The sequence below is a fragment of the Globicephala melas genome, chromosome 2, assembly GCF_963455315.2.
Source record: "Globicephala melas chromosome 2, mGloMel1.2, whole genome shotgun sequence".
NCBI classification, from domain to species: domain Eukaryota; kingdom Metazoa; phylum Chordata; class Mammalia; order Artiodactyla; family Delphinidae; genus Globicephala; species Globicephala melas.
Window position 1 is genome coordinate 3,392,872 of NC_083315.2, and position 1,057,420 is coordinate 4,450,291.

The window sequence follows — 1,057,420 nt, forward strand, 5'->3', positions numbered from 1 at the left end:
AATTATTCCATCTGTACTTTTCACATAAGAAAAACAAAAATCTATACATTTGCCTCTATCTAAAAGGTAACATCGTCTTCCAAGAAATATTTCATAATTTTTCTAGAGTAAAAGGTAAAATTTCTTACTGCTGTAACATTTAAATAAGTATTTTACTTCTATTGGATTGTAACAACATACTTGAATATACTTTTTCCTTTCAATTTCCAACTACTTTTTTTAATGACATTCTGAAGGAACGCCTATTAGTAAATGAAATTCCACTGACAATTTATTTCAGCCTTTAATATATTTTCTACTAAAAATCAAGCTGTCAAGACAGAAAAATATTACTGGTTTTGTTATGACAAGAAAACAAGTGAGAATTTTTAATTCACAAAGGATGAAAACACAAGACATTGATCTCATTATACATACAATATTACAATAAGCTGATTAGCTGTGGACTATTAAAACATTCAAGACTTCACATACACACAGGTGTACTTGGAAACAAGAAACACAGGACAATTTTAATCTTTGATATGTCATAACTACCAAGAGAAAGAACATCACTGATTTGAGTCTAATTGTTTTCCTGGCATTACAATCACTATATAGGCCAGGCCTAAAGCATACTGTATATTGTTAAGGACATCTTTAGGCAAATACAAACATTCTCATTTGGGAGCTTTTTCTCCCTACCCAAAAAACAATACTTTCCCATTGCTGTCAAGTAGCTTGGTTTGTTATCAATTTAACAAGATCACAACAACAAACAACATTTTCACCACAAAACTCAGGTGAGAGGTTTTTACGCAGGTCATACAAAAAATATTTGTCCCCAAGAAAAGTAATCTGTAAATTATAGATGCAACCCTAAGAAAAAGAATCTTGGTTACAAATCATTCACTTTCAAATATTGATGAAAAAATAAAGAGTGGAGGGATGGGAGGGGGTGGGAGGGGATGGAAGGGGTGGGAGGAGGTGGGAGGGGATGGAAGGGGTGGGAGCGGGTGGGAGGGGGTGGGAGGGGGTGGGAGGGGGTGGGAGGGGTGGGTGGCAGAGGCACTGGCATGGCAGGGAACACAAAAGGTGTGAAACGAGGAAAACATTTGCCACAGGAAGTACTGGATTCAGTTGATTTTTTAAAAATGAGGTATTATAAGAGTGTGCCAGTAAATGCAAAAACAAAACAAAATTATAAACCAAAATACACATTTCCAATGGAAAAATCTCTAAACCTCTTATAGTTTTCTTTATTCGGATTAGACATTTCATATACAGCAGTTAATCTAGAAAAATACATTTTAAAAAATCTTCAGCAGACCATGCTCTCTGTAACAAAACCTTCCAAACCCTGTTTTATTATACAAACCAATCTACAATAGTAATGCAAAAAGAAATTCTCAAATTTAGCCATGTCATTTTCGATCTGACTTCCCTCTAATTTACATATGGGTTTCCACTATTCGTACTGCAGTTAGAATTCTGTAATAAATTTTTTCTAATGTATTCTGTACATATTAAATAATCTAAAAGGTTCCTCTTGTAGTGCATTTACCATTTAGCAAGTCTATTCAGCATTGTTCCAGTACCATTTGCATTACAGTGATTTGCCTGTAAATGTAATTAAAATCTAAAAGTGCACACAGTTAACTTTCTCAAATAACGGCCTATTTCTGGAGGAACCCTAATATTCACGGAGAATTACCAATATCGTGATTAGAAATGAGAGGTTAGAATGTACTCTGAGACTATATAACACAATTATATACATAAGCTAAAGGACAGTGAGTCTTTAGCCTGTATTTACATCAAACAACATTGGTTTCCACAGGATCATACCAAGAACTCAGTATGGCACTAGGTAGATTAGGACTGTTAGCTACAAGTCAGTGTAGCACAGACAGCCCCAAAATACCCTGAACCGGCTTATGCTAAATTAAACTCCAGTATATCACAGTGTTTTAAGTGCTGTTAGTATGCTGCTGTGCTACTCCGTGAAGACAGCAAGCCTTCATCGAGGGATCGCATCTGGGTTATAATGGGTCCTAGCAATCAGACTGCCACTGCATGCAGAAACCCCGAAAAAAAACAACACAGGTTTCAAAACAGATATACTTCATTTTGTTTAAAATGCCCAGGAGCGTTTTCAAAATAGGTGATAGTAAGTATTGTTCTATCGAGTGATCAACCTATTGAATCATGAGAAGAAATTCTACGTCATCCAGTTTGAGGAGAAAAAATGTAGTATTCTTACCGAATTATCCAGTGTATATGACTGGTTAGAATCGCAAGTTTTGATTTTTACTGGAATTCAGAGTATGAAATGCAAACATTCAGGATAAAATTAATTCAAACGTACACACAGTTCTATCAACTTGCAACAGAGCAGCAAATATGAGGGCCTATCACACATCTGGACTCTCCCATTCCCTTCCGGTCCCTCAGAAAAGTGCAAAATCAAAGAGTCACTGCTTGGTCCAAACATAAAATACATCAGGTGTAAGGACTTGGAATCTGATGAAATCCGGCTTCTATTCCACAGGTTCTCTTCAGTAAGAGTCAACGTCCGAAGATGGAATTTACCTCGAGAAGAATTAACTCTACAATCTGATTCTGGTAGACGGTATGAACTGCTATGTTGCCAGTCTCCTTCTCTGGCTTTAACAGAGTAGGACCGAACACAATTGCTATACTCTGATACGTCATTCTGTTTTTCTCTCCGTTTTCTATCACTCTAAGAGGAAGAACAAAAATTTTAGTTAAAAGAGAAAATTTTTAAATAGGGGAAATTCTTCAAAAAATATTATAAACAGCTTGCATTTAGAAAAGAGAAATAATGCTCATTTTCCTAAGGTACATATAAACCATTTAACCAAATAGAATTCAGTCTGAATAGCACGTAAAGCTTTCTTTTGCATAAACACAGCTGAAAGGTATACATATTCTCACAAACTTTAAATGTGTGATATTTCAGCTTAGTTTTAAAAATAAGACATAGACTTGAATACCTATTACAATTCAGGTAACAATGATTCCTCCGCTAGGGTGACGGGGAAAATATCATTAGGGCACAGAGATTAAACTTTGAATTTTACTCATTTTATGCTATTTTTTAAAAAAATCTCTCATACTGTGATCACTTATTTTAGTAATCTCGTGTTCTTTGTATCAGAAGTTTCAGAGTGACTATGTAGTAACTTAGACCTAATTACCTTGACTTCAAGGTAACTGAATATTCCTCACTTAACCAATCTCATCTTCATCATAATTAACTTTTAGCAACAATTTCTGAACACTTACTACGTGCTAGGCATTATATAAATGCTTCACATATGAAATCTACTTCAGTGTGTTCTTTATACCGAACCGTTTTACCTACGAGGAACTGGGGCTCAGAGAAGTCATCTTTCTCATGTTACAAACAGGCGAGCAGCACAGCGGGGCTCTGAACCTAGGTCTGCGTGGCCCTGGCCCCGGGGGTCCTACACCACATCTCATACCTGTGCACTTCTCCGACCTTCTTTTTCCCCCTAATTATTCCTTCTCTTTTGTGGTGAGACTCTTACCTTTTGAGATGTCTAAACAGAGTCTGCATTGTGTCCTGATTAGGCTTTGGCAACTGTTTGATTAGATCCTTCACAGCGGAGACACGCTGTCTTGGTTCTTGTTCTGAAAAAAGACAATGACTGGAGATTTTGCATGAAACTGAAAGCAGTGACATTATTTTGGAACCTGGTATTTGGTAATACACAGTGACACCTGGTGGTTACATTTAAAATTTCTGGAGTAAAACAATCCTTTGAAAAAACTTGTTTAAAATATCAAGCAGTGTTGTAGCAGCTACAGAGGGTTTTCAACATCTAGGGAAAAAACCGAGTGGAGTTAATTACATACTTACTAATTGCATTAACAAAATCATTAAAATGATTAAATGTAAAGAGAGGTTCTGGTAATTCTCGAAAAAACATTTTCAGTGCTCCAGTGATGACATGAATATCTTCCCATTTACTATCCTTCAAGTCCAATTTCTCATCTGGAAAACAGTAGGAACGGGAAAGTTTCTGAAATTATTTTAAACCAATTCTAACAGTCGTGAGTTATTTATTGTGTATATAACAATACATGATCTTACCATGATTGACTGTAAACCTCAGCTTCTGGATCACTGCAAGGTTGCCACTAACTCTATAAATCCCATCAACATCCAACCCTAAGAGACAAATAACAATAATTTTATGTTTAAAGTTCTTGTTGGCGTCTTCTAAAGATGCTTTCATGTTTTAGAATTCTTATTTATTAACATTAGCCTAAAATAAAATTACTCTTTTCCTCTAAATGGCTTTTTATAGATGCTTGGCAGTGAGAGGGGGGTGGGGATTCGCTCTGCATCGTCTGGTAAACAGCAACAAGTCTACTTTATCATGCAGACCGTGGATCACCATCTCAAGGAAATCATCTCAAACTTGAAATATTAGCAATTTAAGATAAACTTCGGCAAACACCTGAAGATAATTCAAAGAGTAAAGGAAGCCAGTAGATAAAATCAGCCCACCCGTTTCTCGGCACGTCACTTGAGAGTGTAAATGTACATATTAAGGTGCTCTCTGAATCAAAGTGCTTGTCATATTAAGTGCTTGTAATAAATAAACTTAATACAAGCCAGCAGCTAAAATAATGGTTCTATAACAACAGATAATTTGATAGTTATTCATTTCTTTTACATACGAAACAGAATCATTTGAAATTCACGCAATGAAGCCCAAAAATTCATATATTCATTAAATGATGATGATGCACACACTTAACACTATCTAACGTGCTACTCATTTAAGTTCCAGTAAAGCCAAGGAGCATGGCGTCTCTATTGTCAGGCTGAGAGTCAGAGACCTGTGACTAGCAGAAATTACATTTTATGCAAATATTTTAATTACACAAGATATTTTTGATGATATACTGATATAAGTTAATGGGACTGCAGTCAAGATACTGTTATTTTAAAAGCTAGTATAAATATTATAAACATGTTAAAATTAACCAAAACAGAAATTAGTTTAAGTCTTCAGAAGTACAGGAAATGACATAAAGAGGATTTGTCTATTTGCACACTTTAGAGTTGATTTAGCAGTTTGGGAATGTCATCTCATTTTTATTATAAACAGAAGAAACTTCCCCTTAGTAAGTAAACACTATCTCCTCCTGTCTCTTACACTGCTGGATCATTTCTTAATAAACACAGTTTCACAATCACCACGTCCATTTTAAGCAAATGCCAACAACTCCCAATGGCTTCAAGGAATACCATACGCTGAATCAACCCTAAGTACTGAACATGCAATAGATGACTGCAAAGGCCTTAATTTGAAACAATGCAAAAAAAATGGTTTTTTGCAAAAAAGATGCTTTTCTTGACAACTTATGACTATAAAGAACTTTTGGTTGCAACACTCAAAATCATAAAAATCCTAGAGATTTTGATGGCAAAACAATGGGTGGTGTGCTTAACTTTAAAAAAAATTCATTTTCTTACCATATTGCTCAACATGTTCAATGCACAATTTCACAAATTTTGGCACGGTGCCATTCTCTCTCTGACACAGATTAGCAAGATTGGCTCCAAATACCTGATCTGAAAGAGATGTCAAGAAATGAGTCACCTTGCTAAACTTTAGTTCACAAAATGGCTAAATGATTCACAGTGCAACAGAAGATACCCCTGCATGCAGACACTTTCACCACAACGCACGCCTGTCTGATCTGCACTCGCCTACCTCTTCCGACTCCAAGCTCCAAGAACACCCTCCTTCATTCCTGCCTGGCTCCCTTCTTACCTTCCCCTCCTGTGCGGAGATCAACCTTCCCCCAAAGGGAGCTCCTTCTCACCACTCCTGGTCTCAGCTAAAATGCCACCTCCTTTTAAGAACCCTCTGACCATCCTAAGGCAGCCCAATTCCAGTCACTCTCTGTTTTATCACTATGTCAGATTCTTCAGGTAAGTCACCATTATTCTAAATTACCTTGTCTGTCTCTCATCTTTATAGAAGTTTCATGCGGGCAGGGACCCTCTCATTCTTGAATGCCAATAGTTATTCCCAGCACTGAGGCTCAAGTCCAGCACTTAGCAAATACTCAAATATTTTTTAAACTATTAAAACGTGCCCATCTGGGCTTCCCTGGTGGCGCAGTGGTTGGGAGTCCGCCTGCCGATGCAGGGGACACGGGTTCGTGCCCCAGTCCGAGAGGATCCCACATGCCGCGGAGCGGCTGGGCCCATGAGCCATGGCCGCTGAGCCTGCGCGTCCGGAGCCTGTGCTCCGCAACGTGAGAGGCCACAGCAGTGACAGGCCCGCGTACCGCAAAAAAAAAAAAAAAAACACATGCCCATCAGATTGGGATTGACATATATACACTAATATGTATAAAATGGATAACTAATAAAAACCTGCTGTATAAAAAAATAAAATTCAAAAAAACAAAAAAAAACACATGCCCTTCGTGTGCCAACATCTGATTTCACAAAATATATCAAAGTCCGTTCTAGTAATCTTTCAACCCAACAGTTTTGAAATTCCACATTAGTGCTAAATATTCAGGAAAACAAATAAAATACAGTATTTGAAGTGGATGAACAACACCAGAAAGTGGCAAGTTTGTATTTCTCATTGAAAAGGTCTGACGAAGAATGAGCAGCAGTTTCTATCCATTTATTTGTGAGGCTTTTTTGAAGGTTCTAAGCTCAACATGCTAAATTCACGTGCATTATCTGGGGGTGCCTGCTTACCCTTAACTCTTTAAGGCTGCTAATCTGAATCACTTAATTAGCTGAACTCTTCCTAGAAGTTTTAAATAGCTTTTTAATGAAACTCATTTGTGTATTTTAATCTAGATGCTTTGCATAACAGATGTTTCTGCAATGGTCTTTGTTAGAAACTTCATAATCAAAGACAGCTCTAATATATATGGTATAAATTATGTTACCTTTTCCTATAGTTTTATTATGAACAAATGTCTCTGTTTTGAGTCATGTGTTAGAAAATTTTATCTTTGGAATTAAACATGCTTGTAAAAACTAAAGGTATATATATACAAGTATATGTGATTTTAAAGAATACTTTCCTATTAAGAAAATATTCTGTTAGTACATTATGGTTCTTATACATGAAAATAAAATGTAAAAATTAGTTAGAAAAAAACACTTTATCCTAATTTTAAAATTACCTTAAATGAGAACTGAAGGCAAACCATCAAGAATAAAATTGTACATTATCTTTTCTTTCTACAGCTAGTGATTACCTGAAATTTCTTCTGATCTGTGCATCTCAAAACTAAAAGTCTGTCATTCTGAAAATCTCCCACGCCACCCCATCACATCCATGTAGCTCCTCTGGTACAGGGTTTCTAAAAAGCTGATTTGGTATTTATGTCTGTTTGATGCTTTAGTTAAAATAAACTCTTCATGTGCATTAAAAAATCAATTTTAATTACTCAAATGTATTTTAATCACTGAACCTGATAACTTTATGAATAAAGAATGAGACATTTTTACTGTTTGGAAAATTTTCAGCTTTTAATGTAAAATGTCTTATTTCCGATTTAGGCCAAAGTTCATTATTATAAACATCATTTCTACCTACCTTTAATATAACCTTTTTCACGAACAGCTTGCAAAGTGGGGCGTCGTGTAAGAAATTTCTTTAAGTTTTTCTTGGTTTTTTTCTGTTCTGAAGAATCTATGCTAGATACCTTCGTGGCTTAAGACAGATAGATATTAAGCATTTTATAAAATAAAGGCTTTTTTGATGAAAATTTTTCCACCTAGTACTCAAAACATATTAATCTCATATATAAAAAAATCACAGTATATAAATTCAGTTTTTCTAACTTTAATACGGTTTAAGAGTAACACATGAAGAATCAAACACTAACACAATTTCAAAGTGACAAACCAAATGAAACATTTCATTTTTATCACTAAACACTGACCGCAAACTGTGCCTTCTTTAGTATATGTGCCAAGACATTTGTAAGTCATTCTAATTTATATTCATTATTTCACAAATGATACAGTCTTGGACTCTCCATCAGGTTTAGACGGTAAAATGACCAGCAAAAAATAAAGTAACCAACCCATAAAACATAAACAAAATCCCTACCCTTCCCCATACTCACTGAACTAGGAGTCAGGGGATATATATGTATAAATATCCATCACAACTATTTGTACTTCAAGCTAAGACTCATCATAACTATCTCTACTCCGAGCTAAGGATGGGACCACCTGGATTTCCACATGGCCTGCAGACCTGATTTATCTTTGGGTTACAATAATAAAAATTCAGGAAGTAAATTTCTTGAAAATAACCATATTTGAAGAAAGTTGAGAGCACAAACAATATATTAGCAAAGAATTAAAACAATAAAAGTTTCGTGGTTTACACTATCATACAGTGACAGTGTCAGTAACAGGCCTAAACTTCATAAGAATGTGGGAGAAAAAAAGGAGAACTGATTTTCTAACCATTCAGTTAATGTGAAGACCAAAAATTTCTCAGTTAAATGTGGATTTGTTAAAATAGATTTAAGCAGGCTCAAGTCACGGGTAATGGCCTATTTAAAGCACATAATTCACAAGAGGCCTGTGTTAGAAAATGCAATCCTTGGGACTTCCCTGGCGGTCCCGTGGTTAGGACTCCCGTGCTTCCACTGCAGGGGGCACGGGTTCCATCTAAGATGCCTCATGCGGCATGGAGTGGCCAAAAAAAAGGAAAGAAAAGAAAATGCAATCCTTACAACCGCTGGCGTTTCTCTGGTCCTGTAACATAATATGTGGTCTGGAGACTAAATGCACAGACATAGCCCAGTCTAGAGGCGGCTGCCTGGCATCCAACAGGGAACTATGGTACATACCCCGTGACTTCTGACTTCTTAATGTCTAAGGGTCTATCTAGAATCTTAAACAGTAATTATATATTTTCCAATCAATGAAGTTCAGCTTCCTAGAGGCCTCAACACAAGCGCATTCTGTTGTGCGCATTTTTTTCTCTTGGAAGGGTATCATAACATCTTAAAATTAATGTGATTCCATCGGGGTGCATACGATTAGGCTGAAAAGTGATGATGAGTTGGGCTTCCCTGGTGGCGCAGCGGTTGGGAGTCCGCCTGCCGATGCAGGGGACGCGGGTTCGTGCCCCGGTCCGGGAAGATCCCACATGCCACGGAGCGGCTGGGCCCGTGAGCCATGGCCACTGAGCCTGCACATCCGGAGCCTGTGCTCCGCAACAGGAGAGGCCACAACAGTGAGAGGCCCGAGTACCGCAAAAAAAAAAAAAAAAAAGATTATGAGTTAACGAGGAGAGAGAACACTGAACCACTGAGACCGCAACTCCTGAATCTTAGAAGTCTTGCAACACTGGAGAGTCCACTCAGCTTTCATATATTTACTCTAAACCTTTGCTAAGAGAATAAGCTCACTCAAACCACTAGCAACACCGGGAAAGAAAACTTACAACGCGATTTCTTCAGATCCTTATGGTCCTTTTCTTTATCGTGCTTTTCTATTCCTGGTGAATCTGGTACGTCCTCCTCAATCGCTTCATCGGGTTCTACTGTCTGTTGGTTAGAGATTTTCCAAACACATATTACTTTTGCTATTACTTTAGATGTAATTCTCAGAATGATCAGTAGTCAACTCTTCCAAATGATTTTAGGGAACCAATTAGTATATACGATATATGATTTAGCTATTTGATAAATCTTTAAAAATACTCTTCCCCCTACCCCCAATGATGGCATTAACTGAATTTCGATAAAGAAAAAATTATTGATAATTCACAAGGATAATGCGCTTGTACTGATGGTGATGCTATCTTGCCACATTTTGATCAAGCGACAAGTAATAACAGTTAAAAGGTTGGGCTATATAATCTGTGGTGATAGAACAGGATGATGGTACATTGTTGATGATAGGACAGATAAAGCTAACTAGCAATGGTACCTTAACTGCTTCACACCAACAATCTTTTAAAATTGCACTTTGTGTCAACAGTTAATTGACATCACTCATTACTCACAGACCTACGGATATCAGGAATTGAAAGAAATCCTAGAACTCATTTACAGCCTAACTACGGTCACTTTTACAAGTTAAAAAGCAGACTGAATTCTCAAAGCTAAAAACACTGCTCTGCCTTTTACTCTGAGGTCCTCTCTCCACCCAGAGTTTATTTTTGTGCACAGTGTAAGGAAAGGCTCCATCTTCTCAGACATCCAGCTGACCCAGCACGTGCTCTACCTGGCACAGAGTGTCCAAAGGTACGTGGGTCTGTCTCCAGGCTCCTTATTCTGTTCCACAGGTCTGTATATCTATCCCATTATGGATACACAGCTTTATAAGGTCCTGCCTGACATATGCTACAGCAAGTCTTCTTCAAAGGTGTCTTGCATATTCTTAGCCCTTTGCATTTCTATATGAATTTTAGAATAAGTTTGTCAAGTTCCCCCAGAAAACCTACTGGGATTTTGAATGAGATTCAAAAATCTCAAACCTACAAATTTATAAGCCATTTGGAAGAATATTATATCTTTACATAATTGAATTTTTTAATCCATGGACATACTTCTCATTTAAGTTTCTGTCAATGTCTCTTGATAAAGTTTTGTAATCTTGCCCATCTCTTTGCCCTCAGTATCTTTTGCCACTTTGTAAACAGTACACATTTAAAATTTTTAGAGTCAATTATATGTTCCTCTCTTTTCAGTTGGCTTATTCCCTGAACCCTTAGGCCTTAATTTAAAAAGCCACTTTCTCTGCAAGGCCTCCCTTGATCCCTACACTAGATTAGCCCCTACTTAATCAGGGTTTTTATAGTTCATTATATGAACTGTTCAGTTGTCTGTCCTCAGTAACCTTCTGTCTTTGACTGTAAGCTCCACGCATTAGGTGAGCATCCGGTTGCACGCTGCTATACCCCAGTGCGTAAGGCACTCACATGTGTGTGAGATGGACGCGGCCACCCTTGCTTTCAAGGGGTAGCGAGCACATTACAGTGACTAGACCTGCAAGTCCGTACTGGGTAGAGGAGAAGGTACATTTGAAAAGACTGGGCTCAGGTTGCTGAATTCTAATAGGAGTCACGTAAGGTTTCTGTGCAGGGGAGGATTATAAAAGTGACATCAGGAAGTTTCATACAGTAGTGGCATTAACAATGCATTGGTGGGGGATGAGATGAAATAAGGAAAACTGTTTAGGAGGTTACTCTTAATATCAACATTTAAAGGCCTGCCCATGGTTTCAGGAATAAATGGAAAGAAAGGGACAAGGTTCAGAAACATCACACAGTATTACAAACTGCAAAGGAAGAATTCACATCTAGATTGGTAAATAATTTGCTAGAAGAGGTAAAAGTTGGAGGCGGAAGAGTTAAAGAATACTCAGATTCCAAATCTGGGTGATTTGAACTGGGTGAATCATAAAATTTTGGAGCTTAAAAGGATACTTGGAGACAATCCAGTGCAATCTCTCTGTTTTTTTTGAGTAGAAAAACTGAGACTCACAGAAGGAGAACACCTTGATACAATCACAAACCTTATTAATAATGAAGCGTCACCTATAAAGTCTCTGAAAGACATCTCCATCTCCACTAAAGCCAGTGATTCCCAAACTTTTTTTGTCTCCATTTAGTTTAAAACCTGTATTACATACTCCCGTAAGTATTCACTTTCATTTCACTTCTGTCACTGATACATGATCCTTAATCAGGAACCATGTCCCCATATGGTGAGGGGGTAAGAGTACAGCCTAAGAAAGTACAGCTTCTAGTTGGTTATCACTGCTCTTACAAACACAGCTTCAGAATATAAATGCGAGGTTCTTTTTGGTTGTAATACACATGAGAAGAAATTTTCCAGGAACATGAGGGTACTCTGAGTAGAAAGGTCACTAGGAAAGAAAAAGTACAAATGACAAGACGACAGCTTCATGCATCTCACCATTTTGCTCAGGATCTGTTTCCACCAAATAGGATGATTTCCAAAGCATTCACTCCATGAATAAATACTACATACTAGGCACAGTTAGACCGTCCCTACCTCCTGAGCTATTTTCTTTTTGAACCAATGCCTCATGTGAAAGTTATGTGAAATCTACTGGTGGCAAAATCCTATAAATGCCAATGTTAAATCACTCATCAGCCCCTGGGAATTGCTAAACTAATCACTGTCTTTCCTACCTCTTTCAAAATATGTATTTTTTAAAAGTATTTTTTAATATAAATTGGAAACTAGATATATAATAACCAGTTAGAAAGCCAAAAAACAAAACAAGAGAAGCAGCTCTAAAGTTAAAAAAACATTTACCTGAGTCAAACACATACCTGATTACTGATAGTGCTACTAAGAACTTTAAACCACTCATTGATAGCAGCATCATTATCAGACTGAATCAGCAGTTCGGTCCCTTGACGGGTTTTCAGCTTTAGAGATAAGAAGGAAAAAAAAAAAAAGCATGGTTAGTGCTTTCAATGAAGTAAATAAATACATTTAATTCAAAGTCTACAAAACCACCAGAAGATTGGATGCCATATATCATACTAATGGTGGAAAGGTTACAGTACTCCACAGTGATGGAATTATCTTTTATTTTAGTATAAAAGAATACCAGCTGGATAATTTTATAAAACATGACGTTTTTCTCACAGTAAATTCTCAATGAAAATCTAATAATTTAGGATCCCAAACTCCGTCACACAAACAACATAAAACTTGCTGGAATCTAGAATACTTTATCATTAAAAAATAACTTCAAGTACCTACGCTGTGCATTTTAAATGAGAATTGAAACATAATTTGTTAAGAAATAAAATCTATAATATTTTAACATAAGTTTGAGAATTTCTCTCTCTGGTTAAAAAAATATATAGAGAAAGAGAATATACAAGAGTTAGACTTTCGATATTGACTATTTAATAGGAAATTATACATCACAAGCCTTCTGGACAGAAACATCACTAAATTGTAAAATCATGAACTAACTAAAGTAAGGACACGATATATGATTCTACATGAACGCAATAACCCATTTATGTATGATCTCCTGGGTTCAAAGTTTCTCACACCTGACTGAGGAAGAATTTTGAGGTATTTATAGAAATCATTCCTTCTATTTTCTGTTTGGTAAGTGTCTGATTTTCTTTTTTCCTAGAGGAACATATGGCAATGTTTCCCAAACAACATTCTGAGATATATTCCTCAAACAGCTCCTGAAGTAATGTTTTAAAAGGCATTCCTCAAAAAAATAAAGAACTCATTATGTGATGTTAATTTGGGAAGTGCTAGATTGAAAAGAGCTAAACAAGACTCTATCCTTCAAGACTTCTCAGAGTTTTGCTATTCCAGGGTGCACCGTGACTTCCTAACAGAGGAATAAAATATATACTTTCTCCCAAATTTATTTGACCATGGGACCTTCTTCATTCTGGAATGAAACAAGGCTACCTCAGGTAACAGTGACTTCCTTTCCTGCATTTCTTCTAGAAAGTGGGCCAAGATACTCTGTTAGAGGGTCTCACTTTGTAAAAGTAAGGAAAAGCATGCAGTCTCTTTGCTTGCAAAGAAAATTTTTTTAATAATCTAGCGGGGGAATAATTTACAGATGAGGAAAGCCCCAGGTGCATGAGAACAAGCGCTACATTAAAAGCACAGAGCAGCAGCATCTGTGCTATGGTAATGTTTCTTGTGGGTCTTGGAAGAGAGGGAACATTTGACAAGGAGAGACTAGCAACCGTTGGTATTAAAGGCAGATCCATCAGGAGCGAAAACCATCAAGACAGGAAAACCCGGGTTCCACTTGGGAAATATCAACTGTTCTGATCTGCCTAGACGACAAGCAGGAAAGCCCTGAGACAGGAGAGATTCTTTGCAAAGACAGTCCGAGCGCCCCCTGCCCTCTGCGTATGCAGCCCTGGGCAGTGTTGCTGCCCCCCCACCAGCGGGGGGCCGTGCTTTAAGCCACAGAACACACTGCTGTTTGGCTCTTACATCTGGTCCCCAAGAAGGCTTGCGGCTCCCGCTCTGGCCCCCCCGGAACCCTGACATGTGAAGAAGCCTGGGGTCACCTCCTTGAGGAGGAGAGATGGTGACCGGGAGCCCAGCCAACAGCTGGCACCAACCCGGAGGGGGGAACTAGACCGTCCAGCCCCAGTCAGGCCACTGGATGACTGAAGCCGGGTGACTGGACCCAGGTGCGACCAGAAGAACCATTCAGCTCTGCACAGGCCAAACCAAACAAGCAAAACGGTTCTTTCCTCAGGCTACTGAGTTTGGGGATGGTCTGTTAGGCAGCAATAAGAAACTGATACAGGATCGCGCGTCACTGCGGAGGGCTTTTAAGGCAAATAGGAAAGTTTTAATTTGTTTTTTAATGTTAGATTTGGTAGGCAAAGGGAACCACACCCTTTTATTGTTGCTGGGGAAAGGCACGACTTGTGGAACAAAGGCTTGTAATACATCTTCGGAGATCCAGTGACTTCTGCAAATGAAGCCAGATCTTTACACCAGCTTCTTTCCTTAAATTATGAATCAAAGTAACTTAATGACTAACTTTGCCTCAACTAGTCACACTGAAAGACCATTTCCCGAAATAACTCAAAACAGAACATGAAGCTACTATGGTTAAGAATGTGGATTATACTTAGAGAATAATTTATTACCTCAAATACATTCTTTTTGCTGGATTTATCCTTTGAAGCCATCTCAATTGTTGCCCCCTTAAGGTCCACCGTGAACTCTGGTTTGGACTGATTACTCCCAAACTTCGTTTTAGAAAAAAGGAAAAACCTTTATGTTATATTCATGTACATGTGTGTATCCAAAAAGAATACGGCCAATTTTATATTGTTAACAATAAATCAAAAAGGTGGTCACCTCAAATTCCTCTTCTCTTTTCGTATTATAAAATAACAATTCCTACTTTAAATTGAAATTGAAAAATGTAAGACATGATTATATATAGTTCATAGAAAAGGAAACAAAATGGCTCAACCTCCATCATTATAAGAAAAATACAAAATAAAGCCATAGTAAAATCTTTTTTCACCCATTAGTGCAAAAACAACAAAAAAAGTTCGATGAAAAACTGCATTGGTGAGGCTACAGAGTAACAGGCCCTCATTTGCAAGTAGGATATGGATCAGAACTCCTAGAGAAGAAAAGCTGCTCATACGGTATTTACAAATTTATAAAGACATGTATCCTTTGGCTCAACAATTCTATATTTTGGAATTTATTCTAAATATCTATGACTAGGTGAAATGATGTGTTCAAAAGGCGATATTCTTACATACGTATAAATAATATCTGGCAGAAAAACAAGTTCTTTTCCACCTAATAAATATTCTCTAAACCTGATTTCGTGCTTTCAAGGGTTATTTTCTTATCAACTATTTACGTTGTCAACAACTAACAATAACTTGTAAAAACAACATCCTAAGCCCCATGTTCTTCTATTCAGCCTTTGTTAGAAATAAAAGCTAGAGCCAGGTGCTCTAAAGCCTCAGCAATTTAATGAGGAACCATGAACAGAAGAGGAAAACAGTTGACATAGGTGGTTTGAGAAGAAGCAGCACTTAACTATTATATTTTGTTAACCAGACAAGGAAAAGATTAGAAAATATCAGAAAATTTATGTTAAATATAGACCTATTCTGTATCTTGCCATCATAACTTAAATTTCTGTTTAGTCTGTTAACTGAGAATAGAAAATAGAATTCCTATGTTAGTGTAGGGTTTGGGGGTTTTAAAATCTTTAAGGGCTAATGAATTGTAATCTTTAAGGTCATAAAGATTTGTTACAGGAAATTTCATTTGCTAAAATATTTTCAAATTATGTTTGTCATTGGAAATGGATCTTACCCCCCAATCCTGTGATAACTTACCGCTATTCATAACATTAATGACTACTTCGTAGTTTCACATTTAAAAAACGGTTTGACTTCATCTGTTCCCGTTTACTTCATCTTTTCAGTGTGGACTTAAATAATATACTTGTTATAACTAAACAAAACTTAGGATGTTATATTGAATTTATTAGTGGAATCAAAACAAAATTTAGGGTATTTCATGGAATTTTATTAGTGGCATCATAATAAAATTCACAACAAAAATTTCAACAATTCTACAAAGCCTTTGCCTTCCTTAGTACCTTTTGTCATTCAAAAGACATGTAATTAATCATAAAGCTATGATGGGCACAGATAACTTTCTGAGCAAATTTGATATATCTCAAAAGTCACAAAACTTAAATGGACACATTTAACAAAATGATAGAAATCAACTTAATTTAACTTGTCATCATGACATGTTCTGTAGATAGTTAACTACAAGGTAAGATATAAGTAGCCAACCAAATAAGTTATAGCAACCAAATACAAATGTCAATACAATCACGTAACATGGAATGCTACAGAAATGCTCCAGTGTGGCTGGCGAAATTTTGGGTTTGTTCCCCAGTATTTCTCAAAATCTAGTCCTGCTTTTCTCTACTGTAATCATCGCTCCAATACATTCATGGCAAAGAAAACAGAACGACCGTGGCAAAGGACATGCAACAAGAAAACATACAGTGACAGCGGACACGGGAGCAGATTTTACACATGCGACAGCAGGCCGGCGGCTGACAGAGTTTGTCCAAGAAGAAAGCAGCGAGAGCAGGAGCTCAGAGACTGAGCCCTGCCGGCAGAATGACTTGATGGGAAAAGGGAAGAAAATGACGATGTCATTACAGTGCACAATGGCAAAATGACGTACAAGAGAAAACCATAACGGAACCAGAGAGGACAAAAACAGGACTCCGTAAGCAGGTAACACAGGCCAAGCTGCATCTCCAAAATATTTTTCAAAGGCCCTAGAATTTATCTCAGAGTATTTTCTGACTTCTGAATTTATTCTATAAATTCATGTTTTATTTTTAAGATGAATGCTTTATACAACTTACTTTAAGCTAACTTGTTCTCCCGTATACTCACAATGGAAGCCTTGGGGGAATGGAGAGGAGTCCCTGAGCCCCTCCTATGGCCTGCGGGCCTTGTCCTCTGGTCCCTGTCCGCGTCCTCTCTCGGGAGAGGCCCTGCCACCCAGCTTGCCCTCCCCGTCCTCTAGGACAGTGGAGCTCAACCAGAGGCGATTCTGCCACTTGGGAACATCTGGCAATGTCTGGAGACGCTTTCAGTTGGAGGTGGGGTGCTGCTGTTACCTGCTGAACCCCCCAATGCATAAGACAGTCCCCACAACAAAGTATTATCTGGTCCAAAGAAGCCACTGTTTTTAGAAATTTGAAAGCATCGTATAAATGAATTTGAACAACTACCAATATCTGTGGGGTGACTTTTGAAATACTCAAGGAATATGAGTATTTAAATCTGCAGTGAACACAGTGTATGTCGTGTCGTCTTGTGACTGTGCACGGGCTGGTCCCCCTGTTACAGTGTAAGCTCTGAAGACAGGGGTCACGTTACTCACTTCTGAACCCCCAAGCCTAACACCAGGCCCAGAACAGAGCAGGCTTTTATGTCTGCTGAACAAATGAGGTGAAGGAAGTAAGAAAAGAGAAAGTATAATTTAAGTTACTGATACAACAACCCGGGAGATAACTAATATTTTCCGGAAAACAAGTGACGTCTACCTATCCCGAGGAGAAGGAAAGGCTCGGTGGCTTCTGGATGATACAGCACTGGTGTAAAATCATCTTACAGCGGAGCTGCGTGTGGCATATGCGCATTTCATTTACTCAGTTTTTACTACGCATGAAACCAAAAATAAACACGAAGCATGAATGGTTTTCTAAAAACAGAGCTTCCAATAGTATGGCTGGTTTTACTCAGCATCCCGTCGATGAGTACATGCTGGAGTAAACTGGAAGATCTGAACTGGCTGTTTCTTCCAGGGGATCTCGGTATAGGTTTTTGCACCAAGTGTGACACTAATCTGTAAAGAACCATACTTCTCCAGCATGGCCCCGGAACAAACCATCTGAACCCAACTGAAGGAAAAGCAATCTCTTCTAACATCAAAGGAAAAAACTGGCTCTGCGAGAGACTGACTTCTCACAGCATCTTCCCGAGAGACACTCAAGGGAAATTTTCACTACAGGTGATTTTTGTCCTTTGGGCTTATGTGTTAGCCTCAGGTTAGGTGTGATTTCACTGTATAAACAGGGTAACATTTTACCTACGGAAGATCTAGCTGGTGACCGAGCAGGGAAATAAAGCTAGGATTCTTTCAAACCCTTTTTGAACAATCCTAATTACTGGGTTAATTAAGAAGCATCTTGCATATTTCATCAGTTTTAAATATTCATGAGTGTTGTATATGCCAAAATATATTACACACACTTACATGCTTTTTATTTGAATAATCTTACTAGCTTTTACTTAGGCCACTTAAATTAGTTTTCGTTCCCTTAATATGTGTTACATATGGGAAGAAAAAGCAAGGCAGTCTGAGATTTTTTAATTAGCCATAAAATAAAAATTAAGAATTGACTGTACAGCCAAGCATTTTATCATATCTGTTTAGTTTTTAAGACTATAAAACACCGTGTGACTATGTTTTATTTAATTATACCAACCTGAAATGATTACCATAATGTACTGTATTATTAACAACATATTAATAAAATTTCATTTAAAGGCAAAAATTCAAAGAGTGAATCTCTAAAGTTAAAACTCCATTAAGAATTCTTCAATTTCAAAATTGGCTAGCTCAGTGAATTTTAAGCTACGCTTCTGCTATTACCACATGGTAATGCTATAACACAACTTCAGCTGATAAACAGAAATACCCCACACCCTCTGTCGGCGTTAGTTTTAATCATGAGTTCTGAATTATGTAAGGTCCCCAAGAGACCTTCATAAAATGCAACCAGACTGTACTAATGGTTCTGTGCCAGGGTATTCACTTAACATCTTCAATTTTTTTTTTAATTTCATTTTCTTTAAATCACATGCATATCTGCCTACCTCAACGATGCCTCACTTACCACAATGATCTATGTACTTGCTTTATCTGTATATACCACAACCTTCAATCTTTAGGGGTCAGTAATTATCAAATAAATGACCATTATCCAGCTTTCTTCAGGAACTTTTTTGTTATTTTAATCTCTAATTGCTTCTCCATTCCTTTTCTTTCATTCACTTCACTCAGTGTCAAATAAAAGTTGAGCCACAAGTAGGAAGAAGAAATAACTGTATCTTCTTCTAGAAATGCATTAATATGAACAAAAAAGTATCATATGCTTCACCTCAGGGGAAAAAGGAGAAATAATTATCAATTTACTTTAAGACAAGTCAAATAAAAATTTCAGTCTTTTAATCTGGAAAGCATATCACAGGTCAGTTCCACTGCACTGGCTGACCAGAGAGCAAATCAAAGCATCAGTGAAGCAAAAGAGAAGAAACATTCCAGAAAGTTCACATTCATGCTCAATCCAGCAGATCTGGGGGGTTGCCATAGCAGAGTATTTGAGGACTAATACGCTCTGTGGCACTCCTGGCTCAGAACAATGTTACATGGCTGCACTGTAAACGCAGAGGACTAAAATTTGCTTGAATTTTACACATGGATTTCTCTTTTATCAAACGTAAAGTCCATAGGTCCTGTTAATTTTAAATCAACTCCGTAAGTGTAAGAAACACTGGTTAAGGCAGGATATAAAGCAGACTAAAAACATTAGATTAATTTCATTTTAAAACCTTTTTGGAAATACCCAGAGCATGGACTCTGGAGCCAAAATGGTACCCAGATTTGTCACTTAGTAGCTGTAAGACCTTGAGCGAGGCACTGAACTGTTTTATACTTCATTTTCTCATCTCCAACAGGGGGAGAGGGAATGATAAACAGTACTCTCCCAGAGTTAAGAGGATAATATATATACCATCCTCTACACTTAGAACAGTACCTAATATATTTTCAGCATTCAAAAAATGTTAGCTATTATGATAGGTCACAAATTATAATTTTTGGTATTTGTGTTACAAATAACCAAGGAGTAGCGATAGTAAACACTCAAATATACAAAAAGCTTCAAAGTCCCACAGGTAATGGTGACATTTCTTTTTCTTCTCAAAGCTGGCTGATGTCATATATAGACACGGAAACCTGACTAGTATCCAAGGGTCAGATCACAATTCAAGGTGGGGCTTGTCACATGACTGCTTATTTTCTGACTAAATATCTGAAAGAGCCAAGTCACAGACACAGGAAAGCTTTGGCATCCTGAAAACAGACCAAGAAATATATGTTCTCTAATGCCCAAGTAGTAAGGTCACCTTTCAGTTCAATGCATAAAATATAATTGGTTGGTTTTAACCATATGAGTCAGACTTTTCTAAGTAGCCCTTTTCTTTCTCTTGTGAGTCAAAATGCATCTTTAACTAAGAAAACCTCATTTACTGTTATTTGCAAGCTAGCGGTAGCTGGGAGGACTCTGGAATACTTTGTGAAGTTCAGGTGCAACACCTTCCACGTAATTTAAATGTAGAAAGCCTCCAAAGAAAAGAAATACTTGCCCAACTTGTGCTACTTCCTTGAGTTTTGGTAAACAGTAAAGATGAACCCTGCAACACGGCCCAAGAAGACAACCAGTTCTTTCTGTAATGATAAAGACGGCCAATTAAAGCTCCGTATCCAGTTTTCCCCCCCAAATTTAAAAACTTAAAACCTACTTAGCTGTTATCAATGTTGTCCACAATGTACAGTCATACTGACATTCCAACTGTTTTTACTGGGGATATAATTCTAATGGAAATTACAATCATTTTATGGTCCCAAACTAATGAGGTCAACGAGAGATGTAAGTTATCAAAATAACCACACACCTAACTATGTGCACATGGGGGTAATCCAGCACATCTGTGATCAAGGACACTAATTTAGAGTCACATGAACTGCACACTGCATTTGGCAAGAATTCTTATTCACAATTAAAAATTCGACAAACATGCTCATCTTACGTAATTCTCTGTAGATACAGATTGTTTTATATCTCTTAGTTATCTTCCTTCCCTTAATAAGGCTATACCAGGTAAGCGGTAGATCGTATAAATTACATGCTGGTTGATAACTAAGGTTACTACTACTAAAATGAGGCTTTCAAAAAATCTTTCCTAAATTACAGAATCAACACACAAACTATATCAAAACTCTGAACGTAGAAATGTATACAGAAAAAGGCCCCCTTTCTTCTCCTTCAACCGCCTCTCCAGAGGTAACCAGTGTTTACGTTATAAGGCAATTTAATTGCTGGCAGGCTAAAACGAACGTCAAATGTATCTTCCACAGGAATTTATTAAGGCTCGCCTTACAGCCAAACATATGGCCAGTTTCGTGAAAACTTTATAGGCACTCAAAAGAAGGTTTATTCTCCATATTCAGAATGTAGAATTTAATATCTACCAATTTGACCTACTTGATTATTTTACGACTTTTTATGTCCACTTGAACTTGAAAAGTGAAATAAAGTTTACTCCTACTGAATCTCTATTTTTCCTTTTATTTCCTGTTGTTTTGCTTATGGTCATTAACATCACTTACTCAGTGAATGGCTATTTCTAATGATGAGATCTTCACTGTGGATTGATCCACAGTGCTTTATCATTTTAAAGATGCTTAGTGCCTTCCCTCTGAGTTGAACCTGTCTGCTATTAAGATCCCTATTCCTGCTTTACTTTTTTATGCCTTTGATATGTGTTATTTGTTTTAACTTTTCTGAATCGTTTTTCAGATGTCTCTTTTGTATGTAATATTGAACTGGGTTTTGCTTTGTGTTCCAGTCTGAGCACCTTTTTCTTTCAACGGATGAATATAGTGCATTTACATTTATTTATACTGATACGACACATATGTTTGGTACCTGTTCTGTCATCATTTTATTATATTTTCATTTTATTTTATTATTTTGTTTTGTGTGGACCTCAAGATATTTTGGAAGGATTTATTTTCATTGGTAAATTTATTTTATATTCCATCTTATATTTCTTTAGATAATATCTAACTTCTCTATGCTGAAAAATGCTAAACTATATTCCCACTTTAAAATATATATATATGTATTTCCACTTTAAATAAACTTTTTGAGTTTAATTTTCAAAATAAAAAAAAATGTAGAATGTGTATCTCAGAACAAATATTGAATATCTGGATACTGAATGAATGACAGTATCCAAATATTGAGTTGCAGGTAGAATTAGTCACACCTTTTTCATGGAACCAATTTTTTCCTGAACAAACAACTGACGGATACACTGATTATTTAGACTTGACTACTTGGCAGGTAGACATTATCTCAAAAATAAATGAAGTGAGCCTTTCATTTCAAGGAAAATAAATGATAGTATATGTTCACAATAACAAAGCTTTCAAACAGAAAGCAGAATTCTGGAAAACTTGGCACATCTGCCACTGTGAGGCTGACAATATTCTAAAACTTAGTGACTTTGATGATGATATTAATGATTTATGATTCTTTGATATTGTAAAATAAAATGTGCCAACATTTGAAAAATCGGCAAACTTAGTAAACCAGTATTTTCCAAATTACCTACAAGATGCTACAAAATTATGCATAGGTAAAGATTGATTCACAATGCAACACAGGCCCATGGATTTTAATGTAATTGTACTAAAAGTTCAAGGAGAGTTTTTCAGAATCTTCATTGCAACTAACATTTGGCGTTTTGGTGTAGCAGAAAAATACGCACAATTATCTGAGAAGGCTATTAAAATATTCCTCCCTTTTCCAACTTTATCTATGTAAAGGAGCATTTTCTTTATATACTTCAACCAAAATAATATGTTGCAACAGACCGACTGCAAGCAGAGATGAGAATCCAGGTGTCTTCCATTAAGCCAAATAGTAAAGATTTCTGAAAACATAAAACAATGCCACGCTTCTCATGGAAGTTTCCGGCATGAGAAAATACAGGGGGTTTTCTTCATAAAAGATGTTATTCATGTTAACATGTAACAGGTTATTAGTTTTAAAAGAGTTAATAGAGATTCTTAAAATTTCTCAGTTTTAATTTTTTACAGTAAATAATTCTAGATAAACTATATAGACAAAAGTTCTTTGCACTAACCAATAATTTTTAAGAGTTTAAAGAGGTCCTCAGAACAAAATGTTTGATAAACACTAAAATACAGGAAATTAAAATACCACTGTGCTCAGCTCTATATAAATAAATTTGAATATAATGAAATGGATGATATTCTTAGGAGAAGTATTCCAAAAAGCATTCCAAAGTAAGTAGAAAATCTAAAAAACTAATTATCACAGGAAAAATGACAGCAATGAAAACAGGGAAAGACCTACCTGCACTACATATGCCCAAAAGGGAGAAAAGAAAAAAAGATCCAATTCACATGACTTCTACCAAGGAACAGCTTCAGGAACAGGTAATTGCAGTATTTGTAAAGCTATTTCAAAGCACTTAAAAGAAAAACTTCCAAGTACCAAAATCTGACAAAGTTCAATTAAAGCAAATCTAAAAAACTCAACTACATGTAAATTTTAAACTCTTTCTTAAACAACAGACTGATCTCACTTTGGCTATAAAACCCTAGCATTTCAGCGGTTTTTTAAAACTGGGGAAAATGGAACTTACCTTACAAAGAGTTAATTTCCTTAATTTATTAACCAAAAAAAACCAACAACCCAACAGAAAAAGAGACAAAGGGTATAAACTGATAATTCGAGGACAACAACAAAAAAGAAATAAAAATGGCTTGTGGTACTCTACCCCACTAAAAAGGAACGCAAGTAAAAACACCATTTTCTCTCGAATCTCTATTAGCAAAGATCAAAGAGTTTGACAACGTACTGAATGGACAAAGGCATGGAGAAATCCAAGGCTCCTGAGGTTGGAACTGACTGAGGGCCTTAGGGCACAATTTGGAATTGTATGAAAATGTCCAACTGCATATGGCCTAGCAATTCCACTTTCATAAAATATGTTCTACAGGCATATCTACATACTTGCAAAATGAACCGTGCAAGACACTGAGGGTAATACTGTTTGTAATAGCAAAAAATGGAAACATCCTAAATGTCTACCAATAGACACACTTGCAAATAAATAACAGTTAAATAAACTATGATGCAGCCATACAACATACAACTATGCAGCAGTTAAAAACTATGTGTCAGCTGTACATGCAATGAAATGCACCATCTCCAAGATAAACTGTTAAAAGACTGTGTTAAAAAAATTAATCTATGCACATGTAAATGTATCTATTTTCTATCTCTGGAGGAAGACAGTACACCTCACTAGACATAACTGGTTACCTCTGGGGAGGGAAACTGATGGCTGGTCACTGACTTCTGACCACATGTTTTGTGTATGTTTGTATTTTGCCATGTGCATTTATTACTTATTGAAAAAAATTTTAATAAAGCTAATGCCTGCTCAGAATCCTCCGCCTTATCACCTCTGAATTTAATCTTACCTTTAGAAATAGGTCAAGACAAAGAAAAATTTTCCTCTACTTCCTGACAATCTTATATCCATCATATTAGAAAACACATTTGAAATTCTTTGAACCTGTTAATCACTTCTCCTAGAATATAATTATATTCAGTTTTTATTTATATCAATCAGATGAAATGTGAGAACATTAATGATCTGTGTACTTACCGAACCTTTTTCCCATTTTCAGTAATTTTTGTTACATTTAATAATCCATATTTCTCTTGACCCTATGATATGGAACAGAGGTATTACTGTTTATAGATCATTCATACAGACAGTGAAGTCCAAATTCTTACATAGGACTGAATCAAAATGATCTGGTACTCTAAATATTAGCTTAAAAGAAAAGATCAGTCAGTGTGTAATACGGTTAGTTCTGGACTACCTTAAGAATATAATTTCCTAATACTTCTGTAAAGTTTTTTTCAGTTATTTTTGTAATTAAACACTTGGTCTGGGCTTCCCTGGTGGCACAGTGGTTGGGAGTCCGCCTGCCGATGCAGGGGACACGGGTTCATGCCCCGGTCTGGGAAGATCCCACATGCCACGGAGTGGCTGGGCCCGTGAGCCATGGCCGCTGAGCCTGTGCGTCCAGAGCCTGTGCTCTGCAACGGGAGAGGCCGCAACAGTGAGAGGCCCGCGTACCGCAAAAAACAAAAACAAAAAAACACTTGGTCTTCTCAAGGAATAGCAGCCATAAGGTAAAATCAAATTAAATTTCCACATGAACGCTACAAATCAGCACTGGAAAAATGATTTATGACTTCCTGTTCAAACCAAGTGATACGATGCTATAAATACCACAAAAAAGGAACTGTTTACTTTGCTGTCATTTTAGAACAGCGTAGTCTGAAAATTATTTAAGATACTAACCTACTTTGTCAGAATGTGAAAATAAGTAGGTAGAACAAATGCAGTGACTGTATTTAATAAATTACTTAAAAGTAAGTGGCACTATGCATAGAACTGGCCTTAATGTGGCATAAAGAATTCAATATGTTGCTTCATTAAACATATTATCAGATGGCAAATTGAGCTCTGGACAAACTAGATCTATTAGTCAGCTGACGTAAAAAACAGCGACACAGCTTTATCATCAAACCCTAGGAAGGCAAAAGTCACTGTGCTCGAGTTAAATGTTATCTTAAAATTCTTCCAGGTGGAACTGAAGAAGCACTTTCTCATTGCTCTAGCCTTCTATAGTCAAATGAATTTAATCAAAATGCGTTTGTGCCCACAGCAATCATCCATTAGTGAGCACTGTCTGAAAATGACCAAGCAGTCAATTTTCCTTCAGTTAAAACACACACACACAATACACACACACAGAGGAAAAAATAGTCTCAATGCAGAATTTATTTCTAACTATTTACCTCAGCTATTTTCTCAATGTACTTTAATTAGAAAAAAAACTTTCTTGTATGAGAGATAAACATAGCATTATTTTCTCACTAATGTCTAAAAGATAATGTCTGAAAGTTTTGCCTGGTCTGATAATAACTCACATCTATAGACAAAGCTGACAAACTATTATGTTATTCACTTTTGTTATACTGGGAACTTGGGAAATATCCATATTACTATAATTTTTTCACAAAGCATAGGTTGGATCTCCTAGATATGCAAGTCTGATACATTTCATAAGAGCTCTCTGTTGCCTCTCAATAAAAATATCAATTACACAGTGATAAGTATGCACAGGATGTTAAGTAAGAACTTTCCCAATTTACCATCAGAAGCAGGGAGGGAAAGAAAAACTTTCAATGATCCAGGAACTAAGTAACATTAATCTGAGAGGATGGGCGCTGGTGATGTGAGCACAGGAACTCGAAGGGCGGAGGTGGGAATAGCCTATTAAAAAACACCAAAGCTGGAACTATGCAGGGTGAAAAAGCAGACACAGGAAGGAAATGCCAGCATCAAAACAGGAAGAAAAATGGAAGGGACAGCCCCAGTGACAGACGGCCAAAGCCTACGGGGGAAAGAGACGCTCTGGATCAGGGATTCTTACCTGAGTCATGGCTGGACCAACACCGCACATAATCGTGCGTGTACATGCACCACTCAAGGGAAAGGCCCAGAGCTCCCATGAAATTCTCACAGGGACCAAGGCCCAAGCACTAATGCTCTAAGCAGTAAGCACTCTAACGTGAACATAAAATAAGAACAAAATGTGCCACGTCCCAAACGTACCAACACAATGACCATTACCACGCGGTGTGCAAAGTCAGAGTGCTCTGAGGAAGGCATACCTAACTCCACCTGAGAGGGGAGCAGGGAGGAAGAGAAGCTTCCCGGAGACCCTGACCCAGGAGCGAGCAACAGGAGTCGGCCACACAGAAGCGACGGACAGGCGAAGGCACAGAAGCTGGAAGCGCATCATCTCTACGCGGCTTAGGTTCCCTCAGCGTACGGGGTGCAGCAGAGCAGCAGCAAGGGGGGGGGGGCAGCGGAACGAGCAAGGCGGGAGCAGGTGACGCAGCGCCACCGGAACGGTGTTCTGATAACTCCTATCAATGCAAGAGGTGCTGACGGCCTGGCCCACGGAGAGGCCTGAGAGGGTGAAGAGGGGCCACACGTGAGAGCGACTCGGAAGGCAGGACTGACAGGGACAGGCCGGGAGGTAAGAGGCAAGATCGGGGAGACTCCCAAGCTTGAGCAGCTGGGGGCCCTCAGCTGCAACGACAAGCTTTAGAGGAGCCGTCCCTGACCCCTGCGGTAGGAGCTCCTCTGCCCTCCAATGACTGACGACAGCCCCCAGGTTGTTTCCTTCGTCGCACATAATGCAAAGCACAATTACGTATTATTTATTCGCCACCTACTGTCAGGCTGTCCGTCGGGACCACATCTGCTGTGCTCACCATGTATGACAGCGCCCAGCACAGCGGCTAGCATGGTGCCGGGGCTCAACACATGTGTGTTGAAGTAATTAACCAACAAAGCAGCCGTGCTATCACACTACCAAGAAATGTAAGAGAAGGTCAGTGATGGAGAAAATAAAACTTTTAAGCACTGAAGTTCTGAATTTGACATCAAAGTGACAAGCAGGCAGATACAGGTTTGGCTACACAGGTGTAGATTTCAGGGGGGAATTTAGGCAGATTACCATTTCATACTGTTTGGTGTACTCTTCTCTACTTAATATGATTCAAAGTCAACCAATGTTTTTGTGTAGCTTACTAAAATAACTTCATAAAAATACCTTGTTAAGTCCTTTAAAAACTGCCCATACTCACACATGATATTTCTTAGTCCAAATATGTCGATACTCTAAGGGAAACTTCGTGTTGAAAATAAGCAGGAATGTTTTAATATGAACTGGCAAAATATGGTTAAATTTTAACCAAAAATATTGTAGTAAGATTGTCCTATCCTAATTAAGGCAAGAAAACAATAAAATGTCAGTCCTACTGAGTAATCTGGGAAAACTTCCACAGGTTCATAATCACTTTGCAGGCTCCAGAATTTCTAATCGATTTTATTCATTTAGTAAGATAAGCATTTCCCAATTTTGGCTAATAATTATTATATATCAAAATCAATACCTCCCATTAAAATCTTTATCTTCAATCATGTTATAATCATGTAATAAAAAGATTCTTTCTCTGCAGAGTAAGTAACCTTGCCCTGTGATACGCTGAAAAAGAACCAGTGTGACAGAACTTCCAGAGCAGGCAAATCCATGCAGACCTTCAAACTAGAGGCTGCCATGCAGAGGGGAGGAGAGGTGGGGAAAGGGGCAGTGACCGCTTAACGGTAGGGGGCTCCCTCTGAGGGGATGAAAGTGTCCTGAAACTGGGCAGGAGTGACAGCTACACACATTTTATACACTAAAGCCACTGAACTATATACTTTAAAGTGGTTAATGGCTAATTTTATGTTATGTGGATTTCACCTCGATTAAAAAAAATGTTTAAAGAACCAGTGTTATAAAAAATTGTTAAAATCATGTTTTTAAAAAAGGTTTTAGAATAGTAATATTCAATGAAAAAAAATTAGCCGATTTGTCCACTAAACCCTTTTGGTAACGAACGTGTTGAAATGCCCTTTTCTCCAAAGTGGGTAAAGCATTTTAATACCATAATTGGAAACACAAGGTCAAAAGTTCAAGTTTCCAAATTATATACTTAAAATTGTATTCAGTATTCAGTAAATGAGAACTTTAAAATGCATATCCTCATAGGCACACTGGGACAAACAGAGACGAGGTTCTTAGATCAGCCTACAAACTCCTGTTTAATCCACGTGTGGCAGTCGTATTTTAGAGAAATACCAATTTTAAAAAAACGTATACACTACCTATTTCAAAAAAGGACTTGAGGGCCTCCCCGGTGGAACAGTGGTTGAGAGTCCGCCTGCCGATGCAGGGGACATGGGTTCGTGCCCCGGTCCGGGAAGATCCCACATGCCGCGGAGCGGCTGGGCCCGTGAGCCATGGCCACTGCGCCTGCGCGTCTGGAGCCTGTGCTCCGCAACGGTAGAGGCCACGACAGTGAGAGGCCCGCGTACCGCAAAAAAAAAAAAAAAAAAAAAACAGGACTTGAAGTGACTATGAAAAATAACAATGCATTTGAAAACTGGAAATAAGACAAGAAAAAATGAACATGTTTAAAATTTAGATTAAGGGATGAAATTTTAATCTGGTTTGATTGGAGGAGACTGAATGAAAGCATCATATGCTACGTGAACAAAGCCTGTCCAACAAGACCATGTGTTCTACGACTCCACGCATGTGCAGTGTCCAGAAGAGGCAGACCTAGTGAGATAGAAAGCACATTGCTGGCTGCTTAGGGCTTGATGGGATGTGGAAGCAGAGGGGTGACAGCAACGAGTACTGCTTTTTGAAGTGATGAATGTTCTAAAATGACTGTCCTGATGGCTGCACTTATCTGAACATACTAGAAACCAATGAACTGTACACTTTAAACGGGTGAACGGTGTAGTATGTTAGTCATATTTCAATACGGTTTTAACAAAAAAAAAATTAAAAAAGAGAGATTCAATAGGCAATCTGCAGAGATTTAAAGATGCCATGAGGTAACTAACACTGATTACGATGTCAGTTTCTTTTTCTTACCACTAAGGCTTTACACCAACCAGATTTTAACTCACAAAGAACCAAAAAAAAGAAATCTGCTTGTATTAACTGGGTAAGAGTGGGAAAGACAGGCAAAAGACTCCATTCAAACAGGGCAAGAAGAGAAGAGGGAGCAGAGGCTGCAGGAGGAAAGAAGAGACTCTGGGGAGCAGAAGCCCGGGGGGGCCAGACTGGGGCTTGGGGGGAAGGACGCTGCACACTTACAGGGAAACAGAACAGCCTCAGCAGAATTAACAGAGCCGTTCCTGTTTTCCACCCAAAGGTAAATGAAGAACGAAACAGAACCCTGCTGAGGCACTTCCTTGCCGTGGCCACCAGAGGGGACCCTGAGTCTGGGGCAGTCAGGTGACTGGCAAACTCTTGTGAAAGGGGTAACTGCCTGGGGGAATAATTTGCAAACTGTCCTTTTAACTCCCATGCGAACACTTATAAACTCATGTTTCCAGGATTACCAAGAAATTCCCTTTTACCAAAATGTAAATAATTTATAAAAGGTCTTCTCAGAAGTTACATATTACCCATATTTAAAATAAGTTAAAAAGCGTTTCTGCCTCTTTTCTAGATGGATGGATAGATTAAGAATACTGCAGTAATAGCACCTTACATTCATACAGGAAATCCTGACAATACCACTAAAATCATGTTCACTTTGATCTTTATTTAATGTTCATGCACCCAGGACTGTGTTAAATAATGCAAAAGATAAAAAGTATTAGAAAGCAGCCCCTCTCTATCTCTCTGAGTCCCTTCAAAGTTTAAACCCTTAGCAGAGAGCTGAGGGGCACATGAGGTAACTTTCACACCATTAACACCATCAGTGACTTGAGAGCTCAAAGAAAAAGAAGAGATGCTATTATGCTGAGGTTAGTGTGGGCAGGCCCTAAGGGGTCATCCCACTGGTCAGCACGAGATTAACTGTAGGTGCAGAGAGGCTGAGGACCACGGTAGGCAGGGAAACCACCTGTGCAATATCAGCAGGACGGGTGGACAACACGTGATAGGAACCAAAAGACCTGATTGCTCAGGGGATGGAGAAAAGAGCCAGACAAGGAAAACAGCATCTGTGAGAAACCCGTGCCTCTAGAAAACCAGAAGTACCCTAATGAACAAGAGTCTGTTATAGTTTCTTAAAATTAAGGCAGTAACAATAAAAGTTTGTCTTCCGGAAAGCTTTAAAAGTTTCATTTCTTCCTTTTAGCAAAACCCCACAGAACAGCGGCTCTATGGCGCTGGGGTTACGCTGGCCCTGCTCTAAGGAGTCTTTTCCTTGTCTAGTGGGGAAGACATTAACTGAGGGTTGGAAGTTCCTATAAGAAATAGGAAATGAGAAGAGTTACTCGATTTTATGGAATCAAATAACATATAATTAAATGTTATTAAGAGTATCACAGGGAAACCTGACCAAATCTAGAGGATCTGAAGAAAATTCCGAGCCTGAACCAAGCTCTAAGGAATGACCAGAAGTTGACCAGGCAAAGACGTCGGGGAAGATGGGTTTCAGTGAGTGAAGGGGCTGGAGCTGAAGAGCAGGCTCCTTTGCAGAGAGGAGAGTAGCAGGGCTGCAGGAAAACACACAAGTGGGGGCAAGGAGGGGGTATGAGGACCCGGGACAGGCGCAGTGTTGCAGAGCTCGTCACGAAGTTGCATCCTCCTTCTAAAATGAAAGAAGAGCCGCTGGAGGGGAAGAGCAGGAGGGGCAAATCACAGGCTAGACTTGGGGACGGGGGTGCTGCAAACACCAAGATCAAGTAGGATTCCTCCAAAGTTACGACTGAAGAGAAGGGCTTCCCTGGTGGCACAGTGGCTAAGAATCCACCTGCCAATGCAGGGGACACGGGTTCGAGCCCTGGTCCGGGAAGATCCCACATGCCGCAGAGCAACTAAGCCCGTGAGCCACAACTACTGAGCCCACGTGCCACGACTACTGAAGCCCACGCACCTAGAGCCCGTGCTCCACAACAAGAGAAGCCACTGCAGTGAGAAGCCCGCGCACCGCAACCAAGAGTAGCCCCCGCTCACCACAACTAGAGAAAGCCCGCACGCAGCAACGAAGACCCAAGGCAGCAAATAAATGAATGAATGAATAACTGAAGAGAAGTCACTGTATCGCCAATATTACCTGGCCTAGGCTGGGCAATGCATTTGACAGCTTAGCGGGGGGGCGGGGGGTGGGGTGGGGGGGAAGGCATCTAAGGCTCGTTAAGGACGGAAATGATTCTTACCTTTGGACTGCTGGCCTGAGGAAGGAAGGGTGAAGTGTAATTTGACAGTATTCTCCAGGGATTTTTATATTTATGTTTAACAGCCAAACATAAATTCACTGCTTACAAATATGGTATATAAGTTGATCACGAAGATACCATATTTTACATAAAAGGGGGAATTTTTAAATCAATAAAATCTGATTTTTAATTTAAACCTATTATCTGATTATTTTTGAAAGACCAATGAACTTTAATAGAAGCCCAAGAGGTATTTTTAAACATTACACTTAGAGAAAATTAATTTACTGAAATTGATTGAAGTAATTGGACTATATTATCTATAAGCTGCTATCATACTAACTGTATCTTGGTTCTTTGGTGAAGAGGGAGAAGACTCATTTTCAGGATAGCAGGGTTTTGAGGCAGTTGGAGATTCCTACAAGAAATAAGTAATGAAAAATGTTACTCTATTTCATATAATTATATTTCTCCCTCTACTGACAGTGGGAAAGCTTAATAAGGGACGCTAAGAAAAATTTTTTCCTAGTTATTTCCCTTCTATATTCAGCTACGGAACTAATATGGTACAGATGTGAAAACTACAGATATCATAAACTTTATGAAATACGGCATATTTTATACCAATTACAGTAAATTTAAATACCGCATACGGAATTACTCAAAAGAAATGATGCATGTTGCCTTAAAATCATGATGTTGCATCAGCTTAAATTAACCATATTTAAAATAAGTAAAATCCAAACACTTACGGATAAAAATGTAACAGTCCCCATACTAACTTGCTCTTGGTATGAATCCTGGTTTAGGATTTAGGATTAGGCAAGGAATAGTCACAGGAACTACTTGGCAACTGCCAGAATGAGAACTTGTATTAAGAAATTAAATTGCTATTAATATTTAATATAATTTATAGCTAACTTTCCAATTATTAGAAATAAGCAAGATTGTTTAAAATGCAAAGAAGAAACCTCAGATTTACAGATTAATAACTCACCAGGAAAAAAAAATATTTTAATGTCTAAGCCTACAAGAATATATAATAGGAGCAAACCAATAATGTGCATTTTTAAAGCAATTCTGCTTTGTTAATATTAAAACATGGTATGTGATTTCTACCTCAGATATCTGTAAAACTATTCATGGAGGATAAGACTGAAAAAACATTTTTTGGTACCAAGAGCCACTGGTACCCAATGGTACCAATGGTATCTACCAAGCTCCATTTTTCTCTGTTCTCCTAGAAGCTCTGAATAATTTCAGGAAACGAGAATTAGGAAAATCATATGCCAATGTCTATTATTATTTTTCCTATAAAACCAAATAATTTACTTGACATTCATCTTCGCATCTGTATCATCTACTTTACTATACTTATGAAACCGGATAACGTACTGTTGATAAGCCTGGGAATTTGTATTAAATCACAATACAAAACACCATTAATAAAATCCATTCACTTAGAAAAAAGTCTTCAGGTTTATATCCTGTACAATTTGTAAATACAGAAACCAGGTAGCAGTGAAACTGTACAGGGAAAATCCTTGAAGGTAACGACCTTAAAATCCAAGACCTACACTATAAATGGAGAAAACATTAAAATCATTATCAAATATATCTTTATAAAAATTAATTACATGTAATGTCCAAATATCAGTTTAGCTTCATTTAAGTATATTTTCTAACAGCTTCAGATGTTTTACTTTTCAATTTCTTGACTTCTGAAAGCGTCTAATATTAAAACACTCTGAGAAAAAGAGGAAAGATTTGATGACCCATAAACTGTAAAATAAGTAATTGAATAAAATGAATGGTAATTACAACTTATTTTTCATGGCATTATCAGTCCTACAGAAATGAAAACCATAGCAAATGTAGTAATAATGTAAACACAACAATTATAATTATTATAATCAATTTTACATTTACCCATTTGTTTATGTATACTTATAAATGTATATGCACATATAAATACATCTTAATGTCTACAAGCAGCAGGTTTTGGTAAAAATCATACACAGGCAGAGACAAACAGATGTATCCATACACACACACACACACGCACACACCCCTAGCTCCACCAAGGTTGTCTGGCAACCGAATTAGGACCCATATCATCATAACAACATTCACTACATAGCATTAGGTTTCTCTGATTACCTTTCAAGTTATATGCATTTCACCCCTTATCATATATCAGTCAGCTAGTTTGTTCTGGTATAGTCCCTCTTTTATAATCTCAAATCTTAAAATCGTGTATACTGTGTAATGATAAATAGAAGAGTTTACTTGGTGAAGTAGCTATCTATGACTCCATTTATAAAGGTGCGGGGGGGGGACATGTCTACCAAAAATAAGTAGAGCTCTGGTCTCAAGAAAATCACGTTATCACATGCTGAAACAATTAGATGAAAAAGGATACATAATAAGAACTTCATGCAGGTTATTCTAATAATAGACTGAAAATGAATCTCAAGAAAGATTATAAGGGAGTAACAAATTTTAAGTCTACCTCACTAAAATAACCATCCCTTTTGTTCTAGTACGAAGAGGCAGTAGAGTTGGCTCAACAATGGCTTTCGCACTAGAGCTTTCATTACATACAGTAGGAGCTTTCTGTATACACTGAACTGTAATCTGGTTCTTGGAGTTAAATGAATTTTTCTATTAAAATCTCTAGGACTCTTACCTACACAGGTTAACCTCAATGCTAGTATACTGGGTTGGCCAAAAACTTCGTTCCGGTTTTCCCACAAGTGCTTATGAAAAACCCAAAGGAATTTTTTGGCCAACCCAATATTTTCAAGCATTCCTCAATAGACAGACTCCAAAATTTCATTCCTTTAATATGCCCCCTACATTCAACCACATCACATCCTTACAAACAGAAATCAGAAGTACTTGTCTGACTGACTGACTGACTGAGATAATTTAGAAAGGAATTTAGGACTGAAAGCATACAAACACAGAGAAATACGCCTCAGGAGAGTTCATCCTGTTTTCACTAACTACCTAAAAATGCAGGAAACATTAATTATGTCAAAGGAGCAGCCTGGTGGTAAAATAACAGAGTCCCCAGCGACCAATATTTTAGCTTTAGGGTGTTTCCACCACCCTCAGATTTTAACATTAGTATGTCTGCTGTTCTACAAATTCGTACTAATTTCCTATTCTATCCCCAAAATGAAGTCACAATGTAAAGATGTAACTCACAAGGAAATTCAAAACTTCATGGCTTTTCCAATCTCATGTTTGCATCAAAATCCATTCCCTGGGGCTTCCCTGGTGGCGCAGTGGTTGAGAGTCTGCCTGCCGATGCAGGGGATGCGGGTTCGTGCCCCGGTCCGGGAAGATCCCACATGCCGCGGAGCGGCTGGGCCCGTGAGCCATGGCCGCTGAGTCTGCGCGTCCGGAGCCTGTGCTCCGCAACGGGAGAGGCCACAGCAGTGAGAGGCCCGCGTACCGCAAAAAAAAAAAAAAAAAAAAAAAAAATCCATTCCCTATTTGAAACAGAGAACATGACTTCTCAGAAGCACTTGTGCAAATAGCACTTAGGGAAACAGGAGGAGCAGGGTTCCAATCTTCCCTGGGATGGGAAAGTTAGTTAAACGTCTTTACCGTTAAACCTCCTAGAGACCGAAGACAAACAATAACGGATATGTGACTTTAAAAAGAGATTATGAAAAAAAACCTGTCACCTACTAGGCCCAAATGTATCATGGAACACATCGTTATGCCACATGTAAGTCAGTCCGTTGTGCAAAACTCAAAAAACTTCAATACCAAACCCCACTCCAGGACAAACTGATATGACATACGATAAACCAGTCATCACCAAGGTATGAGGTTCAGCTGAGGAGAAAGTACAGCAGAAAGAACTTGGCAGAGTCCGCAGCAGATGTTCTCAGAAGGTCCTACCTTGTCATTGGCGTCCAGCACAATGGTGCTATGTCTCCACTTTGTCAGCACTATTGGTTCTTGCAGCCGCCTGTCCAGACTCCTACTTTTAATAATTTCTCTTTGCTGCTGAGATGAGGCATTATACTAAAGAAAACAAATTATACCTCATAAATAATAGAAACAAAAGTGGAATCTAAACATGCTGGCTCCGAGTGACACATGGTGTTAGGCAAAATCCACCACGTGACACTAACCTGAGTTTTCTCATCTTTGACCAGCACTGTGACACAATCAAGAAGATCACAGACTTGGGTACTGGAGAGACCAAGTTAATGTTATCTTTGGCAAAACACTTAATCTCCACAAGGCTAAGTTTCATCAACTATAAAACAGATATAATGGAAATAGGGTTCTAAGGATTAAGCAGTATAAAAAGTGCCAGATGTAGCCCTGATAGGTTCTCAATAAATATTAGTAGTTGTAATTTATAAAATGAGGTCACTGGACAAATTAATTTTTTAAGGTTCCTTCTACTTCGAAAATCCACATGAATTCAATTTGTGGTTTAGGTTTTTTTAAAGATGCTTTCATATACAACAGTATTCTCACATTTAAAGGAGTTTTTGTTTTTACTTTTACTTTCCACATATAGGCCAAACACACTATTATTTGTTTCTCTGAAGTGGTGAAACATAACCGAGTCAAAAGGCAGAGACGGTACTCCTTCCAAACACCAATCCTGAACATACCAGTTGTGTACAAAGGATAAGTAATAACTACCAACTGAAAATGAAATATAAAATTAAGAACACATTATCAATAAGGTATTAGGTCTTGTGACTATCTGAAATGTCAAGCAGACCACCAGGCATAAACATCTGAGAAATGCGAGGTTTAAGAGTTATGCTGTTTTATACAGGCAGTTTTAATAAATTATAAATAATAAATTATAATAAAGTGACAAAAGAAAATTCATCTACTTTTTAAGGGATACATCCTTCTCCTGAAACCAAAGGATACCTAATATCTACTTCTCTAAAAAGCCCAGTAAATCTTAAATTTTAATGACTCGTAATTTCAGTGAAATGTCTTATTATATGTTACACTACTAAATCTCAGTAATATATTATTTATATTGTTTTTAAAATTTAAAAACCTTCCAACATCTTTCTCCATAATATGCCATTTCTTCACTTTCCAAAATGAGTCCAGACAGGTCCCCCAAACTGTTTCCAAAGCCGTTACTTCGTTTTTTACATTAAAAACTTGCCAAAGCCGAGCAAGCACATGTGTGTATGTTTTTCATTCACTGCTGCTTAACAAACTGCCATCGTAAAATCTGTCACAGAAGTTAACACAGGGATCACTTCTAGAATGAACAAAGATGAAGCTTAAAGGCTTCCCCCCCAAAAATTCTGCGCCGTAAATCACTAAGTGAAGAGAGACCGAGTTATTAAGCAGAGCTCCTTCCAGACAATCATCATTAGCAATAATTAAAATGTGTAGATGCGTGGAAGCTTGTGTATGAACTTTAATGGATACCTACCCTAGCTGTTGAGCTTTATAACTACAGTTGTTTAGAAATCCTTTCCAAGGGGCAAGAAAAATAATGTAAAATTTAACTGGGTAATATTCACAATTTAAAAGGTGCTGGTAATTTTATTAGGCAACAGTATGTTGATAAAAGCAAATAAAGCACCAATAAAATGTCATATAAAATCTAGTGTAGACAGAAGACAAAAATAAAGTGTCACATAATCAGAGAAAAGAAAAATAAGATGACACCACAGCTAAAATACACACACACACACGTATAGTTAAACAAGATGGCTAAAACAACATTTTAGAAATCTTTTTAGAACACCTTTTTTCTTTTAAGAATTTTAATTGCAATTTTATTTGAATTATTTCAAACATACAAAAGAACAGCGACTATAATAAAAAACCCACCACAAGTTTCAGCATATCTAACATAAAACAGGTACCTTTTTTTTTTAAAGAAAAAAAAATACTAGAGTCCTCTGAAGACATCTTCCAGATTCCATTCCTCTCCCTCCCTCCCTGACAGTACCATATAGTTCAGTGCTCACCATTCTCACGCACTTTACACTTTAGTACATATGTGTGTATCTGTAAATACACAGTACCTGTAAGCTTTTAGATTTTATAAAAGTGGAATATCACATGCATCAATCTTCAACTTGCTTTTTCACTCAACATGTTTTTATTAAAACAAAAAAGCCTGCATCCATATCGGTGAGTATGCAGCTCGAACTCATTTGTGTTTCACTTCTGTGTAACACTACATTATATGCAGACACCACGATTTAACCATTCTGTTGTAAATGGACATGTCCGAGGTGGTAGTACTAATTACACTTCTACCGGCAGAACATAATACTTTGGACTGCCCTACTTGGTACTGTTGAACTTATATGCATTTGTGTATAAAAAATAAATGTATGCACACGTGCACAAATTTTTAAAATTCTATTAGAAGAGTGAAATGTTATCTTTTGCATTCTCTGATTACTTATAAATTTGAACATCTTTTCATATACTTATTTCATGAATCTCCTCTTCTCTGTATTGCTTAGTCATATACTTTGCCTGTTTTTGACTGGGTTCTCTCTCTCACTAGTGTGTACAGAAAGAACCAAGAGGCTCTTTATATATTTAGGCTTCTAAGGCTTCGTAAGCTATGTGAGTTGAATGTAGCTTTTCCGAATCTGAAGCTCATCTCTTGCCTTTTGTGTATGGTATCTTTTGTATCAAAAGGTGTTCTGTTGAATTTTATGTAGTTGTATCTGTCCATCTTTCCCTTTATAATTTTTCCTTATATAGTCTTGTTTAAGAAATCCTTCCCATTCTTAAGTCAAAGATATTCTTTGACATATTCTTTAGCTATTAAAGTTTTGCTTATTACGTTGACAACTGTCATCTACCTGGAATTAATTACTAGGTGTGAAGTCAAGATCTATGTTTATTTCATTTCTTCATGTGAATAACCAATAATCTTCCCAACATTTATTGCACAGCCCACGCTTTATCTGTTAATTTGTGATGCCACATCTGAGATTCCTATTCTGTTCTGCTGGTCTATTTCTCTACACATGTGCCCACAACTTAATCACTACAGCAGGAACCCCATCCCTACCCCCAGATTCTCCCTACTTAGGAACATTTGGGTTCTTCATAGACCTTTGTTTGCAAATAAAATTTACCATCAGTTCAAGACAAAGAAAAGGTAGGGACGGCAACAGGAAATGGAAATACAGTGAACTTACTGATCAATGGGGACATTTATAAAATTAAGCGTCCCAACCCAAGGTCATAATGGTGTATTGCACCATTTCAGGTCAACTTTTATGTCCCTCAATTCTGCTCTGAAATTTTCTTCATTAAGATCTTACAAACCAAACCTCCTGCAGGCGTATTCTTAGTTATGACTCTTCTTAGTGTTGCTGCTGCTTCTAATGTAAAAAAGATCTTTATTCCTATCACATTTTCAAATTGACTTTTTATTAGAGACATGGGTGCTTTTTAGGTTGATTTTAATATCATCACTCTTCAGTTTGCCGAATCTCCTGATTTTCTAATAATCAAAAGAACTGAATCTTTCAATTCATTTTTTTTTTCTTATTTTATTGTTGAATAGAAACACTGATGGGAAAGTTACAGTCTAGGTCCTAACTCTATTGGCAAAGCTTCTGTAATCGCACCATGAAGTATGAGATTTACTGTTGATTATATGATAAATAACCTTTAGCATGATGTAATATATCATTACATGTGAAGTGATCTTTTTGTAGAAACATATAGTTGGGTCATGGTTTTTTGTCATTTCTGAGAATCTTTTAACAGCTGTGTTTAAACCATTTACACTTAATGTAATTATTTATATGTTAGGATTTAAGTGTATTTTATTTGTTTTCTGTTCTGTTTATCATTCCCGTTTCTCCTTTCTGGCCTTCCTGTGGACTACCCTGAGGAGTTTTTACTATTATAGTTTAATTTACCTGTAGTTTCTTGAGTCTATCTCTTGTTACAGTTTTTTAGTGCTTGCTCTAGGGATTACAATGTACATACTTAATTTCTCTCAGTCTACCAACATCAGCATTTTACTATTTCAAGTGAAATGTGGAAACCTTACCAACAATTACATCATAGTACTCTCCCCTCTCTATGATATAGTTGTTTTAAATATCATCTCCGCCTACAATGAGTACTTCTTCAGAAATGTTATAATTTTTGCTTTAAAGGTCAAACATAATTTTTAAAACTCTCCTCAGATATTCATGCTTCCCATTGTACTTTCTTCATTCATAATGTTCCAAGTTATCTTCATTTATCATTTCTCTTCTGTTTTAAGGACTTCCTATAGCAATTCTTTGAGAACAAGACTGCTAGTAATATATCTCTTAGTTTACTTTCATCTGAAAATGTCTTCATTTCACCTTCATTCCTGAAGGATATTTTTGCTGGATGTACAATTATGGGTCGACAGGTTTTTTTTTCAGCATTTGTAAAATGTTACACCACTTCCTTCTGGCTTCACGGTTTCTGATAAGACATCCATGCCATTCAAATCATTATTACCCTACAGGTACTATGTTGTTTCACTGAGCTGCTTTCAAGATTTTTTTTGGAGGAGGAAAAAGGGAATTCATTAATTTTCAGAAATTTGATTACAATGCATCTGGATGTGGATTTCTTTGAGTTTATCCTGTTTAGTACTTATTCAGCTTCTTGAACCTGTTGATTTGTCTTCTGCACATTTGGGTGTTTTCAAACATTGTTTCTGCATATATTTTTCAGCCTCACACTCTTTCTCCACTTCTTCTGGAATTCTGATGAAATGAATGTTACATCTTCTGTATTTTCCCACAGATCTTTGAGGCTCTGTTCATTTTCCTAAAATGTATTTACTCCTTCTGGGTCCAGGAGGCTAGCCTGGTGCATGCCTCTCATGGCAGTGGCAGAAGTGGAAGAGCAAGCCCTGGCACACAAGCCCATTTCAATACCATGTTTGTGACACATTTGCTCATGTCCCACCAATGGAAGCAAGTCACATGACTAGACTGGATTCAGTCATGATGGTAACAGCAGGACAATACGCCCCATCACAGCGGGAGGCCACTACAAAGGTACACAGCAGACAGCACTGATACAGGAGTGGGTAAGGAATGGTCCAATGCTGCAGTCTGACACCACAGGTAATCTGGTTGTCTACCCTGTGATGGCTTTTAAGATTGTCTCCTCTGCTGAGCTTCCATAGATCCAGTAAAATCTGTCAACACGTGTATTTCTTTTTCTCTCTCCTGGTCTGTACTGAGGGCATATTTTCCAGTTAAAAATGCATGCCTGGGGCTTCCCTGGTGGCACAGTGGTTGAGAGTCCGCCTGCCAATGCAGGGGGCACAGGTTTGTGCCCCAGTCTGGGAGGATCCCACATGCCGCAGAGCGGCTGGGCCTGTGAGCCATGGCCGCTGGGTCTGCGCGTCCGGAGCCTGTGCTCCGCAACGAGAGAGGCCACAACGGTGAGAGGCCCACGTACCACAAAAAAAAAAAATGATAGAAAATAAAAAGTGCATGCCTTCCTTTAGTTTTAGAAAATTCCCAGAAATTATATTTTCCAATACTATTTCTCTACCATTTCCTCCATCTTCTTCTTCTAGAATTCCTGATATATGAATGTAGGAAACTTCCCACCCATCTTCCATTTCTCCTAACTATACTTTAATATTCGTTACCTTCCTGGCCCTCTGTCTATAGTTTACACTATCCACTGCACTTTATATTTCAATGATTTTTTTTCTATATCCATGTATCTTTATACTAATAATATTTTTCTTTAAACTGACTTACTCCGGGACAAAGAAAACTAAAGTCTATCTGGTAATTGACACTACAGATATGTCTGCTACTTACACTTGCCTTCTAAAACATTAAAATAATGTACCAATTAAAGTTTAAATGTTTGCTCAGATTTCACTTAAAATTATCTGAATACTAGTAGTGATAAGTATATGACCACTATGAAACCTACTGCTTTAGATAAACTCAGCCCTGGTGCACTTATCTAAAGAGAGAGAGCCAATGAGACCCTAGATCTCATTGCCACAAGCTGCTAATGACTGACTCAATTACAACACACATCTACATACAAGAATAAACTTGAATACTGAGTTGCTTTTCTTTCTTTAAAAAAAAATATAAGACCAACTTCATGTAGAAGACGCAATATATTCAAGGAAACTACTGGCATTATTGGCACTGAAGGGGACACTGTATCCAGGAACAATGAAAAACTGATTTCAAGTTAAACCAAAAGAATTTTTAAATAGGGATTATCAGTATTATATAGCTATAAGATAATGCACATCTTAGAAAAATTTAGCCAAAGGATTCTCGATGAATTCTGAAAAAACTAGTCTTGCTGCTTTTTAGAAGTTGAATAAAAATTTAAAAGTGAATCTGCTGTAACCATTTTCAGATATTATTTTATCTACTATTTCTAAACAGAAATCCAGTGTTAATGTTTATTACCTTTGGCAACTCCCATTCTGACCGAGATCCATCTGCACTGTAGTAATATTGTCTACCTTGATCGTCAACATGCTTGAGCCACTATAAAGACAAAACAGGTGTTATATTTTAAATGTACATAAAATTGAGTTTAAGTCTATACAACCAGAGATATTAGATGACATTCTCATGAATTTTATTCTACTTGCTCAAGACCATTGCAAAAGAAATATAACAAAACCTATACTAACAGACTTGCATTTTAAGTTTGGTAAAAATAAGTAAACTAGGGACTTCACTGGTGGTGCAGTGGTTAGGAGTCCGCCTGCCGATGCAGGGGACACAGGTTCAAGCCCTGGTCCAGGAAGATCCCACATGCTGTGGAGCAACTAAGCCTGCACACCACAACTTACTGAGTCTGGGCTCTAGAGCCCACGTGCCACAACTACTGAGCCCATGTGTCACAACTACTGAAGCCCGCACGCCTAGAGCCCAGGCTCCGCAACGAGAGAAGCCACCGCAATGAGAAGCCTGCGCACCGCAACACGGAGTAGTCCCCGCTCGCCACTACTAGAGAAAGCCCGCACACAGCAACGAAGACCCAATGTAGCCAAAATTAATTAATTAATTAATTGATTTTTTTTTTAAAAGCATACCTCCATTTATTCCCAAGGGTCTTATTCTTTAAACTAGCACAACAACCCATTACCTTCTCTGATGATAAACACATAAAATTTCAAAATGCATTCTCAAACTGGTTGATGAATCATAAAATACTAGATTCATGGTTTTTGTTTTATGTAACTTGGTTATAAAAGAAAAAGGAGTGTAGGAAGTAAGGTGGTATGTCATAACAGCATGTTGAAAAAACTATTCCCAAAAAACTATTCCCCAAGAAAAACACAAAGAAATATGTTTACTGAAGAAGTGTAAGCAGATTGACACTCAAAGGGTCTTCTCTTCAAAGGGTCTGTCTTAAACAGGTTGACACCACAAACATGACTGTAACTGGAAGCAGTTTAAAACCATGAATAAGTAGTTACACTGAGTTTTCATATTGTCAGTTGACATGATTACAGAACTACAAGAAAATATTTTCATGAGTTTTAAAAATACTAAAAAAGCTTCAGTACATAATGATTTTATGAGAGGAATCTGCCAAGAAAACTAGATGAGAGAAAAAGAAAGTACCTTTTCATTGGTACAGTCACTGGTATACAAGGTATGCCCATGTTCATCCAGCTCTTCTGACCAACCCCTTGGAGGAGAACCACACTGACTATCTGACTGGCTGTAACAAACGCTGTGGTAGTTTTCTTCTGATGAAAGAAGCTATAAATAGTCAGAAACATAAGGATTTTTCTTCTTTGAACATATGTGTGTGTGTGTGTGTGTGTGTGTGTGTGTGTGCGCGCAGCAGTTGAAAATCTAAGCAATTGACTTTATTTGGCTACACATACTAATATATCTTGAATATATTTAAATATTTAGTTTTCCAAACAAATTGTTTAGTCTTTTTAATGGTATACTGTAAGTGGTAAGGTGAAATTAGTAAGTTATTTTATCGCATTAATGCAAGCCTAGAAAAATTTACTATAATGAAATTGAGAACAATGTTTTCAGACTGAGAGATCAAATGCTACCTTCTATTTAATGCTGCTTTTGAACTGAAATAAGGTTAAGAAATGACAGGGGTGCGTGTGTGTGTGTGCACACATCCATGTGTGAGCAAAGCAGGAAGTGAGGGCACTTCTGTAGACTGAGATTCTTGAAACTTCTCACCGATTTATTGCAAGTTCCTAGCCAAATGCCCCGCAAAAAGTGCTCAATATATGTTCAACCATTTTCTTAAAGCGTGTGGGATGGAGATGGAGGGAGAAAAGACACTAGCTTTGTAACACTATGTTTTATGTTCTAATTTATTGTCAAGTTTTCCTAACTCACTCAACCAAATGCTTCTTAAAACTATTCAAAACTACACTTTGAAAGAAGAAAAAATAATATTGAGAAAATACAAACACAATACAGAAAGATTAAGAAATTCAGTATGTAATATTTACTAGGCTAACTCTAATGTGCAAATGACCCTTCCAGGGTCACGTTCAGGTAAAATATCTTCTACAATTAAATCTACTCAATCAGACTGGATTTTCTACCATAATTTGGTCTGAAACACTAAGATGTAGATTCTCAGTGCTGTAGAAGTAACATACGTAAACATCCTAATGTTAGCAACATGTTCACAAAAACTGACATAGACAACAGAAGTCTTACGTAGAGTGAGCTATACATGTTTTGTAACAGTAACGTTTTTAAAAAATGAAAAACCTAACTCAAAAATCAGGATTTATTTTAATTTAATTGAGACCACTTAAAATGTAAGCTCATATAGGAGAGGTACAGTAAAATCTTTTAGAAACAGAGTAAAAGAAGGCAATCTGTACAGGAAAATATTATTCAACCATCAAAAAAAAAAAAAAGAAGGAGGGCTTCCCTGGTGGCGCAGTGGTTAAGAATCCGCCTGCCAATGCTGGGGACACGGGTTCGATCCCTGGTCCAGGAAGATCCCACATGCCACGGAACAACTGAGCCCATGTGCCACAACTACTGAGCCTGCGCTCTAGAGCCCGCGAGCCACAACTACTGAAGCCCGCGTGCCTAGAACCCATGCTCCGCAACAAGAGAAGCCACCGCAGTGAGAAGCCCGTGCACCACAACAAAGAGTAACCCCCGCTCGCAACTAAAGAAAAGCCTGCGTGCAGCAACGAAGACCCAACGTAGCCAAATAAATGAATATATAAATTTATTTATTTTAAAAAAAGAAGAAGAAGAAGAATCCAGAAAGGTAAGTACAATAAAAAGGCAGCTTTCTCCTTGATGGCATTTGCCAAATCCTGAACTGGAACATTAGCTTTCAAGGCCATGCAGAAGTGCTGGGGAACAGGACTCGGAACAACCTAAAGCAGTGAGTCCCACAAGAAAGAAAGGGGACCCCAAAGAATTATACCTGCAGTTTACGGGGTGAATCAGAAACAAATCTTGGCCCTTTATTCCATGCTAGGAAAATCACAGGACTAATCAGGGGAAACTGGGGGAGAACGCAACAAGCCACTCTTCGTGCAATCCAAAATTACTACTACCTAGGTGGCCTGTGAAAACGCAAACTGAAAATTTAGTTTCAAATGTTCACAGCATACTAGTTTCCCCAGGCACCTGGCAGAAACAAAAGCAAATCCTCTCTGAAGGAACCAACTTTCAACCCTAGCATTAAACTTGCTATATATGAATTTCCAACAACTATAATCTCACATTAAAACACACACACAGGGCTTCCCTGGTGGCGCAGTGGTTGAGAGTCCACCTGCCGAAGCAGGGGACACGGGTTCGTGCCCCGGTCCGGCAAGATCCCACATGCCGTGGAGCGGCTGGGCCCGTGAGCCATGGCCGCTGAGCCTGCGTGTCTGGAGCCTGTGCTCCGCAACGGGAGAGGTCACAACAGTGAGGGGCCCACATACCACAAAAAAACCCCAAAAACACACACACACACACACACACACACACACACACGATGTAAAACAAACACCATGAGTGAGAGTCAGCAGAAGAACAGCATATTCAGACTCTTAAAGACTATATACTGAAATTAGCAAAAATAAAGTAGAAAATAAGACTTAAGAAAGATATGACAAATAAATGCAATATATGATCCTTCACTGGATCCTTCACTGCAGGAAAAAAACTATAAAGGATATGAGTTGACAAGTGAGAAACACGAACATTACCTTTGTATTAAATAATATACTGATATTAAATTTCTTGGGTATGATAAAGTATTTTTCACACACACAAAAAAAGATTTTGCTGGAAACAGTCCTTATACTTAGAGAATAAAACATTATGTTGTCTGGTCCAAATGATTCAGAGAAAAAAATTACTGCAGAGTTAGAAGGGTAAAAGGAGGCAGAAAGTAACAAGGCAAATGTGGTAAAGTGTTAACAACTTGTAAATCCAGATGAAGGGTACCTGGCAGCTCACTATACTATTCTTTCTACTTTTTTTGTATGTTTCAAACTTCTCAAAGTAATTAAGATAGGGAAGCTCCCCAAACAAATTTAAAATAACACATTTTTTAAATTCAAGGGTTGGTTTAATATCAAACAAACATACATGATGAAGAGAAAAAGAGCAAACAGTAGCTTGGCTTGGAAATGACTGGGAACAAGCAGAGAGAGACACAGCAATAAAATGTTAAAGTATAAGGGAAATCAAGAGACATGATAAACGGAGCGGGCAGATTAACTGTTCATCTAATCAAAGTCCCAAAACAAGAGGAAAGAGAAAATGGGACAGGAGCTGTATAAAGACAATGCCTACGAGTTTTTCCAGAACTAATCAAAGATGGAACGCCTCAAATTTGGGATTCCCAACAAAGCCCCGGAAGGAAATAAAAAAGATAACTTCACCGAATCACATCATAGTGAAACTACAGACACGAGATCCTCAAAGCCACCCACAGGAAGGGATCTACAAGTTGAATCTTCCACATCAACAATGGAAGCCAGAAAACATGAGAATAAAGTCTTCAACAAACAAGGGAAAAATAAAAAGCCATCAGCTTAGAACTGTGCACCAGGTAAAGATACTCTTCAAAAGTAAGGATGAAAAACAAATTTCCAGGCAAATGAGAACTAAGATTCTATCACTAACAGAGGCTCACTAAGGAAATTTTAAAGTAGGTACTTAGGACAGTATAAAGTTATCCAAGGTAATCTAATTTGCCTAAGAAATGTGAAAAAAGAAAGTGGTACGTATGAGGATAAATTTTGAGCCACCATGTAGAACAAGTAGTAAGGGAGCTAAAAAATAGAAATAAAATAAACAACAATAGCACCGCTGCACGTATAGTTCCTGTATGGTTTCAAAAGGAGCAAGAAGAGCTGATTAACCGCAGACTTTGATAAGTGCGTCAGTTACAACTCCTGAGGAGGCGTTTCTCATCAGCAGCACGGTGGACAGTTAGGGCCAGGTTGTTCCTCGCGGTGGGAGCTGTCTTGTGAACCACAGGATGCTCAACAGCTTCTCCGGCCTCTACCCACGAGGAGCCAGTAGCCCTCGCTGAGTTGTGACAACCCAAAATATCCCCAGACATTGCCTAGGTCCCCCTGGAGACAACACTGCCCCACGTGAGGACCACTGTGCTAGGGCAACCACTGAAATAACAAACTTCTGGGTTAGGATGAGAGGGCGAGCATCTGCTCCCTCTCTAACCCTACTGAAATAAAAGTATCGAAACAAGCCTAAAAAGACCTGAACCGCCGAGAACAGGGAGAACACAAGGAGACACAACAGCCACAAAACTCTGGAGGCTGAGAAGCAGATGAACAAACCCCTAAATTATCCGCAAAGAAAGCAGAATCTAAACTGGTGGGGGGGATGGGTGCCGGGGAGGGAAGATGAAATGCAACAGGTCTGCAGCGCGAAATCTTCAAACGGCCCAGGAAGTGACAGTATTAGGTCCTCCTGGAACCGAGGGTACTGAACTGAGGACTGAAATCACCAGACTCCCCTTCCTCATGCCTGGCCACTAGGTGTGCACCCCTCCCTTATTCCAGCCCAAGTGTTGGTTTTTACTCCCTATCAAGAGGGATTCTGAGTTGGAAGACAACAGGCACGACTGGGACGCAGGTACCAAACAGAAAGAGGGGAGACTAAGGAACTATGTGCAAACTAAACGCCGGGTACCAAGACCCAGGCGGCCCTTACTGCCCAGGCGTTAAGACTTCTGCAGAGACGGGTCAGTCTGAAAGGGAAGACCGAATGGTTCCAACACTGGAGACATCCCACACGCAGCTGACCGAGAATGACGTAAAGTCAAGTTCAAAATGCCTTGCAACTGTGAGAAGAAATGATTTCCAACCTAGAATTCTTCACTCAGGCCAACTATCGATTAAATAGGAGGGCAGAATACAGACCTTTTCACACACAAAGTCTCAATGTTACCTCCCATGCACAACCTTTCTCAAGAAGTTACTGGAAGATATGCTCCAGCCACTCTGGAAATACCTACTTTACACAATACCTGCAGAGAGTGAGTGGTGTGAGTGCAGATTCTGAAACACTAATCACTCTCATCTAGTCACTGAAATAGAAAGCTAAGAAGGGCTGTTAAAGTTCCCATGTATACTTCAAATTTCTTTAAATTATTCTACAATTTAGCCCTTACCCCAATTCTTCCAAATTATATGATTTTACTTTATTATTGATACACAGGACAACTTATTTTCAAATCTTTCTGGACACACAAATTCAAATCACTTTTCTAACATTTTCCTATTATAGTAACACATGAACAATTTCTCACTATCCTCCCACCTCATTCCTGAATACTAAAAGTACAAGTTACCACCAAAGCAAAGTTATAAATAACCAAATGAAAAACAGGATAAGACGAGGGGTCGTTAACTATAAAAAGCTTCCAGATTCTGCTAGATACAGGATGTGTTACCTGATTTCTCCAGCTCCTACCTATAACTGGAGTTCTGTTCTTACTGTACAAGCCAGCTGCTCTCTCTAAGAGCAGGTGTCCTGTGCAGGTGCGGGGACCGCCGTCTACCAAACAGCAGGATTTAACTCCATTCTATCCACGCTACCCAAGCTTCTCCTGCACACTTGAACAGTCCCAAGGACTCTCTCCAGGCCTCAGAGATAAGTGTTTCTCAAAACGCTGCTGGCCAATTCACCTCACCACCCTTTGAGAGGTGGGAGGGAAGTGAAACCAAGGCAGGTGGGGAGACAGTATGGACACATGTTAGAGAAAATAACGATATAGAGTGAATTGTCAGACTTAGAGGGTGGTCCTTTGTTCGCAGCAAAGGAATTATACTTATTTCCCCTACATAGAAACAAAAAGTGATCTTGTATCTCTAACAAAAACTGACAAGTATCTTGCTAGCCCCACCAAACCATAAAGAAAAGTGTCAATTAAATAACTTTGTTTTTATTTGTTTGGCTAAATCATATCACATATTTTCTCTCCTTTTTCTAAAAGATGTCACTCCTTGGGCAACAACAATGATTGAATTAGTATCTTCTAGCGCATGAGGGAAACTACTGCCACTAGGCAACATTAACCCAGTTAATTCTGGAACTAGTAAGCATGCTACAAGGCTAGACACTGTCCACTAGTTAGAGATTAGTAAGCGACAAGCAGTAATATAATAAAACGTGGAAAAAAGATTTAGTATCTTAGAGATGTCAAGGGTTAGAAGCAAACCTATTCACTTCTTTGAGGAACAAAAAGAGAAAAAGCTCGGTAACTCACTGGTTGACCCCCTAACTCCTCATACCTCTTGATCTCCTGGACTCTGGGAATCTCCTTTGCTTATGTTTGTATCTCGAGTCCAACGAGGGGGTTTCCAAGTTCTTTCCTGTGTTCCTCTGTTATAGTAATAACAACGCCCTGAACTATCTTTATGAGTTTCCCATTCTCCATTAATCTGAATTGCTGGGCTTCCAGGGATCGGGGGGAGAGCCGACTGGGATATTTTCAGTTCTTGCAGGTTAGCGTAGACAGGAGAATCTGGCCGCCCTTGATTTGGAGGTGTTGTCGCCTGTGAAAAATGTGAAATATCCATGTTTAAACTGGCATAACGCTTATAAATTAAACATGAGATTTATAAACATAAATACTAATTCATTTTAAAACATATATACAGGTGTATATATTCTTTATAAGGAAATAAGAATTTAACAGTTTTAATATTCATAGTTTGAAAAACAAACATAAGCTTTAAAGAGAATCCAAAGTGTGCCTGGGCTTCCCTGGTGGGGCAGTGGTTGAGAATCTGCCTGTCAATGCAGGGGACACGGGTTCAAGCCCTAGTCCAGGAAGAGCTCACATGCCGCAGAGCAAATAAGCCCGTGCGCCACAACTACTAAGCCTGTGCCCTAGAGCCTGCGAGCCACAACTACTGAGCCTGCGAGCCACAGCTACTGAACCCGCAAGCCACAACTATTGAGCCCGTGAGCCACAACTACTGAGCCTGCACTCTAGAGCCCACGAGACACAACTACTGAGCCTGAATGCCACAACTACTGAAGACCGTGCACCTAGAGCCTGTACTCTGCAACAAGAGAAGCTACCGCAATGAGAAGCCCGTGCACCGCAACGAAGAGTAGCCCCCGCTCGCCGCAACTAGAGAAAGCCTGTGCGCAGCAACGAAGACCCAACTCAGCCAAAAATAAATAAATAAATTTTTTTTTAAAGCGTGCTTAATTACTTCCCCTCACCCTGAAAGACTACTCGACTAGAAGTCAGGAGCTATGGGTTCCAGTTCAAGATCTGGCCTAACAAGTTGTAAGACAACAAAAAAGATCATTTCATATCTCTGAAACTGAACTTTTTAATCTCTGTAAGTGAAGAAACTGGATTAAACCACCTAGTCCCCATTGGCTCTAAAATTCTATGATTTTAGGCAATTTTCAAAATATAAAAAGTCTTACATATAGGTAACTCAGCATTTATTCAGAAAACTACCAAAAGAAAGATTTCATATCCTAAGCTCTAATATTAAATCAAGAATATAAGTAAAAGACAAAGGAGATACAATACTTCAGGTAAGAATTTACCACATACTACTTCTCAGCTGTAATTTCTCAGTAGCCATAAACAAATCTTTCCTCTCTTCCTAGTCTACTTATTTGTGAATTTCCTAAGCCTGGAAAAACAATTAGTAGTAACTCTGTTTTACATGCTTATTCAGTCTCAACCTTCAGTTTTACTTTTTATTTTTAAATGTCTCACTAGATGTCAGTCAAGAGCAGAATACTCTTCATACACTTTGCATAAGGACGTTGTAAACTGTATTAAGTTAGAATTATAATTGCTGAAAGAAAAAGTGCACATCTGAGAACGCCTTTTTAATACTGTGTGTTTGTATTTGTGTATACATCTTTCCTTTTACAAGAGGGTTTCTCAACCTCAGCACCACTAACATTTGGGAAGAGATCATTCTTTTTGTGGGAGGCTATCCTGGGCATTGTAGGATGTTCACTAGCATCTCCAGCTGCCACCCACCAGATGACAGTGGCTTCCCCTCACTGTGACAATTAGAGTCTCCAGACACTGCCAAATGTCTCATGGGGACAAACTGCCCCTGGTTGAGAACCTTTGCCATATTAGTCCTAGAATGACTCAGATGTTCAATTACTTCTATAATATACCCATAGTTTTATGAACACTTGAAAACACTGAATTAAAAAAGGGAAATGTGGGCCATCATCAAAAAATCTACAATAAGTGCTGGAGAGGCTGTGGAGAAAAGGGAACCTCCTGCACTGCTGGTGGGAATGTGAACTGATACAGCCACTGTGGAGAACAGTATGGAGGTTCCTTAGAAAACTACAAATAGAGCTACCATATGATCCAGCAATCCCACTCCTGGGCATATACCCAGACAAAACTCTAATTCAAAAAGATACACGCACCTCTATGTTCATAGCAGCACTATTCACAATAGCCAGGACATGGAAACAACCTAAATTCAGCAGAGGAATGGATAAAGAAGATGTGGTACATATACAAAATGGAATATCACTCTGCCATGAAAAAGAATGAAGTAATGCCACCTGCAGTGACATGGATGGACCTAGAGATTGCCATACTGAGTGAAGTAAGTCAGAGAAAGACAAATATCATATGATATTGCTTATAGGTGGAATCTAAAAATATGGTACAAATAAACTTATTTACAAAACAGAAATGGAGTCAAAGATGCAGAAAGCAAACTTTTGGTTACCAAGGGGGAAGAGGGAGGGAGGGATAAATTGAGAGACTGGGATTGACATATACACACTACTAGATATAAAATAGATAACTAATAAGAACCTACTGCATAGCATAGGGAACTCTACTTAATACTCTGTAATGACCTATATGGGAAAAGAATCTAAAATTAAAGAGTGGATATATGTATACGTATAACTGATTCACTTTGCTGTATAGCAGACACTAACACAACACTGTAAATCAACTATATGCTAATAAAAATTTTATAAAAGGGAAATGTGGATGGATACACTGAATCAGTTTTATTGAAATTAAAGTACTTTAACTGCTAAAATATTATTTGCCTATAAATTAATTATAATGAATCTAAATTACAGAATAAGCTTTACAAAAGAAAACAGTAGGGACTTCCCTGGTGGCGCAGTGGTTAAGAATCTGCCTGCCAATGCAGGGGACACAGGTTCGGGTCCTGGTCCAGGAAGATCCCACATGCTGCGGAGCAACTAAGCCCGTGCACCACAACTACTGAGCCTGCGCTCTAGAGCCTGCGAGCCACAACTACTGAGCCCACGAGCCACAACTACTGAAGCCCGCAGGCCTAAAGCCCGTGCTCCGCAACAAGAGAAGCCACCACAATGAGAAGCCCGTGCACCGCAAAGAAGAGTAGCCCCCGCTCGCCGCAACTAGAGAAAGCCTGCGTGCAGCAACGAAGACCCAACACAGCCAAAAATAGAAAAATAAAAATGAAAGAAAATAGTAAAACTAACCCGAGACCTGAATACATTTATAAAATGGTTACCTTTGGTCTTTTTAAACATGGTAATTATGTAAATATTGTACTCAGTGATACAAATTAGACCGTTTTCCTATAAATGTTAGCTTTGAATTTAGACTATCACCAAACAGCATTTTTCTATGAAGAAAATCTATCCATGAAGACAGATTTCCATGTGTTTCTCTTCCAGACTAATTCCATATCCTGATGACTTAGCTAGATAACAGTGCTTCTCTGACTAAAACCAACCCTGTTAGTATAACAAGTAATTCTATATAGTAAATCATTTCCCAGGACCTTATCTAGAAAATTCAACAAGTGTTAAAGTTCTTTGCTCCTGATACTTCACTAGACTTGGGGAAATAAAGACACCAAGAAACAGCAACTTTCTAAACAATGTTAGAGACACACTGTACTACGGCTTTAAGAAATAACTAATTCCTGTTGTTTAAACAATTCAAATTTAAACAGTTTTCCCAATTAAAAAAAACTGAAATGCCTTAACAAAGTTTATAAGGCTAGCATAATTCTGAAACAAAAGCAGAGAATTAAATGAAAGAAAAGTACAAACCAATGTCACTTATAAATATAAATGAAAATATACTAAATAAAACATTAGCACTCAAATCTAGCAATGCATTAAATAAATCAGGAAAAAGTGGAAATATTAAGGGAGTCTGTCTTCTGGAAATCTCTTACTGTAATTCTTTACATTAACAGATTAACTTGATCATCTCCACAGACACCAACAAAGCTACTGATAAAATTCAACATGGATTCAGGATAAATCTCTTAGCAAGTGAGCAACAGGTGATGCCTCCTTAATTTGATTTTTTAAATTATTATTCAAAATAAACATCATACTCAGCAAGACACTGATAGAAGCATTTTCATTAAAGTCAAGAATAATTCCAGGGGGAGTTCCCTGGCAGTCCAGTGGTTAGGACCTGGCGCTTTCACTGCCAGGGCCTGGGTTCAATCCCTGGTCAGGGAAGTAAGATCCCGCAAGCCACACAGCCCAGCCGAAAAAAGAAAAATCCCAGCATGCCAAGTATCACGGCTTTTATTCAACAAATGTGCAATACTAAGATACGAAATGTACTGAGACACGAAAAATGAGTTAACGCATAAATACCCAGTAGGAAAACAACCCTGATATTTGTCACTGACATAATGAATATTTGAAAATCTAAGTCCATGAAAACTACTTAGAAGTTTAATAAGTTGGCCAGATAAAAAGATCATTTAATCAGTTTCTGATACATGAGCAATGACAAGTTAGAAACTGTAACAGAATTTTTAAAATCTCATTCATACTAAGAACTGTTAAAACACAGTTAATAAATTTAACAAAAAGCTTTAAAAAAATAAGCTTAAAAAAAATGAGGAATACTTCTAGATAAACTGTTGTTGTTCCTTAATTTTGTAACTGTGTTCCTTCTCATAAAATTAATCTATACATTCTACAAATTCAATGCAATGTTTGGCACACAGTATAGTTAGTCCACAGCCTTGCATACAGTAGCACTGAAGGAAATTTGTTGAATGAACAAACAAGTGAACAAAAGAATGCAAACATATATACCCAAGTAAAAGCAAAACTGAAGGACCTGGAAACGGTTACATGTGATAAAGAGAGGAAACTAGGAAATCATTCACATTTCTAGTTTGGGAACAAGGATGGACAACTGTGTCACCATTTAAGACAGGACTAAAAGTGGACTAAGCATCAAACCCTCAGCAGTGCTAAGGTTACGAATATGATTAAAAAATGAGTCTTCGTCTTCTAGGACCTCATAATGTAGTAAAAGAACGTGAAACAAAGGTCATTTAAATGCATAACAGACCTCATGCTAGAGCTACACATGGGACAGTGTAGGAGCAAAATCGAAGAGACTTGGAACCACAGGAATAAGCCTCAGAAATGAATACATCAGAATTAGCCAGGTCAAAGCAGGGGACACAGGAGGCAGAAGAACAAACGTCTGAAAAGCACAGTGCATTCAGGGAAGGATGCCGACTCAGAGGGCAGGTGAGAGGAGAGGCACGAGAAAGACGTAAAGAGAAGCAAATGCCAGAACAAGGAGAGTTTGTGTGTCATGTTCAAAAGCAGACGTTACCCAGCAGCATTTAGGGAATAACTGGAGAAGTTAAGCCAGGAAGTATATTCTGAGTCAAAATTTTGAAATACTGCAGATTTTAGATGAACACAATTAGAGGCAGCGATCAGTTAGGAGGTCGGTACAGACAGAAGATGAGAGAGGCAACAGGCCAAGAAGAGTAGGAATAGAGAAGCAGGGCCAGATGCAGGAAACAATTAGAAGTTACATTAACATGCAGATTGTATGTCTGTTTATGTGAAGCATGTTTTTTGGTGTGTGTGTCTTTAACCATGGGTTAAATAATGTCAAGATGAAGAACAGGATAAAGAGAGGAACACAGAGAAGTTCCATTTAGATTGTAGGAGGTTGGAACTCCTTTTCAAGTCCAGGTGGAAATGCTCAGACTGTCAGGTACCCAGATTGGGAGCTCAGTACAGAATCAGTGCTAAAAACATAAAAGTCATCAGCATACTGGTGGGGCCAGACCTTAAGGGAGCACACAGAGGGCGGGGGTGGGGGAGGACAGGCCCCTGGGGAGCACCACGCAGCTGCGTTACAAGGTAAAGTGAGGAAACAGGCATGAAGTTAGCCTGAGGTCTGGCACGATGACCTCTGGTGGTGTTATTACAACTACTGATGCAATTAATATAATTAAGGTACTAAGCAAAGTAAGGGGATCCAGTAAAGGAAACAGAAAGTCAGAAGTAAACAGCCTGACAGGAAAAGATGGTATTTAAAAGTCAAGGATGGGCTTTCCTGGTGGCGCAGTGGTTGAGAGTCCGCCTGCTGATGCCGGGGACACGGGTTCGAGCCCTGGTCCGGGAAGATCCCACATGCTGCGGAGCGGCTGGGCCCGTGAGCCATGGCCACTGAGCCTGCGCTCCGCAATGGGAGAGGCCACAGCAGTGAGAGGCCCACGTACCGCCAAAAAAAAAAAAATTATGAGGTTAATGAGAAAAGCAAAATATAAAAGTGCATCTAACTTCCAACTTAAAATTTTAAAGTATGAAGAAGAACAAGCTAAAACATTATGAGTACCTGGCAAGGTTTTCACTCAGATCTAATGGAGAGATCAAAAGTTTCATAGACAAGCAAAAGCTAAGAGTTCAGCACCACCAAACCAGCTTTACAAGAAATGTTAAAGGGACTTCTCTAAGCGAAAATGGCCACAACTAGAAACACGAAGATTATGAAAGGTAAAGGCAAATACACAGTAAAGGTAGTAAATCAACCATATATAAAGCTAGTAGGAAAGTTAAAAGACAAAAGTAGTAAAATCATCTTATCCACAGTAAGTGAGTGACACAAAAAACGAAAAGGTGTAAAATACGACGTCAAAAACAGTAAACCTGGGAGGGAGGGGAGTAAAAATGCAGCGTTGTTAAAATGCATTGGAACTTAAGAGATCAGCAACTTAAAATAATCATAGATAGATAGATATAAACCCTGTGGTAACCACAAACCGAAAATCTATAATAGATACACACAAAAAAGAGAAAGAAATCCAAACACAGCAATAAAGATAGTCATGAAGTCACACAAGGGAAGAAAAGATAGAAATATTGAGTCACTATGTTGTGTAACAGGACCTATTATTGTGTTGTAGGTCAATTATACTTCAAAAACAAACAAATAAACAAACTCATTGAAAAAGAGATCAGATTTGTGGTTGCCATGGGGGAAACTGGATGAAGGTGATCAAAAGGTATATAAGATAAAGAAGTACTAGGAGTGCCATGTACAGCATGTTAAATATAATTAACGCTGCTGTCTGTTACCTATGAAAGTTGTTAAGAAAGTCAATCCTAAGAGTTCTCATCCCAAAAAGAACTTTTTCTCTATTTTTAAATTTTGTATCTATATGAGAAGATGGGTGCTCACTAAACTTACTGAGATAATCACCTCATGACGTATGTAAACCAAATCATCATAATGTCCCCCTTAAACTTACACAGTGCTGTATGGCAATTATATCTCATTAAAACTGGAAGAAAAAATTTTAAATTAAAATTTAAAAATTTTTAAATCAGTTTTGTCGAGAATTCCCTGGTGGTCCAGGGGTTAGGACTTGGCGTTTTCACTACTGAGAGCTCAGATTCAATCCCTGGTCGGGGAAATAAGATCCCCAAAGCCACTAGGCATGGCCAAAAAATCAGTTTTCTCTGCATAATGTAATTATATTTTTTTCTATGTGCTTTATTACCTAATTTCATCACAATGAGAATTACTACCCATAGAGTTTGATTAGGACAAGAATCTGGGGCATCTGTCTAGTCTACCGGACTCATAAAGTGACAGCAATGGTATTAACACTATACAAACTAGTTTCTTAAGGGATGGTCAATGGATCATCTATAACAGACTCATCTAGGGGTGCTGATTAAAAGTCTTGTTACTGGGGGTGGAGAGTAATAGGGGTGGGGGTCAAGAATCTGTATTTCTAAGTACCCTATGTGATTTTCATGTATACTATTATTCAGAAGATACTCAATCTTTCTGAATGAACTTAGGGCAAACCGGGCCCCTGGTCCAATACACTTGTATTACAAAAAACATAAAAAACTTAAAGACAATTCTTAAGTCCATACCACCAGCTTCTTACTCTGCAGATAATTCAAAGGAAGAAGTCTTAAAAGAATAAGCAACAAGAAGTACTTCCAATATATGAATCAAATAAAAATTAGTTCTCAGTTATAAGACTTAAGTATTACACACTTAAACTGAACAAACAGCCTTGTTCGTGAACTGTCACGAACAAAAATGAGTGGATTTTTCATACCAAAAAAAAAAAAACCTTTAAAAGGAGAACACAGAAACAAAGTTAATTTTATGGGTCATATCTGTCATTAATTAACAACTGAACTGGGACCAGTACCTCTGCACATGACCCAATTTAATATTTAAAAAAAGACCTGGCCTGTTCCACTTCTATCTATATGCAGACGAAAATAGTCTTCCCACTGTCCACAGAAAGGAAAAACTGGGGAGCCATATATAAAGAAGGTAACTTTAAACTTCGATTGTACCTGAATTCTTACTTTCATACCAAAAATACTGAGATTTGGCCCTCTTTACTTTTGACATTCAGTCACTGTTTCTAAAATAAACTTCAGAGAACAGGAGAATACATATTAGCTACACTTCTTGTTTCTTAATTAGCATATGCTAATCTGTACTAATACTTAAGTATTTTATCTACCTTACCATAAATGACAAATTATATCTATATTACTGAATAATCAGTAATTTATATTACGGAATAATCAGTCCCCGCAGCCTATAATCATACCGTTAGATTTAGATTTATGGGGAAAAAAACATATACCAAAGTATCAAACTCCAAAACGGAATTCTAATTACTTTTTAAACTCTATTTTAATTCATGTGGAAAAATGACATTTATGTGCCTTTGGTAATTTACCTGCTTAAACTCTGCTTTACCATAATTGCTAATTATAATAACATCGGGTTAGTTAACAGAAGGAGGACAAAAAGAAAAAATATGGTCAAAAAGCCAATATTTAGTTAAAATAGGACTGAAATTTGTTTCAGTTTCACAACTGAAAATTGCACACCAACTTTATTTATTTATTAAATTTATTTATTTTAGGCTGCATTGGGTCTTCGTTGCTGCATGCAGGCTTCCCTCTAGTTGTGGCGAGTGGGGGCTACTCTTCATTGTGGTGCGTGGGCTTCTCACTGCGGTGGCTTCTCTTGTTGCAGAGCACGGGCTCTAGGCACGCGGGGCTCAGTAGTTGTGGCACACAGACTCAGTACTTGTGGCTCGCGGGCTTTAGAGCGCAGGCTCAGTAGTTGTGGCGCACGGGCTTAGTTGCTCCGCGGCATGTGGGATCTTCCCGGGCCAGGGCTCAAACCCGTGTCCCCTGCATTGGCAGGCGGATTCTTAACCACTGCGCCACCAGGGAAGCCCTGGACATCAACTTTAAACTGGAAAATGCAACTTTCCAAAAGACAATATTCTCACTTAAAGTCAAATTTTAGGGGGAGGAGGGAAATATATTACCCTCTGTTTAATAATTTTTAAATACAAACACTTGCAAGTTGAAGTGTTCATATCTTAAAGCATGGCTGCACTGAGATTTCAAGCTCTGTACAGTACTCTTGATATTTTCTGCAACTCACTTATTTAACTATCGTTTAAGAACTAATTATGAGCCAGGTGGGAGATGAACATAAGACAGTCCCTGTCCTTCAGGGCCAGCAGCCTAGAAAAGAGGAAGAGACAGGCAGAACACGACTCCAGGGACAGGAGCTGAGAGTTATACAGAGAAGCAGCAATAAACAGAGAGAAGAGGGTGAGATGGGGTGCTCGGGAAAAGGCTCCCGGCAGGTTTAACTGCATCTTTAAGGAAAGCAGGAGGAAGCCAGGGACGCCAGGAAGCGGTGAGGACCCTCCAAGAACACTCACGGTCTTAGTGTTTAAGCTGACATAACACAAGGAAATGAAGCAGAGTCTTTCAATAATGAAACATAACTGGTAGCTAAGTGAATCCAGTGCTGTGAAAAGCTTTCACAGATATTATTTTCATGGTAAATAAATTCTTTTTCTTACTGGTTTTCTAGTTATTGCAACCCAAGGCTGCCCAACTCCTCCGGGGCTTGCTGTCTCACATTCAGCTACTAAAGGTTCCCATTCCACCTGGCTTCTGTCCTCCCCCTGCTCCGCGGACCGTGGCCAACGACCTGAAGGAGCCCTTCACGTCATCACAGGTCCATCACTTACGCCTCCTCCCCAACAGACATAAACAAGGCAGGTCCCAGGCGGGAAGGCGCGGAGACCTGACGGATGCTCGTTTCTGGGAACCACACAAACACACTGGAGTCATTCCTGTGCCACCAAACCTGCCGTAACCGCTGCCAACAGAGTAACCGGGCCACGCCATCAACAGAAATCGCTGTGGTTCAGGACTCTGGACCTCCACGGTGGGTAGATAGCAGCTGACAGACACCAAGTGAAGAGCCCAGGGGCCTGGAGCCCAACACATACATAGTCGTGAGGGGGTGTGTGTACAGTTGGGAGGTTTATCATAAGTAAAAGATCTGCCAAAAAGGGACAAGTGACAAACTTCCCCTTGGAGATCAAGCCCACAGCTCTCCAGTGTCAGCTTCTGTTGTCCTCACGTGGGTCCTTCCTGGGCCCAACTACCCTGTAGCTTGTCGTGGACCTTACGACACCGCAGTGTCATCCCACATGGGCTGCCGGCCTTTCCCTCTGGAGCCTGATCGCCTTTCACGCAGAAATGTCTGCCTGGTTTCTCGCTTCGTCTTTGGCGCCAAGCACAGCACTCGCGCACGGTAAACACTCAGGATGTTCTTAAAGGAAAATTACCTTTATAGAACTAAAGAAGCTATCAGGAAATCCATGCACTAAAGTTAATTTCCTACTCCTGTGTTTACAGTCTCCCTGGGAAATCTTAACTGACTCCACTGCTTCAAAAACATCAAACTCTCTCTCAAACACCCACCTCCCTCCCCTGCACAGCAGATGTGTTGTGAAAGACCTCCTGGCATGGACCCTCCAGATGCTCAGACTCATCACCTCCTCGGCCTCAACCTCTGTCCGTAACACACTATCCTAGTATCCTCACCAGTTCAAACAACGGCATCACGAGCTCCTCAGGGGGAGATCTCAAAGTCACCCTGTGTCTCTTCTCTTCACCCCAATGAGCTTCTACTAACTCTTCCCCCTACTCTGTCTTGAATTCCTTCCTCTCCTATCCCAAGACAACCACCTTAATCGAGGTGGTGAATAAGTGAGGACAAGTCCCACTTCTTCACCTTGTCGAACTGACCCTCCAGTCCCAAGAGTTATTCTCCAAAAACAAATCTGATCTCGTTACTCACCCACTTCAAAAACATCAATGAATATTTCACTGACTGTAGAAGTTCAAATATCACAGCAGAGAATTGAAGGCTCCTAAAAACTTCAGTCCCAAACAATCTTTTCTGCCTTTTATTGCGACTGTTTTTACATTCTTTGTCCAAAACCCCCATGTTACTCACAATTCTATTAATGTCATGCTATTTTCCCTTTTTACACATTCAAATCATTATCCCTCTATCTACAACATACTGTTCCCAACCACCAACCCGTGAACCACATATAAACCATAACGAGTTGGTTCAAAGATCACTTTCTCTTTGAGGTGCCCCTCTATTCTTCAAGGGCAGAATTCGTAGATTTCCTGTGCCTCTAGAGCAGCGCTAACACGAATATCACACGAGCCAGGTGATTTAAAATTTGCCAGTGACCACATTAAAAAGGTAAAAATAAAGAGGTGAAATGAATTCTAATAGTATATTCATTCATTCAACCTAATATTCAAAATATTAGCATTTAACTGTATAATGAATATCAAAATTATTGAGATATTTTATTTTTTCTGGACTAAGTCCTCAAAATCCAGCATGTATTTCATAGCATACCTCAATTCAGATCCTAAACTTTCATCAAAAATACTTGATCTGTATACGGATTTCATAAAATTTACAGTTGAAAAATAGATTCACAGACTCAAATGATTCCAAACAGTCTTAAAAGTTTTCCCATAAATGAATCAAGTAGGAGTTTTAAAATTTTAACTTCGAGTAACTGAAATAAAATAAAATAAAATAAATTCACTTCCTCGGCCTCACTAGCCACATTCGAAGTGTGCGATTACCACACTTGGCCAGCGGCCGCTAGACCAAATAGGGCCAGCTGGCAGCACCTCATATTCCCCTGTACTAACTGTCCCCAGCACACCCCACAGTAATTAATTGCTGTTCTTCTGCCTCCCAGTAAACTGTAGGCCCCTGAAGAGTTCAGAGCAAGACCACGTCTTAATCATCATATGCTTTCAAAGTCTAGAACTGAAGATCCCTTCTCAAGCCCTGACTCAGACTCTAATGATTTCTGTTTTCCCAGTAACTGCTTTCCCAGTCCATAGTATGTTTTAAGTAGAAAGGTAATGGGGATAGCTGCTAGATACTAATATTTATTGATGAAACCTCATTATTAATCTGTGTTAAAAGTATTCAACAAGAGATGCTCATCGTTGGTCAGTTAAGCAAACAAAATTCCTCAGCACGACATAATGCTGAGATAACAGGACTTAGTTACTATTTTATGCTGATGAAGCAACAGTGCAATGGCCTGGTGCACTGCCATTCATTATTACAAATCTCCCTCCCTGGGAACTTGAATGGTAACTCTAGGATCAGCATCCAGGGGATGACTAAAGAATACTCTGTTGCTGAAATTTCTAGAAGGTAAAAGTTTATGGTACAATTACAAAGGAAAAACAAATGCATCTGTGTTTAATTACTGAAAGCATGTACTACATGTACAAATCTAAGCTTAGAAGCTGAGGTATCTGGCAACAACAAAAAATATAATAATTTCAAAAAGATACAAAATTAATCCATAGTAATATGGGATACATTTAAAGGGCTGACATACTATCTTTCCTCTAATTTTCTGACAAATAACTATTCCTTTTTGCTTTTCAAAACTAAGATTCTGGAAATAAAATATTTTGAAAAACTTTCATTATCTAAGTAAAATAATTTATAAATTGTTATTTCGAAAAAATACAACTAAATGAATGGGTTTCTAACCTACCACATGTCCTAATTCATTAACAAGTCTGCATGAGAACACTGTAATACAACTCCTTGGATAATCTATTGTTATATTAATTACAAACTGAGTGTTAGTTATAAGTTTTAAAGCATTACTTCCTTAAAGCTATATTGAAAGAAGGTCTAAGTATACAAAGTGAATAAAAAGTTGATGATTTACCATCATTTTGATTGCCCAGCAAAAAATACTTAAGCCCTGAATTCCTTAAAAAATATTCAAAATAGGTATTAAAATACATATAGTATGAATCTATACATATAAAAATATGTGTATACTTTCACACACATACATACATGCATGAAAGAAGATCAAAACACTACGTAAGGGGCTTCCCTGGTGGCACAATGGTTAAGAATCCACCTGCCAATGCAGGGGACACGGGTTCGAGCCCTGGTCCGGGAAGATCCCACATGCCGTGGAGCAACTAAGCCCGTGCACCACAACTACTGAGCCCGTGCTCTAGAGCCCATGAGCCACAACTACTGAGCCCACGTGCCTAGAGCCTGTGCTCTGCAACAAGAGAAGCCACTGCAATGAGAAGCCCATGCACCACAAAGAAGAGTAGCCCCCGCTCACCACAACTAAAAGAAAGCCACGCAGCAACGAGGACCCGACACAGCCAAAAATACAATAAATAAATAAATTTATTTTTTAAAAAAAACAGGGGCTTCCCTGGTGGCACAGTGGTTGAGAGTCTGCCTGCCAATGCAGGGGACACGGGTTCATGCCCTGGTCCGGACAGATCCCACATGCCGCGGAGTGGCTGGGCCCGTGAGTCATGGCCGCTGAGCCTGTGTGTCCAGAGCCTGTGCTCCGCAACGGGAGGGGCCACAACAGTGAGAGGCCTGCGTACCGCAAAATTAAAAAAAAAAAAAAAAAAAACACCACACACACACACACTACATAAGATTTTGCAATTTATTTCATGGAATTATGGCTGGTTTTGGTTTTGTTTATCTGTATTTTCTTTCTTTTTTAAATTTATTTATTTATTTATTTTTGGCTGCATTGGGTCTCCGTTGCTGCACGCGGGCTTTCTCTAGTTGCTGCGAGTGGGGGCTACTCTTCATTGCGGTACGCGGACTTCTCATTGCGGTGGCTACTCTTGTTGCGGAGCACGGGCTCTAGGCACGTGGGCTCAGTAGTTGTAGCTCGTGGGCTCAGTAGTTGTAGCTTGCGGGCTCCAAAGCGCAAGCTCACTAGTTGTGGTGCGTGGGCTTAGTTGCTCCATGGATGTGGGATCTTCCCAGACCCAAGCTCGAACCCGTGTCCCCTGCATTGGCAGGCGGATTCTTAACCACTGCGCCACCAGGGAAGTCCTGTATTTTCTAATTTATTCTTCAAGGAGCACATTTATTTTGAAGATTAAAAATTTGTGGGAAAAAAAGCCCATTAGTTTTAAACCCACGAAACAATTCTGGAATGATCTTTAGGGAGTTCTATAGCCTAATCTACAAAGGCAAGAACATTTATGATATCTATGGAGGTCAATACTCAAAACTTCAAGTTTACCCAGCAAGTCTAGAGCAGGCAAGGAGGAAGGGCTTGTTCACGGTCATAGATATTTTGAGTTCATTCTAAGCCAAAAATGTAGCCACTGAACTTAGAATTATGATCCTCATGATAAGCCACAATGAGAATAGAGTTCCCTTTAGCAAGTTCTCCAAGCAGCTAACAGATAAAGCAGGGTAGGCAGAATGGGATTGTTCTATAATGACAGTGATCAAAAGTCTAGCGCCTCTTTGAGCCGTTCATCTTAAAGTTTCACAAGCTGAGACCTGTCTAGACATTGGGTAATCGTTCCCAGCCCTTCTTTCTTTAGAACCATCAACACCATCCATCTCCAGAACTTTTTTCATCTTGCAAAACTGAAACTCTGTACCCATTACACAATACTCTCCATCCCCCTCTACCCCAGCCAGTGGCAACCAACATTCCACTTTCTGTTTCTATGAATCTGACTACTCCAGGTGCCTCATATAAGTGGAATCACACAACACTTGTCCTTTTGTAACTGGCTTATTTCAGTTACCATAACATCCTCAAGATTCACCCATGCTGTAGCATATGTCAGAATTTACTTCTTTTTAAGCCTGAAAAACATCTTATTGTATGTATGCACACCCAAAATTTTTTCTATGCATCTGCTGATGGAACTTGGGCTGCTTCCACCTCTTGGCTATCATGAATAATGCTATGAATATGGACATACAAATATCTGTTGTAGTCCCTGCTTTCAATTCCTTTGGGTATTGTGGTGATTGACTGGATGTGTCAATTTGACTGGGCTAAGGGGATGCCCAGATAGACAGTAAAGCATTACTTCTGGATGTGTCTGTAAGGGTGTCTCCAGAAGAGATTAGCATTTGCATCAGCAGACTGCGTCAAGGAGACTGTCCTCGGGCTTCCCTGGTGGCGCAGTGGTTGAGAGTCCGCCTGCCGATGCAGGGGACACGGGTTCGTGCCCCGGTCCGGGAAGATCCCACATGCCGCGGAGCAGCTGGGCCCATGAGCCATGGCCACTGAGCCTGCGCGTCCGGAGCCTGTGCTCCGCAACGGGAGAGGCCACAGCAGTGAGAGGCCCACGTACTGCAAAACAAAAAAAGAAGACTGTCCTCACCAGTGGCGGCGGGCATCATCCAGTAGTTCAGGGCCTCAACGAAACAGAGGAAGTGCAAATTCACTCTCAACTTGAGATGAGACATCCACGGCTCCTGTCCTAGGACGATGGCTCTCCAGGTTCTTGGGCCTTGGACCACGGGACGTACCCCTCCCCCCACCCCCGCCCCAGGTCTCAGGGTGTCTGACTTGGACTGAATTCCGCTACTGGCTCTCCTGTTCCCCAGCCTGCACACGGCGCACTGTGGGCTTTCTCAGCCTCCAGAACAGCATGGGCTGATTCCTGTAACAACTATGCTCTGATATGTATCTGCATACACCCTGTGGGTTCTGTTTCTCTGGAGAACCCTGACCGATAGATTTATACCCAGAGCCCTTTTCTTTTGAAACTGCTTAAGGAAGGCTTACCATTACCTTTAGACGTCATTATCTAAAAATAGCACTGATGCTTTACACGTTTTCTGCTTCCCAACATCTTATGCACACTGAAGACCATTAATCCAAAAGAGAGGGGAAAATCAATCCACAGCTAAGTTTAAAAGCAATTTGTTTTTGCTCCTCTTGACCTCCTCATATAGCCCCATTCCCACGGAGAAAAATATAAAACATTCTGCTTATATTTCAACGTGCAGGAAACAAAATCCACCTCACAAATGTACTCCAGGTCAACGGAGAGTTAAGCTAGTCAAAGCTGCAGTTTGTTTTCCAAGATCCTTGGTCTCCTTTTAGAGCCCCTTCCAACCTCTCTTCTTCATTACAGCTAGCTCTCAGTTCAGAATTTTCAGAAAAGATTCCTAAATACAAAAGACATGTTTCCCATAAGTCAAATTAACCCCAATCCTCATCTAAAGACTCACAATTACTCCACCCCGTTCCAAGGCTCACTTGAGACATGGTGGCTCCCTCTGTTCCCAAGCAGCTTTTTTTTTAAGACTTTTTTGATGTGGACCATTTTTAAAGTCTTCATTGAATTTGTTACAATATTGCTTCTGTTTTATGCTTTGGTTTTTTGGGCATAAGGCATGGGGGATCTTAGTTCCCCGACCAGGGATCAAACCTGTGCTGCCCCTGCAGCAGAAGCGCAGAGTCTTACCCACTGGGCCACCAGGGAAGTCCCCCAAATCAGTTATTTATATGTTTGTTCCTTTTTATCAGGTATCTGAACATTCACAGGAGAAATAAAAAGGTTTTCATTCAGGGTTCCGAAGTCTCTAGAGAACATCTGCGGCAGAGACCTAAATTCTGTATTAGCTTCTTGCCCAATTTGCCCTTTTGGGATACTGCTGCTCTTCAGAATGAGACATACTGAAAGTGGCATAAAGATGCCTGGTTCCTTTTAAGAGAAGAAAAGGCTGGCCACAGGAAGGAACAAGTCTGGTTATCACAGTTTTCAGGCTCCACGTTCTATTTCGGTGAACGCACTAACATAAAATCTATGATACGTATGTGTCAGAGCAAGTAACTGTTTTAAGAGTATCCATACCATTTTTCTAATTACAGCATATTTAGCTTTTATAGGAACACTGAGATTTATTCATTCCTATTTAAATCTTTAGAGCTGCAGCTAAGGAGATAAAAAGGTCACATTCCTCCCCACTTGATTACGTCACCCGTTCTTTAACAGCTGGCGATTAAGTTATCGTAACTGAAGAATAAACTGATTGTTTTTCTCCATAAACTCATTTAAATTACAGTAACAAAACTGTCCATGAGAAAAATTACTTTAACTAAAACATAAAATAGATGGTTTTTCTATAAAAACAAAAGGTTTTCATCTCTATGTATATGTCACATTACTTGAATATTTAGCAGTAACATCCACATGACATGGGTCTTTCTCAATGCTTTTCTACAGTAAGCACAATAAATCAAGTAAAGGAAAACCTGACATACTCAAGGGAGATATTTTGCAGATAACTGATAAAACTTTGAAACCACACTTTGCTGGCTAGAAAAGTGATGTATTAATAACCTGCACAAAATCTATCTTCCTTTTATTAAAAAACGGAAAATAGAGACTAGAATTAAAAAGGAAAAAAAAAAAAAAAACCTCCAGAAAACTACTCAAGCATAACCTATTGATGTCTCCGATGAAGCTGTAATCATAATAGGTGCAGGCTGTGACCTTTTGCTTAGAATTTTTAACTTTTAAACATCTTGCACTTCCATAGTTTCAAAATCAAACTCCTAAGCTTCCTTTCATACATAAAATTTGAACTGTCTTATACCAGCTGCTGAACTTTCTGAGCAAATAATGGCAACAATTCTGTTTCAGAAGCCTTAGATTTCTCTGTATAGCAATGCTTCTGCAGTCTTGTATTTGAGTATTTTATTGAATCTTACACTTTTTAAAATAAGGTAAAACTATGAAAATGGAAAAAAAAATACTGCAGCATCTCCCTATTTATAGTAAAGGGACAGGCAAGATATGGTCCAAATGCAGCCTGTTGCCTGTTTGTGTAAATGAAGTTTGACTGAAGCACAGCCATGCGCCCTTGTTCCCACTGTCTCTGGCTGCTTAATGCCAAATGGCAGAACTGAATACTTGTGACTGAGACCATATAGCTCACAAAACCTAAAATATTTGCTCTCTGGTTCTTTAAAGAGAAAGTTTGCCAACTCCTGTGAAAATGCCCTCCTTGGGCTTCCCTGGTGGCGCAGTGGTTGAGAGTCCACCTGCCGATGCAGGGGACACGGGTTTGTGCCCTGGTCCGGGAAGATCCCACATGCCGCGGAGCGGCTGGGCCCGTGGGCCATGGCCGCTGGGCCTGTGCGTCCGGAGCCTATGCTCCTCAACGGGAGAGGCCGCAACAGTGAGAGGCCTGCGTACCGCAAAAAAAAAAAGAAAAAAGAAAATGCCCTCTTCAAGTTAAGCTAGATTTTATTAAAACCAAGCACACAAAAATTAGATAGATATGCACTGTGCTGCATTCTTCCAAAGCAATTACTTCAAATAATTACAAACTTTAGATTCCTTCAACCTTGACATTCTCCTTCTCTAGAAACCTCAAAAAGGATGGACAGAAAGTGCAATCTTCAGCTACGTACAAGTGTCACTTCCATGTTAACAGTGAGTTTCAACTGATTTTCTTAATTCACATGTTAGTTTTAATACCTATTTCAAAGATAAGAAATTTTCTCTTCCTTAACTATGGAAATAAACACCTACCACAGAGAACTTCAGTGGTTTCCTTTAAAAAAGGAAAATTTTATTTAAAAAATATAACTTTATTAGAACCTAGCCTAAGTCAAATAGTCACAAAAAGTAAGTGCAGAATCTCTAGCTTTCTTGTTTATTGTTTAACTTATCCTTCCCCGTGAATCTTTCCTCTGACCTCTGACCTTGTATTACCTAGTTCATTGCCTTATCCTACTAATTACCTGCAACCCCACAAAGCACCTAACACGCTCACGTTTGGCTCCACTTTTTTTTTTTTTTTGCGGTACGCGGGCCTCTCACTGTTGGGGCCTCTCCCGTTGCGGAGCACAGGCTCCGGACACGCAGACCCAGCGGCCATGGCTCACGGGCCCAGCCGCTCCACGGCATGTGGGATCCTCCTGGACCGGGGCACGAACCCGTGTCCCCTGCATCGGCAGGCGGACTCCCAACCACTGCGCCACCAGGGAAGCCCTGGCTCCAGTTCTAAAAGCAGCCAATATAGACTAAGAGACTGACACTAGGCTGGCAGTTTTTATATCAAATAAATTCCTTAACTAAAATCGCCACCACCTACACTATCAGAGCCGTATTAGAATCTCCTACACAGCTCCTCCACGGTTACAGTAACGGCACCTACACACTTCTACAAGGTTGCCGGCAATTCTCTGCAGGTACTTTTAACAACCCCCGGAGGTCAGGGAATGTCCAATTAAAATTTTCTTATGGGAGATAATAGGGAAGCAACAGAAATGAGCCACTGTTCTACATAGGTATCCTGTGTGCATTCATCAAGTAGGGCTCTATTAAAAGATATGCTCCGCGCTGGCCATCAAAGCCCCAGAGCCTTGCACGGTACAAGGTACACAGCTGGTGCTCAACAAATATTTACTGAATGCATGAATTATTTAATTATTCCATTAAATCTACAGTTACGGTTTTTGTTTTGTTTTATTCTTTTCCATCAGTGTTTTCCTTTCTAAATAAAAAATGATTAAAATATTTAACAAATATGTATGAAAAAAATCTAACAGTTCTATTAAAGCCAATAGCTCACAGTGGGTATTAAAAAACTATTGTTTAGTGGTGATTATTTTTTTTAATTAATTTATTTATTTTTTGGCTGCGTTGGGTCTTTGTTGCTGCATGCAGGCTTTCTCTAGTTGCAGCGAGCGGGCTTCTCACTGCGGTGGCTTCTCTTGCTGCAGAGCACGGGCTTCAGTAGTTGTGTCACATGGGCTCAGTAGTTGTAACTCACAGGATCTAGAGCGCAGGCTCAGTAGTTGTGGCTCTCGGGCTCTAGAACGCAGGCTCAGTAGTTGTGGCGCACGGGCTTAGCTGCTCCGCAGCATGTGGGATCTTCCTGGACCAGGGCTCGAACCCGTGTCCCCTGCATTGGCAGGCAGGTTCTTAACCACCGCGCCAGCAGGGAAGCCCCTAGTGGTGACCATTTTGTAATGTATAGAAATATCAAGTCGCTATGTTGTGCACCAGGAACTAACATAGTGCTGTAGGTCAATTATACTCCAAAAAACAAACTCATAGAAAAAGAGATCAGATTTGTGGTCACCAGAGGCGGGAAGAGGGTGCTGTGAGGGGAAGGCGAACCGGATGGAGGGGGTCAAAAGGCACAAACTTCCAGCTATAAGATAAACAAGTAGTAGGGATGCAATGAACAGCACGGTTAATATAATTAATGCTGCTGTATGTTACCTATGAAAGTTAAGAGAGTAAGTCCTAAGTGTTCTCATCAAACTCTTTTTTTTTTCTTTTTTTTAATTTTGTATCTACACGAGGTGATGGATGTTCACTAAACTTACTGTGGTCATTTCATTATGTATGTAAGTCAAATCATTATGCTATACAGAAACGTACACAGTGCTGTATGTCAATTGCATCTCGATACAACTGGAAGAGAAGAAAAAAACTACTGTTTAATTTGACGTGTCCAAACCTCTCTGAAATACAGGGAAGACACTGCAGATTCTATCTTCAAATATCCTGACTTATGGTCTCAGAAAAATGCTTATCCAGAAAACATAGCCTTACATCACTTCATGGAAAAGAACCAAATGTAGATACACATGTAAGTATCTACATCGAATAACCACAGTAATTAAGTTCTACCTTTAATACTTTGATCAACAGATAATTATATTCCTATGACTTATACATTCAGCCATTCACTTACTAAGTAAACTTTATTTCCTACATAATTAAAATAGGCTTTTGCTATTTTTCTTCTATTTTTAATTAAAATGTCAAAAATATATAGCTCTATGGGTATGTTTGAGATCAAAGTAATAAGAGTACACCTACACATAAACATAGAAAACACTTAGCAGTATATTTGTGGACCAGACACTATTCTAAGAACTTATATAAATCCAACTAATCTTCATAAAAACCTATGACATAGGTACTACTATTATTCCCATTTTACAGATGGGGAAATAGTTCCAGAAAAGTTTGGGTACTTGACCAGGTGTGGACAACTAGAAAGTGATCGATCTGAACTTTGAACCCAGGCAACCTGGCTCTTTGCCTCTCTTATACTATGCTGCCTCTATACTTGATTAATGGGAAAAACTTTTATGAAAGTTATAATATTGAATTCTTAGAAAGAGTTATTAGTTATGAACTATAAAAAGTAAACCACACAAAAATTCATGTCTTCTTTGGAAGTACATTATTGACCAAATTGGAAAAACATGAAAAGGGCTTGTGCCAGTGAATAAGATTTCTGTTTGACAACACAACGTTAATTAAGAAACAGAACTGAGAAGTCACGCTCGTTAATGTCTTTTGATTTAACTAGAGCCTTTTATGCTCTCCTTCATTCACTTACTCATTCAAGAAATGTTCAATACATCCTGATTGACAGGATAGAAAAAAGTAACAGACAAATCCCTGTCCTTGAGAGGCTCTGCAACTCAGGAATGGGAAGCAAGGCTCAAAGCAGTGAAGTGTATTTCCCAGACTTTACATCATAGGCTCTCCCCGCAAAACTATATCACGTCAGCTTTCCATAAGAACATTAAAACTGACAGAGGATTATCAAATATAATATATAAATGTAGTGACTAATGTCATGTTAAAAAAAAAACCTGTCTAAGAGAACAACATTATCCCTATAGGCTGAGAAACGGGAATAAATGCCCTGGGCCCACAGATGCGTTACAAGAGGCCCAATATAGTATACAAAATACATAAAACACACCCAAATAAACTGATTCTAACCCAATGTGCCAACTATGCATTTCTTAAATTTTTGTTTGCGTCCTTAGAAGTTAGAAAATCTCTTTTGAACGGTCTCAAATAGAAACCCACAGAGTTTAGAACTGTCTTTTCTTAAATAAAATTTTACTTTAGCAATAAAAAAATACTACATAGCAATGACTATTTACTAAGCATATACTCTGTTTGAGGCACTTGACTCTCTCATGTCATTAGTGTCCTCAGCACCCAGGAGCTTCATGATTCCTCCCTCCTCACAAGGGAGTTGCGGAACCAAGATTTAAAACTAGGTCTGTTTGATTTCAAAGTCCAGGCTATTACTCACTACCTACACTGTCCCTACCAAGTACAAGTAACAGTAATCATCTTACAGCTGTGTTTAATAAATACTCTTATTACCACAGTGTAAAATATTTTCAAATTTAAGAACTGGCACATTCTCTCTCCCTAAAGTTACAAACAGAAAAACACTAACAAGAAATATTAAGTGCTATGTTATTCCACTTTAATTTCATTTTGCCTATCTTCCAGTGAAAGATTTGAGAATACTGTTCTGTAATTTCTAAATCATGCCTGTCACAACAAAAGTAAGCAAGAAATACTTACCTAAATAAATAATGCTCTCCTCTCCATGAGCACGGCAACCGTTTGACGCAGTTCAGATTTCAAATATTACCTCCCACGCGTTCCCAGAAGTACATTCTCACTTACACTCATCAGAACAAATGTTGTGACTTTTGGTTCGGTAAGTACGGCTGCCTCACCGTGACACTACCAAAATTCCAAGCTCAAAATGCTGCCAGCTCTCCAGCTAAGTTTGCAATGCAAAATAAAACAGGATGATTAACAGTGGGCAAGTGTGTTCGACTAGGAAACAGATTCCTTGATTCAATACCCCAAGTCACCGAGCACCTGTAAATATGGGACACTAGGTAATTTTAAGTGAAAAAAGAATCCTCAAGGTTCATTTCATGGTTCTTCAGTATGCTCAAGTAACAAAAAAAATCACAATCACTTGGGAACTATAAAATGACTGCCAAGACACACCCACCATTTTTTCTTTTAAATGACCTTCACAAACATTTCTGCCTACAAGTGCCACACCTGTCTGCTCTCCCAGAGCCAGGGATGGGACACCCGCCCCAGCTCAACTGGTTTCCCAAAGAGACAGGGAGGCTGAACTCCCCCCACTGACAACCTTGCACTAGATTACATGCTTGGGTACTTATGAGATTCTCACTAACACAACTCTGGGCTTCATCTGTGGAGAAGCATTAGACAAAAAGATAAAAAAGGCCACAGGACTTCCCTGGTGGCACAGTGGTTAAGAATCCGCCTGTCAATACAGGGGACACGGGTTCGAGCTCTGGTCCAGGAAGATTCCCACATGCTGCGGAGCAACTAAGCCCGTGCACCACTGAGCCTGCACTCTAGAGCCCATGAGCCACAACTACTGAGCCTGCGCTCTAGAGCCTGTGAGCCACAACTACTGAAGCCCGCGTGTCTAGAGCCCGTTCTCTGCAACAAGAGAAGCCACCGCAATGAGAAGCCCGCACACCGCAACGAAGAGTAGCCCCTGCTCGCTGCAACTAGAGAAGCCCGCGTGCAGCAACAAAGACACAACGCAGCCAAAAACATAAATAAATTTATATATATATAAAAAAAAGGAGATAAAGAAGGACAGACATATGCTCTGGGCTCTCATTAAGAGGCCAAGAATGATAAGTAAAATTCAGAGGGTAGAGTCACCAAAATAAGTCCACATCCACAGGATTTTAAGTGAACGTCAGAATAATGCACACAGAGATAAAGAGATCACAGAGTAGGAGAAACAAGTGTTTTGGTTTACATGTATTTTTTTTAATCAGACAAAAAGAAAAGTAAACATATACATTTAAAAAAAATTACAGTAATTAGAGCCTATCTAACCAAAACTGTTACCTGGAATTTTTCAACATTTTCACTTTAGCAGAATTAGACAAATGACACCTGACAGTACAATTATTTTTTTTCCTCCAAAAGTAACACTGAGTATGTCCTGGAGACACTATGAACTAACAAATATACTATGTACTATACAGACAACTAATAGTAATAATAATGATGGCTACAAACGTCTGATTCTTTGAAGGAAGGTTCAATAATCTTTCATATGCTAGCTTTACTATTGCTGGAGAGCAGAGTGAAATACACTAAACTATGAGCTCCTTAAAGGCAGAAACCAGACTAGATGTGGCATCTCTTCTAGCACATAGAAAACCTTTAATAGGTGGTGAATGAAACATAGCTACTGGATATTCAATTAGGCAAAAATTTCCATCCCCCAGAAAAACTGGTTGAGGTGTCAGTGCATTAAAAAGTACATATTTATTTACTCCCTAAGGCTCACATTAACTATCTCCTTGCCTGAACTTGCTTCAAATTTTAGTTCAACAAGCTAAACAGATAAAAGAAGAGAAATGGTGTTAATTCATCTTATATGAAAGTACTGAAAAACAGTCCCGGCACTGATTGAGGCGTCCCTCACTCTGCCTAAGGAAGAACAGATTCAGAAGGCAGACTTCCCCCCGCCCCAGCCCCTTTGATAAGCTTTCCATTTTCTAACTTCAGCACAAAAAAATATTTAAAACAGTCTGGCTACGGGAAATCTTCCTCTTTTCCATCCTTACTAGAGACACACGTCTTTCACTGCTTGTCATGTCTGTTTTTGCATAGTCAAGGTTTTCAGATCTTGAAACTGAGTGTGTTCATGTTGTGCCCTTCTTATGGGGATGGGACTTTATGTATACTATATATAATATTTTATATTAAGTATGAAGAATTTCTAATGCAAGAAATTTCCAACATTTTAATATTACTATAGTTCATAACACTGCCTATATGCTTAAAACAAAAAAAATAAATTTAATTCGATGTACTGTTAAAACACCACTGACTATATGCCTACCAAATTAACTGATAATAGATTTTAACAAAGAATTCATCTCTCTAACTGAAATAGAGTTTAGCCAAAATGTCTCTGGCCAAATTTTATAACATTTTACCAAAAAAATGTTATCATCATCAAACACTAACATACACCCTGAACCTATAAATAAAGACATTAGATTCTAAGGAGAAGAACCTTGTGAGGCCTCAGTCAGACACTACTTTCCCTTAGCTAAATGCAGACCCTTTCACCAAAACAGCATTCTCAAACTTTTTGATCCCAGAGCCCCTCTACCCTCTTAAAAATTACCTGGGATACAAAAGAGCTCTTGTTCCTGTTCAATATCATATCTATTGATATTTAGTATTAGAAGTTAAAACTAGGAAATTTTTATATTATTTTTTAAATTTATTTAAAAATAATTGTTGCATGTTAATATGAATATGTATTTAGAAAAATGATGACAGCCTCCCCCAAAAACAACAGTGAGGAAAACAGCACTGTCTCGCAGTTTCAAATCTCCTCATCTGGATTCTCATACCTGCTTCCACATTAAACCTCTTGCAATATGTTGTTCTGGCTGAAGCACATATAGAATAAATGGTCTTATACAGACAGGCAGACAATAAAAGGAGAATTATTTTAATAAGCTTTTCAGATAATTGTGGACATTCTTTAACATTCCTCCAAAACTCAATGAGTAGCGGTTTCTTAAAGATTAGTTGCAATGTGGAATCTAAAATCACAATTAACGAGTTGTACTTTGTCACATTAAAATCCACTGGTCTATCTTGCCTCTGAATGACTCTTGTATCCATCATGCATTGGTCACTTGAAAAATAATAATTCACTGAGTTAGGCTTATCTTATTTTCCAAATGTTGGAACATTTCACTACACAGTATCAAAAACAAAAAACAAATACAAAATCTTTAACATCACCACTGCTTTTATCAGGAAAGTCTTGAGATTGAAAAACTATAAGCTCACAGCAGCAGATACAAGTTTTCAAGATTCTAATTTTCATCTGAAAGCTTGATTTTTATCACTTGCAACAAAAATCAATTTTTTTTAAAGCAATGGCCTTACTTTGTTCATTTTTGAGAAAATGTCCAACAAATGCCCTGCTGTGAATAAGCAGTCTGTCAGTCATTCTTTCAAGTAAAATTGGTGTTCCATTAAAAAAGTAACTGGCTAAACTCACAGCTCAATCAAACAAGGTTAGGGGACTTCCCTGGTGGTCCAGTGGTTAAGACTCCACACTCCCAATGCAGGGGGCCTGGGTTCAAACCCTGGTTGGGGAACTAGATCCCACATGCCACAACTAAGGAGCCTGTGAGCTGCAACTAAGGAGCCCACGTACGGCAACTAAGAAGTCCATGCCTGCCGCAACTAAGACTCAGCACAACCAAATAAATAAATATTTTTTAAAAATCAAACAAGGTCAGAATTTTGATCTAATTATTTTTAAGTGGTTTTTTTTTTTTTTTTTTTTTTTTGCGGTAGGCGGGCCTCTCACTGTTGTGGCCTCTCCCGTTGCGGAGCACAGGCTCCAGACTCGCAGGCTCAGCGGCCATGGCTCACAGGCCTAGCCACTCCGTGGCATGTGGGATCTTCCCGGACCGGGGCACAAATCTGTGTCCCCTGCATCGGCAGGTGGACTCTCAACCACTGCGCCACCAGGGAAGCCCTTAAGTATTTTTAAAGGTATAAATACTCCCTTGACTTCATAAACTGAGAATATGCAATTGTTTCTTCAATGTAAAAAGAAAGTTATCCCTACCTGCCTTACAAAGCAGCTGTGAAGCAACCACATATGGAAGCATCTATTCTAGTGCCTGACACAGCAAAGACGCTCGACTAACCATGGTTAGTTCCTTCCATCATCCTGTCTCTCACTATATTATTAATACTAATGAATCCCCTCTAGTTCTTCATTTTTCTATTTCTCCTCTATAACCAAGTTGTCACTCACCTACCTTCCAACCACTTTTAAGTTACTGAATTCCTCTCTATGAGACAGAAAAACAGACAGGTAGTATTCAACCATAGGTTACGGAAAGAGGGCTTCAGAAGTCAAGCATCTTGTAGAAGGGCTCCGAGACACAAATTTCTCTGGTTTAGAAGCCTAGTCCTTTCCCTCTCCCTTTAATGTACCAAGTTACATTCATGATTCTCCAGAAATGTGAGCTCAAATGTTGTTATAACACGTTTCAAAATAATTGTTGTGATAAAATTGTTCAAGGAGTCATCCTGAGTTTAAACCATCTGTCTGGCATTTACTGAAGCAATTGCTAAAGATATTCTATGCATACAGATGAGATTTTTCTCAACAAAAATGCAAAAATGTTTTCACATCTGTTGTTTTTGTTGATATGTCACCTAGATTAGCAAATTCTTTCCTACGAAGGAAACAGGGTGAAAACACAGAACATTTTTAATGAACACATTTTTAAATGAGTCTTAAAATTATGTCATCTTTCCAACCATCTTTTTCTACTGCTACTCTATGACAATCATACTAAAATTATGTATGTGTGTATACATACATACACACGCATGCACACACATGCATACACACATGCACACATACATGTACGTACGCATGCATATGTACACTCGTCTGTGCAGATGCATACACTCATACTTACGCACATACATACATATATGAATACATACATCTAAAGAGACAGAGAAATTTCCAGTATCTCAAGTCAACTGACACTGTGACTTTAATCTTTAAACATGTCTAAGACTTCAAATCACAAACTGGAAAATTCACGCATTAAAGTCCATCAGAACTGGTCTACAGAAGTGAAGAAATTTATATGCAATTGATGTTACACAGTGTCCAAGAATTCTAAAACATAAAGAATACACTCATTCCATATTCCAAAAGATAGATATATTCCAATGTGTAGCAAATAATTGTACCATATGAACATGTATTGTTTTGACTGCCCAGCAGGCCCTCGTTTCAGGTGCGAGCACCACCGCGGCCCTTTCTTTGGTTATCTGCCCTCCCCCGAAAGCTGGGACTCTGGTGGTACTGCCAATCATACTACCCTGCACACCTCATGCCTTCTTTGTGATGGGCTGGCAATAAATACAGTGCTGACGCATGAGAGTGCTCAACCTACCTACCAGAGGAATTGGTCCAGAGACAAGCACAAGACTTAATTAAGCTAAGGTGAGCCGTCCCTGCAAAGGATTTCACATACAAACTTCAGGTCTTTCTTCTGGATCTAACTGTGATGATAGAAGCGTGGAGCAGTCAGCAGCTGTAACCTGTACATTACGGTTCTCCAGAGAAACAGATACAAGAAGAGGTGTATAGACAGGCAGACAGACAGAGAGATAGATAGATAGACAGATATAGAAAAAGATTTATTTTAAGGAATTGGCTCATGCAATGGTGAAGGCTTGGCAAGTCCAAAGTCTACAGAGCAGCCTGGCAGGCTGGAGACCAAGGGAAACGTAGCAGTTCAAGTTCAAGAGCGGTCTGGTGGCAGCACTCCTTCTTACCAAGGGGAGGTTCTAGTCTCTGTTCTGTTAAGGCCTCCAACCGATTGGATGAGGCCCACCCACATAATGGAGGACAACGTGCTTTACTCAAGGTTCGCCAATTTACATGTTAATCTCATCCAAAAAACACCTTCACAGAAACATCCAGAATAATGTTTGACCAAGTACCTGGACGCCATGGTCCAGCCAAGCTGACACCTAAAATTAACCATCACAAGTTCACCTCTTATCAACTGCAGACGTATCACGTTAAGCATATTAAGTTGCTTTTTTTTTCATCAGTATTGCCTTCACTGTACAGATTCTTTATTATTTGTTGTCAGAAGTTTGCTGGCAGAAATGGGTAGGATACAATCTTTGGCTTTAAAGACTACAGTCTGAAGAGAGTAGGACGTGCACAAAGGGAATATTACTTTGCTCTTCCTACGCTGGACTGGAATCAGCCTGATAACTCTCTCCTGGCCAGCTCTTCCCCTGGCCTTCGTGGCACTTGATAACTGGCCTGGCACAGAATGGGTGTGAAGTGGGAAGACCTCAGAAGAAGAAGATAGGGTCGACAACTATTATCTGCCTGCCTGGCTCCTCTCCCTTATTCTGGGAACAGCATGTCTGCTCCTTCCGTGGGGGAACTGCTTCTACTCAAATTCCAGCTACGCAGTCTGGGTACGATCCACCCGTGCCCCTGGTCATAGCATAAGCATAATCCAAGCCAAGCCAATTCTCTCTCCAAGGTTTTCTGAATTATAACTAAGGGAGGAAAAACAGATGCTCTAATAGACGCTCTAATAGGAAAACTAAGGATGTGACCCTAGCACTTGCCAGCAACTTGTCTACAGCCACGTGGAAGAAGTCTGTGTGGAAGAACGACAGAGTCATGGAAGGGGAATGAGAGATGAGAGAGAAAGGATAAAAGGAATCCTGACAGTGAGAAGGCCTTAGTTCCAATCACCCCTAACGCCTACATGAATAAACCCTTCCTCTAGTTTGGTTACATGAGCCAGTAAATTCCCTTTTGCCTAAACTAGGCACAGTTGGGTTTCTACCACTAAGTCCTGACTAACAGACAGGAATTAAAGCAGAAAAGGGTAAAATAAAGCCAAGTGCATCTAGGATCATGAGGCAGAAGGACAGGTCAAGTTTATAAGAAAGGTAAAGAAGAGACCAACGTGTCTTAGAAAAGGAAAAGGTGAGAAAAGGGCAGGAAAAAGGTGAGAGAGGTGGATGTAAAGAGATTTATGTGGATTGTGAGCCCAGCGGCACCATATGCATGAACACACGTGCAGGCATTTTCTTGAAAAGATGGTCTACGGCTGTCACTAGATCCTCGGAAAGGAGCCTGGTAAACAGATCGATGCTAAATTAAAGCAGGCTCTTGATTCCAGGAGGAAGTTAATGATAGATGATAAAGCATTTACTTTCTAATATCAAGAGTTTCTGAGAAAAGACCCGCAGCAGTTAGAACAAGGTGCTCTTCTCACGGAGAAGAGAAGGCATGCCAAAGAAAGTAAGAACAGTCATCCTAAGAGATCTCGATTCATTCTGCCTTCAGGTTTGATCCAAATGTAATTTCAAGCAGATCTAGCTCCTCTCCCAAATTTCCATCTAATTAGACATTTATGCCTAAATTTCCTTAAAGATTTATCAATTTTCACTCCATAATTACCTTGCCCAGAACTTTCACTTTAAGAATCTGGGTTTCTGGATACCCTGAAATTAAAGCAAAATTTGATGTAAATGTGCATTTCTTAAGAGAGGAGTTTGCATTTTTCACCAAATTCTGATTGCATTTTTCATCAAATTGCATTTTTCATATAAATCCTGTGACTTTATAAATATGTACGTAGTCAATTAAATAAAATCAAAACAACTTTATTCTTTCCCGTTTTGATTTAGTAGAAAGATTTGACAAGAAGATGATCCTAGAAAGCAGAAACAGAAGATAGTTTCCCAAATGCTATTCAGAGGAGGAAAATACAAAGAAAGGAAGGCTAAAGGACAAACTAACAAAACCACCCAGAAGAGCACTGCTGATCTCATCACTCCCAGGGATGCCACGAATTAAAATATTACTGAAAGAAGATTCAAGCTTAATACAAACAACTCTCCGTATGTGGCGATGATGACCATTTCTGCAGACCATCAGAACCCTTTTCTTTACTTCCCACCACCCCTTTAGTACTTTATATGCTCAAGCAAAGGACAGTCCAAGAACTGGAATGGAACTGAAATGCTGATCAATTACTACTTGCTAAAGTAAGTTTAAAGAATAAAAAAAGATTAACGAGGGGAGAGAGAAAAACTACTGATTATGCCACCTACAGAGTTCACATTAATACATTTCCTGTTCAACACAGGCAGAGACTGTTAAGGGCTTACTACAAATACGTCCAGCTTCGTGTGCATCTGCTCGTATATTTAAATGAAACGTCAGCTCCGGTTTACCAGCTTTTTCGCTTTTATCTTCTAACGATTAAGCCACCAGATACACCTATCTTGGTTGTCTCAAAACAGTCAACTGTTTTAACTAATTTTTCAAGAGTCAAGTACTGTTAATACTAGATTATGCATTCTGGGCAGGGGGATATAGAAAATCCAGAATCTGACGGTAATTTGGCTGGCCAGCCTTCGAAAGCAAAGCCACTAAATATACCGGCCAGTTGATTTGATTAAGTAGATCTGCCACCCATGAGATCGTCTTTCTGAAATTTGGTAGAGATATTAATCACTCCAGTTTCTGTGCCAAAAAATATACCACCAATTCTACTAATAATTATTATCAAAAGGAATACAAAGTTCACACTCAAATAAGTAAAGGTACAGCTTTCTACTTTATAAAAACATTTAAAAATAATTTTGAAAATTGTTTAAAAATCCAGGAACCACTTAAAATGTTCATCTCCTATGATTCAAGGTCTAAGAAAGATTTTAGTGATTTTTAATATATATATAAACTTAAAACATCAGGTTTTAGAAAACTAAGGGTTCTGAAAGAGCAGTGAAACCCTTAAACATACTGTGCCTGGGCATTCTAATCTCTAAGACTGCCAGCAACTACAAGACTTGGAGAGAATAGAACTAGTATCGTGCTTGGGGCTTCCCTTGTGCCAGATACACAAGGAGTTCCACACACAGTATTTCATTAAATATAACAACAATTCTCAGTTCATTTTTAGAGGTAAGAAAACTGAGGCTCAGCGATTAGGGGACTTGTCCATGGACATACAGCTACACAGCAGCAGATCCCAAATCTTAAAAGCCACATCTGTCCTAACTCAAGTTCAGACACTACATTGCCCTAAATTTAAAAAGTAAAATAGGGCTTCCCTGGTGGCACAGTGGTTAAGAATCTGCCTGCTAATGCAGGGGACACGGGTTTGAGCCCTGGTCCGGGAAGATTCCACATGCCGCCGAGCAACTAAGTCTGTGTGCCACAACTACTGAGCCCTGTGCTATAACTACTGAAGCCCGTGCACCTAGAGCCCGTGTTCTGCAACAAGAGAAGCCACCGCAGTGAGAAGCCTGCGCACCGCAAGGAAGAGTAACCCCCGCTCGACGCAACTAAAGAAAGCCCGGGCACAGCAACGAAGACCCAACACAGCCAAAAATAAATATAAACAAATAAATAAATTTATTTTTAAAAAGAGAGAGAGAGACATAATTTGAGAGCAAATCACAAAAGACAACAACAAAAAAGTAAAATAAACAATACCAGCACTCAAGAGACAATTCCAGCTGCTCTGAAATAAGACACTGAACTTCATCCATACTTTACCAAAGAAAATCATGATATAAATGCTGAAGATTAGGTTTTCAGACAAATTCACTAAAACTTATTCAAGCCATTATATAGCATAAGCCATCAGCACCCAAATCTCCTAAAATTCCTAATTTGGGAGCTGCTCTAAGCAATAAAGAAATTAAACAGGAAGTTGTGGTGAGTCTGAGCAGGTGGCAAAGCAGCATTTCAGAGAATTTTAAGGAAGCTAAGTAATGACTCCACGCGTTCCAGCAGCAGGGCAGGGGAGGACTTCACAAAAGGGCCTACCAACAGCGAGCGAGGATCTGGACGAAAGGGGACATTATTAGCTGCCGCTACACAAAGCTAATTTATGTCTGTTTTTAGATTCAGCACCATCTTTGTGGAAACAGATTTAGGAAAATCTCTAACAAACACTGAAACCTTTTATACCTAATCCTGAATTAACCAGAAAATCTAATTAGCCTGAAAAATTACACCTCTCAGCATTCTTCTTTGTTTAGTAAATATTCTGTTTGCATAACAGATATTTTGAAAATACTCCGTATGGTGAAACTGCACATACAGTATGATTCTTTCTTTGTAAATACACAGATATATTTATGACTGTATAATTAAAATCTGTATTTTTAAATACAATAAACATCTGTATTAACAGTCCACATAATATGGGAATAAAGACTAAAAAGAAATATTTAAATATTCTTCAATTAGAAACAAAGCTTCAATCTATAAAAAATTACACAATTGATTTTGTGAACCTAGTGTACTATGATAACACCTAGAAATGTTGACGAATTGTTCCATATATAAAATTTTCCAGATGAATTTAATATTAGATTTCAAATACCAGAAATACGTTAGTTTAGCAATGTCAATGAAGAAACTTTCTATAAATATATCTGCCAATATAAAAAAGCTAGTATAGAACATAAACATTTCTAGATTCATAGTCATCATAAACATTCATATTGTATTTTTAAAATAACATGATTCTCAGCTTTACAGTATTTTGGCCTTCTTCCTAAAGTCATCACTTCTTCTGGCATCCTGTCAGCCTCACAGATGAAGGTCTACCATCTCGACTTTCCAGCTTTAGACCTCACTTTCTAACTACAGGGAACCGGGAAACTTGATACTCAAGGCTGGTAAGACACACATATTAAAGGAATATTAATGAGATCATGAGAGAAAAATAGGGCATCAGGAGCAAAGTGTATAATTTTTAAGGCTGTTCTAAGGTTTGGAGCTCGGAACACTGATTTTTCAGTTTCATCTTCATATCAACCATTAGTATAAACTTTGAAATGACCTAAAAACTTGATCTGATGAAGACCCTGCATATGATGTACCCAATTTAAGGGGGGGGTGGTGGAGACTGAATATTACGATTTTTTTGTTGTTGTTGCGGAGCACAGGCTCCGGACGCGCAGGCTCAGTGGCCATGGCTCACGGGACCAACCGCTCCACAGCACGTGGGCTCTTCCCGGACCGGGGCACGAACCCGCGTCCCCTGCGTCGGCAGGCGGACTCTCAACCACTGCGCCACCAGGGAAGCCCTATGATTTTATTTTTACTCAAATTTTGGAATCTCTCTATTGCATTACAGTTTTCTACCCCCAACTTCACCTCTCTAATACCATTCTTCATAGAGCCTATGCTGTGTCAAAGGTCACAGCACTGCTGGATGGCTGATTTTCAAGCAGAAACATGCATCTTTGATGGGACATTAATCTAGGTCTCCCCTTCCATGTATTTGTGGCTAAACACTGGTCATTATTACAGAAGCATTTAGCACATCTACTATGTACCAGGGTACTATGCTAGGCACCGGACAGACAGAGAGATCAAGACATGGTAGATAGCTTGGCCTCGGAGACCACAGACTGACTAGTGAGAAGAAAGAAAACAATCATAAGTGTGATGAGTACAGCAAAGGGAAAAGACAGGGCATGATGGAAGCTTGTGGTGAGAGGATCCCCCAGAGAACTTTCACCACTGCCAAGTGGCAAAGAGGCCATCCTCTAACCAAGACTGTTAAGAGGTCAAGACAATGAGTACTTAAAAACTACCATTAAAAACTTACCAATCACTTCCAGTTCTGGGAAAAAGGAGGAAATGTACTTTATCCTATTCTTCACACTAGGTATAAATAAAAACATAATATATAAAACAAACAGAAGACAACTCTGAAAGGCAGAGAGAAGGTAAACCAACTGTGACCTTAGGACCCAATGAACAACAAACCGGTGAGTTCCCTGGGTTTAGTTGTGGCTTCATACACCACAGGTTTGAAGAGGGAAGTCAGGGACTTCCCCGGTGGTCCAGTGGGTAAGACTGCACTCCCAATGCAGGAGGCCCAAGTTCGATCCCTGGTCGGGGAACTAGATCCCACGTGCATGCTGCAACTAAGAGTCCACATGCCACAACTAAGAGTCCGCATGCCGCAACTAAGAAGTCCGCATGCCACAACTAAGAAGTCCGCACACTGCAACTAAAAACAGGTGCACCCAAAATATAATAAATATTAAAAAAAAAAAAGAGGGAAGTCAGCAACCCAGAAACACCAACAGGCACAGACCAAAAAAGCCCCAACAAATCCCTGCTCTACATCTAGCAGAAGATCCAGAAAAGGGGAAGACCAGCAAGGCTGAAAGGTTTTGGATATTACCGCACTAGTCCAGCCAAATGGCACAGAACAAACCACCGATTCCACCCACAGACCACCAGCGGCGGCAAGCAGGGCTATAACAGGCACCCTACAACCCCCGCCAGGGTGCTGTCAGAGAAGGCAGAGGCGGCAACCAGGGAGGTCACTGCCAGACAGTCACAAGACCCCCCAACCTATGTACATACACACAGAGGGCGCTTACTGGAGACTCAGAACCTGCACCACCGCCGAGCAGCAAGGAGGCCATCCTCTGACCAGCACATCGGTGGAGGGCATGTGGGCCAAGGAATGAAGCACTGCCGCCACCCCCCGCCCCGGTCAGGAAGGCAGCAGGGAGATGTACTGGGGAGCCAGGCACTAATGAGGAACTCTCAGAGAAGGCCAAAAACATGGGTACTTGAAGAAGTTAAAGCCTCTGTCTGGTACCTACAACTACATCAAACCTTAAACACAGTCCAATTTCTAGCCTGTTGAACATAACACTGCACGCTAGAGGCCTATTTACTTCCATTCCTATTACCCAATAAAACATGTCTGGCTCTCAACAAAAACTACGAAGCATGGCAAAAGGCAAGAAAAAAATCATCTAAAGAGATAAAGGTAGCATCAAACTCAGATACGGCACAGATGTTGGAATTATCAGGCGGAATTTAAAATAACTACTATTAATATTTTAAGGGCTGTAAAGGAAAAAGTAGGCAACATACAAGAACAAATGAGTAATGCAAGCAGAGGGATGGAAAATCTAAGACAGAATCAAAAAGAAATGCCACAAATTAAAACACTGTAACAGAAAAGAGAAAATGCCTTTGATGTGATGATCAGTAGACTGGACACGGCTGGGAAAAGAATCAATGAGCTTGAAGATACGTCAACAGAAATTTCCCAAACTGAAAGCAGGATAAATACCAAAAACTTACACAAATACCAAAGTACAAAAAAACGCACACAAACTGCAGAAAACCAAAGATGAAGAGAAAATCTTGAAAGAAGCCAGAAGCAAAAACACTGAACTAGTGAAGAACAAGAATAGGAGTTACAGCATACTCCTCTCTGGAGACCATGCAAACAAAAAAAGAGTGGGAAAAATATTTCAAGTGTTGAAAGAAAAAAATCACCAACAAGAACTCTGTATCTAAAGAAATCATGCGTCAAAGTGAAGCACTTTCCTGAACAAACAAAACTGAGAGAATTCAGCACTAGCAGACCTGCCTGCAAGAAATGTTAATACTGTTAAGATGGCATTACTCCCCAAATCAACCTACAGATGATCCCTATTAGAATCCCAGCTGGCATCTTCAAACCTGCCTCTGCTCCATCTTCACACCTTCCCTCTGTGTGGTGCCCCTCTGCCTCTCTATGGACATCTGTGGTTGCATGTAGGGTCCAGGATAATGTCCTCATCTCTAAATCCTTACCTTAATCATATCTGCAAAGGCCTTCTTCCCCTCTTCAGCCTACAATAGCAAAAATATCTTGGAAAAAGAAGAAAGTAAGAGGAATCAGTTTACTCAATTTCAAGGCTATTATATAGCTAGAGTAATGAAGCCTGTGTGGTATTAGAGGAGGGACATAATGTCTCTGAGTGAAACAGAAGAGATGGCCCAGAAACAGACCCATACAAGTGTGGCCAGCTGATTTTTGACAGAAGTGTAAAAGCAATTTATTGGAGGAAAGATAGCTTTTCAACGAACAGTACTGTAGTAATCAGATACCCATAGGCCAAAAAAAATGAACCCTGATTTAACCTCATACAAAAATTAAACTCAAAATGGATCACAGGGACTTCCCTGGTGGAGCAGTGGTTAAAAATCCGCCTGCCAATGCAGGGGACACGGGTTCATGCCCTGGTACGAGAAGATCCCACATGCCGCGGAGCAACTAAGCCCGTGCACCACAACTACTGAGCCCACGTGCCACAACTACTGAAGCCTGTGCACCACAACTACCGAAGCCCGCGTGCCTAGAGCCCATGCGCCACAACAAGAGAAGCCATCACTACGAGAAGCCTGTGTACCGCAGCAAAGAGTAGCCCCCACTCACCTCAACTAGAGAAAGCCCGTGCACAAAACCAAAGACCCAACACAGCTAAAAATAAATAAATAAATAAATTGATTTTTTTTAAAAATGGATCACAGATTCAAATGTAAAACTATAAACTTTTAGGGGAAAAAAAATACTTGAGGCAAATATTTAGAATCTAAACCTACTGTGATGGTTAATTTTGTGTGTCAGCTCAGCTGGGCCACATATTTGGTGAAGCATTATTCTAGATGTTTCTGTGAGGGTGTTTTGGATGCAATTAACATTTAAATTGGTGGACTCTGAATAAATCAGCTTGCCCCCTGCCCCCAATAGAGTGGGTGGCCTCATCCAGTCAGTTGAAGGCCCTCAGACAACGGAAGACTGACCTCCCGTGCAAGAATAAGTTCTGCCAGCAGACAAACTTCGGATCTGAACTTCAACACTGGCTCTCCCCTGGGTCTCCGGCCTACCATCCCATCCTGCAGGTGTTGGACTTGCCAACTTGTATAATCACATAAGCCAATTCCTTAAAATAAATCTCTCTCCATACACACACACACACACACACACACACACACACACACACACACGCCTTATTGCTTGTTTCCCTGGAGAACCCTGACTAATAGAGCTATATAGCGAGTTCTTAAGATTTGACACAAAAGCCTGATCCATAAAAGGGAAAATTAATAAATTGGACTTTATCAAAATTAAAAACCTTTGCTCTGCAAAAGACACTGTTAAGAGTACAAAAAGACATTGGGAGAAAATATTTGCAAATTATATATCTGACAAATGACTAGTATCTAGACTATACTAAAAAGAGACTCTCTAATCAGCTTGATGCTTTGTGATGACCTAGAGGGGTGGGATAGGGAGGGTGGGAGGGAGGCTCAAGAGGGAGGGGGTATGGGGATATATGTATACATAGAGCTGATTCGCTTTGTTGTACAGCAGAAACTAACACACCATTGTAAATTGCAATTACACTCCAATAAAGATTAAAAAAATAAAAAGTAAAAAAATAAAATAAAAAAATTTTAAAACTCAACAGTACAAAAGTCTAATTAAAAATAGGCAAAAGCCTTGAAGAGACATTTCAATGAGAAGGATCTATTGATGGCAAATAAGCACATAAAAGGTGTTCAACATCATTAGCCATTCGGGAAATGGAAATTAAAATCAGGAGCAATCACTACACACCTATCAGAATGGCTAAAATAAAAAAGAGACAACACCAAATGCGGGTGCGCATGCAGAGGACCTGGACCACAAGCACTGCTGACATAAGTGTAAAACGTGCAGCCGCTCTAGGAAACAGCTTGGCAGCTTCTTGAAAAATTAAACGTGCAACTGCCATGTAACTGCTGCTTAATTTTCTTGAAAAGTTAAACAGCAATTATACACACGGGCATTTATGCCAAAGAAATAAAGAAGGTACGTTCACACAAAAACCTGTGCACAAACGTTTATACGTAGCAGCTTTGTTTGCAAAAGCCAAAAACTGGAAACGCAGACATTCTTCAACGGGTGAATTATTTTTAAGTACGGTACATCCATACCATAGAATACTAGTTAACAACAAAAAGAACAAACCCTGATACACACAACAACCTGGATCAATCTCCAGAGAATCGTGTGGAATGATAAAAGCCAATCCCAGGGACTTCCCTAGTGGTCCAGTGGTTAAGAATCCACCTTCCAACGCAGGGAACGCAGGTTCAATCCCTGGCTGGGGAACTAAGATCCCACATGCTGCAGGGCGACTAAGCCCACATGCCACAACTAATAAGCCCACGCGCCACACCTAGAGAGCCCACGCATCTCAACTACTGAGCTTGTGAGCCACAACTAGAGAGAAGCCCACGTGCCGCAAAGAAGAGCCTGCACACTGCAACAAAGACCCCGCGTGCCGTAACTAAGACCTGAAACAGCCAAATAAATAAATAAATATTTTTTAAAAAGCCAATCCCAGAAAGCTACATAGGCTGTGAGTCCATTTATATAACATTCCTGAAATGACAATATTATAAAAATGGAGAACAGATTAGTGGTGGTGAGCGGTTAAGCAGCGTTGGGGGTGGGAGGGGAGCGGGTGTGGCCATTAAGAGGGCAACATAAGGGTTCGTTGTGTTGATGGAAACGCCCAGCATCTCACCTGTACCAACATCAACACCCTGACTGTGATACTACAGTCCAGTCTGGCAAGACGTTACAACGGAGGTAAATGGACAGAGGGCACAGGGGACCCCTCACTATGGTTTCCTACCACTGCTTATGGAGCTACAATCATCTCAAAATGGAAGTTTAGTTAAAGAAGACTGATCAGTACTACCATGTCAGAAGAATGAAAATCTCCTAGCAGAGACACGGCGGGGAGGGCGTAGATACTGACTGGGAAGGGGCTCATGGCTTTACACAAGCACAAATCTATCAAGCCATACATTTAAGATTAGTACAATTTACACACATGATTATATGCTATGCCTCAGTGAAAAATTATTTTAAGTTGCCTTTTGGTTATTAACCTTGTTCACTGTAACCATGATATGATTATATATATAATTTTTTTTAACTGTCTGTACATTTATCAACAATGAAACCGTGGGCAGCTTTTAGCAGAAGCTGTTTAGGTGGGGTGGTGAAGCCATAGGAGACCAGGTTAAGGAATGAGCAGGAAATGAGCGAACACAAAGAAGCAAATACGTGCAACTCTTTCCAGAAGTTGCCAGTAAAGAGTGATAAGGTGATACTCGGAAGGGAAGGTATTGCTGAAGAGCTTTACTAAAACAGGAAAACATGAGCAAATGTACATCCTGAGGGAAAAAACTTGGTAAATAATGAGTCTAAAGCCATACGAGCACAACGCTACACAATGTTTAGCAAAAGGTTTGTGAAAAAGAGGGAAAAGCAAACATGAAGAGACCACTCATTGATAGAAGATGCCACGCCTGCACTGCCTGTACTGGGGGGAGATCACTGATGACACTGGTGCACCTGTAGGTTTCATGGTGGGAATAACTGTAACAGAAACGACGACGACAACCGTAATGACAGCTCTGTGGTTCCGAACGCGTACTGCGATAGCCAGCCCCGAGGTGACCCTTAATGTCCCGTAGCCTGACATTCACACTCTGTGCTGTAACCTCCACACAGAGCAGGGCTGAGCTGTGTGATTGCTAAGACATGACAGGGCGCAACTTCCAACATCGGGGCATAAAAGACAACGCAGCTTCCACCCTCTTCCCTCTTGGATGGCTCTGTCTAGGGGAAAGCTAGTCACAACATTCAAGCATCTGCAAAGAGGCCCAAACAGGACCACGGGAGTGACCATCCTAGAGGCAGCTGCTCCGGCCCGGCCAAGACTTCGTAAGACGCCAACCCCGTGAGAGACCCTAAGCCTTTAAAACCACCAACTAAGCTGCTTCTGAATGACTGAGCCACAGAAACTGTGACATAATAAATGTTTACTGTTTTAAGCCAGGAGATCTGGGGGTAATTTATTAAGCAGCAGTAGATACCTACTCTACTTGCTTGAGTGCCAGGCACGCTAGGTATACAGGAACCCACTCGTGATCCCCATGTCAAGAGGAGGAAACTGAGACACACAGAAGTTAAGTAACTGGCCCCAATTATCACTCAGCCGGCAAGAGATATGGACCCGGATTCAAATCTAAGGACAGCTCGATTAACTGCTGTGCATACGTCCTCCCCAAGCAGAAGCAGTTCCCACCCCACAGTTTTCACTTCTGCCATGAAACAAGACTATCTGCTAAGACAGCAGGGAAAAGCAGGTGAATCAGAGAACTGAATAAAACGGAAAAGGGCTGAAACAGCTGCCACAAAGAGCTAGGACGAGGTCTGGCTAGAGAAATCGAACAGGATTTCCAAATAGTCCAGGAGAGGTTAGGAGCCATGACCTTCCACGTAGTGAATTTAAGATGAGCACGATGAAGAGAACACAGGGCTGCTAGTGGACCTACACATAAAGCGTAATTTCAGGTGTGAAACAGTGGTGATGGCCAGATGGAAGAGAAAACACATGTCTTTCCCAAGTCCAACTAATACATAAGGAGCCACATGCAGAAAAATTCCAGGACACACGAAAGAAATATTCTACATCAAAGTATCACGTAAGGACTGAAGAAAAGACTAAGACGAATGATGATAAACTGACAGCAACTGCCTTGATCTCAAGCATCAGAAGTTTTTCTAGAGAACCTTCCCTTTTTCCTGTCTCCACTCAAAATGTCACAAGAAAAATTAAAACCTATAAAAGAAAAAGAACATACTAGTTCCATTACAATCGGACACACCTTAAGAGCAGCCTCACTGACTGAATTTGATGAATAAAACTTACAACAGAGCTTTAGGCCCAAAATTTATCAAATTCACTAATAATTAAACTTTTCTAAACATATTTCAGTTTCACGCATGTGCTTTTAAAATTACTTCACTTTACTTGACAAATTGACACAAAGGGGCTTCCCTGGTGGCGCAGTGGTTCAGAGTCCACCTGCCGATGCAGGGGACACGGGTTCGTGCCCTGGTCCGGGAAGATCCCACATGCCACAACGGGAGAGGACACAACAGTGAGAGGCCCGTGTACCGCAAAAAAAAAAAAAAATTTTAAATAGTAACACCTATAATTAAACGGTTATGAAGGTGGCACAAGTGTTCCATCGTCCACTTTCAGTCTTACCCTTATCTGCTCAGTGGAGCTGCTGCTAAGCTCATCACCAGACTCTGAATCGTGATGTATCCGTTCCGAGCCTTCTCCTGCTGAATCACAAGACTGTTCCTGGGAGAAGCCAGCTTTCTCTACGTCCAAGAACTCCGGACCAGGAAAGTGACCAAATAACCGTGTCCTATTCTGGCCAGAAACTTTGGGAGAATGTGAGTCACTGTTGAACTTTCCATTATTATGGGTCAGGTCCAGGCTGAGGTTGACAGTCTGACCTGGAATATAACTGGGTCCAAAATTCTGATTGGCATCACGAGTAAGACCTGTTCCTTGCACAGACGGCGACGGCTTTCCAAAACTTGAAAGCTCGGGCAATTTGCTCACATTTTCTGTGGACCTCTGCAGGTGGAGACTCTGCATCGTTTTCACAGAATGATTCGGCAGCCCCGCTGCCTGTTTCACAGGTGGCATCAGGGCTCTGCGGCCGACCTCCCTCACATACTGGGCAGGCACGTAAAACGCTTTGGAGTTCTCATCCAGCTTCACCTGCCACCAGTCATCGTTGGTCTTCTTCACCAGGATATATCGCTCCCCTTGTTTGATCACGACCTTTCTGTCCTTCGCTTCGTATTCGTAATCATATTCCACTTCAATATACACCTGCCCTGGAACAATCTTCCCACCTCTGTCAGCCATTTTCATTCCGTAATATTCACCTCTCAAAAAGGATGCTTTGCCACATTATGGCTCTGTGGCTTGTTGGATCGATACGGCTATTTTTATTTAAATGAAGGAAGAGAATGAAGAAAAAAGTTAACATAGTCTGGATTTTTAATATTCATTCACAAGCATCATAGAATAAAGAACATTACCTTCAAATCTCAAACCCAGAAATTAAACATGTGTCTAATATTGTATGTATGGTCCTGCATTACAAACACTCTCATTCTAACTGTAATCTACATTTTTCAGTCATTTATGACCAAAACTGAACCAATGACTGGAATGGTAAATACACTAACCAACCAGACGTACGACTATCAAAAATAAGAGGTGAGAAGAACTTTCCTTCCTTTCATGACTACCTCAAACCTCCTTCACTTTCTTAGAAAGGCTCACTAACAATCACTAATACATGTTAGGCACTTACCAAGGCCAGGCGTTGCTCTAGGTTCACTGTATGCCTTATCAAAAACCCTCTTGGAAGCTGAGGCTGAATTTCAATGACCCTGAATTTCATTCACTGACCCTGTATTCTTTATTTTCTAAAATGATCAAGTGCATTAGTGAGCTGAAAAAAGTTATCCAAATATATGTTTCATTTTCTAATATAAACTGATTAAAAAGCAGCATTGTTATTTTTAGGCAAAATACACACAAACAGAGAAAAGAATCTGCTAGTTTACTTTTGTTTCCTCTTACATCCACCCCAGGACGACGACATCCTCCTTAGCTGAATCCCACAAATCCCAGCAAATAACCAGTCTTTTTATTTGTAAATTTTACACACACACACACACACACACACACACACACACACACACACACCATGCAAAGTCTACTAGAAATATCCCTAAAATGGCTTGAGAAACCTAGGATTCACTGTTACAATTCCAAATATTTTAGTACCTCATAAAACACAGCATTCAAGCTTCAGAATGATCACAGCATCTCGATTTTGCTACAATTCAAGTCGAGCCCCAACTACTGTGGGATGAATTGTGTTCCCCAAAAAGGTATGTCTAAGTCCTAACACAGGACCTGTGAACGTGACCGTACTCGGAACTAGGGTCTTGGCAGATGTGATCAATTTGAGATGAGTTCACATTGATTAGGGTGGGCCCCAAATCCTTGGAGACAAGGAGAGGAGACGCGGAGGGAATAAGACCACGTGCAGACAGAGGCAGAAATGGGGAGTGAAGCAGCTACAAGTCAAGGAATGCCAGCAACCGCCAGAAACTGGAATGGGCGAGGAAGGATTCTCCCCGAGAGCCTTCAGAGGGAGCACAGAGGACCTCTGGCTCCAGAACAGTGAGAGAGTAAGTTTCTGTAGTTTTTAGGTCACCCAGCTGGTAGCACTTTGTTACAGCAGCCCTAGGAAAACACACTCAACCCAGCACTCCAGGATCCTCAGGCAAACCAGAGTAACTCTGACTAGTGAGATGTACCGGAAATGTTCCTACAAGGTCGCGTAGCCTCCCAATTTTCCTCAGCACCTAAGTACCGGCGCGGAACTATTTACACTATATGTGCAGTAACCACCACGCCCCTGCGGAAAACATCCTCTGAAACAGACAAAGCCCAGGTGATAACTAGTTAGGCATACAATTTCAGCAACTAAAATTTACTTTCTAGACAAACTACTTGAATAATAAATTTAATGTAGTAATGTTGTTTCAAAAAAAATAATAAAAATAAAAAACTTACCTTAGAAGGAGAACTAAACAGCCAGTCTTACATTTAAACCTATAGAAAAAAAAATAATAAAGTTCATTAACTTTAACCGAGATTGCTTAAAGAAGGCTAAGAATGCAATGCTGCTCGCGGTTTTAGAAGCATAACTTTTTTACAACAACTATAAGGCACACAGTACAATTTTACATATCACGACTGCATCCAGCACCGCCCTCCAAACAAAGCACACTTTACCACTGCCCCTTCTACTTCATTTCCACTTCGTTTCAACTTCATTTTCGCCCTTAGTTTTTATCCTGACAGAAATATCTTTTCAAACTTCTAATAACATGAGTAACAACTTTTGTAAAATCGTTAGTAAAAAACAAACCCAGAATGTGAGACATTCCATGAGAAACACACCTGAACTCTTCAAAAACTCAATTTCATGAAAAATGAAAGAGAGAGAGAGATTCTTCTAGATTAAAGGCGACTACTGACACACAACAACTGAATCCACTCAGTGTCCTAACAGGTACCTAAAACTTAACCATACCCAAAATCTACCCCCCCCACCCCGACCCCGCCCAATCTGCCTGGTCTTTCCCCACACAGTAAATAGAAATTCTAAGCTTCAAAGCAATCAGCCTTTATTTTCACGCATTACCAGGGCATTAGTCACTATGAACCTTAATCCTTTTACCTACATAAAAGGTTTTCACTACAACTTTTCAAAACTCCACATTGAAATACTTATCCTCAGGGGATGTTTTTTTTCTTTTACTTTCCAGGAAGTAATGAAATAACTTACGAAACATCTCTGAAGATACTGAAACAAGTCAGGGAATACACATAAGGCTACAGGAGCTCAGGTGTACCAGAACTGCTCAGACACTGATCCGCGGGCATGGAGCAAAGGAAAGTATGAAGAGTAAGGAGTAAACTGCATGGTTTCCTGGTAGCACGGGAGGGGCCGTGGGGTGGAGTGCAGCACAGGTTAGCGGCGTCCACGCCCGGGCCTCTCACTGCCAGGCTTTACGACCACACCTTCCCCACCGACCGCAGAGGTATGGAGGAAGAGGAACCAGGGAAAACGGGAAGTCAGTTTCACCACGCTCAACATGGGACACCCAAACTAAAGTTCTCAGTACTGTAAAGCAAATAAGAAGTGGGAGGACAAGAAAGAGGAGAAGCAGTCAAAAGACATCCAGATAGAACAGGTAGTTGATACAAGGCAGATGACATGAGCAAGAGTGAGCACAGGGGTAACAGGACCTGAGAACAGGTTTCTAGTTAATACGGGGATGGGGGTGGGAAACGAACTGGGAAGCCCGAGACAACTGAAATAATAAACTTCTAGAAAGTCACGTAGCAGGAATTATGTATCACAATCCAAGGTCTAGGAAAAGTTAGATAAAATAAATATGAAGAGAAAAGCCCTATTATAAACTACAGATTCAAATAAAATTAAAATAATTGTGGGGTAGCTCTAAAAACTTGGATCTAAGGGAAATTTATCTGCATATATGTGAATAACATCTGCTGCCTATTTTTATTTAAAAACATAAGCTGCATTAAAACAAATGTTTGTGGTTTTAATTTTGGTTTGCTTCTTCGTCTATTCCCCAAACTGTGGATTTTTTTTTAAGTTTTTTATTGAAGTATACTTGTTTTACAATATCATGTAAGTTTCAGGTATACAGCACAGCACTTCAGTTATATATACATTCTTTTTCAGATTCTTTTCCCTTATAGGTTATTACATAATATTGAGTATAGTTCCCTGTACTATACAATAGATCCTTCTTGATTATCTTTTTTTTAATTAAGAGTGATCATCTCTTTTATTTTTAATTTTTATTTTATTTTGTTTATTTATTTTTTGGCTGTGTTGGGTCTTCCATTGCTGTGCACGGGCTTTCTCTAGTTGCGGTGAGTGGGTGCTACTCTTTGTTGCAGTGTGCAGGCTTCTCACTGTGGTGGCTTCTCTTGCTGCGGAGCACGGGCTCTAGGCCCACGGGCTCAGTAGTTGTGGCACGCGGGCTCAGCAATTGTGGCTCGCGGGCTCAGTAGTTGTGGCACACAAGCTTAGTTGCTCCACGGCATGTGGGATCTTTCCAGACCAGGGCTTGAACCCGTGTCCCCTGCATTGGCAGGCGGATTCCTAACCAGTGCGCCACCAAAGAAGTCCCTTGATTTTCTATTTTATACAGACTAGCCTGCGTATGTTAATCCCAAACTTCTAATTTATCCCTCCCCACACTGTGTATTCTTCTCTTTAGATTAGGTTGAGCACTGTTTATCCTGCTATCTTAACCTCTCAAGTATTTCGATTAGAATCTTGTTCAACTACGACGCCCTCTGAGCACAACACTCCTCCAACTGAAACATATTCTACACTTATCACCACACTCCTCCACCCTTTTTCATCACACACACACCTACTAAGCACCCAACCACGAGGATAGAGTTTTTGCACATCTACTATTCGGTAACAACCACTGCTTTTCTTTGAGGCGTGAAAAGCCTCTTACCAGTGGTCCTCTTCCTCAAGCTTCAACAAGAACAGACACACCCAGAGACACAGAACGTTTTACAACTTTTATTTCTTCCCCACCCCCACCAAAGTCAGATTCATTTCTACCAGGCTATTTTAAAATCTAATGGACTCCTCCTTTCTGTCTACCAATTTTTCTCATTTTCTTTCCTAGCACAAATTACACAGCCAGCAAATGTTATCTTCCCCCCCCCAAGACATCTGCTTTAATCAACTACATCTCACAGCGTGAGATCCTTACCAGGTACATCAAAAAGTAAACAAGTAAACAAAGTCTTAAGAGGACTGGGATAATTGTATCCATAATTAATGACCTTACAATTTAAGTCTGATACATACATGTACAACATACTTAGCAATTCTAACACCATGAACAACAAAATGCTAATATAGCCTCACACACATATTAACCCACTTAAAAATACCACAATTTAAGCACCGATTCTTGACACTAAGTCCTCCAGTAGCTTTAAAAGTACTTGTTTAAAATTAACACTCCCTAAACAGCCCTCTACTAAAGAAATCAATTAAACTTAATGAGCACAACAAAAAAGTTAAAAACAACTCCAGCATAAGTTCCACAATAAGAAATTATTCCACCAAATAATTTTGTAGATTGTACACTTAACAAGAAATCACAGGCCATGATAGGGCACCTAAGGTTTTTTTCTTAATGCATGATCCCTGTTTTCTAAGAATAAAAACATATAGAATATAAGATATATATTTAGGCCTAAAGAACAGAAGCAAAATATACTCATTGCTACTATAAACTATTCTGGTCATAAAGAAATAGCAAAAATAGGAACACCAGAAAGGAGACAGGAAATAATCAGGTAACTGGAAAGCAGTAGAAAACTCAGCCAAGCACAAACTGGTAAAGGAAATTCACACCCAGATTGAAATATGAAACAAAAATGAGGAAACAACAAAAGAAGTACTTGGGAGAGCAAGCAGATTTTAATAAAAATGATATTTGCGGGCTTCCCTGGTGGCGCAGTGGTTAAGAATCTGCCTGCTAATGCAGGGGACACAGGTTTGATCCCTGGTCCAGGAAGATGCCACATGCCACAGAGCAACTAAGCCCGTGAGCCACGACTACTGAGCCTGTGCTCTAGAGTCCGTGAGCCACAACTACTGAGCCCACGTGCCACAACTACTGAACCCACGTGCCACAACTACTGACCTGCGCTCTAGAGCCCATGCTTTGCAACAAGAGAAGCCACTGCAATGAGAAGCCCGCGCACCGCAACAAAGACTAGCCCCCGCTCGCCCCAACTAGAGAAAGCCCACGTGTGGCAACGAAGACCCAACATAGCCAAAAATTAATTAATTAATTAATTATTTTTTTTAAAAAAGAAAGAAATGAGGTGGACGTAAGAAATTTTTCTTGGATTGTTACAAGAGTGAAGAAAATATTCCAATTTAAAAAGGAAGAAATATAACCTTGGGTTTGACAATTAGTCTTTAGATATACCACTAAATGCATAATCCATGAAAGAAAAAATTAAATAGGACTTTATTAAAATTAAAAACTTCTGCTCTGTGAAAGATAATGCTGGGAGAATGAAAACACAAACCACAGACAAGAAGAAAATATTTGTAAAATACATATCTGATGAAAGACTTTTATCCAAAATATACAAAGAACTCTTAAAACGCAAAAGAACCAAATTCTTTTTTTTTTTTTTTTTTTTGGTTTTTTGCGGTACGCGGGCCTCTCACTGTTGTGGCCTCTCCCACTCCGCCTGTGGCGGAGTACAGGCTCCGGACGCGCAGGCTCAGCGGCCATGGCTCACGGGCCCAGCCGCCCCGCGGCATGTGGGATCTTCCCGGACCGGGGCACGAACCCGTGTCCCCTGCATCGGCAGGCGGACTCTCAACCACTGCGCCACCAGGGAAGCCCCAGAACCAAATTCTTTAATCGAAAATGATCTGAAAAGAGACATCATGAAAGAATATATGCAGGTGACAAATGAGCACATGAAAAAATGCTCAACATTGTCATTAGGGAATTGCAAATTAAAACGAGATACCACTGTACAACTATTAGAACGTCTAAAATCCAAAAAAACTGACACCACCAAATGCTGATGAGAGTATACAGCAACAGGAACTTTCATTCACTGCTGATGGGGATGCAAAATGGTTCAGCCACTTTGGAAGACAGTTTAACAGTTTCTATTGATACAAAGCTAAATGTTGTCTTAACCATACAATCTAGCAATCACATCCCTAGGTATTTACCCAAATGAGTTGAAATCTTATTTCCACAAAAAGTCCTGCATGAAAATGTTCAGAGAAGCTTTATAACTGCACAAAACTGGAAGCAACCAAGATGTCCTTCAGTAGGAGAAAGGATAAACTGCGAGACAGCCAGACTTACAATACTATTCAGTGATAAAAAGAAAAGAGCTATCGAGCTACGAAAAGACAGAAATGAATCTTAGATATATTTTGCTAAGTGAAAGAAAAAAACATAGCCTGAAAAAGCCACATACGGAATGATTATATTATATGACATTCTGGCAAAGTCACAACCATAGAGACAGTGATTGCTGGTGTTAGGACGAAGGGAGGGGGGGATTCCATAGATGAAGCACAGGGGATTCTTTTAGGTCAATGAACTATTCTGTATGATACTGTAATGGTGGACACATGACATTATGCCCTTGTCAAAACCCATTAATCTTTACAACACAAGCATGAAGTTCAATGTTTGCAAATTCTAAACAATCATTTAGGAGGTCGGGGGAATCCCAGGATGGAAAGCAGATGTGACAAGATAGTCTAACGGTATTACACATACATGGAACAACCTCACTGAATGGAGAGGGGATGGAGGGAGAGGTTAACCTCACTCATTCTGGAAATAAGTGAGGTTTATAAGAACACAGATAAAGGAACTGCACATAAGCACCGTGTTCTAACACATAAAAAACATTCCCCATGGGGTATGAATTAAAAATTCTGATACTGCTATACATGTACACACACTGGACTTGAATAATTAAGTACACAGAATGCAGATGTGGGCACCAAGTTTCCCAATGTTGGAATACGAATTTATAGACATGCAAGGGAGAAGGCTAGAATGGTCCTGGGGTAACACATTAGACTTGGAGACAGAAATATGAACTCACTTTGAGCTTACCACAGACAGATGATTACATAAAGAAGTATTACAGGTGTATGTCTATACACTGCTTAGTACACCATACACAGATCCTTGCTGTCAGTAAAAATGACACCTTGGCAGCAACAAGCACACCTAGCACCCAGAGTTGGTTTCTAATACCATTCTCCAAATAAAGGAACCGAGGCTCTTTGGAGAAATGACTGATTCAAGGGCTGGGGCAGGAAATATACAAGGTGAGCCTGGAGCCTGTAGTGACACATTCTCCCCACCTGGTTTTTACGTACTTGATTTAAATGCTTCCTATCATTAGACACTGTCTTCTTAAACAGTAACTCAAATTAAAAGTGGTATCATGCATATTTGATATTCCTATTAACATATCTTACATTATGCTGTCCCACCTTTAAATAAGTTAAACAAAATTACATTTCTTTTGTTCTTTACTTTTACACACTGCTTTTCTCATCAAAATACAAATTACAAGTATTTAAGAGGTATTAGGAGTTCTCCATTATCACTGGTTGTTACAGCTTCAAAATCATTCTAAAATGATCTCTTCTTATACATGGAAATCTAACTACTGACCCAACTGATATAGGGTAGAAAGTGAGGAGAGTACTGTATCCAAAAAATTTCACAAATTCAGTACTTTAGGAAAACAGCCCTGATCAAGCCCTTCAGACCAAAAACTATTAAACTGGCTTTTAAACCCCTCGGATTCACTTGCACACACTAAGACTTTTTTTTTTTACATCTTTATTGGAGTATAATTGCTTTACAATGGTGTGTTAGTTTCTGCTTCATAACAAAGTGAATTAGTTATACATATACATATGTTCCCATATCTCTTCCCTCTTGCGGTCTCCCTCCCTCCCACCCTCCCTATCCCACCCCTCCAGGCGGTCATAAAGCACCGAGCTGATCTCCCTGTGCTATGTGATGATGCAGGATACCAAGAAGATAGCCTAAAGGTAAAAAACACATAATCAGTAAAAAGTCTAAGGAACAAAAAGAACTTTTTCTTGAACCAAAGGTTAAACCTCCCTTTCCTTCATATGCTGTGTCATCAAAAGCCACCTATACCAACAATAGCTCCACATCAACCTCTAAAACCAGCCTTCTACGATCTTCACTTAGCCTCTACATTCTTCAGCTCTTTACTTCCTGCTACATGCACTCTAGTCAATGGATTCTTCCTCCTATATCCTCATCACCTGAGTCCCATATTTTAATTTCTCACTAAGAACTTCCTAAAATAATCAGCTAAGGGAGTTCCCTGGTGATCTAGTGGTTAGGATTGCCAGCTTTCACTGCCGTGGCCCGGGTTCAGTCCCTGGTCAGGGAACTGAGATCCCGCAAGCCGTGTGGCCTGGCCAAAAAAATAAATAACTAAAATAAAATAATCAGTTAAAAAAAAAAACCCAGAAGAAAGAAATTAAGATTTTTACAGTTCACACAATTTTCCTCTTGCCTCTGTGGCATCTCGCCCACCCTACCTGTTGTAACAACCCCATGCCCAGGGTCTCAGTCCACATCATTATACAAGTTGTTATGTATTAAGGAGAAAATCATAATCTTGGTCTTTAAGCAGTTTAATAGGATTTCCAATCCTCTAACAATTCACTTTAGAAGAAAAACTCCATTCACTTCACAACTCCACTGGCTACCCAAGCATTAACCACCAGCCCAACCCATTCAGATATTCCTCTGAAACTATACATGCTACCGTCTTAATCTCGGAGATGACTATTTACATTCAACCACTTTCAAATGTTTACCTAATCCCATGCTTTAAAAAAAGATACAGTCCACAAAACAAACACAAATACAGCTACAAGTCCAGTGATCATTACGGTCTGGTCACTGCAAAGTTCTAGTCAGACATCAGCAACTTACTTAAAAAAAGAAATAAGTACTCATTATAATGCTTAAATTATGCCAATCTACTTCAAATTAAATTGTGATAAGGACAGTCAGGTAGGCAAAGGACTTGAATAGACGTTTTTCCAAGGAAGATACACAAATGGCCAATAAGCAAATCAAATGCAAATCAAAACCACAATGATAGGGCCTTCCTTGGTGGCGCAATGGTTAAGAATCCGCCTGCCAGGGACTTCACTGGTGGCCCAGGGGTTAAGAATCCACCTGCCAATGCAGGGGACACGGGTTCGAGCCCTAGTCCGGGGAAGATCCCACATGCTGCGGAGCAACTAAGCCCGTGTGCCACAACCACTGAGCCTGTGCTCTAGAGCCCACGAGCCACAACTACTGAGCCCGCGTGCCACGACTACTGAGCCCGCGCGCCTAGAGCCTGTGCTCCACAACAAGAGAAGCCACTGCAATGAGAAGCCCATGCACCACAAAGAAGACCCAACACAGCCATAAATAAATAAATAAAGTATCCGCCTGCCAATGCAGGGGACACAGGCTCCAGCCCTGGTCCAGGAAGATCCCACATGCCTTGGAGCAACTAAGTCCATGCACCACAACTACTGAGCCTGTGCTCTAGAGCCCGCGAGCCACAACTACTGAGCCCACGTGCCACTACTGAAGCCTGCACACCTAGAGCCCGTGCTCCACAACAAGAGAAGCCACTGCAATGAGAAGCCCACGCACCGCAACGAAGAGTAGCCCCCGCTCGCCGCAACTAGAGAAAGCCCACACACAGCAACGAAGACCCAAAGCAGCCAAAAATAAAATAAATGTATAAAAACAAAACAAAAAAACACAGTGATACACCACTCCATACCCATTAGGGTGGCTACTGTAAAAATAACAACAGAAATAACAAGTGTTGGTGAGAATGTGGAGAAACTGGAATTCTTATGCATTGCTGGTAGAAATGTAAAATGGAGAATGCAGTTTAAATCACCTTATACCTGTCTATTCCAAAACCATAAAAATCACTAAAATCCTCACATAGCTTTTACAGATTCTCTTTCAAAGTAAATACTATAAGGCAAATAAACATTCAACCTTTTAGAAAACTGAAAAGTAGCACTTCTGTAGCACACAGACAATGATGAACTACTACTGCTACCAATCCCCTAGAGGTTTCTGTCCTCTACTGGGGAAAAAAAAAACCCACAAAATTCCATGATTATTCATCTTTATTCCATTTAAATTATTTTACAAACCATTAAATATCCTATAATGCAAACTAAAACCAAAACAAGATATCACTATCCACCAACTATAATAAAGTTATTTTTAAAAAACAAAGACAATGTCAAGTGCTGACCAGGATACCAACAACTGGACACACATTCAGTGCTAGTGGGAACGCTAAATGGTATAGGCAGGCAGTTCAGTTTCTTATAAACATACATTTTCTTTCTCTCTCTTTTTTTTTTTCTTTATTTTTGGCCACGCTGTGTGGCATGTGGGATCTTCAATTCCCGGACCAGGGATCGAACCCGTGCCCCCTGCATTGGGAGCATGGAGTCTTAACCACTGGACCACCAGGGAAGTCCCTAAGCATACATTTTTTGTTGATTATATTCTGGACCATGAAACAAATCTCAATAAATCTAAAAAGACTGAAATAATATGAAGAATGTTCTCTGACAATTGAATTACATTATAAATTAATAAAAAGATATATTAAAACCCACAAATTTGCTGTTAGAATTTAAACAACATACTTCTAAATACCTCAGAGGTCAAAGAAGAAATCAAACAGGAAATTTGAACCGGATGAAAACGAAAAGGTGACAGCTCAAAATTTGTGGGATGCAGCTATAGTAGTGCTTAGAGAAAATTTATATACTAAATGCCCATAACTAGAAAAGAAAAAGGTCTCAAATCAGTGATGTAAACTTGCACTCTAAGAAACTAGATAAAGAGCAAATTAAACCCAAAGCAAGCAGAAGAAAGGACATGATAAAGGTCAGAGCAGAAAGCTGTAAAAGATAGAAAAATGTTAGAGGGAATCAATGAAACCAGAAGGTAGTTCTTCAAGAGGATCAGTAACACTGACAATCCTCTCGCCAAACTGATCAGGAACTGAAGAGAAGACACACAAATTACCAGTATCGGGAATGAGACAGGAGATATAACCACATATCCTAAAGACACTGAAAGGAAGATAAGAGAATATTATGAACAGCTTTATGCTGATAACTTCAACAACTCAGTGAACCAGATAAACTCCTTTGGCAAATTACCAAAGCTTAAGAAGAAACAGATAACCTAAATAGTCCTATATTTATTAAATAAATTGAATCCGTCTTTAAAAATCTTCCCACAAAGAAAACTCCTGGCCAAGATGGCTCCACTGGTGAATTTTACAAAATGTAAGGAAGGTAATACCAATTCTACACAAACCTCTTAAAGAAAATCGAAACAGAGGAAAAACATCCCAACTCATTCTATGAAGTCAGCATTCTCCTCATACCAAAACCAGACAAAGACGTTATAAAAAAGAAAAACTACAGACCAATATCCCTCATGAAAATAGACACAAATGTCTCAGACACAAACTTATCTCCAACAAAGAACTCATATCTAGAATATATAATAACTGTACAAGCCATTAAGAAGAAATATGACCCAATTAAAAAAGGGCAAAAGATAGGAACAGACAAGCGTTCATATCCAAGGAAGATCTATAGATGGTAAATAAGCCCATGAAAAGATGCTCAACATCTTTAGTCGTTAGGGAAATGCAAATTAAAAACACAAAGAAATAACATCACACGTCTACTAGAATGACTAAAATTAAAAGACTGACGATACCAGTATTTCTGAGAATGTGGAGCAACCAGAACTCTCAAATACTGCTGGTGGGGATGTAAAATGGTACAACCACTTTGGGAAAAGTTGGAGAGAGTCTTAAAAGCTTGAAATATACATCTACCATATGACCCAGGGATTCTACTCCTAGGTAGTCACCAAAGAAAATGAAGACACATGCCCACACAAAGACCTGTATGTGAATGTTCACAGTGGCTTTATCTGTAATAGTCCCTAACTGGAAACAACCCAATGTCCACCAACAGGCGACCGGATAAACTAATTGTGTAATATCCACACAATAGAATACCACTCAGCAATAAAAGGAACAAACTACTGATACACACAACAAACTGGATGAATCTCAAAATAATTTTGCTGAGTGGAAGTAAGTCAGAAAGAGAAAAACAAATACCGTATGCTAACACATCTATATGGAATTTAAAAAAAAATGGTTATGAAGAACCTAGGGGCAGGACAGGAATAGAGACGCAGATGTAGAAGATGGACTTGACATGGGGAGGGGGAAGGGTGAGCTGGGACGAAGTGAGAGAGTGGCATGGACATATATACACTACCAAATGTAAAACAGATAGCTAGTGGGAGGCAGCCGCATAGCACAGGGAGATCAGCTCAGTGCTCTGTGACCACCTAGAGGGGTGCGATAGGCAGGGTGGAAGGGAGACGCAAGAGGGAGGAGATATGGGGATATATGTATAGCTGATTCACTTTGTTATAAGCTAACACACCATTGTAAAGCAATTATACTCCAATAAGGATGTTAAAAAAAAAAAATTTGCTGAGTGAAAAAAATCCAGACAAGAAAGAGTGCATACTGTACGATTCCATCTACATAAAATCCTAGAAAATGCAAAGTAATACATAGTGCCAGAAAGCAGATCAATAGTTACCAGGGAACAAGGGCAACAAATTACCTTTGGGCTCAAGGAAATGGGGAGGTGGGTGAAGGATATGCTTGCTATCCTGATAACGGTGATGATTCATATGTCCAAACTCATCAAACTACACACTTAAAATATGTCCAGTTTATTTTACAGCAATTATACCTCAATAAAGCTGTTAAGACAAAACCCTTATAATGCAATGGCTTTATGCAGGGGACACGAGTTCGAGCCCTGGTCGGGGAAGATCCCACATGCCCCAGAGCAACTTTATATATATTTAGAATGGCTTTACATACATATAAAGGATATTTTGTAGGGTAAGGATACCAGCAACAGGAATTCTCATTCACTGCTGGTGGTAATGCACAGTGGTACAGCTACTCTGGAAAGCACTGGGGCAGTTTCTTATAAAGTTGAACATACGATCTCGCAATTCCTCTTCTAGGTATTTACCCAAGAAAAATGAAACCATAAATCCCTGAAAAGGCCTTACATGAACATCCATAACAGCTTTATTCATAACAGCCAGAAACTGGAAATGACCCAGAGGCCTATCAACTGGTGAATGCCTAAACTAACTGTGATACACTCGTCTGTAAAACAGGAAACAATACAAACTTCAGAAGATCCCTGTGAAAATGGGTAGAGAAAACATGAAAAAGTACTTAGTAAATTATAAAGCGTGATAAAAAGCTTCACATTAATCACAGTTTACTCAAGGAAGCCAAATGGAGATAAAAGCATATATACATGTAGTATGTAGCCTTTCATGTCTGGCTTGTTTCACCTAGAACAATGCTTCTGAGATTCATTCATGTCTTTGTATGTATCTGCAGTTCACCCCATTTTATCGTTGAGTGTTTTATTTTATTGTATGTATATTTTAACTCAAAACTGATTTTTTTTAAAACAAACCAGTAATATACAGCAAAATACAGGTAATTTTCAACTAACTTTAAAGATATCACTCTAACTGGTAAATGTATTCTGAATTCTCCTGTGGTAAAGGAACAGAGAACTCAGGGTGGGAGGACTGAAATTTAAATCAGGATTTGCCATGTATTAGCTCTCAGGCCCTCAGCACCTCAACTATCTGTAATACAAAAGAAACACCACAAACCTCAAAAGATCCTTGTGAAAATGGAAAGACAAAAAAGTACTTTGTAAACTACGAGGCATGATACAGAACACGCACATCAATCAGTGCTTATTCAAAGCAGCAAAACTTGTAGAGAAGGAAAACACTCACAAATGAACTGATTGCTCTTAAATTAGTCCCTCCTCAAACGTCCCTGTTTCTGCCTCTTGCTACCTAAGACAAGTCACCTAACCTCTCTGAGCCTCAGTATTTTTTCCATTTGTGAAAAGGAGCTAACTAATGGTACATATCACATATTGGGAGAGTTAAATGAGTAAATATGTGTAAAGGACTTGGCATAATCCCTAGCTAAGTGTTTTATAAGTTTTAGCTCTTATTACAAAAATACTATTATTGGGAATTCCCTGGAGGTCCGGTGGTTAGGACTCTGAGCTTCCACTGCAGGGGGCCTAGGTTCGATCCCTGATCAGGGAACTAGGATCCCCGAAGCCATGAGGCGTGCCCCCCCCCAAAAAAAAATACCATTATTACCCTATGAGACCTAACAGTAGCCTCCATCCTGCCCACCCAAGCTGCTACAGTGCAGGTCACATTAGCGATCTAGATCACTGCTTCTCACTTTTAGTGAAAGACGGCATCACCTGGAGAGCTTCTTTTAAAAAAAAAGCAAAAAAACATTCTTTTAGATGAGCTTTAGATTTACAGAATTACTGCAAAGATAGCAGAGTTCCCATACACACTGTCCACAGTTTCCCCTACTACAAACATCTTACCTTAGTATGGTACATTCGTCATATTCAGTGAACAAATACTGATACCTAATAATGTCCATATTCCTTAGTCTTTCCCCAATGAACTTCTTCTGTTCTGGGATCCCATCCAAAACATCACATATACATTTCGTAGTCATATGCTGCAAGTTACTGAGACTCCAGATATTCTAAGGAGAGTAGGTTTGTGGGGGCCCTAAAATGTCCATTTCTAACACGTTCCCAAGGGCTGCTGATAGGGCCAATGTGAACACACACTGAGAACAGTACTGATCTGGATTCTAGACTCCAGAACCATGCTGCTCAACACAGCAGGCAAACGTGGTTCCTGAGCATGTGAAGTACGGCTAATCTAAACTGAGACGTGTGGAAGTGTCAAATACATATGGGGTTTTGAAGATGCCATGTAGACAAAAATGATGATAAAATTTATTTCATGGTTTCTTTTTAACTTTACCTATCATGTGAGTACTAAAAACCTGAGAATTACACAGGTGACTGGCATTACATTTCTATTGGACAGGAGCAGTCTGAAGTCCCGGCAGCATCGGTATCATCGGGGGCTTGTTAGAAGTTCAGGTGATTCCCATGCACAAAGAAATCTGAGAAGGAACAGATTATCAACAGGGGAAGGGTGCTCACAGACATCAGTGTCTGGCAGTTCAGTTCAAATGAAAAGCTGCTCAACTGCAAAATGAAACTGCAAAATACTAAGTCAATATAATAAGAAAATGGCTGAATCACTGCAAAGCCATCCACAGATGAGGGTGTGGCACGATTAGAACAGTTAACAACTGAAGGAAAGAAAACACGAAGACAGTGGCCCAGTGGGTTCCTCAAAAGAGAATGATTTGAAAAGCATGATTTGAAGCACAATGATGCTATGTGGTACCATCCTGCCTTTTCACATCTGATTCATTCTACAAAGCAGTGCGTATTTGCAATTAGGACTAAAATTGTTAAATATAAGATAAGATAAACGTTTAATTTCACTTTTTTTTTTTTAATTTCACTTTTCTCTCCCACTATTATAAAACTGTTCTGCCCATTTTAGGCAGGTTTACCTTTAGCTGCTTTTTCCTAGTACCAATTTTCTCAGATAAGCAAAAACCAGTACTACCACTTAGTAATTTTACACATCACCACATTCACTGTTTGAATTAATTTAAACTGTTTATTACCCTTTTGTGCTCAGAAATGTCAACTGCATTACTTAAAGAATTTACATTCGTAAAACCCATTTTCTGTCAACTTATTAAAAAAACCACTCAGCAGATACTTTCTAATTAATGAAAGAAAAGCCAAATGACTGACTACAAATAACACGCTGTTTTTCTGCAGTATTTACATATTTTCACTTGTGCCTCACAACTAGTGCAGTAATTTGAAAAATCTAAAGGTATGTAAAATATTGACTATATATGGACAACTATTCTACAGAGGGCATCATATTAAGAATCAATGAAGGACTTCCCTGGTGGTGCAGGGGTTAAGAATACGCTTGCCAATGCAGGGGACACGGGTTCGAGCCCTGGTCCGGGAAGATCCCACATGCCGCAGAGCAACTAAGCCCGTGCGCCACAACTACTGAGCCTGCACTCCAGAGCCCGCGAGCCACAACTACTGAGCCCGCGTGCTGCAACTACTGAAACCCGCGCGCCTAGAACCCGTGCTCCGCAACAAGAGAAGCCACTGTAACGAGAAGCCCACGCACCGCAACGAAGAGTAGCCCCCGCTCGCCGCAACTAGAGAAAGCCCGCGCGCAGCAATGAAGACCCAACGCAGCCAAAAATAAATTAATTTTTTAAAAAGAATCAATGAGTTAGCAATCTTCTCCAACGTCTGTCGTTCATCAAGTATAAATAGAAACCTATCAGCCAGTACTGCGGCATGCGCACGTAATCTGGTATATTAGTCTGTATTTAACTCATTTTTCCCAGAGAGCCCCCCCAGAGCAGCAGAGCTACTACCTGCAACCACGGGTCACACCTACATGCCCAGCTTCTCTGGCTCTTCGGGGTGCCCCACTCAGGGTCAAGTCTTCAGAGCCCGGCTCACTACTCTGGGCTCCCAAATCCCTGCTGTGAAACATTTGCAAGGCATTTTTAAAACAGATAAAGAGAAAATACTGGAGCCAGCAGCCAGACTGTCTACTGGGACCAAAAGACAGACAAAGATGCCCCATCCTGTAACGCACCCTCCTGCGGATCAGGAAAGAACACTGGATATGGACCAACATACACCTCCAGGCCTCCGTTTCCCAGCGTTTAAGTGGGAAAGAGGCGGGGCTAGGAACTGGACACTTGTTTTAACCACCTTTCACTGTAACATTCAAGAGTCTTTGAAGGTCTCGCCTTCAGACGCGGGGGGCGGAATCTGAACCCGAGCGACTCCTCATTCAAAGCTCGTTCCTCTCTACGTCACCTCCTCTTAGGAGCATGTGCGTAACTGCTCAATAAAGTCTACCTCATCGCGTCATGATTAACCATAAGGCAGCACGAGTGTTAACTGGCTCTACCCACCACACACACTCTACTTGGAAAGACATCAGAACTTTCATAAAGCCACGCTCTGAACATTTTTGTTTTCGCCTTCGCAAGTGCATTGAAAACTGCGGCTGCAGTCAGAAAGAAAACACCACACGCCTCGAGAACGCCAGGAGGCCGTGCCCTTCTCAGGGCTGATGACCCTGTGGCCTTTTCGTCTCAAAGGGTCTTCGGTACCTTCAGCCGCAACACGTCAAAGACAGTCATGCTTATAAGACAACCCACCACCCCCGAGGACAGTGCACAGCATTCTTTAAACTCAAGGACCCGGAGGAGATTCCTCGCAGAAGGGCTGGAAAGGAGCAAGAGCCCATCGAGCAGGGGCGGGGCACCTCTGAGGGCTGCAAGGCCTCGCGTGCCCAGTGCTGAGGTCAACAGCCCTCGAGGGGAGGCCCTGGGGGAGGGAGGTTGCAGCCCCGGCAGCGCTGATGAAGCGGGCACGGCGGCGGCGGGAGGCCAGGAAGGAGGGCGGCACCGCCGGCCTTTTACACACGCACAAGCACACACACACACACACACACACACACACACAACCCAACACCCTCTTTCCTGGGGGCGGGGCGGCGGGCACTGCCCTCTCACAGGAAGTCAGGACACCCGGGGGGCAGAGGAGCCGCAACTTCCAGCCATTTAAACCCCGTCGCCCCAGTCGGCCGACCGACCGGCAGCGGCCCCCGGCCCCGCGCCGGCCCCGCGCCCCGACTCCGCCGGCCGCGCCCACGACCGCACCTCTCGCACCCCAGCGCCGCCGCGCGCCCGCACACGCCTCCCCCAGCCCCGCAGCCCCGGCCCCGGGCGCCTTTGTGCAGCGCCGCCCCGACCTGCCCGCCCGCGGCCCGCCCTCCCCTCACCGAGGGCCCGGCGGCCCCGCGGGGGGCGGCTCCCTCCTGGCCCAGCTCGGCGGCGGCGGCGGCGACGGCGGCGGCGGCGGCGGGGCGCCCAGGCGAGCCCGAAGGGCGCTCACTCGGCGGCGGCCGCGGCCGGCGCGTCCCCGCAGGCTGCCCTCCCGGTGAGACAGAGTTCCAGGGCACGTCGGAGCGCGCCGGCGCGGGGGCGGGGCGGGGCGTGGCCACGTGACGGGGGCGGGGCGCGGCCACGTGACGGCCCGGCGGGCGCGGGGGGAACCGGCGGCACGGAGCCGGGAGGGGGAGGGGAGGCCAAGGGAGGGGCGCGGCCGGCGCGCGGAGCTGCCGGCGGAGGGGGGCGGTGGCGCCTTGTACATGCGTAGTGGGAGACGCTGAGGAAGCGCTCGTGGGGAAAACGTGGGACGGGCCCACGGGAGACGGCCCGAGCGCTGCGTGGCGGAAGTGGGACCCAGGGAAGGAGGGCCTGCCCCGTTCCTCGGCACGCTGGGAGCGCTCCCGGCGTCGGTCAGCCGTTCCCGCGCCCGGAAATCCCGCGGGGAGGTTCGGGAAGAGTCCTCGCGCGACCTCAGCGGGACGGAACGCAACTCTGGAGGCCCTGATCCCTGACCCGGTCCTTGCGAAGCTGTCCTTCGCCGGGACCACCCGGGCAGAGTGCGGGGCCAGCGCGCATACTCCGCGGGCGGGCGGCCGGCGCCAGGGCGGCCTGACCGCTCACCCCGCGCCCCGCCGTCCACTGGCCTGCAGTGTGCAGGCCCCGGGGGGCCACGGTGTCATTGCCCGAAGTCACCCCAGCTTGCAGCGCTTGCAGGATGGCAGCACAGACTCCGGAAGTCAGAGGCGTGAAAAGGTTTCCCGTGGGGATCCGGGGGCGGGAGTTGTGCTGGCCTGAGAATCGAGAGAGACCTGGCTTCTGCCATTGTCACTTCACCCGTCTCGCTTCAGCTGTCAGAGGAGCATGTTGACAAGTCCGAAGGCTCCTTCTAAACTCTAAGATTCACCGACTGAGAAAACTAACTGATGTGTATTAGGACTGCAGAAACCATTCATTAGTAACCAGTTGTTGATCGTATCTATTATGGCCGGGATGAAATTTTAATAATACAAGGAAAAAGGCCAGGCTGTGATTCAAGAGACACTCTCTGGAACTGGTTCCTTTCTATTCTTCACCTCACGCTTGAAGATGCCGTTGGATCTGGATCTAATGGGGGTCTAAAGTTGAACGATATTCTCCTTTTAGAAAGAAAAGATACATAAGCCTGAAACCATACTATCTCTGCCAATACACTCGATACCCCCTTTCCTTGGCATCAACGGTCTTTTCAGTCTCCCTCAGTTTCTAACAAGTCATCTTTTCCATGCCCTTGTTCAGCAGACACAGTATTGCTGCTGTATGATTCTGACACTGTTTTCCATAAAATCCCTTGTGATCTCTTTGTAGAACCAAAACAGGAACAGACAGCAATAAGGAAACTGTGCCCTGATGGGAATGTGCTGATAACCCTATCTTCCCTACGCCCCAAGCCTGAGTTGGGCACCCTTGGTTCCAGCTAGAGATAGAACTAAACAGTTTGCTCATCCTTGCTGATCTGCCTGTAACCCCGCTTCCTATTTCACAACCTAATCTCAGATGCTACCACAATGCCCACAGCATGCTGATCACTACCGACAGCAGATGGAGTCAGATAAAAAGAGCTCTCGCCCAAGTGTGTTGTTTAAAAGGACCTGATGGAAAGCTATGAAATCATATGCAGCATTGCCTCTAGTTAGTTTTTAAATCACACTGGTAGCGTATGTCTGGCGCCAGGGCTCAGGATCGCAACGGATCATTTTCAGGATATTGACATTTAACTCGCTTCTTAAGAAGTAGCCTAGAGTTCCAAGATGTAAGCTCCACAAAGGCAGAGATTTGAGTTTGATTTGTTTAGATACGTGTGTCCAAAAGCCTAAAAGCACTTGGCATGCGGTAGATGCACAATAAATTTCTGTTGAATGTATTTTTGAGTGAAAATATACTCTGTAAATTGCCAAATAAACTTGCCTTGCTTTCTTCCTTATTCTTTAATAGGTGACCCACTTTTCACTGTGCATTTCTGAATGAAATGAAAAAAAGCATAAAATTATAGCTGGCATCACTGCTTTGGCTAAAATATAGAGAAACAGGAATTTGGCAGCATCTATCAAAATTACAAATGCACGCCTACTCTGAACCTCCAGCTTCACTTCTAGGGATCTAGCCCACAGATGTAGTTACACACATGAGAAATGATAAGGTATTTCTTATCTTTCCCTGAGAGTAGCAAATGATAAATATATCCATCAACAAGACACTAGTTGAATTATGATATATCCATCCATTTGAACACTATGTAGCTGTTAACATGTTTTAATATTAAGCTCTCCAAGATTTTTTTGTTCAATGAAAAAAGCAGAAAAATGGAACAGAATAATGTATTGGCTTGTATATGCATTAAACTGAGACAAAGTAACGAGGTATGAGAAATCTGTGGATGGAAGGCATAGGTAGGACTTTTCACTGTGTTCATATTTAAACTTTTTGATAATCAAACTGTGAGAAGGATTTACCTATTCAAACAAATTAAAATGTTTAATTTAAAAATTTTCCGGTATCTTTGTTATTAAAACATTCAGGCTTCATCTATTTTATCAAAGTTTACCTGGTGAGAATAAGAATATCAGGTAAATTATTACACATACCAGGTAAACTTTTTTAAAAATTGAGTTATTTTCGTTAAGTTCAAATATCTGTTCTTTACTCTAATAATTTAAGATCCAGTCACTACATTCAGTTTGAGGCTTAGTATACATCGTATCAAATATAGGTACATTTTCAAGAGTGCTTTATTTTTCTTAAAGTGGGGCCTTAAGTTTTAACGACTTGGACCCTCTGTCTTAAACAATAAAATTAGAATTGTATGGACCATTTGTTCATCTCCTAATTAAGGTTGAGAAAAAACACCGAAGGCACGTTTTTCTGTGTGTATCTGTTCACTCACCTACTTTGTAATGTCACCTGCCTCCTGTTCCCACAGGTCACAGAGATGAAAAAAGAAAGTTAGAAAAAGGAAGTTTAACTCCATGGAAACTTAAAAAAAAATTCATTATTTAAACCACTTTAAATGCATGAACAACCTTTAATATTTGCCACAGCTAGACAGTAGTGCAATGTTTCAATGTGAAACATAGCTAAGGTAGAAATAATTTTTTTTTTTTTTTGGCTGCAACGGGTCTTCGCTGCTGTGCACGGGCTTTCTCTAGTTGCGGCGAGCGGGGGCTGCTTTTCGTTGTGGTGCACAGGCTTCTCATTGCAGTGGCTTCTCTTGTTGCGGAGCACGGGCTCTAGGCGCGCGGGATTCAGTAATTGTGGCACGCAGGCTCAGTAGTTGTGGCTCGTGGGCTTCAGTAGTTGTGGCGCACGGGCTCAGTAGTTGTGGCGCACGGGCTCAGTAGTTGTGGCGCACGGGCTCTAGAACGCAGGCTCAGTAGTTGTGGCACACGGGCTTAGTTGCTCCGCGGCATGTGGGATCTTCCCGGACCAGGGCTCGAACCCGTGTCCCCTGAATTGGCAGGCGGATTCTTAACCACTGCGCCACCAGGGAAATCCCAATATTTCTTGATTTAAAAATAAAACTACATCCCTAACTTTGGGAACGAGGGAAGGATATCTGCTTTCACCACTTCCAGTCAACATTGTACTGGTGGTTCTAGCAAGTAACTGGTGATAAGTAAATTTGCAGATAATACTTTATGTAAATTTATGTAATTTGGTACAGTAGATAAAACATGCAAACAAATCACTTTACTAAAATCCTCCCAGGGCAGCTGGGAGGATTGAATGAGGTAAAACACCTAGCCCTTTTGGTGCCATCTGACATTTGGTAGGTGGTCAGCAAAGGATAAAACAAGTTCTGTAGAGTTTTTTCAATTCTTAGTAAAAGAGTAATTTGTTATAAAGTCGTGAAAGACACACCTTGACAGATTTACACAGGAGATGAAAGTATACCTCTTTCTTAATTTGAGTTCCTCCAGAAGCTGACCTTGAGGCAGAGATTAAAGTGCAAGATTATTTGGGAGGTGATGGAAGCACCAGTATTGGGAGTGAGGAAGTGAGATAGGGAAGAAGGCAATTAATCCAGGGTGCTGAATCCAGCCTGCAGGCAGTTGGAGGTAATCCCACTAGGGAAATTCTGGGAGCTGGAAAGAATAACCTCTCTTTCATTTTCAAATAAAACTGAGCAGCCCTAAGCTCAAATACATACTTGATTTTGTGGGATTTTCAAAACATATGTGCACATGGAGCTGGCCATCATAATCGTATTTTCCTGAAGATCCAGGATGTGCCCTCCAGCCCCACAATAGCAGGCGCCTTGGCCACTTTTAGTTGAGCCTGTGACATTTACATTGCTTGCAACCTTTGTACTTCCAATTCACCCTTATAATCTTGTATGATACTTGTTTCAGGACCTACTGTATAGCACAGGGAACTCTGCTCAATACTCTGGAATAACCTATATGGGAAAAGAATCTGAAAAAGAATCGATATAGGTATATGTATAACTGAATCACTTTGCTGTACACTTGAAACTAACACAACATTCTTTTTTTTTTTAATTTATTTTTGGCTGTGTTGGGTCTTCGTTGCTGCGAGCGGGCTTTCTCTAGTTGCGGCGAGCGGGGGGCTACTCTTCGTTGTGGTGTGCGGGCTTCTCATTGCGGCGGCTTCTGTTGTTGCAGAGCACGGGCTCTAGGCACGCGGGTTTCAGTAGTTGCAGCACGCGGGCTCAGTAGTTGTGGCACACGGGCTTAGTTGCTCCGCGGCATGTGGGATCTTCCCGGACCAGGGCTCGAACCCGTGTCCCCTGCATTGGCAGGCGGATTCTTAACCACTGCGCCACCAGGGAAGCCCTAACACAACATTCTAAATCAACCTACTCCAATAAAAAATAAAAATTTTAATAAAAGAAAATGTTTTTGTGCTGTCAGAATTATATTAAAAATATTAGAATATTAAAATGCACATTGTCATCTTTATTGCTACATAAAGTATAACCGTTTTGTTTCCCAGCATCAATCCAAATGTGATGATATGACTACAAAACTGTAAGTCAGATCAACTACAAATCAGATATCTTGGCAATATAGACTACCCAAATAGCTGAGAACCAAAAAATAAGAAAAAAAAAAATGGTGAGTTGGCGCTGAGGTGGAACAGAGTTCATGCACAAAACTTTTACTTGATCCAAAATTCTGAGTTCAACAGGCTGGTTATTCTCCATCCCAACCACCATTCCCAGATGCATTCTCCACCCTTCTCTGTCCTGCTTTATGTCCTGGAGGCTAATTCCTTGGAATTGCATCACAACCAGGCTCCCTTGCCCCCCCGTGGCTCTCGGCTGGAAGGCACTGACACAGGATAGAGGGTGGAAAGAGAGAAAGGTCAGGGTATTCATTCCTCTCTACTCCCTGCCTCGAAGGTTCTGGTGGAAAGGTAGCTGCTCACCTCCACAAATGCAGTTCCCTTAGGAAGCCTTTCTGTCACGGTTCCTGCTCTCTCCAGGCTCTGGAACACTGGTCTTTCCTCCTCCACCGAGCGACCCAGGCCCAGGAAGGGCTCCTGGCTGTACTGATGTCTGCAGGCCTCACCACCCGCTTATCAGTTCCCTTATCCCTGCCCCCATCTCTGGGAATAGTTCCATCGTTGAATCTGCTTCCATTAAATTCATTTAGCTGGACCTTTTCCTGAGACTCTGGCTGATACATTTGGTTGTTTTCCTCACCAGCAACAGTTTAGAAATATAACAGGCCTGGGAGTTCCCTGGTGGCCTAGTGGTTAGGATTCTGGGCTTTCACTCCCGGGTTCGGTTCCTGGTCGGGTAACTGGGATCCCTCAAGCCATGTGGGACAGCCAAAAAAAAAGAAGACAAAAACAAATATAACAGGCCTTTGGTAATACGTTGTGCCATTGAAATTAGGATTCCAAGGAATACTTAAGCGAAAATAATAATAACCAACATCCTGAGGACGAGTGAAATGAAAGGAGAAAACACTATATAAAAAGCAGGGGAATAAAAAAAACAACTAGTGCTCAAGCTGTTTGGAAAACATTTAGTAAAGGCTTTTCGAGAACGCTCGAGGTCACTGATGTTTTATGATGTTTATTTGGAGGACTCTAAGTGCTCCTGAGTAGTTGAAGCTTGACAGCAATCCTCCTAAAAGATATTGTAAACCTCCCCAAAGGGAGGTTTTTTTAATAAAAATACAGGTTCGCTAGGAAGCTCTACAGCTGCTTCTCTGCTCTCAGGAATGGCTCTAATTATCGGAATGGAGGAAGGAGATGGACAGAACTTCTTCCTACAGAAAACACAGTCTCAGGACTTCCCTGGTGGTCCGGTGGTTAAGAATCTGCCTTCCAATGCAGTGGACACGGGTTCGAGCCCTGGTCGGGGAACTAAGATCCCACATGCTGCGGAGCAACTAAGCCTGCGCACCACAACTAGAGAGAAGCCCACAGCCGCAACAAACACCCGATGCAGCCAAATAAATAAATAAATGTTAGAAACACAAGACAAAAAAAACCCCCAAAAGCACATCTCCACCATCAGGTCCTTACATGTAACAATTTACATCATCAGCTCTGGCACAGGTAAAACCCATTCCCACAAGATGCTCGCTAATGCTCTAGGTATTCAGATTTGTTCTCTCAAATTTCAGTTTCTATAACTTTAAGAAAATTGATTACACTTTTCATTTTTATTTCTACTCCGATACTACTCATTTTCATTTCCAAAAATACATGAAGCACCATCATATGTCAATCACCATTCGCTAGAAGGAACACATTTTAAGTAAAGAGATGAGTTGTATCCGAATACAGCTAGTTAAGAAAAAAGTCACTTCCAATTCTTTAGATCAACTCGGCCTAGTTATTGAAGCACTTGCAATGATTGAATTATTGAGGTTTTGAAAGGGGAAAAAAATTCAACTTCCAGGGAACACTGCACTACATCTGTTGATATTATCATGACAGCATTTAGGTAGCTGTCATGGTAACCGGAATTTAATCTTCCATTAGTGTCTCGGAACACCCAGGCGCCCCAGGGAGCAAGGAGGATGATCAGCGGGTGGCACACTCCTGTCCTTGTGAGTCAGGAAAATACCAAAGCCCTCACTCAGCGTTGTACAGGCACCCTTATATGACACATAAAATGCAGCCACTGTGTTATCTGTGACACTTTACACAAGAGCAGGGTGTTGGCTTCATTACATATTCCTGTAAAGTGGATTTTCATTGATTCTGAAGCAAATTCTCACATTGTGCCAACGGGCAGATTTTACTTTTCTTTTTGTCTTTTAGGCAAACATATATATTTTTTTAATGACATGCTGCAGTTGTGTTTTCTGTAGTTGTTTGTTTGTTTTTGGCTGTGCCTCCTATCTTGCAGGATCTTAGTTCCCCGACCAGGGATTGAACCCGGGCCTCAGCAGTGAAAGCGCCGAGTCCTAACTGCTGGACCTCCAGGGAATTCCTTTTTTTCTTTTTCTTTTTTTTTTTTTTTAACATATTTACAACATATTCTTCATTTTCATCTTTTGGGTGCAAGGTCAATAAGAGAGTAAAACAGCTCTTTTTGCTGCCTTACCAGTTTTGTTTGAAAGCAAGAGACAAGATTGAAACTAATGGCTAAAATGAGGTATTTTTTGTCTTCATTTCCTGGTATAACGTCACAGAATCTAAAATGGTCAGGACTACCAAATTCAAATCCAGAGTCGTGGTAAAGTCGCCATGCTTTGCATAGTATTCTGCAAAGTCTGTGAGATCAGAGTGAACCATCTAGTGGATCCATGTTGTGCAAAATTCAAAAGACTTATTTTAACAAAAGCAATAGAAATAGGCAAATAATATGGTCACTTTGAAAAATCACCAGAAAAGTTCTTGCCACGTAGGACTTTCTCACCATTTTTTTCAGTTTGATTGACACATTCATACTATTGCACGAGTGTGTATGCCTGCACAGACCAAGAGAGGAGAGAATTTTGTATATCTAAATATATATTGGACTTCCCCGGTGGTCCAGTGGTTAAGAATCCACCTTCCAATGCAGGGGATGCGGGTTCGAGCCCTGGTCGGGGAACTAACGTCCCACATGCCACGGGGTGACTAAGCCCACACACCACAACTACTGAACCCATGTGCCACAACTAGAGAGAAGCCCGCGCGCCACAATGAAGAGCCTGTGCAGACAAATATATATATATATAAAATCTTACTTAGGATGGAGAAAACATATATGATAGAAAGCACAAGTTACTTAATAGTTGAATGGACCTAGAGATTATCATAGTAAGTGAAGTTAAGTGAGAAAGAGAAAGACAAATACCATATGACATCACTTATATGTGGAATCTAAAATACGGCACAAAAGAACCTATCTACAAAACAGAAACAGACTCATAGACATAGAGAACAGACTTGTGGTTGCCAAGGGGGAGGGGGGAAGGAGAGGGATGGACTGGGAGTTTGGGGTTAGTTGGTGCAAACTATTACATTTAGAATGCATAAACAACAAGGTCCTACTGTAGAGCACAGGGAACTATATCCAATCTTCTGGGATAAACCATAATGGAAAAGAATATATATATATATATATATATATATATATATATATATATATAAAAAACTGAATCACTTGGCTGTACGGCAGAAATTAACACAACACTGTAAACCAACTACACGTCAATAAAAATTTTTTAAAGACCATAATGGATAAGAATATTAAAAAGAATGTATATACATGTATAAATGAATCACTTTGCTGTACAGCAGAAATTAACCCAACATTGTAAATCACCTGTACGTCAATTTAAAAAAATAATAAAATAAAATTTTAAAGTTCTTTAATAGTTAAAGAAATTGGGAGAGAAAAAGAAAAAAACTTGATTTGACAGATGGTCTCGGCTCCCCATCTGAGCACGTGGCTCCATTGGCACCACGTGTCTGAACTCTTGACCATCTGAGTGGATCTGCTAATACAATGTCCCATAGCGTCACACAAATAAACCGGCTTGCTGCCTGTTCACCCAGTCTTTGATGAAGAAGATTCTCTGATGTACTGACACTCAGTTTCCTTATGGCAATCCGCATCATTCCTGTAGAGTCCACACACTTCTCCTTAAACAATGAGCTGAAAAGAAGGAGGTATTTTCTTAAATCACAAAGATCCCAGAGCCCTCTTCCGGAGGAGCTAACAAATTTATTTCTCCTTGTCCTAGTCAACCTGGTGGCATGAGATTGCCTTACCCTCTGCCAAACTGGTTCCACTTCATTTCAGTGACCTTCGTTCTCCTGGGTGTTTGCAGTCCCGCACAGGCTGATAGGGAAGGCTAGTGCCTTGCCAGTGGGAGTCTCAAAAGAAGCTTCAGTTTGATTAAACTCTGCTCTTTGATGCTTGTTTCTTAAAGTTAGACATATAATGTTTTACATTTACATAAATTCACATTCTGTTATCAGAAATCTTTATATCCATAGTTTAGCCTGTGTGAAGTAATTATTTTTACTATGAACAAAAATTTAGCTCTGGTAGAAATAAAAAGGGAGCTGGAAACAGCGTCTATCAAAGATGATAAGGAAATCAAATTGAATTCTTTACTTGACGCTTAGTAACTTTCTACACACTGGGGGAGGGGAAGACAGTAGAAAGATTTCTTGAGGGAATTTAGGACTCCTAGATTAACATTCCAGCTCTGTTATTAATTAGCAGTGTCGTTTTATACAAGTGTCATCTTGGGTAATTCCTCTCACAGCCTCAGTTTCTTCCTCAGTCAACTGAGAGAGTTGGCTGGGATGATTCTAAGATCCGATTCATCCCCAATATTCCTTGATTCTCTTTATGACCTCAAGGTATTTGACAAAGAAAATCATTTTGGGGTCTTGACCTAAGTTTTAAAATAACATTACAATATAATAACATTTATTCTTCCTTTCAACCTCAAAATATTTTTCTTGTATAATGTAATCGTTAAAATACCCCTTGGATAAGAAGAGGAACTATTATTATCCCCATTTCCCAGATGGGGAAATTTGGGGAGTTCAGAGTCATTATCAACACTTGAGTCCCTTTTACTGGTCTTAAAGCGCTGTCATTGCCGATCGGAGGCTTTTCTTCTTTTTTTTTTTAATAAATTTATTTATTTATTTGTGGCTGCTTTGGGTCTTCGTTGCTGCACGCGGGCTTTCTCTAGCTGCGGCGAGCGGGGGCTACTCTTCATTGCGGTACGCGGACTTACTGCGGTGGCTTCTCTTGTTGTGGAGCACGGGCTCTAGGCGCACGGGCTTCAGTAGTTGTGGCATGTGGGCTCAGTAGTTGTGGCTCACAGGCTCTAGAGCGCAGGCTCAGTAGTTGTGGCACACAGGCTTAGTTGCTCCGTGGCATGTGGGATCTTCCCGGACCAGGACTCAAACCCATGTCCCCTGCATTGGCAGGCGGATTCTTAACCACTGAGCCATCAGGGAAGCCCAGAGGCATATTTTTTGAGCCTGGCTCTCAGTAGTCACCAGGTCAAGGTGAGAATAAATAGTTCAGCTCCTGGCCCATCACTGCAAAGCCAAGGAGTCTGTATTTAAATCCCTGTCTTGTACTTGCTCTAGTTGCATCCAGGGAAGAAAAATACAAGGAAATGCCAGGCTTTCAGGAAGTGGTTACAAAATAAAGGATGCTACTCCAAGTTAAATTAAATTAAATAACATCTAAGGCATTTAAAGATCTACTTGGAATGGTGACACTGTGGCACCACCATGGCTTCACAGTGACTCACGCTGAGACATGTTCCTGGTGTTATTATAATATATATACCGTGATATTTGAACATGTGTAGAATGCAGTATTAAAATGAGAACTGGGTTTAGTGAAGGAAAAGAGCCTTTGTATCACGGTAACACGAACTTTCATTTCCCTGGTGTAGCAAAGAAAATGTATCATTTATCTTTCCTACTCTTCCCAGTTTCCCCTTCACTCACTGTTCAGATGCTGAGTCTGAAATGACTTTGAAGGGGAGGAATTCACAGTGTTGCAGACAGAAGGCCTTTCTCTGGGCAGTGCTTGTAAGTCTTCTTTGTAAGTAGGGATAACAAAGACCTCCAAGATATGAACAGACAAAGGACATAAGTAAACGGTTCACAAAAGAGGAAATTCAGCTGTTTGACAAACAGTGGGAAAAGATTCCATCTCACTAGCAATCAAAGATATGCAAATTAAAACACTAATGAGAGAGCATTTAGCGAAGCATTTGGTTGTTTGTTGTTTATGATAATACTCACACTGGAATCAGTGTGAAAGATGCTTTCTGGCCCATGGCTAGGAGCAGTGGAAACAGATTTAACTCTGTTAAAAAGAAAATTGGCAGTGATGCAAATCAAAATTAAAGCATTAAAATATTTTATGATTTTTGAACTAGTAACTTCACTCTTGGGAATCCATTCTAAGAAAGTCCAAATATGGAAACCATTTTGTCTATAGCAATGCGTTCATCATAGGGCTGTTTGCTAAACCAAGAAGGAGATACTAAATAAATGTCCAATGATAGGTTAATTAGGTATGACTTGTCCTGACCAAAATATTGTGAAGCAATTAAAATTGTTTCTAACCACATAGGAAAATACATATGTTATCATGTAATGTGAGAAATTAGGTCATAAAAACCATGAAAACAAATAGCTTTTTCTTAAAGATGAAAAAAAATTATTTCTAGAAAACAATAAAAGAAATCACTAATGTTAATAGGAGTTGTCTTCAGATTAGTAACTCTTCTTCTTACTTTTCTGTATTTTCAATCATTTCATATGGATCACTTAGGACTTTTTATAATGATAAAAGCATTTTTTAAAAAAGATAGAAGCTTGGGACTTCCCTGGCAGTCCAGTGGTTAAGACTCCGGGCTTCCAATGCAGTGGGCGTGGGTTTGATCCCTGGCTGGGGAACTAAGATCCCACACGCTGTGTGGCACGGCCAAAAAAGAAAAAAAAAAAAAGATAAAAGCTTAACATTTTTCATCATATAGTCCCCTTTAAAATATATTGTCTGAAAGAAAAACTGAATTCCCTGGGTCGCATCTCTCATAACTATTACTTCTTTCTTTTTGATTTCTATACTATCCTAACCTATATTAAATAGATAGATAATTGATCTATTAACCAAAACAAAATGTCCCTAACAGTTTCCTTAGAAGTTTTGTATGAATGTGCCCTAAAACACAGCTTTGTTTTAATTCTTTCCAGTTTACTTTGAACTCTAAAATTCTCATCTCCCTCAAAGCTAGAACTTCTTTTTAAATTTTAATTGTGACCATATTGTTATTTTTCAAAAAGAAAAAAAGGAAAATGGTAAAAACAATGATAAAAGATGGTACTATTTAGTCTTCAAAAAAGAACAGCATGGCCTTTATCAGAGGCCTATCCAGTACTTAGAAACAAAGAACCCGGAGGAGGAGAAAATGACAGATATTCAGTGGGAGGGGGAAAGTCCCTCCACATAAGGCCTGTCAAGGAATAGAATTGTACCATGATTTTTTTTTTTTAACATCTTTTTTGGAGTATAATTGCTTTGCAATGTTGTGTTAGTTTCTGCTGTATGACAAAGTGAATCAGCTATACTTATACATATAGCCCCGTATCCCCTCCTTCTTGTGTCTCCCTCCCATCTTCCCTATCCCACCGTGTACCATGATTTTGGATGATAGCACATCACGGATATATTTGCGTGAGACTGTGTAGTGTTGGCTTGGATTTTTGTGATGCCACCTAAAATCGAAACCAAGTAGATATACTAGCTGCACAGATTTTGAAAGACCAACAAAGGCGTATCAGCCAGGCAGAGAACTGGCTCACAGGTTGCATCAGCCGTTCCTGCAAGTTCCTTTCCTCCTCCTTTTTTTTTTTTTTTTCTTCCTCCTTTTTCTTAAAGCACCCTTTCTGAATTTGTAACTTCTGTTAGGGAAAATGCAACATCTTTTGGGCCCTGAATGTGATTAATTCTACATAAATATCAACAACCTCTCCACTCTGTCAGCTTTCCTTTACTATGTGATTCTGGAAACAAAAAAAAAGAAATGGTGCAGATTGTTTCCTTCTATAATTTGACACTAATAAGTTAAAGATGAATGACGGGATCCCTTTTACGATGGTTGTGTGAGCCCCCAGTGGGCCAGACGTCGCAACCCGTCATTTATCCTCTTCTCCTGGGGCTTATCATTTTTCTTACGTTACACGTTGAGAGCTCACAGCCCTTTTAATGCTCACGCCCTTGTGTACATTCCATTCATCGTGCTCAGCCATTATGGATTATTGCCATCTGGTGGAAAAACAGGGTTGGCTACCAGATGGTAGTTTTGAAATTTCCGGAAGTAAAGTCAAGTAGTTTTCATCGGGAGAAAAATGCATTCATTTCTCTCCTGCATACCCTGGGGTTCTAAAACAACAAGCGACTGACATGTATACACTGCTATATTTATTTACTTATTCATTTAAGAGATTTTTTGATGTGGACCATTTTTGAAGTCTTTATTGAATTTGTTACAATACCGCTTCTGTTCCGTTTTGGTTTTTTGGCCCCGAGGCATGTGGGATCCCACCTCCCCGACCAAGTATCACACCCACACCCCCTGCACTGGAAGGCAAAGTCTTAACCACTGGACCAAATGGATAACTAATAGGGACCTGCTGTATAGCACAGAAAACTCTGCGCAATATTATGTAGCAACATAAATGGGAAAAGAATTTGAAAAAGAATAGATACATGTATAGGTATAACTGAATCCCTTTGCCATACAACTGAAACTAACACAATATTGGTAATCAACTCTACTCCAATATAAGGTAAAAAGTTAAAAAAAATAATAAAATGACAAGCACTTTTCTATTCCATTTCACTTGGTGGGGGGTGGTGGAGCAAGCAACAAGTTCAGCTACTCAAGAGATGAAAGTGTTGATTTTCCATGATGATCACAAGAACAGTGCTTGTGAAAAAGTTGCACCACATTTTTAAGTAATCTTGTGACTGTAAGACAGAAAAATGACAAAACAAAACAGCTAAAATGTCTCAATTGCCTTTCCCTTCACCAGGGAGAAATACAGTATGAGATAGCTTCCACTTCTAAGTCTGTAATAGCACACTTGAGTCACTGAGCAATTTTCAGATACATTAGTTCTTAACGTGAGATTTATTCACAGGCAACATTCAACATAGTCTTCAAAGTGACAGGATGAATATCATTCCAAAATAATGAGGCGTTTCTTTTTCCCAAGTTGTCATAAAATTTACTAACACAATTATAATTTCTAAAAATCTAAATTCAACAAGATGTCAGGCCTGAGCACCTCAAAACCGTCAACAGTATAAAAGACAAAAATGGCAGGGGGATTGTTTCCGAGAAAAAGAGCTTAATGAGACATAATCGCCAAAGGCAGTGAGTGATTCTTGACTGGACTGTGATTCTGGAAAAAGGAAGCGTAATTAGAGAAATTTGAATACGAACTATATCGGAGCCGATATTATTGTATCAGTGTTAAATTTCTTAGGGAGGATAACGCTACTGTTGTGTAAGAGAATGTCTTTTTCTTGAATCATGCAGGATAAATATTTAGGTGTAACACTTACTTTTAATTGGTTGAAAAATAGAGAGACATGAAGTATACGCAGCAAAATATTAATCATTTGTGACCCTAGATGAAGGGCTATGGACTCCACTGTTCAAGGTTTTCAAATTTTCCTTAGGTTCACATCTTTAAAAATAAAAAGTTGGCGCCAAAAAAACTGAAGAGACTAGTCTTTACAAAAACTTTACAGGGAGCTTCTTTGTCAGCCCATGAAACAGAATGTCCCTGATACACAGTAGATAATTGACTGAGTGTATCAGTCGAATTATAGGCCTGTTTTTCTTGTTCTTTGGGTTTTGTTTTGTTTTTTTCTTTTTCTTTTTTATGTGGCTATGCCGTGTAGGATCTTAGTTCCCCAACCAGGGATCAAACCCGGGCCCTTAGCAGTGAAAGCACCGAGTCCTAGAGTCCTAACCACTGGACCACCAGGGAATTCCCTGGGCCTGTTTGTCTTGTTACTAGATATCACACCATGAGTAAGGTCACTTAGTGGGATCAAAAAGCATCAAGTGGTTTATGCTTCCAGCCGTGATGGAATAGGAATTGGATTTACCCTCTTACCTTAACTAAGAAACTGGACAAAATAGATGAAACACTGGTTCACAGATATTGGCCCACAAGAATCTTAAGACAATGTTCCTGGGACTTCTCTGGCAGTCCCGTGGTTAGGATTTCACTGCCGGGGCCCGGGGTTCCATCCCTGGTCTGGGAACTAAGATCCTGCAAGCCAGGCAGTGTGGCCAAAAAAAAAAAAAGACAGTGTTTCCTCAGAGAAGGAAACACGTGAGGGGAGCTCTACCATCGTCCCAGCTCACTGTCTGCACTTTCCAGGCTGTAGCTCAAGGAGGAGAAACACAAATGACGCCCAAGGGCTTCTTTGAGTCCAGGAAACAGAGTTGAAAAGGATAGAATTGAGATGAAAGCGGTTAGAATTTGCAGGGAGGAGTACTGGAGAGCAAAGAAGACAACAAAAGAGAGCTTTTGGGAATTGCGGAGGGTTCCCCTCAGGTCTTCATGTGTGTGATCAGCACATGAGGAAACGGCCTGAGGCTAGAGAAAGTTGAGAACACTCAAAGGTGCGAACGTGCGTTCCATCAATGTCTGGCCTGAGTGAAACGGCAGCTTGCCCTCGTCTCCTGTTGCTGAGGACCCTTCACCTCTACCATCGCCCACCTCTTCTCCCTCCTCCAGTCAGTAACTCTTCTTGCCTGTTCACTCGATGCCAGCCCCTGGACGCCAGCGGTTGTAATGGACTACCGTGCTTTTCAAGGTACTGTACTGTAAGATTAAAAATGTTTTCTTTATTTTTGTGTTTGTTTGTTTTTTATGTTCAATTTGTGTGAAAATTATTCTAAACCTATTACAGTACAGTGCTACAGAGCTGATTGTGTTAGTTGGGTACCGAGGCTAACTTTGCTGGACTTAAACGAACACGCTCTCGGATCAGAACTCGTTCAAATGTAAAGGACTTACTGTAGAGTTCCCTGTGCTATACAGTGGGTCCTAGTTGATTATCCATTTTATATATAGTAGTGTGTACGTGTTAATCCCAAACTCCTAATTTATCCCTGCCCCCCTTCCCCTTTGGTAACTAAGCATAAGTTTGTTTCTATAGTTTGTGAGACTATTTCTCTGTTGTAAATAAGTTCATTTGTATCCTTTTTTTAGATTCCACATATAAGTGATATCATATGATATTTGTCCTTGTCTGACTTACTTCACTTAATATGATAATCTCTAGGTCCATCCATGTTGCTGCAAATGAAGAGTTTTTAATTAAAATGCAGATACTCCAGAGAGAAAGAGAGAGGGTGCATAACAAAAAGTAATGTTTGTAGAAGACTTTGTTTTAAATTTTACTGCTTTGGAGAATTAGAAAAGATATTAGTTGACTTGGAAAGATACAGGGTGGGAGGAGATTACAATTTACAAAATAGCAGGTTCGATGTAAGATACATATTATAGGGCTTCCCCGGTGGCGCAGTGGTTGAGAATCCGCCTGCCAATGCGGGGGACATGGGTTCGAGCCCTGGCCCGGGAAGATCCCACATGCCGCGGAGCAACTAAGCTCGTGTGCCACAACTACTGAGCCTGCGCTCTAGAGCCCGAGAGCCACAACTACTGAGCCCGCGTGCTGCAACTACTGAAGCCCATGTGCCTAGAGCCTGTGCTCCACAATGAGGGAAGCCAGTGCAATGAGAAGCCCGTACACCGCAACAAAGAGTAGCCCCCGCTCGCCGCAACTAGAGAAAGCACGTGTGCAGCAATGAAGACGCAACACAGCCAAAAATAAATAAATAAATAAAATTAAAAAAAACACATATTATACACTTTGTGATATATAATATGTGATATATAATACACTCTGAGTGGTGTGATGACAGGTGATTATTATTTACTTGCTCATACACATATTTTGTTTCTTTTACAGTTAACATGTCCTATTTATGTCAGTTATTTTTCAGGTAAATTTTGTTTTGTTTTGTTTTGTGGCCACGCTGTGCAGCATGTGGGATCTTAGTTCCCCCACCAGGGATTGAACCCTCGCCCCCTGCAGTGGAAGCATGAGGCCTTTACCACTGGACCGCCAGAGAAGTCCCAGTAATTTTTTTTTTTAATTTATTTTTGGCTGTGTTGGGTCTTTCTTGCTGCGCACAGGCTTTCTCTAGTTGCGGCGAGCGGGGGCTACTCTTTGTTGAAGTGCGCAGGGTTCTCATTACGGTGGCTTTTCTTGTTGTGGAGCACGGGCTGTAGGCGCACGGGCTTCAGTAGTTGTGGCACGTGGGCTCAGTAGTTGTGGCCCACAGGCTTAGTTGCTCCGTGGCATGTGGGATCTTCCCGGACCAGGGCTCGAACCTGTGTCCCCCTGCATTGGCAGGCGGATTCTTAACCACTGCGCCACCAGGGAAGTTCCCCCGGTAAATTTTTTATTTAGGTTAAAAAAGAAAGCACTGAGGCCTCAAGTAGGTTTAAGCTCAAACTACACAGTGTGCTAGAGGTCTGGGAAGGGAGATGTGGGGGGGATTTTACCATACAAGAACATGTGTAGTCCAGGAAGGACACATGATGGGATCTCAGAGGTCTAACTCCCAACAAATCTAATGTCAAACTTTAGCATCTATTTCCACTGAGTGTCCACTGCACCTCCATAGGCTCTAAAGCCCTGCTAGAGATGGTGGTGTGACTTTGACTTGAGTCAAGGAAGTGTTTCACCACATGAAGAAGCAAATGATGAGGTTGTTCGCTTGGAGTTTGCGGTTGCAGTCTGCTCAGCGTGGGCTGTAAATACACAAGCCGTTTTTCAAAATCTGTGACACACTGAAAATATCTCATGTTCAACAAAAGTAACAAACCAAATGCACAGACATATGCCAGCCGTCTGCCACCCTCCTCAGTAGGAGGGCTTGAGAGATACGCTTCTAAGTAAACTACTCTGTTGGAGAATCGCCTCAGTCTGATGGCTGAGAATTTTGCTAATGACACACTTGACTCAAAGACATGTAATATCAGAACTTCAGAATAGAGGAATGTTTAAGTGATAGCCCATTTTTGCAGGTAACAGCTTATAAAATACTGTGAAATAAACAGCGAAGATTGTTCTCTGTTTGGGTGTAATTATATACAGTTTTCAATTCCTTTCACCAAGCATATGTTGAGCACCTGTTGTGTTAAATTCCAAGCTACAAAGATGAATTAGCTCTGATCTGTGCACACAGGGCTTGGAGTTCATTGAGGGGACCAGCCTGCATGGTGTGCGAATGATGTCGTGGAGCACAGAGGAAGGATGCTCGTGCAGGCGTCAGGGCACTCGGAAGGTTTGGGAGGAGCTAATGCCAGAACTGAGTCTTGCCAGGCAGACAGGGTGGAAAGGAAGGACACTTCAAGCGGACATAAAAGTGCACAGACATTCAAGAGCCCAGAGTTTTATCTTTTATTTTTTTACTTGTTTGGGCTGCGCTGCACAGCATGTGGGATCTCAGTTCCCCGACCAGGGATTGAACCTGTGCCACCTGAAGTGGAAGTGTGGAGTCTTAACCACTGGACCACCAGGGAAGCCCCAAGAGCCCAGAGTTTTTAGAAGCTGCAAATAGTTCCAAAAGGTTCAACTGGATTTCTACTTCTGGCCAAGATGGAGTGACAGCGACTGGCTTTACCCTCCTCCCTCTGAAACAATTTCCAAAGGAGGAAAAATGCAGAAAACAAGTGTTTTCAGACACTGCATACCAGGCAGCAGAGGACAATGGTCCCTGAGAGGGGGCAGACAAATGAGATGAGCGCCGTGATTGTCTCAGCTTCCTGCCCGGAGCGTCTCCAGGGGGCACTTTAGAGAACGGGAGCCAGTGTGGAGCCTGGGTGTCTGGGGAGGTCCTGGCATGGAGATCTCAGGCAGCATCACAGGGCGGGGAGCACGGCCCAGGGACAGAGCCCCAGAGACCTGCACAGGGTCCCCGAAAGTCTTCAGGTGAGTACTGATCTGCACCTGAGTGTGGGGAAGCTACTCAAGGGTAGGGTCAGAGGGAATAATCTTGGAAGGAAGAACCTTGTAATTCACAGGGCATCAGGTAGAGTATGCGTAAGAGCATTGCCTCAGTGGAATGGCAGAATGAGCTCCAGAATAAAGGCTGTTCTCATCCTGCCTGACAAAGTTTAAGAGGAGCGTTGAAACGATTGAACTGTTTCCAAGTCATTTAACTGCTTCCCAGAATAAAGCTCAAGAAGACATTTATGGGAATAGAAAGATACCCAGCACCTAAGACGGTAAAATTCACAACACCTGGCCTCCAGTGGCAAATGACCAGGCATGGAAACAAGCGGGAAGGTACACTGAATAATGAGGAGAAAAAGCGAAATCCATAGAAGCAGACCCAGGGATGACAGAGACATCAAATTAGACAAAGATGGAATCAGTGGACAAAGACGTTAAAACAGCTGTTATATTAATAATTATATATGGTTATATATTCCATACGCTTACGGATCCAAACAAAAGATTAAGCTCATTAAGTAGAGAAATGGAATAAAGTAAAAAACCAAGCAACTTCTAGACACAAAAAATATTATCTCTCCAGTGAAAAATATGCTGGATGGGATTCGTAGCAGATTAAGACACAAGTGAAGAAAAGAGTAGAAATGCATAGTAATAGAAACTTTCCAGAATGAAACACAGGGAAAAAAGGTTGAATGCAAAATGAGCAGAGCATCAGTGAACTACAGCACAGCTTCAAATTATGTACATTGTAACCCTGTATGTGAGGCCAAAGTTGATTGATTGATGGGCGGATACCTTGGCCCTGGCCAGGTCAATGACTTTCTTCTTTGGGATTTTGAACTGAAGACCCAGAAAGAATCAGGTCAGTCTTGCTCTGTATGACTGAAGCAGGCAAAATGGAAATCTTCTCTGTTTCCCACCAGGTAGATAGAGAAGCAGAAGAATTTAGTCTGCATTAAGGGGAGCTATGAAACAGATACATGGGGGAATGTAGAGGTATAATTTGGAGAGAGAAATCATCAGGATTTTAGGTCCTGGTTCCAGGTCTTTCTGATCCTAGCTGTACTGCTATCCTGTTCAGATTCTCCTTAGACTCCATGAAATATGGTGGGTTTCTTTTTGTTGTTGTTTGTTTGTTTGTTTTTGGTCATCTATAGTGAAAAAGTCCTCAGGAATTCCCTGGTGGTCCAGTGGTTAGGACTCCACACTTCCACTGCAGGGGCATGGGTTCAATCCTCAGTCAGGGAACTAAGATCCCACAAGCCGTGCAGTGTGGTCAAGGGGAAAAAAAAAAAGGCCTTAAATTATATAGAGATAATGCATTTGATTTTGGACATGTTAAGATGTTCTTTGGTTTTTGACACAGGTTTGGAGCATCTATGGGCTATCGACATGGAAATGTCCACTAGGCAGGTGAATAGACTTACCTGAAGCTCAGAGAAGAAGTGCGTGCCTGAAATTTACACATCTATGTATCGTTGTTATGACTTACATTTCTATCAGTCTATAGAATAAATAGACAACCTTACTCCAAGGGAGGACATGACATTGACAATGGAGAACATTAGAGGGAGGTACAATAAAACCAAGGACAGAACCTGGAGAAAAACCACATTAAAGAGACAAAAAGAGCCTCCAGGGAATGACTGAGAAGGAACATTTTCCAAGGCAGGATGGAAGCATGAAGAAAGGGGAAACCAACGACACTATCAAATTCCTAAAGGACCTGAGACATTCCTGACCCTCTACTGGCAACCACCAACTTCCTATATTTCTAAACTAACTTCCTTTTTTCTGCCCATATTGACCACACCTGAGTCCCTATAGCCCTGTTTCTGACCTCAACATGCTAACGTAACCATAGTTATTCATCCCTTTTTAGGAGAGTTTGATTTTGACATTCTCCACCTTATATGATTCTACAATACCTGACAAGGATCAAAGACCCGTCAAAGCAGACCCACAGAGAAGATCTGAGCCCTTCTCCCCCAAAGACAATTGTACACCAATTCACCTGGGGGAGGCAAGGAAGGAGCTGGAGGGAACGTATGGTTTTCCAAGAGGAAATCAGGCCTCATCGATCTAATAAGCTCTTGTAGGAGGTGCATATGTGTATGGACAAAAGCTCATGAATGGCATCTATTAAGATTTTCAAAAAGCCTTTCACAAAGTTCCACACAAAAGGCTATTTTAAAAATTGAGTCCTCGTGGTACAATGGAGACTGGGGTGACGTAGAGGGAAGTTGCCCAGGGATGAGAACAATGGTTTAGGATTTAGGACATTTCCTGGGGGAAGACGTGTAAACACTGGCATTCTCCTATGATTAGTCTTGCTTAATGCTTTCGTGAATTATTTGGAGCAGTGATTATGAAAAGCCTAAGTATATAGGAATAACCTGAAGTTAACGTGAAAATGTTGAACGGGTCTTCATATGGGCAAAAGTTACGTCTTGAACTTAGGGAACAGTAACCTCAAGGATGCTTAAAAGATTCGTTTACTCATTCGTTCATTGAACACTTACTGAGGATCTGCTATGTGGCCTGCTATTGCGCTACAAGTTGGACAGGAAATAATAATTAAGAAGGCATTTCTCCCTGCTCTTAGGGAACTTAAATGGAACAAGAAGACATCTCCTGAATCCTGAGAAAAGTAAATTTAAGGTGAATAAAGGAAACGGTTCACACAATAGGAAAAACATGGAGCTTGACTTTCCAAGCATTATGCTGATAAGGTTGAAAATTTTAAATATACTATAAGTAGTTAGATAATTCCACAAAAGGTACTGCTATGATGGTTTTATTAAGGGGAGATAGAGTATTTGGGACCCCCTCCATGTTACTGATGGGGTCCCAAATGGTTCTAACATATGTTAGAACCATTTTTCTATTGCTGTTGTAAGTGATGAAAACCCAATTCAAAACTAACTTCAAAAAGAAAAGTTAAGCCTGACTTCAGGCAAAGCTGGGCACGGAGGGGCGGAGATGTTACGAGGATTTGGTGTGCTTCACTCACCCTGCTCCTCTCAGCTCTGTTTTACTAAGAATTTTTTCACATGGAGCAAAGGAATCCTATATATAGACATAGAAGCCAGAAGAATTCCAGTTTTCCATGTTTTACAGCACCTGTGATCTTAGGAGACCCTGTTTCTCCCGGCACCCCTGTCAGTTCCTGAAAAAGGCTCTGAAAGGCTCATCCTTGAATCACTCCCTCCGGCCACAAAGTTGCCCACCCCCCAAAGAGCCAGGGTGAGGGGAGCTTTCGGTCTCCAGAGCCACACAGACTGAGGAAGAGGAAGAGGTCTTTTCCCAAATAGACAGTAAGCAGACAAAAATAACAGCGCAACTCGCTACTTCCTCTCCACAAGGTCATCATAGGCTGATTCTGGTCGCGGCAGGAGCCTCTGAAATCATCCCCCTCTGATCCCCGCCTCCCTTGCACGTGGGCTAGACTTAGTGACTCACTTCTAGAGAAGACAGCGTGGCAGAGGCGATGGCCTCGATGCAGAGATTAGGTGACAAAGGACTGCAGGTTCCATCTTGGACGCTCTCTTTCCAGCTCTCTCTTGCCTGGTTCACTTGGGGAAGCCGGCGACCATGTTGTGAGTCAGCCCCATGGAGAGGCCCAGGTGAGAGAGCTTGGAAGCCGATTTCCTGAGACTGATAATAGCCAGGTGTGTGAGCTTGGAAGTGGCTCCTCCCCCCACCCCCCACCCCGCCCAGGTCCAGTCTTTAGATGAGATCCCAGACCTGGCCGTCAGCTCGCCTGCAACTTCATGCAACTCAGCTCAGCTGTGCCCAGATTCCTGCCCCACAAAAACGGAAAGATCGACATTTTAATCTATAAGCCACTGAATCTGGGGGCAATTTGTTAAACAGCAACAGATAACTAATACACTGGGGTTGGTGCAATAAGATAATATTTATGTTCTTATGACCAAAAGTAGGTAAATACACAAAGGATCAGGCAAAAGCATCTGTTAAGAGGTCATATGTGATTTCTGCCATATGTGAAGAAGAATGGATATATGTACATGTATAACTGAATCACTATGCTGTACACCTGAAACAAACACAACATTGTAAATAAAATATACTCCAATATAGAATAAAAATTAAATTAAAAATAAAACATTTTAGCTAACCGAAGGGGAAAAGAAAGCTCTCTGGGGTTCTTATTAATTCTTAAGAGCCTAAATGGGTCCCAAGATAGAGTAATGCCATTCCCTTTGGCCTGGGAATGTTCATGTAGCCCAGGTCTGTCCAGTGGATGGAAGAGAAAGTCTGCTGGGAAGCTTCTGGGAAAAGTTTTTCCACTCTTAAAAGAGAGTCACAGGAAGACACTGTCTTCTTCCTCTGGATATTACTGTGTCTGAATATGATGCTGAGATCTTCCTATCAGTCTGTCGAGCAGAAGAAACACACCACTGAAGATGGGGTGTTGTTTCCAAATTTCATCACTGCAGTGATTCAGTGAACATCTTTCTACACAATGTATCTTTGCACATTGGTGTATTTTGGTAGAATAAATTCTTAGAACTGGAAGTTCTGGAGGCTAGGACATAGACATATAAATTTTTAATAGATGTTGATTTTTGATAAGTTGCCTTGAAAAAGTTTGTATCAATAAAAACTTCCAGCAATATTTATTTAACATTTATATAAAGCTTGCTATATGTTTACTAGGCAAGTGGCCTAAGGTTTTCCCAAATATCAACTCACTAATATATGTGAGTGCCTATTTCTCTATACTTTTGCTAACTTATTTTTCATCCATGCTCATCTGATAAGCAGAAAACATCTTCCTATTGCAAAAAGCTGCATTTCTTTGCAACTTGCAATTAGTATGGTTGAACATTTAAAAATGTTATCTTTGAATGGTCTATTCATGTCCTCGGTCCATTTTCTTTTCTTTTTTTTTTAAATATTTAATTATCTATTTACTTTGGTTGCGCCGGGTCTTAGTTATGGCGTGTTAACTCATTTTTTAAAATTATTTATTTATTTTATTTATTTATTTTTGGGCTGCATTGGGTCTTCGTTGTGGCATGAGGGCTTTCTCTAGTTGCGGCGAGCAGGGGCTACTCTTCGTTGCAGTGTGCAGGATTCTCATTGTGGTGGCTTCTCTTGTTGCAGAGCACGGGCTCTAGGTGCGTGGGCTCAGTAGTTGTGGCTCGTGGGCTCTAGAGCACAGGCTCAGTAGTTGTGGTGCACGGGCTTAGTTGCTCTGCAGCATGTGGGATCTTCCTGGACCAGGGCTCGAACCCATGTCCCCTGCATTGGCAGGTGGATTCTTAACCACTGTGCCACCAGGGAAGTCTGTGGCATGTGAACTCTTAGTTGCAGCATGCATGTAGGATCTACTTCCCTGACCAGGGATCGAACCAGGGCCCCCTGCATTGGGAGTGCAGTCTTAACCACTGCACCACCAGGGAAGTCCCCTCCTTGGTCCATTTTCTTCCTGGGTTTTCATCTTTCTTTTTCTTGTTAATTTCTAAGAGCTCTGTGTATATTAGGGATATTAGCCCTTTAATGTCATATGTGACAAAGTTCAATAATCACTTATTCACAACTCCAATAGCTAAGAGGCTCTGAAAATTAAGTTTTTTGTGAGTTTGGTGCAACTCTTTTGATAATAAAACATGACTTCAACTGACATGACACTTTTCAGCCTTTGCATATTCCGCTAATGTGAATAGTGGTACATTTTGCTGAAGAGAAAAATCATGTTTGATTCCATGGTACTGGCCTAGACCTCACTGGTGCTGTTATATATATACTATGTATTATCTTTTCTAAATTCTGAAGAACTTAAAATTCCATAAAACATTTGTCCCCAAGGATTTCAAGTAAGCAATTGTGGACTTTACGCACATGATGCCAGGGGTTTTTTCAGTTCACTTTGGACGTGTTGAAGTGCACGTGCCTGTGGGGTCTTTAAGTGCAAATGGCCTGTAAGCATTTGGATACATGAGTTAGGAATTTATGGGAGCAATCAGGCTTGGAAAAGCAGATTTTGGATTTATCAGCATATAGATAATATTTAAAGTCATGAGGGTACACGTCAGAAGGCATGTTCTGCCAGAAGAGTGATGGGAACATCTAAATCCGAGGAATGGATGGGGTTCTTGGGGGAAAGGGACAGAGGGAAGAGTGGCAAAGAAAGCGTGAATTGGACAGGGCAGAGGTGCCCTCGTTCTGGGCTGGGCCCAAGGCTGCAGCCGTGAAGACATGGCAGTGGAGCTGCCAGCCGCAGAGTTCTCAATGGAGCGATTGTTAGACAGCAGAGTGAAAACAGACCCTGGAGTGTGTGTGGCGGGCAGAGTAGCAAGGCTCTCTGATGGTTGCCTCTGTGTCCAGGCTCAGGAACCAGGACCTCAACATTCCTGAATAACCAAGCATCCTTTCATCAGGCTCCGAAGCAGGGGTCTCCAGCCCTCCTTCCTCTCCTGTGAAAGTCCTCTTAAAGGGTCTGAAGCAGAAACGCGGATGGACCTAGAGATGATCATACTGAGTGAAGTAAGTCAGACAGAGACAAACGTCATATGATATCACCTATATGTGGAATCTAAAATATGACACAAATGAACCTATCTATGAAATGGAAACAGACTCACAGACATAGAGCACAGCCTGGTGGTGGCCAAGGGGGAGGGGGGTGGGGGAGGGATGGAGTGGGAGTTTGGGATGAGCAGATGCAAACTATTATAGAGAGAGAATGGATAAACAACAAGGTCCTACTGTAGAGCACAGGGAACTATATTCAATACCCTGTGATAAACCATAATGGAAAAGAATATGAAAAAGAATATATATATGTATAATGGGGTCACTTTGCTGTACAGCAGAAATTAACACAACACTGTAAATCAGCTATACTTCAATTACATAAATTAAAAAAAGAAGGGGTCTGCAGCAGTGTCCCAGCCCCGTCAGACCTCTGTGGGCCCCGCTGTCCAGCAGGCGGCTTGGACCTTGGGGTGAGCAGGTAGTTCCAGCGGTGGGTGCGGGGAGGAGCTGGCCCTCATCACCCCCCCACGGGGCGGGGGGATTAGAGAGAGGGCCCCGCCTCTTCCTGTTTATTCCTGCAGAGGGGCCACCTCGGGACCCCCGACGGGGCATTTAGAAAGTCGTTGCCAGTGGGCAGCCGCCTTGCAAAGAGCGGACTGCTGAGAGGCCTCAGGTCTGCCCCCAACCGGCCTGCTGCAAAATTTTTCCAGCTGGTTTTCTATCAGAAGAAAAATCCGTTTTTCATTTTCAGTTGAATGTTCTCAGCCTTAAAATGTGTGCCTTTTGTTCATTCTAATTCGCCTGCATTTGCATAAAACAAAAGTTCATTTTCAGAACGGTATGCAGGGCGGCTGTGCACAATTCCACTTATTGTATAGAAAAGCTGTGTGCCTAACTTTTTATTCGGCAAGAAAAGAATATATCTGAGATGGTAACGTGGGTGTTTCCTGGAGCTCATACTAGTGATGTCTGTCTCTCAAGAAACAACGGGCACTTATTTGGGATTTCTCAGATTTACTTACAGTATTCTGATTTTTCATTTCCATTGGCTCTTGACTGTTAAGTGGGTGAAAAAATGGTTAATTTCTTGAATATTTTAAATAGTTGTCCTCAGTTCTGAGTTTACCTACAGTGGAAACATCTGAAAGTTTATAATGTTAATAACATCATTCCATCAAGCTAATATGAACTGAAGAACATTAAATAAATATTTTGGTGTAGATCATGACACAAATACTTCCAGTCCTGAGCTAATTTCTGTGTACACACACACACACAAACCCCCAAAGCAAACACTTTTCTTCCAACACACTTAAAAAAGCTTAAGATGGTAAATTTTATTTTATGTGCATTTTAGCACAATTTAAAAAAATCCACTTCTCTTCTAAATCTTCAAAATTTGGAAGCATTCATTTAATGAAGAAAGAAGTACTTTCTGGGAATTCCCTGGCGGTCCAGTGGTTAGGACTCAGTGCTTTCACTGCTGAGGCCCGGGTTCAATCCCTGGTCGGGGAACTGAGATCCCGCAAGCAGCACTGTGCGGCCAAAAAAAAAAAAAAAGAAAAGTACTTTCGAGAACTGCTTACTTCAGCTTGAGAGACCTGTGGATTTGTTTCCACATAAAGTCAGTGATTATGAAGGCTTAATTTCTTTCTTTCTTTTGCAGCATGCAAACTCTTAGTTGCGGCATGCATGTGAGATCTAGTTCCCCAACCAGGGACCAAACCTGGGCCCCCTGCCTTGGGGGCGCAGAGTCTTAACCACTGCACTACCACGGAAGTCCCTGAAGACTTAATTTAAAATAAACAAACCTTTCAGATGTGATCTACATATATATATATTTTTGAACGCAGAGGACATTTAATTAAAAGTAGGCAACAGCTCCACGAATTTGTGTGTTATCCTTGTGCAGGGGCAATGTTACTTAATCTTTGTTGTTTTGTTCTAATTTTTAGCATGTGGACTGCTGAAGCGAGCACCAGATGTTATAACTCTAGACCAGATTACTTGGCATCTCAGAATTACAGAACAAAAGGCCTAAGGGTCACCTCGAGGTTTTCAAGTGTTTTTCTGCAAATGGGCAAGTTGAATTCTAGGTTGGGTCAAGAACCGGGGACATGCTTCTGAAGCCATCCTCGGAGAGCCACCCTACAACAGGATACAAACTGAGCCCTGAAAAGTCAAACACGCTCTAGAAAACTTGTTTCAAAAACAGTGGTTCCTTCTACCCCAAACAAAACAGCGGTCCCCTGCCCCACTTCACCTCTTTCCCACTCTCCAGAAGCAGCCACTGTCATTTTGTTTCATCTCCAAATCTCTGCTACTTATTGATTAGTCATGGTTAAGTGGAGCCAGTTGTCTTATTCTGTGGAAGATGAGGATTGAACCCTCTTTCACCACCATCAACACATAGACACAACCCCTCTTCCTCTCAATAAGGTCATGTTGTAAGTTTAGTTACCAATCCATGTTTCCATTACTACGATGAAATGTGCCAATCACAGCTGAGTCATGTAATATACTATGGTGACTTTTCCTCTCTTGCTTATCTTAGGATTCTTTTTTTTGGCACTTATTTTAAAAAATTTTAATACAATTTTTAAATGTTACTTCTCATTTACAGTTATTACAAAATATTGGCTATATTCCCCATGTTGTACAACACATCCGTGAATCTATCTCATACCCAATGGTTTGTGCCTCCCACCCCCACAATGGTAACCACTAGTTTGTTCTCTATATCTGTGAGTCTACTTTTTTGGGTTATATTTAGGAGTCTTTTTTTTTCTGCTTTATCATTTAAATTTTATTTAGTTTTTTATAGAACAGGTTCTTACTAGTTATCTGTTTTATACATATTAGTGTATATATGTCAATCCCAATCTCCCAATTCATCACAGCACCACCACCCCCGGATTCTTTTTTGAATAAGTAATTCTTTTTTTTAAAAAACAAATCAATTTATTTATTTATTTATTTATGGCTGCGTTGGGTCTTCGTTGCTACGCACAGGCTTTCTCTAGTTGCAGCGAGTGGAGACTGCTCTTCGTTGCGGTGTGCGGGCTTCTCATGGCAGTGGCTTCTCTTGTTGCAGAGCACAGGCTCTAGGCGCATGGGCTTCAGTAGTTGTGGCACGCGGGCTCAGTAGTTGTGGCGCACGGGCTTAGTTGCTCCGCGGCATGTGGGATCTTCCCGGACCGGGGCTCGAACCCGTGTCCCCTGCACTGGCAGGCGGATTCTTAACCACTGCACCACCAGGGAAGTCCCTCAGTAATTCTTTTTTCCCTTAGTGTTTTATGTACCATTTAGTCAACCCTAAACTCATCTTCAGTTATATAAATTTTTTTCTCAAAATCTTCACACATCAATCACTCTGATTTGTCTTGGAAACGTATCTCTGGCAGTCTTCTGACTGATGGACTCCCATCTGGACAGGTTGCTTTTGACGCCGTCACCTTGGTGCTTCCCTTCGTTTGTTGGTCTCTTCTTTTGTATGTCCCACATCTTCCTCTTTCTTAGTTTAATTTCTCACTTGGTTGAGCAATAGCTTCCCAATAAATGATACATAAGAAGTACATTTTTTGAGAACTTGTGTGTTTGAAAACCTTATTTTACCTACCTTTATACCAACTGAGGTTTGAGATCACTTTCCCTCAGAATTTTGAGGGTACTGATCCATTTTCTTCTAATTTCCAGTGTTGTTTGATACATTCAGATTCTCAGACCTTTGTACGAAATGTTTTTTTTTTTGTTTTTTTTTTTTATGGTTTTCTTTGTACTGTGCCTTAGTGTGGTTCTATTTTTATCCACTGTTCTGGGCATTGGCAACAGATGGCCTTCAGTTACATTTTCTTATTTAACTTATTCAGACCTGAAGCCTTGTGTTGTGGTCTTCTAATTTCTTTCCTATTTTCCAACTTTTTTAAAAAAATGACCATTTATTTTATTGTTTTTTAAATTAATTATTTTTGGCTGCATTTGGTCTTTCTCTAGTTGTGACGAGTGGGGGCTACTCTTCGTTGTGGTGCGTGGGCTTCTCATTGCAGTGGCTTCTCTTGTTGCGGAGCATGGGCTCTCGGTGCACGGGCTTCAGTAGTTGTGGCTCGCGGGCTCAGTAGTTCTGGCTCATGGGCTCTAGAGTGCAGGCTCAGTAGTTGTGGCTTGTGGGCTCTAGAGCACAGGCTCAGTAGTTGTGGTGCATGGGCTTAGCTGCTGCGCAGCATGTTGGATCTTCCTGGACCAGGGCTCAAACCCGTATCCCCTGCATTGGCAGGCGGATTCTTAACCACTGCACCACCAGGGAAGCCCTCTGACTTTTTTGTGTGTATGACTTTGTCGGCAACTTTCTCAACTTCATCTTCTAACCTTCCTATTGTTTCTATTTTCAAGACTTTTTTGTTTTCTCAGTATTTCTTTCTTATGACCCCTTGGTTTTTTGTTTTGTTTAGTGGAGACAAACTCTTTTTTCACTATGTCAAAATCTTGAGGCTCTTACTATTAGGTTTTTTTTTTTCCCCAAGTTCTAGAATTTATATACCAGTGCTATTCTCAATAGACACAAACTGAAAATCACTCATATTGTAATACACATTGGGATAAATTGTTAAATGTTTACACTATGGAATCCTATGCAACAGTGGCAATGCATGATCACAACAGGCAAGCATATAGGTATATTCACAGACAACATAAGGAATAAAAAAGCCCAATCCAAAAGTGGTTATACTGTGTCATAACATTTATATAAAATACAGGTAAAGTGATCTTTTTGTTAGATACCAGAACAATATTAAACCTTAAGGGGAGTCACTAGAATGGGCCCAGGGGGCCTCTGAGTATCTGGTAATTTTGTGTCTTTATCTAGAAGCTATGTATAGAGTGTATTCAGATTCTGAATTTTCTGAAATTTGTCATTTCCTCACAAACCGTGCATGTTTTTAGTTGTTTTTTATACATAAGAAAAAGTAAAAAAGATATACTAGGGAAGGTAATTATATTAGCACTTTAATACCCATGCTCTTCAAGGTGGAAGTGAAAGGTATTAAATTTAGTATGTTTTTTTTGCGGTAAGCGGGCCTCTCACTCCTGTGGCCTCTCCCGCTGCGGAGCACAGGCTCTGGACGCGCAGGCCCAGCGGCCACGGCTCACGGGCCCAGCCGCTCCGCGGCATGTGGGATCCTCCCAGACCGGGGCATGAACCCGCGTCCCCTGCATCGGCAGGCGGACTCCCAACCACTGCGCCACCAGAGAAGCCCCAAATTTAGTATGTTTTTAAAAATGTTTTCTTCCCCTTTCATAGTTCCACTTTCCTCCATATTATTATTAATTATTTTCTGTTTTGATCCTGTCATCGTAAAGGCTTTCTTCACATGCTTCGTGATCCTTGGCTGTCTGCACCTATGTAAGGTGGGGACACGATGAAGCTGACTGGAAGCAATTGGTTCACAGGAGTAGGACTGTTGACTGTGGCATTTCTGAAACTGTGCTTCTTGGGGTACTCCTTGTATCAGTTGTCAAACTTTTCACCGAAGTCCTCTCATCTCCTGGCTGGAAAGCATAAGCCTGGTTGCCAGCATTCAGGTGACCAAGCAATGGAAGAAGGTTGGGCTTCTAAGTATTCTGATTGCAAACGTTCATATTACCCTCTGTATCAGGCCAGGTCCGAGGGGATGAACTAGAAATGGGTACAGAGAACTTTCAAGAATAGTCTAGGGCTAAGGGAGAGTACCCAGGGAAGGAACAGACTTGGAAGGGGCTCCTGCCCCATGTCTGGGGTTCGGATCTCATTGCAAAGGCATGGCTGCCGCCCAATGGATGATGAAGCTTGCTAGGTTTCCCAGGCTAGAGCTGGTCCAATCACTAGGTGAGCGGGAAGCATCCCTCTGGGGTGCGGGCAGCCCAGGTCGAGACCCTGGCTGGGACTGGTGGTGGGGAGGAAACACCTCACTGGATCCTAGTGGGCCAAGGCTGCCCTTCCCCCGCCCACCACCATAGATCAGGTGGGCAGGAAGCTCCTCTCTGAGGCTGAAGGGCAGGCTCCCAGAGGGAGGCCACCTGCTGCTGGAGAGGTGGCCATGTGGCCCGGGCTCTTTGCTCACTAAGGGACCGTGTACGCCTGGTGCCCCTCACCGGCCCCCTTCACACCACTGACAACTGGATGGTATTAACAAGACGCAAACCGAAGGAAAGAAAGGAGGAATGCTTAGAGGGCCCAGCTCGCTGCCAGTGTCGGCAATCACACTGGTCTGCTCGGGCTGATGAACGCAAGCACCACAGACTAGGCGAGGCAGTAGAAATGGATGGTCTCACAGTTCTGGAGGCTACAAGCCCCAAAACAGGGTGTTGGCAGGGTTGGCTCCGTCAGAGGGCTATGAAGGGAGGACTGTTCGTCTCTCCATGGCTCGTAGATGGCCATCTTCTCCCTGTGTCTCCCTCCATGCACCTGTCAAATTTCTCTTTTATGTCACAAGTCACATTGGCAAGAGCCACCCTGAGGACCTTTAACTTGATTACGCCCGAAAAGGCCCTACCTCCAAGGAAGGTCACATTCTTGAGGACTGAGACTTTAACACAGGAAGTTTGAGGGTACACAATTCAACCCCTAGCAGCGCCAAAGGGGAGCTGTGGCAATGAGGGGAGACACTGCTAACGGGCGCACGCCTCGTTTCCAGCACGTCACCCCACCCTCAGCTGCCACCAGCACTCGCATCTGGAGACCCTCTGCTTTACCCTTCCGAGAGAATACACAGGCTCACCCTGGGATGTGAGAGGGGCAGCTGGCAAGCTGTGCAGCGTTGAAGAAGGGATCTGCGGGTCAAACGGAAAGGTCTAGATAGACTTTCGACTAGTCCTATTTCAGCCTCCTTCCACTCCGACTTCCAGAGGTACGAAGGTCACATTCATGACCATTTAGGGGTGCTCTGGGGGGGATACCGAGCTGCTCCCTGGCGTTCCCCACTGCTGGTTGAGTCAGGTGTCTGCTGAGTTTTGCTTTCCTGCTTGTGGTCTCCTCTGTTGTTCTTTGTGGCTTGCTGCCTTATAAATTAGTAAATAAACCTTTTATTTCAGAATGATTTTAACTTACAGAAAAGTAGCAAAGGTAATACAGGGAGTCACCCTCATACTCTCCCTCCTAATGTACCATCTCACATCACCACTGCACCTTTGTCAGAACTAGGAAATTAACCGGCACACTACTGCTAACAGATTTCACCAGTTTTCCCCGATGTCCTTCTACTGTTCCAGGGTCCAACCCAGGACACCGCCCTGCGTCACTGCGTCGGGCTGCCAAGTCTCCTCAGACTTGTCTTCCTGGTTTTTCACGACCTTTACACTTCGGAAGAGTACTGGTCAGGCATTTGGTAGAATGTCCCTCCATTTGGTTAGTTTGATGTTTTTCTCACGATCAGACTGGGGTTAATAGTTTTGGGGGAAGAATAACACGGTGAAGTGTCCTCATCACGTATCAGGCTACACTGATGTAAAATAACATAAGGGAGGCTGATGGTTCATCTCTAGCTCTTAATTCTTCAGCCTACATATTTAATACTTGATGTCCAAAGCGTATGCAATACATTAGGAGACAAAGTACACATGAATATAATGACATATTAGTCACTGTTCTGTCAAGAAAGAAGGCCACTTGGTCATGTAAAATCAACCTAATACGTCACTGAATTGAGTTTAAGAAAGTCATGACATTCCAAAAAATGTTTTCCTCTTTATTTGAACACAGAAGACATTTACAGCATGCAGGTTAGCTATAATTACACGGCGCCTTCCCAAACCAATTATCTTTGAATGTATCGTCAAGCACTGAAAAGAAACCAACACATTCCACAGGTGGACTCAGACTCTTTTCTATCACCTCCTGTCAAATTGAGAGTTATGCACAGTAGTTTTCTTAAATTAGGCAAATAATTTAATTGATCACCATGAATAAATATTTTTATTTCACTGAGTTTCTCTTCTGAACCATTTATCAATACCACTCAGAAGAACATTAATATAGTCAGTCAAAAATAAAAGACACTGCAAATTGAAATAAGTGTCAATGTTCCAAATGATCAGAAATTTTCATTTGTAAGAGTAAATGCTGTGTTTAATGACCTACCATAGCAAAAGCAGTTCAGTGAAAACAAATTTAGGAAATTCTCTGTACATTTTGTGAAAGTTTGAAATTATAAATAGAAAAGAACCATTAAGATATTTTAAAAACCCTAGCACTGTATACTCTGAACCACATGCTAGTTACAATTCATCGTTTGTTACATAGTACCAATACCATGATGTATCTTATAAGAATGGAACTACCATATTCAGACAAAAGAGAGAAAAAAAATTCTGCTTCATCTCAGAATATTGCCCAAAAAGCAAGCTTTCGTTTGAAAACAAAATACAAATGTCTATGTGAATGCAGCCAAACATCTCTCCATTTAGAAAACTATCATCACAAATAGGAGGCAGCACTTCTCTCAGTGAACTGCCCTGCTTCGATCTTGCTGCTCTACAAGGTTTCATCTCAATTTCTGGAGTGTTTCTTTTGATCATTCCTAAAAACAATACAATCATTTGTAAGGTTGCAGATCGTAACAGCAAGGATTTTTGACTGTTAAAAAAATAAATTTATCTTTTAAATCAAAACTATTATAAAAGTGGAAATTGCAACAGTTAAGGAAATAGAAAAATACGCCAATTATGATCTGAGTCTTCTGACTACGGCTCCAAATTTAATACAAATATCTGTATATAAAACTTTTTCGAAAAGTTAATTCTGCCACCCAGATCCTAACAGAACTTTCCAACTTTCTCTTCTGAGTAACCTTAAATCCCCATTCTCTGCAAATTTCTGCTAACACAGTTGCAGTTACCCACCCCCAACTGATGAAGCAAATCTCCTCCCCTGTTAACTTTTATAGCTTCTAAAACAAACTGCTGACTTAGTTTAATCATCTGAGGAAGAAGAACAGGTACACTTAACAACAAAATTACCAGCTACTGCCAACAAAATAATTTATTTGAGGATTGTTAGTGACTTGCAAATAATTTACTACTTCTAGACTAAACAAGAAATAAATTATAGTGTTATGACTTAGTGTACCAGGTAAAAAAACCTCAGGGATTTCAGACCAAAATTTAACCTATATATTTATAAATTTACCATATATTTGTCTTGTCCTTCCACATTTTTTCTCAATTTCCATAGGCTATAAATTTAGATCAAACAATACGGTACTAACAATATAAAATTATGTTTAATCCTATAATATCTTAGTTCACTTCACTATAGTAAGATGACAAATCATTATCCATCCAATTCTTCTATTAATTAGTGGGCTCACCAAAACAAAGCAGGGTGTTTCCATTCCATCAATCTATGTGGATTAAAGCACTGGGAAGAACAGAAATAAATTCCTTTTCCAAACTCTCCTTCTTAAACAAAAGCAGAAGATTTGCTTCTGATATTGTAAAGTATTTCTATTCAGGATAATTCAAGAACAGTCGTTTCATGAGATAAGTAAGTAGCCTTGCTCAGTCTCAAATGTCTAGTTGGGCAGTTTTAAAGGTTTCAGTGCTCAAAGAGTAGTTTTCAGAAGCAAACTTCAGAGATGATACAGATAATTTTTAACTCCGAAGTCATTTCAAGGGATTTTAAGGTACAGTACTGACCTGATATAATTTGTGGGCATGTAGTGTTATAAGTGGTAAAATTTAAGACATTTAATCTAAAGGTTCCATTTCCCCTAAAATATTGTTTTAATAAGAAAAGAAAAACAACAAGCAGTAGCAGCTAGGTAACTTAAACTGAGATTAAAAAATAAACACAAAAAAACAAGTACAAAAAGCACAGTCCTGTATGACACAGTTAGGTTGGCACAGTGAAGACTAAATTTAAGACATGAAAGACAAACTGTGTAATAAATAGGGCCACAGTTGTAAACTGTCGTTTTTCCCTTCTAAGACACCAAAATTGCACTCTAGTTGTGTTGGGAAGCAGCAGAGTTTACGAGAAGAGAGGGCAGGAAACAGCTGTACAGGCCAGGTACAATTTATACACTAAAAAAAGGTTATAATTCTAAAGTTCCCAAGGGATACAGGCTATAGTCATTGATATAATGTCCTCTTCATACTTCAATTACTTTTAACACCTGAAGATGGAAGAAAGCACAGAGAAAAATATTTTTATTTATACAAAACTTGTGTTTGAGATAATCATGAAAAGAATTAAATAAAATATACTAATGAGTTTAAAAACATTTAGCCAACAGCTTTGACCATTTTCCCCAAAACTGAAAAGATGGCAACATTAAATGACTGAATTTTTCCTTTTATATGCCTCCTAAGCAGAGCCATTTAGGGACAGTACAATATTGAAAGGAGGTCACCCTGCATGTTTTTACTCCCCGCAAGAGCTATGAGTGAGCGGATGTGTAAGTTAGATTTTTTTAAAAAAGAAAAAGATGATTAATAAAATGGCAGCCAGTAGGCAGTGGCAGTGACACGAAGCCAAGGACCACTAACTAACTAGCAATGTTACACACATGGTAGCTGTAAGAAACAAAACGGGGTCGGGTAGGGATAAGCAAGAGGTCCATGTGGTGGGGAAAGTGACAGTGAAATAAACAATCCCAGGGACTTCCCTGGCGGTCCAGTGGTTAGGACTTGGTGCTTTCACTGCTGTGCCCCGGGTTCAATCCCTGGTCTGGGAACTAAGCAGCTGCAAGCCGAGCGGGTGTGGCCAATAAAATAAAATAAACAACCCCAGCAGCAGGTGTCACCTAGAGGCATCCCGTGTTCAGCTGCCTATTTGCCTCCGTGTTTATTAGAAAACCTCCACCTGTCCAAAGCATTACACAGTTAGAAGAACCAGCCATGTAAAACTGGGTACTGCAAGTATCAGTATCATTCATACATTGCCATCTTTTCCCAAAATAAACCCAGTGTTTTGAAATGTTTTTCTTAATAATTAAAAAATAATTTAAAAATCTCTACAAAGTATCTAATTTTTTCAACAATTTATCACTTATGTAGATCATATACTCCTCAATCATGGGTTAAGAATGATCGATGCGAGACTTTAAAAAATAATAACCATTATCCTTTGGACCAGCAATGAAACAAACCTGTAAGTGGTTATACTTTTATAGTTACTTCAAGTCTTGAAAACCTGGGTTAGCCAGGTTAGCCATCTCCCTCATGTGCTTAAGTGCTGTCGTGACACTGCGATCAGCATTCTACTTTCAAGCTAAAACCTAGCTATATTTAACAAAGGCCATGGACTATCCTCTCTGCAAATGAGATAGGAGTTCCAAGTTCACATGTGAATTTTAATGTGAGGACAATATCCAAAACGGATAAACTTTTACCTGTATTTATAATTATCTTTTGAAAACTGCCCAGCTCCACTTCCAGAAAAGGCAGCTCACATCTACTCAGCACCCGTGCTGTACTAGGTAATGACATCTTAACTTGCGTAATTCTCAAGAATGACTTTCATTTTATTAGTAAAGGGGCTCAACAAGTTATTAATCCAAAGGGGGAAAAACAGAGGCCATCTCTTAATTGGCAGGAAAACTCCTGTAATGTCTGCTGATGTGACACAATATTAAACACGTATCACCCACGGTGTAGTCTGTAAACATGTTTGAAAGAATCCAATAAATGCTTCTAATAAACAGGGAATAGAGGAACAAGGCAACTACACACAGAAACAACCGAACACATCCGAGGAGGCATATGCTCAAGGACACTGGCCTAGTCTATTCAGTTAAGTCAGTGTCATTAGAAAAGGGGGGGTGTTACTCTAGATTACAAGAGACTTAAGGGGAATAACCGCATGTAAACATCAGTCCTGGGTTACTCCCTGGTGTAGACAAACCAGCTGTAGAAGACTTAACCACAAATAAATAATTAGAAAAATCTGAATATGGATTGGTATAATACTAGAAATGTTTTGTCAAGTGTGATAATGTTATTGTGGTATGTAGAAAAATGTTTTATTTCAGAGATACATTAAATAGGTCATAAATCCTTAATTTACTTTTACACTTAAGAATTTTTAAAGAATTTTAAAAGGAGTCAAAACGAGACAAATTAACTGTTAAAAAGTAACTTGCTCAAGCTCATAAAAGTAGAAAAATCAGGATGCAAACTTAGATGGGACTCCAATATCTGTACTCTTTTCACTGTATCAATCCTCTACCGTGTGGACAAAAAACTATATTAAATTTATGGAAATATGATTCCTCCAGAATATTGCATAATTTTCCACTCAAACTGAGAGCCAATGTTATGCAAAAGTGACAAAGTAAAAAGCAGGATTAAAATAAACTGACTTTAGTACTGTTAGAAACAAAGCCAGTCCCTATCTCAGAGTTATCTACTGCTTTTAGTTTCCAAACCACCTACACACTTGGGATTTGCTGAAGAATTTAATCTGAGTTCCTGTCATATGATAAAATATTAGGCAGCTATAATCAGTCATGCTGTATAAGAATATGTTCAGAATATACTGCCAAGTTAAAAAAAGCTGGCTACAAAGTAACATATATAGAATAGCGTAGTATGTTGGTACTATGTTATATTAGAATGTTTACTAGACACTTCAAACTTTCTAATTTAAAAGTTATAATATGTAAAGAAAGCTCCAGAAGGATATATACAATATATTGGGTGGTGTCTCTGGATGACATTTATCTTCTTGATAATTATCTTTGTGAAAATTCCTCATCCCCCTACAGGGAACAGATATTACTTGTATTTAGAAAGAAACAAACAAGAACTCATAAATCAGTTAGAAAAACCACTCACAACAGGTAAATGGGAAAGGACACAGAAATAATTCATAAAAAACATACGTATATAAGTGGGCCAATAAATATACGAAAAAATCCAAATTCATTAATAAATCAATGAGACGCTTATTTTAGCCTATTAAATTAGAAACTTAAAAACTATTAATACTCAATACTGGCAAAGATGCAACAAAATGCAGTGTCCTTGGCTAAATACAATTTGGTGCAGTCTTTCTGAAGAGCAGTGTGTTAGTATGTGTCAAGAGTCTTAAAAATGTTCATTTTCTCATAATTCCACTTATGGGAATCTTCTGGAAATAATCTGAAAGTGCGGAGGTATAAAAAGATGTTTCATACTTCAGATTTCATACATGGAAATTTCAATTTTGGAAAATTTCAAGTATGGAAAAACTGACATAATTAAATGTCCAGTAAAAGTTATAAACCATGGTATATTCATCAGACAATAGCCAGAGCTTTGAAAAATGACCCAATATTACGTTAAAAACAGTAAGAGCACAAATTTGAATATACATATAGTATGATCTGAACTATGAAAAAACTAGACGAAATCATGCTAAGTTACTTTTATAATCCCATACATTATGAAGAAATCATAACACTACTGTGAGAATCCAAAACACTGCTTAGCCACCAACGGCTGAACATCCCCACGGACAGCTGCGACTCGGAAGCCAGCCAGAGAGCACAGACCCGAGGGCGCCGCGTGAGGCCACGCCTGCTCACCTCCTCCGCCTCGCACGGCCGCCGGCGGGCCGTTCTGCACAGGTGCGCCTCCCCCACGAACTGCACTGGGATGAGCCGGAGAAGCTGCCGGATGTTGCCCAGGACGAATAGGTTTAGCTGGGATGAAAAACAAACACTGACTTCAGAACAAATAATACACAACCCCAATGACTCGTTAAGTGTCTTTTCTTATTTACAACAAATTCCCAAATGTCTTGTTTTTCTTTGCCTTCTTGTTTCTCAGTGAATCCCTCTATCTCTCTTTTTCTTTTTCAGTTACATCCTTTTCTCCAGGACCTATACAATCCTTAGCCTCTTAAAAACCTTATTCCTGCATCAATGCCTAGCAATTAAAGCATGAAATACCGTGCAGGACATTTTCTTGCAAGTCTCTTCTTGCTTTCATAACATCGCTCTACACAGCTGCTCCTACACCTGACCAGTCTTGCTTGTCTAGTTCTGATTTATCTCCTTGTCCTGTTAATTAAGGTGGCTATTCCTCAATGCTCTGCATTCTCAACAATGCCACTCTGGTAAATTAGAAAATACAGACAAAAACCACTGTGACATCACATAACAAATCAATCAGATTACATTCTCAAGTAAATAAAAATATTCAAACCAAAGCAAGGTTTAAAGGTTTTTTTTTTTTTTTTTGGTTTAAAGGTTTTATTGTGTCCTACTAACCAATTTGTGCAGAATGCCCTCTTCTGGCCATATTCTTTGACCTGACTGCTTCCTTTATACGATCTACTTCCTGCTGATAGCGTTTGCGATCGCGAGATGCATTTTCTTTGGCCTCTTTCAGTGCCGACTCCAAAGCTTTCACTCTCTCAGCTGTAGCTCTGAGTCGCTTTTCCAGCTTAGGAAGCTCACAGCGAAGATCTGCGTTATCACGTACCAGCTACAGGTATATAGGAAAAATAAGGATTCTGACTTTAACAATGATTTGAAAAAACAGAAACATTTCATAATTTCTCTTGAAAGAAAAACTACATTTTATACTAAGGTTTTTCTCACTTAGCTAATTTAAATAATTTAGACAGCAACAAAGAATACATATACCCATAAATATCATCCTCACATATGTTTCTCCCCAAAATATAACTTCATTCAATACTGGGGGATTGGGGAGACTGTTCTTTTTCCCTATGACAATATGCTACAACACTGTGTTAGGTCTCTTCATTAAGATACTAATCTGGTGGAAACAAATACCTTTTTAGATACAGCAAGATCCACAATTACACATAAACTTGGCAAGTCCCTTAATAAGCACTGCAAGCAAGAAAGGCTAAAATTCCCTTAACCTCACTCTACTGCAAACATCAGGTTTCTAGTAACAAAGACATACAATAAAGTATGCCAAGAAACTTAAGAAGTAAGTAACTGAATCACATATCAAGCCTTAATAAAAAATAAGCAAAAAACCCCACAGTAAGCATTACTTAAAAAAAAAATATGAACTCCCTCATTATTGTAGTATGTCAGACTCTGGGGCATTAAATGTATAAAGATCAAAAAAAAAGGGGGGGGGTATTTTAACTCAAAGACTTGTCTTCCAGAGATTTAAAAATGACCATGAATAAATTAAGAAAACTAACAGACCTGAAACCCTACAAAGAAAACAACACGTTTTCATTGACCTCTTGCTAAAGGCTGTTAGGAATATTAACTCCCATAAAAACTGCTAGTTGTTTGTTTCTACATTTGCGTGATAAAATAATGGAATGGCTCAGGGTATGAAAATCCTTAGGACTCTGAAGACTCAGATACATGCCACTCCTCAGATTTTATTGCAGCGAACACAAAACATTCTCCTTGTTACCTGTTTGTGGACTTTGGTGAGTTGTTCAAGATTATTCTCGAGAAAGGAGATTTTTTGCTTCTGAGCAGCACTGCCTCCGGTGTCGTCCGAATCAACCTCGGCGCTCTAGAGAAGACGGGCAAGTGCTATGAGACCAAGTAAGGGCAACGCTTACCTCCCCACTCTTATGACAGTGTGAGGCTACTCCACTCAGAATGCAATTAGACACAGTAAACACAGTAACACCGACCCAGTATTATTTTATTACCTTTTTAACCCTGGTGGCCAGGTCCTGAACAAAGAGCTTCCGCAGGTTGTGTAAAGTCTGAAGTTCCTTCGCCTTGAATTAAGAAAGCAGTATTTTTAGAAGTAGGTCTTCAAACTGAGTAACTAGGGGAAGAACCCATTAAATATTCCCCAATCCTATTTATATCCAAGTTTTACTTACCACCGTCTCCTCCAAACCCTTCAGGTCTTGTCTCGCTTGTTCTCGTCTATCTTGCATAACCCTAAACAGTGGAAGAATATACAAATACATTTTCAACTTTGAGTCCGTAAATTCTATATTTAGCAGAAATATTGAATCAAATGTTTTTATCTGACAGGATCAATGCTTACAAATAAGTAAAAGATTATCATAGAAAAAAAAAAAGATCATCATAGTTTTAAAAAACAGCTTACCAATGTTGTGTCTTTCAAAGAAATTTCTATATGCCTTGTCATTTTCTAAATCTATGATTTATTAGAAAAAAACTGTCCTAATATAGCAATGGAAGCGATGAAAGAAAACATGGCAGAATTCAAGTAATAAGGAGAGGTTCTTTTTATATTTTAAGAATATGCATTATCATATAGCATACTGATCTTTATCCAAAATAATTCTGATTAACTGAAAATTACGGAGATTATAAATTATTGCAGACTAAAACATTTTATGCATTTTAAGTTAACGTTACTCTAAACAAAATTATGGCTGAGATTCAGCAGAATTGTTAAAAAATCAACTCTGAGGGGCTTCCCTGGTGGCGCAGTGGTTGAGAGTCCACCTGCCGATGCAGGGGACGCGGGTTCGTGCCCCAGTCCGGGAAGATCCCACATGCCGTGGAGCGGCTGGGCCCGTGAGCCATGGCCGCTGGGCCTGCGCGTCCGGAGCCTGTGCTCCGCAATGGGAGAGGCCACGGCAGTGAGAGGCCCGCGTACCGCAAAAAAAAAAAAAAAAAAATCAACTCTGAGCTGGTCCTGTGGGTGTGCCCATCCTAACCAACTGTTCCTTTATAAATTGTCTCTGATAAATTCAAGGTATGTGAAAGTTATAATCGTGAGTTTTCTACCTGCTCAGATCATAGAAAACTGTGTGTTGACTATACTTTTAGTCAGTAAATAAAAAAAATAATAAATGGCAAAAACCTCTGTTCAAAAGGCAAGGCTAAAACAATAATGGTCTTTTATTTATGCAAGATCAAATCTGACAAAAATTCCGTTTTTGTGGCAGATCCTGAAATCTTCTAAATTACCAAATGTCACGTTTTAGGTGATTGCCAGTGAAATATTAAGACCTGGCTTTCACTAAAGTACAAGAAAGTATTGCAAGTTTTTAGATATAAATCAAACCAACTCAGAGGGTTTAAGGAAAACACCCTTTAGCCTACACGAAGTGAAAACTTTATCCACTGGATATTTCTGAGAGTACTGCCAGTAACTCTCGCATCTAGCTTTCACTTTTATACTTGAACCAAGGCTCTACTCACGTAAGTTCACGTAGCTTTCTGCTTTTGTCCTGCTCCGTAGCTTTCAGCTTCTCGTGCTCCGCTCTCAGGCGCCCTTGCTCTAATGCCATCTTCTGGTTCTGGCTGACAAAGTAAAAACCTCGCAGCATCAACATCCCCATCTTCTAGATGTTCCCATTAAAGCTTTCCAACTCTCCAATTCCACAGTCTCACCATTCAAACATGGCAGGCCTCCTCTGTTAGGATGTGACCCCCAGCAGCAAAGAGGACTGGGCTACGTTCAGCCCACAGTACTTTTTATACTTTGGTTTGAAACCATAACTTGATTTTGTATCTTTCATCTCCCTGAATTCTTATCCCTAAATCCATTAACAATAAGCCCCATGTCCCAAACTTTGCCATCGTTTTTTGTTACTCTCCTCTGGTTCCTACTCAAATCATGATTTGGTCACAGATCTCAAATTTCTATAAATTCTGTGCTATACGCATATGGTTCTGGAAGTAGGAAAATGTGTCCCAGAAAAATGGAGACGATAACTCCTATTAAAACACACACTTCTAAAATCCACAATTTCCAATAAAGTTTTTCTCAGTTAAGAATATTTTTTAAAAGTTAAGGAAATGATTCGGAGGAGACAGTAGTATCTATTTGTAATAATGGCTGAAGTTGGGAATTCTTTACTTTTTACTGAATATTTCATCAAAAGACCTAAGACATTTTTCCAAAATTTCCTATGGAACTTAGAAGTTCCACTCATAAATGAAAAGATTCTTCATTTTCAAGTCAAAAATTGTTTCAAAGAAAAATGCAGGTTTCTAATAAGGATATACTGTCCACCAGTAGTTTCTGCCATCTCAGAGGAAAGCATACTTACTCTTGAAGATCAGTGATAAGTTTTTCTTTTGCCTCGACTTCATCTCTCAAACTACTGATCTGTTTTTGATGTGTTTCTCTGTGGCTTTGGATCTGCTGTTCAACGGCTTGCTAAAATCATTGGGGGAAAGATATTACGTCAGATTACTCAAGATTAACAAGGATGAATGAAAACTGTGAGGATCCAATGCTACGTCGAACTTGCCTTGACTTCATTTGCAGTCTGAACTTTATTCAAATGCTCCTTTTCCATTTCATGCACCTTCTCTGTTTGGGTGGGGAGAGAAAACAGAAGAGAGGAAATGGGCCTTAGAGTTCTTGATATAAACCAAGGGGCAAATGGGTTTTATGAGGCTATGTTCCTTAACAGTACTCGACTTTAAATTATCCAAATGCCAAACGGTAAATCTTGCTCTCTATGCTCAAGACATACTGACTTGTAACTTTATATTCTTTGTGTTTCCTTTTACTTTCTTTGCCTGACACACACACACACACACACACACACACACACACACCCACTTTATAACTTTGTGGGAAATTCCTAGACTGGCCACTTGAATATTCAAACACGATTTCAAAAATATGTTTCAAAGCCACATTAAAATGTGTTATTTGTTTACTATTCCAAGTTACCTGTATTCCTACTAATCTCTATCAGTGTGAATGTTGACTACAATTATACTAAAGTAGGTAATAACTTACAACAGAGATATGACTCATAAATAACCGGAAGTGAGTACCTTGTGCTCGAAGCTGGACTAGTTCTTCACTGAGGGAATCCACAGACTCCTCCAGCTGCCTTTTCTTTTGCTCCACATTTTGAAGGTATTCAGTCAATGATCTGATTTTGGCTTCATGCTTTTGGGAAAAATATACTGCTATGAGGTGGAATAAAATCTCTGACACATACTTTGTTGTCCAGAATATTTGAAAGTAAGCAAGTTTTATCAACATTGTCTAAACATATAATACATTTACAGAATAAGATATTTAAACCTAAAATGTTCAGGGGCAAGATTTACAATGATAAAGAATTTAATCAATGAAATGGTCATGTGTACAAGTTTTTAACACTTATAAAATAAGGCACTAAAGGCTGACATATGAGATAATATTCTTACTGTTACCTCCAACTAACATTATTACCCTCATCCCTCCTGCTACAATTCCTACCTTGGTGAATGGTCTCACCCATTTAGTTGCCAAAGCCACAAAATCAGCCCCGCATTTTTATTCACCCTAGAATCCTTCTAGATTCTTCAATAGTCACATCAGTCACAGCTCTCTAGTAAATTCCCATACGTAACATACACGTTACCAAATATGACCCACTTAAATCATGCATGTTATTTTACTGCAGCTAGAGTAAGAAAAACTAATTGAATTAACCTCTTAATGTTGTTACTCAAAATAACCTACGGAAGGTCATTTTTAGTAACATGTTTACAATAGATAAACTTTACACGCGGCTGTTCAGGAATGAGGACCCTGCTCTGCGGCGCGTACCTGGGAGATGCGAAGCTGGCACGCCGCCAACTCCTTCTCATTTTCTTCCACTTTTCTGCTGCTCTCAGTCTGTGTGCTTTCTAGCTGTCTGCAGCGCTTCACCATGGTTTTCACTTCTGACTTCATTTTGCTAATGTAGAGCCTTGCGACAGTGAACTCTTCATCTATCATGCCAGTTCCCTCAGGCTGCTGTGAGAAAAAGGGAAACAGAAATGAAAGACAGAAATGTCTAGTTAGTGTTTACCCAATTAGACTCTAAAATCTTAAAACAAAATTAAATATTTTAATACTACTCAACATTTGTAGGAAGTCTGGAATTTTTTATTAAATATTGTTTTTAATAAAGGGTGAGTAAAGCAGAGCTTGATTTTTGCCTTCCTTACTTTCTAAAACTTAAAGTTAATACATGCCTACAAGGAAGATGGATGTAAGCGTAAAAACAAACAAACAACACTAATGAACCCTGCCTCTTTCAATTTTTGGATTTCCTCCTCAAAGGCCCGCTACAGTAAATTCACTGTTAATCATGTATATGTCCAGTTCAAAACTTAACAAATAATGATGTTTAGGTGGCAGGGAAATGATGACTTTTAAGTTCTCCAAGGAGGAACTGTGGTCAGTGTACATTCCTTAGTAACTTTCATTACAAAATTCCAGTATAATACTCAGTGTCAAAAATAAGGAGCTCAGGGGAATTCCCTGGTGGTCCAGTGGTTAAGACTCAGCACTTTCACTGCTGAGGCATGGGTTCAAGCCCTGTTCAGGGAACTAAGGTCCTGCAAGCTGCACAGCACGGCAAAAAAATAAGAGCTTTTTGACCTTCCTGCTAAAATCTGGAGCAAGACAAGACACTCTCACCAATTCTATTCAACACAGTATTGGAAGTTCTAGCCAGAGCAATCAGACAAGAAAAAGAAGTAAAAGGTATCCAGACTGGAAGGGAAGAGGTAAAACTGTCATTATATGTAGACGACATGATATACACTATATACAGAAAACCCTCAAGACTCCACACAAAAACTACTAGAATTGATAAATGGAATTCAGCAAGGTAGTTGGATACAAGATAAACATATAGAAATTGGTTGCATTTCTTTAGACTAACAATAAAACACCAGAAAGGGAATGTAAAAAAACCAGTATCTTTTAAAATTGCACCAAAAAATTAAAATACTTAGGAATAAACCTGACCAAGCAGGTAAAAGACTTAACTGCCAAAGCAATCCTGAGGAAAAAGAAAAAGGCAGGAGGCATAACCTTCCCAGACTTCAGACAATACAAAGTACAGTAATCAAAACAGCATGATACTGGCACAGAAACAGACATATGGAGCAATGGAAAAGAACAGAGAGCCCAGAAATAAACCCACACAACTATGGTCAATCACACAGCTTTGACACATGAGGCAAGAATATACAATGGGAAAAAGACAGTCTCTTCAGCAAGTGGTGCTGGGAAAGTTAGACAGCCACATGTAAATCAATGAAGTTAGAATACTCCCTCACATCATACACAAAAATAAACTCAAAGTGGCTTAAAGACTTAAACATAAGACATGACACTATAAACCTCCTAGAAGAGAACATAGGCAAAACATTCTCTGACATAAATCGTACCAATGTTTTCTTAGGTCAATCTCCCAAGGCAATAGAAATAAAAGCAAAAATAAACAAATGAGACCTAATCAAACTTAAAAGCTTTTGCACAGCAAAGGAAACCATAAACAAAATGAAAAGACAACCTACGGACTGGGAGAAAATATTTCCAAGTGATGTGACTGACAAGGGCTTAATTTCCCAGATATACAAAACAGCTCACACAACTCAATATCAAAAAAACAAACAACCCAATCAAAAAATGGGCAGAAGACCTAAACAGACATTTCTCCAAAGAAGACATACAGATGGCCAAAAAACACATGAAAAGATGCTCAACATCATGAATTATCAGAGAAATGCAAATCCAAACTACAATGAGGTACCACCTCGCACCGGTCAGAATGGCCATCATTAAAGTCTACAAATAACAGATGCTGGAGAGGGTGTGGAGAAAAGGAACCCTCCTCCACTGCTGGTGGGAATGGAAATGGCTGCAGCCACTATGGAAAACAGTATGGCAGTTTCTCAAAAAATTAAAAACAGAGTTGCCATATGATCCAGCAATCCCACTCTTAGGCATCCCCTTGTGGTTGCCAAGGCGCAGGAGGGGAGAGGAGTGGGAGTTTGGGATTAGCAGATGCAAACCATTATATGTAGAACGGAAAAACAAGATCCTACTGTAGCACAGGGATGTATATTCAATATCCTGTCATAAACCATAATGGAAAAGAATATGAAAAAGAATGTGTGTGTGTGTGTGTATATAAGTGAATCACTTTGGTGTACAGCAGAAATTAACACAGCATTGTAAATCAACTATACTTCAATTAAAAAAAAGAGAGGAAAAAAATAAGGAGCTTGAGAAGGAAGAAATAAACCTGTCTTTGTCTGCAGATGACACGGTTGTTTAAATGTAACATAGTATGTGTAAGATCCAGATGACAAAAGAAATCAAAGAAGGACTACATAAATGGGAGACGGTCCATATTCATGGATAGAAGACTCAATAATGAGATGTCAGTCTTTCCCAACTTGACCTATAGATATAATATAATCTTAATCAAAGCCCCTCCAAGTTATTTTGTAGATATTGACAAAGTGATTCTAAAGTTTAAATGGTAAGACCCTGAATAGCCAACATAATATTAAAGAACAACAGAGCTGGAGGACTGATGCCACCCAACTTCAAGACTTACTATAAAGCTAGTAATCAAGATGATGTGGTATTGAAAAAAGAACAGAAAAATAGGTCATTAGAAATGAATGGAAAGCCTAGGAATAGACATACACAAATACAGTCAATTAATCTCTGACAAAGGGAATTCAATTCAATAAACTGTGCTGGAAAAACTAGTCATCCACATGTAAATACAGAAAAATTTAATTTCAGAAAAATTAACTCCAAATGGATCATAAACCTAAATGTAAATACAAAACTAAAAAACTTCTGGAAGATAACACAGGAGAAAATCTAGGTGACCATGGGCTTGGAGATGAGTTTTTAGACATAACACCAAAACCACAATCCACGAAAGAAAAAAATTGGTAAGTTGGACTTTGTTAAAATTAAAAACTTCTGCTCTACAAAAGACACTTAAAAAAATGAAAAGATAAGCCAGACTGGAAGAAATATTTGCAAAACACATACCTGATGAAGGACTATTATCCAAAACATACAAGGAGAACTCTTAAAACTGAAGGTAAGAAAACCAACAACCAAATGCAAATTAAAACAACAATGAGGACTTCCCTGGTGGTGCAGTGGTTAAGAATCCGCCTGCCAGTGCAGGGGACACAGGTTCGAGCCCTGGTCGGGGAAGATCCCACATGCCGTGGAAGAACTAAGCCCATGCACCACAACTACTGAGCCTACACTCTAGAGCCTGCGAGCCACAACTACTGAGCCTGAGTGCCACAACTACTGAAGCCCACGCGCCTAGAGCCCGTGCTCTGCAGCAAGAGAAGCCACCCAATGAGAAGCCCGGGAACCGCAACCAAGAGTAGCCCCCGCTCGCCGCAACTAGTGAAAAGCCCACGTGCAGCAACAAAGACACAAGGCAGCCAAAAATAAAAAATAAATTAAAACAAAAAACCCGCACAACGAGATAATATCACATATCTGTTCGAATGGCTCAAACTAAAAAAACTGATGACCTCAAATACTGGTAAGGATGTGAATTAACAGAACTTTTATTCACTGCTGGATGGAACAAAAAATGCTATATAAGCCAGTTTGGAAGAGAGTTTGGGAGTTTCTTACAAAGCTAACATAGTCTTAACATATGATCTAGTGAACCATAATGTAAAAAACACAAAACAAGTAGAGCTCAAGCAGCACTTACTGATGTTTATTAACAGGACAAGAACTACATGCAAAACACAAAAATATCGAGGATCCTGGTTTTTGTTTTTTTTTTTAAAGAACCTATTTGCAAGGCTGACTTGTTTTCAAAATACTGTAATGGTTTAGTGAAAGAAGCAGTTTAGGTGTCAGGGTATCTGTACTATTATCACTCTGCCACTAGACATAAGCCAGTCTTACTCTTTATTTTCTCTATCTTTACCACTTTTTCACTTAAATTAAGATTATTTGAACATGAAATGGAAGGATTTTTCTAAAAACAAGTCACAAATCTACAAAGCAAATTTTGAACAACACCTTTCTAGTGTTCAGTAATATGAAGGAAATCTACTTTTTCATCCCAGAAGATTCCCACAGAGCTCGATCAATCTCACATTGCTTCACCATAAACAGGACAGGACAGGATGTTCAGACTGATGGGGAAGAAAGAGCAAGCCACGTCATCCAGCATTTAATAACAACACTTTGCTCTGTTTCGATGAGGTGAGCCAGCATTAAAAAAATGACATGATGACGAGAACGAAGGCCTGCCTCCATCAACAAACAGTAGCTCTGAATAACATCTAACAGAAGGAACGTGTGCTCCACAGCGAAAACTTTTATTTCATTTCCAACTCTTGTTAAACGGCTGCTTAGTTGGTTCTCACTATAAACCCAAGTTTAAGTTTGGGTTTGTTACTATAACTAGACTTTACTTTGTTACTATAACTAGACTTTAATCAAAAAAGGAAGTCTAAACAAATACCTACTACAACATACAAATCTTTCACGTTATGTGTATGTTTTTGCAGTTAAGAGTCTTTGGTTTTTTGGTCTAAGTTTTAAAATCTACCAGGTCACAAATTTTTTTTTTTACCACAAGCTAGTGCTAATATAACCAGTATTAGCACCCTGAAAAAGATTATTAGAAAAGAAAAAATAAGTGTGGCAAAATTTTGATTACTGATTAACTCTAAGGTTCATATTATTCTCTTTACTGTTATATGTTTGAAATTTTTCAAAATAAAGAGAGCGAGCATTAATTAGCAGTGCTCACCTTTCATCTTTTTAAATATTTAAAGCAATCAAATTAATTCACAGTTTACTCCTTGAGCTAATTTTCACTGTTGTTTCAATTACATACCTCCTGTGTGGTAATCTATTAACATAACTTCTAAGCACAAAACCTTTACAAAGAGGAAAAAAACAAACATGGGGTCCAAATAAATGCTACTTACCGAGCATGTCTCCCCAAGCACCCCTTATTCTCCCCCTTGTTCCTCGGCTATTTAAAATTAAGTTAATACCATCTACTACAAATGGCTGTTGTGAGGAGGAGATAATGGGTATGAAAAGAACTCTGTGAAAAATGAAAGTATGAATTGTGTAAAGATTATCATGCTTAATATTTGGTAATTACAGTTACCTTTACGTCGTTGTTTCCTACAGCAATCCCTATTTCTGCCAGGTCTTTCAGTAAAGATGCCATCATCTCCGCTGCTCGCTTTTTCTGGTGGTTGGTCATTTCCTTAAGTTTCTGAAGCTCAGCATCTATACTTGCTAAACTTGCCTAACAGAACCAAAACAAAAGGTACTGTTAAATCTATTAAATGAAAGATCAATTTAAATATTGACAGGTATTTCAAGTTTTCACCTAGTACTCACAAAACCATTATTTTCTGCTTTCATTTTCTTGAATTCTCTACTGAGTTCTGCGAAAGCTCCCAGCTCAAACTTAAAAAATATTTTAGGCCTAAGAGACCATGTAAAGTAGCTATATTGTAATTGCATTAAGGGCAAACAGTTTGTATTATTTCACTCATTTTTGAGATTGGGTAATGTTTTCTACTTAGAAATGGAAAACTTCCAAATTAACTATATTTGCTTTTCATTTATGACCATAGTATGGTATGTTTGTGGAAACTGAGTCTGAGAAAATAAGTGTTAGAATGCAACTCACAGCCTTCTAGATGGCTGGTATGTTTTCTTCATCTGCTTTTTATATACTACTTAGCTTCTGAAAAGAATCCACCTGATAATTACTACTACTATGTACTATGATACAAGCAATTATCCAGGAGAGAGTGATAAAGCAGCATTACTACCTGAGTTAAATTACTATAACTATAAATTTAAAACACTACCTGGCTTACAAGCAACAAAGTCACCACAGTTTTGAAAACCCAACCGAATCTGGTTGCTGTAAAACTATTCATTATATCACAGATCAGATACTGCATTTTAAATGTAGGTTATTGACTTTTAGTCAATATCTTTTAGTATCATTTCAGCTGCTCATTTCCTTAAGTATCTGAATAGCGGTATATTGTGTGTTCACTCAGTTTGACCTACAGTGTAATACCAGGTCTAAATTACCAGACATTTTCTCTGGCAGCTGAACAGCAATATTGTAAGCATATAAAAAGAAGCAGAACACTCTAGGGGTTTCTAACTCCTTACCAATACAGTGCTGATATATAAACTGGGACACAGAACTGTCTTAAAGACTGAAATCAGTGACCAAGGACCCACTCACAGTTTACAGAGTTGTAAGAGACTCCTACTGTTCTTCCAAACAGAAGTTAGGTTTGCTAATAATGCAACTCAGTTAAGAGTTATAAAGGTGTCTTGATCTCCATGGTATTAAACTGTAACTACAAGCTAACTGTAAGCTGGGAGGTTAAAAAGGGAAAAGGAACTTCTCCAGGGGCAGGAAGCCTTTTAAAAATGCCATTTCATAGTGTTGACTGATTTCCTTTAGACACTTGACACGGATAGGGAGATAAATAGTGAGCAGTGATCCTGGGTCCAACTCTAAATGTGATTCCTAAACAAGAAGTTAGCATTAACAACAAGAAAACTTTTAAGAAAAAGAGCTCATCCATGGTGATACTCAAAATACTGCAGCAGCAATCACAGCTATATACTATTTCTGGCATCACTGTTGGGGGGCAGCAATTCCCACCTTACAGCTATGAAAACAAAACCCTCATCCCCTGGGGAATCACAAGGAAGATCCAACTACACTGTCCTAGGAAGGCACTGGTCCGAGTGCTGGAAACGTAACAGTGAACAAAACATAAGTTACATGAAGTTACATATCCTGCTATTTTATTTTTACGTGCACATTTTAAATTCTAGTTTGAACAATTAGCTAATAACTTTACTGAGCAACTAGAAGCCAACTTTTACTTTTTTAACAGTAGAATAATATTTGGAATAGTCAATATGTTTTAAAATAGCATTTAATTACGTATTAATAGATGTTTAGAAACTAAAAAGATAACCCTCCTCCCTCCACCTTTAAGGCTTCATTATGGGAGGAAATAAAGTTGACACTTGAGTTCCTTAAGAACTGACGTTATCAATCTTGAGCTTATATAGAAATAAGTTACTTAGGTAATTTTTCAATTAAGAATACTTGTTGTATAGTATTAGGAAAGAAAACTATAGCCTACCGATTTCTGATTCAGCTCATCACTAAGTAATTCATATTCCTTAGTTTTGTCTTCAACTTCCTGAGACTTCTGATCATAGTTGACAGCAAGTTCCTCTAAGGCTTGTAAAACTTCCTTTACTTCTTCTTTAGAGGCATCATTTTCTGCCTGAAGGCGATTCAGCTCAGCCTGCATATTATCTTGATCCCTTCTGGTAGATGCCAGAAGCTACACAAAGGAATAAAAATAACTGTTTTACCCAGGTTTTTAAATGTACACAGGTTTTTAAAATGTATACAAACCAAAAATAACCTATTTCCGTTATCATTTGCAAATCACAACGGGAATGAAATGTGGATGTTATTATGCACGGTAACATTTATTCATTCAACCGATTTCCTGAATGCCTACTATGTGCAGGCTCTGTGCTAGACACTGTGGGAGATGGAAAGGAAATCAAAGATTCCTTTGAGGAATCTAGTAGAAGAAAGACAGGTACACAAATAAATGCAATACAAAATGAAATGTAAGAGCCATAAAGGAGGTAGGACATGACAAACTGCTTGGTAGTATAGGAAACGGGGGAGGGGGATATTTCTGGACAGGTATTCATGGAGAAGGTGGCTATGACAGGAAGATTTCTGTCATGTACAAACTAACATAACAGAAAGAAAAAGGAATACAAGGCTCACAATAGTGGGCACAGAAAAAGAAAGAAATCAGTAATGTTTTAAAAGTTTAGATTTTCTTTGGGCAGAGGGTGGCACCTGAGCCATGCCTCAGGAAACATGTTATCAGTAAATAAAATTTGAACTGGAAGAAGCCAAGAGACTAGTTAGGAGAATACTGTAGTCACCCAGGGTCGGTGGCTTTTAAGTAGGGGCATCTGGAAATGTACAGGAGTATTTCTAATGGGGCAGAATGCCAAAGGCACTTCGAAGTGGAAGCCAGGGATGCCCACTGTCCTACTATAATGTACAGGACAGAACCATATAAATGGAGAATTATGCAATGTTACTAGTGCTCCTTTGAGAAACAATGCGAGAGGTCAAACAAGAATAAAGATGATCTGACCAGGATTAATTTCACTGATGCTGGGTATCTCTCACTGAAGCTGTATAGTCTTTGCTCCCATCCCCAGAACAAACCTTAAACAAAGGACCATTTTTCAATTATCCCCCCATTCTGCCAAGTGAGATGAAATGAGGGTCCAAAGTGAAAAACTAGAGAGAAGGAACTTGAAAGAAATAAGATGAAAGTGAAGATGACAGAAATGAACAACAAGTTAGATGAGGGTAGAAATGGTGAAGGGGTAAAAAATGATCTTATTCACTGACATTCTCATTTCCTCGATAAAAGTCATACCCTGAACTACAAATTACTAAAATCAAAGCCAATACAATTCAGAAATCAGTATTTTCTTTAATAATCCCTTTAGACATATATCTGTGTTTAACTGTTTTTTATACTCCTTCCCTCATCATTTCCATGACGAAATATGCTTCATAAAGGGAGGGGGAATCTAAGGTTACTCCAGCTCAGTGTAGTAAGTCTTTCCCAAGGATCAGTAAGAAATGATTTGGGGGGCTTCTCTGGTGGCACAGTGGTTTAGAATCCGCCTGCCAATGCAGGGGACACGGGTTCGAGCCCTGGTCCAGGAAGATCCCACATGGTGCGGAGCAACTAAGCCCGTGTGCCACAACTACTGAGCCTGCGCTCTAGAGCCTGCGAGCCACAACTACTGAGCCTGTGTGCTGCAACTGCTGAAGCCTGTGTGCCTAGAGCCCATGCTCCGCAACAAGAAGCCCAAGCACCACAACGAAGACCCAACGCAGCCAAAAATAAATAAATTAAATAAATAAATTTTTTAAAAAAGAAAGAAATGTTTTGGGGAAAATAAGACAAAACAGCACTGTATAAGGAAAGAAGACAGAGTTAAAAAGAAAAAAGTCATCCTCCCCCCGCCAGTCAGAACTCAAACTGAAAAAAAAACAAAAAACCCAAGTCCCAAAAACCTTAAGAGGAAGTCAATCTTTGCTTCAGTCTGTATGATGTACTGGTCTCATAGGATACCCACAGTGAAGCACGAACATATTCAAAACTGTTTTAAATGTACTCGAGTATATTCCGAGCTGTGTAGGTGCCTCCATCTTTTATATTTAAGTGACAAAGACAGACTATAAAGCTTTTCTGGAAGCAATGTGACAGGTATTCAGTTTACCTCTTCCTGATCCAACATCTGGGTCTTCAGTTTCTCTACCAATTGGCTCTGTTGATTAATTTCTTCATCCTAGAATTTTTAGTAACAGGTTAACAAAGTAGCTCACAACCTGGTTCTAACTGATTCCTAACACAAATTCTGATTACTTCCCACCCCCCAATATTTCGAAGTCATTTTCTCCAAATTCAACATAGCTTATTCCAATCTCTTATCTTAGGACGGCGTTGAAACAGATGGAATTTCAATTATCAATCATAGTAACATACTTATCACACAATAAGAAAAAAAGGCTTATGTTTATGAAAGCGATTCATTAAATACTTTAAATGCTAAAAAGTAATAAACATGTTGAAAGCTTTGTATTGAAAATAAAGCCATGTAGCCACTTCAAACCTACCTACCATCTCTGTTTAAAATACAATAAAAACATCACCTAACAACAAAAACCAAAAACAAAGCCAGAAAAGTTTTCTTCTGGTCTCTTTACTGTTGTTCTTCCCACCCTCTCTACTTGGTTCAAAATTGTGCTATTTTTCACACTACTGATATAATCAAAGCATAAGATATTATTTCCACTCAATTCTGTTCCCTCTGTCTAATCTCTTGCACCACTTTTATTATTAGAGCCCTCAGATCCCTGATTCTACGAACATTTCATTAAGGCTCTCCGAGGACCCATGCCAAATTTCCTTTTGAAAGTTCTTTTAGCTTAAAGAAAAGGGAAAAAAAGATACGCCTCATATACAGTTTCTACATACAAACAGAGACTGTGATTTTATATTTTTTGTTAATACAATGATCTTGAAAAAGTTAACAGAAATCTAGGAAGATGTATATAGGTCACAAGGACCCATAATATTGAAATTAGAACATAAAAATTAGAACATAAAAAAAAAATCAAAAATGTTCTAAAACAGAATTGAACATGAACAATACCTACCTTGTCATCAAGTTGTTTGTACAACTTAGCAATTTCTTCTTCACACTTCCTTCTTTCAGAATCAGTAAAGTTCCCAGTAACTCCAATTGTGGCTGCTGGTTTATCATTGGTAATAGTAATATCCTTATCCACTGCAAAAGCTTCCAAGTTGGCTTTCTCTTTGTCAAACTGTTCATCAATAGGCACTGTCTCTCCTAAAATAAGACAACAGAATGGTTAATAAAACCCACCTGTCTAAAACTAATTTCAATTTTACTCAATTTCAGCAGCTCTTACCAACTTTATCTGCTCAGTCCCCGAGATATGAAAAGTTGGAATTACCTTTTTTTTTTTTTTTTTGCAGTACGCGGGCCTCTCACTGTTGTGGCCTCTCCCGCTGCGGAGCACAGGCTCCGGACATGCAGGCTCAGCGGCCATGGCTCACGGGCGCAGCCGCTCCGCGGCATGTGGGATCTTCCCAGACCGGGGTACCAACCCGTGTCCCCTGCATCAGCAGGCGGACCCTCAACCACTGCACCACCAGGGAAGCCCTGGAATTACCTTTGACTCTCCCCCATCTTCGAAAGCCAGTCACCAAATCATATCATTTTAATTGATTTCACCCTAAGCTAAGCATCTTGCCATCTTGAGACTTCTTTAGCTAGCTAGTTGGCCTTTATGCCTCTATTTATTATTTCAGGTAAAATCAGAATTTAAGGTAAAAGATTTTATTCATTTTTATCTGATGATCCCTAATGCCTTTTAAATTTGTAAAACAGGTCTAAATCTGGATTCAGCAAACTCAAAACAACAAATTCGTAAGTTATTACCATTACGCCATCGGTTGAGTTCATTTTCAAGCCACTGAATGGTGTTCCGCAGGGTCTTATTTTTTTCTTTTTCTCTTTCATACTTCTTTTTCCACTGTTCTGCAGTTAACTCTACATTGACACAAACTGTGTTCTTAATTGTTTTGGCCCTAAGAGAATTAGTTGGGGAAAGGGGAGGGGGGAAGAATGTGACAATTACTTTCAATTGGTATCTACATTTCTGTCATATATGCATGTGTGGCTGGTAATTTAACTTAACTATTCTTGTCCAGTTATCTTTGACTAAATCCTAAGAGCTATAATTAGTATGGTGCTTATTTACAATCCATTAAATTTGGGTCAGTCCCAACATCTGTAAATAGATTAAAAAACAACAACAACAAAACCTGATGAGTATAAAAAAACACGAGCCCATCATTTCTCCAATTCATTTATAAGGCTGAATTAAGAAAAGCAATTATCAATGATGGTCAGAGACAGAGTCATCATTATTGACTTTCCCAGGCTAGCCATCTCATATATGGTTATCTCACTACGTGAACAGGTCACATATGTCAACAGGCTTAACATAGGAGATTATGTGTCAGGTTTTGCTTTATTACCTGATTCAAATGTTTGTTTTCTTTAATGCTGAATTGAAGCTTCTCACATAAATTTGACTCAAGTTAACATTTGACTGTAATGTACTAAAACTTAAGTAGTAAAATTAGTACTTAATAGTACTAACTTTAGTACTAAAATTTAAGTACTAAAACTTAATTCAAACCCAAGCAGCCTACAAGATGGACCTTGGTTATACTATCTGCCTCTCAATTAAAAAACTGTGTCTAGCACACTAACAATACACACTGATTTGAATATCTACCTGAAACTTTCCTAGATTTAATAAACTAAAGGCCTATCTACATTTAGACTGCATTTTCTTTTCTTTTCTTGATATCCCATTCAATTTTATTTAATTCAACAAGCATTTTCTACAGAGGGTATGTAAATGTAATACTTGGTTTTCAGGTGATTCTAGTCCAGAAGAGGAGACAAAAATATAAACCAGTGAGTTAAAATATGGGTGATAGTATCAATCACATAAAGACTTCTGTTGCACTTACAACAAGATAAGAAGCAATTGGGATTAACATATAGACACTATACATAAAATAAAAAACCAACAAGGACCTACTTTACAGCACAGGGAACTATACTCAATATTATGTAATAACCTATAAGGGAAAAGAACCTGAAAAAGAATATATATATAAAACTGAATCACTATGCTGTATGCCTGCTGTATACCTTACATGATATTATGAATCAACTATACTTCAATAAACACATTTTTTAAAAAAGATAAGCAGCAATCGCAGCAGAGAAGGAGGCGGTATAGACCGCATTTTCTTAACAACAAACCTCTGACCAAACAGGAGTGTAGATTTTGTTTCAGATTCATTGTATGATGATGGAGAGCAGCAAATTACAATAGTGGTTCTACAGTTCCCACCTAATGAATCTTGAAGGATTCTTGTCATTTTACTATCTCGATATGGAACATATGTCTATGTACAAAAACAAACAAACAAGAAAAAAAAACAGAGGACCAATGGATTTCTATGTAATAAAATTTGTTGTAGAAATATATTTTTACAATAAACTACAAAATGATTTCAGTTGTTTTAAATGCTAGTTATTAAGATGGAAACTAGGATATACATACTAATACTATAAAATAAATCCCTAAAAGACAACTTATTCATACATACTGATTCAGTGAATCCCTCTCTCACTCACACATCCATGCACATGTAGGTATCTATCTGTAATTCTCCACTAACTAACGACAGGGAAATAGAAGACAAGTATACTCACACTACCCTCAGCCAAAGCAGAAATGACATTTCCAAGAGCAGAAAGGGACTTGTTGATGTTCTTAGCTTCATCCAGCACAGCACCTTCAGCTCCAGTTTTACTAACCTATACATAAGATTTAAAAAAACGAAACAAAATTACGAGTTTAGGTGATTTTCTTTGATTTTCTAAAAAGCTCAGAGGTCATCAGTAACTAGTAAAAAAGAAAAGGGAAAGTTTCATGATTTTATTTGCCAAGCATTTACTGTAAGTTATCATTATTTATTGAGTATGACTCTTCTGAGACCTTGGTCAAGTAACTAGCTGCATGACAAAAATGGGATTAAGAAGATACCAAATTTTATTTTTAGGTGTGCTCCTGAAATTAACCAATTTACACGTACATTTGTAGTTTACTAATTTGTTACCCCCCCCTTTTCTTGGCTGCATTGGATGCTCGCTGCTGCGCATGGGCTTTCTCTAGTTGCGGCGAGCGGGGGCTACTCTTGGTTGCGGTGCGCGGGCTTCTCATTGCGGTGGCTTCTCTTGTTGTGGAGCACGGGCTCTAGGCGCGCGGGCTTCAGTAGTTGTGGCTCATGGGCTCAGCAGTTGTGGCTCACGGGCTATAGAGCGCAGGCTCAGTAGTTGTACCTCACAGGCTCTAGAGAGCAGGCTCAGTAGTTGTGGCGCACGGGCTTAGCTGCTCCACAGCCTGTGGGATCTTCCCAGACCAGGGCTCGAACCCGTGTTCCCTGCATTGGCAGGCGGATTCTTAACCACTGTGCCACCAGGGAGGCCTGTTAACCCCCTTTAAAGAGAAACTTTAAAAAATTTACTGAAGCATAATGTTGATGTTGTAACTGTTAAAGAGAGAGACCAAATTTATATTATATAAGCAAATCTGCTTCTATTAGAAAAATATAAAATATATATTAAAGATAATAGAATAATATGTTAGCAATGATGGCTGAAAAAACAGCCTCTCAGTATTCACAAAATTAGAGACGGGCTTTGAAGTATGTGTATAAGACTTTGCGTAGAAGGGAACAGGTATGTCATTCTAATCAGAAGAAACAACAGATTAGCAGAACAGCAAAAAAGTTTCACATGTAGGTCAATATTAAAACATTTGAACTTATTTTGATTTTGACATAAACTAGAATCAGACTATATACGACTGGAATAGTTAAATAATCGTCGGAAAGAAAGAAGTACAACAAAATCCGAAAGGACTAATGGATAGTTACCAGTTTTCAGAGAGAGCTCACTGCCAATATGAATAAAATAGATACTAAAAATTAGGAAAAGGATACCTAGTAAAATTCTTAATGACATACACTCAACACATTCTCAATAAAAGTACACATCTTAAGTCAAGGATAACACTTATTGGTTGAACTGGACTGTGGCTCAAATGACAGTAAATTTGTAATGACAAAGCATTGGCATAAATGCTTGTAACTCTCAAAAATGCTACCAAATTCAATTTTGATATACATTTTCAATATATAACAATAAATAATGCAAAAGCCCAAATCTGAGTTAAAGTTCGTAAAAATGCTTAGATATCTATCAGAATATAAAGATTTTACCTTTTCACTACCAGCTAAATCAACCAGATAAAGTTTTCCACTCAGCTTTTGTTCCGTTTGCGTGTTCTCTTGTTTTACATTAATAAGAAATATACTGTGACTCCTAGAGCTATGTTCATTCATATCTGCAAAGAAATCACACAAACAACTATCAACAAACACGGCTCTCCCTTACTAATAATTTCTACAGCATTATTTCACCTAAGAAAAATCTTACAATTAATCAACTTGATAGATATTTTAAGGCAGTTTGTACGTTAACTAGTGTTCATACATAGGCTACTTACTTGTAACCGCTACGTGTCTGTTGGATTTTCCTTCATCTATGGTGTCCATAACTTCATCTGGACTACATACGAAACGCTCTGTACACCCCTGTAAAACAAATGTTTAAAGTATGTCACTATCCTAAAAAAATGTTATTGTAGGGCTTTTCTAAATATTCTGTATTATACATACCTTTACATAGGGAACTCGGTTTTTATCTTCATGAACTGAAAGATTGGTCTTTGAAACTGAAAAAGAAAAATAAATAACATTAACAACATTTCCCTAAACTCTAACACTGGCTGTGAAATAGTCAATCAACTGTTTCTCTCCCCAAGCAGCCTAATAATAATACATAAACTTCAAAAATATGTAGATATCACTACAAAAGCAAAAGCCTATAGAAACAGTAGGAGATTTATATAGAAACCAATGCAGTAATATAGAATTTTAGGTCCAGGCCAACGTCTGCCACCCATATTTTGGAGTGGTTCAATGGTTTGCCAAGGACAGTGTCTCTGACTGACAGCTGACAGATGATGAGCACTCAAGACTCAGGCTCCCGGACTCTAGTCCAATGTGCTAATTACTACTTACAAAGCGCCCACAATATATGCTTTCAATAAGTCCAAAGGCATTCAATTAAAACTTTTTCCTATAATTTAAGTCAATTTCATATAGGCTACTCAGAAATGGTCTCACATTTACTACTAAAAAAAAGCAGTATGTGGTATATTGAAAAACGATCGAAGAGCAAGAATTTAACTTACCATCTAACAGGTCCCTTATCTTATCCAAATAAATTTCAAAATATGAAACCTAAAGGGCAGAGGGAATAAAGGAAAAGAAAAATCAACCATTTAAAATTACAAAGTAATTTATTCACCTATTCATTAAATATTTACTGGGGTCTGAGTTCCAGGTACCATCTAGACTACAGGGACAACTCAGCCACAGCTCTTATTCTAATGAGAAGCCCTAAATCCACCAAACCCCTTATGTAACTAAAGTACATTTTCCACTCTGTATCTTCTCCTAAAATTAGACAATTAGGTGTAATTAGTCACAACTTTTGAGCTTTGTAGCCAAACTCCCTTATCTTACAGAGAAGGCAGCTAAGGCAAGAGAGGCTCAGCTTACTTGTTTACCATGGCAGATGAGGGATCTGAGTTTACTAATTCTAATAATCTTTCAGCTACACCTGCCTGTAAGATAATTTTTAAAATATTTAAGAATACTTTTTTAAAAGAAAAAGTACTGAACAGAATTATTCTAGGAATAAAATAAAATACAACCTTTCCCCAATGATTTTACCTTAATATGAAATTCCAAATTTTCATCCATGGAGTAAATATAATTAAAAATATCTTGCACTATTCTTGGAATAATTCCCATGCCTTCTGGATCATGAAGTTTACCCTAAACAGAAAACAAAACCAGTTCTTAAACAAACTGTAACATACAAATTAAAAATCAAAACTTTTAATCTATAATTTACAGTCAACAGAGGATAGGAATTCTAATTGTTGCAATTTTTTGTGAAACAAAATGTGGCTGTACAAAATACCTAAAAAAACCTAATTTAACTGTTACATATTTTCGTAAGTTACACATAAATAATATATGCCAACCATGTGGGTTACCAACTGATCTTAGCCTTTTATTTAATTGTTAGATCAGATTATGCACATTTGTAAATGAACACATTCTAGGAAAATGTCTGTTAGTTGCTCGGCATATAAATCTGCATTGTTGCATCTACTTCAAGTCAAATTCATCCAAATGCTAGGAATGTGCTTGTTCTCTGACGTTATGGAAATGAGTAACATGAGTGACACTAAAATAAGCCAGTCATTTACTTTATATGGAATGCTCAGATAAATGATAAAAGCAGATACTCTGTAGCAGTGGCAGAAAATTACAGGCTGTGTTCTAGAAGCAAAGCTTGAGCAGGTTCACATTTATTATTAACAGCAGCTCTGATAATTTTGGAGACCTTCTTATGAGAGAAGAGGGGCAAGTATTTGGCTGGGGGTGGGGAAACAGGACGGACACATGGACACGACCAAGGAGAGGAGGAAAAAATTAAGTGCTCTGAATAGAACTGAAAGTACACAAACATTAAAAATTTCCCATTATAAGGTGACAGAGAATTCTTACTTAATTCTAAAACATTCATAATTTTGTGGTTATGTGGATAAAACAAAGCTAGATATAATTTCAAATATACGGTTTCACCATTCAAACTCAGGAACTGATTAGACTGCAACAACGATGTTACTCATGTATAACGTGTATGAGACAAAGCAACAGAGTAAATAAAGCTGTTTAAGCATATGGTAAAACGATGTCACAAATAACGAATGAGTGCCCTGTGCACAGCAAACTACATCTAAGTACAGACTGTGAGATGTTACCTCCATTGTGTGTGTCTTCCCGGAGGAGGTTTGTCCATATGCAAATATGGTTCCATTGTACCCCTCAAGCACATCTATGAAAAAATCAGAGATTTTATACATTAGGGATTTTTTTCCCCTTAAGCAAGGCATTAAAGGAAACAAGAATATATTAATAGTAATCCTCTTAGTGATGATTCACCTAAGGAATTCCTTTCTCTCCAGCCCAGATCACTTTCTGTTGTCAGGAAGAAGGAAATTTTAAATTCCACTGGTTATAATCATCTCTCCTGTCAATGTACATCTCAGACGTCATTACACCTGTATTCCAAAGCTTTATGTGACCGAAAAGAAAAACAGTGCTCTGGCAGCTTGCATACAGATATGAAATAGCTTTTAGAAGTAGGACTGATTGGTGGTTAACTGGTGGTTAAGCCTCACAAACCCACACAACATACCTCCTTATACCAAGTGTAACAAGCCCAGTCCTACTTCAAAACCGATTATCAGGGAGGTCCCGTGGAATTTAAAAAAAAAACAGCGAAAAACTTTTCTAGACCTTTGTGTATCCTAAGGCCTACCATTAACATTTAAGCATCTTCCTTTACTAGGCTAAAGGGGGGGTTGGGAGGGATGTGAGTGAACAAGGTGACCTTTTAATTTCCAGTTTTCAGGGATTCAGTATGTTTTGTTTGGTTTGGTTTGGTTTTTGTTTTTGTTTGTTTTGGTAAGAAGAAAGGTACTATAAAATTACATTCTAGGACTTCCCTGGTGGCGCAGTGGTTAAGAACCCCCCTGCCAATGCAGGGGACATGGGTTCCAGCCCTGGTCCAGGAAGATCCCACATGCCATGGAGCAACTAAGCCCGTGCACCACAACTACCGAGCCTACACTCTAGAGCCTGCGAGCCACAACTACTGAAGCCTGCACACCTAGAGCCCGTGCTCCACAACAAGAGAAGCCACCACAATGAGAAGCCCGCGCACCACAATGAAGAGTAGCCCCCACTCGCCACAACTAGAGAAAGCCTGTGCGCAGCAACGAAGATCCAACGCAGCCAAAAATAAATAAATAAATTTATATATATATATATTTACATTCTATTTTAGAGGAAGCCAAAGTAAAAAGAGAAACGTCAGTTGGAAATAGCAGATGTTAACAGTGGAAAGTAAACCTGCAGTAAGCAAGTCAATTCTTGTCTTTTTTTTTTAATTGATTATTTTAAAAAGGAAGAAGAAAAAAGAAAAGAAAAGAAATTTTTAAAGGTCCCAACGTTGGGCACAGCTAACTAGATAACAGATTTGCTACAGAAATATTTAATAAGGAAAAGAAGGTATTAGTACTTCTTACTTCCCTGGGAAGATTTTAGGAGATTTCAAACATTTGAAACTTCCATTCAAAATCTTTTCAGTTTTATGAAGGGAAGCAAAATAACTTCAAGAATCACATTTAAAACAGATAAGACTGGACTTCCCTGGTGGCACAGTGGTTAAGAATCCACCTGCCAATGCAGGGGACACAGGTTCGAGCCCTAGTCTGGGAAGATCCCACATGCCGTTGAGGAGCTAAGCCCGCAAGCCACAACTGCTGAGCCTGCGCTCTAGAGCCCATACTCCACAACAAGAGAAGCCACCGCAATGAGAAGCCCGCACACCACAACGAACAGTAGTCCCCGCAAGCCACAACTAGAGAAAGTCTGCACGCAACAATGAAGACCCAACGCAGCCAAAAATAAATAAAAATATGGTACATTTGTTACAATTACCAAAGCAATATAAAAAAATTTAAAAAAGAATAAAATAGATAAGATTACAATATTTCTGTAATTCTGAAGCAATCACCTGGGGAAAAAAAAAGCACCAGACCCTTTCCAATCCACTTCCTTTACATATAATTGTTCTCAGCCTGTTGGTATCATACCCTCTGCTTAAGATCTTTTAATCAATCACATAAAACCTAATTTTGTTAGATCTATACATGAAAGGTTCATTCATGATATGATCCAATTACCTAGCAACTACCACAATAAGTACTTAATAAATACTGGTAGGTGAATGAGTAAGTGACCTTCCCAAGATCATGTTAGTAGCATATGTCTATAGGATATTACGGTAATTTTGTGTTAGGTGAAATACATCATATGAGGGCTCATAGGATAATCAATGTATGCCACATGTCTGTATTTGGGACTTCAAGCAAAACTTAAAAATTTTATATGATTACAGAGATTACGGAATAGTCAATGTTCAAGTATTTGCTCAGCACTACGACCTAGGCTCTCTGTTCTGGGAGCAGGGATGTAACAGTGACTAGGTGGTTTCTAGAGGCACCAGGCTATAATTAAAGTAATAACTGTTATTAATTAGGAAAATAATAATCCCTTCTTGCCTACCTTCAAATCCATTCCTGACCTTTGCTTTCTATAGTGATTTAACTGCCAACACTTTATTATGAAAAAGTCTAAACATACAGAAAAACGGAATGAATTTTACAGTGAACACCCCTATAACCACTACCAAGATTCTATCATTAACTTATCATTTTACTGTTTGCCTTAATCATCTTAATCTGTCTTATTTATTTAATGCATTTCAAAGTGAACTGCAGACTTCATTTCCACCTAAATACTCCAGCATGCATACACCATTGGCTAGAATTCAGTGTTCTGCAGTTTTATTCTTCAGAGATAAAATTTACATACAATGAAATGCACATATCTTAAAATTACAGTTCTTTTAAACACACACACACACACAAATATAATACTCATCTCTTTGAAAATCCCAGAAAGCACACACCTGTAATCAGATAAAATTAGGCACCTTTGGAACTGGCTCTTTTTTGCCTATTCAGCTCCATCTCCCATCATCCTTCCCCTCACACTGCTGTTTTTGTTGGTAAAAATGGTTGACTCTGACAATTTAATACGGTTCAACGTCACAGTCATATCATAATGTATGTTCTTCCCTACAGAGGTGATACTTTTCTCATGTGGGCTGCCTCAGTTAGCCCACATGCATCTCTCTGTCTGGAGTAAATCCCTCACTCTCCCTCCCACTCTTGTGCATCCTTAAGACTAGCTTAGGCTTTACTTCTCTCCAATCCAATTCCACCCCCAAACGAATCTGGGAAAGAGTCCCAAGGTGTTCTTGTAGCATCTGCATTTAATCATAATACTGATCACTGTGTATTGCAACCATCAGTTTACTTGTCTGCCTTCCTCACTAGCCTGTAAAATCCTTGAGGCCAGGGCTGTGTTTAACCCCTAGCACAGTGCCTGGCACTTAGTAGGAACTCAAATGCTTGCTGAATGATTACTACTATTACTCATACAGCATCTTTCTAAAGCGTCCCTCCCCTTCTATAATATACTTTTGCCTTTCTTGTGAGAAACAGACAGAGGTGGAACTATGGACAAATATTACTTTCATACTTTGTAAACAAGAAAAACGTATTTAGCAAGTGAAGGAACAGCTTATCACCTTCTAAAAGTCACTTAATCTCTCTGAACTTCAGCTTCCTTATCGGCAGAATGTCTGCTTAGGGGAAGGCTGTGAGAATTAGAAGTCATCATATAAAATTATTACTGCTGGGCTTCCCTGGTGGCGGTAAATGCCGCAGAGCAACTGAGCCCACGTGCCACAACTACGGAGCCTGCGCTCTAGAGCCTGTGAGCCACAACTACTGAAGCCTGCGTGCCTAGAGCCCGCGCTCCGCAACAAGAGAAGCCACCACAGCGAGAAGCCCGTGCACTGCAATGAAGAGTAGCCCCTGCTCGCCACAACTAGAGAAAGCCCGCGCACAGCAAAGAAGACCCAACACAGCCAAAAATAAATAAATTAAATAAATAAATTTTTAAAATATATACATTACTGCTAACATTTGAAAGCATTATGTGCCAGGCTCTGATAATCTTTCATATATGAATGTACTTAATCCTCACAAAACCCTATGGAAGGTACTATTTTTAGTCCCATTTTATAGATGAGGAAACTGAGAAACTGTGGCCTACAGTTCCACAGCCAGTAAGATAGAGCTGGGATGCAAACCCAGACAGTCTTGGTTCCAAAGACAAGCTCTTAACTACTACATTATATTCTCAAGGAACAGAGGAACCAAAATAAATACATGGCAGGCTACACCTGGAAAAATTAAGGTGGATACAGTGGCACACAGTCCAGGTCAGGAAGCTATGGTGGGAAACTGGGGACTCCCTGGAGGCCTGGTAAGATGCCTGGCATATAGCAAATATTGAATAAATGACAATTACTTTATACCAGGGAAACCAACTTGTAGACATCACTCGGGTTCAGAGTTCAAGAGAATACAAGTGGATAAAGCATGCTCAAAAGAAAACAAAAAAAATCTATCTGACGAATCTACAAAAAGGAAAAGGTAACAGCCCTATACGTAAGTTATATACTTGTACAGATATTTATGAAACAATGCAACCTCGGTGGGCTGTCAGGAGCCCAGAGCACACAAGCTGCTCTCACCTCAGTCCCGGCAGCTTGCTCATCGAATCCACGTCTCACAAGAAATACCAGCCCACCCATCGTTTTGCCAGTTCTTGCCTACCAGTTTCTTACCATGGCCGTCCACTTGACCTGTGTGCCAGTGAATAGCCCAAGTCCAGCGTGCCACGTACTTAACTGCTTTCCTGCCCTGACACCTCACCTAGCCCCCACCCCCATCACTCTCCTTAAAGCTACGTGTTTACTGGCAACTCCGCCACGTTTGTGTCTTATCCAGGGCAAGTCAGTACTTTTTCATGAATCATCTTTTAAAATCCTCACAGTACCCTTATTTTGCAGCAGAGGAAATGGAGACTTAGAAAGGCTGGGGAACTTGCTACAAGTCACAAGCTAGAAAGTGGCAGAGTCTAGACTTCAACCTAGGTTTGTCTGATTCCAAAGTCTATGCTCTTAACCATACTGCAAAGAAGGGAACTGCTATCCAGAACTCAGTTCCCAACAGTAAAGCAGGAATCTGCTGGTAAAAGGTAAAAAGTATCAAAATGTTGAGAAAAGGAGAGAGATTTCAAAAAAAGAATGATGTCATCTCAGAGTTGTAAATAGTAATGAAACAGTATAAAAGGTAGTAGAAACAAGTACACTAGATGTCAGGACCACAGACTGCAGAGTTCTGAGAAAGGTAGGTATGAGCCTATTGTTAAGAGGCTTCATAACCGAAGATGTACAAGAGATAAAAATCACTAGAACAGTATGAGAAAGGTAAAAGCCCAGGATAAGTGAGTCTTATAAAAACAAAACAAAATTAAAAAAAGGCCCTAAAGAGAGCTTTTAAAATATTCAGAAGTGAGTAGACCTGCACTGCCTAGAAAAGGTGACTATGTCAACAAACGATGTATTACCGTCTTCTGCAACACCATCTGCAAAATGAACAATAGAAAAAACACTGCTGAGAGCGGCTTCGGGTCTGAGGTGGGTAGGATGGCCAAAGAATGGCTTTAAATGAGCCCAAGTTTCTAGTTGTAAGAGGATTACATCCCATGGATAAAAATTTCACAAAAGCCACAGGGAATGGAGGTAAAAGACGACTAACTTGTAAATGCTACACTCGTTTTCTAAAAGCAAAAAGTCAATCGATTCTGGGAACCTCAGACAAATGTACCAAAATTTCACTGAGGAAAAGCTATGGCTGAACTAATCTCATTTCCTGTTTGGGTCACTCAACTAGTACTTTGGGGGAACACCAGAGTCATGCACCATGATTTCACAGAAGGATGCAAGCTTTTCATCATATTCTTATGGATACGTTGGTAAGCTAAGAACTAGACAACTGTACAGGTAAGAGAATCTGAAGTTGGTTAAATACCAAGTATGATTTAATAACTGCCAACAAACTTGTTCCATTTTTAGAAGATTAGGCTAAGAACCATGGCCCATTAAGTGCTTTATAAATGATTCATAGTAATACTTTCCAAACTCCACTGTGCGTAAATAAAGATCTTAAAAAAAAGCCTTCAATATCCTTGTCACCATAACAGACATTAAAACATGCTGATAGCCAACTCAGATCCCTTGTAAGACAACTGTAAAAACAAAACTCAAAATAGGATTATGAGCTAAAATGAACAAAATGGAATCTGCACTTTAAAGGCCTGTGCAGATGCCAGATGAAACAATACGCAATGCTGGTCCTATGCCTGATGGAAAAACGCCAATATTTAAGTGTGGACTGGGGTCTACCGTTGGCTGCAGCAGATGTGAAAAAGATTCATACATTTAAACTGCCCATGAATTCATGAATCAACAACTTCATGTTATTAAAAAAGCAATCTTTTGCTATACTGACGACAAAAGTAAGTCAAAATCAAAGAATGCAGTATAATTGCGTTCCATGACAGATCCATCTGGAAAACTATTTGATGCTTACAACAAAAGATGACACTGCCTGTTCCTCTTTCTTGCAGTCGTTTACAGAATCACCCATTAATTCTCCCTCCAGTCCACTGTCTCTCACCAATTCCATACCTGTTGTAATTCTTGGTGGTTTCATGTCCACGTAGTGGGTGATCCCACAACTAGACGTCCATGTACTAGATGATACTCTGGACTCTAGGTCCTTGAACCTTATTTTCTCCATGATCTTATCCTTTTCTCCTTCCAATGCCAAGTCCATGGTCACACTCTAGACCTTTCATTACTAACTGCACTGCCTTCCTAACACCAAGTATCCACTTCCTTTTACTCCTTCTATTACCCTGATTCCAAAAAACCTTTGACTCCACTGAGACTATAACACACTAACCTTACCACCTTTTTTCACTGTCCCTTAAATCCTGCCTCCCCCACCCAGGCAGCTTAGATTCCAGGGTTCACCATTAGCAGCACTCTCGACTACATCGCTTGCCCTTCCCTCCCTCTTTTGTACTTGCCTGGCAAAATACAACTGGGTAAATTCAGCTCTCTGGCAGCTAACCACAAGTGGGCTCTTAACGTTGCCTGGCAATGCTGCCACACCTCCCTAATCCATTCACTTCCACACTGCTAGAAGACTCTGTACCTTTTCCTAGAACCTCCTCTCCCATCCTCACTCTCTGTGATGACTTCGCTCCCTACATCAGAGACACACTGGAATTAATATGAAAAGAACATGTACATTTTCCCGCCATCACACGAATGGACCTACTTCTATCCATAAACTCTACAGTTTCCTCCTGTCACTAGATGAAATGTCTGTGCTCCTACTTAATCCTAACCTTCCACTTGATACTGAATCCCAACCCCTCTACGCTGGTGAACACTATAGGAAGACAGATGTTGCCTCAATCTCGTAAGTACTCTTTAACAATTAGACCTGTCAAAAAGTGCTATAAAGCATTTCACGAAGTAATGGCTATTTAATCATAAGATCCCTTTGATGTAAGATATTTCTGCAGTAACTGGAAGTAAGTCCAGATAATCACTTAACACCCTCTCAGCTCTAAGGTTCTATGGTTTTAGAAAACATAAACCTGAAAAATACCTTAGTATAGGTTAATAGTATTAACTGGAATGTACACACACTATAATTCTCATAACACCTTTTAAAAGGTACTGTATATAAATTAGTTCATGGAATATGAGCAATAGATTTACTAACTATATTTGACCTTTTCATTATTTAAACAACCGCTGCAATTAACTAAAGGGAAAGGGAAGGTAAAATGAAAAAGAGAACGTTGGGTAAACAGGAGAGATCACAAACAAAATTTGACTTATTGCTGGAACAACTCAGCAGGTTAAATATATTTACCTTTAACAATCTTCTTTGCACAGTCATTATACACTTGCTCTTGAGATGTGTTTGACTGGAACACCCGGTCAAATGCATAAGGCTTGGACTGAAAAACAGAAACAAGGGTTTCAACTACACAGATTAAAGGAGAACAGACATTTCTAAGCTCCTTTAAAGATGTCATCATATATTTAACCTTCAAAATAGGATACCTACTATGCCTCACTTCATGTCACAGAATCTTTGCAGAAAGGACCTTAGGGCCCAAGAACAAATCCACTAGAATAAACTCCACAAAAACAAGCATGTCTGTTTTAGTCTTTGTTGTATTTCCAGAACCTAGCACAGAAATTAGCACTACTGTGGTGGGCAATCATATTGCTGAGTGAATTTTTATTTAATGCATATCTTTTCTGGCAGATATTGAGACCCTATTTTCAATACTAACATCATCTTGCAGATAAGGAATTAGAATCGTGAAAGGTCCAAAAGTTGTAAATGACAAAATTAAAATTCAAACCCAAATCTCCTGTCTTTCAGTTCAGGGCTCCTTCCACTATTCCATTCAGCTTTCAGTTTACTGCAACAGCATTTCAACCATTCATCCACTTAATAAGTATTTATGGAGTGCCGATTATGCCGGACACCATGCTAGAATGATGACCAAGACAGATTCATTCTCTGCTTTAGTGGAACCTAAGTAACAGTGGGGCAGACATCAGACAAATGGTCAAGTGACTAGAATTCCGACGGGCACAACGGAGTGCTAATGAAAGTGCTATGAGAGCACTTAGAGGAGAACCTGAGACTGGGGAAGGCAGAAGAATGCCAGAGACACACTCTGGAGAAGGGATGTTAAAGAACTCAAGAGTAAGTAGCACCCAGCTCACCGTCATTCTCTTCAATGTTACTCATGAGGGAGGGTGAGCATGGGGAAGTACTCCAGGCATTGGGAACAGGAGAGGCTGAAGGGAACTTGTAGCATTCAAGAAACCAAAGGATGTTGTAAGTTTGAAGTGCAAGGATACAAAAATCAAATGCAAATGTCAACACGGTGAAAAAGGCAAGTAACATCTTAGTGTTATTTTAAAAAGTTTTGATTTTGTGGGCCCCTTAAAGGATCTTGGGGACACATTTAGAGAACTGCTGATGTAGCCTGAGAAGGAGCCAGAGACATGAAATGAATAAAATCAAGAGTATGATGTCCATGCAAGTCAAGGAAGAATTTTCAAGGAGGAAGTGATTGTGTCAAATTCAGCTGCGAGGACAAAGCAAAACTGAAAAGTATCCAACCACCGCAAAGATCAGATTGGAAAAGGTTGAAAAAAGAATAGGAGGTAACTGAATAGAAATCTGGCTGTGACTCAAAGAAAGCTGTCTTTTAAGATAGACAAGACGTGAGCAAGTTTAAATGCTGGCAGGAACAATCTAGTACTCTAAGAGAGAAAGTGAGCATCTAAAGATGAGAGAGAGAGCAAGGGGATTCTGGTATTGAAAGTAAGTGTATGACGGCTCTCTAGTCTCTTCTAAAGTAAAGGAAGGGAGCTGGGCCCCAAAATAAACAATCACGACCCCAGAAATAATCCTTAACATTATCGAATACTTCCTAGGTCTCAGCTGAAAAAGACCATACTTTTTAGAAACTCTACCCCACAATTCCCCTCCCTAAAGCTTGGAACAGCAATAAAGATGACGCAAACAGCCCCTAAAGACCTGTCCAAAGCCATTCCCAATTCCCTGTCCCCTTCTGGCCTCCCACCAGACAAGCTGGAAGCTAACCACCTGCTAGCGGAGTCTCCTTGCAAGTAGTGCCACATGACCCAGCTCTAGATACCATGAAGTGATGGTCTGCTGGGAGGTTTCAGAGAAGGGTTTTGTTTTCCTGATAAAAAGGACCGCCTCAGCTGAAGCTACCCTTTCTCCTTTCTGGAATGAAGGTCTGGAACTGGAACATCCATCTTGCAAACATGACAAATACGACAAGGGAAAGTCAATAACTTAGGATGACAGAGGGTAACAGAGTCAGCAAGTAGAACTAAAGGCCCATCTCCAGACTTCCTATGTGAGAAAAATAACCTCTTATTTATTTAAACCACTATTAGTTTGTTTTCCCTCTGCAGCTGAAAGCATTCCTGAAGGATATACTCAGATGACCTCACTTTGGCATCAATTAAATGTAGGCATCTCAATGGCTGATTATTCTTTGGCTACGACATACATAAAAGTGTCCTTTTGCTAAGATTCTGAGACATTAACTAATCTACAGGTGTGGCTAATAAAAGATAATCTATTGTTTCACTGATTGTACAAGATGTATTCAAGATAAACAATTGTGAAAACAAACACAAGTACAGTCAAAATAACAGAAATAAACCATACTAATATTTTTTCTATCAAAAAGAAAGTAATTTTCCCTATTCATTTATCCAGCAAACATTTATTTAGCACCTTATAAGGTATCAGATATTGTAAATGAATAACAATTTTAGAAATGATACTAATTAGTACAGAGTAGGGTTCAAAGAATAATAGAGGATAAGGCTGGATAGATTCTTGAATACTAAGTTAAACAGCTATATACTAGGATCGAATATAAGTGATCAAGTAATGTTAACTAAATCGAAATGGAGACCGCTTCTAGGGTTAAAGAACTCATGATTATTATTATTATTATTTTTTTTTTTTTTGCGGTACGCGGGCCTCTCACTGTTGTGGCCTCTCCCGCTGCGGAGCACAGGCTCCGGACACGCAGGCTCAGCGGCCATGGCTCACGGGCCCAGCCGCTCCGCAGCATGTGGGATCTTCCCGGACTGGGGCACGAACCCATGTCCCCTGCATTGGCAGGCGGACTCCCAACCACTGCGCCACCAGGGAAGCACTCATGATTAATTTTACTTGCAAGAAACAAGTTAACAAAAAACAGGTAATAGTGTGACAAATGCAGCTCTCCAAAATAAGGCAAATAATACTTTTTGGGGGGGGGGAGATTTTGTTTGTTTAATTTTTGGCTGTGTTGGGTCTTCGTTGCTGCGCGTGGACTTTCTCTAGTTGTGGCGAGCGGGGGCTACTCTTTGTTGCGGTGCGCGGGCTTCTCATTGTGTGGCTTCTCTTGTTGCGGAGCATGGGCTCTAGGCGCACCGGCTTCAATAGCTGTGGCACGTGGGCTCTAGAGTGCAGGCTCAGTAGTTGTAGTTGATGCACATGCTTATTAGCTGCTCCGCGGCATGTGGGTTTTTCCTGGACTAGGGCTCGAACCCGTGTCCCCTGCATTGGCAGGCGGATTCTTAACCACTGTGCCACTAGGGAAGCCCTTACCTTAGATTTCTTAACTGAAGTGGTTCCTATTTGAATCTGCACGGACCAGGCTGAACACCAAATTTGGTTACAAAGGACACCCTCTGGCAGGAATATGTCTTTCTCTGGAATTCTGAATAGTGATTTTCAGATAACATGGGATTACATCATATTAGATTTTCCTTAGTTAGATTCCTTAGATAGATTATGGGTGAACATTCCACAATTGTAAAGGTATATTATGATGGCTTCTTCTCTTTTAATTTTCGTATTTAAGGTAATCAGGATCAAACACCAAATCATCATACATTTGAAAGGGGAAATCGTGTTGTGCTAGAGGTAAGGAACTGGGTCTAACTTCAATGAACTACAACAGCCTGTTTTGGGTTCTGTCCTCTACAGTATACCACATAAGGAACGATGATTAGTAAAGATGCTTAACGATGCAAATATACACGTTCCACTTTCACGATGCATAAATAAATGTGCGAATAACTTTTTCTATTGATTTTTTTATTTGGTGTTTTCAGCAGGCTCCTTTGAACTATACAACCAGGTGTTGCCCTGGTCCCCCAGTTTTTGTGGATAACAAGTTTGCATATCTAAAGCAAATAGTTCTATCTGTATCATTCAAAGTTGTTCAAAAAAATAATGCATTTATTTCATTCAATATGTGATATTTATAGCACTTCACTGAGCACGTAATTACAAAAAAAAATCTGTACAAAGGCTGTAAAGCACAGAGAAACACTACAAGATTACATTGCCATGAGGTCACATTACATTAAAATCACTGATTATATGAGTAACAGGGAAAAAGTTTGGACAAAATATTGGAAACTGAATTTATAGGAAAATCAGAATCCTAAAAAATTATCTTCTACGTGAGCACTGATTACATGTACAATTCAGTTAACACTGTAAACTAAAATACTTATTTTTTTAATTTTGATTTAACCAGAAAGCTGTGTACAAAATGTTGTAAAATTGTTTAAGATAATTTAATTTTAAATGCTGCACTGCAGCAATTCCTTCTTAAACTATTTACTTTGAATCAGGATCAGGATCCAGTAAAATGAACAAAACCAACCATGGGATGACTTTTACCTGGAGATTTTCTAATTCCACCCCTCCTAGCTGCCCTTATAAATTCCCAGACAACTTTTTAAAAAGATAAAATAAAGCACTTTAAAAAATTGGGGGGGGGGAAGACCTCAGAGTAATTAATGAGTTACTATATGCAAAACACTGGTTTCAGAAAATAATGAATTAAACATGTTGCCTTACACTTTTTAAAGCTGTATCACACTCAGTTTAATGTATTTTTGCTTATACTTAAACAAAAACAAACGACTAAAATGCTTACCAGTTTATCTAAAGGCCAACTCTACATTACTGATTCACAACTCAAATCACTCACCCATGATTTCTAATATTATCACTTAAATTTATTTAAATGCTAAGGAAACCTAAGTAAAGAAATTCAAAGGAAACAACCTAAAATAAACGTTATGCTTCCTGTGGTAATTGTTTATATTCTTTTAACTCTTTCCTCGTATCTTATGTTACATTTGGCCTGCGTTAGAAGGTTGCCTTCTAACCTAATCATAAAACATTTTGTGAATCCTAAATTCTATCATTCCAAAACATAAATCTTGATAATACTTATAGATTTGTGTAAATACGCATACAAAAAAATATCTGAAGTAATAAGACATTCTTACTACAAATCTGAAAGGAAGACAGCTTTGATGTTCAACCACTGTTGAGAGGCTGAATAACCATAAAAACTCTGAGAAACTAGCAGCCTACTAGTGTTTGCCAACTAACAACCCAGGCCTTGCAAGCCTCCTCTGATTCCACGCACGCACAATGTATCACCCTAAACGAAAAGGATGACTACTTTCGTGCTTAACTTCTTGGCCTCACCACGATGTCATTTATAGCCTGAGTTTTTCTGTGCACTTGTTAACAAAGAACCAGCCTGACAGTCCTCACACAGTAGTAGCTGGCACTTGTTAGGAACCTAACGACTTGTTTGCCAAAGCCCTCCTGAGCTACGTGGAGCTATGACATCCATATTCTAGAGCTGAACTTTGGAAACGTTCACATAAAAACTCTAAAGAACTTGAGTTCTGTCTTACATGTCAATGCTTTTCATCTTCAACGTTCCATCTCCCGTGATCCCTTTGTCTGGTTTCCAAATTAACTATCCAAACATATGCCAAATGTGGAATACCACTAGAGAAAAAGTCAACGTTAACACTGGGTAGCATGACAGCCATGTAGAAGCAAGTTCTGTCAAACGGCATCACCAAGAAAGATGACTTTCATTTCCAGTCACAGTTCACCGTTCTGTGGGCAGTATCTTGCCACCCATTTTAATCTCCTTGAGCTGGGGATGTTATTTTCAGAGACCTTTCAATACCAGAGATCAGACCTCAAAAAAAAACAAAAACGAAAAAAGACAGACACCAACCCCACCTTACTTTCTGGTTCTCAGAAGTTGACAATGATCCGCCAAGCCTAGTCATGTCATGGTTTATACTACGAAGGACAGTATCTCACCATCCTCGGCATATTATCAAGTTCTTCAAGGTAGCTCCTCACCGTAGACGTAGGAAGCTGACACTAACAAGAAACCTAGTTTACTCGTCCAATTTTACCTTTTTCTCCAATTTTACCTTTTTCTCAAAAAAACCTAGTTTACTGGCCCAATTTTACCTTTTTCTCAAAAAACTGGTCCAATTTTACCTTTTTCTCTTTTCCCTTTTTCTGTTATAATACTTTGATATACACACGAAAGAGTTCACACTCTTTCCCATACCGTTACCCCGTAAAACCCAATGAGAGTGAGACTCATTTATAACCCAGAGCGAATCGGCCAGATCCGATGCAAGACGAAACGAAGTCGATTGCTCCGAGTTCAAAAGACACCTACTTCTTTTCGCAGCCCTCCCCGTTCGCCGTGTGTAACTGTAAACCCGAAGGCGGGCTGGGCGACCACCGAGGGCACCGGTCCAACTGCGCTAGGTGCAGTTTCCCTTTCCCCGTAGGGGAGACGATGCAGTCTAACGCATACGGCTTTCCCCGAGACCACGCATCGTGACTATTTAAGGTACGGAGGGCAGGTCTCAGAGCTCAACGCGCCCGAATAGGAAGTCGTGGGGAGGCGGCGGCGCGACCCCCCGACAGCACCTGCACCAGGACCCGCAAGCGCACGCAACCCGCGCCCGCCCCGCCCCGCCCCTCCCGCGCGCGCCCCAGGTGCGGGAGGGCCGCGGACCCAGGGCGGGTGCTTCCCGTCGCCGGCGCCGCAGACCAGGGCGGGGCGACCCAGGAGCACCCGAGGAGGCGCCGCGCCCCTCCCCGGGCCATCGGGGCCCCCAAAGCTCGCTCCCCGCTTCCCTGAACTCCAGGAGCGGCCGGGCCCGAAAGAGGGGGCTGGGGGCACTCACCGCGATCATGATCGTGTCTTCTCCCTGAAACTTGGCGATGTACTTATCGCCGCGGTTCACCTCAGACTCGTTCAGCGGTCTGAAGCGACACATCACTTTGATGTTGCACTCGGCCGGGTCCGCCATCTTCCTGGCTGCCGGGGCCGGAGGCCGGGAGCCACTCCCCACCGCTCAGTCTTGGAGGAAACGGGCCGAGCCGAGGGGCTGGAGTCGCGAAGGCCGAGGGCCCGCGGTCCGCGGCGTCGCGCTTCCCCGGCGGAGCGGCCGGGACCGGGGCTGCAGCGCCCGCGCCGGCACCGTCGCCCGCAGGCTCACTTCCGACCCATCATGGCAGCCATGGCGGCGGCGCCGGGCGGCGGCGGCTCCGGGCGGCGGCGGCTCCTCAGCTTCTCCTTCGCCGGCGGGGCAGGGTGCGGGGCTGGGGGATCCCGGAGACCGGGAACACGACCTCCTCTTTCTTCCTCGGAGAGAGCAGGCCGCGCTCAGCGTCGGCCCACCCTGATCTCCTCTCGCCGGTTCGCCCGCTACCGCCTACTCATTCCAGACTCCGCGGACGGGCGACGGGCGGTGGGAGGGGCGGCGCGGGGCGGGAGGAGCATTGCGCACGCGCGGCGGGCCCGGCGCCCCGGCGACCAATCCGCGCCCGCGCCGCCGCTCCGCGCCGGGGTCGCAGGGCCAAGTTTCCCGACGAGCACGCGCAGAGGGACCTGTGGATCCCGCCGGAGGATTCGCCGGAGTTGGCTGAAGCGCTAGCTTTATTTCCTTTAGAGTACAAGGGACTCGTTAAGACTGCTTGATGTTGTGGTTTAAGTAAAACACTATATTCCTCTTGGGAAGTGTTTGCTTTCTATTTGGTCTGGAGATACATTGATTCCTAGCCCACCTTTTTAGAGCGCTTTGCCAGAAAAAGGAAAATTTGAATGAAGGGCGGTACCTGGCTTCTGATTCAAGCGGTCGCTCATTCCCGAGAAGTGGGTTGGGAAGACAGGACTTAGCAAGAAAAAGGAGATTTCGTCTGAGTAATACAAGGTGCTGAAGAAATGTGGAACAGAAGGCCCTCGGGGAACTGGGGGTCCCAGTGACCCCGTAATAATCGTTATGGAACTCGTCAGTCTCGGTACCTGGAGTGTAAAGACGGAAGAACTGCAAAGACAACTAGAAACCCTTCTCCTGGTCCCCAGGATTTGTCTGTGAAGTGGAGGAGTGTACTGTGAAAGCCTCCGATGCTCTCTGTCCTCGCCCGATCGTCCCAATACCCCCAGAAATGAGTCTAGAGTCCACAGAGACAGGTTTATTGATCCACGGTAATGGGGGAGAGTTCGCATCTTAGGAGCCCTGGGGCATCTCACCAAACACAGAAAAAGATGGAGTTGTTACAGGACTTTCGGGGAAGTGCGGAGTTTAGGTAAAATTTAAATGAGTTGTGTTTTGATCGGTCCCAACAACGCAGAGCTGTGAGTGGCATCATGTCTGGACTACAAGTGGACCCAAAGTCTCGTTTCCTTGGAACTGCAAGGTTAAGATAGATGTGGAACGTTGTCTCCAGAAACCCCTTACCCACAGCTCTGCACCTGGCTTAGAAATCATTCAGGGCTGCCTCTCTGTGCCTGAGACTCTGCGGCAAGAGTGGGATGTTTTCTTCTTACTGATGTACTTTCAATGGGCAATTTCTGATAGTCTGTGATTTTAGAGAACAATGTTTTCAGTAAGAAAGCAACAGTCACTCAAGGAGGTTGACGTGGCAGGTGGGTCACCAGTTTTCATCCTTCGTAGCAGGGCCTCATAAAGCTTCTGTTCTCAGCCCTCTGCTCTGTTCTCTCCGAACTCCCTTCTTCAACAGTTGTTGGAATCTCTTATCTACAGCCCTGACCTTTTCACCTGTGTGACATTCCCATCTCACCAGCTGCTTCTAGGCCACCTTTTTAGAATGCTGTACCTTAACCTCCAATTTAGCATTCCAGAGATGAAATTAATTATCCTCTGCTCCCTGGAAATACTGAGTGCAACTACTCAGCTCTCCATTTTTGATGACCAGCATCAGCGTTCTTCCATACTCCCAGGCTTAAAAAGTCCCAAGCACCTGTCATTCCAATGTTTCCTTCATCCCCTATACATGCAGAAGAGAAACATGGGAATCTGTGTATCTGAAGTTCCTCAACTTCCATTCCACCAGTCCCGACTGTTCCCCAACTCAGAAGAGCTGAGGAATAATTGTTCTAGAGCAGTGATTTTCAGATTCTGCTCCATGGAGTAGAGGATCCAAAGAAGTGACTCAGGAGGTTTCACGGGTCTGGTGAGGGAATGGAGGTGGATGGAAAGGCTAAGCCGTGAAGCTCTGGGAACCTCTGCTGTTCAAGGTCCTTTTGTTGCCTTTTGACTCTCACCTTTCCCCTCTTCCTGCACGACAGATTCTGGAAGCTCAGGCTTTATGAAAACAAAATCCAGAAAGGGAAGTGTCTGCAAGAGTCTTCTGCTTTCGTGTCTGACATACACACTTCTGTGCGAGGGAGCACAGAGTGCCTGACTGCAGAGAACCAGGAAGGAGAAGAAGGCTATGTGAGAAACAAAATCTTTCTTTTTCTTTTTTCTTTCTTTCTTTTTTTTTTTTTGGCTGCACCGCGTGGCTTGCGGGAACTTAGTTCCCTGACCAGGGATTGAACCCAGGCCCTGGCAGTGAAAGCGCCGAATCCTAATCACTGGACCACCAGGGAATTCCCAAAACCAAAGTATTTCTAAAAATTGCCCTATCACACGAGTGAGGACTATCAGGCAAAAGGGTTTAAGAAATATTTTCATAAGGAAATAAAAGAATGATTTTTTTAAAATGGTTCATCTCAGTTTTTCTTCCAAATATAGAAAAGACCACCATTATTCAACATTAGCAGTGAAACAGTAGGTTTCCTTGAGGGTATAGTTTGAGAGTCATCAACGTAACCTTTTTCTTATGAAAATGTGAGTGGTACTTTCACCTATACAGATTTTTTTTTAATTAACTAATTAATTTTTATCTGCGTTGGGTCGTTGTTGCTGTGCATGGGCTTTCTCTAATTGCAGTGAGCGGGGCAAGCAGGGGCTACTCTTCGTTGCGGTGCACAGGCTCTAGGCCCGCAGGCTTCAGTAGTTGTGGTGCATGGGCTTCAGTAGTTGTGACTCATGGGCTCAGTAGTTGTGGCTCACGGGCTCTAGAGCGCAGGCTCAGTAGTTGTGGCCCACGGGCTTAGTTGCTCTGCGGCATGTGGGATCTTCCCGGACCAGGGCTCGAACCCGTGTTCCCTGCATTGGCAGTTGGATTCTTAACCACTCCGCCACCAGGGAAGCCCCACCTATACAGTTTTAGAACATTAAGTCTCCACTGTTCAAGTTAACCTCCAAAGCATGTCCTCCAGTAAACCATGCCTACTGGGATCACACTGTTGTGTAGCCTCTCTCCTTGACTCTTGGCTGGCCCTTTTATTCAGTTGTAAGCAGTACAAGGTGGCAGAAGTGTGATCCTGTGGGCTATCTGAAACTGGGTGAGAAGAAGCCTGTAGCTTCCACTTAGTTCTCTTGGAACACTCCTTCAGGGGCATCTGAAATGCCACATGAGAAGACCAATTACCCTGAGAACACCATGCTGGAGTCAATAGGACCCAGCTGATCCCAGCCTTCCAGCCATCCCCACCCAAGCACCAGACTTGTGAAGGAAACCACCTTGTACAGTCCAGACCAGCACACCCACTGCTTTAGTACCAGTGAGTAATCCCAGTTGGTACCCTTGGAGCAAAAGAATCACCCAGCTGAGGCCTGCCCAAATTCCTGACCCATGGAATCATGAGCTGTAATAAAATGGTTATTGTTTTAAGGCACTCAATTTTGAACATTTGTTACATAGCAATAGATAACTGGAATAATCACCTACAACTTGGAACTTAACATTTATCTCCTGGAAATAATCCTATAAAATGTTACTTATGTATAATAGGTGTATTTAGGTTGGACTGTATTTTAGAGTAATTATAAATAGTTGGAGGGGGTCTGAGAACATAACCACTGTTTGTAACATTACTATAAGAAAATTTGTTTCATATTTAATGTGAAGTGACTTTTTAAAAAATGGGCATTTTGAATAGGAAATTAGAGTATTTCTCTTTTTCAAATGTGTTCAGGAAATACCTGTTCCTTTCCATTGCCACTACTCATTCCTGGTCCATGGCCCTACTACTTCATGCTGATATTCCTCCAACACCTCCCAGCCTCTTTCACATTTGATCATTCAGGAAATACAGGTTGAGCTCCTATGAGCACCCAATAGGTGCTGGGGATGTAATGATGACTGAACAATTGCCTCCCATATCCACTAGTTGCATACAATTTTCAGATTAAATTTCCTAAAATACTGCTTTTATTACATAATTTCATTTCTCAAGAATCTACAAGTCCCTTTTTTCTCAAACAAGTTCAAGTTCCTCTACTTAAATCCCAAGTCCTTCCATCTGACTTCCCCTTATGTAAGCAGGATTTTCCCACTGTTCCACAACTTACTTTCTTGACTCCTGGCAACTGGCCATTTCACTGACTGCCCCCCCCACCCCCGCCCTTATAATGTGCTAATTTCAAGGTCATGTTGATCCCACCCTGAATGTCTCTCCCTTGTGTCATCCAAATCCTACCCATCTTTGGTCAAGTCTCCCCATCTGCAAATGGTTTTTCAGCACAGAATTATTTTACAGATCAGACAGAAAACCCCTGTACTGTATTTACTATCATAGTTTAATTCTTTAGGACATTTAAAAAATTTTTTAATTAATTAATTTATTTATTTTTGGCTACGTTGGGTCTTCGTTGCTGCACACGGGCTTCCTCTAGTTGCAGAGAGCGGGGGCTACTCTTTGTTGCGGTGCATGGGCTTCTCATTGCGGTGGCTTCTCTTGTTGCGGAGCACGGGCTCTAGGTGCACGGGCTTCAGTAGTTGTGGCAATGTGGGCTTCAGTAGTTGTGGCTCGCAGGCTTAGTTACTCCACAGCAAGTAGGATCTTCCCAGACCAGGCCTCGAACCCGTGTCCCCTGCACTGGCAGGAGGATTCTTAACCACTGTGCTACCAGGGAAGTCCCTAAAATATTTTAATAAAAATAACACATGTGGGCTTCCCTGGTGGCGCAGTGGTTGAGAGTCCGCCTGCTGATGCAGGGGACGCGGGTTCGTGCCCCGGTCCGGGAAGATCCCACATGCCGCGGAGTGGCTAGGCCCGTGAGCCATGGCTGCTGGGCCTGCACGTCTGGAGCCTGTGCTCCATAACGGGAGAGGCCACAACAGTGAGAGGCCCGTGTACCGCAAAACAAACAAACAAACAACATGTTCTAGTTTAAAAGTAAAATTACAACAGTGAAAAACAGAAGTTCTTCCTCCACCCAGTCCAATCCCCATTTCTATTTTTTAAAGCAATCACTTTAACTCTGAGCAATCTCTTCTGGTATTTCCCTTCATATTTGTTTTCTTTTCTTTCTTTCTCTTTTTTTTTTTTATTTTAGATTTTGCCAAATGCTTTCATTTATTTTTTTTTCTTTATTGAAGTATAGTTGATTTACAATATCATGTTAGTTTTGGGTTACAGCACAGTGACTCGGCTATATATGTGTGTGTGTGTGTGTGTGTGTGTGTGTGTGTGTGTGTGTGTGTGTGTGTGTATACTTTTTCAGATTCTTTTCCCTTATAGGTTATTACTAAATATTGAGTATTTTTGTACTCAATAATACCTTGTGCTATACAGTAAATCCTTGTTGGTTATTGGTTATCTATTTTATTTATTTATTTTTAAATTTTTTATTTATTTATTTTTGGCTGCGTTGGGCCTTCACTGCTGCATGCAGGCTTTCTCCAGTTGTGGTGAGCGGGGGCTACTCTTCGTTGCGGTGCACGGGCGTCTCATTGCGGTGGCTTCTCTTGTTGCGGAGCATGGGCCCTAGGCACATGGGCTTCAGTAGTTGTGGCACGCAGGCTCAGTAGTTGTGGCTCACGGGCTCTATAGCGCAGGCTCAGCAGTTGTGGTGCACAGGATCAGCTGCTCTGCAGCACGTGGGATCTTCCCGGACCAGGGATCGAACCCATGTTCCCTGCATTGGCAGGCGGATTCTTAACCACTGCGCCACCAGAGCAGTCCCTTCCCAATGTATTTCTATCACCATTTTAAAATTAGTGTACAGTGTTTACATTCTAAATAATCGTTATTCACAGCTTAGCCATGTAATGTACTATGATTACATTTTCTATCTTGTACAATTTTTTGTTTTTCCTGGAGTTAATAATTGCCTCACTTTCCCCCAGTTGTTTGCTGCTGACACATTCCAAATCTTCATTAGAAGAATAAAGCTACTCTTGATAGTCTGAAGGCATTTGTCCACTGTCTTCTAGCTCCTACTGCAGTGGTGGAGAAGTCTGATTTCCCCTGAGTCCTGATCATTTGTGCGTGATCTGCATTTTTCTTCCAGGCAGCTTTTAGTATCATTTTATCTATACTTCTCTTTTCTTTCCTATTTTCCATTTCCTTGGTTTTTGTTCTCCTTTTTGAGAGATTCTCTCAACTTTACTTTCAACTCTTCTGTTGTGTGTGTGTGTGTGTGTATATATATATATATATTTATATAGATATAACTTTCTGAATTTTTATTCTCTGAATGGAGTTTTTAGTGAAATTGGTTCTTGCTTCATAGAACAATATCTTCTCTTATTCTGAGGCTCTATTTTGTTTTTTAATTTTCTGAATTTTTTCTGTGGTTTGTTTTGGTTTCTGTCACTCACGTTAGAGGATTTTCTCAAACGTGTGGTGGCCCTTGGTGTCCTAATACGCTGAGTGAGAAACTTAAACACTTAGAAGCTCTGTACATGTGAGTAGGGTTTGGAGAGTGATGTTCTTCACCATTGTGTGATTGGGCAGGACCTAGCAATTTCATCAGGGAAACTCTAAGCTGTCATTTTACGTAGACATTTCTTTTGGACTGGTTAGTTTCCTGAGAGAGGAATTCTCCAGTTTCTTGGGAGGTGAACATGAGTCTCGTGGCCAGTTTTCTCTGAGGTGAGTAGGTTTGGGTGATGTCGACATTCAGTTTGTATACTTTTATTGTGTCTCCCTATTTTCAGTCAGGCAACTCACCCCTCTCTTCAGCAGAGTCTGGTGTCCCAGACTCCACAGGTTTTCTGGTTCGACTTCTCCACAGTGAGCTTCCTTCCCCGTGTTGTGCTGGGGAAGCTGCAATCTTCTGGCGCTTTGGTCGGGGGAATTGCATTTTAACAGCTCCCTATATAAACTTCCAACTAACTCTTCCTATTCTCAGCTCTACCCTGCACGCCCGCCTCCTGATGTCTGCAAGCTTTCTGGGTTTCTGTGTGGAGAATTGACTGACTTCTGGCTTTCCGCCCTGCAAGCTTAGGTTTTAGCAACCTCGGGGCTTTTTAGGCAGTTACACACTTCCAACGTTTTGCTGAAATCCTGTTTGCTGATGATCTTTTCTCAAGTTTTCTCTACACTTATGGCTTTAGGAGTTTTGTAATTCTGTACTGTTACTTTAGTGGAGCATCAGGGGAAATCAAAGATAAATGTGAATATTTAGGTTATCATATGTAATTGGCCACCCTTAAATGGTCTCTAGCTGTTTAAGTGGGTTATAACCCCAGGAATATAACATGTTCCTGGAGGGTAGTAACTGTGACTCATTTTCTCAAACAATGTTTAGCTTGGTGCCCAAGATCTCATAAGTGCTAATAAATCCTCTACTGATTGAAACTGGAATTCAGTAAGGGCCTATTAATTACTACGCTCAAGAGGTAGAGGGATACAGATGTGCATAATTTCCACTGAGGAAGGCCTAGTCTAGTGGGGGAATTAGAATAAGTGTACATCACAGGGATAGGTTCTGTAAAAGCAGTGCCACAACAGCACAAAGAATGGGTATTTGGGGTAAACTTCCTGACTTTTTTTTTTTTTGCTGTACGCGGGCCTCTCACTGTTGTGGCCTCTCCCATTGCGGAGCAACAGGCTCCGTACGCGCAGGCTCAGCAGCCATGGCTCACGGGCACAGCTGCTCTGCGGCATGTGGGATCTTCCCGGACCGGGGCACGAACCCGTGTCCCCTGCATCGGCAGGCGGACTCTCAACCACTGCGCCACCAGGGAAGCCCCTTCCTGACATTTTGAAGTTGATATCAGGGATGACTGTCAAGATCTTTCACAAAATCTGCCAGAACATTGGACTGGATGTACCATGATTTGACCAGGTACATCTTGGTCATGTCTTCAATGCCCAAGGTCTCATTCTTTTTCAGAGAGTCACTCCATATTAACAATTAATTGTATTATAAGGAAAATACACATAATTGAGAAAGTAGAAACTAAAGTGTCTCCTATTCATTCATATATTTACTGTGATTTGACAAGCTTGTTAATTCTATTTTCTAAAAACCAGACTTGTATATATTCTACAATTTTTTATTTTTGCAGACTCCTTTTCAAATGAACATATATACAACCAAGTCTGTACCCCTAGGAGTAGGCAGAACAAATCCACAGGAGAGCCATCAGGAATTTAACTGCAGCCAGTCCATTCAGCTTAATTGAGTAATAATCTGCAATGACATAAAAATGGTTATCTCTAATCCTACCAAAGAATTTTGCCTTATGTCTTAGCTGGGTTTGATGGGGGAAAGTCTCTGAGGCAGAAATTTATTCACAGGAGGTAAATTGGGCAGTGCTCTCGACAGCACTGCCTGCAAGGGAGTGGGGGAAGCAGGTTTAAAGGGGAGTTGGCCTGGGGTGCTGTTGCAGCACAGGCCTCAGTTGATTTTATGGCAAAGCTTTGGAGCAGGGAGTTATTCTAATCGAGACAAAGGGCTGATCATTGGATGTTGGCTGCCCCTGGGGAGGGGGCCTAATCTTAGGTGAGGCAGCTGCCTCTGTGGAGGGCAGTTCCCACAGATGTGCTGAGCCACCGTCACCCTCAGGCAAGAATGGGAAATTCGGGAGTTTGGATGGTACATCACAGCATCCACTACACCAATGTCTCGGGTCACTTAGGAAGTCTCTATGTTGTCCGTTTCTGTTAAAGACTTGATTTTTAACATAGTAAGGACAGTCAGTCTGTGCCCTTCCATCAACTGCTCTTTTCTTTATCAAAAACACAACAAAAACAAATGTCTGAATAAGCTGAATTACAAGGCAGACAACTCGAAATCCATTCTCAGTGAATACCTTCGTGGAGTTCAGATACTTCCAGGTTTTCTAACTGGTCAGCAGAATCAACTCCTTCCAAGTATGTTTCTTAATGTTGAAGAACCTTTGGAACCTTGAACCTTGATGTGTCACCACTGCCCACCTGCCTTTCGATTCTGTTCATGACTGTCACTCCACAAGACTAGAAGTCAGGACAAAGCCTATTTGGACAGGTAATGAAAACTTCTCTCTAATTTTGGAGGCCCTGAAGTATGATAATGATCAAGAATAGAGTCTGATATTTTATCGTAGGCATCTTAGTTACAGACAGGACTAAACGAGGAGAATCTTTAAGTCAAGAAGATGACGTATCTCTTACCCTAATCCTGATCGTGCTGTAGCATGTCTATTCCGGTTAAACCTTTTGCAGGAGTGTCCTACCTTTGGGTTTCACCTGTACAAATACGCAAAGTAATCAAGCTAAAGTACAAAGCTGTATAAATACAATCTTTATAAGGGTTATGGTCTTTTTCAAGATCCGGGATGGTAAATATATCCTGTACGGGTGGTAATTAAATCAAGTCGCAGTAAAATAGTATTAGAATAGCTTGTTGGCTGGAGGAACCTCTCAGGTTTCAAACCTTTTATTCAACAACATTTAAATGGACGTGATTGTTTGAAGTTTCTAAAGGTGATTTGTACTCAGCCCATTTGCAGTTGGTAGTTCTCATGCTCATGAGGATAAAGAGCTACTCTACTACAGATGAATGAGGAAACCACTAGAAGGAAAATGTGTCATTTCATTCAAATCAACAGTAAAAACAAAGATTTTAGGTAGGAGGAATCTCTGGCATTAAGCTTTTTTTTTTTTACTGGCAACTCTTCATCTTCTTTGATTTATTCTAAAGGTTATATAGATTTATGTATTAAAATAAAGGGAAGAGTTATTTTTTTAATAAATTTATTTATTTTTGGCTGCATTGGGTCTTCGTTGCTGCGCGCGGGCTTTCTCTATTACACACGTATCTGTGATGCATACTTTATGTGCATATAATCTGTAATTTGGGGTCCATCATTTATTTCTACATTTTTATTTCCTCCTTGACCCCCTCAAATCCTACTTCCCTGTCCCACTTGTAATAACCTTAGGAAGAACAAACAGCCACAAATTCTGTTCCTGCAAATCTTCAAGGGAGCTCTGTCAGCCACTGAATGAAGTCAGGATAATCTCGCATCACTCATCACTCATCATTGAGTTTGTTTCTTTGCCGTCAGAAGTCAGTGTGACGGTTGCATTAGCTCAGCTGATGAGGAACAGAAAAGAGGGTGGACTCGGGACTCAGCTCCCTGGCTCCAAACCTCGGCAACAGCACGGATCATGGAAATCCTCCGATCCACAGCGTATCTCCCAGGACTGAGGTCTTCATTCAACAAATATTTACTCACCACCTAGTAGACACCAGGCCCTGGAGTTACCACAGAGAAAAAAAAATAGGCCTGGAGCAGTTCAGTGCAAAAGACTAGACCATGGGGATAATTGAGGTGGGGATCCATTTTTTTATGGACAACTGCTTTTCACAGCACCATTGATTAAATAGTTAATCATTCCCCACTACTTTATATTGCTAGTCATACGCTGAGTTCCCATATACTCCTGGGTACGTTTCTGGGCTCTCTATGATTAAGGATTCTATTGATCTATTTGTGTATTCCTTTGCCTTTAATTTTTAAATTTACAGCAAGTTTTTTTTATATAAATTTATTTATTTTATTTTATTATTTATTTTGGGCCGCCTTGGGTATTCGTTTCTGTGCGCAAGCTTTCTCTAGTTGCGGCGAGCGGGGGCTACTCTTCGTTGCGGTGCACAAGCTTCTCATTTTGGTGGCTTATCTTGTTGTGGATCCCAGGCTCTAGGTGCACAGGCTTCAGTAGTTGTGGCACATGGGCTCAGTAGTTGTGGCTTGCGGGCTCTAGAGCGCAGGCTCAGTAGTTGTGGCGCACGGGCTTAGTTGCTCCGTGGCATGTGGGATCTTCCTGGTCCAGGGCTCAACCCCATGTCCCCTGCATTGGCAGGCAGATTCTTAACCACTGCACCACCAGAGAAGCCCTACAGCAAGTTTTAAAATATAAAAATAAAAATTTAAACTTACAGCAAAGTCAACAGAATTGTATAGTGAACACCTGCATAGCTACGATCAAGATGCTACATTTACAAACACTTTGCTGTACTTTATTATGTACCCGTCCAGCTGTCCATTACTCCATCCATCCATCCATTGATCCTTCTTCTTGTTGGTGTACTTCCAAATAAATTGCAGATATCAGTACACTTTTCCCTAAATACAATACCACACTTTAAAAATTATAATTTTATAGTAAGGTTATAGTTTCACTGCTACCACAACTGAAATTTTCAATTACGTCTCAGAATTTTTGATATTTAAAGTAATTTCCTGTTAAGACTATGAAAAATGAAATAGTTGGGACCTTGACGACTTGCTGGGTCAGGGTAAATGGAGCTTATGCTCCAAGCTCTCTTGATTCTAGACCAACTGGAAGGAGGTGAGCTCAGATAACTTTACCCTGATTATCTGGGTCCCTGGGATCTTTAAAACTGCGAGATACTTGTAATTTCAAAGATTCAGTTTCACATCGCCAGAGGAGGAGGCTTGAACTTAACTCTGAGGGCAGACTGTTCCCTTGTTCCCCTGTTCTTGGACAAACATGTTAATGGACTTTTTGGTAAAGAAAGATCCTATTTTGTAATAAAAAGATCCAAGAAAATGAGGAGCTGTACTGTTCTGAGTAATATTGATATTTCCAACATTTGTCTTCAATGTGGGCATTACATCCCTGCAAATCTGAGTCCTTCCATTCTTTTCTATAAAGAAATATGATTTCTTTAGAATAATATTTATTTATTTATTTATTTATTTATTTTTGGCTGCGTTGGGTCTTTGTTGCTGTGCGTGGGCTTTCTCTAGTTGCAGCGAGCAGGGGCTACTCTTCCTTGCAGTGTGCGGGCTTCTCATTGCGGTGGCTTCTCTTGTATTGGAGCACGGGCGCTAGGCGTGTGGGCTCAGTAGTTGCGGCACATGGGCTTAGTTGCTCCGCGGCATGTGAGATCTTCCCAGACCAGGGCTCGAACCCGTGTCCCCTGCATTGGCAGGTGGATTCTTAACCACTGTGCCAACAGGGAAGTCCCTCTTTAGGATAATTTAATGTTGACCAAAAGAACCATGCTGGTAAAATAACCACCAAAATGAGTTTACTCAGGAATAGCAGAGAATTGTAATTTGGGATAAGAAAAGTAATGGCAAACCATAGACACGGCGGGAGAACACAGGAGAGGGGCTTGGTCATATAGGCAGAAGTGGAAATTGGGGAGGCCTGGGGTGGTTTTTCATTTGCTGCACGTGGTGGGCAGCTGCACTGAAGGTGGGGTCCATAAGCTGCGATGAGTGAGTGCGCCCCCTTCAGGGCTTTCCCGGCCGCATTTAAAAGGAGGTCGCCTTTATCCATTTTCAGTTTCTTTCTTAAATGTGCTTTTGCTCTTTTCTGTCCTTGACAATTACTGAGTATTCATGCAGATGTATATGTGTGTCTGTGTGTCCTTGTTTAAACTAAGATCAAAGTACCCGGCACATAATAAGTCCTCAATAAAAGTTAATTATTATTAATAATAAGAATCCTGGACTTTCACTGATGATACAGGATGGAAGCTCAGACTATTCCCATTTCAGCATAAAGGAAGTGAACTCTTACCAGGTTGAGGCATTGGGCATATCTGAGGCACAGACTATTACAGAATATTATTGCCTTATTGTCTAGTTATCATGGTTAATTTTTCAGAGAAATGAATGCTACCTATTGGGAAACTATTGGCTAGGGATTTGTGCTTGAGAGTTAGGCAGATAAACAAAGCAGAGCTTTCAGACATGGAGGGAGACAGAAAAAATTATGGGAAAAGTATGGAAGGACACAGATTTCCCAAGCTCCCACCCTCTCCTCTCCTTCCCCTTCAAAACCTCTCCTCAGTAGAGGGTTTTATTTATTTATTTATTTAACATATATATATATATATATATATGTTATAATATATATATGTTATGTTATTTTATATATATATATATATATATATATATATATATATATATATATTTGGCTGCACTGGGTCTTAGTTGCAGCATGCGGGATCTAGTTCCCCAACCAGGGATCGAACCTGGGCCCCCTGCATTGGGAGCACGGATTCTTAACCACTGGACCACCAGGGAAGTCCCCAGTAGAGAATTTTAAGCTTAGTCACAATAAGGTACAAACTAATAACAGTTTGAAGTATTAGCCTCCCCAAGGGGTGTTTTCACTTTAACTGGGATTCAGTTTTAATTCAGACTCTACGGGGCTGCCTGTAACATGTAAAACAAGTGAGCAAAACAGCCTAGTCCAAGACCACAGGGTCTGGTGGAAGCTGTGTAAAAATTCAAGCTCAAGTTTTTAAAAATCACCATGCTAAACAAGACTTGTTGCTGGACCAGATTCGGTTTGTCGCCTACTGGTTTATAACTCGTGGGTTAAAGAAAATCTAAATGTGGAGTAGGGGAGAGATAAATTGGGACACTGGGACTGACATATATACACTACTCTAAATAAAATAGGCAACTAATAAGAACCGAGCACAGGGAACCCTACTCAATGCTCTGTAATGACCTGTATGGGAAAAGAATCTAAAAAGAAGTAGATACATGTATATCTATACCTGATTCACTTTGCTGTACAGCAGAAACTAACACAACATTGTAAATCAATTATACTCCCATAAAAATTAATTTAAAAAACAACAACAAAGAAAATCTAAACGTGAAATTACAATTATCATCCAGTGGGTGGTTGAAAACAGTATGTATGTGGGTCTTTTTTTAGGCGGGGTAGAGAGGGAAGGGTAGGAAGAATAGAGGGTTTAGTAGTGTCTCCAGGCCCTTATGTGGTTCCTGGGAGGTTCCCTGCTCTTAATCAATGGAGAGAGTTCAGGCTTACAGGGCTGTGTAGCCCTGGTTTCAAACTCCTATTGGATGAAGCTAATTACTTGCTGCAGGACCTTAAATAAGTCACTGCAACCCTCTAGTTTACTCCTCTGTCTAATGAGAATGATTCATACCCTTTGGGCTATTGAGAGGGTTCAATGAAATCACACACAAAATGCCGACCTCATTATGTAGCACCAAGCACACTCTGTCAACCGCTGGTTATTGATTTCTAAACGTGCCAGGAACCACGTTAAATAAGAGACACTCTCCCCTCTAGTGAGCAGGGCAGGCTTTAAAACAAACACTTGCACAAATAGGCATCTAGTAAACGTTGGAGCCATTCCACATTCATATAAGAAGCCATCCCCTCCATCATGTGTGTGCAGATACATGTGAACGGGAATGAGTCCCATTTCCCATGAGATGTTTCATTCTTACAGAGGCATCTATAAAAATATAACTTCTGTGGTGACTGTAAGTCTGCTCCAATTTGAGAAATGCCTTCATGGTTTTCCAACTCAAACAAATACTCTAGTCAAGTTCAACCAACCAAGAAATAATTGTACTTCAGGTAAGAATAATGCCCAGGGCTGGACACCATGGGAGATAGAGGAAAGCATGAAATCCATGGCTTTCAGGTATCAGGCGCTTTTAAAAATAAGCCATTATGAATGTCTGACTGGGGCATGTTCTGGGTTTCTTTTCCCTTCCTGTGGATGTGAGGTGTATAGTCTAGGTCAGGAGATTGATGAACAATTTGCTATTCATCTCTGAGACTTATGGTCTGTAAACTTTAACATGGAAGACTGCCTGATAGCTAATCCTGTCATATTTTATGTAACTAACTCGTTCTATAATATAAACAAGCATTATGACCAAGAAAGATCCTAATACCTGAAAATCAGTGGAATGAATTCTAACAGGAAAAGAAGGGTCCTGATATCTGACAGCAGTCCCGTCTGGGACATCTCTCCAGGCTCCTAGGACTTTCCTAACTTCTCAGAGTCAATTCTTCTCTGTGAAGCAGGGATAATATCCTCTTCTTCTCAGGGGCTGAGTGGGGGTTAAAAGAGACAATGGGTGTTCACACTGAGTGAATGAGAGCTATTTCAATCACCATCCCCCTTCTCTGGTGCAGTTTGAAGTCACCCATTTCAACCCCCAGCTCTTTGTTCCGATTCTGGCCTGTGCTTGCCTGGGTTCCTGTGATAGCCTCCTTGCTGATCTCACACCAAGCCATTCCCCATCCTGCTGCTGAAATAATGTTCCACAGACTCTTACACAGCAACTTAAGAGACTTTCAACATCTTCTTTTATGAAAGTATTACTTACATGCGGTCAAATTCATGTATTTTAAGGTATTTGACGAATTTTGGTAATTGTGTAACCACCATCACAATAGTCCCCCAAAACGCACCAACTGCCCCTCTGTAGTTGGGTGCCTCTCCCTACCTGCTCCTCTAGGCAAACATTGGTGGACTTTCTGTCACTATAGTTTCTTAGAATTTTATATAAATGCTTCCCATTACCTTTAATTTTATTTATTTATTTATTTTTGGCTGCGTCGGGTCTTTGTTGCTGTGTGCGGGCTTTCTCTAGTTGTGGTGAGCGGGGGCTACTCTTCGTTGCTGTTTGCGGGCCCCTCACTGCAGTGGCTTTTCTTGTTGTGGAGCACGGGCTCCAGGCACATGGCCTCCAGTAGTTGCAGCACACAGGCTCAGTAGTTGCAGCACGCAGGCTCAGTAGTTGCAGCACGCAGGACCTAGAGCACGCGGGCTTCAGTAGTTGTGGCTTGGGGGCTCAGTAGTTGTGGCTCATGGGCTCTAGAGCACAGGCTCAGTAGTTGTGGCACACGGGCTCAGATGCTCCGCGGCATGTGGGATCTTCCTGGACCAGGGATTGAACCCGCGTTGGCAGGCGGATTCTCAAGCACTGTGCCACCAGGGAAGCCCCAGCTTCCCATTACCTTTAAAAAATAAACTTTAAAATTTTAGATTTGCAAAAGAATTGCAAAGCTAGTACAAAGAGTTTTCATACACCCCAGACCCATTTTCCCCATCACTAACAACTTACATTAATTTGGCATATCTGTTATAATTAACAAACCAATATCAATACATTATTATTAACTAAAATTCATGCTTTGTTCAGGTTTCCTTAGTTTTTACCTAATACCCTTTTATTGTTCCAGGATCCCATTCAGAACACCACATGACAGTTGTTCGTCATATTTCCTTGGGCTCCTATTGACTGTGACGAGTTCTTAGACTTTCCTTGTTTTTGGTGATCGTGACACTTCTCCTCATTCCTTTTTAATTTTAGATACATATTCTTTTTTTTTTTTTTTTTTTTTCGGTACTTGGGCCTCTCACTGTTGTGGCCTCTCCCATTGTGGAGCACGGGCTCCGGACGTGCAGGCTCAGCGGCCATGGTTCACGGGCCTAGCTGCTCCACGGCATGTGGGATCTTCCCGGACCGGGGCACGAACCTGTGTCCCCTGCATCGGCAGGCGGACTCTCAACCACTGCGCCACCAGGGAAGCCCTACATATTCATTTTTAATTGTGGTCTTGGAGGCCCTCTGATAGCCTATCCTACCTGTATTAGATTACTAGGGCTGCTATAACAAGGTATCACAGGCTGGGTGACTTGGACATTTATTTCTCACAGTTCTGGAGGCCCAAAGTCCAAGATCAAAGTGTCAGCAGGTTGGTTTCTTTTGGGGCCCCTCTCCTTGGCTTGCAGACAGCCACCTTCTCAACGTGTCTTCACAAGGCTTTTCCTCTGTGCCTGGGGTCCCTCTGTGTGTCCAAATTTCCTCTTCTTATAAGGACACCAGTCAGATTGGATTTGAGCCCACTTTTCTGGCCTCATTTCAACTGAATAACTTCTTTAAAGACCCCATCTCCAAATACAGTCACACTGTGAGGTCCTGGGGGTTAGGGCTTCACCTGTGGATTTGAGAGGGACACAACTCTGCCTGCAACATTACCTGGTGGTCTGACCTTTCACTCTCCTCTAGCCCCAGCCCCACATTCCTCGTTCCTTTCTCCAGCATCCATCTCCAAGCTGCCCCAAGTTTAGCAGCGTTTCCACCAGTAAAGCTGACCTAGAGGAGAAACAGGTCACTTCTGCCCTGCGGCCACCACCAGTCAGGGTGCAGTGTCCCTTAGAACTGCCTAAGAAATGGCTTTATTTATCTGGCGGAAGGAGGTACTTCTGAATACAGAATCGCCATTCTTCTTGTTTGCCAAGCCATAAAATGCAACTACCTAGTCCTTGGAAAGTGTACTACAATTACCTTTTGTATAATTTATGTTGCTGTTTCTTTGCGAGTATCCTGAACTCGTGGTCTTTCCTGGAATCAACTTGGCCTAACTACATTAAGGATAAAGTGTATTGTTCCAGAGACTCTTTTCACAGTGGGAGACTCTTTAAAGCAAATTGCTTTGCCCTTGAGCTCTGTTTCTGGCCTCCTTAAGGGCATCCTTGTTTTTTGGCAAAACATGATGTTCCAAAACCGTCCTGATTTCTCTTGTCCCAACACACAGAATCTGGTACCCTCCAGGATTCCTTTCTCCTATTAGTAGAGAGTAATATTAGGACCCAACAGTTGTGATTAAGTAAATAAATAAGCTGCCATTGCTGTGGGACCAGATTTAATTGTGACAGAGCTAGAAAATATATGTCTTTTTTAAACCAGAGTCCATGATGATTTTTCCATCTTTACATCTGTTACTATACTTTCCTTTTCTTCTCAGAAGGGAGTTTCATCTTTGTATAGTGAAGAAAAGCCATTCCTTAGCGACAAGAAGGAAAATCTCATTCTAACTGCTGAAAATTCAATTTGCCAAAACCACTCCTGGGGAACGTTAGCTCCTCCCAAATCATCCATTTTGACTTCTTACCCTATTTAATTAAACCAGTGCCATAACTCGAGCATGCTGAACTCTCTGGGGCCGAAGATCATCTCCAAAATCAGCCCATGGGCGCTGTCAGTGTCACCATAACCAAGCTTAAATGATTTTCCCTCTGTTTTCTAGGGACCTTGGGGGCACAAGCAATGAAAATTTTAGCTTTGTGCAAATGTTTTGCAGACGGTTCTCAATTCTCATTTAAGGGCTTTGTGTCATCTTAATTTGGGGTTTCTTAGTTATCCAAAGGCTGAACGCTCTGAATCAGTCACATGTCTCTTTCATTACATTAAAAATTGAACACTTTCATTTTTAGAGCAGGAAATTTACTTCCATTGGCATTTCTTGGGAAGTCTCCCAGCCTTCAGGACAAGTGACTTACTTCAGCTCTGTTTCTGGCCTCCTTACAGGTATTCTTGTTTTTTGGCAAAACATGATGTCCCCAAACCATCCTGATTTTTCTTGCCCCAAGACGTGGAATCAGGTACTAACTGAGATCACAGCCACATTCTCAACTGTGAGCTTCCATTGCTGTGGGTTGCCTAGCCTAGACAGGGGGAACTCTTCAGCCTGTCAATACACACTTATTGAGCCTTTAGGACACTCCTGGCCCAAACATATTTAGGAAATAGAGGTTGGGAGATGAAAACCATTTTTTTCTTTCCTCTAAGACACCTCCAAAAGCTAGCCTAGTCTTTCAGGCCAAGGACGCAGTACAATACTTCTAAGAGGACCAGTTCAACTGTTCAGTGTTCCGTGGGAACGGGGTCAGTCCTCATGATGACTCATGGTTTGAATCTGACCTTGGATATATCAGCAGTGGCCCTGATTGTGTGTTTGTTATACAGTGGGAGGAAAAAGAAAGGGGAGATGCGGCATAAGGAGGGAAATCAGGAAGTGAAAGGACCACAGACATCCAGACAGGCCCTTCCTGGAGGGATTTGAACGCCAGATCTGGTCCCTGGAGGACCCCTTCGACCACACTGAAACAGACTCAGAACCCCAAGGCTGGAGCTCTTTTCCCATCCAGGGAAAGCTGATCGGAGGCTCATCTCATTCCATTCTATCTCACATGAGTCCAGGCAGCTGCTCACACTGGCACCGCCTCTTTCCTGGGATCAATACTGCACCTGCCGAGAGTGTGTTTCCTTGCACTCGGAGTGTTTAGGGAGCTAGCAGGAGAACTAGTATTTCAGACGTCAAAGAAATAGTGTTTGTTTCAGAAACAAGTTTCAGCATTTAATCCTTTGGTATCTCCAGATGATGATATTCTCTTCCTTGCATTTATTCCTTCACTAATTCATTGACTTAGCAAATATTTATCAAGATCTTTATGTGCACAGAGCAGTAATTAAGAAGCTACAGGTTTAACAAGAGCAAAATGTATTCTGTACATAGGTAACAGCAGGAATTATAGAGTGTGACAAACCCACAATTTAGGGACAAGTTTTGACAGTGACATTCTCTGAATTTGAAGTGAATTCGAACAAAACGTAAAGTGCATAAGATTAGCCATCAATAGAAGTTACTCCACCTGCATGATACGGATGTATCAGTCTCTCCTGAAATAAAGTCACTTTATTTGTGACTTGGGGAACGAGAACACGAGGCTGTGTTGTAATGCCGTAATGACAGAAGCATTATTGTCTGGGGAAAAAAGTTGGAAAAGAAAAGTATTTACCTGCCTGACTCCAGTGCTGTCCAGGGAAGAGGAAATCATACATGAATATTCGTTATCTATATAGAGATACCTCCAGAGACAAGGCTAATAACGCTTGCAGAGTGCTTTAGTCTACGAAGTGGCTTCCCGTACATTATCTCTTTCAACATTCACAACTGCCCCATAAACTCAGTGCCATTATCAGGTCTGTTTTATTGAGGTGGAAATGGAGGCTGGGAGGCTACGTGACTTTCCAAGGTCACACTGCTTGGGGGGAGCAAACTACGAGTGATCTGACTTCACAACAACACTCCTCTCCACCACCCCCTAGCTGTCTAGCATACGCCAGAAAATCCCACCACCCTAAGTTAGTGGGACACGCACAGCTTCTCGGCTACACCCAACTTCCTATCTGACTCTAGGCTCACCAAGTCACCTTTTGATCAGTAACGTGGTCTCTTGGGAGAGGCCAACCTCCAGAACATTATCGTTGCACTCAGGACATGCTTCATGGGTATATAACCAGTATAGTTCCCCAGGGCTCTGTGCTTGGAAAGGCCTCTTGGTCTAATGCTTTGCTGTCACTGTCTTGAAATTTTTAAGGACTTTTGAACAAGGGGCCAAGTATTTCCATGTTTTCAGCAGATCCCACCGATTAGGTTGCTGGACCTGAGTGCACAAATGATGGCTTCCATCTGGGCACGGGTCCCTGGGTCATCAACCAATGCCTTGGGAATTTAAGGGGATGTGGGACTTAGGAATGAGGACAGGAGAGGAAGCAGAGGACAGTCTTGCCGGGGGAGAAACTTTGGGAAGGCCGAGTGATAGAGCTGACAAGCCATGTTCTCAGCAGTAATACCATGTTGCGGGCTTGCTCCCTTTGGTTCATTCCAAAATATCACTGACAGAAGAGTCCTCACAGCAGGTCTGTATGCTTACTCCTTACATGTCTCCAAAGGAACCATGATTGACCTTTGACCAACACCTAGGAATGCGACCCCTGGAATCTTCTTTATGTTAGCCATTGATAATGTTCTTATATATGCTTAGAGATAATGGATCATGCTATACTGGCTGGTCAGGTTGCTTTGCACAGATCTCAAGAGTGATGATGTGCACCTGTGTTGATGAGTCTTGATTTTGGTTGTCACGGCTGGTTGTGTAGCAGAATATACTTATGTGACCTGCCCCCTATAAAGGGACAGGGACATTCCACATAATCCCAAACAGCTCTGCCAGAGAGAAAGTGGTCCTGTGTGATCTTCAGGGAGAGACATCAGAAGCCTGTATTGAACCTCTCTGGACACACGGATGCACATCTGTTCCCTGCTGCTTTTGCTGTAATACATTTTAGCCATGAGTGTAACCTGCCACTGAGTCTTAAGAATTCTTCTGGTGAGTCACCAAACAAAACAGTCTTCTACTAACTTCAAAAACAGTTTGTGCACCATGAAAAAATGCTTGACATCACTAATTATTAGAGACATGCAAATCAAAACCACAGTGAAGTACCACCTCATGCCAGTCAGAATAGCCATCATTAAAAAGTCTACAAATAATAAATGCTGGAGAGGGTGTGGAGAAAAAGGAAACCCTCCTACACTGTTGGTGGGAATGTAAATTGGTGCAGCCATGGAAAACAGTATGGAGGTTCCTCAAAAAAATAAAAATAGAGTTGCCATAAGATCCAGCAATCCCACTCCTGGGCATATATCCAGACAACACTATAATTTGAAAAGATACATGTGCCCCTATGTTCATAGCAGCACTATTTACAATAGCAAAGACATGGAAACAACCTAAATGTCCATGGACAGATGAATGAATAAAGAAGATGTGGTATGTATATTTAATGGAATATTACTCAGCCATTAAAAAGAATGAAATAATGCCATTTTCAGCAACATGGATGCAACTAGAGATTATCACACTAAGTGAAGTAAGTCAGAAAGAGAAAGACAAATGCCATATGATATCACTTATATGTGGAATCTAAAATACGACACAAATGAACATATCTACGAAACAAAAAGAGGCACTGACATAGAGAACAGACTTGTAGCTGCCAACGGGGAGGGAGGGTGGGGGAGAGGGGTGGGAGTTTGGGATTAGCAGATGCAAACTATTATATATAGGATGGATAAACAACAAGGTCCTACTGTCTAGCACAGAGAACTATATTCAATACCCTGTGATAAACCATGATGGAAAAGAATATGAAAAATAATATATATATATGTATAACTGAGTCACTTTGCTGTACAGCAGAAATTAAATACAACATTGTAAATCAACTATACGTCACTGAAGTTTTAGGAAACAGTTTGTGGTCTGTTTTCTGCTTTTTTAGTGATCAGAGACATGTGTTTTTATGGAATATAGTGACTTAATCATACTAAAAACAGATAATGGCAATATTTATAAATTATAAACTGTAATCCCAATATATCTTTTCCCTTAAACCCCTTTCTAAAATTTGAAAATTGTTTGTTTTACTGAAGATTTTTAGAGTCTGGTTAGATTTGAAATGATTTTAAAAGACTTAAAAAAACAAACCTATATGATTCAGATGCCATTTGACCACTTGGAGAGTATCTTTCATTTTGCAGACATGTGCACTTGCTAAAATAGACTTGGAACAGCTCACAGAGCACATACCTTTGTGTCCTCTTGGGTTGATTACTGCCATTCTTTCTTCTCCAACATTCCAGAGGTACTGACTCATAGATTACAAGTGTTTCAAAATTGTATCACATGCATCCCTGCCAACCATAGCTTAATTTGTCTATCTTTGCAAAAACTTGGCCTCTAATGAGGTCTTAGGTTTATTTTATAATCCCTTTAGTTAAAAATAATGAGTTAAATTTCCTTTATACAATATTTGTCTCTATACTTAGCTCTTATATCAATAGTATCAGTTAAGCCTACAATTAAAAAACCTAAAGGTATATTTAGAAAAAGTCTAATGTCTAAGTCTTCAAAGTTAATTTCTTTCACTCAATCTCTCCTGGCCATCAGGGATGCTCTTATTGATATTATGTATATGGCTATTTTACAATTTTAACACCTTTAATTAAAACTTCTTACCGAGGGACTTCCCTGGTGGCGCAGTGGATTAGAATCCGCCTGCCAATGCAGGGGACACGGGTTCAATCACTGGTCTGGGAAGATCCCACATGCCACGGAGCAACAAAGCCCGTGCGCCACAACTACTGAAGCCTGCCCGTGCTCCACAACAAGAGAAGCCACCACAATGAGAAGCCCACGTACCACGACGAAGAGTAGCCCCTGCTCACCGCAACTAGAGAAAACCCGCACACAGCAACAAAGACCCAACGCAGCCTAAACAAATAAATAAAATAAATAAATTTATTTAAAAAACCAAACTTCTTACTGAGTGTTGAAATAGAGCTTTATATATATATCCCTTGCTTTGCAGAATATGTGTATTGTAATCAGTTGACGATTAAAGGCAAGTTTCTGTAAACTAAATAGAATCTTTATACTTTCATCATCACAGCTGAGGTCTGTGTAGAATGCTCACTATTTTACTTGATCTCTCAACTATCCTAGGAGTCAGGCATTATGTGAAGTGAAGGAAATTGCCACTGTCCAGTGGTCATTCACTGGAGAAGCTGAAGTTCATTTTGCTATCTCGTAATTCAGAAATCTTCAAAGGCTCTCCATTTCCAAGCAAGTCAAGTTGGAACTCCTCTGCTATGATTTTTTTTAATAAATGTATTTATGTGTTTATTTTTGGCTGCGCTGGGTCTTTGTTGCCGCGCATGGGCTCTATCTAGTTGTGGTGAGCAGGGGCTACTCTTTGTTGCGGTGCGTGGGCTTCTCTTGTTGCGGAACATGGGCTCTAGGCACGCGGGCTTCAGTAGTTGTGGCATGCGGGCTCAGTAGTTGTGGCGCACAGGCTTAGTTGCTCCGTGGCATGTGGGATCTTCCCCGAGCAGGGCTCGAACCCGTGTCCCCTGCATTGGCAGGCAGATTCTTAACCACTGCTATGACTTTTAATATCTTCTGTAATCTGGCCCCATCCAACCTCCTTGACCTCATTGCTAACCATTTCCCGACATGGGCATTTAGCTCCTCGCTGTGCTTAGAATAATGCCAAGTACATAGTAAGTGTTCAGTAAATGCACACTTCTTGATGGATTTTTAAAGGTAAAAACAAGATATTCCCATAGGCTATCAATGAGATACAACTTTGAGGCTATTTTAAAATATATTTCTAAGACAATTGGGACAAGTTGAACTTTGACTAAATGTTTGATATTAAGAGATTACTGTTACTATTTTTTCTTTCTTTTTTAAAAAAATTGAGGTATAGTTGATGTACAGTATTATATAACTTTTTCAGGTGTACACCATAGTGATTCACAATATTTAAAGGTTATATTCCATTTATAGTTATTATAAGATATTGGCTATATTTCCGTGTAGCTTATTTATTTTCTACATAGTAGTTGGTACCTCTATTGTTACTATTTTTAGGTGTGATAATGGTATTATGTTTATATTTAAAAAATCGTTGTATTTTGGACTGAACTGTGTTCCCCCCAAATCCTGTCTTGAAGCCTTAACTTCCATGAGAAGATAGGGCATTTAAGGAGGTAATTACGATCAAATGAAGTCATAAGGATGGGGTCCTAGTTCAGTAGGACTGGTGTCCTTATAAGAAGAGGAAGAGACACCAGAAATGCACAGAGGAAAGGCCATGTGAAGACACAGTGAGAAGGAGGTCGTCTGCCAGCCAGGGAGAGCGGTCCCACCAGAAACCAACCTGTCGGCATCTTGATCTTAGACTTCCAGCCTCCAGGACGGTAAGAAAATGAGTTTCTGTTTAAGCCACCCAGTCTGTGATATTCTGTTGCGGCAGCCTGAGCAGACTAATATACCTGTTTTTAAGATATCTACCTATTTATCTATCTACCTATCTATCTATCTACGTACCTACCTACCTATCATCTGTCTAAATGATGTGATGTCTGGAATTTGCTTTAAAATGCTTGTTGGAGTAGATGGTGATAGATGAGACATCATTTATAACTCTTAAATCTGAGGGATGGATATTTGGGAGTTAATTATACTGTTCTTTCTACTTCTGTTTATCTTTAGAGATTTTATTTTAAAAGTTTTTAAGTTTTGGCAAAAATGAAAAGCTAGGGCTTCCCTGGTGGCACAGTGGTTGAGCGTCCACCTGCCGATGCAGGGGACACAGGTTCGTGCCCCGGTCCGGGAAGATCCCACATGCTGCGGAGCAGCTGGGCCTGTGAGCCATGGCCGCTGAGCCTGCACGTCCAGAGCCTGGGCTCCGCAGCGGGAGAGGCCACAGCAGTGAGAGGCCCGCATACCGCAAAAAAAAACAAACTAAAAATAGAACTACCATATGATCCAGCAATCCCACTCCTGGGCGTATACCCAGACAAAACTATAATTTGAAACGATACATGCACCCCTATGTTCATAGCAGCACTATTCACAATAGCCAAGACATGGAAACAACTTAAATGTCCATCAGTAGATGACAGATAAAGAAGATGTGGTACATATATACAATGGAATACTACTCAGCCATAAAAAAGAATGAAATAATGCCATTTGCAGCAACATGGATACAACTAGAGATTATCATACTAACTGAAGTAAATCAGAAAGAGAAAGACAAATACCATATGATACCACTTATATGTGGAACCTAAAATACGACACAAATGAATATATCTGTGAAACAGAAACAGACTCAGAGACACAGAGAACAGACTGTGGCTGCCAAGGGGGAAGGAGGGTGGGGGAGGGATGGATTGGGAGTTTGGGATGAGCAGATGCAAACTATTATATATAGAGAATGGATAAACAACAAGGTCCTACTGTATAGCACAGGGAACTATATTCAATATCCTGTGATAAACCATAATGGAAAAGAATATATTAAAAAAGACTGTATGTATATGTATAACTGAATCACTTTGCTGTACAGCAGAAGTTAACATGACATTGTAAAGCAATTATACTTCAATAAAATTTTTTTAAATGAGAACAAACAAATAACACTTACTCTGTTTATAAATATGAAGGATATACCTACCACATCCTCCTACCTAAAGAGTGGGTTTACAGGTGATTTTGATTTTTCTTGCCTGTACTTTCTGATTTTTTTCTTTGATGAACATGTATTTCTCATGAAATAAACAGTCAGTATAAAAGAAATTTGAAGTAAGCAGGCCTTAAAAGGAAGACAAGAGGATTCCAGATAACCAACGAGGTCCTACTGTAGCACAGGGAAATCTACTCAGTCTTCTGTAATGACAGACATGAAAAGAATTCGAAAAAGAATAGATACATTAAAAAAAAAAAAAAAAGAATAGATACATGTCTAAGTATAATTGAATCACTTCGGTGTACAACTGAAACTAACACAACATTGTCAATTAACTATACTCCAACCGAAAATAAACATTAAAGGGACTTCCCTGGTTGTCCAGTGGTTAGGACTCCGCGCTCTCACTGCCAGGTGCCCAGGTTCAATTCCTGGGATCCCAGGGAACTATGATCCCGCAAGCTGCGTGGTGGGACCATAGGTAGATAGATAATAAAAATTTTTTGAAAAGAGGATTCCAGAAACACAGTGTGAGTACTCTTGAGCTCTGCTTGGTAAGCAAAGGTCTCTACAAAACATGTTCCCTACACAAATAAGCTATAACCATCCAGAAAACAAGACTGCTTGTTGGTGGAGAAAGAGAATGCAGAGTCCAGCTATTAATGGTATCAAAATTCGTATTCTGAAGAGAATTCTGGACTGCTTCTTGCCCAAAACAAAACTAAAATGAAGAATAAAAATTCAATAAACTTTCCCTAGACAACTTTACACATGGAATCTCTTTCAAGTCCCATTTCAGCTTTCATTTTTAAAAATAGAAACTTGCTTTGCCTTTTTTCAACGCATTCTTTTCTACTCAAACCTAGTGTTTTGGCTCTAAAACTCAATCCCATGGACAATGGAAGAGAGCCCAGGCCCAGAGGTTTTTATCAGTTGGATCAGGAAACTGCTCCGTTTTGTTCTTTTCTAAATACTGGAGGACTATGGTTAAACCAAAGTAACAAAACCAAAACCAAAACCCAAAAAAACCCACTCCACCAAATGAAAACATAAATGTCCCTTTGCTGCAGTTTTGTTTATATTGGGCTTACTTACTATCTGCCATGATATTGAAAGTGTTGTCTCAGGGATAAAACGCAATTTAACTCGAGTTGTTAGACACCGAGACAAACCAGGATGCTCTGGGCGTCGGGCGTCAGGAGCCAAGTGGTGGATTTGCTTCCCACCAGAGAGGCACCGCCTCCCTAGGCGAAGCATTCGGTGCCAGGGAGCCCTGAGAACTGACAGACCCAGGCCCTGGTGCGCACCCAGATGGGAAAGCGAGTCCTTTTGCTCCATGGCTTTTGGTAGGGGAACCATGGCTGAACAATGGCGATCGTAGCTAAAGTGGATGGTAACACGACCCTGGGGAGTCCTTGCCAGGGAAAGTGCCCCCCAACCCGACAAGGGGAGAGAGTACACGGCTATCTTTTTTCATGAATCTTTTAAGCTTACGGGGCACTGGCTGACCTGCTGGAGGCTGGTGTCTGGGTGGGAGTGTATGGGAAGTGGGCCAGAAGAAAGAGGACAGACACAGCACTAGCTGTTCGGATAAGCACAGATGATGAGAGGGGATTCTTTCTTTTTTTTTTTTAAATTTATTTATTTTTGGCTGCGTTGGGTCTTTGTTGCTGCATGTGGACTTTCTCTAGTTGTGGGGAGCGGAGGCCACCCCTCGTTGCGGTGCACGGGCCTCTCATAGCGGTGGCTTCTCTTGTTGCGGAGCATGGGCTCTAGGTGTGCGGGCTTCAGTTGTTGTGGCTCGCGGGCTCAGAAGTTGTGGTACGTGGGCTCAGTAGTTATGGCACACGGGCTTAGCTGCTCTGCGGCATGTGGGATCCTCCCGGACCATGGCTCGAATCCGTGTCCCCCGCATTGGCAGGCAGACTCCCAACCACTGCGCCACCAGGGAAGTCCCAAGAGAGGGGATTCTGAAGGCAAAGACTGGAGCTGATTGTCTCTTTGTTTTTACTTACAAAAATACAGCACAACACAAGGAATACATGTGAACCTGTACTGTTACTTAATGGGGGTTAAGCTTTCGATTCTGTGATTGTCTTATTTGACTTACTGTTTCTTACTAGAAACCCTCAAGTGTCACAGGAAAACAAATTTCAAAGGAAGAAATTTTGGAAAAAAAAAAAAGATGCTTTTTCCTACATCCTACTTACTCTTTGAAGTTGGACAAAGAGGGAGGTGGCTCTTGATCAAGTTGGGATCAAACGGCACCTTAAAGTCACTAAGCTGGATATTGTGAACAGTGCTGCTATGAACATAGGGGTGAAAACTTTATCTATAGGATGGATAAACAACAAGGTCCTACTGTATAGCATGGGGAACTATATTCAATATCCTGTGATAAACCATCGTGGATAAGAACATTTTAAAAAGTCAAAAACTGAGTCACTTCGCTGTACAGTAGTAATTCACACAACATTGTAAATCAACTAGACTTCAATAAAAAAAAGTCACCAAGCTGGGAGCCAGTACAGCATTTCAAGGACAAAACTTGGTGCTTAGATATTTAACACAGGGACAGTGGGAACGTTGAAAAGAAGACGTAACACGACTTTGTCTTTTCAGTGTTCCTCTGAGTCATTACTTTACGTCTTTTTCTACCTACAAAGATGGAGTCTCATGTGTCAAAGCTATCTCCTTGTTTGACTTGGGCACAAGCTCTTTGTGGCGACCCCCAGACCTGTCAGTGTCATGATGATTCATGTGAGGTGTCCAGGAGGGCTGGCGGTCCACCTTGGGAAGAACGGACCTGCCGGATCAGATGTGTTGGTTTGGTTCAACGTGGTACATACTTATTAAGCCACTACTAGGGGCCAAGGCTGACCGTGGAGAGAAATTTAAAAGATTAGTAACATACTTCTCAGTGTAGACAAAGGAAGGAAAGGCTAGTTTGGGGTAGAACAGTTGGGCAAGATTTTACAGATTTCAGCTGGTCCCTGAAGGGTGACTAGGGTCCCAGCTGGCAGAGGAAGCAAATGCCCTGAGATGCCTTTGGGGTGTGGTCAGAAGCCTTGCAGGTTCCTGGGATTCCTGGTGAGAGGTAAGGCAGCAGAGATTAGGATGTAGTACACTTTATGTATCTCAAGTCTTTGGGGCAAGGTACAGAGTAGGCTCACCTCCGCAGGGGACCTCTGTGCTCCTGAGGTCGTGATTAGGGTAGGATCCAGGACCTGGCTGGCTGAGTTAAGGAAGGAAGGGGTAGATGTTCACCAAGCAGGAGCAGGATGCTGCCAGGACCTGAGAGCCTGGATCCCTTCCTCCCTGAGACCCAGCATCGTTTCTTTCCTCGGGCTCTATGAGACACTTGTACCCTGGAACAACTTTCTCTTAGCTTTAGCTAGTTTGAGTTGGGGATAATATACTCCTGATCAGTCTAGTATCATTGTTTTCTCTCATTAATCAACAATTAAATCCAAGTGCTGATACCTTTTCAGTTCTTTTTTTTTCTGTTTAATCACATTTCAAATATATTCACCCGGCTAGAGAATCACGTTGACCACTCATGGCCTTGGGCCATGGGAATGCAGAGTAACAAACAGCCCCAATATGGGAAGGGTGGACAGTCCATAGAGAGCTCTCAGCTGTGGGGGTCACACAGAGCCAGGGATCCTTTCTGAAAAGTGTGCTTGGGTAGGGCTCCATAATGTGGGACATATCCTGGGACTCTAACAAAAAGTACTGTCTTCTAACATACACACACTACTGTATATAAAACAGATAACCAACAAGGACCTACTGTAGTACAGGGAACTCTACTCGATACCCTGTCATAACCTATATGGGAAAAGAATCTGAAAAAGAACAGATACATGTATATGTATAATTGAATCACTTTGCTGTACACCTGAAATTAACACAACATTGTAAATCAACTATACTCCAATGTAAAAATTTTAAAAAAATTTTAATGGGAATTCCCTGATGGTGCACTGGTTAAGAATCCGTCTGCCAATGCAGGGGACACAGGTTCAAGCCCTGGTCCGGGAAGATCCCACGGAACAACTAAGCCTACGCACCACAACTACTGAGCCTGCACTCTAGAGCCCGCGAGCCACAACTACTGAGCCCGCATGCCTTAACTACTGAAGCCCGCATGCCTAGAGCCCATGCTCCACAGCAAGAGAAGCCACCGCAATGAAGAGTAGCCCCAACTAGAGAAAGCCCGCACGCAGCAATGAAGACCCAACACGGCCAAAAATAAAAAGAAATAATAAATAAATTAAAAAAGAAATTTTAATGAAAAAAATAAAGTCAACTGATTAGAAACCTTAAAAAAATAACATTAAAAAAATACAGGGCTGCCCTGGTGGTGCAGTGGTTGACAGTCCACCTGCCGATGCAGGGGACACAGGTTCGTGCCCCGGTCTGAGAAGATCCCACATGCCGCGGAGCGGCTGGGCCCGTGAGCCATGGCCGCTGAGCCTGCGCGTCTGGAGACTGTGCTCCGCAAGGGGAGAGGCCACAACAGTGAGAGGCCCGCGTACCGCAAAAATAAAAAAATAAAAATCTGTTCCATAAAAAAGAAAGGATTGTCTTCTAAACTGCCCCGACTTGTTCCTCCCCATTCCCCAGGGATTCTCAACAAAGGCTGAGTCTCAAGGACCCTTGAGACAAAGGCCTATTCACCAATGCAGTGGGAAAGGCAGCAATCTAGGCATCTGCATGAGTGAAGAAAATAATTGTTTGTGTGAATTTTTAACCTTTCAAATCTGTGTTGCCATGCAGACACAATGTCACTGGTGCCCCTTACTTCTCAGACTTGAAGATGTTTTTGTATCTTCTTATCTCTGCTATTGTAGATTTCAACATGGGTCATTTTCGATTTGATCTCATTAACTTATAGCCGTGAATTTTTTAAAAAAATTCTTAAGTGATCATAGCATTCAATATTTTTCTCTCGTTTATTCTCTACGGTTTCATTATTTGTCAAGACCAAACTCTTGTTTCTTATTCGTCAGTTCCTGTAGCATTTCCTAAGACCTTGACTGTTCATGGGCTTTTATTTTCTGTCTTCTTCTCTTACCCTCAGCAACATGCTTTTGAGAACACACTTTATCGAGAATGCACCTCACAATGCCAAGATACAACTCCAAAAGTACTATGTAAAGATCACCATAGGTTTAGTCCAACCTTTTCCCCAAGGCTGATGGTCAAAGAAGTATCCTTACTTAGACCCGGCCAAACATTACCCAGCACTTTCCCTGAAAGGCAATTAATGAAACAAAAGGAACTTGCATCTTCAAATGACACAGAAGAGCTTGGATGAGATCCTGATGACCCAGCTCTGCCTGATTCTGGTCCAGGCACCAGATCCCAGGTCCCTGCATTACTCCAGAGTTTGTGATCCCTATAAGTACTTCTCTAATTCTTCTAAGCAGTTGTCCAGGTTGTCATTCGTAGGTCCAGGTATCACTGAAGAGCGAGAACTAGCCTGTCCATACCCGACAGTGTACAATACAAGCTTTGTCAAGGGCTTTTTTTCAGGAGCGCTCACATTTGTGGCCTTGTGCCCAGACTGCTTCTGCCTAAATGAGCTATTATTGCCAAATAAACTTTTAGTCTTAGAGGCTTAGCCTCTCCCAGACGCTCAGTATATTGGCCTTGTTTCCTGCAGTTACTTCCCAGCCCTTAGCCTTACATCACGAATCCTCACGGAGATTTTTTTCCCTTCTCCTTTTTGTGGTCAAACAATCCAGCTTTTCTATGTGAGTGGTTTTCAATCACATATTTACTTCTGCTCATCGCTTCGTACATGCAGCGTTGTCTCCCCAGATACAGTCTAAATTGCCTGTGGGAAGGGATCCTGGGTGTGTTGTTTATAGCTCTCTGTCACATCTTGCATGGGTACATCTGACGGCCAGTTAAGGGGAGACATCTTTCCAGTGGAAGAAAATATTGGATAGACAAAGAAATAAAGAAAACCTTTCTAACAGCTGAAGAACAGAGATAGCTAGAAAGGGAAATTAAGGACAGGGGAGGCAATAAAAAGAGAAAAGAAAAGAGAAAAATGCACCTTTATTCCTTGGACCACTAGAATTCTTCCTCATCTGAGAGTTCATCTAGTAGGTGTTCTGTCATAATAAACAAAATGTTCAAGCTTCCTATATTTTATAGTCCATTTCTAAGGCATTTTAATGTTTAATCCCACTGTAATTTCTATGTGATGTTGATTGTAAAGGTCCCCATTTCACTATTCACTACAGCAGGAAACTCAGTTTTGTTCTTGAATAAGAATCAAATCGGGGCTTCCCTGGTGGTGCACTGGTTAAGAATCTGCCTGCCAATGCAGGGGACATGGGTTCAATCCCTGGTCCGGGAAGATCCCACACGCCATGGAGGAACTAAACCCATGCACCACAACTACTGAGCCTGCCTTCCAGAACCCACATGCCACAACTACTGAAGCCCAGGTGCCTATACCCCATGCTCTGCAACAAGAGAAGCCACCGCAATGAGAAGCCCACGGACCGCAGTGAAGACCCAACACAGCCAAAAATAAATAAATAAAATAAATTTATTAAAAAAAAAGAATCATTCTTATTCAACACACATATCTTGGTAGCATAGTATGAGGGCATATACTGGATAGTCTCTCAATATATCTCATTCCTATAACATGTTTAATAAAAGCAATGCAGGTATAGAAAGTACTTTCTAGTATCATAAAATAAAAGATGATAAACCATAATGGAAAATAATACAAAAAAGAATGTCTACATGTGTCTAACTGAGTCACTTTGCTATACAGCAGAAATTAACACAATATTGTAAATCAACTATACTTCAGTAAAAAAAAATTTTAAAGGTAAGCATTAAAGGCCTAGTTGTTATTAAATTCAATTTTGTATTCTTTTTTGCGGTAGGGATTTCTCATAATTGTGGTTATAGATAACATATAACTATAGTTAATACAATAGCTCTTTACTTTGACGTATGTATAAAGTGTTGCCTATAGTTCCAAATATTCACATGCTAAAAATGCAAAGTGTCCAAAAAATGCCATGTCATTTCTAAAATCAGTACTGTGACTCGGAGACAATTGAAATTGATCTCTTCCATGTCACATCCCAGGCAGGTAAGAGCATGGGCACATTTCTCATAAAGACGCATTGAAACACAGAGCTGCCTTTCCTATCATATCCATTTCAAAGTATCTATTCAGAATCCAGCTCCGTGCTCCGGATCAGAGTCAGTTTTTGTCACCGATATGGGTGAAAGTCTCATCACTATTTATCCAGGATGTTTGACCAGTGAACCACATCCAAGAGAGTGCTGGCAGAAATCAAAGGTTATTTGGAACACCCTGGAAGAAAGCTGAAGACTTGGATGTAATTTTTAACCAGAAGAAAATTCCTCTTCACTAAACATTCCAAGTTCTTACCTTATTATTTATCAATATAGTCAGAGAAAGATCTTTTCACCTATTTAATTTCATTCAACTTTCCATTTTTTAAGTTCAGAGAATGTCTATTTCTATTATGTGTGTGGATATCAAGGGCACCCACTGAAGACATGCGGGAAAAACAACTAAGGATTTAAAATGACGGAGCTGAGGTTATCGCTGATTCAATGTTAATTAAGTACCTTCTTTTTATTTTTTCTTTACCAACACAAAGATGATAAACAGTGGTTCTAGCCCCAGGTCCAGAGGTGAAGGAAGGGAGTTGATCAGACAACTCTGCTAGGAAGTTTGTCTTCAAATAGGAAGGTTATTTTTACCAACAATTACAGACGCCAGAGCATATATTTTGACTGTATTTTCTGGGTGTGTAGGTTTGAAATCGAGGAGGACACTGTGGGGGCCCTCCCGGGTACAAAAGCCCCTCTGTGTCCCCCATTTCTTGTTTGTAGAAAAAGGCTTTAGTCTCCTAGGCCTTCCCTGAGTTCCAAAGAACAGACTCAAGCAGTTACTAATTAGGGAAGTGAGGGATTGCAGAAACAAAGGAAAAGCAGGTGAGCAAAAAAAGTAATGATACCTAAAACAGAGTTCCTCCTCAAGAGATATATGTATCAGTCTTATGCATCTCTTTGAGTTGTTCTTCAGAAACTAAGACTCCCACCCATGTGGAGGATGCTGACTACATGCTGACAACAAGCACACAGACCCCAGACTGGTTGGAACCAGAATGTTGATGGTTAAGATTCCTGAAACATTGCCCTGTTGCCTCACCACCAGCCAATCAGAAGAAAGTCAACAAGCTGCAACCCTCACCCCAAATGCTGCCTTTAAAAACCCTTCCCCAGGGACTTCACTGGTGGCGCAATGGTTAAGAATCCATCTGCCAATGCAGGGTACATGGGTTCAATCCCTGGTCTGGGAAAACCCCCATGCTGCAGAGCAACTAAGCCCGTGCGCCACAACTACTGAGCCTGTGCTCTAGAGCCTGCGAGCCACAACTACTGAGCCCACAAGCCACAACTACTGAAGCCTGCGTGCCTAGAGCCCATGCTCCCCAACAAGAGAAACCACCGCAATGAGAAGCCCACCCACCACAACAAAGAGTAGCCCCTGCTTGCTGCAACTAGAGAAAGCCTGTGCACAGCAACAAAGACCCAACGCAACCAAAAAAAACCAAAAACCAAAAAACCCTTCCCTGAAAGCCATTGGGGATTTTGGGTCTTTTAAGCATTAGCTGCCCATTCTCCTTGCCTGGCGCCCTGCAATAAACGCTGCACTTTCCTTCACCACGACCCAGTGTCAGTAGATTGGCTTTGCCAGGCAGCAGGTGAGTGGACCCCAGTTTGGTTCAGTAACAGGCAGTCTGGGTAGAGCTATTTTCCTCTTTTGCTCAGTTCCCACTGTCATCCAATACGTAATATGTGGTCCTGAACACAGCCTTGTCTGGGACTCTAACAAGGATCCAACTCATGACCTTGACCTCCTGGACACAAGGGTCTAGAGCTGTGCTGATCCCTACTGCAGTCACTCACCACTTGTGGTTATTTACACTTCAGTTAAATTTCAACCTTCAGTTTCCAGTATCACATTTCAAGTGCCCCACAGAAAAATATGATTATGGCTCACGGCTACCGTATTGAACAGTGCAGATACAGAAGATTTCCACCATCACAGGAAGTTCTGTTGGACTGTGCTAGCTAGATCCTGGGGACTCAAAGTCTGTGAAGCAGCAGCAGTGGCATCACCCAGGGGCTTGTTAGAAATGCAGAGTCTCAGTTACCCCCAAATCTACTGAGTCATAATCTGCAGTTTACAAAGACTGCCAGGTGATTTATGCACCATTCCATTTTGAGATGCATTGCTCTAGACAATGAAGGAAGTACAGCCTCGGGTTTAGAACAAGGAGAGAACTGTATCCAGGTTGGGTTTACCAGGTGCAGGGTCACTTCCTACAGCAAGATGTGTTACTGTGGCTTATTAACACCAGGAAGAACGTAAGGTTACTTCCAGCCATAATTTAACAATCAACGTCCCTACCAATTGCCGGTGTTGACCCATGCCTTCCTTCCTCTTGATCCCCTCAAAAGAGACAAACATTGATTAATCCCTTACTCTGAGCTGTACCTTGTTCTAGGTGTCTCATACGTTTTATTCATTAACCCTCACACACAACCCAATAGGTGGCTGATGTTATGAACCTCATTATACAAATGAGGATTTTCGAGATGCAGAGAATGGAAGTAAGCTGAGGTCACCATGGCCAAGCCAAGGTTCCATGGAACTCACACAAGAGGGTCTCTCCAGGCTGCTGGCAGTTCCTGGAAAACCACAACTTTGGGGGTTCTTACCAGGTGCTCTGAGCTCCAAAGCCAAAGGGGTGGAAAGGGTTACTTGTCTGTCCTGTGCTTCTCTTGGTTCCACTCATCTCCCTGAGAGGCTCCGCAGTTCAGATTTGCTGTCACCTACTCTAAGGTGATGGCTGGCAAACCCCCACATTTCCTTCCTGTTTGTCTAGCTTAGCACATCCTAACGCTCAACTCTCTTTCCCCAAATTCCCAGGAAGAACCCGGGAAAGATGGAGAGCTGCAGTTAAACTCCTGCCAAGATCCTAATGCAACCTGTCCACCGGGGGACGCAGGCCCCGCCTAGAATCAGCTGTTTCCTGCCCTGCCTAATGGCTCGGGGTGAGTCATCGCTCTCCCCAGCCCCACTAGGGCGCGGCTCCTCTGATCCCTCGCGAGTAAGGGGTCAGTAAGGCCGCCCAGTGAGGCTGGGGGCCCAGCTCTTTCTCCTTGGCCTCTCATGACTTTCAAATGACTGCACTTGAAGCCCCAGAGTGCCCACAGCCCTGCAATAACTCTGTCGGCCTTTGGCAGACACCAAACGACCTGCATGCATTAAAGCCCAATGAGGGGTGGCTCGGGGCTTGCCAGGGCCTTGCCTCTCACATGGCTAAAGAGGGACCTGCCTCAGCAACAGCCTTGTGTGGTTATTCACAGTGTCAAGTTTTGTGGAACCAATAGGACACACCACCCAGGACCTTAGTTTCCTCCCCTCCTGTACTCTGCCTGGCTTGCCTTCAGTAGGAAATGGTATGTTCTGGAAGGACAGAGATTGTGTCTCTGTACCCCGTGGGTATCCAGCAGAGGGACCTGCATGCAGTGGGCGCTCAATAGATGTTTATTAAGAGAAGGAATGCAAATGAATGGGGATTCCAATGATTGCTGTTACTACTCTATAGCCAATAAGAGCAGCACGACAGCCTGTAGCCCTCCAGGAGCCTTCTGCAATAAACAAAGTACTCTATAAAATTTCAGGCGATAAATGCACATACTAGTCTTATCTGATAACCGGGAAGGCTGGGTTAAGTGAGGTTATGATGTGGCTACCATCGAACCTGGCAGAATAAAATTCAGTCTTTTTTGTTTGTACCTTGAACCTCGGAACTGAGATCTAAGAGGAAAAAGGGTCACGGTCACTGCGGCCAAGTGATTTACGTCCATCTGAGGGTGACCTGAGACAAGACCACTGGATTTGCTAATAAAAAGGGTACAAATGAACTTATCTACAAAACAGAAATAGAGTCACAGATGTAGAAAACAATCTTATGGTTACCAGGGGATAAGGGCGGGGGGATAAATTGGGAGATTGGATTGACATATACACACTACTATATATAAAATAGATAACTAATAAGGACCTACTGTATAGTGCGGGGACCTCTACTCAATATTCTTTGATGACCTATATGGGAAAAGTATCTGAAAAAGAGTGGATATATGCATATGTATAACTGATTCGCTTCGCTGTACACCTGAAACTAACAACACTGTAAATCAACTATACTCCAATAAAAAAAAAAGAACATTGGATTTGCTCTGTGGCTGCAGTATGTTTCAGGGGCAGAAACAAAGCCAAGGGGCAAGGCCTCCAGAGTTGGTGTGAACGGCTGCATTTTTCAGCCTGGAAGGGAAGAAGGGTGAGAGGTCGGGGTGGAGTAAACCAGTGAGATTCCGACGCCACCTTTGGAGGGCACAGGCCAGGGCTGGGCCCCGTGGCATCCGTCTCTGCCCCAACACGCTCTAGAGCACCAGTGAATGGACCCTGACGATAGCACTTATCTGAAATATTTGCCAACAACTTCACCCTCATTGGAAACTGAGAGGCGATGCTCTAGGGAGGAGGCGATTACCTCATGCTGGCTTCTGCCCTCCTCCTGGCTCTGAGGGCTCCGCCCTGTATTGTCACCCTGCGTTCTGCCAACGCCCATGTTTTGCTTTTCCCTTCAAGCTGGTGAGATGGGTTAAATGGATTCTTTTATGTCCAGAGAGGAGTCTGATCCTTAAAGGACCTCACTAAAGAGAAAGCGTGTTTTGAGAGTCATTGAGTTTAATGGGTCTTTATGTAAAGACGGACTTTCCAAAATCCCTCCTGAAGAAGGCCATTTGCACCACTGTCTTGAATATTTGTGTCCTCAGTACAGCCTCTGAGCAACTGACTGTGGATGAGGTCAGTGGGTGACAGAGACCGCAGGGGACTTTCCACTGTAGGGAGGACGCAGGTCTTTGCATGATGGCTTACAGATGACTTGGACCTTTTATTTTATCTTACTTATTAAAAGTACTAAAAGTAACGTGGTTAATCATTAGAGAAATGTAAATCAAAACTACAATGAGGTATCACCTCACACCGGTCAGAATGGCCATCATCAAAAAATCTACAAACAATAAATGCTGGAGAAGGTGTGGAGAAAAAGGAACCCTCTTGCACTCTTGGTGGGAATGTAAATTGGTACAACCACTATGGAGAACAGTATGGAGGGCCCTTAAGAAAACTAAAAATAGAGCTACCATGTGATCAAGCAATCCCACTCCTGGGCATATATCCTGAAAAGACAAAAACTCTAATATGAATATTATATCACTTATATGTGGAATCTAAAAAAAATCATACAAATAACTTATTAAAAATAGAAATAGACTCACAGACATAGAAAACAAACTTATGGTTGGTTACCAAAGGGGAAAGGGGAGGGGAAGGATAAATTAGGAGTTTGGGATTAACAGACACACACTACCATATATAAAATAGATAAACAACAAGGACCTACTGTATAGCACAGGGAACTATACTCAATATCTTGTAATAACCTATAATGGAAAAGAATCTGAAAAAGAATATATATATATATATATATATAAAAAACTGAATCACTGTTCTGTATACCTGAAACTAACACAACATTGTAAATCAACTATACTTTTAAAAAAGAAGTACTAAGAGTGTAAATTGTGATGATGATGTAGCAGTAACCATCACACACAGCACTTTATCTTTTCAAAGTCCTGAGGTATTATAGCATTCCTCTCCTTCTTTAACCCCAAGAAGAATCAGCTCCGTCGTATGTGTCCTAAGAGGACATATCTCTAGCTGGGATGAAGGAGCGAGGGCACTGAAGTTAAATGAGGTCCTGAGTTTGCATCCTGACTGTCACTGAGCAGTTGTGGGGCCCTGAGCAAAATATTTCATCCTCTGAGCCTTGGTTTAATTATTCATAAAGATAATCATAAAATTTATCTGAAAGAGTCATCCTGAGGACTATATGAGATCTCAAGTGAGAAGTTAAGCTTTCAGCAAATACTTGATGGGAGAATTAACTACACTGTCATAATTCATGGGCCACATGCCTCAACAGCAGTGTAACCTTCCTGTCAGTGATGGAACAGATCTCACTCATCTGTGTACACCCGGCACCCAGCCAGAGCCCCACCCATTACAGTGCTGAATAAATGTTACTGAATAAATGAATGAATGAGTCGTGTAGCTCATGTTGCTTCTAGGACCACTGGGCTGACCGGTGTTGTCAAGAGCTCTGCTGGGCTGGAGGGGCTCTTCCCTGGCGGTCCAGTGGTTAGGATTCCAGGCCCCCACTGCAGCGAGCTCGGGGTCCATCCCTGGTCGGGGAGCTAAGGTCCCGCATGAGAGAGCTCTGCTGAGCTGGAGAGAGCTGGACCGCCAGGTGTCTTTTGGAGTAACCGATTAGGACTGAAAGTAACAGTGAAAGTCAGAGTCAAGGCTTTGATTAATCACTGCCATAGTAGAAGCAGGAGGCTGGGTTGGAGAGTGACTGGGGCCGCCTGTTCCATCTCCCCCTGAACAGCACCAAGCGAGGGTCAAGAGTAGCAGCACAGGACTTCCCTGGTGGCGCAGTGGTTGAGAGTCCGCCTGCCGATGCAGGGGACGTGGGTTCGTGCCCCGGGCCGGGAAGATCCCACATGCCGTGGAGCAGCTGGGCCCGTGAGCCATGGCCGCTGAGCCTGCGCGTCCGGAGCCTGTGCTGCGCAACGGGAGAGGCCACAACAGTGAGAGGCCCGCGTACCGCAAAAATAAATAAATAAATAAAAATAAAAAAGCGCAGAGTGTGAGGACCCATCCTGCCCCTCCTCCTCATGCCCGCACTACCACCTGGTAACCACTCCCTTGGTCAGTAGGTCTGGGGACCCTGGGGACAGGCTGTTGCCAAGCCCAGTGTACACGTTCATGAGTGTAGCTCAAAGTTCATTTTAAGCTTGTGGGTTAGGAAGGCACTGGGACTCTTTCTCTGATGTCAGGACGCTTTGTGATGGTATCTTTATCCCTTCTGTCTGTGTGATCTCAGTGGAAAGCTTTCAGGTCCAAGAACTAGGGTTGCCAGGTAAAATACAGGCTACCCTGTTAAACTGCAATTTCAGATTAAAGAACAAGTAATTTTTTAGTATGCCCCAAATACTGCATGGGACATACTTATACTAAAAACTAATAGATATTTTAAAGTCTGCCAACCCCATAAGTGGCAGACATTAAAAATTAGAGATTTCCAGAGCAAGCAGCACTGACCAGGGAAGTATGAAGTGGTGAGGTAGATTTGATCTGGCCTCCCTTTTCTGGGACCAGTGCCCTTTTGATACCAAATCTGGTATCAGGAAAGGACCTCATATCAGGTATTCACACTTCAGTGGGAACTGTCAGCAGGCGTGTCTGCCTCTTCAATGTTCTAATGTGGAGCGAAGGACACCGCCTCCTGTTAAAAGTGAAGTGGGGCATCACTGAGCAGGGGGTGATAGATCTTCGGTCTGAGTTCCTTCCCAAGGCAGGAGGTGGGGGAAGACGTGGACTTTCAGAGTCAGATGGTCTTCAGATCCTGGCCTGTTGCTTCCTGCTTTACGATTTGCAGTCAGTGACTTCTCAGTGCATTTATTCTCACCTATAGTACATTTACCTTCAGAGTTGTCGTGAGGATTGATTGAGTCTATACATGTGAAGTATCTGGCACATAGTAGATGCTCAGTAAATATTATTTATCTTTTTTTTCCCCTGAACTCTGACCTTGTAGCCATGTGCTTATTCTATGTACTGGCAAAGATGACCATGTCTATCTGAGGCCATCTGTAGGTACCTATCTAAAATGCTAACCTGGAATGTTACTCAGCCATAAAAAAGAACAAAATAATGCCATTGACAGCAATCTGGAAGGACCTAGAGATTGTCATACTGAGTGAAGTAAGTCAGACAGAGAAAGACAAATATCATATGATACCATTTATATGTGGAATCTAAAAAAATGGTACAAATGAACTTATTTACAAGACAGAAATAGAATCACAGATGTAGAAAACAAACTTATGGTTACCGAGGGGATGGGGGGGAGGGATAAATTGGGAGATTGGGATTGACATATACACACTACTCTATATAAAATACATAACTAATAAGGATCTACTGTATAGCACAGGGAACTCTTACTCAATACTCTGCAATGCCGTATATGGGAAAAGAATCTAAAAAAGAGTGGATATATGTATATGTATACCAGATCCACTTTGTTGTACAGCAGAAATTAACACAACATTGTAAATCAACTATACTCCAATAAAAATTTAAAAAATAATAAAAAGCTAACGTGGGGGGCTTCCCTGGTGGCGCAGTGGTTGAGAGTCTGCCTGCTGATGCAGGGGACACGGGTTCGTGCCCCGGTCCGGGAAGATCCCGCATGCCGCGGAGCAACTAAGCCCACGTGCCACAACTACTGAAGCTGGTGCACCTAGAGCCCGTGCTCCGCAACAAAAGAAGCCACCGCAATGAGAAGCCCACGCACCGCAACAAAGAGTAGCCCCCGCTCGCCGCAACGAAAGCCCGCGCGTAGCAATGAAGACCCAACGCAGCCATAAATAAATAAATAAATAAAGTAAATACGTAAGTAAATAAATAAATTTTTAAAAAAGAAAAGAAATATTATCTTTTTCAAAAATCAATGCTAACTTGTAGGGTTAAAGACCACGTATAGAATTACATAAAAGGGACCACTCTTCCCCAAATAATACATTTCTACAAACCATCTATTGGACACTTCCTATGAGAACGGTAGAAAACACTTATAAAGGACATATTATGTGCTTAGGATGGTTCTAGATGCTTCACACATATTAACTCATTGGATACCCAAAACAGCTCTATGAGGAGATGCTACTGTTATCATTTCCACCCCATTTTGGATGAGGAAACTGAAAGGTCGAGTCACTAACTCTACTCACCTGCCTAGTAAATGGTAGAAACAGATTTTTGATGCAGATAATTGGAACGAGCATTCCCACCATGAGCTACCTCCTTCTACTGCTTTCTGTGGGCCAGATCTCTGATCCACGTCCCTTCTCTCATTTAAAACCCATGAAGCAGAGGTTCCTAAAATCTTTCCCAATTTATAGTTTGACCAGCTGCTGGTTAGTGGCAGAGCCCATCTCTGAGAACAATCAAGAAGGTGGTATGTATGTATTCAGAACACTTTGAATCTGAATATTGTTGTATCTGATACTGTTGAATTGTGGATGTTTCATCCTAGAGATGGTGAACCTCCCAGAACTGACACAGTTAGGTGCTCTCATGTGTCAGGACATCGTCTGTTCAAGAACGTTCCCCTGGGGCCTCAGAAAACCTCCATCCAACCCCTGGGAAACGCTGCCTTTCTGGGCTTTTCTCTGACGCCTTCTTCTCAGCACACAGGGTGATCAGCTGTGTGCCCAGAAATAGGATCCCAGGACAGAGGTTTTGTCCAAATCCTCTGATGCAGCACTCTGGTTTTTTTTTTTTTGGTGACAAGTGAATCAGGTTTCCATTAAAAACACTGATGCCGAGAGAGAGAAAAAAAAAAACCTCCGACATCATTTTGGAGGGTGATTCTTTGTCTGAATTCTGGAACCCGGAATGGAAAATTGGCAGCTCGGCCTGAAAGATGAGAGTGTGTCAGGCAGCTGCAAGGCTAGGAGATAAAAACCACAAAACGGGGAGCAACTCGCTTAATCTGAACTTGGATGGGTGGGTGGAGGAGGGGTGGCAAGAAGTAAGCGCCACGTTAGAATCCAGGTCTCAGCCTCCCAGGGTGGTAATCGTGTTGCCTAATCATGACATCACTCAAGTCATTCTCACGCCTTTGGCCCACTTTGGAAATTACTTAGCAATGGGCGCTGAAGCCAAGTTGGAAAGAAATTACCGTATGACTCAGACAGTTCATCTCTGTTTTGATAACAACAGCAAATCATTCTATTTGGTATGAAAATATCCTAATGCATCTCAAAGTGTTCCTGAATTGACCCCCTGCCTCTAGAAAGTGCCAGTTGTGTACAGGTGAAAAAGCAGGCTCACGTGCATTGGGGGAAAATAGCGAGGATTCCGCTTCAGCAGAAAGCCTTGGGGAGGAAGCTGAGAAGGCAGCCTCTGGCATCAGATCCGCATTTGAATACGGGCTCTCCACCCCAGTGCCCTCCTCTGCAGGTGGCAATAATCATATGACCCACTTCGAAGGGCTGCTGGAGTGATCCAACGAGATGAAAATTTCTGGCACGGTAGGCATAGAGAAAAGGCCGGCGATTGTTATTTATACTTCTGTTTGCAAACACATAGTTCAGAGCCAAAAAAAAAAAAACCCCAAAAAAACAAAAAAGAAGAGGAAGTCGTTGATCCTGCCGGTTATAATTTCATGCGGGTGGGGGGTTTTATAGCCACCTCTTCACAATGAAGCCCTGAACACCTGGGAGTTCCTGGAAAGCGTGTCGAACCCTCCAGCCAAGTCATTTAATAGGAGTATTGTATACCCGGCCTCCCCTTAGAGGCTGTGGGATCTACGGTCCAGGGGCATCTTCTTTCTCTGATACAAGTAACTGTGAGATGCAAGAATTAAACTCACATCAGGTGGCCGTCACGATGTTTCCTCCAGTGACACAGGCTCACATCACTCCACCCTCTCCCCTCTGCTCTCTTCCTTTTATTGTTGTTATTTCTCTGCCTGTTTATCCATCTGACTTGGCTCTCAGCTTTGTGTTATCTGAAGACTGGTCCATGAAGCAAAAAGTTTCCTATGGTTTTTACCTTGACTTTCCTCTAACCAGAAATTAAATCATTCACATTTATTGTCTGCCTACAACTTGCTTGGGTTTCTGAATTCCAAAAGAGAATTCACAAAAATTCTTCAAAGTTCCAAGGAACTCTTTTGACTCTTATCTCAAATACCTCCCTGAAAGCTGGATGGGTTCCCGTCCTGGGCCTGAAGGACCTTTGACCTGGAGCCATTTGCCAGCCCTGCTGCTTCCTTTCCCATTTCTGATATTTACCCTCCTACCTCTTTTGTGCCCTGTTTTATGTCTTTTGTGGTCTTTCTCTCTGCGATACTATGATTTATAAAAAAATATATATTTGGTCATTCAGAGGACAAAAATATGTTTTTCATCTATGTTTGGTCTTCGGCCACAGTTCCTAGTTTACAGCTCCTCAAACCCTTGGAATTTCCTGTGTTGAGAGTGATAAACGTGTCATGTGAATGAGGTGATGTTTAGAAGCATCTAAGTGGGGACTTGTTGCCAGGAGAACCAACCCTGTGATTAGACGGTTGGAACTTTCCCTGATTTCCAGGGAGGGGAGAGGGGCTGGAGGTTGAATCAATCACCAGTGGCCAATGATTTAGTCAATTATGACTAATGTAATGATGCCTCCATTAAAAAAAAAAACCACAACAAAACCCAAAGACAGTTTTCTGGCTCTTTTTTTTTGGAGAGCTTCCACATGGGGAAATCAGAGCACCTCCACGTGCCACCGTGCTGGCCTCACACTCCACCAGGACAGGAGCTCTTTTGTTCAGGACCTCACCCTATGGATCTCTTCATCTGGCTGTTGACTAGTATCCTTCAACATCCTTTTATAATAAATCAGTAATCTAGGCAGTAAATGGGCTTTCCTGAGTTCCATGAGCCATTCTAGCAAATTAATTGAACCCAAAGAGGGGGTCGGGGGAACCTCTGATTTATAACCAGTGGGTTAGAAGTACAGGTAACAACCCAAGCTTGCAACAGCATCTGTAATAGAGGGTGGTCCTGTGGGACTGAGCCCCTTACCTGTGAAATCCGATTTTATCCCAGGGTAGATGGTGTCAGAATTGTTGCATTCTCAGACAAGCTGCTGGCATCCACGAATTGCTTGCTGGTGTGGGTAAGCCTCCAGACACACGGAATTAGGTCCAGGAACCCTATTTACTCTCCTTTCAAAACCTTACCATCCCCTCACTTCTATAATCCCTGTAAGACAACTGGATACTCTGTAGTGGACATCTAATATATTTGCCACCCAGAATTTCTCCCTTCTGCTAACAGCATTTCCCTCCCATTTGGTGGGTGGGGAAGGGGAGGGGCAGGCTGTCAGTCACAATAGCCCTCCTCCTGACCACAGTAATGGGCCCAGGATGGGCATGTGACAGGACAGGTCAGTCAGGGTCCTTTCCTGGGGTGTTGCATTTATGTAGATAAATAGATAGGTAGGTAGATGGGTAGGTAGATAGACAGGTAGGTTGGTAGATAGATCGATTAGATAGATTAGATAGATAGATAGATAGAGATGGCTAGCTAGATAGGTAGATAGAGATAGATAGAGACAGATGATAGATAGGTATAGATAGGTAGATAGAGATAGATTATAGATATAGATAGGTAGATAGATAGGTATAGATGGCTAGCTAGATAGGTAGATATATAGATAGATATAGATGGCTAGCTAGATAGAGATAGAGATAGATGATAGACAGAGATAGATGATAGATAGAGATAGATGATAGATAGACAGATATAGATAGGTAGATAGATAGATAGATAGAGATGATAGATAGAGATAAATGATAGATAGAGATAGATGATAGATATACAGATAGAGATAGGTAGATAGATAGGTAAAGATAATAGATAGAGAGAGAGAGAGAGAGATAGAGAGAGAGAGAGAGACAGACAGACAGACAGAGCCCCTTGTCTCTTGGATCTACAGCTCTAAGATGGTTACTCTTTAGTCATGTCGCTTGAAGGAAGGCTGGCTACTACAGGATAAAATGAGACCACTTCACAGAGAGAAGAAAAACTAAGAGATGAAGTTATGTGAGCTAATAAATTTCTGGTTTGCTTAAACTGGCTGGATTCAGATTTCTGTCACTTACAGCCCCAAAAGTCCTGATTAAGATATAACCTTCTCACGAATTTGAGCTATTTGTAGTGAGGTGGATGGACCTAGAGTCTGTCATACAGAGTGAAGTAAGTCAGAAAGAGAAAAACAAATACCGTATGCTAACACATATATATGGAATCTAAAGAAAAAAAAAAGGTTCTGATGAACCTAGGGGCAGGACAGAAATAAAGATGCAGACATAGAGAATGGACTTGAGGACACGGGGAGGGAGAAGGGTAAGCTGAGATGAAATGAGAGAGTAGCATTGACATATATACACTACCAAATGTAAAATAGATAGCTAGTGGGAAGAAGCTGCATAGCACACTGAGATCAGTTCGGTGCTTTGTGACCACCTAGAGGGGTGGGATAGGGAGGGTGGGAGGGAGACACAAGAGGGAGGGGATATGGGGATATATGTATACATATAGCTGATTCACTTTGTTATACAGCAGAAACTAACACAACATTGTAAAGCAATTATACTCCAATAAAGATGTTAAAAAAAGATATAACCTTCTCATTTTTAAGAATGTCTACTGCTTTCCATTCATATGTTATCATGATGTCCTATATTCACTTCATAAAAAAACTTTTAATTTTGAAATACAGTCTGTCCTTGAACAACATGGGTTTGAACTGCACAGGTCCAATGATATGCAGTTTTTTTCAATAGTAAGTACAGTACTACCCTTTCCACAGTTAGTTGAATCTGAGGATGTGGAACCCCAAATATTGAGGGCCAATGACTGGATTTGATTATCCATGGATTTTGGTGTCTGCAGCAGGTACTGGAACCAATCTCCCATAGATACCGAAGGGCAACTATAATTATACATTCACAGGAAGTTGTAAAGATAGTACAAGGAAGTCTGTGTACCCTTCACCCAGTTTTCCTCAATGCTTACATATTCTGTAGCTATAGTGCAATACAATACAATATCAAACCCAGAATATTTACGTTATTGTAATGTGCATGTGTGTGGTCCTATGTCATTTTACCACATGTGTAGACTCATATCATCACTGCAATCAAGATATAGAAGTATTTAATCACTACAAAATCTCTCTTGTGCTACTCCTTTATATGCATAACTTATCACAGTCTACTGATATCAAGATTTAACCAGTTTGAGTGAAGTGTACAAACTTCACCTCCCTTTACTTCCCTTTACTCTTCCCCATTATAGAATTGTCTTGAATATTTCCACTACATACAATGAGAACCATATCAGACAGTGTTATATTTCTTGCTTCAATTGTCAAACAAAATTTAGAAAATTCCAGAGGAGAAGGAAAGTCTATGATATGTACCTATATTTTTACTCTTTCTGTTCTCTTTTCTTTCCTGATGTTCCAATATTCTATCACTTCCTGTTTAGAGAACTTTCTTTCGCCCTGCTTTTGGAGCAGTTCTGCTAGTTTAAAATTTTCTTAGTTTTCTTTCACTTGAGAATGTCTTGATTTCCCTTTCATTCCTGAAGGGACTTTTCACTGGATATAGAATTCTGGGTTGACGGTTCTTTTCTGTCAGCACCTGAAAAGTGTGGTACCACTTTCGTCTAGCTTCCATGGTTTCTGGTGAGAAATCTGCTGTTACTCCATTTGTTTCTCTCTTATAGGTAAGGTGTTTCTCTCTCTCCTTGCTCTCACATTTTCCCCCTTGTCTTTAGTTTTCGGAAGTTTGACTGTAATGTGTCTTGGTGTGGATTTCTTTGAGTTTTTCCTGTTTGGGATCTCTCAGATTCTTGAATCTGTCAGTTTATGTCTTTTGCCAAATTTGAGGATATTTCAGCCATTATTTCTATAAATATTTTTCTAGTCTCATCCTTTTCCTCCTCTCCTGGGACTTGCTTGACATAAATCTTTTGGTGTTTTCCCACAGGTCCTTGAGGCTCTGTTCATTTTTTCTCTCTCTGGTGTTCAGATTGGGTAATTTCCATTGTTTTACCTTCTGGTTCACTGATTCTTACCTCTGTCCCTGAATTCTTCTGTTGAGCCCATTCAATGAGGTTTTCATTTTGGTAATTGTGGCTTTGGTTCTAAAATTTCCAGTTTGTTCTTCATTATAGCTTCTATTTCTTTACTCAGACTATTTTTCATTTATTTGGGGCATGTTTGTAATTGCCCTTTGAAGCATATTTATGATGGCTGTTTTAAAATCTTTGTCAGATAATTCTAACGTCTGTGTAAAGCTGGTATTGGCCTGTTGATTGTCTTTTCTCATCCAAGTCGAGATATTCCTGGTTCTTGGTATGAAGAGTGATTCTCCACTGAAGCCTGGACATTTTAGGTATTATGATGGGAAACTCTGGATCTTATTTTTGTGTGTGTGTGTGTATATATATTTTTTTCTAAGATTCCACACATAAGTGATATCATATGATATTTGTCTTTCTCTTTCTGACTTACTTCACTTAGTATGACAATCTCTAGGTCCATCCATGTTGCTGCACATGGCATTATTTCATTCTTTTCTTTTTTTATGGCTGAGTAATATTGGATCTTATTTAAATCTTCTGTTTTAGCAGGCCCCTCTGACACTGCTCTGGAGTTGAAGTTCAGGTTTTCCACTGTTTCTCCCCTGATACCTAGGGGAGAGGGGATCCCTGTTACTGTAGAGCAGGAGTGGGAGTTTAGGCCCCCGCTAGTCCTCCCTGATACCACCCTGGGTGGGAGGCACAGGGATGCCTTGTTACTCTCCCTGTGTGTCCCCTAATGAGACCAGGATGGGTGACCTCATTACCTCTGGGCAGGGGTGAAAGTTTTGACTCTCTGATGGGCTTCCTCTGACACCACCCCAGAAGGTGTCTGATTACCCCAAACCCGGGAGGGGTAGTAGTCTAGGCTCCCCACTCAGCCTTTGCTGGTGGGAGTGAAGGTGAAACCACAGTTTCCTCTGTGGTGTTTGGCTGGAACTGAGTGGTCACGTTCTGCAAGCTTTCTGTCTTGCCAGGCTGCCCCCTCTTCTGTTTCACTTCTACTGATTGATCTGTTCAAGTTACCTATTTCTTCTTGATTTTGTTTTGGTGGGCTCTATGTTTCTAGAAAGTTGTCCATTTCTCTAGGTTGTCGAATTTGTTAGCTCTAGCCTCCTCTTTTCATTCATGACTCCTCCGTGAGCAGGGACTATCTCCCCCAGGCTCCTTTTTCAGGACCTTTCCCCCATCAGCTTCCCATGAGCCATTGCAGCAGATGGTCAAGGCCCCAAGCTCTACCTTTTCAAAGGCCCCTAGAGTTTTCCACATCTTAATGTGTAGTCATTCTGGGGACACTTGGAGAGACGGCAGGTCAGCTGACCGAGTGATGAGGGTCATGCAGGCAGCCAGCTACCTTATTGGCCACAAGACTGAGCCCAGATGTGACCTTCATTCTCTGATTTTGTGGCTAGTTCTTTTAATTGGTAGCTAAATGTAAGCAGTGCCTTTTTTTTTTTCTGATTTGGATAGCACAGAAAGCATTTGGGATAAACAACAAGGTCCTACTGTAGAGCACAGGGAACTATATTCAATATCCTATGATAAACCATAATGAAAAGAATATGAAAAAGAATGTATATATGTGTATAACCAAGTCACTTTGCTGTACAGCAGTAATTAACACAACACTGTAATTCAACTATACTTCAATAAAACAAATTTTCAACAAAAGGCATTTGAAGGGCTGTAAGCTGTTATACGGTCTGTAATTTACTTTTAAGTACTTCAGCAAAGGTGGTGTGTGTGTGTGTGTGTGTGTGTGTGTGTGTGTGTGTGTGTGAATTTTGATCTTCACCATTCTTTTTTTTTTCTTAAAGATTTTTTTTTTTGCGGTATGCGGGCCTCTCACTGTTGTGGCCTCTCCCGTTGCAGAGCACAGGCTCTGGACGTGCAGGCCCAGCGGCCCTGGCTCACGGGCCCAGCCGCTTCGCGGCATGTGGGATCTTCCCGGACTGGGGCACGAACCCGCGTCCCCTGCATCGGCAGGCGGACTCTCAACCACTGCACCACCAGGAAAGCCCTCTTAAAGATTTTTTTGATGTGGACTATTTTTAAAGTCTTTATTGCATCTATTACAATATTGCTTCTGTTTTGTTTGTTTTTTTTATGTTTTGTTTTTTTGGCCACGAGGCATGTGGGATCTTAGCTCCCCAACCAGGGATCAAACCCACACCCCCTGCATTGGAAGGCAAAGTCCTAACCACTGGACCACCAGGGAAGTCCCTGATCTTCACCATTCTTAACTGGGGTTTCAATTGAGGGGTGTTTATTTAGCTTGAAAGACTAATCAGAAGCCCATATTCCAGAGAGGAAATCTCTAGGCCTTTCAGTTAGCTTTCTCTCTGATCACCGTGGGGCTTTGATAATTAGCATAATGGGTTTTATAACTGACTTGAATTTGGTGAAATGACTGGGGTGAAGCCACGTGGAACGGCTTCCAACATCGTGGCCTTGCTGGGACCCTCCTGCCCCTGCAAGCCTGTTGCTGCGTACTTTGGAACAGAGCCCCAGGTTCCAGACGCAGTCCTGTGTCCAGGCTTCCAGACACCCGGTCCTGACCACGCCTGCCGAATCCTCCTGCTAGGATATCATGGAGCCCACCTTAGGCAAACTTCTCATGCAAGGTCCTGGATGGAATGTCTCAGAAAACAGAGCTGCCATTTCATGGAACTGACAGAACAGGCTCCACGACCAGGATTTGCCAGCTCGCTAGTAAATATTTGTAGGTGTGACAGTTCTCTGAGACTTGCCTTTGTTGTAACCACCTGCTTGATAGATAATGGTGTTATGGAACAAACTCACCTACCTCTGTCTTTGTGTGATGACCCACAACCATGAATCCTTACAAGGGCCTGATGGTTATGAATGGCCAATTTGTCTCAGGTAGGTCACAACATAAACAATCTCAAAAATGTTTCTTCTTTTTCTTTTTTTTTTTGGCCACACACGCAGCTGGTAGGATCTTAGTTCCCCGACCAGGGATTGAACCCGGGCCCTCAGCAGTGAAAGTGCAGAGTCCTAAGCACAGGATGACCAGGGAATTCCTAAAAATGTTTCTTCTAGACTCGCCCACCCTCCAACAGAGCTGGATCAGCCCTGAGGGAACCTCCTGGAAAAGAGGAGATGCTACAGCCAGCATCAGCTCCCCAGAGGTGCCCAACCCCACCTTACCCCAGAGAACCTAAACCTGTAACTGCAACACTGGCCCGTGGGCTTCCTGGGAAAGAACACAAGGCCACCTGTGTGTGGTCATCTATCCCGATGACCAGAAAAAGCAGAAACTGGAACAAAATTTCAAAAGAGTTCTGCACCACACTTTTGGGAACATACAGGACGTCAAGGACCTTAACTGGGTTCAAAACCAATTCCCAGGAGTTTGGGGTTGGTAGACGCAAACTATTAAATTTAGAATGGATAAACAACAAGGTCCTACTGTAGAACACAGGGAACTATACCCCATCTCCTGGGATAAACTATAATGGAAAAGAATATTAAAAAAAGAATGCCTAGGGCTTCCCTGGTGGCACAGCGGTTGAGAGTCCGCCTGCCGATGCAGGGGACGTGGGTTCATGCCCCGGTCTGGGAAGATCCCGCATGCCGCGGAGCGGCTGGGACTGTGAGCCATGGCCGCTGAGCCTCCGCATCCGGAGCCTGTTGCTCCGCAACGGGAGAGGCCACAACAGTGAGAGGCCCGCATACCACACACACACAAAAAAAGAATGTCTATATATGTACAACTGAGTCACTTTGCTGTACAGCAGAAAATGCCACAACATTGTAAATCAACTACACTTCAATTCAAGAAAAAACAAACAACAATTCCTGGGTTTGCTCGGTGGGGCCCGGGCTTGGGTAGGTGGAGGGATGGTAGAATGAATATGGTTTAATGAAATTTGAAGAAAAATGTGGGTTAATCTACTTCTCTAAATAATATAATAAGGAAGATACTTTGTGTGCTTCTCATGTGCCAGGAATTGTGCCGAGCTCCGAAATGGATTATTTAATTCAATCCTCCCAACAAACGAAGGAGGTGTGTGCCATTTTCTTCTCTCTTGATAGAGGATAAAATTGAGTGGGTTTGGGCTTCCCTGGTGGCGCAGTGGTTGAGAGTCCGCCTGCCGATGCAGGGGACACGGGTTCGTGCCCCAGTCCGGGAAGATCCCACATGCCGCGGAGCGGCTGGGCCCGTGAACCATGGCCGCTGAGCCTGCGCTCTGCAACGGGAGAGGCCACAACGGTGAGAGGCCCGCGTACCACAAAAAAAAAAAAAAACAACTGAGTGGGTTCGTCCGTTGCCTAGTCACAGAGACGGCAAGTGCGGGAATCAGGACTCAGACTCAGGAGCGTCTGATCCCGGAGTCCAGGCTCCCAGTTCCGGCTTCTGAAAGAATTGAAGCCACGGGTATTCAGAGGGCGGAGTAAGCTGAGTCCTTGGAGACTTTCACAAGCAAAACCACACAGAATCTTGTCTAAAACCTGCGACTGCGCTGTCCCATCAAGTATCTGAGTCGCAGGGAATGAGGGTGTGGTGAGGGTCGCGGCTGTTGGTGAATCGACGGCATCTGCGTGGCCTCTTCTCTTCCCGCTGTGTGTTTTAGGGGTGGGCTGGGGCAGGGTGTGGAGCCTCTTGAAAACTGGGCGGCTGGGGATGGCGGTGCTCCAGGAGGTTTGCTCACCCTTCTCAGGTGAGAGCAGGAGCAATGTCCAGCCCGAAGCCAATTCCCAAGAGAGAAGCAGAGAATGAGGAAGATCAGAGAGACAGACCCTGAGCGGCGGGGACAGCCATGAATGGAAGGGTGTTAAGGAAGGACAGCTTTGCCCGCAAGGTGAAGCTTGAATGGTCTTGCTTTAACGGTCAGGAGTTAACACCTGGCCGTATTTTGGTCCTCCCCAAGCTGGTCTCTGAAGCACTTTGACCACTTCTCCTTCAGTTACACCCTTGCTTAGCCCGGCCATGAAACATGACATATGTTGCTCTCGACAAGGTCAGCAAAGACTGGATTGGGTACCCCAGACTCTTTGCCCATCTCTTGCCTGCACTCAGTAGTTAGCACTATAGTGTTAGTTTAAACTTGTGGCTTGATATGGTCCAGCAATCCCATTCCTGGGCATATACCTGGAGAAAACTCTAATTTGAAAAGATAATGTCCCCCAATGTTCAAAGCAGCACTATTTACAGTAGCCAAGACATGGAAGCAACTTAAGTGTCCATCAACAGATGAATGGATAAAGAAGATGTGGTACATGTATACAATGGAATATTACTCAGCCATAAAAAAAGAGTGAAATAATGCCATTTGCAGCAACATGGAAGGACCTAGAGATGATCATACTAAGTGAAGTGAGTCAGACAAATACCAAATGATATCACTGATATGTGGAATCTAAAATATGATACAAATGACCTTATTTACAAAACAGAAATAGACTCACGGACATAGAAAACAAACTTACAGTTACCAAAGGGGAAAGCGGGGGAGGGATAAATTAGGAGTTTGGGATTAGCAGATACAAACTGCTATATATAAAATAGATAAATAGCAAGGTCATACCACAGGGGAACTATAGTATGTACAGGGAACTATATTCAATATCCTGTAATAAACCATAATGGAAAAGAACATGAAAAGAATCACTTTGCTGTATACCAGAAACTAACACAACATTGTAAATCAACTGTACTTCAATTAGAAAAACCCATGTGGCTTGGATGGCTTTGCTGGTATTTGCAATGTCATCTCCAATTATGGAATGAAATACTTTCAGTTTTTATTGTCAGTGGAGTGGATGGAAGAGCAACACATGGGGAGAGGAGACGGGGATTCCTTCCCAGGTTAGAGACAGTCTAGGTCATGAAGCAGGGGGCAGCCCATTGGTCGAGGCAGGGGTGTTTCAGCAGGCATACACTGTAGGCACAAGAACCACAGGGAACGCTGCAGGCAAACACAGGGATGAAGAACGTCTCCTTGGAGGCCACATCTTGTCTCTGAGCATCAACACAGCCCCAAGCCCCAGAGCCTCTCCCGTGATGTGCGCACACTGAACAGTCTCCTGGCCACAGCTTGTGAGCACCTCCTGCCCCAGGGGAGCGGGAGGGGCCAGAGACTGATGCGGAAAAAGAATGTGATCTGTACTTAACTACAGAGCTGCTGACTGACAGTCCTCATAGAAACCAACCAGAGCCACCCAACGATAGGGAGGCTTAACACGTCAATGTTATTATAAGCCGCTGATCACAGCAGAGAAGAGACAAAAAGAAAACCCGAGACATAGTCACACTGACAAGTGTTAGTCTCTGGGCTTTGGTGTTGGTGATAGATCTTCTTAGAGTAGATCTATCTCTGGGCAATTGGGCGTTTTGTTCCAGGGAAATTTACTGAGTTTCTTGTTTGCATTAAGTTAGTACGTGGGATGCAAAGTTACCAACAAAGTCTTTGACCCCAAGGAACATACTGTCTAGTCGGGGAGACAAAACACATGCCTACTGTGTAAGGTAGAATTTAAGACTTGGGGCATTTAAGGATTAAGAAGAGAAAAGAATGTAGTCAGGAAAGGCTTCAGGGAAGAGGTGAGGTTTCCACTGAGCCTTGAAGATGAACACGCTTTTAACAGAAAGAGGTGGGCGAAGCCAAAGGAGTAGGCTGAGAAGATATGTGGAAGAAGGTAAAGTGAGCGGTTTAGTCTGATTCACAGAAAGAAGGAGAAACCCCGAAAAGGCAGTTGGGGGGCAGGTCACAAAGAGGCTGAAAGCCAAGCAGTGGAATCGGTGCTTTTTTCTGCAGGCTTTCTCAGGGACCCCACAGTCGACCCTCAGTGGGGAGATCGAAGAGGAAGAGAGAAGCAGGGGTTGGGCGGCCCAGTAGGGAAGCCATGGTCAAAGTCTACCTGTGGACCCTGCACTCACCTGGCTCTACTGAGAGGAAGTGATGGATGTGAGGGAACCGTCGCAGAGCCAGTAGGTCTTGCCAACTGACTGGATACGGGCAGCAAGGAGTGAGCCCCAAATCATTCAAATTTGAGAGCTTTTGCAACTGCTGTTGGAATTGACGCCTGGGCAAAAGCATACGTGTGGCAGAAGGCGCTCTCGTGTGGGGGTATTGAGAAGAAGAGAAGAGTTCGGATGGGCTGTAAACCCAGGGGCTGTTTAGGCATCTAATGACAGCCCTCCAAGGCTGGTTCTGGGGAGCAACTCAGAGGTGACCCTGGGGATGGAAGTCCCACCCACACTCCACCACTGTCCCCAGAGAGGAAGCCCCCCAGGTCAGGCCCCTGGACCCCCCCAACTGAAGGGGGGAAGCCAAGACCAGGCTTGTGTAATCACAGCCCCTCAGTGGAGACCCCCGCCTACCTGTCCAGCGTGGGGAGCCCGAGGGCAGTTGGACCACCGTCCCAGCTCCGCCCGATGACCTTGCCTGCTGCCCCCAAAGCACTGGGGACGGGGTCCCACAGAGCACAGGGTCGCATGCTCCCTGCAGGGAGATGCAGACAGAGGGATGAGTTCCAGAGAGATCCCGGCACCAGACAAGCCTCACCGAACTGGGCGTCGCCCCTTGAAAGATGACAGTTGAAGGAAGAGAACACAGCGGGGAACGTCCACAGGAAATGAGGAAGGAGGGTTAGGGACAGGCCTGGGGGACACAGCTGGAGAGAAACAGAAGGAAGAACTCGAGGATGCAGGAAAGGAGAGGGGGATGGAGAGAGAGCAGAGCGGGGACAGCCGGCCGAGAAAGGAGAGCCTGTAAGAAAAGTGGGAGCATCAGCTCTTTTTTAAAAAAAATGTTTAAGATTTTTTTTTGATGTGAACCACTTTTTTTTTTTTTAGTCTTTTATTGAATTTGTTACAATATTGCTTCTGTTTTGTGTTTTGGTTTTTTGGTCACGAGGCATGTGGGATCTTAGCTCCCCAACCAGGGATCCAACCTGCATCCCCTGCACTGGAAGGCGAAGGCTTCACCACTGGACCGCCAGGGACATCCCGGGAGCGTCGACTTTTGAAAGAATGTGGAGAAATCAAGGGGAAATATGACCCAGAGGGAGGATTTGGGTGACCCCAAGGTCTCCTGCAAGGGAACAGCTTCCAGGAAGCGGGAAGGGAGATGGGCTTTAGATTTGGGAAGCGAGCCGGTGAGGAGGCAGTACGTGCAGTAAGTCCGGGTGGAGCCGGCACACCAAGTGGTTGCAGCTGACAGACTGACAGCACCCGTGTGGAGACGGTCTTGCGGGCCTGTTAGCCGGGTGCTGAGGGACAGGAGCCCCTCGGAGGAGACCTGAGGGTTCAGGATGGAGGGGACACTCCCGCCGGGTCCCGAGAGGGGACAGCACGTGACCGTGGCCAGATTCTGCCTCATGCGAGGCGCAGGCGGGAGGGATGGGACTGGGCGGTGTCTGGGGAGGAGGGGGGAGGCCCACTGTGGTTTGAGTTTCCCCCCAAACAGGCCCTGAGACGAGGATCCGGGTGCAGTGACCGGCCGGAGGGCCGCTGTGGGCAACGTGGTCGCCCTACTGCTGGGGACGCTGCAGAGGCTGTGGACCACGCCTGAGAACTGACCTCCCGCCCCCAGGGCTGGGGGAGGTGGTGTGTTTATTCGCCATCCCCCCTCCCCCCGCCCCGCCATGCGCTGAGGGTCGCTGCTGGGCTTAACTCTGAGGCAAGGCTCGCAGGGAAGCCCTGTCTAGGGAACTTGTGTGTAAGGGACCCCTGGGGTTTGCGGATTGTGTGCGCGCGTGTGTGCGCGTGTGTGCGCGTGAGTGTGAGATGGGGAGGTCCCGCCAGGGTCGGGAAAGGGAATCTGAGAGCCTGGTGTTGGGCACACCCGTGGGCCGGAGGGAAGCACAGAGCTCGGCACAGATGCGGCCCTGGGGGAACCTGCCGGGCTGGTCTGCGGGGATGGTCCCCACGTGCCCAGGGAACCAGCCTGAAAATGTACCGGGTGGTGAGAAGGGAGCGAGGGACGCGGGAAACAGGCAGATTATCCATCACGATCAGATTTCATTTCCGGCTTCCTGGAAGGCACCTGATTTGGGGGGAAATTGGGATCGAGGAAGGTTCTGTTTTATTTATTTTATTATTATTTTTTTGGGGGGGTTACTTTTTTTTGAAGAGTAGTGTCACGTTCACAGCCAAACGGAGAGGAAGGTGCAGAGATTTCCCACGTGCCACCTGCGCCACAATCAACGTCACTCACCAGCAGGCACATTTTTTTTTTTTTACTAAGGATGAACCTACACTGAACATCACCGTCACCCAAAGTCCATAGTTTCCATTAGGGTTCACGCTTAGTGTTGTACACTCTGTGGGTTTGGACAAATGTATAATGACACGTACCCACCATTATAGCATCACATAGAGCATTTTCACTGCCCTCAAAGTCCCCTGTGCTGCACCGATTCATCCCTGCCCCACCAAACCCTGGCAACCACTGGACTTTCTACTGTTTCCATAGTTTCTTCTCTCCCAGGAACATCATATAGTTGGAATCATATAGGATAGAGCCTTTTCCGACTGGCTTCTTTCACTTAATGATATGAATTTAAGGTTCCTGAGGGGAGATCTTTTTCGCTTTGAAATATCAAAAAGGGGAACCTGTGGGAATTTCCTGGCCATCCAGTGATTAGGACTCTACCCTCTCATGGCCAAGGGCCTGGGTTCCATCCCTGGTCGGGGAACTAAAATCCCACAAGACGTGTGCGCGGCCAAAAAACAGAGGAACCTAAGAAAAGCTAGGAACCGCAGTCATATTGCTTCTGGTAAATGAAAACCTCAGAGTGTATCATTGAGTATTTACCTGTGAGACTTGGGAAGCAGACGACCAAACATCATGATATAAAGAGCCTGCCTGGCTCAGCATCACACGTGGTTTACCTTTAAGGGTTCCAGCGGCATTCCCTGCATCAAGACTACCTTCCCGGGCTTCCCTGGTGGCACAGTGATTGAGAATCCTCCTGCCAATGCAGGGGACATGGGTTCGAGCCCTGCTCGGAAAAGATCCCACATGCCACGGAGCAACTAAGCCCGCACACCACAACTACTGAGCCTGCACTCTAGAGCCCGCGAGCCACAACTACTGAGCCCATGCACCACAACTACTGAAGCCCATGAGCCTAGAGCCCGTGCTCTGCAACAAGAGAAGCCACCGCAATGAGAAGCCCACGCACCGCAACAAAGACTAGCCCCCGCTCGTCGCAACTAGATAAAGCCCACGCACAACAACGAAAACCCAACGCAGCCAAAAATTAATTAATTAATTAATTAAGAAAAAAAAAGTACCTTCCCAACGTGGGGTGACCCACACCAGCCCGTCAGGGAACTGCAGGACGAGGAACCCAAATGGTTGCTAGGAGAGAAGCCCTTGGTAGGTAGAAAGATGCCAGCTGGAAACTTCACATCCACAGACTCAGCTACTGCTCAGGCAGCCCCTGCAGGGCTGGGGGCAGGGGCACAAGAGGAGTTAGTTCTCCCACTGTGGCCACAAGGCCACAGAAATGGTGTTCCGGGGCCCAGCCCAGGACAGGCCGGCCTCCTCACTGCCAATCACTTACTAACCTAACCCTGGGGGGTGGGGGCAGCCACCTGGTTGTACTTGAAGGATTATCTGATTACAAGCAATTCCTATCTAGGTCTGAGTTGAGGCACCTGCTGAAATCCACATGCCATGAGATGAGAATCGCCTACATTTCTCTGAAATCCACCACGTACAGGAGTGCAGTATCTAACATGCTGTTCTACGCTGCTCTATGCGGTACTTTGTAATCCTATCAAAGAAATCTGGTTAATTTAACACGATGTATCGTCTAATTGGGAAAATGCTGTCTCCTTCATTTCATGTGGTTCTTGTCAAGGTGATTCCAGAATCAATATCTTATTTCCCCAGCTCCTGAGGTTAAACTAATTGACTTTATTTTCCTGGATTTTTTTGCTCCTTCTTTCCTTTAATTTACCCTTTTCAAACACCTTTTTTAAAAATCTATGCTCCAAAAAAACATAGTCAAAGGGATTTAGGATCCTGGCTTCCAGGATGGACGTTTGCCAGGTCCATTACAGTTTTACCCCTAAAGATTCCAAATCCATCAATAAATAATCAAGATGCAGCAGAACCCTCTTACTGTACCAGGGAGAGAGGCCCGGGATAGCAGTTCCATCCCAGCTCTTACCATCCCAGGGGAGGCTGTGTGGATTACAGGGCAGGACATGAAGCTGGAGGCCCAGAGGCAGGAACCACTGATAAGTTGTGGTACCTTGGAGTTAAGTTAACCTCAGGGTTTCATTCTCTACCTGTAAAATGAGAAAACTAGATTAAATCATCTCAAATATCTATGTCTAAAGTAGCTAAATATACAACAGGGAGGTAGGCTGTGATGTAATTTCTGGTTTTGATTTGGAAGGAGAAGGCTACAGTAATAGTGACTTTAGGAAGAAAATTCCCCAGAAATCTGTCCTGAAGAATAAGCACTGTTCCCTCTGATGAAAGCCTCGTCATTTGAGCATCTGCTGGAAATGTGAGTAGGTCAGGGAAGAAATGACTTTCAGCTAAAGGTTTATCAAGAGGAAAACCCACACCTGTCTTGCTTAGGCTCAAGGGAGGAGAGTAAAGGATGCAATCATATATGATGTGGTCTCTACCTCAAGAAGCTTATTTTAGGGGCTTCCCTGGTGGCACAGTGGTTGAGAATCTGCTTGCCGATGCAGGGGACACGGGTTTGAGCCCTGCTCGGGGAAGATCCCACATGCTGCGGAGCAACTAAACCCATGCACCACAACTACTGAAGCCTGCACGCCTAGAGCCCACTTGCCGCAACTACTGAGCCCGCGTGCTGCAACTACTGAAGCCCGTGTGCTTAGAGCCCGTGATCCGCAACAGGAGAAGCCACCGCAATGAGAAGCCCGCGCACCACAACAAAGAGTAGCCCGCGCTCGTCAGAACTAGAGAAAGCCCGCCCGCAGCAATGACACCCAACGCAGCCAAAAATAAATAAATAAATTTGTATTAAAAAAGAAGCTTATTATAGAACCATCATTCATCATCATCACCAACATCATCAACATCATAGCTACCCTTTGGGAAGTTCTTATGTTCCAGACAATGTTTATATCTGTTAATTCATTTAATTTACATGGTCATGGAAAAAGGTTCTCACATCTGCGAGTCTTTGAACTCCCTAATTCTGTATCCCTCTCTTGCTTTTTCTCTCTTCTACTTACATATAAATTTACAAGAAGTTCCTCTTTTGCTTTTCATCCTCTGCTCGTGAAGACAAGTTACAGCAGTGACATAGTCATAACAAAGAAGACTGGGGGAGACTGGAAGATGTAAAGAAATGAACTGCTTATCGCAATGCTTGGCAAAACCTAGGCCCTTAAAATGTTTTAGTTCCCTTTCTTTTTCTTACAACTGGTTTGGCTGTGTCTGCACTAATCATTCATGCCACTAGATGGCAGACTTTTGGCCTAAAACCTACTCGGACGAATTCATACCTTAAAAGATTTCTTGGGTTCTCCCCACCTGTAATACATGGTGGCTTTTAATGTGCTGAAGTAAATATAAATCTATTTGTTTGTGTCCCAAATCATGGCAAACGCAAATATGTGGGCAGCAAAGAGCTTTTAGGTGGGAAAACTGTCTAAAGCTATGCCCCAGCCAGTACCAGGCATATAACTCTGCACGGGAGGAGTGATCACTGTTTACTGAATGTTAAATGTCTGTTTATCTCACAATGTCTTCAGCATTAACTGGTGACAATGCTTATTTCAGGTTTAAGAGCTAACCGTATTTGCAGGAATATATATATATATATATATATTTTTTTTTTTTTTTAGGAAAATATTCTTTGAAGTAATTATGCTGGGGAGACTGCTGACCTCAGATCACTCAGTTACCCTTCTCCTGATGCAAGAAGGGCCATCAGTAGTTCTTGGAGTCACACTGTGCTTTGGTTAAGGGTAACCTGAAACAGTTACATTTGTAAGCTGAAGCTAAGATGCCTTTGGTGCCCTTAGAACCATGATGGATGCCCTCAAATCATGGGGATTTTCCCAGCCTTCTTTGTGGCAGCCCAGTAGTCCCACCTTGTGGGCTATGGAGGGAGAGGCAAGAGGCAGGTTATTTATTTATTTTTTTTGCGGTACGCGGGCCTCTCACTGCTGTGGCCTCTCCCGTTGCAGAGCACAGGCTCCGGACGCGCAGGCTCAGCGGCCGTGGCTCACGGGCCCAGCCGCTCCGTGGCATGTGGGATCTTCCCGGCCCGGGGCACGAACCCGTGTCCCCCGCATCGGCAGGCGGACTCTCAACCACTGCGCCACCAGGGAAGCCCCAGAGGCAGGTTCTTTAGCAGGAGGCCTGTTTGCCTGGAAAAAGCCCAATATTCAGAGAGTAACCCTGCCCTTGGTGGGCTTGGGCTAAATCCGGTCATGGTGGATCTGTACTTAGTTCTATAGACAGTTTTAGTGGTGATCTTTTTTTTATTATTAATTTTTATTGGAGTATGGCTGCTTTACACTGTTGTGTTGGCCTCCACTGCACAACAGAATGAATCAGCCAGACACATACCGATATCCCCTCCCGTTTGGACTTCCCTCCCATGTAGGTCACCACAGTGCATTAGGTAGCGTTCCCTGTGCTCTACAGTATGTTCCCATCAGTTGTGTACTTGATACACAGTATCAATAGTGTATAGGTGTCAATCCCAGTCTCCCAATTCCTCCCTCCCACCCCCCTTCCCCCTTGGTCTCCATACGTTTGTTCTCTGCGTCTGTGTCTCTATTTCTTATAGAGAGTTTTAAATGGGCTTCTCAGTGGGGACCAAAAGCCAGAATTGCTGGCTCGTGTCTACCCGCGTCCCCCAGGCCTGACCCAACAATCTTCAGCTCTCTGCAGGAGCATACAGTAGTGCATTGGGATGCTTTAGAGCATCTCGGGGACTCCCCTGGCGGTCTGGTGGTTAAGACTCCACGCTTTCACTGCCGGGGGCCCGGGTGGGATCCCTGGTCAGGAAACTAAGATCCCACAAACCAAGAGATGGGTCCAAGAAAAAAAAAAAAGATTCTTTAGGTGTTCAACGTGTGATCGCCAGTCTGGAAACGTGGTGGAAATGCACCAGGTCCCACTGAATCAGATACTTTGCAGGTAGGGTACAGCAACCCGTGTTTTTACAAGTCCTCTAGGGAATTCTGATGCCCTGGAAAGTTTGAGAACTGCTGTGTTCCATTTTGAGAATGGAGTTGAACTGTAGCGGAGGGAACAGGCCAAGGCTCTAGCTGCTGCCCTGGGAGCGTGCTGTTTCCACCCCTCGCTGCAAGGCCACGTCCCTGCGTTGAGGGCAAGGCTGCCTCTTTGAGAGCTAAGATGCGGGGAAACACGGATGTGGGCTGGCAGGATTCCACTAGCATAAGAGGCGGACATGGAGCCAAGAGTTACCTTATTGCCCTAAACCTGGCAGCTTCTGGTGGAGAGGAACGAGGGCAGAGACACCTCGAGCCAGTCCCACGTGAGGCTCCCGTGCACGGAGACCCAGTCGCGACCCATCCAGAGATAGACCCCTTCCTGCCCTGCCCTTAGAGTGGGGGGTTGGCTGATGATGCTGTTTGGTTTTCCGGATTTCAAGAGCTAAATCTGACTTTAAAATGTGACCTCCGTGGTAAACACGCTTTAAAAGGCAGCTGTTGTCTATTTCTGTTTTGGTAAATCAAAAACAGAATTGATCTTCTTATCCCGCAGAAATGCAAGAGGGTGGAAACAGCTGTTCTGTGTTGGCCTTAAAAAAGCGCTGGTCCTCGTAAAGGGCTGCACAGCTGTGGGGTTTGCTGGCTCAGCTCTTAAACCTGCTCCTGTCCTGCTTTTCCGTGGACATATGCCACCGTTTGTGGGATAAAAGTGAACGTGGACGAAGGCCACAGGAAAGCGTGGAGGCACAGGGCAGGGATGAGAAAGATAAAGCAAACGAGTGACTGAGGCTGGCACACCATTAACAAAAAGGTGGGAGAGACCTGTGTGCCCCGGGCGGGGCTTCTCGTGCTCTGACGTGCACCCCAGCCACCGGGGAGCCTGTCAAAGTACAGATTCTGATTCTGTGGGTCTCGGGGGAGCCCCAGAGCCTGCACTTCTAATAAGCACCTTGATGGGGTTAATGCTGCTGGTCCGAGGGCTGCACTAGACCAGGCATGCTCTAAAGATGTCAAGTGCATGTGATGAGGTTGCCCTCTAGCGATAATCCCGTGCAAGGCCACTTGAACAGAGAACCAGGTCAACCCAGGTGTTGCTTTTTTTTAAATTAAGATTGTTAAAACAACAAGGTCCTACTGTATAGCACAGAGAACTATATTCAATATCCTATGATAAACCATAATGGAAGAGAGTATAAAAAGGGGGGACTTCCCTGGTAGTCCAGTGGTTAAGACTCTGCACTCCTAATGCAGGGGGCCCGGGAACTAGATCCCGTATGCATGCTGCAACTAAAGATCCCATGTGCCACAACTAAGACCCGGCGCAGCCAAATAAATAAATAAATTTATTTTTTAAACAAAGAATGTGTCTATCTATCTATCTAATCTATCTATCAATATATATAACTGAATCACTTTGCTGGACAGCAGTAATTAACACAACACTGTAAATCAACTATACTTCAATAAATATATATATATAAAAGATTAATTAGAAATTTACTCAACTTTACAGAAAAAGAATCAACGTCAATCTTGTTGCTATTTACATTACTTTAAACTCCCCTTTACTGTATAAATGGAGAATCATTCACTCTCAATCTTCTGCCACTTTTCAAGACTGGGAATGCTGGAGCCAACTCTATCCCACATTCACCACGACTTCCAGTAATACTGTTGCCATCAAACTGTTTCTTGAAAAACATTCTGCAGCTCTCCTTAGACACAGCGTGAAGTTCAAACGCCACAGTCTGGTATCAGCCTTGACAACACAGCTCTAATCCTCTCCAGCCTCGTTGGAGTTGGATTGTTACACACACATCATAATTTTACAATGCTCTCCTTAGTGTGTATATCCCGTACAAATTTATTCTATTATCACGGAGCACCATGCCTGCCAGGTGCCAGGGGCTGTAGGGCTGGGGCCACAGGATCTTGCCATCAAGTAATTTATTTTATTTATTTATTTATTTTTTTGGTCACGCCCTGCGGCATATGGGATCTCAGTTCCCCGGACCAGCGATAGAACCTGCGTCCCCTGTAGTGGAGGCGCAGAGTCTTAACCACTGGACCACCAGGGAAGCCCCTGCATTTTTTTTTATTCTACTCTTTTTCATGTACTATTGGTTTATAGAAACACTCCTAGGCATTGACACAGTCCATTGTGTAACTACATATAGTGTTTGGAATGTTTTGATGTTATTAATGTGCTGTTATGTACACATATCTTTTCTTTTAGTTTTTTAAATTGAAGTATAGTTAATTTACAATGTTGTGTTTGTTTCAAGTGTACAGCAAAGTTCAGTTATACATATGTATTTATATTCTTTTTCAGATGCTTTTCCATTATAGGTTATTACAAGATACTGAATATAGTCCCCTGTGCTATACAGTAGGTCCTTGTTGTTTGTCTATTTTATATATAGTAGTGTGTATATGTTAATCCCAAACTGCTAATTTATATCTCTCCTCTTCCCATTATCCCCTTTGATAACCATAAGTTTGTTTTCTATGTCTGTGAGTCTATTTCTGTTTTGTGAATAAGTTCATTTGTATCTTTTTTTTTTTTTTTTTTTTTTTGTGGTACATGGGCCTCTCACTGTTGTGGCCTCTCCTGTTGCAGAGCACAGGCTCCGGACGCGCAGGCTCAGCGGCCATGGCTCACGGGCCCAGCCACTCCGCGGCATGTGGGATCTTCCCGGACCGGGGCACGAACCCGTGTCCCCTGCATTGGCAGGCAGCAGACTCTCAACCACTGCGCCACCAGGGAAGCCCTGTATCATTTTTTTAAGATTCCACATGTAAGTGATATCACACGATATTTGTCTTTGTCTGATTTACTTCACTTAATATGATAATCTCTAGGTCTATCCATGTTGCTGCAAATGGCATTATTTCATTCTTTTTTTTAATGGCTGAGTAGTATTCCATTGTATATATGTACCACATCTTCTTTATCCATTTGTCTGTTGATGGACATTTAGGTTGCTTCCATGTCTTGGCTCTTGTGAATAGTGCTGCTGTGAACATAGGGGTGCATGTATCTTTTTGAAGTATAGTTTTGTCCAGATATATGCCCAGGGGTGGGATTGCTGGATCATATGGTAATTCTATTTTTAGTTTTTTAAGGAACCTCCATACTGTTCTCCATAGTGGCTGCACCAATTTACATTCCCACCAACAGTGCAGGAGGGTTCCCTTTTCTCCACACCCTCTCCAGCATTTATTATTTGTAGACTTTTTAATGATGGCCATTCTGACCCGTGTGAGGTGGTACCTCATTGTTACACATATCTATTTGAGGAGGAGAAGGGTAGGGGAGAATCCATCCTTTTAATCTATATACCCTAAAATAGAATCATTGAGTTAAGTTATAGTGAGTTTCATAGCTTATTACATATTGACCGATTTCCTTTCAGAGAATGAAAATATTTCCAGGTTACCCGCAAATTATTTATACTAGTTTTCATGCAGTACCTACTTCACTGGGTTTTAAAATATTTTTGTTACCCTGATAGATACATTTAGGGCTACCACTGGCCTATCGGTGCCTTTGTGCAAATTAGGAGAAAACAGCCTTATAGGCATATCTTTTCTTAAAAAAATTGAAGTATGGTTAATTTACAGTTTATTTGTTAGTTTCAGATGTACAGCAAAGTGATTCAGCTTTATATATATGTATGTATATATATATTCAATTATATATGTATTCTTTTTCAGATTCTTTTCCATTATAGGTTACTATAAGGTATTGAATATAATTCCCTGTGCTGTACAGTAGGTCCTTGCTGTTTATCTATGTTATATATAGTAGTGTGTATATGTTCATCCCCAGAGGCACACCTTTGTGTAAGAAAAAGATGCGTTTCCTGTGGATGGATGCAGCCCCATGACAGGGAACAGGATTAGTGGTGGGAGCCTGGGCTAGACTTCAGCTCGTTTCTCCCATCTTCAAAGTGCACAGCTTGACTCTTCATCTGTGGGGCTGTGCGTTTATTTAACAAACATTTTGAATCTCTGCTAAAATAGGTAAAATCATGACCTTAATGCAAATATATAAAAACACATTTCAAAGATTTTTTCCAATTCATTAATTAATGAAGAATCCGGGAAGATGTTAATAATGGCTCCAGGAGCATTTGCAGAGTGGGGCACTTACAGGCAATTTAATAAAGGATTTTTAGGATGAAATTGCTGGGTTAGATTAAAAACTGTTTAATATGCTACAGGGCAATAGACGGGGAACCCGTGATTATCTCTTCCACCAGATTATTTGCATCACTACCAGACCTCTTTAGGTTAACCTTTAAAGAGTTGCAAAACAACCCAATCAATAGAAAGAAAATCAAAGGGCAAACCTAGCACTGCACTGAAAGAACACCCAGAAATCTCTTATGTCTGTTTCCAAGTTTTGCATAAATATTCTGACAGTTTCCCTCACTTGCAATCAGAAATAATTGCCAAAGATTGTTTTCCATCCGAGAAAGCTGGTCTCATTAGATTTGCTTGGCTTAATTATTTACGTGCGTGTAGCGAGAACATTAATTACCTGTCAGGCCAACTTGAGTTTACTCTGCAACCCAGAACCATACACTACTGGGCAACTACCACTCCTAAGACACTCTACATACCAGATTTCACCAGCAACACCTATTTAGACCTGACTGAATCAGAATCGTTCTCAAATAGAGCACTCTGGATAAGATCCTGATCGCACAAGTGAGCTTTCCATTATTTTCTGCTAAAAAGGAGGACAAATTATTATTAAACCTATACAAATAATGATAGTGTAAAAAGAGGTGATTCAGTAAAAGTGTTTTCTGAATTCTGAGCGGTGAGTGAGAATCAGATACCATTAAAAATGTACAAAAGTTTGTACATTAAAAATGTACAAATGGGGCTTCCCTGGTGGCGCAGTGGCTGAGAATCTGCCTGCCAATGCAGGGGACACGGGTTCGAGCCTTGGTCTGGGAAGATCCCACATGCCACGGAGCAACTAGGCCCGTGAGCCACAATTACTGAGCCTGCGCGTCTGGAGCTTGTGCTCTGCAACAAGAGAGGCCGCGACAGTGAGAGTCCCGCGCACCGCGATGAGGAGTGGCCCCCGCTCACCGCAACTAGAGAAAGCCCACACACATCGAGACGAAGACCGAACACGGCCAAAAATAACTAAATAAAATAAATAAATAAATTAATCAATTTAAAAAAATCTCCCTGGATCTATGAAAATATATTTAAAAAAATAAAATAAAATAAAATAAAAATGTACAAATGTTTCAGTTTACCAAAGCATGGGATACTAACTTGAGAGCTATAACTTAAAAAGACAGAGACAGGACTTCCTAGTCTTTGCATGGAAATTGAGTATTAAAACTAATACCAGCAATATTCTAAACAAAACACCAGAGTGAGATTTCCCTCAGTTCAGTCCTATGGAATTGATTCTTACGTGGCTGGGTCTTGGGTCAGCAATCTGCTTTCATAGGTACGTCTGCATGGATTAAAAAGAGTCCTGGAGGGACTTCCCTGGTGGCGCAGTGGTTAAGAATCCACCTGCCAATGCAGGGGGACACAGGTTCGATCCCTGGTCCGGGAAGATCCCACATGCCGCAGAGCAACTAAGCCCGTGCACCACAACTACTGAGCCTGCGAGCCACAACTACTGAAGCCTGCGTGCCACAACTACTGAAGCCTGCACGCCTAGAGCCCGTGCTCCACAACAAGAGAAGCCACCGCAGTGAGAAGCACGCACACCGCAATGAAGAGTAGCCCCCGCTCACCAGAGAAAGCCCTCATGCAGCAACAAAGACCCAACGCAGCCAAAAATTAATAAATAAAATAAAACTAAAAAAACCTAAATCTTATGAAAAAGTAAAATGTATGCTTATAGTTTACTTAGTACTGATTTTATCTTTCTGTTTCCCTCCCTGTACACTTTTTTTTTTAAATTTTTATTGGAGTATAGTTGATTTACCTCCTTGTACACTCTGAATTCATCTACTTTGAATCACTCCTGGAATGAAATATGGACATTTAATAAATACTTTTGTTTCTGTTATTTGCATGTACTTAACAGACACTTATGTCATTTGTATTCTCACATATGTAATTTCTTGACTGTTGTTTTCCTTTTGACATGTACAAAATATGTTCCGTTATGCGATTATAAATTTTTAAAATATCCAAACATCTTAGAACTGATGATGACTTTGACTTATTCATTCATAAGTTTATTTATCTTTTCCAGCTGGTTGTGCTAGTGCTTTATAGATTTTATATTTTTAAATTTTTTTTAAATCCACTTGTAATAGTTTGCAGTTTGGGGACTCAGATTTGTCCATCTGCTACCCAGCTGTAGACTTGTTCCAACAGTATTTATTAGTTTCCTTTTCCCCTCTGCTGTGGTACTCCTGGGTTTATAATTCCCTACATCCAAGTAATGGTTGAAGTTAATTTCTGGAGAGCCTTGTTTAGTTTTAATTGTGATTTTAAAGTACAGTCAGCCCTTCGTATCTTCAGGTTCCACATCCACAGAGTCAACCAACTGTGGACTGAAAGTATTCGGAAAAAAAATCCAGAAAATGCCAAAAATCAGTACTTGAATTTTCTGCGCACTGACAACTATTTACATAGCATTGACATTGTATAAGCTATTACAAGGAATCTAGAGGCGACGTAAAGTATCAGGGAGCATGTATGTAGATTGTATGCAAACATACACCATTTTATATCAGGGACTTGATCATCCATGGATTTTGGTATCTCCGAGGGGTCCTGGAACCAATCCCTCCAGATACCGAGAGAAGACGTGATTTTCCTCTTTGTAGTATTCATTTTAATTAAAATTCTCAAAGAATGTTTTCTAGAACTTTATAAATTTGTGATGAGGTTTATCCAGCAAAAAACAAGAAAGAATATTAAATATTTTTAAATACTCTAATGAGGATGGACTCAGGTTAAGAAGTCTCCACTTTGATTTTGCAGTTTTCATTGATTAGCTCTCTTGGTTCCTAAGTTACATGAATGCCCAAGTATTTTCAGTCTTATTTTGGTGGCAGTAAGGTCATCACTGCGAATGAAATCTTACCTTACAATTATGTCTTTTAGCTGTATTTCATTGACACGAAGACTGTGTGATAGGTTTTCTAGTTTCACAGGCAGGAGACTCTGCTTAAGGTATAAACCCAAGATATGACACCAAGCTCTCCTCTCAGTTAGAGGCAGTGCAGAAGGCAGTCAGGAGTCCCCAGGTCTGAGTCCTGACTCTGCCCTGTCTGACTTTCAGCAAATCAGTAAATTAGTAAACTTCTCCGTGCCTTGGTGTCCTCAGCTAAAAAGTATGAATAATAATGGTACTTGCCTCATACGATTGTCTAGAGGATTGAGATAATATATGCATAGCTCTGAGGCCATATCTGGCTCATAGCACACACTCAGTAAATATGTTACTACTACTATTATTATTATTAAGGTTTACCTGACCCTTAGGTGAGGGCAAAGAAACAGAGAAGCACTGCAGCTGATGGGAGAGTTGTATGTCTTTGGTGATTGGACCCTAAACAGCCAGATTTGCCTTGAGTATTTAACGTGCAAGAGCTGCACCAGGTTGTCACAAACATCTTCCAGAAACCAGAGAAAATCTTGAATAGAATCCTTTTTGTGATCCTATTGCTGTTTCCATAACCAGTGAATTTTTACCTTACAATGCAATTTAGTAAACATTCCTTATTTTGCTTTGTGCATTTTACTTAATAAAAAACAAAAGGGCTTCCCTGGTGACGCAGAGGTTGAGAGTCCGCCTGCCGATGCAGGGGACACGGGTTCGTGCCTGGGTCCGGGAAGATCCCACATGCCGCGGAGCGGCTGGGCCCGTGAGCCATGGCCGCTGAGCCTGCGCGTCCGGAGCCTGTGCTCCGCAACGGGAGAGGCCACAGCAGTGAGAGGCCCGCGTACGGCAAAAAAAAAAAAAAAAGAATTGGCCACGTGTTCCAAGAAGAAAACTTGATTTTATTCTCCATATGCAAGCTGCTGTCACAGTCACTGGTTTTGCCAGTGTTTATTATGCGTTCTGTTTTGCTTCGATTGGCATAATTTCATGCTACATTAGCCCTATGAGGAAGATTCATGGCGAATGATATCCAGCAGTTTCAATTAGCAAAGATGCCAGGTGTGTGGTGTTGGAAAATTGTAATGGGAAGATTCTAACCTTGTTCACAGAGCACCCTCATTGCCCAAAACATTATTTTAACATCTGTTCAAGTCACATTCATTAGCAGGCATTTGCAGTATTGTGAATGGAATACTGATTTCCAAAGACAAGGCAATCAACAGTTGCCTGATTTGGAAACCAAACAGTTCCTGTTATTTTGCATGACAGTGCCATCCTGTAGCTGCGAAGAATGCTGTTCTGCTTTGACTAAGAGAAAGCGGCACTGACTGCAGGAGTCTCTAGAAATCTGGTAGGTTTGTGGGAAGCGCTGAAGAGGGCCTTCCCTTGCCCTGCATCTCCCAGGCGCCACGGAGCCAGCTTTTCCATTGGCCCAGCGCGCCATCTGCCCACCCTCTCCTCGTTCTGCCCTGGTGTGGCCGCATCAGTTCCCACGTGGGCTGTTACACAGCTGCCTGCCACTCCTGCTTCTAGCCTCGTTCCCTCCAGTGGTTTCTCCACATGGCTCCTGCCTGAGTGAGCTTTCTAACAGGCAGATTGTTTTACCTCCCAGAACAAAATCATTCAGCGGCTCTCCGCTAGCCACAATGAGGCAACCGAAAATGTGGTGCTTGGCACGCTAGGTCCTCAGGGTTCCTTCCTGCGAAGCCTCTATCCCCTCTGTCCCCGTCCAGAAACTTCATTGCTTCTAGTCACCTTTCTGCTCAATTGCTTTCCTCCTGAGAGAGTTCCAGACCCCCCGGCAGACCCACTTCCCCTGTGCTCCTATAGCCCTTTGTAATGTCAACCAAAAAAATAACGCGGGAGGCTGCAAATCAGAAGAGTTTCCTGGGGATCTTAAGAACTGCAATTCGGAAGACAGATCCGGGTAACCCCAAGAGTGTTCTGGGGAAGCGAAAGAGTCAGGAGCTTATAAAGGCAAAAAGCCGCAAAGTTGTTAAAAGTTGCCTGACAATAATTGTGATGGACTGTGACGTAAGTCAAAAAATACATTATCCTTAAGGAATCACAAGTTGTTTTAGGGTAGGTGTCTGATAAATAGGAAGACTGTCATGAGTTATTATTTTAGGGTAAGTGTCTGATAAGTTGATAGGTTGTCGGGTTTCTGGCAGAGGTTCTGGATGACCTCACCAGGTCAAAAGGTCAGATTCCATCCATCCCTCCTGAGACACGCATAGGTCACGTTTTCTCGATGGCCTCCTGGGTCCGCCTTAGAGAGCTCTCTTGCCAATACTCACTCCATTTGTACTTTCCTTTCAGAGTACATAGTCCATAATAAGAAATAAAGCATTGTGACGTCACTAGTTGTTTAGTATCTCTCTCTCCACTAAAACGAAAGCCTCTTGAAAGCAGGGGTTATCTCCTTCATTTTCATCTTTGAATTCCCATGGCCTGGCACGCTACGGGCAGGCAATATCTATTTGTTGGGTCAACTTTAAATTGTAAATAAATAGTATAAATGTATAAGTTCACCATAATTTAACTAAAAACATAAGGTAAAATGTTTAAAAAATAGTAGCTACCTTTCATTGTGTGTTTACTATTTGCAGGCACTTGGGTAAATACTTTTTATTTGTTTATTTATTTTTTCATATTAAAAAATATTTATTATTATTTTTGGCTGCATTGGTTCTTCATTGCTGCACGCGGGCTTTCTCTAGTTGCGGCGAGCGGGGGCTACTCTTTGTTGCGGTGTGCGGGCTTCTCATTGCGGCGGCTTCTCTTGTTGCGGAGCACGGGCTCTAGGCGCACAGGCTTCAGTAGCTGTGGCACGTAGGCTCAGTACCTGTGGCTCACGGGCCTTAGAGCGCAGGCTCAGTAGTTGTGGCGCACGGGCTTCGTTGCTCCAAGGCACGTGGGATCTTCCTGGACCAGGGCTCAAACCCGTGTCCCCTGCATTGGCAGGTGGATTCTTCACCACTGCACCACCAGGGGAGTCCCAATACTTTTTATTTTGTTTTGTCAGTGTTTCCCAAATTTCAATGTATACATTTTTTTAATTTGACTCATGTTTACTAATATAAATGTATTTTAAAAGAAAAATGTGTATGACTACCACATGTGAAAAAATAGCATCACTTGCCATAAACAAACAAAGAAATAAGCCACGTAATATAAGCAGACGTGTATTTAATCAATTTGTCAAAATGTTCTCCAATGAGAAGAAGAAAAGTGTTTAAGATCAGTCAGGAAATAAATATTCAGCTCAGTTTCTCATAGCTTAAGAAAAAAGTATAAGGATCTACAGCAATGTTTCAGTTTTGAGGTAAACTTGCACCAAGAATTCTCATTCACGTGCATTCATAGTTTGAGAGGTGATCACATATAATTACTCTTTTGACAGTTCCTAACAAAAGTGATGAAAGCGATTTTTGTTCAACAAATTTTAGTTAAAAGAAGCCACATGAAGAGATTGCCAAAATTTGTACTTGTGTAGAGTTATTTGGTCATGACGCCCAAAGTGATGGAAAACACATTCCTTATTCACCTGAGGCTGCCAAGGGGACTGGAAAAACACTTGTGAGAATCTCTTTTTATTAAGTTGTTAGAGTCTCTTTTTAGTTCAAAATTTTCTCAGCAAGATCTGAGATTTGAACTTGGGCTGAGTTCAAAACCAATGTGGTCAACTAACAAGAGGAATCAAGCACACCGTAGTCAGAGTGCCCCTCCCTGGGTCCAGTTTTCGGGCCGTTGTGTACACCTTGCCTCACCTGTGGACCACTGCTTCGTAGGAATCAATTCAAGTTGTTCAGATGAGCAGATGTATCTGCAGGTTATGGTGATCTGCAAAGTCATCCAATCATGCATATTAACTCAGAGGAAAAAAAGCTATCTTTCAGAATGACTTTCTCTTTTTGATTTGGATGGACACTGGGAAAAACCAAAAGCTTCAATGTGAACCAGTACCTGTTTGGAGTCACTGCCCATCTCTACACAAAGCTAAAAATAAAAGTTGACAATTCAGTTAAAATGGACAAATTTAACCATTTAAACATCTTGATTGAATATCTAAGTACTTCTCTTTACCACCAGACATTTGAGGGCTTCTCTGTGTTTCTCTTAGTGCATAGATTTTAGATTGTAATTCTGGAATGATAGCTTGAATAGATGAAACAAGTCCTCTTGGCTTTAGCTCTATCTGGGTTTAACATGTGGTCACTGACATAACAGTTCTCCTAGTGAACTGGACCCACTGTGGTACACTCTCACACTTGTAAAGAATTATGGCAAAAAAAGACAGTTATTGAACATTTGAAATATATTCTGTGTGACAGACAGAATCATGACCCTCCAAAGATGTCCTAATGCTAATCTCCAGAACCTGTGAATATGTTACCTTATATGGATAAAGGGATTTTGCAGATGTGATTAAGGTTAAAGACCTTAAAATGGGAGATTAAACTGGATTATCTGAATGAATGTAATCTAATTCCATGAGCTCTTAAAAGTTGAGACCCTGGGGAGACCTTCAAGATGGCACAGGAGTGAGACGTAGAGATCACCTTCCTCCCCACAAATACACCGGAAATACATCTACACGTGGAACAACTCCTACAGAACACCTACTGAACGCTGGTAGAAGACCTCAGACCTCCCAAAAGGCAAGAAACTCCCCACGTACCTGGGTAAGGCAAAACAAAAAAGAAAACACAGAGAAAAAAGAATAGGGATGGAACCTGCACCAGTGGGAGGGAGCTGTGAAGGAGGAAAGGTTTCCACACAGTAGGAAGCCCCTTCGCGGGCGGGGACTGCGGGTGGCGGAGGGGGGAAGCTTCGCAGCCGCGGAGGAAAGCACAGCCACAGGGGTGTGGAGGGCAAAGCGGGGAGATTCCCACACAGAGGATCGGTGCCGACCGGCACTCACCAGCCCGAGAGGCTTGTCTGCTCCCTCGCCGGGGCAGGCGGGGCTGGGAGCTGAGGCTCAGTTGGAGCGCAGGGAGAGGACTGGCTGCATGAACAGAGCCTGAAGGGGCTAGTGCGCCACTGTGAGCCAGGAGGGAGTCCGGCAACAAGCAAAAGGAGAGATCACTAACAAAGTATAAAAAATAAAATAAAGTTAGAAAAATAAAGATTTATTAGGAAAAATAAAAATATAAAAGAATCAACAACAATGAATCAACAAGGTAAAATAGAACCCCAATCTAAAAGAGGAAAAAAGAAAGGGAAAAAAAAAAGCCCTGGCTATGGGGGCGGAGCTTAGGCAGGGGTGGAACTTAGGCAGGGGTGGGGTTTAAGGTAGGGCAGGACCTAGGCTGGTGGGGGGGTGACGTTTGAGCGTGGGGTGGGGCCTCTGCTTAGGACCTGCGTGGAAGGGGAGCGGCAGTGTAAGTTGAATACAGGGAGGGGGATTATAGTGGTCATGTGGAAACAATCTACCATAAGACACATCTTTTTCCTTTGTACTAATACATAATGTGGGGGATGAGTCTTTGAAGCCACGTGAATCCTGTTTCTCAACTTTTTACTTGATGGTTTTAGCATCCACTGATATCACACTGGGAGTTACAAAGTGGTGATTTTCTATTTTATCCTTTCTTCTACCTTTATTAGCTGGATGTCAGTAAAGAAAAAAGAAAAATTCTTCCTTTCCTTCTCTTTTCTGTATCTCTTTTGTGACGATCACGATGGACTCCTGGACCTTTAAAGTTCAATAGATTATAATCCATAACTTTAACTTTTTTTTCTTTTTTCTTTCTTTCTTTATCTTTTCTTTTTCTCAGATTGTCTCAGATTTGGTTTGCGGGATCTCCTTCAAACTGACTTCTATGTCCCTTTGACATTATCTCATTTGATGTTTTATGTTACCTTGTTTATGTTACCTTGGACTTTCCCTGACTTGGGTTTTGGAATCAGCTGGAGAATTCCAAAGATCCTGAATTATTTCCAATGGGCAATGGTATAGAAACCAAGAGCTAGACATTAGATATGTTCAATGTTCTGAAATTTTGTTGTTTTTAGACCCTTTCTGTGGACAGAGCTGGGAAATAACACACACACACACACACACACACATCATGAATTTATACTGATATACCATTCAAACCTGACAGACAGGGTTCTTCTCCTTCACTTTTGTCATTTCATATCCAGGTACATGAGGGAGTTTAGTCTGTGACAAAGATAGCACCTCAATCAGTGAGGAAAATATGGTTCATTCCATACATTGTTTGGGGGACATTTGGGTATCAATTTGAAAACAAACAAATCCCTACGTAAAGCAAGCTCCAGAAGAGTTGGTAAAATGAGTATAAAAATATTAGAAAAATTGTTGGAGAAAAAATGTAGAATCTTGGGGACGGAAAGCACTTTTCCAGAAAGATGAAACCCATAAGACAAAAAGGAAAGGCTGACAGGCCTGAGGGTGAAACGTCCTGCACAATATTCCTGTCAGTGAAAGAAATGGCATCACTGGGTTGCACTCCTCCTGAGTTTCCAGCTTTGAGAGACGTTGTCACGTTGTCTTCTAAATAAGAAGTGCGTGTTTCCATTTTAAAATGAACAAAGGGACTTCCCTGATGGTCCAGTGGTTATGACTCTGCCTTCCAATGCAGGAGGTGCAGGTTTGATCCCTGGTCGGGGCACTAAGATCCCACATGGCTCATGGCCAAAAAACCAAGACATAAAACAGAAGCAATATTGTAAGAAATTCAATAAAGACTTAAAAAAAATGAACAACAATAACAAGTAACTAGCTGCCTTCTTGAGTGCCTTGAAGGAAGGTCGGGGACCAGAGGTTAGACCCCAAACAACTACGAAGCACTAGAGATGCTGAACACATTTCAGAGAGAGAAGGATAAAATTCTCCCATTATGATTCTGCCAGGGTCAGCCCTGGGTTGAGGTGATATGATGGGGCCTTGGAACCACAAGTCAACATGTGCCCATCCTCAGGAGTCTAAGGACATATGGCAGTTTCTCAGTAGAATAACCGCAGAATTACCATTTGATCCAGCAGTTCCACTTCTGGGTATACACAGAAAAAACTGAAAGCAGAGACTCAAACAGATTCCTGTACAGAGTGTTCATTATTCACAATAGCCGAAAGATGGGAAAAACCCAAATGTCCCTCAACAGATGAATAAATAGGACTTCCCTGGTGGCACAGTGGTTAAGAATCCACCTGCCAATGCAGGGGACACAGGTTCAAGCCCTGGTCCGGGAAGATCCGCATGCTGTGGAGCAGCTAAGCCTGTGTGCCACAACTACTGAGCCCACATGCCACAACTACAGAAGCCTGTGTGCCACAACTATTGAAGCCCATGCACCTAGAGCCCGTGCTCCTCAACAAGAGAAGCCACCGCAATGAGAAGCCCACGCACTGCAACAAAGAGTAGCCCCTGCTCGCCGCAACTAGAGAAAGCCCGTGCACAGCAACAAAAACCCAATGCGGCCAAAGATAAATAAATATTTTTAAAAAGATGAATAAATAAACTAAATGTGGTATATACATACAATGGAATGTTATTTGAGCTTAAAAAGGTATGAAGTTTTGATACATGCTATAACACGGGTGAACCTTGAGGACATTATACTAAGCAAAATAAACTAGACACAAAAGGACAATACTGTCTGATTCCTCTTTCATGATGTTATGGACTGAACTGAGTCCTCCCACGGTTCTCGTGTTGAAGCTCCAACCCCCAATCTGACTGTATTTGGAGATGAGGCCTTGATGAAGGTAATTAAGGTTAAATGAGGGGGAAAATAAGAAAAAACGGGACTTCCTTTTGGTTCAGTGGTTAAGACTCCACGCTCCCAATGCAGAGGGCATGGGTTAAATACCTGGTCAGGGAACTAAGATCCCGCATGCTGCATGGCGTGGCCTTAAAAAAAAAAAAGTTAAATGAGGTAATAAGGGTGGGGCCCTAATCCAATAAGATTAGTGTTCTTATAAGACACCAGATAGTTCTCTCTCTCTCTCCTTCTCTCTCTCCTTCCCTCTCTCACTCCTTACCAGATGTGGACATAGTGAGAAGGTGGCCATCTGCACGTCAGGAAGAGAGCCCTCACTAGAACCATCCTGGCACCCTGATCTCAGACTTCCAGCCTCCAGAGCCATGAGAAAATCAATGTCTGTTGTATAAGCCATCCAGTCTGTGGTCATTTGTTATGGTGGCCTGAGCTGACAAAGACATATGGGGTATCTAGGTAGTCAAATTCATAGAGATAGAGAGTAGAACAGTGGTTACCAGGGGCTGGGGGGAGGGGAAGTGGGAGTTCTCATTTGATTGGTACAGAGTTTCAGTTTAGGAAGATGAAGAAGTTCTGGAGCTGTGTAGTGGTGATGGTTGCATAACAATGTGAATGTACTTCATGCCACTGAACTATATGCTTAAAAAAATTATTAAAATGGTAAATTTTATTATGGATATTTTGCGACAATTAAAAATGTAAAAATTTTTTAAAATAAGAGGAAAATCTCCAACAACCTTAACAACTAAAGAAGCTCAGGGGCCTCTTGCGGCCTTTCTGAAACCCTGATTCTGTGTGATCATCCAAGGCCAAGGTGCCATCTCTCCCACGGCCATGGACACAGCGAAGGTGCCCCCCTACTAGGGCCTTTGGAAGGCACACAGTTCAGCAGATAGCAAACTAGAGAACCGTTTAAGTTCTTTCTGAATGTGCTCTGGAGCTCCGCTGTCACTGAACTGAAAAGCCTTTTTCCCAAGAGGGAAAGAAAAATTAAGAAGAAAACTATGTTTGCAGCTGGAGCCTGAATTAGCAGTTTTGTCTCCAAAGACCGGAAGGCACCTGGTCCCAGCAGACTTTCTATTGAATTTTATATGGCTTTCAAAAATAGGCTCATTCTGAGCTGACTGGCAAGATCTCATTCTGTTTGGTCGTCTAACGCAATTTTATCTAAGTTCAAGCCACCGCACAACACTTTATTTTTTAGCGGGGAGAAGGCTACACAAAATTACTGTCATAGCTTTCCTAGATTGAGTTGTAGTTTTGAGAACTCAGGAAGCTTAGAACAGAGCAAAGCCCATGGTATCAGGGTATCAGAGAACACAGCAGTCAGGGGTACAACAGACCAACACTGAAAACCAGGGAAACCTGCTTCTCTGAGCAGGTTCTGTGTCAGGCAATATCTGCATGTTCTCAGAGCTTGTTGGAAATGCAGGACCTTCCACCCAGACCCACTGAATCAGAATGTGCATTTTAACAATTCCCTAGGAGTGCATGTTGAAGTTTGAGAAGCACTGCTCCTAGAGGGTGCTCTTCAGACGCCCCTCAGCCAACCTGCCTGGGAATATTTATTAAAAATGCATCTTCCATATACCTGGACAAAACTCTAATTCGAAAAGATCCATGCACCCCAATGTTCACAGCAGCACTGTTCACAATAGCCAAGACATGGAAGCAAACTAAATGTCCACTGACAGAGGAATGGATAAAGAAGATGTGGCGCATATATACAATGGAATACAACTCAGCCATAAAAAAGAATGAAATAATGCCATCTGCAGCCACATGGATGGACCTAGAGATGATCACACTAAGCGAAGTAAGTCAGACAAAGACATATATCATGTGATATCACTTATATGTGGAGTCTAAAATACAACACAAATGAACATATCTACAAAACAGAAACAGACTCATAGACATAGAGAATTTCCCAAGGGCGAGTGGGGTGGGGGAGGGATGGACTGGGAGTTTGGGATGAGCAGATGCAAACTAGTATATACAGGATGGATAAACAACAGGTCCTACTGTATAGCAAGGGGAACTATATTCAGTATCCTGTGATAAACCATAATGGAAAAGAATATGAAAAAGAGTGTGTATATATAAGTATAACCAAGTCACTTTGCTGTACAGCAGAAATTAACACAACATTGTAAATCAACTAGACTCTAATAAAAAAAAAATTTTTTTTTAAATGCTCCTTTTTGGATCCTGCCCAAGAACTAGGAGGATTACCTCTTATGATTCTTAGGCAAAGCAGTGTGAGAACTGTTGCTGTAGTTCTGCCCCAAAAGCAGCCCAGCCCTCCCCTTTGGGAACGGGGTTCTAGAATGTGAGGTCTCCTGATGGGGGCAGGGGGGAGGGAGAAGTGAAACTGTGCAGGCGGGATTCTAGGTGGCGCTGACTCTACTCACCCGGTTTGGATGTTTTTTGTTTGTTTGTTTGTTTTTTGCGGTACGCCGGCCTCTCACCGCTGCGGCCTCTCCCGTTGCGGAGCACAGGCTCCGGACGCGCAGGCTCAGCGGCCATGGCTCACGGGCCCAGCCGCTCCGCGGCATGTGGGATCTTCCCGGACCGGGGCACGAACCCGCATCCCCTGCATCGGCAGGCAGACTCTCAACCACTGCGCCACCAGGGAAGCCCCAGACATTTTTCAAATGTCATCAGTTGCCTCACGAATACCCTTTTCCTGGACCAGGATCCATCCAGGAGCACATATCATACTTAATTGTCCTGCCCCTTCAGTTTCCTTTGATCAGGGACAGAGTCAATGAGAGCCCTTCAGTGACAGGTGGCTATGACAACATTAACAACCCGCTTGAATTTCTTGCTCATCTTTGAATTCACGTGGTTCTCAAACATCAGTGTTCATAAGAAACACCTGGGGAGCTGGTTTAGCACGTTCACTCCAAGAGAAACTGAATCTGTAGGGCTTGGGTGACGTTTGGGAATGTGCATTTTTTAAAAAATATTTATTTATTTATTTAGGCTGTGTGGGGTCTTTAGTTGCAGCATGCATGTGGGATCTAGTTCCCTGACCAGAGATTGAACCCGGACCCCTGCATGGGGAGCGAGAATCTTACCCACTGGACCGCCAGGGAAGTCCCGGGAATGTGATTTTTTATCAGCGTACTGGGAACTATGATGCAGGCAGTCGGATGGAGGACCAGACTCTGAGAAACATGCCCAGGTGAGGCTGGTACAGCTTCAGTTAACACTTGCAGTGCAATCCTCCTTCTACAAGGACAAGCTGCCTCTATTTCTTAAAAACATTTTCTGAAGCGTTACATTGCCTCAGCACATTCCTAGAGACAGTGTAGACCTGCGTCCCACCACTGCCCCCATTCATAACACAAGTGCCAGAGCAGCAGGTCGCCCTGTTCTGCGCTTGGTGTTGTCACCTTTCCTTTTCCGCGTCTTCTGGGCAGTTGGGGGTTTGCTCTTTTGCAAAGTTTGCCACAAGGGGGCACCAGTGACTTCCTCCTAGTGCTAATATAATAATAGTGCTCGTCAAAGTTGCCAAATTAGCAAACAAGTAGCAAGTCTTTGAAGAAAGAGGCATAGGACACCTTATCAGCCGGACTTTACCACCTATGTCCTCAACGATCTGGATCTTTTTGCCTTTGGTGGCATTAGGGTGAATCCAGAACCACTTGCTTTGGGCTGTCTCTCTGCTGACAATAGAGAGATCTATTTGCATAGAGTTGGGTGTGCAGGCTTGGTCCCGTTTGCAGGGGTTTGATCTGGGCTGTCCTGCGCAGCAAGGCCACTGTGAGCAATGCAGCAGTTGTGTAGAGGCTGAGACACAGAACTGCAGGCTCGACACACTCTCCCCATCAGGTCCTTGTGATCTTTTTCTTTTTACATCCCTTTCCCCTGGGGCCAGTGGCAGAAGCAAAGCTCTTCACATGTCTCGACACTCACCCTCATTATCCCGAGAACTGTGCCAGTGGTGAGTTTATCGTTCAGTGGCAGACAGGACTGAGACCAACATCTATGCTGAGCCTAGTGGTGGCTGGTACATGTTCAGCAACCAGCACTCCAAACAAACAAACAAACAATTTTTAGTGTTTCCCAGTTTCTGCGGGGGTAAATTCTCCCATCATGGCCGATTCCAAGCTATCAATGAGATATCATTGAACGTCGAGTTGGGAAGTGATGTGCAGAGGCCCAGCTGTACATAGTATGTCTACCTCATAAACACAGCAGAAGTAAGCTCAAGAGTGTAAACTGGATAGAGCAAAGTAACTAGGAAATGATGAGGTCTGTTTATTATCTTTGATTTTAAAAAATTTTTGTGATAAAACACGATATAAAATTTACCATCTTAACCATTTATTTCAGTAGCGTTAAGTATATTTACATTGCTGTGCAAGCCCCAGAACTGTTCTCATCTTGTAAAACCCAGTCTCTGTACCCATTGAAGAATATCTCCCCATGTCTCCCTTCCCCCAGCCCCTGACAACCACCATTCTACTTTGTTTCTATGAGTTTGACTACTTCGGATACTTTATGTAAGTGGAATCATACCGTATTTGTCTTTCTGTGGCGGGTTTATTTCACTTAGCATGTCCTCAAGATTCATCCATGTTGTAGCATATGACATGATTTCCTACTTTCTAAAGGCTGAATGGTATTTCACTGTATGTCTATAGTATGTCTTCTTTATCCATTCTTCTGTTGATGAACACGGGGTAGTTTCCACCTCTTGGTTATTGTGAATAATGCTGCTGTAAATGTGGGTGTACAAAGAGCTCTTCTAGACTCTGCTTTCAATTTCTTATACATATGTGCCCAGAAGTAGAATTGCTGGGTCATGTGGTAGTTCTGTGTTTAGTCTTTGGAGGGACTATCACACTGTTCTTTAGCATTTGAACCACTTTACATCCCCACCGACAGTACACAAGGGTTCAAATTCCTCTGTGTCCTCACCAACACTTGTTATTTTCTGTTTTTTTCTTTCTTTTTGTTTTGAGTCATTATCCTAATGGGTATGAGATGGTAGCATCTCATTCTGGTTTCGGTTTGCGTTTCTCTAATGGTTATAGGCATGTTGAGCACCTTTTCATACGCTTGGGGTTATTTGTAATCTTCTTTGGAGAAATGTCTATTCAAATCATTTACCCATTTTTTATTGGATTATTTTGTTGTTAAGTTATAGGAGTTCTCTATATATTCTTTTATTTAAAAAATACTTTTTAATTGAAGTATAGTTGATTTACAATGTTGTGTTAGTTTCAGGTGTACAGCAAGGTGATTCAGTTATACATATATCCATTCTTTTTCAGATTCTTTTCCCATATAGGTTATTACAAAATATTGAGTAGAGTTCCCTGTGCTACACAGTAGGTCCTTGTTGTTTATGTATTTTATATATAGTAGTGTGTATATGTTACTTCCAAATTCCTAACTTATCCCTCCCCCCCACACCTTTTCTCTTTGGTAACCACAAGTTTGTTTCCTATGTCTGTGAGTCTGTTTGTTTTGTAAATAAGTTTGTTTGTATCAGTTTTTTAGATTCCGCATATAACTGATCTCGTATGATATTTGTCTTTCTCTGGCTTATTTCACTTAGTATGATAATCTCCAGGTCCACCTATGTTGCTGCAAATGGCATTATTTCTTCTTTTTTATGGCAGAGTAGTATTCCATTGTATATATACCACATCTTCTTTATTCATTCATCTGTTGATGGACATATAGGTTGTTTCCATGTCTTGGCTATTGTAAATAGTGTTGCAATGGACATTGGGGTGCATGTATCTTTTTGAATTATGGTTTTCTCCAGATATATGCCCAGGAGTGGGATTGCTGGATCACAGAGCTTTGTGGTAAGTTTTAAAATCAGGAAATGTGAGACCTATAACTTTGTTCAAGATAGTTTTGGCTCTTCAGGGTTCCTTGAGATTCTGTATGAATTTTAGGATGGATTTTTTCTATTTCTGCAAAAACTGCCATTGGGATTTTGATAGGGATTGCTTTGAATCTGTAGGTTGTTTGGGGTTGAACTGACATCTTAACAATATTAAGTCTTGCAATCCATGAACACAGCCTCTCTTTCCATTTATTGATGTCTTTATTTCAGCAACGTTTTGTAGTTTTCAGTGTACGTCTTTCATTTCCTTGTTTATGTTTATTCCTAAGTATTGTATTCTTTTTGATGCTATTGTAAATGGAATTTTTTTTCAATTTCCTTTTCAGATTGTTCATTGTCGGTGTATAAAAACACTATTTATTTTTGTGTTTTGATCTTGTATCATGCAACTTTGCTACTTTTGTGTATTAGTTCCAACAGGTGTTTTTGAGAAATCTTTAGGGGTTTCTCTATATAAGGTCATGTCATCTGTTACAGAGATAGTTTTACTATTTCTTTTCCAATTTGCATGCCTTTTATTTCTTTTTCTTGCTTAATTGCTCTGGCCAGGACTTCCAGTACTATGTTGAATAGGAGTGGTGAAAGCAGGCATCCTTGTTTTGTTTCTGATCTTAGAGGAAAAGCTTTCAGTCTTTCACCACTGAGTACGATGTTTGCTCTGAGGTTGTCCTATAGGCCTTTATCATGTTGAGATAGTTTTCTTCTATTCGTAGTTTGTTGAGTGTTTGTATCATGAAAAAGTGTCACATTTTGTCAAATGCTTTTTCTGCATCAGTTGAGATGATCATGTGTTTCTTCCATCATTCTGTTAACGTGGTGCATTATATTGATTGACTTTTGTATGTTAAACCCTCATTGCATTTCAGGTCACTTGGTCATAGTGTATAATTCTTTTAATGTGCTATTGAATTCTGTTTGCTCATCTTTTGTTGAAGATTTTGCATTAATATTCATCAGGGATATTGTTCTGTAGTTTTCCTTTTTTGTATCATTATCTTTGTATAATTTATTTACTTGTAAGTTTATGTAATTTACTTTCTAATAATGGCTGTTTAACAACCAGTTCATAAAATTCCCGAAAATTTAACAGTTGATTCTCATGAGTCAATGTGAGCTGGCTCCAGCGTATTACTGTCCCGACTTTTCATGGGTCTTTTCCTTTTGCAATTTAGGCCACAGTAAATTGAGAGACTTACTTAATTTCTCATAATAATAGGAAGGGCAAGAAACGAAGGGTACCTCTGCGTGTCAACTTATTTCGTAAAAAATAAAAACAAAAAACAAAACCCCAGAACAAGTATTAAGCTGTGAGTTATTTTCCCAGTTCCCACCTGACTGCATCATCTTGACAAAATGAAATTTAATTCTTTTTAGGGACAGGGACTACATTCTTTTTTTTTTTTTTTTTTTTTAAACATTGGCCTGAGTGAGTACTGTACTTGCATGGTCTCATTTAAATCTCCCAACAATGTAGGTGCTATTATTTTCCTCGTTTTAGAGATTAAGACACTGGGAGAGGTTAAGTAACTTACACAACGTCACACAGTTAGGCGTACAACCAGAATTTGAACTAGAGCTGCCTGGGCTTCATTTGTCATCTGAACACACATTGGCACATGCTAGGATATGTGGTGCCCCATCTGATCCTTGGCTGCTGATACAGAACTGTGTCCCTTGTCCTCCGCTGCTGACTCTCTACAGCTCTGGCTCCGTCTAAGTAAGCTCTATCCACACCTCCTTAGAAGCATGGGGTAAATTTCAGCTGCTTTACAATGCCACTCCTGGACCATGAGAAACTATGTAGTTATCTCAGGCATTAGTCACCTAGATATGCCACACAGTCATTTTTGATTCTTACTGGTCATAATGTCGTATCATTTGTATATATTGTGGCAACTGACTTGCTAAAAAATGTTAAGCATTTTTTGTGTCAATGTTCACGAGGCACAGTAACCTGTAGTTTTCTTTTGTTGTAGTTTTTTTTGTTTTTAAGTCTTTCTTCTGGAGAGAGCTTTGGTAATTTGTGTCCTTTAAGGGATTTTTCCATTTCACCTAAGTTGTCAAATTTATTGGCATATAGTTTTTAATATTTCCTTGTATTTGAATTTCAGTAGAATCTGTAGTAATGTTTCCTCTTATACTCCTGATACTGGTAAATTGTATCTTCTTTTTATTCTAATTTGTCTGGCTAGAGGTTTATCAATCTTATTGATCTACTCGGAGAACCAGCTTTTGGTTTCATTGGTTTTCTCTGTTTCACTTTTTAAATTTTCCTTCCATTCTGATGTTCATCATTTCCTTTCTTCGGCTGTAGGTTTAATTTGCACTTCTTATTCTAGTTTTGTAAGGAGGTAGAAGTTTAGGTTATTGATTTATGTCTTAATTTTTGGTATAAATTTCCTTCAAGTGCCGATTTAGCTACATCTCACAACTGCTGATATGTATACTTCCATTTTCCATAGTTTTCAGTGTCCATAGTTCAAAATATGGTCTAATGCCCCTTTTGATTTCTGCTTTGACCCATATGATATTTAGAAGTTTGTTATTAGGTTCCAAATATTTAAGGGCTTTCTAGATCTTTCTGTTAATACTACTAACTTAATCCTATTCTAGTCAGAGCAAACACACTGTATGATTTAAATCCTTTTAAATTTATTGAGGTTTGCTTTATGGCTCACAGTATGGTGTACCTTGCTAAGCATTTCATGTGCATTTGAAGCAAATGTGTATTCTGCATTTGTTGGATAGAATGTTCTAAAAATGTCAATTAGGGCAACTTAGTTGATAACGTGGTTCAAGCCCTCACTGATTTTCTGTCTACTTGTTCTATCAAGTATTGGAAAGGGGATACTGAAACCTCTAATTTTAATTGCATATTTGCCTATTTCTCCTTTTAATTCCATCACTTTTGTTTTACGTATATTTGAATTTCTGTAATTAGATGAATGTTTAAGAATGTTATGTCTTCTTGATAAAGTGATCCTTCTATCATTATGAAATGACCTTTTAAAATTCCTGGTAATATTCTTTGCTCCGAAATGTACTGTCTGATATTAATATAGCCACTCTAGATTCTGATGAGTGTTAATATGGTATATCCTTCTCCATCCTTTTACTTTTGTCCTATTTGTGTCTTTAGATTTGCAGTGGGTTTCTTGAGGGCCGTATATAGATGGGTTTTTCTTTTTTTATACCATCTGACAATCTTTGCCTTTCACTTGGGTTGTTTAGACCATTAGCATTTAATATTACTATTGATGTGGCTGGGTTTAAATCTACCACGTTCATGTTTGTTTTCTATTAACTGTCCATTTCCTTTTTCTTCTTTTTCTGTTTTCTTTTGGGTCAATAGAATATTTTTTACGATTTTACTTTATTTTCTTTCCTGCTTATTAGCCACACCTCTTTTTTGTGATTTTAGTGGTTGCTTTAGGACTTAAGTATACATCCTTAACTTAGCACAGTCTACCTTCAAGGGATATTATACCATTCTGAGTGTAGGATCAGGCCCCTAGGCCCTTTTCCTTCCCTGACTTTTGTGCTACTGTTCTCATATATGTTCCTTCTCCTTGTGTTATAATGCCATAATACACTTTTATTATTTTTGCTTCAAAAAGCTGATTATCTTTTAAAGACTTAAAAGATCACGAAAAGAGTTTTAATGCGTACACATATATTTACCATTTCTGATGGTCTTTGTGTGCACCCAGATCTCTGATACCATGTTCATCTGCTTCAAGGACATCCTTTAACATTTCTGGTATCGGACGTCTGCTTGTGATGAATTGTCAGATTTTGTATGTATGAAGAAATATTTCACCTTCATTTTTGAAAAACAATGTTGCTAGGTTTAGAATTCTAGGTTGAGAGTTTTTTTGTTCAGTAAGGATATTGCTCCACTGCCTTTCAGCTTGCATGTCTTCCAGTGAACATCTGCCGTCACTCTTAGTTTTCTCTGTAATACGTCTTTTTAAAAATTAGTTATTTTAAAGATTTTTCTCTTTATCATTGACATTTAGCAATTTGATTATATGCTTTAACCGATTTTCTTCGTGTGTGTGCTTGTGGTTCGTTGATTTCCTGAGGTCTGTGGATTGTCTTCATCACATTTGGAGAAACTTTGGTCCTTTACTGTATTCTGAACACCTAAGCCAGAGTGAGCCTGTTCTGACCACATCACTCCTCTGCTCCAAAATCCTAAGTCCTTAAAGTCACCTATCAGGCCCGCCACGAGCAGCCTCCCCGATGCCCTCTGACCTACCTTACCTACTCCTCTCCTCTTTGCCTGTGCACCAGAGCCACACTGCTGTTCCTTCAGCAAACCAGGCACACCCCGACCCTTGTATGTATCCTCTCCACCCCCCCTTCCCCATCATCTCTGTGGGAGCTTCTCTGCCCACCCTACCCCTACCGGAAACGGCAACCTCCACCCCATCCTGGCACGGCTTCTCCCCTCTCCTTGCTTTACTTTCCCCCCAAATACTTACCTTAATACAATTTAAATTTTACATCTTCATCTTGTTTTTATCACTCAATGAAATTATAAATTCCATGAAGGCAGGAAATTTTTTCACTGTAGTAGGACCTAAAACAGTCCCAAGCATACTGGGTAATCATTCAATAAATAATTGTTGGAAAAAATGAATTGGAAAGTAATTGCTCACGTTCCCATGACCGGCCCTGCCCCCGCCTTTACTGAATGATTTTAGTTAAAGTCACACAAAAGTTCTTGGGTTGAAAAGAAAAGCAAACGACCACTACACATTAGTTTGTCAACATGTAATGCCCTGGGTTTATTTTGTGAGAATTCTATCACAATTTTTCCAGGTGGGATTAAAAACCTTAAGGATAATGTATGCCATTGGACTGGGCATTCAGACTTCGGTACTGACAAAGCACTAGTAGTAGTCTGTTAAGTACCATTCTCTTCACAGAAGAGAGGTCAAATATTTCCAAAGGAAGGCACCCGATATTTGTGGTTCTGGCCTCGCAGCCTTCTGGAGAATCTTAGAAGGAAAAAAGCTGGCTGGCTGTTTTTAGAAACTGGAATGATGATACACGTACAGCAATTACTGCATTCTTCTCCCTTATATCCTTTTTGTAAGAACAAGTAAAGAATGAAGTCTTTGAAACAATTCGACAATAAAAAAGTACATTTTTTTTCTTGTGCTAAAAAAAGGGCAAGACAACATAAACTCCAGTTGTAAGGACTCCATTTGCATACTTGATTTAACACTTTCTGGTGTGGAAGGAAATGGGACTACTGGGCTGTTTGCAGAGCAGCAACATAACATTAGTGCTTTAAGTACCAGAAACTGCCCACAGCTCTGTGGGCAGGTGGGGATGGGAAGATTCAAGAGACTTCATTTTTAGCTCGTTACTTGTCCTAATGATAGTAGACCAGGAAGATCCCCATTTAACAGTACATTCCCCATTTTTTAAAAACTGATGCCTTTTTTTTTTTTGTAAAATTCTGTATGTATGTCACCATTTTTTTTCACATGATACACAGAAAACTCAGGGACCCAGAGGGGAACCAAGTTATGTTATACCATTTACAAAATACCAAGGAGTCCACAGCTACCTAACACATTTACTACAGCACAGGAACCAATGAAGGTACAGTGTACAAAACTGTAAACACGGCACAATAAATAGATAAAACAGCAGGTTCTGCACCATGCACATGATGTGATGACACCCCATCTCCACACACTCTCACATCTCACACTCTTTGTTGCAATTTATTTCCCTCCCCCCCACCCCCAAGTGCAAAGCATCACAAATGGACATCTCTGTATTCAAGTAACATATATACAGGGTATTACAAATATGCAGTACTGTACAGATAACTGCTGTATTCTTAATTTACAGATGCTGATTTTTTTCCCTATTAACAGTAAGAAAAGAAAAATTGAAGCATGAGAGATGAGCATTGCTGTCAAGTCCCCACAGCTGCCACAGAAACGCATGTGCTGCATTCCATCATCCCTTGCATTCAAAATGCTACTGATGCATAGCACCTAATCAAGTCCCCAGGCTGCGGCTCCATCCCGAGGAAGCTACGTCACCTCCATCGCTACTGTATTGTCTGCTATGTTGTTTAGTGCTGGCTTTTCTGATTCGTGATTTTCCCTGTTGAAAAAAGTTCCATAAATTACTTATCTGCAATCAATCTAACAAATCAAGAGGATCTTCCTAATAAAAAGTTTACATGTTTTTAATAATAGAAAGAGATCTGACTCTTTTGGGACAGGATAGCAAGTAGAGGAATTGAACTTTTACGGTTTATTATTAGGAACACACAACCGGAAGTCAGGCTTGGGTCCGCTGCACACTCCATGGTCAGCTACATTACCAACAAACCTGTAGTAGCACCCAAGCAAGCTAGATGTTCCAACACATAAAGAATAACCAAGCTTCAGTTTATAGTTTCAATCTCTTCCTCTATTAAACCTTTCCTAAGAGTTTTAAAAAGGAACAATGTGAGTGAAGGTCATTTATGTCAGGACTTTTAAGTCCGAGTTTTTTCTCTACGTGGAGCTGAGCAATCAGAAGACCAGGGTCCCCGCTGCCCCTGCCCCTCGACTGCTGACGTGCTCTGGGAGCTCAGTTCCTCCTCTGGGTCTCAGTTCTTACTTACTTACTTACTTTATTTACTTACTTACTTATTTACTTTTTTTTACAGCAGGTTCTTATTAGTCATCCATTTTATACACATCAGTGTATACATGTCAGTCCCAATCGCCCAATTCATCACACCACCATCCCCACCCCACCACGGCTTTCCCCCCTTGGTGTCCATACGTTTGTTCTCTACATGTGTCTCAACTTCTGCCCTGCAAACTCAGTTCCCTCATCTTTAAACAGAGGGGCTAAAGTAAGTGATGCGAACGTTTCCCTTACACTTCGAGTCTCCCGTGGTTATATAATTCTGTCGTGATGAAAACCACGTATTATATATTTAAGTAAGAGCTATAGTTGTTTGGCTAGCTATGACTAGACCCAGAATATTAAGAATGGATAAGCACTGAGCAGATGTGACTACCACATAAGTTCAGAAGCAGAAGGGATGCACGGGTCCAGAAACCAATAGCTGCAGTCTGTTGCTACGAAGCCTGCTCCTGCCCTGGGCCACTGCCAGCTGAGGAAGTCTACGCGTCAGAGCGGCAGCCAAGACGCCTCACAGTCCGGCCGCCAACCACTCCAACCTCTACCACTAATCTTCCCAAATCTCTAGACAAACTAGGTTACTTGGTAACCTCTGAAACACATACGTATTTCCCCAACTCTTTTCTTCCTCCCTTCTGCCCAGCCAAGATGAAATCTGATTTTTTTTTTTTTGGTAGAACATTCCCAGAATATCCCTGGTGTAAAAAATATCTCTTATATGGAAATTACAGCCACACTCTACACGTGCTAATTTGACAAGCATATTATATTTTGTGATACCTCTAGAACAATTTTTACCTATTACTTACAATTAATATTATTTAACTTTTCACACTTTTATGCTCATCTTCTAACTCAACTGAAAACTCCTGTCTTTCTCTTTTTGTTTCCCCTCAAGTAGACAGCAAGATTTTAATTCCCGTTAATATTTAAAACAGAATAGAGCCTGAGCAAACATTCTAAACTGTCTACTGAAACCTAAGAAAACAAGTTAGCATAGAAAATAACGGTCTGATTAAAAGTTGACCCGGCATGAATACTGTAACCCTTCACATTATTTACACTATTAAGAGAGGCTTAATTAGTGTACTAGCCATGGCGGGTTTTATCACTTCTATGTGAGAAGCTGTGGAAGAAATCATAAGCAAGAGAAACATTCTAAAGAGAACTCCTTCGATCCAAAGGTGAAATAAAGAGTGAGACTATTATAAGCTCTTATTATACTAAGTCATGTCCCAATCATACATGCAATATTCACTATACTCCCTTGAAAGTTCAAATTCTCAGCAATATTGAATTACAACATTTATCTGTTTAGTTCTTACATAAATAAGGAATTCTCATCTATACATTTTTAATGTATATAAGGAAAAGAGCAAAAAACACAAAGAAATAAGTAGAGAGCAATGCCACAGAATTTAAGTCAGATTTCATATTTTTCAAACACTTTGGGTTTAAATAACTACTCACCGTGGAACTGCATCTACGGCGGATGAAGACGGGACCTTGGAAACTTGACAGTTTGCTGCGGCAGCCAGCTTTAAGGCAGACGATGGGACAGCACTTAAAGTCCTAGGTATGTGTCGTGCGTTTATGGGGGCAAGAGAGTTTACAGTGGCGACTGATGAAGGTACAGTTAATCGGATGTTGTTCCCAATCAGAACCTGAGTTGTTGCAGAACTGGCAGCAGTCACTGGGTGACTCGGTGCACTGTGGGAACCCGCCGTCTGCGTCGCGTTCGCAGGCTGTAGCAAAGCTGGCCCTGCTGTCGACGGACTCGTGTGGACAAGTGCCGGGGGTGCAGTACTACTGAGGTGTAAGCCCTTGTATACTCCTAGGGAAAAGGAAAGCAGCAGCTGAACAACCGCAACTCTGCTCCTTGTTTACTACAGACATACGTTACAAACACTATCAAAACACCTCAAACGTCTTTATCCTTTTACCTGAGGCTGGAAGGACGCCATTCACCCCGATTCCAAGCACCACATCCTCCTTCATCTTGAATCCCATCAGTTGTTCTGATGTCACCAAAGCAGAAGCAGCAAATTGAGCACTGGCAGAATCCAAAGTCTTGGAAACAAAACCCTAAAAAGAAAATACAACACAAATCTAATCAGCATCACTTAGTCTCAAATTATTACTAAAGCTACACAGGTTACCAAAATCAGTCTGAATATAAATGAAAGTTGCAAACCGCTGAAATATCTTCATCTCTCTGACAGGCATAAATTGGATTAATGTTCAAATCATCTTATAACTCAAGGATTATGAATTTTGATCTTCTTATGTGACAATATATAATATGGAATTACCAAAATAAACCTTTTATAAGGTGGAAACAGTAAACCTCCAACACAAAGTGTTGGACACGAAATATGCTAGTAAAACATTTCAGTGATTTGCAATGAATGAGTCAATGAATGAATCAATTCATATAATCTGAATAAGTATGTAAAACTTCCTTCATCTAACTTACACATACATATACACACGTGACCAAAGGCACCTTTGGGACAGTAAGATAACTATCCCTTTGGAACAGAAGGAACAAAACATCACATTCTAACTCAGCCTAGAAATTAAGAAGCGTCTTGAATTTTTTTTAATGAATTTTTCCTCTAAGATGCTTAGAGACACGAATCTCAGCCTTTAGTTAAGCCTTAAATATGTTTAAGTGGCAAACATTTATCATGCTTTAAGTTCAAAAGTGATTTAATAGTAAAAGAGGTTATTTTAGCATAAATTTTAATAATAATTAAAACTCTCCACATAGAGAGCTGGGTGGGGTTGTATATTAAAGAGGTACATTCACAGACTACAGGTCAGACTTGAAGACAGGGTCTTCATCTCATCTGACTATGCTTTTTAGTTTTACTTTTTAAAATAGGTAGCAGAGGGCAACAGCTTCTATACTCACCTGGAACATTCTTTCTAAACCCTGTACAGAATGGCTATGATGTAGATTCAGGTGAAAGCCACTTTCCTGCTGGTTAGATGCAAGGCTCTATGACAACAGTTGGTAATTAGAGATGAACTCTGGTGGGAAACCATGAGGGATAATCATAAGACAGACAAATCCCTCACCTGTGACGTGGTGGTGGAGGAATTACTACTTGCTTGCTGTTGCTGAATTTGTGCAAGCTGCTGTTTCTGCATGAGTGCCAGCTGCTGCTGATGTTGCTGGTATTGTTCGGCTGTAAATGCTGAACATAAAATGAGAAAACACTTTACAAAAAGGCACAGCTATCGCACGCATCATACAGTACACGAAAACAAATTTTAGCATTTAAGAAAAAATTTGCGCAGAATTAAAGCATTTTAGCATCCTGTTAAAGATCACTTCCGAATGAAAATTTCAGCATTTTTATAACCACACTTAACGAGAGTGGCTTGAGTTTAAAGAAAAACAAAATGAAACTTTCCGAGCTGCACATAGGAAAGAGAAGTGCTCACTTCCCAAGTTTCAAAACCATTACTTTTTGTAAGCTGTGACACTTGTGCTAGACAGTGTAAAAGGTAATACCAGCTTTTTTCATCCGCATTATTTGAAATTCAACTTTGCACTGAGCTTGAGAAGAAATCTGATAATCACCATTTAGTTTCTAGTTTATTCATACTACTGTCCCAATGCATTCAGATGATCCCTAGCAGTTCTGTGTAGAAATACTAATTGTTCTACATATTTTCTAATTTTAGTCATTACAAAAATTTCCTTCATATGAAATATAAGGTTGTTGGTTTATTACTTTTTTTTTTTTTAAAGAACCCATCCTTTAAGTTTAACAGGAAGAAAAGAGGCTCCAAAGGTTAATTAATTTTCCCCACCCAATTAACCCACCTGGAAAAAATCCAGTCAATAAGAACGGAGATGTTTATGTTGGTTTACTGTACAGAATGATGTCTGAGGAAAGACACTGTGTTATGCTACTTATGTTTGTCTATGGAGAGCTCAGTTCTAAAAAAAACAAACAAAAAAATGTTCATTTATTACTCCCCCAAAAAGTGTGTGCAGTTTTTAAAAAGGAAACCTTTTTCTTTTTCCTTTTTTTTTTGCCAATTTAAAAAAAAGAAAAAAAAAAAGCACATACAATCACAACATCTGACTTTAAGGCTTCTTTTAAGAAGCCTGTGATGGTTGCGTAAGAACTATTTAAAACAGAAAAAAAAGGGTTATCATGCATCCCTGGGTACTAGGGAATCTATAAATCATGCATATTTCCTCAATCTAAAGTTTAATGTTTTCAAAATACTGTCAGCTAATTTGTTGTCTTTAGTTAAAGACATTTTGAAAATTTCTTTAGAGTATTACTTCATCAAGTTTTGCAATTTTCACTTATAACTCATAAGAATCTTTATCCCCCAGGATACAGCTTCTGCCTAGGACACCTACAAAATGCTTAGATAGATGTTAAGTAGAAATTCTACCACGTTTTGAACGCATCAGAAAACTGTGAAATAATGTTTAAGAAAACCTCAGAAGTTATTAGTATTTACACAGGCTTTTATACTTGCGCTGAACTAATTTCTTGGGTTACAAAGGCAAAAAATAATTTCTTGTTGGAAAAATTCTACTTTTCATTTTCTTATTTTGGGTGTTACAAATCTGTTTAGTTGATATATGTCCTTTGATGAGTTTCTCTTCCTACTATGTTTGTAATTCTCAGATCTGAATTCTACCGGAAAAAGCTTTTATTGATAATAGGATAATCCCTAAATACTGACATAAACTTTCTGTCAACGTGACCATTTCCATATAACAGAAACGTGTTAAACCAGAACTTGAAAAAAAAAAAAAAAGCTGCCCTGAAAGAGTGATTATAATTAAAATAATATCTCTATGTTGGAAAAAAATCCATAAAAGCAACTGTTTAAAACTAAAGATCCTTAATTTATTAGACAGGTTCGCTAATATGTTTCTGTGATTTCTACTTTAATTTCCTAAGCTTAAGTGTGTTGCCTAAACCTTGAATTTCCTGGTAGGAGATAATTAATAAACTTAAAAAAGAAGAAGAAGAAAAAAAAGGACCATTTCTGGAAGGTCACGTCATTACACATCTAGAAAACAATAATTTAGCATTCACTGTAAAGATCTATATACAAAACTCCATTTATATGAATGAAAATATTCTTTTGCAGAATTCTGCTGGTATTTGTTTTAATTTAAACATTGGCAATATTAAATTGGAAATCGATTTGAATAAAGGTTCCAAATATTTTTTCCCTATTTATATCAACATTTCAGTCCTCAGTCTCTGAGGGTTTTGTGAATTTCACTTTTTTTTTAACAACTGTTAACTTCCTCCAAATACAGATTTAGAAATAAAAATGCAACTGACATTTTAGATCACTAACGCTCATTGAGATCCCTACGTTAGCCTATTTCTTACATATCTCTATACTCCAGAGTCTAGTTATAAAAATTTCCCCTGGACATTTCTGATAGATGTTCTAGAAGAAACGCACAGAGTAACATAAGCTAGAAGGATGGTAATAAAAACCATGGGTCTAGGGGCCAAGAGGTCTCGATTTTTCTTTCATTCTCAGCTCTGTCATAACTGGCTGAGTTCACCTGAGCAAGTTATTTAATCATTTGGGGCTCAGTATGTTCATCTGAAATACACGAGATTAAATTAGGTCATCATTAAGGTCCTTTTCAAGCCATGAGATGCTAAGATTTTATACTTCTTCTGAGAAATAAAATTCCAATCCAAAAGGCTGTATGAATGAGTAGGAAAGCTTGGACAAAGGTAAGGCAGTAAATTTGGGCAAATAAAATCTGAGCTGGGTTTTGCACTATTACTTACCCAGGAAACTGAGCAAAGTCTAACCAAATGCTAAGTGGAAATAAACAAAAATGAGCATATTTCCCTGTATCTCTATCAAGGTAAAGTTTTTAGGTTGTATGTCTACCTCCAGATATTGTGTGGTAGTCAAGTTTGCAATTCACATAAAGATGGACAAGGTGGTTTTGTGGACAGATCACCAGACCTAGAATCAGAATCATTTCAAAGGACCAAAAAATTTTAGATCAGGAGGGATTCTTGGTGATTTCCTTCTATAATCTCACACTAGAGATGAAGAAACTTTCATCCGAGGTCACAAAGATATTTAGTAGTGGAAGGGGAAATAAAACTACCCCCAAACCAATGAGATTTTAAATATAAAAAGAAATAGACAAAAGTTTGTTTCAGATTTAATATGATTTACAAAAAATAATCAAACTTTTTAGGTACCAACAGTGTGCATCATGCTTTAAAAGAAATCTCATCTATAGAGCATCTGACAGACGGGGGTCTAGGGAGCGGAGCAGAGTCACGGGAGGGACAAGATTAAAAGCTGAGAACAGGGAAGGAGCACGACAGGACTTCAAATATCTGGAGGACACTATGATGTGGGAGAGCAAGAAAACGCACTCAGTGTGCTTCCAAGGGCAAACAGGACCTGCGGATTTAAATTTAAGGAGGCAGCTTTTGCTCGATATATGGACAAACTTTCTAAACAAGACTCCCAACTGCAGAATAACCTGATCTAGAAAGTTGCTGAATTTTAATCTGTCCCTAGAGGTACCGAGGCAGAGGCCAGAAACCACCGCTCTGTGGGTAGCCTCTAACAATCCTCTGGGGTAGGAATTTAGATGAAATAATCTAAAACTTTACAAGTCCACGTCCTATGCAAGGACCTATCATGCAGTAGGTACACCAGCGCCAGGAATGGCCTAGTGCTCAGCCTGCTGGCCTTTAAGTCACATTCCTGTAGCTGGAGCAGATCAATGGAATGACCGGGGGCGGCAGGGCTGTGGGGGGAGGAAGGTGACAGGTACTTAGGAAAAAGTAAACAATTTGAAAATTCAGTTTGAGAAGATGGATTCTAGATTACCAAAATGTATATTTTGTTAAAAAAAAAAAACCAACAAACCCAAACACCTGCTTTAAAAGATACTCCTCAATTAGAAATTTCTCTGAGCAGTACACAGGTAGAAAATTATTTTAATACAGGAGAGAAGGGTAACTATAAAGAAATAAACAGAAGCTGAAATGACTCCAGACAGTACTACAGTACGACCGCCTCATCAGTAAGCCTGAACTGACAGACTGGAGGTTCGTGAGCACGTATCAGTTACCTAAAACATCCAATCTGAAAACAAAAGTTTGTTGTAATTCATATGACGGCAAAACACGACCAAACCTGAATTCATTTGGCTGCAAACATCTTGAACGTGAGGTTATTTGTGGTCAAACTTTCCACTGAGTGTGACTATTCTCGCACTTCAGTACACGACTGTAGAACTATTAATGTATTTCACTATGGGTGTTACTCCAGAATCTGCTGAGGAAGTAATTCTGAGTTTTGAAACACATCCAGGTAAGGATAAGGTCCCACAAATCTACAAAATCTAACAATGAAAATCTTCAGTGTTCAAATCTAGAGTTCCTTTTTTACCGTAATATTAAAATTTTATGCTAACTAATAAGGACCTGCTGTAGAGCACAGGGAACTCTTCTCAATACTCTGTAATGACCTATATGGGAAAAGCATCTAAAAAAGAATAGATAGGGGCTTCCCTGGTGGCGCAGTGGTTTAGAGTCTGCCTGCTGATGCAGGGGACACGGGTTCGTGCCCCGGTCCGGGAAGATCCCACATGCCGCGGAGCGGCTGGGCCCGTGAGCCATGGCCGCTGAGCCTGCGTGTCCGGAGCCTGTGCTCCGCAACGGGAGAGGCCACAACCGTGAGAGGCCCGCGGACAGCAAAAAAAAAAAAAAAAAAAAAAAAAAAAGAGTAGATATATGTATATGTATAACTGAGTCACTTTGCTGTACAGCAGAAACTAACACAACATTGTTAATCAACTATACACTCCAATAAAAATGTTTTAAAAATTTATGCTACAAATAGAAGTAAACCGCACTGCTGAGTAAGCTACAGATGTTGAGACTTATTAGAACCTATCATTCTTGCTACAATTTCTTATTGACTTATGAAAATAATCCAAATCTATACTGTAGATATGGGAGTTTGGAAAAATGACTTAAAATGCTGATGAAATTTCACTGGGAACTAGGAATTCAAATCCTGAACATATAATGGTTTTAAAATCACTTTTCTGGAAAAAAAAAAAATCACTTTTCTGTTTTCAGTCTTTCTGAATTACAGAGTCCTTCCTAATTGTGAAAAAAGATATTAATTCTGAATCTGATATCCCCTCAAACACATGCAAATGAATAGTCACTGAACAAACACTAAGCTTTCAAAGATTTTTTTAATAAAGTTTTTTTTTTTCTTTTCTCTTTTGGCTGCACTGCCCAGCTTGTGGGATTTAACTTCCCCGAGCAGGGATTGAACCCGGGTCCTCGGCAGGGAGAGAGTGCAAAGTCCTAACTACTGAACTGCCTGGGAATTCCCCAAAGATATTTTTGTAGATAAAAAAAAAATAGAAAAATGTATTTGGAAACTGTCCAAATCACATATTAACTAAAGATTATTTAAAATACACAATTTATTCTTACGTACTAAAATCCAGTCCTAAAAATTCTAACACTGTGACATTCTGCTGTACAGTACCCAGAGGCCCAAGCACTCTAGCACTGACTAACCAGGCTACTGGTCTGACTGCACAACTCTGCAAAATGGTCAAGACAGGGAAGCAAGCAAAAAAGACTCCAAGCAGCAGCTGACACAGAGGCTACGAAAGCTGGCGTGTTAGAACTCAGGCCTTTACCAAAAACATGGCTCCTGACGGCCTCATTCGAATTTCCTATTTCAAAGTGAGAACAGGCCCTTAGAGAGGCTTATTTAGAAAAGGGACAATCAGTCCAGAGGGCATCACTATGTCACAGCATACACATAAATATTAATGTTTAAAACAATGATAGAATAATCAAAAATGGCTAAATCAAAACCCACATATTTGGCTTAGGCGGCAGGCAAGTGTATCAGCTGACTCGTAGGTCATATAATGACTGGTTAAGTTCTAAAGTCAGTGTGGTAAAAATTAAGCCTTAAAAATTCCTTTAGCGTGTACCACGACGGGTCCATCTCCTCCTTTCAACAAGTCCGACACAGCCGCGTTTCCTTTGGCATCACGCTAGATCAGAGTTTCTGTGGCTGAATGCCAGACGGAGCAGTTTGGTTTGTATCTGGGGGCTACACCAAATGAAAAAAAAAATCTTTAAAACTACAATTACATCGACAAGATGAGATGCTTAACAGAGCGAGGCAGCAATGCAGGCACTGACGCTGCAAGAGGAACAGTAATAGACTCACTTCTCCCGCTCCCAGCGTGGCTCACTCTTTTAGTTCAACTCTATTTAGAATCCTGTATAATATCTGAACTGCTAAAATTTTAATTTTTTCCCCAGGGGCCTATAGCTGAATTCCCTTAAGTTAAAGCTACACATGATATGAGTCCACTGTTACATACTTTATAGAGCACAAAGAGAAAAGCTTTAGGTTTCTGGAATATCCACAAACATGAAAGAATGAAGCACTGCCCTAAAGCAACCTGCAGGTATCTATTCTCTAACTATACAGGAAGATCCGGTAAAATTTAAGGGAAAATTGAAAACAATCAGATGCAACAGGAAAAAACTGATAAACCCATTTAATTTTATCACATATACAGGGGAAGGAAATGATTAAAAAGAAAATTATACGGTTATTAAAGATTTTTTCCAGCTATACTTTTGGTAATACTACTGTTCCATGCTCACCTTTTAATATGCTTCGGCGAACACAAATCAAGTAAGTTTTACAGTATCAACGCTTACTTAGGTAGTATGGCAAACAATTTACATTAAAAAAAAATCACTGTAAGAGCCTTAGGATAGTTATATGACTTTATTTTAAGAGGTGGAGAAGACGAGGAATTGACAGAACAAGCCAATTTTCTACGTCTAGTCTCAAAAGAATTTTAAACAACTGAAAAATCTTTATCAGGGAAACATATTACAAGTTTATACTATTAAAATCTCTACACTCACACCAATATATGTCCTCCTTCATACTGAAAAATTCTTCATTTTGATTTTTAAGACTATAAAAGCAGAGAGAAACTGACTCTTCATGATATAGACTCTGAAATTAATGGGATTATAAATAATCTGTTAGGTAGGCCTCAGACTAAGTTAGATTATCTTCTACTTGATTTCTGAAATGTTATTATTTTTCTTATGAGTTGAACGACTTCCGCTCCGCAGAAGTACTTTATTTCTAAACACAAAGTAAATTAGTTTATGGAACCTTTTCTGAAGGTCTTCAAGAATAAGAAGCACATTTTCATATTTATTAGGTTTAACTGTAGCCTTACCAGATAATTAGGGGGACAGAATAAACATCTTTATAAAAATCTGTATGACAATTTTAACAGTGAATTTCTATAATCTACAAGCCTCAAACAACAGATATTTGCTTTAAAACAGAAAACTAAACTTTGAAGAATATTTTAAGTAGATGGCATTTATTTTAGACACATTTCACAATGTAGGCCTAATGCTAAAGTAGGTATTACCTGAAAATGTTTCCAAAATTATTAAAATAATCCTTACACAAACGTTGTTCTTTGAAAAATTAGCTTCCCTCTTACAAGTTATTCTGAATGAATGTGTAAGCACAGAAAGCTTGTATATCTATCGACTTGCTGGCTTACTTTAAAGCAGTCTAAGTAAAAGACCAGAAAAGTGTCCAAATATAAAACACTATCAACTTATGGTCCATTTTCTTTTTTTATTATTTGAAACATAATAGTTGGGTCTTGGTTGGCAGTTCACAAAGTATATCCAGGAAACAAATATTATATGTTAAATAGCAGTAAACATCTTACGTATGTGGAAATGTTTAAATGAAGACACACGTACAATCAGGACTCAAATAAATACTTAAACCTTGATTTTTAACAAGTTCTATTTTAAGAGAAAAGGACTTTTAGCTGTAAGTATAATAGACCACATATTCCAAAAACTGATGAACCCGGTGCTTCTACAGAAACGCACGTCGTAACGAATGAACATACCAAAGTGCGCTGAGCCACTGCCGCTTTTACTCTGCGCAGAGGCGCTGCATGTCTGGGTCCCGGGCTGTGCTGCTGCTGTTCGACTTACACTCCGATACCATTTTCTACAGGAGACTCCATCACTGTCACTGTCACGTAGGGATGGTGTCCGAGGCCTAAAATGCCGCCATCTACATGATTTGATATTGACTAGTATCTGACTGAGGTCTTTAGAGAAAGATTTGTCCGAGGTATTTGTTTCTGAGGTATTGGCAATCTGATTGACTGGAGAATGTTGTGGTGAGGAAAGCATTTCCAAATCCAGATGGCGAAACATGCTGTCATAGTCCGAGTGAGCTCTGTCCAGTAAGACCCTGTTAAAAATAAAGGCACAAACAGACATGTAAAACAGCTACTCCCCCAAGTCCCCCAAAGCCACCTCATACTGAACATTTAAGAGCCATAAATTTGATTACTTCGTTATTTGGCTCTATGGGCTAAAATCTCAATTTCTGTTAAGGTTCTTTCACTTTATAATGATTCGATTAAAGAAGAAAGTAATCCGCCTTAGAGAATAAGGTATACGACCCATCTTACACAGCTGGAGTCTTCTAACAGTTCTACATTTGGCTTTACTGCATACAAGCGAATTTGACTTTTCACTTCCATTATAAAGCACCAAAACATTCATGAAATATTGCTAACATATCTGTTCTTTATTTAAGCAAAAACTTCATTTTTTTTTTTCGAGGGGGTGGGTAGGAGAAAAGCAGTAAAAGGTATGTGATCTTTGGATATTTTACACTATTAAAATTTTTTATAGACAAAATATTTGAAGCTACCACTCGAGAGGATATATTTTCATTTTATTTATATAAACCTTATAAATGATTCCATCTTAGGATGTTAAAACTGACTCATGCTAGTATCAAATAAAATATAGCCAATGTAGAGAATTTTCACTACTATGATGTAAACATAATGATGGGGTTGAAAAAGCACTTAATAAAATGTATTTTAGTGACTGGATAATTCTAAACTAACGGTGAAGTGATAATAACTGCAATCAAGATTCAAAAATGAGAGCTTCCCTGGTGGCGCAGTGGTTGAGTCCGCCTGCCAATGTAGGGGATGCGGGTTTGTGTCCCAGTCCGGGAAGATCCCACATGCCGCGGAGCAGCTGGGCCCATGAGCCGTGGCCGCTGAGCCTGTGTGTCTGGAGCCTGTGCTCCGCAACGGGAGAGGCCACAACCGTGAGAGGCCCGCGTACCGCAAAAAAAAAAAACCAAAAAACAAAAAAAAAGATTCAAAAATGAAAGAAATGTGTATAAGTCATTAACTGACTGTAAATTATACCCTTAGCTTTCTTCCTCAAAGCACCTTGATGATTTACCTGTTTTGCCTTTTAATTTTTTTTCACTAATATTATACGAGTGCCTTTCTTTTCCTTCCCTTTCATGTGTTCTGCAACTCCTCCCCCCTCCCACACACAACTTCACACATAAAGGCACCCAGAGTATGAAGGGCTCTATCAGGTCTAAACAAAGATCAGGTCCTGCATGGGCCCTGGAGCCTTTCCACTGGCGAGTTAACTCAGTGTACCAGTTATATGACACTTCTGAGCTTATTTAATCCTTTTTCTCAATATCTCTCAGAACTCCTAAAACGATTTTTTGTAATCCTGATTTACACTTGCCTTCATCTATCTCGGAGGCTTTCGATCTTGGGAAGAAAAGCAGATCCGTTAGGGAACCATTAGTTATGCATTAAAAGCTACGGTTGTATAAGAAACAGGTAACAAAGTGGTGAAGTATCTCAGTCAAAAAAATCAGTTAAGAATAGCAGACAGGAACAAAACGAGCTCTTTAGAAGGACCACCTCACTTTAAGCTTTAGATCCCATTGCCCACCATCTAAAACATCCCTCTGCTAGGAACACAGAAGTGCCTTACCTTCCACCGCGCCCAACCCGTCTTCGTGCAAATCCGATACACCTCTGGGGCACGGTCAGGGTGGTCAAGCAGTAGCGGTATCGCACATCCCCTAATCCTCCGTCGCTAGGACTAGTCCAAGGCCAGTTGCCAGTTTGGTCTAAGTGAGGCTTAAAAAGAAAAATCTGGATTATTTTTTTTGTCGCCTCCAGGTGAACAGTCTGTTACTTAAAAAGAGAACCCGAAACTTACAGCATAGTACTGACAGCCTGCCTTCCTACGGAAAGCAAAAGGACCATCGGGGTCATTCTCTTCCTCAGCTTCCGAAGAGCCAGACAGAACCTTTAAATAAAAGGAAGTGCGTCAGAACATGTGCCTTCCCACATTCCTCGTGTGTGTTCATGAGAAATCAGAAATGCTTACACTGACCTGGGAGAGAGGCTCTTCGTCCGAGCTGGGAAAGTCATACTGGTTCAGGTCTTTAGCGCTGAAGCCAGGCAGCGCGGCGGGGCCGGCCTGCTGAGGAGTGGCGGCAGCAGACGAAGGTAAGACTTTGGGCTTCTTTTCATATTTACGCTTAGGTCGGATAAGCTCGGCCTTGTCTTGCTGCAATACAGTCATGAATTACACACTAGAAACCATGTTCAACAAACTGAAAGTTTGGGGGGAGTTTTAAAAATAAGTTTACTGCTAAAATGAAGGCATTCCCACTCATAAGAGATACAAGACCCTTAACATTCTGTCATCTTCTATTGTAAAGTCTTAGAGGTTGGTCTCTGTGAAAACAGGAATATGTTTCTACAACCTAAACATAATCATAATCAAGTAAAAGAAGAGAACAGAAGTTCTCCAGCTGCTGAAATCCTTGAACAACAATTAGTATTTACTGCTGGCTCCTGTATCTGTTTCTTAGTTTTCTATGAAAATTCTAGGGGAGCATTTTTAAAAAGGGATGTCTAGTCTTTATTCTAAAGAATTAACAAATCAATATTGGCAAAGTAATAATGAAACATATACACAAAGCAAACTTCAGATAACTGTTAACATAGTGAAAAATAAATCCATAATGCTGAGATATTAAAAAAATAAAGAGTAGTAAGGACTTGCTAGCTAAACAATGAGAGAGAATTGCGAGCAGTTTTAGAGGATAAAGATATGAAATCATTATATAGGGAAACAACACGGGAATAAAACACAGAGGCAAGAGTGACAGAGCAATGAACACAGTGCATGTTAGAAATGTGTGTGGCAGGTGAGGGCAGAGGCTAGGAGAGGTATGAATTTGAGGTACAGGCAACAGGCAAGAAAGATCAGAGGCAGAAATGATATTTGTTAGGAAGAAAAAGATTATGGCAGGTATCACGGCTGACATAAATATTTACACCAAGATTTATGCAGTTTATGGCATTACGGTTTTTAAAGAAAAGTTAATTATTCAACTATAAGGTATCTCTCTTTACAAGTTCTACTGCTCTATCTAAAGGCCAGTCTTAAACCAAAAGCTGGCTTTCACGGTAGAGTTTATATACATATTTTTTCTTTTTCACTCTGAATCTAGTGATAAAATACCACTCAACATTATCAGCTACTACCGCCCACAGAAATTTTTATCACCTTATTAGCTTTAAACTCCTTCACGTCCATGGCTTCCTGGTGTTTGAACTGGCCGCTGTTGGTGAGGGGGACAACGGGGATGGAGTAAGCAGGTTTCATGGGCTGTCTCTGCGCCATGACCTCAGACACGATCTCGCCACTGTAGTCACCCAGACTATATCTGAAATGGCAAAGAAAGGAAGTTGAAAACGTTAGTTCAGGAAGTACTCATCCTCGTGATGACTAATAACTAACTGAGCTATAACTATAAATCCTGATTAGACCTAAGGTAACATTACAGGTAAACTATTTGCTGAATGCTTATTAAAACTAAAGATTACATAATTCCTATTCTTTCTTTTGCTTTTTGGCTTATAGCTTTATCTTGGCACCATTAATAGGTAACTGTGGGAAAGAAAACAAAGGTTTAAATTTTAACATAGCAATTTTGGCGAAAGATTCGGTGGAGATGTTGAAATTCATGCCTAAAATGGTACGGAGGAACTTTCTGCTAATTTGAGTTGCCTGTGCTATAAAACTAACTTTTCTGAAATGAATCACAATAAACTGATTAGTGGTTTTCTTTGGGAGTAGGGACTACGAAATAGGGGAGTGAGGCTTGAAGTTTTCACTGTGCTCCCTGCTAAAGGATTACCTGAGTGTTAAGATTATGGGCCTTGCCCTCTCCCCTTTTTATACTTTCCTGTTAAAAAGCTCAGTTAAGTGTTAAGAAAAAATTCAGTACCATCTAGTAAATAAAATAAAAGCTTTAGAAGTGACAAATGTTCTCTCCCTCACAGCCCTGCACACAACTCAAGTAAGGGCAAAAGAATATGACTCCAAAACGTAACTACCTGGCATGACTTAATACCTTAACTTTACTGAACCCAGTCACTTAGAAGTGAAGATCAGGAGAGGGACGTATGTAAAAATATGCTAAGCATACCACAGCACACATTTCAGTAGTCTCTATTATTAAAAGAATATATTTCTGGAGTTACAGATAATTGCTTAGGACATAAATTAACTCTACACAAAATTCTAATGGTACCACGCTGCTAATGCTATTAAAATATACTTTACCTCTTTTCCATAATTTCCAGTGTTAAGTGCAATAGCTCCCTTTTACTCTTTTCTCTTCTTTTTATCATCTCTAGAATAGTAACAGCCCGACTCAGATCTCGACGTAGCTTAAGCATTTTTTCATAAGAGGCTTCATCATTTTTACGATTCTGTAAATGTGAATTTGCTTTGTTTAATGTCAATAAGCATTTCTGACTACTGGCATTCTGAGTATAGCTAGTGATATATAAGAATATATATATTTGAAGGGTGAGATTAGAATTTAAAGACACTGAAATGGAACACGGTTTACCAGGAAATCAATTTTGAATATGGTTTTTAATGGATTAACATTAAAATATATCATTAATAACTCTAATGAATTTTAAGGCTGACATTTTAAATTAATATTTTTCATTACAATATATAGAAAGTCTGTCTAAACACAAATTAAAACACAGCCTTCAGATACTGAGATACTGATAATTATAAATAAATTTTCTTACATCAAAAACATTACTACAGAATTTCCCCAGGTTCTCTTACTTTTCGAGTCTGCATTTTTTCGGTACGTCTTCTAAAGGCCACGTAAGGGTCATTTGTGCTGGAGCCATCCCGCTTCTCTTGTTTCACTGCTGGGATGAGGGCCGGCCCTCGGCAGTCTCTTCTCCGTCTGACCCAGTGCTCGTGAACGTCCCTAATTAACTCATCGTCTTCTTTCAGCAGTAGTTTGGCTTCCTGCAGGCTGACTGGCTAAATGTAAAATCATTACGTCATTTTCACATAATACAAATAAAAGGCTCAAAAGTACCTGCAAATTTAAATGACAATAATCAAAACAACAGCAGTAACAACAGACATGCTGAGCACCTTGTACATGTCAGACCATGAGCTAGATGCTGTATATAAATTATTTAATTTTTGCAACAATCCTGCAATGTTTATCCATCTATTTTACAGATGGGGAAAGAGAGGCACAGAGAAATTTAAACATGCTGAATATTACACAGGCCAGTAACGGGCAGAGGTAAGACATGAACTCATGCTTGTCCGGAGCCTGCTTGCTTACCCTCTCCCCAGCATTACACTGTTTCCATATGGAAGAGAGATTTATATAGACATATACACACACTTAATATATATACAATGAAGCTGTACCTGCTGACCACTGCCTTTTTCTAGACGGTCAATCATCTCCTCAAACTGCAGTGGGCAGATGTCCATTTTCTTCTTCAGTTTATTCACAAAGACTTCATCTTCCGAATCCAAATCGTAATCGGGCTGCTCAGCATCCAAACTAAAAGCTGACAGAAAAAACCACAAGCAACCGTTTACTGTGTGAACACACGGGCAAAGCCTCTCGCGGGTGTCTGGACAATCTCTAAAGAAACAGGAAAGAGTTTTGAAAGACTGTGTTTTCAGACTCACAAACAATCTAAGCTTCCCACACTTAAAGTTTAAGAAAGAAGGGACTTCGCTCGTGGCGCAGCGGTTAAGAATCCGCCTGCCAATGCAGGGGACACGGGTTCAAGCCCTGGTCCCGGAAGATCCCACGTGCCGCAGAGCAGCTAAGCCTGTGCACCACAACTACTGAGCCCACATGCCACAACTACTGAAGCCCAGGCGCCTGGAGCCCGTGCTCTGCAGCAAGAGAAGCCACCGCAATGAGAAGCCCGTGCACCACAACAGAGAGTAGCCCCGCTCGCCACAACTAGAGAAAGCCCGCGCACAGCAACAAAGACCCAACACAGCCAAATTTAAATAAATAAACAAATAATTAAAAAAAAAAAAGCCTGTTCTAGATCACTCCCCTTTTTACTTTACAATCTTATTTGTTAAGCACTCGAATGTGCTTGATCTCCCAGAGAGGAAGCACTGTGTCTTATCCATCTCTGTACGTCAGTGCAGAGGCAGTAAACATGTTCATCTTGTACACCAACTCTGCACGCAGTACTCTACTGAAAAGCATTTGGATATTGACTCTATTCAAGTGGGAAAAAACCCTGAAAACATCTGCAGTCAGCGTGGTGACATCTGTGACAGGAACAAGGGGGGGGGACCCTGCCTGCCCCACATGTGCCATCCCTGCTTCAAGACTGACACAGTATCTGGCCCATAGGAACCCAACGAATTATTTGTGCAACTATAACGTTATGCTTCATTTTCATTTTGACCTGTATCACACTTCTGTAACATTCCTAATTAAAATAAATGAACATTCAGATCCTTCATAAAAATATCTATAAGTTACCCTCTCTGCACCCATGTTTCCTGCACCATCAGCCCTTCAATGATTTTCCACCATCTAATTCTGTTTGCTGTTGCAATGTAAACAGAGATTTTGGAGATTCCCAAGTGGTTTAAAACTGTTGGATTAATGGGCTTCCCTAGTGGCGCAGTGGTTGAGAGTCCGCCTGCCGATGCAGGGGACACGGGTTCGTGCCCCGGTCCGGGAAGATCCCACATGCCGCGGGGCGGCTGGGCCCGTGAGCCATGGCTGCTGAGCCTGCGCATCCGGAGCCTGTGCTCCGCAAAGGGAGAGGCCACAACAGTGAGAGGCCCGCGTGCCGCAAAAAAAAAAAAAACCAAAAAAAACCCAACTGTTGGATTAAACACACTTGTTGTTTTGTCCCTAACCAAAAAAATCCACATCTGTGGAGTAACCACTAGCCACGTATGACCAATTAGATTTAAATTAACTTAATGCAAAATTCAGTAGCCACATTTCAAGTGCTAAGTATTACATGTGGCTAGTGGTTACTGCTGTTACCAGACGCTACAGATTATAAAAACATTTCCATCATCACTGGAAGTTCTATTAAAGAGGGTGATCCAGATAATCCAGAAAGCCAAACTGATAGGGCCCAACTATCAGTGTTCTGCCTACTTAAGGGTGTACTTTATACGTGTGTAGGGTCTCATTCATACATTGCTTTGGCACCCTCCACTATAAAATTTATTTTTCTTTTAGAGCAAATCACATTTACAAAGCTTAATTATTCATAAAAACTAAACAAGCCTACCTAGTATCACCTTACTTATGCATTATCAAGATACACTTGACATACTCCTGGCATACCTTATATCATCAATGACAAGTCACATCCAACAAATTAAGGCGATGGGAAAGGAAGATTCCCGCCCTAGGGAGCTCTATGTCTTCGCCACTGAAGTGACCAAGTGCCTGAGAGGCTGCTCTTGCCTGTGCCAGAAGCTTTTCTTTAGTTAATGCAAACACATCTAAGACCTTCAAATATGAGGAGAACCAAATCTTGTTCAGATATAAAATATTAAAACCCTAGAGAAAAGCTAACATGTAAAATCTCACTTTAGGATTTCATTTGACCAAAAAACCACAGCCAATGATTGAAGTGTAATTTGGCTTCAGCCAAATGTCCAACTGACAGCTCAGCTGCAGCTGATAAAGATGTAACATATGGGGCATCCCTGGTGGCGCAGTGGTTGAGAGTCCGCCTGCCGATGCAGGGGACATGGGTTCGTGCCCCGGTCCGGGAAGATCCCACATGCCGCGGAGCGGCTGGGCCCGTGAGCCATGGCCGCGGAGCCTGCGCGTCCGTAGCCTGTGCTCCGCAATGGGAGAGGCCACAACAGTGAGAGGCCCGCGTACCGCAAAAAAAAAAAAAAAATGTAACATATATGCATCATGGTTCTAGAAACAGGAATATCTTCAAATTTCCTGGGCCATGTTACTGAGTGCAAAAAACAAGGTCTAAAGAGAAACAGGCAAATGAGTTGCCTCTTCTAATTGAGTTCTACCAATTACAGTAAGCCCTAGTTAGCCAATAATTGTTAACTATGGGAGACATACAGTAGAAGCTGACTCTGTTTAAAACATTCTGCTAGAGATAAACCCAGATATGTACACAGGTAAACAAAATACAGTATTCTATAGAGATGGAGGAGAAAATTCTATAGAAAATAAACCTAATAAAAAGAACACAACAGTACACGTAAATTGATTAGATTATTTTAAAGGAGATACAAAGTGGTACAAACCACTGTGCTTAGAGTCCAGTAGTAAAGGTGAAATGCATACAAAAGTCTATGTAACAAATGCCATATTACAGCTCATACTAAGTGTGCACAGGTAGGTATGTCCATAACTCCAAGCAGCATTTTTAAATTACAGGAAGCAAATAGTGAAAGGGTATTTGGGTCCCCAAAATGGCACAAAACGTAGACTGGGAACAGAATAGAACTCCTGATGGAAAAGAAGGCACAGTATTCGAGGCTGAGGAGAAACCTCCCACAGCAGGGAGGGCACACAGGTTTCCGCTCAAGCACTAGCTCCCCGTGACTGGTAACAGCTACTTGCAAAGACCCTGGAATAAATTCTGGGCAGCAGAAAAGACCATCGTAATAGTGGTATTTACTGTGCGGTGGTAGGTATTTGACATCCTTGCTTGGACCTAAGAAGACAAAAGCGATCACTGGCTAGCTAGATCATGAAATTCTTCAACTTCTTTATATTTATAAACTACTGAGTCACTTCTAGAATGTACCTGGGGACAGTAAACAGAGAATCCCAGATCTGAAAGATTTGAAATCCTACATATGAAGTCCTTTGTAGTTAAAGTTCTGCTATATCTGCACGGTTGGTTGATGCTATAGATTTTATCTGTGAGAAAGTAAAACCAGAAGAATAATGGGGAAAGGGAAGGAGAAAATGTAATCTTTCAGATTCAGGGCATAAAGAAAGGACACACCTGTTCTGAGAGGTAATAAACAAAAGGAGGCTCTATAAAGATCTGTTTTTTAAAAATCTTTTCATTTATAAATAAATTCAAACTTATAAAAGCCTCCAAATAAAAACAGCACAAGGGACACCTGCATATCCTTTACCCAGATTCACCTGCTGTTAAAATTGTACTCCATTTGCTTTGTCACTTGCATGTGTGTGTCCTCTCCCCCTCCATGTGTATACACACACACACACCGCACACACACACTATTTTGAGCCACCAGAGGGTAAATTACCTTCATAATGGCTCTTTCCTGCTAAATACTTCAGAGTGTGTTTCCACATAATCACAGTACAGTCATCAACTTTATATTCCACTTTTGCCAGCTGATCCAATAATTCATAACATTTCCCACTACAGTACACGACCACTCTGGGATCAGGTATTATTTTTCCTGACGTCTCTTTAGCCTCCTTTACTTTGGAACATTTCCACAGCCTTTCGCTGTCTTTTAGGACACTGATGATGTCTGTTTCAGGAGTATTACCATTCCCACTACTAGCAGGTTGCTCACTCTGTGTCTATGGGATTTTCCCCACTGTGATTAGGTTATACTCTCTTAGCTGCCACACCACTCGACTTTATTCTTAGTCCTTCCCAGGGTCTCACACCTAGAGGCACATGATGTTCATCTGTTTCTCATAAGTGGTGGTAACTGTGACCACCAGTCAAGATATTGCCCCATTACCCCACCGTATAACTGCCGCCCCCACCTGCCGCCGTAACTAATGAGCAGTTTGTGGGGAGAGTTTAAGGCCATGGAAATGTCCTGACCCTCATGAGACTTTCCCCTTACAGAGAGCACACACTGGCGATTCTCGTGTGGCTCAATCTCGGTCGCACTTAGTGCGAAGATGATTCTCCAGCAGTCTCTTCGCACAGCACCGTTCAGCTCTTGACATTCTGTACTGTAAAACCACGAGACTACACTTCTGGTCATAGTAATAAGCCCCCATTTAGCACGGCTTATTACCAGTGTGGTGATAATGAATTCCTACTTTTTCCATGTTTGTAAGTCGTTCACTGTACCCAACTATTTCACTGCTTAAAATGTCCCTAAATTAGCCAGTGGAATATGCCTCTGCCATTTTTGTGAGTTCTTAATTTCTGGCATAACAAGATGTTCCAGGGTTATCTTGTACTCACCCTGCCCCAGCCCTGGGATCAGCCATTTCTCTGCATATTCTTGGCCCTATTTAGCAGGGAACAGATCAGGGAATAGGTGCTAGGTGTGCTTATTGCTACTGAGTATTTTTTGCTTCTTGGCTCTACCAGTGGACAGAACCGGAAATGCACAGATCTGTATCTACACACACATGTATACGTATTCAAATACACACCAAGACTGCCTGATAAAAAAGGTTTCCTTTGAGGATTAACAGGAGAGAACCTTGAGACCCGAGTGCAAAGGGGAAGGGGGAGAGAGAATTGTTCCTGCCTATCCTGGTCAGAACTGTTTTTGTCCTTTCTGCCAGTATGAATAGGAAAGGAGAAGTCCTAGCTGTACAATCTAGAAGGCTTCCAGATCACCAATCAAAAGACAAACAGCATTAAGACCCTGTGGAGCAGGAGATGCTGAATAGCACTCTGAAATAGTTTAGAAAAGTAACCACAGTTTGGAACTATAAGAAGGGGATGATGGTTTTAATACAGGTTTCTTCCTTTACAGCTCTGATAGGAGAAAATTATGCTCTCTTTCCTAAGCCTGTTAAAAGACAAGGAAAACGTTGAGATTTTCCAAATAAATGTTCAATGAAATGTTAACAGATAACATGTAATGAATATATTTTGAAAATGCTGGGTTAAAAGAAACTTTCTTTTTTAACTGTGAGATTCCCAGAGCCTATAAGTAATATGCATTGTAACTCTGGGGGTGGAAGGAGAATATAACAGGCAATAATTCTCAAACGTGTTTATCATTACTTTTTTAGGCAATACTAATTATCATCTTTAAAACTCCAAGGAGCAGTTTGTGTAAATTAGTTTAAGAGTTTTACAAAATAGAAATTATGAGAATTGAAATGAACCGGTCTACATACATAATTCAAGGCAATGTACCCTTCATAAGCAACTTCTTAGACCACCTGGCATTCAAGATTCAATTTTAACTTTGCAGAAATTTACAGTATAACTAGCCTTTTCTTGTGTATTGTAGTATACTAAAAGCCAATACCAATTTTTAAAGAATTAACATCAATTTTACACAATTTCTTCCAGAAAATAAGAGGAAACACTTCCCAACTTGTTTTATGAGGCCAGTATTACCCTGATACCAAAACCTGACAAGGCAGAGCACACACAAACAAACACAAAAGACTACCGGCCAATATCTTTCATGAATTTAGATGCAAAACTCCTCAATAAAATCGCACCTAACAATGTATGAAAAAAATAATACACCACAGCCAAGTGGGATTTATTCCAGGTATGCAAGGCTGGTTCAATATTTGAAAACCAACCAATACAACCTATCATATCAAAGGCTAAAGAAGGAAAAAAAAAAAATCACATGGCCTTATCAATGTCAACGTCAATGCAGAAAAAGCATTTGCATTGTCATTCTGCAATGTCATTGCAGAAAAAGCATTTGACAAATTCAACAGTCATGATACAAACTCCCAGTACCCTAGGAATACAGGGGAACTTCCTCAATCTCATAGAAGCAACTACAAAAAGAAACCACCCTACAGGTGACATAATACTTAATGGTGAAAGACTAAATTCCTTCCCTCTAAGATCAGGAACAAGGCAAGGATGTCTGCTCTCACCATTCTTATTTTAAAATCATATTCAAGTTCTAACCACTATACTAAGGCAAGAAAGCAATTAAAGACATACAGGTTGGAAAGGAAAAACAAAACCATTTCTATTTGCAGACTACGACATGATTTTCCATTCAGAAAATCCCAAAGAATCTGCAAACATCTCCAAGAACTAATATGTAATTTCAGTTAAGGCCACAGGACATAAGCTCAACATACAATTAAGCTGCATTTCTGTATACAATGAAAAAGTGGAAACCAAAATCAAAAGTGCAATACCATTTTCAAATGTTCCAAAGAAAACAGGTATAAATCTAAAAAAGTACTAAAAAACCATGGCTCTCTATGATGAAAATTAAAAAGTCTCAACTTTATAAAAGAAATCAAAGAAGACCTAAATACTTGGAGGGTCACACAGTGGTCGTGGGCTGGAAGACTCAACACAGGAAAGATGTCAGCTCTCCCTACAATGATCTATAGGGTTAAGTGCAATTTCTATCAAAACCTCAGCAGGTTTCTTTGCAGATACAAACTTATTGTAATATTTACAGGGAAAAGCCCTAGAATACCCAAAACAATCTTGAAGGAGAAAAATAAAGGAGGAAGTACTCTCCCTGATGTTAAGGATTATCATAGAGCTGTAGTAATCAGGACAGTGGTACTGTCTCGGGATAAACACAGAAATCAGTGGAATAGTGGATGAACAGAAGCCAGAAATAGAGACTCATCAACATGCATAATTAATTTCTTGCCAAGAAGCAAAAGCAATCAATGGAGGAGGGATCACTTTTTCAATAAATGGTGCTGGAACAATTAGATACCCAGAATGGAGGCAGGGGGAACACCATGACCTAAACCTCACACTCAAAATTGATCACATACTTAAACGTAAAAGGAAGGGACTTCCCTGGTGGCGCAGTGGTTAAGAATCCGCCTGCCAATGCAGGGGACACGGGTTCGAGCCCTGGTCCGGGAAGATCCCACATGCCGAGGAGCAACTAAGCCCGTGAGCCACAACTACTGAGCCTGTGCTCTAGAGCCCACGAGCCACAACTACTGAGCCCACGTGCCGCAACTACTGAAGCTCGCGCACCTAGAGCCCATGCTCCGCAACAAGAGAAGCCACCGCAGTGAGAAGCCTGCGCACAGCAACGAAGAGTAGCCCCCGCTCGCTGCAACTAGACAAAGAGTAGCCCCCACTCGCTGCAACTAAACGAAGACCCAACGCAGCCAAAAACAAATAAATTTATTAAATAAAAAAAAAATGTAAAATGTAAAACTGTGAAACTTCCAGAACAGGTCATACGACAAAATCTTTGGACCCCAGGCAAAACAAAGAGTATTCTTAGAGTTGATACCAAAATCATGAACTGTAAGAGGAAAATTGGTAAATGGATCTCATCAAAATTAAAAACTTCTGCTCTGTGAAAATCTGTTAAGAGAATGAAAAGACAAATTATATACTGGGAGAAAATATTTCCAGATCACATATGACAAAGGCGTGTGTCTAGAATATATAAACAAAACAAAATCCTCAAAACTCAACATTAAAATAAACAATCTAATTAGAAAATGGGCAAAAGACCTGTGCGATGATTTCACCAAATAAGATATATAGATGGCAAACACATGAGAAGACGTTTAACATGTTAGCCATTTAGAGAAACACAAATTTAAAGTACAATGAGAGGGCTTCCCTGGTGGCGCAGTGGTTGAGAGTTCGCCTGCCGATGCAGGGGACATGGGTTCGTGCCCTGGTCCGGGAAGATCCCACATGCCGCGGAGCGGCTGGGCCCATGAGCCATGGCCGCTGAGCCTGCGCGTCCGGAGCCTGTGCTCCACAACGGGAGAGGCCACAACAGTGAGAGGCCCGCGTACCGCAAAAAAAAAAAAAAAAAAAAAAAGTACAATGAGATATCACTGCACACCTATTAGAATGGCTAAAATTAAAAAATGATAACCTCAAATGCTGGCAAGGATACAGGAGAAACTGGATCACACATACACTGCTGATGATAATGTAAAACAGTACCTCCACTCTGGGATACAGTGTAGACGTTCTTGTCAAACTAAAAATGTATGACCCAGCAACTACTCTTAAGGTAATTAAGCCAGAGAAATAAAAATTTATGTTCACTCAAAAATCTGTACATGAACACTCATAGCAGCTTTATTTGAAATATCAATAGTTAAAATCTGGAAACTACCCAAATGTCTTTCAGTGGGTGAGCAGTGAAACATGCAGTGCACATGGATCACGGAAGACTGCTCAGCAAGAGGAAAGAAGGACTACTGATACATGCAACAGCTTGGATGAACGTCAAGGAGGCTATGCTAAGAGGAAAAAGTCAGTCTCAAAAGGATATATACTGCATGATTTCATCTATGTTACCTTCATCAACAAACATAATTACAGAGATGGAGAACAGACTAGTGGTTGCCGGGGCTAGGGGTGCATTTAAAGGATCAACAAGATGGAGTCTTGGGTGATGGTACAATTATCTTAATTGTGGTGGTGATTATACAAGGCTTCACATGTTCTGTGAATCTATAATCATCCAAGACAAAATGTTAAAAGAAATCCAAAGGCAGCTAACACTAATTTAGCTGTCTTTATTAACATTCCAATGTAATACATCTTTCCAAATTTGTACTGATGCAAAAAAATTTTTCCCAAAATAATTCACAATTCTGCTCCCATTTTATTACTATTATTTGATTACAATGTCAACAAAGTCAATTCCTTTTTAAATACAGTCCCTTTTGACTCTTCTGACCACAATTTAATCCATGAGCTACAAATAAAATGTGGTTTGTGAATTTTGGTCATCAATAAGCAACTATTTGTAAAACATGCATTCAAATTTTTTTTTCTGATAGTAATGATAATGTAAATTGATTAATGTAATTTTATCTTGCTCAGTGCTGCTTCAACCTAAAAGCCTGTATTCGTGAGATAATACAGCCTGTGGCTATGGAATGCAGTGTGGCTCTAGTTCACGTGTAGAGGAAGGATCAGTTCTGGTACTTTCACACTGACATGATTTTCCAGAGAACTAATTTTTAGGTCCTAATATTGGTCAAAATTGTTTAGAATGTGTGTCTGACATGTTATTAAACATGTGAGTGGGCAAGAAAACACATGCTGCTTGTTTGGTTCACTTCAAAGTAGCCTTTAATAAATTGGAAAAATTTCTTTTTTTTCTAAAGGAAGTCAGGAAGATTAGGTACAAGTCAGAGGTAAAGATGAAAAAACATTACAAGTTAAAACTATCAAACGCCAATACAGAACTGATAAGAGTCAATACAGGCATTATGTCTACTTTTAGTTTTCATATTCAAGAAATAGTTAAAAAAAAAAATGCTTAGAATCCAGGACAGGAACTAGATCATCTGGAGAGAGGTTAAATGAGTCAGAAAAGTAGTTAATAAGCTGGAAACTGGTTAAAGCTAGTTTCTCTATGTCCGTAGAAAGAACAATAAGAACAAAACAGATTTATATTGTCCTGAGAAAAAGTTGAAACAGGCCCCTGGAAAAACCTCTTGATCATAAAGGTCAGCAAGACCACAATGAAAGCTGTAGCAATTTTACCTTAGTAACCTTTCAATTATCTGTTTAAGTTGTCCACTATGTGGGGACTGAGTGAATGAAATATATTTGCCTAAGTCTACAAGCTCTCAGCTGTTCATCATCAAATGTGATTAGCTATCAAAGGATCATTTCCAATGAAGAGCCTATCAGTACCAAGTGAGACAAGTTACCAATTAAAAATGCTATATTTATAAAAATTAGGGGAATTCTCTGGCAGTCAGGTGGTAAGGACTCAGCACTTTCACTGCCAAGGGTCTGGGTTCGATCCCTGGTTAGGGAACTAAGATCCCACAAGCCGCGCAGCTCGGCCAAAAAAGAAAAAACGAAAAATATTAGTAGAAACACAGACGGGGTTGGCAGACTACAGCCCGTAGGCCAATACTGGGTTGCCATCTGTTTTAGTCAATACAGTTTTATTGGAACACAGAGTAAAATAGCTGTGACAGAGACTGAATGACCCGCAAAGCCTGAAATACTTACAGAAAAGGTTTGCTGACCTCTGACTTCTATTAAGAAATTCTTTAAGGCAATTAACATTACTATTTCTGAAGAGTAAGAAAATGATCTCTACATCTAAGGTATATTCTTTATCCTACTCATCTACAGTAGCATAAGGTCCCATATTGAGATGAAGCCAAAAATCTGGGATGAAAATGCTATCTTTTCTGTCAGGCAGAGAGCTCAAGCACAATTATAAAAGGTGAAAATGGGCTCTAATAACTCTCAAGCTGATTCTGGTCAGTGAAGTGGGTACTGAAAATGGCCCCGAACTGATAAAAACCTGCCGAGAGTTACAGAAGAAGAGAATGCACAGTACAGTTACCAGAAGAGGAATTACTTACGCTGTATGTGAATGAGCTGCTTTGGCATCCTGAACTCCCCGGGGTAAATGGACTCATAGTAAGCGATGTTGCTTTCTGCCTCCGGGACTGGAATGACCATGTTGTCCCTCTTCTCGCCATACACCTGCTGTGCCGAGATAGCCCGCTGAAGATGGTGTTCCTAAAAAGAGGGAAAAAGAGGTAAGTTACGTATTAAAAAACTAGCAAACAGAACATGTAGCCTCATGAAGAGGTTTTCATTTGTTTTTAAAATAGAGGAATTTTAGTAGCCTTGCAAGGATGCTAACAATACAGTTGTGGTAAAAACATTTTGAATAGAAACAAGATTTTGTCAGATACACTGTATATTTCCTCAATTTTTTTTTTTTTTTTTTTTGTGGTACGCGGGCCTCTCACTGTTGCGGCCTCTCCCGTTGCGGAGCACAGGCTCCGGACGCACAGGCTCAGCGGCCATGGGTCACGGGCCCAGCCGCTCCGCGGCATGTGGGATCTTCCCGGACCGGGGCCCTATTTCCTCAATTTAAGAAAAGGTACTACACCAAAATTGAGAGTTAAATTATACAAAAGATTCCAAAAACTGACTAAAACTGTTATTAAAGTTTGCATTTTATAGGGACTTCCCTGGTGGTGCAGTGGTTAAGAATCCGCCCGCCAATGCAGGGGACACGGGTTCGAGCCCTGGTCCGGGAAGATCCCACATGCCTCGGACCAACTAAGCCCGTGCAGCACGACTACTGAGCCTGCGCTCTAGAACGCGCGAGCCACAACTACTGAGCCCACGTGCCACAACTACCGAAGCCCGCGTGCCTAGAGCCCACGCTCCGCAACAAGAGAAGCCACCGCAGTGAGAAGCCTGCGCACCGCAACCAAGAGTAGCTCCCGCTCGCTGCAACTAGAGAAAGCCCGTGCACAGCAACGAAGACTCACCGCAGCCAAAAATAATACATAAATTTATTTTTAAAAAAGAAGTTTGCATTCTACAGATGAGACTGTTTTAAAAAGAGGGTTAAAACATTCGAACGTACTGTATGACGAAAGCAGGCTTTGTATAAAAAATATTTTATCGATTCTAATTGCTTATTCATACAGTGTTTCATAAATGTCATACAAATCAACTAATATGATCATTCCAAAGAAGGGTACAGATTATTGTCTCCATTTTTCATTCACGAAGCTGACACAGATTCAAACCTGGTCTGTGTTTCGAGTAATAACCTTTCTTCTGAATTTCTGGAGCCCTTTTTGAACGGTAGTAAAGTATAGGGATTGAAGGCAAAGGCTCCAGAGGTTGTGACTCCTGGCAAGACACTTCATTCTTCTAAATCTGTTTCCTCCAGGAAAAGAAAAATAGAATCTTCCACGGATGGTTGGAGATTTAAGTAAGCTAAATGCGCATTAAATGTTTAGTACAATGCTTGGCAGTTACAGGTGCTCAAAATAAGCTTTGGTTGAGGTGCCACACAGAAAGATTTTCACCAGCTGCCACAGAAATATCTGTTCTCACCCACCCCATCATCATTGAATTTTGATAAACATTTCATTAAATTTAAGCTAGTTTTTAAAATACTGTATATAAAATACAAGTTGAAGGATGAAAAACATTCCAACAGTATGAAAACAAAAAATTCCAGTCTTCATACGTAGCCTCTGTTAATGTTACATATACGTATATATCAATTCACACCTAGGATTCTGCTGCGCAACATACAGAGCTTTATCCCTAGGGCTTTGGTCCCTTGACATACCTCGGAGATTTTTCCATACTGATACTTTCACTACCATTTTTGCAACAGCTGCATTGTATTCCACTATGTGGATGTACCGTAACTTATTTAACCAGACACGAACTGATAGGGAAAAAACCCTGGAAGCAACTTAAATGCCTATCCTTCTCCCTGAGCGCTGCAAACACCAATCCTGTACTACTATATGTATGAGACACCTTTGTGAGCCCGTGAAAGCATCTGTAGGACAAGAGACGGAAGCGCTCAAAGGGTATATGAAGTTACAGCACACATTCCTACCACTCCTTGCAGTAACTCCTTAACATCTCTTTTCAATTTTAAAATGACCCATTTTATTTTAGGTTAATTTCTTTACAATGAGTTTTTCTTCCCTTACGTGTTGCTGTTTGTTCATTTTCAAAAGTGCTGCTTTTCTTTTTCTCATTGATGTTTAAATATGTGGATTATTTTCCTTTTCAATATTAAGGAAATTAGCCCCCATGTAATAAAACTGACAACTGTTTTCCTGAAGTTTGACTTCTGATTTTGTTTAGAGGATTTTTTCCACGCAGGAAAGTTCTATTAGTCAAATTTATTAACCTTTTCCTTTATGATTCTGTCATCCTTAGTAACAGGTATAAATCGTATAGTCACAAACTAGGGTGTGTAAACAAAACCTTTCATTTTTATAACTCAACTTATCTTTGATTCAGGCTGCCTTGTGGCTCCTGGGAGCTGGTAGAAACTAAGTGTGAGGGGGGGAGGGGTGACTCCGAACAGCCTATGGGCGTGTGTACTGGCCCTTGTGCCCTCTGACACAGGGTGCTTCTGAGCCCCAGGGGGGAAATCAATCACAGGTGTACTCTTCTCCTCTCAGATACCCTCAAAGAGCAAGAGAAATTTTCTGTGACCTATGCCCCCTACTTACATCAAACTCAAGGAGGGAGCGGGGGAGCGAGGCACACTATTCTTCATTTGCATTTTGTCCTTAATCCATTATCATTTCTCTGTGTAGGTGAACATGTGAGAGACGGTTTATTTTTTTGTATACGGAGAGACAGCAAGCCATCTCGAAGGGTATAGGAACGTCATGCATAAAATCACCTATTCCCGGGCTTCCCTGGTGGCGCAGTGGTTGAGAGTCCGCCTGCCGATGCAGGGGACGCGGGTTCGTGCCCCGGTCCGGGAAGATCCCACATGCCGCGGAGCGGCTGGGCCCGTGAGCCATGCCCGCTGGGCCTGTGTGTCCGGAGCCTGTGCTCCGCAACGGGAGAGACCACAACAGTGAGAGGCCCGCGTAGCGCAAAAAAACAACAACAACAAAAAAATCACCTATTCCCTATTTTAATGACTAAAAATGTGCCTTTCTCAGAATTCCACTTGCACTTGGGAGTATTTCCAAGTTCTTTTGCCCTCCTCTACTCAACTGCCTCCTCTGCTAGTATTTAACGTGTTTTTCAAAGTGCAGCCGCAGACTACATTTTATTATCTAGTGCTGACTAGTTTACTAAATCCACTCCTCATGATTCTTTTTCAGAAATTTCCTGGCTATTTCATTCACTTCTCTAGATGGACCACAATGAAAATGACTTTCTAGGTGTGAAATGGGACCCCTAAGGGCTTTAGATTTTTTACAGGCACTGCAGTGTGGTGCTTAAGAACATGATTTGTAATCGGGAGCGCTCTGGATTGGAAGGTTGGCTCCACGGTTTACTAGCTCCATGACTTTGGGACTCGGGACAAGATATTCATACCAGCAAGTTTTATTACCTATAAATGTATACTGTGTACCTACCATATGGGATTGTGGTTAAGATAAAATGGCTGAGACACACTACCTACCTAAAACATGGTAGCAAATGTGTACCTTTCATTACTAGAGAAGCTGAAGATTTACCATATGCTTGTTACCATTCCTATTCTTCCTAGTGTTAACAGCATTCTGTAGAAAGACTTCCTTATCTTTATATCCATTTTCCTAGAATCATGAAATCAAACTTTTTATCAATATTATAGTAAATACTGCTTTAAAAAAATCTTCCATGTGTTTTCTTGTTTTATAAAATATTCGACAAAATTTCCTCATAAGGAACGTAAGGAGCCAAGATATGTACAATATACAACAAATATGTTCTTCTAAGCCTTAAAAATCACTCCTCAACAACTGGTGTGTAACTATAGCCTTACACCTTCCTATTCACTGTAGCCCTGTGTGTGTACAAAGACTCGAGGATGGGAAGGAGACCACACACAGGTGCCGGTGTGGCTGCAGCACAGGGGGGTGAGAGTGCAAAGGGGGTCAGGGTCAAATCATGCAGGGACATGGGGCATGTTACGGACTTGTCCTTGTACTAAGAGCAACAGTGGCTGAAGGATTTTAAAGATCAGCCTGGCTGCTGTCTAGAAAACGGACCATATTCTAGAAAATGGAACATGCATAGCCTTTAAATGGTTCAGAATAATATTTAATGAAATGGAAAAACCCATCAATTTATTAAGTAAAAAGACAGATCTGAAAATTGTATGTTCAGGATATTTGTATTTAATCTTTTTTAAAAGCAAAAGACATAATTGAACACACACAAATGTAGGAAAAAGTCTAAAAGCAGCTGAACACGTAACAATCCTTCTCTCTATGCTCCTTTATTCTTCTCACTGCTATATTTTTCCAAAGCTCTTACAGTCCTCTGACATGTCATATCCTTGGTTTGTTTACTGTTGTCACCCCTTCCTCCCCCCCGCAATCTAAGCATCGTGAGGGCAGGGATTTTTGTCTATTTTGTTCACTGCTAAATAACCACCCGAAAACAGTGCCGAGTACAAAGCATGGTGCTTAAATATCTGTTGAATGAATATGTATGTAGGTATCTGTGTATGTACACACACACACACATACCACACAGATGCAAGCAGGCACACATATGTGTCAAGTTTCAAAGTATGTACACCAGTTAACAGATCACCTCCTGGTGATATAATTTTGAAATACTCTTCTATAATTTTATTTCCCTTATTTTCTAAAATTCTTTGTAATTCTTTTTGACAAAAAATATTTGAGTACATCTCACTACATGATTTTCTAAAACAAAGGTAATTTCTGAAAGACACAATTTATTTAGTTCAGTAAAACCCTTCCCATTTAAGTCAGGTTTAGTTCCAGAGTAAAACATTACACTTGCAGCTTTCCAGGTAAAGAACGTATTTTTAAAACCCCAAACTATATACATCTACTTCCAAGAAAAAAACATTAAATTATATTAAAGTAACATTAAATTATAAGTGAAAATGAAATTTTTGCTTTGAGTAGGAAGCTGTGAAATGGTGAAGCCAAGTAATACATGAAATAAATTAGAATAAGATGAGCTATGAATTCAATTCAATAATTACTTATTGAATGCCTTGACTAAATAACTAAGATGATCCGATCCTAAATTACAATTATATAAAATGCCAGATGTTCCTGGAAGATAATATCTGTCAATGAAACTTCTAAATACATCTACTTGCAGCACTGAATAAGCCAGCGTTCCCAAACTGTGTTCACTGGAATACTTAATTTCAAATTATCAATAGGTAGTCCAATAATGAGTTTGACAGTTAAAAAAAAAATAACGTTGAATTTTTAAACTTTTGGAATGAAAGCTTTTAACACGGCAATGTAAACTGTGGTTGCTCATGACAGAGGGTTCAGTCATTCCAAATCTATGACCACAGAATCATTTTTTCAGAAAGTATCCATTAATAGCTCATGGAGAACTTTTGTAATGCAGTTTGGGAAATGCTGGTATAGGACAACAACTGGAGATACAGGGCAGAACAGCTGGGCTTAAGCTTCTCATTAATTAACTTAGTCCATATTTACTGACTGCCCACTATGTGCCTCTCCTGGGAACACAATGGTAAATAAAATAGCACGGTTCCTGACACTGTAGTAGGGAGGACAGACACTAATAAAACAGCCCTAAAAATAAACTGTAAAGTGTGATAAGTGCTGTGAAGGAAAAGAACAATGTGTTAATGGGAAATATAAATAGGAAAGGGATTTCAAGGACAGTATCACTTTCACTAGTGCCAAGTGACATTTAAGCTAGAACAGGAGTTAAAAGATTATTTTAAGAAAAGGAAGTAGCTGTGTGTGAAGACCACTTACTAGCTTGACACCCTGGGAGGGTAAAGTTTCTTTATATCATAGAATATTTATAATAACTAGGCTCAGGTGCAATTTAAGAGTTAATCATCAAAACACCAGGATCAATTCCCATTTTTCATAAAATAACAAAGGTATACCCTCTCAAATCTGATCTTACAGGGAACAAAGTAAATACTATTAAATAATCTAAAGAATTTTAAGATAGCCAACCTTACATAAAATGGAATCAGATGAATCGTAACTTACGATTAGGCAATTTACTTTAAAAGCCTCTTGCGCTGCAAGTAATGATAATGTTTTCTATACATAGCAACGTGAACAATAAAGAAGAGGATCAGAAAAGACTGAACGATGATCTTCGGAAAGTTCAGAGGCGCACTTTCGTGTCCCCATGAACCCTGCAATCGCAGGCTCCAAATATTCACTTTTGTTACTTCAGCCCACCGGGCGCACTGGAAGAGCGTGGGCTTTAGAGACAGAGACCCAGGCAGGAATCTTAGCTTCCTCCTCAGACCCTAAGTCCAGCAAGTCACTCTGCTACTTATTTTTATTATTTGTTTTATATACATATCTCTTTTTTTTCTTACCCGTCTTTCCCTCTTTTCTTTCCAGCACTTAATGTTTTTTCTTTTACTTTCCCCTTTGTTATTTTTGCTTACCCCTAGAAAATTTCTGCCTTTTCAGGTGGTAATGGTCTCTTTGATAAAAACATTGGTAATTAATGCAAAATGGTTAACTGGTTATAAACAGGGCATATCACAAATTTGAGAAGTCAGAAAATATCATTTTTATTGATTAAGAGTGACATTAGGTATCGGTAGATAAGACCCATCTGAAGGGACAGTACTGTGTCTTAAACATCTGTTGTGTGCCTTTGCTCACACAGATGGACCATACGCCAGCCCCACTCCCAAGGAAATTCCCACTTGTTCTTCAAAGTCTGGTTTAAAATGATCTTTCTTTTTGTCTTCTTTATAGTTTCCTTTGCTGTGTAAAAGCTTTTAAGTTTCATTAGGTCCCATTTGTTTATTTTTGTTTTTATTCCCATTTCTCTAGGAGGTGGGTCAAAAAAGATCTTGCTGTGGTTTATGTCAAAAAGTGTTTGTCCTATGTTTTCCTCTAAGAGTTTGATAGTGTCTGGCCTTACATTTAGGTCTTTACTCCATTTGGAGTTTATTTTTGTGTCTGGTGTTAGGGAGTGCTCTAGTTTCATTCTTTTATAGGCAGCTGTCCAGCTTCCCAGCCCCACTTATGGAAGAGGCTGTCTTTTCTCCCGTGTATGCTCTTGCCTCCTCTGCCATCACCATCATTAATCGTTAGAGGAATGCACATCAAAACCACAATAAGGCCATTATCAGAAAATCTACAAACAATAAATGCTGGAGAGGGTGTGGAGAAGAGGGAATGTAATTGCAGTGCAATTCCCACTTGCACTGCTGGTGGGAATGTAAACCGATACAGCCACTATGGAGAACAGTATGGAGGTTCCTTAAAAAACTAAAAATAGAACTACCGGACGACCCAGCAATCCCACTACTGAGCATATACCCTGAGGAAACCATAATTCAAAAAGACACATGCACACGCCACAACTACTGAAGCCCGCGTGCCTAGAGCCCGTGCTCCACAAGAGAAGCCACCACAATGAGAAGCCCGCGAACCACAACGAAGAGTAGCCCCTGCTCACCGCTACTAGAGAAAGCCCGTGAGCAGCAATGAAGACCCAATGCAGCCAAAAATAAATAAATTAATTTAAAAAAAAAAAGAAATGCTAAAGGAAGTTCTTCAGATGGAAGGGAAACAATAGCAGATGGAAACAGATTTATCAGGAGAGAACAAAGAACCAAATTATGGGTAAATATAAAAGATTGTTTCCCTTTTCTTAAAATGCATGTGACTGTTTAAAGCAACAATATAACAATAAATTGTGGGTTTGTAAAAAAAAAAAAAAAGACACATGCACCCCAATGTTCACTGCAGCTCTCTTTACAATAGCCAGGACATGGAAGCAACCTAAGTGTCCATCGACAGATGAATGAATAAAGAGGATGTGGCACATATATACAAAGGAATATTACTCAGCCATAAAAAGAAATGAAATTGAGTTATTTGTAGTGAGGTGGATGGACCCAGAGACTGTCATACAGAGTGAAGTAAGTCAGAAAGAGAAAAACAAATACACTATGCTAACACGTATATATGGAATCTAAAAAAAAAAGGTTCTGAAGAACCTAGGGGCACGACAGGAATAAAGAGACAGACACAGAAAATGGACTTGAGGACATGGGGTTGGAGGGCGAAGCTGGGGCGAAGTGAGAGTGGCATGTACCTATATACACTACTGAACGTAAAATAGTCGGCTGGTGGGAAGCAGCTGCATAGCACAGGGAGATCAGCTTGGTGCTCTGTGTCGACCTAGAGGGGTGGCATAGGGAGGGTGGGAGGGAGGGGATACGGGGATATATGTATGCATATGGCTAATTCGTTTTGCCATAGAAACTTTGCCAACAGAAACTAACTTTGCCAACAGAAACTAACATAGCATTGTGAAGTAATTATACTCCAATAAAGATCTATTAAAAAAAATAAAATAAAACGATCTTCCCTCTGCTTCCCCTATCTGTGCTTTTACAGCACTACATCCTCTACGTAAGAAATCGTGCTGTAATCATTTATTTGTCTACATACTGATCTCCAAAATGTTAAGCTCCTTAAGATTAGATCCTATGTCTAACTAACCTTTATATCTTTTCCTTTAAAAGATGTATTCTCTTGTAGTATGGGGGACTCTCAATTCTTTTAAGGATGAGGGATAAACAAGATTATCTTTGTAATCTACTTAGCAGCTAGAACTATGTTTTCCTTTATTGCAGGTACCCAGTATTCTAAAAAATATCATTATAGAAAAATAAGGATAAGACTAAATTGAATGAAAAAAATGAAAAAGGTATTTCTACCTGCTCTATAGTAAGTTCTAATAAATATTACCAAACCAGAAAGAGTTATTCAAGGTTATACTGGGCAAATTCCTAAACAAAGATTAAATTATATCAACTTATTCATTAAGTATATTTATTTAAGAAAATAATGGCCTTAACGGTCAGCCATAGCAACAATTAAGACCACATTTAGACCTTTTGGGTTACTGAATTAAAAACAGGTTATTGAAAGCAACAATATTGTATAAGATTTCTTATGGGTAAATAAGTGAGGACTAATTTGTAAAAAGCCACCTAAGAAGTTACTGAACCCCTGCTCATTTATGCAGGGAGGGCTAGACTCCACTGCCACCACAACAGAAGGGCTGAGCCGAATCACTTTCTCGGCTGCTTCCTGACGACTTTCCTGAGAACCAGACAGCCATGCCTATTCAGGAACAGTGCTCCAGCAAGGGCTCCCAGGTTCTGCATCCGAACACCCAGCTCTTGCCTGGCTCATTACGACAGCCTTCTGACTGGTTTCCCTGCTTCCATTTCTGTCTGTCTTCATGCAATAATCAGAGTAATCTGTTAATATACAAGTCAGACCATGCCATTCTTCCGTTAGGACATTCCAATTATTTCCCATCTCACTCAGAATAAAAGCCAAAGTTCTTAAAACTGCTTACAAGGTCCAACAGGATGTGCACATTCCCCTTCCTTGCTGTGCCCAGGCAACCCTTACTTCCATTCTGCTCTTGTCATACTAGATTCCTTGCTCTCCGTCAAACTCAGAATGGCTTGCGCTTCCTCACTTTCTTCAAATCTTGGTTCAAAAGTCCCCTTTGCAGACAGAGCATTCTTCACCAGCTCTTCCACTCTACGGTCCCCAGAATGGCTACAACTGAGAAGGCTGACCACACCGAACAACTCTGAGGATGAGGAACAACTCCAACTCTCAGACACGGTTAGTGAGAAAAAGGGGCGGCGGATCTCATGAAACCAGACATACACGCTGCACAGGGCCCAGCAATCCCACCCCTAGGTATTTACCGAGGAGAAATGAGGATGCAAGCCCACAAAAGGACCTGAATGAGAATGTTCATACGGTTTTATTATTGGTAATAGCCCCAAAGTGGAAACAGCCCGAACGTCCATCATCAGGACTGGTGCACAAACTGCGGTTCGGTGACACAACGGAGGACCACCCAGCAACACAGCGGAACAAATCACCTACGCATGGCATGACCCGGGCAAGTCCCCAAAACACTGGGGTGAGGGAAAATAGCTCTGCACAAGACAGTCCACACTCTGAGTCCATTTATGTGACGTTTCAAAACAAGCAACATTAATCTACGGTAAAAAAAAAAAAAAGAAAGAAAAAAGAAAAACAGTAGCTGCTTCTGAGGCCTGGGGGCAAGGATTGACTGGAATGGGAATGAAAGAATTTTCTGGGATGATGGTAAAGTTCCATATCTTGTTGGGGGATGGGTTAGACAAGTAGGCGAATTTGTCAAAATCCAGCTAATATACACCAAGTATTTGTGAATTTCTTTGCATGTAAATTTTACCTCAGAAGAAAAAAAACAGTAAATAAATGCTGAACTCTAATTAATGATATGTATGCTGAAGTATTTAGGGAAACATGCACTGATGTCTGTAATTTACTTAGAAATGCATCAAAACAAGAAGGATTGACGGATGCAGAGATGAACAGATGTGTGATAAAGCAAAGTAGAGTGAAATGTTAATGGTGGAGTCTAGCCACGGGGTACATGGGTGGTCACTATAAAATGCTTGCAACCTCACAGTACGTTTGAAATTTTTCATAGTAAAATGTTGCAAAAAATACGGAATCTCTCCCCCTCAACCCTGTTCTATCCCACTACCCTGCTTTATTTTGCTGGGTAGCACTTACCTCCTCACAGACTACTGAATTTACTTATTGTTTTGTTCATCGTCTGTCTCTTCTCCCCAAAATGTAAGATGCACGAAGGATAGGAATTCTTTTTTGCTTTGTCTACCCCAGATCCAGTATTGTGCCTAACACATACAAGTATACAATAAATGTTTGTTGAACAAATGTGCCAGTGAAACTACAACAATTTTTTTTTTTTTTTTTTTTTGCGGTACGCGGGCCTCTCACTGCTGTGGCCTCTCCCGCTGCACAGCACAGGCTCCGGACTCGCAGGCTCAGCGGCCATGGCTCACGGGCCCAGCCTCTCCGCGGCATGTGGGATCTTCCCGGACCGGGGCACGAACCCGTGTCCCCTGCCTCGGCAGGCGGACTCTCAGCCACTGAGCCACCAGGGAAGCCCTACAACAGTTATTTAAGGTCCACAAACTGTTCTGGTTTGGAATGGACTTCCTTAAAAGAAAATACGATTAAATTTCATAAAAGCAAAAAATAAAAAAAGACAAACGCATTTTGCTTTTGTGCTTAAAATACTCGGGGTAAACACTTAAAATAGCTGAAGACAGATTAGACTACTTGGCAAGAAAAAGAGCAGTTCGATACTTATATTTTCTACAAGAAATAAATGGTAAAAGATTCTATTACTCTCTACTCCTCTCACTTAAAGCTCAGTACTCTGAAATTATTTTACTTCTAGACTATAAAACAGTAAAGGAAGACCTTTGCTAAGGTATGGGTAAAACTGTCCAGTCTTCTTGTTTCTCGTCAGTGTGAAGTATTTGTCAATTTGGTACTTATAACATATTCAGGACTTAAAGTTGCTAAGAAGCACAGGAAAGGCAGCCCTAGGCAAAATTCAGTTTACTTTTTTACTTTTTTTTTTTTTGGCGGTATGCGGGCCTCTCACTGCTGTGGCCTCTCCCGTTGCGGAGCACAGGCTCCGGACGCGCAGGCTCAGCAGCCATGGCTCATGGGCCCAGCCGCTCCGCGGCATGTGGGATCTTCGCGGGCCGGGGCACGAACCCGTGTCCCCTACATCGGCAGGCGGACTCTCAACCACTGCGCCACCAGGGAAGCCCTTCAGTTTAATTTTGATCCTCACCTTCTCATGTCCCTTATTTGTACCCCTGACATCCCTTTGGACGTGGGCTGTTAGTGCTGTGCTTATTAAGAGTCTGCCTGCCCAGTGTGATGTTTGGCAATGTGAAAGGGAAGGGACTGAAATTAGTTTCTTTCTACTCTCATAAAATTACAATCTAATCAGAATGTTTCCCTAAAAATTAAAGTTAAAACAGCTCAAAAAGCTCTTGTTTCTGTTTATAATCTTTATGCTGAGGATTTCTGCACCTCCAACGTACCCCAGAGAGCTAGTCATCTGCCGTTATTTAATACCTTTTAACCCATGCAGTCAAATAAAATACAAACATGTTTCTCATTTTGGGGGGTTAGACCCTAAAGCAACAGCACTGAATAAACTGAACATCTAATTTAAACTTATCGAAAACTAAACATGTTTCTATAGGCTAATACAAACAAATGCTATACCAAGTCTTAGTCCTTAGCCCTGCACATACTCACTCTTGCAATTTCATCCACTATCATGGCTTTAACTACCATTTGCACGCTGATGACACAATTCAAAATCTTACTCTCTAGCACAGATTTCTGTTGAACGTTAGGCACATGTAGAAAGACCTCTTACTCTATATTCCACTGACATATCTCGTGTTAACATCAACGTCCCCATCTGCCGACTCTCCAAACCTGTTCCTCCTTGTGTCTTATCAATTTCAGTGAATCGCACCATCGTACATCCAGTCACCCAGGCAGAAGCCTTGATTTTTCCAGCTCCCTTTTGCTTCCTACGTCCCCATTTCCAAATCAGGCACCAGATCTTATAAACTTCTCCTTCATGTCTAGAAATTATTCAGTGCTTTCTCATCCCACTGTCACATCCAGGCTGCAGCTAGCCTTCTCACCTCTAGCATCACACTATTCTCCACTTCCCTTCTGTAGCTACCGTCAGTGGTCTTCCTCAAAAAGTATGGGGAATTCCCTGGCGGTCCAGCGGTTAAGACTCTGAGACTCCACTGCAGGGGGCACACGTTTGATCCCTGGTCAGGGAACTAAGATCCTGCAAGCCACATGGTATGGCCAAAAAAAAAAGTCTGATCACGATACTCTCACACTTAATCCTTGGCTCTCTATTGCCTTTACGATCCTGGCGTGGCAAAATGGGGTCCCTGATGGTCGAGCTCTAGCTAATTCTGCCAGTCCACCACCATACCACTTTCTACCCTGAACTTCACACGCCAGCCACAGGGAGCACCTAGTGGCACCTTCTAATAATATCTACATGTGAGGCTGCTCCCTGTGTTTTAAGTCCATCTAAACCTCTCTCATTTCTTTCTAATTCTACTAGCATGTCTACCCCTCTTTTAGAAAGTCTTTGACGACAGTTACAGGAGACTATCACAGTGGTAGTAACACAGAAAACAGGTACAGCTGATTTTTAAATTGTCTGTTCAATTAAGATCTTTATGAAACTGGAAACCAAACAACTCTGAATCCAGAAAGAATATTTCCTGACAGTGGTTTCACCCCTTAACTACCTGTCTCACACATACCAGAAGGGACAGGGTACAGCAGGTAGGAAAGAACACCAAGACAAAGAACAAACTCAGTAAGAAGATACTTTAAAAACACATTCATCTTGGATAAAATGTTAATCTTCGTGGAAGAAATGACTTCGGGAAGTCTTTTTTAGCTTTGGGTTATAAAGCCTTAGGCTTTACTACTATGCCTACTAATTCGTATTTCCAGAACTAAAATAATAGCTGACATTTGCGAAGCATTTATTACATGCCAGGCCTGAGCTTCACATTCTTATTTCATTTTTTCATTTAAAGCTCATAAATAGACAGACAAAGAGATGGCAACTACCTCCCCTATTTCACAGATCATAAACTTGCCTGTGTTCATAGAGTTAGCTGGACTCGAACCCAGCTGTGACTTGAGTATAAGCTCTTATCAACTTTACTACATCGACTCTCAAAAGGATGTAGATTCCCACAGATTACTTACGAATTCAAGGGAAAACTAGCAAGATACAGTGGAGACACTGGGCCACACCTTGACTGGGTGATCAAAATGAACATTACCGGGGCTTCCCTGGTGGCGCAGTGGTTGAGAGTCCGCCTGCCGATGCAGGGGACGCAGGTTCGTGCCCCGGTCCGGGAAGATCCCACATGCCGCGGAGCGGCTGGGCCCGTGAGCCATGGCCGCTGAGCCTGCGCGTCCGCAGCCTGTGCTCCGCAACAGGAGAGGCCACAACAGTGAGAGGCCCACGTACCACAAAAAAAAAAAAAAAAAAAAAAGGACATTACCAATGAGGGGCAGAGAGATATATGTGCCTCTGAATGTGATGCCATGAGAATATAACATCATTTATATAATGTGCTAGCTGGTAATGCAACACCTGAATGTAACCGAGAAAACATGAGACAAACCCAAAATGGGATCACCCTATTCAAAAAAAACCAAAGGGACTCTAATCTTTAAAAATGTCCACATCATAAAAGATGAAACACTTGCTGAAATATTTAGGGGTAAAGGGCCATGATATAGGCAACTAATCTCAAATGGTTTGGGAAAAAAAATACATGCGTGTGCATGTGTATGTATGACAGAATGGGTGTATGGAAAAACATAAACAAAGCAAATGGGACACGATGGTAACAATCAGTATATATGGGTGTACTCCTCTTTTTCTTGCAACTTTTCTGTAAGTTTGAAATTATTTCCAAATACAGCTGACTACCCTTGAACAACTCGGGGGCTAGGAGCATAGACCCTGCCCCCCCGTCAGTCGAATATCTGAGTATAACTTTACAGTGGGCTCCCTGCATCTGCGGTTCTGCATCCATGGATCCAACCAACCACGGATCTGTAGTGGTGTAGTCTTTTTTTGGCCACTCGGCACGGCATGTGGGATCATAGTTCTCTGACCAGGGATCGAACCCGTGCCCCCTGCAATGGGAGCGCAGAGTCGTAACAACTGGACCGCCAGGGAAGGCCTGTAGTGGTGTAGTTTTTATAGAAAAAAATCCATGTATAAGTGGATCTGCACAGTGCAAACCTATGTTGTTCAAGGGTCAACTGTAATAGTTGTTTTCTTTAAGCTAAGAGCAGAACGAAATGGTGAGGGGGGAAATAGTAGACTGTATACTCAAGAGCAAGAGATGTAAATTCTGCTTCCAGAATTGCTAAGTAACTGCATGATCTCCTAAGTCAGTGAGACCAGAGAGCCTCAGAATACCGTCTTCTGAATATAGTTCTAGGGACATAATTAGCTGTTCTATGAGTTCTGTGATTAAATAATTTTGGAAAACGCACAGACAGTAACAGACAACGTTGAACAGTTTCTTTACAGAAGCATCCTCAGTGGTTTTGCATTTGCTGAAATGCACCATGATTTTCCAAATGAGTAATATAGAAGTCAACATTTCCTAATTATGTACTGACCACTGTTAGTGTGATTTATATAAATGTTTGGTGGGACCAAGCCTTTAATTTTCAGTATTAAAAAGTAAGGTTGAGGGGTGGTGGTGGGATGAACTGGGAGATTGGGATTGACATGTATACACTAATATGTATAAAACAGCTAACTAATAAGAACCTGCTATAGAAAAATAAATAAAATAAAATTCAAAAAACAGAAAGAGTAAGGCAAACATTAAAATAAAGTTGCAGTTAAACAGTGGTACAGGAAACACTCTCTTCTACAATAACAGACTTTATCCGTTTGGAGAAATATAACCTCCTGACTCCACTGTTCAACTCACAGTGAGGTAAGTTTACTAAATTTATTTTTAAAAAGGAGGGCTGTATTACGATGTAAGACTATGAAATCTCTGGCAATAGGTCTCCCTTGTACGGACAATAATACAGACTAGGGTTTGGCAAGCTGTCGCCGGCGAGGCAAATCTGGCCCACCACCTGTTTCTGTAAATACTTTATTAGAACACAGCCGCACGTGCTCATTTACATATTGCCCGCGGCTGCTTTGCTCCGTAACAGCAGAAGAGCTGTGACAGAGACTGTAAGGCCTGCAAAGCCTAAAATATTTACTATCTGACTGTCCACAGAAAGTCTGCAGACTCTTCATGCAGATACAGTTATTTACGCTGTTTAATGCTTGAGATTCAGCAGTCTGGCGGATCACTGGCACACACAGAGCACGCTCTGCTATTTACACGATGAACATGACAAAAGAGGGAAGCTCATTAAGTAAAAAAAATCACTATATTAGACCCTACATTAGACACTTAATCTTCATTCTGAAGGTGTATTATTATAATACCTATTTTGCAGGGAAAGTGAAGCTCAGTAAGGTAAGTCACTTGTCCGAGTGGTGAAAGTAGGATTTGGCTTGAGGTCTGACTCCAGAACCCCACGGTCTTTCTACTGTAGTTTAATTCCTCCTTCTTGCCTTCTTTTGCCTTTCCCATGAATGGCTGAGCTCTGGTTGGTACTCAGGGGAGGACTCAGAATACTAAGAGAGACGCAGAAAGGACTTTAAACAGCTGAAGAAATGACTGACAGCATCGTGGGTACAAGGAGCGTGGGGAAGCTACAACCAGGTAAGTTAGGGAAGTAAGGGCAGATTTCCTCACTTCTCTTGCAGGATTCTCTTCTGAGTACTTTACTAGATGACAGCTCATAAAGCTTAACTGCTGACAACACCCAGGCACCTGGATATGCAGGATGGAGCGGAGGAAGATTACGTCACAGGAGAGCCTAGGCCAGGTACATATGCTCCCCTGTGTAACTAACTACTCTTAATCGCCCACAAAGACGGAGGTTCATAGTAAAGGGTAAAGTATAGTCTTCTCTAGTAAGTATTGTTTTATCTTGCTGTATGGGCAATAGAAAAAGCATTAAAATTTGTTATTTCTTCCCCTGGACTTCCAACACTTTTGCTTACTGTATCTTCGACACCACATACACCAATTGCGGAGCCAAAATAATCTTCTTTTTATAGAAATAATTAGTAATATGAGTTTCCCTCAAAGAAGGGAATCAGCTTTTAGTTAAAAGGAAATTATGAAGGACTCACTTGGCTTTAGAAGTACTTTATTTAGGTACTATTATATAATCTACTATAAAAATAGTCAGAGGATACCAAATGATTTACCACTCCAGAGAGCGAAGGACTCTGTGATGAACTAAGAAGGCTGAAATAAAGTCAAGTTTAGACTACACTGCACCATCCCCTGTTATTCTATCAAAAACAACAGATTTACCTATTGTAGTTTCCTACCAGTCAATGTAGCAATCAAGACTCGGCTGTTGATACACTTTTATTAATACTCTGTTTTACCCATCAAAAATGTAAAACTTTAAATAGACTCACAGACATAGAAAACAAACTTATGGTTACCAAAGGGGATAGCGGAGAGGGGAGAGAGATAAATTAGGAGTTTGGGATTAACATATACACACTACTATACATAAACAACAAGGTCCTACTGTATAGCACAGGAAATTATATTTAGTATCTTGTAATAACCTGTAATAAAAATGAATCTGAAAAAGTATATGCATTATATATATATATACACACAAAACGGAATCACTTTACTGTATACCTGAAACTAAATTAACTATACTTCAACTTAAAAAATGGTTTAAAAAAACATATGTAAAACTACTTTAGGGCTTGTAGGAATGCTAAGATTTGTCCAAGTTTAAGGTAATTGTGGAAAATACTATAACATGGTTAGTACGGGAAGAGGTGATAGTTCATATGTTGTACTTATTATTCACTTAGGACCAAAGCTAAAAATAATCTTACAAAATTTCCTTCCTTTTCTTAACTGAAATCAAGTCCCCTGGTTTTACCAAAACCATAAAACTCCTGTGTAATTTCTGAAGTTGTGTCTTCTAGAGTGGCTAAAAAATAGAAGGGGCTCTGATAATCTCAAAACTTTTTTGTTTAATAATGTTTGTTTCCCTCACTTAAACTCACTCCTCCTTTATTTAAAGGAACAAACACATTGATAGACGAAAATAAATATTTCATAATTTCAAGTGATTTTGATTAATTTAATGTTATTTGGTACCATAAATTATTTTCTTATATAAAACATACTGTACAGAAAAAAAAATTGACTTTATTAGAATACGCTCTCGGGATTCCCTGGCGGTCCAGTGGTTCGGACTCAGTGCTTTCACTGCTGGAGGGGGCCCTGGTTCAGTCCCTGGTCAGGGAACCGGGATCCTGCAAGGCACACGGCACAGCCCAAAAAAGAAAAAAAAAAGGAAAGAATACTCTATCAAAAAAAAAAAAGACATATAAGAAGTCATACTATTTAAGAGCACACATTTTTCTATGTCAGAAACCTGGATTAGAATCCCAATCCTGCCCTTTACTAATTGTGACTTAACATCTCTAAATTCTAATTTCCTTATTAGTGAAATGAGGTAACTGCCATTATAAGGATAAAATGAGATAAGACATGGAGAGAAACCTCTTAACACAGAACCCAGCACCCACTTATTAGCTCTTTGTACTATAAATAATGAAACCAATTTAACCTTTTTTCCTACTAGTAAAGGGCAGAAAAAGCTACCTACCTGATCAGGTTGCACTGAGGATTAAATGAAGTTATATCCATAAAGCCCTGGGGTATTATTATTGTTAACAGGCAAATTATAATAACAACTTAAATTATTAATAGAAATTATTTTACTGTAGCTATATACATGAATCAATTAATAAGACGAATTCCAAATTTACCGTGTGTGTGTGTGTGTGTGTGTTTGTTTTAAACCCTATAAAGGCAAATTAACTGCTGAAGTTACACCTCTGTCTTCACAAATGTCTTCTAAACATGAGAAGCCAGCACACCGACAAAAATGCAGGGAGTTATAGGATGTAATTTACAATAAATACCCTCTTTTCTTCATCTTCAAAGGTGAACACTGAACGTGTAATAGACAGCCTTTAGTTTTGGTCCCCAAATCGTTTCTGGCCTCCTGTAGGTGCTGGGGCTAGGTGACTAATGCTGGCCATTGAGCTATGAGTCAAAGCGACTCACGTTACTTCTGGACCAGAGTATTTAACTGCCGGTGGAAGATGCAACGTTTTCAAAGCGCTCCTCCCACCTGTCACCATGTTTGAGACCTCTGCTGCATTAGTTTGGTTGCCCAGCTGATCCATGATAAACAAACAAGACACAAACAAGAACTAAACTTTTGAGACTGTCTGTAATCACTCATCATAACCTGGCTATCCTGACTGACATAAACTGGTCCCAGAAGTGGGGTACTATTATAACACAAAGACTAAAATACATGTCATTAGCTTGGGGGTCAGGCAGCAAGGAAACTATCTCAAGAGGCTGAAAGGGTGGCATTCCATAGTAGGTAGTACAAAATATTTGGTAAAAGTCAGTTACCATGATCTTGGAAAGATCATGTAATTAATAAACTTGTAGCTCTAGAAGAGGTTAAAAAACCTGGATATTAAAATGGTGTGTTGGTTGCTTTGTTTGATATTACAAGAAAGAAACAAATTTTAAAAACTGACTAGTTTGTAAGGAGGAATAAAAGAGAAGAGGCCAAATATTTGAGGATTTGCAGTGCTTGAAAAGTGCTTCTCAACTCAACCCGTAAATTAACAAATCAAGAAGGCCTTTGACTAACAAAGCCCTTCACAGCCTGCTCCCTTCCTGTAGAAGCTAGGAGACCTGAGGGTACTTTTAAATCATCTGGGCTGTTGATTTTTGCTTGTTTGTTGGCAGCACAACATTGTAGGCTTGTAACGTGGTTCCGTTTAGCTCAGTGTGCAAGATGGCCTGTCCTCTCAAACCAAGGTATGGCCCGGATACCCACGGTTAAAACACACGAATGGATTAGAGTCTCAGAGCAGAGACCCAGATAAAACTGGACACACAGTTAAGTGCTTTCAGTTGAACAAAATGCTCAGAGAAAAAAGAGAGACAGAGACAGACACTAAGGATGCAGCTCTTCCAGCAAAAGCTAACAGGCTTCTGGGATTAGCATTTAGGAGACAGACAGACAGCTGTAAAGAACTGAGAGGACAGGCCATCTTGCACACTGAGCTAAACGGAACCACGTTACAAGCCTACAATGTTGTGCTGCCAACAAACAAGCAAAAATCAACAGCCCAGATTGATTTAAAAGCACCCTCAGGTCTCCTAGCTTCTAGAGGAAGGCAGCAGGCTGTGAAGGGCTTTGGCCCCCAATACCTACTTCAGATGAGGCTAAGAAGATGATGGAAAGAAAGGAAGCATCTCCTGGGTATCAATGCCAAGAGCCACACAAACCAGTGGACTGGGAGCCCCTCCAAGGAGCCTGCACTTGGTACCTACGTAAGAATATTCCTCACATCCAGGGATAGGAGACCCTTATAAAGCCAGCCTGGTGGGAGTCTTGAGTTGCTATGCATCAGGAACTGCTGTTTCCATTGTCCAAAGGGGAGCATTACTGCGTTGATCAGGCCTCTGTTTTTCCAAAGTAAACTGCATGGGGGGCGGGGGGGCAGATAATATTTTCACTCACAGATCTCCAGGTCAAAGGGAAGCACATCCAAACCTGATCTAGGGAAATATGTGTATCACCTGGAAATCCTAATATTCCAAGCTTGATGCTGTCTAGCTGGTCTCTTTCAGGCTGGGTTCACTGCGGGGGAGATGAGTACACTTTGTCTGTGGGAACGACAGTGATGCAAATCTCTGGTTGACCAGAAGGGCAGGTCTGTCATTAACTGCTGTTTGCCAAATGTTTTTGTTCTTTGCCATCTGGTCATTATGGCAGAATTGTATCTCCTGGTCAAAGATACGGTTAGGTGGAGCCATGTAACTTGCTCTGGCCAATGAGTTGTGAGCTGAGGTGATGAAACCCTCGTGTCTGGCTTCTGGCCAGAGCATGTGAGTAACTGATACAAGACAGGAGACCTCCAAGAGCTCTTCCCTCTAGTATAGTGCCCAGCAAGGTTCAGAATGGAGGCTGTCCTGTCAGCTGGGTCCTGGAATGGGGGCACATAAAACAGAACCCCCAAATCAACCCAGGCGACAGTGCAGTTAGAAGCCAATCTTTGTTATGATGCCACTAAGGTTTCACGGCTGTGTGTTCACAGTACAACCCTGCCTACCCTGTCTGATAAATGGAGGGAAACCCTTAACGCCACTGAACACGTGAGTCAGAGGCAAACTTACAGATCAACTATGTCAGGTTCCTTCTACAACTGATAAACATGAGGTCTACCGTTAAGTGACTTGTCTGATCACAGAGTGATCACACGGTACAAGAATTTGATGGAACCATCATTATCCTCATGGAATTCTAAATTACAGAGTGAGTTATGTTCTAATCTCTAAACACAGTTCTGGGATAGACTGAACTAGAAACATATGAATAAATTAGCAATAGGCCAATCCAGTCATTCACTCAACAAGTAATGGTGGCATTAAGCTCCAATGCTGAAAGGTACTGGGAGCTCCGAGTCATGCGGTAAAGACTAATCAAACATCTCCATAAATGGACCGGAAGCTCACAAAAGTAAATTGCTAAGAATGATACTATGGGAGCATGTAACCGACCTATCTTAATGGGTAGATATCTCAGCAAGTGACCCTGAGAGGAGATGTGAGGGATCACTGGGAGAGCACTAAGCCAACCCGCAGGGGAGTAACGTTTTGGTACATGGGATAAATGAGGAATGATCCTGTTGCTGGAGGGAACCTGAAGGCTTTGGAGGAACAAAATGGAGGCAGGGGCCAGATTATGTAAGGCCTCACAGATAAGCCACTTGAAGAGCAGTGGAAACCCTTTACAGGTCTTTCGTAGGAAGTGACACAATGAGATTTCAGGTTTCAAAGGACCCCTGGTTGTGCTAAGAATGTCAGGGAAGCAGCAACTGTACTCTTGGGAAGACCTGTTAGGAAGGTACTGAAACCTAGGCAAGAGATGTTAGTACCCTGAATTAGGGAAGTGCCACTGAAGATGATAACGTGTGAACTCTTTAGGGAATTAAATACCACTACACTGGAATTTTTATTCAAGATATTTTAAACTCTTGCTAGCCTCTCTGAACTTTTATCGTAGTTCTCTAATTTCTCCACTCTGATTCACAGTAAACCCAAATACATTAAACTGAGTGAAAGGACAGCATGACACCAACATGATATGGCTGGCATAACACATTTATATCACAAGATACCTCTCCAACAGACCCCAGGAACACTTTAAAAAGATACACATAGTATATTCCATTGCTTCCCACATGGTAAGGCAGGCTACTTACTGAAAACTTTCTAGACCAGAATCTTAGAAATCACAGATTTTAAAAGTTCAAATGTAAGATTTATTCCAGGAAGGACTTAAAATGGCTGGGCCCAGAAATTAAGGGACATTATAGTTTTAAAATTGGCCTCTGGCTAGTGATACAATGTATAAGGCACCCCTGAGAAACAGTTTTAGATATGAATAAGAGTTAAGGTTCAACTGAGAAATTTTATATGGAAATAAATTAGCCCTAAAAATAGAAACATGAGGGAAAAAAAAAAGTTAATCCTGCCACAAGCATTTCTTTCTTCTGTCCATCTTCAAAAAAACAGAACAAAAATGTTTCATCACTACAAAAAGATAGGAAGAATTTCTGAGGTATATTCCACAAAATCACAGCATAAAAGTTCAGACGATACATAAAGTAGAACTCAACAGATGTTCTAAAGTGGTGCATAGAAAATCTCAAGACAAAGGAATCAAGGAACATATTTTTATGGAATTGATTCTGATATTTCCTGGTAGACAGAAAAAAAAAGATGGCTTTTATTTCATTGGAATTGCATTACAAAGGAAAAATTCACTAAGGCAAAAAAAGTTCATACAGAATTTTCACAAATAGTGTCAAGATACCACTATGACAGATGAAAAGGAAAATTCAAAGACAGTGATAAAAACATAACTGCAACCAAAATTTTGGTTTTCAAGCCACTTTCAGATCAGAAAGAATTTTAATGTAAAAACTTACTTTTAATGTAAAAATCTTTAATGTAAAAATGTTAATGTAAAAACTTTCAGTAAAATAATTGATTTTGATTTTTGCATGATTCTACCTATATTTACTTCAAATGGGGGGGGCGAGAAAAGAGATGACTTTTCAGGAACTCAACGTTAGAAGTTGGCTTACACAGTTTTGTTAGACTCTGAGTGATAACGTACAAATTTACCCAAAGTAAAAATAGACATTTCTGATCTTTACAACCAGGACTTAAAACGACTGCCTCAGATTATGGTTTATTTACCATATGAAGTCTAAGCTCCTTAAAGGAAAAGACATGTCTGTGGACCCTACAATACTTAGCATTATACTTTGTAAGTGTAAGTTTACAAATATTTGATACATTAACACCATATAAAATAAGTGCTTTTAGCAGAGCATTTCACAAAACTTACCACTGGAAAGGCCAAGACATTTTCTCTGGCTTAAAATTTTGGATTATTAGAATGTCTCATGTCCCTCGCGATCGCAGAGAAAAACATGCAAAGCCATAGCTTAAATCCTACTTTTACCAGCCTGCTCCAAAAGCTCAAAGGCAGGTAAAGCAGGTAACTGACCACCATTTTAGAGTGCAGATAATCATAAAGTACCTAGATTTTTCCAGAACTATATAAACACTGATTAAAGAAACATCTGTGCCAGAACAGTGTTAAGTTTCTGAGATACAACACTGCTTCTGCTTTCAGAGGGCTTCAAGCGCAGTGAAAGCAACAATCATATAACTGAATTTATTCTCCAAAACTCCCGGTGATGTCACTCGGGGAGGCTAACTCAAGAAGGGCTTCAGAAAAGCTGACTAAACATGGCGCCTGGAAAGGCACGTGGGGTCAGGGGGGTGGAGCGAGCACGCGCGGGCAGAGGAGCTACGAGAGCTGAGAGGGCGTGGAGCCCGCCTTACCGAGCAGCGGGCTCGCGGCGGGCGGCCAGGCTCCAAGCGATGCAGGCACCTTCCCCTGGTGCTCACAGCCTGGGGCGGCCCTCCCGCACGTACCAGGGCTGGCCTGTGTGACCCAGGGCTGTGGCACAGGTGATGGCGGCCACGCCCAGAGCACTCCCGTGTCGGGCGGGCGCGCACCTGCTCCTGGCTGGCCTGCTGGGGGGGGCGGGGTGCAGGTGTCAGGCTGTGTGGACACACGGGAGGGAGTCACAGAGAGGCCCGGTGATGGCTGCAACGCCAACAGCTTCTGCCGACAAGAGCCACCCGGTAAAGTCGCTCCCAGATTCCGGATCCTCAGAAGCCGGGATCAGTGTTTGCGGTCGTGAGCGGCGCAACTCTGGATAAGCTGTCATGCAGCAACGGACAACGCGCACATACGTGAGTACGGAGAGTCCTCACTGAATAACACAACCCTAAGCTGTTGGAATGGTCTGGCACTGGGCCCCGGTCTCTGAGGACACTGTCAGCGAAGAAGCTGTTAGTAAAAGCCCTGCGGTGTTTCACAAGGTGAGGCGAACGTTACTGGAAACCAGAGGAAGGGGTATCCCCGTCAGGAAGGAGCAGACGGTTTACTGACACCGACCCCGTCAGGTGTGTGAAAAGTGGGCAATCTGCCTAATGAACTGGGTGACTTAGCTAAGGAGGCTTTCCACCAGAGAGCTGCAAGTGCTGCCCTGTTCTTCTGCCATATATGGTAAAAAATGAGAAGATGAAATGAAGAACCGTTATAGAGGAGCCAGGACGCGAAGGTTTGGACGATTTGCAGTCTCACCAGACTGAAGACGGTGCTCAAATTCAGGAATGGATTCTGACCCAAGATCAAATCCAGGGCTCTGACAGACAAACACGGCCTAAAAACTACGCTGAGGGAGTGACTAGGAAGTCCTCTGTAAGACCTCAGAAAGATCCAAGATGGTGTCTCAGAGTACTCTTCCGTCAGACCAAAGGCTGCTACACAGAACTGTGTGCTTCAAAGATTCTCTCACTCAAACAATAAGGCTGTGAGGAAGCTTAAGGGCGTTGTCTCAGCAGGAGCTCGAGGTAGTAAAAGGCTTACCTCAAAGAGGTTCATGGGCGTGGCTTTTGGCTAATGGAATAAAATTAAATAGAAGACCAATACAACGCATGGAAGACCCACAAAGATTTTAAAAGAATTATATAGACAGAAACATTACCAGCTTGAACTAATGGAGATGAGAGACAATACAAAATGAGAAGAGGCCTTCAAAGTCCTAAAAACAAGTTAAGGGCTTTGCTGGCAGGAAGCAAGTTAAGAAAACCCAGTAGCAAACAGGTTAGGCTCTACCTTTGTGAAAAAGGAAGGGTGAACCGAATGCCCAAAGGGCAAAACTGACAGCTTGCGTGAATTATACCCAGGAGTTGACACTCAGCCAAGGAATTACCATCATTTGCCTGGCGGGATTTCAGAAATGCTATGGACCAAGAACTCCCCTTGAATAGGAACGTTTTATAGCAGTTATCCCAAGCCTGACCCAATACTGTATACTGGTGGTGGCAGAGGGTGGGAGCAGATGTCTCTTTAGCTTCACAGGTTGAGAGGAATTTGTACCTGAGAAGCTATACGCAATGAACTACATTTGAGACGCCTCAGCTGTACCTGAAACCAATCTGGATGAGATCCTTACGCTGTAAGGGGACGAGACTTTTGGGGGCTTTGGGAGGGAGGGAGAGTATTCTGCATGTGGTCAACTGTGGTAGCCAGCCTCCAATGATCCCTGTCTCCTGGCATGCACAGCCGTGTGAGGCGTCCCCTACACTTACCAGGGTTGGTTTGTGTGACCAACAGCAAGAGACAGAAGTGACGACGTGTAACTTCCAAAACTAGGTCACAGAAGACTGTGTGTTCTCTCTCTCTTTTGGACCCATTCCTCTGGGGGAAGCCTGCTGCAGCCCTACTGGGCTGCTGTCCCAACAACTTTACTGGGACTCTGTGAAAGATCCGGGGCCAGTATCACCCACATAAGCTGCTCCTAAGGTTCCTAGCCCTCAGAAACCGTGTGAGAAAGTTAAGTGTTCGTTGTTTCAAGCTACTAAGTTTGGGAGTAATCTGTTATGCAGCAACATACAACGAATACAGGGCTGAAGGAGGGGAAAGGGGAAAAACTGGGGATGGAGGCAGCGGTCAGATCCTGCAGGGCCCAGGGAACCCCACTGAAAGGTTTTTGCATTTTATTCTATCAGAAAAAGGAGCAATTTAAGAATTTTAGATAGCAAAATAACAACCAGACTCAAAAATATCATCCTGACAACTTTGAGGGGGGCGTAAAATTGAAAACTAGAGTACAGAGACCGGTTAAAAAGCAATTATAAACCTTTCAGAATTAGAGCACATCCTAATCTTTTAACAGAAATTCTTAGACCCAAACGCACGGATGTACGTGAAAGAGCAGCCTCCAGAACTAAAAATCTGTACAGCACAGAGAACTATATGCAATATCCTATGATAAACCATAATGGGAAAGAATATATTTTAAAAAATAATGTGTGTGTGTACGTGTGTGTATATATATATTTATGTATATACACATACGCACACACACATATATATAACTGAATTGCTTTGCTGTACAGCAGAAATTAACACAACGTTGTAAATCGACTATACTTCAATAAAAAAATTGATTAAAAACGTTTAAACATCTTTTAAAAACAGAACCAAAAATCACTAAAATGTACAGAACCTGTTAAAAAGTACAGAAAACATTTTTTTCCAGCAAATTCTTTGAAACACATTTCATACATTTGAGGCTGGGAAACCAAGCATGTATTTAAGTTGAGAAAATAATCCATTTGAGTTGACTTCCTTGACACGACTTAAGACCTTGTTTTTTGATACCTTGCTTATTATCTCACATTCTGACATAAATACAACTAGATACGTATAAAAAACATACCCACTCTCTATCAAAACACTCCATATCAAAAATCATTTGCTATGATGGAAATCTGTTGAAATTTTAAAATCCTACCTAAAAAACACATTTCCATCCTTCAAGGACAAAAATTAAACTAAAATAATAAGTAAAAAAGATCCGGGCTTCCCTGGTGGCGCAGTGATTGAGAGTCCGCCTGCCGATGCAGGGGACACGGGTTCGTGCCCCGGTCCGGGAGGATCCCACGTGCTGCGGAGCGGCTGGGCCCGTGAGCCATGGCCGCTGAGCCTGCGCGTCCGGAGCCTGTGCTCCGCAATGGGAGGCCGCGGCAGTGAGAGGCCCGCGTACCGCAAAAAAAAAAAAAAAAAAAAAAGATCCAAGCACTTACTGTAAGTAAAGCACCACGCTATACACTTTACACAGGCTCATTTCATTCTCATACCACACTTAGAGAGACCTGGGGCAAATGTAAGTAACACAGACCACAACTTAGCTCGTGTTTTGAACCCAGCAGAACAGCTGTTTTCAACCCTGTCAGACCCAATGCTCCCTTTTTTCAAATTACTCCACTCTTCTATTTATGCACGTTTTAATATAATCAATCCAAAGATCTAACTGCAAAACCAAGTGGAAATTAAAGGAAAGTAAGTTATAATAAAATACTATGTGTTTCAACATGTAAATAATTGGGATATGTACCCAGGAAGACAAAAGGAAGTAACTACAGAAGCTGAGATGTCTACAGAGAGCTAAAAAACCAGACTTTTTGCAGGCCTGTACTACTGTTGACTCAAATACCACTAACAGTGTTGATAAAGTTATTACTATTTCCAAAACGGTAACAGTGACTGCAAAAGTTCTCTACAACATAAAGTACAACATTCCCTTACTTTATATACAGTTGCAGCCCTGGAAATTTTAGCGTATACCAAAACTACACAAAAAACACTTTACAAGTAAAATGGAATTAGGTTCTTGACTCAGATAATCTGTAAATGGAAATCTCACCAACTGGGATGTTCTGCGGGACAGTCAAAAAGTCAAACAGGCAATTCTTTGTTTTGCCGGGCTGTGCTCTGCGTGGTGGCACTTGCATTGTTTCTGTCCCCCAAAGCACCTCCCCCAAACCTGTGACAATCAAACCCCCCCATTTTCCAGAATGTTCTGAGGGTGAGCGACTGGTGCAGTGTTGAGAAGCACTGCAGAGGAGGGAGAGTTCTCAGGCGCTCAGTAACAACCGTAAAGGCCCATTTCCTGGGTCCTGAAACAGGTGCGCTGTACAAAAGCTCTTCTCTGTACAGATTATTACACACCTGAGCGGCAGGAGTGACAGGCCTCGGAGGTCATCGGGCCAGTGTCTGTCTGGTGGGCCCGCCCCTCCTTTGGGCTCTCCGCCCCCCCCGTCCCCAGCGGCAGGAAGGGATTCTGAACCATCTGTGCATCTGAGGTTGGCCGGATAAATCCCATTGTTCTTCACACCCATTACCAGAGTTCACGACTTGACAGCATCACTCTAGCTCTTACTACCACTCTGACCCAACGTCCCCTAATCTGACCCAATCTTCTGGTCTTCCCCCCTCCCCCACACTTCCACTCTGTTCTCTAGAATAAGACGTATCAGTAAACTCCTCTCCACAGTCTCAGCCTCTTTCAACGTTCCCTCATCCCCTTGCTCTATTTTAAGCCTGGCAGTGTCTTCCAGAAGCAGCACTCCCGGAGCCCTTCCAAGGAGAAGCTGTGTATCTTCCCACATCCCACACACTTACAGATGGGCTAAGTGTCCTCCTTGCCCGCCACTGCCAGGCCACACCATTCCTCTCCACTGTCCTTTCAGAAACCCTAACCCCTCAGCTATTCACACCCTCACTCCCTCTCCCCGGAGCTGCCGTATCCACTCTGTTGCTCAGGCAGAGCTCACGGTCGTCTTCTCAACTATTCCCACACCTTCGGCATCACCCTGAGTAACGACGTCTACGTGGACGATACACCACTGAAATCGAAACTCAAGCATCTCACTCTTTAACTGGCACCCTCCTGGCTCAGGCTCCCCTGTTCCAGCACGGCACCCCTCCCCCGCAGAGCCATCCCGGTGTGTCCGACCACTTCCCCGGTCCACACCAGCTCCCTGAGGCCTTCCTTTCCCTGCTTAACCAGTTTGGATCCAGGTCTATCATGATCATCTACCTCACACATACTTTTAATGCCCTCATCCCTCTTTCCCCCCTTTGTACTTGCTGGGCAAACCTCAACCCTAGAAAGACCTTATTATATACCTGTTTTATTCTTGAACTCAAGTTGAATGCTTGCATTCAACTGCCCAAGTGAGCAGACTGGTCTCACTTCAAATGATCACAAACCCTGAGCCCCCAGCTAGCCCATCAGTCCTGTTACACTTCTCTAGTAGGTGAGCTTCCCACACATACCTTCGTCTCAAGGCCCCCCCTTGCTCTCAGGTGATGACATCACCTCATACTGCATACAGGCAATAGAATCATAGAATAAATACCCCACCCTCCCACTGCCAACTCTACCACTGGTCATATCATATCCTTCCTTACTTCTAAAAAGGAAAAAGTACTTCTGCTTAAATCAGTGACCAAGCCCTCCATGAAAGCAATCCAGGAAAAAATAGGAAACAGTTTTTAGGAACAAAGTCCTCGAGTAGGAGAGGAAATAGGATTATTTCATCCTTTTTAATGACATCATTCCAACGATTACACTAGTTCTAGTAACTTGTTTATTTGTAATAGCCATTTTAACATTTTCGTCTACTAACTCTATTACCTGGGTTATTTCTACATCTCTCTCTGTTGATTAACTTTTCCCTTAGTTATTGGTTAGATTTTCCAGCATCTTTGCATACCTGGTGATTCTTTTTTAACTGGATGCCGAGCACTAAGTTTTATGTCGTAGGATCTTTTAGTATTCCTCTAAACGCTGTGGGGCTTTACTCTGGGACACAGTTATCCGAAATTAGTTGGCTCCTTTTGAGGCCAGTGTTTAGTCTTTATTAGGGTAAGTCCAGAACAGTTTAGTCTAGAGCTAATTTGGCCCTACCACTAAGGAAATGACCCTCTGAGAACTCTTATCTGATGCCCTCTGCATTAGGAGGTCTTTCCACTCTGGTCACTGAGGACATAACATATTCCCAGCCCTGTGTGAGCTCCCAGAAATGTCCCTCCTACTTCTTTCCAGGTGCTTCCCACCCCCACCCCCAGACAGGCTCAGACCAGTTTTTGGCTAGAGACTCCAGGGGACCTCTCTGCAGACCTCGGTGCATCTCTGGTACCTAGCCCTGAAGCCACTGTAGCCTCCCCAAACTGAATTCTCTGCCTCTTCAACTCCAGGAGGCTGGCAGGCTCTATCTGGGGCCTCCCCTACCTGTGCCTGTAGCCTGGAAACTCTCTAGGTAGCGGCCTGGGCAATGGAGGACTCAGCTTTGCTTCCCTACTTTGCGTCTGCCTAAACTTTGTAACTAATTTTTAAAAGAAATGATTTGTTGATGCCCCCAATCCCCCCCAGCTATTTTTTCAGTGCCTCTTCCCAGCACAACTATTCCAAGGAGTCGTCTATACTTGCTCTGACCCTTTTATTTATCTTTCAGCATTTCTGCTATTCCACTCAGGCTTTCCTTCCCACCACGCTGTCAAAATAGGCCGATGGCACATATCTTATCTAATCAAATGAAACGGTCCCTCTCCCCTCACTCATCTTCTCCGTGGACGGACTTAACCAATGTCCTTCCTTCTTGAGACACCTTTACCCTCACTTTCTTCCTAATTTTCTAACAGCTCCTCCTCTTCTTGAGCCTCAATGAACAGCTTTAGAAACACCTGTAACCCAAAGACCTTCAAATTTATCGTAGAGCCCATGACTTCTGAATTGTGCACCTCTAGTGCAGATTGCTCTAATGCTTACATTCTTGCGTACCCAGCTAGACACAAATGAGTAAGAGGCACTTCAAACTGAGTAATAAATCCATCCTTTATAAACCCTCCCTCCCCCAAATTTCCCTACATCAGGAAGCAGGGGCCTAATCACCCATCCACCCAGCTGCTCAAGGTAAAGATCAGGGATTAATCCTTGATTCTTTCTCTCCGTCTAGTACATTCTAATCTGTCAGCCAAGTTCTGTTGGTCCTACCCTCAAACCATACCTCCAGTTTATCCATTTCTCTTCTTCCCTACCACCACCCTAGTTACAGCCACTCTTGCCCGGTACGACTCATTCTGCACATGGTAGAGAGAATAACCTTGAAAAGACATAAATCGGATCATGTCACTGCCTTGCCTGAAACTCTCTAAAGGCTTGTTACTTCACCTCAAAACTACCCCAGCTCCGTGCAGAGGCCTGCAATACCTCACCAGATACAGGCCCCTGACTGGGTCCTCTGGGTCCTCGTACTGCTCAACCCTCTTCGCTGCCCTCCGGCCACACTGGCCTCTGTCCCTCACCTGGGCTCCCTGCATCTGCAGTCTCTCTGCCTGGCACATTCTCCATGCAAGCCTTCGCAGGGCTGGCTCCTCCCACTTCAAGTTTCAGAGCCAGCGTTCCTTGACCCTCTGCACAAAGAAATCTCTATCCTCCTCCTGCCACCTGAAATTCTATACTGTCTTGATCCACCGCCACTTTCATTCATTCGCTTTTTGTCTCTGTTTTCCCATTAGAATCCAGTCATTCAACTAAACAAACACTGAACACTTACTATGTGCCAGGCACTATTTCAGGTGCTGAAAAAACACCAGTGAACAAAGCAAACAAAAAGTCCTGCCCTCATAGAGCCTAGGTGCTAGAATGTGAGCTCCATGAAAAAGGGAGCTGTTTGCTGGGATCCACAGAGCCCACAGGAGGTCTTAGTTCACTGTAAGTGCACAATAAATATTTGCTACAAAAGTGAATGAAATTGGATTTATCTATATTTTCTTAGTCTTTGTACAATATACCTCAAAAATCTTCACTTAGCCATTAGAACAATGATCAAATTCTTGCTTTAGACTTCAAAACAGCCATATTTATATTTTGTTTCCCCTTCAGACTCTTATTATCTTATAGGTAAAGCACAAATTTGCCACCTTCAATACAATATTCTGATTCTAATTTCAAACTCTCATAACAGTAAAAGCATTCTGTGACTACTGCAGCACTTATTCTTTAAGTGCTTTAAAAAACACAAGTCTTCTAGACTAAACTGGAACCAATTATCCACGCACCCAGGTTACCTTTACCTCTGTGTAAACTGTGTTTATGTAGAGTGCAAATGAAGCCATCAACTAATTAAAGATGTAATGATTACTCTAAAAACACATAAAATACATGAGTTAACAGACCTAAATGCACTGGTAACATAATATGCTCACTACTACAGGAAACTATCACGGCCCTACTTCATCTTGCAGTTAAGAAAATCCGGGTGTGTGAGAGCACGCAAGCATGCGTGTGCACGCACACACACGCGTGCACACACAGTCAGAAGCTGGTTGAGGTCTCAGGTCTAGTAACTCCCAACTTGATGCTCTTCCCAATTAATAATTACCTAAATTTAAAGACACAACGTTTCACAACTACATCATACAATCCTCTGAGGATAGACAACACATCTAACAAATTTATACCAGACAATCCTAAATACAAGGGATTGTACAAATGTAAGTAGTTTTGAACAGCAACAAAAAGCAAGGCCATCGTGAACATTCACTTAGTATTTGGTAATAATGAAATGCATGTGTACAGCATTTTCACGGATACTGTCTGATTCACTCCCTAGAGCTATACCTCCCTCATAAGGTAGGTCAGGAGAGCGTTGGCACAGGAAGAAACTAAAGTTCATCCAGTAAGCTTAACTGACTTGTCAAAGGCCACAAATGCCAAAGTACATTCTTCTCAGAGGATATACAACTGGTACTTGTGATTCTAAGATAATCAAAATAATTCATCCCAATATAGAAAGAAGATTTGAACCTTTAGTAAATCACCCACAGGATATTTCAAACCTCAGTTTACCTTTGCCCCTGGCTTTACCCTAAGGCTGCGTCATACTTCTTCAGCCAGCACTTGCTATACGGAAGGAAATTCAACCAAAATGATTTGCTTTAATAATGTGTTGCAAAACTCAGCAAACTGTCACCAGGCGTATCTGAAGCTGAACCAACTTCTTAAGGATAACCTCCATGACAACAAATAATCGAAGAAGGGCTTTATCTTTTAAAGAACTGATTATATCCCTACTCATCAAAGAGACAACTAAGATCATGGGTCACAGTAGATTTATGAACAGCACGTTTGTTTTTGATTTTCATCTACCTACAGTGGGGCTGGTGGATGAAATTCAATCCATATATTTAAAGGTGAAAAGTTAAGTATCCACTCTGTTTAAAATACCGAAATTGCTCAAAATCATTAACTATTATCAGAGGCTTTAGTAAACCTGACCAAGATAATGGGCAGAAGTCAACAGTTAAGCTTCAAGTAATTCACTGAAAGTAGTTCTAGCAAGTTGTTTAAAACATCTGAATCACTTCTTTTCTCGGTGATTTCCCTGTAAATTGATTTATTCTTACAGAGGAGTTATTGTAACATATTAATATAAGTCACACTTCAAGGGTTCAAAAGCTTACTTTAAAAGAAAAGACACTATCTAGTTCTGCCTATGTATTTATTTCATACTTTCATACTACTTTTGCACTTGGAGACTCAGAAGTCATTTTACTCCCAAATTACAATATAAAATTCTCATTTCCTTGTGGGTTGTCTTCTTCTAAGAAATAGAATCACAAACCATACCATCATTCCATTATATAAAATGCTACCCTCTACTTTAAAATTACGTTTTAACCAATTGCTGATAACAACTACCCTTAACTTTTCAGAAAAATGGAATCACATAGTCAGAATCCACACCTTCATCTCTTGCCATTATGTATGTACATAGATACACATACATCTTCCATCTGTTTCTCTCCCATTACTACTACTACAGACCACAATATGGTCGAATGCAATATATAGACTAAACTAAAACCTACACCTCCAGTTTATCCAAACCTAGTCGTAGATTCTATTAGGAATGGCTAGTTTAATATTTAATCCTATCCACAAATTCATGAACCTGTAAGCACAGGTTATTATTCTTTATTTACAAGATTTAAGCTCTCCTGTATTTAGATGGCACTTTTAATTAAGTCCTGTTGATTAACAGAAAGAAAAGGTAGTTCTGCATAAATTCCATTACAGATCACAAGCACCCACAAAACACCATTAGACACATAAGCCCATTAGTTTTCATTATTGTTTTATAAGAAAATGAAGTCTAAGTACAAATGGTACTAATCCAAAATCTTAAATATCAAACAGCACACCGAAACAAGAGCTAATATTAACACTTTAGGCACCAGGCCCTACAGTTTTCAAGAGGCTCCTTTTGTAGGTAAGAGCCCTCAGTCTTCCCGAGTTGCCGATTAATTTTTGCCTTTAATTTTTCTTCTCTGATTAAGTCTATGTAATAACTTCCATACTGATGAAACCAAAATGACTGCTGAAATTTCTAGAACAGCAAATCTTAACCTTGGGTTTTCTGCCTTTATCGATACCTTGAGAAACTCATGACAAACATGAATTTTCTCCCGAGAAAAATATACTGTCACAAAACTGTATATGCGTATCATGGGAATTCACTACTTCTAGCATCATTTCCACATAACCCTCAGAACCCAGCTGATACACTCAAAAATATCTTGGGCAGGACAGAAAGTTGGAACTAGACTTCATTATTGCTTCTCAATTATCTTTGACTTAAATTATTTGCTACTTAATGGAAAACCCCAAATATCCTCAATTCCTTTCTAATTCAAACTAGCTGTAAAAATTAAGCTTTGCTTCTAGTACAGGTGCGACTTCACATATTTCTTTTCACTTCCAATGCGGTGGACAGAATGGAGGAATCTAGATTAAGGACTAAGAAATCTTGGTTTACAAAATTTTAAAGGAAAGAAAGGATTCTTAGTTTCTGTCAGAAAAATCGGACTTTTAAACGTATCACTTAAAGTGATTTAAGCTTCTTTTTATAAAACAAACTAGATTTTTATCGTTTTGAAAATGTAGTGCTTAACTACTTTTCCTCTTAACAGAGATATGTACATATTTCCACTTTAACCCCTAATTAAAAACAAAAAACACCTACCTGTCTACTTTATAAACTTGGTTTTCATAACGTTGTATACTGGCCACTAATGAAGGATACAGTTTGAACAGAGGAAAGACAGGGGTCTGGGACTATACGTCTGATTAGAACCCTATTAAAACCAGGTGTTGGACTGCGACGGCTGGGCCCTACACCCAACAGTCCCAAAGGTGGCTGCGTAGGGCAGTAACAAGGCGGTATCATCATTAAAGGCGGTATCATCATTAACGTTTTAATTACCGTCACACTTCCTTCTCTTCTCCTCGGCTGGAGAAGAGGTTAAGCCTCCACCCCTTACAGTATATGGAGTCACACACTCTGGCATCCCAATGAAAAAGGTTAAACTACTAGAGGAACCAAGCAGCTCCACTTTGTTGAGTATCACTTTAAAACCAACTTTTTCAGAATGTCTTTGCTGAAGTGAGAAGTAACCATAAAGGAAAACGTAAAGCTCCAATTGTAACGAAAACATTCAATTGTACTGATATCTTGGAAAAACTACCCTTTCATTTAAAGGTGAAGCCATGGCACTAAGTAGTATATTTCAACATTTCTAACCTTAAAGTTAAGATTATAATCTTAAAATTAAAATGGTAAAAAATTAAAATGGTGCAACCTCTGCACCCCCATGTGTTTAAATTAAGGGACTTATTTCATATTTAGAGCTGACATCCTATTGATTTCCCATGATCTGAAAATTACTTGTTATTCATTAAATCAAAGCCTTTATCAACTGTTACTTTTTGATACAGCAAGTTACAATGTATCACATTATACCGATTGAGACACTGAATCTCTAACATCTATTTGGCAGTCAAATCCTTCAGTTTATTACAATCTGGAGTTATTTCTCAATCCTCATCAAAAAAGGACTAACAACTAAGTTCTAAAGTTGAGTATAATTCATGTTTGGAGGGGAGGAGGGGACTTCTACTGAAAGTTGTTTCTTAAAAATTAAGAGGCATGCCTAATTAAGGCAGTGCGTTCAGCTTAAATTAAATTTAAATGGGAATACTTTAATAAGTGTTATTTTCCCTATGTTTAGACCTAGCATTTCTGCCACGTTTACCACAGAAACAAAATATGGTAACAGCAGGTACAGTTCACATGACAATTTTCCAGATATATTTGATCATAAAATGCCTTCTTAGTGAGGTGACATACATACAATACTGTCCTCATCTAATTCTGCCCTATCTTTCATGATCAACATAGGATTACACATTTTCTAAATCAGACACTCAATTCAGGTTTCTAGATCGCTCCTGACCCTGACATGTCAATCGGAGGCATGAGTTCGCCTTTATAAGAAGCACATCATTCTTCAGCAAATTATCAAAAAGTTTCTTCTCCTCAGGCTAACCCGGAATTCAATTACCTTTAATTGTGCTTGGCATACATTTCAGCGCTAACATGCTACTTTCAATCCTATGATCTACAGAGCCTCCTCCCACCCCCACCCCCGGCCAGCACGAGCCGCAGGACTGGACAGCAGCTGTTTGCCTGGGACTGTTTACATTCTTCTGTTCAGTTCAGTGTCTATTCCTGAAGTCTATGTTTCACTGGTCATAGTTTTGGTTGGATGTGAAGTGAAACAAATTCTACACGGACAATGGGAAAAGTCAGTCTGAAGGGGGAAAAAAAAACAATCCCTCAAAAATAGGGACTCAACATGTTAGAAAACAATGAACTACAAAATGTCAAAATCATTTCAGTGAACAGAAATGATCCGTAAAAACCTAATAAGCCTTGATACTTCAGTTGAGCTCAGCTCTGATTTCAGGTTGGGGCCCTTGGGACAGTCCAATGTGCTCCGAGGAGCAAGACTTCACTGAATTTCAAAGTGTACTGCAGGGTTATCTGTTCTTATCAAAGCTCTCCCCTTCCTCGGCTGCAAAACAGGAACTACCAATTAATTTCCAGGGCAGTGGTAACGACGACACCCCCACTTGAAAGTATTACCTGCAAAACTTGGAAACAAAAATAAAACCAAAAGACAAGATTCTGCAGTCACAAGTACTTTAATTTTTAAAAACAAATCACTTATTTAAAAATAAACAAGCGGCACCATTCTACTCTGCCGCTGATACAAGTAAAACGTTGAGAGGTGGTGTCTCACAGGCAACGTGCTAAAGGTCAGGACCGCGCTGGACAATCTCAACTACTCCACACGCTAAGACGCTACTCTCGGAAGGAGCACGCGACGGTCACCACTATTTGACTTTGAAAGGTCAAACAACCCAAAGAGTTTAAACAGCTTTATTTTTCGAAATCGACATTACAGAGCAGGATTTCTGCATTTAGAAAATTCTTACAGCACCAAACAGAGGTATGACAGAACGATTTTCCACCACAAAACTGTAGCACCAATCCAGCGACTCCTCGACTTCCTGGAACTGTCAACACACTGCCCCCTGTTTAAGTGGCTGTACCTGAAAACCAAGGTATGCAATTCCTTAGGGTGAGAAGCCATCAAGTGACCCTGCCGAGGACCTGGGGGAACGAGGGGAAGAGCCTATTATCCGTGGGTCTGAGCCCAACTTCCACGACCAGGGAGAGCTGCCGCTGCGGTACGGCGTCCGGGAGCCGTTGACACTTACATGCCGAAGCCCACCCAACCGAAACACCTCCAGGTTAAGATTTCTAGGAAGGGGTTCACTTAACCTGAGTTCGGTGGCGGGTAAGAAAGAAAGCCCTTTTCCAACAGGTAGATCTGTTAACACCTGCTTACATGGGGTCCTTTCTCCCCTAGCTCGAGAAACCCAGCCATCGGGCGGACTCAGGTTTTATTAGGGAAGCAACTAATAACGTTACAGGCTCCAGAAGAGCCACATAGTACCCTCCCCAAAACCCGCAACATATTCTCAAGGATCAAAGGAAAAGTCAGGAGGAGGAGTCCGACCAGGTAGGACTGGGAAGGGATGGAGGTACAAGTCCCACAAAGAGGACGCACCACCTAAGTCGGATCCGGGCGGCTCGGGAGCCGCGACCTTCCGCGGCAGGGCTCCCGCCGCCCCCGCCCGGCCCCTTGGCGGCTCCACGTGGGCCGCGCCGGCCCCGCCAGCCTCCCCGGCCGCCGGGAGAGCACGGCCCCCAAGCGCCCGGAACCTGCGCTGCCGGCGCCGGCGGAGCGCGAAGGCCGAGCCGGCCCCAGAGCGCCACCCAGCGGCCCGCGGAGAGGCCTGCAGGCGGGGCCTCCGCGGCCCGGCCGCCGCACCCCCCGCCGCCCGCCCGCCCGCTCGCTCCCTCTCCGGATGCACAAGGCCCAGCCCAAGCGCTCCGACCACAAAATGGCTGCCGGCAGCCTCGTCACGTGACCCCTTTGTGCCTTGCGGGCGCCTGAACTCCGCGGGGCCCGGGTCCGAGGGGCCGGGGTCAGCGGGTGGCCCAACAGGAGGCCCCGCCGGGCCGCCGCGGCCGGGGGGAGAGGCCGGGGGCGGCGAGGTAAAGGCCCCGCCGGCGACGGGAGTCGGCGGCGGAGAGAAGATGGCGGCCATTTTGTGTGGGTCTGCGCTCCGCCGCCGCCGCCGCAGGCAGCGGAGGGAGCGGGGCCCGGCGGTGGGTCGGACAGGGGAGTTAACACGTACCGACTCCTCTTCCTTCTCCATTCCGGTGGGCATCTGCGGCACGGCCCGGTTTATCGAGGCGTATTCGTGCAGGTCGGGCAGATCCTCACAGCGGAAAACCGGCAGCGGCTTCGAGGCGTCTAGCGCCCGCGCCCGAAACGACAGTTTACTCATCTCAGGCGCAGCAGATACCTCTCCGCTCTGGGGAAACGGCCCCGGCCAGCGGGATCATGGAGAACCGGGGGTTCGGTCCCCACTCGCCCGCCGCTGCCGGGGACTGGAGGGGCGGAGCGCGGAGCCCGCCGTCCGGGCACTCAGAGCCGCCGGGAGGTGGGAGGCCGAACCGCTCCGCTCCTCTCTCGCTCGCTCTCCTCAATACGCCATGGCCAACATGGCGGACATTAAAACTCCACTGTGCGCTCTTCAGCCAACCCCAGCCATTCCCCACACTGCATCGCGCAGCGGCGCGGGCACGCGGGGGGGGGGCGCGGGCTCGAGGCCGGGCGCCGGCACGGAGCGCGCGTCCCGCCAACCCCCGGCGCCCGGCCCCGCTCCCCGCGCCGGGCCGCCCGGCCCCCGCCCCCACGGCCGCCAACAGGCCGGGCCGGGACGCGCGGGGCCCTCGGACGCCGGGGGCCACGGCCGACCTCCCCGCCCTGCGCGCCCGCTACCCGCCGCCCGCGCTCGCTCCCGCCCGGCGCCGTTGGCTGACAGGCGAGGGTGCAGGGAAGCGACCGCCCCTCGCGCGCCGGCTTTCGGCGCGGCGCGGCGGCGGCGGCGGCGGCGGCGGCGGCCCGGGCACCTGTCACTGCCCGGCGGCCCGGCCCGGCAGTGGGAGAGCGGGCGCCCCCAGCCCGGGCCGGCGCGGCGCTTCAGGTCTTATGACGAAAATGCAGACGGCATTCGCGGCAGGATGCTACTTTGCCGGAACTTTTACCAGCCATTATCTTTACGTCTAACGAAACTCTGGATTGTATTTGATGGGCTCCGCGTGGATCCTGTGTCAGTTCCCATCATTGCGCTCCGTGTAAACAGGAGGCGTCCTACGTTGCTCCAAAGTAGGGCTTTGGTGGGGTTTTTTTTTTCATTCTGCATTTTATCGACCCGCACTCTTTTATTGTCATCGAAGCAAAGAGAATAATTATTATTGGACACCGTAACCTTCAGGGAAAATTTTTTTAAAGCAAGACACTTCAAAATTTGAGAGCCGGATGGTTTTTCTACACTGGAAGAAAATGCTGCTTCAACATAGCCATGGGTTGACACTTATCATTTGTCCTCTGAAAAACTTTATACAATTGAATTATATGAAGAACTATAATGCTCCTGTCAAACCAAAAAAAGAAGACTTAAAAAAAGAGGAAAAGATGTATTGTTAGAAGAGATTTAGGTAGATGTGATGGCTACCATGTGGCTTATATTACACACGAAAATGAGTATCTAGAGAGCTCTTTGCAGTAGAATATTTTAAAAATCCGGAAGACTGTTGCGGTGGTTTTAATAGGTTTGACAGCAAATTTTCAAATACTTGCCAAGATACAAAAATGTCCTGTATCTCCACTTTTCTCCCCGGGGGATACCTAGTAAAAATGATCACTATTCTTAAATACTGAATTGGATGGGAACTGTTATTGGCTTAAGGCACAGAAACAAAGTGCTATCTTTCAGGCTGGCTTCGCTACCACCCTCTGGGGTGGGGAGAAAACGGATTGCAGGTCGCCAAAATTATCCTCAAACTCTAATACTGACAGCTCACCTCCCATGCAGCAGATGGACATTCATCTACATGTCCTATACTAAGACGATGCATTTATTCATTCAGTGAGCAAATATTTTTTGAGACTTCACGGCCCTCTAAGTATGCTGCTAATTACTCAGCACCCACAGGACTCCCGGAGGAGATTACATGGTGGGAGCAGGACCGACGGATGGCAACTGCCACACCTGGGGTAAGTGTGAGGGCGAGAGCTCAGGCTATTTGGAACCAGGCAGAAGTGGCACCCAATCCGTGGGGAGTGAGTGGCTCTAATGAAAGCATTCAGGAAAGGCTTTTTGGAGGAGATGATATCGGGGTGTAGGGTAAGTATGGGCCAAGGTTGCAAAAATGAAGAGGAGAAGGGTATCTTGGGCCAGGGGAGCAGCACGTGGGAAAACCCAGAGCCCTGAGTGGGCGTGTCACATTCTGGGATCCTCACCGCACCGTGGACCATGACTCTTAATTAGCCAGGTTGAACAGTTCCGAAAGTACTGGCTGGATATTAGTACAGTAGTCCTCGCCAGCCTACTATATTAGACTTCTGAAAATCCTAGTGGTAGAATTCGGTTGATTGAGGAACCTAAGAACTAAAATAGAGTCTTAAGTCATGAGTGAACCACCAAGAAAGTGAATATATATATATATATAACTTGCATTAAAATAAGAGCCTATTGATAACATTCTCCATATCCTACACAAGTAATAATGGGCACTATACGACTAATTTCCTGTTCTCTAGAAATTCTAGGCTCACCCTCCATGGCAGGTTCAGAGACATGCTTTCCAATTCAGCTTGCCTTTTGCAGGTGATCTGCCTGCCGAGAGACATTTTCTTTCTGCCACCGGTCCCCATCCAGCTCAATGCCCTGGATTTTTGACTTGTAGGTCTTGCTTCCCAAAGACCCACAGGCTGGAGTCCCAAGCCTCTTACATTCAGTTCACTTCCCTCCCTCCTATGGGGCAGGAGTGCAGCAATAAAGGCTCTGGTTTAATTTTCCTCAGCATCCTTTATCCAACCCAAAGGTCCCTTGCAAAAATGGCTAATCTTGCACTGCCTTTCACTTTTTCTATTCCCAACTCAAACTTCCCTTTTTTTCTAAGTACCCACAACAAGAATGAGATGACATTCGCCATGTCGCAAAAGATACATACTAATGTAAAGCTGTATGTACTAGCCTTTCCCCAAAGGGAAGCTTTGGGTTGGGAAGGGACTTGCAGTATTTAAAACAGTTTTGATTCACGCCACAAATCTTTATTGAATAAGTAGGCAACACACAGTACCATCATGGCGGGGATACAAATAAGATCCTGCTAAGGGGTCACCCCGTTAACAAAATGACCATGACCAGGCAGGATGGTGGCCTGCAGTGCTCTGGGAGTTCAGAAAGAAGGCAGTCAGTTCCAGGTGGGTTGATCAGACATTATGGGGAAGATAGCGTGTGATTCGGTTCTGAAGGATGGCTAATATTCCAACTGGTAACGGGAGTGAAATGGTAGAGGAAAAGGTCTTCATGGGAGAGGGCAACTCTATGGACAGACAGCGGGGCGGAGGCTACTGCCAGGTGTGTGTGGAGATGAGAAGGTGGACTTGGCCAGGGTTCAGTAGGAGATGATAACAACACAGGTATAAGATAAAACTGGCAAGAACCTGGGTGGAGGGAGAAGGAGTAGAAAGGAAAGAGACATACGTTTTAACGGTAATAATAATCGCTCATAAGATCATCACCTTGCAACGTGATTCATTGCGATTGATCTCACATACAAAACGTCTGCTTAAACAACAACGAGAATATGTCAAATGCTAGAGCGCTGACGCTGCACTTTGCTATAGATGATAAACCTGAAATGCAGCTCTAGATATTAGTTTATGCCCAGTATGTGCCCAAGTCCCATTAAATGCTCTTTGAAATTGTTTCTAGGATTTGCCTCCTTATTTCCTTTCCCACTGTCTTCACCATCACCTCAGCTTTCATCACGTCCCACCTAGAAACAACCTCCAAGTCCAAGTCTCCTTGATTTCGCTCCTTCCTTCAATAAGCCTCGATGAAACTCCTACTTTATAGGCAACGGGGCTAATGCTCTCCTAACGGTGGCTGCTGGGAACCAACGGTGGCTTGTTGAGGCTGTGGATTCCTGGGGATATGACGATACAGAACAGACTGCCCTTCAGGCATTCATGGTGCAGTGCAGGCCCCCAAATCAGTGAACCTGAAGCCCCACTTCCATCTGTATCCTCCCTTCCCCAGCTCACTGATTCATCTTGCTCATTAGATAGAGCCAGTTTTGTGGGTGTTTTTTTTGGCATGGTTGTCGAGGCCTTATAATTTTCCCTCACTCTCTCCAACATCATTTCTCCTTACTGCGTAAGACAAAAAAGCTCTTCACTCTGGATTTTACATCTCATCACCAGCTTTAGAAATCGGCCAAGTCTTTCCTGTCTCCAGGTTTTTTCTTTATTCCTTTCTGTCTGTTCTCCCTGTCCAGCTTCAGACCATCTACTTCTAGCTACTGAAATGCTACTTCACAGGCATGTTTTGAAGATCAAGTGAAACAATCCATATCAAGCATTCATACGGTCTCCGGTCCACAGTAAACATTCAATGGATGTAAGCTACTGCTGTTATCCTTCAAAATGCAACTCAGTGATCTTCCTTCATGAAATTTTGACGGCGTCACTTCTCTGGGTTCTAATTTCCTAATCTGAAGAATGAGTAAGTAGTTAGGTGAATTCAAACTAATTTTTAAGCCTTCGTCAATCTTTCTTATCTCTGAACTCCTATTAGAGTGTTCAATCAGCAAGAACGGTAACTACCACTTATCGAACATTTACTATGTGCCAGGCAGCGCAGAAGTACTTTTTTTTTTTTTTTTTTTTTGTGGTTCGCGGGCCTCCCACTGCTGTGGCCTTTCCCGTTGCGGAGCACAGGCTCCAGACGCGCAGGCTCAGCGTCCATGGCTCACGGGCCCAGCCGCTCCGCGGCACGTGGGATCTTCCCGGACCGGGGCACGAACCCGTGTCCCCTGCACCGACAGGCGGACTCTCAACCACTGCGCCACCAGGGTAGCCCTGAAGTACATTTTAAATGCATCATCTCACTTAATTTTCAATATCTATGAGGTGCCTCCTGTTAAGAGAGGTTGCAAGTTCTGCCTCTCAAAGCTGGTGAGAGGCAACGCTGAGACCAGAATCCCTGGGATCTGACTCGAGAGTGGAGCCCCAGAAACCAGATAATAAAGTGAAGTGAGGCATGAACTGGGAGTGAGCCGAGAGAGAGGGGCTTGGCAATCGGGGCAGGAGGCAGAGAGAGGAAAGCGGGACGTGTCGGGCCACCGATTGCGTTGTTTCTGAGGGTGGGAGAGACGTGGGCATATTTGTTTGCTGACAGCAAAGAATCATGTAAATGGATTAACTTTAGGACCGACTTCCTCTGAGGTTAAACTCTCAGAGAAGAATTCCAAAGAAGATAAACTCTCACTGATGGGCCAAAAGATTAAAAATAATAATAATAATAAATCCTGATACCAGTTTGGGTAGCAGGAGTCCAGATTCTTCCCTCCTTCAAGCATTCAACAAATATTTCCTGGGTGGTTACAGACAGCTAGGCAAAGCCGTTTGTGCAGAAGAACAATAATAAACAAGACATGATCCCTGTAGCCTCACAGAGCTAAGAATAAAGTAAGATACCGCGCTTGTATTTACTTGGGAAATGTGCAGTTAATCTCTTCAAGACGTGTGATGCACAATGATCTCAACATTAAAAAAAATGATACAGTGCTCTAATTGAGAGCATTGTGCAAAAGTACGAAATATATCTTCGCCTGCAGTAATCATATTCCTTCACTTTCTTTTTATTTTCATAATAAGCTATAAAGAAATGGCATCAAATAATTCTTCCAAAATAACATTTAGGAAAATAAAAACTGGGAGCCCTTTATGATGTGTTGTATGTTAGAAAGTAAATGTTGAAATTGCGTTGCAGCATTTTTTTTTTTTTTTTTTTTGCGGTACGCGGGCGTCTCACTGTTGTGGCCTCTCCCGTTGCGGAGCACAGGCTCCGGACGCGCAGGCTCAGCGGCCATGGCTCACGGGCTCTAGAGCGCAGGCTCAGTAGTTGTGGTGCACGGGCTTAGTTGCTCCACGGCATGTGGGATCTTCCGGGACCAGGGCTCGAACCCGTGTTCCCTGCATTGGCAGGCGGATTCTTAACCACTGCGCCACCAGGGAAGCCCTCGCCTTTTATTCTTTTAAGGTAGAGGCAGACTGTTTCTGGATATATTCTGAACTGTTTTTATTTTATACAAAACATAGTTCTTAAATAGTATGTACAGAATTCCATGCATAAATCAACTCTGTAGAGAAATCAGCAGTTCAGATATTGCTTCTGTGACACCCATTAAATATGCTGCAACGGGGACTTCCCTGGTGGCGCAGGGGTTGAGACTCCACCTGCCGATGCAGGGGACACGGGTTCGTGACCCAGTCCGGGAAGATCCCGCATGCCGTGGAGCGGCTGGGCCCGTGGGCCATGGCCGCTGAGCCTGCGCGTCCGGAGGCTCATAATAAATATATATATGTATTTATATAAATAAATATAAAAAATAAATATGTATTTGGTAGTATTTAAACTGGATTTCGTTAAATTAGTGTTTTTTTAATATACTTATTTATTTATTTTTGGCTGTGTTGGGTCTTTGTTGCTGCGTGCGGGCTTTCTCTAGTTGCAGCGAGCGGGGGCTACTCTTTGTTGCCGTGCGTGGGCTTCTCATTGCGGTGGCTTCTCGTCACTGAGCACTGGCTCTAGGTGCACGGGCTTCAGTAGTTGTGGTTCATGGGCTCAATAGTTGTGGCTTGGGGGCTCTAGAGCACAGGCTCAGTAGTTGTGGCGCACGGGCTTAGTCGCTCCGCGGCATGTGGGATCCTCCCGGACCAGGGCTCGAACCCGTGTCCCCTGCATTGGCAGGCAGATTCTTAACCACTGCGCCGCCAGGGAAGCCCCTTAAATTACTGTTGCCTTATTTAATCCAGTGACTGGCACTTACTGATAGACACTGTCTGTAGCCTACGTGTGGGTCCAATGTAAGGCGCAGAAGGACATAAACGAGAGGGAGGAGAGAGGGAAATGCAGGAACCTTTAGGCGCCCTACAGTCTTGAGCATATGAAACATACTACTTGAGTGTTACACAGATCAGTATGGTATAAATGGTACGTGAGGGGTGAAGGGATGGAACTTAGAGGAACAAGAAAAAAAACTGTTTAATGAAGTCGAAATTCATGTTGAAAGGTTGAAGTCAAAGTTACCAGTGGGTGATGGACAAAGAAACGTTGACAGGGAGGAAGGCATTCAAGAGAGAGATTGCGTGAACTGCCTTTGCTCCTATGACCCAAGGAAGGAACTTACTGCTATACTCATCTGAAACGTAATATTAGCGAAATAAAACTTTTACTTTCACTACATGTATTCTTCTTTATGACAGTTTGAGTAACGTTGTGCCGAATGCCGAGATAAGCACTCCGGGTCCGGTTCCTCCTCTCTTCCAGAGATGCGAAGGGCAGGTGAATGGTTTCAAACCTGAGGAGTGTGGTTTTGGGTGTGAAGAATGATTCATGGAGTGAGGAGAAGGGGCTGGGGATGGAACCGTGGGGAACACCAACATCTAGAAGACAGCAGAGGCAGGGCCAGGAGAAGAGCAGAGGAGGCTGGGAGAAGCCAGATGACTATTCAAGGCGGCGATCGATGAGGAGGTCCCTGGAGACGCAGCAATCCCGATTGCCACAGGACAACGTGGGCGGAAAACTGAAGGAATCACGGGCTGAGTGGTGCCTGAAACGTGCTCATCAGTCATTTCCCAGGCAAGTCAAGCGAGGTCAAGTGCCTCATAAGTGCCTCCTTACGAGACTTTTCTAGGTACTCGCTCACAGGAGTGAGAGCACCCTGAAGGCAAGGAAATCAGCTTAGCCTCAGGACACAGCTAGGGACACATCAGCAGCACCGCGCCACCACGTGACCCATTAGAAGAGAATATATTGCGTTATTTCTCGAGTCCTCACAAAATCCTGGTGACAGGAGGAAGTGAACCACATCTTCCATCTTTAAAGTTGCAGAAATAGTAAACCAACGACCAACCTGACTTGTTGAAGTGAGTTACTGACAAGAGCATACGCCACACCCAGATCTTAAAATTTCTTCTGAATTAGGTTTCCCAAACACTAGGCTCATTAGCTACAAGCAGCACAAGGACACTGTGGTAACACATATATTTGGATATATATTTTGGTGTTAATAGATTTATTCATTAGCCAGTTAACTTTTTGATGTTTTTTTTCCCTCCAGTCTTTCTGGCTTTGTTTCTGTTTTTCACTTTCTTATTTTATAACATTGGAATAATACTGTCTATTATTTTGTGGTCCTCACTTCTCAGTGTAATTTGAGATAGTACCACCTCATTAAATATTCTTTCCAAATGTTAGCTTAGTGTTTTTTTCAGAAATATGTTTCATAAAACACTAATCCCAGAAGTTATGTTCTAAGATGAGAGTTCCATAAAGAGTTCCATATAAAACCAATAAGTGAGGGAAATACTGCCTATTATATCTTTCTCTTTAAAATACATACAGGCTCACAATGTATAGGCTCAAAGAAGTCCTGCAGAAATTTATTTACTTAGAACAGTATTTTCCAAAGTTATCTCACCTTGCAACCCCTTACCACACATATACTATCAATTATTACCTTTAGTTTTATAAAAGCACACCTTGGGAAATTCTAACCTAGGCAATTCAAGGAAATAGAAGTTTTATCTGATCAAGTTATCTAATTACTTAAGAAGTCTCACATGTGAACTTTGAAAAAACATAAAGTTCTTATAAATGTAAAAATGTATCTTTATTAACACTTCTTAAGATTTTTATCCTGGTAAAAACAGTGCAAATAAGACAGGCACTAGAACTGAGCAGGCTGCTATACTTTGGCAATATATTTGGTGTTTAATACTAAATTAACTAAAATGTCTAGCTACATTTCCTTCCAAAAGTGTCTCCACTAAAAAGGGCATGTTGAACTTTGATTCAGAGAGGTTTTTAAATTTAATTTAATTTAATTTTTTACTCTTACTTATGCTCTTGGAGCTGCAGTTTCTCCGTCCATAAGATAGGAATCATGATACAATCTATCACCTATGTTGTTACATTGATTCAATGAAATCATTAATGCAAAGAGTTTAGCAGGGACCTGACACAAAAGTCACGATCAACCCCCACGAGCTATGTTTTTTTGGCGGTACTTGGGCCTCTCACTGTTGTGGGCTCACCTGTTGCAGAGAACAGGCTCCGGACGCGCAGGCTCAGCGGCCATAGCTCACGCGCCCAGCCGCTCCGCGGCATGTGGGATCTTCCCGGACCGGGGCACGAACCCGTGTCCCCTGCATCGGCAGGCAGACTCTCAACCACTGCGCCACCAGGGAAGCCCGAGCTATTTTTTTAAGGATATTTTTTATTCTATTCCTTTGAATAGGTCATTCTACTTTTCTGAGCTTTATTTTTGTACATATAGTCTAAAACATAACATTCATTGTAAAGGCTTCAAAACTCTTAGCTAAGGAAACAAAACTAAGAAATCCTCAAATGAAACCAGAGACCGAGATACATATATAAACTAATCTATGTAAACTCTTACACTCATCTTTTCGTTTCGTTTCCATTTCGGAGTTTTGTTTCCTATGTTGAAATCTACAAGGACCTCTGCTGTACCCCCTCCCCCCATTGCCAATTGATTCACCAGGCGGTTGCCCAGTGACTGCTTAATCTCCAAATCTGGTCAAGCCACCTCCCCAGGGGGTCAGGGCCTCTCTGCACAGGTTGCTACAGTTTCTCTCAGGGTGAGCGCTGTGTGAAAAAAGAGTCCAATGCTATGTAACATTTTGCATTCAAAGTAGCAACATAGTGTAGTGAGACACAGCATTAATGTACTGGAAGGAACGCTGGCTTCCATGTTGGAAGATCCAGATGCTCATGTAAGGCCTACCATTTACCAGCAGCATGAGCCTATAGAAATGATTTCGTTACTGGTCCTTGAGCTTCTTGTATGCCTGATCTAAGAGAACACTTTTTCTCCTCCCTCTTAGACCATTATGAAGAACAAATGAGATAGTATTGTGTGTTCATTGCAGCTCTATTTACAATAGCCAGGACATGGAAGCAACCTAAGTGTCCATCATCGGATGAATGGATAAAGAACATGTGGCACATATATACAATGGAATATTACTCAGCCATAAAAAGAAACGAAATTGAGTTATTTGTAGTGAGGTGGATGGACCTAGAGTCTGTCATACAGAGTGAAGCAAGTCAGAAAGAGTAAGACAAATACCGTATGCTAACACATATAAATGGAATCTAAGAAAAAAAAAAAAGGTCATGAAGAACCTAGGGGCAAGACGGGAATAAAGACACAGACCTACTAGAGAATGGACTTGAGGACATGGGAAGGGGGAAGGGTAAGCTGTGACAAAGTGAGAGAGTGGCATGGACATATATACACTACCAAATGTAAAACCGATAGCTAGTGGGAAGCAGCTGCATAGCACAGGGAGATCAGCTCCATGCTTTGTGACCGCCTGGAGGGGTGGGATAGGGAGGGTGGGAGGGAGGGAGACGCAAGAGGGAAGAGATATGGGGATATATGTATATGTATAGCTGATTCACTTTGTTATAAAGCAGAAACTAACACACCATTGTAAAGCAATTATACTCCAATAAAGATGTTAAAAAAAGAGAGATAGTATTGTGAAAAATCTTTGACAATTGCAAAATGCCATATAATAAGGAAGAATATGTTATTTAATTTCCACTTCATCATAGTTGGTTAGGAAGGGCATAGGTATATTTGCCCCCAAATAACACAATGAAACAGAACATCTGTCAGCTGTTCAAATCGTGCAGTTGATCACAGAAGATTTTATCGCTAGTCTAGGGCCCTTTAGACATTTTCTTAAATAGGAAATCTTCAAGACAACACCAAAATTCACCCACTTTATTTATTTTTCAATAGTCTTTCTTTCACCACTTTTAATTTATCTTGCCATATTTTTTCAGTTATTCTAGAGAGAGTGTCTAGCGCAAGATAAAAATTTAGGAAATCTATGATAAGTTTGAATTATTTTGAGATAAAAAATGTACCTGTATTATATTTTTTATGGTTATAAATTTTTATAGTTTTCTCAATTTTTCCTTATCTAAACCCACATTTAGAACAGAAAATAAAAATGTTTTCTTGACTTTCTTCACTAATTTACCTTTAAAGCAGCATTCAAGGTTTCTGGCAGATGACGATACGGAGGAGATTTAAGAACAATTGTTAAAAGAGTGTAATATAGTGGTTAAAAGTGCTGGCTCCAGAGTCAGACACGATTTGGGTGTGAATCTCAACTCTGCTCTTTTCTAGCTCTGTGAACCTGTATAAAATTCTTAACTTCTACACTACACTGAGGTAGTGCATACTTCCAAGTATTGTTTGGAATAGACAAATAAGCCACATAAACAAAGTTACTGAGTTCTTACTTTGGCCCGTGTGCTTCGTTTGCACGATCTCATTTAATCCCTACAAAATCTTACAATGGCTTCAGTTCCTGTCATGATAGTAAGATTTCAATAAGTGTTGGATATTATTTCACAAAAAACCTGAGTGTTTTTCTTATAGACCAAGAAGTAGTTTCCAGTGGAGGGTGGAAAATTGGTTGCTCAGGTAGGGTGACCCAGGTCCAAATTACTTTCATTTCAACATAAACGCTACACTGGGTTTACACTAGCTGTTTAGTCCTCCTTTCTCTTGAACAAAAACATTCAAAACCCAAACCTTAAAAAAAAGAAATGCTATCTAAATAAAAAAGTGTTCCCTCTTGAATAATTTTCCAAACCCCATCCTTTCTCATTCCCTTCACAAAAATACCAGTGCCTGTGTGCGCGTGCATGCACACACACACTTTTTCACATCAGGCTTGTAGGGGACACTATTGCGTGTTTCTCCAGCATCTCGTTACCCTCCTTCCATGTTCTTTTTTTTTTTTTTTTTTTTTGCGGTACGCGGGCCTCTCACTGTTGTGGCCTCTCCTGTTGCGGAGCACAGGCTCCGGACGCGCAGGCTCAGCGGCCATGGCTCACAGGCCCAGCCGCTCCGCGGCATGTGGGATCTCCCCCGACCGGGGCACGAACCCGCGTCCCCTGCATTGGCAGGCGGACTCTCAACCACTGCGCCACCAGGGAAGCCCCTATCCTCCTTCCACCTTAAGAGAATTCTCTTTGCCTTTATTTTCTTGGGTTGTTCCATAACCTGTGCCTTTTTTGAATAAACTTTCATGCTCTCCTTGAGAAACAATGATTCTTCAGCATTAATTTTTAACAAATTCTATATAATGGTCTTTCTTAATTCCCCATGGGAATAAAAAAAAACAATTTTAAGTATACAGGAAATAGTCTAATTTTATAATAATATTGTCTCCATTACGTGAGTTTTTAGGACTAGTTTTTAAAAGCAAAGAGCTTTTTAAGCCATGTTACATTTTTATAATTGAGTCATCAATGAATTAAAAAATAATTCACACTAGGCTATCTCATCTGTATTAAATATTTATTAGCATTTTACTTTAAAAGATGTAGGTTCCAGGGGCTTCCCTGGTGGCGCAGTGGTTGAGAGTCCGCCTGCCGATGCAGAGGACATGGGTTCGTGGCCCGGTCCGGGAAGATCCCACGTGCTGCGGAGCGGCTGGGCCCGTGAGCCATGACCGCTGAGCCTGTGCCTCCGGAGCCTGTGCTCCGCAACGGGAGAGGCCACAACAGTGAGAGGCCCGCGAACCGCAAAAAAAAAAAAAAGTAAAAGATGTAGGTTCCAATCCTGGCTTTGCCACCAACTAGCTGTGTGATCTTGATCTTAATTTCCCTGGACCTCAGTATCTTCGACTTTGAAAAAAAGGCCTAAGACTTACTGATCCCTTCCGATGCTTCCAACTCAAATTTTATGATTATCTCCCCATTGCTGTAGTTGGTCGAAAAAAATGGGGATACATGAAATTTTCTAAATGTAAAACGCTAGGAAAAGAAAATTAAATTTGAGATATGTGATTTCCATGGAAACTATGCCTTCAGCATTTCCTGACTCTATGTTTACATAGTATAGAAGGCCCTTATGAAGGTTATGAGAGCTAATAAAGTCCTAGAAGATATGCCTTAGGGAGAGTAATTTCAATGAGTGAGTCAAGATGTTATACTGTGTTAGTTGGTAATTAGTAACACTTGATGATTAAACAAAAAGTTCTCAAAGAATGCTTAGTAGAAGTAGTCTTGCCATAAGTGTGGTCAAATGTGGTCTGAGAAATCCATGTAGCTTACAAATATATCATTAAAACTGGAAAATAAATATTCAGAATTAATATGGAAAGAAAGATACAAACTTCGAAACAAAAGCTGAAGCAGAAATGGTCAAAATAATTAAGTCTGGTAATAAAACGTCTGCAGTTAGTCTGATATTACCACTGGAAAAGTGCAGGGAATTTCTATGTAATAAAGAAAGTAACTAACACAATATTATTGTTCAAGCACTGAGAAAAAAATACCAAACAGCAACAATAACAACAATAATAGTAACAATGTAACCAATAACAATTTGAAAAGTATGGTGAAAGTATGAAGAGTACGTTTAAATCTTACATCAAAAAACTAGGTTACGTTTTATATACTTTAATAAGTTTTCCTAACATTGTTTCATTTACGGGGCTCCATCTCTGTGCAAGCATTGTATTACGAACCATGGGAGATACAAAGGAAAAGATGGCATTGTCCTTAATGAACTTAATTTGTGTAAAAACAAACAGGGTATGTCCTGTGTGAATATTCTGGAATACCCTGGTTTGAAAGGAACATTTAAAATAATTTTATATCTTTATATTTTCAGATTTACAAATGATTGAAATAAAATATACTGGAAATGTTTCATAAATTTACTTTACAAAGTGGTTTATTTTCATCTCTTTTCATGATATTTAAGAACTAATTTTTCAGGTTAACTATCTTAAACCGAAAGTTTATTCATCATTTCAGATTTTCCATAATGAAGTTGGAAATCAATATTCAACCATCATGGAATAGTCAACCATCAATTTATGTGACTATTCATCATGAAAAACTCTACAAATAACAAATGCTGGAGAGGGTGTGGAGAAAAGGGAACCCTCTTATGCTGTTGGTGGGAATGTAAATTGATACAGCCACTATGGAGAACAGTATGAAGGTTCCTTGAAAAACTAAAAATAGAACTACCATGCGACCCAGCAATCCCACTCCTGGGCATATACCCAGACAAAACTCTAATTCAAAAAGATACATGCACCCCTATGTTCATAGCAGCATTATTTACAATAGCCAAGACATGGAAACAACCTAAATGTCCATGGACAGATGAATGGATAAAGAAGATATGGTACATATATACAGTGGAATACTACTATCCATAAAAAAGAACAAAATCATGCCATTTGCAGCAACATGGATGCAACTAGAGATTATCATACTAAGTGAAGTAAATCAGAAAGAGAAGACAAATACCATATGATATCACTTATATGTGGAATCTGAAATATGACACCAATGAACCTATCTTCGAAACAAACAGACTCACAGACATAGAGAACAGACTTGTGATTGCCAAAGGAGAGGGGGTCGGGAGAGGGATGGAGTGAGGTTGGGGTGAGCAGATGTAAGCTATTATATACAGAATGGATAAACAACAACACATACTATATAGCACAGAGAACTATACCCAATATCCTATGATAAACCATAATGGAAAGAATATTTTTAAAAGAATTTATATATATATATATACATATATATATATCTGAATCACTGCTGTACAGCAGAAATTAACACAACCTTGTAAAGTAATTTATGTATCTATTAAAGTGACAATGGTGTTATGGCAGTACGTGGAAAGAAGCACCTACAGCAAAGGTGAAACGAGGGAGCAAAGAGCAGTACATGAGGAACCCACACAGGGATCACGACCTCCTAAACATCTATGATAGACAATGAGAGAATCACGAAGGAACAGAGAGAAGAAAGTTCCTTCCCACGTGTGTGAAGCAGCGTGATACCACCTTCCTCACACACTTGAGAGAGAGAGAGAGAGTTTCTCTGTTGGGTGTAATGTAGCATTTGCAATGGTAAATTCCAGAGCTAAAAAGAAACTACCTGGAAATTTCCAATATTCCACTCTTAACATCACTAACCATCCAAACTTTTAAAAAGTTTAGTAAGAGGTGAATTACGCCAGAAAAATCTTATGAAATTTAGTGTAGCTAATCTTGAATTTTAGATCTAAAGAATAAACAGTTTTAAAATAAAATTTCATAATCATAAAAAAACAAAATTTGAAATTCCATATATTTGGTATGTCAAATAGAATGTGTACTTAAAATTTCTATTCATTGTTTAACTCAAATTTTATTTTCAAGATTTCCCCCCCAGTTTCACTAGTTCCTTTAACATAGTGTGGCTGAACAAGTGTGCTTCCAAAACAGCACAAAATCTTAAAGAGTCAAATAAAGATGTGTTTCCAATTGAAATGTATACTTTTAAATTTTATACGAAATTTGAGTTCCCATACATTTGAAAGGAAATAATACATAGACAACCGTCTATTTTTATGGTCTCAAATGAAGAGTAATGTCATTCTGCCATCAGCTAGCCTGTTATTTTTCTTCTTTTCTCTTTACATTTTTATTCATTTAGGGAAAAAGAATACTCAGTTATTATCAATACAAGTAGCCTTATAGATACAAACTCATAATTGCCAAGAAATAGTAAACAAAAGCAAATAAATCCCTTATGCATTCTTTCAATTCTTCAGTGCTGCCCCCTGCTGCCCCCTGCTGCCCAGTGTTCACACTTAACTGAAAATTGTCCCAAACTTTCAACCTATTTTACTTCTTTACTTTTCCCACCAAAACTTATCTGGCCGGAGATCCAGACCACTGGAGTTTTCCTCTACCAGCCTAATGCGTAAACAGGTTTATATATCAAAGAAGTAGTTCCTCCCTATTTAACCCATCACCATTTTCTGGCCAGTTACAAGCACTTGAACTGATGTTTGATGGGCAATGACCAACATCCAGGTTCCCAAGTCCTCCCTGTGCTGTTTCCCAGCTACCATCATGGGTCTATCTCCCCCCAGTCTCTAGCCCCCAAGCATTACAGCTTACTGTCTACCTACACTGGACTTCTAGCTGGTATTCCCAAGTGCCACAGAGTTTTCTCTCCTCCTTGCCTATGCTCACACTGCTTTCTTTACCCGCATGTCTTCTCTCAATTTCTACATGTTGAAAGCCTACCCACCTTCCAAGGTTCTGGTCAAAAGTACCTGGTCCACGAGGTTTACCCCAATTCCCAGATCTTTCTCTTCTGTTCTCCCTTTAATCCTTTAAGGCCCTGCACAATATAGTTGTTGCTTTAATGTAGTAGAAGCTCAATAAGGATTTATTTAATGAGTGAAGAGCAGTTAGCAAAGGAATCTTAATTCTTGGAGAGGATAGCTGATTCACTGACTTTTTGTAGAGGACCTGGGGGAGGACAAAGGGAGCCTCTCTAATATTGCAACAACCTTATACCTGAATAGAGTGGTCTTTTTAATTCCCATCACACCAAGTAAGACTGATTTTGATCCCTAAAATCAGGAGTGACTGTGAAAAAATGAACTTAAAGTGCACACTGAGTGCTTATGTCATGTCAGGCACCATTCTAGGTGCTTTACATGCATGAACCCCACTGTAATCTCACAGCAGCCAGGTGAGTAAGTAATATCCCTTCGATTCATAGAAGAGAAAACTGGGGTTCTGCACAGTTGAGTAACTGGCCAAAGGTTACACACGTCGTAAAGGGCAGACCGAGGAACTCAGATTGGTCAAAGCTGTGTATTTAAAGTGTTCTCATAATGTCTTCAACAGAAATGTGTATGGAGAGACTTCCAGTCAGCTATCTGGAAGTTAAAAAAAACCTTGTCAATAGAATCGCCTTGGAAACTGTGACCACATAGTCAGATCAAAGCCATGAGAGAGACTCAGTGTCAGTTAAATCTGTTAATATCTGCAAGAGTTGATTGCCCTACAAGACAGAACGTGAAAGAATGTAGGAGCCTGCAAGAATTATTGATTCCTTGAATGTTCTATATTTGTTTAGACTAAAGTGAGCCTAATGATGCTATATGTACATTTTTATTTATTTTGTTTCTTGGTATTTTTATTATATGACTTGCTCTGAGCTGTATGCTATGGCATTTTGTTTTCTTGATTAAGAAAAGTAACATCAAGGGGGCTTCCCTGGTGGCGCAGTGGTTGAGAATCCGCCTGCCGATGCAGGGGACACGGGTTCGTGCCCCAGTCCGGGAAGATCCCACATGCCGCGGAGCGGCTGGGCCCGTGAGCCATGGCCGCTGAGCCTGCGCGTCCGGAGCCTGTGCTCCGCAACGGGAGAGACCACAACAGTGAGAGGTCCGCGTACCGCAAAAAAAAAAAAGAAAAGTAACATCAACTAGTATAGGGTTTTTTGGGTTTTTGTGTTTTCCCCCCATAACAGGATAACCGGAGGTTTTTTTGGCCTTTTTCATTTACATCTTCCACTTTTTCATACTGCTTTATGAAGATAACCTGGGACGGGAGGGACTTCTATTTGAGTTCTTTGAGTGCTTGTAGCTTGTAGCAGTGATTAAGAGCAGGGATTCCAAGGCAGACTGCCTGCCTTGCAACCTTGGCTCCGCTGTTCCCTAATTCTGTGGCTCTTGAGACAGTACTTCTCTAAGCCTCCATTTTCTTCTTCTCTGGAAATTGGGGGGACGGTAGTATTCACAGGGCTTTGAGGGTTACACAGCATAATTCACTTTAAGCCCTTAGCACAGTGCCTGAAACACAGTAAAACTCAATAAATGGTAGCTATTATTTCTATTATTGTGATGATTGTTATTTTTCACAGGAATGGGTATAAGTAGCCAGCTCTTAAGTTTTCTCATAATTGTAATTGAATAGTTATAAGTAACGTCTGCCTTTTCTACTGAGCTACGTCTATTATCAAATTCCATTTTTGGCAGATGGGAAGTAAAACAAGATTGTCCCCATGGGGAGTGTTCTTATGTGGCGGGGGAAACTGAAATCCTTAAATCTGAAACATGTTTATTTGTATCTACAGAAGATAAAATTATTAAGAGAACTAAAAAAAAAAAACAAAAAAACCCACAAAGAATGTAGAAGCCTGCCAAGTTCAAAGGTCTCTAAGGGACAGTTATATATTCTAAAAGATTAAGAAATGCGAAATCCAAATATTTGTCAGTTGATGTAGCCACTTGTACGGGAACCAACGATTCTGACATGATTTGAAAAAAAAAGGTAAAGATATGACTCAATATCTCAGGGAAGTAGACTTTGAGAATAGTTTTTTGTTTTTTTTGATACAGTGAACATAAATAAGGCTCATTGTGTCACATCAGTGCCTCAGACAAGGATCTAATTGTGTTCTAATCAAAATCTCTGCTCATCAAGAAACTTCAATTAGCTGAGAAGGCAGACAAAAAATAAACTTGAGAAGGCAACACCACAAATTGTTTGGTAGGATAACTCTTTTCTTAGTAGGTAAGAATCTTTTAACTTCAGAAAGATTTAGGATAAGTACAGAAATGTTTTCTTAGTCTATGTAATTTTTCTGTTTCAAAACATTTGACCTAATGGAGTAAGAGGTTAGCTTATTACACATTTAAGTAGAACTCCTACTAAGTTATATGAAGTATAAACATTAAAGAGAACTTAAGAAGCAACATATTTAGAAGTTCAATTTATGAGACAGGTAAGACTTTCTTAACTTAAAAATGTCTGCTAAAGTACCAAAGTAGGCAATCAGATGTAGTAAATGTATAAATGTATATAAAAAGTTGGGAGGTGTTTATATAAGTGAGACCAAAAGTCCTTCAATATACAAGACTATCTATAGTCTTTCGATATACAAGACTCACTCTTGAGAGCATCAAGTAACTTGTAACTGAAGACTAGCAGTTGATCCATTTTTCTTCCAACTAAAGTTGTTCATTAGGCAATCAGAATATGTTGACAGAACTGGTTGGACTGTCCAATTATTCTTTCAGTTTGAACCTTCCTCACTTCCTAGAAGATGGATTGTAGCTTTTGAAAGATTGAGATGAGAAGTAGCAACACTATCTACTGACCACCCCAATTTTTGGTTTAGTGTCTCTCTTCCGTAGTGTCGCTCAGCAATTCTCAACCCTGGCTATGTAATATCGATAGAATCACGTGGACAGCTTTTGCAAAATACTTACGCCCAGATTCCACCCAGATCAGCTAGAACCTCTGAGGATGGGGTGCAGGCATTTTATTTTTGAGTTTCTGGTTGATTCTAAGTGCAGACAGAGTTGAGAACCACTGGTCTACATTGTGAGCCTACCGTGGTCTGAAGTTCCAAGAGAACTTTCCACAACTATGGACATTGCTGCAGACTGAACGTTTATGTCCTCCCCCACCCTCCAATTCATATATTGAAATCCTAGCCCCCGATGTGATGGCATTTGGAGGTGGGGCCTTTGGGAGGTGATTAGGTCACGAGGGTGGAGCCTTCATGAATGGGATCGGTGCCCTTGTAAAAGAGACCCCAGAGAGCTCCTTCTCCCCTTCTGCCGTGCGAGGACACATCTATGAACCAGGAAGTGGACCCTCACCAGACACAGAATCTGCTGGCACCTTGATCTTGGACTTCCTAGCTTCCAGAACTGTGAGAAATAAATTTCGGTCATTTATAAGCTACCCAGTTTATGATATTCTGTGACGGCAACTTGAACGATTAAGACAGAAACATTCCACAAACCTGTTGTCCAATAACCACCAGCCAGGTGTAGCTACTGAATGTTTAATTTTAATTACTTCAAATTTAAATTTACATACAGCCACGTGTGGCTAGTGGCCACTATCCTGGACAGCACAGTTCTGGCAGTCCTGGCCATTTTAAATGATGTGCGTCTGTTATTACACAGGTGCTAAGTGACGCTTTTTGATACTGGACAAAACCAGTACAAAGCTGCCTCCTTGGGGTACTTCATCCCAGCTTCTTGCCAAGGCCTCCAGTGGATACAAGGATAACTCAACACTTACACAGGCTACTGGAAATGTTAAGGACATTGAATTGGCTGACTGTTTTTTACTCATTTATGTGGGAGGTTTGTTTCTTGGACTTTAATGAAAAATGAGCAAAAGCCTTCAGAACTAAATTATTTCTTTTTTTTTAAATTTATTTATTTACTTATTTATTTTTGGCTGTGTTGTGGTGCGCGGGCTTCTCATTGCGGTGGCTTCTCTCCTTGCGGAGCACGGGTTCTAGGCGTGTGGGCTTCAGTAGTTAGAGCACGCAGGCTCAGTAGTTGTGGCGCACGGGCTTAGTTGCTCCGCAGCATGTGGGATCTTCCTGGACCAGGGATCGAACCCATGTCCCCTGCATTAGCAGGTGGATTCTTAAACACTGGGCCACCAGGGAAGTCCCTAACTTGTTTCTTATGTCTCAAAGCAGTGAAGCAATTACACTCTTGGAAAGGCCCTCTTGGCTCCTTGGCACGTGAGAGTGTTTTTCAGCTGGAGGTTGTGACCTCTGTCTTGGGAGGATGGAGGGTTTCCAGTGCATTGGGGCAGCGGCCTGAGTTTCAGAGCTAAATATAGGTCATTGGCATGACGGCCTCTCTTTCTCAGTCTCATCAAAACTGTGTCCTTTTAATGAAAGTGGGGCTTTAGTGGCTGGTGGGATAAAATCTTGAGAAAAACCATCAAAATGCCACAGATACACAAGTCTTTTTCAGATGTAACTTGCTACCGAGTACAACTAAGTTCTATTTTTACTTGGTTTTAAAAATAATTGGTAAATTTTGGACTAATTTTTTTTGAAGTTAAAAACACACACATATATGAATTGATGGAAAAATAAGTCTCAAATGTGTTGTTCATGCTGAGGATAAGAGGAATCCTCCTTCAAGTCATCGCTCAGCTCTCAAGCAGGATATCCTGACCACCTATTCATCCTGCATATGTATTTATTCATATATTCGCCATTTATGAAATGACATCCTTTACAGTTTGGCATATTTCAAGCCAGAATATTTACCATGGCAGGTACCATCTGATCCTCTAGAGCAGCGTCTCAAAGGGTGGTCTCTGGACTGAAAGCATCGGCAGCACCTGGGGGCTGGCAGCTTCTCAGGCCCCGCCCCAGACCCACTGATCCAGGAACCCCAGGTGTGGGCCCAGACACCTGTGTTTTAGGTGATTCCGGTGCACACTCAAGTTTGAGGTACACTGAATCCCCCAAGGGGAAAACTTCCATACATCCCAAAGATGGAAACATTTTGTACATAAAATTGACCTTGTAAGTTGTGAAATAGGAGCCAGTATTCTCTTTCAACCTAGTGCTATGAATCATGAATTTACCCACTTCAACAAAGCCTCACTGACTCTCTACTCTCTGATCTTTTTTTCCCTATAGAAATGCAACTTCTAAAAGAATTTCAGAGATGTTCCTGAAGAGATGAGATGCAGTACATGTGCCTTCTGCAAATTCAATACAAAAATTCAGATATGTACAACTGATAAATTAGGTAAGCACTACTCATCTTAAGAAAAGATTATTAGATTTATAAAATTAGTCACTAGAGGATTCATTTAAACAGGAGTATCATACAGTGCATTTAAAATATGCCAATTTACAGAACATAAATTCACAAATATCCAGTGTGACAGTATAGAAGAATAGGTAGTTATACAGGCTATGATTTCAGGCTTTCCAGGTTCAAACTCCACCTTTTTCACTTACTGTGTAACCTGGGCCAAACCTCTCTAAGCCTCCGTTTCCTCATTTGTGAAATGGGTATAATAATTATCCTATCCCCAAAGTTTGTGTGAGGATTTAAGGAGATATTTAATAAAGGTAGCATTTAACCTAGAGGCTGGGACATAGTAAGCTCTAATTAAATGTTTATTTTTTTCTAAATTAGCTGCATCCATGAGCAGTCTGCTCTCTATGAAAACAGATATTCATGTTTTATCGTTGAAGAATGTTTTTACAAAGCCATTAAAGTTTATACAAAGCAAATGGGAGCTAGCCACATTGAGCACTGGCTACTCAGCAGGTGTTCACCTTTCCAAAAGATCCTCCCTAGCTAAACTGATTAAGGTAACTTCAATCTCCTGGTCAGTGAAGGGTTTAGGTATGAGCATTTCCTACAAACCTGGCCAAAGAACTGTAAGAAGCAGTGTGCTGTGGGCCTCTGGGAAAGAATTTCTTCCCTTCTAAAAAGATACATAAGAGAAACTCTCCTCCCTCTGGAAATTGTAATATCAGGATATGATGCTTGGAGCTGCAGCAGCCATCTTGTGACTATGAGGAAAGACACTGCTGACATTACGGCAATGTAAAAGAATAGAACCTACCAAGGAACTTGATAACATTGTTGAGCTATTGAACCCAACCTAGAACTGGCTTGCCTCCTGATTATTAATTTAGTTGAAATAATAAATCTCCTCATTTTTTCACACCATTATCAGTAGGATCCTACGTTAGTACAAAAGCAAACTATATGATATAATACATTTAGTATCTTAATTGGCTGTGTGACAAACTAATTTGGTGACTTTATTCTGGAGGTGATCTTAAACCACACGTAGAGATTTAATGAAGAGTTCCTTCTCTTCCAATTCATCTATATATAACAGCAGTCTTACTTTCCTGCTCCATATCTGATGTACTTAACTAATTACCGATTAGCTAAATGTCTAATTATATTACCTTCATAAATTAAAATACAAAAGGTTATTATAAAAATTCCTGTTACATAAATATCATTAAAATTTTCAGGTTTCAAAATAAAAATAAATATCTTAATTCTGATGTAATCCTTCAACACTATAATTGTATTTCCCTGCTTCATCTCACCATTTTTATTGACATTGACATTTATTTCATGACAAGGAGAGCAAAATGTACAAAATGAGGCTTCACCACGTTAAAAAAAAAAGTTTTCATTAAATGGACCTCACAAGGACACATCCAAAATTCCTACAACCAGAGTGATCCCCGTCTCCTTTCTTCTCAAGCGAATAAGTTAATATTTTATTTCTCACTTTGCAACAGGAATTTGCATTAGCTAACCAGCTATTTATATAGCATCTGTTTGGGCTATATCTAAAATCTGAGGGCTATCTTCCCCTCACTGTGTCCCAAATAATGGTCCTTTAGTAGAAGGACAGAAGGACACTTGTTAAATCCTATATAAATAGATTAAAAAAATTTTTTTTAAGTTTTTACCCCAGAAATCTTACTTTGCCTTTATTCTCAGATGGGAACCTCCCACATCCAAGATCTTAGATTTAAGTATCTTTAAAATGTTGAACCACATTGGACTGTAAACTCCCTGAGAGCAGGGATCCTTGCCTCTTTGTCTTAATATTGTATCTCAGCCCTTTAGCATCATAGCACATAATAGGAAGAAAAACTAGAACAAACATACCCCCAAAAGAAAAAAATGCTGAATAAATCAAGTATAAAGGATACTCCTTTCATCTTTTTCTTCAAGAAATCATTATCTTTGCTTTACTTTCCCTTCAGAGTCTCCATTTGAGAATCTTTTGGGAAAGATAAAAAACAAAGTCATAACACAAACACCCATTTGGTCTCTTATTTTCTTTCCCCGTCTCTTCCTTTGCAAAACATGTAATGATATGTCCAAGAAATAGCACAGGTAAGTACGCACAAAAAGAGGGTGGAATTAGAAATATATACAGTTTCAGGTCTCTATTGAACTTGGTTTTCAGAGGGCAAAATTTTTAGCTATCTTTCCTTCTTTTAAAAAAGTTTATTCCAAGGTGTATTAGATTGGTTCTGGCTAATTGATATTTTCAGCATTTTATGATGTCATCTTGATATCACTGCAAATGTTTCTTCCCTTTGTTACTTCATCTTTCCTAATAGGTTTGCTAACCTGAAAATTTCCCCAATCTTTAGCAATACTAATGCATACAAATTAATAAATTAGGAAATTATGTTGGTTCACTAAATGAAGTCTTAATAAAATTTTCAGTTTATTTCCATTATTGACCAAGCTCATAATTTCAAGTTCGTATTTCTGAGGTTTATTGTTTGGAATTTGATTTACAGATTTTCCGTGTCTTTGGCATTATTTATTTCTTCTTTCTGCAAACTGTTTTTTGGCCATTTCACTACTCATTGACCCCTCCCCCTCCCTCAGAGGGATGGGCAGGGTGAAAAAAATGATAACGATATTTTAACATAGTCAATTTTGCTACTTGCTACTATCTCTGATAAAAAGGTGTGCAAGAAAAAATAAGTGTGTAACTGTTGACTGAAATGACATTTCAAGATTAAAAAAATAATTCTTTATTGTTCCTGATCTAGCAACTGTTACTATGAAAAACTGAGTTAGTTCCCTGTACACCAAATTTAATAAATAAAGATTTTTTTCTGATAAAACATAGTTTATTATAATCATTCTAATCATAATCTCACCAAACTCAAACTAAATGCCTACAAAACGTTGTCAATTAAAAAAAAAAAAAAAAAATTAACGTCCAAAGAATGAAGAGCTAAAATGAAGCCCAAGGTGGATTTAAAAATGGAGAATAATATAAAACAATGAGTTGTTTTTGCCTCATAGATTTAAACCTCCTTATTTAGTGATGTAAGAGTCACAGATAGAAGAATATCTTTAACATAAATATCTATGGGTGATTTTAAAAAGTGAAGATGTAACTATAATGGTTACTCATAATCAATGATGTAATAGTCAATGATATAGGAGAACAAAGAACATTGCATAGCTACATATGGACTTCACAGCATCAGTCTGTTTTTAAAAGAGGGGCTACATTATATAAACATTTTTAGTTTTCACAAATTAAAATGAAAAACGTCACCAGCTGAATAACAGAATATTTTAGCAATAAACATATTGGGCAGTATATTTTATTCAGTAGATTAACTTTGGGGAACTAAGCTCCAGCACAGTCAGGGGGTTAGATAATATATTTACACCTGCAGTATTCCATTCTATAAATAATCTATAACGTCAAAACCAGTCTTGATGGCGGCATTTAAATTTTATGAAGAGATAAAATGTTACAGTGAACATTTTCAAATTTTTATAGCAGAGTATAAACAAAATATAGGCATAATATATAAATAGTTTTGAAGTTCAAGGAAAGGGTCCTACACAGATAAATAAATTATAGGGACACAGAAATTGGAAATACTATTCCTAGTCATTTTCACACATTCTTTTACTTCAAAATTTTAATGATTAGTGAAATGAGCATTTACATATTTCAAAGTGAATAACAACACTTAATAATAACTCCAGAAATTTTTACTCAAGAAATCATCTCTACAATCATATGAAAAGGTGGTTTAGGATACTATTTCAGTTTTTTTGTTTGTTTTATTTGGCAAAATGATGTGTTTTTAGGTACAATGACTGATTTCTCCCACTTTCTTTTTCAATTAAGGACATACTTACTATCTTCATAAACAACTAAAATGTTCACAGGGACCAGTAAAAACTATGTCATATCATAATATACATTTTTGTTCTTGGGAGGCTTTGGGCCTAAATCCCATATTCTCTAATCAGATAACTCCCAATAAGAACAAAGATGGAAAAGATTTACCCTGCATTTAGATATACAAATACCAATATTTTTAAAGTTAAAAGCAGTTGTATCCATATTCTTAAAAAAATTATCCTATTCCAAAATATTTGCTCTTTTTAAAGCAAGGATGTACATAAATCCAACTGAAGTATCACTTCAAAATAAAACAAACAACAACGTCGGCATTCTTATATGTCAAACTCCTAGAAAATTCCCAGGAGAAACTTAGAATAGTTATTTAAGAAATTCCTAGGTTCAAAATGAAATTCAACTTTTACAACGTTCAGTGAGCTAAAACGCAAAACGTTTTGTTCAATTGAAGACATTAGCAATGGATGATATTGTAATAGAAGGAAAATGCAAAATGTTACTGAGGAAAGAGAGGGTAAGCTGACAGCTTACTATCGAAAATTTTCTGATCTAGAGATAATCAGATCAGAAAAAACACAACTGCAAACTGCATGCTCGGCCCTGCTGCTCCCCGGACGGGCTGTGACGACGTGTCTGTTCTCACCCTTCACAGTTCACAGAAAACATTAAACTAATACAACTGAATAATTTCCTCCGACCAAATTGAACTTTCTTTTAGGAAATAAAGGGAGAGGATAATAGATCAAATCTTGCCCCACCTCTTTTTTTTTTCCTCCTTTTTTCTTTTAGTGAAACTGACGTAAATTGTTGAGAGCTATACAGCGCCACCAGCACAGATCCATGCAAAACAAAAAAGATCGCCCACCGTGTGCAAAAAGAGAAAAAAAAAATTAGAAAAATGCCCCAAATTACAAAATGTCTCCCAAATATACATTTTTGGAGAAAAAACAAGATAGATCTGCAAAGATTATCTAATGAGGAGCCTCAGAGAATTACTATCATGGAACACAAGTTTAGATCTGATCAGCAAATAAAAGATCCACTATTTAGTAACAGCCATAACTTAATATAAACCCGGTTATGTCAATCTCCACCTTCATTATACCAAGGGCAGCTTTTCTGTAGTTTGTATCCAAGTAATCCATCAGGAAAACCACAATAGGCCTGTTTCAAACCAAACTACATCCATAGTTCGCCTGCTAATCATTTAGTCCTGGACAAATTAGGTAATACATCATTTTTATAAGGAGGATATGCACATACTTGGCGTTACCAACATGCTGGCACAAAACAAGTCCATCTTGAAATAGCTGAGTTTCCCTTAGCTCACAGTAATTAAAGTATAATTTATATCATAAATATTTAGCTTTAGTCATGGGGTTAAAAAAAAAAAAAACACTAATTTTTTTTTTCTTCTGGTAAAAATTAGCCAGACAAGATTAGCTGGAAATGTGCAGAGATCAAAGCTAAAGAAAAATACAAAGATTGGTTTTGTTAGAAGAAACACAATGAAAATCCTTCTTAGCTGGCGGCTCGTTCAAAGATGTAATGACATAAATGTTTAAAATTACAAACTTACCATCAGCGGAGGCGAAGAAGAAGCCAGTTCTGGAAAAAGAATTGTAACAATATAGGCTGGACACTTGTGTCCCTAGAAACAACAGCCTCCAGGCGGCACACGGATCTTCCAACATCTTCACAATATTGGGTAAATAAAAAGTCATACTTTCTTCCCTGATCGGTGGCTGCTCGCGGTGGCTTCTCAAGGATCTGTGGGCGTTTGGGAGAAATCGGAGAAATATCCGCGGAAGATTAAAAGCAGAGGAGGCCGAGGCAGCCTTAGAAGACTCTGGGGTTAACAACTTTGCGATGGCAAGCAGGCAGGCCCTGATTGGCTGGGAGGCCAGTGTCCCCCTCTCCTCCCGCCTCCTGCAGCTCGGAAAAAAATGCAGTGTGAGTGCCATTTTACACTGGGCTTTTAAACACACAGCCCCCCAAATGACAAAGTCTGAGCTCGCTACGAAGTGACACTGCAAAACAATAGCGCCCACGACCGCCCGTGAGCTCAGGAAAATGTCCCTTTGACGACCGGCAACGCTCTTATTTCTTGCATGTGGGTTTTTAGGGAATAGCATGCTTTTCTTAAGCAGATGGTCATTCACCGACGTCGATGTCTAATTTGGATACCAATGTGGCCAGTGAAAAATGATTCCCATCAAACAATTTTTTTTTTCCCCATTGGACGTCCTGAAGGTACCCAAAGAAGCCTTGCACAAAATTCATGTCGTCTGCAGCTTTAACTCCTTGGGAAAAAAAAAAAAAATAGAATTGCTTAGCCACAACAACTTGCATTTGTAAAGAAAATAAAAATAAAATAATACTTTTTAGCGGCTACATTACAAACAATAGGCATACTTTTTTTTTTTTTCCTTCTTAAAAATTGTTTCAGAAACGTCTGCCGGCTGATAGAATTCTACCAGTCTGCCTTACAAACAAAATGGCTGTGGTACTGAGTTTTTTTGGATCCTCCCACTGTGGCTCCTCCAGGCCTCCAGGAAGTGGTAAAAATCCAAAATAAATACAGTACTAAAAGTACATTGTCCAGGCTGAACTCCGGTGAAGCCTTGGGGGTCTGGGGCGGGGGTGGGGTGGGGGGTGTCTTAGAAATGTGCTGCTTTTCATTAGTTCTTTTAAAAAACTGTTTTGAAAAGAACATCAATCACCAGAGATTTACTTGACTGTAATTTGAACTTCCTGTTTTACATATTTATAAGGCCTTTCACCTATCTTGGCAGGCTTTCAAATTAAGTGGGCTGGGAAATTTGACGCTCTGTGTCTAGCAGCGAGCTGAGTCAGGTATTTGGTGGTTGCAACAGGGCTTTTAAATAAAAACGAAGTTGAAAACTTTAAAAAAGGATTAACGTTAAATGAACGTTAGGCTATGATTGATTGCAAATGTAAAGCCACAAAAGTCAGCAAATGTGGAAATATGTCAAATACTGCATACATGTGTTAATTGAACACATTCGGTATAAAATTCTTTGCCAGCTAAATTTCTAGTGAGCCAAGGGTAGAACCGGGTTTAAAGAAATTGGCTGAAGAAAGGAGTGGGCAACTGCCTGCATTCTACATATCCCTCCCCCGACCCCCCCCACACACACACACACGCATGCACGCTCGGTCTGGTATCCCTATTCTCACCTGGCATTTAATAGGTAACATTCTTCTATTTGTAGTTTTTTAAGGAACGTCCATCCTGTTCTCCATAGTGGCTGTATCAGTTTACATTCCCACCAACAGTGCAAGAGGGTTCCCTTTTCTCCACACCCTCTCCAGCATTTGTTGCTTGTAGATTTTCTGATGATGCCCATTCTGACTGGTGTGACATGATATCTCACTGTAGTTTTGATTTGCGTTTCTCTAATGATTAATGATGTTGAGCATTCTTTCATGTGTTTGTTGGCAATCTGTATATCTTCTTTGGAGAAATGTCTGTTTACGTCTTCTGCCCATTTTTGGATTGGGTTTTTTGTTTTTCTGTTATTGAGCAGCATGAGCGGCTTGTAAATTTTGGAGATTAATGCTTTGTCAGTTGCTTCATTTGCAAATATTTTCTCCCATTCTGAGGGTTGTCTTTTGGTCTTGTTTATGGTTTCCTTTGCTGTGCAAAAGCTTTGAACTTTCATTAGGTCCCATTTGTTTATTTTTGTTTTTATTTCCATTTCTCTAGGAGGTGGGTCAAAAAGGATCTTGCTGTGATTTATGTCATAGAGTGTTCTGCCTATGTTTTCCTCTAAGAGTTTGATAGTTTCTGGCCTTACATTTAGGTCTTTAATCCATTTTGAGTTTATTTTTGTGTATGGTGTTAGGGAGTGTTCTAATTTCATACTTTTACATGTACCTGTCCAGTTTTCCCAGCACCACTTATTGAAGAGGCTGTCTTTTCTCCACTGTATATTCTTGCCTCCTTTAACAAAGATAAGGTGACCATATGTGTGTGGGCTTATCTCTGGGCTTTCTATCCTGTTTTATTGAGCTATATTTCTGCTTTTGTGCCAGTACCATACTGTCTTAATTACTGTAGCTTTGTAGTATAGTCTGAAGTCAGGGAGACTGATTCCTCCAGCTCCATTTTTCTACCATACGACCCAGCAATCCCACTACTGGGCATATACCCTGAGAAAACCATAATTCAAAAAGAGTCATGCACCAAAATGTTCATTGCAGCTCTATTTACAATAGCCAGGACATGGAAGCAACCTAAGTGTCCATCAACAGATGAATGGATAAAGAAGATGTGGCACATATATACAATGGAATATTACTCAGCCATAAAAAGAAACGAAATTGAGTTATTTGTAGTGAGGTGGATGGACCTAGAGTCTGTCATACAGAGTGAAGTAAGTCAGAAAGAGAAAAACAAATACTGTATGCTAACACATATATATGGAATCTAAGGGGAAAAAAAAATTCATGAAGCACCTAGGGGCAAGATGGGAATAAAGACACAGACCTACTAGAGCATGGACTTGAGGATATGGGGAGGGGGAAGGGTAAGCTGTGACAAAGTGAGAGAGTGGCATGGACATATATACACTACCAAACGGAAAATAGATAGCTAGTGGGAAGCAGCCGCATAGCACAGGGAGAGCAGCTCGGTGCTTTGGGACCACCTAGAGGGGTGGGATAGGGAGGGTGGGAGGGAGGGAGACGCAAGAGGGAAGAGATATGGGAACATATGTATATGTATAACTGATTCACTTTGTTATAAAGCAGAAACTAACACACCATTGTAAAGCAATTATACTCCAATAAAGATGTTAAAAAAAAACAGGTAACATTCTTAGAGAGCAATAGCTAGGGTGACTATACAATTTATTGTCTAAACCAGGATATTTTTCGAACGTTTTATTCTGTAATCTCATCAGTAGTTACCTGATGAGAGTCGATTTCAACGACATTTATGTGATCAGTCAGGAAAACATCCTTAAGAAGTCATCTAGTGAAGAGAGTAGATTACAATTCTTGAGAAATTTCTACACGGTTGTCCTTCCAACAGAAAAAAAAATTGCTAGGGGCCATTTTCACTATATACTATTTTGTCTATCCACCTCCCCAGCCCTGTCCTTTTCTCTCCCATCCCTTCCCCCACCCTTACATATGCATGAGATTCATATATGTATATATACATACAGTTATACATGTAAATGTAAGTATGTATGTACATCTCTATATAAGTATATGGATGTGCATGTCCATATATACTTTTATTACCTGTAGATTAGAATATTCTATGCATTTTCCACAATACACATATTTCAAGTTATGCACTTCCCAAAGGCCGAATTTTCTTCAGAGTTTTTGAGACAATATTCATTATACACGTGATCTGAGCATCTTTTGTTTTGGTAAAAGTCAAATGTAGAGTGAGATGTTTTGGAAAAATTATCACTGAAAGACATAGGATGAATAATTCTCATGTTGTTTATTCAAATAGTTCTTGAGAGCTTAGGGTGTGCCAGGCGTGATGCTTGGTGCTACATACACATTAATGGACAAGCAGGAAGTTCCTCTCCTTCATGAAGCTCACAGTCTCGTGGGAACACAAAGAAACAAGCAAGTAAACAAATACATAATTGCAAATTATAATTGCTACTAAGAAATAAACAGAGTGCAGTCTTCCAGAATAACAGGGAGGCAAAGACATGGATAAGAGGATAAGGAAAGTTATTTCTAAGAACATGGCATTGATGATAGACTTGAAGGAAGAGAAGGAGCCAAAGGGTGAGAAGAAAAATGCATGAGAAATAGCAGACCCGGAAGTGGTTACAGCATGTGCAAAGGCTCTGAGACAGAGTGGAGCTTGGAGTATTCCAGGAAGTAAAATGAGCTCAATGGCCCTGCAGCATGTTGAGAGAAAGGGAAAATGACATCGGAGGAGGTCAGAAATGGAGTGACATCCTGCCGAAGTTTTTAAGTTACAGAGAGGAGTTCCACATTGAAGAAAGTGAATCTTATTTAGAGACTAAAATGTTGGAATTTGAGAGTTTGAAGGCTTCAGTGTGGGTAAGATCCAGCGAAGCTGTGGTGAAGTGACAAAAAAACCTCCACGCTAATTTTGAATTTACATAGCTGTATCGCGGTGTTTTGGTATTATATTTTTAAAAATCCACACTTCATTTGCATTGTTATAGACATTGATTGTGACTATGTTCATAAAGAAATATGAGCAAGAAACAAATCTCTAAGACCATACACATTACTAGTAAAACCAAAAGGAAGAAATAAGGCAACGGTGTGCCTCAGTTTTGTGCTTCTCTTTAATAGTGTCAATTCTGGTATTTTTTATTCAAAAAACCTCACATTTCATATCAGTTGAACAAAGCTCAATTAACACTTCTTTTTAAACAAATGAGGCAAAGCATTATTAAAGCCAGAATTTAACTCATATAGTTGGAATAAAAACAGTTATTGTTTTTGAATTTACTAACTGGTTGTTAGCAAGCAAAATCCTATGCACACATAGGCAGAAACAATGTGTTCAATTTCTCAGATTCCAAGACTTAGAACAGCAGGTTCTTAGACTTTAAAAGTAGGTCAAATCAATGGTATGTAATCCCTTGAATGAGCTTTGATAGTAATAGGAATCTCTAAACAAATCAAATTGTGAAGCAATTAGGTAATGCAGTTTTTAAGATCTCTACCTCTCAGAACTGTGTGGGGAAGCAAGATTTGTTTTGGAACTCAGATTTTTTAAATAATTAAAAAATAGTAATAGATGCATTATCATAATCACCCCATAATCAAGTAAAATAATATATTGTAATGAAATATGTGATCAGTCACACTAAATGAGGTAAAGGCAGACCGTAAGAAGCCCTACATTAGATCAGGTCAGCTTCTGTCACCAAACAGATACTACAACTTTCGAGGAAGCTTTCAGTTTTCAAAGATTTGGAGAATCCTTGACTGTGGATAAGGGATTGTGCAACCGTGGACTTTAATCCCATTCCAGTTGTTTCTTAAAAAAATATTCTTATGACCCTTTAAAATTTTTGTCAAGGGTTTCCATATTTTAAGAATCAAATTGTATATTTCCTACCTGAGTCTGGCCTAGAACAGTGAATATTTTCATGTGTGGTAGATATTTATAGGTGGAATATTAAATTTTATTATTTTCAGGAGGGTTGAGCCAAACCAAAAGTTGGCTCTCTCAGTAAGAGCTTTGAAAAAAATTATGTTAAAAGAAAAAGAGTTCAGGGCCTCCCCGGTGGCGCAGTGGTTGAGAGTCCGCCTGCCGATGCAGGGGACGCGGGTTCGTGCCCCGGTCCGGGAAGATCCCACATGCCGCGGAGCGGCTGTGCCCGTGAGCCATGGCCGCTGAGCCTGCGCGTCCGGAGCCTGTGCTCCGCAACGGGAGAGGCCACAACAGTGAGAGGTCCGCGTACCGCAAAAAAAAAAAAAAAAAAAAAGAGTTCAAAAGTAATTCTGTCTGTCTGAAATAAAGGACTATGATTTCAGAGAAGGGAAAATATATCTGGAAGTGGAAGTATGAGAATACTACCTGCCAGATTGCTTAATACAGACCCATGTGGCAGGCAAATTAAGAGAGTAAATCCTGAGTTCTCATCACAAGGGAAAAAAAAATTTCTATTCTTTATTTTGTATTTATAGAAGATGGATGTTCGTTCACTAAAATTACTGTGTAATCATTTCATGATGTATGTAAGTCAAGTCATTATGCTATACACCTTAAACTTATACAGTGCTGTGTGTCAATTATATCTCAATAAAACTGGAAGAAAAAATATAAATAAATAGAATGACAAAAAAAGATATTCTTAGCTTAAATCAAAGCTCATAATCCTAATGATTATAAACAGAGTTACAAAACAACAAGGTCGTGCTGTATAGCACAGGGAAACATATCCAATAAAAAGAAATAAACAAAATTACAGTTTGGAAATGGTCAGATTTCCATTCGTGGGCCCTAATAAATGAATGTACTCTGTACTAACAAATTACTTCAGTTATTTGTTCGGTCTTGGACAAATCCTCTAAAGTTTACCCCTTATGATTTTCCCCATATTTTCCTTAAGAATAGTGAGATTCACTTTGCTGTACAGAAGAAGCTAACGCAACATTGTAAATCAACTATACTTCAATTTAGGAAAAAAAAAAGGAATAGTGAAAGTTATGCCTTTTTGGCAAAGTATTTTAAAGCAGCACCTCACCAGACCTTTTCTTTCCCAAATGTTTGAATGTGTCTCTGGCAGAGAGGCTAAGAGTGTTTACTTTAAATCTCTTTGCGCATTGTGGGATGACTTTAGATCGCATTCATCCACTGCAAGCCAAGTGGCATTTTCTAGAAGGGTCATTCCCGGGAGCAGTTTGTAGACCATCAGTGTGGCCGAGACTGCTCACTGACTAACCAATATCCATCCTCCCTTTCTTTCTTCCTAATAAAATTGGATTTTTTTTTTTTTTTTTTTTTTTTTGCGGTACGCAGGCCTCTCACTGCTAGTGGCCTCTCCCATTGCAGAGCACAGGCTCCGGACGCGCAGGCTCAGCGGCCATGGCTCACGGGCCCAGCCGCTCCGCGGCATGTGGGATCCTCCCGGACCGAGGCACGAACCCGTGTCCCCTGCATCGGCAGGTGGACTCTCAACCACTGCGCCACCAGGGAAGCCCCTAAAATTGGATTTTATATTGGATTTGCCACCCAGACCTGTGTTTCCCACACAGGTTTAAACAGTGAGGTTTAATCAGAGGTCCATTGGTTGAGCTTCTGAGAAAGCCTGTGAAGGGGGCTGACTCAGCGTGAGGTGCCTTTTGCTCATCACCTTCGCCCTCTTCCCGCTGGGAGTGTGGTCACCACACCTGGGTGAAGTCAGGAGCTCTAATTTGACAACCGGGAGGAGAGCTCAAGGCCAAGGGTAGCTGAACAGAAAGAAGGAAGCTAGGCTCTCTGGAGCCTTCCTACCATCTGCATCTTTTTTTACATGAGAGAAAAAAAAAAAAAGAAAACCACCAATTTGTTTAAAGCACTGCTTTGTGGGGTATCTTCCTCATAACTAAATGCAATTCCTAGTACAATTAGTGTGAGTAATCTTCAAAGTATCTTCTCTGTTAAATTCATCTACTTTTTTTTTTTTTCCATTTTTTGGCTGTGCCACACAGCATGTGGGATCTTAGTTCCCCAACCAGGGATTGAACCCACACCCTCTGCAGTGGAAGTGTGGAGCCTTAACCACTGGACCACCAGGCAAGTCCCTATATTCATCTACTTTTTAAATGCTTTGTAGTACCAGGCTGAGAAGGAGAATGAGGGGACTTTAGGGAATGCAAGAAATCTGTCTTAATCTGGGTTGTGATTACATAGTTATGAGATATGAATTTATCTATGTCCATGTGTGTGTCATATATGTACACGTATATCATATATGTAAAAATGATTGAGCTGTACGTTGATGCATGCACTGAATGTGTTTTATTGTATGTTATCCCTTAATTAAAGAAAGCTATTTTAATGTGTAACAGAGTGAAGGTGAAACTGAAACCGAACGCCTCAGATGGGATTTGAAACCAGCCAAAACTCAGTTTCGGACTTGAACCCATGGGCTGGGACTCGAACCCACCCACCGTCTTTTAATTAAAATCACTCGCCTGGTGTCAGGACTTAACTGAAGCTCAGGTCCTTTATGTCTTGGCGAAGAAGGAATTCAGCAAGAGGCAACGTGATTGATAGGTAAGAAGTGGATTTATTAGTATCAATTGCAAAGAGTTTGCAGGATAACGGGGCACGAGAGGATGGTCCTGTCCCAGGTCTCACGTGAGCCCCTGGGGTGGGCCGCCAAGTGAGGGCCCTTCGCTTCGTGCAGGAAAGAGTTCAAGGGCGAGAGCCATAGCAAAGTGAAAGCAGGTTTACTGAGAGAGAAACACACTCCATAGACAGAGTGCAGCCTGTCTCAGAAGGTGAGACCGGCACTGAAATATGGGATGGGTAGTTTTTATGCGCTTTGTAATTCCACAGGCTAATGCGTGGGAGGAGTATTCCAACTATTCTGGAGAAGGGGCGGGGATTTCCAGGAATTGGGCCACTGCCCACTTTTTGGCCTTTTATCATCAGCCTTGGAACCATCATGGTGCCTGTGGTGTGTCATTTAGGTGCTGATGTGTTGCAATGAGCGTATAATGAGGCTTAAGTTCCTCTGGAAGTCGAAACTTCCGCCATCTTGGGCCTAATTTGTTCAGACCATTTTTTGTTGTATCCAATTTTTCTCAATGGCTGTGTCATTCTTTAAGGGTTGTGCCCTACCCCCTTCCCTCCTGTCTCAGTGGGATCTGATAATTTGAATATAGACACTGTAAAAGAGCTGGACAGATACAATTCTTTTAAAAAATATTCAATAATCTCTTTGATCCAAGTGCCTAAGACAAGTACCCATTTCTCTCATTTAAAGATGGTTCTCAAAAAAAAAAAAAAAGATGGTCCTCTTGGGATTTCCCTGGTGGTCCAGTGGTTAAGAATCCGCCTTCCATTACAGGGGATGCGAGTTCGATCCCTGGTTAGGGAAGTAAGATCCCACATGCTTTGTGTAAACTAAGCCCACATGCCACGACTGCTGAGCCCATGCACCTCAACTAGAGAGCCTGCGTGCCACAAACTACAACGCCCATGCGCTCTGGATCCCATGTGCCACAACTAGAGAGAAGCCCCCGCACCACAACAAAAAGATCCCACATGCTGCAACGAAGATCCCACGTGCCACAACTAAGACCCCGATGCAGGCAAAAAAAAATGAATGAATTAATTAATTTAAAAAAATGGTTAGCTTACATTTCTACTTGTTTCCCTGTAACCACGTTGCTGACACAGTGTCCTAGAGCCACATATTCCATCACTACTCCCTCTCTGAATATTCTTTTTCTTATATTCTTCTTTGAGAGCAACGCACATGTCTCCATCAGCAGCAGTCATCTTCATTTTATGAACCCTAAGTCTTGGGCCACTCAGATTTCTTATTCCTGTATGGCTTATCAGAATTCTAGGCTCTGTGGTAACTGACCTATTGTGGACCTAGTGAAGTGGTTAAACAGCAAAACCCCAGGTTGGAGTTTTTTTGTAGTATATGGTATTGGAAGTATCACAGTAAAAACACAGCAAAGGAATTTTTCATCTAGTATTCAATATGAAAGTTGTTCCTTTTGCTGTTAAAAAACTGGACTGTCTAGAACTCCCTCCCTGTCTGCCCCACCCCACCCTGGACTGCAGGTTACTGATGAAAAAAAAAAATCATACATTGACAGAGACCATACTGCTTAAAACTTCAGCATTGCTTATCATCAGAGAAATGCAAATCAAAACCACAGTGAGATATCACCTCACACACGTCAGAATGGTTATCATCAAAAAGTCTACAAATAACAAATGTTGGCCAGGGTGTGGAGAAAAGGGAACCTTAGTGCACTGTTGGTGGGAATGTAAATTGGTGCAGCCACTATGGAGAACAGTATGGAGGTTTTTCAAAAATTAAAAGATAGAACTACCATATGATCCAGCAATTCCACTCCTGGGTATATAGCCAAAGAAAATTAAAACACTATTTTGAAAAGACCCATGCACCCCAATGTTCATGGCAGCACTATTTACAATAGCCAACATATGGAAGCAACCTAAGTGTCCAAAAATAGATGAACGGATAAAGAAGATGCGATATACACACAATGGAATATTATTCAGCCATAAAAAAAGAAATCTGTCATTTGCAGCACGGTGGATGGACCTAGAGGGTATTATGCTTAATGAAATAAATCAGAGTAAGACAAATACTGTATGATATCACTCATATGTGGAATCTAAAAAATTTTCTTTAATGAATGAATATAACAAAACAGAAACGTACTCACAGATATAGAGAACAAACTAGTGGTTACCGTGGAGAGAGGGAAGGGGGGAGTGGCAAGATAAAGGTAAGGGATTAAGAGACACAAACTACTGTGTATAAAATAAATAAGCAACAAGGGTATATTGTACAGCACAGGGAAATATAGCCATTATTTTGTAATAACTTTAAATTGAGTACAATCTATAAAAATGTCAAATCACTATGTTGTACACCTGAAACGAATATAATATTGTAAATCAACTACTCTTCAAAAAAATGTCGTACTTACTAAAAATATTTCAGCATTGCATAGATTTATGAGGTCAAAAAGGGACTGGAATAGCTGTAGCAATAGAAACACAGTTGGTAAAGCCTCTGGATTAAAGTATGAACCTGGACAATCATAGAGAGAGAGACGAGAATTTTCTGTAAGAGATCACTACAGCTTCCATACAAGAAAGACCATTCACTGTCATGGAACATGAATCATTATTGGAATAAAAAAAGCGTCAGCAAATAATTCAGGCCTAGGATGACAAAGGAAGAGCAATTTAATAGGATCAAATTGTAAATTATTTCCCTAGCTCTATCTAGCTAAGAATTCTTATGAGTCCTTCATGTGGAGGGAGTAGGGTGGACGTTAACGACAGAATCTACACAGGGGGTTTATTGTATCTTAATATTTGGTCAGTTATTCTTAATGGATCCTACTGTCTATATTGTATAGCATTAAAAGAACACGATAGGCACCGTCATAAGTTAGATTTGGGAACTGAAGAACCCTCAACTGACAACTGCAATCAAAATTCTGGTGCTCAGAGTAGGTGGTGAAGAGACCAGCACCTCTTACAGAAAATGTGCTTTTACAAAGCTTATTCCTGTCTGGCTGGGTTAACACCTTACGGGGCCTTACAGTGGAAAGCAGGGGCCTTGATTTTGCTAATTAAGTGTAACTAGTAAAAGAGAAATAGTTTTTGCAAACCTGGATTGCTAGTCTGATAATTCATTTCAATCTTTTGACCATTGAAAGAATCATTATTTGACACATATGTGAGATAAATAAGTAAATAAATAAATATAAATATATATTTATATTCAACAGACTATTATCCAGTCTCAAATCTAGCTTTCAGATTTTCTTATTGATAAAAATAAGCAATAGTCTAAGTGACCTTTACTCTTTCTTGCATATTATTCTCTTCCATTGTATTTATTTTCTTTCCCAGATGGTGAAAGTAATATAAGCTCATTACCAGCCATTTGGAAAAGGTAGAAATGTGTAATGAAGACCATACTAACCACCTGCAGTCCTGCTTCTTTGGGTCTCTTTCCAGTGTCTTTCCTTGTACTTCTTTTTGTGTTGGCAAACTTTCAGAATAAAGGGTGCCAAATCAGAGATCCCTATTATATAATTGAACAAGTATATATAACAGCAGTCACAAAAATAACTCAGACAGAAATGATTACATAATTAACACAGTTGCACCCTGCCTTGATAAAGGGCAGAGATTTTGCAAGAACTGTCCCTTCTATAGTTCTAAATCATTTGTAAAATCACAAGTATAAACTACTTTTTTTTTTTAATGTTTATTTATTTGTCCATTTTGGCTGCTCTGGGTCTTAGTTGCGGCATGTAGGATCTATAGTTGCAGCATGCGGACTCTTAGTTGCGGCATACATGTGAGATCTAATTCCCCACCAGGGATGGAACCCAGGCCCCCTGCATTGGGAGCATGGAGTCTCACCCACTGGACCACCAGTGAAGTCCCAGTACAAACTACTTTAAAAGAAATAATCAGATTGCTCTTTTGCTTCCTAATCATTTACCAAGATCATCTGAGCTGAATGAATGGGGTTACATGGGAGTGAATGTTGAAGACAGGGCTAACTTTGGGGCAATGAACACTTGGCAAACAGGGAAAGATAGCCAATGGACAAAAAGAAGATAGGGGATTCCTTGGGGATGAGGGAGAAGACGTGTCCGGAGAGGGAGCTGGGGCATAAAATAATATGGGACAGTGCCAGAAAGGGTGACCAGATAGAGTAAAACCCAGAACATTTTCAAGAGTGAGAACGGGGGCTTCCCTGGTGGCGCAGTGGTTGAGGGTCCGCCTGCCGATGCAGGGGACACGGGTTCGTGCCCCGGTCCGGGAGGATCCCACGTGCCGCGGAGCGGCTGGGCCTGTGGGCCATGGACGCTGGCCCTGCGCGTCCGGAGCCTGTGCTCCGCAACGGGAGAGGCCACAACAGTGAGAGGCCCGCGTACCGCAAAAAAAAAAAAAAAAAAAAAGTGTGAAAACGGCACCATCGGGCTTCCCTGGTGGCGCAGTGGTTGAGAATCTGCCTGCCAATGCAGGGTACACGGGTTCGAGCCCTGGCCTGGGAGGATCCCACATGCCGCGGAGCAACTAGGCCCGTGAGCCACAACTACTGAGCCTGCGCGTCTGGAGCCTGTGCTCCGCAACAAGAGAGGCCGCGACAGTGAGAGGCCCGCGCACCGCGATGAAGAGTGGGCCCCGCTCGCCGCAACTAGAGAAAGCCCTCGCACAGAAACGAAGACGCAACACAGCAAAAATAAATAAATTAATTAATAAACTCCTACCCCCAACATCTTCTTTAAAAAAAAACAAAAAAGAAAACAGTAAAATTAAAAAAAAAAATGGCACCGTCAATAATTGCACTGGGACAACAGGCTGGATTATACAGGGTAAATCAGGAAATGTGGTCATTTTATGTAAACTTTAAAAAAACAAACCTACAGCTCTGGTGGCAGTCAACCGTTGGCTGTTCTTACCATATATAGGACAAATTTGATATTACCATCCTTAATTTTTAAAATAAATTTATTTATTTATTTATTTATTTATTTATTTTTGTCTGTGTTAGGTCTTCGTTGCTGTGCTTTCTCTACTTGTGGCAAGCGGGGGCTACTCTTCGTTGCGGTGCACGGGCTTCTCATTGCGGTGGTTTCTCTCCTTGCGGAGCACGGGCTTAGGTGCGTGGGCTTCAGTAGTTGTGGCGTGTGGGCTCAGTAGTTGTGGCACACGGGCTTAGTTGCTCCGCAGCATGTGGGATCTTCCCGGACCAGGGCTCAAATCCGTGTCTCCCGCATTGGCAGGCGGATTCTTAACCACTGCGCCACCAGGGAAGTCCCACCATCCTTAATATTTGACCCCCCATCATTCACCTCTTATCTATTTTCACAAACAGAAGGAAATGCCAGGTGGGTTCTATAGATCCTCACTGAGGGTTCTTTAAAGAGATTGTTTTTCTAGGAGTTATTGTAAAAGGTTGACGAGGCCAAGATCAGGTTTCGGTCGTCAGGAGAGTGGGTTGAGTCCCTCTATTTTAGGGTCCAGACTTCACTCTCAGAACTGCTGGTAAAGATCTGTGCTATTAGCTCTTTATTTATGGTAATTTTAAGCCGGAAGCTGGCATGATGGACTCTGTCTTGGCCTCTCTGTAGTGACTGTTGCAATATATTCAGTGTCATCATACAAGTCTTAAAATGTAATGTCCACTAACAGATATCTTAAGCTGTTTGTATTTTCAAACCAGTTTGCTGAGTCCATTGTGCATGTTTGGAAACCAGTACATCAAACCTGAGTTTGCAAACCATAATTTGAGGGATACATGCAATTGGAAACAAGGCTAAATTCTTTTCTGCTTTGAACCAATCCTGAAGCAGTGCTTCTGGACCAGTTGAAGCATAGGGGCCGAACTAACAGGGATAGGGTTGCAATAAGTACAGAGAGGTCCTCAGGTCACCTGCTTTTTTAGGAATACCCTGGGGTGGGATTTCTCATTGAGAGCTGCAACCCGTTAGGATTGGGACTCTGAGTAGACTAGGATGCTGGGAATTTGCTGTTGCCAAAAGAACCCCAAAGAGCCTTCGGGAACCCCAAGCCCCTTGGGCCAGCATGTGGCTACTGGTACCATCAGAAGAGATGTATTGTACACGTATCCCTTCCTGCTGTTCCTCTCTTTCCCCGGTGGTCTGTATCAAACTAGCACTCACTCTAGCTGGATTCCCCACCTCCAGGTGCCCCAGAGAGCCAAGGGTACACGAGAGAAAGGGCTGGAACCTTGAAGGAGTGTGGGTGGTACTTGGGAGACTTTCCACTCCTACTAGCTGGAGATGCTCCAGGGCTTCCTGTCAGGCAACAGACTGGGATAGGATTGAACATCAGATTATTTAGAAGTCATCTGCTCACCTGCTTTTTAAAGAATATTCTGTAGTGGGATTTCTCAAACTAGAGATTCTGGTGTCTGTGAGCTCACCGTGAAAATTTTTAAATTTTTCATTTTCATTTAAATAATAACTTAAAAGATAATATGAGCAGGTTCTGGATCATCTAAATGATTTCCCTATAACCAAGCGCTACCCTGCAAGTTTAGTCTTGGGTTTGTGTTTGTAATTCAGTTAGCACTGAGCAGTTCTATTTTAATCAGGGAGCTAATGAGAAAGAACCAAAGCAGATTTAACATGCAAATGATGCGTTTATGCCAAGCGAAGGGCACATAATATCACAACAGGCTGCAGGAATAAATGGTTTACAGTGATTTGAATGAAAAAAAAGTGATAGAGAATTGTCATCTCACAGTACCTGGTCGTCACCTGGTGACGAGGAAATTCATGCTACAACTGGTGATGAGGAAAACAATATCATCTGTCACGTTAAATTAAACTTTTAAAACTTTCTGGTTTTATTGCTTGGTGTATATTCACTTTATAGCCTGATATTTTTTTTTGCGGTTCGCGGGCCTCTCACTGTTGTGGCCTCTCCCGTTGCGGAGCACAGGCTCCGGACGCGCAGGCTCAGCGGCCATGGCTCACGGGCACAGCCGCTCCGCGGCATGTGGGATCCTCCCGGACCAGGGCACGAACCCGTGTCCCCTGCATCGGCAGGCGGATCCTCAACCACTGCGCCACCAGGGAAGCCCTAGACTGGTATTTTTTATAGTCACATAAGCTCTATAAGTAGGAGTTTACATCTAGTTGCATGTGAGGACTGGGATGGTTAAAGAGAATGAACTCGGGGCCAAATTTCTGGATATCAGTCTTAGCTCTGAGTAACCTTGGGAACGCTCGACCTCTTTGTGCTCCAATTTCTTCATCTGAATAGGGATAATGATGGTACCTACTATTATTCCGAGGAGGAGTAATTGAATGCATGTAAATTATTAGTATAGTGCCTGGACCTGCTAGGTATTCCTATGGTAAAAATAATTTAGCTCATTAGCATGCTAAGTGAAGTAAGTCAGAAAGAGGAAGACAAATACCAGATGATATCACTTATATGTGGAATGTAAAGTATCTCACAAATCAACATGCCTATGAGACAGAAACAGACTCACAGACACAGAGAACAGACTTGTGGCTGCCAAGGGGGAGGGGAGGTGGGGGAGGAGGGATGGAGTGGGAGTTTGGGATGAGCAGATGTAAACGATTATATATAGAGAGAGAATGGATAAACAACAAAGTCTTACAGTATAGCACAGGGAACTGAGGTCAATATCCTGTGATGAACCGTAATGAATATGAAAAAGAGTGTATATATACGTATAACTGAGTCACTTTGTTGTACCGCAGAAATTAAGACAACATTGTATATCCACCATACTTCAATAAAATAAATTTAAAAAAAACTTAGCTCAGGGCTTCCCTGGTGACGCAGTGGTTGAGAGTCCGCCTGCCGGTGCAGGGGACACGGGTTCGTGCCCCGGGCCGGGAAGATCCCACATGCCGCGGAGCGGCTGGGCCCGTGAGCCATGGCCGCTGAGCCTGCGCGTCCGGAGCCTGTGCTCCGCAACGGGAGAGGCCACAACAGTGAGAGGCCCGCGTACCGCAAAAAAAAAAAAAAAAATTTAGCTCAGAAATAAGTGAAGATCCAACAGTGTGAGAAGCCTTCTTTATTAGATAAATTAAGGTATATAAAATAGTAAGTAACACTTACAAATCACATTTATAAGAAAACTTTTCCAAATATATTATTCTACTTAGCCTTCAACGTCTACCCCGGAAGCTAGATGATATTTTTGTTGTTGTTATCAAGATGAGGAGACTAAAGCTTGGACAGTTGAAGTGATACGCCCTGAAAAACGTGTTTGCCATGAGCATTTGATATTTTTTTCCCTCATGGAGAATGAAGGAATATTTTGTAACTGAACATTTTCCCCATTTTCTTTTGGGTTGCTAGGAGGCCCAGAGCTAATTTCGTAGTTGGTCCACATTAGTACTTGTAGAGTACTTATTGCTGTGGACAGCTATGTTAGATTTTCTCTCCTGGTCTTGATTTTCTATTCTAATTTATATCTTCTCTGATTCTGAAAATGTATGCATTGTTTTATTATTTGGAATTCTTATAATCTGCCTCATGTCCATATTGGAAAACTTTGAGCATAAACCAATAAACTGACCCACGGTTACATAACTAGTAAGATTCAGATCTTGACCTGAGCTCTTTCGGCTTCGTGGAGAAGTCACATTTATTTAGCATCTAGTATGTCCTGGTGCTTTATATGCACAGTCTTATGCAATCCACACATTAGCTGGTGTGAGGTCGCTCAGTCACTGCTGTCTTTATTTTCAGATGAAGATACTGAAGCTTATAAAAGTTTGAAGACGTTCCCAAGGTTAATAAATGTTGTTCTAACTTCCGGTTCTGTAAATTGTTAACAATTTAAACGAAAACACACATTTCCTCTTCTACAGCCAGATCTTTATATCCATCTCCCCCACCTCTGTGCCCCCCGCGCCCCTCCCCTGCCCCTGCCCCTCCACCGCACGGCTTTTCCTCTTATGGCTTTGCCAAGAACAAAATTACCATTCCAACTATCTGCCGCTTAAATAAGCTATTTATCATTTTTTAGTTAGATTAATACTTGCTATGACAGCAGTAACACAAATATCCAGCAAAGATGGTCCCCAGCTTACAGTAGCCTTAGTGGACTTTCAGGGTTTCCCAGAGCACTGCTCTTTTTGTCACGGTTGTACACTTGCCCAGGACACCTTCTAGAAAGAGCCGGAAAAGAGGGAAACTCAGAGACTGGGGTTCCAAGGGTGAGGTGGCATGTGAATCTATACTCCCTGATCCTGGCCAACTTGCCTGTTTCTTTATTAGGGTTAATTTTCTGGCCTTTACAGGGCTTGAAGTCTGTCACCCAGTTCGGCCCCTGTCAATGTATTCCCTGGCCGTTGCAAACCTGTGATAGGATTTCTTCTCTAATCGCCAGCCAGCGACAGAGGGTGGTGAAGTCAGCCCTTGGCTGGATTAAGGCAGAACAGAAAGTGTAGGATTGGCTCTTGCCATTGTGACCTAGATCTAAATCCCAAGGAGGCACAGGAAGTACCATTAGAGAACAGAGTAAATGCCAGTGGAATCTCAATAGCACAGCCATAATTATACACCAGTCTCTATAGCGTTTCCCAGAGAGTGAGGTTTCACAGACTTCAGTCATTTGATTGTCAGTTTTTTGCCATATCCTCATATCATCTTTACTATCATATATTTCAATGTTCTTAAACGATAGTTTTACTTAAATATGTTATTTTAAAGGGAGACTTTATGTTGCCACCATTCATGAGAGAACAGTTTCACTTATTACGATGATAGAAGATTATCTTAAAACTAAATATAATGACAATAAAACAATACTATTAAATTCTTTGCAGACACAGGGATTAGGAATTAGGAGGCCTGTTGTTTATTTCTAACTGTCACATAAACTACTACGTAAACTATTGAACAGTACGCAAGCACTGTAACTTTCTGTGCTATCGCTTTCCCCATTTGAAAAAGCTTCAAAACCACTTGCCTTTTTCATCACAGGCCATTATCTGTGAGGAAAAGCAGAAAGAGTTCCCTTTGCCAGTTGCAAGAAGTAACTGGAGACTGTAGGGCATGAGGCTATGGAGGGAAGGGGCCAGTAGAGGTTTGAAACCACAAGGGTGCCTCAGCAGCTGACACAGAGCTGAGTCCAGAGGATACCATGTTTGGGGAACCCAACTTGCAGATTCTGAGTAGTAAGACCAGTAGAGAAATGCAAAAACAGTGTCAGTTTAGAACAAAGGGCTTAGAAGCTGTTCAGATGAGGAGAGGAATCACAGCAGTGGAGAAATTAAAAGTGGAAGAAAGAAGGATAATACATGTTCTTGGTGGAAAAATGACAAGTCCTGATTCCTAAGCAAAATTCTGCTTCATTTCACATTCATCTATTGATTTTGGAAATATACACACATCCTGAAGGGTTTCTTTCTTTCTTTTTTTTTTTTCTAGCCTCATCATGCAGCATGCTGGATCTTATTTCCCCCACCAGGGATCGAACCCGTGCCCCCTGCAGTGGAAGTGTGGAGCCCTAACCACTGGACCGCCAGGGAAGTCCCTCTTTACTTTTTTTTTTATAGGCTTATAAAATACTACCTGGGTTGCTTAGGTGGTAGCTACACTTGTGCATATTATTGATCACTGGATGAGCAAAGAGAGGCCAAGAAGTCGCTTAGGAAATGTACGCAGATCATAGTACCATTCGAAATATAATTTTTTATTCAAGGAAGTTCAAATAAATCATCTATTGCCCAAATATAGGGATTGTTTTATGAGAGCCCTGATTAAAATGCAATTGGGAATGAGTTTCAGACATATTCATTCAAGGGTTGCGCTGCCAAAAATGAAGGAATATAACTTGGTTAAACCTTGGATAACTTGCCATGGAAGAGGCAACTTGTGATTTATTTTGGAAGAAATAAATGGAGAACAAATGAAAATTGCTAGTTAGATATTATAGCAATTCTATGAATTGGGCTGAGAATAAGGCATGTTTACATATAATTATGAACGGAAAAAGAGCTGCAAAGATGACAGAGTAGCAATGAAAAAACGTTAGTAAGTCTCTTTAAATCAGTTGAGCAAGATCTGGGTGTGGGGACTTCCCTGGCGGTCCAGTGGTTAAGATTCCGTGCTTCCACTGCAGGGGCCACGGGTTCGATCCCTGGTCAGGGAACGAAGATCCTGCGTGCCGCCCACCCAAAAAAAAAAAAAAAAAAATCTGGGTGTAAATAAATGTGACGATAATAATGATAAGAATAAGTCATCAACCTTGAGCACTTTATTACAGAGCAGTGCTGCTGTGAATATATCAGCAGCCACATAACTCCATTAAGTGTGGATCTAGGGAACAGTTATGTACATGTTACCTTAAGATTAAATTGCTTCCTAGAAAGCTAAGTGAGAGTTCAAAAACTTTTCTGTGATTCACATTTTTTGCATCCTGTGGCAAAGGACGAGATAAAGAAAGAAATCTCATTTTTCTTTTTCCCCTTCTCCAAAGTGACAAAAATCCAAATGTCCCCCACCAGTTTAGGTCCCATAGCTATAAGTGTGGTTGCAGGCTCACATCATTTTGAAGGGGCAAAGAATCTCTTGGGGAATGGGAGGCTTTCAAAAATATCTGCTACGTAAGACTAAAAGATGGGATACGAGCTCAGGATCTCAGTACGATTGAATTTAATCTAAGGTTCAACATTTTAAAGAAGACAGTTGACTTTTCCTGCCTTCTGGCGGTGGACGCCTGTCATCATTGGGTGTCACCACCTCCTTGGGGTGAGCAGGGGGCTTTTAATCACATATCAGCAAATTTGACTTGGGTCAGTTTTCTCAAAAATATGGGTATAAGCATGGAGGCCCCTCACCTCCAAAAGTGCTCTAGCCACAGAATGGTAGCCACTTGGTATCAGAGGTATCTGATTCAAATATATAAAGCTAAGGCTTTCTGGAGTAAGCTGACATTGGGACAGATGAAAAGACCACCACCATAGCCGGGGACATAAAGAATTCTGACTTTTCCTGGATATGTTAGCAAGTGACCTATGAATGGTCTTTTGTCCCTCAAAACTTGTGGATACCCTTAAGGGTCGATGGTGTTTCACTCAAGGAGTCTTTTGAGTCATACTTACTTCACTGAATTTAACATACCTACATATATATATATACGTATATATATATATAAATTTAAGAGTATATCTTGATGAAATTTTTAAAAATGAACAAGACACAGATGAAGAAATAAGATATTATTAGAATTCTGGAAATCCTCATTACAACCTCTTTCAGTTACTCCTCGACAAGTAACTACTATCCTTACTTCTAACACCAAAGACTGGTTTTGTCTATGTTTGAACTTTATGGAAACCGAATCATACAACGTATACTTTCATATTTGGTTATGTTTGTGAGATTCATTTGTGTTGTTGCATTATTCATTGCTGAATAATATTCCACTCTGGAATCGATCACAATTTATTTATCAATTCTGCTGTTGGTGGACAGATGGGCACCATTTTGATCACTTACTAGATAGACTTGGCCCAGAAATTTGACTTCGGGACTTTAAAGAAACACTTCTAAAAGTTGGCTTAGATAAGGTATTGTTTGAGGAAGGCTTAGATGAAAGATTAGCTGTGAGCCAAGGAGGGATCCAGATTACCATCAGGATTTGCTAAGTCCTCTCTGTCTAAGAGGAAGTAAAGAATATTATTCATATATTGGAATTCTGCTGAGGTCTTCCAAGCATAATCAAATATTCATACTCCACACATGTCTCTAAGGTAATTTCCTACCTTTCCTCAAAAGCAGTTATGCGACCTTTAGAATTTTGTAAATTGCAGAGCCTGTTATACATCATCACTACCCTGAAAAAGTCAGAAACTATCACTATTTATGTCTAAAAAGAATACCAAGACCTTTCCTAGGGAGGATGAGGGCCTGATAACCCTTTTTAAAGGTATTCTTGTCTTTATATTTGGTCCCCAAGAGCCTGAGCTTTCGTTAGAAAAGCTTCAGTGGGGAGGCATTGTTCTTGGCCTCTTGTGTAGGCTTCTTTGAACACAGCTACGGTGGCAGGGTGGTTGATCACGGACGAGCACGTGAGTATGAATTAGGAGATAAGTAACTGTGGAGCCCAAATGGGGACACTGCGGTGGCAGCGGCCACAGCATCCTCAACCATAATCTCATTGTCTGTGGAAGAGCCTCCATAGTTCTCCTTGAGACTGTAGTGAACAGAGGCTTTGCGTCGCTGCAAGAAGCACAGACAGTTGACTCTCCATTTCTCTTCCTATTTGGCGTTGGGAAACAGTATTGAACCCTTCCCTTTGAGTAAGCCTTGGTTTTTTTTGAACGATCTGTAGGTGAGAAGCCTTTAGATGGAATTAGTGCCTTTCTCCCTCCCTCTCTCCCTCCCTTCCTTCCTTCCCTCCTTCTTTTGTTTGTTCATTCGTTCTTTCATTCGTCCATTCCTTCCTTCCTTCCAATTCTGTCACTCTTTCTACCCATTCTCCTCCCTCATGGAATCCCTGAGGCTGAGGGGGCAGCTGGCATGGTAGACAGATCAATTACACACAGGGACATTGAGCAAATAAATACACACCGTTTCTGACTGTTGGAGAAGGGACTGACAACTATGGAAGGAGAGGGGCTTCGCTGGTGGCGCAGTGATTAAGAATCCACCCGCCAATGCAGGGGACACGGGTTCGGGCCCTGGTCCGGGAAGAGCCCACATGCTGCGGAGCGACTAAGCCCGTGAGCCACAGCTACTGAGCCTGAGCTCTAGAGCCCGTGAGCCACAACTACTGAAGCCCACATGCCTAGAGCCTGTGCTCCACAATGGGAGAGGCCACTGCAGTGAGAGGCCCGCGCACCGCAACAAAGAGTGGCCCCCACTCACTGCAACTAGAGAAAGCCCGCACACAGCAACGAAGACCCAATGCAACCGATAAATAAATAAATTAATTTAAAAAAAATATGGAAGGAGAGAGGCTGAAGAGAACCCTGAGGTGCTGGATTGGAACTGAAAGCACTGGTGTGTAAACTAATGAGTTTAAAAAATAGACACACTGAGAGGTAGGGAAACATAGCTGTCTGTGGAGTCTGTGTGTTTGTGGGTCCGTGTGCACACATGCAGATATTTCCTAGCTCGAGTCTCTGAGAGGTTTACAAACGACAGCCCAGTAGAAATAAACGTTCTGAGTGCCCAGACCTTGGTTTCCAAATATCAACATCCACTAAAAGGAACCAGGACTTGTTGGAAATGGTTGGCCTCAGGGTTGAAGCAGAGGAAGTACAAGATGATTGTGGCTCTCAAGAAAGTAAGGAAGGGCTCAAAGAATCATGGACACTTGTCAAAGAACAGAAGCCAGCTTGAAGGGATCCCCACTGGCCAAATCTGGATCATTTTAAGCATCAAAGTTAAGTAGTGGTAGTAACAGATGACAACACATTAAATAAAATGGGAATCCACATATCCACACAGAGGTCAACACATACATATGTAGGGAGAAGGAAAGCTTTTCCTTACAGTAGAATGTCAAATTTTCTATAAATCTGAAATTATTTCAAAAAAGGTAATCTATGCACTGTAAGCAAATATTCTTTCTAACGCAAATAGAGTTCCAAAATTGTACAGTCTTAAAAAGACAACAAAGTGAATCTTGGCAGGATTACAAGAAACACAGTCACAGAAAAACAACTCTTAGATGAGATAAAGGGGCGTATTTTACTTTTTCAGGAGGAACGGGGGGTCTCTCTTCCTTTCGCACTGAGAGGTCCCAGCAGAGATTCCTTCCATGCAGCCCCCCACTAACACTAGTACCCGGCTTTCAGCAAACATCACTCATGGTGAGAAAAATGAAGGGCTATATTATCATTTCCTTTAGACACATGAGGGAGAAGGCAAGTAAACATTGAGCTATTTACTTACTTTAAAAAAAGGAGAAGTTGCCGGACTTTGAGCTAAACTAGCAGGAGAGAGAGAAAATGAGAGCAAGAGAGACAGAGCGAGGAGAGGGAAGCTTATTTCTTCATTTGTGCCCTGAGGTGCAAATATACAGGCCGTGCTAGTTACAAGTCCTGATGTGGGTGTGGACCACTGGGGTTCAGGCGGTAGCTGGAAGAAGCCTGCTCTCTCCCCACCGGCGGAGGTTCTGTTTGGTGCTACGAGTCGGTGGAAAGGGGGAGAGAAGCACGAGCTTCCAGCGGGTAGTGCCCCAGCGCCAGGAGGCTGCATGTCGTCAGGCAGAGGTCCACCGCCTCGTGTGCAAAAGTGTGCAAGCTCTCGTCCCTGGGTTGCCAGGACTTCCAGAAGAAAGAGTCCCCGCATGCCTCGGTGTATTTTTGAGTAATGCTTGCTGTCTTCCTTACTGCTGAGGGCCACCACCCGTCTCGACAGCCTATGCTGAGTTCACCTGGGTTCTGCTGACTGTGACCACGAGCTCCCGTGGAACCCTGCACCTCTTAGGGCACTTCCCAGGCCTTCGATTACTTAATATCGGTCTTTGCCTTAAGCTCTGGGAAAGCGATGACTGCCTTGTTTCCTACTCTGGTTTTAGGCTTAGCACAATACCTGTGCTACGGTATTATGACAGATATTCAATGTGGACCGAATTTTCTAGTACCTGAGGAGGGATGTGTTCTTCCACTGTCTGTCCCACATCATTGATGGTTGGGCTCCAGATGCCAACCTTCTCCAGTCTGTTGTGCTACCTGGAGAAACTGACTTACCTGTCTGTGTTCTGTAGTCGGAAAGCTACAAAGACGGCATCCGAGATCAGATTCTGATTACCTGAACCACTACTGTAGTTTCAAAACAACAGACTTCTGGAAAGTAACCCTGTGATTCTTTTTTAAATTTATTGATTGATTTTTTGGCTGCGTTGGGTCTATATTTGTGGTGTGCGGGCTTCTCATTGCGGTGGCTTCTCTTGTTGAGAAGCACGGGTTCTAGGTGTGTGGGTTCAGTAGTCGTGGTGCGTGGGCTCTGTAGTTGTGGCTCGTGGGCTTAGTTGCTCCATGGCATGTGGGATCTTCCCAGACCAGGGATCGATCCCGTGTCCCCTGCATTGGCAGGCGGATTCTTAACCACTGCGCCACCAGGGAAGTTCCTACCCTGTGATTTTTATTAAGGCTGAAAAGGATGTTTGCCAAGAGATTCAATCTGATCAAGAGGATGTTAAACTGAATATTAAGGGAGAGAGAGAGAAAAGAATTACTTATTAAAATAGTTAACTAATATTAATAGCTACTATTATCCAGCGCTAGGTTCTGTCCGAACTGATTTACATGCATTAACTGTTTAAACCTTGCAGTAACCACATGAGTTGGGGATTCTTATTATGCCCATTTTAAAGATGGAGAAAACCAAGCCATTTGAGTAACTTGTCCAAGGTCAAGTCAGATGCTAGTTGGGATTCAAATTGGGGCAGTCTAGGGTCTGTGCTTGTAACCTCTGTACTAGTCTGCCTTTCAAAACTGCAAAGCTTAATGCTCTGAAAAAAACGTATGAGAGAGACAAAAAAATTAATATTTCTTAGAGAGAGATAAATACTGTATGATTTCACTTATATGTGTAACCTTAAAAAAAAAAAACAAAAAAAACTTGTAGTAGCAAAGAGTAGAATGGTGGTCACCAGGGGTTGGGGGATGGGGGAAATGAGTAGATGTTGGGCAAAGCGTACGAAGTGGCAGTTGAAAGTTCTGGGGATCTAATGCACAGTACTGTGTTCATAGCTAATAAGACTGTATTATATACTTGAAGGCTTCTAAGAGAGTAATCTTAAACATTTTCACTACAGAAAGGAAATGGTAATCATGTGACATGATGAAGGTGTTAGCTGAGGCTGTGGTGGTAATTATAGTGAGGTGTGTAAGTGTATCAATTCAATAGATTGTGCACCTTAAAGTTACACAATGTTATATGTCAATTAGCTCAGTAAAGCTTGGGAAAAACATTGTAACTATAGTTGTGCAGCAAGGAAACATTGATCATGAAAAATCTTTCAAAATCATCATTAATATGTTTTAAAAATTGATCTATTCAGCTGATGATTTAGAAAAGGCTATGCGATAGCTTTGAAATAGTAAGTTACTAGGCTATGACGTATGAACTTTCATTGCTTTCATCTTTTCTAGATGCTTTAGGCAGAGGCCTATACCTATACAAGAAGGGACATACAATATGCTTTCAGGCTGGTATTTCTGTTAATAGTGTTTACAGTCACTTTTTAGTAATGTAGAAGGCAAATGTGATCGACAGGGAAAGTACAAACAGTACCAGAGGATACTTTAAATAAGAAAAAAAGTATATACCTAGAAACAGTTAATGGAGTAAAATCGATTTGCAGTCATAATGCCTGGATGCTTCCATGTAAAGCGTATTTTCAGGGGCAGTTTTACCAAGTATAATATATTAATTATTATTCAGAAAATATTCACTCTACCCATCTCCACTCTCCGTCCATTGACTTTCTCACTCCATTGACATCGGACTTGGTCAAAAGTCTTCCCCTGGTTGATTCAATAGGGCGAAAGTGATAGCCCCCCAGTTCCAAGTACAAGTTAAGAGATGTTATGCTTACCGTTTTTCCCCTTGGGCTCCTACCACCTGCCGCGCTCTAGGTAATCACCGATCATTTAACCTGAGCTCTGGGATGAGAAGATACGGGAGGCACGCTTGATCCCAACCTTCAGCCTGGAGCCACGTCCAGATAAGTTAGCCAAGTGTATCTGAACTAGAACTGACCTGTGGACCTGAGAGTGAGAAATGAGTGTTCGTTATTGTAAGCCACTGCAACCTGGGGGTTGTTTGTGACGCAGCATCATCACAGCAAAACCTGATGAATGCATTTCCCCAAATTTAGTAGTATCTTTTCTATTTTTATTAAAAGAAAAAAACAAACAGAAAAACAGAGGACTGTGGGAAACGGTCAGCCTTGAGAGCAAGCTGCAGACATGCCAGGCACGCCGCCGCCGCTCGAAGGGACTGTGCCTACTTGTTCCCCTCCTTGTTCCATTCCACGGGAGATAAACCACCAGGGCCCAGAGATCAGAAAGAATGTAAACTGAGACAAGCAAAGCTGTCTCTCCCCGGCACGTGCAGGTTATTTTTGATGATTCTGGGCTTATGGGTTTTCTCCCAGGGAAGTTAACCTTGAGCCGGGACAGTCTGTACATAATGTAAACCACCATCTGGCAACCAACCTCCCTTTTTCTAGTCTAGATAATCTGCAACTGTAGCGCAATAAAATCTGCCTTGCAGCCGTCTGTTGTCTTGGCCCTTCTGACCCCACCCGTAGGTGCTACTTCAGTTCCTTACTCCTTCCCTCCTGACCCTGGGCGGTGAGATCCTCTTTCTCTGGCTGGTCCGCGGCAGAGGACTTGTTCCAGTTGCTAGTTCTTCCTTAAACTTATTTTCACACATGACCTATAAAATATTAGTCAGTCTTCTCCATGCTGGATACCATCCGTTTGCCCCTCCGAATGCACTCTCCATTCTCTCCCACCAGGCTCTGCGCTTTAAGGGGCTTAACGTCATGTTTGGCCAATGCGGAGCGTTGACAGAAGAGCAGAAGGAGAAACAGAGTGTGGGAGTGGGAATATTTAATTCCCGAAACTTCTCCCTGCTGGGTCGCTGCAAACTGGCTGCTTCCAGTGGTCAAAGAACATAGCCTCAGCCAGGCAGCCCTCTCTCTGCATTTCAGTCACAGCTCACTCCCTTTGTCTCCTCGGGGGCCTTGGGGTGGGTGGTTAAATCCTGGTCACTAGCCCCAAGGTACTGCACTGTCCCTCGTGGTTTCCTCATGCCCTGCCCTCACCTCCACGAAGAACCCCTTCTTAAACTTCCTTCAAAGTGCTCAGTTTGAACGTGACATCTGTTTCCTGCTGTGATCTTGACAATACAACTTCCTTGGTTAAATTTTATAAAAAGGATTGAAGTGGCGGAAGTTCAATTTAATCTGGTGTTCTGACTGACACACTTTATATCAAAAAGAAAACTGAAGCCCACCTATGTGGAGAATGTGCACGGCTCCCAGCCTTATTTTATTTTCCCCTGGAGACTCATTTTGCACCTGGTCAGGTGCATGAGACCTTTTTCAGGGCCCCCTTTTCTGTCAGGCACCTTGATATTACTTCCAGCTCCAAAAGTTTATGCTAATTCACTCAAGAAACTCTCATAGCTTTTCCCTGTAATTTCCTCCATAATTGCTAGACTAACTTAGCTTTCAAATTTCTTCCCAGGATTCATAAATGAGAAAGACAAGTGAAACCAGAGTGGGGGAGGTAGAAGAATAGTTCTTCTCTTAATTCTCTAAACTTTCGTTGTCATGACCCTCTTTTTTTTTTTTTTTTTTTTCCAGTAATAGGCAATTCTATTTGCCTAGGCTGCTGAGCAGCTGTGAGACCTTAGGCAACATATTTGTCCTTTCTATACCCCAGTTTCCTCAGGACTAACATGTCAAAATCCGTACTAGAATAGCTACTTTCAGGTTTATTGTGAGAATTTAATACAACATATGTAGAAGTGATGAACCTGTATGGGGACCCAACAAATGCCCATTTATTCTTTCTTCCAACTGCATACTTTAAAATAATGCATTTCATGTACTTTTAAAGTTCATTCAGTCCTTCTGCAACTGCTTTTCAGAAAGTCTGGGTACTTGGAGGACTTCCTTTCCCCCCCCCCTTACTTAATATATATTTTTTAATTGTGGAAAAATATACATAACATAAAATTTACCCTCATAAACATTTTAAAGTATATGGGTTCAGTATTGTGAAGTATATTCACATTGTTGTGCAACCAAATCTCCAGAACCTTTCCATCTTGCAGTTTTGAAACTCTATACCAATTAAAGAACAATTGCCCATATCCCTCTTCCCCAGCTCCTGGCAACCATGACTCCACTTTTTTTTCCTCCCCCAAACTAGAGTCTTTTTTTAAAAATACTGAATGGTAGTTGATTTACAATGCGGTGTTAGTACAGCGCAGTGTTTCAGTTATACATATATATAACTGAATATACGTATACACACACACACACACACACACACTTTTTCAGATTCTTTTCCCTTACAGGTTATAACAAAATATTGAGTATAGTCCCCTTTCTATACAGTAGGTCTTTGCTGGTTATCTATTTTATATATATATCTATTTATATCTATTTTATATATAGTCTGTTAATCTCAAACTCCTAATTTATCCCTACCCCCTCCTTTACCCTTCGGTAACTATAAGTTTGTTTTCTATGTCTGTGGGTCTACTTCTCTTTTGTAAATAAGTTCATTTGTATCTTTTTGTTTTTAGAATACACATAGGAGTGATATCATATAACATTTGCATTCTACTTTCTGTTTCTATAAATTTGACTATTCTAGATGCCTCAGGTAAGTGAAATCACAGAGTGTTAGTCTTTTTGTGACCAGCGTATTTCACTTATCATAATGTCCTCAAGGTTCATCCATGTTGTAGCATATGTCAGAATTTCCTTTGGTGGACTTCTTTTTTTTTTTTTAATTTTTTGGCCGCATTGCACGGCATGTGGGATTTTAGTTCCCCCACCAGGGATTGAACCCGCGCCCCCTGCATTGGAAGCGCTGACTCTTAGCCACTTGACTGCCAGAGATTGGTGGGCTTCCTTTTAAAAATGAATTTTCTAAGATATACTTACCAAAGTTCCTATGTATCATTTAATATTACGTTTCTCCATGTGTTCAAAGTGCCCCCAATGCTGCATTATGGTGAAACTGCAGAAAGTGTAATATGTCCTTAGAAAGCATCCTTTAGTTACTAATATACTCCTTATGAATATGGTAAGTGTCCACATGGGGATATGTATTATCCTGAATCAGCCAGCATTCACTTCCACAGCCTCTTCTTTGTCAGCACTCTTGCTTAGAATTGTTTTAAGAAGTTTAACGAACAGAAAGGATTGCTGTAAAAAAGCATATTTCAAACATTAACTATATAGACCCTCCATTGATTCTGGAATTCCTGAGCAATTTTAATTTAAAATGCTCATTTTCCGCACTCATGCCTCCAGTGACTAGATTCCTTTCCAGGCTCCACTTCATCCTGGATTACTGTGTTCTTTCTCCCTGTTTGGAAAGTTCAGCTTCCCAGAGTTCCTGGATCTCTTCCGAATGTAAAGATTTGGGTCTCTTCCAAGACCTTCGCTGAATGCAGATGCGTCGCTAACTTCTCCAGAGCCCGCCCCTGGGAAACAGGCACAAGGCAGTCTTGGTGGTGAGTAGAAAATACTCGCTCGGAGTCAACCTAGAGCAACTGTTATTCACTCTTTGTAGCTGTGGGAACAATTTCTGTTCTCTCTCTGCCTCATGAGGAAGTGGAGGTGCAGTGTGCAGAAGGAGGGTGATCCAGCTGTGGAGAATGCCCCCAATAGGGTCAACGTTGCCCCTTCCCCAGTTTTATTGAGATATAGTTGACATATATCATTGTATTACCTTAGGGTTTGAACACGATGATTTGAAATATCTGTATATTGTGAAATGATTACCACAGTCAATTCAGCTAACGTCCATCGCCTCACATAGTCACAACTTCTTTCCCTTGGGATGAGAACCTTTAAGATTCATTTCCTTAGCAACTTGCAAATATACAAGAGTATTGTTAACTACAGTCACCATGCTGTACACCACATCCCCAGAACTTATTTTTCTTCTAACTGGAACTTTGTACCTTTTGACCCCCTCCACGCCCACCTCACGCCTCTAAGCACCAATCTGTCATCTGTTTCCACGAGTTGGATTTTTTAAGATTCTCCATATCAGTGAGATTGTACAGTATTTGCCTTTCTCTGTCTGACTGATTTCCCTTAGCCGAATGCCCTTAAGGTTCACTCATGTTGTCACAAATGGCAGGATTTCCTTCTTTTTTTATGGCAGAGAAAAAAATCGATATCATATATATACATACATATATACATATCATATATACACACACACACACAGAATCTCACATTTTGTTTATTCTTTCATATGTTGACGGACACTTAGTTGTTTCCATGTCTTGGCTATTGTGAGTTATGCTGCAGTGAACCTGGGGTGCTTGTATCTCTTGGAGATAGTGATTTTGTTTCCTTTAGACATACACCCAGAAGGGGGATTGCTGGGTCATATGGCAGTTCTATTTTTAACTTGTTCAGAAACCTACATGCTGTTTTTCATAGTGGCTGCACCAATTTCTATTCCCACCCGCAGTGCACAAGCTCCCTTTTTCTCCACACCCGCACCAACACTTGGTATCTCTTATCTTTTTGATGTCAGCCGTTCTAACAGCTGTGAGGCCATATCTCATTATGGTTTTTTATATATTTTTTTTTTCTGTTACGCGGGCCTCTCACTGCCGTGGCCTCTTCCGTTGCGGAGCACAGGCTCCTGATGCGCAGAGTCAGCGGCCATGGCTCACGGGCCCAGCCGCTCCGCGGCATGTGGGATCCTCCCAGACCGGGGCATGAACCCGTGTCCCCTGCATCAGCAGGCGGACTCTCAACCACTGCGCCACCAGGGAAGCCCTCATTATGGTTTTGATTTTTGTTTTCCTGATTACTAGTGATGTTCAGCATTTTCTCATGTACCTGTTGGCCATTTGTATATCTTCATTGGAAAAAAGTCTATCCAGTTTTTAATCAGATTGTTGTTTTTGTGTGTTATGGAGTTTTATGAGTTCCTTATATATATATACTTGGATATTAACCCCTTATTAGAGATAAGATTTGCAAATATTTTCTCCCTTTTCATTTTGTTGATGGTTCCCTTTGCCGTGCAGAAGGTTTTTCGTTTGGTGTGGTCCCACTTCTTTTTTGTTTTTGTTGCCTTTGCTTTTGGTGTCATATCCAAAAATCACCACCAAAACACATGTCAGGAAGTTTACTCCCATGTTTTCTTCTAGGAGTTTGTGGTTTCAGGTCTTACATTGAAGTCTTTAATCCATTTTGAATTTGGGGTGGAAGGATGATCTAGCTGTGGAGAATTTTCCAAGTGGGACCAACATTATGTCTCTTATACTTTATGTCTCTTAAACTTTCCTAAGTTTCCCAGTTTTAAAAGTTAATTTATTTTTAAAAACTTTTTTTAAATGAATGACCTTCATCCCTGGCCCTCTACCATAGCCCCACTGTTCGTTTTCTTTTAGACTTGCCACAAAAGGTATTTTCCTCATCCAGAATAATTTACCCAAGTCCCTCTCTACCATTCCATAGGTTTCCTGTCCTTTAAATTCATCTAAAACTCACCTACTTCAGGGATCTTTCCCTGATTAAAAGGCACTGCTCTCTGTAGAAATCTGTTTACAAGGAAGTGCATTGTAATTTATATAAGAGAACGATTCCTGAAATGCTTGCAAATTACTTTCTTTATAGATGCAGTATTTTAATGCACAGTCAAGCTCTGTGCTTAAAAGAGCTCTATAATGGGATTAATCACCCTTTTAATTTCTCTTTTGTGTTGTAGGAATGTATACATATGTATATATAACTTAAATATAGATGTTTCTACGTATATATCTTAAAGTGAATTATAATGAAAATTAATTAGTAGTACTTGTGTTTAATACTCTTGAGATAAACTGCCTTGCAAATATTTTGGTTGTGATATGTGATTAAGTGCAAGGACTCTGCTACAATTTTGTGTTCCTCAAAAGCAACAGGCACACAGCTCAGGCTATGGTGGACGCCTAATCCCATAAATTTTGTGTTAACAATTGCTTTATTTTAACCAAGTTTTTTAAAAGTTTATTTATTTATTATTTATTTATTTTTGGCTGCACTGGGTCTTTGTTGCTGCTCACGGGCTTTCTCTAGCTGAGGCGAGTGGGGGCTACTCTTCGTTGTGGTGCGCGTACTTCTCATTGCGGTGGCTTCTCTTGTTATGGAGCACGGGCTCTATGCGCACGAGCTTCAGTAGTTGTGGCACATGGGCTCAGTAGTTGTGGCTTGCGGGCTCTAGAGCGCAGGCTCAGTAGTTGTGGCCCAAGAGCTTAGTTGCTCCGCGGCACGTGGGATCTTCCCGGACCAGAGATTGAACCCATGTCCCCTGCATTGGCAGGCGGATTCTTAACCACAGCACCACCAGGGAAGTCCCTAGATTATAACAAGTTGAAGGTAAATTACAGGTAAGGAACTCAAGATGGTAAGTGTAGATTATTCTTTGGATTATAAAATGAAAAAGGCATATAAAGTATTAACTAGAGGAAAACTGAAGTTGGAAAGGAAGCGGTGTGTTAAGGTAGGAAAATTCCTGAAGAGAAAGAATAATTGAATGAGTAAATGATCAATGTTTAGACTCTCCAGTCATGAATAATTAGGTTGAAATAGTCCTCTGCCACTTACTGCTTATATAATGTTAGGCAAGTTATAAAACCTCACGATAGCACAGTTTTCTTATTTGTAATATGGGGATAAGAATAATAATATTTACCTCATAGGCAGGCATAGATCCCGGTTTTGTGGGACCTTGAAATTCATACAATTTGGGGGGTCTTTTAAAGAAAAGGAAAAAAAGATAAAAAATTAAAAATTAGACCATGCTTTGGATGACTTGTACAATCGAATGCTTTGAAGTTTAAGTTTCATTAGTCTGACAGTAAATCTGCCACTGCTCATAAAGTCTAATCTCAGAGGATTAAATGCTGTAATGAGGCAGACCACAGCCTAATGCCTGGCACCTAGAAAAGGCTCCATAAATGTTGCTGTGACTATCATTTGAACCTGTTTATAGAGTGGTGGGTAGAACCTCTTTAAAGGGAGAGCGTGAAGATACAAGTGTGAGAGAGACAGAGACAGAGACAGAGAGAGTGAGTGAGTGACTGAGAGAGAGAGAGAGAGAGAGACAGAGAGAGAGAGAATTACCAAGGGAGGAAGACACAGGTGGAAATGAGATGTTAGAAAATAGAGGCAGGTGAAGAGAATAAGTTTTCAGAGAGCAGAAGTTCTTAGTTTGCTGAAAAGGAGGTTACATGTATGCACAAACAAAGTTTTTAGGTGTATAGGAGCTCTTGATTCAAGAAACTCACGATTAATTGCCTCTGTCTTATCTGTAGGTTAGAGGCAAAATCACCTGTTGTGCGTAGAAGAACCCAGGTTGATGATACATTGCTTTAAAGAGCACCTGCATTAGTTCCTTATTGCTGCCATAAGGAACTACCACAAATGTAGTGGCTTAAGGCAACACAGATTTAATAGTTTGTAATCTGCAGGTCAGAAGTCTGAAATGCATCGGCAGGGCTGTGTTCCCTCTGGGGGCTCAGGGGAGCATCTGTTCATTGCCTTTTCCAGCTTCTAGAGGCTGCCTGCATCCCTTAGCTCGTGACCACATCACTCTGACCTTGGCTTCCATCATCACATCACCTTTTCTGATTCTGACCCTCCAGCCTCCCTATTATAAGGACCCTTATGATTACACTGGGGCTTCCTGGTTAATCCAGGATGTTCTCCCCATTTCAAGGGTCCTTAACTTAATCTCACCTGCAAAATCCCTTTGCCATTCACAGGTTCCAGAGATTAGGATATGGACATCTTTGTGAGGGAGAGAGGGGGCTCTTATTCAACCTACCACATCATCTAGCTGAAACAATAATCAATATTGATTGACTACTGACCCACTAAAAACGTAACCCAACAAAACGGCTTGTTTGTAAATTTTCCATTGGTGTCCTATTTGTCCTTTTTTAAAATTGCCCTCCAACTGTAAATAAACCTATTTGAGAACAGTTCTGCTCTAGCTCATTCTTTGTTGCAATTTACAAAAACTTTCATATGTAGTACATAATCTTATTTAATTCCTAGGATAGAACTCCATTGTCAGAAGAAACACACACCACAAGTATAAAATTCTGGAAGATAACGAGTAATGCATAAGGCTCCCCAAAGACAGAAGTATTCCAGACAACTCTAGAAAAGAGTTGAATTAAAATGATTACAATAACAAATCATCTCCATAATTTATGTAAGTTGATAGGTAGGAAGGCAGAAATATGGGTGCAAATGCTGGTGGGTCCATAGAAAGTTGGAACTTCTTGGTTCTTTCTTCCCCTGTCCTCATGCATCCACCTAAGTCACTAGGTCCCACCGAATTCCATGTGTTAAATGTCTTTCACATCTACCCACCTCCCTCCGACCCCACTGCCTGGATTACTGGAACTGCATTCTGATAGGTTTTTCTGCCTCTGTTCTTGCATCAGTTGGAGACCTTTTCCCACAATCATCTGGCATGATCTTTTAAAAATGTTACATGAATCTGAGCCTGTTACTCTTCTGCTTTGAAACTGTTTAATGACTTGCCATTGGCCTGAGGATGAAGTTCTTCCTTGCTTACCAGGGCTAACAGGAAACTTCAAAAATAGGGCTGGGGCTCTCTCTCTCTCTCCATGCTATACTCTTGGCACTCAACCCCTCCCCTACTATGTACCAGCTTTGTACATGACAATTCCTTCTGCCTGGAATATTCTCATTTTGGTCTTTTCCTCTTCTTCCCCAGTGTCCCTCACCCCTCCTGCCTGGTTAACTCCAAGTCAGCTTTCTGGTTTTAATGTAACCATCTCTTCTGGGAGGCCACGTCTCCTTTCTGAGAGGTTTTTGTGCTCTTTGATTCAGTTTTAGATGAGATTAAATTAGATTTTCTTGCCATTTCCTCTGCCTTGCATCCCATATTTCCCTAGTTTTAACATTCATCATATTTTTCACTGCTTAACAATTTTCTCTACTTCCAAAATAGACTGTGAGCTCTATGACGACAGTTGACTGTCTTCTCTGGCCCCTATGCCTGAGTACCCGATGCAATGCTTGTTGCTTACTGACCCTAAATAAATACTTGCTGGATATGAAGGATAAACTATTCTTATAGGTTCAGTTATTCACCTATCAATATATACCGAGTGCCTAATATGTGCTAGGTACTGCCCTAAGGCTGGGTCTACAAAGGTAAGTAAGACTGACGTGGAACTTAATGTTAGTTTTCATCGTAGCCTAACCTGTATTTTGGGTAATTATTTAAGCGACTCCATCTCTGCCACTGCGACTACTCTTTCATGTGCCCATAGTGCCAGGCATGGGGTGGCTGAAGACAAAGGTGGGCTAATATCAATGGGCTGAATCATTCTGTCCACTAAGTTGTTCAGTGCTTCCTCCGTGGTGGATGCCTTCTAGTAGGCAATTACATGTGATGTGAAAATTTTCATATGTCCATCCACATGCCTCTGCCTAAGATCTTGTCTCTGACCTTTCAGTCTATTTTCTTCCATGCCCTTGATGAGCAGGCCAAGCAATTTGCTGCCGCCCAGGAGTCAATATATATTCTCATCCTGAGCCACTTCCTCCATGCAAAGTGGGTAGCAAATACACTGCTCACAGATTCTCTCATCAGGAAAAATTTCCCTTGACACTGTCATTCAAGGTCACCCCTAACTATGACTGTAGTCCCACCACTATCTAGTTTTGTCTTCTACCCACATACCTAGACAACTGAACTGAAAACCAACCTCTAAATTTTTTTTTCTCATTCAGCTGGTAGTAGAAAACCCCCATAGAGCCAGAGATGTGAGCTGAGGCAGAAGCAACTGTGGTGGGTGCAACTGTGGTGGGTGACATGGGGGTACAGGTTACTTCCTTATGTAGATTACTCTTGTTCATGCTTAATCCCAGATGTACCTTTTCCATCTCATGATGGGTTGCTGCTGGGTTCACGTCTATTTATGACTTGGTGGATCTAACAGAACCCAGCTTGTGATGGGCAATTTTTTTTTTTAATTTGCTAAAGGAAGGTTTATTGACTACCAAGAATTGACAACATTTTCTGTAGGGTAATCAGATGGGTCATCATATTGTATGTGACATTCTTCCAGATGAATGGGAAGCTACCATCGATAATGCTATTGATTGCCCAGATAGAGATTATATTTCGGTAACAGCAAGACAAGAGGACAGACCTTTTTCTTACACTTGCTCACTTTTCCAGACAGATATTTAACGCCTTCTCTTCTCAGAGAGTATTTGGCACACGCTCTGTCTTGTGTATCACATTAATTGCTTTGAGATCTCTCTGCCACGGAGTGCAGCCTGGTGTAAGTATTTTGCTGCATTGGTCTAACCTCCTCAGGACCTCTCTTAACCACTAATTTGGTTTCCCACATTTCCAGGTCCATAGTCTTTCGATTTGTAACCTCCAGACTTGCAAGCTCCATCATCTCCATCGATGAGGAGAAAGTAGGTCCCAGCTTCCTTTTCCAGGTGGACCTTGATGTTGAGGGGCTGCTCATACTGCAGTTTCTGGCCCTCGGTCTCAGTCCTGACCTGGTACAGCTGCTCCTCCAGGGCCCCGATCTGAGGCTGGATCCGGGCGAGCTGAGCACAGTAGTTGCCCTTGGTGTAACAGGTGTTTTCTGACACTTACTGTGCTGGGGTGGGGTGGGTGGGGAGATAAGCTCTTCGAGACTCTGGGACCCACCACTTCAGTAAATACTTTAGAGGTCAGGGGCATGTTGGAACATCCTTTTCAAGGGATGTCATTTTTTGTTCCGTCTTCCCTTACAATACATTGATTTTCAAGCTTGTTGTCATTAATGCCCTGCTAAGGAAACTTTTAAGGTATTTTTTTTGTCTAACAACTTCCCCATAATGGAATATTAACAGTACAGGTATACTGTATATTTGTTGAGGTTACTGTGGCCTTTGGAGGACCACAAACCATTGTATTGTATACATTTTTTGCCCCCTTAGAACCACTTTTGCCCCCATTACGATGACATCACCGCCAGTAATAATGCACACCCTACTACAAAGAAGGAAGTACAGTATCTGGCTGGTCTCTTTGGCTTCTGGTGACGATACATCCCGCAACTCCGAGTACTGACCCAGCACGTCAAGCATGGGATGTGGAAGACGGCCACATTTGAGTTGGGCCTTTGGCAGAAAAGGGGTTTGCATCGCAGGTCCAGCCTGTGATGTAAGCTGTATTGCTGCTTGGGCAATACAATCTGTCTTTCTTTATGGATTTGGAGCTGTCAGTGATGGCAAAAGATGCAGTGTGGAGATGATGGCGAGCCCAAGGGAGACAGTCACAAATTTGAGGGGGTGCTCTCAGGGCTCACACGTGAGAGCGAGGCCCTCCTTAACGGTGCACACTAGGGGCCTCTCTTGCCTCATCATAATCCTGTCCCGGGGGTCAAGTTCTCTTGACTGCTCCTCTGACCTTGTTGGCTGTAGGGTAACTCTGGTTACTCCTATGTTTTATTCTAGAAGCGTTATAGATTTTACATGTAGGGACGTCTAGGATCCATTCTGAGTTAATATGTACTTATGGAGGTTAGTCTCCAGATGAATTGAGATTGATAGATTTCCAGCCTTTCCTAGACTTTTTTTCCCAAATCCTCTCATGCCTTCTTCATGAAATTAAATATTGAGAAATAGGGTTTTTATGTTTTTTTTGGGGGGGGGATAAAAGGAAAGTTTTGGAGCATCACAAATTGAGATTAAGATTATATGATTATATCTAAGATTTTGTTTTGCTCTCCCCACATTGGGGGCCATATCACCCCATCGAGAATACAAAACCCCAATGACCCTTATATGGGTGTATTCTTATAGGGGTCTTCCTCGTTTTTTTAAAGCTTACATTTTCTTTTTATTTATTTATTTAGGCCATACTGCACGGCATGCGGGATCTTAGTCCCCCCCACCAGGGATTGAACCCAGGCCCCCAGCAGTGGAAGTGTGGAGTTATAGGTGTCTTCGTTTGCTTAGACAATATGTATTTAGTATGCCAACTTCAGATCTGTAATATGGACCAACTTTAGAACACCAAGAGACCTCATCATCAACATAACCGTCACTTCAGTGATGTCTAGCCAAAGATTGTCTAAATGTCCTCAGCACTGTTCACAAGTGCTGAACTAGTGAACTAATGTCCAGCAAATATCAATATATGCTTTATCAGCACTTCCTTTCTCTGGTTTACAGAGCTGTCCATCCACTTATTCATCTACTCCTTCAATATTTGAGTGCTTCTTACGTGGTAGGCACTGGGTCTGCAGCAGTGAGGTAAAGTCTCTACCTTCTCAGAGTTTACAATCTAGTTCACCTTGTTCCTTCCTCTCCCTTTTCTCCTTGATATCGATTCCAAACATTATCGGTGCTGTGGTCACAATCTTGAGGTTGCAAAAATTCCTTTGGAAATGGCTGGACTAGACATTTTCCTGATCACTTTCAGATGATTTAGCCACAGAAGAATTCCATAAATTTACCAAAGAAATATGCCGTGGTGGAAAAAGTAGGTATTGGTTTTAGAAGCCAGGTGGCTACGGTCTTTATCCTGACGTTCTCACTCATTGTGAGAGAGTGTATCGTACTTCTAAAAACACCTCCGTGTGAGATTTAAACAGAAAAAGACTTAAGAAAAAACTTCCTACAGTTCTGTATTAATGACAACGGTGTGTTTCAAAAAACACTGTCTCGGAGACAGAAGAATTATTTCTAGTTTCCTATTTTAATCACAGGAAACTAAGCGACTTTCATTAGGTCCCTTCTCCCTTTGAATCTTTCCTCACCTGAAACACACAGATTACGCCAAAGGTCTCCCGAGCTTTAAAGTAGAAATCAGCTCCCATACAGGGAACCTGTTAGTCTTATTCAACTAATTGTAAAAACTACCTGTGCGTTTTAAGGTTTTACCTGAGCATGTATGGATATTACAAGACCATTAACCCAGCTTTTAAAAATGTGAATAATGTTTTTTCACAACTGAAGTCAGACCAGCAAGCCTAAGAGAGGGAAGGTAATTTCAGAAAATCAAAGGGTGGATGATAGGCCCAAATAAATTCTGGTTTCATTCTTGCTTTGGAGATCACCCAGCAGGTAACTAATTGACTTCTCACCTGATTCAGGTTAGCACGACCCAACCCTCCCCAATTAGCACCCAGCTCTGCCCGCCCAGCTCCGCCCAACAGCTGGATCTGTTTGCAGGTCCCGGAGGCAGCTCCGCCTCCATCCCCTTAAAGCACCCGCCCAGGCCCGCTGCACGTGGATGCGCCGCGGGCGGAGCTGGGAAACGCCGGAGACGTGACGTAGCGGCAATCTGCGGCTGCGGATTGGAGGGCAGGGGAAGGAAGGGTGGGCCGCATTGCCGGAAGTGACGCATGCCGGAAGCGGCTTTCTGCCGAGAAACTGGGGCCGAGGGACTGGAGGTTAGGCCGTGGTGATCCCAGCCTGGTTTCCACATCTCCGCCCAGTTCACGGCGGTTTCACTCCTCACGGTTTTTTGTTTTGTTTTGTTTTTTTTTCTCTGCAACGTGAGTGGCGTTGCCTCGCAGTGATTTCCGTGGGCGTCGCTAAAGAAGGACCTGGGAGGAGAGGAAGCCGCTGCAAACTGGCCAAGCTCCAGAAGGCGTGGAAGTACCTCCGCGTTTCCCATTTTAACTCGGCGTGAGCAGCGCGCTCTTCCCGGGCATCGGTGGTCCCGGCACGTTGTGGGTGGTATTCATTGCCCAGACGCTCCGTGTAATTAGGAGAGAGAAAAACCACCGTTTTCCAGCATTTCTCGTGGAGGAGGAGAACTAAGCGATAGGAAAATGTCTATTTTCCCTAAAATATCTTTGAGACTTGAGGTTGAAAGCTATCTGAAAGCGGGCTTTATGAATGAGGAGGTAGGTCAGATAAACACGTTAGATGCTATTTGCAAAAATTCAAATATTTACACGCTCTAGAGAAATAGAAAAATAATCTAAAAGGCAATCAAATGTGTACAGCCGTTGTTTCTTAGTATTCGTCTTTCCGAATGTAAAATATGCTAATATCTTTCTGCAGGTATTTATTGTATGCTTTCCGAGCTAAGAGGTGTATGGGGTGTATGTTTTAACATTTAGGAATGGGAAAGGAGGGAAGGGTAAAAAGCGGTTGTGTGTCTGGCGGCAAGAATGCACTGAAGGGATTACAAGGGGCAAGACAAGATCCCCGTCTCCGAGAATTTAAGTCCCGAAAAGAAGAAACGCCTGTACTCTTAGAGCGCCTGCCTTGGCGCTCAGGTGAAAGGTTTACTATCGTTCCGTGAGTGCTGCTTAAATGCCACCAGTTGTGCTAGACGAACCGCAGACCTTTACATCTTAATCTGCGCAGTCTTTTTTTGGTAGAGATTTCCTCCCCAATTTTTATAGATGAGAGAACTGAGGGTCCAAAGAGCGACGTTAAGTGAATCAAATTGACACCGCTGTCATGTAACAGTGTTGAAATGTGAAGGTAAAGAGCTCAGGTCCAATGGGAAAAGGAATGGATTTGGGACCCCAAGCCCCTGGTTTGCATCCCAGTGCTTTGAGTGAGTTACTTCACATCCCTTAACCTTTCTTTCCTTTTCTGTGAAATTTGAGGACGGTTAACAGTACTAAAATTTCAAGGTGGTTGTTTTAACGTATTAATCGTAAGTGCAAGCACCTGGCATCGTTTTGGCGCCTAATGGGTCCTCCACAAATGTTCCTTCTGTGCGCTGCTGGCAGTGCCGAGCCCAGAAGTCCTCAGTGAATATTGATCGTCTTTGATTGCCAAGCCTGTGCTCTCTCCACCTTACCATCCCGCCTCCAGGCAATTTTGTATTTTCCAACTCTTTGATTTTCTATTCGAAATGAAGCCGCATAAATGTTACTCGTTTTCAAAGATTTTTGGTGAAGCCATGACTTCTAGGTTTGATTTCTACATTTTATTTCCAGAGGTTATGTTAAGGGGCAAGACAGTACGGAAAGAGAAAATACCTTCTTGATTTCAAAGAACTTATAGTATAAGGGGCGTATTAAGAGAAATAGAGGCAGTCAGCAGTTTTTTTTCACAGCAGTTTTTAAAATGGTTAACACTGTTTTATAAAAAAAGATTCAAATGTCTGTCTGACACCACTTCTGCCGCAAACCCACTAACTATACGATTTTACAAAAAGAAAACCCATCCCTTTGTAAAAAGTATCAAAGGTAATGGAATATTCAGTTAAAAAAAACAAACCTTGAGAGAGTACGAATATTTTTAGGCTAGTGGATTATTAGGCTGGCAAGTGGTTTATGAAGATTCTGTGAGGCTGGGTATAGTCAAAGATGACAAAAAAAAGGAAATACTTGTCTCAAAAGCTTTAGTTAATTACAAGGAAACTCGGTTGTTTGAGTCTTTATAACTTTATTTCTGACAGGTATCTTGCTACCTGTCTTTTTTTGGACAATATCTTTTACATTTAATAATACTATATTAAGAAGCTGATGTTATGGGGGCTCTTTGGGTGACGGTATCAGTGTTACTTACTCTTCAAGTATTGGTGTTTTAAAACGTTACTAACCAATTTGCTCTAGGATACGGGGTTAGCAAGGAACTAATTCTACAGAAGTGATGTAACAGTTAATGTTTTTAGAAATAAGTAGAATGAAATCCTGAATTTATATGAATAAATGTAGCAGATATGTTAATAATGCTTTTTGGCTGTGTTGGGTCTTTGTTCCTGCGTGCAGGCTTTCTCTAGTTGCCGCGAGCAGGGGCTGCTCTTCGCCGCGGTGCGCGGGCTTCTCATTCCGGTGGCTTCTCTTGTTGCGGAGCACGGGCTCTAGGCGCGTGGGCTTCAGTAGTTGTGGCTCGCGGGCACTAGAGCGCAGGCTCAGTAGTTATGGCGCACGGGCCTAGTTGCTCCGTGGCACGTGGGATCTTTCCGGACCAGGACTCGAACCCGGGCTCGAACCCGTGTCCCCTGCATTGGCAGGCAGATTCTTAGCCACTGCACCACCAGGGAAGCACGAGGCAGCGTTTTCTAAGCCCTTTTTGTCTGGTGTTTCACTATGTGTTTATTAGCATAACCCTGTGAAATAGCGCGATTCCCGTAGTGTTATTAACACATAAACAATGCAGAAAAGTGAAATGGAACCGAATAATTGCCGAATGATGTTTCATTAGTTGGAACAAATGTATAGACATATATCTTAATATTTTTAGTTTGTATAATGAAACTGAAACATTGTTCTTTTCTTTTCAGGTTGTATCTGTTTTAGGTAAAGAAGCAGCAGAAAGGAAGTTTGAAACTCTGTTACATAAGTTGTCCCACCCTCCATCATTCACTACTGTCAGAGTAAATACGCATCTAGCCTCAGTACAACATGTGAAAAGTCTGTTATTTGATGAGCTTCAGAAGGTTCGTGCACATTTTTGTCATTATGTACAGAATTAGATTTCTACAATCTGTGTCATGTCACTCCTCACTAATATCATGTGAGCGATATACTATTACAAGTTTACAAATAAAGAAATTGAGGATCATGAATGTTGTTCAAGGTTATGTAGTGAGTGCTCGTGCTAGAGCTTGAACCTAGTACTTCTGATTCTGAATTAGTTTAGTGACTGGATAGGTCACTCGACCCCTCTGGGCCTCCGTTGCTTCGTCATTAAAATACATAAGCGGTCCATTCTAACCCTAAAAGTCTGTGATATTGTAATAAGCAGCATATAACGACCATGAGGGCAGGTCACGTAGCCAAGGTGAACCCAGAGGTAAGGAGGTGCCTACTGATTACCTGTAGGATTATATTTTTTATTTTAATATAATAATTTAATTAAATATAATAAAAGGAGGAAAATAATGTAAAGATATGTTTTAAAGATAAAACAACACAAATTTTTTTTTGTTCAACCAATAAAATAGTTTTGGCATAATACTAATTTTCTGTAAGTGAAAACAGTATTATAAAATGGCATTTTTAAAGTTCCATGCAGAAAAATAATATTGGAATTTTCTTGTTTATATTGTCTTATTTGCTTTCAAAAGCTGTACTTTTTTTTTTTTTTTTTTTTTTTTGCGGTACACGTCGCCTCTCACTGTTGTGGCCTCTCCCGTTGCGGGGCACAGACTCCGGACGCGCAGGCTCAGCGGCCATGGCTCACGGGCCTAGCCGCTCCACGGCATGTGGGATCTTCCCGGACCAGGGCACGAACCCGCGTCCCCTGCATCGGCAGGCGGACTCTCAACCACTGCGCCACCAGGGAAACCCCAAAAGCTGTACATTTTATAAGTGAAATAAGTCAGATAGTGAAAGACAAATACTGCATGATATCACTTATATGTGGAATCTAAAAAATACAACTAACTAGTGAATATAACAAAAAAGAAGCAGACTCACAGATACAGAGAACAAACAAGTGGTTACCAGTGGGGAGGGAGGGGGAGGGGCAGTATAGGGGTGGGAGTGGGAGGGACAAACTATTGGGTGTAGGACAGGCTTAAGGATGTGTTGTACAACATGGGAAATACAGCCAATATTTTGTAGTAACTGTAAATGAAAGGTAACCTTTGAAAATTGTATTAAAAATTTTTTTAAACCAGAAAGAAAACCCCAAAGCTGTGCATTTTGTGTTTCATACACTGTGTACTGACACTTGCCTCCAAAGAAATGTAAGATAGAGGAAAACAGATGCTTGGAGGGGGTACGTCAAGTTGTATTTTGTAGTTATTAAATCTCTTCTAACAAATAACCATGATGGGTGTCAGCAGACCTATTTCTACGTAATTGCCTAAATGAAAAGGAAGAGGTAAGCATGCTTAAAAGACTTGGATTTGTATATCACAGGCTGTGTTATCAGTTTACTCTGGATATAACTTAGAGAAATTTTCAGAGAATTTTCACTGGTATTGATTCTTTTTTTAAAATTTTATTGATGTATTGTTGATTTACAGGGTTGTGTTAATTTCTGCTGTACAGCAAAGTGACTCAGTTATGCATATAAATATTCTTTTTTTTTTTTTTGGTACGGGGGCCTCTCACTGTTGTGGCCTCTGCCATTGCGGAGCACAGGCTCCGGACGTGCAGGCTCAGCGGCCATGGCTCACGGGCCCGGCCGCTGCGCAGCATGTGGGATCTTCCCGGCCCGGGGCACGAACCCGTGTCCCCTGCATTGGCAGGCGGACTCTCAACCACTGCGCCACCAGGGAAGCCCTAAATATTCTTTTTCATATTCTTTTCCATTATGGTTTATTACAGGATATTGAATATAGTTCCCTGTGCTGTACAAATAGGACCTTGTTGTTTGATTCATTTATTTTTTGTCTTTAATCTCATTACATTTATGGAATGTTTATTGTACTCTCTTTAAGAACAATTCTATGAACTTCCAGTTGTGAGGAGATGACCAGGTTATAAGAACCAGCTACGATTTCTGGCTGTATGAGAACAAAACTTAGTATAATAATTTTAAATAAGACTTGGAGAAAGGTTAATCTGATTTTTAATAAGAGCAGTAATTTTATTGAGAGTAATGGCATTAGGCATAAAATATAAGCAGTTCCTCTAAGCAACTAAGATTATTGCTTTTATGTAGTCATGCATGTAGGTTTTCAGTATGAAGGAAACTGTTCTGAGGCCCGTAAGGTGTCCATAAGTCAGGCAGGTCCAGATTGTTTTCTTTTCTAGAAATTATTCCTAGAGCTTAGATAATCTAGGATCCCACTGTGATGGGAATAGAAGATCTCAGGAGTTGTATCTAAGAGCAGGCAGACGAAGTCACTCTGGGCTTTTGAGTCCCTTTCCTTGAAGGTTAAGATAAGACTGAGGAGGTTGGGTCGTGGGCACTAGGTAAGTATCTGGTGGTTTGAGCAGTGCCTGTTTGCAGCAGGAAAGGAGATTCGCAGGAGGTTTTAGATTGTACATCTCCTTTCTTTTGCCATGTCCCAAGCTTGTGTGTGTCCTAAAGACATATCCTGAACGGTAATGGGTGCTTTGTCTCCAAATATCTCTGTGTCCCATATTGAAATTTAATCATTTAAAATTTCATTTGACTGGTGAGGGATGTGGAGAAACGGACCTTTATACGTTGCAGGTGGGAAAGTCAAGTGGTTTGGCTTCTTTGGAAGACAGTTTGGTGATCTCTTAAAAAGTTAAACATAAATTTACTGTACAACCCAGCAGTTCCACTCCTAGGTGTCTACCCAAGAGACATGAAAACATACGTCCATGCAAAGGCTTGGGCATGAACATTAATAGCAGCATTGTTCATAATAACCAAAAGGGAGAAGCTGTGCAAATGTCCATCGACTGGTGAATAGAAAAACAAAACGTGGTATGTTCACACAGGGGAACAGTACAGCAATGAGAGTGGTGAACTGATACATGCTACCACTTGGGTGAACCTCAGAAACACTATAGTGAGTGAAAGAAGCCACACACAAGACAGTCTGCATTGTATGATCCTGTTTATATGAGATGTCTCGAAAAGGCAGATTTCTAGAGAAAGAAAGTAGGTTAGTGGTTGCCTGGGGTTGGAGCTGGGAACAGGCATTGGCTGCAGATGGACATGAGGAATCATAGTGTGTTGATGGACAGGATCTGAAATTGGATTTTAGTGGTGGTCACACAATTCTGTAAATTTACTAAAAATCATTGAATTGTGCATTTAAAAATGGGTAAATTTTATGGTATGTAAATTAACCTCACTAAGGCTGTTTTAAAAAGGGCACGGGGTAGAAACAAACAGAAAGACAAGCAGGTGATATGCTTGGTTTAAAAAAAAGTTTGTGGTGTTTTATGGAAGTTACAGACGTGTGGTTTTATAAAAGTTTTATTTCTGTATCATTTTAATATCTGATAAAAAGGGAGAGAAGGGAAACCTTGGCCTGAGGAGGATTGAGCTCTCTGTAGACTATTTCTATAGTATAAAGAAATAGTACTTCCAAAGCAAAACAAAAACAAATGGCAAAATTCATTCTCTTCTCCTTGGAAGGATCCATATTCTGGATGCTGTAAGGTATCAAACTGAGAGCACATGAGGGAGAGAGGGAAAAAAAAAGGGAGAGAGGTTTGTCTGAATGAGTTTGCCCTTAAGGTTTCTTACTATTCTGTTGGATGTGGTTAGTTCACAGTATCCTTTGCCTGGAGGAAGCAGAAGGCAGAAGAGCTGTTGACTTGGTAGAAATATAGTCAGATTTCTAAAATCTGAAGAATTTTTTTTTCTCTTTCCATCAACTTAGAAATAGGTTGATTTTGGAAGTTTTCTGTAGGTAGTGTATGGATACTACAAGGCAATGCAAATATCTGTTATGGTCACTGCTCTTTGGTGTATTATGTGAAAATGAATGCGTTGATAATCCCTAGCTTACATGGCACAGACTTGTTCTCCAGTATTTGCGTGTTGCCCTCCAATAGGGTACACAGCCCTTGCTGTCCAGTCCACTGTTCTGTGTGGAGTGCCCGGTTGTCTTCCGCCTGCAACGGTGGTGTGCTGGTACATACTGCACAACCCACTTTCTGGGAAAAATAATGCTGGTTGTGGTGTTTGCTGAGTTTTGTGGTGTAAACGCTCCCACTCTGGTCGATTTCAAGCTACCAGCATGACCATGGAGTTGGGAAGAGCTGCACAGAGTTGGCTCCCATGAGACTGGGAGTTGGCCCCAACACCTATGCCACTGGCCCTGCACTTATTTCCAGTCTGAAGGCCAAGTACGGTAGAGGATACTGAAAATCCTGAGCCTTTGCCAGGAAGCATCATCCAACTGACATGGCATCCAGTGTTGGTAATATATAATAAATAGCGTTTAGTAATCTCAATCTTTAATGTCCTATTCATGCAATCCTATATTGGATACGTGTTTTCAGAGTAAGTCACGTAAGGTCAACAATGGTTCGTGTTTCCAAAGTCAAAAACAGTAAGCAAAATTGAGCCTTTTACTTGTAAAGAAGTTAAGATACTTAAGAATCAAATTACAGAGAAAACATTGTTGTTTTGAAGTCTTTGATTTTTTATAGTATCCCGTGGAATAAAGTGAAAATACCCTAAGTCAAGCTCGTTACCGTGCTCTGCTAGGTAATGACACTGAAAAGCTCTGTAACTTGAAATTTAACCAATATACTGATTGCTTTGTAATCCTGTGTGTTTATTTTTAACAGCAGTTTAATGGATTAAGTTTTCCTATTCTTCAGCATCCAGACCTTCAGGATGTCTTACTTATTCCTGTTATTGGACCTAGGTTTGTAACTATTTCATTTTCAAATTGTATTCTTCTAAATAAAAATGTCACAGGTTCTTTTTTACTGTTTAGTGACAGTACTAAGTTTCTCCATTATTAAGATAGGAATTCACAAACTTGGTAAATGCTGACTCTATAGTCTTTCATGGAAAATATTACAAAAGAACACTAGGAATGGGCCCAGATACCTTGAGAGTAATGCATTGTACTTGCGTTTAGTGCAGTGATTGATTTTTTTTTCTGTGTTATATCATGTTTTCTTTTCTTTTTAAACATCTTTATTGGAGTATAATTGCTTTACAATGTTGTGTTAGTTTCTGCTGTGCAGTGATTGATTTTTTTCCATTCTGTAAGAAAATTACTTTTACATTTGTTTACTTGATTCCACTGCTCAATTAAAACTTTATTGAGCTACAACAAAAATACAAAGCAACGTTTCCTACTTTAATAATTGATATGTTTGTAAAATTTTATTAATTCACAGTTATGTTAAATTACTGTGTTTGTTCTCTGAGTAGAACAGACACTATGTGTTTGGTGGGATGTGTTTAAAATTTGAAAAAATCGGCTTTCATATTATAATGGGTGTTGTATTGAAAATCCCTAATTGTGATAAAATTTTTTTAATACCCCTAAGACTTATAATAAACATAAAAATGCTCATTTTGTTAAAGCTTTAAAGTAATTTAGTGGTCAACAGTAGAGCAGTGGTTTTTGGTTTATCCACGCAGTGGATTATTATATGGCCTTTATTATTATTATTTTTATATGGCCTTTAATGTGGGAGAGTTATATGTACAAAGAAAAGGTGATGTTCTCGATAAATTAAATACCAAAAGCATGTTGCTCTGTGTAGGAATGTAGGAAATCACATTTCTTTTGCGACTAAAAAACACACACAACTACAGATTTATATATATATTTGTTTATATACGGAAAAAAGTCTGGAGGGTATAACATACCCAACTGTTGACAGGGATTAACTCTGAGGAAGTTGGATTGGGAGAAACTGAGTAAGAGGAGCTTTTCACTTGTAATATTTCTGTCTTTTTTTTTTTTTTTTTTTTTTTTAACCATAAGCACGTATTACTTCCGCAATTAAAAAAGTTGATTTTGTAAACTCCCCCCTTTTTTTTTTTGGCTGTGTCGGGTCTTAGTTGCGGCACGCGGGATCTTCATTGAGGCTCACGGGATCTTTCGTTGCAGCATGGGGGCTTCTCTGTAGTTGTGGTGCGTGGGCTCTGTAGTTTGCAGCACGCGGGCTCTCGTTGAGGTGTGCGAGCTCCGTAGTTGTGGCGTGTGGGCTTAGTTGCCCTGCGGCATGTGGGATCTTAGTTCCCCAACCAGGGATTGAAACCGCATCCCCTGCATTGGAAGGCAGATTCTTTACCACTGGACCACCAGGCAAGTCCCGATTTTGTAAACTCCTTCTTCTAGCTCTTTGTTAAGGGGGAATTTGCAGTAGTGAAATGCAGAGATCCTAATTAAGTGTACTATTTGCTGAGTTTTGGTAAATTCATACAACTGTGTAGTCAAGACTCACCCCCATCAAGATATACACCATTTCCATCACCCAGAAAATTCTCTGCATTCTGCCCCTCTACCAGGAAACCAGTGTTCTGATTTCTTTCATCTCCTAGTTTTAAACCAGTTAGTTACTACAGTTGATCACAGTCACAGGTCTTTTGAGACCTGTGATTCATTTCAGAATGTACTGTGGCCTCCGTAGTTTTCCATGATCCTATATAACACTATTTCATTCTTCTTACTGGCTATGTAATAATTCTTTCATCTGTTCTTTGTAGTGAGCTAAATTACTCATTAAAACATTAGTGGGGACTTCCCTGGTGGTGCAGTGGTTAAGAATCCGCCTGCCAATGCAGGGGACATGGGTTTGAGACCTGGTCTGGGAAGATCCCACATGCCGCAGAGCAGCTAAGCCGTGTGCCACAGCTACTGAAGCCCATGCCCCTATATCCCGTGCACCACAACAAGAGAAGCCCGAGCACTGCAACAAACAGTAGCTCCCGTTCACTCCAAGTAAAGAAAGCCCGTGCACAGCAACGAAGACCAAAAACGCAGCCGAAAGTGAATAAAAAGTTAAAAAAAGTTAAAGCATTAGTGAACTATAAAACACAAACGGTGAGTTACTACAGGAAAGCACTAAGAAATCTTTTAGGATTGTGGATTCATATACCTACCTTTTGTTTCTAAAAGGAGCAGTTCGGCTCTTTTTTGTCTTTTAAACTCATCATCACTTTTATTAGGTATCTTTTGACTTTCCACTATGAAAATTGAAGAAATTCTTATGCTTAAATTTGCCCTAAAACCTCCACCAACCAATTTTTATTTACTGTTAGTTTTTTAACAATGTAAAGCTTTGTAACATTTTTATTCTACAAGCATAATTCAAATGAATGCAGTGCTTGCTTGTAGCCCTATTGGTAGTTTACTTCTGAGTTCTTTATCTTAATTGATCTCTTGGTTGATCGAATAGCGTCATGTAGCAGGTCTCCAGCACCTGCTTCCCTTCCCCCAAGTATGTCTCTTGTATGCTCTGTTTCCTTTCTCGCTTGAGAATTGCTTGTTGCCTTTATATTTAAACAACAACTTATAGGCTGATTATAGTCATTTCAAGTCACATGTTATTTCCCTCAGCCCTTTGTAGACACTGCTTCTACAATCTTAGGGCCCCACGTGTTGCTATGAAGAAATCTGAGGCCAAAAAATATTTTCCCCCCTTACAACAGAATCTTGATTTTTCACTTGGAGATCTATGGGATTCTTAGGCACTGGACTTTAGAAACTTCACTGGGGTATACTTTATAATAATAATAATAATTGTTATTAATATTTATAATAATAATTATTATTCTCCTTCGTTTTCATTGAAATGCAATGTAATTTTTAAATTACAAGTCTTCTCGTAGTTCTTTGAATATCTTTGTTACATATTCCTGCCCGATCTGTTAGGAGGACACTGGTGGTCCATGTGTTGGTTTTCCAGGACAGATGCTCCCTGTGTTGGGACACCCCCAGACAGCCCAGGGTCTTGTGACGGGCTGGAGGGACTCACAGGACTCAGCATCTAGTCAGGCTCATGGCGGGGATTTATTACGCGAAAGGGGTACAAAAGCAGAAACAGCAGAGGGAAAAGGCATGCGGGGTAAAGTCTGGAAGAAACCAGGCGCAAGCTTCTGGGCGTCTCTCCCCATGGAGCTACCAGGACAGGCTTCATCCTTCCAGCAGTCAGTTGTGACACGTATAGAATCATTGTCTATGAGAGGAGCCCATTAGAGACCCAGCACCCAAGGTTTTAGTTGGGTGCTGGTCATCTGGGCGCCCTCTGCCTGGCATGTAATGGAATTCCAGGCTCCCAAAAGGAAAGCAGGTGTTCAGCATAACCACACAGCTTGGACGAACAGTTTAGGAACAGTAATTCACTCTTAAGAGGTGGTTTTATGTCAGTGCTGGGAACCGTTGGCCAGTCAAGGTTCCAGATGCTGCCGAGGGCCAGCCTTCCCAGCAGGCCTTTCTAAGAATAGCTGTCGCAGGCCTGTTACATTAACTCTTGAATTTCACAGGGTTTACTATCCTTTACTTGCTGAGCTGGGCTAGTTCACTTTTGTTCTGTATTTTTTAATCTTGTTGTTGTTATTATATCCCTTTTCTAAGGTTCTTTTTAGTTTCTTTGAAACTATGCAGAGGTTATTTGAAATTCTGCCCTTTTTTGGTCTGTACATTTTGTACTGCCTTTTGTTTATTACAGCTTTGTTCACTACTGCGGATGTCCCTTGGTATCCATGGGAGACTGGTTCCAGGATACCCCGCTCCCCCCAACATACCAATAATCACAGAGGCTCAGGTCTCATATGAAATGATGTAGTGTTTGCATATAACTCATGCACATCCTTCAGTGTGCTTTAAAGCATTTCTAGATTACTTACAATACTTAATACTATGTAAGTAGTTGCCAGTGCACAGCAAATTCAAGTTTGTTTTTAGGAATTTTCTGGAATTAAAAAAAAATGTTTTTTCATCTGCGGTTGGTTGAATCCATGGAGGCAGAACCTGAGGGTAGACAGGGCCATGTGTATCTACACATAGTTCCCAGTTTGAGTGAATCCTTCAATGAAAACTTTCACAGATTCACCTAGTTTGCACTTCGGGTCAAGTGTATACCTGGACAACTCACCAGATGTGTCTTTCAAGATACTTTCACCAGGTCTTTCCTAGTGGCACAACTCTAGTCCTGCTGAGCTGAGCTGAAGAAGACTAAGGCTCTGTGAGGGGATCCGGCTCATAGCTTCTTTGTTGGGGGCTTTAATTTTTGTTAACGCTTAGTGAACTCAGGGGAGGAGTGACAGAGTTGCTTGCGCTTTCCCTTCTCTTCCCTTAGCTACTTCTAGGCAGTTTGTCCAGTTTTGTTACAGAAAACAGAGATTGTCTGCTTGTGCCAATTTTGCCAGTCCAGTCCTCTTTCATCTTTATCTGCAGGGCACAGGACACTGACAAGATGCTCCCAGATTCTCCTTTTTTCTGTCTGACCCTCTGGTCCTGGATCTAAGCAGTAAATATTTGTTTAGGCACCCAGAAGCCTTTCCTTTTCAGAAGCATTCATACCCTGTTGAGGAACTAGGTTTAATCCAAATTTTACTGTGTTAGCTAATTATTCTTAATCATTTGGGTAATAGCTGTTTCTTAGTTTTCTTGCAAATGGAATTTTCTTTTAGGTTTTTCATTCCCCATTTCTGTGGGCTTTAGAAAAAGGAATATATTTATACTTTTATTCTTTGACTAATCTTTTACTAGAAGCTCAACATCATCCAGTTATTTAAGATATCAAAACATAGGTTAAACTATTTATAGGCAGTAAACAATTTAAAAAGTAATTTCTCACCATAAAATTCAGGTTCCCTCATTTTATTTAACATGCTGTTTAATTTACTGATCAAATATATTTTAATGTTAGGAAGGTTTTATCACTGGTAATTAGATTGAACATAAGGTTGTAATGCTGATTTTGATGGTATCAGTGTCAACTTTATTGAAAAACTTAGAGAAAATTAAATGCCAGACTTTTCTTCATACAAGAGTATTTTTTTTTATCAAATTATAGTTGATTTACAGTGTGTGGTTAGTTTCAGGTGTACAGCAAAGTGACTCAGTTAAATATTCCTTTTCAGATTCTTTTCCCTTATAAGCTGTTACAAAATATTGAGTAGAGTTCCCTGTGCTATACAGTAGGCCCTTGTTGGTTGTCTGTTTTATATATAGTAGTGTGTATATGTTAATCCCAAACTCCTAATTCATTCCCCCCCACTCCCAACACAAGAGTATTTTTTTTTAATTGAAGTATAGTTGATTTACAATGTTGTGTTAATTTCTGCTGTACAGCAAAGTGAATCAGGTATACATCTACATATATCCACTCTTTTTTAGATTCTTTTCCCATATAGGTCATTACAGAGTATTGAGTAGAGTTCCCTGTGTATACAGTAGGTCCTTATTAGTTATCTATTTTATATATAGTAGTGTGTGTATGTCAATCCCAATCTCCCAATTTATCGTTCTTCTCCCCCCATGACCATAAGTTTGTTTTCTACATTGATACGAGTATTTTTTTTTAATGTTTATTTTACTATTTATTTTTATTTTTGGCTGTGTGCAATTAAGTACCTTCTTACTATTTTTCCTCCAATCTTTATTACTGTTCAATTGGAAAATCATCTTTCTTTAATGTTGCTTCACTCCTTTATTTAGAAACAGTTCAATAAAAATCAAGCTTTTAGTATTTTTTATGGCCCTATGTCAACTTTTACATTTCCTTGCTGAAATTTCCGTGAAGCGGACATACACCTTGACACTTGCATATGCTATCTTACATTTTTATACGATTACTTCTTGTGTTGAGGGATCCCCAAGACCGCTCCCTGGCTCTGTGATTCCCTAGGAGGGCTCAGAGGACTCAGCATATAATCATATGCGTGCCTATGATTTAATCAGTGTAAAGATCTGAAGGAAAATCAGCAAAATAAAAGGTGCATGGGATGAGGTCTAGGGAAAACCATTTGCAAGCTGTAGGGTCTTTTTCCAGCGGAGTCATACACGGTGCACTTAACTCCATCAGTAAACGAGTTTGACAACATATATGTGAGATGTCACCAGCCAGGGAAGCTCTAATGAGACACGGCATCCAGGATTTTCATTCAGGGCAGGTTGTGTGGGTACCTCCTGCCTGGTATTTACCCAGATTCCAGCCTCCCAGAAGGAAACTCAGTGTCCACCGTAGACCATATTATTTGTTTACAAATACATTGTTACAAACAGTGTAGGCACAGTGAGCTACCCTTATCAGTTCATAGTGGGAACTCCCCTGATTCTAAGTTCCAAAACACTAGCTGAGGACCAGCCTTGTCACCAGGCCTTCCAAAGAAAGGATAGCAGTTCTGGCCCCCTGTGTTAAGACTCATCTTTGTGGTCTCCCATTCTCTTCTCGCCATGAAATGGTTATTCTCATAAAAACTTTCTGATTAACACTACAGGCTTCCATTTCACAAGATATGTTTTGAATTGGTGCTATGTGTGAGACCCAAAGATGTTATAAAGATGGATGAAACATAGTTTCTAAAAGCAGGGAATATTGGTACAAGTCAAAATGCAATAGATGCCGTGGTAGGGGTATGAATTAAATACCATTAGAGCATAGAAGAAGGGCTGAGTGCAAAGAAGTGGGTAAAGATTTTCTCCAAATAGATGTAACTTCAGTTGAGCCTTGAAGGTGAGTAAGAATTAGGTGGATGAGGAGATAAAGTAGGTAAGGGTATGTGAGATAGAGAACATATGCAAAAAGTACAGAGGTGTGAAAATAGATGGTGGTTCCTGACAAAAGTGATCACTTTGGCTAATCAGTTCTCAGATTGGTGAAAGAAGATGCTGAAGTAGTTAGGAGAGGTAGATGTGAAATGTAAAGGGTTTTTGCTTTTAAACTAAGGAGTGTTTTTTGCATAGAATATAGGAGCCAAATAATTTTTATTACAGTCATGATTTTAGAAATACAATACTGGTAGTAGCATAAAGGTATGTTTTCCAAACTGCATGTAGATCATGACCCATTAGTAGGTTGTGAAATGAATGTAATTGGTTTTTTATGGGCTTTTTTTTTTTTTTTTGGCGGTACGCGGACCTCTCACTGTTGTGGCCTCTTCCGTTGTGGAGGCTCCGGACGCGCAGGCTCAGCGGCCATGGCTCATGGGCCCAGCCGCTGCGCGGCATGTGGGATCTTCCCGGACCGCGGCATGAACCCGTGTCCCCTGCATGGGCAGGCAGACTCTACCACTGTGCCACCAGGGAAGCCCTATGGGCTTTTTTTAAAAAAAGAAATGGGGTATTTTATAATATATTGGATTGTACATAATAAGGTATTTTGTGAAATGTTTGCTATAAATGTATGTGTGTGTATACACATGTGTACTGGGATGTGATTTAAGTGCATTTCTTACCCTGGGTTACAGCCAAAAAAGCTTAAACACTTTTTTCAAAAGAAGATGAATTGCAAAACTGGAGCCAAGTTAGGGAACAATTCAGTCTTTTATTCCCAGCAATACAGTGAACTAGATAACTTGAGGATGTTTCTGCTACATAGGACTAGGAATACTGACTAAAAGGTCATAAAATGCACAGTGGAGTGATTAAGAACGTAAGTGAAATATTCAGTGGTTAGAATGAAGAGTAACTGAAAACAGAGCAGTAAGTGTGTGAGCTAAGATTAAGGGTTGGGGGATTTGAGGGAGAAAATGCTTGGTCCCCTGAATTTAGGGGCTTTGGCTTTTTAAAAAAATTTAATTTTTGGCTGCATTGGGTCTTCTTTTGCTGCACATGGGCTTTCTCTAGTTGTGGTGAGAGGGGGCTGCTCTTCGTTGCGGTGCACGGGCTTCTCATTGCAGTGGCTTCTCCTGTTGTGGAGCATGGGCTCTAGGCACACGGGCTCGGTAGTTGTGGCTCGCAGGCTCTAGAGCACAGACTGAGTAGTTGTGGCGCACGGGCTTAGTTGCTCTGCAGCACGTGGGATCTTCCCGGATCAGGGCTTGAACCCAATGCAGTCCTCTGCATTGGCAGGTGGATTCTTAACTACTGTGCAACCAGGGAAGTCCCTTGGGGGGTGTTTGGTTTTAACAAGAGGATTCTGGTGCTAGGAGGTGAGAAACATCCAGCAGTCAGTACAAGGCAGTAATTAGGATTTGGATCGCTCTTGCCTTGGAGTTTTTAGTTGGAGGAAAAAAAAATCTCTGAGATGCAGAACTCAGGGGTTTCATACCTATAAGGGCTTGGAATTCAAATTCATACCACCCAAGTGGTCTGGAAACCTGCAGTTTGGGAAATTAACATAAAAATTGGATCCTAAGCTAGTTCCTGGGATGCTTGAAACCACTCTGGAGTGACACCCGTCAGCCCAGGCCATGCACCTTTGAGGACCAGTGTATACGACAAACTGAAGGGATTAGATTCCCCCAGAACTGTAGCAAATAGAACTAACTGGTAGAGACTGTAAAGTCAGTCTCCTTGAAATGATAAAAAACAAAGGAAGAATCTAAAACATAAAAGACCCTAAGAGGGAAAAAAAGCATTGAAAAAGAATTTCTAGAAATAAAAATATCATTAAAATTAAAAACTCATTCAATGAGCCAAACTGAAGATTAGACCCAACAGATGAGAGAATTAATGAACTAGAAGATGACTCATAGGAAATTACCCAGAATGCAGCAGGTAAAGAAGGTAAAGCAGTTGAAAGTATGAAACTGAGTCATGGAAAAAAGAATGAAAAGGCACTACACGTTTCTAGTGAATCCCAGATGTATAGATTAGAAATAATGGGGAAAGACAATATTCAAAAATATAATGACAAAGAATTTTCCAGAATTGATGAAAGTCAGATTTAAGGAATACAGTGTCTGAAGCCAAAAGTAAAGATAAATCCATATCTAGGTACTTCAGAATGGAACTTAAGAACACCAGAGACATCAGGAGCATCTGAAAGCAACCAAAGATAAAACGTGGAAGCTATCTCAGTGATCAGGTTAAGAGGTGATGCACGTCTGATGTCAGGGGATGGGCCCGGAAGACCTGTCAGAGAATTAGAGGTGGCATCACTTGGTAACTCAGTGAATGTTAGAAGTTTTAGGAAGAAGAGATTTAAGATGATGCCAGGCTTTCCAGTCTGGCTATTCAGATAGATAATGGCACTTTGGTCAAGACTGGAAACATAGGAGGATGAGAAGCATTGGGGTGTTAGCAAAGATTTGAGGAGTGGGTCAGAGAATCATAACGTTGTTCAGGACTTGTTGAGTTTGAAATAACTGTGGGACATGTATATATAGCTACCTGCAGGTAATCAGTCTGGAAAGGCTAATCATTAGAATATGTGGGTTAATAACAAGGTCCTGAAAACATAGGAAGAACACTCTTTGACATAAATCACAGCAAGATCTTTTTGGATCCACCTCCTAGAGTAATGGAAATAAAAACAAAAATAAACAAATGGGACCTAATGAAACTTCAAAGCTTTTGCACAGCAAAGGAAACCATAAACAAGACAAAAAGACAACCCTCAGAATGGGAGAAAATATTTGCAAACGAATCAATGGACAGAGGATCAATCTCCAAAATATATAAACAGCACATGCAGCTCAATATTAAAAAAACAAACAACCCAATCCAAAAATGGGAGAAGACCTAAATAGACATTTCTCCAAAGAAGACATACAGATGGCCAAGAGGCACATGAAAAGCTGCTCAACATCACTAATTATTAGAGAAATGCAAATCAAAACTACAATGAGGTATCACCTCACACCAGTTAGAATGGGCATCATCGAAAAATCTACAAACAGCAAATGCTGGAGAGGGTGTGGAGAAAAGGGAACCCTCTTGCACTGTTGGTGGGAAAGTAAATTGATACAGCCACTATGGAGAACTGTATGGAGGTTCCTTAAAAAACAAAGTAGTGCTACCATATGACCCAGGAATCCCACTACTGGGCATATACCCAGAGAAAACCGTAATTCAAAAAGACACATGCACCCCAATGTTCACTGCAGCACTAGTTACAATAGCCAGGTCATGGAAGCAGCCTAAATGCCCATTGACAGACGAATGGATAAAGAAGATGTGGTACATATATACAATGGAATATTACTCAGCCATAAAAAGAAATGAAATTGAGTTATTTGTAGTGAGGTGGACAGACCTAGAGTCTGTGCTACAGAGTGAAGTAAGTCAGAAAGAAAAACAAATATAGTATATTAACGCATGTATGTGGAACCTAGAAAAATGGTACAGATGAACCGGTTTGCAGGGCAGAAATTGAGACACAGATGTCGAGAACAAACGTATGGACACCAAGGGGAGACAGCGGCGGGGGTGGTGGTGGTGGTGTGATGAATTGGGCGATTGGGGTTGACGTGTATACAGTGATGTGTATAAAATGGATGACTAACAAGAACCTGCTGTATAGAAAAAAAATGTGCTGTGTTGATAAAGTGTTTAAAGAAAAATAACAGGGTCCTACTGTATAGCACAGTGAGTTATATTCAGTATCCTCTGATAAACCATAATGGAGAAGAATATGAAAAAGAATATGTATGTGTATAACTGAATCACTTTGCTATACAGCAGAAATTAGCACAACATTGTAAATCAAATATACTTCAATAAAATTAAAAAAAATATGTGGGTAATTTTTGTGATTATTGAGATCATGAGATTGCCAAGGTTTAGGATTCAGAGTGAGATGAGCTGCTTGGCATGCTTTAGAACCTGGGGGAATGAACCTCTTCTAGAGATAGCTAGAGAATGGGCAGTGAGTGTGGGACCAGGAAGGAGGATAAAGCTGAGAAGTTTACTGAGGTTTGATCATTTGGAGATCATGGGAAGAAAATGCACTTAATTCCCCCAGCAAGGAGTTATGACAGCACATGTGAAATGTTGCCAACCAGGGAAGCCCATCAGACATGCAGTGCTCAAGATGTTTGTTTGGGGTAATCACATAGGCACTCCTGACTTTTGAAAAAGGCCGCTCTGAGTGTTGGAAGTGAGACCCAGGCTTCAGTGATTTGAGGAATGGATGGGAGGTGAGAATTTGGAGAGCACTCAAAAAAGCTGGATAGTAAAGGGAGAAAAGAAGACTTACCTTTGTCTAGTTTAAAGTATTAATAACTTACTGTGCACCAATCTACCACTTTAGAAATACTTTTGAATGCCTTGTATGTTGTTTGTTTTAGTCTTTGAAGGCAGGGACTTTATTTCTCTTCTCTCCTAATGCTGTTATGAAACAGTAATGCTTGTTAAATGATGAAGCAGTTTTTTTTTTTTCCTTTGGGGGTTGTGATTTTAATCCACATAAAGCTTCATTGGGTGATTAGAATAGAAACACTTGATCATGTCCATTCTAACATGAAACGCATCAGAGCTGGGCCCCAAGGGGTCCCTTTTCCTGTTCTAGCCTGTGTGTCATTTCCTGTGACCTCAATCCTGCCTAATTATTTTTAAATTGAGGTATAGCTGATGTACAATATAAGTTACAGGTGTACAGTATAGTGATTCACAATTTTTAAGGGTTATGCTCCATTTATAGCTATAAAATATTGGCTATACCATTGGCTATTTTGCTGAAATAATGCCATTTGCAGCAACATGGATGGACCTAGAGATTATCATACTAAGTGAAGTGAGAAAGAGAAAGACAGATACCGTATGATATCACTTACATGTGGAATCTAAAAAAAATGATACAAATGAATTTATTTATAAAATGGAAATAGACTTAGAGACATAGAAAACAAATTTATGGTTACCAAAGGGGAAAGGGGGTGGGCGGGATAAATCAGGAGTTTGGGATGAACAGATACACACTACTGCATATAAAATAGGTAACAACAAGGTCCTACTGTATAGCATAGTGAACTATATTCAATATCTTGTAATAACCTATATAGGAAAAGAATCTGAAAAAGAAATATCTATATCTGTATATCTATCTATATAAAACTGAATCACTTTGCTGTATACCTGAAACTAACTCAACATTGTAAATCAACTATACTTCAATAAAGAAAAAAATACTGGCTATATTCCCTGTATCATATAATAGATCCTTGTAGCTTATTTTATACCTAATAGTTTGTACCTATTAATCCCCTACTCCTTTCTTGCCCTTCCCCACTTCCCTCTCCCCACTGGTAGCCACTACTTTGGTCTCTATATCTGTGGGTCTGCTTCTTTTTTGTTATATTCACTAGTTGTATTTGATGAAGCAGTTTTTGGTGCCACTTACTATCTTGCAATAGGATCCTCTTTCTGTTTTCTTTTTCTCAAGTGTCCATCTTCTTTGTAATTTTTTTAAAAAACTATTTCTTCCGTATTTATCTTTTTTCAGCTTTTTCTCATTTATTCATTAGTGGCATGCCTATGGGACGGTGAAGACCAAAGAGGTTATTTACTTAGGGTTCAGATTGAAACTGAAAAGGTTGATAGGCGTTGGAGGTGTATCACTGTTCACTTTCTCTCATCTTGCATCCCTAGGAATAATATAAAACAACAGCCCTGTGAAGTTATTGTTGGAGCCCAGTGTGGCAATGCAGTCTTACGAGGAGCCCACGTCTATGTTCCAGGAATTGTGTCAGCCTCAAAATGTGAGTATAACGTTTAGGTTTCTCTGTAGAACAGCCACTAAAATTTATGTGTATCATCAAATGGAAAATTTATTAAATCATCACTCAGATACATTTCAGATTTACTTTAATAAAGATATTTTCCAAGTTTTGCATTTAGTATAGCCGGTTGAGAGAGATATCTGATAAGGACTAACAAGTTAGGCATCCGTATATGGGTTTTGTGCCCATTTCTTTTATTCCCTTTGAGGGACGTGTGTGATGATGTTTACAGGATCAGGACTGATGAATAGAGCGTAAGATGTCAGTGAAATTTTGTTTTGTATTCTTTACTCTGTTGCCCTAAAACCTCAGGCTGCTGTCCTGTCATTTGTGAGGGGAACATTCGGAGCCTAGAATCTTAAATATTGGGATGAATCTTAGCATTCTTAATTTACCCTCTTAGGGAATGTTAGGTTTGGGAAAAATAATTTAAATAGAAGATATCCTTCCTTTTCTGCTCAGCTAAAGACTTCCAGCTGAGGTCAGATGTTTTGAAGACTGTTCTGTATCTTTCTTTTCCTAGGGAAAAAAAAGCATCAGTTCGATTTATTGTTGGCAAACGTTTGAAAGTAAAAAGTTACATTTTCTATTAGGGGTTACAGTGAGATGGGTCAGTCTGCTTCATGCCCACTACTGATGCCCCTAGGCGTCCCCAGTCTTAAAGCTTGAAGACTTAAAGCTTAAAGAATTTTCACTATTCTGCTACAGTACAGATAGATCAGTGTGATATGATTTTCTTCTTTCTCTAGTTATGAAAGGTGGAGATGTTGTTTCCGTGTACTCTGATATTAAAGGCAAATGTAAGAAAGGAGCCAAAGAATTTGATGGAACAAAAATATTTCTTGGAAATGGGATTTCTGAACTAAGCCGCAAAGAGATCTTCAGCAGGCTCCCTGAACTGAAGTATGTCAGCAAATGCCATTTGGGGGAAATAAGCACCTGTGGTTCAAAGAAAATGAAAAACAACGTAAAAAATATATCTAGAAAACTTGAATGAGCAAGGGGGTTTTTAGTCCAGATATAGACGTGACTGCCTTAACTCTGTTTTCTGTTAATGGAAATATACTTCACTGACCTTAAGAAAATTTATCTATCTGTCTATCTATCTAGTTGCATTATATGAATGATTTTTTTTTTTTTAGTATAAATTCAGCTGGAAAATACTTTAACCCATATTGCCATTTTTGAGGGGGAGATATCCTTTTAGGTAAAAGAGTAAATGCTCAGGTTAAGGAGCCTATTGTATATTAAGTTGAAAAGTTTTGTATCTTTGGAAAACATTGCTTATCTTGATAAAGGATGAATTAGACCACCTCTCCAGATCTTTTTTTAACAGTCTGTGGGCAAAGAAAAGCTTATGGCTTTAATATTAAAAAGAGAAAAAATATTTAACTGAAAAATTTACCAGGAAGCCAGTACTCACATGAATACTTGTGGTCCAAAATTAATGTTCGGACTTACACCGAATTAAAATCCAAGTTATGTTAAAATCATCTCCAGTTGCTACAGGTGCTGAATAAATTAAATTGGTGGACAGTCCAGTTTCTTATAATTTTTAAAAATTGAAGTATAGTTGATTTATAGTGTGTTAATTTCTGCTCTACAGCAAAGTGACTCAGTTATACATTCTTTTTTATATTCTTTTCCATTATGGTTCATCACAGGATGTTGAATATGGTTCCCTGTGCTGTACAGTAGGACCTTGTTGTTTATCCATTCTGTATGTAATAGCTTACATCTGCTAACCCCAACCTCCCAGTCCACCCCCTCCCCAAACCCCGCCCCCTTGGCAACCACAAGTCTGTTCTCCATGTTTATGAGTCTGTTTCTATTTTGTAGGTAGGTTCATTTGTGTCTTATTTCGCTTCGTGTTTTCAGGCTGTTTTAGGAATCCTGTGGACAGCTCTGTTACTCCACAGTTGACAGCTGATGGAAACATGCTGAAAGCTGTGAATTTATCCTGCTCGGACAGAGCCACATCCCTGATTCCTGGGACAGTTTTTTATATTAAAGCAATTTGGATTTCTAGTTTATAGTTGAAAGCTGTGAATTTATCCTGCTCGGACAGAGCCACATCCCTGATTCCTGGGGCAGTTTTTTATATTAAAACCGTTTGGATTTATAGTTGAAATTAATTCTTCTAAGGAAATAGGCTATTCTCTCCACCTAGAGATAGCGGTACTTTCCAAATGGCCAAGAACAAATACTGTCTTCTCCTTGGAGCGCCTTCTGAAGATTATGCATACATCTGCTGTGTTAACCTTTGGGTCTGTAATGGGGAGTTGACAGCTTGACTGCTTCCTTCAGCTTGTTATTAGTGGTACTTGCTTTATCCTCTTATTTGACGTGGTGGTTCCAGTAACTGGGTCCACAGATTTCTGAGTACTGTTTTCTTTGTTGGTGGGAGTGGGAGGCAGCCATCTTTTAAGAAACTGTTGAGTTTAAAAAAAATTTTACTTTTTATTGGAGTACAGTTGATTTACAATGTTGAGGTAGTTTCAGGTGACAGCAGAGTGATTCAGTTATACGTATACACATATCTATTCTTTTCCAGACTTTCTTCCCGTGTAGGTTATTACAGAGTATTGAGTGGAGTCCCCTGTGCTATGCATGCAGTAGGTCCTTGTTGGTTATCCATTTTAGACATAGTGATGGGTACATGGTAATCCCGACCTTCCAATCTTTCCCTCCCCCCACACCTTTCCCCTCTGGTAACCATAGGGCATTCTCTAAGTCTGTGAGTCTGTTTCTGTTTTGTAAATACGTTCATTTGTATAATTTTTTTAGATTCCACATATAAGTGATATATGAAATTTGTCTTTCTCTGTCTGACATACTTCACTTAGTATGATAATTTCTAGGTCCATCAATGTTGCGGTAAATGTCATTATTTCATTTTTTTTAATGGCTGAGTAATATTCCATTGTATATATGTGCCACATCTTCTTTATCCATTCATCTGTCAGTGGACACTTAGGTTGCTTCCATGCCTTGGCTATTGTAAATAGTGCTGCAATGAATATTGGGCTGTGTGTACCTTTTTGAAGAATGAGTTCCTCCAGATACATGCCCAGGAGTGGGATTGCTGGATCATATGGTGGCTCTGTTTTTAGTTTTTTAAGGAACCTCCATACTGTTCTCCATAGTGGTTGCACCAATTTACATTCCCACCAGCAGTGCAAGAGGGTTCCCTTTTCACCACACCCTCTCCAGCAGTTATTGTTTGTAGACTTTTTGATGATGGCCATTCTGACTGGTGTGAGGTGATACCTCATTGTAGTTTTGATTTCTCTAATAATTAATGATGGTGAGCATCTTTTCGTAGCCATTGGTATGTCGTCTTTGGAGAAATGTCTGTTTAGATCTTCCCATTTTTTGAATGGGTTGTTTGTTTTTTTGAAATAGAGCTGCATGAGCTGTTTGTATATTTTGGAGATTAATCCCTTGTCGCATCATTTGCAAGTATTTTCTCCCATTTTGTGGGTTGTCTTTTCATTTTGTTTATGGTTTCCTTTGCTGTACAAAAGCTTTGAAGTTTCATTAGGTCCCATTTGTTTATTTTTGTTTTTATTTTCATTACTCTAGGAGGTGGATCCACAAAGATATTTCTGTGATTTATGTCAAAGAGTATTCTTCCTATGTTTTCCTCTAAGAGCTTTATAGTATCAGGTCTTACATTTAGGTCTTTAATCCATTTTGAGTTTATTTTAGTATATGATGTTAAAAAATGTTCTAATTTCATTCTTTTACATGTAGCTGTCCAGTATTCCCAGCACCACTTATTGAAGAGACTATATTTTCTCAATTGTATTGTCTTGCCTCCTTTGTCATAGAATAATTGACCATAAGTGCTTGGGTTTATTTCTGAGCTTTCTATCCTGTTCCTTTGATCTACAAGTCTGTCTTTGTGCCAGTATCGTATAGCTTTGATGACTGTAGCTTTGTAGTATAGTCTGAAGTCGGTGTGTCTGATTCTTCCAGATCCGTTTTCCTTTTTCAGGATTGCTTTGGCTATTTGGGGTCTTTTGTGTTTCCATATAAATTTTAAAATTTATTGTTCTGGTTCTGTGAAAAATGCCATTGGTAATTTGATAGGGATTGCATTGAATCCATAGATTGCCTTGGGTAGTATAGTCATTTTGACATTATTGATTATTCCAACCCAAGAGCATGGTATATCTTTCTATCTGTTTGTGTCATCTTCAGTTTCTTTCCTCAGTGTCTTATAGTTTTCAGAGTACAAGTCTTTTGCCTCCTTAGGTAGGTTTATCCCTAGATATTTTATTCGTTTTGTTGCAAGGGTAAATGGGATTGTTTTGTTAATTTCTCTTTCTGATCTTTTGTTGTTAGTGTATAGGAATGCAAGAGATTTTTGCATATGAATTTTGTATCCTGCAACTTCGAATTCCTTGATGAGCTCTGGTATTTTTCTGGTGGCATCTTTAGGATTTTCTATGTGTAGTGTCATGTCATCTGCAAACAGTGACAGTTTTACTACTTCTTTTCCAATTTGGATTCCATTTATTTATTTGTTTATTTTGGATTCCATTTATTTATTTATTTATTTATTCATTCATTCATTCTTCTCTGATTGCTGTGGCCAGGACCTCCAAAACTATGTTGAATAAAAGTGGTGAGAGTGGACATCCTTGTCTTATTCCTGATCTTAGAGGAAATGCTTTCAGCTATTCACCATTGAGAATGTGTTAGCTGTGGGTTTGTCATATGTGGCCTTTATTATGCTGAGGTAGGTTCCCTCTATGCCCACTTTCTGGAGAGTTTTTATCATAAATGGGTTATCATAAATTTTGTCAAAAGCTTTTTCTGCATCTATTGAGATGATCATATGGTTTTTGTTCTTCAATTTGTTAATGTGGTGTGTCACACTAATTGATTTGCAGATGTTGAAGAATCCTTGCATCCCTGGGATAAATCCCACTTGATCATGGTGTATGATCCTTTTAACGTATTGTTGGATTTGGTTTGCTAGTATTTTGTTCAGGATTTCTTGCATGTATGTTCATTAGTGATAATTGGCCTGTAATTTTCTTTTTTTTGTGGTATCTTTGTCTGGTTTTAGTATCACGGTGACGGTGGCCTTGTAGAATGAACTTGGGAGCGTTCCTTCCTCTGCAATTTTTTGGAAGAGTTTCAGAAGGATAAGTGTTAACTCTTATGGAAATGTTTGATAGAATTTGCCTGTGAAGCCATCTGGTCCTGGCCTTTTGTTTGTTGGAAGTTTTTTAATCACAGTTTCAATTTCAGTACTTGTGATTGGTCTGTTCATATTTTCTATTTCTTCCTGGTTCAGTCCTGGGAGATTGTACCTTTATAGAAATTTGCCCATTTCTTCTAGGTTGTCTGTTTTATTGGCATATAGTTGCTTGTAGTAGTCTCTTATGATCTTTTGTATTTCTGTAGTGTCCATTGTAACTTCTCCTTTGTCATTTCTAATTTTATTGATTTGAGCCCTCTCCATCTTTTTCTTGATGAGTCTGGCCTAAGGTTTATCAGTTTTGTTTACCTTTTCAAAGAACCAGCTTTCAGTTTCATTGATCTTTCCTTTTGTTTTCTTCGTCTCTATTTCATTTATTTCTGCTCTGATCTTTATGGTTTCTTTCCTTCTGTTAACTTTGGGTTTTCTTCTTCTTTCTCTAGTTGCTTTAGGTGTATGGTTGGGTTGTTTATTTGAGATTTTTCTTGTTTCCTGAGGTAAGATTGTCCCTCTTAGAACTGCTTTTGATGCGTCCCATAGGTGTTGGATTGTTGTGCTTTTCTTTTCATTTGTCTCTAGGTAGTTTTTGATTTTCTCTCTGATTTCTTCAGTGATCCATTAGGTTGTTTAGTAACATATTGTTTAGCCTCCATGTGTTTGTGTTTTCACAGTTTTTTTTCTTGTAATTTATTTCTAATCTCATAGTGTTGTGGTCAGAAAAGATGCTTGATATGATTTCAATTTTCTTAAATTTACTGAGGCTTGATTTATGGCCCAGCATGTGGTTAATCCTGGCGATTGTTCCATGTGTCCATGAAAAGAACGTGTGTTCTGCTGCTTTCGGATGGAATGCTCTGTACATGATCAATCAGGTCCACCTGGTCTAATGTGTTATTTAAGGCCTGTGTTTATTGATTTTCTGTCTGGATGATCTGTCTGTTTGTGAAAGTGGGGTGTTAAAGTCCCCCTACTATTACTGTGTTATTGTTGAGTTCTCCTTTTATGGCTGTTAGCATTTGCCTTATATATTGTGGCGCTCCGGTGTTGCGTGAATATATATTTACAGTTGTTAAGTCTTCTTCTTGGATTGATCCCTTGATCATTATGTAGTGTCCTTTTTTGTCTCTTGTAACAGTCCTTATTTTAAAGTCTATTTTGTTTGATATGAGTATCACTACTCCAGCTTTCTTATGATTTCCATTTGCATGGAATATCTTTTTCCATCCCCGCATATTCAGTCTGTATGTATCCCTAGATCTGAAGTGGGTCTGTTGTAGACAGCATATATATGGGTCTTGTTTTTATATTCATTCAGCCAGTCTGTGTCTTTTGGTTGGAGTTTTTATCTACTTACATTTAAGGTAATTATCGATATGTATGTTCTTATTGCCATTTTGTTAATTGTTTTGTTTTTGTAGGTCTTTTTTCTTACCTTCTTTTGTTCTTTTCTCTTGTGATTTGATGACCATCTTTAATGTTGCGTTTGGATTGCTTTTTGTGTGTGTGTGTGTGTATCGTAGATTTTTGGTTTGCGGTTCCCATGACTTTTATATATATATATACAAGATTGTTCTAAGTTGCTGGTCTCTTAATTTCCAGTGCATTTCTGGTATCCGGCATTTGTACTCTCCTCACGATTGCTGCTTTTGATATCATATTTATGTGTGGATGATTTCCTACCTTTATGTTTGCTTTTACTGGTGAGCTTTTCGATTAGTAATTCTCTTGTTTCTAGTTGTGGCTTTTTCTGTTCCGTCTAGAGAAGTTCCTTTAGCATTTGTTGTAAAGCTGGTTTGATGGTGCTGAATTCTTGTAGCCAAATCTGAATGAGAGCCTTGCTGAGTAGAGTAATCTTGGTTGCAGGTTTTTCCCTTTCATCACTTTAAATATATTGTGCCACTCCCTTCTGGCCTGCAGAGTTTCTCCTGAAAAATCAGTTGATAACCTTATGGGGATTCCCCTGTATTTTATTTGTTGCTTTTCCCTTTTTACTTTTAATATTTTCTCTGCCTTTAATTTTTGGCAGTTTGATTAATATGTGTCTCGGCGTGTTCCTCCTTGGGTTTATCCTGTATGCGACTCTGTGCTTCCTGGACTTGGGTGGCTGTTTTCTTTCCCATGTTAGGGAAAGTTTCAGGTATTATCTCTTCAAATATTTTCTCAGGTCCTTTCTTTCTCTCTTCTCCTTCTGTGGCCCCTATAATGTGAATGTTGGTGTTTTTAATGTTGTCCCAGAGCTCTCTGAAACATTCTTTTTTCTGTTCCATGGCAGTGCTTTACCCCATTCTGTCTTCCAGCTCACTTATCCATTCTTCTTCCTCGTTGTTCAACTCCGTTGTTTAAATCTCTTGGCTCTTTCTTAAACATTTCTTGTATCTTCTTGGTCTGTGTCACCATTCTTTTTCCGAGATCTTGTATCATCTTTACTGTCACTACTATGAATTCTTTTCCTGTCTCCACTTCACTTAGTTGTTCTTCTGGTGTTTTATCTCGTTCCTTTGTCTGGAACATATTCGTGTGCTGTCTCATTTTGTGTAACCCTGTGTTTGCAGTCCCACAGGTTGCAGGATTGTAGTTCCTCTTGGTGTGTGCCACCTTGTGGGTGCAGCCCGTCTAAGAGGCTTGTGCAGGCTTCCTGGTGGGAGGGACTGGTGGCTGCCCACTGGTGGGTGGAGCTGGGTTGTGGTGGGTAGGGCATGTCAAGTGTTGTGTTTAGAGGTGGCTGTGGATTCAGGAAGACTTTAAACAGTCTGTCTGCAGATAGGTGGGGCTGTATTCCCACCCTGTTTGTTTTTTGGCCTGAGGAATCCCAGTACTATATCCTAAGGGCTGTTGGGTGGGGTCAGATCTTGGCTTCAAAATGGTGGCCTCCAGGACAGCTCATGCCATTGAGTGCTCCCCAGTACCTCTGCCACCAGTGTCCTGGTCCCCACAGTGAGCCACAGTTGCCCCCTCCCTCCCCAGGAGACCCTCCAAGACCAGCAGGTAGGTCTGGCCCAGGCTCCTATGAAGTCACCTCTTTTTCCCTTGGGTCCTGGTGTGCATGAGACCTTGTGTGCGACCTCCAAGAGTGGCGTTCCTGTTTCCCTCAGTCCTGTGGAGTTCCTGTGATCAAGCCCCACCGGCCTTCAAAGCCAAATACTCTGGCTTCTCCTCCTCTTGATGCCAGACCCCCAGACTGGGGAGCCTGACATGGGGTTCAGAACTCTCACTCCTGTGGGAGAACCTCTGTGATATAATTATTTTCCATTTTCTGTGTCACCCACCCAGCGGGTACGGGATTTGATTGTATCATGAACGTGCCCCTCCTGCTGTCGCGCTGTGGCTTCTTCTTTGTCTTTGGAAGTGGTATATCTTTACTGGTAGGTTCTGGCCCTTTTTTGTTGATGGTTGTTCAGCAGTTAGTTGTGATTTTGATGTTTTCATGAGAGAAGGTGAGCCCTGGTCCTACTGCTTCTCCATCTTGTTAGGAAACCAAGAAACTGTTGATTGTTAAACTCAGCATTCAGGTAGGCCATTATGATTTTTTTCTCTGCCTATGTGAGAAAAGGTGTGCTTCCACAGCAAAGAAATGTGGCATTTAGACACTGTTTATTATTTATATTCTTTTAAAACTTAGGACCAACTCTTTTAACAGTACATTTGTACAGTCAGTGAATTTGTGCCCTTTGGTTTCTTGAATGCCAGCTGAGTTGAATCATTAGTAGACTCAGAGATAGATTAGTTTACTAACAGATTGTTCATCCTATGGGGTGTTATATTTCACATTATTATGTGGAGATACATGGTACAGAAATAGTTTCAAAGGAAACATGTCAGCCCATACCTGAACAATAACTGGCTTAAATTATTTTGTCACGTTACTTTAAATTAAATACTGTACAGATGGATACTCTTGTGCTGGTAGACGTGGCCAGAGGGAGATAGTGCAAGGGGAGCCAGAGCTTGAAGCACTGGTGGGAACTGGGTTAGGAAGGCAGGTGTATAAGTGTTCGTTTCAGTATTTTGCAGAGGACTGGAGCCCTGCAGGATAGAGTCACTTGAGCGATGATTCAAGGCATTCAGTAGTGGGTCTAGATGCTTGCACTGGGGGCAAGGTGTTGATCAAGGTAAGTGTCCCAGTTGTCTCAACAAAGGACTGACTTTTGAACGTGAGGCAGTGATTTTCGTAAGTTTCTTTTGTGTATTTTCTACTCAGGGGCAAGAACTATTTAAGAAGTGGTTTGATTTGACCCTGACTGGAGCAAGGACGAGGCTTAACTCTGATGAAAGGTGCAGATTTGGAGACACCCGGTGTTGCACAGATGAGTGAGGGTAAAAGGCATGGGAAGAAGAAGGAGGAGTTAACATTGGTAGTCAGACCCACTGCAGTGACAGTCCACAAATGCCTGCAGAAATTATTTCACTCTTAAGGGTCAGCATAAACTTACTCTGCTGTGGCATAATAAGAAATACAGAAATAATTGGATCTAGGTCCCGGGTTGCTGGCATACAGCTCCCAAAGCCCTTGGGATCTCAGGAGCGGTAAGAGTGCCTCTGTACCCCCGCCCGGCAGCTTCAGGACGGGGCTGTTGGCCGGAGCAGCCAAGCACGTGATCAGAGGGTGGCACGTGTGCCTCATCCCAGGCCTCCGGGAAAGAGAGAGGGCATGGAGACTGAGCTAGCCACCAGTGCCCGTGATGTAATCAGTCATGCCCATGTGATGAAACCTCCCTAAAAGCCACTGAACGAGGGGCTTGGACAGCTTCCAGGTTGGTGAACACATCTAGGTTCTGGGAGGGTGGTGTATCCATGCCCCCTCTCACGCCTTGCCCGACGCATCCCTTCTGTTTGGCTGTCTCCTCAGTTGTATCCTTCATAGTAAACTGGTGACCGCAAGTGAAGTCATCAGTTTTTGTTTCTGTTTTTGTTTTTTTACAGAAAAGAAAGTCAAACTTATTTAATGAAAAACTAGAATTAATAAAAATTAGCAAATACACACACACAAAATATACACACGCAGCAGCACTGTGTATTGACTCACATAGGGGAAAAGCAGTGAGCCAAGACCTCTCAACATGGCTTGTCAGTTAAAGAAAAAAATACCCAAACACACACACACGCATGCGCACACAAAAAAACAGAACAGAAAACAAGAACCCAATATTTTTCAGCAGTACACTCAATCTACAACCAACACAAATTCAGAATTATTTTACAATGCTTCCTTTCTTAATACAAAAGACGCCCATCTTGGGTGTGTGTATATATATATATTTTTTTTTTTCAGTGGTTTACTGTTGACTTATTTTTAAATATATTAGTGTTACTACATGTGACTGTTTCCCGTATTTAATAGCCTTTCCTTTTATTTACCTTCATGTGCCCCAAGCTTCCGGTTGGTAGGCAGACAGGTAAATTGTTTTCCTGAGTTCTGTGAGTTATCCTGGTGAATTGTCGAAGCTGAGGAGGGAGTCTAGGAGCCTCCAAATTCATAGGCAGTCAGTCACAAGGCCAGGTCGCAGCCTGGGAGGTGCAGCTGGCACCTGGAGCGGGGCCAGTCTTGTTGAACCTGTGGATTCTGATGATGACCCCAGGCAGTCTGTCAGAAGTTAAGTGAATTGTGGGACACCCACTTGGTGTCCAGAGAGGTGGAGAGTTGGTGGGTGAGAGAGAAGCCCACACGTGTGGTGTCAGAAGTGTTGTGAGTACGTCACGTAGGGTACACACGTCTGTGTAGGTGCTTCTTTGCCACGGTCAGTTCATAAACTCCGAACTTACCTACGTGCTGTGTCTGCGGGCCCCGTTCTCCTTTCCGTGCCCCTGTAATCCCTGAACAGCACGTTGACTTTCCCGTCTTCTCGCTCGCTCTCGTGGCCTGTGCAGCTGGCCACGCTTGGCTTTTCTCTAACAGTGTGCTTGTGTACCTCCTGTCCCCTTGGACAGCCTCTCTGACTGCGAGGTTTGTCTCAGTGGATCCCCGTCCACCAGGCCATCCTGGGCCCTGGCCCTTCCTGCTCCGATCAGGTCCACTGCCACTCACAGTTGGGGACAGAGGTGGCAGAGGTCATCCTGTGGATGGTGTCAGTACTGGGCAGTTACTCCCTAACGAGATGAGAGGGAAGCAGTGTGGCACGTTTGTCATGGCTTATCACCAGCATGATTCTTAACATATGTTTTTATTTTTCATACAAGTACTGAGCATAGTGCCTGGCAAACTGAAGGGATCACAAAATGTTTGTTGAATTGAAAGGCTCATCACAGTTACCAGAAAGATGAGAATGCATCAGTGAATAAAGGCTCAGATGGTCTTCACTTTTTAGTCCGTGCAGATCTCTAAAGGAATGCAGTGGTGCTCAAATGAAAATTTATGTGACTTTATCCTTTTTAGTGCTTCCAGTGGCCTACTCTACTGTGGGTAAAAATCCAGAAACACTTCGCGGGAATACTTTAAAGTATTTTGGTGTTGAGTAAAAAAGGTTTTAAAAAGGCATAACATCTTATATTTGACTTGTTACTTGCGTATATTCTTAGAAATGGAGATTGTGTAGATCGTCTAATTTATACTGAGTAATGTTAGATTTCCTGTTTTTCAGAGGCATTGGCGTAAGAATGACAGACCCAGTGTATCTGAGCCCCTCATTTGACAACGTACTGCCTAGCTACTTATTTTTACAAGTAAGTATTTGTAAAAGCAAAATACTTAGTGACACTGAAATATACTTCAGCGAATTATTTGAAATCTAAGGGTTTGTTTTTTCGCTTCTATTAACTTTTTTTTTTTGCAGTGTATTTCTGTTTTCTGATCTACCTTTGGTTAAGTAGTAAGGAAAAGCTTAGTAAGCACTTTCTCTTTTTCTCAAGTGATGAACTACCTTTTCTCCCTTCATTTGCCCAGCGGTGCTTATCGTAGGATAATAAGCACAGTACGTAGGGTGAGAAGGCGTGCGCAGGGTGCTGCCGCGACTCCGGCTCACCCTTAGGAAAGGAAAGGCTCCACCGTGTGAGACGGCGGGGTCTGTGTCATTTCTTTCGGGCACCAGTTCTGAGCTGTAGTTTGAGAGCTTCTTCCTGAATGTGCTTTCCTTCCTCTTTCCTACCCTCAAGTTTAATAAATATGGTTGTACTTTTCTTATTATAAAATGTCTAACTGCTGTAAAAAAAAAAAAAAACAACCTACTTAGTGTAGCTTATTGTAATGATTGCTTTCCATTTCCACTATTAACCCCTAAATAAAGCATGCATTTGCTATACATGTAAGTGTTCCATGTGTAAGTCTGAGTGAGATTCACACGGTTTACTACTAGCAGATTTTGGTCAGATGGTTATCGATTGCTGTGATATAACAAGTAATTTATTTTCCCTTGTCCAGTTTATGATGTACTTTCATGTACATTAGCTCATATGATTTGTTACAGTCTGCTTGTTAGGTGGCATTTTTATTATTTTATTATTATTACCAATGTAACATGAAGATACTGAAGGCCGGATCTGGTCAGGTTCTTGAATAAGGTCGCACAATGGGTAGGTAGTAGCATCTGTACCCTAACTTAAGCGTAGATGACATTTGCTTTCTACTCTGATTAGTATGTAACCAAAAGTCATTTTATAAATCCAGAGGTTAATTCTGGGGTGAACAAATAGAAAAACAGATTTACATTTGTCCTCTGATTCTGCATTAGTGATGATGTAAGCCGTTAGGATGCATAACCTAATATAAAGTCATACACGGTTACGTAGAATCTTCAGTAGTCTCTGCCAGCCTTTTTTATTACTTTCTATCTTTTATTTAATTTTTATTTTTAAATTTTTTTTAGAGAAACAGTTCCCAAGAGTGCTTTTCTTCTTTTTTTTTAATTAATTTATTTTATTTATTATTTATCTTTGGCTGTGTCGGGTCTTTCTTGCTGCACACGGGCTTTCTCTAGTTGCGGTGAGCAGGGGGGCTACTGTTCGTTGCGGTGCCCGGGCTTCTCACTGCGGTGGCTTCTCCTGTTGAGGAGCTCGGGCTCTAGAGCACAGGCTCCGTAGTTGTGGTGCACAGGCTTAGCTGCTCCGTGGCATGTGGGATTTTCCCAGACCAGGGCTCGAACCTGTGTCCCCTACATTGACAGGCGGATTCTTAACCACTGCGCCACTAGGGCAGTCCTGCCAGCCTTTTAAAAAGTGTGGTGTTGTGCTGGGCTCTTTGAATATATTATCACAAGCCTGCACTGGCTGTAACTGAAGAACACTGATACCAGTTCTTGACTTGTGAAGATGAGGTAGTTCATAGGGTGATTGGCTGAATACCTTGTAAGCCCCAGAGTTAGGCAACTAATACTTTGTCCATTCTGTGCGATTATTGAAGGTACTTTACAGAGAGGTAGAGTTATATACTTGGGGAAATCCCTGGTGAAATTTGTGGGTTTTTTTTTTTTTTTGATGCCTCTTGCCTTGGCCTTTCTCTGGAAACCATTATCCCCAGATCTGTACTGTTACTTGTTTGCAACAGCTAACGTGGAAGCTTCACATTGTGGGTTCCTTGTTGAGGAGAGGAGGTTGTAAAGGGCTGGTGATAATTGATTATTTCTCATGTAGCAGTTGAAGTTACACAAGGATGTACTTTATAAAGTTAATTGGAGTGTCGCACACAATCATTAAAATTACGAATGTGCAGTATTATTTGGTTTTTCAAAACCACAAAGGAAACTTCTGATTTGTCTGACCACAATCCACAGAACTGTAGAAACGCCTTTGATGTCTTTCACGATTGAAATGATTGACAGTGAAAGGTTTAATACTTAAATATTTACAACAGCTGTTTTCAGTTATATTCTAGTTGCATTCTAGGTTATCTGGAATCAAAAGTGGTGCTCCAAAGTTGATCTTTTCATTGCCTGGTTTCTTGGAAATAATTGATTTAAAAGCCAGATGAGGTTGGATAATCTGAGAGCTTTAAATACATGCTGCTGCCTGGACTCTACCACGTGAATGGGCTTTAGTTGGTCTGGCTGGGGTGGGGCCTGGGTCAGGATGCTGAAAAGCTCTCCCAGGTGGTTCTAGTTTGCAGCTAAGGTTGAGAATGGCTGTAGCAGTAGCAAGGTTGCACAGCTAGCTGCATGTTAGAAGCACCTGGGGAGATCTTAAAAACACTGATGTCTGGCCCTATTGCCAGAAATTCTGATTTAACTATTCTAGATGACTGCGCATTAAAAACAACAAAAGACAGAACTCACCAGGTGATTCTGTCGTGCAGCCAGGATTGAGAAATACTGTAGAGAAAGGTAGTAGATGAAATTGTTTTAGGGAAACTTTGTCATCATTTAAATATTTAATGAAGCCTCTTCACTGGGACTATTTCATGCTTTCAACTGATTGCATACCAGAAGGTTCTTAACGTATTACGTTGGATTGGAAATTGCTGTCGTCTTTGGCCATTACATTAACGTTATCTTTGTTAGGAGTGAAGCATCACTATCATCTCTAGATGGAGAACCACTGAATCTTCAGTGGCCACATATGTGTTTTAGTGTCTTTATTTATCTTATTTTTTTTTTTGCGGCACGCGGGCCTCTCACTGTTGTGGCCCCTCCCGCTGCGGAGCACAGGCTCCGGACGCGCAGGCTCAGCGGCCATGGCTCACGGGCCCAGCCGCTCCGCGGCATGTGGGATCTTCCCAGACCGGGGCACGAACCCGTGTCCCCTGCATCGGCAGGTGGACTCTCAACCACTGCGCCACCGGGAAAGCCCTTTTAGTGTCTTTATATTAGAGTTCAGTTTTTAATGTGTCGTGTCTTTTCGTCCTCTGATTCTGAAACTTAAAATGATCTTGAGTCACTGATAACAAATTAGTTTTTTTTTCCTTATAGAATTTGCCGTCTGCTGTAGTAAGTCATGTTCTGGATCCTCAGCCTGGAGAGAAGATTCTAGATTTGTGTGCGGCCCCCGGAGGCAAAACAACACACATTGCAGCGCTGATGCATGATCAGGTGAGGCCGTCTTCGTGCAGAGCTGCTCTTGATACACTGCGTGTCTCAGTGATGGAGGTGGAAGTATGTGTGACTTACGGAACATTGTACAGACATTCATAATCTGGTCGATTTCGATTCAACCAAAGAGAAGGCCGCTCAGTGATGTCATTCATCACATATTAAGTTCAGTAGACCATTGTCATTTGTGAAGACTATCTCAAGACCTTCTTGAATCCCAGATTTGCCTAATACATTTATGGAATAGAATTTTTCCCTCAAATGATTAAGTCTAAATGAAACATTTAAGAGATCTTTTCATGTTCTTAATTACAGGACTTGACACTTTTTAAACTATTCAAATAAATTCTACCACTGAAAGTTAACTTGGCAGCCCATTATTAAAGTGTCCAAATATATATTGTTGATATATATGCAAATATAAAGATGATAATAAACATATTGGGTTGGCCAAAATGTTTGTTCGGGTTTCTCCGTAAGATGTTTTTGGCCAACAGAATACATGCACACGTACTGAACGTCTACATGTGTCTGTGTTCTTCTTGCCTTGGGGTTCATAAAAAGCATGATTTGGCTTAATTAGTAAAGCCTGCTTCATTGTCACAAAAGAGAAGTCTGTCCTTGGATAACTTTAGCTCAAATGTTACTGCTTTTCCTATGTATGCATATTTGCCGATGTGTTTTCTTGCATCGCGCGCTAGTTTTATCTGTGTTCAAAGCTGTGTGGCCTTGTAACCACTCTGTGCTTCAAATGAGATTCTTCAGCTTGAGAAGGATATGGCCAGTTGATGCTATCTTTCCCGTTTGTTTCAAATTCTGTAAAACCAAATGGTTCCTAAAATGTTTGCACATGCTAGTAGCTTCACCTACAGTATATTTCTTGATCTGGAGTCAGATTTTAATTGATGGACTGATTAAAAAAATATTGATTTATTCTTACTGTGTGCCAAGTACTGGCGTACAGCAATAAACCATAGTGACCACAGTTTCCTTCTTCATGGAGCTTACGTTGCAGTAAAAGGACACAGATGAGAAACAAATGAGTGAGTAAAAGATAAGGCATATATAACTGTGGGAGGGGTATGGGATTGGGAACACTGGGGAAGGGAGAGTGAGTTTGCAGTGGGTGGCAAGGGAGAAGCCCACTGGGAAGGTGGCATTTAGGGAAGACTTACAGGTGGGAAGAATGTACCAGCGAGAGGAGACGTAAGTGCAAACGCTCAGGCTGGACGTTGCCCGACTTGCTGGGGAAACCAGGGTCGGGGGAGGGACCGTGGTAGTTTTGCGGCATAGAATAAGTGAGGAGCAGGGTGGGGGTGGGGGCCGGGGCATGGGCGGAGCAGCTTAGCAGGCTCTTCCGGGACTTCACGTCCGCTCCAGCTATGGGACGTCCTTGGAGGTTTGGGGCAGAAGAGCGACATAAGCTTGCGTGCTCCTTATCTTGGCCGCGGCGTTGCAGACAGGCTGCAAGAGGGCAGCGGCGGAAGCAGAGAGACCGCTTAGGAGACAGCAGTTCAGGGGCGTCATGGAGGTGGTAAGAAGTTGGTCGGATTCTGGGTGTGTTTCGAAGCTGGGGCTGTTAACAAAGAGTTGTTGGTGGATTGGACGTGGGTTGTGAAAATGAGAGCCCAGCGCAGCGTGACTCCTTGGGTGTTTGGCCAGAGGACCTGGAAGGATGGAGCAGCCGGGTCGGGAGGGGCACGTTTTGCAGGGAGAGATCAGCCGTTTAGTTTGGGTTATACTGCAGTGCGGTCCCATTAGACAGCCAGGAGGTGGCGTGGAGCAGGCAGTGGGGTAGTTGAGTCCAGGGTGCAGGAGAGAGGTCGGGACTGGAAATGGAGGTCTGGAAGTCATCAACACGTGGATAAAACATGCGAGGCCGTGAGGCTGATGCGGGCGGGAGAAGTAGGGGAGGCCGGAAGGCGAGCCTTGGGGCTGCGGTGCGCCGACGCTCGGGGCTTGGGGAACCAGGAGGAACGGCCACCGATGCGGCAGGCCCACAGAGGCCCGTGATGCCCTGGGCGCCGCGCCAGGAAGGGGTCGAAAGGGGACGGAGCAAGCAGCTGGGTGAAACGTCCCGGCGGGGCCAGTGAGGGGAGGCCCGAGAACCCCCTCCCCGTGGACTCATCACCTCGTGGGTGATGGCGGTGAGTGGAAACGCCTGCTTGGATGGAAAATGAGAGGAAGCGAAGAAAGTGAATCAGGACAACTCCTTTGCGGGGGCAGGGCACGTTTTTACCGGAGGGCAGAGAAATGGGGCAGCGCTTGGAGGGTGGACTCAGGGAGCCCTTCTTTAAAGATGAGGGAAATAGCAGTGCATGCTGATGGAGAAGAGCGATTAGAAGGGGAAATTGGTTACCCCCGAGGGAACGGGAAAATGGCTGGAACAGGATCTTGGGGTAGGTGAAATGGGACAGGATTTGATGCACAGTGGCTTTAGATGGTGGCATGAGACGGTTTATCCGTGGAAGTAGGAGGTAGGGCCGAGGCTATGGGCAGAGGTGTTGGTGGACTGGTACACGTGGTGGGAGACTGGGAGTTGGCTTCTGGTGGTTCCAGTTTTCTCTGAAAAGGAAGCAGGGTCTTCAGAGGGGAATGGGGATGGGGAAGGGGAAGGGCAAGGCAGGGGGTTAGGGATTTGAGAAGACAGGAAGTGTCGATCTAGGATAAGGAGTGAGAATGGCCTACGGATGCGTCATGAGAATTCAGTTGTGCGCCAGGGCCCCATGAGTACAGCAGTCATGGATTTAGAGTGAGATGAGTTGGGCTAGTGATGTGCTCTTTGGCTGCGTCGGGGGGATAGACAGGAGGTTGGTGAAGGCCTGGGTTTAATCACAGCTGAGCTTTTGTCCCTTGGATGTGCGAGAAACAGACGCACGTGAGTTGAGGATGTATATAAGGGAGTGTGTGTAACGTGCCGTAGAATCTCAGCTGGGGAAGAGCAGAGCAAGGACACAAGAACAGTGAGGGCCGTGTGTCCGTTGTCACTTTTCTAATTTAGCTCAGATTTATACAGCAGTAAAAATGCTTATGTGCCTAGGAAACTCAGCGGTTTTCTTCCTAGTACTAATTTATAGATAAGAAACAATTACCTACTGAGGTAAGACTTTCTGGCATGGAAACCTCCATGAGGCTGATTTAGCAAAAGCCTTTCTGCTCCAGCTAATTTGCCTGATAAAAGATACAGTATTTCCCACTCTCGCAAGTGCCAGATGTTGGACTTTTATCAGGTGATACGTTTTTGATCTATATTTGATGACGCTTAGGACTGTCAAGGGATTTACAAGCAATCTTGCACAGAAAATAGTTGGAAATTGTACTGTGTCAAGGATGAAATTATAACTTTTCCCTTTCATTAGTGTAGATAACTTTAATTGTCCGAAGACTTCTGATGAAAGTTGTCATTTCTTACACATTCATATTTGACACTATTAGAATTTCTGAAACATTCACAATGTCACAAACGGGGATAAAAATATATAAATATAAAATTTTATATTTTCAGTAAATACGCTGAAGGCCTAAACCTGTCATCTCTGCACTATAAATGTGCGTGTGTAAAATCCATACACTGTATGCTCTTCGCATATACATAGACACTTGCAGTAGCACTAATATAACCTCAATGAGCAGCCTTCAATCTAAGAAAGATCTCCAATAGAAAAAGGTATTTGTCGTTTAAATATCGTGGAATTGATATCCGTGGTTCATTAGAGGAGATACACTTGCCTATTGACTTACACTACTCTTTGTCAAAAAAGAATTTAAGGTGGTAACAGTGAAAAAAAAAAAAAAAAAAACTCTTTAGGGAAGAAAATGCATTAAATACCACCAGTGTGTAAAATGAACACGGAACAGAAGGTTTCATTTTATGGAATTGTGGTATTTAATGCAAATCATTTTTCAGTTTTCCTGAAAGCTCAAATGTAAGGATTATATGCTCTGAGGAAGTGATAATTATCCCCCTCACTTACGGTATGATATTTATTGTGTTTGCTTAAAAGTATATTCACTCAGAGGTATTTTCTGCTCTCCAGTAAGAAGTCTTTCCAAAGAGAGGCTGGGTATTAGAGGTGTGTGCATTCTCTGCTGGTTTTATAACGCGGTGTGAAAACAACCACACAGCCTCGGTGGCACTGCATCCCCTCCGGAGTCTGGGATTCAGTCGATGGCCGCCAGCCTGACTGTGGCACCTGGTCCCTGTGGGTTGGCCGGAGTTTCTCATGGCCTTGGCTGGGCTCACTCACTTGGGTTAGGCTGAGGTCGGCTCAGCTGAGGCCACTGGAATGTCTTGCCTCTGGTCCCTGCATCTCTTGCCCTCCTGTGGGACTAGGGCACTAGCACAGCAGAGCACAGTAGCTGAGGGTCAGCAGTGGCAGAGGACAAAGCAGAGCAAGGCCAGCGTTCCGCATCTCTCCTTGCATCACTCCTACTGTCATCCCATCAGCCAGTGCAAACCAGGTGGCCGAGTCCGACTCGGACCAGCCGGGTGTTGCAAGGTCAACGGCAGAGGGTGGGGATACATGGAGACTTGAAGAGTTGGGGCCATTTAGGCAATCTCGCAGCGGGCCAGCACCCAGGAACCTGAACAGAAATATTTGAGCCAGAATTAAATCCCAGATTTTGTTAATACTTTCATTTTGTCATTGTTGATTTTTTTTGTTTGTAGTTAAGCAGAATTTTGTATAAGTGAGGCTTCCAGTCTTGTACTTTTGTAAGAGCAACCTTCGGCCAGTGCAGTTTCTCCTTCACTGTAGTTGCAGTGGAACCTTATTCTGGTGGGTTTTGCCTACTTTTCCAGTTCAGCTCACTCGAAATGGTTTCCCCGTCCGTCGAGGTATTAACTGGAACTATGCCGGCCGCTAAACTTAGCGTCACATTCAAGAACACAATCAGCAAGTCTTCAGTATTGTAGTCTATGCAGTCAATGCGTATGTCACAACAAGGAGGAACAAAAGCAAAAAAAAAATACACTGAAACGTTTACATCACCATCTCTGCAGAACATTTCATAGTATGTTTTAAAATACCATGTGACTATCACAACTCATTCACAAAACTGTAGCCTCTTGTCTTTATTGACTTTGACTTAATCGAAGTGTTCCCATGTAAAATTATTTTTGAACTACTACCACTGCAGAACATTTGCTGTGATATACAGGCTTCTATTTTTCTGTCTTTAGTTGTCAGAATTCACGTGAATTTTGTTACATGTATGTATCTCAGAAAGTATTGGGATGAGGATTGATTTTTTACAAGTAACATTCATCTGTATCTCAGAGGACCAGAAGGCAGATGTCTCAGAACGTTAGTTGATGCTCTTCCAGAGGTGAGCAAGGCACATCAAATTGGCGATTTTTTAATATTTATCTCAAATGGGTATTCTAAAGTTTCTTTAGAAGATTGCAAACGCTGCTTTTGCTTTTGAGTTTTGCGGATTAAAAGTAGATGGGTATTATAAGAAAATTATCTGGCAAGATTGGGTTCTTTAAAAGGTAAGACTTAAGTATTGGATGTAAATTTGATATTCATTTGGATGATGGCTTCAGCTTTAAAACTAGGGATAGGAGGAAAGTGGGGAAGACTGTAATTGTCCGTTTTTCTCATTATTAATAACTTTCATGACTACTTTGGATTTTCACTTTTTTATGTGTTTGTTTTGTTTTTTTAGGGAGAAGTGATAGCACTGGATAAAATATCCAACAAAGTAGAAAAAATAAAGCAGAATGCGTTATTGTTAGGGCTAAATTCCATCAGGGCATTTTGCTTCGATGGAACAAAGGCCCTTAAACTTGATATGGTTAAGGACACAGATGGTGAGTTAAATTTTATCTTTTCAAGGCTTTTATAATTGGCTTTACAAACAGATTGTCAGATTTTGCTACCTATGTTCTAGCCCCTAAATATCCATAGGGCCTTGGCATGGATCTAAGGTATTTTGCTGTAATAGATGTCTTCTTGCTTTTCATCTCATCTTTGAATATCAAGTTTTTAATACAGAATCAAACCTCCAAGACTTGGTCAAACTCTTTGTTCTTAACCTATTTATTTTTTTATTGAAGTATAGTTGATTTACAGTGTTCTGTTAATTTCTGCTGTACAACAAAGTGATTCAATTATACATGTATATACATTTTTTTAAAATATTCTTTTCCATTATGGTTTACCACAGGATACTGAATACAGTTCTTTGTGCTATACAGTAGGATCTTGTTGTTTATCCATTCTATATATAAAAGCTTACATCTACTAACCCCAATCTCCCACTCCATCCCTCCCCCTGCCCCTCCCCTTTGGCAACCACAAGTCTGTTCTCCATGTCCGTGAGTCTGTTTTGTAGATAGGTTCATTTGTGTCATATTTTAGATTCCACATTTAAGTGATATTATATGGTATTTGCTTTCTGACTTATTTCACTTAGTATGATAATCTCTAGTTGCATCCATGGTGCTGCAAATGGCATTGTTTCATTCTTTTTCTATGGCTGAATAGTATTCCATTGTATATATGTACCACATCTTCTTTATCCATTCCTCTGTCAGTGGACATTTAGGTTGTTTCCATGTGTTGGCTATTGTGAATAGTGCTGCTAGGAACATAGGGGTGCGTGTATCTCTTTGGATTAGAGTTTCCTCTGGATATATGCCCAGGGGTGGGATTGCTGGATCATATGGTGGCTCTATGTTTAGGTTTCTGAGGGATCTCCATACTGTTCTCCACAGTGGCTGTACCAATTTACGTTTCCGCCAACTGTGTAGGAGGGTTCTCTTTTCTCCATATCCTCTCCAGCATTTGTTATTTGTAGAGGTTTTAATGATGGCCATTCTGACCGGTGTGAGGTGGTACCTCATTGTAGTTTTGATTTGCATTTCTCTAATAGTTTAGCAATGTTGAACATCTTTTCATATGCCTACTGTCCATTTGTATTTCCTCTTTGGAGAAATGTCTATTTAGGTCTTCTGCCCATTTTTCGATTGGGTTGTTTGTTTTCTTTTTGTTGTTGAGTTGTTTGAGCTGTTTGTATAATTTGGAAATTAAACCCTTGGTTGGTTGCATCATTTGCAAATATTTTCGCCCATTCTGTAGGTTGTCTTTTCGTTTTGTTGATTGATTGTTTCCTTTGCTGTGCAAAGGCTTGTAAGTTTGATTAAGTCCCATTTGTTTATTTTTGTTTTTATTTCTGTCACCTTGGGAGACTGACCAAAGAAAACATTGGTATGACTTATGTCAGAGAATGTTTTGCCTATGATCTTTTCTAGGAGTTTTATGGTGTCATGTCTTATGTTTAAGTCTTCAAGCCATTTTGAGTTTATTTTTTGAGTATGATGTGAGGGAGTGTTCTAACTTCACTGATTTACATGTGGCTGTCTAACTTTCCCAGCACCACTTGCTGAAGAGACTGTCTTTTTCCCATTGTATATTCTTGCCTCATGTGTCAAAGCTGTGTGATTGACCGTAGTTGTGTGGGTTTATTTCTGGGCTCTCTGTTCTGTTTCATTGATCCATATGTCTGTTTTTTGTGCCAATACCATGCTGTTTTGATTACTGTAGCTTTGTAGTATTGTCTGAAGTCTGGGAGGGTTATGCCTTCTGCTTTGTTCTTTTTCTTCAGGATTGCTTTGGCAATTCTGGGTCTTTGATGGTTCCATATGAATTTTAGGATTATGTGTTCTAGTTCTGTGAAAAATGTCATGAGTGATTTGATAGGGATTGCATTAAATCTGTAGATTGCTTTGGGTAGTATGGCCTTTTTTTTTTTTTTTTTTGCGGTACACGGGCCTCTCACTGTTGTGGCCTCTCCCGTTGCGGAGCACAGGCTCTGGACGCGCAGGCTCAGTGGCCATGGCTCACGGGCCCAGCCGCTCCACAGCATGTGGGATCTTCCTGGACCGGGGCACGAACCCGTGTCCCCTGCATTGGCAGGCGGACTCTCAACCACTGCACCACCAGGGAAGCCCAGTATGGCCATTTTAACAATATTAAATCTCATCCAAGAGCATGGGATATCTTTCCATTTCTTTGAATCATCTTCAGTTTCCTTTTTTAATGTTTTATAGTTCTCAGTGTATAAGTCTTTCACCTCCTTGGTCAGGTTTATTTAGTATTTTATTTTTGGGGGTGTGATTTTGAAAGGTATTGGTTTTTTGTTTGTTTGTTTGTTTTTACATTCCCTTTCTGCTATTTCATTGTTAGTGTAAAGAAATACAGCTGATTTCTGTATGTTAATCTTTTATCCTGCTAACTTCTTGAATTTGTTTATCAGTTCTAGTAGTTTTTGTGTGGAGTTTTTAGGGTTTTCTGTATGTAGAATCATGTCATTTGCATATAATGACAGTTTTATCTCTTCCGTCCTAATTTGGATACCTTTTATTTCTTTTTCTTGTCTGATTGCTGTGGCTAAGACTTCCAATACTATGTTGAACAGAAGTGGTGAGAGTGGGCATCCTTGTCCTGTTCCAGATTTTAGTGGGAAGGCTGTCAGCTTTTCACTGTTGAGTATTATATTAGCTGTGGGTTTGTCATAAATAGCTTTTATTATGTTGAGATATGTTCCCTCTGTACCCACTTTGGTAAGAGTTTTTATCATGAATGCATGTTGAATTTTGTTAGATGCTTTTTCTGCATGTATTGAAATGATCATGTGGTTTTTGTTTTTTCTGTTGTTGATGTGGTGTATCACATTGATTTGCATATGTTGGACCATCCTTGTGAACTTGGGATGAATCCCATTTGGTCGTGGTGTTTGATCTTTTTTATGTGTTGTTGGATTCAGTTTGGTAATATTTTGTTGAGAATTTTTGCATCTATATTCATCAAAGATATTGGCCTGTAATTTTCTTTTTTAGTGGTTTTCATATCAGGGTGATGGTGGCTTCATAGAATGTCTTTGGGAGTGTTCCCTCTTCTGCAGTTTTTTTGAAGAGTTGGAGAAGGATCGGTAAGAGTTGTTCTTTGTATGTTTGGTAGAATTCACCTATGAAGCCATCTGGTCCTGGACTTTTCTTTGTAGGCAGTTTTAAAATTACAGATTCTATTGATATTTCACTTCTAGTGATCAGTCTGTTCAAATTATCTATTTTCTTGATTCAGTTTTGGTGGACTGAATGTTTCTAGAAAGTTGTCCATTTCTTCTAGGTTGTTGAATTTGTTGGCATATAATTGTTCATAGTATTCCCTTTTTTTTTTTGTATTTCTATAGTGTTGGTTGTTATGTCCCTTTTTCATTTCTTGTTTAGATTATTTGGGTTCTCTCTCTTTCCTTCTTGGTGAGCCTGGCCAGAGGTTTGTCAATCTTGTTTATTACCCTTTCAAAGAACCAGCTCTTGGTTTTATTGATTTTTTTTCTATTGTTTTAAATCTCTGTTTATTTCCCCTCTAATCTTTATTATTTCCTTCCTAATGCTGACTTTAGGTTTTGTTTGTTCTTTTTCCAATTCTTTTAAGTGTTAACCTATTTGTTTTAGTTTCATATTACAGCTCAGAAAGCTGAGATTTGAGACAAACCTTTCAGTTTTATGATTCTTCATTTTTCTTTAGGAATTGGGGATATAGAGCCGGCAGGGAAAAACTGCCACATATCTTGTTTTGGAATAAAATAATACAGTAGTTAAATTGCTCTATTTCTCTCTCTTTGTCTCTATTTTGATTTGGTTTCATAAAGTATTCGATAAACTTGCATATTTTAATGAAGTAGTTGGCATTAGTTTCTCTAGAATGTTCACTGATTAAAGATGCTATTTGATTCATGATGACTTTTTAAAAAATTAACTTATTTTTTTATTTTCTTTTATATTGGAGTATATTTGTGTTTTTTTTTTTTTTTTTTTTTTTTTTTTTGCGGTACGCAGGCCTCTCACTGTTGTGGCCTCTCCCATTGCGGAGCACAGGCTTCAGATGCGCAGGCTCAGAGGCCATGGCTCACAGGCCCAGCCGCTCCATGGCACGTGGGATCTTCCCGGACCGGGGCACGAACCTGTGTCCCCTGCATCGGCAGGCGGACTCTCAACCACTGCGCCACCAGGGAAGCCCCTATATTGGAGTATATTTGATTTACAATGTTGTGTTAGTTTCAGGTGTACAGCAAAGTGATTTAGTTATACATACACATGTATTTATTCTTTTCCAGGATTCATGATGACTTTTAAAATGCCTGCTACATCAGTAGTAATGTGAAAATCCACATACCTTTAAGAAATTATTTTGTAACTTCTGCCTAATATGTAGTAAGTCACACGTGATTAAGAAGCCAAAACAAATGAAGCACATGGAATACTTGCCAGAAAAACAGGGACTATCCTGAAGAAGAGTGGGAGCAGGTCGGGTTGAATTGCCTGATTACATGACAACAGTGTGTCATGGTCAGTGGCTTGTCAGCCCTGAAGTGTTAGCCAGGGGTTTGCAGTTTATATCAGTGTGTAGGCTAGGGGGCTGTACCAGAGAGACCCAAAATACAGTGACTTAGAAAAGATAGAAGCGTTTTTTGGTTTTCTTGTTTATTTTTGTCTCACTGAAAAGTTAAAGAGGTGGACATCCAATGCTGGGAACTTCATCTCTGGGTCCAAGACAGCTGTTCCAGTTTTTGTCCCAGGGGGTAGGAAGGGACTGGGAGATGCACAAGACCTGGAAGTGGGGTGCATATCCCGCTGGCCACAACTTAGTAGTTTGATCAACTTAGCTACAAGGGGGGCTGGAAAACGTAGTCTTCAGCTGTGTTGCCATGTGCCCAGTTCACACCATTTCTATAGAAGAAGAGGATAATTGTTATTGAAGAACAAATAGCAGTCTGCCAAAAGCTTTGTACTATTAAAAGTGGAGATGGGGCTTCCCTGGTGGCGCGGTGGCTGAGAGTACGCCTGACGATGCAGGGGACGTGGGTTCGTGCCCCGGTCTGGGAGGATCCCACATGCTGCGGAGCAGCTGGGCCCGTGAGCCATGGCCACTGAGCCTGTGCGTCCAGAGCCTGTGCTCCACAACAGGAGAGGCCACAACAGTGAGAGGCCCGCGTACCGCAAAAACAAAAACAAAAAAAGAAAACAAAACAACAAAAAAAAGTGGAGATAGTGACTGTTTCCATTTTTTTCTTTTATTCATCGGTAAAATTTTTCTTCCCCCTTTAAAGTAAGTAAAAGAGCTTGAAAGCCTCTGAGTGGGTAAGTGAGATGCATAGTATAAGGTGCAAGGAGTGACCCAGTAACTATGCTAGCATCATGCTATGTGGTAGTTTTCCTACACAATTTGTTCTGGTTATGTTCTGTTGTTATCCACATCGTGCCACCACTTAGTGATGAAAACAACAGTAATCATTTCATTATTATTCTTCACAATTCTGGGGGCTGACCAGACCCTCAGATACATGGTTCTTACTTGCAGTATCTCGTGCAGTTGTGGTCATGTGGTAGTGGAGGGAGATGTCATCTTGAAGGTGCTCTCTTTCACATACACATCAGGAGAATGATGGTGGCTCTCAGGTGAGACCCCTCCACGTGTCCTGGATACTCTCAGCGTGTTGGTTGGGTGGGTTTCGAGGGCGAATGTTGGAATAGCCCCAGGCAGCAGCCATGTCCCCATTTATGACCTATTCCAGAAGTCACTTAGCATCGATTCTGCTGTTGCCCAGAATAAATGAGAAGGAATATTACATCCCACCTCTTGTGTCACTGTGGTGAGTGTCAGTGTCAGATTGTAAGAATGTGTGGAATGGACAGTCTTGTGGCAGCCATCTTTGGGAAGTATAATTGCTTTCACAGCCGTAAAGTATTTTTATTAAAAAAGAAATTATTTATTTGGCTGTGCCGGGTCTTTAGTTTCGGTGCACCGGGTCTTTAGTTGTGGTACACAGGATCTTTAGTTGCGGTGTGTGGGATCTTTGGTTGTGGCACGTGGGATCTTAGTTGCGACATGCGGGATCTGACCAGGGTTCAAACTCAGGCCCCCTGCCTTGGAAGCATGGAGTCTTAACTGCTGGACCACTGGGGAAGCCCCAGATTATTTTTATTTTTAGTCGTACATTTTTATATGCATAATGGATTGTTAGCTGAACACAGGACTACTGTAATGTGTAAAGTATTACACTTGTTTATCCTTTGTGACCACCTTTACACACTTTGCTTCATAAAGAAGAGGCCCGTGGAAGCACAGCACTCTCTCACCCTCCTGGAATTGAGGCTTCGGGTCCTGCTTCAGTGCCATTTATAAGTGATCGCTGCTGCCTCCTTCTCCTGCCATCCCCGACTGCTGCCCCTACTCTCGACCCCGCCCAACTCTGTGTCAGACTTGCCGTCAGGCACTGCCAACTCTACATCCTGGGCCCTGCCACATCTTGTTTATCCATTCTTCTGTCGATGAACATTTAGGTTGCTTCCATGTCTTGGCGATTGTAAGCAGTGCTGCAGTGAACACTGGGGTGCGTGTATCCTTTTGAACCATGGTTTTGTCTGGATATATGCCCAGTAGTGGGATTGCTGGATCATATGGTAGTTCTCTTTTTAGTTTTTTAAGAAACCTCCATACTGTTCTCCATAGTGGTTGTACCAATTTACTTCCCACCAACAGTGTTGGAGGGTTCCCTTTGCTTCACACCCTCTCCGACATTTGTTTGTAGACTTTAAAAAAATTTATTTATTTGGTTGTGCCGGGTCTTAGTTGTGGCAGGTGGGCTCCTTAGTTGTGGCATGCGAACTCTTAGTTGCGTCATGCATATGGGATCTAGTTCCCTGACCTGGGATCCAACCTGGGGCCCCTGCATTGGGAGCATGGAGTCTTAACCACTGGGCCACCAGGGTAGTCCCTGTTTGTAGACTTTGATCATGGCCATTCTGACTGGTGTGAGGTGATAACTCGTTGTAGTTTTGATTTGCATTTCTCTGATAATTACTGATGTTGAGCATCTTTTCATGTGCTTTTTGGCCATCTGTATGTTTTTGGAGAAATGTCTATTTAGATCTTGTGCCCATTTTTTGATTGGGTTGTTTGTTTTTTTGCCATAGAGCTGCATGAGCTGTTTCTATATTTTGGAGATAATCCCTGTCGGTCACATCATTTACGAATATTTTCTCCCATTCTGTGGGTTATCTTTTCATTTTGTTGATGGTTTCCTTTGCTGTGCAGAAGCTTTTGAATTTAATTAGGTCACATCTGTTTGTTTTTGTTTTTATTTCTATTACTCTAGGAGATGGATCAAAAAAGATACTGCTTGAATTTATGTCAAAGAGTATTCTTACTATGTTTGCCTCCAAGAGTTTTATAGTATCCAGTCTTACATTTAGGTCTTTAACTCATTTTGAGTTTATTTTTGTGCATGGTGTTAGAAAATGTTCTAATTTCATTTTTTACATGTAGCTGTCCAGTTTTCCCAGCACCATTTATTGAAGACACTGTCTTTTCTCCATTGTATAGTCTTGCCTCCTTTGTTGTAGATTAATTGATCATAGGTGCGTGGGTTTATTTCTGGACTTTCTGTCTTGTTCCGTTGATCTGTATTTCTGTTTTTGTGCCAGTTCCATACTGTTTTGATTACTGTAGCTTTGTAGTATAGTGTGAAGTCAGGGAATCTTATTCTTCCAGCTTTGTTTTTCTTTCTCAAGATTGTTTTGGCTATTCAGATATTTTTGTGTCTCCATAGAAATTTAAAATCTTTTTGTTTTTAGTTTTGTGAAAAATGCCATTGGTAATTGGATAGGGATTGCACTGCATCTGTAGATTGCCTTGGGTTGTATAGTCATTCTGACAATATTGATTCTTCCAACCCAGGAATATGGTATATCTTTCCTCTGTTTGTGTCATCTTCGATTTCTTTCATCGGTTTTTCGTAGTTTTCAGAGTACAGGTCTTTGTCTCCTTAGGTGGGTTTATCCGTAGGTATTTTATTCTTTTTGATGCGATGGTAAATGGGATTGTTTCTTTAATTTCTGTTTTTGGACTTTCATTGTTAGTGTATAGAAATGCAGCAGATTCTATGTTTTAATTTTGTATTCTGCAGCTTTACCGAATTCATTAATGAGCTCTAGTAGTTTTCTGGTAGTATCTTTAGGATTTTCTGTGTATAGTATCATGTCATCTGCGAACAGTGACAGTTTTACTTCTTCTTTTCCAATTTGGATGTCTTCTATATCGTTTTCTTCTCTGATTGCTGTGGCTAGGACTTCCAAAACTATGTTCAATAAAAGTGGTGAGAGTGGACATCCTTGTCTTGTTCCTGATCTTACAGGAAGTGCTTTCAGCTTTCCATCATTGAGAATGATGTTTGCTGTGGATTTGTCATATACGGCCTTTATTATGTTGAAGTGAGTTCCCTCTATGCCCACTTTCTGGAGAGTTTTCATCATAAATGGGTGTTGAATTTTGTCAAAAGCTTTTTCTGCATCTATTGAGATGATCATATGGTTTTTATTTTTCACTTTGTTAATGTGGTGTATCACACTGATTGATTTACAGATGTTGAAGAATTCTTGCATCCCAGGGATAAATCCCGTTTGGTCATGGTGTGTGATCCTTTTAATGTATTGTTGGATTTGGTTTGCTAGTATATTTGTTGAGGATTTTTGCATCTATGTTCATCAGTGATATTGGTCTGTAATTTTTTTTTTTTTTTTTTTTTTTGGTGGTATTTTTGTCTGCTTTTAGTATCAGGGTGATGGTGGCCTCATAGAATGAGCTTGGGAGTGTTCCTTCCTCTGCAGTTTTTGCAATAGTTCCAGAAGGATAGGTGTTAACTCTTCTGTAAATGTTAGATAGAATTTGCCTGTGAATCCATCTGGTCCTCTACTTTTCTCTTTTTTTAAAATAAATAAATAGATTTATTTATTTATTTATCTTTATTTTTGGCTGCATTGGGTCTGCGTTGCTGTGCGTGGGCTTTCTCTAGTTGCGGTGAGCGGGCTTCAGTAGTTGCAGCACGTGGGCTCAGTAGTTGTGGCTCGCAGGCTCTAGAGCGCGGGCTTAGTAGTTGTGGTGCATGGGCTTAGTTGCTTAGTTGCTCCGCGGCATGTGGGATCTTCCTGCACCAGGGCTCGAACACACGACCCCTGCATTGGCAGGCTGATTGTCAACCATTGCGCCACCAGGGAAGCCCCTCGACTTTTGTTTGTTGGGAGGTTTCAATCACAGTTTCAATTTCAGTACTTGTGATTGGTCTGTTCATATTTTCTATTTCTTCCTGGTTCAGTCTTGGGAGATTGTGTTTTTCTAAGAGTTTGTCCATTTCTTCTAGTTGGTCCATTTTATTGGCATATAGTTGATTGTAGTAGTCTCTTATGATCCTTTATATTTCTGTGATGTCCATTTCAACTTCTCCTTTTTCATTTCTAAGTTTATTCATCTGAGCCCTCTCCCTTTTTTCTTGACAAGTCTGGCTAAAGATCTATTCTGCCATCTTGTCTCAACACCCCTCAAAAGTTGAAAAAAGTGCTTGTTACTGGTTCTTGTTTCCTCGTCTCTCAAGCTGAGAACCAGTTTCCAGTAGGGCCTTGAGCCCACTGGTCAGGGCTACATGGTTTCCCTAGCTGAGCTTTGAGGTGAGAGGGAAAATGCACCCTTCTTCACTCCTCTGTTCTCTTCCCCACAACGATTGTGGTGTGGGGTGGTTGGCACTGGGGTTGGAGACACACCTCTGGAGCCCCTTTTACCCCTAAGAGCCACAGGCCAAACTGAAGTGACTGAGGCCCTGGCGTCGGGGGAGCCTCTCTGCTCTAATTTTTATTATTTTCTTCCTCTGCTTCATTTTTAGTTTGCTCCTCTTTTTTCAGTGTCTTAAGAATGGAAGCCTAGGTTATTACTTTGAGACTTTTCTTTTTTCTTTCTTCTTTTATTTTAATAAATTTATCTTTTTATTTTTGGCTGTGTTGGGTCTTCATCGCTGTGCAGACTTTCTCTAGTTGCGGCGAGCGGGGGCTACTCTCCATTGCGGTGTGCAGGCTTCTCATTGCGGTGGCTTCTCTTGTTGCAGAGCATGGGCTCTAGGCGGGTGGGCTTCAGTAGTTGTGGCACACGGGCTCAGTAGTTGCAGTACGCGGGCTCTAGAGTGCAGGCTCAGTAGTTGTGGCGCACGGGCTTAGTTGCTCCATGGCATGTGGGATCTTCCCGGACCAGGACTCGAACCCATGTCCCCTGCATTGGCAGGTGGATTCTCAACCACTGCACCACCAGGGAAGTCCTGAGACTTTTCTTTTTAATGTAGGTATTTACAGCTGTAAATGTCCCTCTAAGCACTATTTCACTACTTCCCATAAGATTTGGTACATTGTGTTTTGTTTTCGTTCACGTCACAGCATTTTAGGATTTACCTGTGATTTCTTTGCCCCACGGTTATTTAGGAGCATGTTTTTAAATTTCCACATACTTGGAATTTTCCAGATTTCTTTCTGTTACTAACTTCTGTTTTCATTCCATTTTGGTGGGAGAAGAAACGTGTGAGTTTAAGCTTGTTCAGATTTACTCAGCTTTGTCTTACGGCCTTGCATATGGTTTGTCTCCACGTGCACTGCAGAGGAATACGCGTTCTGCTGTTACATAGTGTTTTCTATTAGGTCTAGTTGGTTTATAATGTTGAAGTGTTCTGTTTCCTGTTGGTCTTCTGCCTCTTTGTTCTTTTCATTAGTAGTAGTTCTGTTTTTAATTTTATGAGGAACTTCCATACTGTTTTCCATAGTGGTTGCACCAGTTTACATTCCCACTGGCAATGCATGAGGGTTCCCTTTTCTCCACACCCTCTTCAACGCCTGTCTTTTTGATGACCTGTGGGTTTTTTTTTTATTTTTTTTTACTTTTTTATTTTATTTTTATTTTTATTTTTGGCTGCGTTCGGTCTTCGTTCGGCTCTTCTCTAGTTGCGGTGAGCGGGAGCTACTCTACGTTGTGGTGCTCGGGCTTCTCATTGCGGTGGCTTCTCTTCACAGAGCACGGGCCCTAGAGAGCACAGGCTTCAGTAGTGGTGGTGCACGGGCTTAACTGCTCCGCGGCATGTGGGATCTTCCAGGAGGAGGGCTTGAACCTATGTCCCCTGCATTGACAAGCGGCCTCCCAACCACTGCGCCACCAGGGAAGTCCCTGACCTGTGGTTTTGATGTGCATTTCCCTGATGATTAGTGCCGTTGGGTGTCTTGTCATGTGCCTGTTGGCCATCTGTCTGTCTCTTTTGGAAAAATGCCTGTTCAGGTTCTCTGCCCGTTTTTTAATCAGGTGGTTTTGTTTTTTTGATATTGAGTTTTGTGAGTTCATTATATACTTTGGGTATGGTATTAACCCTTATCAGGCAGATCATTTGCTACCGTTCTATAGATTGTCTTTTGGTTTTGTTGGTGGTTTCTTTCACTGCAAAAGCTTTTAGGTTTGATTAGGTGCCAGTTGTGTATTTTTGCTTTTGTTTTCCTTGCCTGAGGTGAAACAGAATTGCTAAGACTTCTGCAAAGGAGTGTGCTGCCTGTGTTTTCTTCTAGTTGGTGTATGGTTTCTGGTCTTACATTTAGGACTTTTGTTCATTTTCATTTTGTTTTTATATATGGTGTGAGAAAATGTTCTGACTTCATTCTTTTGCATATAGTCGTCCAGTTTTCCCCAAATCTCTTATTGAAGACTGTCTTTTCCCCCATTGTGTACTTTTGCTTCCCTTGTCATAGATTAATTGACTGTAAGTGTGCGGATTTATTTCTGGGCTCTCCAGAAGTTCAGGGGCGAGGCTCCCTGGAGCTGGGATTCAGAACTCTAAGGAGGGGGTTTTACCTAGCTGCTGTGCTGCGCAGGGTCCAGCTTGAGAGAGGGGGCTCTGTCCACTTCATACGGATACTTAAGGGAAAAAGCTGGAAACTGTACCTGTCAAGGCGAAGGGCTGTTACTGGGCTTGTTTGTTTGGTTTTTTTTTGTGGTACGCGGGCCTCTCACTGTTGTGGCCTCTCCCGTTGCGGAGCACAGGCTCCGGACGCACAGGCTCAGCGGCCATGGCTCACGGGCCCAGCCGCTCTGCGGCATGTGGGATCTTCCTGGACCAGGGCACGAACACGTGTCCCCTGCATCGGCAGGCGGACTCGCATCCACTGCGTCTCCAGGGAAGCCCTACTGGGCTTGTTTTGACAGAAACAGCAAGCCATCAGGAAGGATCAAGTCCTGTCCTCTACCCCTTTTATCTTTCATTCTCTTCCCACCCCCATCGCTTCTCTGCCTCCTGTTGGTGAATCTTGAAGCCAACAGGCAAAGGAGAATTGTAGTTCACAGAGTTCCCCCCTCAGCATCACACAGCAGAGTAGAGGTGGGTAAACTTGGAGCTCAGAAGAATATAGCTTAATAACTAGCATATTTGGAGCAGAACAGATAGTCCTTGAAATAGGTTCAAATGTATACTAAAATTTCGTATATGATAAAATTAGCATTGCAAACCTAGAGGGAAAAGTAAATTAATAAATGGCTCTAAGATGATTTTTTTGTTTGGAGGGCTGGGGGAAAGGTTTATACACAAAAGTAACTTTAGGATGGATTAAAGTTTACTGTCAAGAATTAAATGGAAAGTAACTAGAAGCAGGTATAGATGAACATTTATTTGACTTCATAATGGGGAAGATTTTAAAGCATGAAAGCAAAGCTAGAACTCAAGAAAAAAGATAAATTTAATACTCAACATTTATGTATGTAAAAAAAAACATGGCAGATGGCAAATAGTGGGAAATATTTGTAAAATAGTTAAGATGAGATGACTATTTTTGATGTACAAAGAGCTCTTCTAATCAATACAAAAAAGACAAGTCTCAGTAGAAAACCAGCAAAGACAATGTGACCATCTAAACAAAAAAATACAAATGGTCAATAACATAATTATCAACTTTGATGAGGATTTTGGGGAAAGTACACTCATGACACTGGAAGTGTAAATTGCATATACTCTTTCTACAGGATTTTATCAGTATGTATTAAAACCCTTAAAAATAATTGCTTACTTTGGAAAGATATTTCTTTGGAGGCAGTCGATAAGAAAGCAAGGATGGTTGTAGATGGAGATGAGTTAAATTGATAAGAGCTTGTGTCTCACAGTTTTGCAGTCAGAAAAGCAGGTTATCTTGGGGTGAGACCCAGAACGCTGCTGTGGGCACCGTAGGAAATCAGCTAGCTTTGCATGAAAGCAGTCTGCAGTAATATCTTGCCTACAGTTAGATACCATAAATATATGAGCAGACCCGCTTGGTTTCATGATTTTCTCCAGTAACCCTAAGTAGATGAGAAGCTGGAGTGGAGAAAGTTATGTAAGCAAATGCAGAGGGAAACCTGTGGAAGATTGGATTCGGGGCCATGTAGACTCATTCTAGAGCATAGCCTTGCTGATGGCCACAGAAGCAAGGAAGCCGAGGAACCATAGAACCAGGGTGTTTGCCTAGAAACTAAAAGGTAGTCTCTTTTTCTGGGGCTGTCTGCAGTAAGATTTACTAAGAAAAATACCAGCTCTTAGAATGACTACAGTTAATTTCATGTCCCAGCTCTGATGAAGTGTGGCTTCTGACATTGGGGGTACCGGTCTTGTTTGATTAGGCCTTGGCTTGCGCTGTATCAGTTAATCCTATAATAATCACATCTTTAACCTCTTTTACCTGTAAGTCAGTTAACTTAGCCAGCTACCTGATGGAATTGTTATGCATTACTTTCTGTTCTAGATGATGATGTTAAATTCCGATAATTGCATCTGTTTCAGGAGTTTTCTGTCCTAATAGGGCAGAGAGCAAATAATGTTTATAATTCTCTTTATAGGAGAACCTCCATTCTTACCGGAATCTTTTGACCGAATTCTTCTGGATGCTCCCTGCAGTGGACTGGGACAGAGACCAAACATGGCTTGTACTTGGACTTTGAAGGAAGTGACATCATATCAGCCATTACAGCGAAAACTCTTCACTGTGGTATGTGATAATTTTTTGCTGTGGAAGAAAGGTGACCTTTACTAGTTTGATCTTTTAAAGACTGAGAGCAGTATTCATAGCAGCATTATTCACAGTAACCAAAATGTGGAAAAAACCCAGGTATCCATCAACAGATGAAGGGATAAGTAAAATGTGGCATGTACATACAATGGAATATTACCCAGCCTTAAAAAGGAATGAAATTCTCATACACGCTACAACATGGATGAATTTTGAACACATTATGCTAAGTTATATAAGCCAGACACAAAAGGACCCAATGGTGTGTGATTCTGTTTACATGAGTATCAAGAATAGGCAAACTCATGGAGACGGAAAGTAGAAAAGAGGTTGCCAGAGGCTGGAGGGACAGGACAGCGAATGGGGAGTTCCTGTTTCATGGGATGATGAAGAAGTTCGGGAGATGGGATAATGGTGATGGTTGTAAACAGTGTGAGTGTACTTAATGCCATTGAATTGTACACTTAAAAATGGTTAAAATGGTAAATTTTATATACACTGTACCACACACACAGAACACCTGGTTTTCCTTTATGTTGACTCACTCTTTCATCTCAGGCAATAATAGAATTTCTTCTCTGAGGCATTTAAGGAATTTCAAACATTCTGCTCTGTCTTAAAAATAGAGCATTGTTGGGACTTCCCTGGCAGTCCAGTGGTTAGGACTCTGCGCTTCCACTGCAGGGGACCCGGGTTCGATCCCTGGTCGGGGAGCTAAGATCCTGCACGCTGCACGGCGTGGCCAAAAATAAAGGGGGGGTTGTTAACATAGTTGCTAATTGATGTAAAACATTTGGGTATAAAATAAATTACCTTTTTATAGGGTTCTTGGATCATCTTAGTGAATTAAAAGTGGGAACTCCAATAGAGGCAAACACATTCATAAGATTGGGAAGTGACAGCATCCAGTGTCAGATATAGAAGGACAGTAAAAATGTAGCGAATCTAACTGGTCTACAGTATGTTTCAGAAGAAGCCCAGATAGAACATGTGAGAATTTCTGTCAGTCTTGCCAACATGATTCCATAGGATGTAGACAGCATTTTATCAGAGATGATCCCACCATTTCCTCTCAGTTCTCTAATTATAAATACACAAGCTACAGCAACAGTGGGTATGCTCTGATGATTCCATCTCTGAAGCTATTTTTCAGGACATTTCTTTTCAGCACTGCTGGTGTCTCCTTTCCTACACAAAAGTGGCACTAAGAGTGGATTGTTTAAACTTTTATTGTATATGGTCTTCAGAGAACACATCCTGGAAGTTAAAACAGCAAGCAGCAAAAAAAAAGCAGCTTTGCTTCTAGCTGCAGCCCAGTTTGATGTGAGGGTAAAATTAGGACCTGTTTTAAGAGACATGGCTTTTTGTTCTTTTTAGCTCATAGCGAAAAGACATTTTAAGAGGCTACTTGGGAGGAGATGTGTTGGTCTCAGTGACAAGGAGCATCTGACCGTGTGCAAGAGAGAGTGTAGGATCCAGTGGGTGTGCCACTGGGTGAGGGTAGGGGTTGGGACTGTGGACCCAGTGCCTCCACATACGTTACTCTAGGTACCTGGGTTTCCATATGGGAGAAGTGGGTAGGGTAACTCCCCCTGATGGGGTACCGTTCTCATGGCGGTTATAAGATTTGTTTAGAAAAGCTGTGTAATGTGCTTAGAACAGCAGCTGGCACCCAGTGGCAAAGTTTAAATTTTGATCCGTGTACTAGCATTAAGAAAGCATAGTATATGCTTTTTTTTTTTAAGATTTTTATTAACTTTTTTTTAAAATTTGGGGATTTGAAAAGAGAAACTTTTGTTATTTGGGACAAGTTCATTTTCATATTACACCTTATTTCCTGGACAGATACTCATTGGGCACCTCCTATATGTAATACACAATTCTAGGTGCTGATGACATGCTAGTCAACCCCTGACCTTTTACATGGGGTTTCTGTTCTAACTGGGGAGGAAAATAAACAGCTAGTTGAGTTAGAGATTTCTTGTATTCCAAGGCAGTGCCCAATGAAGCAAACTTTAGGGAGGAAGGGGGATGGGAGCGCCTGATTGGAACAGTTGAAAATTGTACAGGGGCTGGGCAGGGAGGGCGCTGCTGAGACGCTGATATAGAAACAAAGATAAGAGGATGGTGAGGAGGGAGCGAGCACTGCAGGGAAGGAGCAGAGCTTTCCGGGCTGGTGCAGAGGTCCTGAGGTAGGTGTGTGCCATGCACCTTCCAGAGCAGCAGGGGCAGGTGGCGCTCAAGCAGGGCAAGCCAGGCACATGAGAAGGGAAGGCTGCGAGGGGCCTGCTGTACGCAGGGCCTCGAAGGCCACTCGAGGACGTGGGCTTTGACTCCAAGGGATGACGGGAACATTGGAAGGGCTTTTTTGTTCTGTTTTGTTTTTTGGCTGTGCCGTGCGGGTTGTGGGATCTCAGTTCCCCGGCCAGGGATTGAACCTGGGCCGCGGCAGGGAAAGCCTGGGATCCTAACCACTAGGCCACCAGGGAACTCACCATGGGAGGGTTTTGAGCTGAGAAGAGACAGTTCTAAAAGCACCGATCTGGCTGCTGTGTTGAGAATAGATGGTAGGAGGGCAGGGAATGAAGCAGGTAGGAAACTGAATAATCCAGGCGAAAAATCATGAAACTTGGAGCAGAATGATAGCAGCGGAAGTTGGTGAGAAGTAGCCAATCTCTGGATATATTTTGAAGGTAGAGCCGATGGCATTTGCTTGATGACTGGGGAATGTGAGAACAAGAGGCATAAAGGATAATCTGAGGTTGGGGCCTGCGCCCCGGGGAGGACGGGAATCCGGCTCCAGGAGGGTTCAGAGGAAGAAGGTAGGAGTTTAGTTTGGGACGTGTCACGTCTGAGGGTAAAAATATTGAGAATGCAGTTGAACATATGGGTACAGAATTCAGAAAGGAGTCTCACCTAAAAATGTAAATTGGTGAGTTTTCAGTATAAAAATGGTATCTAAAGCCGTGAAACTGAATGAGCACATTTGGGAAAGTCTTGGTCCAGATGGACTAAAACAGCTACAAGATAATGAAATGCATCTGGCCTGGAACACTCTAACTAAAGAGAGAGTCCTGGTCATACAGACCATCACTTATTTATCCCAGACACTTGAAAAAGGTATCATATATGTATATTTTTTTTCTTTATACACCTTTATTTTGTACACATTTATAAATGTTGTGTGTTACAACAAGCCTGACTTACTCTTCCCATTTAAAAAATAAACCATAAATAATATAAAGGAATCATGGTCTTTTTCTCCTTTATAAATCCTACCCATGAGTCTTTTTGTTTTTAATAAATTGTTTTGGAGTATAGTTGATTTACAATGTTGTGTTAGTTTCAGGTATACAGCAAAGTGATTCAGTTATACATATATCCATTCTTTTTCAGACTTTTTTCTTATATAGGTTATAACAATACTGAATAGAGTTCCCTGTGCTATACAGTAGGTCCTCGTTGGTTATCTATTTTATACATAGTAGTGTATGTGTGTTAATCCCAAACTCCTAGTTTATCTGTCCCCCATACTGTTACCCCTTTGATAATCATAACTTTGTTTTCTATGTCTGTGCGTCTATTTCCATTTTGTAAATAAGTTCATTTGTATCATTGTTTTTAGCTTCCACATATAAGTGATACTATGTGCTATTTGTCTTTCTCTATCTGACTTGACTTCACTGAGTATGACAGTCTCTAGGTCCATCCATGTTGCTGCAAATGGCATTATTTAATTCTTTTTTTATGGCCAAGTAATATTCCATTGTACATATATACCACATCTTCTTTATGCATTCCTCTGTTGATGGACATTTAGGTGGCTTCCATGTCTTGGCTATTATAAATGGTGCTGCTGTGAACACTGGAGTGCGTGTATTTTTTTTTGTTTTTAAATTTTTATTTTATATTGGAGTATAGTTGATTTACAATGTTGTGTTGGTTGCAAGTGTGCAGCAAAGTGATTCATTTATACATATACATGTATCCATTCTTCTTCAGATTCTTTTCCCATGTATAGGTTATTACAGAATATTGAGTAGAGTTCCCTGTGCTGTACAGTAGGTCCTTGTTGATTATCTATTTATATATATGGTAGTGTATATATGTTAATTCCAAACTCCTAATTTATCCCTCCCTGCCACCTTTCCCCTTTGGTAACCATAAGTTTGTTTTCTATGTCTGTGAGTCTGTTTCTGTTTTGTAAATAAGTTCATTTGTATCATTTTTTTAGATTCCACATATAAGTGGTATCATATGATTTTCGTCTTTGGCTTATTTCACTTAGTATGATAATCTCTGGGTCCATCCATGTTGCTGCAAATGGCATTATTTCATTCTTTTTTATGGCTGAGTAATATTCCATTGTATATATGCACCACATCTTCTTTATCCATTCATCTGTTGATAGACATTTAGGTTTTTTTCATGTCCTGGCTATTGTAAATAGTGCTGCAGTGAACATTGGGGTGCATCTGTCTTTTCTAATTACAGTTTTCTCCAGATATATGCCCAGGAGTTGGATTGCTGGATCATATGGCAACTCTATTTTTAGATTTTTAAGGAACCTCCATACTGTTCTCCATAGTAGCTGTATCAATTTACATTCCCACCAACAGTGCAAGAGGGTTCCCTCTTCTCCACACTCTCTCCAGCATTTATTGTTTGTAGGCTTTTTGATGATGGCCATTCTGCCTGGTGTAAGGTGGTACCTCACTGTAGTTTTGATTTACATTTCTCTGATAATTAGTGAAGTTGAGCATCTTTTCACGTGCTTTTTGGCCATCTGTATGTCTTCTTTGGAGAAGTGTCTGTTTAGATCTTCTGCCCATTTTTTGATTGAGTTGTTTGTGTTTTTGACAGAGCTGCATGAGCTGTTTGTATATTTTGGAGATTAATCCCCTGTCAGTCGCTCTGTTTGCAAATATTTTCTCCCATTTTGTGGGTCATCTTTTCGATTTGTTGATGGTTTCCTTTGCTGTGCAAAAGCTTTGAAGTTTAATTAGGTCCCATTTGTTTATTTTTATTTTCATTACTGTAGGAGGTGGGTTCACAGATATTGCTGTGATTTATAGCAAACAGTGTTCTGCCTTTGTTTTCCTCTAGGAGTTTTATAGTGTCTGGCCTTACATTTAGGTCTTTGATCCATTTTGAGTTTATTTTTGTGTATGGTGTTAGAGAATGTTCTAATTCCATTCTTTTACATGTAGCTGTCCAGTTTTCCCAGCACCACTATTGAAGAGACTGTGTTTTCTCCATAGTATATTCTTGCCTCCTTTGTCATAGATTAATTTTCCATAGGTGTGGGGTTTATTTCTGGGCTTTCTATCCTCTTCCATTGATCTATGAGTCTGTTTTTGTGCCAGTACCATACTGTTTTGATGACTGTAGCTTTGTATCATGTTCTGAAGTCTGGGTGTCTGATTGATTCCTCCAGCTCCATTTTTCTTTCTCAAGATTTCTTCTGCTATTCGGGGTCATTTGTGTCTCCATACAAATTTTGGTGTCAGGGTGATGGTGGCCTCATAGAATGAATTTGGGAGTGTTTCTTCCTCTGCAGTTTTTTGGAAGAGTTTCAGAAGGGTAGGTGTTAACTCTCCTGTAAACGTTTGATAAGGTTCACCAGTGAAGCCATCTGATCCTGGACTTTTGTTTGTTGGAAGATTTTTAATCACAGTTTTAATTTCAGTACTTGTGATTGGTCTGTTCATATTTTCTATTTCTTCCTGGTTCAGTCTTGGGAAATTGTACCTTTCTAAGAATTTGTCCATTTCTTCTAGGTTGTCCATTTCATTGGCATATATGTGTTCATAGTAGTCTCTTACGACTCTTTGTATTTCTGTGGTGTCCATTGTAACTTTTCCTTTTTCATTTTTCATTTTATTAACTTGAGCCCTCTCCCTCTTTTTCTTTTTTTTTTTCGGTATGCGGGCCTCTCACTGCTCTGGCCTCTCCCGTTGCAGAGCACAGCCTCCGGACGCGCAGGCTCAGCGGCCATGGCTCACGGGCCCAGCCGCTCCGCGGCATGTGGGATCTTCCCAGACCGGGGCACGAACCCATGTCCCCTGCATCAGCAGGTGGACTCTCAACCGCTGCGCCACCAGGGAAGCCCCTCCCTCTTTTTCTTGATGAGTCTGGCTAAAGGGTTATCAATTTTATCTTTTCCAAGAACCAGCTTTTAGTTTCATTGATCTTTTCTATTGTTTTCTTCATCTCTGTTTCATTTATTTCTGCTCTGATCTTTATGGTTTCTTTCCTTCTGTTAATTTTGGGTTTTGTTTGTTCTTTCTCCAGTTGCTCTAGGTGTAAAGTTAGTGGTTAATTTGAGATGTTTCTTGTTTCCTGAGGTAAGATTGTATTGCTGTAAACTTCCCTCTTAAAACTGCTTTTGCTGCATCCCGTAGGTTATGGATCGTTGTGTTTTCATTGTCATTTGTCTCCAGATAGCTTTTGATTTCCTCTTTGATTTCTTCTGTGACCCATTGATGTTTTAGTAACATATTGTTTAGCTTCCCTGTGTTTGTGTTTCTTACAGTTTTTTTCCCAGTAATTGATTTCTAATCTCATAGCGTTGTTGTCGGAAAACATGCTTGATATGATTTCAACTTTCTTAAATTTACTGAGGCTTGATTTGTGGCCCAAGATATGATCTATCCTGGAGAATGTTCCATGTGCACTTGAGAAGAATGTGTATTCTGCTGCTTTTGGATAGAATGTTCTATGTATATGTGAATTAAGTTCATCTGGTCTGATGTGTCATTTAAGGCCTGTGTTTATTGATTTTCTTTCTGGATGATCTGTCTGTTGATGAATGTGGGGTGTTAAAGTCCCCCACTATTATTGTGTTATTGTCAATTTCTCCTTTTATGGCTGTTAGTATTTGCCTTATATATTGAGTTGCTCCTATGTTGGATGCATGTATATTTACAGTTGTTATATCTTCTTCTTGGACTGATCCTTTGATCATTATGTAGCGTCCTTCTTTGTCTCTTGTAACAGTCCTTATTTTAAAGTCTATTTTGTCTGTTATGACAAAAGTAGCAAAAAGTATTGCTACTCCAGCTTTCTTTTGATTTCCATTTACATGGAATACCTTTTTTCCATCCTCTCACTTTCAGTCTGTATATGTCCTTAGATCTGAGGTGGTTCTCTTGTAGACAGCATATATATCAGTTTTGTTTTTGTATCCATTCAGCCAGTCTGTGTCTTTTGGTTGGAGTATTTAATCCATTTACATTTAAGGTAATTATCGATAATGTGTTCTTATTGCCATTTTTGTTAATTGTTTTGGATTTGTTTTTGTAGGTCTTTTTTCTTCCCTTCCTCTTTTGTTCTCTTGTGATTTGATGGCTATCTTTCGTGTTGTGTTTGGATTGGTTTTTCTTTTTTGGTTTGTCTATTGTAGATTTTTGGTTTGTGGTTCCTGTGAGGTTCTGATACAGCAGTTTATATATATACAAGGTTGTTTTAAGTTGCTGGTCTCTTAATTTCCAGTACATTTCCAATGTCCTGCATTTCTACTCTCCTCTCCTCATATCATATTTGTGTGTGGATGATTTCCTACCGTTACTTTAAGTTTGCCTATGCCCGTGAGATTTTCCATTTGTAATTTTCTTATTTCTACTTGTAGCCTTTTCTTTTCTGTCTAGAGAATTTCCTTTAGCATTTGTTGTAAAGCTGGTCTGGTGGTGCTGAATTCTCTTAGCCTTTGCTTGTCTCTGAAGCTTTTGATTTCTCCGTCAAATCTGAATGTTGTATCTGAATGAGGGCATTGCTGGGTAAAGTATTCTTGTAGTAGGTTTTTCCCTTTCATCACTTTAAATATATTGTGCCTCTCCCTTCTGACTTGCAGAGTTTCTGCTGAAAAATCTGCTGATAACCTTATGGGGATTCCTTTTTATGTTATTTGTTCCTTTTAATATTTTTACTTTGTCTTTAATTTTTGTCAGTTTGATTAATGTGTGTCTTGGCATGTTCCTCCTTGGGTTAATCTTGTATGGGACTCTCAGCGCTTCCTGGACTCGAGTGAGTGTTTCCTTTCTCACGTCAGGGAATTTTTGGCTATAATCTCTTCAAATATTTTCTCAGGCCCTTTCCCTCTCTCTTCTCCTTCTCAGACCCCTATAATGTGAACGTTGGTTCATTTAATGTTGTCCCAGAGGTCTCTGAAATTGTCCTAATTTCCTTTCATTCTTTTTTCTTTATTCTGTTCTGTGGCAGTGATTTCTACCACTGTCTTCCAGCTCACTTACTTGTTCTTCTGCCTCATTTTTTCTGTTATTGATTCCTTCTAGTGTAGTTTTCATTGCAGTTATTGTATTGTTCATCTCTGTTTGTCCTTTAAATCTTCTAGCTCTTTGTTAAACATTTCTTCTGGTCTTCTTGGTCTGTGCCTCCGTTCTTTTTCTGAGATCTTGGATCATCTCTACTATTGTTACTGTAAATTCTTTCTCAGGTAGATTGCCTGTCTCCACTTCACTTAGTTTTTCTTTTTGGTTCTTATCTTGTTCCTTCTTCTGGAACATATTTCTCTGCTGTCTCATTTTGTCTGACTGTATGTGTTTGTGTCTCTGTTTCTCAGGCTGCAGGACTGTGGCTCCTCTCGCTCCTGGTGTCTGCCCCCTGGTGGATGAGGTTGGTCCTGGGGCTTGTGCAGGCTTCCTGGGGGGAGGTGCCTGCCCACTGGTGGGTGCAGCTGGGTCTCGTCCCTCTGGTGGGCAGGTTCATGTCAAGTGGTGTGTTTAGATGTGGCTGTGAGCTCAGTATGGCTTTAGGCAGCCTGTTTGCTGATGGTTGGGGCTGTGTTCCTGTCCCACTGGTTGTATGGTCTGAGGTGTTCTAGCACTGGAGCCTATAGGTTGTTGGGTAGGCCTCGGTCTTGGTGCCAAAACGGCGACCTCCTGGAGAACTCAGGCCAATCAGTATTCCCTGGGACCTCTGCCACCAGTGACCTTGCTCCCATAGTGAGCCACAGTTAACCCATGCCTCCCCAGGAGACCCTCCAAAACCCACAGGTAGGTCTAGCCCAGGTGTCTACGGAGTCACTGCTTTGCGCTGGGTCCCAGTGCATGTGAAATCTTGTGTGCACCTTCCAAGACTGGAGTCTTTGTTTCCCCTCGTCCTATGGAGGTCCTGCACTTAAGCCCTGCTGGTCTTCAAAGCCAAATGCTCTGGAGGTTCCTCCTCTTGTGCCAGACCCTCAGGCTGGGGAGCCTGACCAGGGGCCCAGAACTTTAACTCTTGTGGGAGAACCTTGCGCTGTAATTACTTTCCATTTTGTGGGTTGCCCACCCGGCGGATATGGGATTTGCTTATATTGTGAAAGTGTCCCTCCTACTGTCTTGTTGTGGCTTCTTCTTCGTCTGTGGATATATTGTAGCAAACTGTCTTTTTTGGTAGGCTCTGATCTGTTTTTGTTGGTGGTGGTTCAGCATTTCGGTGTGATGTTGGTGTTTCTGTGAGAGGAGGTGAGGTCAGGTCCCTCTACTCCGCCATCTCGTCCGGAATCGAGGGCTGCTTTTAGTCTGGATGCTTGCTGCCTCGCTCCTCAGTGTGTGCTGGCCGTTATCCACTTGATACGGGCTGTGCAGGTGCGGTGGCCTGTGCGTGCTCCCGGTACGGCTGGGGCAGCCGTTGGCACCCTCTCCCGTGTCTCCCAGTGGTGGCAGCGGCCCGCGTGCTCCCGGGGATAGCGGGGGTGGCGACGGGAGCCTGCTCGTGGGTCTCTTAGTGGTGGTAGTGGCCTGTGCCTGCCTCTGGAGCCCGTGATGGTGGTGTCGGCTCGTGCCCGCCCCCAGTGCTTGTGTAGGCTGTGTCCTGCTGCCTTGGAGCGCGTGTAGGGAAAGACGCCCCTGTGGTTTTCCCACCCCTCCCCCCAACAGTGGTGCCTTGCCGTCTCTCATGGGCCCAGGCTTCTTCTGAGTGCAGCCTCAGCTGCCATTCTCCAGCCTCTTCAAGGTGTCTTCACACAGCCAACCCTGGTCCTTTCCCGGGACTGTCTCTGAAGCCCAAGCTTCAGCACCCAGCGCCCCACCTCCCCATACTGGCAGTTGCAGGAAACTTACCTTCTGCACAGCTCCCTCTCAGGGCCGCAGGTCCAGTCCTGATTCCTTTCTCTCTCTCTTTTTCTTTTTTCTTTTGTCCTGGCTGGTTATGTGGAGGTTTTCTGGCCCTTCTAGAAATCTGAGGTCTTCTGCATTTTCATGCAGTAGATGTTCTGTGAGAATCGTTTCACTTATAGATGTATTTCATGTATATATTTGTTTATATACATTATATTTAAAATGTTCACTTGCTCTTGCGATACTCATCATCGATCACACCTGTCTTTAGGCAGTGGAGCTGCTGAAGCCGGGGGGCGTGCTGGTGTATAGCACGTGCACTGTCACCCTAGCAGAGAATGAAGAACAGGTCGCCTGGGCCCTCAAGACATTTCCTCACCTTCAGCTTCAGCGCCAGGTGAGGGCCATTGCCGTTGTCTCTGGGTGATCCGGTAAGTCGTGGAAACTTAAGCATGTTGATAAACACAGAGAGTGATGTGAAGAGACGCGGTGCACGAGGTTTCTCTAATGAGAGCTGTTCCAGACCGCCCTTAGAGGAATTTCACATCCTGACCCAGTGTTTCCAGGCCGTCACTGTCTGCGGTTGTGTTAAGATGCCACAGAGCTCAGGGGTTTTCTGTCACATGTTTACTTGACTTGTGGCTCTTGTTCGTGTTACTCAGAATTTTGTTTCTAAAACCCTTCCTCCACCCCTCGGTCCTATAACTTTTCTGATAGGGCAAATGTTGAGCAGTTTTCTAATATCACACCAAAGCCCAAAGAGGCTTTAATAACTGGGATGTCAGAAGACTAGCCAAGGGGGGAAGTGGCTCAGGGTTATTGCTTCCTTCTGGATCCTTATATGAGATGGGGGACATTTCAAAAGGTGGCTTGTACTTTATTTTACCTAGCACTGTCTTTCCGTTCTGGTTTTTATTAAAACTATATTTATGACTAGATTTTTTAGCCCATGATGTTTGAGATTAGGTTTAAATCTGTGGTAATGCTCACATTCATTCAGATAAACTGAACATCTAATGTCAGTTGTTCCAGTACAGAATTCTAGTAAGTAATTGGAATACACAGACAGAAGGCAATCTAGAGATGGTTTCTAGACTCAGAAATTAAGATAAGCGCATTGTAGATGAAAAGGAGACTTGAGAATTCACTTGAATTTGATGTGTGTGTATATACATATACACTCAGTATCTACCTAAAAGAGATGGAACTCCCCCCCACACACATGGGTTAATAAACAACAGGTTTTCAGATATAAACCTAAGAACATATATCTTCAGTAACACAAGCATTTGTGAAATGGTGACTTAAGTTAGGCTTATGCATCTTTTGTAGTAGTGGTTTGCACAGATCACTCAGTTCCTTATGATTCTGTATTCCTCTAAACTAATCGAGGCAGCCTTAGTTTTCTCGTCTCTTTTAATATTCTAGTACATTTAAAAACAACAACAAAAAAAGAGAACTTTTATCATCCAATAGGTGTGGGCCAGAGAGAGGCATCTTCAGATGCCCAAGAAACTCCTGTCAGTTTTGGGGAGTCTGACAAATAAAGCTGGGTTTTCATCTCCTGCTGTAACTGATAATAACGTTCCACTTGCTAAGTGCCCACTCTGTGCCAGGCCCGATACCACCCTACTTATTTAAGCCTCAGATCAGAGTATTTCACCTGTTTCGTAGATGAGGAAGCAGGTAAGGTAAGTTACTTTCCTAAAGTCGCACAGCTAAGCTGTGGCAGAGCTGTGATGTGAATCCACGTGCTTCTGAGTGTGGAGCCCAGGTCTCCTGCATGTCGTGGGCCTTGATAAGCATAAGGGCCATCCTAGGGACTCAGTCGTCAAGTGGCTGCATGGTACCACCCTCCCACTTTACTACCCGGAAAAGCAGCATGTCCATTTCACAAAAATAAAAGGTATTTACTCATTTTTCTGTTTCTGGAATTGGTGGTAGTTACAGCTCAGTTTGTCCTTTTACGTAAATGGTACACAGGCAGACTTCCCAACGCGAGGATGTTTGTGTTTATTTGTCTCCCCGAGCAGGACCCACAGGTTGGAGGAGAAGGGATGCTGGGGGCTGGCCTGTCATCTGAGCAACTGAAACGGCTGCAGCGATTCGATCCCTGTGTGGTGCCGTCACAGGACAGTGACACTGGTTCTCTCAGAGACGCCAGGATAGAAGACACGAGTTGGCTCGCAAATAAGGATTGTATAGGCTTTTTCATTGCAAAATTTGTAAAATGCAGAAGCACGTAGGAGAAGGATCCTTAGAAATGAAAGTTCCAAACATTTTCCGTTTTTTTTAAACCAAAAACTGTTGTCAGGCCACGTGATTGATGCCGTGGTTGCTGAGGAAACAGAAAAGGCTGCCGGCTGTTCCACCAGGAATCAAGAGACTGTACTTCACAGAGGAAGTAGCCGGGGGGGGCGTGGAGGGGGGGCACTTGTGTGTCTAAAATACTTTTCCTTTATGGATTTAGCAGAGTATAAAGAAAAGGAGATGCCTGAAGATGTCTGGAACATTTCATTTGGGGTCTTTGTTTTAATTTGTAAAGAATGCAAGTCATTTTTAATGTTAAAATAAGTGGATTTAACAAAAGGAATAAAATTAGTGGTATTTAATTTGGTTATAAAACACGTTTTCCGTTATTGAGTTCCTTCAGAATTCAGGGTGTGGGAACTATAACTTATTTATCAAGTGCCAGGAACGTAGCTGGGGATTTCACCTGACTTTTTCTGTTTACTATTTGGTAAGTCAACCCTCTTTCAAATGAATTCTGGACTACTCCCAGTAACAGTCTCCCTTCACTATGTTGACGTTTTTTCTTCTGTCATATTTTAAACTAAAAACTAAAATGAATTTTTTTAAACTCTGTAGATTAAAAATGAGACTATTGCACAATTCGGGTACCTTTTAGCATCTAATGGAATACATACAAGTTCCTAGAGACGTGATTGGTGAGAAAACCATCTTGTGAGAGCTGGGAAGTGGCCAGGCGCTCACAGCTAAGCCTTGGTGTTCTCCCTCTGAACAGAAGCAGCTCCACAGAACACCTTCCCCAGACCAAGCAACTGTGACTAGGTCAAGACGAAACAAGACCACTTCACCATCAGACCTGAAATCCCCCAAACTGCAGAAGTGACCAAACATCACCCATGGCGGCCAGTATAAGAGGGCGGCCTTTTTAAGATGAACTGTGTAACTGTAGGCTTGCTTTTCATCCTACCTGCTTTTTAGATAAAATATATTAAAATACCCAGCCATAGTTTAAAAGCTATCTCATGTTGTGTTAAATACATCTATTTTGTTAATTCAAATCACCTCAAAATGCCTGAGCCTCGGACAACTGCCTAATATATTTTTTTCCCTTCATAGGTCTCCATTAGGAACTTCTTGAAACTTCCTTGTTTCCCTGAAGAATGCTCATCGCATCTCAGATCAGGTGAGATCCTCAGAGGCCTCTGCTCTGAGGAAGCCTTTCTTGCACACCCTTCTCGGGCGTGTCTCCCCCTACACCCCTCGTGCCTCTGTCTCCTCCTGTCACGGCACTTGACACATCACTCTAGTGTACGAGGCATGCCCTGGACCGCTGCCCCCAGGCTTGGGAACATTCTGGAGGCAGGACTGTGCTTTCTGTACAGCTTCAGAGCAGATCATTGTTACACGCTTATTGAACGAGGGAAAAACCCCATCAGGCTCCCTAAGATTCAGACATGTGACTGACTTCTTTCCGTCCCTCATTCTGCCTGATAGCCAGTAGATGTCATCTGCCTAAAGAGAAACGCTGTTGACCTGTGGTACTTCTGCTTCTAGGGCTCGGCATACTTCCTTGAACTTTCAATATGTTTTTGAAAAATACACAAAATCCATCCCTTCTCATGCTCTCTGCAGAGCCTTAGGTGCTAGGCTGGGATGGAAATGGTAGGGAAGGAGCCTAGTAGCAAATGTGTAAAGTTTTGATTAATACCAATAAATATCAAAGTACAAGCAATGCAGGCAAAACAAAAGAAAAATATTTGCATATTGAAAACAGTAAGGACAAATAGAAAATATTGTTAAAATTTGTTTCTTTAACATAGACATTTTTCAGTGGGTTTTTTTCTTTCAAAAAATAAAACAAATTGGAAAATAAAACATTCAATCTTAAGGAACACAGACATATAAGAAAAAATATGATAAAAGGACAAAAATCAGGGAAATGTGGAAGAGAATGAATATATTCTCTTTTAACATATTTAATGTTACCATAGTTGTATCTGTGAAACAGAAGCATTTTAATTCAACAGTGAGTACATTTTACTTCAAAACCGTGTATCACATTTTAAACAGTAAAGTACAAATAGTTAAAAATATAACACGATTCAACAACTGACCCAGAGCCCTCTGATTGCCGGTTTTCTCCAACAGCATGACTCTTGACGTGTTAGTAAGATTATCCAGGAGTAGCAGCATTGTGTCACTGAGCAAAGGGCGAGGAACTGAAGATCCATTCTGATGACAAGTTTATTTTAGAAAGGAAAAGTACAGTTCAAAATCGGAGGCAAGAATTGCAGACCATATAGGATGAAGGTGGGAGAAAGTTGGCTTTGCCGTGCTCAGGCCTTCAGAGGCCTTTGACCTGCCGGAAGCTGTCACTTTTCAGGTGTCGTGGGGAGATGACCACAGCCCATCAGTGACGGGCAGCACCCCCCAGGATGATGTGCCCCACACGCGAAGTGCAGGTGAGTATTTAACATACTTTGAGCTGTAAGAATCACTCCTAAAATGGCACTTAATACGACTAATAGTAGACAGTGCAGAAGCCAGCTCTTTATTTGTTTGCTATGAATGAATGACTTTAAACCAGGCTTGTTGAACAGTTCAGTGTAGCTGACAGTTGAAGGTTTAACATGAATGCAGAGCAGACCATGTTAAAATGTGGCATTGTCCCAAAGTACAGAATAACTAAGACATCCTACGTTTAGCAGCACCTTTTTGTAACAGTAACTTAAGTGAGCAGTAGAGAAAGAGCAGAGGAAAGGCTGAAATGGGTGTGACGAGAAAGACACAGAACTATTCAGAACTTTTCCAGCATTTTCTAGGTTAACTACAACAATCATGATTCTACAACTGAGTCTGTTAAGATTAAACCTTTGCTGTGTGAAAAGACTAGAATTTTACATTCCACAAGTCAGTGAATATCCCATGGTCCTTGGGATTATTTCTTCAGTTACATATTTAGTCCACACCGTTTACACATATGCCCACTCTACAGTTTTCACATAAGCGTGCTCTTTTGTCAAATCCTGCAACAGAGATTTTGCGGAATACTCTGATTTGGACTAGTGTGTTTCACAGTAAAGTGAGAAACGAAGAGTCCAGGTCAGAATTTAAAAAATGGAATCCGTTAGCGTGATTCTTTGAAAGGGATTAATGGTAGCAGCAAAGAAGATACATACCAGTTAGACTTCAAGAATCTACACATTCCAAAGCCATGAACTGGGATGAAACTTCGTATAGGAAGGGTCGGGGCTGGCGATCATTGATGTGGTACCGTGATGGACAGCTGACTGGAAGTATTTTATAAAAGTAACTTTAGCTGGAATACGGTTTCCCAATGATGTGAATATTTTACATCAAAAATTTATATATTATGCCTACTGTTCTTATATTCAATAAATAAAGGTATGTCAACAGCACAGAGCTAATTAACAAAGAGATTGAGGGAAATGGTTCCTATATTAGCTGATAAAACACTGTATATGTTAACTCATTTTTACAACTCTGAGTTTTCTTTGGGGGAGAGGAATAAGGAGTTAGATGTGAAACAGTTGTACTTATAAAGGTCCAAGATATATTTGGCAAGAACCTGGAATAATCAAAGAAGCGAAACAAAAAATAGCTTAACTTATTTAACAAAATAATAATTTTTAATGTCCAGGTCTGAAGGTAGGCAGTCAAGACAGGCGTTTTCCAGGGACAGACTTCAAGTGCCAGGTACTTGCACGCCTAATACTGTCTGTCTTACCTGTCCAGTCTTAACTGGACAGACGGACACTTAGGAGAGACAGGGAAGGTTTCAGGCTCAGCGTGACCACCACCTCGTGGGCCGCGTTGGGCGGTGTCCCTGACGCAGGGCCACAGCATCTTCTGGCTTCCCCTCAGAGCAGGTGTCCGACGCAGGAAAACCTCAACGTCTCGTTCACTTCAAGTCACCTCCTTTTGCCCTGATTTCTTGCGAAGAGCAGAAGCTTTGGTTATAAGAAGCACTTCGAGGTTGTGACGGACAGTGAAAGTGTCGGAGCGGGGGGAACACAACGGGCACGGCGGGCGAGGCGAGGTGAGGAGATGGGGGGAGTCGGGAGCATCTGTGTAAACGCTTCTCTCTCAGACGAGAGGTCGTCGGACATTTCCAGTGAAACACTCATCACAGTGGCCCGTGTGGCCCCTCTCCAGGAGCCAGCGGGGGGCAGCTCTCCGGGGCGTCCCCTCTGGCGGCGCGTGCCCTCCTGGCCCCTGACGGCTCGGCGGGCCACAGCGGCGCAGCGAGCCGCGGAGCCAGGCAGGTGGACGCCTCGGCCCTGGGCTGGCCGCCGCTGTTGTCAGCATGCACGCCCGTCACTGGCTCGTGTGCACGCGGCTCCCAGACTCCAGGGCCGTGACCTGAGACACTGGCTACGCAGGACGTGGCCGTCACAATCAGTGTGAACGGCACGGAGCGGAGCAACCCTTGGAGTTTGGTTATATTTCCCAGAATTTATGGTCACAATGATTAACGTACAGGGATGGAGGAACATTCAGAAATCAAACCTTTTCAAGTCAGGCAGTCACACGTATTTACAGTATGTACAGACTCTCTACTAGAACGGGAATAGGTGTCTAGACGACGTTATTACAAATTTCCTGAAGGTGGGCATTTCTAGTCCCTGTAATTCAGAAAGCAGATCTGCTGGCTTGGCATTAAGACTCTGAAATAGTGCGATCAAACTGATACATATATATATATATATATATATATATGTGTGTGTATATATATATATATATATAAAAAATAATTATATAATTATCATAAGAAGGTGTTTGCAGAAATAACATTTACAAACTGTCTATACAGTACACAATGCTAGTACATAGAAAATAGATTCTGACTTTGATCCCCTTGGTGTAAGGCAAGACAGTCTGTCCCCAAGTTTAGTCAGTCAGCCAGAGGTACAAGCGAGAAACAGTGGTCCACGGATGACTATGCAAATCGGGCGCCTACATATTAAAGGTCGGGAGAACCAAGAAGTTCCACTTTTTACGTGGGCCGCTTGATTCTGGCCCGCTGGATACATCAACCACATTTTTGAAAACATCAGCTATGCTTCTTAAAATCCTGATGCCACCTGGATGGCAACAGATGATATTGTTCAAGTGGCAGCGATCCTAGACCGTTTTCAAAGTGCAGTAGACAACCAGAGGACTGCAGCCTTTCCAGGCGAATTTATATAGCACTTACTTACAAAAGGAAAATAAAAAGTATATTAATACTCTATTTCATGCTGTTGCTATCCAAGCAACAGCAGTACAAAATATACAAGACAGATCACATATGATTGCAACGTAGACCCCCCAAGATTGAGTTGGAGGGTGGTGGTATACAAGACTTACTTAAAAATAAGAAAACCAACGACACAAAAGGGCAAAAGTCACTGGCGGATGTAAACCTCCCTGTTCCAGTCCCCAGCCTCATGCCGTCTCCTGGACACCCCTTCCCCCTCCCTGTCACAGCAGCGATCCTTGGATTTGTGGCGGCTCCACTGTTTGTCGCCCTCGTTGTGGTCCTGCTCTCGATCCGGGTCCCGGGAGCGGTGCCGAGACTCCCTGTGTCTGCGTTCCCCACCCCCGTGGGGTTCCTCTCTGTGGCTGTGATCTCGGTGCGGGGCGCAGTGGTCTGCATGTTCGTGGGCATAATCTTCCTTGGGCTCCGCGTATGCGGAGTCGCGACTCTCCTGCGTTTCTGAATCCAAGGTCTCCTGCCTGGAGAGGCCGCGGCTGGCCCCGCTGCGATGGCTGTGGTGCTGGGGTTTCTTGACTGGGTCTGGGCAGGGTTCTTCTTCAGCTTGGGAAGCAGAATGGGTGGCAGCCGCGCGATCGGTCCTCGGATCCCCTTGAGAAGCCTGGAGGTGAAGGAGCAAACACAGGCCTCAGCCAAGGTCGGGGTCTGGGGAACTGTCGCAAAGGCAAGTGTCTAGTCCCTTTTCACAGTCTCTAAAGTGCTGAAATGAAATCTGACCTCGCTCGGGTGCTTAATGTATTCAGTAACATCCAGTAGCATTTATATTGTATTGGACTTTCTGTTAATTTGTAAGCGCCTAGAACAGCACAGAGTAACTTTACAAATTTTTAAAAAATGAAGGAAGGAGGGAGGGCATTCTTTTATATGTTCTCTTGTGGTTCAAATATAGATATAGGTCCCTGAGATCTGTCTACACATGGGTGGACACTTAACCACCTCTGCTCGGATACAGGTGGGAAGATTAAAAATTCTTAGGATGTTGGCTTTAAGGGAAAAAATGATAAAATGTCAAATGCTTAAGTGGCACTTACTGTGAGACCAGCAGTGTTATGAGACTGTCACGTATACTGACTGATTAAATACAACAACCCTGTAAGCCAATCTCATGAGAAAAGTCCCATGACAGCCCCACAAGGTAGGGTCGTTAGTATTCCTGAGGCAAAGGGCAGGTAAGGATTTTATCCAAGATTAAACCCCTGGGAAGGGGTGGAGAGGAGAGGGAATTGAACCCAGGTAGTCTGAGTCCACAGTCTGCGCTGCCGGCCACATAGAAAGTTCCTCTATCCTGGCCCGAACAGAATATGGGGAGAGTGGATTTTACGGTTTATAATACAGTAAGTCCCCTACATACGGACCTTCAGGTTGTGAACTTCCAAAAGATGCAAACATAGCTTCGCATGTCAAATCACTAAGTTAGATCATTTGTCTGGCGTACGTTGTCGTGCGTGCATCCTCTACCCTTTACCGTATAGGGTACGGTGGTACCGTATCTTTATTTCAAGCTCAGGATGGTCAGAAGCGAGCGTAAAAGCAGTGGTGACCTAGCGGGTACGACTGTCCTTTTTCAAGGGATTGTACTGTAAGGTTAAAAATGTTTTATCTTTTGTTTGTTTCTTCTGTATTATTTGTGTGCAAAGTATAATAAACCTGTCACGGTACAGTACTATATAGCCGATTGTGTTAGTGGGCAGCCTAGGCTAACTGTGCTGGACTTACGAATGCCTTCTCGGAACAGAACTCGTTCGTATATGGGGGACTTACGGTACTTCATAGGATGCTGTTTACACTCCTCTTACAGGCGCACAGCTCACGCTGGAGACACTTAAGGTACTCGGTGTTCTGTCTCATTCTGGACAGGGCTGCCCGACTGGAACGAGCACCGCCCCGGAGCCCTGGACCCCAGTGGCGCGAGCGAAGGAGGGAGCGCTGCTCACCTGTGAGCTGGGGGCCAGAGCAGGGCTGATGGGCAGGGTCGAGGTGGCCAAGGTCCGGCTGAGGAGAGGGTCGGGGCCACTGCTGCAGGGCGGGTGGGCGGCCTTCCAGTAGGCCTCCAGGTAGTCGGCGAGGTGCTCGCAGGCGTCCTCCAGCTGGTTCTCGTCCAGAATCACGTCGAACAGCTCCTGCAGGGGCAGACAGTGCAGACGGCGTGCTTACGGCGCCTTGCCCGTGCTGCCCCCGGGCCTCCCGCACGCCAGGAGCACGAAGGGTGCCCGAGGGCTGCGTGCTGCATCCCTGCCGTGGTGCCGGACTCCTCTCTTCGCAGGGGCTGACCGCCTGCTATGGCCTCACCGCTTCGCTGTGTGAGTGACCAGGAGTGAACAGGTGTGATAACAGTTGCTAGGGGCACCAGAGAAAAGTTGCCCGTAGTGAAAAAAAAGGAATTGATCCTATGTTAGGGGCGAGATGTACAAAAGAAAATGAGAATATAAGCCAGAGACTATGAAAAGCTGAACCTTGGAAACGACTGAGGCAAGGTGAGGATGTGAGGAAGCCGAAGCCACTGACTGGATGTGGCCCAGACTTCATAGTAGTTCAGAGTTCTTACAAGTGTAATGTGCTCCCGGCAATTAGAAGTGGGTCTGAGCCCAGTTCTTAAGGCTTCTGATACACCTTCATTAAAAACAACAAAGCCAGAACAAAAGCCGGAAGCATACAGGCCGAAAGCGTGGTATGCAAAGCAGGGGATTCGCGGTAGGGATGTGTTCAGGTGTCAGAATCTGGTTACTGAGTGCTTTAGAAATGGTCTTAGATCAATTTCTTAGACGGTAATGAAGAGCCAGCAACTCGCTCCCTGAGTAGAAGTGAATAATAAACCAACCCCAAACAGCCATCTTTTCAACCAAAGTTTTGAAACAATGATTGTGTTTCACTGAAGATGACTACTGAGGTGTTAGATTAACAAAGCGAGGTCACCACGGAACACACCGTAGCTGTTCGTAAGCGACGACCATGACCTAGACAAGTGCTCGTGGTAAGAGGTAGACTCTACCGTTCCCGTCTTTGGGAGGAAACCCACCGTTAATGGGCAGGGTTCTCCCTGGACAGGCGTTTACCTGTCCGTCTGGTTTTTGTTAACAGAATGTGGGTGTGAAGCCTTCAAGTGGATTATACTGCATAGAGAGACTTACCGGAGGGCACTGAGCCAGCTTATCTGCTGCTACCATCTGAACATTGAGGTGTTTAGCTTGAGATTTCCCTCGAGATTTTATTAACCTTTGTAAAACCTGTAAAAGACGAGATTCTTCAACTGGGGTATCTGCACTCAGGTGAACAACAAGGTTCGTTATTCGTTCCTTTCTCCGGTGTCCTCTGCATGCAGCACTGATGGTTTACAAATAGATTACGCTAGAAAACAATCTTCAAGATGGTCAGCAAAATTAACACGTTGACATAAATCTCAGTCGCAAGTTTCGTAAGTCACCAGCGTGGAGATGTTTCTGAGTCTTGTCTTTTTTCAAGGCTAGCAGTTCTCAAACTCTGTCTCATGATTTATGTTTTTAAACACTGTGGAGAACTCCCAAGAGCTTTTTATGTGAACTGTAATAGTTATATATTAGAAACTAAAACTGAAAAATTCATTTAAGAATGACCAGTAACCTCTTATATGTTAACATGTCATGCATTCTGATAAAACAGCTAAGTTATTTGCAGGTTTCTCTACCGCCTGGCTCCACAGAAGACAGCTGCTGTGCCCTGCTTCTACAGTGAATCTGCTGCGGTGTATTGTTTGAAACAGGCAAAGAAAATCCAGTCCCCTACAGGTACGTAATTAGTAGCCTTTTCAGATAATTGTGGGTATCTTTCTTTGATACTACAGTAGACAGGTGGTAGCTTTTTAAAGACTAGCTCTCACGTGATATCTAAATCCCTATCAATGAACTTTCCTTACTCTGTCACGTTAAATTCCACTGATCTGTCCTGAAATTTGAAGGACATGTCAGTTGTTCTTTCCAATAAAAATGGTGTTCCAGGACGAAAGTGGCTACTTTGGTTTATGACTTGAAGAACACACTGGTACCTGCCCTCAAGAAAACGGACTTCGAGTACATAGCTAAAGAACTTGAAGTGTACTTCCCATTTCGTTACATAGAATATTAAAAAGGTTTGTACTGGAGTCAAAATTTAAGCATTTTTACTACATCAGGACATTCTTAAGTGAAACTGGGTTGTGTGGCTTTTTTTTTAACCTGGGAGTGCATGGGGAGGGAGAATGCCACAGCTGCTACTGCTACTGTGGTCTTGATTCCTGCTTAGACATCACCCAGTGCTGCTTCTGCACCGCTGGTGCAAAGGTCAAACCAGTGAAAAAGGGGGAGGATGTCTGAGTATTAGATAATGCTTAGATAATAATCATGGAAATGGTTCTGACCTCATGGACCCTCTAAAAAGTGTTTCAGAACCTCCCCCACCAGGAATCCATGGACCACTTTGGGAATCACTCACGCTCCTAAGCCATGAAACTTATCATCACGCTTGCTTATGTGAATCTTAACAATTCTCGGCTACCACGTCTCTCTTCAGACCCTTTGTGATGGATAAAGACACAGCCCGTTTCTAATTGGAAAGCAGACTAGTTCCATTACAGAGCAAACAGTAACCACCCTACTTACCTTAGGAGAAGAAATCTTGACATACACTATAATAGGGGCCAGAGAGGTTTTACTAAGCTGGGCTGGATGATTAATAGTATCTGCATCAAGGACCACCAGTTGCAATGTTCTTGCAAGTTCAAAAATCCTTTCAATTTCACTCTGAACTTCGGCTGTAAAAGGTTAAGCAGAGTTTGATTACTTTACAGCATTTTTAAACCAGATTGAGACAAAGTAAAACGGTACTCAGGTAGGTGAGGTTGCTGTCTACAGGTAAGAGAGCTGGTAACAGGTGTCCTTTGGAGAGAGCCGTTCCTTCATAATACCTCTAGCATTTAGGGAATTCCTCTCTCAACCAGACATCTAACACAATGTCTGTGAGAGTCAACGTTTCTGGCTCTCTGTGCTGACGCGTTTTTGGTGCTATAAAACTTCACTCTATGAAGTCATTTCATTAAAATGTTGTGAAATAGAAACTTGAAGAGAGGTCTTCCCTGTGTGTGTTTCTGACCACGCTAGCCTAGCACCCATCACCAGCCTTCCTGTCACTGCACGGGCTCCTCTGTGTTTATATGCCACCTATTGGTATGCCTTCTGGAGATGATTGAGAGTCTAGAGATGCTTATTACCAAGCTGAACTACAACAGAAAACAGGAGAGATTTTAAGAGTGTTACAACAAACTTCTCCAAAAACACACTTCTCATATTTTCCACCAACAAAAGAACAGCCCTGCAACATTCATGCTTTAAAAGGGCGGTTATATATTAGAGGCAGCATTACAGGAATACAAACTATATAAACATCCAAAAATCTACTTGAATGCCAAAGAAATTTCATGCATTTCATCTGCTTCTCCATTTCTGTACCACTGCTGTCCAGTACGGTAGCCACAACCCCCATATGCCTGTGGAGCTCCTGAAGTGTAGCACATGTGAATGAATGAATAAATTTTTGAAATTTAATTTAAATAAGAGTTAAATAGCCAGAAAGTACTTTACTAGACATCATAGGTCTATAAAGCATAATATGTATTTTACAGTGCCCACCACAGTCATGAAGGGCCAATTCCATGAGATTCCTAGACCTACAGAATACCATTTAATTCCTCTTATGCATTTGCATCCATGCAGAAGATTCCTGGAGATAATTTTAACTAGTACATTATTCCAGAAAAGGCAAGTCACTATTGTCTGCCTCACAATATGTTATGACTAGAGGCCTTTCATTTAACCTGGGTGTCTTTAAAATCAGGGCCCAAACCACTTGAGATGCTGGCTTTAAAATAATATTTGGTCACATTACCACCCATGACATAGTTTTGCTAAAAGAAAAAAACAAACCCGTTAAGCTTCTGGATCTATCAGTTTATAAGAAATACAGGGAACAGACATATATAAACTACGCCCGTGTAATGCAGTTAGCAAAATTCACTCTCTGAAAACCCTGCAGAATAAGTGACCCAGTTTCTTCAAAAAACAAGGAAATAAAAAAGATCTATGGAAAACAAGATTAAGAGATTTAAGAACCTAGGAAACATTCGCAATGTATGGACTTTATGTGGATTCTGATTCAAACAAATAGTAATTGATACATTTATAATGCATAAAGTAAGTGGATAAAATGTTTATATATAAATGCTTATATATATAAGATGTATGTGTGTATATGTATAATACATGACAGCTGGGAAATGATACATGGCTGAGTGGCAACCTGATATTTGGGATGTACTGTTAAGGTCTGGCGATAATGGTGATATGGTTTAAATAAAAAGAGTCTTCAATGTTTAGAAATACATACTGAAACATTTACAGATAACATATGATGTCTGGGATTAGCTTCAAAATAATTCAGAGACAGGAGAGGAAGGCAGGGGGAAGACTGGAAATGAAACAAGATTGGCCATGAATAGATGATAGTTGAAACTAGGTGATGAGTACCTGAGGTTTCCTATAACATTCTTTACTTCATATATATATTGGAATTTCCTTAAACAACAGTTTTAGAAATCATTCATAATAGTGTTCTAAAACATTACTGACACTCTTATTTGCTCTCTTTTCTCATGCTCCTTAAAATTTTTTTCCAATATAACCTTGCTTCTCTGTGCCCTATAAATGTTTTCACAGCCACTGATCCCCAACAGTCAAGTTCCGATCTAAGTTAATATTTACTGTAAGCATTAAGAAATTTGATTAGTCTACGGCCAGCACCACACTCCATGGAAATGCTGAAAGCTTTTCCTCTAAGATCAGGAACGACACAGGGAAGCCCACTCTCACCACTTCTTTCAACATAGTATTGAAAGTCCTAGCCAGAGCAATTTGGCAAGAAACAAAAGGCATATCAATTGGAAAGGAAGTAAAACTCTCACTGTTTGTAGATGACATGATAGTATGTACAGAAAACTCTTAAAGACTCCACCAAAAGACCGTTAGAACTAATAAATTCAGTAAAGTTGCAGGATACAAAATTAGCTTACAAAAATCTGTTGCGTTCCTATACACTAATAATGAACTACCAGAAAGAGGAAGGAAGAAAACTATTATTTACAAATTGCATCAAAAAGAATACCTAGGAATAAATAAAACCAAGGAGGTGAAAGACCTGTACTCTGAAAACTGTAGGACACCGATGAAAGAAACTGAAGACACAAATAAAACAGGTATTCCACGCTCATGGATTGGAAGAATTAATATTGTCAAAATGTCCATACGCAAGTGATCTACAGATTTATTGCAATTACTATCAAAAATCTAATGGCATTTTTCACAGATACAGAACCATCCTAAACTTTGTATGGAATCTCAAAAGACCCCAAACAGCCAAAGCAATCTTGAGAAAGAAGAACAAAGCTGGAGGAATCATGCTTCCTGACTTCAAACTATATCACAAAACTATAATAAAACAGTATGGTACTGGCGTAAAAACAGATCCATAGATCGGTGGAACAGACTAGAAGAGCCCAGAAGTAAACCCGTGCATATATGGCCAATTAATTTATGACAAAGGAGCCAAGAATATACAGTGGGGAAAGGGACAGTCTCTTCAATGAACTGTGCTGGGTGAAAACGACAGCCATGTGCAAAAGAGTGAAACTGGACCACTGTCTTACACCATACACGAAAATCAGCTCACAAAATGGATTAAAGGCTTAAATGTATATCCCAAAACCATAAAACTCCTAGAAAAAAACAAAGGTGGTAAGCTCTTTGACATTCGTCTTGGCAATGCATTTTTGGATTTGACACCAAAAGCAAACACAGGAAAACCCAGAGTAAACAAGTGAGACTATATCAAACTAAAAAGCTTCTGCACAGCAAAGGAAACCATCAACAAAATGAAAAGGCAACCTGCCAAATGGGAGAAAATATTTGCAAGTCATATACAGGCGTACGTCAGAGATACTGCAGGTTTGTTTTCGGACTACCACAATAAAGCAAGTCACGTGAACTTTTTGGTTTCCCAGTGCATATAAAAGCTGTGTTTACACTAAACTGTAGTCTATTAAGTGTGCAAAAGCATTGTCTTATAAAATCAGTGTACACACCTTAATTAACAAAAACTTGATTGCTGAAAAATGCTAACAACCATCATCTGACCCTTCAGAGAGTCACAGTAGTAACGAAGATCACTGATCCCAGATCACCGTAGCAAATGTAATGAAAAAGTTTGAAATATTGCAAGAATAAGCAGAATGTAACACAAAGACATGAAGCGAGCAATGTTAGAAAAATGGTGCCAATAGACCTGCTCAAGGCGGGGCTGCCACAAACCTTCAATTTGTGAAAAACAACATCTGCAAAGTGCAATCAAATGAAAAGCACAATAAAATGAGATATGCTTGTACAGGATGAGTTAATTTCCAAAATATATAAAGAACTCTTACAGCTTAATAGCAAAAAACCAAACAGTCCAATGAACAAATGGGAAGAAGACCTGAATAGACATTTTTCCAAAGACGACATACAGATGGCCGACAGGTATATGAAAAGGTGCTCAACATCGCTAACCATCAGGGAAATGCAAATCAAAACCCCAATGAGATATCACCTCACACCTGTTAGGATAGCTATCATCAAAAAGATAATATAACAAGTACGGTGGTGATAATGTGGAGAAAAGGGAGCCCTCCTGCACTGTTGGTGGGAATGTGATCTGGTGCTGTCACTATGGAAAATGATGTGGAGGTTCCTCCAAAAATTAAAAATAGAACCACCACGTGATCCAGTGATAGAATCTTGACGGAAATGTGGAATCGGAAAAGAAAAAAAAGCATAGGTAAAAGAACAGGTTGGGGGTAGCCAGAGGTGGGAAGTGGGGGGTGGGTGAGGGTGGTCAAAAGCACAAATAAGTCCCACGGATGTGACGCACAGCATGGTGACTATAGTTACTAATATTGTATATTTGGAAGTTGCTAAGAGAGTGGATCTTAGGAGTTCTTCTCACAAGAAAAAAACTTGTAACTGTACGTAAACTTGTAACTAGACTTCCTGTGATCATAACACAATATATACATGGGTCAAGTCATGTTGTATACCTGAAACTAATCTAATGGTATGTCAGGTATGTCTCAAAAAAAAAGAAATTTGATCACAAAGATTTTCATCCATGTACTCAGTTAATAATAACGGTTAATCACACAGAGTCCCACACCTTAAAAAAACTTCCTTTTTCTTAGCAGTTTGAGTACTATGAAAAAAAAGATTATAAATGTAATATTTGTTCATTGCATAAAATCTGAGTAACAGATAAACAGAAAATAATCCATTATCTTATTATGTATACAAAGTTACTTTATCAACAAATGTCAAGTGCTTAATATATGTATCATGTATATATGTGTATATATATGCAAATATTTATATCTTCTAGTATTCTTACGTACACAAATATCTTAACACTTTTTAAATTAAGGGGGGAAATGAGATATTTAAAAATTTAAAGGAGATTTTTTTCAGAATCCCAGTGCAACATATTAGTAAGTAAACCTTAAAAAAAGATGACCAATAAATTCTGAAGAAAATACTTTTAACTTCCAAGTAAAAATGATGCTTCAAAAAGAAATGTATCTGTACTAGTGGTTTTTCTTTGACAGAGTACATCCTGCTTAGAACTTATTTCAAAAAAGAAATGTCAAAGACAGCTGATGTTCATTTCTGAAACCGAAAAGCCTTATTGACCTGTCCAAATCCCAATCACTTAACAGCCATTGAATTAAAACTGGTGCTGATACTATGGAACACAGTATGGAGGTTCCTCAAAAAGCTAAAAATAGAGTTGCCATATGATCCTGCAATCCCACTCCTGGGCATAAACACAGACAAGACTATAATTCAAAAAGAGACATGCACCTCTATGTACATAGCAGCACTACTCAACAATAGCCAAGACATGGAAACAACCTAAATGCCCATCAACAGATGAATGGCTAAAGATGTGGTACATATACACAATGGAATACTACTCAGCCATAAAAAAGAATGAAATCATGCCATTTGCAGCAACATGGATGGACCTAGAGATGATCATACTAAGTGAAGTCAGAAAGATAAAGACAAATACATATGATATCACTTACATGTGGAATCTAAAATATGACACAAATGAACTTTTCTAGGAAACGGACTCACAGAACAGACTTTCAGTTGCCAAGGGGGAGGGGGGGTGGGGGAGGGATGGACTGGGAGTTTGGGATTAGCAGAGGCAAACTAGTGTATATAGGATCGATCAACAACAAGGTCCTCCCGTTATAGCACAGGGAACCGTATTCAATATCCTGTGATAAACCGTAATGGAAAAGAATATAAAAAATGTACATATATGTATAACTCAGTCACTTTGCTGTACAGCAGAAATTAACACAACATTGTTAAATCAACTGTACTTCAATTAAAAAAAAACTCAGAGCTCAGAAACAATCATGTTTTCTGGAAGATGAGAAAGAAGGGAAGTGCGTTCGTTTGGAAAGACATTTCTATAATTGAACAATACTGTAAAAACAGAGGCGGTTGTTACACTTCGTAGCTAGCGTTGGACGACATCCAAGCGGTCAGTCGAGAATTAATAAGACTTGCGATGGCTCTGGTATCAGTGATGTAATGGTAATTCCAACGCCATTTCATAATCACTAAGCACAGAATTCTAGTTTTGACAAGTTCCTTACTTATCCGAAAAAAAGAAATCTGTAAAGCCCTCTCTAAGCCTCTTTTCCTTTCCGCAGGCCCAGGGAGGTCTGCCTCTGGGCACCCGGTCCCAGGCACCAAAGTGGCTTCCTCACTTCATAGAGTGTGTGATCCTTGGGTAACAGGCTTCATTTCTTGGAGCTCCCTAAGTGTTCTTTTTTGGAAAATGGAAATGAGGGACTAAGTGAATCAACATGCAAAGTATTTATTGTGGTGCCTGGCCCACAGTAAATACTTAACAAATGTCAAGTATTGCTTTGTGCCTACCTCTGTTAACATTTATTGCATTGTATTTTGATGATATGATTGAAAACTTTTCCGACAGGCAGTGAACTGACAGAAAACTGGCAACAGTACATAATTACTTCCATTCCTTCTGTCAGTACAGTACTTGGTACACGCTTGGCACTCAAAAACTGTGTTGAAAGAATGAATTAAAAAGGCAAAGAAAAAATATAATCATTTAATATATATATAATGTAACTTTTTTTTTGCCTTTTTAATTGACTATATATGTATTAGGTAGAAGCTGTTGTAGAAAAAAATTCATTAAATAAATCTTCAAAAACATGAATAATGAATTTGACTGCCAAAATATATTTAGATGAAGAACTCCCTTTGGGTAGAAATATTGCTATAGCTGGGCCATTGGAGCAATCTTGTGGAATAAAAAGTGCTAATTTATTAAGACAGACATAGCTACGCTGGTAATGGATAGGTCATGAGGAGGGAAGAAATGAGATTCAAAAGATCAACAGTCCCGTAAATTCCACATCGCATCGATTTGCAAGGCTAGTTTTAGAGTCTATCATCCGCCCTTCATTCTCCATAAACTATTTTTTTCTCTTCCTCAGAGAAAGCAGAGGTGTAATTAGCATCACGACACTGCTCAATGGACAAAATCCTGGACTGGTAGTCGGGACACCCAGGGTCTAGCCTTAGCTTTATTCGTTAATAGGTGCCTCACCCACACCACACAGGTCCCTTCACTTCCTATGGCTCTCAGATCCTTCACTGAACAGTGATGGGCTTGAACAAGATCGGTAGTTCTCAGACTCTGGCATATGGTAGAATCACCAGGCAGCCTTGTTAAACCAGAGATTGTAGGGTCCCACCTCCAGAGTTCCTGATTTTATACGTTTGGATGGGGCCTGAGAATGTTCAGTCTTCACTAATGCCCCCATGATAATGATGCTGTTGATTTGGAGACCACACCTGAGGACCAAATAAGGGGTGCTCTCTCTGGTGTGTCATCCCCGTACCACAGTCCCTGGTGCTACCAACATAAGTGATGAACTTTCCTTTAATCGATGCTTCTGTTGAGATAACTGTAGGTTCGCAAGCAGTTGTAAGAAATAACAGAGAACACTGTGCCCTTTACCCAGTTATCCTCAATGGGAACATCTTGCAAAACTGTAGTGCGATATCACAACCAGGACATTAATATTAATACAATCCACCCATCTTACTCAGATTTCCCCAGTTTTATGTACTCATCTGTGTGTGTGTGTCTGTGTGTGTGTGTGTGTGTGTGTGTACACTGAGCTCTACGCAGTTTTATCATGTGTAGGTTCCTATATCCATCACCACAGTTTAGAGACAGAACAGTTCCATCAGGACAAGGTGAAAGAGACAGACTTTTAACAAATTATCTCTGCTGACTCCTCAATTGCACTGAAAACATTTACCAAGCTGTAAACATTATCATCTTACCACCTAGTTGCTAATATACAAAGTAAATGCCTTCCCCTGCTCCCTGTGTGTTATCTGTCAGTTACAGCTGTTGCCGCGTGCACGGCTAACTCTAGCTTCACTTCCTTTACTGTCAGTTACAGCTGTTGCCGCGTGCACGGCTAAATCTAGCTTCACTTCCTTTACTCTCATTTGCTGATATTTTCCCACTTTCGGAACATAGTTTTTGCTATCGTGTGACGCAAGTAGATCCCACAACTGCACAGTTGTGTACAAACGGGTGCAAAGATGTAGCATAGTTTCCTAAACTGATTTGTCCCTGGAAAATTGCTTGGGGTAAAACCAAGCCACAGTTCGCAGACAGTATAAAGTTGGGCAGATTAAAGAAACTCTGAGGTGAATTATTTCATAAAGCAGTAAGTATCTGAGTTTATTAGTTTTAAAAGTTTGGATTTGGAATTGGCAAATAACTGTATTACCAGGCCCTTTACTATTTTAATTTAAATAATATTTTTGCTTCTAAGACTATAATGTAATTTATGTGCATAGCTAATGTAGATATTTTAAATTATGATGCTTGACCAATATTGCAACTGAGAAAAAAGGTGAGAAGTTTTATGAGCCCATATAAAGACATCCATACAGGCAAGGAAGTCCTGTACCACTCCCAAAACCTGAGTATGTACTTAAAGCTACAAAATTTTCAGGTTTTTTTTCTTCATGTCACACAGTGGTACATTAGCATAATCAACTCCAAATGCAACATACTATACTTCTGTTTATGCAATGAAAGTTTTCTAAAATCTCATGTATAAAGCAAATTTTTACCTATCAAATGATATCTTCAATATACAGGATCTTTCATCCTTTCATAAAAGAAATAATTGCTATAATTGATCTTGTCTATTAAATTTGAGGTCAATTTTCTCAAATTTAATTTTTTACTAAATGTATACAAGAAAACAATGCTTTTGAAGTAAGCTCCCTGGGACTTCCCTGGTGGTCCAGTAAGACTCTGTGCTCCCAATGCAGGGGGCCTGGGTTCCATCCTTGGTCGGGGAACTAGATCCCACGTGCCGCAACTCAGAGGTCACGTGCCACAACTCAGAGCTCGCATGCTGCTACTAAGAAGTGCACATGCTGCAACTAAGACCCTGCGTGCTGCAACTAAGACCTGGGGCAGCCAAAACAAGTAAATATTAAAACAAAAAATAAAGTCCCCCAGTTTGCCCCTACCTGCCCTTGGGTTGAAAGAACTTCCAGGATAATAAGTAATGCTTGAAAGAATAAGTTCTTAGCAGTGGTTTCTGCCCCCAAACTCAGTGTCTGGTTTACCTTTCCTCCAGCATACACCTTCCAGCAGTTCACAAACACTGGAAAATAATTTGACTTAGATCTTTGAAATGCTAATACTCTTTAAAAATAAAGCAACATTGCAGAGAACTTATCGTGCAGACTGAGGAAAACATGCTACATAGAAACTGGTTTAAAGGGTAAGAAAAACTGACTTCAATAAAAGCAAAGATTGGAGTGTTGATACTTTAATACAGACAGTTTATCCTCTTATGGGGCAATATAGCAGCAATAATTCTCTCCCCCCCCCAACTTTAATATATCCTTAATGTCAGCACAACTACAGCTTAAAAGAATACCACGATAACTTGTTTTCCCTGGAGAAAATACAGATTTGTGATGTACAACAAACACTGAATGCAAAGCCATTTTCCAAGTCTGCATAAACACAGAGGACAGAAAATCAAGGTGTGGCGCGTCTGGGGAGAGGTTCAGTGTCAAGGTGTGACTACCCACTTAGCCCATATATTCTTACTAAGCACCTACTTCGCGCCAGTCAGTGTGGGGTGTACCGGGGAAGCAGTAATGAGCCAAAAGAGACCCAATCTCTGAGCTCACAGGGCTTATCTTCGAGTGGGGGAGACAGGCATCAGTGATGCACTCACGCAGTGAGGGTAACATGGCGGCCCTTCCCGTGATTCAAAGGGGGAGTCAGGTGAGGAGGGAACGGCAGGTGCAAAGGCTCCGCGGCAGACAAAGGACTGAGTGAAAGGCAATGTTATGGATTGAATTGTGTGTCTCCCCTCCCACCAAATTTCCTGTGTTGAAGTCCCAACCCCCAGTACCTCAGAATGGAACCCTATTTGGTGATAGAGCCTTTCAAGAGGTAAAGTTAAATGTGGTCCTACAGGTGGGCTCGTATCCATGTGACTGTATTTGGCCACAGGGCCTTCAAAGAAAATGAGGCCAGTAGGATAGGGCAGGCTACATCAGTATGACTGGTGTCCTCATAAGACGAGAGAGAGAGAGAGAGAGAGAGAGAGAGAGAAACACCAGGGAGGTGCAGACAGGAGAGGTCACGTGAGGACACAGCGAGAGGGTGGCCGTCGGCAAGCCAAGGAGAGAGGCCTCAGGAGAAACAGACCTGCTGACCCCTTGATCTTGAACTTCCAGCCTCTAGAAATGTGAGAAATAAGTTTGTTTCCGCCTCCTGGTCTGTATGATTTTGTTACTGCAGCCGTGGAAGGCGAGTGCAGACGGCATGCGTGAAGTGGAAGGAGTGAGGCAGAGCAGTGTGAGGTGAGGCTAAGAGCTGTGGACACCCGGGGTCCAGGTCCAGATCGAGGAGTTCTGCTGTCGTCCAAGAACAATGCAGAGACATTTACAGTTTGAAGCAGGGATGTGTCCGGAACAGATCTGCTCTTTGAAAAGATTTCTTTGGCTGTGGCATGAAGAACTAAGGGATCCGGGTCAAAATAGGTGTGAAGTACTCACGGTGCCTCGGGGCCCTTGGAATGGAGCAGTGGTGTAAACACTGCATGTGATGAGACAGATGGGACAGAAATTCATGAGGTGAAACTGACAAGACCTGGAGATGTGCTGGGGAAGGAAGTGCGGGTGCTCACGTATCAAGAGGGCCACAGAGTCTCCTGGTTCTCCAAACGGAGATGAGTATCCTGACTGTTAGGACTCAGATAAGAAACCCTGGGAAATTATCAGAATACAGGAAAGCTGATAAATTCTCTTTAGCATGTGCTAAGTTTGAGGAATACACAAGGCAACCCCGTCAAGTAGGATGTGTAACTCTGGAGTGGAAAGGCACTGTCCAGCTTGGGGTACAAACTGTGAGCTCTCTGCATATAGGAAGTAACTGGAGCGATCGGTATGAATAGTTTTGCTGAGAGAGAGGGACCAGAGAGAGGACCCGAGAGGGACAGTTAAGAACCCCTCACAGTCTAAAGAAGATGTGGTCTGTATGTATATATACATATGACTCAGCCATTAAAAAGAATGCAATAACGCCATCTGCAGCAACATGGATGGACCTAGGCATTATCACAGTGAGTGAAGTCAGTCCAAAAGAGAAAGACAGAGACCATACGATATCACTTCTATGGGAATCTAACGTACGACGCAAATGAACTTATCTACGAAACAGAAACAGACTCACAGCCATAGAGAACAGACTGTGGTTACTGAGGGGGAGGGGGGTGGGGGAGGGAAGGAACGGGAGTGTGGGATGAGCAGCTGCAAACTAACTGGTATATATGGGATGGATAAACAACAAGGTCCTACTGTGTAGCACAGGGAACTATATTCAATATCCTGTGAAAAAATATAATGGAAATATGAAAAAAAGTATATATGTATAACTGAGTCACTTTCTGAACAGCAAAATTAACACTGTAAATCAACTCCACGTCAATAAAATTAAAAAAAAAAAAAAGAACTCACATTCAAAAGCCACAGAGCATAAGCCTGCAAAAAAAGGAAAGGCAGGAGGGCCAGAATCGGTGCTGTTGAGGAATCCAAGGGGAGGGATGCTTCAAGGAGAGGGGGACAGATGTCCTCCAAATGTCACTGCAACGTCACGTAAAACAGACTGCAGTATGTCCACTGGACTAGTGACAGGGAGGTTACTGGTAACTTCTTTATAAACAAATTTGGAGCCAGCTGGAGAGTGAATAATAGTGACTGAAATGGGGACACTAAGTTTGGAAAACTTAGATTTTGGGGGGCTGTGTTCAGCCGGGTGGTGGGGACAGAGAGAGAGGTCGAGGCCACTGAAGGGACTCTGTGGGTCAGGGCAGGGTATTTTATGGCATTTAAATTTTTAAATGGAATTAAATTAATTATGGAAAAGAAATCCATAATTTAGGAAAAACCCCAGATGATAGCACCAAAACACTGAGAAGCTGGCAGGGGATAGGGAAAAGTGAATCTTCTTCTCCAACTGCTTTTCTTACAATGCTCATTTCTCACAATTCTATAGAAGCAGCTTTAAGTATGTTTTGATGTTAATTTTAAAATTAATGTGTAGTGGGGAACTCTCTGGCGGTCCAGTGGTTAGGTGCCTGCGTTCTCACTGCCAAGGGCCCGGGTTCAGTCCCTGGTGGGGGAACTAAGATCCCACAAGCCGCACGGCATGACCCAAAAAAAAAAAAAAAATGTGCAGTGAAATTGACTTTTTGAGGGGTATCCAGCTATATGGATTTTCGCACGAGTAAACATTTGTGTAACCTCCAATTCCATCGCTCCCCAAACTGCTATTCCTTTGTGCTCACACCCTCCCCCCCCAGGTAACCACAGCTGTTTGTCACTAGAGTTTTGGCTTTTCTAGGACATCATATACATGGAACCATACCGTATTTGACCTTTCCAGACTGGCATCCCACCTCGGGGCCTTGGCACCTATCGCGCCCTCTGCCCAGAAGTTCTCTCTTTTCTCAGGCAGCTGCAAGGGTAAAGAATTCACAACACAGAAGATTCTGCTAAAATGGTACCTTCTCAGGGAGGCCTCGCCTGACTCCCCATATAAGGTCCCACTCTCCTCCTCAGCTGACTCTCTACCTGCTGCTTCTACCAGGACTCACCAACCACTGACTGACTAGCTCTAACTGTTATCTGTCTACAGCTACTTCTATTAGCTTCTGTCCACACCTCCGCTGTGGAACGAGAGCTGTATGAGCGTGAGGATGTGCTGTCCTTCACGTCTGTGTCCCCGGCCCTTACACTGATGCCCAGCACATGGGTGGTTCTCAAGTGTTCATCAGTGGATGAATACATGCCTAAAATCTAGTCATGGTTCCGTCGAGCCTTAAGGATGAGCCCCAAATTCCTTAATATCCGCCCCCGTCTCCGCCCTTTATCTCTCTGGTGTCATCTCCCACCTCTCTCTTTTTTAAACCATACACTCCATCAAAGTAAAGCACGTATGTTTTCTAGAAGCCTCTGTGGCTCTTGAAATCCCTATCATACCCTTCACTCTTTCGCCCTTTTTCCTTGGCTAAACCCTATCCCGTTTTAGGTCTCAACTCGGGCTTCGCTCCTTGGAGAAGCTGTTCTTGGTGGATACGCCTCCCTGCAGCCTTAGGTCTTCACCAAGCAGTGCAGTGCACGAACAGCTTTCTCAGTCACCCTCCATTTCAATGAGCTGACAACTTATTGGCCTCATTGCTACAAGCTCCTTCATCTTTTTTGTTCCCTGACTTTGACAGTCACTGTCCAGTGTATGCTCACTCTATGGAGTGCAAGAGTCTTGAACAGTAATATATAGTTGGTAGTTTCACAAAAGCCTTGGCAACCGACACAAAACTGTGACGCCATTGATTCAAACGATGAGTCTACACAAATTACCTGACTTCGTTCATCAGTTGAAACAATGGAACGAGCATTTTGTAACGATTACTGTGAGCATCAAAAATGTATACAAAGAGTTTTAAGGGTCACAGACGATAAGGACAGGAGATCACTCTAAACAAAATGTAGGATTCCATCCCCCAAATATGCTTCTAAAGCTTGATGACTGAAGCTGAGTTAATGAGGGACTGCTGGGGGAACAAAACTGGGTTCTATAAGGTATTATACTCATCACAGATAAGGGTTATTGTTTTCAACAGTTTTTTTTTTTTTATACAATATACTTCAGAGTTAACTAAAAAGTTTGACGTTAAAAGCCAGTCTCTCAAAGATCAAAGATCTCACACAACCATGAAAAAATTTATAAGAATAGAAACCTAATGCCCAGTAAGTTACATGTGTAACAGCGATTAACCTAAAACTTCAAGCAGGTGCCAAACGGATGAAATAGTTGCCAAAGCTCTTTCACTTGATCAAATCAGAGCGCGATAACGCACAGCGTTCAAACGCAACCCTGTAGACACGTTAACTGAAATCTCCAAATTGTTTTTACAAATGAAACAAAAATATGGCTATCAATATTATACAATTATAATTCTTGATATAATTCAAGTATTAAGGGATTTGGGATCATAGTCATTATTTATGGAAGTCACACTATGTTTAATCCTTCTAATAATCCTACAGTTAGTTACTACTCTCTCTCTCTTGCTGTTTAGATGAAGAAATGACACCGTATACAAGCCCCATGTACCTGTCCTTTGAAGTCAAAGGCTTTTGCTTCAGTCTCCAGGCCTCCCTTGAGTCTCTAAAGGCTGGCTCAAGAGTTAATCATTAGGAATGTCAAGATGTGAAAACAAAGGACAGCTGTTAGGCTGGAAAACTGGTAACAATTTAGACTATAAATCCACCACAGAGTCATCAAACTCCCAGTTCCCTCAAAAATAGAGATAAAGGCCTGACACACATCCCTTAGTTGTTTTTAAGGAAGCAGACCCCCTCCGGATGAAAACTGCTGACAGCAAGAATGAGAAGGCTGAAACCAGAAGGTTGATGGTGCTTGAAGCTTGATGCCAACCAATCCAAGAATTGTGCATGAGCCGATCACACACCCTAGGGCCCCCTCCCTCACACTGCCTTTAAAGCCCCCTCCCTGGAAGCCATTGGGGAGCTCGGATCTTTTGAGCATGAGCTGCCCGTTCTCCTTGTTTGGCATCCTGCAATAAATGCGGTACTTTCCTTCACCTCAACCTGGCGTCAGTAGACTGGCTTCACTGCATGCAGGCGAGGGGACCCAAGTTTGGTTCGGTACCAGAAACTGGGCCTTAAAGAGGCTGATGACATTGCTTGTGGTAACAATGATGCAAAGCCAGGAGTTTTTAGAGTCTGCAGACACCAGGGCTCATGTTCGTGAAAACACAGCCAAAACACTCATGCTGACAGCCTGTGGAATTTTTAACTCAAAACTTTCAAAACAAATCCTTCCATACCATGAAATCACTAAGACGGCAGCAGTGGCTACTGGTGACACGTGTCTGTAGTGTCTCTGCGCTATGACACATGGAATTATTATCTAGTTAGACCTGCTCACCAGCAGCCTCAGGAGAGAAGGGTTTAAATGGCTTCAGCTCACTGGCGAAGCACACACTTACCTAAACTTGACCTTGTGTTGGATCTCTCTATTATGGCATGTTTACTGGGATTGTTCAAGACAGAGCGTTTGGCCAGCGAGATGTCAGCGGTGACCCTTGTGATGGAAATCCTGTTGGGGAAAAAGCAACAGAGGACTCTGAGGTTATTCATTGAATAAAGGGGGACAGAAGTGCATGCCCCAAACTCATCCAAGTATTTTATACACACACACACACACACACACACACACACACACACACACATACACACACACATACATACATACACAGTGACCATATTTTCAACCCAAAAAATGTTGGGGCACTTAATCATTCATTTTTTGAAAATCCTGCACCTACCTGACTTAGCATCTGCTGGTTGCTTATGAAGTGCCAGGCACGCACCCTGCATTACCTCATTACCCAGACCACCTCATTAAATCGCTCCAAAACTTTATCTATTTAACTTTGTTAAAAAATTATTTATTTGTTTTTATTTTCGGCTGCCTTGGGTCTTCGTTGCAGTGCGCGGGCTTTCTCTAGTTGCAGCGAGCGGGGGCTACTCTTCGTTGCGCTGCGCGGGCTTCTCATTGTCGTGGCTTCTCTTGTTGCGGAGCATGGGTTCTAGGCACGTGGGCTTCAGGAGTTGTGGCATGCGGGCTCTAGAGCGCAGGCTCAGTAGTTGTGGTGCACGGGCTTAGTTGCTCCGCGGCATGTGGGATCTTCCTGGGGCAGGGATTGAACCCATGTCTCCTACATTGGCAGGTGGATTCTTAACCACTGCACCACCAGAAGAGCCCTATCATTCCAAAAACTTCAGCAGAGAGGATATCCTCCCACGTTTGCTGATGAAAAAAAAGTGACCCATAGGTAGATTGTTTCTCCGTGGCTATATATTTATGAAAAGTGGTGAAGCTGGGATTTGAACCCAGAACTACTGAGAGCCTATATTCTTAGGCCCTGTGCTATAATCCCTCCCACAGTATGGTGCTGTGATAGCCATGAGGAATAAATAAGAACAAGACAAACAAGGTCTTCCTCAGTGCTGAGAGTCTAGTAGCAGATATGGGTCATAAATAAGAAAAGAAATTAATAAAATGATTACAGGTTAAGATGGCTGTTCTGAAGAGGACACAGGGGGTGCTGTGACAGACAGTCATGAATTGTGGGGGTCATTTTAGACAGGCTCAAAATGAGAGCAACAAAATCTGGGAGCTGGAAAGAGTAGATGACTTAGACTGGAGACTTAGCCGAATAAACAAGCCAGCAGTAGGGAAAGTGCGGAGCAAAAGAGAGGACTCACAAAACCTCTGAAGAAGAAGGTGAAGGGGGGACTAAAAACAAGAGATTTGGTTAGAAGTCTGTTTCACAGTTAGATCCCTCCACCTCCCCTCCACTACATCAAGCCACAAGGTGGCCATCCTTTTCCCGTGTGGTGTGAGACCATAAGTTTAGTCTCTCTAGGCAACAAAACAGAGGGCATCTGACCAGGGGATGCCACACAGAGCAGGGACAGAGAGAAGAAAGGATGCTAAATGTTGAGCCCCTAGCCCTCTTCCTCATCCTAGAATTTTGGTAGCCAAGTTTATATCCTCCAGGTGTCAAGAATGGAAGATTCTTCTCTGGGGAATCTGACCACCAAACAGAAAAGACCCAAAGATCAGGACTTTGGTGGTTTCCTATGAAGATCGTCCAGTGAGGTTGTCCTACAGGGAGACCCAAAGGGGACAAGCTGTACCTATCAGCACAGAATTTCCTTTGATGCCCTGTTCTTAAATTTGAGCACAGCAGTGTTCCTTGGGCATCTTAGGGAAACTTCTAACATGAAAGACCAAAACAAACAGAAAAAAATCAACTATGACTAACACCTAAAGTTGAAAGCTATGAGATGATTATATCTACAAAACCAGAACAAACTTCTATATAAAGACTCAGACTAAGAAAGAGTTTTTGGAAACTAAAAATATAACAGTAGAAATGAAAATTCAAAAGAGGGGCTTAGAAGACAAAGTTAAGGAAATCTGCTAAAGAGTAAAACAGAAAAGACAAACTGATGGAAAATCAGAGAAGAAAGGCATAAAAACTAGAGAATTACCCAGGAGGTTTAACTTCCAAATAACAAGAGTTACTGAAAAGAGACAATAAAGAAAACGCAAGAGAAGTAAAAAAAAATAAAATAAAATAAAAAATCTAGAATTAAGAGTTTGATTTTCCAAATGGAAAGGGGGAGTCCAGCACAAAGGATGAAACTTCCGCATCCAGACATATTCTTATAAATTTCATGACGCTGGGGACAAAGAAAAACCTAAAAGCTTCCAGAGGAAAAGGCAGGTCCCATACAAAGGTTCAGGAATGGAAATGCTTGTGCTTCTCAACAGCAAGAATAATTAACACAACACTGTAAATCAACTGCAATAAAAAAATATTAAACCTGAAAACAAAACAAAACAAAAAACACAGCAACAATGGAAGACAGAAAGCAATGGAGCAAGAATCCTTGAAAATTCTGGGGGAAAATTTTCTAATCAGAATTCCATAACTATTTTAACTATCAATTAAATGGGAAGGTTGATCAAAGGCACTTTAAGACATTCAGGGTCTCAAAAAGTTTTAATGTCCTCTTTCTAAGGAAACTGTTGGAGGATGTTTTTGACAGAAACGATGGGTGTAAGCCTTGAAAGAGATCAAGTGATCTAGGAAAAACGGGTTCACACCCCAAAAGAAGGTGAAAGGCATCCCAAGGAGAATGAGATGTCTCCGAATGACAAATGTGCACTCAGCACAGAGACACACCATCCAGACCCAAGCAGGGCAGAACGTTCCTGGAGAGAAGGTTCAAAAAGGCACAGCTGAGGGACTATCGGATGTGTATGAATATATCGCGAGGAACTTGAGACAACCAGGGGAGAATGTGGGGCTTGACTGGTGCCCACTATATAGAAAATTAAGCACGTGTAAAAAGCAAAATTATTAATCGCACAGAAACCACAAAGAAAACACACAAGAAAAAAGTAATGTGAGTATACAACATGGCTCACTGAAATTGTATTTACATGGTCATCATGCATCCAGTATACGGGACCAGCCAAAATTATGCTTTAACTGTTGGGAGACTGGAGGATGAGACGGATGCAGGTGCGTGTATGTGAGAGCGAAAGGAGGAATATGCACGAGAGCGCTAAACAGTCTTCACGGCAGGAAGCCCAGAGATAATGCCTAGCAGTGAAAACTCAAGCAGCAAATGAAGCACACGATTTAGAGGCAAGGAATAAATACCAAGAGATCCAGTTAAAAGAGTTAAAACTAGTTGCCCTCTGAGAGCAGGACATTCAGTAAAGTGTGGAAAGGAATCACTGGCTTTTGCAAAAAAAAAGAAAAAAAAAGGAAACGATCTCTTGATCTATATACTGTAAAATCCATCCTTTACTGTGTACACATCCCTGAATTTGGGCCAATTCATAAAGTCCTGTATCCACCATCACATTCATGACGCAGGACAGTTCCATCGCCTGCCCCACCCCACCCCTGTCAACCACGGAGCTGTTTTCCATCCCTGTGGTTTTGCCTTTTCCAGAGCATCACCGTAGCCTTTTGAGCTGAGCCTCTTGCACTTTGCATAATGGATCTGAGATTTGTCCACGATGTTGTGTGTATCGATAGTTCATTCCTTTTTATCACGGAGCGGGACTCCTATTTACAAAAAGTAAGTCTACTTGATTAAGCGTTTTGTACTTTGATGACAGGATTACTGAACGTGGAAAAAACGATAACCAGAAAAGAGATACTAAACACATCAACTTACACATATTTAGTTTCATTATGACTTCCCAAGGCATTCCCAAGTGAAACCAGACTGCTTACGTGGTTCGCTCTGTAGGCTGTGGAAGACAGCCACGGTTCTATTGCAACTCCTTAAGTCATTACTAGAGGTTCCGCCAAAAAAAACAGACCTTGAGAGTCCTAAGGGCCAAATTCTGGGGACAATTCAGTGTAGAGGAGCAGTCCTCAACCCTCACGGTGTATCGAAGTCGCCAGGAAAGATTTTACAGTTACACGAAGTCCCATCCTAGACACTGGGTTTCGCTTAGTCACAGGTGGGATGTAAGTCTGTGGTGGGTTTTTTGTTTGTTTTTGTTTTTAAACCTCTGCAGATGATTCTAATATGCAGCCAGGGTAGATAACCACCGGTTTAGAAGAAGCTGTCTCACGTCTAAGTACATTTCCCACCTGACAAAGTGATGTAATATTTTCCAGGATGACTGATTTCCAGGAAGATTCCTTCACACAAGGTCATGGACCCATCCCTACAGAATTCAGTATGCATTCTGAACGCTTCTGTGTCGAGAGCTGACATGTTCAGAATCACTGGAGAGGACAACCGAATTCATCACTGATGGTGGCTTTCCTTCTCGCCCCCGACTTTCTTGTTAATTTACCTGTCGTGCTACTAGGTGAACAGGAAGATTGCTTTGTTCACGGGATGACACAGTTGTTTAGGGTGGATCCGACTGTAAATGGGCTCCTCTACTGCACATAACAGAAAGGATAACGGTTCATCATCTCTTCTTCGACCTGACACACTTAGTGCTATTTTAACAACCAGGACCATGACCCTGACAACTCTCCAGGGCTTCCACAAACGAACCTAACCGGGTTTCAGACGGAAAAGAATTCCTGTCAAGAATCTTTTCATCCTCAGCCCTTCCTTTCCTATTTTCTCCCTCTTGGGCTTTACATTTTTTAAAAAAAAATAAATGTTGTTTATTTAATAGATAATTCAGGAGTCATTCACTTTTCCCTTCTAGAATTACAGGTCTATTTGGAATTAGACACACCTGATACCTGGGATGAATTTCCACCCTCTGCTGCTGTCTGGTGACCAAAAGCAGACACCGAATGATTCAGTAACTCTGCGTGTCTTGCCTTGAGTAAAGGAGTTAAAGTTTTGCACGGCTTTTTGAAATTCTCCCTTATGGGCCCTGTTGCTTCCTTTGAGGATGTTTATTTGGTGATCACAGGTCTAGAGTGTTGAACCCCAGTTTTATGAGTTCAGATGAGCCAGGGCAGATCCACCCATAAAGCCATATGGAACTTACTTCTGGCCAGAAACAGAAGACGGATACAACATTGAGATATTGCCTTTGTTTGTTTCTTAAATGAACTCAATCTGGATGGCTGATACTTTAGAACATGGGTCCAAGATACACCCTATGGCTGGAATCTATCTTCCAAGTTCAAAACTTAGGTTGAAATAGAAGTGGTAAGTCAGGACACCCCACCTCACTTCCCCATCTTTGGCATTTAGAAAAGGGCAGTGGGCTAACTCAGGCACAGAAAGCAAGTGCCTATTCGAGCAGAATTTTCTGGGTCAGCACGCTCGTGTAGACAATTCCAAATGGTGATAGATGACAAAGTCAAGAATAAAGAGGCGAAGGCTCTACATGGGCCCGATTAGAGGTATGCCTTTTATACGTGGCCAGAGCCTGATGGCCTTGGATCAAGCCAAGGACCAAGCTGTGTTTCCTGGCCTGAAATAAATTATAGTTCATAAAGTTATGAAAAACCAAAGTATCCAATTAGGAGCATCTGGGTAGGCAGACTTTGATTCTAAAGTCTTTTATTGAAACATAGATTCTATTTTTTTCTTGAAACATAGATTCTACTTTTTGTTTTCTATCTCTGTCAGTCCTTTGCTTGATGACTAACAATACTTATCCTGCTATAAAAGTTGCCCTCTTTGCCCGCCTCCCCTCCTGACTCCCACTGTGGAACAGCTGGAAGAAGGACTTTGGTCCTTGTCTTCTCTGAAGGAAGAATTCAGCAAAGAGACAGTGTTTATTAGAAGCAAAGTACGTGTGGAAGAGCACACGGGCAAACTGGCCGTGAGCTGTGTGCAACTGGGGTGGCTGAGGTCGCTTATATGGGGGCAGTTTTCTGGGTTGTCTCTGGCCAGTCATCTTGCTTGTGCCCCTCTTTGGTCTGTCAAAGGGCAGCGGGCGACCAATTGCAGCTGCTCAGCCTGGGGCCTGTCTATCTCCTACCTCATGACCAGAAGTCAATATAAATCAGAAACACGTGTAGGAGCCTGTGTGGTCAAGGAAGGGAGTATTCAACTGAGAAATCTAAAAGAACAGTGCAACCTACAGATTCCATCTACTGTCCTTGTAACTGTCAGGTTGGAGAAGAAAGGGAATGCGGAGAAGAGAGGCACCCAACTTGTCTCATTAAAAATACAGAAGTATACCCTCGCTCCCTGTGCTCCCAGGTCCCTGCTAAGCTATTCTTAGTTTAAATTTGGAAGTTTCCATGTTAGACTCCAGTCCTATCTTTGGTGCTTCAGAAGTTGGCTTAACCTTTACTATGGTGCCCACTGGTTATTCGATTCAAGGCTTCCTTTCAATAGACCCTAAGTAAACTCCACGAAGCCAAGGCTGTCGTCTGATTTTGCGTCTCACGATGCTTGGCTCATAGAATATGCTCAAGAAGTATCTGCTGAAGGGATGGAGAGGCAAAGGGCTGGATTAAGTCCAAGCTGATTAACACGACACACTAAAGATGGGCCCGGCTTTGTTACCGGTCACCCCCTACCCTAGGGACTTCACCTGAAGACCTCTAGGTGGTGTCCAGGATGCACCTTCATGCCTGCACACACTTTAGACCCTCTACTGGACATGCCCTTCTCCTCCTAACTCACTGGTAAAATCTTAGGTACCATTTAAAAACCCTTCCTGGATGCTGACATCCCTAAGTCAGTGTCTTTTCATTCACTTGATATTTTACTGCTCAAGGTCTCAGTGTATGGTTCACACATGAGCTCCTCACAGGCAGACACGGTGAATGGCTTCCACATCTCTGCATCCCTCCAGCAGACGTGTTTTCGACACCCATCCATTCATTGTTCACGCTGAGGACTGTTCTAGGCCTTGAGAACTGACCACCGTTCACAAAACAGACTAAAACCCTTGCCCTCGTGGAGCTTATATTCTAATTGTGGGAGAATGACAACAAAGGAAATGAATAAATAAAACTCATGAAACAGTTACGGGGAAAAAGTCAGGGAAGGAAGAGAGAACGTGTGCTTGTGTGTGTGTGCGCGCGCACATATACCAAGGAGAACATCTGAGGGAAAGTTCCTAGCACAGGGGCTGCAAGTGCGAAGGCCCCGAGGCGGGCATGCATCTACTGTCTGGAACACTCACAGGACAGCAGGGAAGTGAGAGGCAGGAAGAGCATGAGCAAAGGGAAGTGGAGTACGAGATGCAGTCAAAGAGAGGGAGCGGGTGGGGATGTGGATGGTCAGACCACACAGGGCCGTGCAGGCCACCGGAAGGACTTTGATTTTCACTGAGGGGAAGAGAAGCCACCTGACGGATCCGAACAAGGGAGTGATGAGATCCAGCTCACAGTGTGACAGGGTCGTGAATTGAGAGCAGACTTGAAGGAAGCAAAGCTCGAAGCAAGGATACAAGTTAGGAAGCTATTTACTGCACTAATCTCGGGAGGAGACGATGGTGTCTCAGACCAAATGGATAGCAGAGGATGCGTGAGAAGTGGGGAGATTCTTGACATATTTTGAAGAGACAGACAACAGCATTTGCATGTGGAACGTAAGGGGAAAAGAACAGTCAAGGACGAGTCCATGTTCCAGGGCGGAAGGTCTTGGACTGAGAGACGAAGAGGTATGGATGGAAAGGTGGAAGACGGAAAGGGGCAGGTCAGGGATGGGGGGAGTTGGAAGGTCAAACTTGAGAAGTCCATGAGACACCTCAGTGTCAGACACCTCAGTGATGATGTTGCACAGACAGTAGGACGTATGGGTCTGGGATTCAGAGGAGAGACCAGCAAAGAAATGCTGTTTAAAAGTCCGACATCGAATGGAATCACCAAAGGAGGGAGTGTGGATAGAGGAGAGAAGACAGAGGACAGCCCTGGGCTCTCCAAGATGTCAAGCTGATGAGGAAGAGCCAGCCAAGGAGACAACGGAGCTGCTAGTCAGATAGAAGAAACCCAGAAAAGCGTGGCTCTAGAAACCAAGCAGATGAAGTATTTAAAAGAGGATGGAGTAGTCCGCCATGTTGATTAGGAGGAGGGCTGAGGATCCCCTCCTGGATTTATCAACGTGAAGGTCACTGGTGATCTGACGTGACTAGTTTGGGGTAAGTGATGGGGAGGTAACTGGAGTAGGTTCAAGAGACTCAGGAGAGAGCAAGTACACACAACTTGTTCAAGGAGAGTTGCTATAAAGAAAAGAAGGAAAACGGGACAGCTAGAGGGGCATATGAGGTCAAATTTTGCCAAAGGGGTAACAACTCCATTTTTATGTGCTGATGGTGTTTCCATTAGAAGGAGAAATACTGCCGAGGAGAGAGGGAAGGGCTGTGATAGCTGTGTTGGTGTGGGGATGGGGAACTGGGACCTAGCACCCAGGTAGGGGTCATTGCTCACAGTAACAGGAGAAAAGGCGGAGCATTCAGGCAAATACACAAGGGGGGATAGGTGTGTGGTGGGATCGCTTGGACCGTCTCCTCTGTTCGCCTCTGTTTTCTCAATGAAATAGGAAGCAAATTCCCGGGAGAGCTCGAGAGGAGAAGGGTTTGATGACAGAGGAAGTGGTGTGAAAGCCTTTTAGAAGAGTAGAGAAGTGCATGGAAGAGGCATACAGGGTATGATTTCTGGGCAGCGTTGAGGGCCAGCTGATCATGAATTTAGGGTGAGATTCGTCAGCAGGGGTTTGGCCAAGTTCAGCTTACGGATGCAGGTGTAAGAACAGAGAGCTGAGGAGGTGCCAAGCAAATAGGACAAATACTGACTGAAGCCGATCGAACTGCACGGAACTTGCTTCCTGTCACCACGGAGACTTCAGAAGTGAGTTTCCTCTTGGGATCACATGCCTGTCCCACCCAGGTTTCATCATCTTCACAACAAAAATCCACAAAACCCAGAATTCTGAAATACTCACCGCCCTTCGAATCTGTGTTTTAAAAAATCGAACAATGCCTTTTGCATCATATCTGTGACCTGCAATTGAGTAAGCAATAAGAGAATAAAATATTACTAATTATGATAAAACAATTTTACTACCCTTAAGAATGTCTGAAAACCTGGGCTTTCCATTGGGAAAAAGTAGCATGTGAGGTCGCCCCTGTTTTCCATCGCTGAGCTCTGATACAGTAACAATCAAAAAGACAAAGTTGCCCAGACTAACTCTGGGAGTGACAATTAATGACGTCGCGAGGGGTTTCAGTCACTCTCCAGTTGATACTCTCTCTCCAGACTGAGTCAACTGTAGCTCACAAGGCGACAGCCAAGAAAACAAAATAGAACAGGACAGGTAGCAATGTACACTATGGCTTGAAAACAACATGCTTTACTGCCGCAGCTCTTTTCTAAGTTCAAGAGTCAGGAGAGGGAGGTGGGGTTGCAAAGCAGTTCGGCATGCAAGGTCCAGGGTACTCCCGAGGGCAGCTACCTACCTCGTACCCCTTCAGAGAGGGGCCCACCAGGACCACAGGTCGCATAGAAGGGACCACGTCATAAGGAGGGGTGTGCTCTGTCTGCAGAGAGAGAGGAGATGCCTTCAGACGGTTAAAAGGCAGAAGGAACTCAAATCTTTTATGTATAAACTGTTCTGTCTCAACTCTGCTATACGAGGCACTACCTTTCCAGACACTTCCTTTTTTTTTTTTTTTTCCACTTGCCTCTTTTTCTAAATAAACCCAGTCCAAGACCGGGTGGGTTTATTTCCTTCACGTTTCGAAGTGACTGAGCTCTCTACAGTTTTCTGGCTCTCCTTAAAAAATGCTCCTCACGTTCCTAAAGCAGGAGGGGCCGCTTTTGAACAGAAGCTAGTTGGTAGGACAGAAACATGCCTCATGCAGGAGAGGTGCTCTTAGGCTTGACTAGAGGTTAATATTGCTTTTCAGGTGGCATTTGAGTTTTCTCAAGAGTCGCGTGATCAGACCTCACGTGGTTAATTACAAGGACAAGAATTTGGGTCTTAGATGTTGGTCTTACCTGGATAAAACCTCATTTCAAAACATTACCAAATCCTTGACAGTTTCTGTTTTGCTGTGAGAGTTTAGATGAGCCTGCATGCTTGTTCCAGTAGAGGGAATCACGATCACTCTTCACAGCTGAGGGACTCACATTTTTAGATTTTTGGTTTCTATCCCTTGGAACTTAAACACTCGAAATGTAAGGTTTACGTGCCTTGGAGGGAAGGTGGTTTCTGTGTGTGTGATAATATATCCAAGCAGGCCTCCGTGGCCTCAAAAGGTTCATTGTCATCTTGCACATCTCATATGCTTCTTAAGAACTGTTTAGGAGGTGTTTCTGTTACATAACTAATTCATGCCCTCCCACAATAATTTATTTCTTTTTTAGAAGAGCAGGGGGAGGACCTAATTTTGTAGCAATTTCTAAAACTTGCAACAATTTTCAGCTCTCCTGCTTCCAATAAAATAACGAAAATAAAGCTTTTTCCAAAAATTAGATAACTCATTTGTTTGATAATCTTAAAATTCCCTATTTTAATAGCAGAAAATGTTAAAGTGACCCCAAAAATGACTTTTTTTCTTTTTTTTAATGTAGAAGAAAGAGCTATGGCCTGAGACACTGGGATAAACAAATCATGGTGACAGGAATCTTCCTGCATTGAGGAGTGTCTGAAAAAATATATATTTTAAGAATCACACAGACCCAAAGAAAAATCTTCTCCAAACTATTTGGAGAATTTGATACAAATCGCAAATGTGAACGTCATTAGTGTACCAGGCTGTCGCATGACAGAACATGTCACTGTTGCTTAAAATGGCCCTTCACGAACTTTCTGACTTTGATCGAATTTAACTCACTGGGGGGAAGGGGGAGGGGATGAAAAAGCATTTCAAATTCAAAAGGTTCCATCTGAGCTTTTGCCAAGAGTCACAGACAATCTAATCCAAGGCGAGAAAATATTACTGTGACTGGGCTGTCAGATTTTACTGCTGAAAACTTCAGTGTTCAAAGTGAATTTTTTTTTTCTTTTTTTTTCAAAGTGAATTTTAATAGACACAATCAAGGTGGAAGACATTTTTAAACAGAAGAAAAAAAAAAAACCAAGACAAACATAATACAGTGACAGCACAAATGCCACGCAAGCACCACTCTACAAGCAACTTAAAACGTGGCAAATAATCTCATCATTGCATCTCAGGTTGTTTCTTTTGGTTTCTGAACTCTACATTGAAGCTGACCACGTCATCAGTAACATAAGAAGAATGAATACCGGTGCCGAAGGCATCATAAGCATATTCGTGAAATGATTACATTAAATTCATTCATCAAATTCATTCATGAAATTATTGCATTTATACCACCTGAGATCATGTTGAAAGTGTTTAGAAACCAAGTCCTTATAACTATGCAGTCTAAGAATACCTTTTCCACTGTTAGAAGTTGCACGCACTTTAGGAACAGCTCCCAAGAAATTTTATTTCAGGTCTTTAAATATGCAGTGGCCCAGTATTGGACGGGTCTTGGGTTCCTTTGATTTGTGACTGCCAACTAGCAAAGTGTTGCCCGTGCTGGTAAGTCAGCCTTTTTATCAGTAGGGTAGCAGAAATGACCTTATTTGATGGAATATTGGTACTCTGTGCTCTACGGATCATGACACCATCCTTTTCGTCTATCCTTTCCTGCTAAGTGTAATGTGTTCCAATTATTTAGTGGAAGAACTACGATAAACATTTTTCAAGTTCTGGAATTTAAGAGTCAGCAAACTTCAAAAACCTATCAGCAAACGTGGTTTTCGTTCCTGTCGCTGTTCTGTAAAGCCCAGAGCAGCTGAGCAAGGCTGCGTTTCTAGGTTTCTGCTGCTCTGAACACTGAGTCACCTGGCTGCACGTTTTAGCCGTGACAAGAAGACAGGACCAGAGACATGGACCCACTGTCGTGGATGGACATCCAGCTGGGGCTTTCGGTGTTCACACAAAAATCCAGGTGTTTTAGTCTGTGCTGGAGTGGCTAGGTCTTCCATGATGAAAGCAACCATAATTTACTTAAAAAATAAAACGAAACACAGTTCAGCATCGGACACCTCACTGATGACTCAGAGTTCCTCCACAGGGCAGAATCCTCGTGCGCAGAGAAGAGCTCAGGGCGTGGACAGTCGAAGGGGGAGTAGATTCTACTCCACCCCTGAGTGTCATGAGAGGTTATGCCGGACTTTGCTGACGTCACAAAGAATAACTCTAAAAGACAGCACAGCACAGCAGGCGGTGGGCAGTGGTGTGTAAAAGAAGGGAAGGAAAGAAGGGGATTGTAGGGGAGGTATCCTTAGAAAATAACGCTTTGGAGCTACAAAATGTGCTGGAGGAAACAGACTTTGGAATCAGTGGAGCGCAGAAATAGCCTAGTTTCCAGTCAGGGGACGAAAAACATCACTGGGTAGCATCTTGGTCGGCCAGCGGCACAGGCTCTACGCACGCACAGCCACCGTGCCGCCATCCGACGGGGGGATGCTGAGGTCTGAGTAACACTGGGAGAGGGTTTACATATGACAACAGGAGAAACTCAGAGTAAACCGCCAAAACAAGCCTGCAGTTTCCCACCGGTCTTGTTCATCGGCAGATTTTGCTCCTAGTGGATCAGAAGTTTAAATGCTGACTAAATTAAAAATTGAAGAATTGAAAAAAATGTTTTAGTACAAGCTATGTATCTGGATATCCTAAATCAGAATATAATGATGGTTTTAATAGGCTTGATTATCAGTTAAATTTCTGCAGCAGAGAGAGAAAGAGACAGAAGCATGCACAGGAGAGGTGCATTCCATGGAGTTGTCAGCGTTTGACGTTCCTTGAATGTTGGAACGAATGCCCTTGGGGGGGTAGATATTATTCCATCAAAAAGGCTAAGTACTGCAATGGTGATTTCACAGGTCACTCACCGAATTTAGCTGGTTGGAAATGCATGGACTCAGTTAGCGGCTTGATAGGTTCTTTTCATAGGACAGAACTGATCGTATCGAATAAAACGGTGGGATTGAATGCTAATGATGCCAGGGGCAGGATAAACACAGCTTATGTCAATGTGAACTTACCGATTTCTGCTTCTGCTTAGCTACAGCAGCATGGAAAAGAAACAAAGAATAACAAAGCATGCATGTTATTGGCTTTATCAAGGACGCAGACAGTCCACAGGACTAGAAGTGTGACGTAGTGCAGTTGGGCACGTGGACAGACGCAAGCTTGGAAGTTCATGTTACCTTCTTAAAGAAGGGCATTCTTTTCTCTTTGGAGTGGGGTGACGTTACACTGTTTGCACTGGGTTTAGGGGAGCGGTGGTTTGCTGGAATATCATTGTCTTCTGCATCTAAGCCAGTAGCATCTATGTCTATAGCTATATACAGACAAACAATTCAAAAATCATCAGGTAGACAGGAGAGGAAAAATCGGTTATCAAAAAAATAAAACGAAAAGCAAACAAAACTAACCACAGTCAAAGATCTATCATGAGTGCTCAGCACAGTAAACAAAGTACAATTTCAAGGTAAAGCACATGAAGAATGTAATCAAATCAAACAGAAAGATGCTCTCATAATATCTGTGTGCTTGGACACATCAGTTTCACGCTACATCTCTCGAGTAAGATTTTTCAGAGAAACAAGTTTTTAATTTGTAGTTTTGTTTCAAATATACTATGATATTTTCCAAATCAACTGTCTATGAGTAACAGGACAGAACACCTTCACTTCTTCCCAGAGCTTAAAGCAGCTTTCAGATAACCAGCAACTACATGGGAAACCTTTATCACATTGTGCCTCTGATATCTTATTGCGCTTGGTTTTGTGTGAAAATAAGGGCAGTGTGAAAAGGTTCACCGAAATCACAACAGGCACTTGAGGGAAAGAGAGAATAGAAAATCCTAAACCCAGCAACACAAAGAAGTTATACACAAGGCAAATGATTCTGGAGGGACCAGGATGGACCAGATTAAAATGATTTCACGATGATGTGAGCACCCCCGAGGCAGGCCTGATTGAAGACTAATTGGAAACCACTGGATCCAATGATGTCCAAATGAAATGAATCTCATACAATGATCTAAGGCGCCTCCCGATGATTTGATATAAACTCACTGGATTTACATGAGAGGCAGTTGCAGAAGGGCAGGCAGACCCGAGAGAATATGCCACCGACCTCCTCATCTGGAGAATGAGGGGTTTCGATCTGTGGTTCCACATGTTTTCAACTTTATAACTCTCGGGTCCTGAAAACAGAGCCCTGGAGAATTAAGTCTCCAGTGAAAAAAGATCCAGCATCTCACTGTGACGTTTATACTGTGCATCCACGCGCGATCACGCGCGAATTCGATCCTCGGTGGAATCAGAGCTGGAAGGCATTTGAGAAAATCAACTGCAACTCTCTTGCTTTCCAAGATCGAAAAGAAATTCTCAGAGTTGAAGGGACTTGTTTTTGGTGAAAACTTGGAATCTAGCTCTTCTGCCTCTGTGATGCTGTACGACTCTCCGGCCGAGGTCCCGCCACAATCCCGGTACGCTCATCCAATTGCCTAAGCTTCCCAGGTGGGCTCGTGTCCTCAGCGTCAGGATTCAGGAAGATATTACAGAGCTGAGCTCACTAGGAAGTTATTGTGTCCTTTAGGTGAGGTCACGTAGAAGAAGAGAGGAAGAAATCGACTCGCCCCGGGACAGCATCATATCACACATGTAGCTCTCTTAACAAAAACCACAGTACATTCAGACGTAAGGACCAAAATTACTATTGCGAAAGGACGGACGGCTCAGTGTTGCAAAACCTTAGCTTCCATTCCCTGTGAAACATAAGCTGCCCTGGTGCTCCTGACAGCCGCCTGGAACCTTTCCAAATGACTGGAGATCATCTGACAGGCATCACGTTATTTTTCAGTGTTGAAGTTATTACAGATATTAGATGATTCACTCAGCCTTTCGAAAACTAGGCTCTCCTGTTGAATTGTTCCTCTGCATTTGATTAGGTCGAATCTCTAGGATGGAGCGAACACCTGACATCGTTAGCACAGTGTTGCAAATGTCAGCTCTTGCTTGCATGAAGATGAGGTAAGAATGCTCTTTCTCCAGTGACAGTCATAACACAATGAGTTAATTTCAGGTATATAGTCAGGCATACCTAGTAGGTATGCCTTTCTCTTTGCCCCATCTATGCCTTTGCATAAGCTAAGAGGTTCCGCACGTGTTGTAGAATGGAAACGTTATGAAATGTGCCTAGTGGTTTGAACTGATGCTGACTTGCATACCACCCGATGATGCTTTTCCCTGCATCTCAATTTAGGGAGCATGTTATTCACGTCTTCCTGGGTGAGACGGAGAGGATCTGGCTCAGTTTTTCATTATCCCTATAGTATGCCTTAAGTCAAACCAAATAAGCTTCCCTTCTGGTGCTCAATTCCCATATGCTCCTACCTTTCTAGTCTTTTACGGGGCTGATAAAGGCCACATTCAAGGGACAGTCCCCTTGAGAGCCTCTCTGAAACTGAGGATACCTAATGGCCTGTCACTGTTGACAGGACCCTGGGATGATGGCAAAGTTCGTGAACTGAATTTTATGATCTGTCCATTGGGTTTTTGATTTAAAGGAAGAGTGGAAACGTGTAAAAAGGTGAGCTGTACCATTGCCCAGATATTCGGCTGCCCCCTCACATAGCCTGAGTCAGGTTTGAAATTTACCTGTATTTGGACACAAGGGCTCAAAATCCTACATTGAGGACTTTGCCGTCTACTAGTCCTGATTTTGGTTAACTGAAATCTAAAAGCATCTGGGTTTGTCCTGAGACGCAGAATCCTAAAACACTTGGCTACCTTCAGGACACGTTAAAGAAATGTACTGTGCGTTAAGGGGCGCCTTCAACTCTTTTCATAGTTCTGTATATACTTTATTAGGTTCAGATGGTTCTCCTCGTGCTGAGAGAGGTGAGATGTTCCCCTTTCTCATTTCATACTTGCATTGGCATACCTTGGCAAACCTTAGTATTTACTTGGGAAAAACCGCTTCCTTTAAAAAATAGCTTCTTTTCTTCACTAGCACGCTTTAGTTTAAAAATTATTTATTTATTTGGGCAGAGACCCTTGGGAACATTTCTTGAACTCTAAATTTAGATGTAATCTTAGACAGTTGGGTCGAGTTGAGTGGCATGCTGGGGCAGAGGGTGCGGACACACACGTGTAGGTATGCGGTACACGCTGTGCAACCAACTGCTACCTCATTCCCCGGGGTGAGGTGGAAATTTTTCCTTTTCCACCTCCTGGAGAACCTCCAGTGATATTTCCTCTGGGCAAAGGCTTCTGTTCTTTAGTCTCGCAATGAGTGAGGTGAATTGTAGGTAGGGCCTCGGGAAACAAAGATGACGATGATGATAGGGGACCTATCCACGTTTGATAGATTAGGCAGGGTTCCCTGCAGGCGGGGTGGAAGACTCTCTCTGTAGAATTTTCTGATGTCTTCAGTTCAGTAAGTTGTAGGATTGCTACGAAAGTTACAGCAGGAGCCTGAGGGGCCCATTATACATTTTGCAGTTGGTTAAAATTTCCTGTTCACTTAGTCACAGTGTTTTCTACTCTTGGGATTCAGAAAAGTGATTCCAAAGTCCTGTCTCTGTATAAAACTCAGGGAGTGAAGTTTACAATCTCTTTTTTATCTTTACACTGTGGTTTTAATTTTTTTTACCATGTCAACACTTCCACATTGTAAGGCCAAGATGATGGAGAGATTGTTTTCCGAAAACAAAAATTATCCGTGTTTTAAAGAACATACTTCGTAGTTAACTTGTCTTTTTTTAAACTGAAGTATAGTTGGCTTACTATGTTGCGTTAATTTCTGCTGTACAGCAAAGTGATTCCATTATACATATATATATATTATATATATATATATATAAAACATATATATATATTCTCTTTTATATTCTTTTCCACTATGGTTGATCTCAGGACATTGAATAAAAAAATCATCTGTATTATATGAAACTCTTAATTGAACTTGATGCTTAGGAATGCCTAACATCTGGCTACAAAAATGAAATGTTATTTTCCAGACACACTGACTTATTCTTCAGGAAGCACGTGCCAGGTCTCGTGATGTGGCCGAAACGGTGAGAAGGCTACATTTCGGTTACAGGGAATGGAAAACCCCTCCCGTTTGACGGAAGTGGGGTTGACAGTCTGGGGCCAGAGCTGCCACTTTATCACAATGTGAACTGGCGTTTTCCCATTTCTGGAGCCTCGTGACCGTCCTCAGGACTCTCCGGGACAGTTTTGAAGACACAGAGGAAGAGTATAAGGTTTGTATCATAATCCCTGCAACTCCACCCATTGGAGAAAGGGCACAGATAAGCCCCCTTTCGCCTGGGCACTCAGGGAACATCTACTCAGCCACCATCAAGAGAAGACACCAACCTCACACCGTACCTAAAGGATTTCGATGCTTCCTTTCAAACATATCATTTGACTTAGTTTGGGGCAACTTAGAATTATTGCTCGTTGTCAGTACCTGGTTTTGGAAATCAGTACACCTTCTAAAATTATTTCTGACTGTGCTCAGATTTTGCTCGCTCAACAAGTCCTCTAGTTTTTCCTAAGAAGCCCGGCATCGTCTCTGAAAGCTGCCAGCATCCAGGAACAAGGCATGATCGTCAGCAACGAGGGGGGTCCTGCTCTTGAGGCAGTCAGAGTGCAACTACGTTGTTCCTAGACTTCTCCACGGATGCGTGCTTCTCTGTCTTTGACCTCGTCCCACTTCCAGCTTCCTAGAAATCCACAAAAGCTCCACTGGCCACCCCTTATCACGTTACTCTGGCTCTCAATTGCACCTCTTAGCGAACGAAGACTCTGATCATGGGTTTTCATCCAATTTGACCAATTCGTCTCCTGTGTACATAGAACTCCAAGTTCAACACGGAATGGCAGAGTTGCCAGATTGAGCAAATACAAATTCAGTTAATGAATTTCAGCTAGACGATGAAAAATTTTTCAAGTATGTCTGGTACAATATTGACTTCTACTAAAAGTATGATTCATTGTTTATCTGAAATTCACATGTATGTTGGTGTCCTTCTTCAGCACTTTGGAAAGAAAACAGTACTCACTCTTCCTACCAGCGTGGCTGTAGTGGACTTTCATCCATTTACTGCCCATGACACTGCCGGGGACCATGGTGGTGGTCAGGGCTAGTCAAATCCGCTCACCACTTTGATCATCTAAGCAGTGAACACACTGACACCGTTTCTTTTCTTTCAAAGCCAGAAAGAAAGTTGCCCCAATGGTCCCTAACTCCAGGTGGCCACACTCATTTCTGATCCCTCTGAACACCTCAAGGGTTAACCTAGTGATTCAGTCTATGGAAACTCACACAACTAGGTAAAGACGGAGGAAAGCATGAAATGCAGTATGTACCGTTCAGCACTTACTACCTACTTACCAGATGACGGAGGTGTAGATTTTCTGGAACTAGGTACTATGTCACCCAAACTGGATGATGAATTTCCTCCTGATTTACTGGAGTAAAGCAAAAATTTATATTACAACTGACACTTATTTCGGAGATTAAAACATCTGTAATGCTCAATAAACATGATTTACTCATTATGTTTTTATTGAACTTTAAATCTGTCTTGCCTCCAAGGAGGCAAAGAGTAATTTCCCAGTGGAGACTCCTAGAGTGCTCGACATAGCCGTGTCAAGGTCTCTGTTGCAAATTCAGGGATTAATTTGAAAAGGCCCTGAGAGAATGGAAGAAAACTTGGGTATTTGCTGCAGTCCTCAAATTCTCTGCCAGGATCCCAGACAGGTAAGAGCAAAGATTTCCTCTGCTTCTTATTTTCAAGACTCAGAAGCAGTGTGCAAACCTGCAGGCTAACAGCCAAACGTCTTGTTTAATTCTTGTTGGGTTTCTGCTCCTTTGTCTTAGCTGGCTTCTTTTTTAGTGTACCAAGATGGAACGTATTCAAGTTTTTACAAGCAACCTATTAAAAAAATCCCCAACAACACACCTATGCTAAAATCTGCCAACCTTTAAGACACACGGGGGAACACGAGAAAGTGTTCTATGATTTAACCCTCAGAGTGTATCTGGAACATTCCTCAAGCATGGCTAAACGTGGAGGATTCAGCTTGGTTCATTTAGGAACCATCTGAACAGTGTATACTTCAGAACTACCAAATTCTATCATGAATCCAAGACACGCCTTAGTGTCTTAGAAACTTTGGGGTTAATATTAGAACGGTGGCATTTATGTTTTTACCAGTGGCCAGCATGCTAAATAATACACCACACGGCCCCTTCACAGAGGTGGATAGAAAGGAACATTTTAAAAGAGTGACATGGAATTTCAGCAAGACAGTCTCATGGCCAAATATTTATTGTCATAGCCAAGCCAGGGTCTAGTGGAAAGAATCCGCTACAGTGTCTATGCATCCAAGGGTGATAATTAATATTCTGTAAATATTTACATGGATTTACTATTTCATGAATATTAGTATGAAAATATAAGTTCCACTAAAATACCAGTGACAGGCTGAATTTTATTGCTACCATTCTGGCATTTTAATGTGTAAAAAAGACAAACATCAAAAGCTTTAAGCAAGACCAGGAGGCCTCTGTATCTTTTTCAGGTTCTTAAAAGATATCCCAGCACGTTTAATAAGGATACCAGATGATATGTAAAAGTAATAAAATGTGGTATTTAGAGAAGCCATTTCTGGCAGTTATACAAGAATGCCCATTACCAAGCCCAACGCGTTTTCTTCCACAAGTTTTTTTTTTTCTTTTTTTAAACTGCTAAGTCTAATTCCAGTTCAAACTTGGGTTTGTTTTACATTCGCTTCAAATTTCCGTAACAGTCAAAGTATTATTTGAATTGTGTAAAATTGTGACAAACACTGCAAAGAGTTAAAATGTTCTGAATGCAAATTTGCCCTTCATGTTTAATTCTATAAAAATGCTACGTTCTTGAGCTGTTCTCCAATTCTACTGCCTTTGATTTCTGCTGGTTTTTTTTATAATTTACACATCTGAGTTTTATAATACTGCTGAATTCTGAGTTTTATAATACTGCCTGAAAGTTATGCCCTCAAAACATAAGTGTATTTAAAATGTTTGGAGACAGATGTAAGAACCTCTGAAAACAAGAAGAAGTATTTTCACCTACTTGGGCAAAAGCTTAGGTAAAGAGACAGGACAAAATAAAATCCAGAAAAATCAAAGGAAAATGAATATGGTTACAGGAAACGTAAACGAGTTCCTTAGAACAGGTATGAGGTGTTACACTACTCAAATACAGATAATTTATAGTTCTTTAAGGAAAAAATGCAATAGCAAAATAACACAGCTAATACAGTAGATAAGAACAGACGGCAATAATAATAACGATTCGTTCTGTGCTTGCCTGGACAGGCCCTGGTTGCACGATTTCACAGCACATAGGCCTCTGAAGTCAAGCTACAGACAGATGGATTTTGGTTACATCCTGATTCTACCTTACTTGCTGTGCAACCTTGGTCAAGTTCCCTAAATTCTCTCAGCCTGTTTCCTCATCTGCGAAGACGAGGCCCAAATACCTACCATTCCTGTAGGTTCTTATAAAGCTGAGCTGATCGCTAATGGCTAGACCAGGGATCCCCAGCTGGGAGGCAAAGGAAACCCTACCTTCTTAACAATTTGGCAAAATGTCTCCCATCCTACTCCTTGAGAAGTAGTTTTCCTTTCTCAGTTTGTGTATGAAGAAGCAGAGAAAGATTTTATTAACTAGCATTAAGAAACCATTCTCAATACAGAGAATAGAAAAAGATACAATAAAGCCAATATAAGACTAGAAATCAAAAAAATGGCATCAGATCTTCAACGTCCTACAAGAAAGATGCCCAGGCTTTGTATGTCTACACGCATCTACTTTTATATGACCAAATGCATTCACAGTCTGAGGGTCCCCAGTAACCCAGGGATTAATAAAAGTCAAATATGGGCTAGCGGTCTTGCAAAAGGGAAGAATCCATCTGAACTAAAAGAGCCTGAGAGTTATAAAATACTAGTGAATGAAGATGGATGTTCCAAACCACAAAGCATCTTCTTCGTTTTTTTTTTATTTGCGGTACGCGGGCCTCTCACTGCTGTGGCCCCTCCCGTTGTGGAGCACAGGCTCCGGACACGCAGGCTCAGCGGCCATGGCTCACGGGCCCCGCCGCTCCGCGGCATATGGGATCTTCCCGGACCAGGGCACGAACCCATGTCCCCTGCATCGGCAGGCGGACTCTCAACCACTGCGCCACCAGGGAAGCCCGCATCTTCTATTTGACTTGTTTGTGGGCACTTGGAAAAATTCTTGCTAACACTGATATATGGTCACTGACAAAGGATTTTGCATCACTATGGAAAAAAATAAGATGTAAGCTTCAGAAAACAGAAGCCTAGCTATTCACATTAAAGAAAAGACTTGCCAGTAACACACCCTTTCACAGGGAAAAGCAAACCATGTTCTTGGACTTGTCTGCGGGGGGCTCAATTTAATATTCACTCCATATGTGAGGAGCCCTTCTAATGATTCTAGCGAGGGGCAAACAATCTCAAGAATTCTAGGGAAACAATCAATTGGCCCCAGCCTATTACATAACTCATCTAATTGCTACCTCCAGTGACAATTTACTGAGTTTCCCTTTAAGTGCTGAGCAGTGGGGCAGAACTGAAAATTGAGTTTCTTAAGTGAAAATGAAATTAAAAGACCACGAGAGCTGCTCTTTGCTGACATCTGAGACGGTCATTTCTGAAACGTCTTCCGGCCATGCCAGGCGGCTGTGGACACCGGGATTAGTCACCGGGATTGCTCGATGCCAGGGTATGTTCAGCAAAAGATTAAACTTCAGAATTTCCTCTGCACTGAAGCCTGAATTTAATACTCTACGACCTTAGCTCTTTTCATTCACGGTCATACTTAATTTGACTCTCTCCAGAAGGGGATGAAAATGAGAGGCTGGATGAAGTGTTTTAAATGCAGGATTTGTGATGCTCTCACCAGTCTGCTTTTTAACGCATAACAAAGACTGTAGAATCCGGCAACTGACAGTACACGCATGACAGTACTGTCTGGACCCTGACGCGAGCACTCGGTGCTTTGCTCCTACCTGGAGTAGAACCTCCCTTGCTTGGCTCTCTGTTCGTGCTGCAGCCTCGTATTCTCGAGCTTGACTGGGCTTGGAATGAATCCGATTTCACAGCCTTCTTTAACCAATCGCCCTATCCACCAGTCATTGTTAAATTTCTAAACGGAAAATCAGAATTGTCAAAATCAGTGTGCAGAAGTTAAACAAATCTTCACATCCTTTTTCTTCCCCATTGACCATTTTCACTGGAGATAAGTATGGTGGCAGTGACAGCGAACTCAAATATCGCAAGTCAGGAAACCCTGTTCCCGTGTTGAGTGTGTGCTACGAGCAAAGTATTTTCCGGGAGCTCAACAATCCCTCTCCCGCCTGACTCTGCCTTCACTCTCCTGGCCTTGAGACCTTCCTGAATTCCACTGCAGCTGCTGGCACCATGAGTAGGATAAACTCTTCTTGTTCAAAGATGAACGGGTCTTCCTGACAAGAGACTAGCAGGAACTAGGGAGTGTTACAGAGGTCCTCCTCTTATATAATCAGATTAATTAGAAGTATTAAGAGTGAGTGAGAAATATTGACATCGACATGAGATATCTGATGTCAGAGCAAAATTTACCTTTGTGCAAACAGGTGTGTAATGACCACAGTCTGGCGTTCACAAATGACTTCTCCACTTACGTGGGTGTTGGCGGTTTCTCTCTTGTGCCTGGACTATCTGTCCTAAATCTTTAGGATACGGTTTGATGTGTCCCTCGGCTGAAAAGTAGTTTTCAAGCCTGTTCTCGAACATTTCAAAGAAGGGTATCCACTCTGTTTTTCTTTTCCTTCTTCTCTAAGCATCAGCCCTTGGGGATGAGAGCCTAGATTCATCTAACTTCCTGCTGTAAAGTGAGATTCTAGGCATGCCATACTTCAGAAATTATTTTCTGTCTTCCCTTCCTGGCCAAACAGAAATAACAGCTCTTTTGAAAAGTTAAAGAAATGGCAGGCTCTACATTCTCTCGTCTCTTTTCATTGGCAGTTATCAGCGCTTGCTCACAGCCTTTAGTGCCTGAGCAGTTAAACCGGCATAAGCTCCATCATATATATGATAGTTTGCCTCTGCTAATCCCAAACTCCCATTCCTTCCCTCCCCTACTCCCTCTCCAAGAATATTACAAAGAATATATATATGTGTATAACGGAATCACTTTGCTGTATGGAAGAAATTAACACAACATTGCAAATCAACTATACCTCAATAAGATTAAAAAAAAATCCTTAGAACCGTAAAAAATTTTTTTACAAATGCTCCCTAGGAGAGGCCGTCCCCCAGCTGGAAGTGCTCCAATTGTAAATTCCTGCAGGCTTAAGAAAACCTCACACACCTAGAACACGTAAGGGGAATTTCTGGCCATTTCATACAGTGTTCTGCAAAACAGGCATTTGATAAATGTTGACTCAAAATAAACCTTAATTAAGAGTGAATTTTTCCAATTTACAGATTGAGTCACTGTTAACAAAAAGTGGAGGCTTTTGGTATGGTGGAAAAGGGATGTTCCCGATATCTGGTTCTTGCCTTGTTGGCTGTGACTGCATCCATTCCCCCTTCCCCTGCAGAAATTTACCACCAAAGAAAGAGAATGGGCGAAAGTGGCCTGAGTTTAGACCCTGCTAGCAGACAGGAGAGATCATGAATTCTAGATACTATTATTAAACCCTCCCCAGATGGTTAAACTTGGGACACGAGGGGAAAATGACACACGGTCAAGGTTAAACCTTAACACAAAAAGTACAGGTTAAGTATAAAAAAAGGATCATCTGCCCCAGTGGTTCTCAATTTCTGGGTCACAGAGCCCAGGGGAGCCTTGAGGTTATTCCAAGAGGCCTGTGACTTTTTTCTTCTTTAAAAAGGTTATATTTATATTAGAAAAGCTTGAGAGGCACTGATTTCACGTGTATGTTATCCAACCGCAGCTACACGCCATGCTATTTCACAGCAATGAGAAGTAAGAAATGATGTTTCAAGGTAAAAAAATCATGTGGATAGAAATTCCAATTATTCTCCTTACTTCCTTAACATGCAGAAAATCTTTTGCTTCGAATGAGATGGCCATGCCTGGCACTGGGACGTCGTCTTCATGGGCTGCGCTATAGCTGACATTTGTCCGGACTGCAAATGCAACGGGCTTTGTCTAAAATGGGAAAAGGAAGGGAGAAAAAGATTGAAAAAAAAGAAAAAACAGCGTTCCCTCTCTTTCCCCCTCAAAGTACAAACACACACTGAATAACTGTTGTCACTGTTGTTGCTTTTCCCAACTTTGGTTCTTTATCACAAAACAGCTTATCAGTATTTACAAACCTTCGAGCGCTCAGCTATACTACCCGTTTCCGAACTAGAAAAAGGCCACTGTGCTCTTTGAAAGCATAACAAGTAATGAAGGTGAAGAGGAACTACTGAAATAGGAGTTTACAACATAACAGCTTGTAGCAAATGGAACTCAAGAAAAATACACAGGATTGAAATGCCCAGTTCTTGTCATTCAGTGAAAAAGACTTAGCCACTGCCATCTCCACCCCAAACACGTACTTTAATTAATAATAAATGGCATAATTCCAAAAGGTACAATGTTTTGGATGAAGAAAGAACCACGGAATGTATCTTATGACTACAAACACTGTATTCGTGGCGGCCAAGCATCACGAAAGCAATGACCTTTTATTCTATTACTTTTCCTCCTTGAGTTCACTGAGCCACTAAAGATGATAACGTTCATTAAGCTATCCTTCATTATTTGATGCTTTGCAAATATACAGATACATATTTGTCCTCTATCTAGGCAACACCTGTTTAATCACAAGGTGGAAAAACAGGCAAACTCAGAAACGGTGAAAAGAGGAATTGCTCTAACTGGCATTGTGTTTCTTTTGCATTGTGGGCATGTGGATTTCTTCTGAGCAGGTTCTTCCTATTCAAAGAGCTCTTCATCGGGACTGCTCATGAAGGACAAGAGGGAACTAGAACAGAAAGAACCCATCTTCACTTCCGAATCTTCAGAGTTAATGCATTCTAGCTGACTACTGTCTGGGTTGAGGACTGAGCTCATAAGAGCCACGGAGTTACTCAGATCCATCCACAACATGTAGAGTGGGAAAGGAGGACCAGGTTCTGGACATGGGCGCAGTAGACAGGAAGTGGACTGAAGACACGAAATGCATTTCCTGGCATCCCTTACGATTTTTTATTAAAAATGTAAGAGGGGCTGCTCCTCATACGGAAATACAAAACTTAAAAAAATAGAAATAAAAGTTGCCTACAGTTCTACCACTGAAACACAATTCTCGATTGTGTGATAGTATTTCCATTTTTTCCTGAAATTAAAAAAATTTTTGATTCCCATAGCTATAATCATAATATTTTACCCAATTCGTACCCAATTTTTACCCAATTCTTAACACAGTTTTTCAGGTGGTACACTTTTAAAATTTTTATTTATTTTTTTTAGGGCATCATTCTCTATTTTTAACAAAAATAACTGAGGGCATATTTTGAAGACAGGGCAGAGCCACTTATCATGCATCTGGTTTTAACAGATGATAGACTTTTAAAAATCTACCATTTAGAAAATGACCTCAACCATTCAACACTTTCTGGTGACGTCTAGGTTTAAAATTTTTTTCACTATGATAAATATTCTGCTTTGAAAAATCTCTGTATGAAAAGCCTCTATTTAGAATTCTTTCCTGGAGACACATTCCCAGAGGTAGCATGAGCAAGCCATGGGTTATCAAGACCTTTTAAACTTCTGTTCCAAACTACTGCCCAGATGAGCTGTACTGTTTTAAACTGCAAGCAGCAGTATAGGTTGGTGCCTTTTTCCATAAGATGCAGTCTTAATCAGACTCAGTTTTACTACTAGAAATAGCATTTTCTTGAGTATATTGATCCATTATTCAAGAGAGTTTCTGACCCCAACAGTATAAATCCAAGATTTTTTTTCTATGACATGATCTCTCGTCTCTCTCAGGGACCTTTTAAAAAATTTTAAAAAGATAACAGAGTTTAAGTGTAGCCTATATATATAGCACATATATATTTTAAAACCACTGGAAGACATAAATTTTAAATGTACAACTCTAAAGAGTATCCCATGAAAATCTCTTGTCTTTTATCCAAAGACCAACTTTTCAGACACTAGAGTAGGAAGAGGGAACAGTGAGAAAAAAAAAATAAAGGGGTGGTAAAGTTAGCCTATAATAAGCGGGGCCACAGGTAATGATTTTATGCTCTTAGATTAAGACTTCAGTTCAGAATGTGGAATTCCCTTCTGGGCTCACCTCCTATAATCGACCATGCTCCCCTTAGACAAGGAGCTTCATATAGGAACCGGCTTTACAGAGCATACGGGTAGGACAGAAGCAAGCAGAAGCCCGTCCCTCAGTGTCTTTACTTCAGGAACTATATTTCTAACTTACAATGTAGAACAGACAGGGTGGAGGGAAGATAAGAAGGCTTATCAGCTGGAGAGAAAGAGGCAGGATGCTGACCAGGGGGGATCAATGGACGACGTCATTTTTGAGTCACCGAACTCACTTCGGCTCCATCTAGCTTAAGCAGCACATCTATGATATGGAAGATATTATCTACATCAATTCCACTCACGTGGGTTCAAGAACAGAGGGTTTTAGATGAACCTGGATTTGAATGTTGATTTATTTACAGGGAGCGTAGTCTGAACAAATTCCTTTAATCTCATGGAGTGTGTTTCCAAGGCTAGGCTACTGTTTGGTACACAGAGTGAGCTCAGTACATGAGCATTTTCTCTAGACTAAAAGAACGACCGTACATACATGAATGTTTCCCAATAGTCACTCATCTATGAACGCTCAGCACCAGTGGTTTCCTTGGTGCTCTGCACTGTAACCCACCTCACACCAGACTAGTTAACACAGGTTAATGCCTGCCATGAGATGCATGCTAAACCACGCTTACATTCGAGATACAGCCACGAGTTCTCTCCAGCATGGACTCTCTCACGTTCTCTCAGGTATGAGAAATGGTAAGGTTTCCCATGTTCATTTTGCTTATAGGATCCTCTCTACTTGCTGTGTCCGATCTGTCTAGTTCTGATTTTCTTTGTTAGTCCTCAGACACAGAGGCTTCTTTTTCTTTGAAACCAACCTTAGGTCCCAAGGGAACATCCCTCATAGACTCTTTGAATTTTTAATCCCATGAAACTATTTTTTATCACACGTATCCTGATTTAAGTTGACATCTGCGTTTTGGGCCGACTCTACGCTCAAGTCTTCATAGGACTCTTTCCTGCCGTCATTCAGGGCTCTCCCCCGTGGCTGCCCCTCCCTGGCTCACGTTCGGTCCGGAAGCCTGCCGTACTGTTTTGGTTTTCCAGTGTCACTTCTCTAATCAGGGCCCTGGGACCACTTCCCTCTCATGTCGTCCGTCATAACAATTTGTGACTCTCACGGACGCTCGGGGCATTTATTTTTTGAGGCCAGTGGCCATTTACTCTCTTTTTTTTGCTCCCTGATTAAGATAAAGCAAAGTCCTGAGAAGCAAGAACAAATTAAGAGCTCAGAAACCTTGGGTCCTTACAGAGGCCTCACGGGAACACCAGGTCAGAGTGGACCGTGGTGACTGACCAGAGCTCTAACACGTGCCGGGACACAGAAGGTGTTCTGGGCACTGAGGGAAGCGAAGTTGGTCCAGACCCCAGGACTGAAAGTAACCTCGAGCTCCAAGCAGTGGGTTCTGCCCCAGGTCATAGGTCCCCCCCTTCAAGAGGTCCTTTGTTCTCCCTCTAAAACTCCAGGGCTTCCCAGGTTTGTCTGAAAGGCCTGATCATGGCTGGAGGGGAAGAAAGGCAGAAAACATCAATATAAAGATGGCTCGCAGCCCTAGGCAGGGTCCCATCAGGACTGACTATTGTGAATGGTACTTAAATCCAAATTCAGATTCAGATCTAGATTCATCTGACTCCACAGAATCATTAGGGTCCCGAGGAGACAATATGACCGCCTTAATTCCACTGTCTTTCTTTTCAGTCGACTCCCTTCATATCCTGGGAACCTTATTCTCAGGCCAGTGCTCTAGCCGGAGTCTATTTTGCTCTCTCCTTCTACATGGGTTCCTGGCTAACTTGTCTTGTAGCCGTGGAGGACCGGATACGTGATGGAGAGGCACACGATTCTATCAGCCTTCGCTTCTCCCTCTCCTGTGCCAACGAAAAGGGGAACAGATTGGTTCTCTGCCTTTTCTGGTACCTCCCATCCAGTATACGCTACGTAGCCTCAGGGTGGTTGGTAAACCACCTACCTGTACTTGGTAGTCTACCTTTTGACACAGAATTAAACGCTCGCTGCCACTTAACTTGTAGACTCAAGTGCCAGTAAATACCAACTTATAGAAGAGAAGCATCTCGTTATCCGGACAGTCATGCAAAAGTGCTTTAAAAACTCTAAGGCTGTGTCATTTCACCTTGGTGTCTGCAGTCTGTTTTCAAGTAACATTTCAGAAGAAGGCAGTGAGTGAGTGACACAGGTGTGTCATGGGACCGCCGTGTCATGGAACAGCCGAGTGACGATGACCAAAGACATCCTCACTCTCCTCCTCCAGGTCCTTCTTCGTCTTGGACATGGCACGATTTATGATGAAATGATAAAAGCTACTACTTTGGATGTCTGTGAAGTGCTGTGCTGGGTATTATGCACAGCTTTTTGCATTTAATTTAATCCCAGCAACAACCATTCCTCCCAAGTGAGGAAGCTGAGGTTCAGAAAAACTCCTCCAGGGCCACAAGCAATGGAGGGGATATTCAAATCCGACTATCTCATCTGAAAGCCTGAGTTCTTTCTGCAGTCCTCGCCTCCTTTTCATTCAAAGGGGTACATGGATGGCAATGTTTGAGCATTTAGATGTCTGTGTGAAATTAGTGAATACTGGAAAGTAATAACTTACAAAATTCTACAAATTGTTTGGTACCAAAAAAAAGGTAAAAATGTAGGCCTCAGTCTGCCTTGTAGCCTAATTTAGTCCATTTTTTCAAACGTAAAACAGTCAACGAGCAGTGTCACATGTTAGAACTCCAGGCATGCATTATAAAGGTCATGTATTGCTGTATCTTTGCCCTTCAATCGGTTTGTGGTCCAGTAAATCATAACAATATCAAATCATGATTTTTATTTATTTAGATGTGACTTTTCTTTTTTCACGTCTCTTTTTCATAATACATAAAGCTCCCTTTCATTCAAAGAGGGCTGAGATAGTAAAATACACGTGGTTTCATAGTTTCTAAAAATGCCACCAAGGCTGCTGCATTGGGAGAATTAAAGCCCTCAGCTACTACAGTCCTAAAAAGGTGAGGAAACGTCACTCCAAGCTCCTTACGGTGAAATGTTTCGTGGGCTAACTTTAAGGGTTTTTGAGTAGCCTGAGAGTTATTTGGGAACATTCCAAGTTGGCTTAGTCCATTCATGACTCTTGGTTTATGGTTCTCAGGATGGACTTCATTTGATGGATGACTGAACTTACTTATAAATACAGCAGGAGGTGGCCGAGGGTGCTAACCACCTGCTTTCCTCACCTCCCTCCTCCTTCTGACTCCAGCACCACTATAGTCTGGCCCAGCAATGCCCACTGAACCCTCCCAAACTCTCCTTATGTTTCTGCTCTGACTCAGGCCCTCTAGCCCCCATTCTGACCCTCACCACGCTGCCACTTGCTCTACTCTGCCTAGAGATGGACATCTGGGCTGGTCATTAACAGACGTGCAGGGGACCCCATCTGGAAAGTTCGGGGGGGATGCTTGTAGACAGCTCTGGGGCCACATGACTTGCTATTTCTCACAACCCAAAGAAGTTCCATCAGCACCACGGAGGCCCGGCCTATGGAAGCTCATAGGCTCCTGTCAGAGATACGTTTGAAGTTTATAGCAGGAACCAACTTTATCTTTATTTTCTCACAGTCTTCTAGAATCACTAGACCTAAGGCTGTCAGAAAACAATAATTGTAAGTAGGAGATAATTAACTTAAAAAATCACTTTGGATCCAGCAATTCCACTTCTGGGCATATATCCAAAGGAAACAAAAACACTACGCTAAAGCAACATCTAGACCCCATGTTCACAGCAGCATCATTTACAACAGTCAAGACAGGGAAACACCCTAAGTGTCCACCAACAGATGAACGGATAAAGAAGATGTGAGATACACACACACACACACACACACACACACACACACACACACACGACTATTATTCAGCCATGAGAAAGAAGGGAATCCTGCCATTTGCAAAAGCATGGATGGGGCTTCCCTGGTGGTGCAGTGGTTGAGAGTCCGCCTGCCGATGCAGGGGACGCAGGTTCGTGCCCCGGTCCGGGAGGATCCCACATGCCACGGAGCGGCTGGGCCCGTCAGCCGTGGCCGCTGAGCCTGCGCATCCAGAGCCTGTGCTCGGCAACGGGAGAGGCCACAGCAGTGAGAGGCCCGCGTACCGCCAAAAAAAAAAGCATGGATGGACTTTGAGAGGATCATGCTAAGTGAAATAAGAGAAAGACAAACCCTGTCTGATCTCACTTGTATGTGGAATCTCAAAAGCGAAACAAAAGCCCAAAATTTCTGGTCGTGAAGTAAGATAAAACAAATTATCACCAATTCACGGCACTCGAGTTTTCTTCCTAAACAACGACTTAATGAGTTAAGAGGGAAGCTAATCATCTTAATGGATACAACAAATGTTTACCTTTCTTTCATCTATTAAAAATGTGCTAACGAATGATGGAATACTTACTGTTAAAAAGCAAAATGAAATTCACTCAAATAAGAATAGAATTCTGATCATGATGAATAGCTACTGAATTTTCATGCATCGATTTCTTAACACAGGTGCATTTTAATATGCTGAATAGCAAAGTGTGTTTTTCCATTTTCATTTGGAGGCCATTAATAGCTAATAACATACAAGGAAAATCCATAATTTGTTTTAATGTCTACAATGGATTGTCTTAAATATTAACTACTCCCAACTTACAGTATTTTCTTAAAGAAACTGAAAGAAAAATGTAAAGAATTTAAATGACCCAGGTTCCTATTATGAGAGACTACAGAAAAGAGAGCTTAAAAATCTAATGAGATTTTGATCCATTTTCTTGCACATAATAATTTCCTATAAAACTTGCTATGCTTTTCTATGATTTTTTTTTTTTTTTTTTTTTTTTGCAGTACGCGGGCCTCTCACTGTTGTGGCCTCTCCCGTTGTGGGGCACAGGCTCCGGACGCGCAGGCTCAGCGGCCATGGCTCACGGGCCCAGCCGCTCCGCGGCATGTGGGATCTTCCCGGACCGGGGCACGAACCCGTGTCCCCTGCATCGGCAGGCGGACTCTCAACCACTGCGCCACCAGGGAAGCCCGTTTTCTATGATTTTAAATGACTCAAATGAGAGTACAGCCATTGAGTCTTACAATGGAAATACTCAGAGAAAGAGAAGGTGAGGTACTTTCAGGAATAAGGTCAGAGCTATCTGCTTTATTTATTACATATTAATACTTGCCAATCATTGAACTTTTTGAAAATTTTTGCTTAATTTATTATAAAGTGTCAAGGGTAGTCTGAGAATTCTTTAATAGTAAACCAAAGAAAACCACGGTGATAAAAAGAATGTAACAACCAATTACGTATCCTGCTAACTGAACACTGAATCAGACTGAATAAGCAAATAGTCACAGATTTGTCATAAGATAAAATTTATACAGGCAGTTAACTGATTTGAGGAATTCAAATTTCTTGTCTAGAATGGATTCACTTAATGAATATTTATTAAGTACATGCTTACTATCTCCAGTTCTTATGCTCACATAGCTTAACTTATATTCTAGTAGAGGAGATATAAGTAAGATAATTGATAATTTCAAATAGTGAATAAAGTAAAACAAAGTTTTGTGAGTAGAGGGGAACCACAAGTGAAGGATGGATTGGCAATGTGAAATGGGGTGTTTAAGGAAAGCCTCTTTTGAGTTCTCAATGATCTCTTCATCCATCCATCCATCCATCATTTATGTTTCAGGTACTGTTTTAGACAGTTGGGCTACATCAGTGACCAAAAGAAACTGAAATTCCCTGCCCTCTAAGAGCTTAACTCTAAGCGGGAGAGACACATCATAAGTAATAGACATAATAAACAAAGTATATAACATGTTAGGAGGTGACAAATTCTGTGGAAAAAGGAAAAGAAAAACAAGGTAAGGAAAGCCATAGTAGCAGATGACAGGGCAGGGACAGTTTCACATGGGAGTGGAGGTGGTTTGCCTTGAGGAGGTAACATTTGGACAAAAGCATGGAGAGGTGAGGGAATGCAGGTGCCTGAACTGTGGGCAGAGGGAAGAGCCAGTGCTGAGGCCCCAACATGGGAGCAGGCCAGACTGGCTGGGAGAGGACAAGGGGGTCAGAATGGCTGAGTGGAGGGGACCAGAGAAAGGAACAAAAGATGAGGTCAGAGCTCTCAGGTGATGCCTGGCTTTGCAGCTCAGAGTCAAGACTTGTGGCTTTTGTTCTAAGTGAGATGAGAACTCACTGGAGGCTTTCCAGCAGAGGAGTGATGTGGTCTGACATGTTCAAAGGGCTATGATGGCTGTTGAACTGAAAAGAGGCTTTGGGGACTTTGAAGTGGAAACAGGGGAATCAGCTGGAGACGCTTACAGTGACCCACGTGGAGAGATGACGGTGGTTAAATCAGGGCGACAGTAATGGAGGTGGAAAAAATAAATGGTCCCATTCTGCATACGTTTTCAAAGTCGAGTCAACCAAATTTGCTGACAGATTTGATAAGGGCGTGAAAGAGAGTGAACGACGATGCCAAATGTTCTGGGTCTGAGTGATTAGAAGGATGATGTACCCATCGAGTGATACGGGGTGGGGGTGGGGGGCGGGAAGAGGGCTACAGTGCTCAGAAGGCAAAAATAAAAAATTTTACTTTTCTTTTAAATTGAAGTATGGTTGACTTACGACATAGTAGTTTCAAGCGTACAACACAGTGGTCTGATATTTTTATAGATCACACAAAAATGTTACATGTTTTGAACATGTAAAGTCTGAGATCCTATGAAACGTCCAAGTAGAATTTGGAAGAGGGCTCAAGGTCTGAAAGGTTGACAGAAAGATCTGGGCTAAAGCTATAAGGTGTCAGGGACTTTCCTGGCGGTTCAGTGGTTAAGACTGCACTGCACTTCCACTGCAGGGGGCACGGGTTCGATCCCTGGTCAGGCAACTAAGATCCCACATGCCACGTGGTGTGGCCAAGGAATAAAAAAATGGAAAAAAAATAAAGTAGTAAATTCTTAGGCACGTTGATGACGTGGAGATCAACGTACGTGGTGGCACTCCAACTACAAAAGAGCCTCAGCTACAGAAGAGTGGAGAATGACTGCTAAGACCGTGGTTTCCAGGAAGTGTCTCAAGGAGCAGGGAGCGGCCAGCTGTGTCAGATACTGCTAATGGGTCAAGGAGGATGAGGGCGGACACCTGCCATGTGGATTTCACAACCTAGAGGTCGCTGTTGACAAGAGGCCATTCAGATGCTTGCTGGGGATGAAAGCCATATTGGAGTTAAAAGAGATTAAAAGGAGAGGAATTGGATACGGTTAAGTATAGACCATTCTTGTAAGGAATTTTGCTATAAAGGGAAAGAAGAAATGTGATGGGTGGTAGGAGAAATGAGTCAAGATTTTTTTCATTTAAAGCAGGAGAAACAGGCTTCCCTGGTGGCACAGTGGTTAAGAATCCGCCTGCCAATGCAAAGGACACGGGTTCGATCCCTGGTCTGGGAAGATCCCACATGCCACGGAGCAACTAAGCCCGTGGGCCACAACTACTGAGCCTGCGTTCTAGAGCCTGTGAGCCACAACTACTGAGCCTGCGCGCCACAACTACTGAAGCCCACGTGCCTAGAGCCCATGCTCCGCAACAAGAGAAGCCACTGCAGTGAGAAGCCTGCGCATCATGAAGAGTAGCCCTCGTTCGCCACAACTAGAGAAAGCTCGCACACAGCAATGAAGACCCAAAGCAGCCAAAAATAAAATAAATAAAAATAAATTAATTTTAAAAAAAGGTAGGAGAAATAACAAAAATCGAAGCTGATAGGAATGAGTAGAGAGGAAAAAAACACGATGGTGTAGGAACCAGTGGATAGAACTGCTAGAGCAACGTTTCCGCTTTGGCAGGGGAGACAGTGGGATCCAGTGTTTAAGCACAGGACGTGGCCTTAGACGGAGGCAAGGAGGCAGCATGAACAAGGGCAGATACCAGCTATGGAGGTGATGGAATGTCCACCTTCCCAGTGGAACAGGAAGGTGGGAGTAAAGACAGGGAAGAAGGTCTTAGAGGCTGAGAAGGGAGGAAAGAACTCAAGACAGTCATCCACGAGTGCGGAAGATTAAATGAACAAGGGAAGTATGGTGGGATTGCTCGGCAGTATTAAAGGCCCTCTTGAGAGTCAAGGTCATGGATTTATAGTAAGCCAGCCACGCCATGTGGGAATGTCAGGAACGTCATCAGAGAGGTAACGGAGTTAAGCCATCATCCTTCAGCTTGAAAAGATCATGGCCTTCAAACTACCTTTTTCCATCTTGCTTTGATTCTTCTGCAGCAATTTCATAGAAATGCCTATTACACTCTATAGTTTGATACAAATAGAGTCTATATATTTGGGAGCATTTTAACCTACTTTCCTGATTGATCTCTCAACCAGGTTATAACCCTTTTCAGGTAAATGATTTATACTCCTCTTTATTTTTTATGTCAGCCTCCAAGCCTTTACCACAGTGCTAGGTATACATCAATAACTGTTAAAGGACTCATTCAAGGGATTGATTCGTTTCAGTTAGAGGAATCAATTATCAGGAGCTTATCCAGCACCTACTCTAGGCAAAGTTCTGCTACCATGGCTCCAGGGCCCACAAAAATCGAATGGCTGAGTTATTACCGTAGTAAGGTTGATCTCATCAGGATTTTGTTTTATATGATTAACACGCATGTATGTAAGTGCAAGTGTACATATATATTTATGAAATTGAAAATAGCTCTATTAATTAAGAATCAAGCAAAGGAGCAAATATTTAAAACAAAATTTGAAATAGTATCATCCTAAAAGCTACTGAAATGACTTACAATCTCTATATAAGTTAAATTTATGTGTGAAGCAAAAAGATAAGCATATCTGTTCTTTTTTTTTTCTTTTTCAGTAGATGATTAAAAAGTAGATAAGCTCTTACGAAAGTGTTTTGGGGAGTGAATAATGGTAATTTAAAAAATATTATACCCACCTTAAAAAGCTGAATTGAAATACAACATTTATGAATGCTGACATCAAGGTAGTACTCAAAGTTACAGAATCAACATGCAACGTGAAGATTAGAATAATAATGACATATAGATCTATCTATCTATGTAGAGAGAAACACAGCACACTTCCAATTTGTTTATCAGAGAATTCTTCACTTGGGATCTGAGGTCTTCAACTAAGGTTTATAAAGGATTAATTACCAGTCACCAGGGAAAGCAAGCATCCATGGAAAAATTTACCAAAGGAGAAACCCTATACAAAGAAGAGAGACTATCTGAGATTTTGGTGCTACCTGCTATCATTTAGCATTAGCAGAGCGTTCTCTTTCAGCAAGAGCGTACTGGGTTCATTTCCCCCGTGGAGCTGTCTCTCCCCAGAGCAGTGTCTTCAAAAGGCATTGCAACTCTTCCAGGCCACTGGGAAAGAAACCAATACGGCGAGAAAGTGCTTGATTTTATTTCTTCTGGGTTATGAATATCTGTCTCCTTGCCTTAGAAGAAAGGTGACGTCATTTTCAATCAAGTCAGCCTCTTAAGAAGAACAGAACTGTTTATATTTAATTTTACTACTGATTAGTCTTACCAAGCAGGATAACAGTAGGTCTCAGGTTACTTAGGAGCTAATGGTATAATTCAGGGGCAAGCAATGTTTACTTTAGGCGTGCTGTAAAAACAAAACAAAACCCCAAAGCCCAGATGTGTTTTCTTCTTCAGTCGTCGTTATGGACTCAGTGTTTGATTAGAGAAGGTCACAGGGGTGCGGACTTAATCCAATGGGATTGGTATCCTTAGAAGAGGAAGAGGAGACACCAGAGACGTCTCTCTGGGCGCACACAGAGGAAAGTCCATGTGAAGATGCAGGGAGAAGGTGGCCACCGACAAGCCAAGGAGAGAGGCCTCACCAGAAACGGACCCTCACCAGAAACAGACTGTGGTCAGAACTGTGAGAGTATCAACTTCTGCTGTTGAAGCCACGCAGACTATGGTATTTTGTTACGGTAGCCCAAGTAGACTAAAATAGTTACTTTCACCAAATCAATATGATGGGTCTATATTGCTAATGAAAAACACAGGATTAATCTATATTATTTTGATATCAAAGTCATTCACAACCAAAGATTATTTCTTTATCCAAAATTCCTATAAATGTTTCAGAGAAAATTAGGAAAATGTCAAGTCAATAAAAATTCACTCCTTTTTTCTAACATATGTTTACTTAGCATCTGTTTTGTTTAAAATCCAGCACTGGACACTTCAAAGGACAGGATGCTACAGGATACAGGGTTTCCTTCCTTAAGCCCACTGAGACGCTAGTCAGGGAGCTTATGTCTACACCAGACCAAACAACTTCAGCTAAGAGGTGGCTGAGTTCAAACAGGTGTGTTTACACTCTTTGGCTATTGTGTGGCGACATCGTTTGTGCAGCTGCTGCTTCCAAGTCCTGAATAACAACCTCACATTTCCATTCTTTCTCTTTGCTTATCTGTTAGATTTCACACACATAGCTGTCCCATTTCTTAGCTGTTTTTCCCTAATTCATACTAGTTCTATTTTTCTGAAAGTGCAAAAATTTTAAAAACAAAACAAAAAGCGTGGTGATGTACGACCACCTCAACAGGGACCAAGCACAACATTCTATGAAGCACTTCAGTCCACAATGGACAGCTCAGCAACATCCAGAACCTCTAAATCCAAGTGGTTTTACGTGTCGCCATCATGGTCCTGCTCAGTGCTTTTGTTCCACGACAAGGATAGGAATGAAAGAATTAAGAGGAACCAACAGGGGCATCCCTCCCAAACTACTGCATTGCACTTATTTATTTAATTTTTTAACATCTTTACTGGAGTATAATTGCTTTACAATGGTGTGTTAGTTTCTGCTGTATAACAAAGTGAATCAGCTATACATATACATACATTCCCATATCCCCTCCCTCTTGCGTCTCCCTCCCACCCTCCCTATCCCACCCCTCTAGGTGGTCACAAAGCACGGAGCTGATCTCCCTGTGCTATGCGGCTGCTTCCCACTAGCTATCTATTTTACATTTGGTAGTGTATATATGTTCATGCCACTCCCTTACTTCGTCCCAGCTTACCCTTCCCCCTCCCCGTGTCCTCAAGTCCATTCTCTACATCTGTGTCTTTACTCCTGTCCTGCCCCTAATGTCTTCAGAATCATTTTTTTTTTTAGATTCCATATATACATGTTAGCATACAGTATTTGTTTTCTCTTTCTGCCTTACTTCACTCTGTAGGACAGACTCTAGGTCTGTCCACCTCACTACAAATAACTCAATTTCATTTCTTTTTATGGCTGAGTAATATTCCATTGTATATATGTGCCACATCTTCTTTATCCATTCATCTGTCGATGGGCACTTAGGTTGCATCCATGTCCTGGCTATTGTAAATAGATCTGCAATGAACATTGTGGTACCTGACTCTTTCTGAATTATGGTTTTCTCAGGGTATATGCCCAGTAGTGGAATTGCTGGGTGGTATGGTAGTTCTATTTTTAGTTTTTTGAGGAACCTCCATACTGTTCTCCATAGTGGCTGTATCAATTTACATTCCCATCAACAGTGCAAGAGGGTTCCCTTTTCTCCACACCCTCTCCAGCATTTATTGTTTCTACATTTTTTGATGATGGCCATTCTGACTGGTGTGAGGTGATACCTCATTGTAGTTTTGATTTGCATTTCTCTAACCATTAGTGGTGTTGAGCATCCTTTCATGTGTTTGTTGGCAGTCTGTATATCTTCTTTGGAGAAATGTCTATTTAGGTCTTTTGCCCATTTTGGCATTGGGTTGTTTTTTTGATATTGAGTTGCATGAGCTGCTTGTAAATTCTGGAGGTTAATCCGTTGCCAGTTGGTTCATTTGCAAATATTTTCTCCCATTCTGAGGGTTGTCTGTTCGTCTTGTTTATGGTTTCATGTGCAAAAGCTTTTAAGTTTTATTAGGTTCCATTTGTTTATTTTTGTTTTTATTTCCATTACTCTAGAAGGTGGGTCAAAAAGGATCTTGCTGTTATTTATGTCATAGAGTGTTCTGCCTATGTTTTCCTCTAGGAGTTTTATAGTGTGTGGCCTTACATTTAGGTCTTTAATCCATTTTGAGTTTATTTTTGTGTATGGTGTTAGGGAGTGTTCTAATTTCATTATTTTACATGTCGCTGTCCAGTTTTCCCAGCACCACTTATTGAAGAGGCTGACTTTTCTCCACTGTATATTCTTGCATCCTTTATAAAAGATAAGGTGACCACATGTGCGTGGGTTTATCTCTGGGCTTTCTATCCTGTTCCACTGATCTATATTTCTGTTTTTGTGCCAGTACCATACTCTGTTGATTACTGTAGCTTTGTAGTATAGTCTGAGGTCTGGGAGCCTGATTCCTCCAGCTCCGTTTTTCCTTCTCAAGATTGCTTTGGCTACTCAGGGTCTTTTGTGTTTCCATACAAATTAAATTTTTTGTCCTAGTTCTGTGAAATATGCCATTGGTAGTTTGAGAGGGATTGCATTGAATCTGTAGATTGCTTTGGGTAGTATAGTCATTTTCACAATGTTGATTCTTCCAATCCAAGAACATAGTATATCCCTCCATCTGTTTGTATCATCTTTAATTTCTTTCATCAGTGTCTTATAGTTTTCTGCATACAGGTCTTTTGTCTCCTTAGGTAGGTTTATTCCTAGATATTTTATTCTTTTTGTTGCAATGGTAAATGGGAGACTTTCCTTAATTTCACTTTCAGATTTTTCATCGTTAGTGTATAGGAATGCAAGAGATTTCTGTGCATTAATTTCGTATCCTGCTACTTTACCAAATTCGTTGATTAGCTCTAGTAGTTTTCTGGTAGCATCTTTAGGGTTCTCTATGTATAGTTTCATGTCATCTGCAACCAGTGACAGCTTTACTTCTTCTTTTCCGATTTGGATTTCTTTTATTTCTTTTTCTTCTCTGATAGCTGTGGCTAAAACTTCCAAAACTATGTTGAATAATAGTGGTGAGAGTGGACAACCTTGTCTTGTTCCTGATCTTAGAGGAAATGGTTTCAGTCTTTCACCATTGAGAAAGATGTCAGCTGTGGGTTTGTCATATATGGCCTTTATTATGTTGAGGTAAGTTCCCTCTATGCCTACTTTCTGGAGGTTTTTTTATCATAAATGGGTGTTGAATTTTGTCGAAAGCTTTTTCTGCATCTATTGAGATGATCATATCGTTTTTCTCCTTCAATTTGTTAATATGGTTTATCATGTTGATAGATTTGCGTATATTGAAGAATCCTTGCATTCCTGGAATAAACCCCACTTGATCATGGTGTATGATCCCTTTAATGTGCTGTTGGATTCTGTTCGCTAGTATTTTCTTGAGTATTTTCGCATCTATGTTCATCAGTGATATTGGCCTGTAGTTTTCTTTCTTTGTGACATCTTTGTCTGGTTTTGGTATCAGGGTGATGGTGGCCTCATAGAATGAGTTTGGGAGTATTCCTCCCTCTGCTATATTTTGGAAGAGTTTGAGGATAGGTGTTAGCTCTGCTCTAAATGTTTAATAGAATTTGCCTGTGAAGCCATCTGGTCCTGGGCTTTTGTTTGTTGGAAGATTTTTAATCAGAGTTTCCATTTCAGTGCTTGTGATTGGTCTGTTCATATTTTCTATTTCTTCCTGGTTCAGTCTCAGAAGTTGTGCTTTTCTAAGAATCTGTTCATGTCTTCCAGGTTGTCCATTTTATTGGCTTACAGTTGCTTGTAGTAATCGCTCATGATCCTTTGTTTTTCTGCAGTGTCAGTTGTTACTTCTTCTTTTTCATTTCTAATTCTATTGATTTGAGTCTCCTCCCTTTTTTTCTTGATAAGTCTGGCTAATGGTTTATCAATTTTGCTTATCTTCTCAAAGAACCAGCTTTTAGTTTTATTGATCTTTGCTATTGTTTCCTTCATTTCTTTTTCATTTATTTCTGATCTGATCTTTATGATTTCTTTCATTCTGATAACTTTGTGGGGGTTTTTTTCTTCTTTCTTAAATTGCTTTAGGTGTAAGGTTAGGTTGTTTCTTTGAGATGTTTCTTGTTTCTTGAGGTAGGATAATTCTGCTGTAAACTTCCCTCTTATAACTGCTTTTGCTGCATCTCATAGGTTTTGGGTCATCGTGTTTTCATTGTCATTTGTTTCTAGGTATTTTTTTCTTTTTTTTTTTTTTTTGCAGTTCGCAGGCCTCTCACTGCTGTGGCCTCTCCCGTTGTGGAGCACAGGCTCCGGATGTGCAGGCTCAGCGGCCATGGCTCACGGGCCCAGCTGCCCCGCAGCATGTGGGATCTTCCCGGACCGGGGCACGAACACGTGTCCCCTGCATCAGCAGGCGGACTCTCAACCACTGTGCCACCAGGGAAGCCCTCTAGGTATTTTTTGATTTCCTCTTTGATTTCTTCAGTGATCTCTTGGTTATTTAGTAGTGTATTGTTTAGCCTCCATGTGTTTGTATTTATTACAGACTTTTTACTGTAATGGCTATCTAGTCTCAGAGCGTTGTGGTCGAAAAAGATACTTGATACAATTTCAATTTTCTTAAATTACCAAGGCTTGATTTGTGACCCAAGATATGATCTATCGTGGAGAATGTTCCATGAACACTTGAGAAGAAAGTGTATTTTGTTGTTTTTGGATGGGATGTCCTATAAATATCAATTAAGTCCATCTTGTTTAATGTACCATTTAAAGCTTCTGTTTCTTTATTCATTTTCATTTTGGATGATCTGTCCATTTGTGAAAGTGGGGTGTTGAAGTCCCCTACTATGATTGTGTTACTGTCGATTTCCCCTTTTATGGCTGTTAGTATTTGCCTTATGTATTGAGGTGCTCCTTTGTTGGGTGCATAAATATTTACAATTGTTATATCTTCTTCTTGGATTGATCCCTTGATCATTATGTAGTGTCCTTCTTTGTCTCTTCTAATAGTCTTTAAAGTCTATTTTGTCTGATAGGAGAATTGCTACTCCAGCTTTCTTCTGGTTTCCATTTGCATGGAATATCTTCTTCCATCCTGTCACTTTCAGTCTGTATGTGTCTCTAGGTCTGAAGTGGGTCTCTTGTAGACAGCATATATACGGGTCTTGTTTTGGAATCCATTCAGCCAGCCTGTGTCTTTTTGTTGGAGCATGTAATCCATTTACATTTAAGGTAGGTATCAATATGTATGTTCCTATTACCATTTTAATTGTTTGGGGATTGTTATTGTAGGTTTTTTCCTTCTGTTGTGTTTCCTGCCTAGAGAAGTTCCTTCAGCATTTGTTGTAAAGCTGGTTTGTTGGTGCTGAATTCTCTTAGATTTTGCTTGTCTGTAAAGGTTTAATTTCTCCATCAAATATAAATGAGATCCTTGCTGGGTAATCTTGGTTGTAGGTTTTTCTCATCCATCACTGTAACTATGTCCTGCCACTCCCTTCTGGCTTGCCTTGCTGGGTAGAGTAATCTTGGTTGTCGGTTTTTCTTCCTTCATCACTTTAAGTATGTCCTGCCACTCCCTTCTGGCTTGCAGAGTTTATCCTGAAAGGTCAGCTGTTAACCTTATGGATATTCCTTTGTATGTTATTTGTTGTTTTTCCCTTGCTGTTTTTAATACTTTTTCTTTGTATTTAATTTTTGATAGTTTGATTAATGTGTGTCTTGGCGTGTTTCTCCTTGGATTTATCCTGTATGGGACTCTCCACATTTCCTGGACTTGACTATTTCCTTTCCCATATTAGGGAAGTTTTCAACTATAATCCCTTCAAATATTTTCTCACTGCCTTTTTTTCCCTCTTCTTCTTCTGGGACCCCTATAATTCGAATGTTGGTTCATTTAATGTTGTCCCAGAGGTCTCTGAGACTGTCCTCAATTCTTTTCATTCTTTTTTCTTTATTCTGCTCTGTGGTAGTTATTTCCACTATTTTATCTTCCAGGTCACTTATCCGTTCTTCTGCCTCAGTTATTCTATTGGTTCCTTCTAGAGAATTTTTACTTTCATTTATTGTGTTGTTCATCATTGTTTGTTTTCTCTTTAGTTCTTCTAGGTCCTTGTTAAACATTTCTTGTATTTTCTCCATTCTGTTTCCAAGATTTTGGATCATCTGTACTATCATTACTCTGAATTCTTTTTCAGGTAGACTGCCTATATCCTCTTCATTTGTTTGGTCTGATGGGTTTTTACCTTGCTCCTTCATCTGCTGTGTGTTTCTCTGTCTTCTCCTTTTGCTTAACTTACTGTGTTTAGGGTCTCATTTTCACAGGCTGCAGGTTCGTAGTTCCCGTTGTTTCTGGCGTCTTCCCTCAGTGGGTAAGGTTGGTTCAGTGGGTTGTGTAGGCTTCCAGGTGGAGGGGACTAGTGCCTGCGTTCTGGTGGATGAGGCTGGATCTTGTCTTTCTGGTGGCCAGGACCACCTCCAGTGGTGTGTTTTGGGGTGTCTGTGACCTTAGTATAATTTTAGGCTGCCTCTCTGCTAATGGGTGGGGTTGTGTTCCTGTCTTGCTAGTTGTTTGGCATAGGCTGTCCAGCACTGGAGCTTGCTGGTCATTGAGTGGAGCTTGGTCTTAGTGTTGAGATGCAGATCTCTGGGAGAGCTTTTGCCATTTGATATTACATGGAGCTGGGAGGTTTCTGGTCGTCCAATGTCCTGAACTCAGCTCTCCCACCTTGGAGGCTCAGGCCTGACACCCGGACGGAGCACCAAGACCCTGTCAGCCACTCGGCCAGGTACATGGGGAGTTTCTTGCCTTTTGGGAAGTCTGAGGTCTTCTGCCAGTGTTCAGTAGGTATTCTGTAGGAGTTGTTCCACATGTAGATGTATTTCTGACATATTTGTGGGGAGGAAGTTGATCTCCTCGTCTTACTCCTCCGCCATCTTGAAGGTCTCTGGAAGCTACACTTCAGTGCCGCTGCGCTTGCCAGGCCTGTCCGAGCTCCCAGCCAGCTCCCGGTCCTTGCATTTAAACTTATAAATATAAACTTATAAATGTTATAAAAATGTCTATTCTGTACTGATTTAGAAAATTATACACTACAAAGAATTTCCAAAGAAGCATTCTAAACAAATGCAAGGAAAGCCTTTACAAAGTACAGGCTGACAAACAAGGAGAGACATGTTACATTTTGTTTTCATCCTGCAATCTTCACTCCAACAGCTGTGATTTTAGCTAGGGCCACACAGTTCTAGGGATCAAAAGTTATGCAACCCTGTTTTGTGCTCTTGCTTCTCTTCAACAGAGAAGAAGAAGAAAAAACAACCCACAACAGAGCAGAGAATCTCTAGGACCGAAACCAAATGTTTTGGCAGTTCAGAGAGCTGTGGGTGGCAAGTTCTAAACATGAGACCCGGTCTGATCACTCTCTAGAAACTTTGAAAATGTTTGCTGCTACCCGTACTTCACTGCTGTAAGACTCTCCAAAGGAAAGCTTTGTGGCCGACTGCAGCACTGTGCTGGAGAGGGCAGAACAGGGTCCTAGGGGCTCCTACTGAAGGCACACAGAAGTCAGCTTAACGGATGAACATTTTTCTAATCACGAGAAATGCTGACTATTGACTGTCTTGTCTTTTTAGATGAAAAGTTATCATCTGAACACCTACTATTAAACTCTCACAGTAACCTGTGTCACAAGAGAAACTGAAGCACATCAAAATTTTCAAGGTGTTATTTGAGCAAACATCGAATCAGATCAGGTAGCACCAAATCAAAAGTGATTAGGGGCACTCCATCAACAGAAGCTAAGGGAAAGGCTTTTAGAGAGAAGACAGAGAAGCAAAGCAAGGAAATTATCTGGTTGGCTACAGCTTTAGTGGCTGCCTTGTTTGGGAAAGCCTAGCTGGCTGTTTGTGATTGAGTGTTCTTAAATTTTATTTTCTGGGAGAGCCTGCACTCAGAGGTGTGAGGCTCTGGCTTAGGTTTTGGTGTGCTTACGTCGCTTACCAAGGCATTAGAGACACCCCCGTCTAATGCCTCCTGGTTTACTTACTTTAGCACCTGTAATTACTCTAAAGGTCTTTACTAAAGGCACCTCAAATATCTACTCAAGACATTTTCAAGCAAGTCAGGGGATATATCCAACTTCCTGATGGCTTTCTGTGAGTCAAGGTTTCAGAGAAAGCAGCTGGCTCTTGGGTGCAAACGAAGAAGTATCAACTTTGATTTACTTGAGCATATATTTGGCAGTAGAAAGACATGGCTTAGCTTGGTAAACAAACTTATTTTCTCAAATATTATCAGACCATAATAATTAATAATTGCCTGAATTCATTGAATACTTACTACATAGAAGCAATTGGGCTTAAAGGTCTCTTTTAGTCTCCATAAAAACCCTATAGTCATGAGTCTAGTAAGTGAGGATCCAGGATTCCAATCTAGGTATTTGTTGGCTACAAAAGCACATGTTCTTACAGGCACGGTACTGCCATCAAGACAGACCACAGCCTCTTCTGTAACACTTTCATTTTCATTTATTTCTACTCATTCTTAAATTTTCCCTGAGATCCTATTATATGTCCCAATATCCCATGGAAATACTGTAAAGTTTACTTATTTCGTAACTTCTCATAAAGTTTCACTAATTCGTATTTATGATAACTCAATTTAAATTCAGTGTTCCTTCCTTAGGGCTTTTACATTTGTTTCTATTTCCCAGTTGAAATTCTTACCAAAAAAATACACAACTGAATTTTCGCTTTAAAAAACGTAACTGCAAAACAGTAAACCAAAGAAAGTAAATGTCATCTATAATTCAATCACATAGCTAACATTTTAGAGATTATACAAAAGCTTTTTAAAAAACAAAAATACTATCATACTAAACGTACAATTTTGTAACTAGTTTTTTTCACTTCAAAAGCTGTTGTCTTTCCACATCGTTTTTAATGGCTGTAAAAATCCACTGAGTAAATAATAGGTCTTATTTAACCCATTAGATAACCTCTCAGTTCCCCAGGAAGCAGGAGCTGAGGCTAAGTGTTTATAAAGGAGAGCAATTCCAGGGAACAGAGGTGAGGGACCGGAGTAAAGCAAAGAAGGAGAGAACGAAACAAGAGGACCCATTATTGACTTGGCCGCCACTAGGTATGATGGATTGCTCAGTCCTTCTGGACCGACCTCTGAGAAGCCACTTTTACCATATCTTGGGACAGTCTGTCAGAAGGAGGGGGCTATTTAACTGCTCTGATCATCCACTGGTCAAAGGTGTGCCCCTTAGAGGTGTGACTCCCCTGTGGTTCCATGGACCTGACATGATGAGGACGATGATTCTACCCTAGGACACCTTGCTGTCATCCAAAGGGACAACCTGGAGTGGGGACAGAAGAGAACACCAGGAAGAGTCCTTTCTTCTTCTGCATGGCAAGAGCCCATGCAGAGGGACTGCCACAGAGATGGACGGAACAAGAGGCAGGTGAGGCTGAGAGCATCTCCAGGGGTACAGAAGAGGCACCTACACTATTAGCAGACCTTTTTTTTTTTTGCTGTTTAAAAAACATTATCTTGGGCTTCCCTGGTGGCTGCTGTAACAACAGAAATTTATTTCCCACTCTACTGGAAGTTGGAAGTCTGAGATCAGGATGCCAGCATGGGTGGCTTCCGGTGAGAGCACTCTTCCGGTGGCAGACGGCCATCTTGTTTCCTCATGTGGCCCAAAAGAGGGCGAGAGAGCTCTCTGTGGTCCCTGTGATAAGGGCCCTAATCCCATTCACGAGGGCTCCACCCTTATAACCTAATCAACTCCCAAAGGCCCTTTTACTTATTTAATTGGAGTAAAATTGCTTTACAATGTTGTGTTAGTTTCTGCTGTACAATGAAGTGAATTAGCTATGTGTATACATATATCCCTTCTCTCTTGGACCTCCCTACCATCCCCCCACCCTCCATCCCACCCATCTAGGTCGTCACAGAGCACCGAGCTGAGCTCCCTGTCCTTTATAGTATGTTCCCACTGGCTATCTATTTTTACGCATGGTAATGTATATATGTCCATCGTAATCTCCCAGTTCGTCCCACCCTCCCCTTCCCACACCATGTCCACATGTCCGTTCTCTACATCTATGTCTCTATTCCTGCCCTGCAAATAGGTTCATCTGTACCATTTTCCTAGATTCCACATACATGCGTTAATATACGATATTTGGGGCTTCCCTGGTGGCGCAGTGGTTGAGAGTCCGCCTGCTGATGCAGAGGACATGGGTTCGTGCCTGGTCTGGGAAGATCTCACATGCCACGGAGCGGCTGGGCCCGTGAGCCATGGCCGCTGAGCCTGCGCGTCCGGAGCCTGTGCTCCACAATGGGAGAGACCACAACAGTGAGAGGCCTGGGTACCACAAAAAAAAATATATATATATATACACACACACACACACACACACACGATGTTTGTCTTTCTCTTTCTGGATTACCTCACTCTGTATATCAGACTCTAGGTCCATCCACATCTCTACAAATGACCCAATTTCATTCCTTTTTATGGCTGAGTAATATTCCATTGTATATATGTACCACATCTTCTTTATCCATTCATCTGTCGTTGGACATTTAGGTTGCTTCCATGTCCTGGCTATTGTAAATAGTGCTGCAGTGAACATTGGGGTGCATGTGTCTTTTTGAATTATGGTTTTCTCAGGGTATACGCCCAGTAGTGGGATTGCTGGGTCATATGGTAGTTCTATTTTTAGTTTTTTAAGGAACTTCCATACTGTTCTTCACAGTGGCTGTATCAATTTCCATTCCCACCAACAGTGGAGGAGGGTTCCCTTTTCTCCACACCCTCTCCAGCATTTATTGTTTGTCGATTATTTTGATGATAGGCCCTACCTCTTAATCACTTCACACTGTGGATCGAGGGTTTCAACATAAAAATTTGGAGAGAGGGGACAAAAAATTCAGTCCGTTGAACACACCTAAAGTACTCCATCCTTAATTATTTCCTTACATACAGTTTTAGATCAAGGGGCATTCATATCCAAAAAGATTTGATGCACATTAACAAATTTCCTTCCAGAAAGATGTGTTAATTCTCTTGCCCAGAAGCAGGGGATGAGATTATCCATTTCCTCGTAGCCCTGACTATAGATCCTAAGCTCTAGGAATCAAGATGATAGGCTAGAGATATAAACATTCTGAGTTTTGTTATCTGCAGCTGAGCTACTTACACTTCATAGAATTAGCTCAGTAATCAAATAATTTCTTCCTTAACTGATCATGTATTTATTGAGTTCTTCTATGAGCAATATGCCCTCTTTACGGGAGCTCAAGAGAGAGAAGGCTTTTGCTCTGTGAGGCTGATACCCTAGCAGGAGAGAAACAATGAAGTAATAACAACATTATTCGCAGCACTTGTGGTAAGTTTTAGAAAGGAGCTGCATTATATGTGATGGTACATACCACAGTTAGCGCTTCAACAGAAGGATTTACCTTATGCTAGAGGGTCAAGGAGAATCAGCCTTTTAGTAACCAGATTGGTAACCAAAAGAGAAAAAAAAACCCCACACCTCTAATATTTAAAATACAAATAAAAAAATGAGCTGCGATCCTCAAATAATCAGAGTAATTTTTTTTCTACTCGAGCATATATAAACTATCCAAGTTAGCTGTGGCACCTTCAAGAAGGTATTCTTGGGAAAAAATATACATTTATTCCAGGGTTCCTTGCACTGTTTGAAATTATTTAAAATTCAATTTTCGAAAGTGTCAACAAAATCAAACGTATACTATTTTGAATGCCATAAATATTGATAACTCACTTTCCTTTGCGGACAAGTTAGTTTATCTGGAACCCAGAGTCATTCAAAGCCAAGTTTAATGGATTGTGATCAACCTGGGAGATAAACTTTTAAAATGAAAAACAACGCTTGACTCTTCAAGTAATGAGTCTCCCTTGTGTATTTCAAGCGTTGCCTCAGAGCACAGTCCTAATAATCTGTCAACACCTTTTGAGAGAAAGTCAGTCCCTACCATGGGTCCCTGAAGTTTTCTTCATTTTTTATTCTCATAAAGCTGTCTTCTTGGGAATTTTTATTAAGAACTGCAGGTTTGCCTGCAGAAATTTATCAGCACAGGGGATCACAGACTCTTGTGGTTATCTGTGTTTACTCCTGGCAGAAAAAAAATCAGGGAAAGCGTTTCAGAAATATACATATATAAAGAGATCTACATCTATATCTATACCTTTATCCATCCAACAAAATTACATCTTTCTACGTTTAAAAAGAAATGCTAAATATTAGCCGCAATTTTAAGCGTCCAAGTAGTCATAGATTTACAGGATTTTTTACACCTCCCGGGTGCAATAGAAGAATTTGGGAGACGTAGTCATGAAGAAACAAATTACAAAGTACGTCTTTCCTTTTGTGTATCCTGCTCATTTGATTTAAATTCAGGTGTACTAGGTTTCTCATAATTGTTTAGGCTAATAAGTACTTTGTAGTGCACCCATGGAGGGAACAGCCTTGAAGAGAGTTTTCTTTTCTAAGCACCTCTTTATTTAAAATTCCAGCTTTACTGAGGTATAGTTGACAAACAAAATTGTAAGATACTGAAAGTGTACAACACCATGATTTGATATACATACACACTGTGAAAGGATTTCCCCATCAAGTTAATTAACACACCTATCACCTCTCATATTTACTTTTTTTTTTTTTGAGAACATTTAAGTTCTACTCTCTTAGCAAGTTTCAACTCTACTGTGTTGTCAGCTAGAGTCGCCATGTTATACGTGAGACCCTCAGGCCGTGTTCAACTTGCAACTGAAGGTCTGTGCGCTGTCAGCAACCTCTCCCTATTTCTCCCACCCCTCACCCCCAAATGGTACTTCTTAATGGGTGGGCCCACTATGAGCTCCGGAAAAGCTACTGATAATCCTGCAGAGAACTTTGAACCTGGATCTTCCTACAGACAAGAAAGAATGAAGAAAAACGGAGTCTCCATTATGCAATGCAAAATATGTCCAACATATCTTGTTGCAACGTAAGAAGGATTATATGTAAGTAAACTACAAATGGTGTATTTCAGGGTTTGATATTAATTGCCACTTATTCCTTCTACGGGCAGATGGCTCAGAAATCTTCTATCCTGATCCAGTATAATGCTGCCTTTTCCCACAAGTCTAGGCTCAGCTGACACATCTCTGTCCAGGATGACAGCTCTTCTCTGTCTATAAGGCCCCTTAATACAACAGCAGCCTGTCTGCAACTGTCTGAAGTTCACTATAAATCTACATTTCAGCAAATTTATGCAAAAAAGGTGTTTCCTTCCAGGGTTCTCTCTTAAAAAGCAAAAGCAAAACCTGATCCAATTTCTCAGAAACCAGAGAATGTCTTTCTTTTCTACTGTGGGGTCCTTATCTCTTCTTCTACTCTGTGTCCTTCCCATATTCCACGGTCTGCCTCAAGCTTAAAAATAGCCCTATTTGTATCCAGATGCTGCCTGTCTTGTGGGAAGAGGAGATTCCCAACTGGGTCACACATGGATTAAAACACGGAGGCCACCATCGCAGGGCTCCCAGCTAACAGCCTCCCCTTATGAGAGGGTAAACAAAGTCACTGCTCATGCAGCGCATGCTCTAAATCAAGTGACTGTGCCAGCGTGCCACCTATCATTCACTGTAAACGCTTAAAATACCCTAATGGATACCGGAAAATACCCAGCAGTCCCACTCCTGCGCACATATCCAGAGAAAACCATAATTCGAAAAGACACCTGCATCCCAACGTTCATAGCAGCACTATTCACAACAGCCAAGACCCGGAAGCAATCTAAATGTCCATTGACAGAGGGATGGATAAAGAAGATGTGGCGCATATACACAATGGAATACGACTCAGCCACGAAAAAGAAGGAAATAATGCCACTTGTGGCAACATGGATGGACTAGAGATTATCAAACTAAGTGAAGTCAGTCAGAAAGAGAAGACAAATACCATATGATATCACATATGTGGAATCTAAAACAATTGATATAAATGAACTTATTTATAAAACAAAACCAGACTCACAGACTTCAAAAACAAACTTATGGTTACCAAAGGGGAAAGGGGGGGGAGAGGTAACTTAGGAGTTTGGGGTTAACATACACACACTACTACATATAAAATAGATAACCAACAGGGACCTACTGTATAGCACAGGGGACTCTACTCAATATTCTGTGATAATCTGTATAGGAAAAGAATGTGAAAAAGAGTGAATACATGTATATGTATAACTGAATCACTTTGCTGTGCACCTGAAACTAACACAACATGGTAAATCAACTAGACACCAATATAAAATGAAATAAAAATTAAAAATAAATAAGTATAGCCCTACTTCTAGAATGTGAACCAGGGAATCCCCAGTGGTCCAGTGCTTAGAAGTCCATGCTCTCACTGCCGAGGGCCCAGGTTTGATCCCTGGTCAGGGAACTAAAATCCCACCAGCCGCATGGGACCAAAAAAAAAAAAAAAAAGAATGTGGTCCCTGGCTGAGCAGGCACCCCAACATTTAGTGGCACCACTGGGCTAGCAAAGCCAGCATTGAGTCTGATCTTCCAAAGGGGACGTCGGATGCTTCCCTCTGCTTCCCAGCTACAAGCCCATCCCCCACCCCCAGCCCCAGGCCTTCTGTCCTGGGACAGTGGCACAGTCCCCGGGTAAGAGGACATGAAGGGGGAAGACGGAGTGAGCTGGCATCCTCACCTTCGTACAGCCTGACCGTTCACACTGGCTGACTCACGGTGCACGAGCTTGACTAAGCCCCTGGCCTGGTACCAGGAACCGAGGACAGAAGAGTCCCCAGTCCCTGGCTGTCACCCTGCCTCTCTGTCCCTCATGTCCCTGTATGTGGGGTAACAGCTCTGTGGGTGCTCCTGAGTTCTACCACGAGCTGATCCCGCGAGCCGTGGCCAGGTGCAGGTTCGCAAGGTTCCTCTCCCCCTCCGCGACAGCTCCTTCCTACCCAGATAGTCTCATTATATATTTTTCAAAGGCCCGTTTTCTACATGAGAAATTTCAGTGAAATATCTTGACACATAATGTTTCCTCGTCTTGATGTTTAGAGCTAAAAGAGCCTTTGTCCAGCAAATCCAAGCCTCTCATTTTCAAAATGAAAAGACGAAGCACAGCAATTTGGGGTCTCGCTCAAGGGCACAGATCATCGCATGGCAGGAAGCTGCGTCTGGGGCTCCGAGCCCCTCGTCCAGGGACACCCCGGCTCCGGTTAGGACAACATGGAAAACACAGGAGAAACCTCAGGAGATGATTTTTAACTTCACGTGGTAGTTTTCCACTGCTATTTGACAGTCAGAAAAAGATAAGTATTTTGAAGAAGCAGGAACAACTGCAAAGTCAATCTCCTTCCCCACTTTGGCTATTTAAAGCAAGCTGTGTTCATTCTCCATGCGGCTCTGTACTGACAGGGAAGGCATACAATTCTGGCATCACTTCCTAACACACCAGTGCCCCGGATGAGTACTGACTGACAGCTTCAGACAACTAATAAGTCCAGGATCTATTCCTAGGAAAACGCTTTCCATGCGTCATTAAGGCTATTTTAGGGCTTTGCTGTCTTGAACTGAATGTAAACTAGCACTGGTGACTCTGAATTTAGATGTGACTTCATTGAGGGAAGAAACAAACATAAACTACTATTTTCAGGGACTGGTGGTAGCAATACTAAAAAAAAAAAAAAAAAAAAAAGAACTGGTAGGAAATCTATAGACTTGTGTAAGATATTACATCTATACGTCCTTTAAATAACAACTCCAGTATTGCCCTTATATTTACTAACGTATTAACTTAAATCAAATTGGAATACCGCTATCCCAAGCATGCATTTATTTCTACTGAAGATGTATCATACCATAGTATGCCAAAGAGAATCACCTGTGGTATTTTTTTTTCTTTGTATTTTTTTATTGGAGTAAAATTGCTCTACAATGTTGTGTTAGTTTCTGCCGTACAACGAAGTGAATCAGCTGTATGTATACCTATATTCCCTCCCTCTTGGACCTCCCTCCCCCCCACCCCGCCCCGTCTAGGGCATCACAGAGCACCGAGCTGATCTCCCTGTGCCCTACAGCATCACCTGTGATACCGATACTTTTAAAAACCTAAAGGTGCTGGACCCCACCTGAAAACCACTGCACTGGCTTGCCAGCAGGTGGAGCCACACCGCGGATAGTTTCCATCAGTGACCTTTAAGAGCACCGTGGCTGACCCTCACACACCTTCAGCTATGTGATCCTTAGAACACAAGGCAAATTCTCCTTTACCATGTTACCATCTCCCCATGTTCAGGGATGGGACTCCCCACTTGAAGAGAGAACGTATTCTATGGCAGTGACGCTCAAATTTTGTTTTGCATCGGATTCAGTTGCTGGGGGGTGGGGCTTGGTAAAAGTACAAACGGCAAGTCTGCCCCAAACCTAAAAACCTGCATTTTTAACAAAGCTATACAGAATACTCAGAAGCACACGGAGTTGAAGGACGAAAACTTTCTGGAAGGTTTCCTAAAAGGCCACATGGTTTCTAAATATTTAACCGAAGATAGTAAACCGAGAAGGCTATGAAGGAGATGTAACTGTGTCAGACCTAACTGAAACCAAGGTCGCTAAGGCTCTGCTGTCAATTCCCCACACCCTCACTCTCTGTGTTAAGAGGTTAAGGAGGTGCTGATATCACAGAACCAAGGGGGGCAGGTGGAATGGAAGGATGGTTTGAGTGTCAAAGAAATTGAAACTCCTTATTCAAAAATGGCTCAGCTGGTCAATCATGGGGTTTAAGAAGGTAGCAAAGGAAGTGAAGCCAGGAAGGTCTGTTCCATCCAAGGAAATGGAGGAATGTGTACTTCTAAAGTGCATCTGAAAAAGAACAGTTATGGGGCTGCCCTGGCAGTCCAGGGGTTAAGACTCCGCACTTCCACTTCAGGGGGCGTGGGTTTGATCCCTGGTTGGGGAACTGAGATCCCACAAGCCGTGCAGTGGTGTGGCCAAAAAAAAAAAAAAAAAAAAAAAAAAAAATATATATATATATATATATGAATCACTTTGCTGTACACCTGAAACTAACATGACATTCTAAGTCAAATATACTACAATATAAAATAAAAATTAAAAAATACAAAAGTAAAAAATACAAAAGAAAAATGAGAGTCAAAAAACCAAGTACATCTGAGATCCACGAGCTGATGTAGTAGCCAATGGGTGTGAAGGAGCCATACAGAGACAAGAGGGTAGTTCAACAGGGAGATACTAGAGTTTAACACATCTGGGCTGGGACATATTTCTACTTTACAGAAAGCAGTTATGGAAGTACTCCAAAGGCAGTTAAGCAGAAAACAAATGTGTCGCGTGTTATGATGTTGGGATATGATGTCTGTAGAGGAACTGGGACTCCTAAGACATCTTACCATTTCATCCTTTACTGCACACATCTCTGTACCCAGCCATTTCTTCTGTGCCTCGATTGTGAATCGCAAACTTCAAGATCCCTTCTGAGTCAGAACGTCAAACGCTTTTGGTGGGTAAATGATGTATTATTACTTCCACTTTGCAAATGAAGAAAATCAGAGGGCAGGCCTAAAATTGCATGGCTTGATGTGGCAGAGATCAAATTCTAACCCATAATTCCAACTCCAGTGCACCATAATTTCTGCTAACTAGCACTCCAGAGGAAGTGGAAAATGCAGAGGGTTAAACTAAGGGCGGTTTCATAAAGACCAGTGATAGCCAGATAACGGCTTCTTATCCTGCAGCAGATAATAAATGCTAACAAGAAGAAATGGTTAAGACGTTACAAAACATATTTTAATAACGTTTTGTAAGGGAAAAGGCAATTCTTTTTTATTGTGTGCAAAGAATTCCTTACTTTTAAGGTCTTCCGGAAATACTCATTTGACCAACTTTCCAATCCTTACACCTAACACCTTACTGTTGGCCACGTGATGTGGGCGGGGCTTTGAAGTGGTGTCCGTCCTACTGTGAAAGTTCCTAGCTGGACTTCTCGACCAGACTGAGTGCCTTTAAGGGCCGATGGCGTTTCCGTTATCTTTTCTTTCTGCCACCGCCACTACCCTCCGTAACAGCATTCAGCAAAGATTTCAACCAACACTGACTCTTGTGAGCCAGACCCTGAAGACGAGCTCAGTGCTTGGGAAAATCAGTCTAAGAAGTGAGCGGCCACAGGGTCACAGGATCTGCTGAACAAACAGAAGGAGGCTCAGAGAAGAAGAAAAGGCCAGAGGAAGAAACTCTGAACCATATTACTGTGCCACATTTGAGAAGTCTACATTTAATGTAATGTATATTTAGTGGATATTTAATGTACACATACATACATAAATAATACATAAATAATAGACACAGATGTGCAGAAATGGAGACGGCAGTTTTAAACACATGAAACAAAGTACTGAACCTTCATTTGAAAAAACCCAACAGGGAACTCCCTGGCAGTCCAGGGCTAGGACTCTGTGCTTTCACGGCCAAGGGCCCAGGTTCGATCCCCGGTTGGAGAACTAAGATGCCGTGAGCCGCGTGGAGAAGCCAAAAACAAACAAACAAAAAACAAAACCCAACAAGTCGTAAGATGAATATTCACATCATTACTTAGCATCCTCGATGTATCATTGGCATTTTACCCCCCAAAGATGCTACCTTTCACTGAAAATTTTAAGCTACACTTTGTATTTATGTTAAGGCCATTCATAGAGTCATAAAATTTAGCAGAAGTTTTTCTCCTGCATACACTTAAAAAAGAAAAAGCCTGGACTCTTTTGCCTAGTGTAAGCATCTAGCTTCCTGAAATAAAGAAAATGCATTCCATAAATTTATATCCAGGTGGCAATTCCTAAGATGAACACTTTAAATGCTCATTTATTAATTCATGTACATTTCTGACTGCAAAATGGTTTTATAGTACGACAAGGCAAAAAACACTAAGCACATTCTATGCTGAAGTTGTTGGGCTCATACAAAAATCAACAGATCCCAGACTCTCAACCTCAAGATACCTGTGACTTGTCAGGGTGGAAAAAAATGTTCATCAGTGAGCACAGAGGTGATGAAAGAGGTTTTAATAAAGCACATGGGCAATTGAGAGAAACTGCACCAACCAGTAAACTGATTCTTTTTCTTTAAGAAGGCGCTCTATAGTTATTGAAAAAACTACTGAATAAATAAGTGAAATGAAGGAATAAGGCATTTCCATACTAGGAAATATTCGTTAGAAATTTTGATAAATTTCTTTTCCTTCAAATCTAAGCCAGAGTCCCCCTCCATCCTGCCTGTTCTTTCCCCAGTGTACAACTCCTTCACTGAATTCATAAACTCCTCCACAACACTCACAGCTTCATTTTTGCTCTAATTGCTCCATATATGGCTTATCTGCTCAAGTAAATTAGAAGCTCAAGAGCAAGAGTCATGTTCTGGTTTCTCAATCCTCCCCCATGACTGGCGGAGAACAAAGCACACCAAAGGTATTCAGGAGATAAATGCTTCTTGACTTAATTCCATCTCTACATTTCATGATCCCTCCTATATCATTCTCACTATGATTATCTATGTTACTTTTCTTTTTGAATTTTATTTTATAGTTTTTTAAATAGCAGGTTCTTATTAGTTATCCATTTTATACATATTAGTGTATATATGTCAATCCCAATCTCCCAGTTCATCACACCACCACCACCACCCCTCTACCACTTTCCCCTCTTGGGGTCCATATGTTTCTTCTCTACATCTGTGTCTCAATTTCTGCCCTGCAAACCAGTTCATCTGTACCATTTTTCTAGGTTCCACATATATGTGTTAATATACGATATTTGTTTTTTCTCTTTCTGACTTACTTCGCTCTGTATGACAGTCTCTAGATTCATCGACGTCTCTACAAATAACTCAATTTCGTTCCTTTTTATGGCTGAGAAATATTCCATTGTATATATGTACCACATCTTCTTTATCCATTCATTTTGTCGATGGGCATTTAGGTTGCTTCCATGACCTGGCTATTGTAAATGGTGCTGCAATGAACATTGGGGTACATGTGTCTTTTTGAATTATGGTTTTCTCTGGGTATATGCCCAGTAGTGGAATTGCTGGGTCGTAGGGTAGTTCTATTTTTAGTTTTTTAAGGAACCTCCATACTGTTCTCCATAGTGGCTGTATCAATTTACATTCCCACCAACAGTGCAAGAGGGTTCCCTTTTCTCCACACCCTCTCCAGCATTTGTTGTTTGTAGATTTTCTGATGATGCCCATTCGAACTGGTATGAGGTGATACCTCATTGTAGTTTTGATTTGCATTTCTCTAATAATTAGTGATGTTGAGCAGCTTTTCATGCGCTTCTTGGCCATCTATATGTCTTCTTTGGAGAAATGTCTATTTAGGTCTTCTGCCCATTTTTGGATTGGGTCATTTGTTTTTTTAATATTGAGCTGCGTGAGCTGTTTATATATTTTGGAGATTAACCCTTGGTCTGTTGATTCATTTGCAAATATTTTCTCCATTCTGAGCGTTGTCTTTTCATCTTGTTTGTAGTTTCCTTTGCTTTGCAAAAGCTTTTAAGTTTCATTAGGTGCCATTTGTTTATTTTTGTTTTTACTTCCATTGCTCTAGGAGGTGGATCAAAAAAGATCTTGCTGTGATTTATATCAAAGAGTGTTCTTCCTATGTTTTCCTCTAAGAGTTTTATAGTGTCTAGTCTTACATTTAGGTCTCTAATCCATTTTGAGTTTATTTTTGTGTATGGTGTTAGGGAGTGTCCTCATTTCATTCTTTTACATGTAGCTGTCCAGTTTTCCCAGCACCACTTATTGAAGAGACTGTCTTTTCTCCATTGTATAGCCTTGCCTCCTTTGTCATAGATGTGTGGGTTTATCTCTGGGCTTTCTATCCTGTTCCACTGATCTATATTTCTGTTTTTGTGCCAGTGCCATTCTATCTTGATTACTGTAGCTTTGTAATATAGTCTGAAGTCAGGGAGCCTGATTCCTCCAGCTCTGTTTTTTTTTCCCCTCAAGACCGCTTTGGCTATTTGGGGTCTTTTGTGTCTCCATACAGATTTTAAGATTTTTTGTTCTAGTTCTGTAAAAAATGCCATTGGTAATTTGATAGAGATTGCATTGAATCTGTAGATTGCTATGGGTAGTATAGTCATTTTCACAATATTGACTCTTCCAATCTAAGAACATGGTATATCTCTCCATCTGTTTGTATCATCTTTAATTTCTTTCAGCAGTGTCTTATAGTTTTCTGCATACAGGTCTTGTGTCTCCTTAGGTAGATTTATTCCTGGGTATTTTATTCTTTTTGTTGCAATGGTAAATGGAAGTGTTTCCTTAATTTCTCTTTCAGATTTTTGAACATTAGTGTATAGGAATACAAGAGATTTCTGTGCATTAATTTTGTATCCTGCAACTTCACCAAATTCATTGATTAGCTCTAGTAGTTTTCTGGTGGCATCTTTAGGATTCTCTATGTATAGTATCATGCCATCCACAAAGAGTGACAGTTTTACTTCTTCTTTTCCAATTTGTATTTCTTTTTCTTCTCTGATTGCCATGGCTAGGACTTCCAAAACTATGTTGAATAATAGTGGTGAGAGTGGACATCCTTGTCTTGTTCCTGATCTTAGAGGAAATGCTTTCAGTTTTTCACCATTGAGAATGATGTCTGCTGTGGGTTTGTCATATATGGCCTTTATTATGTTGAGGTAGGTTCGCTCTATGTTCACTTTCTGGAGAGTTTTTATCATAAACGGGTGTTGAATTTTGTCAAAAGCTTTTTCTGCATCTATTGAGATGATCATATGGTTTCTCTTCTTCAATTTATTAATATGGTGTACCACATTGATTGATTTGCATATCTTGAAGAATCCTTGCATCCCTGGGATAAATCTCATTTGATCATGGTGTACGATCCTTTAAATATGTTTTTGGATTCTGTTTGCTAGTATTTTGTTGAGGATTTTTGCATCTATATTCATCAGTGATACTGGTCTGTAATTTTCTTTTTTTGTAGTATCGTTGTCTGGTTTTGGTATCAGGGTGATGGTGGCCGCATAGAATGAGTTTGGGAGTGTTCCTTCCTCTGCAATTTTTTGGAAGAGTTTGAGAAGGATGGCTGTTAGCTCTTCTCTAAATGTGTGATAGAATTCACCTGTGAAGCCATCTGGTCCTGGACTTTTGTTTGTTGGAAGATTTTTAATCACAGTTTCAATTTCAGTGCTTGTGACTGGTCTGTTCATATCTTCTATTTCTTCCTGGTTCAGTCTTGGAAGGTTATACCTTTCTAAGAATTTGTTCATTTCTTCCAGGTTGTCCATTTTATTGGCACAGAGTTGCTTGTAGTAGTCTCTTAGGATGCTTTGTATTTCTGCGGTGTCTGCAGAATATTATTTTCATTTCTAATATTATTGATTTGAGTCCTCTCCCTCTTTTTCATTTCTAATATTATTGATTTGAGTCCTCTCCCTCTTTTTCTTGATGAGTCTGGCTAACGGTTTATCAATTTTGTTTATCTTCTCAAAGAAGCAGCTTTTAGTTTTATTGATTTTTGCTATTGTCTTCTTTGTTTCTATTTCATTTATTTCTGCTCTGATCTTTATGATTTTTTTCCTTCTAGTAACTTTGGGTTTTGTTTGTTCTTCTTTCTCTAATTGCTTTAGGTGTAAGGTTAGGTTGTTTATTTGAGATGTTTGTTGTTTCTTCAAGTAGGATTGTATTGCTATAAACTTTCCTCTTAGAACTGCTTTTGCTGCATTCCATAGGTTTTGGATCGTCGTGTTTTCATTGTCATTTGTCTCTAAGTATTTTTTGATTTACTCTTTGATTTCTTCAGTGATCTCTTGGTTATTTAGTAACGTATTGTTTAGCCTCCATGTGTTTGCGTTTTTTACATTTTTTTCCCTGTAATTGATTTCTAATGTCATAGCATTGTGGTTAGAAAAGATGCTTGATATGATTTCAATTTTCTTAAATTTACTGAGGCTTGATTTGTGACCCAAGATGTGGTCTATCCTGGAGAATGTTCCATGCGCACTTGAGAAGAAAGTGTAATCTGCTGTTTTTGGATGGAATGTCCTATAAATATCAATTAAATCTATCTTGTCTATTGTGTCATTTAAAGCTTGTGTTTCCTTATTAATTTTCTGTTTGGATGATCTGTCCATTGGTGTAAGTGAGGTGTTAAAGTCCCCCACTATTATTGTGTTTACTGTCGATTTCCCCTTTTATAGCTGTTAGCAGTTGCCTTATGTATTGAGGTGCCCCTATGTTTGGTGCATATATATTTATAATTGTTATATCTTCTTCTTGGATTGATCCCTTGATCATTATGTAGTGTCCTTCCTTGTCTCTTGTAACATTCTTTATTTTAAAGTCTATTTTATCTGATATGAGTATTGCTACTCCAGTTTTCTTTTGATTTCCATTTGCATGGAATATCTTTTTCCAGCCCCTCACTTTCAGTCTGTATATGTCCCTAAGTCTAAAGTGGGTCTCTTGTAGACAGCATATATTTGGGTCTTGTTTTTGTATCCATTCAGCGAGCCTGTGTCTTTTGGTTGGAGCATTTAATCCATTCACGTTTAAGGTAATTATCGATATGTATGTTCCTATTACCATTTTAATTGTTTTGGGTTTGTTATTGTAGGTCTTTTCCTTCTGTTGTGTGTCCTGCCTAGAGAAGTTCCGTTAGCATTTGTTGTAAAGCTGGTTTGGTGGTGCTGAATTCTCTCAGCTTTTGCTTGTCTGTAAAGGTTTTAATTTCTCTGTTGAATCTGAATTAGATCCTTGCTGGGTTCCACCATTCTGTCTTTCAGGTCTCTTATCCTTTCTTCTGCCTCAGTTATTCTGCTATTGATTCCTTCTAGTGTATTTTTCATTTCCGTTATTGTACTGTTCATCTTTGTTTGTTTGTTCTTTAATTCTTCTAGGTCTTTGGTAAACATTTCTTGCATCTTCTTGATCTTTGCCTCCATTCTTCTTCCGAGGTCCTGGATCATCTTCACTATCATTATTCTGAATTCTTTTTCTGGAAGGTTGCCTATCTCCACTTCATTTAGTTGTTTTTCTGGGGTTTTATCTTGTTCCTTCATCTGGTACATAGCCCTCTGCCTTTTCATCTTGTCTATCTTTTTGTGAATGTGGTTTTTGTTCCACAGGCTGCAGGACTGTAGTTCTTCTTGCTTCTGCTGTCTGCCCTCTGGTGGATGAGGTTATCTAAGACTCTTGTGCAAGTTTCCTGATGGGAGGGACTGGTGGTGGGTAGAGCTGGCTGTTGCTCTGGTGCGCAGAGCTCAGTAAAACTTTAATCCACTTGTCTGCTGATGGGTGAGGCTGGGTTCCCTCCCTGTTGGTTGTTTGGCCTGAGGTGACCCAACACTGCAGCCTACCCGGGCTCTTTGTTGGGGCTAATGGCAGACTCTGGGAGGGCTCTTGCCCAGGAGTACTTTCCAGAACTTCTGTTGCCAGTGTCCTTGTCCTCATGGTGAGCCACAGCCACCCCCTGCCTCTGCAGGAGACCCTCCAACACTAGCAGGTAGGTCTGGTTAAGTCTCCTATGGGGTCACTGCTCCTTCCCCTGGGTCCTGATGTGCACACTACTTTGTGTGTGCCCTCCAAGAGTGGAGTCTCTATTTCCCCCAGTCCTGTTGAAGTCCTGCAATCAAATCCCACTAGCCTTCAAAGCCTGATTCTCTAGGAATTCCTCCTCCCATTGCTGGACCCCCAGGTTGGGAAGCCTGACGTGGGGCTCAGAACCTTCACTACAGTGGGTGGACTTCCGTGGTATAACTGTTCTCCAGTTTGTGAGTCACCCACCCAGCAGCTATGGGATTTGATTTTATTGTGATTGCGCCCCTCCTACCATCTCATTGTGGCTTCTCCTTTGTCTCTGGATGTGGGGTATCTTTTTTGGTGAGTTCCAGTGTCTTCCTGTCAATGATTGTTCAGTAGTTAGTTGTGATTCCGGTGCGCTCGCAAGAGGGAATGAGAGCACATCCTTCTACTCCGTCATCTTGAATCAATCCTCACTTAAACTGATTCTTACCAGCAACCAGATAACTCCTTCCATGGATGTAGTTAAGATTTTATAGTAATTGCTGGTTCAAACCATGAGAATTCTATTGAATTTGATTTATTAACAGTAATTCTCCAACTTAGGAAAGTCATTAAATCTATGTCTCAGTTTGCTTGAATGTAAAATAAAGGGCTTAGAACCAAACTATTTGCCATCTCTTCTAAAGTAATTCTATGAAGCCCCTACTTAGGGTCAGACTTCTAGGTTTGGGTATGTTTTGGAAATTGGCCAGAGTAAGCAAAAGAGCCTTAGGGCACCTAAAATAGCTTTTTAAAAAAGCCTCTCAAATCCATGACTTTGATTTTCATTCAAAATAGAGTTGCTAAGAACATTTCCTCACACCATATACCAAAAAAACTAAAAAATGCATTAAAACAATAAATACTGGAGAGGGTGTAAAAAACAAAACAAACAACAATAAAAACAAAATATAGTTGCTAACACGTTGGGTTATCTGTTGTCCTAGCCAATAGCACATTAAAAGCAATATAATATATGGTGATGGAGGTTAATTAGATTTGTCACGGTGATAATTTGCAGTATATACCAATCCAAACATTATGTGTATACCCGAAAATATAACGTTATATGTCAATTACACCTCAATTAAAAAAAAGCAATATGTAAGATGTCACAAGAGAGGCAGAAATATTAGTGACATAACAGTGATGTCAGGAGATAGGTTAGCGGACATACTGACATGAAGCAAGGAATGAGAAAAACCAAGACATCCAGTGGTGATGTACCTGGTGCTGACCCTGAACTCCCAAGAGCAAGATCTAACTATGCAAGGCACTTTTTACTTAAAAAGGCAGGAGGGAATTTTACATACACTTCCATCAAAATTTAAAATACTTATATGCTTGTTCACAGCCGCCAGGACCAGTTATCTATAAAACCAGCATGGAACACTTCATTCCCAAAGACGTCAACTAAGTAAGATATCCTTTTTTTAAAAAATTTTTAAATTTTATTTTGGAATATTGTTGATTAACATAAATCAGATATTCTTGTCTGTCAGTGATTCTCAACCTTGGCAGTACATCACCTAAGTAGGGAGCTTGAAAAAAAATCAGATACCCAGGTCTTACGCTTTGAGATTCAGACTTATTAAGTTTGGAGTGAGTCTATGTTATCCATATATTTAAAAGTTTTAAGTAACTCTGAGGCACAGTGAGATGTGAGAACTCCTATTCTATGGGCTACTTAATTTTCTTTATTTCTGACGACCATGTGCCTGATAAAGGTCCTTGTTTTACTGATTTAAAAATGCAAGGTTGCAACCTTCCTTCAGGGCTCATCTTGTATCTTGTGAATTCATTCATTTTTCTATTCACTCAGGCAAGGAACACTTTCTGGGGGGCCATTCACAATATTCTAGGTACTACATGGGGCAGGAGGGCTTCAGAGATGAACAGGACAAAACCTACAGTCCCCATGAGATCCGAATCTCGAGAGAGAGACAGATGTGCCGACAACTGCAGTGCATCCCAGGTTCTTCAGTACAGTTAAGAAAGAACGAACAGAGGTGTCAGTGTTGCCAAGAAGGGATTGATCAGCTCTGCCTGGTGAGGGGTTTAGAAGAGGAGCAGGTTGATAGCAAAGCTCCATGAGGTGAAGCCACTTGAGTGGGGTGAGAAGTCCAATGAACAGGGCCCCCAGGCGCCTGGCTGCTGCTTCTGGGTGGAATAAGTTATTCCCCAACCACTCTTACGTAGCCCAGCAGATTCTCCCCGCTGGGAGATCCTGTAGCATTTAATATGTATGTTACTCCATTGGGAGCTGACACTGACCTGTTTGTAGTGCTCTGTATCTTCTATGCAGGTCTTGTCTTACTAGACTGTAAATGCACCGGACGGTAAGGCTGTAGAGGTAGGAACCACCTCTTTTTCATCATTGTGTTCCCAGTGGCTGGCACAGGCTGGGCACTCAGTTAATATTTCTTGAGCTCAACGTAAGACTTAATGCTCCCTGAGAACACGGATGGTCTTCAAGGATGAAGCATCTAATACTGAAGTTTAAATACGAGTGCTGACCACCATCAGTAAAGATTTGATGTTTGTGATCAAAGGAGATCGCAATGTGAATTTATCATTTCCTGATTCCTAAATCAATCCATTTAGGATGGATTATTTCAGATTCCCAAAAAATAAGAATGCCTTTCTATGTCATCTTCTCCCACTTAAAACACGATGTCACCATTATTTGGATGTTACGTAAATTCCACGTTTTGTTTAGACTTATTTAAACCTAAACTTATTTAAACTTAAATAAAGACTTATTAAACTTAAACTTATTTAAGTTTATGAACTTAAATAACCTAAAGACTTATTTAGAACCTAAAGACTTATTTAAACTTAAACTTATTTACGTTTATGAACATGTTTCTAATAGTTGTTGATCTAGAACTTTCCCTACCACCAGTAAACCGGAGACTTTTTAGATGAAGATTGTGAAGTCCCATTAAAGTGAGTCTCTTACTCCTTCAGCAATTGCTAATAGCCATGGTGGATGACCAAATTAAGTGGCTACAAAGGAATCTAATTTTCTTCCTTCTGCCCAAACTCCAGGATAGAACCTTCCACGTGGGACTTTCATACAATTCAAAACTTAGCAGCCATACTCACAAAATGAAGCTTATCAGGAACATGGGCGAAAGGGACAAAAAGACACCCCATCTTAGTGCCTGGATGTCAGAGTTACTTTGACGGCTGAAAGGTTTTGTTTGCCGCTTCGAGATTCTTGGCTTTGTGAACGGTAACGAGAATGTCAGATAAGTCATCCCCAGGGGAGGGAGGTGTAACTGTATTTGTTTGTCAAGTGCTGTCACTCTCCTGTTAGGTCTAGATAATTGAAGATGATTGAGCGCCAAAGTGTTCAACAACAAAACCCTTATAAAGAAAGGGAACGTACGTGCTTATCTCTGTGAATAACAGGCTGGAAAGGTACACGGGACACTGTGTTTCATTTTGCACGCATCCTGGGGAGGGGACAGCCAGGGGTAAATGGAGGGGGTGTGCAACTGGGAGGAGAGGAGACATGGGGACTTGGGTCTGAAAGAAGAAACAGAGGAGAGATAAAAGGACGCAACCACAGGCTCAGAAGCCAGGCAGGCACTGTTTTTTTCTCATCTATACATCTTCCCCAGGTGATTTCATCACTTCCATGGCTTTAGGTATAAACTGTAATGGATGGTTCCTATGTCTGTATACTCAGCCCCGAAAGCTTGGTTCTAGTTGTCTATATCCAACTGCTTCCAAGAATATCCATCAGCTTATCCACAGCTTGTTATGTCCAAGGATCAAGTCATCTAGTCAAAACCTTCATAATTTCCCCATGTTCCTTAACAGCACCTTAGCCTGGACTCCTTCCTCTTAGTTCTTTCCCACTCCCCACTGGCTAAATATATATATATATATTTATATACATAAATGTTTGTAGTATATATAATATACACTATAAATATAAGATAAATATAATTTATAATAGAAATATAAATATATTAACCATAATATATATTTATTAATATATATTCATTGCATCACATAGTTATATGTTAATAAATACATATAAATATTAATATAATAATATATTATAAATATAACAATTAATAATATATAAATATATTATATATTTATAATTACATATATAATTATATAATATAATAAAATACATCAATTAATTATATAAATATAAATTATTTTATTTTTAATAATATAATATAAATATAATAAATATTAATAATATATAATATATATATTATATATATATTTAGTGTATCCCTCTCCTCTCCTATTCCTACTGTCCCTGCTTAAATACAGATGCCGCCAATTTTCTCTAGTTTTACGTCTTTAACAAGGTGGAAAGGAGCAAGAATAGGAGTGGAACCCAGATGAGAGATGAGATGAGCGATGACGATGACTTGGATGCGTGCGGCAGTGGTAAAGCAGGGTACAGAGACGAAAACGAGAGGACATGCTGGGGGCTGAGGCCATTCCTGAGACAGAGAACTTGAGAGAGCAACCCGTTGGGCCGTAGAGGTGGGCGATCAAGTGCTCTGACGTGGACAAGTTGAGTCTGAGGTCTGTGTGAACACGTTAAGTGGAGAAGCTATAGAGGAACTTGCGAAGATCAACTGGAACTCAGAGCGGAGAGAAAAGAAAGAGGCAAGTTCTGAGTGCTGGAGAATTCCAACCTTGAGAGGCCGAGAAGAGAGGGAGGGGCCCACCCCACCGCCCAAAAAAAGAAAACTGGCAAGCGATGGCCAAAAAACATGGTGTCACAGAAGCCAAGAGCAGACATTTCAAGTTGGAGAGCGATCAACCGTGCTGAAGGCTGCTGACAGCCTGAGAAAGGCAACAGAGCTTATGACGTTCGACAGCACAGAGATTGCTGGCCTCGCTTGGAGCAACTTGCTGGGGTCGTTGCCACTGCGGGGGTGAAGTGTGGACTGGTGAGGGGCGGGGAGGGGAGAGGTTACGTGCACACCGCTGGTTTGAGAAAGTCTGGCTGGGAAGGGGGGTGGAGATATGAAGCTGTAGCCGGAGGGTCTGGGATGCAGGGTTTTCGACATTTAGGATGGGCGCCTCCGTACCACGTCATACGGATGGAACGGTCCAGTAGAGAGGAAAGACTGGATGCTGCAGGACAGAGAAGACGCTGAAGGCGGGAAGTTCTCGGAAGGTGGGAAACAGGACCAGAGGATTCTGACTGCAGGAGAGATGCCTCTTCTGTTCTCGCAGGAAGGAAGGAGGGAAACACGGACGCGGAAGGAAGGAGGGAGACACAGATGCGGAACGAGACTGGTGGTGATAAGATGACGGCGTCACCATCTGCGAACCTGTGTTTTCTCAGTGAGGTGTGCGGTGAGGGATGAGCTAAATAAGTGAGAAGTATTAAAAAAACAACCAAACTGAAAGTGAAGGAGCGTAAGAAGACTGAGGAGAGAGGAGGTGGGAAAATCATCTCGAACTACATGAAAGTGAACTATCTTTGCTTAAATTAATAAAGAGCTCTTATTTGCTGTCTTATGGGCAGGGTGGGAACTATTTCTGTTGTTATACATTCTCATAGTTTCCTATTGTGACTCTCCTGTCCCAGGAGCCTTGGACGTTGTGCAGAGCTCTGGAAAAAGGCCGTACCATCAAAGGCTGCTGGGAATCTCATGCTTACTGGTTTCCACACGTGGAAAATGGCCAAGATGGAGTATTCATTCCCCAGAACTGGATGAGTTCCTGACCGTGAGGGTGGAGAGGTATCTCTTTCTGGAATAAGTGAACATCCCAGATGGGAAGAAAATGAAACCCGAGCCCTCTCTCCAGAGCTCCAGGAAGATTTCAGCACTCTGAGAACAGCTATGTCTGAACTCCTTGCTGGGATGACACGGGCTAGATTGGGACCATTGGCTTTTCCCACCCGTTCTGTCTGAGGAGTTCCAGACTTGTGTAGAAGTATCATGACCCCAAAACAGAGATTTTTATCAATATGCTGAAAACCAAGGACATACCGTCTGAAGATCTAAATTTATCTAATTTAGAAAATTAGATAAATTTGGGCACTTGATTCAAAGGGAACTAGATAGGGGGAATGCTCTCAGACAAGGAAGTAAACTTTTAAAAGGGGTCAATCCAGAGAGGAATATGTCCACACCCGCAACATCATTCTGGACAAAGGTCAGAGGAGACGGCTGGACCATCCCCAGCACCCTGAGGGGTGTGGTCTGTAGAAATGAGGGTCATTGGAGAAGGGACTCTAGGGACGAGAAGTAGAACAACCACGAGGGTCCAATCCCAGGAGAGGGTTTCAGACACATCATCATCTGCTGAGAAGAGAATTCTACCTGGAATGACGGCTGAACTCAATCCCCACACGTGTGTGCATCAGAACTCCCAGAGGAAAAAAAGATGAATAACTTGAAATCTTCCTACAGATATTTTTAAAAACAATCAGTCCTACTTAAACATCAGAGCTGTGACTGCATAAATCCTATATAGTAATGAAGTTGGGAAAGCCTTCCCTCAGAACTAATTTCTACCCAACCTCTGAGAACTCATCACTGAGATGAAGACTACAGATGTGGAAGCAGAGTCGAGCCTATCAGGCTAGAAGACCAGCTCCAGTTCTTCTCAACCTGCTTTACGTTAATATTTCGAGAGCCACAAACAGGGAAGTAAAACGTGAACTAACACAACACTCCTGATTTCTCTCATACCCTCCTTTTATGCCTTAGGGATTTCCGTGATTTCATTTGCCATTAGAGAAGACATATGTATGTGTGTATCTATACATGTGTATATGTGTGTATGTGTACATCTGTATATATGTGTATGCACATGTGCGTATACATATATTTTATTTATATATATTACACACACAATAAAATGTGATTTTCTGAAAAGAACCCCTGAATGTGTTAGTACTCTAATTTTACAAAATGCTGGGGACTAAGAACTGCCCAATTTATCATGCACAGTGTCTAGAATATTATGGCTATTTTAACTTAGGAATAAATGGATAACAACGTAAAAGGGTGAAAAGATTATTTGCTACGTTTGGTGAATTTCGTTCTAACCTTGGTCATGGAACACTGCCCAGGTAAAGGATCTTTGTCTCCTGGACTGGCAGCATTATTGCATGGCCCTCCAAAACCTGGAGGATCTGGTATGCCACGGCACAGAGGTGATCTGTCAGCTGGGGTCGCCTGCCCCCCGCTTCTAATAAAAAGGTCAGAGCCCAGAAAAGTACATGTCCAGTTGGATGATCTGGGCCACCTCTTTCCTTTAGAACTGTTCCAGAGGACAGTGACATTTCTGCAGAAGAAAGAGCCCATCAGTAGTGTTAGGGTTAGCAAAGTTAGCTGGGAGGGGCAAATGACAATTGGTCTCAAGTTCCTAATGCCATCAATGTATGCCATTTTAGTATCCACAGCTGCAGGTGTGAATTTAAGGCAGCACCCCCTCTTTTCAGAAAAGCCCAAACTACAGGTTTTTTTTAAAAAGTCACATAAAAATTCATAAAGAGAATCAATCTGCAATGCTAAGTTACCATCAAGAGCAAAACATTTTTAAAGAGCTTAGTAAAAGTTCACCTTAACTTCTTTCATACGAGCAAGAGTAGGCCTTGAACTAGCTGGTGATCACAGGATGATAATAAAAAGTGGGAAAAAAATCCATTTTATGGGTATTATTACTTAGGCCCTTTGTAGTTTGGGGGGTCTTATATAGGACATTTCTTAAAATTCTGTTTATTAATTTCACTTTAAGGCATATAGAAAGTCTACAGAAGAGTTTCCAAATCACACTGCTAGGATAATTCGTTGGTTTGTATCCAGGATCTAATTAGTACCTACTGTGTGCAATAAACAAAACAGACAAATCCCCATCTTTGTGGAGTTTACACAACCACTTAGAATCAACACAAGTAGAAATTCACTTACGTGCAAATGAGTAGTGGAACATGAAAGTGGTTGTTAGGTTAAAGTTTTCACATGTTTTCTAGACTTACACACTTACTTGTTTTGCCAAATATTTTCCAATAGGAGCTCAATATTTTATCTTGAATTGCTACTGTCTAGGAGGATATGAATTCGCCTGCAACTGAACACCTTACCGGACTTTTTAATTTTTAAATGTAAATGTTTGCACAGCCTAAAATGCTTGTACACACTTAAAGGGAATGCTTCATAAAAGCCAATAAAGTTCCCGAATTGGTAAAATGGTTCCCTTCGGCATCATTAAAATATTTCAAAAATAGTTTGATGACTCAGTGCAATGTATTTGTAGTCCAAGATTGGTCATTAACTAAAACAATCAGCCTGTGTTGAGAACAATATAATCAACTAAAAATAAGTTGTTTTTTATATTTAGTTCTCCTAACATTTTTCCCTAATTTTCTTCCACTCTATAAATAAGTGGCTGAAAAAGATAATTATTCTGCCAGGGAAGCTGGTACATATTTAAATTGAGAAGTACTGTTACCTAGCGGCGTTTTAAAATGAGGCATTACATTGTGTAGGAGGAACTCAATTTACGCCATACAGTCTAAGGTAAGATAGCCTAACTTTTCTGAATATAATTAATAGAGTTTCCTTGAAAAGTTCCCGGAGGTATATTTGTACACTCATGTTCACAGTAGCAATATTTACAATTGCCAAAAAGTAGAAATAACCCAAGTGTCCATTGACAGATGAATGGATAAACAAAATGTGGTATATACACATACAATGGAAGATTATTCAGTTTTAAAAAGGAAGGGAATTCTGATACACGCTAAACCGTGGATGAACCTTGAAGACATTATGCTAAGTGAAATAAGCTAGTCACAAAAGAATATTGTATGACTCCACTTATATGAAATATCTAGAATAGTCAAATTTATGGAAGCAGAAAAAAGAATGGTGGTTGTCGGCTGTCGGCGGGGCGGGTAGGGGAGTGGGGCGTCAGTGTTCGATGGGTACAGGGTTTTAGCTGGAGAACACGAAAACGTCTGGAGATGGAGGGAGGTGATGATTGCACCACCATGAGAATATACTTAATGGCACTGAACAGTATACTTAAAAATGGTTAAAAACATAAATTTTGTTATGTATATTTTACCACAATAAAAAATTGCACCCCCAACATTATAGAAAAATGAAAAAAAAATTCTTTTCTCTTTTTTTTCCAGCCACGCCATGCCACTTGCAGGATCTTAGTTCGCGACCAGGGATCGAACCTGCGCCCCCTGCAGTGGAAGTACAGAGCCCTAACCACTGGACCACCAGGGAATTTCCGCTCCCTCCCCCGAAAACCTTCTTAGAGGTGAGTCATCATGTTAATAATCTGTGAACTTGTAAGCAAGGGGAAAATTTTTCTAAGGGACAAAATACTGTGTCTAGACGCTCATCTAAACAACTGTGGTCCAATGTCGTTTCTCATTTGTTAGTTAAGTGCTCAAATAACAAATGAGATTTATGTAACATCCATTTATTTAGTGCAGCCACCACGACACATACCTAGTGTGTCAATGTACACAGCAGCAAGCCATCCCAAGGGCTGCAACACTGGTTGTGTTAAAACTTGCTAAGTCTTTTTTTTTTTTTTTTTTTTTTGCGGTACATGGGCCTGTCACTGTTGTAGCCTCTCCCGTTGCGGAGCACAGGCTCCGGACGCGCAGGCTCAGCGGCCATGGCTCACGGGCCCAGCCGCTCCGCAGCATGTGGGATCTTCCCGGACCGGGGCACGAACCCGTGTCCCCTGCATCGGCAGACGGACTCTCAACCACTGCGCCACCAGGGAAGCCCAAACTTGCTAAGTCTTGAATGAACTCAGGAGGTTAATTTATACAATATCAAAGGAAGACTAAGTAGGGTGACAACTGCAAATTCAAGCCCTGCTAGAACTCAGAGTAAGGCGTGTTCACTTTGTTTTGAAGTTAGTATGAAAGGATTCATTACATATGTAATAAGTCCAGATCTGTACATAGAATATGCCCAGTAATAGAAGGCAGAAGTCGGGGCACTAGAAGAAAGAACAGTAGGAAGGCTATAAACATGTGATCGGGGAGACACTGGGGGTACAGCTAAAGGGAACAGGCATTAAGGAAAAGAAACAGCTTGGACCTTAGCGTTTGTGTTTGGAAAGAATAATGAAAAGGAAAACCTTCATTAGAGAGTAACGTGGGTCCGCCACTTAATGAGTTTAGCAGTCTGCAGGCAATATGGATTAGCAGGAAGTAATCATCACCTAAGTGATGATTTACATTAATCTGTCCAGAAAGTGACGATGACACTAAATAGAAGAGGAAGAATAACTGGCAACAAGGAAGCTGATTCAGTAGGAAATGGAATAAAAGTAAAGGATGTAGGAACTCTCCTACACTGTTGGTGGGAATGTACATTGGTGCAGCCACTAAGGAAAACAGCATGGAGGTTCCTCAGAAAACTAAAAACAGAGCTATCATATGATCCAGCAATCCCACTCCTCAGCATATATCTGGACAAAGCTATAATTTGAAAAGATACACGCACCCCAGTGTTCACAGCAGCACTATTCACAATAACCAAGACTTTGAAGCAACCTAAGTGTCCATCGACGGGTGAATGGATAAAGAAGGCGTGGTATGTGTATACAACGGAATATGACTCAGCCACAAAAAAGAATGAAATAATGCCATTTGCAGTGACATGGACGCAACTACAGATTATCCCACTAAGTGAAGTAAGCCAGAAAGAGAAAGATGAAAACCATATGATATCACTTACACATGGAATCTAAAATATGGCACAAATGAACCTATCTATGAAACAGAAACAGACTCACAGACACAGAGAATAGACTTGTCATTGCCAAGGGGGAGGAGGGGTGAGGAAGGGAAGGACTGGAAGGTTGGGATTATCACATGCAAACTATGACATACAGAATGGATAAACAATGAGGTCCTACTGTACAGCACAGGAACTATATTCAATATCCTGGGATAAACCATAATGGAAAAGAATAAAAAAGAGAATGTATATATATATATATATATATATATGTATAACTGAGTCACTCTGCTGTACAGCAGAAAGTAACACAACATTATTTCAATAAAAAATAACACAACTATACTTCAACAAAAGATAAATTTAAAAAAAAAGCAAATGACATATATATCTGTAAAACCAGTAAGTGTCTTGTCTCTTGGAGAACTGCAAAAGCTATCCTTGGTATAAACAGGAACATCAGCTTTAAAGGAACTAAATGTCGCCCTTGCTGAGCACCCTTCATGCACCATCAGGCTAAGTCATGCCTCATCTCACTGCACATTGGTAAAGTCCACTCCACTTGGCTAATGAAAAGAATTCTGCTAAAGGGACAGAATTAGAAGCCCATCACTTCTTGGGGGTTATGCCCTTCTTATTATGAGAACGAAGCAGAATCCATTGGCAGGTGCAAAGTAACAACCAGAATACAAACGGAGCCTACTACAACGTTCCACCGTTTAACCAACCTTAAGGCTTCAACCTTCTTAGAATTCCTGCAAGATAAGCTAGTGGAAAGCGCTGAGATATAATTAGCCCTTGGGCTAACTTTCACGATTAAAAACTCCTCCCCCACCATTTGCCACTATGACGCTATACAATCTTTACCCTCCAAGGAACAGCCACTTGGTATTTACCTGTTTTAATGAACAGAATTGTTCCAAACAGAATTCACCTCCAGCTATAGTGACAGGAGGGTGTAAGCCAGGTTACCTGCTCTGTCTCTGAAAATGTTTTCTTATCTCCATGTACCTTCCACACAGAGCTCTCCTACCCCTAATTCTTCCAGGTAACTTGAGCAGCATTCATGTACCTAATAATTTAATTACCGTTTCTAAATCATCTCTTAGGCAACACCTTCTTACTAAGTCATCTTCCCAACGTATCGCGAAGGGCTCTCAGATTCAACCAGCCCCCATGTGTTCCTTTCCAAACTGTGATCACTGTGCATTTGTCTGTCACATTTTCCCTAAAAATACAAGTTCCTCTGATGCAGCCTTTAACGCTCTTGTTCATATATTGGAGGATATTATTATGTGAACGCTTGTTATGATTTTAACAGCGACTTTCCACTTCAATGAGCACATATATCACATTTAAAAAAAATTTCATCTCTTTGTCCTCCAATGGAAAAAAACCCCACTTTTTTAAAAAAAAAACAAACAGTACCTAGTCCGTTGGACATTTAAAGAGCAAGTATTACAAAGACGTATCAACTGCATTTTCTTCAAAACTTGGTCCTATGATTTATATTAAATGGTTTAATACATACATTTTTAAAAATAGATCTTTATTGGAGTATAATTGCTTCACAATACCGTGTTAGTTTCTGTTGCACAACAAAGCGAATCAGCCACATGTATCCCCATATCCCGTCCCTCTTAAGCCTCCCTCCCCCATCCCACCTCTCCCCCCAATCCCACCCCTCCCCCCTTCCCCCCTCCCCCCCAATCCCACCCCTCCCCCCCATCCCACCCCTCTAGGTCATCGCAAAACACTGAGCCGATCTCCCTGTGCTATGCGGCTGCTTCCCACCAGTCAACTATTTTACATTCCATTCAATGGGGGAAATTTCACCTATGAGAGGGTAAAAATTTGGTCTTAGCAGATGAAAAAAATTACTCTTTTTCTGTATAACGCATAGATCTACACAGAATACATAAACAGATACACAGTATATTTGTGGTATAAAATTTCAGTGGGAAGAGGAGTTAGTGATTAGGGAACAATTTGTCCAGAAAAGCCTCCTCCTTAAGGGGATAATGAAAAAAAGGCTGAAAAACACTGCTTTGTTGTAAATATTCTGAGAAATTCATTGGTAACGCTGTAACCTCCAATATAGTTATTTATTTTTGAGCCTTGAAATCTCTAGACAGCATTTCCTTCTCGGAAGCTTCCTCTCACTCCTAAGTATTTGGTGCTGCTTCTCCAGGCCACTCTAGGAGGCTGTATCCTTTCCCCATCACAGCACCCCTCACACTATATTACAACTGCCCACTGGACTTCATCCCCTCATTCCTCTGTTTACTTCAAGAGAAGGGAGACCGTGAAGAGAGTCTATTTTAAGAAAGGCGCTGGGCTCAGCCCTGGAAGGACAGTGACAAGTGAGTCACATTAGAACACTGGCCTCCTTAAGCATCTTCACTACCCACATTTCTTTATCCCAATGAAAACAGCATGGTTTCTAGAAAGAGACCTCTATGTTAATGCTCAGTTCCGTAGAGCTAGCAACTGCGTTAGGTTTTATTTCCCCCATCCATGACACAGAGATAGGGCCGCCAACCCTGCAGGGATAACGGGAGGATCAGGTATCAGGTGTGTGTGAGCCGTGGCAAAGGTGGACGGAGGCAGAGCAGTTACCAGAGCCATGCGATTGCAGGGTGGTCCGGCAGCAATCACCGCTTAGTTTTCTTTACATAGCTCTGTATTACTTGATTTGTGAAAAAAATTACTTTCATAATTTACAAAAATTATATAAATTAAAAAAATCAAATAAAGGAAGAAACATGTAAAAAAAAAAAAGGACACTGGCCTCCTGGCACTCACATCCTACTTGGGACCAAGATAGATGAGAAAGGAGGGGAGAGCCACACACAGGACATGATCATAAGCTACCCTGGTAAGGTTCTGTGGCGGAAATTACAGGGTGGGAGGAAAGTCAGTGCTGGAGAAGAAACCTCTGAGGTGGCAACAACTCGATGGGACGTAGAGGACAACAGAGCCGGCCGTGTGACAGGGACAAGAGACTCCAAGCCTGAGGGACAGAGTCTGGGCAGCTGACTGTGGAGACAGGGACAGGAGACCGCTGCCGCGGAGGGTGATATAGGGGCTGAGAGGCAATGGCACTGGACGGTCAGGCTGACAGAAGCCTTGGAGGCCACGGGAGGAGTCCTGACTTACCTCGGAGCAGTGGAAAGCCACGGCAGGATTCAGGCCGGACAGAGACAAGGTCCAGCTGGAGGGTTAAGAAATTCCCTCTGGCTAGTGTGGGGAGAAAAGACCGGGGGAAGCACCAGTGGGAGCAAGAGGCCGGGTGGGAGGCTAGCCTCGTGCTCTAGCCTGGGTGGCAGCAGTGAGACGCAGAAAAGTGGATGGACGCCACCAGCCCAAGCTGAGGAGGGGGACAGAGAGGAATGGAGGAGGCTGTGGGCCTGAGCAACTGGGTGGTGGCAGGGACATTTGTCGAGATGAGGTGTTTGTTTTTTTTAATTCAAAAAAATTTTTATTTTATAATGGAGAGTAGTTGATTAACAACGTTGTGTTAGTTTCAGGTGGACAGCAAAGTGATTCAGTTATACCTATAGATGGATCTATTCTTTTTCAAATTCTTTTCCCATTTAGGTTATTACAGAATATTGAGTTTTTATTCTCGGTTTTATCCCTAGCACACTGCCTGACACACAGCTAGCATCCAACACAACTTTCCTGACAGATGAAGCATTATGTCATGGCATCGTCCCAAAATCTAGAGATAGTTATTATTTTTCTGGTCTTAAAAATAAGGAGACTGAGGATCTAAAAATAAGTAACATGTCTCAAATCATACACTTAGCTAATCAGGGCCACAGCCAGCATTTCAACCCAGGCCTGTATCACACCCCCGCTGCCCCCATCTCCTGGCCACGGCCAATCTTTCTTCCCCCTATAAGCCAACCGGTGAGTTGATATATTTATGTGTCTCAGACAAAGACTCTTGGCTGTCTAGGTTTGGGCACTTCCCCGGAGCGTTCTGGGCTTCTCTACCAGACTCTCCAAAGCAGGGACTTACGTATATTTGGATCATCAATACAAGTTGACCGAACGTGACGGAATTCTCTTCAATCGTAAGTGAGAGAGTTTATTAGATGAATTCTTAATTTCTCACCAGGTCTTAAGTTATATTTTTTACTCAGTATGCTACTGAGGTCACCTTCTTCCTAACTCTTAATCCTAAAAGAGAACGGATAAAGCTGTTTGCTTTTCTGATTATTTGAAAGTAGATTTCTAAATGTAAATTTTGTTGACTTTCCTGATTGACACCATGATTCTTCTAAGTATTACTCTTACAGCAACCTGACCCCCTAAAAAGTCATTCTTATTCTAGGGAAACTTCTTTTGTCCTGATCCTAGGGACTTTCTGACAAGGAAATTCTGTTAAACATGGCGTCTTTAAATGATATCAGTAGAAATGTGTCCATTAAGTGGCTGGGATTATCTGAAATGCGGTAATTAAATATTTGGCAGAAATATCTCAACTTCTCCCTCCTCCCAACTATTAATATAACTTCCTTACCAATTTATTAGGGAAATAAATCATCTGCAAAACTTGCAGCAGCCTATCTCAAAGGCAAGCAAGCGATTAAAAAAAAATACTCTGAAATTTGAAAATTCAATTAGTTGAGGTGGTGAAGTTAAAGTTGAATTTTATGAAGAGATGAAGTTGCACAATAAAGATGACCAGGACCAGAAGATACACAGGGCAGTCACTTCACTAGAGGAGCGCTTCCCAAACATCGGTGCGGATTAAAATCCCCTGGAGGGTTTGTTAAAACACAGAGGGCTGGGCCTCACCCCCGGAGTTCCAGCTTCAGTAGACCTGGGGTGGGGGCCCAAGAGCTGACATTTGTAACAAGTTCCTGAGTGACGCTGAGGCTACTGGTCTGGGAGCCACACTCTGAGGAGCGCCGTACTGGAGAAAATGTTAGGTTGAGGAGAAACATCAGTTGAACCACTGTTTTGATTTGATTTGATTTTGTTCCCTAAAAGGGAACATTGCCAGATTGGTACTATTGAGCCGTTTGACCAAAAAGCTCACGTGCACATGCAAAATGTATACAACTGCTGAATTTCAAAAAAAAAATTTTTTGTTTGTTTTAAATGTAGTCTATGATACAGGAACAGAGAAGAAAAGGGCATTTCTTCTTTTTCTTGAGGTTTCCTTTGTTTCACAATATGGGATCTGCTGGGCTTTTCCCCAAAGTATGAATTTCTGTAACACCAAGGCCTGAACGTAATCCAAGGTACAGAGAAGATAAACCTGGCAGTCTCTGACTAGGTTGTCTTGGTCCCCTCACCGAGCCTGATGTCAGGGTGAAGCCCTCCTGAACGAGACTAGTGTCTTTATAAGCGACCCCAGAGAACTGTTTTGCCCTCTTACTGCCGTATGAGCATAGAATAAGGAAATGGCCATGTGCAGCCCAGAAGAGGGTTCTCACCGGAACCTAATCATGCTGGCACTGAGATCTCAGACTCCCAGCCTCCAGAACTGCAAGAAATAAAGGTGTGCTGTCTATAAGACACCCAGTGTATGGTATTCTGTTACAGGAGCCCAAACACACTAAGATACAGGGGTTAGAACGGGAGTACTGCTGGAAAAAAGGTGTTTATGTGTGTGTGGGGATAGGGGGCAGTAAAGCCAGATGTGAGGTTGGACCACCTCTTTTACCCTTGGTGACCTGAATTTATACAGATGCTAAAAAGCTGAAATGAAAACCACAACAGACTACAAAAAACACAAAATGCTATAACAAAGTGAGCCCAATCTGGATGCTGACCACGACATTATGACCTGGTATTCTATTTGATACATACATGCCTTCAAAGCTAAATGCAATGAAAATGTAGGTTTCACTAGCCTGTCTGTATCTGTCGTGCTGGTAATGGACTAGGCGGCCATCGGTGGTTGTGAGGGGCAGAAATGTTTCCCCGACAGACAGAGCTATGACAAGGCAGAGTATGTAGGTGGAGGAGACTTCGGGGTGAAGGGCTCTTACTTGTGTTATCATTTGATCCTTACTGATCCGGAATAAGGATCAAATGATAACACAAGTAAGAGCCTTTCACCCTTGTTCTATGGAAGAAAAGGTGTTTTAGTGGAAGAACACAGTTTGAAAGCCATTTGGTTTCTTAATAAATACTGAATCAAGAAAACTTCACATTGAACAAATCTTACTCAATCCAGTTTAAAACAGTGCTAAGTCGACATGACAGATTGGATGTATCTTGATGACAGAAACACTCAACCCAGGACCACACCGTCTACAAACAAAATTGGAAACAAAGTTGGGGACAAGTGGGAACTTTTGGGTCTAATTGCTTCAGTAATGCTAGACCCGCTAGAATGACTGTAAACCATTTCTTAGCCTCGCAGCCGAAAATTTATAAGATTAAACCACCCAGATGGCTGCTTCTTCATTTCTGATTCCTCCACTAAGCAGGGTGGGATGAGAGGCAAGGAGAATCTCAAGAAGATGGAGGAACTGCTCAGCTCAAATGTTCCCAAGTCCTACTCATCCCTCAAATCCCTGCCCAACGGGAATCCCCCCCACCCCCTGCAAAATTGAATCCAGGACACAAATGATCTCTTACCACGTTTATGATTGAGATGACAACATTTGCCATTGATTCCCTGACTCTGTGCTACCACAGCTGCAGAACTAGGTCCCATTTTCTATGTTGAAGTACCAGGAGTGATTCTTTTTCCCTTCAAAAAAAAAGAAAACGGGGGTGGGCTGGGGGAGGGACGGACTGGGAGTGTGGGATTAGCAGAGGCAAACTATTGCATATAGGATGGATAAACAAAAAGGTCCTACTGTGTAGCACAGGGAACTATATTCAACCTCCTGGGATAAACCCCAATGGAGAAGAATACGAAAAAGAATGTATATATGTGTACAACTGAATCATTTTACTGTACGGCAGAAATGAACACAACACTGCAAATCAAGTGCACTTCATTAAAAATAAAATTTAAAAAACAAATAAACAAATAAAAAACATTATTTTGCTCCCCTTCCTGCTTACGCTGAAATGCTTTCATAACAGGAAGTGAGAAGGGGCACCCAAATCTTGGGGCTCCCTTGCCACCCACATTCTATCTTCAGCTGCAACTCTGTGGGCTACCTCATCACAGGACTCACCGCATCCTCTACGTATTCTTTCTCAATAAATTCCTAAAAGCACCGGTTTTTAGGTGAGGAGGTAAAAATGCATCCAAAAATCCAGCAAGAAAACGAGAGAACGGAGGTAGTGAAAGAGGCTACTCTTCTCAACTACTACCAGCTGAAATGCTCTCAGCCTCGTTCGATGCGCTGCTGGCCCCGGGGTAGGAAGAAGCACTTTCTCCATTTAAACCCTGTGATTCAGTATCGCTGGACTTTTATTTTCAAAAGGGCAGACTTTTATTTTCAAAAGGGCAGATATAAAGAGAAATGTAGCACAAGGGTGTGTTATAAGCCAGTCACTCCTTAGGACTGTAGGAGTTGTGTGTTAACAGTCCAGTTCTGGAGTTTACAGGCTTAACTTGAGAAGTACATAGACGCAAGGAACAGACAGAGAAAACAACAGACGTTTTTACACTGAAGAGAACTGGTGTCACTGAGTGGATGAAATGCTCCCCTACCTAATGCCCCTCGCCCTGCCCTTCCATTCTGGTGAGAAGCGGCCCTTTCGAGGGCCCTGGATCTGTACCATGAGTCATTCTGTCCCAACCTGCCTCCTGTCCCAGACCCAGGCACTGGAGTGTGACACTGCAAGGGGACCCTTCTCTACTCTGATGGTGCATGACAACCAATCGTGTGCAAGTAACTGCAGCTCTGGAACAATCCAGTAAGATGGAGCGCAGCCCCTGGGGTGCACCCCAAAGCCAGCCCCTGGGGCGGGCATTCTTCTCATCAGGCGCTGGTTCCTGGGGAAGGGGCCCAGCAAAAGGATGATGCAAAGTCAAACCGCCACATCAGCTCAGTGAGGTTCTGTCAAGCTCCCCAGAGACTGCGCTTCGATTCCATGCCTGGCTTCGTCATTTACTCATCGTGTGAACTTGGCAAACTACTTCATTTCTCAAGACCTCATTTCTTTAACTGTACGATGGGTATAACAGTACCGACCTCAAAGGGTCCCGGTGAGGATGAAGAGTTAATACATGCGAAGTGCGGGGGAAGGCCTTGCTCGCCTCCTCAGACCTGCCTCTCACTCCGCCTGCGCTGAAACACTGACTTAGCCTGAGCACATCAATTCCCTCCTGACTTTCTGTGGTAAAGGCTGTGTGCTCTCTTATTCTTTTTAACTACAGGAGCTTGGATGGTCTCTGCTGCCCCTGATACCAACCCTAAGTCCACAGGACCCCACGATCACGGCCCATTTCACACAAGACCCATTCCTTTCCCTCATGCCCACTGCAGGGCACCAGAATATGCCACCCTGAATATGTCAGGCTGGCAAAAGGGCTCCTTAGAGCTCGAGGTACATGAGAGTCAACAGAGGCAGAAAGATGCCTTCTTGGAGCTTCCCCGAAGTGACTAAAAGTAGAAACTTTGGAAAAATAGGGCCGCCGTAAATCCCCTCTTCCAGGGAAGCTCTAGGGCCATGAAGATGATGGAAAGTTGGTGCCAAAATGGACCTGCACAAACAAACCTTACTGCATTAACCTTTCCATATATATTTACCTTCCCACAATTTGTCACCCTAGAAACTCAAACCCTTTTCCTCTGTCTTGTCATTTCTCTGAAAATCTATTGTTTTTTGCTCAGATGCCATTTAAGCCTAAGTTCTTATCACCCCTTGGAGTTACTCTTCACTGAGGTTTCTCCCTTGTGATGTGTACTGCACATGTTTTCCTCTCGTGAATCTGTCTTTTGTCAACCTCATTTCATAGGGCCCCAGTGGGAGAACCTAGGAGAGTGGAAGGAAGGAGGATTTCCCTCCCCTAAACCAGCTTCCGTAATGGTTTCAGCACTGGGCTCAGAGCATCTTCTTCTATCCAGTCCATCTTCGTGGTCATAACTTCAAGATCCACAGTGCCAGCTTTCTGGATTCTACTACGGATTCTTCAATTCCAGAAGCTGGCATCACTGTTCTTTCCCTACTTCAAATTTTTATGTGTCTTTTCTTTTTCTTCAAATTTTATGTGACTTTATTCACTGTTTCTTCCTTCATTTCTGGTCGTTTTCTGACAAAAATGTGTCTTTTCTCTCTCCCAAGGCTCACCTCCCACCTGCAACCTGGGTTCTCCCTTCTCCCTTCTCTAGAGCAGAGGTTCGCAGACCGTGGTCCTCAGATACACAGCATCAGGAGCACGTGGGAACTTGTTGGAAATGCTAATTCTTGAGCCCCCAGATCTACTGAATCCAAAACTCTAGGGTTTGGGGGCTGTGGTTTTGTTTTTGTTTTTTTTAAAAAAAGAATGTGATTTTATTTTTATCTTTTAAAATATTTACTTATTTATTTATTTGGCTGTACTGGGTCTTAGTTGCAGCAGGCTGGCTCCTTAGTTGCAGCTCGCCAGCTCCTTCGTTGCGGCATGCGAACTCTTAGTTGTGGCATGCGTGTGGGATCTAGTTCCCTGACCAGGGATCAAACCTGGGACCCCAGCATTGGGAGCGGGGAGTCTTATCCACTGCGCCACAAGGGAAGTCCTGAGGGCTGTGTTTTTAACAAGACCTCTAGAGATTCTGATGCAGGCCAATGTTCAAGAACTGCTGATCCCAGGAATTTACTGGTAAAGCAAGGATTTCCCCACCCCCACTGATCCTTCTTTTCTTCTACTTAACCATGTTCAGGTCTCCCACATCCTTAGAGAAAAGTCTGAGTCCTACTCCTCCTAAAACTTCCATTAAATGTTTATTTCATTGACGACATTCTCTACACAAGGAATATGATGTACTTTCTATTCATGCTTTCTCTTTAAGTCACTCCAAGACTCCTTAAACAGGGCTTCCATCTCTATCACGTTCTAGTCAAACTGTTCTTTCCGAGGCCAGTAACTTATTTTCCAAATTAAACCTCTCCTTCTTCCTCAATCTCTCTGCAACATTTGACACTGCTGAACACTTCCTGAGCCTTGAAAGTCTCTTCCGTACTGATCTCACCTTTGTGGATTCAACGATCATCTCTAGAGGATAACTCCAAATTCATCTTCCTACCCAAACCTCTCCTCTTAGCTGAAGTTCCAGGAAACACGCAAGCTTCCAGATGCCTCCAACCCGCTTGGTCTCTGGCGCCTCAAATTTAACACCTCCTAATGTCAATGTTATTTACCATTCTAGTCCAACCAAATTCTCACTCCAATCTTCTAGTTTTTATTAATCACATCACCATTCTCCAAACGTTGTAGAGCACGTCCCAAAATAATGTTTCCGAAAATGCAAGATGTTTTTACAAATCCATTAAAAAAAGATGCTTCTATGGACAGATAAATTTAGGGGATAGGACAAGGCCATCTTCTTCTAGGAGATTCGTAGTGCATGTTAGCATATTAGAAGCTCTGAGAGAGGCGACAGAGAAGAAAACATACAGGCAACTGCAACGTGATTTGGGCAAGGTCTTAATTTCTTTGGTGATGCTAAGTAGTGTCTTGGAGAACATCTACTAATACACATTCAGGAAGGCTACCTTTATCACCTGTCTCGTCTCTGCCTCTTATATCTGATTGTTTGCCCAGGCTGGTTGATCTTTCCTTGCAGAGATCTCATTCCCAGTCCTGTGGCTGCCTCCCGAGGTCAGGCCTCTGCTACTTAAGCAATGCATCATCTCACTTTCATCCCCTTGAACTTTCAAGGCAGCCTAATGTTTTAAGGTCAGATTACTTTGCTTCAAGTACAACTTAGATCATTTTACTTCCTGGTTCGACGTCTTCTCTAGACTAAAGAATAACTGTCATCATACAGAGAGTACGTTCACCGTCCTTTCTAACATAGGATAACCCCTGTTTGCCAACCCTGTCCCTCCCTCCATCCTTCAGTTCTCTGTGTTTCATCTAATATGGACCCTGACCTTCACCTTTCCTCACATCCATGCTCTGGATCGCACTGTTCTCCTGCTGTATGGTGAGAAGCTCTCCAAAAACATCGCAGTTTCTCAAACACGACCTCTTCTCCCCGGCTCAGCTACAACACCGCCGCTTCTGGGAACTTTCCTGATGCCCCCGCCATCAACTGTCACTACTCCTTCTGAAATCCCATAGCACTGTGCTCATTGCACTTGCTCTATCTGTCTACTGTCCTCAGAACAAGGCACGGTAAGGACATAAACTCTCTCATACATATTTATCTCCCCAGCTGTATCTAATGCAGTGCCTTGTTCAGAGAGCTCTAGAAATAACCGGAATAAGGATCAAATGATAATGATCTGTCCATAGAAAAGGAAAGGAACGCTCTTAAATTCAGAACCAATGACACTGGAAACCCCTTTACCAAAATGTGACCAGAACACGTGTGATGGAAAAGAAAATTCTCCACGTTCTTCCTTCAAGTGCAAGCCTCTTTTGAATACTAAGTCCTCAATTTTGTTAAATTGAGGCTCTGTTGCTAGCTGTAAACACCATAGCTCAAGATAAACTATCAGACACAGCAATTTGCACCAGTTCTCGGAGTGCCAGCTGCTAGGCAATGTCCTTTCCTGTCCCTGAGAGGGATCGGATGGGGTCAATTTCCCAATAAAACTTGATACTAAACTGAAAAAGAACAGAAGCCTGTTAACAGATTATTTTGTACCAAAACCCCCATGGGCAGAGGCAAAACATGTAAGTGATTCCACCTTTATCCTCATTACACGAGACGCTTCTGATATGGAGAAACTGGGACGAATTCAATGTTATATAACAAACGAGCCACAGATACTAGGGTAAAAACAAAACCCCAAACTTGGAATTAGTAGTTCAACAAGAGTTTTGAGTCTTTCTAAAACACAAAGGGTCAAACAAGGGACACTTAGTTAAACCGTTAGACAAAAGTCCAAAGAAGTCTGCTCTTTTTGGTCTGTTTCTCATGACGTCAGTGTTTACGCTTTGCTCCCTCAATTTATGATTCCAAGCACCGTGACCTTTCACCAATACTTCAGCCAGTATATTTGTCACTTTATCCTGTAAATCTATATTTATTTACATATTACATACATCCTCCAAATATATATATTTATAAATATACATACTTACATATATAATATGTACATATTATATATGTATCTATATTTATACCTATCTATATATGAATTGATGAAATATAAGGAGAAAAGGACGCTAACATTTACTGAATTCTCACAACAACCACTGTCAAGTAGTTATTATTTTACAGAGTCCAAAAATCCACACCAGAACAGCAGGGTGGATAAGTGCACTGACTCTGGGGGCAAACACGTGGATTCAACTCCTGCTTACTTAGTTACCATATGTGTGATTTTAAGCAAGTCACTTAACAATCCCCCTCTCGAAAACCAGAATACTAAAATGTTAAGTAATTTAACTGCTAAGTATCTGAAATATTTTTCTCTTAAATCACATTTTGGAGTAAAGGTAAAATTTACATGGGGTTTTATTTATTTATATTAATTAAACATTTTAATTAATTAGTTTCTGAATTGAAGTATAATTGATTTACAATGCTGTGTCAATTACCACTGTACAGCAAAGTGACTTAGCCATACATATATATATATACATTCTTTAATATTCTTTTCCATTATAGTTTATCATAGGATACTGAATATAGTTCCCTGTGCTCTGCAGTAGGGCCTTGTTGTTTATCCATCCTATATATACTAGTTTGCATCTGCTGACCTCAAACTCCCACTCCATCCATCCCCCCGACTCCCCCTCCCCCTTGACAACCACAAATCCATTCTCTATGTCTGTGAGTCCGTTTCCGTTTCGTAGATAAGTTCATTTCTTCATATTTTAGATTCCACATGTTAGTGATATCATATGGTATTTATCTTTCTCTTTCCAATTTACCTCACTTAGTATGATAATCTCTAGTTGCATCTATGTTGCTACAAATGGCATTTACATTTTATTTTTTGATTGAAGTACAGTTGATTTATAATGTTGTGTTAGTTTCCAGTGTACAGCGAAGTGATTCAGTTATATATCTACCTATCTATATATATCTACTCTTTTCCAGATTCTTCTCCAATATAGGTTATTACACGATATTAAATACAGTTCCCTGTGCTATACAGTGGGTCCTTGTTGGTTATCTATTTTATATACAGTAGTGCGTATCTGTTAATCCCAAATTCCTAATTTATCCCCTCACCCTTTCCCCTTTGGTAACTGTAAATTTGTTTTCTGTGTCTGTGGGTCTATTTCTGTTCTGTAAATAAGTTCACTTGTATCATATTTTACATGGGGTTTTAAAATGAAACATTTCACAAGGAATGAACTCTTTCAGGGGGCCCACTCCCTCTGTGTGTCCAGTGTCCGCTGCTCTTCTGCTTGTGTCCACACATCCGACAGGTCTGAGGCGCCACAGAGGAAGGCGCGGGGATCATCGGGGGACCTCAGGGAAATGAAGAGGGACCCTTTTCCAGGGCCTGGGCTAATGAGATGCATACACGAGCGGAATCATCTCGTTAGTTCCCTGCACCCAGGTGGGGGACAGAACAGTCTCTCTTTTTTTTTTTTTTGCGGTACGCGGGCCTCTCACGGTTGCGGCCTCTCCTGTTGTGGAGCACAGGCTCCGGACGCGCAGGCTCAGCGGCCATGGCTCACGGGCCCAGCCGCTCCGCGGCATGTGGGATCTTCCCGGACCGGGGCACGAACCCGCGTCCCCTCCATCGGCAGGCGGGCTCTCGACCACTGCGCCACCAGGGAAGCCCCAGAACAGCCTCTTTGGATGTTATACCGAATTTTCTTGGAAGGATAAAGAGCATGTTCGTTCTCACCAGGACGATATTTACTCAAATGAGTTGATGCCCTTCAAGGCTACCTAGAGAGTTGGGTCTACTCCTTCCCCTTTGGCTGTTCAGGAAAAACAACAAACAAACAACAGCAGAAGCCCAGGAGAGACACACAGTGCTAGGAAGACTCCCTGCGCCACTGCTGGTAACACACGTGACTCCCCACTTCTCCGAGGCCCCAGGGGTCACCCAGTCCACCTGCCAATGAGCCTGGGGGACGCCAGGTCAACTTTGCTGGCCATCACGGTGCCTCTCACCTGGAAATGCCTTCTTCCTTCTGCTCTGCTGGGATGCTGGCCAACTGCACAGACTCACCGATTCACCCTGAGTTCAGCACCTGTTATGACCGAGCCACTCCACTGGGGACACAAACACCTACAAGACCTACTTCAGCCCCCTTGAGACCTCGCGGTCAGGTGAAACGCAGGCTCCAGTAAAAGAAAAACGGGTAGAAAAGGAACTAAGATTTGTTGAGCCCCGAAGTTGCAGGCACTGAATATACTTAAGCTTTTAAATTTTCTGCATTGCATTTATTTCTCAGAGAAACACTGTCACCTTCATTTTACGCACAAGAAAACTGAGTCTAAAAGGAAGAGCCACATTCAATCCAGGAGTGTCTGCCAGCAAGGGCGGGCCCTTCCTGCTCCCTCACATTGGCTGTGTCCACCCACCTCATTCAGAGGACTGGTTTTCCAATCACAGAATGTTCCAGAAGGAATTAGGAGGAGACTAGCTTGAAGGTACTTAGAAAATAAAATCACAATTGCTAGGCGGCAGCAAACGTTGATGAACAACAAGTCTCACTAAGCAAACCTTATTCTCTTTTTGAATGGTTATGCAGTTGGTGGGTCAAGGAACGTGCTAACCATAGTTGTCTGGACAACGAGTTCGATGCTTGACTGTTTCCTGCTCAACACTTGCTCCCAATTCCACAGGCTTTCCCACAAAACAGCCAGCGCTTTGCTTTGCTCTTTCCTTTCCCTCCCTCCCTCCGTCCCTCCCTTAACATTTACTAATTAAATCAAATCACATCCCTTTCTTGCTCAACACCTTCCACTGGACGCTCACAGGAAAGCCCGAAGGCTTCCCCGCGGCCTGCGAGTCCCCTTGTGACCTGTGACCCGCCTGCCTTTGTCGTTCCCTCTGCCCGTAACACCATCCGCCACACACCCACACGCACACCCTCACCCCATCCAGGTTTCTGCTCAAGTGCTACCTCCTCAGAGAAGTCATTTTTGATCATTCCCTGAACTCCTTACCCTCTGGCTTTTCTTAATTTGGTTTTTAGCACTTCCTACTGGATCACACTATGGATGTATATGTTTGGGTGTGGCCTGCTTGTCCCCAGTAGACCGTAATCCCCCCGAGGGCAGGGACTTTGTTTAGTTTACAGCTATTCCTGGTGACTGGGGCAGGGCTTGGCACACACTAAGCTGAATGAAGAATGAATGAGTCTGCATTTCAGTCAAGTGTCAGATGAGACCTCTTAGCCTTGTGGAGAAGCTGACAGAAGCTGAATGACTGAATAAGCAAGCCGATTTATAACTGTAAAAACAAGAGAACCTCCAGGACCCTAATTCGTGCACGACGTGACCATCTGGAGAGAGATTCAGAGCACGATTCTGAAGGTGGTAGTGAGAGGCTGGGCACTTATGCTCCAGAGGAAAGCAGTACAGAATAACTGGAGTGGGGGCTGGGCGAAGCAGGCATCAAATTATACCTTGAAGGGAATCAGAAGATGCTGCTCCAACATACGCCGCTTTGGCAGAAGGATTATCTTGATATGAAGGCAATCCCGCATCAGCAGGTGCGGAAGCACCAGCTCTCTGCTCTCCCCTTGCCTGCCCAGACTCAGGGTGTAAATTCTCCTTGTGAAGGTGTCTCCCTCTCCCAAGCCAGGAACAGGAGAGATACTCATCCCCAGACATGGAGATTGGGCCCCAAGATGAGTCCACACAAGCAAACCTGACTAAAATAGCCTTTCTCTTCCATTAGGGTCCCCTATTTGTTTCCTAGTCACTTGCCGCTATTTTATTGGGAGCCCCAACCCCCTTTCCTTTGTTGAAAATGGCATATAAGCCCTTGAGCCTGACCACTTCTTCGAGTTTCACTTCTTTTCTGTGAACTCTCACGCACGTGAAATTAATAAAACTGGATGACTTTTCTGTTAGTCTGTCTTTTGCTAGTTTAATTTGCAGGTCCCCAGAATGTAACCCTAAGAGAGGAAAGGTTTTCCCTCCCCCAACAACCTTCACTTCCTCACCAATCCACGTGCCTTCCTCGTCCATTTGATTTCGTGCTTGGCCAGATGACAACAAAAGTACTTAATTCAGCGTGTGCTCTGCTGTGCGAGCGGTATATATTATAGCGCATTCAGACAGCAGGAATCGGCAGAGGGGCACAGAAACATGTCATAGGAAGACCTGGGGACCTTTAGCTTGGAAAAGAAAAGGTCTAAAGGAGGGGATCATACACTCCACAGGCCCACAGGGGCGAGAACTGGCACCAAAGAGTTTATGTTAAAGCAAGTCAGACGTCACTGTACATAAACCAGAACCTTTTATCAGAACTGTTGCCAGAAGATCCTGGCCCCTGGCCAAGAGGAGAAGCCATGACCTTTTGGAGAGATGTGGGGCAGGACAGCAGATGGATGACTGGCCTGGATCACTGAAGGTGGACAGTATAAACACAAGCAGTGCACAGGTGGTCTGGGAAGGTGGGGTCTCAGCTAACACACACTCCCACCACCAATCTGGGCATCAGGTCCCTCATCACTAAAGCAAGGTGGATTTTTTTTTTTAAACTACTAACGTTTACTTAATTTTTCTTTAATTTAAGTATTTATTTATTTATTTTTACACTTACATGTATCTATTCTTTTTCAAACTCTTCTCCCATGTAGCTTATTACAGAATACTGAGTAGAGTTCCCTGTGATATACAGTAGGTCCTTGTTGGTTATCTATTTTATATACAGCAGTGTGTACATGTCAATCCCAAACTCCCAGTCTATCCCTCCCCCACACCCATTCTCCCAGGAATGGTAAGTTCATTCTTTAAGTCTGTTTCTGTTTTGTAAATAAGTTCATTTGTATCATTTTTTTGAGATTCCGCATATAAGCAATATCATATGATATCTGCCTTTCTCTGGCTGACTTATTTCACTTAGTATGATAGTCTCCAGGTCCATCCATGTTGCTGCAAATGGCATTATTTCATTCTTTTTTATGGCTGAGTCATATGCACCACATCTTCTTTATCCATTCCTCTGTCGATGGACATTTAGGTGGCTTCCATGTCTTGGCTATTGTAAACAGTGCTTCAGTGAAAGGTTGCTCTATTTCAGTGGCTGTCAAACCCAGTTCCTCAGAACCCAAGGCTCAGAGGCAATGGCTCAGGGATGCTTTAGTTGTAGATGGAGAGAGGAATCCAACTGGACAAGGCTCCAGGCCCTCTTCCCTGAGTACAGCCATCTTACCTGGTTTACCATTGGAGGTTTCATTCGGAAGGGGGAAAAAAAGTATTATACTAACAAGAAGAGTTTAAAAACCACTGGAGTAGATCTATGTCCCTTTCACTTCTGAAATTCTATTCTTTGATGTCATTAAACCAGATAACAGTTTTGAAAGAATATGGAACTTAAATAATTATTTTTTGAAAATAGAATTTAAAATAATTAAACATTCACTCATTATAGTTTAATGCAACTATATTGAAAAGTCAGTTTTACTACATTTTCATGTTAGTTCTAGGTCAATTTCTCTTGATTACACAAACCCTTTTAAAACCTAGTCATAAATGATTTTCTATGATTTGAGAGTTTTGAGGCAACTGTGATATGTGATCGTGGAGCAGTGGTTAAGAATCTGCCTGCCAATGCAGGAGACACACGTTAGAGCCCTGGTCTGGGAAGATTCCACATGCCACGGAACAACTAAGCCCGCGCGCCACAACTACTGAGCCTATGCTCTAGAGCCCGCGTGCCACAACTACTGAGTCTGCGCTCTAGAGCCCATGAGCCACAACTACTGAGCCTGCGCTCTAGAACCTGCGAGCCACAACTACTGAAGCCCGTGAGCCACTGCTGAAGCCCGCACACCCAGAGCCCGTGCTCCCAACAAGAGAAGCCACCACAATGAGAAGCCTGAACACTGCAATGAAGAGTAGCCCCCGCTCGCCGCAACCAGAGAAAGCCCATGTGCACCTATGAAGACCCAATGCAGCCAAAAATAAAACAAATAAAATAAAATAAATAAATTTATATAAAAAAGATATTGTGATTTATAATAAGAAATATTGATATGTATTTGGTTTTCATCCCAGTTCCTGGCATGGAGCTCCGAAAACCCTTAGCATTTTCTAAGTGAAGAGCAGTAACTATGCCTTTGTTAGGTTAATGAGGTGACTTCTGGAAAGACCCAGGAAATCTAAGGATGGAGACTGGTTGCCAAGGGTAACCAGTCAGCCCCATCCCTCCTGACCACTAGGTAGAGGAAAGGGGCTAGAGACCAAATTCGATCACCAATGGCCAATGATTTAATCAATCATGCCTCTGTCATAAAGCCTCCATAAACCCCCCGAATAATGGGGTTTGAAGAGTTTTGGGGCTGGTGAACAAATGGCAATTCTGGGAAAGGGCGGCACTTCTGGAGAGCACGGACGTTCCCAGCCCCTCCCCCACCCTTTGCTCTACGCACCTCTTCCATCTGGCTGGTCCTGAGTTACATCCTTTTGTAATGAACTGTTCATCTAGTAACTCAACTATTTCGGATTAATCAAACCTGAGCGTGGGAACCTCTGCTCCACAGCCTGTTGGTCAGAAGCACAGGGGACAACCTGGACTTGGTCAACTAGCATCTGATGTGAAGGGGGTTGGGTGGTCTTGTAGGACTGAGCCTTGAACTTGTGGGATCTGATGACATCTCCAGGCAAATAGTGTTAGAGCTGATTTAACTGCTTGATGGTGTTGAATACCACCCCCTACCCCCCAACACACACATACATATACTGGAATGCCCAGAGAATGAGACTCCAAGTGTGGGCTCACGTTTACAAATGACCAATTTAAACCTCTTCTTGGCCAACTCTTAGCATCACAGAAGACAGTCAAATGCTGTAACAGAGACTCTAGATGTTCCCTGACCCCCGCTTGCTTCCTCAGAATCTGAACAGCTCCATTTCTAGCCTTCCTTGTAGTTAGGTGGAGCCCAGGTGACTGAGTTGCAGCCAGTGGAATGTGAGTAGAATTGATGTCTGCTGTTTTCCAGCCTGGCAGTAAAATAACTCATGGTCTTGCAAGTTGTTTCTCTTTCTTTACAGCAGGTCTGGAAGCTGTGTGTTAAAGATGGCACTGTTGCTGGAAAGATATCCCATGCTCTTGGATTGGAAGAATTAATATTGTTAAAACAGCCATATGGCCCAAAGCAATCTACAGATCTAATGCGGTCCCTATCAAATTACCCATGGATTTCTTTCACCGAACTAGAACAAATAATCCTGAAATTTATATGGAACCATAAAAGACCCAGAATTGCCAAAGCAGTCCTGAAGCAAAAGAACACAGCAGGAGGTATAACCCTCCCAAACTTCAGACAATAATACAGTAATCAAAACAGTGTGGTAATGGCACAGAAACAGACATACAGATCAATGGAACAGAATAGAGAGCCCAGAAATAAACACACACAACTATGGTCAATTAATCTTCGACAAAGGAGGCAAGAATATACAATTGGGAAAAAGACAGTCTCTTCAGCAAGTGGTGCTGTGAAAGTTGGACAGCTGCATGTAAATCAGTGAAGTCAGAACACACCCTCACACCATGCACACACACACAAAAAAACTGAAAATGGCTTAAAGACCTAAACATAAGACATAACACCATAAAACTCCTAGAAGAGATCATAGGCAAAACATTCTCTGATATAAATCGTACCAATGTTTTCTTAGATCAGTCGCCCAAGACAATAGAAATAAAAGCAAAACTAAACAAATGGGACCTAATCAAATGTACAAACTTTTGCATAGCAAAGGAAAGCATAAATAAAACAAAAAGACAACCTACAGAATGGGAGACAATATTTGCCAACAACGCGACAGACAAGGGCTTAATTTCCAAAATATACAAACAGCTCATACAACTCAACAACAAAATAAAAAATAACGCAATTGAAAAATGGGCAGAATACCTAAATAGACATTTCTCCAAAGAAGAAATACAGATGGCTAATAGGCACATGAAAAGATGCTCAACATTGCTAATTATTAGAGAAATGCAAATCAAAACTACAATGAGGTACCACCTCACACTGGTCAGAAATGACCATCATTAAAAACTCTACAAACAATAAATGCTGGAGAGGGTATGGAGAAAAGGGAACCCTTCTACACTGTCGGTGGGAATGTAAGTTGGTGCAGCCACTATGGAGAACAGTATGGAGGTTCCTCAGAAAACTAAATTTAGAATTACCATATGATCCTGCATTCCCACTTCTGGGCATATTCTAAACTCTAATATAAAAAGATACATGCACCCCTACGTTCATAGCAACACTATTCACAATAGCCAAGACATGGAAACAACCTAAATGTCCACTGACAGAGGAATGGATAAAGAAGATGTGGTACATATATACAATGGAATACTACTCAGCCATAAAAAAGGAATGAAATAATGCCATTTGCAGCAACATGGATGCAACTAGAAATTATCATACTAAGTGGAGTAAGTCAGAAAGAGAAAGACAAATACCATACGATATCACTTATATGTGGAATCTAAACTATGCCACAAATGAATCTATTTACGAAACAGAAACAGACTCACGGACATAGAGAATAGACTTGTGGTTGCCAAAGAGGAGGGGGTTGGGGGAGGAATGGAGTGGGAAGTTGGGGTTATCAGATGCAAACTATTATATATATTGATTGAACGGATAAACAACAAGATCCTACTGTATAGCACAGGGAACTATATCTAATATCCTATGATAAACAATAATGGAAAAGAATATATAAAAAAGAATGTGTATATATATATATATATATATATATAAAACTGAATCACTTTGCTGCATAGCACAAATTAACACAACATTGTAAAACAACTATACTTCAATAAAAAATAAAAAAGATGGCCGTATTGCAAAACAGAGTCTGCCCCCCCATGCCAATGCTTGGAGGAGAGTCACTCAGTGGATGTTGGATTGTGACATACATGAGAAGCTAACCTTTACTGGGTTAGACCAATGAGATACCTAGGATCATTTGTTAGAGCAGATAGCATTACTTGTCCCAACAGAAATGTCTACTTAAAATATAGTTACACACAACACTATTTAAATATCACATTATATATAAATATACAAATATAGAAATATTCATCTTTCCAAACTCTTATTCAGATTTCATAAAACAACCTTTTTTAAACTTTACACCTGTCTCATGGACCTCAGTAGAGACACAGACTCCTCTAATCCCTTTCCAGAGGAAACTTCCATCCAAGTTGTTGGAAACAATACTTTTTGGAGTCCTGAAGTTCACCATAGCCCATATTTATCATTGTGAGGTCATATTCCCAGAAGTAAATGTTAAATTTCTATTTAAATTTTTAAGTCCAATTTATCAGGTGACTTATATAAACACCCCCCAAAAAGACTGATTCAGGCCAATGTATCTTCAGCAAACAATGCATTGTTATTCAAAAGAAAGTAATTGAGAATGTGCTCCCTCCACCAGGAGAGTTCGTGAGGGTTCAAATATAAGGTGACTCTCTTGTCTGAGGAATAATTTTCTGGGAAAAAGCTTCATCTTATATCCAGGGCATATGGGGTAATCTTTGGCAAATTTATATTTCTGAACATTTATTTTTGCAAATTCTCTAAGTGCATACGGGAAAAATAAACACGATGTATTTTTGTTCAGTTGTATAAACTCAATTTGTTTTGGCATCTCCATGGAGTGGGAACCTAGTAACATTATGTATGTATAAGAATCTCTAATTATTTTGTCAGGTGCCTTTGTGTTTAAAAAATACCAAATTTGCTTTGCAAGCAACAGTACTTCTGATTATAAAGCCATATATGTCAGAGAGAATTAATTCACACATGTGTATGGTCTAAGTAGCCCTTTCAAGGACCAACTGTTACCCACAAATCCTGTTCTAATTTTTCTTTACTGGTAGAGGGCAGGCAATGATTAACAGAAAGGAAATAGCACTGTTTTGGTTGGGTAATTAGTTTTTATTTATTAGTTAGTCTCTGCTTTGTTCACCATGAATAAATTATTCCTGAAGTTTCACATTTATACTTTCCTGCCAAAATTGCTGGCTGAGCAGAGTATGCGTGAAATGGTTTCTAACATTTTGTTCAAATTTGAAATTAAATAGACATTTCTCAACTTCTCTACCAAAGAGAGGAAAACTCTTTTTTTAGTAGACTAATCATCAATGAACATAAAATGTAAATTAATTCACTACCTGTGCCTTACGCTTTTATTGAAACTGGCTTACAGTGTTTCAAGGTAATATCTATTTAACTCTTATCCTTTGAAACATTCTTCATCAAAGGTATGATATTCATTTTCATTCTGAAATACTCTTTTTATTAACCTTACTGATTCTCTAAAAATGATCTAAGAACACTCTAGATTTTTATGATGCTTAAAGAGTTATTCTACACTCAAGGCCTAACCTACAGGACAAGGGCTAATATTCTGGCCTCACCGATGCTACAGGTTCTCGAAATAGGACCAGAATTTGTTGGGCTCTAAACAGATCTCAGTGATTTTGATGTGTGTCTGCAGCACATACACAAATACGTACACACAAAAACAAAATTTCAGGAGAGATAAATCTACTGAAAATTTTTGGTGAAAACAGTGAAAGATTTATTAGGTCATTATTTCATATCTTTATTTCTGTCAAAGACTGATGCAAAAGGGTAATAATTGGGAAGGACTCTGGGAAATTTATGAAATAGCAAGGATCCTACCCTCATAGAAATGACCCTTCACGTAGCTGCTATAGTGCCAAATCAGGTGGATTTTCATGGCTTTAAAATGAAATGTTGTGTTGGATTATCTGTTGCCAATTCAGCCCTTCCCCATACTCTCCCATATATCAAAGGGCATGGATGCCTGGGAATTATATTTACAGAACTTCTGCCAGCAAGGAACCTGGTTGGATTCCCGCAATGAAAGGTACTTGTGTGAGACGCAGAAGGCAGGAGAGAAGCCGTATTATTGTTCTACCACCAGCCACTGAGAGGTTTTCCAGGAAAATAGGCCAGCAGTTCTCAACATGTGGCTCAGGACCCCCAAGAAGTCCCTGAGACTCTCTTAGGGAGTCCACAGGTCAAAACTTTTTCATAACCACACTAAGACATTATTTGCCTTTTTACACTTTCATCCTCTTCCCACTGTACAGTGGAATTGAGACACGCTGGAACCTGGGATCCTTTGCTGCAGTGCTTGCACCTGGACAAACGTCTCCTCCAGCAAAAAAATACAAAGAAACTGTAAGGGACTAAAAGGGACAACTGTGTGCATTCACAGTTGGGACAAATTATGGACAAGAAGATACAAAAAGACCAAAACCCCAACTGCCATTTCTGAGGAGCCGGGAGCAAAAGTGGGATACTGAGCACGCCCCCTGCACACAACACCACCAAGGGGGTGGGCAGACCACCGAAGCCACCCTTCTGGCCCAACCCCTGGACACACCCCTACCCTCATGCCATATAGGGAAGCAGCTCACCCCCCTCGGGGAGCGAGCGAGCAAGGGAACCTGTTACTTGTTCTCTCTCCCCCCTGCTGCAGCAGGAGCCTTGCCTGAATTTCTTGTCTGGCCTCTTATCAATTTCTGTTGATTAGGGAAGGCCAAGAACCCGGGTCAGTAACAGAATTTTCCAGAGGCTACATGACCTGTGATGACATCTCGCCTCTGAAGGCTATGGGGATGGAATGTATATTTGTGTTTTCTTTCTCTCTACATTTTTCTTTTCATTTTTAATGCAATCAATATCAATAGATGTAACCTATATACACAAAAGTTCTTTGAGGTGCTCAGTTTTTAAGATTATAACGGGGCTGTGTCCTGAGAATCACCCACTTGGTGTCTCAGGCAGCTGCAATCATCAGCGGTGATTTTCTGCTATTTCAGCAATTCCTTAATTCTCCCACAGCTACAGGCAAACCTGAGAACTGGTAGCTTTCTCTAACTTCATTTCTTTAGTTCCTTTACATTTTGTAAATTTTTAATTCCCTGTATTAACTTCTTCCCTCCATGATATATTTAAAGTGGTTTTTGTTTTCTTGACCAAACCATGATAGGATTGAATTGATGCTCAACGCAAGATACTATGAATTTATTTTAAATAAATCTATAACATCATACCATGTGGGAAATCTCTTTCCCTCCTCCACCTCTATCCCCACTACGAATTAAAAGAACCTCCCCTCAAAACATTTCCTTTTCAAGTTGATGGCCCAAACGCTCATTGTTCTCTGTTTTAAAATGGTTATTCTATATTAAACACTCTATGTGCCTATCAGAGGAAGCTCAAAATTAACTGAAAAGCTTTACAGGCAGGCAACTCTACCAGAGTTCTTGTTGAAATGGATATGAATACTGTAACACAGTGTGTTCTAACACAGTAGTTACATTTCAAGTCGTTCCATGCTACTAAAAAAACAAACATCGGATTAAAAACAATAGTTTTGATTGTGGAAAAAAACCTGAGGCTAGAAAGTGTCAAACTTGCCATAACAAATTTATTCTTCCCAGTGGGTATTTATATGAGCTTAAAAGTTAAACCACAAATACCACTCACAGCCCATCATCTGATTACATCTGTCATTTGCACAAGAAAGGGCTTTGCTTGGCGTATCAATACCAGCCAGCCTCCGCATCTATGGAGCCTTAGACATGCTTCCCACTCTTGACCCGTTTTCTGATAAACAAACCCAGTTCAAACAAAGCTGCTGAGTGGTAAAAACGGCAGCTTTTTTTTTTTTTTTTACATGCTTGGTCTTGATCACCACAACAATACTACCAAGAGGTATCTACACAATGCAGACCCTGATGCTTCATCACACGGTTTCCAATAAAATTGAGTTACGAGAAATGTTGGGTAACTTTACAAAAAAACTGGTTCTTGGGGTCTCTCACACAGTTATATTAAACTGCTGTTCCTAAAACCAGTCTTCCTCTCTTGGGGGCACACTGGTCCCCTTGCATGAAATATACTATCTTGATCATCTTTGTATCTATCTGCAGCCCTGCACACTGCCTAGTAACAAATAGACTCTCAAATAAATAGGTAAATGTACACACATACACATATGTGTGTGTGTGTCTTTGTATACATATATTTTTTTAAAATAAATAAATAGTATTATCTAAACAGTTACACTCTAATGAGGTCAAAAAATAACAAGTACAGCATCATGTAGCCCAGAGGGAAGAGATGTTTGGACAACAGTATTAAGAAGAGGTTGACACAGGTCATCTTTTCTCTCAATGCTGTTAAAACATTTATTTTGGTTGTATTCCCTGTTGTTTTTGAAACATAGCACCAATGAATTTCTTCTTCCTAGAGACTTCTGAAATTGTTGTTTTTGAAAACTTACTTTTATATTTTTGTTTTTAACAGTTGTACTGAGGCTTAAGTGGTGTACAATTACACACACACACACACACACACACACACACACACAGAGTACAACTTGGTAAGTTTTAACTTGGAGCACAGGCTCTGGACACACAGGCTCAGCGGCCATGGCTCAGGGGCCTAGCCTCTCCGTGGCATGTGGGATCTTCCCGGACCGGGTCACGAACCCGTGTCCCCTGCATCAGCAGGCGGACTCTCAACCACTGCGCCACCAGGGAAGCCCCAGTTTTAACTTTTGTGTCTAATACATGTAACTACTGCAATCAAGATAAGCATAAGGTATCAGGAGGCGCAAGAAGGAAGGATGAAAAAGGAGCAAGAGGAAACTTCTGGGGGTGACAAATAATGATCATTTTTATATTTAAAATTTTAAATCTGACTTCAAATAGAATATATGTGGTATTTTTGTTCAATGTGTGGCTAGTTTCAGAGTTAAGGGAAAGTCCTAGTGAGTAGCTTGACATTTTGGATGATTAAAGAGTTTTCATTTTTTTCCCCACAAGGCTTAGAATCACATTGCTATTTCTAAAATGAATCTATTCTTCCTTAAAAAGATAAATAATGGTCTTGTGACAGATACATGTCCATAGAAAGGAGATGTTACAGGAGTAACAAAAGTATCCTTGGGGCTTATCCATGTTGTTTCTCGACTTTTATCAGATGCACAGACAGTAGTTTTGTCTCGGTTAATTTCCTTGACTTTTTGGCTTTTTCAAGGAGCAAAATATTGCTATTTATGTGTCAAGCTTTTAAGCAAAGGGAAAAAACATGGTTAGCTCTTTGTCATATCATGGATTATCAGAAGGAAAGCCTGTATTTAAGTTGACATTTTCACTAACTCCATGGAAGTACATTCCTGATTTAAATAGAATATATTTGCTCTTAGAAGCAATAACCCTAGGAAAAGGCCAAATGGGATTTTTAGGCAGTGTTGGGAAATTGATAAAAAGAGCTCAGGGCCTACTGCAGGCATCAGGATAGAAGCAGACTCATTTTATTGCCACAGACAAATGTAAACGGATGGGGAAGGCAAACAAGACATTGATGGTAGGTTGTTAAAAGTATATAAAATCTCAGAAAAGGACACAAGCACATATACATAGAAACATAGAAGCATCTGATCAAACCCAGATATAAATGATTAAGAGATTATCTACTTAAATTCTCCATTTGGTTAACATGAAATACAAATTTATAAATGCTTTTCACGGGGATACACAGGAACCAAATACGTATGTACTTAAACACACTCCCCCAGCTCATTTATACATCGGAATTCCATCTCTTCTTGGTCAATTCTGTTTGGAAATATGTCTCAACAACTCAGATCACAGGTCATAGCACTTCATGCTGCCTAGTGCCAGTTGAGACACTGAACTCTAATGAAATACTTCTAGAAGGTGACCAGCAACCACTAAACAAATAACTCTTATGTGTAAACGTTCCGTGCGACTAGGAAGTTCGAAGGCAGGTTTATGGATTACTCTGACTTGGACTGATCATTTCAGAGCAGGCCTGATCTCTGCTCATAGTACTCCTGACCTACTTAAGAAACAGTTTCTTTTTCCCCGTTTTTTTGGGGTACTAGGACCCTTTTAAAACATATCCTTGATTTTCTGTTTAGGCAGATAAATCATTATAAAATAAAACGAGGATTTTACCAAAATTCAGATGTAATAATGTAGCATTTCTCCCAAGTCTGGCAACGAGACAAACTTGACATTTGGACAACCATTCCACCAAAGAATAGCTAACAATGCTAGATTAATTATTATTTTCTTGAACTTTCTAGAGATAACTGTTGAGAATTTTCCATTAGTAGAATACTTGAATCCTCTGATTTAAGAGAACAATGAATCCCAAACAGAATTGAAAGAAGAAGGAAAATCTGCATCTTGACAGAGCAGAGTGACACTGCAGAACAGCAAAGACAGAGAGAGGATCTCAGAGCAGCGAGGAGAAAAAGAAAGTGCATACAGAGAATTGACAGTCACGCTGAGAACTGGCTTCTCAACAGCCAGAAGCCAAGAAATGGTAAGATAGCACCATCCAAGTGCTAGGAAAAAATATCAACCTAAAATTGTCTTCAAGCAAAACTATCTTTCATAAATGAGTTTTTTTCCCCCAGAAAAATAAAGAGACTTCCCCATCAAGAATGTTCTCATGGAAGAAACTTAGAAATGATCAACTTCAAGAATAACAATGGTATCAGAAGAATCCTTAATACCCGAAGAAAATGATGAACAAAGGCAGGAGTAGTGAAATGCATAAATCAAAACAAATACAGAATTGTTTTTAAAAGATAAATAGTAATACTACTACTACTATCTATTATGTAGGATTAAAAAGCAGATAAGGGGCTTCCCTGGTGGCACGGTGGTTGAGAGTCCGCCTGTCAATGTAGGGGACACGGGTTCGTGCCCCAGCCCAGGAAGGTCCCACATGCCGTGAAGCGGCTGGGCCCATGAGCCGTGGCCACTGAGCCTGTGCTCCACAACGGGAGAGGCCACAACAGTGAGAGGCCCGCGTACCGCAAAAAAAAAAAAAAAAAGCAGATAAAATGAAATTATTAACAGAAATATGTCAGGAAGGAGTTATCAGGTTTAACTGTTCTAAAGTCCATATATTGCCCAAAAGGAGGGCTAAGTTACTGATTAACTTCAGATTATTTTAAGAATTCATGCTGAAATTTCCAAGGTAGCCACTAAAAAAACAGAACTATAATGTATAACTTCCAAACTAGTAAAGAGTAAAACCAGATTTAAAAAAGAAATTCAATCATCTCAAAAGACAGAAAAAAATATTGAGATGGGAGATAAAATAGAAGACTGAAACATACTAAAAGCACAAAGTAAGACTGTGGTACAAAATAAGTATAAATATGTATAATCTCAAAGTAAGAAGATAAACTGCTATATATATATACACACATATATATATATATTTTTTTTTTGCGGTACGCGGGCCTCTTACTGTTGTGGCCTCTCCCGCTGCGGAGCACAGGCTCCGGACGCGCAGGCTCAGCGGCCATGGCTCACGGGCCCAGCCGCTCCGCGGCATGTGGGATCTTCCCGGACCGGGGCACGAACCCGCGTCCCCTGCATCGGCAGGTGGACTCTCAACCACTGCGCCACCAGGGAAGCCTAACTGCTATATTTTAAAAAGACAAAAATTGTCATGTTGAACCAAATAAATAAAACTGAGCCATGTCCCATTTGAAATAGACCTAAAATCAAAGGACAGAGAAAGGACAACAGTAAGATAACCTGCACATATGTGGGAATTAGCAAATTTCTGAATAACTCACAGCTCAAATAAGGAATCAAAACACTTAAAACTGAACAATAATGAAATACTACATGTCAAAATTTGTGGAATACAGAAAATACGGTTCTTCAATAGAAATGTAAAAAGCATATATGATTAACAGAGGAGAGGATGAGAAATAATGAGCTAAGTGCCTGACTTGAATTAAAGAAGAAATTAGAAGGGAACTTTTTAATAGGGAGAAATTAATGAAATAGAAAATAGAATTAGAAACTAAATTTTATTCTTTGAAAATATTAATCAAATAGATAACTATTACTGAAATTAAGTAAGAAAGTGAAAGGGAAAAAGAAAATGTAACTTTAGATACTACAGGTATTAAATAAAATAATGAGAATATTACAAATAAGTTTATAGCTAAAGTAATCTGAAAACACAGATGAAGTGGAAAAAGAATTAGAAAGTTTCTTTTTAACAAAAGATAGATTAATTTTAATTAGAAAGATATTCTATAATAAAGAATTTAAATCAATAGTTAAAAAATCTTCCCATCAAAAAACAAAAACCACAGCATGTGTAGAAATTTTCCCAGTGAATTCTAGAAAATATTCAAAGAAGAAATATCAGAACATAACATACATGCTTCCAGGGAAGAGAAATTAAAAAAAAACAAACACACCAAAAAACAAACCAATTTCATGAGAGTAACAAACTTCAATCTCAAACACATAATAACAGTACAAAATAGGGAAAAAAAGGGGTGTTTCCCTTGCAACCACACATACAACAAATACACACGCACACGCATGCACACACACACACACACACACACCCCCCTTAGAAAGTTAAATCCAGCAAAATATTAAAATAGGTAGAACACTGTAAAAATGTTGTTTATCCCAGTATGCAAAGTCACTTTAATGTAGAAAATCTATTAATATAATTAACTATGAGAAATTTAAAGAAAAATATCATATAATGATTATCTTAAAAGATGCAAAAAGGGGCATTTGATAAAATTCAATACCAGGGCTTCCCTGGTGGCGCAGTGGTTGAGAGTCCGCCTGCCGATTCAGGGGACACGGGTTCGTGCCCGGTCCGGGAAGATCCCACATGCCGCGGAGCGGCTGGGCCCGTGAGCCATGGCCGCTGAGCCTGCGCATCCGGAGCCTGTGCTCCGCAACGGGAGAGGCCACAATAGTGAGAGGCCCGCGTACCGCAAAAAAAAAAAAAAAAAATACCAATTCATGATTTTTTTTAACCCAACAAACTAGAACCAGAAGAAATCTTCCTGTTAAAGTCTATCTATAGAAAACCCACAACAAATATTTTACCTAACAGTAAAATAAAAGCATTCCCTTTAAAAACTCACAAACACCAGGATGCCTATTATTACCATGTATAATACAACCAACAATGCAGTGGAGGGTCTAGTCAGTGCAGTAAGATGAGAACAAATTGAAAAGTTAAAAGAACTGGGGAGGAAGAAACAGAATTTTCAGTATTCATACGATAAGACTGCCCTATCTATGTCTGATAGAAAACCCAAGAATCTATAGAAAATTTATTAGCATTTATTAATTGCTAGAAAGACTGATGAATGTGAAGATTTTTCATAGAAAATCAACTACATTTCCATACATTAGCAAACAGAAACTATAGCTTGAGAGAGAGAGAGAGAAAGGGAAAATGTGAGACGAAGGGACTGTAACAGTGACTAAAAAAAAAAATACCTAGGAACAAATACAAAAAGTGTAAGCATGGACCTTTTGACCTTTATGGACAAAATTATAAAACAGTCAAGAACTGAGTTAATGGAGAGATATTTCATATGCATGGATAAGATGACTCAATATTATAACAAAGGCATTTTACCCCAAATTAATCTACAAATGCAATCTCAAATCTCAGTTGAGTATGTTTGTATTCGTTTCTTTTTCAGCTGAATTTCATACATGTTATCTAAAATTTATATAGAGAAGTCCAAGAATAGCCAACTCTGTCATGAAGAATATTAGTGGGTTGACATGCCCAATATTTATTTTAACACTACAGTAATTAAGTAATATGGAGCTGACACAGGAAAAAAAGCCCAGAAATAGACCTACTCATATGTTGAAAATTGATTTGTGACCAAGCAGGCATTTTAGACCAGCAAGGAGAGAATACACTCTTCAATAAATAGCTCTGGAACAAACAGATGTCTTAAATGAAATCAGATCCCTATCTCATGCCATATACAAAAGTTAATTCCAGAAAGATTAAGAGCTTAAATATGAAAAGACAAAATTTCAAAACTGTTAGAAATAAAGTTAGAATTCTTTAGGAATTCTTCAGGGTAGGGAAGAATTTCTTAAACAAGATCCCCAAAGCACAAACAGTGACAGAAAGGATGAATAAATCTCAATTATAATTAAGAAAGCTATAAAAATGTAAGATGAGCAGCTCTAAGCCAAAATCTTTCAGCAAAATAAATAACCAATAAAATAATCAGATACCAAATGTATAAAATACTCCTATAAATGAACAGAAAAAGACAACTTGATCAAAAGTCCAAAGCTATGCACAGCCACTTCATAGAAAACAGAGGTCAATAAATATATTTAAAGTATTCCATTTTCTAAGTAATCATGGAAATACAAATAACACCACCCTGAGACTTTTAATTTTTCACCTGCTGCATTGGCAGAAAATAAATATATAAATCTGATGATATTAAATGCTGTAGAGGATGTGGAACAAAAGGAAGTCTCCTACCACAATGGTAGGATTGTAAATTAAGACAACCTCTTTAAACACCAACTGCCGCTATCCAGGAAAGGTAAAAACACACATACCTTATAAACCAACAATTCCACTGCTAGTTATACATATCCTAGAGAAATTCTTGCACACATGGACCAAGAGACAAGTGCAAAAATTTCCACAGCAGGACTGTTTGTAGTCACTTAAATGTCCATTGACAGGCGAACAGATCAACTCAGGCAATTCCTATACTGGGATACCATATATTGGTAAAAGTGAATAAATTACTGTGACAAAACAACAAGGTCCTACTGTGTAGCACAGGGAACTATATTCAATATCCTGTGATAAACCATAATGGAAAAGAATATGAAAAAGAATGATATATATGTATAACGGAATCACTTTGCTGTACAGCGGGAATTAACACAACATTGTAAAACAACTATACTTCAATAAAACTTTTAAAAAAACTTACTGTGACAAAAATCAACATGAATGAATTTTACGTAGGTAACCTTGAGCGAAAAAAAGCAAGTTACCAGAAAACCACCATAATAGGATGCCATTTAAATAATGATTCAAAAACACAAAAATGAAGCAGTATATTGTATGGAATATAAACATAAGAGATATGACAAAATACAATGAAAAGAAAGAGAATGAGAAACACCACGGGTACATAAGTTTTTACCTTACTGTTGTATGTACTCTTTTATACATATTATTATTTAATTTATTGAAAAATATAATTGAGAATCTGACGTCCTATTTTAATACATGTTTATTTTATGATCATATATTTATAGCTAACACCTGCAAAAAATGTCACTATTGCATATCACTCTTCAATTAGAGCATACTTATCAGTACATAAGGGACAAACTCTTTCCAATGACCATGAAGTCACATAATTGTAATTTTTTCATCAGCTGTATTCCCACATTACAGAAGCAAACTGAATTATCTGATAGGCTGCACATGGGAGTACTTAGCCATTTTAATGTCTTATGTTTGAGTCCTTTATATTATTGTCTTTCCTCTTCACTAATTACTCCAAAAAGGAGAACAATTAGACTTCAAAGGGACCAAGAATTCTGGACATCTGTTTGTGGAAGACACACAGTAGATTTTATATATAGACCTCATTTTATAGGAAAGATACCCCGATTTATAGTACAGGACAGCTCCTCGGAAACTGAGCTGGAATACACCCTTGCCCAAGACAGGGAACAGAAAGCCTGAGCAGCTGCTAGTTGGGAATCTGGCTTCGGAGAGGGACCCTTTTCTCCTGCGAAGACCACCTCTGCTCAGATGTGGTTCCTGCTTTCATCCCATCTGTTTCTCTGTGAAACAGAAAATTTTCTGAAACGTCTTCTTCATGTTATCTTCAGCCAAGACCAATGATTGTTATTTACTGAAAACTGCCCTAAAGTAACCCAAAGTCATTCTTCATATCACTCACTATACTACCTGGTGGGAGACAGAAATGAACTATACATCCTGATTCCCCCCTCTGAGGTCACATGTAGTTGTAGAGACAAGACAGAACCTCATAGAATAGTTACGTTACAAGATGCAGGTGGCAAAATGTGATTACATCCAAAGCTTAGGGTTCCCTTCACACATTTCCTATCACTCAGTAGATCATGTGATTCATTGAGTCCACAAACATTTATCCCACCTCTACCAAGGAGCCAAATTGCTAAGTGTCAACCGGGTAAGTCTCAGTCCAAGTTGCTCCCAGTTTACATGTTGGAGAAGAGAAACATATGGTCTGATAAAGGCCTCAAGAAGCAAGGACAAGTTATTTGCGGCAGGAGGTGACAGGTGAGGACACAGGGAGGGTTGATGGGACAGAGCAATGGACCACACCAGACCAGAGCACACAGCCGCTGAATAAAAGGGAACCTCTCAATGGAATCCTAAATCTTTGGGCAGGAGAACGTCCTGCTCCTGGGAACATTTAATATGTCTTTTATTCTTCCAAGAAGCCAGAAAGATGGCAGGAGATGTCTGTCTAATCAAGGGAAACAGGACAATCAGGCAACAGAGAGCCTTAATGTTCTGTAATCTGCAGGTAGGGTCTCCTCCACACATCTAGTCAACGTCCTGGTTATCCCAATCCAACAGGTAATCTAAGCAAGAATAAACAAGAGCCAATACGTAGATGATACTTTGAGAGTTAACACAAGACAAAGCACGTCAGAAACTCACAGACCAGTACATCAACCACAGAAAGATTCCTTCCCACTATCCGCTAAACTTGAAAGGACTTTTCAGTTCTGAGTCCCTTCATACAGGCCATTGGAAAATCTGAAAACAAAACACAACGTTGAAATCACTCACCACTGACAACTGTTTAAACTAGAACATCCTTTATGGCTATATAGCACATGAAAGTATTTACAGAGTATCATGTATCTGCCCAACCTCCACTTCCACACTAGACTAAACACTATAGCTGAAATAAGAATTCCAAGAAGAATGTATGTGGTCATCGCCTCAAGTATCTGAGAGCAAAGGAAAACACTTCGCAGATTTAGGGCAACGTCCCACAGTTTTTAAGGCATCAGCCATTCTAACTGGAGGAAGACTGGGATTCTTAACAAAGGTTCTTGTATTTTGTAAACCCTTAGGGTACGTGGATTTGTTTCAGGGGTCTATGAAGGTCACCATCAATTTCCTCATTTATAAAATGGGGTAAACATATCTGTCCTCCCTTCCCCACGAAGTAGTTGTAAGGACCAAGCAAAGTAAAACACAAGGAATTTCAACACTGAGACATTGTATAAACATGAGTTACTACTTGCTGATGGTACATAAGCTGACTGTTCCTCTGGAAAAGGCTCGAAGATTTCATCATATATTCAAAGGCATTCATGATCCAGAAAAGATGAAGAAATAGTTTTTTAAAATCCTTAAAAAACAGGTTCCATGTTGATGATGTTAACAATAAACATTTTTTTTTCAGCCAAGGAAATACCATATATATTTCAGGGAAATATAAAAAAATACTTCAAGAGCTAAGATTACAAGGTACCCTATTTGTCTAAGTCAAATGGATAGTTTTTCTTGGACCACAGTTAACAAGTGTGACTGACCTTTATTAATATCAACACATTTTACGTAGATAGGAATTTTTAGGGAAAAAAAAATTCAAACTCCTTTTTTATAGAGTTACTACAATTTACCAAATGCCTGCTTTTTCATTTTACCAAAACATTTAGCAAAGTATAAGAATGGAAACAAATGGTTCATGTTTTGTAAAACTAAGGTATTCCGGAGAAATTTATCGTTTTGAGGTATAAACATGACTATGTTTTTTTGTTTGTTTTTTTTTTGTATGGTGCGCGGGCCTCTCACTGTCGGACACGCAGGCCCAGCGGCCGTGGCTCACGGGCCCAGCCGCTCCGCGGCATGTGGGATCTTCCCGGACCGGGGCACGAACCCGTGTCCCCTGCATCGGCAGGCGGACTCTCAACCACTGCGCCACCAGGGAAGCCGCATGACTATGTTTTAACATTAAAAATCCTTTTCAGTTCCAAATCCCTTTGGATAGGGTCAAACTCCAACGTCAGACTAAATTCTATACTGAAGATGGCTGTCTGGGTGTAGCTGAGACTTCAAGTAGCTGACTCAGGCTCCAAGAACCGGCCTTGGTATTATAGCAAAATATTAGTGAAGTGTACGTTTCTTAATGTGTTAAGCTTAAATAAAATATTTAAGGTTGGGACACATCCCTTTAGCAGAGTGTTGATCACTTGGCTAAGAGGATGCTGAGGTACTGCGCCCTCTGAGATGCCGACTCAGATGCAAATCACGTGGTAAAATGGACACAAGACATCAGGCGGCTCGTAAACTCTAGCGCACAGTCCGGAGCTGCTGCGGGACCTGGGCTTCAGGGTGATCAACTTCTCTCTTTCATTTTAAAGTGAGGAGGTGAAGAAGACAGTATTGTACATTACCACGGGGCTACTAGTTAAATGTCCTTTTAGACTGCACTCCTGATAATTAGGGATCAAGGCTTAATCATTTTATATCCTCTAGCATCACCCATACGGCAAGGGAGGGGATCAAATATAGGTGTGTTGAATGAATAATGCCTTCATTTAGCACGCGGAGATTTCTATTCAAAGGATTTTTATACTTCATTGTGTATATCCATTATAGGATTATTATATGTTTCAGATTACTTAACTGCACAGAACTGAGCTAGTAGCATATGCCAATGATCTGCTTTAATTCTGCGTGACTGTGTGATACAGGGTTGCCTTGTAAACCAATGTGTAACTTGACTTGCATCTGCAAGGAGTGCTGGTTGACTCAAATGTAGGGTTACAATGGGTCCAATAAATATTTCATCTAGGGATGACCACAGTTCCTCTAAGAAGACAAAAGTAAGAGTTAAGGTGTTTAAAATCCAGGGAATGGATCTAGAAAGCAGAAAGACTGGACAACTTAATTGATGATTGACTGCCGACATTTTTGCTTCCTTCCTGCCAAACACACTTCCTGGTCCCATCTTGGGAGGTAGGGTGAGCAGAGTATTAACCTCACTTTTTTTTAAAGTGAGGAGAAGAACTGACTTTTTTTTTTTTTAAAGCAGTCAATGTTAATCCTGCAAATATCAGTAGAAAGGATTCTTACTAGGGAATCACTAGATCAAAAATAACTTTCCCAGCTAATGTCATCCATCTTCCTTCCTCAAGACAGGATTTAGTTAAAATAAATGAACACTTTCTCAAGCCACACAAGTTTCTTTAAAACCATCACTAAGGCAGTTTCCTAGTTTTTCTTTACAACACATTCTCATCTCTCTCAAGTCAATTATAACATCTAACTTTACATTTTTGGCTGCTATAATTTTTAGACCATTCCTTTCACCATTTTTTTTCCTTAGGAGGAGACAACACTTATGAAATCTCTTTTCACATAGTTTCATCGTGATTTCAATCCTCTCTCCCTCCCTTGACCTACTTAAACTCAATTTCTTCAGCATTCTTCATCCAACCTGTTTCCTAGATATTTGATTATTTTTCCCAGAGGTGGTGTTTTTATTTTTAAATTTGTTTTAATAGTTGCCATGCTGGTTTTTTTTTTTTTTTTTGCTTTTGTTATTTAAGAAAAAAAAAGTTTTATTCCTTTAATCCTTCCAGAACATGTAAGAAAGAGGCAGCGTTAGTACACTGTCAGTTTATCCTTCGAAGAGGGGCTCACTGATTAGGTGAAAGAACGCAGGACAGAATTCTACCAAACAGAAGCCTGGGTCCTTGTCCTAATTCTGTCACTTAAGAGCTCAATGAGCTTGAACAAGACTCTTCAATATGCACCATCCATTTCTTCATAAAATGGGGTAACCATACCTGCCCTCCTTTCCCTACTGAGTAGCTGCAAAGACCAGGCAAAGTTATACTTTGGGATACTGGGGGCTGCAACACTGAGACACTACATAAACATAAGCTACTAATGGCTATGGTACAGCTTAACAGCATCATTAAAAAGAAGTCCAGGATACACACACACACACACACAAACTCTTTACAGCATTATTCACAGGAGCCAAGAGGTAGAAGCAGCCCAAATGTCCCTCAACAGATGAACGAATAAAGAAAATGTGGTCTACCTACATAACGGAATATTATTTGGCCTCAAAAAAGAAGCAAATTCTGTCACATGCTACAACACGGATGAGCCTTCAGGTCATGATGCTAAGTAAAAGAAACCAGTCACAGAAGGACCAATACAGTATGATTCCATTTATATGAGGTACCTCGGGTAGTCAAAATCATGGAAACAGAAACTAGAATGGTAGTTGCCAGGGACTGGGGGGAGGAGGAAACAAAGAGATATTGGCCAACAGGTAGAGAGTTTCAGGTTTGCAAGATGAGAAAGTTCTAGAGGTGCAACACAACAACCGGAACACAGTCAACATGACTGAACTGTACACTTCAAAATGGTTAAGAGCATTAATAAAATCCACTTTGGTGTGGTTAGTTTAAGGTAAATTGGAATTAGATGGGATTTAAACAAAATTAAACCAAAATAACAGCCTCTGTTGGACCCTCAGTTAGCAATCTTGATAACCTTAGAAAAAAGCACATCACTGGCTAGCAAAGGCTCTATCCACAAAGAGACATCCACTTCATGGTGGGGCATCTATAATCCCCGTTGCCCTGATTCTGGTCTTCCAGCCCTCTCCCACCCCAGCAGTACCTCCCATCCACCTGCTCCCCATTCCTACAGCCTTTGGCTCACTGCTGTTAGTCTATCACTTATCACCTTATGCTCAGTCAGGACACACATGTCTGGCATCATCATTAATTGGACCAGAAGCTTCTTGAGGGAGAAACCACATCGAGCAGATCTTTGATACTCCTTCTTCTAGCTCCTAGCTCAATAGCACAATACCACCCATCAAATGTTTGCTAATTGAATAAATTCTACTGTCTTACAGTTTTCAACATCTTTCCTTTAGTTGTTGGTGGGGCAAAAACTCAAGAGCAGGGAGAGGTTGAGTGTTTTAACTGCTTAAAGATCTTTGTGTTGTTCCCCGTTCATATCCGGTAGAGAGAAAAAGAGGGAAGAATCATGTATTTATAGCTGTGCTTATAAAGATACCACAAAGATGTTCAGTTACAGCTCTCAATGAAAAAGAAGGCTTGAGCAGCAAAGTTTATAATAATCCTTCCCCAATCCATTTATGGTTTTGAAACAGCCAGAAGTCTGTATTATATTAACAGTCCTTAAAAGGGTTCTTACACAAGAGTGCAGTTTGAATGTGGGCAAACCTCAGCACCCTAGAACTCCCATTAATAAAAACCATAAATCCACTGTAAGAGAGTGTTGAATTAGAGTATTGGGTTCCCTTTAAAACATGTTAACTCTTATCCATTGGAAACTTAAAACTCACTCCTGGGTAGACTGCCAAGATAAATATAACCATAAGGAAACAGGGAACGATATGTAATTTTATTCCTAAAATACTCAGGTGTTACTCAGAAAAGAACCCGTGAGAAGAGCAAGAGAGCATTGTGTTAACTTGCTCTTGATAACAGACGCACGAATCTACAGCCACAAGATTAAGAAGCACAGAGCCTGCCTTTACTCTCAAGGGGCTCAAAGTCTAGTGCAGGGGACAGGACACCGCCTCAGTCCCGGGGACGGATAGGAGTGCAATTGGACCTGATCGATGAGCTGCTGTCAACATGACGTAATAGTGCAAATGCCACTCAGGGCAGCTGTCACTGGACAGTACAGATGTGCCACCCAGCACTCACCACCGAGTCAGAAACAACTCCAAGACAGTAGTGACCACGTGACGGAGCAGAGCCCTATGGGGCCTTCCCAGAAGCCCCCACCCCAAGTCCTCCACCTGCCTTGTCTGTAGAAAAACTTGAGCCAAAGAATACGTTTCATCAGAGAAGTAAGAAAATGCAGATACGAAGGAAAACCATCAAACAAAACAAAATAATAATAGTTTAGTCATTAAACAAAGTCAAGGACCTTTAGTTCCTCTTCAAGGGCTATGGATAATATTCTGAGCCACGTCCTGTGAGCTGTTGTGCAGATACTGAAACCCCACCAGGTGGAAGAAGTTAACTACATGATGACCAGACTGTAGCCATGACATAAGCTGCCACAATTCTGAGAGCTGGTCTCAAAGAAATGGGAGCAAACCAACCCTGGAACTGAAGACTAACTGTACTTGAAACAATCAAGATGATGCTGCTCAGACCACCCCACGATCAACTACAAGATGACTGTCAGAACTGACTGTGCTATCCCGCATGAAGCCCCCTCCCTCTACCTACACACCCATGAAACTCCCCTTGAAAAGCTCTTGCCCCCGATTGGCAATGGGGAGTTGGTTCTTTGGGACGTGAGTCCACCTTCTCCCCAGGATTGCTGGCCTCCTCAATGAAGCTATCTTTCCTTTTACCCAACACTTGTGTCTCAGTGTTGGATTCTTGAGCAACAAGCAGTCGAACCTGAGTTTGGTAACAACCATATATAATGGTGTAGGGTGACCTTGCACAACTGAAAAGGGAATGAAAATAGTGGTTTCATGGTTTCTAATACGGACTCCCCATTAGACACTGAATTTGAAGGCAGGAGCAGTGTGTTCCAGCCACCTGTGCCCATCCCAGTCCCCTATCTGGGAACTCTGGACTGGACGTGTACAGCTCATGCAGTTATCGCTGGAACCAAGAGTGTCACATATAACTTATCAAAAGGTCAAGCAGTCAGACTACGGCAGAGATGGAATCCAAATCCAGACTTTCCCGAGTTGAGTCGCTGTGACAGAGACCACGTGACCAGCAGCACCTTAAACGTCTCCTATCTGACCCTTTACAGAAAAAAACCTGCTGACCCCTGGACCAAGGCTTTGAGCGCGGGAGGATGGAATTCACATTGACGGAAATAAGAAAATGCAGAGAAGAAAGGGTTTGAAGGAAAAACGTGCGGAGCTCCATTTTAAACGTCAGAACTGATAGAGATGCCGTAAAAAGGAAGATGTGAGATACTAACACTAGGGAGAGAGGCCAAGGGCAGAGGTTTAGACTTAATGTGATGATGAAGCAGTGAGAAGGACTAGATGGTAAAAGGAAAGATGGTAGTGGTTTAAAACTCATTATGGACGTGAAGCTCTCTATTCAAAAGGAGAGCTTACACAAAAGTCCCAATATGTCAAGAAAGAAAAAAAAAAAAAAAAAAGGAGAGAGCTGTTTTGTCTGCATCTAGGAAGAATGCACCAGAACTCGAGCTGCTGGACAGCCCTCTGCCTCTGTAGCAGCTCCCAAGAATCCACCAGTTTGAAAACCAAAGGCATGCCTCCAATGATAAAAGCCAGAAGGTCAAGGTTGGTGCATTTGGCTGGATGAACTTCCACACTTTGGTGGAGGGAAACGGTGGAAGAGATTGAAAAGGAACAACCAGAGAGGTAGTAGAAATAGGCTTATGTTGTAGCCAGGACCTGCCCAACAAAACTGACTCAGTAGAGAAGAAAAACCCTGAGACCAGTGTGAGCAAGAGCCAGCCAGCCTGCTGGGGGATGAGAGACCACCCAGAGGAAAAGGAGCCACCCAAGCTGATAGCTGCCAACCTACAGACACGGGCAAGAGTCCATCCCAGATGAGCCAGTCACCAGCTCACCTGCCAGCTGGCCAGTGATGCGTGGAAGAACATCGTGACCTAAGCCACTAAACAGAGAGCAGTTTGTTCTGATGTAAAAGACAGTACAGGAATTGATGCTGTAGGTACCGCATGATCATAACTGCTCTAGAGATTTCAAAAAGCTTTGCTTTCTCCTCTTCTATCTTTCAAATTGGCTATCATGAACAGTAATCACCCAGCAAGTGTTGTCAGTACTGCGTTATTACTATTATTGTCAATTAACACTGGAGATGGGTGGAATTACAGCGCCAGCGTATATGACTCTACGTACCCAGTCATATTTAATGAGTTACGCAGGAGCCTAACGGGTGCACAGGGCTTTCACATACTTTTGCTTTCTTACAGGTAGAAAAAAATGCAACCTAAGTTAATATGTATATCAACAATAAACGAACTCACGACGTTGGAAATTAGATGTATTTTGCCAATTTTCTAGCTGTATTTGGAAGGTAGTTGCTATGAGCAAAAGAGGGCTGACAGTGTTTCAATGCAAAAATTAAGAGACATTAAAATCAACAATGGGAAAATAATTTGAGCCTAAAATATGTTCCAAAGAATGTCTCCCATACTTCATGTTTTTGGTGATGAGACCTCTCTGCTGGATTTTATTTCTTACCAATTAAATGTGTTATTTTTCCCCCTATGTGTATAGTATGTGATAAGATATAGTATGTGAGTATGTGATACAGGCATATATACACACTTCTCTCCTACCTCCCACGTGATTTTCCCAGTAAGATTCATTTTTAAAAACATGTCTAATGTTTCTTGAAATAAAAATTCATGTTTGGGTTGAAGGTGAATAACCACATTCCTGTTTCTTCTTTCTTCTGAAAAGGTCAGGTAGGGGAATATTTCCAACTGGGTAGGATTCTCCCAGTGTCTAAGGCATTTATGGACTGAGGTAATATGAGAAACATTTCTTTCCTCTTTTATAGTATGTTTATTGATAAATGTGGGGAATAAAAACACGGTCAACCGAACAAATGCTTCCTCCTGAAAGTTCTTTTCTTTTAAAGCCTAAACCCATAGATGCAAAGAACAAAAAATGAGATGGGAGTAGACAAACACGTAGGGTAGAGAAAACAATAGGCAGTGGCAATTCACAGAGTAGAAAGAGTGAAAACTAAAGCATCTAGAGACTGTGGACTCGTTTGGGGACACCAATCAGATGAAAAGAAAAGCCACCCCCCCACACTACCCTATAAAAGACCAGCAGTCCAGAAGCTTCCGGTCAGCTGAATGTCATGCTCTTAATCATGAATGGATAACCCCAAGTCAAACTTTTGAAGAAAGTCTCCAGATGTAAGAATAAAATCCAACGAAAAAGTTTAAAAAACACCTACAGAAAAATCTTTAAAAGATAATCTTAAGAGATAGAAAATATCATAGCCATGGAATAAGGACAAGAAGCTATAAAAAGGGAGACAAGAGGAAAGTTCTTGGGAATTAGACATTTTCAAAAATAAAATTTCAATAGGTAGGTTAAAAGTGGAGAAGAACTCGATGACTAGAACAAGAAGGCAGAGGGACGGTAGGGAAACGTGAGTGGAGAAGAAAACTCTAATCAGACACGTGAAAAACTAGAGAACCAGAAAAAAGAGGAAAGAACGGGAGAAGAAACGATCAAAACCAAATAAAGAGACAAATAAACAAATAACACACTTTCCAGAAGTGAAGTGACTGGCCCTTCACACTGAACATTCACACGAAGAGCCGGGCACAAGAAATAATAAGCCTCACACCAAGGTGAAAGTTCAAAATTCCAAGGGAAGAACAGTTCTCAAAATATTAGAGAAAATTATACAGAAATCGAGCTCAGAGACAGAATGACATGGGCAATCACAACAGCAGTGCTGGATGCCAGAAGAAAACAAAACAACGCCTTTAAAATTCGGAAGAAAAACGCTTTTCATACATCAATACTATACCCAGCCAAACTAGCAATTAAATGTGAGGCTACAATAAAGACATCTTCCAGTTGGTACCTTCCTCTGGAAGGTTCCATGTTTTCTGGCTGCTGAGCCTTTCCTAATGTTAGCCATTACTCACATTACTTATCAGGCCTTCCCTCTCCTCCACTCCCCACTTTCTACTTTACAAGCTAAACTCCATCCTGGAAGGTATAGTTCGAAGCCGTCACCACCTCCAGGAAGGATTTTCTGTTTCTGCCAGAAGGGGGCAGTCTGTTCCTCTGGAGACTCACAGACCTCTTTACTCCCCTAAAACACTTCTCCTCTGCTTCTGATTAGTGTGATTTAAGGCCACGACTTTTCTCCCTAAACAAATACTAGAAGTTTTCTACAGCAAAATATCTGCCTGTTTTTTTCTTGTGGCTCTGGTCTTGCAATGCCTTCCCTACTCACCAACTGTGACCAATACACTTTCTTCAATATAGTAGACATTTACTAATAAGAGAGCAATTGACTTAAAATTTAACATTAATCCATTCTGCTAAGAATACCACACCGAACCCATTTCATCTCTGCTCCAATGCCTTCCACATCCAGATTTCCCAACTCAGAGTCTCTGCACGTAGGGCAGGAAGGATCATTTTTGGGGAGTGAAAAGGAAAAGAAAAAAAAAATGCTTTCAATTGAAAAAAAATGATCTTAGGAACCAGCAACATCCATGCAAAAATGTGTACATGAATGTATGTAAGAGCATTATCCACAATAGCTTAAAAATGGAAACAACCCAAACGTCCACCAACTGATAAATGGAGAAATAAAATGTGATCTATACAGACGATGGAATATTACTCAACAAGGAAAAGGAACGGAGTACCAATACATGCTGTAACAGGAGTGAACATTGAAAATGTTACATAAGTGAAAGCAGCCAATCACAGCAGACCTCCTATTGCATGATTTCATTTACATGCAATAACGAGAACAGACAAATCTACAGAGACAGAAAAGTCGAGTAGTGGTTGCCTAGGGCTGCGGTGTGTGGGGAGAATGGGACATGACCACTAATTTAGAACATGGGACTTCTTTAGGGGACAATGAAAATTTTCTAAAGTTGGTTATAGCGATGCCTGCACCATGCTAAATATTCTAAAAACCATTGAATTGTACACTTGATTTTTTAAAAAAATTTTATTTATTTATTTAATTTTGTCTGCTTCGGGTCTTAATTGCTGCACGCACGATCTTCTTTTTTTTTTTTTAGTTGTGGCACGTGGGCTTCTTAGTTGTGGTATGCGTGCGGGAGCTATTTCCCCAACCAGGGATAGAACCTGGGCCCCCTGGATTGGGAGCACAGAGTCTTAACCACTCGACCATCAGGGAAGTCCCACACTGTACACTTTAAATGAGTGAACTATATCTCAATAAACCTGTTCTAATAAAAAGATCAATGTGGGAATAAACTAAATTCCTATATTATTTGTGTTTAAGACAATATCATTTGTGTTTAAGAGCACTAGCTTAAATAGGGCAGGCTTTGCAAAGTACGGCAAACCTGAACAAGATCAAAATGTGCATCTGGGATCAGAAAACACCAAGTTGAAAGACAAGGTCATATCAGTTACTTGCCTCAAAATAAATATTTAATCTGTTCACTGTAGAGTTTACTAGTTTAAGAGAAGCCATACTAAAGCAGTAGTGAAAACTATTGGGTTTTATGGGAATCACAGACGGCCTGGTTATATAACCTTACGTAGGTCACGTAATTTCAAAAGGTATTTGCTCTAGTTTCACTCCTTGCCAATCACCTTATTTCATGGGCATATTCTTGGCAATTAATGGATAATATATTTCATATTTACCAGGATCTGAAAGCACTGTTGAGGTTTATTCCAGGCATCTGCACACACTTAGGGCACATGATCTGCAGGGTTGTAAGTTAAAGCACCCACTTAGAAAGGCTTCCTGTTCGAGGGACACTATCATAGTTACAAAACAAATGGAGAAAACGTTTTGAGTCTTCCAAAATGAATGGAAAAAGTGTCTGAAAGTCTCTTAAAGTAAACAATGATTTCGTATATTTTTGAACTTTAACGTTTCATTTTGAGATACGTCCCACAAAGGCACAATGATCTACTGGTGGAGGAGAGGAGAGTAAAAATAGCCTAATGAATGGCCCATCTACAATCCTTCTTTTGTATGCCTTCTTCAAAGATATCAGAATTAAGAAATCAGGCCTACCAAACCATGATTTTAACTAAAAGTAAACTTAAATCCTGCTCTCTGTATCTTCTTTCAGAACATATTCCAATTCTCACTCACCCTAGTGTAACTCATTTGAATACATCAGAGGTTTAAGATGTGGGCCTAATTTTAAAGAAGAAAAATGGATGTAGGTAAACTATTTTCATTAAACATACGATATACCCCTTCAATTATTTTGCCTTTGTTTTAAATTCTCTTCATTTTCTTTCATCTCTACTTCACTTGTAACTATAAGCTTTTTAGTCTGTATGACAAATAACACGAATCTGGTTTGATTTAGGAACAATATTATGATCCACACTGGGTTGAAAAATATTTAAAAGTTCTATGCAGCTGTGTCACTGAACTCAGAACTTACAGCAGTGAGAGACAAAAATGCACCAATCAGATAACTAAAGACTTTGTGGTTTGTGAAAAGCAAACCTACAAGACACTGGGTTGTATGATGATGTGATATGAGCCTGTGAAACTGTTTAATTTTGGTATGTGAAAAAATCACAATGAATGAGTGCAAATACAACACTCTTATTTCTGGAATACAGACTCATTTATTTTTCTTGACTTTTCTTTTCACCCAGGTGCAAAATATAGAGTGTAGAATTCAGATTCTAAATTGCAACTTATATTAGCTACACCGCAAATTTGGGGCAATTAACTTCACTAGTCATACATTCATTATTTAATTTCAACTTCATAATTTTTCTATTGCAGTAAGAACATTTAACAAGAAATTTATCCTCTTAACAATTTCTAAATGTAGATTGTAAACTGCAGGCACAACGTTGTACAGGAGATCTCTAGGACTTAATCATCTTACATAACTGAAACTTTCTCTCCATGGAATAGCAGCTCCCCATCTCCTCCTCTAGCCCCAGGCAACCACCATCCTGCTCTCTGCTTCTAGGAGTCTGACTACTTAAGATACGTCATGTCAGTGGAATCATAAAGTGTCTGTCCTTCTGTGATCTGCCCTCCACTTTCATCCATATTGTCACAGCATAATGTTTTAAATGGTTCACTTGGGTAGGGCAGATTAGTTGGTGGCAACTGGGCCACACCTTGCTTTATCAGTTCCCTGCCTCTGCCCTTTATGAATCCTCTCACAGTCAAGACTGTGTCGCACCTGGAGATGACTTCCCTGCTCGCTGAGGTGAGAACACTGTTTTGATGTCCCGAAGTCCTGCTTTTCTTTTTAAAAGTCAAGGTCTCCTGGCAGCTCCCCTGCAAACTACTATGGCAGCTGGGCTACAGGTCACATGCATATTACATAATGGCAGTCCATGCGTTCAAACGAGCATCTCCAAGCCACGATTCCCATAGCAACACACAGAGATTTTACTCATCTCAGAGATGAAGCAGCCAGCAGAAGTATTCTAATGTTAGTTACCCTCGATTTTCTTTCTTTTTTTTTTTTTAGCAAGATCAACACGGCACTTTTTTCGAAGCAGTCATTTTTTCAAAAGAAAACCAATGAAGACTGTGTTAAAATATGTTCACTTAAAAGTTACCGAGTTACCACACACACCAAGGCCCTCTGAACATGAACAACAGTCGATGCTTTAGAAATAGCTGCTATTTGAACGAATGCATGGTGAAAAGAATCCAAGTCATGGCCATTAGTGAAATGAAACAGTCTCAGCTGAATTCTGTGCTTCTATGTTTCATATGTCTTTTCCAGTCCCCCCTTCCATATATATGCACTTTGTTACTGTGGGATGGAGAAGAAAGTGCTCCAAGGGAACAATTTTAATGAATAAAATCCTTTCTTGTTTTATTTTTGAAAAGCATAATGCAATCCATTTTGTAAATATAAGAAAAATGCCATCATAAAACACCTAGGGAGTAAAATTTGGGAGAAAAATTGTTGTCTAAGAGAATAAACATTAGCTTGAAGAATGTCTGTTTTTCTGAGCAGAGAAATGGTTTCCTGAAAAAACTGAAGTAAAATCCTTGTGATATTAGAAGGAGTTTTTCCTCTTTGCATATTCAGGGATCCTTTCTGCGTGTCTAAATAAACCATCCACCCACGGAAACAAGTTGCCTGGATTATAAAACAACATAAAAGGCAAGACCACCCATATGTCACACTGCCTTTCTCTGTCAAGGGAAGAAAGCACATTCCATTGCTTGTGCCTCTCTTCCGCCAGAGAGACCACATGTGCACTTCAGGAGGAACTGCCACAGGTGGCCCATCACGGACCCAGCACGACCTGCAAAGAGCCTGGCGGAGAACGGAGGGTTTTACCTTTGCTTTCTCCAGCTGGGCCTGGGCCTGTCGTCGTGCTTCTCTGCGCACCGTCTCCCGATCTTCCTCCAAAGAAACATCTGAATCGGAGGGACGGCTGGTGTAGGAGTCTGCCGAACCCTGGAGAGGGAAATCGACCTTTTAAAAGAGATTGCATCGGGCTTCCCTGGTGGCGCAGTGCTTGAGAGTCCCCCTGCTGATGCAGGGGACACGGGTTCATGCCCGGGTCCGGGAGGATCCCACGTGCCGCGGAGCGGCTGGGCCCGTGGGCCGCTGAGCCTGCGCGTCCGGAGCCTGTGCTCCGCAACGGGAGAGGTCACAGCAGTGAGAGGCCCGCGTACCGCAAAATAAATAAATAAATAAATAAAAGAGATTGCATCTATGAGGTCTGCAATGGCCACGTCTCACTGACACGGCAGTCAGCTTCCTAGACTGTGCTATCCATTCCTGAAAAGAGGAGAAAATAATCCACCTGGTGGCAAACCAGCTCCACACATGGCGCTCTGGTCTGCAGACCACGCACTAGGAGAGCTGTGCCTTCCAAATTACCATTCCTTCCCAAACCTTATGGGCCAGTTAGCAGCCTTTCTGGAAGCCAGAACAAGTTCTTTGTATCAAACCAGCTCTGTGCTGCAGTGCGCCGCAGGGCACAGGCGGGTTTCAAGGAGAGCTTCAAGAACAGTCTACAGCTACAGCGAGAATTTCCAATTAGAAAGAAGACAGGCTAATAAAACATACAGGAAAGTCGAGCGAGTTACCAACTTGAACTCTCTGAAATGTCTCTACCATAGATGACACCCACTTTCATGTGAAGCATCCTTTTGTACCTACCTCCGTATTCACCTGATAGCTCCTCTGACAAACCTGTAATGCAATAGCCGCCAGCTTCCCTCAGTCTTTAAGCAACACATTGTTTTTCAATCCCTTTAAATAGATATTTCATCAAAGCTGTCTACGGAAAACACCTGCCCGGGAGAGCTCCTAGGGCAATAAATCACAGAATAGGAAAAGGAGCTCGGAGGATTACAGGACTCTCTCCCGTTCCCTCTCCAGCAATCAACATATTACTCATCACGGGCGCCCCGGACAATCCTCACTGTACCAGCAGCAGAAACAACGACAAAATAACGTCTCCCCTCAACGAGAGCCCTGGAGCTTACAGAGATGTCCGAATTCTTCAGCCTTCCTCCCTTGGCGCGTTTCAGAAGCCTGACCCAGGTGGCCTTCATCAGCCAGACAGCGCCCTTCTCGTCCGCAGCTGCAGCCCCGGGCACCGATCCTCAGTGCGCGCTGAGCCCCGCAGAACCCCTTCTCTGTTCCCGTCCATGCTCTGGGCAAACCCCTCCTCTCCGTCCCTTTCTGCCTCCGGGGCTTTCACTTCCTAGCCCGGAGGACTCCAGTCCAAGGAGATTCTTATTTTCCCATTCCAGCCAGTGGGGAGGGGAAACAAACACTCCTATGATTTCGATTGCTTTAAAGATAACACTTCAAGTGCATCCAAAGGCATCAACTCGTCCTAAACTTCATGCATCTTATTACCCTATTCTCTTCCCGACTCTTGGATCGTTAAAAGACATTAGTTGTAAGAGAGCCTTTAAAACACACACACACACACACACACACACAAACCAACCTAGTGCAAAACGTATGCAGTGACATTTGCAAGTGCAAAGGTCAAGCCTTATCTTCAGAGATCTGGAGGGGGAGGGCGGAGGACGCGCTCACCGCACTGGGCATGCTCCGTGTGTAGCCTTTTTACGCAGACGCTCACATCACATGGTTAGTCTCTGTCAGATTGCCATTTTGCATCCAAAGTGTAAACATCTGGAAAGGGCTTTTTGCTTCTATAGTAACAGGCACCTGTAATGTTTGGCGTGTTTCTATTTCAGATCATTCTCTCAAAAATAAAGTGTAATCTCTCCCTCTTTTTTTTTTTTCCATTTAAGGATCTCTTTCCATTAATCTGCTGCAGAAAGTATATCCTATGCCACTGGACAATTCGTAGATAATAAATACGATATACACTGATGGGCGACCAAAATCAAATCGTGCTCATCCCTCCTAGTATCAAGCCGCTCTTGACGGCTCTCGATTTCCTAAACAAAATGCGAGAGATTTGCCCATTGCGTTAGGTCTTGAAAGTACTCACAGCGCTAAGCAATGCGTTTAACGGAGCTCAAAGTGACTTCGAACTGCTTCTGCAACTGAGAAACTACCCTTCCAAATAAAGTCACTGGAATAAATAACAGTGTGAACTGTTATCACGTAATTACGAAGAAATTTCAAAGCTCGGTTGATTTATCAGGTGGCGTTAAGATTCACAGAACAATCTGGTCCAAACTCTTCTTACAAATAAAGTGACTGGGGCTTGGGAAAGAAAGTTACTTATTAATTTCCACTACTAATGGAATTACATTTTCGAAAGTTTATGGAGAAGCACACACTTCCAGGTTTCTTAAAGTAAACATAAAATACTATCACTGCATTCCGAGCTACATTTCTGTTTGAGTGTCCTGGTGGGGATTGTTTTGTAAAGTCTCATGCGAATGAAAGAAAGGATTCTTATGAAAATCTTCCTTACTTTCCCTCCCTCCCTCCCTCCCTTCCAAACCCTCCCCACCCCCATTCCTTTCATTTCTAGGCTAAGACCAATCTTCATGACTTAAACACCAGAAAATACAGAATAGAGGCTTTAGAATAAATGTTGTAGATCAAATGCACCCTCATTGTGGTATCATAACATAAATCAATAAATAGATTACTTATCTTGTTATCAAGTGAATGTAAAATGCATGAGGAATAGGAAATGCATTGCAAGTTTTTCATTCTAGTACAATTCACAAGGGAGACGGGTTTTTCTACACCAACACACAGGCTAGGGGATTCCTAATTTTCCCAGAGGGTTTCCTATAGCAGGGATAGCACAGCAGAAAATTACCATGAAGCATGATTATATCCCATAAAAGACATCATGCCCCGTAGTCACAAGTGCCGGCATTTTAAACCCAGTCACCCTGACAGGATCAGGTCATGCCTCAGTGAGATACAAAGTTTCTGTCATTAAGAAGCCCATAATGAGAGGAAGAGAGTAACACACACACACACACACACACACACACACACAATTGTGTGTGATCTCATTCCCTTTTGAACAAAATAAGCTTTAAAAAATCCTTTGCTCATAATCAGATGTAGCTTTTAATTACACGGTCATTTTGAGACCTGTTTCCAGGTTGAAATAATTAAGCAGTTTAAGAGCCCCTCTCCACTGAGTTTTGGCAATGATCTTTTTTTTTCTTATAATTTTTTAAACATCTTTATAGGAGTATAATCGCTTTACAATGGTGTGTTAGTTTCTGCTTTATAACAGCAATGATCTTTTGAATACTTGCAACAATATATTAACCTTTGACAATATGATGTGTGACTTCAACTGATGTCCACGTGACTTTCATTCCTTGGATATGTGAAGTACACATTTTCCAAATACTTTTCATTGTAGAAGTTACATGTATCCGTTACAGGACAAGAGGCACACAGATAACATTTACTTTAAATTCTCCCATCCAAAGAGAGTCACTATTAAATGGTAGCGCTGTTTAGCTTCCAGAGTTCTTGCATTTTTGAAAGTCACCCTCCAAACGTGTGCCTTACAATTAATCTCCTTCCTTTTGGGAGTGTGGATTTATGCAGTCAGAAGTGGTGTATCTAATTAAGCTTTTGCCTTTGGTACCATATGGACTTTCTGGGTCATTCTGACTCAAGTAGCCTTCAATCAGGAAGAGCTGGCAGTCACTTCCGTAAATCCAGAAAAGGTTAGCACAAGATGTACCCCTGATCTCTCGGGTTCCTGCAATATGATTAGCTGAACTTTTGTAGTATTTGTCCTGGCAGGTACATCACAGATGTCCTTTTCCACATCTTAATATTCTCATTCCTCATCATGCAGTTCTAAAATGCAACCTGCAGCTAATGTCTACCAATAGCTCACCTGGGATCATTTATTTTTATCCTCAGGAGTCTCACTCCAAGTTGTGTTCTTTGCTTACTGGAGACTTTAGTTAATTGGATTAACTGATGCTTCTATCTATTATTCAGTTTCTGGCGTTTTCCAATTTATGCCAAATATTTACACACAAAGCATCAAGCTTTTCCTTTAACACTTTTTTTTTGTAGCGATAATGTTTGCTTTTTTCATGCTGTTCTCTACTGTTTCAATCATGTCTATTTCCAGGACGGTTTTTCTTGAATGTTCTTGTACTTCCTCTCAGCCTACTGAGGACCACCATCTTGGATCCCAAGTGGGTCATCCATTTCTGTAGGAACTCTTCGTATGAAGCCTGAAGCAATGCTCTTGGGCAAAATCAATTTCTCATAGTATCCCAAGGCTACCTTAATTTTAGACAAAGCTGTGTCCCATCCAAAATACTCAAGACTTCAAAGGTATAGGACTCATGCATAAGACTCCTCGTGTACAGGACTATGCTAAGTTCAAAAATGACACGGGCTATTCAGATGAAGCCCATTTTCACTAATATTGTATACTCTGGTTTGCCAATGTCACAAAATTACTATTCAAATCCATTCAATCGCGAAAATCTCAGATGTGACTGGCTTGCCACTTGGCGAAACCTGAAAATATCAACAGAGGTGACAGTGATAAATCTATCACCATCCCTGTTGTGGGGATGGTGTTCATCCAAGTTCATCCCTGTTATGATTAAGTAAAAGCTAACATATTAGCTTCAATTTTCTCAAGAGCATAGGAAAATTTGTAAACTTTGTGTAAGTTTCATAAGTACTGGTGAAGAGATTAAATTTTGCCCTGAAACTAAACCAAACCAAACTGAACAAAAACACACACCACGTGCATCTATTCAGTACTTACTAATTTGGAACCATAAGTGCTACAACTGTAAGTTAAATGCTGGGACTATGACTTAGTTTCCATCATGAAGCTTGATATTCTAGTGAAGAAGACCAATTAAAATAATTATCAGAAAAATAATTACAGTTGAGAAAACAGTGAACAGGCTGAGACGAGAAAATGATGATGGGAAGATGCTACTTTAGCTGGGAAGACAAGATGATCATCTGAGATGATATTTAAGCTGAAATATCCCAAAAGATAAAGAAAAAACAAGTTAGCCTTTGGATGTGCTGAGAAAAGCAAGACAGGAAAAGGGAATGGAATATGCTAAGGCCCCGAGGACAAGGAATGCTTCGCAGTTTGAGGAAATGAACAGAGATCAGTGAGGCGAACGTGCTATCTTGCAGGTGTACTTATTTAAGCCTTCTCTCCTTTCCCTTCTTTTTCTCTCTGCAGGTGACACACCTGGAATATGTATTCTGGGAATCCTTTTCATTTATGTGGCATCACCTCACAGAAAAACTCCTTCTACATGTTTGATTTTCTTAATTAGGAGCGGTATTTAAGTTGTCAGTAAATTCCACATTATTGGGAAAATCCTGTCTTCTGGGGTTTAAACACAGTTCTCTGAATTTCTTCCTTCTAAATCCAGGGCTATCTCTTAAAGGCTAACATCGGTATATTTTTGAGATTGTTCTATATTACATTAATTCGAGCAATCAATTTATTAAGGCTAGACTACGTAGACAAGTGATAATAACTGCTAATTTTTAATGAATGCTTACACTGTACTAGGCACGGTGCTGATTCACCAGTGTTACATAATTTAATAATTAATTTTCTCAATTTTTCACTGATGAAGAAACTGACATAGAGAAGTTAAGTTACCTGAGTGAGGTTACAGAGCTAAAAATCGATGGGGGTAGGAATTAACCTTCAGCAATCTGAATTTAAGTTCCATGCATACATCAGTTCAGAAAATTAAAAGCCAGAACAAATCCCTACATGCAACTGATGTTTCTATTAATCAAAAACATTTTTCTTTCTTTTTTTTAAATTGAAGTATAGTTGATTTACAATGTTGTGTTAGTTTCCGGTGTCCGGCAAAGTGATTCAGTTTATTTATACACACACACACACACACACACACACACACACACACACACACTATATATATATATATATATATATATATATATATATTCGTTTTCAGATTCTTTTCCAGTATAAGTTATTGCAAGATATTGAATATAGTACCCTGTGCTATAGAAAACATCTTTTTCTGTCTGCCAGGCACAGGTATAAACTTTTCTAAAGGTCGTAATGTGTCACGATGACTCCCAAGTTCTCACCTCTATCTGTGCTGAGCTTGGCACCCTCCCCCTCCTTTCCTTTCTGCCTGTCCACGTCCCTTCCCCATCCCCTCACTCACCCCCCACACATATACATCTTCACAGATTCTCAAATTTTATCTTCCTCAAAGGCACAATGAAGGTGCAATGAACCAGATAGTTTCTCATTCATCAGTGTAACACAGTTTTGTGAAAAGTTGCCTGATACCCTGAAATTTTCCTCATTCAGAGTATCTCAGTTGTAAAGCATTCTTTTTTTACTTATCTGCAATGGAACGCAGGTAAGTAGAATAGGAAAACAATGGAAGTCAAGAAAGCAGGTATTTAAGTTTTCCCCTTTTCCCTGAAAATGAGCATAACTGTGGCAAGCTGGCCTTCAGCAGCCTCTTTGGTAGCTACTCTGGCCTGAAGCTGGCTGGAATTCAAGGGTCTTCTGACTAATCTTTCAGTGCAATAGGAACAGTTGCTAGTTTTCAGCACTGAAACTAAAGTTACTACAGAGTAGAAATGATAGGTCCAAGTCTCAGAGATGTGACTAACTTACATATTTTTAAGAGTAATATATTAAAACACCGTAATGACCAAACTATTCCTCGAATTGAGGGTATGATGGATGTTTACGTTTCGTAGAAGAGTCCAATATTTGTAAAACGTGACACTGTTAAAAAGAACCACTATGAAAAAGCTAATATTAGATGGGAAATTTAACATTATTTTGAGTTTTAGATTTCAAGCATAGGATAAATAATTTCCCTTCACAATTACAACAGTGTTTGTGTATGTTGGGGGAGTTTTTTAGCCTATGATATATATTTACTGATGGCGATAGATTACAAGTGTTTTTTCATGCTAATATGATTTCTTAAAAATTTATTTTTCATTCATGAGAATAAAAATGAACAGGTAAGAAGAAGAAAATTAGTGGCCTGGGAGAGCTGGACTTTCTCAAAATATTGCTGAAAAAAATTAAAGGAGTGAATGAAGCCACATAGAAAATTCTGGGTATAGGAATTCATGATGGGTATGGATATAGCAAGAAACTCTGAGTGGGCATCACTACCTTTAGTCTTTCTACTGAATCATTCCACTCAGCATACACACATTATTATTTCCCTCTGCCTACTCAATCAATGTGATACACCACATCTACAAAAGAAAAAAAACCACATGATCATCTCAACAGAAGCAGAAAAAGCATTTGACAAAATTCAACATCCATCCATGAAAAAATATCTTACCAAAGTGGGTTCAGAGGGAACACATCTAATAAAATAATAGCTAAATAGATATAAAATAATAATAGATAAATCAATATAAATAAATAAATAATAGATAAATAAATATAAACTAATAACAGGGAAATAATAGGAAATATTAATAATAGGGAAATAACAGGAAAAATAATAATAATAGGAAAATAATAAAAGCTATTTATGACAAAACCACAGCCAATATAATGCTCAACGATGAAGACCTGAGAGCCTTCCAGCTAAAATCCAGAATAAGACAAGGATGCCCACTTTCACCACTTCTATTCAACATAGTATTGGAAGTCCTGGCCACAGCTATCAGACAAGAAAAAGAAATAAAAGGCATCCAAATTGGAAGGGAAGAGGTAAAACTGTCATTATATGCAGATGACATGATACTATTATTTCCCTCTGCCTGAGAAAACCTCCCCTGGACTTCATTTTCTCTGCCAGCTTTCACCCCATTTCTTTGCTCTCCTTTGCAGAAAAAAAAAAAAAAGCCTATAAGAAGTTGCCCACGCTCACTTCAGTTCTCTACGGATCTCTCTTAAGCCTACTCTCTCCCACCGCTGTCCCCAAAACTGCTCAAGGTCATCAGCAATGAATCAAATTCCAGGGTCAATTCTCAGCGCTCATCTTAACCTATTGGTAGCATCGAGCCTGGTTGTTTAATATCACTCTCCACCCTTTATTCACTCACTCAAAGTTGCTTTCTCAAAGCACTCTCTCTCGGTCTTTCTCTTACCCACTGGCTGCTCCTGAGGAGTCTGCTTGGCTGGGATCTCCTCTTCCACCTCTCTCCTCCATCCTCCCGTCTCACACACAACCTCCTTCTTTCTGCTCCAACCTCACTGACGCTCCTCACAGGCACCAAGGAAAGCTCTCTCCCTAGATTTCCACACGATGATCACTTCCTTCAAGTCTTTGCTCAGGTGGCACCTTTTCAATGAAGACTTCCTCTACCATCCAATTTAAAACTGCAATCCCCACTGCCCTCCAGCATCACTCATCTCACTTACCATGTTCAACTTTTTAAAAATAGTGCTTTTACCTCCTAGTATACAATATAATTTACTTATTATGTTTATTGTTTAGTGTCTACCTCCCTCCACTAGAATATAACATCCATGAGGGCAGAGATTTTTTTTTTCTGTTTCATTTACTCATTTATCCTAAGTGCCTAGAATAGTGCCTGGCACAGAATACATGCTCTATAAACATGTGTTGAATGAATGAATAGGGTTACCAGAGAGAGAGAGAGCCTTTTCTTCCTCACATCCTAGACCCTGAAGCTATTCTGCTATACAGGGTCCTCCTTAGCATTCCTGAACATTTCTAAACATTCTTAAAACATTCCTAAATATTCCCATGTCTCTTCCTTACTAAAAAAACCCAAACAAACAAAAAACAAAATAAAAAACACCAACAGCAATCTTACCCATAGTTAATGTCAATAAATATTTGCTATGATGAGTAGAAGAATAAAACAAAAACATCAGCCTGAAGATATACTTGGTATTTTATCATAAACCTCAATAAATACCAAGTTCATTAACGTAGTGTAAATGTCAACTGTCTGATGATTAAATAAACATGTTCCACAACAAGCAAGCTACTAAAAAGAAAAGTCATTACACTTAAAATGTATATAGCACCCTTCCAAGAAAGGTAAGAGAGATTTTGACATTTTAAAAATGTAATTAAAGCTTATTTTCTATAAAGCGTCTTCTTTTCCCATTAATTGCACTTCTTCATTCCAGGGACTTAAATTTCCAATCCTAACACTGCTAATGACTCACTGTGTAGCCATAGGCAAGTCAGGCAAATATTCCCCAGGCTAATTCCCCCTCTGCAAAATGAGTACAGTAAATCAAAGCTACCAGAAAGAATATTCTCGAGCATTTCCTTACAGATGGTGGAAAATACATTGTAAATATGACATATTCAAATAGACTGTTTACAGACTGTTACTTCTCATACACTGCTCCTGCTGGTCCTATGAGAATAGAGTTTAAATTCACAGCAGAAAAAAAAACGTGACTGTACATATAACTTCTAGTAAGATGGAATGTTTAAAAAATCAAGTCAGCACAGGAGGAAGATATTTCTTCAAGCAATTTTGGATCATATATTTAAAAGGAAAGCACCTATTAACTGGACAAATACACAACTCTGGAACATCTTAACAGGCTCTCTACTACTAAATAAAGATCATATCAAAAGATATGTCCAGCTGCGAGCTTTTTCTTGAGTGGCAGAACAATCAAACGATGAACCTTGGATCCTGCCTTCCAGAGAGAATTCTCCCAGGTGGCAATGAACCATCAATCCACAGACATTAAAGGACAGTCAGCACATGTATCCTCCAGGGAACCCCAGAGCTGTGAAAAGGGATATGGCTTCAGTCCTTAAAGATTTCACCCTCTAAAATTTTCTTTCCATATACATAAGTTTTTCTCATTGATACGAAACACAGCAAGAGAACAACAGACATAAGCAGACAAAGGTTATGGATACAAGATTCACAAAAAAAATCAGTTACCCACAAGCATCTGGAAAAAAATGTTCAGTCTCACTAAATTAGACACAATACCATTTCCTCATTAAACGAGTACTCTCTGCAAAGTGCCAATTCACAATGTTATGAGGACACGTTACAACCAATGCTTTCACATCTTGTTCATAGTTTTACTTTAGTACAACCTTTTGGGAAAACCAAGTTCTTTTTGTTTGTATCTAGATATGTATCTAGACTAATATGTATCTAGGCTAATGATTTCACTTCTGGGACCTGTCTTTAAAAAATTCTTAGATTATGGTTCATAAACTTAAACTATTATACAACCTTAATAATAGTTACAGAGACTAAAGGGCATTATAGGCAAATGTTTATCATGATCGTATTTGGTAAAAAAAAAAAAAAGAAAGAAATTAAAAAAAAACCTGAATCATTTCTATAAATACATACATTCATGTATGTAAAAATACTAGGAGTACACAAAAATAACAGGAGATAGAGGACTAGATTCACTGTTTTTTAATTCAGGGGACTAATTTTAATTTTTTTCTGTAATGTTACCATTTTTGTGATTAGAACTAAAAAGCTCATGCTTGTTGCAATTGAAATGTCTAACAAAACACTCTGAAAATACTTCTGGTGTTGTAAAAAGAGTGTTTGCAGATTCATATTTTCCCTAATTTTTTGATTTAACCTTGATAGTTTTTTGCCTGTGGGGAAGGGAAGCAAACTTGGGATCTTCTGAAAAACTCTTGATTCAAGTCAAAAAAAAAAAAAAAAAAAGAAATAGAGTAAATGTTGATGCAGGAATTGTATCAGGAAAGAAACAAGAATTAAAAGAAAAATACTTCGGCGTGAAATGTTAACATTTTAAAGTATTACATTTCTCTGTAGACAATGTATTAAAATGATTATTTGAAGTCTCCACTGAAACACTGGGCTTTTCTCATAAGACTGGTTAAATGATTTTTGGTACTAGGTTAGATACTTAAGCAGGCCAAATGACTCAGTAATTTGGTAATACATTATTAATATACTGCTCTAAAAGTCTAACCTTCCAGAAAGATATGACTTTGGTTCAGAGAGATTTAATATTAAAAATAGGCTACACGATCAGGGAGTTGACAGGAAAAGGGCCGGTGGCGTGCAGCACTTGGTGATAAAAGCACCACAAAGTACCCTACTGACCTAAAATAGTTAATGCATCCTTTAAGCAGCTAACCTACCTTCAGGGGGTGATTTAAGAACTAGAGACAATTTGGTTCATTACAAATCTATGTTTAGAAATATGCTGCAAATTTCAGGTTGGTTAGCTGGAGATGTGCTGTTGGTTATATTAATATATTATTGTTAGAAAATCCAGACTCTATTCAGAATGTTTCCCAAAACACTGGACATATACAGTTGGTAAAAAGCAATTTATGTAATATTTCCTGTCACACAAATAAGAAAGCTTTTTTTTTTGGCCATGCTGCGTGGCTTGCAGGACCTCAGTTCCCCAGCCAGGGATTGAACCCAGGCCACAGCAGTGCAAGCCTGGAACCCTAATCACTAGGCCACCAGGCAACTCCCAAGAAAGCATTTTTTTAATTGCAAATATTCAATACATGGTGTCATTCGCTGAGTGCTTGTGTCCCCCCCAAATTCATATGTTGAAACTGGATCCCCAAGGTGACGGTATTAGGAGGTGGGGCTTTGGGGAGGTAAAAAATCATGAGGGTGGAGCCCTTGTGAGTATGATTAGTGCCCTTGTAAAAGAGACCCCAGAGAGCTCCCTTGCCCCTCTAACAAGTGAGGACACAATGAAAAGATGGCCATCTATGAACCAGGAACTAGACTCTCTGCCAGCGCCTTAATCTTAGACTTCCAGCCCTGAGAACTGTGAGAAATGTCTGTTGTTCATAAGCCACTCAGTCTGTGGTATTTTGTGATCGCAGCCCGAATGGACTGAGACACGTGGAAATACATGCTCTGCTTTAAGTTTAAAAGTATAATGAACTTCAACGATGATAAAACTTCTATCAGGCAGGGCAACACACGGCTTGACAGTTTGGTAAGAAGACAGTTTGGTGAAGGTTAGAAAAGACCTGGTGACTGCTGGCCATGCCTCTGACCCCTGACCTTTGGCCTGGTGACACTGTTTCATAGATGCTACCGCATGCTTATGCTACATGCCAGAGGCTTCTACTGTTAAAACAGACAGCAAACTTGGGCCCTCCAAGCCAAAGCTAAACCGACTCTGTCTTCCACTTCATTTAAATGACAGTCATTCAATATTGTCGACAGTTAAATATTATTATCTTCCCTCTCCAACACACACATACATTAGAATGTAATGTCCACGAGGAGGGCAGGGATTTTTTTTTTTTTTTTTTCACCTCTGTACCCTCGGCGCCGGTGTGTGTGAGACAAGCTGGGACCTGGGACCCTTGGCTGCAGTGCCTGCACCTGGACAGACTCCTCCTTGAGCCACAAAACACAAAGAAACGATAAGGGGCTAAAAATACCTGAGTGCATGTACAGCTGGGGCAAATTACGGACGACAAGATACGAAAAGACCAAAACGCCAACTGCCGTTTCTGAAAATCCAGGAGCAAAAAGCAGGGTGTGCAAAAGCATGGTACTGTGCACGCCCCCTGCACACACCACCACCAAAGGGGTGGGCGAATCACCTAAGCTGCCCCTGCAGCTCAACCCCTGGACCTGCCCCTGCCCTCACCCTTTATAAGGAACCCACTCGCCGCCCCCCCTCCCCCCAGGACAGAGTGAGCCAGGGAACCTGTTACTTGTTCTCTCTCCCCCCTGCTGCAGCAGGAGCCCCAGTAAAGCCTTGCCTGAATTTCTTGTCTGGCCTCCTATCAATTTCTATTGATTAAGGAGGCCAAGAACCTCAGTCGGTGACATATACATCCGGGAAGAAGACAAGATTGGGGGCCTTTACATTCCAGTGAGGGAGACAGATGTGACACGGGTAAATAACACAAAAATTATTTTATGACTAGCATGTCATACAAGGTAGCTCTACGTGGTCTGGGTACTAGAGACCCTGGGATTCTCTGGCCAGATGGCCATGAGCCCATTTCTCAGGACTGCCTGGGCCTCTTCTCACATTCATCCTTCTCAGGATATACTTCCCCACCCGTGTGCGCACCCCGAAACCCAGGGGTGGCCGAGGGCAGCTGTCTGCTGAGGGGGGAGTGATGAACGGGAGATCGAACGTATAGGCTTGGCTGTCCACTCACATCACGAACCTTGACCGAGCCCACTGGGATATGGGGCCTGTGTGCTGGCTCTCTCCCCACTGCCATGTTCCCACGGAGAACTTCAAGGACAGTTCTGAACTCAGACTGGCCTCCTCAGTCATTAGAAAGGTGTGCACTCCGCTGGTCCTCTCTTGCCCCCATCCAGCAGAGGCGGTCTACCACAATGCCATGGACTTTGTTGTGTTAATATCTGGATCTTCCGCTCCTGGCTGATGACTGGTCACTCACCCTGGTGCATACCAGGTGCTCAACAAGTTATTCTGGGTAAATGAATACAGTGTATGTCTATCATATCAAACTCTGGGTGATACTGGGTGTTAAACAGGTACAAAGTTAGCCTCTGTGACCTCGGTAAATGTTCCAAAGATTGTTTAGCCAATAAGATCGCATCTATAGTTCCTGCCAATGGGGCATCCAATCATGGGTAAAACAACAGCTGCACCATCCCGTGGTCTGAGAAAACACAGAGGAAAGACACCAAGCAAACTCAACAAGGAATCTTCAGTGCAGAGAAAAGAGAAAACTGCAGTAAGCGGAGAGGAAATCAGTTCCCGAGGTGATAGGCATTTGCAAAGCCCATCAGGGGAGACAATCCTCCTGAAAAACCTGGCAAAATCTGGAAGATGCTAGAAGACGGGAGATCGACTGAGGCTGGACATGGTCTTTTCCCTTTCCTTTCCTTTTCTTTTCTTTTCCTTTCCTTTCTTCTCTCTCCTCCCTCCCCTTCCCCCCTTCCTTCCTCCCTCCCTCCCTCTCTCCCTTCCCCCCTTCCTTCCTTCCTTTCCCTAAGAATTTTAGCCTTCTTTAATACGCTTTAAGAAGGCTTTAATGGCCTTCTTTAAAACACAAATTACTATCAGAGCCCCACTTTATATTATTTATACTTGTACGTAATTTTTTTTTGAGGACCATATGCTAAAAATACACGAAAGCAAACAAACAAACAAATCGAAAGCCTCACTCCATAATGGAAGTTCAATCCTTTGCAAGTCATCCTTTTGTGATGTCCATGAAGCACTAAAGAATGTTTCCACACAGTATGCAGAGAGATGCCTGGAATGGGCAGGGCCTCTGTGCCTGAGGCCGGCAGGATTTCAGAGCACCGGGTGACCCCACCACGAACGCGTGGCTGTCCATGTAAACTGTATATGTTTCATGAAGGCCAGGCTGACTAGTATGATTCTAGCCCTCCACGTTCCAACCTCTGCAGGCAATTAAATCACAGTAAAACCAACCTCCTCTTAGGGAGGAGGGGTGAGGGCTCCTACCTGTTATTCCCGACAATGCAACCAAAGGACAGCAGCCAGCAGTATAATTTCCCCAGTGGGCACTGCCTCCGAAGATGTGGTCTTAGCAGTGAGGATTAACAGCTCTGTTGATCTCACTTCTTTCTACTTTCAGAGAACCCGCTGCTCTCATTCTCAGACTGGCTCCTGGGGGTGCTTACAAGTAAGGCCGCCCACCATGAGAGGGAAATGTGCTAATTAATATAAAATTTGGATTGCATGGAGAAAAGTCTATACATTTTCTAAAAGTGGGATTCCCCCAGTTGGGATATTATTTCTTGGCTTCCCTATTCATCTTTTCTTCAGTGATCTAAAACATTAAGAATATAGCCTGATGCGTCTTCCTCTAAAAATAACCTGCAAAAATTAGTTTTTCTAATGAATCATTTCTCACTTACTTTGAAAAATAATTCAAAGAGGAACATCCTCAAAAGCATTCTTGACCCCCACGCAAAGAGTGAACTTTGATTTTCAGAGTTAGTTGTAACACTCAAGGGTTTTCAACCAATAAATCCTTTCATTTTTTTGGCTAAAGCAAAGACAAAATGAAAATGTGGCTTGGTGATTCAGTCAACATTAAAATGTATATATATATTTTAAAGGAATTAGGAACACTGTTGTTCTTGAGATAAAGCTTGAACCCGACTGAATTAAAACTAAAATTTTTAATTTAAAAAATTAAAAAAAAAAGTAAAAACACAGCTTTTTGTTTGTTTCTCTTTTTAAAATAAATCTTGAAGCTATTATGCTGAGTGAAAGAAGCCAATCACAGAAGGGTAAGTGCTGTATGGTTCTACTTCCACGAGGTACCAACAGTAGCCACATCCACAGGGACGGAAAGTCGAATGGAGGGTGTCAAGAGCTGGGGACAAGAGGGGGTGGGGAATTCGTGTGTAGTGAATGCCATAGAATTGTACACTTAAAAAATAGTTAAAATGGAAAATTTTGTTACGTGTATTTTTACCACAATAAAAAAATTACCAAAAAACCCCCAACGTGGTTTCTGATAGGGGAATCCGCCCTTAAGCTTCCAAACTTAAAAACAAAAGTGACGGAGAGCGAGAAATTCTATTAAGCCCACACATATAACAAAGTCAGCTCCTGGGATTGACACATATACACTATAGATATTCTATAAACTAGACAACTACTGAGAACCTGCCGTAGAGCACAGGGAACTCTCTACTCGATGCTCTGTGGTGACCTAAATGGGAAGGAATCCCCAAAAAAAGGGGGGTATGTGTATACGTATAGCTGATTCATTCTGCTGCGCAGTAGAAACGAACAAAACATTGTAAAGCAACAATACGCCAATAAAAAAACAAAACCAAAAAACCCCCCACCAAAGTCAGCTCCAGGAAAGCAAGGCCTGCTCTCTGCTTTTTTCTTCCAGGGGATTCGGAGGGGAAGGGAGGAAGGGGAGATATTTTTTTGTTTTCTAAGTTGAAGTGTGAAATTCCAATCAGCCTCCAACGGTTCCTACACTGATTCAGGAAGATTCTTACTACCAAAGTCACCGTGGCATCTAATAATTACGGTTCTGAATTGGTAACTGATCTAAAGCGTGGGCCTCAAATACATTCTGCATAGAGCAATCACACCTAGTGAAAGAAATTCTGCATGTGCTGTATAATTATAAAAATCAGAGACCTTCGGGTTGTGTCAGTGTTTTAGGTAACAAATAATTTCAGCACTAAGATACCCAATTAACACTCATTCAGAATTAAAATGTTGACATATCACCAAGTATGCTGTCGTGAGTGGAGGAGAATAATTCAAATATAAAAACTGACACTTTTCAGGATTTGTACTCAGGCCTACAGGGAAGTTTACTATAATTATTGGCTGGGTTTTCTTTGCCACTGGTCCCTGTAATTTCAGCCTTCCAGGTTTCTGCACCTGCACAACCACTCCACATCCCCACTCCGCCGTGAAACGCGCACACACACACACACACACACACACACCTGCGCGCGCGCGCTCTTGACTAGACCATTTCTCTAACAAGAATATCTTCCACAAGCAGGGGAAGCATCGTGTCCCTGGATCCTAATTAACATAAAGACAATGACCCATTCAAACAGCCAAAAGAAAAGAGTTCAAGGATGCTGTGTATTTCATAATCATCATTTTCATTCAGTTCCCGGATCTGGGTGGAAACTGACACATAACATCTGAATTAGGAGCAAAGGGTGTTTGAGTTGGCAAATGTAATTTTCAGAAACCTCAAAGAAATAGCTATCTACCGAGGGACATCTATAGTACATTCCCAAATTTTATACCAGGCTCAAGGAGAAAGCATTTCACGTTTCCTCATATAAAAATATCTTCAGGGCTCTAACCACACAGATTCTAGCAGGGACCAGCCAGCCCGCGCCTATTTTTGTTCGCCTTGTGAGCTAAGAATAATGTTCATGTTTTTAAGTAGCTAAAAACAATCAACGGAACAATATCTCATGACATGTGAAAATTACATGAAACTCCAAGTTCTGTGCCCATAAATAAACACTTTCCTGGCACATAATCACACTCAGTCAATTCCACATTTCCTGAGGCTGCTTTTGTGCTAGGAAAGCAAAGCTGAGTGGTTATTTCCTATCTGGCCTTTACAGAAAGTTAGTCAGCTTCTGTGTTACGGGATACGCCAGGCTTAAAATTATATAGCTTGCAACAGTAGTGATACCTAATTAATCAAATTATTCTGTAATCCAATTCCTTATTTATTTTTTTTACAAGAGCAACTGAAGGGTTTATTTTTGGAGGACATCTATGTGGCACAAGAAATGTCCTGCCCTTTACAGATATTCCCTAATCGAAATTATTTATACTTAAACTAGCATCTTAGTACAGGTGGTTTTCAAACCAGTGACTACTTCAGTGGATGAGAAAAGAGTTTTCTTCTCCAAATCCATGTCCAAGGCATGTGGAAGCAGCTTCATGGTAGTTTTCAGCACTTTAAGAAACCAGGAAAATGAAAGCATCCTTCAGACAGAGATACAGGCAACACCATTCATTCAGGCATTCACTACCCACATCTACTGATAATCATGTCCAGGCCCCTGAACATCAAGGTCATCACTCAGAGCAGGGACCCCTGTGCATCCCCACTAAAGGTCAAGGAGAACTGAATTTTCACTTGCTCACTAGCAGTATTTTGTGACAAATATTGCCTTCCATTTCCCAGTTTCAAGGAGCTAGAATACTGAGGAAAAAGTTTTTGTTTGAGGTCTTCATCGATTAAAAGCTGCGTTTTCTAATTTCAATTGCCTGACATTTTCCCAGTGCACAGCTCTGAAAGCTGAATCCAAAGAGTAAACATCTCTCAGAGGATTTAGAAAATGATTCATTTAACGATGGACTTCATCCCCATTAGCACGTGGAGATTATCTTTACTTTAATAAAGGTACCTTTCTCCTTTCCTGCACTGATACACAACGGGGGGTAGGGGTGAAATCACAGGACAAAATAAAAGAGAACAGGATGCATCAGAACACTCACCTCTCTATTACTTTCAGTCTCTAATATCACGGAAAGTAGGAACTGCTCCTCAGGCTACCTGTGAGATATAGCCTTTCTGTCTTTACTAAAGGACCTTTTTTTAATAAAATTTTATATTGAAGTACAGTTGATTTACAATGTTGTGTTAATTTCTGCTGTACAGCAAAGTGACTCAATTAGACATATATATATTCTTTTTCATATTCTTTTCCATTATGGTTTATCACAGGGTATTGAATATAGTTCCCTGTGCTCTACAGTAGGACCTTGTTGTTTATCCATCCTATAGATATGAGTTTGCAGCCGCTAACCCCAAACTCCCACTCCATCCCTCCCCCACACCCCCTCCCCCCTTGACAACCACAAGTCTGTTCTCTATGTCTGTGAGTCCATTTCTGTTGCATAGATAAGTTCATTTGTGTCATGATTTTAGATTCCACTTATAAGTGATATCATATGGTATTTGCCTTTCTCTTTCTGACTTACTTCGCTTACGATGATCATCTCTAGGTCCATCCATGTTGCTGCAAATGGCATGATTTCACTCTTTTTTATGGCTGAGTAATATTCCATTGTGTATATATATACCACTTCTTTATCCATTCATCTTAAAGGAACTTTTCTTTAAGGGGCAGTGTAACAAATGTTAAATCTGATACTTCTTTGTTGGGTGGTGTTGGACAAGCTATAGAACATCTTTAAGGCTGAGTGTCTTTATCTAGAAAATGGGAAGGAGACAGCACTCCAGGCAAAGAGTTGTTGTGATGCTAAATAATACTTGAAAAGGGCAGTGCAGGTGCAGAGGTGCTCAGGAACTGAGTGCCATGCAGCGCTGCTCTGCTCTTCTTGTACAGGACATGAAAGGCGAAGGGAGGTATCGAGAGCGCTAAGCACTTTACACAATAAAGAAAACCTACCTGGGTGACAAAGGATGTCCTTTGAAAGACAGCTCAGCAGTTCATGAGCTTTGACTAATTTGATGTGGCCTCAGTTTTCTCTCTCAAGCCACCCCATTCTCCTTCACTCCAAACCAAGGAGACATCTCCCTTCCTTATTGATTCAGGATTAACCCCTCAGTTAAGGGTGATCTTGTGACTCTGTCTGCCCCCTACCCCCCAGTTCTACCTGGCGTCTCTTAGCCATGGACCTTCCCCTAAGCCCTCTCTACCTTCTGGAAACCTGAGATAACATCGCGTGCTCAAGCCTTTCTCATTCATCAACTGTCCTGCTTATTAGTAAGGCATTCTGGGTGATCTCTGCATCTCTTTTAATGTCCACTGAAACATGACTTTATGTTTTGTGTCTCTATATAGTTTCCTTTTCCTCTGTCATTCTGTCGATCCTGAGTCATAACTCACCCTGATGTACCTGTAATTATTTGTTTTTTCTCTAAATCAATGCAGGCATTAAGATGAAAATGGGGGTAGGGAAGGAGGGAGGCTACTTATTATTATTATTTATTTAGTTTTTACAGTCACTTCTATTCCTCTCAGGGTTGAACACCAGTGTCATCTTGGAGAGAACACCAATGTGAGTGTGTACCAATGACACATGGACTTCTTAGAGCTCTATGGGATAAACACTTCCCCCAAAGGAAATCACAGACCGACTGGCTTAACGATTCTAACACCTTAACTATTATATAACAAAACAAACTTTCTTCAAAAAGGAAGAATCTGAAGGAGCATATAGGCTAACCCCAAAGGCTTAAGAAAGCAAATGGAGAAACCACGAGAGGAGCCGCACAGAGCAATGGAGGGCTTGGATTTTGCCATCAGGTTGACTCAAGCTTGAATTCCGGTTCTACCTCTTACTAGCTATGTCATCTTGGGCACCAGTTTAAACTCTCCAAACTCGGTTTCCTCATCTGTAAATTGTGGATGGTAAAAAGAATTGTTTTGAATAATTAATATATGGAAATCACTTAAATCAACGCCTTATAAATAAACATTCCATTAATAATAGCAGCAGGGCTTCCCTGGTGGCGCAGTGGTTGAGAGTCCGCCTGCCCATGCAGGGGATGCGGGTTCGTGCCCCGGTCCGGGAAGATCCCACATGCCGCGGAGCGGCTGGGCCCGTGAGCCATGGCCGCTGAGCCTGCGCGTCCGGAGCCTGTGCTCCGCAATGGGGGAGGCCACAGCAGTGAGAGGCCCGCGTACCGTGCAAAAAAACCCAAAAAAACAAAAAATAGCAACTGTCTTTCTCCCCGTCCTCCCCCTCCCCCTTCCCTTCCTCCTCCCCCAAACCAAACCAGTGGCTCTAGGGTGCTTCCTGCACCATCCACAGTGAAAACCTCCAGGGAGAGCTGCACACAATTTGGACTGATGGTGGCCCTGTTAAGAGGGCGCTCAACGGCTCCCAAGAAAGAGATGGCTGTAGCAGAGGATGCTGGAGGTCTCGCGGGCAGGTTCCTTCCCTCGGGAATCATAACAGCAAAGTATGGTGTCTCGGGAGCACTGAGGGACTCAGAATTTCTGAAGTCAGTTGCACAGAACCAAGTCAGAATTGGGAAACTTTTCATTTAACGAAGTTTCTTTCTGGTTCATGCGTCATAGGGTGGGTAAAAGCAAAAGTTCTCAGCCCATTAGGAGACACCCCCCTCCCCCCCAACCCCACCCGCCCGCTGCGTGGTGTGCAGTCATGGAAAAGGCAACACTCCTGGGAGTGTGAGATTAGCAGATGCAAATTGGTATATATAGGATGCATAAACAACAAGGTCCTCCTGTATAGCACAGCAAACTATATTCAATATCCTGTGATAAACCATAATGGAAAGGAATATGAAAAAGAATGTATATATATGTATAACTGGGTCACTTTGCTGTACAGCAGAAATTAACACAACATTGTAAATCAACTATACTTCAATAAAAATAAATTTTAAAAAAAGATAACAGTCCTCGGGGGGGGGGAGGGATAAACTGGGAGACTGGCACTGACACATACACACTACTCTATTTAAAACAGATAACCAACAAGGACCTATTTTATAGCACAGGGAACTCTGCTCAGTATTCTGTAATAACCTAAATGGGAAAAGAATCTGAAAAAGAATGGATATACGTATAACTGAATCACTTTGCTGTACACCTGACACAACACTGTAAATCAACTTCAGTCCAATAAATCAAAATCAAAAAAAAAAAAAAGGCAACACTCCTACAATGTCAGGTAGGGCTTCTGACCGTACATGCCCCTGATGACCGGGATTACGATCATAGCAGCCAACATGTAACATCTGCCGCGTGCAAAATTACTGCCTACGTGGTTTACATGTTGATTAACTACCTTCATCCTCACAACAACCCATCAGGGAGGTACTACGACTGTCCCTGTTTTACAGGTCAAGTGAGTGTGCCTGAAATGTCACACAGCTTGTAAGTGACAGAGCCAGGGTCTCAACTCAGGCCAGATGGCTCCAGAGTCCACTTCAACCACCACGCTTTCATCAATCTATTTTAAAAATTGATACATAATTGACATGTAAGATCGTATTCATTGTAAATGTACCACATAATGATTTCATATACATATCTATTGTGAGTTTAATTAACATCCATCACCGCACGTCGTTACAATTTTTTTCTTGCGACGAGAACTTTTCAGATCTACTCTCTTAGCCAGTTTCAACCAGACAATAAAGTATTGTGAACTAGAGTCTCTATGCTGTACACTATACCCGCAGGACTTACTTATGTTCTAACTGGAAGTGTGTACCTTTGGACCACCTTCACTCATTTCACACCCCATCCCACGCCTGCACCCCACCCCCACCCGGCCTCTGGCAACTACCGATCTGTACTCTCTATCTATGAGTCCAGTTTTTTGTTTTTTTAAGACTCCACATGTAAGTGAGATCGTTTGTCTTTCTTTGTCTGACGTATTTCACTTAGCGTAATGCCCTCAAGGTCCATCCATGTTGCCGCCAATGGCAGGATTTCCTACTTTTTTATGTATGAATATTATTCCATTGCTTCAAATTAACCTTTTTAAAAATGATAGTCTGATAAAGAAGATGTGGTACATATAGACAATGGAAAATTACTCAGCCATGAAAAAGAATGAAATAATGTCATTTGCAGCAACGTGGATGGACCTAGAGATTGTCATACTGAGTGATGTAAGTCAGACACAGAAAGACGAATATCATATGATATAGCTTATATGTGGAATCTAAAAATATGGTACAAATGAACTTATTTACAAAACAGAAATAGAGCCACAGATGTAAAAGAAACTTATGGTTATCGGGGGGAAAAAGAGGGGAGGGATAAATTGGGAGATTGGGATTGACATATACACACTACTGTATATAAAACAGATAACTAATAAGGACCTACTGTATAGCACAGGGAACTCTACTCAATACTCTGCAATGACCTATATGGAAAAAGAATAAGAAAAGAGTGGATATATGTATATATATAACTGTTTCACTTTGCTGTACAGCAGAAACACAACACTGTAAATCAACTATACTCCAATAAAAATTAAAAAAATAAAATGACAATGATAGTCAATATTACAGTGACATGAACTCAAACACTGTTGGCGGACGTCTAAATTAGTGCAACATTTCTGAAAAGCAGTTTGGAAAGACATACTCCTCTTCTAAAAGTACATATTCAGTAAATCTGTTTTTTAGACTCTACGTGAAGGAAATAAAGATGCAGAAAAAATAGTTATATACGAGAATGTTCACCATGGGATGATACACACACACACACACGCATGTGTTACATATACGTACCCGTGTATGTGTGTGCAAAGCAACCTAAACGTGCAACGAGAGAACGGTTAAATTATAGAAAGTACTTTGAAAATTATATTCGATAAGCATGGATGACTTTTTTAGTGCCAAAAGAATGATGGGAATTTTAAATAAGTATGAGCTTTTATTTTTAACTAGCAGACTACTCCCACCCTCACTCAGACTAGCTGATGAAGCTCTGTTTAATAGAGATGAAAACGTGTGACTAATAGCTTGAGCTCACCCTGGGTTCATTCTTTTTAAAATAGAATTTGCTGAAAAGGAAATTCTGGCTATATTCCAAAGAAGGCCTGCCAGATACATCCTTCCACATTTTCCAAGCAGGAGGGCAGAACTTCACTTTGCTGTGGCCCCAACCATGAGTTATAGAGGGGGGCAGAATTTTTAAGACATTTTACTGGCTGTTTGGGGGGACTCCATAAACTCCAGGAGGGGAAAGCAAAGAGGAATTTTAAAGGAACCGAGAAGCGGCTGCTACGTTCTGGTCTCCCGTTTAAGCACCCTTTGATAGTTCAAAGAGGCTGAGTCATTATTTCTCACTTTATTTCTTTCTTTATTTATTAACATCTTTATTGGAGTATAATTGCTTTACAATGGTGTGTTAGTTTCTGCTGTACAACAAAGTGAATCAGCTATACGTATACCTATATCCCCATATCCCCTCCCTCTTACGTCTCCCTCCCACCCTCCCTATCCCACCCCTCTAGGTGGTCACAAAGCACTGAACTGATCTCCCTGTGCTATGCGGCTGCTTCCCACTAGCTATCTATTTTACGTTTGGTAGTGTATATATGTCCATGCCACTCTCTCACTTTGTCCCAGCTTACCCTTCCCCCTCCCCGTGTCCTCAAGTCCATTCTCTACGTCTGCGTCTTTATTCCTGTCCTGCCTCTAGGTTCATCAGAACCAATTTTTTTTTTAGATTACATATAAATGTGTTAGCATATGGTATTTGTTTTTCTCTTTCTGACTTACTTCACTCTGTAGGACAGACTCTAGGTCCATCCACCTCACTACAAATAACTCGATTCTGTTTCTTTTTATGGCTGAGTAATATTCCATTGTATACATGTGCCACATCTTCTTTATCCATTCATCTGTCGATGGACACTTAGGTTGCTTCCATGTCCTGGCTATTGTAAATAGAGCTGCAATGGACATTGTGGTACACGATTCTTTTTGAATTATGGTTTTCTCAGGGTATATGCCCAGTAGTGGGATTGCTGGGTCATATGGTAGTTCTATTTTTAGTTTCTTGAGGAACCTCCATACTGTTCTCCATAGTGGCTGTATCCATTTCCATTCCCACCAACAGTGCAAGAGGGTTCCCTTTTCTCCACACCCTCTCCAGCATTTATTGTTTGTAGATTTTTTGATGATGCCCATTCTGCCTTATCCCAGGGATGCAAGGAGTCTTCAGTGTATGCACATCAATCAGTGTGATAAACCCTGTTAACAAACTGAAGGAGAAAAATCATATGATCGTCTCAATAGATGCAGAAAAAGCTTTTGACAAAATTCAACACCCATTTAGTTCTCACTTTAATCCTAAATATATAATATGCAAAAAAAATCACACCACAAGACTTCAGACCCTCTTTTCTTTAAGACAGGTAACCTCCATTTGAGACTTTGCAAAGTCAATTTAGATTTGGAAGAACAACATACCCAATCATCTAAGCCTGCTAAGTTTAGCCTGCCTGCCTTACTTTGAAAGGCACAATGTTATGTAATATGCATTAACAACAAGACGAGTTAAAACCACCCTTTACTGAGGGTTTACTCTGTGTGTAAACACTTTGCAAACATTAAGTCAGTTCATCTTCCTGGCAGCCAGACAGGTACCATTTCATGAGCATCCCATTCTTACAGAAGGGGAGCTGAGCCTTCTACAGGTTGATTTACCCAAAGTCACTTAAAGCCAACAAGTGGCATAGCTGGGTTTCATCTTCTTGTCTAACCTCAAAGTCTATACTCTTAACCTCTCTTTGAATGCCAGTAATTAACGTCTCCGAAATGAAAGCATTATAGACCTGAAGAAGTTGGAACGCTCACGTCATCTAACCATCCAGTCTGTGTAAGGATGCCTTTTAGACCAGCTCTGCTAAATGATACTGCCCTTATGAGTCGCCCGGCGAATCTTGCTAAAATGTGGGTTCTGTTTCAGTACGTCTGGGGTGGGGCCTGAGATTCTGCATTTCTAACAAGCTCTGAGGTGATGCTGAAAATTGGTCCACGGAGCACACTCGGAGAAGAAAAGAGTCTAGTAGAAGCCATTTAGATTTACTTAAAGTTCAGTTCTTCAGCTGCCACATTTCAACTGCTCAACAGCCGTGCGTGGCTAGTGGCTGCCATATTGGACAGCATCAGTATAGAGAATTTCCATCATCAGGAAAAGTTTTATTGAACAGCACTGGCTAGAGCATGACAAAAGCAGGATACAATACTTCCTAGAAATGGGAAGTTGGTGGCTCATTTCTTAGTGGGTTCACTTATTATTTTCTAAACTGAAAAGTGACACGCCTTCCCCCTTCCTCTAGCTTCCACTAGTGGCCCCAGTTCCAACCTCTACCAAGACACGACAAGGAAATATACCTTCCTGAATCAGGTGGTCCTCTCAAATGTAGCATCTTAAGATATACTTCTTATTAACATATGGTTCTTATTAAAAATAAAACCACATTTGGGAGGTTGGGATTGACATATACACACTATTATATATAAAACAGATAATCGACAAGGGCCTACTGTATAGCACAGGGAACTCTACTCAGTATTCTGTAATAACCTATATGGGAAAAGAACCTGAAAAAGAATAGATATATGCATATATGTAACTGAATCACTTTGTTGTATACCTGAAACTAACATAACATTGTAAATAAACTATACTCCAATATAAAATAAAATTTTTAAAAAACACCATATCAATGGTCTTAAAGGAAAATGGCAATATCACTTTCTCACAAAAATAAAAATTCTGATATGGATGCATTAAAAATATCAAAGTTTAGACTACTGCTACCTATACAATACAAAGTACAGAACATTTTCAATAGTAATGACTCATCTGCAAAAAACCATATTAGCGGCACAGGCAGCATATTTGACTCACAGGGAGAAAAGCAGAAGGACTTTGGAATTAAAATAAATGGAAAATAATTTATTTTTTTAATGCATATAACTGTTCTTTATGACTTCAGTAAAATTGACCAGTTCTGGCAAATTATAAAACCTAGAAAAATTACCAGGGTCCATTTTTGAAATAAGTTATGTAGATCTCATCTTACAGAACAAACACACTCAAATCTAAGTAGTCAAAGAATATTCTGATCTAGTTTTCAGATTTTTAAAAACATTTCAATACTTAACACAAGAAATGTTCCAAATTTGGTCTCAATAACCAAAACAGCCTAAAGTGATGAATTTACAGTGACTTTAAATTAATAGCATACTTCAAATGAGCATTATATCCTTTAAGTCTCTGTTGTCACATTTAGAGCAGCATTTAAAAAAATAGAGTGACTCATGCTGTAACTGTTTAACATGACTGCATACATTAAATGTTTTTATCTTCAGTGTAGAGCATACGGTTTCTTAAATTATGTAAAAAATGATGCAAATTATTCATGAAAAAACTGGCGTCTGTGCATAATCACATACAACAGGTGTATTTTAAATACATGGTGGGTAATTCATGAATGTTTATGTTCCTAAAATACTCTTTGGGGTGTATTCTAGGAAATAACTTCTGCATTCATTTGTTAAATGAATAATGAAAACCCGGAACTCCTTTTCAGGAATGCTTTCTTTAAAATGTTACCATCGTTCCTCAAGATATGCTTCCTGTTTGACAGCACATGCTTGCGTGCAACACTTAGGGAGCTTGAAAATTCTGCCTGAGCCACGTGCAATGGAGACGGTAACAGTGGAAAGTGACTCTTCAATACTGGACGCAGTTCTGCATTATTTATTTAGTAGGAGTTTCACATGTGTCATTCTGAAAATTTTTAACTTTGCAACCACTTTGAATTCCTGGGAGTATTCGAATGAAGCCATACCCCAGTCTTTAAAAAAAAAAAAACTTGCTTATTAGGATGGTGACCTGAGAGCAAAGAACAAGAGACAAAAATAATTTTTCTTACTTATAATAATTTATTATGTATTATAATTTATAATGTTATACATAATTTTTTTATTATTAAAAGTAATGGCCAGGGCTTCCCTGGTGGCACAGTGGTTGGGGGTCCGCCTGCTGATGCAGGGGACACGGGTTCGTGCCCCGGTCCGGGAAGATCCCACGTGCCGCGGAGTGGCTGCGCCCGTGAGCCATGGCCGCTGAGCCTGTGCGTCCAGAGCCTGTGCTCCGCAACGGGAGAGGCCACAACACTGAGAGGCCCGAGTACCAAAAACATAAATAAATAAATAGGTAATGGCCATATCAGAAAAGACCATTTTGAAATTTCTAACAAAAACCCTCAACTCTCATTCTGAAATGCTATCTATCGTTAAGAATCCTATTCCGAGGGATGAAAGGAGGAAATCCCACGAAATAGGAAAGTGTGTGATTTCAACTTGCTACGTTTAGAGTTCAGTTGCTTTTCGGGAAATTTCTTCCCTCCTCCCTATCTGACAAGAAGTGAAATCACCTCCCTCTGCTGTGCTCCTACACACACCTAACAGGGAATTTGGACAGTGACCAGAAAGCCAAAACTAATTTTTTCATACAGGGTTATTTCTTGACAGTTAAACTGTGGTATTCTTAAGTTTGAGCTTATACGTCTTTCTAAAATTAGATCAAATTATCATCTGAATTCATCAAGATATTAAGGAATCAGTTTACTCTTTATAGACGATCCAAAGAAATCTAAAAAAATGATACAAGTGAACTTATTTTAACACAGAAACAGACTCACAGACATACAAAACTTAGAGTTCCCAACAGGAAAAAGTGGGGTGGGAGGGATAAATTAGGAGTTTGGGATTAACATATACACACTACAGTATGTAAAACTGATAACCAACAAGTACCTACTGTATAGCACAGGGAACTCTACTCAATACCTTATAATAAGCTTTAATGGAAAAGAATCTGTAAAAGAATAGATATATAATATATGTATAACTGAGTCACTTTGCTGTACACCCAAAACTAACACAATATTGTAAGTCAACTATACTCCAACATAAAATAAAAATTAAAAAAATAAATGATCCAAAGAAAGTTTTACCACATATAAAGATTCTCAATTCGATTACTTTCAATTATGTTTAACAGATACAATTTCACCAGGAAATCAATTTCTTTTTTAAAAGAATCTAAATCGCCTTATAAGGACTTTTTAAAAAACCTTTTTAAAAGATGTGATAAGATATTGGGCTTCCCTGGTGGCGCAGTGGTTGAGAGTCCGCCTGCCGATGCAGGGGACGCGGGTTCGTGCCCGGGTCCGGGAGGAGTCCACGTGCTGCGGAGCGGCTGGGCCCGTGAGCCATGGCCGCTGGGCATGCGCGTCCGGAGCCTGTGCTCCTCGGCGGGAGAGGCCGCGTACCGCAAAAAAAAAAAAAAGAAACCACACACACACAAAAGAAGTAGAAAGAGTTTCTAGGAATTTAAAGGAAATTTGAGTGTTAGTTTGGGTAAAATTAAAGGACTTAGTAACTTACTGGATTTTATATCCCGCACAAACCAAATTATCTAACACATTCTTACCTCCACAAAGATACTTGTATACATTTCTTTTCTTTCTTCATCTGCATTTGCTTCAAATTGTGAATAATTTGTGTGGGAAGGCTTACAAAGAACTCCATGAATGATTAATACTACACTCACTGGTCCTTAAACAAAGAAGAAAGTGACTCCTTTGTCCCCTTTCAGGTATGATACAAATGTCACCCTGTTCTGTCTCAGCTTTATGATCCAAAGAAAATATTTCAACAAAACATTTCATTTTCCTACAGGCTTTTGAAAAATAGTAACACACATCTTGCCAAGCACCCTTGTAGTACAAGGACAGGATTTCTGCCAAGGAAGCTGTCACGTTTTAATTAGAAATAATTTAACCAAATACTGGACAAGCTTAATTGGTTGTACAGACTGAAATACAGTGATGTCGCAAAAGAAGTTCAATCTTGGGTGGCATTGAAAGAAACACAAAAGCAAACCACGTGTAAGAATCCAACTCACCCTGTACTAGTAAATAATTGGCCATCAGAGAGTTGTTAAATATGATGAAAGAAGTTTGAGAATTATAAAGATGCCTTGAAGAGGAGATGGTCCTCTGACGAGGAACTCAAGGACAGGGAGGTTAAGTATCTTCTCCAAAGCCAATCAGCTAGACTGCCTGCTGGGAACAAACTAACCCCTAGATAATGTCCTTAATAAACTCTAGGATGGGAAGCACAATACAGTGGCTAGCAAAAGTGAAAAGAAACAAGCGTGGGCCGAACTCCCAGAACAGTCTTAACTATCAACACGATCGGTAATTAACTTTGAGATCCAGGGCAAGTCACTTAACTCTGGACATTTGCTTTCAACCCTAAACCAAGTAGATTGGATTTGAGTTTATCCCCCTCCGGCTACCTCTAACCTTCCAAAATTCTGTGCATACAAATAAAGAAGCACTTGCCTAAAATGCTACCGTAAAAAAACAATATAGACGGAGTGGGAGTTTGGGGTTAGCAGATGTAACCTATTACATACAGAACGGATAAGCAGCAAGGTCCTACTGTACAGCACAGAGAACTATATTCAGTTCTGAACTATATTCAGAACTATTATCCTATGATAAATCATAATGGAAAATATAAAAAAAGAATGTAAAAAAATAATAAATAAAAATAAAAGGTCATTGCCAAACACACACTCCCCCACACACACATGCAATAAAACTGTAAAGACCTCCGGATTTTATGGGAATTCTTTAATCTCCGGTCAGTTTTAAACCCTATTATTACATAACAGCCAAGAAAGAAAGCTAAAGAAGAAGAAGAAAGAAATACTGCATGGGAAATGAGATTTGACAGAAAGGAAAACTGGGAAAGAAGAAAGAGAGAGAGAAAGCAAGGAGACGAAAGTAGGTAGACACACTTGGGAAAAAGAGGCAGGTCACAGGCAACAGTATGTAGAGCAGGCAGGGGAGAAAACATTAGGCTGAGGAGGCAGAAAGAGGAGAGAGACCAGAAGAATAAACTGCACTGAAGGCCACTTGATTTCAAATAGCATTAACAAAAATACTGCCAGTATTAACGCTATATAGCGGCTTATGAAGGAGCTTGTATAATACTTCCTCCAAACTGTTTCCTTGTTCTTAAACCAAACGTACTCATTTGGTATTATTATCCTTATTATTCTACAAAAAAAGGAATTGATATTCAGAGGTTTTAGATATCATAGCCAAAGTTGCATACAGGTTCTTGGAGTACATTAAGCAAGGATGTGAGTTCAGACTTTCTAGCTCAAATATTTGAGCAACCATATCATGCTGCCTGTCTAGTTATATCTTTTATAAAAGCATGCTCTTAAACACTATATGACTAGTACTTACTAGTACTAGTAGTACTCAGGCTCAGTACTAGTAGTATTCAGTAGCCTTCAGAGAATACACACTCTCTGACAACCCGAGAGGGAAACATGTAGGCAAATGACTAGCGAGACAAACAGTAAATAGAGCTCAGCATCATAGGATGGGCCTCCATGGCGAACAGAGGAGATCCCAAGAAGGAATAGAATTTGAGCCAGACCTAGGGAGAAAGCTAGGGTAATCGGTACAAGATATTGTTAAGTGAATAGACTTGCTGGGTAGTAGCCAATCATTCAATCAAACAGTCAATCAGTTAAAGTCTGTATAGGAACCACAGACATTACATCTGAAAAGCCTGAGCCGCCCCTCCTGGCGAGAGCCCAGAGTGCCACCCTAAGCTTGAAATTTATCCTATGAACAATAAGGAGCCGTCCATGATTTTAAAACAGGGGGTTGAGACATTAGAATCTTTACTTAGGAAATCTATTCTGCTGTTTCCAGGAAAAATGGCCCACGAAGCAGAAAGGCCAGGGAGGAGACTCTGAGATGTGTCAGAAACCAGATGGAGGAAAGGAGCAACGTGTGAATGTGAACAAGAAAGGGGACGGGCAGTGAACTCAGACCAGCAGCCTTTTCCTCACTGGCAAAACCAATCAGCAGCTAGTTTATGAACTCACTTAATGAAGGGTTCACTGAAGATTCTATTCTCATTAGCCGTATTTTAGCAACATTTAGCAATCCTATGCTATAGAAATATTTTTATGGACTTTATTTCTTAATTATAATTGCTTTGCAATGTTGTGTTAGTTCCTGCTGTATAACAAAGTGAATCAGCTATACGTATACATCTATCCACATATCTCCTCCCTCTTGCATCTCCCTCCCTCCCGCCCTCCCTATCCCACCCCTCTAGGTGGTCACAAAGCACCGAGCTGATCTCCCTGTGCTATGTGGCTGCTTCCCACTAGCTATCTATTTTACATTTGGTAGTGTATATATGTATGGACTTTATTTTTTGTGGACTTTAAAATCTACTACCTCACAGGTTATTATTTTTGCTTTTTTTATTTCAAGAATTTTAAGATCATTCTCTTAGCAATTTTCAAATATACAATGCAGTTATTTTTAACTCTAGTCACCATACTGTACATTACAACCCCAGGACTTAGATATTTTATAACTGGAAGTTTGGACCTTTTGACCCCCTTCACCCATGTCTTCGCCCATTTATTGAGAGAGTATATCTTAAAAGCTCTCACGGCAAGGAAAAAGAAATTGTTACTATGTGTGGTGATGGGTGTTAACTAGACTTACCTTGGAGGTCATTTCACAGTATATACATATGTAATCGTTATGCTGTACGCCTGAAACTAATGTAAGGTTATGCGTCAAATATATCTCAATTAAAAAAAATTGTTTTTAATCAATTCCCTTAAGGCTACTTCCGTGTTAAATCTCTAAAATGACTAGAATAGAGTCTTCATATAATCACTTAGGGGAAAAAAAAAAAAACAAGGAGAAAATTGTCATCACAGAGTGTAAAGGAATAATTAGATAAAACTAGTCAAAGTTTTATGAATTTTACAAGTATTTATTGCTACTAACAAAACATTTGGAAGAAAAGGTCTTCAGATAAACATCTTTTAAGGAGTTATTCGAAACAAAAATACCCACAGTGCTAATTGGATCAGTATTTTACTGAAACACAAATTAAGTTGATTTTTTTTTTTTTTAACAAACAAGTTTAAGTCCTTCCAAGCGCAAAAGACGGCTGAAAAGAAGAGGGTACCTGGATGGACACAGAAACAACACTTCTTAAAAAGAGGCGTAAATCACTAGGTGAGCCACCATCAGACAAACCGATCATTCTTTGTTAATGAAACTGACCTAGTCCTGGGTAAACATGTAGTAATAATAATATGGACATTAGAAACGGTGTCAGTTTGGGATGATTCTTGAGTGTACGCTTCCTGCACTCAGTGGAGCTTATTGGGAAAGAACAATTAAGAATTTTACCTCAAACACGCTAACATGGAGCAACCATGAAGAGATGTATAACAAGCCATTGCACTTATGTGACTGGATTGATTTTTTTAAGTTCTATTAAAGGCAGGCTATGTAAAGGTGATGGCTGAATCCAGGGAGTAGACGAGAACTCCACAAGACAGGTTCCCACAGCAGATAAAAGAATAGTGAGTTTAAGATGAAACTTCTGGGAACACTCACAGTTAGTAGCTGGCGGGAAAAGCCAGCCACGAGGGAGAAGTTATTCCCAGAGAAGGAGGCAAGAAAAAACAGAACCTGGGGGCTTCCCTGGTGGCGCAGTGGTTGAGAGTCCGCCTGCCGATGCAGGGGACGCGGGTTCGTGCCCCGGTCCGGGAAGATCCCACATGCCGCGGAGCGGCTGGGCCCGTGAGCCATGGCCGCTGAGCCTGCGCGTCCGGAGCCTGTGCTCCGCAACGGGAGAGGCCACAACAGTGAGAGGCCCGCGTACTGCAATAAAAATAAAAAATAAAAAACCAAACTCTTTAAGCCTCAGTTTCCTTCTTGATACAACGGAGAAAAAAATACCACCCGTTTCTGAGGTTGTTTGGAGAACTGACATCAAAGACATTTCAGTTTTCATTCTCTTATCCTTCCAATGTTGACTCATGATCCATTTGTTAAAGTAATACATCTTTGCTGAGCGCCCATCCTGCAACGCACTGCACAGCTTCACGCTCCTGCGATGCTGCTACCCCCAGCGTGAGATCCTGTTCCGGTACTGATGGCTCCCTTTGAATACAGAAGACTTGAGTTTGCCGTTTGTGCTGGAGACTCAAATTTACAACCCTGGGCTCTTCAGTGCCACTCACAATGGCAGGAAGCATAAAAGTCAATCTCAGCATCAGAAGAATTCAGGGAATAATATTTAAAATTCAAGAGCTGTAGCCAAGAAACATGCCAGTTTAAGGGGAACGTGACTTGTCAATTCCAAACATCATTTGAAACTGACATCTACCCTTCAGTGGGGCAGGGAGGCTTCTTAAAGGGCTCTGGCAATTTCAGTTGTAGGTGGTTCCAGCAAAATAGGTCTAAAACAATCCACAAGTGAGGAAAGGAACGGCAGCCAGAGTTTTAAGGGGTTATTAAGACCCCCAAAATGTTTCTTTTCAGTTGTGTCATTTTTTTTTTTTTTCAGTTCCTTTAGGTCATACAGTATATTAAAGCTGACCTAACATCTCCCACTGAAGTTTCCAGAATTGCAAGCAAGAACATTCAACTTCTAACAGTCGCATTCAGCTATTGCCAACCTCCCTCAGTACCTTTTGGCTCCCAGACTGATTGCCACCTTGCTGAGTGACTGCTTCACCAGAGGACAGTGGTGAGTCAAAGCAAATACTATATAAATGTGAAAGTAAAATGCTCAAATGGATGCCTTTTAACACTCAGGTTTACAACTTAACCTTATTTCAAGGAGGCACATCCACTGCGTCTAACACACTGACTATGTAAAAGGTATCGTGCAGGGGAAAAGAGGCACTGAAAGCACTTCTATTATTGTACATATATGAGAGCAGTAACAGCGTTTTCTGGATTTAAATGCTTTGGTCCTTGATAACTAAGTGATTTTCAGGCTCTCATTTTATTAGATTGTTTCTCAAGCACCATATTGACAATTCTGTCACCAACCTGACTTCTTTCCACTGCCTTTTATCCCCTACCCAGCTTTCTTCCCTCAATTGACTTAACTGTGTGTAGTCAGCATTCTGAATTAGAGAAAACTGGATGCACCAAAGTTACAGTCATATAGGATATCTAGGTGTACTGCAGTCATAACGTAGTTCCATATATGGAGACAGAGCAAGTTCATTAGAGCAGGGCATTTGTCTCATTAACCGCTGTGTTCCTAGGTCCTAGAACAGCACCTGGCCCATATATGAGTTGCTCAGTAAACATTTATTAGTTGAATGGATGAATGCATTTCCCTGTTTGCACGTTTTCCCTTTCATTTATCCATCCAACCACTCTTTCACTCATTCCTGCCTGCAATATTTGTCCTGCGCTGCTATCATATACAACATCTGCTAGATGTCAAGGCTTCTACAGTTCAAGGCGAACATGGTGCCTGCACTCAGTGGAGATTAGAGTCTAGATGGGTCATTCCAAAAAGAACGTTCCAGAAATCTGTTGCAGCATGTTTGGTTGTCTCAACAATTGAGGGACATTACAGGCTATCTGTGGACAGTGGCCAAGAATATAAATGCCCTGCATTGGGCACAACAGTCCTGTGTAATAATAAAATGGGTATACATCCCTCGTGCCTTTTGACAGTCCTGCTGGAGTTCAGGTACGTGAAAAATCTGTTTATAAAGTGACCTGAACCTAGAATCTAACTCTATTTTGCATATAGGCACAAAGTTCTGTACAGTTGTTAAATATACTGAATTTTCTACAGATGAAAGTACTGTGTAAATCGATGGAAGACTGGCTTTTGTTTGGAACTTTACCAAGAATTGTTAACCGTGGTCTCCCATAGCCACATACCTGTGTCACACACCTCTGTTAATGTGCACTTACAACTGCCCCATCCACGCTGCCTACCTATAGGGGCAGGCAGGTGACTACCTCATCCCGTCTTTCAGAGTGGACATGCCTGCACAATCACAAATTGAAAAAAATGCTACTCAGAATAAAAAAAATAATTACTTTTTGAGGTTTACGAGTTTTGTATCTGTTGTTTGCATTAACTAGGAATTTCATTTGAGGATCAGGAAGGACCTTGTGAAAACCTTCCAGAAAGGTGGTTGTTTTGTTTTGCTTTTTCATAATTTACCTGTGAGTTAGTTAATTCAGACACCACAGAAGAGAAAGAAAAAATCAGATCAGACTCTGGGAGCCTCGGTAGCTGGGTTTGCACCAGATACTTCTTTGATTATAACTAGAGCTCTTGGCTTGAGTGGAGGCTCTGCTGTAGTATAAAAAGAAATAAAATCAAGGCTACATTTATCCCAGTGTTCTACTCATTCGTGTGATATCACTTATCATCCCAAGAACAGATCGTATGTAAAATTAATGCCAAATGGTGAGTGACATGTGAAAACCCCAGTTTTTTAAAACTTTTCTTTTTTTTTCTTAACCTAATGACTTTTCTAAGTAGATTCATACCTAGAAATGAATAGCTAGAAGAGAGATTTACAAAAGGTAAAGCTCCTTATCCAGACTCCCCACATCAGGAAAGTTCAAATACCATGAGGTGTTAGAAGTATTACGTTAAGCACCGTGAAACACTGTAATATCTTCCCTTCAGAAGTGACTTCTGCAAAAAGAAAGCACGTGTGGTTCTAACAGTCGTGTTATATTTTCACTCTCTGAACTCTCCCAATCCCTGTGTAGAATATGCAGATAACTAACCTATGTTCACATTCAAAGAAGCCAGTTCCTGCTCTTTGCTCTCCCTCACTTCTTGTTAAGTACCCCGTTCCTCTGCTCTTGGGCCTTTGGCCCCATTGTGTCTTGAGACAGTTCTAAAGATGGTCCCCTCCTCCCTGGGGCCCTAATTGCAAAACAAATGACTAAACATTAACAGCGTCAGCAAAATACAAATAAACAGAATGACTCTGGCTTTCTTTTCAGCCTTAATCCTCTGTGGCCTCGGTTGCCCCCAACACAGCTGACTACCCTGTTATACTGTTCAGTCCACCCTCAGGCCCCATTACAACTGTCTTGTCGTGGCCGCCATTCTTCTCTCCTTCGGACCCTTTCAACAGCTTTTGGGACTTTTCAAAGACTGAGTGAACTGGTAGAGGGATAGAAGGGATGGAGGGTGAATTGGGGGTTGGGACCAGGCACAATGGAAGTTGTCATGGGACTTTATGGAGGGAACTGTTCCCAAGAGAGGTCAGATCTCCAGGCAGGAAGTTTGTGCTTTACTATTTTCAAGGTTTTCACATATATTAGATTCGATCCTTGAGGTCAAGAGGCCTCATATCATTATTCCTTCAATCGCAAAGATAAGGCAACTGACTGTCACAGATACCGGGGAATGCGTCCAGCGGCACTCATCTCATTGAGGCCTATTCCATTTTCTTTTTTGAAAGAAACATAAATTCCACTGTAATGGAATTCCAGCTTACCAGCCGCTTGCTGGTATTAATAAATATCAATAACCAAAATATTAACCAGAATCCTTAAGAGTTTGACCAGCGCCTAGAAAGATTTATTGCTTATCCTAGGAATACAGCTATGCTTGTAATATTTCATAATCATGCCTTTGGGCAAAGAAAAAGATAATGGCCGTTGTCAGAATTAACAGGCTAAGCAGACAGACATTCTAGGATGAATATGATGAACGCAAAGCCCTCACCTTCCACAGAGCAGTATAAGGGGATTTTTCTTAAGAACTACGTGGGAAATCTAAACTCATACTATCAATCTAGATTCCTGTGAATAAGAAATGTCAATAGTTCACAATCCCTGGAGTATTACATTCTCTCCCACCAAGCATTTGCTTTCTTTTTCCCTTCAATTAGTTTTAGACGTCTTTGTGGTTCATTTTACTTTGATGTGGACCTTGTACTGAAGGAACACAGATCAGTGAACTGTCAAGAAAAGAAATGCTTACACAGTTCATAGCGTAAAATTATTAAGCGAGAAACAGTTGAGAAGAGTCATGCCCTTAACGAAGATTTTTCTAAGAACATAAAAATAGAGATTTCCTACACGATCATAAAATTTTTAAAGCCCAATGCTAATTTTAAAACATAAGATCACCTAGAATTAAAGTGTAAGCCATATTATTGTTTAGCAATCATATTTCTCTTAAAAAAAACAAGACTTTTCTTTCTTTTTTTTTTTTTTTTAACTGAACAGATCACATTTTTGTCCTACGGAACATCTTGTAATATTTCATGAATAAGAAAAATAACCTTATTAAAATATTATTGTAATTTACAACTTTACTAGAGATGACATTCATATGTTTGATATATTCAAAATATGCCAGGGCAGGAATAAAGACGCAGACGTAGAGAATGGACTTGAGGACACGGGGAGGGGGAAGGGTAAGCTGGGACGAAGTGAGAGAATGGCATGGACATATATACACTACCAAACGTAAAATAGCTAGCTAGTGGGAAGCCGCCGCATAGCACAGGGGGATCAGCTCGGTGCTCTGTGACCACCTAGAGGGGTGGGATAGGGAGGGTGGGAGGGAGACGCAAGAGGGAGGGGATATGGGGATATATGTATATGTATAGCTGATTCACTTTGTTATAAAGCAGAAACTAACACAACATTGTGAAACAATTATACTCCAATAAAGATATATTTTTTAAAATGCCCCCATATTCCATTGACAGATTTTATTGATACAAATGGACATGTTCCTTCTTTTGCTCAGAAGATGAGAATATCCAATATATTAGCTGATCATTTCAAATGGTGTTAAATCTTACATGTAAACACTCTCCCTTGAAAACAGCTATGAAATGCTATGAAGAAATGGCTCCTTTCTGTATGACTTGAAATACAGGTCTGCAACTAAGCCCACGCTTCCCCTTGTCCTTCGTATAACAATTAGTACATACTTAAAAAAAATGACGGCTATAATTAAGAGAACCTCTTCCACAGCAACAAACAGGGAGCAACACAAAGTCAATAAGAGTTCTGATAAATGAAACTCCAGGAATGCTTTTAAGCCGTGTACTTGCTTATCATTTGCTGACTGTTACTGGCTTCTCTTCTCTTTCACGATTTATCAATCTGACTGTTGGCTATTTCAGTACACATCCATGATAACGTTAGTCACTGACCAAATTCCATAACCTAAGAGCATTCATACAGTGATGACATGTGCTATCTTCACTGTCCCTTGTGATAAACCAATTACATCCTCCCGGTGTTGTTAAGAATTAACAGCCCCAGATGCCATGTTTTCCCTGCTTCACAGAAGGAGCTCTGTAATGGGACATGATGCCTAAAAGTCACCTCAATTCATGTCATTTGGAAAGAACACATGTATACCAAATAAAGAGGCATTATCTTTCGTAAGGGTAAGAATGAAGTATAATGAGATTGACTTGGGTGCTGAAATGGTCCTTTTAGGCTGAATTCTCCATCGGTGAATAAGGCCCATCTGGCCTGTCCAGCTCAGGACTTGCACTGAATACACTGAAAGAACAGACCTGTAAAAATATCATCTGTCAGAGCTCGGCAAGCAGGTCAAACGCCTTATTAGGAGAAACTGAACTGGCCTTGAGAAAGCATCAGGGGAGTAGAGGATGTGAAATTCTGCGTGTCTGTTTTTGTATTTTAAATGTCATAAGTATTTTTCGCAGGTTTGTGGAAACTGTCAGCATTCTGACTGGCTGAATTGAACTCATCAGGAAAAAGCTGGGAGTAGAAATCACATTTTACAAGCGACTCAACGACTTTGAAAGGAACATGAGCATGGAATCTTTGATGTTAAAAAGTTTCCTAATTCTGTAATTAAGAACTTGATTTAATTCATTATCTTGGCCTATTCTTTTGTATTCAAGTTCATCACCTTGCCCAACTGAAAAATATAGGTAGATGGGACTTCCCTGGTGGTCCAGTGGTTAAGACTCTGCGCTTCCACTGCAGGGGGCCCGGGTTCGATCCCTGGTTGGGGAACTAAGATCCCGCACGCCGTGCAGCGTGGCCAAGAAAAAAAAAAAAAGTAGAGAAATGTAAAGAGGCAACAGTCAGTAGGTAGCAGAATCAGCAAAATCTCTGACTCAGTCCAATTCCCCATAGCACCTCATTCCTTGTTTTATAAAACTAATTGTATCACTGAATGGTCTTCTAATCTGTAATCCAACAGGAGGATGGGATATAGAACATACCTGGTCCAAAGCCAGCACTTGCAAAACAAACGAATCGAAACAAAATAATAAAAAAAAAATGAACCAAAAAACCCCTCAGGTGAAACCTGGTTAGAAACACAGATTTCAGCAATGAAAAACGGAAAAGGGAAAAAAATGCTAATATGCATTCTTTATGAAAATATCCTTACTTGGCTTTCACATATATTCCCTTTTGGAAATGAGTTTATGCTCTGTTTTTTTCTTTTTCTGAAACGTAGCTGGGACATATGATAAGGGGGGAAAAAAGCTCTTCTTAAAAAAAAAAAATTCTAATGGACCTTTCTAGAAGATAAAAAACACCATTTTATTAGAAGTGGCTTGTTTAGAGAGGGTTAAGTGATTTTCACAGCACAAGTTCAGTTTGAGAACGATCTCGGGAGCAAGCCGATTGGGTGATTTTCATGGATTCTGCCTAAGAAGCCAGGACGCAGCTGGCTTTGGGGTTTGTTGCGGGAAAGGCTGGTCGGGCCTGGCTGAATTCTGGAGCGCTGGGGGGAATGGCATCACCTGGACACAGGACACTCAGGGCACAAATGTCAAGGAGGGGCCCCGAGAACCCTGGCCCCTCTTCCTAAAGAAAGGCAGCAGTAGTGGTGTCAATCTGAACACTTAGAGCCCAATTATCACAGGGGGAAAAAAAAGAAAAAAAGGAAGCCGTGCACAGACAAGTGTGTGTGTACATGGCAGGCTGACCACTGGGCTGCTATCCCAGCTTCCACCACCGTCCCCTGAGTGGACCTAGACTCGTGACGTTCCTGGCCGTGCTCAGACCAGATTCTTCATCTATAAATGACAGATAATAACGTGTCTCCTTCACTAGGTTGCTACAAGGATTAAATAAGATAATACAGAGAAAGCACCTGGCCTCACGCAACATACATACGCACTAAAGACTTTTTTTAATTGATTTTTAAAAACTGTAGTAAAATAGACACAACATACATGTGCCCTTTGAGCTGGTTTTCGGTGTACAGTTCAGTGGCGTTAAGTCCATTCACACAGTTAGGCAACCATCACCACCAGCCATCTGCAGGACTTCTGCATCATCGGAAACTCTGTCCCCCTTAAACGCTCACTCCCCATTGCCCACTCCCCACAGCTCCTGGCAACTACTGTTATACTCTCTGTCTCTATCAGTCTGACCATTCCAGGTACCTTGTATAAACGAAATCGCATAGCATCTGCCCTCTTGTCACTGGTTGATTTACCATAGCATAATGTCTTCGACTTTCATGGCGTTATGAGTGCTAAGTGGATGCTGCTAGAATGAAAAACAGTCCCAGAGAAGGCAAGTACTCTCACTCGGCTATAGAAGTTAAACAAATACATATTTTCTCAACGCAAGAGCAGATACTGCATCAGGAATGGGGAACCTTTATCATTCACACAAATGACCTCTTATTATCTCTTATTAATGTGGAGCTCCATGACAGCTGTCCTTTTGGGGACAAAGCAGAGGGAGCAGGTGGGAGATCTGTTTAAAACAGAAACTTCTACTGAGCTCTAATTGAGCCACGTAATCATCCTGGACCTCCGTATTCTAGCTCTACGTAGTTTAACTAAATCATATTAAAGAGACAGTTGACAAACCTATTCTTGCATGGTTGTTAAACTGAACTGAATTCCGTAACTTCTGAATTTTCAACCACTCCTTGACCCTGAGAATTCTCTAAACATGTGTGCTGACCATCATCTAGAGATATATGTTTCTTTTCCTCAATATTTGCACAGAGGCATACATACTTTTTATCTTATGTTATCTGAATAAATAATAATTTCCCCAACAACAGAGACCACGTTTAATCTCCCCGGGTAGTACTCAACACATACCATGTGTAGGTGACTGATATTTTTGTTCAATATCATTAAGTCACTTCTTTTTCATACTGCTATATATGAGTGCATATGGAAACTTAAAAAAAAATACCCAAACATCAAATTAGCATTCATTATTCACAGCCTGCTGTGAAAGCCCATTGTAAAAGTCTTGGAAGCAGAGCTATGAAGGATGCCCAGAACCCGCTCGTGTGGAACTTGGCCTTGGAAAGTTCCAAGCATGTACATGTTTTTAGTGAGCATTAAACCTTATTAAACTAAGTCATGAAAATGGTCATAAACCTGGACCCAACAGGAAGGATCTTGGGCTCATCAGGTTTCAGGCTGCAGAAACAACTGTGTTGGTACCAAGACAGGAGAGGCCCAAAAAGAAAAAAAAAAAAGAAAAATGCAAAGAAAAAGACCTGAGGTTAAAATACTTGACTGAATACATACTGATATTGAAAGTACATTCTTCAAACAGTGACTAGGGCTTCAAAGGAAAGACAAAACTATAAACAGCTGTTCTGAGATGCTTTGAGAATTTAGCATCACCCCCCATGGGCCTTCAGAGGCTCCCATAAAGAGTGATGGAGAGATAAGAATGATGACTTTCATTTTCCAGGTGATAAAGCAAAAGCCTAGAGTTAACTAAGAAGACTAGGAGACCCAGCATGGGACAACACCGACTCTGTAAAGGGGGCACTGGCATCAGAGGGTGGGGAACCTTCTGGGCTGTGGCAGATCTATTTCACATGCTAGTTGCACGATAAGGATCTTAGATATGACTGCGGGGGTCAGATTTTTCTCTTTTCTGATGCCTAAAATGCCACTAACAGGTAACAAAACTGCTATATAATTGGACAGAGACTTAAAGGCATGTAACTAAATAACAAATGCTGGAGAGGGTGCAGAGAAAAGGGAACCCTCCTACACTATTGGTGGGAATGTAAGTTGGTGCAGCCACTATGGAAAACAGCATGGAGGTTCCTCAGAAAACTAAAAATAGAGCAATCCCACCCCTGGGCCTCCTCTAAACTCTAATTCAAAAATATACATGCACCCCTATGTTCACAGCAGCACTATTCACAATAGCCAAGACATGGAAACAATCTAAATGTCCATCCACAGATGAATGGCTAAAGAAGAGGTGGTACATACATACAATGGAGTATTACTCAGCCATGGAAAAGAATGAAATAATGCCATTTGCAGCAACAAGGATGAACCCAGAGATTATCATACTAAGTGAAGTAAGTCAGAAAAAGAAAGACAAATACCATATGATATCACTTATATATGGAATCTAAAATATGACACAAATGAACTTATCTACAAAACAGAAACAGACTCACAGGCATAGAGAACAGACTTGTGGTTGCCAAGCAGCGGAGTGGGTGGGCAGAGGAATGGAGTGGGAGTTTGTGGTTAGTTGACGTAAGCTTTTATGTATAGAATGGATAAACAGCAAGATCCTACTGTATAGCACAGGGAACTATATTCAAAATCTTATGATAAAGCATAATGGAAAAGAACATTAAAAAAAGAAGATATATATGTATAACTCAGTCACTTTGCTGTAAGGCAGAAATTAACACAACATTGTAAATCAGCTATACATCAATAAAAAATAAAAGAAATAAAGGCATGTAAGTACCGTTTGTAAGGTTCACAAAGGACATCAGATTACATTAAGGTCAAAGTGACACGTCCGGGCTTCCCTGGTGGCGCAGTGGTTGAGAGTCCGCCTGCCGATGCAGGGGACGCGGGTTCGTGCCCCGGTCCGGGAAGATCCCACATGCCGCGGAGCGACTGGGCCCGTGAGCCATGGCCGCTGAGCCTGCGCGTCCGGAGCCTGTGCTCCGCAGCGGGAGAGGCCACAACAGTAAGAGGCCCGCGTACAGCAAAAAAAAAAAAAAAAAAAAGACACTTCCCTTACGAAGAAAGAGTATAGAAAATTCCAGTTCTCTAACCCAAGGGGAGGGGGAGAGAGAGGCCCTTTATGACCACTGGAAGGGGAAGCCCCAAAGGAAGCTATCGGGGGCAGGGTCCCTTCTGTGCTGCGACAGCCCTGATGTGTAAACAAAGAAAACGAAGAGCGTTGCCCACCACCCAAGTTCTAGGAGGACTACGTCATTTCCACTGCAGCCGCCGACTGACCACGCTGCACCCTGAGAAGAATTCAGGACGAAAAACAGACTGAGGCAACATGAGCTCTGGAAAAACAGGCCCTTTGGACAGTTAGATGTATCCTTCAGGGATAATTTTAATGAACACAGATTCCTGCATCTTCCCGTACGGAGGTGAAGCACTAAAGTCATTGACTGGAAATACCTGTTCTTTGTGACGAGCAGTAATCTTTTACCAAGATGTATGCTTAACTGTATGTATCCCTGAGCCAAAACTCACATAGAAACTGGCTTCTTCCGCACCTCTTTGAAGCTGTCTTTTGAGGCACTCTCCCAGGCTACAGTCCTCAGTACGGTCCCCGAATAAAACTTCAACTCACAACTCTCCTGTTGTGCATTTCTCCTTAGGTCAACAGAATCAACAACAACTTGACAATCCTGCTGTCCTTAATGCAAAATCTATGACCCTCAAGGTGAGACAAGACACACTTTTCAATACTGTAATCGAAACACAGGAAATCTAATAAAATAATTTACACAGAGATACAAAGAATATACACATTTCTGATAAATACACACCTTTACTAGTTAATCTACTCAACAGAAATTCAAGTGATGCTGTGCAGCTATTTACATTTGAAGGCAATTTTAACACCTAATGTGGGGTGTATTGTGACAAAATTACCGTAATAATAACACTATGTTCTTACTGTCGACTGATATAAACATTTTGAAAAGAATGATGGAAAGGCAGAGCATAAGAACATTCAATCCCACTCACTTGCACAAATAATTCCACATCCGAGAACTTAAAGAAGTTATTTGTTAAAAACCATATGCTCAAAATTGTTATGACAGATTTACTTATCTATAAAAAACTACGGAGTTAACTAAAAGTCTAACAATAAATGCCCACTCTCTTTGGAAGAGCGATGGTAAATCCACACCACGCTGAACTGTTCTGCGATTAAAAAGTGATTTCAGGGCTTCCCTGGTGGCGCAGTGGTTGAGAATCTGCCTGCTAATGCAGGGGACAGGGGTTCGAGCCCTGGTCTGGGAAGATCCCACATGCCGCAGAGCAAGTGAGCCCGTGCGCCACAACTACTGAGCCTGCGCGTCTGGAGCCTGTGCTCCGCAACAAGAGAGCCGCGATGAGGCCCGCGCACCGCGATGAAGAGTGGCCCCCGCTTGCCACAACTAGAGAAAGCCCTCGCACAGAAACGAAGACCCAACACTGCAAAAATAAATAAATTAATAAACTCCTACCCCCAACATCTAAAAAAAAAAAAAAAAAAAAGTGATTTCAAAATACAGCTGAAGGAGAAGGGCGGAATCCTAAACAGTCTGTGCACTGTAGTTACAACTATAAAAGTATGTATGCTTGTGGAAAAGGAATGGGATGTGATTTGCTAGAAGAAAAAGTATCTGACCCAAAGCGGTGAGATTCTGGAGTGTTCCTACGCACATTGCCTTTAACATTGCTTGTATTTTTAATACGAATAACTTTTAATTAATTACTTTGACATGGAAAGCTCTCTTTCAAGAGTTTTCAATCTTGGCAATAAAAATAACTTGGCTAAATCTCTTCGGTATTTCAGAAAGCTTTTATTTCCACAGATTGATTGTTTTATGTGGGCAAACATTCTGGCATTTCCAGGTGATAAAGCACACGTTCCCATGTTCACCCTTTAAAGAATCCGTACCTATACCAGCCCCCAAGCCTTTCTAACATTATACATCCACTTACATACAAGGGAGACCTGAAAAATGGTGCAGAAACCTGTAGCTTTAGACCGCTATGTGTTTCATAATACATGGGAATACACAGACTCATGTCAGTTTCCTTTTCTCCCCCTAAACTGATGAACAAAATAAAGGTAAAGAGAAATAAAGAGCTTGAAAATTATTAGACTTCTTAGAATATTTAACCTCCATCCTATTTTTTGTTCTTTAGGGCTTATTCCCATTCAAGAGCTCTGGTTCTTGACCATTTGGGAGTTGAGGGCCACTTGGAGAACATCCTGCTGCTAGAAGGCTCTATACACATAGACTCAAATATGTGCATATAGTTCCGGAGGGTTTATACTTGCCATCTGCCTTAGCAGCCCTCTGATACTGGATCCAGTTAGGAGTCCCACTTCACAGGGTTGTTATTTACTTTAATCTTTCTTTCTTCTAATATGCAAACGAGAAACAACGCACAACTTTCCCTTGCTGCCTCTCCTAGATGTCATAGTTTGGGATCTTAGAGCTAAGTTCTTTTATTACTAGCCACTGCAGAAAATGTAGGTGGGTAGGTGCATTCCCTTAATAACTGTAGGTGTTATGCTAAGCAGTCTATATGCACTGGGATTTTTAAAAAATTCTCACAAATATCTAGAAACATCGATATCAATTTTCCTAATTTTACAGATAATGAAATTGAGGCTCAGAGAAGATAACACTTGCCAAATCAGAGCGTTGTTAAGGGGACGGTGTAGCACTCAAAGTCAGTTCTCACTGTATCTAAGCACTTGCTTTGTTTTTTTTTCATTTTAATACTTTTTATTTATTTATTTTTTAATTTTTATTTTATATTGGAGTAGAGTCGATTAACAATATTGTGTTAGTTTCAGGGGTACAGCAAAGTGATTCAGTTATACATACACATGTATCTATTCTTTTTCAAATTCTTTTCCCGTGTGGGTTATTACAGAGTACTGAGCAGAGTTCCAAACACTTGCTCTTAATCACAGTCAGAAAAGGCTGAAATCATGGGTAACAGAACTAAATAAATGGAAAAACCTGCACAAATCTGAGAGGTCATTTTTATTTGGAGGAAGGAAAGGAGACAGAGGGAGTGGCCATCTTGGTCTAAAAATAACAGCACACATTTTAGTCATAAAGGATATTATGCTGAAGAAACTTACAATGCAATACTACCAGCATGCATAAAAAGATAACAAGTATACTTAATACTAGTTGGAGTCATACTTTTTTAATTTGAATTTTATTTTATTTATTTTTATACAGCAGGTTCTTATTAGTTATCTATTTTATACATAGTAGTGAATATTTGTCAATCCCAGTCTCCCAATTCACAGTGTCATATTTTTTTTTGCCCTTGGCAATGAAAAAGTAATTACCTCTACCAAACTGCACTGGTTTATTCATTTTATTTTAATGCAAGATGAGAATTAAATGTATAATTTCTAAATGTGCTTTTTATGCATTTGGGGTTTGCAGTGACTTCAGAAAGTACAAGTGATAGAAAAACTGAAACCATACGTGATTAGAACAAAAAAAAGACCACCAGATTTATTCAGCATCCTAAAAAATTATTCTATAATACATGTACATACACACATAAATATACATACGTGTATTTTAAAAAATTCTCTCTCATTTATATTATTGTCCGAATTGAAAGAAAAGTCTCTGTCGTTGGGGAACTTTGCGAATGACTAAATGAAAGTGTTACATGGGGACAGAATAAAGTCTTTACTTATTCAAGTACAGTTGACTTAATATACTATATTAGTTTCAGGTGTACAACACAGAGATTCAATATTTTTATAGACTATATACCATACAACATTATTATAAAATATGGACTCTATTCCCTGTGCTATATATTATATCCCTGTGACTTATTTTTTTTTATAACTGGTACTTAATACCTCTTAATCCCCTAGAATAAAGTCTTTATACAGACTTATTTTGCACCTTAACCATTAAAACAAAAATCCATGTATGTATCAGCCCTATTCAAACACAAGTGTTAGTTAAAACGAGGAGTGACTAGGCCTTGGGAAATAAAAATCTAGATTTGGGAAAGAGGAGGTAGCTTAAAAGGGTAAGTGTTCTTGTGCAGATTCTCCATAATACTTCAAGACTGAACTGAAATTAACTAAAGGATAAATTATTCAGGTAGCTATTCTAGAATCATATAGACTGACATTCCAATTTTAAAAACTGTGACATTTTTTGTGCCCAGCTTCATGGCTGAAAATATTCAAAATGATGGGTGGAATAGATTTGGCAGTTTGAATACCTGGCAGTCTGGGTTATGGATTAAACATTTTTCGAATTCATAATAGAAATCCTCGGAAGAAACGACTGTAGCAGCTATTTAGTGTCTGATAATATTCTTAGAAAGTGGGCAAGTTTATGGAAAACGATGATTCCACATGTCCTTCAAAGCAAAGAGGTACTGAACAATTTCTGAATTAAACTTGAGTGGCACTTGAAAAGCTCAGAAACTTGTGAAGTATCTAACATCCCGAAATCCTTTATCATTAGTGTATATGTTGCCAGCCGTGTCAGAGCCTAAAGAAATATAACTGAGGTATACAAAGTCTAATGGGGGCCAACACAAGCAAGGAAAACTGTGTCTCTGGAAAATTTAAAATTTTATATATATATGAGATAAACAACAAGGTCCTACTGTATAGCACAGGGAACTATATTCAATATCCTGTGCTACTGGAGAAGAATATGAAAAAGAATGTATATATTTATGTATGAGTGACTTTGCTGTACAGCAGAAATTAACACAACATTGTAAATCAACTATACTCCAATAAAGTAAAGTTAAAAAATAAAACAAGGGCTTCCCTGGTGGCGCGGTGGTTAAGAATCCGCCTGCCAATGCAGGGGATATGGGTTCGATACCTGGCTGGGGAAGATCCCATGTGCCGCGGAGCAACTAAGCCCGTGCGCCACAACCACTGAGTCTGAGCTCTAGAGCCCGAGAGCCACAACTACTGAGCCCATGTGCCACAACTACTGAAGCTCGTCCGCCTAGAGCCCGTGCTCCACAACAAGAGAAGCCACTGCAACGAGAGGCCCACGCACCGCAATGAAGAGTAGCCCCCGCTCGCCACAACTAGAGAAAGCCCGTGCGCAGCAATGAAGACCCAACACAGCCAAAAAAAAACAAAAACAAAAACACACGAAATATAATAAAAGATCACTGAAATCCAACAGATTAAGCAAAGCATCTCACCATTTACTGACTGTGCTATACTTTTATATGATCTAACCCAAAACAAATGATTACCAAAGTACAGATATTTTTCTCTGCAAGCATTTTTTTCTCTGTTAAACTAAATTTAGTGCAGGTTGGTACAACTGGAAACAAAAGAGGTAACCTGGAAAGAATTTTTAGAAAAGCTGTACTTTATTGATTCTACAATGATACTTCCGTGTCCAAATAGCACAGATATCTGTAACTGTATGAGTTTTATAGGCTACGATTTACATTTGGTTTCTAGAATTTTTTTTTCCCCCAGAGCCTTCCCTGGAAGGGTACCAATAATGATAGGATCCTTTCTTTAAAAGTTCGAAACCAAGTCCAAAGACGCAAACATCCAACCTCTGTGAGGTAAAGCTCTCTGCTTAAGTATTTTAAACAGTAGTCTCTCATTTCTGTACTTCATTACATTAAAAAAACTTTTACTGTGACAAATAGCAATCAAATCTTAATTTACAGCACCACGGGAAGTCACATCATTCTGAGTTACACAGAAAAACCTCAGAAACAAAAAAAACTCAGTGGCTGGGCCGTCCACGAAGCAACAAGTGACAGTCGACAGCTGGAAAAAGCATCTTCAATTTCCACCAAGTTTCCCCGCCTCCCTCTTTCTCTTCCCAGCTACTAAGTTGATCTCAGTAAGACCCACTTTAAAACCAAAGCTCCAGTTTTACTTGCTTCGGCTCCCTGGACATTTACGTATTCACCCTGTGAACGACAGCATCTCTGGCAAGCTAAGAAAAGCTCTGAAAAAGTGAAGCCACCGACGTGATTTGCTCTCGAGTCCCTTCACAAGGCAGTACATCCCCGCTTTCTTTCCACCGCACCGTGCATCTGGCCTGACTCCCTGCCCACAAGCTTACCCCGGGAAGAAGGCACTTAGTTTGAGGAGACATGAGGCGTCTGTCAAACATAGCAGCCCAGTTCCAAATGAGCCCAGCTCTCCAGAGGCCTTCACAGGAGCAAGAACTCAGTAACAGAAGCTCCAGGCAGCCAAGTCTTGTTTTGCTGACCAGCATTGCAACTGCTCTCCTTTTTCCTCGCTGTTTTGGGGGGTGTGCAGTCTTGGACAGGGTGACTTTCGAAAGTTCTTCAGATTACAACAGTGCTCTCTGGTCCAGAACCACTTAGCCAGGCAGAAGAGCCCATCAAAGTCAATTAACCAGTGCAAGTGGGAGGGGCTTTTTCTACTCTGAATGACGTCAGCTGGCTTGCACTTGAGAAGCCTGCAAACTTGTGAAAGCCAAGAAACGTTTCATGAATATCAGATGCGTGCCTTTGGGCAGCTCTGTTCAAGACAGCACTTAAAGGACACTGCCTTCACTAGAGAACGACAGGTTGCAAAACTGTTATCTTTCAAGGAAATGAGTGGAACTGAAAGAGAGTCTGGAATAGAAGTGAGGAACATTCTACTTCCGCCCAATGAAGAAATAGCTCCTCTTTTCGCACCCAAGAGAGTGGTATCTTCCTTTTGTGGTTACCTTTCACGTACCCAAGGTGTGTGAAAAGAATATATATTTTTTCACAGTGGAGTAAGTATCACTTGGATACATTTAGGTGTTTTTTTTAATTAAAAAAGTTTTCATTGCGAAAAAACTCCAAAACAATTACAATGGTAACATTAAAGATCGCGGATCACCATAACAAATATAGTAATAATGAAAATGTCTGAAATATTGCAAGAATTACCAAAATGTGACACAGAGATACGAAATGAGCAAACGCTGATAGAAAACTGGTGCTGACAGAGTTGCTCAATGCAACAGCTGTGCAGCACAATAAAGCGAAGTGGGATAAAACTAGGTATGCCTGCGGCTGTAGTACTACGCTTATCTTACTATTAGCAGTCCTTGGTCACAGTGAAGCCCTCCAGACAAGATGTTAAAACCTTTCCTGGCTCTCAGTCACTTCAGTCTTAAGATTCCTATTTACTACCCACCCTTAAAGGCAGCATCCCACAGTTTAACATGTTTAAATGTCCTCTAGTTTCTTCGTGTGCTTTAGTCTTCTTTTTTTTTGATACATTTAGTTTTAATTTGAAAACTTTTCATCAAAAGATACCTTTCAAAAGTGAAATGAACCACAATACTCTGAGAACATTTGCAAACCATACCACAAAGGATTCCTAGCCAGAGAGTAGAAAGAACTCCTATAAGTCAATAAATAAAAGACCCACAATCTAAAAAATATATATATGGGGAAAGAAAACCCCACAAAGAGATAAATCATTGAAGAGAAAATCCTAGTGGCCAATAAACATGATAAAATGCTTGACTTCACAACTAATCAGGAGTACAAACTAAATTCACAATTTACCATTTCCTACCCAGGAGAGTGGAAACATTGAAGGTGTCTGAAAATTCCAGACCTTGGAGAGGATATCAAGCAGGGGTTGGCAAATTATGGCCGGGCGTCGAATCTATCCAGCCATCTGTTTTGCATAACCCACAAGCTAAGACTGTATTTCGTATTTTTAAATGGTTGGGAAAAAAATCAAAAGAATTGTATTTTGGGACACATGAAAATGATATGAAGTTCAAATTGCAGTGTCCTTAAATAAAGGTTTATTAGAACATTGTCAGGCTCATTCACTTAGGAATTGTCCATGGCTGATTTTGTGTTCAACAGCAGAGCTGAGTAGTTGTGACAGAGAACATGTATGTAGCTCACCACGGCTTAAAGCTTTCCTATTTGGTCCTCACAGAGAAGGTCTGCCAACTCCTGACGGAGGGCTACCAGACTTTTGTGCACTGTTGGTGGGAGTATAAATTGGTACAGTCAGGTAAAAGACTTAGCAGAATGTTGCAGAGGGCATATGTGAGTTCCCATTGGTGGGTATCCCACTCCTCAATTATGTACCCAGAGAAAGTCTCACACAAGTACACAGGGAGACGTAGGTACAGTGTCCCTAGCAACACGGGGGTTATAGTAAAAAATGGAAACCAACCTCAATGTGTATCAACAGGAAAGTGGATAAACACAGTTGTAGACAGTATCCAGCACTAAAAGTGAATGAATTCTAAGTGACTACAGGGATAGATAACTCTCCACAAACGTAAGGGGGATAGAAAAAAGCAAGTTGCAGAACCTTAATACCTTAAGAACCTGTGATATAATTTGTACAAAGTTTGAAAATATGCAAAAATACCATATACTTTACGTAGGAGCTACAAGTATAAAGATAAACATGAAAACAAGTACCAAACCCAGAGCAGCGGTCCCATCTGGATAGGAGTACATTTGGAAGGTATTTAATTGGGGGAGGGGGCAACTCTGTGAGTGATATTTTATTTCTTAAACTAGGTTGTATCTATACCATTGGTCATTATATTGCTGTCTACGCTCTTTTGTATTCTGAAAAAGTTCATGATAAAGAAATGAATGAGGAAAAACAGTGAAAAGAATCATGATGCAAAAAGTGCCAAATCATTATGGAGATATTAAAATCATAGCTATAGGATATGATCTTTGAGAGTAAGGAAAAGAAAAAAAAAGTAGCCTGCCAATTTTTTTTCACAATAATCACTCTACTGTTAAAAATATTTAGAGGGGCTTCCCTGGTGGCGCAGTGGCTAAGAATCCGCTTGCCAATGCAGGGGACACGGGTTCGAGCCCTGGTCCAGGAAGATCCCACATGCCGCGGAGTAACTAAGCCCGCGAGCCACAACTAATGAGCCCACGTGCCTAGAGCCCCTGTTCTGCAACAAGAGAAGCCACCGCAATGAGAAGCCCACGCACCACAATGAAGAGTAGCCCCTGCTCACCACAACTAGAGAAAGCCCGCACGCAGCAACGAAGACCCAACACAGCCGAAAATGAATAAATAAAATAGATACAACATTAAAGAAATTTTTAAAAATGTTTAAAAAATATTTAGAAAAACAGTTGTAAGAAAACATATGAATTCTATTTATAGTGGTTGCATCTGGGTAGTGGTTTTGAGCATGGTTATTTTCTCCCCTTTTTAAAAACTTAGTGTTTTTAAAACTTTCTACAATAAATAGGCTTATATTACTTTTCCAACATCAAAAAAAGTTTTCTTAAGCATTTAACAGGCAACCAAGGATTGTCTAACGTTTGAGGGAAATTAGAAACGTTTGTTTAGCTCAGTAATTACTATGGATTAGTGAGAGTAGATATTAACTTGTAGAAAACTGATAGAAACGCAAATGAATTTGTCCAGCAGACGTGGATCTGTCTAATGCTAACGGTTTCTGTATAAAAGATAACCACCCAAATTATTATTTTATTGTCCTGCAGAGCATCAACCAGTTGTGTATCTAATTTAACAATCTTAGCCCAGTATTCTTTCTTAGAATAGCTGTAAGTACTTACGTCTCTCCCATAGTCTTTTAAATGAACTTTACCATCCTGCTGGTTCCCTCAATGCATTTAGAAAAAAACAAACTTTAGCTCATATTCATTCTCTGTTTGAGAGAAATGGTCTAAAATTTGGGGAAAATTATACTTGGACACCAGTTTTCAATTTGAAACATAGTTTCTTTTGTGACAATGGCATATATGATGGCTAGCTGTCCAAGCCTTGCCCCACATTAATATATAATGCCACTAAAACGTCACTACAATGGAAAAATATCTAACCAACATTGATGTCAGGCAAGCAAAAAACACCTGGGGTTTGAATAAGAGAAGGATGAGGATGGAGGTTATGAATGGACCATACAGGGATTTCAATGCCCTTTCAAGCATCTATAAACTCTGTAATACAAAACAACAGTATTTTCTTGTTACAGGTATAGCATCCTTTTCACACATTAAACAGAACTTTTTTCTTGCTTTCAAAATGGGATTGAGGGATATTTTCTTGTGATCTCTGGAAAGAGGATGAAGAGAAAAGCCGAAAAAGAGATTAAGGAAGCAGGGTAGACATCAATGACAGACAGACTACTGAGAAAGAAAAACAGGTATGGGGATAATTGAGGTATAAATTAACGGGAGTAACTGTGAGTAATTTCTCTGGTTATAATCCATTTTCATTGTTGGGTACTGGAAAATAAAGAAGGACCCAAAAAATAAAACTGAAAAACACCACCACCACTATCCTTGCCATTCCTCAGGTTTCCAATCTATAAAAAGGAGATAAAGGCTTCAAACGATAATGACCTGGATTACATAAAATATCTAGTCTATATCTGGCATATCAGAGATGCCAGATAAATATTAGTTTTCCTTGCTATAACTCACTGGTTCTCAACTGGGAGTGATTTCATCCCCCAGGGACGTTTAGCAATGACTAGGGACATTTCTGATTGCCACATGGGGAGGGGTGGGGAGCTTACTGGCATCTGGTGGGTAGAAGCCAAGGATGCTACGGTGCCCGGCTCACTTCCACAACAAAGAATTATCCGGCTCAACAGGGCAACAGTGAGGAATTTGGGTAACTTGAAGGTGCCCTTTGCGTCAACGCCGTGGATGTGAAGAACTTTAAATTATGACCCAAGATGACACGATGTGAGATTCCAATCAGGTTGTCTGAATGCGGGCGAGGGGGCTGGAGAGGCAAAGGGGAGGGACAGGAGAAGCAGACCACTGTGACTTTGCAGCAACTCAGAAGCAGCCCCTGCGCGCTCAGCCTAGTGCCCGGTTATCCTACGATTCTCCCTGGAGTTGCTCGGCGTCAGATTTCAGATGGAAGGACCCGAGCTTTCTGCAGTCCCTACCGGCACCCACACCCCGAACACTTTGCCTTAAACTTGCTTCCAATCCCCTTCCACCGCGCCCCGAGCTGGACCTCCAAGCCTTTGCTAAACCGTGATAAAAAGCTTCATGAAAATGACATTACAACCAGAGAGCTCCTCAAGTGCTATTTTTATAACTAAAGAGGCATATGCTCACTAATCCTCCGGGAGAAAGGTTCCTTTTATTGCTGCATTTGTATTTCAAATTGTTATTGTCTGTCTATGTAAACAGAAAAGGCAGGGGGCGTAGCTTCAGCGGCACCAAATCCTCATTCGGAGACAACTTTCCCATGTGTTGTTTTCAAATTTAAAACAGCAGCAGACCTTTCTGGATGAGGAGGTGGTGGCCAAAGGATAAATATGTTTTGTTGCCAGGAGTCAAAAAACCATGCGGAGTTTTTCAGGTCACATATTTCAAATGGCCACTCCAAACTTCAAAGTCCAGACTGTTTACCTAACGGGCAAGGACTGTGAAAAAAAATTCCCTTGATCACACCCCAGTTTAGAGCTTATGCCTGCAACTGCATTGTCTTTGATTACAAAAGGCCATGATATGTGTACAAATATGGATAATTATGTAACCAGACAGTGAATCGTAACAGCAAAACAAATCTCTAGCGTGTGTGGATGCTCTAAGCCTCACAATGTGTTTTTTGTTAATAAGAGCCAAACACATGGTTTTCTCAAGAAGTAAAAATAGCAAACAATTCCAAATGTCAGAGTAAACAAAAAACCCCCCCAAAACGAAAAACAAAATGAAAATAGTCACATCGACAACTGAGTTTTCTTTCCACCTAAGAAGTACTAATAAATTTTTTAAAAAAATTTTTATTGGAGTTAGTAATAAATTTTTTTTTTTTTTTTTTACTTCATGGTCCAATTCCAACAGAGCTATCGGTTACTGACTGAGAAGATGGTAAGCAAGAGCAAATAATTTTGTCCCAAAGCTATACTATTTAACCCAAGTACCTGTACTATTGAATTTCCTCCTTCAGATTTTATTCTTCTAAGTAATCCATTATCAACTTTCATCTAACTGCAGATGAGGGGGAAATCTTTATTTAAATCAGAACCACTCAAATAAATAAAGGCCTTCTCTTTTTATTTGATAAAAAATTTAGCAGTGAGAAGAACTCAGCGGGCTTTCGGCCCCTCTTTTCACCTTGATAAAATAGCTGTCTTTTTTCCATACCATGGGCTTAATCACTAGTTAAGAATTTACACTGGCTGAACAACTTCCTTTCTGAGACATGTTAATTTCGAACATATTACAACCAACTGACTACAAGCACCGAAAGGGACTCTCTCCGGCAGCCCCCCTCCCACTTCCCTATGACTAGATAAGATATACTTGAAAACACTTGAGTATTGTTATTAATGAGAAGCCACAGTAACTTTAAGTCAAGCCTGCCACTTTCAACAATTCTAGGAATAATGGAAGGAGGAGAAGGTGTTGGGGGGGCCCTTTGACCTCTTTATCCCTCAGCGGATCTGTTCCATTGTGAACCTGACTCTGAAAGGTATAGTGTGTAATTTTTTGGTACTTACAATCTGCACTGAACATAGTGAAACTCCCTTCCCGTATCATTAAACGTCCTTCCTTGGATAACGATAAAAGAAAAATTGCTACCATTATTTATTGTCAAGACATGGAAGCAACCTAAGTGTCCATCGACAGACGAATGGATAAAGAAGATGTGGTACATACATTCAATGGAATATTACTCAGCCATAAAAAAGAATGAAATAATGCCATCTGCAGCAACATGGATGGAGTTGGAGGGTATCATGCTAAGAGAAGCTAGACAGCGAAAGAGAAATACCGTATCATATCCCTTATATATGGAATCTAAAAAATACAACGAAGTAGTAAATATAACAAAAAAGCAGCAGACTGAGAGACAGAGAACAAACAAGTGGTTACCAGTGGGGGGGGAGGGGCAGTATAGGGGTGGGAGTGGGAGGGACAAACTATTGGGTGTAGGACAGGTTCAAGGATCTGTTGTGCAACAGGGGACTATAGCCAATATTCTGTAGTAACTCTGAATGGAAAGTAACCTTTAAAAATTGTATAAAATTTTTTTAAAATTCAGGAAAAAAAGGAAAAATGGCAAGTTATTTTCTCTAGTAGTTGAACGCATCTATGTGAATCAGTGTCCGATGCTGAATGTTTCAGTATTTCCCCTTAATACAACTGTCATTGAATTATTCACTGTGAGGTGTGTCCTGGGGGGATTAGGAAGGTTACATGACCTGTTGGTTTTTTCCCCACTGTTTTGAGCTATCCCTTCTGGTCCCACTTCCCACTCCTCTTAACCCAGGCCTTCTTTATCTTGCTATGTTAAGGGTTTTCCTCCTGAAATTTCCACTTCTCACCTGTGTTGAAGGAATAATTATTTCCTACTCCTGGATCTCCTTCTCTCAGTTTCTGGGAGGTGTGGTCCTAAATACTCCAGTTTCTGAGTTCTAGGTTCTTGGACGTGATACCAACTAGATACCTTCCCATGGCTCTCCAGCAGCCTTCTCAAACCTTACGTGCTTCCAGAGGAACTACTGATTCTTCCCCCGACACGGCAGTCTTGCACACTGCAGTGAACAGAACCCCTACCCACTCCTGTGATCCAGACCAAAACCTCGTCAGCGAGTCCCGTCCGCTCTAGCGGCCAAGCTTCACCATCTCTCTCATGATCTCCTTAGCGAGAGCCCCTAACTTACTGCAGGGCTGCTGGTCCGATCCCCATAGAGCAGCCAGTGGTCTTTTTGAAAGCATGGATTCACTTCTCTCACTCTGCTGCTTAAAATCTCCTAATGGGGGCCTTCCCTGGCGGTCCAGTGGTTAAGATTCTGCGCTTCCACTGCAGGGGACATGGGGTTCGATCCCTGGTGCTTGGGGAACTAAGATCCCACATGCTGCACTGCACGGCCCCAAAAAAAAAAAAAAAATTCCTAATAGCTTCTCGCTGCAACTGATAAAACCATCATGTGCAGGGCCCGGTGAGAAGCGGCTGCTGGCCACATCCCTGCCCTCATCTCCCTCGGTCTGGCCTGTCCCTGCCATGCTGCAACCACACCGGCCTTCCTTCTATCTGCGGACCACGCCAAGCATGTGCCTGCGTCAGGGCTCTGCACTTGCTCTTCATCGGCTTGGAAAGCTTTCCCTGTTGACATGAGCCTGGCTACCTCCTTTTCACACCATTCAGGTCTCACTTCAAAACTCATCTCCTCGAAGAAGCCCTGAGCTCCAGGACTGAGGTGGAGCTACTCTCCATCACTTTACCTTATTTGATTTTCTCTACAGCAATAGCAATAGTTGAAGGCACCTTATGCACTGATTTCTACACCACGTTTGCCTTCGTATTCGGATGAGGGTAGAACTTACAGCCTGTCAACTACGCTGGTTTCAGCTTTAACGTCCCCACCATGAACGCGCTCTCGTATTGCTGTTACAGTTACGATCCCGTGCGCAGTGCAGCGAAACCTGGATGCACGTTCAGGACAGTGGAGAGTATGCTGGACTCAGAGACAGGAGAACTGAGTAAGTTCCCACTCTGCTGCCACGAACTAAGTGGTTAAGTGACTCGACACGCCTGAGCCTCAGTGTTCCAGGGCAGACAGAGGTCGTTCAACTAGTCACTCAAACTAGAGGTTAATCACGTGGCCCACTGTTAGCAGTTCTAAAACTATTATTCTGTTAAACGTGTTGGAGGAAAAAGACTTCAGGCGATGCTCTCAGAACTGCCAACGATAATCTCTAGGACATTCACAATCGAGTCAGGTTAAAAGAAAAATTGGTCAGAGTAACTAGTACTTGCTGGGTTAACTGAATTTTCACCTAATTTTGATTTAAATGAAAGCTCTTGTAAGTCAGAAAGAGAAAAACAAATATCACATGCTAATGCATATATATGGAATCTAGAAAAATGGTACAGATGAACCCAGTGGCAGGGCAGGAATAAAGACGCACAAGTAGAGAATGGACCTGAGGACACAGGGGGGTAAGGGGAGGCTGGGACGAAGCAAGAGGGTGGCATGGACATATATACACTACCAAATGTAAAATAGACAGCTAGTGGGAAGCAGCTGCATAGCACAGGGAGATCAACTCAGTGCTTTGTGACCTCCTAGAGGGGTGCGATAGGGAGGGTGGGAGGGAGATGCAAGAGGGAGGAGATATGGGAATATATGTATAGCTGATTCACTCTTTTAAAAAATTATTTTATTTTTTTTATTTTTGGCTGCGTCGGGTCTTCGTTGCTGCGCGTGGGCTTTCTCTAGCTGTGGCGAGCGGGTTTCTCACTGTGGTGGCTTCTCTTGCTGTGGAGCACGGGCTCTAGGCACGAAGGCTTCAGTAGTTGTGGCACGCAGGCTCAGCAGTTGTGGCTCGCGGGCTCTAGAGCACAGGCTCAGGAGCACGCAGGCTCAGCAGTTGTGGCTCACGGGCTCTAGAGCACAGGCTCAGGAGTTGTGGCACACGGGCTTAGTTGCTCTGCGGCATGCAAGCTCTTCCAGGACCAGGGCTCGAACCCATGTCCCCTGCATTGGCAGGCGGATACTTAACCACTGCGTCACCAGGGAAGCCCGACTTTGTTATACAGCAGAAACTAATCCAACATTGTAAAGCAGTTATACTCCAATAAAGATTAAAAAGGAAAAAGAAAAAGAAAAAAAAAGCTGTTGACATAGTGAGCCCTGAAAGGAGTATACCTGATGTCCAGCTGTGTTTGCATTTGATTAGATAATATATACGCATATGGAGCCCGCCAAACGTTTTAAGTAGTAAATAAGGAATGTTATTTTAATGATTTATTTGCATTATCATTAAAAAGAACCTCGAATTCTTTTAAAATTTCAGCTTTACTGACGTATAATTGACATATAAAATTGTAAGATATTTATATTGTACATCTTGGAGATTTGATATAAACAGACTTCTTTATTGAAATATAGTCGACATACAATATTATGTTAGTTTCAGGTGGATTACAGAGTGATCTGACGTTTACTATCACACAGTGATTTGACCATTGTGAAATGGTCACCGCAGTAAGTCTAGTAACCATCTGTCCCCATACAAAGTTATCACAGTATTATTGGCCATATTCCTTATGCTGTATTTTATATCCTATAGGCTTATTTATTTTATAACTAGAGGTCTGCCCCTCTTAATCCCCTTCGTCTATTTCTCCCAGCTCCCACTCCCACCCCTCTGGCAACCACCTGTTTTGTTCTCTGTATCTGAGTCTGTTTTTATTTTGTTTGTTTTGTTTTTTAGATTCCACATATCAATGCAATCATACAGTATTAGTCTTTCTCTGCCTGACTTATTTCACTTAGCATAGTACCTTCTAGATCCATCCATCACGTCACATATGGCGAGATTCCATTTTTTGTTTCTTTTATGGCTGAGTAATATTCCACTGTATATATACACCACATCTTTTTTAAAAAATTTTTGTTGGAATATAGTTGATTTACAATGTTGTGTTTTTTCTGCTGTACTCAAAGAGAATCAGTCATACATATACATGTATCCACCCTTTTTTAGATTCTCTTCCCATATAGGTCATTACAGAGTATTGAGCAGAGTTCCCTGTGCTAGGGAACTCTAGCACAGGCAACAGTAGGTCCTTACTAGTTATCTATTTTATATATAGTAGTGTATACACCATATCTTGATCCATTCATCTATTTTTTTTATTTTTATTGCAGTACGCGGGCCTCTCACTGTTGTGGCCTCTGCCGTTGCGGAGCACAGGCTCCGACGTGCAGGCTCAGCGGCCATGGCTCACGGGCCCAGCCGCTCCACGGCACGTGGGATCTTCCCGGACCGGGGCACGAACCCGTGTCCCCTGCATCGGCAGGCGGACTCTCAACCACTGCGCCACCAGGGAAGCCCCATTCATCTATTGATAGACACTTAGGTTGTACACCAATGTTCTCTGCAGCACTATTTACAACAGCCAAGACATACACAAACATTGTGAAAGGATTCCCTCCACCAGGTTAATTAACATATCTTTTCTCTCTCACATTTACCTCTTTTTTTGGGGGGGGAGGGGTGAGAACATTTGAGTTCCACTCTCTTAAGAAATTTCAGTGATACAATACAGCGTTATCAACTATGGTCGCCACGTTTTACATGAGATCCCAGGCCTTATTCACCTTAGAGCTCAAAGTTTGTACCCTTTTACCAACCTCTCCCCATTTCCCTCACCCCCCAGCCCCTGGCAGCCACCATTCTACTCTCTGATGAACCTCTAAGTTTTAAAAGCATGAATTTATGAATCCAATATAATCGAATACAATAAAGACAAAGAAAATAGAACTGGGGGAAACTGAATTCGGAATAAAGGTACTGCAAAAAAGAATACACAGGACTGCTGAAAATAAGCTCATGAGCTAAAATGTAACCGTTCTTACCATGTGATTTCATTTTACTAATTCTCCAGTGAAGTAGTGAAACTAATCCTACTTTCTAGACATAAATTTATGTACATCACAAAAATGTGATTGTTTGCTCCCTGATTTTGACTACAAACACATATATTTTTTAAGCTTCTATCTCCCCCATACCACTATTTTTATAGTAAGAGATGATTTAGGAGTACCAACTCTAAGAAAAAAAATATTCCAACCATATTTCATCAATAAAAACACTAGGGACATGATTCATCATTTGCTTTTTTGAGAAGAAAAACTTGAGACTCTTTGTTTTGTTTGTGGAACTTTGGGATGTATTACAAGCTGAACCTTTCATGTTTTAAAATGTGATGAACAACTGCTTAGGACCTCATTTGGGCGAATGTTTTTTCCTGAGTGTTGATCATTCTTTTTTGTAATACAGTTGTGTATCCGCATCAATAGTATTTATTTCTAAATGGCCCAGAGTACACTCATTTAATCTGAATGTATCCCGGACCACGGCTGAGTGAAGAAAGGCTTAGGGAGGCAATTAAAAATAAAACTAAAACCCTCACAAGTGAACGACAGAGCACATATTCCTACCACACGTGAAAACTGGAAAATTTTTCTGTGCGTGGATTTGGAGTCCTGCCTTCTTTCAAGATGCACATCCCCCAGGTCAGTGGTTCTCAGAGTGGAACTGAGGCCCCTGAGACCATCTCAGAAGGTCTGTGGAGTCAAAACTATTCTCTGAGTATCAGATGAAAAACTGGAGATACTGTAAAAACAAGTATTTGGGAGATGTGAAGGATTTTGTTTCTTTTTTCTCTAAATATCAAATGAGTTCATATATTACGTATCTCCAACCTAGGGTTGGGGCCATACAAATAGGTCAGGAGCCTAACCCCAGATAATAGTGATGTATTTCATTGAACCCCAGACCTGCTTCAATATAAGGAGTCTGTTAGGATAAATGTCTTAGTATCCACACTGGCCTTTTTTTTTATTTTAAGTATAGGTGATTTACAATATTGTATTAGTTTCAGGTATACAGTATAGTGATTCAGTTATTTTTTTTTGATTATATTCCGTTATAGGTCATTACAAGGTATTGAATAAAATTCCCTGTTATACGGTAAATCCTTGTTGCTTATCTGTTATATATATAGTAGTTTGTATCTGTTAATCCCATACTCCTAATTGGTCCCTCCCCACCTCCCCTTTGGTAACCATAAGTTTGTCTTCTGTTTGTGAGTCTCTTTCTGTTTTGTATACAGATTCATCTGTATTATTTTTTAGACTCCACATATAAGTGATATCATATAGTGTCTGTCTTTGACTTACTTCGCTAAGTATAATATTCTCTAGGTCCATCCATGTTGCTGCAAATGGCAATATTTCATTCTTTTATATATATATGTGAGATATATATATATACATACACACCACATCTCCTTAAACCACTGGTCTGTTGATGGGCACTGGGTTGTTTCCATGTCTCGGCTAATGTAAACATGCAGTGAACATTGGAGTGGATGTATCTTTTCTAATTAGAGTTTGTGTTTTTTTTCAGGATATATACTCCTTTTATATTAGGGTGTCCGATGAGCTGTTTCTTACAGAAGTCCCAGTCTTTCGTGATGTGTGTTGAGACCTAGTTAGCACAACTCCTTAAGCGTATGTGTAGACCAACCACGTAAGTGTAACAAGTAAAAGTATTCTTAAATATAATAGTCGTCAGCCTGTGAATTACGATGCATGTGATACACAGGTGGATAAACCAGGCCAAAAGGATCCAAGTAAACACTCCCACTTGCCTGAAGCCAGTGGTTCTCAGCCTGGTTACTAAGCGGAATCACTGGTGCCTGCATCCCAGACCCTGAGGTTCTGACTTAATTGGTCTGGGATGCAACTCGGGCAGGTGGAGTTTTCAAAGCTCCCCAGGTCAGTCTGATATGCAGCCGAGGTCGGGAACTACTGCTTCAGGGCCAGGTAACTTCTCCTGGCCTTTGCGGGGTGCAGTGCAAAATGAAAATATGGTGCCCTTTGTTCAAAATTATTAAGAATTTCTGAAAAGCACTAATAGAGTATCAACCCTCAGGGAGGACCTTTCTAAACAAGCACAGGTCACATACCTGGAGGCACTAACTGTACATCTTTCATGGGGCTGGTGTGAGGAATACATCAGTAACATACGTAAAGTGCTAAGCACGGTTTCTGGCACCCATAAGTTCCCAATCAACAGTAACTATTTAAAAAATATGACTTCTGTTGCTCTGTATTCTTCTTCCCGATGGGGCTTACTTACTTCTCCTTGAATATTCCTTTATCCCAACCATCCATTCATTCCATAAGTATTTGTGATGGCAATGACAGCAACATTGCTTCACCGTAGGACGGACCTCCCCCTCAGACTCCCTGGGCTGAGGCCAACCCACATTTTAAGACCCAGTTCAAGCTTCGCTCCCTTTCAGAAGATCTCTGATCTTCTCAGAGAGAGAACTTCCCTCTGTTGTCTACTGCATATTCCTGTCATAGCACCAATTACTCTGTATAGGTAAACAGTTAGCTCATATGCTTCTCTTCTCCATAAGTCAGTAGCATGTCATGAGGAGAAACTCTGTTTACACATATTAGTATCGCTGTGGTCTAACACATGCTGGTGCCTAATTAATACACGATGAATGAATGAATGAATGGCCTATTAATTCTTTGTAAGCTAGAGTATTATCCAAGATTCATTCACCTCCCTTGCCATTACCTCCACTCACATGCTCAGTTAGACGTTTAAACTAGCATTTCTTCCTACCCTTGTATATGGCATCTTGTATATTTCCCTACATTGTACTATTGCGCACAATGTTCTGTCTGCTATGTATAAGCAGGTTATGGATGGCATGTAATGTGTTGTTTTCTATAAATGCCTTTAAGATTGAGATAACTGGATTGATGCTGTCTGACCTGGATGTGTTTGAAGAACCGTGATCATACTGCAACTCCTTAAAAACATGCCTGAAAGAAATTCAATACTATGATTTTCTGGGTGGAAAAATAAAAGGATAGGAAAATCTATTAGCAAAATGCAGCTTCCTAGCCTTCTGCTTCCCAGTGCAGTGTAGTTACTCAATGTAATTACATCTTTTCATCAGGACATTCTAAGTAAGCGAACTTTCTGGTATTGAGCCACCCTCTTACGTGCTCAAAAATATCATGTTTAGATGTGTTCTAATGTAAATAATCTCCAATGCTATATATCCTTATACCAAATATATGGAAACCGAGTGCACCTTTTCTTGATGACTCAGGTTCATAGTTATAAGCATTAATTATTGCACTACGATTCTATTAGTCTCAGAAACTAGAAACAGCTCAAATGTTTATCAGCAGAAGTGGATACATAAATTTTCCGGTGAGTTCCCTGGTGGCGCAGAGGTTAAGAATCTGCCTGCCAATGCAGGGGACATGGGTTCGAGCCCTGGTCTGGGAAGATCCCACATGCCGCAGAGCAACTAAGCCCACAAGCCACAACTACTGAGCCTGTGCTCTAGAGCCCGCGAGCCACAACTACTGAGCCTGCGCTCTACAGCCTATGAGCCACAACTACTAAGCCCGTGAGCCACAACTACTGAAGCCCACGCGCCTAGAGCCTGTGCTCCACAGCAAGAGAAGCCACCGCAAGGAGAAGCCCGCGCACCACAACCAAGAGTAGCCCCCGCTCGCTGCAACTAAAGAAAGCCCGTGCGCAGCAACAAAGAACCAACACAGCCCAAAATAAATAATAAATAATTTAAAAAAAAGATATCCATACTTTATTAAAAAATTTTTTTCTAATATAGGTTCGACAATGGAATATTTTGTAAACAAACATCATAGACCAATCTTGGAAATGTAATATTTAGCTGAAAAAAAAAAAGAGCAAGTCTTCAAAGTATCTATACCCGGAGTATGATTTCATTTATATAAAAAGTGCAAAAAAGGGGCAAAACAACTCTATAGTGCCTAAGGCTGTGTGCAGGAGTGGTAAAGTGACAAAAAGTGAAGTGTTTATCACCATCGAAGTCAGGATCGTGATTACCTCTAGGCGGTGGGGACCTCGTAGTGATTAGAAAAGATAAGGAGGTGGAGGGTGATTACCGAGGGCTAACGGGAAATGTCCTATGTTTTAGATTTTTTAAAGGTGAAGTTACATGAGAGCTATATTTAATAAATTTATGACTACTGCACATATAAAAACATTAAAAGTGTATTAACGTAAATGACTTAGCCAGCTGTGGTCTCTAATGCAAAAAGAAGACATTTAAAGCATGTATTCCTTTAATGTCATGTTTAGACAATGTGTCATCTGCTGAGGCTGTAGGCTCACAAATACAGTCATGACTTCTCTCATGTTGATTCATTTTTGAAATCAGAGATTAATATAACTAACATAAAATACCATTCCATTTTCTTTAGAAGAAATAAAACCATGCAGTAGTTAGAGATATTTCATAGCCCTCAAATCACTGTTTCTAATCTGCTTACCCCATTTCATCCAAGGTCATTTTGTAAAATTAGAGACATGTAGGATATTTAGTAGGCCTGACGAATTGTGACAAATAAACAAACGAAACACTGGTGTTGAGTCAGTGAACAGCAAAGAACCTTAATAATCAACAGATACGAACCACAAGACATCTGCCCACTGTCTGCTCATCATAAATCCTGAGGTTTCAGCCGTGACAGATGAGTCACATTCTTTTCTGGGTGTTATTCGGCTGCTAAGGATTCCTGCCATTAGCTTTGCTCTCTTGGAAAGCAAAGCTTACTACCCTCAAGGGACTTCTGTGTTCTAGAAAGGTCTCTCACTATTGACAATCCCCAACTCCCCAAAAATTTAAAAAGAAAGAGCAGAGAGCAGAAGGTGCTTAGTCAAGCAGCCAAAACGCCTAAGAGGTCACGGCGCCTGTTGTCGGCCCTCATCTGGACTATTAAAGCGACAGAAACACGGAAAAACAATCGCCTTCTGGGTCACTAATTTGCCACACTCCTGGCAACTAGTGGAAGAAATTCATTAAATTCTCAAGGTACAGTGGCATTCCTGAATGCATGCAAAGACCCAAAAAACATGCTAAGACAATCTGGTCTGAGAAAATGTCTTCGGACCTGCACGGATGCATCAGAGTTCCGCAGCTCGAAAACAAGGGCCATTCTTGCCTTTCCAATTCCCTCTGTCTCTAAGACACATTTTCCTCCAGGCTTGCTCTTTTGGAATTTCTGCAGTTTGTGATACGTGCAGCAAAGAGTTTACTAACAGTCTCCTTAGAAGGAAAAATGTGAGCTTCCTGTTGCCTTTCAGTGCTGTCAACAGTAGTTCTAACCACAAATCATGTAAATTGAGTGAGGCGATGATTCTTTTAGTCAAACCCTTAGTTTCTTGGCTACGGTGATTCTACTTGTAAAGAAACGACTTTTGAGGGCACTCCAAAACTTGCTAAAAATCAAACAAGGATCGCTCGACACGTACTTGGAAATCAAGTATCCATTTATAAACTACCAGTGTGCAAAGTTTTTCAGCCTATCAGTAAAGAAGAGCCAATCGCTATGGAGTTCTATGTTCTTTTCTAGTACTTCATATGCATTTAATCACTCAACCTAAAGAAATAACCCTATGGGATGCATACAACTACCCTTATTTTACAGATGAGAAAACAAAGGCATGAGAGTTAAGGAACTTGCCCAAGGTCACAGTCAGTCAGTAGCAGAGCTGGGATTTTGTCCCAGAAGTCTAGGTCCAGATTTCAGCTCTCAAACATTATATTCTACTGTTTCTCATCAACATGTCCTTTTTATGTGCGCAAGGACTTAATTTTGTAAGTTATGTTTGAAGCACTAGTTTTTTTCATATTTTGCCAGGACAACATTCTTTAAAGACTCACTTATTCAATTAAACAAACACATTAAAAAAACATTCATTTTGTACTTGTATATCAAAGAACCAAAACCCAAAGAAGAACAAGAAAGCCACTGCCCCTGCTGAAGAATAAATAAGATGAACTCCTGTACTCAAGAAGCTTCCAGGATGACTGAAAAATTGAAGAGTACATAAGGTCTGGGTATAAAAGGGTCAACAGAGTTTTATGTAAGAACCAAAGAGGAGGAAATTGATTCTAACTGATGAGTAATCATTTTATGGAGAAACTGACAGGGTCTTGGGGGGAGAGCATAAAGAGAAGGACCAGGGCCTGACCGAACGGAAGGACATTTAGTAGAAGATGCCCTTGGAGGAGACTAAAGAGCAGAGCTATAGGAGTGGAACCACAAACCTAACCGCTGCCCGCCTGTCTGACCTCATGTGCTGCCATCCCCACCACTGGCCTTCTACTCTAGCTACCCTGGCCGTTCTGTTCCTGAATTAAACAAGGCTCGGCCCTCCTCAGAGCCTTTGCACTTGTGTCTACCTGCAACACTCTACCACTTAGATCAGTGAGTGATGACTTTTCCTTGTCTTTCAGGTCTTAGTTCAAAGGTCACCTCCTTAGAGAAGCCTTCACTTTACTAAACAATTCGTTGATTTTTTCATTGTACTTATTTGCTATATTTCTCAGTTAAAAGAGAACCTTTAAGAGACAAAGACCTTGTCTGTCTTATTCGTGGCTGATTTCCCAATGTCCAGAGTGATGTCTGGCTCTGAGGAGAATTCAGTAAGTATTTGGTGAATGAGCAAACAGTTAAAAGTAGGAAATTGTTGGGACTTCCCTGGCAGTTCAGTGGTTAAGACTCTGTGATTCCACTGCAGGGGTCGTGGGTTCGATCCCTGGTCAGGGAACTAAGAACCCGCATGCCACGCAGTGTGGCCAAAAAAATTAAATTAAATTAAATTTAAAAAAAGGATACAGTTTTTTTAAAAAGTAGGAAATTTTCAAGAAAGAATGGGTGTTTGTTAGGGTCAAACGCTAGGAGGAGATCTGGTAGGATGTAGCCTGAAAGAAGTCATTAGATTAAGCAAGAACAGGCTTGGAGACCTTTGTGAGGACAGCTTTGGTAAAGTGAGCTGTAGGGTAGACGGGGAACAAAAGCACATTGCTGTGGGTTCAAGAGAGCTTGGGGGAGAAGGTTGTTGCCTTCAACTCCTACTAGGTTGAGGAAGTGGCAGAAGTAAAAAGGAGCATTTGTTCCTGGAAAGCAAGCTCACCTTATTTCTTCTTCACTCTCCTAAGAAATGTGGCCTCCCTTGGTGGAGGTAATTATCAAAATTAACACCTCAGAATGAAGTTGGGAGCATCTGCTGGGGCCACTGGTCCCTTTAGACTCTGCATGACACTGGAAAGGAAACGTGCGGACAATCTAGGGAGGGCCTTTGATTTATTCTCATGGGATTCGTATGCAGGTTAAGACCTTCTCTATTCACTGATATGGATTAAAAAAAAATTTTTTTTAAATTTTTATTGAAGTATAGTTGATTTCCAATGTTGCATGAGTTTCAGATATACAGCAAAGTGATACTGATAGAGATTTTTAATTCAGAGATAATTTGAGGTAATACCAGCAGGGGCAAACTGAACTTTCCTTTGGTTTACTGGGCCTACTGTTCACATTTTTAAGATCAGTCAGCTACCCAGCATTCATTGAGAACTTAATACATGCCGGTTCCTTTTTTACGCACTAGGCCTAGAGAAGTGAACAAACGTACACTAAGAATGCAAGGAAATCACTTTAAAATATTTGGGAAATAGTTGTTTCAAATACCTATTAACGTTTTAGAAAACTTACATATAATTGGAAAAATCTTAGTGTGTTCCTGGAGCTGGACTGAATGATTGTTAAAATTTCAGGAATTCTGAGGGCCAGCTGTCAAGTACAGTCATTACTGCACATTCAATGATAAAACTTACAACTATTTAAAATAAATAAAAACAAAGATAATACTCGAAACATAATTTCATGATTATTTTACTACACTTTGCTACTATCTATACTCTTAAGGTTATGTCTATTGTACCTGTATGATGGAAATACAATAGCCTTCGCAGCATTAGCTGTAGTGTGTGCTAGTGAGTAACTCTTTTCAGCTCCATTTCAGAGAAGTCACAATTGTAGCCTGAAAGTGGCCACAGCGGGAGTGTTTACACCATGGAAATTGGCAAATGCTACAAATCAGAACTTTTTTTGGATAGCTTCATATTAAACATTTACCAGCACATCACCGTCCCTACATAGAAAAGGCTTTTTATTATATAGTAATTTTTTTGTTGTGTTTGCTGTTGTTTTTCTGTAGGGTTTATGTGTATTGAGAAACGTGTTACTTTATGGTAAGAAGTACTTGAGAGGTAACTGAGAGCAAAGGTAATTCATTGGTTTGGTAATTTTGGATGAATGTTTAGTGGCTCACATATTTTTTTCCCATGAATGTGGGAAGATGAACTGTGGTGTTTCAATTGTCTAAGTATGTTTTCACCTCTCGGCAAGCAATTTTTCAGACTTGAACAAGGAGGAAAAACAGAAAAAACCCACAAACCTGATCTTCACTGATACAGCAATTTCCTGAATAACATCTTTGAAGTTTTCTTATCCACACTGAACGATTTTACTAACATTCAAATTCACTGACAAGAGAAATATTCCTTGGGATAATTTTATAATGGGTTGATCAATTAAATCATTCTTTCTTTCCCCACATCCCAATTTTTAACAGTGGTACACAATGCTTTTATAACAACTCCCTTTTCTAGAATGCAGTTAACTACACTATTGGGATTATTTTATGGTAATAATAAAGAGTTTCCGTGTGATAAAATCCAACATATACTTATGTTCATTCATTCATTCACTCAATATTCAATATTTACTGATTATAAAAACCTAATAACACTCTAAGGCTACTGTGTAATCATAGGATGTTTTACACTTCAAATTAAAATATGTATTGGTTGTCTGGAAGCCTCTAGTTAATTGATTCCCTTCGTCAAAAACCTGCAGTATTTCAATGAAGAGGAATTAATTTTACTATAAATAGATAACCTGCAGGCCATTATTTCTGTAATAGCCACAAATAGAAATAGCTCTTTGAAAATGATTAACTAGAAAAATAGAACGTTTTGCTTTAGTGTGGGAACTTACCACCTCCCTCAATGGAATATATCTGCAATTCTCTTAACCAGCAACAAACTTGAGAAGCAAAGTCAGACTTACAAGAAGAAGTGCTACCTGATGGGTTATGGGAAACATTTCCCCCAATAGGTTGATTATTAATTTAAATAAAGCTTTGAATTTAATCTCAATTACACTCTCATCTTTAGACCCTGAGCTTGGGAGAAAAAGGAAGTGATGACAGATTCCATACCGCTTTTAGGGCAAAAGATAGAACGCTCCAAAAATAGACACCGAGTTCAGAGAAGCAAAAAGGAAAATACTTTAAAAAAAAACTACACAAATTGGTACCATTATAAAACAGTGGCTCCCAACCAGGGGTGGTTTTGCCCTCTCCAGAAGACATCTGGCAAGGTCTGGAGACATTTTGGGTTGTCACAACTAGAGAGGGGTTGCTACTGATGTCTAGTGGGTAGGGGCCAGGGACGCTACAGGGCAAGGGACAGCCCTCCACAGCGAAAAACTATCCAGCCCCCCAATGCCAACACTGCTAAGGCTGAGAAACTCTTCTAGAAAGCTAAATTATTATTGTAATCCTACTAAGTTAATAAAATATAACTCAAAACAAAGGAGAAGATACGGGAGACATAAAACACCAACTATCTAAATAGACACATAAAAGTTTCTCTCTCATCTAAATATGAATAATTTTTATCGACAGCACTTTACCTAACATAGCCAGAATAAATAAGAGTCATTATCACTTGGTAGTCCTTAGTACGGAACACATACTGCGTTATGCACTTGACTTGCATTATCCTGACTCGAATTCATTAAAGCCATATGATGTCAGTGCTGTTATTAATATAGAAAAAATATCATTTGTTGCATTAAGTATCCTCTAGAGGTCAGCAGTCACTTGCTCTGTTTCTTTCAGTAATTGTCAGCAGTGTGACCTTGGACACTGTGACAGAAAAGTCAGTGTTATGAGAGGTCTCTAGAACTCATTTGGATATCATTTGAACACCCTCCAAGAGTTGTGTGGTCCTAAGTATTCTAAAGTACGTGAAAGGAGGAAGGTTTTATCAAAGGTATTTAGAGTTAGATGGAAAGGCATACACAAATCTCAAAAGCTACAGAAAGGCAAAAATCCAACCCCATGCACACAGGAGGTACACCAAGGAGCAGATGAAGGATTTGGACAACGTGGGTTCTAAGAACACTTCCCCTATGTCAGACAGAGAAAGACAAATATCGTACGACAGCGCTTCTATGTGGAATTTAAAAAACAAATGGTACAAATGAACATACTTACAAAACAGAAATAGAGCCACAGATGTAGAAAACAATCTTATGGTTACCAGGGGGGGAAAGGGGAGGGATAAACTGGGAGATTGGGACTGACATATACACAGTACTATATATAAAATAGATAACTAATAAGGACCTACTGTAGAGCACAGGGAACTCTACTCAATACTCTGCAATGACCTATAATGGGGAAAGAATCTAAAAAAGAGTGGATATATCTATATGTATACCTGATTCACTTTGCTGTACAGCAGAGACTAACACAACTTTGTAAATCAACTGTAATCTAATAAAAAAAAAAAAAAAAACACTTCCACGTCCTATCCCACACCCTCATGCCCCCAAACACATACATTTAAAGGACACTGATAAAGTGACCTAGAAAGCTAAGCATGTCTCATTGTAATTGTCGACAAAGATTCATTTAGAATCTGGGCCAATATTGCTGGTTGTTATATAATCTTAAGTGGTCAAGATGGGATGATGTAAATTATTTTCTTGGTGGGTGAACCTAGAAAAATTTAGAATTCAAATGAGAATCATTTCACTGACTAAACAAATATAATTAATCTTTTGTTGCAAAGGAGGCTGTGCCTATTTCATATTGTAGATATTTTCAAAGTTTAAGAGAATTTGACTCAGTACAAACAGATGAGCCTTTTCATTCCAATCTAAAATATACAACTGAGTAACTGGTTTAGACTTGGGATTTTGAGTTGAAAATTTATTAAGTTTATGGATGACACTGGATATTTAGGGGACCTTAAATGTCTCCATATTTATAATTTTACTGTATTTCGTAAGATTTTCTTGGAAAGTTTGTGGCAGACAACTTACATACTTAAAAAAGACAAGGGGTATTAAATATATAAATGCGTTTTAAAAGGTGTTGGGACGGAAGCAGTTTAAGGTAAATACTGACAGCCTCAAAAGCGTGGAAAAGCTCTGTTGTAGGGGAAGAAAAAAACAGGTTTTCCCAGGAGCGAACTACACTAAGTGCGCCACCTCCAGGAGTTAAAGCCTTCCTAACTTGGGCGATTGTGGGGTTCCTCCCTGGTGGTTCCTTGATTACACACCCTACAGGGAAGGCTGACTGCCACTGAGTCCTACCCATCATTGCAGAACCCCAGCTGGCCCTGCCATTCAGAGATAATGGGCCTATTGGGGAAACAAAACTAAAAACTTACAGGCATACCCTGGAGATACTGCAGGTTTGGTTCCAGACCACTGCAATAAAGTGAATATTGCAATAAAGCAAGTCACAAGAATTTGTTTGTTTCCCGGTGCATATAAACGTTGTGCTTACACTATCCTGTAGTCTATTAATGGGCAACAGCATCATGCCTAAAAAAAAATCAATGTACAAAATTTAAAAATACAAATCAAAAAATCAGTTCATAGTAACATAAAAGATCACTGATCACAGATCACCACAACAAGTACAATAATAATGAAAAAGTTGGAAGTCCTGCAAGAACTACCAAAATATGACACAGAGACAGGAAGCGAACAAATGGTGCTGGAAAAAGGGCACTGATAGACTTGCTGGAGGCAGGGTTGTCACAAACCTTCAACTTGTAAAAAACGCAGTATCTGCGAAGCGCAATAAAGTGAAATGCAGCAAAACGATGTCTGCCCATGCCACCTGCCTATATGAAGCAATGGAGGTAATCACTCACAAATATGAATGAGTGAATAAGTAAAACCAGACATGTGAAATATAAAGAAAAAGAGCAGGCTGAAAGAGACGATGCAAAATAAACAAATAGGAAAACTGACCTTTGTGGAAACATAAATAAAGCAAAGTTGAACATAAGCATTTTTAAACAAAACAAAAATGCCAAATTAGTATCTTCAGAGTCAAGAGATGATTGCATTTATAAGAACAAGAAGCTATTAAAAAGTGCCAATGGGGCTTCCCTGGTGGCGCAGTGGTTGAGAGTCCGCCTGCCGATGCAGGGGACGCGGGTTCGTGCCCCGGTCCGGGAAGATCCCACATGCCGCGGAGAGGCTGCGCCCGTGAGCCATGGCCGCTGAGTCTGCGCGTCCGGAGCCTTTGCTCCGCGACGGGAGAGGCCACAGCAGTGAGAGGCCCGCGTACAGCAAAAAAAAAAAAAAAAAAAGTGCCAATGAGGCAATAAGAATATCCTTGGAAAGTAAAGTATACTTGCCAGCATACAAAAATTCAACAGGATAATTAATGGATGTGTTTGAAGATCAAAGAGGAGGTATGTAAAATCATAACAAAAATTGATAGAAAATATGAAAGAGATTAAGATACATGGATCGCTCCTGGTGTGTCAACATTTATCTTCTGAGTGAATGAAGAAAATGTAAGAAACACAGATGTATTTGACTGAAATCTCTACCCAATGCTAAACTGAGAAAAACACTCATGCCTAGACTTGTCCTGATGAGAAGGTGAAATTCAAGAATTAAAGGTAAAATATGAAAAGCTCCTAGAGAGGAAAAAATAAAGCAACAAACAAAAGGAAAGGATCAGGTTGACGTAGGTTTCTTATCAGCAACCCTGCCTCAGTGAAGAAAGACAATGAAAAAAAGTTCTGAGGGAAAAAATATATTTTGAAATTATAATTCTACACCAAGATAAATTATGAATCCAGTACAAGATCAAAAGGAAACAATTTTTGAAAGTATACACACTATACATTTAATTTACATATAGTCTAAATATACATATTTACGTACAAATATAAACATATTTTTAATTATTAGAGGCTTTCCAGCAAACCAAAAAAGAATCCAAGAATAAAGACCTAATGGGATATCAACCACATTATTAGCTGAATGGGACTAAGTAGAGGAAACCTGAAAGAAAATAAAAGAGAACCCGGCTGGAGGCAGCTTTTCATGACATTAGATTACGTTTCCTTCTCCAAGGATCCCACATATCAATGATATTCTCATAATCATGATCTTGTCAATGCTGTCTATTAGTTTTCAATTAAAAACATCATACAGCAGAAAGAAGCTAATGGCTTAATTCCAGTTTCAAAACAGTATAACTGATATGAAAAAAATAACTACCAGAAACTGGGAGTTATGAGAAGTAGGAGGTAGTATATTTCAAATTCCTCATCTTCCAAAGTTGTCTGAAGTTAGTAAATTACTAAGCGGGGGATAAATGATAATATATTTTTTTATTCTGCCATTTTTTTGAAATATTTATTTATTTGAAAATTTTTATTGGCGTCTAGTTGCTTTACAAGGTTGTGTTAGTTTCTGCTGTACAGCACAGCGAATCAGCTATACGTATACACATGTCCCCTCTTTTTTGCGTTTCCTTTCCATTTAGGTCACCACAGAGCACTGAGTAGAGTTCCCTGTGCTGCACACTAGGTTCTCACTAGTTATCTATTTTATACATAGTAAATGATACTATTTAAATCTATGCTAGTCATTACTATAGGAATTAAAATTTATAAATAATTGTATAAATTATGAAATTTATAAAGTGTTTTTTTTCCCTGAGGAGTAAAACCGAGAGAGGGGATTGTATGGTGAAAGGAGATATTTGCTTTTCATTTCATATCCTTTTGTTCTATTTGGACATTTTCCTTCCATTGAATGCATTGTGGCCAGAATAAAAAAAAAAAATAGGCAAGTAAAAAAATATATAGGGCAAGAACAGCAAAAGTTGAGAGACAAAAACTTTCAGAAAAGGGTGACTGGATAAATAACCCAGATATTTTACACATCTAACTTAAATGTTAAAAAAAAAACCTTTTTCTATGGCATGTTTTTCTTGGCTTACACAGAATAAACCTAATCATTACCATGAAAGTCAACTTAATTTCAGAGAGAATACAAAAATGTTGTTTTGGAACTATAAAATCCAACCGTAATTGGCAAATTCTAGAATTTCCAAGATTGAGCTTTAAAACACATTTCTGAAAATACAGTAGAAAAAAAGAAAAAGCTGTACTACTCAAAGTTCAGAATAAACTATTTGAAAATAAAACAGATATTCGAAACTTATAACTCAGTATTCTACCAGCAGGCTTGGAATGAGTCACACTGACATCATTTTGGAATATTATCAGAATCATGCCTCAAATTCCAGCTTCCTGGAGCAAGCGGTCCTGTGTGTGGTCAAATGGTACCTTAGCAAGAGAGGTACCTGGAAGATCTTCTCTGAATACCCTTTAGAGAAATGCATCCCAAGCCCCCTGCCCCTGTCATCATTTTTAATCTCCTTACCCTGCTTCCTCTGTCTTTAATACCTGCCATACTACATATTTACTTGTGTGTTTCTCTCATGCCTTCCCCAGCCCGCAGAAGAATGTCAGCCCCTTGAGAGCCAAGACTCTGTCACTGATTTCTCAAGACTCAGGTACTCAGCAGTTATCAGGTGGAAGGATAAAAGAAATGTTCTTATAATATTTCTTCATATAACAACTAGTCTCAGAGACATCAGGATAAAATAAATGTCCTTATAATATTTCTTCATATAACAACTAGTCTCAGAGATATCTCTCTTTTATTTACTTCAAACTGGCAAATCCCATGTTAATTTAAGATTCCTTTTCTAGCTCCCTCCTAATTGTCTAACCAATAATGCATATATTATATGCATGATTAGAAACAGATGCCTGCCTCATTCTCAGTGCACTGTTTGTCAGGACATCCATTCTGAAACACATAGAAATTCCTGGATCACATAAAATCAGTGGCTTCTTAAGGGTCTACCATGTTCAAGGCCTTGGATGGGGGATGAGAGCCCCACGTGGCTCTGACCTGGAAGCTCTTGTCTTCTGAGTCTAGGGGAAAGCTTAACTTCCGAGTCAAGTTCTATCATCAATGTAAACAGTCCTGGCAGCTGGTATTAATGTAACTGCTGGGGATATACTGACATTGTCTCTCTCCCTGTTTCTGCATATTCCTCTATCTCCCCTCTCTTTAGAAAATCCAGGACTCACTCTCATTTCTCCCTTATATATATATAAAGCATAAAAGACTTAGTCTTGGGCTTCCCTGGTGGCGCAGTGGTTGAGAGTCCACCTGCCGATGCAGGGGACACGGGTTCGTGCCCCGGTCCGGGAAGATCCCACATACCGCGGAGCGGGTGGGCCCGTGAGCCATGGCCGCTGAGCCTGCGCGTCCGGAGCCTGTGCTCCGCAACGGGAGAGGCCACAGCAGTGAGAGGCCCGCGTACCGCAAAAAAAAAAAAAAACTTAGTCTAGAAAGTTACCATCCAATATTGTAAAATTTGGGGACCAATGTCAGACAATAGTTTTATACAGATGGCCAACAAACACATGAAAAGATGCTCAACATCACTAATTATTAGAGAAAGCAAAACAACAGTGCGTTATCACCTCACACTGGTCAGAATGGCCATCATCAAGAAATCTACGAACAATAAATGCTGGAGAGGGTGTGGAGAAAAGGGAACCCTCTTGCACTGTTGTTGGGAATGTAAGTTGATACAGCCACTATGGAGAACAGTATGGAGGTTCCTTAAAAAACTAAAAATAGAACTACCATACGACCCAGCAATCCCACTCCGGCGCATATACCCTGAGAAAACCATAATTCAAAAAGACACATGCACCCCAATGTCCACTGCAACACTACTTACAATAGCCAGGACATGGAAGCAACCTAAATGTCCATCAACAGAAGAATGGATAAAGAATATGTGGTATATATATACAATAGAATATCACTCAGCCATAAAAAGGAACAAAATTTGCAGAGATGTGGATGGACCTAGAGACTGTCATACAAAGTGAAGTAAGTCAGAAAGAGAGAAATAAATATCGTATAATATCGCTTATTTGTGGAATCTATAAAAATGATACAGATAAACTTATTTGCAAAGAAGAAATAGAGACAGAGACGTAGAGAACAGACTCGTGGATACTGGGGGCGGGGGGGGCGGGTGCGGAAGGGGGTGTGGGATGAATCCGGAGATTGGGATTGACATATACACACCACTATACATAAAATAACTAATGAGAACCTATTGTATAGCACAGGGAACTCTACGCAGTGCTCTGCGGTGACTTAAATGGGAAGGAAATCCAAAAAAGGGTATATACGTATAGCTGATTCACTTTGCTATACAGTGGAAACTAACACAACATTGTAAAGCATCTAGACGCCAATAAAAATTAATAATAGTAATAGTAAAACAGTTTTACTTTAATCCTGAAAGTGCTAGTTTTAGTGAAAAAAGTGGTTGACGATAAGGGGAAAAATACAGTCCTGTCACTCACAGGGCATAAACTTAAATAAAAAAATAAGTAAAGGCAATTCTGCTATGCTTTCAAACCAAATGAGAATCGGAGTAAGTTCATGGGCATATATCACTCTTGTGTTAAAATGACATTTTAGAAAGTGCTTCTTTCTCTGGCTGACATCAGCAAATACATATTTGTAAGCTGATGACATTTCATACAAAAGGGACAACTTGTTCACCCAAAAAAGTTGTCAAGTCATACCCTTGACTCATTTTGCCAACAGCCAAAGGTGTCCAGCATACCGTCTGCTTCCTGTAAGTTTGCTGTCCTATACTTAGGGTTGTTTTTGGCAGGCTGGTAGATGTCCAACTCACATTCATTATGACCCCGACAACCAGATCCCATGCATTGTTGAACGTGACCTTGGGGCAAAACTCAACGGTCACCCAAGAAATCCCTGTGACTGCTTCTACAGAGTAACAGTTTAAAAATACATTTCTCATTTTATAATGATCTTCCAAGGATGTGAAACTCTAAAATGCTGGTGTATGGTAAATATCTGCAGGGTAGCAAATGTCTGAATTCATCGTATTTCTTTTCCTATAACTGATTTGGACATTTTTATCTTTTACGTTTTTAGCAAGAGACAAGCTCTTTCCTGTCGCTTCCACAACATTTCCCACCCCTTAAAGTCAGTGACCTCACATCTTTTTAAGCCCATGACATCAAATTATAAGACCCTCCCTCCCCCTTTCCACCTCCGTTGCTGCCTTTTAATTTGTGTAACATATACTTATTGGCCATGTTTGCTAGGAGCCACCACTGTGCTGGGAACTAGGTATTATATTCAGTGGTGAAAAAAATAGATAAAGTATAATCTTTGTCTCCAATTTAGTAGATAAGAGGTATATAAAAAACGAACAATTTGTACATGGCTGCAAATTATGTCCAGTGCCATGAAATAAAAGTATGGTGTCCGTTTACCAATTTTGGAGGCATTTCCCCAGGTTTTTCAAACACTGTTTTACTTGGCTTGGTTTTCCTCTCCACTACGTTCTCTGTCATCATCCACGAGGTCCCAGGCAAAATTCTGTGCTTAGGTCCCTGGCTCTACTTTTCACAGCCTCACCCGAAATCCACTTCGCATAACTCTTACCTCTTCTTTTTTTTTAAATTGAAGTATAGCTGATTTATAATATTATATTAGTTTTGGGTGTATATCATAGTGACTCAGTATTTTTACAGATTATACTCCATGAAAAGTTATCACAAGATAATGGCTGTATTTCTGTGCTGCACACTACAGCCTTGTTGCTTATCTACTTTATACACAGTAGTTGGCTTTTTTTTTTTTTTTGCGTTACGCGAGCCTCTCACCGTTGTGGCCTCTCCCGTTGCGGAGCACAGGCTCCGGACGCGCAGGCTCAGCGGCCACGGCTCACGGGCCCAGCCGCTCCGCGGCATGTGGGATCTTCCCGGACCGGGGCACGAACCCGCATCCCCTGCATCGGCAGGCGGACTCTCAACCACTGCGCCACCAGGGAAGCCCAGTAGTTTGCATCTCTTAATCCCATACCCCTATCTTGCCCCTTTCTCCCTTCCCTATCCCCACTCGTTTGTTCTCTATATCTGTGAGTCTGTTTCTGTTTTGCTATATATATTCATTTGATTTAGTTTTTAGATCCCACATATAAGTGAGATTATACAGTACTTGTCTTTCTCTGACTTATTTCACTAAGCAGTAATAAGTGAATACTCAATGAATGTGTGGTTTGTGTGTGTGTTTAACGCCATGAATCTTGAGTTGATATTTGAATTGACAGGTCTTATCTGGAGTACTGTAAGTCCCCTACATACGGATTTTCAAGGTGCGAACTTTCAAAGGTGTAAACGTGCGTTCGCATGTCCAATCATGTAAGTTAGTTCACGCATCTGGCGTATGTTGTCACGTGCATGCATCCTCTGCAAGTGGTCTCTAGGTCCATGCACATAGCTGCGAAGGGCAGAGTTTCATTCTTTTTTATGGCTCAGTAAATACCTCTTCTTGATTTTACCCCACATTGTTTTCATGAAGGGACCTCAAACCCTGAAACTTTCTCTGATCATAACCTGTTTTGCTTTCTCCTCGTCTGCTCCCCCTCTTACTATAAACTTACCTTCGCCTTCCCATGACACCGAGTCCTTTCACATCTCTGCAGTACCTTCGCTCTCCTAACCTCCTCTTAGAATCGCTTGCTTCCCTCCGTCACTTCCGAGGTCCAGCATTGCAGCAATTACGATCTTTAGCCACTCAGGAGCCCTCACTCCTTAACTACCTTCAGCTTCTACCTATTAACCATATAGAAAATTTCAGTCATTTCCTCCAGGGTTACTGCGAATTGCTGGAGATATTCAATAAGTATCATCTCACCCAATTTCCCCACGACCCTCCATGGTGCTCACAGTGACTTCGTAACAGACGTTTGTTTCCTATTCTTCCTACTTCACCCTCTTCCCCTCATTTCCCAAGGACCTCACCTCTACAGTAAGTCCCCTACACACAAACAAGTTCTGTTCCGAGAGTGTGCTCGTAAGTCCAATCTGTTCGTAAGTCCAACAAAGTTAGCCTAGGTACCCAACTAACACAATCAGCTACATAGTGCCGTACTGTACTCTTCACACAAATAATACGTAAAAAACAAACACAAAAAATAAAGAACACATTTCTAATCTTACAGCACAGTTCCTTGAAAAGGACAGTAGTACCAGCTACATCACCGCTGCTTTTATGCTTGCTTCCGGCCATCCTGGGCTTGAAATAAAGACACTGTACTCTATACAGTACTGTACAGCAAAGTACACAAAAGCACAACCACTTGTAGAGGATGCACACACGTGACAACGCGTGTCAGACACATGAACTAACTTACGTGACTGGACAGGCGAATGCACGTTTGCATCCTTGAAATTTCGCACCTTGAAAATCTGTACGCAGGGGACTTACTGTACTCCAAATAAAACATGTCAACTCAAATGTCAACTCAAAATTCATGGCATTAACCACACACACAAACTTCACGTATTCATTGATATGTTCTGCTTCCCTTTACAGTCTTAATTCTTTCAAAGATTAACCCTAGACCTGTGTATTTGGTCTCATCTTCTGTTTGCTCCAGAAATGTGTTCTGTCTACAGATATGCCCACATCTTCCCTCAAATTACTTCCGCTCCAGTGACTGTGGTCCACTTCCTCCTTCTGGAAAATGTAAAGCTATATTTTGCTTGTTTCTAGTCTTCATCACCCACACATTCTCTGTAACTCATTGCATTTGTACTGGACTGTCACCAACCCCTTGAAATTCCTTTTCTAAGATCACCAGTGATCACCAACGCCCTTTCACTAAAGCCCAGTGGATTCCCCCCTCTTCCTCCTGAAAACTCTCCATCCTTAGTTACTACGGTGTCCAAGAGGATCCTGTTTCTTGCCTTACCTCCCTCAGTTTTATTGGCCGCCTCTTAACATGTGAGAATTCCTTACGACTCCCCCACCAGCCCTCTTCTCTCCTCCCCCTACATCGGGGGTCATGAATGGCAAGCATGAGCGTCTTCTGGCTTCATGAATCAGGGTTGTTAGTTTTTACTGACGTCAACACTTACAGATTAGGAGACTGCACATAAGATCTGCACTTCTAGTTTGTCTGGACAAACCATAATACATACCGACCACAAAATAAAGAAAAGAAAGAAGAAAGTCAAATAGATATAAGTGGCTGTTTGACAGCTAAGTAATAATAAAAGACTGCTTCCCCCATCACATGGGAACCAGATCGCGTGTTCACTGCAGATGCTGAGGATTTAAGCTGCTTCCCACCGATACTTTAAGTTCATTCTATCAGTGTTCTATTCCCGTCTTTGTCAGACTTTTCCCATCTTCACTTCAATCGTCACAGTTATTTGCTTTACCTTATTCTCCAATCTTATTTCAAGAGGATTTGTTCAGAGTTCTTTAGTTTACTTTTCCTCGGAATATTGAATTTACCTAATAAAGTCTGAACAATGAAACAAGTGCGATAATAAAACAGTAGAAGATATAAGTTTTAAACTCCAAATTCTTTTCCAGTCGCATAGTCTATTTAGTTCATGAAGTAAGTGATAAGGAAAACCTTTGCATTACATACTCTTTTTTAAAAATTTATTTTATTTTTTTAATATCTTTACTGTAGTCTAATTGCTTTACATTGTTGTGTTAGTTTCGGTTGTACAACAAAGTGAATCAGCTACATGTATACGTATATCCCCATATATCCTCCCTCTTGAGCCTCCCTCCCACCCTCCCTATCCCACCCGTCTAGATGGTCACAAAGCACTGAGCTGATCTCCCTGTGCTATGTGGCTGCTTCCCACTAGCTATCTCTTTTACATTTCGTAGTGTATATACATCCATGCCACTCTCTCACTTCGTCCCAGCTTCCCCTCCCCTCTGTGTCCTCAAGTCCATTCTCTACTTGTGCGTCTTTATTCCTGCTCTGCCACTAGGTTCATCAGTACTGTTTTTTTAGATTCCATACACATGCGTTAGCATACGGTATTTGTTCTTCTCCTTCTGACTTATTTCACTCTGTATGACTCTTCACTCTAATGAGTCCATCCACCTCATTACAAATAACTCAATTTCATTCCTTTTATGGCCGAGCAATACTCCATTGCAAACAAGTGGCACATCTTTCTTATCCATTCATCCGTCGATGGACACCTAGTTTGCTTCCACGTCCTGGCAGTTGTAAATAGCACTGCAATGAACATTGTGGTACATGTCTCTTTTTGAATTATGGTTTTCTCAGGGTATATGCCCAGTAATGGGATTGCTGGGTCATATGGCAGTCCTATCTCTAGTTTTTTTAAGAAACGTCCACACTGTTCCCATAGTGGCTGTATCAATCCACATTCCCACCAACAGTGCAAGAGGGTTTCCTTTTCTCCACACCCTCTCCATCATTTATTCTGTGTAGATTTTTTGATGATGGCCATTCTGACCAGCGTGAGGTGATACCTCATTTTAGTTTTGATTTGCATTTCTCTAATGATTAGTGATGCTGAGCATCTTTTCATGTGTTTGTTGGCAGTCTGTATATCTTCCCCAGAGAAATGTCTATTTAGGTCTTCTGCTCATTTTTGGATTGGGTTGTTTGTTTTTTTGATATTGAGCTGCATGAGCTGCTTATATATTCTGGAGATTAATCCTTCGTCTGTTTCTTCATTTGCAAATATTTTCTCCCATTCTGAGGGTGTCTTTTCGTCTTGTTCATGGTTTCCTTTGCTGTGCAAAAGCTTCCAAGCTCCATTAGGTCCCATTTGTTCATTTTTGATCTTATTTCCATTACTCTAGGAGGTGGGTCGAAAAAGATCTTGCTGTGATTTATGTCAAAGAGAGTTCTGCCTATGTTTTCCTCTAAGTTTTACAGTGTCTGGCCTTACATTTAGGTCTTTAATCCATTTCGAGTTTATTTTTGTGTATGGTGTTACGAAATGCTCTAATTTCATTCTTTTACATGTAGCTGTCCAGTTTTCCCAGCTCCACTTATTAAAGAGGTGGTCTTTTCTCCATTGTATATTCTTGCTTCCTTTGTCAAAGATAAGGTGACCATATGTGTGTGGGTTTATCTCTGGGCTTTCTATCCTGTTCCATTGATCTATATTTCTGCTTTTTTGCCAGTACCATACTGTCTTGATTACTGTAGCTTTGTAGTATAGTTTGAAGTCAGGGAGCCTGATTCCTCCAGCTCCATTTTTCTTTCTCAAGATTGCTTTGGCTATTCGGGGTCTTTTGTGTTTCCATACAAATTGTAAAAGTTTTTGTTCTAATTCTATGAAAAATGCCATTGGTAGTTTGATAGGGATTGCACTGAATCTGTAGATTGCTTTGGGTAGTATAGTTATTTTCACAATGTTGATTCTTCCAATCCAAGAACATGGTAATCTTTCCATCTGTTTGTATCGTCCTTGATTTCTTTCATCAGTGTCTTATAGTTTTCTGCATACAGGTCTTTTGCCACCTTAGGTAGGTTTATTCCTAGGTATTTTATTCTTTTTGCCACACAGACCATTTTGGAATCCCACTATTATATTCTATGCATACAGCACATTTCTTCAGTGAAGGATCAGACAGGGTCATCTGCACAGTGCAGTGCTGTGTAAGAACAGAAATTTCAGTACCACTAATAGCAGAATAACCCTGCATAGAGCTTACCCTCTACTTCTACCTTGAATAAAGAAATTCATTACATGTCAGAGTTGAAGAAATTTTAGAAAGGAAATTTTAGACTTTAAGTCTGTGGGCCATATATTCATAGACATTTTTGTGGATTATATATTATTAATTTTGGAGGTGATAAAGTTTCCATGGGGAAGAATATAAGAAAACGGTGGAAAGGTAGAAAACTCTGCATACAAGAAGTCATTTTAATCCATTTTCCTTTTTACTCCCTTGTACCAGATTCAAAAATCTGGCAGTAATTAATCCTAAACCTCTACTTCCTAATGTTGACATGTCATTTCCATTACATCTTATTCCAAGAATAATGTATACATTTCTCTGCAGAGGAAATAAAAAGTGAGAGTGAAAAGTACAACATGACCTACAAGGAAAAGAACTACCCCCGTTTTAATTAAGGAAGAGCAGAGAGTGATTTCTCCTTTGTACTTATTCAACCACATCAAAATGTTACCTAATATGCCATGATTTTAAAACTCCTAATAGCACTGAGCTTACATCTTGAAAGATGTACTTATGTTTTGAAAATAAAAATCCATGCAAAACACATGGAGAATGAATTTTCTGCCCAACGGAAGCATAAGTCACAGTTTTGTTAGCTGCATTTGATTTCTTCCTTTGGTGCCTTGCTAGCCCACTAAGCCTGGTTGCCAGGCAACCATGGCAGCTTTGCTGAATATAGATATTAACAGGTTTAGGTTATACTGAAAAACATGGAATGGAAATGAGCACAGACTTATCCTTCACCTGGAAATTTGGGGGAAACGAGCATCTTTTCAACTCAATATTTGAAACAAATGCATTTATTATCTTTTGTTACACTCCATTCTCTGAGATGGTCATGGGAGCTCATTTCCTCACAGGAGGGAATACACTTGCCCACTGTCTATTAAGAAGTAACCTTGTCCACTGCCACTATGACTTGCAATTCTGTGTTTAGAAACACTGGTAGTTTTTCTTGAAACACAGTCTCATTTTCATAAAATAAGAACACGTTTTTCATGTTTTACAGTGTCAAGACTCTCTCACAGAGACCATTTGGCACAATCTGAGGTGAACAGGATAGAGATCACTCCCCCCGTGGATGAGACTAGAAAACTGTCTTCAGAAAGATGAGTAACTAGTGCCCCAAACGGTCAAGGGCAGAGCTGGGATGTGCACTCAAAACGGATAGCCTGTCTCAAGAGGCAGTCCTCTGACAGAGCCCTCTGTGGTATTTTTACAAGATTATTGAGAAAGTGGCAGGAAATGAAGACACTATGTGAACTGTCAACAGCTCCTGAGGCTTCAGTATCAGCTCTTATGGAGACAAGCAAGTGTGTTATCTGAGACCGGTGGCACTGAGATGTGTTTCTTCTTTATTTTTTCCCTCCTTCTCTCAAACATTTCTCAGAGCCCTCTTTTTCTGTCTGTCCTCCTGCACAGCCTTTAGGGAAAAACAAAAACATAAATAAACTCTCTCGATTCCTGTATCTCCGGAGGTGGCAGCAGTGGCCAACAAGGTCGATGACTCAACTTCCTTTACTATGAGTCCACCATGGGACCAAGGACGCCAGAGAGACCCCGTGAAGTTTCAAAGTTTGAAGGACACCTGCTTACGGGTATGGACCTATAAGACAGCTTATGATGAGAGCAGGCTGTGTCCATTTAACCCAGATTGCACCAGGCTACAATCCGCCTGCCAGTCTAGAAAAGTCTGCCTCACAGCTGACTGTCACTCACATTTAAAAATATGTGTTTTCTGCAGCCATTATGGAAAAGAATATGGAGGTTCCTCAAAAAACTAAAACCAGAATCACCATATGATCCAGCAATCCGACTCTGGGGCATGCATCCGGACAGAGCTGTAATTCAAAAAGAGACACACACCCTATGTTCACAGCAGCGCTATTCATAATAGCTAAGACAGGGAAGCAACCTAAATGTCCATGGACAGACGAATGGATAAAGAAGATGCGGGTACATATATGCAATGGAATACTACTCAGCCATAAAAAAGAATGAAATAATGCCATTTGCAGCAACACGCCTGGATCTAGAGATTATCCTACTAAGTGAAGTAAGTCTGAAGAAGAAAGACAAATACCATATGGTATCACTTATATGTGGAATCTAAAATATGCCACAAATGAACTTATCTATGAAACAGAAACAGACTCACAGGCATAGAGAAAAGACTTGTGGTTGCCAAGGGGGAGGAGATTAGGGAAGGGATGGACTGGGAGTTTGGGTTTAGCAGATGCAAACTAGTATATATAGAATGGATAAATAACAAGGCTCTACTGTATAGCACAGGGAACTATATTCAATATCCTGAGATAAACCATAACGGAAAGGAATATAAAAAAGAATGTGTGTGTGTGTGTGTGTGTGTATATTCACACATACATATATATATCTGAATCACTTTGCTGTGAAGCGGATATTAACACAACGCTGTAAATCAACTACACTTCAATTTAAAAAGAAACGAATAAAAATGTGTGCTTACATTGCTGCTGCTGCTGGTCACATCTGCAAGCAGCTAAGAAGATCGCTGTGGTAACAAGAGCCCAGCCAACTACGCCGACACAGTTGTGTAGGTTCCGGGGATCACTGTGATAAGATCTCGGAATCCTAATTCCATTATGATTTCCCTTGTGTCAAGCTGGGATGCCTGATGCTGGTGATTTTGAGAAATCTATGACAATGTGATTTCTTCCTTCCGCTTTGATAGGTCGGGAGCATTTTTAGTTCCAGCCTTTCTCGAGCCTATGCTAATTTAAATACGAGGCATAACTTGGGTTCTTTTCTCGGGCCCCAGGAAAGGTGAGATGTTCACATCCTTTCTAGGCACCAGGTCGAGGCTCCCTAAATGCAACGTGTGGAGCTTGTCTCACCAGTGGAATAGACAGACGAACCTTGTCACCCTGGCGCTTTCCTTCACACGAGCAGGGCTAAGTCAGCTCACTTCACTCTCTTGATTTGACTTGGGAAGTTAATGATGATCACAAATGTAAGAGCTAAGAAAGGACAAACTGCGCCAAGATAAAAATACCAGACCTCCACGGTGAGGCGAACGCTGATACATTTGCACTCCTGAGCTCCTGAGCCTCCTTTTAGGAAAGGCTTGGGGGCTTCCTCGGCATTTTGAGAGTCTCTATCTCACCTTAATTCTTTTGGTAGAATGCAAATTGAAATAGCGCTCTTTCCTCACTTATCGTCTCATTTTCTTGGATTAGCCTTAGTCCTCAGGAGGAATCCCACTTTTCTTTCCTCCCCAGAGTATTCTGAATAACCTGTTATTTTTTTTCCAGAAGTCGTTGCATCATTGCTGATGATAAAAATGAACAGATTTTGATTGCATTTCAAACGTGTCAATTATCAATGACATAATAAACACGCAGAATTTTGAAATTTGTTGGACTATGTTCTACCAGTATGAATGACTTAAATGCAAACTTCCTTTACACAAGGGTGAAGGTAACTCTAACGATCTCTTTTCCTTCACATGGCCTTTGCCAACAAGACTTAGCTTGGAACTTGGCTCAGAAATAGTAGCAATTAAATTTCAGGGGTGTGAGAGTCAACGCAGCAGGGAGCAGAGGCACAGCGGTGTGAGTGCACCACGTGCATTCCGGAAAGTTGAGGTGCTGTCTATGGACGTGGCAGGAGACTGGGCCAGAAACTTACATTGAGACTGGACTAGACCTGACATTCTTCAAGGTCAGGCTAAGAGACCTAGATTGGCAGCAGAGGTGATTTCATGTAGCACGGCCAGGTAAAAATCCTTGCCAACTCTCCTTTCTTATTACGTGGCCCGTCCCCATCGCATATATTCCTTCATTCTTAGGAGTACTCGTCACAACCACGTGAGGTGAGTATAATCCTCATTCTGCAGGTAAAGAAAGTGATCCCTGAAGGGTTTAATTCACCTGCCCAAAGACACAGGGCTGATGCCTTCCTGTCCGACACCAGCTTAGCCCATTGGTGTACCTGCACTTCCCTCCTCAGACTGAACTAATCATTCATTCATACTCTGTTGTAACAATGAGAGTGGCCGTGTAATTTGTTGTCCAACTCAGAATACTTCTGAGGATGAAAGAAGACACGATTAATCACTGTGGGGCAAGAGGCCTAATTTGGGACTTCTGGTCACCCTAGTTTGAAGGAAGCCTTGAAACAGGGTTAGCATTGATTTGATAACTTAATTTGGAATCGCTCACACTGGAATCTCTCCAACCTGTTCTCCAAAGGTAGCATCCCTGAACTTGACTCCATCTAACTGCTCCAAGGGGCGGCCCATCTCCACCCCACACAGCAGTTTTCTCAGGGTGGAAGTAACCCCCCATCCCCATCACTTCCTCTTACCCTTGACTTGTATAGAAGGAGGGCTGCCACACTGGCCATGCGAGCGCAGGGCTGTGGCATGTTTTCCCTGAAAGGCCTGCTGCTCACAAAGGCTGTCACTCACAGCCAGCTTGCACTGAGGCCAGGGCAGTAAGAACAAAATCCCCCAACTGGGCACCGACTCAGATCCCTGTGAACAGACTGGGATTTGGTAACCCACTGCAAATTACGTCACCTCTTGATCTCAGGGAACCATTCACAATTGGCCCTCCCGTTCGGCACCCGCAAAGCCTCAGATGTGGCATCGAAGATGAACTACGATATAGATCAACACCTCCTCCCTGAAACGTCACCTTCTTGTTGAGGATGGATACAGCACTCTCAAGCTTAGATTTCCATGATACCTTTCACGCACCTGCTTGAGCACGCTTTCTCTCTCTCTCTCTCTCTCTCTCCTTTTTAAACTTTCACCCAAATAGAAAAAGGGGACGATTTCATCAAAAATACTTAATGACTTGCAGATAATTATCTGATTTTCCTCACCCTTCCCGAACCACATTCTGTCGGCCTTCATTCATGATGTTTAGACTCAGGAATACCTAGGCAGAGATGCTAGCCCCGAGTGCAGGGTGAACCTCTGCATGCAGTGATGGTGTGCCCCAAACGGAGCTGAGTCTCTCCCTCACTCTCAGACATTAGCTCCGTAAGGACCGAGGATGTCCTCCCGGGAAGAGAAAGAAGTTCCACCAGCTGGAAGCTCATCTTGTCCAAGCCCAAGGCTCAAACCCACAGGAAAGGAGCCAGAGGAGCGAGCAGAGGGCCCTTGGGCTCCTTCCTGCCCCTGATTCGTAGTGAAAGGAATCAGTTGACCTCAGGAAGGTTTACCTTTATCCATGGATGGTGAGGCATCTATAAGGGATTTGATCTGCCAGAGAACTGATGAAAATCTAGGTTTAAGGGAGCTTACTGACTAGGAGAAGCATTTGGAATGGACTGGAGGGGGGAAAGTTTGGAAGTTAGTGCTCAATATGGAGGCTGCTATGGGTAAGGATCTAGTAGATATGAAAAATCCCTGAATTAGTGCTATAGCAGTGGGATTGGAAAGGAAATGACAGAGGAAAGGAGGAAACTGGAACTGAACACATTACTTGTGAGTACTAGCAGTATGATTAGCACTTTATACACATTATTTTTAAAATACTCCTAAGGGAAAAGTTTTATTATCCCCATTTTATAGATAAATAAACTAACTCTCGGTGGTTAATAACTTCTTCAAGATCTCACAGCTAGTGGAAGTACCAGAATTTAATAGAATATTACTAAGCCATGAAAAAGAATGAAATCATGCTATTTGCAGCAACATGGATGGACCTAGAGATGATCATACTAAGAGAAGTAAGTCAGAAAGAGAAAGACAGATACCGTATGATATCACTTATAGGTGGAATCTAAACTACGACACAAATGAACTTATCTACAAAACAGAAACAGACTCCCAGACATAGAGAACACACTTGCGGTTGCCAAGGGGGAGGAGGTGTAGGGGAGGGATGGAGTGGGAGTTTGGGGTTAGCAGTTGCAAACTAGTATCTATAGGATGGATAAACAACAAGGTCCTACTGTATAGCACAGGGAACTATAACCAGTATCCTGTGATAAACCATAACGGAAAAGAACATGAAAAGAATATATATGTATACTGAGTCATTTTGCTGTACAGCAGAAATTAACACAACACTGTAAATCAGCTATACTTCAATAAAATTAAAAAAAAAAGAACTGGGAAACAGGAAAGCTGGGCAAAAGGGTTAGTTTAGAGGCAGCAAATGATGATTTCCTCCCTTTTAAACGTATGAGAATGCTCTAAGATTATTTTTAAAGGGTATACATTTTAATATTAAAAAACATAATTAACAATAGAAGGCTTCACGCAAGTACACCCTTTTTAATGCTTCTTGGCTCACTATAGAAAGCACCACACATCCATATTTACTAGAACCACCTGGTGGAATCTCTCAGCTTTCCAAGCTGAGATACAGAGTCCATTTATTGAGTGAAAAAATATTCATTGGAAGAAGAAAAAAGTGTCCTCACGTGTGAATTTCTGGAAGAATCTTAGCAGCTGCGAGCAAATGTAAATAATTTATCTGTATCACCAGGCACCCTGACTTCCTGTCAACTGTGAGTGAAGTTGAAAAAAATTAAAGCCTGCACAGGTGTTGGAAATACGTTTAGTAAACCCTTTAATGTATCCCAACAAGGAAGGAGAGGAGAGAAAATAAAAGGGAAAGAGTATTTCTGATGACACTGGTACATGTTTGGAGCAGAAAAAGGAAAAGATAAGAGTGGATATTTTCAGAAACTGTACTGTCTGAAACCAGTGATCTAGATGCTGCAGTGAAACATACGTATCCAATGAAGCACAACCAATGAGAGGTAAATCTCTGACAGCCATAACTTAACGCCATTCGGCCTCAGGTTCAAGACAGACTCACATATCTACAGTGACCAGACAGGTTAAAAAAAATGAGAGGAACAGTTATTCTTGACAATCTGAGAGACACATCTACATGGAAATAAGATGAAACATCTATGTTGGAGTCAATGACCAAGGAAAGGAGGTATTCCTTCCCTGGGGGACACCTTTTCCACTTCAGAAATGAGCCAGTGTCCCATCCTACATGCAGAGTGTTGAATTTTCATGTTACTCTTTTGGCCAATTTCTCGTAACATCTATTTTATAACAGAATAACATGCACGTAATAATGCATTTGCTAGAAGCATGTGTAGAAAGCAGACCCCAAAGTGCTGAGTTCGTATTTAACCTCAAGTTCTCGGTTATAGGACTGTAATTCCTTTACATTCTTTATAGCCTCTGTTTTCTGAAATGAATTTTATTAGTTTCTTATGGCCCATAATCAAAAATGGAAAAGCAGCTAATGAAATATACGATACACAAATAGTCATCATTACATATAGGACCACAGATTTGGAATACCAGAAAGTTCAGTATGATTGATTTCAGATCTTGAGGGTTAAAAGAACAGCAAGGGAGTTTGCACCACGACAGGATCCAAAATGGGATCTGTTATTTTTGTATTTCCAGGGTGAAGTGACTTTTCAACAAAGTAGGTCAATCTGGCATAAAGTCCGATCTACAGTCTTAAGGGGACCCCTACAGCTTTCATGAACAAATGTCCACAAGACCATGTCCCCCAAGACAGACTTTTGGAAGGGCTTTTTATGGTCCAAGAATACATGGAGATTCCACGATAAAGTTCTGTACAGCATAATTGTCCTCACAAAAGTAAAAATTGCTCTTGGAAAAGCTGTGTTCCCTAAATCTGGATCCTTACTCCCAAATCCTCTTTCTTTTTTTTTTTGCTGTACGCAGGCCTCTCACTGTTGTGGCCTCAACCGCTGCGGAGCACAGGCTCCGGACATGCAGGCTCAGCGGCCATGGCTCACGGGCCCAGCCGCTCCGTGGCATGTGGGATCTTCCCGGACCGGGGCACGAACCCGTGTCCCCTGCATCGGCAGGCAGACTCTCAACCACTGTGCCACCAGGGAAGCCCCCCTCTTTCTTAATTCTACCTGTAACATTACTTGAAAATTTATTCTAATTTCTGTTATTCCAAAGCAGTATCACACTCTTCCGTGAAACTGTCTCAACAATATTAAAAAATAATTAAAATACAACTTGTCAACTCTTAAGGGCCACATGTAAAGCCTGAGTATGTCATGATGATCCATCCTCTCTCCGTCCTTCCTTCTGCCTGTCACCTTGCTGGTTGTACAGGTGCCTGGGTGTGCTGTCCCGTGAAGCCTCTACGTACCTACTCTCTGGGGATTGGAAGGGAGGGATGTCGATGTGCCTTGGAATCCCCAAGGAAGCGATTACAACAATAGGCAAATGCATACAAGAGACTCAAGGAAATTCCAAGAACGTAACCACAGTCCGGCCACACTGGCCTTCCCACTCCTCACACGCTCCAGCCTCAGGACCCCGCACCTTGAAATCTTCTTTGCTGGAAATGCTCCATTGCTACGTTTCCCCTATGGCTGACTCTGTTACCTACTTCAAGTCTTCGCTCAAATAGCTGGACCAACAAATGTGCAACACCCCCTCCCAATTCCCAGCACTTTCTAACCCATCTCCTGTTTGACTTTTGTTTTTAAATTGAAGTATAGTTGACTTACAATGTTGTGTTAATTTCTGTTGTACAATAAAGTGATTCAGTTATATACATACACACATTCATATATATATATACACACACACACAGTACATATATGTATATACACACACCTTCTTTTTTATATTCTTTTCCATTATGGTTTATCACAGGGTATTGAATATAGTTCCCTGTGCTGTACAGTAGGACCTTGTTGTTTATCCATCCTGTATATACCTGTTTGCATCTGTTAACCCCGAACTCCCAATCCATCCCTCCCCTATTCCCCCTCCCCCTTGGCAACCACGAGTCTGTTCTCTATGTCTGTGGGTCTGTTTCTCTCACAGATAAGTTCATGTCTCCCACTTGACTTTATTCTCATGTATCTCCTGTCTCCCTTCACTAGAACGTCAGCTCTTTGAGGACAGGGATTTGCGAGTATCCTACTCACTGCTGTTTGCTCAGCGCCGAGAATATCATAAAAGAGGCAATCGATAAACATCTGTTGATTGACTGTTGAACCCTTATAGCAAGATGGCTTGCCAATTCTCACTGCATCTCAGAGAAATAGGTAGTTAACTACCCTCTTGTTCATCTTACAGCCAGGAGACCTCTCAGTCACGTTTAACCAGACACCCAGATGAGATACCACGCTGCCAGAGAGTGTGCACCCGGAAAAGAAAAGTGGTGTTTCACCCCGAGCTTGTGATGTTCTTATTTGTGATTATCAGTGCGGGCCAAGTATGTCTAAGGAATATTCTAGAGGAACCAGGGATAGAGAGATACATGACCTATTCTCACCACTGCAAGGTTCACGATGTAGCTTGAGATGAGATGAATCATTTCATCCTCCTCTTGAACTCAAGTCTAAATGAATGTTCAAATGAAAACTGGCAATGGCAAAGGCAGGAATACCGGGTACATTTCACTCCACACAGTCAAAGAACTCAGAGAAATGTCATTCAACGCCTAAAACCACCACAACTGACTGAAATTGAAGCGATGGCCAACATTTGAAAGTGTCTCTCTACACCCTCTGTTCAAAATAAGGCATTTTATAATATTCATAAACATTGATTACTCATTCCTTGCACAAAAAACACACACCACCTAAATTACAATATTCCCTGTAAGGCAACAGTCATTAAGTTTCTAAACTTTGCTTTCGACAAACTCTGGTACAGAGACAAGTGTAATCAAATGGAACATACCAGGAACATTCTAACCTAAGAAAATACAAGTATTCTGACTCTATTAAAAGAACTGCTTCCAAAATTTTAGCCAACAACTTGAACTTTTCAAAAAATATTAGCATCATTGAGTCCAAAGGAAACCAAACCTAATGGTGGTCTAAGATTCTAAAATGTTTCAAGTTTTGCCCTCATGGCAGAAATACTCCACTGAGCAGACACTTCTTTGGGAGAATTAATCTTTTACGAGGATTAAACAGATGAAGGAGGGGATATACTTTTGAAACTACTCCTTTCTTTGGTGTTTATATACCAGGAGAAAGTGGCAGACACCCCTACGGGCATCAGAATTAGCTGCGGAAGCCACCTGTAGAGGGAGGGAACGAAAACTCACTGGTTAGGCCAAGGGTCCCTGAATCCTATCTCTTGATTATACGAGGGGGCAGGGAGGATAAAAAAGCAACCAGTAACAATAATATCAAGACGAGAAATATTAATTTTTAATAATAAATAACATGGAAAATTTTGGAAATAATTTTAGGAGTTGTGTTCTAAATTAAGATACATGTCTTTTCATTAAGTACTCCAAGAATATCTACCCAGAGTAGAAAAAATCATCATCACTGTTTTCAGACAAACTGTGCTATATCATGTGAAGTAAGAATAAACCTAAATTGTGAATTTCAAGTTAAGGTAGTCAAAATGATTTCTTTAACCAAAAAGATGGAATCATTTATTTTTCTGAGTTATCTTAAGAAAACTGTAATCATAATCATACATGTCAAATTCTGTGACAAGTGTGGTTGGGTTGTATGTGCCTGTACCAGCTACAACATCGGTGTTAGAGACGCAAGTTTATTTGCAGAGTACGAGGGAATCCATTGGTCTGTTAATTTTAATATATCAAACTCAGTACATATGATAGCAGGGAACTAAAGCCACTCTTTTGTTTCTTTTTTTTTTTTTTTAGGAGTTTACAGACTCTTCTCATTATATTGAGCTCAATCTATTTTATATTTTTGGTAGGAAATTAACTTGAAACAACATTAAAGAGTTAAATTTGATTAGGATTAACATATTGCTATCCCTGGAATGTTAAAACTTTCACTATACATGTCTATCATGGATTGACAGAAATTAGATGTGAAACTGATAAATATCTACTGCTATCTTGTTCCTAAGATAATAGGAACATAACAACAATATCCCCAAATAATGAAAACTCTGCACATCCTACCTTTAACATTGGACCTAATGATCCCCAAAGAAATCGACACTATCATTATTGAACCTAAAGAATTCTGGAGTTAAAAACATCTTAAAATAATAACCTTGACGTTGGATTCATACATTTTAAGTTGTGTGTGTAGATGTGACTATGAAACAACTTAAAAATGCCAAAACAAGAGTTTACGTCCTATAGTTTATATTTTAGCAAACACGCCGTCATGTTTTTCCAAAGGGTTTCTAACAAGTATAAAGATCTTTATATGCTTTTCTAAGGCAAATACTTTCTGAAGGTCTCTCTGCCATGAAACTCCTAGATGTCTTTAAGTTCTCAAATTATGCGTTTCTGCTCAAAATATATTTTGAAGAGATAGGAAATCATCCTCTACTTACCCAGGAGACATTTTTACCCTTCGGTGTCTTTAGCATGGCCACATGCAGGGCTGAGGTGGCCAACAGCAATTTCACCCACATGGACAGTCCAATGAAGTAGATTCCAAAGGTCTCTGTTACCCAAATGCAAAAAGTTCCCTGGTTTGCCAGACGCAGATATCATAAGTAAAAATAAAGATCACCTCCAGAGAACCCATTTTTCTTCGCAGGGCTAAGCATGTAAACACACACATCACAGATCACCGCTGTAATCGCCCAGTCTATGGAGGCAGACGCTGTCACATGGGTATCTTCTCTACCTCCGCAAAATCCAGAGTGGAGTCTTTCCTTCAAAAACAGACTTGATTCCAGGTGGAAACGTCCCAAATCACAGAGGAATTCTTCCCTCCGCTCTGCTAAATGGCAATTCCCAAGGACCCCCCAAGACTGAACAAAAAGCTTGGTAGTGATGTTTGGCGATTACTTCGCAGGAAAAAGAGGAAAAGCAGGTAGCATTTAGAAGACTTCGTAGGTTAGCTGCTGGTGGCATCCATTTTAAGAGGCGCCTGACTCCAGGGCTGCCCCGAGGATAAAGAGAAAGCCGAGCTCAGTTTCAATAAATAATACATAGTCTCAGGTACAGCGTGTACCTGGCGGGACCTTCTGCGCAGCCTGAGCCGGAGGGATCGTTCTGCGCAGCCCCGAGCCTCGCCGTCCACCTGCTGTCGGTGAGGATGCGCCGTGAAAAGCTGGTCTCCTAACAACCAGGAACATTTGTTTATAAGGGAAGAAAAAGAAAAGCCCCAGAGGGGAGCAAATGAGAAGCTCCAGATGGAAGAGCAAGGCTGCAAATCAGTGCCGGTCTCCTCCCCTTGCTTCTGTGTCCTTGTGTCCCGTTTCTTCTACCTCCTGTCAATCTAGATTAACTAAGCAGATCCAGGCTAAATTTTGCTACTATCAGTAGTGATTAGTTTGAGTTGATGAAATCGGATTATGCAGGCGGGCCTCTGCCTTCTCCCCCGGCAAGCCACACCACGCGCCTGGAAAGCCTGTTGTCACCGGACTGGAGCATTCTGGAAGGTTCTGCAGGGGGAATCGGCTCCCAAGGGAAAACCTGGCCACGTGAAGCTGCTCAGACACAAACAGAGGGGGATGAAACCAGCTATCTCACTTTGTACTTTGGTATTCTTCCAAATTCCAATGTTCTCTCAGATGGAAGGTTAAATTACTACAGAAAAAAAAAACACCACATAGCATTTTTCCATTTCGTCAAAATTATTTTTCCTGGCAGGGTGACTACTTTGACCAAGAGATGGAGGTCATGGGAGACCATGGAAGGTGCTTCACTGGAAGTCACTTTTTTTGAGCAGCTATTATATGCCAGGAACGGCCTCAGGAAATTTATATATTCTCAGACCAAGCAATCCTGGAAGTAGGTATAGAACTTTAAAGAGGAAGAAACTAAGATTTAGAGATGTTAAATGCCTCTCAAGGACGATGCGTTGAGCCAAACCAATGCTGTTCAGATTCCTCTCTCAATGAAATCAAATGGCATCTGGATTTTCTTCTTTGGATCTTTTCCAATCTACTATTTTATATATATATATATATATATATATATAAAAAGATTTTTTTTTCCTTCCAGTTTTATTGAGATATAACTGGCATACAACACTGTATAAGTTTAAGGGGTACAGCACAGTGATCTGACTTACATATATCATGAAATGATTACCACAATGACTTTAGTGAACACGCATCATCTTACATAGATACAAAATTAAAGAAATAGAAAAAAAAGGTTTTCCTTGTGAGGAGAACTCAAGGGAAACAAAAGCAAAAATAAATTGTGTGTGTGTGTGTGTGTATGTGTGTGTGTGTGTGTATTTTAAGGACCATATGTTGCCCTTAAGTATTTAAGAATTCTCTGGAATTATGGTTCCTACTTACTTTGAAAATAATAATGTTGTAGGGCTCATCATAAGAAATATTTTGGGGGACTTCCCTGGTGGTGCAGTGGTTAAGAATCCACCTGCCAATGCAGGGGACACGGGTTCAAGCCTTGGTCCGGGAAGATCTCACATGCCACGGGGCAACTAAGCCCATGCACCACATACTACTGAGCCTGCGCTTTACAGCCTGTGAGCCACAACTACTGAGCCTGCGTGCCACAACTACTGAAGCCCGTGCACCTAGAGCCCATGCTCTGCAACAAGAGAAGCCACCGCAATGAGAAGCCTGCGCACCGCAAGGAACAGTAGCCCCCGCTTGACGCAACTAGAGAAAGCCTGCTCACAGCAACGAAGACCCAATGCAGCCAAAAAGAAATAAATTTATTTTTTTAAAAAAGAAATATTGTGGATCAAATTTTTGTAAAGTATAAAATAGCTCAAGTGGGGCTATACAGTTAACCATGTAAATATCAGTGCTGCAAGCAGAGGGTGTGACTGATGATTTAGTGCTAGATCATCAACAGGTATGTCAATAATAATTGCTGACATTTACTGAAAATGTGGTAAGTATGTTACCTTTCTGATCTTACTCAAAACAACCACCACCTCATGAGGGGGATTTCAAATGATTTTGGTAAAGTTACTATTAATCGATATTGAATTTTAAAAAACCCTGATATTGCAATTAAAATTACAGATATGAACTAAAATTTCCACCCATTCAAAATCAGAAGAAAAATTAAAATAGACACAGAAGTGGAGATAAAGGGATTTTTTAACTGAAAGATTTCCTTTATTGTGAATACCGTGTGTGTGAGTCTGTGTGTGTGTGTGTGTGTGTGTGTGTGTGTTTCTGTGTGTGTGTAAATCCCATCTGCCTTATGATGCTAGAACTCCTTAAGGACATGGGCCATGTCTATTACATTTTTTCTCTTACGGGAAATAGTACTCATTGTTGTTCAGTAGCTGTTGTTGACTAATTAGTTGCTGTTCCATTATGAATTTTAAAATGGTTCTTTGAATATAATTCTCTATTAAAACTTTCTGCAGTATAATACTATGGAGAAACAGATAAAGCAATGTGAAACCCAATGTTTTGACTAAGACATGAACACTAGGGATTCCTTATTTAAATCTGTGTTTTTATATTTTATATTTCCTAAAACTCATGAAGGGATATTCAGCACAAGTTGAGTGCTGGAGAAGGGAGTTGTAGAAAACTAAGACCAGACCATGTAACTCCAGACATATTTAATTTCAGATCCACCTAGAAATATTTGGTTTCAAACTACAACCAAACTTTTGTTCTTTTGAATCATCATAGTTTGATGTTGCTATGGGTTGAATTATGTTCCCGTAAAAAGATATGGTTAAATTCTAACCCCCAGTACTTCACAATATGACCTTATTTGGCCATAAAGTCTTTACAGAGGTAGTGAAGTTAAAGTGAGGTCATTAGGGTGGACCCTAATCCAAAATGACTGCTGTCCTTACATAAAGGAGAAATTTGAATGTAGAGACAGACATGCATTGAGGGAAGATGATGGAAGACACACAGGGAGAAGACAGTCATGAGACTGAAGCGAAGCATCTCCAAGCTAAAACATGCCGAGGATTGCTAGCAAACACCAGAAACTAGAAAAGGCAAAGGAGGGTTCTCCAGAGCCATCAGAGAAAGCGTGGCCCTGCAGATAACGTCAATTCCAGACTTCTAGCTTCTAGAACTATGAGACCATATATTTCTTACTGCTGTAAACCACCCAGTTTTGGGTACTTACAAAAGGCTTAGCAAACTCATTTAGATGTCAATTCAATAATTCTTCCTTTCTTTTCAATGACCCTTTGGAGTATTACAAGCTTCTTTCATTAATTTCCCTACAAAATGCTAAAGGTAGAAATGTCAGAATTTATTTTTAAAACTTGAGTTTTAAAGTATACCTATATTATTTTACATAGTTGACTTCAATTTTCACTTAATTTGTAGACTATCTGCACATTCCATACAGTAGGTCTCCTTAACCTACGGCCCTTAGATCCCAAGGAGTCTACGGGTAGAATTTAAGAAGTTCACGACCTTGAATGGAAAAAAAAACACATCTTATTTTCAGTAATAAACTCCAGACAAAAAATTGGCATTTCTTTCCATTAGGAATGTCAGCAAAAAAACATAATAATGTTGGCAGTCCCTATAAGGCCAGCAATAGAAATCACAGATATTTTCATATCAGGTTATAATTGTTTCAGATAGCTTGAAATATGTCCATATTCTAGTTGATGATATACATGCTGAGTTATTTAGGGGAAACCTGCAATTTGCTTTGCAATTTACACTGACATGCATAAAAACATTAGGATGGTTTGATGATGCGAGGCTGGCTGGCTGGCTAGATGGATATGTGATAAAGCAAGTATATTAAATGTGAATGGGAGAATCTAGAGAGAGTACATGAGTATTCTCTGTAAGATCATTAGTATTATTATTTAATACATAATAATAAGTACACACATTATCATATCAAAGATTTCGTTTTTAATATATTTTGCAAACTATATCATCATATGATTAATTTCCCTTGTAATTCTACAAATTTCATATTATGCGCTTAAAAATACTGTTACAAGAAATACTCCCTTAGGATTGACCAGACTACAAAGGGTCCAAGGCACACTAAATTTAAGGATTTCATCTATATGGCCAGTAGGCACATGAAAAGATGGTCTTAATCATTGATTATTAGAGAAATGCAAATCAAAACTACAAATAGAGCTACCATAGGATCCAGCAATCCCACTCCTGGGCATATATCCAGAGAAAACCATGGTTTGAAAGAATACATGCATCCCAGTGTTCAATGCAATGCTGTTTACAATAGCCCAAGACATGGAAGCAACCTAAATGTCCATCGACAGATGAATGGATAAAGAAGATGTGGTACATATATACAATGGAATACTACTCAGCCATAAAAAAGAATGAAATAATGCCATTTGCAGCAACAAGGATGGACCTAGATATTATCATACTAAGTGAAGTAAGTCAGACAGAGAAAGACAAATACCATACAATACCACTTATATGTGGAATCTAAAATATGACACAAATGAACATATCTACAAAACAGAAATAGACTCACAGAAATAGAGAACGGACTTGTGGTTGCCAAGGGGGAGGGTGGGGGGGAGGGAGGGACTGGGAGTCTGGCATGAGCAGATGCAAACTATTACATACAGAATGGATAAACAACAAGGTCCTACTATATAGCATAGGGAACTATATTCAATATCCTGTGATAAACCATCATGGAAAAGAATATAAAAAATATATCTACGTATAACTGAGTCACTTTGCTGTGCAGCAGAAATGAACACAACATTGTAAATCAACTACACTTCAATAAGAAAAGAATTTCATCTATGAAGTTATCATGAGGAAACTGATAAAGCAACAGTATTATTCCACAAGGCTATTTCAAAGGGTTGACTTTAGGGTAAGTAAAATGTAAGAAAATTGTATCTTTAAATTGTCATGTAACAACCATGTGTGAAATTAAATCCTGGCTGATATCTAAGAAATCCTTGACTCATATTCTGTGCCAGTTAAGAACCGATGTTTAACAAATATTCCAAAATGTAATGGCTTAAGCAACAATTTACTCTCTCTCATGGTTCTGTGGGGTCATGGGGCTCAGCTGTGCAGTTTCCATTTGGGGGACTCCGATGTGGTTATGGTCAGTTGGTTGCTGGGCTGAGTCAGCTGAAGCCTTGACCGGGTTGGACATCCCAGATGGTTCACCCACATGCCTAACAGATGACGCTGGCCATCAGCTCGGACCTCAGCTGGGGCTGGTGACCACAGACAAACATGTGACCCCCCCCATGTGGCTGGAGTGTCTCACAGTACACCATCTAGGTTCCAAGAGCAAGCATTCCAAGATACCCTGGGGGGAGCTGCAAAGATTCTTTCCTAACCTTGAAAATCACACAACACTACTTCCACCACAGTTTACATGTCAAAACTGAGTCACAGGACCAGCCCAGATTCGGAGGGAGGGGACTATCTATACAAGGGCATGAATACTGGCCATGTGGCTCACGGTGAGGGCAGAGGGGCATCTGTGGACACCAGCTACAACACATCCAGAAACCACCATACACAGCTGGGTGAAGAACTGAGGATGATTCTGTATTTGATTAGCATGAGACTTCTGCAAGTCCTGCTCACCTGCATCTCCAACTTAATTGATATTTAGCTAATTATTTCTCACAGAGCCCCAAATGAATTCCTTTCCTGTTGAATTTCTTAGTGTGGCCTTGGATAGGTGAAAATGGGGCCAAATATGTGATTTAGTACTCCCTAGTTCCCCATTACCTCTAAAAGTTCAACCATTCTCATTTCACTCCTTCAATAAGTGCGATCTGTCTTGAAGACAAGAGATTCATTATTGGTGGTTGTTTTTTTTCTTCTTCATACCCTTTCCATATGAAAGACCAAGCATACTGCCTAGTACACAGAAGTCCCCCCAAAATAAACAATGTTCATCATCATAAAATTAAGATGTGCAAAGCTCTTATGGCCTTTGGAAGTGGGTTAGGGGAATAAAACAGAAGTTATCATCAATATGAACTCACAACCCGTATGAACTCACATGCCAGCTCTGCTGGCTCTAGTTTCTGAGGAAAGAATGAGAGGAGGAAGTTTCACTCCTTGATGGGGTTTAGCATTTTCCTTTCAGGGCATATGTATTTGCAATAAAGGATTTGAACTTCATTGTGTCCAACCGGGTATATCCCATTGGTCAAGGATACTTCAGCAGATTAATCTCTTAATGGACCTTTTAGTAGAATTTTAAAAAGTAGAAACAGATAAACTAGGTGAATTAACAAGTCAGACTGCAAAGGAAAAAAAAAAAAGAAAAAGAAACTCCTGTTCCAGTCAATACAGGTCTTTCAGGGTCTGTATTTCCCCAAAGATTCAGAACTAAGAATTCTATAAAACATTACCTCATTGAATTAATTAGTCTTCTTAATAACCTATATGGCAGGGACTGTTACTCTTTCCAGTTTATAGGAAATGTCAGGTGACCACTGGCAACACCTGTACAGTCTGATGCCAACATCTGCTCGCTTGGTTGGTGTATCTTTCAGTTATAATAAGAACAGTTATAATAAGAACTGACCAGTGCTGCCACGCACTGTGGGCCCTGAGACAGGTTCACAGCATCCCATTCTCTCAACCCACCTCTGATTTCAGCCACAACTGCCATTTACTCTGTGTCCTACTTCAAGTCCAAGACAGGCAACTTCCCACTCTCTGCTCGAGTCTTAGATCCTGCAAACATCCGCTCAGTCTGACAGCCAGCACAGAAGTGTGGGGAGACTCACTGCCCCTAGAGTCAACTCTCAATGAATAGAGGACAGGAGCTGGTGAACACATGCTCCTGACTGCTATTATCCTGAGAGTGGACAATTCTGGGAGGTTTTGGTATAGCTCTCAGGGAGGTTGGAGGAATCTAGCCCCCTTTGCCTACAACCTTGATAATGATCTTTTATATTGGTGTTTCCTCCTTCCCTGTCTCCCAGAGACCACCAGCCCAATAAACTGCCTACACTGAATCCTTGTCTCAGGCTCTGCTTTGGGGAAACAAGGTCTGTTATTATTAGATGCATCCACTCTATTCAGTGGAGAGAATGGAGTACATGTTCCAAATCTGTGTTTCTTCTGTGAATTCATTAACTGAGCCCCTCCTGAGAGAGGTATTTGGAGATTACTGAGAAGCTGTAGTTTTCACATCCATGCCCTTTAGTTATCTCTCTAATTAGATGGTGATCCCTTTGAGGATAAGTGCTTTGACTTTGAGTCATTTCTCACATTGCACACAAATGGCAGCTTGGCATTTAACAGGTGCTCGATTAGTACAGGCTGACTAAGTGGTTCTCCCCCTTGAAAATATTACCTTTTTATGTCCTAATCTATTAAAAATGCAAGCAGTATCTCCCTAGTGTATCCTAGGGAAATTTTCTCTGACTAAGTAGTGCTTTTTCCTAAACTCCAACTATCCAACACTAATGAGTGTTATTTTGTAAGGACACGACTAACAATCAGATAGACTCAACAGAGATGAAGTAAGCGTGGCAGAAAGAGCATAGATTGGGAGTCAGACCAGGGTTGCATCCCAACACCTCCATTTACAAAATATGGAAACTGGGGCAAGGTAATTAACATTATTGGACCTGTGTCCTTATCCACATAAAGATTCAAGTGATACCAACCCTGCAGAGCTTTGGTGAGCATTTTATGAAATCACGTGTAAGGAGTGTTGGAAAGTAAAGCACACCGTAGCCCAGTACCTGGGATCTACCTGCTCCTGGGTTCAGGCTTGGTTTTCATGAGGTACTTATTGTGTGATCAATATATAAACCTGTTTGAGTCTTAGATTTCTCTTTTGTAAGGGAAGGATAATTAAAAACTTTCATGTTTACCAAATATGGCTGAAGCCAACATCAAATAAAATCATGCATGTGAAAGTTACTTGAGATTTGCAAAAGTAATGATGGGAAGTGGAGGAGGTGGGGGTGAGGCTGTCATGCACAGTGGTACAATCTGTGCACTGCACAAAGGCCCTTCAAAATTGATTACTGTGAATTAATCTTTCAACATAAAATTTATGTCTATTCAAAACGAATCTATGAGAACACATGTTTTTTGAGTGAGGCCAGTTAACAATGTATACATTTGTTTTTCTTACTTATTAATGAATAGTATAATGAATTGATGGACTAATGAAACATACAAGTTATAAAAACTTGGCTCTGATGATTTGAAACAGCTGTCAGAATTGTTTTTTCTCTTCGATAGGAAATTGTTTCGTTTGGCTCAAGTCAGGGCTGTTAGTACCAATGACTTTGAAGAGCTCTGTATTTAGTTTAGATCAATCTGAGTATTTCTTCCAATGTTTACTTTATTTAAATTGGGGTTTTGTCACAAATAGATACCCAACTATTGTACAAGAATCTCAGTTGTGTTCATTTCTTGCATATCTGGAAAAAAAATCATTTGGAAGGGAAATAAAATCCACCCCTAATTATGGTAAATGCACCCATTTATTTATTCATCCAGCATGTAGTCAGCATGCCATGGGCCAGGACTTTCCAATTGGAATACTAATAATAAGTTGCCTAAAATTCTGTCAGTTGGTCATGAGACTTCTTACAAGAATTTGTCATCCTCTGATGACTTATCAACTAAATGCTGACCTTCTGTGGATGACAAATTCTTCAAGGGCAAGAACCACATTCATCATTTTTATATATACTACTATGACATATCATATACAAAAAAATGTTGGCTGAAATGATAATCCAAGAGCCTGCCAAGTGAACTTCAAAGACGCATCCCAGTAGAGCGCTCTGCAGTTACATCACCCAGAGAGGACAAGGACATGGAAAATGTCATAAAACAATGACTTCTTAAGCAAGGGTCTAACCACAGCATCCTGTCCCCTTGGAGGGACTCATCAATAATGACTTGTCATTTGATAATGGTCACAAAGCCATTTTCTGGCTCTTTCTGACAGAACACTGGCAGGGGAGGGGAGAAAGGGAAATGGGGGAGGGTCAGGGAGGGAGGGGGTGTCTGAAATTCTTCCAGGAAGAACAGAACCATTTGTTTGTACCAGTTCTGGGACAGCTTTCAAAAAGAGAGCCAAAGCCATTCAGATTTTATTAATTTGGCCAACTCAATTAAAACGTCCTTGATAAGAAAAAGGTGAAGGAATGGCTATAGAGGATTCATTCGCTTTGCAAGCATCCTCCATTTCAACCCAAACTTACTAGGGATTTAAAAAAAAAAAAAACACCTATTTTCAGAGGCAATTAACCCAAAATACATTGTGAAAAGCAGAGCGACTATCTGTGGCTACCTTAGCCTTTATTACAGATGCAATTTTATCTAAATAAACTATGTTTCATGAGTAAAAACAAGAAAAATGAGAATCACCGTATTTTAGTTTCATTTTTCTTCCTTCTGTTAACAGCCCCCATCGCTGAGACTCTTATCTTTTTATCATGTCATCTCGAGAACATACGAGAGTGAGGTCCTCCTGACCTTCCCCATCCAAATCTCACTGTCTAAGCTGCCAAAAGAGCCTTCCCTGAGTGCCTCTGTTCACATCAGTGTAGATTTACGATCTAATAAGGCAGCTTTTTATTTCTTCCCATATCAAGTCTTAATCCAAATCCTCCATCTCTTTGGTTGTGATGTACACATAGCAGTTCTATGATTAGGCTTGAAATTAATCTGTGTAGTGGCAGTAATATGAAGAACAATCATTTTCTTCACAAATCTTTACAGTAGCCAGAAAAGCATCTATTTCTGGATAGGACTCAGGCTACGGACTTAAATCCAGGAGTTGAGACAAAACTTAAGCATCAGGAGCCACATTATATTAGAACTGGTTACAGGAAACTGGTTCCCAAATCCCCAGAGAAGATCTGCCTTAGTGAGGAGAACCGTCTGGGGATTCAAAAACAGTGTGTTTTTTTTCTTTGAAATGAAAGAGATGTTATTTTATTCCATGTTATATATCATAAATTCTTTGAGGAAAGGGACTATTTAATTCATCTTTATATTCCCCCAAATAACAGAGTACCTGATATGTGCTAGGCACTAGATAAATATTGAATAAATGAATAAACCTAAACATCATTAAGCTAAAAATTAAATGTTTCGATCTGCAGTGCATGAGATACCATGCTTTGATTATCCTCCTTATTTTTTGAAACTCTTCATAAATATTTCATCTCTACCTCACAGGTCATATCTTTTAAGTTTATGCTAACATTTGGCGTTCACTCTTATCTCCTCAATCAATCAAGTTTTTTCCTTGTTTTATTTGGTTGAAAAGGACAGAGACCACTGAAAGCTCCATGCTGCCCCCCAAGTGGCGGGGCCTTAATTAAAGGATACACATTGGGAGGAACTCAGAAAACCTGAACAATCAGACTTCAGCAACGCCAGGAACCATTGCAGATCTTCAATCTCACGCTTCCACAAAGCTCTGTTTTCCCCACCCTGGGCCACTATGACCATTCGCTCCTTTTCCTGTATATGCTCTTTCCCACAGAGCTTCTGCCTCCTTATAGGAGCAATGCTGTTACTAAACACTTGGGCTTGGCCACGAGTCCAAATGACTATGACTCTCATCCGTGACAATTTTTCAGCTCGTGCTCCCAGTGGTAACTGAATCTGTGGGTTCCCCACTCAAATTTCTGAATCAAAGTTCTCACCTTAATCCAACACATTCCGGCTTCCTGTTGGGGTAGGGGGAGAGTGCAGTCCATGTGGGTCACAGGGGGCTGCCCTTTGGCAGGAATGACGGGTACAGCAATTTCACATCGTCGAAGGCTATAAGCTGGCAAGTACACGATTGACATTCTAATAAGTTGACATAATTGTTCACTTCATTATATTGCTTCTATCAGTTTCACTCTTTGCTTCTAAGATTAAGTTATTAGTCTGAGTTCATTGTTTTTGTGCCCTACGTGTGCAACCGTTCTAATCTCTCACATCATGTGAACCTGGAAACAATGCATAGAACACTGATGCTGTATTTACTGATGAGTTATTATTTGGAATGACTATAAAATATGTTTTAATACTTTGACTTATTGACATTTATGAAGGACTGGCCAAGAACGAAGAAAAGTTGAATCATAAGTTCTTGATTTAATCTGAACAAAGTCTCATTCTCTGGTTGCAATTAAGTCACATACTTTGAAACCAGAGAAATCAGTTCATATTACTAATAATAAAAGCTGATGGGGAAGCTTTACTCTGAAATTTAAAATCTTCAGCTTAGCTGGACTGCATGGTAATTTAGACACCATTAATAAAAACATTTACTGTGTTAGTCTAGGTTTTACAAAAAGCAGAGCCATTATTTAAAATCAATAAAATTGAAAAACCATTCTTGCATGGGAGACAATGAACAGACTTCATTTTCTTCCTGCAGCAATTCATCTACCATGAGAATACTTCTCTGTGCATACCCTTTCATCAGCTTCTAGAAGCTGAGTTTCAAAAACACATGTGTCTGCAGTCTCCTGTATGGAGTCCCTTATTATGAGGCTAACCTTTCCCCTTAATGAAGAAGTACTTTGCATTAACAGGATAAGGTTGGGAAATGAATTCGGAACGCTAGTATTTAGATGGTACATCAGTGCTTACATCTGACCCTTCAAAGCTCTAGCAGTTAACTAAGACCTATAGCCCGAAATCTAACCACAGATGAAACTGTACCAATTCCAAATGAATGCCGTTTTCTCCAGAAAGTAATGGAGCAAAGCTGTCAGAGAGAAATCCTCAGCGACTTAATGAGAATATAAAATGCCATGGAGAAGTGCTAGTCTTGTCAAGGACTTAAAAAGTAGAGTAAATATGGAATATCTAGTCAACTCAGAATAAAAAGTCAGATTGTCATCTCATTTTTTCATGAAGCTGTAACGTGAAGAGAACCCAAATCAGTGTCTTTTAAGAGTATTCTTTAATCCAACTGTACTGCCAATCAGGGCTTAAGAGTCAAGTTCAATGGAAAAAATAGTGCAATAAGGGATCATACAAGAAAATTCAGAGAAGTACCCTCCAGCAGCGATGGCTTTTCCCTTTGAAGTGGAGACACATTTCAAAATTTTAAGTGCTTCTTGGCTGGTAGAAATAAGAATTCTATTATTTTTAAATGGTAATGAGCACATAATAACTAGAGTTCAGAAATGAAAATTCTATGAAATTGGTTGCATCAAGAGGGATTGACCAAAAGTTCTTTAAAAGAATACATTTTTAAAACCAGAAGAGGGACTTCGCTGGTGGTGCAGTGGTTAAGAATCAGCTTGCCAATGCAGGGGACAAGGGTTCAGGCCCTGCTCTGCGATATCCCACATGCAGCGGAGCAACTAAGCCCGTGAGCCACAACTATTGAGCCTACACTCTAGAGCCCAAGAGCCACAACTACTGAGCTTGCGTGCCACAACTACTGAAGCCTGCACACCTAGAGCCCGTGCTCCGCAACAAGAGAAGCCACAGCAATGAGAAGCCCGCGTGAAGAGCAGCCCCCGCTCTCAGCAATTAGAAGAAAGCCCAGGCACAGCAACGAAGACCCAGTGCAGCCAAAAATAAATAAAATAAAATAAAACATTTAAAAAAAACCAGAAGAATTTAACTGAAGTGGAGGTCTACCCTGTAAGATTAAAAAAAAAAATACACAGATTTTTATTTTAGAATGTTTGTGACCCCAAAGGAAGAGAGGCCATGACAGGGGAAGCTTTGACCTCTGTACCCACCTTCAATCAGACAAAAATTAATAGACAAACTTTGCTGAGAGCCCTCATATACAAGTTCTAAGGTCTGTCTGTATTGCTGTCTTATTCAAATTTGGGGAGTAGACATTTGGAAGTTGGTTCAGGAAACTTCTGCATGTAATTAAATCACTCTTTAAGACATATTCAGTGCCTTACAGAAAAAAAAAAGATGCTGAGATACTGATTGTTACTCATAATCTGAAACACTTTTGTAAACTCTCTTTCTTATGCCTTCCCAGTTCAGATGCCTTCTCTCCCTTCTCTATTTTTCTAGAACTGAAATTTATTTTCATCAAAATAAGTGGACAGGTTGGAAAGCTGCCCATATGTTTTCCCAGTGTAGCCCATCACACCAAAAATAGATATCCTATTTCTTTCTGCGGCATCTACAATGATTTCACAATTAGAGGTCATTAAGACTCCCAAAGAGAAGAGCTTCCTAGAAATACAAAATCCACATTATATCTTTCATGGTAGACATTTACCAAAACTGCATCCGCACAGACCCACGGTTCCAATAAGGTCAATGGTGCACAAGTAGAAATTAACAGCATGAACTGGATCAAGCGATAAAAGTTGTACCTTAGAGGGAGATAATTAATATGTTATTTTGTGTTAGGTCTTTTACTGATAGACTCCTCACAGCATTGCTTAACTGATTCTATAAACTTCAATTGTAATTGAATATTATAATTCAATAAGTTGCCAATATTTACAGAATGTCTGAATAAAATCTTTACTGTCATTATTAGTTATTTAGATCGATTCAAATATTAGGTCTTTACTCTTGACAAGTTGTTATCAGGCACTAATTCTCCTGGAAAGGCAATTCTGGATTTTTCCTACAAGCTCGCGTTGCCATGAGCTACCTTGTCCATAATCCCCGTTAATGTAACTGAGAAACGTCAGCACCGCTAAGCTTGAAGGTGGTCACGCTTTACTTTCTAAGCTTTAACCACAGGAGAGGGTGGTTCGTTAAAACAAAAATCTTATGACTGTGTCTTCTGTATGTGTATACACCACCCGTGGTTTCAACCATCCAGCATCTATTCTTTTTTCTAGAAACAAGACGTGGATTTTCCTTTGGAAATTCTCTTCCTCCATCGTATGCTGGCTTGATGAGAGTCCGTCAAGTCATCTTCGCCTCTTCTGGCCTGAGAAGATCCTCTGGGGTCATCTGTCTCAGGAAGTGAACCTTGTGTAACGTGACACAAATCAACTTGAGGTGAGTTACACTCATCTCAGAGGAAGGACTCTGAAGAGCCCAGCCATGATTCCCGACACTCCAATCCTGACTTTCAAATGTTCTGGGATTCTCTGAGCTCTCCACAAACAACTATGTGCACAGAAATCCCACTGAGAGACTGAGAGATGACCAAAAATTAAGTGAAGACGATCCGTCCCTGAGATGCAGATTCTATGGGTCTGGGGTGGTTCCCGGGATCTGCATTTTTTTGGACAAACATCCCCAAGAATTCTTATGCCAGTGACTCAAAGAACACACTGAAAAACACTGGTGTAAACTGCCAATGAATTCTAGGTTTAAATTAAAAAGAGGTGATTTTTATTGTGTGTCACCAAATGATCTTAATCACTCTTTATAAAGCTTTGAAAAGTGATGATTATTACAGAGGTGTGTTACCTTGGGAGAGAAGAGAGATTCCAGATCTTCTGGTGGATTCTTTTTTTTAAACTCCCCCTTCCCTGCCATCCTGCCGTTTCCCCCTTCAACCAGAAGCCTTGAAAAATTGTGAAGAAGCTTCTATTCCTGATGAGAGGGTGTCCTATTAATCTCTGTACAGAAAAAAGGTTGCAATCCACCACCTCTGAATGACTATCACTTTGTTTCATAGTCTGAAATCCACCCAAAAGAACAACCTAATTTTCCCGATAATGAAACTACCAGAGGACTCAATGACTCATTTGGGGAAAGCTTCAAAGAATCACTGAGACCATTACCAAAAAAAAAAAAAATAGTGAGAGACAGAAACTTCAACATACCCATAGCCTCAGAAATGGCTTTGCCTCTTAGTCCTTTATTCTATTCTACATTGCTGTCTGGAAATCAGAGTGGGTTATATAAATTATTCCTTTGGTGATGGAGAGGAGAAAGGTGATTAGCTCATCACAAAAGTGCAAGGGGAGAAGATGGTTGAAGAGTAAGATGCGGACATCGCCTTCCTCCCCACAGATACACCAGAAATACATCTACACGTGGAACAGCTCCTACAGAACACCTGCTGAACGCTGGCAGAAGACCTCAGACCTCCCAAAAGGCAAGAAAGTCCCCACGTACCTGGGTAGGGCAAAAGTAAAAAGAAAAAACAGAGACAGAAGAATAGGGATGGGACCTGCACCAGTGGGAGGAAGCCGTGAAGGAGGAAAGGTTTCCACACACTAGGAGCCCCTTCGTGGGCGGAGACTGCGGGTGGTGGAGGCGGGAGCTTCGGAGCCGCGGAGGAGAGCGCAGCCACAGGGGTGCGGAGGACAAAGCGGGGAGATTCCCGCACAGAGGATCGGTGCCGACCGGCACTCACCAGCCCGAGAGGCCTGTCTGCTCCCCCGCCGGGGCGAGCGGGGCTGGGAGCTGAGGCTCGGGCTTCGGCCGGAGCGCAGGGAGGGGCCTGGGGTTGGCGGCGTGAACACAGCCTGCAGGGGGTTAGTGCGCCACGGCTGGCCGGGAGGGAGTCCGGGGAAAAGTCTGGACCTGCCTAAGGGGCAAGAGACTTTTCCTCCCTCTTTGTTTCCTGGTGCGCGAGGAGAGGGGATTAAGAGCGCTGCTTAAAGGAGCTCCAGAGACGGGCGCGAGCCACGGCTAAAAGCACGGACCCCAGGGACGGGCGGGAGACGCTAAGGCTGCTGCTGCCGCCACCAAGAAGCCTGTGTGCGAGCACAGGTCACTCTCCACACCCCCTTCCGGGGAGCCTGTGCAGCCCGCCACTGCCAGGGTCCCGGGATCCAGGGACAACTTCCCCGGGAGAACGCACGCCACGCCTCAGGCTGGTGCAACGTCACGCTGGCCTCTGCCGCCGCCGCACGCTCGCCCCGCAATCCGTGCCCCTCCCTCCCCCGGCCTGAGTGAGCCAGAGCCCCCGAATCAGCGGCCCCTTTAACCCCGTCCTGTCTGATAGAAGAACAGACGCCCTCAGGTGACCTACACGCAGAGGCGGGTCCAAATCCAAAGCTGAGCCCCGGGGGCTGTGCAAACAAAGAAGAGAAAGGGAAATCTCTCCCGGCAGCCTCAGGAGCAGCGGATTAAAGCTCCACAATCAACATGATGTACCTGCATCTGTGGAATACATGAATAGACAACGAATCATCCCAAATTGTGGACTTTGAGAGCAATGATATATATATTTTTTTCCTTTTTCTCTTTTTGTGTATGTGTATGTGTTTGCTTCTGTGTGTGATGTTGACTGTATAACTTTGCTTTTACCATTTGTTCTTCCTAGAACAAATCTGTTTTTTTTTTTTTGTTTTTTGGTTCTTTTAGTATAGTTTTTAGTGCTTGTTATCATTGGTGGATTTGTTTTTTAGTTTGGTTGCTCTCTCTTTCATATTTTATTACTTAAAAATTTTTTTAATAATTATTTTTTAATAACTTTTAAAAATTTTTTTTCTTTCTCTTTTTCTCCCTTTTCTTCTGAGGCGTGTGGATGACAGGGTCTTGGTGCGCCGGCCAGGTGTCAGGCCTGTGCCTCTGAGGTGGGAGAGCCAAGGTTCAGGACACTGGTCCGCCAGAGACCTCCCAGCTGCATGTAATATCAAACGGCAAAAGGTCTCGCAGAGATCTCCATCTCAACGCCAAGACCCAGCTCCACTCAACGACCAGCAAGCTACAGTGCTGGACAGCCCATGCCAAAAGACTAGCAAGACAGGAACACAACCCCACCCATTATGAAACTGGCTGCCTAAAATCATAATAAGGTCACAGACACCCCAGAACACACCACCAGAGGCGTACTTGCCCATGAGAAAGACAAGATCCAGCCTCATCCACCAGAACACAGGCACTAGTCCCCTCCACCAGGAAGCCTACACAACCCACTGAACCAACCTTAGCTACTGGGGGCAGACACCAAAAACAACGGGAACTATGAACCTGAAGCCTGTGAAAAGCAGACCCCAAACACAGCAAGTTAAGCAAAAGGAGAAGACAGACACACAGCAGATGAAGGAGCAAGGTAAAAACCCACCAGACCAAACAAATGAAGAGGATATAGGCAGTCTACCTGAAAAAGAATTCAGAGTAATGATAGTAAAGATGGTCCAAAATCTTGGAAACAGAATGGACAAAATACAAAAAATGTTTAACAAGGACCTAGAAGAACTGAAGAGCAAACAAACAATATAGGACAACACAATAAATGAAATTAAAAATTCTCTAGAAGGAATCAATAGCAGAATAACTGAGGCAGAATAATAGATAAGTGACCTGGAAGATAAAATAGTGGAAACAACTACTGCAGAGCTGAATAAAGAAAAAAGAATGAAAAGAATTGAGGACAGTCTCAGAGACCTCTGGGACAACACGAAACACACCAACATTTGAATTATAGGCATCCCAGAAGAAGAAGAGAGAAAGAAAGGGACTGAGAAAATATTTGAAGAGATTATAGTTGAAAACTTCCCTAATATGGGAAAGGAAATAGTTAATCAAGTCCAGGAAGCGCAGAGGGTCCCATACAGGATAAATCCAAGGAGAAATATGCCAAGACACATATTAATCGAACTATCAAAAACTAAATACAGGGCTTCCCTGGTGGCGCAGTGGTCGAGAGTCCGCCTGCCGATGCAGAGGACACAGGTTCGTGCACCGGTCGGGGAAGATCCCGCATGCCGTGGAGCGGCTGGGCCTGTGAGCCATGGCCGCTGAGCCTGCACGTCCGGAACCTGTGCTCCACGATGGGAGAGGCCACAACAGTGAGAGGCCCACGTACCGCAAAACAAAACAAAACAAACAAAAAAAACCAACTAAATACAAAGAAAAAATATTAAAAGCAGCAAGGGAAAAACAACAAATAACATACAAGGGAAACCCCATAAGGTTAACAGCTGACCTTTCAGCAGAAACTCTGCAAGCCAGAAGCGAGTGGCAGGACATATTTAAAGTGATGAAAGGGAAAAACCTACAACCAAGATTACTCTACCCAGCAAGGATCTCATCCAGATTTGATAGAGAAATTAAAACCTTTACAGGCAAGCAAAAAAGCTAAGAGAATTCAGCACCACCAAACCAGCTTTACAACAAATGCTAAAGGAACTTCTCTAGGCAGGAAACACAAGAGAAGGAAAAGACCTACAGTAACAAACCCAAAACAATTAAGAAAATGGTAATAGGAACATACATATCTATAACTAGCTTCAATGTAAATGGATTAAGTGCTCCAACCAAAAGACATAGACTGGCTGAATGGATACAGAAACAAGACCCCGTATATATGCTGTCTACAAGAGACCCACTTCTGACCTAGGGACACATACAGGCTGAAAGTGAGGGGATAGAAAAAGATATTTCATGCAAATAGAAATCAAAAGAAGGCTGGAGTAGCAATTCTCACATCAGACAAAACAGACTTTAAAACAAAGACTATCAAAAGATGCAAAGAAAGACACTACATAATGATCAAGGGAGCAATCCACAAGGAAGATAAAACAACTGTACATATTTATGCACCCAAGATGGGAGCACTGCAATACATAAGGCAAATGCTAACAGCCATAAAAGGGGAAACTGACAGTAACACAATCATAGTAGGGGACTTTAACACCCCACCTTCATCAATGGACAGATCATCCAAACAGAAAATAAGGAAACACAAGCTTTAAATGATACATTAAACAAGACGGACTTAACTGATATTTATAGGACATTCCATCCAAAAACAACAGAATACACTTTCTCCTCAAGTGCTCATGGACATTCTCCAGGACAGATCATATCTTGGGTCACATATCAAGCCTTGGTAAATTTAAGAAAATTGAAATCATATCAAGTATCTTTTCCGACCACAACACTCTGAGACTAGATATCAATTACAGGAAAAAATTTGTAAAAATTACAAACACATGGAGGCTAAACAATACACTACCTAATAACCAAGAGATCACTGAAGAAATCAAAGAGGAAATCAAAAAATACCTAGAAACAAATGACAATGAAAACATGACGACCCAGAAGCTATGGGATGCAGCAAAAGCAGTTCTAAGAGGAAAGTTTATAGCAATACAATCCTACCTTACGAAACAAGAAACACCTCAAAAAAACAACCTAACCTTACACCTAAAGCAATTAGAAAAGAACAAAAAAACCCCACAAAGTTAGCAGAAGGAAAGAAATCATAAAGATCAGATCAGAAATAAATGAAAAAGAAATGAAGGAAACAATAGCAAAAATCAATAAAACTAAAAGCTGGTTCTTTGAGAAGATAAACAAAATTGATAAACCATTAGCCAGACCCATCAAGAAAAAAACAGAGAACACTCAATAGAATTAGAAATGAAAAAGGAGAAGTAACAACTGACACTGCAGAAATACAAAGGATCATGAGAGATTACTACAAGCAACAATATGCCAATAAAATGGACAATCTGGAAGAAATGGACAAATTCCTAGAAAGGCACAACCTTCCGACACTGAGCCAGGAAGAAACAGAAAATATAAATAGACCAATCACAAGCACTGAAATTGAAACTGTGATTAAAAATCTTCCAACAAACAAAAGCCCAGGACCAGATGGCTTCACAGGTGAATCATATCAAACGTTTAGAGAAGAGCTAACACCTATCCTTCTCAAACTCTTCCAAAATACAGCAGAGGGAGGAACACTCCCCAAGTCATTCTACGAGGCCACCATCACCCTGATACCAAAACCAGACAAATACGTCACAAAGAAAGACAACCACAGGCCAATATCAATGATGAACAAAGATGCAAAAATCCTCAACAAAATACTAGCAAAGAGAATCCAACAGCACATTAAAAGGATCATACACCATGGTCAAGTGGGGTTTATCCCAGGAATGCAAGGATTCTTCAAGATATGCAAATCAATCAATGCCATACACCATATAAAAAACTGAAAAATAAAAACCATATGATAAACTCAATAGATGCAGAAAAAGCTTTCAACAAAATTCAACACCTATTTATGATAAAAAACCCTCCAGAAAGTAGGCATAGAGGGAACTTACCTCAACATAATAAAGGCCATATATGACAAACCCACAGCCAACATCATCCTCAATGGTGAAAAACTGATACCATTTTCACTAAGATCAGGGACAAGACAAGGTTGCCCACTCTCACCACTATTATTCAACATAGCTTTGGAAGTTTTAGCCACAGCTATCAGAGAAGAAAAAGAAATAAAAGGAATACAAATTGGAAAAGAAGAAGTAAAGCTGTCACTGTTTGCAGATGACATGATACTATAAATATAGAATCCTAAAGATGCCACCAGAAAACTACTAGGGACAATCAATGAATTTGGTAAAGTAGCAGGATACAAAATTAATGCACAGAAATCTCTTGCATTCCTATACATGAATGATGAGAAATCTGAAAGTGAAATTAAGGAACACTCCAATTTACCACTGCAACAAAAAGAATAAAATACCTAGGAATAAACCTACCTAAGGAGACAAAAGACCTGTGTGCAGAAAACTATAAGACAATGATGAAAGAAATTAAAGATGACACATACAGATGGAGAGATATACCACGTTCTTGGATTGGAAGAATCAACATTGTGAAAATGACTATACTCTCCAAAGCAATCTACAGATTCAATGCAATCCCTATCAAACTACCACTGGCATTTTTCACAGAACTAGAACAAAATAAAGATGCAGACCTACTAGAGAATGGACTTGAGGACATGGGGAGGGGGAAGGGTAAGCTGTGACAAAATGAGAGCGTGGCATGGACATATATACACTACCAAATGTAAAACCGAGAGCTAGTGGGAAGCAGCTGCACAGGGAGATCAGCTCAGTGCTTTGTGACCACCTAGAGGGGTGGGATAGGGAGGGTGGGAGGGAGGGAGACGCAAGAGGGAAGAGATATGGGGACATATGTATATGTATAGCTGATTCATTCTGTTATAAAGCAGAAACTAACACACCATTGTAAAGCAATTATACTCCAATAAAGATGTTAAAATAATAAAAAAAAAAAAAGCGTGCAAGGGGAAAAAAACCCAGTAAGGAAAATTGAGGCTACTTCTAATGATTCAAACAGAAGGGAACTGGCTGTTATCTCAATGTAATACCAAGAAAGAGAACAAACAGAAGACTCTGGCTCAATGGGAAGCAGATCTATTCAGCAGAAAGGTCGTCTGGCAATAGAAGGTCTCTAAACCAACAACACAAAAGGCTGCATCAGAGCACTGCTACCTGAGCTTCGACAGGGGATGTAGGAGGAATGAGGCAGCTCCTAAAACAGGTGCCCCTAAGTTACGTATGGGAAAGATGTTAGGGCAGCTTTCAGTACATAGAGCTGTTAAAGCCTTTAATCCAAGGCTTCAAAAAATAATATGGAGGTATTTTCATTTTTTAATGGCTGTGCTTAAAGATACTTTAAAAATATTTTTAAAAACATATCTACCTATTTGGAACCAGTGGTTTTTGTTTGTCTGTTTTGTTTTTGTCTGTGGAGCTTACAGGATCTTAGTTCCCAGACCAGGGATCGAACCCATGCCCCCTGCAGTGGAAGCACGGAGTCCTAACCACTGGACCACCAGGGAATTCCCAGTAACCAGTGTTTTTAAATGAAGCTAGTTTGTAGGTTTGGGTTAATTTCATCATTGAAATCAAGCTCAGATCTCTGCGGCACTGGAGCAGGTCCTTGCCATGGGTAAATGAGCTGGTTCTTGCTTTAGATCCTCAAAAGAAATACGCAGAATCTAATCTAAACAATGAAGAGAGGTCTAAAGGGTAAATGATTACATAGTTTCAAACTCTTGCAACAAAACTTACCTTCTGCTTCATAAATATGGAAGAGACCAAGGAACCTAACTTTATATCACAAAACCCTGTTGTGTGTGTGCGCACGCACATGTATATGTGTGTTTACACACACGTAGACACATACATAATGAACTTTATGTAAATATAAAATTAAAATTGCATGTTATAATGGCTAGTGGGAAGAGAAGGGCGTTCATGGAAAAGTAAGAATTTGATAATATTTCTCCAGCAGCATTTATTTATTTATTCAACAAATATGTCTTGAACACTGGCCAAAGGCCAGGCATTCTTCCTGGACAAGAGGGATGCAACGAGGCAAAGGGAACTAAGGGAACGCAGAGTTCAAAGGAGGGGGGCAGACAAGTAAAGGAGTCATTATGAGAAGGTATAGGAAGTGCTACCGTCGGAAAAGAGGAAGGATGCCTGACCTGGACTTGGGAACAGACTCTACGAGGAGCAGAGGCAAAAGGCGTTGGGAGGTGAATGACAGTCAATGCCATTGGGACTTCAGAGTGTGAAGGTGCTACGGGTTAAGGCCCAGGAGGCAAACAAAGGCTGGATCAAGAAGGGCCTTGCAACATGTTGCCTGGATTGTCCTGATAGTCTCAGAGAATGGGAATCCACTGAGGATTTTAGGCAAGGAAATAACATGATTGCCTTTGAGAAAAATCACAATGGCGGCTGCCATGTGGAGAAAGGATTGTTGCAGAACGAACACTAGGCCAGGGGGACCATTCAGAAGGTTGCTGCAGCAATTTGGGAGGAAAATAACGGGAGCCTCGACTAGGGTCAAGCGAGGTGGAGTAGAGGAGAGCACAGATGCCAGAGCTCTTGAGGGAGAAGTGATTGAAAGGGATGAGTGACTGGATCTGAGAGTCAAGAGAAAGGACGATGATACGCTTCTGGCTTGGACAACTGGGAGGATAGTGGTGCCTTTTAATCTGACCAATACGGTGGAAGTAGATACAGGTTTTGGTGGGAGAGCGGAAGGAAGCAGCAGAGGTGAGGAAGACCAGGACAAAGACGACTGGATTCAGTCTTGCACTGGTTGTGTCTGCAGTGCCCGTGGTGTCTCCAGATAAAGGTATCGAAAGGCTTTTGCATGGTTATACGGGTCTGCAACTTGGAAGAAGGATCTGAGCTGGACATACCGATTCAGGGGCCATCAGCATAGACGTGGAACAGTTTTCCTTCAGTCATTTTGGCCGTTTCTTCTAAGGCTACTTTTCTTTACGTTTTCCTTCTTTTAACCATTCCTCAGATGTATGTTGGTGTTCATCGGCTTCTCTAAGAACTGACTACCTGACGGGATACCAATATAAATCAGAAAATGAAGATATCGTCTGTATAGTAGAGGAAGAGGAAGAGATATATGGAAACAGGCAAACGAGGCAACACAGAAGCGAAGAAAAAGATGGTTCAAGACAGCCGGATGGGGCCATGGCCACTGGATCTGACTCTCTTGACCACTTTGTCTGGAGGGAGATGACTCACCGGGCCAGCATAAATTAATGGAAATATCTCCTAAGATGATTTATGTTCCTCTGCTCAGACCTTATACATCCCTTCAGACCTTCATTTACTTAGGAAATATGCTAACAATAAAGGCATGCCGGAGTGCAAATGAATTCAAAAGGATGTGACCATCCTTCATGAGACAGTTCTCAGCCTGCAAAGCAAAGCATTCGAACCCCCTCCCATATTTGAGCACATGTGCACATCACACCCCTGACGGACAGGTCTAAAGAACCAGCCAAAATCTACCCTTCTTGTTTCCAAGTACCTGGAGTACGTGTGAAAACTTCTCAACTAACAGATGCCTCAATTTCTGGATTATTTTCGCTGCACGCGTTTCAAGTTGAGTGCTTTCTAATGAGCAAAGATGTGTATTACATACACTGGGAGAAAGTGAGGGAAAAGTTAATTTAAAGGCATTTGCCACATTCAGTGTTTATTACAAAAATAAAACATACTTATTGTAAAACGTCTAGTGATATAAACAGCAAAATCCCACCTCGTCCTTGATAAGCCCACTTCTGTAAGACGCCCGTACATTGGAAGAGCCTTCTAGACCTCTTCTTAAATACCCATAAAGACATAAACACAAATACCCATAAAGAAATAAACACAGGTACAGTGTAAGTGATTATACTATATACAATGCTCTGCAACTTAATTTGTAAGTAACATATTCTCAGAACGTAGACCTCCGTCTGTGTTGGTCTGTACAGATCCAGCTTTCTCTCTAATGCCGCTGTGGTATTATTCTCTGGTACAGGTGGCATGCCATTTGTTTTCTTCCTACTGTTGGATATTCTCGTGAGGTCAGACACTAATATTCCCATAAACTCACGTATCTCCGGCATCAATCTAGGCCTTCCTGAAGGTGGGGATTAGGGGTTCAATTCCTCTCTGTATTTTGAACTTTCAGGATAGCCCTGGGCAAAGAGCTGGCGCTGAGTAACTGCTTCACGAATGAATGGGAGGATGACGACTATCACAGCTATTCGTAATTAAATAAACTTTACAGAAGCTTAATTTTTTTTTTTTTTTTTTGCGGTACGCGGGCCTCTCACTGTTGTGGCCTCTCCCGTTGCGGAGCACAGGCTCCGGACGTGCAGGCTCAGCGGCCATGGCTCACGGGCCCAGCCGCTCCGCGGCATGTGGGATCTTCCCGGACCGGGGCACGAACTCGCGTCCCCTGCATCGGCAGGCGGACTCTCAACCGCTGCGCCACCAGGGAAGTCCTACAGAAGCTTTCTTTAAAACAATGAACTCACCCTTCCAAAAGTGATGGCTCTTTCTCAACCATTTTTTTACCCCAGGAGAAGTAGTGCTCAGATGCAGAGGGAGATGGGAATAACAATAATTAAAATAGTTCACACTTAATTGAGTACATACTACAAGCCAGGTGTTTTCATCGTTTAACCCATGTAATGTATATGGCCAACCTGTGAGTAAGGTTCTGTGGTTATTCCTCATTTTACAGAAAGGGAAATCGAGGCAGAGAGTAACGGAGTGACTTGCCCAAAGGTCTACAATGTACAGAGCCTGTGCCCGTGCTCCAGTCTTTCATACACATATTAAACCACATCTTCATGCTCCCATGTTTATTGCAGAATTATTCACAATACGCAAGGTAGGCAACAGCCTAAGTGTCCCTCAATGGATGAATGGATAAAGATGTGGAATATATATGTGCACACACACACCACTGGATAATTAAGATGTGGTAAATATATATACACAATAGAGTATTATTCAGCCATGAGAGAGAAGGAAATCTTGCCATTTGTAACAACATAGCTGGATCTTGAGGGCATTATGCTAAGTGAAATAAGTCAGACAGAGAAAGACAAATACTACATGCTATCACTTACACGCGGAATCAAAAAAAAAAAGTCAAACTCACAGGAACAGAGAATAGTAAAGTGGTTGCCAGGGGCTGGGGGGTGAGGGAAATAGGGAGAGGCTGGTAATAGAGTACAAGCTTTCAGCTCTAAGATGAATAAGCTCTGTGGAGCTAATGAATAACATGGTGACCTGAGTTGATAACACTGTACTGTAGAATTGAAATTTGCCAAAAAGAGAGTGTAACTTGAATGTTCTCATCAAAAAAAAGAAAAAAGATAAATATGTGATGGATGATGTGTTAATTAACTAGATGGAAGGAATCTTTTACGATGTAGACAATTTTTTTTTTTTTTTTTTGTGGTACGCAGGCCTCTCACTGTTGTGACCTCTCCCGTTGCAGAGCACAGGCTCCGGATGCGCAGGCTCAGCGGCCATGGCTCACGGGCCCAGCCGCTCCGCGGCATGTGGGATCTTCCTGGACCGGGGCCCGAACCCGTGTCCCCTGCATCGGAAGGCGGACTCTCAACCACTGCGCCACCAGGGAAGCCCACACGATGTAGACATTTATCAAATCATCACGAGGTACGCTTTAAATATCTCATAATTTTATTTGTCAATTATACCTCAGAAAAACTGAAAAAAATTTTAAATGCTATCTTCCTAAAAATAAGTACATAAACAAAACTGCCTCTCCAGTGGGAAGAAAAGCATTGAGTGACAAAGGGATGAGCTAAGAACACTCGAAAGCAACTAGAGGGTCCCACGTCTCTGAAAATTCAGCAACAAGCTTATTTTCAGTACACGCCCAGAGGTTGCAAACTGCTAACTGAACTTCACCTCCCCCCTCTGCACTGCTTAACACTTACAGGCCTGCTCATCTTTCTCATTTTCTATTAATAAAATGTCCTCATGTACTGAAGCGTATAATTAAAGCAAAACTTAAAGCTCTGAAAAAAATGAAGTCGTCAAGTAGCATTTTTATTGTGAAATATCTTAAATACTCATGGCCGTCATTTCTGAAGCTGTGGCCTACTGCTCTGATGTAAGCACTTACCGTCTAAGGATATTTTCACTTCCTAGAAAGAGGCACATGAATTCAAATTTTTTTTAGAATTAATGCCACTTGACAAATTTGAAGGATGGAATTAAGGGTTTTAATAGGGCCAAAATTAAAAACTATCAAAAGCACATGCAGTCCCAAATGTTGAGAAAATACCTTTAAGAGTAGGCCAGGCAAAATATGTATAAATTTGACTTTTCAAGACACAGGTTTTATAAGCCAAATAGTACCCTTCAAGGATATCTTAAGACATGGCTGGAAAAGCACCACGTTATTTAAGGTATATAATATATAAATATGGGTGCAATATATACGTATGTATATATATACACCTATATTAAAACCACTAATGCATATGAACCTTATTCCTTTATCTGTTGGAGAACAAAATTGATGCCTCTCAAAACTCTTTAAAGAGTCTTTTGCCATAAAAATATATTTTCCAGAACATATATAATAAGTGTATAGCTTAAACTGATTTCCCCTAATAAGACAATTATGATAATTTGGAAAAAAGTACGAATTGTGAGAAAAAAACTACAATTCATAAAATATATTACCTACAATTCTGCTAAGCAGAAGTCTCTATTACTGGCACTTTAGTACAATACTTCTCAAGCTCAACGACAATTGAGTTTTATACTCGAAAGCACTACAAAAATTTAGCATTAATTAAATTTAATTATAATCCCATTATTTAAATTTAGAACTACATTCCAAACAAGATGCACAAAACGTGGCACGTGGAATAAAAATAAATTTCAGTTTGAATCTCAGCTTGGCCCCATCAGATCCTGTGGCCTGTGGCGATACAGTTTACTTCTCTCGTCTGAAGTTTTCTCATCTATAAAATGGTGTTATCATCACCTGCCTTGTTTTTTTGTACTCTTAAACACTGTGGTAACATCACATGACACAATGGGCCTAGAAGTATTTTGTGATGGATAAAGAACATGTGGTGTGTATGTGTGTGTTTGTATATGTGTGTGTGTGTGTATATATACACACACATACATACAATGGAATATTACTCAGACATGAAATGTTGCCATTTGCAGCAACATGGATGAACCTGGCGGGTGTTATGCTCAGTGAAATAAGTCAGACAAAGACAAACACTGTGTTATCACTTACATGCGGAATCTAAAAAATGAAAGAAACGAGTGAATATAACAAAGCAGAAAGAGACTTACAGAGAACAAACCAGTGGTTACCAGTGGGGAGAGGGAAGTGGGGAGGGAAAATAAAAGAGTAGGGGACTAAGGGGCACAAACTACTACATATAAAATAAATAAGCTACAAGGATATATGGTCTAGCACAGGGAATATAGACCATATTTTATAATAACTTTAAATGAAGTATAATCTATAAAAATATTGAATCACTATGTTGTATGCCTAAAACTAATATAATATTGTAAATCAACTATACTTCCACGTTAAAAAGAGCAGTTATCTACCATTTTCCTCCCTAACGTCCCCTCCTACTCTCTTCCTATAGTTTCTCCATCTCATGATCCGGTAGGGGCTGACAAACAACATTTCAGTTTTTTAAAAAACTTTTTTATTGAAGTATAGTTGATTTACGATGTTGTAGCACAACATTTCACTTTATTTATTTTTGTTTTTTTTTTTTGTTTTCTTTGGTTTGTTTTTGTCAACATTTCATTTTAACTTTCAAAAAAAACCCTTCAAGCTTGCCCTATTTTCCCGATTATACAGATGAGAAAGCTGAGACTAAGAAAAAAAAAAAAAAAAGCAACTCCCCACTATCATGCAGTAAATAAACAAGAACACCAAGAATCCAACCTAGATTGGCCTGATTCCACATTCTAATTATGTCTGTATATACCATTTTGTCTCTAGTCATTTTATTATGCTAACCATCAATACCTTTTTCCTTGTATGTCCGTTTTTGAACAAAAAACCTCAAAAGACAGAAAGTCTAACAGAAAAAGAATCCAGAGACTCAAACAGGGACTTCCCTGGTGGGCCAGTGGTTAAGAAACCGCCTTCCAATGCAGGGGACGCGGGTTTGACCCCTGGTCAGGGAACGAAGATCCCACATGCCATCGGGCGACTAAGCCCGTGCGCCACAACTACTGAGCCTGTGCTCTAGAGCCTGCGTGCTGCAACGAAAGATCCTGCATGCCGCAACGAAGCTCCCACGTGCCACAACTAAGACCCGACGCAGCCAAATAAATAAATATTAAAAAAAAAAATCTTCAAAATCTCTACTGTATGAAAATTCCAAAATATATTAAAAGAAAAGAAAAAGAGAGACTCAAACAGGTACTTCACAAAAGAGGCTATCCAACTGGCCAACAAATATATAAAGAAGGTACTTGATTTCAATAGTCATCAGAGAAACACCAAGTCAAACCATACATGGGGTACTTGGACACATTTACCAGACTGGCTAAAATGTAGAAGGCAACATCAAGTTTTGGTGAGGCACTGCTGGTGAGAGTGTAAATCGACTGAACCACTTTGGAAAGCTCTTTCCCAGTACTGACTTAAGCTGAATATATGTATAAGCCCCACGACTTGGCAATTTCATTCCTAGTTTATATCTAACAGAAATGCATACGTAAGCATCAATAAAAGAATATGGTACAAACATTTATAACAGCAGTATTTACAATAGCTCCTGACTGGAGACTCCCCAAATGCATCTCAACAGTATGGAAAATTAAATTATGGTCTAGTCACATAATGGACTGCTATACAGCCATGAGAGCAGACTACTGCTGTAATTTAGTGCAATCACATAGGTTAATCTCATAAATAAAATGCTAATAACATCAGCTGAACAAAAAATACATATGGAATGAGTCCATCTGTATAAAATTCAGAAACAGGAAAAAGCCAAATTGGGGGTACCGTGGAGGAGGGGGGAGCTGATTGGTGAGTGCAAGGTAGGATGAGAGTTCTGACATTGCTTGGTTTCTTGATTTTCGTGTTGGTTACACAAACTTGCTCACTCTGAGAACTTTCATCAAACTCAACACTTAAGATTTCTGCACTTTTCTGCATGTGTGCTATCCTTCAATAGAGTTTACCCCAAAACAGTTAGTATCAATCTCTGCTCCCCCAAAGCATGGAAATGTCAATATTTTAGACGTGTTGCACAGAGATGCACACAGAACTTATCAAGCTTCTAGATCCTTTTAAGTGTAGGAGTATTTATTCAGCTGACAGACTTTCATGTCATTTAATAAAATAAAAATAGCAGGACAGTTGAGATAAAAGTAGGAATTACGTCTAAGATGCGAAGCTGGGTTCTAAAAGAATGATTGTTTGGTATAAATAAAATAACGAAGACTAGCTCTTGAGTTCAAATACTCAATAATGCCAAAAAGAGAGGCTTATGAATTGCGTCTTACAGAGAACAAGAGGGGCCACAGCCTACAGGGCGCTCATGGGACAATTTCTGAATATGAAGGCAATGTGACGTGAGTTAGGGGAGGGCGCCTAATAAAGGTGACAGCCACGGAAGGTAAAAACCTAGAAACAAAAGGACTATGGAATATGTACATGACTTTATTCAGAACCCACAGAACTTTCATATTCTTTCTGAGAGACGATGTGAGACTAGGAAGAATCCTTGAGAAAACTGTCGTACTAAAAAAAGGTATAAGAACTAGTGGATGGTTACACATAGACCGTGCCAACTGAATTATATGTTATACCTCGTACGTATATATATATTTTTATATATATACCCGCTATTAATTCCTAAACTTTAGTTGGCATTTAGTACTAGCCTGATCTAAGTTATCACTCCATCAAATTGATGACAAATTGGAGAAAGGACACTGAGACAGTCCACTTAATGGACAAGGCCCCCATCACTTGTGCTACACATGGGTTTGGGCACCCTTTGCCCTGCTGTCTACCTGTTTATTCACCGAGCAGCTTCCAGACTCCACGTGTTGTCTGCTTTGCAGTCAAACGAGAGTTCTCATTGCCAGATACATACTTAGAGGTTCTTTTCCTCCAAGGAAATGAAATATGTTTCAGATTTAACATACTACAGCGTTCGGTTGACTATCTATAAAGAAAACTGCAATCCACGTGTTAAACTACCAGAGAAAAGAGGCTGAAATAGCAGCAGGTGGGTTACAGGTTAGAGTTCCCAAGAGATAAATGTTCTAACATAAAGGAAGACCTGTTTCTAGTGACCAAGATATATGAATTTCTTTTATCTTTAAGGTATATTTGTGCTATATGGTTTGTAGTTCCTTCACCAAAACACAGGGTAAAAAAGTTTGAGAATTAGCAGATGAATCAAATCTTCTAACCTTTCAGTCAAGACTCCAGAGAGCACAGTTTATGCTGTCTCTTCTATTTGTTTACATGTTCAATGTCAGGAAAAGGACAAACATAAGTTGGGTGAAAAAAGACTGCTTTGTTTGAGGCTTTCTTTCAGAATTCCTCTAGCCAGCAGGCTACATAACAACAGATTTCCTCTAATTTATTGTATAAGAATAAACAGAAATATGAGACTATGGAATTATCAATCTTCATGAATCTATAAAAATACGGATTTTAAACTTCAAAGGATTTCTATTTTTAATTTAAGATTTTTCTTTATGTGGATAATTTTAGACTTTAGAAACTTTCTAATACTTATTCCCAAGTCCTATTAAAAAGCAATTAATTTTTCTACGGAAAAAAAAATCTATTTCTGCAGATGTTGTCTTTAAAAATCTTTGCTGGCTACCTCACTACTACATTTATTTCTCGCATGTCAACTGTTGCATTCAAAAGACAAATGACACTGAATAGATAACCGTTACAAAAATCTGTAAGTTAATGGGGCTTTTTACGCTTTTAATTATTTAATAAAATTGAATATTCTCTTTAAGATTTGATAGGAATGTAATTATCCCTTTCCCATCTTCCTGGTCTCCAACTTTATATTAGGTAGATTGTATCAGATTTTGACCTTGTTTGTCCTGGAAGTGTCACATATATCTCTTATAGCGGCCAGTTTTCCAAGGTCACAGATTTCTCTACACTATACCCTTAGGTATTGATTAGCTCTCTTTGTAGATTTTCGATTTGTTCTGCAGCCAGGAATCTCAGATCAGTGTTAAGCAATTCAGCACTGCAGTCTGTCCAGCCTGAATAAGCCTCTTGCTCGCTTTCACATCACTCCGTGAAAATCAACTAGCCACACGTAAGAGGAGGGTGAAAATAAAGTGAGCGTTTCCCCCCCCCCGAGCTTGTCAGCTAGCAGACTGTGCGGCATCTTTCAATTAGCATCCAATCATTTTAAGTAGTGATACTTCAGTGTTTGTGTAAGCCTGCCTTGTAGAATTTAATACTCAGACAGCCATTTTGCAAAACACAGCAGGTCCGTGAAATAAGGGCTATTTCAGTGAAAGAGTCATAGAATGATAAAGCTGCTGTACATGCTGGCGTAACTGCAACAGCTGTGTCATCCATCTCCTATTTTTCTAAAGCTGTTCAAAACAGGATTTAAAGGGAGCTTCTGTGGCTATCTTTAATTTGACAAACTCCGTGGTATTTCTCCCTAAAAAAAGATTCTTTTCATGCCATAATTCAAAGATGAAAACAGGACTCTACGTAAAAGAGAATATCAACTGGTTTGAACTGATACAGACCTCTGAGACAATGCACTTCCCAAGCGATCCCAGGGCAAGTTATTTTCGACCTTATCCAAGTAACACCGCACGAAAGATACATAAAAAAAAATCTCCGGAGAAACTCAGAATCTCCGATACCTCAGGTGGCTTGAAAACTCGTTGTACAAATGGTTGATTGTCTGACTGATCCCCAGCACGGGGATTAAAAACATCTGAAAGAGGCACCACGCACCAGACAGACACGAATAGTATTTTCAGCCCCTAGCTGCAACGTACAGCAACAGAAACTTACATAGGACACCCGGGCTCGCCTCCGGTGCACCAGCCCACAGCACTGCATGAAGAGCCGTGCAGAACGCAGTCAGCGTGTGGCTTCACCAAGCTGCACTGTACCTCCTCTTTTGAGCAGACCCACTGTCCATTTCTTCCCACCTTCCACTCCCAGGTAGGAGGCACGGGCAAATCAACACTTAGCTTCTGCCTCCCAGGTAGTTTCTAAAGATACCGCTGTTCCTGCGGGCATGCCCAAACTTTGTTCTTCCCTGTTTTTCTTTGCTCGGGAATCCGATCTCTTCTGCTTCAGGGAAGAAACTGACCAGAAATCTACCCAAAGTATCATTTATTTTCCTGAAATGACTATGGCTAACATACAGTTGTGACGGTCTGGATCATTAGAGTTTCTTGGCAACGTTTTGACGGTAGCCATTCTCACCTGGGGAGATTTTCAAGGAGCAGAGCATCTTTGCCTTTCACAAGCCGGCAGTCTCCTGCTTCGTTACAAGAGGAGGCCTACTCCTGATACACTGCCCCTAACCCTCTGAGAACGCAGCTGCTCTGCCATTACTGCCTTGAAGCCTCCACACACTGGCAGCAGCATCCTTGCTTCAGTGTTGCCTCCGTATCACTTTGGCCATATCTGATCTGTGATTTCTCCCTCCTCCCTTTCCTCTGGAAAATAACAGAGTCTAGACTTTAATTCACTCCAGATTCCTAGGACTACAGGACCAGCCTCCAAATTGTCAGACGCTTCATCTTGCAGTACGGGTTTCACATGAATTGTAGGAAGGACTGGCCTCAGGACCCAACTCACTCAGCCACTACAGCTACACAGGTTTTTGTGTGCTTTTTATTTTTGCTCACTGCCAAATACTCATTTTCTACGTGAAAGCACATTAAATAAACATAAGTCCGGCAAAAGCAAATCTGATCTGAGTCAGACTGCATTCGTTAATTAGCTAATATATCACCTATGATTAAATACAAGAAACTCAATAAGCCTGCTTTCCAAGCCCCAGATCTCACAAATGAATACTCCTCGTAAGCTGTAAGCTGTGCTTTACATCTTTTTTCTAAAGACACAGTTTGCAGAGAGGGAGCTGATCGCAACATTCTTTCTAAAAGGCCTTGTACATGTCACACCTGAAAAGATGAATGATTAAGGCATTTGGGGATAAAACTATTAGTTTATATGGTATCAACCATTCTAATATGCAATGGTTTATACAGCCACAGCTATTGCTCCACATTTGTCCCCATGCCCACACGTCATTCCATATGCTGTTGCCACCGGAGAAGATATTTTAACTATTTCACGTCACAGATTGAGATCACACACCATTATGTTCTTTAGGCCCATGGAAAGTGCAAACCCATGAATTCTCAGCACTTTACCATTCTTTCCTGAAAACCTGTGATTTAAAGTAACAACTCTTATTATTATTCATAGTCTAACAGGCTGAGCTGAAAAACCCTGCCTTAGTTCAATGTTCTTATTTGACTAATAAAAGAACTGAGGCCCAAATGGTCGAGTGCTTTGTCTGTAAGTAACATAAGCAGTCATATTACTAATATCTAGTAATTCATAGAATTGGAATAGTCTGTGAAAATTCTATGGTTTTTATCCTATACTGATTAACCTCCCACACAGCTTAAGATCCAAAACGGAATCATGGATAGGCTATGGACAGTAAGGTTCCTTTTGGGATTACATCAGGAACCCAGAGGAAAATAAAATTTTTGAATCAGGTTGTAAATTTGCCTTTTCAAGTAAGTCCTGGAAAAAATTCAACATTTCCTGGACCACACAAGATTGATTTCTAGTAAGCAGGATATCACTTTGGTTTTTGAAATCAACTTTAGTGAGAAATACAGCAAGTAATATAAGAGAACACATCATTCAAATTCAAGCTTTTTCTTAAGACCCCTTCATCACCCTCAGCCAGAACACATTTACTAGCATAACTGAATAAAAATAAAAACAAACTCAAAGTTAGAATAAGATGAAAGCATTGGAAACACGATCTCCTCTATGAATTTGATTTGGAATTCACTTAACGTCTTATCAACTGTGATATTATTATACACCATATGAGAGAGTTCCCCAGTTCATTAAAGAGTCCACTCATTTTGCCTTCCCAGAGTCCACAACAGGAGGCCAAGCACTGATTTGATTTGGCAAACATTTATCCAGCATCTTCTATTTGCTTTGGCACTGTCCTAGGTGCTGGGGATAGGACACGAATAAAACCACAGTTCATACCTGCCTCCAAGCACTTAGAACAAAACAGGGGAAAGAGAACACAGCATCTAAGCACTATGGGAACACTAATGACACAACTCCTACCTGTCTCTGGAAGGAATGCTGAAGGCTTAGCAAAGGTGGGAACTCTTGGGCTACTCTTTGCAGAGTGGGGAGAATTGCATCCAGTGGAAAAGGGGGCAGAAAGAATCCAGGGAAGGGGGCAGAAAATGCAAAAGCACAGAAGATTATGTACAGATTATATACAGAATAAATTCTGTTTATATAGAAGGTAAAGAAGAATGTATATAGATTCAGTATCTATGATACATTGAGACAACAGGGATTTACCCCAAATCTCTCCAACTGTACTGGTTTCTCCCCCAAATCCAGTCCCTATTCATCTCTCTATCCCTAGCACTTAGCGCAGTAACATAGACATGGTAGGTATGACAAAGATTTGGACTCCCCTCATCACACATTCTCTAGTTCATCTGAAGTAACAGAAATGGACCTGGGGCTGCTGGGCTAAGTTAGAGAAATATCTCAGCCTCCCTTGCAACTTGGTACAGCCATGTGACCGACACGTGTTCAACAGGATAGGAGCGGAAATGACACATGCCAACACCTTAGTCATGTGCCTTCCCCTTTCTCGTCTTCCCTTTCTTGCTGGCTTGAGTGGAGGTGCACTGCTGGCAGCTGGAATAGCCGACTATATGGAAGGATGCTGCATATTCAGCAGAAAAGAGCAACAAGACAGAAAGAGCCTGTGTCTTGTAGGACACAGTGTCGCTACCAAGGTACAGGTAGGACAGAGCTGCTACCAAGCCAGCTCTATATCACTTACACTTGGACTCTATTTTCTTTTTCTTTCTTTTTTTTTTTTTTGGTTAGTTTTCATTTGTTTTATTTTATTATTTTTTATCAAAATTTTAAATTGAAGTATAGTTGACTTACAATGTTGTTTTAATTTCTAACGTACAGCGAAGTGACTCAGTTATACATATACATATCTATTCTTTTTCAGATTCTTTTCCCATATAGGTTATTAAAGAGCATTGAGTACAGTTCCTTGTGCTCTACAGTACATAAAACAGAAACAAACTCCTATGCAGGCAGACCTCAGAGATATTGGGGGTTCGCTTCCAGATCACCACAATAAAACGAATATGGCAGCAAAGTTAGTCCCAGGAGTTTGTTGGTTTCCCAGTGCATATAAAAGTTATGTTAACACTACACTGTAGTCTGTTAAGTGTGCAATAGCATTATGTCTAAAAAGCAATGTACGTACCTTAATGAAAAATACTTTATTGCTAAAAAATGCTAACCAACATCTAAGCCTTCAGTGAGTCATAGTCGCAACATCAAAGATCGTTGATCATACGTCACCATTAACAGAATAATAATGAAAAAGTCTGAAATAAAGTGAGAATTATCAAAATGTGACACTGAGACACAAAGCAAATGCTGTTGGAAAAATGGCACCAATAGACTTGCAGGGTTGCCCCAAACCTTAAATTTGTAAAAACGCCGTATCTGTGAAGTGCAGTAAAATGAGGTCTGCCTGTATCGTTTAAGTCACTTTGAGTCTGACCCCAGTTATAGAAGCTAAACCTGTATTTAAAAGTACCTCATGGGACTTCCCTGGTGGCGCAGTGGTTAAGAATCTGCCTGCCAATGCAGGGGACACAGGTTCGAGTCCTGGCCCGGGAAGATCCCACATGCTGCGGAGCAACTAAGGCTGTGCGCCACAACTACTGAGCCTGCGCTCTAGAGCCCACGAACCACAACTACTGAGCCCACGTGCCACAACTACTGAGCCCGCACGCCTAGAGGCCATGCTCAGTGACGAGAAGCCACTGCAATGAGAAGCCCACGCACCACAACGAAGAGTAGCCCCCGCTCACCCCAACTAGAGAAAGCCCGTGCACAGCAATGAAGACCCAACACAGCCAAAAATAAATACATAAATAAATAAATTTATTTAAAAAGTACCTCAAAGCGTGTCTGGAATGAATGCTTAATTCACAGACGCTAAGATTGTTGAGGAGGCTGGGGAAGTAGGAGCAGGAAAAAGTGACAAGAAGCCAGGGGAGGGACAGGAGAACAGGCTGGGACTAGACCGTGAAGTTCCTTGAACGTCACAGCACAGAGTTCAGACTTTATCTTGAAGGACACACAGAACCACTGAAGCCTTTAAATGTGAAAATTTCTGTGGCTGTATTAAGAAATAGGAAAAAAAAAAACCACTCCATACTGTTAGTTTGTAAAAACTAGTCAATCGTTCTCTGTTAGTGAGAAATTTGAAGTTATTGAACTTCTGTAGTTGTCTGAAATAAATGTCTGTCTACTCAATAATGAAATCGAATCAAGTCAATAAAACTAGCTGTTTGGTTCACGCAGCCGAGTCGGAAACCTGATGAACTGTTAAATTTGCCAGGTTGTTAACATGCAAGATATATTGAAAGTAGAATATTACAAAATGACAACAAGAGGTAGAGTAACACAAGCAACACATTCAATATAATTACAGAGAAATGCCTGTGATCTCAGCGTCAGGAATTTTAAAAGTCCCAAGAGATTTATTTCTGGGTCGTCTTTATAAAGGATGAGAATTCAAGTTTATTTACGACTCACTTTCTACATTACTAGTAGTTATGAGGGAAAAAGTACACAGAGGGTGTTGAACAGGATAGAGCGCTTCCTTGGAGCACTCTTTGATGACAAAGAATGAAACTGTATCTAGAGGAGCCTTTGGCAGAGCAGGTGAAGGTCTCTTGTCAGGGCTGATGCTGCCTGAGTGCTTACCGTTCTCTGGGGGGCTCTGGTTTCAGCAAACAAGAGCCCCTCCTCTCACAGACACTGCAGCCCATATACCTACTCACTGAACTCTTCCTTCAGAGTATGTTGTTATAACGGCAGCCATGCAGAGCCTAGTGTTCTTAAGTGCACCAAAAACTTCTCCACTAATTTTTATCTTTTTTTAATTTTTAATTAATTTTTTTTTTTTTTTTTTGCGGTACGCGGGCCTCTCACTGTTGTGGCCTCTCCCGTTGCGGAGCACAGGCTCCGGACGCGCAGGCTCAGCGGCCATGGCTCACGGCCCCAGCCGCTCCGCGGCACGTGGGATCTTCCCGGACCAGGGCCCGAACCTGTGTCCCCTGCATCAGCAGGCGGACTCTCAACCACTGCGCCACCAGGGAAGCTCTCTGTCCTGGTTTTTAGGAATTCACCAATTCCGAACTCATTGGCAGCATAGAGACCTATTTCTAGGCTTTTAAAAAAAATTTTATTCATTTATTTATTTATTTTTTGGCTGCACTGGGTCTTTGTTGCTGCATGCGGGACTTCTCTAGTTGTGGTGAGTGGGGCTTACTCTTCATTGCGATGCACGGACTTCTCATTGTGGTGGCTTCTCTTGTTGCAGAGCACGGGCTCTCGTGCGTGGGCTTCTGTAGTTGTGGCACGTGGACTCAGTAGTTGTGGCTCGTGGGCTCTAGAGCACAGGCTCAGTAGTTGTGGTGCACCAGCTTAGTTGCTCCGCGGCATGTGGGATCCTCCCGGACCGGGGCACGAACCCGTGTCCCCTGCATCAGCAGGCGGATCCCTAACCACTGCGCCACCAGGGAAGCCCTTAATTTTTAATTTTTAAAAAAGTTTAAAAAAGTTATTTATTTTTATTGAAGTGTAATTGATTTACAATGTTGTGGTAGTTTCAGGTACACAGCAAAGTGATTCAAATATATATGTATATATACATGTGTATGGATATTCATATACATATGTGTATGTATATGTATGTATACATATATGTTTTTTAATCGATCTTTATTGGAGTATAATTGCTTTACAATACTGTGTTAGTTTCTGCTGTACAACACAGTGCATCAGCCAGTGTATACATATGTCCCCATATCCCCTCCCTCTTGAGCCTCCCTCCCACCCTCCCTATCCCACCCTGCTAGGTCATCACAAAGCACCGAGCTGACCTCCCTGTGCTATGCGGCTGCTTCCCACTAGCTATCTATTTTACATTCAGTAGTGTATATATGTTGATGCTACTCTCACTTCGCCCCAGCTTACCCCTCCCACTCTGTGTCCTCAAGTCCATTCTCTGTATCTACATCTTTATGACTGCCCTGCAAGTAGGTTCATCAGAACCTTCTCTTTTTTTTTTATGATTCCATATATATGTGTTAGCATACGGTATTTGTCTTTCTCTTTCTGACTTGCTTCACTCTGTATGACAGACTCTAGGTCCATCCACCTCACTACAAATAACTCAGTTTCATTTCTTTTTATGGCTGAGTAATATTCCATTGTATATATGTGCCACATCTTCTTTATCCATTCATCTGTCGATGGACGTTTAGGGTGCTTCCACGTCCTGGCTATTGTAAACAGTCCTGCAATGAACATTATGGTACATGTCTCTTTTTGAATTACCGTTTTCTCAGGGTATATGCCCAGTAGTGGGACTGCTGGGTCATATGGTAGTTCTAGTTTTAGTTTTTTAAGGAACCTCCATGCTGTTCTCCATAGTGGCTGTATCAATTTACATTCCCACCAGCAGTGCAAGAGGGTTATCTTTTCACCACACCCCTTCCAGCATTTACTGTTTCTAGATTTTTTGATGATGGCCATTCTGACTCGTGTGAGATGATATCTCATTGTAGTTTTGATTTGCATTTCGCTAATAATTAGTGATGTTGAGCATCCTTTCATGTGTTTGTTGGCAATCTGTATATCTTCTTTGGAGAAATGTCTATTTGGGTCTTCTGCCCATTTTTGGATTGGGTCGTTTGTTTTTTTGATATTCAGCTGCATGATCTGCTTGTAAATTTTGGAGATTAATCCTTTGTCAGTTACTTCATTTGCAAATATTTGCTCCCATTCTGAGGGTTGTCTTTTGGTCTTGCTTATGGTTTCCTTTGCTGTGCAAAAGCTTTTAAGTTTAATTAAGTCCCATTTGTTTATTTATGTTTTTATTTCCATTATTCTAGGAGGTGGGTCAAAAAAGATCTTGCTGTGGTTTATGTCAAAGAAGTGTTCTTCTTATGTTTTCCTCTAAGAGTTTTATAGCGTCTGGCCTTACATCTTGGTCTTTCATCCATTTTGAGTTTATTTTTGTGCATGGTGTTAGGGAGTGTTCTCATTTCATTCTTTTACATGTAGCTGTCCAGTTTTCCCAGCACCACTTATTGAAGAGGCTGTCTCTTCTCCATTGTACGTTCTTGCCTCCGTTGACGTAAACTAGGTGACCATATGTGCGTGGATTTACCTCTGGGCATTCTATCATGTACCATTGATCTATATTTCTGTTTTTGTGCCAGTACCATACTGTCTTGATTACTGTAGCTTTGTGGTATAGTTTGAAGTTGGGGAGCCTGATTCCTCCGGCTCCGTTTTTCTTTCTCAATATTGCTTTGGCTATTTGCGGTCTTTTGTGTTTCCATACGAATTGTAAAATTTTTTGTTCTAATGCTGTGAAGAATGCCATTGGTAGTTTGATAGAGATTATACTGAAACTGTAGATTGCTTCGGGTGGTACAGTCATTTTCACAATATTGATTCTTCCAATCCAAGAACATGGTATATTTCTCCATCTGTTTATGTCATCTTTGATTTCTTTCATCAGTGTTTTATAGTTTTCTGAGTACAAGTCTTTCGCCTCCTTAGGCAGGTTTATTCCTAGGTATTTTATTCTTTTTGTTGCAATGGTAAATGGGAGGCTTTCCTTAATTTCTCTTTCTGATTTTTCATTGTTGGTGTACAGGAATGCCAGAGATTTCTGTGCACTAATTTTGTATCCTGCAACCTTACCAAATTCATTGATTAGTTCTAGTAGTTTTCTGGTGACATCTTTAGCATTTTCTATGTATAGTATCATGTCATCTGCAAACAGTGACAGTTTTACTTCTTCTTTTCCAATTTGTATTCCTTTTATTTTTCTTCTCTGACTGACGTGGCTGGGACTTCCAAAACAATGTTGAATAAAAGTGGCAAGAGTGGAACATCCTTGTCTTGTTCCTGATCTTAGTGGAAATGCTTTCAGTTTTTCTTCATTGAGTATGATGCTTGCTGTGGGTTTGTCATATACAGCCTTTATTATGTTGAGGTAGATTCCCTCTATGCCCACTTTCTGGAGAGCTTTTATCACAAATTGGTGTTGAATTTTGTCAAAAGCCTTCTCTGTATCTACTGAGATGATCATATGGTTTTCATTCCTTAATTTGTTAATATGGTGTACCACATTGATTGATTTGCGTATATTGAAGAATCCTTGCATTCCTGGGATAAATCCCACTTGATCATGGTGTATGATCCTTTTAATGTGCTGTTGGATTCTGTTTGCTAGTATTTTGTTCAGGATTTTTGCATCTATGTTCATCAGAGATATTGGTCTGAAATTTTCTTTTTTTGTGGTATCCTTTTCTGGTTTTGGTATCAGGGTGATGGTGGCTTTGGAGAATGAATTTGGGAGTGTTTCTCTCTCTGCAATTTTTTGGAAGAGTTTGAGAAGGATTGGTGTTAGCTCTTCTCTAAATGTTTGATAGAATTCGCCTGTGAAGCCATCTGGTCCTGGACTTTTGTTTGTTGGAAGATTATTAGTTACGGTTTCAATTTCATTACTTGTGATAGGTCTGTTTATATTTTCTAATTCTTCCTGGTTCAGTCTTGGAAATTGTACTTTTCCAAGAATTTGTCCATTTCTTCGTGGTTGTCCATTTTATTGGCATATAGTTGTTTGTAGTAGTCTCTTATAATCCTTTGTATTTCTGCAGTCTCAGTTGTGATTTCTCCTTTTTTGTTTCTAATTTTATTGATTTGCACCCTCTCCCTTTTTTTCTTGATGAGTCTTGCTAAGGGTTTATCAATTTTGTTTATCTTCTCAAAGAACCAGCTTTTAGGTTTATTGATCTTTGCTACTGTTTTTTTTTTTTTTGTTTCTATTTCATTTATTTCTCCTCTGATCTTTATGATTTCTTTCCTTCTACTGACTTTGGGTTTTCTTTGTTCTTCTTTCTCTAGTTGTTTTAAGTGTAGGGTTAGATTATTTATTTAAGATTTGTCTTGTTTCTTGAGGTGAGATTGAATTGCTATAAACTTCCCTCTTAGAACTGCTTTTGCTTCATCCCATATGTTTTGGGTCGTTGTGGTTCTATGTATTTGTTTTATTTCTTCAGTGATCTCTTGGTTATTTAGTAGCACAAAGTTTAGCCTCCATGTATTTATGTTTTTTACAGTTTTTTCCTGCAATTGATTTCCAATCTCATAGTGTTGTGGTCAGAAAAGATGCTTGATATGATTTCAATTTTCTTAAATTTTCTGAGGCTGATTTGTGCCCCAAGATGTGATCAATCCTTGAGAATGTTACGTGTGCACTTGAGAAGAAAGTGTATTCTGCCACTTTTGGGTGGAATGTTCTATAAACATCAATTAAATCTATCTGGTCTATTGTTTCATTTAAAGCATGTGTTTCCTTATTTATTTTCTGTTTGGATGATCTGTCCATTTGTGTAAGTGGGGTGTTAAAATCCCCTACTAGTATTGTGTTACTGTCGATTTCTCCTTTCATTGTTGTTAATATTTGTGTTATGTATTGAGGTGCTCCTGTGTTGGGTGCATAAACATTAGTAATTGTTATATCTTCTTCTTGGATTGATCCTTTGACCATTATGTAGTGTCCCTCCTTATCTCTTGTAACAATCTTTATTTTAGTCTATTTTATCTGATACGAGTATTGCTACTCCAGCTTTCTTTTGATTTCCACTTGCAAGGAATATCTTTTTCCATCCCTTCAATTTCAGTCTGTATGTGTCCCTAGGTCTGAAGTGGGTCTCTTGTAGACAGCATATATATGGGTCTTGTTTTTGTATCCATTCAGCCAGTCTGTGTCCTTTGGTTGGGGCATTTAATTCATTTACATTCAAGGTCATTATCAATATGTATGTTCCTATTACCATTTTCTCAATTGTTCTGGGTTTGTTTTTGTGGGTCTTTTTCTTGTGTTTCCCACCTAGAGAAGTTCCTTTAGCATTAGTTGTAAAGCTGGTTTGGTGGTGCTGAATTCTCTTAGTTTTTGCTTGTCTGAAAAGCTTTTGATTTCTTCATCAGATCTGAATGAGATCCTTGCTGGGTAGAGTAATCTTGGTTTTAAGTTTTTCTCTTTCATCACTTTAAGTATGTTCTGCCACTTCCTTCTGGTCTGCAGAGTTTCTGCTGAAATATCAGCTGATAACCTTATGGGGATTCCTTTGTATGTTATTTTTTGTTTTTCCCTTGCTGTTTTTAATATTTTTTCTTTTTCTTTTCTTTTTTTAACATCTTTATTGGAGTATAATTGCTTTACAGTGGTGTGTTAGTTTCTGCTTTATATCAAAGTGAATCAGTTATACACATACATATGTCCCCATATCTCTTCCCTCTTGCGTCTCCCTCCCTCCCACCCTCCCTATTCCACCCCTCTAGGTGGTCACAAAGCACCGAGTTGATCTCCCTGTGCTATGTGGCTGTTTCCCACTAGCTATCTATTTTAGGTTTGGTAGTGTATATATGTCCATGCCACTCTCTCACTTTGTCACAGCTTACCCTGCTCCCTCCCCATATCCTCAAGTCCATTCTCTAGTAGGTCAGTGTCTTTATTCCTGTCTTACCCCTAGGTCCTTCATGACATTTTTTTTCTTAGATTCCATATATATGTGTTAGCATACGGTATTTGTCTTTCTCTTTCTGACTTACTTCACTCTGTATGACAGACTCTAGGTCCATCCACCTCACTACAAATAACTCAATTTCGTTTCTTTTTATGGCTGAGTAATATTCCATTGTATTTATGTGCCACATGTTCTTTATCCATTCATCCGATGATGGACACTTAGGTTTTTTCCATCTTCTGGCTATTGTAAATAGAGCTGCAATGAACATTTTGGTACATGACTCTTTTTGAATTATGGTTTTCTCAGGGTATATGCCCAGTAGTGGGACTCCTGGGTCATACGGTAGTTCTATTTGTAGTTTTTTAAGGAACCTCCATACTGCTCTCCATAGTGGCTGTACCAATTCACATTCCCACCAGCAGTGCAAGAGGGTTCCCTTTTCTCCACACCCTCTGCAGCATTTATTGTTTCTAGATTTTTTGATGATGGCCATTCTGACTGGTATGAGATGATATCTCAATGTAGTTTTGATTTGCATTACTCTAATGATTAGTGATGTTGAGCATTCTTTCATGTGTTTGTTGGCAATCTGTATATCTTCTTTGGAGAAATGTCTATTAAGTTCTTCTGCCCATTTTTGGATTGGGCTGTTTGTTTTTTTGTTATTGAGCAGCATGAGCTGCTTGTAAATTTTGGAAATTAATCCTTTGTCAGTTGCTTCATTTGCAAATATTTTCTCCCATTCTGAGGGTTGTCTTTTGGTCTTGTTTATGGTTTCCTTTGCTGTGCAAAAGCTTTGAAGTTTCATTAGGTCCTATTTGTTTATTTTTGTTTTTATTTCCATTTCTCTAGGAGGTGGGTCAAAAGGGATCTTGCTGTGATTTATGTCATAGAGTGTTCTGCCTATGTTTTCCTCTAAGAGTTTGATGGTGTCTGGCCTTACATTTAGGTCTCTAATCCATTTTGAGTTTATTTTTGTGTATGGTGTTAGGGAGTGTTCTAATTTCACTCTTTTACATGTAGCTGTCCAGTTTTCCCAGCACCACTTATTGAAGAGTCTGTCTTTTCTCCACTGTATATTCTTGCCTCCTTTATCAAAGATAAGGTGACCATATGTGCGTGGGTTTATCTCTGGGCTTTCTATCCTGTTCCATTGATCTATATTTCTGTTTTTGTGCCAGTACCATAGTGCCTTGATCACTGTAGCTTTGTAGTATAGTCTGAAGTCACGGAGCCTGATTCCTCTAGCTCTGTTTTTCTTTCTCAAGATTGCTTTCTTTCTTCAATTTCTGACACAAACAGAAACATCAGAAAATTCCCTTCCCAGGCTCTCAGTTTCCTTATTTTCTCTTCCTCAACCTGCAACCCCCAGTCTTATATTTGGCAGATCTGCTTAATTTCTGTAGCTTTTTACTCTCTTTCAACCTTGAATACGCCAGACACATTCTCTTTATATTGGGAGGCAGAGGAATTGAGGAAGGAGAACGGGCAAGAGCATTTACGCGTTAAATTTTTCCATAAAACACTATTCTTTCAGAAAACACATTTGATCGATCAATTTCTTTCACTCACTATAGATCTAAGGAAATAGAACACGTATATAAGAAAGAAAACACTGACGCTTGGGTGGAAAAAGGCAAGACACACTATCCATGGTGTCATGCTTCATGAACAAATCTATGATGCTAACACGATAGAATATTTCACAGAAGCTATTTTGCTTTCCTGTTTGTTTGGAAAGACCAAGAAAGAAAAACACACATTTTCTCTGAAGTTGCCGTGAACCACTCATGATAGATTTGGGAATTCTGTGGCATATGTATAAACCACATATATATTTTATTGCCATCACCAATCTCTGACCAGCCCTACTATGCGATATATTACAAAACTGACAAGATGTCTTTTAAAAAGACATCTTTTTAAAAATCCTTGGGCTCCAGTGGAAAAGATAAAGAAGAATAAGAGTTAATATGCATTGACTCCTACCGAATGCCAGTCAATATTCTAAACTCTTGGTACGTGTATATTATCCTTTGATTTCCCTGAGAACCCTATGAGGTAAGTACTAGTTTGATCTCCATTTTCTGAACAAGGAAACTGAGGAACAATGAAGTTAAGTAAATTGCCCAATAAATGGCAGAGCCAGGATTTCTATCCAGGAGTTTGACTCCTGAGTCCACAGTCGTCCTATGCTCTCTATGAAAGGTTAAAAATTCTTTTTATAAACTGACCCTGGGGTTGTACACAATGATTACGTTAATTAACTAATCCAATCATACAAGACACTTCTCCACCAAGAGCTCAGTGGCTCCCCTACTGGTTTCCCAAATCGAACTTATCTTCCAGCAAAACATTCCCATCCTTGAACCGATTACTTTCTCTTTCATGCAAAATCTGAAATTTTACCCATTGGAAAATTCTTTTTCTATAACAAGTATCTTCTTACAAAAGCTAAACATCTTTTAGATATACAAGCTACAAGCCATTTACACAGGTTAAATTATTGAAAGCCTTAGTTTATATATCTATTTTTCTACCTATGTATTACTCATCTTGCTTCAGAAGTAATTTTAGGCAATTTACAAGAATAAATTTTAAAGTAACATTTAATTTGCATGAAAGAGAAGAAGGATTAAAAGAAAAAACAGAATGAAGACAGGGACACAAAATGCATCCCGTAATAATTGACGCACCGCCAACAAATGAGCCATGCGTTTGGCTCTAAGCTTTCTAGCAGCCAACTCAAAAAGGGAAACTCAGTCGGTTATATAATTTACTGTCCATGAGCTTCAAATAAACCAAATGCTCAAGAGAACGTCTCTGCTTGGCACTGACACTGGACCCTGAATTTTCCTGGAGGTCCCCATAAAAAGCAACATTGTTGGAAAGTGATAAAGAGTGCTCCCGACGGCGTCCTTATAGGAAATGCTACCATGGGTGGTAAAGGGATGCTTCTTAGACCGACCTTCCCTGGAAACTAAGTCTCCCACCACAGCGACGTTCAAGAAAATAATCCAGGGGAATCAGGGGAGGCTGGGCTCCACCAGATACCTCAACCCATACAGATGTGTCTTGATCCATGACTATTAACAGCAATAACGAGAAGAGTTAACATCTACTGATGCAGACGTGAGGAAGCACTATTCCTTTAATCCTCATACCAGCTCTGAGGAAGGTATGGTTATTATTTACCCCTGGGTTACAAAGGAGGAAACAGACAAGAGTTTAGGTCCCACAACTCATAAGCGGTAGAAATCTGAATTCAGATCTGTTGAACTCCAAAGCACTTGCTCCTAAACACTAGGCCTCCAGAGTTTTGGACAGTGATGGACTCTGTGTCCTTCAAACAATTCCACTGAATATTGTTTCTCACTGAAGAGCTTCTGATAAAAATGAAATGACAATGACCTTAAGACAGATTTTCAGTGGCTTGTTCAACACAGATCCAATAATCAAGCTGGAAGTACAATGAAGGACGAGAACACTTAAGACAAGGCCACCCCCCTCTGTTTGCAGCTGTAGTTGAAGCCAGTGGCTTTTCTTCCAAATACCTAATTATCATGGAAACATTTCAGAGAACGGAAGAGGAGAAGCAGGTGGCTTCAGTGAATGGACACCTGGAGAATAAGAACAGACCCGCGAGGAGCTGGAGCATGATGTTGGGGCTTTGGATGAGGGCTTCAGAGCGTAGACATGGGGAGATGGAAACAGAGGAAGCCCAAGATCAATGCCATCTAGTTCAAAAGCAATTTGCCTGGTTTTTTGTTCTACGCTCAACTATGGTGTGTAGTTGTACGATGCTCACAACCATCTGGGTATCTTTAATCTTTAGTTGGTCCAAAAGTAGAAGACCTTCTTCTGCAGCCGTTGCTTGCTGAAGGCTCTCCACATTTGGAATGGACAACTTCAAAAATGATGAGCTAAAACCGAGGGCAGACTGGCCCGAAGGACTAGTTCAGAAAAGATGTGTTAAGATGGTCAAACAGTAACTGCCTTGCGCGTGTCATTAAATTGGCCAGTTTTTCGCAGCTCTTTAAGACTGTTTATGGAGGATTAGACAGGAGCAGAAGCTAAAAAAAGGCACAGCAAAGTGTCTGTCTGCGTTTTAGGAGAAATGAAATTACGTCAAAAATTACTAACGAGTCTATATTAGAATAAATGTTCAAAATCACTCAGCAAGTTCTCTAAAAAAACAGACTACTGTATTAGGCGTTAATATCACCTTGGGTTCATTTTCTATTTAATAGTTTTAATGTGCTCTTTTAGTTCATCTTCCCCTCAAAGGAAAGCATGTAGTATTATTCTTTTCTATCCTAATATGAAACTGAGTGCTTCCAGGTTAATTTAATTACGTTAGAAGATGAAAGGATTGCTCTGGTAGGCCCCATCCAGTTCAAGAAGATTACTGGGTACCTCCTATGTACGTGAGCCAAGAAGAGGTGATAATTGGCCAAATGGGGTAGCCAAGAGTCTGTATATATTCACTTAAGCGAGACTTCAGATAGTTCCACAAAATCCAAATTTTTCCATTTAGAAACAAAGTAAGAAAATAACATTTAGAGCCAAATTTTGCATAGACTCTGCTAAGAGTTTGTTGAGGATTTCATGGAAATATTCTCGCAGGTTGCCAGACTTTCTGGTTTCTACTAAGCTCGAGTCTGGAAATAAATGGGTATTTTTACTATTATTGTGTCCTTTTCAAATTATGCTCTGAGTACATAATAGGGTTTCAATAATTGTTTTTTTTTTTGGTTACATAAACGAATGAATAAATACCCTGAAATATTCCTTGACATTGAAAACACCAGGCCAATGTCCAGACATCAAGAATAATATACAAAACAACGTTAGTGAGAAAAAAATCCCTTTAGAGAACATACGTGTAAAAAAAGAAGAAAGGAAAAAGATAAAGAATAGTGTTTATATTAAAATACAGAGAATAGGCAGAAATGAACTGATAATGGGAAATTTTAAAAACCAGAAAATTTGACATGTCCATAAAAAATACAGGAAAAATTAAGACAACTGGTTAGATATTGGTCTAATGCTGAGTTTCCTAACTTATTCCTAAAAATATTCAAAACCTGGGGAGAGATTAGGGAAGAAGTGCAAAGCTGATGTTGAAGAATAAGGCTTTGGGGAAAGACAAAATTAACTGGGGTTACCAACCTAAGCTAAGACTTAATTGCTGTCTCCAATTATTTGCTGAGCAAATAATAAGAATGTATTAGCTCTTTCCATTCACTCAACTACTATCTCGTGAGTACCTTCTGTGCATCAAGCCCCATTCCAGACAGTGGAGTTACACTGGTGAAAACTCAAAATCTCTACCTTCGTGGAACTAGGCAGGCAATGGAAATGGAAAGAAATGTTAAAAAGTGTCCACATGCATCTTTCTGCATTGCGTGAAGTGGGATAAAGAAGTGGGGAGGGGTAAGTTTCTACTTTATATAAGTTGGTCAGGGAAAGCCTTTTAGAAAGATGAGCCTTGAGCAGAATAAAGGGTTGGAGCGAGACATGTCACCACCTGGGGGAAAAAATCCAGGCAAATGGCATGAGAGGGAATGTCCTGGGCCCACAGGAGGAAGAGCGAGAAGTCGCCTGCAGCTGGAGCCCAGTGAGTGGCCAGGGGTTTGATCGCTTAGGAGCATCAGGTCAATGCAGGACTGGATTTTATTCGAACTGGAGGGCTTTGAAAAGAATGCATGATTTGATTTACATCTTACAAGTGGCCTTCCGTCTGCTGTATGAAGACCCCAGGGAGCTAAGGCAGAGAGAGATCATTTCTGAGATTACTGCAATAATCTAAAGCATTGGTCTAAAGCATTAGTGGGGGAAAATATTGAGAAGCGGTAGGATTCTGGATATATTTTAAAGGTAAGGTTTTCTCTGGATATATGTCTAGAAGTGGGATTGCTGGATCATATAGTAGCTCTATTTTTAGTTTCTTAAGGAACCTCCATACTGTTCTCCATAGTGGCTGTACCATTTACATTCCCACCAACAGTAGAGGTTCAAAAGGATACATGCACCCCAATGTTCACTGCAGCACTGTTTACAATAGTTAAGACATGGAAGCAACCTAAATGTCCATCAACAGACGAATGGATAAAGAAGATGTGGTACATAGATACAATGGAGTATTACACAGCCATAAAAAGGAATGAAGTTGGGTCATTTGTAGAGACGTGGATGGAATTAGTGTCGTACAGAGTGAAGTAAGTCAGAAATAGAAAAACAAATATCGTATAATAACACATATATGTGGAATCTAGAAAAATAGTATAGATGATCTTATTTGCAAAGCAGAAATACAGACAGAGATGTAGAGAACAAATGTATGGATACCAAGGGGGAAGTGGGGGGTGGGAGGAACTGGGAGACTGGGATTGACACATATACATTATTAATACTCTGTATAAAATAGACAACTGATGGGAACATGCTGTATAGCACAGGGAACTCTACCTAATGCACTGTGGTGACCTAAATGGGAGGGAAGTCCAAACGGGAGAGGATATCGGTATGTGTCTGGCTGCTTCATTCTGCTGTGCAGTGGAAGCTAACACAACATTGTAAAGCAACCATACTCCAATTAAAAAAAAAAAAGATGTGGTACATACATATACTATGGAATACTACTCAGCCATTAAAAAGAATGAAATAATGCCATTTGCAGCAACACGGATAGACCTGGAGATTATCATACTAAGTGAAGTAAGTCAGACAGAGAAAGACAAATACCATATGATATCGCTTATATGCAGAATCTTAAAAAAAATGATACAAATGAACTTACAAAACAGAAACAGACACACAGACTTAGAAAACAAACTTATGGTTACCAAAAGGGAAAGATGTTGGGGGAAGAGATAGATTGGAAGTTTGGAATTGACATGTACACACTGCTATATTTAGTGATAACCAACAGGGACCTACTGTAGAGCACAGGGAACTCTGCTTAATATTCTGTAATAAACTAAATGTGAAAGGAACTTGAAAAAGAATACACAGTTGGATATGTATAACTGAATCACTTTGCTGTACGCCTGAAACTAACATGACATTGTAAACCAACTATACCCCCAATATAAAAGAAAAATTAAAAAATAAAATAAAGGTAGTGACAGAATGGACCTAGAATGTTGTGTTGGAGGGGGAAAAAAAAGGAGCCTGGAATGAGCCCAATTTGGGAAGGGGGGCAGATGAGGGCTGGGCAACTGTGTGAGTGGTAGTTCCATTTACTGAGAAGAGGAACACTTAGGGAGGAGCAGGCTTAGAGGAGAGAACAAAAAATAGTTCTGGGGTATATGAATTTTGAGAGATCTATAGGACATCAACATGGAGATGTCAAGTAGGCAATCTAGTATTAATGAAAGAGTTTTGGGTTGAGCTACAAACTTGGAAGTCAGCTTATAGACGGTCTTTAAAACCATGACCTTTAGTGAAATTCCCTAGAGAATATGGACAGAGGAGGGGTCTGGAAACTGATTCCTGGGACATTGCACCATTGAGGGGTCAGAAGAAAAGGAGAAGCCAGTAAAGGAGCGAGCAGTGAGGGAGGAAGAAAACGGGGGAGAGTGGTGTTCTGTAAGGAGGGGAGTGATTGGCTTTGTCCAACACCAACCAAGGTCAAGTTAGACGTAGTCTAGTCTGAGAACCGACCATCAGATCTACTCAGGTGGAGGCTCCTGATGATCATGAGAGATTGGATCTGATGGAGGGGCTCCGTCAAAAGTCTGATCAAAATAAATTCAATCAAGAGAGGGAGGGAAAACTTGACACAGTGAGTAGAGAGAACTTTTTCAAGGAGATTTTCTTTAGCAAAGCAAAATGAAAACACAGCTGCAATAAAATGTGGGAATAAGGATTTTTTTTCCCCTTGAATGGGAGGTATTACAGGAAAGAGAAGCGGGGGGTGGGGGGAAGGATGCTTCAAGAGAGACCACAGTTAACAGTAGGAGCAAAGTCCTTGGTTGGGCTAGAGGGGATGGGACCCCGTGCACAAGCAAGGCGGTTGGCTGAGATGGACTCTTGGTCAGTTCACCTACTGTAACAGGAAGGAGGGCAGAGGGTTTGGGTTCCATTAGATTTAACGGAAGGAAAGTAGGAAGGACTTTTGGGAGAGTTTTATTTTCTCAATGAAATTAGAATAAAGGCCATTAACAGAGTGAGAAGATGGAGAAAGTGTTGGAGATTGAGGACCAGGTAGAATATGAAAGCGGCATCTCAGGAGTAGTCAAGTGGGAGGACCAGGGAAACAGGAGTGATGGGTAGTTCTGACGGCAGGTTGACATTTGTGTCAGGGACTTAAGGAAAACTGTCCCTATAGCGTGGTTCTTCCCTCCACCATATTCATCTGCTAAAGTTCAACGGCAGAGTCCACGAGAATCAGATTCAGCTTGGCTTGGGAGCTCCCAGGAGTACTAGACAGAGGGGGAGAGAGAGAGAGTTGAGAACGTTTGCAGGGATTATGGCGCCTACACAGTCAGGAGGAAAGTGAGGACAATGGAGGGGGTGGTGGTGAGGGACTATGAAAAGATGTTGGTTATAAAGATATAAAATTATAGAACAGAATGACAGGAAGAATTTCAGACATGTCAAATGAGATCACAGACATTCTTTTCTAAGATGCCTTCAAATGAAGTTCATCTTTCCATATTACCGCACTAACAATGGAACAACATGGGGCAAAGAACTGGATGAGACAATCTCATTTTTTCCCCTTTCCCTGCCTGGTTTAATTAGTTGTGAACCCTACAAGAAAGCTAGATGGAACAGAAAAGCCGTCTTTCAATTTTAAGATCAGAAAGAGTGAAATCTGGGGAGAGTCATCTGGTTAAGGATAAAGTACTTCCAAAAAAATCATGTATTTGCCCAACAATTTTTTTTTTACCATCAGACCACAGAAGTATTTTATTCTTCTCATTTATGAACCAGACAGTTCCAAAGGCAAAGTAATTGAACTATGAATTTTCCTGTTTTGAAAGAACCAACTCATTATGTTTGATATAAACATTTTTCCTCTTTCATAAGGAATAGTTCATTTGGGTCCTAACATGAACTCAATTGGCTCTGGAGAAATGAGGCTTTTTACTGGCTTTCTTTCTTTCGTTTTTTTTAAATTTTATATTGGAGCATAGTTGTATGACAATGTTGTGTTAGTTTCAGGTGTACAGCAAAGTGATTCAGTTAAACAGACACATGTATCCTTTTTCAAAATCTTTTCCCATTTAGGTTATTACAGAATGTTGGGCAGCGTTCCCTCCCTACTAACTTTCAAAGCTTAAGTTTCTAGATTTGAATTTCATTTTTCTCATTCGGTAGATTTATTTTGGAAAGTACCAAAAGATATGCCTACAATCTTAGTGTATGATGTTTTTAAAAGGTGGGCTGGAAAGAATGGAATCGTTTGAGCTTTTTGGCATCCCTGACAATCTTCCGATGTCCAACACTTCGTATCCCAAATTGGGAAACTCTAAACCAAATAAGTCATTGACTTCTCTGTCCTTCGGTTCTATTTGGCTTATTATGAGGGGGAGAAGCAAAAATACGCTTGAATGTTCTTTGACTGGGAGTTGGTATTAGTTGGAAAAGAGGATGCAGGGGGTCTGAGGGATTTGGGGGCTGATCAAAGAGAAAGATATGACCCCAAGGTCACACAAACTTTATAAGGTGACTCTGACAGATTTGCATTTGGGGGATGTCCCTCCCAGCAGGTGTTAGTCCAGAGTCTGTGGCACACAGGGGTTGCTGCTGAGAAGGAGAGGACGACAGGGGAACTCCCAAGGGAGCGGGGGATGGAAGAGGGCTTACAGTGCCTGGGTGATGTCTCTCAGAGGCATGGCGAGGAGTCTCTGGGTCGGAGACCTCCAAGGGCTGTAGCCTCCTGGAGCCTTGTAACCACAAGGCTCTATCTTATCTATGGCCAGCAGATGTGGGGCGAGATTTCATCAGTTATGCAAACCAGGCAGGCCCGAAAGGGCTAAAAATCTGCTCGTGTGGGCTATGTTTAAAACAATTGGATATATAAAAATCTGAATTTGGCACCAGCCTGCGTTTGAGCTAACAGATTTCAGCCCTCAGTGAGGAAATAAATAACGTTGGGGTCAATAAACGAGGGCATCTTTGGCTCATTTATGTGACAGAGGAAGTAGGGAAAATATCGTAAAAACATTTTTTTTAAAGAAACAGAGGACTAGAAGCTTATTGGTTCTCCTTTTCAAAACACTTTTCTTGTGTGTGTGATCAAGAAGACTTTATTCAAAAATCACAGCTTTCATGCCTGGCAAGTCTTGTCCATCTTGAGATCAGAGATACATTTGTCTATCTTTTCTTCTAAACGTAGATACTAATCTTTCTGTCAAAATTCTGATGTTTCCCAAGGATGTCGTAATTATAGTCATCGTTTAACATTTATGGAGTGCTTACTATGTACTAAGCACTTTCTCTTTTTTTTCCTTGTAATTTTCACACCAATCTTTCAAGCTAGTATTTTTGTACCCCTTTACCCCATGGGAACACTGAGCACAGAGAGGTTACCTAACTGCCTTAAGCTCACACAGCGAGGGGAAGTGGAGTGGGGCTTCAATGCCAGGAAGTCTGAACGGAGAGCTGGTGTGTTTAACCACTAGAGAGCTAGCCATTCATCTAAGACTTTTTCCCTTTGGGACCCAGGGGACACTGAAGTTTTTGACTTAGAGCCATTCTCTGAACTCTTGGAGCGGAAGAGCCAACAGAGAATCCCTTCTGAACATTTGTTCCTAGGGTCACAGTGAATGCTCCCTCTTCACATTTTCTTCACCAGCACCTCCCCAGGGATGCCGACAGATTGCTTCCCAACTCCTGATTAATACAAGAACAATGCATATTCGAAAGCAAAGTCAAAATAAAAATAAATGCAGGGCTTCCCTGGTGGCGCGGTGGTTGAGAGTCCGCCTGCCGATGCAGGGGACGCGGGTTCGTGCCCCAGTCCGGGAAGATCCCACATGCCGCGGAGCGGCTGGGCCCGTGAGCCATGGCCGCTGAGCCTGCGCGTCCGGAGCCTGTGCTCCGCAACGGGAGAGGCCGCAACAGTGAGAGGCCCGCGTACAGCAAAAAAAAAAAAAATAATAAATAAATAAATGCAAGTTCATGTTGTATTAAGGAACGCAGGAACACGTCCTACCCCATACCTTTACCTCCTCAGGATTCTGAACCTCTCTTAAATTAAAATTCTAGGCTCTGCCCCAGAAGATACCTTGCTGGAGAGGATAATGCCTGGTAGCAGGCGACCTTCTCACTTCTTGGTGGAGGAGAGGTAACCACGTGGCTAACTCCAAAGACGAAACACATTCTGTATAGTTTTGGCAAAAAAAAAAAAAGGAACACGGGCAACAGCACTGCAGGTTTACTTCTGGCAGTTCCAGCCTGGTTCACCTAGAAACACACAACAGACACACAGTGGGCGGTTTTACAGACCGTGTGCTTGTATTAGTTTCCTGTTGCTGCTGTAACAAATGACCACAAATATATCGGCTTAAAACCACGCAGATTTATCATCTAACTATTCTGGAGGTCAGACGTCTGAAACGAATCTCACTGGGAAAACATCAAGGTGTCGGCAGGGCTGCGTCCCTTTTGGAGACTCGAGGGGAACATCTGTTTCCTTGCCTTTTCCAACTTTTAGAGGCTGCTGCATTCTTTGTCTCCTGGTCCCTTTCTAACTTCAAAGCCAGCCATCACATCCCTCTGACCTCTGCTTCTATTGTCACCATCCCCTTCTCTGATTCTGAGTCTCCTGTCACCCTTGTGATTACATTAGACCTGCTGGGATAATCCAGGATAATCTTCCCAGTTCAAGATCCTTAACGAGATCACAACTGCAAAGTCCCTTTGGCCACGTAAGGTAACATACTCACGGGTTGAGGGCTTTAGCCGTGGACCTCTTTGGGGTGACATTTGTCTGCCACTGGGCTTGTGTGTGTTGGGTAGGGAGTCCTTCTTTCTCCAAGGATGCTTCTCTGTCAAACTCAAACAACACTCAAGTCTTCCTAGATAAGGTTGACAAAAGGATCGGGAAAGCTGTTCAGAAATGTGACCTTAACTAATGAAATCAAAACGCCCAGGTAAAACTGCTGAGGCGCACTTAACGGAGGTCTCTGCTCTGGGCGTGAATGAGTATCACGTTTCACCTGCAGAAGCATAGAGATTTTTTTTAAAAGAGACATTACATTGCACATCAGGAAAAGTCACATCCTTCAGGGACCCCCATTGCCACCAACATACAGAAATTAGGAAATGGTTTCACGATTTTAATTTGAGTTTTTAAAAGATTTTTGTTCAAAAGTAAAATTTTGATGTTTGAAATTCATTGCTGAATTCCATGGTCTTACTTCATATGGAACTCAGCAAAGAAACCAGACATCTGTGGTTCTAAAGGAACTCTTTTGTGATGGGGTTTTAAATGTCTTAAAATCCCTTTTGATGATGTAATAGACTCGTAGCCAAGGTCACTGCAGCAGACAGCAAGGACATCGTACTATGGAGAAGCCAGTTGGCTCTTCCTAATTAGCACATTAAAACAGTCAGTGACAAAAGCCAGCATCTTCCACTGTGCATCATTTCTCTCCCCAGCAACGCAGCCCTGCTGGTAGTACTAACTCAGTTTCACAGTTGAGGAAACAGGATTCCGAGGGCAAAGTGGTAGGTGTAATGACACACTGCTGGTGAGTGTCAGAGCTAGGACTCCAGCTCAAAGCCCTCGGACACCAAAACCCTTGCTCTTTAAACTCTGTCAGGTTGTCTTAGGTTGTGACCTCTTTCACCTTCCTGCTTCCACAATCTCCAGTGTGGTCCCAGTAAGGAGCCAGGTTGGCCTTACTGCTAAACACAAAATTTCCGCACTAGCTATCTAGAAGTCTTATGAATCACCATTTTTTTTAAACTTAAATAAATATTTTAACAGCAACTTTGTGTTTATTCTTTGTCATAATTAATACAACAGTGAGTCCAGATTGCCCTTGAAGTTGAGGGAATTTATCTTAGTAGTCCTGCAAGTTCTATAACAATTTCTTTTCATAGCTACCAGGATGTTTGATAAGTTTGCTTCAAGTTTATTGAAAGTATAACAATGTTGGTAATTTATAAAGTCAAAAAATATTTGTCTGTATCTCAATATATGGAGTTGGAGTTTTTTTTCATATTTTAAAAAAAATTTAGCTATTTTTCCTCAATTGCATCAATAGCATAGATACTTTTGAATTCAATTCCCCTGTTGCTGCAGCCTTACCAATTTATAGAAACTACTGATGCGATGTTCTGATTCACTTTCCTGAACTATCTTTTCATTTTATATGTTTTCTTGTTATGCAGCTTAATATTTTAAAATAACCGTGTGATAGTGTTTGTGAATTTTTTTCTATCACATCAAAACTGAGAAAGGAGGGCTGCGTCAAGATGGCTTACTAGAAGGACGTGGAATTTGTGACTCCTCACAACTAGGGCACCTACCAGGCACCGGTGGGGGACCACGGATACCTAAGGGGATGGGAGGACCCCCAGCGACCGGGTACGACGTGGGGCGTGGGGGGAGTGAACGGGGAGGAGAAGTGGAGGCGGGAAGGGACTGGCGCCCTGAGGGGCGGCTGGGGGAGGGGCAGGGATCCCACGCCCGAAGGGGGAAATTGGGGAACCACTGGAAGGGCACAGGATCAAAAGGGAGCGTGGCCAGGTTTCCGCTGCCCACTTGGGCCCCCAGGAACCTGCTGAGATCCCAGGCCTGGTGCTCTGCCCACCGAGGCCCCCTCCAGCCACGCGGGTCCTGAGGGAGTGGGAGGGAGGGAAAGGGGAGCAAAAGTAAAGGCCGGACCCCCGGGACCGGCATCCCTGAAGGGCGGCTGGGGGAGGGGAGGAGTTCCTATACCCAGCGGGACCCACCCACGGTTAGGGGTCCAGCGGGGATGGGGGAGACCCTGGGGGAGGGGCATGAAGGAACGGAAGGGAACGGGGCCAGAGCTTTCCCTGTCCACTTAGGCACCGGGACACCTGTTGGGCTCCCAGGACTAATCCTCTGCCCTGGGAGCCTCCCTCCTGCCGCGCAGAGCCCAAGCCCCACCCCATCCCCCCACCCGGGGCCCCACCTCTACACTGAGACCCCCTCTGAGACCCCCTCCCCGCGCTCGGCCTAAACCCCACCCACACACCCGCACTCAGGGCCCCACCTCCAAACTCTGGAAGCCCACACTCCAGAGACCCTCCTTTCCACGTGTGGCCTCTCCCCTTCTGTGCAGGTCCTAGGCAGAGGCCCCGCCCCATGATCAAACGTCACCCCCCACCCGCCTAGGTCCCGCCCCACCCTAAACCCCACCCCTGTCTAAGTTCCACTGCGCTTAAACTCTGCCCCCAGAGCAGCACAGAGAGTACAAATCCAAAGAGAAACATGCTGAGACATTAATCAAACTATCAAAAATTAAATACAAAGAAAAAAAATATTAAAGACAGCAAGGGAAAAGCGACAAATAACATACAAGGGAATCCCCATAAGGTTAACAGCTGATTTTTCAGCAGAAACTCTGCAAGCCAGAAGAGAGTGGCAGGACATATTTAAAGTGATGAAAGGGAAAAACCTACAACCAAGATTACTCTGCCCAGCAAGGATCTCATTCAGATTTGACAGAGAAATTAAAACCTTTACAGACAAGCAAAAGCTAAGAGAAGTCAGCACCACCAAACCAGCTTTACAACAAATGCTAAAGGAAGTTTTCTAGGCAGGAAACACAAAAGAAGGAGAAGACCTACAAAACAAACCCAAAACAATTAAGAAAATGGTAACAGGAACACACATATCAATAATTACCTTAAATGTAAATGGATTAAATGCTCCAACCAAAAGACACAGGCTTGCTGAATGGATACAAAAACAAGACCCATATATATGCTGTCTACAAGAGACCCACTTCAGACCGAGGGACACATACAGACTGAAAGTGAGGGGATGGAAAAAGATATTCCATGCAAATGGAAATCAAAAGAAAGCTGGAGTAGCAATTCTCCTATCACACAAAATAGACTTTCAAATAAACACTATTGCAAGAGACAAAGAAGGATGCTACATAATGATCAAGGCATCAATCCAAGGAGAAGATATAACAATTGTAAACATTTAAACACCCAAAATAGGAGCACCACAATACATAAGGCAAACGCTAACAGCCATAAAAGGGGAAATCGACAGTAACACAATCATAGTAGGGGACTTTAACACCCCACTTTCACCAATGGACAGACCATCCAAACAGAAAATAAATAAGGAAACACAAGCTTTAAATGACACATTAAACAAGATGGACTTAATTGATATTTATAGGACAGTCCATCCAAAAACAACAGAATACACTTTCAGTCAAGGGCTCATGGCACATTCTCCAGGATAGACCATATCTTGGGTCACAAATCAAGCCTTGGTAAATTTAAGAAATTTGAAATCGTATCAAGTATCTTTTTGGACCACAACACTATGAGACTAGATATCGCTTACAGGAAAAAAAAAAACTGTAAAAAATACGAACAAATGGAGGCTAAACAATATGCTACTTAAAAACCAAGAGATCACTGAAGAAACCAAAAAGGAAATCAAAAAATACCTAGAAACAAATGACAATGAAAAGATGACGAGCCAGAAGCTATGGGATTCAGCAAAAGCAGTTCTAAGAGGGAAGTTTATAGCAATACAATCAAGAAACAAGAAAAATCTCCAATAAACAACCTAATCTTACACCTAAAGCAGTTAGAGAAAGAAGAACCAAAAAAACCCCAAAGTTAGCAGAAGGAAAGAAATCATAAAGATCAGATCAGAAATAAATGAAAAAGAAATGAAGGAAACAATAGCAAAGATCAATAAAACTAAAAGCTGGTTCTTTGAGAAGATAAGCAAAATTGATAAACCATTAGCCAGACTCATCAAGAAAAAAAGGGAGAAGACTCAAATCAACAGAATTAGAAATGAAAAAGGAGAAGTAACAACTGACACTGCAGAAATACAAAGGATCATGAGAGATTACCACAAGCAACTATATATACGCCATTAAAATGGACAATCTGAAGAAATGGACAAATACTTAGAAAAGCACCACCTTCCGAGACTGAACCAGGAAGAAACAGAAAATATAAACAGACCAATCACAAGCACTGAAATTGAAACTGTGATTAAAAATCTTCCAACAAACAAAAGCCCAGGACCAGACGGCTTCACAGGCGAATTCTATCAAACATTTAGCGAAGAGCTAACACCTATTCTTCTTAAACTCTTCCAAAATATAGCAGAGGGAGGAACACTCCCAAACTCATTCTACGAGGCCACCATCACCCTGATACCAAAACCAGACAAAGATGTCACAAAAAAAGAAAAGTACAGGCCAATATCACTGACGAACATAGATGCAAATATCCTCAACAAAATACTAGCAAACAGAATCCAACAGCACATTAAAAGGATCATACACCATGATCAAGGGGGGTTTGTCCCAGGAATGCAACGATTCTTCAATATACGCAAATCAATCAATGTGATACACTATATTAACAAATTGAAGGATAAAAACCATATGATAATCTCAACAGATGCAGAAAAAGCTTTTAACAAAATTCAATAGACGTTTATGATAAAGACTCTCCAGAAAGTAGGCACAGAGGGAACTTACCTCAATATAATAAAGGCCATATATGACAAACCCACAGCCAACATCGTTCTCAATGGTGAAAAACTGAAAGCATTTCCACTGAGATCAGGAAAAAGACAAGGTTGCCCACTCTCACTACTATATTTCAACATAGTTTTGGAAGTTTTAGCCACAGCAATCAGAGAAGAAAACGAAATAAAAGGAATCCAAATCAGAAAAGAAGTAGTAAAACTGTCACTGTTTGCAGATGACATGATACTATTCATACAAAATCCTAAAGATGCTATCAGAAAACTACTAGAGCTAATCAATGAATTTGGTAGAGTAGCAGGAAACAAGATTAATGCACAGAAATCTCTCACATTCCTATACACTAATGATGAAAAATCTGAAAGAGAAATTAAGGAAACACTTCCATTTACCACTGCAACAAAAAGAATAAAATACCCAGGAATAAACCTACCTAAGGAGACAAAGACCTGTATGCAGAAAACTATAAGACACTGATGAAAGAAATTAAAGATGATACAAACAGATGTGGAGAGATACTATGTTCTTGGATTGGAAGAATCAACCTTGTGAAAATGACTATATTACCAAAAGCAATCTACAGATTCAATGCAATCCCTATCAAACTACCAATGGCATGTTTCACAGAATTAGAACAAAAAATTGCACAATTTGTAAGGAAACACAAAAGACCCTGAATAGCCACACAATCTTGTGAGAGAAAAACGGAGCTGGAGAAATCAGGCTCCCAGACTTGGGACTATACCACAAAGATACAGTAATCAAGACAGTATGATACTGGCACAAAAACAGAAATATAGATCAATGGAACAGGATAGAAAGCACAGAGAGAAACCCACACAGAGATGGTCACCTTATCTTTGATAAAGGAGGCAAAAATATATACAACGGAGAAAAGACAGACTCTTCAATAAGTGGTGCTGGGAAAACTGGACAGCTACATGTAAAAGAATGAAATTAGAACACTCCCTAACACCATACACAAAAATAAACTCAAAATGGATGAAAGACCTAAATGTAAGGCCAGACACTATCAAACTCTTAGAGGAAAAGATAGCAGAACACCCCATGACATAAATCACAGCAAGATCCCTTTTGACCCACCTCCTAGAGAAATGGAAATAAAACCAAAAATAAACAAATGGGACCTAATGAAACTTAAAAGCTTTTGCACAGAGAAGGAAACCATAAACAAGACGAAAAGACAACCCTCAGAATGGGAGCAAATATTTGCAAATGAAGCAACTGACAAAGGATTAATCTCCAAAATTTATAAGCAGCTCATGCTCCTCAATATCAAAAAACCAAACAACCCAATCCAAAATGTGCAGAAGACATAAATAGACATTTCTCCAAAGAAGATATACAGATTGCCAACAAACACATGAAAGAATGCTCAACATCACTAATCATTAGCGAAATGCAAATCAAAACTACAATGAGGTATCACCTCACACGAGTCAGAATGGCCATCATCAAAAAATCTACAAACATTACATGCTGGAGAGGGTGTGGAGAAAAGATAACCCTCTTGCACTGCTGGTGGGAATGTGAAGTGATACAGCCACTATGGAGAACAGTATGGAGCTTCCTTAAAAAACTAAAAAATAGAACTACCATATGACGCAGCAATCCCACTACTGGGCATATACCCTGAGAAAACCATAATTCTAACAGAGTCATGTACCACAATGTTCATTGCAGCTCTATTTACAACAGCCAGGACATGGAAGCAACCTAAGTGCCCATCGACAGATGAATGGATAAAGAAGATGTGGCGCATATATACAATGGAATATTACTCAGCCATAAAAAGAAATGAAACTGTTATTTGTAGTGAAATGGATGGACCTAGAGTCTGTCATACAGAGTGAAGTAAGTCAGAAAAAGAATAACAAATACCATATGCTAACACATATATATGGAATCTAAAAAAAAAAAAAGGTTCTGAAGAACCTAGGGGCAGGACAGGAATAAAGATGCAGACGTAGAGAACGGACTTGAGGACATGGGGAGGGGGAAATTAAGCTAGGACGAAGTGAGAGAGTGGCATGGACATATATACACTACCAAATGTAAAATAGATAGCTAGTGGGAAGCAGCTGCATGGCACAGGGAGAGATCAGCTTGGTGCTCTGCGACCCCCTAGAGGGTGGGATAAGGAAGGTGGGAGGGGGACACAAGAGGGAGGGGATATGGGGATATATGTATGCATATAGCTGATTCACTTTGTTATACAGCAGAAAGTAACACAACACTGTAAAGCAGTTATACTCCAGTAAAGATGTTTTTAAAAAACCCATAATTCTCAAAAAAAACCACCAAAAAACGAGACTTTTTAATCTTTCCATTGTCCTGATAAATCAACACTTTTATTCTAATCCTGATTTATTTTATATCAAACTCTTTCCCCAAGGACTGTTCTATTCAACTCTTAAATTGGTTTTGACATAAGGTGCGGATCTAATTTTTTTAAGTAGCTAACTTCTTATTCCAACACAGTTTTTACATTATTTGTTAAATATTCTTACTCTCTTGTTTTACTGTATACTTTTTAATATATTACATAAATTGAAGGCTAGTTGGGCGTTTTCTTGAATGTCCTATTGGAATATTATTTGTTCAAGGCAGCCCTCTCTTTTGTGTTTTGTTGCTTGAATATATTATAATAACCAAAAAGAGGAATCTGATTGCTACTCTCTTCTCTTTCAAAATATTACCTGATATGGAAGCCCATTTTAGCTGATAATTACTATTTGTTTAAGCATTTCAAAAGTCATTTATCTGGGTTTTCAGTAAAATATACATATAAAATTAAAAATTCAGTAAAAGTAGATATAAATAAAAGTAATTAAAATGTCATGCAAATTGCTCAGTTTGACTGCAAAATCTAGTTAGTGAACCACAGAAATGTACCAGGTAGTAAGTAGGACACATTTCCCTTTGTGTTTTAGCTAGAGAAAAGGATCTGTGTCGCTAAATGCTTGTAACATTCCTGCAATTTCTGAGCTGTGTTGTTATAAAACCCGTGCTGCCTGACCCGCCATAAGAAGCGGCACCGCATAGATCATAGTGGTTATTCACCTAGAGTGTAGAGCAAGAAAAACTCTGCCCACTGATTAAACAAATTAAATAGCATAAATGAGTAACTTCCTGCTCCACTACCTTTATATTCTCATATTGTGAAAATATTTCAATTTTTAGAGATTTTCATTTTTATTTTATGAAGAATACCTTTGTGATTTTTTTTTTTTTTTTTTTTTTTTTTTTTTGCTGTACGCGGGCCTCTCACTGTTGTGGCCTCTCCCGTTGTGAAGCACGTGCTCCGGACGCGCAGGCTCAGTGGCCATGGCTCACGGGCCCAGCTGCTCCGCGGCATGTGGTATCCTCCCAGACCGGGGCACAAACCCGCGTCCCCTGCATCGGCAGGCGGACTCTCAACCACTGCGCCACCAGGGAAGCCCTACCTTTGTGATTTTGATAGGGGTGAACTAAACCTACAAATCTACTTGTATGCAGTATGATCTCTCTATTTAGTATTCTCATCTAGGTTCTTGTAATACGTCTCTATGCAAGTCTACCTGTATTTCAATATTTTATCTTTATAATTGAAAAAGTAAAAAGAATAGAATAATAATTATCTATAATTCTACCACCCAGTTACCCATCTGACATCTTATCGTATTTACTTTCAGTCTTTTTTAAAAAGTAGATTTCTCCCTCTAGCTTTTGTAAAAATGATATTGACACATTAAAAAACAATTTTAATATGTAGAAAAGTACAAAGATGACACATTAAAAAAATCAATCTAAATACCAGTACCCATAAAGAAATAGTGTAATCATTTCAGACAATGACTTTTGCAATTAGATGGATAGAAACAAATGCTTCTAAAATAGAATCAACTTAAATGCTATTTTTAATAGAAACTTTTAAACTGAATTTCACTCATTTCAGTAAGTTAAGAAAAGAAACAAATAAAAATACATGAACTGTTGAACTTCAAATAATGATTGCTTCACACAATAGACAGTATTTCCTAAATCCCTCTATAGTTAAGAAAGAAAGTAGGGGGAAAATAAGACATTCTTCTTTTGTAACTACAGGCTTTGATTCTGGAGAGCAGAAATCATCGTCTTTTCATATAACCTGAGGCTATTAGCAATCTTATACTTCCTTTTATTTTCCCATTCCTCACTTTTTATTTCTTTATACTATTATTTTTATATCCTAATGCTTAATAACATACTTTCTGTTGTTATATAACATACTTCTCTTTGGTATCAGCTCTACGTTTAAATTAATTCAGTGCTTATTATAGACCTTTTCCCATAGTGTCTTTTTTTTCTTCTTGAGTTCTCTCTTTTGATGCAAGTATGAAATGGCTAGATTTTATTGACAAAACGGTTTCTCATAAAAGGCTCATGGACAATATATTCTTCGAGGCTTGTCACGTTTGGCATTATACTGGATGGACACGTCACATGGGAACAATATACTTTGATCACATGCTTTCACCCTCAGAACTTTGTAGAGAATGTTCCACTGTTCTCTGGCATTAAGAGGCATATATTTCTTTAATCCTTGAAGTTCAGCAGGTATTCCGTATAATATTTTTATGGAATACAACGGACTCTTGCAATCTCCGTATTTTTCTTCATTTCAAGTGATACGCCTTGTGTCCTATTCGCTGGGTCCCTTCCCCCAGCATCAATTATCCTTGTGCTGGCTCATCTTTGTCTGCCTTCTGCATCTACTAGTTTCTCTCTAATTGCTTTTAATATTAGTCTTTTTCATCTGCAGTCACTGTGATTAGCCCAAGCCTTTCCTCTGTGTCAGTAATTCAGTTTTCAAGGGTATGTCACCTTTTCTTTGCTGATCTGATTGATACACTAGTTTGGAAATATAGTGTTTCAATCCACTATTTCCTTAGAGCTGCCATTTCCCTTTTAAAAATTCTATTGTTTTTTCATGTTTTCCATGAGTGTCTATCTTATTAAATCCATGTTCTTCTCAGTCACACCACATATGAGGTAGGTAATTGTGAAAAATTTCTTTCTGCACCTTGATATTTCTTTGGCTGTGGGTTCTTTTTCTTTTGCATTGTATGTCTGTGTGTTTTTCTACATGGTTTTGGATGTACTCTTTTGCTTGATTCTGTTTTTTTTTTTTTTGGTTCATGCTTAGGCAGCAGCTCTGCCCAACAATTTATGTTTGTTATAGGGTGAGCAAATTGACTCTTTTTCTACGATACTTCAGATCAGTTTGTTTTTACCTCTGAGTTACGCCTCAAGGGGTAGGCATATCATATTATTTATGAAATTATAGCATGTGAGTGTTTGTGTGTGGTTGGGATAGAGGTCAACTAAGTAGCAGGAAGTCTCTTATAAATTCCTGGGCTCTGTTCTCCCTTCTGAGATTTTGCTACTTATCACACGATGGAGTGACCTTAATACCTATCGTTCATTTTTTTTAAATTTCTGTTTTCCAAGTATCTTTTTATAGGTCACCTGTATATTTAATGGAACAAAGTAGAGCACACATTAAAAAGTAAACATTTTCTGTTGTTACTCCAGATGTAGCGTTTTCAGTGAATTTTAAAAACTCCATTGCAGTAGTATCTCATATACTTTTTCTTACATCTATCTCTGTTGAAACATTTTTTATTCTAAAATGCCTTTCACTTGACGGATTTTAGTTTTTTAGTTTTACATATGGTAGGATCATCCATGTCTTTCCGATATTCATTTTTATTTGTAATTCATGTCTTGTTGCATTGTCTGAAATTTCAAAATCAGTATTAAAGATAATGACGATTTTGGGTAGCTTTAACTTTTTCCTAGATTTAAATAGAGTGCCTCTTGTGGGAGAGTACAGAGACTGGGTTCACATCCTAGGTCTACCACTTATAAGCTCTGTGACCTTGGACAAGTCTCTTTACCACTCTGTTCCTCAGCAGTTTCATCTCCAAAACTGGGGGCTAAAATAACACCTACCTTACATGCTTGTTAGGCTGTTTTTTTGTTTGTTTGTTTTTGCTTTTTGATAACAAGCATATAAATGCTTTCAAGAGAAACCAAGGTTATCAAGAATGACTCTCAGGTTCATGATTTGTGTAACTGTGTAACGGGTTAGTGAGAACTTCGATTTTCTAAGGGAGAAAAGACTGTAAATGAGCCAGGTCTAGGGGAGACAAGACCACAGGTTCAGTTTTGAACATGACTAAGTCTGAGGTGTCTTTGAGAAAAATCAAGAGGAGATGTCTAGAAAGCAGTTAGATTTGTTCCCAGAACAAAAGATGAACAATCAGTTACCTGGTTATGCCCTCCACTTTCTCATCATCTCACTGCAGGCAAGTTATCAAACTGCAGAGCAGGGCAGTGATCCTTTTGAGTAGGAAACAACTCTCGGCAAAGACTTTAATCATCTTTTTGGTTAAATTTTACAAATGCAAGAAAAGATGTTTAGCTATTTGAGTCACTGCAAATCTTTTGCAAAGTGTTTTTTTGGACTGTTGACTGATGCTGTCCAAGAGAGGGGTCCAAGTGCAACCAAGAAAAATGTCGAATAGAATATGGTTTAGGCATGTGTCTAATGTCAGTAATACACATACTATAAGTATTCAATACTATGAGTATTATGATCTATTCTTATGATTCCAGTCATTCAATATTTTTATGAAGATAATACTTGACCCTTCATGCTTAAAGTTTTCAAATACTTTTTAGAATCTGAAGCTACTCAAGGGTCATGTAAGGTTGCTGCAGAGATGACACAGCTGTCTACGTCAGACTCCAAAGGGATCCACAAAGCAAAGATAATGTACACACGCCCTGACACATGACTCATGTCCTAGAGTCACTAGGACCTTCTATTCCTTCTCTGAGACTTAATAAGATTTGGGGCGGGGGGGGGGGAGGGTGGAGAGGGGGTTGTCTAGAAAGTAAAAATAGAATCTGGAAAAGGGAAAGATCCAGATTCACTGGTACTTCGAACAGTTTCCTACTTTTAAAATACTCAGGGTTTTAAAACTGAGTATAATAATTGTACTCGATGGTCAATTAAACTTAATAAGGGGTTCAACTGTATAAAGACTTTCAGTCTTTGTGGCCACTAGGTGGCAGACTTTGCCAAAGAATATGGCCACCATTGAAAAGATTTTTTTACAAGGTTCAAACCTTACTAAAAGCATTCGGGTTATAGCTGTCATCAAATGTTAAAATATTTCCTCGGAGTTCACACTGCTTCTGTAATTAACAAAGAAACTCAGGATTGCACAACTGTAGACTTTAGAAATACCCTAATTAGCCCCTCTTTCGCTTTCTGTAAAACTGAGGCCAAAAGAACGGTTTGCTCTTGTGTTAGCTGATGGCAGAAATGGGGTTCAGACTCTGGCCTCTGCTGTCTCCCTTTAGTACTTTTTTCCACACTGTTTTAAAAATTATAGCACTGTAACAGTTACTATTATCTGAATGAAGCTATTCTGGGCAAATATGATGTCATTCTTAGAGGAGATCACGAAGGAATTTCCACTCTACTGCCCTACCCCTTGGCAGTCAACTCATTCATGCCTCACTATTTGGAACAACTTAGAAACGGTCCTTTCAGAAATTTTAGCAAATAGTTCCTTAGATTCCGTTTAGGTTTTTTTTTCAGGTTCATGTTAGGTGGAAAATGTATTAGAAAAGACTTGGAAATATCATTAATCAAATAATGAGAAAAATGAAAAGACAGAGTGGGTTTTTGATAAGAAAATAAGTATTGAAAAACTGAACCGAGGTAGACCTCAAAACCCTGGCTTTCAACAGTGCAGAATAAGCGCACATGTAGGAAGGCAACCCTGGAAGACTAGCTAGCAGATGTTTTGGTTTTGTTAAGCGAGGCCCGGACTAGAATTGGAAGTGTTTCATGAAACAGTGCCAAGAATCTGAGAAACAAAACAGATTTTAATCACGGTTTGCATCTCAGCACACTCTATGCCAATCATAAGGCCGTGTCTGGGGTGGACAGGAGTTGCTTATATCAAACCTGATGCCAAATGCAAGGAACTGGCATGTTTCAGAAAACAGTCTCCATATTTCCAGTCTGAAAGTCAGCCTACATCTGGCCCAGCCTTCCGTCTGGAAGAACTCGAGGGCAAGACAACATCAGGTCCAAACTAGGATATGCTCTAAGCTACAGAACGAGCAGCACGTGGAGTGAGAGGCTGCGAGCGTCTTTTCACAATCATTCAGCCACGAAACCCTCGGTGAATCAAGTCCAAACTGCTAAGCGTGGCATACACACCCTGTGTGGGCTGACTGCTGCCTATCCTTCTACCACCATTCCCAGTCACAGCTCCGCTCTGGCCTCAGTACCAGAGGGTACACCAGTGGACTCCAGTATCCCAGTACCCCAGTGGGGCACTCCTTTCTGAGCAGCTCTTATTTTTCCTCTGCCCCACATCTTCCTGTCTTTGCTCATCGCCTGCAGAACTACTCTCTCCAAGGGGCGAATCTATTCCACGCCTTTCTCTTAGCTTCTGGAGTTGCCCGTGGTCCTTGACTTTCCGTGGCTTGTAGATTTCTGCCGCCATCTTCACGTGGCCATCTCCTTTGTTTGCGTCTGCACCTCAGTTTTCTCTTCTTGTAAAGATGTTGATCACGTTGGATGAGGGCCCACTCGAATGGAGTATGACCTCATCTTAATTTGATTACAGCTGCAGAGACTCCTTCCAAATAAGGTCACATTCCCAGGTCCTGGGAATTGGGACTTTGACACATCTCTTTTGGGGGACACAATTCACATAGTGTCTTTCTCTATCTCTCTGCTCTATAGTTAGTTGCTACTTTTTTGCTCTGGGCCTTTCTTCATATTCCTGCAGCATCTGTAACCATATTACAGGTGCCCACACCCCTTAGCCTGTGACATCCCCAGGTCAGCAGGGCCTCTTTCTTTCCCATTTTCCATTTCTGTGTCTGCCTTGCTTGGCACTGTGCCTGACGCCTAGTAGTCTGGGCCCATGAATGAGCATAATTCTCAGCAGTTGGGCTCTGGAATATATCCAGTTCCTTGGCACGTTCTCTATTTGATAAGCTGCAATGTCAGAATGAAACACTCCCCTCAAGGAGATCTTAGCTGAAGGATGGGCTCAGCCTGCAAAGTTCTGGGTAAGAAAGAGTGAGGGTGGGGAAACAGGTGTCTGGATCACTGGAGACAACATCTCCAAGGGTGCTGATGGCCTCAGGGCGTAGCAGGGAATGCTGGAGGGTGAGTAGGCTGCAAGCCAGAGCCTACCATTTTGGGGGCATTGGGTTTTTTTTAAATTTTATTTTGTAATTGGAGTACCATTGACTTGGTACTAGTTTTGCGTGTGTGTGTGTGACATGAACACACGTCTCCTAAGAGGATATGTCTTCTCTGCAACAGCCTGATCCCAAACGACTGGACTTCATTCCCTTTATACACTTTAACTAATACTGACGCTTGGCTTTCTGTAGAAGGTGGCCCCTTGCTCTTGGCGGTACGTACTGAGATGGCTCTGGACATAAGGGTTAGATGAAGGATTGTCCGGGGAGGGAACTGCGGGGCTCTGAAACCCCTGCAGAGTGCCTGTACCTCCTCTGCTCCTCATGGATTCATCACGTCTCACCCATACAGAAATGTCTACACGTTGTTCACCCTCATCCCCTCCACGCTAGGGATCTAGGTGGTGCTGTAGCAACCAGGCTTGTACGCGGACTGAATGATGTGATGGTCCAGACCAGGATTAGAGTGGGGATCAGAAGCCCTGACCAGTGGACTACTGCCCAGCCAGCATCCCACCGCCCCTCTTGTTGACTCAGTCACAGCAAGAAAACCTGAGGTCTGGGGCAGCTCAGGGCAGGACTGAGCAGGGCCAGTGTGGTCCAGCTGACGCGCTTTTGGCTGTTCACAGGTACAGAGCGGCAGCGTCCCCCCAGCCTGAACCAACCTCCAATCTCCAGCAGTTTGTATTATGTCCTCTCAGTTTAATCAGAGAGACCCCTCCTCTCTCCTGGAAAAGGAGGCTGCATTCTTTCCTGAATCCACCCTCCTGTTTTCTTCCTCTGTGAATCGGACTGCTCTAGGTACCTCATAAGAATGGAATCATACAGCATTTGTCCTTTTGCGACTGGTTTATCGCACTGAACATAATGTCTTCAAGATTCATCCGTGTTGTAGCCTGTGTCAGTCTCCTTCCTTTTTAAGGCTGAATAATATTCCACTGTATGGGTGGACCACATCTTGTTTATCTGCTCATCCACAATGGAAACTTGGGATGCTTTCAGGTTTTGACTATTGAGAATCACGCTGCTATGAACATGGGTGTTCCAAGATCTCTGAGTCCCTATTTTCATTCTTTTGTGTGTACACCCAGAGGTGGAATTGTTGGATCATACAGTAATTCTATATTTAATTATTTTGAGGAACCACCATACTGTATTCCACAGTGGCTGCACCATTTATATCCCCACCAAGGCTGCATTCTTTTTTTTTTTTTTTAATAGTTTCCAGTATAGATTCTTTTTTTAAAGACTTTAATTAATGTATTTATTTTTGCTGGGTTGCATCTTCATCTCTGTGCGAGGGCATTCTCTAGTTGTGGCAAGCGGGGGCCACTCTTCATCGCGGTGCGCGGGCCTCTCACTATCGCGGCCTCTCTTGTTGCGGAGCACAGGCTCCAGACGCGCAGCCTCAGTCATTGTGGCTCACGGGCCTAGTTGCTCCGCGGCATGTGGGATCCTCCCAGACCAGGGCTCGAACCCGTGTCCCCTGCATTAGCAGGCAGATTCTCAACCACTGTGCCACCTGGGAAGCCCAAGGCTGCATTCTTTATTCTCATTTAAGATATACTGGAGATAAAAAGTGATCCGTACACCCTCACTGGGTACAAAGCACATCAGAAAACGAGACCCTGACCATGTCCTCTGACAACCTCAGGCCAAGGCAGGAGAACATGTGTCTCTCCTAGATAATTTGGATGAGTTATAGATATTAGATAAGATAACCTCTGAGGCCCAGATCTGATTTCACAGCCTGCGGTCCATGGCCAAGCCCTGCCTGCCTCAGGTCTCTGATGTGTCTTTAATGCCAGCCAACAGGGACGCCTAGCCTCCCCTTTAGGTCTGCAGTCCCGTGCTCACGGGAGCAGGGGCCTCTGAAGCTCTGAGCAGGAACAGACTGGAAGTTTGGGGGATTTCGGCTGGTCTGATGGACACCCAGTGACGGACGCCCTCTCTGCCCAGGACATGGACACTGGCTGACCTTCTTGAGCTCGGCCCCCAGCAGGGCACCTGCTGGCCGTGTGTATTACAGGTGTGGAGACAGAGGAAGGGACATGAAAACAACTTTTAAACCCCAGTTACTACTGAAATGACTTTTCAAATAAGATTTGTTGTAATATAGGCGGCCGACGCGTTGGTGGATAATCTCTGGGAGGAGGGATCTTCTCTTATACTCTTCTGTACCCCACAGAATCTAGGATAGTACTTTTTTCACACATAGTTGAAGCTCAAAAGATGCCTGCTGATAAAAGGCATATATACCTGGAGAAATCCGTAATTCCCAAAGATACCTGCACTCAATGTTCACTGCAGCACTATTCACAATAGCCAGGACATGGAAGCAACCTAAAGGCCCATCAACAGAGGAACAGATAAAGAAGATGTGGTGCATCTATACAATGGAATACGACTCAGCCATAAAAAAGAATGAAATAATGCCATGTGCAACCACATGGACGGACCCAGAGACTGTGATACTGAGTGAAGTAAGCCGGACATAGAAAGACAAATATCATGATATCACTTATATATGGAATCTTTAAAAAAAAAAAAAAAGGTACAAATGAACATATTTACAAAACAGAAATAGAGTCACAGATGTAGAAAACAATCTTATGGTTACTGGGGGTAAAAGGGGGGATAAATTGGGAGATTGGGATTGACATATACACACTGCTATATATAAAATAGATAACTAATAAGGACCTACTGTATACACAGAGAACTCCACTCAGTACTCTGTAATGGCCTATATGGGAAAAGAATCTAAAATAAAAAAGAGTGGATATATGTATATGTATAACCGATTCACTTTGCTGCACAGCAGAAACTAACACAACATTGTAAATCAACTAGACTCCGATGAAAACAAAGAACGTCTCGATAGCACGATGCCTACCGCTTAACGCTCAGGAATCGCCTGGCTCTTTTAACAGTGACCCTCGAAGAGCTGACCTGACTCTCATCCCTGCAGCCACCGTGTTGGCAGAGCCTGAGATCAAACCCTAACCCTCATCTCCCAGGGCAGGGTCCCCCCCACCCCCGCTTTTTTTCCCTTTTTTAGGACACGATCCCTTTCTTAACCTAACAGAAAGAAACGTCGACACAGTAATAGAAACAAACAGATGTTTCCACTAGAGACTAGCTCCGAAGTCTCAAGTGCTTACAAGTTTTTAAAGCAACACACAAAAATTACAACTGAAGGTCAGTAAACACATGGAAGTGGCAGCAGCACTAATAAACGGAGAGAGGTTCCATCCTCCAGTGTGAACTGCGGTGCGGGAAGCCGCCTGCGCGACTTCAGTGTCCCCTGGAACGACGGTCATCCCCAGAGCAGGGCAGTCGATGCTCCTACGATGTGTGGGCGTGGCTGCCATGCCAGGCTCTAGCCAATTTCAGGTCAAAAACACGTGTGGGGAGCGTATCTTTGTGTTTTCCCAAGCCCTACCAACTATGTAAAAGACACTGGGAAATTCGGCCTTAGGTTTTTAATTAACACACTCAAGAATTATTATTTTCTTAAGCTTTCCAAAAATTGCAGTAGGCGGAGATGGCATTACATAAGTCAGCTCTGCCACCGGGTGACACAAACCCACTCTGCGGACAACAGCCAACAATTCAAGTATGAGATTAGCATAATGCTAACCGCCCCCCACCAAAAGCATATTTTTAAAGAGTCACAGGTAACTCAATAAACTTTTTATCCTCACTAAAGCAAACACTGCAAACCACGGATTTGAGATGGAAATGAGTCTTTTCCTATACTTTTTGTCCATTCAAGGGCTGTATGTACACTGGTTAAGTCCATTGCCTGTGGAGACAGGGTTGAACTCCAGACCATGGCTGAGTAACTGTGGATGAGTTACTTGACTCCTTCTGTTTCTAAATTCCTTCTCCTGTAAAATGAGAATGATAATAACCTTGGGCATAGGGAGGTTGTGAGAATTAGGTGAGTGATTACATAGAAAGTGCTATGGGCAGTATTACTGATATCGGTCCTTCTTCTTCCTCCAGGTTAATTCTTCTTACTAAGCTTTTAAAAATTTCCTTCAATTATTAACCCCCAAAGGAAAACAAAATCATAAAATACGTATCATCGTTATCTTCAAAAGAGAGCTTGAAATGTTTTGTAGAAATACCTTGTGGTCGTTTTTATGTGCTTCGGGAAGGAAAATAAAATAAAACCACTAGAGGAAAACTTCCAAAATAAGGCATTAGTATATTTTATATGGGGGTTTGGTCCATTCCAAGTATGTATTTTTGCAGATAGTATCACTATCGTGGCTGAGAGCTTTACCAAAGAAAAGAAATGTCTCTTGTTGCTTACAAAGAGCTTCATGCTAGGGAAGTACTGAGGGCTGTAACTCCTAGTTTAAGTCTTTTTTTTTTTTTACCCCACTGCCCCCTCCCCCTTGGTATCCACACGTTTGCTCTCTACGTCTGTGTCTCTATTTCTGCTTTGTAAATAAGATCATCTATTAAGTCTTGAATAAAAGACACAGAAAGGAATTAGAACTCCCAGAGAGAGTCAGTGAGAGAATCTGATTTAGAAAGGTATGTCTTCATCATGCTTTACCTTTGAACCACATAGCGAAGGAACATAAGGTTTCTATTTCAAAGGTGCAGTTATCAATCAACAACTAATAAATCATCAAGTTTTTAAGAAGTTACATTACTATATTTTAAATAGATAACCAACAAGGACCTACTGTATGGCACAGGGAGCTCTCCTCAACATTCCGTAAGAAACTAAATGGGAATCGAATTTGAAAAAGAACAGATACTTGTATATGTATAACTGAATCACTTTGCTGTACACCTGAAACTAACACAGTATTGTTAATCAACGATACTCCAATATAAAGTAAAAAAATAAAAAAGATGTGCCGCTTAAGGTGCCAGGTAAGGTGCAATGGATAAGAAACAGACTGTAATATACAGCAGAGGCCCTGAAACAGATGGCCGTCTAGTTGAGAGAGGGTCCAAATACATCCCAGATAAAACAGGTGACTACAACACCATGAGCCATGCATGACCAAATACCTAGAATCTGGGACAGTATTTTTCACTTTGCATTCAGACTATTGCTAACCAGAGCTATTTCCATGCCTGTTGTTAGAATATTAAAAACAAAAACAACCCTGAGGTTCTCAGAAGTATCCTTTCACTCCAGCCAAACGCATCTTCTTCCTGATTTTTCCCTCACTGAAGTTCCTTGAGGAACTTCCAGCTCACATTAACCTCTTCATGTACAGAACTGTTGACTAGAAGCTTCAAAAACATAACGCAACTTGCCCCAACACTGGACCTCTTTGCCCTGGTTTAGTTCCACTTCACGTGGGACTTGAAATGCTAATTTATCATTTTAATTAAGGAAATAAAGAATATCTCCTCACCTAGTGAGATGAGGAGGTTTGACTAAATGATGTCCAAGATTCCTTCTAGATCTGAATGTCTATGATTCTTTAAGAATCACGCGTTTTGCCTGTCATCATTTATAGATTTTTTTCCCAACAGAAAGCTAGCTTTTTCTCCTGATTCTCTGTCCCTTATTATTATTTAGTACCATATATCTTGAAAATCAAGAAACCAACACATACACTAATGCTACCGGATGTCTTTATTTACTGGAAATTGTTCCAATCAGACCACAGTTGATAAACTTTCCCCCATATTATATTCATTTGTTTAAGAATCATATAAAAATTATCGGGGTAACAGATGCGTGTGACAGAGGATGGTCTCTCCACAAGACGGAGCTCATTCTCTTTGCTTTTATTTTCTAACTTCAAGGAGATGGTACATTATCGCAGAAATGCATGCTGTTGATTTCAGATGTTCTGGAGAGTTCTACCGCTTTTCCCCTACCTACTCCATATTGGACGGCATTGCCTGTGTTGGGGAATGAGGGAGTTCGGGACGCTGTGAACTTCTCCCACCTTCCCTGCAATAATAAGTTAGTCCCTTTGAACCTACTACATAAAATGTGATGCCAGCAATTTCCTCTGTTAGGTACCGAGAGTGGCTAGTCTTGGAACATGACGAATGAAGGAGGAATTGGTCTTTGAGGAATTCAGGTTAAAATAACTGTCAACTGAAGTCACACACTCTAGGAAGACAGGAGGCTGACTTGCACAGACTAAATCACAAGATTCTTCTTTGCTTTAAAAAAAAAATTTTTTTTTTTGCTTTGAGAGTAGGTGCCTAGTTTCAATTCTGAAGGAGCTACATTCCATAATCCAGTTTTCCCAAATGGTAGGATTAAAGCTACACCTCATCTTATTTTATTAAACCTTAACTCAAGTTTATTTAACTACAGGAAAAGAAATAACTAGATCATAGACATCCTTTCAAAAAGTGTTCTAACATCACAGCTTTTCTTTAAAATAAAAATCTTACTGAAGTATAATTGATTTACAATGTATTAATTTCTGCTGTACAGCAAAGTGATTCAGTTATACAAACATATATTCTTTTCCATTATGGTTTATCACAGGATATTGAATACAGTTTCCTGTGCTATACAGTAGGACCTTGTTTATCCATCCTCTACATAATAGTTTGGATCTGCTAATCCCCAACTCCCAATCCTTCCCTCCCCTCCCCCCCCACCCCTTGGCAACCACAAGTCTGTTCTCTACGTCTGTGAGTTTGTTTCTGTTCCATAGATACAACATCACAACTTTAACACTAGTCATTGCCACACATAACTACCAACTAAATTATCAGTGTAGAAATCCACAGCTAAGAATTAGGAACGTCTACCACAAAGAGGAGTGTTTTCTTTTGATGTAGCCCATGTGATACCCACTAAAGAAATTCCTTTAAAGAAAAACCTCTCATTTTGTGAATGTTTTCACATTTAATACATTTTTCACGATGCCAAATATTTTAAGTATCATTATCATAAAAATGTAAATACGTTCTTCAAATGGTTTTGATACCTTACCAAATAAAACAAACCAAAAAACCTGTTTAAAAGTGCACTTTTTATTTGCTTTGTACAGTGCTGCCTTAAACTATTTCACTCCATGAACTTTAAAATCCCACATTAAATTTGGCTGGGTACATATCTGTGGTCTTATAAGACTAATTTTAGATCTCTGCTATTTTCCCAAGCAGAAATACAACTAAAGTTCTGAACTTCTGCCTCAACCCCTGAATATGGGAATAATCATTCCTGTTTTCTAAGAATAAATAAATAAAATCATGTAACTGAAATTGGATTTAGTCTTCAGATTAGCAACATTCTGGTCTTTTCTCTTCATTCATATACCAATATTACCCATACTAATGAATAAAACTAATGTCTCATACTAATCATACCAACATTATTCACATGAGTATATAAGAAACACAATTGGGGTATTTTATCTTGCATATACATATTTTTTCCCACTGTAAAAATGCTTTTTAAAAGTACAAAGACATTCTTTAAGTGAAGAAAGAAAACGGGAAAGGGGTGAAAATTAGGCACTGCATTTAAAGCACAATGGGCAGAGGACTGAACTGTAAGTCACAGATTAGTCCTTGTCCCCAAGCACACTTGCAAGTGTTGTGACCACACCATGTAATATACCCAAGGTCACACTGCGAGCACACGGCAGAGCCGGGATTCCAGTGTAGGAATTTTGTCTCTTGAGGTCCTATCCTTCCTGCTACCCTATACTGCCTTGAAGGGTGAACAGGATGCTTTCCAACTGAGCCTAAAAAAGTCATCAAATAATCCAACCTTTGACTGTAAGGTTTGCATGTGTCTCAGTGGGAAGGCCGTCTTCTCTTTGGAAAGAACATAAAAATGTTGAAGGCTGACATCTCCTCTTTGTGGAAGGTACCTTGAAGATACCGCTCACCACCTCTCACTCTTGATAAACAGGTTTATTATGACGGAATTAAGTACAGAATTGAGAGAACGGTAGTATCCCATTTCTGGCCTTTCCTCTGTCAGTCAACCTTCCCACCTGGGTCATGATTCTCATCCATCCCTTTGGTCATGTAACCTCTGGCATGGAAGCTTCCGGGGGCTTCAGCCACTCCCCCACTGACACTTCCTTCCTGCCCTGCACTCCTGAACCCTCCCTTCTCTAGCACCCCTCTGAGTGTGTCTCCTATTCTTCCTCTCCCAGGAAGAGACAGTCTTGCCTCTTATCCCCCCTCTTGCTTCAGATAAATCCTGACTCCCTAACTGAGACCCAGTTCCAACGACATCACCTCTGTGAAGCCTTACTGACCCCATTATATCATGAAATATAAAACTCTTACTAAACCTTCAAGAAATGTGTTATCATCATAGTCTTTTCAAAAGGAAGGTTTCCTCTTCTACCTCTAATGTGGCTATTTTTTTTAATTTATTTTTTATTGAATTACAGTGTTGTGTTTAACATGGCTATTCATGCCATCCTTAGAGCTCTGGGCGAAGAAATGGTTTCACTGAAGTAGCCATTCTCTTGGTTTCAAAATCACAGCTACTAAGTACCCCCCCTCCTTCCCTTCCCTCTTTTCTCTTATTCCCAGGCTGGACAGTAGCATCATCTGAAAGAAACCCAGGAACACAGGAGCGTTACAGTATCATAAAACTTGGGAGTCAGAAGACAGGAGTGTCCTGACCCTACTGGGGAGTCTGTTCTGCACGGGAAGGAGGGTTGGTTGTGACACCCCTGTGTTCCTGGGTCAGATTTAAATGAGATTATAGCTGTGAAAGCTCTTTGTAAACCGTACAACAATACGCAAATTCAAGAGCCACTCAATCAATGTTTATGGAGTTAATTTACTAGTGACCATCTGACCGACCACACACATTCACGCATCTTAAGAAATGCTGGCAGATGACACAAACAAAGAACACAGAAAGATCACGTTTTAAACCCCACCTCTGCCACTCACCAGCTAGGAAGGGTCAGAGCAAATTAAGGAGTGGGAAGCAGAGGACTGATCTATAAGGAGTGTTAAAACAGGGCTAAAATAATTTGGGAAAAGATCTCAGATCTCTCGGTAGCTCTTAGGAAGCTGACAAAATGAGTCCAACTCCTGCTGAAATGGCCAGTGCCCGTGAATGGAGATCGGAAAGCATCCCTCATCATTGCCAGCCTGCTCCCTGCTACGAAAATGTGTCAAATCTCTGAATATTACTTGAAGGACGATCCGTGTCACAAATCCTGAGTCTGTCCCTACTCAGGTCACATTTCCCAGAACCCTCGTTTCCTGTTCTGTAAAATGGGGGATAGAATATTTATTGTGAAAGACTACTGCAGTATGTTGAGATGACATATAAAAACACTTGTACTGAGTATGGATTTAATGGAGGTGTTTTTTAAGCTACTTACTGTATTTCTACTCTCTTTACCCTCCACCTGCATCTCACCCTGCTAGGGATTGTGTAATATCCAATATTAAAAAGATCCCATTGAAATGCAAATCAAAACCACAATGAGCTATCACCTCACACCTGTCAGCATGGTCATCATCAAAAAATCTACAAACAATAAATGCTGGAGAGGGGGTGGAGAAAAGGGAACCCTCGTGCACTGTTGGTGGGAATGGAAATTGGTGCAGCTGCTACGGAGAACAGTATGGAAGTTTCTCAAAAAACTTAATAAACTACCATATGATCAGCAATTCCACCCCCAGGGAGATCCAAAAAAGAAAAAAACAAAAACAGTAATTCAAAAAGATACATGCACCCCAACATTCACAGCACCATTATTTACAACTGCCAAGATATGGAAACAACCTAAGTGTCCATCGACAGATGAATGGATAAAAAAAGACGTGGTACAGATATACAGTGGAATATTACTCAGCCATAAAAAAGAATGCAATTTTGCCATTTGCAGAGACGTGGATGGTCTTGGAAGGTATTATTCTGAGTGAAATAAATCGGACAGAGAAAGACAAACACTGTAGGATATCACTTATATGTGGAATCTAAAAATACAACAAACTAGTGAATCTAACAATAAAGAAGCAGACTGAGAGAGAGAGAGAACAAATGAGTGGTTATCAGTGCGGAGGGAGTGGGAGGGACAAACTATTGGGTGCAGCACAGGCTTAAGGATGTGTTGCACAACACGGGGAAGACAGCCAATATTTTGTAATAACTGTACATGGAAAGTAACCTTTAAAATTGTATGAAAAATAAAAAATAATAAAACTTAAAAAAATGTCCCACTGACCCTTCCCAACATGGAGGAATATAATGGATTATATTTAAGAAAAAAGTCTATCCTACAAAGCCAGCGCCTGAGCAATAGCGGGACATGTAAAATGAAGGAAAGAGAACGTCCATGCTAGGTGACCGTCTACCCTTGGCCTTGAGCAGAGAAGCTTGGCTGACATCAGAAAAGAACAAAGAACAAAATTATCAATATTCAGTATTACATAAATAGAAGTGTTGAGTAAATGATTAAACTATCATCCACAGTTGAAGACCAGATACATGAAAATTAAGGAAAAAGTATCAAAATAAAAGAATTTTGAAGCAAAACTAGTAATTCTTAGAATCCTAGTTAAATGGTTTCATTTGTCCACGTGTGATGCCTGTAGCAGATGCAAGTGATTGACAGCAAAACATCAAGCATTCTCCAGACTTGCGGTTGCCAGGGGCGGGGGTGGGGGTGGGGGGGAGCGGGAAGGAACGGGAGTTTGGGATGAGCAGATGCAAACTAGTATCTATAGGATGGATAAACAACAAAGTCCTACTGTACAGCGTGCAGAACTATATACAATATCTTGTGATAAACCATAATGGAAAGGAATATGAAAAAGAATATATATATGTATAACTGAGTCACTTTGCTGTACAGCAGAAATTAACACAACACTGTAAATCAACTAGACTTCAATAACATTTTTAAAAACTCAAGCGTCTCAAGCTGGGTTAGATGGGATTCATGAATCATATAACATGTGGAACACCCAAAGGGAATAAGTTAACAATGGAGTTAGATGGGATTCATGAATCATATTACATGCGGAACACCCAAAGGGGATAAGTTAATAACGGAAAGCATAATTCTGAGACAAATTTCCCATAATTTGTATTCCATGTCCTTTTTGACTTCAGTACGACTTGTTTTCCATTCATTCATGAATCTTTCAGCATGGATCTCTAAAAGATCGGAGCTACTTAAAAAGAACCTAATAACAACCACTGTCGCACACTAAAAAGTTAACAGTGATCCTTTAACATTAGCAAATGTCCCGTCTGTGTTCACGTTTCCCCTATTGTCTCATAACACTTGTTTTTTAACCTTTTGTTTAAATCAGGGTCTAAATGAGGTCGAGACAGTGCAATGGCTGCTGGCTCTGACATTTCTTTCACCTACAGATTCCCTACCGTCCCTTTTCATCATCTCCCTTGCAATTTGGTTATAAAGAAAACTGGCCATCTGTCCTGGAGAATTTTCCACATTCTGGATTTGGCACCCCTGTATTTTCATCTTACAAGCTCCAGTGTAGACGGCTAGTGAGATCTAGAGGCTTGGTCCGATTCCTATCTGACTTTGGCGAGGACTCTTCACACTTGTACTGTGTACTCCCATCAGGAGGGATGTCATGCCAGGTCCTCCCTTTCTTTGTAAAGGTAGCAACTACTGGTATCCGGCCTACAGCCCATCAGTCATCAGGACTGAAACACGATGGAACTCAAATTCTTTGATCCCGTCTTCATTTATTAACTGGAATGCTTCTACTGATATGAAGAGCAACTCTGTCTCAATGGCGATTTGGTCCGTGCTACGTTTAGAAGGTAAACATTGTATCTTATCTTAAGATAAGATACAAAACGCGGTCCAAGATTCTGTATTGGCTTCAATGAAGAAAAGGAAAACTATATCAGGGGAGAAAGAGAGAACTTGTTCAAACTTTTTACTTCTTTTTAATGGATTTATAAAGGTCGTTTAAAGTGCTTTTAAGTGCTCACAAGCAAAAAGTGTCCTTAATGGAAACTTGTGAAATATCTAATGAATTCTAAGAGAAGAAAACAATAGTTCCAGGAATTAGCAGATAGCAGTAGGGCATGGGTACCAGTAAATTCTTCACTTCCATGTTGCTTCACGACACAGTCAATATTATTGTTACTTCTCCATGGAATGAGTTTTATTCTTGCACTGGAATAGAAACAGGTATCAAGTTCTGAAAATTCTAAAGACTAAAGGAAAAAGGATGGAGACCTTTGGGAGCCTCTACAAGGGACCAGCCAGTTGCCTGGGATTCAGTCTTTCCTTTCTAACTAGAGCAAAGCAGCCCAGCCAGGCAGAGCTGCCCTGTGCCCCATCCAGGTTAATTTCTCTGTATCACGAGCGAGACTGTATTCTCCTATAAAAGGGAAAAATTCAAACTTCGCCCTTTAGGATCCTCTAGACTAGAGAAATAAACGTAGATGATGAGATCCAATAAGGAGATAGCTAAGAAGAGAAGCTAAGATGGAAAGTAAAATTGCTCAGAGAGAAGGTGAATAATAGAAGGTCTTGAACTTCAGGGAAATGCAAATGTGAAAAATGATTAGGATATAATACCTGAATTTCCCCCAAAGTCTTATATTCCAAAGGATGCCCCAACCGGCTATTTAACCCAGATGTGATACACAGAGCCACACAGAATTTCTGATATGTCTTCTGTGCTGGTTCACTTCTGCCTTTGACAATTTGTTTCAGGGCCACAGATACATCAAGAGGAACATGGCAGAAGGGTCAGGCAGTGCACTTTCTAGTAACTAATACTGAAAAGTTGACAATATCCAGTCCTTAGAGCCTGACCTTTGTGAGAAGGTCAAATGTCTTTTGCCAACTGTACCAGGAAACCGAATGCTCAGGTCATCTGATTCTCTTTTTCACCACCAGCTCAAATCAATTATTCCCTCCCCCCCTGCCCCCCTCCCACAAAGAGCAGTGACTGCTGAGTCATTTTATATTTGAGGCAAAGAAGGAACAAGCTATAAAACAACAAATCTCTGAAACTCACTTGTCTTCTCGTAAGAACACGAGTGGAAAAACACCACTCTGAATTCTGGAGGTAGAATTTACAGTAAGAGATAAATTTCACACACACACACACACACACACACACACACACACAGAGCTGACTGAATGGTTGTGCTGTACATCAGAAAACACACTCTGAGCTATGGAATAAAAAAGTTACAACAGAGAATAGCTCATGCCCCTTGGAATCTATACTTTTACGAGTTCAAATTAATCAAACTGCATGAGACTCAATGAGGATCAATACAGCAGGAAAACAAATCTCTTTGTCTATTTGACTTAATCAATAGGTCATTTAGTTGAACTGATTAGCCAAAAAGATAGATTGCCATCCCATTCATGGCAAAAACAGCTTCAGGGTTTAGTTAGGGAAGCTCTAACAAAGAATTTACATTGCTTACAGGTTAGTCAAACAAGACGTATTTCTATTAGATGGCTAAGGCCAGGCTTGTTGCCATCCCAGCCCCAGAGGGGACAGCGCCTTACAATTCAGCCCTCCCCCAAACCCTTAGAAGGTCCCAGAAAATGTAACCCAGGGGATAGAAGGCACATCAATCATGACACAGAATGATACAAGACACAAGGGGCTCTTCACACTAATGTGAAATTCCCACTGAAAACTAGAATACGCTTGCCACGTCAAGCAAGGAAAGTCCATTAAAGGCGATCTAGGGGCAGGCATTTCCGGGGGTGGAGAGAGGGTAACGAGAGATGTTTCAGCAAATGTGCTGGCCTGGCTCCTTGCGCATCTCATCTCCTACCCGCTGTCTCCCTCACTCTCTCTGCCCCAGCCACGTGGTCTTCTAGGTGTTTCTGGACCCACCGGGCAAACTTCCTCCTTAGGCCTTTGCAGTGGCTGTTCCCTCTGCCTAGATATGTACATGGCTTCTTTCTCATGCCTACCTTTGCTCAAGCTGTACTCTCTCAACCAGGACGGTCCCAGCTTCCATCTGCCCATCCATCTCCCTTCTCCTGAGTGCCACTTTTTTCTACAACATTTCCAAGCTTCCACCATATTAAACAATGGACTTATTAGGTTTATGGTTTATTGCTGAATCTCCCACTAAAATGTAAACCCATGTGGGCAAGGAATTTCCTGGGATGGATACAGGATAACAAGACATATTTGTCCACTGATGCATCCCATGTGGCTGGCTCATAGCACAAGCTAAGGAAATATTTGTTCAATGAATATATGAAGAAGTGAATGAACATCAAGAATCTATTTACAGCCCAGGAAGGATCTCTTGGTCATCTCTAGGAATTGGAGAACTTGGTCCAAATTAGTGAACTTGGTCCATAAAGAAATGCACCTCCATCCTGACTGGGTTATGTTGTCACTGGCCCCATAACCCAGGCAGAAATCTAAAAACCAATATATGGATTTTTGCTAGCTTTTAGGAAGCTTTTCATGAGAAATCCGTGTTGGAATCTGGAGAGGAATGGCTGAATTTCAAATAATGGATTTTTTTTTTTAACTACAAGAAGGGTTTTGTGAAAAAAGGGAAGGAACCAGCAGATGGCGTTTCAGCCTGCTTCCCCCAACCCGAACTAACACAAGATGAGCGTTTATGCTATTCTGTACAAGTTTAAAAAAAAAATATATATATATATATATATATATATGTGTGTGTGTGTGTCTCCAACAACTGAATGTCGATGAGACAGTGGCATCCCAGCACTCAGTATCTGACATCACTAACCAAGTCACTGCCAATAATGGCTCAAAGAGTTGTCATCCTAAGACATGCCCACTAGTGATGAAATAACTATGTATTTTTCACTTTTGCTTAAAACTGAAGGGACTGAAGAGACCTATGAAAAAGCTTTTCTGACAGACTCTACGAGACGGCCACCCCCAAGACTTATTTTAAATGAAAATGAAAAGAGAATTCTAGAATGAGAGCAAGTGGGTATTTCAAAGGTCCACATTAGCACAAGCTCAACTGTGTACAGCCCAGCAGGAGTTGCTCTAAATAAGAAACAATAAAAAGATCTCCTTGCCACCAACATTAGACTAAAACCAGAAACAGAAACAGTGGTTTACAGGCCATTCTTAAACATCTATAAGGCCTCAGAGGTGGGTGATGGTGGGGGGAGTGTTCAGGAGTGTGGGGTGGGCAGGATTTGTAGCAAACCTTTCTAAAAAGATTCTTCTCTTTCAATAAACCCTTAGAAAACCATAATTCAAAAAGAGTCATGTACAACAATGTTCATTGCAGCTCTATGCACACCAGGCAGGACATGGAAGCAACCTAAGTGTCCACTGACAGACGAATGGATAAAGAAGATGTGGCACATATATACAATGGAATATTACTCAGCCACAAAAAGAAACGAAATTGGGTCATTTGTAGTGAGGTGGATGGACCTAGAGTCTGTCATACAGAGTGAAGTAAGTCAGAAAGAGAAAAACAAATACCGTAGGCTAGCACATATATATGGAACCAAAAAAAAAAAAATGATTCTGAAGAACCTAGGGGCAGGACAGCAATAAAGACGCAGACGTAGAGAATGGACTTGAGGACACAGGGAGTGGGAAGGGTAAGCTGGGATGACGTGAGAGAGTGGCATGGACATATATACACTACGAAATGTAAAACAGACAGCGAGTGGGAAGCAGCCGCATAGCACAGGGATATCAGCTCCATGCTTTGTGACCACCTAGAGGGCTGGGATAGGGAGGGTGGGAGGGAGACGCAAGAGGGAAGAGGTATGGAGATATATGTATATGTATAGCTGATTCACTTTGTTGTACAGCAGAAACTAACACAACAATGTAAAGCAATTATACTCCAATAAATACGTTAAAAAAAATTCTTCTCTCTCAAACTCACTCAATTCCTCTGTACTGTGCTCACCAAAAAGTACAAATAAAATACATATTCATGAAGTCCTAGGCATAAAAAAAAATCTGATAATGAGCAGAAAACTTCAGAACACATATAAACATAAAAGATTTTGGTGAGTTTTCATTTTTATTCCTTAAGAGCTTTCCACTCCCATCTAATTCAAAATGACCGTTTTTGTCAAAATGCATTAGGAGAAAAGGCTGGTCTTAAGCCTCTACCCGCTTTTTATTAAAAGTAGTTTTGGGCTCACTTGAAATGCTTTGCAAATCCTCAGATTAGTCCCAGAAGTGCCTTATTCCCAGGGAGCCTCTGAGCTGAGTACTGTGTGGCACGGGGCCAGAATACAAGAAAATGTCTGGCCTCCCAGGCCAACCTGCCCCAGTGGTCATGAAAATCTGGAACAGACGAGGCCCCTGACTTAGATTAATGGGACGGGTTTCAAAAATGGTGAAAGTCAGGCCCCAGATGAAGTCAAGCGTGTAAGCTACTTCTTTGTGTGTGTTTTTTTTTTTTAGGGGCAACTTTTTTTTTAAGACTATTATAAACAAACCACTTTAAACAGCTGACATACATTGTCTGATTTAATCTTTGTAACTACCTGGTGAGTTACGCAATAATATCTCTCTTCTATAATAAGGAAATTAAAAATAAGAGAAGTTCTAATCTCAGTGTTAGAAACTTGATTCAATCCAGCTCTATCTGATTTCTGTTTTTTTTTTTTCAGAGTTATAAACTTTTTATTCATATAGCTGTCTCATAAGGTATCTCCTAGGGTTTTTTTTTTTTAATTGAAGTATAGTTGATGTACAATGTTGCGTTAATTTCTGCTGTACAGCAAAGTGACTCAGTTATACATATATATACATTCTTTTTTATATACTTTTCCATTATGGTTTATCCCAGGAGATTGAATGAAGTGCCCTGTGCTACACAGTAGGACCTTGTTGTTTATCCATCCTCTATATAACAGTTTACATCTACTAACCCCAAACTCCCACTCCATCCCTCCCCCAGCCCCCTCCCCCTTGGTAACCACCAGTCTGTTCTCTATGTCTGTGATTCTGTTTGTTTCACAGATAGGCTCATTTGTGTCATATTTCAGATTCCACATGTAAGTGGTATCATATCGTGTTTCTCTTTCTGATTTACTTCATTTGGTCTGATCACCTCTAGTTGCACCTAGGCTACTTCTGAAATAAACACTTAGTTCAGAGTCACTGCTGTCTTGGGGTGGGGGGGGGGGACGACACTAGATGTCACTGCTCTCGTGAAACGGTGAAACGCCAGGAACCCGAAGGGAACATGAGAGGTTCCAACAGACCTTTAATCTCCCACTGTCATGATTTTGGTGCTGCGGGGTTAGCACTGCACAGCCAAGAAGGCCAAAGGATTTTTCACCAATTTTTTCTTTCTTAAAAACTCAAGCCATGGAAGTATAAGGATGACTTTTACCGTGATTATCAGTGTTCAATACCACTTTCCTCCCGTCACAGTCTGGACAAACTAGCTTGGAGAGGATGTGACACGGGGCCACAGAGCCAGTATCCACAGGCCCAGCGCTACTAGCTCCCGCAATATTGAGGCAATTCCTTATCGGTTCATAGAGAGTTACCACTCCAAGCCTCCCCCGCAGTTCTGATCATATCAGCTGCCCCCAAATTCCTCCCAGACCCAACAGCTGAGTTACAGGCTGTCTCAGCAAGGCTGTGGTGGGCGACCTCCCTGACCAGCCGTCAAATGTCTTTCAGCGCATCTCTGCGTAAGGTAAAAATGGCTGCACAAGTTCAGGTTCTCTGTTTTTAATCCAATCCAGGAAGAAACACTCGTTTCCAAGTGAATTCCAGGATCCTCTGCAATTTTATTTAAAAACAATGAATTTGAGATAAGTCATGGAGGGTGAAATGTAGGTACCTTTCTGGAGAAGGTTGAGTGCTTCCTCGGAAATATTCAAGCAAAAGATATAGGGATGAAATGAAAGTTTAAGTGTATAAATAACAGTAGAAGTGAGAGCAATGGTATTCTTACCAGGGACAAGCAATGCAAGCAAAAATCTTGGAAATGCATTTACGTGATCTCCTGTTTGTCTGCGTGTAGAAGAAGAAGCGGCAGAGATACATAACCTCTCAATCTGGGTTATAATCCTACAAGTAATTCATTTCTCTGGTTCACCAATTTTAAAGTTCTTTAAGAAACCTAGGCAGCTAAATATTTTTAAGGACACTTATAGATACATGCAATTTTACTTTGTTCATCGGAACACAAAATGAACCATTTATTTAAATTTACCCCTACCTACTTGGGGGAAAAAAAGGACGAATTTTAATATAAGTACAAATATGTAACAGGAAAAATACAACGTACTAAGACTATTTCATGAACGACATATATTTTGAAGTTTGATGTGGCGTTTGGAAAATAACCCACTTTATCATTAACTAAATTCTTCTGTGCTCCCAGGTTGCTAACCCCTAATCAGAGAATGACAGGACATGAATAATGGATGAGCATATCATACTGCATCTGCAGGAATTAGATTTCTATTAACAGAAACTTAAAAGAATATTTCTTGTTCAGAGAGGAACAGTTAGGATAATCTGAGGAAATTATCAGGAATTAATCTTTTACTTACACATATTTCATGGGCAGGCTTTTATGTACTTAAGTCCATAATACTAGGAAAGAAATCCTTAGAAAAAAGTAATATTAAAAGAAGAACTTAGGGGCTTCCCTGGTGGCGCAGTGGTTGAGAATCCGCCTGCCGATGCAGGGTACACGGGTTCGTACCCCGGTCTGGGAAGATCCCACATGCCGCGGAGCGGCTGGGCCCGTGAGCCATGGCCGCTGAGCCTGCGCGTCCAGAGCCTGTGCTCCGCAACGGGAGAGGCCACAACAGTGAGAGGCCCGCGTACAGCAAAAAAAAAAAAAAAAAAAAAAAAAAGAAGAACTTAGGACAAGAAAGATTGCATGGAAAATATGCAAGTTTAATAGCAAGGAATCTATATTTACTTGCTAGATAAATCTAATACACAGTTTACTGTGCTTAAATTTAAAAAAATAAAATGTACTATGTTGAATAAAATATGTAATTTTTATGGTTATTTTCAGTGTTTAATAGAGAGTCAACGTAATGTTCCCAAACATCTGCCTCTATAACAAAGGTGACCCTAAATTCAGTAAGTTTTGTTTACTAACACATAGAACTGTGTACTATACATCTTGGAAATTTTGCTATTTTAAAAAGGAAATTAAAAATTCTGAGAATGTGAACTATTCATAAAATTATTGACTCATCCCATGTAACTGAGATCTTGTAGAAAGAGGACAAATTTTAATGCCTCTTAAGCAAGAAAAATACAACTTGATATGTAAGAAGGATTGTAGAATCCTTGGAGCTTTCTCTTTGTTTAGTATTTACTGCACATGTGGAACAAATACCTTTAACATTTTAGTCCAGTGTGTGTTTCCTCACACCTGTGTCATTAAATGACAGTTCGTATTTTATTTAAATGCTAGCTATAAAAAAGACATACTCCTTTGTATCTTATTGAATAAATGGACTTTGTTTTCATACCCAATTTCACTTCTAAACCATGACATTCACAGGTAAGCAAGCCATCAGGTTCATCCCTAGAACCAAAGAGAAGGTAAAGGATGCTCAGATGTAGGACGTATGCTAGGAAGCCACCTGTCAATCCCGGGTTCCCTCTTTGAACAATTTCTTCCCATCTGATAAACATGTCTTCCTACAAGAAGCTGCACAGGCTCCTTAAACTTGATGTATTCCCTCTGCTTTTAAAAAAAAAAAATCCGCTTCTCGCACTTCCATGTTCATCGTTAGTTTCTTCTTTTATTTTTTTTTTAACATCTTTTTTGGAGTATAATTGCTTTACAATGGTGTGTTAGTTTCTGCTTTATAACAAAGTGAATCAGCTATACGTAGGCATATATCCCCATATCCCCTCCCACTTGTGTCTCCCTCCCCCCCTCCCTATCGCACCCCTCTAGGTGGTCACAGAGCACCGAGCTGATCTCCCTGTGCTATGCGGCTGCTTCCCACTAGCTATCTATTTTACGTTTGGTAGTGTATATATGTCCATGCCACTCTCTCACTTTGTCACAGCTTCCCCTTCCCCTTCCCCCTGTCTTCAAGCCCATTCTCTACATCTATGTCTTTATTCTTACCCTGCCCCTAGGTTCTTCAGAACCATTTTCTTTTTTTTTTAGATTCCCTATGTGTTAGCGTACGGTATTTTTTTTTTCTTTTTTGTGATATGCGGGCCTCTCACTGTTGTGGCCTCTCCCGTTGTGGAGCACAGGCTCCAGATGCACAGGCTCAGCGGCCATGGCTCACGGGCCCAGCCGCTCCGCGGCATGTGGGATCTTCCCGGACCGGGGCACGAACCTGTGACCCCTGCATCGGCAGGCGGACTCTCAACCACTGCGCCACCAGGGAAGACCTGTATGATCCTTTTAATGTGCTGTTGGATGCTGTTTGCTAGTAGTTTGTTGAGGATTTTTGCATCTATGTTCATCAATGATATTGGTCTTTAGTTTTCATTTCTTGTGACATCTTTGTCTGGTTTTGGCCTCATAGAATGAGTTTGGGAGTGTTCCTCCCTCTGCTGTATTTTGGAAGAGTTTGAGAAGGATAGGTGTTAATTCTTCTCTAAATGTTTGATAGAATTCACCTGCGAAGCCATCTGGTCCTGGGCTTTTGTTTGTTGGAAGATTTTTAATCACAGTTTCAATTTCAGTGCTTGTGATTGGTCTGTTTATATTTTCTATTTCTTCTTGGTTCAGTCTCTGGAGGTTGTGCTTTTCTAAGAATTTGTCCATTTCTTCCACGTTGTACATTTTATTGGTATAAAGTTGCTTGTAGTAATCTCTCAGGATCCTTTGTATTTCTGCAGTGTCAGTTGTTACTTCTCCTTTTTCATTTCTAATTCTATTGATTTGAGTCTTCTCCCTTTTTTTCTTGATGAGTCTCGATAGTGGTTTATCAATTTTATCTTCGCAAAGAACCAGCTTTCAGTTTTATTGATCTTAGCTATTGTTTCCTTCATTTTTTTCCCATTTATTTCTGATCTGATCTTTATGGTTTCTTTCCTTCTGCTAACTTTGGCTTTTGTTTGTTCTTCTTTCTCTAGTTGCTTTAGGTGTAAGGTTAGTTTGTTTGAGATGTTTCCTGTTTCTTGAGGTAGGATTGTATTGCTATAAACTTCCCTCTTAGAACTGCTTTTGCTGCATCCCATAGGTTTTGGGTCGTCATGTTTTCATTGTCATTTGTTTCTAGGTATTTTTTGATTTCTTCAGTGATCTGTTGGTTATTTAGTAGCATATTGTTTAGCCTCCATGTGTTTGTATTTTTCACAGATATTTTCCTTTAATTGATATCTAGTCTCAGAGCGTTGTGGTCGGAAAAGATACTTGGTACGATTTCAATTTTCTTAAGTTTACCAAGGCTTGATTTGTGACCCAAGATATGATCTATCCTGGAAAATGTTCCATGAGCACTTGAGAAGAAAGTGTGTTCTGCTGTTTTTGGATGGACTGTCCTATAAATATCAATTAAGTCCATCTTGTTTAATGTATCATTTAAAGCTTGTGTTTCCTTATTTATTTTCATTTTGGATGATCTGTCCATTGGTGAAAGTGGGGTGTTAAAGTCCCCTACTATGATTGTGTTACTGTCGATTTCCCCTTTTATGGCTGTTAGCATTTGCCTTATGTATTGAGGTGCTCGTATGTTGGGTGCATAAATATTTACAATTGTTATATCTTCTTGGATTGATCCCTTGATCATTATGTAGTGTCCTTCTTTGTCTCTTGTGATAGTCTTTATTTGAAAGTCTATTTTGTATGATAGGAGAATTGCTACTCCAGCTTTCTTCTCTTCTTCCATGCATTTGCATGGAATATCTTCTTCCATCCCATCACTTTCAGTCTGTATGTGTCTCTAGGTTTGAAGTGGGTCTCTTGTAGACAGCATATATACAGGTCTTGTTTTTGTATCCATTCAGTCAGTCTATGTCTTTTGGTTGGAGCATTTAATCCATTTACATATAAGGTAATTATCGATATGTATGTCCCTGTTACCATTTTCTTAATTGTTTTTTGTTTGCTATTGGTCTTTTCCTTCTCTTGTGTTTCCCGCCTAGAGAAGTTCCTTTAGCCTTTGTTGTAAAGTTGGTTTGGTGGTGCTGAATTTTGGTAGCTTTTGCTTGTCTGTAAAGGTTTTCATTTCTCCGTTGAATCTAAATGAGATCCTTGCTGGGTAGAGTAATCTTGGTTGTAGGTTCTTCCCTTTCATCACTTTAAATATGTCCTGCGGCTCCCTTCTGGCTTGCAGAGTTTCTGCTGAAAGATCAGCTGTTAACCTTTTGGGGATTCCCTTATATGTTATTTGTTGCTTTTCCCTTGCTTCTTTTAATATTTTTACTTTGTATTTAATTTTTGACAGTTTGATTAATATGTGTCTTGCATGTTTCTCCTTGGATTTATTCTGTATGGTACTCTCTGCGCTTCATGAACTTGATTGACTATTTCCTTTCCCATATTAGGGAAGTTTTCAACTATAATCTCTTCAAATATTTTCTCAGTCCCTTTTTTTTCTCTTCTTCTTCTGGGACCCCTATAATTCAAATGGTGGTGCATTTAATGTTGTCCCAGAGGTCTCTGAGACTGTCCTCAGTTCTTTTCGTTCTTTTTCTTTATTCTGCTCTGCGGTAGTTATTTCCACTATTTTATCTTCCAAGTCACTTACCCGTTATTCTCCCTCAGTTATTCTGCTATTGATTCCTTCCAGAGAATTTTAAATTTCATTTATTGTGTTGTTCATCATTGTTTGTTTGCTCTTTAGTTCTTCTTAAATGTTTCTTGTATTTTCTTCACTCTATTTCCAAGATTTTAGATCATCTTTACTATCATTTTTCTGAATTCTCTTTCAGGTAGACTGCCTATTTCCTCTTCATTTGTTTGATCTGGTGGGTTTTTACCTTGCTCCTTCATCTGCTGTGAATTTCTCTGTCTTCTCATTTTGCTTAACTTACTGTTTCTGGGGTCTCCTTTTTGCAAGCTTCAGGTTCATAGTTCCCGTTGTTTTTGGTGTCTGCCCCCAATGGATAAGGTTGGTTCAGTGGGTTGCCTAGGCTTCCTGGTGGAGGGGACTAGTGCCTGTGTTCTGGTGGATGAGGCTGGATTTTGTCTTTCTTGTGGGCAGGACTGCATCCGGTGGTGTGTTTTGGGGTGTCTGTGACCTTATTATGACTTTAGGCAGCCTCTCTGCTAATGGGCAGGGTTGTGTTCCTGTCTTGCTAGTTGTTTGGCATAGGGTGTCCAGCACTGTAGGTTGCTGGTCGTTGAGTGGAGCTGGTTTTTCACGTTTAGATGGAGATCTCTTGGAGAGCTTTCGCTGACTGATATTACTTGGGGCTGGGAGGGCTCTGGTGGACCAATGTCCTGAACTTGGCTCTCCCCCCTCAGAGGCACAGGCCTGACACCCTGCTGGAGCACCAAGACCCTGTCAACCACACGGCTCAGAAGAAAAGGGAAAACAAAAGTAAGAAAGAAAAATAAAATAAAATAGGTATTAAAAAAATTAAAATATATCATTAAAAATAAAAAAATTAAAAAGTAATTTTAAAAAAGAAAGAAAGAAAGGAGCCATCAAACCAAAAAACAAACCCACCAATGGTAACAAGCGCTAAAAACTATACTAAAAGAAAAAGGGTAAAAAAAAATTATATATATATATACATATATATATATAAAAGGAAGAGAGCACCCAAATCAATAAACAAATCTACAAACGATAATAAGCTCTAAATACTAAACTAAGATAAACATAAAACCGGAAACAAATTAGATGCACAAACCAAACCCCAAGTCTACAGTTGCTCCCAAAGTCCAGCGCCTCAATTTTGGGATGATTTGTTGTCTATTCATGTATTCCACAGATGCAGGTACATCAAGTTGATTGTGGAGATTGAATCCGCTGCTTCTGAGGCTGCTGGGAGAGATTGCCCTTTCTCTTCTTTGTTCTCACAGCTCACAGGGGCTCAGCTTTGGGTTTGGCCCCGCCTCTGCGTGTAGGTCGCCTGAGGGCATCTGTTCTTCGCTCAGACAGGACGGGGTTAAAGGAGCAGCTGATTTGGTGGCTCTGGCTCACTCAGGCGGGGGGAGGGAGGGGCACGGAGTGCGGGGCGGGCCTGTGGCGGCAGAGGCCAGTGTGACGTTGCATCAGCCTGAGGCGCGCCGTGCGTTCTCCCGCGGAAGTTGTCCCTGGATCCCCAGACCCTGGCAGTGGCGGGCTGCACAGGCTCCCCGGAAGAGGGGTGTGGAGAGTGACCTGTGCTCGCACACAGGCCCCTTGGTGGCGGCAGCAGCAGCCTTAGCGTCTCATGCCCGCCTCTGGCGTCCGCGCTGACAGCTACGGCTCACGCCCGTGTCTGGAGCTTGTTTAGGTAGCGCTCTGAATCCCCTCTCCTCGTGCACCCGAAACAATGGTCTCTTGCTCCTTAGGCAGGTCCAGACTTTTTCCCCGACTCCCTCCCGGCCAGTCGTGGCGCACTAACCCCCTGCAGGCTGTGTTCACGCCGCCAACCCCAGTCCCCTCCCTGTGCTCCGGCCGAAGCCCGAGTCTCGGCTCCCAGCCCCGTCCGCCCCGGCGGGTGAGCAGACGAGCCTCTTGGGCTGGTGAGTGCCGGTCGGCACCGATCCTCTGTGCCGGAATCTCCCCACTTTGCCCTCCGCACCCCCGTGGCTGCGCCCTCCTCCGTGGCTCCGAAGCTTCCCCCCTCCGCCACCCGCAGTCTCCGCCCGCGAAGGGGCTTCCTGGTGTGTGGAAACCTTTCCTCCTTCACGGCTCCCTCCCACTGGTGCAGGTCCCGTCCCTATCCTTTTGTCTCTTTTTATTCTTTTTTCTTTTGTCCTACCCAGGTACGTGGGGAGTTTCTTGCCTTTTAGGAGGTCTGAGGTCTTCTGCCAGCGTTCGGTAGGTGTTTTGTAGGAGTTGTTCCATGTGTAGATGTATTTCTGGTGTATCTGTGGGGAGGAAGGTGATCTCCACATCTTACTCCTCCGCCATCTTGGAGCTATCCTCCAAATATATAACTTTAACAGCGAAGGTGGCACATGCAGGTGAGGCAGAGTTGACCTCTTAGGAGTGGATCCACCATTGTATGATGAAAATCAAGAAGTCTCACGTTACATTATTTTTTGGTCTGAACTCCTGGCTTTTTGTTTTGTTTTATTTGAATCTGCAAAAACTGAGTGACAATTACTTTCTTTTCCTGTGTAGTCACGAGGACACCCCCCACTTGGTCCAGCAGCCTCACCCTGCGTGCACCTGTGAAGATTCTTCCCTGTCTACCCGATTACCTGGGAAAGAGGAGTCAGGCCTGGGAGAAACAATAATAAAGAATTTTGTAACATTTTTCACGTGTAAGAGGTGGAGCCTCCTTTATCACACACACATTATAATGTGTTTTCTGGACATCGACCTTCCAAACAATTTATGGATTATGTGACATACAAAATAGGTGAATATTATGAAAGAAGTTTTATAAACTTATCTCTATTTCCAGTCAGTTTCCACCACCTATAAATAATAAAAAGAGGACTCTTCTTATAGATAAACTCTGATCCAGATCAAGTACGTGCTATAAGCCTATAATATTAACCCTGTGTACAGAAACTTAGAGTACTGGGAAATAAAATGGGAAGAGTCTATGGTCAGTGGGTAAAGAGTTCAGTGTGACTTAGATGATTTTTAATTTAATAAAGAAAAATAAGTCAAGAATCATGAAAACACATCAATAATAATATAAGTAGCTAGCCTGTGAGCAAACAACTCAGTGTTTTACACGTGTTACCTTATTGAAAATTCAGAGCCATGTGGGTGAATTACTCTTATTATTTCATAGAAAGAAGAATAAACTAAGGCTTAAAGAAGAAGTTAATTTAGTTCCACAGGGTCCTCCTCCTGGTTTGCAATCATTGAAACCCTGATCTGAGTCCAAATGGTTCTCTTGGCCATTAGACTGTATTTCTTCACAAGGAGCCTAAAAGGTATATTTTGGGGGGGTGTATGACCACAGTGTTATAAATGAAAGAATAATTTCCCACCCCGCTCTCTACAGCAAGGTCACTCAGAAAGGCACAAAATTTGACGTGTGTTGCTGAAAATACATCAGTAAAGCTGAACACACTTCCACCAGTACAGAGTTTTGCCCAAGTCCTCTTGTTTGCAGGATAATCTCCACTATGGAATGAAGGGGGGAAATGTTTTCAAAAAGTAGTATTTTGGAGCCTTCTAAAATGAACAGTTATTCCAAATGTGACTTTCAGCCATTACAAAATGAAACAGCACCAATTTCTGAAAGCGTAAAGACAACAGATTCAGAAAGCCATGGGACAGCTCCCTGGTTCTACGGTGACCGACGCTATACACAACTGCACCCCACACACTCGCGAAAACCAAAGACATGAGAAAGCAGCTGCTCAGTGTTGCTTAACAGATGGGGAAACCAAGGTCAAAGAGGTTAAGGACTCACTTTACTGAGCTGAGTCCCTGCCACCTCAAGGGTCTGCCATGCCTCAGTCCCCTTGATGGGGCAAAGAGCCCCACAGGTTTCCTCTGCCTCCAGGCTTTCAGCCATGTGACCTGCTACCAAGAGCCACAGATGAACAAACCAGAAATGAGTTCTGACCACACTGCTCCCACACGTGACTCTCCAGTTGCATGAGGTGATCATTCATAGAGGCAGGGTCTTCTATTCCCTTTCTTCCTCGTGGGCTTTACCACAAACTCCCAAAGTGGAGGAATCTGAACTTGGCCTCAAAGCCAAAAAGTCTAACACTTTTGACCTAGATCATATATGCTGTATATACTACCGGACAGGACCAGAGCACTCTCGCGCAATCTGGTTCAGAACTCAAGTCTTCCTACTTCCAACCCAGTGATTTTCATTTCAAAAGGAAGAATTCCAGTATTTTCCCTGAAGTTCTATTTTCAAAATCAAAATTTAGCAAACTTAAAAAATAAAATCAGGGGGCTTCCCTGGTGGCGCAGTGGTTGAGAGTCCACCTGCTGATGCAGGGGGCGCGGGTTCGTGCCCCGGTCCGGGAAGATCCCACATGCCGCGGAGTGGCTGGGCCCGTGAGCCATGGCCGCTGAGCCTGCGCGTCTGGAGCCTCCGCAACGCGAGAGGCCACAACAGTGAGAGGCCCGCATACCGCAAAAATAAGTAAATAAATAAAATCAGAATCGGTGCTTGTTATTTTGACAGAGTTGTCCTTTGCTGATCCAGGGGAGTGGGGGAAAGATGACCATGTGATAAGGGGCCCTGGAACGATTCATTATCCAAGCAGAAAACATACAATTAGATTCCTACCTCCTATCATAAACGCAAATAAGCAAAAATTGAAAAAAAATTATAAATAAACATAAGAAGAGTATTTTTATGCCCTTCTATTACTAGGGAAGCATTTCTTACAAGATGAGAAATGGAAAACATAAAGGAAAAACTGTTAAAGTTGACAACATCACAATTTAAAACTTACAAGTGTCCAAAGAAAGTGGAAAACAACTTATCGACTGAGAGCACATATCTGCAGCACTTAGAACTGGCAAAAGGTTACTATAAGCAATATATAACTCAATGTGAATCTATACACAAAACAGAAACAGACTCAGACATAGAAAACAAACTTATGGTTACCAAAGGGGAAAGGGACGGAGGAAGGGACAAATTAGGAGTATGGGATTAACAGATACAAACTACTATACGTAAAAGAGATAAGCAACAAGGATTTACTGCATAGCACAGGGAATTATATTCAGTACCTTGTAATAACCTATAATGGAATATAATCTGAAAAAAACCTGAATCCCTAAGCTGTACACCTGAAACTAACACAATACTGTAAGTGAATTATACTTCAATTAAAAAAACCCACTACAACTCAATACAAAATGCAAGCAACACAACAGATATATGGCAAAGGATATAAAGGAGAGGTATAAAAGCAAAAGTGGATCAGATGGACAAAAATGTGAAAAATCCAACATTTCCAAGTATTGATGAGGATATGGGGGAATGAGAACCTTATGTACTGCTGGCTGGGATGTAGAAATGGCACAGCTATTTGGGATAACAATTTGACGTCTAACAAAGTTAAAAATACGTGCACCCTCCAGCTAAGCCATTCCACTCCAAAGTTTACCTTGAGCAGAGCTCCTCAATCAATCTACTGAGGTCTGGAAGCTTGGGCCAGTTCCTGCAGCTGTGAACAGCCTGCAAAAATATTATTTTCTACGTATCCCATAACTCAGAGAAGGTTGGGAAAGCACTGCCCTAGAGAAACTCCTGCACGTTTGTACCAGGGCTCACGTACCTGAGTATTCATAGCATCGTTGTTCGTCACAGCCAAAAGGCGAAGAAGGAGAAACTACCTACATGCTCACCTACCGAAGAAGGAGTACATGAATCGTGATAAATTCACATCATAGAATACTCTACTGAATGAAAAGGAGTGAACCCTCCCTACGTGTAAAATTATGGATGAAGCACAGTCATAATGTTTAGCAGGAAAAAAAAAAGTGTTAGAAGCATACTGTAGTATTCTACTCTTTATACAAAACTGAAACATGCAAATATATCTTATAGGAAACCATGTAAGAATACTCACTGGTGTACATTCCTTAAAGACAGATACGTACGTAATAAGAATGTGAAAAATTCATGGAACTGATTTCAGAAATTGAGGGTTGTGATTTCTGCCATTGGGGAAGGGAGGTCTACACGAAGAGAATCAAGTGTGTTGGTAACAAAAACAATGAATCCAGTTTATGAAGCTGGGTGATGGCGATGGCTATACAATATTTTATTATTCTTTATGCCTTTTGGTATGTCTTTAAAATTGCATGATAAATTTAAAACAAAAGAAAGCCAATTATTTCCTAATAAATGTTTATCTAAGGAATAGAGAATTATGCATTTCAAAGACGAACGTTCCAGAGATGATTCCAATGCCTAAGCAGAAAGTCACATGTGCATCTACCGTCCCACTTCAAAACCAGCTGAGCACGTATTCATGGTACATGGGATGCTAACAGCAAACCCAGGAGGTAGAGTCCTTTATTATCGTTGATTTTTAGACAAGGAAACCAAGGTTTAGGAAAGGTACCTAAGTATGACCCAGAGTTACAGATCATGAGTTGCAGGGCCAATGCCCAAATCCAGGTTCTCTGTACAATCCAAAAGCCCAGGTTCTTAGTAACAATGACACTCCATTTATTGACTCCACAGATTCACATCCCACCTCATTCTCCACCAACTCTCAAAGACTATGGGGAAAAAGTCATCACCTTTGTTCAAAGAGGACTAAATTAAGAGTGGTGCACAGTAACTAATCTGAATCAATTCGCATGCTATTGATAACTAGTATAAAATTGTTACATGTACACATACACACGCATATATTATGTGTGTGTTTATATTTCTTTCCACAGAACTACAGAGAGCTGCATTATCCCCCTGACGTGCTTATGCTGGCTTAAAATGGACTACAGTCACCAACCTGAGTATATGTCAATACAGTCTAAAAGCCTGAGCGCTCGCCTGGCAGGTCCCAACCCTGCCACGCTCCCAAATGGAGCCACCAGAAATGTGCCCAAGGAAGAACAGTTTACTTTCAAACTGAGGGATGAACATTCTCTCCTCGGTAAACCTGGAGGGGATTTTTTTCATCAACTTTAGCAAAGCTTAAGTGCCTGATGGCATTCAAAAAAGACATGCTTTTTTTTCCTCTAACCATCTCAAAGCTTAGACATTTATAAATAGCTCCTGATCGTTTGTCAATGACAAAATACTATTTTCTCTTTTGTAGATCCAAACTAATTTAATATTTTTATCTTCACAAAAAATAAAGGTCTTGAAAGAAGTTTTTTTTTTTCAGATTACATTTGATTTTTCCTGTTCCGTATGTCGGGTAATATTCAGCACATAAACTGCTCAAGAAAATTAATGATTTTGCAAATACTAGTTTCTAAGGTGAAAACAAACAAAAAATATATATCATGTTGCCCTTAAGACAAATTTGTTGGCGCTAATTAAAACAATATAATGTTCAAAACATTAAATTTGAATAGGCTATATATAAACATAAGCAATACCTAATATGTATCAGTTCTCCCCAACTCGATAAAGCATAAATATGTGAAAAGAAGGCCATGTTTTTACAAATTTGCATGTAGATCCTTTCACTGCCAGTGTAATACAGCTCAGAATTAGGTATGAGCTTATAAAATCACTCAGTTCACGAAAAGATGGAAACATCTGGAAAAGCACATCCTTACTTCAATTTCCTGCTGTAGAAGTCAAAAATAGGTAAACTTCAGAGTTAAAAGAAGGCCTTCCTTGAAAAGTGTAATAACCATTTGTCAGTTAAAGCAGAGGGTCCCTCCAGAACCGCATCCATCCACAAAAGAACAGTTTTAGGGCTCCACGCAGGTGACCTCGCCATTGAACTCTTTCCTGCCCGAGGCACGTGATGAAAAAAAAAAAATTGAGCCACATTTTTTTGAGTGTGATGAAGGGTCATTGTTAAGGCAGATCTCCCTGGAAACATGAATAAGGCATAACGTTTACGTTATTTTTCATATGCGGTCAAACCCAAGACCCACACAGGCAAAGGAAGCAATTCTATAGGTCATGTGAAAAGGCAGCTAATCTGGAAGATATTAAGTTGGTTTCGCACGGCATATTTCGGCTTCCGTTTCAATACGGGCCTTCTCCAGTTGAGATCAAGTGATGTCATTGTCAACAAACAAAACAATGGCACATACCGTGGAATTCCGCAGAGGAGAAGCACCCTGGGTTAGTATGCAATGGTCCATTTATCCATTCCTTAGAATTCCTGAGAACTTGTCTGTGTTCAGTGGCTTTCTCTCTCTAAACATGGTACCTTCTGCAGTTTAGATCCTCTCAAAAATAGTAAGCTTGAAAGCTGCCTTTCCAGTAGCTAAGATAACTGTGGGAAAGGCCATGCTGGACTCCAGTCTATCTGCTGACTAAAATCTAACAAACGAGGTGATCAAAAAATAAGAAATGAAGATTAGCAACAGATTCATTTAAAGAACGGCCTTTTGGGAGCACCTCATAAATGATCAAGAAAAAAAGCTTACTTACCCATTTATACGTCTGGATCTTAGTATTTGTGTTCAACTGTTATTTTAGTGTCCTTCTGACTTTAAAATGCATCTAATATTTGTATCTTTTAAGAATTCAGGGCTTTAAAAAGAAACAAGATTTTTTCGAAAAAGCAGCACACACAAAACACGCATGCACCAGCTTGCTACGCTGAATCTGACATCAAAGCAATTAATAATTTGCTTCTCTCCCCCCTGCTGGTACAATGATAACTCTGTTTCACAGTAATTATTCTTAAGTAACAAATGAAGCTGAAGTTCTTTCTATATGAAATGCAACATGGTGTATCATGTTGATTAGAATGTACATGTTCAATATATTTGAAAAGACAGAACACTGAATGAAGAGCCAGAAAGTAAATGAATGTGTGCAAGCGATTTTCTAAGCTTTCCAGGACTGCAGGTGCTTGCATTAAAGCTTTAAGGGCCATATGGCTTCCATATGTTATAACCTTTAATTTTTGGTACAGGATAACTCTATGTGTTGTAACGCCGTAGGATACAATGTTTATTAACTAAGATATACCAGTCCCTGTGCAGAATGGACTTCTGATATATATATGTGAGCACGTCTTACTTGACCTGCCAACAGGAAAAGGAAATGGGCATCTCCATCCTGAGCCTTTGCCTGCCCAGGGGCAGGGCCAGCAGGAAGCACCTTCCCCCATCTGCACCCCTCCACGCACCCCCTTTGGAGAGGGGCACAGCGTGCTGGGGGATTCATGGGAGAGTCCAGAGATTGGGGCAAGTGAATGGACACAGTCCGTGTCTTACTTCTACATTTCCATGGAAATGTCTTTCTTAAAGGAGGAGGAAGGCATTTTGGAGCAGCTGTTGCCAACAGGGAATAAAGAGAACATGGCAGAGAAGGGGGGCCAGGGGAGAGGAGGAACAGGGCTGCAGGGCAGGACCAGTTCCCTGGTTCCATGTTGGCAGCTTCTGGAAGGATGCCTTAGCAGCAGCCCAAGGAAGTGGATTTCCACTAGGGGAGAAAGTTGGGGAAGGAGACTGCTTGCAGGAGGCAAAAGGAGAGAGCTGCCCTTCCTGAGAATCCTCGTCTACGGAAGAGACATGGGGCAACTGCAGACCAGGCGTACCCTCTCCCTGGGATCCACCCGCAGCCCTCAGCCTCCGCAGATGGAACCAGACCAGACCACGGCAAGACCAAGGACGTCTTCCCATGTCTCAAAGATGATATAAAATCTTCGCTACCCTGAGTTCTCATCTAAACCACGGGAGTCAGGCTTTGATGAGGGACAGGAAAGAGTTAAACACCACCCTCTCCCCACAACTCCAAGGAGCTGGAGTGGAGGGAAGAGTAGATGAACAGACCAAGCCCCATCCAATTCCAAGACTCAGGAGTCTGCGCTGGAGGTTACAGGGACCAGAGTGAAGCCCATCTGGGATTTTAAACCACATGGGACTTTTTAAAATAGCCCCAAATGACTGGTGAGTTACGGAATATGCCAAAGGTTATTAAGAGCTCCTTACCCAGTGGAAAAGTAAGAGCTGGCACGGCACAGTTAGAGACACTGAATAGAAACATGAAATGATAAAATCCACGGATGTGTGACTTCTCAACAAACTAGATGCAAGCTCACCCTCTCTGCACACACAGAGAATAACAGCTACCATTTATGGAGCTCGCACTCAGCTAACTGCTGTACTTAGTACTTTATGAATCTCGTTTAATTCTCACAGTAACTATAAGAGGTAGGTATTATTATTCCCACTGTACAGATGAGAAAACAGAGGCTAGTGATGGGAAGTAGCCTTCCCAATGGTGCAGAGGTAGTCCATTTACACTTGAGTCTGTCTGACTCAAAGTTTTGTGCTTCTAGCCTTAGATAAACAACTATCTTGTTAATAATGTACCTTGAAAAGAAAGATCAGGAAATTTATATTCAAATAAGCATACCGTCACATGCAAACCAAAAACAAAACAAAAAAATCACTCGAGATCTACAGATTAGTAAAAGAGAATTTGGAATACAGAATCGCAGAATCCCAAGGATGAAAGCCCAATCTTTGTAAAGTGTACAGAATCCAGCCAGAAGCGAAGCATTTTACCACTATGAGGAATTCAATAAATATTTGTTGAATTAAAATGAAACAAGGCATATTCTTGCAACTGTTTCTTGAAATTAACACAGAAACTTCAGCAGGAGATGCCGGAGTGATCAGAAGCCATGGCGTGTGTATTCATTCACTCAACAAGTACTTTTGAGTGTTTACTATGTTCCAGCCTCTTTTTCTAGATACTGAATTGGGCTCTGAATGTACAAGGATAATCAAAACAGGCCGTACATCTGCCCTCCTGGAGCTTACCCTACATACATCTATTATGCCACAGTTTCATTATCTCATTAAATCCAGAGGCTGACTGGCCTAAGGCCACACATCAAATGTCAGATCAAAAATTACAATGCAGGAATTCTGAATCCTATTACAGATTTAACCTTCAGTAGATCTTATATCTTACAAGAAAAAACTATCACTTTTAAGAAAGAAAAAAAAAAGATTCCACCTCTGTGAATTTGAGCAAGTTTTCTTTGTCACATTAAAGTTTCAAATAGCCCGGTTAACAAATGCACAGTGATATCTACAAATGATTTTAGGTTCACCTATTCTACTTAGTAACTGATGTTTAGTGGTCATGCATCATTTCATGCTATACTGCTGGTTAATGCGTAATCGACAGGCTTCATTATAAGGTCAGTCATGAAAAACATAAATGACACTTGATACAGAAGTTTACGTGCGGCAACGCCAAACACACCATAGCAACAGAGAGAGATTGATGAAAAAGGTTTGGTTTCTATAGCAACTATCGCGTGGACCATCTGTAAGCCGAACCAGAGCGGTGGAAGCAAAATGAGCACTTGTAACATCTACAGTAGGTCCCTTTGTCTATTTCAACATAAGGTTAAAATTTAATATTTTTTTCTCCTATAAGGATAAGCTCCTCCTGTATTTGCTGTTTTGCAATCTGATTGCTTTTTTGTTTGAATGAACCTGTTTTTATTGAGTCTTATAAACCTAACCTTTACAAAAATGACTGTGTTTTCCTGCTGAAACTTTTATGCATAAAGGAAAAAGCACAAACATAATGGATAATTGGCAGAAGCAGAGAAACACGGATTGTGAAGTTTTTATAATGTTTCCAAGGAGTCTATAAAAGGCTATAATAAAACGACAGTTCTTTGTTTATTTAGTGTTTTATATTCCAACAACCAGCTTTTCATAATAGCTGTCACTTGCAAAAATGAAAAAAAAAAAGCAGAGTAGGGAAATTACAACACGATTACCGTTCCTTCTTCATTACCATACACGTAACTGTGCTGCTTACTCTCTAGGCTCTGCTAAAATAATCGACGATCGTTCACATGTCACTTTTAAATCTCTCTCTCTACAGATACACATACACATGTACACTTGGATTTTGTACATATGTGTGGGTCTTCACTTATTCATGCTTTCTCCCTCACTGCGTCATCTTTTTTTTTTTCCCGAAGGAATTAGTTGAGGTCATATGGAAAGTAACAAAACCTTTCAATCTCGAATAAAACTACTACCTTTGTAATGAAAGCTTTCCTGCCCTCACTCATGTGTTACCCAAAGGAAAGGAGAAAGCCATCAAACAAGGAAAAAATAGTTATTTCAACCCCATGGATGGATCTTGAGGATATTAAGCTAAGTGAGATAAGTCAGACAGAGAAAGACAAACATACTGTATGATATCTCTTCTAGGTGGGATCTAAAAAACCAAATTTGGCACTTTTGCCTTCCAAGACAGACGGCATTCTGCCTTTGGAATATGTATCTCTCTAAATAAACTTGCTTTCACTTTAAAAGTAAATAAATTAAAAAACTAAAAACCCAGCGTGAAAAAACAGAGTGGAATGGTAGCTACCGGGGGCTGGGGGTGGGGGAAACAGGAGAGACATTTTTTTTAAGGGCATAAATGTGCAACCGGTAGATAAATAAATCCTGGAGCTCTAGTACACAGTGCAGGGATGATAGACAACAAATTTGTATTATGAACATTAAACTTGCTAAGTGACTAAATCTTAATTGTTCCACCACTAGAAGAAATGATAATTATGTGACTCCACAGAGGTGACGGATAAGACTACAATGGCAATCATATTGCAATACACATGCATCAAATCAGCCTGTTGTGCGCCTTAAACTTACTGTACGTTCCATGTCAATTACATCTCAATAAAAAAGGGGAAGGCTAATAACCAGCCAAGGTGCAAACCCCTTTCTCAATCGCGGGCTCAGGCTTAGCCCCATCCCCATCCATCTGCTGGCTTGTAGAGGTGCTGTGCCTCTGGCCCCAGCTTGCCCACTGTGCGACTTCTCTGTGGTCCCACTCCATCACAGTTCCCCCCTCTCTAGGGTCAGCCTGACTACGTCTACCTCCTGCAGTTGAGTGGAATACAGAAGAAGGAGCCAAGTTTTCACTGAGAATCAGATCTGGATGCTGTGGCCAGAGGGCACGTGCTTATTTCCTGGTGCCTCCTGTGTACCCACGAGACACTGCAGAATATTGCCAAAGCCTGCTCCCGCGCTGCATGGTCTGATATTTTCAGAGGGTGAGTGACAGAAGCTTAAAGCATCAATGGAGGCAGTGTTCAGTGATGGCTCTGTTAATGAGCACCTTGTTAACAGCTTTCTAATCAACAGAAACCTTGTCTTATTTAATAACAGAGACAATATGAAACCGAGCTAATCACAAGGTCAGTATATATGTCGAGACAATGTTTCAATGTAAAAACATCATAGGTTACAAGGTGAATGCCTCTTAAGACAAAGTCAGCAGGGGCAAAGAACCTCCTGCTTCTAGGAGCCGCAGTATTTCAGATGGAGGTTACACTGCACAGGCATCACACAGCACGGATCAGCATCCCCCAGGGGCACCTGAATGTGATTCTGGAGCTGTGGACTCTGGTCCAACCTTCTCAGTTCATTCTCTTTGGCTGCTGTTTATGGAGCGATTCTCTGTTCTAGGCACTACGCTAAATCCATAATCTACATTATCTCTATTTTTGGAAATCCTTAGAGACTGTGTATTGCTATCTTCCCTTTACAGAGGAGGAAAGGAAGGCTTGGAGGGCTTAAGAAATAACTTCCAGTAAATGGCAGAGCTGATTTTTAGACCAGGTCTCTCTGACTCTAAAGAGACTCGCAACATTTATAGCATTTTGTGTTTTCTTAGTCCATTTAGGGGCTGCTATGACAAAAATACCAGAGACTGGGTAGTTTATTTCTACCAGTTCTGCAGGTTGGGAAGTCCATGATTGGGGTGCCAGCATGGCCCAGTAAAGGCTCTCTTCCTGGTTCACAGTCAGTCTTCTGTGTCCTCACATGGTAGAAGGGGCTAGGGAGCCCTGTGAGTTCTCCTTCATAAGGGCCCTAATCCCATTCATGAGGGCTGCATCCTCATGACCTAATCACCTCCCAAAGGCCCCACCCCACGTATTAATACCATCACCTTTGGGAGGTACGGTTTCAACATGTGAATTTTGAGGGGAGAATTCAGACCACAGCAGATGCCACATTTGAGAGCTGAAGAAACTTAAGGCACAAGGAAGATAGTTATAAGTACTCAATCATCACCAGGGAAGAAACTAGAAATTAGATCTGTTCACCCTGAGAACACTTGTCTTCCAAACCATGCAAGATGACCGTCTTTCCAGTCCTGTTCGATCCCACCCAAAGGAATCAATAAAGTTATACTGGCAATGTTGTGAAGCCATCCACAATCAACTTTTTTTTTTTTTTTTTGGTCTTGTCAGGTAACTGTTTCATTGACTTCCTTCACCCAACAAAAGTAAATCTACCTTCTATTTCAGGAGACCAAAGCGTGTACTCTCCCTTCTCCAACCCAATCACCACCAAACTGGGGAACCATCTATGAACACTGATCAGGTGAAATTTTCGTGAAAGAGTCCTTCAATCCAAATTAGTATTTTAATCATTTTCTATTTTGCGATATAATGAAGGGTTTTGTCACTTGTCAAAGAAAATCTGAGAATCAAAGCAGATGAACAGACACAGAGCAGGGAGGCTTGAAATTCCACCTGTTCTGTTCTACCTGGTCCTCAGATTGTACAAGAGTTTAAAAACGATACTTGAGCCTGTTAGAAGGCAGTAGGTGAGAAATCTATCAGGCCCACTGTTTTGAAAGTTCTAATAAACAAGCAACCACAGTCGCTAGAAAAAGATAGTCCTCAATACCGAATGAATAAAATAGTAATAATGCAGAGATAAACTGCCCCAAGAAGTTAATAAGTAAACAAATAATAACTCCCCTAAAGGGACATCAAAAAATTATCATCCAACAGATTGAGTTTGGCCATAAAACCACAGCCAGTGAACCATCAGCCTGATTATCCCATCAAAACCAAAATCTTACCCCATCGTAAAGGGTCTGTCTGAATGTCATGGAGGTGAATCTCAGTGAAAAAATGTATGTAGTGCAAAAATCTGCTGTTTCTAGAAGCAAAGTGTTCTAGATGGAGGTTACCGTGGGCATGGAGGCATGAGGAAACAATTTCTAAATGGCATTTCCTCATCTCTTAAATCGTCCCTACTTAAGAAATAGGGACAACAAATAATTCCTGCTTGACAATTATAAAATTATTGTAAAAATGCATGAATTTGATAAAGTTCTGTGTTTCTTAGAAAAATCTGTTGTAAGAATACAAAATGTCTCATTTTGTAAGCAGTACCTTATCAGGGGGAAAAAAAAAACTGAACCAATTCATTTAAATAGGTAAAATGATGAATAATCAAATACTACAGAAAACATGCCTAAAAGTTATAAAAACAAAGGATTATTTTTATAGGAGTTTTAGATTTTAATATTTTAAAGTATTTATGTTCATTCTTGTGTTCTCATTCAAGCAAATCTCCCCGTTCTTTTATCAATGGGAAGGAGACATACTCAGATCTCAGACACGCCTGATGACACACCAAAGGTTATACTGAACAGGATGAATTTTAAAAGTCAGTCCAATATATGGATTATATAAATCAAAATACTCTCAATTTATTCATGACTCCTACAATGAAGATTTTTCAACACAGCAAAATTTTTGAAGTCTAATTAATGCAATGTAACAGAAAGATGTCTAAATTATAGAGATTTAGGAACGGCAAACAGTGTCACAAATGCAAATGATTGCTCTAAGTCTGCTTTGATTTTATTTTGTCATTTATTTAGTATTTTTAAATAATCTTGGAACTTTTGGACACGTTTTCATAACCATCCATCCATCATTTAAAATGTTCACTGTTCAGAAGTGTTAATTCGATTTTTTAAAACCATAAACTCAGTATTTTATTTGACAAGAATAGACTTCTGGTTGCCGAGGGGGAGGGGGAGGGGAGAATTGGGAGTTGGGGATGAGCAGATGCAAACTATTATCTATGGGATGGATAAACCACAAGGTCCTACTGTAGAGCACAGGGAACTATATTCAATATCCTGCAAGAAACCATCATGGAAAAGAATATGAGAAAGAATACATACATGTGTGTAACTGAGTCACTTTGCTGTACAGCAGAGATCAACACAACACTGTACATCAACTGGACTTCAATAAATTTTTTTAAAAGTATTCTATTTGAAAAGCCACTATTATCTCACTCGTCTTTGAGTCTCTTATTTATTTATCTTCATTAATAATCACACACACGTCCGATCCATCAGCACATCCTGCCACCTCTACCTCCAAAGGACGTGCACAGAATCCAACCACTTCACCCCAGCTTCACCACTGTTCTATCCCAGGCCGCCCTCATTCTTCCCTGTTCTTCTACAACAGCCTCCTCTCTGGTCTTCTTCCTTCCAATCAGCCTCCCGGAAACTCTCTTCTCTACACAAAAGACAAAGTGATTCTCGCAAAATGTAAATCAGGTCCAGCCACTACCCTGATCGAAGTCCTTCAAAGCCCTCCTGCATCATTTCAAATAGAACTGAACTTCAGGTACGGTCCTCAAGGCCCTACATTATCCACAGTCTGGCGCCCTGGATACTTCCACCTCCCATCCCTCCCTCTCCATCGGCGCCCTCCAACCATGCTATAGCTTTCTGGCTTGCCCTCAAGCACGCCAAGCAAGGTTTCTCCTCAGGGCTTCCGCTCTGGAGGTTCCCTCTGTCCCATATCATCCCCTGGGGCACCATTCAGGACTTTGATCAGAAGCCTTCCCTGCTAACTCCACCTTCTAAATATCAGCCCACTGTCCTCTTATCCTCCTTTGTTTTTCTTCCAGCAGTTGGCATGCCTGACATTTTACTATATATTAATTGGCTTGTCTCTCTACTAGAAATGCAAGCTCATCGAGGGAAGAGACATTGGTGATTCATTGCTGTAAGTTCCAGAACCGTGAACAGCGCCTGATACGTAGTAGGTTATCAGTTAATATTTGTGCTACTGATTTTCAAATTGCTGAACAGAACCTTCATATTTTCAATGCCTTCACCATGCTTCTTTGCTACCACTTTTCTCGGCGGGCACATGTAAAGTACTCAATGAGCACTGACCAATTGCAAGACAGTAACTTAGATATTAAGAGGATCGTGAATGCATATATTTCTTTGATTTTACCTTTAGGGAGAAAAGAAAAAGAAATTCCAATGAAAAATTCTTCAGTGTTACAAAGCAACATGTGTGGAGTACCATGCTATCTTCATACATGCTATAGATTTGAGAATAGAGGAAGACTGATTCAAAGCAGAGTGGTCATAAAATGCTTCAGAGAGAACAATTTATGGTGGATCTTGAAAGCAAGGTTAGGACTTTGATATGCACAGAGGAGAGCAATTATTCCAGGTGGAGAAAATGAAAGTTCAAGAGCAACGGTATGAAGCAACATTATCAGAGGATAATTAGCAAACCCATTTGGCCAAAGCCCAACCGTCTTATCAGTTCAGGCTGCTGTAACAAATTATCGTAGACTAGGTAACCTATAAGCAACAGAAATGTACTCCTCGCATTTCTGGTGGCTAGAAGTCTGAGACTAGGCGCCCGCCTGGTTGAGTTCTGGTGAGGACCCTCTTCTGATTGCAGACGGCCTTCTTCTCATTGCAGCCTCATGTAGCAGAAAGGAGACTAGATAGCTCTCTGGGGCTTCTTCCATAAGGGCACTAATCCCATTCATGAAAGCTCCACCCTCATGACTTAATTATCAACCAAAGGCCCCACCTCCTAATACCATCAAATTGGGGGTTAGGATTTCAACATATGAATTTGAGGGAGACACAAACATTTGTTCATAGCACCAGCTTTAGTACGCAAGAGAAGTGGGCGATGGATCTGCAAGAATAAAATGGGTTTATCTTCACTGGAGGCTTAAATGTCAGAATATTTTCCAGGAGGCATTGGGGAATTAGTTAACGTCTTCATCAGTGTTGTATCATAAATGTCATGTTTCAGAGAGATTAACCTAGTGGCTTTATGTAGAAAGGACTAGAAGGAGGGAGGATCCAGAGGGAGGGACACCAATTAGGAAGCTTTGCAGAGCCCAGTGGGCTGAATATTAATGGCTACCACCCCCCAAATCCATCCCCCTTCTCAACAGTACCCCCAAGTTTATTCAGCTTTCTATGTATCCTCCATAAGAGGCCAGCTTCAGGAGAAGTGATCCAACTGTATTTTTATCTCACAGTAATCCCTTCCTTCATGCCATGGCCTGGTTCCCAAATCCAGCTGTAAATGATTCAGAATTCGGCAATCCTCTGGCTTCAAGAACCGGTTCATGGACAGATCTGTGAGCCAATCCAAAGCAATGAAATGCAAAGTGATACTTCCTAGACGTTTCCAGGAAAAGCGCACCGTGAGGACACAGGTTGGAAGTCGCTGTGGTTGGATTTGAGGATCTGAATCCTTATAACCACCACACTGCTGGCCGAAGGAGGACAGGGCCGAGAGAATCAGAAAGAAACACTGCAGTGCTTGGATGAAGCCCATCTCGGAGCCTGCTTTGTCTCTGGACTTCCAGTTCTGTCAGCCAATAAAATTCCTTACTGCCTAAGCCAGGTTGAGTTGTCTTTGCTGTTACTTGCAGGCAACAATATTCTAACTTATATACCTTCGGCATGAAATAATAACCAGTGTCTGGAGTAGGTTATTGGCAGAGGAAAAGAAGGAAGGGGAAGGAAGGGATCTGCTCGTTCAGTAAACATTTACGGAGGGCCCCCTATGTGCCAAGCCCAAATGCTACGTGCTAGATGAACAAAGAAGATGAATGAGACACGGTCCCTGCCATCAAAGAACTCTGAAAATTCCTGACCAATGTCACGATCATTATCATAGTGCAATGCCTGGGTAGCAATGAGGCAGAATGGGGTGCCCAATAAGGAATGAAAAAAGAGAGGAAAGGGGAGGGGAGGGAATCCTAGTAGAGCATCCTAAACCCAGGAATAGGAAGAAGGACTCAGAATAGGAATGGAAACAAAAGCCTCTGTACTGGAAAAATCAGGAACATAGAGAAACTGGTCACTTAAGCTTGGCTGCCTGGAAGACAACTGTTCTAAAACCTTCCCCAATGAATTTTAGAACAAAGTGGGCCACACATACGAAGGCATTTCATTCACAGTGGTGGCATGAAAGAAGAGAGAGGGCACCCCTCTGTTGGGAAGATGCGTTTGTTTCAGACACCCATGAGATGAGATGACACTGACAAAGGCAAGTCGTGCTTTACCAGGTGATCGACACCAGGGATGCACTCAAAAATGTGTTCTTGTTGTCACTGTTTTGTGTGGTTGAACAGCTTTGTACGGTGCGTGCAACTTCACATCAGATTGTGGGATTTTAAGCCATGGAATCTCTGTGTGTCCCATCTGTAAACGAGGATGGTCATACTAATCATAGCTTCCTTTGGACAGGGTTCCTTTGAGGGTCAAATGAGTTAATATATATAAAACCTGCAAAACCCAGCCTGGAATGTAAGAAGTGCTTAAAAAGTGTCAGCTGTGGGCTTCCCTGGTAGTGTAGTGGTTGAGAGTCCGCCTGCCGATGCGGGGGACACGGGTTCGTGCCCCGGTCCGGGAAGATCCCACATGCCGCGGAGCGGCTGGGCCCGTGAGCCATGGCCGCTGAGCCTGCGCGTCCGGAGCCTGTGCTCCGCAGTGGGAGAGGCCACAACAGTGAGAGGCCCGCGTACCACCAAAAAAAAAAAAAAAGAATACCAAGGCACTTTAGTTAATGAACAAGGACCAGAAGAGGGACTCACGTGGTCAATTCAAGTTCATGGATGTTACACAGGAAGCAGCAGTAGCTTTTACTCCGTGTTCCTTTTGCAGCAGCAGCTCTGGGAGAAACTGGCCATCGTCAGAGCCAGTCGTCATCGGGAGGAATGAGCTCCCAAGCTCACCACCAAAGGCAGGTGTCACTCTCAGCAAGGGCCGTCCCCGCCGCGTTAGGCAAGGACGGTCTGAACAGAGGACGCTCGCGGCCCGCCTGTCCCAGGGCTGTGAAGCTTCCCGCTGGCCGGGAGCCAGCAGCCCGTGATCCACACTGTCTTGTTGAGTGGAATGGTTTATGAGCTAGTTACCAGGATCTGAGACATCATCTGTGACCGCAGAACCAAGTGAACCGCGCTGACCCCTGGGGACCTAGAAGCGGGACCTGGCCTCTGGGCCCCTCCCGGTAACCTGGAGAGATGCAGCACCCAGCACTCTCTCTAACCGCTAGGGTGAGTTGGCTTGTGACCTCGTACATGTAAGCACTTCCTCCCCCGGAATGAGGGACCGCGCTGGGCGCTTCCGTTTGAAGCACCGATTTTGTTCTCCTCTGTTTACACTGGAACTTCTCCTGTGGCATTTAAATCCTCCAAGTATGCAGCTTTATATAAACTGACTAAACTGGCTAACAATTGTTTAATGACTGCCTGAAATAACTGAAGTGAAAAAGAGCAAACCCCATTACGTTTTGGGAAAGTATTCGGAGAAGATCTTGAACCCTTCCTTCGCAAGAGCAGGATATTTAAAGAAACGATATTTAAAGCAACATCTTGTCTTCATTATATTGAGCCATATCTTTTCAAATTCAAAAGAATTCAATAAAATTTAGAGACCACAAACATACTGATCATCAGACTACACGCCGTTCTCTACATGCTGAATGTCAAGCTACAAGTTTAAAATGGGAAGCAAATTTTATTTCCGAAACGAACCATCTTCTGACAGACTCGAAATCAGCCATCGCTGTAAAGCGAACCCACATCATGAAATCTATGTCCTATCCCACCGCTTCCCAGGATGGGGGCTGCTAAAAGCATAATGATAGGTAGGTTCATTTCACAATGCACACATGAACATTATGAATGCATGTTCAGTATAGAACAGTGGAAGGTCGGTAAAGATGAAGTCCAATCTGGATACAGCCTCAGAATCCTCTTTCAAGTGCAATCTCCTGATGACAACATGATTACAAGCCCATCTCTGCCATACTCCCCACACCTCGCTATGGTCTCCTGTCTCAATGAACGTGTAAGGAGGAAACTGCACAGAGAAACCCGGCCAGCTTCAAGCCTTTGTTGGGGGCCCTCAGGGCACAACACCAGAAGTGCAGGGGGCGTCTGAGAATTACACGTGATCTGAACTCTTAGCTGTAAATATGTCCAAAATCTTCTAGAAGTTCCTTCCAGAGAAGAGAGTAAAAACAAAAACACACACAAAAAAACTCAAATCCCTAGCAAATCCAGCGATGGCCTACAGGTCTTTACAACTCTGAGTCTCCACCTCAGTTAAACTGGGAAACTTTTGTTCCTTCATACCTGGCTTCCTGCATCCCAGGGACCTACGGTTGCTCAAGGCCCTGAGGTGCTCAGTCTTCACCATAGCTTATCAGTTTGTCATAACTAGAAACACCTGTGCGTCAGCTGAGCAAGGTGGGGCAGACAGATGAGCATCAAAAGATGACTGAGTCCATCGACACATGAATGGATAAAGAAGATGCGGTACCTATATACACTGGAATATTACTCAGCCATGAAAAAGAATGAAATAACGCCATTTGCAGCAACATGGATGGACCTAGAGATTATCATACTAAGTGAAGTAAGTCAGACAAAGACAAATATCACATATCAGTTATATGTGGAATCGAAAAAAATGACACAAATGAACTTATTTACTAAACAAAAACAGACTCACAGACACAGAAAACAAACTTATCATTACCAAAGGGGAAAGGAGAGGGGAGGGATAAATTAGGAATTTGGGATTAACAGATACACACTACTATGTATAAAATAAACAATAAGGACCTACTGTATAGCACAGGGAACTATATTCAATTATCTTGTAATAACCTATAATGGGAAAGAATCTGAAAAAGAATAGATATATATATTATAACTGAATTGTTTTGCTGTGTACCTGAAGCTACCACAACATTGTAAATCAACTATACTTCAATTAAAGAAAATATGACTAAGAAAATGAAAAACCTGAACAAGTGGGGACAAAGATGTCACTTACTAGCGGAACCAGAGCAGCAGGGAGGGTCTCGGACCATCTGGGTGAAGCTCTGGATTCAGAGAATCACTGCACACTCAGCTCCTTCCAGTCTGTGCTCAGTTGCCAGCTCCTCAAAAGGGTCTACCCTGCTATCCTATTTAGTAGTTCAAACCGCCCCCCATCCCAACTCTCCAGAACCTTCTTACCATACTCTACTTTTTCTCTTTTTTCCATAGCACTTATCACCTTCTAACAAACTATATAATTTACTTATTACATTCAATTGTTCTGTGTCTATCTCCCTCTACCAGAATGAAAGCTCATGAAAGCAAGGAAATGTATCTATTTCAGTCACTGATGGACCTTGAGCAACTAGAAGAATGCCTGGTACATCACAGATGATTCACAAATATTTACTGCATAAATGAATGAATCTAAGACGACCTGTTTGTCCAGAAAGCTTTGGCTTCCTTCCTACAAACCCTCCTCGCTTGTCTGCCAACTCATCCCACCTTCAAGGAGAGAGAACAGGAGTGAGTCCCTTACAGGCGAAACCTCCACCCTCCATGCTAGAGTGGAGAGATCACAAGGTCAGACCAAGGGACTGAAGTCCTGAGTTCCAGAAGGAATTCTTTTTAGGGTCCTTTTGGATCAATCTCCTTGAAGATTTCTTTTCCTCCTGGCAAAATAAGGTTGTCCTTATTTCCTTTCTGCTTTAAGGGGGCTCTTTCCTCAAGTAGAAAGCAGGAATGGCTTAATACAAAGAAGCCATTTATACTTCACACCCACTATAATGACTATTAGAATTAAAAACAAAACAGAAAATAACAAGTGTTGGCATGATGGCGAGAACATGGAACACTTGTACATCACTGTACAATGTCTATCCACCATAAAAAACAGTATGGTGGTTCCTCAAAAGTTACACATACAATTACTATACAATCTCGCAATTCTATTCCTAGGTCTATACCCAAAATAATTGAAAACGTGTACTTAAACAAGTATACATACACGCATGTGCATAGCAGTGCTGGTCACAATGACCAAAAGGTGGAAATAGCCCAAATGTCTATCAACAGACAAATGGATAAAAAAACTGTGATACATCCATATAATGGAATATTATTCAACTATGAAAAGGAATGAAGTATTCATTCATGCTACAGTGTGGATGACTCTAAACATTATGCTAAATGAAAGGAGCCAGACACGAAAGGCAATATACTGTATGATTTGCATTTATATGAAATATGCAAAATAGATAAACCCATGGAGACAGAAGGCAGATTGGTGGTTGCCAGGGGCTGGGGGGAGAGAAGGAGGATGGGCAGAAACTGCTTAAGAGGGAAGGACTTTTACTTTGGAGGGATGGAAATAAGTTGGAACCAGGGAGAGATGGTAGTTGCACGACACTATGAATGTATTAAATGCCGCTGAATTGTTCACTTCAAAATGGTTTGTTCTAGGTTATGTGAATTTTACCTCAGTGAGTTATTTTTTAAACAAAATTTAAAAAATGAAGCCACTTAGTTAGTACAGACAAAAAGTCCTTGACGGTTCAAGTCATCAGATCCACTGGGGTTTGGGTTCAAAGCCCAGATGAGTAACACAGGGGCCTTTGGCCTTGTTCTCTGCCTCTGGACCCATGGGGCATCAGTGGAAGCAGTGTAGGGATGGGGAAGGTGGTTGTCCAGGATTCAGGATTTAATCTCCTAGATCCCTGCCTCAAGACTAGTTGTCGCAAGTGCATCTTGTAGGGAACATGCTAATCCTTTTAACATGTGGAGGTCAAGAAAACCAGATTTGGAAGTGTTTCATTTTCTCCCAACCTCACTCAGTCACTGAAACGAGAAGCACAGGATTGTGAAAGAAGCAATGCACCAGGGCAGCTGCTCTCAAGTTCTAGTTCCTGTACCAGCTCCCTGACATTGACATCAGACACGTCATTCAACGTCTCTGAACCTCAGTTTCTTCAATCATGAAATACAGATAAGAATTCCCATTTTACTTGTCTACAGAGTTATTTCAACTGTGAAACGAGAAGAGGAATATAAAATTACTTTGCAAATACCCAGCTACCCAGTCCTGTCCATTCTTCCTTTCAGTATTTTGCAAACCCATCTATTTTTTTCACCTTCACATTCACTGACCTGTTCATGACATCATCATCATCCTGCACGTGGTTGACCTTAACCTTCTAAGGAAGGTCTCTGCTGCTTCCACTGTGCACTCTTCCTGTGCATTCTCTGCTCTGCCACCAGATGATCTTTCAAAACCAGATCCAAGGATGCCCCACCCCTGCTTAAAACCCTTCCAGAGTTTCCCATTGCCCTTGGGGCAAACTCCTTAACTGGCTTTAAGACCTTTTATGATACATCCAGCATCTTATCTCTCCTGCTCTTCTCTCATTCACACTTAACATTCAGTCTCTGGAACACACTATGCTGCATGAGAGAGTTTCCCCATCTCTCCACCTCCCTCAAATCCCCACACCCCCCACTCGCACTACTGCCACCTTCTCCAAGCCTTTGCCTCGATACATTCTATCAAATTCTAACATAAAGTTTCAATAAGACATTGCCTCTTTCAGGAAATCTTCCATGACACCCTCCCTCCCCTACCAAGTCTCCCACACTTAATCCAGGGGGGTCACCTAGATGGGTTAGATCTCAGAAGCAGATAGAGAAAACATGGTAGGTGGGTGGCTGGACCTTCTCTTTTTTTTTTTTCAATTAATTTTTTATTTTTTGGCCACGCCACATGCCACGTGGGATCTTAGTTCCCTGACCAGGGATCAAACCCACGCCCCTTGCATTGGAAGCGCAGAGCCTTAACCAATGGACTACCAGGGAAGTCCCTGGGTCTTCTCCCACTGAAAGAGTAGCTGGAGGGAATATCCTTGAAGGATTAGAAGCTACTCCTATACCATCATGTTCTTGGACCGTCCGTATCTGGGAAAACCCATGTGAATATGTCTGTATTATTACAGGGCTCTTCTTGCCCCCTGGATCATGGTACAAAGCCAATGTAAGAGTCCCTTTAGTATTTGTTGAGAGCCTGCTATTCTAAGTGCAGAGAATACACATGTGAGTTAAACAGGCTGGGACCTCACAGGGCTCCAACAATGAAGGGGCTCAGGGGGTAAGAAGGTCATCCCAGGGCTTCTCCGTAAGTTCCCACATCCCCACCGCTCATCTGAGCTTTATAGGAGCCTTAACACACACACACACACACACACACACACACACACACACACACACACACACACACACACACACACACACACACACACACACACACACACACACTTCAAATGGTCTTCAGTGAGGGTCTCTGAACAGGACTATTACCAGTACGTACAGTAGCTTTGTTTCAGTCAGCAATGTGGACCCCCTCCAGGGAAACTGATTAGAAAGAAGCAAACCTTCCTTTAGAGCAGCCGGAGGGACAGGTCAACTTCAAGACCCACTTGCGGACCTTAGCAGGTCTCCTGTGTAGGAGCCAACTGGCATGACCAGCACAACCACGTGCAGTAGACAAGCCTTGATGGACCTGCCTGACCCATGTCCCATTTCATCTGTGACCACTGACCCATAATCCCACACGAAGAGGATTACGTGTGGTGCTCAAGGTTTTCAACCCACAGTTGGAAGGAAAGAGGGACCTGGAGTGAGTCTTCCCTCAAATAGGGATAAAGTGTTATCACCGCCTACAAGAAACCGCCTCGCCTTGTAGACCTATTAATGACGGACACTTGGGCTCATTATGAAAGCTGCAGCTCATTCCGTCTCTTTTTATTCTATCTCTTTTTATTTGTAGGGATGCATTCTGTCCCTGTTGAACAAATGCCAGTTCCTGGAGTTTAACCAATGAGATAAAAATCATTATCTCCATCCTCAGGGCCAACTGTCCTGTCTTCGTTTATATAAGATACAAGAAAACTTGTCCAAAGAACACTGACGCTGACTGCATCTCCACCTCACCTGCTTCCTTTCCCAGCACCATGCCTTTTCAACAGTGTTGGACCCAAGTGCACTCCCTAAAAAAGACAATAACATACAAAATACAAAATAAAATACAAAAAATACAATAAACCCAACTAAACTCTGTCTCAGAGTCTGCCTCGCAGAGAACCCAACCAGTGACGTTGACTATGGTCCCATTTCATCAACTCATCAGCTAGTTTGGGAAAAGAACACTACCCTGTAGAATAAGGTCATAGGTTCAAAACCCATGTGAATTGTTCATTTCACATTAAAAGAAAGACTTATTCAAGGAACATAGATCAAAACCTTTTCCAGGGCTTCCCTGGTGGCGCAGTGGTTAAGAATCTGCCTGCCAATGCAGGGAACACGGGTTCGAGCCCCGGTCCGGGAAGATCCCACATGCCGTGGAGCAGCTAAGCCCGTGCGCCACAACTACTGAGCCTGCGCGTCTGGAGCCTGTGCTCCTCAACAAGAGAGGCCGCGACAATGAGAGGCCCGCGCACCGCAATGAAGAGTGGTCCCCGCTTGCCACAACTAGAGAAAGCCCTCGCACAGAACTGAAGACCCAACACAGCCATAAATAAATAAATAAAATATTTTAAAAAAAACAGAAGAAAACCTCTTCCATAGAAGAATGGCTCCCCTCAAAGCATCTCCTCCCACAGGGAGACCCACATCTCTTGTAGGCAGTGGGTCAAGAACATCACCTTCACAGGCACGGGAAAGCCGGGAGGCAGAGATGGCCACATGAAGTGTTGGGAAATATAGGGAAAAATAAATGTCATCGACGACTTCTAAGAATTATGCACATATAAAAATGTAATTCTTAGAAGAACCAGGTGGGAGGAAAAGAACCCTAGGAAGAGAGAAATACTTAAAAGGTGACGGTATCAATTAAAGAATATTTCCACAAGGGTCACCTTTATACCCCGTTCCCCAGCCCCAATATTCACCTTTACCAAAGAGGATGCTTCAGCTTGTTCAATTGTTTTGACCTAGTTTGTCCACATCTTGGGTATATTTGTACGGTGGAAGGGGAGAAGTTGATATCCTTCCTTGCAGGTTGACATGCTCAGCTACAAGGGGCAAGCAAGAGGCGTGACACCAACAAACATACTTTCCTTGGAGCTCTGCAATCACCTCTAACTCGAAGCAAGCCAGTTTACTTTTCCACGTCTTAGATTCCAAATACATGAATATTGGGCAAGATGTCCTAAAGCTCCCCTACTTATAGGATTCTACATCCCTTAAATATGAGCAAAAGCTGAAATCCGGAAATTGAAAAAAATGTTTCATAAAATTTAACTTAAATCTTTTAATGGCAAATCACATAATCTCAAGTTCCAATGGTTACTACTAAACATAGATAGAATATAGATTCAGAAATTGGATAGTTTGTTTGTTGTGTACGATGGGAACACACCCTCAGAAAGAATAAGTTTCCAGTTGAGTGGCATGAACACCCATCATGATGTTGAAGGAAATATGAACAAGTTCAAGTTTCCAACGCTCCCTTTCCCATTCTCCACCAACAGAATCTGAAGTCACCGCCATCTTGTTTGCAACATGTGCTTGGGGTCATCGTCCAAGTGCTGAGGTTTAACAGAATATGCCTCCATGTTTTCCATGAACACCTGTCAAATGAATTGTGTAAAAAATATGGTATCAAAATGAGCAGGATATAGGGAAACTAAAGCCAACAGACATTTTCTTTGCCTAGTAGGTAGGCAAGAATTTAATAGAATGACTACATCCAATGTTGATGAAGATGTGAAAGAAAATGTGGGGGCAGTGTGTCCACCGTTCCAGGAGGATAAGTTGGCAATAAAACAAAAGCTTTAAAAAATATTCGTATTCAAAATGCTGAACAATTCAACTTCTAGAAAGGTATCTCCAGGCAATAATCTGATACCAGTATTCACCACTGCACTCCTTTGTAATAATGGGAAAAAAGGAAGACAACCCACATGTTTTGTTTTGTTTTTTTGCGGTACGCAGGCCTCTCACTGTTGTGGCCTCTCCCGTTGCGGAGCACAGGCTCCGGACGTGCAGGCTCAGGGGCCATGGCTCACGGGCCCAGCCGCTCCACGGCATGTGGGATCTTCCCGGACCGGGTCACGAACCCGTGTCCCCTGCATCGGCAGGCGGACTCTCAACCACTGCGCCACCAGGGAAGCCCAAGACAACCCGAATGTTTTTACAACAAAAATTGCTTAAACTACAGTACTACTAGAGAACCAAATACTCTACAGCCGCTGGAAATCCTAATAGAAAATTTTGTTGAGCGAAATGGAAAAAGGTGCACAATATCCAACTTAATGAGGAAAGTAAGCAACAGTATTACGCAAAAAATATGAAATAATTTTGTGTAAAAATACACACATACTCTACATCTGTGTCCTTATTCCTGTCCTGCCCCTACATTCTTCAGAACATTTTTTTTTTTTTTAACCAAATGTAAAACAGATAGCTAGTGGGAAGCAGCCGCATAGCACAGGGAGATCAGCTCAGTGCTTTGTGACCACCTAGAGGGGTGGGGTAGGGAGGGTGGGAGGGAGGCTCAAGAGGGAGGGAATATGGCAATATATGTATACGTACAGCTGATTCACTTTGTTATACAGCAGAAACACAACAATGTAAAGCAATTATACTCCAATAAAGATGTTAAAAACAATACACACTCAAATATGTGCATCCGAAAAGTAAGGAAGGATATAAAAATACATTATCTGGGGCTTCCCTAGTGGCGCAGTGGTTGAGAGTCCGCCTGCCGATGCAGGGGACATGGGTTCGTGCCCCGGTCCGGGAAGATCCCACATGCCGCGGAGCGGCTGGGCCCGTGAGCCATGGCCGCTGAGCCTGTGCGTCCGGAGCCTGTGCTCCGCGGCGGGAGAGGCCACAACAGTGAGAGGCCCACGTACCACCAAAAAAAAAAAAAAAAAAAAAAAAACATTATCTGAGGAGTTGTGTCATGTGTGCTTACCTCCTTTTTGTTCTATTTATTTTCAAACCCCTCTTCAATTAATATCAATTACTGGTTAAATAATTTAGTAACTATTTTAATGGACTATTCATAAGCATTAAGTTCTCTTCCAAAGTGAGGTCCTCAAAGCCCCCAACCAAACCTATGAAATTAGCCAGTTTGAAAACATCAGAAGATTATCAAAATGGGAAAGCCCAAGCTTTTCAAGATGCAGCTACTTTGAAGAACTGTGTTTTTTTTTACTAGACAATCCTCTAAAGTATATTCCTTAACCCTTCCCAGAGTCTATCCTGATACGGATCTGAGTTCAAGTTTTACAATATGAAACACACACGCAGAGCAGAAATAACCCCAGAACTTAACAGTGGCTATCTCATTACATATTTACCTTTCTTTTCTGTACTAAGTATATATTGTTATTTTAATTTTTATTTTATATTGGAGTATAGTTGATATACAAGGTTGTGTTAGTTTCAGGTGTACAGCAAAGCGATTCAGTTATACATATACATATATCGATTCCTTTTCAGATTCCTTTCCCTTATAGCTTGTGACAGAATATTGAGAAGAGCTCCCTGTGCTATGCAGTAGGTTCTTGTTGATTATCTATTTTATATATACTTGTGGTATACGTTAATCCCAACCTCTAGATATTATTTTTATAATCAGAAAAAATAATGAAACTATTTTCATTTAAATGGCCTTTCCATGGGCTATAAGGAGATATGAGGGACGATGTTAGATATCTGTCTCCTTTTACTTTCCTGTATTCCCCAACTTTTCCAAAATAAGCACATACGACTTTCATAATAAAAAAAATTGATCAGAAATATACAAACAAGGTGGTCCCCAGTCTCAAAGTTGATCAAAATTCTGAAGCTTCGGAAAGAAGCATTTAAATAATAATTGGAACTTTGGGGGATGTGTTTGTGGTTGTTTTAACGAATGGAAATCTGAAACTGAGTAGGCAGATGTCACTAGACAAGGTCTGCTGTCTACCTGCATGAAAGGGTCATAATCCAAACATGATGTGAACAGTCCTGGACACTCACACCACCCCCCTCCCCCTGGCATCATTAACCACCACCCCTGGGGTGAGCCCTTCATTTAATACGACTCCACAATCACATCTTGATTTTCCTAAAAAGGCAGAAACACTTTAAAAGCCAGAGAGATTAGGCATTTTTGCACCCTTAGCAAAGGCATTGTTCAGTCTTTATAAAGTCCCTGGACTTTGAGCACGCCATATCAAAACAGTCTTAAAAGTCGATGCACAGCATGAAGTAACTGAATGTACTAGAGGAAAAGCTTTAAACACAGATAATTCATTTTATTAGATTAAAAAACATTCCCTGAGGGCTATTTTGCCTCTAAGAACCATATTGTATAATACAACCCAACGTCTCCTCTAAAATTTCCCTTACCACTATTTTTTTAAAAAAGGAAAGAAAAAAAAAAGAACCCTTTATGCCTTGAGTTATAGACTGTCTTCCTAAAAAGAATCTAGTTTTTTTCTTATTAACACAATCATTTAAAAAACCCTGTCATGTGATCTATCTCTTCTAATTCTTGGCTACTCGAACCAGGAATCAAAAAGTTGATACGTAATAGGACATTCTAGTTATTTTTGCAAAATCGAAAGTACACTCTAAACTCCAAGAATGTCCAAGCAAGTCAACTGGATGGCCTTTTTCAGATGAACTTACTTTCGTGTGCTACCATTTACTGGGTATTTACGGTAATCATAAGGATAGCCATTTTCCAGACTATGACGGCCTCCAGTGACGGAGAACTTCCTCTTACTTGTATGGAGCTGATGCTCTAGGTGCTGCTGTCACTGCAGATTTCTCTCATAATTCTCCCTGGTTCCTGGCACCCAGGATCCTTGGCCTTCCTCCCAAGCCCTCTTCACTTCTGTCCATGCCACCTCTTCTGTTGCCTCTCAGTTCGTGTCCCTTCCTCAAGGAAGCCTTCCCTGACCACCCAATTGGACTGGCTTCTTCTCCTCCCCTCTTACGCCTCACAGCAATCTGCGCCCTTCCTTCCCAGCCCTTCTCGCAGTTTGTCACTAAAGGACTTATTGTTAATTAATTAACACCCTGTTCCCACTCAAGGCAGGAAGTTCCTTGGAAGCCAGGACGGTGTATCCTACTGACTATTAAGTCTCCAGAGCAGTGCACAGGGCCAGCTGTATACAAACGACTGCATGTTTGGGGACTGACTGTGATTGAATCAACTTCATTCCCAAGAGAACTTCCATGTTGTAGACATACGTTCAGTCAAATATGTATGTGTCTCTGTTGAGACGTCAACTCAAAGAGGTCTTTCTGGAACGCATCTCATGAACGATTCTGTAGCACCTGACCCCGTTTTACGCTTTTTCAAACCACTTACTACCCCTGACACACACTGATCTCTTTACTGTCTGTCTACACCACCACTACATCAGCACCATGAGAATCCGGTTTTATCTGCTTTGCTCTTTGCTGCACCCCCAGCACCAAGAACCGCGTCTGGCACGTGGTAGGCACTGAATAAAGATTTGTTGAATGAACGAATGTGCTGAGTATGCAGGGTAAGATGCACCAACGGGAGTCCCACTCACACCCCCTGATTTCTACTTTCTGATCATCTCTGCCCATCTGTTGCCAGCCTTTCGTCAAGGTGAGAGACGTATTTCCATTTTCCTCTCTGTATTCCAAATGCAAGCTACTCTGACATCAGTACTATTTCAGTTAGCATATAAAAACAAGTACCCTGCTAGAAACTGTGTCCAAAACAGTCAAAGATGCCAGAACAAATTCATTCCTTTCAACATTTCCAGGGTAACAGCAAACCCAAGATGACCTTCTGGGTCCCTTTTGCCAAAATGCATTATAACTGTGCTCAAATCAACGCTCACCAGAAGCAGCTGAGCTCACCATATAAAAGGAAGTTAAGGAACACGTTTCCTATGTGGAAGTACTCTGTATACAATTTAAGTAACATGATTTGGTTAATCAATTTTAAGTTGAACAAAATCAAGCTACCCAAGGACTCTCTTAAATTTAGTTGGCTGTACACTTGAAAAGGGTGACTCTTAATGGCATGTGAATGAAATCCCCATCTGAAAAAATCCCACTCGAGGCACATTCCACAGAATACACGAGTGGCCCTCCTCAGAACCGTCAAAGTCATCAAAAACAAAGTAAGTCTGAGAAACTGTCACAGCCAAGATGAGTCTAAGGCAACTGAACAGAATGTCTCACTAATTCCCTCACAACTCCGTGGTGTGTGGGGAGATGCTGGTATCTGCACTTTACAGAGGAGAAAAAGGGAGAGCCAAAAGGTCCTTCCACCATCAGATAATACTTTGCTGGATTCAAACATAGGTCTGTCCAGATGCACAGACTCTCAACCACCTTGCTCTTCTGTCTCTTATTAGTGAAAAAAATAAAAGGATAACTACAGTTCTGTTTGTACACTGTTTCCCCAACTGCTACACACGTGTGTAACAATCACATATATGTGAAGGGATGTGAGGGAGAGGTAAAAGGATTTGGGCAGAAAGATCCCATGATATTAGTAATGGTTATACCTTTAGGTGGAGGGAATTCTGAGTGATTTTTATTTTCTTCTTGAAACTTTTTTCGACTTTTCTCACATCCTCTATTATGAGGAATTGTGACATGTATGCTTAGAAGAAAAGCAATATAGCAAATTATGACTGAATGCTTGGAAAGTTTACATTATGTTTCTATAAAATTTTATCAAGCTTAGGGCTTCCCTGGTGGCGTAGTGGTTGACAGTCCGCCTGCTGATGCAGGGGACACGGGTTTGTGCCCCGGTCCAGGAGGATCCCACATGCCGCGGAGCGGCTAGGCCCGTGAGCCATGGCCACTGAGCCTGCGCGTCCGGAGCCTGTGCTCCGCAACGGGAGAGGCCACAACAGTGAGAGGCCCGCGTACCGCAAAAAAAAAAAAAAAATTTTTATCAAGCTTAGGTACCTCTTCTACTAATGTTCAAAAATGGTAAGCATGCACTCCAGACACAAGTGGGTCAAAGGGAGGGCAGCCCATGGTCTACTCTGGGGACGCTGCTCCCCCAGTCACCCAGTGGACCCCTACTAGCTTATACCACTGTCACTCCCCCGCAGACCTACTCTTTGATACTAAAATCAGCCTGTCAATTGGTGCAGCCACTATGGAGAACGGTATGGAGGTTCCTTAAAAAACTAAAAATAGAGCTACCATACGACCCAACAATCCCATTATTGGGCATATATCCAGAAAAGGTGAAAACTGTAATTCGAAAAGCTACATGCACCCCAATGTTCATAGCAGCACTATTCACAATAGCCAAGACATGGAAACAACCTAAATGTCCATCGGCAGAGGAATGGCTAAAGAAGAGGTGGTACATACATACAATGGAGTATTACTCAGCCATGGAAAAGAATGAAATAATGCCATTTGCAGCAACAAGGATGGACCTGGAGATGATCACACTAAGTGAAGTAAGTCAGACAGAGAAAGACAAGTATATGATATCACTCATATGTGGAGTCTAAACTATGACACAAATGAAATTATCTATGAAACAGAAACAGACTCACAGACATAGAAAACAAACTTATGGTTACCAAAGGGGAAAGCGGGGGGGGGGGGATAAGTTGGGGATTTGGGATTAACAGACAACACACTACTATATATAAAATAGATAAACAACAAGGATGTATAGCAGAGGGAAGTATATTCAATATCTTGTAATAAGCTATAATGGGAAAGAATCTGAAAAAGAGTATCTCTGAATCACTTTGCTGGATACCTGAAACTGACACAACATTGTAAATCAACTTACGCTTCAATAAAAAAAAGGGAAAAAATCAAGTCCAATCAGCCTGTACAACAAAGGCACACAGTGTGCTATCAAATGCCCACAGGGGCCACTAGGCCTTCTCAGGATTCATTTGGCTTTCGTTTAAGTTAACCTCAAATTTCAAAACTCTGACTCCTGGCCGTATAAGAGAACGGCAAACCAGCACTCCTGGTAGATTATTTTCTCTAAAGGCTAAAACTTAGCCGAATACTGTCAGCAAAGGTACCAAACGCCACAAAGGGAAAGAGGTTCAACCAAAGCTATGGGCTTACATCTACTCACTATTAAGATTCTGTTTACCAACTGCGAGAATCTCTTAAAGTCTCAGCTTTGCTTTTACCTGGAGGGAAGATTTATGGGAGATGGGAGGAGACTGAGGGGAGGTCCTCCCAATCTAGGTACTTACTCAGATGGAGAATTTAAAGGACAAGATGACCCTTGGAGGCCAGGTGCAGAGGCAGAAGGGAAATGGGTCCCAAAGATACATTTGGTCTCTTTTTTTCCAACTTGGCTAAAAACCTTAATGTGGACCCTTGAGGAAAAGACTGCCTACGTTCCATTTACTTTTATGTCTCAGGAGTTTTCAGGATTTGATTAGCACCTGCCCTGTGCCAGACTTTCCTTATGGTTTATATTATCCTTGCCCCTCATAACTGCCCTGTGAGAGGAGGATGTAAATTTCCCCTTCTGCAGATGACAAAACTGGAGATTGGGGAGACTGACCTTTACAGTGTCACCAGATTCGTGCCTGCAGGGCCCAAGATGAAAGGCCAGGCTTATCTGGCCCGTGTTCTTTCCATGACATCACCCTCCCTGCCCTGGCATCACTATGGGAAATCACTGGCCTCAATGAAAACATCCATGCCTCTGGGAGTGAGCAGGAATTTGAGGTGCTGTCCACCTGCAAAAGGAACGAAAGATTTAATCTAGTGCCACTGACAGCAGCCCTGTTATCTGGGACAACTCCCCTGTCGCTCATCCTTGGGCGATCCTTCTCCCTGTGTAGACTCCGCCTCGTGCCATGCTTACGTCACCTGTGATTTCAGCAAAGCTGGAGTAATGTGTCTTGTCACCCCATTCCCGTTCCAGCTCTGTGTTGGCAAAATATAATATCACTCTTCTCCATCCAGAATATGCAGAAGGCAAATGAGGCTACTAGGTTTCTAAACTACAGTCTTATATGGCCTCGGAGCTCTCCCTTGCATAAATACACGCTGATACGCTAACTCAGAAGCCAAGAAAAGACACTATAAATAGCCCGGGTTCCAGCTAGCAGAGGAAGCGGACCCCGTAGTCATGCCAACTTGTGCATACAAGCATAAGGATGGGACCTTCAGAACGCGTCTTTTCTTAGAGCCGCATCTATACCCAAGGAGTATCCCATGGAGAGCATCATCTTTGCCAACGAGGAGCTAAAGGGGTTTTTTATGAAACTAATGCAAGTCAGAGAAAGGTAAAATCCCCAAGTGAGACTCCTGGAGGGGAAATGCAGTTTGCATGAGTCATCTGAATGCAAAGAGTTTTAAAGTCCTTCTTTGCTGTTAAAGTACCTTTTAAACACATGTGTGCGTATGTTCATTAATAAGCGCAAGAAAATAACCAGTATCCAAGAAGGCATCAGGCAAACATGTGAGCCCCGAACTCAAACACAAATGCCTCAACTCAAGTACTTGGAAGAAATTCTTGAGTTCTCTCTGGAAAAACCTACTGATGTGAGCTTCACTTTGTCCAAAGATGTCAAAAAATGGAAGGAAGGGAGATAAATAGGCATGGCTGATCAGGGCACGTTCTAGATCGCAAAAGAGCATATATGACCCCAAACACCAAAGTTTCATTCAACAAGAGCGAGCAGGTGCGTTAGAGACTAAATGGAAAGGAGGAGGTGGCGGAGACAGCGTGCAGGGGGCAAGGGCCGTGGGAAGAAAGACCGGCGACCCCAGCTCTCCGCAGATGAGCAGATCCAACCACCACCCTGCACCCCGCCCCTTTGACCCGGAGGCACAGAGGACCCTTCTTAATGGTTGTCGGATAACTAGCCATTTCCTCCAACAATTTACAAGGCAGCAAGGGCTACTGTCCTGGCTCTCTATGAGCTGTGTCACTCCAGACCTCACAGTAAGATCATCTTGTTTTCTGACATTCTGCTAAAAGGAGGTGAGAAAATTAAAGTCCCTGACATTTATTTCCTGGTAATTGCATTGCAATGGAAATGTTGGTAGTTATTCAATTGGTAGAAACCAACTCGAAAGCAAAGCCTAGAAAATTATCATTTGTTTACGTGCACGTCTCTACTAGAACACATAGATGCCAGAAGGTCTCTGTCTCTCTCTTTAAAAAGGTAGAGTGAAGGGCTTCCCTGGTGGCGCAGTGGTTGAGAGTCCGCCTGTCGATGCAGGGGACACGGGTTCGTGCCCCGGTCCGGCAAGATCCCACATGCCGCAGAGCGGCTGGGCCCGTGGGCCCGTGGCCACTGAGCCTGTGCTCCGCAACGACAGTGAGAGGCCCGTGTACCGCAAAAAAAAAAAAAAAAAGGGGGGAAGAGCTCGATGCTGCTCTATATTTTGGTCACTCCCTCGGCCCCTTCCCTGCAGGGTTTGGTAGTTGAAACACCCAAGGAGCCCCCCTGGGATCCACTACCGGCCACTTCCCTTTGGCTCAAAGGTTCTCAGAGTTTCAGACTTGCTAATGGTGGCTCCTTCTAAGTCCCTATCCCCATGGCAACACCGAGGCTACTCCTCACCACCTTCAGAAACAGAATGCACTGCAAGCAGAAAGGCTGATTCAGATTTCTCACCTGAATTTCTGCTAGCCCTTCCATAGGAAGGATCTATGCACCCTCACCCCCAATATTCTCACCTTCAGCCAAAGATGCTTCTATCATCCGTGCTAAAGGAAACAAGAAAGAGGGGAAAGACCCCTCCACCCCCATCACAATCTGTGTGTGTGTGTGTGTGTGTGTGACCTTACCTTACCCTGCTGCAATAAATGAGAGTAACATGAATCGAAAAAGAAGAGATTCTGTTGGCCAAGCGGATCCTTGAGGACGTGACCCGTCTGACGAATCCCTGTGACCTTCAGGGTCTGGCGTATATTTAAATGATGATAGGCATGTACCAAAAAGATATTTAACGAACGTTTCCTGAACGAGAATGAATCTGAGACGTTTCATTACTACTTAAGCTCTAACAAAGACTCATAAGGTATGCTTAGTGCTTCAAGTACCATGTGAAATGGCTTAAAAATCACTACGAAGACCACTGACGGCACGTGTCACACACACACACAAAGAATCGGGTGCCCTGGCTTTATGACAAAGATCACGCCCTCCATCCCTACAGACTTACTGCTGAAAGAGAGAACAAATACAGCAAGGTCACATCCTCGCCACGATGTCCAAATTCAACTCTGCGTCCTCAACAACAACCACTAAACAAAGAAGAGGGAGGAGGATGACGAGTATGTGTCCCCCTGGAAATCTGAGACGGGGGACGAGGTACCGCATCCTGCCATCACTCTCATAGCTTCTGTCCTCCCAGGATGGTCGCCTTGCCCCGTTAGATGGGAGTCTAGCTTCAAGCTACACACAGTATGACTCCTAAATACAGGCCAGCTCCTTTCTGTATACCGGACGAATTCAATGCCATATATACATTCTGTATCTCACAGGGGATCTGTAGGACGCTAAAGGGTACTTCCGCTTCTGTATTTTTCTCTTCACCAAACGTCTTTACAACCTAAATCCCAGGTACAGGGAGACTGCGATGTGAGTGGAACGGTTTTCCCCAGTCACTGCCTGAAACAGAGGGCATCTCCCCCACCTACCTCTATCCCCTTTCTCACTGGCATTTTTATCAAGTTCTGGAATTCTCTACTCCTAACCAAAATCCCCACTCAGCCGCTCCCTATTTTCCCCTCACTTTCTCTCTGTCCCCTGAAACTCTGGGCTGAAATGGAGAGATTTCCCCACATCCCTCACCTGTTAAGCGGAAGCATGCCCAGGCTTCTCTGAGTTAAGGCTGCTCCTCCCGGAACCCCCCTCTCGCAGCTCCCCGCAAACGGAGAAGGTACTTCCAGACCATCTGTCTCCAGCTTCTAAATTCTAATTCTTTCATCTGGCATTCTATCTGCCCACCATTTCCTTCAACCCACCTTTCTACACCTGCCTGCCACGAATTCTTAGTGTTCCCTGAACACCAGGTAAAAAGATCCCTCACTATTCTTCTACAGAAATCATGCTTCTCCTCCTGCCACATCTGTGTCTCCCTGGTCCCTACTCCTAGAATGCCTTTCCTTCCCACTGTTGGAGGATCACATCTAATTTCTCCTGCACTCCTTTTGTGATTCCCTGGTAGGAACACAATCTTCAAAAAAAAGAACACCATCTTCCAACACTCACGTCCTGAAGCACACTCTCTGTTTCCCTGTTTAAGACACTTCCACTCTCTTCTATTAAGCACACTCTGTGCAGATTTTAGCTCCCATGGAAAACTCTAAGCTTCCTGGGATCAGAGACCCAATCAGGCAATGTCCTCTGTTGGGTGTTGGGTGGTAGGTCCTTGTCAATCCCCCTCACAATCACTGAGGCTTTCCCTTTCCTTACCCTGCTTGTACGAAGCCAAATATGCAGACACTCATGGAATAATACGAGGAAACATTGTGTGGTCATGAATCGAAGTACACAATTTTCCTTGGCATACAAGGAATGACTCTGATGAAGACAAAAAATGTGTCCCCATCTCTAATGTGCTGAATTCAGAATTCAATCCAATCTCAACGCTCTGAAAGTGTCTGTTGCAAGTACAACAGCAAGAACTCACTCCCCACCCTAAGTTTCTACTGGAAAAGCACACACTGTGCTTGCTTTCTACTGGACACCACAAGAGTTGGTGGGTGGGGGACATGTTTTGAATTTAAAAAACAAGAAGACTGGAGTCCCCAGTCCCGCGGCAGTGGCTCCACATATGTATGGACGTGTGTGTGTGTGTGTGTGTGTGTGTGTGTGTGTGTAGAGAGAGAGAGAGTTCCAAAGACTTAGCAAATAGGAACCTTAACTTGAACAAAATGAACGCTCCTCCTAAAACTTTTGGTACTGAATGTTGATTTAACATTTCAATCATTCTCATTTTTTCTTCATACATAATAGCTTTATTCTGACCCAATCCTTTGACTTGCATCCATCTTGCTCATTTAATATGCAACAAAGTCAGCCAGTAGAGGGTAAGGTGACCAAGGATGTGTTCGAGGGGATAGATCTCTCTGTTCAAGTCTCTGCCTACTTCACTGAGGCCTTCAGTCAAAGGAGACCCCTCATGACCACACGGGCGCCAACGTGCAGACTGACAGCAGCGACTGACTTCTTAAGCATGTATTGCAGGCGGCACGATGCGAAGGCTGACACTGATCTACATAATTACGTTGTGTTTAATACTAAGAGCTGTGGAAAACCCAAAGATCCTATGGATTTATTTAAAAGGATTTAAAAACAAGACCCTATTGGGAGGTAAATGCTCATCAGCCAGACAGAAATTTTGTTTTTAATTTTTATCAACACATAGCTGATTTACAATGCTGTGTTAATTTCAGGTGTACAGCAAAGTGATTCAGTGACATACATATATTTTTTTCTTTGTTTACAATCTCTTCCATTATAGGTTATTACAAGATATTGAGTAGAGTTCCCCGTGCTCTACAGTAGGTCCTTGATTATCTATTTTATATATAATAGCGTGTATATGTTAATCCCTACCTCCTAACTGATCTCTACCCCCTTTCCCTTTGGTAACCGTAAGTTTGTTTTCTACGTCAGTGAGTCTATTTCTGTTTTGTAAATAAGTTCATTTGTACCATTTTTTTTTTAGATTCCACATGAGTGATGTCATATGACATTTGTCTGTGTCTGACTTACTTCACTCAGTGTGATCATCTCTAGGTCCATCCATGTGGCTGCATAGGTACCAATCTCCAGATGAAGATGGTTCATAGAGCATGTTTACAGGTTATTTTATTGATATATCATATATTAATATTTTATTTATAAATAATTGTATGACACTGATGCTCTAACACTCTTCCTTTTGATTTGTGTTCCTACATTTGTTTTTTAAGTCTTGAAATCAAAGTGAAAAGTCTCAATTCTCTAAGATGAATTTGCTTTTTTAAGCATGTGTATTAGTCCAAGGGAAAAACAGTCTGAAGGCTGTGCTCGACGAATCTAAATTCTGTTGAAGTCTGGATGAATGTTAGAAAGAACAGCCATCTGGCTCACATGCTCACTGTGGTGACTGAATCAGGGAAAACAATAAAGCAAATGTGAAGTCAGAAATAAAAGTGCCTCAGAGCCCCACTTTCTAAGGTGTTAAATTTTTATTCTCTCAAATAATGGCCAAACTAAACGAAGACAAGGCACCTTTTCAAAGCATTTAGAAGGTAACTATTAGAGAACAGAGTCTCCATTCAGTAGCGATTATAGAATAGTCTCTTTTTCACTTTCTATAACTAAATTTGTACTAATCAAATTTACTCATTTCATAGAGGCCATTCCAGACTCAGCAGCTTCACTTTCTGCTGGAAAGTTTGAGTTACTAATTTGCAAGGTCACTAATTTGCAAGGATGTTTGTGTCACTTGATGGAAATGTAAAACCCAAACATTTGAAAGTCTCAGTGAATTGCTAGGCATTTTAAAATCCTACAAAAATGTAACAAGACACAGCCCGATCTGGGGATACAAACATCTGAACATCCACAAGACATACCATGTCCTTGCTTTTCGTGTAAGAAAACATGTCATGGAAAACATGTTGGACAGTTGGAAGCATGTCTCCCCATATTCAGAAACCTCAGTGACTCATCACTTACTCCTAATTCAAAGGCAGAAAACACTAAACCACAAACTTGCTTTTTTAAGGACTCCGAACCCACCTCCGAAAGTCAAAATCAAACCTAAAGTCCCTATAGCCTACAGCTCTTAAGAAACCTTTCTTAACATGTTCCAGACGCCTTCCGTCACAAATACATCTTCCGCCTGTGGGTATCCTGTAACGATATGTACGCTGACCTAAAATAAGCCGCTGACCTGAATCTGTTATTAGCGCCTTTCAAGCCAATATTCATCCATTCACCCTGTCCCAGCGAGGGAGGGGGCTAATGTAAATCAGAGTATTTGATGAAGTAGCTTTCCTGCATCTCCATCAGCTTTTCCATTTCTCGAAACAGCTTTCTAAGATAGGTCTTATCATTCTTCCCATTTGAAGAGAGACTGAAACTCACAAAGGTTAAGTTACTTGCTTGAAGTCTGAGAACTAGAGAGTTTGGACTTGAATTCGGGCAGTCCGAGTCCAGAGTCTGTGCTCGAAGTGGCTGGGCAATCCTGCCACTAAGTGACTGAAATAAACATGCCAGTCTTAACACTTGTGGATTAAGACACACGTTGAAGGTAAAGTAAGACGGGTGTAGGCTTTTAGCAGTGAATACTCGTGACACTAAGATGAAAACAGAACCTAACGACCAAGAGAGCCTGGTGTGGTGTGGTGAGCACCGGAGTTAAACCCTGCCTCTGCCCTTTCCTAGCTCTGGGACCTTGGGCCAAACTTCCCTGAACTTCTATTTCCAGACCTTCAGAAGAGACTGTCTAGTTGGAAAGAAATGGTCTATGAAAACAGGCCTGGGAAACTAGAAAGCCCAATGTGAATGGAACCTAAGGGGAAGAGTGAAATCCAAGATAAAAGCATTTTCGATCAACTACTCAGATGGAAGGGCTAGCTTTTCACACCTTGAAAGACGTTGGTTATGTAATTCCCCGAGAGAGTAGATCTTTTAACCTTCCACCTTGCTCGATCCTTCTTCTGGATCTGTGCCTCCAGTGAGGCTCCGTTACTTCATGGGGAAGACAGAGAGTGTGATAAAGGACCCATGTCTCTGAGATGTCTGCTTTCCGAAGAGGCGCTCATACGAGCATCGTGGGTAACAGAAGTCAACTCTTTCCACTGATAACTGGCTTGCCGCGCACTCCTTTCTGACTTCTTCTGACAGCAACCCCCACCCCCCTTCCTTGGTCTGTCCTTCCCCCACTCTAACCACGCCATCTGCCCACCCTTGACACACACGTTTTAGCCAAACCGGTCCACCATGCTACTTCATCCTTGCCCACAGAGACTGGTCCAAAAGGCGGTACCTGAACTAAAGCAGGTCAGTGAAGAGTGCTTCTCGGTGGTTCTTTGAAATGGAGTTAGAAAAGGGGAACAGGAAGCAACAGCCTTTTATTCGTTGTCAAAGACGGCAGGAAGGGAGCCTGGGGCTTCCAGTTGTTATGTCCCGGCCTACACGGTGAAATCTGGTCTGTGGCAGGAGAGACTCCAATACCTAGGCAGGAGACACAGTCCTACCAGCATCTTATCATTTCTAATAACATCCAGGCCTTTGACAGTTATGAGTGGAAACAAATCCCCTTTTGCTTATGTGAGTTTCAGATGGGATTCTGACATTCACAACCAAAAAAATCCTTACTACAGAGATCTGAGAACAAGGACAACAGTTTTCTCTGGATGGGCTTCGCGGGTACTTTTAATGACAAAGCCAATGGTAACGCACACTGTGTTGAACACCTCACAAACCGGCAAATGAAACCTTCCTTTCCACTGAATTAAGACCCCAAGCAAAAGTTACGATTACTCCTTAAAACAAAATACAATCTCAACCTTAATATCTTAATTTGCCCCAATTAGTAAGATTCTCAAACATCTCATTAAATTCCCTTAAGGTGTCTAGTCTTGTGGTAAAACCTGACAATACTATATTCAAGCTAAAAAAAAAAAAAATCAAGAACACGACTTCTTGGTTTCTCAAACCAGCCAAACTCTCTCCTCTGCCTTGAGCACATCAGCGCCACTCAAATTTTATTAAGACCGTGAAAATTCGATTTAGCCAGTCCTCTGGTGCCCACACGGGCTTTTTCAACACACATACCGCACACACACACCGCTGAAACGTTCTAATTTTACACTGGTAACTGGAGTGGTTTTATAACAAAGACTAAGATTTGATACTTTCAAAATTATAGGGGCAGCACACGTGCTCATGAACACGTATTTCTAGACACATAAATGTACATACATATTTCTAGGAAGATATCTTTTCTCAGACTCACTCATTCCCACTAGGAATCCACTTGCTTCTAGATGGGAGAAAGCATAGTACGGTTGGAAGAAGGCTTGAGGGGTTGCAATGATTTCTTCTTGCACCTACACCCGGGGTATGGTGTTTTCCTGAGCCCCCCCAGGAACCTGAGCGCTCACAGGTCTAAAGGCTTCATTCATCCTCTGAAGTGGACCTCAGCTCTCTTTGCCACCATCCTAAACCCGTTCACTCTTCCCCTGGTAACAGCTCTTGGATATTCCCCTGGAAGTCGCCACCTTTCTCCCTCCTAATCCACGTGTCTTATATGGAGCTGACTTTTCTCCCTGCCTCTTCATCCTCCGGAGTGAGCATGCGGCTTGGGTCTGGCCCATCAGTGGATCAGAGACCACAGCCTGAGCTCTCCATCCACGGCTGCACGATCACTCAAGTCACAGTCAGTGAGGGGCAACAGAACATGAACTTGGAAGGATGGAAGCCTGATGCTGTCGGGCACCATCTTGCCACCACCTAGGGCTGAGGATGAAGCACACATCGGGGGGAGCAGAGGTGAGAGATGGAGAGAAACCAGGCGCCCAAGGACAGAGGTACCATTCCAGTCACTGACGCCTGGGCCTGGAAGTTCAATGAGCCCCAAACCTCCTTTTTGCTTAAGCCAGCCTGGGTCCTGCGTGCAGGCTCCTGCCACAGAGGATCCTAACTGATGTCCCTTCCAGAAAGAAGGATCCTTCCGAAGACGAACACAGGGAAACTGGAGGGGAGATGTGAACAAAGGGGAAGAACGGGTCCATAAGTACAAATGACGACCAAGGAGACAAATGCTGTGATCCAAGAAGTCAAATTTTCTAATGAAGGAGTCAGTCTGCACTACCTTGTATAAAATACCCACCTTATAAAATACAAGCATTTGGTCCAAAGTCTACAATCGATTGAGTGAAGTCCTCCAAACTGAAGTTGAGCTCAACCAGAGGACTTCATTCACAGGGCAATACTGTCACCATATCTTTTATCACAAATTCTCCACATGTTATCTTAAAATGTAAATAGATCTGGGTTGTGGAATCACGAGCAACCTTTCTTTTCTGAATTATTTTTAAGTGAGTGTATATTAATTTTACATTCAGAGAAAACCACCTGCATTTAATCAGAAAACAAGAATGATGAAGGCCGTTGGGTGGGGGTCTGGCCGGTGCTCCGCAGCTGTCTGTGACACCCGGAGCCCGCGGGCCGCCTCGGCCCCAGAGAGCCCGGCACGGTGCGCATGGGCACCGTGGGGTCACATCTCCCCGCGTCCGGCTTGGACACCTTTGGGGACCCGAGGAAGATGAACAAGCACCAGCTCTATTACTTGGTCTTAAACTTCGCCATGACTGTGTCTTCTGCGCTCATGGTCTGGAAAGGCCTGATCGTCCTCACTGGCAGCGGGAGTCCCATCGTGGTGGTGCTGAGTGACAGCGTGGGCCAGCCTTTCACAGGGGTCACCTTCTGTTCCTAACAAATTCCCCGGAACACCCGATTAGAGCTGCTGAAATCGTTGCTTTTAAAGTCGAAAGACGAGACATTCCAATAGTTCACAGAGATATCAAAGTTCATGAAAAAGATAATGGAGACATCAAATTTCTGACCAGGGGAGATAATAATGACGTTGGGGATAGAGGCTAGTACAAAGGCGGCCAGAGCTGGCTCGAAAAGAGGGACATGCTGGGGAGAGCCAGAGGGTTTTTACCATAGGTTGGTATGGTCACCATTATAATGAACGACCATCCAAAATCCAGGTGTGCTCTTTTGGTTGTAATGGGTGCATATGTGCTACTAAAACGTGAACCCTAAAATGAAAGGCAGTTCCTGGGACCAGACTGAAATAAATCCTGTTGAAAAAGAGAGAAGCTAATATATTTGAAATGTTCCTCTTTCTGTATAAAAGGAAACAATGTGGAGACATTTTTGTCTTGTTCGAATAAATGATTCGTCGCTGAAAATAAACAAAAAACAAGAATGATAACATATTTTCAGCAGGTTCTAAAAAATATTGAATATTTTATTATTTATTTAATATATCGTATAATATAATTTATAAGTATTTAGATTGTATTTATCAATTGTATTGTATTTCTAATATAATAAATATAATCTATAAATTGCATTTATAAATTATAGTATTATAAACATATAAATATTATGTTTGTAATTGTATTTTATGATTTATTTGAAGCATAAAACAAGGATGATGATAGCAGATATCTGAAGTGGAATCACCTGGTAAACACGCAGATGTCCTCATGCACAACAGGACGTACTTTTTCTAATACAGGTCATATTTATCAAACAAAAGGAGCTCGTTTTTTTTTTTTTTTAATTACCACCAATGACCCAGTATCATCACTCCTGAATTTCCTCCAGATTCTATGCTACTGCAGTTATTATTGGTATAATAAGGTTATTTAGGCTAATCTGGGCGCCCAATCACCATTTATCATGTATACTCAAGATGCGGATTCAGAATGAACTAAACAGAAGAAAACCGTTGTTTTTAAAAATCTCTTGGCTGTGAACAGACTGTGGAAAAGTAACAAGTCTCCAGATTAAGTAGGTTTTATCAGGTCTTTGCAGGGAAACCCAAGCCCTGGTCAAATTATCACCACTGGCCACAGTTAAAAATCATTCTCCAGGTGCTTCCATTTGGGGAAAATAACACATTTGCGTTTCAAACTGGATTTCTATGGTCCAGCTAATTTCCCACTAAATCCCCTAGGCCAATCTTCCACGGTGACACAGCACCTGAAGAAGAAAGCATGTCGATCAAAAAACTGGAAGCTTGTATTCAATGTCTGAGTAAAATGGGGAAAACTGAATGGACAAAATGGATCCTTTAGCTCCTGAGGCAGAGAATGAAAAGAATGGCAGTGAAAAGTGATTGATGGATTCTAAATATAGATTCAGGGGAAAAAAAAAGAGAAGGGGGGATTCAGATCTAGACTAAGATATCACCCAGAAATCACATTTTTGCTGAATGAAGGCCCTTTGATGTAAAATGCTTTGCTCAAAATCAATTTCTGGGGAGAAAACATCACATTGTCTGTTGATTAAAAACCCTCCTAGTAGCTGATTTATTCAGCAGCCGTGCCTTCCGCCTGATTACCAGCCTCCTGAACAGCCTTTGACAAAGGAAGTAAACAACAGGCAAACAACAACAATTAAGAACAAATCCAGCTCCAGGAAATACGGGAGGTCGGCATGATTTTTTCTTAGATGTGGAGGCATCACAGATGGTTCTCCCAGAACTTCCACACCAAAGGCGCTTAGAACAAACACTGCTTGGAACAGGTGGTGGGTGGGGACCTGGGGGAGAGGCCTCATTTGCTTGGCTAAGCAGGTAGTTTTGCACTCAGGTCCTTGGCTACGACACCTGGCTTAAAGCTGCAATCACTTAGTGGATGTTTTGTCTTCCCTCAGAGAATAGATGTGTTTGTGGCCAAGCTGAATGCCTGCTTCCCCTACCAGTTCTGTATTATCACCCTTCTTCCCAGAGGACCTGAGAGTTCTAGTAACTTTACCAGGTCACAGAGGTACTGAGTAGCAGAGCCTCAATGAGAATAAACATATAAATATTATATTTGTATTTTATGATTTATTTGAAACATAAAACAAGGATGATGATAGCAGATATCTGAAGTGGAATCACCTGTTGTCCTCATGCACAACAGGACGTATTTTTTCTAATACAGGTCACATTTATCAAACAAAAGGAGCTAGTTTTTTAAAAAAAAATGACTACCAATGACCCAGTATTATCACTCCTGAATTTCCTTGAGATTCTATGCTACTGCAGTTATTATTGGTATAATAAGGTTATTTAGGCTAATCTGTTCCACAGTCAACTTCCACAGTGAACGCAAGCATTTCTGAAATGAGCTGCAGGGTTGAGTAGTCAGTGAGAAAGAAAACACCGGGTGTGCCCCCCAGTCTCTGGCAATCCCCTCTCCCACCATCCCCAATCTGTTCCATTGTTTCCTTAGCGAATGATGCTAGGCAACTTTCCCTTTAAAAACAGGATGGGGGTGGGGTAACGGGATTGGGGAGGCCTGGCCTCAGGGCTCTAGAAACTTTCCGGTTTTAGTCTCAGTAATTGGGAAGGAAAATGGGAAGCCACTGGGATCTAGAAGTTTGAGAGAGAATTCAAAGCACTTCCCAGCTCTGTTCAATTCTTTCCTTCTCTCTGCCCCTCTGCGGAGGTCTGGGGACCCTCAACACTTTTTGCCTCCTCTTCCCCGCTGGGGACTAGACCTCTTCAGGCAAAAGAACTGGTGCACAAATAACTATCCTCAAAGTAAGAAAGTGTACATAATTTCCTAAACACATATCCAGGAAGAGCTGTGTTTGGATAACTAAATAAAGGGACTCCTAAAGAGATGTGCTTATCAATTAATTCAGATTTGAACTGCCTGGATGCTTTACGATTGATCACTGCCAACTTACAACAGAAATACTTATGACCTTAATAATAATGTTAGACTATATACATTACCCCGAAAGTCATACATAGAAGGAAATGTGTACATTTATACATATATATGTACATATATAGTCATATATTATGGATATAAGGTCAACTCCTATTCAGAGCCCGCTTTTTAAATTATACAACTTTCTCAAGAGATCGTTTTTGACATGAAATCTAAAACAAAACACATTTTTGACCCAGAAACCTACAACTCTTCAAACCACAGAAATGTAAACATCTACGGTCAACCTAACATCAGTCTGAAGGTAAGTTCGAAGGCATGTGGCATTTGTTAATATCCATCTTGCCCTTTAAAATGCCCCCCACGTAAAGAGAGAGCTAAGAGAGAAAACCCTTATTTGGTGCTTATTGAGATGGAGTAGGTTCTGAACAGTTTTAGGCAGAACCGATGGATGTGAAGAAGGTATTGGAAAGATGTGGAAACGTCTCTGGGACAGAAGCGGTCCTGGAGGGAAACGCCAGAGGACCCACAGGTGTGCTCCAGGGGGCGCACGGGGCGGGGATGCTGTTCCTCCATAGACCTGTTTGGCCTCATCTCCCGCCCACCAGTCACAGCAGATGGAACATGTCATTTTTCTGCCCTTTTTTCTGCCTTGACACAGGACGAGCTTTCTCAGCCTGGCGCATCCTTCCCAGTTTCTCCCCCTAGAACATTTCTCCCCATCTGTCAACATCCAGCTCAAACCAGACCTCCTTTGTGACATGTCCTCCATTTCCCATGATAGAATTCATCAGTTCCTCCCCCAGACCGCCCCATGGACCCAACCCATTTTGCAAGCACCTCTATCACCAAACTCCTAACAGTGGACTTTAAAGCACTAATACATTTAATAAAATGCTTTAGTGTTTTAACCTAGGCACCTTGTTATTTTATTGAGATATAATCGACACACCACACTGGATTCATTTTAGGGGTACAACATAATGATTCGATGCATGTATATATTGTGAAATGATCACCATAGTAAGTCTAGTTAACATCTACCACCACATAAAGTTACAACTTTGTTTTCTTCGTGATGAGAATGTTGAAGACTTACTGTTAGCAGCTTTCAAATATACACGACGGTATTGATAATGACAGTCACCCCGCTGTACATTACATCCCTAGGATTTACTTATCTTAAAACTGGAAAGAACCTGGTTATTTTATTCTCTGTCTGGCCCAGTGCCTGGCAAAGACATGCCACACGTTGGTGAATAAATGAATCAATGAATGAACAAGCAGCTTTGGGTAAATGAGGGCCAGTAAAGAGAACTTAGTACAAATAAAGTCTAGCAGCGTCAGGAAGTACAGATATATCAGTACCTGGTCTGTTTTCCATGTAGTTTTCATAAACAACCAAAAGTTAGTCAGAGGCATCACTTCATAAGAAAGTGTAGATACCTTCAAACCTTCAATCCCCAGTTGCTCTTCTGCTTTGAATAAAAAAGACTAAACACTGGTGCGTGGTCCTGAAACGACTGTGTTTGAAAATCAGGCTACATGCAATCTTCTTTTTTTTTTTAATCATTAAAATACAGTTTATTATATTTTTATGACATATCACATCTTCAGGATGCTGACGCTTCCTGTATTAACTGCGATGGAGAGCAACTGTGGAAAAGGCTAGTAAAACTGTTTTGACCTGTTTTATGGGAATATTGTAAACAGCTCCCCAAAGACCATTAGCATGCAGAGCTGTCTAACAGACACTAAGCAATTCTTCTTCCAAAAGAGGGTAATTAGATAGGGCAAAGGGCAGTGTCTCTCGGTAACCAAACAACCTAATTTTCTCAAATGACTGCTCTCCCGCAAACAAATGGCCCGAGGCAGAGAGAGAATGGCTGATTCTCAACATCTACGAGCTAACTACTTCTACTCCGGGGAAACGGCTGTGAGTCGCAGCACGGGTTTAAAAGGGTTTGCATACATTCACTGAAAAAGCCACAACATGACATTAAGAGAAGCAGCTGTCTGGGGCTACGATCCCTCTAACCTTCTTCAACTTGGTGATGATGAGGAAAACCTGTTTATATTGTGTTGGCGTGTGGTTTTATTTTATCTACTGGAGAACTCTTAACAGATTTAAAAAAATGCAAAACCCTGATAAGGTTGCCGGTAGAAAACATCAGCCTCTGCCTCTAGCTGTGCTCTGTCAGGCCCTTCAGCCCAGAAACCTCTCTGGAGAGGCGGGCAGGCAGGCCGGCCACGGCTATGGAACCTCTGAGAGTGCGACACTGCCCGTTCTCTGTGTGCTGGTGGGGCAGGTGTTCACTGAACACCCCCTCTGAGCCTCACCCTGGGGTCCTCGTCTCTCTCACAAGAGCTTCTGCCCTTCACTTTACCTCGCACCCTGCCCACTCCCACCCACCCTACGTCTTCCTCTTGCCCCTAGCTATTTTGAAAATTTTCAAACCTATAGAAAAATGTAAAGACAGGTAGAGTTAGTAATACCTGCATAAATCAAAACCACAAAGAGGTACCACCTCACATCGGTCACAGTGGCCATCATTAAAGAGTCTACAAATAACAGATGCTGGAGACGGTGTGGAGAAAAGGAAACCCTCCTGCACTGTTGGTGGGAATGTAAATTGGTGCAGTCACTGTGGAGAGTAAAAAACTAAAAACAGAGCTACCCTAGGATCCAGCAATCCCACTCCTGGGCATATATCCAGACGAAACTGTAATTCGAAAGATCCATGCACCCCTATGTTCATAGCAGCGCTGTTCACAACAGCCAAGATATGGAAACAACCTAACTGTCCATAACAGGTGAATGGACAAAGAGGTGGTACATATATACAATGGAATATGACTCAGCCATAAAAAGGAATGAAATCATGCCATCTGCAGCCACATGGGTGGACCCAGAGATGATCATACTAAGTAAGTCAGAGGAAGACAAATACCATATGGTATCACTCATATGTGGAATCTAATGTGTGCCACAAATCAACATACCTATGAGACAGACACAGATTCACAGACATACAGAACAGACTTGTGGTTGCCAAGGGGGAGGGAGGGTGGGGGAGGGATGGAGTGGGAGTTTGGGATGAGCAGATGCAAACTAGTATATAGAGAGAATGGATAAACAAGGTCCTACTGTATAGCACAGGGGACTACATTCAATATCCTGTGATAAACCATAACGGAAAAGAATATGAAAAAGAATGTATATATGTATAACTGAATCACTTTGCTGTGCAGAAGTTAAACACAACATTGTAAATCAACTATGCTTCCATAAAATAAAAAAAACACCTGCATAACCTCCACTCAGATTTCCTAACTGTGAACACCTCTACCTCTCTCTCTTCATATGTGCTCAGTACTAAAGAGGTGACCCTCCCGAGTCTTTGATGGTGCTGGACCCTGAGGCCACCTCAGCCCTTGGGACTCACTCCTATGTCCAGCCCTAGCAGAGTCGTGCCTCGGTGGCTGGACCCCATGCCTTCCACGAAGAGTCAACAGTCACAGTCGCTGCCCTTGGCCCCACGACGCAGAACCGCCATGCCACCTTCTCCCAGATTTTGAGTACCATCACTATTGTCTAAAGTTTCTCATTGCCCAGCAAACACCTAGACATTCCCAAGAGGACACCAATTTGACATAATGAATACTGCGTACTTTTTAGGTGTCTGAACTTGAGCAAATTATTAACCTTTGTAGGCCCCAACTCATCATCTCTTCAATGAGGATTCTCATGGTGCCCACCTCAGTGAGCTGTGCTAATGATGAAATAAAGTGCTTATCAGAGTGGCTGGCACAGTGTCAGCATTCAATAAACGTTAGCGGTCACTATCATTTTTACTCAAATAGTTTCTTTGACACCGGTTGCTTTTCCAATGAGCCAACCCATTAGTGCATTCTTGCAAACCTTTCCCCGCCCCAGGACGTTGCATCACAACCCATCATGGCACGGAGGCGTCTGGGATCCGGTGGCCTCCTGAGGCAGGAGTTAGCTGGGCCCCAGGCTGAGTAGCTGTAACCAGTCTCTTGTTGACACTTCGAGATAAAGATACCACAGGGGCAGAGCCCTGCTTGAGTAAAAGATAAGGCGACCACATTTTTCTCATCCTCATGGTCAAGACCTCCCAGAACACACGTGCACAGAAAAGTTCCTCAGGGGTCAGAGAAGGGAAGGGGTGCCAGCCCATAATATGTCCTGCCAACCTCCCAGAAACCCTTGCACTGGAATCCATCTTGGCTGAAAGATGCATGTGCCAATCGGGTAGGGCCCTGAGTCAGAACAAATATGGGCATGAATGAGATAAGTGGCCAAAGGGAACTCGGAAAACTGCCCCCATATAAGCGATCACAGCCACCCCTATTGGGCTCGACTCACTCCAAGTCTGCCTGTGTGTCTTCCACACGTACTTTGCTTCCAGTAAACACTTTATCTGCTTCACAATCTCTGTCTCTTTGCTGAATTCTTTCTTCAAAGAAGACAAGGTCCTGCTTCAAGCCACCACACCCCACGGCCCCCCAAGATCACTCCTTTGTTCCCAACTTCATCTCCCATCCATCTCTCCATACGCCCCGGTTCCACGCACATGGGTACTTACCATCCCAGAAACACACCGCACACTTACATGTTAAGTTTCAAATTATTCATTAAAAATTTCAATTTTAAATTAAGTTGTTACATTTAAATTGGAATTTTAAACTGATAACTATTTGGGGGATAAATGCTTAGATGCTATCTCTCCTTACTATTCAGATTAAAAGGTCACTTCCTCAGGGCTCACACAGGACTTTCTTCTGTTTTTCTACTATAGTATATACTTCAAGTTCAGGAATGGTCATTCATAAGTCAATAAGTCATGCCTTGGTTTACTACTTCCCTAGTAGCCACTAGCTACCTAATTTTTTTTCTTTATGATACATTCTGATCCCTTGATCCCTTTCAGGTAATAGTGCTTAATCATAAGTGAGCATTAGAATCCCTTGTGAACTGTTTCCAAAATGCACACGTCTAGCCGTTGATCCTAACACCACACTTGACTGTGAAACCTTTCATAGAGATTTCTAGTCTGGACTCCTTAAACACAGCCTGCTTCCTAAAGGAACATCACTTGAAATAAGACCTTGAAAAGAGTACTGTTCTTCTGTATAAACCTCACCTTGGCGAACCAGGAAGCATCCTCAAATAAATCAGCAAGAGACGACCCATGATCTTTGATTTTTTTTCCCCACAAGTTAACTAACACATAGCAGGGCATCCTGACCCACCACGGGTTTTTCTCCTTGCTGCAGCTCTCCTCATAATTGTCAGAGAGAAAGATTAAGTGAGGATGTTATTTCCTCATTCTTCTTGCTATTAAACGTCTATAAGCTTGAAGTCATAACTGCAAGAACGCGATGGACAGTAATTCACTGTGAGAAATTCAAGTACAAAAATTATTTTAAAACAGTAGCCCCAATCTTGACACATATGATTTAGGCATAAAATTACATTTTAAAATACAGCTCTGTTTTTAAATATGAGGGAAAAGGGTAAAAGAAAAACTTCGAAGCCACAGAATATACTCACACACACATATATGCATAAATGTCCGCATGTGTGTGTACTCGTGGTTGTCCTGAAGCTGAGCGCAAAGAAAACATTTACTGCAGATGTGCAACAGTTCATATGCTGAAGTGAGAACCAGGTTCTGGATTACGCTGATGAGTTCAATGTTTAAAAGCCTCAAGCCTTTTAAATGTTTTACAAACCTCTGACATGTCCCTAGGTATAAGTGATCAAGGCCTTAGGAAGAGCTTTTATACTCTGAAGAAATGGAATATTCTAAATAAAAGATCATATGATAAAGAAAATCAAAGTGGGTTCATAACTGAGATATTAGTTTAATGGGCTGTTTACAAAAATACATGGTTGTTTCATTTCTATGTGGATCACTGACATATGTGAGGGAAAGGCACCTTTTTATTCTTTTAATACTCTAGTAAAAGATGTTTTTCTGTTAATTTTGGGGTCAGTGCTTTTTAGCGTAAGTCTATCGTCAATGTTAAACACTTAAGGTATAAGAAAACAAATTATATATGATGCTTATTATAACAGAGTGACCACCTGTTACGGGTTGGATTACACCCCTGCCAAATTCATATGTTGACGTCCTAAGCCCCAGTACCTCAGAATATGACTTTATTTGGATATAGGGTCTTTATAGAGGTACCTAAATTAAAATGAGGTCATTAGGATGGGGCCTAATCTGATATGACTGGTGTCCTTATGAAAAGGGGAATTGCAGACACACAACAGAGAGAACACCATGTGAACACGAAGACAGCCACCTACAAGCCAAGGAAAGAAGCCTGGGACAGATCTTTCCTTCCCTGCCAGTACCTTGATCTCAGAGTTTTAGCCTACAGAACAGGTGACAATAAATTTCTGCTGTTTGGGACGTCCCTGGTGGTGCAGTGGTTAAGAATCTGCCTGCCAATGCAGGGGACATGGGTTCGAACCCTGGTCCGGGAAGATCTCACATGCCACGGAGCAACTAAGCCCGTGAGCCACAACTACTGAGCCCGCGCACCTAGAGCCCGTGCTCCGCAACAAGAGAAGCCACCGCAATGAGAAGCCCGCACACTGCAACGAAGAGTAGCTCCTGCTCGCCGCAACTAGAGGAAGCCCGCGTGCAGCAACGAAGACCCAATGCAGCCAAAAATGAATGAATGAATAAATAAATAACTTTAAATAAATAAATCTCCGTTGTTTAAGCCGCCCAGTTTGCAGTACTTTGTTACAACAGCCCTAGTACACCATCTACGTTATTTTTCTTTCAAATGAAAAGTTTGCTTGCTTTGGTTGGCGGGGGTTGCTTTCAAGAAGTGGTTGGCCAGTTTTCAGATACAGCACCTGGGCCAAAGAGAAGTGGACATATCCTTCCATGGGAGCGAGACATCTGAATGGGAGTAAACTTCAAGGTCACACCTACATGAAAAAGAGGACCCCTGGCTCAGAGAAAATAGCACCTTCTAGGAAAGAACTGGTGAGGTCACAATGCCCAGACACTCAGGATGGAGAGGAGAAAGCAGAGTCTAGGCCAAGTGTCCTTGTCAGAAAGTCCAAACAGTCAAGCTGTCCCCTGGGCTCTCCTGTCACCAGGTGTCACGTACAAGAAGGAATGGAAGCTGGTACTTTTCTACGTGTATCAAGGACATAAGGAAATAGGAAGGGAAATGTAAAGCTAGAAGCCAAGATAAGTCTCTTAAAACTCAAGGACCATTTTACAGGAATGACACAGACGGTGAGATGGTAGCAAGGGACTTCCTGAAGAACTTTATATTTTCTCCCAGTTATGAGTCAATAGAAGACTCTATAAAAGTTCTTCCCTCCCACAGTGATCATCTTCCTGTTGTTTTTTTTTTTTCCCCTCCTTTACCCTCAAACTCTAAAATAAGCAGAGGGTGACACTGGGATCAATGACAAAGGTGGGGTAGTCCTAAAGTCTCTCATTTACTGAGCACCTACTACATGCCAGGCACGGGGCTAAACCTTTTAAAGACACCATCTTGAATACCTGCAACCCTCCTAAAAGTTCTCAGCATTATACCCGTCGTGTACATGCAGAACAGAGTCGCTGGTCCCCTTGCTCCCTTTTATTCTTGTCTATCTTCACTCTGAGTGGAGAGGGAATCTTTAACATAACACATCGAAGTCACACTAGCTAATATAACATTTATCAGGAGCAAGGCATTGTTTCAAATCAGGGTTTCTCAAGCACGTCACTGTTGACATCCCGGGTTGGAGAATTCTTTGCTGGGGGGCCGTTCTGTGCATTGTAGGATGTCTAGCAGCATCGCTGGTCTCCACCCGCTGGATAAATGCCAGTAGCATTCCTCCTCCAGCTGTTACAACCAGCAATATCTCCAGACACTGCCGGATGTTCCTGGGGGACAAAACTGTCCCCAGTTGAGAACCACTATTCTAAATGTTTTACAAATAAATTCATATAAACTCTAAAAAAAAAAAAAATAAGCAGAGGGTGAAAGGAAGCATCATGATAAGATCTGGGGCGGGGGGTGGGAGAAACCGTTCCTTTTCTCCATCTCAGGTCTTTGCAGTAAAGACACATGCTTGGTCATGAATGTGGAAAAATGATGCGATAAGATGGGAATACTTGTTGAATTGAACTATTGCAAATATTTGAGACATCAGCCAAACTCTCAAAAAGGACTTCTTTAGCATCTGATAATCATCGGCGTGAAGATTTCCAGAAACAAATTAATAGAGAACAAAGAGAAGCCGACGATATTTACATCTAGGAAAGACAGAATAGGAAAGACAGAACTATTCCTTGGTTGGATCAGCCTACTATCTTGGGTATGACGCCTGTGAAGACCTGAGACATGTAAACAGTTAACCTGGAGGGAAGTAACTGACCTTCACTTCAGCACGACTCGGAAAAGTTATTGGAAGTTCACTGTTTAATGGAACCCCATTTTCTTAGCAATCCTAATTACTCCATATTGGATCACCGGTACGTTTTCAATTAATTTAGTGGGGCTAATTTAGCTAGGACTTTGCATGGATTGGCCAAGCAGAAGATGAATAATAATGGAAGAAAATGGGGCATAAGTGGAAAGTATATTATAATTTGAAATATATCTGAGAGTCTAAAAACACCTACAGAAATGATTCTGGGTTGTAAAGTCTGAGATTTTTTTATCTCAGTGGAAAAAAGGTAGGCAAACATAAAAAAATGCATCAATCTCCAAAATTATTTTAATAATGAGGAAACCTAATCAAAACTAGTTTACAGGGTCGGTGTTCCAAATACATGAAAACAATCTGAAAACGAGGCAGGTTGGTATATAACCACGCCCTTGTTCTCCTACAAAAATTATGTTGAAAAAGACACGTTAAAGCTCGTGATATGGTGAAGGACAAAATAGAACTTTAAAAAAATACTCTGTAAAGTACTCATGTCAACTAAAAGAAAAAAGTAAAACATTCTCAGTAACATAAAGGCCTACACCATGGAAAGAACAGTGGACTTTTTGAAGAGCTCCATATTTTTATATGATATATTTAAGAAGAGCTCTTCAGAGGACTCAGGACAGATTCTGCCATTCACAAAATCTAAATGAATGCCTAGTGAGACAGAAAGACATTTACAGGAAATCACAGCGGCAATAAATCTACTGCATTATTATTTATAGTTGTGTTTGTGACGAATACAGCCTAACACGGCAACAAGCCAGTATGTAAGGGCTGAAAGATTTATCCAACCTTAAACATATCCGTCTATGCAGGCCTGGAGTCTGTAATCATTATCACAGTTTAATCTGTCTTTTGCAAAACAAAACTAAAAAAATAGACCGTGTGTCTCTGTGATTAATCATTTGTATTTAAAGCCAATCTGAACGAAGAAAAGGTCCAAAGAAGCAGCCCCAAGAACATGGTACTGGAAAGCAGTGGAATGTGTTTAGAATACCGTGTTCTGAAAAGTGTCGCGCAACCTTCTGCTAAATATTTGGTTCATTCCATTTTGTCATTCCGATTTGTATCCTGGAAGCCCTTAGATGCAAAAGGATTACTTCCTGACAATCGCAACATAAACTGGTGAGCAAAATCCCAGATCAGTGGCAAAGTTCTTCCCCGTGAACCCCACCAAAATAACGGTGCTTGCAAAGTCCAAGAAGAGTTGTTGACTTCTAAGGCTCAACTTTGGGCACAAAGGACGCCAGTTGGTACCGTTGGGTGACCTATCAAAACAATCAGTGGAGACGGTTGGTGAGTCCTGGCTACACTCAGCAGAGCATAGAACAGAGCTCAGATCACGGGGTACCCTGAACACTGAATGAAAGCTGCCAGGCTGTGGGATCATCGAAATAAAGCAAAGTGGCAGTCATCCCCTTAGCATTTGTTGTTCATCTCAGGAATACCGCCAGGTACATAAACGTAGCCAGGGCGAACACATCTTTAAGGAAATGAAGAAATAAAAAAAAGAGAGAGAAGAGGAGAGGAGGATAGAAGAGGGAAGTAATGGGACTGAAGAGCAGTTACTAACATTGCCCTCACCGCACCCCACAAGCTGCTTTAACTTTGATGACCGGCTCTTCTTTGCAGATGTACATAGTTTCCCTGACCTTGGCAGAATCCAAGAATTTATACAGTTAGCAGTTCTTGCACAATCTCCTGAAAAGAACAGCACAAATGTTCTATCCTTCAATGCCAGGTGGGCCTTGCTACTCCTAGCCTCCTGTTTTCTTCCAGTAAATTAATTTACTTGCTTAGGTACTGGTGCGAAAAGAAACATCTAGTTCACCTCTTCTCTCTCCTTCTCCATGTCTGGCAACACATCTCCGGGATTCTTTTCCCCCTTTCTTTGGATGACGTTGGGGGGAAGAGCTAAATTCTATGAAAACTGAATTATCTTCATCAACTAGAAATTTACGCCGGGCACGAAATGCAAAGGACTTTAAGACCTGCAGCCTTTCCGGGTTTGTTATTATGAGAAATGAAGTTCTCTTATTGTTGGATCTATTCACAGCACAGAGCCAAAGCCTACAGAGAATTTATCCTCCAATCAAAGACAGCCCGGATATCTTTCTATCTTAATAATAAATCCAAGATAACCACAGCTTGATGTATTAAATACCTTTTAGGACATGAACAATTTGAACAAGAATCTTCATTAATTCTAATTACGGTGCCTATAAGTCACGTTTAACACTTTCCACCCCTCAATAAATTAAAATTAAAGTGCCTATTTACAAAGCACAAGCCCTAATGAACCAAAAGCTCATTTCTAAAGGGGTCTGATGTTACGCCCAGGTGCTGTATATACACGTCTCACTTTACCCAGATTCATGGGCCAGCATCAGTGTCAGTCAAACCTCGAAACCAACCAGTGTGACACCGCAGGGGATGCAGACTTGAGTTCACTTCCAAGTTTATTTAAAAAAAAAAAAGAAAGAAGGGACTTTCACAATTCCAGAAAGTTTGCGTTTCTTTGACTTTCACAGGAGAAAGGAAAAAATAAACTCTTCCAATTATACTTCTCTACTTCTCAGGACCAATAACAATGACAGAGTCTGCTAAAATGGTGACACCAACTGGGAATCTGAGCAACTTCTGATGAAAGAAGTAAAGAACTGATACTTCATGTGTTCTTTTTAAAATCACGATGCCAGGGAAAACTGTCAGCGCTAGAGACATCCTCAACTTCCTACAAGGAAGGAAGTTAAAAGAATAACTTTGTGTTTGTCCTAAGAACACTGGTAGGAGTCTTTCTCCAAGTCTCTCTTAGCTGAAAGAACTAAACATGTGAAATTGATTTTCATTTATTCGCGGCATTTGTTACAAAGGAGTGCAGCATAACCCAGGACAGCAAGGATCTAGTCAACCCCCTGGATTCAAATTCTGACTCCAACTTTACTGGTTGTTTGACTGTGGACAAGTTACTGCTCTGTGTCTTAATGGTCTCGTCTGTAAAAATGGAGCCACAGACAGAAGATACAGCAAATAACCATAACAGTCAATAACCATTATTGTTACTTCCTCTGCCATGGGCTACTTCCTATTCAGGTTTTAACTAACGTTCTAAATAGGTAATAATATTTATAAGTAAGAATAACACACTCTTAAATAGTATTAATTAGGTAGCGGGTACCGTTCTAAGCAATTTACAAGTTTTAACTCATGTAATCCTTACGACCAACTTTTGAGGTGGCCACTATTTCGCAGATGATGACGCTGAGATGGAGGTACGGAGAGATTACGTCACTTGTCCAAGAGCCAACTAATAAACAAACGGCAGAGGCAGAATCCAGCCTCAGGTAGACCGGCTTCAGCATCTAGGCTCTTATCACTACGCTGCTTCTCGAAGAAAAACCTTTGAAATAAATCTCCTAACATAATTTACATAAAAAAGAACTATGGAAATTCTAAGTTCAGCATGTAGTGAACCTATATTGCATCTAGGTGACATTTCAAGCGCAACATAAAGGAACGAGACTTAAAAAGCAAACATAAACCACAATGAACTTTCTTTCTAATTTATGCTCCTCCTTGCAGCTTCCAAAAATAAGTTCTGCCTTTGAAGCATTTGATATACCAGGTGAGCTAGGCTGTGACTTCGCAACAACCTTACGTAGAGTAGAACCAACAGCAACCTGGTTTCCCACAGTCCGTCCACGGGAAGCCCCATGAATATCTGCCACACGCAGCGGCAATCGCCGTGGACCGTGGCCATGATGCAACACTTACTGCTCAGGACTCAGCCCCTCCCCCGAGCTCCAGGATGGAAACCACGACCTGGGGGAAATTAACTAAGCTCATGAGGGAAGGCATCCTCTCATCCCCATCTTTGAAATATCACTGACTTCAAGTAGGCTGCTGATGTGAAGAACCAGAAGATGGGTTATTTGGTGAGCTTACAATGATCTGGTCAACTACCAAAATGGAACCTTGATTAGAATACAAAAGTTCTTTTACAGCAGCTGCTGTCCTGCTTGAGGGCCTAAAGCAGAGACCTACCTATAAGCAATCTTCCCTTAAGACTAATGAATCTTCTGAAAGAATTAGTTAGAGCGACACAAACACATGATGGCTAGAAATACAGAGCTAAAAGGTTGGAAAAAAATAAAACCATGCCTTTTACCTTTTTACTTGTAGCCTTCACTCATGCTCATGTTCTAATGGATTCAGTATGTTCCAACATATTCCAACCTATAGTTATAATTTTCTAACAAAGAGCGATAGGCCAAATTACAATGACTAATGGACTATTTACCATAGAGAGTAATAAAATACTTTCATATCATAAGATCTTTCAGAGCCTAAATTTACATATATATTATATATTTTATACAATATATATACACTTATAAATATATATATTATATATCACACAATGCTCCCTAGATCCAGCCACACGTAAACTGTAGCTTAGTTATCAGGGAAATGGATATTAATACCGCAATAAGTTATGACTACACTGTCATAAGAACGACTGAAATGAAAAACCATCGACAATACCAAGTGTGGGCAATATGAAACAACTAAAACTGTTCTCCACTGCTTGAGGGAGTCAAAACTGGTTCACAACTTTGGAAAAGTGTTCTGCAGTGTTTACCTGACTTGAACACACGACCCAGCGTTCCACTCTATTCACTGAACAAAAAATGCATTCATATGTAGACCACAGGTAGGTACAAGACTGCATGTCACAGCATGGCTCTCAACAAACCCAACTGGAAAACAACTCAATGTCTAGCAACAGTAGGGGGATAAATCAGTTGTTGGATGTTCACCCAACGGAAGGCTGTCCAGCAGAGAAAATGAACCAGTTACCGAAACATACAACATAGATGAATATAACAATGGTAAGGTTGAGTGAAAGAATTCAGACATAAAATGATACCATTTCTATAAAATCTGCATAACAGGCCAAGTGAATCTATGGTCTCAGAAGTAGGGACAGTGGTTGGTTCCCTTTAGTGAGGAAGGAGGGAGTAATGATTGGCAAGGGTCAAAGGGGGCACCTCGGTGCTGGTAATACCTAGTTCTTGACCTGGCTGTCGGTTATATAGGAGTGTTTACTTTGTGAAATCTCATCAGACTGAACACTTCATAATTTGTGCATCTTTTAGCATATATGTTATATATCAAGAAGAATGTTTATTGGTTTGTGGATCCCACAGCTTGTGGGATCTTAGTTCCCCAACCAGGGACTGAACCCTGGCCCTTGGCAGTTAAAGTGTGGAGTCCTAACCACTGGACCACCAGGGAATTCCCAAGAATATTTTAAAAGTTAAAAAAATTGGCCTACTTCCAAGCCCAATTGTGTACATATCTGTATAGGGCTGCCGTAACAGAACAACAAAAATATATTTTCCCACAGTCTGGAGGCTTGAAGTCCAAGGCCATGGTGCTGGCAGGGTTGGCTCCTGGTGAGACCTCTCTCCGTGGCTTGGGGTCAGCTATCTTCTCCCCCCGCCGTCCTCTCAATGGCCTATTTTTGTGTTCATGCACATTCCTGGCGTCTCTGCTTTGTAGGGACACTGGTTCTACGAGATTAGGGCCCCATTCTTATGACCTCATCTAACCTTAACTACCTCTTTAAAGACCCCATCTCCAAGTACAGTCACATTGGGGGTTAGGGCTTCAACATATGGATTTGGGAAGGGTCCCCTATTCTCGGTTATTAAAAAAAATAAAAATTCCTTCTCTTTATGTAAACTGTTCACATTTTCAACCTCTAAAATATTTAAATCTCATTAGTATTAAGAGCACCTAAAAGGACCAAGTTGAAAAAGTCTTAATAATATACAGTTTGTGAAAATGGAAGTCTAAGATTTTCAAAATTATATGGAAAGTATTTTTAATTCAAGGGCAGGAATAAAATCGAATTATATTTTTACATAGAACCCAGTGATATGGACCAAACACCATTCCAATATCAATTACACACATGCCCTAGCCACAGACGAGTAATATACACGGACGCATGTCACCTGTTTAACAAATCAATTGCTGGTGATAAAAAAACATTCAAAAGGAGGGCTTTCAAATGATTTAATCTAACATATACTTGTTGTTACTACCTACCCCGCATTTCTGCAGATCCTCTGATGAAACCATAACCTGTTAAATATTTAGCTACACCATAGTGGCTTTTGCTTATTCTTCAAATGATAGCAAAATATGAATGTGGTTCTAACAGAACAGAGATTAAATTACCAAAGGAAAAATACAGTGTTTGACTCGGCATTCTTGCCAAAGACTCTGGTTTTCCTTCTGTGATAGAAACAAGCTGGCAGTTCAGGGTTCATGATGCCTGTATAATCAGAACCCCAAATCCAGGCCACAGCAAGCACCTCATTTTACTGAGGTCCAAGGAGCTGGGTCTTTGTTTCAAGGAGACGGACCTTTGTTTCAAGGAGACGGACTCTTAGGATAGATTTTTTTTTCAGTCTTCTGACATGCCAAAACATGGCAATATGTATCTAAATTGATAGTAAGCCGTTCCGCAGCTCTCTTTATCGTTTATAACTGTGTTTCACGCACAGAATCTCATACGTCACCGAGAACACAAAGTCAGAAGGAAATTATCACAAGGAAAAACAAATTCCAGTTACCATACCCAGTGTAGCAATCCCTCCTAACCTTCCGGATTAAGTTATCAAAACTCCAGGACAAAAAAAAAAACAAAAAACTCCAGGACCAGGGGAATTCACAGCCAACAAGACAACTGGAAAATGGTACCCGGCGACTGCCTTTAAAAGACATTTTTACAGAGCTCAATGAGCCCTAATTTATTTCTATCACAATATCTCGCTCACTTGAAACACGGCGGTTTTTCTTTCCACGCAGTTTCAACCAGCTGCCTGTCATTTTGTGTGGCTTTGCTGCAGTCTCTATGTGTCCTAAAAAGCTTATTTGTTTCTGCTTCAGGTACTCCAGCGTTCAGTCCTGAGATGATTACTCCCCAGGGTCAATCTCCCGGTCCCAGAGGCAGAATAAATATGGAGGCTTGAAATGGGAAAGGCCTTGAGCGACCTTCCTTTAAGAAGCTCACCTTAGCTAAGTCACTATTTCTCAAGGCTCTTCACTCAGACCGAGGACCCTGATGCCTGAATTCTGCCCACGACAAGACCAGGCCCACGCACACACCTTTAGTGCCCCTCGCACCCCTCCCAGCTCCTCTGCCACCATCAGAACATGGCTCCAGGGTGGGCCCTCACGTGGCTTCATCTTCCTTTCTCCTTCCAAATGTCTCTTAGCCACACAAAAGCTCCTCTCCTTCTTAACCAGCTGTCCCTTTCCACCTTCCCACAACCGAAACAATCCCAACGAGCAGAGACCACAACGAAAGTTTTTCCTGTAAGTTACTCAGACTTACCTTTGGCGCCCTTGGTGTTGCAAGGAGGGAGTGGATGGCTGGAGGCGGATCATCGTTTGTCTGTGCTGGGAAAATGGAAGGAGGCAGCCACAAGCCAAGGACAAAATCCTCACGGACGCTACAGGTCGACATGTTTAGGCTGAACTGCCGCTAACTAACTGGGGGGAGAGACGCGGGGAAAGGACCCCCAGAGCAGTGGGGAAAATGCCTTCCTTCCAGTAGAGAGGAAGCAGCTCTTGCAGTTGCCAGCCATCGTCTTGAGGAGCCAGCGGTCACAGACCAGAGATGATTTACGAGCCTGCCAGCCAAAAAGGGGTGGTCCTTCACCCAGGAAAGCAGGTTCTCTCTAGCACGCTCCTCCCCCACTTCCTCTCCGCCCAGAAGCATCAGATGAAGATACGGCACACCTACGCCTGATGAGACGTTAGCCTCACCTGGAGCCTATTATCCTCCGAGATCTGGCTGCCTCTACTCGTCCTCTGGGAGTGAAAGTCCTTTCTGTAACCACGGATGAGAGCGTTTCCATGTCAGGGATCCTGACACTGCCTAGGGGGCAGTTCCAAATTCCTGGGCTGGAATCCACCTTAACTAAGATGAAGGCTGTCTCCAAAGCAGTTTCAGTTATGCCTCCAAGATACCATGTGCTCTACTTGACCTTACTAGCCTCGACCGACTGTTTCAAGAGCAGAGCCAATCTTCTCTTCTACAATTCAAGCCCCAGGTGGGAAGAAGAAAACTCCTGCTGGAGGAAGACCAGTATCTCAACTTTACAGCTGGTGGTACGGATGCCCACCGCCTGTCTCCCTACCCCCACCCCCCGCAAACCCCCCAAGCCTGGAATCATTTCTCCTGGGGTTCTTTCATGCTCCTCTGAAGAAAGCCTCTGTAATGAAGTTTGCGTTTCTCTTTCCCCAACTTGCCAGGAGAGTGTAATTATGACACATATGGTCTCACTTAAAATTTAAATATATTAATTAGGACATTCAACGGCACAACTTTCACTTCAACTAAAAGCAAGTACAATAATACTATATAAATCATAGGGATGACGCTGTAAGACCACCTCTGAAAAAACCAAAAGTGAATTCATGTTCATAGACTTCTCCAAACCATGAATTTAAGAGCACCCTTACCTGGCGAACGAAACTATTTGAGGTAGTGTCAGAAGAAGTGCTCCCATCGGATCCTTTAAATCTGTTTTTCCTTCTGGCTCCTTTTCCATATGACTACAAAAAAGAAGACAAAAAGACAAATGAGATTATTATTAGACTCTCACACAGGAATCTAGACCTAGCTCTAGACAATGTTCTAGATCAAGACAAAGAATGATTGTCATCATATGGGCATGATTATAAAGTTACTGGTGACCATATGATATCACTTATATGTGGAATCTGAAATATGACACAATGAACTTATCTACGAAACAGAAACAGACTCACAGACATGGAGAACAGACTTGTGGTTGTGGGGGGTGAGAGGGGTGGGGGAGGGATGGAGTGGGAGTTTGGGATTAGCAGAGGCAAACTATTATATGTAGGATGGATCAACAACAAGGTCCCACTGTACAGCACAGGGAACTATATCCAATCTCCTGGGACAAACCATAATGGAAAAGAATATGACAAACAATGTATGTATATATATATATATATATGTCTAACTGAGTCACTTTGCTGTAGAGTGGAAATTAACGCAACACTGTAAGTCAACTATACTTCAATAAAATAAAAATGTTAAAAAGTTATTGGTGGAATCACAAATATTTATTTCAATTCAGTGAGTTGATAGGGAAGAGAGGTTTCTGGAAAAAGCAATTCATAACTGGTGAATTAAAACAATTTATGCTCTCTGTTAGCATATCTGTGGTTAAGAGGCAATGACCACTAAAGATAAGGCATTAAAAAAAGATAAGCATTTCTGTGCAGGAGGGACTGTGGCAGTTGTACTGAGAGAGGAGAGTAGCTGGTCAGAACCCTTCAGAGAGCATGAAGGCAGTAGGTTCGTTCATAATGAAGTACTGTTCCCAGGGGTGCTCAACAGCCAGTGTTTCCTTCTTTTCATGTCTTAATTTGTAATTCCACACGTGTTCCTATACTGGGGTGGTCCTTGCACACGGTGGCTGTGGAACATCTGGCAGTATGAATTCTGATTACCTTTACATAGGTAGATAGATTAGAGAGTTGAGAGATAGATGATAGGCAGACGGATAGATAGGTAGATAGATAAGTTGGTAGACAGATAGATTGATCTAGATGGAACATGAATGCAGGCCGGTGCCAACTCTTCACATTATTGGATGGATCTAGAGAATGTTTTGAGAGATGTTGAAACAGCTATAGAAGTGGTAGCGAATTATACAAACTTAAAATACTTTGTACAATTTTCTGGCCCATTGGTGTAATGTTTGAATATGAAGTGAAAAGATTGTGGGGTTTTTTTATTATTATTAATAGGAGTAGAAAAGAGTTTTATTTGAGCCAAACCGAGGACTATAGCCTGAAAGACAGACAGCCTCTCAGATAGCTCTGAGGAACTGCTCTGGAAAAGCATGGTTTTCAGCACAGTTTATTTTTTCTTAATTTTATTGAAGTATAGTCGATTTACAACACTGTGTTGGTTTTTGCTGTACAGCAAAATGACTCAGTTATACATATACATGTTCTTTTTCATATTCTTTTCCATGATGGTTTATCACAGGATATTGAACATAGTTCCCTGTGCTAGACAGTAGAACCCTATTGTTTATCCAAAAAGCTTGCTTTTTAACCACTTAATTATTTTGCTGAGAAGGCAAAAAATAAATGTTATGGAATAGTAATAATAAGAAGAAGAAGGTAGCATTTAAGAACAGGATGTTAAAGGTAAGGCAATTTGTCTCAGTAACAGGTTAGGGCCAAGCACAAACATCTACAAATGAACTTGCTTCTTCTAATATACCTACAGCTTACACTGAGAGCAACACGAAGACTAAACTATGCATTCATCTACGGTTAATTCTAGGCATGGATAAAGTTATTGAGAAAATTACACATTAAAATATAAGTGAAAAATAGCTCAACACCGAGCTTTCCAGATAAATATACACAGGCGGGAATCCTACTATAGCTGACCTTAAAAATGGGGATATTGGGCTTCCCTGGTGGCGCAGTGGTTGAGAGTCCGCCTGCCGATGCAGGGGACGCGGGTTACTGCCCCGGTCCGGGAAGATCCCACGTGCCGCGGAGCGGCTGGGCCCGTGAGCCATGGCCGCTGCGCCTGCGCGTCCGGAGCCTGTGCTCCGCAGCGGGAGAGGCCACAACAGTGAGAGGCCCGCGTACCAAAAAAAAAAAAAAAAAAAATGGGGCTATTAAGGCTTGCCTCCCAGGATGGTCTTAGGTATTAAATGAAGGAATGTATTTATAGCATTTAGTATAAGACCTAGCACACGGCAACGACTCAAAATAATATTTTAAAAAGTGATACCCACATAAGAGTGAGAAGAGCGGAGAAAAACTGGGCTAAAATGTATAACGTGTTTAGAGGGATCAGGCCCACAGAGACTTCATTAGACGATCAGAATTTACAAGTTTGCTTTTTTGAAAAGCACCATGTCCAGGTTTTACAAATGAGACTTTTGTTATATTTTATACATTCATATGGTTTTCATTAAAATGGAAATATTTTATAAACCATAATATACGTAGCACTTAGGCAAGCCGAAATCTCTTACAAACATTTGTGTTGTGAGCAATTTAGATGAATTTGCACTCAGTGAGGGGGTGGTATAATTTTAAAGCAAAAATTTGTCTTAAATATGTTTGTTCTCTTCCAAGTATCGAAGGGATTTATATAATACAAATGTGTTTCCATGACATTTAATTAACTCGGCTTCATAAAAGGAAAGACAATCTAGGCTGGGCTTTCATAATACAAGGTTCTCTTCACGTAACAGCACATTCTTCTTACTTCTGTAAACATTATTCCGTAAACTGTTGAAAAATAACATTCTTTCAACAATGGTCTTCCTTTTCCAATTTTTACAGAAAGGTTTAGACAAATGTGTCTTCCAAGGCCTACAACGTTTAAAGTCTGAAAGTTTCCTTAAAATTAAAAGAAACCTTTTTTCTATTATTCCATATGGAAAAATACTTATTACCTTGAAAGCATTTTCAAGGCCTAACGTGTTTCCTTGGGGGAAGGTGAGAGCAAATCCGTGTCAAATACACTATGTACCTTCATTCGGAGCATAAATTATTTCTGAGAACAAAGACGAAATATTCTCTCATCCCAATATCCCCGTGTCCTTCCAGCATCATTTGGACATGGATGGAAAAAGCTTCTTTGAAATTCCATCATTATCATTTATTTCGGATTTTTAATGATAAGTATGTTTCTACTATTCAGCTGCTTTGGAGTATAAACTTTTTCATGGCTGCTGACATTGCCCGGCAGGCACTGTGAGAACCACACAATATTTAAGACAGCCAGTCCCAGGGGAGGCTGCAGTTCTCTGCAAAAAAATGAGACACATTTAAAAAGTCACTTTAATTTGTCCAGGCCCCTGGGAACACTGTTCGCAAACATGGTTTCAGGTGTACTTAGCTACCAATGCAATGTGTCTACATTGGATTATTACAGGTTTCAACTGTACTAAGAAACAGGTTTCAACCGTACTAAGAAACAGAAAAAATGATGGCATACTGAATTGCACACAAACTGGTGATAGTTTTGAGAAAAAATATCTTGTTCTTCAATCACTGAAATGCAGGAGGGATGATTTATTCAAAGTGTTTCTGCTTAACAGTGTTAAAGCAAATTCCTATTCATTATATATATTTATTTAAAACCAAAATAGATATGCTTAATTACACCTCTATTCTATTTACTAATTTCAGCAGTAATTTCTCTCTTATAGTCTCCTTTTTTAAAAAAAATTTAACTGTCAAAAATGACACCTCAATGACTAGTTACTTTTTATAACAATATCCAGGATCAAGAAGAAGCAAAGTTAAAGCAACTTTTGCAAACTTAATAGTCCATTTCTATGTACTTTAAAAAAGGCTGGTGAAAATTTATACCACCATTACCAAATGAAGTTGCCTTTAATTCCATGCATATTTAAAATCAAGTCCATCTGACTAAAATGACTTGTGTATTGGTTATTCAAAATTCTGGAAAATAAGGACCAGAGTGTTTCATACGAAGGAATTTTTTTTAAAAAAGGGAAGCCCAACCCTCACCCAAATAATAAAAGACAGGAAAGATTAAGTATTCAAATATTTAGTTGCCTAAATGGGGAAAAGAAGTATAGTTTTCTTAATTGGCTACTTCAAATGCCGCTACTTTTATGACTAATGGGGTTTCTAAAATTTTTTTTAACAACACTAAGTATATAAACATCTGATATATGAAACAATTAATAATTAGAGCCAGAGTTTCAGGAAGTTAAAGGAAGAAGAGACAGGGGGTATGTCCGGAGGGCTAAGTGTACCCCATAATACTCTCCATGATGTATGCAGACCCCTACATCCTTATGGAACACAGTCTGAAAAGTCACTGATTCCCACTCAATTGCCTCTTGGCTATACACAGCTTAATTAAAAAAACCAGTGAAGTCACCACAGCAAATAGGAAAAAAGAAAACCATACGTTTGAATTCCTTTACTCCTCCTAAAACATCAGCCAAATTAAGTAAGATTTCAGAAACCAGAAAGAAATGGCCACAAATATATAAATGACTTATTAAAAAGATCTCCACCATTCATCCGGATGTTAATATCAGTTTCACGTGAATGACTGTCTTCTTTGACACTAAATACTTTTCAAATTGGACTGTAATCTTAAAAATCAACAAATAAATGGCCACACTTCCACAGGTGGTTGAAATCTAATTTCTGTATGACTGAAGTAGACGGTAACAGTTAATTACAGAAGCTGCCAGTTAAGTGGAGACTTCAGCCCAGCCTTGCACACAAAGTTGGCTTGGCGGCCCCTGGGGGCAGCTTTAAAAATGTCGCTTCTGTGGTTGATGAATAAGGTGACAGTTCTCCTACCTATGAATTGCTCCCCGTGAGCAAAATGCTGATGCCTGAAATTAATTTCTATCCCTCTTGATCAGCATTCATTGATATTTATCCCTTCGAACTGCAGACTTTCCTCATTTTAGAGTCGGAAGCGAAGGAAGCCGAAACTAACTGGAGAGGAATATGGAGAGGAATCAGACATGAAATGTCCTCATCTGTCAACAGTTTAGCGTGAATGAGGCTGTCAGATCTTTCACTAGGGGAGAAGTCACTGAGATTCTTTCCCTAGAAAGAGGGGAATCAAGTTCTCTATATGGATCAGTTTACACAAAAGCAGAAAGGACTCAAGAAGCAGCATAAATAGCGCTCTTTTGGGGGTCTTGCAGGTAGAGAAGGGAGGGGGGACGAGGCCAGGGCGGGAGATGCCCGGGGCCAAGCTTACCTTCTTCACAATCTGTACCTCCAGCCAGTTTTGGAAAGAATTCTAAGACAGACCCAGTCACTTAATTAAGGTGTCATCATTAACCCGAACTCCCTGTTACTGTGAAAGTCCGTGTGTGCCACAGACTCTTGGTAGGATAGAGACATGTCCCCATGGTCACAGAACCAAAGAGGGCCACCCGCTACCCACCCCTCTCAGGGTTAACATATTTTGCTCAGCTTCTCTTGAAAGGCCCGAGGCTACAGACTGCATAATTCAATGCAATCAGGTAGAGCAACAGGTAAACTAATTCCTCACACAAAAGGAAAGACAAAAAGAACGGGAACATAAAACCACACGGCTAACTCAACCTCCAATCACTCAAATCATCAGATATTATGTCTCGCATTTTAAAACACACTCGGAAATTCTGATGAGCAGGTTTTAAAATTTCTCCCGGGCAGCATCAGAGCAAAATCCCACTGAAGGGGCAAGTGATGGGGGTCAGGAGAAAAGGGGGCAGCAAAACCTAAAGCCCAGTACCCACGTGCACTGTGCTGAGAGACCTCAAAGACTGAACTGGACCTGGAAGTGTCTGGCAAAGTTTCTGGAAAGTGGTATTGCCCTGGGGGGAAGGGCTGCCGCTCTCTTCAGATAAAGCACCGCCTGGCTCCACGATTCAGGCCGCTGCCAGGAGCAAAGCAAACAGGCCGTCTGCTTACTGCCTGTTCACCTCCAGGTGCGATGGCAGGTGCTGGTTACCGTCTCTTTAAGGCCTGAAGTGCTGAGCTACCGCTCTCCTTCTCACTCTTTTCCTCCTCTGCTGCCATCCTAGACTCAGTTCCCTTCACCCGGATTTTGCATACACCCAGCCTCCATCCAGATCTGGCCAACTCCCTGGAGAATTCCCGGGGCTGTCCAATAGAAATCGAAGTCACATACATAAGAGGAATTTTGTAGTAGCGCTGTGAAAAGGCAACAGGTCAGATGAACTGGAATAGTGTATTTGACTTAACCTAATATATCAAAAATATTACCCTTGTGACGCACAGTTGATGTAAGTGTACTAATGACATGCAGAATGATATTCTTTGTTTCCTATGAAGTCTCTGACATCTGTATTGTATATTTTTAGTTTACCTGCATTTTTAGTTGATCTGTAATCTGTGTACTTATTTTACCTGTATTTTTCTGTATTTTAAAATGTGTATTTTATATTTACAGCACATCTCAGTTCACACTAGCCACATTTCGAGTGCTCAGAAACCACGTGTGACGAGTGGCTACCATGGTGGACAGTACAGATTTGGAGGGACAGCGTTCAGCTAGCACCTCGACTTTGGAGGCAGACTGTGTCCACGTTTGCACTGAAACTGTTCAGCAGGTCACCTAAAAAAGGTGACCCGAACTTTCAGGACTTTGCAGTTAGATTGTCACTCACTTCTCGTGTAGGAAATAGATCTATTTTGTTTATGACCGTGTGCTGGGGGGAAGGGGTTGGAGTATATGAGGGTGCCCCCTCCCTAGGCAGGATTTTTGACATAAAAAAAGAACAATGGGCAGTCTGTGAAGCTCCATCTTTTGCTTTGCTCATATAGGACTCCCAATGTACTCCAGAGGTGAAAGAGAAAGGATTCTTAAAACCCATGATTGCTGAGAGACACTGTCTGCAAATGAACATTCCATTTCTCAGGAGAATTACTATGACTTGGTGTCACAAAACAGAGAGATGCTCCAGAGACAGCCTTTTCTTCTCAGGCCGTTTTACTGCTGGCCTGGCCTGCCCAGAGACATGGAAGACGTGCCTTGCCAAGTTTTCACTGCGCTGTGATGTCATGAGTTATGAGATCTCAAATAAACAAGGCAATGTTTCCCCCAAATAATGGCTGTGATACGAACACGATTCAAGGAAGATTGCTTTTATTTTTGGAAGGTAGAGAGAGCAAGGAGATGGACGCTGATGCAGCTGAATATTTATACCTCTTACCCGCTTCTAATATGCATTCCTCCCTCCCTCTCTCATTCCATCACTTGCAATTCCTGTGGCCTGGGTCTCTGGAATGCGTCCATCTGTAGTTCTGTCCTATCTATTATCTTTTCTCTCTTTTCAGTTTAGACCTTATTACCTCTTGTCCAAACTGTTACATCAATCTCCGTTCTGGCAGCTCCACCTCTAGACTCCCAAGACCCCAAAGCACCTTACAGAACACTCCCAGGAGAATCTTCCCCATGAGCTCTTATACTGCGCCTTCCCTGAACCTCTTCCAAGGTTCTCTGTTTTTCAATACGTTGCAGGTTCCAAAGCCTCCAAGATGTGGCCTCAAATTGCCACAAACTGTCAGACTTCTGCTTGATTATGCCCAATCTGTACCTGTCCACGCTCTTTCCAAACTAGGGATTACAAACGTATCAGACTTCTAACTGCTGTGACTTGGTGTCCTGAATAGCTCCTTACCATCTCTCTGAAAGTCTGTTGAAATCTGACCCATCCTTCAAACCCCTTCTCAAATGCCGCTTCTTGCATGAAGCCCTTACAGATTACTCCAAATGGAGTACTTGTGTTCTCGACTCCTTTGCAACCATCTAAGATTCAGTACTTCTCTTAGCGTCCCATGCTGTACGACTGTCATCGCTTTGTCACCCTTGCAGCTACTGGAAACTACTCAAGGCAGAAAGTGTGTCTTCTCGTGTCTGAATCATTTCCGTGTGGCAGCTGCATCACAAATACTTGTTGCCTTACGTTTAACTACATAAATCACAAAGTAAATTAGTATCTCTTATCTGAATGCAGTCATGCTTTCTGTCTGCCCTAACTTTGATCTCCAGGAATTCAGGAACTCTATTTTTATCATAAGAATAAAAACTCAAAACAAAACAAAACAAAACCCCAAAAAACCCTTGAAGGAAGATCAAAGAGAAAAGCGGGTTTAAAAGTCCTTTCCTCTGTCAGTATTCAAGACCTTCATCCTAGAATAACAGAAGTCCCTGCGTACACTTCTCTCTCTCTCACGTAAGCTGGTGAGTATCTAGATAAAATCAGGAGTCTAGAACAAACTTGACAGGGGTTGGTAAGAATTCAGGTCCCCTGGCAGAGGCTAGATGGAAATGTCGGTGGTTAGTTACATGGCCCCGCTGGGCTTGTGCAGCCAAACAGCCCGAGGCTGACTAAAATCTAGCTGTTTTACCTCTAGGAAAGAAAGGAATTCCTCTATGAAAGACATGGATTTCTGACGATACAAGTGATTGCCTTCTACATTTTTCCTCCGTCTCAAATCCAAATGAATGATGTGTTTTAAGTCTGCACTCTTAACTCCCAGTGGTAAAAGGAAGTTCAACAAAGCTCCAAGATCATGCCACCAGAACCAACATTATTAACAGTGTCAACATAGCTATAGCAGTCTATTTCTAACCACCTATCAAAACAACAAAGCAGCAAAACACTTTATCATCACTGTGGCCCACTCCTGCCCCCGTAACTACAGTAAAGAAGACGAACACGCTCTCTCGAGCATATACAAATATAAAATATATAAATTATGTATTTAGAAATTTTACATAAACATAAAGCTACATAATCTTCCCACATTTTCCAATCTAGCAAACGGAGGCTTGAAATCAACAAGGCAGTATCACTAAGCAAAGAAGACACACTTCTCCAAAAAGTGATGCCTGAAAGGTAACCGTGACCTCTTCACCGCGACTCGCCAAGCAGCCCACCGTTAGGAGTCTCAAGTCTTGTTTCCCTGCTAGGATAGAAGTTGAGAGACTCCTTACCGCTGAGAACTGGAGGCGTCTGTAATCCAAACGGTACCTGCCAAAGCCTTCCGTAAAAGCCACCTTATCCGTGCCCAGCGCCTGCAACTGACATCTCCTATTTCACGACGAGCAGCAAACCGGAATCTCCCCAGAAACCGCTAATACTGAAAGTGGTCCCGGAGCTCCCCGAGACGGCTCACATTTCAGGGCCAAGGGAAAAATGAAAACTTTCGCGTCCCCAGCGCGCTCTCTACGGCAGGGGCCGAGGGGTCCAGGCAAGCCTTGGCCAGGGCCACGAGGGGAGCGGAGCCGGCCGCGCGGCGCAACGCCCAGGTGCCGAGGCGGGTCACGGGGGAGGCAGGGGCGGAGCGTCCCCTCCCACGCCCCCCACTCCCACCCCGGCTCAGAGCCGGTCCGGCGGGGTCGGCGTCGGAGCGGAGCTGCGGAAGCCGAGCCCCTCCCGGCCCCCGCCCCGCACTCACGATCTTGAGCAGGTCCAGTCCGCTCGCCTGGTCCATGGCTCTCCATGTGCCTCTCCCGGGAAGGGGCGACGAGGGCTGGCCGCGGCAGCCTCCGAGGACCCCGAGGTCTCCCCCGCCCCTTCCCTCCCTCGGGCTTCGGGGAAGCCGAGGAAAACGGAAGCCGGAGAAGAGCCCGGGGCGCGGGGCGGGGGGGGGGGGCGGGGGGAACGGGAGGCGGAGAGGGGCAGGGGCGCCGAAGCCCGCAGGGGAGAAGGGGGTGGCCACGCGCGGGGGGAGGAGAAGGCGGCGGAGGGGGAGACCCAGGCCGGAGCGAGCGGCCGGGCGAGGGATCCGGGCAGAGGCGGCGCCGGGAGAGACGGAGCTCGGCGCCCGCGCGGCTCACAAAGAAAGGGGCGGGCGCGGCGATCTCGCTACCTGTGCGGCCGCTCCGAGCGCCCCCGCGGGAGCCGCGTTCTCCGGCAGGTCCATCGGGATCTCTTGCGCCACCGCCGCCGCCGCTGTGGGAGGCGACTTGGACAGGTCGCTCTGGACCATTGGCGAACGGTCGGCCGGGAGCCAGCAGCCGGCCCCCGGCGGCGGGTCCCCTCCTCCGTTCCCCGCCCCCCGCTGCAGGGGCCGCCCGGGGCTCGCGGCGCTCAGGGCGCGGGGCGCGGCCGGGCCAGGTTGCGAGCGAGGCGCGGGGCAGCTGGGCGGCGGGGGGCGCGGGCAGGGCGAGCGCCGAGCGGGCACTGGAGCCGCCGGCGCTGGGGCAGGTCCTCGCCGAGAGGGAGGGCGCTCCGGCCGCGCGAGCCCAGGGGGAGGCGCGTCGGCCGGCGAGAGTGACAGGCCACCGAAAGGCCGAAAAGTTGCCCGCGGGAGGCGCGGGCCGCCGGGGCCCCGGCGCAGCCGCTGCGCGTCGCCGTGGCACGCGCGCTGGAAAGTTTTCAAAGCCGCGAAAGCCAGGCCTCGCTCCCGGGGGCTTCCTTTCTCCGGCGGCCGAGCTCCAGCCCCTCCGCGCCCCACGAGCCCGCGGGCGGGAACAGGTCGCTCGCCTCGGAGACGCGGGAGGCTCCTCTCCGCCTCTGCACGCCCGAAATCTGTCAAGGCCTCGCGCGGCCCCGGGGAGCAAGTGTCTACTGAGGACCTCCCATCCCCATCGACCGCTGGAGCCCCTGGACGGCGGCAGTGACGAGGAGCCAGCAGAGAAACGCCGCCGGTGACCCGAGGATTGCGGCCCCGCCCGAATCTGCAGCTGGCCTGGGCTCCTGGGTCCAAATCGACCCACTTCCAAATCCGAAGTTTTCCCTTTATGGCTCCGGGTTGGCTTCATCTTTGCCAACTGCTTCTTCCCTCTTTCTGTAGAGTTGAGAAGTCTTAATATCCCATTTTGGACGTGTAAGCATTTCCTTAGGATTCTGAACTCTTGATAAGAGAGTAGCAGCCATAGCAAGAATGTTTCCTTTACGGCATAACGTTCAGCTATTCCTAATAAGACGTATTTTTTGTATTACAGGGTAGCTCGTATTTCAAGAACTTTTACTACAGTGGAACTTTCTGTAGAACAAGTTTTCCCGGCATCGGTGTGGTTTTTGTAACAATTGAATGTAGACGGTTCTGGATACTGAAATATACATATGGAAATTTACTACCATAGGCTTCAGCTGCGTTTTATATTTTGCCATGGTGTATTAAATTATTATGGGATACAGTCCTTGTTCTTCTCAAAGATAAATGCATCCACCTCCATCATACAGTGATCTGAGTCAGGCTTAAAGAACAGGTGTTGGTTAGGCATATTCAAAATGTCATTGATTTTCTTAACCTTCGGGGTTAAATTGTCATTTTTATTTAAGTGTGACTGAAGGTTCAAAAACAAACTCACAGAATAAGAGACTAGATGTGTGGTTACCAGAGGGTTAGCTGAAGTCAGTCAAAGGTGAAAACTCCCAGTTATAAGATATCTAAGTACTAGGGATGTAATGTACAACGTGATAAACGCAATGAACACTGCTGTCTGTTGTTATATACGAAAGTTGTCGGGAGGGTAAATCCTAAGAGTTCTCATCACAAGGAAAATTTTTTTCCTGTTTTTTAAATTTTGTATCTATACGAGATGATGGATGTTCACTAAACTTATTGTGATAATAATTTCGTGGTGTATGTAAGTCGCATCATTATGCTGTACACCTTAAACTTATGCAGTGTTGTATTTCAATTAAATTGCAATAAAAATGGAAGAAAGATACATACATACATATTTCCAAAATAGGGGGGAAAACCTGACTGTTAAACAGAAGCAGTGAAAAATTGGTTAACAACAACGACGATGATAGTAAAGTCACATTTTGAAAAGCAACAGACAGGGGAGCTGGAAAGCTGTTGTTTAGGATGTGGGTGGGTGGCCAGCCAGCCAGGGAAGGGGGCACCCTCTGCTTTGTAGCCATGGCTAGTAGCCTTCCCAAAACCTTGGCTAAGATTTGTTAAAAAAAAAAAAAAAGCAATCAGCAGTGCTTTTGCATGTGTGTATATATATATAGGCATGTATGTACATACAAAAGTGGAAGAGACATTGTATTTAAAGTTTTGGAGTTATTATTTTAGTTCCACGATTTGCCGATGGCATCACTCTTCTAGGTCAGTTAATGAAACTTCAGTTTTCTTAAGAGAGTGTTTAAATCTCTCTTAAGAGCATTAAAGACTAGGGATAACATTAAATCTGGTTCTAGATTAGAGTGTAAGCTCTGTGTGGACAGGAGCCATGGTTATTCACCAGGGCACACTCAGAATCTGGCCCGTTTCCCCTGCATTCTTTCAATATCCATTCAATCAAGCACATATCAAGCTTCCTCTGTTGCCACTGGATGAGCACAGACAACAAAACCCAGAAATCTTGGAGCTTAAAGTCTAGTTAGTAAGCACTTAGAAACCAATTAATACATTCTTGAATGAATGAATGACGGATGAATTCTAACACTTAAAAAAATGCCAGGTTTGCTGAAACAGTGTTTCCCCATGACATGTTTGATTTCTCATAGTATACTTAAATATCTGTGCATTCGCTTTCAATTTACGACCATTTGGGAAGTTAAATTTTATCTTTCATCAGATTTTTTTTACAGAGACCACAAAACAGCAAAACAACCTTGAAAATCATTTAAAATAATGCTTATACTTATAGCCAAGCCAAGTTTGAATTAAAGGTTCAAATGTGATAGAGTATATTTTATTCATTTCATTAATGTTTGATACTCAACTCTTTGTTTTTATGTTTCTCTCTGCCACTAGACAGAGTTCCCTGGGGACAGCCGATTGGGTCTTACTCATTTTATCATCCCCCATCCAGCATGGTGTCTGGCACTTAGATGGAGGCTGAAAACTCCTGTTGCACAAATGAATGAGTGAATGACTGAATGATCTGTCTTCACGTGCCTTACAACATAGCATATAACTTTGCAAGTTTTAACAAAGACATTTACCTAATCACTACTCCCCTGAAAGGATTATATTAATTCTTTCCTTAATAACCTGCGCTCATTTAATTAGCCTGCATTGAGCAGTAACACAATACAATGTACCCATTCAGACTCTAGTCTGACTCGTAAAAGTTTTCAAGTAAAAAGTAACACAATGTTACCCCTACCTGAAAAAGGGAACAATGTCAGAATAAATACAGAGGGATAAATGCTTGGGAAACTTATGGTGGATGTTTTCTATTATGGTCAGTTTTGTTTGTAACCTACCTTGGCTTGGGCAGTACTTAAAAGCCACGGATAAAAGCTAAAATTTGATATGGAACGCCTAATTCTTTTCAATGTTAAAAGGTATGCAGATGCACCCCAGTAATAATGGATGTACAATCATCAGCGAAGGCATTTAAATGCAGATGACTAATTTGTTCAAGCTGTACGTGAACTCCGGTATGCTCATTAGTCTTTGTAATGGACAGGCATATTCTGGGCATTATTAATGCTCTAAAATGAGAACAGAGGCTGGTAAGAAACTTTGGCCAAGGAAGCCAGAAGTTTAAAAGAGTTGGGGTGTTTTTTTCCCCTGTAAGTAGAAGAACCAGTGATTATGATTACTTTACTTCTCCTCTCTTGCTTGTAGATTTGTGATTGTATTTAAGACCTTGGAGTAAGAGTTCTTTAGGACAGATATGCACCAGTGTGATTTCTTATCTTACTTAGTAAATCATTTTTCACCTCATTCACGGTTCTGGATCTCCACCATTATTAACAGCATTTTCATAAGGATATACCTGTATCAGCCGCTGGCCTAACTTGGTATGATAATTCCACTAAGTTGTACATTTGCTTTTTGGAAATGTATGCTATAAAATGAATTCCCTGAATTACAGATTGTTATTTAAAAGTATATAAAGCAGCAATGACATATATACAGTACCAAATGTAGAATGGATGGCTAGTGGGAATCTGCTGCCTAGCACAGGGAGATCTGCTCTGCGCCTTGTGACGACCTAGAGGGGTGGGATAGGGAGGGTGGGAGGGAGACGCAAGAGGGAGGAGACATGGGGATATAGGTATACATATAACTGATTCACTTTATTGTACAACAGAAACTAACATTGTAACAACATTGTAAAGCAATTATACTCCAATAAAGATGTGGGGAAAAAAAGTATATAAAGAGGCAATCACATCCCATGTAAGAGGGTTGTGTGTGTGCATGTGTGTGGTGAATCTCAGTGTATACAACTGAGATACCGACGTGGTCAAGGAAAGCTTAACTTCACTTCCAAAGTAAAGGCTTCACAGAAGTAATAAGATGTCATGAGTTCTTAAAATTACCCAGGAGACAGAGGTTTGGAATATCCAATACTGTATAGCACTTTTTAGTTTCTAAAGCACATTTATTTATTTATTTATTTATTTTTGTGGTACGCGGGCCTCTCAGTGTTGTGGCCTCTCCCGTTGCGGAGCACAGGCTCCGGATGCGCAGGCTCAGCGGCCATGGCTCACGGGCCCAGCTGCTCCACAGCATGTGGGATCTTCCCAGACTGGGGTACGAACCCGTGTCCCCTGCATCGGCAGGCGGACCCTCAACCACTGCGCCACCAGGGAAGCCCAGCACATTCATTTATGATTTGACTGATTTCTCATCCAAATCATAACTATAACAACTGGTACTTTGGTTTACGTACAAGGTGCCAGGCTCTGTGCTAAGGTTTTATGTATATCATCTCATCTATGAAGTAGGTATTAGGACAGGTCACATTGCGGTAACAAATAAGCCCTATAGGTATTTAGTGGATTAGGGGACGAGAAGTGCATTCCTTTGATGTTGGGTAGCTGTTCGCCATCAGAAGGAGCTCTGCTTCATGCTGACATTTAGGAACCGAGTCCTGAGTTACGATCCACTGTTTTGAAAATGTGGCCATGGAACGTACATTATGGAAGATGGTGGAGCTTGCAAATTTTTTATTGGCCAAGCTTGGAAGTGGTATAAATCTCTCCTACTTATTATGTTTTACTGGCTAAAACTCTATCCCATGGAAAACCTACAAGCCAAGCTGAAAACCATAGTCCAGTCAGGTGCCTTAAGAAGAAAAAGAGAGTGAATTTTGACGAACAGCTAGCAAAGACTGACTTAACCAAGCATGAATAGCTGATGAGTGGCAGGACTTAAACACATGCCCAACTCTAAGACCTGATTTGAGTTCAACACAGTTGCCTGTCTGGTGGACTTCAAAGAGCTCTGCCACCCAGGTTAAGGCTGCATTTCTGGTTGGAGGGACAGATTTACATATTTCTATTGCTTGCGCGCTGTGATGACTACATTCATGTACTTGCTAGAATTAGGCCTGCTGCGAATAGCAGAAACGATATTAATCCAAGTCATTGTGTGTGTGTGTGTGTGTATGTGTGTGTGCGCGCGCGCACGCACGCATGCATTACAATCCAGGGCAATAGAGATATTGGCATTGAACAAGGTATGGCTTCTGTACTTATTGAATACACAGTAGATTAGGCAACATATGGATAAATTATGACGAATATGAGTGAAAAATAATTTGGGAAGAACTTGAAAAGATCAGGGGAAAATGTTCCAGGCAAAAAGAATAGAGAATACAAAGATGGAAGGTGAAGAAATCCAGTACAGCCGGAAAATAGGGTTGGGAGGTGAGGGGGCAGGCAGATAACGATAATGAAAAATATGTCATTGACTCTTTTGCTCTCCTATGGCCCCATTCTTTTGATAAGAACGCCTCATTTCTAAGCAAAGCCTTTGGCCTCTCCTGTCTTTGCTTTTCACTTCTTTATGGGAGGCACACACACGTATGTTCATGTGTCGTAGGACTATAGAAAATGAGACCTGCTCTATCAAGAAAAGCATCTGAATTTACGCATTCACAGCAGTCATCTTATTTGTAGCTGAGATTGCTCGCTGCCCACACGTCCTTTTTATGGAACCCCTGTTTTTAGCTGGACACATTCGCACCTGGAGTAAAAGACTATATACAGTACTTCCTAGTCTCTCTAGCAGCTACATGCAACTATGGGGCTGCATTCTGTTGACCGTAAGCAAAGTGGGTGAAGAATTTCTGGGATGTCCCCATAAAAGGGAGAGAAGTGCTTTGATTTCCTTTCTTTTCCTGCTGACCAGATTGTGGATATATTGGTTAAACCATGAGTGGACGTTTTAGACAGGGAGGCCACAGGAAAGCCACTTGTTGAGGTTGAATGAGCATAAAAAAAGCACCGGGGCCATTGATGGTACCAGAACACCACCACACCAGCTCTGGATTGCCTACTTCCAGACTTCTTTTAAGTGAGGCAGAGAGAAGCATTTATATTGCTTAAGCTTCTCTTACTTTAGGTTTTTTTTTAGATAAATCCTACCAAACCTAACCAAACCTAGTAACCATTTCATTACTCAAAACATTCTGTTTCTTTTTAAATTAACTTTCTTGAATGAAATAATGCCATTTGCAGCAACATGGATGGACCTAGAGATCATCATACTAAGTGAAGTAAGACAGAGAAAAATATTATATGATATCACTTATGTGTGGAATCTAAAAAAAAATGATACAAATGAACTTATTTACAAAACAGAAATAGACTCACAGACATAGAAAAACAAACTTATGGTTACCAAAGGGAAGGTAAAAAGGTGGGGGGAAGGGATATATCAGGAATTTGCGATTGACATATACACACTACTATATGTAAAACAGATAAAGAACAAGGACCCACTGTATAGCACAGGGAACTCTACTCAATATTTTATAATAACCCATATGGGAAAAGAATCTGTAAAAGAATATATATATATACACACACACACACACACACACACATATATGTATCTGAATCACTTTGCTGTACACCTGACACTACCACAGCATGATAAATCAACTATACTTCCATTTTAAAAAATTAAATTAACTTTCTTAAGGTATAATTTATCTTAACTTGATTTTTAGATTACGGGAACGCCGGCTTCATAAAGTATTCTATTTTGGGGAGGAGTTTCTATAGAATTAGTAATACTTTTCTTATAAATATTTGTAAGAATTCACCAGTGGGTGAGGAGTTTTCTTTGTGGGAAAGCTTTTAAGTGTCAGTTCAATTTCTTTAATTGATATGGGACTATGCAGGTTTTTTATTTCTTCTTAAACTTTGATAGTTGGTGTTTTTCAAAGAATTTGTCCATTTCATTTTAGTTATCAGTTTTATTGGCATAAAGATGTTATTCACATTTTCTCATTATCCTTTGAATGTTTGTGGGATCTATAAGGACACTTCCTTTTTGTTCCTGATATTAACAAGTTCTGCATCCTTTCTTTTTCTCTTGATTAGTCTGACTAGGGGTTTTTAAATTTTACTGATCTTTTCTACAAGCCAGATTTATGTTTCATTGATTTTCTTAATTGTTTTTCTCTATTTTTAAAAAAATTTTCTTCTCTTATATTTATTATTTCCTTCCTTCTGATTGCTTCGGGTTTACTTTTTTCTCTTCTTTTTTTCCTAGTTTCTTAAGGTAGAAGTTTAGACCATTCTTTTTATATATGGTAAAAGTACATATTTTTATATCTGTTCTAATTGAATCATTTGATAGTATACATTTCCCTTTAAGCACCAGTTTACCTGTATCCACAAATTTTGACTTGTATTTTTCTTTTCATGTGAATCAAAATATTTTCTAACTTCTTGGGTGATTTCCTATTTCACCCATGGGTTATGTACCAGTGAGTTTTTAAAGTTCTAAATGTATGGAGACTTTCTAGATATTTTTCTGCTTTTAATTTATACTTTAGTTCCACTTTAATCAAAGAATATACTTTCAATCATTTTAATTTTAATGAAATTTGCTTTAGGTTCAAAAATCATCTACTCGGTGAGTTTTTTTGTGTATATGTGAAAATAAGTTGTATTCTGCTGTTGTCGGGTAGAATGTTAGATAAATGTAAATTAGATCAAGCTGCTTGCAGTGCTTTTCAGTTATTCCATATTTGTACTGATTTATTTTTTGTCTACGTATTCCATCAATTAATGAAAAGGCGTGTTGGGCTTCCCTGGTGGTGCAGTGTTTGAGAATCTGCCTGCCAATGCAGGGGACACGGGTTCGATCCCTGGTCAGGGAAGATCCCACATGCTGCAGAGCAACAAAGCCCGCGAGCCGCAACTACTGAAGCCCGCGCGCCTAGAGCCTGTGCTCCGCAACAAGAGAAGCCACCACAGTGAGAAGCCCCTGCACCGCAATGAAGAGCAGTCCCCGCTCGCAGCAACTAGAGAAAGCCCACGCGCAGCAACGAAGACCCAATGCAGCCAAAAATAAATAAATAAAATAAAAAAATTTTTTTTAATTAAAAAAAAAGAAAAGGAGTGTTGAAGTCTACAAGTATAATTTTGGATTTTTTAAATTAACTATGTTTTTTTTCTTTTTTTCAAAAAAATTTTTTTACTGTGGTAAAATACATATTACATGAAATTTACCATCGTGACCATTTTTAAGTGCATAGCTCAGCGGCATTAAGCACATTCATGCTGTTGTGCAACGTCAACACTCTCCCCACTTCAGACCCTTCCCATCTTCCCAAACTGAAACCCTATACCCACTAAACAGTAACTCTCCATCCTCGCCTCCCCTACTCCTTGGCAACCACCATCCTACTTTCTGTCTCAGTGAATTGGACTACTCTACATACCTCATGTAAGTGCAATCATACAGGCTTTGTCCTTTGTGTCTGGTTCACGTCACTTAGCATAATGTCCTCAAAGTTCATTGTACCATGCGTCCACACTTCCTGCCATTTTAAGGCTGAATAGTATTTCACTGTATGTCTCCACTACAGCTTGTTTATCTGTTCATCTGTCAATGGACACTTGAGTTGTTCCCACATTTTAGCTCTTGTGAATAATGCTGCTATGAACAAGGATGTGGTTAATTCTTTTTTGTTTTTTTTTCAGGGCTTTTCTTTTCAACCACATGTCATTCACTTTCTAAACTCTATTTATTGTATGCTTAATGTGAACAAAGAGATCCTGAGAAGTTCATCTGTTTCCACTTGTGGCTACATTTTGAAATTTGGAATATTGGGTCTCTATGGAATGCTCACCTTCAGAAAGACTTTTCCCTGGGTATCACAGGATCTGTTTTATGTCAGTTTAGGAGAGGAATGAGTATTTTTTAATGGTACTCAGGAGCTTTTGATGGGTAGATGACCACCAACAAGTGGGATGAGTCAGTTCTGCAGGTGTTACAAGAAACCAACAAACTTCCTCTTAGGTCATTATTAAGTTGAAGTGATATATATATATAATATGATTAATTCTTAAGTAGTTCATTTTATTTCCTTGATGCTAGTATAATTAGAGTTGTTTTCTCAACTTCCTTTTCAGAATGTTCATTGTCAGTGTATAGAAATACAACTGATTTTTGTGTGTTACCTTTTTATCCTGATACTTTACTGAATTTGTTTACTAGTTCTAACAGTCTTTCTGTGGAACCTTTAGGGTTTTAGACATATACAATTATATCATCTGTGAATAGAGATAATTTTACTTCTTCTTTTCTAATTTGCATGCCTTTTATTTCTTTTTCTTGCCTAACTGCTCTGGCCAGGACTTCCAGTACCTTGCTGAATGGAAGTGGTGAAAGCAGTCTTTCACCATTAAATATGATGTTGTTGTGGGTTTTTCATATATATCTTTTATTATGTTAATGTAGGTTGTTGAGTGTTTATCATGAAAAAGTGTTGAATTTTGTCAAGTGTTTTCTCTGCATCAATTGAGATGGTCAGGTGTTTTTTTTTCTCATTCCTTATGGTAATGTGGTGTATTACATTGATTGATTTTCATATTTTCTTATTCCCTGCATTTCAGGAATAAATCTCACTTGGTGTACAATCCTCTTAGTATACTGTTGAATTCAGGTTGTTAGGGTTTTTTTTTTTTTTTTTTTTTTTGCGGCACGCGGGCCTCTCACTGTTGTGGCCTCTCCCGTTGCGGAGCACAGGCTCCGGATGCGCAGGCTCAGCGGCCATGGCTCACGGGCCCAGGCGCTCCGTGGCATGCGGGAGCTTCCCGGACCGGGGCATGAACCCGTGTCCCCTGCTTCGGCAGGCGGACTCTCAACCACTGTACCACCAGGAAAGCCCTACTGGTAGCTCTTTTGCACTTGGTAAATATAATCTTCAACCTCTAACATTCTTGCTGAGGAAAAAAATTCATTTGGCCTTAGGATATGGTAATGCAAACATTTTTTAAAAGTTCTGAGATAAAGTCACTTTGTTTCACTGCTCTTTCACCACTCCCACCCGACATCACTCCTTTCAATATTTCTCTCCTCCCTTCATTCTTTCCTGGCTCACTCTTGGCCTTTCCAGCCAGAAATAAACACATCTCAGAGAGCAAACCAAGCTTTCCTTCCTCTGGTTCTCTTCTAGGTCCATGAACAGGTACTCTCTGGACCTCTGCATAGAGTAGCTCGTTTTAACACTCCTAGCTTGTCATATTATCAAACTGAGGAAGGTCTTTTGAATACGTGCCCTCCACAGTGGTCCATTAGCACCATTTAAGATGTGCCTACCTTGTGTGGGGTGTTACTTCTCACCTCAACAGACTAACTGCCCCGAAAAGTGCTATAGAGCTGTCCTAGCCAATTCAGTAGCCCCTAGTCTAGTGAGTCCTTGAAAGGTAACTAGGGCCACCTTTAAACCTTTTTAAACCAAAGCAATGTACCCCCAAAAGACTAAAATATCTTATAAATAATTGTATATTGACTCTATGCTGAAATGATCTATGTTGAGTATGTTGTGTTAAATACAATAGATGTTATGGTATTAAAATAATTCAAATTAACTATTCAAATCAATCTTACCGGCTTCTTTTTACTTCTGAAATATAACTACCAAAAAAAAAAAAAAAAAAACTTGAATTGCTTCTGTCATTACGTACGTGGCTTGCATTACATTTCTGCTAGACAGAGGATTGTGGATTACCTGCTTGGATTCCCTAAGAAAAGCAAAGATTCTTGAACTCTAAGTTATAGTCTATTACTGCTGTTATTTTTTTTTCCATTGGGATGAACCTCTTAGTATACACAGGAAGTGGTTTTTTTTTCTATTGTGGTAAAATATAGAGAGCATATAATTTATCACTTTAAATATTTTTAAGTGTACAGTTCAGGGGCATTAAGTACATTCGCACTGCTGTGCAGCCATCAACATTATCCGTCTCCAGAACTTTCTTCATCTTCCTAGACTGAATCTCCGTACTCAGTAAACAATAACACCCTATTCTCCCCTCCCCCCACTCCTTGGCAGCCGCCATTCTACTTTGTTTCTATGAATTGACTCCTCTAGGTAGCTTACATTAGTGGAATTATACAGTATTTGTCCTTTTGTGACTGGCGTATTTCACTTAGCATAATACCTTCAAGGCTCAACCAGGTCAGAATTTCCTTCTTTTTTAACACTGAATAATATTCCATTGTTTGCATCTACTACGTTTATCCATTTATCCATCAATGGACACGTGGCTTGCTTTCACCTTGTGCTATTGTGAATCATGCTGCTGTGAACATGCGTGTACAGACACCTCTTTGAGTCCTTGCTTTTAGTTCTTTTGCGTATATACCCAGAAGTGGAGTTGCTGGATCGTATAGTAATTGCATTTTTAATTTTGGGGGGAACTGCTGTACTGTTTTCCATAGTGGCTGCACCAATTTACATTCTCACCAACAGTGCACAGAGCTTCCAATTTTTCCACATCCTCACAAGCGCTTGTTATTTTCTTTTTCTTTCTTTCTTTCTTTCTTTTTTAGTACCATCCTAATGGGTGTGAAGTGGTATCTCACTGTGGTTTTCACTTGTATGATGAGTGATGTTGAGAATCTTTTCATGTGCTTGTTGGCCGTTTGTCTTATCTTCTGTGAGGAATGTTTATTCAAGTCCTTTGCCCGTTTTTTAAACGGGTTTTTGGGTTTTGTTGTCGTTGTTGTGAATTGTAGGAGTTCCTTATATATTCCAGATCTTAATCCCTTACCAGACATGTGATTTGCAACTATTTTCTCCCATTCCATGGGTTGTCTTTTCACTCTGTTGGTAGTATCCTTTGATGCACAGAAGTTTGTAACTTTGATGAAGTCCAATTTATCTATTTTTTCTTTTATTGACTGTTGCCAAACCTAATGGCATGAAACTCTTCCCCTCTGTTTTCGTTGAAGAGTTTTACAGTTTTAGGTCATACCTTGAGGTCTTTGATTCATTTTGAGTTAATTTTGTATACGGCGTGATGTAAGAGTCCAACTTTTGGATTCCCAATGTTCAGTACTGTACCTTCTTAGATGATTAAACAATTAGAAAACCATATTCATGACAAAACAGCAATAGGAATGTGCTTATTCGGAGATGCCCTTTGATGAGAATCTTTAATGGTAGGAAGAATCTTATATGGAGTATCCCACTCCTTAAACCACAGAAAAGGCTCATGTTTAGTTTCAAAGCTCCCTGGTACTTTTCCTTAAAAAACTCCCATTTTCAAAACTTAGGGAACTCCTCCTTCCACCTCTCCCTGAAAGAGACCTAAAACATGGAGCAAATATTAAACAGAAATCTCATTGAGATGGCTTTAGGATACAGAGGTCTTCTTTTAAATGTTTGATAGCTGTTTACTCTGTGCCAGGCAGTCTCCTTTACTATGGTGCTTCCCACTCGTGTGGAAGAGGATATTGTTACCTCTATCTCACAGCTGAGAAAACTGAGGCTCAGAAAAGTTAAGTCACCACAGTGCATTAAGTAGAGTGGTCTGTGCTATACCCAAAAAACAGGGGGTATACGTATATGTGTAGCTGATTCATTTTGCTGTACAGTAGAAACTAACACAACCTTGTAAAGCAACTATACTCCAATAAAAATTAATTTAAAAATATAAATAAATAAAAAAGAAAAGGTAAGTGATGCAGGATCTCAGCTCGATATACGTTTCCAATTCTGGGCTCAGATACTTAGTTAATATCTGTCTCCAAACATTTAGTTATTAATCAGTAAAATTCTTGTAAAATTAAGCAAAATATGAATCCTTATTTCAATAGGACTGGAAGAAATACTAGTGTAAACAATGAAAAGAACTTCTCTCTAGAATTCAACCTCAGTCTTGTTACAGATGTGTCCCTACCATTTGTTATGATTCCTTCGTCGTGTCTATTTTTAACTGTTCCCACAATTCTATTGGCAAGCAGATCCCCAGTAAAATGCCACTCAAGATGTCAGAGCCATAGTCTTAATTTTCCTCTTATGTTTGTACTTTCGGTTACTGCCATTCTAGTGCTTTTAGCTGATTAGTCTTCACTTAGCTTCAGGTTTTTGTCATTACAAAAGGATACGGAAACAAACGCTTACCATTTTCTAAATCTCTAACACATATTTAGAACAAAAATTTTCCAGGAATTCCTATACTATTTAGTGACATATTTGTGACCCTCCCTTTCTTATTTTAGGCTAGCACATCATTTAGTACTTCAGTGATCTCTTTTTTATTAAGGTAAAATTCCTATAAGATAAAATTAACCGTTTTAAAGTACACAATTCAGTGGTACTTAGTACATTCACAATATTGTGTAACATCACCTCTATCTAGTTGAAAAATGTTTTCATTTCTCCAAATGGAAACTCTGTACCATTAAATAATAATTTATCCTTTCTCCCTCCTCCCAGCCCTTGGTAGCCCCTAATCTTCCTTCTATTTCCCTGAATTTACCTATTCTAGATATTTCATATAAGTGGAATCATACAATATTTATCCCTTTGTGTCTGACATTTCACATAGTGCAATATTTTGAAGGTTCATCCATGTTGTAACATGTTTCAGAACTGTATTCCTTTTTATGGTTGCATAATAGTCCATTGCATGTATAAATCACATTTTGTTTATCCATTTATCTATTATGGGCATTTGGGCTATTTTCACTTTGGGGCTGTTGTGAATAGTGCTGCTGTGAACATTCATGTACAAGTTTTTTTTGAACATCTCTTTTCAATTCTTTTGGGTACATACTTTGGAGTGGGTTGTTGGGAGAAATGGTACTTCTAGGTTTAACATTTTGAGGTACCACAAAGTGTTTTCCACGGTGGCTGTACCATTTTACATTCCCAAAAGCAATGTGCAAGGGTTCAGATTTCTCCACATCCGCACCAACACTTACAATTTCCCATTGTTTTGATTATAGCTATCGTAATAGGTGTCAAGTGGTAGTTCATTATGGTGTTGATTTGCATTCCCCTCACGACTAGTGATGTTTAGCATTTTTTCACGTGTGTTTTGACCATTTCTATATCTTCCTTGGAGAACTGTCTATGCAAGCTCTTTTCTCATTTATAATTGTGTCTTTTTTTTTTTTTTTTTTTTTTTTTTGCGCTACGCGGGCCTCTTAACTGCGGCGGCCTTTCCCGTTGCGGAGCACAGGCTCCAGACGCGCAGGCTCAGCGGCCATGGCTCACGGGCCCAGCCGCTCCGCGGCATGGGGGATCTTCCCGGACCGGGGCACGAACCCGTGTCCCCTGCATCGGCAGGCGGACTCTCAACCACTGCACCACCAGGGAAGCCCTGAGTTGTCTTTTCGTTGTTGATTTGTAAGAGTCCTTTATGCATTCTGGATGCTAAATATTTTCTCCCGTTCAGGAGGTTGTCTTTTCATTTTCTTGATAGTATCCTTTGACGCACAAAATTGTTAAATTTTGGTCAAGTCCCAATTATCTACTTTACGTTTAGTTGCTTGTGCTTTTGGTATCTTATCTAAGAGTCCATTACCAAATGTATGTGGCCTTTGTGTACCTGGCCTATGTTTATAATTTAACAGAAAGCTCTCTGAATCCCATTGGACTCGGGTGGCCTCGGCCTGCAGCGGCTTGAAGTAGGGTTTCGGTTCCCGGCCAGGGATTGAGGTCGGGTCGTGGTGGTGAGAGCACCGAATCCTAGTCACTAGACCAGTGGTCAGTGACAAGGCCCTGGCCCTGTGGCTTTGCAGAAGAAGAATTCCCGCAAAGATAGAAAGTAGTGAAACAAGTAAAGTATTTATTAGGAGAAAAAAGAAGTACAGTACGTCTGGATAGACGCACAGGAGGGCTCAGAGAGAGAGTTGCGCCCTCGTGGCTGTTTGAATCACTTTTATGGGGCATTCCTTCTGGGTTTCCTTTGGCCAATTTTTTTTTTTTTAAACTTTGAAAAATGGCCAATCATTTTTATTTGCCTGGTTCAAAGTCCTTATTTGGTGTATCTCAGGATTTTCCCACGCGTGTGCGCGCACCTCTTAGCCACAGGGATTCTACTGAAGTGGCCTATGGGTAGACTTAGCCACTTAGCGTCACTCCCCTTTTGACCGCCAAGGAGCCTTTCTGCACGTGTGTAGTCAGGGAGGTCTCCTGACTTTGAGAATGAGGAATATGTGGTCTCTTGTCTTTTATCTGGGCCGGGACCAGCGTCCTCTCTCAATTGTCCTGTTATTTCCATCTTAGAGCGCAGGTCCACAAGGAATGAACTCAAACCGTTTGCCCTGAGAGCCCATCTGTCTCCTGCCTCAACATATTTAAGGAAAATATCTCATTCATACTTGAAGAGGCACCTATAGGGGCTTTATAATTAGAGTACTAATAACAGTATTATTATTTTTTTTTACCAAGATGGTACACTACATCCAAGCCTTCCAAAGAACTTTACAAATAATTGAAGCCTCACAACATTTTGGCCAAGAGCTGTCATTCTGCACATTGAGGACTTCGAGAGGAATGATATACTTTCGTCACATAAACCATAGACAAGAAACAGACACAAAATGCCATTCTTTCATCCTAAAAGATCTCAAAGGGTTTTATAAATGGAAACGACTAGGCTTAAGCGCAGACCCATGTAGCGAGAACACAAGTGTGCTCTGACCGCACACATTAAGGCCAGATAACAATTCGGGAGGGGTCGTCTACTTGGCTCCAGTATAAGTACCCCAGCAAGAGGAAGGGCAGGCTAGACGCGGGTTACTAGAGGTAATCTTGTAGAAAAGGGAGTAGGCAAGTTAAACCCTAGGCAACAGAAATACAAGACTTCAGTGAAACGTATGCACAATTTGATCTTCTTACATTATACTACATGCTCACTACGTACCAGCGACCATGCAAAAGCGTCACACGTTATTTAATTTCATCCTCACAACAGTTCCGTGAGGTGGGTTCCATTATTATCCCACTTTATATACAGGAAGAGACTTTTAGGAAGTTGAAAAATCTCACCCAAGGCTGAGCAGATCACGGTGGCAAGTAATGATTGGAGATACGTATGTATGTGTACACTGTGTGTATATATAGATGTATGTACGTATGTATATTGATTGCAGTATAATCATTTCTACTACTGGTATTAGAGATTTGTCTTGGAGTCATCTGACTGTAAAACGGATAAACAAATAGTAATTCAACATGGGGAAATTTTGCCACCATCGGGCAGCGTACACGTATTTTAACCTATGAAATAAAGATAATGACTCAAAAGGAGGGAAGGAGGGAGGGAGGGAAGGAGGGAGGAAAGAGAATGACTTGCTGAAACCTTGTCAGATCAAGGCAGATTTAACGAACCTCATTATGAAACGAGTCTGGCTCTAAACAGGCCATGCAGTCCGAGTCCTCTGTTCTAAATAAAACTCTACAATTTTCAAAATGGCTTCACGCGTCAGGGCACTGGCTGAAGTGTTGCACTGGCCTTGGTTTGAAGACCCACAAACACCATCCTGCTCTGAGGGGCTTTGGAGAAACCCTTCGTCCTCTCTGAAGATCAGGCTTCTTGTCAGAAAATTAGGAAAAATAATCTCTACTTCCTGAAGTTGTAGGAACTAAATGTACGAAAGAGCATAGAGAGTTTGACCAATGGAAACCAGTCCATAGATAGTAACCCTTCTTCTCTTATGCTTTCTTATTGGCAGAGAGAGAGCGAGGGGTATCCCCCAAGGTTTGGTTAACTTCCGCTTATATGCAGCAACAGTGACGGGGCAGCAGGTGTGAAAGAAATACACAGTCAAAAGCTCTCATTAATAATTCTGTTACAATTATTTCCTTCCATGTCTTTCCTGAAAGCGTTAGCTGGCAGCTGTGACTCCTTCAAATGCTGAGCTCTTTATGCAGTGATTCTGAGTCCTACTTGCCAGTTGTTTGCAGGACAAGGGCACTGCCTCCTGCATTGTGCCCAGTGATGAATGTGACTGCCCAAATCTTTCTCTCTCACACACACACTCACACAGTCCAGAAGAAAAAGAGGAAACAAAGACATTCATAAAAAGTAGAGATCTGATACGCTAAGATTTTTCCCACCCCAACGCTATACCACTAAGCCAGACACCAAGTAATTGTGAAGAGATAACATTCATTTTACTTAAAATATTATCATGGGAGCTCTAGATCCAGAACACAAAATATCACATCTATATCTTCTTGCTGATGAACAAATCCAGCTCTGATGGGAACGTAGATTAGTGCAGCCACTGTGGAAAGTAGTGTGGAGATTTCTCAAAGAACTAAAAATAGAGCTACCATATGACCCAGCAATTCCACTCCTGGGCATAGATCTGAAAAAAACAAAAACACTAATTTGAAAAGATACATGTACCCCAGTGTTCACGGTGGCATTGTTTACAATTGTCAAGATAGGGAAGCAACCCAAGTGTCCATCGCCAGATGAATGGATAAAGAAAATGCAGTATATACCTACAATGGAATACTACTCAGCCATAAAAAATGAGATAATGCCATTTGCAGCAACACGGATGGACTCGGAGGGTATTATGCTAAGTGAAATAAGTCAGAGAAAGACAAATTCTGTATGATGTCACTTATATATGGAATCTAAAAATTGTAACAGACTAGTGAATATAACAAAAAGGAAGCAGACTCATGGATATAGAGAACAAACTAGTGGCTACCAGTGAGCAGAGGGAAGGGGGAGGGGCATTATAGGGGTAGGAGACTGAGAGGTACAAACTATTAGGGATAAAATAAGCTACAAGGACATATTGGACAACACAGGAATAGAGCCAATATTTTATAATAACTATAAATGGACTATAACCTCTAAAAATTGCGACTCACTATATTGTACACTTGTAACTTCTATAATATTCTATAGCAACTATACTTCAATAAAAAACAAAACAAACAAAAAATAAAATAAAACCAAGAAGCCTGAATACATCTAAAATATATATGTGAATACAAGCTAAAATGTAGCCTGTTGCCAAATCTCTTGATTTCTTTCTCCACAATGGAAATACTATTCTAACCACTTCGGCTGGAACCCTGCACTTTACGTTTCTTCTCTTTCATCTTTCCGTCCCATCAGATAGGAAATGACATTAATTTTTCCTTAACAAATATCTTTCAAAGCAATTCTGGTTTTCTCTCCTCACTGTCATCATCCTAGTCAACAATACCAAGTCTGGCTTTCTCACTTTCCATCTGGAAACCTCTGCGGTGTGCTTGTCCAGAGTCCCCTTCCGCTCTTCAATCACATCTGAGCACTGCCAATAGATTCATTTAAAAGACAAAACAAAAACACCACTCGTGCCAAGTCCCTGTGGTGTGGACAAAACTTTCTATGGAGTTTGAGTCCTCTCTGCTGGGCCCATGGAGGGCCTTTCCCATTCTCATTCTTCCTCCCCAACCCTTATGCCCTTGAGCCTTGAAATCTCTACTCCCACCACCCTGTCTCCCTGCTTCTTTGTTTCTAGCATTGTGTCTACCATACAACCATCATACATACAGCTTAGTTTGTGAATGAGTGAATTAGCCCATCCTTCACACCATCCAAATAGGAAGAGAAAAAGCCTTTGAACCTTTTCTGAATATACAAAAGCAGACCTCACACGCGATTACCTCATGTGGCCATGTGTCTACTCTTTCACTTAATAACTATGAACTGGGGGGACAATAACAGAACAATTTATAAATGTTTTGGCTAGTACATTATTTTATTGTCTTAACAAACCATGTGCTATTTTAACAGAAAATTTTCTAAGAGGGGAGCTTGTAAACGCAGATGCGTATAATTTATATAGCACTTTATAAGTATTCATTATTATTCATGAATCTTTGTGACAGTAAAACCAAAATAAACAAGGGAACCAAAACTCTGTCAAAAAAGAACAGATTGAACTTTATGAAGGATATCTGATGCGCTCTCAGAGATTTCAGAAATCTGTCTTGTTCCTACCATGGCATGTTTGGTTGATGGTTGAAGCCCTTAACATGGAATGCCTGCGTTAGTATAGCATATGGAACATTGGTTTTCCAAAGAGAATTTTTAAAGATTACTTAATCCGGGCTTCCCTGGTGGCGCAGTGGTTGGGAATCTGCCTGCTAATGCAGGGGACACGGGTTCGAGCCCTGGTCTGGGAGGATCCCACATGCCGCGGAGCAACTGGGCCCGTGAGCCAGAACTACTGAGCCTGCGCGTCTGGAACCTGTGCTCCGCAACAAGAGAGGCCGCGATAGTGAGAAGCCCGCGCACCGTGATGAAGAGTGGCCCCCGCTTGCTACAACTGGAGAAAGTCCTCGCACAGAAACGAAGACGCAACACAGCAAAAATAAATAAATAAATTAATTTAAAAAAAAAAAGATTACTTAATCCTGGATAGGCCCATTTTGGGTGTCTCATAACAATTCCAAAGCAAATTTTTAAAAAATTGATTTTATTACCTCAGGTGTATTATACATCTCTTGACTTAACCTGTAACCTAGTAAAATATTCTCCCAAAATAGTTTGCACATTCAAATGGTCAAAATTCTTTCATTTGTATTTTAATATCTTCTCAAAAATGGTTGCTAAGCTTTTTTCAAAAGTAAAAATTAGAACTATATATGAAGAATCTCCCCTCCCCTGCCCCCACTAAACACCCACCAAAGCAGAGAGCTTTAAAGTGGCACGTCAGAAACAGTGTTATAGGAGATCGAATTATTTCTGCTTCTTCGGTATTCTGGTGTAAGAATAAACTCTAGTCTCAACAAATAAGGATTTTTAAATAGAGCCAATTAACATAAGCCTCTTTAAAATTTGTTGCAGTTAATTCTGTCCTTCACACTTCGATAAGCTTGGGTTAACTTTCTGTGTTGTTACCTTCCTTTAACATAATGTTAAATGGCAAACGAGTCAGAACACAAATGAGCAAGTATGATGAGTAATCCATGATTTCTTAAGTTTTGCAGCAGGTTTTGAGGGAATGGTGGTTATTTCCATTCAGTTTTTACTTTAAAATTACTCTTCAAATCCTTCCTGTAATGTGCTGTCATTTCACAAATTGCTTTTGCTAGGTTTTTTTGCTACAAGGATGGTTGGTAATGTAATCTGTAATGCTCTTTGAAGTCATGAACTTTAAAGTTCACGCTGGGGTTGGGGCTATGTGTAGAGTTCAAGGGCTGTAAAACATCATGGGTTCGTTGAGAAGATTCAATGGAATCACACCCATCAATGACTAAGATTGCTTTGAAAATACTAAGCCCTCAGTAAAGGTTAGTTATTATCATTATTTTAGTTATTATTACTAAAGGTATGTCTGGGTTTTTTCTTTTTTTTCCTAGAAAATCTTTTTTTCTTATTTAATTTTTTTTGCAGTATAGCTGATTTACAATGTCATGTTAGTTTCAGGTGTACAGCAAAGTGAATCAGTTATACGTATACATCTATCCAAGCGTTTTTAGATTCTTTTCCCATACAGGCCATTACAGAGTATTGAGTAGAGTTCCCTGTGCTATCCAGTAGGTCCTTATTAGTTATCTGTTCTATATACAGCAGTGTGCTTATGTCAGTCCCAGTCTCCCAATTTATCCCTCCCCCGCTTTACCCCCTGGTAACCATAATTTTGTTTTCTACATCTGTGACTCTATTTCTGTTTTGTAAATAAGTTCATTTGTGCCATTTTTTTAGATTCCACATATAAGCGATATCATATGATATTTGTCTTTCTTTGACTTACTTCTCTCAGTATGATAATCTCTAGGTCCATCCATGTTGCTGCAAACGGCATTATTTCATTCTTTTCTGTGACTAATATTCCATTGTATATTTGTACCACATCTTCTTTATCCATTCATCTGTTGATGGACATTTAGGTTGCTTCCATGTCCTGGCTATTGTAAATAGTGCTGCAGTGAACACTGCGGTGCACGTGTCTTTTCGAATTATGGTTTTCTCCAGACATACGCCCAGGAGTAGGATTGCTGGATCACATGGCAGCTCTATTTTTAGTTTTTTAAGGAACCTCCATACTGTTCTCCGTAGTGGCTGTACCAATTTACATAGACAGTCTTGAATTAAGTAAATTTCTTATTTTTTTGTCTTAATGAATATACTCAATCAGTATGACTCACCCTATATAACGTATTTCAACTTTTCAGAAAATAAGGAAAATTATAGAGTATGCATGAAGACATATAAACATGAAATCATTTCATTTTAAAGCAATTTTAGCACTATGATTGTTGTTTTCTTGATGGAGTTTCTGAATTCTGCCCTCCAAACCCAATGGAGCTTGAAATTATGCCCGTTTAATCCTGAATAAGATAATATTAGATAGAATTATTATCTTGAGGTAACTTCATATATTAAGTAAAAGGCCTCAGAGTTGTGATTTCTGTCTTTTTTCTGAAGTATAGTATACATGTAGGAAAGTGCACAAGTCGTGAGTCTATAGCTTAGTGCATTTTCACATGATGAACCCACATTTGCATAACCAGTATTCAGGTTAAGGAAGAGAACATTATTCGCACCGTCGAAGTACCTCAGTACCCCATGCCTTCTACTAACCAACGACAAAGAAAATCACTGTCATGATGTTTAACACTATCTATTAGCTTTCCTGTTTTGGAATATACCACTGATACATGCACTGGTTTGTATGTTGCTTCTTCCACTCGGTGTTATGTTTGCAAAGTTCCCCCAAGTTGCTGTGTGTAATTGTAGCTTGTTTATGCTCATTTCTGTGTAGTATTTCATTGTATGAATACACAACAATTTACCTGTCCATGTTACTGTTGATGGACATTTGGGTTGTTTTGTATTGGGGGCAATTATGAAGAGTGTGCCTAGGATCATCCTTGTCTGTGTCTTTTAGGAAACATATGAATACATTTCTATTGGGAATAGAAATGTACTGGATTCTATACAAACCCAGGAGAGGAATTTACTGAGTCACGGCATGTGACGTTCAGCTTTAGCTTAGAACAGCCTGAGCTCTTCAACTGCTTCTCAAACAGTTTCCCAAAGTGGATATGCTTATTTACAATCCCCAAAGGAAGGGTTCTAACCGCCTCACATAATTACCAATAGTTGGTATCAATCATCTTTTTATTTTCAGCAATTCTAGGGGATGCAAAGTATCAAGAACTATAAAGGACGAGGATTTATAATCTCTACTCAAATTAGTTACTTACTCCAACTTCATAGACCTTAGAAGAAGATACAATATTCCCGGGTCAGAGCTGAAGGACATTTTATTACTTCACATCGATTACAGTAACCAGACTACCAACTTGTCTGAATGTGTACCCTGAGCCTCAGTTCCCACTGAGCAACGCAAATAAAGCCAGATGGTACCTGCGTCAGTAGTCAGGTGCATTACGGGAGAGCCATCCTGGCCTTAGGGAAGTCAAATTTTTTATAGTGGGCAGTAAGCGGGCCGGCTTTGCTCCAGAAGGAGATACTGCCTCTATCTTCCAAGGCTGTACCCTATATAAACATCAGTGAAAAGGTAATCAGGAACAAAAGCAGGATCTCCAAGCAGGGTATTATCTCTGCTTGCAAGACATGCAGAAATGCAAGAGACCCATGGAGAATGATCTCTCAATATTAGTATAAGTACATTAGGATTTTAATTTCTACTTCACTGATAATATGGGGGAAAAAAAAAGAATCTTGATCCCTACCTCACACCATAACACAAAATCAATCTTCAATGGAGTATAGATATACATATGAAAGGCAAAACAATAAAGCTTTTAGAAGGAACACAGGAGACTATCTTTGTGACTTTGAGACAGGCCAAGATTTATTGAAAAGGATCACCATACATTAATTGTAAAGGAAAAATTGATAAATCTGACTACATTAAAGTTAAAACTTGGAATTATCGAACTGAGCCTTATATAGGCATCAAGTTTAAAGAAAATACATACTTACTGAGACATTTTTTTCTACATATTTCTTTCCAGGACCTTTTCAATACTACAGCAAACATAGGTTTGAAGAGAAAGGAGAAGGTATAAGAAGCAGCTTATAACCTCAGAACGTAACTCCAATAGCCTAGAAGATAGGGCATTACAATAGTGGAGGCTTTCTATACCTTGCTAACGAGAAAGAAACCCTAGAAACCTAGATAGTTTTTTTTTTTTATCAGCGGACTCAATGTTTTTCCTGTTGTCAATGTGGTCAGATAAATAAACGTATCTACAGATGTGCTGACCTGCAAATTAGTACTTGATGTACACACCACGTTTTCATCAGGCTTTTGTTGCAATGAAACATCTCACACAGGTTAAATGGGGTTTATTTTCAGGATGCTTACTAACTTGAGAAAAGATCTGAACACCGTTAGAAACCAAGCCTGTGAGGTGATGAGCAGGAAAGGGTTTTCTGTAAACTCAATAAAGCTTAAACTTCAAGATCTGTGACTGGTTTGGATCTTTACCAAGAATCTGGGAGAGACCCTAGTCATTTTATGTTTGTCATTTTATATTCTTTTTCTTATATAAGACTCTTAGAATTGTGTAACTTTCAGACTTGAATACCTGCGTCCACCCCCACTGGCCAGTTAACCTTCTCATTTCTTAGGCAGCGAAGCTTCCCTAATGTGGGTTAATGGTCTTCTTTCCATCAGCTGGTGCCCCAGGATTACCTATCATTTCTGCTTCCTCATGAACTCAGCACCCTGGCCACGCTTGTTTTCATCATGACCTCAGATCCTGCTGTCGCATTACTAGGTGCCTAATTATTTCAATATTGCCCAGTTAAAATACAAAAGGAGGCTAGGGATTGGTCCAGCTTCTCCTTTTGTATTGGACCCCATCACAAATCACCAATCAACCTAAGAAACGACTGACTGCCCCGTGTCAGGCATCTAGTCCAGGTACAGGAGGATCCCACTGCCTGCTTCTTCAACACGGGTTCTGATTGCCATCTCTAACACACACACAGGGCGTCAAAAGCTAAGGCAACGGAGAACCTCAGCTCTGGGGTGAAAGTTGAGAGAATGAAACATGGGATGTGCCAGGCTCACTGCCTACGTTAGATAAGGATGTGGCAAGAAGCCTGCAACATTTACATACATAAGAGGAAGCTGCAGATCCGTAGAAGTTTGGTATCAGCTTAGATTCTCTGAGCCACTTGCCGGTCTCAGAATCCCTGAATTAGGGAAATCTAAAAAGAGCCTCACACCAGCTCTTCTGTGGAATCCATGGCTTGCGCCGTGCTCCTGACCTGGAAGGCACGGGGAGGATGATGGTTTTTCCCAGAGCAGCCAAATTTACAGAGTGTGCCATTCACTCCCGGGCCCAGAGTCATCGGAAATCAAACCCACTGGTGACAGGTGAGACGTTATCAACGATTACTAAATTATCTTTAAGGTAGTTTAGCGGTGGTCTGATTTGCTTCATTACTAAAGATTTAGGCCAAATATATTTTTTGATAATGAAGATACTTAATTACTAGGAAATGTGAGGAAGAGAAGCTTAGAATGCCTCTGTACTAGGCCAGTTCTCACCAGTGTTTAGAACAGGCTCTCTAGACATGGAACAGAAAGAGAACTCATTTAGTGCCACAAAATACACCCAAGTTTTATAAGGAAGATAGAAAGTTTGTCCTACAGAGGAAATCAATCCCTGTGTGCGTGGGTGGAGAGACAGTTGGGAACATAGGGACACAGCCAAAGAGAGGAAAACACTGCAGCATCAGAAGAGAGGGAGGGAAAGTGGGCAGGAAAACAGCCCATCCATCAGCAATAAAGCCACCGGGGACAGAGGACTTTGGTTGATGGACAGCTAGGTTACCCTGGAAACTGCGGGGCTACTCCATGTGAGGCAGGGACAGAGAACACAGTATTTCCCTCCCTGCTGGGCTTTTATTTGTCCCAAAATTGAACAATAAAGTTCCACAAAGTTTCATACGTTTTCTCTCTCTCTCTCTCTTTTTTTCTCTCTCCCCCACTACTGCTTTTTTCTCTTCTTATGAAAATAATGTTGAGTGAATTAATGGAATGAACTAGAGTACACTATGGTACAGATAGACGAGACAGGGAAGAAGAAAGTCTAAAGAGTAGGCATTTTTTTCTTTTCTACATCAATGAAAGAGCAAACAAGTCCCTATACATTCAGTGAACACGGACCATGAAAAAGCATCGTGCTCATTCGGGAAAACAGTGATGATAAAGATGAACCAATAAAGCCAGTGGTTATGAGTCTGTATCCTCTCACCCAAAATGAGGATCCCAAAATGTTGCCAGCTCTCTCCTCTTTTATCTGTCTCTACCCCTCCTTCTGGATCATCACTGTCAGCACACAAACATACTTTCATCTTAAACAAACAAGGAAACAAACCAACCAACAAATTCCCCTTCAACCCACTTCCTATAACCCCAGTTTCTGACCAATTTCTCTGCTCCCTTTAGCAGACATCCTTAAAAGGTCTGTCCGTCCTCACAGTTGTCAGTTCCTCTCCTCCCGCGGTCTCTGAAGCACATCTCCATCAGGTCTTCCCCCCACCAGCCTACAGAAGCTGCTTCTGTGCCCCAGTCCTCAGTATCTGACACAGTCAGTCATCTCACTTGACTTCCAGGATGATCTCCTGGGTCTCCCCATAACTTGCTGGTGGCTCATCGGTCTCCTTTGCTGGTTTGCCCTTGTGTCTTGACCAGCAATGGTGGAAGATGTCAGGTCCTCTTTTCTTCTCTGTTGACCCTCATGCCCATGGCCCTGTAATCCACTCACTTGGCTTTAAATACCATCTCCATACTCATCATGCCCCCATTTTTATCTCCAAATGTTGAAGAGACATCTCTAATTCCTCATGTTCAAAACTGAGATACTGAGAGTCTCAAACTTATGTCATCCACAGTCTTTCTTCTTTCAGTTTAAAGAAAGCCTGACCTTCCTAGGATTTGCTCAGACCCAGATCCTAAAAGTCTTCCTTGGCTTCACTTTTTCAAATTCCTCTTGACTCTACCCTCAATCCGCATTCAGAATCTGACCATGTTTCAGGCTCTGAAATCCTGTTACGCTGGGTCCTCACCACCGTCTTACCTCAATTTATTGTAACACGCTCCCCTTACGGTCAGTTCTCAACACAGCAGCCCGACCGATCCTTCTGAAATGTAAGTCAGAGTGTGTCTGTCTGCACTGAACACCTTGAAGGGGTTTCTCACATCACGTGGAGTAAAAGCCAAAGCCTTTGTGATGTCAAGGCCCTGGATGATCTAATTCCCACAACCTCTCCAAACTTCTCCCTGGCCACCCTCACCCGCTCTACTCCAGCCACACCAGAATGGCGCCCTTCTTCCGAAATGCCCAGTGGCTCCCACCTGGGGTTCTTTACTATGACGTGACTGTCCTGTCTTTCTGGGTGCTTTTCTCCTAGGTACAGCCAAGGCTAAGTCCTCCCCTCTTTCTGGCTTTGCTTGAAACTCTCCTTCTCAATGAGCTGACCTTGTCCACTGGATCTAAAATTGTACGCTGCCCCTCCAGTATTCCAGATCTCTTTACATTCTTTCATTTTTTTCTGTAACATTTATGACCTTCTCACATAGTCTGTAATTTACTTAATTAGAATGCTATTGTTCTCTAATTCAAAAAGGTACACACACCCCAATGTTCATAGCAGCACTATTCACAATAGCCAAGACATGGAAGCAACCTAAATGTCCACGGACAGAGGAACGGATAAAGAAGGTGTGGTACACATATACGATGGAATATTACTCAGCCATCAAAAAGAATGAAATAATGCCATTTGCAGCAACATGGATGTACCTAGAGATGATCATACTAAGTGAAGTAAGTCATACAGAGAAAGAAAAATATCATATGATATCACTTATATGTGGAAACTTAAAAATGATACAAATGAACTTATTTACAAAACAGAAACAGACTCAGACTTACAAACTTACGGTTACCAAAGAGGAAAGGAGGGCGTGATAAATTAGGAGTTTGGGATTAACATATGTACACTACTGTATATAAAATATAAAAAATAGATAACCAACAAGGACTTACTATACCACACACGGAACTATACTCAATTTCTTGTAATAACTTATAATGGAAAAAATATGAAAAAGAACATATAAATATATATAACTGAATCACTTTGCTGTACACCTGAAACTAACACAACATTGCAGATTAACAATACTTCAACAACAAAAAAATGTTTTTTAAAGAATGCTATTGTTTACTGTCTGTGTCCCTTGACCAGAATGTAAGCTCCTTGAAGCACAGGCATTTTCATCTGCTTTCTTCACTGATCGCTTCTAAGTACTTTGAACACAGCCTGCACATAATACAATTCAATTTTTAATTACTGAATTAGTGGATTCCTATCTTTGAGGAGCTCACATTCTAGTGGAAGAGAATGTACAGGCACAATTCGTGTGTTCAAAGTGTTTTGAGAATATAGAAAAGGGAGTCATTTACTGTGTTGGGTGTGGGGATGGGTGAGAGCATCAAATAAAAGAGGGATCTTGGAGTTACACCTCAGGGGTGAACAGTGAAAGCTGAAAAGCTGGACCGGAAGCCCAGGGAAAGGGCAGAGCATTCAAAGTAGAGAGTTCACATGTGAAGAGCACAACAGTACAAGGTTATAAGGTATATTGGTGTGAGAGGGGCCAAAATATGAAGCTTGAGAACTTACAGCCTCTGTTATCCTTATTCATCACTCTCACTCCCCAACCACCCTGTCTTCTATCGTCTTTTTTTGTTTGTTTCTTTGTTTATTCTTCTGCTTAGGTACTGGACTCTTTTGGGTTGACTTGTTAGAACTCTAATTCCTGAATTGAAGAATGGGCCAAACTTGACTGCACGAGATGAGAACAGAAAGACACCCAGGGGGACAGATCCAGGAAGGTGAATGAGGCTGGGGGTGAGGGTAGGGACAGAGGCGAAAAGAGGAAGAGGGGAGGCTGGGGAGATTCTGAACAGCTGCCATGAAGACCGGAACTTTAGAAAGAAAATGTTTCTCTGAGTTATGCAAAGTGACTTCTCTCTCTACCAGAAGACATGAGTAAAGAACAACATTGCAGTCAGTGCTTTGGGGAGTCCATTTGTGTTGCTTTTCCATAACCCCCGGCCCCAAAGCACCTCTACAAAAAAAATGAGAGTTGATTTAGAAGTAGGACTGACGGGTGCGTCGACTTAGAAGATCGGGTTCAGAATGACTCTGAGGTTATTAAGCTAGAGATTTCGGGTAGAGGCTGACACTACCGGCCAATGAGAGGAACTCGGGAGGAGCAGGTTAGCAACTAAGAGGGGCTTAAAAATAATGTATCCAGATTTCAAAATGTTGAGTTTGAAAAGACTAAGGGAGGGAGATGCCCAAAGAGGCACTGGAATACAAATCTGAAGCTCAGGAGAGCTGAAAATAGAGATTTTGGTGCCGTCAGCAGACGCTGAAACCATGGACACGGATGGAGGTGATCGTCTAGGGACAGTGTGGAGAAGGAAATGAGGAATCCAGGGATGGGCTGATGAGGGGAGGGCAGGGAGAATGGAGTGTGAAGACCAAAAGACATCTAGAAGTTGAATCATCTCAGGATGATTCATGTCTCTGACTTTGCCTCTGTGTCTCTTACACACACACACACACACACACACACACACACACACACTCCCTTCCTTTTATGATCAAATGAGGTCCAGAGTCCAAGCACCAAAGGCTGTAAAAGAACACTCCCCCCTTTTGCCTATTCAGCCAATACCTTCTTAACATCTCAGCTAACTCCAGAGTGCCAGATTCTTAGCAGGGACGAGGAAGTAATAATAACAATAAAAACTAATCTTCGTTAAGGGCCGGTTACTGAGCTAAGATTTTACATAGATTATCTCATCTCATCCTCATAACAACTCTATGTGGGTTTTAAAATTTCTATTGAATATGCAAAAAATTAGACTCAAACACTTGAATAATGGCCAGTGATCAAAGGCCCAAGGCAGTGGCCAAATTGGGATTTAATCTGAACAGTTGATTGGTCCTTGCTTTGCATTCCATCACAATAAGTTGCTATGTTTCTCATTTCCTGATGAGAAAGATTAAGAATCTTATTTAAGAAACTTTCTTAGTAGGAAAGTTGGAAGATTGGAAGCAAAATTTTAAAATTCACAGTGGGGCTTCCCTGGTGGCGCAGTGGTTAAGAACACACCTGCCAATGCAGGGGACACGGGTTCGAGCCCTGGTCGTGGAAGATCCCACATGCCGCGGAGCAGCTAAGCCCGTGTGCCACAACTACTGAGCTTGCGCTCTAGAGCCCCCGAGCCACAACTACTGACACCGTGCGCCACAACTACTGAAGCCCACGCGCCTAGAGCCCGTGCTCCGCCACAAGAGAAGCCACCGCAATGAGAAGCCCACGCACCACAACGAAGAGCAGCCCCCGCTCGCCGCAACTAGAGAAAACCCGCGCGCAGCAACGAAGACCCAACACAGCCAAAAAAAAAAAAAAAAAAAAAACAATTCACAGTGAAAGAAGAAGGCTATTGGTAATCAACAAACCTGAGTGTAAAAAAGAGATTTTAAAACATGAGTAGATTACGAAGGGGCCAGAGTGATATAAATAATCCCAAGTGTTGGAGAGTATTTATTTATTGTGTTAGAGACAGAAATACACATCTGAAAAGCACTCAGAAAAGAAAGACGGTCTTCATTCCTATCCTGTAGATCATTTCTAACCACACGGCTTTTTCTCTTCTCCTTGTCAAACTCCTAATCCAGATAAATGTTTAGTCATTTTCAATTTATCAGAGAATGTCCAAGTACCTGCACTTAAACCCTCACTACATTTCCAAAAAAAGGATCACGTTTCCTGCGTTATGCTGGCTACTTGTGACAGTGGAATCTTCAGATATGTTCTCTACTGGTCTCACGATCTAAGTCTGTTTTTAGCAGGACATTTTTCAGTTTAAATAAATCAAGAGCAATTTAATTTCATCTGTTCTTAAAGATTCCGAGTTTCTTTTTTTCAGGACCCAAACTGCACTCTGTAAGATTTCACCTCTCAAGACTAAATTGTGCTTTGGGTTTACGGACAATCTTAATGTACTAAATTTGTCCTAAATTTGTTACTGAATATCACCACCTTCATGGGGTGAAACACACTGGTGGGAAAGCCAGTCATTATAAAATCCTCTATTTTCCAGATCACAAGATGTCTAAAAATAACTCTACTTTTTATGGTATAGAAAATAGAGTAAGCTATACTGCAGTTTCTTGTCAAATGTAAACCAATCTAAGAAGTAGATTTATGTAGTTTTGCTAATTTTTAAATCCTTTACTCTCTTCAAGGCCACCTTTTCCACTTTCTGCTTTCTTACTAAACCATAATAGATAACAAAAACTCACTTTTAAAACTCCATCCCCCCCACCCAAAATGGAAAAGAAAGATACCAGTCACTGCACTCTATCACTCAAATCTGACTGTGAGAGCAGATGAGAAGAGGCTGAGTGACATTTGGTCCTGGTCAACCTGGGTAGGGTGTAGAAGAGGGGGCATATTTGCTGAAAGTCAAGAAACCAAGCTTCATTTTTGGGTTTGTTCTGTAAGTAATTGTGTGACCTTGGTCAAGTAGTAACCATAGGTTTTACAAGGTGCAGAAACAGATTTACTCATCTCTTCAACTATTCATTCAACAAACATTTCATCACCTGCTGTACACTAACTACTTTGCTAGCCGTGGGTGATAAGTTTTGGTTGGTTGCTGGTAGATCTGTATCCAAGCATGACTTCTCTGTAGAGCGAGTCTTGTTTCTCAGTCTCTCCTACAATGGCAGATCCCCAAATATCCAAGCTCTACTGCTGGGAAATAGCAAGTGGAGTATTAATATATTCCAGTATAAACCTTTCTCTAATAATAAAAATAAATGATAAAATGAATTCTTTACCGCAAGTGTATTTTTTTCTAAAGTTCGATCTTCCCCTCATACTTTGATTTATTTATTTGCTACAGTAAGGAAGACAAAAATGGATGGCATAAGGAACACAACAGGACATTTTAGGACTCAGAGAACTAATTAAGACTGTTACGCAGGCACTGGCTATATCGCCTCTCATTAAGTTGGAAGTCATTGAGTCTTTCACTTATGATAAATCCAGAATCAGGACACCCTTTGACATAAATCATAGCAATATTTCTTTTGGATCTGTCTCCTAAGGCAAAAGAAACAAAAGGCAAAAATAAACAAATGGGAACTAATTAGACTTAAAAGCTTTTGCACAGCAAAGGAAACCATCAATAAAATGAAAAGATAATCTACTGAATGGGAGAAGATATTTGCAAATGATATGACCAATAAGGGATTAATATCCAAAATATATAAACAGCTCATACAACTCAATATCAAAAAAGTAAACAAGGTGATTAAAAATGGGCACAAGACCTGAATAGACATTTTCTAAAGAAGAAATACAGATGGCCAACAGGTACATGAAAAGATGCTCAACATCACTAATCATCAGAGAAATGCAAATCAAAGCCACAATGAAGTATCACCTCACACCTGTCAGAATGGCTATCATCAAAATGTCTAAGAATAACAATTGTTGGCAAGGATGTGGAGAAAAGGGAACACTCCTACACTGTTAGTGGGAATGTAATTGGTGCAGCCACTGTGGAAAACAATATGGAGTTTCCTCAAATAACTAAAAACAGAACTACCATATGATCCAGCAATTCCACTCCTGGGTATATATCTGAAGAAAACAAAAACACTAATTCAAAAAGATACATGATCCGCAATGTTTATAGCAACATTATTTACAATTGCCAAGATATGGAAGCAACCGAAGTGTCTGTCAACAGACGAATGAATAAAAAATATGTGGTATATACACACAATGGAATATTACTCAGCCACAAACAAGAATGAAATTCTGCCATTTGCAACAATGTGGATGGACCTAGAGGGTATTATACTTAGTGAAATATGTCAGACACAGAGAGAAAAATACTCTACGTTGTCACTAATATACAGAATCTAAAAATTACAACAAGCTAGTGAATATAACAAAAGAGAAATAAGACTCACAGATATAGAGAACAAACTAGTGGTTACCAATGGGGATAGGGAAGTGGAGAGGGGCAAGATAGGGGTAGAGGATTAAGAGGTACAAACTACTAGGTATAAAACAAATAAGCAACGAGAATATATTGTACACCACAGGGAAATATAGCCATTAATTTGTGATAGCTTTAAATGGAGTATAATCTATAAAAATATCAAATCACTATGATGTATACCCGAAACTAATATACTATTGTAAATCAATGATACTTTAATAATAAATAAATATATTAATAAATTTTAAAAACAGGGGAATACAAGGAAAAATTCAGAACCAAGGGGAAAATTCCAATGTGAAATTTTTATTGAAAAATAGCTATAGATAACTTGGAGTCATGGACATGTTAAAACAAAACACAAAAACGAAAAGAACCCCCCCCCCAAAGATAAGTGAGTCAGAAAGGTATATTCTACCCAAGCGTTAGAGGAAAACAGGTTGAACTAAGCAATTATTAATGCAAGTTATTAACGAGAAAAGATGCCTAAGCAATTGTATGCATTTAGTCCTGCTTTAAATGGTTTTATAAATATATTATGGTTTCCTAATTGAAGAGTAAAAAAAACCTGAATCCTGTTATGATAGAACCAAGCATAACTGGTTGGAAAACTATGAAGTTCCTTGATTCAGTGAACCAACGCCTTTGGACCAAGATCCCCCTGAATGACAATTGCTCTAACATCAGAAGAGTGAAATAACCAGGAAGAAACAATAGTCCCACTGGGATTCTGATCTTGCAGCTGCAAACCTGAAAAGTATAGTTAAAGATAAAGGCTCCTGTCTCAGGCCTTCGCTTACCTTCTCGATATCAATCTTTTCTCTGACCTCACATCACATGCATTCCTAGAATTACCTGAAAGACCTTTGGGTTAAATTTTGACCATACTTTTGATGTAACTGCAAATGATTAATTTGTTATTCTTTACGTTTTAACCCACTAAATTATTTTGCTGACATGGTTTGTTCGAGCAAGGAATCTTGGTCAGAAGGCACAGAATATCAAGATTATTAGAAATCGGATTGCTGTTCTAACGACTGAGAATGTCTCTATAACTGTACATTAAAACACTGGGCTTAACCATTCACCACATTTTATCTACACGTTCCAGACAAACAACAGGACAAGCCCACACTCAAAAGAAACGTGGAGTGCCCAGATCTACAGGGCTACACGTTTGCGATAAATGCATGAAGGCCAGGACAGGGTCTTTTTCTTATAGCAAGAGAAAGAGTAGGATCCTTAGTCATGATCAGGAAGACCACCGACATCATCGTTGCTCCAACGTGGGCATATTCACCTCTTCTATGATTACTAGCTTCCTAGACCATCCGACTGCAAACTTCTTTAGAGCAGTGATTTGTTCGTTATTATATTCTCAGTGCCTGCATCGACTAGTCAATGCTCCACCAGTGTTGAATAAATGGCATTTGGGGGATATACTTGTGGATTCCATTGGGAGAGCTGTAATCAATGGTCAAATCCAGAGGAGGGATCTAAAGGTTCCCTTCCTGACATCTTCAAGAATTTTTCATTTTCCCTATCAGCAAGTACAGGCCAGGCCAGCAGAGGGCAGTGTGACAGATCACAGAGCTCATTTCAGGGAGGACTTTTTAATAAAAGACACCGAGATACTAAGAGTTTGTTGGTATGTGAGACCCCAGCTTATTGTCATTTGTCTACTGCAGAATAGGTAGTGTTCAGTCTTTTTTCTTAAAAATAGTTTTGATACATGATACCAGTGTGCTTTCATATAAACACTAGGATGTTCAAGAAAGGGGACCCCCAGTTTCTGGCTGAATGTCAAGTGGAAGGCATCACCTCCCCAAAGTGACCTGGGCTCTTCAAGGCCATGAGATGCACATACAAATGGCCACCACATATTAACATATTGCAATATGGGTCTTTCACTGAAAGCATTCCCCAGGTTCCAAAGAGAGATTCCATGCTCATAAAAACAGGACCAAAAATAGAAGAAGTTACTTCAAACAATCCTGAATGATTTACTGTGTTTCTGACAAGGGGAAAGACAGAGGACATTTATTTTCCCTGCCATGAACACCAGAACGTATTAACATTATTTTTGGCAACGTGGAAGAAAATGCAAGTCATTGCTGCAGTGCATCCTCAAAACCCCATATGCCCATTCATTTTCTAGAACATGTGCAAGTATTTTGATCATCCTCTTTGGGACAAAGTACCGAAGGTCATTCTGAAAGCAAATATAGACTTGAAGGTATTATTAATTTATAACAACTTCTACTGATTAGACTTAAAAAAATTTTTACCACCTCATTTTAATAATTATGCAAATGTTAAAAAACCTGACATTGGAGCACTCCTTAGTACCCTCAATACAATCAACATTTATTTCTTATTTACTATGCGTTATACATTCTGCTAGTCTCATTTGTTCCTGTCTTCAAGGAACTCTGTCTTGTTTCTTAACACCTAGAATAAGTGTATAGAAAACAGAAGTTGAGCTGACGGAGTTTATTGTCACCCTCTTGCTGCCTCAAGCTTTTATTGTCCCTGGCTCGGGACAGGGATGATAAAATTAATAAAATAAGATTAATAAAAAAGTAATTTCAGCAATGTTTATTGATTTTTTACTATAGGGAAGTGCATTAAAGGAGCTTAGAACTTGTTCAGCCTTAGAGAAATTCTGCAAGCTTGGGGTCAAAGAATTAGCAGATGACAGAGCCTAAAGTTGCTTCACTACAATATGGAGAGTATACTGTGACGGTTAATTTTATATGTCAGCTTGCCTGGGCCACAGGGTGCCCAGATGTTTTGTCAAACATCATTCTGGGTGTGTCTGTAAGATTGTTTTTGGATGAGATTGAATCAGTGGACTGAGCAAAGCAGATTGCTCTCCCTAATGTGGGTGGGCCTCATCTAATCAGTTGAAGGCCTGAATAGAACAAAAAGGTGGACCCTCCCATGAATAAGAGGGAACTCTTCCTGCCTGACTGCCTTTGAACAGGGACATTGGGGTTTTTTGTTTTTGTTTTTGTTTTCTTGCTTTCAGACTTGAACTGAAATATCAGTTCTTTTTGAGTCTCAAGCCTGTTAGCCTTTGGACTGGAATTATATCATTGCCTCTCTGGTGCCTCCAGATCTATCTATCTATCTCAAATTTATATATATAATTGACCTTTGAACAACACAGATTTGAACTATGTGGGTCCATTTAATATGCAGATTTTTTCCAGTAAATATGTACTACAGTATCACACCCTCCACAGTTGGTTGCATCCACAGATGTGGAACTGCAGATCCAGAGGGCCAACAATAAGTTATATATGGATTTTCGACTGTGCAGAGGGTAGCACCCCAACCCCCATGTTGTTCAAGGGTCAACTGTAAACGTACATCTTATTGGTTCCGTTTCTCTGGAGAACACTGACTAATACATATACCCAGGCCGAGACTGGAGGAATTAGGTCATTCACTGCCTATCTAAGAGGAACTCAGCATTCTTGTCTCAGATTGAAATTGAGAAAGGCAATGACTTGGGGCAAATCGGATGGCTTTTTCTTCCCGTATTCACCATAATGAATCTACTTTAATAACTGAGAATGCCATGTACCAAAAATCCCAGTCAATCTCCAGGGTTCATCAATAAAAGATCAAGGAGATTTTTCTCTGTTAAAAACTAAAAGGATTAAAAAAAAAAAAAAAAACTAAAAGGATTTAAAATGTAGCCAATCTGGCTTTGGGGGTTTTGTTTCATTTTGGGTTTTGAACCCACACAGATTTTAATCGATTGATGTTCTTATCATTATGTTTAATGTACAGAGAATTGATAGTTCAAGCAATTAAATGGAAAAGTTGGCAGTCCACAAAATCAGCTAATGTCCCCCAAATTGGCTATGCCCCGACGAAGTCAGTTAGGCCCCTAGATCAGCTTGCCTGAAACAGAACTTTGTCTTGACAGCTAAAGAAAATACTGTGTGTGTACCTGTGTGGTGTGTGCGTGTGCGTGTGCGTGTGTGCGTGTGCGTGTGCGTGTGTGTGTGTGGTGGATCAAAGAAAGTGCTGGCAACTTGTTCTTTGCCCAGTCAGCAGTGTCCAAAGAATAACTGAAGACACAAAGAATTACCTTAGGGTTTACACATACTCAGCCTGTTACTGGAAGTTTGGGCTGTAATGTTCTCCCAGTTCTTGATGCTTATTTCAGGTTCTTCTAAAAGAGAAAAATCTTTTTCTTTTTTTAAAAAAAATCCGTCCCTGTTTCTGAAAGTTCTAGCTTTCTCAGTTTTTACTGAAAGGTCAAGACACTCCAGCAGTAATTTCAGACACTATATTACCTGCCAACAATTTCTAATCTTGAGGAATAATCTGTAGGCGAAGGAGGAGGTGGAAGTAGTAATAAGATGAGTTCTGACATTAGACGGACTTGGATTTTAATCCTGGGTCTACTGTCTGTGTGCACTTGAGTAGGTTACTTACCCTGTCTAACCCTCAGTTTCCTCTTCTAGAAAATGGGTTTACAATAGTAACAACCTCACAGTTATTATGAGAAAGAATTGAGACCATGTATCTACGTGCTTAGTATAGAGTGGACGTGTGGTAGGCGTTCAGTAAGTGTTAACGATGATAACCATGTTGTCTGCAAAATAAAACTTATACATAGTAAAAAATAGACAACTCTATAAAACATAAGAACGTGTCACTGGATATGGTACTCCCCAGGCTCTCCTTAACTTAAGAAGTCACATACCATGTTCTCAACTCTACTGTCTCTTATTTAGTATTTTTAATTGACAGGAAAATTTAGCTTTGGCATAAACAATAATATTTGTGAATCACAGGTTTAATGTGTTAGTTAGGTTTTCTCTAATAAACAACATAAAACTAAAGCTATTAAAATGTTTGTCTGTGTATCACTTAGGACCATCTCATGTCTCCCCAACATTCCATATACAGCATTTTAGGAATAAAGAAATAACAAATAAGGGACTATAAAGAAAAGTAGATAAACATATACCGAGGAAGGCTTTGTGGAGGAGGTGGAATCGAGGAGGGGCTTGAGGATAAAGAAAATCAAATGACTCAGATAAGAAATGATTGTAAATGAATGAACTAATCAATGTATCACCATGTCAACTAGACCTTCATACATCAACAGGGCAAGGGACTAGAACACGCACAGATCCTCCTTAACGTTCTTGACTTGATTTGTGGTCCCACGGCTGATCAGAAACAGACTCCCACGTGCAGAAAACTTACAGACATTTTACTCTTTCTTTTTATGTGGGATCACTGAAAATTAAAAAGAAAAACAAACACCTAATAATCTGTATAAATACTCTGCAATTCTGCCACTTTCTCAAAATGTGTCCTAGGCAGGTTATTTTCTCTCTCTAAGCCTTTGTTTCCTCAGCCATAAAATGGAGACAATACTTGCTTCAGAAGTATTTATGATGTGGGTTAAATGAGGTAATATGTAAGGTGTTTCTCACTGCCTGATTGAGTTCTCACTAAATGGTGACTATTATTATAATTATTATAACAATTTATCACAGTTGTACCTGTAAGTTTTAACATTAATTACAAAGAACAATACAACAGAGGATCCACATCTGGCAAAGGAAATATTCCTATCGACTGTATGTAAGTACTCGAGGATGAAGGGAAGAAAACTTAGTTGCCTCTGAAAGAATACGATGGTTAATCGTCACGCTTCTGAGGCATCAATAAAATATGAGATCGCGTTCACCCTCTTCTCTGGAGGACCTCGGGTACTTTTAAATGGACATCCTGCTTAGAAAACTATATATTATGCAACTGAATGAGTTCATATTTGCTTTGCACCCTGAGGGATTCACTCAGATTTTATAACAGACACTCCATTCATGGATGGAGCAAGATCACGGTTCTCCAGAACCTCTAAGAAGTTGATAAACCGGCAAGAAATATGGGTGACTCACGTGAACTCAAGGGACACAATTACCATTCCTATTTCAATTTGCTAGCTGATGTGAAAAAGCAGCCTTTTTTTGCTGTGCTTAATTTTCATGAACTACCATAAGCCTGAAAATTCACTGAAAGGGAATTGTCAGAAGCAAGAGAATAAGACCTTAAAATCTGAGAAAATCTACATGTACAAATATGGTTGAATGGGAAAAGAGTATTTTACTAATACGTTAAACACACACACACACACACACACACAATCTCTTAGTATTTCCAGAGCTTCCTTCTCTGAAGGACTCAAAATATTTTGTGGAGGAAAAAAAGCTTTTAAGATTTCTGCAAGATAGATATGAAGACAATACTCCTACTTTGCAAAGGAGAGCAATTATGTGATTTTCTACAATCTTGATTTACCTTCCTCCAGAGTTGACTAGTTTGAGAAATATGTTGCCTATAGCAACTGTTTAAATCTCAGTGATTGAAAACATTCACCAGCATGAGCAAGGGACTGTCACCTGTTTAAATGAGGTTAGGGCAACTTTTGTGGTCTTTCTTCCAATGCAAGAAAGCATCCGGCCTAGGGCTCGGCATCACCTTGTTTGTGAAAGACCTATTCTCCCAGAAATCTTCTTTCCTTTCCTTTTTCTTCTTTCTTAAAACAGCCCCATTCAGCATCTTCCCATGACCACAAATCACTCATTTCTCTAACAGGCGAAGAAAGAGTACACACAGTCAAATCACATCCCTATTTCAGGGTGTTTAAAATATCACACAAATGGGGGTCCTCACAGCACCATCAGCTAAGCCTCTTCTTACCCTTCTCAACTAGGGAGGCTTAGTGGCCTTGCAGCAAGTGTCGATGGGAAGGATGAATGGTCCTGACATAGAGCGCTCTTGTCGTGCCTGAAAATCCTTTTAAAACGTGACCTTCTCATGGACATTCTGGAAATTCTTTTCCTGGCCTTGGCTTTGATGCCACTCCCTGAAATAGCAATGTTTACAGATAGTCCCAGGAAGAGAAAAGGTCTGTGAGCAGGGCCGCGGCATTAGGCTACGTAAGTCAACATCACAGGAAAATAATTAGGGACAGAAAACTCACACTGAGTCCTCCGTGCTGCTGAGAAGGAGGTGTGTATTCTCAGCTAAAGGCAATTTTGTGGGTTAGGAGTCAAATGCATGACTAGTTGTAGGGGTGACAGAGGCCCGAGGCTGAGTCCACCAGCCACAAACAAATTCAGAATGTGCTGGAATTGAAGAGTGAGTACAAGAGACAGCACTGACTCCCCCTTCCTTCGCGATTCTTCTAGACGCTCAAAGGTTAGAACCCCTGTGCCAGAGAGTTTGTCAGGAACCAATGGGCACAGACTGTTCATCAGTCATGATGCTTTTATTACTGCAGCAGTGCCAAAGGAGTTTAGAAAAGAAGCAAGCAAGACCACTGCCACTGAGAACCATGCATCTTTTCCTGGCAAGATACAAACCTAATTACAGAAAGACAGGAGAACCCAAGCCCCAAATCCTTTCTTTTTTGTTATGCCCCTAAAAAAAAGTTACTGTTTGGAAATCCCATATTTCCTTTTTCTAAAATCTATTTGTGGGATCTCAGATCTAGTTGATTCTCCTGAGCTGGCCATTAGAGGGGGCAGTGGAAATCACACTGAACATCTACCATCTGCCAAGTTCTGTAAATTAGCTTTATTTCTCTCTCTCTCTCTCTCTCATCTATCTATCTATCTATCTATCTACCTATTTATCTATCTATCTATCATCTCTCTCCAAGGTTACATACTATCTCAACATCTCATGTAGAAGGCATTGCTAGGGAAGTTAAGAATTGACTGTATTTTACACAGTAAGGCATGGAGCTGGGATGGAAAGACATATCTGTTTGACATCACGCTGCTTGTTATTTTCACCTGGCCACAAGGGTACCTCTGCGTTTGGTATTCGTGGCTGAGATCCCTCTAGTAAGGGTTCCATAAATTTGCCTGTAGGGTAAAGCCAACGGGGTGGTAATTCCCAGTGAATGAAGGATTGAATGAAGCTTGCACAAAGAAAAGGACAGAGGACCTTAGAGTCTGAGAAAAGACCTGAGGTTTTCCTGCCGGAGCAATACACTGACCCCTGCTCCTTGACTGCTGTCCTCACGGAGAGTCCTTGAAGAACCAAACCATCTTTGTCTCCATTTGCACAAGTGTCACTCAGTGAACATGGAGAGAGGGGGGATCTTTCCCCTCCGACATAGAAATGACATTGCTACTTTATTTCAAAAAGAGTATTTTTATATTAGGCAAGTAAAGGATTCTCAGTTACTCTGACAGTGTTGGACTATGCCCACAAAGAGGTTAGTGGTCTATTCATCAATCTATGGAAGGACTTCTTCTGAGGAGAAAAGTTCTAATAGATAGATAGATAGATAGATAGATAGATAGATAGATAGATCAATTGATGGGTAGGTGGCTGGCTGGATAGATGGATAGACTATACAGATAGGCAGGCAGGCAGATATGTAGGTAGGTCAATAGATAGGTAGATGAATATATCAGATAGAACAATAGATGGATAGATGGATGAATATATCAGATAAATAATTAGATAATGTAGACAGATGTGAATATTTATAATTTTATTTTGGAGAACTTGATTTAACTTTCAAACGCTAAGGTAAATCGAAATCACAACTTGGCTGATATAATCAGCAGATTTAGGGGGTCCTTGCTATGATTTCATGAAACTTATAAAGATCTCCAATCTGACAATTATCACACTGTGTTATAATTATCTATTTACCTGTGTTACTTGTTGGTACCCAGATCTTCCCCTTTCTGGGATTACTCTTTCTTTTAATATTCAAATAAAATACCTTAAGACAATTTCTTTGTGAAATTGTCTAGTCCATATTCCCAAGAATTCTGTGGAGAACCCAAGTGAAGGATGATTGTTTTCATGGTCATCTCTTCTTATAATTTCTAACTCCTGATATATTCTATTTATCTTTCTTTGTTCACAGTCTACACAGATTTTCTCAAAGTGTGGCCTCCATCTTACCTCCTATGTTGCTGCTCCTTTGTTAAAGGATAATTTTTAAAAGTTAAATTGTGATGCTCATACAAATAGAAAATGAACTGATGCCAAAGATTTTACTTAACTTATTGTTGAGGGAACCAGTAAGATGTTACCACTGTCAAATAAGAATATTTGAAAATACGTGCATATAGGCTGAAAAAAATTTTGCAGATCAAAGCAAAAGTGGTCAATACCACATGGCGATAATCAACTATATGTCCCCACAATTTGCACTTTTGTGAACAAGAATCATTTGCATTGCTGCTGCCATTCTAGCTAGCAGGGTTGTCAAACAGCTCAAAGACAACGGAAGCTGGTGATGGCACAGAGGATGCCCTGGACAGTCAGTAATCACTTTTCCCATCACAACATCTTTCAGAATTTTTTAGGATATGTTTTCCTCCATTCTCCAAAGAAAGTTGTTATTTTTAATATATTTTATTGAAGTTTAGGATTATTAAAACCTGAGACAGTAACAGACAATAGCACATCTCAGAAAAGCAGGAGATAACCCGGAGTTGAATATCCAGTCACTTGACATTGAATCCTCAGTCATCTGTAGCAAAGAGACTTTCTCATTGGCCATCTTTCTCCTCAGAGAAAGGCTGTCCTCACCAACCTCAGCTCTTCTCTCCATCCAGACATTTTCCTTCTTTTATCTGCAAGGAAGCCCTCCCTTCTCTCCCGCCTTCATCCAGACTGACTCTGAAATTTATTCACAGCATCTAAAGGTCTGTCAGATGTTTTCCCACACAGAGACAGGTTTTTGACGTAAGTAGTATTCTGTCCCTCTAGGGCATTCTGTCCAAAATGCTGTCAGCTTTGACAATAAGAGCATTTTTCTTCTGCTCACACAAACGTTTAGGCTCTTTGAGAATATTCTTGAAATTTTCCACACTTAGCCCGCAGTGAGCCTTCGATAAAATGCTGTTCTTTTATAACTTAGGTAAACAAAACCGAAGACGTTCAGTTTGAACTGAGAAGCCTTCCTTCCTTTTGAATTCAGAAGCCCTCATCTTCCCACATCAACATCTGATCCGGCTCATGACTCTTTCTGAGTCTCAGGGTGCACTGTCCTTACTGCGGAGAATTACTCTCAGTGGATGTGAAAAGGACCTCTTCTCCTCCAGCTCAAGTACCCTTTCAAGAGTTGGCCTTCCTTGCCTAGCCTGCGGGTGGGTAAAGGTTACACAGGAAACCTGGCTGATGATTTGAAAACATGACCATCAGTAGGCTAATGAATAACTCAAATTCAGTGTGTCTTGTTCTTTAAATCATGGCTATTGGATGACTTTCCAGAAGGTAATGTGCTAAACACTCAAGCTTTCTATTTTTGTAAAAAAAAAAAAAGAAAGAAACAAAAAACTCACTTAGGAAAAGGTGAATTTGCTTACAAGATAACTGCAGCAAATACAGAGACATCCTTGATAAGAAGGCCAAATGAAGGCCTGGTAAGAAGAAGAGGCACTGGGAACCAAGGACTGTATTTGCTTCCAGGATACAGAAGTGTGCACCTTCTTTTTTTTTTAGTGTGTGTGTGTGTGTGTGTGTGTGTGTGTGTGTGTTGCAAACTCTAACATCTGGGGGTGAGGACTGCAGACAGGAAAATTAAGTGTGTAAAGTGGGGCTGGGGGAAGGTATTTGGACCAGATGGTATAAGTCCCGGGATGATGGCATTATAATTTGAAGGGCAAATGCCTCCTGAAAAGTCTATGGCTTGTACTTGGCAATAGTTGACATGGTCTATGATTTAGGACTAAACATTTCATGGATTCTCTAGGTTTTCACAACCTTTCTGAAGGGAGAAAAGGAAAGGGGTCCTATAGCCTAGGAATTCTCACTTATATTTGATCCTCTCAATTATCTTAGGCAGCATTCTTATCTTAAATTTGTGGATAATAAGAAGTTAACTCAGAAGAGTTAACTGGGTTTGTCCAAGGTCAGTCTACAAAGATCCCAGGTTGGGACACAGGTTCGTACGACTCTAAATCACATGTTCTCATTCTATTTTCTATTATATGCTGCAGCTAGTAGATGGGTCCAAAAAGATGCAATCTTAAAAGTGCCCAGAAATTCAGAAAACATTATGTCACAGGGTCTGTGGACCATAACGTAGGGAGAAGGAAGAACAGGAAGTCATCATTAACAGTTCTTAGAGTCAGTCACTGTAAGTGGTTTTCTATTTAGTTTCCTTTCACTTATTTTAACGAGATGACCTAATCTCTACTCCCACTGTCATCCCAGCCCAAGCCCCACTCGCTAGAGGCCTGAATTGCTAAAGCCACTTCTCCATGGGATGTGACCCAACCCAAGCCACCAACACACATCGCCTGCCTCAGATCGCCGGCCTCCCCTCTTCACATATTACCCCAGTGTTGTTCATAAAAATGTACAACTAAATGCTGAGTGGTAATAGATCATGACTGTATTTTACTCACCTTTAAATGAAGGTTAAAGGACAAGTTAGGGAACTCTCTTAGGATATCACGTTAAATTCGAATGAAGACATTTTCGTTTGCCCCTTCCCAACTTCATACATTTGCAAACCAGTCATCCAGCCTGAAATCTGCATAGGCATCGAGTCAGAATCCTATCATCTGGGGGAAAATTCCATTATGGCGGTTGATATACAACTGCTCCTTTCTACATAGAACCTTTGTTTTTATTACTCTGTAATTTCTAAAGCTATTACATTTTGCTAAGCCCACCCCCAGAATACAGCCTGGGTACAGCTGATGATTAAAGCAAGAGAGACATGGAGACCAGCATCTTCTGAAATATTTGGAGATCAGGTCACTAGGCCAAGCACCCCCAGTCTTTTCTGCAATGATGGCCCTTTATCTACTGGTTCTCCCAATCTGCTCAGAAAGGGAGCTTTGAACTCTTGCCTTGGGCACGCTTCCCAGGAGTTCCAAATATCTCCCCCGGCCATGGGCCAACAAACGACAGCTCAAGGATGAGGTTGGGCTGTGTTTGTTTGAAGTGTTCTGTGAACTCTGGCTCCGCATTCTGGGTTGTCCACCATGAGCTGAGCTCTCTTTCCAGCCAATTGGAGGTCTTTTTCCTGAGAACAGTTTTGGCCAACGAATCAGAGCTCAGGTTCCAAGGCTGTCTTTACCTTCCTTCATATTCAATAGTTACTGAAAGTTCCAGAGCGAGTAACAGCTGGGTTTCCACATTAAATTAAGTGCCTGTGATAAGCTGTCCCACTCCGTGGTGAAACATTTCCTTTAAAAACAGAACGTATCCTTCAGGCCATGATCAGCAAAGGCTACACTTTGAAACTAATATACAGTCTCAGCCCAAAACAAGGTGGGACTAGGGCCCCTCACTAACAGTACTGGCTTGACAGGAACTGACGTGTGAAAAAATATTAAGATGTTTTAGAAAAGGATAAACAACAAGGTCCTACTGTCCAGCACAGGGAACTATATTCAATATCCTGTGATAAACCATAATGGAAAAGAATATGAAAAAGAATTTATCTATATGTATAACTGAGTCACTTTGTTGTACAGCAGAAATTAAACACGACACTGTAAATCAACTATACCTCAATAAAATTAAAAATATACATAAATGTGCAATGTGAAACTGAATAATATTATTTGAGACATATTGCTATTAAAATCTTAGTCTATCAATGACTTGCCTTTTATGGCATTTTTAAAAACAGTTACTCACTCGTTACGGTTTGACCAACTTGCAAAAGTAAGGCATCTACTTCCTGCCGCTATTTAGTCCCAAAGGAGGTCAAGCTGCCCACGAGGTTCTCCCGAGTGAAAAACAGGTTCCCTAGACCCTCTACCACCTCCATATTTGTTTGGATCAACAAGATCACCTTTCAAGTTGCAAACAACCTGTGGGGAGAATAGACATAGCAGACGTTTTGCACACAGCGTCCACAGAGCTAACATGCTCAGCGAATTCGGTTGCCCTGAGGAAAAGGAGGTGATAATGGGAGGGACTCTTGACACAGAACGTCTGGGAGGGGGCCGCCCCCTGAGGCTCTGACTAGTGCAAAGGAATCAGCACACTTCCTCACAAAGAGCTCCTGGGATGGAGAGAGAAAGGCATAAGGAGGCAGAAGGGGGAGGTGGAGCCCTTTCAGGGCAAAGCCTGTCTTCCTTGCCGTCTCCCTAGGTCCCTGGGGGCTGCCATGTTTCCCCCTTAACAGCCCCAGGAAGACAGCCTCCCGATCGCTTTCTATAAGCAGAGAAGTTATTCTTTAAGTTTCAATGACTGACACAGAGCTTCCCAAAGTTCACCGAGAAGGTACCTCTCAAGCAAAGTAGAGTGGAGGATGTGCCACGTGGTTGCCGGGGGAATGAGCTTTCCAGGCAAGGTGGGTTTTACTAAAGCAACTGGATGTTCATCTCCAACCAAACACTGCTTTGTGTCTGGTCATAGCGGAAATAGGGTAAACTTGGATTCAGAAGTTGATGTGCCCAAACATTTATCATCCCTGGAGGGAACAAGTGTTCAGAAAGATATGAAGAATGCAGAGATCGGGTTCGAGAAGGAAGGTCAGACCTTGAAGAGCCCAGGATGTGACGGTCAGGGCGTGGGTGTCTATTCTGAGTGAGATGGGAAGCACTGGAGGGTTTTGAGCAGAGGAGTGTCCTGCTCTGACGTGGACTTCAAGAAGTTCCTCTTGTTGTGTTGATGATAGTCTTTCAGTAAGAACTTGGGAGGAATTGGTTTTACTCTATTAAAGCCCAAATCAGCTCACAGTATCCATGCAAGATGTTGTTCTTTAGCTACTCCAAGAATGTGTATCTCAAAAGCACCCAAACTAAGTACCAATCATGTTATATACTGTGAATATTTGAATATCTACGTTTCTATCAATTGACTAAGTAAGGTATTGGGAATATTAAACCTAGTGTGTCATTATATAAACCTGGATAATAATCTGGTCCCATTTTCCTTATTCATCAACAGAGGTATTTGAACTACTGTACTCATTCTTTACTTTTATCACATGTTTATAGATAAATATGGTGGAAAAAGAACTATGGTGGGAAAAGATCACACTTCTCTTCAAGGAGATCATATTCTACTAGTGAGAGACCAGAACAAGTCTAAAGAAGGAAGGTATGTGTTTTGTTTGCTTTTGGTGCATAGAACTGAGGGTTTTAAACATTCTTTTGGAAAGGAACTATAAAATAGGAAGACCTGGGAGATTCAGGGGAGACAGAAGAAAATCTGTAGATTGTACTCGATGAAAAGGAGGGGGCTTGGTCCCCCCGAGGCCAGAGAGAAAGGGGCATTCCTTTGTGATAAAAGGTTTAATAAAAATACATGAAGATCATAGGTTTTCAGGTTGGAAGGTAAGGTAATGGTCATAAGAAAAACCTTCAATTTTCCCTCAGAAGAAGGTAAAGTCACTGGTTAAGAGGGGGGAGGATCCTGTGGGGTAGAAAGATTGAGGAAAACAAGGAAGCTTGAAATAGCCACTGTGGAGAAAGGACAGTGAGAGCCTGGGGGTTAATGCCTAGTTGTGCCAATCTGTACTTTGTGATGTTTTTTCCAGAGGGTAGGAATGAGTGGAGAACACAAACAATCTAGTTGGTTCAAAGTTGAGGAGACTGCTGCCAGCATGATATGAAGACCGTGGAAGCAGGGGCTGGAGGAAATGGGGAAAGAGTATTTGACATGAAGAAGCATTTGTTCTTGTCTGAATAGGGAGGTAAGAGAGGACCTGAGGAGGTGAAGGTAGCAGTGGCAGTTGGGGTCAGGGAGGGGAAGGGACCAGGTACCTTGACGAGACAGGGGCAGGTGTAGCGGGATCAGGGTGAGGGATCGGGGATGGGGGCCAGGTATACAGAACACAAAGTTTGGAGTTCAGGTTTTATAAAGGAGGCAGATGGAGTGGCATGTTACCTGGCGTGTGATGGGGTGGAATGTGAGAGAAGGAGGAGGTCATTGGAATTCAGGTGGTACAAGAACCGAGAGCTTAGGGTGTAGGATGTATGGACGCTGATGTGGGGATTAAAGGTCACTGGGATTTCGGCAGCGTTGGGGGAAGAGGTCCTTGTAGCCCTAACATCATATTATTTGGATTTAGTATAAAAGGAACCAACAATTAAGTCAGCGGTGTCTTTTAGTGAAGTTCAGTGAATAATACTGGATAACAATTGGCTAAGGATGTCTTTATTTTATTAAAGCAACTCAATGTTCATCTCCAATCAGATATTGTTGTGTGTCACGTCATAGTGGGAATAGGGTAAACTCTGATTCGGAAATTGATCTGACCAGCCATTTATCAGCTGTGTGGCTTAACTTCTCCAAGAATCTTTCCTTATTTGTGAAGTCAGAGTAGTAATATTGGCCACTAAGATTGTTGAGGTTTTCTCATACTGGGACACAGATGAAATGGATGCCCAAGATGACGTGCCTGGTAGAGCCTTGTTCCTTCCCACCCCTGCCTGTCCTGCCCTGGGTCCACATGGGAGCTACTGCATTGAGACAAAATGCCCCTTTCCCTGGTCCCAGTTGATTAGTTTCAGGTGAAACCAACATGTACCCGCCAACACTCTGCACTCAAACCAGAATGAGTGTGGTCTGTCTTCCTCCCATGGCTGAAATCCTGGGGTGGAAAATACAAAAGGTGTGAGTTTTGGGAGCGAAACAGAGCTGATCTGCAGAGAGGTGCCTGGGAATCTCCTCTTTTGCCTCAATGGCAGAGGTGGATTTTTTTTTGAAAGTGCCAGCGGATGCGGTGTGTGAACATCCACGGCGGGGTACCTGACAGCGTTTGCAGGGTCCATAACTGCTTTTATTTTTTTTCAAGGTGTTTTGTAGGATAGAGGTTAGGAGTCAAAAGTAATCTACATGATTTATGAGACACTGCTCTGGAGTATGTGCATGGGTGCATGAGAGAGAGACAGAGACAGAAGGGGAGGAATTGGGAAGCTGGCAGACGAGAGAGGGGAGGATCTGAGACATAACCTCTGAGAAGAGTCCCAGCTAAAGAACCAACTTATCTTTAGGCAATAACACCCCGCAAACAACCAGAACCTGCTTCCTGTCTCCACCCGGTACTTCAAGCCCAAGTTGGAAACACTCCTGGGAAGAGGCAACAATAACGTCAGATTATCTTAAAACGAGAAGGAAATGAGTGAAGAAACAGCGATCCGGAGGTGGAGCCCAGCCACAAGGAGCCAGAAAGCGGAGGAGGGTGACTGTTCTGCTGAAAAGTGGACCTTCTAATTCAAAACGCTTAGTCACCAGACTGAGCACAGATAATGAGAGCGGGAGGAAGGGCTGGGGAGTGTGGGGAAACATCTCAGAAAGCTCTCGACAAACTCGCAGTCTTCTGGAAGCTTCGGAAAACCAACTCAGGGGATAAAGCAAACAGCTCCATGGGGGATTTCACAGGGCAAAGCTAGCTAACACCCATCGGACAGAGGCTCTGAACAGTGGAGATGGGTCAGAGAGCATCTTCTACCACTGGCCATGATCATATCCGATCCTCGAGTAATCTGTAAAATGTGGCTCCATTTGGATAATCGCCATTTCGTGCCTAAATGGCCCGGTTAAAAAATCAGCTCCAACACGGGGAGGGGGAAGGGTGAGCTGGGACGAAGTGAGAGGGCGGCATGGACGTATATACACTACACCAAATGTAAAACAGATAGCCAGTGGGAAGCAGCCGCATAGCATAGGGAGATCAGCTCCGTGCTTTGTGACCACCTAGAGGGGTGGGATAGGGAGGGTGGGAGGGAGGCTCAAGAGGGAGGGGATATGGGGATGTATGGATACGTAGAGCTGATTCACTTTGTTATACAGCAGAAACTAACACACCATTGTAAAGCAGTTATACTCCAATGAAGATGTTTAAAAAAAAATCGGCTCCACTATTTCACTCAGTCTAAGGTCCCTTAGAGCTCTAACCACAAGCTTAAGAAAAACGACATTCATTTTTTTAAATGTCTCTGTAGGGGCTGAGTAAACACAGAAACTGATGTCGGTGCTCAAACCACCTGTTAACACTAGGTTATAAGCACTCAGATGAGTCAATTCTTGTTCTAACTTTATACCTTATCATCAAAATGAAGATACAAACTTTTTAAAAAGGTTTATCGAGAAATGAATAGATCCCTGAGAAGGTGTCACCAAGACCCTGCAGGTCTGTGGACCCCAGTGCTCGGTAGACGGAGCCAGGTCAGGCAAGGTGATCTGACCATTTCTTCCTGGCTCTACGAAGGGTGAACTCGGTGGGTGAGGGGGAGACCGGAGACCACGTCTCCAGTAGCCATGGAAATAGGTGAGGCAGAAGGAGAAAGGAGTGAAAGACGGGAAGGGGAGGAAAGAAAAGGAGGGGACAACCTTGAGGGAAGGAAGGGAGGACGGCTCAATGGATCCTCATGGCCACTAGAGGGAGAAAACAGAGAGAAGTCAACAGTGTTTCTAACTAGGAAACACGCAAGGCATCCATACTTAGGTTTCAAGTATCCCAGTCAGGACTCTCTTCTGTGGAGACAAGCTTCTGTGCACAAGTGATTCAACAAAACTCTACAGAAGGAACGCTTAGTCCCGTGTCAAGCGGGATTTGCGATTAGACGCCTTGGGCCCTCTTCTCAACTCTGCTAAGTGTGGAAACTGGAGGGCATGATCCCACAGGCAGCTGTTTCCTGGTCTGAAAAGCGGTGGGCAGGTGGGTGAGTGGACAAAATGCTCAAAGAAAATCCCAGAGCAGCCTGACAGAAAGACCCAGAAAAAAAAAAAAGGTACCAGACAAAAATTAAGTCAGGAAATCCCTCTGTAAATGGTCTGAGCTCAAACGAACCTAGCCTTGAGCAGAGCGAAAGATGCGGTCAGAGATCAGGTTTTGGAAAGTGATTTCCAATCATTGCTCTGTTCTCTGCCGAGGGGAGTAGGCAGCTTGGCTTTGAGAAGAAATGGTAATTTAACCGCCTATCGCTCAGGGCAACCGGTTTAATTCGAAGAGAGCCTGCCTGTGGTTGACTGCTTAAGAAAAGTCAAGTTTATTTGCAAGAGATTTGAGATCGGATTATAAGAGGGGTGTAGAAAGATATCAAGCAGTTAGGAAAACAAGAGCAGATTTTAGATATGTTTAGCAAGTTACGAAAAGTCTATTACATAAAGCCTGAGTTCTTGTGATAATTTGCTTGCAAGCTATTGGATAACTTCTAAGAAAAATATTAACCGGAAGCACAGAAATAACTAAACAAATCTGGTGAATGAATTTTTCACACACGGAGCAGATGTCACTCCATAAAATCCAATCCAAAACATTTGATCAAAAGGCTCCTTCTCAGACGAGGTTAGAAGTAAGTCAGACGCAGGTGTTCAGACCACATATCCGTTGGTGCCACAGACAGTTGAAGCAGACTTTGGAAATTCCACTGAATCCCTCAAATCCCTAATTTTATATATACTTTTTTCAGTGATATATTACTGGGTATGAGTATAGTCACTATCATTTTGTTGGTTTACTTTCCTTTTGAAGAAAATAAGCAACTGGTAAAACTTTCAAAGACATGCATTTTCAACCCAAGTAACATCTCAGAATGAATTGTTTCTTGAACAGAGCATCCTTCTGGTGAGTTCTCGTTGGCTACGTCTGCTGTTTGACAAGGGTCATTACTGAGTCACAGACTGACTCTGATCTCAGATTGTCCTCTGACCTTGAAGCCATTGAAGGGAATCAGAATTGGATTCAGAAAGCCATTGAAGGGAATCAGAATATGCCCTCCCCAAATATGCCTCTTTGGCATAAAGATTATTTTGAGCTGAAGACAATTCGTAATCATCAGATGCAAGAAGAATTCCCTGACCTTCCCTTCTCTGCCAAAAAGGAGGGTATTAATTTCCATGTGTGAAGGTGTCCCCCTCTCTCTTCCTTACCTTCCTGTGTAGCATAAAGAGAATATCAACTCATATCACTGGAGACAGGGGAGTCAACACCCCCCTAAAATAACTCTTACCTTCCATTAGTTCTCCCATATATTTTTCCTAGTTACTTCCCCGTAATTTGTCATCCCTCGAAGCCCAGCTCCCTGCCCTTTCTGTTAAAGGGGTATATAAGCCCTTGAGTCTAACCACTTCTTTGAATTTCACTTCTTTTCTATGAACTTTTGTGCACATAAATATTAATGAAAATTCTGTGCCTTTTCTCCTGCTAATCTGTCTTTTGTTAGCTTAATTTGCAGGCCCCCAGGTACTCACTGTAAGAGGATACAGATTTTCCTACCTGACCTTATTATATTTTTTCATATTTCTCTTTATATCTGTCAAAGAAATATTTCTCCTGGCTATATTCACTTTATCTCTTATCTTTTCTCTCCTCTGTTAACATTTCAAAGTATAGTATAAAAGCAAGAAACTTCTACCTTGACCACATGGGACTCTTTTTAAAGACTTTTCATTCCTGTTAATGTCTCAGCCCCAAAAATAAACTCCAGAGGTTTCCACTTTTCAGCCCCTGCCTTTATTAATTACTCCATTTTCTATACTCAGGGACTGTAAGAACATTTTCATCCTTCTATTAATTTTGTCTGTTATTCTGTCAATTTTCACTGTCTTGGAGTATTTTTGATTATAGATTTGGCAAAGTAATTTTCTTCTTTCCAAAGATTACCCCAAACTCTCATCTTTGTTCAGGGTAACAAAACTCTACCCTTGACCAAACTTTGGTCGGGTTGCTTTGAACACTCTTTTCAAGAAGGACTCAACTCTTGGACTCCTGTGTCTATCTCGGCATTGCCCAATTTTACCAAAAGCCCTGCTAAGCCAGGTAAGAGAATTCTCCCACCCTCCATATCTGATCACTTTGTTATCTGATTCAATTCCTCACCCATCCCCAGCTGATGTCTGATCACCCCGGCCTGACTGCAGCAAGAATGTCAGGTTGGTTGAACCAGCATCCCCTTCATCCTGGATGTTTTCTCTTTGTAATGTTCCGTCCGCAGGCCCCCATCCTGCTCCTTGTCTATAAATATCCACTTGTTCTTGCTGTCTTCAGAACCGAGCCCAGGTCTAGGCTGCGGTCTCTCGTCCTCTCGTGCAATAGCCCCTGGATAAAATCTGTTCTTAACCACTTTACTGTCGGACTCTGATTTTTCTTTCACAAGTTGTATAGGGACCAGTATCTCAAAAAGGACCTCTTGCAAAGGAGCCTCCTTTTATCTGTCACTCGCTTTGCCCTGCCAGAGTGTCATTTAAGAAAAACTAAAAACATGACTCTCAATCCTCTCCATTACCCATCTGGTTAGAATCACTAGAAAGACCATAAAACCAAATCCCTCTTTGCTGCAACCAAATGGAAATGACTTAGTGGCCTTGCAGGAACTAGAACCAAAACCAAACATATACGTACTAAAGAGAACCCCAAACAGTAGAGAGGATAAAAGAACCTAAAGAAGCCGAGAGTCAGCAACGTTCAAGCTCCACTGCTTTTTGTCATTCACACCGGGAGCCAAGAAAAGACAAGCCTGGGTTTAGGTAGCCTATGAGTTTCACGTCTCAAGCAATGCACTGTACCGGGCTTCCAGGTGAGTCCACAGCAGTGTTGCACGGCAGCCTCCAAAATTTCTCAAGTATAGCTTTTTCATGTTAAAAATATGCATCTCATGCATAAGTCAAAAATGAGCGTGTGTCCAAGATTTTAACCAACTTGGTAATTAATGAAGGAACCAGTAAGACACTAAGACTAGTTCAAAAGACACTTTGGATGGATGGATGGATGGATGGATGGATGGATGGATAGATAGATGTAAACAGTTGGTTAAGAATGGTAAAATTTGTTAATAGATGCAAAACAGGTTAATATCTTATGGGGCAATTAAATGTCATCTTTGAGATTATCTTTTATATCTTTATTGTAGAAATGAATTATTTCTCTAGTGAAACAAAATTTATTTGCCTTGTTGTGGGCAAGAATCGACTGCATTGCTATCAGTTTTTGCACGATAACTTCTTCTCTTATATCTCTTAGATATAAAATTACCTAGATATAAAAGTCAACCGGAGGTGCACAGCCCTATAGAATTAGATAATCTCCAAAGGGGTTTCCAGCCCTTTGCTGAAAGGACACTCTAACCGTTTCCCCCCATTTCCAAATCTGGGACAATTTCTCCTGACTTCCTTTGGAATTTGATTTATCTTCCCTCCCTTTCTCTCTCCCTTCACTATTTCTTTCCTTCCTTCCTCTTCATATATTTATTGATCATTTATTGTATTCTAGATCAGCACTGACCAATAGAACTTTTTTTTTTTGATGTGGACCATTTTTAAAGTCTTCACTGAATTTATTACAATATTGCTTCTGTTTTATGCTTTGGTTTTTTGGCCGCGAGGCATGTGGGATCCTTAGCTCCCTGACCAGGGATCGAACCCGCACCCCCCGCATTGGAAGGCGAAGTCTTAACCACTGGACCGCCAGGGAAGTCCCAGAACTTTCAATGATGACAGAAAGTCCTATGTCCCTGCTTTCCAGTACGGTAGCCACTAACTACTCATGGCAATTGAATAGTTGAAATTTGGCCAGGAGGACTAAAGAGATTTTAACTGACTTAATTTTGACTAGTTAAAATCTAAATAGCCACATGTGACACTGGGGACCATCATGGGAGGCACAGTTCTGACGCTGTGTGCGATTCATCAATATGTAAGGTTCCATGTCCCTCGCCTCCCATCCCTCCTGCCCTCTAAGGTTTATGTGCTCACAGAGAATTTAAGGCAGGTATGAATGCACTGTTCTAGAAGGCACTTGATGCTCTGTGGTCTCGGAGAGGAGACTACGTCTCGCTGGGCTGGTCTGTAAAGGCTTTAGACAACAGTGGATGAAACTTCGACTTGCCAAGTGGTCAGAGAAAGACCTTCCAGGAGGAGGGGACAGGATAGCCAAAGTCAGGAGGTAGGCAGATGTTCAGGGACTGAGGAGTCGTCCTGGCAGGCCACGGCCCAAAGCTCAAGTAGACAAGCTGGGAAATCTCAACCTTTCTAGAAAGGAAAGGGGCTTGGAAACAGCCTGTAAGGTCCTCTGAAATCACTGAGGATCTCAGGACCTCCTCCTAGAAAAGTTCGGGGAAATCACTAAACGCCTGGGGGCAGGGGTGGGCATGGACAGGACCAGATCTTTATTATTAAAAAGCTCCATAAAGACAGCACGGAAGATGGATTGGAAGGCAGGAGCCACCGACGTGCAGGAGACGGGTTGGAAGGCTGTTAAAAACCATCAACGTGTCATACAGAGTGAAGTAAGTCAGAAAGAGAAAAACAAATACCGTATGCTAGCACATAGATATGAAACCAAAAAAAAAATGATTCTGAAGAACCTAGGGGCAGGACAGGAATAAAGATGCAGATGTAGAGAATGGACTTGAGGGCATGGGGGAGGGGAAGGGGAAGCTGGGACGAAGTGAGAGAGTGGCATGGACGTATATACACTACCAAACGTAAAATAGATAGCTAGTGGGAAGCAGCCGCATAGCACAGGGAGATCAGCTCGGTGCTCTGTGACCACCTAGAGGGGTGCGATAGGGAGGGTGGGAGGGAGGGAGACACAAGAGGGAGGAGATATGGGGATATATGTATACGTATAGCTGATTCACTTTGTTATACAGCAGAAAATAACACACCATTGTAAAGGAGTTATACTCCAATAAAGATGTTAAATAAATAAAGATGTTAAAAAAAAAATCATCGACCTGAGAGGTAATACGGTCTGCATCAGAAGGGTGGTAACCAATGAGGTGGGATACATCCATCTGACGTTGCTATAGCCCAGGAAGGAGTTTATTTTTTATAAATATAAATTATATTTATATAAGTATATGTATGTCTCTGTGTATATATACTCACATATATATTTATATATATTTGTATAATATAATATATAGTTACATATAAATATATTTATGTATATTTATATATTCATGTATATTTATATTTATGTATATAATACATATATTTATATTATAATATATTTATGTATAAATAATATATATTTATGTATATTTATAGACATATAAAGAATGTATTATATATATATATATTTGGAATAACACATTTCTTCAAGTGCTGTTTGAACAGAATGACTATTGGGGGTGTACTTAGACATGACAACCCTGGCTCTGACCATAAACAAGTAAGAGGAAGAATTACTTTAGGTTCTAAAGCCAGCTTTGTGAACCTCTATGAGATTCTCAGAGCAGGCTTTTGATGACATATACAGGGTCAACCCTGGACAACACTGTTACATATTAAACACCTTAGAGTGTTCCCATTCCTTCTCCCTGACTGTCCTGCGTAACTAACGTGGGTTTAACTTATTAACTCGTTATGTACCTGGCACTTCTTTAGGGCCTTTAAATATTTTATTAGTTTTCTGTTAGTTTGTGTTCGTTTTCCAGAGCCGGTGTAACAAATTACCACCAGCTCAAAGGCTTTAAAAGAACACAAATGTATTATGTTACAGTTATGAAGGTTAGAAATCTGACACAGTTCTCGTGGGGCTACAATCAAGGTACCAGCAGGGCTGTGTCTCTTTCTGGAAGCTCTGGGGGGATCCATTGCTTTGCCTTTTCCAGCTTCTCGAGGCTGCCAGCATTCCTTGGCCCTTTGCCCCTTCCTTCGTTGTAAAGAGAGCAATGGTAGGTCAAGTTCTTCTCCCAATAGTTCACATCACTGTGACCTTCTCTTCTGCCTCCTTCTTTCACTTCTAAGGATCCTTCTGAGTACAGTGGACCCACACAGATAATCCCGGATCATCTCCCTATTTCAGTAATCTCCCTGATTTGCAACCTTAATTCCATCTGCAACCTGATTCTCCTTTGCCATCTCCCCACCTCAAGGTCCTTAAAGGTACTCAACTGCAAAGTCCCTTTCAACACATAAAGTGACACATTCACAGATACCTGGGATTAGGATGTGGGCATCTTTGGGGAACATTATTCTGCTTGCTACAAATGTATTATTTCCTTTGATTCTCACCACACTGTTAGTATGATTATCCCCATTCTACAGAATCTCACTGCACTATTACAGTGATTCTTCTGTGTTGTGGATAATGAACCCAATGCTTAGGGAACTTGAAGGCAGCAACCTATAGCACACACAGCTTGCACAGTGGCAGTGCTAGGACTGGAACCCATGTCTGTCTCTCATGCTTAACCTCTTCACCACTAAACCACACTAATGCTCACAAATGTCACTTTCTCCTGATTCCTCCTTTTCTCCCTCAGAGTTTTATTCTCTCTAACCTACCCCAGAAAAGCATTACACCTGGAAGGTATGTCAAACGTGTTGCATTGTTAAAGCATCAATGCTTCAAATGATACCTTTCTAGGGGTGCTTGCTTTTGCCAACATGAAGGTCTAGGAACAAAGGTCAGAAACTGGTGGAGAAACTAGCAAATTCAGAAGGGATATTTTGAGCTTGGGGCTTTCTCAGCACTTCTGGGCTATAGACGATTGTCTGCTTTGCTTCCTGAGAGGAGAGCCTGGATCCCGTGCAAAGGCTGCTTGAGAAGAAGGGGTGACAAGATTTTGAGAGTGATTGAGAATAAATTCCGATGGCGTCTTCCTGCCCTTCTCCTCCCGGGAGCCATCCACTTACAGCATCAAAAGACAAACTGGCCACATATATTCAACATCAGTTCCCTTTTTTTAAAAAAATTAAGTTTATTTTTAAAAAAGAGAGAATAGCTAAGATGCGAGGATGAATCATATTATCAGACATCTGCTCAGAGATTAGATGAGCTCATTATGGAAATTCAAGAGTATGAGGCCCATTTGGAAGCTCGTTTCTGAAAAGGTACAGTCCTGTTACTAAGGTAAAAAGGTATCGCGCTATGGTCCATTTTTTTTTCTTTTGCCTTGACCTCCTTCATCAGCTAAAAGTACAACCAATCCAGATGGGTTCTGCTGGGTAGCATTTGGTCCTTTGATGTGAAAGCTGGTTGGGCAGGTGTGTTGAACTTGGGAGATTTAATTGAGCTGCACACGTATGATCTGTGTGCTTTCTCTGTGTTGTACGCTAATCAATAAAAAAGACACTAATGACAGAGTGAGAATGAGGGAACAATCTCAATAAAGGACGCAGGACTGCTGGGGAGCAGAGTCTGATTTATCCTGAAGTTATGAGGCTTAGTTCCTGGGCCCCTCACCACCCCTCTGGGTTCCAATCAATGTCAGGGGTAGCTGGGAGCAGTTGAGTTTTCTAGGTGGGAGGGGAAGCCAGATTGCAATTGGAAATTGCTTAAAGAAAGAGATAAGGAATTAATTATTAAGAATCCAGCAATTTATTTCTTTATTTAAACACATATTCAATTTTTGATTTTAAAAAGCAAACCAACAGGACTTCCCGGGTGGCACAGTGGTTAAGAATCTGCCTGCCGATGCAGGGGACACATGTTCGAGCCCTGGTCTAGGAAGATCCCACATGCCACGGAGCAACTAAGCCCGTGCACCACAACTACTGAGCCTGAGCTCTAGAGCCCATGAGCCACAACTACTGAGCCTGCATGCCACAACTACTGAAGCTCATGCGCCTAGAGCCCGTGCTCTGCAACAAGAGAAGCCACCGCAATGAGAAGCCCATGCACCGCAATGAAGAGCAGCCCCTGCTCGCCGCAACTAGAGAAAGCCCGCACGCAGCAACGAAGACCCAATGTGGCCAAAAATAAATAAATAAATAAATTTATCTATATATTATTAAAAAAAAAAGCAAACCAACAAAAACAAATGAACTCACCACTTGCCCTTGTAGAAATCACAGTGCTGTGACAGGAGCAGCCCTGCATGGAGAAGGAGGAAAGACTACATTGAAATCCATGTGAAGCAAGAAAGACAAATAATTTGAACCACTGCTGCACTGATTTCCAAACAGAAAAGTGCCAAAGGTCCTGGTAGGTTCTTGTGGATTGTAATGTCTTTTGAAAGAAATTACCCTCATGGAATTTACTTTCTAAAGTCGGGGTGGAGAAAGACCGACAAAAACAAGCACAATATATAGCACTTAAAAGGGAACAAGTGGGGCTTCCCTGGTGGCGCAGTGGTTGAGAGTCCACCTGCTGATGCAGGGGACACGGGTTCGTGACCTGATCCGGGAGGATCCCACATGCCACGGAGTGGCTGGGCCCGTGAGCCATGGCTGCTGAGCCTGCACGTCCGGAGCCTGTGCTCCGCAACGGGAGAGGCCACAACAGTGAGAGGCCCACGTACCGCAAAAAAAAAAAAAAAAAAAAAAAAAAGGGAACAAGTGCTATGGAGAAAAATAAAACAGGGAACTAGGAAAGGGAGGGCGGTGGTAGTGGTACTAGAAGTGTGGTGTGAGTTTTTAAATGAGGTGAACAGGTAAGTCTTCACTGAAAGATGAAATGTAAGCAAACCCCTGAAAAATTAGAGTCCTGTGGTCATCTGTGGGGATGCATCAAGGTGAGGGGAACGGCAGGTGCAAAGGCCCAGAGGCAGGAGTCCAGAAGCAGCCAGTAGCTACAGCAGAGCTGAGGAGGGCTGAGTGGAAGGAAAAGTGTTCACGGAGTGAGCAGATCTTGTAGGTTTCCTAAGCCATTGCGAGGAGTTTGGCTTTTACTCTGAGTGGTTTGGGGAGAAGTTGATCAGAGGAGTGGTATAATCCAATTGTAACTCAGTAACAGCAACATAATTTAAAAATGGACAAAGGATTTGAATAGACATTGCTCTGAAGAAGATACACAAATGGCCAACAAACACATAGAAAGATGCTCAACATAAATCAGCCATTAAGGAAATGGACATCAAACCCACTGAATCTTTCTGGTATTGTACAAATTGAGAAAAGGCAGTCTGAGGGTAGGTGTGGAAGCAGGGAAAAGAGTTAGGAGCCTAAGTAATAATCCAGGTAAAAGATGAAAGTGCTGTTGGTGGGAGTGTAAAATGGTGCAGCTATATTGGAAAACAGCTTGGGATTGTCTCAAAATTTAAGCATGAAATTACCATACGACCCAGCAATTTGATTCCTAGGTATATAACCAAGAGCACTGAAAACTGTTCATACAAAAACATGTACGTGACCGTTCATGGCAGCATCACTCAAGATGGTAAAGAGTGGAAACAACACAAATAGCTATCAGCTGATGGATGATAAACAAAATACGGCATATCCGCACAAATGGAATGCTATTTGGCAACAAAAATACTACATGATACGGTACGTACACCAACATGGATGAACCTTGAAAATGTTATGCTAAGTGAGAGAAGCCAATCATGAAAGATCACATATTGTATGATTCTATTTAAGTGAAATGTTCAGAATAGGTAATCCATAGAGACAGAAAGTAGATTAGTAGTTTCCAGGGCTTTGGGGAAGCGGGGAAAGGGAGAGTAACTACTAATAGGTACAAAGTTTCTCTTTGGGGGGAATAAAAAGGTTCTGAACAGAGAGCGGTGATGCTGTAAATATACTAAGACCCACTGAATTATACATTTTAAAAGGGTATGTTTCATGGTTTGTGTGAATTGTATCTTATTTTTTAAAAGAAAAAGAAAAAAAGAATGAAGGTTCTCAAAAGCTAAGTTATTCTTAAAAGAAGATCTATAAGGGGGACATGTATCAATTATTAAGACTTACCATATAGTCACAGTAATGAAAGTACGGCAGCAAAGTAGACCAACAGAACAGAAAAAAGAGGTCAGAGGCAGATTCATGTATAGAGGGGAACTTAATGTATAGTAAAATGGCATCGTTAATCAATGGAGAAAGAATCCATTATCTAGCAGCTAGTATTAGGAAGAAAAACAAACCTGAATTAATACCTAGCACCGGATAGGTGGACGCCAAATGGATTAAAGACCTAAAGTTATTAGAAAACACAGAGGAATATTTTTTGTGACTTGGAAGGGGGAAAAGTCTTAAAATCTCAGAAGTGCAAACACTAAAGCTAAAACTTGATGTGTTTGATCACATCAAAATTATGAATTTCTGTTCAGCAAAGAACATCATGGACAAAACTAATAGATTGACAGAATGGAAAAGTTATCTGTAATGCCTGACACTGACAAAGGATTAATATTCCTGAATACAAGAGACACTTTCATACGAACCAAGAAAAAGATAACAACTCTAATAGAAGAAGTCAACAAAGGATACAAAGAGGCAGTTTATAGCAGAGGAAAGTCACACGACTCTAAGCATATGAAACAAGGTTGAAACGCAGTAGACAGAAAAGCACAAATTAAAGCAACAAGGAGGCACTGCCTAATAAATTGATTGGAAAAGTTAGAAAGTTGGAAAATGATAAATGTTAACAGGGATGTAAGGATACCTGAATCCTCATGCACTCCTGGAAAAAAATGTAGACTGATACCATCGTTCTGGGGAGTGACCAGGCACTTATATTCCCTGACCTAGGAATCGCATTCCAAATATATATTCAAAGAAATCCTCATATGAGTCCATAAGGAGAGGTATTGGAGCATAATTATTGCAGGTTTCTGGGGGAGGGTATCAGGAAGGTGTAGGCAATCTGGCTATCTCACTGGGAGAGTAGATAAGTAAAATGTACTCTTTCTAAGAATTCACACCCATGTGCGTACACGCACCTACATACAAGGTGTTAAGTGCTCCATAGTCTGAAGAATAAATCTTTCTTTCTGTAAATCTGATTTGTCTAAGCCTATTCCTAATTCTAATCATAGACAATCTCATGTTTTTCTTAAGTCACAGCTCACCTACCCCACACATCACTTATCACACCAGGTACCACAACATATAGCATGGTTTCTAAAACCTACACTCTCCTAAAACACACAGGTCATAAGAGCTATGCTTTGGCATCTTTCCCTATTCTGAATTTGTAATGCAGGAACAAGCTGGTTCCTTTGTTATCCTGAGAGCCCTGAAGTCGCACTTGATTCTTACCAGTTTTCCTTCCAAGAGACTAGACCTCCTTTCAAAATCAGAGCCTAGACAGGAGCTCTTAACTGTGATCAGGATAGGAGCCTGCCAAGTTCCACTAGACCTTGAATTTTGCCTACTGAGATGAAGCCTGACTGGCACCTAGGCACGTTCTTTACTCAGTACCTTGATCTAGATGGCTCACCTGTTGTCAGGTCCCGGCCACCTCTATCCACCTTTCATTCTTACTTGAAGCGTGGACCACAGTGCCCAGCGCAGTAGGCTAAAGAATGGCCCCCGCGTTAGGTCCATGACCTATTTCTGGGACCTGGGAATGTTACCTTATATGGCAAAAGGGACTTTGCAGATGTGACTAACTTAGAGATCCTTAGAAGAGGGGTGTTGTCTTGGATGATACAACAGGCCCGGTGTAATCACAATGGTCCCCAAAAGAGGGATGAAGGAGGAGTCCAAAGAGGAGGAGATATAATGATGCAGGCAGAGACTGCAGTGACGCTCTCTGAAGATCAGCGAGGGGCCACAAGCCAAGGGATATAGGCAGCCACTCAAAGATGAAACACCCAGGGAAACAGCAGAGCCCTGGGAGGAAACAGGTCTGTCAACACATTGACTTTAGCCCAGTGACACTGACTGTGAAGTTCTGACCTTCAGAACAGTGAGAGAATTAATTTAAGCCAGGAAGTCTGTGGTAATTTGTTACAGCAGCAATGGGAAACTAATACACCAATAATCACTCTCGGAGTGTTATACCGGAGACCTCCTCATCACAAAACTGAAGGATCTTTTCCTCTTCTCCTTCCTTTCTCCTTCCTTCCTAACGTCTCTTGGGATTTTAAGGGGAAACACCCAGATCTGGTTCTAATTAGTGTTTCCACGCAAGAATTCTTTCTTGGCATTCCTCAGAAAATTTATGTTTTCCTCAATCCTGAGAAAAATCAGTTGAGAAATTGGGGAAAGGGGGAAAGTATTATCATCCTCCAGCAAGAATTAAAGCTTAACCGTCAACGTTGGAGAGGAGAATTTACGATCTAATCATTCTTGCCTGTAGCAGTTGCCATATTATAAGTGTTTGCTTCTGGCCCTGTCTGCTGCGAACAGTGAGTCATTCTGGCACATAAAATAAATATTAATAAGCTTATACACAGTGTATGCTTTATTTAAATCCTATGAAGAATGATTTCAGAAATAACAAGTTTTAGAAGCAAATAAATCCTTAAATTGACAGTTTCTACACAAGATTCTTTGACGTTCTATTCATCTTGCTAAGAGATCCAAACATTACATTATTTGAATATAAGCCAATACTGTTTGCTGGCATTTCCAGTGTTTGAACATTCACTATATAAATTCTACTAAATTTAATATTTGTTTATTAAACAAAAATTTTTAGATATCCATAATAATGAGTTAAGTATATAAAGAATGTTGGAAGTATTTTAAGAATAAGTTACGATTTGGGGGAATTCTTGAGAAATTCTGTAAATTATGGTATCTCATTCCTGAACCCCCAAATTTGTATCTATCAGGACTTTGGAAGCACTAGTTCAAATCCCTCCTCTGTCATTTTACTAGTTGCACAGTCTTGGGCAAATGACAATTTTGAGCTTAAATGCCCTCATCAATCAAAAGGGGACAATATTACCATATAGGTTTGCTGCAAGAATTAAATAACATTATATATGGAAAGTGCCTGAGACATAAGTCTTCAAAAAAAAGGTCAAGAAACCATAGGAGTACATTTTCATAATCTTGGACTTGGATTTTTAGATACAACACCAAAACACAAGCAACTAAAGATAAACTAGATAAACTGAACTTCAGCAAAATTAAAAACTTTGTGCATCAAAAGACATTGCCAAGAAAGTGAAAGTACAACTGACAGACTGGGAGAAAATACTTGCAAATTGTATCTCTGGTATACCTGACCATATTTCCAGAATATATAACGAGATTCTAATTTTCAACAATGAAACAACAAACCACCCAAAGGTGGCAAAGGACTTGAATAGATATTTCTACAAAGAAGATATACAAATGATCAATAAGCAGACGAAAAGATGCTCTCAGTGTCCTTCATCATTAGGGATATGCAAATCAAAACCACAATGAGATACCATTTTACACCCACTAGGATGGAAATAATAATAATAATTAAAAAAATGAAGAATAATGTGTTGGTGAGGTTGTGGAGAAATTAGAACCCTTCTACACTGCTGGTGGGAACATAAAATGGAGCAACTCTTGTTGAAAACATTTTGTCAGTTCCTCAAAAAGCTAAACGTAGTGTCACCATGTGACCTAGCAATTCCCCTCCTGGGTATATACCCAAAAGAATTGAAAGCAGGGATCCGAACAGACACTTATATGACATTATTCACTGCAGCATTATTCACAAGAGCCAAAATGTGGAAGCAACCCAGGTGTCCATCAATGGGTGAATAGAAAAGCAAAATATGGTATATCCAAACAACTGAATATTATTCAGTCATAAAAAGGAGTGAAGTTCTGATACATGCCACAACTTGGATGAATCTTGAAAGTGTTAAGCTGAGTGAAATAAGCCAGACACAAAAGGACAAATCCTGTATGATTACATTTATATGAAATCTCTAGAATAGACGAATTCAGAGCCAGAGAGTAGATTAGAGGTTACCCAGGCTGCCAGGACATGGGGAGTTATTGCTCGATGGCTCTAGGGTTTCTGTTGGGGTGATGAAAGAAGTTTGAAGTTTAAGTGATGATGGTAGCACAATACTGTAAGTAACGCCACTGAATTGTACACTTAGAAATGGTTAAAATGGCAAATCTTATGTTAAATATATTTTATAATAACAACAACACAAAGAAGAATTTGGGAAAAAAACCCATAAAACGAAATCCCCTACATGGTTCAACAGGCTAATGAATTTGAAATGTAGTTTGAAACCTTTTTCTCATCCTTGCTCTAGGGCACAGACACAAGTCCCATGGGTCTTAGCCCAGCTTTCTGAGGAAAAGCAGACCTTGAGACAAGGCATTTCTCAAAGGTATTTATTTTGGGAAGGGATCCCAGGAAATAGGAGGGGAACAGTGCAGAGAATGAAACAGAAAATAAGGGCAGCAGTTCCATAAGTACATTCTGGGCTCCGTCGTGCTGGACACTCCTAGGAGCTGTGGAGACTGCTACCCAGAGGGTAGCATTTGTCACCCACATCCTTCCCCATGGGGGACAGGTTGCCACGCGGGTGAATGTTCTCGCACATCCAGGCTGGCAGGATGGGGTATCTGCGAGGGGCCTTCCCTCCCATCCTGCTGCAGCGTCAGAGAGGCGCCAGGCCAGAAAATGAAAAAGATAGCTGAAGCCGAAGCAAGCGCCCCCAGGTGGCATCTGGGGTAACAGTGGGCCATAGAGGGGCCCCAAAGAAGCATGGTGCGCCCAGATGTGCGACTATAATCCTTCCCATGCTGCGAAGCCCTTGTCAGGAAAGCTTGAACATACTTAGATCAGAAATCTATAGTAACTCCATCTTATCTGTCAAGTGAAGTTTAAAACTATTAAATGAGATTTCTGAAGCCTCGACAATGTTACCTCAATTTATCCATCCTCAATTCTTTGATGACTCACCTCTACGTGTGTCTGTGTTCCAGCCCCACTACTCAGCATTTCCCAAACACGGGACAATTTCCTTCAATTGCGCGTTTGCTTGGCTCATTCCTACCATTTAGAAATCCCTTCTATCCTTTAAAAAACCATCTGCTCTTGGGCTTCCCTGGCGGCGCAGTGGTTGAGAGTCCGCCTGCCAATGCAGGGGACGTGGGTTCGTGCCCCGGTCCGGGAAGATCCCACGTGCCGCGGAGCGGCTGGGCCCGTGAGCCATGGCCGCTGAGCCTGCGCGTCCGGAGCCTGTGCTCCGCAACGGGAGAGGCCACAACAGTGAGAGGCCCGCTTACCACACACACACACACACACAAACCCATCTGCTTTTAAAGGAACAGATCAAATCTCTCCTCTACCAAAAAGTCCATTCTGAGAACAAGACAGAGGTGAATCAGGGCGTGGCTAACGACTTGGGGCATGGCTAATGTATAGGGCGTGGCTGGGCAGGCGGGTTTCCTGGAGCTCTGGACGGAGTAGTACAGGATGAACCCTACTGTATATACAGTGTATGGAGTCAGGAGGTCAAGATGTCACAAGGACAGCCATGAGAAAAACGGTTCAAAGAAAAGTAGCTAAGAAGTTTAAATGGAGAGGCAGGAAAGCACAGCATTAAATAAGGTGGAAAACTCAGAGGATGTGATAAGGAACGAGAGCCGAAAGAATGGGGCTCCAGCCAGTGGACAGATTCATTTAAAGGGGCGGAGCTGGAACTGAGTCTCTGGTCGGAAGTTCCCTCTTCCTACTTTTTAGCCCATCGCAATCCACATCTGTCCTATGTCTCTCGACACACCTTGCATCAAGATGATAGCTATTTGCACATGTGCTTTATCTCCCCTTACAGATGGTACGTTCCTTGAGAAGTAGGATCATGCTGCTTCTACGCTGCACAGTAAAAGGCACAGTGTCTTTCCAAGTGCAAGTTCAATAGATGTATGTTGGACTGGATTAACATTACACACCAAAATAATTTTGGCAAAACAAAACGTAGAGTTAGATTTATAATCCCTTTCCAAATTTCAATTAGTCAGATAGGAAATGCCATAAATAGTAGCTGTCTGGAGTATTCAGAAGGAAGCAGGGCAGAAACGATATTTTAAGTATTGCCTATATGTCAAACTCTGTGCTACATGTGTTTATATATCTAATTTAATCCTAGTGGTTGTACTATTCTACAGATGGGGAAACTGATGGTCTAGACGCTACCCAGAGTTATCCAGGTAGAAAGTGGCTATCTGATCCCAAAGACTGTGATCTCATTAGCACCAAAGATGTTCATGATAAGATGTCGGTGAAAAAATGCATAAACAAATGTCTTCCATCTTTGAGATAATCACGTAGCTGAGCTAACTCTGAAACAGAAAAACCAAAAATAATGGCTGTCACGTCAGGGTCATGTGATTGTAGGTGACTTTTGTAAACTAAAAGTTCCAAAGAGTCTGCAATCATGTTGCATTTCTGGTAAAATTTAATGCAAAAGAAGAGGTCGAGGCCAATCTTCCTCATCGATAGTAAAATATCTTACTCATGACGTTTTGTTCTATTTTATGAGCCAAGCAGCACCAAGGACAGCAAAATGAGGGACCTTTGAACTTCATTCCTCAAAATTCTGCTTTGCTCTGCTGGTGCTCTGATCAGCTCCAGCCCAAGCCCATTTTAAGAGGTATATGGGGCAGTACCCTCAAAGGAGGTTAGAATTAACAGGCATCTTGGCAATCAGCAAACTCAGCCTCCTTATTTTATAGATGAGGACTCCAGGAACAAGTGACCCTCAGTGAGCCAGGAGCCTGGAGTAAATGACGGCCTGAGGCCAGGGATAAAGGCCTCTGATATTCCAGAGATGTCAGCCTTACGAAAGGCTGGGGGGAGGGGCTGTGACATCCCCCACCTTTCTGTGTCCATAGTCTTAGACTCCAGTTCCCTCTCACAGTTCTTGTAAATCACTGAGACATCACAGTCCCTAGTACACAAAACTGCTTGGTTTTGTTAATGAAAAGGTAAAAAGAAAAATAACCAAGTATAGAGGAGGAGAAAATAAGCCACAGAAGAGCCCAAAGTGGGAAAAAGACAGGACATGCCTGCAGTTGGCTAATCTGCAATATATGGGGTGGTTGGGTGTTATGGATTGAATGTTTATGTCCCCCCCAAAATTCACATGTTGAAATCCTAACCCCTAAGGTGATGGTATTAGGAGATAGGGCTGTGGGGGAGGTAATTGGGTCATGAGGGTGGAGCCCTCATGAATGAGATTAGTTCCCTTACTAAAGAGACCCCAGGGAGCTCCACCGCCCCTTCTGCCACGTGAGGACACAGCGAGAAGGCTGTCTATTGTCTGCAACCAGGAAGAGGGCCCTCATTAGAAGCCGGTTGTCCTGGTGCCCTGATCTTGGACATCCAGCCTCCAAAACTGTGAGGAGGAAATTTCTGTTGGTTGCAAACTACCCAGTCCACGGAACTTTGGACCAAGACACTGGGGATGCGAGGAGACCCCAGGTAGAATCTCTTCTCTGGCTGATCCAAAATGACATGGGAGCTGAGAGGAGAGGAAGAAAAATAACAGGTGGAATTCCAGCTATGACTTTCCTGGACCAACCCCCAACATTCCTCTGCAAACTGAGTCAAGCAGGAGGTGCTGTGTGCCAAAGCAAATTGATCACCACACACTATTCTCACCTGAGCGCTCATCAGCAGAGGAGAGAACAAGCCCCCAGGTATGAAATGATTTGCTCGGTACCATTCAAGGTATGGCAGAACTGGAGCCGGAACCCCAGGCTGCGTGTTCCCTTTATATCCAGATGCTTCCCTAGCTCTGCTCCTCAAAGCCTCAGGTGTTTCCCAGGGGTGCCATTCACAGGTGTTCCACTCAACACCCTCCTTGAGCCAGAAAACTCCCTTCTAAGGTGAGACTTCCTCATGAGAGTTTGTTTGAAGAAAGGCGTCCGAGGCTGGGATACTCAGAAGCCACTTTCCCACTCGGTCCTGTCCCTGGAGTACTAAGTACCCCCTGGCTCAAGAAAGACATATTTTTTCCTGCACCCAATGAGGTTTCTTTTACTGTTTAATGTTTCTCAGAACCGAAGAAGACCTGCAAATAGAACATACAGAAAATATCCACCACTCAGCCCCACAAGCTTCAGGAGCTATCACTCCAGATGCAGAAGGGAATCAGAGAGCCCTACGCTGTCTGTCCCCCGGTCCCCTGCAAGCCCTGGCTCTTAAATTAAGGCAGGAGGAAGGGGCAGGCTGGGCTTCTGAACAGTGTGTGAGATAGGAGGAGTATTCTCAGTCATATTGGAAGGGCAGCCATTAAGCCTGGCAAAGTGGGAGGATGCTAGAAGGAAGATGTAGCCACTCTCTTGGGTTTCTCCTTTCTATTCAGAAGTTCTTCAGGACACTCTGGTTAGGGGAAGCGGGGGAAGGAGGGGAGTGATTTTGAGTTGGCCGTGACAAGGCAAAGGTGTGAGTCCCAGGCCCTGCGCCCCACCCCCAGCTGGTTGGCCTTCCCCTTAGATGTTCCTCACCAGGGGTTCATTGTCACGGGAGAGCCGGAGCCGGGGGATGTGTCACCATAAAACACTAACACGAGGCAGGGCCCACTGCAGAGTTAACCTTATCTGAGAGGCATTATGTGATCAAGGGAGACTTGGCAACCCTCGTGAGGCCTGCTCGGCAGAAAGGGCCCAAGTGCTGACTGGCTCTGCCCCAGTGCGGTTCCACTCGGCTAAATGGAGGGCTGGGAAACATCCTGCCGCTGTGATGACTGAAGGGACACAAACCAGACCCAGGCTTGCTAAGCTAAGTCCATTCAAAGGAGAAATATTTATATTTTACATTTTAAATAGTCCCCGAGGGAGGCACAATATGTTTTTCATCTCGCCTGGGTTGAAGAACTAAGCGTCCTCGAGAAGCAGAGCAGGCCCCGCGAGTGGCAGATTCAAGTGAGAGTGATGTTCTTATCGCGGAGATCAAGACCGCGGCCTTCCAAGACGGACGAGGCTTTCCGCACAGACACACGCCACAGCGGTTACTCAGAAGAAAAGGTAAACGACAGCCTAACGAGGGGCGTGCATTCCATCACACCCCTGGCTGTCTGGACGCAAGCAGCTAAAATGTCACCTGCGTCCCCATGCTTCTTCTGTATGATTATGTAGCACGAATGCCCATTTCCAGGAATGCGTCTCTTGAGACTATGGGGGAACGATTGACAGATGTGTGCAGAGGGAAGGTTACGAACATTCTAGGAAAACTCACAAAGAGGCGGGGGAAAGGCAGGTAAGCTTCTGATCTGGGCTGACCTGCTACGTACAGTGTGGAAGGAAACTGGGCTGCTTTAGACAGGAAGGTTCTTGAGAGAGAAGGGTGACTACGTCCCTATGGGATCAGAGAGAGACCGGTGTAGTCCAGTTGCTCTCCGGAGAGAGAAAGGACCACCCAAGTGGATGGCCAGGGCGAGACCCGGATGTTAGGGCATTGGAAGAAGTCGGCATCTAAAGAAGTGAGGGAAAGAACCAACATGCAGGATGTCTCAGCGGGTGAATCACTCTCCTCCTTTCCATCACGGGTACAGCCTTCAGCTCTGTGAGAAACACCAGGACCGTCTACCACAAGCTTCACGCGAGGCCTTCAGGAGCCCTGCCAGGGTGTGGGTCCCAGCTTCCTCGCCCTCCAGCTGTGTGACTTTGGCCAAGTCATTTTATCTCTGGGAGTCAGCGTCCCTATCTGAGAAATGGGGGAAGAATGGTATTTATCTTTTTAAATTTAAATAAGCATGTACAGCACTTACTATGTGCCAGAAACTATTCCAGCTACTTACAAGTATTGATGCATTGATTCATTACATTGAAATAGGTAGCAAAGGTTGTTGTGAGGGTTAAATGAAATCATAGAGGTAATTACTGATAAAACAGCACCCAAAATATAGGAAGTGCTTGGCAAATGTTGCTAACGTTGTTGTTGTTATTATTATTGTTTCTGAATGGACTCGGTTTAAGCTGGTAACTGGTCTGATAAAAAAATCTTATTAATGGAAGTGACATCATAATAGCTCTCATTTATGGACTGCTCATTACATGCCAGGAACTAAGGTGCGTTGCTTACACAGATCATTGACCTGGCGAGGCAGAAAGTGCTACATCCATGATGAGGACTGAGGCTCAGAGAAGTTAAGGAACTGGTTCAAGTAACCACAGCAAGTAAGTGTCAGAGGCAGGCCTCAAAGCCCAGGCTCTTTCGATACTCCAGGGTACGGAAGGCAGGATAAACACATTTTGTTATCGGTGAACAGACTGCATGAAGAAGTAGACTAGTTTGAACTGCTGATGTGGGTATGTGTGTTCTGTAAACATCAGTGTACTCACATCACAGGAACTACCACCAAGTAATGGGTACACTCACAGTGCCTGAGGTAGTGCTTGGCAGTGGGTTGAGGGTTCCCTATTTCCATTACGTGAGTGATTGCAGACGTGGAATGCTCCCCAACCTCTCATTCTCCCAGTTATAGAGTTACACAAATCATACTGTTAGTCCTTTTGCAAGAAAACTTTTTGCTGAAGAAAGAGACCAATGAGACCCAGGAAAGAAGACCGTAGCCAAAGGTAGACTCGACGCATCCAGGAAGCGTGGAGGCCGGAGTAGGGGTCGGGAGAGCTGGATTCTGGGCTCAGCTCTGCCGCTCACCAATGGCAGCATCTCGGCCAGGCCCATCCTGCTGCCTCAGCTTCCAATTCCTGGATTCCCAAGTCCTTTGATGAGCCAATAATACAGTCAGACTTGGGAGTAGCGTTGGAATTCAGATACACTGGTCTAAGCCTGAGATGCAGTGACCCAGCCATCCTCCTGGTCAGAGCCTGGACGCCCAGCCCACCCGACTCTGCTGTCTGGATTCCTTGATCCCATATGGAGGGAAGGCTTCAGGAATTAGGGTTGAGGCTCTGACACTCTTTCCAATGTTGTGTCTGGGCAGCTTCTTCTCTCTCTCTCAACTCCTTTTCCCCAAAGCAAAGTCAGTTTCTCCAAATCCCTTTCCACAGCTTTCTCTCCTCTGTTACTAATCCTTTGTCATCCAGAACTTGCCTCTGATCTGATCATACATTAAGCCAGCCTCCTGTTGTTTTGAGTTCCACCTTTGGAAAGTAAAGAAACTGAGCTTGAATCCATCAAAGTTTCCTACCAGACCTAGCATCCTATGACTCTGTACATGAAGGTATATATACTCACATCTAATGCCTATTTCAGAGAAGAATTCTGTTTGACAGTTAAGGCTCTGAGTTACCAAGTCAACAATAGTCTTTTTTTCTTTTTAGATATTTTTTTGATGTGGACCATTATTAAAGTCTTTATTGAATTTGTTACAATATTGTTCCTGTTTTATGTTTTGGTTTTTTGGCCCTGAGGCGTGTGGGATCTTAGCTCCCTGACCAGGGATCAAATCCACACCCCCTGAATTGGAAGGTGAAGTCTTAACCACTGGACCACCAAGGAAGTCCCAACAATAATCTTGATATAGGACATAATTGGATAATCAGACAAACATTATTACATATGCTCAAATTTGAGTGTCTCCCCTTGAAATAAGTTGTCAGGAATAAAACCACCTATTTGTATGGAGATTTACTGTTTGAAAACACTCTCAAATGCATCTTCTCATCCTCCTTATACTAACCCTTAAAGAGAGATGGAATTAACCCCTCATCAATATATTACAAACATCAGTGTACTTATGTAAGAATAACCACCTCAAACTTGCATTGAGGGTTAAAGGAGAGATACTTATAATGCCAGGAATAGCGTCTGGTACACAGCTGGTGCTTAACAAACGAAGATGCAGTCCTAGCGCCAACAGTGTTAAGGGGGATAGTTATTCTCATTATGTCATATAATGTAGTGTGGAATGCTCCTCCAAACCTCACTTCTAATATAAAATTACTATCTTCTAAAAAAGACAACTAAACAGAGATCGTATCATATTTTTTACCTATTTTTTCATGTTAGTCATAAAGGAAACACCTGAACAGTGATAAGTCAACAGTTGAGTTCTGGAGCAAGCAGTATACTCTGAATTTGACTAAAGAATTGGTCATTCACTACCAAAAAAGAAAATGACAGGCCAATGTCTTTGATGAATATGGATGCAAAAATTCTCAATAAAATACTAGCAAACCAAATCCAACAACATATAAAAAAGAACATACACCACGACCAATTTGGATTCATCCCAGGGTCACAAGGATGGTTCAACGTAGGCAAATCAGTCAAAGTGATAAACTACATCAACAAAAGAAACTACAAAAACCACATAATCATCTCAGTAGGTGTAGAAAAAGCATTTAATAAAAGCCAACATCCATTCATGATAAAAACTCTTACCAAAGTGGGTATAGAGGGAACATATCTCAACATAATAAGTTATTTATGACAAACCCACAGCCCATATAATACTCAACAGTGAAAAACTGAAAGCCTTCCCACTAAAATCTAGAAGAAGACAAGGATGCCCATTCTCACCATTCTTATTTAACATAGTACTGGAAGTCCTAGCCACAGTAATCAGACAAGAAAAAGAAATCAAATGAAGGGAAAAGGTAAAATCCTCATTATATGCAGATAACATGATACTATATATAGAAAACACTAAATACTGCACAAAAACTGCTAGAACTGATAAACAAACTCAGCAAGGTAGCAGGATACAAGACTAACATACAGAAATTGGTTGCATTTCTTTATACTAACAATGAAATAACAGAAAGGGAATGTAAAAAGACAATGCCTTTTACAATCACATAAAAAAATACTTAGGAATAAACCCGACCAACAAGGTGAAAGACTTATATGATAAGAACTATAAAACATTAATGAAGGAAATTGAGATGATTCAAAGAAATGGAAAGATACCACATGCTCTTGGACTGGAAGAATTAATATTGTTAAAATGGCCATACCACCCAAAGCAATCTACAGATTTAATGTGATCCCTATCAAATTACCCACAACATTTCTTCACAGAACTAGAACAAATATTCCTAAAATTTATATGCCAAAGCAATTCTGAGGAAAAAGAACAAAGCAGGAGGCCTAACTCCCCCAGGCTTCAGACAATATGACAAAGCTACAGTAATCAAAACAGCATGGTATTAACACAAAAACAGACATATGGATCAATGGAACAGAATAGAGAGCCTAGAAATAAACCCAGACACCTATGGTCAATTAATCTTTGACAAAGGAGGTAAGAATATACAACTGAGAAAAGACAGTCTCTTGAGCAAGTGATGTTGGGAAAGTTGGACAGCCACATGTAAATAAATCAATGAACTTAGAACACACCTTCATACCATACACAAATGTAAACTCAAAATGGCTTAAAGACTTAAATATAAGACATGACACCATAAAACTCTTAGAAGAGAACATAAGCAAAACATTCTAAGACATAAATCGTACCAATGTTTTCTTAGGTCAGTCTCCCAAGGCAACAGAAATAAAAGCAAAAATAAACAAATGGGATATAATCAAGCTTACACGGTTTTGCGCAGCAAAGGAAACCATAAGCAAAATGAAAAGTCAACCTACGGATTGAGAGAAAATATTTGCAAATGATGTGACTGACAAGGGCTTAATTTCCAAAATACACAAAGAGCTCATACAACTCAACAACAACAAAAAACAATTGAAAAATGAGCATAAGATCTAAATAGACATTTCTCCAAAGAAAACATACAGATGACCAATAGGCTCGTGAAAAGATGCTCAACATCGTTAATTATTAGAGAAATGTAAATCAAAACTATAATGAGGTACCATCTCACACTGGTCAGAATGGCCATCGTTAAAATGTCTACAAATAGCAAATGCTGGAGAGGGTGTGGAGAAAAGGGAAGCCTCCTACACTGTTGGTAGGAATGTAAATTGGTGCAGGAACTATGGAAAACAGTATGGAGGTTCCTCAAAAACTAAAAATAGAGTTGCCATATGATCCTGCAATCCCACTCCTGGGCATATATCAGACAAAAGTATAATTTAAAAAGATGCATGCACCCCAATGTTCATTGCAGCACTATTTACAATAGCTAAGACATGGAAGTAACCTAAATGTCTATTGAAAAATGAATGGATAAAGAAGATGTGGCATATATATATATATATATATATATATATATATAAAATGGAGATCTACTCAGCTACCAAAAAGAATGAAATAATGTCATATGCAGCAACATGGATGGACCTAGAGATTATCATATTAAATGAAGTAAGTCAGAAAGAGAAAGACAAATACCATATGATACCACTTATAACTGGAATCTAAAGTGTGACACAAATGAACCTATCTGTGAAACAGAAACAGACCCACAGACATAGAGAACAGACTTGTGGTTGCCAAGGACGGGGTGGGGAGGGATGGATTGGGAGTTTGGGATTAGCAGATGCAAACTACTATATATAGAATGGACAAACAACAAGGTCCTACTGTATAGCACAGGGAAATATATTCAATATCATGTGATAAACCATAATTGAAAAGAATATGAAAAACAATGTATATGTTTATATATATATATATATGACTGAATCCCTTTTCTGTACAATAGAAATTAACACAACATTGTAAATCAACTATATTTCATTAAAATAAATAAATAAATGAAAAGAATCAGTCATTGACTTATTATCACAGCCTTTTTTGAAAAAGGTGTCTTAGTCTGTTTGTGATGTTGTAGCAAAATACCATAAACTGGGCGGCTTATAAACAACAGAAATTGATTTCTCGCTGTTCCGGAGGTTGGGAAGTCCAAGCCCAAGATGCCGGCAGATTTGGTGTTTGGTGAGGGACCACTTCCTGGTTTGTAGATGGTGCCTTCTCGCTGTGTCCTCACATGGTGGGAGGGGCAAGGGAGCTCTCTGGGGTCTCTTTTATAAGGGCACTAACCCCATTCATGAGGGCTCCACTCTCATGACCTAATCACCTCCCTACCTCCAAATATTATCACTTTGAGGATTGGGATTTCGACATATGAGTTTGGAGGGGGGATGCAAACAACATTCAGTCTGTAGCCCAAGTCTAAGAATCTTCATCCACCTTGTGACATTGTTAGAATATTAACAGAAAGAATTTTTAAATAATTCACAAAAAAAGAGACTCATGCTTGTACACCTATGGGTAAATACTTCAGAGGTCTTATTTGTTATCCCATCCAAAAAGTTAGTCTGGCATTTCATTAGATTGGCCTCTTATTTTCGACTCAACAGGTTTCAGATATGGAGGGAGATTTACAATTTTTGATTGATTCAGTTGCTCGTCAAATAGTAACTCAACGCCTTTTGTAGATCAGGTAAAGATCAAGCTTCTGGAAATACCCGGATGCATGAGAAAATGCAGAGATAGCTCTCTGGTGGGAAATAGGGCGATCTCTACTGTAATAAACCACAGAGCCCCAGAAGCCGTGATAGAGGCTTGATGGGAACATAAAAGATGGTGACATCATCCCCCTGGGCTTGGTGAGACCTAGGAGAATGAGGGAAGAACTTGTAGAAGAACTTGTGCCTGAGGCAAGCCAGGCAGAGGGAACCTCCCCGCAGATACACAGAGGTGAGGAAGAGCAAGAGGAAAATATGCAAAGCAGTCTGACTTGATTGGTGCCTAAAACACAAAGAAGGAGGAGACAAAAATGCAACAGGAGAAGTAGAAAGAGGACAAATCACAGGCAGTCTTTACTCCATGTTAAGTAACTTAGACACTTTCATGGAGGCAGTAGGGAGAAACAAAATATTCTTTTCAATTTATTTATTTACTTTTGGCTGTGTTGGGTCTTCGTTGCTGCACGCAGGTTTTCTCTAGTTGTGGCGAACGGGGGCCACTCTTTGCTGTGGTGCGCGGGCTTCTCACTTTGGTGGCTTTTCTTGTTGCGGAGCACGGGCTGTAGGAGCACGGGCTTCAGTAGTTGTGGCACACGGGCTCAGTAGCTGTGGCGCGCAGGCTCAGTAGTTGTGGTGCACGGGCCTAGTTGCTCCACGGCATGTGGGAATCTTCCTGGACCGGGGATCGAACTCTCGTGCCCTGAATTGGCAGGCGGATTCTTAACCACTGCGCCACCAGGGAAGTCCCACAGACAAAATATTTTGAATAGAGGAATGACTTGATTTGGCGTTTAGACAGTTCATTTTGACAAATTTTTATTTAGCAGCTTTGGGGCAGTAGGCTAAGTTAGAAGAGTACAGAAGTGAATAAGAGCTAGCATTTTACCCTGAAAGAACGAAAGTTGAGGGGAAAAGACAGACAAGGAAAGACGTCACGTCAAAACACTTGCTGAGTACTCTGATGACCTGGATATTTGCAAAGAGAACACCCAGATAGACTTGGCGAACCCAAAACAGCTCCAAAAATAGATGGGAAAATGCTTCTCTTTCCTGAGCTGTACATGGTACGTTTGAGTCTCTGCAACACAAGTACATTGTCTTTCTTTATTCCTTGCAACAAAATGCCCCTGCACAGGCATCAGCTCCCAGACTTGGTGGGGGGCCTTAAAAGTCATCTAGTTTCATATCTCTTTAATAACAGCCTTCCTCAACTGTTACTAAACCACCCAAGTCAGCTTGTTCCACTGTTGGAAGTAGATATGTTAAAAAGGTGATTCCTGCATAATATTTCAGAGGTTCCTCTCCCAGTAATGTCTTTTAACTCTCGTTTGAGGCAGCGTGTGTAACGAGAAAGACCCCAGACCAGAGAATCACAGTGGCTCTGCCAGTTACTAGCTGTGTGGTCTTGGGTTAGTTACTTAAACTTTCTGACTCAAGTTTCTCATCTCTAAAATGGTTTAATATGGGACTTACATGATAAGAGAAATGTAGGTAAAGCAATAAGCAAGTCCCTTGTATAATAAAGTTCAGTAAATAACAGCTGTTACTATGATGATTAAAACATCATTTCTGGGGCTTCCCTGGTGGCGCAGTGGTTGGGAGTCCGCCTGCCGATGCAGGGGACGCGGGTTCGTGCCCCGGTCCGGGAAGATCCCACACGCCGCGGAGCGGCTGGGCCCGTGAGCCATGGCCGCTGGGCCTGCGCGTCCGGAGCCTGTGCTCCGCAGAGGTGAGAGGCCCGCGTACCGCAAAAAAAAAAAAAAAAAGCAAAAAACCCCCATCATTTCTGGATATGCCTGTGCCCTCGCTTCTTTCAAAAAAAAAATAAAACGAAAAAAAAGCAAAACTTTCATGAACTCTCTTCAAATGTTGGTCCCGGTTTTGAACTCATTACCTGGGTTCATCACAGGTAATATGGTCACAGAATACTGTCTCTCTTGGGCAGAAAAATATATATATTTGGCAATTTCAGACATTTATTTCCAACTATTCTCCACTGTAGAGAGCTGAGCTGGGTGACAGCCCTAGAAGAGCTTCATCTCTTCCAGTTTAGCCTGATAACCAGGTAGTTCTCTGTGCATTTTTTTTAAGGGTGATGCATTTAAAACTCCAAATGAGACCCATTTCTTACCCATAATAATCACAGTAGGTGACCTTGTGTACCTAACATCTCACAACTGCTTCCTGGACTGGTCAGTAACTCAAGATGAATAAATAGTTTCTGATTCAAGGTGGTGACGTAGCGGGATCCTGAACTCACCTCCTCCCACAGACACACTGAATCTACAGCTACATAAGGAACGATTTCCTCATGAGAAAAACCCCAAAACTAGCTGAGTGGCTCCTCCATTTTGGACGAATGAGAAGAAAACCCACATGGAAGCGGGTAGGAGGGGCTGAGGCACCATCTCACCGTAAACCCCACCAGCCACACGGTGACAGGCCACAGTCAGGAGGAAACTCAGAGCCCCGAGCTTCCCCCCAAGGAGCAAAGCATTTGACCCCCATATCAGGCAGCCAACTCTTCAGACCTGCCCCTGAGAGATGAGCCCCCCCAAACGTCTAGCTTAGAAAGCCAACTGGGCTTGTTCCGTGAGACCCGTAGATGACTGCAAACTGAGAAACAACTCTTAAAGGGCTCACATGCCGGGACTCTCACCGCAGGGACCAGGCAGAGGCAGAAACTGAGAGGTGCCCAGACTTTCTACAACAGAAGCTTATTGCGTATCTGTGTATCCCAAAGCATCATCCCAATGGGGCAGGCATCCTATGTAACAGACATTTACAGTTGGCTGAAATACTCTCCAGACAGAGGCCAGCGGCTGCCATCTCCGTGCTCTCCCTCTTCCTCACTCCAGGTGGCCGGCGTCACCCCAAAAGGAGCTTCTCACTTGTGCGGCACCCTGAATTGTGCACCTGCTGCCCGGGAGACTCATCTGCATCTCGTGGCTCTGGTGCCCAGCGGCACTTACACGAGTGGGTCCCATAGGATTACAGCCAATGGAGAAAGAATTCTTAACCAGCCGACACTCCAGGGACACAGCAGAAAGGCAGAAGATTGGGGTACCCAGTGTCTCTGTGAAAGAGGCCTGTTAGCTTATCTTCAGAGCTGCAGCTGGAGGGTCATGCTTCTACTCAACACGCATCAGAGGGCGGACTTCAATCCTCTCCAGAGACCTTGGAGGGTGGATTCTATCTCTGTACTTTGCTTCTGTTGTGCTCCAGAGGGACAGTCTCTCCCAGAGGGGAGCCTGGACACACAGCTGGTGCCCCAGTTTTTCTGGCTGCTTCCCAGGGGATGCTCCTTGATCACCTGGGCCGGTCACCTGATCAGCAGGGTTAGCATTCATGGGACTGGAACAGATGGAAAGATGGGTCTTGGCCTCCCCCCACCCCAGGGCACAATGCAGACAGCGGACTGAAACACACCCCCAGTCTTTCTGTGAAGGAAGCCTTTTACCTGTCTGGGGGCAGGCTTTGGGTTAGGCACACGTATAGGGGCCTGCGAGGTGCTCTCCCTCTGCCCCACTCCAGCTTGCTGGTGTCTGCCGTAAAGGAGCTTCTGCACTGGTCTGGGGTCCCAATCTTTGCTGCTAATGCCCAGGGGACACATCTCGATCTCCTGGCTCTGATGACCAATGGGGCTTACGTTGGTGGGTCCCACAGGACAGTAACAAATACAGAAAGAGTTCTTAACCAGCTCCCACCCCCAGCGCAGGACAAGAGGTGACAGTGAGGCCACCAGTCTCTCTGTATAAGAGTCTTATCAGTATATATTCATTCCGTGGCCTGACGGGCAGGCTTCTAACTAAACAAGCATCTAAGGGCTGACTGTAATCCTCTCCAGAGACCCTGGAGGGTGGGTGCTCTCTTCCACTCTCCCCCTGCTGCACCTCTATCTCCCAGAGGAAAGTGTGTACATGACCCTGGTGCCCTGGGTTATGTCTGGTGCCCCAGTTTTTGTGGCTGCTGCCCAGGGATGCCCCTGGTCACCTGGCTCTGGTGGCCCACGGGGCTTGTGTTCATGGGTCCCCTTAGACTACGACAAATGGAGAGGCTGTTCTTCGCTGGCTACCACCCCCAGGATACAGCATGGAGACAGCAGACTGAAACACACCCCCAGTTCTTCTGTGAAAGAGGCCTATTTGCTTCTTTTGGAGCTCTGGCCTGAGGGCCAGGTTTCTAATTAAACAGAGGCCTAAAGGCTGACCGTAATCCTCTCCAAAGACCCTGGAGGGTGGGTGCTTCTCTCTGTACTCTCCCTCTGCTGCACTGGTATCTCCCACAGGGGAGCTTATACTCACTTCTACTGCCCTGGTTTATGTCTGGTGCCCCAGTTTTTGTGGCTGCTGCCCAGGGATGCCCCTTGATCTGGTGGCCAGTGGGGCTTGTGTTTGTGGGTCTCCTTGGACTATAGCAAATGGAGAGACAGTTCTTGGCTGGCTACCACCCCAGGGCACAGTGCAGAGAGAGCAGACTGAAACACACCCCCAGTCTTTCTGCGAAAGAGGCCTATTAGCTTGTCTTAGAGCTTTGGCCTGAGTGGAAGGCTTCTGGTTTGGTGCACATCTAGGGGTCTACTGAGGTGCACTCCAGGGATGGAGCCTGGTGGGTACCATCTCTGTGCCGTCCCTCTGCCTCCTTCTCCCTCTGGGTCACTAGAATCTGTGGCAGAGGACTATTACTGTATCTTCACTGTTGTGGTCTGAGGGGCAGGGCTCTAATTAAACACAAATCAAGGGGCCAACTACAATCCTCATTAGGGACCAGGGAGGCCAGCAAGTTCCATCCGTGCACCCTCCCTCTGGGCTGCCCCAGATCATCGGTTCTGTGAAAAAGAAGCTCTGTACACATATGGTGCCCTGGGTTTTGTGTCTGCTGCCCAGGTGGACACATCCACTGAAAGCCTGGCTCTGGTGACCAGTAGGGCTTGTGTTCATGGGTTCAGGGGGACAGTAGCAAAGAGAACAAGATAGTTCTTCATTGGCTATCACACCAGGTTTCAGCACACAGGGAGCAGACAGAAACACTCATCTCCCATTCCTCCTCTGAAGGAGGAATATTTGCATATCTGAAAAGCTGCTGCATGAAGGTCTGGCATCCAATCAGCCTGAATCTAGGTGCTGACTGAGATCTTCCTCTCTGGTACAATGACAGGTCTCAGCACACCCTCAACTATTGGGAGCCCCTGAAAGTAAAGTGGTCTGCTTAGACAATCACAAAGGTTTGAGACACAACCAAGATCTAGGGCAACGCTGAACAGTAAGTTTCATTTCCTACATGAGGCCACTCCTTAAGCCTGAGAGAAGTGACTGTTTTATCTAATGCATCTAATGCAAAGCGTTAAAGAAAAAAGTGATGATATGGAAGAATATGTTCCAAATGAAAGAACAAGATACAACCCCAGAAAAAGACCTCAGTGAAATGGAGATATGTGATTTACCTGATCAAAAGTTCACAATAATTGTCATAAAGATACTCACTGAGCTTGAGAGAAGAATGGATGAAGAAAGTGAGAGTTTCAACAAAGAGATAGAAAATATAAGAAAGTACCAAATAGAAGTCACAGAATTGAAGAATATAATAACTCAACCGAAAAATATAATAGAAGGGTTCAACAACAGACCAGAAGAAGCAAAAGAAAGGATGAATGAACTCGAAAGCAGGGCATTGGAATTCACCCAGTTAGAACAGCGAAAAGGAAAAGGAATGAAAAATGAGTGAAGACAGCTTACGGGATGTATGGGGCACTATCAAGCAGGCCAACATTCACATTATGGGAGTCCCAGGAGGAGAAGAGAGAGAGAAAGCGGCAGAAAAATTATTTGAAGAAATAACGGTTCAAAATGTTTCTAACCTGGGAAAGGAAACAGACATCCAGATCCAGGAAGCCCAGGGAGTTCCAAAAAAGATGAACTCAAAGAGACCCACACTATGACACATTATAATTAAGGGTCAAAAGTTAAGGACAAAGAGAGAATCTTAAAAGCAGCAAGAGAAAAACAGCTTGTTATAAACAAGGGAACCTCCATAAGACTAAGAAGGGAACCCCCATAAGACTATCAGCAGATTTTTTTCAGCAGACATTTGGCAGTCCAGAAGGAAGTGGCATGATATATTTAAAGAGCTAAAACAAAACAAAACAAAACACTGTCAAGCAAGACTACTCTACCTGACAAAGTTGTTGTTCAGTGTTGAAGGCAAGATAAAATTTTGCAGCCAAGCAGAAGGTAAAGGAATGCATCACCACTAGACCAGCCTTACAAGAACTGTTAGAGGCACTTCTTTAAGCTGAGCAAAAGGGCACCGATTAGGAACAGGGAAACATGTGAAGGTACCAATCTCACTGGTAAAGGTAAAAATATAGTAAAATTCAAAATAATCTAATGTAATGGTGGTGTGTTGATGACTTAAAAACTATATGAAGTTTAAAAGACAAAAGTAGTAAAAAACATAATTACAATAATTTGTTAATGGATACACAGATGTACACTGTGACATCAAAAACATAAAACATGGGTGGGGGAAGTAAAAATGTAGAGCTTTAGAATGCATTCCAACTTAAGCTGTTATCAACTTAATATGGATTGTTACAAATATAAGTTGTTTTATATAAGTCTCATGGTAACCATAAAGCAAAAACCAATTGTAGATACACAAAAGATCAAAAGAAAGATACCTAAACTTGCACTACAGAAAATCATCAAATCACAAAGGAAGAGGGCAAGGGAAGAAGAAAGAGACAGAGGAATTAAAAACAATCAGAAAAGAATTAACAAAATGTCAATAAGTACAGTTGAGCCTTGAACAACATGGGGATTAGGGGCACTGACCCCCCACACAGCCAAAAGTCTGCATAAAACGTAGAGTCAGCCATCCGTATTTGTAGTTCCTCCACATCCACAGTTCCTCTGTGTCCACAGTTCCACATCCAAGGATTCAATCAACCACAGATCGTGTAGTATTATAGTTTTTACTACTGAAAAAATTCCACATATAAGTGGACCCATACAGTTGAAACCCACATTTTTAAGGGTCAAATGTACTTACCTGTCAATCACTTTACCTGTAAATGGACTAAAATTCTCTAGTCAAAAGACATAGAGTGGCTGAATGGATAAAACAACAAGACCCATCTATATGCAGCCTATAGGAGATTCACTTCAGATGTAAGGACACACACAGACTGAAAGTGAAGGGGTGGAAAAAGATATTTCATGCAAATGGAAAACAAAAGAAAGCTCAGGCACCTATACAAATATCAGACAAAGTACACTTTAAGACAAAGACGGTAAGAAGAGACAAAGAAGGTCATTATATAATGATAAAGGGGTCAATTCAACAAGAAGATACAACATTTGTAAATATTTACACAACTGACTTAGGAGCACCTAAATATATAAAGCAAATATTAACAGACCTAAAGGGAGAAACAGACAGCAATACAATAATAGTAGAGGGGGCTTCCCTGGTGGCGCAGTGGTTGAGAGTCCGCCTGCCAATGCAGAGGACACGGGTTCGTGCCCCGGTCCGGGAAGATCCCACATGCCGCAGAGCGGCTGGGCCTGTGAGCCATGGCTGCTAAGCCTGCGCGTCTGGAGCCTGTGCTCCACAACAGGAGAGGCCACAACAGTGAGAGGCCCGCGTACCGCAAAAAAGAAAAATAATAATAATAATAGTAGAGGATTTCAACACCTTACTTTCATCAAATGGATAGATCATTCACACAGAAAATCAGGAAGAAAGTATTAGCCTTAAATGACACGTTAGACAACATGAATTTATCAAACACATACAGAACATTTCATTGAAAAGCAACAAAATATACATTCTTCTCCAGCATAGATGAAATATTCTCCAGGTTAGACCACCGTGTTAGGCCCATCTTAATAAATTTAAGAATAATGAAATCATATCAAGCATTTTTTCCAATTACAATGGTATGAAACTAGAAATCAATTACAAGAAGAAAACTGAAAAATTTAGAAATATGTGAAGGTTAAACAACATGCTACTGAACAATAAATAGGTCAAAGAAGAAATCAAAGAAAATTCAAAAAAATACCTTGAAACAAATTAGAATGGAAATACCACATACCAAAACTTAAGGGATGCAGAAAAAGCAGTTCTAAGAGGGAAGTTCCTAGTACCTACATCAAGAAACTAGAAAAATATCAGTTAAACAACCTAACCTCATACCTCAAGGAACTAGAAAAAGAAAGACAAATAAATTCCAAAGTTAGTAGAAGGAAAGAAATAACAAGATCAGAGTGGAATTTCATAGTAAAATAGACACTAAAAAGACAACAGAAAATATCAGTGAAACTGTAACAGAGAGAAACAAACCTGACTCCATATTGAATCTATTCCTTTAGCTCTAACTTTTGTGCTCTGTTGCCTGTGCTTAGTCATGCTGGTTCTGCACCTTTCATAAAAGAATGTTGCTTATAACCTGAAATATACAGTCTATCCCATTCTCAAAGTTCTGACCTTTAAAAGTATAACACTTTTCCATTCATACAGAGATAAACAGTTGCAGAACAAATAGTTGCAGACAAACATATTTGTCTTGTTGGAGGTTTGTAGAAGCATTGTGACCAGACTTACTTGGACAGCTGCAAGAATAAAGGATTCTAGTACCAAGAAGTTTGCAACAAACAGCCACACTCCCTCCCCTTTCAGTATAAAACAAGCCTGAATTCTAACTTGGGTAAGATAGCTCTTTGGGCCACTAGTCTACCGTCTTTTTGACCTGCTGGCTTTCTGAATAAAGTCACTATTCGTTGCCCCAACAATTCATCTCTTGATTTACTGGCCTGTCGTGGGATGAGCAGTAGGAGGTTGGACTCAGTAATAAAACTAAAAGCTGGTTTTTTGAAAAGATAAACACAACTGACAAATCTTTAGCTTGACCCACCAAGAAAAAATGAGAGACAAATCATATAAATAAAATCAGAAATAAAGAAGATATTACAACTGTTACCACAGAAAAACAAAGGATCGTAAGAGACTACTATGAACAGTTATTGGACAACATTGAAGAACTGGATAAGTTGCTAGAAACATATATCAAGACTGAACCATGAAGAATAGAATAACTGAACAGACTGATTCCTAGTAAGGAGATTGAATTAGTAATCAAAAACCTTCCAACAAACAAAAGTCCAGGACCAGATGGCTTCAGTGATGATTCTACCAAACATTTAAAGACGAATTAATACCACTCCTCAAACTCTTCCAAAAAATAGAAGAGGAGGGAACAAACTTTTTTCTCAAGACGAACATTACTCTGATATGAAAGCCAGAAAAGGATGCCACAAGAAAAGAAAATTACAGGCCAATATCCCTGATGAACATGTACAAGAATCTTCAACAAAATATTAGCAAGCCAAATTCCACAATTCATTAAAAGATCATACACCAGCATCAAGTGGGATTAATTCCAGGGATCCAAGGATGGTTAAACAACCACAGATCAATCAATGTGATACATCACATTAACAAAACAAAGAATAAAAACCACACGATCATCCCAACAGATTCAGAAAAAGCACTTGACAAAATTTAACAACCATTTTTTAAAATAAAATCTCTCAACAAAGTGGGTGTAGAGGAAACATACCTAAACACAATTCAGGCCATATATGACAAGCCCAAAACTAACATTATACTCAATGGTGAAAAAGCTAAAAGCTTTTCCTCTAATATTAGGAACAAGACAAGGATGCCTACACTTATCACTTTATTCAACATAATATTGGAGTCCTAGCCAGAGAAATTAGGCAAAAAAAAAAAAAAAAGGGAAGGAATAAAGACGGGAAGGGAGGGAGGGAGGAAGGAAGAAAAGGTATCCAAATCAGAAAGGAAGAATTTAAACTGCCACTATTTGCAGATGACATGAGACTACAAAGAGAACACCCTGAAGACTGTTAGAACTAAAAAGTGGATTAAGTACAGTTGCAGGACATAAAATCAGCATACAAAAATCAGTTGCATTTCTATATACTAACAACAAGCTATCAGAAAGAGAACTTAAGAAAGCAATCCCATTTACAACAGCATTAAAAAGACTAAAATATTTAGGGATAAATATAACCAAGGAGGTGAAAGACTTGTACACTGATAACTATAAAACACTGATGAAAGAAACTGAAGATATAAATAAATGGAAAAATACTCCATGGTCATGGATTAGAAGAATTAATATTGTTACAATGTCCATACTACCCAAAACAATCTACAGATCCAATGCAATCTCTATCAAAATTCCAATGGCATTTTTCCCCAGAAATAGAAGGAACAGTCCTAAAATTTGTATAGATCCACAAAAGACCCTGAATAGCTAAAGCAATTGTGAGAAAGAATAAAGCTAGAGGCATCACACTTCCTGATTCCAAACTACTTTACAAAGCTGTAGTAATCAAAACAGTATGGTATTGGCATAAAAACAGACACATAGATCAAAGGAACAGAATAGAGAGCCCAGAAATAAACCCATGCATATAGGGTCAATTAATTTATGATAAAAAAGCCAAGAATATACAATGGGGAAAGGACAGTCTCTTGAATAAACAGTCTGGGAAAACTGGACCACCACATGTAAAAGAATGAAACTGGACCACTATCTTACAAAATACACAAAAATTAACTCAAAATGGATTAAAACCTTGAATGTAAGCCCTGAAACCATAAAACTCCTAGAAGAAAACGTAGGCAATAAGCTCTTTGACATCAGTCTTAGTGATGATTTTTTGGATTTGACACAAAAAGCAAAGGCAACAAAAGCAAAAATAAACAAGTGGAACTACATCAAACTAAAAAGCTTCTGCACAGCAAAGGAAACTATCAACAAAATGAAAGTGAACCTGCCAAATGAGAGAAAATATTTGCAAATCATATATCTAATAAAGGATATGATTAGACATATTCCCAAAGAAGACATATAGATGGCCAACAGGTATATGAAAAGGTGCTCAATATCACTATTTATCAGGGAAATGCAAATCAAAACCATAATGAGATATCACCTTACATCTGTTAGAATGGCTATTATTTTTTAAAAATGACAAGTGTTGGTGAGAATGTGGAAAAAAGGGAATCATTGTGCACTGCTGGCTGGAAGGTCAATTGGTACAGTCACTGTGGAAAACAGTATGGAGATTCTTCAAACATCACTACCATATGATCCAAGATTCCACTTCTGGTATTTATCTGAAGGCAACAAAAACACTAACTTAAAAAGATGTCTAGGGACATCCCTGGTGGCACAGTGGTTAAGAATCCGCCTCAGGGGACACATGTTCGAGCCCTGGTCCGGAAAGATGCCGCAGAGCAACTAAGCCTGTGCACCACAACTGCTGAGCCTGCGCTCTACACCCCATGAGCCACAACTACTGAGCTCGCGTGCCACGTCTACTGAAGCCCACGTGCCTAGAGCCTGTGCTCCACAACAAGAGAAGCCACCGCAATGAGAAGCCCATACACTGCAACAAAGAGTAGCCCCCTCTGATGCAACTAGAGAAAGCCCGCATGCAGCAACGAAGACCCAACGCAGCCAAAATAAATAAATAATTTATTTTTTTAAAAAAGATATCTCTGCACTCATGTTCGCTGCAGCCCTGTTTACAATACCAAAGATATGGAGGCAACCTAAGTGTCCCTGATGGACGAATGGATAAAGAAGATGTGATATATATATATATATATATATATATATACCTATGTACAATGAAATATATTCAGCCATAAAAAAGAATGAAATATTGCCATTTGCAATAAAATGGACTGACTTTGAGGGCAGTACACTAAATGAAAGAGGTCAGACAGAGAAATATAAGTACCATATGATCTCATTTATATGTGAAATCTAAAAACCAAAACAAAAACAATGAGCTCACAGATACAGAGAACAGATTAGTGGTTGCCAGAGGCGGGGGGTAAGGGGTGGGCAAAATAGGCAAAGGGTGTCAAACGTTTAGTTATAAAATAAATAAGTTATGGGACGTAGTACAGCATGGTGACTATAGTTAATAATACTGTCTTGTGTGCTTGAAACTTGCTAAGAGAGTAGATCCTAAAAGTTCTCATCACAAGAAATAAAGGAGTTGTAACTACTGCGGTGATGGATGCTAACTCGACCTGTTGTGGCGGATTGCTTAGCAGTATGCACAAACACTGAATCACTCTGTTGTACACCAGAAACTAATAATGTAATATATCAATTATATTTTAACAAAAAAATCCTTAAGCCTAGAAACCTTTTGGAATTTTAGAACTTAAAGAATTCATTTGTTAAATGATGTTAAGTTGTATGAAAATCATAACTTCCATTAAAAAAAAAAAACATGCTGCATAGACTGTAGATCCTCACGGGAAGAAATTAACATGAACAAGAATAAGCAAAGCCACCTTAAATGACTGAGACCTTAGAGAGGAGAAGGGCTGACTGGGACCAGAGAGGATGGTAAAAATTGTTAAGATTGCTGGACCAGAAATCTGAGATCTCGAGCTGAGTCCTTGGTCAACGCCTTTACAGAGGTAAGAGCTTGGGCTGTCATTTAGACTCTCCAAACCTCAACTTCTTCTCTATAGAGGCTGTGTGTTGCAGGGATTGAGGTCACAGATGCTGGAGCCAGCCTGCCTTAGCTCTGAACCTTGGGCAAGTTAACTGACCCCTCTGGGCCTCAGTTTCTTCATCTGTAAAAGGGGGGATGAAAAGAGTGTTTCGCCTATACTTCCAGGCTTCTTAAGAGAATTAAATGAATCTTATAAAGCACCTTTAATAGTATCTGGCACCTCGGAAGCACTATAAAAAGATTTGCTATTACATCACCATTATAAAATCAAAGAGTTGAATTAAATCTCTGAGGTTGGTTCTTGCACCAGCATGCTGGGATGCTGTGGGCTGAGTCTAGGGGCACTCTGCATAGCTATTTAAGGGAAATACTGAGATTGTGAAACAAAACTAATCCATAAACCAGAAATCCTGGATACTTTCCAAAATTTTGTGTAAAGTCAAGGGTAGGGGTGGGAATTGGTGAGAGCCTGGGTGGGTCCCAGCTGGCAGCACCTGTCTCTGTGGGCAGGGGAAGAGGAAGATCTTCCTCTTTTTATACTGGTCAATATGACTAGAGAGATGGAGGGATTTATCATACAAAGAAAGAAAGCCTCTGAGAAGCAAGAGGCTTTGCAAAGCGGGTTAAGCAGTGGTGGGGGGGATGGGCTGTGAGGTGGGGGGAAGGTCCGTATGATAAAGTCTGTCTCTGAGACATGAATGTTGTGGTAGGGGGAGGGCAGGTGTGCAAGTACATTTCACAGGCCCTTCACATGGGCTTAGATCACTTTGGATTTGGAAAACTCTCTTTGGCTTCTCAAACTTCCTATGATTTCCAGTGGGTTTTGAGATGCGCCTATGGAGGTAAAAGCTTGACCATGGGGGGCTCATTGCCCCACACATGGGTGCTAGGGCAGGTAGGAACATCCACTGGGCGAGTTGGCGCCGCTGTCCATGGTGCCCCCGCTGTCCAGGGCAGCTATGTGTACCTCCAGCTGGAGGGCACCTGCCCTGTTTGAACAAGCCAGCACTCCCGAGGGTGACGCCTCATGGACCCTGGACTCTTTTCAGAGCTGGTCGCATTCCCTCAGCAGCAGGTGCAACAGGTACACGGGCAACAGGGGCAGTGGGCTGAACTCCTTCGGGCTCTGAATTGAAATCAAGTTGTGACCATAGCCATGACCTCAGACAGGTTCCTCTCCATCAGCTTCCCTTAGTCAACCTCCAGATCCTTAGAAGTGTGATCAGGTGGAACATAATAGGTTTTGCTTATAGTCAGGGAGTTCGGGATTGACATATACATACTACTATATATAAGATAGAAAACCAACAAGGACCTGCTGCATAGCACAGAGAACTCTGCTCCATGTTATGTAACAACTAAATGGGAAACAAATTGAAAAAGAATGGATACATGTATATGTATAACTCAATCACTTTGCTGTACACCTGAAACTAACACAACAGTGTTAATCAACTATGCTCCATATAAAATTAAAAGTTTAAAATAAAATAAAGTGAGTGCCTCTGGGCAACAAGAATAAATAAATAAGATAAAGAATAAGAGAGAGGGGCTCACACTGGGTGTAAGCATTATGACACTTGGAGGGAGGTTTCCCAGAGGAGATGGCAGACTGGGGTCAACCAGAGGGCCCCCCACCATCTCTCCGGCTCTGGAAGTGAGTCAAGGTGAAAAAACAGTAAGGAAATAGTTGAGTGACTGGTTTGGAGGCTTGAGTAGAAGATTGTAAAGACATAAAAAGGTTTGATCTCCATTCCCTACCAAGGAAAGACATTTCCATGAGCCGAGGTACAGCCCCGAGAGGTAAACTGTGAAAATGTGATAAAAGAACGGGATACTGATGATGATGGTGGTGATGACGATGTTGATTTAATATTTATCGAGCCTTCAGTATTCTCCAGGCACTGTGCTTCAGGAACAGTAAGCATCTCATACTGACCCCACCACAATCTCACAAGGCAGGGTCTATTTTTAGCCCTATTTTACAGAAATAAAAATTGCTCAAAGAAGTTCTAAGTTTATTAAGTGGCATTGCTGGGATTCCAGTTTAGCGCCTGAATTCTTAATGCACACAAGAGCCCCAACCTGATCGGTCCAGTCTACCCTAGCAACCAGCATCATCACAATCCAACCCTTCCCCTCCAGCTTCGAAGAGGAAAGGAAGTTGTCAAAGTGCAGTATCGGGCTCGCCTGCTGGCGCAGTGGTTGAGAGTCTGCCTGCCGATGCAGGGGACACGGGTTCGTGTCCCGGTCCGGGAAGATCCCACATGCCGCGGAGCGGCTGGGCCCGTGAGCCATGGCCGCTGAGCCTGCGTGTCCGGAGCCCGTGCTCCGCAATGGGAGAGGCCACAGCAGTGAGAGGCCCGCGTACCGCAAAAAAAAAAAAAAAAAAAAAAAAAAAGATGTTTAATTTAGCCAAGCCCCAAACTACTCTAAACTTGAACCGGGAACAAACTCATCCATCAGAGTTTTTCTAACTAAACTGGCTTAAGTTAAGGCTTCACGCCCAAATCAGAACGTGCTCATAGAAACCCAAACACGGTTGGTTCCAGGTGCTTCTTTTGCGTAACCTCCACACCACGTCGGCCTGTACAAAGCGGTTTTGTTCAGCGACATATTATCTTCCAATAAAAGGACGACAAAGCTCTACGTGTCGGGGCCGCTTACCTTTCAAGGCAGAGATGAATAAAAGTGCTACCTGCGAACTCTTCATCCGGTAACTCCCGCGGCCGAACCGACGCTCACAGGCAAGGTGGAAAGAGCAGGGGCCTTCAACCTAGGAACTCAGGTCTAGTGTGAGGCTTGTCGGGCGTTAATCAACTTAATGGGGCAAGAGTCGTGCGCCTGCTCTTTCCTGACGCCAGGTGTGTCTGGTCTCCATCACGCCAGTGAAGCTCGGGCGGGGGGCGGGGCATCCAACCAGCAGTCTCAGCATCACCTGCAAGCAGTTCAAAATCAAGCCCCACCGCAGACGTACAGCCTCAGAAACTCTAGGGATGAAGCCCAGCAGTCTACCCTGGGAAACACCCTCCATCGGTCCTAATGTCTGCCGACGCCAGAGCACTATTGCATTACGTCATGATACTCCCTTAAATGAAGCTCTAACGACAACTGAAGGAGAAACCCCCCTCATTCTGAAATCAAAGAAAGGTTGAAGAAGATTGTGTTTGGGTGCACGTGGCAAAGACTCTCTACTGGTAAGTGAGGAAGTAGATGTATTTGATGCAGCGCCATGAGTCATTCTGGCAGTAAAATGGGCTTTTTTCCCTTGTCAAGATATCTCATTAAAAAATAAGAAAAATAGTAGGCATCTGTTTTCCAAGAAAAATGACTAAAGCCAGAGTTATTTTCTATTTTAATGATTTTGCTAGGTTATCAGGAATGTTGCTTGTACATTTCATGACCTTACCTACTTAAATAATGTTTAGGGTTCTATATTTCCTCAGAAAGAGCATAAAAATATGTTTCACTTAGTAATATTATTCTCATCAACACACTCTGTTAAATCTGTGACACTTTACGCATTACATCTACTGCCCGACTCAAGTTTTATGTTAAAATTTTTTGAATTTCACCTTTTGTTTCCAGTTCTCTTTGCCGAGAACAGATTTCCTTTGCTGCTTATAGAGAAGAGTGCTGACACAGTAGCCTTTAAAATTCCCAAGTTTGCTCATTTATGAGCATTTCTTAGCCAGTGGGTCACATTTTCAGGTGAACTATTCTATATTGTTTTTTTTTTTTTTTAGCGTTGATTCAGAATCTGACATCCAGTAACAGAAGGTAATACAAGCCATCACATTAAAACAAGACTTTATTACATTTGTTTGTAATTTAGTTTGCTTATGGTTTATAATCTCACATACACACAAAAAATATATTATTGACATCAAAGAAGTTACAGCAGATTTTAACCCAACAGACGTTTGTCCACTTCAAATACTACAAACAAACATCCTTTACTAGGGAAAAAATATTTTTTGGAAGTTTACTAGAATTAATTTAGAGCGTATGAGTTACTAAAAAGGTGTGAGTTCCATCACAGTGTTGGAAACTAACAACAAAAATTCAATTAAGTACAACCTGACATTTATACACTATAGAAACAAAATTGCATTATAAAATCAATAAGTTAATGAACTAAAAGACACACTTCACCTAAGATAAAAATATTTAATTTATAAATCACTGTAGAATACAACAAAAGAAACAAAATGATGCCATTGAAATTGATTTTTGAAGGATTTTGAGACTCAACTTATATTTTAATATTTTGTTCATATATAGCCAAGAGTAAGAGGGAAAGCCAACCTAGGGTCAGTCCAAAGTTCTGCAGGAGAAACATCAACCACGGTCGCTGTGTTTGAACATGAGTCATTTCAGGAAGCTAAAAAAAGAATAAAAAACCAGAATAAGATCCAGATATATTCACTGCTGGGAAAAGTTTGGTGGGAAAACATGAGAGACTCTGTTATTCAGAACTTAATAACCTTTCAAATTCCCCAAACAGTTACAAAATGTTTAATACCTACTCTTACCAAAATTCTAAAACATTAGATAAATTAAGCCATTTGATTTGGTTAGAAGGATCTTAGTGATACCAGAAATCTTAAAATGACAGACCTATCAACGGAAAGCAAACCCAACTTATTTTTATTTTTGGAAAATGCTTCAATGTGCAATAGATAATAAATGAAAGGTATCATTTTTGATCGTTCTGTTGGGTTTATGAAGTTGCTAAATTCACTGGCTATTACGAAGCACATACTTGTTTCTTTTCAAAATGATGACCGAGGTCTTCCTGACCTTTGGAACAATAAAGGCATCATCTCCTAAGGCTATATTTTATTCTCGGAGAGAGAAATGGCAACCGCTTTATGTTTGTGAAATGCCGTATGCCATTTAGAGGGAAACGTTCACTCAAGCATCTGTGTGAAATGCCTCACTGTGTTTGTCTCACATTCTTTCGAATCCCTCACCCTGAGAAGGTCAGAGCGAGTATATCTCTCTCATGACAGTCATTTCTATTGGCGCACAGGCTCAGGTCAACATGGGTTGGAGACTGAACTCCGCCTTGGCACTGCTGACGTTTGGGGCTAGAGGATTCTCTGTTGTGGGAGTTCTCCTGTGTACTGAAGGATGTTTACTTAGCAGCATCCCTGATTTCCATCCACTAGACATCAGTTGTACGTCTGCCCCTAGTCATGACAACCAAGAATGTCTCCAGACATTGTCAAATGTCCCGTGGGGGCTAAAAACCACCTCTGATTGAGAACTCCTGGGTTCTTTTACCTAGCAAGAGAAAGGTCAAATGTAAAAAGTATGCAAGGGCTTTAGATGTATGGCAGTGGAGAACAGGCTGACGTAGTTTTTCATGCCTGTATGGGAGCATCCGGTATATACATACCTTTTCAGATTCTTTTCCCTTATAGGTTATTACAAAATATTGAGTAGGGTTCCCTGTGCTATGCAGTAGGCCCTGTTGATTATCTATTTTATATATAGTCGTGTGTACATGTTAATCCCGAACTCCTAATTTATCCCTCCCACCACCTCCCTTTCCCGGTTGGTAACCGTAAGTTTGTTTTCTGTATCTGTGAGTCTCTTTCTGTTTCGTAAATAAGCTCCTTTGTATCATTTTTTTAGATCCCACATATAAGTCGTATCATATGGTATTTGTCTTTCTTTGTCTGGCTTACTTCACTTCGTATGGTAATCTCTAGGTCCATCCATATTGCTGCAAATGGTATCCCTTGCTTTTTTTTTTAATCAAAATAATTGGCTCTGTGATAATGTGCCATCCATTCAGGGGTACCTTCTAGCAGCTCACCTTTCCCTCGAGGCCTTTCAGGATGCCCTGGCAGAAGGTCTTATGTGACATTTGCTTTCATTTACATCCATTTTATCATGCCCTTTCTTATATCTTTCCCCCTCTCTTGTTTACTCCTCATAACCCTGTAAGAGGTAAAATTATTAACTCCTTTCAGTTATGAGGAAACACTGGCTCAAGGAGGATGATGACTTATCCAAAGGCACACAGACATGATGTCAGAACCAAGACAAGGAGCCAGGTCATCTCATTATTGTAGAGGATATACAAACACCTACAAAGACCAGCTTTCTATCTGAAATTCACCTCTGTCTATTACGGCCAATACATTTCTAACTAATTAGAAAAAAATAGAAAATGCAAACACTAAAAATGTCCCATTAGGCATAAACTAGCCATTGCATGTGATAAAAATACGTAGTAGAATATACAGATATCACACTGCCTTCGTCATAAAAGACATCACATTACGGATTCTGTTTTTAAGGCAGACGATATGCACTGGAAAAAAAGCTATAACAGACTAACTTTGTACACCTATAGAAACAGACAAACAATGAAAATCAACATTTCAAAACCCTTTAAGGAGATTCTCACCCTGATATGGAAGCTTTGATCTCAATTTGGGTGGCCTGTCTGAACTTCCCATGTCCACGTGGTTTGGTAAGAAAACCCAGCTAAGCTTGCTTTTGAGACAATACTTGGCCCTCTTTTGGATGACTGTGGATGATATGTGAACCGTAATATCTCTTGGGTACATACCAAAATACCAGAGAGTTCTGCAGAAAGTCTTTCCAAAAGATACAAACATAAAATGCCAAGGCTCAGACCACATCTGATCACAGTATTTCACTTGCTCCAAATCTACCCACATTTAAAAAAAAAATTATTTATATTTTATTTATTTATTTTTGGCTGCGTTGGGTCTTCATTGCTGCATGTGGGCTTTCTCTAGTTGCGGCGAGCGGGGGCTCCTCTTCATTGTGTGCGAGCTTCTCGTTGCGGTGGCTTCTCTTGTTGAGGAGCACAGGCTCTAGGCACTCAGGCTCAGTAGTTGTGGCTCGCGGGCTCTAGAGCGCAGGCTCAGTAGTTGTGGCACACAGGCTTCATTGCTCCACAACATGTGGGATCTTCCTGGACCAGTGCCTGAACCCGTGTCCCCTGCATTGGCAGGTGGATTCTTAACCACTGCGCCACCAGGGAAGTCCTACTCACATTTTTAAAATAATTTCAGTCAGCAAATTTTGAAGGAAAATAAAGGTCCATTTGAATTAATTTTCAAGAGCATTTATTGTTCTTTTCCTCTTTTTAAAATGCCCAGCAAGAGGTTAAATGCCACCATTTTCCCTGGCTTTCGAGTGAGAAAAGACCCCTTTTCCTCCAGGGCAATTAAATTCTGTTATTGAACAGTTTTACAGATGTTGATTTATAACCTAAGACCAGAGGGGTGAAATGATGGATAGAGTGTGTTAACACTGAAGTAAAATGTAGAGAAAAAAGATGAGAAATGTTAGTAAAACAGCCGTGCCCAGAGATAGCACTAGGAGAAATGTTCTTTCGATTTCTTCCAGATATTCGGAAACCTTGAAGTACAAAGTCCTTCCTTTTTAACCTCCATGCTTGGCAAGTTCCTCAAGTCAGATCAGTGAATGTCAAGATATGATAGTCAAGGTGTTGTAATTTTCTGGAAAATAATCTTGAACTCAGATGCAACTCTTTAACATACCACTAAGTTCTTTTTTTAAATTTTCAATCAGGCACAGGAAAGAAATTCCCTGAGATGCGCAAAGCCCACATATTGACAGTGATTTTTCTACAGATAATTGTCCTTGCAAGTTCTATTAACTAATTCAGAGGTAGTTATGATGGTCAACTGCTGACTAGGATTTCTGAACATTTTAGAAAGTGATAGTAAATAAGTGTTTTACACTTGAGTCCATCCCGATAATTGTATCCTTAGTCAAACTGAAGCTTTAAAATGAATGTTCACAGAGAAGCTAGAACACATCAGGAAGGAAAGTGGATAAATACTAATATCATGTACCATGTAGTAATTAGATACTAGGGAGGACTTGTCACAAAAAAAGGGTGGTCTTTAAAATATCCTCTGAAACTAAGATTCTGTCTCTCCTTCTTGTACATCTAAGGTTCGCACTCCCAGGCCATACAAAGACTTCTCTGTCCATTTCCACTGGTATTCTGAAAACGCTTCCTTGTTGGTGTCATTAAACATCAATTACTGGATTTTGCAACATTTACCTTCATTACGGTTCACAAATGTACATGCTAAAAAAGAAATCTCAGTGTCCATATTTCTATTGATATAATACACTAAAAATTTCAAAGGCCTTTCATTATTAACAATGTACAATTCAAATATAGAAGTTCAACATTCATTTGTGGAAGACACTTGGCGATATCCCTTATGAAGGTAAAATTGCAATGCAAATATTCTTCCCCTCTCAGGAATCCATAGCTTTTGGCGTCACCAACTTTCAAGAGAAATGATATGTTTCTCCATTCATGAAGCACAACTAACAACTGGTTTGTGCCATCTTCTTTTCAGAGGGACCTTAAGACCCATCGTGCACACTGAGTCGGGTATGTATTTGCCTTTGGTAAGAAGAACCATGCTTATTCCTAAGAAACATGATGAGGAAAAAAAACCTCAGAAGCCTTTTTGTAGGGTGTCCTAATAATGTTTAAACTCTTTAGGGGCACACATGCAATGGGTTGGTCTGTCACATTTGTAAATGGCTTAATTTTGTCCTTGCAGAAGGGTCGCTTCTAAGAACAAAATGGAAACTTGTTAATGGAAGTCACCATTTGGTTGGCAAATCTGCAATGATCTGTTTGCATGTGCAACTGTACACTTAATAGTTGTGTCACCTACAAATTGGCACTTGCCAGCTACCTCTAAGGATTAAATTATGAGCCGATGCGGCTGCTGACCTTCTACACCTCCTGAAAGGAGTTCAGGGTGGAGATCAGAAATGAGGTGCTCTGTGCTCTGGAGAAAACTGGCACAACAGGTCCTCAGATAATTAGATATTTTCAGGAGATGATTTTATGAGCCCAAATCTTGCATCTCCTCATATCTAGAAAAAACACTAAAATCCTTCATGCTGACATCTGCTCCTCGTGACTAGCTAATCATGAGATTAGCAGAAACCTTCTGCAAAAGATATGTGCTTGATTGCATGGACTCCCCCTTCACTAAAACCACATCTATACTGACCTTCCCCCCCACCTCTCTGAAGCAGTTTCTCAGAGCTATCTGAAATGCTGTCTCCCGGGCTATAGTCCTCATTTTGCCCCAATAAAACTTAACTCACAGTTCTCACGTTGTGCTTTTTTTTTCCCGTCGACAGTTGAATATCGAAGACTTCTGGATTCTGGTATGGCATGTAAGGAGATTACAAGTCACCAATTCATCCTAACAAGCGAAAAGCTGAACAACCTCAAAGATTAACCAGCCTTCTTAGATATGTCAGAGAAGTGAGGTCACAGGGCAAACTGCTGGCCTACATATTGAAAGACAAGAAGACACAGAGAGAGAATCACAATTCACTGTAGCAGAAACCACAAGCAGGAACTTTTGTAGGAACCAGCGCCAGGGTAGGGAAACTGGAGCTGTAAGTGATGGATCGTTAGAGGCTGAGTGTAGACAAGCCTAAGCGTTAAAAGCTTCAGGGGGAACCAGTCTTAAGGAGGCCTTCCACCCACACACTTTTGTGAATTTTACTGAGAGGAGCTCTAGCAGGTTCTCACAGTGAATATTGGAGAAAAATGCCGTCAAGCTTCCAGACTTCAGAGCAAGGAAAGTTATCAGGGAAAAAGATGGGCATTAGATAAGGAAAAAAGAGTCAATGCTCCAAGAAGACGTAACAATCCTTAATGTGTATGCACCTAACAACAGCATGTCAAAATACATGAGGCAAAAACTGATAAAACTGGAAGAAGAACTAGATGGATCCATTATAGCTGGAGACTTTAGCGCGCCTCTTTCAGAAACGGACAGATCCAGGAGGCAAAATATCAGTAAGATCAAAGTGGAACTAAAGAGCTGGACCGTCAATCAGCTGGATAAAATTGACATCTACAGACCACTCCATCCAATCACAGCAGAACACACATTCTTCTCAAGCTCACGTGGAACATTCACTAAGACAGACCACATTCTGAGCCATAACGCTTAATAAACTCAGAAGAATAGGAATCATACAATGTCTGATCTCAGATCGCAATGGAATTAAACTAGAAATTTATGACAGAAAAATAGCTGGAACATCCCCAAATACTGAAGATTAAACAACACAGTTCTAAATAACATGAGTCAAGAAGAAATCTCAGGAGAAATTAATATTTTGACCTAGATGAAAATGAAAATCAACTTATCAAAATTAGTGGGATTCAGTGAACATAGTGAATAGAGGGAAATTTATGATTGAATGTATATGTTAGAAAAAAAGAAAGATCTAAAATCAATAATCTAAGCTTCCAATTTAGGAAACTAGAAGAAGAATAGCAAATTAAATCCAAAGAAAGAAGAAGAAAAGAAATAATAAAAATTACAGCAGAAATCAATGAAATTGAAAACAGGAAATCAATAGAGAAAAATCGACAAAACCAGAAGTTGATTCCATGAAAAGAGCAATAAAACAGATTAGCCTCTTCCAGGCTAACTAAGAAATAAAGACAGAAGACACAAATTACCAATACCAGAAATGAAAGAGGGGACATCACTAATAAATCCATGGACAATAAAAGGAAAATAAAGGAATATTATGAATAACTCTATGCCCACAAATTTGATAACCTAGATGAAATATACAAATTCCTTGAAAGACACAATCTGCTAAAACTAACACAAAAAGAAATAGACCATCTGAACAGGCCTATTTCTATTAAAGAAATAGAATCAATAATTAACAACCTTCCAAAGCACTAGACCCAGATGTATTCACTGGTGAATTCTATCAAATATTTAATGAAGAAATTGTGTCAGTTCTCTACAGTCTCTTCCCAAAGAAAGAAGCAAAGGAAATACTTTCTAATTCATTCTAAGAGGCCAGAGTTGTCTTAACACCAAAACCAGACAGAGATATTACAAGAAAAGAAAAATAGAGAGCAATATTTCTCATGAACAGAGTTGTAAAAATCCTCAACAAAATATTAGCAACTCAAATCCAACAACGTGTAAGAAGAATTATATACCGCAAAAAGGTGGGATTCACCCCAGGCATATACAAGCCTGGTTTAACATTCAAAAACCAATTAATGTAATCTACATTCCAATATCAACAGGCTAAAGAAAAATCACATGATCCTATCTATAGATGCGTATAAAGCATTGACAAAATTCAACACCCATTTATGATAAAAACTCCCAGTAAACTAGGAATAGAGGGAAATTTCCTCAAATTCACTATGAACATCTATAAAAAGCTTACAGCTAACTTCTCACTCAATGGTGAGAAACTCAAAGCTTTCCCATAAGAACAGGCACAAAGCAAGGATGTCCCCTCCCACCACTGCTTTTCAACATCGTATTGGAAGTCCTAGCAAATGCAGTAAGAGAAGAAAAGGAAATAAAAGGTAAAGAGATTGGGAAAGTGAAAATAAGACTGTGTTTATTTGTACTTGACATGATCATCTATGTAGAAAATCCAAAAGAACCAACAGCAAAGCTCCTGGAACTATTAAATGCTTATATCAAGGTTACAGAATACAAGGTTAATATACAAAAGTCAATTGCTTTTCTATTTACCAGGAATGAACAAGTGGAGTTTGAATTAAAAATATATTACCATTTATATATTTATATTAGTACCCCAAATGAAATACTCAGGTATAAATCTAACCAAATATGTGCAAGATCTATATGAGGAAGACTCTAAAGCTCAAACAGAAGATGTCAAGGAAAAACTGAATGGAGAGATATTGCATGTTTATGAATAGGAAGACTCAATATTGTCAAGATGTCAGATCTTCACAACTTGATCTACAGATTCAATGCAATCCAAATCAAAATTAAAATCCCAGCAAGTTATTTTGTGGATATTGACAAACTGATTCTAAAGTTTATATGGAGAGGCAGAAGACACAGAATAGCCTACACAATATTGAAGGAGAAGAATAAAGTTGGAGAAGAACGTCAAGACTTACCATAAAGCTACAGTAATTAAGACAGTGTGGTATTGGCAAAAGAATAGACAAACAGATCAATGGAACAGAGTAGAGAGCTCAGAAATAGACCCACATAAATATAGTCAACTGATCTTTGACAGAAGAGCAAAAGTAATAAAATGGAACAAAGTCTTTTAAACAAATGGTGTTGGAACTATTGGATGTGCACATGCAAAAATAATGAATCTATACACAGAACTTTCATAAAAATTAAGTCAAGATGAATCACAGATTTAAATGAAAAACAAAATTATAAAACTACTGGAAGATAATATAGGTGAAACCTAGATGACCTTGGGTTTGGTAATGCCTTTTTAGATACAACATCAAAAACATGATCCACAAACGAACTCACTGACAAGCTGAAGTTCATTTAAATTAAAAACTTCTTCTCTTGATAACATCAAGAGAATGAAAAGATAAGCCAGAGACTGGGAGAAAATATTTGCAAAAGACACATCTAATAAAAGACTGTTTAAAATATACAAAGAACGCTTAAAATTCAACAATAAGAAAACAAACAACCCAATATTTAAAATGGGCAAAAGAGCTGAAAAGACACCTCCCCCAAGGAGGTAGAAGGTATATCGATGGCAAATAATCATATGAAAAGATGTTAAACATCATATGACTTCAGGGAATTCCAGATTAAAATGGCAATGAGATACTGCTGCACACCTATTCGAATGGCCTAGATCCAAAAAACGGACAACACCAAATACTGGCAAAGATCTGAGGCAACAGGAACTCTCATTCATTGCTGGTGGGAATGCAAAATGGTACAGCCACTTTGGAAGACATGTGGCATATTTTTTGCAGAACTAAACATTCTCTTATCGGTAAGATCCAGAAATCACATTCCTCAGTATTTACCCAAATATTTTGGAAACTTATGTTAATAGAAGAACTTGCACATGGATGTTTACAGCAGTTTTATTCATAATTTCCAAAACTTGGAAGTAACCAAGGCATCCTTCAGTAGGTAGATGGATAGGTAAATGGTGGTACATCCAGACAACTGAATATTATTCAAAGCTTAAAAAAAAAAAAAAAAGCTATCAAGACATGGGGAAAATGTAAATGTATATTACTAAATGAAATAACAGGCAAAACTATGGAAACAGTAAAAAGATTAGTGGTTGCCAGGAGTTAATGGAAAGGGAGGGATGAACAGGAGGATCACAGAGGATTTTTAGGGCAGGGAAAATATTCTGTCCGATACTACAGTGGTGGAATACATGTCATTTGTCAGAACCCATAGAATGTACACCACCAAGCACGAATCCTCATGTAAATATTGACTTTGGATGCTAATGATGTATCAGTGTAGTTTCATCAATTGTCACAAACATATCATTACAGTGGTGTGGGATGTTCATAGTGGCGGAAGGTGTGTATGTGGGAGTCAGATGGGAATTTTCTGTAGTTTCTAGTCAATACTGCCATGAACCTAAAACTGCTCTAAACAATAAAGTTTATTAATTAAAAAAAATCCATTTCCTAGTTACACTAACCACATTTCAAGCACTCAGCATAGTCACATGTGGGTGTGGCCACCATCTTAGACCATGCAGACAAAAAAAATTTTTTTTTTATTATCTAAGCCCAGTGTAAATTAAAGAAACACTCAGCATGGCCTATAGGCTTACTGGGAGAAACATTATAATGGTTATGGATCATCTGGTATCGATTATGGATCTAATGATATTTCTTCTGTTCCACCTATACCTTCCTATTTTCTAAGAGTAAAACTAGAAAAAAATGAGAAGGAAAAACTAAAGAATATTTTGAGTTACTGGATTGTTTGGTGGCTACGGCCAAACTACAGAGTGCCATTTCAAAGTCTTTTATTTATACTCAGAACAGGAAGATATTTTTCCAAGTATTTTCCATAGTCTCATAACACTAATACACTTAGATTTGTTTTAATCATCACTGCTATGAAGATCCACTGGGAGAGCTCTACGTTGTCTAGCACATGAGAAAAATTAACTTTTGAATATTCACCCACTCACATATTTATAACAATGTTAATTTTTCAGTTTTTCTCTTGACTTTTGAAGGGTCATTTGATGATTGTTCATTGCTAACATGTTGCTAAAAAATGATTACAAAAAGACATGTAGGAGTTCTGTTAAACAGAGAGGTAGATAGATTACCGTTTTAAATGACACCCCAAAAGTTTATCCAGTGTTTGCGAAACCTAATAACTCAGTCTGTATAATCTTTTGTCTATGCACTGTCTCCAAGAAAATTTTCTGAAGATGTCATCCATGAGATCACAACTTGCTGAAAAAACTAGTAAAGCAGAAAGACTATTTTGCCTTTATGAATCCAAGAGATAGATGCACTGCTCTTGTCTGTCTGTCTTCTCCCTTGTGTTGGCTGAGCAACTTACTTGTGTGAGTAAGTATTCCACCACAGACACAATCACATTACCTTTTTGTTTTTCTTTCAGATTGTGGCTCTTCATAGCAGTGATCATCTCATACATTCAATAAACTTTAGATGAATTGTAAACAACCTATGTTACTCCGGATGAGCAAACAAGATTGTATCTGGCATTCACTGTCACAAACTTCACAAAAACAGGTAAGTTGCTCTAGTGAATGAAAAAAAATCAGATGAGGATCAAATTTGTCATTCAGTCCTCAGCAACAATTTAGGAAAATATCATCCTTTCTAACTCTGAAAAGCAGTAGAGATTTCTTTTATTTACTTATTGTCATCAACATAGGTTTATCTATTCATGCAACTTAAAATTGAGGAAGAAGAGAAAACAGTGGATAGAATTGCAGCAGATTTCTGTTTCAGTGAGCTTAAAAAACAAAAGAAGAGAAATGAGCTTATGTGATTAATGATGGAACCCTTTTGACTTGTAAATGTCTTTAACTTACACAATTTTATTCACCATAGAATTACATTAAAAAATTACTGTTTATGAAACATGTCTTTCCATAAGCAAAAATTTGTTACCCAGTACTAATATATACTTTTTTACTCTCGAGCTTTTAAAATACAATTGAGGGCTTCCCTGGTGGCGCAGAGGTTAAGAGTCCGCCTGCCGATGCAGGGGACACGGGTTCGTGACCCGGTTCGGGAAGATCCCACATGCCACAGAGCGGCTAGGCCCGTGAGCCATGGCCACTGAGCCTGCACGTCTGGAGCCTGTGCTCCGCAATGGGAGAGGCCACAACAGTGAGAGGCCCGCGTACCGAAAAAATAAAAAAATAAATAAAATACAATTGAAAAATTCAGCAAAGTTGTAACATCAAAACCAACACACAAAAATCCATTGTGCTTCTATATCCAAACAATGAACAATCTGAAGAGGAGGGATATTAAGGAAACAATTCCATTTGCAACAGTATTGAAAAGAATAAAATACTTAGAAATAAACTTAACCAAGAAGGCACAAATAAAGGGAATGACATCTCATGTTCATGGACTGGAAGACTTAATATTGTTAAGGTATCACTACTAGGTAAAGTAATCTATAGATTTAATGCAATTCCTATGAAAATACTAATGACTTTTTTTTTTTTTTTTTGCAGAAACAGAAAAATCCATCCTAAAATTCATATAAATCTCTAGGGACACCAAATAGTAAAAACAATCTTGAAAAAGAACAAATTTAGAGGTCTTGCACTGCCTGATTTCAAAATTTACTACAAACCTACAATAATCAAAAGAGTGTTGTCTTGGCATGAAGACAGACATACAGGTGAATAAACTACAACAGAGAGCCCAGAAATATATTCTTGCATACACAGCCAATTGATTTTCAACAAGAGTGCCAAGACAACTTGATGGGGCAAGAACAGTCCTTTCAACGAATGGGGAAAACTGGATATCCGCACACAAAAGAATGAAGCTGGACTCCTACCTTACACCATATACAAAAATTAACCCAGAATGAATCAAAGACCTAAATGTAAGAACTAAAACTATAAAACTCTTAGAAGAAAACATAGGGGGAAATCTTTGTAACATTGGATTTGGCAGTGGTTTCTCGGATATGTCACTAAAAGCTCAGGCAACACAAGAGAAACATAAAAGTTTGACTTCATCAAAATTTAAAACTTTTATGCAACAAAGGACATTACAGAGTGAACAGGCAATCCATGGAATGGAGAAAATATTTGCAAATCATGTATCTGATAAAGGGTTAATATCCAGAACATATAAAGAACTCCTATAACTCACAACCAAAAACCAAACAACCCAATTACAAAATGAGCGAGTGACTTGAATAGACATTCTTCCAAAGAGAAGATATACAAATGGCCAATAAGCACATGAAAAGATGCTTAACATCACGAATCATTAGGGAAATGCAAATGAAAACCGCAATGAGATACCACTTCACACCCATCAGGATCACTATTATCAAAATAACAGAAAATAACAAGTGTTGTTGAGGATGTGGAGAAACTGGAACGCTGACTACCACTGGTAGAAATGTAAAATGGTGCAGATACTATGGAAAACAGTATGGCAGTTTCTAAAATAATTAAAAATAGAATTATCATATGATTTAGCAACTCCATTTTTGGATATATACACAAAAGAACTGAAGCAAGGACTCAAACATATTTATACACGCGTGTTCACAGCAGCATTATTCACAACAGTCAAAAGGTGAAAGCAAGTCACGTATCCATTGATAGATAAATGGATAAACAAAATGTGATGTACATACAATGGAATAGTATTCAACATTAAAAAGGAAGGAAGCTCTGACACATGCTAGGACACAGATGAGCCTTGAAGATACTATGTGAGGCGAACTCAGCCAATCACAAAAGGACAAATACTGCATGATTCCACTAATGTGAGGTACCTACAGTAAATTGTCAAATTCATAGAGAAGAAAGCAGAATGGTGGTTACCAGGGGCTGGGCGTAGGGGTGTGTTGTTGTTTAATGAGTATGGAGTTTCAGTATGAAAAGATTTTTTAAGTTCTGGAGATGGATGGCGATGAAGGTTGCACAGCAACGTGAATGTACTTAATGCCATTGAACTGTACACCTAAAATGGTTAGAATGGCAAAGTTTATGTTATGAATATTTTACCACAATGAACACACACACGTTCACTCACTCCAAGGTTTCAAAAACTTTGCTTTGATTAATTCTTTAGCTCTTTAGCTTACTGTAATATTACCATAAGTAGCATCTAGAGTACATCTAAGAAAATATACGGTAGGAAGAGGTGTCATTTACTAAGGATTTATTGCATTCACTTTGTACTGAGAAACATGAAGTTCTGGGTTATGTTTAGATCTCCAAGTCCCAGAGCATAAAATGTCATGTTATGAATGTTTTTGTCCCCTCTCAAAATTCATATGTTGAAACCCTGCCCCTAAATGTGATGGTATTAGGAGGTGGGGCCTTTGGGACGTAATTAGGATTTGATGAGGTCATGAGAACAGAGCCCACATGAATAGAATTAGTGCCCTCGACACAAATTACTATGTTGAGCCAACAATCCTGAAATTGGGAGATTTGTTCCCACTGACACAAGTCCTGTTTCGAATTTAGGTCTTTTAAAATTAGTAGCTATGTTTGTAAAACAACTTAATACAGTAGTTTTAACTTTCCTTACCAAGCAAGAAACCAAGGGCCACAGCTCTCGGTGTGTCTGAGATCACCAAACTGGAGGCTTATAAGGTTCTTTTTAAAAATTCAGCATTAGACATTTTATTTGTTAAATATTCAAACACAAGATATTATAGGTTTCTACCTTCTCAATGGTATCCCAAGGGAATTCATGAAGCCATTTGCAACAGAAGGTAAATGAAAATTTCTCTTTTGAAAACTGAGTTGTAAGCCAAAGACCATATCATTGTCACATATAATTCAGAGAGACAAAGATATTACCTGTTTTTAACTTGTATTTAACTATTCACTTCTCCATTTTTTTCCTTAGGGGAAGCAATTAAGTTAGACAAACTCTTAATTGTATAGCTCAGAAAAGAGAGTCATCAGCCAGCTGTAATATTTTCCTAAGAAATGGATTGCTTTGGAAGATGTGTGTGTGTGTGTGCACGCATGCACATATGGTTTGAGAAACTAGTTAGAAGAAATAAAACATGAAGAGCAAAAAATACACACATTTCTGGTGGCCAATTTTGAAAAATTACAGAGCTCAGTGTTCATCAGAGTTGGGCCTATTAATCATTTTCTCAGTAGAAAATATCTAAGTGTAGGGTTTGACTGATTTTTAGAGAAATCTCTTTTTTTACAGAAAGAGAATGGAAATCTTTCAAAATTGTTGGCAAGAATGATTTTCATACTTCTTGCTTTTGTGAAGAAATAACTGAGAACGTTAAATTATATTCGTTGTGCTGCCTGAAATGGTTTTTAAATGCTTCCCATATTTTCACAGCAAAAGAGTGTTTAAACGATGTCAGTTACACACATTGATTTCAAGTACAGTATTTGTTGAAAGCAAATATTCATATCAAGATTATTTTACGTCTTTTATAACAAAATATCCCTTTTCTATAGATGAATATTGTTTAAAGGTCATTACACCTAGATATTGCCAAACTTCAAAGAAAGGACAGCTTACTAGTTTTTTTGGATAAAGGATTCATTTACCAGAGCCAACTTGGGATTATAGATTATTGACTGAATTGCACTGGATTTATTTAAAGTTCTCTGAGAAAGAAAGACTCAATCAAATGCAATAAATTGGAAGATAAAGAAAGCATGATGGGAACAGGGAATAGGACCAAAATATCCTAAACGTGTAGGAATAGCTTAATATTACAGGCACCTCCTTTTAAAAAGATGAGAAACCTAGCTAGGAGGGTGGCCCTTTTGTCAGTCAATTTATGTTCTTTTTACCCAATTCACAATCTTAAAGCTGTTATATTTACTAGACTAAAATAATTGTAGAGAAGCCAATGAATGCCCTTCATCTGGACTGTTGATAATCCTATTTACTGAGTGGGCTTCATAGAGGGATCTGTTTTTTCTGTGTTGGGGTATATTTTCAAAGCAGAGGATCTAAGTTCAAAAATTCAAACTATTCTTTACCCTGCCTTTCATACAAAGAAAATTATCTGGTAATTGGAAAATGCTCCAGGCAAAAGGGTGGCTGTGATATTACTTGGAGGATATTATTTCCAGAAGAAGGTAGATAAGCAAATTGCTCTAAGTGATTCCTCTTCAATCTTACTGTTTCCTCTGCCATTATTATGTCAGTGAAAAGAGGTTTTAAAAGAGCATCAAAACAAAAAACAAAACCAAACACGAACAAACAAAAAACCAAAATAAAAAACCCAAGTGCAGAGCAGAAGAGGAAGCAACCCAGAGATTTATGTAGTGAGAAAGACTGGTGGAGGGAGAGGGCTGGAAATAAGGTATATCCTCAATTAATTCCCTGTGATGTACACGGAGGGGGCATGAGAGTTTCTTTTGCTTTGGCATGAATTGGTAGGCACTTCCTTCTTCTGTACCTACTTCTCTGAGTTACAGCTCCTCCACTATCAGCTTGGAGGCTATTAACATACTAGATCCTAGGCAGCTGTGCAGTTATCCCCATTCTAGAGACATCTCCAGTCACATCCATCATGATAGCCCCTTGAGATTTCTATGGGCTTGTTGCTATGGAAACAGTTTTGCAGGATTTAAAACCTTAGGAAAAGTGCCTAAAGGTTTGAATCTTGTTTCGGATCCAAAACAAACCTTTCTTTGGCATAACCTGCTTAATGCTCTTCAAAATGAATTAACTTATTCTTTAAATAATAAATCATATCGTTAAAAATAAAGCCTCTCTTATCCAAACTGCTGAAAAAAACAGTACTTCCAGGGCTGGTCTTTTCCTTCTATTTGAGAGATTTTATAAACTTTAGAGATGGTGGCTATGAGAAATCTTCCTGATTTTTTTAGTTCTGGGAATTTTCTTAGAAGGAATTTTCAGTTCTCAGACTTCGAATGAGAAGCTCTTACATAGCTGCCTCTGTTCCCGATCACATCTAAACCAAGGTTAGTAGCACAGAGACATATTAGTTTTCTATGGCTGCTGTTAACAAATCACTACTAACCTGGGGGTTTAAAACAACACAAATTTGGGCTTCCCTGGTGGCGCAGTGGTTGGGAGTCCGCCTGCCGATGCAGGGGACACGGGTTCGTGCCCCGGTCCGGGAGGATCCCACATGCCGCGGAGCGGCTGGGCCCGTGAGCCATGGTCGCTGGGCCTGCGAGTCCGGAGCCTGTGCTCCGCAACGGGAGAGGCCACAGCAGTGAGAGGCCCGCGTACCGCAAAAACAAAAAAACCCCCACAAATTTATCTTACAGTTCTGTAGGTCAGAAATTTGACTTGGGTCTCACCAGGCTAAAATCAATGTGTTTGGAACCGAGCAGAACCCTGTGGACTCCCTCCCCGCAAGTAAAAAGGCCCCTTCATGTCCTCTGCCTCCTGTTTGTAGAAAAGCTGACATCTCCCAGGCCTTCCTGGGTCACAAAAGAGCAGGTTCAAGCAGTTATGATTAGGATAATAGGGTCACAGACAGTGTCTGATGCACATTCCTGAGTTGTTTTACAGATACGGTAATTGCCACAAGAGGGAAGTAACTGCATGACGACCAGACTGCAGTCATGACATGAGCTGCTCCATCTTGAGCAGAACTGAATCTAGGGGCACAATTCCAAGCACTGGCCTTAAGAGAATGGGATTAACACTAGTGCTCATAATAATCTGTATCTTTGGAGGCATCAAAATAATCATAACTTTTTCTGCTTGTGTATGTAAACGGGCAACTGAAGCTGTCAGCCAAGAGATGCTTCAAACCCATGTCAATATCTTTCACACTAAGACCTCGAGGCCCTTTCACAATGGAGTAAGCAAGGACTGTATCTGGACAGACCTTCATCCCTAATCCCACAGAAATGGAATGATATCTGAGGGGGGTGGGATTTGTAAACAGCTCTTTGCAGGAAACGGCCCACAGCAGGAAACCCCCTTTCTTGTCCACTCAGCAAAGCTACGCTGTAACTAACTTTTCAATCAGGCACCCCCATGCTCTACTCATCTCCAGCCCTAGCACACCTATCAGATCTTGTGCTCACACAATACCTTGCCTAACTTCTTGGTTCTTTCTGTAGATCAAAGAAGTAGAAATGAAGAATAAGTAATTAACAGGTGACCAGATCTCTTCCCTTGCTTCCCCTTCAGTAATCTCATGAACAAACAGTGTGGACAAACTGTGTGAACAAGACAGCATCCAAAGAAACATCACAAGAAGTCAACAAGCCTGCATGCAGCAGGAGAGGGTGACGACTCTGACCCCCATCTCAACGATTAACTGAGATTACCTCCGTTTTTCCCTTTAAAAACTTTCATGGCCAAGCAGATGGTTTTTGGGGGACACTGAGTCAATCATCTCCCCAGATCACCAGCATTCTGATTAAAAGCAATTTTCCTTTCTACCAACAACTGCCTCTCGGGTATTGATTTTCGAGCAGGGAGCAGCCGGACCTGAATTTGGTAACATATTTTTCCATTTCGGATTCTTTAGGGGAGAATCTGTTTGTCTTTTCCAGCTCCTAGAGGCTGCCTGCATTCCTGGGCTCCTGGCCCCTAACTCCAATTTCAAGTTCAGCAACATCAAATCTCTCTGACCTTTCTGTCATCACATATCTTTGTCTGACCACAGCTGGGGAAGGTTTTCCACTTTTAACAACTGGTGATTAGGTTGGGACCACCCAGATAATCCAGGGTAATCTTCCCATCTCTGGATTCTAAACCTTAATCACACCTGCACAGTTTCTTTTCATATGTGAGATAACATATTCACAAGCTTCCAAGACTGGCACATGTATATCTTTCAGGGGCTATTATATCTATAAAGAACTAATCTCATGAAATCTTTGTAGCAAACATGGGAGTATGAAAAAGATCACAAACCAATAGATTTGTTTTAAATAAGATTTAGGGAAATAAGATAAACAAGATACATGGATATTAACATATGCATCACAGACACTGCTGATCGTATCAGACATTTCTCCTGTTACGTCACTTCAAATACTCTTTCAAAGCCCTACCACTTACTTTCCATATTCTGTGCAAATAGTAAGCAGGAAAGCAGGTGTGACTATATTAACAACAGGCAAAGAAGACTCAGGACAAGGACGTTTACCAGAGATCAAGAGGGATCGTTCACGGTGATAAAAGTATCAATTCAATTAAGAAGACGGAGCAGCCCCATATATGCATGCATCTAATATCAGAGTATCAAATGCATGAAGCAAAATTGATAGAACTAAGAAAGAAACAGGGAAACCCACAAAGTTAGGTCTGTATTCTAACTCCCTCAAGCATTCCCTCAATAATTAACAGAACTAGTGGAGAAAAAAAATCATCACGGAATTTGAAAATATGAATAACACTATCACCCAGCCTGATCTAACTGACATTCACAGAACCCCTCACCCCACAGCAGTCGCACTCACGTACTTTTCAAGTGAACATGGGGCCATTCACCAGGATAGACCCTATTCTGGGCCATACAAAAAGTCTCAGAATATTTCAAAGGGCTAAAATAATACAAGGTATATTCTCTGACTATGCAAGAATTAAAATAACTAAAAGATATTTTTAAAGCTATAAATATTGAGATATTAGGCAACATACTTTCACACAGTCCATGGGTCAAATAAGAAAAAATCATGAGATGTTGTGAATGTTTAGAAACATTTCAAAATGATCAGTACTGGAAACAGAACATATCAAAATACATGAGACTCAGCAAAGCAGTGCTTAGAGGGAAATTTACAGCTTTAAATGCTTATACTAGAAAAGGAGAAAACGTTTAAAATCAATGATACATCGTTCCACCTCATGAAGCCAGAAAATGATCAGAAAATTAAATGCAAAGTGAGTAGAAGGGAGGAAATAATAGAAATAACAGCAGAAACAATAGGCAAAATCATGAAGCAATAGTATGTAATCATTGCCAGTTTTTCTGCTTTTAGAATTTGTGCTTCCTGTTCCTGCAAACTTTAGCACCATCAGATCACACAGATCCTTGTTCTCGAGGAGAATACACCAGGGAATGTTTCCACTGAACTTGAAGTTATGTCTACCACCTGGTCACTTGAGCATCTCATGCTAATGGATCAACTAATAGAGAAAAAAGTTATTATGCTGATGGGAACAATCGTCAGTTACCATGAGGAGTAGGGTGATTGCTATACAATGGAGTAAGCAAGGACCGTATCTGGAAACCTGAGAATTCCTTGGAGCCTTTCTTGGTGTTTCCATGCCTGGTGACAACGGTGAACAGGCAACCACAGGAGCTATGGCCTGACAAAGACAAAGAGGATCCCTCAGGGAAGATCTGGGTGTCCTACCAGGAATGAAATCGAGGTCAGCCACAGTGCTGCCTGAAGGTGGGGAGAATCAAGATTGTCTGCTGGAAGGACGGAGATCATGAATATCAAATATTGCCTCAAGACCAGTAGGGTTTAGAGACTGTTTCCACTAACTACCTTGTATTAAGTCTTTGTGGAGACTTTTGCTGTCTACCGCTCTGCAGGGGCTTTGGTATAGATGGAATTCCAAAGTGAAGGACAAGAAGCATATCTGAGTGGTGGATGGGGTCAACTGTTAATGGCCAGCACGTGTGTGCTATTTCATATTCTTTCAGCCCATCTCTCACCCCAGCTACTGCGGCAGACACCATTTCCAAGAGGGCGTTAACTAGTCCTGCACGAAGCCTTGTTTCAGGTCTACACTACATTCCTCCTTCTCTTGCCCTGGGCTCCTCAGCGTGATGGCATGGCATTGCCAGGGAACTCCCTTGGCACTCAGGCATGTATCATCTGAAATGTGGGAGGTGATGCTTATGGGACCAATGAACAATGGGGACAGACGCCCCCTCAGTAGGTCCTGTGTGGCGGATGCCCCACGGTGGTATTGAACTTAATAAAAACCCATTGTTCTACTGACCTTCTATCCTCCTCTGTTTCACTCCGCCTGCCCTTCACTTCTGCTCCCCGGGATCACCTCCCAAGTTGACTGACTTCACACACGCCTCTGTCTTAGGCTCTGCTTTGGGGAAACCCAGTCTAGCACATGGATCTTTATAATAGCGAATGAATTTCCTCTGGCCACCCAGAGCTGCGTTCATTCTTAACGTACTTTAGAAACCATTCGACGGAACTGAGAGGTGATGTGCTTGGATCAGGCGATACCACTCGGGAGAATTTTAGGCTGGCAGACTTGCCTGGTGAAGACTTTCTGCTTTGCTGGCATCATTGCTAACGGCCCCATTTTTGCCCCCAGTTCTTTTCCTTTTAGGAGTTTGAAATCACACACCCAATTTCTTTGAAACAGATAAGCAAAGCAAAAATCTAGCTAATCTTTTCACATTAACCCTGCTCAGAAGATGCCTGGTAAATTTCCAGAATTTGGTAAACGGCCAGTGAATGAAAGTATTCCCCCTTACCCTTTAGTGGCCGTCATTTATTTTCTTTGCTGTTGTAAAGAGTCTTGAAACCTTGTTTTCTTCCCTTGAAATGACAAAAAAGTATTTTCTTTGGCATGGCCCCAGAGTACAACAGTTAAACTTGCCACTATGTGAAAGAGCTGTGTTTGTTTAGAAGTTACTCAAAAGGCCGTGAGAGCAGGTGACCTGGATTATAGGAAGTAGCCCCAAGAAACTCAGAGGATTTTCTTTCCTGTCTTTTTGCCAGGACACTGATTTTTCTTTGGCCAATAGTAATTTGCAGTAAGGTCAGGATTTCTTCTAGTTAGAATGTCATAGGATGTCAGCCATATTGTTTTCTTACAAGCAATTCTTTATCCTTACAAGACTGGGAGAAGAAACATCGAGGGGAAAATGATGTCTAGCTTAGGGCTCAAATGGTTCTTGATAATCTTTTCAGGTCAATTTTAGGAGACAAAGAGGAAGGACTAACTACGGACATACACATCCATCATACTTGAAGAGAGACTACACTGTGTTAAAACACAAAATCAACTTCAAAAGAATACAGCAACCGCCCCCGACGGACTCCTAAAGAAAAAAGGAATTAGAAATGCAAAGCGGTTGTGACCGCCTGGAGGGGTGGGATGGGGGGTGGGAGGGAGGGAGACGCAAGAGGGAAGAGATACGGGGACATATGTATATGTATAGCTGATTCACTTTGTTATAAAGCGGAAACTAACACACCATTGTAAAGCAATTATACTCCAATGAAGACGTTTTAAAAAAAAGAAATGCAGAGCTGAAAATTCGGAGGCTCCAGAGTGAACTTAAGGACGGATCTACAGACATTTTACATAAAAGGTAGCTCACGACATTCAGTGATGAGTGGCCGTGTGCTTTCTAAGTCACACAAGGTGAGAAATCCGGATTTCTCAAAGTGGAAGGATGGCGGGATTCTCTAACACTGATTGCGGGTTGGGGACCGGGGTTCAGAAAAGATGGGTAGGATCAGCTGCACCTTTGACTATATTCACTATCAAGATTAGGGAATTCCCCGAGTATCATAGACGATATGTAAGAACATTTCCAAATATGAAAGTACATTTTGGTGTTTACCTCATATACTTGAATCTCATGAGAATTAAGAAAGACCACCAGGGCTTCCCTGGTGGCGCAGTGGTTGAGAGTCTGCCTGCCGATGCAGGGGACATGGGTTCGTGCCCCGGTCCGGGAAGATCCCACATGCCGCAGAGCGGCTGGGCCCGTGAGCCATGGCCGCTGAGCCTGCGGGTCCAGAGCCTGTGCTCCGCAATGGGAGAGGCCACAACAGTGAGAGGCCCGCGTACCGCAAAAAAAAAAAAAAAAAAAAAAGAAAGACAGACCACCAAAAATTCAGAAGCATTTACAGTGGGTTTTTCTTTTTTTTTTTTTGGCTGTGCCCCAACAGGCATAGGGGATCTTAGTTCCCTGACCAGGGATTGAACCCGTGCCTCCCCACCCAAGCCCCAGCAGAAGGGTGGAGTCCTCACCACTGGACCGCCAGGGAAGTCCCCACAGCGCAGTTTAAGATGGTGGTTTTACTTGAAGAGTCCCCTTCTTGAATTCTGCTTATAGAATGCACTCTTCTGGTTGTATAAGCCCAGGGTCCTGCCTTCCCGATTTTTTCCCTTATGAAACAGTCTCTTTACTTACTTCCAGGACAATCGCAGGTTTCTGCCAAATCACTAGTCAACCCCAATGGCCCTGTTCCACATATGACCTTCAAGATTGTTTACTTTACGTTTCTGCTCCAGGATGCATGTAATCACATGTTTTATTTCTGATCAGATTGGCTTTCTATTGATTTTAAGTCTTAAATATTTCTTTTGTTGGGACTTCCCTGGAGGTCCAGTGGTTAAGACTTCGCCTTCCAATGCAGGGGGTGAGGGTTCGTTCCCTGGTTGGGGAGCTAAGATTCCACATGCCTTGTGGCCAAAAAAACCAAACCATAAAACAGAAGCAATACTGTAACAAATTCAATAAAGACTTCTTTTAAAAAATGGGTGATTTTAAAAATATATATTTCTTTTGTTAATTTATGCCATTTTAATTTGCCTTATTCCCGCCCATGAGACAGGAAAATCATTATGACTTTTCTCTTAAGCCATGTAAGTTGTAAACAATCTAATAGAAGGTGACCTTAAAAAACTGGTTTATCTTGCAGAGAACAGAACTTAAGAGGCAAAAAAAAAAAAAAAATGTGAAATTTCCCAGGTTCAATTCAGATTCTAGGGGATGAAACGTGATGATTGAGTTAACCATTAATGTCAGCAAGGACCTCTTCAGGAAAAATATATTGCAATTTTAGAGACTCAATACTATAATCATCTTTCTCATTTCACCAGCATGATAGCACTTTGGCAACTTAAAGATAGGGTTGGTTCATTAAGCCAAAGAGCTCTTTAATTTAATGACAAATTCAGTTGAAATATTTTCTAATGTATAAACAAAACGGCTGGCTGTTTAACAGAACTTTTCAGCTGGAAGTATAGGCATCTTTTATAGATGCAAAGCTGGAGCAGAATGAAATGACAATCACTTTTTGACAATTATAAACGTTTCAATCATTCCACTTAATTTCAGTTAAAAGAATGTCAATATTCTCTGAATCTCAAATTATGTTTCTTCTGCCTACCACTTACCTTCTTGGATTGCACAGACTATTTCCCTACTCTTTTATACTTTTGTCTATATCCTTCTTCTCTTCTCCCCATCGACCCTTCCGTTTTGCTGCTTTTCCTCTGTTTTGCATTTCTAGTGTTTGGAAAAACAAAACAGAAAAACCACAAAGCTTACCATTTCCACCAAGGATAAATATAAGAACATCCCAGCGGTAATTGTTAAGATCCAGTTTTGAATACATGGATCCGCGGATACCGAGAGCCCAATATACAGTCCTACGAAGGCAGTTAAAGCACTTATAAAATTCATCAGGATGGCAATCTTAATAGGAAGTCCAGAGCTTAAGAGCACAGCAAAGTCTCCTGAAATTTAAGGGAAAAGAAACTAGAATTATCATTTAACGGATGATGCCTTTGTTCAACTCGTGTGCTATCTGTTTCAAATTTCAGCAACTGGGGCCAATTTTATAAGTAACACTGAATGATCAGTTAATAAAACACTTTCTTATATTTCTCTAGGATTTATAGCCTAACTCATTATACTTTAGGAAGTCACATTTCAAGAGTTCTGTTCCTTTCATTGCTCTGGAAGATAGTATATACGGAGAGAACTGTGACATACTCTCTGCTTCCTAATGTCCTGTGACATATTCAACTGAGACAAATGCAAAATGAAGCACTTGCTTGCTGCCCTGGGATTTCTAAAGCTTTTTACCTGGAAACTTGCCAGGCAAAATCCCAAGGCAGTAAACATTATATAGGCTTTTCTTTTTTTACTTAGGCAGGAACTGCTATGGAGAAAGAGAAAATGACTTAAGGAGATTTTTAAATCATGGCAAAAGTTGGTTAGGAAAACAAACTTTTCCTTTAGAAAATGTTTTACTGCCTTAATTATAGAAAAACGACCTTATTCCCTCTACACTTTTCCTCCAAAAGAAGAATGATCTTGTAATCTGAGAGGCTCTATTTCTTAGTTTTGGGATTGAGAAGAGGTTGAAGTTCAATAAAGAGACATAATGGAAAAGAATATAGAGAAGAATGTCTATATGTGTATAACTGAGTCAGTTTGCTATGCAGCAGAAATTGACACAACATTGTAAATCAACTAGACTTCAATAAAAAATTTTAAAAAAGAGACAGCCTGGGGACTCAGTTTCCTAGTTCTACTGCGTAATTAATCCTATGAACAGGTCTTCAGACATTTTCGCTGGCCTGTCGCAGACTGTCACCCTCCTCTGTTGGGTTTTATCATAGTGGCTAAAATAGGACCATACAATATGGCCCCCAGACCAGGTATGTCTTAACGGATTCAGGAAGGACCTTGGATAAACTCCTTAGAGAGGAATGGGTCAGTGATGATCAGTGACAGGACTTTGGGCAATAGACACAGAACCCAAGAGGTCAGGGGTGGCCCAAGTGGGCAATGTAAATGTGAAAGTGAGATAAGAGTGACTGACAAGAGCCCTCTCTCTAGGGCACACATGTGCCTGGGACCAGCCTCTCCTCCTTCTGGACCTGTTTCAGAAATGTCTACTCCGTCTCCTCTTGGTTCCTGGGAGGCAGGATTTGAATTACATGGGTTAGTAAGATTATCCAGAAAAAGGGTCTTACATGAATCTGATACCATACGCCTGTCATTTCAATGTTACACTTGGCTTTAGACGTTTTGTGTAAATCAGGTTGATGAAACCATGGTTTGGCTTTAATTTAAATGTTATTTTATCTCACTGGCCTGTTTGCTGACATAATGGATCAAAAGTTCTCCTATTAATGTTTTTCCCAAATTTAATATGCAGATTTTAAAGTTTTTGCTGAAGTTTTTTTTAAAAAAATTAAAGAATCTTTTTATTATGCCAGTATTTTAATTTAATTTTTATTTTGTATTGGGGTATAGTTGATTTACAATGCTGTGTTAGTTTCAGTTGTACAGCAAAGTGGTTCAGTCATACATGTACATACATCCATTGTTTGTTTTTTGCGGTATGTGGGCCTCTCACTGCTGTGGCCTCTCCCGCTGCGGAGCACAGGCTCTGGACGCGCAGGCTCAGCGGCCATGGCTCACAGGCCCAGCCGCTCTGTGGCATGTGGGATCTTCCCGGACTGGGGCACGAACCTGCGTCCCCTGCATCGGCAGGTGGACTCTCAACCACCGCACCACCAGGGAAGCCCCATCCATTGATTTTTAGATTCTTTTCCCATATAGGTTATTACAGAGTATTGAGCAGAGTTCCCTGTGCTATACAGTAGGTCCTTGTAGATTATCTGTTTTATATATAGTAGTGTGTATATCTTAATCCCAACCTCCTAATTTATCCCTTCCCCCCACCTTTAATGACTGTTTCCCATATAGAATTCTCCAGAATCCAAAAAGAGTCACTTCTGGATCCAGGAAATATCATAAATGGGTCTAACTGAATTCTATCTTGAGGTACAGGAATTTTTTTTTCTAGTTCTTTGCTTTTGATGGTTTAAATAAATTATGAACAGAAAGTATTCGTCTTTCAATCATGTGTTGGAAAAAGAAGCCTAGTAAACCATGGCTAGAAATATATTATGATTTTCTCAGCAAGCAGGAAGAGTGATTCTACTGTCAGACTTACCCATTTCGTGGGGAATTTCATGACACAAGATAGCAATTGTTGTGGTCACTCCTGACTCGGAAGAAGATGAGAAGGCTGCTCCTATGACTAGGCCATCTGCAAAATTATGCAGGCTGTCCCCAACCAGGATCATTATTGCTAACAAGCTAATGGTTTTGCCTAAAGAACCAAAAAAAGGTGTAAGAAGCATTAACAAAGCACTACATAGTTCATGGAATCCTTCAGTTACGATCAACTTTCCCCTCCAGCCTCGACATTCTTAAATTGCACCAGATTGAGTAACTCCACTTTGTCTCAGCTTTCAAAATAGGTCACGACCAGAGATGTGAACACGGCAACCGATATGACACACGGATTTATGGTCACCATTTTTCTAATGGGTCTGACTAATTATGAGATGTTAGGGCATTCGCTCTTCTATCCTCCTGTTCAGCTGTGCCAAGAGAAGATAAAAATAACACTGTTATAACTTTCCAAAATGCATTCGATGACCTTTCCACATAATGTCTTTTGTGAAGCATTTTTAAATAATTTAAGACCCTCGGGGCAGAATGCCATTAAAATGGAGTCTATTTTCTGAAACTGTCCCCTGAGTCAGACTGCCCCTCGTGTCAGTCTCCTGGAGTCAACTGTCAACCTCTTGCCACTCTGTGATCGTTCCCCTTTCTGGTTGGTGCTAACCACCCTCCCCTACTGCCTCCTTCACTCCCCAAATGTGACCACGGCAGAACCGCTTCCATCCCTTCCGATCCCAAAGTTAGCTTTGGAACATTCACTGAATGTTCTGTCTTTCCGACTAGACCAACTAGACGTTGGATGAAATAAAGAGAAGCTGTCTTCATGCGCTTCTATTACATTATATACGTTATCTGATTAGTAGACAGCCAATGAAATAAACTGGACCATAATGGGTTTAATTAATGAAATAATTAGATCACAGTTGGGTTCAAGCTTTTGACGGACAGAATTTCTGTTTTCAAAAACCTAAAACTGTATATTAGTATTATGGGTTGGAACCATTAACAAATACAAAAAGTATTCCAGGGATAACACATATTCTGACAGTGAACTACCTAGGTATACCATTTGATAAGAACAGCCATTAAAATCAATTGCTGTAGTCTAATTACTCAGTTGATGTATACTGTGTGACAGGTGTTAGGAGTTGCTATTGTTACTATGAGAACTGCCCACAATATTCTAATAACTGGACGCTCAATAAAAATAGGAAGAGGTTACCTTCTGGTTTCTGTTACCTGGTCTAAGACTGTGGAGGGACTGCACTGTAATATGGTTTACTGGGGGGATATGATTTGACTTATTTCATAGCCCACACTGTGAAATAAGGAACTTCAGTAAACAGCAGATCTAGCCCAGACTACCAGCCAGGAGATAAGTGTGCTGCCTGTGTTGGAAAGACATGCCATGCATTTTACATCTCAAAATCATGCTTTATTTAGAACCATCGCGGTGAGACTCAGTTCTCCATTCTGGTGGTTTCCTAATTCATTTCATCCTTCAACAAAAATGAGAAGATTTTAAGCAACAGTCATAAAAATACAGAATAAATATCAAAGTATTGAATTCAGAGAGTTCTTATTGGCATCGCCTGGAAGCTCTCTGAGCCTAAAAATGCAAACAGGTCACTCAGCTGTTCCTGCCAATTTTCGGAAGTAAAGCTCTTTTTTTGTGGAAATAAAATCAAATAATTTAAAGTAATCCATGGGACAACACTGCAGCATACAAATAAATTGTGATTTCCAATCCGTGCCTGTGCGTATGCCTACATACAGTTTTGATATTAACGGCATATATTTGGATGGAAAACCTTTACCCAATTTATACTTTGCCAAGAAACACTGCAGCCTATTTTTGTTGCCTATTATTTTGTTATCTCTGATGATGGGTTTCTAAATGTCAGATCATGGCCATGTAACAAGCCGCAAGGCAAATACACATATTTGCATATAAACGACAAGGAGCAAGCACATTGTGCATGTTAAGACAACTGAAACATTACTCAGTGGAAGGTAAGACAAGCGTTCACTGGCAAATCAATGTACTCATTACAGAACTATCAATAATATTCCACCTTTCCTTCGGTACATGGAAGTCATTTCGAGTTCCACATTTCTGACTTAGCAGAGGTTTTCCATGGTAATACCCAGGCTGGATCTTGTATCGTGCTGCTTTTTGTTTATTTAAATCAGACTGTGGATAGGACTTTCACATCCTGAGTTCCACCAGTGAGGTAATATGAAACAAGTAATCAAATATTTGAAGCTAATTCAATATGTCCCTGGCAAAAAGGGCAGCTGCATAATTGAATCTGGATTTGTTCACTAATCATTCCGTACGCCAAGATGGATATCTGAAGTAGAAAGATATCAGGTTTACAAAATATTTGACTAAGACCATCATTATTACTCCCACTTCCATTATTACAGCCACTCTCTGCTCCTAATTTGACTAGGTGTAGCCTTCTTTCCACTTCCTTTCTTCTAAAAACAAATACAAAGAAATGTCTCTGATATACCTTCTAGGTCTAAAATTTCTCCTGGAACTAAGTATTTACAAGGAAAAATATCACTACCAATGTCCTGAAAAAAGAATTGGACAGACTACGTAATTACATATTTTGAATCATATAAATAAATTACAGGCGTGAAAACATCAAACACATTCAGAACAGTGATTGTTACCACCTTGTTTGTTCTTATTAGCATTTATATCCTCAACCACATTGCAACCTAAGGATAAAGACCATTCCTAATTTTATTCCCCCGTGCAACCACAGTGCCTAAAACATCCTCAAACATTTTTTATAATTCATTTATTTTATTTATTTATTATTTTTGGCTGCGTTGGGTCTTCGCCGCTGTGCGTGTGCTTTCTCTAGTTGCGGCGAGCCGGCTACTCTTCATTGTGGTGCACGGACTTCTCATTGCGGTGGCTTCTCTTGCTGCGGAGCACTGGCTCTAGGTGCGTGGGCTTCAGTAGTTGTGGTTCGCGGGCTCTAGAGCACAGGCTCAGTAGTTGTGGCGCACGGGCCTAGTTGCTCCGTGGCATATGGGATCTTCCTGGACCAGGGCTCGAACCCACGTCCCCTGCATTGGCAGGTGGGTTCTTAACCACTGCACCACCCAAGAAGCCCTAACATTTCTTAAATGAATGAAAGAATGTGAAAAAATACAGGGATGCATGCCTGAATGAATGATCACAAGGAAATTGTTGCTGCATTAGCATTTCTTAGTTCCTCAATGCTAGAGTTTAGTAGCTATGTAGTCCTGGGCAGTGACTTACCCTCTCTAATGACTGGTCTCTTCATTTGTGTAATTTGAATATTAATTATTCTTACTTCAGTAAAGTGTTAAGAGGATTAAATGAGATAATCCAGATCTCATTAAATGAGATAATCCAGAATGTGTTTAGCATTCTGCCTGGCATATAATAAGTATTCAATAAATACCTCTCTTTCTTCTCAGGTAACTAACTTATTCTGATAGGATGGGCATGACTAATCATGACTGCTTAACATTAAACTATTGAGAAGTGTGTTTACAAAAGAGTAATATCAGTGAGAAAAATGGGGCAAAGATTCAGGAGCAACTGATGAAAACCAACACAGACCTTTTAAAAAAGAAAAGTTCTAAGAATCATTCAGAAGCATGAGCACAAGGGAATAAAGTCCTGACCAAAATTGGCTAATCAAATTCAGAAATAGGGAATATCATAGAAAGAAGACGACTGGATGCAAATTATACAAACAAATGAGTTATAGCATAAGATGTGAATAACGAGATAGCACTGATTTGAACTCCACCATGTTAACGACAATATCATAAATGAGATAGACATTTGTGATGAATTATCAGTACACTGTGATAGAAGACAAAAAAAACAGTACTGTCTCCAGGCTTCACGGGAAGTAAAAGGCTCAAATCATCAGGTAAGCAGGATTTTAAACGAGCCTTGATAACCACGTAAGTATTTACACTAATCGAAGTTTCCAGAGGATCAGTTTTAAGCCATTGGGGAAAACATTTTTAAAGAATGAAGTAACACTGATATTAATGTGTAGTAGGTTTCAAAGACTGATAGGAATGAGCCCTTATTAAAAATTTCATTGCAAAATTTTAATAATGAAATACGTACCCAATATGAAATTTACATGGTTTTCACGTATTTATTTCAAAACAGGTACAACCTCTTTCTATGGCACTTCCTATATTTAATGTTTGGATTTTTAAAATTGGTACTCACATTTTCTGCTGGGGGCGTTCAGACTGCCTATAGGAATTTCAGCTGCCTGTGCATCTTCCAGGCCTTTCTATTTTAAATTAAAAAATAAAATATGAATGATAAGCAATAGTCATCATTTTATCGAAAAATGAAACATGAAGAGTTACGTTGATTATCAAAAGACATTCTGATCCTCCGGAGTACATCAGAACTTTTCAATTTCATAGACAAACACAGAAGGCAGAGCCAAGAGTCTGCAAGCATGTTTTTCCCACTATCTACATGTAGATGGAAATAGCACTCTCACATAGCTCAGAGTCTTCCATAGAGAGCTAGAGGCTACTTAGATAGTCTGTAATTCATTATTAAATTATGGAAGCCTTTATGAAACCCAAGCCGTAGGAAAAAAAAAATGATTCTTGATTCTTGACCTCAGTTGGCCCTGCTCCTGTACAGTAAGTAGACTGTGGATCTAGAATTTCTTCTGATCTTTAAGTAGATTGTGGAGAAGAAACCATTGCAAACCCAACACTTCATTTCATTCATCGTAGCCTAAGATGCTGTTTCTGTGGTGTTTCCAGTCAGGGAAAAAAAAAAAACAACTTGCTGACTGAGAAAGGAGATCAACAAACTTACAAAAGAATACAATTTTAAAAGATTTTTCATCCTTTCACATGACAGGTAGGTGAGATTTTGGAACTGACTTCTACAAGTTGAGATGATATGATTTTATTTCAGAGACTGACTCGTGGTTCAATTTCAGGAAAGACACCTTCCCTCCCTAGGCCTAAGATTCTTGTTCTATTGTGTGAAAAGAATACTTCTTATCTGTCTATGGAACATGTCCTTTTAGAAGCATATTCCTATCACCCCAAATTGTGGAAACTTTGAGACAAATGTAATGTGAGACATAGGCCTCTTTTTATTTAATGTAAACAGAGAAAGTAAACTTAACATTCACGTGTTAGAATAACAGCAGTTATTCAAAAGATGTAACGATAGGCTATTTTTGGAGAAGGATGGCTGAGAAGGTAGGATCTGAAGGATACGGATTAGAAGAGGTAGACAGGCCTCTTGCCTGAAATTGGTGGATCTAGAAACAAAAGAAAAATGTGGGGTTTTTAAAAAATTATGTTATATCAAAGCCTGATTAAGATCAAAAGACTATTAAAAGGCAGGAGTTCAGATATTTATTCCAGGATTTTTTTTCCCAAAAAGCTATATATCGTCACAGTATGTAAAGGAATTTAGAGGCAAATATCTAAAACTCCTTTGATGACTGGAAAGATCTGTGAGTTCCTCTTCCTTAAAAAATTTCCTTAAAAACCAGGAAATTCGGGGCTTCCCTGCTGGCACAGTGGTTGAGAGTCCGCCTGCTGATGCAAGGGACACGGGTTTGTGCCCCAGTCCGGGAAGATCCCACATGCCGCGGAGCAGCTGGGCCCGTGAGCCATGGCCGCTGAGCCTGCGAGTCCGGAGCCTGTGCTCCGCAACGGGAGAGGCCACAACAGTGAGAGGCCCGCGAACTGCAAAAAAAAAACCAAAAAACCAGGAAATTCAAAATGTATATCTCAGAAATAACTAAAAAAAAAACAACAAAAAAACAGGAAATTGGACCCATCAAACAATCCTAAAAGTTCAAATTATTTCTATTTCTCTTTAGGTTGATCTTGCAGCTTAAATAACAAAAGAAATGGTGAGTATATTATTAGTGAGCTAGAGTAGTCAAATCGTTCTAAACTCATTGAGTTAACATCCGAGATGTGCTTGTATCTTGGGGCTCTGGACCCTTCATTCACACAGAAGAAATGAGGTCAGCATTAAAGTGATTTAAAAACTAATCTCAGCCTGAAGTTATCTTCTTTCAAACCACATGTGACGTATCTAAACAATAAACACAATAAGGCTTTTGTAAAGACATATTTTTTGTTCACGTCCTTGAGTTAGCTCTAGCTCTGCAATCTACTGCCAGACTTGTATTTTGCCCGGTTAATGTGTCAGGAATAGCTTACTTCTCTCTACTCAGGAATCTACTCTTGAACTGTAACCCCCTCCCCCAAGGCCACGGTTATAGGAGGCACGTTTTCTAACTATGTTATATATTTTCATATTTTTCTGGTCCCTTTATTTATGACTTTAAGAATTAAAATGGGAATATTGTTTTGAACCTGATTGGAGGTTGTGTTTTGAGAACTCACACGGAAGATCTCTGTTGTGGAAAACTCAGTGTAACAGAAGGCACTTACTATGAGACATCTCCTTGGACAGAATCACTTCTCTCCTACATTACAAAATGAACCCTCCACTCTTAGGTCCTCTAACTAACTCCTTGCTCAACATTTATTTGGCCTCACCTAGTCATGACTAAGGATTTCTCAGACTGGAGAAACCTCAAGGTCAGCTGGTTTATGAAAACTTGTAAAGGGAGTGATTAAGGATATGTTTATTATGTCAATCTGATCCACGTGTGTTTCAAAGAGGTGCAGAGAGCAGTGACTTGAATCTGTGGAAAATGCATTTTACCCTTGAAAACAGCTTTCAGGTGTTTGGCAAAGTTTTCCAAATAGGATTTATCATGATCAAGAATAGGCAAATCAAGAGTGGATTCTATTAATACTTATCCAGCCTACAGATTCTCATCTATTTATCAAGGAATAAAGGAAGGAAGGTAATCAAATCAGTAGAATACTTCAGGTCAGTAACCTACCAACTGGATAGTTGAAGCAGATTTGCCTCTGCCTGACTGGTCACTTAATTCAGTGTTGAACGCAAGATGGCTGGAATGTCCCATATGCCCATTAACCAGTGACATGCCCTGCTGGATGAGGATGGTTTAAAATTAGTGCTGAAGCCAGAAGAACACAGGTGTAGCCTCTGTCAATTCCACAGTTCTATTTAACATTTTGCTTATTGGCCAAAGGGGTGGATGACAACAAAAGGGTACTAGGAGAATTTCATCAGGATAAATACTTGCTAAAATGAATGTTTCAGGGCATAGGACTGCCCTAAAACATCATGCATAGTCTAAATGGTTTAAGAATGCAACTGCAAATTTGGGGGTAGCAGATGCAAACTAATATATATAGTATGGATAAACAACGAGGTCCTACTGTATAGCACAGGGAACTATATTCAGTATCCTGTGACAAACCATAATGGAAAAGAATATGAAAAAACATATATGTATAACTGAGTCACTTTGCTGTACAGCAGAAATTAACACAACATTGTAAATCAATTATTCTTCAATTAAAAAAAAGAATTCAACCTCAAAAATTCTAGTCATGATTTACAAAGGCATGAACGGTGGTAATTTTATATTGTCTTTTTATTTACTGCAAAATGAAATTGTGAGTCCTTTCTGATGGAGATACCAAAAGGATGATCATCGAAACTGTACTGTACCCTGTAACTACTAAATGAATATCTCCAGAAAGATATTCACCAATTAAAGTACTTGTAGCTTCTAAAATATTCACACTCCTTTTCTTTTACACAATACCATGAATCTTAAAATTATGTTCTTAAAGCTCATTTTAAGTTCCCTGACAAGTCCAAGGACCATCTGAAAAAAATACAATTTTTGAATGTTCAGAGCTTATTTCACTCATTTCCACCTGGTTACATTTCTAATTATTAAGCATAAGTTGATATGTTGGCTTTCTGAATTAGTTTTCCCAGTCCATGAATGCTAGTCTATTGTGTATAAATGGGGATCTTATTATTGTCTTCAATGCTTATGTAGATTAGAACTCCTTTTGTGGAGGTTCAGTTCCTAAATTTTTAGAGAAAGTGGGATTCCTAAGTTTTTAAGAAAGAGTTAGGATTGAAACTGTCATTCCTAATTCCTGAATTACTATAGTACCCTAGCTTGGGCCCCAGGCCAAAGAACAACCCTGATTCATTAAAACAGAAAAAATTTCTACAGAATTTTGTTTAAAATCTATTTATTGTGAAAAGTTTCAAATATACAAAAAAGCTAAAAGAACTGTGATGTCAACACTCAGATATTCACTCCCTAGATCCTACCATTGACATTTTATTACACCTATTTTATCACCCATCTATCTATCTACCATCCTTCTATCCATCCATAAACCACCTTACTTTTGATGCATGAAATAGAATTTTAGAATAAATTTAGGGAGGATAATAAACAACAAGTGCTGATATTTTGAAAGACAGTAGTCTTTTAAAAGACTTTTAAAAGATAGTATACCAAAATGTTCATTGCAGCTCTATCTACAATAGCCAGGACATGGAAGTAGCCTAAGTGTCCATCAACAGATGAATGGATAAAGAAGATGCGGCACATATATACCGTGGAATATTAGTCAGCCATAAAAAGAAACGAAATTGAGTTATTTGTAGTGAGGTGGATGGACCTAGAGTCTGTCATACAGAGTGAAGTAAGTCAGAAAGAGAAAAACAAACACCGTATGCTAACACATATAAATGGAATCTAAAAAAAAGAAAAAAATGGTCATGAAGAACCTAGGGGCAAGACGGGAATAAAGACACAGACCTACTAGAGAATGGACTTGAGGATATGGGGAGGGGGAAGGGTAAGCTGGGACAAAGTGAGAGAGTAGCATGGACATATATACGCTACTAAATGTAAAATAGCTAGCTAGTGGCAAGCAGCCGCATAGCACAGGGAGATCAGCTCGGTGCTTTGTGACCGCCTAGAGGGGTGGGATAGGGAGGGTGGGAGGGAGAGAGACGCAAGAGGGAAGAGATATGAGGACATATGTATGTGTATAACTGATTCACTTTGTTATAAAGCAGAAACACACCATTGTAAAGCAATTATACTCCAATAAAGAAGTTTAAAAAAAAATACCAGTAGCATCAGTTACTCAAGGAAAATGACTATAACATATATTGCTTCTGCTTATACCTACAATACCTAATTAATAGAAATTAATAAAGACTGTTTTCTGAGTAAAAAAAAAAAAGATAGTAGTGTTTGCTTGTTTAAATGTTTGTTTAAAAGTCTTTTAAAAGATAGTAGTGTTTGCCCTGAGTACAAGCATTTTATAGTATGTGAATGGGAAGAAAGTCAGGGAATAAGTAGAAAACCATGAAGACTGCAGAATCGCAGGACTTTGTAGGGAAAGTTTATTTTAGTCTCCTGGAGTTTTTTGTTTGTTTACCAGCATTTATGTTTTTAACTATCCCACAAAACTGTTCATCTATTTTCTTATAGGGTAATATATGAGAGCGAAAAGAAACAAAATCTAGAAGTAAGCCACACTGCACCTTACATCTCATCATATATGTAGAAACTGATCAAATGCGGGCACAATGAAAGCAATTAATCAAGCTGAAAAAAAGATTTGCTGGAATTCCCACTCCTGAGCTTCTTGTTCGCATAATTTTAAATGTCCTTAAGATAGAAATGATGCATAATTTCCGGAATTTTCAAAGTTTTTGTTTGCCTGTTAATTTGCTTTGGGTTAAGAAAGATACCCAAAACACAGATTGGTAGCTAGGCCTTTAAACCCCTTCATTCTCAGATGTGAAATATTCTCCTGTTTCTAAACTAGCCAGGGAGGTCAAAAAGGAGGCTGTCATAAGTATAGTAATGGGCCAGCAACAGATGTGTGAAACATTAATAACCATGCTTATAAGGGAGCTCTCAGTCAGAATGATCCGTGTGTCCTAGAAATCGGAGTCGCATGCCTTCAATAGACAACCTCATGAAGATGTTAATTACTTCTGAACAAGTATTTCTGAAATAAAAGACAAATATCATGAAGCCCTAACATAAAAGATCAATAAAATTTAAACTATACCTCGGCACTTGGTGATACAAGAAGAAGAAAACATTTTTCTATTAAGAAAAATCCATGGATGCCTCCTATTAATCCCAACAGTTTCCAAATGTGGCCCTTGTGTTCATGGAAATGTCCAGACTCCGAGGCTTCCTGCTCATGTAAACCAAGAACCTAAAAAGAAAAGAGATGGAAAGAAAGAACTTCTGATGACTTAAATATTATTTAGTAGGTCCACTGTTGAAAATATATTCAATTTCCATTCTGGGCAACCCCATGACAACACCTGAATTCATTCAAAGCCCAGTTTGCTTTTAGATGTATGAATACTTCCACTATATGATTTAATCAGGGCCAAATAAGATGTGAAAAAAGAAAGGAGAGCTTTGAAAAGCTGCTGCTAATGAGCAGACTAAAGCCTAAGCTTATTTCAGCAAGTGGCCTAAATTTTCACACATTCTCAGTCCTTTAGCTGAATTTTTTTCCAGTTCAATCCATCCCAATTTGCACAGCAATGCTTTATAACAAATCAATATTTTTTATATCCAAAACAAATATAAAGATACATTTCATCCAGGGTTTCTTCTCCCCATGCCCCATAGCAATTAAAGAAAACTTTTAATAAATGTTCAAATAAGTAAGAAATCCACCTGAAGGACTTTTTTCCATTGAGCGCACCTGTATGCCCAGCAATACTGTCAGCTCTCTGGGACACAAAAGGATACTAGAAAAGCATTAGGAATTTTCCTCTAGTTGACTCATCCCACTGCTTGTCTCATCCATTTGTTGACCTCATGATTTCTTGTGAGCTAGTAAATCAGAATGTATCATATTCCCTCCCCAGGAGAAGACAGTTTGGGAAATATTGTGGTTTCCATATCTAGGATATTACTAACCATTAAATTTAGAAAAGAAAAAAATTATATGTGTATATGTTCATGTAAGTAGTGTATAGGTATTTATGTACATATGCATAGAGATACATATGTACACGTGTGTGAGTACATGTACGGATCTCCATAAACACATTGAGTGTATGGACATAACTAAAGATGTATACAGGTTAGTCCACTTTTTCTTTTGGTAAAGACTTAAAAGGACAGGCACCTAATATTTGGAATTACCATGATGTCACAAAACAGAGGACATTGTCATGTCAGAAAAGAAAACAGAGGGAAACCTCACAATCTCAGAATAAAATGTACATCTTCAAGTTGAATCAATGCAGCTAGTTAAAAGAGGAAATCGTGACAGTGGGATTTTTCTCATGTCTGTGCAGACCTTTAAACACTTGCCGCGCATCACATTCAGGAACCACTGATTTTTCTAGCCTTCCACCACACCTGTACGGCATCTATCTTCCTCTTCCCAATAACTTATGTCCTCCTCTCTTTCCTCAAGTAAAGCAACTGCCTTCTAAGTGAAACCCAGCTAAGTTCCCCTCTGTAAATATGTCTCTGTAGGGCCGGTGGACAGTCCCACTCCCCCCAACGTCCACCCCTGCTGCCTTGGGCTGTGTACTCTCCCACTCGGGGAGACCCAGGCAGACCCTGTTGCTATTTCCCAGGATCCTGGGCAATGAACAGCTCTGCACCCACTGCAGTGACCTAGCAACAGGCTTCGGCCACCGCCTCAAGCCAGTAAGCCCTGAAATATTTCCTGAAAATTAGATTATAAGGGAAATTAAAACTAATAATGGTTTGTTTCATTTCTCCAATGCTCACTTTGCAATTTTCAGAACACGTAATAATTTTTGAGCCTCTAAGCAACAAGAGGGACCCTGCAGGAAATTGCTAGAGGCTTGTGGAAAACTTTAACATCTCAGACTTTGTGAGACGTGGCGGAAATCATTGGCTCAGCATTACCCATCATGAGAGATTTCAGGAGGAATACGTAACCTCACCTGCAGACCCTTCTCCCTGAACTCGTCTGCATCTCTGGTTCTAATCCTTTCATCTCTGACAAATAAAGAGCCTCTGAAAACTTCAGCAAAGAGCCAGCTTCCTGGAGATTGCATGTTTCTTAAAGGAAGTCTAGATGCTAATAGTTGGGCAAGAAAGAGAAATTCATTTTGATGGTTCAAACGAAGAGAGGTTAATGGTGGAGCTATGACAGAGGTGTGGGCAGGTGTCAAGGGTATGAACGAGGGATAATGAGACACCCGGAAACCGGCAACCCCAGGGAACCATTATCACTCTTAGGGCTGAAAGGGCAAAGGGCAAAGGTTGGAAAGAACTGAAGCTCAATTACTGAAGCTCCATGGGAGATGAAGTTAGGGAGGAGGCCTCCTGCAGGAGGTGTATTACTGCCGGTAATCAGCCGCTTCTAGAGCTAGTGCTGGAGGGAGGGAGTGGGGAAGAGATACCCCTGCCACTCTCTCCTCCTGCCCTGGCTTTTCTGTTGTTCACCCGCTGGGGGAACTCAAACAACAATCCAGCCTGCAGGGAGCTGAGGGGGTGCAATCTTCAGGGGCAGAGAAGAGCAGAGCATGGATCTGATGAGGGGTTGGGGGCCAACGGAGAAAAACCAGTACATCTTATAGCCCATTCGTTTTTATTTATAGATACGTACACTTCCTGAATTTCTGTTAATAGGAATCCATATCTGATCACGTATTTTTAAATTTCAAAAGTAAGAATAAGCTGGTGGATCTAATGATTAATCATCTCTTTTCTCCTACAAGGGTTTTGGGGAAATAACACTGATCATCACAGAAAACACTGGCCACTGTATCTACGCATCCACGTCACTGTGAAATTCTGCATAAACACCTCCAGTGGCACAAAGTAAAGAGAAATTAGAAACACTCCATCTGAAATGGAAAATAGCCACTTACCTGAGGAATCAGATGGAGCAGAGCATCCCCAGAAAGTGTCCCAACAGCCAGACCCACAAACAGCTGTAAAATGAGCCGATAGCTCTCCTCGCAGCAGTGGAAAAGGGTCAGGGTCGTCCCGAGCATGGAGCCCAGCGTGAGCAACGTCACTGCCATGGTGCTGTAGCCATATTCTGAGCCAAAAAGGAGATTGCAAAACAGTCAGAGCCCCTACGAGGGCCTCTGCCAGTGAACATGCTAGAAGAATCCAGCCTATACTATAACCGACAGGGATACAAAATTGTTTTGTGAGTGCTCTATTGGGTAAAAGGTTTCAAGGCTTTAATTTGTAAGGAAAAGAATTTCTCCAAATTATTCCATTGCTCTGAAGTTATCCTGACTACCCCTTATGAAAAAATCACCCTAGCAAGCAAGGAGCTAGCTTACCTCCTACCCCCAAAGAAAATAATTTCTCTCACTTTAAACTACAACCTCTATTGACAGACACTGGTAATATTTGTCATTTCATTTCATTTAAACATTTCGAAGGCAAGGAAGCAAGGTTACAGAAGGAGCATATAGTTTGGGCCACTGTAGATCAATATTTGTGGACAACATGAGTACTTTCTCACAAAACTTCTCAAAATTATTTGTAATGTCAGAAGTGTTTATTAGTCTCTGACTAAAACGAGCGATTGTATTGGTAAAAACAGATCAGTCAATGTGTAATGGATGATAATATAAATTTGGACAGCCTACCTTTTGGATTATTGCAATAAGTTTTTATAACCCCTAAAATTTATTCTGTATTTCTATGCTTCTAGATTTTTTAAATGTTCAGAAAGTGCAATTTTTTTTACAGTTATTCAAACAGAAACAAATATGTAGGAGGGGAGAAGAAATAAAAGGGTAAAGGAAGAAAGAGAAAGATTAAGAGAAAGAAATGGCTTTCAGAGTCAAGTACATATGATTTGGGAATAAAGAGTATTCGCACACCATTTTCCTCTGGTTGCAGGTATCCAGAGCGAATACTCTGTTTCAAATTAGAAGTTACTAATGTCAGGCCAAACGGTTTGTAAACAAGGAAGGTAGGTAATTACAAAATTAAACTATCATTTCCTTTCGTGACCACAGATAGATAAAAAAATCAAACAATTTCAGCTATCATACTATTGCACTTAAAGCCCATTGTGGATTTTAATAAATTACCATCTTAAAAGGTGTTATAATTGAAGATGTTGCACCCTCATCATTCTTGTACTTTTCTGGGACAGTCATTCTCCACAGTACGTCATGTTAATGACACTAGCTGGTAAGATGACAATAGGCCTGGGATGTGAAGAGGACCCTTATCGAATTACAAGCTCTAAATTATACAGAGATCGAACATTAAAATAAAGTTGGTGGTGTACTCAGGGGAGGCAAAAAACTTTCACACTTTGATTTTTCCCACTCTCACCGCTACTCCTTCGCTGTGAGTTTTCCCACTCTCGACGCTATTCCTTCGCTGCTAGGGAAATCTATAAAACGGCTGTTGTTCAACAGATACAGAGTTTCAGTTTTGCAAGACGAGGCATTTCTAGAGATCTGTTGCAGAGCAATGTGAAAATACTACCGAACCGTACACTTATTGAGATGGTAAAGTGCATGTATTTTTTACATTAAACAAAAATAACAGCAATAGTCTGGAATGATCATACACCTGCCTAGAGGTTTTATTTTCCTCTAATTTAATACTATGTTGTTAAAAAATCCCTAGAGATATTTAACCAAGTTTCACATCCCATTCTTCCACAAACAGACTCTCAGTGGGAAAGAGATTCTTCTTGACTAACAGATAAATTAAAGACATTTGAAGTTTAACGTGAGCACCTGGGTGCCTAATAAAGTTCAAAGTTGCCACATTTTTATGGTGGCTACAAAAGATAAGAAAATGTCAGGAACTCAACAAGGACAAATTAGGGGCTGACATTTCCCAGGCAAAAGGCAAAGTTTCAAGTTCTTTAATTCTTCTACTCTCCCCATTGTCCTGAGGGCAGCTACAGTGCAGTTTTGGAAGAGAAAGGATGTTTCATTCCTTGGGAGCTTGTAAATCTTTCTTGACTGGAGTCAGATTTGATATAAATCTTTCCCATCCTTACAACAGAACTGGACCTACCAACTAAATTCTTAACCAATCCTGAGCAGCTTCTTTGAACAGGTCTGAAACGATTTCTACACGGCCATAGCATTCTTTCCTGGAAATTCAATTGAAGGTGGTGCTTAGGGGTTGCGTTTCAGCATGCTGAACACTGTGTTCTTAATAACGTCTCCCTGTGTCGTCCTCTCTTTAACGTCTTACATTCCTGTAATTTCAAAAGGCCAACAACACAAACCTTTCTCTTTAGTTATATGATGCAACATTTTAAACTGAGGACGGTGCTGTTTTTCTAGGTTCTTTAGTGAGTATGACTTTTTGGATTTTTCTCAGGAAGACTATTTCCTAGAAGGGTCTAGAAGTTAATTAAAAAGGGAATTAAGCTTTTTTCATGGATCTTCAGTCCAAAACCCTGTTTCCAATTGGCCTGTATAACCAGACCCCGTGCCAGGGAGGTGTCTGGTTATACAGATCCATTTTTGAGCCATCGCTGACCACAAGGTGTTGAATTATTTAGCTGCTCACTTTTAATGAAGCTTTTTTTCCTCTCAGTGAACGTGGAGTTTTAGATATATGGACCTGGCACGTTTTTGTTCACAATCTTCAAATGAATCACTCGATGTAGGATCCATTGTGAGTTAGAAATAAGTAACTGAACAATTCTGCTATGATGGGCATTGCAGACTACCTCAAAGAGAAAGAAAAGCAGTTCTGAAAAATATGTAAGGCCCTCAGATCAATGGTAATTTTTTTTTTTTTTGCGGTACGCGGGCCTCTCACTGTCGTGGCCTGTCCCGTTGCGGAGCACAGGCTCCGGACACGCAGGCTCAGCGGCCATGGCTCACGGGCCCAGCCGCTCTGTGGCATGTGGGATCTTCCCGGACCGGGGCACGAACCCGCGTCCCCTGCATCGGCAGGCGGACTCTCAACCACTGCGCCACCAGGGAAGCCCAGTAATATTTTTAATATAGTTAAATGTCATATTTTTACTATCCATCATAGATGTTTTTAGGCCACCGTTTTTTTTCTCTTGACTTTTAAATGTCAGGTGCTTTAAATTTACAGAATGCATTTTTGTACACATTAGCCCACTGGAACTTCACTGGTATACTGCCAAGTCTCAGAGTAGTGTTCACCTACTGCAGTGATGTTATGGGTCACAGGTGAGTGTGAATACTGATCCCTTCACTTCCTGGGGCTGCCAGCCACAACCGGGAGGCCGGCACCTCCTTGCACTGCTCACCTCCATCCCAGGACAGCCTCTCTGGTTGACCCCAATGTGCCTTCATTTTTACTGTGTGCCACAGTGTGGAAATGGATAGGAAGCCCTGTACTATCACTGCTTCCCACTGTGCAGAGAAAGAGACGGGCTTGGGATATAAAGAGATTGCTGAAGATCGCAGAGTTGGCTGGGGAAGGAAGGCATGACTCAGCTCTGCATTTCTGACCCCAACACCGACGCCCTTTCTCATATTCCAGGCCACCTCTCAACTATGGACTTTGAACTTGGTCCGTGCTTGAGTCAAATACAGGGGACAAACTTGATTTATATAAGTTATACACAAAATATAAAATATTCGTTGAGAGGCAGTATAGCATAGGGGGTTAAAAACAGCTTGTCTGGGTTTGAATCCCAGCTCTATCACTTACCAGCTGTGTGTCCGTGGGCAAGTCACTTAACTTCTATGTGCTTCAGTTTCCTCATCTCTAAAGTGAGGATGATAATAATAATTTCTAGCTGTAGCACTGTGTGAGGACTCAATGAGCTGACCAATGTAAAACGCTCAGAGCGGTGCCTGGTCTATGGTACGTATCCTTCACTCACCATCATTATCGCATACACTGTGTGCGTTAGCTCTCCGAGGGAAGAACCAGAACTTACTCTCCGGCGTGGGGGGTCCCAGCTTCGCTTGTTGGTCCTGGGGCCGCTGGCAAGAGCAGCTCAGCAACTGCTGGATGATCCCTGGACTCATTTGCTTAAAGTCCTCCTTAGAAATGGCTGAAAGCTTGTTCTGTAGAAATATCTCCACGAATTGTCCAGCAGAGAAGCAAGTCTGTAGGAGGAAGAAAATACACTGTTACCATCCTCAGCACTGAACCAAATTCCCCATCGACTGCCATTCTTGAGGAGTCAGAACGAAGTGGAAGGGTTCAAGTCTACCCTTCCACATGAAGCCATTACTATGTGTGTCTCCCTGAAGCCTTCTGTCCATAAATAATCCCCCAGGATTATCTTTCATCTCTGATTGAAGCAGCTGTATCTCACTTTCATTCTGAGTATTATATAGTAGGAGTTTTGCACACTTTTTTCTTTCCTGAAGAGATGCACCGTGTTTTACAATGTGTTGGACAGTGTTCTAACCAGCAGCCTAAGGAAACCTTTTAGGGGGGATGGCTTTGTATTATTAACAAAGCTAAAACTTCACAGGATAAAAGGAGCTCTGAGGTAATGAGGTCATCGTCTTTAATATTCTCTGATTCAGCAAGCCTTTGTAGGCAACATGCATTTTCAAAAGCAATAAAAGTTAAGGCAATATTTTAAAAAGTGAATATGCTGTATCAACTCGCTGGTGTGTAAACACTGAACGATATGGCTACCTCTGTCCCTTGACAGCCTCCCACCACAAAAACAGTTGAAATCACTGTTATTGCCTACTGATTTCACTAATTTTTATCTAGATCTTTGTGATTTTTTTCATATCGTATAGGGATATCTATGAGATAAGAAGTAGAAACAGACAACAAATGAAACGGGTCTCTAAAACTTGCCTCAAAGCATCTGTCCATTTCAGAAGTGTTAAGGGCTGACATTTTGTGCATCAAAACTTACACTGAAAAGTTTTCATATGTGGATGAGAAGGGTGTATAGCTTCGCTAGCACAAATGAGTGTCTTCTACTGAAATAAGACCCCAATGCGAGATCAGTGTGATCTTTAGTTACAGTAAGGTATCTTTAAAAAAGTCAGGGATGTATACAAGGATCGTCTGATCTGCCATGCTGTAGAAAGTAGGGATTTTAAACAAAGGCACATGGCTAATCAGAAAATCATGACGACACATTTGCTGGATTCTCCCACACAAAAATCCTTCGGGATGATTCCAAGGGTTAAAAAGCTTTATCTTGATTGGGAGATGTTTGGTTGCATGGAACAGGACCTACTCAAACCAGCAGACACCAAGGGGAGGATGCATGAAGCTTACAGAGGATGTCTGAGATGGGAAGGACAGCCACATTTCAAGAGGAACTGAACCGGAAGCTGGAAAATTAGAACCAATGACTTTCCTCTGTCTCTTTGGGGCTTAGTATTTTCTTCTTTCTGTTTCCCTCTGCAGACATCTACTTCCTTGCAAAATCTGGTCTTCTCTCTTTAATAAACACATGGCCATATAAGCCCTGACCCTACGGTGACCTTTCCATCCAAGAACCCAAGATTGGATTGAGTCTGCAAATCCTGACAGATCTGATTGGCTCAGCAAAGCTATAGATGGGTTTTCTTGGTCAAATACCCGTTTGATTCCATCAATTTTGCCCCCGAGACAGGAGGTGGGACCATGCTCTTCAAACACGGCTTCTGGACCCAGCACTGTGGGTGAGAAAGCCATTTCTCAGAAAGGGATTGGGCAAGAACTCCAAAAGTTTTCTACTGCAAGAAGCAGCAGCAGAAAGCTAAACCTGTGATTTTTTTCCCTTTATCAAAATAATTTACACCAAAGACAACAGTCTCTTTTGTATCATTTATTAATCATGGAATAGAATTACTTCATCATTAAAAATACTGGCAACAATAAAGGGAAACTAACAACGAGTTTCTGATAATGAATCCTTCGTAATAAACATTCTCATTGAAAAATGCCTGCCTGGGAAGTAAGAGAGTGGAAAGATAAACATGAAAAGAATGCCATGCATCTTCCCGCAGTTCACTGTCAAGGAACTGAATAGTTTCTAGTTTTAGAATACCTTCTCATAGAGTAAGGCTATTCTATTATAAGCGTCTATGCGCTTGATATTTACTTGCTGTTCCTGTACTATTTAGGTTATTGTTGCATTACATTTCTTCTGAAATCACTAACACAAATGTCCTTAAAGGGGATTCATTATATCCTATAAAATTTTGGTAGACAAAATGTTTTTAATGAAGAAGAAAACAGAATGGAAATTTAGATTATCCCGTCAATAACCTTTGAAATAGCTTTATTCCTTCACATAAAACTTCCACATACTTGTACACTTGTGTGGACATCATCAGATTCCTGTGGAAACTTTACAAACACATTCTCAAGTGTTGCTTCTGGAACTTTAGTTTTGAGAATCCCTTGGAGGGCTTGTTAAAAGACAGGGTGATGAACTCCACAATTGCAGGGTATAATTCAGTAGCTTCTGGGGTGGGACCTGAGAATTTCCATTTCCAACAAGGTCCCAGGTGCTGCTGTTACAGCTGGTGCAGGGACAACACTTTGAGGACCACCGGCCTAAACAATATAGGCAGGATCTCCAGATCTAGCCTCTTACCTTAGGGTCCCCTCAAAAGTCACAAAGAAAGTGACATGTTGGAACAGAGAAGAATTGAGAAAGAGGTTGTTTTGTTTATCTTGCAGAGTCAGCACAGAAAATGATTATTACTGTTCTTAGAAGATGCATGCCTTAAGTAGGTCACCCCTACATTTTGAGAAATAACCTTCATTCTTTATGCAAAGAGGGTCTCCATCAGACAAATGGGTTCCCTTCTAAGAGCTGGCCCTGAAGAAACATTTAAAGAGACTTCACAAATAAGGATTGATATAGGCATCAACTCCTGTTACCTTCAGTTGAATACACTAAGTGTGAGTTTGAAAGAATCAGCTTTAATTGATGCGTTTGATATCTGGTCTAATTAATAGAAATTCACTTTTTAAAATATATCGTAGCAAAAATATGTGATAATGCCCGATCATTCATAACTTACAGGAACGACCTTCACTATCGTTAGAAATATTTAAGGAATTTTGCTCTTTTAAAATACAGATTGTGCTTAATAGGAATATTAACTCATCCAAGATATAAATAACAAAAATAGTTTTATTTCTTTAAATCAACATTTCTCAAACAGCATAGTTGTTCAGAGCACAGAATATGCCGTCAGACAACCTATGTATATACCTCAGTTTCTGTGAACTTAAGCAACTACGTATTAGCCCCATGCCTCAATTTCCTAATCTGTAGGATGCAATCATATAACCTAACTTCATACAGCTGTTGTAATAATTACATGAAGAATGCAGGTGAAATTGTGCAGTGTCCAATACATAGTATTAATTTCCTCATTAAATGTAAGCCATGATCATGGAATATCAATTTTTCAAGATGTCAAATAATAAGGGCAGGGAAGGTTTCTATGTGTAACAGAGTCTGAAAAATGCTCGATCCAATAAGATTAAAGAATTTTATTTACTAAAGGACCTCCCCAGACACATTAATATGCTTCAGTGCAACATGCACCTTCAGTATTTCCCAGTCAGATTTGACCATAGCACCGCTTTTCAAGAATTATCTAGGTAGACTAGTGAATGTCCTTTGGAACACAACTTTAGGAAATAAGAATATGAACATGTTTATAGGCTCACATATCACCTTTTCTCAAAAACCTTCTCAGTGCTACCTACTATACAAATATTTCTCTGTTGCTCACAATCCAAAGTAATCTCTTCATAATCGAATCTAACTTTAAAGTGTTCATTCATCATTGTAAGTTTTTGTATAATGTCTATATCCTCCCACTACCCTGTCAGCGCCATAGGAGCCGTGCCTATTTGTGTTCAATTATCTATCCCTGTTGCCCATGACGGTGACTAGCACATAGCAAATGCTCACAGGTTTGCTGAATTAATTATTCATGCATTCCGTATGGACCCAGTGGAGGAAAGAGTAATATATATCATTCTCCTAAATATCTTGACCTCAAGTTTATGTCTATAGAGACCCACTTGTAAAAAGAAAAAACCCTGCCCACACTGTGGAAATAGAATATTTTTACATTTAAGGAAATCTACATTATCCTTTAACTTTTCAACAACTCTTAGAGAATGTTCACAGCTACTTCCTTTGACAACAGCAAATGATGGTACAAGAGGAATAATGACAATACCTGATCCCAGGAAACTGGACTGTCATCTGATTCTGGGTCCTCGGGTACAGATAGATTAGGGTAGGCCCAATCATGGACTGTTAGGTTGTTTTGTTTCCTTTGAAGTTGATGGATTCTATCTTTTCTGATACAGGTATTTTTAGTCCAGAGAGTGTTGAGGAGTTGGTCTAGTTCTAGAAATTTCATACAAAATCTGGTGTCACATAAAGACAGGCCAGTTTCAGAATAATCACAATTTCGCACGGCCGCAGCATAGATATTTACTAAGTAAATTTCTAAGTTCTAATGAAAAGCCAAGGTTTTACTCTGAACAAGAATAGAGAGCATTTAGGGACTTCCCTGGTGGTCCAGTGGTTAAGACTCTGTGCTTCCAATACAGAGGGTACAGGTTCAATCCCTGGTCAGGGAACTAAGATCCCACATGCTGCACAGCATGGCCAAAAAAAAAAAAAGAATAAAGAGTATTTATACTTCACACGGTAATGATTCTCTCACAAGATCTTGAGATCTTAGGGCTGAACCGTGATGAAATGAGCAATTCCAAAAATGGAGTGCCTTCTAGTAAGTCAACTAATTCTTTTTCTAGGTGTTCCCTATAAAAATGTAAACAAAAGATGAAACTGATTTAATCCTTAGAAAATTTATTCCCTTTAGGCACTATACATCCTTAGTAGATTAACTATAACTTTAATGTAAAGTCAATCTAACGTTTTTCCTCTTCAGTGTTTAATGCAGGAAAGAAACAGGAATTGAAAAGCAGCTGAGATTACTGGGACAAAAGAGACTTTGTTTTCTAATGCTACTGTGGTATGGGTGTCAGTTTACAGACTGCAGTTTCGTTTCCCTTGGTACAGCTGTAGCCTTAAAAATGACTGATACAGAGAACAACTGAATATTATGGTGAATTTCTTGGGATTTATTCATCTTTCTACTTCTGAAAAAAATACCTCTGGTGTTTTCCTAAATGTTACCATCCGTAGTAGGAGAACTGCAAATTAGAATTACTACAATATTTTATTTTAAATGGCCAGTTTCAACAACAACAAAAAAAAAGAGAGAGAAAGAGAGAAAGAGAGACCTGCAAAGAAATGGAAAAGTGTGACTCAGAGTCAGGGAAAAAAGCAGTCAATAAATATGTATCTGAGTATTCCCAGATGTGGATTTACCAGATGAAGAGTTCAAAGCAGTCATTATAAGCATGTTCAAGGAACTAAAGAGAATAATATTTGAGAAATTAAAGGAAAGTATGACAATAATAAATTAACAAATAGCAATTTTCAATCAGGAGATCAAAACTATATAAAAGTCTAAATGGAAATTCTGGAGTAGAAGAACAGAATAAATGAAGTAAAGAATTCACTAGAGGAGTGTGACAGATGGCAGAAGAGATGGTAGAAGAAAGAATTGCTGAATGTGGGGATAAATTAATAGAAATAATCTAATCTGAAGAACAGAGAGAGAAAGAAAGAACAAGTCTCAGAGACCTGTGGGAAACAGCAAATATACTGACCCATATGTAGTGGCAGTCACTTGGAGAGAAGAAAGAGAAAGAAGTAGAAAAATACTGGAGAAAATAGTGGCTAAAAACTTTCTGAATTTGATGTAAAGCCTTCATCGACAATGTTCAAAAAATTCATCAGAGGGAATTCCCTGGTGGTCCAGTGGCTAGGACTCCATGCTCTCACTGCCAAGGTCCCAGGTTGGGGAAATAATATGGGGCATGGTCAAACAACAAACAAACAAAACAAAACAAAAAGAAGCTCATCAGACATCAAGTAGGATAAATATAAAAGATCCAAACCCAGACATAGTCAAACAGTTGAAAGTCAAAGACAAAGATATATCTTGAAAGCAGTGATGGAAAAATGACTCATCACATACCAGGGAGCATTGATACAATCAATAGCTGACTTCCCATCTGAAAAATAGAGGCCAGAAAGTAGTGGAATAAGATGTTCAAAATGCTGAAAGAAAGAACTATCAATTAAGGATTTAATATCCAGCAAAACAACCCTTCAAAAATGAAGGTGAGGAAGCAACCTAGGTGTCCATCGACAGATGAATGGATAAAGAAGATGTGGCACATATATACAATGGAATATTACTCAGCCATAAAAAGAAATTAAATTATTTGTAGTGAGGTGGATGGACCTAGAGTCTGTCATACGGAGTGAAGTAAGTCAGAAAGAGAAAAACAAATACTGTATGCTAACACATATATATGGAATCTTAAGGAAAAAAAAAGGTTCTGAAGAACCTAGGGGCAGGACAGGAATAAAGATGCAGATGTAGAGAACAGACTTGAGGACACGGGGAGGGGGAAGGGTAAGCTAGGACAAAGTGAGAGAGTTGCATGGACATATATACACTACCAAATGTAAAATAGATAGCTAGTGGGAAGCTGCTGCATAGCACAGGGAGATCAGCTCAGTGCTTTGTGACCACCTAGAGGGGTGGGATAGGGAGGGTGGGAGGGAGACACAAGAGGGAGGGGATATGGGGATTTATGTATACATATAGCTGATTCACTTTGTTATACAGCAGAAACTAACACACCACTGTAAAGCAATTATACTCCAATAAAGATGTTAAAAAATAATATAAATAATAAATGAATTTAAAAAATGAAGGTGAAATAAAATTATTCTCAGATAAACAGTGAATGGAGAATTAATTGGTACCAGAACTGTCTTACAAGAAACACTAGATGAAGTTATTTAAGCTGAAAAGAAATGATCTGAATGGTAAGTCAAGTCCACAGGAAGAAATGAAGAGTACTAGAAATGTAAATATGTGGGTTAATATAAAAGACTATAAATATATTTCTTTATCATTGCTCTCTCAACTCAATGAGGAAACAAACTTTTCTTTCAAAGTCTAAAATATGATAAGGGTACAGACCATTCTCAAAATATTTACCATTATATCGGGGTTATTAAGCAATGTAATTAGAAGACAAAGGAAAGACACACACGAATTGAAAAAGAGGCAAAACTGTCTGAAAACTCTAAAAAATTAGGGCAAAATAAAATGAAAGATTTAATCATGGAACAGGTTATAAAATTAATCTAAAAAAAATCACTAACCTTCACACAGACAAACACCAGTTAGAAGCTGTAATGAAAGAGAGGACTCCAGGTAAGAGAGCCAAAAGAAAAGTTAAATGCCTAGGTATAAATGTACCAGGAAACGTCTAAAACCTATGTGAGGGAAATAATAAAACACTCCACAAAAGCACACATGTAGATATGCACAAATAGAAACACTATGGGATATAAAAATGCAACATCTTATAAATATCATTTCTAAGTTATTTTATAATTATTTTGCAATTATAATAAAATTATCACAGGGTTATTTTTTCCCAGAGCTTGACAGTTAGGTGATATTTGTTAGGAAGAGTGAACAAGCCAGGAAGACCCTGAAAAGAAGAGCAATGAAGAAGGCTAGCTCTATCAGAAATTAAAATATACTATAAAGCCACTATAAGTAAAACAGTACAGTACTGGCACATGGATAGACAAGTGGGCCAATAGAACAGAATGGAAAACAGAAATAGACCTGATTGCATTTATCATTTTATTATATAAAAGAAGCATCTCAAACCAGTGGAGGAAATAATTCCCACTGTATTTTAAATAAAAGGTATAAAGAAAACTGCATAGTCGTATAGAGAAAATAAACTGGATCTAATCCTCACAACATGCACCAGAATTAATCCTAAATGGATCAGAAATGCAAGCATACAAGTACTAGAAGAAAACACGAGTAACTTCTTCTATAACCTGGGAATGTGGGAAACTTTCTCAACTCTAACTCAAAATCCAAAAGCAATAAGAGAAGTTTGATTAATTGGTTTATATAAAGATAAAAAATATTTGGAGAAACAATTATCCCAGCTTAGTCAGAAAAGGTACAAGAGGAACCTGGAATATTTTATACTGGAGAGCAAGGGAGATATAAAATGTGTTAAGGGTTTTGACAAAAGGACTTACAGCCACCTTGAATAAGATTCCACTTGTCAAAGAGGGAACGATCTGAGTATCAAAAGGATAATAATGACAATAGATTGAGAGATAAGAAATCATAATGATATAAAAAGAAAAGCTCATTGTTCCTTGAGGATGCAAGGAAACTATGTTATTATTTTGTAAAGTGGTAAATTAAAGAATCAAGAGTTTATCCTTACTTTCCTTTAAGAACCTCAATAAAATGAAATTGCGGTGAGGGAAATATTTTCCACTATAGAATTATTACACTGAAACATGAAGAAGAACTGAGAGAATCAGAAGATCACCACTGTGTAAGCCCCAAACAACTGATCAATCTAGGCAATGACCATCAATAGCTTATAACTTCTCAGAAAGAGACAACCAGATGTTATGTGCTGCCGATGGAAGATACCAATGATCAGACTGTAGCCCCAAATAAATAAACAACCTAAAACTAATCAAACCTCTACATATAAAAATCAATATACATGAAACACGTTGCATAGAAACACATGTAAGGGACTTCCCTGGTGGTGCAGTGGTTAAGAATCTGCCTGCCAATGCAGGGGACACGGGTTCGAGCCCTGGTCTGGGAAGATCCCACATGCCATGGAACAACTAAGCCTGTGCACCACAACTACTGAGCCTGCGCTCTAGAGCCCACGAGCCACAACTACTGAGCCTGTGGCAACAACTACTGAAGCCCGCCCACCACAACTACTGAACCCGCGTGCCTAAAGTCCATGCTCCTCAACAAGAGAAGCCACCAAAATGAGAAGCCCACGCACGGCAACGAAGAGTAGCCCCCGCTCACTGCAGCTAGAGAAAGCCCACGCGCAGCAACGAAGACCCAGGGCAGCCAAAAATAAATTAATTAATTAATTTAAAAAAAAGAAACACATGTAAAATGAGTAGGAATGCAATCAGCAAAATCCAGATGGGATAAATGATCCCTTTTTGTTTTTTTCAACAAAAAAATTGCAACAAAATAGAATGGAGGGGAAGGGCATGGTGCCTATCAAAAGTAAAACGTCAGAGACATACCAACAATTCACATTTTATGGACCTTATTTACATCCTGGTTCAATAAAAACTAAAAATATTTTTTAAAAAGCAGAAAAATGTGAACATGGAGGAAATTTTTATGATACTAAAGGAATCATTCGGGTTTTTTAGCAGTGATATTTGTAATAGATGCTTTTAAAAAAATCCTCCTCTTGGGCTTCCCTGGTGGCCCAGTGGTTGGGAGTCCGCCTGCCGATGCAGGGGACACGGGTTCGTGCCCCGGTCCGGGAAGATCCCACATGCCGCAGAGTGGCTGGGCCCGTGAGCCATGGCCGCTGAGCCTGCGTGTCCGGAGCCTGTGCTCCGCAACGGGAGAGGCCACGACAGTGAGAGGCCCACGTACCGCAAAAAAAAAAAAAAAAAAATCCTCCTCTTTTAGAGATTCATACAGAAATATGTACAGGTTGATCGCTTCAAAATAATCAAGTGATTGGGAGAGGATGCAGGCAAATATAAGATTATCCAATTGCTGTTAATTGTTAAGGCTGGGGACTGTGTACAGGGGGGTACACTATTTTATTGTTTCTACTTTTGTTTATGTTTAACAATCTCTATAATAAAAACATTTTAAAAAAATCAAAATACCATACTTTTTCCCCCTCTACCCCAAAATACAATTAGTATCAGTAGAGCCCTAGCTCAGAGGCAGTTGTTAGAAAAAAATGCCTTGGGGCCTCTGGAATAAGCATCTAATTGCACTGGGACGGGATGGAATTCTGACTTCTCAAATGCAAACGTGGCCGCTTTGTGCCCAAGTGGGTGATACTGAACACCTCTCACAAACAATTATTTTAGTTTTTTTATCCTGGGTCCATGATGGTCAATATCTAGACAACTTGCCTTGATCTTACAGTACAGCTTGCCTCTAACTGTATTCTGTATTCCGGTCTGATGGCTCGTCCTATTTCAGGTGGCATACATTTTTACTTGAAAAGGGAAATCATTCCATTCCTTCGGTTGATATGCAAACTGTCCTGCTAAAACTCAATCACTCAAAATCTGAATTTAGCAATTCCTGTTTGCTACATCAAAATCATTCTCAGCGTAGCATGCTTTTTCCCGGCCTATTTCCTAGTGATGACATCTAGGTAACACGATTGAATTATACTTCAATTTTCATCTTAATAAAGATTTCTTTCTCTCATTTCTTAAAGCAAATACAGATGAATTGCAGAAAAACACACCTGTCATTCGGTGGGTTAGACAAACAAGTCAGAGAAAGTCCTGCATGGAATTGTATGACTCCTAGCTCTTGATCCCTTTCAGAGTTAGAAGATTTATCTAGATCATGAGGGTGTTGCTGCTACCTTGGAAAATTTGTATTTCTCTTCTATGTTGTGACTTCCCAAGAGGAAGAATGTGACCTTGGTGTGTGTGCAAAGCAGGGCATTCCGATGCAGATGAAAAAATAAGTCATTTCACTCTCAATGTCTTGTCAAGTACAAAGAAACGCGTGAAACACACATTCTGATTCCTTTCATGATGTCTTATTTTACCTCAGATCCCTCCAACGCTGGCTGTCACGAATGTAGCCAGGATGCGTATTTCACAGTACGTTTATTTAACATTAAATGACTTACTTTTATGGTTCCAAGCAAACTGCTACCAAGCCTCTTGCACCCTTTAGAATACTATTTTATCCTTCTACGTGATACTCTGTGCCCCCGGGCCCAGCACTTTGTACCAAACGGGAAAGTGTTCAGTTAGTCCTAGTAGCAGATCATAAAAGTCTCTCCCTTTGGCTCTCCATCCACAATTTCATCATCCCTGCTCAAACGAGCTGAGTGCTTTTTTTTTTTTTTTTTTGCGGTACGCAGGCCTCTCACTGTTGTGGTCTCTCCTGTTGCAGAGCACAGGCTCCGGACGCGCAGGCTCAGCGGCCACGGCTCACGGGCCCAGCCGCTCCACGACATGTGGGATCTTCCCAGACCGGGGCACGAACCCGTGTCCCCTGCATCGGCAGGCGGACTCTCAACCACTGCGCCACCAGGGAAGCCCTGAGTGCACATTTTTGCCTTATCACCACATACATATCATAGCATGTCTGCCCTGAAAAGGCCCCCTGGGCTGTCTCACTACATGCTGAGATTAAAAGGGTCTTTAAAACATACCTGGACAAATTCAGTCGTCGCAACGATTCCGCTTTTGTTTTTGGCAGTTTATATTTAGTAGGTGTGACTGGGAAGCGAAATTCATGAAAAGCATCCTTACCTGATAGATGGAGCGTATTTGTACTATTCAAGGAACTGAAAATATATTCTGTAAAATAGTCTGGGGACGGCAAGTTTCTTTGTCCCAGACAAACACCTTGGAGGGACAAAGCAATGATTGTCTCCGCCAACTGAGGAAGTGTATTTTCATCGGCACCATCACTGCTTGAGATACCAGATTTTTTCTGCAGCACTTTGGTTTCCATACACTGAAATCAGACACAAAGTAAAAAGAAAATGTTAACTTCTGAAATTATTCTGATTAGAACATCTCTAGGATTTCCCCAAAAGACAAGGAATCATTCTTCTAAAAGAGGAGTGAATTGTTTGTGGGAATGTGCCTACCATCATTCTCTAGTCTCAGATAGAACTCTATCTGGAAAATACTTGTTTCTTTCATCTTCCATGACACTGAATTTTCTAACTCCCATCCCATTGATTCTTATTTATCTAATCTTTCTCATTGTCCTACTGTAGAGCACAGGGAACTATATTCAATATCCTATGATAAAACATAATGGAAAAGAATATGAAAAAAAATACACACATATATATATGTATAACTGACTCATGTTGCTGTACAGCAGAAATTAACACCACGTTGTAAATCAACTACACTTCAATTAAATTTAAAAAATAAATTTCCCCTTAAGGCCCCAAAGAAACCACTGAATATTATAAACAAGAGAATGTACAATAAGGTAGGTTACAGAAGTGTCACTCAGGTGGCAAAGCAGTAAATGGATTGACAGGGTTAGAACTTGAGGGCAAGAAGTCTAGTTAAGAAGCTATTGATTAACCCAAAATATCTTGTGACCTAAGACGGTAGCACTAGACATGGAAAGAAGCAGATGCATTTGAAGAATATTAAGAAGTTAGCCTTGGAAGGACTTGGAAGAAAATGTGGAGGAGTGCAGAGTCAAAAATGACTCAGGGGCTTCCCTGGTGGCGCAGTGGTTGAGGGTCCGCCTGCCGATGCAGGGGACGCGGGTTCGTGCCCCGGTCCGGGAAGATCCCACATGCCATGGAACGGCTGGGCCCGTGAGCCATGGCCGCTGAGCCTGAGCGTCCAGAGCCTGTGCTCCGCAACGGGAGAGGCCACGACAGTGAGAGGCCCGCGTACCGCAAAAAAAAACAAAAATAAAGACTCAGGTTTCTGGGTTTGACAACTGTATAATGGTAACACCGCCCACTATCCCACAAATTCTCCGGGCAAATACCCAGTATATATCTGGTGCTTCCCTAGGTACTGGAAATGCAGTGGTGACCCAAACCAAAGGCAGTGTCTGCCTGCCCTTAAAGTTCACTATTGTTAATAAAACAATAATGTAATCAAATGTAAGTTGATAACTTTGGCAATTGCTTTGAAGGAGAGGTACATGGTACAATGATGTAAAAGTAGACAGCTATTTGACCCAGTCAGGCAGACCCAAGGCGGCTTCCTTGGGATTGTGGCGCATGTGTGCACACACGCGCGCGCGCACACACACACACACACACACACACACACACACTTATCTGAAGGAGTGGGAGAAAGGAACAGCCCAGGCAGGAGACACAGCATATGCAAAGTTTTTGTGGCAGGAAGAAGGATGGCAGATATGCACAACTGGAAGGAGGGCAGTCACTGGAGTGGGCGGAGTAAGGGGAGCACGGTGAAAGTTGAAGGTCTACTGGCATTTAGTGGAGTTTGCCCCTTATCCTCAAATCAACTGGAAGCCAAAGGGGAATTGGGGGCAAGGTTTGGGAATGGGGGTTATAGGACTGGATGTGTGTTTTGACAAATTCACTCTGGCTACCTGGTGGAGCACAAATAGACTGGAAAGAGAGTCAGTGCTTCCTAGTAGCACAGTAAGAAGCCTATTACTGTAGCCCAGGTACAAGACAGTGATGATGATAATGGAGTAAGTCAACAGGTTAGGGATCTCTTCAGGAGGTAACAGCAGTAGGACTTGGATTAGATATAAAGGGGGAAGAAATTTGGAAAATAAAATTTCTAGTTGGGCATTTGACTGGATGATGATGCTATTTGCTGACCTATGAAGGGATACATGAAGACTGGATCTCGTTGGGTTGCTTTATAACCTTGATTTGGGATATTTTAAGTGTGAGGTGCCTTTACCATATCCTTAAAGAAAAGATGTTGTATAGCCTACGTGGGTCTGGAGTGTAGGGAAGAGGTCTGGGATGGAGGTACACTCTGGTGAGTCATCTTTAAGTATAGATGTGCTACCCCAGAGAAAGCATATAGAATGATGGGCGCTAAGACCACACCTGGAAGAGCACTAATGCTTAAAATCTAGTCTAATCGAAAGAGCCTGCAAAGGTGAAAATGGGGGTCAGAGGGAAAAAAAACAGGAATGTGCAGCAACTACAAGCCAAAGTAGAGACTATTTCAAGAGCTACATAAGCAACATCAAAGAAAGAACAGGTTCAGGAATAGAAATATGACTTTTGATTTTAATATTGAGTTTGAAATGCTGAGGAAATATACACATGGAGGTTTTTAAGATGGGTGTATATATGAGTCGATGGCTCAAAACAGAACTCTGGGCTGGCTTGCAACAGAATTGAAAGTCATCAGTGTTTAGGAGTGCTTGACGTTGTGAGAGCATCTCACTCAACAAGAAGGATGCCATGATTTAAGGGACGGCAGGTCAAGTGGATCCTACAAAGGAACCTGATACAGAACAGCTGGACAAGTGAGAAGAAACCAGGAGATGGGGGTGATGTGAATGGGAAAAAACATGAAGTATGGGCTGACAGAAATCAAAGAGCAAAAGAGAGCTTCATGGAGGCAAGACTTGACAAAAGTGAGAGAGCAAAGAGAAGGACAGAGATGGTTGAGAGATACAATATACAGGAGTGTGGGAAGGAGGAAGTATGTTCATCCAATGAGGACTCAAGGGTAGGTTATGACGTCAATGTTGCCTTCTTGTGACGTGGACAAGGTGGGAAAAGTGTGGATCAGGTTTATTTATCTATTTATTTATTTTATTGAAGTATAATTGATTTACAATGTTGTATTTAATTTCTGCTGTACAGCAAAGGGACTCAGCTATATATATATATATTCTGTTTCATACTCTTTTCCATTATGGTTTAGGGAGCTATATTCAGTATCCTGGATTTATTTCTTTTTTAAGTTTGTAATTGGTGATCTTGGCAAGAGCCTATTCATAGCTATGGTGGGGAGCAGCAGGGAAGGCGGAGAGGCAGTTACCAAAATTTTAACAAGTTTGGAGAAGTAGCCAGAAGATTCATGGATGACAAGAACAAGTTAAAATAACAGAGTGTGAACCTCATAGAAGTGTGAGCTTCTCATGGAGGGTGTGAAAGAGTAACCTCTCAATGTGCCACTGAGGACAAAGGAGGATTCTAACCATGGTTTCCAATCCCAAAGTCCTCAGGATGTGGTCACGAATACCCGTTCTCCATATAAGAGGCAGGGCTAGTAGAGCACCATGTACATTTACCATGGAAACAGCAAAAGAGTGGCAAGAATGGAGAGAGGTGGCTGCATTAAGAGATTGAGTCAGGAAGATATAACAGAGGAGGAAGAGAAGGAAAGAACAGACGGACATTTAGATTTTGGACCATTAGGGAGGGGCGCTAAGTCAGAATATGATGATATGATGGTGTAAGGTTGTTTCTCTTAGTGAGCTGGTTAAGGCCCGCCTGGAGTTGCTGTTAGTGGCTTGACCTATGGAGGCTGAGTCCCATGAAAGCAAGACCTAGAAATGCTAGTCATGGTGGGCCTGGACCGCCAGCATCTTCTGTGACCTTACACCCCCTAGTCAAAGAGAGCAGCAGCCTGCAGTGAGGTGCCAAGAGGCCTCCTGCAAGTCTAGAATGACTGACTTCCTAGCGGAAGCCTACCCCAAGGGCATGGGCCACAGGACCCTTCCCAGGAACTGGTGACAGTGTATCCTCCAGGAGATAGTTGTTCTGAGGCCTAGCACAGGGTTATGACTCATCAGTAGCTCACTTCTTCTTGACTGAATAGATGAATAAAGTAGGTGTACACATAATATTGAATTACTTTATTCTGTTCTAGGAATGTTTAATCTCACATACTTTCAGAAGCCCAGGTATTTGCAGTATATGTTGGATAACCATAAATCTACATTAAATATATAGACTCCATCTGCCTTTAAGTGCTGGCTTTGCATTTGCATTTAACCTGTATCAAGACAGTAACACACAGGATGACTAAAATCCTAGTGGCTCATTTGAACCAATCTTACATTACGGAGACGTTGAACTGAGGAAATTCTAGGTAGGCACACCTCCCTATTTAAGCAAAAAACTGAATTCTATACAGGAACCCCATTTTATCCCTTGGAAATAGAAAGAAAAAATATAACCATGTTTGAGAGCCACAAGATTAGAGTTACTGAAGTGATAGCCACAAAGTCCTTAGTAAACAGTCCTTCCATTCATTCTGCCAATTACAAGAGAAATTTACAGCAAATTGGAGGACATTTTTGCTGGCATTAAGTTGTAGCATGATTGCACAGATACCTTTGAACTCCTAGAAACCAGAATTGAGGTCAAGAATCAAATTTATCACTATATGTTGGTATAGAATGAATGTTTGTGTCACCCCCCAAAATTTGCATGTTGAAATCCTAATTATCAATGTGATGGTATTAGGAGGTGGGGCTTTTAGGAGGTGATTAGGTCATGAGGGTGGAGCCCTCATGAATGGAATTAGTGCCCTTGTATAAGAGATCCCAAGAGCTCCCTTGCTCCTTCCACCAGGTGAGGACACAACAAAAAGATGACCATCTGTTAACCAAAAAGTAGCCTCTCACCAGACACCACATCTGCCCAGCACCTTGATCTTGGACTTCCCAGCCTCCAGAACTATGAGAATAAAGTTCTGTTGTTTATAAACCACCCAGTTTATGGCATTTATGTTATATCAGCCCAAACGGACTAAGACACATGTCAATGAATAATTCAAGAGAAAAAAAAAAAAACACATTCTGCCACAGTCTTCAAAATGTGCTGGTGGCTCCTCAATTCATTCTTTAAGAAAATATGGCTTAAAAACCCCCCTGTTCAGAGAACGTTTTCAGCTTAAACTTCCCATCACAAAGCAGAAAGCAAAAAGGTAATTGAAAGGCCAGCTTTTGCTGGAATAGTAATGAAGGCAACAAGACACCCATTTCCTAAGAGTGGGAACTGTGAGAAAAGAAAAGCACTTGGGACCCCTGACCACATGCAGCACCAATTACAAGCCACAAAAGAGATAATGTCTGTGCTGTCATGAATAATGCTTTTTGCAAGCTGCATCCTCAGGGAACTAACTAATGACTAATTCATCTCTCGCCAACTCTTAATGCCTAATCCTTCCCTTGCCAGAAGGCAAGGCAAATAGACACACTGCTCTCACCGCTACAGTTCAGTCCTTGGAGACTGATCAAAAGCCATGAGTCACACTCACTTTAGTGCTCAGGGGGACTCAGAACAGAGCTGCCCCGTCACCTGGTCTGCCTGCCCACCCACCCAGCTTCCGCCTAAAACTCATCTGACAACTGATTAATCATTACATCCACAGCCCCTTCTTTTTTCTTTAAAAACAAAACAGCTTTGTTGAGGTTTATTCTGAATTATTTTAAACAAAATAAAAAATAAAGAAACATTTTTGTACATTCACATGATTAGTTGTTACATTTCCCCCTTCAGACTCAGAATTTTAAATTACATCACTTAACATCCCATCACTAAAAACCACAATTACTTACCTCTCAGAAGTTTTTGAGCACCCTAGGAATGAATCAGTGACAAAAAAAAATCATGCTCTGAGACTGTATCTTAGCAGCAGAGCTAGTTAGCAATTCTGACTTTCTTACCTGGCTTCTGGAAGTGTCAAAGTACTGCCTGGTGAAAGCCAGGATATCTTCCGTCTCATTCTGTGAAAGGAAATAGGAGTCTTCATCCTGCCTGAGGCTCAGAAGGCTGTGTAGGTAAAATGTATACTCCTTACTACTCATGTTGAGCTTGGAAGAGCAGATCTCTTCCTGATGAATGATGTAATAGAGGAGGAGAAGAGAAACTCTCTGGACCACTTCCTCTCTGGGCTGATACTCGAAATCTCCTCCAGCTATTAGTAACAGGGCATCTGGTTCGAAGCACTGTGCAAAAAAACCCCACAAAATAATAATAAAAAATAAAAAACAGAAACAAAGCTTGACAAATAGTCCCAGAACATTAACAACCACAGAGTCTCTGTTGCTTATTATTTTATGAATAGGAGGGAAAAGTAGGCAGCCTCCATAGCCCATTCAAGTAAGACAATCATGGTTGGACTTTTATATAAAAAGGATGTCCTCCCAGAAGCCCTTATTCCCTAAATGCAACCCTTCTATCTCCAACTATATTAACGCAAGCTGTCACTTCTCTGCCTTGGTTAACACCAGCTGACTCTGGCTTTTAAAGTGATGCCTCATTGCGTTTAGAATGAAATCCAAGCTCCTTATAATTTTCTCCTCAGTCTGGCTTCTGCCCATCCTACCTCTCTTACCTTATCTTAGCCTCCCTCCACCTCTCTCACTCAACTTCTGCCCCTGCGATTTTCTGTCAGTTCCACCAGGCTCTTTCCCACCTGATTTCTCAGGTCTCAGTTTCAAGTGCCACTTCCTCAGGGATGCCTTCCCAGATACCATTTCCAAAGTCCCCATCCCTGCCCCGTGTTCTCCGGCACAGCACCATTCAACAAAAATATCACACAGGCTACAAACGTGAGGCACGTTTTAAATTTTCTAGTAGCCACATTTTAAACCGTAAAAAGAAACAGGTGAAATTAATGTGAATAATATATTTTCTGGAAATACATGCGCAAGATATGATCATTTCAACGCATAATCAAAACTCTAAAAAAGTATTAATGAGCTATTTGATGTTCTTTTCGTCACACTAAGTCTTTGAAATCTGCTGTGTGTTTTACATGTATCAGCATATCTCAACTGGGATGACCCACATATTAAGCGCCTAACAGCCACAGGCAGCTCTAGCATTACCATTTTTCCTTTTTTTCATAGAACTAGGATACTAAGGTTACTATGTCTCCTTGTTTCTTTTCTATTTCCTCTTGAAGACAACTGGCTCATTAAGGCTGGATTTTGTCTGTTCTGTGCACAGGTCTGTCCTCAGCCTCTAGCACCATGCCTGGCACTTAAGAAGAGTCACAGTGGAATGAACGAGTACCATCTGCTTCTCTCTTAGCCTACCTAAGAGAACTGATGTCAGTCCTTTCTGAGACGCAATCAGTTACCACATCCTGCTATTAACAGAAATGCTGGTGGTTCGAGAATTACTAAAAGTGCTTCCATGATGCTTTGTTTCACAACCCACAGGCAGACAGCTGGCTTATCTCATCTGGGAAGTTTACATGGCAGAGGAAGGTGTTTGGGATAATGGGCTGGGACAGTGAGAAAAAGATAGACACAGGGGTTGTGGAAGAGAAGCTCTCCCAGCAAGATAAGAGCTGTGTTTCTTCGAAGACAGTTGGGTAGCTTCTGGGAATGCTCCCAGCGTCTGAGAAGCAGCTCATGACACGGCACCAGCCTCAGAGTGAAGGCATCAAGAGATGCCTATCTGAAGGACATCCCTGGTGGTCCTGTGGTTAAGAGTCTGCTCTTCCAATGCAGGGGACGCAGATTTGATCCCTGCTTGGGGAACTAGGTTCCCACATGCTGCGTGGTCTGGCCGGTAAATACATACATACATACATACATACATACATAAAATATGCCTATCTTGAGCCCCAGGGGAGTTGTCCCACTGTGGGATAATCTACTACGAAATCTTTTCATCTGTTCTCTGAGGTGGAAGTTTCAGGGGTCCTAATTCCATGTCTGCTGTGTGTCCCATGGGTAACATCTGGAAAATACCATCTGAGCCAGAAAGAAGCATGTCATCCATCCGTGAAGCAAAGCATTAATCACGTTCTTCACAAGCCACACAGATTCCAATTTCTCCCCAACTCAACTGTGAGAGGCCAAAACCTCAGCAAACAGAGGCAGGCTTCCCAACGAGATCAACTCTGAGTGTCAATATTAAACTCAGCCACCAAACCCGCAGCAGCCCTTTCCTGTTCCCTCCTCAGCCCTAGAGAAAAGTCCATAGGTTGGTAGCTGTTAGACGGGACTGACACCAGGACCCAGGGAGGTGAATCAGCTGAATCGAGCTTTGTGCCAAATAACCTCCTGAAACTAAAGTATCGGGAAAACCATCGGTCACATCAGCTACCATTTATCGGAAGCCATGTGTCCAAGACAGTGCTAAGTATCTTCCATATCAAGGCATCCCTCAGAGTATAAATCTCATTGGTTCTGGAAAAGGTGTCGGATGATCAATTTTTCAAAAGGGGGAAACTCATTGCATTATTTTAAATGGAAAAAAAAAGCCCACGTCATAATCCACCACGTATTACTGCACAATCAAAAGCATTCAGAATACCACCTACCCAATTACTGAATTCATAAAGAATTAATTAACAGGTACATATACATGCAGTATGCAAAGACCCTGCACAGAATTAAGTATGAAGCATGTTTTCCTTCTATGAGGAAAATAGACCCTTAGTATGTGTGCCAGCCAAGTTTAAGAGCGGGTGAGTAACGTACCTAAAGCCACACAGTTACTAGTGGTTGCCCAGTCTTAATTCCTGCTCTGCCAGTGATAGACTTTGTACTTGCTGTGCAGCCCCTCACCAGGTAACTTTCTCTCCCTCCTGTTTGGTAGGAAGAGATCTGGTCCATTAGGAGGCTAGGGGATTGGCAAGGTTATAATGCCCATCAGTGAGAACACGGTGCAGCCAGCGGGCAGGACAAGTTCACCTTTAGAGGCTTCCAAGTGCTATGCAGCTCGTCTGATGGCGCCGGGTAGGTGGGAATAAGAGCGCCAAGCACATGTAGGACCTCCGTGAGCCACCAGACCAGATGTATGCGGCCCAGGTGTGGTTGTGTGCTGGTTGCACAGTGTCTGTGGCCACCCTGTATCCCATCCAAGCAGCCCGAGACCCTTGTCCACTCGTGGCTCCTTCTCCAGGCTTTTGCTCTGTGCCTTTCTAGGGGTGAGGCAGGAGGTAGCAGAAAAGAGGGTAAGATAAAGTCCCCTCTCCTATCAGGGCAGGTACAGTCCCCTCTCCTATCAGAGTAGATAGAGTTCCCTCCCCTATCAGGGCAGGTAGAGTCCCCTCTCCTATCAGAGTAGATAGAGTCCCCTCTCCTATCAGAGTAGATAGGGTCCCCTCTCCTATCAGGCTAGATAGAGTTCCCTCTCCTATCAGGGCAGGTAGAGCCCCCTCTCCTATCAGAGTAGATAGAGTCCCCTCTCCTATCAGAGTAGATAGAGTTCCCTCTCCTATCAGAGCAGGTACAGTCCCCTCTCCTATCAGAGTAGATAGAGTTCCCTCTCCTATCAGGGCAGGTAGAGTCCCCTCTCCTATCAGAGTAGATAGAGTCCCCTCTCCTATCAGAGTAGATAGAGTTCCCTCTCCTATCAGAGCAGGTACAGTCCCCTCTCCTATCAGGCTAGATAGAGTCCCCTCTCCTATCAGAGTAGATAGAGTCCCCTCTCCTATCAGGCTAGATAGAGTCCCCTCTCCTATCAGAGTAGATAGAGTTCCCTCTCCTATCAGGGCAGGTACAGTCCCCTCTCCTATCAGAGTAGATAGGGTCCCCTCTCCTATCAGGCTAGACAGAGTTCCCTCTCCTATCAGGGCAGGTAGAGCCCCCTCTCCTATCAGGGCAGGTAGAGTCCCCTGTCCTATCAGGGCAGGTAGAGCCCCCTCTCCTATCAGGCTAGATAGAATACCCTGAACACAATCAGGCAGATGTTCACTCCAGAATTTTTTTGTAAAAGGCTTACATGTTGGAAGGTAAATCAGTTTCTGACTTGGAAAAGTTTAAATAAGTTGTAGAAGCAGCTCATTTTATCTTGCTAGAGATTTGGGTCATCTTGAATGAACAGAGGTAGTCTACCCCTTGCTTAAGTTTTGAGGCCTGCTGAAATGGAACTTAATGGTGAATCAGAGGACCATGTGGTGAAAACTCTGTGCTCTGATATTTGAGTCTTTGACAAGTTACCTTAATGCAGAAGGTGGTGGCTTGAGGACGGAGTGGTGCAGGGAGAGTCGGAAGAGCTAACAAGGTAAAATCTCTTCTGGGCGTGGACGTGACAAAAATTGCTATGGGGGTTGGTGGGGGGACTGGGATTTTCAGTTCATCACCACTAGATTTGTTTCAGTTGTTACAGTTTTCCAAAGTGGCTCAGTTGTGGTTTGGGAGAGGATGTTTAGCAAAATTTTGCAAATACTGGCACCCCACAGGCATCAGATCTGTCCCAGGCTCTGACTCCAGTAAAGTGATTCTTTTTTTTTTTTTTTTTTTTTGCGGTACGCGGGCCTCTCACTGTGTGGCCTCTCCCGCTGCGGAGCACAGGCTCCGGGTGCGCAGGCTCAGCGGCCATGGCTCACGGGCCCAGCCGCTCCGCGGCATGCGGGATCCTCCCGGACCGGGATACGAACCCGTGTCCCCTGCATCGGCAGGCGGACTCTCAACCACTGCGCCACCAGGGAAGCCCCTAAAGTGATTCTTTGTTGAAGAACAATGGCCTCATTCAGAAATAATCCATTGACTTCCTTTGAATCGCGTCAGGTGGAGGCATAAGGTTTAAGAGGAAAAGAAAAACACAGATTCTGGGAATTCGTTTTTCTACTTCATAAGGAAACAAACTTTGGTAAAAAAAAAAAAAAAAAAGACTAGTCAAATTGTGAGAAGTCCTCTCTACTAAGCTAAATGGACTACTCAGACGTTTGGTAGTAATTTTCTATGAACCCTGGAGCCAAATCAGATTGCCTTTTCCCAGCTGCTTAATTCAGCTTTGTTTACTGCTTGTGTATTTCAGGCGCGAGCCTCAGCGACAAAGGGCTATATGAAATCTTCTGTGTTAATAAGGCAGCTGTCAGAACCTGCAGGGTAAGCTTGAGGAATTTTAGACCAAGAGATGTTTAGAATTTGATTTTGCGTTATGGGTAAGTCAGCTGCCTTCTTTTAAGTTCTTAGATTTTTAAAGTTCTGTTTTAGGAGGGGGCAGGGTTGCTAACAATTGACTATACAACACAAGAGGGAAATTATATTTCTTCCTTTTCCTCCCAGACAAAGATCTGGAAGGATGTCAGCTGATGACGGGCGCTAGCTTTTTGTGGGTCTGTACTAGATTTAGTGGCATTTCTAAGTGACAGAAAGGAAAGTCTTAACTGAGAAGAGTTCAGATAAACTTTCTCGATAAACAAGATAAAGCTTGATGCTTTTCAAACTTTATTCCATCACCATTATGACAACTCGGGGATAGGGGAGGGAATTAAATGCAGGACCTAAAAGCATTGATTCTCTCTGAATGTGTCTGAGAATCGCCTGGAGATCTTGGTTAAAATCCCCAAACCTCGGGCTTCCCTGGTGGCGCAGTGGTTGAGAGTCCGCCTGCCGATCCAGGGTACACAGGTTCGTGCCCCGGTCTGGGAGGATCCCACATGCCGCGGAGCGGCTGGGCCCGTGAGCCGTGGCCACTGAGCCTGCGCGTCCGGAGCCTGTGCTCCGCAACGGGAGAGGCCACAACAGTAAGAGGCCCGCGTACCGAGAGGAAAAAAAAAAAAAAAAAAAAAAAAATCCCCAAACCTCTGGGGACAGTCGAGGTGGGCGGGGCCGGGGGATGTGCAGGAGGGGGCTGCAGAGGAAAGTCTTGTTTTCTCAGCAGCACTGAAGGTCCTTCACAAAAGCTGCTCCAGTGACCTGGAAAAGGGGGCACTGGACATTTCCGCGAATATAACAGGGGAAGAGAGCTTGAGCTCGTATATGCTTTCATAGATGGTCATGTGACCTCACAGGGAGCCACCTGAGAAAGGAATCAGCATCTCGGCATCCTAACAGCTAGACGGTGCCAGAACAAGGACACGGACCCAGTGCTGACGGACTCCAAACCAGATTCTTTTCCCTTCCCCACGCCTGGAACCCATGCAGGCTCGTGGTTCTCATCATACCTGAAGTGGAATTTATTCTTTCGGAGTTAATTAATCCCTAATTAAATGTATTAAAACCCCCTTCTCACCCTTCCCGTTAAAAAATTAGATTAGATGATGATGATGATTCGGGTAAATTGGAGACTTCTGAGCAGGTGAAGCTGAGATCAGCCTCTTTTTTTAAGCTTAGTCTCTTAGAGAAAGAGAGACAGCGGCAGCAGGAGGGTGAAGCTATTACAGACAGCGTTTCACTTCCTAGGAATGGAACAGAAACTCAATTGGCCAAATACTTGTTAATGTCATAGAAATCAAAAAAATGTACAAAACAACCCATTGCCCCCCCCCAAAATGGAGAATAATCTTGCCTGTTTACATCCCCCCCGCCCGGCCCAAGCTAAAGTAATATCCAACCAGCCTTAATAAGGCATTTCATGTCATTAGAGAACATTTCTCTGAAGCGAATTCTCAGAGGACATTAATAAGATATGACTCCTAGTTATTTCCGGTGGGAAGTCTTCTGTTGCTATATATATAAATTACTGTCATCACAGATGAGTTGCCTTTACAACGCATGTTTTCTCTGGGAACCCTCGGGAGTTTTACTGATTACTGAATTATTTACTGTTTGCACAGAGCAGAGAAAAATTCTGTTAGCAAGACCCTTCTGTGAAAAAAACAAAAACAAAAACAAAAACATTTGGCCAAGAAATGTTTCCCCCAGAACAAAGCGTGATTGAGAAGATCTGCTAAAATTTATTTTGGGGAGAAATGATTTGCCTCTCTTATTTAGTTAGTTATGTCTTAATTTATTTACTTATTTATTTGTGAGTGAGTTCATTCTGAAAAATCTCATCTCAGGAAAGGAATGCGCAGACTGTTTGGGTCTGTTTTTTGTCTGAAGTCATTTTAAGACATGGGCTCTTGCCTCTGGGGCTGCTCTGGTCATCCCCCCTCCCCCCACCCAATGGAGACATTCTGATGTTACATTAAATGCTGATTTTACAGTAATGCTGATTTTACATTAAAGTGGCCTGCAGAGATTTTTAAAAATTCCATCCAGGGAAAGTGAAATCTCAACCTCTGGAGAGGAAGCTCCAGCCCGGGTGTTTTGTGGAACCTGGCCAAGTGATGCTAATGCACAGCCAGGGTTTGAGAGTCACTTGATAGACTAGGAAATGCCTGGAAAATGGGTTTCTGGGGCCCATTTTAGCCCCACTGGGAGCACTTCCCTTCCCCAGCTTAGATTCCTCATTTTTAAGCAGATGATAATCCAATTCATTAACTCCCCACGATGCAAAATATTAGAACACACCTACCGATATCTGGGAGAAAGTACTTAAAAAATTCAACATGAGATAAATAGCAGATTGGTATTATTATGCCTCAGAAAACAAATGGCATCTATCTAACCAATCATGTTCAAGGTCACTGCAAGCTCATTAAAAGGATTAGCCAATCAGAAGGAAAAGGGATCTAGAAGTGCATACCTGCAAAATAAATACCTCTAAACCTGCAGAAGCATTGTAGAAAGGCTTACTGAAGCATTACCATTTTAATAAAAACAAGTTCTCCCTGTCTCTAAATGCCATATGCAGAATGCTGTATGATTTGTCATATCCCAAATATGGGCGTTATTACACCATAATGCATTGCCCACTCGGATACTGGAAGGTTTGCAATGGATTTTTCTTTCCTAAAGTAAGCGGCTAAGGAATGCATGGCTCTCTTTGGAAAATGCCCTTGTCCCTGATCCCATTCTATGGCACTAACCAGATTGCAATCTCCTTGCCTTCCGTCTGTCCTCCGTGGGCACCCGGTTTTCTCTAGCAGCGTTCTGATGAGGCTTCTTGAGTGGTTCAGGGGCGTGGGCTCTTCTGCCGAGAGAACATGTAGAACTTCCGTCAGTTGCCCTGGACTCCAAGTGCCGCTGCTGTCTGGAGTTGAGGGTCTTTCCATCTCAGTCAAGGGAACCAGGCTGAGTAGCAGGAACAATGGCCCCCCGAACACAGAAAGCTTTCTCCAGAAGCACATTTCCACTCTTCCTCTAGCCCAAGTCTGCCTCTGATGGCGGTGGGTGGGTTGGTGTTCACAGTGTCAACTTGTAACTGGAGGAATGTCTGTGCAAAGAGGAAAAATAAAGCCTTTAATTACGGTGCCTGCAACAGGTTTGAAAGGATTCATTAATTGGGTGGCTAAGCTGATTGGCAATGACAAGCTGTTTCTGAACAACTGGGGGTCTGTAGCTCACTTATAACTCCCACCAACCGGCAGGAAACTATGGTGGGTGTACTTTCAAACTGTACAACAGCCAAGAAGTGTGTTATATTGTCTCTCTCTGAAATAGACAGAGTCAAAAATTAGGAAGAATGCATTTCACGGTCCATCCTGACGGTGCTACAGGTCATAAGACCCGGGGCAAGAAACACCCTCATTTATTTTTTTATTGGAGTATAGTTGATTTACAATGTTGTGTTAGTTTCAAGTGTACAGCAAAGTGATTCAGTTATACATACGTATATATATATTTTTTTCAGATTCTATCATGTAGTTTATTACAGAATATTGAGTATAGTTCCCTGTGCTATATGTAGGTCCTTGCTGTTTACCTATTTTATGTATAGTGGTGTGTATACATTAAGCCCAAACTCCTAATTTATCTCTCCACCCCTGCCAACAGGAAACGCCCTCATTTTATCCCATTGATTTATGGGCCTCATCAGTGAAGTAAGTAAATAAAAGTAAACAGAAAATACATTTGAATAAATTACAGCTATCATGTTGAGTTAGAAGATTTTTCGATAAGGAAGGGACTAAAAGAAAATAGTAACATCGAGAACATACTGGTTACTTTTTAGTTTTCAGTTGATTAAAAGTATGAACTATCTTGGAAAAACAAGAGAGTTTCAAGGCCACACGAGCCATGATACATCCACATATTCAGGCCTCAGCAAAGAAGTGAAAGGACAGCTTGAGAACCAATCAGCTTTCTGGAAAAAAATTAATATCTTCAACCGACTGCTTAAGGAATGCAAAATGTTAACAGCATCTCATGGCAGATCTTGGCCCAGAGATGAGCTAATAATGACTGTGGGGTAGTGAGAAAAATACTTTCATGGTTTAAAAAGAAAAAAGAGAGAGTTTAAGATTCTTATGTTAGCGTTTAAAAAATGACAGACGATGATACAAACATTTCTAAACCCTGTGCTTACCTTCAGACAAAAGACAAATGATTATTTATCTGGAGCTCTGTGGCCTTTTAAATCTCAGAGAGTATTTCATGGTTACAAAGTCCTCTGTTTTTAAAATTCCTTGACTGTGTGCTGGGAGCTAGAGAGGATTATTTCAGCCCAGAACAGTTTTCAGTTGCTATGGAGAATAACAATGAAGGTGGATAAAAGTGAGAACTTTCTGTCTGGCCGATTTTCAGGAAAACCAAATTAGTGTCGCTAATGAACCTGACTTTTTATATCAATATTGACCAACTGTCTTAGAATTCTGAGAAGAACCTTAGAATTTCCTACAGCCACTTGTCCTTTAAAGGACTGAGCTAGGTCAAAAAAGTTCCCCTTGTAGAATGGAAAGGCTTTTGTGTTAGGTCAAGACATTTTTTCCCCCAGAGGATTCTGTGATAATTGTTTTATCCACATCGCAAACCAACGATTTGTTGAAAAGATAGGCTCATTAGAATTTTATTTTATAAGGTGCAGAGGTTTAAACGATTTCAGGCATTCGTGAATTCATAAATAGATTTTTCAAAGAAAAAGTGTTTGCTGGAGGAATAAAGTTCTTACCTGGGACGTAAGTGGGAAACTTTAAGTAGCTATATATATTCTGATCCCAGAGCCTGTGGTAGAGGTCATTGCATAAGGCCCTCGGGTCCTGTGAAAAGAGCTCTCACTAAGTTATTGGGGAATAAATGACTGAAAGAACAAATGAAGTGGTGACTTTTATAGGAGGTAAGAGACGTCAAGACCCAAGATTTCAAAGTGGACAGTGTACGTGGAAACAGCACACAGGCTATAGACACACCGAGTGAACCTGAAGAGTGTAGGAAATGGGGAGAGGCTTGAGTCTGCTGCTAAGGTGCTAGCTGAGTGAGGAGGGGAAGGAAATACAGAGAGAAGGAAGGCGACATCATGAGTGTCCTCAGCTGCTCATTGGATATGAAAATTGGGAGCAACCGGGTGAGAGAATCCTAGGCCCACACTGATAACCCTGTCAGGAATACGGAAGGCTGGCACTCCCAGAAAATGGCCGGCTGCTCTCAATTACACAGCACGGAGCCCTCGGGTTTAGCTAAACCGTCAAGGGAAGGGCCTTGGCCTGTTTCTCAGGAGCTCTGCGGGGAGATTACCTGGAGTTAGAGTCCAGAACCAGCGGTCCAACAGAAGAGCGAGGAGGCGGTCAGGCCCTTCCAGCCGTGGATCCGGAGCACGCAGAGAAGCAAAGGGACTGAGGACCAGAGGGCGGCACTGCGAAGCTCGCTGCAGGCTCCCGCCCCTGGCCTGTTGCCCCGCCCCCCGGCGGGGAACACCTGAGCATCGTTCCCAGGCTCCACCCTAGCTAAGTCTCGGGCACTTGGTTAGGAGGCAACTAAGGGAAAGCGGCCCAAAACCCACTGAGCAAATTATCCAGTCCTGCCATCACCTGCTACTATTAAGAACCTCCACTTTGCCTTATTTCCGGAACTAAGCCCTTGCTTCCTGGCCCACCTCCAATTAGCAGGTCCCCAAATGGGCCCTCCCTGCCCGAGTCCCACTACATAACCTTCTCGGTTTCGGCAGCACTGGATCTTGATTGGCTGTGACCAGTGGTCCCGGGACAGTGTCCTCTGCTGGGACTTCGGTATCCTTTACCTGATTCCCTGATGGATGTCCAGGCTGGAAGTCCCGTATTTCCTAGTCTGAGATGCCCTGTGCCTAGAGAGCCCCTCCTCATAGGGTCCCAGCGAGTTATCTCCTGCAGAAATTCTTAAAACACCCATCACTAGGCTCAGCTGATCCCGGCACCTCCACCAGCCCAGCCACAAGCCAGGAGGCTCCCAACTACGCGAACTTCTCCCCCAGGTCACAGCCTGTATCATTTGCCCCCCCAAGGCTTGCTCTCCTCTCACAGTCATACCTAAGTCAGCTAACAGCCAGGTTCCTCGTCCTGTCCCAGGGTGAGACAGCCATTGAGGTGGGGGGTGGGGTGGGGTAAGGAGAAGCCTGGAAGGCAGGCTGGAAGGCAGGCAGATCCCGGGGAAGAAGCAGGAAGCGAACACGGGGGTGTGGCTTCCTTATCCTGGTGTGGGTGGTAGCTGTAACTCTGCATCCCCAGCCTGCCTGCTTCCCCAGCAAGCCTGAAATCAACCTTCCTTAAACACCATTATACTTACAATCCAAACCGACCTCTAGGGGTAATGAGTTTCAGGTGTGAACTAACCCACTGTACAAAGAAGGAGCTCATTGACTTCTGATTGACATTTACAAGGATTTAACCCGCATGTGGGACCAGTCTCACCTGATGAAGTATCTCCTGATACACAGACCCTTTTTTTGTGCTAACGCAGGAAGATGTAGTGGATGGGAGGTGGGAAGGAAGCAGGAAGACTGATTAATCCATCCTTCCTTCAGCTCGCATTCTTTGCCTTTTGGGATGGCCTGAGTTTCAAACTTCTACCTCATGTCAATATAATGTATTTACATGTGTACTCTGCCTTGACCTGGAAAGAATTTAAAGGGGCCCACCAGGTAAAAAGAAATACAAGATGTCAACTGCTTAAGAAGAGACCGAAACAAGAGTAGAACCATCTTGTACCGTTCAGGGCTGCCATGTACAGTTTTGCAGGTTGCATACTGTACGACTCTAGGGCTCATCATTCACTTCCGTAATCACCACAGATTTATAGATTTATTAAAACACTTTTCCAGCAAATGTTCTGAGGAAAGGGGGCTTTGAGCTTGTGGTAGGACTGCATGTGTTTCTCTTCCTCAGCATCCAGCCTGGTGCGGCCATCTCTGGCTGTAAGATGCGGTCCTACAATCTGAGCTACCTCTGGGCCTCACTTCTCCCCACGTCCTCCCTTTATGCTGTCTTCTTCCCTCTTTTCCAAGACTCTAATCTCTCTAAATCGTAATTATAATAATGTTTATTAACATTTTGGAGTGTCTTTAATGCCTAGGCACTGAGCTAAGTAACCTTACATGTATTTTCTCACGTAATTTCAACTGAACCTAATGAATTTCTCACTGTACATTTCAGAAATCCCCGGGGTCACACAGCTAGTAGATGCCACCAGAAATACAGGCCTGTCCACATCAAACTCGGTGCTTATACCACCAGGCAACTGTCTGTTGCGATGTGATCCCATGTTTTTGTTTGTAAGTCCAAGCTTCTTTTTACAATGAAACCTGGGATACACAAAAGAAGCAGGCAAGAGTACATCATAAAGAAAAGAATCCTTTTCCATATACGTCATTACATAGTATCGAGTAGAGTTTAAAACTTTTTTTTAATTAAAAAAATTTTTAAATAAAAAATTCATGTGATAGAGCTAGATTGGAAAAAATAATAATAATCTGCTACATTGTGATTTTTGCATACTCACCAAACCCCCTTCAGCCCAAAAGTTCTCAGGAAAAAAATTTTTCAGAAAAAAAGTAGAACTTTAAAATAAATAGATCCTCAGGGTCTCCTTTTCTGTATTACTTAACAGGACTACCCAGTAGGCATTTGAAACAATGCTACTCCTTCTTCAACTGCTCTCTCAGAGGAAAAACAGAATATTCAATTAACAAGGCAGCACCTACAGAGTAAATACTAGTTTTATTTATCTCCTGATTCTACATCACTGTATTTCCAACAATTAGAAAATGTCAACTGTTTTATATGTAGACGTTTAGATTATCTTTGATTTGGAAACTGATAGTAAACATGATTTTTTACAAAACACACATCTCATGTGCAACTTTCAAACAACATCTCTTTCTCCTTATGAAAACCATGTATGATTACTAATAGAAAAAAAAACTGTAGAAAATACCTAAGAGCATTAAAAAAAAAAGAGGGTGGTCTCTCCACCAGAGATAACAGATGGATTATGTTGTGTGAATGGTTTTAAAGCTCACTGTTTGTACTCATTATACAGTGTCGGTCCTGCTAGAAATGGATATTATTTTATTAGTCATTTCAAAAATTCACCTTTCAGTTTGGTTTTGATGATCCTCATAGCTGGCTTTCCACATCCTTAATTTCCACTCTTTTTATTTCCTGTCTCTCCATAGTTCTTTCTGTGGGAAAGGAGCTTTGAGTGCAGACGTTGCTAGAGGTCTACCCGATATCCATTCCTCCTGCCTTCATTTGTTGGGCAGCAAAGTGCCCAGCTAAAAACTCTCGCTTCTGCAGACTCTTTAGAAGAAGACACGTGACACAGCTTGGAGATGATGTGAGTGGCAGGCTGCTGGGGGCATCAGAGAGGCCCTCCTGCCTGAGGTGCAGAAGTGACATCACATGTGGCCCAGGGTGAGGTAAAGAGAAAGAGAACAAGAGCCTCCCCCTTCAAGTTGAAGCAGGAAGACAGAAGAAGGGGAGCCTGGGCCCTAGAAGTATCATCCAGGTCACCCCAGGAGCCCTGGTTGCCTATCCTTGGAGCGTTGGTTGAGTGAAATCCATAAACCCCTATCTGTGAAATCCTTTTTGTCAAATTCTCTGTTGATCTGCACCAAATGCAAACACTGGTACCCCCTGAGACAACAATGATATGTCTTGCCATCTTTTTCTGCCTCTTGAAATGACATTTGCAGACATGGAGAGAGCTCATGGAAATGGAGAGTTGGAATGAGGAGGCCTGGTGGCCAATTAATTTCCCAGCTACTTCCTGAGTCACTCTGGGTGAATCACTGTGTAAACAGATATATGAGTCATCCATTTCTGTACCGCAGGTTACCACAAGCTTGGGCTATGAACAGGACATGTTTATTATCGCACAGTTTCTGGGGTCAGGAGTCCAGGCATGGCTCACGTGGGTCGTCCACTCCCAGCCTGGTTTCATCAGGCTGCAATGCAGGTGGCAGCCAGGGCTGGGGTTTCTTTTGAAGACCAGACTGCAGAGGATCCCCTTTCAAGCTCACGTGGTCCTTGGCAATCTAATGAATTCTAATCACAGGGTGACACCCCCTCATTGAACTGGTCAGAAGTAAATTACAGGTTCAGCCCACACTCGAGGGGAGGGGATACCCTAAGGGTGTGAATACCAAGAGGTGGGGTTGACTGGGGCCCACAAGGTATCAAAGGGAGCAGAGCAGAATCACTGTGCTGTACACCTGAAACTAACACAACATTGTAAATCAACTCTATGTCCATTTACAGAGCAAGAAGCGTGGGAAATGATGTGGGTGAATATGATAATTAACATTCCAGAGGCTGTGGTTTGCATCTGTAGTCTTTTCTGAGGGGGTAGGGAAGATGGAGCTTCTGACATCTTTCTTCATCTCCTAATCACTCTCCAACTGGTTTCGAGGTGCAGAAGTGGAGTTAGCTACAGATATTACCAATCAAAGGCTGTATTTAACATTTCATATTTACTCAGAATCTTGAGTAACAGTCTAAAACACTGGGAATTGTGTTTTTTTTTTTAATTTAACTTCACATTTGTTTGATCCTAAAATTGAGAACTTATCCTTTGTCATTTGAAAAGGATATTTCATAAAGTATATAACCATCGAACATATTTTTTTACTCCACACACTAAAAACATTGCAGTTTCTAGAATATTTTTAGGAAAATAGCAGAATCCTTATTGAACACTTTATTCTGCTTTTAAGATTGAGACTTTGGCATTCATTGTCAAACATGTCAAATTATGTGACTTGGGCTGAAATTTCTATCTTTTGAATATCCTTTAACATGATGACTTTTTAAAAAAATTTCAACTCAAATATTGCCAAGAAAAAGTGATTCAACATTTATGTTGATTAAACTAATGCCATTCAAGAGCATTGTGTAAACTAAACTGTTCAGTGCTTATTACTCAATGGATTTTAGTCTCAGCATGAAAAATATCTCATATTTCTAATATTTGTGCAATCTTTAGGCACATGATATAATTTAAAAAGTTATTATTTAAGCATTTATGTACAATGTTATATAGATCATAACTATGTCAAATATATTCATGGCAAAAATATTGACTATCAAGTATTCATAGTAGTTCCCCACTGGTGGTAGGAATATAGGTGAGTTTTCTTTCCATTTCCAATACTTTCCAAAGTTTCTATAATAAACTTGTATAATTTTGCGCAACAGGGAAAAAAAGCATCATTTTTAAAAGAGAGGATTTGACTAAATCCATGGTTTTCCTTTTTAAATTATTTGTTTAGGCAGCAAAACTCTTCTTTTAAAAGAAATTCTTAGAAGTAACCACATATGTGAATCTGAGAAGAGTGATGATTGTGTTTTGGAGGTGTTCTTTCTTGTTTCTGGAACTCCACAACATCCAAGCGTTCTTCAGAACACATTTTTAAAACCACTAGACCAGACAGTTTCTAGAATTCCTTAGAGCTGGCTGCAGTGGTAATAGGAGCCTAACAGACCTGGGGGAAAGGCCCCAAGTAGGACTTCTTATGGGATCTCTGAGCCATTTTCTCTTCATTTTTAAGATGGATATATCATCTGCCCTCAGGGCATTGGGTACAATGGCACATTGATGAGCTCAGTAAATGGACTATTGTCACACTGCAATCATTATCTAAGCCCTATGGTGTAATTCCATGAAAAGTCACTCTCCGGTCCCTCTCTCTGGTTCTTTCTCCAGGCCACTGAATTTCCCCAGGTTCTAGGATTCATGATATTCTCTCAGGCTGAAATGGTCCTTTCTCCCCTCAGCTGATTAACCTAGAGTTAGTTTTAAGACCAACTCAAATACCACTGCTTTTGAAAAGCCTTCCATGAGTCCCATGTGTGGTAGAACCCCCATCATCTGCACCTTGTGATACTCTTTTATCCTACTTGTCCAATGGTGTGTTAATTCACATGTTTATATCTTGTTTATGCCTCAGCTCACCCATTAATGGGGCACGGGTCTTAATCATTTTTATATTGCTAGCATTACACACTGTATCTGATAAGTAGTGAGGGCCCATCAACAGAAAATAGTGGCCACAAGCAGTGAACAGTAATACAGCCATTTTGCTCCACTAGGTATAAGATTATTAGCAGTTGAAAACAAAGAGAGGAATCTACTGATCAATGTAGTATCAGAGTAGGTCTATGATTGAATGGACTTCCTACTGTTATGGACACAGGGCAGGAACTGGCAGTGGAAGATGCCAGCATAGGCAAGATACGAAAGTACAGAAGTGCACTTGAGTCCTGAAGGTGGGCAAAAGTCCCACCCTTTGGAAATACACCTCAAATCAATCCAGCGAGCAATTTTCCCTACAAGGTGTTAAAATGTAAGTCATCGAGGCATGAGAACACACTGTCCAGTTAATTTGTTAAGCTTACCTATCCAATATTGAGGAAAACCATTACTTTTCCAAATGGTTTAAATTGTTCAGTCGCTATTAACTCACAAAGCTACTGAAAGTCCGAGTAGCATACATGTGTGTGAAAAATATGGCTTTTCTTTATCTTCTTATGTCAACTTCAGTCTGACTCTGAGCCTCCACGTCGACTGGCTGCAGAGAAATTCTATCCTAAGCTGGGGCAAAAGTCCCAGGTCAAACACCCGGGAAACCCTCTAATCAGTGGTACACTCTGGTGATTGTTAAGAATCTTCTCATCGCAATTCCTGTGGTCTGCTTTTGTTCACTTCCTCTCCTGTTTCCATTCTGCATCTGGGACTCAGAATCTTTGCTCAGACTGAAGCCTCTCTGTCTCAGTTTGAGGCACTCCTCTGATGTCTTGTCACCCCAAGAGAGCAAATTCTCCCTTCCTTTGCCTTTTTGTCAACAGATGGAACGATGATCCCTACCCGCATTAAGGAGGGCAACCTGCTTAACTCAGCCTACAGATTCAAGTGCTGATCTCATCCAGAAACATCTTCACAGACACACCCAGAATAACGCTGAACCGATTATCTGGGTACCCTGCGGTCCCATCAAGTTGAGGCATAATATAATAGTAACTACCATATCGACATCTGATCGTTTATTATTGAAACCCAGCTTCCTGTTACGTTAGAACTTCTGGAAACTCAGCTTCCCTTGGGGGCTATGTAGCATTTCCCATGTGAACTTCTTTATACTTTAGAGTTTAAGAGAGTATAAATCTCAATCTATTGAGGGCCTGAATAAAACAAAAAGGCAAAGGAAGGGAGAATTTGCTCTCTCTATGTGACAGTCTCTGAGCTGGGCCATTGGTTCTTAGATATCCTGAGGCTTGGCACGGTGGAATACGCCTGGTTGAAGACAGTCCAAAAGAACACAGTGGCTTGGATTCTCTGAAGATCAGCTTCAGGAAAGGCTACCTGATACTGTCTGGCCTCCCCAGACTTGTATTCCTCGCTCCTCTCTGCCTGCATGGAAACCCCAGAGGATCGAGATTTTGCTGCTTGTCAAGGAAGAGACGTGGCTTTGAAACGTGAGCCAGGAGGAAGTGAAACAAGCCCAGTGCCTCTACACATCTTGATGTTGAGCTCCGAGGAAAACAGCAGCTTCCCAGGCTCCAGTTGGCCAAGGCCTCTCGGAGGCTGTCCCAGATTCTCTGTCGCTTGGCAGTGGAGTCCGCATCAGCTGCTCAGGCTGAGGTCCCAAACTGGGTCTGCTTCCTTCATGCTCTGCAAGTTTGGCTTGGGTGTCCTCATTGGGTGGGGAGTGGCCCTGTGGATAGTCAAAGCAGGAGTCCCAGTTCCTGCTTTGTGACACACCCACCGTAGGTGCTTGAGACCAGCACAGGTGTATCTGGCCAGGCTGCAGTCCATATGGGGAGGTGGCTCACGGCACAGGTAGGCGGCTGGCGGGGTACGTAGGATATGGAGAAAGACTCCCAACAAAAGCAATTCTTATGTAATCCATCTCTAGTTACAGCCTACCGACACATGGCAGCAAAGGCCCAGACCAAAGCCTGGACATGCCCAGAGAAAATTGCAACATTTTATTATAAGACCCAAGATCAATAACACAAACACAGAGAGACTGTAGAGGTTTAGCCCGTCTTGCAAGCTGGTGTCTCCTGGACGGAGTCAAACCTTGCCAGGTAAAGGGAACGTCATATGCAGAGAAGTAGGTCCCTGGAGACTATCAATCCCACACCCTCCTTTCTTCTTCATTGGATATGTCAAATTCCCCTCCTGTGTCCCCAGTTCAAGAGCCAGGGCCTTTGAGTTTTGGAGTTAAGCCCCTGGGTGGCACATGGCAGTGAGCAGAACACATTCCAGGACAAGCTGGAATTCATTTGATAACCTGTCTCTGTGCCTGACGTCTGATAGGTACTTAATCAGTTTCCCTATTAGAGCCTTATTATTATTATTTCCTTTAGAGCCAAGGGTTACTCTGATTTCCAGAAAACTTGGGCAAAATAAGAGACAAATTCCTCTTTGAAAGATTTATGGCAAGTTTTCTCAAAGAAGCAGATGAAGTTTCTTTCGCTCTTTCACTTCTCAAGAGAACAAAGCTGGATTACAGAGTTAAGATGGTCACGAGCATAAGAAGGTTTCCATTTACTTCCTTTTATAAGCTGAGCAAACTCTGACCCAAGGAAACTGACATTTCCATGAGGTGAGCGTCTTTATGGTGATAAACAATTCTCTGTTATCGCCAACAGTGTAGAGAAATGGTTCTTTCCACAAAGATCTAGGGTTCTGCCCAGGACAACATAATGTCTGGCTTTTCCCCTCCTTGAGTTTATGTTCTAAGATTGGATAAGAGGGACAAATTGTCAACTCACACATCTTCATTCATGGTGATTGTGAAGGGAATGTATAAACACTACAGCATTGGGAGAATGTCTTAATCCATTGGGGCTTCTATAACAAGATATATGGTGGTTTATAAACAACAGAAATTTATTTCTCACCATTCTGGAGGCTGGGAAATCCAAGATCAAGGCACCAGCAGATTCAGTGTCTGCTGACAACCTGCTTCCTGGTTCATAGATGGCCATCTTCTCTCTGTGTGCTCACATAATGGAAGGGGCAGGAAGCTCTGTGGGGTCTCTTTTATTTTATTTTTTAATATTTATTTATTTACTTACTTATTATTTTGGCTGCTTTGGGTCTTCGTTGCTGCACACAGGCTTTCTCTAGTTGAGGCGAGCAGGGGCTACTCTTCCTTGCGGTGCGCAGGCTTCTCCTTGAGGTGGCTTCTCTTGTTGCGGAGCACGGGCTCTAGGTGCACAGGCTTCAGTAGTTGCAGCACACAGGCTCAGTAGTTGTGGCACACAGGTCCTAGAGCACACGGGCTTCAGTAGTTGTGGCTCGCAGGCTTAGTTGCTCCATGGCATGTGGGATCTTCCTGCCCCAGGGATCAAACCTGTGTCCCCTGCATTGGCAGGCGGATTCTTAACCACTGCACTACCAGGGAAGTCCCTGTGGGGTCTCTTTTACAAGGGCACTAATCCCTTTCATGGGGGTTCCACTCTCATGACCTAATCACCTCCCAAAGACCTCACCAATACCATCACCTTGGGGGTTAGGTCTCACATATGGATTTTGGGGGACACATACATTCAGACAATAGCAGAGGATATAAGGGAGTTCAGAAAAGAAGTGAAGAAGTGGATTTTAGCACCTACAGTTCCTGATTAAGTAACAGAAAGAATAGAAAAACTGCAGCTTTCGTTAACTCCCATGCTGTATGGCTATAAGGCTTTGACCTCACGGATTATGTGAGATTTCTAATAGCTTTGGGGAGAATGAAACCTCAATGTAAAGTGATTCCAGAATGGAGTGCTCATCAAAATCACAGCCTGAGGGCATCAGAATCCCTTGGGTTGCTTGTTGAAATGCAGATTCCAGGATTGGACCCAGGTCTACTTAATCAGAATCGCAAGCATGGGCCCAGAGGAATTGGTATTTTGAATAAGCTCTCCATGTGACTCTTATCCCCATCAAAGTTTGAGAACCCCTGCCTAAACTCCAAATCAGGACCAAGCCCAGGCAGTCTTGAACCTTCTTGCCCTTAAAGAAAACAAATTAAGTCAACAGAAAAGAGAACATGGTAGCTTCGTAGGTTTCTTGAAAATGAGGGAACTGTATGTACATGAGCTGTAACCAGACCCATAAGGAGAAAGGTTTTCTCAACCCGCAGAGCGAGTTGAATGAGATGAGTAGTTTTTGCCAAAACCTAATCCTGCAGACCTGCCATGAATAACTTTAATATTTTAAAGCCCTCACAGCATAGCCAGGATCCCCAACCAATTCAGAAAGCCTTTCCAATGTTAGTGTCACCTTCTGCTGAAAGAAGTTGCCTGTCAGGGGTCCCTTCTAAATGAAAAACATTATTTACAGAACGCTAAAGAAATTCTAATACCAAAATATGTGCTCCTGGTATGTTGTTGAGAGGTTTGGGCAACGTTTCCAGCAGAAGTCTTCTAAAACATTTTTATGATAACATTTAAAATCCAAAACAATGTTTTAAGGAAATTGTCTTATTTGATAGTTGGAGACAATAAGAAAAACCAGAAGTATGAAGAAACAAATTATAATGTTACTATTTGGGGTCATATCTTCTCTTTGGTAACAAATTAAAAAGTAATTTAAAAAAATGAAATGATATTAAGGGTAGCTTTTCTACATCAGAAAATTCACCAACTGCTCTCCCATAACTGTGAGTCATACTACTGTATTCATGTTGTCAAGAATTTTGAACTAATAAGGAATCCTGAATCATTAACCTTCTCAGTAGTACTATTTAACCTATTTCTTCATCACCAAATTCATGGGAAGTTCTTATCTGTTTGCTCTGTTCTGTTTTGCTAGTCAAGCCAATGCCTGAGTACCACACCTAGATTCTAGTTTCATGGGTCTGGGGTGACGTTCAGGTGATTACAATGTATAACCAGTGTTGAGACATCCATTTATAGCCAATGCAATAGGTTTTCCTTAAGTCATTAGAAGACAACTTCTCAGCAATATAGGTGCTTTACATTCCCAATAATACAAAGGTTTCTAAATTCAGATAGGACTCTCCACCTCCAATTTTGTTATGGAGACAAGCCAGTAATTGTTCTATGCATCCCACAGTTATATGACCTAAGTCTCGGGGGGAGGTGGGTCTCTGAGCCTAATTCTTACCAAGTTTACTGGAGTAACTTAAAACTCCAAATTTGAGTGTCTCGGTAAAAAAGAGTGTTATTTCTGAGGGCCTCTCTAAATGAAGCCAAGTCACACATGCAGCTTTGATTTTGTGGGTTTTAAGGCAAAGTAGTAGTTAGACGTGTCATCAGGTCAGAGCCTGACATGACATCAGGATGCTGTGAAAGCAGGTCAAGCAGAGGGAGGACCAAAGAGAAGATGACTTCCTGTCAGTAGCTGAGCCAGTTCCTAAACTCCAGCCCCTGCCCACATGCATCTCACTTTCCTCCCTAATGACAATGAGCTGCTTCTCATCTCAGTGGCTTTGCTCAAGTTTTTCCTGTCTCTGGCATCCATTCCTACCTTCCCTCCTTACCCCTCGAGATACTTTCTATCATCCCGTCAGACTCTGCTCAGTCTCTACTCAGATGCCACCTCTCAGCAGCTGTTCCTGACACTCAGACTGGTTCCATAGGGAAGCGAATAAAACTTAAGCTTTGGGGCCCCTCACTCACATGGGTCCCTTCCAAACCCCTGGGAGGGGCCCCAGAAGTGCTTTCATGTGGTCATGTTTCTTAAATAAAATCTGCAGAAGTAAGACGTTTTAACCATAATTGTTTCAGACTCTCCACTTCAACTACCCTTCTGTCAAACTTCCTCTTGGGTTAAGTCCTGTTAGAGTGACCATGAGAAATTTTGAGAATCAGGGTAACCCCAAATTCCTACTCCATGCCTCTCCCATCTGGGGTTAGCAGATGCAAACTATTATATATAGAATGGATAAACAACAAGGTCTTACTGTATAGCACAGGGAACTGTATTCAATATTCTGTGATAAACCATAATGGAAAAGAATATAAAAAAAGAATGTAGATATATGTATAACTGAATCACTTTGCTGTACAGTTGAAATTAACACATTGTAAATCAACTATATTTCAATTAAAAAATAATTTAAAAAAGAGAATCATGGTAAATGGACATTGAATTTGGAATACATGCAGTTTAGGTTTAGTGGAATAATATGTTTACTAATAATATAACTAGTGGTATCAGTATAAGAATAGCATGTCAGTCAGGATTCAGAGAAATAGAACCAGTAGAAAATATTAACACAGACAGACTGATGGTACGTAATTCATAGATAGATGATAGATAGATAGATAGAAAGAAAGATAGATAGATGGTTAGAGGCAGGAAGATGTATATAGAGAAACTACAAGAAATTGCTTTATGCAATTGTGCCAGACTGGCCCAGCAAGTTCAGAGGGCAGCCCATCAGAAAGGGAAGGTCAGGAGCAAGGTGAAACCTCGTGGGCCAAAGCTGTTAGCTACAGCAGTAGTCTCTCCCGCCAAAAAAAAAAAAAAAAAGCTTAAGCCCAATTTTAAGACCATTTAACTGATTAACTCTGGCCCACCCAGAATAATCTCCCTAATTTAAAGTCAGTTGATTAGGGATTTTAATTCCTTCTGCAAAATCCTTTCCCAGAGCTCCTTGATTCATGTTTGATTAACTGAATACTGTAGTTCAGCCTAGTAAAATTGACACACCAAAAAGTCACCTCACAAATAGCTTCTAGTAATATACCTAATCCACTGTACCAAATTATCCAGCCTTGACTGAAAGGTTGAGGACCAGGGTTTACACAGCAATATAAGTGTATTGTAATGTACATGGGACCAAAGTAAGTTGCAATTAGAGGAGAAACAATGAAATACATGAAACCAGAAGCTATAGAAATTTAATTTCCAGAGTGTAAAAATTTAAGTAGAAATTTCAGTTATCATCAATGCCTAGTCAAAATGGAAGATCTAAGTAACATAGTATATACAATGATAAAAGAACTACACTTATTTTCTTTTTTGATAGGACTGTGATATTGGAGCTTTACCAAATATACGACTTGGAATATGTAACTAGGAAAACATTTTTGGAACATTTCAATGAAACAGCAAATTCTTCCATAGATACTGGCAGACTGCCAGATTTGGATGTATAGAAAATATACTTTATTTTGTCATTTTAAAATTTATTTATTAAATAATTAGGAGAAAATGCAAGTAAATTAAAGGTAATATGAAATAAAGCAAAAACCTAGCCACAAAACCGATAGAAATTATTCTGAGATCAGGATAGAAACAGGAACAAGAGAATTTTCAGATAACTCCAAAAGGAAGGAAGAGCTAAATTTCAAGTTGAAGTAGGGAAGAGACTCATAGGTTTTATGGCAACTTAGTTAATGAAGGGAATGAAGAAAAGTGAACCATATGAACATATTAGAAAAAGATTTCAATTTTTACTGATTTGACACAAAATACCAACCTCACCAAAACAATCAAAATATGCCATTAGAAAAACAATATCAACAAACTGATTAGTGAGTATCATCAAATTCAAAGGTATTTGAGATTACTCATAGCACAAAAAAGAAAAAAAGACTCAAAATGAGTGCCCTGAAATTTAGCACATGAATATTTAGAAATATTAGAATATGAATATGTATATGAATGAAATTTAATAGAAATGTTCCTATATTTGACCATAATCCTAAAAATTTATATCATGTTATCAATAGCAAGGTGTATGGTTAAAAGAACCTTTTCTAAACTATAAAGATTTTTAAAAATTCTGATCAGTTGTACTAAAGACTGCATCATCTTTCTTTTCCCTTTATAAAAAAAAAAATGACAAAACCATTGCCATATAAAGTGGTGTGATGGTTAATTTTATGTGTCCTCTTGGCTGGGCCCTGGTGGACTTTTAGTAAAGCAGATTACCCTCCACAGTGTGGATAAGCCTCATCTAATCAGCTGAAGGCCTGAAGAGAACAGAGAGCCAGAAGAATTCTGCTACCTGACTGCCTTTGGGCTCAAGCTGTAACTCTTCCCTGGGTCTTCAGCCTGCTGACCTCTCCTGTATATCTG

At 41.1% G+C, this 1,057,420-nt stretch overlaps 6 protein-coding genes and 2 pseudogenes across 45 annotated transcripts; 2 read left to right on the forward strand and 6 right to left on the reverse strand.

The window, feature by feature from the left end:
* Positions 1-264: 264 nt before the first annotated feature.
* Positions 265-110,275, reverse strand: ARHGAP12 (Rho GTPase activating protein 12). 10 transcript variants are annotated; one of them, XM_030832355.3, is made up of 19 exons: positions 110,161-110,275; positions 93,593-93,631; positions 91,184-91,938; positions 49,600-49,863; positions 43,445-43,585; positions 42,275-42,355; positions 35,745-35,870; positions 32,170-32,244; positions 24,672-24,733; positions 20,547-20,628; positions 14,691-14,792; positions 12,357-12,455; positions 9,492-9,594; positions 7,620-7,736; positions 5,516-5,614; positions 4,121-4,198; positions 3,887-4,021; positions 3,555-3,657; positions 265-2,722 (listed from the first exon to the last, which is right to left on the reverse strand). In XM_030832355.3, the coding sequence occupies exons 3-19, from the start codon at positions 91,865-91,867 to the stop codon at positions 2,548-2,550; spliced, it is 2,526 nt and encodes an 841-aa protein (XP_030688215.1). In that variant the 5' UTR covers positions 91,868-91,938; positions 93,593-93,631; positions 110,161-110,275; the 3' UTR covers positions 265-2,547. The 10 variants fall into 10 exon arrangements, with proteins under 10 accessions (XP_030688215.1, XP_030688218.1, XP_060147957.1 ...); XM_030832358.3 differs by lacking the exon at positions 43,445-43,585; XM_060291974.2 differs by lacking the exon at positions 35,745-35,870.
* A 27,427-nt stretch (positions 110,276-137,702) lies between these two features.
* Positions 137,703-137,815, reverse strand: LOC115840050 (U6 spliceosomal RNA; annotated as a pseudogene).
* A 5,716-nt stretch (positions 137,816-143,531) lies between these two features.
* Positions 143,532-187,796, reverse strand: KIF5B (kinesin family member 5B). Its single transcript, XM_030832362.2, has 26 exons — positions 187,230-187,796; positions 180,496-180,583; positions 172,756-172,829; positions 171,653-171,757; positions 171,109-171,157; positions 170,531-170,586; positions 170,359-170,446; positions 170,072-170,196; positions 168,501-168,605; positions 168,045-168,190; positions 166,641-166,789; positions 165,832-166,025; positions 164,892-164,960; positions 162,692-162,898; positions 160,660-160,803; positions 155,295-155,483; positions 154,529-154,646; positions 153,991-154,052; positions 153,787-153,896; positions 152,933-153,034; positions 151,633-151,693; positions 151,453-151,524; positions 151,206-151,310; positions 150,065-150,281; positions 149,378-149,494; positions 143,532-145,984 (listed from the first exon to the last, which is right to left on the reverse strand). Exons 1-26 carry the CDS (start codon positions 187,353-187,355, stop codon positions 145,968-145,970), a joined length of 2,895 nt encoding a protein of 964 aa, XP_030688222.1. The 5' UTR covers positions 187,356-187,796; the 3' UTR covers positions 143,532-145,967.
* Positions 187,797-274,691: 86,895 nt separating this feature from the next.
* EPC1 (enhancer of polycomb homolog 1) lies at positions 274,692-369,767 on the reverse strand. 3 transcript variants are annotated; one of them, XM_030832365.3, is made up of 15 exons: positions 369,460-369,767; positions 304,146-304,305; positions 293,345-293,490; positions 292,733-292,939; positions 292,208-292,356; positions 291,146-291,305; positions 289,961-290,137; positions 289,784-289,873; positions 289,553-289,701; positions 287,623-287,975; positions 279,702-279,820; positions 279,535-279,621; positions 278,561-278,702; positions 278,088-278,451; positions 274,692-276,080 (listed from the first exon to the last, which is right to left on the reverse strand). In XM_030832365.3, exons 1-15 carry the CDS (start codon positions 369,460-369,462, stop codon positions 276,008-276,010), a joined length of 2,379 nt encoding a protein of 792 aa, XP_030688225.1. In that variant the 5' UTR covers positions 369,463-369,767; the 3' UTR covers positions 274,692-276,007. The 3 variants fall into 3 exon arrangements, with proteins under 3 accessions (XP_030688225.1, XP_030688223.1, XP_030688224.1); XM_030832363.3 differs by lacking the exon at positions 369,460-369,767 and adding an exon at positions 342,538-342,956; XM_030832364.3 differs by lacking the exons at positions 279,535-279,621; positions 369,460-369,767 and adding an exon at positions 342,538-342,956 and having other exon boundaries at positions 274,693-276,080.
* Positions 369,768-393,628: 23,861 nt separating this feature from the next.
* NSUN6 (NOP2/Sun RNA methyltransferase 6) lies at positions 393,629-571,873 on the forward strand. 23 transcript variants are annotated; one of them, XM_060292107.1, is made up of 15 exons: positions 408,748-409,251; positions 411,597-411,752; positions 416,491-416,570; positions 429,150-429,259; positions 430,030-430,183; positions 441,071-441,152; positions 444,326-444,445; positions 450,116-450,260; positions 464,167-464,315; positions 474,669-474,794; positions 476,431-477,830; positions 478,796-479,109; positions 480,533-485,203; positions 485,577-485,686; positions 571,854-571,873. In XM_060292107.1, the coding sequence occupies exons 1-11, from the start codon at positions 409,177-409,179 to the stop codon at positions 476,641-476,643; spliced, it is 1,410 nt and encodes a 469-aa protein (XP_060148090.1). In that variant the 5' UTR covers positions 408,748-409,176; the 3' UTR covers positions 476,644-477,830; positions 478,796-479,109; positions 480,533-485,203; positions 485,577-485,686; positions 571,854-571,873. The 23 variants fall into 23 exon arrangements, with proteins under 23 accessions (XP_060148130.1, XP_060148127.1, XP_060148090.1 ...); XM_060292052.1 differs by lacking the exon at positions 571,854-571,873 and adding an exon at positions 505,930-506,437; XM_060292113.1 differs by lacking the exon at positions 571,854-571,873 and adding an exon at positions 505,930-506,437 and having other exon boundaries at positions 480,533-484,896; positions 485,004-485,686.
* CACNB2 (calcium voltage-gated channel auxiliary subunit beta 2) lies at positions 478,454-881,565 on the reverse strand. Of its 7 annotated transcripts, none has more exons than XM_030832369.3 (14): positions 881,374-881,565; positions 871,429-871,521; positions 620,618-620,737; positions 525,847-525,969; positions 523,820-523,956; positions 520,125-520,201; positions 514,754-514,773; positions 511,149-511,229; positions 510,635-510,693; positions 501,697-501,806; positions 486,536-486,687; positions 485,054-485,149; positions 483,860-484,045; positions 478,454-482,526 (listed from the first exon to the last, which is right to left on the reverse strand). In XM_030832369.3, exons 1-14 carry the CDS (start codon positions 881,491-881,493, stop codon positions 482,056-482,058), a joined length of 1,845 nt encoding a protein of 614 aa, XP_030688229.2. In that variant the 5' UTR covers positions 881,494-881,565; the 3' UTR covers positions 478,454-482,055. The 7 variants fall into 7 exon arrangements, with proteins under 7 accessions (XP_030688229.2, XP_060148002.1, XP_060148004.1 ...); XM_060292019.2 differs by lacking the exon at positions 514,754-514,773 and adding an exon at positions 514,919-515,052; XM_060292021.2 differs by lacking the exons at positions 514,754-514,773; positions 881,374-881,565 and adding exons at positions 514,919-515,052; positions 880,960-881,029 and having other exon boundaries at positions 478,455-482,526.
* On the forward strand, positions 850,286-851,728 carry LOC115839995 (signal peptidase complex catalytic subunit SEC11C pseudogene; annotated as a pseudogene).
* A 91,692-nt stretch (positions 881,566-973,257) lies between the features above and the next one.
* On the reverse strand, positions 973,258-1,042,574 carry SLC39A12 (solute carrier family 39 member 12). Its single transcript, XM_060293676.2, has 13 exons — positions 1,042,491-1,042,574; positions 1,041,052-1,041,398; positions 1,033,112-1,033,393; positions 1,027,252-1,027,459; positions 1,019,984-1,020,156; positions 1,015,744-1,015,915; positions 1,011,746-1,011,918; positions 1,008,931-1,009,083; positions 1,005,840-1,005,950; positions 1,003,154-1,003,220; positions 998,891-999,049; positions 996,466-996,653; positions 973,258-973,553 (listed from the first exon to the last, which is right to left on the reverse strand). The coding sequence occupies exons 2-13, from the start codon at positions 1,041,310-1,041,312 to the stop codon at positions 973,425-973,427; spliced, it is 2,076 nt and encodes a 691-aa protein (XP_060149659.1). The 5' UTR covers positions 1,041,313-1,041,398; positions 1,042,491-1,042,574; the 3' UTR covers positions 973,258-973,424.
* Positions 1,042,575-1,057,420: the final 14,846 nt, after the last annotated feature.

Coding starts and splice junctions, on each gene's coding strand:
- ARHGAP12 (XM_030832355.3), bottom strand. CDS start 91,867: ATGAAAATGGCTGACAGAGGTGGGAAGATTGTTCCAGGGCAGGTGTAT. Junction 20,629..24,671: donor GAAAATGGGAAAAAGGTTCG/GTAAGTACACAG, acceptor TTATCATTACAG/AAAGAACTGGTTGTCTTCTT. Junction 4,022..4,120: donor GAGGTTTACAGTCAATCATG/GTAAGATCATGT, acceptor ACTGTTTTCCAG/ATGAGAAATTGGACTTGAAG.
- NSUN6 (XM_060292107.1), top strand. CDS start 409,177: ATGTCTATTTTCCCTAAAATATCTTTGAGACTTGAGGTTGAAAGCTAT. Junction 409,252..411,596: donor CGGGCTTTATGAATGAGGAG/GTAGGTCAGATA, acceptor TTTTCTTTTCAG/GTTGTATCTGTTTTAGGTAA. Junction 416,571..429,149: donor ATTCCTGTTATTGGACCTAG/GTTTGTAACTAT, acceptor TTGCATCCCTAG/GAATAATATAAAACAACAGC.
- CACNB2 (XM_060292019.2), bottom strand. CDS start 881,493: ATGGTCCAGAGCGACCTGTCCAAGTCGCCTCCCACAGCGGCGGCGGCG. Junction 501,807..510,634: donor AAACACAGATTCGAAGGGCG/GTGAGTATTTCA, acceptor TTTCCCCAACAG/GATTTCCATCACAAGGGTCA. Junction 482,527..483,859: donor CTCTGGCCCCCAGCTCACAG/GTGAGCAGCGCT, acceptor CTTCACCTCCAG/GCTTCTCAAGGGGATCCGAG.
- SLC39A12 (XM_060293676.2), bottom strand. CDS start 1,041,312: ATGTGCTTCTGGAGAAAGCTTTCTGTGTTCGGGGGGCCATTGTTCCTG. Junction 1,009,084..1,011,745: donor TGCTCCATCTGATTCCTCAG/GTAAGTGGCTAT, acceptor TTTTCTTTTTAG/GTTCTTGGTTTACATGAGCA. Junction 996,654..998,890: donor TGAAATTCCCCACGAAATGG/GTAAGTCTGACA, acceptor CTTAAATTTCAG/GAGACTTTGCTGTGCTCTTA.
- KIF5B (XM_030832362.2), bottom strand. CDS start 187,355: ATGGCGGACCCGGCCGAGTGCAACATCAAAGTGATGTGTCGCTTCAGA. Junction 170,197..170,358: donor CAGACACGTAGCGGTTACAA/GTAAGTAGCCTA, acceptor ATTTCTTTGCAG/ATATGAATGAACATAGCTCT. Junction 151,311..151,452: donor TGGCCACCAGGGTTAAAAAG/GTAATAAAATAA, acceptor CGTCTTCTCTAG/AGCGCCGAGGTTGATTCGGA.
- EPC1 (XM_030832363.3), bottom strand. CDS start 342,690: ATGAGTAAACTGTCGTTTCGGGCGCGGGCGCTAGACGCCTCGAAGCCG. Junction 292,940..293,344: donor AAAAAGGCAGTGGTCAGCAG/GTACAGCTTCAT, acceptor TTTTACATTTAG/CCAGTCAGCCTGCAGGAAGC. Junction 291,306..292,207: donor CTGGAAATTATGGAAAAGAG/GTAAAGTATATT, acceptor TTGCCATTTCAG/ATATAGTCTGGGTGACTACA.